A 1,153,433-nucleotide genomic window follows, 5' to 3' on the forward strand; every position below is an offset into this window, starting at 1 on the left:
TATTCTTATTGCAAAAACTCAAAAGAAGGATTGGAGAAAGGAAATTCTTGTGAGGGTGGAGATTTATCATTTGACGCTTCATTCTGTTACGGGTAAAGTACCTTTTGACTTATTTAGAGGCAGGAAGCCTAATACAGTGATTAATACATCTTGGATGCGATCCAAGTCCGTTGGAGGCTTTCTAGACAAAGATGAGTGGATGAAGGTTCAGCGAGAGAGGGTTTGGAAAAGGAAACAAAACTATGGCAAAGATATGCCACTCATTGCACTGATGTAAAAGTGGGTTAAAGAGTAAAGTAAAACTCACCCAGAGAGTGATGACATCAATGTTTTCTTCCCTGTTTGAGGTGGTTAAGCTATTCCCCAACTCTGTGAAACTTAGTGACAACCATGTGTGGAAGTTGAATAGGAATAGGAATGTAATTGTGCACCATGAAAAGGGTGTACTGAGGAGAGGTAAAGGGCTGTGGTCCCACCTAAATACATGAAGTACTTTGTGTATTAGACCAATACAGCAGAGTCTCCCTTGTAAGTTTGCTGTCCTACCTATCCAGTGCAGAGCAATTCTTCACTTTCTAAACACCTCCTGGGTCACCTCCGGGAGAAAAGTTGGGATGGGCGTGCCATACAGGCTGACTATCACCGTGTCTAGGCACAGCAGGGCCACCTTCCCCGTATAAGCACAGACATCCCATCCCAGTGCAACCAGTCATTAATGGGAAGGAGTTGAGTCACCCAGTAACACAGCTCAACATCCGCCATGGCCAGGCCTTCATCATACACCGCCCAATAACATTTCCCAAAAGCAACCCCTGGAGTCCTACCGGCCCATATAAATTTGTATCCCATGGCCAACATAGCCTCAAACCATATCTGCAGAATGTGCAGGGTAGTGCTGAAGAACGTAGAGCAACCTCAGGAGGATCATCATTTTAAAGAGCAATACTCTGTCCATGATTTTAAGGGGGTGTCTATCCCATCAAGACATATCTTCCTGGGCCCTTTGCCCCACAGTGCAGAAATTCAGGTTTCATGTAAACCCAAGTTCCCATGAGATATGTATCCCAAGATGCTGAAAGCTAACACGTCGTATCAGGAGTTGGGATTGCCACGTTTTGTTCCGGCGGTCACCCCTCAATGGAACCGAACCAGCAGAGACTTACTCCAGTTGACCTGCAGCCCTGAGGCCACGTCGAAAACCCCCAAGATATGGAGAAGTCTAGGTACCGTCTATAGTGCTATACTGTCCTCCATCGCCAAACCTCAGTTGAATCTCCACACCTGAGCAATGCATCAGATTCAGACTGCTAGAGGCTCTATGGTGAGGGAAAACAGAAGTGGGGATACAGGATATCCCTGTATGGTGCCTCTCCTTATGGGAATCCTGTGGGAGAGCACCCCGTTGACATGCACCCGGGCTTGCAGACCAGCAGAAAGGACCCTGACATAAGTGCGGAACATGGGCCCAAATCCCATATTGGAGAAGGTTACCTCAAAGAAGGACCAATCAATGGTATTGAATGCCCACTGCAAGTCAAATGAAAGAAGAAGCACCGGAGCCACCCATAGCCCATATAGGCGCCAAGGCCAGGTGTATCCCCACAGATACAGTGTATGGTACTGCAACAGGGAATAAAACTGCATTGGTCCGGGTGGACGAGGTGGAGGATGACATTCAGTAGGCAGTTAGCCAGAAGTTTTGCATATGTTTTATTTCCGTGGTAATGGGGGAGATGGGTCATAATGAAGTACATGACTGTTGTGAGTGGCTGGGCTATAGCAAAACTACAATCATAGCCTGGTCAATGTCAAGGGAAAAATGGCCTCTGGCAATGGCCTCAGTATATAGGTTGAGCAAGGGTGGGAGGATACCCGGGGGCAGGCTGGAACACAATTCCACCAGATAACCGTCCGGGGGTCTTTCCAGAATTCAGATTCATTAGGGCCTCTCCTATCTCCTTTTCAATAATGTCTTCGTCTAGTGTGGTCCTATCTAAGGCAAAAATACAGGGCACTGGAAGTTCCATCCCCAGTGGGGTGACTGAATCACATTCTGGCCGTTTCTTTGCTGCATATAAGTTTTTGTAGTAGTGAGCAAATTCTGCCACAATCCCCTGAGACTCCTCAACCCAACCTCCAGCCTAGTCATTATGTGAGGCACTACTCTGAATTCTGAGTTATGTGTGGTGAGCCAGTGCAGTAAATTGTTCGATTTATCTCCTCATTCATAGACCCGCTGCGTAGAGGCCATCCATCATTTGAAGGACTTGTCCATACAGAATTGGTGCAAAGTGGCTCTGTCGAGCTCTAATTGGAGCCTCTCCAGGTCACTCAGGTTGTCACTTGCCACGTGTTCTCTTGTCAGTATCGATGTTTCTAAGTCAGTGACACATCTGCGCTTTTCATGGTCAGCCTCTCGAATATAAGAGTAGGCAGTGCCTCTCATGGGCGGCTTACAAGCCTCCCACAGAGTCCCTTCTGAGCCGATCGCCCCCTCTTCAAATCAAGAAAGACTTTAAGCCATTAATCAGTTGGTCAGCAAATTTGTCATCTGTAAGAAACCAAGAGTTAAGGTGCCACACAAGGCCAACCCCTTTGGGTGCTGCATCAAATTGGAGCAGAACTGGAGCATGAAGCGGGAGAGAATTTGTGATCTCATACTCCCAAAGGAAGTCAACTGCCGGCAAAAACAAGTAGTCAATTCAGGACAATGACCCGTGGGTAGCCGATGCATGAGTATATTCTAGTTTCTCCAGGTTCCACACCCGACAGGCGTCACTAAGTCCAAGTTCTTTTACCCAGACCCCCAGACCATGGCTGTGCCATGTGGTCCCATACACACTCCATCGTGCCCCCCCCAATATTATGTATTGGCCTTGGCCATCATGTGTGACCTTAGTCACCGCCAGTGGCAGTGACTTGTGTAAAAGGATTGCCACCCCTTAGGACCCACGGGTATATCCTGTGTGCAATATTGTATCACAGTGGCTGCTGGTGCCATTGAAAATGGTGGGGCATAAAACTTGTGGTTGAGTGTTATTTCGCGAGCAACAAAACAAGTGGGCCTGGTGGATAAAAGGGGTGCTTTGGAGGACTCTCCCCGAAATAAAAAAATTGAATTAAGGAATAACAGATAGTGCATTTTGAAACATAAATTGTCCCATATCTTGCTGCATTACATATGTTTACCAATGAGTGTAGTGTGTAAAAAGAGGATTTAATTATTTATGTTCTTCCACTCTATTCTGTCTGTATGAAGATGAAACAATGTGTACACGTTCTACAGTCGTGCTGTGCTTATGAGTTCTGTTGATTAGTGGTTTGGGCGCTGTAGGCAGACTGCCACTTGCCCAGCCACTTTTGCCTGCCACAAGACTAACTGAATGGAGTGCAGCACATATGTTAAACCCAATAGTCTCAACAGCATCAAAACGACGTCTGGCAGAGATTTCTTCCACAATGTTTACACCCCGAGCCCTATGCGTCATCATCATTCTTTCATTCCCACCACCTTCCCTATCAAGCAGCCATCTGTTACCAAGCCCGTGTTTATGGGTCCACTCCTGACTCCTGGGAAGTGTTGAAATCACTTACCCACTCTTTACTGCTCTTTACTATGCAAAACGTCAAAAGCTAAAACAAATTGTGTTTGTTCAAGCTGATTCTGCAGGTTCCTTGTTCCTAATTCCGCCCATGGAATCTTTTAGCCTGCCTGGACCAGAATAAACCCCCAGTGGGCAGGCCCTTGCACAGCTCAGCAGCACTTCCGGAAAGAAAAGATGCATTTTTTCTGTGCAGCGCGATCCTTAGACAACTTCAAATGAACGTGTTAAGCGGGCTGTTAGAGAGAGTTACATTTTTAGAGTACTTAAGTACTAGAGTACATGATGATGCTATTCTTTTGTATTTATTATTGTCGCTGGTGTGAAGCATTTCATTTGGCACTTTAATCATAACCCACAACCAGCAGTGCTGCTGTTCTCATCCTTGCTGAAGGAGTCACGGGGGCGCTGCTTCGATATCCCAGTGGTTTCCCATCTTGCTAAAGTGCACTCTTGTTCGACTCCACAAGGTTTGTACACTTGTATAAAAAAAAGTGTTAATAAAGAAGATTGTTGTCAGGCTGGTAAAATAGGTTTTACATTTTCTATAATTACTAGCCTTGAGGTGTTTAATAGCACAGAATTAGCCCCCAACCCCATTGCCATGTGCACAGCTTGCCCTTGTGAAATCAGTGGTTAGAGACTCCAGGGCACAAGCTTCGTCGTTGAGATCCATTCAATATATCAGAAAATATATACATTGTTACAACCTGTCTCAGCCTCCCATTGACTCTGACAGAAGAGCTGGCAGCCTGAAAAATATTAGAGCTCCCTCTTATCCAACAGAGCCAAGCCTCTCATTGTTACATCTGTGATAAAACAAAGATTACGGGACAGTCTGGGAGGCGACGTTGCAGGGTCAATGGCCCTCATTATGATATTGGCGGTAAATCCCACTTACCACCGTGGTGACGGCCGCCAACATACTGTCCTGGAAGTGAACATCTGTTCGCCATATTATGACACACTTAACCGACAGAATACTGCCACAAACACAAATCCGCCAGACCAAAGGTAAGTGTAAAACTGGTGGTACGAACACCCACACTGTCACGCCAACAAAGCAATGCCCTCCAATTTATGACCCAGGAATCACCACGGCGGACATTCAATGGCGGTAAACCATTGGCGGTACACACCAGCGCGGTCAGAATGGCCACCCAAATACAAAACAACACAACATTGGCCAATGCCAAAAACACACACCTGACACTAACACACACACCACACCCACCCACCAACAGCACTACAAAACACACTCCCACATTACCCACAACCCTTTACGAAAATTAAAAATAGCCGCGAGACAGACACGCTAATCACAGACACAACTACACACACCAATAACACCCAACCATCCGTCACACACCCCAATCCCCACCACATCATTCAACACTCACTGCCACACAACACCCATGTCCACACGAAGGCACCCCCATTTCACTGATGAGGAGTTGCGGGCCATGGTGGCGGAAATAGACATGGTAGAGCCACAGCTGTTTGGAGCACAAGTGCAGCAAATATCCATTGCAAGGAAGATAGAGCTATAGCGGAGAATTGTGGACCGGGTGAACGCCATGGGACAGCATCCAAGAACAAGGGACGACATCAGGAAGAGATGGAACGACCTACGGGGAAGGTACGTTCCATGGCAGCAAGGCACCAGCTCGCCATCCAGAGAACTGGCTGTGGACCCCCACCTCCTGCCCCCCAGCTGACAGCATGGGAGGCGCAAGGCTTGGCAATACTGCATCCTGAGGGACTCACTGGAGTAACCGGAGGACTGGACACTAGTGAGTGAACATTTACAACCGATCACCCCCCCATATCTGCATGCCTTCTCACCCCCTCACCCTGACTCCCATCACTTCGTCCCATAAAGTGCACCTACACGTATGACTAACCCCAGTGCCAAGCCCTGCATGCCATACCCACTGCATGTACAGCCCTCCCAGCCCTGCATGCACCCACCACCTATGCATGCACAGCATAGAGAACTAACAATCCCACAATACATCACCATATGCAAACAAAGGTGGCAGGGCAACAGCAACGATATAGGGGAAGCTAGGGATGAAGAATATGTCACAGACATGAAGCACAATACATCACTTATAGCCCCGCAAGTGCCCCAGCCAATCCCAGCGGCGAGGAGGTGCCACAGCTATCCAGTCCCCCAACAGAAGATGCCCCCAGTGTTGACAGTAACTCTGGACATCTGGATCTGAATGAACTTCCTCCCCCCTCAGTATCCAACACCACAGCACCCACTAACCATCCCCACACCTCTGTCCCCAGGACACATCATTCAGGATTGTTCCCACCTATACACAGACCCCATTCCACACCTCACAGCCAAGACAGCCAGGGTCCTGGGGTCAGTGACAGTGGGCACACCGTTCAGGATACACAGGCACAGGGTGACAGGGACACTGGGAGGACAGCTGTGTACCAGGGGAGGACAGGCCCAGGGATCCGACTGTCCTGGAGGCCCTCACTAATGTCCTGGGGGCTTACCAACAATCCCAGGACAAGGTGGGCCAGATTATTAACATCATGCAGGAGAACCAGTGGCTGCAGGAGGTATACCATAAGGAGATGTGGCAAAATTTGCAGGCCCTGAACACCACCATGGTCTCAATAGCAGGGGTGCTGGCTGACATGGCCAACATAATGAGGGAATATACAGCAAACAGGCGGGCCCCTTCCAACACGCAGGCAACTGAACAGCCCACCACATATGCTGCAGCCAGAGGCCACCAGCACCCCTCCCCCTGCAGAAGGTGAACCACCCTGCAAACGTTCCCTGCGACCCAGACAGATGCCAGAGACACTTGCCAACACCAAGACCACTGTCCGGAAATGAAATCCTCCTGAATGTCCTCCTTGTGTCCCACTCTGTCACCTTGTCCACTTTGAACTGCCTTTGCTCCCTTTCCTTTGGCCCCTTGGACACTGGACCTGTGCCACAAACAGACTGGACCAATACCCTGGATTTACCTCTACCATCACCCCATTCAATTTCACTATTCCGTCTATAAAGTTCCCTACAATAAACACCCTTGAACACAACTTGAGTGATAGTGCTTTATGTGAAGAAAATGTGCAATTATGGTAACAGTTACATTTTGTGCACATTACCAGAACTTTGTGATGGAATACAAATAAAGACCTGTAGCTGTCTGTAGTCATCACATCAGTACACAGTAGTTATTACACCAACATCTGTAAAATGAAAAGGCATAAATGACAGTCAGTTGAGTTGCAAAGGAATTGACTGCCATCATGCTACAGCCACACTGAAAGGATAAATAATCAGAGGAATGGTCAGTTACACTGTCTCACACGTGTGGCCATTGTAAGTACTGTCGTATAACTGATGTCCTGTTGTCCACATCCTCATCCTCTGCCTCCTCATCCTCACTGTCCTCATGGTCCACTGCTGCCACAGGGGCATTTCCAATTGTTGTGTGGCTATTTTAGTTTGGTTTTACATACGTTGTTTTAGCTGATTACGCCTGCCTCTGTGCGCTTTCATCGTATTACATTTTACACAGCATTGTATTATTTTTCTAGCAACAGTTTCTATTGCGGTGCTGTTTTATTTCTCTCTATATTACTGTCTTTCACCTAGGACTGCACCATGTTCTTCGTAGGAGATACAATTCATTTTGTGCTTTCTCCAAGGCTACAGTCAGATAGGGTTGCCGACAAACATGGTATGCTGTGTCTCCTGCATTCACAGAAACACACACACTCACATGTGGGAACCATTTCTTAGAATGTCATCTGTGTTATTATAAAACACCCCTTAGTCCCAGGCACGTTAGAGGGAGATTCCAGCTAGCTGACCATGACTGTATGCTGATTGCTGCAAGCTTCGTTACAGCTACCTGCTTAGATGACCGAGCCCTGATCCAGATGGGGAAGGTGTCCTTTTAGACCTCAGGCTTCTTCTTCAGGTATGAGGGCTCCCATGGGGAAACCTGAAGGGCAGATTAGGCTTAGTATGCGCTGTGCTCTTACTTAGTGTAGGTGAGGGTTTATAGATACACTCTCCCGTTTAGGCAGCATGGTAGGACTGTTCTTGTGTTTTACATTTATAGTCAGATGCCTTCTCCTATTATTTGTTATGATTCTCGTTAATAGTATGCACCTGCTTCTATCTAGGATGCAGATATTTAAAAAAATGCTTATTCAAATATATTCTGCCTCTATAGTCTTTGCCTGAGTGAGATCTTGGGAACTGTGAGAACGGGATATGATCTGACATACCACAATTCCCTGGGGAGTCTATTTTACCATGAGCTTGGTTGCCACAATCATCTCGGTCAGAGATGGGGCGCTGCTAGTTAGCCGGAAACCCCGGATTAGGCCGACAGGTGTTCACAGTTGTGGAATTGTACTTAGTACCCACTACCTATGTGATTCTACCACCCAAATCCAGAAGACTCATTACCCTAATGAGAACCTAAGCGACATGGCGCGACCAACGTTTGGTCAATACTATGGGGGTCGTTACAACATTGGCGGTAAAAGCAGGAAGACCGCCGACACACCGCCGCGGAATTCCGCCACGGTCATGACCCACAGCTCGGAATCCACCAAAATCCAGACACCAACACAAGTCCGCCACACCAAAGGTCAGTGATAAACTGGCGATAACAAAACCAACACCGTCACGCCAACAGGAATACGCCCACACTATCACGACCCACGAATCCTTGCGGCAGTCTTTCAACCGCGGCATTCCATTGGCGGTACACACCACCGCGCTCAAAATAAACATACTTTTACAAAACACTACTACATTGGACAAATCGAAATACACACACCTGATACACATACACACACCACTCCCACACACCCAATACAATGTAAAACACCCACATCACCCACAAACCCTTACAACAACAATTGCGACTGAGGGCCAGAGAGAGACACCACCATCTACAAACTAGCATCCACAGGCACTCAACACCATCACTCACACAACATCCACGCACAAAACACCACACACCTCTAAATATTACCCCACACATCACAACACACACCACCCCACACATCACCCACACCACCCCATGGCACCGCAAAGACACCCCAGGTTCTCTGAGGAGCAGCTCAGGGTCATGGTGGAGGAAATCATCCGGGTAGAACCACAGCTATTCGATTCACAGGTGCAGCACACCACCATAGCTAGGAAGATGGAGCTATGGCGCAGAATCGTGGACAGGGTCAACGCAGTGGCACAGCACCCAAGAACTAGGGATGACATCAGGAAGAGGTGGAACGACCTACGGGGAAAGGTGCGTTCCGTGGTCTCACGACACCACATCACAGTACAGAGGACTGGCGGCGGACCCCCACCTGCTCCCCCACAACTAATAACATGGGAGGAGCAGGTCTTGGCTATACTGCATCCTGAGGGCCTCACAGGAGTAGCTGGAGGAATGGACTCTGGTAAGTCAAATTGTAACTATTACATCTCCCACCCACCTGCATGCTATCACATACCCCCACTCTCGCCCGCACCCCCATCACTACAACTCCTCACGTATGTCCCAATATCACAAACCACCCATCCCAACACCAAGCCCCGCATGCAACACCAAAGCATGGACACCCATCACCAATGCATGGCCACTACACTTACCCATAAACCCCCCTAAACCATTATCACACAAGGTCCTACACAGGAATGCAAGCACTGGGGTACATGGTCACCCACCCATTGCACACCATGGCACACACAGATGCAATAATCATGCCTTTACACCCTAGCAGGACCCCTACCCAACGTCACCGGACAGGAGGGTCCAGATATGTCCACTCCACCCACAGAAGAGGCCCACAGTGATGACAGCAGCTCTGTCCAACTGGATCTAGATGACCAGCCCGGCCCATCTGGGGCCTCAGGACAGCCGGTTCCCCTCACACTGGCACAGGCCACTACAGAGCTTGCCCCCTCTGGAAACACCAGCACAGCACCCACCCAGCGGGCCCATACCTCTGTCCCCAGGACACATCAATCAGCAGTATGTCCACCACTACAGGGTACCCAGGCTAGCCCACCACCGCAACAACACCAGGGACCTGGGGGCAGTGGTAGTGGGCACACGGTTCAGGGGACAGAGGCCCAGGAACACAGGGGAACTGGGAGGGCTGCTGTGCAACAGGGGGAGGACAGGCCCAGGGAACCCACTCTCCACAAGGCCCTCTCCAACATCATGGGAGCCTACCACCATTCCCAGGAGACGATGGCAACCGTACTGGCCAAGTTTCAGGAGACGCAGCGGCTGCAGGAGGAACAGTATTTGGGCTTCAGGGAGGAACTCAAATCCATCAATTCCACCCTGGGCACCATTGTAGGGGTGCTGAAGGAACTCGTCAACACAAGGAGGGACACTGTGGCACAACAAGGGGCCCCTGACACTAGCCTGGATGGTGAACTGCCCACCACCTCCGCAGGCGCTAGTGGACAGGAGGCACCACCACAGGACCACCACACCATCACCCCATCCCCTGCAGATGGAGAACCACCCCGCAAACAGTCCCTGAGATCCAGGACAAAGACAGAGAACAATGCCAAGACCCCCGCAAAGAAATGAGACCACCCTGATTGTCATCCTTCTGTCAAACTTTTTCACCCTGTCCATACTTAAACTGCCCCAGCTCCACTTTCTATGCCCCTTTGGACAATGCACCTGTGAGACTAATAGACTGGACTCTGCCATGGACATTCCTCCACCATCACCCCTGACCATTTTACAACCCCCTACACTATTGAGCACTTAAATAAACACTCTTAAATCAAAAAACAAGCTGGAGCCAGTCTGTGCTTTCGAAAATGTGTATTTGCAATAACAGTGGCAAAATCCTATATCAAATGTAATGTCAACATACCTATGTCACACAGCACTAGTCCATGCGGAAACAAAGCAGATGTCACGCAGTGGGACCCACATCTGTGAAATCGTAAGGGAAAGTGACAACTCAGTGACCATACACTGGGTGAAAATGATAGACAGATGAGAGGTATTAGAATTAAGTCAGATGTAGCAGGCTGTATTGTCTTCTTACCTGTGTCTCACTGGAAGTATTGCAGGATCACCGTGTTCCTGTTGTCTGTGTCCTCTTCTGCAGCTTCCTCGTCTTCACTGCCCACAGGCTCCACAGCTGCCACAACACCTCCATCTGGACCATCCTCCTGCAGAAAAGGCACCTGTCGTCGCAAAGCCAAGTTGTGAAGCATACAGCAGGCCACGATGATCTGGCACACCTTCTTTGGTGAGTAGAATAGGGAACCACCTGTCATATGGAGGCACCGGAACCTGGCCTTCAGGAGGCCGAAGGTCCTCTCTATAACCCTCCTAGTTCGCCCATGGGCCTCATTGTAGCGTTCCTCTGCCCTTGTCCTGGGATTCCTCACTGGGGTCAGTAGCCATGACAGGTTGGGGTAGCCAGAGTCACCTGCAAATGTTGAGGGACAACTGTTAGACACACACTAACCCTTAGGGACAACCCCAGACTCAGACACCTATTTACACTGTATTGGGTCCATGTCCTCAACTAATAGCCACAGACGGTGCCTTTGGAGTTGTCCCATCACATAAGGGATGCTGCTATTTCTCAAAATGGGAGATGTACTGGTCTGCCAAACACACCATCTGCACATTCATCGAATGGTAACTCTTCCGGTTTCTGTACACCTGTTCACTCCTGCGTGGGGGGACCAAGGCCACATGTGTCCCATCAATGGCACCTATGATGTTGGGGATATGTCCCAGGGCATAGAAATCACCTTTCACTGTAGGCAAATCCTCCACCTGAGGGAAAACGACGTAGCTCCGCATGGCAGACAACACTCTGGACAACACGTTGGAAAACATAGGCTGGGACATCCCTGATGCAATGGCCACTGCTAGGAAATGGAGTACTGACAGCACCTGCGCTTGAGGGGGGATTCCTGTGGGATGGCGGATAGCTGACATCAGGTCTGGCTCCAACTGGGCACACAGTTCCTGGATTGTGGCACGATCAAGTCTGTAGGTGATGATCACATGTCACTCCTCCATTGTCGACAGGTCCACCAGCGGTCTGTACAACGGAGGATGCCGCCATCTCCTCACATGCCCCAGTGGACGGTGCCTATGGAGGAGAACAGCGAGCAGAGAGTCAACCAACTCTGAGGTACGGAAACACAGCATACTCAGAAATATTAGCAAATCGACATATGCTTGTATGAGTGTTTAGGCAAGGCCTAGATTTGTGTGACGCATTTAAAAATAATGCCATGTGGCCCCCTGAAATGGCGGCTGCCTGACTTGTAATGTGGGACAAAGGGATATGAGGTAACTGCGCTGGCGTTGTATTCCATCGCGGTAGGCGGTCGAAGACCACGGCGCAATCCTGCATTGGTTAACATTGGGTCCCAGGAGCCAATGACGATGTACGCCGGCGGTGACGGTACGCACCGCCGCGGACATGACCGCTATTTTCTCTCTGTTCAATCACTTGATACCTGATCTTCGACAGGAGAGGACCTAAACTGCAAGTGCTGCTGTGACCTCAGTCTGGAAGAGACAATGGCTCGTGTGTCTTGGGAAAGGGCCCCTGCCTTCAGCACGGAGAGTTGGAGAAACTCGTGGATGGGGTCCTCCCCCAGTACACGCTACTCTACGGTCCTCCAGACCAACAGGTAAGTACACTGTGAGCATGCTGTATGGGCAATGCCTGTGTGGAGTGGTGTGGATGAAAGATGGGGGGGAGAATGAGGCGTGCATGAAATGACGGTGAGTGCATGTGCGTCATGGCAAGGGTAGGGATGCGGGCCAATGACTGTGACGGTGCGGACGGTAATAACTTATCTTTTTCCCCTGTACCATTCCTGTAGGTCAGCGCCCACCAGAAGATGGTGTGCCATCTCCAAGGAAGTCTGGACCCTGGGGGTCTACAACAGACGGAGCACCCACTGACGAAACAGATGGGAGGACATTCGCCGCTGGAGCAAGAAGACGGAGGAGGCCCAGCAGGGGATGGCCTCCCAACGTGGGAGGGATTCCCGTTGCACCATGACCCCCCTGATGTTCAGGATCCTGGAGGTGGCGTATCCGGATTTGGTTGGGCGCTTGAGGGCATCACAGCAGACACAAGGGGGTGAGTGCACTCTCATTCTGCTGATTCAGCGCGCATTGTAGGTGTCTGGGTGGGGGAGGTGGGCTGTGGGTTCCCCTAGGCCACGGCGAGTTTAGTAGGCAAGGACCCTTCTTAAGGCAGGCCCTGTGGCACCCCACCCCACCTGTCTACAGTGCCTAATACACCTAGTCAGGCTCCTGTGACATCCATGTGTCCAGCAATCTGGCATAGCCTTGTAACCCATGTCCCTGGGATTGAATAGGGAACTCCAAGTACGCAACGTAGTGCAGGTGGCTTCTGTGTCTGTAGTGTCCGCCAACGGTAGCGGTATTGCATGCACTCAACATGTCTTTCTTCTGTCTTCCCCCCTTTTTGTGGTCTCCCTGTTCTTGTGTGCATTAGCATCATCAGGCGGAGGAGCAGTGGCACCGGAGCAGGAGGGAGCTGCATCCCACATGGCCCTGGAGGGCGATACAACGGAGTCTGAAGCCACCAGTGGGACGGAGGGCGAGGGGAGCTCCACCGCGGGGACAGGAGCTGACACCAGCGATACGGACTCCTCCTCTGATGGGAGCTCCCTTGCGGTGGCAGGCCCCTCTGTGCCCACCACATCTACAGGTATAGCCGCCACCCCCCCACTAGCACCGCCCTCCCAGCAGCCCCTAAGCGTTTGCCCTGTGCCCGCTCACCCAGGAGGGTGGGCATCACCTTCGCCCCAGGCACCTCAGCCCCTGCCCCCGTCACTCCTTGCTGCCTTCAGTGAGGAGGCCATTGACCTCTTCAGGTCCCTCACTGTTGGGCACCCTACCATTTTGAATGCCACCCAGGGTGTAGAGAGGCAGTTGCAACAAACCAATGCATACCTGGAGGACATTCACTCTGGTCAGGCAGCCCATCAGCGAGCTTTTCAGACTCTGGCCTCAGCAGTGATGGCAGCCATTGTCCCTGTCTCTAGCCTCCAGCCCATGCACCTTCACCCAAAGTCAGCAAACGTACACCTCCTACAACCACTACCTCTTCCTCCACTCCCACACCCCCTCCATCTACCCATCCCAGTGTTCCTAAGAAAGTTTTCCTGTCCAACCTTGACCTCTTTCCCTCACCTCCCCCACCCCTTCAGTCTCCTAGGGCCCGACTCTCCAGGTCCCAACCCAGCACCTCAGCCACAACATCTGCGGGACCAGTGGTGCCAGTAGTAACTGGCTACAGGAGTGCGCCAGGCAGCAGGGCAGCCAGTGTGGCAAGGAGCCAGAGCCCGGACAGTCCCCCACCTGTAAAGCATAAAAAGTTGGCCAGTGCCCGGCGGGAGAGGGGAAAGAAATCAGCCACCAAAGCCGCTCCCACGGATACAGTTGGGGGTGTGGAGACAGCTGCGCCACCATCCAAGGTGGGGAAGGGGCACAGTAAAACCAGAAAATCTGGGAAGATCTGCACGGCGGACAAGACCGCCACCATCCCCGCTGCCCAGGACCCCGCCGCTACCATCCCCGCGGCACAGGACACCGCCGCCACCATCCCTGCTGCCCAGGACACCGCCGCCAGCAGCACCGCTGCCCAAGACACCGCCGCCAGCAGCACCGCTGCCCAGGACACCGCCGCAACCATCCCCGCTGCCCAGGGCACCGCCGCCAGCAGCACCGCTGCCCAGGACACCGCCGCCAGCAGCATCGCAGGCCAATGAGCGCCATAGCTTCCGACGCTACTGTCCCCTACAGAACCAGTGGAGAGATACATCCACTACCTCAGTCCTTGGCAGGATGAAGCACTCTGGGAATCATGCCCCCTCCAGAACCAGTGGAGAGATACATCCACTACCTCATTCCTTGGCAGGATGAAGCACTCTGGGCACAAAGCCCCCTCCAGAACCAGTGGAGAGATACATCCTCTACCCCAGTCCTTGGCAGGATGAAGCACTCTGGGCACCATGCCCCCTCCAGAACCAGTGTAGAGATACATCCACTACCTCAGTCCTTGGCAGGATGAAGCACTCTGGGCACAAAGCCCCCTCCAGAACCAGTGGAGACTGTTATCCACTTGAGAGACTGTGGCTTTGCACTCCCCAGGATAAATCAGTAGGCAAACCACCCACTGGAGAGACTTGAGAGACTGTGGCTTTGCACTCCCCAGGATGCAGCAGTGGGGATGCAGCAGTGGGCAATTCACCCACTGTAGAGACTTGAGAGACTGTGGCTTTGCACTCCCCAGGATTGAACAGTGGGCATGGAGCCCCCTCGTGGATTTGGCGCTGTGCACTCATCTGGCTGAGGTGCCCCCTCTTCCCTTCCCCCTCAGGTGCCTGTTTTATTTCTATCTGATGCCCCTGCAGTGTTCTCTCCGTCTTGTTCGGGTATTGAGTTTGGGCCTCGCCCATGCCTTTTGGGCCCAGTGGTCCATGGACTATGATAGTGGAATACCTTGGACTTGTATTCTTGGTGTATATATTTGTTTATAGTGTATATATATATATATTTGAGTACTGGATTTTAATAGATTACAAACGTTCAAATCATTTCCTTTGTCTTTGCATTCTTCCGGGAGGGTTGGGGGGTGTAACTGTAATGTATCATGATGTATTAGTGTGTGTGTTGTTGTAGGTGAGGGTGGGGGTGGGGGTGTTGCGTGTTGCATGTGTGTGTCACGCTTTTTTCCCTCCCCCCTCCCCTGTGTTGTAGGTACAGTACTCACCGTGGTCTTCTCCGCCGGCGTTCGTGCTCCTGGTAGAGGAGCAGGAAGAAAAGGGCTGGAATTATCTGAAGTTCCGGTTCCATGGTGTCCTGGTTCCTCGTGGGATGTGTAGAGGTGAGCTTTCTCTCTTCCAAGTCCTGTTTCCGCTGTGTTTTTGTTTGCGGTGTATCCGCCCCGGAAAAGGTGGCGGATTGGTCGTTTGTAATAATGTGGGCGGTACATTGTCCTCCGCCTGTCTGTTGGCGGTTACCACCGCGGTGTTTGTTTGTACCGCCTTGGCAGTCAGAGTGTTAAAGTGGCTGTCTATGTTGGCGGTTTCCGCCAGGGTCGTAATTCCATTTTTTTTGGGTTGTAATGACCACCTATATATGGAGACGTCCGTGGTATTGAGGATTTCCTCTACAGCTAGGTAGGTGAGACCTATCCTGAGCTGTAGGTTGTTCAAGCTTTAACTATAAAAGGATTAATCCCCACTTGGTATCCTAATCTCTGAACGCATAAGTTAATAACATGGCGAGCCCTGAATGAGTAGCAATAGCAGTAAATATGAGAGGCCCACTTACTGCACATTTGTTGGCAAACAGCTTAACATCCCAGGGAGGTCCAGTTACATTTGTTGTTGAAGCTCACGCAGCTTATAGAATAGAAATATTTTATTCTTGTGTCACCTTTCCAGCGGTGGATGGGAACAAAAATCCATTTCATAATTATACACCGGCAAATCCTCCTGGACAATACAGAGCGTATGTATCCTTAGAGGTACCACTATCTTATCAAGACCATAACAATTGGCTTGATGGCGCCCTACCACACACAATTCTACCTGTTAGGTAATGCCCGTTGAGTAATGCTGGCCTGACCTGGCCTTTATTGGCCACATATACACCACATCCTGATGCAGGAACAATGGCAGTAGCTGAGGTCCGCCGCTTATATATAGAAATTACAATAACTTATAAATTGCTATTTTGTGATGCAAATGTTAAATACAAACCTAGCAAGAGCTGCTCCAGCTCAGGGACATGCAGCAGCGCAAGGTATTAATCCTTCCACTGTACATTCAATCATGGGTAAAGTACCAGTGAAACAGGAGGAAATTCCATTTTGGTTAGCTCAAAAAATAAATGCACTGGAAGCGATGTTTCCCCATACGGGACCTCAGGATAAAAATAGAATTTTGACAATGTGCTTGGCCTTCGGCATGGTTCCCACAGTTGACAACTGTAACACTTGGGGGCACAGTATTTGTCACGCTCTACACGACCGCACAAGGTACACCAACACTTGCCAATCTTCTGAAAGTGTTAAAACAAATTCAGGATGCATATGGCCAGCCCCAGGCCAAGATTTGGGGATGCAATTGATAGGTAATTTTGCCAGTGTATCTTTAATTATATTAAGTGACACTAAAGGGGAGGCAGTGGCACTGACAGTGCGCATGCAGCTCTGTGACATTCCGACACAAGATCAGGAACAGGAGCTGCCAAAAATGATCACTGAAACTTATTCTAGTATAGGTCGAGATAGTTTGGGAGCCAGACCGACTAAGTCACAAGTACAAGGTAGATCCAATAAGGATCCTGCCAAACAAACAACTGAGGGTTCTAAAAAACCCTGGGATAAAAAACAACAAACACCTAGAAAAGAAAGAGGAGAATCTCTGCATGTGGAGACCCCGCAAAATAGATGCAGCCTTAGAAACAGGGATAATATAAAAACACCTGTTAGGTATCAGTATACTGTTACACGCCAAGCTCGTTCCTTTCAGGACTCACCAGAAAAACGCAGTGAGAGAGGTGGGTGGTCAGATCAGTGGACCGAGTACGTGGAACCGAGAAAGGACTCACAATGCTCGTCGGAAACTTTTGTTAAAAGAGAAGAGAAACTTCCACAACAGAAACCACAGTTTAAATAGACAAAAGTGGCAGCAGTTGCAATACGACATGCCACTCAAGAAGAGGGCTTTACTAAAGAACAAGAAGTGGGCACTAGCACTTCTAGACAGTGCAGCAGAAGTTGCAGTATTTCGCCTGGATCTTCTAGAGCATCTGGAGGTGAAAGCAACTGATGACTATCTACAAGTAGAGACTGCGGGGATGAGTATCTCCACACCAGACAGGGTGTATAAAGCAACTATTCAGTTAGAAGGGGACATCGAACGCAGAATAGACACCATCTTTTGGGATCTTGTTGTCTCTGTCTATGATATTCTGCTGGCCGAAAAAGACTGGCCACTGATATTTGTCCAAGATCTCCCGTCTGGAGAGGACATTATTGAAAAATCCTTTTTGCCCCTTCTTCCAAAAGAGCTAGTTGAAAAATACGCCATTGATTGGGCAGTGTTGCAGGCACCTGCACTATATTGCAATCATGTAGGGTGGGATAAAGATTCTCCCTACCACATAATACCAATAAAATCAATACTTCAGCCCCAACCTCCATATCCAATCAAATACGAGGCGAAAGCCCCGGTGAGGGAAATCCTCACACAATTAGAGTACAAGGGTGTCATTGAACCCTCAGACTCATCCATGAATAATCCATTATTCCCGACCACTCATATAAAATAGTCTTGGACTATAGACATTTAAATAGTCATACAAAAACATATGCTATACAAAACACACATAGTACAGCATTAATGAACAACATTGTACATAAAAAATACAAAACAACTCTGGATATATCTAAGGGATTTTTATGCCAAAACATAGTGCCTGAAAGTAGGTACTTCACAAGTTTTAGCGCTTTAGGCTCCCAGAAAATTTTGCCGACTCCCTCAAGGCTACAAGAACACTCCTGGACTGTTCTCAGCTCGTGTGACATCAATATTACACGATCTAGAACCTGAGGCGTTGTCCTACGTGGATGATATCTACCTTACGGATGATGACCTCACATAACATTTAAGACGGGTTGCCTGCGTTGTTGTAGGATTCGGCTACAAATTTAACTTTATAAAAATAAAAATAAATAGCCTTTCTCATTGTCCTGTTTCTAAGATACGAGTTGTCGGATGAAGGCAAGAGCCTGGCGCCCCAGTTTTTAGAAAAATACGCACAACTAAAACCACAAAATACAACAAAGAAGCTCCAGTCAGTGTTGGGCTTCTTAAATTTTGGCATAAATTATATTACAGACTATGCACAATGCATTAAACCATTACATGACCTAATATGTCCTGACTTTACCAGCAAACACTGGACAGTCGAGTATACACATATTCTCAAAGCTCTGCAAAAAGACATGTTTGAGGCAAAACATTTACACACAAGGGACAATAAAAAACATTTGGTCATCAGAGTAATTGCTGGTGCCATTCGTTTCACCTATGTGACATTTAATGAAGGTTAGACCGTCACAATTGCATATGAATCACATTTATATTCTACAGCCAAACAGCGCTTTGCTCCCACTGAAAAAATTCTCACTACTGTTCAGATGGCGGTCCTTAAAGAGAGACCTCTGGCCCAAGGGAAATGCATTAGTGTTGTATCCCAAGTCCCAGACCTTGAGTCTGTCACCAAAGCAGGCAGCCCGAATGCTAAAGCATTACATCCATGTTGGATCCAATGGGCAACGTCTCTGACGGTCACTGATGTTGATTATGTGCCGGCTTGCCTGATAGGTCTAGCTAAAACATCCTTCACACATTCCAGGGTGCCTGGCGAATCCCACAAAGGTGCCCTTTGAAAGTAATAACCTAACTTTACTGCTGCTCTCAACTGATACCAACCTTTGGCGAGGTCTTGTAATACCTTCAATCTTACTTTTTTAAAGAACTTTGGATCTCCAAACTTGTAAAAAAAGAACTTAGATGCTCCTTTTACCGACTCCAACATTGCTTTAAACATAACCCCTATTGCTGTAGTGTCCGGTGGGAGAAGAGCAACCTTGAAGATCTTAGTTGAAATACCCAAGCATACTACTGCAGATCGGGCAAAGCCAATCCACCCTTCTCTCTTCTTCGCAGCTTTTTCCAAGATATCTTGCCCCCTTATATGCCCATAAGAAAGAGTTTATTGCTTGCTGGGTTTTACCCAAATATCCTTTGTTCAATTGTAAAGGGACTGCATTGAATAAAAAATTTAATTTAGGGAGAATCACCATCTTAACCAAGTTGAGCCTGCCCAGGATTTTCAAGGGAAGATGGATCCAGCTCTGCATTAACTTGATGCACTCCGCCAGTAACTTTTTGTGATTCGTCAACGCAAGTTGCTGAATGTCCTGTGTAATCTGGATACCTAAATATCTCATCTCCTGCTTTCCAGGCTGTTGCTCCTTCATCAAGTTCCAGGACATTATCTCCATCTTTCCTGCATTCATGTGATAACAGATACTTTACCAAATTTTTCTGCTAATTCCAAAAGCACGGAGGGGGCTATAGTAGGATCTGCAGTATATACCAAAAGATCATCTGCATATAACGCAGTCTTCAACTCCCACCCCTTATACCTAAATGGGATAATTCTAGTAGCCTGCCTTATCTTCCTTGCAAAGGGCTCTATATACAAGTGGAACAACAAAGGAGATAAAGGGCAGCCCTGCCTAGTGCCCCTAGAAATCCTTAGGAACTCTGGCCCTCATTATGACATTGGCGGTAAGTCCCGCTTACCGCCATGCCGACTGCCGCCAACGTACTGTGACCGCAGCGGTATACCACTACCCATATTATGAACCACATATAGAAATCTGTCACTATACAGACACACACACAAATCCGCCAGCCCAAAAGTCAGTGATAAAATGGCGGTAGCCAAACCCACACCGTTACGCCACCAGAACTATGCCCACAGCATTATGACCCACGAATCACTGCAGTGGACATTCAACAGCGGTAAACCATTGGCGGTACATACCACTGTGCTCAAAATACACATCCTAATAAAACAACACTACATTGGACAATTCAAACTACAAACACCTGACACTCATACACACACCACACCCACACCACTATAAAACACACACCCACACCACCCACATCCCTTTACGACTACAAAATAATGTACAACTGAGAGAGAGAGGCACCAAAAGCACACACAGAACTACAGCCACAGAACACCATCACCCATACACCATCCACGCACCTCACAGCACACACCCCAAAACATCACCCCACACACCCTCACACACACCACTCACACTACACCCATGGCAGCACAAAGACACCCCAGGTTCTCTGAGGAGGAGCTAAGGGTCATGGTGGAGAAAATCATCCGGGTAGAGCCACAGCTATTCGGATCACAGGTGCAGCAGACATCCATTGCTGGGAAGATGGAGCTATGGCGTATGATCGTGGACAGGGTCAACGCCGTGGGACAGCACCCAAGAACAAGGGATGATATCAGGAAGAGGTGGAACAACCTACGGGGGAAGGTGCGTTCCATGGTTGCAAGACACCACATAGCTGTACAGAGGACTGGAAGTGGACCACCTCCTCCTCCCCCACAACTAACAACATGGGAGGGGCAAGTCTTGACAATACTGCATCCTGAGGGCCTGGCAGGAGTAGCTGGAGCACTGGACTCTGGTTAATCAACCCTTTACTACTATCACCACCCTACCTGCATGCCATTACATACCCCCACCCCTACCCTCACCCCATCACCCAACCACCTCCCATACACCCCACCATCACAACCCACCCATCCCAATACCAAGCCCTACATGCACCACCAATGCATGGACACCACTCACAGCCCTGCATGGACACCCATCACCACAGCATGCACACTAGAGAGAATCATCTAGCCCACCAAATAACAACTCTCACTGAGGCCAATCTGCCATGGCAATATTAAACATAGAGGACAACATACCCATGCACATGATGACACACGCAGAAACTATAACACTGTATTTATATCTCCACAGATCCTCCACCAAATGTCACCGGAGGGGAGGTGCCAACAACATCCAGTCCCTCCTCAGAAGAGGCCCACAGTGATGACAGTAGCTCTGCACTCCTGGATCAGGATGACCAACCTGGCCCATCAGGGACCTCTGGACAGTAGGTTACCCAGCGACAGTCACATACCACCACAGAGCCTCCCCCTCAAGAAACACCAGCACAGCACACACCCAGCAGGCCCATCCCTCTGTCCCCACGTCAATCAGCAGTATGTCCACCACTACAGGGACCCCAGACAACCCCACAAACACAGGACGATCAGGGACCTGGGGTCAGTGGGCACACGGTTCAGGGGACAGAGGCACAGGACAACAGGGAAGCTGGGAGGACTGCTGTGTGACGGGGGAGGACAGGCCCCGGGAACCCACTCTCCAGGAGACACTCACCAACATCCTGGGAGAATACCACCATTCCTAGGAGACCATGGGCAGACGACCCAGCCACTGCAGCAGGAACAGTACCTGGGGATGAGGGAGGACCTGAGGGACATGCACACCACCCTGGTCACCATTGCAGGGGTGCTGGCTGACATGGCCAACACCATGAGGGAGGCAGTGGCATACCAACGCGGCCCTGACACTAGCTACACCGCTGAACAGCCCTCCACCTCCGCCACCAACGCTAGTGGACAGGAGGCCTCACCAAAGGAACAACAGGCCACCAGCACCCCACCCCCTGCAGAAGGAGAACCACCACGCAAATGGTCCCTGCGATCCAGGCAGAAGCCAGAGAACATAGCCAAGACCCCAGCCAGGAAATAAGACTCTCCTGATTGTCCCACTCTGTCACCCTGTCCACCTTTAACTCCATTGCTCCATTTGCTATGCCACCTTGGACAATGCACCTGTGATACAAACAGACTGAACTCTATCCTGGACTTTTCTCCATCATCACCCCAGCCCATTACACATCCCCATTCACTTCTCAGCACTGAAATAAACACCCTCTTAAAAAATACAAGTATGGAGTTTGTCAAATGATTTAAGGATGTATTTGTTTAACAATCTGTAGAGAATACAATTAGATTGTACAGTTATGTATACATAGATATGACCTGTAATGTGCTGCAGTCAATACACCAGGAACCAGAGTAGGGCAAAAAGATTTGTGAATAGACATGCCAAAGGGTGCAGTAAGTGGCCAGAGTAGTGGGAACAGCAGCTTGCCTAGAAACAAATTAGCTACACAGAACTGCAATGGAAGGTGAAGTTACAGTGTCTTACCTGTGTGTCACTGGAAGTATTGTCGTATGATAGTTGTTCTGTTGCCAACATCCGCATCCGCTGCCTCCTCTTCGTCACTGTCCACAGTCTCCACAGCTGCCACGCGCCCATCTCCAGCACCATCCTCCTCAAGGCTAGGTTGTGCAACATGCAACATGCCACGATGATCTGGCACACCTTCTTGGGGGAGTAGTACAGGGATCCATTTGTCAGATGGAGGCACCTGAACCTGGCCTTCAGAAGGCCCAAGGTGCTCTCAATAATTCTTCTTGTACACCCATGTGCCTCATTGTAACATTCCTCTGCCCTTGTCCTAGCATTCCTCACTGGGGTAAGTAGCCATGAGAGGTTGGGGTAACCAGAGTTGCCTGCAAATATCGAGGGATACCTGTTAGCCACATACCCAATCTTAGGGCCAACCCCATACCCATATACCAACAGACACTGGGTGGGGACCATGGGCTCACCTATTAGCCACACTCGGTGCCTCTGGAGTTGAGCCATCACATATGGGATGCTGATATTCCTCCGGATAAAGGCATCATGCACAGACACAGGATACTTTGCACTCACATGAGTGATATACTGGTCCGCAAGGCACACTATCTGCACATTCATAGAATGAAAGCTCTTTCGATTTCTGAACACCTCTTCATTTCTCGGGGGGACAAAGGCAATATGTGTACCATCAATTGTCCCAATGATGTTGGGGATATGTCCCATTGCATAGAAGTCACCCTTCACTGTGGCCAAAACCTCTACCTAGGGGAAAACGATGTAGCTGCGCATGTGTTTCATCAGGGCAGACAGCACTGGTCAGCACGTTTGAGAACATTGGCTATGACATCCCTGCTGCCGTGGCCACTGTCGCTTGGAAGGAGCCACTTGCCAAAAAATGTAGCACTGATAGGACTTGCACATGAGGGGGTATCCCAGTGGGCTGACGGATAGCTGAGATCAGGTCTCGGGCACACAGCTCTTGGATTGTGGCCCTATCAAGTCTGTAGGTGAGGATAATGTGCCTGTCCTCCATTGCTGCCAAGTCCACCAGGGCCCTGAACAAGGGGAATGTCTCCATCTCCTATTCATCCTCAGGGGTTGTACTCTAGGGGGATAAACGATGACCATCTGGTCAGTTTTCATCATTTCCTCATTGTACAATGCATTGCATGTTGTGTCAGAAACAGTATGTTTATTATATTCCCAAAATGTGCTTACGTCGACTGTGATGCAGTTACGTGCCATGGCCTGCCTCCCCGAAATGGCGGATGCCTGTCCTGTGTGGAGGGACAGGTGGGAATGAGGTAATTCCGATGACGTTGTGCCCCGTTGCGGGAGGTGGTCGAGAACCGCCATGCAACTTCTCATTGGTTATCATTGAGCCCTGTTGGTTCCAGTAGCCAATGGTGATGTTCGCCGGCGGTGACAGTATGCACTGCCGCGGACGTGACCGCAATTTCCTACCTGTTCGCTCACTTGAAATCTGACCTTCAACAGGAGAGGACCTACACTGCAAGTGCTGCTGTGACCTGTGTCTGGAAGGGACCATGGCTTGAGTCTCTGGGAAGAGGGCCCCAGCCTTCACTTCAGAGGAGTTGGAGAGATTGGTGAATGGGGTCCTACCCCAGTACCGATTGCTTTATGGGCCTCCAGACCAACAGGTGAGTACACTGTGTGCAGGATGCATGGGGCATGAATGCACGGAGTTCTGTGTGTGAAGGCCTCTCGTAAGGGGGGGTTGTTGAGGGGTCATGGGCAGCATGCTGCATGTATGGTAGGCTATGTATGTGCGTAAGGGGATGGGAGGGATATGGTGGGCCATGAGCGTAACAGGCCGGTCGGTATGACTGATAGCATTTTTCTATGTTTATTTGTCTGCAGGTCAGTGCCCAGCAGAAAAATGGAATATGGCATGCCATCGCCAAGGACATTCGGACCCTGGGGGTCTACGACTGGTGGAGCACCCACCATTGCAAACGGTGGGAGGACCTGGGACGCTGGGCAAGGAAGACAGCAGAGGCACAGCTGGGGATGCCCTCCCAACGAAGAAGGGGTGCCTGTCAAACCCTGACCCCCCGATGGCCCGCATACTGGCGGTGGCCTATCTGGAGTTGGATGAGCACTTGAGGGCATCACAGCAGCCACAAGGGGGCGAGTACAGTTTCCAATTCTGCAAATTGGGAGTGGTGGGGTGTTATCTGGGTAGGAGATGTGGGCCTGTGGGTGCCTCTAGGCTAGGTCGAAGATTGCAGGGTAGGTTTTATGTTGGGCAGGGTCTGTTGCACTCCACCCCCAAACATGCTAGTGGGCATCTACTACTGGGCAGGGTTCTCTGGGTCTCAGGTATGCTGCTTTTGGTGGTAGGCATTATTCTCCATGGCCTGGTGACTAGCATTGTGACTGGTAGTGCATCGCCTAGTGCATAGGGCCGTCCCCTGTGTGTTGTGCACATCAACAGTGGTGTTGTTGCTGGCGTTGACCAAGTGTATCCTCTGTCTCGCCCCCTCCTTTTTGTTTTGTCACCCTGTCCCTGAGTCTGGAGGGGACAGTTCGGACAGTGATACCTCCTCCAATGGAAGCTCCCTGGTGGTGGCAGACACCTCTGTGGCCACCCCAACTACAGGTACAGCTGCCACCCCGTACCAGTACCGCCCTCCCAGCAGCCCCTTAGCGTGTTTCCCATGCCCACTCACCCAAGAGGGTGGGCATCTCGTTCGCCCCAGGCACCTCAGGCCCTGCCCCAGTCAGTCCTGCTGCCCTGAGTGATGAGTCTATTGACCTCCGGCGAGCCAGCTCTGTTGAGCAGTCAACCATTGTGAATGCCATTCAGGGGCTTACAGGGCATTTGCAACAAACAAATGCATTCCTGGAGGCCATTCATTCTGGTGTGGTGGCCCAAAAGAGATCATTCCAGGCTTACTCCCTGATGGTAGCCATTGTCCCTGTCTCTAGCCTCCCCCCCAACTTCCTCTACCCAATCCGATTCCCCTCAACCCCAGCCTATCCCAAGCACACCATCAGACCACCGTGCACCCAAGACAACACACAGAAGTGGCTCAGGCAAACACAAGCACCACACATCATCCCACAGGCACTCACACAAACACCATCAAGAATTGGACATGCCAACATCCACTGCCTCCACTGTGTCCCCCTCCTCCTCCTCGTCCACCTCCCTCCCAGTAGCATCTCCACTCACACCTGTATGCACTACATCCTCATCCACTACCTCCATCACCATCACGCCTATCAGTACACACCCCTCACTTGCAGTCACCACCCCCACATCCATGCACACGTCCCCTGTGTCCTCTCCCACTGTGTCTGTGCCCCCCCTCCCAAAGTACACAAACGCAAGCACTCAGACACCCAACAGCCATCCACCTCACAACAGAATCCAGCTCATGCACCTGCACCCAAACACAGCATACAGACACCTTCAACCACCACTCCCTCTTCCTCCACTCCCAAACCTTCACCCTCTTCCCACACGTGTCCCAAAAAGCTTTTCCTCTCCACCATTGACCTCTTCCCTGCCCCTCCCCACCCGTCCTTCACTTCAAGCGAGGGAAGGCAGAACCCAGGCCAGCACCTCAGCCACCCTGTCCACGGCCACTGTAGTTTCGGCAGCTACTGCATGTGTGAGAGGCTCCAAGGAGACACCCGTTAGCACTGCCAGTGTGCCTGCACTAGCTGGCAAGGGCGAGAAGGGACCACCAGCTACCAAGGGCAAGGAGGCATCACCAGCTGCAAAGGGCAAGAAGGGACCACCAGCTACCAGGGGCAAGGAGGCACCACCAGCTGGCAAGGACAAGGAGGCACCACCAGCTGGAAAGGGCAAGAAGGGACCACCAGCTGCCAAGGACAAAGAGAAAGGTCCTACCAGAATGAAGCACACTGGGCACAAAGCCCCCTCCAGAACCAGTGGAGGAAGGCATCCACTCACCCCCTTCTTCCCAGGATGAAGCACACTGGGCACAAAGCCCCCTCTAGAACCAGTGGAAGAAACCATCCACTCACCCCCTCTTTGACAGGATGAAGCACAGTGGGCACAAAGCCCCTTTCATAACCTGTGGAAGAAGGCATCAACACACCCCCTCCTTGCCAGGATGAGGCACACTGGGCACAAAGCCCCCTCCAGAATCAGTGGAGATGCCATCCACAAGAGAGACTGTGGCCTTGCACTCCCCAGGACCAAGCAGTGGGCAAACCACCCACTTAAGAGACTGTGGCCTTGCACTCCCCAGGACCGAGCAGTGGGCAGACCACCCACTAGAGAGACTGTGGCTTTGTACTCCCCAGGACCAAGCAGTGGGCAGACCACCCATTAGAGAGACTGTGCCTTTGCACTCCCCAGGACCAAGCGGTGAGCAAACCACCCACTTGAGAGTCTGTGCCTTTGCACTCCCCAGAACACAGCAGTGGGCAAACCACCCACTTGAGAGACTGTGGCCTTGCACTCCCCAGGACCAAGCAGTGGGCAGACTACCCACTAGAGAGACTGTGCCTTTGCACTCCAGAGGACCAAGCAGTGGGCAAATCACCCACTAGAGAGACTGTGGCCTTGTACTCCCCAGGACCAAGCAGTGGGCAGACCACCCACTAGAGAGACTGTGGCTTTGCACTCCCCAGGACCAAGCAGTAGGCAGACCACTCACTTGAGAGATTGTGGCTTTGCTCTCCCCAGGACCAAGCAGTGGGCAGACCACCCACTTGAGAGACTGTGGCCTTGCACTCCCCAGGACCAAGCAGTGGGCTTGTGGCCCCCTCCAGGAGCAGTGCTGTTGTACCATCTTCTGGCTGAGGTGCCCCCCCTTCCCCATCCCTCTGAGGTGCCTGTGTATTTTCGACCTGATGTCCCAGCTGTGTTCTCTCCGTATTGAGGCAGGAGTCAAGTGGGGCCTTGGCCTATGTGATATGGCCCTATGGTCTACGGACATTATGGACTGGGCAGTGTCCCTACATTTGTATTTCTGTATATACTGTGTTTATTTTTGAGGACGTATACCTGTTATTTAATCTTATTACACTCACTTTAATCAATTCCCTTTGTCCTTGCATTATTCCTGAAGGGTATGGGGTGCACATGTAATGTTACTGCATCTGTGTGTATGGTGTTAGAGGTGGGAGTGTTGCTTGTGTGTGTCACTCTCTTTTTCCTCCCCCCTCCCCTGTGTGCTAGGGGCGGTACTCACTGTGGTCGTCTTCGCCGGCGTTAGTATTCCTGATGTAGGAGGAGGTAGACCAGCATGGGTAACACCTGAAGTTCGGGGTCCATGGCGACGTGGTTGTTCCCTGATTGTCCAGAGGTGAGTCGTTCCCCTTCTGTGTACTGTTTCTGCCGTGCTTTTGATGGTTTTGGTACCGCCCCGGAAAAGCTGGCGGATTGGCTTGCCATAATAGGGTGGGCAGTACATTGTCTTCAGCCTGGCTGTTGGCGGTTACCACCGCAGTGCTTGTTGCTACCGCCGTGGTGGTCGGTGTGTTGAAGTGGCTGTCTGTTTTGGCGGTTTCCGCCGTGGTCATAATTCCATTTTGTTACTGCCGGCCTTTTGGCAGTATTACCGCCGCTTTATCACCAGCCGCCAGGGTTGTAATGAGGTCCTTTGTCAGATTCCCGTTCACCAGAATCTTGGTCGAGGGGTTGAAATAAATCTGCTTAATAGCCCTACAGAATTTATCACCCAAGTTAAAGCTTCGCAGAATTATATTTAAATATTCCCAGTTCACTCTGTCAAAAGCCCCTAACGCATCCACGGCTATGACAGCAATAGGGACTTCTTGGGTAATAGCCACATCTATTGCCCCGATCAAGTTGAAAGTTAGTTTGTGTACATACCTGCCTTTCATAAAACACTTCTGATCCAGATGTATCAAACCGTTCATCTTTCCACCCAGTCTATCGGCCAAGATCTTGGCAAAAATCTTATAGTCACTGTTTAATAAAGATATCGGCCTGTACAAATCACACTTTACCAGGCTTTTACCTGACTTCAGAATCAAATAAATAACAGCATCATTCCATGAAGCCGGAATAAATGCTCCATTCTCTAGGACCTCTTTTAACAATTCAGTCATAACTGGTATGATTGACTCTCCCAAAATCTTGTAAAGCTCAATAGGGATGCCTTCCGGGCCTGCTGCTTTCCCACCTTTAGCTCCTTTTAGAACTGCCCATATTTCTCCTGAGGAAATTTGTTTAGTCATATCCATCTGTTTCTCTTGTGTGAGCTTTGGGAGAGTGTCTTGACCTAACCAAGTGCCCACCTCATCTTATCCTACCTCCGACCCCTCTAAAGTTGTGTGTAGAAGTTCTGAAAGGCAATCTCTATTTCCTTGCTATTCCTAGTTCTTCCCCCTGAGAAATTTGACTCAATTTCTTTAACATAATTCCGCACCTGGGCCGTCTTGCTCTTCCAGGCCAGCAACTTCACTGCACTTTTGTCATTCTCAAGGTGAGCTAATCTACTCGCTTTCCAGCTACTCTTCACTCTGGCCTGCAATACACCCTCTAGCTGCTGCCTCAGATCCCTCAAATTGTTAATCAGCGCCTCCTTTCCTGCCACCTCAATGGTATTTGACAACTGCTTCTCATAGCTTATCATTTCTTGTTCTATACAACCAATTCTGTTCCGATAATGCTTATTTCTATAACTTGCCAAACTCATGATTTTCCCCCTAATAACTGTTTGAAAGTGTCCCATACCACTGACATCAGGGCTGAGCCCAGGTTTGTCCTGAAAAACTCCTCAGTCTCTGCACGCAACTTCATAACAACCTCGCTATCTAGCAATAGCAACCGATCTAGAGTCCATCTCCTAGTCCCTGATTCCTGAGCGAAGTTCAAGTTTAAAAATACCGCCTTGTGATCCGATAAATGAGCTGGCAAATAGTCTATATTATCCACCAAGTCACCTAACTTCTGATCTACCAGGAAATAATCAATCCTTGAGGCATGCCCATACTCTTTGTTATTGTAAGACAACCCCTTCCTCAACCCAACTTTTAACCTCAAAATATCACATAACCCAAGTTTGCTCATCATCTCCCATAAGAAACGTAGGGACTTAGGCTTACCCACAGATCTACACTTAATTGATCTATCTAATTTGTAATCTAGAAACACATTAAAGTCTCCTGCCATAATAATTAGTTCTGAAAAATCCAATAGATAAAGAAACATCTTTCTGAGGGGCTCTATGTCGTCACAATTCGGGCCATAAAACCCCACCAACGTTATTATCACTAAGCTGCAACTTGGCTATGACCCACCTGCCTGCCATATCTGACACCTTTTCTAATATCTCACAATTGGCCTGCTTTTTAAATAAAATAGCAACTCCCTTGGTATTAAAGTTATGATAAGTACACACACACTGTTGAACCTAATTCTGGGTCTTAAACAACTCTAAACACTCGTTCTTAGTTAAATGTGTTTCATGTAGATTCAGAATCTGCGATGGGAAATCTCTCAAATACTGCAATATTCTATCACTCCTCCCCCTGGTTATCAAACCATTAACATTCCATGCCAAAATTTGAATATTAGAGCTCTTCCCCCCATTGCATTCCCCCAGAGCTATCTCTTCTCTCCACTTAAGATTGTCTTGTCTATGGTGAACAAGGATTTTTTCTCTATACACCCCCGAATGTGCACCCCCTTCCAAATCACCCCCAGCCTCACCATTGTGAACCCCCATGACCTATCCATCTCCCCATCCCACCCCATGTAGAACCTCCCCCTATAGTATGGACTGATGTCAATCCAGATTTAAGGGCGGACCCTGGGCTCTACGGGCATTCCAAACCTTAGAACATCTAATCCCTACTTTCCTCTCCTTTTGTGCTCTTGATGTCCTCTAGCAGCTAGTCAGCAGCTTTGGGGTCTGTTACACCATACATCCTGTTATTATACTTTTTTTTAAATGAGGCTGGAAATTTGAGTTGCGCTATCGCTCCTAACTTCCTAAATTCATCCAATCGCCTACCCAACTCCCACTGTTTTGTTAAGGTTACACTAGAGAGATCTGACCTAATCTCGAACGTGAAATTTTCTCCTTGAATCGATTTTAGTTTCAATGCCTTTGCTAATATTTGTTCCTTTTACACCTAAGTATGAAAATTAACTAAGATTTTTCGGGGCCTTGAACTGTTGTTTTTTTTCCTAAAGGGATCCCTATGGATCCTCTGAATATCACTTGCAATCATTTCTTCGCTTTCGTCCAATGAAACAGCAGATTTAATAAGCGCCACTATGTAGGATTTGAGATCTGATCCCTCTATAGCTCTGGCACATTTGAAATTCTGAAATTGTTCCTCCTTGCACTGTTCTCCAGCCGCTTCAACGTATTTTGTAAACCTTGTTCATTGCCTTTTAATACTTGAATTTCTTCTTTGCATATCTTTAACTCTTCTTTAATTGCTCTGACAGATTCTTCAAGGGCCTGAGTTCTTACTGCTAAGAGCTCAATTTTTTTTTCTAACACCTCGCAGGCCTCTCTTATCTCCACTTAATTCAGCTCAGAAGTTGCAAAGCCCTTTTGTTATTGTTAGAAAGAGCACGTAACATTAGATCCAGTTGGGGAGGGGGATTGGGCTATGTTATCGGCTATTTCTGCCCTGTGTTCATGGGTTAATTGCACAGGTGCCTCTAAGACAGATATTCTTGAAGAGGGGTCCTCTTCCCTACTCAGTTCTAAGACAGTCATCCCACAATTGCTCTCCAGGGCCCCTTTCAATGTCCTGGGGCCTCAGTGAGCTACTCCCCAGTTCCATAATTCCAAGAATCTCTTTGCCATTCGAGTTACACAAAGAGAGGACACATCCACTAGGCCTTCTTGCAATTAAATTGTTGGGAAGCTCCTTACCCTCCAGCCTCACCTTAAAGTAAGAACTCAACGAGGGAGACATTTTAGGTTGTACTTTAATAAAGGGGCTCAGTTTTTTCCTGGCCGCCCTGACTTTAGATACCTTATCTCCTTCTCCCCCAACCGGCCACTCACTTCCAGAGTGACTGGGGCCTTTCCCCAGGCCACCCTTAGACCGCTCCAATCTGGGCTCTGGACCCCAATCACTGTGCCCTCCTACCTTCTCAATCCGCTCCCCCTCTTTCCTTCTGGGGTGGCCTTCCACCTTCCCCCCTCCACAAGGCCTCACGTGCTTTCTTTGGGCTCTGGCCTCCTCACAACATCGACCACGTCAGGGCCAACCTCCTCAGCGCGCCGACCTGCACGCCTGTGCTGGCTCTTCCCCCGTTCTCTCGCAGGGAGACTCACACTGTCACACTCCGCAATTCACGCAGCTTCAGAGCTGCTTGGCACCAGCCTGTTGGTCCGGGACATCCAGGAGCTTCCAGACACGTCCTCGACCACAGCAAAGCACTTCGGCACATCGGCCCCCAGACACAGGGGAGGCAGCGCCCTCCTCTCCACCCCCGCCTACCACTCTTCATGCCACCATAGAGCCCAGGTAATTGCCCTAGCGTAATGCTAGTCGTTAGCAGCCGCCAGGTTCTCCTACTAATCTTTGGAAAAAGTTGATTATGTGTTTGACTCCAAATTATTGACTCAAGAATTCTTACAATATGAACTTGAATATCTTGTTCCAGCGAATACACTACCTATTGAACAATACAAAACCATTTTGTAGATTGATAATTTAGCACAACCTGGAATAGGCACTAAACACCAATACTCAGCTGCTTGCGCAGTGGTGAGTGGGTATATGAAGGATGGCAAGTTCCATCCATAAAAAACATACACACAGACTCTAGGGGACTGTACGGCACAACTTGCAGGGCTCCGGTGATGGCACTAGAACATACGGATCCTGAGCAGATGACTTTGATTGTCTGTGATTCGTACTATTGTGCCAAGTCTTTCAACAAATGCTTGAATCATTGGCGACAAAATGGGTTCAGATATTCAAAAGGTAATACCATAAAACACAGACTACTGTGGGGGAAGATAGCAGATCTGAAGGAAAAACTACCAAATGTCCATATTGTACATACACTAGGACACCAATGTGTTGGAATACACACTGAAGGCAACACTTTGGCTGATGAAGCAGCAAAGTCAGCAGTAGCGATGGCTTCTGTCACAGCAGTAACACGCTCTAAAACAAGAGTAGATAAGGACACATTAGCAGTTATAGGAGCAACTGCTGAGGGTACACCTATGCCCAAAGCCTATCCCACTAAAAATTCCTACTGGATGGGAGGTATGTTTGATGCAGAAGTTAAAAGATTTAAGACCAGAGCTAGTAAAATCAGTGCATGAGGGACTTGCATCTGCCCATGCTGGTGTGGCAGCTACAATTTCAATATTGCAATCATGCTATTGGTGGCCAGGTCTTTACAAACAGGCCAAGCAGTATGTCCTTTGCTGTGACATCTGCCAACAAATGAAAGGCTCCAGTGTTAAGTGCCCACCGCAGACACACCTCTTAATTTCCAACAGACACTTACAATGTGTGTACTTGGACCACTGTAGTCCCCTGACACCAGAAAATGTATACAAATACATTCTAGACGCTGTAGACTCATGATCCAGATTTCTACTGGCCACAGCTCTCAGCTGACACTCAAACTGTTATTAAAGATTTGCAAGTCTTTGTCAGTACATATGCTGTTACGGCTTTCCATTTAGACCGGGCCCTGCTTTTGCCTCAAGGGATTAGAGGGATACCATGGCTTCATTAGGAGTCCAACTGCATTACTCGTCTCCATTTCATCCTGAGGGAAATAGTGTTGTGGAGCAACGAAACTGTGATTTAAAGCAATCATTAACAGCTAGAATATTAGGCACGGGTCATAGTTGGCTTACACACCTGCATGGAGTTCAGAGAGCACTTAATAATCTGCCTAGAAGGTCCTTTGGGGGGGCGTACTTCATACGAGTGCCTGTTTGGAACTCGGATGTATTTTCCAGATCTTGGTGGTCCTGGCATGGAGGCAGCAGATACGCCTTTTGACATGAATGAACCTGTCACTGTCTTGCAGGAGTTACAACAATTCTGTGATGACAATGCAACTGCCAGTGCTGCTTCCTCTAGAATTAGGGATGTACCTGTAACATCTATTGGCTGGATTCCCAGGCTGGGGATCTACTACGTGAGAAAATTGCTGTAAAGAAGGAGTTCAGTCCTTCTTAACGTCCACTGGTGCCAGTCCTGGGAATCCATGGTACAGAACTGTCATTCTACCACCACAGCCTGGTTCGAAAGAAAATCGCTTTGTCTGAATCGACCATTTCAAGTTACACCATGTGGCCAATCTTGCACAGCAGAATTAGAGGACTCCTGAGTAGTGCCCGAATCCCTCCCTCTACAGACCGGGATGTTCCTCTGCATGTTTTCAACAACAATGTTGATACCGCTCCAAACTTGTGGAGGGTGGAAAATGAACTTTCATTGGTCCCACTGATGACTACTACTTCATCGATTTCTGCTGATACAGAGCAGCCTTCTACAACATCAACACAAACGGATGTCGTAACATACTATACACCACTGAGGGAATCTTTACCGGTTTCTCCTCCTCTGAATACACCTCCAACATTTGTTTGTACGGATGATGGCTACTTCGTCGATGCAGACGACTTTTCTTCAGACCCATCCGCTTCAACTGTGACTGAACTGTCAAGAGCACGTAAGCTACTACATTGGCTAAAAAATAACTATCTTACTCGTCCTTGGAACTATCTTTGGTTATCACTAACAGTGGTTGCCTTTTTTCTTTGGATTGGGTTTGTCATTGTTTTCTTTCTTCTTATACATGGTCATTTCCTACCTGATCGATCTACAGTTGAACTGGTGGATGAGATCTTAAAACCAAGTTTTTCTTCACATAAAATATGCAGTGACTTGTCCCTGGAGAACATTACAGCAGTGCCAATACCCGACAGGATTGTATGGGAAAATGTCTTATTCTACATATATGGTCCTACAGAGATCATTCAAATTCCTTAAGTATTCAAACTATTATTGACTGATGTAATTACACCCAGGGTGATTTCTGATGATTGCGATGTAAAAACAGTTGATACTATAATGTATACTATGATAGTATTATGCGGTTGTTGAAAATGATGATGTGTACCAATTTAAAGGTAATAATGGAGATATGTTCTGTTATAATCATTATAGACATCATTTCATTCATAGAGCCAGTACCCCGAAAACTGTCTTTGGATATGCACAATGGGAACACTGCCCGATTCCACCAATAGGCAGCTCGAAAACATATACTGAAAAATTTGCACATTTTTCAGTGCCAGTGATGGAAGATTTGCATGTATTATCCACTAATACAAAATTGATATGGTAGGACTGTTCTTGAGTTTTACATTTTTAGTCACATGCCTGCGCCTATTATTTGTTATGATTCTTGTTATTGCTATGCACCTGCTTCTATCTAGGATGCAGATATTTTAATAAATGCGTCTTCAAATATATTCTGCCTCTGTTGTCTTTGCCTGAGTGAGATCTTAGGAACTGAGAGTACGGGATATGATCTGACATACCACAATTCCCTAGGGAGTCTATTTTACCATGAGCTCGGTTGACACAATCATCTCGGTCAGAGATGGGGCGCTGCTAGTTAGCCGGAAACCCCAGATTAGTCCGACAGGTGTCACCAGGTGTGGAATTGTATTTCATACCCACTACCTAGTCAATCCTAGTGCCCGAATCCAGTAGCCTCATTACCCTAAAGAGAACCTGCACAACACAATCTCCTCCTCCTGCAGAAAAGGCACATGTCGTTTGAGGGCCAGGTTGTGCAACATGCAGAATGCTACAACTAATTGGCAAACCTTCTCAGGGAAGTAGCACAGGAATCCACCTGTCAGATTGAGGCATCTGAACCAAGCCTTCAGGAGCCAGAAGGTACGTTCTATGATCCGCCTGGTTCGCCCATGTGCATCATTATACCCATTCTCGGCCCCTGTCCTTACATTCCTCACAGGGGTCAGGAGCCATGATAGATTTGGGTAGCCAAAGTCTCCTGCAGGTATTGAGGGACAAACATTAGCCGTACACAATGGTATGGGAGATGACTCCAGAAGGGATACACTGACATACATTGAGCGGGGACTCTGGCTCACCTATTAGCCACACCCTGTGCTTCTATAGTTGTACCATCACATTTGGGATGCTGCTATTCCTTAGGACGAAGGAGTCATGCACTGACCCAGGATACTTGGCAGTGAGGTGGGAAATGTACTGGTGCCAGGCACACCATTTGCACATTGAGTGAGTGGAAACTCTTCCAATTCCTGAATACCTGTTCATTGTGCCAGGAGGGGAAAATGCAATATGTGTTCCGTCAATCGCCCGAATAATATTTGGTATATGTCCCACTGCCTAGAATCCAGCCTTCACAGTGGCCAAATCTTCCATTTTGGGGAAAGCTGCACATGTGTTTGACCAAGGCAGACAAAACCCTTGCCAGCACTGTTGAGAACATTGACTGTGTCATTCCTGCTGCCAAGCTCACTGTCACTTGGAAAGAACCAGTTGCCAGGAAATGAAGCACTGATAGAAATTACAGAAGAGGGGGGATTCCAGTGGGATGACGGATAGCTGATATCAGATAAGGCTCCGATTGAGTACACAGCTCTGTGATTGTGGCCCTGTCCAGTCTATAGGATAGTATTATGTGCCTGTCCTCCAGTGTGGCCAAGTCCACAAGGGGTCTGTACACAGGGTCTTGTCTCCTCCTCCTATTCCTCCGCAGTGGTAGGTATCTGACGGACACAAGAGTGAGTACAGTGTCACAATCTGAACAATGGATCCACCGCCTCACTGTACATAGAGAATGTATGTAACCGAACAATGTGAATGGCAATGTATGTGGAATTTATAGCAATGACACAGTTTCACATTTCTGAATCTTGTCCACCACCATAAAATGGTGGCTGCCTGTCCTGTAAGTATGGACAGGTGGAAGTGATTTAACTCTGCCGTCGTTGGGTGTCATGGTGCAAGGAAGTTTTGCACTGCTATTCTATTCCTCATTGGCTAAAATGGGGCTCCATGAAGTACAGAGTCCAATGGGGATCACCGGTGACGGTGAAGGTGTACACCGCCACGTACGTGACCGCCATTTTCTGTCTATAACCTCACTTGATTCCTGATTTTCCACAGGACAACACCTCCCCTGCGTGTGCTACTGTGCCTTGTGTCTGGATCCTGTCATGGCCCGTGTGACAGGGGAAGGGCCCCTGCCTTCACTTCGGAGGAGTTAGAGGACCTGGTTGATGGGGTCCTACCCTTGTATGGACAGCTGTATGGGCCTCCAGACCAACAGGGGAGTGCACCATGGCATGATGCATGTGACAAGGTTGCATGGAGATGTGTGTGCTAGTAGTGTGTAATTTGGGTGAGGTTTATGTCTGGTGGTAGTATACATGCAGTGCTCCGGGTGATGTGTGTGCCGATGAAGATGTGGACCATATGTGTGACAGGCTGGATTGTATGGTTAATGGTGTCCTTCTGTCTGTAGTACCTCTGCAGGTCAGTGCCCATCAGAAGAAGGGATTGTGGCGTGCCATCGCCAAGGTAGTGCAGACCCTAGGGTCTATAGCAGGTGTAGCACCCACTGTAGGAAAAAGTGGGAGGACCTGAGACGCTGGGCTAGGAAGACTGCAGAGGCCCAGCTGGGTCTGGCCTCCCAACGAGGGCGGGGTGCCCGTCGGAACCTGACCCCCCCCTGATGTCCCGCATACTGGTGGTGGCCTACACAGAGCTGGATGGGCGCTTGAGGGCAGCACAGCAGCCACAAGGAGGTGAGTATAGTGAGTGTGACAACAATTATTTTTGGGTGGCATGGGATCCTGGTGGTGGGTTTCAGTTAGTGGGTGCCCCTTAGTGCCAGCTTAGCCATTGCTGCATGATCCAGCTCAAGGTAAATGGGTGAATAGCAACACCTGGTGACCTAGCTAGGTAGCATGCCATGTCAGGCAAGTGTTCAAACTTTCATTGACTGATGCAATTACACCCGGAGTGATTTTTGATGATTGCGATGTAAAAACAGTTGATACTATGATGTATACTATGATAGTATTATGCGGTTGTTGAAAATGATGATGTGTACCAATTTAAAGGTAATAATGGAGATATGTTCTGTTATAATCATTATGGACATCATTTCATTCACAGAGCCAGTACCCCGAAAACTGTCTTTGGATATGCACAATGGGAACACTGCCTGATTCCACCAATAGGCAGCTTGAAAACATATACTGAAAAATGTGCATATTTTTCAGTGCCAGTGATAGAAGATTTGCGTGTACTATTCACTGATACAAAATTGATATGGTAGGACTGTTCTTGTGTTTTACATTATTAGTCACATGCCTGCGCCTATTATTTGTTATGATTCTCGTTATTGCTTTGCACCTGCTTCTATCTAGGATGCAGATATTTTAATAAATGCGTATTCAAATATATTCTGCCTCTCTTCTCTTTGCCTGAGTGAGATCTTAGGAACTGAGAGTACGGGATATGATCTGACATACCACAATTCCCTAGGGAATCTATTTTATCATGAGCTCGGTTGACACAATCATCTCGGTCAGAAATGGGGTGCTGCTAGTTAGCCGGAAACCCCGGATTAGTCCGACAGGTGTCACCAGGTGTGGAATTGTACTTAGTACCCATTACATGGGTGTCATGGTGGAAGGCGGTCTTGCACTGCCATTCTATTCCTCATTGGCTAAAATGGTGCTCTATGAAGTACAGTGTCCAATGGGGATCACCGGCGACGGTGACGGTGTACACCGCCACGTACGTGACCGCCATTTTCTATCACCTCACTTGATTCCTGATTTTCCACAGGACAACACCTCCACTGCGTGTGCTGCGGTGCCCTGTGTCTGGATCCTGCCATGGCCCGTGTGACAGGGGAAGGGCCCCTGCCTTCACTTCGGAGGAGTTAGAGGACCTGGTAGATGGCCCATACAGCTGTTGTATGGACAGCTGTATGGGCCTCCAGACCAACAAGTGAGTGCGCCATGGCATGATGCATGTGACAAGGTTGCATGGAGATGTGTGTGCTAGTAGTGTGTAATTTGGGTGAGGTTTATGTCTTGTGGTTGTGTACATGCAGTGCTCTGGGTGATGTGTATGCCGATGAAAATGGAAATGGTATTTGAGGGCCATATGTGTGACAGGCTGGATTGTATGGTTAATGGTGTCCTCCTGTCTGTAGTATCTCTGCAGGTCAGTGTCCATCAGAAGAAGGGATTGTGGCGTGCCATCCCCAAGGAAGTGCAGACCCTAGGGTCTATAGTAGGTGGAGCACCTACTGTAGAAAAAAGTGGGAGGACCTGAGACACTGGGCTCTGAAGACTGCAGAGGCCCAGCTGGGGATGGCCTCCCAACGAGGGTGGGGTGCCCGTCGGAACCTGACCCCCCCTGATGTCCTGCATACTGGCGGTGGCCTACACAGAGCTGGATGGGCGCTTGAGGGCAGCACAGCAGCCACAAAGGGGTGAGTATAGTGAGCGTGACAACAATTATTTTTGGGTGGCATGGGATCCTGGTAGTGGGTTTCAGTTAGTGGGTGCCCCTTAGTGCCAGATCAGCCATTGCTGCATGAACCAGCTCAAGGTAAATGGGTGTATAGCAACACCTGGTGACCTAGCTAGGTAGCATGCCATGTCAGGCAAGTATTCAAACTTTCATTGACTGATGTAATTACACCCGGGGTGATTTCTAATGATTGCGATGTAAAAACAGTTGATACTATGATGTATACTATGATAGTATTATGAGGTTTTTGAAAATGATGATGTGTACCAATTTAAAGGTAATATTGGAGATATGTTCTGTTATAATCATTATGGACATCATTTCATTCACAGAGCCAATACCCCGAGAACTGTCTTTGGATATGCAAATTGGGAACACTGCCCGATTCCACCAATAAGCAGCTCGAAAACATATACTGAAGAATTTGCATATTTTTCAGTGCCAGTGATGGAAGATTTGCATGTATTATTCACTGATACAAAATTTATATGGTAGGACTGTTCTTGTGTTTTACCTATTCAGGCACATGCCTGCGCCTATTATTTGTTATGATTCTCGTTATTGCTATGCACCTGCTTCTATCTAGAATGCAGATATTTTAATAAATGCGTCTTCAAATATATTCTGCCTCTGTTGTCTTTGCCTGAGTGAGATCTTAGGAACTGAGAGTATGGGATATGATCTGAAATACCACAATTCCCTACGGAGTCTGTTTTACCATGAGCTCGGTTGACACAATCATCTCGGTCAGAGATGGGGCGCTGCTAGTTAGCCGGAAACCCCAGATTAGTCCGACAGGTGTCACCAGGTGTGGAATTGTACTTAGTACCCACTACCTAGGCGATTCTACCGCCCGGATCCAGTAGCCTCATTACCCTAAAGAGAACCTGCGCAACACAATCTCCTGCTCCTGCAGAAAAGGCACATGTCGTTTGAGGGCCAGGTTGTGTAACATGCAGAATGCTACAACTATCTGGCAAACCTTCTCAGGGAAGTAGCACAGGAATCCACCTGTCTGATGGAGGCATCTGAACCAAGCCTTCAGGAGCCCGAAGGTACGTTCTATGATCCGCCTGGTTCGCCTATGTGCATCATTATACCCATTCTCAGCCCCTGTCCTTGCATTCCTCACAGGGGTCAGGAGCCATGATAGATTTGGGTAGCCAGAGTCCCCTGCAAGTATTGAGGGACAAACATTAGCCGTACACAATGGTATGGGAGATGACTCCAGAAGGGATACACTGACATACAGTGGGCGGGGACTCTGGCTCACCTATTAGCCACACCCTGTGCTTCTATAGTTGTACCATCACATTTGGGATGCTGCTATTCCTCAGGACGAAGGCGTCATGCACTGACCCAGGATACTTGGCAGTGACGTGGGTGATGTACTGGTGCCAGGCACACCATTTGCACATTGAGTGAGTGGAAACTCTTCCGATTCCTGAATACCTGTTCATTGTGCCAGGAGGGGAAAATGCAATATGTGTTCCGTCAATCGCCCCAGTAATATTTGGTATATGTCCCACTGCATAGAATCCAGCCTTCACAGTGGCCAAATCTTCCATTTTGGGGAAAGCTGCACATGTGTTTGACCAAGGCAGACAAAACCCTTGCCAGCACTGTTGAGAACATTGACTGTGACATTCCTGCTGCCAAGCTCACTGTCTCTTGGAAAGAGCCAGTTGCCAGAAAATGAAGCACTGATAGAACTTACAGAAGAGGGAGGATTCCAGTGGGTTGACGGGTAGCTGATATCAGATCAGGCTCCGATTGAGTACACAGCTCTGTGATTGTGGCCCTGTCCAGTCTATAGGATAGTATTATGTGCTTGTCCTCCAGTGTGGCCAAGTCCACGAGGGGTCTGAACACGGGGTCTTGTCTCCTCCTCCTATTCCTCCACAGTGGTAGGTATCTGAGGGACACAAAAGTGAGTACAGTGTCACAATCTGACGAATGGAACCACCACCTCACTATACATAGAGCATGTTTGTAATTGAACAATGTGAATGGCAATGTATGTTCAATTTATAGCAATGACACAGTTTCATATTTCTGAATCTTGTCAACCACCATAAAATGGCGACTGCCTGTCCTGTAAGTATGGACAGGTGGAAGTGATTTAACTCTGTCGTCGTTGGGTGTCATGGTTGAAGGCGGTCTTGCACTACCATTCTATTCCTCATTGGCTAAAATGAGGTTCTATGAAGTACAGTGTCCAATGGGGATCACCGGCGATGGTGACGGTGTACACCGTCACATATGTGACCGGCATTTTCTGTCTATAACCTCACTTGATTCCTGATTTTCCACAGGACAACACCTCCACTGCGTGTGCCGCTGTGCCCTGTGTCTGGATCCTGCCATGGCCCGTGCGACAGGGGAAGGGCCCCTGCCTTCACTTCAGTGGAGTTAGAGGACCTGGTGGATGGGGTCCTACCCTTGTATGGGCCTCTAGACCAACAGGTGAGTGCACCATGGCATGATGCATGTGACAAGGTTGCATGGAGATGTGTGTGCTAGTAGTGTGTAATTTGGGTGAGGTTTATGTCTGGTGGTAGTGTACATGCAGTGCTCCGGGTGATGTGTGTGCCGATGAAGATGGAAATGGTATTTGTGGGCCATATGTGTGACAGGCTGGATTTTATGGTTAATGTTGTCCTCCTGTCTGTAGTACCTCTTCAGGTCAGCGCCCATTAGAAGAAGGGATTGTGGCGTGCCATCGCCAAGGAAGTGCGGACCCTATGGTCTATAGCAGGTGGAGCACCCACTGTAGGAAAAGGTGGGAGGACCTGAGACGCTGGGCTCGGAAGACTGCAGAGGCCCAGCTGGGGATGGCCTCCCAACGAAGGCAGGGTGCCCGTCGGAACCTGAACCCCCCTGATGTCCCGCATACTGGCGGTGGCCTACAGAGAGCTGGATGGGCGCTTGAGGGCATCACAGCAGCCACAAGGGGGTGAGTATAGTGAGCGTGACAACAATTATTTTTGTGTGGTATGGGATCCTGGTGGTGGGTTTCAGTTAGTGGGTGCCCCTTAATGCCAGCTCAGCCATTGGTGCATGGTCCAGCTCAAGGTAAATGGGTGTATAGCACCACCTGATGACATAGCTAGGTAGCATTCCATGTCAGGCAGGGCTTAGTGGGTCACAGGAGAGTTGCAGTTGGCAATGGTTGGCTCTCATCTTTTTGTGGCACTTAGCCAATGTAATGCCAGTGTGATGCATAGTGCTCAATCCTGATCCCTGTGTGTGATGGTAATGTGTATGCCAACTGTGATGTTGTTGCTCTAATTGACCCTGTTCTCCCTTTCTTTCTCTCCCCCCCATTTTCTTCTGTCATCCTGTCCATGTGTGCATTAGCATCATCTGGTGGAGGAGCAGGGGCACCAGCGACTGAGGGAGCTACATCCCACAGGACCCAGGAGGCAGAGACCACCGACGCCGAGGGGACCAGTGGGACGGAGGACGTGGGTAGGTCCATGGCAGAGACAGGAGGTGACAACACTGACTCTGATCACTCCTCCGATGGAAGCTCTCTGGTGGTGGCGGGACACCTCTGGAACCACCCCAGCTACAGGTACAGCCGCAACCCCCGTACCAGCATCGCCCTCCCAGTAGCACCACACCGAGTTGCCATGTTCGCTCACCCAGGAGGGTGGGCGTATCCTTCACCTTAGGCACCTCAGGCCCTGCCCCAGTGAGCCCTGCTGCCCTCAGTGAAGAGGCTATTGACCTCCTAAGATCCATCTCTGTAGGGCTGTCAACCATTATGAATGCCATCCACGGGCTGGCATTCCAGATGCAGCAATGCAATGCATACCTGGAGCACATCCACGGTGGGTTGGCGGCCCTACAGAGATCGTTTCAGGCTCTGACCTCCTCTCTGATGGCAGCCTTCCCCCCTACTGTCCTCCCTCCAACTACATCTTCCCAGTCCCAGTCTCCTCAATCCCAACCCATCCCAGGCACAGAGACAGACAAGCATGCACACAAAACATCACACAAGAGTAGCACAGTCAAACACATGCAGCACACTTCAGGCCACAAGCACTCACATAAACAACAGACACTTGCACACACAACCACATCCACTGCCTCCACTGTCTCCCCCTCTTCCTCCTCCTCCTCCTCTTCCTCCCTCACAGTCACATCTGCACTCACACCTGCATGCACTGCATCAACAGGCATCACCACATCATGCAGCACACATACCTCACTTGCAGACACCTCCACAACATCCATCCATGCGTCCCCTTTGTCCTCTCCTACCGTGTCTGCCCCCCTTCTAAGAGATACAAACGCACGCACTCAGGCACCCTACAGCCATCCACCTCACATACACACACTGTCCATGTACCTGCACCCAAGTCCAACAGACGTACACCTCTGACAACCACTCCCTCAACCTCAACTGCGACCTGAACGTCCCTAAGAAGCTTTTCCTTGCACATCTTGACCTCTTCCCTCCCCTTCCACCCCCGTCCTGCCCGTAAGAGCAGGGTCCCAATGACCCAGCCCAGCACCTCAGCCAAACAGTCTGCCACTGCTCCCATCAAATCATCAGCTGCTGGCACAAAGGGGCCCCAGAGTGTGATGGCTGCCACTCCTTCTGAGAGCACACCTCCGGCTCAGAAAGGAAAACTAGGGTGGTGAAAGCAAGGGGTAGGAGATGGGGACAGTGGAGACACCTCCCAGTCCTGGAGGCAAGGACACAAGTGATATGTCAAAGGCCAAGGGGACCCGTCACAAGAGGGGACACATGGATCCCCTTCCACCAGCAAAGAAAGAGGAGGTCCCACCCAACCACCAATGAAAGTGAAGGTTCCCACTCCACCACCAATGAAAGGCAAGAGGCCCACTCAACCACCAATGAAAGGCAAGAGGCCCACTCCACCAGCAAATGGCAAGTAGATCCAACCTCCAGCTGAGGCACAGCAGCCCTCACCTCCGGCAGAGACACAGCAGCCCTCACCTCCAGCTGAGGCACAGCAGCCCTCACCTCTAGCACAGGCACAGCAGCCCTCACCTCCAGCAGAGGGCAAGGAGCCTCTTCCTCCAGCACAGGCAGAGCAGCCCTCACCTCCAGCACAGGCACAGCATCCCTCACTTCCAGCAGAGACACAGGAGCCCTCACCTCCTGCAGAGACACAGCAGCCCTCACCTCCAGCAGAGGGCATGTAGGCCACCCTCCAGTGACTGTTGTACAGAACCAGTGGACAAGTTCCCCACTTCAGTGACTGTGGCCTTGTACTCCCCAGCAAAGACAAATGGGCATGGAGCCCCCTCCAGAACCAGTGGGCAAGTTCCCCCTTCAGCTAAGGTGTCTCCACCCCTCGCCCACCTGAGGTGCCTGCCCATTTCCAACATGATGCCCCTGAACAGATGATTCCGTAAGTTGTCAGGAATCAAGTTGGGCCTTGGACTGTGCCCTGTGGCCATGTGGCCATTTTGTACTTTGGACTGGCCATTGGCCCATTCTAAATATTGTCGCCTGCATTTTAAATCCAATGGGCAATATGGTGGCTGTTGACAAATTACAGTGTTTGCTGATTCTCATAGTTGTCCTTGTTTTATTTCGACGTGTGTCCTGTGACATTGGGTTAACTCTGCTGCTGGTTCTGTGTATGGTGTGTGTGAATGGTGTGTATTGTGCACGTGTGTGTCACTCTCCTATTCCTCCCTCCCTCCCTTGTGTGCTAGGTGGCTGTACTCACAGTCGTATTCGTCGGCGTTGGTGTTCCATGATGGCCACTGCGTAGAAGACTTTAAGTTCCGGTTCCATGGTGGCCGCAGACTCCTCTGTGTACCTGTTGGTGAGTCTTCTCGTTTTCTGAGTTCTCTTTCCGCCAGGCTTTTGATGGCGTTGGTACCGCCTCCGGAAATCATGGCGGTTTGCTATGTCATATTATGGTGTGCAGTATCTTGGCTTCCACCTGGCTGTTGATGGCTACAGCCGTGGTCAGTGGTGTTAACGCCCTGGCGGTTGGTGTAGTATATTGGCTGTATGGCTGTATATGAGAGGTAGCACCACCATGGTCATAATTTGGCGGTAATTACCACCTGCCTGTTGGCGCTATTACCACCATTTTATCACTCACCACCAATGTCATAATGACCACCAATGTGTTTAAGCAGGGCCTATGTAATGCTGCTTCAGAACATGTTTAAAACAAAAACGAGCAGACAGCAGGCATACTTCCCATCCAGTCCATCAGGTTCAAAGAGAGGAGAACACTTGTGACTTTGCCTCCCGGAGTGCATGAGAGTTCACCAGCTTGGCCCTGCCGTCCCAACCCCGCGACTCCTGAGCCAATCTAGACGTTGCTCCCTGCTGTAAACGGCATGAGAACAGCACAGAACAGGATTGACTGGTTCAGGGGCTGCCAACACCCCTTTGGAGACTTGGGGCCTGTGGATGTAATCCCCCAAGCTCCTAGCATTGCAAGTACGCAAGGGTTCAAGCATGCATGTCGGGCTGGGCAGAGCAAGCCATCCGTCCGACCCGACATGCGCACTTCACCACAAGGATGCCCATCTGTGTCACACACAACACTTCAAGTTCCACCCTCCACATCTGACTCTGCCCCCATTACCTGGCTCTAACTGGCAAACTTTGCCCAGACCATGCTGCGCACTGCTGCGGCTAACAATCATTAAAGTAAAGTAATCATTTAATATGGAGCCTGGGCAAAAGGGGGGCAACTCCCTCATGCCCCAATAAAGAAACCCCCACTGTTCTATCATATTCCCTATGGGTGAGAACATTGAAATTTTGGACTTGCAGATGAGATTCCTGATGCAGCACGATCTTTTGAGTAGTCCACTGCACAAATTGAAACACCCGTCCCCTCTTAATCCGATCCAATAGGGCATTCGCATTCCATGTCATAATGGAGAGGGATCCTGACAGAACAATGGGAAGAAACTCAATGTAGGCCCTGTCCGCCACCTGAGCAACCTAACAAGTAGGGATCTGTCTAGAGCGGACATACACTCACGGTTCTACTGGGAATGACAATGATTGACATGCACATAAGTAGTGGATATGAAGCAGAGTAGAGCAACACAATCATGAAACAAAAGAACAGAACAATACCCAAGTCCCCTAAATCTCCCTCCCCCTCCATATACCTCCTACCCCGTAGAAGCATCTATCACCCATCCCCAACTAAGACAAAGAACAAACAAACTGTGAGGGAGTGATGTACCTGGGCAGGGTAGTGATGCACCCACCTACCGCTCGCCACAAGAACCATACTTGACAATACCATGCCAGGACACAATGGTGCCGGCGTGTTAAGGAGTCCGGCTTAAAAAGATGGGAGTCATCCCGAGTTCAAGTCTGTAGTTAGAAAGGGTTGTGGCTGGGGGTGGGGTCAGTTCCCCCTGATTGGATCCCTTTTCCCTCATCAGAGTTCGAAGGGACATCCACCTCTGACGGTCTGGTGCGCCTCCGTCATGATTTCCTCCTCCTGTGCTTGTCCCTCATGCCCTCAAAATAGAGGTCGGGTGACTGGGTGGGAGTTACACCACGCCAGGAGGGTGGTGGATTAAAGAGAAGTCGTTGTTGTTCAGTGAGTCACGTCCAGGCATCTTTTGGGGATTCAAAGAACAGTGTGTTGGAGTTTTGAATAACTCGTAACTTGGTGGGGTAGAGGAGCATGTATGAGATCTGCATGGCTCACAGTTCCACCTTTACTTGGTGATAGAACTTAGGTTGTGTTTGAACCATGCAGGTGTAATCTGGGAAAATTATTATGCGTCTTAATTGGAACATCATGTTCTTTTTAAGCCGGACGCCCTTCAAAACTTTGTCTTGGTCTTTGTAGTTTAAGAAGCGCACCATCAGAGGCCTGAGTAGGGCTCCAGAAGGGAGCCTTTGAGCATTGGAGCAGTGGGCCCGCTCGAGAACAAAGCAAAGGGAGAGGCGCGATGGGTCCAACCAGGACCGGATCCTTTGCTTGAGTAAAGCCTCTGGAGATTGGCTCTCAGCCCCCTCGGGGAAACTGATGAAGCAGAGGTTATTATGGCAGGCCTGATTTTGCCTGTTCTGCGTGGTTTTGAAGAGCCCTTGTGTCCCCTGGGAAAGGTAGGTCACTTCTGAAGAAAGATGTTTAACAGTGTCCTCCAGTTTTGAGATTCTCCCTTCAGCCTCCGTGACCCTTTCACCTGTGTGGCTGAGATCCCGGCACAGTAGGGCCACCTTCATGCCCACCTCCCCTATTTAGTTTCCAGTGCAATTTTGGAGTAGTGGATAGCCTGCAGGGTAACAGAAGTATTATATCTGTCGGGTCTGGGCCACAAGACTCCCCTCCGGGACCCCTTCGATGATCCCAGTGGTGCAGTAAATTTGTCCATTGTGGCCTGGCCTAAAGGGCCCATGATGCCTCTGTCAGCACAGTTGCAGAGGTCAAAGATATGTAGAGAGGCCAGATGTCAAAGGGGTGCTTCACAATGGGGACAGTATCAACTGGTGGGCTGCCCCAGAGTCCCCACCTCTGGGGGAGAGAACCAACTCACTTGCACCAGAAAGACCGGTCTGGGCAGCACAAGCACTCAGCACCAGACCCTGCCCAGTGAAATCAATGGTCACAGGCAGGATCACTCAGTTGCATGGCCTTCAAGTCTGTCGGGGTGCCTGACTGCAGGGCATGGCATTACCTCCACCACTCATTCCTCCTCCCCGTGGTCACCGAGGGTGGTGGATGGTGCTGCAGACATCGCATTGGATGGTCTCTCACCAACAAGGACAGGGCCCTTTGTGCCCCAATGAAGATGCTCATGTCCAAATGTATATGGGGCTGTCTCATCCCCCATCTCTCATGGTCATTGCGGGTCCATGGAGCTATCAGTCCCTGGATTCCAGCACCTCGCTTACACCAGCCCAGACCTTCACACCCTAAGAGCCCAATCCATCCACATTCATTAAATCTGTACCTTGAGGTGAGAGGGCCTGTCAGGAGGCAATCCAAGATGCCACCTCATGCCCGGGAGTCTCTGAAGTTCAATGCACTGGGTTATGTTTTATAGAAGCACCGGTGTTGGCCCAAAGGCCCTCATTATGACCCTGGCGGACGGCGGTATAATGGAGAAAAATACTGCCAACAAGCTGGCGGTACTTTTCCCCATAATATGACATTGGCGGATTGGCTCAAGCCAAACTGCCAACGTACCACTCCGTCCACAACGGCGGTAACAGCCGCCGGGCTGAAGACTTCAGTCTCCAGCCAGGCAACCGTCACTAGCCTGCCCACGGGATTATGACCCCACCTACTGCCATGGTTTTCGTGGCCTCCTTACCGCACCAAAAACCATGGTGGTAGGCACTATCAGTGACAGGGAATCCCTTCCCTGTCACTGATAGCGGTCTTACCCGCCCCCCTCTCCCACCTCAGATTCCCACCCACCCCCATCTCCAGACTCACCCCCCAACATACATGAACCTTCACGCACCATCACACACACATACCCACATGCACCCACGCATGCATTCATCCATTCACACACATTCAAACACACTGACATACAAACAAGCACACGCGCATTCACACAACACAACATACACGCACTCACACATGCACACATATACCACACGCAACGCACACCTGCATTCACGAACACATAAACCTACACACCCCCACACACACAACACCCCCCACCCTCTCCCCTTTTGGTGCACCCAACATACCTGATTTCAGGGGGTCCTCCAGCAAGAAACGGGACAGGCGTCCGCCAACAGAACATCGCCAGACCGTATCATGGGACATGATACAGTCTACGGCGGTCTACTGGCATGGCGCTGCTACTGGCAGCAGCGCCACCTTACAGACGTCCCCCACCATGACTGTAGCTGGAATTCCACATCCTTCTGGTGGTATTCCAGCTACGATCATAATATGGTGGTCGGCTGGTAGCCACGGCGACGACGGTCTTTTGGCGGCCGTCGCTGTTCCGGTAAGCGTTTTTTTCCGCTAATGTCATAATGAGGGCCAAAGTCTTCCAGGTATGTGTCCCTGTTTGTAGGGCCCAGGGGTGGTCCACAGCCTTGGCCCGCTGGGAGGAAGGGCATGTGGATGGCAAAATTTATCTGTTGCAGTTCTGGATCACCACAAGGCACCTTGTATCATTGGGCAGGGCCAGGAGTGACCCCTGCTCCAGCTCACCAAGCAGACCCCAGGCAGAGACTCCAGCTGCGTATTTGGGGCACACTAGCAATTTGCCCTCTACCATGCCCTTGTCTGCTGATGGGCCGGGAAGCTCACCTCAGCCCCGGTCCACCATTTGAGTCACATCATGGCACAGCTGCGGCTCCGGTCCCAGCTAGCGAGTGCCTGCGCATCGGTTGTGCCTCACTGCTGCAGCTACTCGTCCAAGGGCCACAGCGGCTCCCCCTGATCCTGATAGGCATGCCAGCACCCCAGTGTAGTGGTGCTAAGATGCTGGCTTAGCAGGAGCTCCTAGAACTACACCTGCCATCTTGGCAATCCCTAGAATAGCAAATGTAACTCACCCCCATGAATGCCCATTCCCCAATGTTTTTAGACTGGTGTTAGAATAATAAATCTGACCTCTCAATGCAAGCATTTTCACACTGTATTAACTATCAGCAACATTTTTTGGACTAGAGTTAGAATTGTAAATCAGCTCCTCTCCCAGTGTATGCACTTTTCTAAATGTTTGTTGGACAGCAACTAAAATAGTAAATATGACCCCACAATATTTACTTGCAACCCCAATATACACCTTGCCCAATGTCTGTTAGACTAGAGGTAGAATAAATATCACCCTGAATGTATACATTTCACCAATATTTGTGAGATTGGAGTTAAAATTGTAATTGTTACCTTCCTAACAAATGCAGTTTCCCCATGTCAGAGAAGAGTTATAACAGTACATTTGATAACCTCCTCCCCAATGTACGTTTTCTTCCCCAGTGTTTGCTGGATTGGATAAAGTATAGTAGAAAGTTGTGATAAAAGAAATATTTAATATAAACATACAAAATATATACACAGCACACTAAATAATATCCACAGTCTGTTAAGGTTCTCGGCAGGGTCGTCAAGTCCCCACTGCCCTTCGACTGGAACTGGTTCACCCCCATTCGATAATGGAGGTGACCTTTAGGTGTGGCCCCTGCTAGTCACCATGTTGAAAATATGGTTCTGACCTTAAGCATCAACACACACTAAGGGCCTGATTACAACTTTGGAGGAGGTGTTAATCCGTCCCAAATGTGACAGATATACCACCAGCCGTATTACGAGTTCCATAGGATATAATGGACTCGTAATACGGCTGGTGGTATATCCGTCACTTTACCGTCACTTTTGGGACGGATTAACACCTCCTCCAAAGTTGTAATCAGGCCCTAAGTTTGCAGAACTCCCTGGAATGCCTAATGGCCCTGAAACAGTGTTACCTGCCCAGGGCAGCCAACAATGTCAGGGCACCCAGGCCTCCCTCTTGAAGCTGGAGAATCTCTGTGTTTGGCAGTCTCTTCCAGATGAAGTGTGCGGGCAGCTGTAGTCTCTGGAAGGCCTGCAATGGTGTCAGACATCACGTCCACACCTTCCTTAATTTTCAGTAAGTGTTCCAATAAGCAGTGGTCTCTAATACAAGTTGCTCTTGGTTGATTCTTTGCCAGGGATCCTCTTGGCATGATGTTCCAGGACGACAGCCCTAATCTTCATGGTGGCCTCCTTCTGGCATATGGGGTTCGTTGACTTACAGCACTGCAAGGGGGACAGCTCTTACTTTAGCTGTGGCCCCCACTTGGCATACAGAGGTCACCAAGTTACAACAAGAGAGGCTCAGGGCCTGCACTCTCCTAACAGTCCCAACTGGACTTGGTGTCTCACATTTCTCTCACCAGGATCCCTGCTGGACCTTGCTCTGTCCAGGTTCTGTCCTTCTTGAGGGATAGTTGATCTTGGCAGGCACATAGAAGGCTGGTGCTCCAGAACCAGATCAAGTTGTGTTGACTTCTTAGGTGATGGTCCCTCACCCAGCAGGGAGACTCGCAGACCTTGGGCCCAGTCCTGGATGCAGCAGCTCAAAATCCTGGTGATCTTCTTTCCACACTGATAAACAGTTTCTGGAACTCAAAGGCACAGTATGCCATAGGAGTGTAGTGAATCCTAGTTTGTTTTAGCGGGATAACAGGAGTTAGCTTAGCCGTAGGCTTGTAAACTCGTGCCCCCGTCACCCAGTGACTTTTAACCTACTTAGCTTGCTCTGTCATAGTCCATTTAATTATTTATTTCCTTTAAAATGGCGGCCTTGTTTATAGTTAGGCCACTTGTTATGGGTTCTATTATCAGTGTCATTGCGCCAAGGCGTCAAGATCAAGCACGAAAGACAAACAAACAGTAGGCATTCACACTTAGGGATTTTCCCTCTCTATACTTTCGAGGGATTGTTGATATTAATTGCCGTCCCAAGCATGCCTGTTATCTATTGTTATGAATAACACTTATGTCAGGGGACCTTGTAGATCTGTATAAATACAACACACTTTTAGACAGATAATCAGAGGGATTCCGACCAGAGGGCATCGCCACCATCGCTGATACCGATGCTGCAGTCATCTTGACACTGATCCAGTCTTCGTGTCCCTGCGGAGTCTGAGATAGAGACCTCACTCCAAGGTAACGAGGGTTGGGGGCTCCTCTCATGGACACGGTTTTGGCAGATTAAGGTTTAACGAACCCAGCTCTTTCTTTTTAGGTAGGAGGTTAGACCTACTCTCCATAAGGTATTAGGGCTTATTCCATCTTTTACATATACATATATTTCTTTCATATATTGCATAATGGTGGGGGTCTTTATAACAATGACTCTCCTCTTTACAATACTGTTGCTTGGTATATTCATTATCCTAATCATTGCAGTTCATGCAACTTATCATAAATTGCAGTTATGTTGAATAAAAACTATTATAACTTTACTGCATCTGTGTTATTGCCTTTGTTTGTATGAGACATTATAAATCTGTGAGAAAAAGGTAATTTCCGTTTAACCACGACAACCCTGAGATATTGTATTTTGAGTCCATGCGTAAGCGACTGCTACAAATCACCTTTTACTATTGTGTTTTTGGTGAGGTACTGCTAGTAAGCCGGTAAGGTTTGGACAACAGTTACAAATAGTTGTAGGAAGAGACTTAGTCACCTACAAACGAAAGTACTGTCATCCTGAGACCAGCAGTCTTGCTCAGAGCAAGAGTCCAAACTACGACAGGAGCTTCTGCAATTCCTACTGGCCAACAACACAGGCCAAAGGAGTAGCCAGGCAGCAGACCTGGCTGTCAGTCACCATTGAATTATGCCTCAGAAAAGTTCAAATCCTAAGTCCTCTCCTTTATTATGATTCCATGGTCCTGCAATGGCAGCCTTATCAGACCCACCATCTTGCCTGAAAATGAGCCCAGGCCCCACTGAACATTACCTCTTCCGGAATCCAAGAAATGTTTATTTACATAGTGGATGCTCTGCTTCACTTCTCCAATGTGTGTATTTGCACCACAGTCTTCAGGAATGTCACCAGTTCAAACTTCCTGTCTGGGATTGCAACTCCTCACCTCCAACTAGCCTTTCTAGGCCCTAGGCTTCTGTTATGACTAGGGATGGATGGAATTGGCAGAGTTTTATTCCACAAAATTCCATTAAAATTCCTCAAGATTCTGTGGAATTCCGCAACAGAGTGGAGTGGGTATTTGGAGCAATTTTGATAGCGCAAAATGCACCTTTGTGTCCAAAAATGGATGCAAGGGTGCATTTTGAGACTAAATGCACTGCAGTGCATATCCCTCAGCACCATTACATACTTTGCAGTAATCACTTCAGACTTTGTAAGGGCGCAGAGGGGTATGCCTGCAAGGCAGGCAGTGGTTTCTAAACAGGGCCTTAATCTGCAGTGGTTAATAAACATAGAGAGACTGCTTCCTTTTCCAGCCTTGTTTAAAAACCAACCCTGCAGATTTATTCCACCAGCGAGACAGTGGAATTTATCAGTAATGTCCTGTTACAGGTGTAAAGTGGAATTACCAAATTCCTCTTATGTCACCAGCAGAATTAAAAATCCACCAGCGAATACTTCCAGGCATAATAATGACCCAATCTAAGGCACACATACAATACAGCATGCACCTGCAACCACCATGTGCTCCACGCACTGCATATAATCATCAGGTAGGCCAAGGATGAGCTCAGTACACAGTAACAGTCCTTTACATGGGTGGTCCAGTAGGCATCACACTAGGAATTGAGGTAAGAAGGCCTGTTCATATGACTGATTAGTACAAAACTAGGTATGCTGTCTCCACTGTGCATTATGACATTTAGCTCCTGTTAAGGGCAGTAGCTCTCCACCACTATGAGAGCAGTGCTTGGTCCGATCCCCCCCAATCTAACAAGACAGTGCTACCATGGGACAGGCCTGGGTCCTGGCACCCACGCATGATCTATATTCACTCATGATCGAAAATTAGTACCAGAGGTCCAGATACTCCATGCAGCTGGGCACTCAGGATAGGGATGCCTATTTTTTCAATATGTACACTATGTAGGGGACTTTTCTGTCCCAACACACCCTCAATGCATGTATGTTCTCCAGTGTTTGTAAGATTGTTACAATAGTGCATTTGCATTCTTTATATATATATATTTTTTTTAACTAGAGTTAGATTACAAAGTCAATTTTTAAAATTGCTTGAGTATGTTAACTTTGAATGTAATGTTTTATATTGTTTTGTTTCATTTTTTCTGTTATGTTTTGGTTTTTACTTTTATTTTATATTTGTTATGTCTTTAATCATTTTAAAAATGTTAAGGTTTGTTACATATTTAAACAAACATAATGTGTAATAAATTAACAATATGGTAGTATTTTTAACAAACATAATTAATCACGTATCATTTGTTGATCTATGTATTTGAAATCACATTACGTTTTAGGAATAGTTTAATTTTGATTTAAAATGTAAGTAATTATATATACTGTATATAATAATATGTATATATATATATATATATATATATATATATATATATATATATATATATATATATATATAGGAAGTGATGGGAAGGGGGACACTTACTCCCAGCCTCACTTCTGCCTGGAATCCAAAACATTTGCTCTTCGTTTTGGAAAAAACAACCATCCTGGGACAGTTAATTCTGATAGTTAAAATGCTTCAGCTGGAGTGTCATTCAGGGAGTGTCCTGTGCTATGCCTGTTTGCCTGAAAGAAATCCAAATGTGTGCTATGAGTTAATCTGCAAATGTAAAGGGTAATCTGCAAATGTAAAGGATGCCTGGGAGCCTGTAATGGCTTTAATTGATCAAATCACTGGAAGCTTTGTGAATGCAAAGATTTATTCTTTTTGAGTAGTAGTGCAAAGAGTTAACAATTGAGCTGTGAAGTGCATGCTTTTACTTGTAATTGTATTTACATAGCGCTCACTACCCCTAAGGAGGTGTTGAAGGGACAGTTATATAAAAAATTGTATATCGTACAGTAGGGTATTCCTAAAATCTATATTTTTGAAGCACCATTTTATCGTAAAACTTTTTGTAAATGTTTTAGCAGTCTACCTTATACTGTGTGTGATGCAAGTATACAATAATGACTTACTTACATATGCACAGTGCTTTCTGTCACAGACTGTGACCTCTAGCACTAAAAATACACAAGTCGCTATTTTCCACTGCATTAACCAAGATTTAATTCTGTGGATGTCTGGTTACACACAGACCTGTGCAGTGCATTAACTAATAGAGGTTATATAATGTACTGAAGTGCATTTCTCACAGCAACGTTTTTATTTATTTTTCATTTAAGCTGTCTGTTATTTTATATGTAAGAACTAGGTGGTGAAACACCTAAAAATTGAAGACAACAACAACAGCAAACTAATATAACCAGGAGTCAATTTTTGCTCAAATAGAAGTGTCTGTTTTCCTAATGTTAAAAATAAAAACATATTTTAGACAAACAGTGTGAAAGAAGATTAAGGGACCACTTCCTCCCCTGGAATTAAAGAAAGCATCCTACTTGGACATTACACTTCATCATTAATGATTGTTAAGTGGTATGTTTTAATTTTGAGCAATGATGTTCAGCAACCTCCAGTTCCATGCAGCTGTAAAAGCCAAGCTGTCAGCATCCCATGAAATATAGCTTGGTTCTCCTCTGATACCGTGCACTAAAGTTGCAGCCCATGCATTACAGCCATTATACCCATGGGCACTGGAATTATGCAATTGTGCAGCAGTGACAATTTTTGCATAATAATAGATTTACAGCATTTGCCACATAATCCATCATCTGCTGCGTAATATGGCGATTTTAACAAACAAAAGGCTTATAACTCAAGCTGTTCAAAAGTTACTAAAAAGCAGCAACACATGTTGCTGTGCAGTAGAAGGCCCATTGCAAAACTGGACTGGTCCCATTTTTGTTACTTATTTCTATATTTGAGTGTTAAAGTGGTACTAATGAGGTGCAACCACAGATTTACAGGCACACCCATCACCTTAGTTCAGAAAGGTGTCATCATACAAATACGTTTTGTCAAATTGTGTTTTGTTTGTGAAAAATAAAGTACCATTGTGCATATTTGGGAAATTCCTTTTGAAAACATTTTGATTGAACTGTTTGGTAAGCTTATGACACCTTACCACAGTCACTCACTAACCTTTGGTTTTCTAAGCAGTGTTTATTATTATTTCCCCACTGTAAAAATGATTTGCTGTGGGAATTGAGGGCATTGATGGCTGATTGTTGATTATAAGGAGTACCAGGGTCTAAACATTTTTATCAGGAGGGAGTCCTTAAGCCTGAAAATATTTGACAGGAGGGCTTCGGCATAAAAAGTTTGAAGATCTCTGATATATTTATATATATATAAACCTACTGGCGGTCGCCAGTAAGTAGTTATAGTTAGGACCATGTTTTCATATAAAAAGTGTTTTTTGACTTGCCTATATCTTTGGCACCGATTGACTAATCTTCGCAAAATTTCACAAACAAAAGTGCCTCAATGATTCTTGCTGCGCATGGAAAGTTTCTGCGTGCTCCATCAAGCGGGGGCCGAGAAAAAAGGGGGATCAAAAGTTGTGTTTCCCATGTTAAGTCCCATAAGGCCTTTGAACACAACTACAGTCTGAACCACTGGGTGGATTTTCACCAAATTTGGTAGAAAGATAGCTTTCCATACGCAGATTGTGCTTCCGCTTATTTAGTGTAAATTTGTTCAGTATTCCTCGAGTTATCAAGGGGAAAATACACTTGTATATCTAGGGATGTGGATTTTCAGTGATGTATTTGAGAATAATGATGAGCTCATGCATTGAAATGCACAGCTCTGATTGGCTGCCAACACTTCAAACCAGAAAGTGTTGGCAGCCATCTTTCTATTCGGCTTCAGCCGAGTCCCACAAAAACAGTGAAAAAAAAGACAAGGAGCCATGGTAGAGTCACCCTGACTCCTTAGCTCTGGTGCTGGGCTCCCAGAGCCACCCCCAGGCTAAAAGATTTTTTGCTGCGATTTCACAACGACGTTGTGATTTCATGGAAACAATTATTTTTTTCAAACAGCGGGCCTCCCGTACTTCTTTTTTACAAGTCCCCGGGTGGGCCAGGTCCCGGGGGCATTCATAATTTCTATGCGAGGGGTCATTCACTCCTGCAGCCTCAGGGACCACCACCTTCCAGGAGCTAAAGACTTAAGAAAAGCGGGGGCTGTGCAACCCCAGGACCCCACCTCCACAGGGCACTTTTCAAATAGATTGCAAGGGGCTATATGCTCCCCCGGTTTCCCAGGGACCACCACCTCCCCAGGGCAAAAGACTAACACAATGCGGGGAGGCACGCAGGCCCCCCACAGTCCTGGGGACTACCTACTCCCTGGGACACTTTTCAAATACATTGTGGGCAGGCTGTGCTCCCCACCCCACAGGCCTAGGGACCATCAACTACCCGGGCCTGTAATAACAAAAGTGAAGGTGGTCCCCAGAGCCTTGGGGACCACCATTTGCCTGGGGCTATTGATTGTTGGAGGGGGGCTGTGCGATCCCCCTCATGGAGCCAATGATGGCCCTGGGGACCGCCACCCCCAGGGCCAGGTCCTGCTATGTATCGGGGTGCACACCACGGGACATAGCTGTTTGCTGTGGCCTGGTGGCAGCTTTGACAGCTGCCGCCAATTCACAGTAAACACTCTGCTTGCAGTGAGGGTGAGCTGTCAAACATCTCTCCCTTGCTGCAAGTAGATTTTTCCTCTGTCTCCCTGCCTGCAGACAGAGGAAACTGCTCTCACTGAGAGTGAGCTGCTTTAGCAGCTCTCTTTCTTTGTGACAGCAATGCTAGTTCCCACAGTAAGTGGAGAGCTGGCAGGGACCGCAGGGGCCTTCAGGCCGCGGTCCCCAAAATTGTCAGTGGGTGACCTGGGGGTCACCCAGGTCACATGACCCAACCCCAAGGGATGGGGTCCCCGGGCCAAGATCGGCCCTGTGGCGGGGGTCATGCGACCCCCTCCCTGCAAAAACAAATTAAGCCAGGCACCGGGGGAATGGTGATCACTGGTGCCAAGATCAGCTTAAAGATGTGGGCCATGCAGTCTCCCTCCCCTAAAAATATTAGATGTTTAGGCCAGGCTCTGAGGGATGAGATTCCTGGGCCGATATTAGTCTGGAGGGGCAACGCATTCCCCCCCCTTCTAAAAAATTTAAATATTTATGTTGGTTCCCGGGGATGAGGTCCCCGGGCCCAGAACATCCTGGGGAGGAGGGGCCATGTGGAATTGGTATGTTATAGGGGTTGGCTGCAGGGCAGCCCCGCTGCACACCGCCAAAGGCTGTGTATAGCGCAGGGTTGGCTGGTTATAGGAGTTGGCCACAGGAACTGGCTGCAGGCCAGGCTCTGCAGCTGACCCCTGCTGCACTAAAGGCCATGTGCAGAACAGGGTTGGGTGGTGATAGGGGTTGGACTTGCTGCAGGCCAGGCCCTAGGCCTAACCCCAGCTGCACACGCCCAAAGGCCATGCGCAGTGGTGGTTGGATTAACATAGTTACGCTCACATTTTAAACTTACAAAACCATAGAAATTCACCTTTTATAGGTAGAGTTATCTCAAGTCGAGCCCTGAGGTAACTACAACTTGTGCCCCTGCCATTCACCTCTAATTGTCCCAAAAATTCTGGCACTCATGATATCTTTGATAACATCATTGATAACCACAATGTAATATTTGCAGTGCCATTTTTGATGAAAAGCTTGTGCATGGTTGGGGCACAAGTTATAGTCCCAAAAAAACACACAAAAAAGAAGCAGGGTACAAGTGCCCCAACCACCTAGTCTTGGTGCTGGGGTGCCACTGGGACAACGTCAGGGCAAAGAATTATTATTATTTTTTAATTTATGGCAACATTTACGGAGATCCATGAGTTTTGCCCTAAATTTTTAAAAAGCAAAACAAGGAAGCTTGTTTTTAATGTAGCCCATGGGTGGTCAGGTCCAGGGGGCATGCATATTTTATAAAAAACTGAGGGCGAGCACTGGGCCCCCTCTAAGGACTTTTGTATTCCCCACGGACATCCACCTCCCTGGGGCTACATATAAGAAATATTTAGGGGGGCTGTGTGAACACACCGGGATCACCAGTACCACTACTTCCCCGGGGCTTTTCTTCAAAAAGGAGGGACCATGCAGACCCCACTCCTGGGGCTTTCAAATGCCCTGGTGCCCACCACCTCCCTGAGCCAAAGAAAAACATTAAGGAGGGGATTTTGCACGGATCCCATGGCCCCAGGGACCACGACCTCCCCGAGCTGAATACTCATTTTAAAACATGGAGTGGGGCTATGCAGACCCTCTCCCGGGCTCTTTTGAGTGGCTGTTTAGTTAAGTGAGTTGGTGTGTGAGTGGCTGTATTGTAGAGTATGTGCCTGTATGGATGGATGTATGTGTGAGTGAGCAGATGTGTGAGTGCTTGTATGGATGTGTGAATGGGTATGTAACTGGCTGTGTGGCTATGTGAGTGAATGTGTGAGTGCTTGTATGGTGAGTGAGTGTCTGTTTTGAGAGGCAGTATGGGTGGCTGTCTAAGTGAATAAGTGGGTGTGTAAGTAGCTGTTTGGGTAAGTGTGTGGCTCTGAGAGTAGCTGTATGGGTAAGTGACTGGTTATATGAGTAGCTGTACGGGTGAGTGAGTGGTTGTGTGAATGCCTGTATGGGTCTGTGAATGGGTATGTGAATGGTTGTGTGGGTGCATGAGTGGGTGTATGAGAAGTTGTATAAGGGTGTGAGTGGGTTTGTGAGTGCTTCTGTGGATGATGTCATCAGTAATGTCATCAGTGGTTATTTGAGATGTAATCAGTGATGTCACTGACCATGTTATCAGTCATGTAATATATGAGGTCACAAGCAGTGCATTGTGGGGGCATAAGTTACAGTTAGTTCAGGTAACTATAACTGCTGAATTTCACTGGTTTTGTTCGAGTGAAATGTAAGCATAACTATAATGTTGCTGTAACCTTTGTGTTTTTTCATTTAATTTCTAAAGTTTTTATATTCTATTTCCTAGCTATAACATCGCCGTAACCTTTGGCTTTTCCAGTAATTTCTAAGGCTTTTTAAATGTTGTTTCCTAACTATAATGCCCCGTAACCTTTTGTTTTTTAAGTGAATTTCTAGTTTGTTTTTTTAAACTTTTATTTCCTAACTGTAACCACTAACCTGTGACGGTGAGCGTGTGAGTGAGTGCATAAGTGTCTCAGTAGGTCTGTGAATGGGTGGGAGAGTTTCTGAGTAGGTCCGTGATTGGATTTGTTAGGCTCTGCGTGGGTCTGTGAGTGGGTGCATGAGTGTCTAAGTGGGTCTGAGAATGGGTGGCTGAGTGTCTGAGTAGGTCTGTGAGTGGGTACATGAGTCTCTCAGTGTGTCTGTGAGTGAGTGCATGAGGTTCTGAGTGGGTCAGAGAGTGAGTGCATGAGTGTCTGAGAGGGTCTATGAGTGGGTGTGTGACTGGATGCATGAACATCTGAAAGGGTCTGTGAGTGGGTGTTTGAGTGTCTGAGTGGGTGCATGAGTGTCTGAGTGAGTGTCTGAGTGGGTCTGTGAGTGGGGGGATGAATGTCTGAGTGGGTCCATGAGTGGGTGCATGACTGTCTAAGTGTGTCTATGAGTGGGTGCATGAGTGTCTGGGTCTGTGAGTGGGTGCATGAGTGTCTGAGTGGGTCTGTGAGTGGGGGATGTCTGTGTGGGTGTCAGTAGCTGTGTGAGTGACTCAGCCATAAAGGAACCACACCTGCCTATTTATCCAACAAGAGTCCACACTTTTGCACAAAATGTCTAACCAACTGAAATCATTTCTACTTATTGGCTAGTAAGTGCTATCTCGTTGGGGAAATGTCCAGTGTGTATTCTACACTACAGCTGCATAAAGGACCATGAGGAAATATCTCCAGTGGCCTTGTGTGTGTTTAACAATATGATGATTCCTGGTGCATCTTTCTCCAGAATCTTGTGATAACATGAATCCTCCTATAGAGGGGCCAACAAGACTATAAAGGTGTAAATCTCTACCAAACCAGGGTCCTTCCTCTTAGCTATATTGTCGTAGGCCCTCTTGTTGCAGTAACGAGGCAGCACCACAGAGTGTAGGGGACTGAGTCTGGTACCACACTATGTGACAGCTGCTAGCCTAACCCTTTCTGCCTAGCTAGCAGCACCTCACAAGTACCACAGGAAAAAGCGATTTGTGGCAGATCTTACACCTTTCTGTCAGTTACATATATCTTATATATGCAAAGAGCAAGAAAGTGAAACACAGGAACAGTCCCACCATATTGTCACAATAGTGTATCTAACATCCCTACCTACAGTACTAAGTTTCTACATGAGAGGAAATAGCAGTGATAGCCCTAATCTGCCTATCCAGTCACGGAAAAGAAGCCCAACCCCCATACGTGTGTTCAGAGGCAAAGAAGAAGTCTGTTAGACCCCCCACATAGATGAAGAGGACGTAGAGGGTTCAGCAGAACCTGTGATGACATGCAGCATGAGATGGCAAACTGGCTGGAATGTCCCCTCTAAGATAGTGTGGGCAGTGTGATCTTTTATAATAACATACAGTATGTGTTATTCTAAGAACTGCCCTGACGTGACAACACATATTTTTCTGTGTAGGGTGGACAATATACTCTTTCGACCGGCAATACCCAGTAAACATTGTGTACAGCCATAGATTGAGCATAAGATGAAAATGTCGTTTAAAGAAATGAATAACAGATTCTGCATGGAAGAACAACTAATAAAAAGAAGAAAAACAAGTCCACTAGAATGACGCTAGGTGAGAGGGCACAGGCCTCAGGCCTCAGGCCCTGGGCTAAATATTGTGCCTGTGCAAATGTTAAAATAACCTCATAAGACCCTCCCCATTCTTGGTTCAAAGATGTAGAGGTCTATAATAAAACCTAATACTAAAATCACCTTCTATACATTAATTACTAAAAGCAAGCTAAAATATCTGGAATGAGATAAAATGCCCATGTCAACAACCAAAACAGACCAAAATATGAGCTGAATTAAAAAAGGTAAATTTAGAATTTTTGCAAAACTCGGACATCAATCTAGGCCAAATGTCAGTAAATCAACACGAATCATGATCTTTTAGAAATTGCCAATGTCATCAACTGTTCTTTTTAATCCAGGAAAGACCCCACTTTGGCAGGTGGTAAAGGAACCAGTTCGTGGACAAGGAAAGTGAGGGAGCACTCATGCTCCATTGCCTCAGCCATAGCTCCGGCCAAGGTTGCAGCATCCTGTGCAGTGCAAGGTGTGGTACCACCAAGAGCCACTTCATCTACAAAGGGCGGCTCATAGTAATCTTCCCATAGCAATTGCAATCTCAATGTGCATGTCTGGTGCCCAACCCTCATTGAGAACACCAACAGACTAGCATCTAAAGAAGTTGTGCGCTGCATGGTAAGACACACTTCCGGTGCATATTCAGATGGGCACCACAAACATCAAAAGATGGGCTGAATGCAATTCAGAACCGGGCTGAATGACAAAGACCAGCTGGACTCCAGTTCTTCCAGGAGTGGTGCTCCAAAATACTGCATCATGCATTCACTACACAGTTGGGCTGGTGGAAGAATCATCAGTCCTCCTTGTTGAGATGGAGCCGCCACTGCAGTAACAGGAAACTGCTGCCAAATAATGCTAAAATAACAGAGAATCCCCCCAAAAATAGAGTGTATGGCTGAAGGTATTATGCAAATACAGAGGAGAAGGTGGTTACAAAAACTAACAGCCTTAAAGAAATGTACAAACCCAGAGTTGTTAGACACGTAAAGAATGCGACCTATAAGTACACCGAATTGTTTTGCAAAGTTTGTATTTAAAAGGGACTGTATCTCTGTGGATGACCTCGCCACTTAGAGAGAATAGGTCTCGTGGGAGGATGTAGGCGCCACATGTTTTTGAAACATAAGAGTCTTCAGTCTGCTCAGCTTGTCAAAATGTACATTTGAAGTAGCCATATGAGGCCAAGACTCTGCTATTTATATCTCCCCTGTAGGGGAAAAAAGCACATTTCCTCAAGATACAAAAATTTGGGAGACCAAAACTACAAAGGCGATTACAGTTTGCATTCCGCAACAGCTGATTTTGTTCCGCATCACATAGCTCCCATTTGAGAGCACCTGGAACACTGGACGAATCAAAGGGACAGGAACGCCCTTCAGATAACAAGCTAAATTTGCAGCAGAAACATTACATGCTCTGTGTAATTACTTACAGAAGTCTTACATTTGCTTCTGCTAAGAAAGACCTCCCTCATGCCATTGAAACATTTGTACATAAAGGGTAGCTTCCAGACATCATGGATGTAGCTATCTCCTACCTTTTCAAATCTGCCAACAGGAATATGCTTCAAACAAAAGGTGAACTGAAGTTTTGAAATGGGCAGTGTATTAACCAAACTGCTGATGAAGTTTCCGCCACAGTAAAAGGCAACTTTTCTAACTTTTTGATGTTTAACAAAATGTACGTTGCTTCTTCCTAAGCCAATATTTGGTGCTTTAATGTCAAATTAAATGTGGCAAACAGTTCCCTGGAGCTGACGTGTTGCCAGGGTATGCAGCCACTTTTCAGAACTTGTAATGTCCAACCTAACTGCATAATGGACCTACGCTGACTCTGTTCATGTTGTAAAAATGACAGGTCACTTTGTATGATGTCAATTGCAGATGAAACAATGTTGTTAAGTGTGTATATGCAGTTGCCCAAGGTTTTCATTCCATTATCTACATCGGCTAGAGTTTTCTGCAAGTGTTCCTGATCTATTTGCCTCAACTGGGCGGTGGCTTCTTTTTGTGAAAGTTTCCAAATCTCGCTATATATTACATATAAGAAGCACTTTGTTGCTGGTTTTCTATGACCTAACAAGAAATCTTATAAGTCTGTGTTTTCTGATAGGAGACTAAGGTGTTTTTTAACTTTTGTTAATGTGGAACATTTCGATCATTGTTGACATACTTTGCCCATGCTATATGTGATGACAATATCAGAGTGTTGTGATGATATGTAATGAGGGTCAGGTTAGCTCACTCCAAAATCCTGTGTGGAATTTACACAACGGGCATGACAACCATTTGTGTCCATTGGCCACAAGAACCACCCATTTGGACCTGAAAGTGTCAAATTAAACGTTCTATTTTGGACCCACCCATTGAGCTGTTCTTCAGTGACATTTAAAATGTTTTGCCATTTGTCAAATGTAGCTGTTAACAGAATAATGGGCTCATTCAATTCCTTAATCTTTGCTAAGCCTAAACAATTTGTTTGTTGCACAGTTTCATTTAAAAAATAATTTGCAACAGAATAAGGCATGCTCTACACAAAGCTTCCCATTCCTGTATTTGCCAATTTCTAGTCCCCACACATTCTTTAAGTCAATCGACTACAAACAATATTCATAGCCTTCAATAGTCAACTGGTAAACAAAGGAGTCAGAAGCGATTAATTTGGTGTCTGTTAACAAAATATTCTGCAATTTCATTGGAGGCAATTTAGAATAATAAGACTCGCCATTTGTGACATCATGCCCAGAAAAAAATGCAAACTTTTCTACATAGATTTTAGAACTCCCTACCGGTGGTTTTGAACAATGTTCCCATTGTGTGGAATTGTAAGCAGTTCTCGGGGTGCTGGCTTTATGTATAAATGAGTGTCTGTAATGTTAGCAACAGAACATTTCCCCATAATTTTCTGTTGTTTGGTAAACATCTTCACTTTCAAACACTGTGTAAAATTCAAGCTCAGAAAGCGTAGAATCAACTGTTTTCACATCCAAATCATTGGAAGCCACCTCAGTCGTTATTATAATTTATAGAGACTTTCAATACATATGGAATTTGAATCATTTCCATAGATCTCAATAGATCAAATTATACTTTATTCCAAACATTTCCATCAGGAATCGGTATAGCTGAAACCTCATCCACCTGGTCAACAGCAGAGCGTTCAGGAAGATAATGACCATGTATCAGCAAAAAGAAAATTAGGACAAAACCAATCAAAAAAAGGAAGGCAAGCACAGTTAACAGGACCCATAGATAACTCCATGGACATATCAGATAGTTCGTTTTAAGCCAATTGAATCTCTTATGTGCTCTTGATACAGGTGCAATTGAAGATGCTGAAGAGTTTGAAAAAGAATTGCTGATGTCAGCAAAATATCCAGAAGTAGTTTGTGCAAACACTGGAGCCGGTGTCGGAGAAGGAGAACTGGCAGATATGTCCCTTGGTGGTTCGTAGTAAACAATTCCATCTGTTTGTGTTGAATTTGAGTAATATTGCTCAGACCTTTGGACATTTCTTGCTGTAGATGTACTGACAGGTACTAATGAAAGTTCATTTTCCACCCTCCCCAAGCTCGTGGAAGTCTCATCAGTGGTGGTTATATTTAAAGAGTCACATCCTGACTGGCAATGAGAGGGGCTGGGGATCTGCTTAGGTGTCCTCCTGGTCTACTGTGTAGGACTGGCCACATGTCAATTGAAATAAAGAGGTTCTCTTTAGAACCTCGCAGCAGTGCTAGAATGACAGTTCTGGTACCATGTATTCCCAGGACTGAAACCAGTGCTCGATATGCAGGGCCAAATTATTTTCTTACAGCAAACTTTTCATGCACTAGATCCCCAACTTTTGGAATCCAGCCAGTGGATGTTGTCGGAGCATCCCTCATTCCCAAGGAGGTGACACATGCGGATGAGTTTTCCTCATGGGACTGTTGTAATTCCTGCAAGACAGTGACGTGTGAATTTATGTCAAAAGGTGTGTCTGCCCCTACAGCAGCAGGGCCATCAAGGTCTAGGACATACATAAGTATGCCAAACAGAACCTCTATGGGGTGCGCCCACCCAAGGACCTTCTAGGCATATTATATAATGCTCTGTGGACTCATACAGGTAGTTAAGCCAACTATTAACTCAACCTAGCACATTAGCTGTTAAGGATTACTTAAAGTCTCGCTTCTACCACTTCACAACAGCGCTTCCCTCAGGATGATATGGTGATGAGAAATGCAGTTGGACCTCCATCGCCTCCATGGGGACCCTGAATGCCCTGGAGGCAATTGCAGGGCTTTGGTCCGACTGGAAGGCCCCAACTGCATATGTCCCGATGAATACATGCAAATCTTTAATAACAGTTTGAGTGTCAGCTGACCATTGTGGCCATACCCATAGAAATGTGGAGCAAGAATCAACAGTGGCTAAGATGTATTTGTATGCACCATCAGGTGTTAGGGGACGACAATGGTCCAGGTACACACATTGTAGTGGTTTCTTGGAGATTAGGAAGAGTGTCTGATGTGGGTGTTTGATCGTGGGCTCTTATCTATTCGCAGATGTCACAACAAAGGACATACTGGTTGGTCTGTTTATGTAGACCTGGCCACAATAATATTTTTGCAATAATGTAATTGTAGCTGCCACACCTGCATGGGCAGAAGCTACCTCTTCTTGCGCAGCTGTTATTAGATCTAACCTTTGGTCTTGGTTGGGCATCACATGATCACCCACCCCTGGTATGGTTGCGAATGCAACTATTTGAGCGCTGAGATGGTAGAAATAGTTGGCTGGATATGCCTTTGGCAAGGGCTTGCTGTCAGCTGAAGCTTTCACAGCAGCCACTGTTTCATCATCCAATCTCGCCCTAGAATGAGTAATCGCAACGTGTATTCCTACACGTTGATGGTCCATTGTATGTATTACATGGGTATTTGGTAGCATCTCATATAGATCTCCTAAATATGGGTACTTTACCCATAATGGAATGCAACGTAAATGTCCACAAACATTGTCTGAGGACAGTTGCCAGGCTTCAAAGTAGTCATGGACCTCAATACACCAAAATGCCAGGGGTAGCGGAAGTGACATTATGCGCCATTTAATCTTTACTTTCAATCACAAACTCATGCTTACACATGCACACACATTCGCTCTTACACACTCTGGGCCTGATTACAACTTTGGAGGAGGTGTTAATCCGTCCCAAATGTGACGGATATACCACCAGCCGTATTACGAGTTCCATACGATATAATGGACTCGTAATACGGCTGGTATACCACCGTCACTTTACCGTCACTTTTGGGATGGATTAACACCTCCTCCAAAGTTGTAATCAGTCCCTCTATCTTTTTTACATAAGCACACTCTCACCCACAAGTATGCACACAACTTACATTTAAATGTGTTTTTTTTACTTACCTCAGCTACCAAGGAGGGTCTTATTCCAGCTAACTTCTAGCTTCCATTTGTTATTACACTAATAATGAATAGGGGCGAGCTGCCCATTTGTTCCTGTCACTGTTTTTGCCACCTCTGAGATCAGGGGTCACAAAGGCAGTGCCAGGAGTCACAAGGGGCTTAAGGGGCAAGCTGGGGGTCGCAGCTGCAATCTCTGGAGACCCCTAAATGACACCAATGAAAGTAGTGTTCGGTTTTGTACACCAAAAACAATGCAGTTCAAATAAATCCATAGGGAGGCATTAGATTTTTTTAAATATCTGCACTTTAAAATCGAAAATGAAAAGAGCGAAATAAGCCAGATAAATCAACACACATTACATCTAGTTTCTTCTAGCTTCCAACTTCATGTCTCTACGTTCAACACAACACTTTATGGACGCGTTCAACCAGGACGGTTACCTTCACAGGTTATCCTTGATGGCGCAGCCTGACAGTCTCTTTTAGTTTCTTCTGCCATTCGGCTGCACAATGCATTGAAAAAAAAACCCTGGTTCTGGCTCATGTCGGAAGGGAACTCGGAGGTGCAATGATGGCAAGAACTGCACATGTCAAACTGCGTGAAGGCTGAGCCTGTCCTGAGGTGATACCATGGTAGGGTCAGGCAATTAGGGGATATCACCGGTAAACTCTGTCACGCAGCCGGTAGTGGAGCCTTTGTCAAACTTTGTGCTCCAAGCAGAGTGCAGAGTGGCAAAAACTCAGCAAACTCTACCAATAGAGCGCAATTCACCATCCACCCCTACTGAAAACCTACATTTGTTTCCATGGACTTCAAGACCGATAATGCACTGCCTAGTAGTCAATAAGGCTTTTTTTTTTACTTTCTATGGGAATAGTTCTGGTGTTCCTCTGTAGTGGATTCTTTCCTCCAGGACTTGTGAGAGACTGGAACTGCTTGCTTCAGCCCTGTTTTCTGCGCCCTGTTCCTGTGCAGCCTTCTACAGATTTTTGTCAGGCTTATTTGCCGTCAGCCTCCTACAAATTTCCTCAGTACTGCTAACTTTGGCTTTTTACTTTTGTCTGGCTTTTTGTACTATTGGTGCAGCCCTTGAGCTACTCCCTTTATAATTGTTCCTAGTGTGTTCTTTCTGTTCCTGCTATTATTTTCTAATTAGTTATTATTTTTGCCTCTACATTAACTCCTGTAATTTCTCCTTTGTGTGTTAGATTCTAGCCTAGTTTCTGTTCCCTCTCTTTATGATTCTTTTGCAGTCTTTAGTTCTTCTGACATTCAAGTCTCTTGCTTGTCACAGTTTCCTAGAATCCTTGTATGACTTACTGGTTCTCCAGTTTTATCTGTGCTTTAATTCTCTTGAAGTTCAAGATCTTGCTTGTTACAGTTTTCTAGAATCCTTGTGTATGACTTACCTGTTCTCCAGTTTATTCTAGGAATTGCCATAGTGGGTTCAGCTTGACCCATAAGGGCTTGTCTAGTGTATGTAAGTATAATCCGTGTTTGTGTCCAAAGGGTTCAGAGACAGAATCGCTTCTGTTGCCTCTTTTCTATGGGGCTTGTGGGGTGTTTATCGATAAGAATAATCTGCAGAGGCATTGACATTTTCTCTTACTGTGGAAAATGCTGACCCTTACCTGTGTATAACCTTAGGGGTAACCCAGGGTTCTTTCTCTCTTTATACACGCTAGGCGACCGCCACTAGATAGTTATAGTTAGGACCGAGTTTCTATATGAATATCATTTTTTGACTTGCCTATATCATTGGTGCCGCTTGAAAAATCTTCGTGAAATTTCCCCCCAAAATTTGCCATTCCTGTCAGCTGCTGTCTGGAACGTTTCTGGGTGATCCAAGCAGGGGGCAGGGGATTTTGGGGGGGGTGGACCAAGAAAAATGGGGGGGCCCAAAGCACTTTTTCCACATTGATTTTTCCAAAGGGATTTTGAATAGAAATAGCGCAGAAACTACTGGACGGAATTGCAATAAATCTGGCAGGAAGGTAAGTCCTGGTCTAGAAAGCGACCGTTTTTTGTTTTGGTGTAGTTACATTCAGTAGTTTTAGAGAAATTAAAGAAAATACAAATTTGGATATCTAGGGATGCAAAGGATCCGCAACCCTTCCCAACCTCGTGCTGAGATCTGATTGGCTGATAACACTTCAACAACAGAAGTCGTTGAAGTGTCATCAGCCATCCTGGGACTCAACTGAAGCCAAGTCTCCAAACAAAAGTGAAAAAAAAAAAAAAGGGAGACTGAATATGAACACCCTGACCCCTTAGCTGTGGTGGTGACCCTTCCCTCCCCCCCCCCAAACACAGCTAAAAAGCACTTTTGAAATTTTTTAAAGCTGGATATGCATAAAATCATTAAAAAATGAAGTGCGGTCTCCCTCGCTTTGTTACTGTAAAGCCCCTGGGCGGGGCAAGTTTGGGGGACTTATGTGTATAAAAGCCGGGGGCCTCCTGGCCCACTGCCCTGGGGACTGCCAACTCCCCAGGGCTTTGTTCTGATATGCAGACAATCTGACAGCCACTCTCACCCCAGATACACCCCCTCACACCTATTCTCACACCCAGCAACTCCTGCCACGCATGGCCAAAGGGCTGTGCACAGCGTGAATTTGGGTGGTTAGGGGGTGCTGGTCGCAGGGTCTGGCTGCAGGCTAGGTCTTGCGGGTAACCTCACCAGCACATGGGTGAAAACCGTGCACGGTTCAAGGTTGGGTGCTTATAGCGGGTGGCCTCAGGGCTTGCCAGGAGGCTGCGTGTGGCGGTGCTTGGATTAATGTACAGTAATTGAAATTACTGTACGTTAAAAAAAAAATTAAGTCACTGAAAAAAAACAAAGGTTACAGAGATGTTATAGCTAGGCTCACATTTTAAACGTACAAAACCATAGAAATTCACCAGTAATGGTTAGAGTTACTTCGGGTAACTACAACTCATGCCCTAAGGTAACTATAACTCCTGCCCTCGTCATGCACTGCTAATTACGCCACAAATTACTGCACTTATTCCATCTTTCATAACAGCATTGATAATATCAATGTAATATTTGCAAATTTTGACGAAAAAACTGTGCATGGTGAGGGTCCTAACTATAACTACCTACTGCAACCACCAGTAGGTTACACACACACACACACATATATATTAAGTGTGTGTTCACTGAGAAAACCAAAGGTTACAGGTTGACGTTCTTCCCATACAAAACATGGTCAGCAGTTATAATAGAGTTGTACTTATGTTAAGAAACTATAACTTGTGGCGCAAAGTTACCTAACTGTATGAGTTATAGTTTTCTTCAGATAAGTATACCTATAACGGCTGAATTTCTATGGTTTTGTGTGGGTAAGACATCAACCTAACTAAAACATCCCTGTAACCTTTGGTGTTTTCAGTAAATGTCTATGTTTTTTTGTACTTAATATAATTTGTACATTAATACAACCACCACTGCGCAAACCTTTTGGCCGTGCACAGCAGGGGTTGGCTGCAACCCCCACATGCACCCAACACCACGCTGCACACGGTCTTTGGCCATGCGCAGTGGAGGTTTTGTGTGTGAATGTTTTTTCTTTTTAAAGTCTTATTTGGACCCGCAGATCCATCATGGATTTACACTGGGGGTCGCACTGAGCCCTGTGGTAGAGCCAAGTATCTGAGGTTTGGCTAGAAAAAAACTTTTTTTTCCATGACATGCATCTTATGGGGTCAGGATACCTGTATACTGACCCCTTATCTGTTTTTGCACTTCTTACCCCTCCCTCAGCCCAAGCGAGAAACAAAATGGTGGCTACAACTTTCCTGTCAGGTTGGGGCCAGCCAATCAGAACCTTGATTTCCCCCTGGATTCGCGTCCTTAGATATTTATGATTTTCTTTTCCTTTAATAACTCTGAACCTACTGAACGGATTTGTACCAAATCACAAAAAGTGCTCTTTCTGGACCAAGACCTAGTTTTCTGCCAAATTTGGTGTAATTTCTTCAGTGGTTCAGGCTGTAGCTGTGTTCAATTTCGGAAATTACAAGGGGAAAACACGTTTTAGGACCCCCTTTTTCTCACCTCCCACTTCACAGATCACCCCAAACTTTCCAGACAGCACCTAAAGTGACCAGGCCACTACTTTTGAAAAGTTCATGAAGATTCGTCAAACGGCGCCAAAGTTATTGACAATATAAAAAGTGCTTTGTCTTTGAATGAATAAATGACAGATTTGTTAAGCGTGTGGCTACTCAGAAGAGTGTCCCAGTGCTATAAAGAGAGTAAGAGAAAAATGGAAGAAAAGAAGCTAAAGTTTATTTTGGCTTCAGTTTGTTGATATTCTACTGACAGCCTATTCCAGACTCGAGGTCCCTGGAATGAGAAGGATCTGCCCCCTGCTTTTATTAAAAAGACCCTTGGAATTATGGCCAGATGGCCACATGATGAGCGCAGGGCTCTCTTAGGAGAATAGTGTTCTATTCTGGATGACAGATAAGCTGGGCCTGATAGGTTAATTGCTCTGTGCATTAAGAGAAGGGCCTTAAATAAGATCTGCTTGTTCACAGGGAGCCAATGCAGATTTCACAGATGTGGCAACAAATGAGCTCGGTATGGTGAATTAAGCACCAAGCGAGCCACCTCATTTTTAACTGATTGCGGTTTTCTCAGCAGACATAGTGGGAGACCGGCATACAGGGCATTAGCGTAGTCTAGCCTGGACAAAATCAATGCCAGTACCACTGTGATTCTCACCGGTACAGACGGAATATGCAGAAATTCCTCAGCCGAGCGCAAGAGTCGGAAGCACGTGTCAACTACTGTATTCATTTGATTATGTGTAGTCATCTGATTGTTGAACTTGACTCCTAGATTCTATACTGGCCACTGAGCTTGCAAGTTGAAGCTAGAATTGTGGCCAAAGCTAAGAACCTCCATCTTATCGGTATTACATTTGAGCTGGTTGGTTTCCATCCAAATAAAGACAGCTGATAGACAGAGTTTAATGGCATTAGAGGTAATTTTCTCTCCTTTCTTGACTTCTATGGGAATTAGGTGCTAACTGTAAGTACCTAGTGGCTACAGCCAGGTGATGTGTGTATGTGTATGTATGTATATATATATATATATATATATATATATATATATATATATATATATATATATATATATATATTTACATTATCAAAGATCCCGCAAGTTATCTAGTGCAAGAAACGAGCCACTACTCCGGATAATGTCCTTCAGCAAATACTTGTATTCAGCCAGCAGAAAGAGACCGTAAAGCCGGTCTTGATAACAAGTGCGAAACCCAAATTTATTTTGCCTAGGGGGCATTATGCCGAATTTGACGCCTCAATTATATCACTCAAAATGAAGATAATCTTAATGGCTATCAATGTGAAAATGAATCCATTCAGAAAAAGAAACGTTCATTAACAATAATTCCAAAACAATTCTGTTATATACTTATTAGTCCCTGCAAAGTACAAGTACAGGCTCTAGTGGCCTAATTAAATGGCCAGAAGAGAGAGAACAGATCGACAAACAACGTCTTCAAATAGTTGCACATCCCAGGCTGAAGTAGGGGAATAGGAGAAAGAAGGTGGTAGAAAGTTGTATTGTTGGAAACTCAGGAGACAAGGAGTCATCCACTAATCTTAACCTGTTTTAATTTTATAGCTTCTACAAGGGGAATTAAAAGCATGCATCTCATTTGTTTATACTGAAACCGATACAAAGAAACGAATGCAAGCTTTTTGAACCAAGCATTTTTTTAAGGATACAACACTTAACAAGCCTTAATGGAAATAGCTTTATTCTCAAAGGCTGCATGTCTTCTCTAACTTAAACACTTTGAAATAACTTCACTCTTTCAAAACGTAAGTTTGCTTTTTGTGGAATAGAAGGAACTGGATGTAATAAGAAAAATATACTGTGGGGTGTTTCAGGAAAGCCCTATTACTGACGTTTAGAGCATCCATGAAGGCATAAAAACATGAACAGAAGGCGTTAAGGGCCATATGTTCGAACGCATTTTCCCATAGACACAGAATGGGCAAAACTGCTTGCTACATCTGGCCCTATGTTACGAGGTTATCTACAGCATATAGAGAAAGTGGTTTTAGAAAAATCAAAGGTTTGTGGCATAAGTGAGCACCTAGCTTCATCTCAGTGGACTTTACTCGGTTTCTTCTGCCTCAAGCTGGTCCATTCAAAAGAGCAACAGAAGTACAGGTATTCATGATTAAGATATGCACTGGGAAATATATTTGTGCAGCCAATGAACCACAGTTTTGGGTACCCAATCTATGGTGCATTGAGCAGGAAAGTCTCCCAAAGAAAAAAAACAGTTATGAGCTACACCGGCAGCAGAAAGGTTTAGGTGTGCAAGTGGGATTACAACAAGGCTCCAGCTGCGGGTCTATTCCTTTTGCAACCTGACTTTCACCAAATGTCATTTTTGTATCAAACTTGTCCTTTTCCAGTGTAATGTTCTCCATGATCTGCTGAAGGTCAGGAGTTATTCCCCCAGCCAACAAGTTATAATGCTCAGCGGGATCGGAATCCAAGTCAAAGAGAAGTGGGGGGTCATGTGAAGTCAGGGTGGCCGTTCTTGAACAATCTTCATCTGGGGTGGTTTCACTATGTTGGTTTCCTGGATCAATGAAAAAATAAATAATTTACTGATATCATTGGATATTTAATAACACATTGTAATCTACCACCACCAACAAAACCAGCCCAAGAGATGATTCATAACCTAACCCCCTAAGGAACAAAAAAATAAATACACACCATTTAATCTCCCTTCAAAATGTTCTTTTCCTTACGGGATAATGGTAGAATGTGATATTTTTGAATGAACAGTCCGTTAAGACAACATTATTTCATTTCTATGCCACAGTCCTGTAGGGTGACAATTAGTGGCACTGAACCTAGAAGTGAGGGAGGTGTTACAGTATCCTTTACAAACTCGTAGGAGCTCATATTTAAAAATGGCCATAGAGGCCCTTGAAATAATTGTTTTTCTTCTTGCAGCATCTCTCTAAAGACAGACTCTCAAATGACAAGTGATCTTTAACCTGCAGACCAGTACTTATTTTGTTTTTTTTTAGCCGTGTTTTGTAACTTGTAGGTAGTGACACTGTAGCCAGCCACAGGGGTGTGTGGAAGGAGATTTTACCCTGTCAAAGATGATGCTACATGGCATATAAATAAAAAAAAATGCCCCCCCTCCCCCTCAGAAGATATCTATGATCGTAAATCAGACGTGATTGCAAAGCCACTTTTCAACTTCGAAAAACAGCTTTGTACTGGTAAAGGGATTTAGTCAAATGAAGATATTTATTTGAAAATGTATGAACAGTGATGGGGAGTGGGTATTACATGGCATGAAGGTTCGGTAAGCTTGTCAGCAATCGCAAACGTACACATTAATCCTTTAATAGGTGTGACGGGAAAGGAAAAACACCTAAACTTTGTGGCGTTCTAATTGGAGGTGATTTCTCCTGGGACCAAATATTTGTCCTTAGGAGTTACAGATATATATATATATATATATATATATATGTTATTGTAACACTTTCTCCCATCTTCAAAGAGGATCATCACTCCAAGGCGAATGTTGAATATTGTTTAATTTACAATTTCCACAGGAACGCATTTCGGCATCTTCGCTTTCATCGACCTCATATAGACGCGGTGGCGCGCATCTGCAGTCGAGCACCACCGGCGCTTAGGTGCGGAGCGACCACACCGAATGAGTGTCCATATATATGTATGTAGGTATGTCTCTAAATATATATATATATATATATATATATATATATATATATGTATAAAAAAACAAGATTCTCTTTCTGTTTTAGCAAGAGAAAACCGCACTCAGGACACAGGACACCTGTGAACAAGGTCTGGTGAGACCGAAACGCGTCAGGGGATTCCTGTTTGTTTGTTTATGATCTCACGAATGTATTAAAAGTTAAGGTATTTTTGGCACAACGACAGAGTGCGGTTTTCTCTTGCTAAAACAGAAAGAGAATCTTGTTTTTTGAAAATATGGTTGTCCTGCCTCAAACCAGCACCACCGGAGAATTAAGTGCGCCGTAAAACGCAGATCAGGACATCTTTTCTTTCATATATATATGTATATATATATATATATACATACTTATGCACATACATACACCTGCTTACCTTAAATATACTTACATTGCATGGTAAAGGCATTGCGCGGTAAAGGCATATGCATGGTAAAAGTGTGTGCTAAACGCATTGTATGGTAAATGATGTGTGGTAAAGGCCTTGTGTGATAATTCCTGCATTGCAAAGGCTTTTTCCCATGGGAAAAATATTTCTCCTTGGGAGGTACAGACTTTTTAAGGCTACACTGCACTGCTATGCCAATGCCCCACCCACTGAATGGGATTTACTTATGTGCAATATTTCTCCACCTAGGTAATACTGTGGTAAAAAGGATTTAAGAGGGCAAGGCCACGTTTTGTGGATAACCTGAATTTGTGAATCAAGCCATTTTTGCCTGCAACTCTGACTTCCACGTGTCACTGGATCTGTGAATTGGGCTCAGTGTATGTTCTGTGTAGCTGGTGCATTACCTCATTGAAGTACACTACCATTAGGAAGCACTGAACTGCTGATAAATGGTCTGATCCTAGTCCTTCATTCCTATGTTTAGATGACCAGAGTTCTGCGTTTCAACTAGGTTGTCAGTGCTTACCAATTCCTCACACTGCCAGATGCTACAAAAATAAACCAAATTTCCACCTCAATTCTAATATTTATTTATGGTAACTGAGATAAACAGCTGTATTTAAGTCATATTAGAAGCAAGAGGACAGTCACATCACTAGTATTAGAAGACCACAATTTCCAAGATTTAATTTAAATACAGGAATTCTCACAAGCACAACCCCTCCCATTGGAAATACAATAGAATATTTCCTTAATCAATTACATACATTCATCACTTGGGTGATATGAAGTTTCCGTGTGCTGGTAAGTAACAGGTTTAGATCACTTTTCTGCACTGTCTTGGGACAGAAAAGTAATCTGCATTGTTAAAGACACATACTCTTTCTCTGAGTGCCCAACAGTACTATTGTCTGGATCTCTAAATTTTTTGTTGCCATGGGCAAACACGGATCATGCTTATGCGCCATGAAAAAGGCATGTCTCAAGGATTGTGGTCTTGTTGGACAGGTGCCAAAAGCACTACCCCATCGTGGTGGAAGGCCATTACCTTCACCAGGAGTTAAGCAGCACAAGCATGGTGGTTGCAGAATACTGTGTAGTGATCAGTAGGAATGAACAGGTCATTTTTAACCTGTCACTGGAGTGCGAGGCCACCAGGCTCACTCACATTTTAAAGTTCCACTGCTGTGTGCTTAACTCACCCCTGGCCTACATCACTTAGAGGTGGAGTGCTGCACAGCACATGAGTGGTGACTCTGCGCTGGATGTGTGTATGTCTGGGAAGGGTACAGAGCAGGGACAGCGCAGTGCTGTGCAGTACATGCATGTTGAGTGTGTGCACTAGGTGTTTGTATAACTGCAAGGGATACCTTACATGAGAGATGTAGTGCTATGCAATGCTTGTGCATTGGAAACCTGCTGGTTGTATGTGTGCTTGCGAGAAGTACAATATATGGAATGTGAAGTGTTTTGCAGTGCACACATGGTGAATGTGTGGGGGGGCAGTGTGTTTTTGCAAGTAGCACACCATGGCACCATGCAGAAAGGCTACAGTACTAAGCAGTGTGCTCAGAATGAATGCGTGCCTGGATGTATTTGTGCTTGGTATGGCACAATGCATGGTGGTAAAAGTACCTTATAGTGTATGTGCTATGCCCATACACTGAGTGTAAGGGTGCATTAAATGGAGGTCCCTGATTCCATTTTAGGAAGCCCAGGACTTCCTTATGAAGACATGTGTACATTCTTCCCGACAGACTTGTGTATGCCTTCATTCTTGCGAGCTGAGTGGGACATGCTGGAGAAAAGAGAGAGAGATTCCCCTTTTACACTTCAAAGGGGACTCTTTGCTTCAGTGATAGGTCACAAGAAAAGGGCCTGGACACATCTTAGGAAGGAGATGTGGCTGATAAGGGAATCATAAAGAGTAGGCCTGGGAGCATGAGATTAACCTTTTTATCAACATATCACTGTGGCTGACAACTAGGTTTGAACTCTAGTCACTCCCATGGCTTGTGTTGTGGGTTGATCTGATTCAGAATCTCTCCTGCTGTGACTGACAGCCTTTAAAGGAAGAAGAGACAGAAAAGTGTACACTTAAAACAAGCAGAAGCCCAACATAGAATTTCAAAGATCCAGACCCTAAATCACATTGATATCTGGAAATGGACTATAAGAAGGGGAGGTTAAGACCACAAAATTCGTCATCTGCCAAGCAGCCAGATGGTTTGTATGAGGAGAGGAAGCTCTGCAAGACTTCTGCCTGTGATCAGAACTGGCACCCAAGGCCTGCTAGACTCCCCGCTGGGTGAGGGGCCATCACCAAGGGAAACCAATGCCACCGGCTCTGAAGCCCTGAGCACTAGCGTCTGCCTGCTTGCCAAGACCAATGTGCCCTCTGAGGAAGAAGAGAACATTGAAGGGAGTGACTCCCATTGTGAGATGTGAGGAGACGGCTGCTGCATTGATCAGGCCACTGGCAGTGTGCAGATTCCAGTCATTAATCCTGTATGTCAGGAGTGGGCCAACGTAAGAATAACTGTGAGCAGAGTGCCATGCAAGACAAGTGAAGCCATGTGGCACTTGTGGCAACGATCCCATATGCCATGAGAGGTGCTGTGTAAGTTATTGCTGGATCAGAAGGGCCTAAGCCTGCGTGGTACCTAGCAGCAACCCCATTTACCAGGAGGGACTGCCATGGTCCAGACTACCCTGTGGTGAGGGCTGGCACTTTGGCACAGTAGCAATATGGCAATACCATATGCCAGGAGGGATTGCCGATACTTAAGTGGTTGTGATGATCTGGCCGTCACCTGAGAAATCTGAGCCCTGACCTGTAGGTCACCATGAAGCAACAACGATTGAGTCGGACCTCTCCCCTGTGAAACTGAGGAAGGTGCAGTGTGTGCATCGTAGCATCACCGGGACACCAGTCGGGAGCACATAAATCCAATTCCCCCACCACGGATGGAAGGCCCAAGACTTACCTTAAAGGAGGAGCACCAAAGCAGCTCCGATCACTTTTGGAACCGGCTGCATATGCCCAGGTGAGAACCACGTGCAGCCAACTCTCTGCACAAGGCTGAAGCAGTGTGAGTGGCACTCGCTAAGACAGTGCACGCCTCCTTGCTGTTGGAGTGGGTAGACTAGTTATAGGCCTATCGGTGCCTACTGAAAGTTGTTGCTGAAGGCGCTGCATTGCCAAGACACTTTTGACTATTTTCAGATGAGTCAGAGTGGGCTCTTCGGTAAAGGTCTACTAGTGAGCATTCCCTGGATGTGGCCACCAGTGCATGGGCAATAACCCCTACCACATTATGAAGAGTGGTGCCAGAGGGATACCCTAGTGAAACACTAGAGCTCTGACCTCGAGGGGAAATGTATTACTGTTTACATGCCATAAAATTGCTTTGACTGCATAGAGTTAGAAATAAAATGCTTCTTTTGTATTATATAAATAACTATTTGACTAGATATTGATTTATAGGCATTACTGTGTGCTCTTTGAGTTATGTTCACTGACCTGTATTCACAGACCAAACAAGGGAGCCTTGGGCTGCTTGACCATAGCTACCACTGAGAGTCAAGTACAGAAGGGGAACTTGACCCAGTTTCTCAGGATCCTTAGTAAGTTGGTTCCAGGGACATCAGGAGTAAAAGGTCTCAACTCCCACTGTTGAGTAGATTAACCTCTAAGGACCCCATGGCCCTCTCAAAGGGGTTTTGACAACACGCTATTATATTCATCCTGTCATCTGTAAGAACAAAGTGTGTCAGAGTTATGGTGTGGGCAGTGAGGACAGGGAGTTGCTCCACAGAACCTCAACACTGCAAAGACTTTGTCCATCACAGTTTTGGACACTTTTGGAAGTTTTAGGAACAATACTACCAAATCACTCGATATTGACAGGTTATCAGGTTTAGTCATGTTCTTAGCTTGCATTTAATAAATCAGTGCATTCTTAGATTTGCATTCTGTTCTTGCTTTCATTTGACCCAATTGTACTAAAGCACCCAACAATAATAATTGATAAGAAAAGGTCTGGAAACATTGTATCCTGCTGACTTAAGAGGAACTTGGAACCCATATATTGGGGCATACATTGGCATAGGGCACATGTTAGATCCCATCTAGAGAGTCACTGGGCAAGAAAGGGTTCCTGGGCCTCAACCGCGTGGGCTGAAGTCATTTACCTCTGATGTCCTGAGTCCGTCCTACTTTGACTCTGCACCTGGGCCAACAACAACCTCTTTTTTGTCTCAGTGGTGGCAACAGCAAGTAGTCACAGGCTTCTCATGCAAGTAGTATGGGGGCGCTCAAGTTCTGTATTGAATAATCACCCAACAGAATAATAATTGATTGTCCAATTCAATGCGTTACCTTTTTTTCTTTTTGGGAAAAAGGTACGTTATTACACCCTTAAATATAAATACCACAAATGCAATATCAAACATATAATAGAACTGGCACTGGTGCTTTTGCACCTCAGTATGCCACTCACCCCTTCCCCCGTTCATGTGTCCCTCCTCTGAATTAAGTGTCTCCCCTGGGGTTAGAATGTCCGAGAAGGCATAAATCGAGGCTCATATGCAGATACTCCCTTTGAGATGGGGAAGCTCCCAATGGAGTACTGTTCCCCTCTTTCAGTTTATAAAGGCTCACCTCATGTATATCTTCCTTCAGGGAGGGCTCAGCCAGCGGAGACCCAGCAATGTGTGCAGTCTCTCTTTCCCGCTTATGTGGGAAGGTGCGCTCTTCAAGCTGGCACAGCCTCCTTTGGTCCTGAGTAGGTGATGGGGTAGGGAGAAAATGAGTTTGCTATTGGAGCCCTCTGACTGGAAGCTCTGGTAACAGGAAGTTGCAGTGACCTTGTCTTCTTCTTGGTATAGCCAGTGGTGGGTTGGTGCATGTGGATCACACCATCCTCGGGTAGCAAGGGGAACAGCTGAGATGCACTTCTCTGGTACCAGAGGTGTGAACAGCTGTGGGCACACTTAAGTTGGTCATTACGATGTAGGCAGCCACAGGCACACTTCTTTGGTGGCAGTGGTATAGGCATTTACAGATCTGTGTTTCCAGCTCAGAACTGCTGCTGGGGAGATGCACCTCGGGCATGCAAATAGTTCTTAAACCCCCTCCTTCCTCTGACAGACTCTACTGGCACTGTGGTCTTGCTGATTCTGGCTCTTCCTGTATAGTCCAACCTGCTGAAGGTTTGGCGCTCTCCTTCCCTCTTTCAGCGCACGGGTTGATTTATAGACAATTCAGGTCAGATGGGTAGCTTCTTTCACTAAGACAAATCTGCAGCTGGTGTCCCCTCACCCTGGGAAGCTGGATGTCAGACAGACACCAACTCTGGTTGTACAGAAGTTTACTGAGTCCTCTGTGGAGCACTCCTTTTCTTGTACACACAGCTCTTGGAACTGGAACAATAAATGAGACAATGGCTCCCATGTTTATACAGTTAAAGATGACAGGAGATGTGTATCCACTGTCTGTATATTTAGAACTGTAATAAAGTGATTCTCCTTTCAAGTATTCATTCCAGGCCACTCTCCAGACTCCAGACTCTCCAGGCCAGTCTTTGTGTAAAGTGATGTTTCTCATAGTATTGTATTCTCCAGTGTGGAGCACCCATAACAGAAATGTGTGAACTTTCTGCACCTAGCTGTTATCAGCCATGCAACAGAGAGCTCAGGGGAGACAACAAGCTAGCGTCAACTAAGGGGGTCTTTTCCACGTTAAACACGGACACTGCAAACCCCAACCTTTGCTCCCACCATCTACTAAATAGCAGTTCACGACCAATCTATAAAAGGCCTAATTGAATTGCTAAAGTAGCCTTGTTCCCTCTCTTTCCACTTCAGTACTTAGGTTCCCTTCCACCAGCTTCAGGAATATCAGCCATAGCCATAGACATCCACTATCTGGGAAAAAGTCTAATCTTTGACTTGTGCAGAAGGCCAGAGTAAAGGCATCCAACATGGAACCGACAGTCCGCCAATACTCTGGCTCACTCATACACACAATATGTGTACCATACTGGCCACATACATAAAACACAAAATACTCTTGGGGTATAGCACCAGGATCTGTGTTAATGCATGGTAGCAGATCCATACATGAGTGGGCCAGTTGGCCTCCTCTACAGTGACACATATAAACAGTTTTGGTCACAACTTCCAGAATCCCAAAACACAGCATGCTGTCACACCGCTCTACATGTGAAACTCATGAAAAGGAGAAATAAAAAATCAGAATACCAGGTACTCCCATTTGGGTGTGCTGGGCAGGGCAACATCACTCTGTACACCATGTAGGGGAAATTCTTGACCCACCAGCATAAAACTCCAGTCTGATATTTTGCATGTCTTACCAAGATAGATGAAAACCAACTGCCTCAAGCTCAAAACTGACAAGATGGAAGTAGTAATCTTCTGCAAAGACACCTCGTGCTGGGACTCCACCTGGTAGCATGCCGAAGGCGGACAAACACCCCATCTGGCAACCCGTGCAAAGAATCAAGGAATAGTAATTGACAACTAACTGACCATGACTGGCCAAGTGAATTCAGTCTCTGTCTTATGCTTCCACACCCAAGATGCTCAAGAAGATCTTCTAATGGCTTCCAACCAACACTCACAGGACCGTCACCCAAGCCCTTATCACCAGCAAGCTGGACTACAGAAACGTACTGCATGCTGGAATCAATGCTCAACTGATCAGAAGTTTCAGACCATACAAAAGTCTGTAGGCAGGCTCACCTTCAACTTACTACCCAGCACTCATATCACACACTCATATCACCCACACCTCATAGAGCTCCATGGGGTCCAATCCAGAAATGAGCAGTCTTTACGCACTTCAAAGCGTCACACAGCATTGGCGTTCACATACTTCAACTGGTGTTAATGTCCGGGTAGGTAGCAGACACGTCTGCTCAGCCGGACTCCTAGTGCCAACCTCACCCTTCTCCTGCCACTCCGTGCATGTGCAGAACCAGATCCGTTGGCCCTGCCTACTTCTTCCTTGCCTTCAAAACCTGGAATGACCTTCCCCTGCACATTAGAGCCTCCTCCTCATTTCTTGAATTCCACAAGAAACTGAAGTTCTGGCTCTTCACCCAACCTTGATCCTGGATCGGCCTATAAGGCTTCTGTTTCAGTGCCAGGAAGCCTTTCTGGGGGAGTTGTACACTATAAACATAACATAACATGCTTATACTTTTCCTAATAGTCATAAAACTCAATTATGTGGTACACTATTGAGAAGTATTATTACATTACTGAGTATTGCTTTGAGAAACTATCTCTACTGTGTGCACACTACGTCTGGGTGTACCTGGCATAGGTCGACTTCCTTTGTTTTGTTTCATAAAAGCACAGCATTAGTTATTGCTCCTCCTGGCATAGCATTTACAATGTATCCATTTTTCATGAATAGTTTTTGGACAGGAATAGTTTCCAATTATAAATATTTTTTACGTTGTGAAGCCTAATGCATCTGAGGCATTGCTTGAAATGTGACGTTACTTGATTTATTGAGCTCAACATTACAGCTACTTTTTTCAAATTCTTGAAAGTTTTGTGTGTTCATTAGAGAGGGAAAAGAATACTGATTATTAAGAACATGTTACACCTTCACCAAAAGAAATTTGCCAAATGTTTTTCTGTCAATCCCAGTGTTAAAAGCAAGCATCTCCTTCAACGTCTGTGCAACATGTTTAAACTTCCAAGATAGGATAATTTAAGTTTTCCCTTAGAAGGAAGATACCAAGCTTTATAGATTCTTATCTGAGATCTAATTAATTAATTTTCTGGATCTGCCGAACTGATGAGAAGGCCCTTCTGCGATGGAGCACACAAATAACCAAATGGGTGAAGCACAAGACCACGAGTCATCTTAAGGCCACCTTAATCATAGTTCCATAAGTTGTAAAAGAAACTTTTTGTTTACAAAACAGCATCAATTATTTTGAGGTACCCCATGTCTGTCATCAAGACAGGCTGTTGTAAGTTACAAAAAAATTATTAAGACCTTGCTCTTTCCTGATTTAAAGGGAGTTGGTAGTCAGGTAGCTTCTGGTGGTTGTAATCGTAAGTGCACAATTAATTGATGACAGTATCCTAGCACATCATGTGCAGCCATCAATTTGTAAACATGGATTGCAAGCTTATCATCCAGGGACCCCTCCTCTGATTCACACTTCCCTCATCTCTTAGCAACCAGAGACCAAAGAGGAAGTCCTTAGGCAGGGCCAGTAGGAAAAGGCATCTAACAAACCCCCTAGCACGCTGTACCTCAATCTGTTTGGAGCAATTCATCCCCTCTCTTGAACCAGATCTCACAACATAATCTTATTTCTTTAGCAGATGCATGATAGTGGCATATTTCAAGGGATCTAAAAGAAAGGATGGGGGATTCATGGAAATAGATATTACATGACAGCTACAAGAGTACATGGAACACAAACGTATTATTTGTGATCACCAAAGCTGCTTCTGTTCCAGAATGAATTCACTCCTCATACTCACTGATCTCATATCAGCCTACACCTCCTTAGACAATGACATACTGCTTTGCAGACTTGCGAAATAAGGTGGAGACAAAGGATCCACAGTTACAAAGGGTCCAGCCTTCCCTCCCTTGCCACAGACAAAAGGCCATTGGGCCAATGCAATTTTCACCATAAAAGGGGCCTTGTGGGTTCCTTTTCATGTCTTCTCTTCATTATTTGTATGTGCCAATGGCAAAACTGGTCCAAAAGACATTGACAATACTTAAATCCACTTTTGGATACTGGATACAAAACAGGATGGCAAAATAGGCCAACCTATCCACCTGCTGAGACCATATATGTCTCTGGATGAATCAGTTTTCTCTGCCTGAATGGTACCAATATAGCAATTATGATTATGGGAGAAAAAGAGTTCACTTCACTTTACTGTCTTTCAAATGATCTGTAAACTGAGTAGTTGTATAGCCCGGTGCTGACAAACCTCAGAACTTTTGAGTCATTTTTGAGCTTCTTGTCAATATGCTAGTCTCCCTTACCCTGGAGAATCCTTCCACTCTTCAACACTGACCATGGGGTGGAGCTGATGAGATTCCTCATGATGGCCACTTATGCTGCTGTAAAACGATTTATACCAGGTTGCCAGAGAAACTAATAGACAGGATCCAAAGATTCTAGAACCAAGGGGCATATTTAGAAGAATTTGGCTTAGGGCAGCGCAACAAGTATTTTCTCTGCACTGCACTGCCCAATGCAAATTGGAAAGGGCAGACATGCACTGTATTTACAACATATGGTGCATCTCTGTCCTTACTCCCAGCGCTGGAGCACAATTTGCTGTCTAGTGCCAATGCAGGTACTCTTGCACTGCGGTGCAAGGGTGCCTGCATTGCATGGAGGATTGTTTTTGTGCATGAAGGGCACCTTTCTGCACAAAAACAATCCAGAGAGGCATTTTGCTCCTTCTGTGTGTGTTGCAGAATGCAGCACACATAGAAAGAGGAAAAAACGAGGAAAAAATATATTTCTCCTTGTTGCGCCTGCACTGGGGAGGTGTAAAGTTTTGATGCATTCCCAGGTTTACAGATCCTTATAAATCTGGCAATGCATCAAAACCCATCGGTGTTGCGTGGGAAAACCCACCTCAACGTCCATGGAACACTCCCCTGATGCAGTGTAAGGCAAAGCAGTGACTTGCACTGCATTGTCTTGCACCATATCTGCGAGGCCATGAAAAGCCATGCAAAGTGGCATTGCGTGGGCTTGTAGATATGGGTATGCATTATGTGGCGCCAGTGTGTCAAAAAACGTGATGCACCGGCAGCGCAAGTGGCTTGTAAATATGCCCCCAAGTGTCCAGAACCTGCCTGAACCTCTCTAGCAAAACGAGATCGAGTGAAAACCCAACAAACTTTAACATTCTTCCATTTCTCATGTTTGCCCGATGGCTTTTTTGAAGGCCAATTTTGCTGTGCTGGCAAATTTCAAACGCCAGCAGATTCTGCTTGTTTCACAGTTTGCTAAATTGTTTAGCCCCTTTTATTAGAGACACCGACACCCAATCTTCAGATATTTTTCAAACCTATTGGATAATGGTATCAGGAAGACATAAGACGAACATGGGCCCATAAACGTCAATCTGGTAATGCAATAATCTCATGACTGTTCTTTCCCCAACATAAATAAAAAATCTGAGGATGAAATTTCCCATGAGATCTGCTGAGTAAGTAAAGATGAGGTCATGGACTAAGCTTCTGAAGACCTGCTACACTGAGCAGACACAGCATTGCTCCTAGCCACTTCCAACTGACCAAACTGCTTGCTTAATTGGCTGAGTCAGCACTCAGTTAAACAGCCTCATGATCCACAGCTTTGCTAACCAGTCGTCCCATTCAACAGTCTACCTGAATAATCTGGCCCATTCGCCTGCCTGACTGCTAACTCGTTTACCAGTCAATTGATCTATTCTCCCACTTTGTTACCACTCAAATTTATGCAATGCTCACCACATTGTTCGGCTTCTGGCTTGTTCATCACAGGTAGCTCATCCATTTTAGTCACCTGTATGTGATCATCCCTCCTCAGTTGCAATTTGCCAGAATCTCCTCCAATCCCTTCAGAAGCTTTTCTTCCCATTGCCATACTTGCTCTTAAACCTTCAACTGCTGCACATGCTTTCACCGTCCCCTAACCATCTTGAAGCACTCTTTTACCCTTCAAGTCAGCTTGCGTGCTTTCAATCCATCTCCAGTTACTGCGCAATCCCATTCATCCTACAGTTGACACATTTATAAGCCATTCAATTACCATACATTCCCGTTCCTGTACTCTCATACTCCTCCATCAACACTCATCCTGCTCTGCGAGGCCCAGACTCTCATAAGTTGTCTCTTTGTCCTCAGCCAGTCTCTTCTACATCCCAATAGGCGTCTGGACACCAACATACCTTGTGTGAAGAAGTGGGCTTTGTATTTGCCATAGCGTACAGCAAAGACCCCTTGTGTCTGGTTTGGGAATACTGGGTAGAAGAAGATAGATTTCCTCTTACTCTGAAAACAGGAGAAGGCACAACAGATTAACAGCAGTTATCTTTCATTAACAGCAGTTAAGAACAGCACCACTTACTTTAGAGGGATAAAAGCAATACCTGGCAAGATATTGGAATCACAGCGGAGATCTTTCTGCATGAGAAACCTGTCTGAATCTTCCCCGTTTGTAGTGCCAGAGAGATAGGTGCACAATCAATAAAGCAGCTCAGACAGCGTTGATGAGACATTCTATGAGGCCTAGGGCTTTTTCTGATGCACCCCCACATGCTCTATGAGCCCTGTTATATTAACATCAATCATATCGTCTCAGGAAGCAACATCGACCAGAACTGCTTTCAGTTTGCATGGAAAACTGCAGAATATTTGCAGAAAGGAAACGATCTGAGTTCTACCTCTGTAAGAAAATACAGTTTTGTTCGCTTTTGGTCCTCTAGTTGTTGGATCTCTGCTGTGGAGTGGAGTGAGACTCCTTAATGGAGTCCTACTAACTGTCATGCTCTGGTAAAATGGGTGTCAGCTGCACATTCAAGTGTCAATATTTTAAACTAAAGTCAGCTGCTATGGTTAAAATGGTGTAAAAGGATCAGAGAAGGATGCATGTGATGTACACTTACATGTGCAAATAAAGGTTAAGCGAAAAGGACTATTGTCTGATACAGCTTGTATCATCACAGAGGAAGATGAGGTCCGGTGTAAATTGTCATAATTCTATTGAGGACTGAGAGCAAATGAAACATTTCTCTTAGGTGAAGTGTATACTTAGCACATTTTATGTGTTAACTGTAATTTGGATTGGAACGTAGTACAAGGATATGAGTCGTTGCCTTGTGTGTGTTTCAGTAGACCCGAAATAAAGATGCAAGATATTTTTTTACCATAGATGAATTCCTAAATAAAGGTATGCCAGAATACCTTTCTCAGACAGACTTTAATCAAACTAACCCTTTAAATTGCTGAGCTGCGTAAGGTAATTACTGTGCTTTGCTACCTAGTAGCTTAATGGCCCAAGTAGACGATAGGCCAATTCCAGGGAGACTCGTCTGCTGGAGGAAGGAGGCAGGGTTGAGCTGAGTACCAGCAATAGCTTCTTATTCAAGCTAACATAAGCTCCTATTTCCAATTGTGAAGAGCAGACTTCTTCCACAGCTGCCCGACCGTAGCCCTCTTTGAAGATTTTGAAGGAAAGAGGATAAACCTGCCTAGGCAAAAGGAAGGTCAGAGAATGCTGTGTACTAATTTTGGAGAGAACTGCCATCTTATAATTCACCAGAATGGTGTACAAGGGTGGGAAAGGCAGTAGGGTGGTTTCTTTAGTGTTAGTAAGATGTGGAGGGAAGATTGGGTATGAGGAGCCTCACCCATCATGGAGTGCGCCACCTCCTTTCTTAAGCCTCTGTAGAGGCAGGGAAACATGCCAATGAGCCTGAAAAGGACAGCGGATGGACCAGTGACACTATGGCCCATGTGAAAAGACTCGGGATTACACATCCACCTCTGTTTTGTTCTCTTGCACACTTCTGGACTCTCTGCAGGCACCAGCTTCTTGATACTGTACCATGCCAAAGGAAAGTAAATCTGCTATGGGTCCTATAAGAGAGGACCCTGTGGGAGTGAAGAGAAATCAGTTCTGCTATTGACAGGCAAATGCATTCTACAAAAATATCACAAACTGGAGCATACAAGCCAACATACATCAATTCTGAGCCTGGCTAATGTTCAGGAAGTCTCTGTGACTTCATGATAACATTATTCTTATTCATTTTTCCTAGGTCTTGCCATATGCAATGGTCGATTCTCCAGAGCGGCCTTTATGCAAAGGTGCATATGCAAGGCCAGTCCATATATTAGCTGGTTTCACCAGATATATATCTTATGCTCATATCAATGTTAAAGCCTGTAAGCTTTTGTAAATGAAGAACTTCTTGTAAATGCCTGCCACCAGTGACTCTTTCATGGTGTAAAGCATGCTAAATCCAGTAGGCTTGTTTCATCAATTCTGAAAACTATTATTAACAACAGTAGAGCTTTACCTTACATAATGAACACCTGAAAAAGGCCTACATTTTTTTATGGTAAAAAGCCCTTACCCAGGTTAATATTTCTGGAAGGTGGTGGTGGTCCTGCTTGTTTTCTGGCTTGGAGTCTACAGACACATGAACTGTTGCCGGTTACTTCACTGATAAGATTTACAGGGTTAGTTGCCCAATACTTTACAGTAGTTGATTTGCACCCTGGTTGGTCTGTAAGGCTCTGTAACCAATTCCCCTAAAATCTTGTGTATACTGTGTAGTAAACGTAGTGGCTGGAAATCCATCTATTGAATCTTACTGGTGTGCATTGCTGAGTTCTGAGTTCCCAGCCCACTGCATCTTCCTGGGCTAGCTCTGCCTCATTATCATTAAAGTCAAGTGTTAAAATAGATAATTGGTACTTGGCTTGAGGTTCGCGGTTTACAGGCCCCACAACACTAGAGTTAAAAGGCCCCCATTGATATAAGTGGGGCTCAGGAACTTCAGACTGCTCCAGAACTCTCCAGACCGGATTTCACACAGAGAAACAGACGGAGAATTTGTGATTAATAAGGATGACATATTAAAAACAGGAAACAGAACATCTGGCCTAACAATGTACAAGAGCATACAGCTATGGTTCATGGGTAATGACTTACATGTCCACCTTTAAGGAGCACATGAGTAATGTCATATCCATCCAATGTCACATTGGGCTTAGTTGCGCCAGTCAGCGAAACAAATGTAGGGAGGATGTCCAAAATACTGGCCAGCTCATGGGTCACTCCTAGGGAAAATGAAGAAGAAGATTCAGTTAGAGACAAGCCCTTTTGTTCAAGGGCTTGGAGATCCTTTCCACTTTTAGATCCAGGACGTCTCACCACTGAGATGAGAGTCAGAGGATGCTACTATCCAAGCAGAAACTAAATTGCTCCAGCCCACAGCCATGCCCTCATCCTCACTCCATAACCCTCAAAGCATATGCCTATAGAGCTCAAACCGTCTCTGGCCTGGTAGCAGCTGCATATCTAATGTCTGTGTCCTTACCTTCTACCAGGACTGAACCAATACTTACTACTCAGAGTTTGTGGCTACTAAACAAAAATGCCTTTGTAAGTCATACAACAGTAGATCCCTCTGGTCTTGGGGGGACAGTTAGGTGGTCAAATATAGTTAGAAGATCTCAAACTGCACTTACCCAACTCCACAGGGAATGTTTTATGTGACAATGTTATGCTCGGTACCACAATAGATGTGCCATAGTACCTAAATTAATGAACAGCCTTTAACCCCACCTGTAATTATTACCTTCGTTATACATGCACTTAGTAAGGCAATGCCTTTTACAATATTAAATATGTCAGTCTTGGACAAGTGGCAATAGCATGCCCTTCATCCCATTTCTAAATGATATTCTCTGGCCAGACGTTGTTAGTCTATGCTGCACCTTAAAATAACATTCCTATCCAAAGAAGGTTGCCTCTGCTAAAAAAATAAAAATATATTGAATTGCACAGTACTGTAACTGACTAACAGGGAATGTTGAGCCTGTTCAGCTAATGTCTGAAAGGGCAGTACTTGTCTCAGAGAAGGTTCTGTTTAGAGGATTGCACTTCAGTGTTTGCCCAGGTTTTTGTCCTGGACTCATTATACAGATCATTACTTCCCTCATACAACAGAATACTATATATGGTATCATATGATGCTGTACCTGGAGCTATGCGTCCTGGCCAATAGGCAATGGCGGGCTGTCTCACTCCACCATCATATGTTGTCCCCTTACCACACTTCAGTAAGCCTGAGGTACCGCCATTGAACTTTTGCTGTGTGTCAGGGCTTGAGTGAGAAAGAAAATAAAACATTTGATAAGAAGTCCTGGAACAAAACTCCTCTTTTTCACAGTTATGTTAAAATATGTACCTGCTACAGGCTCCATGCCTGAAGGCGGTGTGCTTTAGAAGACAAGATGAAAACAAGCGATAAAAAAGTTATGGCACGAAAACAGGTATTTTTAGCTGATAAACTAGGCTCTTCAGAACAATAACATCTGGAGGCATTCCCTAATGTTATGAGGAAACTCGCCCTGAACCACCCAAAGCACCCCTTTTAGATGCACCCCCTGGACCAACTATGTATCTGTAATTCAGAAACAACTGCAAGTCATTTTACTGGTTGAAAGAATTTTCCAACTCATAAAAACGGTTTGGTGCATACTGATGAGCACTCTTTTGGTGACAAAGCCTGTGATTTTGCGACATGAGGACTTTGGTGATAAAAATGGCTTAGATGCAGACATTAACTTATATGTCTAAAGGTCCCAAATATTTGAATGTTTCCAGGTTCTTATGACAGACATGGCACAGAATGACACTCCTTTACACCATAGGCCAAGACAAAAAGACTAGGGAGGCCCTTTATGGATCTGTGTCATGCTCCACAAATGCTCCTACTTTTTTTATGTTTAGCTGCAGAAGCGACTAATGATGAAGATGATTAGAACCTTTGCAGGAGTAACTACAGCTGTTTACTCTTCTGAAGCTATGTGCTCGCTCTCACTCACAAAGCCATGGAAATGTACCCAGGGCAGAGATAGGATTACCAAAAGGCGCCATGTGATAACATTTCCTTTTCTGTCGCAAATTAGTGCATTCTGGAATTATCAATTGAGCTTCCATTCACTTAAACAAATCAGACTAAAACACCTAAAACAATGATCCGTAAAAGCAAAAACCAGAAATGGAAATGTTGTATCCCACTAACATAAAGCCACCTGCTATTTGGGGTGATTTTAACAAAATAGAAATAATTGCAGAGGGCCCCTTATAAAGTGACCAACACAGTATAATTGAAAGGTTTAATTCCAATCTCATGACAGAAGGAAGAAAAAAATAGTGTTTGGAGGACAGAGTTAACTCCATCAGGACGGCAAAGGAAAATACCTCCACCATCCCCAGGGCCCTCCATCCACCAAATTTACAGTTGTCCGCTGGCCCTATGGATAACTCTGTGTCAATGCATGACACAACTGGAGGACTGTACCATCAGGCATGATGGCCGGCCATCAAACTTTTCAAATTTATTTTGTTTTTGAAAACAAACTCCCAAAGCGGGAGTTTGTTTTTGAAAAACCAAAAAAGCCAATTGTCCTTCACTCAGGGAGTTTTCTCTTAGGGTGGAAGGGTCATTTTTTTCCTGTCCATTATAGGCTGGTTGTATTCTAAATATGGTAGACATATAAAGTCCTTCCTTCGATGGCCCCTACTTTGTCAGGCTTTCAGAAGAAGTATTCCATTGAGGAGCTGCTAAGGAGTGGGAAAATAATGAATAGAAGTGAATGTCATTGGAATATGAAAGAACTTTCCTGGTACATCACAGAAAGACATATGGGCATCAAAGACAAGGAAGAGTAGAAACTCACAGAGATTGTTATTCATTGACATTATTACAAATATTTTAAGAAATAAGAGGCTGAATAAACAGAAATGTTGTTATCTCTATTTGTGTGACATGCAGATTGATCATTTCACAGTTCCACTTTAATAGTAATTTTCCAAACACTGTTGAGGTTTTAGAGCTGATCTGGGTGAATCTCTTTCAATTATTGTTTTCTGGCTGTAGCTCTGACACAGGCCTTTTTGCTAAGTGATGGCTCTCACAGCAGTAGCAATAGTCCTTTTAATTTTCCTCACCCTAATTCTCATCCATCAGTCCCACTAGTCCTGCTTCCCTGGTTCACCTAGTCTCCTGGTTTGCCTTCTGATCCTAGCCCCCAACTCTGTGTAATCCTGATCTTAGTTCTGGAACTTCTTTGTTTGTTCCTCATGTAATGGGTCTTCTGGTGCTGGTCCTGCTGGCATGATCATCTTACTCCATCCTAGTCCTACAAGTCCTCCTGGTCTCCTGGTTTTCCTATTCTACCTTGTTCTTGTCCATCCGACCATCATCCCTCTATGATGGTCCTCCAAGTAATGGTCCTCCTGGATCTGGTCTTCCTCATCCCTGTGGCACTTGTCCTCCTATTTCCCATACTGTGTGTCGCCCTGGTTCATGTAGTCCTTATCACCCTAGATTAGGATCCCTGTGAGTCTGATCCTCATAGGCTTTCTGATCCTATTCCTACTGGGCTTGGACTTCCTGGTCCATTCTTACCATCCTGATCATTCTTATCTATTGTCTCCAGCCAGGTCCTGGTAGTCCTAGACCTTTCCAGTTGTGGTCTTCTAGATCCTGGTCCATTCGCTTTTGGCCTCTTGGTCCTCCTTCTCATGATCTCTGTGGTTCTGGCCCTTCTGTGTCTGAGTCTTCCTTCAATTTCTCTCCTGGTACTGGTTCTCTTTGGTGGGTAGGTCCCTAGGTCTGCTACTCCTGGCCCTGGTCATCCTCATCCCTCTGGTCCTGGTCCATCCACTCAGCCCCTCCTAGCCCTCAATGTTGTCATGATACGCAGTCTTCTGTTGCTCCTACCCCTGGTCCTTCTTTTTCTACTGGCCTTGTCCATTGGGTCCAGATCCCCCTGTTCCACATCCTCTTGATCCTTCTCACCCTGGTTCCTGTACCACTAGTCCTGCTCTTCCTTCTCCTGTTCCTCATCCTCAATCCATTTGTTCCTGGTCCCCTCTGGCATTGGTAACCATGGTCCTCATGAATTAAATCTCTCTAGGTCTGGTTCTTCTTTTCTGGTCCTCATGGCTCTGGTCATCCTAACTCTCCTGGTGGTCCAACTTCTGGCACTTATTCTACTACTGGTCATGGTCCTTATCCTACTGGTCCTACTGCTTCCATCCCCAGACCCCTTCACAAGGTCTTTAGTCAGGTATAGCCTCCAAGCTTGCCGCTCACATTTTTTACTTTAGCAGAATCAGCACTGTCAAGGACAAAAATGAGGGCTCAGTAGAGACATAACCATGCCCATGTAAAACATTGCTTAGTGTTAGACTTTTCATCCTTGGTGTGGTCTCCCATAACTTTTTGCCTCTGTTTCCCAGGTTGTTGATGTGTGCTGTACTCTGTTTTTGCTGTTTTTGTTACTCTGGGCACTTTACCACTGCTATCCAGTATTTAATTGGCTTTCCATGATTGGCATATTTGTTTTACTGGTAAGTCCCTAGTACAGTGCACTACAGGTGTCCAGGGCCTGTGAATCAAATGCTACTAGTGGTGTCGAAGTAAGCCTCAGCAAGGCCTACTAGTGCAAGGGGTTCGCCCTTCTCTGCAACAAATAAGTTGGCACAGAAACTGAAATAAAAGACAAAGTTTATTAAACCTCATGAGGTGGTACCACAGTTCAAACAGCACCCTTCGGTAATGTTTGAAGTAGCACACTGAACTAAGGGAGCAAGGTCCTTTTATACCCACGCAGGGGCTAAAAGAAGGTGGTACAATTATAGAAGCACGACTTATATACATATAAGGTCATATGGAAATGCACAGTCGACAGGTAGGAGGGGCTAACAGTTTTCAAGGACTAGTAGACACATTACTGTCGGTTACTAATTGCTAACAGCTGCAGACCTTACTGGGCATGTGCAAAGTTGGAGATGCTAAATATAACTTGTCACTAGACAGATTTTCAAGAGTAGTTAACAGGAAGGTAGGACAGAGCACATGGCGAGCACATGGCAGCATGTGGCAGAGATAATGGCTGCCATGAATACAAAATGGATTCCGCGAAATGTTCACAATAGTTGCTAAATACAAGATGTCTTCTGCTAATGCTTAATCTAATCGCGGCTAAATTACAACAGACGACCCTTTCAGCATTAGCTGAAGACATTCTTCTTTCTGGGATAATCTAAATATTCATCTTGTATATTTATGCTCATCATTTCAGCTATTTCCTTATCTAACATGTGCTGTGCTTTCATTTCTGTAATATTTATTTTGGTAGGCATACAAGCAGTAATACACATGGAGCAGAACATTGGACCACACTGAATACAGATACAGCATGTGAAAAATATTGCAATCATTACACACAGGATTGTCAGTAGTTTCCAGCCCCAAGCGGAAACAAGAGACCAAAACCATCCAGAAACAGTCCAAGTACAAGTACAATATTTAGATATTACATCATACACTGAAGGTGAGTGATCTGGAATGAAAACGCAGCAACTACTACCGATGATGCAACATACACCACCTCGATCAGCTAATATCACATCTAGTACCATACGATTTTGGAGCGCTACAATTCTCGCAATTTGGAGCTCCTCTGTAATATTCCCAAGTGCCAGAGCTGCCTTATTGGTAACAGCTTCCACAACCCTAGTCAATCGTCTCAATTTCCTACTGTTTAACGCAGCACCCACAAAGGAGAACAACCCTAAATTAAAATCAACATATTGTTGCAGGCTAGTGTCCGTTTGGTCTACCTCATTTGCACTAATTGTCCTTTTATATCTATTTTTAATGATGTCATTGAACAGTTTAAAATCTCAGTGATATGATGCAGGTGCCAAAAACACAGGGGGTAATAGAAAAGATACATAACACATACCTGACCACCCAACAGGTAGTTGGTAATATCCATAGTTACCACAAACAAAATGGGTATTATGTGAAGCTGTAAAACTACTATTATTTACACCCTCAATAGTTAAAATCAAGGTACAATCGCTTGTCCCCACTGGAATTCGCCCAATGCTACGTATACATAAATCTGCTTTAGTTTCTGTAACAGAAATCACAAATTGTTCTTTCTTGTCAGAGTCTCTTATATTTGTGAAGACATATGGTATTGAAACATTGTCCGGTTAATACTCTTCCCATTCCCATTTAGTTCCTTTGGCTTGGGGATACCCATCTTTTTCTTGGTAGCATACTTTATTAAGGTGAAAAAGAAGTCCACCCTCTGTACGTTTTCCAGATGCATACAAAAGCGTATACCAAGCTTGACAAGAACCATTGTGTGAAAAAGGAAGAGGAATGAAAGGTGTTCCTCTTTTCTTTTGATGTGCAGGTATCATTCCACATACCCAACAGTTAGTAGTATTTGTAGCATTATGAGTATGATGCAACATCTGAATGAAAGTATTATTGAAGTACGATTGACAGTGCTTCTGCTCCTGATAGGGAAGCATAAAGTAATAGTGATCCTCTGGTACTGGAGTAGTGGTAACAAAAAACTCACGAGCAGGAGACGTCATTTCAACAAACCAGGTGATTATTGCTATAACCACCAAAACAACAACAAACTCCATAGTACTAATGTTCACTTTGTTATTCATTTTAGCAACAGTGATAATCGACCCTTCCAGAAATTAATTAAAAACAATTGTTGGAGCTCTTATCCCTGGGCAGCCGCTGATTTCTTCACCACGGCCCAAGATGGGTGTCACTACTCTAATGCATGGCTGATCCCCCCCCTTGCCTCATTGGCTCTCCGTTTCACTAACCCAGGGCGGTAGCTCAACCAGTTTTTTTCAGCACTACATATTCTTTCCTCGGTCTCAAATTATATCGCAACACTCCAGAAATCGTATTGTCCGGGAAGAACTCTGCAGATTCGTCAAGTGATATAGCACGGCCTTTCTCCGTAGTCAAAATCTCTTGAAGATCCGTCAGCACAGCAGGTTCCACCAAGGTAGGTAGCACTCTCTTGCAGTGAGTACTATGGACCCAATTCTTTCGGTTCGTCACTCGAACTGCTGTCCTTGTCGCAAGGAGTACCTGCTCTGGGCCTCGCCACCTTGGTTTCAAGCTGCTTGATCTTTCAAAGGGCTTAATCATAACCTGGTCACCAGGTCGGAGTTCATGGCCTTCACCTGTAAATCTGTCAGGAAGTGCTTCTCGAACCTGTTGATGAATAGGAACCAAATTGTCGGTTAACTGTGCCAAATAATCATTCATCAGGATACAAGGTACATCATATACAGAATTTGGCTTAGGAACTCCCCAAATGTTCATTGGCCCTCCAAATATTATTTAATAGGGGGTAAGGCCTGTTCGAGAGTGTGGCACTGACCTAATAGACAATAATGCCAACGGTAATGCATCCGGCCAAGTTAAAGATGTGGAAGCCTGTACCTTCGCTGACTTCAACTTCAAAGTAGCATTATACCTTTCCACCAACCCTGCTGATTGTGGGTGGAAAACTGCATGGAACTTCTGTTTGATCCCTAATCCTTTCAGGACATGCTTAATAACTTCCCCAACAAAATGAGGTCCGTTATCATGCCATAAAAGTCTGCAAACACCAAACCTAGGGAAAAATTATTTCAAAAGCACCTTCGCTGTGGTAATGGCAGTATTATACTTTGTGGGGTACGCCTCTATCCATTTACTGAAGGTACATACCACCACCAAGACATACTTTAAATTGTTGCAGCGTTCAAGCTGAATATAATCCATTTGTAGAACTTCGAAAGGTGCAGCTGGTGTAGCAAACCCTCCTGCAGGAGTTCGTGTCCCTTTTCCAGGATTGTGTTGTAAACAGATCAAACAAGACTGTACTACTCTCTTAGCTGCACTGGAAATTTCTGCATGCTCCCAAACTGGCATAAGCAACTTCATTATTGTTGAAGCTCCAACATGTGCCAGCCCATGTGCCATCTGAACCATAGGTTGTACAAAAGCTATAGGCAATTTCCATTTATCTATCTGCTTATTCCGCCAACAGCCCTCATCATCCAATTCTCCTTCTTCAGACCATTGCTCACGTTCTTTCACAGAAGCAGATTTCTGTATATCTAATACGTCTTGTCTAGCATTATGCCAACGTTCAGCTTGTGACTTCACTACATACATAGAAGTAGTACTTCGCTGCATCGCAGTCTCATGTGCTACGCGGTCCGCAAGGGCATTACCTTGCCCTATCTTATCGGTCACTCTCTTGTGTGCACTACATTTCACAATAGCTATTTTCTTTGGATATGTCAATGCAGTCAAGAGGTTATGCATTAATTCTCCGTGCATTATCTGCATCCCAGGGGATGTGAGAAAGCCTCTCTCCTTCCAAAGCAAACCAAAATCATGAGCCACTCCAAAAGCATAGTGGCTGTCTGTATAAATATTCACACATAAGTCAGTACTAAGCTCACATGCTCGTGTCAAAGCTATTAGTTCAGCTGCTTGAGCTGACTTCTGTGGTATGTGAGCTGTCTCCACTACCGAGTGTATTGTGGTGATTGCATATGCAGCTGAGGTCGTACCGTCTGGCAACTTCAAACAAGACCCATCAACCCACAATTCCCTGTCTACATCTGGAAGGGGCGTATCTTGCAAATCAATACGACCCTTTGTCTGTTCTTCGGTAAGGAATACACAATCACGTGTTTCTTGTGACTGAGGCTGAGTCACCTGATATGGCAACAAAGTGGCTGGATTTAGTGTAGCACATCTCTTCAGTGTAATGTGAGGAGCCAGCAATGTGAATTCATATCCTGTCAGGCGAGCGCTAGTTAAATGTTGCGTCTTTGTTTGATTTAAAAGAGCATCAACCGCATGGAGTACTAACACCAACAGCTTATGTGACAAAACTATCCTTTCACTCTGACGTATTGACACAGCTGTTGCTGCAACTGATAAAAAACACCCAGGCAACGCTTGAGCGACAGGATCAAGTACTGCTGAAAAATATGCACAGGGACGCTGCTTATCGCCATTTGTCTGTACTAAAACTGACAATGCACATCCATCTTTCTCATGTACGTAAAGTGCAAAAGGCTTCGTGTAATCTGGAGTACCTAACACTGGTGCTGAACAAAGGGCTTGTCGTAGCTTCCGGAAAGCAGTCTCACATTCATCTGTCCATGGGAGGGGCATTGGAGTGTCTTTAGTCAAAAGTGCTAGCAAATGTTTGACAATGTGTGAAAACCCTAATATCCATTGCCTACAAAAAGAAGTAAGACCAAGGAATGCACAAACATCTTTCTGAGTAGAGGGTACTGGTGTGTCTAAAATTGCTTGAATACGATCTAATGTAAGTGCATGGCCCTCCTTAGACAAAAGGTGACCTAAATAGGTTACCTTTGGCCTACAATATTGCAATTTCTTTCGTGACACTTTATGATGGTGTGAAGCAAGAAAAGAAAGTAAGGACAAAGTGCACTTTTCACATTGCTCAGGGGTATCAGCTGCCAACAAAATATTATCAAGCTATTGTATGAGAGCCATACCTTCAGGCAAAACAAAAGAATCAAGTTGTTGTTTTAACGCTTGACTATAAATACTAGGACTCTCAGTATAGCCTTGAGGAACTCTGCAAAATCTTTATGATCGTTTATTCAAAGTAAAACCAAACAAATATCGGCTGTCAGGATGAATAGGGATCAAAAAGAAAGCATTCTTCAAGTCTATCACAGAGAACGTAGTTGCTGTCGGGGGAACCAAAGTAAGAAGTATTGTGATGTCAGATACCACAGGATATTGTGGTACCACAATCTTATTCACTTCTCGTAAATCAATAATGAATCGGTAAATCCTTGTATCAGTATCCTTTTTCAGAATAGGAAGAATCGGACTGTTACAAACATTATACGGAACTTCCTCAACAACTCCAACTGCAATAAGATCATGCACAATTCGTGTGAGTGCTTCTTCGCCCTCCTGTGAAATTTTGTATTGAGGCAAACGTGGCAATACAGCTCCCTCCTTGACACTCTTATGTACTGGTGGAATAATCATTTGTCTCACATCAGTATCTGAAGTAGCCCACAAAGTACTAGGGAGTGAAGCTAATGCAATATCCTCTCTAACAAGACAAACTCTTTCCATCACAGGATGATTATCATTCAAAATAACACGCACCCCTTCAGGAGAGCATCGTATTGTAGCCCTGAAATACTTGAGCACATCAAGATCCACAATATTGTCTGGTGTATTTGGAGAAAGCAAAAACTGACATGGAGAAGTAAATTTATCAACATGGAATGCAAGTGGTTGTGACAATGGGCTAGGGGAAGGTGTGCCATTGAAACATATCGATGTAATGGTTAAGCCAGACAGGGGAGCCCTTGGAACCAATTGTTTAGACAAGGCGCTACGAGTAGCTCCTGTATCAACCAGAAACTGATCAGTAAAACCCAAAACATGTGCTGTAACATAGGGACCCCTCTGATCTACTGGAACTTCAACCGATTCCTTACCCCATCCTACGCAATCCTATGCATAAGCAGAATCTTGGAAATCAGGCTGCACATAGTTAGACATCTGGTATTGGTTCTGTCTATCAAAAGTGTTAAACCGATCCTGCCCTCGTATATTAGCATCAATCCTAACATGATCATTCGTGCTTCTTCTAGACCCTGAATATCCTGAGCGATTTCTCATTTGTCCCCGACCATGTGAACACTGTTGAACACGTAGTGCTGGACAATCAGCAGCCCAATGCCCAAATTTCTTACAATACGCACGCTAATCAACAGACAAATTCGAACGAGTGTAAGAAGAACCGTAAGATCCACGTCCACCTCTATCACTACCTCTAAAAGGCGGACCATAAGCTTGAGCCAACATAACCTTCGTCTTTAATTCTTTAATCTTTTTATCCTCGCTACCTTTTGCTTCTAATTCCTGACGTTCATAGTACTGAGCCATAGTCAAAAGAGAAACCGGATTAGAGGTAGTATATGAACTTTCACTAGCTTTTAGACGACTAGCTATTCCTGGTAACAGATTTGCGACATATTTATCGATGAACAAATGTCTGCCTGTATCATCTGACAATAACTGGCCGCTAAAATCATGAAATGTTTCTTCAAAGCGTGTAAAGAAATCAGAGACCGATTCATCTGACTTTTGCTTAAAAGGCGCTAAAACAGTCCATTCTATCTTTTTAGGGGGAATAATCGTTTTTAACGTAACTAATATGGTTGCGGAAAGATCTATAATCAACTGATATGTCTTTTTCGCAGGTTCCCTATCCCCGTCCATCTATTCTAATTCTTTCCATGACGCCGCAAAAACTGCACGATCATCAACTTTACAAACAGTTCTCCACATATCTGGTGGTAATATCAATACGAAAAATAAATCAATGTCAGCCAAAGTCATAGTACAAGAACCAATTTCTCCCTCAACTTCCACATAAAAGGCGGCTGGATTTTTCCATGGGTCAGGTAATGCTGTTTTAAGTGCATTACATCTGCCCTATTCCAAGGATATACATTCCAAGGATATACACCCAATTATAAATAAAGTAACCCTTAGCATCGACAGAAGTTTTGCCATCACTTGTACCCGATCCTTTAGGAGGAACATACAAAGGCGCAGCCTCCCGCATTGGTTTCGCGTGAACTATCATAGTCTTATCTGTTTCCTGAAGATGGAAGCTTGCACCCCGCCGGTCTGAGATGTCCGTGCAACTACGTCCATGGCCCTTTTCTCCTCTTGCAAACGGACTGCCGCAACACATAATTTCACCAAACGTCTGATTGCATCAGCCACCTGGGAGAAAACAAAAAGACCCTCATGCATTTGCTTATGATCAGCTGCTACATCATCAGGCTCTAACTCATCAGAATTTTTCCGAAATAGTTTAATAACTTCTGTGCCAAATGCCTCAGTAAAATATACCTGCTCCTTTTCCGTCCACCCTTTCATGTTGTTTAAAAGTTCAGAAGCAGAGACAACGCTATGAATTGTTTTACGAGCAGTAGATCTAAGCTCAGACGCACGGTCAGCAGGCAACATAGAGCGACTGTCTCGTATCTTCTGTTGCTCCGTACCGAAGACCTCAGCGAACTCATGAGGGGCAGAAGGAATGACATACGGAGGTGGATGGCGATCTAGTAACAAAAAATCATTGTGCGGTTTATTAAGGATAGGATACAGAGGTTGCCGAACAGTGTATTGGCCAGTTACCTGTAATTTACGTTCTTTCTCTTCTATCTCCTTTAAATCGTTTCTTTCTTTCTTTCTCATTTCCAATGCTTTCACATATACATTCTTCCGCTGCTCTTTCTCAAGCAAGGATTGCTCACGCTTCACTCGTCCATGCACTTCTTTCTCCCACATTCGTACACAGTCAAACATATCTTGCCTAGACCTTCGCTTACACATGTATTGTTCCATATACACAATCTTTCGCAAATCAAATGACCCATGCACAGGCCAACGTAACTCAGGATCCGCACAAGTGTATTTATTCCATAATGTGCTGTACATTATAGAAGAAAGACCATGTTTAACATACATATCTCTACTGGGCGTCCCCTCTGGGGATGCCGGTTACGATTCTTCCAGTATCAAAATGGTACCATTACAAAAGCAACACATCCTACAAAGTGCGCTAAAAACAGGCATGCCAAAAATAGTGCAGAATATGCAGTATTATAATCAAAGTAGCACTTAAGGTGCTGTTCAAATCAAAATTAAACTGGAGAAAATTCTCCTCATTACCTGCCTATATAAATTGCAATTCATATATCAATTCAAAGGACACAAATTGACTAGTCACCCAAAACACGAGAGCCACAGTAAGTGGTGAAACAAAGACATTAAAAACCCACAGCAAGTGCCGTAAAATGGCTCTTACCAATCACAGGGCGTCCAGGTTCCAACTCCCAAGTTCTAAAATCGACCAAATGGTCACTGCACGACGAATGAACAAAAAGGATCTCAGTCGAGGACCGGCGCCACCTGGATGGTCAAATCAGAAAGAAGGGAAAAACGCTGTGGTTGCCAAGACTCGGGTCTCCTCAGGCATTGATCGTTCGCAGCGAGATCCCAATCCTTCGTCGCGACCATTCCGTCGGGCATCCGTGTCACCGGTGAGTCCCTGTTCGGGCACCACTTTGTCGAAGTAAGCCTCAACAAGGCCTACTAGTGCAAGGGGTTCGCCCTTCTCTGCACAAAGTCCTCAGACCATATAGGAAGAAGTTGACACAGAAACTGAAATAAAAGACAAAGGGGGTCTTACCATGACCGCCAGGGCCAACGACCGCGGAAGCACCACCAACAGGCTGGTGGTGCTTCCATGGGCATTCTGACCGCGGCGGTACAGCCGCGGTCAGAAACGGGAAACCTGCGGTGTTCCGCCGGTTTCCCGCTGCCCCAGGGAATCCTCCACGGCGGCGCTGCAAGCAGCGCCACCATGGGGATTCCGACCCCCTTCCCGCCAGCCTGGTTCTGGCGGTTTTCACCGCCAGAACCTGGCTGGCGGGAACGGGTGTCGTGGGGCCCCTGGGGGCCCCTGCAGTGCCCATGCCATAGGCATGGGCACTGCAGGGACCCCCTAACAGGGCCCCACATAGATTTTCAGTGTCTGCGTGGCAGACACTGAAAATCGCGACGGGTGCAACTGCACCCGTCGCACCCCTTCCACTCCGCCGGCTCCATTCGGAGCCGGCATCCCCGTGGAAGGGGGTTTTCTGCTGGGCGGGCAGGCGGCCTTCTGGCGGTCGCCCGCCAGCCCAGCGGGAAACTCAGAATGACCGCCGCGGTCATTTGACCGCGGTGCGGTCATTGGGCGGCTCCCGCCGGGCGTGCAGTTACCGCCGCCGGCGGGAGTCAGAATGACCCCCAAAGTTTACTAAACCACATGAGGTGGCACCACCCTTCGTTAATGTTTGAAGTAGCACACTGAACTAAGAGAGCATGGTCCTTTTATACCCACCCAGGGGCTAAAAGAAGGTGGTACAATTATAGAAGCAAGACTTATATACATATAAGGTCATATGGAAATGCACAGTCGACAAGTAGGAGGGGCTAACAGTTTTCAAGGACTAGTAGACACATTACTGTCGGTTACTAATTACTAACAGCTGCAGACCTTACTGGGCTTGTGCAAAGTGGGAGATGCAAAATATAACTTGTCACTAGACAGATTTTCAAGAGTAGTTAACAGGAAGGTAGGACAGAGCACATGGCAGCACATGGCGGCATGTGACAGAGATAATGGATGCCATGAATACAAAATGGATTCCGCGAAATGTTCACAATAGTTGCTAAATACAAGATGTCTTCTGCTAATGCTTCATCTAATCGCTACTAAATTACAACAGTGGGCCTGCAGCACTGGTTGTGCCACCCACTTGAGTAGCCCTGTAAACATGGCTCAGACCTGCCACTGCAGTGTCTGTGAGTGCAAGTTTTAACTGCCAATTTGACTTGGCAAGTGTACCCACTTGCCAGGCCTAAACCTTCCCTTTTCTTACATGTAAGAAACACCTAAGGTAGGCCATAGGTATCCCCATGGGCAGGGTGCAGTGTATGTTTAAGGTAGGACATATAGGCCCTCATTATGACATTGGCGGTAAGTCCCGCTTACCGCCATGCTAACTGCCACCAACATACCGCGACGGCGGCAGTTTACCGCTACCCATATTATGACCCACACATAGAAATCCATCACTATACAGACACACACACAAGTCCGCCAGCCCAAAGGTCAGTGATAAAATGGCGGTAGCAAAACCCACACCATTACGCCAACAGAACTACGCCCACAGCATTATGACCCACGAATCACTGGAGCGGACATTCAACTGCGGTAAACCATTGGCGGTACATACCGCCGTGCTCAAAATACATGCACACTAACAAAACAACACCACATTGGGCAATTCAAACTACCCATACCTGACACTCATACACACACCACACCCACACACAAACACTACTATAAAACACACACACACGACCCACATCCCTTTATGACTACAAAATAATTTACAACTGAGAGAGAGAGACACCAAGAGCACCCACAGAGCCAGAGCCACAGAACACCATCACCCATACACCATCCACGCACCTCACAGCACACACCCCAAAAGATCACCCCACACACCCTCACACACACCACTCACACTACACCCATGGCACCACAAAGACACCCCAGGTTCTCAGAGGAGGAGCTAAGGGTCATGGTGGAGGAAATCGTCTGGGTAGAGCCACAGCTATTCGGATCACAGGTGCAGCAGACATCCATTGGCAGGAAGATGGAGCTATGGCGGAGGATCGTGGACAGGGTCAACGCCGTGGAACAGCACCCAAGAACAAGGGATGACATCAGGAAGAGGTGGAATGACCTGCGGGGGAATGTGTGTTCCTTGGTTGCCAGACACCAGATTGCTGTACAGAGGACTGGCGGTGGATCCCCACCTCCTCCCCCACAACTAATAACAGGGGAGAAGCAAGTCTTGACAATACTGCATCCTGAGGGCCTGGGAGTAGACTCTGGTAAGTCAAATCGTTACTACTTTCACCCCCCCACCTGCATGCCATCACATACCCCCACCCTCACTCCCATCACTCCACCACTATCCACACACCCCACCATCACAACCCACTCATCCCAATGCCAAGCCCTGCATGATATACCAATGTATGGACACCACTCACAGACCTGCATGGACAACCATCACCACTTCATTCACACTAGAGACAATCACCTAGCCCACCAAATAACAACTCTCACTAAGGCCAATCTGCCATGGCAATATCAACCATAGAGGGCAACATACCCATGCACAAGATGACACAGGCAGAAACTATAACACTGCATTTACATCCCCTCAGGTCCCCCACACAACATCACCGGCGAGGCGGTGCCAGCAACATCCAGTCCCCCCACAGAAGAGGCCCATAGTGATGACAGCAGCTCTGCACGCCTGGATCAGGATGACCAACCTGGCCCATCAGGGACCTCTGGACAGTCGGTTACCCAGCCACAGTCCCATACCACCACAGAGCCTCCCCCCACAGGAAACACCAGCACAGCACCCACCCTGCGGGCCCATACCTCTGTCCCCAGGACATGTCAATCAGCAGTGTGTCCACCACTACAGGGACCCCAGGCAACCCCACAAACACAGGACAATCAGGGACCTGGGGTCAGTGGCAGTGGGCATACACTTCATGGGACAACAGAGGCACAGGACAACAAGGAAACTGGGAGGACTGTTGTGCGACAGGGGGAGGACAGGCCCAGGGAACCGACTCTCCATGAGGCACTCACCAACATCCTGGGAGCATGCCACCATTCCCAGAAGACGATGGGCCAGATACTGGCCAAGTTGCAGGAGACCCAGAAGCTGCAGGAGGGACAGTTCCTGGGGATCAGGGAGGACCTGAGGGACATCCACACCACCCTGGTCACCATTGCAGGGGTGCTGGCTGACATGGCCAACACCATGAGGGAGGCAGTGGCACACCAACGGGCCCCTGACACTAGCCCCACCAATGAACAGCCCTCCACCTCCACCAACGCTAGTATACAGGAGGCCAGCCATAGGAACAACATGCCACCAGCACCCCTCCCCCTGCAAAAGGAGAACCACCACGCAAACGATCCCCGCGATCCAGGCAGAAGCCAGAGAACATTGCCAAGACCCCCGCCAGGAAATAAGACTCTCCTGATTGTCACCCTTGTGTCCCACTCTGTCACCCTGTCTACCTTGAACTGCCATTGCTCCACTTCCTATGCCCCCTTGGACAATGCACCTGTGATCCAACTAGACTGAACTCTATCCTGGACTTTCCTCCATCATCACTCCAGCCCATTGCACATCCCCATTCACTTCTCAGCACTGAAATAAACACCGTCTTAAAAAAATACAAGTATAGAGTTTGTCAAATGATTTAAGGATGTATTTGTTTAACAATCTGTGGACATTACAATTAGACTGTACAGTATAAGTGTATACATAGGTATGACCTGTAATGTGCTGCAGTCAATACACCAGGAGCCAGAGTAGGGCAAAAAGATCTGTGAATAGACATGTCAAAGGGTACAGTGAGTGGCCAGAGTAGTGAAAACAGCATCCTGCCTAGAGAAAATTAACTACACAAAACTGCAATGGAAGGTGAAGTTACAGTGTCTTACCTGTGTGTCACTGGAAGTACTGTCATATGATAGTTGTTCTGTTGTCCACATCCTCATCCTCTGACTCCTCTTCCTCACTGTCCACAGGCTCCACAGCTGCTACACAACCATCTCTAGCCCCATCCTCCTGCAGAAAAGGCACCTGGCGTCTCAAGGCTAGGCTGGGCAACATGCAACATGCCACGATGATCTGGCACACCTTCTTGGGTGAGTAGCACAGGGATCCACCTGTCGAGGCACCTGAACCTGGCATTCAGGAGGCCAAAGGTGCACTCAATAATTCTTCTTGTACGCCGATGTGCCTCATTGTAACGTTCCTCTGCCCTTGTCCTAGCATTCCTCACTGGGGTAAGTAGCCATGAGAGGTTGGGGTAACCAGAGTCACCTGCAAATATCGAGGGATGCCTGTTAGCCACACACTCACCCTAAGGGCCAACCCCACACCTATATACCAACAGACACTGGGTGGGGACCATGGGCTCACCTATTAGCTACACCTGGTGCTTCTGGAGTTGAGCCATCACATATGGGATGCTGCTATTCCTCAGGATAAAGGCATCATGCACAGACCCAGGATACTTTGCATTCACATGGGAGATATACTGGTCCGCAAGGCACACTATCTGCACATTAATAGAATGAAAGCTCTTTCGATTTCTGAAAACCTGTTCATTTCTCTGGGTGGGGGGGGTGCAAAGGCAATATGTGTACCATCAATTGCCCCAATGATGTTGGGGATATGTCCCATTGCATAGAAGTCAGCCTTCACTGTGACCAAATCCTCCACCTGGGGGAAAACAATGTAGCTGCGCATGTGTTTCATCAGGGCAGACAACACTCTTGTCAGCACTTTTGAGAATATTGGCTGTGACATCCCTGCTACCATGGCCACTGTCGCTTGGGAGGAGCCACTTGCCAAAAAATGTAGCACTGATAGGACTTGCACACGAGTGGGGATCCCACTGGGCTGACGGGTAGCTGAGAGCAGGTCTGGCTCCAATTTGGCACACAGGTCTTGGATTGTGGCCCTATCACATCTGTAGGTGAGGATAATGTGCCTGTCCTCCATTGTTTCCAAGGCCACCAGGGGCCTGTACACATGGGGATGTCTCCATCTCCTATTCATCCTCAGCGGTTGTACTCTAGCGGAATAAACGATGAGCATCTGGTCAGTTTTCAACATTTCCTCATTGTACAATGCATTGCATGTTTTGTCAGAAACAGTATGTTTATGTTTATTCCCAAAATGTGCTTATGTCGGCTGTGACACAGTTAGGTGCCATGGCCTGCCCCCTCCTGAAATGGCGGTCTCCTGTCCTGTGTGGATGGACAGGTGGAAATTAGGTAATTCCGCTGATGTTGTGCGCCGTTGCGGGAGGCGGTCGAGAACTGCCGTGCAACTTCTCATTGGTTATCATTGGGCCCTATGGGTTCCAGTAGCCAATGGTAATGTACGCCGGCGGTGACGGTACGCACTGCCACGGACGTGACCGCCATTTTCTATCTGTTCACTCATTTGCTACCTGACCTTCAGCAGGAGAGGACCTACACTGCAAGTGCTGCTGTGACCTGTGTCTGGAAGCGTCCATGGCTCGAGTCTCTGTGGAAAGGGCCCCAGCCTTCACTTCGGAGGAGTTGGAGAGACTTGTGGATGGGGTCCTACCCCAGTACCGATTGCGTTATGGGCCTCTTGACCAACAGGTGAGTACACTGTGTGCACGATGCATGGGGCATGAATGCATGGAGTGCTGTGTGTGAAGGCATCGTGTAAGGGGGGTGGTTGAGGGGTCCTGGACAGCGTGCTGCATGTATGGTGGGCAATGTATGTGGGTAAGGAGATGGGAGGGATATGGTGGGCCATGAGTGTAACAGGCCAGTCGGTATGACTGATAGCATTGTTCTATGTTTATTTGTCTGCAGGTCAGCACCCATCAGAAAATGGGTATATGACGTGCCATCGCCAAGGATGTGCAGACCCTGGGGGTCTACGACAGGCGAAGCACCTACTGTCGCAAACAGTGGGAGGACCTGAGACACTGGGCAAGGAAGGCGGAGGAGGCCCATTTGGGGATGGCGTCCCAATGAGGAAGGGGTACCCGTTGAACCCTGACCCCCCTGATGTTCCGCATACTGGCAGTGGCCCATCTGGAGTTGGATGGGAGCTTGAGGGTATCACAGCAGCCATAAGGGGGTGAGTACAGTTTCCAATTCTGCAAATTGCACGTGGTGGGGTGTTATCTGGGTGGGGGTGTGTGGGCCTGTGGGTGCCCCTAGGCCAGGTCGAAGATTGCAGGGTAGGTTCCATGTTGGGCAGGGTCTGTTGCACTCCACCCCCAAACATGCTAGTGGGCATCTACTACTGGGCTGGGTTCTGTGGGTCTCAGGTATGCTGCTATTGGAGGTAGGCATTATTCTCCATGGCCTGGTGACTAGCATTGTGACTGGTAGTGCTTTGCCTAGTGCATAGGGCTGTTCCCTGTGTGTTGTGTATGCCAACGGTGGTGTTGTTGCTGGCATTGACCAAGTGTATCCTCTGTCTCTCCCCCCCCTTTTGTTTTGTCACCCTGTTCTTAGGTGCATTAGCATCATCTGGTGGAGGAGCAGGGGCACGGCGATGGAAGAAGCTTCATCCCACATGGTCCTGGAGGCCGAATCCACTGACCGTGAGGGCAGCAGAGGGACGGAGGGCGAGGGGAGCACCACGGCAGAGTCTGGAGGGGACAGTTCGGACAGTGATATCTCCTCCAATGGAAGCTCCCTGGTGGTGGCGGACACCTCTATGGCCACCACAACTACAGGTACAGCCGCCACCCTCATACCAGCACCGCCCTCCCAGAAGCACCTCAACGTGTTTCGTGTGCCCGCTCACCCAGGAGGGGGGGCATCTCCTTCGCCCCAGGCACCTCAGGCCCTGCCCCAGTCAGCCCTGCTGACCTGAGTGAGGAGTCTATTGACCTCCTGCGATCCATCTCTGTTGGGCAGTCAACCATTGTGAATGCCATCCAAGGGCTTGCAGGGCATTTGCAACAAACAAATGCATTCCTGGAGGGCATTCACTCTGGCATGGCGGCCAAACAGAGATCATTCCAGACTGTGGCATCCTCCCTGATGGCAGCCGTTGTCCCTGTCTCTAGCCTCCCCCTCCAACTTCCTCTACCCAGTACCATTCCCCACAATCCCAGCCTATCCCAAGCACACCATCAGACCAGCATGCACCCAAGACAACACACAGGAGTAGCTCAGGCAAACACAAGCACCACACATCATCCCACAGGCACTCACACAAACACCATCCAGAATTAGACATGCCAACATCCACTGCCTCCACTGTGTCCCCCCTCCTCCTCGTCCACCTCCCTACCAGTAGCATCTCCACTCACACCTGCATGCACTACATCCTCATTCATTACCTCCATCACCAGCACACCTATCAGTATACACCCCTCACTGGAAGTCACACATCCATGCACATGTCCCCTGTGTTCTCTCCCACTGTGTCTGTGCCCCCTTCTCCCACCTCCTCCCAAAGTACACAGACGCAAGCACTCAGACACCCAACAGCCATCCACCTCACAACAGCATCCAGCCCATGCACCTGCACCCAAACACGCCAGACACCTCCAACCACCACTCCCTCTTCCTCCACTCCCAAACCTTCACCATCTTCCCGCCCTAGTGTCCCTAAAAAGCTTTTCCTCTCCACCCTTGACCGCTTCCCTGTCCCGCCCCATCCTTCACTTCTGGCCAGGGTAGGCAGAACCCAGGCCAGCACCTCAGCCACCCAGTCCACGGCCACTGTAGTTTTGGCAGCTACTGCAGGTGTGAAGGGCTCCAAGGAGACACCTGTCAGCACTGCCAGTGTGCCTGCACCAGCTGGCAAGGGCAAGAAGGGACCACCAGTTGCCAAGGACAAGGAGGCACCACCAGCTGGAAAGGGCAAGAAGGGACCACCAGCTACCAAGGGCAAGGAGGCACCACCAGCTGGAAAGGGCAAGAAGGGACCACCAGCTACCAAGGGCAAGGAGGCACCACCAGCTGGCAAGGGCAAGAAGGGACCACCAGCTGCCAAGGGCAAAGACCGGCCACTGCAGGCAGGATAGATAGGGGACCTGGTGCTGGAGCTGAATCTGAGCACACAACAACAACCATGGCACTTCAGCCATCTGAGGCTGCAGGGGATGGGCTGGAGCCTCCCCTCACTACTGCCAGCACCGTCACCAGCACCGGCACTACCACCACTGTGCAGCAATTGCCGCCGGCGGATGGACTGTAGTCCTGCTTCCATGGAGTGTCATGCATCCTGCCCACTGCAAATCTTGTGGGTCTGACACCCAGGTGAGGGACTGCGACCTGGCACTCCCCAAGTGCTGCATCACTGGGCACAAAGCCCCCTCCAGAACCAGTGGAAGAAGGCATCCACTCACCCCCTTCTTGCCAGGATGAAGCACACTGGGCACAAAGTCCCCACCAGAACCAGTGGAAGAAGGCATCCACTCACCTGCTCCTTGCCAGGATGAAGCACACTGGGCACAAAGCCCCCTCCAGAACCAGTGGAAGAAGGCATCCACTCACCCCCTCCTTGCCAGGATGAAGCACACTGTGACCTTGCACTCCCCAGGACCAAGCAGTGGGCAGGCCACTCACTAGAGAGACTGTGGCTTTGCACTGCCCAGGACCAAGCAGTGGGCAGACCACCCACTAGAGAGACTGTGGCTTTGCACTCCCCAGGACCAAGCAGTGGGCAAACCATCCACTAGAGAGACTGTGGCTTTGCACTCCCCAGGACCAAGCAGTGGGCAGACCACCCCCTTGAGAGACTGTGGCTTTGCTCTCCCCACGACCAAGCAGTGGTCATGTATCCCCCTCCAGAAGCAGTGGTGTTGTACCATCTTCCGGCTGAGGTGCCCCCCTTCCATGGCCCCTTGAGGCGCCTGTGTATTTTCAACCTTATGCCCCAGCAGTGTTCTCTCCGTATTGAGGGAGGAGTCAAGTGGGGCCTTGGTCTATGTAATATGGCCTTGTGGCCCACAGACATTATGGACTGGGCAGTGTCCCTCTATTTCTATTTCTGTATATACTGTGTTTATTTTTTGGGACGTATGCCTGTTATTTTATCTTATTACACTTACTTTAATCAATTCCTTTTTTTTTTTGCATTATTCCTGAGGAGTACGGGGTGTAAATGTAATGTTACTGCATCTGTTTATTTGTATCTTGTTGGGGGTGAGGGTGTTGCGTGTTGCGTGTGTGTGTCACTCTCTTCTTCCTCCCCCTACCCTGTGCACTAGGGGCGGTACTCACCGTGGTCGTCTTTGCCGGTGTTGGTATTCCTGGTGTAGGAGGAGGTAGACCAATATGGGTAACACCTGTAGTTCGGGCTCCATGGCGTCATGGTTGTTCCCTGATAGTCCAGAGGTGAGTTGTTTCCCTTCTGTGTACTGTTTCCGCTGTGCTTTTGATGCCGTTGGTACCGCCCCGGAAAAGGTGGTGGATTGGCTTGTTGTAATAGGGTGGGCGGTACATTGTCTTCCGCCTGGCTGTTGGTGGTTACCGCCGCAATGCTTGTTGCTACCACCATGGCGGTTGTTGTGCTAAAGTGGCAGTCTGTGCTGACGGTTTCTGCTGTGGTCATAATTCCATTTTTTTATCACCGGCCTGTTGGTGGTATTACCGCTGCTTTATCACCGACCGCCAGGGTTGCAATGAGGGCCACACTAATGTGTTTTATATGTCCTGACACAAATTCAGGTATCACTGTTGCAAGGCCTATGTCTCTCATAGCTTAACATGAGGGCTGCCTTTAAAAATGATTAAAGTGTAGATTCCCTTTGGGAGCAGATAGACATGTGGAGTTTGGGGTCTCTGAGCTCACAATTTTAGAATACATCTTTTAGTATAGTTGGTTTTAAGATTGTGTGTTTGAAAATGCCACTTTTGGAAAGTGGTCATTTTCTTGCTTCAACCATTCTGTGACTCTGCCTGTTTGTGGATTCCCTGTCTGGGTCAGTTTGACAGTTGGTCTGTTTGCACCTCTCTCTAGACAGTGACACCCAAGGAGCTGGGGTGTACCCTGCATATCCTGATGAGCCATCTGTGCTAGGAGGGAGGGAAGGAGTGGTCACTTACACCTGAAAGGGCAGTGAGTGCCTGCCCTCACACAATGTAGTCTCCAACCCACAGGTGTGTGTCTGGGGCCTTGCCTGAGCAAGGCAGGATTTCACAAACAAGAGAGACTTTCCTTTGAAGTAAGCCTACTTCAAAGGCAACATTGGGTATAAGAAGGACTCCCAAAACCACAGACTTTAGATAACTTCTGGACATCAAGAGGAACCTCTGCCTGGAGAAGAGCTGAAGAGCTGAGGAGAAGTGCTGCCCTGCCTGAGACCGTGCTTTGTGGAGCTATACTCAGTTGTTGTTTCTGCCTGTGCCAGGGGACAAAGACTGGACTTCGTGTGCCTTCCGGCTTGTGAAGAAATCTCTAAGGGCTTGTCCTGAGCTTGCCTCCTCTTGTTGAAGTCTCAGGGGCATCAAATACTTCTCCTGCCAGCACCTGGACTCTCTGCTGAGACTCCTGCCCTGCCAAGTAGTGCTCTATCCAGTTCCTGGGGCCTTCAAAGGTGAAGCTGGCAAATCAAGCCTGAAAATACACGCACAGACCGCCGTGCAGGGAAAAATTTGATGCACCTTCCGAGACGCGGCTGAGAAACTACACGCCCACGGCTTCGCAGCAGAAATAGACGCTCCACTGGCATTGTGGCTGGAAAATCGACGCATGGAGCTCGAAGAACGATGCTCACACCCGCTGACAGAGGCTGTTAATGCCCCAACCCACATTGCGGGGTTTTGCTGAGACCGTGCGACTGGATTTTTGACGCAATCCTTGCTGGGTGCGGGAAAATGTCACAACGCCTGCCCGGATCCGAGTGCTGCCCCGATTGACGCTTCGCTCCCCTGCGGGGAGGAAAAATGACGCACGCCGACCCAATCAGAGAAGAAGAAACGTCACACGGTCTCGCTTGCAGGTGAGAAATCGACATACTGCTTACCTTTTTCAACACATGCTACCCAGGTACTTTCCAACGCTAACAGCGTTTTACCTGGTTTCTCAAGGATTTAAGACTATTTTTGCTTTTTAATTAATTACTTGACTTGTGTATATTGGAATTTTGTTGTTTTGGTCTTGTTTTGTTTAGATAAATATTTTCTATTATTCTAAACCTGTGTTGTGTCATTTTGCAGTGTTTTCATTAACTTACTGTGTGTGTTAGTATAAATACTTTACATCCAGCACTCTGAAGTTAAGCCTGCTTGCTCGTGCCAAGCTACCAAGGGGGTGAGTGGATGTTAACTGAGGGTGAGTCTCCTTTACCCTGACTAGAGTGAGGGTCCTTGCTTGGACAGGGGGCAACCTGACTACAAACCAAAGACCCCATTTCTAACACTTTGCATGTTTAAAATTAAAATGACCATTCCCAAGATACCTTGTGCTGGTAAATAAAATGTCATCGGGGCTGCATGGCCACTCATGAGATGGGACCAATAAGCATCTATGCCTGAAACTTTTTCTGCTGGGAGAATAGTATGAAAAAGCTTGTTTATGCAGCAGGTAGCTGAGAGAGCTACCAAGATGCATTACTTACCTGTTTGCTACTTTCACTTTCCCATTCCACAGAAGTGCCACTACAGTGTCTTACTCAATTTACCTCCTGCAAGTGCCCCAAAGCACTGTGCCCACCAACACTGTAAGTATCCCTCCCTGGGTCTCCCAGATACAACCTACTTGTCTGCATTCCCTTTTTGCTACTGCTTGTCAAATGCTGCTGTGTGGCCAGGTTTAAAATACTAAGCAAACACTATCCCCCTTAGAATGCCCTAAGCTAGCACAAGGCTTTGCATTAGAAGCCCAAAAGAGCAAAACCATAACAAAATTATCAAACAGAGGATATATAAATCAATGTATTTGCATGAGTGAATGAAACATTTATGTAGCATACTTTAAAACCATACTTATTCTTTGCAGACAGCCAAATAATCAGAGACAGCAGCACAAAATATCTGCGTGCCATTTCCTGACACTCCTAAAACAGAAGTTTGATTCCTGTATTTCTTATTTGAAAGTTGATTTTACTGTTTTTCATAGATGAACAGCTTAAATTAAGCCATGCACTTACCTTTGTACTAAACATTCTACATTTGTCTATGCACTTACAAATGCTTCATACATGTGTCATCCCCATAAAGTGATGGCCAACACCCTATCACTGCCTTGAGTCCCTTTTTTCTTCAGGGTCAGCTAAATCAATACCTGCTACACACTATCCGTCTGCTGGTCAAATTGTACATCATGTCTATTATTTAGCCTGTGGTCAGGTATAGGGCAGAGATTATGTATTGTTTTTCCGGCTTCTGTGTAAATTGCAGAGATTATGTACTATTTGGCCAGTTGCCGGGTAAATAGCCACTTCCTGTTTTTCATGGCTATTTTTATTGCTCTGATGACTGTGTACTTGATGTGTATTGTAAGGCGTTATGCTCATAACAATAAAGAACCCTACCTACTCCCATCTGTGCTCCTGTCAGAGAAAAACAAACACAGTATATTATCTAGTTATTTAAGACACTAATTGCACGAAAATGCCATGTGTGTGTCTTTGAGAGTTCAAGCTTAAGATGCCATACTGCTGCTGGCTCAGTGTGCTGGATAAATAGACAAAATAATCACAATTTTGTGGAAAGGTCTTTCCAATAAGAACATTAATCACTGGAGTTAATTTGACATGTTTATTGTTGCCTGAAAATTGCTGGAGGCAAGGAACGCAGGTGCTTTTAAAACCATAATATACTTACAAATAGGCGCCCCCACCCAAAGTCAGCTCCTGGTGCGGAGACACCGGTCGCACCGTGCTAGAGCCAGTCATGCGCGTGCGTGTGTGTGTGAGTGGTATGCACCTGTGACTTCCTGCGAACCTAATTACACTCTCTCTCTTGAAGCATCGTAATAGAGGTGCACCTGGTGTTTTGGGACACCCTTTACATGCGAGGGCTCTGCCTTGCAAATAGGGGTCCATCTCTGGCATGACACAACTCACTCCTGATATAATAATAGTGACCATGCGCAATATATTGTAGGCCCTATGTTGATTGTTCCTGCCAACATGATAACCCTGGCATAATAGTGGTCTTTGCTGGCACATTGTCGACATTCTTGGAATTATGGTTGCTAACGCTTGTGTAGTCATGAATATACTGTCAATACTGTGGATATCTGCGACCTTATGGTTCTCATTCCCAGGATACTGAGCCCATAGCCAACTCCACCAGTTCCAAGCCGCTGCTGAGATGATGGCTAATTAGCAATAAGTAAATTTAAATGATAGACGTGGATGCAGGAGAAATATCTGATGTTGTTATAAGTATAAGCAGGGATGGACGAAAGGCTTCCGAGATGTCAGCAGAAACCCTGAAACCAGAGTTGGCCTATGTTTTTACCAAACTGACTAAAATCCATTAGTGTGCTGGTTCTCTTAAAACAATTGCTGAAAGAGCCGGTTAAACATAGACCTTCAGAGCAGTTTTGCCATGTAGATTCCACCTCACCATCTCATGAATACTACTGCTTTGGTTTCACAGTTCAGTTTTTTTCTTATCTCTGTTGCCTGGGAAACTACAATAGGATGGAAGTATTTGTGGAACACTGATCAGAATTATTGGGCAGGACTTCACATTTAACAGCGTGTGGATCATGGACATCAATAAGAGGTTGCAGCTGCGATCCCTGGTTTGCCCCTTGCGACCCCTCGCACTGCATTTGTGACCCCTGGTCGCAGAGGTGGCAAAATCAGTGCCAGTAACAGAGTGGCAGCTCGTCCTTATGGACATTTTGGAGCTGCAATCTCCTTGTTTTTGTTAAATTTTTAATAAAATAATAGTGAATAATACCTGTTTATTACACCATATTGGGCTTAGCACAGTCTTTGGAAAGGAAAGAGCCCATTAAAGGTTTTCTGGTCCCTCCAGTGACACTGTTCATTTAATCCACTAGGACACTGATGGATCTTCGTGAGGCATTTTGATCCGTTTGACATAGGGATCGTAAATGGTCACCTATAATTGCCTAATGTATTAGGAAAAAAGTGTTTATTGCATTTCTGATTTGCGTTTGGTTTCCAGTGGTCCATATTTTCTTGGTTAACATGCTCCACAGTTTGTACTCAGAAGGATCTTCCATCTATACTGTTTTTTTACTGAAAGGAGGGATGGTTAGTAGAGGTGGCAGTCATGTGATAGGATACCTTCTTTGAGTGTAAAGTCTGAATGTGAATTATACAAAAACGGATTCTTTGACATGAATTGGCTGGTCGGAAACGTAAAAAGCTTTGCAGTATAGACTTATTGTGACAGGGCTTGATATTGCCCCTTCTGAAAAAAAATGCCAAATGCAAATACTTCAAAACTAAGTGTGGACCCAAAAAAACCAGCAAGATGGACTGTGATCCATTCCTGGCATGACATATTTTACTTTTAGGACAGACGTGTATGCAGTCCAGTGCAGTACAGACAAGATCTTTCTTGAGCCATGTTTTGTGGTTTCTGAATTGTTCCGTTTTGCTTATTGTACTACCAAATATGAATCCTCGCAGTGTTAAAATGTATCTTATTGCTTTTCAATTGCACCTTTTCACCACCTTTTTTCAGAGAGGATTGTTTTCCTCTACCAATGACCCAACAGAGAAAGGGTATCTACTTGGGCTCACTGACCCCTCTTTTGATCTGAGTCAGACTGATTAGGTGAAAATGAGGGCTCTTTTTTTCTAAGTCAATACTAATCTTTTGATTTACTAAGGACTAACCTAAAGGCTCACATTCTTGTTCTCTCCCCTGTCACATGCAGCAGCAATGCTGCTTACCAGTGATTTGATGGTACACAATATCGAGGACAAAATATAAAAAAAACACATTGACTGCTAATTCTAGATTTTCTATATTTAACTCCACATATATGTAAATATATATGTACTTACGTGGTATGTGGAGTTAGGAATAGTAAATCTATTCTTCCCTATATACACTTACCCTTCGATATTTTGTCCCTTGATATTTTATCCTTGACATTCATGTACCACAATATTCTTGAAGGATGATATTCAATAGTACAATCCTTGTATCCGGCATGTCAGACAAATACACTTCGAGCTTTTGGGTTGTGTCAGAGCAGCTGACTCTACCAATTGCAATTACTTTCTAAAATCAACGTGTTTTCATGTGTCTAATGCCTCTGTCAACTTTATGTTCTGCCATCTTTTGATGACATGTCCCATCCATCCAAATACTCTTTGGCTTCTGCCTTCTCACTTTCTACTACAGACTACAGTTTAAGCAAGTTTGAAATTAGAGGATGATAAAAGAAGAGCTGATTGCATCTGCTCTCTGAGCTTAGAATGTCTGAATGTCCTGGTGGTTGGGTGTTGGCAGTATGGGGTTCCAGTGCCTCTTCAAGCAGATCAGGGGATGATGTCAAGGAAACTGTCTTACGTTTAGGTCAAGTCTGAAAGTATTTATTTCAAGACTGAATAATAAGAGTCACCGTGTGAACCAACACCTGTAATGTAGACAAGCTCCCTGAGAGCGGGCAAGATGCCAATATAGCCCTGCCAAGTACTACGTATCAGTGGTAAAGCAGTTTAGTGCAGGTGGCCACATCAGCACACTAAGGGGCAGATTTATACTTTTTCAGGCAAAACTACGTTAGCTGGCCGGCCTCCAAATTTATGGAATTGCGCTTGCTGGCGTTAATGCTCTGTTAGTGTCCTTGGAAAGGACGCTAACAGGGCTGGGGTGGCGTAGAAGAAACCGGGGCTTGTGCAGCGAATTATAGCGCTACAGTGTTCAGAGGCAGAAAAACTGCCTCTAAGCAGTGTAGCGCCATTTTATGGTGCACAGCCCCCAAGGACATGGCTCCTGTCTAAGTAAAGACAGGAGCCATGCCCACCACCCCAATGGCCATGCCCAGGGGACAAATGTACCCTGGGCATGGCCACTGGGGCCAGCACCGTGCAGGGGGCCCCAAGTCAGGGCCCGAGCATTGTTGGAGAAAAAAAATATATATACTTACCAGGACTTAACTGGGATGGGTCCCCTATCCTTAGGTGTCCTCCTGGTGTGGGTGGGGGTGTCCCTGGAGCCAGGGAAGGGCATCTGTAGGCAATTTCTATGGTCTCTGTCCATGGAAATATGCCTACAGGTCCCCTTAGGCCTGCCCATACCCAGGCATTTAATAATGGTGCTAAGAAAGCTTAGCACCATTATTTAAGGCACCTATCCCCCGTTTTAGCACGGGCGATAAATATGGCGTAAAGGCCATATCGTCCTTTTCTGGACGGGAACACCTACCTTGCAAGGTAGGTTTTCCCATCCAGAAAACAATGTTAACTCCATAACTTTGGCGCTAGACGTGTCCACCGCCAAAGTATAAATATGGAGTTAGGTTTGCGCTGAATTAGTGTAAAAAAAGAAATGACGCTAATTCAGTGCAAAACAAGTATAAATATGGGCCCAAAATGCTTAGTCACGCATAACTAGAGCTCCTCCTACTTTGCACAATAATGAATAGCTGCATTTATTTGAACATAACAAGTCTGCGTGCTGGGCTGCTACTGGTGCTGACAGACAATTTTATGTTGCCAGAACTGGGTTGCTATAATCAAACACTCACAGTCAACCTTGATAGTTTGTTTAATTATTGTTTTCACTGACTCAGCCAGCTGCAACAACAAATGTTACTTTAATATTCCTTTAAAGAAATTGTGAGATGAATTCAGGCCCTGACTCTCCAGGCCATGTTGTAGGAGGCTCGCCTGGCTTATAGTGGGTACCTTGTGGTACTTACACCTTGTGCCAGGTCCAGTTATTCCTTATTAGTAGATTAGAGGTGTTCTAGCAGCTTATGCAAAAAGAACAAGTGATGGACGGAATGCTGAACAATGTCAAACATTCACCCCCAGTACAGAGATCTGGGCCTAAATCCATCGTTTTTTTGCTGCCCATGCCATTCCAGTTTGGACACAGCCATATGCATATCATTCTTGACCCTCTTCCCCATGGGAACAGTCCAGCCCGAACTGCCAGGCCAAGTCTTCCCTGGACTGGAAACAAGCATCCTGGGACCGGTTTTGGGGTTTCACCCCTCATCAGCAAGCCTAGCTTGAATCCAGTGGCATGGGAAGCACGGGACCCACTTCTGGGCATACCCTTCCGACTTAGGGCGACAAATGCAAAAAGAACAAGTGATGGACGGAATGCTGAACAATGTCAAACATTCACCCCCGTACAGAGATCTGGGCCTAAATTCATTTTTTTTGCTGCCCATGCCATTCCAGTTTGGACCCAGCCATATGCAAATCAGTCTTGACCCTGTTCCCCATGGGAACAGTCCAGCCCAAACTGCCAGGCCAAGTCTTCCCTGGACTGGAAATAAGCATCCTGGGACTGGTTTCGGGGTTTCACCCCTCATCAGCCAGGCTAGCTTGAATCCAGTGGCATGGGAAGCACAGGACCCATGTCTGGGCATACCCTTCCCACTTAGGGCGACAAATGCAAAAAGAACAAGTGATGGACGGAATGCTGAACAATGTCAAACATTCACCCCAGTACAGAGATTTGGACCTAAATTCATCGTTTTTTTGCTGCCCATGCCATTCCAGTTTGGACCCAGCCATATGCAAATCAGTCTTGACCCTGTTTCCCATGGGAACAGTCCAGCCGGAACTACCAGGGCAAGTCTTCCCTGGCCTGGAAACAAGCATCCTGGGACCGGTTTCGGGGTTTCACCCCTCATCAGCCATGCTAGCCTGAATCCAGTGGCATGGGAAGCACAGGACCCACGTCTGGGCATACCCTTCCCACTTAGGGCGACAAATGCAAAAAAAACAAGTGATGGACGGAATGCTGAACAATGTCAAACATTCACCCCCAGTACAGAGATCCGGGCCTAAATCCATCATTTTTTTGCTGCCCATGCCATTCCAGTTTGGACCCAGCCATATGCAAATCAGTCTTGACCCTGTCCCCCATGGGAACAGTCCAGCCCAAACTGCCAGGCCAAGTCTTCCCTGGACTGGAAATAAGCATCCTGGGACTGGTTTCGGGGTTTCACCCCTCATCAGCCAGGCTAGCTTGAATCCAGTGGCATGGGAAGCACGGGACCCATGTCTGGGCATACCCTTCCCACTTAGGGCGACAAATGCAAAAAGAACAAGTGATGGACGGAATGCTGAACAATGTCAAACATTCACCCCAGTACAGAGATTTGGGCCTAAATTCATCGTTTTTTTGCTGCCCATGCCATTCCAGTTTGGACCCAGCCATATGCAAATCAGTCTTGACCCTGTTTCCCATGGGAACAGTCCAGCCGGAACTGCCAGGGCAAGTCTTCCCTGGCCTGGAAACAAGCATCCTGGGACCGGTTTCGGGGTTTCACCCCTCATCAGCCATGCTAGCCTGAATCCAGTGGCATGGGAAGCACAGGACCCACGTCTGGGCATACCCTTCCCACTTAGGGCGACAAATGCAAAAAAAAACAAGTGATGGACGGAATGCTGAACAATGTCAAACATTCACCCCCAGTACAGAGATCCGGGCCTAAATCCATCGTTTTTTTGCTGCCCATGCCATTCCAGTTTGGACCCAGCCATATGCAAATCAGTCTTGACCCTGTTCCCCATGGGAACAGTCCAGCCCGAACTGCCAGGCCAAGTCTTCCATGGACTGGAAACAAGCATCCTGGGACCGGTTTCGGGTTCTAGCAGCTTAGGCTGATAGAGGTAGCTATAGCAGAGCAGCTTAGGCTGAACTAGGAGACATGCAAAGCTCCTACTATACCACTTATATCACTTAGCACTATATCATAAGAAAACACAATACTCAGAGTTACTAAAAATAAAGGTACTTTATTTTAGTGACAATATGCCAAAAGTATCTCAGAGGATATACTCCCTTAGGAGGTAAGTAATCTACAAAAAAATATACACACACAAACCAAAAGCAGTTAAGTAACAGTTAGAAAAGTAGTGCAAACAGTGTAGGACACAATAGAATGCAATAGGAGACAATAGGCCTAATGGCAACACAAACCATTTACTCCAAAAGTGGAATGTGAACCACGAATGGACCCCAGGCCAAGTGTAGTGTGTAGAGGGTCACTGGGAGTGTAAGTAATTTAGGGGGTCATTACAACTTTGGCGGGCGGCAAGCTGTAACTGCCGGGCGGCCGCCAATGTAGCCGCACTCCCGCGGTGCCCATTTGGACATCCCCGCTGGCTGACATCCCCAAGTTTCCGCCCGCCAGCCCAGCGGGGATGTGTGCCGCAACATGGGAGCCAGCTCCAAATGGAGCCGGCGGTGTTGCGGCTGTGCGACGGGTGCAGTTGCACCCGTTGCGCTTTTCACTGTCTGCATAGCAGACAGTGAAAAGCCGCATGGGGCCCTGTCAGGGGGCCCCTGCACTGCCCATGCCAGTGGCATGGGCAGGGCAGGGGCCACCAGGGGCCCCACGACTCCCTGTACCGCCAGCCTTTTCCTGGTGGTTCATACCGCCAGAAAAAGGCTGGCGGTCGGGGACTCGTAATCCCCTGGGCAGCGCTGCAAGCAGCGCTGCCCAGGCGGATTATCACAGCCGGGGCAAATGTGGCGGAATACCGCCGGCCCCGGCGGTGCGACCGCGGCGGTCATAATAGGCCAGGAAGCACTGCCAGCCTGTTGGCGGTGCTTCCGTCATTTTAGCCCTGGCGGTCTCGGACCGCCATGGTCAAAATGACCCCCTTAGTCTATTCATATTTCTTGGATATGAGTATTGATAATTCTTTTTTGGTCTCTGTGGATTATGTAACAGGATTCTAAAAGTTTGATTTCTTTTTCTAAGTGAATTATGCCATTTGGGAATATTTTGTTCGATTGAGACCTCAGTTTAATGGCAATTGCTTCCCATCAAACGTGACAAGACTTGTGGTGCATTATCAGAGAAGTAATTTGATGTTGCTTCTTTGATCATAGCCACATTCTCCAGTTTTTCCAAGAGAATGTGACTGAGGCCCTCATTACAACATTGGCTGTAACTCCCACGGTGACGGCCTCCAACATACCGTCGGCATGGCTATCAGCCGCCCACCCGCATTATGACCCTCAATGGAATTCCACCAGAAGGCTGGCGGAATACCGCCAACGGTCATGGCGGCGGAAAGCGGTAAGGTGGCACTTCTGTCAGCAGCAGCGCCACGCCAGCAAAACACTGCCCACCATATTATGAGCAGTGTTTTGCTGTCGGACGCTGCTGCTGACAGCAGCGCCACATCTTGTCTCCAGCCGGAGGACCCCCTGCAAGCAGGTAAGTCGGGTTCTCTGACAGGAGAGAGGGATGGGGGGTATTGTGTGCGTGTGTGGGGGTGTTGTGTGTGGGGGGTGTCTGTTTATGACTGCGTGCATACGGGTGTGAGTAGCATTGAATGAGTGCGTGAATGCCTGCATGTGAGTGTACGTGTATGTTGTGCGTTGTGAATGCATGTGTGCGGCAAAGTATGTTGATGTGTGTTGTGGTGTGTGGGTATGTATGTGTGCATGCGTGGGTGGGTGTATGTGGGTATGCGTGTGTGTATGTGTGTATGTGTGTGCGCGTGTGGAAATGTGCAGGGGGCAGGAGAGGGAGGGGGAGGGTGGAGGAGGACTCTGGGGAGGGGGGCAGGGGAGACCCCTATCAGTGCCAGGGAAAGAATTCCCTGGCACTGATAGTGCCTACCGCCATGGTTTTCATGGCGGGAAGATTGCTACGAAAACCATGGCGGTAGGTGGGATCATTATCCCATGGGTGGGACAGTGACGGCCGCCTGGCTGGAGACTGAAGTCATTGGTACATTGGCGCTTTGGCTTGAGCCAAACTGTCAGTGTCATAATTTAGGAAAAGGTACCTCCAGCCTGTTGGCAGTACCTTTCCCCAAATTACCACCGACCGCCAGGGTCGTAATGAGGGCCAAAGTCTCCAGATTCTGTTAGTTTTTCTTGGGTTGGTTAGCATGAAGGAAACGCTGATACAGGAGTGCTCTGATAAGAGTTTAGGTTTGATCAATAAGGTGTGCGAAGCTATCCATTTAAAGAATGTAGTAGATTCTGCTGTAAAAATTATGTGGGTGAGAAAAAAAAGGATAATCCCTTGTATTTGGGTGTTGTAATCTCCAGCAATCTTTCAGGATAAAACTATGGCAGTGTCTGATCATGGCTTTTAAAAAAAAATATTTCTTTATTTACGGTATGCAATAACAATGCAACAGTGGTACATAACAGGAACATCAGGGAGAGCTACGTTCATACAAATGAAAACAGACCATTTATACAATATGCAGGCAAAGACACGCTGCACCTTCAAACCCTACTGCCTCCAAAAACCAACCCCATACACCAGAAGTACTACTGTATATTGTTAGGCCTCCATGCTCAGGACACCCCCAGAGGAGCCACTCGGTGATCACTGTGCCAAAATAACTTCCACTCTGCTCTCCGCAACCAAGGCCAACAGTTCCTGTAATATCCCTGCCCATTCAAAACAGTCCTCCTCCATCTTATTGTACATCCTAACCTCCCACAACTGGCATTTTTCAGCCAGTGCCCATTACCTCACAACACTGCTCCACTGCTCATAAGTAGGGGCCAGATGTAGGTAGGTTTCATTTTGCGAGTTGCAAATTGCGAGTACTAGCGACTCGCAATTTGCAACTCGCAAAATGAAATGCAGAAAGGTGTCTCAGACACCTTCTGCGACTCGCTATGGGGTCGCAAAGACCCACCTCATGAATATTAATGAGGTGGGTCGCAGTTTGCGACCCCATAGCGAGTCTAGGCACTCACAGGGAGGGTGGCCTGCTGGAGACAGCAGACCACCATGTCTGTGACTGCTTTTAAATAAAGCAGTTTTTTTTTTTTCTTTTTGCAGCACGTTTTCCTTAAAGGAAAACGGGCTGCAAAAAGAAAAAATACCGAAACCATCTAGTTTCGGTTTTTTCAGAGTAGGCAGTGGTCCATAGGACCACTGCCTGCTCTGAATAATATATTTTTGTGGCATTCACAAAGGGGAAGGGGTCCCCTGGGGACCCCTTCCCTTTTGCGAATGAGTTACCATCCACTTTAAGTGGATGGTAACTGCGAGTTGGTTTGCAACCGCTTTCGCGGTCACAAAGCAACTCAACATTGCGATGCAGTCGCAAATAGGAAAGGAACACCCCTTCCTATTTGCGAGTCGAAATCACATTTTGCGAGTCGATACAGACTCGCAAAATGTGACTCTGCATCGCGGAAGGCCTTTTGCGCCTCGCAAACTGCGTTTTTCGCCGTTTGCGAGGCGCAAAAGGTTTCCTACATCTGGCCCTAGGTCCCTGAGGGGGCATTCATCAAATAGCAATGTGCCTATTTGCTCACAAACCACATTAATACAAACTTGTAGTGCACCCTACTGCCTTTCAGGCTCCGTATATGATGAAGCAGACAATGCTGCACTTTGTTGTCTCTATGTATGCTGGTCACCTCTCTAAGACAACAAACAGCCATGCTCCAATAATCCAACAACTTAGGACATGCTCATGCCATATATATGAAGTCTGTTTCACCCCCTGCACACCAGGGACAGGTGCCTGATCTAGTTCTATACATCACACGCAACCTCTTAGGTGAAAGGTAAGCTCAGTGTAAAATGTAAAACTGCATCAGCATTAATGGAAATGACCCTCACTAGGGCACACACCTTCCTCCTATCTTTATCCATGAGGGGTCCTCCCAGACCTTGCTCCCAGCTGCACCTAGCCATTAGCTTGGTCACCTCAGCGCACCAAACAATCTTGTGATTAGCCCACAGGTGGCACCGTCATCAAGCAATGCCTCCAGCGTGAGAGTAGACTGAGGAGTCTTGGGTTCCCAGGCTGGATTTTGCTAGCTCTTTTTGTAAGTTTAGCAAAGTGTAGGAATTGGCCAGGTCCAACCCAATACCTTTCTTGCCTCCCAAATGGGATACACTGCTCCCCCGGGTACAGGCCCCCCAATGTGTCACAACTGCCCTTGATCCGTGCTGTCATGGACATGACTTCCTTGATGTGCAGAAAGGGCCTCAACCACCGGTAGGCGTGTGGAAAATGGGGCCTGGTGTAGGACTTGTTGGAGCACAGATTCCCATGCTTGTGTCTTCTGCCGCACTATGTAGGGGTACCGTGTATGCACCCAGGTTTCCGCCATGAGGCAGAGGGGCAGTTCAGCCACACCCACCATGCCTGCCAGTGGTCTTATTTCCCTGTTAGGGCCATCAGTACAACAGTAAACAGACCATGCTGCAATGGAAAGGCTATGTAGTACAGTTTTATATCCAGAAGTCCAAGACCTTCCTCCATATCTAATTTAAGGACCCTGAGCACTACCCTACTGCGTTTACCAGCCAAACCCAGAGCCATCAGAAGGCTGTCCAACTTCTTAAATGTATAGCCACTGTGGCCCTCATTACGACCCTGGTGGTTGGTGATAAAGTGGCGGTAATACCGCCAACAGGCTGGCAGTAAGCACTATGGCGGTGATATCTCCGAAGGACAGCCAATGTACCACACTGACCGCGAGGGCGGAAACAACAGTCACCACTGCGGTAGCTGCCAACAGCCAAGCAGAAGACAAAGTAACGCCCACCATATTATGAAATGGCAAACCGCACCTTTTCTGGGGTGGTACCAACGCCATCAAAAGCCTGGCGGAAACAGAGCTCAGAAATCAAAGGACTCACCTTTGGAGACACAGGGAAGAACCACGCCACCATGGAACCAGAACTGCAAGTCTTTCCAATGATCTTCTACGCAATGCTCCACCACAAACACCAACGCCGGTGAAGACAGTGAGTATACCGGCCTAGCACACAAGGGAGGGGGGAGGAAAACAACAGTGACGCACACACGCATAAAACACACCCCACACACAACCAGCTGCGCAAGAAAACAATTTATCCCCGGAAATTGGCTGAATAATGCAAGGACAACAGGAATTGACTAAACTGATTGTCATAAGATCAACATTAAAAATAATAAGATGATGTGGCAATGCAACAGATATGTACAAATGTACATAAAAGGGACACTGCCCAGTCCACAGTTCGCAGGGGTCACATGGCCACAGGGCAAAGTCCAAGGCCCCACTTGATCCCTGCACCAATACGGACAGAACACTGCAGGAGCATCAGTTGGCAAATAGGCAGGCACGCAGGTGGGGTGGGGGCACCTCAGCCAGATGCGGAAAAAAGACCACTAGTTCTGAAGGGGGCAACATGCCCTGTGCTTGGTCCTGGGGAGTGCAAGGACACAGTCTTTCAAGTAGGTGTCTTTCTCACTGGTTCTGCAGGGGGCAACATGCCCATTGCTTGGTCCTGGGGAGTGGAAGGTCACAGGCTCTCAAGTGGGTGTCTTTCCCACTGGTTCTGGAGGGGGCAACATGCCCATTGCTTGGTCCTGGGGAGTGATGGGCCACAGTCTCTCGAGTGGGTGACTTGCCCGCTGGTTCTGAAGGGGGCAACATGCCCTGTGCTTGGTCCTGGGGAGTGACGGGCCACAGTCTCTCAAGTGGGTGTCTTTCCCACTGGTTCTGGAGGGGGCAACTTGCCCTGTGCTTTGTCCTTGGGAGTGCAAGACCACAGTCTCTTGAGTGGGTGTCTTGCCCACTGGTTCTGGTGATGGCAGTGCGCACAGCAGCCCAGAGAGGCTGGATCATATGGTGTCCACCGGCGGTGACGGCTGCATTGTGGTGGTGGTTATGGGAGGCTCCTGCTCACCTCCTGCATCCTCCGATGGCTGCACTGTGGGGTGGTTGGGGGAGGCTCTTGCTCAGCCCCTGCACCCTCTGATGGCTGCACTGTGGTGATGGTGGTTGTGGGAGGCTCCTGCTCAGTCCCTGCACCCTCCAATGGCTGCACTGTGGTGGTGGTTGTGGGAGGCTCCTGCTCAGCCCCTGCACTCACTGATGGCTGCACAACCATGGCTGGTGGTGGGGACTCTGTGACAGCTGCTGGTGCAGGGTCCTTTCTCTTCTTGCTGGGTGGTGCAGGCTCCTTCCCCTTCTTGCTGGCTGGTGCAGGCTCCTTGTCCTTCTTGCTGGCTGGTGCAGGCTCCTTTCCCTTCTTGCAGGCTGTTATAGGCTCCTTCCCCTTCTTGCTGGCTGGTGCAGGCTCATTCCCCTTCTTGCTGGCTGGTGCGGACTCCTTCCCCTTCTTGCAGGCTGGTGCAGTCTCCTTCCCCTTCTTGCTGGCTGGTGCAGGCTCCTTCCCCTTCTTGCTGGCTGGTGCAGACTCCTTCCCCTTCAGTATTTGTGGCCTGGAATACTTTCCACCTCAAGTAGGTGCTGATAAAACTGGGCCCATGGACTGTTTGGCTGAGGTGCTTGGCGGGGTCCTTGATACCCTGGCCAAATGTGCACGATGGGGGGTAGGGAAGAGGTCAATCTGGGAAAGGAAAACCTTTTTTGGGACATTGGGGTGGGAAGAGAGAGAAGTAATGGGAGTGGAGGATGAGGGAGTGGTTGTTGGAGGTGTTTGTCTGCTGGATTTGGGTGCAGGTGCATGGGTTGTATGCTGTTGTGAGGTGGATGGCTGTTGGGTGTCTGAGTGCTTGCGTTTGTGCACTTTAGGAGGGGGGAGACATGGTGGGAGAGGACATAGGGGACTTGTGCATGGATGTTTTGGAGGTGCCTGCCAGTGAGGTGTGTGTTCTGCTTGGTGTGGTGATGATGCTGGTAGTGGATGATGATGTAGTGCATGCAGGTGTGAGTCTGGACGTAACTGGGTGGGAGGTGGAGAAGGAGGAGGAGGGGGAGACAGCTGAAATAGTGGATGTTGTTGTGTCTGCAACTGAATGGTGTTTGTGGGAGTGCCTGTGGGATGAAGTGTGGTGCTTGTGTTTGCATGTGACACTCTTGGGTGTTGCCTGTGTGCATGCTTGTCTGACTATGTGCTTGGGATGGGTTGGGGTTGAGGACTGGGAAGTGGAAGTTGGAGGGGGGACGTTGAAAAAGGGACAATGGCTGCCATCAGAGAGGAGGCCGGAGGCTGGATCGATCTCTGTTGGGCCACCAATTCACTGTGAATGCCCTCCAGGAATGCAGTAGATTGCTGCATCTGGGCTGCCAGCCCCTGGATGGCATTCGCAATGGTTGATTGCCCTACAGAGATGGATCTCAGGAGGTCAATAGCCGCCTACTCCAGGCAGCGGGGCTCACTGGGGCAAGGCCTGAGGTGCCTGCGGCAAAGGAGATGCCCACCCTCCTGGGTGAGTGGGCATGGGCAACTTGCTGAGAGGCTGCTGATAGGGTGGTGCTGGTACGGGGGTGGCGGCTGTACCTGTAGCCTGGGTGGTCACAGAGGTGTCCACCACCAATTGGGAGCTCCCATCGGAGGAGGTATCTGAGTCTTCATTATCTCCTCCAGTTTCCGCAGTGGTGGTTCCCTCGCCCTCCGTCCCACTGGTGCCCTCAGCGTCGGTGGACTCTGCCTCCTGGGTCCTGTGGGATGCAGCTCCCTCTGTCACTGGTGCCTCTGCTCCTCTGCCAGATAATGCTAATGCACATATGGACAGGATGACAAAACGAGAAAGGGGGGGGGGGGAGAGACACAGGATACACTGGGTCAGTGACTGCACCATCACCACTGTTGGCGTACACAGCACCCTCACACACAGGGGACGGGCCTACGCACTATGCATTGCACTACAGTGATATTGCTAGCCACCAAGGCATGAGGAAGAGCACACACCACCAACTGCAGCACACCTGGGACCCACACAGCCCTGACCAGTAGTGGATGCTAACAATCTAGGTAGGCAGCGTTTTCCCTTCAGACCCTTAGGCACCAGAGGACCTACGCTGCTATGTCTGGCATGGCCTAGGGCACCCACTGACACACACCCACCACCCGGATACCACCCCTCCATCCATTTCCTTCAATGATGGTCAGTGTACTCACCCCCTTGTGGCTGCTGTGATGCCATCAAGTGCTCATCCAGCTCTAGATAGGCCACCACCAGTATGCGGGCCATCAGGGGGGTCAGGGTTTGATTGGCACCCCTTCCTTGTTGGGAGGCCATCCCCAGGTAGGCCCCGCGGTCTTCCATGCCCAGCGTCTCTGGTCCTCCCACGATTTGCAACAGTGGGTGCTCCGGCTGCTATAGACCCCCAGGATTCCCACCTCCTTGGCGATGGCATGCCATATACCCTTCTTTTGATGGGCGCTGACCTGCAGAGGCAATACAGACAGGTGAACACCATTAGACAAACAGTCCAGCTTGTAACACGAATGACCCACAATACTCGTTTCCATCACTATTGGCACACACCTATAGCTCAGAACTCAACATGTACCCAGCCAAGAGGACATTCCTCCCCCCTTACACGATGCCTTCACACACACCTCCATACATTCATGCCACATGCATCGTGCCCACAGTGTACTCACCTGTTGGTCTGGAGGCCCATACAGCAATCCGTACTGGGGTAGGACCCCATCCAGCAGTCTCTCCAATTCCTCTGGAGTGGAGGCTGGGGCCCTTTCCCCGGTCACACAGGCCATGGTAGGCTCCAGACAAAGGACACAGCAGCACATGCAGTGTAGGTACTCTCCTATGGAAGGTCAGGAAACATATGAGGAATCAGATAGAAAATGGCGGTTATGTCCGGGGCGGTGCATACCATCACCGCCGGCGTAGATCACCATTGGCCGCTGTACCCCATAGGGCCCTATATTAACCAATGAGGAATTGTACGGCGGTTCCCGACTGCCTCCCGGCGCACGTCAGGGGCATTACCTCACTTCCACTTGTCCCTCCATACAGGACAGGCGGACACCATTTCATGGGGGGGCAGAGCTATGGAATAATACTGCGTCACAGGATAAACAGGCACATACTTGACAAATCACACTGTCACATAACATGTTTACATGTTGCGGACTACTGTTGTGACTCCATTGCTCAGTTTGTGACAGCCTCCTACACTCTTTTATCCCTTAGACACCTACCGCTGCGGGTGAATAGGAGATGGAGACATACCCCCATGTACAGGCCCCTGGTGGACTTGGCTAAACTGGAGGACAGGCACAATATCCTCGCCTATAGACAGGGCCACAATCACAGAACTATGTGCCCAATTGCAGCCTGACCTGATATCTGCTATCCGTCAGCCCAGTGGGATCCCCCTCTTGTGCAAGTGCTATCGGTTCTCCATTTACTGGCAACTGGTTCTTTCCAAGTGACAGTGGGCTTGGCAGCAGGAACGTCACAGCGAATGTTCTCAGTAGTGTTGACAAGAGTGTTGTCTGCCCTGATAAAACACATGTGCAGCTACATTGCATTCCCCCAGGTTGAGGATTTGGCCACTGCGAAGGCCGAGTTTTATGCAATGGGACATAGCCTCAATATAATGGGGACGATTGACGGAACACATATTGCATTTGTCGCCTCCCCCGGCAGAATGAACAGGTGTTCAGGAATCAGAAGAGTTTCCACTCTATGAATGTGCAGATGGTGTGCTTGGCGGACCAGTATATCTTCCACTTCAATGCTAAGTATCCAGGGTTGATGCATGATGCCTTTGTCCTGAGGAATAGCAGCATCCCAAATGTGATGTCCCAACTACAGAAGCACAGGGTGTGGCTAATAGGTGAGCTCTGGTTCCCACCCACTATATGTTGGTGTATGCCTATGATGTTGGCCATATGGGACAGTATGTGACTAAATGTTGTCCCTCAATATTTGCAGGTGGCTCTGGTTACCCAAACCTATCATGGCTGCTGACCCCTGTGAGGAATGCCAGGTCAAGGGCAGAAGAACATTATAATGAGGAACATGGGCGAACCAGAAGGATAATTAAAAGGACCTTTGGCCTCCTGAAGGCCAGGATCCGATGCCTCCATCTAACAGGTCCCTGTGCTACTCACCCAAGAAGGTCTGCAAGATAGTGGTGGCATGGTGCATGTTGCATAACCTGGACCTCAGACGCCATGTCCCTTTTCTGCAGGAGGAGGAGACTGGAGATGCCCCTGTGGCAGCAGTGGACCCTGTGGACAGTGAGGATGAGGAGGCAGAGGATGAGGATGTAGACAACAGAATATCTGTAATCCGTCAGTACTTCCAATGACACACAGGTGAAACAGTGCAACTTTACATTTCTATGACTTTGGTAGGTTGTATTCTGTGTGGCATTGTCATGCTGGTATTTCCCACTTCTATGCCTACTTACTGTTACCTCTGGCTATTCATTTTGCAGAGGTTGGTGATTTGAAAAATACTCTTGGTGTGATCACAACACCAGCTACAGGTCATTGATTCTATGCTCATTCTATGTACAGTTGTTTTGCAATGGTTGTACCTGTTTCAATCAATACATATTTGAAATACATGACATACTCAAAATCGATTTTTATCCAAGGGTGTTTATTGTAGTGCTAATATAGAGGGGAAGTGCAATGGGATGGTGTGATGATGGAGGAAAGTCCAGGGTATTGTTTCTGTCTGTTCGTAGCACAGGTGCATTGTCCAAGGGGACTTAGGAAGGGAAGCAATGGCAGTTCCAGGTGGACAGGGTGACTGAGTGGGACACAAGGCGGACAATCAGGAGAGTCTCAATTCCTGGCGGGGGTCTTGGCAAGTGTCTCTGGTTTCTGTCTGGATTGCAGAGAACGTTTGCCGGGTGGTTAACCTTCTGCAGGGGGAGGGTTGTTGGTGGCCTGTGAGTCCTGTGGCGGGGCCTCCTGGCCACTAGCAGCAGCGGAAGTGGAAGGCTGTTCAGATGACTGGCTAGTGGCAGGGGCCTGCTGGTGTGACACTGCCTCCCTCACAGTGTTGGCCATGTCTGCCAGCACCCCTGCTATGGAGATCAGGGTGTTATTGATGGCCTGCAAGTCCTCCCTGATCCCCTAATACTGTCCCTCCTGCAGCCACCTGTTCTCCTGCATGTTGTCTGGGATCTGGCCCTTCAAGTCCTGGGAATGTTATTAGGCTCCCAGGATCTCAGAGGGCGCCTCCTGGAGAGTCGGTTCCCTGCTCCTGTCCTCCCCCTGGCATGCAGGAGTCCTCCCAGTGTCCCTATAGGCCTGTGCCTCTGTCCCCTGAACCATGTGCCCACTGCCACTAACCCCAGATCTCTGATTGTCTTATGTGCGAGATCTGGCCTGGGGTCCCTGTACAGGTGGGCACACTGCTGATTGACGTGTCCTGGGGACAGGGGTTTGGGGATGCTAGGTGGTTGCTGTGGTGTTGTTTCCTGATGGGGGAGGTTCTGTGGTGGTCTGTGACTGGGCTTGGGTAACCGGCTGTCCAGTGGTCCCTGATGGGCCAGGTAGATCGTCCTGATCCTGAAGATCAGTTACTGTCATCACTATGGGCCTCTTCAATTGGGGGACTGGATAGTGCTGGCACCTCCTCTCCGGTGACATTGGCTGGGGTACCTGTGGGATGTAAATGATGTGTTATGGTTAATGTGTATGACATATTGTGCACCCCTGGCTTCCCCTCTATAGTTGGTGTTGCCCTGCCAGCTTTTACTTGGGTATGTTGGTGTATGGTGGGATTGTTAGTTCTCTATGCTGTGCATGCTTTAGTGATGAGTGTCCATGCAGGGCTGTGAGGGGTGTCCATGCATTGGTACAGCATGCAGGGCTTGGCATTGGAATTAGAGAGATGTGATGGTAGAGTGTGTGGGATGTACTGGAGTGATTGGAGTGAGGGTATGTGATGACATGCAGGTAGGGGGGTGATAATAGTAGGAAGTTGACTTACCAGAGTCCAGTCCTCCTCCGAGTCCGGCCAGGCCCTCAGGATGCAATATTGCCAAGACTTGCTCATCTCATGCTGTGAGTTGTGGGTGAGGAGGTGGGGGTCCACCGCCAGTCCTCTGGATAGCGAGCTAGTATCTTGTGCTATGGAACGTACCTTCCCCGTAAGTCGTTCCACCTCTTCCTGATGTCGTCCCTTGTTCTGGGGCACTGTCCCACGGCGTTGACCCTGTCCACAATTCTCCGCCATAGCTCCATCTTCCTGGCTATTGATATCTGCTGCACCTGTGCTCCAAACAGCTGTGGCTCTACCCTGATGATTTCCTCCACGATGACCCTTAACTCCTCCTCAGTAAAACAGGGGTGCCTTTGTGGTGCCATGGGTGTTATGTGATGTGTGTTGGTGAGGGTGTATTGGGTAATGTGTTGGGGTGTGTGAAGTGGGGCGTGTGAGGGATGTATGGGTGTATGTGGTGTGTGTATGTAGTTGTGTCAGTGGTCGTGGTGTCAGTCTTGTGCCAATGATTTGTAATCGTAAAGGGTTGTGGGTAATGTGGGTGCATGTTTTATAGAGGTGAGGGTGTGTGGCTGTGGTGTGTGTATGGGTGTCAGGTGTGTGTTGGTTGAGTTCTACAATGTGGTATTGTTTTGTCTGTGGGTGTCCAGTCAGAGCACGGCGGTATGTACCGCCCATGGTTTACCTCTATTGAATGTCCACCATGGTGATTCGTGGGTCATAATGTGGTGGTATGCGTTGTTCTGTTGGTGTAACGGTGCATGTTTTGATACCGCCACTTTATCACTGACCTTTGGTCTGGCGGATTTGTGTCTGTGGCTGAATTCTCTTGGATTGGTGTGTGTGTGTCAAAATATGGTGAACGGATATCCGCTGCTGCGGCGGTAAGTTGACGGCCGCTGGCTTCAGCGTGGCAGTAAGCAGGATTTACCGCCAGGGTGATAATGAGGGCCTGTGTGTTCTGCAGCACATAAAGGCAGTGGGGCAGGAAGACCATTTGGCAATCACCACTCTACTTGTGACTGATAACGATAATTTACTCTATAAAGTCATAGAAGTTTCTAGGCCAGCCAGGGCTCTGCCCATGTTGTAGCTATACTGCCTCATGGCAGAAGGTGCCACCAGTATATCCAGGTAGCTGAATCATTCCATTTCCCAGCGTAGGAAGGTACTCAGCTGATTCGGGTCAGCTGTAGGTTTCTTGAGGAGGTCGTTGATTTCTGCAAATTTCCATTCATCCAGGAAAGTGACGGACATGATGGAGGTGTTCATGATGTGGGTCAGGTGGTTCCAGGTTGTAGATGTGGTGGAAGTATGGGTCCACTGGGGCCCCTGGGGAACCTGAATGGATGTGTGTTTCATTGCTGTTGTCCCGTTTCTGGTGAGGATTGTCCACTTGGTCAGGTGGCCATCTTGGTTGGTGGTGGGTAGGTTACCAAAGAATTCTCTGGTGTTAGGTTGGTGTGTGACGTTGCTGTAGATATGCTATGGGTAAACGCAAGGCAGTAGTTAGTCCTAAAGGTTGAAATAAACAAAATAAAATGCCCAAACATGTGGCAGAGAACTGGTCACTCAGACAAATATATAACCTAATTCAGGAATGTTTGAAATTGGGTTACTGCTTGACTGGGGTGTAAGCCCTGGTCAAGCAGCAACCACAATCCTAGTTAGGGTAAGGCACAAGCAAGCCACAAATAAACCTGCGATCAACCCCTGGTTGCCTGGCACAGAGCATTCAGGCTTATTTTAAAGGGAATGTATAAAGTATTCATGCACACTTTAAAGAGTAGAACAGTGAAAACACCACACAAAAAGTGTCTCTCACCTGTTAGAAAAACAGAGCAGAATTTAGTAAACAAAACAAAACCAAAACAACAAAAATCTGATAAGTAGAACAGGACGTACATGTTTTTAAAGAATAAACTGCAATATTGTGCCTAAAAACATTAAGGGGGTCATTCTGACCCTGGCGGTCAGTGTTAAAGCGGCGGCCAATCCACCAACAGGCTGGCGGTCCAAAAAATGGAATTCTGACCCTGGTGGGAACCGCCAACACAGGCCGCCGCTTTAACACTCCGACCGCCACGGCGGCACAAACAAACAGCGCGGCAGTCACCGCCAACAGCCAGGCGGCAGACAATGTACCGCCCACCCTATCACGACTCACCAATCCGTCACCTTTTCTGGGGCGGGAGCCCCGCCGATAAAAACACGGCGGAAACAGACATTTCCAATGGAAAACGCTCACCTCGACACACTCCACGCGGAATCGGGACAGCATGGAACCGGAACTCCACATCCTCCCAGCCATTGCCTTCCTGCTCTTCTTCCAGGATCACGAACGTCGCCGCAGACGACAACGGTGAGTACTGCACCTACGACACAGGGGAGAGGGGAGGAGGAAAGCTTACGGGCACACACATACGCCACACACCCACCCCCACCCTCACCCCCACCGAAATACCTACACACCAATGCAGATTAAAAAGTCAGAGTGACACCCCCAAACCCCCAAAACAAAAAAGCAAAGACAAAAGGCAATGATTGTAAAAATATAACTATATTATAGCAAGAATTAAGTATAGCGAACTTAGTAATATATAAATAATTATTACACATCTAGAACTATATATATATACAAGTAGCAAAAGTCTGGCACAGTTTTGCAAAGTTCAAATGTCCATGGGCCAATGTGCAGCAACACATGGGCAAAGCCCACACACGAGATCGAGTCCATTGGAGAGAACACTGCTGGGGCATCACAAAAATCAAATACTGGCACCTCAGGGGGAACGGAAGGGGGGGCACCTCAGCCACATGAGTCCACGACGCCAGATCCACGAAGGGCCTCCATGCCCACTGTGCCATCCTGGGGAGTGCAAAGCCACAGTCTCTCAAGTCTCTACAGTGGGTGGGTTGCTCACTGTGCCATCCTGGGGAGTGCAAAGCCACAGTCTCTCAAGTCTCTACAGTGGGTGGGTTGCCCACTGTGCCATCCTGGGGAGTGCAAAGCCACAGTCTCTCAAGTCTCTACAGTGGGTGGATTGCCCACTGTGCCATCCTGGGGGGTGCAAAGCCACAGTCCATCAGGTGGATTACAGAGTCCACTGGTCATGGAGGAGGCATGGTGGGCAGAGTGCCTCGTGAAGCCCTGCCCGACACAGAACCGGGCCTGCCAATGGGCCAGCGGTGCTTGACAGGAGGGCCCAGCGGAGCGGTGCTTGACAGGAGGGCCCAGCGGAGCGGTGCTTGAGATGAGGGCCCAGCGGAGCGGTGCTTGACAGGAGGGCCCAGCGGAGCGGTGCTTGACAGGGGGGCCCAGCGGAGCGGTGCTTGACAGGAGGGCCCAGCGGAGCGGTGCTTGACAGGAGGGCCCAGCGGAGCAGTGCTTGAGATGAGGGCCCAGCGGAGCGGTGCTTGACAGGAGGGCCCAGCGGAGCGGTGCTTGAGATGAGGGCCCAGCGGAGCGGTGCTTGACAGGAGGGCCCAGCGGAGCGATGCTTGAGATGAGGGCCCAGCGGAGCGGTGCTTGACAGGAGGGCCCAGCGGAGCGGTGCTTGACAGGAGGGCCCAGCGGAGCAGTGCTTGACAGGAGGGCCCTGTTCAGCGGTGCTTCTCACGGTGGGGCCCTGTTCAGCGGTGCTTCTCACGGCGGGGCCCTGTTCAGCGGTGCTCCTCACGGCGGGGCCCTGTTCAGCGGTGCCTGTATTGGTGGGGCCCTGTTCAGCGGTGCTCCTCACGGCGGGGCCCTGTTCAGCGGTGCTCCTCACGGCGGGGCCCTGTTCAGCGGTGCCTGTCTTGGCGGGGCCCTGTTCAGCGGTGCTTCTCACGGCGGGGCCCTGTTCAGCGGTGCTCCTCACGGCGGGGCCCTGTTCAGCGGTGCCTGTCTTGGCGGGGCCCTGTTCAGTGGTGCTCCTCACGGCGGGGCCCTGTTCAGCGGTGCATGTCTTGGCGGGGCCCTGTTCAGCGGTGCTCCTCACGGCGGGGCCCTGTTCAGCGGTGCTCCTCACGGCGGGGCCCTGTTCAGCGGTGCTCCTCACGGCGGGGCCCTGTTCAGCGGTGCCTGTCTTGTGTTTCGAGTGAACCACACCTGGCCAATACTTCCTGCTCAGTCAGCATCGGATCTTTCCGTTGCGGGGCCCTCCTGTGATGGAGTCCTGGGGCCCTGGGTCTCCTCCGATACCCCCGGAATGGGGCTGGTGGGGCCCTCATGGCCAGGTCGGCTGCTCCCTGCCTTTTGCGCTTTGCTGCCCTTGCCCTCCTTGGCAGACTCTCCGTGGCCCTTGGCTCCCTTACCCGATGTGGCAGGTGACGGTGCAAGGCTACCCTCCTTGGGGGCAGGCGTATCAGGCCTGTCGCGCCTGCCCTTCAGTTTTTTGCTCCTCTTCCCAGGGGGGGGGCTGGCTGTGCCTTTGCTGCTGGCCGATGTCCCTGCACAAGGAAAGGGCGGACTCCAAAAACCAGCCACGACGTTCTTGGGAGTTGCTGGGCTGGTGGTGGCTGAGGTGTTTTTGGAACTCTTACGAGATGGAGGGGGTGGGTCAGGTGAGGAAAAGAGGTCCAGTTTATAGAGGATTAGTTTTTTAGGAGCCATGGGAAGGGTAGCTGGAGTGGGTATGGGAGTGGAGGAAGAGGATGTGGTTGTAGGAGAGTCAAGCCTGGTGTCTTTGGGTGCAGGTGCTTGGGCTGGAGGCTGACGTGAGGTGGATGGCTGTTGTTTGGGTGCCTGCCTGCGTTTGTGTGGTTTGGAAGCGGGGGTGACAGACACACTGGGAGAGGACACAGGGGACGTGTACATGGCAGTGGGGGTGGTGACTGCACGTGTGCGGACTGGTGTGGAGGGTGTACTGGTGATGGGTGTACTGGCTGATGGTGGTGTGCATGTAGGTGTGAGTGTAGACGTCACAGGGAGGGAGGAGGGAGACAAGGAGGTGGGGGACACAGAGGAGGTAGTGGCTGTTGGCATGTCTGCATCTGTATGTTGCTTGTGTGAATGCTTGTGTGTTCTGTGGTGCTTATGTCTGGATGAGCTTCCCTTGGGTGTTGAGGTGTGTGCAGGCTGGTCTGTAGGTGTGGATGGGATAGGCAGAGGAACAGGGGAGTGGGACTGGGTGGAGGGAGTTAGAAGAGGGAGGCTGGAGACAGGGACAATCGCTGCCGTCAGTGCTGAGGCCAGAGCGTTGAACGATCGCTGCTGGGCAGCCTGACCCGAATGAAGGCCCTCCAGGTATGCATTGCTTTGATGCACCTCCCTCTCCACACCCTGGATGGCATTCAAAAGGGTAGACTGCCCAACAATGATGGTCCTCAGGAGGTCAATGACCTCCTCACTGAGGGCAGCAGGGGTGACTGGGGCAGGGCCTGAGGTGCCTGGGGCGAAGGAGATGGCCGCCTTCCTGGCCCTGCGGGCACGGGCCGAAGGCCGAGGGGCTGCTGGGAGGGCGGAGCTGGTGCACTGGGTGGCGGCTGTACCTGTAGTATCGGTGGGCACGGATGTTGCCGCCACCGCAAGGGAGCTCCCATCCGAGGACGTGTCGGTGTCACTGACGTCTGCACGGGTCCCCGTGGTGGAGCCCCTCTCGCCCTCCGTCTCACTGGTCATGTCGGAGTCCGTTGCATGGCCCTCCGGGGCCATGTGAGATGCAGCTCCCTCTTGCGCCGATGCCACTTCTCCTCCGCCTGATGATGCTAATGCACACATTCACAGAAAAACAAAGAAAATGGGGGACGGGTGGAGAAATAAAGACAAGTTGAGTGCATGCATTGGGGACACCGTTGGCGGAGAGGACAGACACAGAAGCCCCCTGCACTACGCTGCGCACTTGGGGTACACTACTCATTCCCTGGGACATGCCCTACAAGCCTATGGGCGACAACTGCCCACACAGAATACACAGGTCCATGAATAGCGTTACTAGGCACCCTACAGAGGTGGGGGGCGGGGCACAGGACCATACCTCACGGAGGGGCCTAGCCTACAGAAATCGCCCTGGCCTAGGGATACCCACAGCCCTCCTCCCCCACCCAGGCACCTCCACTGCGCGCAAATATAGCTGAATGTGCTGGTACTCACACCCTTGTGTCTGCTGTGATGTCCTCAAGCGCCCATCTAAATCGGGGTAGGCCACCGCCAGGATCCGGGACATCAGGGGGGTCAAGGTACGACTGGCACCCCTCCTAGGTTGGGAGGCCATCCCCAGCAGAGCCTCGGCGGTCTTCCTTCTCCCGCGGCGGATGTCCTCCCACCTCTTGCGGCAGTGGGTGCCCCGTCTGTTGTGGACCCCCAGGGCCCAGACGTCCTTGGCGATGGCACGCCAAATATCGATCTTCTGATGGGCGCTGACCTATGTGACATGTACAGGGGGGGAAAAGAAACATCATCACTTTTCTGCATGCTCGATGTGAGTGGCCCCCCCTCCCCAAACTTGCCAGGTGGCACATGCTCTCATCTGTCGTGCCATGCATTCGTAATTCGCTCCCCTCCCCTCCATCGTACATCCACCCCACTCATCACAGGCATTGCCCACTATGCATTGGCCCCGTGTACTCACCTGTTGGTCTGGAGGACCGTAGAGTAGCGCATACTGGGGGAGAACCCCGTCCACGAGCTTCTCCAACTCTTCGGAACTGAAGGAGGGGGCCCTTTCCCCAGTCGCAGCAGCCATTGTCACTTCCAGCCTGAGGTCACAGCAGCACTTGCAGTATAGGTCCTCTCCTGTGGATGCTCAGGTCTCGTGTGATTAAGCAGAGAGAAAATGGCGGTCACGCCCGTGGCGGTGCGTACCGCGATCGCCGGCGCACATCGTCATTGGCTCCTGAAACCCATAGGGTTCAATGTTAACCAATGCTGCTTTGCGCCGCGGTCTTCGACTGCCTACCGCCACGGTGTGCCACGCCAGCGCAATGACCTCACTTCACATTGTCACACTTCACAGGTCAGGCAGCCGCCATTTCAAGGGCCCACATGGCTTAATTCCTATTGCGTCACACATGGCTAGGCCTTGCATCGACACTCATACAAGCTATTCAATCCAGAGAGATTAGTGTACTGTGCAGGCTGTGGGAACTTACCTGTGGGTTGATTGACTCTGTGCTCCATGTTGTCCTTCCTAGGCACCGTCCGCTGGGACTTGCGAGGAGACGGAGGAATGTTCCCGTGTACAGACCGCTGGTGGACCTGTCGACAATGGAAGAACGACATGTCATACTCACCTACAGACTCAACAGTGCCACTATACAGGAACTGTGTGCCCAGCTGGAGCCAGACCTGATGTCACCCATCCGCCAACCCACAGGGATTCCGCCTCTAGTGCAGGTGCTGTCAGTACTCCATTTTTTGGCTAGTGCATCACTTCAAACTACAGTGGCCATTTCATCTGGGATGTCTCAGCCTATGTTTTCAAGGGTATTGTCCAGAGTGTTGTCTGCCCTGATGAAATACATGTGGAGCTACATCATTTTCCCTGAGGTGGGTGACTTGCCTACAGTAAAGGGTGATTTCTATGCCCTTGGACACATTCCCAATATCATTGGTGCCATTGATGGTACCCATGTGGCTTTGGTCCCCCCAAAAGACAATGAGCAGGTGTACAGGAACCGAAAAAGTTATCATTCCATGAATGTCCAGGTGGTCTGTTTGGCTGACCAGTACATCTCCCATGTAAATGCCAAGTTCCCAGGGTCAGTGCATGACGCGTATGTCATGCGAAATAGTAGCATCCCTTATGTGATGGAACAGCTACAGAGACAGCGTGTGTGGCTAATTGGTGACTCTGGTTACCCCAACCTGCCTTGGCTATTGACCCCAGTGAGGAATCCCAGGACAAGGGCAGAGGAACGGTACAATGAGGCCCATGGGCGTACTAGGAGGGTGTTCGAGCAGACCTTCGGCCTCCTGAAGGCCAGGTTTAGGTGCCTGCATATGACAGGTGGATCCCTAATGTACTCACCAAAGAAGGTGTGTCATATCATTGTGGCCTGCTGCATGCTTCACAACCTCGCTTTGCGACGCCAGGTGCCTTTCCTGCAGCAGGATGGTCCAGATGGTGGTGTTGTGGCCGCTGTGGAGCCTGCGGAGAGTGAAGAGGAGGAAGACGAAGAGGACGACACAGACAACAGGGACAGAGTGATACTGCAGTATTTCCAGTAACACACAGGTAAGAATCTAGGGCCAGATGTAGGAAAAAATCAAATTGCGACTTGCAATTTGCGAGTCTGTGCGACTCGCAAATTGCAAGTCGCAATTTGACATGCAGAAAGGTGTCTCAGACACCTTCTGCAACTCGCAATGGGGTCGCAAAGACCCACCTCATAAATATTTATGAGGTGGGTCGCAGTTTGCGACCCCATTGCGAGTATAGGCACTCGCTAACATGAAGGCCTGCTGACGTCAGCAGGCCTCCATGTTAGCGACCTGCCTTTTAAATAAAGGTTTTTTTTTTTTTTGAAGTGCAGCCCGTTTTCCTCACAGGAAAACGAGCTGCATTTCAAAAACATCCGAAACCTTTTGTTTCGGTTTTTTCAGGGCAGGGAGTGGTCCCTTGGACCACTCCCTGCCCTGAAAAAATAATTTGGGGTCCATTCACAAAGGGGAAGGGGTCCCATGGGGACCCCTTCCCGTTTGCGAGTGGGTTACCATCCACTTCAAGTGGATGGTAACTGCGACTCCCAAATGGAGTTGCATACCACTCCGACTCGCAAATAGGAAGGGAACACCCCTTCCTATTTGCGGGTCGCAAATGCATATTGCGAGTCGGTAACGACTCGCAATATGCATTTGTGCATTGCAAACCCACGTTTGCGAGTCGCAAACGGCGATTTTCGCCGTTTGCGACTCGCAAAAGGGTTGCTACATCTGGCCCCTACTGCTGCATTTTATTATATCTTTAACAGTACTGGCTCTCTACTGTCTGACCTTTCACCCCAATGTATGGTAACTTAGTTGTGAATTTGCCTTCCTATTTCAGTGATCTGGTCCCCACGGAGTGCCCTCTGGTTTATTTCCCCATGGACTACCGCTGTGTGACACTGGTATGTTGTCATCACAATGTATTTGGACATTTTTGGTTGGTTATATCGAATACATTTAGTTTAAAAAAATAAATAGCAGACTCCAGATGGTTTTTGTGTAATAATTGTGTTTATTGAAGTGCAAAAATTGGTGTATAGTTCAAAAACGGTGATGGTGTCGCGTGGGCTCTCATTATCCTAAATGAGACTACTGGATTTCTAGGCAGCAGGATCGATAACGGTGTGGGGGACTGAGTCTGACCCACGTGTAAGGAACTCTGCCACCCTAAATCCGGTTGTTGCTCCGGCTAACTAGCAGTGCCTCATTTCTCCCACGGGGAAGAAATGATTGGGCAGCCGAGCGCATGACATCTTTGGAACTTCTCAGGGAAGTCGTGGTCACTCAGATCCAAACCAACTCTCTCATTCACAATATGGTCTCATATACAAATGACAAAGACAGTATAAGTTTTATATAATGTTTTAATAAAACGACTGTATTTTAGATATTAAGGCGTGAGCCGCAATAACCAGAACAATACAACATAGTAGGATTGATATAGTAACCAGGAGAGTAAAACATAGAAATAAAGCTATCATAATTCCTAACCGTTTCTACTCTCCCTCTGCTTGTTCTATTTAGAGCACAGCATGTTAAGCTTCTAGCTTGCCTTTCTGTATCACTAGGGAGACGGACACACTCATACCTGAACAAAGGCCTGTGATCTGGTTCAGCATCTGCAACGAGGCAGTCAGCGTCTAGTTGTGGTTCCCTGGTCGGAATCTCCCTCTTCCATGTATTGGGACAAGGAAGTGATTTTATAACTAACATGTCATCGTGATCACAAAATGTTCCTGCGCAGGAATGGCAAGTCTAGACTCCTACCACGTCTATCGGCAATGTACCAGACTGTATCCTTGACTAAAGCACAGAGTGAATATGTTATGAAGAACTCCAGTGCTGAAGTAGGCAAAACAGTGTGATATGAATAAAAAACAACACCGTAGAACTGGCTATTCTGTAAAATAACAGTACGAAGCCTAATAGAAAGCATTTAGAGTAAAGTGCACAGAGGCTCTAAGCTGTTGGCAAATGAATAAAATATATTTAGGGCAAAGTGTACAGAGGCCTAAGGCCTGAAGCAAATGCGCAAAATATACGTAAAACTGACCACACTACACCCTCCCCTTGTCGGTAGCAAGTGGTTCTAACAACATAAAAAAAAAACATGACCTAAATTTAAACCCAACATTTCGACAAGATGAGAAGACAACAAAGTCATAAATTTAGGAAACATGTGACTATAGAGCGAATTGCAATGTAGTGTCAATTTAGTCGGGAGAGAGAGAAAAAAATCCAATTGTCAGACAGAAGCAATAGAACGTAGAAGCTCCTCCACTTCGAGATATGTCAATATCGGAAGATCCACGCCACAAAGTACCATGGAGCAGGTGTGTTCCAAAGCCCCAAAACCATTCAGGGCGGCACCCCGTGTAGTGCCAAGGAAAGAGACAAAACCATCTTCCTCCAGGAAGGGAATCTCATAATCCGCTTCACGAAGCAAACGCAACCGTAGTGCACAAGTCTGGGAATGAGCCCTAATCGGGAACATCAACAGATCAAGATCAACCACTGGAGAGCGCTGCAGTGAGAGACAGAAAGCCAGTGCATGTTCAAACGAGCACCAAAGGCATTGAAACACGGGTTGCACACAATCCAAAACCGGTCGGAACGACAAAGACCAGTCACACTCCAAATAAGCCAGGAGTGTTGCTCCAAAACACTGCATCATGCGTTCACGACACAGCTGCGCTGACGGGAGCAGCAATACAGGATCTTGTTGCGGCGGGACAGCCATTGCGAAAAAATAGCAACAATAGCAAAACTCCAGCCAATAAAGCCAAAGTAATTGGGAAACCCCCAAAAATGCTTCCGAAAATAGAGTGTATAGCCGAAGGTATCAAACCGAATACGGAAGAGAAGGTGTGAACGAAACCAACACCAACGGTTTTGAAAAAATGAGCAATACCAGTAGTGTTAGATGCATTAAATATACGTCCCACAAGTTTACCGAAGTGACTCGGAAAGTTAGTATTCAAAAGGGACTGTATCTCCGCCGATGACCTTGCCACTTGAAGTGCGTAGGTCTCGCTAGCAGATGTAAGGGCCACATGCTTTTGAAACAATAAAGCTTTCAGCCGATTCAACTTGTCGAAATCAACCTTGGAAATAGCAATATGAGGCCAGATGTCCGCTACCTCCCTAAATTCAGTAGGGGGAAACAACACATTCCCGCAGCACGTAACGGCCTTGTTGACGACAACGGCGTAAACTATTCCGGCACGCATGCCACAGCAGCGTTCGCTGTTAAGAGCAATGTAACTGCCGTTAGAAAGCACCTGGAAAGTGTTTTTAATAACCGGGACTGGAACTCCCTTCAGATAACAAGCTAAGTTAGCAATCGAAGCGTTACACGCCCCGTGCAAGGACAGCTGTTTACAAACCATTGAATGGCTGACCGAAGTTTCGCTTTCGCTGCCGCTAAGAAAAACCTCCTTCAAACCATTAACACATCTGTACTGAAAGGGAAGGTCCCACACCTCGTGTATGTAACTGTCTCCCAATAGTTCATTTCTACCCACCGGAATGTGCTTCAAACACGAAGTAAATTGCAAAGTAGAGATAGGCAAATTAATAACCCCATGGATCAACCATTCAGCTGACGGAATCTCAGCTACCGTGAAAGGCAGTTTCTCTAATTTTTCAATATTTAACATAACATATGTCGCTTCCTTTTTAGCCATCAGTTGTTGTTGACGAGTCAAATTAAAAGAGATAAAGATCTCTCTGGCACGAATGTGCTGCCATGGAACGCGACCCGCCTTCAAGGTCTGAAGAGTCCAACCCAGCTGCATGATAGATCGTGTCTGACTCTGCCCATGATATAAAGAAGACATGTCTGATTTTATAATGTCAATAGCAGAGGAGACAATGCTGTCAATCGTGTAAACACGGTCAAAAAGGGTATGCATGCCATTATCAACAACAGACAAAGTCTGCAGCAGATTTTCTTGATCAATCTGTCGTAACCGGGCCGCAGCCTCCTGCTGGGAAAGTTTCCAAAACTCATTATACACTTCGTATAAGAACCTTTTTCTCCGGGGCACCTTGGGACCTGACAAGAAATCTTGTAAATCAGTACCATTAGACAGTAACTTGAGGTGTGACTTAACTGCACCCAGCGTGGAGTACTTCAACCATTGTTGACAAAGTTTCCCCACACTGTATGTAGTTATTATATCTGCATGTTCTGGTGAAATGTAACGAGGGTCTGCCCTACTAGTCCTGAACCCCCCAGAAGAGGTAACAAAACGTTGATGACACTGATTAGTGTCTACAGGCCACAATAACCACCCGCCCGGATGTAACGATGAAGCGTTAAGCGTACCATTCTGGACCCAATGCGTAAATTCACTAAAAGTAGCATTCACATAGTGCGGCCAGTTATTTAATTTAGAAGGGACAGGTATGCTAGGCAAAGTCAATTCTCTAATCGACGCCAAGCCCAAACAACTAGTCTGTTGTACTGTGTCATTGAGGAAAATCTTTTGCACAGGGATAATGCATGCCCGAAATAATGTATCTCTGCCTTGCATCTGCCAATTTTTCGTACCCCAAACACTTTTCAAGTCAACAGTCTTCAACCAGTATTCATATCCTTCGACCGAAAGTTTAGATACAAACAAATTAGAATACAGTAATTTAGTATCGGTCAACAAAATTTGCTTATTAGAATACGGTGTCACTTTAAAATAGTAAGACTTAGCGTTACGCTGATCATGCCCAGAAAAATATGCAAATTTATCATTATACGTTTTCGAACTCCCTTGTGGAGGAGTCGAGCAATGTTCCCATTGTACATAATTAAAGATGGACTTAGGGCTACTCGCTTTGTGAATGAAGTGGTGTCCATAATGGGTGTAGCAAAACATATCACCATGATTATCTTTAAATTGGTAAGCATCTTCATCGTCATAGACAGTACAATATTGCAAATCTTTTAGCATAGCATCTACTGTCTTCACATCCCAATCATCAGAAACAATGCCTGGAATAACAATATCATTCATTGATAACTTAAGAACATACGGTATTTGAATCAATTCAGTGGGACCATATATATCAAACATTACTTTATCCCACACAATTCCATCCGGAATTGGTATCGCAGAAATGTTCACTTTGGATATGTCTCTTCGAACCATATGAGACGAAAAATGTGGTCTCAACACAGTCTCCACGTGCTCAATGTCTGATCGATCAGGAAGAAAATGACCATGTATTACCAGAAAAAAGGTAACCACAAATCCCAACCATAAAAAAATAGTCAGTACAGCCATAAAAAGCCACAAATAGTTCCAAGGAACAACAAAATATGTACGTTTAAGCCAACTTAGTAGCTTACGTGGACCTCGGATCGAAGACAGCGAAGACGAAGAGCTGGATACAGCCGCATCTGCGTCGTTGAAGCAGCCAGAGGCAGTTCTTGCAAAAGGTGCAACAGTGAACAAGGAAGCTGATGGAGGTTCTCTCCTAGGTACGCTATAAATCACATGTTCAGAAACATCAGTAGAACGTACAGCAACTTGAGAAAAAGAATCGATATCAATCGTCGACTGTGGAACAATCGCAAGATCATCTTCCACCCTCCCCAAGCTCGGAGAGGAAACATTGTCGGTGCTAATCACCTGCAGCGGGACTTCTTCCCCAGTAGTGAGAGGGATACCGGAACTACTGGGTGTCCCTCTTGGTCTGCTGTGCAGAATCCGCCACATGTTGTAACTTGACATTATCAATGGAAACAAAACGATTTCCTTTGGCCCCTTGCAGCGGCGGCAAAATCACAGTTCTCGTGCCGCTCACCCCCAACACCGGGACAGGTGCTCGATAAGAAGGACCAAATTCTTTCTTTACTGCGACCTTTTCACGCACTAGATCCCCAATCCTGGGTATCCAACCAGTAGGTGTTACTGGCTCATCCTTAATTCCAGAGGAGGCAGCACTCGCAGAAGAGTTATCTTCACGAAATTGTTGTAAATCCTGCAAAACAGTGACACGATCATTTATGTCAAAGGGCGTATCTGCCGCCTCCACACCAGGACCATCTAGATCAGGAACATACATTTGTGTTCCGAACAGGCACTCATATGAAGTACGACCTCCCAGTGACCTTCTAGGCAAGTTATTAAGTGCTCTCTGTACTCCATACAGGTGGGCTAGCCAACTACGACCCGTACCTATAACCCTGGCTGTTAAGGATTGCTTTAAATCACGATTTAAACGCTCCACGACAGAATTTCCCTCGGATGAAATGGAGACGAGAATTGGAGTTGTACCCCCAACGAAGCCATGGTGTCCCTGAATGCCTTAGAGGCAAAAGCAGGGCCCTGGTCCGAATGAAAAGCCGCAACTGCAAATGTATCGACAAAGATACGCAAATCTTTAATAACAGTCCGAGCGTCAGCCGAGCGCTGTGGCCAGACCCACACAAATCTGGAGCACGAATCTACAGCAACCAATATGTATTTGTATGCACTATCTGGTGTCAGTGGACCACAATGGTCCAAGTACACACACTGTAATGGTCTATTTGATATCAGAAGAGGAGTCTGCTGCGGGCGTCTAGCCGACGATGCTTTAATTTGTTGACAGACGTCACAACAAAGGACATACTGCTTTGTCTCCTTATAGAGACCAGGCCACCAATAACGGGCCTGTAAAAGTGAAATCGTGGCAGCCACACCAGCATGCGCAGATGCCACCCCTTCATGCGCTGCAGAAATTAATCGAGGTCTCTCAATTTTATTGGGAATTTCACGTACACCAATGCCTGGAATTGTAACAGTAGCATGTAGCGCACCATTCAAGCAGTAACTATATTTCGAAGGAAATCCTTTAGGAAAAGGCGTGCCATCAGTCGTAGCCTTTATGGCAGCTGAAATTTCTGTGTCTGGTTTTGAACTCGAACGAGTCACTGCGGCTACTGTGGCGAAAGCCACTGCCGATTTCGCGGCTTCATCAGCCAAAGTATTCCCAGCAACGTGTATTCCAACGCGCTGGTGTCCAAGTGTATGCACAACATGGACATTAGGAAGCGTTTCCTTCAGATCCGCAACCTTACCCCACAACATTTTATGCTTAATGGTGTTGCCTTTAGAATCTCTGAACCCATTCATCTTCCAATAGTGTAAATATTCGTTGAAAGACTGCACACAGTAGTAGGAGTCACAGACCAGCAATGTTAAAAGTGCCGGATCCGCGTGCTCCAACGCTAACAATAGAGCTTTGAGCTCAGCCAGCTGTGCCGTGCAATCTCCCAAGGTTTTAGTATAAGTATGTCGGGGGCAGAACACTTCCCCCTCCATAGTGCCGCTCACCACAGCTCATGCAGCAGAATATTGTTGTTTAGTCCCAACCGCCAGTTGCGCAGAGCCATCAGTATACATGACCACTTCATATTGGTCAATAGGCAATGTACCAGCAGGAACAGGGTATTCTATTTCGTATTGAAGAAATTCTTGAGTCTGCAGTTTAGGGTCAAATACATAATCTACATCAGGGGCTGTCAAAGACGTAGCCCATTGTATCCATCGCGGGTGTAGAGTCTTCGAATTAGGAACACTCGCTTTAGTAACAGCCTCTAAGGCCGGAACCGGGGAAACGACAACAATGCGTTGACCCTGGGCCAGCGGTCTTTCTTTAATAACAGCTATCTGTACTGCAGTGAGAATTTTCTCAGTCTGTGCAAAACGTTGTTCTGCAGCAGAATACAAGTGGGACTTGTATGCTATCGGGACTGTCTCCCCTTCATTAAAGGTGACATACGTAAATCCATCAGCCCCAGGAATCACCCTGATGACCAAATGAGTTTTATTGTCCCGTGTGTATAAATGTTTAACCGCTAAGAGATCATTCTGCAACTCTCGCAGTATGTGTGTATGCTCAATCGTCCAAAATCTACTTGAAAAATTCGGGCGAATCAGTTCATATAATGGTTTTATACGTGTAGCATAATCAGGAATGTAAGTTCTGCCAAAATTCAGAAACCCCAACAAAGACTGGAGCTTCCGAACCGTATTAGGAGGCTGCAGTAAAGCACATTTCTCCAAAAAATGTGGCGCCAGGCTCTTGCCCTCACTCGATAACTCATATCCCAGGAAAATAACACTGAGGAAGGCAATCTTCGATTTCTTAAAATTAAACTTATAACCAATATCAGCAAAACCCACAACAATGCGCGATACGCGACTGAGATGTTGTAGAATCTCCTCGTCCGTCAAATAAATGTCATCAACATATGATAACGCCTCAGGGTCCAACTCGTGCAGAAGTTCAGTCACACGAGCCGAAAACAGTCCTGGGCTATTCTTATACCCCTGAGGTAAACGACAAAACTTTTTCTGAGAGCCAAACGCACTGAAACTGGTATAGTCCCGACTTTCGGGTGCTATATTCTGGCAGAAAAATCCATTCGAGATATCCAAGGTTGTTTTGTATTTTTTACGCACTATATTATTCATAAGCGCAGCGCTATGTGAATTCTGTATTGCATATGTGCGTGTATGACTATTCAAATGTCTGTAATCCACCACTATCCTATAGGAATGGTCCGGTTTAGCAACCGGAAATAAGGGATTATTCATCGGCGAGACACAAGGCTCAATCACACCTTGGTACTCCAATTGTGTAAGAATTTCCCGAACCGATGCCCTTGCTTCAAATTTAATAGGATATTGCGGCTGTGGCTGAGGTTCGCCTTTAATGGGAATGACATGATAAGGTGATTGTTTATCCCACCCCACATTATTTCTATATAGGGCGGGGGCTTGTGCTAGAGCCCATGATTTACTATAGGACTCCGCTAGTTCTCTCGGAACAAGTGGTGAAAAGGAAGGCGCAATAACCTCCTCCCCAACCGGACAGTCGCGCACAAAGTCAGGTGGCCAATCTTGTTCGGCCAACAGGACATCATATGATTTCACCACATGGTTCCAAAAGATGGCGTGTATAATGCGGTCAATGTCCCCTTCTAATCGTAGAGTCACAAGATATACTTGATCAGGATCAGAGACTCGCATATCCGCCGTCTCGACTTGTATGAAGTCATAAGTTGCTTTCGCCTCCAGATGCTCTAGAAGACTCCGGCGAACTATTGTGACCTCTGCCGCGCTGTCTAACAGCGCTAACGCCCATGTCTTGTTCGTCAAGAGAACTCTCTTCTTGAGCGGCATGTCTAACTGAGACTGCTGCCACTTTCTTCTTTTTAAACTGCTGTTTTTGTTGCAGCGGTTTCTCTTCTTGTTTAATAGAAACCTCAGCTGAGCGTCGTGAATCCTGTCTCGGTTTCACGTACTCCGTCCTCCGCTCTGACCGCCCACCTCTCTCACTTCTTTTCTCCGAGGAGTCCTGAAAGGAACGAGATTGGCGCGTATCAGTATATTGATATCTATCAGGCGTCTTCAAAGTACCCCTATTCCTGAGATTATACTTATTTTGTGGGGTCTCCGGTTGCGGAGACTGCCCACCATCTTTCTTAGGTGTTTGCTGTTTCTTATCCCAGCGCTTTTTCGCACCCTCAGGTTGCTGTTGCTTAGAATTATCCTTATTATTTTTACCCTGCAATTGTGGTTTCTGCGGTCGAGCCCCTAGGCTATCACGACCAATACTAGAATATGTTTCAGCGATTATTCTCGGAAGCTCACGCTCCTGATTAATCTGCGGAACGTCCCGAAGACGCATTCGCACTGCTAGTGCTACAGCCTCCCCCTTGAGATTACTCAAAATAATAGAAGAAACCGCGTCAAAATTTCCCATCAATTGCATGCCTAAATCCAAGGCAGGGACAGCCCCATATTCATCCTGAATTTGTTTAAGCACCTCCGGCAAATTAGCCAAAGTCGGTGTACCGTGTGCTGTAGTATAGAGAGCGGCAAACACCGTGCCCCAAGTATTACAAAGATCCACCGTAGGAACCATCCCATACGGCAAACACATCGTCAAAATTCTATGCTTATCCTGAGGTCCCGTATGGGGAAATACTGCTTCCAGCGTATTAATTTTTTGCGCCAGCCAAAATGGAGTCTCCTCATGTTTAGCCGGTACCTTGCCCATTACAGAGTGTACAGTGGCCGGATTTATTCCCGCCACCACCGCATGTGGATGAGCTGGAGCAGCACGCGCTGCATTAGTATTTAATGTCTGCATCACAAACTGAACTAATCGTCTGTACATTTCAGTTAATTCCACATATAAACGACGCACTTCAGCCACTGCCACATTTGCCACTCCAGGATATGGTGTATATGTAGCCAATAAAGGCCAGGTCGGACCATCATTACTCAACGGACCTAACCGTACTGGTGTTACTGAATGTGGGAGGGCGCCATCAAGCCAATTATGGTGTTCTTGATAAGATAAAGGTATTTCTAAATAAGCGTAAGCCCTTTATTGTCCAGGGGCATTCGCAAATGTGTATTCGTGAAAAGTATTTGTACCCCCATCAGCTGCTGGAAATACGACCCAAGAATAAAAAAGTTCTGTTCTATAGGCTGCATGGGCATCCACCACAAAAGTGACCGGACCCCCCTGGACCGCCAGTCCATGTGCTATTAGATGACCCGTGAGCGGAAATCGCATATTAAGCGGTATATTTACTACAGCTGGATTCGCCATTAGTATAACAATAATAGCTCTAGGACAGAGAAGGCACACCAATATCGGGGTATTTCCTTTCAAAGTTCAAGCTTGAACAACCAACCACAAAGTATTAGGATGTACCCAACCTGTGGTGGCGGAAACCCTCAGCCCCACGGACGTCTCCGTATACGGAACCGAGGAGTCAAAATATATACGAGACCGAGAGAGTCAGTCGGACCCAAACATTAGAGCCAGACCAAACGTTGGCGGCGCCATGTCGCATGGGCTCTCATTATCCTAAATGAGACTACTGGATTTCTAGGCAGCAGGATCGATAACGGTGTGGGGGACTGAGTCTGACCCACGTGTAAGGAACTCTGCCACCCTAAATCCGGTTGTTGCTCCGGCTAACTAGCAGTGCCTCATTTCTCCCACGGGGAAGAAATGATTGGGCAGCCGAGCGCATGACATCTTTGGAACTTCTCAGGGAAGTCGTGGTCACTCAGATCCAAACCAACTCTCTCATTCACAATATGGTCTCATATACAAATGACAAAGACAGTATAAGTTTTATATAATGTTTTAATAAAACGACTGTATTTTAGATATTAAGGCGTGAGCCGCAATAACCAGAACAATACAACATAGTAGGATTGATATAGTAACCAGGAGAGTAAAACATAGAAATAAAGCTATCATAATTCCTAACCGTTTCTACTCTCCCTCTGCTTGTTCTATTTAGAGCACAGCATGTTAAGCTTCTAGCTTGCCTTTCTGTATCATTAGGGAGACGGACACACTCATACCTGAGCAAAGGCCTGTGATCTGGTTCAGCATCTGCAACGAGGCAGTCAGCGTCTAGTTGTGGTTCCCTGGTCGGAATCTCCCTCTTCCATGTATTGGGACAAGGAAGTGATTTTATAACTAACATGTCATCGTGATCACAAAATGTTCCTGCGCAGGAATGGCAAGTCTAGACTCCTACCACGTCTATCGGCAATGTACCAGACTGTATCCTTGACTAAAGCACAGAGTGAATATGTTATGAAGAACTCCAGTGCTGAAGTAGGCAAAACAGTGTGATATGAATAAAAAACAACACCGTAGAACTGGCTATTCTGTAAAATAACAGTACGAAGCCTAATAGAAAGCATTTAGAGTAAAGTGCACAGAGGCTCTAAGCTGTTAGCAAATGAATAAAATATATTTAGGGCAAAGTGTACAGAGGCCTAAGGCCTGAAGCTAATGCGCAAAATATACGTAAAACTGACCACACTACAATGGGTGATGGTGGAGGCATGTCCATGGCAGAGTCCAGACTCACGTTCGCACAGGTGCATTGTCCATATGCCTGTGGAAGGTGGAGCAGGGGCAGTTCAAGCATTGGACAGGGTGAACAAGTGGGACAGTGGGATGACATCCGGGGGGATCCGTGCATGGCGGGGGTCTTGACATCCTACTCTGTCTTCTTCCTCGATCTCAGGCCTTTCTTGCGGGGTGGTTCATGTTCTGCAGGGGTTGGGGTCCGGGTGGCCCGTTGCTGTTGTATCGGGGCCTCCTGACCACTAGCGCCGGCGGAGGTGGTGGGCTGTTCTTCCTCCATGCTAGTGGCAGGGGCCCTTTGGGGGGCCACATGGTCCCGCAATGTGATGACAATCTGGTTGAGTGCCACCACGATTGTACCCATTGCGGAACTGATGCTGCGCAGTTCTTCCTGGAACCCCATGTACTGGCCCTCCTGCATGGCCTGGATCTCCTGGAACCTGGCCAGGACCGTCGCCATCGTCTCTTGGGAGTGGTGGTACGCTCCCATGATGGTGGTGAGGGCCTCTTGGACAGTGGGTTCCCTAGGCCTGTCCTCCCTCTGTCGCACAGCAGCCCTCCCAGTTCCCCTTTGTTCCTGGGCCTCTGTCCCCTTGACGGTGTGCCCACTACCACTGCCCCCAGGTCCCTGTTGTTGTTGGGGTGGTGGGTTGCCCTGGGTGCCCTGTAGTGGTAGACACACCGCTGCTTGACCTGTCCTGGAGACAGAGGCATGGGCCTGCCGGGTGGGTGCTGTGCTGGGGTTTCCAGAGGGGGGTAGGTCTGCTGTGGCCTGTGGCTGCCTGAGGGGAACCGACTGTCTAGAGGTCCCCGATGGTCCGGGCTGGTCATCAGGTTCTAGGTCGACAGAGCTGCTGTCATCACTGGGGGCCTGTTCTGGGGGTGGGATGGACATTTCTGGACCCTCCGGGCCGGTGTGTTGGCGTTCGGGCCCTGCAGGGGTAAAAGAGTATGGTTATTGCTTCTGTGTGTGCCATGGCGTGCGATTTGTGGGTGCCCTTGTCCCCCAGTGCTGGCATTCCCTTGTGGGAGGAGTTGTGAGGGTGGTTTGGGGGGGGGGATGGGTATGTGCAGTGGTCATGCTTAGGTGATGGGTGTCCATGGTTTGTGTTGGCATTCAGGGGTTGGTGTTGGTTTGGGTGGGTTGTGCTGGTGAGACATTAGCAGGAAGGATATGTGCTGGGGGGTTGGGGATGAGGGTGGGGGTTGGCATGCTGGTGGTTGGGGGGGGTGAAGTAGTTGAGATTAGACTTACCAGAGTCCATTCCTCCGCCTACTCCAGCGAGGCCCTCAGGATGCAGGATGTTCAAGACCTCTTCCTCCCATGCTGTGAATTCGGGTGGAGTGGGTGGGGGTCCGCCGCCAGTCTTCTGCACAGCGATGTTGTGTCTTGACACCATCGTCCGCACCTTCCCCCATAGGTCGTTCCAGCGCTTTCGGATGTCTTCCCGATTTCTGGGATGCTGTCCCACAGCGTTGACCCTGTCGACGATCCTTTGCCATAGCTCCGCCTTCCTGGCTATTGTGGTGTGCTGCACCTGTGTGCCGAAGAGCTGGGGCTCTACCCTAATTATTTCCTCCACCATGACCCTGAGTTCTTGGTCCGAGAACCTGGGGTGTCTTTGGGGTGTCTTTGGGGTGCCATGGGGTGGTGTGGATGAGGTGTGGGGTGGTGTTTGTGGTGATGAGTGTAGTGGTGTGTGGTGTTTTGTGCGTAGATGTAGTGTGGGGGATGATGTTGGGTTCCTGTGTGTGTTGTGGTTTGCGTTCCCTGTGCTCTCTCTCTGTGTATTGCGCCTTGTCTCTGAATTTCGATTTGTGGGGGTTTGTGGGTGATGTGGGTTTGTGTTTTATATCGTATTGATTGTGTGGGAGTGGTGTTTGTATGTGTCTCAGGTGTGTGTATTTTGAATTATCCAATGTGGATGTGTTTTGTATAGGTGTGTGTATTTTGACCGCAGCGGTGTGTACCGCCAATGGGATACCGCGGTTGAAAGACCGCCGCGTGGATTCGTGGGTCGTAATGGCATGGGCCTATTTCTGTTGGCGTGACGGTGGAGGTTTGGTCATCTCCAGTTTATCGCTGACCGCTGATGTGGCGGCCTTCAGTGGAGGTCGGGTTTTTGGCGGTTTGGCAGTTGTGGGTCAGAATGACCCTGGCGGGTTACCGCGGCCGTGGCGGTGTTATGGCGGTCTTCTGACCGGCGGTAACTGCCTTTTACCGCCAGGGTCAGAATGACCCCCTAAGTGCCGATCACAGCTCTCTGGTCGTGCTGGACCCAGGCAAAGTCAAAAATTCAGGTGCACAGTGATGGAGCGGGTCGGATACAGTCCCAGATTTGTCCAGCTGAAGTTTTACCTTCTCCAGTTTTCTGCCAAGAGTCCCATTCGCTTTGGAGTGGGGTGCGAGGAGCAAGAAGAGCGTCGTGGGTGGTAGTCAGTGTGTGCGCAGAGGAGGTCGGGTGTCGGAGATGGAAAGGTTGGAGCTTTGAATTAGTGGTCCCCCACAGGCTGTCGATGATGCTGTATGAAGAGATTGGCTGGAGGTAGTTCACCCTGGATTTCAGTGCAAGCTGAGCAGTCTCTGCTAACAGGCCTGTTCGTAAACCCTTAAGAGCCCAAAAGCTTGATTTAAGAGCCCACTAACTCACATCAAGGGGCCAGGACCTGAGAGGCACCACTGAGAGATCAGGAACCCACTGCAGCTGTACACTAACTGAATGGTGAGCCTTTAATGTCCCCAAGGCTCAGACCAGGAAGCCATCAGACAAGCCCTTTGAGTCAAGTCACTCTGGAGTCCTGGGATCTGTATGAGACTGCAGGTCCAGTTCTTCATCCCCAGGCAAGAGGGAAGCAGGCACCAGGTTATCACAGCAGGGCAACAGTTCCTTTAGAATAGCAGTCCAGCAGAGCAGCAGTCCTTGTAGCAGCACATTAGACCTTCTTCCTGGCAGAGTATCCACAGGTCCAGAAACGTACTCAATAGTTGGTCCGATAAAGAAAGAGCTAGAGAACCTGTACCATGAGCGCCCCCACTCAAACTGAGTTTTAGAAATGGGGTCTTTGGTTGGCAGTCAGGTCACCCCCTGTCCAAGCAAAGACTCTCAATCTAGTCAGGGTAAAGGAGAATCACCCTCACTTAAACCCCGCTCACCCCCTTGGTAGGTTGGCACAAGCAGGCAGGCTTAACTTCAGAATCTAGGTGTAAAGTATTTGTACCAACACACACAGTATCTCAGTGAAAACACTACAAAATGACACGACAGGTTTAGAAAAATAGGAAATATTTATCTAAACAAAACAAGACCAAAACAACAAAAATCCACCATACACAAGTCAAGTTATGAATTAAAAAGCAAAAAGAGTCTTAAATCCTTGAGAAAACAGTAATAACACTGTTAGCATTCAAAAGTACCTGGGTAGCATCAAAATAACACTGCACAGATGAGTGTGCGTCAAAAAAGGGCAGCGATGTATCGATTTCTCACTCGCAAGGGAGACGTGCATCGTTCCTCCTCCAGTCGGGTCAGCGTGTGTCGTTTCTTATCTTTACAGGAGAGCAATCCGTCGATCCAGACAAGCACCTCGGGTCTGGGCAGCCTTTGCGTTGGTTTTTCATGCCCAGCGAGGTTTGCATCGAAAATCCTGCAGCACTGTATCAGCAAAATCGCGTTATTTGGGTTACGACGTTATCAGCCTCCATCTGCGGGTGTTGTGTGTCGTTTTCCAACCATGTGCGTCGATCTTCCAGCCGCGATGCAGGTGGAGCGTAGATTTCAGCCACGAAGCCATTGGCGCATCGTTTCTCAGCCGCGGCTCGGAAGCTTTGGTGAACTTTTCCCCACATGGCGGTCTGTGCGTGGATTTTCAGTCTTGGTCTGAAAGCTTCACCTTCCAAGGCCGCAGGAACTGGATAGGGTACCACTTGGCAGGGCAGGAGTCTCAGCAGGGAGTCCAGGTGCTGGCAGGAGAAGTCTTTGATGGCCCTGAGACTTCAACAACAGAAGGCATGCTCAGGACAAGCCCTTGGAGATTTCCTCACAAGCAGGAATGCACAAGAAAGTCCAGTCTTTGTCCCCTTGCGCAGGCAGAAGTAGCAACTGCAGGATAGCTCCACAAAGCACAGTCACAGGCAGGGCAGCACTTCTCCTCAGCTCTTCTCCAGGCAGACTTTGTTAGGGGTTTGGGTACTCCTCTTATTCCCATTTGGCCTTTGAATTAGGCCTACTTCAAAGGAAAGTCTCTCTTGTTTGTGAGATGCTGCCTTGCCAAGGCCAGGCCCAAGACACACACCAGGGGGTTGGAGACTGCATTGTGTGAGGGCAGACACAGCCATTTCAGGTGTAAGTGACCACTCCTCTCCTCCCTCCGAGCACAGATGGCTTATCAGGATATGCAGGCTACACCCCAGCTCCCTTTGTGTCACTGTCTAGAGAGAGGTGCAAACAGCCCAATTGTCAAACTAACCCATACAGGGAATCCACAAACAGGCAGAGTCACAGAATGGGTTAAGCAAGAAAATTAGCATTTTCTAAAAGTGGCATTTTCAAACACACAGTCTCAAAACCAACTTTACTAAAAGATGTATTTTTAAATTGTGAGTTGAGACCCCAAACTCCACATGTCTATCTGCTCCCAAGGGGGATCTATGATTTAATCATTTTTAAAGGCAGCCCCCATGTGAACCTATGAGAGAGATAGGCTTTGCAACAGTAAAAATCGAATTTGGCAGTATTTCACTGTAAGGACATATCAAACACATTAGTATATGTCCTACCTTAAACATGTACTGCACCCTGCCCATGGGGCTACCTAGGGCCTACCTTAGGGGTGTCTTACATGTAAGAAAAGGGAAGGTTTAGGCCTGGCAAGTGGGTAGACCTGCCAAGTCGAATTGGCAGTTAAAATCTGCACACACAGACACTGCAGTGGCAGGTCTGAGCCATGTTTACAGGGCTACTAATGTGGGTGGCACAACCAGTGCTGCAGGCCCACTAGTAGCTTTTGATTTACAGGTCCTGGGTACCTCTAGTGCACAGTACTAGGGACTTACCAGTAAATCAAATATGCCAATCATGGAAATCCAATTACACATACCTTTTACAGAGGAGCACTTCCACTTTAGCACTGGATAGCAGTGGTAAAGTGCCCAGAGTAACAAAAACCGCAAAATTAGAGCCCAGCACACATCAACAACCTGGGACACAGAAGCAAAAATTTAGGAGAGACCACGCCAAGGATGCCAAGTCTAACACGTGCCCCCCCCAGCTGAAAGTGAGGAGCAACTACCCAACCTCATGGGAGTTCTCATCACTAAGGTGGAAGAATCTGGACAGACCATCAGCATTACCGTGTTCTGTGCCAGGGTGGTGTTCCACCGTAAAGTCCATCCCCTGTAGGGAAATGGACCACCTCAACAGTTTTGGATTCTCACCCCTCATCTGCATTAACCATCAGAGGGGCCTGTGGTCTGTCTGAACCCGGAGGTGAGTCCCAAACAAGTAGGTACTTAGCTTCTTCAGTGCCCAGACAACAGCCAAAGCTTCACGCTCTATGGCACTCCACCTACGTTCCCTGGGAAGTAAACTCCTGCTAATGAAGGCTACAGGTTGATCTAGGCCCTCTTCATTAAGGTGTAAGAGTACTGCTCCAATACCAGGCTTTGAGGCATCTATTTGTACAACAAACTCCTTGGAATAGTCAGGTGCCTTCAGTACAGGTGATGTGCACATGGCAGCCTTCAGGGCATCAAAAGCGGTCTGGCAAGACTCAGTCCAGATCACTTTTCTGGGCTGCTTTTTGGAAGTCAACTCAATCAAGGGAGCAATAATTGTGCCATACCCTTTGACAAACCTCCTATAGTATCCTGTGAGCCCTAAAAAGGCTCTTACTTCAGTCTGGGTCTTGGGAGGCTCCCAAGCCAGAATAGTATCAATCTTTGGCTGCAGGGGTGCCACCTTATTGCTTTAATAGTGAGGCCTGCCTTTTGCAGGGCCTCCAACACTTTGCGGAGGTGTTGCAAATGTTTCTCCCATGTGGAACTGAAGACAGCAATGTCAGCCAGGTAGGCGGCACTGAACTCATCCAGCCCACACCTGGTTGACCAGCCTCTGAAAGGTGGAAGGGGCATTTTTCACCCCAAACAGCATCACTTGAAACTGAAAGTGCCCACCTGGGCAAGGCAATCTGCCAATACCCAGACGTTAAATAAAATGTTCTGAGGTATTTGGCAGCTCCCGACCGATCTATGAGCTCATCAGCTCGGTGGATGGGGTGCGCGTCAGTTTTAGTGACCGCATTGAGACCCTCGTAATCCATGCAGAACTGGAGTTCTGGGGGGGGCACCAGGAGCAGCAGCTTCTGGGGCCAAAACCGCAGGGCTGGCCCAAGGTCTGCTGGAATGGTCAATGACCCTTAGGGTTAACATTTTGGATACCTCATCCTTGATGCTAGCCCTGACCTTCTCAGTCACCCTGTAAACCTTTTGTTTAATGGGTGTACTGTCCCCAGTGCACAAGTGTGTGACCCCTGGAATCTAGGAGATCAGTGAGGCGAACTGTCCCAGCACCTGCGACAGTCCCTCTGTTGCTCTGCAGTCAGGGAGGGGGAGAGGTTCACTCCCTCCACAGACCCATCTCTCTCTCCTGCAGGCAGGAGGTCAAGAAGAGGCTCACTCTCCTCCTCCACCCCGTCATCTGTCGCTAGAAGCATGGACAATTCAGTCCGCTCAAATGGCCCAGTCCACTTGTCCTGGAGCGCTCTATGTTCCACTGATGCCATCACCCACATTTTCTGACCAGGTTGAAACTCAACCAGAGTGGAATTCTGGTCATACTAGCGTTTCATATCCTCCTGGCTTGCGTCTAGGTTCTCCTGTGCGAGACTCCTGAAGTGGGCAGTCTGGTTTCTCAGAGCAAGCACGTAAATGAATATATCCTGGGGGGGTTACTAGGAGCTTTTTCCAAAGCCTCCTTCACCAGACTTAAAGGTTACCTCACAGGGTGGCCATAGATCAGCTAAAAAAGGACTAAAGCCAAGTCCCTTTTGAGGCACCTCCCTGTAAGCGAACAGAAGGCATGGCAAGAGGACGTCCCACTTCCGCCTCAAGGGCTATGGCAGGCCCATTATCATGCCCTTCAAGGTACGTTGAATCTCTCAACCAGACCATTGCTTTGGGGATGGTAAGATGTGGTGAACCTGAAGGTTACCCCACACACCTTCCACTCAGACTTCATCTATGTTGATATGAATTTGGTACCCCTATCGGACACCACTTCCTTGGGGAACCCCATGCAGGTAAAAACTCCCATCAAGGCACGGCCCACCACAGGGGCAGTGATTGAGCTTAAAGGAATGGCTTCTGGGTACCGGGTGGCATGGTCCACCAAGACCAGGATAAACCTGTTGCCCCTGGCTGTCTTGGGATCCAGAGGGCCCACAATGTCAATACCAACCGTTTCAAAGGGGGCACTAACAACTAGAAAAGGTTGGAGAGGAGGTTTACATTTCCCCACACTCTTGCCACTTGCGTAACAAGTTGGGCAAGATCTACAATGAGCATCAGAGTGACTGCACATTTGGGGCCAATAGAAGTGGGTGACAAGCTGCTCAAAGGTCTTGTCCTGCCCCAAATGACCAGCTAAAGGCAAGTCATGAGCCAGACCCAGTAGGAAGGCTCTGAAGTAGTAAAGTATCACCAGCACACAGGCTGACCCAGGCTCAGGAACATTAGGCTCACTATATAGGAGGCCATCCTCCCAGTAAATCAAATGTGATCCAGGCTCCTTGCCAGACACCTGGTCTGCAGCCGGCTGCCGCAAACCCTCCAGAGTAGGGCATGACTTCTGTGTCTCACAGAATGCTTCCCTGATGGGCCCCTATTCCTGCTGCCACTTTGACAACTAAGGGACCTCGCCCAGTTCAGCCACCTTTTTCCCTGTAGGCTCCAGGGCCTCCCCCTCAGGTTCAGCCTCCTCCTGGACCATGGGAACTTCTAGGGCTGGTTTCCCGTACCCCTTGCCCTTCCTCCTTCTGGCAGGCTCCTGGGCCACTCTCTCAGGCTCCACGGTCTCCTGATCACCCTGACAGGCTGCCATAGACCAGGTGGATATGCATACCCACCAGGCTGACCCAACATCTCCACGTGTGACCTGTGATCCACCTCCTTCCAAGGGGAATCCTCCAGGTCATTGCCAAGCAAACGATCTACACGCATGGTTGGACTCACAGCTACCTTCAAGGAACCTGAGACCCCCCCCATTCAAAGGGAACCTGAGCCAGTCTGCACAGGCGCTCGGAGTTGTCCACTGCAACTACTTTGTGGAGTACCCGGGGATCTATCTGCTCTTCAGACACCAGGTGACTCCTCACTGAAGTCACACTGGCTCCTGTGTCTCTCAGAGCCTCCACCCTCTGACTATTGATGGTCACCCACTGCCTGTACTTCTTAGTGTTCTCAGGCACTACGGTTCTCTGTACCATCTCACTGTCCCCTAGTGAGACAATGGTCATCTCAGCTGGCTGCCACCCACCTGGAACCAACCCTCTCCAAGCGCTACACTACCCAAATCTTGGGACTGCGCACCAGTGGGTGCCGGTGTGCTCTTGGGGCATTTAGGGTCCCCCCTCACATGACCCAAGTGGTTACATGCATAACACTTATGTGGGGGACGCCCTTCCACAGGTCACCCTTTGGAGAACCATGGCTTCTTTTCACTGGGGGGTTGGGAATCCTTCCAGTGGGAAATAGGTTGGGGCCCTTTAGAGAACTCCCCCTGTTTACCATTACCCCCCCTTTTCTTCTGAGAGGGCCTCTGCCCACCCTTGGCGTGGTCTCCCCCATATCTCTTCTGGATCCTGGTGCTTTCCCAGCTGTCCGTTTCCTGTGCAAGCTTCCTGGGGTCAGTCAGCTTGCTGTCAATTAGGTGCTGGCGCAGCTCTGGAAAACATAAACTGTTCAAGTGCTCCCAAGCAACAAATTGTAAAGCCCCTCATACGTTGTTACCTTACTGCCCTTTACCCAAACATCCAGTAACCTGCAAAAATAGTCAACACATTCCAACCATGTTTGGGATTCCTTCTTCTTATGGGACCTAAACTTTTCCTTATACTGATCAGGGGTGAGGCCATACCCAGTGATCAGGGCGTCCTTCATGATAGGGTAAGTGAGCCCCTGGGGATCCCCTAAGGATGTCAGAGTATCTCTTCCCTCTACCTCAGAGGGCTTCCACAGACCTGCCTCCAATGAGCGTCAGGGACCAGATTCATATGGAGAGCAGACTCATACCCCTTAAACCACAACAGTATGTCATCGCCCTCTTGTAATCCTTCACAAGGTCCTAAGGAATGTGCACCCTCCTCTCAGGCTGCACTGTGTTAATGCTGCCACCATCCCTACTAGACTGGCTCCTCTGATCCAGCTCCCTCAAGCTGAGCTCATGCGCCAACAATAACTTTTTCTCCTCTATGGCCATCCTCATTTTCTCCAACTCCAATGGGTGAGTCCTCTCTGCCTGTCTGCCCTGCAACTCTTCAGGAGTCAGACCCGTAGATGAGACACTGTTACCTGCCCTGGAGATCCTCCCCACGGACAGAACAGGCCCACCCACAATACCATTGTGAATACTCTGCACCTCCTCCTCCTCACCCTTATCTTCTGTATGCCCTCAGCTTCCTTGGCTGCCACCCAGGCCCTCAGTGCCTTTTGCAGCTCCTCCTTCCTGGTGGAGCTCTTAATGGGGCAGGCAAGATAATTACAGAATTGTTTTAATTGGGCCACTGTGTAACTTACCAGTTTCCCTAAATCAAAAGCAGCTCCAGAAGATGCATCCCCAGATTGAGACATGATGGAGAGTTAAAAGTGCAAAGTTACAAAGGCAGAAAAACAAGTTCCCAAATGGAGTTCAAAAGTCACTCAAGGATTACCACAAAATGGAAGTGGGAAAATTTTTAAAAAAAAGAGAAAAAGCAAGAAAATCACATGACAAGTAATGTGTGGTCACGTAGTGGTGTGCACTGAAAACAGTAATGTACACTTAATCACTGTATGTCAAGTACAAATACAAGTCCAATCCCAGCTGATGATCACCAATGTTAGAAATGGGGTCTTTGGTTGGCAGTCGGGTTACCCACTGTCCAAGCAAGGACCCTCACTCTAGTCAGGGTAAAGGAGAATCACACTCAGTTAACCCCCGCTCACCCCCTTGGTAGGTTGACACAAGCAGGCAGGCTTAACTCCCGAGTCTAGGTGTAAATTATTTGTACCAAAACACACAGTAACTCAGCGAAAACACTACAAAGTGACACCACACAGGTTTAGAAAAATAGGAAATATTTATCTAAACAAAACAAGACCAAAATGACAAAAATCCACTATACACAAGTCAAGTTATGAATTAAAAAGCAAAAAGAGTCTAAAATCCTTGAGAAAACAGTACCAACACTGTTAGCATTCAAAAGTACCTGCGTAGTGTCAAATAACACTGCATGGGCGAGTGTGCGTCAAAAAAGGGCAGCGATGCGTCAATTTTTCACCCACAAGCGAGACTGTGTGGCATTCCTCCTCCGGTCGGGTCAGCGTGCGTTGTTTCTTCTCTCCCCAGGAGAGCGATGCGTCGATCCGGACAAGCACCTCGGTTCAGGGCAGGCTTTGCGTTGTTTTTCCACACCCAGCGATGTTTGCGTTGAAAATCCTGCCGCACTGTATCAGCAAAACCGCGCTTTGTGGGTTGTGACGTTATCAGCCTCCATCAGCAGGTGTTGCGTGTCGTTCCTCCAGCCGCGAACGTCGATCTTCCAGCCACCATGCAGGTGGAGCGTAGATTTCAGCCACGAAGCCGGCGGTGCGTCATTTCTCAGCCGCGTCTTGGAAGGTGCCTCGGAATTTTGCGTGCGTGGATTTTCAGTCTTGGTCTGCCAGCTTTACCTTCCAAGGCCCCAGGAACTGGATAGGGCACCACTTGGCAGGGCAGGAGTCTTAGCAGAGAGTCCAGGCGCTGGCAGGAGAACTCTTTGATGGCCATGAGACATCAACAACAGGAGGCAAGCTCGGGACAAGCCCTTGGAGATTTCTTCACAAGCAGGAATGTACAACAAAGTCCAGTCTTTGTCCCCTTGGACAGGCAGAAGTAGCAACTGCAGGATAGCTCCACAAAGCACAGTCACAGGCAAGGCAGCACTTCTCCTCAGCTCTTCAGCTCTTCTCCAGGCAGAGGTTCCTCTTGATGTCCAGAAGTGATCTAATTTTTCAGGGATTTGGGTACTCTTCTTATACCTATTTTGGCCTTTGAAGTAGGCCTACTTCAAAGGAAAGTCTCTCTTGTTTGTGAGATCCTGCCTTGCCCAGGCTAGGCCCCAGACACACACCAGGGGATTGGAGGCTGCATTGTGTGAGGGCAGGCACAGCCCTTTCAGGTGTAAGTGACCACTCCTCCCAACCTTCCTAGCACAGATGGCTCATCAGGATATGCAGGCTACACACCAGCCCCCTTTGTGTCACTGTCTAAAAAGACATGCAAACAGTCCAACTGTCAAACTAACCGAGACAGGGAATCCACAAACCGGCAAAGTCACAGAATGGTTTAAGCAAGAAAATGCCCACTTTCTAAAAGTGGCATTTTCAAACACACAATCTCCAAACCAACTTTACTAAAAGATGTATTTTTAAATTGTGAGTTCAGAGACCCTAAACTCCACATGTCTATCTGCTCCCAAAGGGAATCTACGCTTTAATCATTTTTAAAGGCAGCTCCCATGTTAACCTATGAGAGAGATAGGCCTAGCAACAGTGAAAACTGAATTTGGCAGTATTTCACTGTCAGGACATATCAAACACATTAGTATATGTCCTACCTTAAACATACACTGCACCCTGCCCATGAGGCTACCTAGGGCCTACCTTAGTGGTGTCTTACATGTCAAAAAAGGGAAGGTTTAGAAATGGCAGTTAAAATCTGCACACACAGACACTGCAGTGGCAGGTCTGAGCCATGTTTACAGTGCTACTAATGTGGGTGGCACAACCAGTGCTGCAGGCCCATAAGTAGCATTTGAATTACAGTCCCTGGGCACTTCTAGTGCTCTGTGCTAGGGACCTATTGGTAAATCAAATATGCCAATCATGGAAATCCAATTACACATACATTTTACATAGGAGCACTTGCACTTTAGCACTGGATAGCAGTGGTAAAGTGCCCAGAGACCACGCCAAGGATGCCAAGTCTAACACTGACCAATAACAAAGCACTTGATAGTACAGACACACTCTATTTTTCATTTAGGGGGTCCCCCAATCACATTGGATTACTTATTCAGGGAGGGTTCTGTCCTAGTGCTCATATAGCGACAAACCCATGTATGTTATGAACTTAACCAAGTCCAGTGCCCAGGGATCTTCATATCAATCCACCTTGAGACTGTGTGTAAGAATGGAATAAAATATATAGGTTGTGCCTCATGTAAGTAACCAACCAACAGCTAATTGGCTGTTTCTCACTAATTTGCTCACTTTTTCATCACTGGCTAGTTTCCTATATAAACGGAGGAACTAACACCAAGACAAAATCAGAAGAAGGTTGTGTGTGTGTCTGCATAACCTTGTCAGGTATGTCACACATCGCATGACCTTCTTAGGTTCTCATACATGAAGGAGATAATTTTTCCTCAACAAAAAAAGATTAAAAATGCATTATGTTTAGCAGCCGTCTTTAGTTTCATGCCCACGATCATGATTAAAAACCACCATTATAATGTGGACAGCCAACATGTTTCATTGCCACCTCAAACTTACTGGCAATTTCATCAGGGCATGAGGACCAATATTCACCCATAAGTACCTATATTCCAAAAGGAGATGTAAAGGTAGACTTGCCAAGAATCCTCTTATTCTGGATGCTTGCAAGCTGATATGACTGCTATAAATTCAAAAAAAGGGTCCTTGTTGAGAGATGTGCAACATGCAAAATAAGAAAGGATGTACATTATTTCCTTTTGAACAGGCGATTGCATCTTCATGACAGTTTCCCCCCATGGCCTACTGGTAGAAATTCACCCAGTGGCCATATGGTAAATATCCTTTTGTTAATTTGAACAAGGGTATTGGTGACTCCCTCTGGGATTTGACTCACATATATTTGTTTATGTTGTCTATCTACCTTTTATTTCCTTTTGAAATTCAGGTCTGGTACACATAGGGATGAATATTGGTCCACATGCCCTGATGAAATTGCCATTAAGTTTGGGGTGGCAAGGAAACATGTCAGCCATTCACATTAAAATAGTCTAAACATGGATGTTTGTTTTTAAGTCCCTGTGTCCGCTCCCACTATTTCATGTGCTCTGTTGCTGTCTTGTTTTGGTGTGTGTTTCTGCACTTTTTGTTATTGCCTGTGCCTGATTGTTTTGCTTCCCTTGCCACCAGGCTGATTCCCATAGTTTTCTCCTTCAGCAGGCCCCGCTCACCTCCCAGGACCTACTTAATGGAGGTTGCAGTGTGACCCCATTGAGCAGGTCTCTGTGTCCACTCACCCTGCTTGCTATGCTCAGTTGCTGCCTTGTTTTAGTGCTTGTTTCTGCACTTTGTTGTTGCCTGTGCCTAATTGTTTTTCTCCCCCTGCTGCCCACCCAATTCCTGCTGTTTTCTACCTCCCACCGGCCCGCCTACTTCCCAGGACCTACTTAATGGAGGTCACAGCATTACCCCACCACTACTTTGCCAAAAGCGTGCTAATGACAAGCCCGTCTGCACCCATCTGTGCCTGAACCGAACCCACCACAAGGAACCCTGGTCCTCCAGCCACCCACAGATACTCCATTGAAGAGCTCCTATCCCTGGACCCCAGCCATCGCAACAACTGCTGCATCGCATCCCCCAATCAGTGGCAGGAACATTTTCCTGCCGCTGCTGCCATTTCATCTGCAACTCATGACCTCCAGTCCTCATGAAAACCTGCACGCACCCCACTTCACCGACCACACGGGAACCTCTCCATTGCCTCCTGCTCAACGCCCATTCACTCAGCAAAAACGACTCTGAAATTTGGGGCACCATCACTACCCTCACACGCCCAATGGCTACAAGATGATACACTGGGACCGCCCCAACAAAAACGGAGGAGGCATTGCCATCATCCATAAAGAAACCATCTGCTGCACCACTACCAAAGACAACACCACACTGATCATGGAACACCTGAACTTCAACTCCACACCAATGGGAAAATGGACGGCACTGATCACCCCACTTGCCAAGCATTACCTCTTCCTCGGTGACCTTAACTTCTACCTAGACGGCCCCAAAGATACAAACTCCACCAGCCTCTTTGAAAGCATGAGCAACATTAGCCTCACCCAACTAGTCACTGACCCCACACACAGTGCTGGACACACCCTCGACCCGATCTTCGCAGCCAGTGACAGAGTCAAATACAGTCATGTCACTGAACTCGACTGTACCAACCATGCCATCATCCAATTCACCATGACAGGACCCCCATGCACCATCTCAGGCCCCCCAACTCCTCCCAGCACAACTGGAACAAAGTAACCCGAGACTCAATGGACAGATGCCCTCAACACCACCCAGCCTAACTCCACATCCAGCCTTGAACAGGTCGTACAGAATTTCTCTGCCTGGATTACCAAGTGCGCCGACAGAGTCGCCCCCATCAAGCCATCCAGGAATAGCAGTTCCACCAAACAAGCCCGTTCGTATACACCAGAACTCCGGACTATGAAGTGCAACTGCAAAAGGATAGAGAGAAGATGGTGCACCAGCAAAGCTCCCACAGTTTGAGCCACCTTCAAATCAACCCTCAACATATACCACCAACATCTAAGAGTCACATAAAGAAGTGCCCTGGCACACCGCACTGAATCAAGCTCCAACAACAGCAAGAAAACTTTTCAGCATCGTCAAAGAGTTTACATGCCCACAAGCCCACCAAGAATACACTCACCTTTCCAGAAACTCTGAGACTTCCTGGTGGACTAGTTCCACAACAAGATATCCGCCATCTACAGAAACTTCGGACCCCAACCCATCAACTTCTACAACTTCCGCACAACAACTGACAGCACCCACAACTCCACACTCACCATATGGGAGCAGCTCACCACCCAGGACACCATGACCATTATGAATTCCATCCAGTCTGGAGCCCCTACGGACCGATGTCCCCACCTCTTCTTCAACCTCGGGAGCAAGGAAATCAGCAGCAAACTCACTGCTGTTATTAACAGATTGGCCACCTTCATTGACAGAAGGAAGCACACAGAGGTCAGACCCCTCCTCAAGAAACCCTCCGCCGACCCCACCAAGCTCAAAAACTACTGCCCTATCTCTCTGCTTACCTTCCAAGCCAAAGTCCTCAATAAGGCCATCAACCGCCATCTGACTGAACCCTTGAAGAGAAACAACCTGCTGTACACCTCCCAATCCGGCTTCCACACAAAGTACAGCACCAAGACTGCCCTGATTACTGCCACCAATGGAATCAGAACCCTCCTGGACTGTGGGGAGACAGCGGTTCTGATCCTCCTTGACCTTTCAGCTGCACTCAACATCTACCCCACCACACACTCATCAAGAGACTCCACCACATCAGGATCCAAGGACACGCCCTCAAACAGATCACATCTTTCCTCACAAGATGAGCCCAGAGAATCTGCCTACCACCTTTCACCTCAGAACCCTAGAGCACCATCTGTGGCATCCCTCAAGGGTCACCACTCAGCCCCACTCTGTTCAACACTCGCATGATGCCCCTAGCCAACATAGTCAGAACCCATGCCCTCAACATCATTTCCTACGTAGAAAATACTCATCGTATCCTCTTGCCCTCAGAAGACCCAACCACCATGAGGTCCAACTTCCACAGCTGCATGACGAGTGTAATCGACTGAGTGAAGACCAACTGCCTGAAGCTCAAACCTGACAACCACCAAAGTGCTGATCTCTGGGTACCTCACCTCTCCAAGAAACAACACCTGGTGGTCTTCTGAACTCGGACTAACACCCACAGCAGGGACACACCCGGAACAACGACTCCGAAACCACAAAGTCATGAAAAACAAAAGCGAAACAATGCTTTCGTTTTCTACGACTTCCTGGTTTTGGTACCTTAACCATGCATGTCTGAACAACATACATGCGTGGTTAAGGTACAGAAGAAGGGAGTCAGAGTCGACGCGGTGAAGGAGGAGGTAAGATGGGCTGGGACTGAGGCTGTCTTTTTGGAGGTGGGAGGTGGGGGGCTCGGGGTGATTAGGGGGGCAAGGTTTAGGTTTAAGGGGAAGGTTGGGGTGTTTAGGTTTTAGGGGCGGGGTGGGGACTCGGGTATTTTTAGTTTTTGGGGTGGGGGCTTGGGTGATTAGGGTTTAGGAGGAGAGAGGTTGAGGGTTTAGGTTTAAGTGGGGGGTTGGGGTGTTTAGGTTTTAGGGGTGGGGTGGGGACTCGGGGTATTTTTAGTTTTTGCGAGGGGGTGGGGTGCTGGGGGTGATTAGGGTTTAGGGGGAGGGGGGTCAGGGTTTAAGTTTAAGGGGTGGGTTGGGGTAGTTTAGGTTTTAGGGGAGGGGGTTGGGGTTCTGGTAATTTTGGGGGTGGGGGTTGGGCTAGTTGTGGGGATGGTGGGGTCACTGTAATTTTTGGGGGAAGAGGAGTGGGGGGCTAGGTGGGAAGCATGCTGCAACGTGCATGCTGATCGCTAATGCCCATACCAGGAATGCGTTTACAGCGGTAAAATCATTGTAAACGCATTAGTGGTAAAGGCATTAGTGGTTAGAACAAGGTTGTTGTTCCGACCTCGTTGTTGAGCCACGGGTGCTTGAAGCACCCATGGTTCAGACATATGACCCCCACAGCATGCCCGCAACCTCTGCATAATGCCAGACAGCAAACTCACCATGAAATGTCAAATCAATGCAGTCTCCTCCACCTTCTTCCACACCCTCCTCCTACTCCAAAAGATCTTCAAATGGCTCCCCATCAATACCAGGAAAAGCGTCACTCAAGCTCTAGCTACTAGCCACGTGAACTACAACAACACACTCTATGCAGGAATCACCACCCAACTCCTGAGGAGACTCCAGACTATACAGAACACAGCCGCTAGACGCATCCTTGACCTCCCCAAATGGACCCACATCACCTCCACCTCAGGAACCTTCACTGGCTCTGAATCTATGAAAGATGCCATTTCACTATAAAGCCCTCCACACCCTAGGACCCCATACATCAACCACCCCCTGAACTTCCACCAACACTTCAGCCACCTGCAATCCGCTTACCACACCCTAGCACACACTCCCGCATCTGTTGCATCTGCAGTGGAGGACGATCCTTCTTCTACCTCACCACCAAGTTCTACAACAACTTCCCACTCCTCCTCTGAACAGCACCCTCCCTGCAGAAATTCAGAAACAGAATCAAAACATGGCTTTTTGGCTGAGCCCAACACAAATGGATACCCTCTTGGTGATTAGTCATGTTTATAAATCTGAGTTGACTAATCGATAATCATGAAGGTGGACAAAAAAATAAACACGGTTGCTAAATGCAACACAAAATTCAATTGTAATCTTTTTTGTGAGGAAGATTTCCCTCCTTCATGTGTGAGGACCCAGGGAGGTCATGGTATATATGTGACATACCTGACAGGGATATTCACCCACACATAAAATTCTTCTGATTTTGTCTGGGTGTTGGTCCTCCGTATTTATAAGAAAGATGAAAAAGTGAGCAAATTGGTGAGAAACAGACAATTAACTCTTGTGTGGTTCCTTAAAGAGGCACTTCCTATATATTTTATCATATTCTTTCATACAGTCTAAGGGTGGATTGATATAAAGATTCCTGGGCACTGGACCTGGTTTAATGCAGAACACACATTGGGTTGTCTCTAGATTGTCATTGGGACAAAAAAAAATGGGATTACGACCACGGCGGAAACCGCCAACATAGACAGCCACCTTAACACTCCGACCTCCAGGGCGGTAGCAACAAACACTGTGGCGGTCACCGCCAGCAGACAGGCGGAAGACAATGTACTGCCCACCCTATCATGAAAGGCCAATCTGCCAGCTTTTCCGGGGCGGTACCAATGACATCAAAAGCATGGTGGAAACAGTAAATTGACGGGGAACAACTCACCTTCCAACACTCCACGAAGAACCAGGATGCCATGGAGCCCGAATTGCAGATCCTCCCCATGTTGGTGTTTCTTCTCATACACCAGGAAGTAGAAAGATTGCGGTGGCGGCGACAACAGTGGGTACTGCACCTAGCACACATGGGAAGGGGGAGGGAAAAGAGAGTGACACACATACGCGGCACGCAACACCCCCACTCCGCTCACCCACAACACCATACACACTAACACATCCAACAACATTACTGATACACCCCGTCACCCCCTGGAAGAGCGCAAGGACAAAAGGAAATGAGTTTAACAGTGTTATATTGGAACATTCAGATATAGCAATAGAATTTTAAATAATCAGTATATACAAAATTTTACATAATGTACACAAAGCCATACAATGTCCCTTGTAAATGTCCGTGGACCAGTGGTCCCATAAAGCATGGGCGAAGCCCACACATGACACCTGCCTCAAAACGGAGAGAACACTGCAGGGGCATCAGGTCTAAAAAATACAGGCACCTCAGGGGGAAGGGGAGGAGGGCACATCAGCCAGAAGATGGTACGACGCCACTGCTCCTCGAGGGGGCTCCATGCCCACTGCCTGGTCCTGGGGAGTGCAAAGCCATAGTCTCTCAAGTCTCTCATGTGGGCGGTTTGCCCACTGCTTGGTCCTGGGGAGTGCAAAGCCACAGTCTCTCAAGTCTCTCAAGTGGGTGGTTTGCCCACTGCTTGGTCCTGGGGAGTGCAAAGCCACAGTCTCTCAATGGGTGGCTTCACCAATGGTTCTGGAGGGGACATTGTGCCCAGAGTGCTTCATCCTGCCAAGGATAGTGATAGTGGATGCCTTTCTCCACTGGTTCTGCAGGGGGCATTGTGCCCAGTCTGCTTCATCCTGCCAAGGATAAGGGGAGTGGATGCCTTTCTCCACTGGTTCTGGAGGGGGCATTGTGACCAGTGATGCTGCACCTGGGGTGTGGCAGTTAACATTCTCTCACCTGGGTGTCTGAGCCACAAGATGTACATGGAACAGGTAGCATGATACTCCATGGAGGCAGAGCCACACTCCATCCTGAGGTGACTTAGGTGGTCATTCTGACCTCGGCGGTAAAAGGTGCCTACCGCCGGTCAGAAATCCTCCATAATCCCGCCGCGGTCGCGGAAACCCGCCACGGTCATTCTGACCCGCAGAAGGCAAACCTCCGAAAATCCGACCGCCACAACAGACCGCCAGACCAGCGGTCGGCGGAAAGGTGAAGGTGACCAAACCTCCACCGCCACGCCAACAGAAATACGCCCATGCCATTACGACCCACGAATCCACGCGGCGGTCATTCAAACGCGGTATTCCATTGGCGGGACACACCGCCGCGGTCAGAATACACACAAACGAACAAAACTCAGCCACATTGGACGATTTGAATCCCACACACCTGATACACATACACACACCACTCCCACACACACAATACAATATAAAACACACACCCACATCACCCACAAACCCCTACGCTTAAAAATTCGTAAAGAAGACAAGAGCGAGACACCAGCATCCCAAACATAACAGCCACAGCCACTCAACACCATCACCCACACACTATCCACACACAAAACAACACACACCACCACACTCAACTCACTTAAATACACATACTCCACCCCACACATCATACACACCACCCCATGGCACCCCAAAGACAACCCCGCTTCACAGACGAAGAACTCAGGGTCATGGTGGAGGAAATCGTTCGGGTAGAGCCCCAGCTGTTCGGCACACAGATACAATACACCAGCATTGCCCGGAGGACGGAGCTATGGCAGAGGATTGTCGACAGGGTGAACGCAGTGGGACAGCACCCCAGAAATCGGGAAGACATCAGGAAGCGATGGAACGACCTACGGGGGAAGGTGCGTTCCATGGTATCCAGGCACAACATCGCCGTGCAGAAGACTGGCGGAGGACCCCCACCTCAACCCCCACAATTTACAACATGGGAGGAGGAAGTCTTGAACATCCTGCATCCTGACGGCCTCGCAGGAGTCGGCGGAGGAATGGATACTGGTAAGTTGAAGCTTCAATACTGCTTCCCCCCCACCTGCATGCCAAATCATACCCCAACCCTCACCCCCATCCTCGAACCCCACCCTCACCCCCACCCCCATCCTCACCCCCACCCTCACCCCCACCACCATCCTCACCCCCACCACCATCCTCACCCCCACCCCCAGCACACCTATTCCCCGCCAATGTCTCACCATCACAACCCACACATCCCAAAACCTAGGCCTGCATGCGTCCACTAAGCATGGACACCCATCACCAAAGCATGCCCAATGCATATACACATCCCCCCCACAAGCCACCCTCACCAAAGCCCCCACACACGAATGCCAGCACTTGGGGACACGAGAACCCACAGATACACCCATATGCCACTCATTGAAACTATAACCATACCTCTATACCCCTGCAGGACCCGACCGTCAACACACCGCGGCGGAGGGGCCAGAATTCTCCACACCCCCCACCCAAGAGGCCGTCAGCGATGACAGCAGCTCTGTCGACCTGGACACCGATGACCAGCCCGGACCATCGGGGACCTCTGGACAGTCGGTTCCCCTCACACAGGCCCAGGCCACTACAGACCCTAACCCCCCTGGGAACACCAGCACAGCTCCCACCCAGCGGGCCCATGCCTCTGTCTCCAGGGCGCGTCAATCTGCGGTGTGTCTACCACTACAGGGCACCCAGGATAACCCACCACCCCAACAACAACAGGGACCTGGGGGCAGTGGTAGTGGGCACACCGGCCAGGGGGCAGAGGCCCAGGGAAACAGGGGAACTCGGAGGGCAGCTGTGCGACAGGGGGGGGAGGAGAGGCCCAGGGAACCCACTCTCCACGAGGTCCTCACCACCATCATGGGAGCATACAACCGCTCCCAGGAGACGATGGCGACGGTACTGGCCCGGTTCCAGGAGATCCAGGCACTGCAGGAGGAACACTATCGGGGTACAGGGAGGACATCAGAGCCATCAACACCACCCTGGTTACCATGGTAGGGCTGCTGCAGGACCTCGTAAACACCAGGGCGGACACTGAACAACACCCAAGGGCCCCTGCCACTAGCCTGGACCAAGAACAGCCAACCACCTCCGCCGGCGCTAGTGGACAGGAGGCCCCCGCACAGCAGCAGCTCACCAGACCCCCACCTCCTGCAGGAGAAGAACCACCCCGCAAGAGGGCCCTGAGATCTCGCAAGAAGACAGAGTAGGATGTCAAGACCCCCGCCAGCAATGGATACCACCTGATGTCATCCCACTGTCCCACATTGTCACCCTGTCCATCCTTGAACTGCCCATGCTCCATCTCTCCACAGGCCTCTGGACAATGCACCTGTGTGACTGTTACTCTGGACTCTGCCATGGACATTCCTTCACCATAGCCCCCACCCACTTGAAACCACCCATCCCATTTTGAGCACTTAAATAAACACCTATTTTGCACCAAAATATCAGGAGTCTGGCTGTGATTTCAATAGATTGTAATTGACATGACAGTGCAAATATGTCCTTGTACATGGTGAAGTCAACAAACAGCTGCCACAAAGCTGTAGTCCATGGGGAAACGAAGCACAGGACTCGTAGTGGGGACCCCAGATCTGAAATAGGGAGGGAAAAGCCAAAACTCAGTCATCATACACTGGGGCTAATAGACAGGCAGCAGAGATGCTGGAGAGTAGTTAGCATTTACGAAATTATCTTTGAAATGTTACCTGTGTCCTATTGGAAGTACTGTTCAATGATTCTGTCCCTGTTGTCTGTTTCAGCCCCGTCGTCTTCCTCCTCGTCACTCTCCTCAGGTTCCACCGCTGCCACAACACCACCGTCTCGACCATCCTCCTGCAGGAAAGGCACCTGGCGGCGCAAAGCCAGGTTGTGAAGCATGCAGCAGGCCACGATGATGTGACACACCTTCTTAGGTGAGTACATTAGGGATCCACCTGTCATATGCAGGCACCTAAACCTGGCCTTTAGGAGGCCAAAGGTGCGTTCGATCACCCTCCTAGTACGCCCATGGGCCTCATTGTACCGTTCCTCTGCCCTGGTCCGGGGATTCCTTACTGGGGTCAGTAGCCACGACAGGTTGGGGTACCCAGAGTCCCCCACTAGCCATACACGGTGTCTCTGTAGCTGTTCCATCACGTAAGGGATGCTGCTATTCCTGAGGATGTAGGCGTCATGCACTGACCCTGGGAATTTGGCATTTACATGCGAGATGTACTGGTCAGCCAAACACACCACCTGGATGTTCATTGAATTGTAATTTTTTCTGTTCCTGTACACCTGCTCCCTGTCTCTTGGGGGAACCAAAGCCACATGGGTCCCATCAATGGCACCAATGACGTTGGAAATATGTCCAAGGGCGTAGAAATCACCCTTCACTGTAGCCAATTCGCCCACCTCAGGGAAAATGATGTAGCTCCTCACGGATTTCATCAGGGCAGACAACACTCTGGATAGCACCTTCGAAAACATGGGCTGAGACATCCCAGAAGCAATTCCCACGGTTGCCTGAAATGACCCACTTGCCAAGAAATGGAGTACTGACATGACCTGCACCAGAGGGGGAATCCCTGTGGGTTGGCGGATGGGGGACATCAGGTCGGGCTCCAGCCGGGCACACAGTTCATGGATAGTGGCACGGTTAATACGGTAGGTCAGGATAATGTGGCGTTCTTCCATTGTCGACAGGTCCACCAGCGGTCGGTACACGGGAGGATTCATCCGTCTCCTCGCCCAACCCAGCGGACGGTGCCTAGGAAGGACAACATGGAGCACACAGTCAAGCAACCCACAGGTACGTACTCACAGCTAGCACAGTAAACGCTTCTCTATGCAGTGAATGGCGTGTCTGAGTGGCTATGCAAGGCCTAGGCCTGTGTGACGCAGTTGAAATTGAGCCATGTGGGCCCTGGAAATGGCGGCTGCCTGACCTGTGAAGTGTGACAATGGGATGTGAGGTCAATGCGCTGGCGTGGCCCACCGTGGCGGGCGGCGGGCCAAGACCGCGGCGCCAAGCCGCATTGGTTAACATTGAAGCCTATGGGTTTCAGGAGCCAATGGCGAAGGGCGCCGGCGGTGGCGGGACGCACCGCCGCGGTACGCACCGCCGCGGACGTGACCGCCATTTTCTATCTACTTATCCACTTGCGACTTGAACTTTCACAGGAGAGGACCTATACTGCAAGTGTTGCTGTGACCTCGGTCTGGAAGGGACAATGGCTGCTGCACCTGGGGACAGGGCCCCTGCCTTCACTGGAGAGGAGTTGGAGAAACTTGTGGATGGGGTCCTCCCCCAGTATGCGCTACTCTACGGTCCTCCAGACCAACAAGTGAGTTTAATTCTATCTGGATTTGGGGCCGCTGGCTTGGGGGCCTGGCGGGGGGCCTGGCGGGGATGGGGGGCATGTTGGGTCTGGCGGGGGGCCTGGCGGGGATGGGGTGCATGTTGGGCATGGCGGGGGGCCTGGCGGGGATGGGGGGCATGTTGGGCATGGCGGGGGGCCTGGCGGGGGGCCTGGCGGGGATGGGGGGCATGTTGGGTCTGGCGGGGGGCCTGGCGGGGATGGGGTGCATGTTGGGCATGGCGGGGGGCCTGGCGGGGATGGGGTGCATGTTGGGCATGGCGGGGGGCCTGGCGGGGGGCCTGGCGGGGATGGGGGGCATGTTGGGCATGGCGGGGGGCCTGGCGGGGATGGGGTGCATGTTGGGCATGGCGGGGGGCATGGCGTGGGGCCTGGCGGGGATGGGGGGCATGTTGGGCATGGCGGGGGGCCTGGCGGGGGGCCTGGCGGGGATGGGGGGCATGTTGGGCATGGCGGGGGGCCTGGCGGGGGGCCTGGCGGGGATGGGGGGCATGTTGGGCATGGCGGGGGGCCTGGCGGGGATGGGGTGCATGTTGGGCATGGCGGGGGGCCTGGCGGGGGGCCTGGCGGGGATGGGGGGCATGTTGGGCATGGCGGGGGGCCTGGCGGGGATGGGGGGCGTTGGGCCACTGGAAAGGAAAATGCTGAGTAACTTGAACGTGGTATTTCTCCCTCCCTGTACGTGTCACATAGGTCCGCGCCCATGAGAAGATCGGGATTTGGCGTGCCATCGCCAAGGAAGTCCGGGCCCTGGGGGTCCACCATCGACGGGGCACCCACTGCCGCAAGAGGTGGGAGGACATCCGCCGCGGGACCAAGAAGACCGCCGAGTCTCTGCTGGGGATGGCCTCCCAACGTAGGCGGGGTGCCTGCCGTCAACTGAGCCCCCTGATGTTCCGGATCCTGGCGGTGGCCTACCCTGATTTGGATGGGTGCGTGAGGGCAGCACAGCAGACACAAGGGGGTGAGTACAAGCATTATCTACTCTGTTGTCGCGCAGTGGAGGTGTCTGGGTGGGGGAGGAGGGCTGGGGGTCCCCCTAGGCCAGGGCGATATCTGTAGGCTGGGCACCCCCGTAAGCCCCTGTGTCCCCAGCCACAACCCTCAGTAGTTTGTCAGTACAGCCATCCCTGGGCCGTGTCATCCATGGGTGCAGTTGTCAACTCTAGGCGTGTAGGGCATGTTCCACGGAATGCGTAGCGGACCCCAAGTGCGCAACTTAGTGCAGGGGGCATCTGTGTCTGTCATGTCCGCTAACTGTACCGGAGATCCATGTACTCAATATCCCTTTATTTCTCTCTCCCCCCCCCTTTTTGTTTGTCTTTCTGTGCTTGTGTGCATCAACATCATCAGGCGGAGGAGAAGTGGCATCGGGGCAGGAGGGAGCTGCATCTCACATGGCCCAGGAGGGCCATGCCACAGAGTCAGACTGGACCAGTGAGACGGAGGGCGAGGGGAGCTCCACGACGGGGACAACTGGAGCCTGCAGCGACACGGACACGTCCTCGGAAGGGGGCTCCCTTGCGGGGGTGGCACCATCCGTGCCCCCCGCCATTACAGGTACAGCCGCCACCCAGCGCACCATCTCTGCCCTCCCAGCAGCCCCTCCGCGTTCGCCCCGTGCCCGCTCTGGCAGGAAGCCGGGCATCTCCTTCGCCCCAGGCACCTCAGGCCCTGCCCCTGTTACCCCCGCTGCCCTCAGTGAGGAGGTCATTGACCTCCTCCGAACGCTCATTGTTGGGCAGACTACCCTTTTGAATGCCATCCAGGGGGTGGAGAGGGAGGTTCATCGCAGCAATGCGTACCTGGAGGGCATTCATTCGGGTCAGGCTGCCCATCAGCGATCGTTCCAGGCTCTGGCCTCAGCACTGACGGCAGCCATTGTCCCTGTCTCCTGCCTGCCTCTACTAACTCCCTCCTCCCAGTCTCCTGTTCCTCTGCCTGTCCCACCCACACCATCAGACCAGCCTGCACACACCTCAACACCCAAGAGAAGCTCATCCAAACATAAGCACCACAGATCACGCAGACATTCACACACGCAACATTCCGATGCAGACATGCCAACAGTCACTACCACCTCTGTGACCCCCACCTCCTCGTCTCCCTCCTCCCTCCCTGTGACGTCTACACTCACACCTCCATTCACCTCACCATCAGCCAGTGTTTCCATCACCAGCACACCCTCCACTCCAGTCCGCACACGTGCAGTCACCACCCCCACTGCCATTTACACGTCCCCTGTGTCCTCTCCCACTGTGTCTGTCACCCCCTCTTCCACACCACACAAACGCAGCCACCCACCCACCCAACAGCCATCCACCTCACGACAGCCTATCCCTCCTGCACCTGCACCCAAAGACAGCAAACGTGACTCACCTACAACCACATCCTCTCCCTCCACTCCCATTCCCACTGTACCTACCACTCTCCATTGTCCCAAGAAGCTCTTCCTCGCCACTACTAACTTCTTTCCTGACCCTGAGCCCCCCCCTCCTTCTCGTCGGGGTAAGAAGAGCACCTCAGCCACCACCAGCCCTGCAGCCCCCTTGACAAGGGTGCAGGGGTATTGGAGCCCGCCAGCCCGCATGTCTGGATCTTCGCCCAGCAGCAAGGGGACAGCCAGCCCACCCCCTGGGAAGAGGAGCAGAAGGCGGAAGGGGCGCCGCAGGAGCCCGCCTTCTACATCCCCCCCGGACACCACCCAGAGACAGTCACCAGCCACAGCTCCAAAGGGAGGAAAGGGCCACAGGCCGACGACTAAGGAGGGCAAGGGCAGCAAGTTGGAGAGGTCAGGCAGCAGGCCTGCTGCCCAGGAGGAGCCCACAACACCCATAGCCGCTGCCCCGGGAGGAACCGGCACAGCTGCCCCGGGAGAGCCCACCAGCCCCATAGCCGCTGCCCAGGGAGGACCCAGCCCAGCTGGCCAGGAGGGCCCCACCACCCACAGCCCAGGTGGGCAGTGAAGGAGCACCATCCCCGCTGCCCAGGAGGGCACCACCAGGCATTTAGCAGTTCTCCATAGACCGTCCGCCGTCTCAAGAACCGCTGAACTGGGCCCTTCAAGGCAAGAACCGCTGAACTGGGCCCCGCCGTCTCAAGAACCGCTGAACTGGGCCCTTCAAGGCAAGAACCGCTGAACTGGGCCCCGCCGTCTCAAGAACCGCTGAACTGGGCCCTTCAAGGCAAGAACCGCTGAACTGGGCCCCGCCGTCTCAAGAACCGCTGAACTGGGCCCTTCAAGGCAAGAACCGCTGAACTGGGCCCCGCCGTCTCAAGAACCGCTGAACTGGGCCCTTCAAGGCAAGAACCGCTGAACTGGGCCCCGCCGTCTCAAGAACCGCTGAACTGGGCCCTTCAAGGCAAGAACCGCTGAACTGGGCCCTTCAAGGCAAGAACCGCTGAACTGGGCCCCGCCGTCTCAAGAACCGCTGAAGTGGGCCCCGCCGTCTCAAGAACCGCTCCGCTGGGCCCCGCCGTCTCAAGAACCGCTGAACTGGGCCCTTCAAGGCAAGAACCGCTGAAGTGGGCCCCGCCGTCTCAAGAACCGCTCCGCTGGGCCCCGCCGTCTCATGAACCGCTGAACTGGGCCCTTCAGGGCAGGAACCGCTGGCCCTTTGGCAGACGTGGCAGGGCAGGATCTATCTCGGGCAGGGCTGCAGGATGTCCTCTGGCCAACTTGCCTCCTCCAGTGGCAGTGGGGTCTGTTATGGACTGTATGGACTGTGGCTTTGCTCTCCCCAGGATGGCCCAGTGGGCAGGCCACCCACTGTATGGACTGTTTGGACTGTGGGTTTGCTCTCCCCAGGATGGCCCAGTGGGCAGGCCACCCACTGTATGGACTGTTTGGACTGTGGCTTTGCTCTCCCCAGGATGGCCCAGTGGGCAGGCCACCCACTGTATGGACTGTTTGGACTGTGGCTTTGCTCTCCCCAGGATGGCCCAGTGGGCAGGCCACCCACTGTATGGACTGTTTGGACTGTGGCTTTGCTCTCCCCAGGATGGCCCAGTGGGCAGGCCACCCACTGTATGGACTGTTTGGACTGTGGCTTTGCTCTCCCCAGGATGGCCCAGTGGGCAGGCCACCCACTGTATGGACTGTTTGGACTGTGGCTTTGCTCTCCCCAGGATGGCCCAGTGGGCAGGCCACCCACTGTATGGACTGTTTGGACTGTGGGTTTGCTCTCCCCAGGATGGCCCAGCCAGTGGTGATGGAGTCCCCTCGTGGATCTGGCGTCGTGTACTCAAGTGGCTGAGGTGCCCCCCCTTCCCTTCCCCCTGAGGTGCCTGTCCTATTTTCTTTCTGATGCCCCTGCAGTGTTCTCTCCGTGGAGTTCTTGTCGTGGGACTGGGCCTTGCCCCTTTGCACATGACCCCTGTGATCCACGGACAGTGGTTGGACTACATTTCGTAGCTGTATATATTTTGTACATAGTTTATTTATTTATTAGGATTACTGGTGTACATATTTCAATATATCTGGCCGTTTATGATCTCTTCTTTTGGTCTTTGCATTATTTCGGAGGGGGGTGGTTTTGGGTTGTGACAGTGATCTGTGGGAATGCATTGATGTGTGTGTTGTAGTGGGTGTGGGTGGGTGGGTGTGTGCCGGTAATCTTTTCCCTCCCCTGTGTCGTAGGTGCAGTACTCACCGATGTCTTCCGCGCCGCCGGGCGTGCTCCTGGTATATGAGGAGGAATAGGAGTGCGGGGATGACCTGTAACTCTGGCTCCATACTGCCGGAATCTCGCGTGGAGTGCGTAGAGGTGAGCGTTTTCCCGTTCGTAGTCTGTTTCCGCCGTGTTCTTATCGGCGGTGCTCCCGCCCCGGAAAAGGTGGCAGATTGGTGGGTCGTAATAGGGTGGGCGGTACTTTGTCTGCCGCCGGGCTGTTGGCGGGAACCGCCGCGCTGTTTGTTTGTACCGCTGTGGCGGTCGGAGTGTTAAGTTGGCGGGCTGTGTTGGCGGTTCCCGCCAGGGTCAGAATTGCATATTTTAGACCGCCGGCCTGTTGGCGGCTTGGCCGCCGCTTTATCACCGACCGCCAGGGTCAGAATGAGGGCCTTAGGCTGCAAACTGCTGTTAGTGCCAGTGCTGGTGGTGGTGTCTCATGTCGTGTGTCCAGGGTCCAGGACGTCACCTGCAGCCTCAGACGGCTGCCCACTGGTGATGCTGCTGACACCTAATGTAGTGGAACTGGCTGGGCACATGACGGTGCAGGTGGCGGTGGCAGCGGTGGTGGCTGCGGCGGAGATGCTGCCGGTGCTGCCCATGGTGCAGGTGTCTGTAGTGGTGAAAGGAGACACCAGACCGTCTCCAGCAGCCTCGGATGACTGATCCTTCGGGAGGATGCTGCAAACTGACGTTGTGGCAGCGGCGGTGAAGGTGGCGGTGCAGATGGCAGTCGTTGCGGCAGTGGTGACCATGGTACAAGTCGCTGGCATCTCTGGGGAAATGGTGGTCACCAGCCCCTCACCAGGAGGCTTCGTGCCCTGAGGTGACTTGGCCTTTGTCTTGTGTCCCTTCCCCACCTTAGTAGTCGCTGCTGGGGCCTTGGCACTGTCCTTTTTGTGTTTGGATGAGGCCTTGCTGGGTGGGTGGTGCGACTTTCCCCTGCTGCATGCTGGCCCCTTCTTGACCTTGGCAGGTGGCAGAATCTGGTGGTCCTTCCCATCTGTATGTGGCACAATGGCAGCTCTGACGGGTGCCCCCTTCGATCCTCCCGAACTTGCAGGGACCACAGCAGATGCAGATTTGGTGGCTGAGGAGCTGGGCTGGGATCTAGACATCCTGGCGCTAGGGGAAGGCCGGGGGGGGAGGTGTAGGGAAGAGGTTAATGTTAGCTAGGAAAAGTTTTTTTGAATCACTGGGCCGGGAAGATGGAGGGAGTGTGTGAGTGGAGGAAGAGGTAGTGGTTGTAGGATGTGTAGATCTGCTGAGTTTGGGTGAAGGCTGTTGTGAGGTGATTGGCTGTTGAGTGGGTGTTGAGTGGGTGTGTGGCTGAGTTTGTGTACTTTGGGAGGAGGGCTCACAGACACACTGGGAGAGGACACAGGGGACGTGTGAATGGTTGTGGGGGTGATGATTGCTCGTGAGCGGTGTGTTGTGATGGGCGTGTTGCTGATGGAGGCAGTGGCTGATGATGTAGTGCATGCAGGTGTGAGTGGAGGCAATACTGGGAGGGAGGTGGAGGACGTGGAGGATGAGGACACAGTAGAGGAAGTGGATCTTGGTATGTGTGCATGGGTATGGTGCTTGTGTGAGTGCCTGTGTGATGATGTGTGGTGCTTATATTTTCCTGAGCCACTTTTGTGTGTTGATGTGTGTGCCTGCTGGTCTGAAGGTGTGCTTGGGATAAGCTGAGGTAGAGGGGATTGGGTCTGGGTAGTGAAAGTTGGAGGGGGGAGGCTAGACACAGGGACAATGGCTGCCATCAGTGCTGAGGACAGAGCCTGAAATGATCTCTGTTGGGCCGCCACGCCAGAATGAATGCCCTCCAGGTATGCCTTTGTTTGTTGCAAATGCCTCTCAACACCCTGGATGGCATTCGGAATGGTTGACTGCCCAACAGTGAGGGATCTCGGGAGGTCAATAGCCTCCTCACTGAGGGCAGCAGGGCTGACTGGGGCAGGGCCTGAGGTGCCTGGGGCAAAGAAGATGCCCACCCTCCTGGGTGAGCAGGCATGGGAAACACGCTGAGGGGCTGCTGGGGGGGTGGTGCTGGTAGGGGGGGTGGTGGCTGTACATGTTGTTGGGGTGGGCACAGAGGTGTCAGCCACCGCCAGGGAGCTTCCATCAGAGGAGGAGTCGCTGTCACTGGTATCCCCTCCTGTCCCCGTCGTGGAGCTCTCCACACCCTCCGTCCCAGTGGTGCCTTCACCCTCTGTGGATTCACCCTCATGGGCCATGTGGGATGCAGCTCCCTCCGTCACCGGTGCCTCAGCTGCTCCGCCAGATGATGCTAATGCACACAAGGACAGGGTGACAGAAGGGGGGAAAACAGAGGACACATATGGTCAATGCCAGCAACACCACTACTGTTGGCGGACACAACACACACTGAGCTGCCCTATGCACTACGCCTTGCCCAAACACTCACTATGGTAGTCACCAGACCATGGGGTACAATGCCTAACGCCAGCACCTGCACACCTGACACCCACAGGACCCTGCACACTAGTAGTTGCCCAATTGTACCATTGGGGTAGAGGTGCTTCTGAGCCTGCAAACAAGGAACCTACCCTGGCATGATCGCCCTGGTCTAAGCACACCCACAGCCCACATCCACCAGCCATCTAGTTCCTAAAGCACCCAAAGTCAGCTTTCTGGAACTGTACTCACCCCCTTGTGGCTGCTGTGATGCCCTCAAGCGCCCATTGAACTCCGGATAGGCCACCGCCAGGATGCAGAACATCAGGTGGGTCATGGAGCGACAGGCACCCCTTCCACGATGGGAGGCCAGCCCCAGCTGGGCCTCCGCCGTCTTCTTGCTCCAGCGGCGCAGGTCCTCCCATCTCTTGCAGCAGTGGGTGCTCCGCCTGTGATAGACCCACACGGTCCGCACCTCCTTGGCGATGGTACGCTAAATACCCTTCTTCTGGTGGGCGCTGACCTAGAGGGTAAACAGAGCAAAAAAATGTAATTACTCACCCATCCGGACCGTCATACTCATTGCCCACCAGTTCCCACCAATGCCCTGATGCACATACACTGACCACCTCACATGCAGCACTCAGGTCACCCCCAACATGTGGCTTACATCCACACCACTCCAAACAGGCATTGCCCACGCATCATGCTCACAGTGTACTCACCTGTTTGTCTGGAGGACCGTAGAGTAGCGTGTACTGGGGGAGGACCCCATCCACCAGTTTGTCCAACTCCTCCGCAGTGAAGGCAGGGGCCTTTTCCCCAGACACTGTAGCCATTGTCGCTTCCATACTCAGGTCACAGCAGCACTTGCAGTGTAGGTCCTCTCCTGTTGTTGGTCAGGTATCAAGTGAGTGAATGGGTAGAAAATGGTGGTGACGTCCGTGGCGGGGCGTACCGTATCACAGGCGTACATCGCCATTGGCTCCTAGGACCCATAGGGCCCAATGATAACGAATGCGGAGTTGCGCTGCGGTCTTCGACCGCCTACCGCGACGCTGCACAACGCCAGCGCAGTTACCTCATTTCCCCTTGTCCCTCCTCACAAGTCAGGCAGCCACCACTTCAGGGGAGCACATGGCATGGCACCAAACTGTGTCACAGCACATATTGGCACATATACTGACTCACAATTTAACACACGGCTTCTGTAACATTAGTTCAGACACAGTTGTGCTATCTATGTGGTAAATGACCTTCTGCTCACCATTCTCCTCCATAGGCTACAACCTCTGAGGCAGCATATGAGATGGCGGCATCCTCCGGTGTACAGACCCCTGGTGGGCCTGTCGACAATGGAAGACAGACACATCATAATCACATACAGACTTGATCGTGCCACAATCTAAGAACTGTGTGCCCAATTGGAGCCAGGCCTGATGTCAGCTATTCGCCAGCCCACAGGTATCCCCCCTCTTGTGGAGGTCCTGTTAGTGCTCCATTTCCTGGCAAGTGGCTCCTTCCAAACTACAGTGGCCATGGCATCAGGGATGTCTCAGCCAATGTTCTCAAACGTGTTGAGCAGGGTTTTGTCTGCCCTGCTGAAACATATGCGCAGCTACATCATGTTCCTCCAGGTGGAGTATTTGGCCACAGTGAAAGCTGACTTCTATGCCCTGGGATATATCCCCACATCATTGGTGCCATTGATGGTACCCATGTAGCATTTGTCCACCCCGGAGAAATGAACAAGTGTACAGAAATAGAAAAAGCTACCATTCTATGAATGTGCAAATGGTGTGTTTGGCGGACCAGTACATTTCACATGTGAATGCTAAGTATCCTGGCTCTGTGCATGACACCTATATCTTGCGCAATAGCAGTATCCCTTATGTGATGGGCCAACTCTTGAAGCACTGGGTGTGGCTAATAGGTGAGCCCAAGGTCCTCACACAGTATGAGTGGGTGTCTGGGAATGAGGTTGTCCCTAAAGGTTAGTATGTGTCTCACAACGGTCCCTCGATATTTGCAGGTGACTCTGGTTACCCCAACTTCTCATGGCTACTGACCCCAGTGAGGAATCCCAGGACAAGGGCAGAGGAACGCTACAATGAGGCACATGGGCGAACTAGGCGGATTATTGAGAGGACATTTGGCCTCCTGAAAGCCAGATTCCGGTGCCTCCATCTGACAGGTTGCTCCCTGTACTACTCACCCAAGAAGATGTGCCAGAGCATCGTGGCATGCTGTATGTTGCACAACCTGGCATTGAGATGCCAGGTGCCTTTTCTGCTGGAGGATGACCCTGGTAATGGTCTTGTGGCAGCAGTGGAGCCTGTGAACAGTGAGGAAGAGGAGGCAGAGGAAGAAGATGTTGACAACAGGATAAACATCATCTTGCAGTACTTCCAGTGACACACAGGTAAGAGACTGTAACTCCTTTTCACATATCAGTTTACTTTAGGACATTGTACATGGCAGCCTCTTAACCTCTGTCTATGGACACTGACTGTTCCCTTTGGAATTCCTTTTTTCAGATCTGTGTACCCCATTCTGCCTTATGCTATGTGTACTGCTGCCCAACAACTGTCATACATTGGTATGAGTAAATGAACATATACCTTGCAATGCTTTGCTAATGTTGTAGTAATACATTTGTGAATCATCAGACTGACCCCAGATTGGTATTTGATTAAAGGGTGTTTATTTAGGTGCTAATGAGTATAGAGGTATGTGCAAGGGGCTGGGGTGATGGTGGAGGAAGGTCCATGGTAGAGTCCAGTCTCTTGGTATCACAGGTGCATTGTGTTGTATTGCAGATGTATTATTGTAATCTTTGTTATATGTGTAGGCTTGCGCTAGCCACGCGCGTGAGCCAGTGAACAGGAAAATGTTGAGTGATGAATGTTGAGGGATAAATGTAGTGGGAGATTCGAGGGCAGTTGAGACTGAGAAGACAGGAGAAGAGGTGGCAGGTCCGTGTGCTGCAGCCGGGGTTATTTCCTTGTAAAGAACTTACTTGTTCGACCTACTGCAATACTTGGAAGAATAAACTTGTTCAACCTACCGTGATCTTTGGACTCGTTCTTGATAGTACCTGGAATTCATCTCAACAAAATTGGCGACGAGTTGTTAGCCCCATCTGCGTCCAGCGTCGCTGTCTTCAATTTAAGTCTCGACGGACTCCACGCATCCTCGACTTGCCTACGTGTGAGTACGTTTTTTTTTTCTTCAACTTTAATAGCGGAGGCTATGCACGCGTGCACCGTGCGCCCTGTGAAGGATTGCTACATACGTGTGTACGTCAGAGTGGAGACTCCGCACACATGTTTTCCTGCAACGCGTACGTGTCGCTTAGCAACGTCAGGCCTTTGATCACGCGTCACGCGCTCTTTACCATTGCACGCTGACCTATAAAGCTTCTCTGGTTTGGACATCTAGACCGCTAACCTCTAATTGACTTCGGAAGCTTTCACAGCGTTTCCCCCCCCCAAAAAAAAAATACTTTTTACAAAGAAACTCACACGAAATTCACATGTGTATTTATTAATTGTATCACGCCTCAAGGTTTAAGGAGATTGAAGGTTTAATTTTTTTTATACATATAACACATATACCAATGGCTTCTAGCAATTTGAATTTACCACCTCCGCAACCTTTTATTCCTGGAAGTAGCGATGTCTCAATTAAATAGCAAGAATGGCGAGACTATTTTATAAATTACATCTCCGCATGTGATGAAGAAAACGATTTTTCAGGGGAAAAGAAGAAGAACGTTTTATTACATTGCTTAGGGCCGCATGGTCTTAAAACATACAACAGGATTGAAAAGAAACATAGAGAGCAAGGAGATGTCTTTATTCATGCATTGTAGGATTTGGATAGATACTATTCTCCCACGGTTTGCGTTGGGATTGATCGCTACAAATTCTTTCATAGGAAGCAAGGGAAAGAGGAAACCATTGAAGAATATGTGTCAGCCTTAAAAAATTTGGCTTTAACATGTAGATTTGTCACTCTACATGACAAACTCATTAGAGACCAGATAGTTATGCATGCAGCCAACCAGAACATACAGGATTGCTTATGGACTAAAGGAGAATCGCCTTTAAGAGAAGTAATAGAAGTAGTCAAAAAAGCAGAATTGACAGGGAGGTGTGCAAAAGCCGTTTTACAGGGAAATCACGAAGAAGAAGATTTAAAAGCAGAGTCCAATAAACTGGTGAACAGAGTCATAGAAACAAGAAAAAGTTTGACTGGGTCAGATGGATCTTTGAGGAAAGACAGCTCCTGTAAAAATAAGAAGAGTTCTAAGAGGGACATCACAAAAGCGAATGTTACATGTTTCAGATGTGGATTACTAGGTTACTACACAAATGAAAAAATTTGTCCAGCCCGTAATCAGAAATGTTCTGGTTGCGGTATTGTTGGCCATTTTGTTAAGGTTTGCAGGAGAAAAAAAGAAACCGCGATAAAACTATTAGAGGATGCTACTGAATCTGCTTCCTCCTCGGATAGTGACAACAAGAATATGGGGGTGCTTAATGTAAAAAATTCGGGAACTGTGATGTCGGATTGCCAACGGAAAAAAACGAAGTGTGACATATCAATTGGGGGTGTTACCATCACGATGACCGCTGACTCTGGGTCACCTTATACAATTGTTAATGAACTAGTTTGGTTAAAAAAATTGAAACACGCTGTAGGTGGGGTTTTGGATACACTGGATATCTCACCGAAAAGCTATACTGGAGAATCAATCCAGTTGCTTGGCTACAAGAAATTGTTATTTGTATTCAAAGATCGTAAAGCAGAATGCAAAATGTATGTATCTAAGTCTGGGCCGTCTGTATTAGGTTGGTGGGACCAGGGAGCACTGGGAATGATCTTAGACCCAAACAGTGCAGAACCAGTGTCAGTGATTCAGGGGGGTGAGGTGTGTAATGCAACTATAAAGGACCTGTATCCCCTAGTATTTTCAGGAACCGTATGCAAGCTGAAAAAAATTCCAACATAGAATAATACTTAAGGATGATGCTGTACCTGTCATTCATAAGGCAAGAAATATTCCTCTCAGCATCAGAAATGAAGTTTCTGGTGAGTTGCATAAGTTATTACAGACAGGTATTATTGAGCAAGTTGAATCATCCGATTGGATTTCTCCGCTAGTGGTAGCTAGACGTTCGAATGGCAAATTGAGGTTATGTGTGGATCTTAGGGACCTCAATAAGAATATTTTGATGGATCAATTTCCATTACCCAAGATCAATGAGGTTGTAGCGCTAACCAAAGGTAAGGAATGGTTCACCACGATAGACCTTACTTCTGCATATCACCAAGTTCCATTGCAACCTGACAGCCGTAGACTAACCGCGTTTATTACACCGTTTGGGTGTTATCAATTTGTCAGAGTTCCATTTGGGTTAGCTTCTGCGGCTGCTATGTTCCAAAGGCTGATGTATAAATTATTTAGTAAAATGCAGGACGTATTGTTTTTCCAAGATTATATTTTAATTATGGGTGATTCGAAAGAAGACCACAACACTGAAGTCAAGAATGTTCTCCAAGTGCTGGGAGATAATGGGCTTACGGCCAAATTTAGTAAGTGTAAAATAGCTAGAAGTGTCACTTATTTGGGACATGAGATTAGCAGCAAGGGTATTGAACCAAAAGCTAGTCTAGTAGAAGCAATAAGGAATTCAACGGCACCTACTAATAAAGACGAAGTTAGGGCCTTTTTAGGCCTAGCGGAGTATTATGCAAAGTTTGTGCATAATTTTTCCATAAAACATTTCCCATTAGGCAATTAGTAAAAGGGAAATGTGTATTTAAGTGGTCTGAAGAGTGTGAAACAGCGTTTGAATTAATTAAAAGTGACATTATTAGGGCACCTGCCTTACAAGGTTTTGACCCAAATCTGCAAAGTATAGTCACAACGGATGCCAGCAGTAAGGGATTGGGAGCTATACTTACAAAAGTGGATATGAATAATAAGGAATGTGTGATTGCATTTGCTTCTCATTCTATAACCAATACTGAAGCAAAATATTATTTTATTGAGAGGGAGGCCCTTGCATGTGTGTGGGGTTTGGAACATTTCCGATCATTTGTATGGGGTATGAATGTCATCTTACGAAGTAAACACAAACCGCTCACCAAAGTGTTGACAACAAAAGGCTTGTTCAAAGACTCTCCACGTATTGCCCGGTTGTCCATAAGACTCTTGGACTACAAGTACGAAGTACGTTACGTATCAGGCATCAAGAATAAAATTGCTAATTTCTTAAGTAGAATGCCTTTAGCCAATACTGATGAGGAGGTGAAGGAGTTGGAGGATTGTTGTGTAGCTGATGTTATGCAAGACGTTCAGGGCATCACTGAAAGCGAGTGGAATAAGGCCATGGGTGAAGACGTGACATTAAATAAAGTTCAAACCTTGTTAAGTGAGGGGTGGCCCCATAAAAAAAATCTTGAAGAAAGTGTAAAGGGGTTTTGGGAAGTCAAGGAGGAATTGTCTGTAGAGCACAACAGATTAATGCGCAACAGAAGGGTTATTCCCCCAGAAGTACTCAGAAATAAAATTTTGAATTTATGCCATGATGGTCATTTAGGTATATATAAAACGAAAAGTAAGGTTAAACAATTGTATTGGTGGCCAGGTATAGATTTAGCTGAGGAAAGGACGGTAAGAGAATGTGTTCTATGCAACGAATCAGAAAAAACGTTATCCACATTCAAACCACCATTAGTTCCAGTTGGGTGTCCTGACATGCCTTGGGAGAAAATTGGCCTGGATATCACTGGACCGATACAGGTGCAGAGTGAGTGCAGATACATTGTAGTGATGTTTGATCATTTCTCTAAATGGCCAGAAATTGGAATTGTGACTAAGGTGGATTCTTGGTCTATTATAGAATTTTTGGATACTGTTTTTTGAAAGAGGGCCTTCCCAAAACCGTGATCACGGACAATGGGCCGTAATTCACGTCTGATAAATTCAAGGCTTTCTTAATGAGGTGTGGCATTAGACACATTACTACTTCCAACTATCATCCAGCTGGTAATGGTGCTGTGGAGCGTTTCAACAGGGTATTGAAGAATAGTATACAATTGGCAGAATGTGCAAAATTAGATTGGGAAAAGGAAGTTTTCAAAACAGTTTGGTCGTACAGGACTACACCTTGTGGTTCGACTGTTCACAGCCCCTTTGGGATAATGAGAGGAAGGGTTCCATTGAGGAAGGACAATCTAGATTGGATGACCGAGGGTAGGAAAAGCAATTGGACTAGTGAAGGTGTTAGGAAAAACATTAAAAAAGCACAAATTTGTTCAAAGGAATACTATGATGCTAAATATAAATGCAAAGATGTAAAGATACAGGTGGGTGACTTAGTTAAGGTGAAGGTTCCAGGTTTCAAAAAGTATGAAAAGGGAAAATTCTATCCTCCCTTAAAGGTTATAAAAATTTTGTGTAATGCAGTACAACTCGAGGATGGAAAAGTGTGGCATTTAAGCAGAGTCTCTCCGTACAAAGGCGGTGAAAGGAGGGGTTTGGTTGAAGCTGAATGGTTAATGAATGATGAAACTAGGAATAACCGGTGTTTACAATGTGAGATTGGTGTTCCGATACAGCATGCCAATGATGCACAGGCAGGTAGAAACAACGCGATTCCCATACAAGAGGAGCGCAGAACTGAGAAGAGGGATAAAGGAGACAATGCACGGAACGGCGACACAACCGGAGTAATGAATAGGTATAGTAGGTGTGGCAGGAGAATCACAAGACCAGGAAAGCTTGACGACTATGTATGCAACTGAGTCTTTGTATAATCAGTAATGGGTATTGGATCAAATATTACAAGTTGTATTTTTATTAGCAATAGTTATGATATGTGGATAAGATTTATTTAAGAAAAAGAAATTCTAACATTGTATGTTTTGGCCTCTCATAGCTCTAGACAAGTAGTACAACTATTATTAATATACTATTAAATATATAAAAAAAAAAAAATCAACAAGTGTAAAGAGGAAGATGTGTTATATTACAGATGTATTATTGTAATCTTTGTTATAGGTGTAGGCGCGCGCTAGCCACGCGCGTGAGCCAGTGAACGGGAGAATGTTGAGCGATGAATGTTGAGGGATGAATGTAGTGGGAGATTCGAGGGCGGTTGAGACGGAGACGACAGGAGAAGAGGTGGCAGGTCCGTGTGCTGCAGCCGGGGCTATTTCCTTGTAAAGAACTTACTTGTTCGACCTACTGCTATACTTGGAAGAATAAACTTGTTCAACCTACTGTGATCCTTGGACTCATTCTTGATAGTACCTGGAATTCATCTCAACACATTGTCCAAGGGGGCACAGGAAGTGGAGCAATGTCAGTTCAACGTGGACAGGAAAACAGAGTGGGACAGAAGGGTGACAATCAGGAGGGTCCTATTTCCTGGCGGGGGTCTTGGCAATGCTCTCTGTCTTCTGCCTTGATCGCAGGGACCGTTTGAGGGGTGGTTCTCCTTCTGCAGGGGGTGGGGTGCTGGTGGCCTGTTGGTCCTGTGGCGGTGCCTCCTGTCCACTAGCGCCGGCAGAGGTGGAAGGCTGTTCTTCGGTTTGGCCAGTGTCAGGGGCCCTTTGTTGAGACACTGCCTCCCTCATGGTCTTGCCCATATAAGCCAGCACCCCTGCTATGGTGACAATGATGGTGTAGATTTTGGTAAGGTCATCCCTGATCCCCATGTACTGTCCCTCTTGCAGCCGCTGGGTCTCCTGAAACTTGGCCAGTACCGTGCCCATCGTCTCCTGGGAATGGTGGTATGCTCCCATGATGTTGGAGAGTGCCTCCTGGAGGGCTGGTTCCCTGGGCCTGTCCTGCCCCTGTCGCACAGCAGTCCTCCCAGCTTCCCTGTTGTCCTGTGCCTCTGTCCCCTGAACCGTGTGCCCACTGCCACTGACCCCAGGTCCCTAATCGTCCTGGGTTAGTGGGGTTGGCTGGAGTCCCTGTAGTGGTGGACACACTGCTGATTGACGTGTCCTGGGGACAGTGGCATGGGCCCACCAGGTGGGTGTTGTGGTGGTGTTTTATGAGGGGGGAGGCTCTGTGGTGGGTTGGGACTGTGGCAGAGGAACCGACTGTCCAGAGGTCCCAGATGGGCCAGGCTGGTCATCCTGATCCAGGCGTGCAGAGCTGCTGTCATCACTGTGGGCCTCTTCTGTGGGGGGACTGGATGTAGCTGGCATCTCCTGTCTGGTGACGTTGGGTAGGGGTCCTGTTGGGATGCAAATGCATTGTTATTGTATCTGTGTGTGCCATCTTGTGCAATGGGTGTCTTTCCCTTATAGAATTGTGTTTTCCCTGTCGCCTTGGCCTTGTGTGATTGCTGATTGTGTGGAGTGGGTGAGTCTGTCTAGTGTGCATGCTGTGATGATGGGTGTCCATGCAGGTCTGTGATGGGGGACCATGCATTGGTGGAGCATCCAGGGCTTGGTATTGGGATGTGTGGGTTGTGATAGTGGGGTATGTGTGAAGTGGTGGAGTGATGGGGTTGAGGGTAGGGGTAGGAGTTTGTGATGGCATCCAGGTAGGGGGGGATAAAGTAGTAAAGATTTGACTTACCAGAGTCCAGTCCTCCTGCTACTCCTGCGAGGCCCTCAGGATGCATGATTGCCAAGACTTGCTCCTCCCATGTTGTTAATTGTGGGGGAGGAGGTGGGGGTCCACGGTCAGTCCTCTGTACAGCAATCTGGTGTCTTGATACCACGGAATGCACCTTCCCCCGTAGGTCGTTCCACCTCTTCCTGATGTCATCCCTGGTTCTTGGATGCTGTCCCATGGCGTTGACCCTGTCGACGATTCTCCGCTATAGCTCCATCTTCCTTGCAATGGAGGTCTTCTGCACCTGTGTTCCGAATAGCTGTGGCTCTACCCGGATGATTTCCTCCACCATGACCCTTAGCTCCTACTCAGAAAACCTGGGGTGTCTTTGAGGTGCCATGATGTGGTGTGAGTGATATGTGTGAGATGATGTGTGGGGTGATGTGTTGTGGTGTATTATGTGATGTGCGTGGATGGTGAATGAGTGATGGTGTTCTGTGCCTCTGAGTGAAGGTGTGCTCCTTGCTTTTCTTTTTCTGCTTGTTCTAATTTTTTTGTTGAAAGGGTTGTGGGTAATGTGGGTTTGTGTTTTATAGTGGTATGAGTGTGAGGGTGTGGTGTGTGTATGTGTGTCAGGTGTGTGTATTTCGATTTGTCCAATGTGGTGTGGTTTTGTAAGTGTATGTGCATTTTGAGTGCAGCGGTGTGTACCGCCAATGGTTTACCGTGGTTGAATGACCACTGCGTTGATTCGTGGGTCGTGATACTGTGGGCGTGTTCCTGTTGGCGTGACAGTGTGGGTTTTGCTATTGCCAGTTTATCACTGACCTTTGGTGTAGCGGACTTGTGTAGGTGTCTGGATTGTGGCGTTATTCTCTGTGTGGGTCATAATACCCTTGGCGGTTTACCACCGCAGTCACGGTATGTTGGCACCCGTCAGCACGGCGGTAGGCCGCATTTACCACCAAGGTTGTAATGAGGGCCTAAATGCCCATGGAATCGACCCTTTGAGGAACAACCCAAACATTAATCACTGTCGTTTTGCTAACTCCAATGGGATACACTACCAGGAAGAAGCATCTTTAATATAATCTCAATGACCCATATTTCAAAATTAGGGCATGGGACCCATTAAGGAGGAGACTCAATACAAAACATTATTTAAAAAATGTGTAGGGTCAGAAGCTGTTAATCCTTAATTTGCTCTGACATTACCCATGTCAAGCGTATCTCGCTGAACAATGGGATTACATTGCAGTCTCCTTATCACATTGATACTGAGCACAAGTGTTAATCAATTCACAAATAGAGTCAAACACACGCCCACCAGCTAAGACACAATTTAAAATGGGGGTGACTACCAATGCTATGGGGCAGCATAAAGGCGATTCCGTTAGAGCTGCAGCCCGCAATTTGCAACAGAATCATCTGGTGCAACATTGCCAAGTTCACCTATAACAACAAGATTGTCTTAACACACCATCCCCATGGAATACTGTATTGTTCTTATGCTGTGTAGCCTTCCCCAAAAGTTCTAAATCTGTTTTCAACTTCCCTCCTCTTGTCCCAAATATGGAGACCCCTGTTGGAGTGTAGCTTTTATAATCAAAATTAACATGCATTGCCTGCAAATTAAGGAGCAAGGAAGCCGCATAGAAAACGCATTAATATGTTTTTAATGTACGCATTTGAAATGTGCCCACGGGGAGTGGGCACCAATGTATACTTTGATTAATGAGTTTGACTAATGATGAATTAATGATGTACTGATGTGTGAATTATACCAGCTTTATGAATCATGTAGTAAGGATTTGCTAATTTACACGCTAGGCCTTAGTTAGCAAGAGTCTGGGCCTAGCTGCCTGGTCTCATATTAAATGTGTTTTTCTAACGTGTAATGTGCTGTCCTCCTAAGGACGAGTAGCTGTACTTTTCCAGAAGCTGGATGTGTGTGTAACCATAGTAAATTTTTTCTCATGAGATCCGACCTGCTCAAGGAGACATTCTTGCTGAATGCAACAGTGTAATTTGCAACAGGTACAAGGTCGCCTGAACTGGTAAAGACAATGGAGCTACTGACTGAAGCCGCGCGTGTAACTTTTCTTACCTGCCATCTCACCCGATGGAGACGTAAATTACAGGAAGCAATGAACTGCATGAGAACCTCCTTAAGTGAAAATTCTAGTAAGGTGACCACCCAACTATTGGACAGAGATAGTGGTGCGCCAGATTTTGCCCAATTGGAAATTAAGAGTTTGTTCGACGGATTTAATATAATGACCTGTCACAAGGAGAAATCAGCCACTCTTTTGCCATTCTTTGCCGTTCCTTGAAGCCATTATCTTGTCGTTGCTCTTCAATCCTTACTTTGAGAAACTTTTTTACTTTGAACCATCCCTTTTACCCAACCTTTACTTCTCCTCCCTAAGAGGGAAGAACTTTCTGCCCTGTTTGCTGAGACTTTGCTGTTCTATCCTGGCTGATGGCGGATCGACTACTGTCCTGAGGATGAAGACTGACTCTGTATGCTGACCCATTACGGAGGGTAACTATATGATAATGAAATTGTAATTGTCTGTTTGCCTTTCCTTTCTAGGTACCAACTGATTTTGACAGAGACCATAGTTAGATGTTTTACAAATTTGTGTTATTAAATTGTTTTCCATTGAAGCCCAGCATGATAATGCTAATTCGAGGTTAGTTAAGGAGTTCACTAAACGAATGCAAATAGATAAATGACTGAATCTTTGCTTTGTTGAGAAATTGTACTAAGGATACTCTGCTAAACTAGATACATGTTAACGCCGTGTTTTGTTCTGATGTTTATAATCTTTGCATTGCTTAAATCTTGGTCGAGTTGCCACATTGTGACTTTGTTCATGTGTTTCCTGGTTTTGAGACTAATAAACTTGCTAGTAGAGTGTAGCAAATAGGGAATAAATATCATAAATCTTACTAAATTTGTGTGGATTATTCATGACTGAAAGGTCATGGTGAGTTTTGATTCTTATTAATGTCATTAACTAATTTGATTAATTTGCCGTTGTGAATATTGATGAGGTTATTGATCTATTGATTGAAATGCTGAATAGATATCTCGTCTTAAGGTGTCTCCAATCAGGGTCAAAAGGTTCATTGGCCTAAAACAAGTCCCAGAGTAAGTAAATTACCTAGAGCGGGACGCGTTATCACCCCTAGGGCCATCACCAATGACTTATTGGCAAAGCTATCCATTAGTTCTTTTAGCCCAGAGAATGCACCTGCGGCATCATCAGTAAGAGAAAATGTCCCCTACAAGTGAACACATTAGTCACGACCAGAACCAACTTAAAAGCTCTACTAAGACAGGGACCGGTCCGCTTTATTATCATAAACTAGAATAAAGCAGGCCTTAAACAAAAAATGGGAGATCCAGACTAGGGCATATTTATGGATTAAGCTGACCTCTGTTTTTTACAAGAAACACAGGCAGTTAACCCTGTGCACTTTGGGCAAAGGCATCATGTGATTGCAGTATTAACGAACTAGCTACTGGTTCTGTAGCTACCCAGGGCTTTACAGTAAGTACGACAAAACCCAAAGCCAGTTTCCATCCTGAACATCTGCAACACATCAGTAGTGCGAACTAAGGAAATGCCCACACTTAAAAAACTTGCTCAATTGCTATTCGCAATTTGAAATCATCATAACATTCTAATAGTAGAGGACTTTAATCACTTGATTTATCAAATGATATCGCAGAGGATTCTCGTTGGAGCATCCCGACGGTTCCATGATGGACCCGTTACTGAAGACCACGATCAGTCTGGTGGCCATGCTGTCGCTGTCATACACTCCACGAGGCTGTAACGGCGTGCAAAATCCGATACCCCAGCTTCCCCTACATTTAGAAGGGGAATTATTATTCATTCATTGACTGCGCTCTACAACTTGGAGGTATGGCGCACAGTAATTGACGTGAGCATACGCCTTTGCCCCGAAAGTGACCACAAGCTATAACGCTAATGGTTAATTCTACATTACTAAATAGGGTCGATTCTGCAGTTAATCCTCGAGCGGCTGACATAGCTATTTGCAATAACCGAAGAAATATAAAAACTAATTTGATTAATTTGCCGTTGTGAATATTGATGAGGTTATTGATCTATTGATTGAAATGCTGAATAGATATCTTGTCTTAAGGTGTCTCCAATCAGGGTCAAAAGGTTCAGTGGCCTAAAACGAGTCCCAGAGTAAGTAAATTACCTAGGGCGGGACACGTTATCAGTTCTGGTAGCAGAGGACGGTTACGGCACTTTGGGGCCCTAAGACGAGGGACCATTGTTTTAGAATTGTTTTTGAAATGATGCAAATTGGAGAGATGATGTTCCCCTAAGCCCTAAATGACTTTCCCGGGACCCCGGAGCTTGCCGAAGTGAGTTGGGTATGTTCTCGGCGTTCTAGTGATGGTATGAGTGAAGTAGGGTTTGCGCTTGCACAGCTTATGCATACCGCAGTTGAATTGTGAGGTTTGTGAGAATTTTAGGCCAGGTGATGTTTTAGTAGTATGAGAGTAGGGAAGTCGGCGAACTTCATGTGAGTGTGGCACTTTGTGCTCAAAATTGTCCACGTGGTGGTTGGTGATGTACGGACCCTGTGTGGTCTAAGACTCCGGAATATATTGATAAGTGTATGAGACACTTGGTTTATGTTGTAATTTGCGCCGTTTAAATAGGTCAATCGGGCGTGTTTGACGAGTCGAGTTTGAGTCAAAATGTGTGAGTGAGAACCTTCAATGGAGATTTGGTAAGTTCTAAAGTGCACTAGGACGAGCCATTGACAAGTCGAGAGTGAAATTTGCGGGTCAAATTTTGCTTGCGAGTGCGGGATCTGAGAAGGAGAGAGTAGCGGCCGAGGCTTCAAGTGAAATCTCTGTAAAGTTATGAAGCGATTGTGTTACCCTTCCTGTAGTAAACCGGCAAATTTGAGTTTTGTTGTTAAAGTGCTCGCAATATATTACATTAGTTTTGTGTGAATAGGGAGTGAGGAAGATAAGCCTCAGGACTTTGTGAGCCGCAGTGTGTGTCATTGGAGTCTCGCTGGGAAAGGTCAGTTAGTGAGAAGGGTCGAGCACGGATTGGCAGCCATCCGTGAGAGGCAATTGGTTGGGAAGGTAGGTAGAGTGTGTTCTGGGAATTAAAGTCACTTCCTGATTCAGATCTAAACGAAATAAGAGACGCAAAAATGAAGTTCTTAAAGGCCCTAAAGAGCGCTTTGAGGGGAGATGTGTACATTACCGCGAGTGTGGGGGAGCCTACACCGCCAGAGGATACTCCGGCTTATGCCATAATGGAGGAGAAGGGAGTCGCGCCATGTCTTTGGCTAAAGCAATGGTGCAAATTAACAGAGAAAGATGGGTGTTTGGCGTTTCCAGAGAATGGGACGTTCAACATAGGGGTTCTAGAGAATTTGCGGAAGGCGCTAAATGAGCAAAAGCCGCCTCCGAGGCCAGCACAGTTTGAGGCGTTAGCAATTTGGGAATTAATGGCCATATGACAGAGGCAACAAAAGTTTGAGAGGAGAATGAGAAAAACAGAAAAGACGCTAGCGGAGGCTAGGTGGGATTGCGAGACCAGGATGTGGAGAAGAGAAATAATAGATGGAGTTAGGATGTTTCCGGCAATAACTCAAGAAGCCGATACACAGGGAAGAAAGGCCACTTGTAAAACAGACAAGGGGTCTAGTAAAGGGAAAGAGAATAACAGGTCTTGGGCAGATGCAGATGACTCAGATGACGATAAGTTCCTTAATCAGTTGTTACAGGATCGTCCACCGCCATATGCCATGAATGATAACCGACCAAGTACTAGTGCAGGTCCAGTAAATTCAACACAGAATCAGGGAACAGCGCATACAGATCAGGTAAATGCAGTTGCGACACCAGCTCCAGTGCAGAATAGCGTCAGTGTATCCACTGCGCAAGAGATGCAGACACAGTTACAGCCACCACCGGTTCAGAGGCTCTACCCTGATGTCCCAGTATTTGAGACTACTACGAATCTGATGGTGCCGCCAGATCAAGCCTATACAAGATCAAAGTTGGTACAGATGGAGCCAACTCCACTTCTGCTGCCCCAGCCGCAGCAACAGATGGCTCCAAATTAGACTTCGGTCACAGGACCGCAGTCAGTCCCAGCACCTGTAATGAATCAGCCTAAGGGAGTTAATGCTCCCCAGGGATTGGGAAACAGGCAGGTGCCAGCTGCTATATCTTTGCCGATTACCAGTTGGTCCACCAGTACCGCTGTATGCACAGGCCAAGCCTAGTGTAGGTGACCAAGGGGTAATGAGTCAAGAGGTGCTAAAAGCAGGGTTCACAGGAAGCTCTCAAGGGATGACACCTGGAGAACAGATAGCAGAGAGATCTAGGTCCTTGTTGGATTTCAGTTCGATTGGGGTTCCTCTAGAGACAATGAGACAGGCTGGGTTGGGACTACTAACTCCACAGATACCTAGTACGAACATGTCGCAACCACCAATGATGCAGGCTGGAAATATCTTGTTGCAAGGTTTGACTGCGCAACAACTGAGTGAATGGCTAGACAAGCTCAATTCACAGCAGACTACTACTGCAACAGCAGAGCGGTCAGAGAGAGAGGAATACCTGAATTTTGTAAGGTTGGGCGTGGAAGCAGCGGAATTAGTTGAAGGGAGCATGGGAGTGAATAGGCTAGAGTCATACACTGAAGCAGAATTGAGATATCTGTGCCCGAAAATAACTAAAGAAGTGAGCAAGGTGCACCAAAGGTTGGTGAATCTAGCAGACAAATATGGCATAGACTTAGACAATACCAAGCATCTAAAGAGGAGTTACAGATTAGATTTCAAACCTAAAGACTTTGATCACATGAGGTCCACTGGGATGAAGGCACACCTTAAGGAAATTTTACAGAGCGTGCAGGTTTGGGAAGCCTTAGCAGGGATGCAGGAAAAATGGAGTACAACAGATGGTGTAACAGCCGCAGGGAAACGGAATGTTTCAGACGCAAACGAGAGGCAGAGGTCGAGGAGGTTTTGTGCACCATGGTCCAGATTTGAATACTGTTGTGGTACAAAATTGCGTGCAAGGGATGAAGAAGGTGTTACCATGCCATGCGTGCAGGGCGTGGGACATTGGAAGCGGAAGGGTGCAGTTCAACAAAGCAATGATGTCAGTGCATTTCAAAAATGTTAAAGGACCAAGAATGAGGGGTCCTAATCCAAATTTTCAGAATAACATGGTTCAGATGCAGGGTCTCCAACCCATGCAACAAGTGCAGATGCCACGTATGAAACCAGTGCAGATGCAGCAAGTGCAACAGCAGATTCCAGTGGTACCTAGACAGCAAATGCAGTTGCCCTTAGTGCCAATGGGACAGCAACAGGTGATGCTTCCTCAACAGGTCACAAGTCAAGGAATGGTTCAAAATAACACAGTACAACAGTTCCCATTGCGTGGTGAGAATGGAATAAACGATGAATGGTTGGATGACTGTTCAGATAGTGAAGAGTGCAGGCTCGCAGCGTCCCTAGAAGTAGATCAGAGAGGACCCTATGTGCAAGGGAAGGTGATGGGTCACAAAGTTTCATTCCTGGTTGACACAGGAGCTACACGCTCTACAGTCAGAAGTGCAAAGGTTCCGAAATTGCCCCTTTCAGGACGCACAATAAAAGTAGTGGGAGTGGCAAACCAGCTCCTGACCAACCCAATCACAGATCCGGTTCAAGTTGAGTTTGGTACCTTCCAGGGATTACACAGATTTGTGGTTTGTGACTCTAGTCCTGTGTCCCTAATGGGAAGAGAGTTGCTGTGTAAGACGAGTTGTTCTATCACCTGTTCTAATGAGGGAATTGAGGTACAGACAAACAGTGATGATGAAGGGGATGATGGTCAGATCTCAGAGCCTGAGACAGAGACAACAGATGAAGAGTACCCTTTGATAAGCTTTTTCCCAATGTTCACAATGACTGACCTGCCTGCAGACCTGCAGGGAACGGTCACGGAGAAAGTGTGGGACTTGACAGGAAAGGAAGTGGGACTGATAAAAGGAGTAGAACCAGTCAAAGTAGATGTGAAGCCGAATTCTATGTTCCCCCGGGTACCGCAATACCATATGGCACAAGATGTCCTCATTCAAGGGACGCAGATAATTGCAGACTTCGTGAAACAGGGGGTCTTGAAGGAAGTAATGAGCAGCCCATGTAATTCACCTATACTGGGTCTGAGAAAGCCCTGTGGGAAAGTCCGAATCGTTCAAGACTTGAGAAAGATCAATGACATAGTGGTAAAGTGTTGCACGATAGTGCCAAATCCAGCTGTAATTATGTTTCAAGTTCCATGCTATGCAGAATGGTTCTCTGTCGTTGACTTGTCCCAAGCGTTCTTTTCTGTGCCTCTTCATTAGGACAGCCAATTTCTCTTAGTTTCAAATTCCTGGACAAGGTTTACAGTTGGTGTTGAATCCCTCAGCGGTTTTCGGAGTCACCATCTATCTTCAACCAAATTTTGAAGAAAGATTTGGAGTCTTTGGAATTGCCTTTCCAATCGACTTTAGTGCAGTACATTAACGATTTGTTGATTGCTTCCAAAACAAAAGATGACTGCAAGTACGATACTATTGCCCTATTGAATCACCTGGGAAAGAATGGGCATAAGGTGTCCCCAAAGAAGCTGCAGTACTGTCAGAAAGAGGTGAAATATTTAGGCCATTTGATTGAGAAAGGGTCGAGGAAAATATCAGAGGAAAGAGTGACAGCCATAATACAGATGAATCCCGCGACATCTAGGAGAGACGTCAGGATGTTTCTGGGAATGGTGGGCTACTGTCGTCAGTGGATCCCGAATTTCTCCATTATCTCCAAGCCCTTGGTAAGACTGACAGCTAAGGAGGTTAAGGATGGCCCAGATACCCTAACTATGTCCGAGAAAGAGATACGGGCGTTCATTAAGTTGAGGGAGTGTATGTGCAGGGCTTCAGCTTTAGGTATGCCTGATTACACAAAGCCTTTTGTCCTGTTTTGTCATGAACGTGATGCTTGTTCTTTGTCTGTCCTGATCCAGGTCCATGGAGGTGCAAACCGACCAGTAGCATATTTTTCAGCTACTTTGGACCCAGTTGCAGCAGCCTTACCGGGTTGTCTGTGTGCAGTTGTAGCAGTTGGTCAAAGCCTCACTCAGCGGGAAGGCATGGTGATGGGACATCCCTTAACAGTAATGGTCCCACATTCAGTTGAAATACTATTGACCCGAACTAAGACCCAGCACCTGACAAATGCTAGATTGACCAAATACGAAACAATTATATTGAGGTCACCAAATGTGTCACTGAAACGTTGTACTGTATTAAACCCGGCAACTTTGCTTCCCAATGAAAATACAGATGTTGATGATGCTGAGGAGGTGGAACATGATTGTCTTGAGGTAACAGAACTGTGCACCAAACCGAGACCTGACATTAAGGATACTCAATTGGAAGAAAATTACTACATTATCTTTGTTGATGGCTCATGTCTGAGAGACTCAGTAGGAGTACTGAGAGACGTATACGCTGTATGTACAATCACTGGTATTGTAGAAGCATCTTGGTTTGAAAGAGTATACTCTGCTCAAGTGGCTGAATTGATTGCTCTTACTAGGGCATGCCATGCCGCTAATAAATTGAAGGTGACTATCTATACCGATAGCAGATATGGATTTGGAATTGTCCATGATTTTGGCCAGCTATGGTCACAGAGGGGTTTCATGACCTCTTCTGGTTCCCCAGTGAAGAATGGCGAAAGAATTAAGGAATTGTTGCATGCGATTCAGTTACCTCTTGAAATTGCCGTGTGAAATGCAGTGCTCACGTGAAATCGCGAGATTTTGTGTCAATGGGAAATGGATATGCAGATCAAGTTGCAAGGTTTTGCGCATTGAATTGTATATAATTCAAGGATCAGTGGGAATTGTTACCTGAGACAGAAAATGAGACATGCACAGGTTTCGCATTGAGGGTGGTTGACACAATGGAAGAATTAAAATTGTTACAGGGTCGTGCCAGCAGGGAGGAGAAACACTCTTGGCTCAAAATGCAGTGTGTACAAAGACCAGATGATTTGTGGGTTTCAGATGAGGGGAAAATGATTTTGCCGAACAGTCTTTTGTCACAATTTGCAAGGTTTTACCATGGTCAAGCACATATTGGGAGAGACACCATGATCAGATTGTTCAAAATTGATTGGTTCAATCCAAAATTCAGACAAGCCAAAGAAGTGATCTGTCACCGGTGCATCATCTGTGAGCAGATGAATGCGGGGAAAGGAATAGTAGTGAATTTGAGCCACATTGGGAGAGCAGGAGGTCCATTTAGCAGAATGCAATTGGATTTTATTGAAATGCCTGTGTGTGGAGGTCTGAGGTACGTGTTGGTGATTGTGTGCATTTTTAGCCACTGGATTGAAGCTTACCCTACATGTAGGAACGACAGTGTCACAGTAGCGAAGTTGCTGCTTAGGGAATTGATACCGCGTTTTGAGTTTCCGAGGGGTGACACCTATCTCAACTGAGGCACCAGGAGAACCGGCCCAAAGAGAGGTTCTCCCAGAAGCAGATGGATACAGATTTGAAGTCGAACCCCTGACAGACCCTGAAGGCGAAGGAGTTGAGGTAGAAGGAAGCCCGAGTGTCCAGACTCCTCCTGAGCCACTTGCAGGTCCAGCAAGAGAAAACACCATAGCACAAGAGGAGGGCATTGAACAGCAACCTGGAAAGCCAAACAGTAAAGGGACACTGAGAGGAGATAAGTGGCCGGAGTCGCAAGTAACAAAAGGGAAGGTGGTCATTGATAAAACAATAGAGGAAGAGGTTGATACCACACGAAAGGAAGACCTGAGCGAAGGAGAATTGCAAGGTGACCGCAAGTTGAAAAGAAAGAGAATAGCAAACAGAAGATACGCAGGTCTTGAATGGGCTTATGCAACATCAGCTGAGTGGCAACAGGAGTTCTTGGCATTTTGTTTTGATCGAGAAGTCCCAGGTCAATACTATGGCACCTGAGTTCAACCTCGAGGTGAAGAGAGTGTGTTAAGCTGAAATTGAATTAAAGAAACTTGAGAACAGAGACTGATAAATTACCGGATGTGTTGCTGTTAACCTGAATTGACTTTTGAAAGCTGATTGTGACAAGCTGCTAACTGAATTGACAAAGATCCTGGGAATGAATGAAAAGCTGTAAATACTTGCTAAAGAAACAATTTGCCTAGATTTTCTGAGAAAAAGAAAAAAGAGTGCTTTTAGCCATCCTCTGTTGATTGTCGTTTACATTTATAGCACTTTACTTTCTGATTCTTTACAGGTCATGTCTGGCACGGGAGATGATAACGAGGGAAGTAGGCGTTGTAAATATTTGGGTGTTGCTTTGGGTGTTGTGTGCGTGATATTCATTATAGGTTTGTTTGTGGAGATGCGATTGGTGGATGAGAATGAAGCTAACAATGCTACAGTTTCTGAGACTGCTACACTAACACCTTGGGAGAGATTTTAGCAATATACAAAGTATCTGCATGACAAAACTAATGCAAAAGGGGAACTGTCTACTAATGTTTTCTATCGCTTGCTGAGTGAGTATGTTGACACCATGGATGCAAAAGCCTGTTATGTGTGTACACAAATTCCTCTTTCAGTCCAAGAGGGGGTTACATATCACAGTTTGCCACTAACCTATGGGATTAGTTGTAGTCTGCTACTAACGCGTTTCTATAACCAAGAAGAAGTGCAATATTTTTACTCTAACTATGACCTTGTATTCTCTTATGTGCCTATCATAGAAGATCTGAATAGTGTAGCTAAATATTATGCCATAAAATTGATTAAAGGGTTCTTGGACCCTAGAGTAGCGATTAGTACATCATATGCACACCGCAATAATTTGACATGCTTGCTTACACCCGTAGAGAAAAGCTCTCTAGATCACACTGAAGATAGAAGGAAGGTTTTAAAGGGGAAATTAGAAAAAGGCTTGCAGCAACGATCATTTCTTAATAATGGTAATTACAATGGGATTAGGGAACAAGGGAAGTTAGCTTTAGATGCAAAACATGTAGGTAGGCTTTGCATAACGCGGCCAAAGTCATATTATGACAATGTGTTTGTGGGAACGAGTGAGTGTAAGCATGTGTTTTTGTTTCAAAATAAACGGACCTTCATGTTAAATGGAATGGATCAAGCGATCCCAGGGGTTTATTATATTTGTGGACTTAATGCTTATTACCGTCTCCCAAAAGGATGGAATGGGACACGTTACTTAGGGATAGTTTTCCCAAAAATTTACCAGCTGGAAGATTTAAAGAAATTCCCAAAAGTGACAGAATTACTTCGTGCTAGACAAAAGAGAGAAACTGCTGCTGGTGTAGTAGGAGACATATTTGGAGCGATAATTCCTTCAGTATGGGTTGTCTTAAACTCCGTAAAGATTCGAAAGTTGTCTGCTACTGTGCATCAAATGTTAACAAATTTCACAGGGGCTATACTACTGATGGATACTGAACTGGCTGCGGAGAGGGCTATGACTCTTCAAAACAGGCTTGCTTTAGACATTCTTTTAGCGAAAAGTGGCAGAGTCTGTAAGATGCTTAATGAGCATCACTGCTGTACCTACATACCTGACAATAGTAATGGGATTAGAAGTATGCTTACTAACCTAACAAGAGAAAGTGCAGATTTGAAGGAATTGAAGGAAACAGGTGTTTAGGAAAAGGTTGGAAAAGGCCTCGCTCATGTGGGAAGTTGGTTTAGTAGTATTTGGCATGGGATATTGGGAAAATTAATACAAGGAATAGTGATTATTCTGGCTTGTTTATTTGGACTATGGTTATCATGCAAAATTAGCAAAAGGATTAAAGCAAATTTGGCAAAACATAATGCGAGAAGGGAAGAAAAGAAAAGGGAGAAAATGTTCAGAGCAAAATATGAAAAGGCAAAACAAAAGGAAGAAATTGAGATGAAAGAGATCAGGAAATGACAAGATTGTTAAGGAAGGATTTGTGTGATGACAAGAGTCATCAGAGGAGGGATTGTTGGAGTGTAGCTTTTATAATCAAAATTAACATGAATTGCTTGCAAATTAAGGAACAAGGAAGCCGCATAGAAAACGCATTATTATGTTTTTAATGTACGCATTTGAAATGTGCCCATGGGGAGTGGCCACCAATGTATACGTTGATTAATGAGTTTGACTCATGACGAATTAATGATGTACTAATGTGTGAATTATACCTGCTTTATGAATCATGTAGTAAGGATTTGCTAATTTAGACGCTAAGCCTTAGTTATCAAGAGACTGGGCCTAGCTGCATGGTCTCATTTTAAATGTGTTTTTCTAACATGTAATGTGCTGTCCTCCTAAGGACGAGTAGCTGTACTTTTGCAGAAGCTGGATGTGTGTGTAACTGTAGTAAATTCTTTCTCATGAGACCCGACCTGCTCAAGGAGACGTTCTTGCTGAATGCAACAGTGTAATTCGCAACAGGTACAAGGTCGCCTGAACTGGTAAAGACAATGGAGCTACTTACTGAAGCCGTGCGTGTAACTTTTCTTACCTGCCATCTCACCCGATGGAAACGTAATTTACAGAAACCAATGAACTGCATGAGAACTGCCTTAAGTGAAAATTCTAGTAAGGTGACCACCCAACTATTGGACAGAGACAGTGGTGCGCCAGATTTTGCCCAATTGGAAATTAAGGGTTTGTTCGACGGATTTAATATAAGGACCTGTCACAAGGAGAAATCGGCCACTCTTTTGCCATTCTTTGCCGTTCTTTGAAGCCATTACCTTGTCGTTGCTCTTCAATCCTTACTTTGAGAGACTTTTTTACTTTGAACCATCCCTTTTACCCAACATTTACTTCTCCTCCCTAAGAGGGAGGAACTTTCTGCCCTGTTTGCTGAGACTTTGCTGTTTTATCCTGGCTGATGGCGGATCGACTACTGTCCTGAGGACGAAGACTGACTCTGTATGCTGACCCATTACGGAGGGTAACTATATGATAATGAAATTGTAATTGTCTGTTTGCCTTTCCTTTCTAGGTACCAACTGCTTTTGACAGAGACCATAGTTAGATGTTTTCCAAATTTGTGTTACTAAATAGTTTTGCATGAAGCCCAACATGCTAATGCTAATTTGAGGTTAGTTAAGGAGTTCACTAAACAAATGCAAATAGATAAATGACTGAATCTTTGCTTTGTTGAGAAATTGTACTAAGGATACTCTGCTAAATTAGATACGTGTTAACGACGTGTTTTGTACTGATGTTTATAGTCTTTGCTTTGCATAAATCTTACTCGAGTTGCCACATTGTGACTTTATTCATGTGTTTCCTGGTTTTTAGACTAATAAACTTGCTAGTAGAGTGTAACAAATAGGGAATAAATATCATAAATCTTACTAAATTTGTGTGGATTATTCATGACTGAAAGGTCATGGTGAGTTTTGATTCTTATTAATGTCATTAACTAATTTGATTAATTTGCCGTTGTGAATATTGATGAGGTTATTGATCTATTGATTGAAATGCTGAATAGATATCTCGTCTTAAGGTGTCTCCAATCAGGGTCAAAAGGTTCATTGGCCTAAAACGAGTCCCAGAGTAAGTAAATTACCTAGAGCGGGACACGTTATCACCCCTAGGGCCATCACCATTGACTTATTGGCAACGCCATCCATTAGTTCTTTTAGCCCAGAGAATGCACCTGCGGCATCATCCGTAAGAGAAAATGTCCCCTACAAGTGAACACATAAGTCACGACCAGAACCAACTTAAAAGCTCTACTAAGACAGGGACCGGTCCGCTTTATTATCATAAACTAGAATAAAGCAGGCCTTGAACAAAAAATGGGATATCCAGACTAGGGCATATTTATGGATTAAGCTGACTTCTGTTTTTTACAAGAAACACAGGCAGTTAAACCCGTGCACTTTGGGCAAAGACATCATGTAATTGCGGTATTAACGAACTAGCTACTGGCTCTGTAGCTATCCAGGGCTTTACAGTAAGTACGACAAAACCCAAAGCCAGTTTCCATCCTGAACGTCTGCAACTCATCAGTAGAGCGAACTAAGGAAATGCCCACACTTAAAAAACTTGCTCAATTGCTATTCGCAATTTGTAATGATCATAACATTCTAATAGTAGAGGACTTTAATCACTCGATTTATCAAATGATATCGCAGAGGATTCTCGTTGGAGCATCCCGACGGTTCCATGATGGACCCGTTACTGAAGACCACGATCAGTCTGGTGGCCATGCTGTCGCTGTCATACATTCCACGAGGCTGTACGGCGTGCAAAATCCGATACCCCAGCTTCCGCTACATTTAGAAGGGGAATTATTATTCGTTCATTGACTGCGCTCTACAACTTGGAGGTATGGCGCACAGTAATTGACGTGAGCATACGCCTTTGCCCCGAAAGTGACCACAAGCTATAACGCTAATGGTTAATTCTACATTACTAAATAGGGTCGATTCTGCAGTTCATCCTCGAGCGGCTGACATAGCTATTTGCAATAACCGAAGAAATATAAAATGTACCTGCCGGGTGAAATTAGACAATGCCATCCAGGAAATGTATTCTTTAGTTGTCCCTTTTCTTTCCCTTATTGCAGTGTCAGAAACTACGGACCAGGCCATACTTTTGGCCCATAATGACTTAGTGAAACACTTAGGATCACTTTTCTCTAGGGGCAATTGCGACCCCCTGCGGAACATCGCAGTCTTGGCTGGTACAACCACAACTGCAAGTAGCTAAAAAAGCACTGTGTGCTGCTATTAGACGCCGATAAAAAGCAGAGAATGCTAAAATGAGAGCTGTATATAAAAAGTACAAATGACCGCAAAAGTGAAATGGGGCCTAAAGTTCCAGGTGGAGCTAGTCAACGCTTTTGAACAAAAATACACTCAAGGATTCTGTCACATAATTGCCCATGGGGAAAGAGGCTCCTATTTGAATCCAGAGGTCCACATTCAACCTGAAGATTGGGTAATACACTTTCATGCCCTTTACGGGAACCCTGTTGCAGATCACCCCTTCCTCTAGCAAACGCAATAAAATCTCCCAAGGAACAGATACCAATAGTGCCCAAAATCCCACTATGCTTACACTGGAGGATACCATTATTGCAATCAGTATACAGAAACAAGCATTTGCAATGCAATGGGTCTCGCATCTGCTCGAGTTAGAGCTATTAGCATCATACACTCCCAACCCGACTTTCCTTGCCACATAAATTGAAAACTGAAAGTTAAACACTTTCACATAAGGGAGGCGATTCACAGCGCCACGGCCACCATGAGCATCAGCGTGAAGACATACAGAAAAGGAAAAGAAGTTCGCTCGCAGTTAAACGTATCGGCAAAAGTGCAATTAGCCATGTAACAGAGCCAATGGTCAAGGCGGTAACAAAACCTCCCCAAGGAGGGACAAAGGTAAACCATTTACCAATGTAATCAAAGGATTTTTGAAGGGCAAGCCCACGAACGAGTGGTAGTGAAGGGCGTGAGGTGGGCGTTGTTAAAAGCCCAGATACACACCAACACGTCGGAAAAGCAGAGCATGCGCGCTGCAATGCTCGACCTAAAAACAGGAAGGCCCCCAATCTAGATAGGGTCCCAGGAGATCTGTTCCACTCGCAACCAACAAATCAGGGCCCTTTTGCAAATAAGCTTTCAAACACAATAATTACCAGTACCCCAATCTCAGATCCATAGTGGGGTCATGCCAATATATAACACGCATTTGCAATGCAATAGGTCTCGCATTAGAGAGAGTTAGAGCTCTTGGTGTTGCAAATGCATAACTGGACTTTGCTTGCCACATAAACTGGTTAACCCTACCTCATAATTTGGTCCTTTCCTGCCACATAATTCCAGTGGCTCTGCATATAACTAAATCACTTCCATTTACCTTCTTCCTCTTTCTGAAGCAAAAAATGACAATGTTGCCATTTAGCACCTGTTAGACCTGACAGCCTTAGGGTGGTCACCCCTAACTTTTTGCCTGCCTCCCTCTACTCTTTGGACACTGTTTTTGCTGGTTTTTAGACTCTGCGCACTTTACCACTGCTAACTAGTGCTAAAGTGCATATGCTCTCTCCCTTTAAACATGGTAACATTAGATCATACCCAATTGAACTATTTGATTTACCTATAAGTCCCTAGTAGAGTACACTATATGTGCCCAGGGCCTGTAAATTAAATGCTACTAGTGGGCCTGCAGCACTGGTTGTGCCACCCACTTTAGTAGCCCCTTTACCTTGTCTCAGGCCTGCCATTGCAAGGCCTGTGGGTGCAGTTTCACTGTCACTTCGACTTGGTATTTAAAAGTACTTGCCAAGCCTAAAACTCCCCTTTTTCTACATATAAGTCACCCCTAATGTGTGCCCTAGGTAACCCCTAGAGCAAGGTGCTGTGTGGGTAAAAGGCAGGACATGTACCTGTGTAGTTTACATGTCCTGGTAGTGTAAAACCCCTAATTTCGTTTTTACACTACTGTGAGGCCTGCTCCCTTCATAGGCTAACATTGGGGCTGCCCTCATACATTGTTGAAGTGGTAGCTGCTGATCTGAAAGGAGTAGGAAGGTCATATTTAGTATGGCCAGAATGGTAATACAAACTCCTGCTGACTGGTGAAGTTGGATTTAATATTACTGTTTAGAAAGTGAGCATTTCTCTGCACTTAAATCTTTCTGTGCCTTACAATCCACGTCTGGCTGGGTTTAGTTGACAGCTCCTTGTGCATTCACTCAGACACACCCCAAACTCAGAGTACTCAGCCTCACTTGCATACATCTGCCTTTTGAATGGGTCTTCCTGGGCTGGGAGGGTGGAGGGCCTGCTCTCACACAAAGGACTGCCACACCCCGTACTGGGACCCTGGCAGACAGGATTGAACTGAAAGGGGTCCTGGTGCACTTCTAAGCCACCCTTTGAAGTCTCCCCCACTTCAAAGGCACATTTGGGTATAAAACAGGGCCTCTGCCCTACCACCTCAGACACTTTCTGGAGAAGAAATCTGAACCAGAACCTGCATCCTGCCAAGAAGAACTGCCTGGCTGCCCAAAGGACTCACCTGACTGCTTTCTACAGAGGACTGCTGCCTTGCTGTTGCCCTGCTGCCTTGCTGAACTCCTGCCTTGCTGCAGAAGTGCTCTCCAAGGGCTTGGATAGATCTTGCCTCCTGTTCCCTGAAGTCTCAGGACCCAAAAGACTTCTTTCTTTCAACTGGAATCCTTGTGCGGTGAAAAATTTGACGCACAGCTTGCTCCGCGCTAAAAAATTCACCGCACGGTGACCCGGGACGACACTGCTCGACTTAGCAAGGAAAAGATCGACGCGGCGCCTGCGGTGCGACCGGAATTTCGACGCACGGCCCGCCTGGACAAAGCCGGCTGACTTCCAGAGAGGAAATCGACGTGGCGCCTGCTGTGAGGGAGAAAATTTCACGCACAGCCCACTGGAATGACGCGCAGCCGGACAACAAGCCCAGGATTCCACGCACAGACCCCGGGGCGTCTAAAAACCCTGCAACCCACAGAGGAGACTGTCCGCGTGCCAGAAATTGACGCAACGTTTTCCCCGCGTGAAAAATAATGACGCAAGTCCGTGTGTGAAGAGGCGAAACCGACGCACACACCATTTTCCACGCATCTCTTCCTCTGCGGCCCTCTGGGGAAATTTTTCACTCCAAACCAGGTACTTTGTGCTTGAAAGAGACTTTGGTGGTCATTACAACCCTGGCGGACGGTGTTAAAGTGGCGGTAAGACCGCCAACAGGCCAGCGGAAAAAAAATTGCAATTACGACTGTGGCGGAAACCACCAACAAAGACAGCCACTTTAACACTCCGACCGCCACGGCGGTACAAACAAACAGCGCAGCGGTCACCGCCAACAAACAGGCGGGAGACAATGTACCGCCCACACTATTATGACAGGCCAATCCGCCACCTTTTCCGGGGCGATTCACCGCGGATAAAAACACGGCGGAAACAGGAATTTCGAAGGAAAAACGCTCACCTCTACACACCCCACGAGGAACGAGGACACCATGGACCCGGAACTCCAAATTCTACCTGCGATAGTCTTCCTGCTCCTCTACCAGGAGCACGAACTCCGGCGGCGAAGGCCACGGTGAGTACTGCACCTACGACACAGGGGAGGGAGATGGGAAAAAACAGAGACACACACACGCAACACCCCGACCCACACCCTCACCCACTACAACACACACACTAATACAGGATGATACATTACAGTTACACCCCGCAAACCCCCCGGAAGAATGCAAAGACAAAAGAAAATGAGTGTAACCATTGTAATATATTAAAATCCAGTACTCAAACATATATATACACTATAAACAAATATATACACCAATAATACAAGTCCAGGTATTGCACCGTTTATAGTCCGTGGACCACAGGGCCCAAAATGCATGGGCGAGGCCCACACTCGATGCCCGATACCCTGCAAAACACTGCAGGGGCATCAGATAGAAATACAACAGGCACCCCAGGGGGAAGAGAAGGGGGGTCACCTCAGCCTGATGAGTGCACGACGCCCGATCCACGAGGGGGCTCAATGCCCACTGTTCAATCCTGGGGAGTGAAAAGCCACAGTCTCTCAAGTCTCTACAGTGGGTGGGTTGCCCACTGCCATATCCTGGGGAGTGCAAAGCCATAGTCTCTCAAGTCTCTACAGTGGGTGGGTTGCCCACTGCCATATACTGCTCTTGGGCTCCACAGTGCAATTCCTGGGAAATGGCCTACAAGGCTATGGACAACATCTGCACACATAGATGACACAGGGGCATGAATAGCTGTACTTGGCACTCTACAGAGGTGGGGTGGGGGGCCACAGGGCCATGCCTTACGGAGGGGCCTAACCTACGGAACTCGCCCTGGCCTAGGGAAACCCGCAGCCCTCCTCCCCCACCCAGACAACTCCACTGCACCCAAAGTCAGATGAATGAGAGTGTACTCACCGCCTTGTGTCTGCTGTGATGCCCTCAAGTGCCCATCCAATTCCGGGTAGGCCACCGTCAGGATCCTGAACATCAGGGGGGTCATGGTTCGACGGGCACCCCTCCCACATTGGGAGGCCATCCCCAGCTGAGCCTCCACCGTTTTCTTGCTCCAGCGGTGATTGTCCTCCCATCTTTTCCGGCAGTGGATGCTCCATCTGTGGTAGACCCCCAGGGTCCGGATGTCCTTGGCGATGGCACGCCAAATATCTTTCTTCTGGTGGGTGCTGACCTACATGAAATGTACAGGGGAAGAAGAGAAGTCATTACCAACTGCACCGTCAAAGTGAGTGGCCCTCATCCCTACCCTTGCCATGTGGCACATGCACTCACCGTCTTACATGCATGCAGCACTCTGTCCCCTTCCTTCTTACATCCAGCCCTCTCCACACAGGCATAGCCCATACAACATGCTCCCTGTGTACTTACCTGTTTGTCTGGAGGACCGTAGAGTAGCGTGTACTGGGGGAGTACCCCATCAACGAGCTTCTCCAACTCCTCCGATGTGAAGGCAGGGGCCCTTTCCCCAGATGCACGAGCCATTGTCTCTTCCAGACTGAGGTCACAGCAGCACTTGCAGTGTAGGTCCTCTCCTGTCGAAGATCAGGTATCGAGTGATTGAAGTGATAGAAAATGGCGGTCACGTCCACGGCGTTGCGTACCATCACCGCCGGCGAACATCGTCATTGGCTCCTGGGACCCATAGGGTCCAATGTTAACCAATGCAGCATTGCGCCGCGGTCTCCGACCGCCTACTGCGACGGTGTACAACGCCAGCGCAGTTAACTCACATCCCATTGTCCCACTTTAGAGGTCAGGCAGCCGCCATTTCAGAGGCCCACATGGCCTCACTTTCAACTGCGTCACACATACCTAGGCCTAGCCTCAACACACATACAGGCCACCTTTTGTGTATGATTGGTGTTCTGGGTAAACTGTGGGTACGTACCTCTGAGTTGTTTGACTCTGTGCTCGCTGTTGTCCTTCATAGGCACCGTCCGCTGGGACATGTGAGGAGATGGCGGCATCCTCCGGTGTACCGACCATTGGTGGACCTGTCGACAATGGAGGAGCGACATTTGATAATCACCTACAGGTTTGACCGTGCCACAATCCAGGAACTGTGTACCCAGTTGGAGCCAGACCTGATGTCAGCAATCCACCATCCCACAGGAATCCCCCCTCAAGTGCAGGTGCTGTCAGTGCTCCATTTCCTTGCAAGTGGGTCATTTCGAACAACAGTGGCCATGGCATCAGGGATGTCCCAGCCTATGTTTTCCAACGTGTTGTCCAGAGTGTTGTCTGCCCTTCTGAAACAAATGCGGAGCTACATCGTTTTCCCTCAGGTGGAGGATTTACCTACAGTGAAAGGTGATTTCTATGCCCTGGGACATATCCCCAACATCATAGGTGCCATTGATGGGACCCATGTGGCTTTGGTCCCCCCCCAACAGTAGTGAACAGGTGTCCAGAAACCGGAAGAGTTATCATTCCATGAATGTACAGATGGTATGTTTGGCCGACCAGTGCATCTCCCATGTGAATGCCATGTTCCCTGGCTCAGTGCATGACACCTACATCCTGCAGAATAGCAGCATCCCTTATGTGATGGGTCAACTCCAGAGGCACCGTGTGTGGCTATTAGGTGAGCCCCTGGAAGCAAGACAGTGGGAATGGTTGTCTGGGGTTATCCCTACAGGTTAGTGTGTGTCTAACAGTTGTCCCTCGCCATTTGCAGGTGACTCTGGGTACCCCAACCTGTCATAGCTACTGACCCCAGTGAGGAATCCCAGGACCAGGGCAGAGGAACGCTACAATGAGGCCCATGGGCGAACTAGGAGGGTGATCGAGCGGACCTTCGGCCTCCTGAAGGCCAGGTTCAGGTGCCTCCACATGACAGTTGGATCCCTATTCTACTCACCAAAGAAGGTGTGCCAGATCATCGTGGCCTGCTGTATGCTTCAAAACTTGGCTTTGCGACGACAGGTGCCTTTTCTGCAGGAGGATGGTCCAGATGGCGGTGTTGTGGCAGCTGTGGAGCCTGTGGACAGTGATGAGGATGAACCAGAGGAAGAAGACATGCAGAACAGGGACTCAGTGATCCAGCAATATTTCCGGTGAGAATACAATCCTGCCTACTACATGTACTTTTACACTACTACCTCTATCCTGTCTGTCGTTTTCACCCAGTGTATGGTCACTGAGTTGTCACTTTCCCTTACGGTTTCACAGAGGTGGGTTCCGCTGTGTGTCATCTGCTTACATTACTCATGGACTAGAGCTGTGTGACATAGGTATGTTGACATTACTATTTCAAACACATTTTGTCACTGTAATTGCTAATACACTATTTCGAAATCACAGACAGACTCCAGATCATTTTGTGCTTTAGGTGTGTTTATTTCAATGCAAAATATTGGAGGGGGAAGTTAAATGGTGAGGGTTGATGGCGGAGGAGTGTCCATGGCAGAGTCCAGTCTATTAGTCTCACAGGTGCATTGCCCATATGGGCATAGGAAGTGGAGCTGGGGCAGTTTAATTATGGACAGGGTGACAAAGTGGGACAGTAGGATGACAATCAGGGTGGTCTCATTTCTTGGCAGGGGTCTTGGCATCGTTCTCTATCTTGTTTCTGGATCTTAGGGACCGTTTGCGGGGTGGTTGTCCCTCTGCAGGGGGTGGGGTGCTGGTGTGGTGGTCCTGTGGCAGGGCGTCCTGTGCACTAGCGCCGGCGTAGGTGGTGGGCAGTTCATCGTCCATGCTAGTGTCAGGGGCCCCTTGTTGTGCCACAGTGTCCCTCCTGGTGTTGAGTACTTCCTTCAGCACCCCTACGATGGTGCCCAGGGTGGAGCTGATGGTTCTGAGTTCCTCCCTGAAGCCCAAATACTGTTCCTCCTGCAGGAGCAGGGTCTCCTGGAACTTGGCCAGTACCGTTGCCATCGTCTCCTGGGAGCGGTGGTATGCTCCCATGATGGAGGAGAGGGCCTCGTGGAGAGTGGGTTCCCTTGGCCTGTCCGCCCCCTGTCGCACGGCAGCCCTCCCAGTTCCCCTGTGTTCCTGGGCCTCCGTCCCCTGGACTGTGTGCCCACTGCCCCAGGTCCCTGTTGTTGTTGGGGTGGAGGGTTATCCTGGGTTCCCTGTAGTGGTGGACACACAGCTGATTGACGTGTCCTGGGGACGGAGGTATGGGCCCGCTGGGTGGGTGCTGTGCTGGTGTTTCCAGAGGGGGGAAGGTCTGTGGTGGCCTGTGCCTGTGTGAGGGGAACCGACTGTCCAGAGGTCCCCGATGGTCCGGGCTGGTCATCTAGATCCAGTTGGACAGAGCTGCTGTCATCACTGTGGGCCTCTTCTGTGGGTGGAGTGGACATGTCTGGACCCTCCTGTCTGGTGACGTTGGGTAGGGGTCCTGCAGGGGTGGAAAGGCATGATTATTGCATCTGTTTGTGCCATGGTGTGCAATGGGTGGGTGACAGTGTACCCCAGTGCTGGCATTCCTGTGTGGGAGCTTGTGTGATGATGGTTTAGGGGGGTGTATGGCTATGTGCAGTGTTCATGCTTTAGTGATGGGTGTCCATGCTTTGTTGTTGCATGCTGGGCTTGGTATTGGGATGGGTGGTTTGTGATATTGGGACATTTGTGAGGAGTTGGTGTGATGGGGTGAGGGTGAGGATGGGGGTATATGATAGCGTAGTGGTAGTGTGGGGGATACATTAGTAAACCTTTGACTTACCAGAGTCCATTCCTCCAGCTACTCCTGCGAGGCCCTCAGGATGCAGAATCGCCAAGACCTGCTGCTCCCATGTTGTTAGTTGTGGGAGAGGATATGGGGGTCCACCGCCAGTCCACTGAACCGCCAGGTGGTGTCTTGAGACCACGGAACGCACCTTCCCCCGTAGGTCGTTCCACCTTTTCCTGATGTCCTCCTGATTTCTTGGGTGCTGCCCCACTGCGTTGACCCTGTCCACTATTCTTCGCCATAGCTCCATCTTCCTTGCAATTGAGGTGTGCTGCACCTGTGATTCAAATAGCTGTGGCTCTACCCGGACGATTTCCTCCACCATGACCCTGAGCTCCTCCTCTGGGAACCTGGGGGGTCTTTGCCGTGCCATGGGGTGGTGTAGGTGATGTGTGGGGTGGAGTGTGTGGTGATAAGTGTGGTGATATGTAGTGGTGTGTTGTGTGAGGTGCGTGGAAGTTGTGTGGGTGATGGTGTTATGTGCCTGTGGATGCTGTTGTACTTGCTGGTGGTGTCTCTCTCTGGCCTTCTTTCTGTATTTTTGGTCGTAGGGGTTTGTGGGTGATGTGGGTGTGTGTTTTATATTGTAATGGGTGTGTGGGAGTGGTGTGTGTATGTGTCTCAGGTGTGTGTATTTTGAAGTGTCCAATGTGGCTGTGTTTTGTAGGAGTGTGTGTATTTTGAGCGCGGCGGTGTGTACCGCCAATGGAATACCGCGGTTGGAAGACCGCCGCATGGATTAGTGTGTTGTGATAGTGTGGGCGTATTTCTGTTGGCGTGACGGTGGAGGGTTTGTTTTCGCCAGTTTACCACTGACCTTTGGTGTGGCTGACTTGTGTGGGTGTCTGAATTTTGGCAGATTCCGAGATGTGGGTCATAATAGCTGTGGCGGAATTCCGTGGCCGCGGCGGTGTGTTGGCGGTCTTCTGCACGGCGGTAAGCGGCTTTTACTGCCTATGTTGTAATGAGGGCCTTTGTTTGCTTTTTAAAGACTTAAGACACTTCATATCACTTTTCAGTGATATCTCTAAAATTTCCTATTGCATCTTTTATCGTTTTGACCTGCAAATATCCAGATAAATAATATATATTTTTCCAAACACTGTGCGGTGTATTTTTGTGGTGCTATATTGTGTTATTGTATGATTTATTGCACAAATACTTTACACATTGCCTTCTAAGTTAAGCCTGACTGCTCAGTGCCAAGCTACCAGAGGGTGGGCACAGGTTAGTTTGGATTGTGTGTGACTTACCCTGACTAGAGTGAGGATCCTTGCTTGGACAGGGGGTAACCTGACTGCCAACCAAAGACCCCATTTCTAACAGCATCCTACTTTAAATCTGCCATGCTAATTCCAATAGAATACCACTTTCACCACTCCACCATCAGAATTGCTGGCTGGCTAACATAATTCCCCAAAAAAAGTCACAAGACTGACACAGAGAAGAAATAAACTAGAAGGGTCACCCAAACATATCAAGAGTGTTCAAACTGTAATAGTGCAATAGGGATGTTAAGTTGGTCTGAATCATGGCCATAATTGCAATAAGGAGAGATTAATAAAATGTATATAATCATCAGGTAAACCCAATGATACCAGCAGTCCATTTGGAGGCACTACGATTTTTAACCGCACATTCACCTCGCTTTACAGATATTAAGATGTGCAATATTTCTCCGCTATGTGGCACATTCATACCTAAATCTACATGTCCTTTCACACAGGGTTCCATGAGATGAATTTGTTTATAAAGTTGGTTTGAACGATAAGAAAAGCGTTTGTTCAAGTTAGAGCTCTTAGCATTGTAAATTTCTAACAGGACTTTTCTTGCCACATGAATTGAAAATAAAAAGTAAAACAGTTGACATAAGCAAGCCGATTCAAAGCACCACCACCGCCATGATTGTGAGCGTGAAGAAGAGACACGATTAGCCATGTAGCAGGGTCGATGGCCAAGGCAGTAACAAAACTGGCTTAAGGAGGGACAAACCTAAAGTATTTACCAAGTATAACACAGGGTTTTTGAAAGGCAAGCCCATAAACGAGTGATAGTGATGGGCGTGCAGTAGGCGTGGTTAAACGCCCACAGATATCATTGGTAAAGTCAATAGTCTGCAACGTGAGACCTAATTTTATGTCAAGACCGGAGGCTCCTATTATGCTTATCTTTCCTTGCTTTAATTCAACAGTAGCAGTCAAGTAAAACAACTACAAATCCCAAGTGGCAAGAGAAGAGAGCTAATGGGAAGAAAAAGGTAGTTCAATAATATTAGCCAATCACGAATGCGTGCACATATTATGATGTCACTTGAGTGCGAACAGCCCTCTTTTCTTGCTGCTCGCAGTCAAGTTAAGTACTACCTTGCAGGCTTACTTCACTATTTTGGTATTGATATTTATTTATCTGTGTTTACTTAACCTGTTCTGTGCCCAGGACGTAATGGTTACGTCCTGAGGCACAGTGCTGCTGTGCCCTGGACGTAACCATTACGTCCTGGTCACAGAGCCCAGATAGGAGCGCTAGCGCTCCCTCTGTGGGGTTCCCCCCCACCCCCACAAGTCAGGGATGGAAGGGGAAGCCCTTCCCCTTCCACCCCAGACCCCCCCAACCCCCCCTGTGACGTCAGCGCGCGGGCGCGCGCTGATTAGTCACAGGGTCTCCCCAAAGAGAAATGCAAAGCATTTCTCTTTCAATCCCATGGGGGAGGCCCGGAGGGGCTTCAAAGGGAAGGAAATGTATTTCCTTCCCTTTGAAGTCTCTCCCAGGGTTTCAAAAGCCTTTTGAAACCCCACTAGACACCAGGGATTTTTTTTTTTCTCTGAAACTGACAAAAGGGAGCGACCCCTTGGGCAAGGGTCGCTCCCAGGGGGGGCAATTTTGGGGGAAGGCCTTTTCTGCCCCCAGGGGAGGCAGAAACCTCTAGGCACCAGGGATCATTTTTTTTTTCTTTTTTTCTTTTTGTTATGTTTTCTTTTTTTTTAGGTGGGGAGCGACCCCTTAGGCAAGGGTCGCTCCCCTAGGTGGCAAATTATATTTAAGCCATTTCTGCCCCCCTTGGGGGCAGATTGGCCTATTTTGATGAGGCCAATCTGCCCCCCTTGGGGGCAGAAACCATTAGATACCAGGGTGGTTTTTTTTTTGCGTGAATGTCAGGCAAGGGGAGCGACCCCTTAGGCAAGGGTCGCTCCCTGGAGGGGGGAATTATTTTAGGCCATTTTTGCCCCCCTGGGGGGTAGATCAGCCTATTTTGATTGGGCTGATCTGCCCCCAAGGGGGGCAGAAACCACTAGGCACCAGGGATTTTTTTGTTTTTTTTGTTTTAAAGTTGGGGAGCGACCCATTAGGCAAGGGTTGCTCCCCTGGCGGGCAAATTGTATTTAGACCATTTCTGCCCCCCTTGGGCCGGCTGAGCTAGAGTCCAAAATCCACAGGTAGGCACTGTTTTCTATGAAAAAATGTGATGTGTCCATGTTGTGTTTTGGGCCATTTCCTGTCGCGGGCGCTAGGCCTACCCTCACAAGTGAGGTATCATTTTTATCGGGAGACTTGGGGGAAGGCTAGGTGGAAGGAAATTTGTGGCTCCTCTCAGATTCCAGAACTTTCTGTCAACGAAATGTGAGGAAAATGTGTTTTTTTAGCCAAATTTTGAGGTTTGCAAAGGATTCTGGGTAACAGAACCTGGTCAGAGCCCCACAAGTCACCCCATCTTGGATTTCCCTAGGTCTCTAGTTAAAAAAAATGCACAGGTTTGGTAGGTTTCCCTAGGTGCCGGTTGAGCTAGAGGCCAAAATCTACAGGAAGGCACTTTGCAAAAAACAGCTCTGTTTTCTGTGATGTGTCCACGTTGTGTTTTGGGGCATATCCTGTCGCAGGCGCTAGGCCTACCCACACAAGTGAGGTACCATTTTTATCGGGAGACTTGGGGGAATGCTGGGTGGAAGGAAATTTGGGGCTCCTCTCAGATTCCAGAACTTTCTGTCACCGAAATGTGAGGAAAATATGTTTTTTTAGCCAAATTTTGAGGTTTGCAAAGGATTCTGGGCAATAGAACCTGGTCAGAGCCCCACAAGTCACCCCATCTCGGATTCCCCTAGGTCTCTAGTTTTAAAAAATGCACAGGTTTAGTAGGTTTCCCTAGGTGCCGGCTGAGCTAGAGGCCAAAATCTACAGGTAGGCACTTTCCAAAAAAAAGCTCTGTTTTCTGTCAAAAAATGGGATGTGTCCACGTTGTGTTTTGGGGCATATCCTGTCGCAGGCGCTAGGTCTACCCACACAAGTGAGGTATCATTTTTATCGGGAGACTTGAGGGAACATAGAATAGCAAAACAAGTGTTATTGCCCCTTGTCTTTCTCTACATTTTTCCCTTCCAAATGTAAGACAGTGTGTAAAAAAGACGTCTATTTGAGAAATGCCCTGTAATTCACATGCTAATATGGGCACCCCGGAATTCAGAGATGTGCAAATAACCACTGATTCTCAACACCTTATCTTGTGCCCATTTTGGAAATACAAAGGTTTTCTTGAGCTATTTTTTACTCTTTATATTTCAGCAAATGAATTGCTGTATACCCGGTATAGAATGAAAACCCATTGCAGGGTGCAGGTCATTTATTGGCTCTGGGTACCTAGAGTTCTTGATGAACCTACAAGCCTTATATATCCCCGCAACCAGAAGAGTCCAGCAGACGTAACAGTATATTGCTTTGGAAAATCTGACATTGCAGGTAAAAGTTACAGGGTAAAACATAGAGAGAAATTGATGTTTTTTTTACCTCAATTTCAATATTTTTCTTTTTCAGTTGTTATTTTCTGTAGGAAACCCTTGTAGGATCTACACAAATTACCCCTTGCTGAATTCAGAATTTTGTCTAGTTTTCAGAAATGTTGCGGTGTCTGGGATCCAGCATTGGTTTCATGCCCATTTCTGTCACTGACTGGAAGGAGGCTGAAAGCACAAAAAATCGTACAAATGGGGTATGTCCCAGTAAAATGCCAAAATTGTGTTGAAAAATGGGGTTTTCTGATTCAAGTCTGCCTGTTCCTGAAAGCTGGGAAGCTGGTGATTTTAGCACCGCAAACCCTTTGTTGATGCCCTTTTCAGGGAAAAAAACACAATCCTTCTTCAGCAGCCCCTTTTTCCCATTTCTTTGAAAAAAACGAAATTTTCACTGTATTTTGGCTAATTTCTTGACCTGGGGAACCCACAAAGTCTGGCTACCTCTAGAATCCCTAGGATGTTGGAAAAAAAGGACGCAAATTTGGCTTGGCTAGCATATGTGGACAAAAAGTTATGAGGGCCTAAGCGTGAACTGCCCCAAATAGCCAAAAAAAGGCTCGGCACAGGAGGGGGAAAAGACCTGGCAGCGAAGGGGTTAATTGTTTATTCTGTTTACGGTGTTAAGCGCTGCGTGCCGCTTGGTTCAAGTCTTTCCCAGTCGGCACGTTGCCGCTTTGCCTCGAGCGTGTCTCCCTCGCACTTCCTTTTACACCCGCGATAGTTATAACCGTTCCTCTCACAGCGGCCGCCATTTCGCACCGCGTCTGAGGAAGGGCTCACCGGGGTGTCACAGCCAGGTTTTTTCTCTTTGTTGTCCGCCCTTTTCTGCTCCATTTTGATATTCCTTACCGACGGCCTCTTCCTTCCTTCTTTTGGCTTGACGCCACGCCCTTGTCCTTCCTTATTCATTCCCATAGGCGAGGCTTTCTTCAATAATCACTCCTCTGGGTTTCTTAACCCTTTTTTCCCTGGTTTCACGTTTTTCTCTCTGTGCTTTGGTCAGAATGGAGATTGACAGCTCTCCTTTGATACAGGAGACTGTTGAGGAGGAATCCAATATTAAAGAGGACTTGAATCCTTTTATTAAAGCCTCTGTTCAAAAAGCAGTGTCTTCCTCATTCAATAAAATTACAAAGAACTTGGAAAATTCCCTCATTAACATTATGTCCAAGACAATGTTGGCCCATTCTGCGGGGGAAAGCAGAAAGTGCCTGGCAACAAATATTCAACCCAAAAAACATAAGGTGGTGCTATTGGTTGGTGAGGTTTTCTCACGCAAGGCAGAGGACGCAGCTTCTCACAAGCCTCCTTCCAATGAGGATAATATACATGAAAAACAAAAAACTTCGGCCAAATGTTCATTAAAATTTAAACATATTTCTTCCACTATTCTGGTCTCCTCCATTCCGGATTCACACGATGACTTGGTCAGTGTGGATTCAGATGATGATGCATCTGACAAAGACAATGGTGGACCTTTAGCTCCCCCAGCTAAGAAATCAAAGACCTTTCATCAGGACGACCCCAAACCTATGGTTATATCTGACTCTGATGGGGTGCTTATGTTTGACCCTTCTCATATTCACCATCCTAATTCTATGGAGTGGCTTCCCACTGATCATGTGGGTGATTACGTTTCCTCCAGATTACGTATGCCACTGGACAAACAATGTAGATCCAAATTAAGATCGGAATGCCCCCGTCCTTCTTTATCCCACAAAATTACGCTCACTCCTTCCATTGATCCTGCAGTTGTTATGTTCTTTTCCAAATTCAGCAAAGACCCTCGCAAGGGTGTAGACAAAACTTGGTCCTCCTGTCAGGAGAAACTTTTAGATGTGGTTGGTTCTCTCACACGTATTTTTGATCTGGCAGAATCAGCCAGACTGGATAATGATTCTATAGATCCTGAGGAGCTGTCTTTTTGGGTTCAACGTTTGTTTTATCTGCTGGGTAACGCTAATTCCGCCATCACGCATGAACGAAGAAAAGGACTCCTTCTCAAACTAGATCAAAATTAGTCAATTTGGCCACCTTGGATCCTGGCGTTAAAGTGGATGGGTTACTTTTCAGAGATTCTTTTGTCATGGATCTCAGTAAATATGTCTCTACTTTTGCCTCACTTGACAAGGCTCAGCAATGCCTCAAGAAGACTTTTTCCCAACAGGGTTTTGCCAGGGCTGACAGAGGTAGGAACCACTTTACCGGCCGTGGTTACAACAACCAACAACAACAACAACCAAGGTTCCAGAGGCTCCTTCAATAGCTCCTACCAAGACTACAAGCCTCACTTCTATCCGCAAAGAGGCAGGTTCAAACGCGGCAGAGGCTCCAGGGGATCCCGCTATCCAAACCAACCAGGTGAGTAGACATTCTGGCCTTCCTATTCCCATTGGGGGCCGTCTTTGGTATTTTCTCCTAAAATGGTTGTCAATATCAGCAGACCTGTGGGTTTTAAATACAGTTCAAGGTTATGTTAACGAACTCTACTCAGAACCTTTTCAATATTCCCTTCCTCTTTCCCCAAAGTTCTCAAAAGACATGTTCGACCTCATTTCGTCAGAACTACAGTCTCTCCAAAAACAAGCCATCGCTCTTTGTCTTCCCAACTCCTCAGGTTTTACCAGCTCCATCTTCTTGGTTCAAAAGAAAAACAACAAGATGCGTCCAGTGATCAATCTCAGATTGTTCAATCAGTTTGTAGTATACCCTCATTTCAAGATGGAAACAATTTTGCATCTCAGAGACTCCCTTCTCCAAAATGACTGGACGTTTCATTTACATTTACAAAATGCCTATCTATCCGTACCTATTCATCCAATTTACACAAAATTTCTACAATTTCAATGCCTAGGCCAATTCTTTCACTTCATGTCCCTTCCTTTCGGACTTTCTTCATCTCCCTGGTGTTTTACCAAATTAATGAAGCCGGTTGTAGCTTTCCTTAGAGCTCTGGGTGTATGGCTTATCATCTACCTGGACAATATCCTTCTAAAGAACCAGAATGCACAATCTCTTAAATCCCAGATTTCCCTTACCTGCTCTCTCCTAAAAGATCTTGGTTTTGTTCTCAACAAAGAAAAATCTCTGCTTTCCCCAACTCAACACATAGAGTTTCTCGGCTTTGTAATAAATTTGGTCTCCGGCACTCTTAACCTTCCTTCGGCAAAAGTAAAATCCATAAAATCAGAAATACTTCAGGTCCTACGCAAGTCCTCTCTGTCTATCAGAGATCTTGCCTGCATATTGGGTCTTCTTTCTTCTTCTATCCAAGCCATCATCCCAGGTCCTCTCCACTATCATTCCCTCCAAAGGTTAAAAATTCAACATTTAAGAAAAGGCCTCGCATACTCAGACTCCGTCTTATTGGATCAGGATTCTTGAGCAGAACTTCAGTGGTGGATCCTCCATTTAGACGCCTGGAACGGCAAGACTATATTTCCATCCCCAGATCTTGTGTTAGAATCAGATGGCAGTAACTTTAAATGAAATCTTCCAAGTCATTGTAGAAACAGTGGAGGCCCGTGGTGGAAACAATGGACACAAAGGTCAGGACAAACTTGTTATTCCACAGGCACAGACAGGAATAAATGACTGAACGTGGCCGTGCAGCGCTGAACAAAATACGTTTGACATTTGAGTGTCACTGGCCCTAGTAGGTATACCGCATTCCTAGACTGGTGCTTTTTGCTCGTGCTTCCCCATTGTCTCATTACATGCATTCTGTCTCAAGGCTGCAAAAGCAAGAACACTTACTAACTGGACATTTCTTACCACATAAACTGAAAATAAAAAGTAAAACAGTTGACATAAGCAAGCGCTGCCGTGAGCATAAAGGAGACACAAAAGAAAAAAGAAGTTCGCTTGCAGTCAAAGTTATCGGCAAAAGTGCAATTATCCATGTAACAGGGTCGGTCCCCAAGGTGGTAACAAAACTGCCCCAAGGAGGGACAAATGTAAAGCAGTTAGCAATGAAAAGAAAGGATTTTTGAAAGACAAGCCCACGAACGAGTGATGGGCGTGCAGTGGGTGTGGTTAAAAGCTCAGATACATACCAACACGTCGGAAAAGCAGCGTTTGCGCGCTGCTATGCTCGACCTAAAAAGGGAGTGCACTCTTGTCCAGGAAACTACCACTCAGTAAGTCTCCTGGACAATTAACAGAGCATTTTGACTAAGGAGGTGCTCGACAAACTAAATAAATGGATTGATGAGACTTCCATTCTTTCCCACCTACAAGCGGGCTTCAGGCATTGGTGTCAGGTGAGAATGATTGACCAGGTATTCTGCTTCCCTGTTTTGATATGGAGAACAGTGAACATTATGTGAGCAGGTCTTGATGTGGAATTTTTGGACCTAAGGTCTTCTTTTAATTTGGTCCCACGACTAAAACTGTGGGTGGTCCTACAGAGACATCCCATCTGAGCTTCACACAAACAATTTTACACAAGTGCATTGGGGCAGCATAGTCAACTGCCCGACACAATCCCAATTAACAGAGGGGTGTATCCTTCCATCAGCACTTTTCCTTTTGTATATCAATGAATAATTATGGTAACAGACTGCAAAAACAAGTCAATCCGTTTCGCAAGAAGTAAAATGCCTGCTTCACATTTTACAGATGATACATTGTTAATACCTAAGCCCCCAGTGGGCCTTGGTGTGTAAATCAATAGATACAATGAGTTTTGTAATTTTTATGGTTTGGAAATAAATGAAAGGAAATTAAATATTATGAAACTGAACCGTCTGAGAATCTTCAAAGGGAAAATTCTAACCACCAACTTGAACCTAGAATGACTTCACAAATTTGATTATCTAGTAATACGCATATCTGATCATAGTACCCGGGGTTTCCAATTAAGAAAAAGCTAATTACTACTGCCCTCTAGATTTTCAGCTATTAAAAAATTTACCAATATAACAAAAAATCATCCAATAAGCCGCATACTCGTGATATATAGATTGAAGGCGGTCAGTGCCACCTTCTGTGGAGTTGAACTCTGGGTTTGCTGCAAGGCTGACATCATGCAAACAAGAGAAAACAGATTCCTCAACTCATTGGCCATCCCACTGAGTTCTCCCGACACACCAACCTATTTAGACCTCACCTGAAACCTTTACCTGCACTGCCAAGTTAAGGTCAATAGTATATTGGATAATGATATGAACGACCAGGAAACATATTTATTATTGCACTGCTCTTCAGGACTGGTTCTCCTCCCCCAAGATTACTAAGTTGGCATGGGTCGCTCATGTAAAAACTTGGTACAGGAGACTAGGCCTAAATATTTACTGAGAAGTTCCATCACACATTTCCCACAATGTAAAGTTATTAAAAGATAGGTACTGGGAATTTACTCTAGAGTTGCAGAAAGAGTGGAAGGTTGACAAACACTTTACTTGCTTTTAAACCATATTTGGTATACATAGAATGTTTTGACGAAATCGGACCCAAATGCACATGAGCACTCTATATTAGATTTAGATAAGGGGCACTTTCCCTACCAGCTTTTATTGAAAAGTGGATCGTTGGGATGGAAAAGTCCTCTGCATGGTGAAAGACATGTGCCTCTGCCCTGAGTGCCCAACTGTGCTGTTGGCTGGATCCCTAATGCTGCTTTTTTGTCATATGTGAACATGGATCATGCATGCGCACATGACATAGGCCTGTCTGACAGATTGTGGTCTTGTTAGACCAGGAGGAGCACCTATGTGCTTCCCTCATAGTAGTGGAAGGCTACCACCTTCACCAGGAGTTAAGCAGCACAAGCACAGTGGTGGCAGCATACCATGTAGTGATCAGTAGTAGTGAACAGATTCTTTTTACCGTGTCACTGGAATGAGGCGTACAGGCTCACTCACCTTACAGTATGGTGCACCCTTCCTTAGGGCTGGAAGGCCTGCCAGAGGGGTGTCATACCCATAGTGCATGCAGTGTATAGTGGACAGGGCACAGAGGCAGTTTGCAATGTCAAGTGTGTGTTTTAAGTTTGCATCAGAGCACTCAACCTGTAATGGTAGGACTGTGTGCATCTGGATGCATGGCCCTAGTCAGTGCTGCTGCCCTCAGGGGCCTAACCTTAGTAACCCATGCCTTGGGTACCTAAGTACCACTTACTACGGTCATATAGTGGCAGCTAAAAGTGTTGCCAACTGTGCCAATTCTTCACAACAGTTTAGGGAAAGAGATCTGACCCAGGGAAACTGGTTCGTAGGGCCCTGTACACTAACAACCTCTAGGCTACATCACATGCCATGCAAAAAGTGTAGGGGGGGGCTAACCATGTTAAAAGAGGCCTTTTCTCACACTGCCCCGCCAAACAAAAGAGGATGAGACTACTCTTCCCCTAGTGAGTCTGCATCATCTACGTGGAAGAACCTGGAAAGGCTATCTGCATCGGAATGGGCAGTATGTGTTACACTTGAAAGTCTATTCCCTGTACAGAAATAGACCACCTAAGCAGTGTGAGGTTTTCCCCTTTCATTGGCGACCTCTGACCCTGCATCCTTGCATGCAGGTCGCTTCCTCCTCACCACTGCTCTGGTAAGTGCTGCCATTGTTTTGGGCTTGTTTGGGCTTGTCTGGGCTTGTTTGGGCTTCTTGGCTTCACCTCTCCCGGAAGGCCCCGCCCCCCTCCCTCCTCCTCGGACCTCTTCCCGCTCCTGACTCCTGCTGCCCCCGCCCCCTGCACTCCCATTGGAGGTTTCCCTCCCTCCTCCCAGCTGCCACTCCCTCCCACCTCCCCTCTTATGCCAGCCGCAGCACGAGGTTAGAAGAGACCTCTGACCCTGCATCCTTGCAGGCAGGTCGCTTCCTCCTCACCACTGCTCCGGTAAGTGCTCCCATTGTTTTGGGCTTGTTTGGGCTTGTTTGAGCTTCTTGGCTTCTTGGCTTCTCCTCTCCCGGAAGGCCCCTCCCCCCTCCCTCCTCCTCTGAGCTCTTCCCGCTCCTGACTCCTGCTGCCCCACCCCCTGCACTCCCACTGGAGGTTTCTCTCCCTCCTCCCAGCTGCCGCTCCCTCCCACCTCACCTCTTATGCCGGCCGCAGCGCGGACGCGCAGAGGATGCGTGCAGCGGGTGCGCCGCTGGCGGACCGAAGGCACGCCAAAGGCAAGCCCGTCTGCGCCCGTCCGTGCCAAGACCGCGCCCAGCGCCAGACCCACTGGCCAACACGCCTCCTGTGCCACCAAACACCTTTACACTGCCAACGAACTCCACGCCCTTAATCCAGGACGCTCCTCCATCTGCTTCCAGTCCACAACGACGTGCACCAAAGGACCCTTCTCCTGCAAAGCCTGCAATTTCACCTGCAACCTAACCTCCAAACTCCAAATCAAAACAGATAACCGCCTAAGATGCATCCTACTTAACACCCGCTCTGTCCACAAACATGCAATTGAACTCTGGGACCTCCTGACCACATACTCGCCCGACGTTGCATTCCTCACCGGAACCTGGATGAATTCGGCCTCAGAACCAGACATAGCCATAGCCATACCAGAAAACTACGAGATCACCAGAAGAGACCGAATCAACAGACCAGGAGGAGGGATCGCCTTAGTCCACAAAAACACCATGAGAGTCTCCACCAACTCCCACGACACCATCAACTCCGCCGAGCACCTCAACTTCAAAATCCACATCAACGTCAGCAACACACTCAGAGGAACACTGGTCTACAGACCCCCTGGACCCAGACCGTAGTTCTGTGATGACATCGCCGACGCCATCAGCTCCCAAGCCCTCGCCTCAACAGACTACATCCTCCTTGGTGACCTAAACTTCCACCTAGAAAATAACAACGATATCAACACCACCAACCTAATCGACAACCTCGACAACTTCGACCTCAAGCAACTCGTCACTACACCCACCCACTCCGCAGGCCACACACTCGACCCCATCTTCTCAGCCAGCAACCACGTCTCTTTCAGCCACACCACCGAACTCAGTTGGACAGACCACCGCTGCATCCACTTCTCCTACCAAAAACCAGTCACTCACTAACACCGCACACAACCCCCCTGACGCAACTGGAGAAAAAGATCAACTGATTTCCACTCTCGCCCGGGCCACACCCCCTGGGACCCCAGACCCCAACATAGCCACCACCAACCTGCATCGCTAGATAGAAGATTGCGCCAACACCCTCGCACCGCTCAAAAAAAAACAAACACCTCCCACAGAATCAAGGCCAGCTGGTTCACCCCAGAACTACAGGAATCCAAACGGCTATGTCGCAGAATGGAAAAAACCTGGCACCTTGACCCTACCAACTCCAACCACATTGCTTTCAAGGATGCCCTACGCAAACATCACCAACTGATCCGCACCACCAAAAGGACCCACTTCAAAAACCGCATTAACGCCAACGCTCACAACAGTAAAGAGCTCTTCGGCATCGTCAATGAGCTCTCCACCCCCAGTACCTGCTCCATTGAACCCCTGCCATCACAGGAGTTCTGCAACTCACTGGCAACCCACTTCCGTCGAAAGATTGAAGAAATCCACAATAGCTTCAAACCCCAGACCCACCAGCTGACTACAAACACCCAAGCTCCAAGCAACACCCACCTCATCCACACCTGGACCCCCGTCAACATAGAGGACACCGCCACCACCATGGCGTCCATCCACTCCGGATCACCATCGGACCCCTGCCCCCACTATATCTTCAATAAGGCAAACATCATCATCGCCCCCGCCTCTGCAAAACCATCAACAGCTCCTTCGAGTCAGCCACCTTCCCAGAAAGATGGAAGCCTGCAGAAATCAACGCCCTGCCAAAGAAACCAAAGGCAGACCCAGACGACCCCAAGAACTACCGGCCGATCTCCCTCCTCCCCTTTCCAGCCAAGGCCATCGAAAAAATTGTAAACAGCCAACTATCCCGGTTCCTGGAAGGCAGCAAGGTACTCGACACCTCCCAATCCGGATTCCGCAGAAACCACAGCACTGAGACTGCACTCATTGCTGCCATAGACGACATTAGGACCATGCTCGACGAAGGAGAAACAGCAGCACTCATCCTCCTGGACCTCTCCGCAGCTTTCGACACGGTATGTCATTACACTCTCCGCACATGCCTACACAACACTGGAATCCGCAACAAGGCACTCGACTGGATCTCGTCATTTCTCTCAGGCAGAACCCAGAGAGTCCGCCTCCCACCATTCCTGTAAGAAGCTTCCAGAATCATCTGTGGCGTTCCCCAAGGATCTTCGCTCAGCCCCACGCTCTTCAATGTTTACATGGCCCCCCTCGCCAACATCGCACGAACCCACCACATCAACATAGTTTCCTACACAGACGACACTCAGCTCATCCTCTCCCTCACGAAAGACCCTACAACTGCAAAGAACAACCTCCACAATGGACTTCACGCCATCGCCAGCTGGATGGAATCAAGCCACCTCAAGTTAAACACAGACAAGACAGAAATCCTCATCTTTGGCACCAACCCCTCAACTTGGAATGACTCCTGGTGGCCCACCTCCCTAGGAACAGTGCCCTCACCCACCACCCACGCACGCAACCTAGGCTTCATCTTGGACTCCATACTCAGCATGACTCAGCAGGTCAATGCCATCTCCTCTTCCTGCTACAACACTCTCCGCGTGCTCCTCAAAATCTTCAAGTGGATTCCCGTCGAAACCAGGAAAACTGTCACCCACGCCCTGGTCAGCAGCCGATTGGACTACGGAAACGCCCTATATGCAGGAATAACAACCAAACTCCTAACAAAACTGCAAAGAATCCAGAACGCATCCGCCCGCCTCATTCTGGACATCCCACGCCGTGACCACATTTCCCCCCACCTCAGAGACCTTCACTGGCTACCAGTGTCAAAGAGGATCACCTTCAAACTCCTCATCCACGCACACAAGGCCCTCTACAACACAGGCCCAGCCTACCTCAACGACAGAATCACCTTCCACACCCCCACCCGCAATCTTCGCTACGCCAGCCTCGCCCTCGCCTCCATCCCCCGTATCTGCCGCACCACCGCCGGAGGAAGATCCTTCTCTCACCTAGCCGCCAAGACCTGGAACTCCCTATCGCTCCACCTTCGCCAGTCCCAAGACCTCTTGACATTCAGGAAAAGCCTCAAGACATGGCTCTACGACCAGTAGCTCCCCCACCCCAGCGCCTTGAGACCCTAACGGGTGATTAGTGTGCTCTACAAATCCTTGATTGATTGATTGATTGCAGCCACTAAGAGGCATGTGGTCAGTCTGAACTATGAAGTGAGAGCCAAACATGTATGGACTCAACTTCTTCAGGGCCCAAACCACAGCAAAGGCTTCCCTCTCTAGGTCATGCTACTTTTGTTCCCTAGGGAGTAGTTTCTTTGTTATAAAAAGCAACTGCCTGGTCATGTCCATCATCAATTTTCTGGGAAAGAACTGCTCCTATCTCTTTTTCAGAAGCATCTGTTTGGACTAGGAATTGCCTGGAGTAGTCTGGCGCTCCTAGGAATGGAGCATAGCACATACCATTCTTCAGAGTGTTAAAGGCCTTTTGACAACTCACTGTCCAGTTAACCTTTTTGGGCATTTTCTTAGAGGTTTGATCTCTGAGGGGGATAACTATGGTGCCATCATCCTTCACAAATCTCCTATAGTACCCAGTCAAGCCAAGGAATGCCCTGACCTGTCTTGGTTGTGGGAGCTCCCCAAGCCAGAATGGTCTGGATCTTTGGTTGGAGGGGTTGGACTTCTTCTCCACCAACCAGGTGGCCCAAGTACACAACTTTCCACTGCCTTATCTGGCACTTGCTTGCCTTGATAGTGAGGCCTGAATTTTGCAGAGCTCAAGGACCGTCCCTAGGTGGATCAGGTGATCCTGCCAGGAGGAACTATGGACAGCTATGCCATCTAGGTAAGCTGCACTAAACATTTCCAGTCCAGCAAAGAATTGGTTCACCGACCTCTGAAAGGTGGCAGGTGCATTCTTTAGTCCAAAGGGCATAAAAGTGAAATGATAATGCACACCAGGGGTAGAAAATTCTGACCTCTCTTTTGCTCCTGGGGTCAGACCAATCTGCCAGCACTCAGATGTCAAATTAAAGGTACTCAGATATTTGGCTGCCCCTAGTCTGTCTATCAGCTCATCAGCTCTTAGGGTTTAGTGTGCATCAGTTTTTGTAATAGAGTTGATGCCCCTGTAATCCACGCCTCATTTCCTTTTCCTCTGCTTTGGAGTAGGGGTGTGCAGGGTGCTCTGCTCCGCTGGCAGAGCTAACAGAGTTTTTGGAACTCCAAAAAACTCTGCTAGCACCACCAGTGGAGCAGAGCTCATCCAGTACGTGCTGCAGCCCAGTATGGGCTGCACTGCGCAAGGGCAGACAGTCTGCACTTGCATTGTGCAGCCCATAACCAGGCTACAGTGCGCATCGGAAGCGGAGGAAAGAGGAAGTCGCACTGAGGAGGACTCGGAGAGCAGAACCCCCCCCGGGAAGACCCAAGTAAGTCCTCTTCCATTTTTTGTCATTGTTTGTGCACAATGGTGCACAAATAAGGACTGAAGCGGCAGCGAAAGCTGCAGTTTCAGGCCTCTTGCGCACCGGCCTGTAAGAGGCCTGGCAGCTTTCACTGTCTATGGCCCTGGCCTGAATTCAGGCCAGGGCCATAAGCAGTGAAAGAAAGGTGCAGTTTCAGGCCTCTTGTGCACCAGCCTGTTCCGTGTGCACACCACACATTACAGGCTGTGCACAAGAGGCCTGAAACAGCAGTTTGCACTGCCACGGTCCTCTCCTGAATGCACCAGATCTTGGAAATGCTAAGCAGGGTCGAGCCTGGGTAACATTCAGGACTCCGTGGGACACGGAACTCTGCCTCCACGGAATTCCACAGAGTTTTTTTTTAACTCCGCAGATTTCCACACAGTCGGACTATGTGAACTCCGCCCAGGCCTACTTTGGAGTGAGGTTCAGGGACTGAAACTACTGAGCTAGCCGTGGGACTCTCAGATGTTCAATGTCACCCAAATCGAGCATCTTTTTGGCTTCTGCTGGATACTCTCCCTGACTTAGTCTGACTGTCTATAAATGTTGTTTTTGACCGGCAAACTGTCGCCAGTGTCCACATCATGGGTACCCCAGTTTGTCTTCTTAGGGGTCAGCCTGTAATCAGTTTGCTGTTGTTCTGTAAGGGTGTCTGATAAGACCACTCGATCCACACATCCATGTTGTGGATTGCTGGAGAGGAGATAAGGGAGAGGCTCACTCTCATTCTCCTGTCCCTCATCTGGAACCATAAGCATGGTCACATCAGCTCTGTCGTAGAAGGGCTTTAGGTAGTTGACATGAATAATTATTTTGGGATTTTTGCAACTGCCTAGGTCCACTAGATAAGTGACCTCCCCTTCCTTTCAAGTATGGGATAGGGCCCAGATCATTTATCCTGTAGGGCCCTTGAAGCAACAGGCCCCAACACCCAAACTTTCTGCACTGGTTGGAACTCAGCCATAGCAGCTTATTGGTCATACCAAATCTGTTGCATCTCCTGACTGGCCTGAAGATTTTTTCTGGCTTTCTCCATGTACTCAGCCATCCTTGAAATTAGGCCAAGCACATAGTCCACATGAGCTTGGGCTCTTTGAGAGGGTTCTCCCAGCCTTCCCTAACAAGATTTAGGGGGTGATTCTAACCCTGGCGGTCGGTGTTAAAGCGGCGGCCAACCCGCCAACAGGCCGGCGGTCCAAAAAATGGAATTCTGACCCTGGCGGGAACCGCCAACACAGCCCGCCACATTAACACTCCGACCGCCACAGCGGTACAAACAAACAGCGCGGCGGTCACCGCCAACAGACAGGCGGCAGACAATGTACCGCCCACACTATTATGAGAGGCCAATCCGCCACCTTTTCTGGGGCGGGAGCACCGCCGATAAAAACACGGCGGAAACAGACTACGAACGGGAAAACGCGCACCTCTACGCACTCCACGAGGAAGGAGGACAGCATGGAACCCGAATTAAACATCCTACCTGCTCTCGTCTACCTGCTCATCTACCACGAGTACGAACGCCGGCGCAGACGACAACGGTGAGTACTGCACCAACGACACAGGGGAGGGGGGAGGACGAAAGGTTACGTGCACACAAATACGCGATACACCCACCCCCCCAAAACCATGTACACACCAATGCAGAGCAACAAGTCACAGTGACACCACCCAAACCCCCGTGAAAAAAGCAAGGACATAATTAAATTGTGAATCGAAATTTATGGGAAAAAAAACCCACTGATAAGTCATGGTAAAATAGCAATAACAATTCAAAAAAATCTATTCAATATTTAGTGCATACGATAAACCGAGGCAATAAGTCCTGCACATCTAACGAAATTCCAAGTGTCCGTGGGCCAAAGTGTATCAACACAAGGGCAAATCCCACACAGGAGACCTGAGTCCTTTGGAGAGAACACTGCAGGGGCATCTGATGACAAAACATCAGGCACCTCAGGGGGAAGGGAAGGGGGGGGCACCACAGCCACATGAGTCCACGACGCCAGATCCACGAAGGGGCCACCATGCTCACTGTGCCATCCTGGGGAGTGCAAAGCCACAGTCTCTCATGTCTCTACAGTGGGTGGCTTGCCCACTGTGCCATCCTGGGGAGTGCAAAGCCACAGTCCATCAGGTGGATAACAGTCTCCACCGGTCAAGGAGGAGGCATGGTGGGCACAGTGAACCGTGAACAGTAGCTCGAGACAGATCCGGCACTGTCATTGTGCCAGTGGTGCATGAGACGGCGGGGCCCAGCGGAGCGGTGCTTGACAGGAAGGGGCCCAGCGGAGCGGTGCTTGAGACGGCGGGGCCCAGCGGAGCGGTGCTTGACAGGAAGGGGCCCAGCGGAGCGGTGCTTGAGACGGCGGGGCCCAGCGGAGCGGTGCTTGACAGGAAGGGCCCAGCGGAGTGGTGCTTGACAGGAAGGGGCCCAGCGGAGCGGTGCTTGAGATGGCGGGGCCCAGCGGAGCGGTGCTTGACAGGAAGGGCCCAGCGGAGCAGTGCTTGACAGGAAGGGCCCAGCGGAGCGGTGCTTGACAGGAAGGGGCCCAGCGGAGCGGAGCGGTGCATGAGACGGCGGGGCCCAGCGGAGCGGTGCTTGACAGGAAGGGGCCCAGCGGAGCGGTGCTTGAGACGGCGGGGCCCAGCAGAGCGGTGCTTGACAGGAAGGGCCCAGCGGAGCGGTGCTTGACAGGAAGGGCCCAGCGGAGCGGTGCTTGACAGGAAGGGGCCCAGCGGAGCGGTGCTTGAGACGGCGGGGCCCAGCGGAGCGGTGCTTGACAGGAAGGGCCCAGCGGAGCGGTGCTTGAGACGGCGGGGCCCTGTTCAGCGGTGCTTGAGATGGCGGGGCCCTGTTCAGCGGTGCTCTTCTGCACGGCGGGGCCCTGTTCAGCGGTGCTCTTCTGCACGGCGGGGCCCTGTTCAGCGGTGCTCTTCTGCACGGCGGGGCCCTGTTCAGCGGTGCTCTTCTGCGCGGCGGGCCCTGTTCAGCGGTGCTCTTCTGCACGGCGGGGCCCTGTTCAGCGTTGCGTGTCCAGTAGTTCAAGGGAGCCAGACCTGGCCTGGACTCCCTGCTCAGTCGCCCTCCGACCGTGCAGTCGCAGGACCCTTCGGTGACGGAGTCCTGGGCCCTTTGGTGTCCTTCCTTACAGCCGGGATGGGTCTTGTGGGGCCCTCCTGCTCCGCGCTCCTGCTGGCTGACTTCTCCGCCCTGCTGCCCTTTCGCTCCTTAGAAGAGGCTCTCTGGCCCTTGCCTCCCCTGGATGTCGTGGCAGGTGAAGTGGCCGAACTCTGGTCCTTGGGGGCAGCCGTGTCAGTCCTCTCACGGCGGCCCTTGAGTTTCCGGGTCCTCTTGCCTGGGGGGGGGCTGGCTGTCCCCTTGCTGCTGATAGAAGTGTCACTGCTGCCAAAGGGTGGACTCCAGAACCCATGCACCACAGTGACACTCGAAGCTGGGCTGGTGGTGGCTGAGGTGCTCTTGGGACTCTTAGCAGATGGAGGGGGTGGGTCAGGGGAGGGAAAGAGGTTAAGATTGGAGAGGTAAACTGTTTTAGGACCAAGGTTAAGGGTGGGAGTAGTGGTGATGGGAGTGGAGGAAGAGGATGTGGTTGTAGGAGAGTCAGGTGTGCTGTCTTTGGGTGCAGGTGATTGTGACGTAGGCTGTCGTGAGGTGGATGGCTGTTGGGTGGGTGGCTGCCTGCGTTTGTGTGTCTTGGAAGAGGGGGTGACAGACACAGTGGGAGAGGACACAGGGGACGTGTAAATGGCAGTGGGGGTGGTGACTGCACGTGTGCGGACTGGACTGGAGGGTGTGCTGGTGATGGAAGCACTGGCTGATGGTGGTGTGCATGCAGGTGTGAGTGTAGACGTCACAGGGAGGGAGGAGGGAGACGAGGAGGAGGGGGACACAGAGGTGGTAGTGACTGTTGGCATGTCTGCATCTGGATGTTGCTTGGGTGAGTGTTTGTGGGATCTGTGGTGCTTGTGTCTGGATGAGCTGACCTTGGGTGTTGAGGTGTGTGCAGGCTGGTCTGATGGTGTGGATGGGATAGGCAGAGGAACAGGAGACAGAGACAGGCTGGAGGCAGTTAGAAGAGGGAGGCTGGAAACAGGGACAATGGCTGCCGTCAGTGCTGAGGCCAGAGCATTGAACGATCGTTGATGGGCAGCCTGACCCGAATGAATGCCCTCCAGGTAGGCGTTGCTCCGATGCACCTCCCTTTCTACCCCCTGGATGGCATTCAAAAGGGTAGTCTGCCCAACAATGATGGTCTGAAGGAGGTCAATGACCTCCTCACTGAGGGCAGCAGGGGTGACAGGGGCAGGGCCTGAGGTGCCTGGGGCGAAGGAGATGCCGGCCTTCTTGGGCGAGCGGGCACGGAGCGTAGGGGCTGCTGGGAGGGCGGGGCTGGTGCGCTGGGTGGCGGCTGTACCTGTAGAGGCGGGGGGCACGGATGTTGCCGCCACCGCTAGGGAGCTCCCATCCGAGGACGTGTTGGTGTCGCTGGTGTCACCACCGGTCCCCGTTGTGGTGCTCCCCTCGCCCTCCGGATCACTGGTGCCCTCGGTGTCTGTACCACGGCCCACCGGGGCCTTGTGACTTGCAGCTCCCTTGTGCTCCGATGCCAAATCTCCTCCGCCTGATGATGCTAATGCACACATGCACAAGATGATCAAGAAAAAGGGTGGGGGGAGAAATAATAAAACAGGTTGAGTGCATGCAATGTCAACACCGTTGGCGGAGAGGACAGACCCAGGGGCCTCATGCACTACGCCGCGCAATCGGGGTATACTACTCAGTACTTGTGACCGGGCCTACAGGTCTATGGACAACAAATACACACATGGATGATGCAGGACCATGGATAGCTGTACTTGGCACCCTACAGAGGTGGGGGGCGGGGGCACAGGGCCATGCCTAAAGGAGAGGACTACACTGCAGAAAACGCCCTGGCCTAATGTCACCCACAACCCTCCTCCCCCACCCAGACGCCTCCACTGCGCAGAAAGATAGCAGAATGTGCTGATACTCACCCCCTTGTGTCTGCTGTGATGTCCTCAAGCGCCCATCCAAATCAGGGTAGGCCACCGCCAGGATCCGGGACATCAGGGGGGTCAGGGTACGACTGGCACCCCTCCTAGGTTTGGAGGCCATCCCCAGCAGTGACTCGGCGGTCTTCCTGGTCCCGCGGCGGATGTCCTCCCACCTCTTGCAGCAGTGGGTGCCCCGTCTGACGTGGACCCCCAGGGCCCGGACTTCCTTGGCGATGGCACGCCAAATGTCGACTTTCTGATGGGCGCTGACCTATTTGACATGTACAGGGTGGGAAAGGAAAATTCATCATTTATCTGCATGTTAGATGTGATTGCCCCTCCCTCCCCAAATTTGCCATGTGGCACATGCTCTCATCTGTCGTGCTTTGCACTCCTCATTCGCTCCCCACCCCACCATCATACATCCACCCCACTCAACACAGGCATAGCCCATTCCATGTGCACCCAGTGTACTTACCTGTTGGTCTGGAGGACCGTAGAGTAACGCATACTGGGGGAGGACCCCATCCACTAGTTTCTCCAACTCTTCAGACGTGAAGGCAGGGGCCCTTTCCCCAGTCGCAGCAGCCATTGTATCTTCCAGACCGAGGTCACAGCAGCACTTGCAGTATAGGTCCTCTCCTGTGGATGATCAGGTCTCGAGTGATTAAGCAGATAGAAAATGGCGGTCACGCCCGCGGCGGTGCGTACCGCAGCGGTGCGTACCGCGACCGCCGGCGCACCTCGTCATTGGCTCCAGAAACCCATAGGCTTCAATGTTAACCAATGCGGCTTCGTATAGCGGTCTTCGACCGCCTACCGCCACGGTGTGCCACGCCAGCGCATTGACCTCACATCCCATTGTCCCACTTCACAGGTCAGGCAGCCGCCATTTCAAGGGCCCACATGGCATAATTTGTACTGCGTCACACAGGCCTAGGCCTTGCATTGCCACACATACACGCCTTTCAATACATAGATAATCGTGTGCTATGCATGCTGTGGTGAACGTACCTGTGATTTGCTTGACTCTGTGCTCCATGTTGTCCTTCCTAGGCACCGTCCGCTGGGACGTGCGAGGAGAAGGATGAATCCTCGCGTGTACCGACCGCTGGTGGACCTGACGACAATGGAAGAACGCCATATCATACTACGATACCGACTTGACCGAGCCACTATACATGAACTGTGTGCCCAGCTGGAGCCAGCCCTGATGTCCCCCATCCGCCAACCCACAGGAATTCCCCCTCTAGTGCAGGTTCTGTCAGTCCTCCATTTTTTGGCAAGTGGCTCATTCCAGACAACAGTGGCCATGTCATCTGGAATGTCTCAGCCTATGTTTTCAAAAATTTTGTCTAGAGTGTTGTCTGCCCTGACGAAACACATGCGGAGCTACATTGTATTCCCTGAGGAGGTTGATTTGGCCACTGTGAAGGGTGATTTCTATGCCCTTGGACATATCCCCAACATAATTGGTGCCATTGATGGGACCCATGTGGCTTTAGTACCCCCAAAAGACGATGAGCAGGTGTACAGAAACAGGGAAAGTTACCATTCTATGAACGTCCAGGTGGTCTGTTTGGCTGACCAGTACATCTCCCATGTAAATGCCAAGTTCCCTGGGTCAGTGCATGACGCGTATGTCATGCGAAATAGCAGCATCCCTTATGTGATGGAACAGCTACAGAGACAACGTGTGTGGCTAATTGGTGACTCTGGTTACCCCAACCTGCCTTGGCTATTGACCCCAGTGAGGAATCCCCGGACCAGGGCAGAGGAACGGTACAATGAGGCCCATGGTCGAACTAGGAGGATCATAGAAAGAACCTTTGGCCTCCTGAAGGCCAGGTTTAGGTGCCTGCATATGACAGGGGGATCCCTGATGTAATCACCAAAGAAGGTGTGCCAGATCATCGTGGCCTGCTGTATGCTTCACAATCTGGCATTGCGACGTCAGGTGCCTTTCCTGCAGGAGGATGGTCCAGATGGTGGTGTCGCGGCAGCTGTGGAGCCTGCGGAGAGTGAAGAGGAGGAAGACGAAGAGGACGACACAGACAACAGGGACAGAGTTATCCAACAGTATTTTCAGTAGCACACAGGTAAGAATCACCCACGCCATTTCACATTTACTGAAAGCCCCCTGCATCTTTACTTTGTGTATTTCCCCCCAGTTCTTTTAAACTGATGTTTGATTTTCCCTTCCCTTTTCAGTGCTGTATGACCCACTGCGTGACTTCTGCTTGGTTAGCCCATGGACTAATGCTTATTGACATCGGTATGTTGTCATCACAAAATTAACTGAACATTATTGATCAGTAATGTGTTATACATTTGTAAATAATACAGGCTGACTCCTGAATGATTTCAGTGCAATGAGTGATTTATTTTTAGTGCTAGATATTGGTACATGATATTAAAACAGTGATGGCTGAGGGAGGAGTTATATCCATGGCAGAGTCCAGTTCTCAGTTTCACAGGTGCATTTTCCATATGCCTGTGGAAGGATGGAGCAGGGGCAGTTCAAGGTTGGACAGGGTGACGATGTGGGACAGTGGAATGACATCCGGGGGGATCTTAGGCTGGCGGGGGTCTTGGCATCCTACTCTGTCTTCCTTTGTGATCTCAGGTTCCTCTTGCGGGGTGGTTGGTCTTCAGCAGGAGGTGGGGTTCTGGTGGCCCGTCGTTCTGTGGGGGCCTCCTGACCACTAGCGCCGGCAGAGGTGGAAGGCTGTTCCTGGTCCTGGCTAGTGACAGGGGCCCTTTGTGGTGCCACATGGTCCCGCAATGTGGTTTCTATCCGGTTGAGGGCCTGGACTATGGTCCCCATAGCGGTAGCGATGTTCCTGAGTTCATTGCTGAACCCCATGTACCGTTCCTCCTGCTGTGCCTGGATCTCGGTGAACCTGGCCAGTACCGTCGCCATCGTCTCCTGGGAGTGATGGTATGCTCCCATGATGGTGGTGAGGGCCTCTTGGAGAGTCGTTTCCCTGGGCCTGTCCTCCCCCCCCCTCGCACAGCAGCCCTCCCAGTTGCCCTGTTTCCCCGGGCCTCTGTCCCCTGGACGGTGTGCCCACTACCACTGCCCCCAGGTCCCTGTTGTTGTTGGGGTGTTGGGTCAGCCTGGGTGCCCTGTAGTGGCGGACACACCGCTGCTTGACGCGTCCTGGAGACAGAGGCATGGGCCCGCTGGGTGGGAGCTGTGCTGGTGTTCCCAGAGGGGGTTGGGTCTGCTGTGGCCTGTGTCTGTGTGTGGGGAACCGACTGTCCCGAGGTCCCCGATGGTCCGGGCTGGTCATCAGGTTCTAGGTCGACAGAGCTGCTGTCCTCACTGGGGGCCTGTTCTGGGGGTGGGATGGACAAATCTGGACCCTGCCTGGCGGTGTGTTGGCGTTCGGGCCCTGCAGGGGTAAAAGAGTATGGTTATTGTTTCTGTGTGTGCCATGGCGTGCATTTTGAGTGCCCTTGTCCCCCAGTGCTGGCATTCCCTTGTGGGAGGTGTTGTGAGGGTGGTGGGGGGGGGGTGTATGGGTATGTGCAAAGGTCATGCTTTGGTGGTGGCTGTCTATGGTTTGTGTTGGCATTCAGGGGTTGGTGTTGTTTAGGGTGGGTTGTGCTGGTGAGACATTGGCAGGGAGGTTGTGTGCTGGGGGGTTGAGATTGGGGGGGAGGGGGGGGTTGGCATGCTGGTGGTTGGGGGGAGGGTGAAGTAGTTGAGATTCGACTTACCAGAGTCCATTCCTCCGTGTACTCCAGCGAGGCCATCAGGATGCAGGATGTTTACTACCTCTTGCTCCCATGCTGTGAATTGGGGTGGAGTGGGTGGGGGTCCGCCGCCAGTCTTCTGCACAGCGATGTTGTGTCGCGACACCATCGAGCGCACCTTCCCCCGTAGGTCGTTCCATCGCTTTCGGATATCTTCCCGATTTCTGGGATGCTGTCCCACAGCGTTGACCCTGATCCTTTGCCATAGCTCAGCCTTCCTTGCTATAGTGGTGTGCTGCACCTGTGTGCCGAAGAGCTGGGGCTCAACCCTTATAATTTCCTCCACCATGACCCTGAGTTCTTGGTCCGAGAACCTGGGGTGTCTTTGGGGTGCCATGGGGTCGTGTGGATGAGGTGTGGGGTGGTGTTTGTGGTGATGTGCGTGGTGATGTGTGGTGATGTGTGCGTAGATGTGGTGTGGGTGATGAAGTTGGGTTCCTGTGTGTGTTGGGGTTTTCGATTGCTGTGCTCGCTCTCTCTATCTCTATCTCTATCGCCTTCTCTCCGATTTCCAACTAGTGGGGGTTTGTGGGTGATGTGGGTGTGTGTTTTATAGCTGATTGGATGTGTGGGAGTGTTGTTTGTATGTGTCTCAGGTGTGTGTATTTCAAATTGTCCAATGTAGCTGTGTTTTGGAGCTGTATGTGTATTTTGACCACGGCGGTGTGTACCGCCAATGGAATACCGCGGTTGAAAGACCGCTGCGTGGATTCGTGGGTCAGAATGGGATGGGCGTGTTTGTGTTGGCGTGACGGTGGAGGTTTGGTCATCTCCAGTTTTCCGCGGCCCGCTGATGAGGCGGCCTTCCTTGGATGTGGGGATTTTGGCAGTTTCGCAGTTGGTGGTCAGAATGACCGTGGCGGTTTCCCACCGCCGCCGCGGTAGCATGGCGGACTTCTGACCGGCGGTAAGGGCCTTTTACCGCCGAGGTCAGAATGACCCCCATAGTGATCCCCTAACAGGGTGCTCAAACAAAAGTTAAAATGGAGAGAAACCTACTCCCTTTTGTGACACTTCCCTGTAAGCAAACAGCAGGCAAGGAAGCAGGATATCCCATCTCCTTCTGAGCTTTTCAGGGAGTCCTTCAAACATACCTTTTAGGGTCTGGTTAAATCTTTCAACCAGCACATTTGCTTGAGGGTGGTATTGGGTTGTGAACTTATAGGTCATACCATATTCCTTCCACATTCTGACATGAAGGTTGAACCCCTGTCTGATACTACCTCCTTAGGGAACACTTCCTGTGTAAAAATCCCCAGGTTGGCTTTTACAACTGCAGGTGCAGTAATGGTTGTAAGGGGCATATCCTCAGGATATCTAGTGGCAATACCTACTACCACTGTATGTATCAGTGTCCTGAATCTATTTGAGGGTCAGGAGGGCCAACAATGTCGACCCCTGCCCTTTCAAAGGATATCCCAACCACAGTAAGTGGTATTAAGGCCTTTAAATATCCACCTGCTTTGCCACTGGCTTGGCAGGTATTAATGACTGACAAAAATCCTTCATTGTTTGTGACAATCCTGGCCAATAAAAGTGGTTAACTAACCTACTCCAAGTTTTATTTTGGCCCAGATGCCCAGCTAGGGGAATGTCATGGGCTATAGTGAGGAGAAACTTTGTGAACTGCTGGGGCACTACAATCCTCCTGGTTGAATTAGGCTTGAGGTCCCTGGCCTCAGTTAACAGGAGCCCATCCTCCAATAGACCTTGTGTGTACCACTGACATTTCCTAACTCTTCCTGTGCAGATTGTTGCCTCAGGCCTTCAAGAGTTAGACAGGTCCTCTGTCCTTGGCACAGATTGTCCCTGGAGGGAACCCCTGGATATAAGAGTTCTGGGTGGTAAGGCCTAAGCTCTGCAGGCTCAGTTCCTTCCAGGAAGGTTAAATCATCATCCTGAGAAGAGGGGTCTTGTTCTAGGATCTGCTTTGAAGCTGGATCCCCAGTATTTTTGCCTTTTCTCTTGGGGGGCTGGTCTACTATTTCAGGATCCAGCTCTCCTTTTTTCTTTGGAAGTTTGCTCTGTGCCCTAGTCTTGACACATACCCATTCTGGGATCCCAAGCATTGCTACATGGGTCATCAATTCAACTTCAGCTCAGGGGAATGCTCCAGGTCATTCCCAAGCAATCAATCTACTAAAATGGATGAGGACACAACCACTTCTTTTTGCCCCACAACTCCCCCCCCCCAGTCAAAGGTTACCATAGCCACAGGATTGAACTTTGTTTCATTGTCAGCACTGGTGACAGGATAAGACTTCTCTGCCAGGTACTGATTTAAGTGGACCAAGTGCTGAGTTTCCATGGTAACACTAGCCCCTGTGTCCCTCAGTGCTTCCAACTTCTCCCCATTAATAAAAGGGTGTTGCCTGTATTTTTGCATATTACTTGGCAAGGCAGCACAGAATAGTTCTACCCCACCCTCAGTGACTAATGTTGCCTCTGTGGGGTCACTGACATGGTCAGGCCACACCTCTGATCCCATCTGGAGGCTGGCAACTGCATTTACTGCAGGTTGACTAGAGTCATTCTTTTTGTTTGTACAGCTAGTATCTCCGGCTTGCTGTTCTCTGTTTTTGCAATCATGGCACCAAGCCTTGTTGGGATCAACGTTCTTACCTTTGTACCCACTCCTAGACTGTGAGAAGTCTCTGGGCCCACCCTCCTGTTCAGGTTTTAGGGGGCCTTGGGAGGACTCTTTATTGTTTTTGTTTTGGATCCCATCTTCCCCTTGGGGTGCTTTTTGGCCTCTTTCTTTTGGTCTCCCCTCCAGTGGTAGTTTTGGTCGCCCTTGTCTTGTCCCAATGGTCTACCTTACTCCCCAACTCTTGAAGGGAAGTGGGCCCAGGTCTACCAGGTGTTGATGAAGTCTAACCTTGAACAATTACTTAGCATATGCTCTTTCATGAATTAGTTGTTCAGCCCATCATAATCTTGCACCTTGTTCCTAGCTAACCAACCACCCAGCATCTTTACTGAATAGTCCACAAATGTTATCCAAGTTTGACTCTGGTTTTTCCGAGCCTCCCTGAACTTAATGCAGCACTCCCCAGTTGTAAATCCAAAGACGTCAACCAGGGTACCCTTCATGAGGTCATAGGATTTAGAATCTGTATCATTCAGTGTCAGGAGCCTATCCCTGCACTTTCCTGAGAATACTCTCCAACAACGGTGTTCCCCAATGCTTTATCTCACCTGCTTGTCAGTATATTTCACTGTTTTTGAAAGTATGCTTGACTGTGTCACTGGAGTCCTGCTAACCAGGACCCCAGTGCTTATGCTCTCTCCTCTTAAATTGATCACTACATACTGGTAACCTAGTATTTCAATATGGCCATGTAAGGTGTCTAACAACTGAAAATTGTACCCCAATACTGATTCTAGTACTGGTTGTTCAATCCCATGCACTCTGGGAGGCTCCACAGTGGACCCCCAGAGTACTGCTGTACCAGACTCCTGAGGCTTTCCAGGCAGCCCCAGCTGCTGCCACCTCACAGACGGGTTTCTGCCATCCTGTTGCTTGAGCAGCTCAAGCCCACGAATGCAGAACAAAGGATTTCCTTTAGGAGAGGGGTGCTACACCCTCTCCCTTTGTAAATAGGTGTCACAGGCATGGGAGGGGTAGCCTCCCAGAGCCTCTGAAAATGCTTGGAAGGGCACAGATGGTGCCCTCCTTGCATAATCCAGTCTACACCGATTCAAGGACCCCCAGTCCCTGCTCTAGCACGAAACTGGACAAAGGAAAGGGAAGTGACCACTCCCTTGTCAATCACCACCTCAGGGGGGGTGCCAGACCCCCACCAGAGTGTCCCTGGGTCTTGCCATCTTGGATTCCAAGGTGTTGGGGCACCCTGGGAGCATCTGAGTGGCCAGTGCCAGCAGGTGATGTCAGAGCCCTCCCCTGATAGGTAACCAGACCCCCTTTTAGGGCTATCTGGGTGTTTCTTCAGATTCGGATTGCAAGACTCCAGCAGGAATCCTCTGCATCCTTTACTGCATCTTCTACCGATGAAACCGCAGCTGGACCCTCCAGGAACTCTACAAACTGCAACGAAGAAGCACAGATGACTTTTGCAACATTGTATCTACCGTTCCTGCCAGCAACTGCAACAGTTTCCAGGTCGTGCATCCTCCGAGGACTGCCTGTCTTCAGCCTGCATCAGAAGAACCGAAGGAATCTCCCGTGGAGTGATGGAGTCACTTCCCTGCTTCAGCAGGCACCTCTCAGCAGGGACCGGTGGCGTGGGTCCCCTTTCCAGATGACGAGCACGGATCCAGCAACATGGGTTGTGGACTAAAGTGACCCTGACAGTCCCAAATTCCAGCTGTCCAAAGTTGGCGGAGGTAAGAGCTTGCCTCCCCACGCAATAGTGTACTCCCATGCACCGCGTGGCTTGCAGTTGCCAAGGCTTGTGTGCGACCTTTCAAGAAGTTCTTCATGCACAGCTTAGCCCCCCAGCACTCCATCCTGAGATGCACAGCTTCCTGAGTGGTTCTCCGGCAGCGTGGGATCACCTTGTGTCATGCTGCATGGGCCTCCATTTGCACCTTCTTTGTCCCCGTGCTGTGGGGACACTGCCTGGTCTTCTGAGGGCTCTCTGAGTTGCTGAGAGCCCCCTCTGTCTCTCCCTCCTTGGTAAAGGCCACCAGGTCCCTCCTGGTCCCGGGCAGTGCCATTTTCTGCTAACCGCGAGCTTTGCGTGGGCCAAGGTTTGTTGGCAGAATCCAGGGACTCAAAACAGACTGCAATCATCCATCCGGCGTGGGACATATTCTGCACCAACCAGGAACCCACAGCTGTCTTCTTGGATGCATAACTGACTTTGTCTTCTCGCCGGTGGTACTTCTTTTGCAACTTCATCCAGGTATATTACATTCCTCCTAAGGGAGTATAGCCTCTAGGGTATTTTGGGCATTTGTGTCACCCTAATAAAGTACCTTTATTTTTGTAACACTGAGTATTTTCTTTCATGTGTGTGAGTACTGTGTAAGTATAGTGGTACTGCAAGAGCTTTGCATGTCTTCTAGTTCAGCCTTGGCTGCTCAGCTACAGCTACCTCTAGACAGCCTGGCTTCTAGACACTGACTACATTTCACTAATAAGGGATAAGGGATAAATAGACCTGGTATAAGGTGTGAGTACCTTTATTTCCTACTACAAACCAGGACAGCCGCCTACATCCCTCAATACCTGTATACTGCCAATAGAGATGGGCCCTAGGCCCAACTCTTTTCTCTGATTCTCTGTTTCCAAAAGCTCACACTCTAACTCCAGTCTTTCGGTCAGCTTGTCAATGTCCAGGTCAGTGCACTAATGCTGGATTGAGAGGAGCTACCCTTATCTCCTTTAGTCACAACTTCCTCATCCACCACAGATGCATCATCATCTATCTCATCTGGGGGGTTGTCTCTTTCATGTCGGGCCACCAGAGACATAATTTCTCTGCAATGGGGCTTTTTCCAGTACGAATTTGGTACAGTCTGAAGAGTCTCCTTAATTGGTCATAGCTATATGCCTCATAACGATCCATGTCGAGCTCTTGGTTCTGGGTCTCTGCATCTGTAATTTTTATTCTGCTAAACTTGGGACTTTTTTATGAATTTGGAACCCCTCTTTAGATAGGCCAACTAAAGTAAGGACATTTTTGCTATAGTTGTAGGGACCTAACCAGGGCATTAACAATTATTTTAAAAAACTGTAAAAAATATTTAACCAATTGAAAAACAAAAGCAACTAACCTAGAGACAATTTGGAGAGTTATTTGTGTGCTCACAAAATTGACAAAAAGGTATCAGCAAATTCAAAGTATTTATTCCACTGCTGATCCACCAAATGTAGGAGGCTGGCCCACTATGAAGTGTGCAAAGCTTGGCACACTGTGCAGGGGGTACAGACAACCACACATTGGTTTACAGAGGTAAAAACTAGATCACCTAATGCTCAAATTTTTAAGATAAGATATCTTGGTTGAGAAGTTAGGCTAATGCTGGAGAAGAGCAAAGCATTTGCTGTATTCACAGTATCAATAAAGCAAGACACACACTCAAAAGTATAACTTGAGACCAACTGACAAAAATACTCCAGATTTCTAAAAAAAAAGTAAGACCAAGATCATCAAAATTGGGTAAGTACTTTTTAAGCTATGAATTTTTGAAGTTTAATAAAAATAGTATTTTTGTGTGTAATGAAGCACCATAGGAATCAATGGAGGATAATATTTAAAAATGCATATAAAATCAGGCATCAGTGGGCACACTGTGCCAACTGGAGAAGTTTGGGCAGCTTACGGCTTTGGCGGGAGCAGTGGCAAAATGTCTCTGTAGCTGGGCAAGGCCTCTGTGGGGGACCGCCTGGAAAAGCACTGCACAGGTAAGTTCAAAAGTAAATCCTGGGAGTCTCCTTGGAGTGTTGAGGTCGCCAGGGGTGGGGAACCCTTAGAGCATAGCTGGTTCTTCGTTGCAGAGCACAGGGTGGCCAGATGCAGAGCGAATCGGTGAGCCTTCAGCTGTGCACAGAGAGGTCCTTAGAAGCAGGAGGTAGGTCAGTTTGAGGGTCGCTTGCAGGTCAGCAGGGGCACTCTGGTGGGAGGTCCTGGTGGTTTCTGAAGTCCCTCAACTGCGGGTTCCTTCTGGTCCTTTTACAGCCCAGAGTGGACTGTCTTTCCAGGTGTCCTACGTGAAGTGACTACTACCCAGGGTACGGTTCGGCCACTGGATGGCACAGTGCCACCAACCTTGACACACTGGCAGGGTTTGTCCTCATGGTATATGGCATGTGGGGTGAATTTTAACCTGGCTGCGATGTCCGGTTCAATGGTCAGCAGCTAGTCAGTGAGGTGGACCTATTGGCTTGTTAGTTTCTTGGAGTTGCATAGTGATGCCTTCACACTGGAGGGAGATCTTTGGTGAGCTTTGAAGGGTGGATGTGCTCTCGGGGTTTTGAGAGTCTGTCCAGTGTCCAAGCAACCCTTCAGCGGCTATTGTTGAGACCTGGGTGCAGCATGCACGGTTTGGCACCTTTCTTTGTGCAGAAGGTCTTCATTTATCATGCCTTGGGTCTTCTTTGTTGCTCGTCTTCTTGAGTTCTTAGAATCTGATTTCTTGGTCTAGTGATGCCCACTTAATTCTGTATTTAGTGGGCTTTTTAGAGGGAACCTGGTAGCCACCAATTGGCCATCTACATTATGGTGGCTATACCCACTAAGTGACCACTTCCTGTGGGCAGAGGTCTCTTCCCTATACCTGATTGACTATTTTCCTTCCATCCAAGAAGGAAGAAAATTAAATGGAGAGTCCGCCTCGCATGCAACACGTTAGGGGTTGTGTGTGGTAGGTAGGGCCACTCCTCCTGTCCTTTGTTTGATTTTACCGCCTTTGCTCCCACAAAAAGTGGTGGTTTGCAATGGGGGCGGCTACCTGCTGCTAGCAGCAGGCCTGGAGATCGAGTTTCATAGACAGCAAACCCTTTGAAGCTCAGTAAGAAGGCAGTGCACATTCCTGAAGGAGTGGATGTTAGCACCTCCACCCAGGGAAGACCTTGTTCTGAATCCTAGAAAGAAGGATCTCTCACCCCAGGGATGCAGATGTGTATCTGATGGTGACAGGCTGGATAGGACTGGCCTGCAACCATGCCAGAGTAGTTAGCTTTTGCAGGGGCAATTCTAAGGTGACACCTGGGTACATTTGGTTATGAGTCCAATACTGGTACCAGTTTGGATTTATCATTCTGAGTTGTTTGATACCAAACAACCCTTGGTTCAGAGCGCCATCATGTATCGAGAATCTCATGTTGACCAGGGTCCAGCGTATGTATTAAAATGGCTGCTCTGTTCACTCACTATGTCCCACATTTGGCAAGGACTCAGTGGGATCATATTGCTCATGCAGCTATGCCCTCACATGCAGTATAGTGCACCCTGCCTTAAAGCTGGAAGGCCTGCCAGAAGGGTGTCTTACCCATAGTGCATGCAATGTACAGTGGACAGGGCACACAGGCAGTGTGCCATGTCGAGTTTGTGTTTTAGGTTTGCATTGGAGTACTGTGGGGGGGCTAACCATGTCAAAAGAGGCCTTTCCTCACAACCACCAGAGCGGGTAAGCCAAGAACTCTGCCTTTTAGGGCCCCAGGGAAACTACAGCTGTTGGTGCCGCAAGCCCCTAGACTCTAGTGGCTGTACTTACTAACAGAGTCTAAGGGAAGAACTCTTGAGTACGGCCTAGTAGTTTACATCCCTGGATGTGGGCATCAGCGAATGGGGAATAACACCAAACCTGTTGCACTAGAGGTGGGAGGACAGGGAGTGGTCTGACAGTTACTAGAGCCCCGGCTTTAAGGGGATTTTATTATTGCTTTTGAACGTTGTTTACCTTTGCATGTGTAGAGGTAGAATTAAAATAAGTCTTTTTATATAAAAACAAGTATTTTAACTGTATATTGATGTATTGTGCATGCTGCTGGTACATTGAGTTATGAGTAGTGGTTACTGATCTGTATCTGAGCTTCTCCTGAAGGAGCCTTGCCTGCTCAAGCTATGTTTTTCCAATTCAGAGTCACATGCACAAAGGGATGCTCGACCCAGTTGCACAAGGGCCTTGGTAGAGTGGACCCAGGACATCAGGAGTAAAAGGCCTAAACCAACTCAGTTGGGCCCGGTAGCTCCTGCATGCCCTGTGGCCTATGAATGGGGGAGTTCTAACAGGACAAGTTCACCTACAAGGTCGAATGAGTGCAACATTTTCCCAGAGATAGAACACTTTTTATTTTTCTTCAGTGAGTATAGTCTCTCAAAGTTGGAATGGATTCTCCCCTTATGTAGACTTCTTAGGATAAGTGATTGCAAAAGTGCACTTAGGATTTGCAAAATCGATACTAATCCATGCCTTACATATTAATTTTCAAAATGTATAGAAACTGCATGGAGAATGAGGACGAAGTTTATGAAAACAATTAATGCGTTATTATCTATATATTTTATGGATAGTGCAATGTAGTATAATTAACTATTGAACATATTACCATGGGAAGGAATAGAGTTGTTGTCATTCTTTGACATTTATGTAATAATTAGCTCTATGACAAGGCTTCCATCCACATGCAGAATACTAAGCGGACCCAAAAGATTAAGGTTTTTTTGTAGACAGGTATGTGATTGATTTAACATATATGTACAGATAGTTTGTCTCTTCTTTTTGTATCCTTTGCCCTGCACACTGAACTTTATATTTATTTATGACACATGGAAATAGCACGACAAATATTCTTATATTAATCTATTGTGGTTTTAATGCCCCATAACATTCATTGTAAAGTACTTTAATGCCTTGCTTTTAAGCACTGGACACAACCAAACATTGCCTTAGATTAATTTTCCGTGCAGCTCTGGTTGATATTGTACTTCTTATTAAGAGGAATTCTTTTTTTAAAAGTTTTTATATGTAGTTCTGTGGTTATAACTAACTGAAACATGATGACTGCTTGTATAGCACTTTGATTGTGGCAAAACCTAGGCGCAATATAGCAGGACCGAGTTTGCCATGCAAGCTCCTGTTCATGGCTACGGGCCTACTATGATGAAGGCAGAATTCCTGACATATTTAATATGAAAAGCATTTGTTAAAGTCAATATGCATATAAGTGTAGCTTTCTATTACTCTATAATAATAAAGCCTACAGATAGGTATTTTGTTACATGGAATCGCACAAGGTACCATTCAATGCAAGGGTTTTGGTGTTGGTTACCTCTGTGACAAACTGTTGTAATAGAAACTTTGCTCTGTGAAAACGTGTTATGCATTTTAGGCTTTTAAGGATGGATTGCTATTATACTGTGCTAAAGGCTGTAGGCAGGTATTCTGTTCCGTGGAATCTTGCAGATTACCCTAGTAGGCAAGGGTTTTGGGGTTGGTGATACATCCTAGCAAACAATGGGATATACAATGTGCACTATGGTAATATTTATTAAGCTATATTTGAAAGGAGTTTAGTTTGTATTGCCAAATGTATTTTGTATATATTTGTCATTTTATTATGGGATACATAATGGTTGCCTCGTGGGAAGGCTTTTGACCAACACAGTCGGTCAGAGTTGGTTAAGGTGACAAGCCGATAGTAAAGAAAAATAGGCTTGTTTGTATATAATGAAAAGTTATGCTAAAGTCAACTGACGTGACATGTTGATTGTGAAAACAATATGTTAGTCAATAGGCATTTAGCAGTATATTATTTTTGTGTATTAAAGCCTACAGAAAGGTATTTAATTGTGTGAACTCTCGTGGATTACCTTTGTATTAGGATTACCGTAGCAGGCAAGGGCTTTGGTGCTGATTACCCCTCTGACAAACTGTGGCTGAAGATAATTTGCACTGTCAGAATCCATTTTAAGCTCTCTTAGGAGAGACAGTTTTTCCTGTGCCAACAGCAATTATGTATACAATGTATGCAGATGTTTGTCTCGTGGGAAAACTTAAGCTCAGTACAGGAGGCATCATCTGGTTGTAGTGACATGACAATGATAACAGCTAAAGGCATGATTGGTTCACTAGGAAAACATGTTTCCGATGTTATAGGTCCGATTTGTTTATTATGAAAGGTTATTATAAACGCAGTAGGCCTGACATATTGATTGTGAAAACCATACATTAAGGTCATTACGTATTTAAAGGGTGGATTATTCTTTCTCTGTATTAAACCCTAGAGATAGGTATGTTGTTACATGAAATGTCATAGGTTACAATCATGGGGAAGGATTTTAGTATTTGTTTTGCCTCTGTCAACCATAGGGGGTGAGGATAAATATTCTTACCAAAAGCCCTTCTCAGCTGTCTGCTACAATCCTTTAATAACAAAACCATTAAATATTAAATAATACACATATTCATATATGTACATACATATCCATATAGATACATAAAGGGCCTTTGAGTCAGCTCTGTTCTGCTATTGGTCCGGCTGAGTGTCATTTATACCCTCCTTCCATCCATGACAGCATATTGTATGGTGTAGTGGTTTAGTCCACACCAATCATTGGATCTCTTGCCCTATGTATGAAAGTGTTTTCTTATCACATGTGTACATCTACTTGAAATTGAATGCACTTAAGTGTCAGGGCTGGTTGGACAGCCCTTTAGTTTTCATTTTTATTCTTTTACAGTTTCTCTTTAATTTCCTAGCGTCTTCTCTTTCTATTTTAAAGTTTCTTAAGAGGATAGTACAGCTCTCCAGGCAGTGCTAATGTGTAGCTTGCTTGCTGCTCATTTCAGCTGCGGTGTGCCACATCCCACATGGCCACTTCCTTTAAACCAGGAGACCATTATGGAATGCTGTTCTCCATTCTCTATCATGGTTTTACCATTCCAAGATGGCTAACAGGTTGGTTCTAAATGGGGAGCCCATGCTGGATCTTTAAAACAATAGGCAATTTACAACTCCTTTGAAAGGTGGGTACACACTTTTTTGTTTAGTTTTGTTACTGCAAGAATATACTTACTGTATTTAGATGGCAACATGTTTTCTTTTGTCTACTTGTATTCTTCTAATTTATGTTGCTTATGTTTTTGAGTGTATATGTGTTTTGTTGTGGTTGTGTCAGAGGGTGAACGCCAGAATGAATCACTGGATGAATAATGACTGGATGTAAGAGTGCAAAGATGAGTGACAGAGTGCATGCATGATGGCTTATTGAATGCCTATACCCATCAATGACACAAAAGGCACATTTTATTCATGAGTGAGGGGTATTTGTATTGCCAGTGCTTGTTATAACTAGTGTGGTTTCAGCCCTGAAGATAGTATCTCATAAATAAGTAAATGGGAATATGAAAAAAGGAAGGCTGCTAAATACAAAAATAAGGGAAAGCAACCACATACCTTATACACAGCACACTTTGCTATGTGCCATGGGTGCAGAGTTCATGTGTAGTGCTACTTCACCTTGATATAAAGTAACAGATCAGGCATGGATCAGTAATCACAAGACAATTTAGAGGCGTGAGACCAATTCACTGTCTAACCTACATATCCAAGAGGTAAGGTAGTTTCTCTTTAATTTCCTAGCGTCTTCTCTTTCTATTTTAATGTTTCTTAAGAGGATAATACAGCTCTCCACGCAGTGCTAATGTGTAGCTTGCTTGCACCTCATTTCAACTGCGGTGTGCCACATCCCACCTGGCCACTTCCTTTAAACCAGGAGACCATTATGGAATGCTGTTCTCCATTCTCTATCATGGTTTTACCATTCCAAGATGGCTAACAGGTTGGTTCTAAATGGGGAGAATGTGTCGGACACTCAAATTATAGAAGGAAGTAAATGCAGTATAACACATGGCATGCCTAAGTGCAAGACAGCTAGAACCAAAGGGCAAGGTGAGACTGGCCAGGGAATGGCTAGCGGACAAGAATATGAATTGAAGTGTACCATTACAGTGAGAATACTGAAAACGAGCAACAACCTTACATCACTAGCGATGGAGACAACACAATAAAGTATTTCAGATAACAAGCAAAGGCAAAGGCAAAGCCAGTATATCTGACTTGAGTGTAGTAACAGATGAAAAACATTATTTGTGCATCCCTTTGTTTACATTTGTGAGCTCATTAAAGTTATACTTACAGACTTACCCAAAGCATTTGATGTGAAAACAGACCAGGAAAAACAATAGATATTAGATGGGGGGAGAAAACAATGTCAGAATTCATACTAGCTAAAACAACAGGAAACAACAAATTCGGAAAGTCAATAGAAAAGCCACTGCCTGCTGTGGTGAAAAAGTAAACCAAAGAAACATTGGCAAAAACAAAAGGTCTCCCCTTGTCACTTTGCAAATTAAGAATTAACGGTTTTGCCAATGTTTTTTTGACAATGCTGTTCTGCATCAGCAAAAAAAAAAAAAAAAATTCTTACCGATGCTGAACAACATCAGAAAAAACATTTCTGTATGTATGTGCTTGCTTGCACATGTCTGTGCCTTGTTGCTAAAATGGCCCCAACATGACATATATATGTGCATGCATTACCAAATGTGCACATATTTCATGAAGCAGCTGCCATTTGTTTTCTTAATTTCCCATTCCTAGATGGATGACGCACATCTTACACTGATAAAATAAAAAATATAACTAAAATGTTCACAAAAGCACGTTTTCAAAAGGAGTGACCTTGTGGCAAATTGCAGCTGTCAGGTCCTCCTAAGAAATGTTTAAAATGTTTTTAAAGGAATATGTAGAGGGGAAATGGGTGTAAGGTGACAAGTAAACACTGCTGAGAGGACAGTAAAGGAGGGGTTGGGGAATGTGTTAGAAATGGGGGTCTCTGGTTGGCAGTCAGTTTGCACTCTGTCCAAGCAGGAACCCTCACTCTTGTCAGGGCAATGGAGATACACACTTCAGATAACCCCTGCTCACCCCCTTGGTAGTTTGGCACAAGCAGTCAGGCTTATCTCAAAGACAATGTGTAAAGTATTTGTACCAACACACACAGTAATACAGTAAAAACACTACAAAATAGACACCAAACCAGTTTAGAAAAATAGGCAATATTTATCTAAAGCAAACAGGACCAAAACAACAAAACTCCAACCTACACAAGTAAAGTTATGCATTTTTTAAGTTAAAAAGAGTCTTACTCCAAAGAAAGCAATGGTAGGTTTGATGTTACAAAAAGTCTGGTTTGGTTCATTTTTCTCTCCTGCAAGAGAGTGATGCATCAATTTCTGACAGGCACCTCGGGTCTGGCCACGTTCACGCCGATTTTGATGCCCAGCGATGATGTTTGCGAAAACCTGTCGCACGATGATGAGGAACCACACTAGGTGGTGTTTGCATTGTTTTTAGCAGCCGCAAGCAGGCGTTGCGTCGCTTCTCCAGCCGCAATGCCGGTGATGCATCGATTTACCAACCGCAATGCAGGTGGTGCGTTGAGTTTTCAGCCGCAATGCAGGTGGTGCGTCATTTTTACAGCCGTGTTGCAGGTGGTGCGTGGAAATTTTCCCCGCACAGCTCCTGTGTGTGGATTTAAGTCTTGGTTCCACCAGCTTCACCTTTCAAGGGCCGAGGGACTGGCTAGGGCACCACTCAGCACGGTAGGAGTCTCAGCAGAGAGTCCAAGTGCTGGTAGAGGAAGTCTATGATGGCCCTGAGACTTCAAAACAGGAGGAAAGCTCAGTCCAAGACCTTGGAGCCACTTCACAAGCAGGAATATACCACAAAGACCAGTCTTTGTCCTCCTTCATGTAGAAGCAACAACTGCAGGCCAACCCAGCAAAGCGTTACTCAAAGTTAGGTGAGGTCCCACTAAATAAATACAGTTTTTTTCTAAATCAAAATATCTTGAAAGGTGTAGCATTCATCAAGAAGGCTATAGTCAAAGTCAATGTTGCTCCAAATCGAATTTTAATTTTAGAAGGGCAAACAACTCACAGTAGAGATGTAGCAACATAGCAAAGCACAGTCACAGGCAAAGGGCCAGTACTCCTCCTTCAGCACTTCTCCTTGGCAGAGGTTCCTCTTGAATCCAGAAGTAATCTAAAAATATGGGGTTTTGGGCCCACTACTTATACCCCTTCCTGCCTCTGAAGTTGGAAAACTTCAAAGGAAAGTCTCTGTTGTTCACAAGATCCTGCCTTGCCCAAGCCTGGCTCCAGACTCACACTAGGGGGTTGGAGACTGCATTGTGTGAGGGCAGGCACAGCCCTTTCGGGTGCACGTGTTAGCTCCTCCCTCCACTCTAGCCCAGATGGCCTATCAGGATATGCAGGCTATACCTCAGCTCCCTTTGTGTCACTGTCTAGTGGAGATTCAAACACAGCCCAACTGTCAGTCTGACACAGACAGGGAATACAGAAGCAGACAGAGTCACAAAATGGTTTAAGCAAGAAAATGCCACTTTCTAAAAACTGACAATTTAAAAAACAACTTTATCAAAAGATGTATTTTGAAATTGTGAGTTCATAGACCCCAAACTCCACATCTCTATCTGCTACCAAAAGGAAACTGCACTTAAAAGTTATTTAAAGGCAGCCCCTATGTTAACCTATGAGAGGGATAGGCCTTGCAACAGTGAAAACTGAATTTGGCAGTATTTCACTGACAATACACGTAAAACACATCAGCACATTGTCCTACCTTTAACATACACTGCACCCTGCCCATGGGGCTACCTAATGCCTTCCTTTTGGGTGCTTTACATGTACAAAAAGGAAAGGATTGGGCCTGGCAAGTGTACCCACTTTGCAGTTTAAAACTGTACACACAGACACTGCAGTGGCAGGTCTGAGCCATGTTTACAGGGCTACTCAAGTGGGTGGCACAATCAGTGCTGTAAGCCGACTAGCAGCATTTGATTTACGGCCACTGGGCACCTCTAGTGCACTTTACTAGGGACTTACTAGTAAATCAAATATGTCAATCATGGAAAAGATAATTACACATATAATGTACATAGAAAGAATTTGCACCTTAGCACTGGTCAGCAGTTGTAAAGTGCACAGAGCACCAAAACCATCAAAAACAAAGTCCAACACACAGTCAAAATATAAGAAGCAGAGTGAAAAATAGACAGGGGAGACCACACGAAGGACGCCAGGTCGAACAGAATGCTTTTAAAATAAAATCAGGATAGGGGTGTGTCGAAAGCAATAGATGAACTGGGTGGGAGAGCAACTTGGAGAGCATAAGTGTGTGTGAAGAGGGAAGCAGCATGTAGAGAAGTGAGGGTGGAAGCAAGAAAGCACATGCACCTTTAAAGAGTGTGAAAGCAAAACCAAAAAGTAATACCCAAAAGTAAACTATGTCCTAAAGGGGGAACACACAGAAGAAGGAAAGATATCCATGGAATAAGATGTGAGCTCATTAGATTGGCAAGTAAGTCAACCAAAGATAAGCAATGAGCTGACCTAAAGTCCGTTGTAAGTACTGAGTCTGAGAAGACTTTTGACAATAGACAGGGCACCCTAAAAAACACTGGTTTATGAATACAGGCATGTATGAGATAAGAAATGTAATTTGTGATGATTTTGTATACTTTAGGGATCTAAAACAATCCCATCACGTTATTGCAGGTTGAATGATACACCACAGCACAACGTAAGAGAGAAAATCCACTTTTGGTTGCTATAAAGCCCATACTCTATGCTTGTTTTTAAGAATTGGTAACAATAGATACCAGACCTAAAAAGGGGAGCTAAATGTACCTAGAATGTCAGTCTAAAGCTGGAAGCCATGTAGTGATGGTGTGTACAGAGAGTACAGAGGGTTGGTGGGCTAGCTGGAGTTGGTGGAACATTTCTGCTGTGACTATCTCCATTTTTAATCTATACACATACAGTAGTGGTACCGACTTATGGGAGGTCCTGCCTCCCTCGCACTCACCCGTTGTCAGATGTAAAGAACACTAGAGTGTTGTCTTCCACCTTGAACTTCTGCAGAGTTTCTATTAATTGCCCGACCGAGCCATCCAACTCCATTAGGGCATCTCCGTAGTGGCCTCGTAAAGACTTTCCAGTGTACTCTTCACTCGCAAACTGAGGGATGTGAGGGTGCTGGTATTGAGAAAGCAAAGCACAGGATGACACCTCAGAGTTCATGGACGCATACATCTAATGAAGGCTGAGCAAACCCACCAGAAATGTAAACAGTGCGGGAACAAAAAGAAAAGAAGAGACAAAAGCAAACCAGGAGAAAGATGGGGACGTTAATAGGAAGGAGAGACAAACACATGTGGAGACAAAATTAGGGAAAGTACACGATTAAAGCAATGAAAAAAGGTGGAATGAAAGAGAGAAAAAACAGGGTGGGAATGGAAGAGAGTGTAGATGAGTCAAAAATAAAAAGAGGAGAGGAAAAATGAAACGGAAAGAGAGCAAGGCAAACTAAGTAGGCTGGAAGAAAGTGACACAATGGAGAAAGGAGAGAAACAACTGATAAATTAGAAAACAAAAATAAAGAAGGGGAGGTTGAAAAGCGCAGACAGAAAGTAAGATGTACATAATATAAGGATGACATCCCAAACTAATAAGGGCTGAACATTGTGCATTCAAATACGATCTAATTTGATATTCATGCACATCAGACACCTGAGTATACTCAGTCTAAATCATGTTAGACATTTGATAACAGCAAACATTTGATTGATGTAGTTAACAAATAAAGTACTGAAAAAGGAACAAGAAAAAATAAAGAGGAAAAATAATAATGAAAGGAAAATAAGATAAAATTTAGAAAAGAAAAAATTCAAAGAATTTCATTTAGTGTGAGCGCACACTGTGTTTCACTGCACTTGTGTGAGATTGTACACATTTTTTACAAGCACTCGTAATATTCATGAAGAAGAGGTATATGTAAATGATTACACTGTAGAATGTTTTGCATATTATGGTCAGTTTACAGATAAATGAGCAAATATGAGAACTTAGGCACAGGCTGGAGGACTTGTTACCAATAGAGTTGAGTTCAAGACTATGGGGGTCATTCCGACCCCGGCGGGCGGCGGGTGCCGCCCGCCGGGCGGAGACCGCCAGAAGACCGCACTGCGGTCAAATGACCGCGGCGGTCATTCTGACTTTCCCGCTGGGCGGGCGGGCGACCGCCAAAAGGCCGCTCGCCCGCCCAGCGGGAAAGCCCCAGCAACGATGAAGCCGGCTCCGAATGGAGCCAGCGGAGTTGCTGGTGTGCGACAGGTGCAGTGGCACCCGTCACGATTTTCAGTGTCTGCTTCCCAGACACTGAAAATCTGAATGGGGCCCTGTTAGGGGGCCCCACGACACCCGTTCCCGCCAGCCTCTTCCTGGCGGTGTAAACCGCCAGGAACAGGCTGGCGGGAAGGGGGTCGGAATCCCCATGGCGGCGCTGCTTGCAGCGCCGCCATGGAGGATTCCCTGGGGCAGGGGAAAACCGGCGGGAAACCGCCGGTTCCCCTTTTCTGACCGCGGCTTTACCGCCGCGGTCAGAATTGCCCCAGAAGCACCGCCAGCCTGTTGGCAGTGCTTCCTCCATCCCCGGCTATATATACAATTAAATAAACTTGGGCACAGGGTGTCAGATGGTGTAAAAGAGGCAAATAAGCAAATATTTCCCTTTTAGAAAATGTATGTTTTAATTCCTAAATAATTCCGATATGCATGGGTGTTAGAAATGGGGTCTCTGGTTGCCAGTCAGTTTGCACTCTGTTTAAGCAGGGACCCATACTAGTCAGGGTAAAGGAGGTGCACAGCTCAAGCTCAGATAACCACTGCTCACCACCTTGGTAGCTTGGGCCAAGCAGTCATGCTTATCTCAGAGGCAATGTCTAAGGTATTTCTACAAAGACACATAGTAACACGGTGAAAACACCGCAAAGTACTCAGCACGAGTTTAGAGAAATAGCCAATATTTAGCTGATTAAAACAAGAGCAAAATGACAAAAATCCACCATACACAAGCAAAATTATACATTTTTCAAGATTAAACTTGAATATAGAGCTTAGAAACACAAATGCTGCAATTTGGTGCTATCATTACGTCGTGATTGTGTCGTTCCCAACAATGCAACACCAATGGCGCCGGTCACGGAGCCACATGGACCCATAGGTACAGTACCTTGTGAAAAGTGAGGAAACAAGCCAGTACACGGAGTGAGGGAGTGAGGCATCGCTGGATCCGAGGCGGCGTCAGTTCCAGTGCTGAGAAGCAGAGGAGCTGAGGCATCGGTGTGAGGCATCAGGTCCTTTCTGTGGACCAGTGGAGATGAGGTGACGTCTGTGTGAGGTGTCGGTCCCTTACACTTCAGATGGGGTCGATGTCCAGCAGGTCAAGACGGGATTACGATCACACCACAGGGCTGCAAGCGCCACAGCGGAGTAGGGTGTCACGAACGTCAGTGATACGACACTCCAACCTCACGAGATCACAGGATGTCAGCGGCTGCTGCAACATTGCGCCTGCAATGTGGGTGGGGTCGTCAAACCTCAGGAAGGACCATAACTTCAGTTGAATGCGGCGGCGTGGGTTCAGGCAGGAGGCATCTGTACGATGTCATCCAATGTCGTTGCTCTTGGTTTTTCACCAGCTTTCACTTACAGGGGCCCAGAACCTGAAAAAAGGAACCATCTGACAAGTTAGAGTCCACAGAAAGTGAACTCAGAGGCTGGTAGGTGAAGACTTTGCTGTTCTAAAAATCTGGGGTTTTGGGTCCACTACTTATCCACCTATCTGCCTTCGAAGTAGACAAACTTCAAAGGAATGTCTATTGTTGACAGGATCCTGCCTTGCCCAGGCATGGCCCCAGACACACACCAGGTGGTTGGAGACTACATTGTGTGAGGAAAGGCCCAGCCCTTTCAAGTGCAGGTGTCAGCTCCTCCCTTCCCACTCTGGCCCAGGAGACTCATCAGGAGATAAAGGACACTCCCCAGCTCCCTTCGTGTCACTGTCTAGAGGGAATTCACAACAGCCCAACTGTCAGTCTGACCAAGATGTGGAATACACAAGCAGGCAGAGGCAGAGAATGGCTAAGCAAGAAAATGCCCACTTTCTAAAAGTGGCATTTTCAAACTGACAATCTGAAACCCAACTTTGCTAAAAGATGTATTTTTAAATTGTGAGTTTAGAAACCCCAAACTCCATATCTCCATCGGCTCACAATGGATACCTGCACTTAGAAGATATTTAAAGGCAGCCTCCATGTTAACCTATGAGAGAGATAGGCTTTGCAATAGTGAAAACCAAATTTGGCAGTATTTTACTATCAGGACATGTAAAACAAACCCGCACCTTTTCAATACACTGCACCCTGCCTATATGGCTACCTAGGACCTACCTTAGGGGTGACGTACATGTAGTAAAAGGGAAGGTTTGGGCCTGGCAAGTGGGTGCACCTGCCAGGTCGAATTGGCAGTTTAAAACTGCACACACAGACACTGCAGTGGCAGGTCTGGGCCATGTTTACAGAGCTACTCGTGGGGGGCACAATCAGTGCTGCAGATCCACTTGTAGCATTTGATTTACAGGCCCTGGGCTCCTCTAGTGCACTTTACTAGGGACTTACTAGTAAATCACATATGCCAATCATGGAAAAGCCAATTACCAATACAATTTACCCGGGGAGCACTTGCACTTCAGCACTGGTCTGCAGTGATAACATTGCCCAGAGTACCAAAACCAGCAGAAATTAAGTCCAGCACACAGTAAAAAATACAGGAAGCAGAGGCAAAAACGACAGGGGAACCCACACTAGGGACGCCAGGTCTAACAATGGGGATCTCAACAAGTGAAATTAAAGTAGTTTTTGAAGAGAAGGTGGATATAATTCAAAATGAGGCTAAGAGAGAAAACACTATTTATTAGAATGCAAATAATGTGCACTAATAAAGTCTAGAAAAAAAACATTGCAATCTAAAATTAGGAAGAGGAAGAAACAAGTTTGAAAAATATGCATGTACCTTCTATGACATGGTTCTAATGAAAAGGCTAGACTGACATTGCATATGTAAAACTCACATATAGAAACAGAAATCTTATACTCTGAGTATCGAATGATATGCAAAAGTTGTAGAAGTCCCATCAAGCTATCAGTTGTGAGGTCTGGAAGCAAGGCATCTTGAGATATCCTCATTATGGCTGCATTTTTTAACAACATGGATGTAAATGTCTCCTGAGAATCTGTAAGTGCAGTGTATTGGTCCACCATTTTTGACGGGGTGGTAAAAAATGTATATATTTTGGGCATTACAAGATAGTGACTTGGTGGAGAGATGTGTTCACCAACCTGCATATTTATAAGATTAAGGCCAAATATTTTAGGATACAGAACTGATTTCAAAAGATAGTGGGTTTGAGTTCAAATGTTGGGGCAGATAATGTTTGTAATATCGGTGCACTGCCCTTTAAAGGAAAAATTAACAGTCTATTAATTTAATGAAAAAATGAAATGAAAATAAGGAATTTGAAAAAATATAATTAAATGGAAAGGGCCAATTTTTGTAAGACGAAATGATCTATTGAACAGTAATTATGAGACTTTCGGAAAAGGGAGAACAACTGCTGGATTCAGTATGTTTACACTTTTGAGTAAATTTACTACATTTCAGTATTCACAAACTCTGAGGTTAAGTTACTACTAAACAAAACAGTAGTAAGTCTGTCACTACACATGGTCAACCACTTGTATATCAACAACCCCTATACAAAATAATAGAGACAGAGAATTAAATAAAACCCCGTAGGAAATAAAGTTTCAATAAAATAATTATTTAAAATAGCTAAACATATACATAATTTTAATTTAAAATTAAACATCATTTATAAAATAAAATACATATTTATTATTTATTTATACAATATTTGAATAAACTATTTTGAGTTTAAAACATAATTCAAAAATGCATTTTATTAAAAATTATACATTATTTTTAACAATTATTAATGCACATTAAATATTTCTTTATCTTTAGGTGGGATGTATTTTTTAATTTACACTTCAGAAAAATAATTTTAATTTAATGTAATATATTTACATTAATTAAAGTTTTAATTCAAAATTAATGTAATAATTCTGTAGCTATAAATTGTTCTGCATTTAAAGAAAATATATAAAATGAATATGAATTATTATTTACCAGAAAAATATTTGTAATATTTATTTTCAAGTTAAATACAGTTTATTTTAATTTTCCACCATAATTTACCATAGGGAGACTCTTCAGTTGTTGAGGTGTGGTAAAGTATAGGGAAAAATAAAAAAGATAGGATTTAAAGATGCATACCGTTGGGTCTCAATTCATCAATCTCACCAACACTATCTACAGTTTCTGTGGAACAATGAGAAGTTCCACTTCAAATCACCACTCCCCTTTTGCCTCTCAACTGCCACTTTGTGTTTCACCAAGCTCTTAAAGATGGTGTTTTTTTTCTTTGCTAAGGGTACCCACAGTCAGGCTAGTAACATATTTAGAAGATCAAAAGGAGGGCATAGGAGCTAAAAAAGGTCCAGCACCCATGCTTCTAACTAATTGTAGTAATGCAAAAAAGGGATACTGTTCCTATGAAGAAATTAGAGATTATCACTTAGAACCCCGGGGGTGAGGGTGTCTTGGGACAAAAGGGGGAGAAGGAGGCTGCGCCACTGGATCTGAGAACCAAGTGATCAGAAGATAGAGCCTTCACACACCCAAGTGGGTGTCATGCTTCATCATTGGGCTGCTCTTCATTGGGCCAGAGCTACCATGCCCAATGGGTGCCACAAGGTGGCTGTTTGTTAAAGGTCTTCTGATTTGCCGCAATGAGGAGTGTACTTGAGGGTATAGTGAGTGTAGGGTGGTGTGCTGCGTGGAGTCCTAAGTGATTTAAAACTGTCTAAGAGGACCGGAATCCAATTTAATGAGGTGGTCCCCTTAGCAGAGATACAAGCAAAAAGAATGTTGTTGTCTGGTCTAAATGGACCTTGACAGCTTCACAGTGGGTAATCTAGGGTCAACATGTTTCTCACCTTGCAGTTCAACTGGAACTTCCGCATTTCTTCAGGACCAAGAGGATAATTCCTACCCTACATCTAAATAACTTGGTACCCCTTAGACAGTGGGTATGTCCGCAAAACTACGAGCAATGAAAATGCCCAAAGTGAGGCCCAAGGGATTATCACCCTGTCATAAAACGTAGCTGGACTACAATTGAAATTTAAGGACACCGACTGGATGGGCTTTGCAAGCAAAAAGGAGATTTTTTGCATCCTGGAGACGTAGGCGGTTAATACAAGCATTGCTACACTGCTCCCACAGCAAGTCAAACAGAAGGAGAGCAATACGGGGATCTACCCTCCTGGATCTTGACGGATGTCGACGAAATAGGACTGCACAGCAATTAACATTACTTCGACTACATTTCCACTCTGTATGCTACATGTTGGACTTTTTCAAGTGCAAAAAAAGACAAGTATTTTATTGGACATCTTAAATTGGTACCTGAATCCAAGCAGATGCAACAAACTAGAGGACCAGTTAGCAGCCCCAAAATTGATTGTCTGAGAGATAAGGAAAAAGCCACCCAGTACTGGCAAGCACTACCTACTTGTCTGTGGTTACTACAATATCCACCCACCAGAAGATCTATGGGAACGCTCAATAAGAGATGAGGAGGATAGTTGGGGCATCCCATCATCAGAAATAAGAATCTTTCTCCCTCTCAGAAGATGCAGAGAAGAGAAATTGTTTAGCAGCTTTCTCACAAAACTGCACCTAGGTTTCTTCAATGGTAGAACCATATCAGACATCCCTGCTGCCCCCCCACATTTGGAGTAGCAAAAGAAACAGTGTGATCAACTATATTCTGCTGGATACTGAAGTAGTCCAGGGACCTAAAGCGATCCTCATCTTTTATGCTTCAAGTGTGAAGTTCTGATTTGACAGAAAAACGTCAAGTGCTTTACTGCTAGTATTGTTCCAAGTAACAGCAGAAGAGAGGGAAGATTAGACAAAGAGAACTTCTCGAATGACAAGATTACATTAACAGCACACCTAGAACAATTTCTGTCCAGCACCTGCACTACGGAGAGTGAGGAGCATGAGATCATTTTAAGAAATTATAATAAACTCTTAAGCAAGCTCATGTGCCACTGGTCCGCAACAGGGGCACCAAAGAGAAATAGCAGGAAAGCTGATAAAGGTTGGTATGATAAAAGTGTAGAGCAACCAAGCACATGCTAACTAGGATGTACAAAGACTGGTATACCTTCCCAGGAAAAGAGCAGGCATTTAGGGCCACAAGGAGAAAATATCAAAGCACTGCTGAGAGGAAAGATACTAAACTATCAACAAGAAGTATGTCACGACTTGATCAAGGCAGAGGAGTTAAAACATAGTAAATCTTTCAAGGGAAAAATTACCAGAATACTCAGGAAAGACCCAGGACTAGCACATCCCAGTGAAATCTTGGGTAGACCACTATAAGAGCGTATACTCAATAGTAATTAGATGCTAATCCTGATAGGTTACAACAACTCCCTGCCAATAGGGCCTTTACTCATCCTGCACCCAGAAATAGAAAGAGCAATTCTGGAACTGAATTCTAACAAAGCACCTGGTCCAACTGTATATCAGTTGATATGTTCCACTCAAACTGCAAGGCCTGGTCTATAGCCCTGACCAAGATATTCAATGCGGTCCTGGGAAAAAATAATATCCCTCAATCCTGCTGATCCACCATCATAGTTCCACTCTACAACAAAAAAGGAAACAAGCTACTACCAAGCAACTACAGGCCAATATCACTCCAGGACAGTACCAGGAAAATCTTTTGCTGTGTTCTTCTAAACAGGTTACAGGCCTGGGCAGATACAAAACACGATTCTGACACATGCACAGGTGGGGTTTCGTAATGTCATCAGTACCATTGATCAAGCTGCAAAATTATACATGGTGCGTGTCAAGTACACAAAAGTGCTTGAACTTGAACAACATCTTTTACAAACTATCATAATCCTACACAAGGATGAGCATGTGTTTGCTATGGAAGCAGAGGAGAATGCACCCCGTACTTTAACATCTGTTATGGGGTGCACCAGGGATGTGTTCTCACCCTACTATTGTTTTCCCTCTTCCTGAATGACTCTGAATAATTTCTACTCAAGGGGCACACAAATGTACCAAATCTGTGGAATTAAAAGATAGTCATCCCCATGTTTTCAGGTGATGCAGTAATATTATCCTGTACACAGAATGAATGGCACAAGAGGCTAGGTAGTTTCGAAAGTTACTGTTGCCCTAAAGACCTTCTCATTAACACACAAGGACAACAATAGTGCCAATGAGTTCTGGTTCCCAGGCAGGTCGCTCCCCTCACCGCCACGCAGCCCCCAGTGTGACCGCTCTCGCTGCCGGGCCCTGACTGTCTGTGCCTGCCTCCTGTGACCGAGCGCCAGTGTCCTCCGATTCTGTGCCCGAGCGCCAGTGTCCTCCGATTCTGTGCCCGAGCGCCAGTGTCCCTGGTATAGTTGCCCTGATTTGTTCTTCCTTTTCACCCTGACTGTGCTCCCTTCCTTCCTGCTTCCCTTGTCTTGCCGCGTCTCCCCCTTGCCGCCTGTTTTCCCGCCGCCGCGTCCCGGTAGCTCCGCCCCCTTGCACCCCATTGGCCGCCCCGCTCCCACCTCCCAGCTGCTCCTCCCTCCCTCTTCCCCTCATATGGAGGCTGCGCAGCAGTAGAGAGAGCGACCGCTGACCCTGGTTCCCAGGCAGGTCGCTCCCCTCACCGCCACGCAGCCCCCAGTGTGACCGCTCTCGCTGCCGTGCCCTGACTGCCTGTGCCTGCCTCCTGTGACCGAGCGCCAGTGTCCTCCGATTCTGTGCCCGAGCGCCAGTGTCCCTGGTATAGTTGCCCTGATTTTTTCTTCCTTTTCGCCCTGACTGTGCTCCCTTCCTTCCTGCTTCCCTCGTCTTGCCGCGTCTCCCCCTCGCCGCCCGTTTTCCCGCCGCCGCGTCCCGGTAGCTCCGCCCCCTTGCACCCCATTGTCCGCCCCGCTCCCACCTCCCAGCTGCTCCTCCCTCCCTCTTCCCCTCATATGGAGGCCGCGCAGCGGGCGCGCCAAAGGCAAGCCCGTCTGCGCCCGTCCGCTCCTGGACCGCGCCCAGCGCCAGTCCCCCTGGCCCCCGCCGCTGCCAGCCTCCCCGCCGGACCTACAACGCCACCACCCTCCTCGCACTCAACACCAGCCGGATCCCCGGGTGCTGCCGTGCCGACCCAAGACGCACCCACGGACCCTTCGCCTGCCAATCATGCAAGTTCTCCTGCATCCGGACCCGCACCGCACCCGCCAAGCCAAGCACCAGCAGCAACCACCTGAAGTGCATCCTGCTCAACACCCGCTCCATCCACAGACACGCCGTGGAACTCTGGAACCTGCTTGACACCACATCTCCAGACGTCGCCTTCCTCACAGAAACCTGGATGAACGCCTCCTCAGCGCCCGACATCGCCATCGCCATCCCGGACGGATACAAGATCACCCGGAGGGACCGCGTCAACCAGACAGGAGGAGGCATTGCCATCGTCCACAAGAACACCATCCGCATCACGACCAACTCCGACGACGCCCTCACAGCCGCCGAACATCTCCACTTCCGGATACACACCGACCCCAAGACCACACTCAGAGGCACCCTCATCTACAGACCCCCAGGACCCCGCACACAATTCAGCAAAGACATCGCAGACTTCATCAGCCCACACGCCCTCCCCTCCGCTGACTACATCCTCCTAGGGGACCTCAACATCCACCTGGAGAACAACAACGACAACAACACCACCACCCTGCTGGACAACCTCGCCAACCTCGGACTCAAGCAACTGGTGAACACCCCCACCCACTACGCCGGACACACGCTTGACCCAGTCTTCTCCTCCAGCAAGTACATCTCCTTCAGCCACTCCACCGGACTCCACTGGACAGACCACAGCTGCGTCCACTTCAGCTTCAGCTTCAGAAGAACCACAACTCACCACCACCCACAACAGGCTCCCCGCAGGAGCTGGAACAAGATCACCACCGACCAGCTCTCCACATCACTGAACCAGAACCCTCCCGCCAGCTCAGCGGACCCCAACCAAGCAGCCAACAACCTCACACAGTGGATTACCAACTGCGCTGACAACCTTGCACCTCTGAAAACCCATCCCATCAGGCCCAACAGCAAGAAAGCCTCCTGGTTCAACAACGACCTCAAGAACTCCAAGAAGAACTGCCGCACCCTCGAGAAAGCCTGGCGAAAAAACCCGACTACAGACAACATGACCGCCCTCAAGCACGCCTCCCGCAAACACCACCAGCTGATCCACACCCACAAGAAGACAGCAATCAAAGAACGACTAGACAACAACGCACACAACAGCAAGGAACTCTTCAGCATCGTCAAAGAGCTCTCCAACACCAGCGCCGGAAACAACGACATCACTCCCTCACAAGACCTCTGCGACTCACTCGCCTCGTTCTTTCACCGCAAGATCGCCGAAATACACAACAGCTTCGGCGCACAGACCACGCACCCAACCACCAAACCGACGCCCCCCAACACCACCCTCCGCACCTGGACCCCGGTCAGCTCCGAAGACACCATCCATACGATGAACACCATCCATTCCGGATCACCAACCGACCCATGCCCCCACCACATCTTCAACAAGGCCGACTCCGTCATCGCACCCCATCTCCGGGACATCATCAACTGCTCCTTCAACACCGCCACCTTCCCGGAGAGCTGGAAGCATGCCGAACTCAGCGCCCTCCTGAAGAAACCATCAGCAGACCCCACCGACCTCAAGAACTACCGCCCCATCTCGCTCCTCCCGTTTCCTGCCAAAGTCATTGAGAGGACCGTCAACAGACAGCTAGCCGCCTTCCTCGAGACTAATGGATCCCTCGACCACTCGCAGTCCGGCTTCCGAGCCAACCACAGCACCGAGACCGCCCTCATCGCAGCCACTGACGACATCCGAGCCCTGCTCGACAACGGGGAAACAGCGGCCCTCATCCTCCTGGACCTCTCCGCAGCGTTCGACACTGTCTGCCACCGCACCCTAGTGCAGCGCCTCAGCAACATCGGAATCCAAGAGAAGGCACTAGAGTGGATCATCTCGTTCCTCGCCGAAAGAACCCAGAGAGTCCGCCTCCCCCCGTTCAGATCCAAGGCCACCGAAGTCATCTGCGGCGTACCACAAGGATCATCACTCAGCCCCACCCTCTTCAACGTCTACATGAGCCCCCTCGCAGCCATCGCACGCCAACACAACCTCAACATCATCTCCTACGCCGACGACACCCAGCTGATCCTCTCCCTCACCAACGACCCAGCCACCGCCAGAACCAACCTGCACGAAGGGATGAAAGACGTAGCCGAGTGGATGATGAACAGCCGCCTGAAACTGAACTCAGACAAGACGGAAATCCTCATCCTTGGATCATCACCCTCGGCCTGGGACGACTCCTGGTGGCCCCCTGCCCTAGGCAGCGCACCCAAACCAACGGACCACGCACGCAACCTAGGCTTCATCCTGGACTCCTCCCTCTCAATGACCAGACAAGTCAACGCCGTCTCATCATCATGCTTCAACATCCTACGCATGCTCCGAAAGATCTTCCGATGGATCCCCACCGAAACCAGGAAGACGGTCACCCAGGCACTCGTCACCAGCCGACTGGACTACGGTAACACCCTCTACACCGGAACCACGGCCAAACTACAGAAAAGACTCCAACGCATCCAGAACGCCTCCGCACGCCTCATCCTTGACATCCCCCGACACAGCCACATCTCCGGACACCTGAGAGACCTGCACTGGCTCCCCGTCAGCAAGAGAATCACGTTCCGTCTCCTCACCCACGCACACAAGGCCCTCCACGGCCTGGGCCCCAGGTACCTCAACAACCGCCTGACCTTCTACAATCCCACCCACCAGCTACGATCGACCAGCCACGCCCTCGCCGCTGTGCCACGCATTAGAAAAGCCACCATGGGAGGAAGATCCTTCTCCTACCTGGCAGCCAAGACTTGGAACTCCCTCCCCATCCACCTCCGTCTGACCCAAGACCACCTCTCCTTCAGGAAGCAACTCAAGACCTGGCTGTTCGAGCAGTAGCGGTCCCCCCTCCCCCAGCGCCTTGAGACCCTCCGGGTGAGTAGCGCGCTTTACAAATTTCTTGATTGATTGATTGAATGAGGACATCCCCACCCCTGGTTCAACTGTCATTAATCTTTGGCAAAGTACTCAAAACTGTTAATAAATATAACTACCTGGCAATCTCCTTTAACCACAAACTGTCCTGGTGGGACCACATTGATAAGGCAGCTAGTACGTTCCAGCAGTCCACCAACGCCATTGTGTGTCAAGCCAAGATTCAGTCAACATCATTCTCCAGGTATATAAGGAAAAAGCTGAGGCAGCGGCAATCTATGGTGCAGAGCTATGGGGGTACATTAACAGCAAATATCTTAAAAAGATAGAAAACTCCTTCCTGCAATCCCTATTACACTTGAGCCATAGCACACTGCTTCTCTCCTTATTTCTGGAACTGGGCATGGTCCCCATCTCTGACACCAAAGCTCCTGCCCAGGTCCTGCACTGGCTGTATTTACATCATAACCACCATGAAGAGTCATATTTAAGAGTAATCCTCGAAGTTTTACCCACAGGAAGAATCCATCTCAATCCCTGGTCAAATTATGTAAGAAAATGTTGAAGGGGACTAGGCCACAAACGTTTTTAGATAAACCCAGCTCTTATCACCAGTGTCATTGCTGACATGGTCAAAAATGTTTTTGGAATACAAAGCTTAAGGCACATATTGATTTTGCATGTACGACCACACTGACCCGTCATTATGTGCACACAAACGTTACTCTGGGGATATGGAACAATATTTGAATGACATTAGCCCTAATGCATGTCGCACTTTATATCTTAAATTCCGCATAGGCATTCTACCTGTTATATTGTACTTTGAAAAATCTGCAGATAGCCATGTTGACTCTGACCTTTGTGACTGCGAAATGGGGGGTCGTACCAAAAGGCTTACACAACTGCTTAAACAGTTTACAATTACAACATGTACAGAAGCACTAGCACTTTGTGTTAGATCCGAGTGCCCAGGTAACTACAAGCCTGTGGTAAGCTATATCATGGGAGCCTGGTTTGCGACAAGAAAATCACAGAGAGTTACCTTCTTGGCCTCTGATCAATTACAGTCATATTAAATTGCAAAACTACATATGGATAGTTTGTACCATTGTAGTATTTAAACTGATGTACTCAGTGCATTTATGAGTTCATTTTGATATGTTATGGCATATATATGCTAATTATATACTTTGATTGATTGGCTGGGTAGCTGGTGTGTAGATGGGAGATTGCTCCCAAATCTGCATCTCCTGTATAAGGGTCATTTTTATGTTTCCCTTTTCATGCCAGGTAAAGCTTGTAGAACAAATACTTTGCATAGATCTGCTGTTTTGGCAGATCATAACCTCACCAAAGGGTAACCGGTAGCATTCAAGCATTAAAAACCAAATCATCGTAAAATTCAACAAACACCAAAATACTCTCACACTGGGATGTAAAGATGATGTTGGATTTACTCTTGACTTGGCTGCAAAATTGACTACTCTTGTTAAAATAACTGTTAGCTAAGTTAGCCATGCTATTGTGCTTACTTTAATTCTGAACAATATCCGATGCTAATTTTTGAATGTAGAGAACAAATCTCTCTCGCCACAGGGTGTTACCTCTATATCACTAGACATACTAAAACTATATCAACGTCCATATTTTATCCTGGTTTTCAAGACTGCACAAAGCCATATGTTATTTCCTGCCTATATTATTATGAGATCCAAACTGCTGCCTTTGGTCTTACTCATACTTACCAATTACTAATTCCTTGCTAAAACCCTTTCATACCTGTATCTTTCTCTACTCATGCTAGATGGATGGGTTATGGTTGAAAGGGGTTTGATATGTCACTTTTCAGTGCATATTCTACCAGAAGAGCAAGGGTGTCAAAAGCAAATATTTCATGTGGGTCGCCTTGAAAACATTCTTAAAGCTTCAGAACTGGCCTTTATGACTTTTATTACACGTCAATTGATCACGTGTCTTGCAATGTTATAGTTCAGCTTTAAACTTGTTATAGTAGAGCCTCCAATCGTGTGTTACAATGGAACTACCCCGTGCATAATTTATAATAGAATGGGTGCTGGCTCAACTCGGAAGCCTGCAGTCAGCACTCTTAAATGTCAGCATGCCAAGTATCTAGGCAGTGCAGTCCTCTCAACCTCATGCCTTCTTAATCCACTACCAGAAACCCCCTTCCTCTTCAATTCACTATTGCTGGTTCCTGCTTTCTCCCTCTGCGACAGCTTTTCCAACTTTCACGTCCTCGTTCTTTTACCATTGTGTGTTTTTCTTACTCATGCTCTCAGGAAATGTCAGCTCAGGAACAATAAATGCTTCTCCACTGGCAACCACGGGCAGAAATGAAGTACTGGAAAACCACCATCCCAGTAAAGTGTCTAACTTTGTATCTTTTGCTACCTCTTACTGCTAGAGATTTTCAGTGAAGAAAACATGTCATAATCTTCAACTCCAACTCTTGAAAAGAATCCAAACCTTGTGTCATTCTCGAATGATCCAAAAATAGCTCATTTTTCAGCATAAAACAAGGCAGGGATGTGAGCTTTCGCTACATCAGGCACCACTGAGACCTCACACATAGTGCCTTTCATAGATGTTAAATAACAAAATGGCAAAGACACATACATACCCTACCACATTCATACAATCAATACGTCCTGTGTTTTTATCATCACACAATGTTCTTAACTCTAGTCAAGTACAGCTTGCTCAGATTATTCACTAGTCAACATAGTCGTGTCCACGGCATTTAGCAGTCAACTTAATCTAAGGCAGCTGAAAAGTCCACTAATGCACACTAGGGCAGTGCAGGGCCCTTAACTATAGTATTGCACATCAATATGTTCAGTGGTTCCTTTGTGCAATGAGAACACGTATCTTCTCAAATCCATGAGTTTTATGTAAAAAAACTCCCAATTTCCTCGTACTTAAACAGATGACCATTTAGTAGTCATAGTAGTTTTTGTGGAGGGGCACGCATAAATGGTAAGTGATGCCTACCTTGAAGTCTTTTATTCCAGAACTAACTAAGAAGGGAACCTTTCCAGGTCTCAGAGATGTTACCAATTGTTATGGAGACCACGTACCACTGTGCAGTAGAAAAGATTCTATCAAGAGAGCTTAGCCCAATTATCATTAGCTGTAGATCTCTTAACTTTCCTCAATTTACCCATTAATCAGCATATCTCAATATTTTACTAAAGATTCCTTCACACTTGTCCTGTCAGCTCTGTCCATGGAAACTAGTAATGCAGGTTGTTACCATCCACAATAATCAAAATATGCCTTTGACTTTCCTCATTACCAAAACAATGAATAACTCATTTGCAAACTGATCATGGTATTTAGGGTTTAGCACCTCTCTACTTATGTACTGTGGGCCTGTTCTGAAAGAGCTTCCGAGGTCATGGCGGAGGCTCTGTACACATGGTGGAATCACTGCATCCGTGATCCCTTCACAAGTGTGGAGACTCTGTCTCAATAGGGGAGCCTTAGCCATGACTGTGAAGGCTCTTTGTGTATTGGACCCTCTGTGTTTAGTCTTGTCTCAGCTCAGAAGGTGCTGTCACCTATCTGTTTTTAGAAGATTTCTTTTTATTAAGGGCTTTCCCTTGCTATTTTTATATAAAAGACTTATTAATGTTCAAAGTTGTGGCTTTGAGTGAAAACTGAGTTTAAAGCGAGCAATTACTTATGTCATGCAGTATCTAGGATCCATACCCTTTAATGTTGCCTTATGTAGGACTTGATTGCTTGCCCTCAGTGCCCTTCAAGAGTAAAGTGCATATATATTTTTGCCATTTACTGATGACACCACCACATGAGGCAATGGCTAGACACAGAGCCAGGTGAATGAGCACTTTCTAAAACTCAGTCCAACAAATGAGTTTATCTTTCTACATGACAAAGTTTAAAATCTGCATTCCCATTTGTAGATGGAAGAACATAGTTTGGAAAACCACTGGGTATTATTCTATATCCAGGTCTGATATTTGATCTTCATTTAATATCATCATTAACTCATCTCAGCAGTTTCTTCTATGGAAAAATCAGTGGCAAATGGTGCTGCAGGTCTTAGTTCTCTCCTAACTGGAAACATGTAATGCAGTTTTGGCAAGCCAGGCTTAGATCCTCTTGTTTCTGTTGCAACCAGGCTTGTTGTAGATATTGGCAAGTTTGATCACATAATACCTACACTCTGGAACCTGCACTGACTCACATTAGAAATCATGCTAACACCAGACACTAAGACCTTTGACTATCAGGGAGGCCTCATATATCTAGCAGAAAACCTAAATACTTAAAGAGGAATTCAGAACATAAAGAGCAGTGATACGTTCAGGGTGACTTTTCCCCAGCTAAAGAGGCCAGCAAGTGAATGATGTCATGATACATCTGAAAAATATCTGCTGATATCATTAAACAAACGCACATTCTAGAACTCCAATTCTCAGTATTGGATGGGCCCTTTAAATGGACTGGAAGTATGAAAGAATTATTAAAGGTGTTAGACTTTTGAGTTTATGCAGGGTCATCCCCAATCTTTTTGCCTCCTGCCTCCTATTTTTTCTGACCTGCTGCTGTTGGCTGTTGAACTCCTAGCACTTTACAACTTCTAACCAGTGCCAAAGTGCATATGCTCTCTGTGTAAATTGTATGTAATTGGTTTATCCATGATTGGCATATTTGATTTGCTTTTAAGTCTCTAGTAAAGTGCAATAGAGGTGGCTGGGCCTGTAAATCAAATGCTACTAGTTGGCCTGCAGCACTGGTTGTGCCACCAATATAAGTAGCTCTGTAATCATGGCTCAGACCTGCCACTGCAGTGTCTGTGTGTGCAGTTTTAACTGTAAACTCGACTTGGCAAGTGTACCCACTTGCCAGGCCTAAACCGTCCCTTTTCTTACATGTAAGACTCCCCTAAGGTAGGCCCTCTGAAGCCCCAAGGGCAGGGTGCAGTGTATGGTTATGGTAGGATATATAGTATTGTGTTTTATATGTCCTGACAGTGAAATATTGCCAAATTCGTTTTTCACTGTTGCAAGGCCTGTCCCTCTCATAGGTTAATATGGGGGCTACCTTTAAGTCTGATTAAAGTGTAGATTTCCTTTGGGAGCGGATTGGCATGTGGAGTTTGGGGTCTCTCAGCTCACAATTAAAAAATACATATTTTAGTAAAGTTGATTTTAAGATTGTGTGTTTGAAAATGCAACTTTTTGAAAGTGAGCGTTTTCTTGCTTATACCATTTCTGTGACTCTGCCTGTTTGTAGATTCCCTGTCTGGGTAAGTTTGGCAGTTGGGCTGGTTGCACCTCACACTAGACCAGTGTTTCCCCAAATTGTTCAACCTGTGGCTCCCCTGACATATTGGCTGTGGGATGAGACTCCCCATTATGTTACTTTTTTTTCATGGGTGGGGGGGATGTAAGCACGGCCTCAGGAGTACTCCCATTTTTTTCACTGGAAATAACACTAAGCACTTGACCCTTGCGCAGAGAGATAAATGATATTTGGGCTCTTTACTAGAAAGGCCTTAATCAGGCTTCACTCAGATCTGAGCACGGCCTACTAATGCTGAGGGATTACTATACAGGTATGTAAAATCTGTGCTCTCTTTATGCTCCCCACTAGTATACATTACGTAGGCAGCTCGCCAAGATTTAGGCTCCCTCCTACTGAGGCATCATATAGGTGTCGATTTGCTAAGTCACTTCTACAAAAAACCGTAACACCTTGAAATTCATGGTACCGAAGATATATGTGAAAGAGGTAGGGATCATTTGATGAGAAGAGCACCCACATTCTCACGAGTGGATTGAGCTGTCTCCTCTCCTTCCTCGTCTCCTCCAGCAACTTGGCAAATATCTGATAGATATTTGTCCGGTTTTCTTCATTGTGAGGTAATTTCATATATTACACAGTAATGATTGCCATACCATACATGCCAACATTGTAGAACTGAAAGTGGTAAATTTTAAGAACAAAATCGGGCAAATGTATTTTCCTCATTAGCATATTTAAGGGGAGGAAATTTCAGACAGGAGACAGCTAAAATAAAGTTAATTTTGCTTTTAAATTTGGGAGTATCTTGTCTAAATCGGGTTAACATGTACTCAACAAATATTATATTTGTTATCTTTGGTTCAGTGGTTTGCAAATGTCTCAATAGTTTAGAAGTGGAAAATTATCACCCAAAAACCAGAGAGCAGATTCGAAAAAAGCATATTTAAAAGGCACCTCATAATTTGCCCACAGAATGTTTAAATTATTAAAATCAAAAGGACCTCAGAGCCCCGTAAGAAGATGCATTAGTGCAGTACGTGCAGCTGGTACACAGGGATACTTTGGGGACTGTACCCCAATCATGGTTATTTTTAGTAACCAACGAGGAGGAAAAGGGATTCCCATTGTCTTGTTTGCATTAGGGGCAATTACACCTTTGCTAAGCCAGTGCTTTTATTTAAATTTACATTGATTGAGCTAGTGTTCCGAATTAGCAGCCCAGAAAAGTGCAGCACACCCGGACTATTCGTGACAGTTCATGGCCACTAGAGGGCTCTGCAGGATTTACTAATTAGGAGACAGTGCTTATATCCACCACAAACTAGTTTTCATTATTTAGGTCCGAATCTTAAAATGGAAAATCAACAGAATGCAGATGAAACGATACTCGAAAGCGAGCGAGCCTTCCTTATTGGCTATGCCCCTTGCGGGCTGCTGATACTGATCTTCCACTGATATGTATTTTTTTTTTATTATTGTCATTAAACTCAATGTGGAGGGTGTCCATATCGGAGATCAAAGTATGTGCATTGGTTCCCAAACTGTGTGCGGCGCCCCTGGCTAGTTTTGACGGTGCACAGGGGAGCCGCATTGCACAGATTGGGAACCACTGCACTAGACAGTGACACAAAGGGAGCTGGGGTGTAGCCTGCATTTCGTGATAAGCCATCTGTGCTAGGAGGGAGGGGAGGAGTGTTCACTCACACCTGAAAGGGCTGTACCTGCCCTCCCACAATGCATTCTCCAACCCCCTGGTGAGTGTCTGGGGCCTGGCCTGGGCAAGGCAGGGTTTCACATTCAAATGAGACTTTACTTTGAAGTAGGCCTACTTCAAAGGAGAAATTGGGTATAAGAAGGGCATCCAAAACCACAGACTTTAAAACACGTATGTAAACCAAGAGGAACCTCTGCCTGGAGAAGAGCTGAAGAGCTGAGGAAGAAGACCTGCCCTGCCTGTGACTGTGCTTTGTGGAGCTATCCTGCAGTTGCTGCTTCTGCCAGAGTAAGAGGGCAAAGACTGGACTTTGTGTGCCTTCCCTCTTGTGGAGATCTCCCAGGGCTTGATTTAGAGATTGCCTCCTGTTGTTTGTAGTCTCAGGGACAGCAAAGACTTCTCTCTGCCAGCACCTGGAGTCTCTGGAGAGACTCCTACTCTGCCCTGTGGTGCCCATCCAGTTCCTGGGACCCTCAAAGGAGAATCTGGCAGCCTAAGAGGAAGAAATCCACGCACAAAATGCTGTGCTGGGAAAAGATCGACACAACTCTGATCTGCGGCTGAGAAATTGACGTGCCGCTGGCTTCGTGGCTGAAAATTGATGCTCATCTGTAACACAACTGAAGAATCGACACACGGAGCTGGAGAAATGACACGCAGCATTGCTGACGGAGGCTGAGAGATCGCAACCCGCGCTGCATGGTTTTCGGATCATCATGCGGCTGGATTTCTGATGCAAACACCGACGTGTAAAAACAACGCAAGGCCTGCCCGGAGCCGAGAGTTCTGACTGGATCGACGCAACGCTCTCCTGCGGAGAGAAGAAACAACGCGTCCCGACCCGACGAAAAGAGAAACGACGCAAGGTTTCGCTAGTGAGTGAAATCGATGCATCGCAAGCCCTTTTTGACATACACTCAACCGTCCTGGTTTATTTTTGATGAACCGAAGGTACATTTTCACGCTAACAGTGTTAGTGTGTGTTTTAAACTACAGAAAGACTCTTTTTGCTTTTTAATTGATAACTTGAATTGTGTATTGTGGATTTTTGTCGTTTTGGTCTTATTTTGTTTAGATAAATATTTCTTATTTTTCTAAACCTGTGTTGTGTCTTTTTGTAGTGTTTTAATTAAGTACTGTGTGTTTTGCTACTAATACTTTACACCTAGCACTCTGAAGTTAAGCCTACTGCTCGTGCCACGCTACCAAGGGGGTAAGCAGGTGTTAGCTGAGGGTGATTCTCTTTTACCCTGGCTGGAGTGAGGGTCCTTGCTGGGAGAGGGGGTAACCTGACTGCCAACCAAAGACTCAATTTCTAACAAAAGGTATGGCCAAAATAGTGTTGGTTATCTTGCAACATATTTGTGAATCGAGGATTCTTTCTAAAACATATTAAATGTAGCTCCCCTTAATTCGCGAGGTTCATTTTTACATCTGTAGTTTTTTAAAGATTCTGATCTGTTGGCTCTTTATTACGTTGTATCCTCTATCTTTATTCATAAATAACTATTCATTTTTAAGTCTGTGTTTTCAACTGCTGTTCTCCTTATGCTTGTTGTCTTGCGCTGTTCTCCTTATGCTTGTTGTATTGTGCAGTTTGTGAATGAAATTGAGTTAAATGTGACATCTTAGAAAACTTTTAGATAAAATAAAATAGGCATATGAAGGGATTAACTTGGCAATCGAAGACCATGGTACACCAGGGGTAACTTAAAGTACCACTATGGGTGCTGCGTAGTAACCACTGACTACCCCACGACCAGAGGAACAGCTTGAGCAACCGGTGCCTCTGAAAGACCAGTATGGTTTTCAGGAGGGGCTCCCTGGGCAGGAAACAGGGCGGGCGGCACAGGCCAGGGCAGTGGGGGGGAGGGGGCAAATAAACATTACATTTCTTAAATAAAAAAACACTTACCTTCTCCACCACCGCACTGCACCGCACTGCTCCTCTGCTGCAGGCAGGAACAGGCTCCCAGCCTGCCCTGCAGCCAATACTAACACTGCTCAGAGCATCGCCAGGATTGGCTGGGAGCGCCCAGCCAGGGCGCTCCCAGTAGTCTGGGTGCCTGTGCAGGCTCTATCCAGTACGACAACTGTGTTGCTGGCCTGGAGAGAGTCTTCTGAGCATGTGTTTTGGCCGGCCCGAGACTGCCGGACAAACACACATGCGCCCTGAGGGGGATAACAAAGGTATAACAGTTATACAAAGATAACGAAGGAGCCGCACGTGATGGTTGTGCTGTGCTGGGTCAATAAACATGTGATTGGTACTGCCCTAAGCGCTATTCAGGCGCACCAGCAAGATAGTAGAACTTGATGTAAGTCAGTTAACCCTCCTTTTTACCTTTTCTGAGTTCTGAGTTCCTGTCTACTTTTTCAATGAAAGTGATTACACATGGTGTGCTTTACAAGTTTTAGATCGCAAGATAAAGAAATAGATAGAAACATACAGATAGAGAAATAAATAGATATGCAGAGGCAGAGACCGCTGGATAAAGAGATACAGATAGAGAAACACAGTGACCATTTGAGATAGAGATACAGAGATATAGATAGATAGATAGATAGATAGATAGATAGATAGATAGATAGATAGATAGATAGATAGATAGACAGACAGACAGACAGACAGACAGACGGACGGACGGACGGACGGACGGACGGACGGACGGACGGACGGACGGACGGACAGACAGATAGATAGATAGATAGATAGATAGATAGATAGATAGATAGATAGATAGATAGATAGATAGATAGATAGATAGATAGATAGATAGATAGATAGATAACATTTTGGAGGCGTCGATAAAGCCCATTACTTACATGTGATGCAAAGTAGAGGAAGAATGGTGTAGAGTTTTCCACGGCATCAGCAATGAAACATTCTACAAAGGCATCATACATGGGTTCAAGGTGGGTGAAGTCAACTGGCTGCTGGATGATCTGCTCATTCCAGAAAAGAGGAAGGGACACGTAGTTTTCATCACATGGCTCAAAACACTTGATATCTGGTGGGAAGCAGACCAAATTCTGGCAAGGGGCCTGAAAAAACACCAGAGAAACAGACATGTAAGAAGAAGCCAGGCTGCTGGAACTAGTTTCTGTGACAGACAGCGGTAAATCAAGGGCTCTATTTAGAGTCTGGCCTATAGCATACTCAGTCACAAGCATGTCAATTGCATTACAAGTGGATAGTACTAAAGCAGACAGGATATCTGCCATATATAAAATCCACAAAACTCTAAACAAAGGCCCAAAATAGTGTAGAACAGACATTTTTATGGCTGCTCTGGAGAGCATATGGAATGGTGCACGTATTCTGTGGCCGGCAGGGCTACAAATACAGATAGACATGTAAGTGCTGATGTTTGAAAAAAAAGGACGCAGGTGTGTGTGCATGGTGTAACTATTTATGGACGTTCTGTGAGTCCAGAATTCTCTATTAGATGCTGAGAGGTTGTGTGGCATGGCAGGGGATTGGTGTTGTGACTGCTCTAGGATTCTTGCTCTGGGAGGGCCATAAACAAGGATACGTGGGCCAATAAGATGAATGGGCAGTGGACAAAAAAAAAGTATTGGAGAGATCTGATATTTTAGGTATTGACATCTGTGGACTTTTGACATTTTAAAACCATAACTACCGGTCAGCAAAGCACATACTTCGCTATTCCTAATGGGATTCTGGCTATGGGGAAGGGAAGGGATGCAGCAAGTAGATGGGATGCGGCATGCTCCTGGTCATTTGCAGCAGCAGAAACATTCCTGATGCCAGACGGGGTGCAGCTTTTTATGCTCTTCAAGAAAAACTGGCACCTTTGCACTTTGCAAAGCATTGAAATTTTAAATTGTGGTGCAGTAAGCCCTGTGGATACTTTGCACACCGCTACCTAATACTATAATGCCGACTTTATCAGAATATTACCAGTTATAGTGACCAGTACACACAATACAGGCCATAACTCATGTTGCCTGTGATTCTCAAATCCCATTTACTACTGGGATGGGTCTTTCTCCCATCTGTTTTTAGGCCATCCACATTTTTTCTGAAATGTTGCTTTTTTGGTCATTCTAACTTCTAGTAGCCTTTCATGCAGTGGTGATACTTTCAGAACAGCTCCTCATTAACGAAAGAAGTAACAAAATGCTTGAACTGCTAGTATTGAGCTGTCCAGGTTTTTGGCAGCATGTATTTGGTTTGCTAATGTGTAAATTGTACTTAACGTGTACAGGTGATAAAATAAGCTTTATTCATTCAGGAACACAATAGTGCAGTGTCCCGTCGTAAACAAATATGCTCAGACTAGACAACAACATACTGTGAACTACATACCTCTGCCTATGCACTCGTTTAATACAAACACTTCAATAGGAGTTAAGGGTACAACACATATGCACTATGATCCCTGGAACACATATATGGAAGGCCCTGCAATACATTAGGTAAGAAGCTTTTGAATACAAACATAATAGTACAATGCTAAATGCTTATCTTGTTTTGAATGATCGTCATTATCATGCAATACGAATAGCATGATAGTAGCCAGAACGTAGCCTATGTTCATGGTCGAATTGTGACCAAAAATTGGCCCAGTCACCCCAGATAAAAGCAGCCCACGTTTGCAGATCTCGACCTTTTATGAGACATTGTTTGGTTAACATCAGGGAGCTAATTGGGGGAGAAATCTGTCACATGTTACGCTTTTAAATGTTCTAGGCATGCTAGAATTATCCATTACTGCAAACACCATTATTTCACTGCAGCTCACCCATTCGTTTTCCGACAAATATATCCCTGAATCAGTTGCTCTGTCATAGATCCTCCAAGCCCTTACCCTCTCTCAGCAATCAGATTCGAAAACTCTTGGTCATTCTTATGAATCTTTGCTTGTTCCCCAACCAATAATACTCCAGAGGTTCATGCAAATCCTCTTGTCTGTATGCTTTTGTTCACCCTTTAGAATCCATGGGTGCTTCTCATCATAAGGCCTTGAGACTCTTACTCACCATCAGTTGGTCTCTACACTAACCACTTATTAAAATTATCCTGAAATACATTCCCACTCTCCTGTCCTCTGAGACTCCTGCTCAAGCTCAGAGCCCCAAGGTTGCATCTCACTCTCACATGCCTTTGGATTCCAGTTCATCATCTGATCACATGATTCCCTTGTTCCCAGTCAAACCATGCAGCTCTTTCTCACTCCTACCTGGAAGCCCCAGAACACCCTCAGTTCCTGGAGGACCATGTTTACCATGAGATTCCACAAAACATATAGCTCCCTTGATCTTCTGCTCACCCTAATTGCATGGTTGAGCATCTACTGTCACCAGCAGAGTGCTGAAGCTCCTGCACACCCTCAATTCTCGCAGTGGGCACTTGGGATGAACATATGCCTCAGGGGCACTGATCTGTTTTGGTCCCTGAGCCTCAAGCTCACCCTCAGGGACCCGAGATTCCTGCTCATTGTTAGTTGCCTGAAACCCTCCTCACTCTAAGGTGTCCCAGTAGACCTTGCTCACCACGGGGTACTAAGGCTCCTGCTCAGTGTCATTTACTTGTGGCTGTTAGCCATGCTCAAGTTCCCAGGGGTTCATTCTCAGGGCCAATAATCAATTAAGCCTATTTTAGGCCCCTGGGGCACATGATCATCCTCAAGTTGCCAAAGCTCCTTTCAAATCCTAGACATTATCGCAAACCTTTAGATCACTGACGTTCCTTGTCACCATGAGGAATCCTCATACCTCTGCCCACCCTTAATGAGTAAAAAAACTGGCTGCTAAACGTTAGGCTTCATTGACGGTGCACATCCAGGTTTTCCACAGACCCTTTTGGTTGCCAAACAGATGTCTCTCTGTGTGTAATGACTCAGGGGGTGTAACACAGCATGGTTCTTGATGACTGCTATACTGCGAAAAGAGACATGATCTGAATCTGCTTAACATGCTGCTGGAATATACTTCAATTAAAGCCTTTGTTTTCATTTTCTATATATTGTCTGTGCCCTTTCTTTTATATGAATCATTAATAATATTTTATTATTCACTATTGATTCAATTAAAAAATGCAGACCTTTGCTGCTAGTAGGAGTCTCTGGCACTAAAGTTGTTAGATGGCTGGTGCACAGTGAAGCCTGCACCAGTTATGAGACAGATTTTCTGACAAACCAGTCATAGCCTCAGGGGCCTGACATGACCAGGCATCACTTCATTAGCAACTTACTACAACGTCACCTGTGAAGGCCTAAGCTGTGCAGTTTCTGGGGCTACATGTATATCTGTCTCATAACTCCCCCTTGACTCCATCTGTCACAGGGCCTCAATGATATCACACTACCCTATGAGGATCTGGGGAAGGATGGGATGAAAAAGCAAGAGACCAAAAGCTTGAGGTTACATAGCACATTGTATTGGTGTTTGTATTAGCTTGGCCTGAGCTTTCAGTATCTCACTTAAGTGTTCGAGGTGGGAAGGAGTATGTTTCTGCCCAGGGGGTGAATGACACATCTTTAGGTAAGTTAAAATGCACATGTAAGTAATGGGCTTTATCAACGCCTTCAAAAAAGTTATCTATTTATCTATCCATCTATCTATAACTTGTGCCCTAAGGTAACTATAACTCGCGCCCCGCTATGGACAGTTTTCTCATCAGTAATATTACTGCAAATGTTGCAGAATATTATCAGTGAAGTTATCAAAAATGTCATGAGTGTTGTCATATCTGTGGTAATTAGCAGTGCATGGCAAAGGCACGAGTTATAGCTACCTTAGGGCATGAGTTATAGTTACTTTAAATAATTCTGACTATACCAGTTGAATTTATTTGGTTTTGTACATTTAAAATGGGAGCCTAACTATAACGTCCCTGTAACCTTCGTTTTTTAAGTGAATTTCCATGTTTTTTTAAAATTCTATTTCCTAACTATAATGTCTCTGTAGCATTTGTTTTTTTTTCAGTGAATTTATATTTTTTAAAGTAAAGTCATTTTTATTACTTTGCATTAATTCAACCACTGCTGTGCACGGCCTTTGGCTGTGCATGGAGGGGGATGGCTGCTTTGCCTCGGCCATGTGCATGAAGTTAGGATGATTAGTACTTTACTGAAGTGGAGCTTAATTTGGGTACCTGCTTCTGCTTAGCTTTAATTTGTGGGAAATGATCTTTCTGCCATAATGAATCCTTCCCTGCGTATTCATGTGGCATAAATACGCAGGGCAAAAATCGCCTACTTCCCACCTCCTGTGGCATGCAGCTCCCTGAGTGTAGGAGCAATACTTTGGCAGGGTTGGCAGTTCCCAGGGCAATATATCTCCAGGCGGGGGGGCCATGTGGCCCACTCCTTTGCTTAGTATGGGCTGGCCCCAGGGAGGTGGTCCCCGAGGCTGCATATGGCCCTGGAGGAGGGCGTGTGTCACCCTCCTTCTTTTTAAATAAGCTATTGACCCCAGGAAGGTGGTGGTTTCTGGGGTCTGCGGGGGTCCATTGGGCCTTCCCTATGCATTTTCAATTATATAACCCCAGAGGTGGTGGTCATGAGGACCTGGGGGGTGAGTCCGTACAGCCCCCCACATATTTAGCAAATATAGCCCTTGGGAAGTGGTGGTCCCCAGGGTCTGGGGTGCTCTGCAGGGCCCCCCCATTCATTTTATTTTGTAGCCCCCGGGAGGTGGTCATCCCTGGGCCCTGGGGGGGCGGGGGTTGCTGCCCCGCATATTTATGAAATTTAGCCTCGGGGAGGTGGTGGTCCACAGAACTTTTTAGAGCCCTAGGATGAGGGCCCCATGTACCCTCTCCTCATTTTTTATAACTGACCATGTCCCCAGGACCTAGTCCATCCAGAGGCAATATTAAAAGCAAGTGTGGGGGACGGTGCTTGTTTCTTTTTTTTAAATCACAGTGACATTTGTGAATATTTTCGATTTTTGCAGTGAATTTAAAAAAAATACTTTTTTGCCCCATCAGGGCCCCAGAGGGACCCCTGGACCAAGGCTAGGGGGTTAGGGTATTCCTATCCTGCACCCTTTTCTTTTTTTTGCATTTTTATTTGGGATCCGGCTGAAGCTGAGCCCCAAAATGGCTGAAGTGTTAGCAGCCAATCAGACCCCTGCACGAGTTCAGTGGTATTCAAGAAGTCCTTGTGATCCTACATATACAAATTTTGATTTCCTTTAAGTTCACAAAAACCTACCGAATGGATAGGCACCAAATAATAAAAAGCTTGATATTTGGATGAAAAGCTACCTATCTGCCAAATTTGGTGTTATTTCGTCCAGCGATTCAGGCTGAAGGCATGTCTAAAGACTCCATGGGAATTAACATGGGAAACAGTTTTTTGAAGCCCTCCTTTTACTCAGCCCCCGCTTGACAGATCACCACAAAACTTGCCATGCACAACAAAACCAAACTTTTTTTGGAAAATTTCATGAAGATTTAACTAACCATTGCCATAGATAACAAAGGGTGCCAAAGATATTGGCAAGTCAAAAAATGCTTTTTCTGTAGAAACTAGGTCCTAACTCTAACAACCTACTAGCAACTGCCAGTAGGTAATTACCTACTGGTAACTAGCTTGTTAAATTTAGGACCTAGTTTCTAGGAAAAGTGCTTTTTGTTTTGCCAATAACTTTGGCACCATCTGATGAATCTTTACAAACCTTTACAAACTTTTCAAAACTAGTTTGCCACTAATTTCAGCTGCTGTCATGAACGTTTTGGGGTGATTCATTAAGCAGGAGTCAAGAAAAAGGGGAGTCCCAAAACACATTTCCCCGTGCAACTTCCTATAGGGATTTTAGGCATGACTACAGCCCGAACCGCTGGACATACTTACAGTAAATTTGGCAGAAAGGTAGCTCTTGCTCCAGAAAGAGCCCTTTTTCAGATTTGATGTACATATGTTCAGTAGCTTTGTAGTTATTAAAGAAGAAAGCAATATAGGTATCTGGGCAGAGCCTAATCACAGATCTTATGGTGAGATCTGATTGGCTGCCAGTACTTTAACCAGCAAGTGCTAGTAGCCATCTTGGGACTCTGACCCTGCCAAGCCACAGGAAAAACATTAGAAAAAGACATGAGGGAAGGGTAGAAATATCCCGACTCCCTAGGCATGGTGGCGAGGTCACAGAGGATACATTATTGCAGTAAATCAGGGGCATTATTTTTTTTAAAAGGTCCAGCTCTCCCTGTGCTGCTACATCGTTCTTGCTCCTGTTATTTGCTTTCTTCCTCTGTTCTTAAGTGCCTTCTCCTTGCTTTGTCCTCAGTCGCAATGCTTTTATCTTGCTTTTTCACCCATTTTTTGGTGTGCCTTCTCCTTGCTTTTCCCTCGTTTTCACTGCTTTCTCATTTCTTTATCCCTTTTTTGTGTGCCTTCTCCTTGCTTTTCCTTCATTCTCACTGCTTTCTCCTTACTTTCCCTTTTTTTCATGCCTTCTCCTTGCTTTTCCCTCATTCTCACTGCTTTCACCTTGCTTTTTCACCAGTTATTCTGTATGTCACAAAGTTGCAAATTCATCATGACCTTAGATATACAAATTTACTTTCCCTTTAATTTCTCAAAAACTACTGAACAGATTTACCCCAACTAATAAAAGCACAATCTGCGTACCAAAAGCTAGTTTTCTGCAAAATTTGGTGTAATTCCATCCAGTGGTTCCGGCTGTAGTTGTATTTAAAGCTCCTATGAGAAATAAGATGGGAAAGGCACATTTTTTGACCTTGCCTTTTTCTCGACTTCCCACTTGATGGATCACCCTGACACTTTTCGTGCACAACAAGAATCACCGGGGCACTTTTAAAAAAAAAATCTTGAAGATTTGTCAAACGGTGCCAAAGATATAGGCATGTCAAAAAATGCTTTTTCTGTGGAAACATGGTCCATATATATTTGTATGTGTGTGTGTGTGTATATATATATACAGTATATATATATATATATATATACAGGATGACAGTGCATGTGTGTTACAGTGTGTCAATGCATGCACATGAGGGAAAGTATGTGTGTGAGTGTGTGTGGGTGAATGGAAGTGAGTAACTGGGTGAGTGAGAACAAAGGGTACTGAGCGACAGTAAGTGTAACTATGTGAGAATGAGAGAGTGAGACTGTGATAATGAATGAGAGTGAGTCAATTTATTGAGCATGATGAGTGAGTGCATATGTTACGCTTCAGACTCTGCACCTCATGCTGGCACACTGAAAGTAATTCTTGGCTTACGGAGGCAACCATAGCAAAATGCTGGCTTAATGGACAAAATGTTTGGTGTTAGGGCTACCAATTACAAAAAAATGGTGCTGGCATTCTGAATGTAAAACTTGGCATAAGGGCACCAACAGCAAGAAGCTGGTGCTCGCTTATTAGAGGTATTTCTTTACATAAGGGCCACTTGTAGCACACTTGAGGTGCACTAGAGTGAATTTTAGCATGTAGGCAACTATCTCAAAATACTGCCATATTTAATCATAATTCTTAGCATGGCAGGCATCTATGGCAAACTGTTGGAACTGGCAGGTCAGATGTAAGTCTTGGCTCATTGGGACACATCTTGCAAGATGCAGTCATTGGCATACAGGAGGTATTTATTGGTATAGGAAGACAATAATGGCATATTGGAACTGGGGGCAGGCAACCATGACAAAATGGTGGTCCTGATGTACTAAAAGCAATTTTTGACATTTGACATTTGGGTCACCCATGAAATTTAGAAGGCACCAATGTCAAAATTCTGGCACTGGTACACTTTGTGGAATTCCTGGCATAAGTGTACACCAAGGGGTTTGTACAGGGGTTAGAAAACACCATCCAACTAGTAACAAGGGCATTTTTGTATACCTATATAAACATTATTTGCAAATGCAACTTTGACATGTTAAAGGTTATTCAAGAAGATGTTTCCTTATTACAAGGCCTTGCATATCTCTGTTGAGTAACAAGTATTACATGCAAACGTTTGGATTGCGGACCTCCTCCCTCAGGGCAGACCATGACTGAGAAACTATATGAGTAATTGAGGAGGTCAGAAACCTTTGGGGATTATCATTGATTGAATTTGCTTCCTTTTGCCGAAAACATAACATGTGTCAATGTTCTTTATATTTTTATATCTATGTGCAGTTCCGTATTGGCCCAAGAGCTATTCTACACTCACCACTGCTGTTATACACGTTGGCCATATATGGCTTGTTGCATAGGGCATGCAATGCATTGTTAAAATTCACAGACTGAGGTGAGCTTTGCCAAAATGATTGCAGTGCATTATTGATATTTTTATAGGTAGCGGCTACTTACCCGGCCACCGGGTAAATAGTGAATTGTTTCTGCTATTTACTCACTCGCCGTCTAAATAGTAGAAATTATTTCCTACTTGCACACAGCCTTGAAAATAGCAGAGAAACTTCACTATTTACATGGCCTTTAGCTAAATAATACAGTGTCTGCACCATTTGGCCAACAGCCATACAAGAAGAAGAAACACTTCACTATTTAGCCGGCTGCTGGCTGAGTAGTAGAGATTCTGCACTGTGCAGCTGGTGACCATACAAATAGCAGAAAAACTTCACTGTTTACCCGGTCACTTGTAAAAAACAGAAATTGAAAAATTGTATCCCCGTAATGTAGAGACATCCGATATTTAGGGTGATTTTATCAAAATAAAAACAAATGCATAGGGCCCTTTGTGAAGTGACCAACACAGTATAACTGAGAAGAAGCTTCATTCCAACCCCCTGACGGATAAGAAAAACTATGGGCCTGATTTAGAGCTTCAGAGACGGAGTTAACTTCATCAGGACAGGGGTCACAAAGGTGCCTGTGTTAGCACTAGGGAGCACCCTGTGCACCAGAAGAGGCCCGGTGTGGAAGGGGGGTTCTAATAGTTTCCAGGAGGCAAAGTTTTGGAGAAAATACTTTAAAGCAGGAACAAGAGAAACTCCATCCACATCCTCAAGGCCCCAGCTCCTGTCTCTCCACTACACATTCAAAGCATAACATTCTACATTCCAAGTCTAAGGCAGCTTTAACACAAAGAGAAACACATAAACATTAAACTGTCCCATACAGAAATATCACAGCACACCCTCCCCAAAAGCGAACAACCCCCCACCCACTCTGAAACAAAATGAAAAAAAAAAAATGAGTGAAAAGTAACTTATTAATAGATAACTTGTTGAAATACCATTTTTTTTTTCTCCAGTTTCGCTGCTCCTTTGACTACTTTAATTACACCTTGAGGTGCACTAAACCAGGACCCTCCTTAAGTCTTCGTAGGGAGCTTAACTCTAACTACATCACCCACTCGCATGCATACATCTTTGATAGGTTTGAGGCCATCATATTTCTTCTTCCTATCCTCATACACTTGCTACTCTTTCCACCTACTCTTTGCAACATCTTCCTACATTGTCTAAAACGAATTTCTATATTTCCTGATCCACGGGGGCAAACACAGGTTTTTTGTCTGCATTTTTGGAAGCTCTCAAAAGGAATAATACCTTTAGTTGAATGAGGGGTAAAGTGATACTCCTCCACCCTCTCATCTAACCCTTGTATGCAATCTAGACATTGGAGTCTTGAAATTGGAATGGATTCCTTTAACATGTGGTTGAACCTCTCAAACATACTGTTTGATGCAGAATGATACACAGCACATTTCTTGTGAGTTACACCTCTCTATAGATTCTGATCCCAGAGGAGGTAACTTGCTCACCATTGTCTGTGAGTATTGCACATACATTCCTCCCCCTTCAAACACTTAAAGCTAGAAATTTGCAAACAGAAGCAGTGGATACGTCATGAACCACTTTCACCACAAGCCTTCTCAACAACATGTCCATTAAAACCAAGACATACCTGCTCACACAACCTTTGGTGTCTACCGGGCCTAGGATATCTAAAACTACTTCTTCCCACACTTCAGTCGGAGTCTCCTAGCAAACCATGGGTTCTGTCCTTACTTTTTGACCTTTTTCAATTAGCCTACACTTGCAACATCCTTTAACTACTCTTTTCATTTGTAGGTCCATTCCAGGTCACCAGTAGTACTCCTTAAATGTTCTTTGGTCCTGCAACTGCCTGGCTGACTCTCATGAGCTAAGTTCAACAAGCGGTTCCTTACCCCTTCCGGGGACTCCAACCTGTCACATCACAACAAAATACCAGTGCACACCGAAAAGTTGGTAATAACTTTAGAAACCACTTAGATCACATTTTGACCAATCTTTCTTCTCCAGAAAGATCCTCATAACTTCCTTAAGCACCCACCCTTCTGAATTTTATCAAGCCGCTCTCTTTCAGAGATGCAACCAGTAGTAAAAGTGCACACTCTACATTCACCATCTTTCTACTGACAGTCACCTTCCTGATCATTTTCATGAGAATTTCTGACCAGGTGGCAGAGGCAATCTGCAGCTTTTTTTCGACTCTTGGGATGTATTCTACACAAAAGTCAAAATGAATGCAATGCTACAAGCCTCTTTGTGATATGGGTTGAAATACAATCCAAGCCTTTTTTTCCCAAACACGTCCTGGTGGGGTTTGTGATCATTCTTTACAACAAATTTAGACCCCCACCGAATCTGTCTGAACTTCCTCATACTCCAAATTATGGTTAATGCCGCATTTTCAATAGGGGAATAGTTAGATTTAAATTAAATCCCTTGAGTGACCTTGAATTAAAAGCAATAGTAACCATGGCATTCTCCTACTCCTGTACAGCTTCTAAACCCATTCCACTCTCGTCAGTGAGTATACAATGCAATAATCCAGGCACAATACTTTTCAAGCAAGACGCCTTGGCCAGACTTTCTTTCACATCCACAAATTCTCTTTGACAGTCATCACTTCATTGGAACTGTACCTCCTCTATAACAATTCCCAGGTAGCACACATAGAGCCAGCAAAACTGTGACTGAATCTATTATAGAATTCCGCCATCTCCAAACATACCTGTGCATCTTTCTTTTGAGTGGAAGGTAGATCAGTAATAATCTTAACCAAATCATCTTTCGGCTTGACTCCCTTGGCAGAAATCTTATAATCGAGGTAGACTATCTCAGGAAGAAAAAATTTACACTTGTCTGCCCTAAACTTTATGCTCCTAGAACTAAAGATCTGCAACACTTCCCTGATGTTGCTTACGTGAGATGATAAACTCTTATTGAATATCAGGACCATGGCGGAAACCAATAGTATAAAAAGAGACACTCACCTTCAGGAAGCCATACCTGTCTGGAGCCACCATGGAACCAGAACTACATGTCGTCCCGCTGCTCCTGCTTGCCCAACTGCTCCGGAAACAGTGAAGACAACAGCAACCGTGAGTACTTACCTGTCACTGTTGCAAAATTTCAAAGTGCCTACGCACACACAACAGACCAATCGGGAACAGGTGGCGAGGGCAACACACACATGTAACCTCACACTGACACGCACACTCACAGACATCCACATACACCCACACATACATAGTACACACATAGGGGCATCACACACACGCCAAACCTCCAGATACACAGAACTGGCACAGTCACACACGCCAACACAGAACACCATCAATAACACACGTACTCCACAACCACAACACTACCAAAGCACCGTTAGGCACCCACAGTACACACCAACACTTGACTAATTATACATACAACACAATGTAACAACACCAGATAACTAACATATACAATCATACATCCAAAGAACGAGGCACACATAATACCCCGCAAACACAACTCACAACGGATCTGGCATACCAATCCCCACACACACTCACACACACAGTTCAACCACACAAAGACACACCACACTGCAAATAAGACATGTCAACACAAAAACCACACAATACCAACACAATAACATGTCCCCAACATACACATGCTCATCACACAATATACACCCATCACTGGGGTACAAATGCTATGCACACAACCACACATGCTGCCCAGACACAACTGGTAGCACAACCACCACTCACAGAAAACCTACTCACACACAAACGAAATCAGCCAAAACTAAAACTGCCCTAAGACAATACAAGCGGAACAAAGATGTAACCTTTGAACCAACAACAGGCTGGCTTGATATATATACATGGATAAATATAAATATATATAAATAAAAATGTACAAAGAATAAGGGCATAGGCCAGTCCAAATATAGTGTAATTTGCATAATACATTCCCCAACATGACTCTTGACTGCTAACCTCCACAGGTAGGGGCATCAAGGGGGCAGGCATGCACCTTAGGGATTGGGGGCTTGGGCTTTGGGTTGAGAGGGGACCTTTGGGCTTGGTTTTGGGAGGGTGGGCTTAGGTTGAGGTTAAGGGGATGGTTGGGAACTCTTAGGAGGTGTAGACTTCTTGGCAGGGGAGGGGCATGGGTACTTCCAGGGGGGTTGTTGAGGTAGAGGATGTGGTGGAGGTGGAAGGGCTGGACTTGGGGAGGAAAAGGGAGCGTTTGGGGGTCACACAGGGTCAAAGAGGAGTAGGAAGAAGGTTCAACTCTAAGAGGCATTTTTTTCAGACACACAGGGACAGTCATGGAAAAAGGGTTTGGGTGTGGAGGGAGAGGGAGTGGTTGTCTGAGGTGTTTTGGTGGATGTCTTGGGTGCATGTGTGTGCGAGGTATGCTTGTGGGTGCTGGGTGTCTGTTGGGTGGGTGAGTGTGTGCATTTATGTGTATTGCGAGGAGGGGGTGGGGCTGCTGGGAGGTGCCATGGTGGATAGGTGACTGTCTGTTGGGGTGGTGACTGCAGGCATGGTGGATAAACTGCATGTAGGCATGTCTGTGGTGACTACGGATGTGGTGACTGGAGTGGATGCCTGAGGGTCTGCTATTGTGATGTCTGTGGGTAAGATAGGTATAGTGTCTGTATCGGTTTATGTTGGTGTGGTGACTGCAGATGTGTCAGGTGTTGTGTATGTAATGCTGAGGGCAGTGGGAATGTCAGGGCAGGTAGAGACTGTTGATGTGTCTGCAGGTGGATGTTGCTTGTGTGCATGCCGGTGGTGCATCTTGTGGTGCTTGTGTTTGACAGCACTAACTTTGGATGTTGCTGTAGATGCATGCTTGTCTGTTTGTGTGCTTTGGCTGGGTCGGGGAAGAGGGTTTGGGATTGGGAAGAGAAAGGTGGCAGGGGAGACAGAGGACAAAGGGTAACTGGCTGCCCTCAGTGTGGAAGCCATGGCTGCCCTCAGTGTGGAGGCCAGAGCCTGTAAGTATATCTGTAGGCCACCCAGTGCACTGTGAATGCCCTCCAGGAACACATTACTCTGCTGGACTTGAGTTGCAGTCCCTGGATGGCATTCACATTGGTCGACTGACCCAGAGATCGACCGCAGGAGGTCAATAGCCTCCTCACTGAGGGAAGCAGGGCTGGCAGGGGTAGAGGTGCCTGTGGCAAAGGAGATGCCCACCCTCTTGGGTGAGCGGGCACAGACAACTCAGTGAGGAGCTACAGGAAGGCCGGTGGTAGTAAGGGAGTAGGGGACAAAGATGGTGCTGGGGTGGTCCAGATGGGTCCGCCACAGCCAGGGAGTGCCACTGGAGGAGGATTTCGAAGATGATGTGCTGGATCTAGTAACCCCCATGGCACTCCCCTCACCCTCCGGGCCACTGGGTCCCTCATTGTCAGTGGTATCAGCACTCCGAGTCCCGTGGTTGCCAGCATCCCCACTTGCCTGTGCCCCATCTCATTTGCCTGCTGATGCACACAAACAGAGAGAAAGGGAGGGAGAGAGAGGGAGAGAGAGGGTCATCACAATCTTCACATGCACACATTACAACATGCACAACTGTAGGTATACATCTCCTGGTTAGGGAATCCCATATAGAAAACCACAGATCCTACATCATGTCAAAACATGTTACTTCTATCCACCCCTTATTGTCATCTCTCTCACCGACATCATTATCCATGTAAGGTAGCACAACTGGAGCATTCCATCAAATCACCTGTAAACCTATGTCAGCATGCTCTTCATGCCCTGGCTAAAGCTGAAATTTCTTCCTAATCCAAGTCATAACTCTCCATAATCGTATCACCTATAGGAAATGCAGTTGACTGATAACACCATATCATGCATGTTCAGAATCAACACCTGACAGCACCTGCAGTTACAATCACATGCCTAGCTGATCCCTCTGTACATATATGACACAATGGATACAATCTCTGATAAAGACACAACATGTGGCAGTCCATATAGTACCATCACATTTCTACATTCCATGTCTGGAGAACAGCTAAGTCACTACATGTACCAAATCTAAGAGGAATAGCTGCAGTCACTATTCACGGATACTCCATATCACACCATGCATGCATGTACCGCTACAGTGGGCTACCTACCACACATGGGACGCCCACTGACTATCCCAGAAAGCAGTGTTACAACAACTAAACAAAGGACAGCCTACTAATTCCTAATAGGGCACATCACATTCCAACTGACATGCAGATACAGAGCCACAACAGGACAACATGAGTACACCAACATCACTCACACCATTCCTGACATGTGATTTCCAGTAGCTAAGTCCAGACAACACATAGCCCACTGAAAAGCCATGTACACATGATGTACACATGAACCTATACAACTGCCATTGCACTGACAACCCACAACAAAGATACCTGTACAATAAATAGTAGTACAGCTAAACCATGACATATCGAAATATGAGGTGAGCCAAAACAAATTCCTGTCCAAAATGGCCTCATTATCTAGGCTAAGGATAGCAATGATTGTCCCACTCAACAAGATCTGCCCCCAAGTAACCATTGTGACAGCTAACACCATATGTTGCACTATTAGTGGTAGGGCATTGGCACATATGGCATGGACATTGCACATTGTCAGTGTAGGACAGCCTAACCATTTACCTTCTCTAAATCAAAGGCATTGGGATAAAAGTGATTTGCCCACATTTCAATGGCATGGAAATGCATGGTAAGAGCAAATATACAAAATCAGACACCCATAGTTGGATGTCCTTCCATAACATCCTTCACATACCCCATCGTATGAATATGAAGGGACAATGGGGACACCTTCCCAAACCCATATGAACAGTCCAATACTGGGCATACCTATTGACTGAATGGGATGCCAGCCTCACATGGAGTGAAAACATGTACCAGGACAAAAGGTAACTATGTCCTCTAACAAATATGCCAGGTACTATGTAGCAAATACAGCTTCACAGATGGGAGTGGTCAGACAACTTAGAGCTACATATATATATATATGCAGAAAAATGGACCTGGAAATACTATATGGGTAGGATGATACAGCAACATATATACATATATATGGCTAGGTAGAGTCACACATGTGGCACTGTCAATTGTGCATCTCTACATGCAGTCATAGAACTTCCGTGACACTGGTGATCTAAATGTACACAGGTGCAAACCTAAGGGAAGATCTCCATATATTATTCAGTCAACTTGATTACTATGTATTCCTAGTAGTCAACATTCATGTAGCACCTACGAAAGTGTGACAGCAAAACCTAACTCCCAAAGTAAAGTACATGGAGTCAGTCAGCACTTGCCCCTTGTGGCTGCTGTGCTGCCCTCAAATGCCCATCTATCTCAGGGTAGGCCACTGCCCAAATGCAGGCCATTAGGGGGGTCAGGGCCTGACAGGCAACCCTCCCTCATTGGGAGGACATCCCCAGCTGGGCCTTAGCGGTCCTCCAGGCCAAGCATCTCAGGTCCTTCCACTGGTTTCTGCAATGGGTGATCCGCCGGCTGTGGACCCCCAGGGTCCACACTTGCTTGGTGATGGCACGCCAAAAAACCATCTTCTGATGGGTGTTGACCTGCATTGATGGCAGAGACAAAAGGAGAAAGTCAGGTACACACATGCCGTACTAATAGGAGTGTTCAGTACACATCAATCACAGCAAGTAGGCACACGTACCCATCAACTCCGCAAATATGTATTCACATTATGCCATTTGAATGCATCAACACCCTCTCACGTCACATGACAATGCAACGTCACACAGAACAATTATCACACATAGCTAGCACATTGGACTCACCTGCTCCTATGGTGTCCCATATAGCTGTCCATAGAGGAGTAGGACCTCCTCCACTAGCCTCTCAAGCTCTTCCGGGGTGAAGGCAGGGGCCCTAGCACCTACAGGACGTGGCAGGATGGCTCACAGAGGTAGTACACAGCAGCTCACGTCATGGAGGTCTTGCTGGCAACAGTGTCAGGAGTCAAGGGATTAATAGTGCATAAGATGGAGGTCACAGCCGCCACATACATGACCATCACAGCTGGCGGGCATCGCCATTGGCCCAAGTCCGCCAAAGGCAGCAATGTTTACCAATGGCAAGTTACACAGTGGTTTCGACCGCCGACCGCCACGACAACTTCCGCCTGCAGACTTAGGTCACTTCCACCTGTCCAGTATAGTAGTAGGTCAGGCCCTGCCATTTTGTGCACTTTTCATAGATGGCAGTATATACAAATCTGCAGCATTCACTTACTCCCCTAAAATGCTGTACATCTGTATGTACTGCCATCATATTTGTGTAACATATTGTGCAAATGTGAAGTAATAGTTGTGTCGAGTGAGTAAATATGGTGAAAACTTTGTACAGTTACTCAGAGGTTCATTGCCCACAGAAAGATATTGATCTATTCCACGATATATGTGTGATTACTGCAGGAGAGTTAAGTCTTACACACATATCCTATTACATTAGTATCATATGTACAATCCCATTGTCAGAGTTGCCAATGTGCACCAAGGAGGGTGAAATGGGTGCATTTCTATGGGCTGTACTGTATATGTCAGATGTGTTAGGCATCCTCTACAGATGTTAGGTAATAAACAAAGTGAACATGGTGGGTGCATACTGCATAACTCATTGTACTTTAACAGCAGGGATGTTGCAGCCCATGTTCAGTTTGGTTTTGACCGATGTACTGGGTGCATTGTTGAGACACCTGGACAGCTACATCAGGTTTCCCCACCGAGCAGATTTGGCCTATGTGAAGGCAGACTTTTATGAGATGGGACACATTCCACATGTGGTAGGAGCCATTGATGGCAACCATGTAGCCTTGGTTCCTCCCAAGGCCAATGAACAGGTGAATAGGAACAGGACGAACTACCACTCAATCAACGTTCAGGTGGTGTGTCTATGGTGACCACCCATCCGTAAATTTCACGGACTGCCCATAATTTCACCCTGCCATCCGTTGTCCATGATAAAAGGCTTAACGGATGGCATTTGTCTGTAATTTTAGCCTTTCACCAGAAGGACAAAGGATGGCAGGGTGAAAATAGAGGCAGATTAGTTTCCCCAGCTGGAGTGGAAGGCAGGGAGTCTCCTCTACTCTGAGGGAGGGAGGGACAGACAGAGAGGAAACAGACCTTCTTGCCAGGGTGTCTCCTTCCCTAAAGAAATGCAAATGTGGGCAACTGGTAAATCTGCAAATGTAAAGGGGCTTGAAAACCTGCATCCACTTTAACCAAAGGAGTCACTTGAAGCTTTCTGATGGCAAATATATTTTCTTTTAGAGGTACTGCAATGGTGTTCCAAGGTGAGTTGTGGAGTGTGTGGTTTTAATGGAGTTTTATACAAAATGTTTATACTAAGTATAAACTGTATATTATTCAAATCTGTACTTGAGAAGCACTTTTTTTATTTAACCAAAATGTATTTGCGCAATTTGTAGCAGCCTATATATGATGTAATTGTATTTATATAGCGCTTACTATCCCTGGCGAGGCATCAAGTGCATGTTTAAAATAAGGACTTACGCATTCACAGTTCTTTCAGGGAGCTCCGTACCTCATAGAACTAACAAACATTGGCAAAGCCAATAGGTCTAGTCTATGCAAGACTTATCGGCTTTGCCAATGTGTTTTAGCCATGTTATACACCAGAGTGGCTGCTGTTCACGGCTAAAAGTTAGTGGCATAGTGGTAAGGAGTGGAGTAGAGCACCATAGGAGCAGTGGCGTAGAGCCCAGTGGTGCAGGGTGCAGTGCAGTTGTTTAGAGTGCACTGGTGTAGAGCGCAGTGGTTTAGAGTGCAGTGGCATGAGTGGTGTGGGACAGAGTAGAGTGGCACAGAGTGGAGTAGAGTGGCATACAATAGAGTGGCAGAGAGCGCAGCAGTGTAGAGTGGTGCAGTGGCATAGAGGGCATAGTAGACTCGTGTGGCAGAGTGCAGTGGCGTAGTGTAGAGTGGTGCAGAGTAGAGTATAGTGCTGTAGAGTGCAGTCGTGTAGAATGGAGTGATGGAGAGTAGAGTGGCATAGAGTGTAGTGGAATAGAGTGCAGTGCCGTAGAATACAGTAGTACATAGTAGATTGGTGTACAGTACAGTGGCGGAGAGTGCAAGGTTGCAGAGTACAGTGTCAGTGCAGTGATGTAAAGTGGAGGAGAGTGGCACAGAGAGCAGTGGCGTAGAGTACAGTGGTGCAGAGTAGAGGGCAGTGGCATACAGTGCAGTTGTTTAGAGTGCTGTGGCATAGAGTGACATGGGGTAGAGTAGCATAGAGTGCAGTGGAGTAGAGTGGCATACAGTAGAGTGGCAGAGAGTGCAGCAATGCAGAGTGGTGCAGTGTCATGTAGTGCAAAGTAGACTCATGTAGGATAAATGACATACACTCTAGTGCTGTGAGACTACAGACAAGTTGTGGGTACCTCACATCCTGACATTGGGTGTGAGACTGTCGCCCACACCATCTGCCCTGCCTCTTTAATTTTTTTTTAGGTTGAAAGTCCATGGGCGGTTAGGGTAAGCCAGATGTTCAATTTGTTTAAACTAGCATAAGGTTAATTACCTTAATGTTTCCCAACTATTTGCCAGGGGCTTTAAAATGCTCAGAAACATAATAGAAAATGTGCTGTTACTTTCTCTTCAAAAAAGAATGGGTAGATTCGGGTAGGGGGGTGGCCTTGCCGCAGTACTGAAGGGCATTAATTTACTACTGAACAAGGACGTAATGTGACACCTGAATGTAGCATACCAGGAGATAATCACAAAAAGACCACAGTGAATAAATAGTGCTATGTTAAAAAAGAGTGAATAAATGCATTGACAACATAGGGGGTCATTCTGACTCCCGCCGGCCGTGGTAACCGCAGGGCCGGAGGGAGCCGCCGAATGACCGCACCCTTTCCCGCTGGGCTGGCGGGCGACCGCCAGAAGGCCGCCCGCCAGCCCAGCGGGAAACCCCCTTCCATGAGGATGCCGGCTCCGAATGGAGCCGGCGGAGTGGAAGGGGTGCGACGGGTGCAGTTGCACCCGTCGCGATTTTCAGTGTCTGCTTGGCAGACACTGAAAATCTTGGTGGGGCCCTGTTAGGGGGCCCCTGCAGTGCCCATGCCATTGGCATGGGCACTGCAGGGGCCCCCAGGGGCCCCACAACACCCGTTACCGCCAGCCAGGTTCTGGCGGTCAAAACCCCCAGAACCAGGCTGGCGGTAAGGGGGTCGGAATCCCCATGGCGGCGCTGCTTGCAATGCCGCCATGGAGGATTCCCTTGGGCAGCGGGAAACCGGCGGGACACCGCCGGTTTCCCGTTTCTGACCGCGGCTGTACTGCCGCAGTCAGAATGCCCATGGGAGCACCGCCAGCCTGTTAGAATGACCCCCATAGTGAGGCATAGCCTCTCTTGCGTGTGTCTGTAAAACTGGCGTTTGTTGTTGAATTTTTGTCCTGAATTTTGACCCTTTGTCCTGAATTTTTGTCCAGAATTTTAACCCTTTGTCCTGAATTTTTTGCAGTCCTGTCCAGAATTTGTATCAATGCCAGGTGGTCACCCTAGGTGTGTCTGGCAGACCAGTACATCTCACAAGTCAGAGCCAAGTATCCAGGATCTGTGCATGATTCCTACATCATGTGAAACAGCAATGTCCAACAGCTAATGGCACGATTCCAAACAGAGAGGACCTGGCTGGTTGGTAAGTTTCCATTGCATTGTGTGATTGTGAGTTATGTCTTCCATCATCACAATGTAGCCAGTACCACATCCATTTTTGAGTTGTTCAACCATTGTGCTCACAGGTGACCCAGGCTATCCAATCGGTCCTTGGCTGATGACACCAGCGAGGTACCCAACCACACCAGGGGAACTCTGCTACAATTAGGCTCACGCGAGTACAAAGCATGTAATCGAGCAAACATTTGTGCTCCTGAAGGCAAGATTCAGGTGCCTGGACCTATCTGGAGGAGCCCTTCTCTACTCGCCCCACAAGGTATGCCAAATTATTGTTGCCTGCTGCATGCTCCACAACCTAGGCCTGAGATATCAGATGCCATTGTTAGCAGATGAGGAGGACGCAGATGGACCAGTGGGTGGAAATGCTAGTGTGGCAAGTGATGAAGAGCCTGAGGAAGAAGGAGCAGGTGACTCGAGGGCCGATCTCATCAATAAGTACTTCAACTGACAGACAGGTATGTGAAGTGGACCTCTTGTTGTGATGTATGTGCACAACTTGAAGTAGATGGCTGCCATTAGACCTCTTCTCTTGCTTTATCAGTGGGGGTGTCAAGAGCTCCAAGGCCTATGTGTGAGTTGTGAATGCAGAATGATAGTTTGTAATGTGTACAGGCAGTATGTTCTGCTTTTTCATGTACTGTTGCAGCAGATGCTGACACACTCCTGGGAAAGGCAGCTCATAACTGAGGAATGCATTAAGCACTCTCCTATCCTCTTTTCCTTCCACTCAATGATTTAGCTATGTCATGTTTGGTTCTGCAACCTAGGCTTGAGCTATTCTTTGTCAGTAGCCAATGGTGATTGCTGACAGACATGAGAGGTGTACCTGGAGATACCTGGTTAGATGAGTTTAGTTTCAGTGGGGTGATACCTTGAAAGTTCATCTTCCATACAAGTGGGGTGGATAACACTTAGTCCTTCACATTTACCTGTGGGATTGAGGAGGAAGTTAAATGGTGTATGACATGTCAAGGTGACGTTTGTTGCACATGTGTGAAGGTTAGATCATGGCTTCTTGCATCACAATGGGTGGAGTACTTTGTGATGGCCATGGGACCTAGCTATGTTTGTGTTCTAACTTTGCTCTCCAAGGTCCATGTAACTGTATGCTGACATAGGTGACTGACAATCCTACAGGTATTGGACCTATGTTAGTGTTTGTTTTGAGTACTGGGATCCTCTGTCTTCTGTGTTCTTTGTGTGTTTCATGGGATATGTGAATTGTTAGCTATGGAATTGGTATATAAATAGCCTCTACCGGGATATATAGAGGATCTATCTGTGTGCCCCTGCTTTGTAGGTTGTTTTGCATGAACATACGTGCATTGTATAACACCATGGATTAGATCCTGATGATACTCTCTGTCATGCTCTATTTGCAGATTAGAATACTGACTATAAAATTGTGTTGACCTGGATTTCAACCTCTATGACATCTGTCCTGTGACATTTCTGTTGTAATGTGTCTCCTGCTGAGGGAACCTCCGTCTGATGACGATTACACAGGCTGTTCGATACAAGGGGGCATGACCAGACCACCGTTGGCAAACATGACTATTGTACATGCATTAGAAAGGGCACAGTAGCTGTGTTTAAGTGTGATTTATTGTGTATATCAAAAGACTATCAGTAACAATTAAAGTGCATAAATGAAATTAAAAGTGATGAGTGAAGTCATGGTTAATGTATTCATCAGGGTAGCTGGTACACCAGTTGGTTACACAAGTCCTGTGTCCTTGTACAGTGGGAAAATGGAGTTTGATTTCTGAACAGTCAACAGAGTTTATCTGTGGCACACAAGGATGACCAATCAGGAGAGGTTCACTTCCTGGCAGTGGGTTTGGTTTTGGCATCTGCTCCAGCTGGATGTCTGGGTGGACGTCCATATTCGCCGGAGGTTCTTCAGCTACAGAGGGAGGGGTGTCTGAGGCATGAGGTTCCTTTGGCAGGGCCTCCATTACACTAGCTGCCGCAGATGTAGAAGGGGCAGATGTAACATTGCTAGTGGAAGGGGCTTGATGCTGTGTGGAGAAGGTCATCAGGGTAGTATTGATGTCCCTCAGCACCCCTGCAATGGTAGCCATGTGGGGATTTTGTGCCTGCCACTGCTGCATGACGTCCTGGTGGTGTTCCCTCTGCAGCCTTTGATTTTCCCCCAACATGGTGATGTTTTGTCCCATCCTGTTTTGGGAATTTTGCTATGCTCCCAAGACTTGGGAGATGATTTCCTGTCAGTTGTGTCACTTTGAGGCCCCATCCTCTGGCCCACTGCATCTCTCCCATGCACCCTAGCCCCACGTGCCTGTGCCCCTGGCACAGTGTGTCCACTCCCAGTGGTAGCAGGTCCATCCTTGTCAGGGGTTAGACTCAGGTCCTTGTACTGTGGGGCACACAATAGATTGAACAGTCCTTGGGACACAGGTTTGGGGGTGAATGGTTGCCTGTGATGTCAATGCAACAGGGGCGGGGGGGTTGTGGTTGGCGCGGTGAGGCTGAGATTCGTAGACTAACCAGGTGTCCCAGATGGGCCAGGTTGTTCGTCAGTGTTCAGATATCCAGAGGTGTTGTCCTCACTGGGACCTTAATCCTGAGGGGGACTGACAGTCTCACGTATCCTCTCCATGGTGACCATAGCAAGGTTACCTGTGGAGGGTGTGAGACAAAGAGTTCAGATTAGAATGTGTGTTTGGTTGCTTATTTGCGAGATGCAGACAGTGGCTTTACATGGTTTCCTGCAATGACATTGACAGATACAGCACAGCATACCTTAGTTGTACATATGACTCTGTGACTTGTTTACCTTAAGCTATGCTGTGAGCTGTCATACTAATTGGGTACAGGTTTTTATGCAGTGGCAATCTGAGTATGTCTGATATATGACATGACTGTTCAGCTGTTACCCTAGTGAATAGTCAGGCTTGCTAGTTGTCCCACATTAGAGCTGCACAATGCACCATGGTGTCCTAGTGGGCACACAATATGTGAGAATGCAGGGGAAATTGTCCTGTTACTAGATTTTGTGCATGTGCAAGGAGTCTTTCATCTTAATTTCCAAACAAGGTCCGTCTATTTCAGGTTTGGGATCTTTTTCTGTGGCCATTGGGAATGGTCACTGAGCTGTAGCTGTGTTTTGCTTTGGTTGCTATTGTGTGTGTGCCATTGCATTGCTGCCATTGCCATGTACTGGTCCTCAGTAGAACAATCTAATTGGTGTAGCTAGTACATTAGTCATACACGCATGAAATGTGATGTGATGTGCACAATCCAGGTTTTCAAAATGATGGATTAGTGCATTCTGGGAGTCGTAGTGATCTGATCAGCCTGTAGTTGATTGCCAAGGGCTGTGAGGGCAGTTGGGCTGAGTGGAGAGGTGGCATGCAAAAGAGGGGAATTAGGTGATTAGGTGAGAGGTGTAGTAGCACAATTAGTTCATTAAGGAGGATTTGGATGGTGAGGAAACATGCATTACTAGTCAATAGTGTGACATGAATGTTGTGGGTACTTACCAGACTCCAGCCCCCCAGGTATTCCAGTCAGGCCCTCAGGATGCAGTACGTCAATGAACTTCTTCTCCCATGATGTGAACTGTGGGGGGGAGATGGGGGCCCACAGCCAGTCTTCTGCATGGCTATCTGGTGCCTGGATGCCGTGGAATGGACCTTCCCCCGTAGGTCGTTCCACCTCTTCCTGATGTTGTCCCTTGTGCGTGGATAACTGCCTATAGAATTGACCCTGTTCACTATCCCTTGCCACAACTCCATTTTCTTGGCAATCGATGTTTGTTGGACCTGTGCTCCAAACAGCTGTGGCTCTACCCTGACGATTTTATCCACCATGACCCTCAACTCATCATCTGTGAAACGTGGGTGTGTCTGTGGGGACATGGTAGTAGTTGTGTAGACCGTGTGTGGGGGTGTTGTGAGTGTAAGGGTGCAGTTTTGGATAAATGGTGAGGTGTGGGTGCTGTGTTGTGAGTGGTACACAATTGTAGCATATTGTGTGTGCTAGTCATGTATGTTTTGTGATAGTTGTGCTGATGTGGGGTGTGTGCTGACTGAGTTGTGTATGTGTACCTATAATGTAAGAGTGCTATTTCTATATTTTGACCTTCTCTGAGTATCTGAATGGAGTTTCGGTAGCAAAGGATTGTGGGTTGTTTAGGGGGGTGTTATGAAGCGCAGTGAGTAGGTGTGTCGGGTGTGTGGATGTGTGTCAGATGTGGGGTATTCAAACTATCCAATTTGATGTTGTGTTCTGAATGATGTGAGTTGAAACCACTGCGGTTCGCACCGCCAATGGTTTTCCGTCATGGAAAAACTGCTGTGGTAATTTGTAGCTCGTAATCTGGTGGGTGAATTTTTGTCAGGCTGGCGGTGCTGGTGGTGGGAGCGTCTCTTTTCTGTCCTCCAGTGTCCTGGCGGTTTCTGATTTTTGCCTGTTTTTGGCAGTCTTCATAGTGTGAGTCGTAATACGGCGGTCAGGTTACGCCAGCATGGTGATCTTTTGGCGGCCGACACCGCGGCGGTCTTACCAAAAGACCGCCAAAGTCTTAATGAGGCCCTTAGTCTTTGATAGGGTTAGACCTGCAGCATTCGGCAAAGTGTCCTTTTTGGCCACAACTTGTGCAAAAAGCTTTAATAGCGAGACAGTGTTTTGAACTGGCTTAGTGGTTTGAACTGTTACATCTGAAACACAAATTTTTGGTTTTCGCTAGAACTGAAGAGGTTTTCTTTTAATCATGATTCACAATATGTATGGCAGAAGAAACTTCTTTGTGCTTTTGCAGTACTTGTATGCTTAAGATGGAATGTGCAACCCTTTACGCTATTACAAATACTTCCACTAATGAAGGATAATTTCTTTTCCTCATGAACCTTGTCGCAATTGCATTCTAGCATAGATTGGTCTTATTCTTTTGCACTTGTTCCAAAATTGCAAGAAAAGGTCAACTTGCACAAGGTTTTGACAAAGTCCTCAACAGATCCGTCAGCGCCTTGTTTCCTCTTTCCAAAGGTATGACATTGCAGAGCTACAGAAAGCTTCGGCAGATAATTATCATCCAAGCATTTGTTTACTTTCTCAAACTCATTGGATGAGTGAGAAGCATCACCATCATCAAGGATTTCAGCATCAGGGAAATTTTCAAAAACCTCTTGCCCCTCTGCCCCCAAGCAGTTAAATAGCATGGAAGTTGTTTTGTTTGGTGACATGTTAGGATCCTAAATTTCAGGTAATTATTGAAAAAGTTCTTCCTTTCCATCCTTTGGAGAAGTGGGTCACCAGACAAAGGGAGAAAAGGTAGGGGAGTTAGAGAGGCTGGCAGTATGAGAAGCATGAATATGAACCACTTACTTAAGGAATATCCTAATACATGTGGCCTAAGCTCACTTGGGTATTCTCCTGCTCCTGGTCTTCTCCTTTCACTTCCAGGTCCTACTGTGTCTTTAGGCTTTGGTCCTCCTCCTAGTTCTGTTCCAAGTCGTTCTTTTCTAGGTGGTTCTGGTTCTCTGATCCTAACGCAGGCCCTGATTTGACTAGTTCTGGTCACCCTGGGACTGGTTTCCTGAATTAGGGGTCCTGTTTGTAGTTCTTCCTGACCCTGGTACTCCTGGCACTGCTCCTGATTCATCCTAGTATTAGCCCTTCCTCTGCCTCCTGATGCTGGCACTACTGAGCCGCATCCTGATCCAGCCTATCTGCTGGGTCATTATCCAGCTACATCTGTTGTCCTGGTTCCCCTAGGGCTGGCACTCTGAGTCTTCCTTGTTTGGGTCATGCTGATTGTACTTGCCCTGGTCTTTGTGTCCACTGCAGATTATGGTGTGCAGAGTAACGCAAGACAGGAACTTGTGCTTCATTGCGTTTCTGTAGATGCACCAAGCAAAGCAGGGTGACGCATGGTGGTTTTCAGTTGTTTTGTTCTCTTGCAACACTATGGGTAACGCAAGGAATAGAATCCAAAATCTATCCCTTAATGATATATTGAGCCATGGCATACAATGGTCGGTAAGCAGCATACCGTGTTACGTGATGATGAGAGGTCAGTGTATAATAAGCTAATGTCAGCCTTTATAAATTTAAAAGGCAGCCATCATCTTTTTAGTACACTTTTGGTGTGCTGTGCCTTAGGGCATTAAACATATGTAAGTAGTAGGTTTTATTGTTATTCTGAACCTATTAGCATTTTCTTACAGTGGAAATAGGTAAGTAACTTTTTAAATAATTTTCTACATATTTATTTAACCAGTTTATGAAGTTCAGTGGTAGTACCTAGCAAGTACTGTGTACTTTACAAAATGTACCTTTTTGTTAAGCTTTTTAAATGACACGTTATTTTGTAGGTATTACCATGGTAATGTGTAGACATTTTGGGCATAATTAAATATGCAAAAAATTGGGAAGACACTGTACTACACTATATTTGTGAAATATAGTGTATTATAGTGCTTTTTCACTGTTTTACACTGGCAAAGTGGCCTTAAAACAACATGGCTGCCTGCAATTTTTGTAAGGACAGTCACTAACCAATAAAATGATGGCTTGTCATAGCTATGTATTAAGGTACTACCTTCAAACTACCTCAAAAGTACTACACCAACAGATATCACTAAACTAAATTAAAATGCTAACAACTCTAATTATATGTACCATTTTTTATGTCTCTACAAAAAGGATCATCCGCAAACCATAATCTTCAAACCTGACAAATTTCATCCAAATCTAACTGACCCTTTTAGCGCATGCTTCATCCAAAAGAAATGTCTGTGTCAAATGCATTGAAGTGCAAGTCTGTTTTCGGATCCACCTTTTTAATTTGCACTTCCTTGACCAAATGTCTCAAAATTTACAAACCCTTTTACCAATGTAATGTATGCAATAGGTCTACAAAGTTTTTCTGAGACGGGTGCAAACTTATTGAGGGGCAACAATCTGAGGAATTCCTATCTCTCGCTTGATATATATATATATATATATATATATATATATATATATATATATTTTTTTTTTTTTCTAAAAAAAACAAAGGTTGCAGGGACATTATAGTTAGGTTCACATTTTACCCACACAAAAACATAGAAATAGCGCAGTTATACTTCATGCCAGAAAGTAACTTTGGGCCATGAGTTATAGTTTCTTAACATAAGTTTAACTATAACTGCTGAATTTCTATGGTTTTGTGTGGGTAAAACGTGAACCTTACTATAATGTCCCTGTAACCGTTGATTTTTCCTGTGAAACATATTGGGGGTCATTCTAACCCTGGCGGTCCAAGACCGCCAGGGCTAAAATGTCGGGGGCACCGCCAACAGGCTGGCGGTGCCCCGCTGGGCATTCTGACCGCGGCGGTTCAGCCGCGGCCAGAAAGGGAAAACCGGCGGTCTCCCGCCGGTTTTCCGCTGCCCAATTGAATCCTCCATGGCGGCGCAGCTCGCTGCGCCGCCATGGGGATTCTGACAGCCCATACCGCCGTCCTGTTCCTGGCGGTTCGCCCGCCAGGAACAGGATGGCGGTATGGGTTGTCGTGGGGCCCCTGGGGGCCCCTGCAGTGCCCATGCCAATGGCATGGGCACTGCAGGGGCCCCGGTAAGAGGGCCCCACAAAGAATTTCACTGTCTGCATTGCAGACAGTGAAATTCGCGACGGGTGCCACTGCACCCGTCGCACCTTCACACTCCGCCGGCTCAATTCTGAGCCGGCGTCCTCGTGGGAAGGGTGTTTTGCACTGGGCTGGCGGGCGGCCTTTTGGCGGTCGCCCGCCAGCCCAGTGCAAAACCCAAAATACCCTCAGCGGTCTTTCGACCGCGGAGCGGTATTTTGGAGGGGGGAAGTCTGGCGGGCGGCCTCCGCCGCCCGCCAGACTCAGAATCACCCCCATTATATATATATAGATAGATAAGATAGATAGATAGATAGATAGATAGATAGATAGATAGATAGATAGATAGATAGATAGATAGATGGAGATATAAATTCACTAAAAATACCTAAGGTTATTGGGTTGTTATAGTTGGGTCTGAATTTACACAAACAAAAACATAGAAATTCAGCAGTTACAGTTATCGCCAATAACTATAATTCATGCCCTAAGGTAACTACAACTTGTGCCCCCACCGTACATAGTCTTCTCCTCAAAAGGTTTACTGCAAATGTCACATTGATATTATCAATAATATTACCAAAGATGTCATTAGTGAAGTAATATGTGGGGTAATGGGGGCATGCAGATACAAGGTTGACTACTGATCAGATATTGAGCTTGAAATCAATCTTCGAGCTCATGCATGACCTGGATGATGAAGACTTTGCAGCCACACAGATATTGGAACATCTTGACATTTCAATTAATGATCACAAGTCGTCATTTCAAACCTAGATCTAAATTCTGCCTAATGCTTGCACCAGGTAATAAAATATACATGTTTTATGAGCTAGTGAATAATGATCTAGAGAAACTGACAAACAAGCGTGAACTGCACAAGAAGGAAAATCTAAAGTTTGCTAAAAGAAAAGACTTGGACCAACTCACTACAAATTATTATTCTATAATTCCAAAACCAGCAGACAAAGGAGGCATTATTGTTGTCTTGGACAGGCAAGACTACATAAAAGAGGCATACCAGCGACTACAAGACAGGGAAAGCTACAGAAAGCTAGATGTTAACTCCAGTAACAATATAGTCCATATGTTGAACAGCAGATTAAAGGAATGGCACAAAGAAGCATTAATGAATGAGAAGGAGTTATGGCACCCATATATTTCCTGCCCCAAATTCATAAATCAGTAATCAATCTGCCTGGAAGGCCCATCATATCTGGCTGTGGATATGTTGATCAGTACATGGCTCCCATAGTGACCATCTTAACATCCTATATCAATGATACAGGGGATTTTTCTTTACAATTATATCAAATATTAACTGGCAAGAGAATCATCTTGTTACCATCAATGTGGTGTCTCTATAGACCTCCATCTGCCATGATCTGGGTCTCCAAGCTGTGGGACACTTCCTGAGACAAAGGCACATCAAGGAAACCAAACACTCTGTGAGGCTTTTGAAAATGATTGAACTATGCTTGAACAATAACATCTTCTTGTTCAACCACCAGTTAAACCAACAAACATGTGGCAGAGCAATGGGAGTTCCCTTCCCTCTCAGCAATGGCAACCTCACCGTGGGCTGGTGGGAGAGGGAGATTGCCTGCCATGCCGATCACGAAAAGTACCTATACAAAATTGTGGTATGGCTTAAGTACATTGATGATCTGTATCAGATCTGGGAAGGAACTTGAGAAGAATTCACGATGTAGTTTGAGCTTGTGAACCATAATGATTGTGGATTAAAATTCACATATTGCTTTGGTTTCACACAAGTTGAATTTCTGGATGTCTGGGTATACATGTAGAATAATAGATTGGAAACCACATTGTACAGATAGACAACCTCAACGAGTAGTGTGCTGCATTGAACAAGTGTACATCGCAAGCATTTATTGAAAATCATTCCAATTTGGGAATTTCTGCAAACCAGATGCAACTTTTAGAATGATATGGAGATGAAGAGCTAGTTTGATGATGTGAAAAGGAGATTTCAATGGAGGGGCTACCCTAGGAGTCAATTTGAGAATGAATTCAAGACGGCAAAATCCGTAACTGGAGCAGAAACACTGAGAGCAAGGAATCTTGACATCATTGTTTGGGATAATGGGAATCAACACTTGATTCTCACCTACAGCAAAGAGAGTAGAGAAGTTTTGAAAATCCTCAGCAAACACTGGAACGTCGTTAGGAGTGTTGAAGACGTAGCATGGATAGTTGGCCCTAGGCCCCAAGTGACATACAAAAAAGCATGCTCTTTGAAGGATAGTCTCACAAGGAGCCACTTCACAGCAGATCAACCACATAAGTGGCTGAAAAAAGGCAAAAAAGGTTTTGTTAAATGAAACACTTGCAAACTGTGCAGGGTTGGCAAACATACCAAAACCTTCCATGGTTATAAGGGTAAATAAATCCATATCCAACAGAGGATGACATGTAGCAGCCAAATTGTTGTGTACATCTTAGAATGTGACTGTGGACTAGGCTATGTGGCGGGCATGGTCTGTGCTCCTAAGAAAAGGATCCTGGAACATATTAGAGGTATACAGCATCGTGGTCGAAGCTGTGCAATTGCCAAACACTACTCAACAACACATATGAATGATTGGAGGACTATGAGACACTTTGGCATGGAACACATTCCAAAAAATGAAAGGGGAGGAGTTAGAACTCTCAACCTACACCAACTGGAGAGTAGATACATCATTGGACTACGGACTAAGGCATCATATGGTCTCAAAGCGTACAAAGAACTTTACGTGCACCTTTGAGAGACAATTATGACGTATGTGCATTAACTGTGTCAATTTGTGGCCTTCCTTGTCTAAATTGAGGCATTTTGACTTCTTGCATGCTGATTGTTGGCTTATTGAGAAGACATTTTTTCTGTATAGTAACATTGGGATTGTAGTAGGGAATACTACAGTCAAAGGACAAGTCAGGATAAGGTGCATTGGTTGGTGTCCCTGGTGGGAACATGAGAGCTATGAATAATCAATGTATGGGCGAAATTGTCACATAATAGGGCTTCTTTTTGGTATCTTTTTACTACGCGTGGCACTTAGCCAGTTCTAGTCTGTATAAAGGAGTTGATAATCAAGGATATCTTTATGTCATATTCAAAACTCTATGATTGAACTGTGCTTAAACAATAACATCTTCTTGTTCAACCACCAGTTGAAGCAATAGAAAAGAAGTGCCCTTTATTATCATTGAACACAACCACACAGTAGTATGATGTTGTACTCGAAAGGGTACTTGGCCCTATTTTGGAACTCTGGGGAACATAGATGGCTCACAACTTATTGTATTGTAATAGTATTTATATAGCGCTTACTACCCCTGACGAGGCGTCAAAGTGCTTTTCGGTGAGTAGCATGCCACTCTGGAACTTAACAAGAATTAGTGATGGATCAGTATCGGCAAATAATGAGTACAGTTTTAGCATTATAATGAGTTAATTTGAGCCGCGGATATGAGAGTTTGTTAGTTAGATTGACTGGAGTAATGGAGGGGTTGAGGAGGAAAGAAATCCAGAAGTGTTAATTGGGAGTATATCCTTCATTTACTCAACCCAAAGGCTTGGGATGAGTAAAGGGGGGTGGAGGAGGGAAGAGTATGTGGAAGGGTTAGGGAGAGCATAGTAGCAGGGTCAGATAAATGAGGGAGAATTTAGTAGGGTTGCGTGGGAGGTCATGGTAGTAGAGTGAGGTTTGGTGAGTTAGATGTGGAAGAGGAGGGAAGAGCTTAGGCAGAGTTATTTAGGAGATGAAAGTAGTAGAAAGGATTTGGGATGAGTCAGAGTGGGAATGGAGGATAGTTTGATAGAGACATGACTTATGATGATGGGTAGATAAGTGTGATAAGATGAGAGCAAGAATTCATAGATATCTAGTATAACAACCCACCCAGGAGCCATGCAATGACCCACGAACATGCCAAGCACAGAAACAACATATACACATACATACATACATACATATATATACATACACACATACACACACACACAAACACACATGAATACACACACATATGCACATACAATACATTATTAGAACCATGGGTAAATATACTTAGTCAAACAGGTTTAAAGAGTGTGTGTGTATTTTGTTATAACATAGTAGCAATACATATTTTCTAAAGAACTATACATAACTAGAAATATACACATAATCAGAAAAAATATTTATCAACATAGGCATATGCAGTCCATAGTTGTTTGAATATGGTGGTTATGAAGGAAAGAGCCAACTCTTGAGTCGTTTTCTGAAGACAAGAAAGTTATCCGTGGTTCTTATAGTTGGGGGTAATGAATTCCATAGTTTGGCTGCTTGAACGGAGAAGGATGTACCACCTATAGTCTTTTTCTTGTATGGTGGTGTTCTAAGGCGTGGTGCCAATCTTGAGCGGAGGTTTCTTTGTTGGATGTATTTGGTTATTTGGTTTCTGATAAAAAGCGGTCCTGTTCCACGTATAGCTTTGTGGGTGATACAAAGCAGCTTGAAAGTGCATCTTCTGGCAACGGGTAACCAGTGTAGTGCTCTCAAGGCAGGGGAGATGTGGGCTTGCGGCTTTACATGTAATAGTAGCCTGGCTGAGGAATTCTGGATACGTTGTCATTTTTGCATAATAGATAGAGATGATCCATGGTAGAGGCCATTGGAATAATCCAGTTTGGATAGCACAAGCGAGAAAGCGAGATAGTAGCTTGTACCTTTCCGAGGTGGGGGAAGATGCGTCGTAAAGTCTTCAAGGTGATGAAGCTTGTTCGTGCTAATTTGTCCACTTGGGCATTCATAGTTAACTTGGAATCCATGGTGATTCCTAGGTTTTTAACTTCCTTGGATAATTGAGGAGGTGGTCCGAGATCATTAAGCCAGACGCACAGAGGGTCATAATTTTTCCAGTTACCACATATGAGTATTTCTGTTTTGGAGGAATTTAGTTTGAGACAGCTTCAGGTCATCCACTGATCAAAGGCTCAGAGGCAACTGAAGATTTGTGAGTTTTCAAATATGCAAAGCAGCCTTCGGCCACTGGTTAGCAAACCGATTTCCACACTCTTGTTCTGTCTAGTTGGAACTATTTTTGTGAAACCTTTTATTTGGCAGCAAGCGCTGGGCTTGTAGTCATACTTTTGGAGAGTATGGTATTAGAGAAAATGGTCACTCAGCAATACAAAAAATTAAAAAAATAAAATAAAATACCGTTCGAAGTGTTTGCAAAGAGACTAGGTGCGAGCTACCAACTCGGCTGGATGTTTGTGTTTTGTGTGCGCGCGCGGGTTGGTGGTTAGGGTGCTGCTGTCAAAACTAACTTTCACTTTCAGGCCAAACTGGTTTACTAAATAAACAGTGTCTGTTCAAAAAGAAGTCAGTTTAAGAACGGCTTCCTATCTACATGTGCGACGTTTGCGTGAGGGGATGGAAAGGCCCTCTCCTGGAATATATCTCGGGTTTGGTTTTCACTATAGTCTGACTTGAGCTAGGAGCCAAGCCAGCTGTGCAACTCCAGGCTCGGAAATCGTGTACCACTGGCCCCGTTCCCTTGCTTGTAAATGGCTCTGTTCCGCCATTATCTTCCTCTCTCCAGGAAGGTCATAAAACAGAATGCAACCTCAATCTCGAAAAGCTGCGCAGGTTAAAAGGGGCTCGACAAGCCGCTGCTCCAGTTCAGAGTACCATGAAGCGTGTTCAGTCATTCAAGCCAACTGGGTACAAATGAACCCCTTGATAAAGACCAACCCAAAAGGAATTAGTTAAGTTTTCATTTTAGCAGTCATCTGAGAAAAGTAACACGTCCTGACAAAAAGTTCTTGTTTAACCTGGACTGTCCTCTTATCGCCACTAGAGGGCACGGCTACCATAACAATGCAGCAAAACAGACGAGCTGGTGCGACTGAGGTGGCTGTGCGTGCTGGTGGGTGGCCGTGGAGGGTGGGGTTTAGGAGGCGAGAGAGGCGTGGGAGAGATAGAAAGAGACGAAGAGGGAGAACTTAAAAGATCCACTGTCAGTCAAGGAAAACGTACATAACTGCATCTTTGTGGAGACAAAATACAAGCACAACAAAAATGTAGGTCCTGAAACAAAAGGTAATAGTCAAAGTCGTGGACTCCCCAAACACTACCCAGTCTCACACTAGCAATGACCTACCATCCTCCCAGGTGAAACATTTATAAGGAAAAGAATTGCATAAATCCTTCCAAAAATCTAAGGTGGACAAAACATCTTAAAATTGGTTCAGAAGTAAGATGCCACACTGTTTGAGCCAACGTCTTCTTTTAAAAGCACACGCAGTCATCATCTGATTCTTCAGTACCAGACACTGATCATAATGTAGAAACCTCTACCTAGGTCTGAAGCTCATTAGTGGAGCTATTCACAAATCTAAAGTACATGTGAGTAGATCTACATGTGCAAGTTTACTCTTACACTTTTGAGTAATGTTACTACTTTTGGCTACTCAGCTTTCACACGCGTAAAGTCACTGATAAGTGTAAACTTACATGGCCTCGCCGCCTGGATTCAGGGGTGGAGCATCATTTATAAGTGTAACGTTACTACTTTTCTCACGTTGGTCGAGGTGTCCCTATGATAAAGTATTTACTTATACAGTTTTATATAGAATAAACATTATCCAAAGGTGTTAGTTTTTCAATAGTGTTGTCGTGTTACATAAGGGAATAGGTTACATAGTCATAAATGAGCTTTGTATGATGGGAAGTCATCCACTCTTGCTGTGTTTCGAGTGTTGACTAGGCAGATTATGTCACCTGTGGAGGAGATCTTTGGATGCAGTTGAGTGTCATCGTCATATTGATAATAGACGATTGCAAAGCCTGTTAGCAAGACTCTTAGGGGTCCAATGTTCAGGTTAAACGGGGTAGGGGCTGGCATAGATCCTTGAGAAACCCCTTGTGTAAGGGCAATAGGTTTAGAAAAGCACAAGTATATTTTTTACGTCTTTGGTCTGGCCATGAGGTACAATTTGAACCACTGGAGAACACTCCACCAAAGCCCATCCAATTTTTGAGCGCGCCAAGAAGCATATTGGGATAACGGTAGAAAGCTGCCAACAGGTCGAGTAGAACCAGGAGGCATGAGTTGAGGGTGCAAAGTGAATTGTCAGCAATTTAGAAAACTGCAGTTTCTGTGCTACAGCCTTGATTGCATCCAAATTTATCTAAAAGGTTATCTTGGATCTGTTGCGCAAGTTGACTCACTACACATCTTTCAATGACTTTTGCAAGGAAGAGGAGATTAGAAACTGGATGAAAGTTGTTAAGGTTATTTGTGTTTGCAAAATGTATTTGAGCATTAGGGTGACTAGTCCACTTTTAATGCAGTCAGGCAATCAATCCTTAGGCGAGTCAAAGATTCACTACTTTAGCTCAGTATGGAACAAGTGTATGAGAAGGTCTTTGGTTAAATTGCTGGGATCTGGGTCCACAAAATGGTTTGACGTATGGGCTTTAGTAATTTCTACTCTCCTATTTTGTCCAAGAGATGCCAAGTGGTCTTGAATTTACAAGTGGTGATCTGGTTGGACTGTTGAATCGGACAGCTTATCAGTGATTTCATCAATCGATTTCATCTTAGAATCAAAGAGTTGTGCTTCTGCTTTAGAGCATGAGTCAAATGTAATCGATCTCAGGGCGTTGCAAGCCTTTCTAACCAGTTTTGGGTGGTTCATTATTGATATAGAAAAGGAGCTGTAGAGGGACTATGAAGTACCAAGGACACCCTCCACTCCAAAGATCAACACACAAAAAGCCCTTGATGCTGTTCACACCGATATACGCAGTACACTGCCATCAAGCCAACATCATTTATAGGGCTCCATCATGCTCCAGAAAAAACTCAAATTTAGCAAGTGTTGGTAATAATTATGCTTCTTTTTTACTAGCTTTGAACTGGGATCTTAAACTGTAGAGCTGAGCACGTTGATGCTTGCTGTTGTCCTTCATGAATGTGTTTGGGTTGTGATCTTGCTCTGTAGTAGACAGGCGTTCTCGACAGCTGGAGGTGGATGACCCATAGTGATAGGTCTGGCCTATATTATCAGCTTGATTAAAAGGATTAATTGGGATGGTGTCTGCTATAGCTTTGGGGTTGAAGGCGGGTCAAGGTGAAAGCAATGGGAAAGTTGGTGGGCATAGTGAGGTTGGTGTTGGGGATTGGAAGGTGCCATGATTTTTATGTGGTACTTTGTGGTAAAGGGAGCCTCTGCGGTCAAATTCAGGGAAACTTAAGGGAGAAGAGTGGAAAGAAAGGAGATCTTTTACTGTTAGATCTGTGAAGAGGTGGAGTGGAGATTATAAGGAGACATAAGGGAGTCACATTATGGTTAAAGGTTGAAAGCTGTGTTGAGAGTGTGATTCAGGTGGAACTGGAGGCCATTGTATGTCCTGTGCAGTATTAGGTATTTATGTTCTTTTCTGAGTGGTGTGTCAGAGTTCATGAGGTGTGATTTTGAATGCCATAGAGTTCTGTGTGAATGTTTGAGAGAGAGGGAGAGGAGTGTGGGGTTGAGGAAGGCCAGGAAGGCAACATCTCATATGAGAATGCGTGGAAGGTGTTCTCAGATATAGGAGACGGACTTAGTGTCATTAAAGACAGCCCACAGTGGGCTGGTTAACTATGTGGAATGCTACAATTCCATTCAAGTAGTGCCTAGGTGAGGTAGTTCCCCAAAGTAGGTAGCTGGACGTACTCCAGCTCTGAGCCAGAGCACATTTACAACTGCACATTTACAGCTATTTTGGGTCATATTTTGGCTGTAGTAACTATAGAAGTGCATTTTATGAACAGCAATGAGCTTACGCGTTTGTGAGTGGATGCATGTCCTGCCATAAACCCCTCCTTAGCCCTTGTTACTTCTCCCTAATCCCTTCCCATTTATTTGTAAAGATTTCCCATTTTCCAACCACTCCTCCATCCCTCCCACATTCACTACTAAAACGTATACTGATGTGCGCAGGGACCTCTGCAGTCAGAGTGAGATATCTGCATATAAAAGACAAGAGAGGTGAAGACCTCAGCATATAGGTTAGTGCATAGCATTGTTGTATGTTAGTAGTACTGTTACAGGGCTACAAACATTTTACAAAATGCAGTTTCGGAATATGCCCCTAGGTGTGTTGCAGAATTTATATAGCACTTCATATCCCTAACGAGACCAAAAGTGTTCAGATTCACACTGACCTCCTGATGCCATTTGAATTAAATGGCATGGGTGGTTATATAGGCCTTACTAACACTGGCAAGATGTCGAACTACTTTTGCAATGGGTTGCACTCTCCTCCATGGGAGTACAGTGTAAATTATTTAGTCAACTAAAAGGGTTACAGTTTGTGATGTTTTTTTCATGCCACGTTGTGCATTTTGGAATATGCAAATAATTGAAATATATTGTGTGTGCTTAAGTTGCTTTGAGTTACATGGGGCTCTTCACACATCGCATTAGAAAACAGAGTTACAAGTTTCCCTGATGTCTATTTCTCCGTTGCCACAGTTGTTGCAAGTAGTTTGCTATGCAATTTGTCATTTTTTTAAAATAATTTAACACAGAGTGGTCACATTGACACTGGGCTGGGAGCATATCTATGACTCAACAGAACGTGCAGACCACACTGCCTTTTACATTCAAGGATATATGCAACAAGTTTTGGTAAAACCAAAAGGTCTCACCTTGATGATGTAAGCGCTAAGCTACTGGCTTTGCCATTGTTTGCCTGTAAAGCATTGTTTAAAAAAGTAAATGAGAAAACATTTCAAGATACCGGAGGAAAAGCAAACAAATATCATAAGGCATCTCGAAACTAAACACTGAAAGCAATATATACAACCTTTATAGACCGAATGGTTTATTTGTAAAATGCAGCAAACTGAGCAGAATGTAAAGAGCGTGATGACAGTGATTCAGTCAAAAAAGAACACAGAGGCCTAGTTGTAGGTTTCTAACGGAGAGCAACAGCTTTCTTTTGCCGTGGAGAAGAAATTATCAAAATTTAAAGGACATTTTAGTTTTCACACAGTACAAAACTGGAACAAATTCTGCAGTCATTTGGTGCTCTCCAGAACACCAAAACATCTGGTGGAAGAGACTTATCCCTTTATAACTACGTTAAGTTCACCTTCTGAATCAAAGCGAAAATAGCATCCTCCCCATCCCCAGTACCATAGAAGCTTTCTTTGTGAGGCAAGGCCTCTGTTTTCATGAACCATGTGGAAAGTAGGACATAAAAGAAAACCAACATGATAAAGTCTGCCTTACAGTCAATCCTGGCACAAATATAACTGTTGCCATGGTTTTATGGATGGGTTTGGATCGGTGGGATGCAGCACATGGTGGTTGAGAATGGAGAGCAGCACACAAGGGACGGAGCAAGAAAATATTAACAATATGCTCTTTCAGTCATAGAAAAAAGTATTGCCTGATGTAAGACACAGAAGGCAGTGCTTAATTTGTGATTGTTGTTTCCGGTGCTAAGCACCGGCACTTATTTGTGGTGGCCGGGGCTTATTCTTATGCCTCAAACATTTTGCTGCGAGCAAAAGACACATATGGGAAAGACGGAAGAAGGAAAAACGAAAAAAGCGCCATAAAGGGAGAAAGTAGAAAGTTGCAGGATGAGCTGAAGAGGCCCGAGATGGCTTCAGGATTACGTTGCTTCAGTTTCAGTGCTGGCAGATTTAATTACAGCAGCCTCGTGTTTAAGAGAAGGGCTTTGAGCACTGGCACCTCTTTATTAACAAATTAAGCACTGACAGAAGGATATATGTTATCCCATTAAAAGGGTGGTAAAGAAGCTCCAAGGGAGGGACAAACACAAGAAGAAGACAAAAGAAACAAATCAGATTTACAGGAAAGCCAACAAATGATAAGAAGTGGCTGTCGTAAAGTCCATTCTGATTGGTACAGCAAAACATTTTCTGTAGGTGGGACATAAATCAACACCATTAAGTGAACGCTGACAGTCTCAGGAGCAAAGTTCCAACTCCTACAGGGTGGTGGGGGATCGGGTGGGGGGGGGCGGAATAGAAGAGAGAGGGAGGGAGAAAAAGAAAGAAAAAAGTGTGGATTTGTAAAAATGTTTAGGGGCACCAAAAATGATTAGGCCTGTTTAGACAAATGGGTGACAACAACTGACAGGTAAAGGTGTTGAGAGAGTATTTTGAGTTTGCTGGCCTGCGAGTCAGTGGCTTGCACCTTGTGGTTTTAAGTTTATAAAAGGCGTTGGAACAACTTCCTCCATACTTCAATACAACTAGGCAATAGCAATGGAGTTTCAAATATTGGCAGAGGTTCAAAAGCACTACCTTGTTGACTTACACAGTGGTATCAGACTTCTTCAGAGCACATAAAAAATAAAAAAATAAAATAAAAAAAACACAAATTATGTTAATGGCTCCAGAGAGTTTGAAAAGGAACTTCCAGGTACCACCTCGCTTTTTTATTTTCACTGAGTCAAATTAAAACGTATAAAAACAGGACTGATTAAATAGTATTTTATTCACTTAGTTGTGTGCCCAATGAAATGTACTATGTGTGACAGTTTTATTTATTCTCATTTGTAAAGAGCAGGGCAGCAGAATGCTTAGTAAATTCTTGTACCCAAACCCCATTAGGCAGATGTGCCAATAAACACAGAAACAAATACTACTATGCCTTTCATTGATCAAGATGCTTCACAGTAGAACTGACGAGGATCTCAAGCACCCTGGCATTAAAACACAACACTAGCACACGGTGCAGTAGCCTGTCTGCACTTGGAATCCCTGATGAAGGAAGAAAACAGATATTTTAACAGATTCAACCAAGTGCATAACATAACCTTGGGATTCCCGTTTAAGCAATGCGCTTGCTTATAATGATCTGAAGAAAAATATGAAGGGTACAGAAATATACCCTCTCCGTAATAGTAAAACACTTTTTCATCTTTCATTGGATGACATTATTAACCAGGACAAGGTTTGAGTTCTTAAGGCTAAAACGTCATCAGTACTGTTGATTAACCCACACACTTTATAGACTGATTAGTCAATTTTTCATTCTGTCAAATACCGACCTTTATAAACACCAGACAGTATTCAAAAGCGAGAAGCAAAACAGGCCACTAGCAGAAGTAAACTACACAAGTTCCAAACAGATGGGTTCTTTGTACAGGACCCTCCAGCAGCAATCTGAAAGATTAATTGATCTAGACTGTGATCCAGTCATTGTTTCCTGCATTGTTGGTCGTGCAGTAATGAACTCCAATGCAGGGGCAGAATTTCTTGAAATGTTCTGCATTCTAAAAAAAAGTAATGCAGGCTTGTAAATAATCTAGATCGTTTTTGCTTCTACACATCCCTAGTGGCTCCACAATTTCACATTTGTCTGACAACAGTATTTTGCATTCTGGGACAGGTAAGTTCACTTTTACCATAATAGTATGGGTCCAAAAATCCCTGCAAGAAAAGTGCACTTGGCTGAAAAGCCAGCACGTACAGGAGGTGTCACTCACGACATGGAGCAAAAAGCAGGTATACAGAGGGAGGCATGCTTCAAAACAGTACATCGTTAGTGTTTTTGACACCTAAGGGCTGGACAGACTGTCACGTTCAACTTTGCAGCTACAAATCCATCATTATCAACTCCAGAGTTTCTCAGGTTTGCCGAGGGGAGAGGAGTAGATTACCACTGCCAAGTCCCTGCCTTCCAGTTGAACTCAGCACTAAGAATGTTGACCAAACAGTGGCAGATGTAAAACTAAGGATAAATAAACAAATTCACAACTAGGGACAGGCTGATCAGGGCACCTTCTCTACATGCACAGGATCATTGTTTAAGCAATGGTCGCTCAACCCATACCCCATTCAGGGCTACTAGTCAATACCAAAAAAGTCGACATTTGAGGTAACACAAAACCTACACATCAACAACTCTAAAAACATACCTATGTAAAGCCATTGTTCCATGCAAGCCGTAAAATAAACGCCAGACAGAAAGAATAACGTGGCATAACCAAAATGTGGTTACAGTAAACACATAGGGCCTGATTACAACTTTGGAGGAGTGTTAATCCGTCCTAAAAGTGACGGTAAAGTGACAGATATACCACCAGCCGTATTACGAGTTCCATAGGATATAATGGACTCGTAATACGGCTGGTGGTATATCCGTCACTTTACCGTCACTTTTGGGACGGATTAACACCTCCTCCAAAGTTGTAATCAGGCCCATAGCCTTTGTATTAATAAGTTTTGAAATTAGCAAATTAAAATCATGATACTACTGGGGAAATGTTACAAATATTCACCTTCATGATTTGGGCTAGGAAAGCGATATGAATGTTACAGGTAAAATGATTAGTACCCACAAACTAGAGTTTTCTACGATCATTTCCAGTTTACTAAAGGCCTAATCACAGGGGGAAGCAGCAACCCTAACTAGGCTTAATGGTAGACTTAGAGTGTACATCTTCTTAGTGAAGTGGTCATGCACCTCTTGTTCAAAGCCTCTACTGCGCTTGTGGACCTTTGTTTCCACTGACAAAGTAGCTAACAAAAAATGACATGGCTGAGCGGCGAGCTTTAAAAAAAAAAAAAAAAAAACACTTAAGGACCGTAGCTTTAAAACAATCTTACGTGTAGTCTGCCTTGTCCCTTTGCTATTCCACATTACTGGAGTCTCGATGGAACCAGGAACTGGCATCAGTACTTAAATTGCGCAACGCTGACCACTCCCGTAAATGTGGCTTCCTCTCCATCCTCAACTACTCCAACACATTCCTCGAGCATTACTATCAAAATCCACTACTACTACACAATATCCCCTATAAAACACACCCCATCTACGGTTTAACCACAACCTTAACCCTATTATGGATACACCACCTACACAATACTGTCTACATCCTACCCAAGCACAAAAACTGGCATTCTATCCCATATACAAAAAAGTGTTCTACCACCTTCTGTATTCACTGTCCTACACCCTGCACTACTACTAACACCAGGTGTTAGAGGAAGCATTGTGCTTCCTCTATCAACTGCGAAAACACTTTACACCAGGCATCCATCCTACACCCAAGCCAAAACACACAATATATAAGTTAAACCATCACCACCCCTACACAGCCACTTACAAGATCTGTAGCCTATACCACCAACTAAGCAGTGCAGGAAGAGGCATCTCTTTCCTACCACTTGCTCTAATGCTCCCCTTCCCCAACACCAGCGAGTGTCGCATACTACTTTTATATCTGTGATTCATTTGTGGTCCCCCCTTGGAACCAGGAGTGGGTGCCAGTGCTGTCTTGCATAATGTACTACCATGAGAGCACGCCGCAATCTCCTATTCATTCCTCCAAGTTACTATGTAGATCCATCACCATGCCACTTCTTCAGACTAACAAGAGATACAGCATCATCTACATCCCATACTGGACATGTTAAATCCCCTACATATACTACCATACCCCGCCACGTGTCTCGCACCCGCTACATGATGTTCACTTATTGTTTTTAAATATGCAATGCAAGTGAAAATGTAAATTCTTTTTAGCTACAATTCAATTTGTGCCTAAAAGAAACCAGAGTTCAAATGCACTAGGTGTTCGCCTGGACCTACATTGACAGTGGGCATTCTAAAATGGCCAAAAAGATCTGGACTTCACAGGATTCTTAAATCGTAGCCCTACTATCTTTTTCCTCGCTATTTTGGGAATGCTTGAAGGATGTAAGACATGCCTGTGCCTACAATGAATCAAGGATTTTGTGGGGACAAAACAAGAAACAGGTTTACAAAGTCAAACTTTAAAAGGTAGAATTTATGTCCAGAATAAAAATGAATATATGGAGTGGCTCAGCAAGTACAATGGTACATGAAAAGATTACCTATTCAGGTGAAATTTTTTCACAGCTATTGGTTCCTCACAGTTGAGATAGGCTCTTCTGTTACGTCATCAATTGCAACACACACTGGAACAGCAACATTATGGTGGTCATTACAACCCTGGCGGTCAGTGTTAAAGCGGTGGTAAGACCGGCGACAGGCCGGCGGTAAAAAAATTGCAATTACGACCTTGGTGGAAACCGCCAACAAAGACAGCCACTTTAACACTCCGACCGCCACAGCGGTACAAACAAACAGCACGGCGGTCACCGCCAACAGACAGGCGGGAGACAATGTACCTCCCACACTATTATGACAGGCCAATCCGCCACCTTTTCCGGGGCGGATTCACCGTGGATAAAAACACAGCGGAAACAGGAATTTCGAAGGGAAAACTCTCACCTCTACACACCCCACGAGGAACGAGGACACCATGGACCTTGAACTCCAAATTCTACCTGTGATAGTCTTCCTGCTCCTATATATATACACCATGTACAAAATATATACCAAGCATAGTAGTCCAGGTAGTGCACTAATAAAGTCCGTGGAACACTGGGACCACACGGTATGGGCGAGGCCCACACAAGATCCCCGACCATGATGGAGAGAACACTGCAGGGGCATCAGATACCAATAAAACAGGCACCTCAGGGGAGGGAAAGAGGGGGCACCTCAGCCGCTTGAGTGCACGATGCCAAATCTATGAGGGGGCCACATTCCCACTGTTACATCCTGGGGAGTGCAAAGCCACAGTCTCTCAAGTCTCTACAGTGGGTGGCTTGCCCACTGTTCAATCCTGGGGAGTGCAAAGCCACAGTCTCTCAAGTCTCTACAGTGGGTGGCTTGCCCACTGTTTCATCCTGGGGAGTGCAAAGCCACAGTCTCACAAGTCTATACAGTGGGTGGGTGGCCCACTGTTCCATCCTGGGGAGTGCAAAGCTACAGTCTCTCAAGTCTCTACAGTGGGTGGGTTGCCCACTGTTCCATCCTGGGGAGTGCAAAGCCACAGTCTCACAAGTCTATACAGTGGGTGGGTTACCCACTGTTCCATCCTGGGGAGTGCAAAGCCACAGTCTCTCAAGTCTCTACAGTGGGTGGGTTGCCCACTGTTCAATCCTGGGGAGTGCAAAGCCACAGTCTCACAAGTCTATACAGTGGGTGGCTTGCCCACTGTTCCATCCTGGGGAGTGCAAAGCCACAGTCTCTCAAGTCTATACAGTGGGTGGGTTGCCCACTGTTCCATCCTGGGGAGTGCAAAGCCACAGTCTCTCAAGTCTCTACAGTGGGTGGGTTGCCCACTGTTCCATCCTGGGGAGTGCAAAGCCACAGTCTCACAAGTCTATACAGTGGGTGGGTTGCCCACTGTTCCAACCAGGGGGGAGTGCAAAGCCACAGTCTCACAAGTCTATACAGTGGGTGGGTTGCCCACTGTTCCATCTTGGGGAGTGCAAAGCCACAGTCTCACAAGTCTCTACAGTGGGTGGGTTGCCCACTGTTCCATCCTGGGGAGTGCAAAGCCACAGTCTCACAAGTGGATGACAGTCTCCACTGGTTCTGGAGGGGGCATGTTGCCCAGAGTGCTTCATCCTCCAAAGGACAGAGGTAGTGGATGACAGTCTCCACTGGTTCTGGAGGGGGCATGGTGCCCAGAATGCATCATTCACCCCGTGACGGACTCAGTTGTGTCAGTGCCCCTGCCGCTCATGGGCTAGCAGTGCTTGAGATGGCGGTGCCCTGTGCAGCGGTGCTTGAGATGGCGGTGCCCTGTACAGCGGTGTTTGAGATGGCGGTGCCCTGTGCAGCGGTGCTTGAGATGGCGGTGCCCTGTTCAGCGGTACTTGAGATGGCGGTCTCCATTGCAGGGTCTCATCTGCTGGTGGTCCTTCATGGCCCAGCGGGCCTTTTGCTGGCGGTCCTTCATGGCCCAGCGGGCCTTTTGCTGGCGGTCCTTCATGGCCCAGCTGGCCTTTTGCTGGCGGTCCTTCATGGCCCAGCGGGCCTTTTGCTGGCGGTCCTTTATGGCCCAGCGGGGCTGGTGCTGGAGGTCCTTCATGGCCCAGCGGGCCTTTTGCTGGCGGTCCTTCATGGCCCAGCGGGCCTTTTGCTGGCGGTCCTTCATGGCCCAGCAGGGCTGGTGCTGGCGGTCCTTCATGGCCCAGCGGGCCTTTTGCTGGCGGTCCTTCATGGCCCAGCTGGCCTTTTGCTGGCGGTCCTTCATGGCCCAGCTGGCCTTTTGCTGGCAGTCCTTCATGGCCCAGTGGGGCTGGTGCTGGCGGTGGCCTCCTGGGCAGCTGGGCTGGTGCTGGCGGAGGCCTCCTGGGCAGCTGGGCTGGTGCTGGCGGTGGCCTCCTGGGCAGCTGGGCTGGCGGTGGCCTCCTGGGCAGCTGGGCTGGTGCTGGCAATGGCCTCCTGGGCAGCTGGGATGATGGCGGTCTTCTACGCCGTGCTGCTCTTCCCAGACTTGCCGGTTTTCTTGTGGCCCTTCCCCACCTTGGAAGGTGTCACAGCTGACTCCACACTCCCAACGGGACCCCTGGGAGCAGCTTTGGTGGCTGGAGTCTTCCCCCTCTCCCGCGGGGCACTGGCCAACTTCTGATGCTTCACAGGTGGGGGACTATCTGTGCTGTGGCTCCGTGCCACACTGGCTGCCCTGGTGGCCGGTGCACTCCAGATTCCGGTGACTACAGGCACCACTGGTCCCGGAGATGTTGTGGCTGAGGTGCTAGTTCGGGACCTATGAGACGGACGGGGTGGGGGAGGTGGGGGAAAGAGGTCAAGGTTGCACAGGAAACGTTTTGTTTACACACTGGGACGGGTAGGTGGAGGGGGTTTGGGATTGGAGAAGTGGTGGTGGTTTTAGGAGGTGTACGTTTGGTGACTTTGGGTGAAGGGGCAGGCGCTGGAGGCTGTCGTGAGGTGGATGACTGTTGGGTGGGTGTGTGACTGCGTTTGTGTATCTTCGGAGGGGGCGTCACAGACACACTGGGAGAGGACACAGGGGACGTGTGAATGGTAGTGGGGATGGTGAATGCACGTGAGTGGGGTGTGGTGGTGGCTGTGCTGAAGAGGGACGTAGTGGCTGTAGAGGTAGTGCATGCAGGTGTGAGTGTAGACGAGACTGGGAGGGAGGAGGGAGACGAGGAGGAGGGGGACACAGTGGAGGCAGTGGATGTTGGTGTGTCTGCATGTGTGTGATGCTTGCGTGAGTGCCTGTGGGATGTGTGGTGCTTATGTGTGCCTGAGCTTCCCTTGGGTGTTGAGGTGTGTGCATGTTGGTCTGTAGGTGTGCTTGGGATAGGCTGAGGTACAGGGGATTGGGTCGGGGTGGAGGAAGTTGGAGGGGGGAGGCTAGAGACGGGGACAATGGCTGCCATCAGTGCTGAGGCCAGAGTCTGAAAGGCTCGCTGAAGGGCCGCCTGACCAGAATGAATGCCCTCCAGGAATGCATTGGTTTGTTGCAACTGTCTCTCTACACCCTTGATGGCATTCAAAATGGTAGACTGCCCAACAGTGCGGGACCTGAGGATGTCAATTGCCTCCTCACTGAGGGCAGCAGGGGTGACTGGGGCAGGGCCTGAGGTGCCTGGGGTGAAGGTGATGCCCACCCTCCTGGGTGAGCGGGCATGGGGCAAAGGCTGAGGGGCTGCTGGGAGGGCGGTGCTGGTAGGGGGGTGGCGGCTGTACCTGTAGATGCTGGGGGCACAGATTTTGCCACCACCACAAGGGAGCTCCCATCAGAGGACGAGTCTATGTCGCTGGTGTCAGCTTCTGTCCCCGCCGTGGAGCTCCCCTCGCCCTCCGTCCCACTGGTGAAGTCAGACTCCGTAGTGTCGCCCTCCAGGGCCATGTGGGATGCAGCTCCCTCGTGCTCCGGTGCCACTGCTCCTCCGCCTGATGATGCTAATGCACCCAAGAACAGGGAGACCACAAAAAGGGGGGGGAAGACAGAAGAAAGACATGTTGAGTGCATGCATTACCGCTACCGTTGGCGGACACGACAGACACAGAAGCCCCCTGCACTACGCCGCGCTCTTGGGCTCCACTGTTCAATTCCTGGGAAATGGCCTACAGGGCTATGGACGACATCTGCACACATAGATGACACAGGGGCATGACTAGGTGTACTTGGCACTCTACAGAGGTGGGCTGGGGTGCCACATGGCCTGCCTTATGGAGGGGCCTTGCCTACGGAACTCGCCCTGGCCTAGGAAAACCCGCAGCCCACCTCCCCCACCCAGACACCTCCACTGCGCGCAAAGTCAGCAGAATGAGAGTGTACTCATCCCCTTGTGGCTGCTGTGATGCCCTCAAGCGCCCATCCAACTCCGGGTAGGCCACTGCCAGGATCCTGAACATCAGGGGGGTCATGGTGCGACGGGCACCCCTCCCACGTTGGGAGGCCATCCCCAGCTGAGCCTCCGCCGTCTTTGTGCTCCAGCGGCGAATGTCCTCCCATCTTTTCCAGCATTGGGTGCTCCGTCTGTGGCAGACCCCCAGGGTCCGGACATCCTTGGCGATGGCACGCCAAATATCTTTTTTCTGGTGGGCGCTGACCTACATGAAATGTACAGGGGAAAAAGAGAAGTTATTACCAACTGCACCGTCAAAGTGATTGGCCCCCATCCCTACCCTTGCCGTGTGGCACATGCATTCACTGTCTTTCATGCACGCAGCACTCTCCCCCCTTCCTTCTTACATCCAGCCCTCTCCACACAGGCATAGCCCATACAACATGCTCCCTGTGAACTTACCTGTTTGTCTGGAGGTCCGTAGAGTAGCGTGTACTGGGGATGGACCCCATCCACGAGTTTCTCCAACTCCTCCTATGTGAAGGCAGGGGCCCTTTCCCCAGACACTCGAGCCATTTTCTCTTCCAGACCGAGGTCACAGCAGCACTTGCAGGGTAGGTCCTCTCCTGTCGAAGATCAGGTATCGAGTGATTGAACAGACAGAAAATGGCGGTCACGTCCACGGCGGTGCGTACCGTCACTGCCGGCGTACATCGCCATTGGCTCCTGTTTTGGGTAAACTGTGGGTACGTACCTCTGAGTTGTTTGACTCTGTGCTCGCTGTTGTCCTTCATAGGCACCGTCCGCTGGTACATGTGAGGAGATGGCGGCACCCTCCGATGTACCGACCGTTGGTGGACCTGTCGACAATGGAAGAGCGACATTTGATTATCACATACAGGCTTGACCGTGCCGCAATCCAGGAACTGTGTACCCAGTTGGAGCCTGACCTGATGTCAGAAATCCGCCATCCCACAGGAATACCCCCTCAAGTGCAGGTGCTGTCAGGGCTCCATTTCCTTGCAAGTGGGTAATTTCAAACAACAGTGGCCTTAGCATCAGGGATGTCCCAGCCTATGTTTCCAACATATTGTCCAGAGTGTTGTCTGCCCTTCTGAAACACATGCGGAGCTACATCGTTTTCCCTCAGGTGGAGGATTTGCCTACAGTGAAAGGGGATTTCTATGGCCTGGGACACATCCCCCAACATCATAGGTGCCATTGATGGGACCAATGTGGCTTTGCCCCCCCCCCCCCCAAAGGAGTGAACAGGTGTACAGAAACCGGAAAAGTTATCATTCTATGAATGTACAGATGGTATGTTTGGCAGACCAGTACATCTCCCATGTGAATGCCAAGTTCCCTGGCTCAGTGCATGACGCCTACATCCTGCGGAATAGCAGCATACCTTATGTGATGGGTCAACTCCAGAGGCACTGTGTGTGGCTATTAGGTGAGCACCTGGAGGCAAGTCCAGATGGCGGTGTTGTTGCAGCTGTGGAGCCTGTGGACAGTGAAGACGAGTAAGCAGAGGAAGAAGACATGAACAACAAGGACTCAGTGATCCAGCAATATTTCCAGTGAGACACAGGTAAGAGTACAGGCCTGCCTACTACATGTACTTTAACACTACTACCTCTCTACTGTCTGTCGTTTTCACCCAGTGTATGGTTACTGAGTTGTCACTTTCCCTTACAATTTCACAGATGTGGGTCCCACTGTGTGACATCTGCTTAGATTCCTCATGGACCAGAGCTGTGTGACATAGGTATGTTGACTTTAAAATTGAAAGAGCATTTTGTCACTGTAATTGCTAATACACTATTTCGAAATCACAGACAGACTCCAGATTGTTTTGTGCTTTAAGGGAGTTTATTTAAGTGCTCAATATTGGAGGGGGTAGTGAAATGGTGAGGGGTGATGGCGGAGGAATGTCCATGGCAGAGTCCAGTCTATTAGTCTCACAGGTGCATTGCCCAAATGGGCGTAGGAAGTGGAGCTGGGGCAGTTTAAGGATGGACAGGGTGACAAAGTGGGACAGTAGGATGACAATCAGGGTGGTCTCATTTCTTGGCGGGGGTCTTGGCATCGTGCTCTGTTTTTGTCCTGGATCTCAGGGACCATTTGCGGGGTGGTTCGCCCTCTGCAGGGCGTGGGGTGCTGGTGTGGTGGTCCTGTGGCAGGGCGTCCTGTCCACTAGCGCCGGCGGAGGTAGTGGGCAGTTCATCGTCCATGCTAGTATCAGTGTAGTGTAGTACCACAGTGTCCCTCCTGGTGTTGAGTACTTCCTTCAGCACCCCTACGATGGTGCCCAGGGTGGAGCTGATGGTTCTGAGTTCCTCCCTGAAGCTCATATACTGTTCCTCCTGCAGGCGCTGGGTCTCCTGAAACTTGGCCAGTGCCGTTGCCATCGTCTCCTGGGAGTGGTGGTATGCTCCCATGATGGAGGAGAGGGCCTTGTGGAGAGTGAGTTCCCTTGGCCTGTCCGCCCCTGTCGCACAGTAGCCCTCCCAGTTCCCCTGTGTTCCTGGGCCTCCGTCCCCTGGACCGTGTGCCCACTACCACTGCCCCCAGGTCCCTGTTGTTGTTGGGGTGGTGGGTTATCCTGGGTTCCCTGTAGTGGTGGACACACTGCTGATTGACGTGTCCTGGGGACGGAGGTATGGGCCCGCTGGGTGGGTGCTGTGCTGGTGTTTCCAGAGGGTGGAAGCTCTGTAGTGGCCTGTGACTGTGTGATGGGAACCAACTGTCTCGAGGTCCCCGATGGGCCGGGCTGGTCATCTAGATCCAGTTGGACAGAGGTGCTGTCATCACTGTGGGCCTCTTCTGTTGGTGGTGTGGACATGTGTGGACCCTCCTGTCCGGTGACGTTGGGTAGGGGTCCTGCAGGGGTATAAAAGGATGGTTATTACATCTGTGTGTGTCATGGTGTGCAATGGGTGGGTGACCGTGTACCCCAGTGCTTGCATTCCTGTGTGGGACCTTGTGTGAGGATGGTTTAGGGGGTTGTGTGGGTATGTGCAGTGGGCATGCTTTAGTGATGGGTGTCCATGCTTTGTTGTTGCATGCAGGGCTTGGTGTTGGGATGGGTGGTTTGTGATGTTGGGACATATTTGAAGAGTTGGGGTGCTGGGGGTGAGGGTGAGGGTGGGGGTATGTGATAGCATGCAGGTAGGGTGGGGGATGAAATAGTTAAGATTTTTCTTACCAGAGTCCATTCCTCCACCTACTCCTGCGAGGCCCTCAGGATGCAGAATCGCCAAGACCTGCTCCTCCCATGTTGTTAGTTGTGGGGGAGAAGGTGGGGGTCCGCCGCCAGTCCTCTGAACCGCCAGGTGGTGTCTTGAGACCACGGAACGCACCTTCCCCCGTAGGTCATTCCACCGCTTCCTGATGTCCTCCCGATTTCTTGGGTGCTGTCCCACTGCGTTGACCCTGTCCACTATTCTTTGCCATAGCTCCATCTTCCTTGCAATTGAGGTCTGCTGCACCTGTGCTCCGAATAGCTGTGGCTCTACCCGGACGATTTCCTCCACCATGACCCTGAGCTCCTCCTCCGAGAACCTGGGGTGTCTTTGCCATGCCATGGGGTGGTGTAGGTGATGTGTGGGGTGGAGTGTGTGGTGATAAGTGGGGTGATATGTAGTAGTGTGTTGTGTGAGGTGCGTGGAAGTTCTGTGGGTGATGGTGTTGTGTGCCTGTGGATTCTGTTGTTCTTGCTGGTGCTCTCTCTCTGGCCTTCTTTCGGAATTTTCTGTTGTGGGGGTTTGTGGGTGATGTGGGTGTGTGTTTTATATTGTAATGGGTGTGTGGGAGTGGTGTGTGTATGTGTATCAGGTGTGTGTATTTGGAATTGTCCAATGTGGCTGTGTTTTGTAAGAGTGTGTGTATTTTGAACGCAACGGTGTGTATCGCCAATGGAATACCGCGGTTGAAAGACCGCCGCGTGGATTCGTGTGTCGTGATAGTGTGGGCATATTTCTGTTGGCGTGACGGTGGAGGTTTTGTTTTCGCCAGTTTATCACTGACCTTTGGTGTGGTGGACTTGTGTGGGTGTCTGAATTTTGGCGGATTCCGAAATGTGGGTCATAATAGCTGTGGCAGAATTCCGCGGCTGCGGCGGTGTGTTGGCAGTCTTCTGCACGGTGGTAAGTGGCTTTTACCGCCAATGTTGTAATGAGGGCCTATTTGTCTTAAATCTTAGAAGGGGCTTAGAGCCCGCCCATTACTCACATATAATTACCATTGGTTGACTCCGTCGTCACTCTCCTATCTTTGCTTCCTACTGGTCAGTGCCTCCTCCTTGCCTCCGGCTTCATCCTGGGCTTTTGAATCTTTGTTCCTCCAGTGGAGCATGGACCAAGTACAGCTTCCTGTGGCCAGTGTCCTCCCACTGGCTGCAGGCTCCTACAGGTACGTTTCCTACTTTTTTGGCATGCACTCAGACTGCATGACTCTACATTTCCTATCCTTCACCCCTGCCCTCCTTCCACTCTCCAACTGATCTTTTTAACCTGCCCATCTCCTGGTGCTTATTCTTTTTAAAAAATCCCCTCTGCCATCACTCTCTATTCTTTTTAAAATATCTCCTCTGCTATCCCCCTCTTTAGACCACCCCACGGCCCTCTTCCCACTACACATTTTGTTCCCAACCATCCTGCCTGTTGTTGCTTGCCACCCTATGTACTGCTTTTAAACATATTGCACAGCAATGTGGGCTGTTGTACAAATTGTAAAGTAAACAACAACAAAGCACTATGGCGTCGTAAACAGTGGTTACGTAAAAGCGCTTTGTTCTTGTTTAATTCAAACCACTACACAGCAGCCTGTGCTACATCTTTAAAAATATTAACAAAGCCATACAGCTTGTGCAGGTAGATGAAAATAGTTCCCTACATAAGACGTTTAAAAAGTCTGGATTCTCTCCCACACATTCACTCCAATGTTTACTCCTTTTATCAGGAACATTTGTACACTACTACCCCTTCTTTCCACAGGCCCCCCCACCCCATCAGTACCCCACCAGCAAGTTTACGTCTATCCACTCACCTTTTCCAAACTCGTATCCCATCAGGACTAGCAGCTTGGAGCCCATACCACGAGTGTGTGCCCCCCAGCCTGCAAAGGAAGAACTGCAACTTAGAGCCCAGTCTGCAGCCTCTGCAGAATCAGAGTCTATTACTTTGGCAAAACCAATGGTACATGATTGGTCTTCCAATATGATTACCAATGGAAGACACATTTTGCCCTATGCACAGTTCCATACTGAGTTGTGGTAGCAGGGAGAACATATAAAGTATGGTGGTGTTTCTTCCCAGGGTGACCATGTAAGGCGCTCAGCATAGTGAGACATACCAACCCCTGGCAAAATAGTGTGATACAACAACATCATACTGTGGGTTACAATTATGCATCTGGCCCTTAAACTAAGTGACTCATATTGGCTTATATTGGAGTTAAAGTGAATATACAGCATTGCCTATGAACTTAATCTGCTTATAGGAAAATCAAGCTATGCCTTTCAGTGACATGCCCACAATTGACATAATTAAAAAAACGTGAGAGAGTACATGGGATTTCTGTGATTGTGGTGCATTAGGATGTCATGAAGCAATTAAATGTATACAGAAAAGGAAAGTGCCCTTGAGAAATGTAGAACCATTGTTTCTTTTTTAGGTCGACCCTAGGCAGCGTGCAAGCGCTGCCTGGAAGACCTTTTGTATTGTACAAAGGACTTTACTCCCTCTTGCTGCTTACCATTAGTTTAGTCCAGTGTTGCTCTTCTTTGCTGCCTCCTAGGTGGTTCACGTTCCAAAGCATCTCTTCTGTTTTTCACTGCGCAGCTCCACTCAACTACAGTTTTCTTGCGCTTCCATTGTTCTTCTACTGTTGGGGCAAACTTTTTAAAAAATGTTAATTGTTGCAGCGCGGCTTTTCGCGCTTTGTTTACATGTGCCGCCCACGCCTTTCTTTTGTTTGGCAGGGCTCACCCACCCCCATTTTTTATTTAATGACTTGCTTGTACTTGTTTTAGGATGTATGTAATGTAAATGTATATTGCTTACATGAAATAAAATTGGTATCACGCAAGTCTGACACACTCCCATTTTAATAGAGAACTGTGTGGACACAATGTTGATGTAAGACACACATATTTACAGAAACATGCAGTGATTGTGCTGTGTGTTGTTTTACTATTCATCATGTCACTTTGTAGTGCACACCACAAACCGAATTGTCGTTTAGCTCTTAAATATTAAGCGTTTTTTTCTCTTATCACTGGTCGTCCTTTTATAGCCTTTAAAGTATGTGGGGCCATTCAGTCACTGACCCTGAGGCAGCAGCAAGCGCAGGAGTCAGATGCCGACTAAAGGTTACACCGACATCATACATCTGCAGAGGGCAGACGACCCACTGAGCTACCTTGTCAAGAACAATAAACTGCAGAGACTATAGAAGTATTGACTCTGAGTGTTTAAAGTAGTGATAACGAACAATGGGCCAGATGTAGCAAAGTAAAATTTTGCGAGTTGCAAATTGCGAGTCGTACCGACTTGCAATTTGCAACTCGCAAAATATTATGCAGAAAGGTGTCTCAGACACCTTCTGCGACTCGCTATGGGGTCGCAAAGATCCACCTCATGAATATTCATGAGGTGGGTCGCATTTTGCGACCCCATAGCGAGTCTATGCACTCACAGGGATGGTGGCCTGCTGGAGACAGCAGACCTCCATGTCTGTGACTGCTTTTTTAATAAAGCAGTTTTTTTTTTCTTTTTGCAGCCCGTTTTCCTTAAAGCAAAACAAGTTGCAAAAAGAAAAACTTCCGAAACCATTTGGTTTCGTTTTTTTCAGAGTAGGCAGTGGTCCATTGGACCACTGCCTGCTCTGAAAAAAAATGTTTGTCGGCATTCACAAAGGGGAAGGGGTCCCCTGGGGACCCCTTGCCTTTTGCGAATGAGTTACCACCCACTTCAAGTGAGTGGTAACTGCAAATTGGTTTGCGACCGTATTCGCGGTCACAAAGCAACTCAGCATGGCGATGCGGTCGCAAATAGTAAGGGAACACCTCTTCCTATTTGCGAGTTGCATCCCCAAATTGCGAGTCGGTACCGACTCGCAATTTGGGGATGTGCATCGCGTTAGGCTGGTTGCATGCCGCAAACTGCGTTTTTCGCAGTTCGCGACACGCAAACAGCTACCTACATCTGGCCCAATATGTTGGAGTATTGATTGTCGAAAGAATGTTTATGTACAGAATTGATTGTGAGTTGCAACTAAGGTCCTTAAGCATGTTATTTTTAAGCAACGTGTGTGTGCACAGTCCGGACAATTAAATATTCTGAATTTAAATTTTAAAAAATCCTTCTTCCAAGTAAACACGCCCATATTTTCTGATTTTGGACTGTTTGATAGCATACATCACTTAAACGGTGTTGAGAGATACAGTCACAGGGGAGCGGAGGGTGTTGTGCAGTGAACACAAAGCAGCTGGTGATTGGCACTGGTGGGGTACGGGATGCGTTTAAAAAAGAAAAATGAAAAGTTTTCTTTTCTTTTTTCAGAGTAGGCAGTGGTCAGTGGGACCACTGCCTGCTCCTAAAATATGTTTTTGCATGCATTCACAAAGGAAAGGGGTCCCTCGAGGACCCCTTCCCTTTTGCGAATGGCTTACCACCAATTTGAAATTGGTGGTAACTGCAATTTTTTGCGACGCATTCACAGTCACAAAACAATCATACATACCTCTGCAATTCGGTATTAGGAAGGGACACCCTTGATACGCCCCTTCCTAATACCGAATCGGTATGTAGTCGCACATTGAATTTGCGATTCAGTAACAAGTTACTGAATCGCAAATTGGACTTGATACATATTTAAATGCATTTAAGTATCAGAAACGTTTACAAAAAAATTAAACTCAGTGGATGACGTCATCAGTGATGTCATTTGATATGTCATCAGTGATGTCACTGACAATGTTATGAGTGATGTAATATGCGAGGGCATAAGCAGTGCATTGCGGGGGCATAAGTTATAGTTAGCTCAGGTGACTGTAACTGCAGAATTTCTATAATTTTGTACAAGTAAAATCTGAGCCTGTCCCTGTAACCTTTGGATTTTTCACTGAATTCCTATGGTTTATTGTTAATTATATTTCCTAACTGTAACCTGTAAACCTTGAGGGTGGGTGTGTGAGTGGCTGTATAGGTCAGTGAGTGGGTGTATAGGTGACTGTATGGGTCAATGAGTGGGTTTGTGAGTGGTACTATGAATCTGTGAGTGACTGTGTGGGTCTGTGAGTGGGTGTGTGAGTGCTGTGGGTGTCTGTGAGTGTGTGTGAGTGAGTCATGCTACAGGTCTGTGAGTGGATGTGTGAGTGCCTGTATGTGTCTGTGAGTGGGTGTACAAGAGCCTATGTGGGTCTGTGAGTGGGTGTGTGAGTGCCTGTGTGGGTCTGTGACTGGGTGTGTGAGTGGCACTATGGGTCTATGAGTGGCTGTCTCTGTCTGTGTCTGGGTTTGTGAGTGCCTGTGTGTGTCTGTAAGTGGGTGGGTGAGTGGTGCAATGGGTCTGTGTTTGGCTTTAGAAATGTGTGAGACTGAATCAGGTCTGTTGACATGTATTTAGTGTGTGTAAATGGGTAGCTGGTGGTCTGTGCTCATGGATGCCATTAGACTTGGTGGTCTGTATGCCTGGTATTTGTGGGTCTGTGTGAGTGGGAGCCTGTATGTCTGGAGGGTTGTGTGTATCAGTCTCTGTGTATGCAGAGATGCGTGTGTGTGGACATATCTATGTGTCTTTTTCTTTCTGCTAATGTGCATGCGTGTGTGATCCATGTCAATGCATTACTGTAGGGAAGTACCCTCTTTCTTGGCATGGTTAACCCCATTTCCTGCCTGTTGTCAGTGTGTTTGACTGTGTTCACTGGGATCCTGCTACCCAGGACCCCAGTGAGAAGGCTCTCTTCCTTCAAACTTGGTTGCTTAAACACTTACACCCCACATTTGGCATACTGGTGCCCCCATGTAAGTCCCTAGTATATGATGCCCAGGTACCCAGGGCATTGGGGTACCAGGGGATCCCGATGGTCTGCAGCATATATTATGACACCCATGGGGAGCCCATGTAAAGTGTATCTACAGGCCTGCCATTGCAGTCCCCTCTCCACCACCATCCCAGGGGTGGTGCCCAGAGCTCCTCCAGAAGGTGTCTGGGTTCTGTCATCTTGAATTCAGGGTTGGCAGGGACATCTGGGAGCATCTGAGTGGCCAGGTCAGGCATGTGACGTCAGAGCCCCCTCCTGATAGGTGGTCACCTGGCTAGGTGATCAATCCCCCTTTTTGGGCTATTTAGGGTCTCTCTCTTGGGCGGATCCTCAGATTCGGCTTGCAAGATTCCAGCAGGACTCCTCTGCAACCTCTACTTTGACTTCTAGCTACTGGAAACGTGACTGGACCCTCCAGGAACTGACAATCTGCATCCCCAATAAAGATTCTGCTTGCAACATTGTTTCCACGGCTCCTTCCAGCTTCTGCAACATTTCCCCGGCTGTGCATCCTCTGAGGGTAGAAAGTCTTCAGTCTGCATGAGAAGGAAGAAGGAATCTCCCTTGGAGTGAAGGAGTCACTCCCCTGTATCTGCAGGCCACAACTGCAATGATGACCAGCTGCATGGATCTCCTCTCATCCTGAGCTGTTTGGATACTGCATCACAGGTGGTAGTCTGGAGTAGTCCTCTTGGTCCTCTCTGTTAGCTGTCCAACTTTGGTGGTGGTAAGCCCTTGCCTTTCTACGCAGGACGGTACCCCCATGCACCACGTCTCTTGCAGCTACCAAGGTTTGTTGGCATCTCCTCCAAGGGATCTTCAGGCTCCATGTAGCCCCAGCCCCCAGCACTCCTTCCTGCAATGCACAGCCCTCTGCATACTTCTCCTGCGGCGTGGGACCCTTCTCCAGTTGTGCTGTATGGGCTCCTCTGCGACTGGTTCCTCTTCCAGTGGGTCTGCTGTGGGGACTCTCTACCTTGTTGAGAGTCCCCCTCGGACTCCCTCCATGGGTTGAGTCCTCCTGGACCTTGCTGGTCCCCGGCAGCTCCACTTTTGCTTCACAGTGACTTCTGCCTTTGCCAAGGCTTGTTGGTGGCTTTTCCACGTCACTAACTGACTGCAATCTTCCATCCAGCGTGGGACGTCGACTGGATCCTGCAGGAACTCTTCACCTGCTCCAGGGCTGCATTCCTAACCGCCTTCGTCCTACCGTCGACCAACTCCTGCAATCACAGTTGGGTGGGTAGTGGCTCTTGCCCCCACTGGACTCTTCTGTGACTTCCGGACCTAGTCCCCTTCTTCCACAGTTCTTCCTCTTCAGGAATCCACCGATGGTTTCTTGCAGTCTTGTCTGTTTGTTGCATTTTCTTCTTCTCCTTCCTTTTGGGGAAAGTCCAGTAACTTACTCCTTTCTTCCTGGTTGCTGGGGGGCACTGCTGTACTTACCTTTGGGGTTTCCTTGTTCCCCTCGCTCCCCTCTACACATTCTACTTACCTAGGTGGGGGTCCTGCATTCGCATTCTATTTTTTTAGCATAAGGTTTTGGGCTCCCCCTAGGGTGACTATTGTCTATTTGTATTTGCACTGTTTTCTATTGCTTTCTATGCCTACTTCTGATTACTAATGTACATATCTAGTGTGTTACTTACCTCCTATTATAGGGTTGCCTCTCTAGTACTTTTTGGTAATTGTGTTACCTTTATTTTTGTATCACTGAGTGATTTCTTTCATGTTTGTAAGTTCTGTGTGACTACAGTGGTATTGCATGAGCTTTGCATGTCTCCTAGATAAGCCTTGGCCGCTCATCCACAGCTACCTCTAGAGATCCTGGCTTCTCGACACTGCCTGCACTACACTAATCTGGGCCTAGTAGAAGGTGTAAGTAGCTTAGGTACCCACCACACACAAGGCCAGCTTCCTACAGTTGTACATATCAAAACTCCGGGGTTAGGAGGAAGACTCATGAATATTGAAGGAAAAAATATTGTTTTGCTCTTCTGCTGCTTAAAAAGTCCTCCACTATAATGCAAGTCAACGGGGAGTTTAATTACTCTTGATTTTGCTCCCTCAATCTCTTCCCTAGGTTTTCATAAATGTTAGCATGTATGAATGTATAAATGTTGTGCAGTTCTGTATGCATGCACTATACGAGACCCAGTGCTTGTTGGCTTAATTAGTGTTAGCCTTATATTGCGTTATGTTAACATTACTATTAAAAATAGAATAAGTAAGTACTTGGAGTGGAAAAGTAAGTATTCGGATATTTTTCATTTTTGAAGTTTATCTTGAGTAATGGTGTTTCAAACTCTCCTCCTTCATTAAATATTGCTCTTTAAATTGCGTCCTGGAGATCTCATTGGCACTTTGCTTCTAAGGTTCTTTAATTTTAAATAAAAGTGCCAAAAATCTAAAAAAGAAGAAAAAAATAGAAATGTCCCCTGCGGGAATCAAACACACGATGTTGGCATTATTAGCACGACACGCTAACAAATCGGCCACTAGTACAGTAGCTGACAGCACACCAATACTTATATAATCCAAAATAACGCTGATAGTGTATGAATTGTTTCATTGTAAAAGCTTATTAATGATTCGCAGTAGCAAGGGCTTGCACCCCACAACACGGAACACTCTGCTGGAACGAAAACAAACCTTTTGGAAAATTAACAAGGTGGTTTGGACTATAACATCCATTGCCCACACTTGGCTGTTCAGTGCTCTGTCAGTAGCACTGCTTTGGCGTGTGTTTTGGTTAAATCGTCTCAGACAGTGTAATGTGTGAGCACGTGGAGAAGTAGCAGCAAAGGATCAGATAACCGGTTATTCATGTACAGCGAACTGTCATAGGGTGTGAGGATGCACGGGTGCCTGTTGGTGTTTGGCTGGCTCTATGCACAATTGTGGATTGTTACATGATTTTCTCTCCCAGGTCTGCACGTTTTTTCAAATTTTAGCACTGCAGTATGAAATGGAATATGGGAATATAAAACATACAAAAATAAACAGAGTCAAGTGAGGTCTCAAAATGTATGCCTGATCTTCTTGGCACCAAAGAACAGAGGCAAAGACAGAACCTCCGAGCTGTCACAGTCGTGAAGGGCCCGGTCTCATGTGCTACTCCTATACAGTCCAACGGGCTAATTGAGCAGCACCACTTTGCCCTCCAGGACTTGTAGTTTCATAAGCACATCAGCAGATTTGTTTTAAAATGACAAGTATTCAAAATACTGCTGGTTAAAAGGCCAGACTTGCCTGAAGGTGTCACGCAACGTTCTGTTTCACCTGTCAGCTGCAATGCGGGGAGAGGGAATGACAGGAATCGACCAATGCATTAGAGCACATGAAATCAGCTCCTACAAATAACAATTGATAAATAACATTCCGGTTTACAACTTACACTGCAGCTCAGCTGCCAACGTCTTCAAAACCTGTCCATCAAAATATCCATTTAATAGAAATGTTGAAATAAGTGTCCAGGCACTTTAAAGTTCATCCGTTCTTAAGCATTCAAGCACCATCCACTTAGCTCTATCCAAATTCCATTATTTATAATTAAGTATGCCCCCAGGACTGGGCCTACCCAAAGGCTGTGTTATAAGGAGCACGGGAGCTTGAGTGTTTTTTTTACATTTTCTTGCGGCAACTTTGCAACTATTGATTTTGTGGCAAATTTTTAAAAAATGCTTTTTTGCCATGGCGGGGTCCCTCTGGCACCCCAGAACCAAGGCTAAGGGGTTACAGTATTCGTACCCTGCTTCTTTTTTTTGGGTGAGGGAGGGGACTCGGCTCAAGCAGAGTTCTAAGATGGCTGCCAACACTTCCTGGTTGAAGTGTTGGCAGCCAATCAAAGCTCTGCAGATCCCTGCACAAGCTTGTTATGATTCATGAGGTTAACAATCACAGATATACAATCTTGGATTTCCTTTAATATCTCACAAACTACTGAACGGATTTACACCAAATAACACAAAAAGCATAATCTGTGGAACAAAATCTAGCTTTCTGCCAAATTTGGTGTAATTCTGTCCAGTGGTTCAGGCTGTAGTCGTGTTCAAAACTCCTATGGGAATTAACATGGGAAGCTCACTTTTTGTGACCCTCCCTTTTTCTAGGCCCCTGCTGACCAGATCACAGCCAAACTTTCCATGTGCATGAATCATTGGCACACTTTTTTTTGGATTTTTTTTTAAGAGTCATCAAGCAATACCAAAGATGTAGTAAAGGCAAAAAATACTTTCTCTATGGAAACACTGTTGTTACCATATATATATATATATATGTATATATATGTACATATATATACATATATATATATATACATATATATACATATATGTATATACATATATATACATATATATATATATACATATATATATATATATACACACACCTAGTGGCGATTGCCACTAGGTAGTTATGGTTAGGACCATTTTTTCCATAGACAGAGCATTTTTTGTTATGCCAATAAAAGCCAATACCTTTGACAGCGCTTGACGAATCTTCACAAACGTTTCAAAACATATACTTTGTCAGTTCAGCTGCTGTCTTGAAAGTTTTGGGGTGATCTGTGAAGTGGGGGCCTAAATAAAGGGTGGGGGTCCAAAAACCCTTTTTCTCCATTCTGTGTCTATGGTGATTTTCAATTATTTAGAGACACCTACAGCTCAAAACGCTGAATGGAATTAAACCAACTTTGGCATGAAGCGAGATTCTGTTCCGCAGTTCACGCTTTTTTTGGCTTGGTGCAAGTCTGTTCAGTAGTTTCTGAGGTATTAATTAGAGTTTAAAAAATATACATATCTACCTCTGTGGATTGGATTTCGGATCAGGAAAAGCAAGGCCCTGATTGGCTGGCCGCAACCTGAAGGAAAAGTTGCGGCTGCCATTGTCGCATCAGCTCGGCTGTGGGAAAAGAAGAGAGAATAAACACATAAGGGGTCAGGATACAGGTATCCTGACCCCAAAGGACACATAGAGGGGTTCCTTAGGGACCCCTTGTGACCAAAAATTGCCCAGTTATGGTTTTTTTTCCGTCAGATGCGTGGATCAACAGATGGATTCATGGATCCCGGATTCACAAATCCACTTGAGGGTTTGTGAATTCAGAGATTTTTTTTTTTAAAAACACCCACTGTATCCAAACTCATGCTGTGCATGACCAAAGACTGTGCGCAGCTTGGTTTTGGGTGCATGCACGAGGGGTGGCCGCTGGGCCCGGCCATAGGCCAGGCCTTGTGGCCAAATCCGCCAAGCTCAGCCAAAGGCTATAACTTGCACCCTAAGATAACTATAAGTCGTGCCCTTGCCATGCATCAATAATGCTATTGCAAATGATGCAGTAATATCAAAGATGCATACAAGATATCATCAATGAGATAATATATAGAGTAATTAACTGTGCATAGCGAAGGCACAAGTTATAGTTACCTTAGGGCGCAAGTTATAGTTACTTGAAAGAACTCAAACGATAACTGCTGCATTTCTATGGTTTTGACGAGTAATTTCAGAGCCTTTGGTTTTTTAGTGAATTTCTTTTTTTTAGTGTCATTTTAAATACTAAATGTTATTCCAACCCTCACTGCGCACAGGGCCAGTCTCTGTCCGTGGATGTGTGTGTGGGTGCGCAAGTGTCTAAGTGGGTGAGTGAGTGGGTGCATAAGCCTCTGAGTGCATGAATGAGTGAAATAATTAGTGTATGAGTGAGTCTGTGGTTTTTCTTTAAAAAATTTCTATAATCACATATGTTTGTGATTTTCATGAATATAGTGTGCAGTAATGCAAAATTATATTAGACCTATATTTTCCCTTAAAATACACCTATATAACACCCCTGAGGTCAGGGTACCTTCAAACCAACCCCATATGCCACTTTCAATTTAAATTTTCATCCCTGGCACCGTGTCCTGTGAAATAAAATGGCGGTCGCTACTTTCTAGTCAGGTTGCGGTCTTTTCACATGTGTATTTGTGAAAAGTTTTGACTTTCACAATTAATCTTGGCCAGAGATATGCACATTTACTTGCCCTTAAATATCTCCTAAACTACTGAACTGATTTACATCAAATAACAAGAAGCACAATCTGCGTAGTGGCACCTAGCTTTCTGCCAAATGTTGTATAATTCCATCCAGTTGTTCGGTGCTGTAGATGTGTTGACAGGTCCTATGGGAATTAACATGGGAAACGCAACGTTTTTTGAGCCCCCTCTTTCTCAGCCTCTGCTTGAAGGATCACCCCAAAACTTCCAGTGTGCAAAAAGAATCACTGGGTCACTTTTTTTTAAAACATTTCATGACGATTCGTCAAACGGTGTAAAAGATATAGACAAGTCAAAAAATGCTTTTCCAATGGAAACAGGGACATTTGATCTGCCTGAAGCGTATGATCCAGGGTACCTTTCATCCATACTAGATAGCTACTTTAGGCCCACAAATAAATAACTTTCATTTTGCACAGACCTACTTCACTTACAATCAAGCATTTTAGGGGGTCTCTGGTATTTACATCTTGTGGTTCTTCGCCTGTTGCAAGTGTGAAGTCCGAAGTCCCGTAAAATTAAATCAGAGTCTTCTGGTTGATTAAGAAAGAGACTTTAATGAGAAGACACCCCAGCCACAACCCAGGGAAATAGCTTCTTCACTTATCGCAAATCTCCTTTCAAACTCCTCAACATTCTAGAATAGATACAAACAAAGGCAGGGGAAGAAACCAAGAAAGATAATTTAGGGATTATACCACACCTAGCTACCAAGGAGAATAAAAGAATTACAGATGCATAGAGGAGCAGTTCCATCACTTCGAGGCAGCTGAGCCTGCTCTATCTCTAACCCTCTCATTTACCAAAGGGTGTCAGTGCCAACCTCCTTTGTTTATCCAGTAGGGCAAGGATACATGTCGTCTTCATTACTTGATGTGGGTCTCATCCCATCAGTTAGAGGATTCTGTCTGAATCTCAAATTGCTTGAAGCATTGTTCAAGCATGATGGTTCCAGAGATATTGCTGGTCCTTAACAGTTTTCAGTGACCAATAGCTGGTAGTGCCACCATGATCACCAGTGGGTGTCCCGACCGCTGCCTCCTGAAAAAACTGTTTGGTGTAGCTGAAGTTATGTGCATGTATTTTAGAGTGCAAACCAAGCTCAAGAGCAAATGCAGTGCTGAACGGGAGACATGGCTCCTGGTATGATATAATTGCTAGAGAAACATCAAGGGTAGACTATTGCATCAGGGTTACCATTGTAAGAACGTTGCTACTGATGCTAATTCGAAGTTAGTTAAGGAATTCACTAATATCAGATGCAAATAGACAAATGACTAAGATCTTGCTTTGTTGAATAATGTACTAATGCTAATCTGCTAAAGTTGATTCATGTTAACGTCGTGCTTCATTCTAATGTTCATGATCTATGCTTTGATAAAGTTTTGCTCTGATTGCCAAGGTATAGTGGTTTTGATGTGCTTGTTGTTGTTGAAACTAATAAATATGATTCTAGATTGTAACTAATCGGGAATAAATATCCTAACACTTACTAGATTTGTGTGGTTGTTCATGGCTGAAAGGTCACGGTGCGTTCGTTGTATTGATCTATATTAGTTGTTATTGATTAGCTTGATTAATTAATTATTGTGAATATTGATGGAGATATTGACCTATTGATTGTGATGTCAAAGGATATCTCGCTCTGGGAAGTCTCCAAAATGTTGTCAAAAAGTTAATTGGCCTAGATGTGTCTCCTTGTAAGTTTAATTATCAAGGTTCTGACGCGTTATCAGTTTTGGTAGCAGAGGATGGTTTGGCCCTTTGGGGCCCCAGGACGAAGGACCACTGTTTCAAAATTGTTTTAAAGTGATGCAAATTGGAGAGATGATGTGCCCCTGAATCCCAAATGACTTTCCCGGAATCTCGGAGCCTGCCGAAGTGAGTTGGGTATGTTCTCGGCGTTCTAGTGACAGTGTGAATGATGTAGGGTTTTGCGCTTGCACAGCTTTTGCATACCGCAGGTGAATTGTGAAGTTTGTGAGGATTGTAGGCCAGGAAATGTTTTAGTAGGAGTGTGCGTACTCCGCAGTATGAGAGTAGGGAAGTCAGCGAACTTCATGTGAGTGTGGCGCTTTGGGCTAAAAAAATTGTCCATGTGGTTGTTGGTGATGTACGGACCCTGCTTGGTCTAAGACTCCGGAGTATACTGATAAGTGTATGAGACACTTGGTTTATGTTGTAATTTGCGTGGTTTGATAGGTCAATCGGGCGTGGTTGACGAGTCGAGTTTGAGTCAAAAGTGAGTGAATGAAAACATCGATGGAGATTTTGTGAGTCCTAAAGTGCACTAGGACAACCCATTGACAAGTTGAGAGTAGAATTTGCGGGTCAAATTTTGCTTGCGAGTGCGGGATCTGAGAAGGAGAGAGTAGCGGCCGAGGCTAAGCGAAATCTCTGTATAGTTCTGAAGCGATTGTGTTACCCTTTCCTGTAGTAAACCGGGAAATTTTAGTTTTATTAGTGCTCGCAATATATTGCATTAGTTTTGTGTGAGCGGAGAGTGAGAAAGACAAGCCGCAAGACTTTGTCAGCCGCAGTGTGTGTGTGAGTGTGACATCATTGGAGCCGCGCTGGAATAGGTCAGTTAGTGAGAAGGGTCGTGCACTGATTGGCAGCCGTCCGTGAGAGGCAATTGGTTGAGAAGGTGAGCGAAGAGAGGGGAGTCGCGCCATGTCTTTGGCTAAAGCAATGGTGCAAAGTGACAGAGAAAGAAGGGTGTTTGGTGTTTCCGAAGCACGGAACGTTCAATATAAGGATTTTGGAAAATTTGCGGAGGGTGTTAAATGGGCTAAAGCCACCTCCGAGGCCAGCACAGTCTGAGGCACTAGCAATTTGGGAACTGATGGCAATATGACAACAGCAACAGAAATTTGAAAGTAGAATGAGGAAAGCAGAAAAGACACTAGCAGAGGCTAGGTGGGATAGCGCACAGAGGGTTTGGAGAAGAGAAACAATAGACGGAGTTAGGATGTTTCCAACAATAACTCAAGAAGGTGAAACCCAAGGAGGGAAAGCCACTTGTAAGACGGATAAGGGTTCTAGCAAAGAAGAGGAGACTAAGAAGCCCTGGGTAGAGGCAGATGACTCAGATGATGATGAGTTCCTTTATCAGTTGCTAAATGATCGACCACCGCCATACACCCTAGATGACAATAGACCAAGTACTAGTGCAGGTCCTATAAATTTGATGCAGAACAAGGGGACAACAAAAACGGTACAGGCTAATACTGTTGCAACACCAGTTCCGGTGCAGAATAGTGTCAGTGTGTCCACTGCTCCAGAGATGCAAACACAGCTGAAGCCACCACAGGTTCAGAGACTCTACCCCGAGGTCCCAGTACTAGAGACCACCACGAATTTGATGGTGCCGTCTGATCCGGCGTACACAAGACCAAAGCTGGTACACACTGAGCCAACTCCACTTTTACTGCCCCAGATACAGCAACAGATGGTTCCAAATTATACTTAGGTCACAGGACCGCAGTCAGCCACGGCACCGATAATGAATCATAATAGGGGAGATAATGCTCCACAGATTTTGGGAAATAGGCAGACACCAGCCGCCATATCTTTGCCCATTACGGTTGGTCCATCAGTACCATTGTATGCACAGGCAAAGCCTAATGTATGCGATCAGGGAGTAATGACCCAAGAGATGACAAGAGGAGGGTTCGTAGGGAGCTCTCAAGGGTTGACTCCAGTAGAACTGACATTCAAAAGATCTAGATCTTTGTTAGACTTCAGTCTGATTGGGGTTCCTTCAGATACCATGAGACAATCAGGTTTGGGACTGCTGACTCCGCAGATCTCAAGTGCAAATGTACCGAAAACACCGATGATGCAGGCTGGAAATATCTCCTTGCAAGGTTTAACTGCGCAACAACTGAATGAATGGTTAGACAAGTTAAACTCGCCACAGACCACTCCTGCAACAGCAGAGAGGTCGGAAAGAGAAGAGTACCTGAATTTTGTGAGGTTGGGCATGGAGGCAAATGAACTAGTTGAGGGGAGCATGGGAGTGAACAGGCTAGAGTCATACACTGAAGCAGAATTGAGGTATTTGTGCCCAAAAATAACCAAAGAAGTGTGCAGGGTGCACCAGAGGTTGGCGAACCTGGCAGATAAATATGGAATACATTTAGAAAATACCAAACATCTGAAGAGAAGTTATAGGTTAGATTTTGAGCCCAAAGATTTTGAACACATGAGGTCTACTGGGATGAAGGCACACCTCAAAGAGATACTGCAGAGTGCACAAGTTTGGGGAGCATTAGAGAAGTGGGAAGACAGATGGGCGAAGAAAAGAGTCAAAAGGAAGAGTGATGGCATAGAGCAGCAGGCGAAAGCCGTGCCGGATACCGGTACAATAAAGATGTTACCCATGAGAGAAACGGCCAGAGGGGTTCTCAGTCATGTACAGTGGACCAGAGGTGACATTCTGTCATTCACAAATGATTTCCCCAGGCTGAGGGAGAAGCCAATAGAGTGGTATCAGCAGACAGACAGGTTTGTGAAGCTTGCGAAGTGTCTTTGGGAAGACCTGAATACCCTTTTTGAGATCATAGTTCCAGCTGATTTGTATCGTGAGTGCAAGAGGAGTGTGGATTGGCCGGCTGCCGAACCGGCAAGAGATAGAGTCACAGGAGCACCGTCTCCTGAGGTGATGAAATACTACTATAAGGTGATTGAGTTCTTGAAACAGAGGGTATCGCTGCAAAATATTGATTGGCAAAAGATTGATCGAACGGCGCAGGAGGCCAAGGAGTCGATACATGCCTACTATGAGAGGTTGTTGAAGGCGTTTAAGCACTACAGTGGTACAGAAGTCAAAGAGGCGAAGGACATGAATCGGCTTGTGTTCAGATTTGTTGTAGGATTGAGACCCGAGATTAGTCAGATGATTAAGAATCATTTGATCTGTTGGCAAGCGAAGCCGATCAACGAGGTGTTGCAGTATGCGAAATACTGTAGGGACGAAACTGAGTTGAAACAGAGAAAGTTGAAGGAGAAAGTGATGGTGATGCAAATTAAAGCAGCACAGTTAGGGTTGCAGGGAGGTTGTCTACAACAGATAGTGCAACAGCCCGAAGGAAATGGGATGTTCAGGCGCAAGTGAGAGGCAGAAGTCGAGGAGGTTTTGTGAACCGTGGTCCAGATTTGAATACCATAGTAGTTCAAAATGATGTGCAGGGGATGAAGAAGGTGTTACCTTGTCATGCTTGCGGGGGCATCGGACACTGGAACCAGGAGGGCCTGATGATGGTGCAGGAGGGTGTTGTTCAACAAAGCAATGTTGTCAATGCATTCCAAAATGGTAAAGGATCCAGGATGAGAGGTCCTAATCCGAACTGTCAGAATAACATGATTCAGATGCAGGGTCTCCAACCCATGCAACAAGTGCAGATGCCACGTGTACAACCGGTGCAGGTGCAGCAAATGCAACAGCAGGTTCTTGTGATACCGAGACAGCAAATGCAGTTGCCCTTAGCACCAATGGAACAGCAACAGGTGATGCTTCCTCAACAGGTCACAGGTCAAATAATGAGTCAAAGTAACACAGTACAACAGTTCCCATTACGTGGTGAGAATGGAATAAACGATGAATGGTCGGATGAGAGTTCAGATAGTGAAGAGTGCAGGCTTGCAGCATGCCTAGAAGTAGATCAGAGAGGGCCCTATGTTCAGGGAAAAGGTCACAAGGTTTCATTCTTGGTTGACACAGGAGCTACACGCTCTACAGTTAGAAGTGCAGAGGTTCCGAAGTTGCCCCTTTCGGGACGAACAGTTAAGGTAGTGGGGGTGGCAAATCAACTCTTGACAAACCCGATCACAGATCCGGTTCAGGTTGATCTTGGCACTTTCCAGGGGTTGCACAGCTTTGTTGTTTGTGATTCAAGTCCTGTGTCCTTACTGGGAAGAGACTTACTGTGCAAGACAAGATGTTCGATCACCTGTTCCAATGAGGGGATTGAGGTTCAGACAAACAGTGACGATGAAGGAGATGAAGGGCAGGTTTCAGAGCCTGAGACGGAGACGACAGATGAGGAGTATCCTCTGATTAACTTCTTCCCAATGTTCACAATGACTGATTTGCCAGCAGATTTGCAGGGGACAGTCAAAGAGAAAGTGTGGGACTTGACAGGGAAGGAAGTGGGACTGATAAAAGGAGTAGAACCAGTCAAAGTCAGTGTGAAGCCAAATGCTGTGTTACCCCAGGTACCGCAGAACCACATGGCGCAAGATGTCCTTATAAAGGTGGCGCAACAATTTACAGACTTTGTAAAGCAGGGAGTTTTGAAATAAGTGATGAGCAGTCCATGTAATTCACTAATAATGGGACTGAGAAAGCCTTGTGGGAAAGTTCGAATTGTCCAAGACTTGAGAAAAATTAATGATGTAGTGGTAAAATGTTGCCCAGTAGTGCCAAATCCAGCTGTGATTATGTTCCAGGTTCCATGTGATGCAGAGTGGTTCACAGTAGTAGATTTGTCCCAAGCGTTCTTTTCTGTGCCTCTTCATGAGGACAGCCAATTTCTTTTCAGTTTCAAATTCCTGGATAAGGTTTACAATTGGTGTTGAATTCCTCAAGGGTTTTCGGAATCACCTTCCATCTTCAATCAGATATTGAAGAAAGCTTTGGAGTCATTGGAATTGCCTTTTCAATCGTCTCTAGTGCAATACATTGATGATCTGTTGATTGCATCCAAAACGAGAGATGACTGCAAGTATGATTCGATTGCCTTACTGAACCACTTGGGAAAAAACAGGCATAAGGTGTCCCCAAAGAAGCTGCAATCTTGTCAGAAATAGGTGAAATACCGAGGTCACCAAATTGAGAAAGGGTCGAGGAAGTTGTCCAGGGAAAGAGTGACTGCCCTGTTACAGATGAATCCCCCAACGACACGGAGAGATGTTAGGATGTTCCTGGGAATGGTGGGTTACTGTCGTCAATGTATCCCAAATTTCTCAGTCATCTCCAAGCCATTGGTGAGATTGACGGTTAAGGATGGACCAGATGTCATAACTTTGTTAGAAAAAGAAATGAAGGCATTTACTGAGCAAAGGGAGTGTATGTGCAGGGCTCCAGCTTTAGGTATGCCTGACTACACAAAGCCTTTTGTTCTGTTTTGTCCTGAATGTGATGCATGTTCTTTGTCTGTCCTGACACAGGTCCATGGATTTGTAAATCGACCAGTAGCATATTTTTCAGCTACTTTGGACCCAGTTGCAGCAGCCTTACCAGGTTGTCTGCGTGCAGTAGCAGCAGTTGGTCAAAGCCTTGCACAATGTGAAGGCATAGTGATGGGACATCCTTTAACAATCATGGTCCCACATTCAGATGAGATCTTGCTAACCCGTACAAAAATGCAACACATGACAAATGCAAGACTGCCGAAATATGAAACGATTATATTGGGGTCGCCAAATGTAACTTTGAAAAGATGTACAGTGCTGAGCCCGGCAACTCTGCTTCTAAATGAAAACACAGAAGTTGAAGATGTAGAACATGATTGTCTTGAGGTAACAGGAATGTGCACCAAACCGAGGCCTAATATTAAAGATACCCAATTGGAAGAAAATGACAAAATTATCTTTGTTGATGGCTCATGCTTAAGAGACTCAGTAGGAGTGCTGAGAGCTGGATACGCTGTATGTACGATTTCTGGTATCCTGGAAGCGTCTTGGCTTGAGAGAGTATGTTCTGCTCAAGTGGCTGAATTGGTTGCCCATACTAGAGCTTGCCATGCTGCTGCCCAATTGAGAGTGACTATCTATACTGATAGCAGATACAGGTTTGGAATCGTCCATGATTTTGGCCAACTATGGTCACAGAGGGGTTTCCTGACCTCTTCTGGTTCCCCAGTGAAAAATGGTGAAAGAATTAAGGAGTTGTTGCACGCGATTCAGTTACCTCATGAAATTGCTATGGTGAAATGCAGCGCTCATCTGAAATCACAAGACTTTGTTTCAATGGGAAATGGGTATGCGGATCAAGTCGCAAGGTTTTGCGCATTGAACTGTATATCGTTTAAGGATCAGTGGTAATTGTTATCTGAAACAGAAAATGAGACATGCACAGGTTACACTTTACAGGTGGTTCACACGTTCTTGGGTTAAGATGCAATGTGTACAAAGACCAGATGATTTGTGGGTTTCAGACGAAGGGAAAATGGTTTTGCCGAACAGTCTCCTGTCACAGTTTGCAAGGTTTTACCATGGTCAAGCACATATTGGGAGAGATGCCATGATCAGATTGTTCAAAATTGACGGTTTAACCCGAAATTCAGACAAGCTGCAGAAGTGATCTGTCACAGGTGCATCATCTGTCAACAGATGAATGCGGGGAAAGGGACAGTGGTGAATTTGAGCCACATTGGGAGAGCAGGAGGTCCATTTAGCAGAATGCACTTGGATTTTATTGAGATGCCTGTGTGTGGAGGTTTGAGATACGTGTTGGTGATTGTGTGTATCTTTAGTCACTGGATTGAAGCTTATCCTACACGTAGGAATGACAGTCTCACAGTAGCGAAGCTGCTGCTTAGGGAATTGGTACCACGTTTCAGGTTTCCGATCTCTTTAGAATCAGATAGGGGAAGCCACTTCAACAAAGAGGTGGTTAAACTATTGTGTGTAGCATTGAACATTGAACAGAAGTTGCATTGCAGCTACCGCCCTGAAGCATCAGGATTAGTGGAGCAGATGAATGGTACCCTGAAGTCGAGAATGGCAAAGATGTGTGCAGCCACAAATTTGAAATGGCCTGATGCATTGCCTTTGGTGCTAATGTCAATGAGAAATACACCTAACAAGAAAACAGGACTGTCTCCTCGTGAAATTCTCATGGGCCGAGCTATGAGACTGCCCGCAGTGCCTGCAAACGCTCTTGTGAATATCACGGATGATATGGTATTGGACGACTGCAAGTGTCTGGCTGACGCGGTCCGCTCTTTTTCTCACCAGGTGGAAGCTACCACCCTGCCACAGATAAATGATCCAGGACACAACCTGAAAGCTGGTGACTGGGTTGTCATCAAGAAACACGTAAGGAAGTTGTGTTTGGAGCCAAGTTGGAAGGGGCCATATCAAGTAATATTAATGACTACTACTGCTGTGAAGTGTGCGGGAATTCCGAACTGGATCCATGCCAGTCATACGAAAAAGGTGACACGTCCAACTGATGAGGAAGTTGAGTTCTTGAAAGTACCAACAACAGAGGAGGAAGTCTCAGGGCCAGAGAGAAATCAAAGAGGAACTGAGACAGAAGGAGAGCCTGTTGAGGACGGTTTGGTCACTCCAACAAGAGACGAAGGAGAAGAGACCCAGAGGGGTGACGGTGAGCCTATCTCAACTGAGGCACCAGGAGGACCGAGTCAGAAGGAGGTTCTCCCAGAAGCACACGAATAAGGAGTTGAGGCGGAAGAGAGTCAGAGTGTCCAGACTCCTCTGGAGCAAATGGCAGGTCCGTCAAGAGAAAACACCATAGAGTCAGAGGAGGGTGAAGGGCTGCATCAGGAAAGACAAAAGGCCAAAGAGACACTGAAAGGAGATAAGTGGCCAGAATTGCAAGTGACAAAGGGAAAGGCGTTTGTCAAAGATGTAATAGAGGAAGAGGTTGATACAACAAGGAGAGAAGATCTGAATGAAGGAGAGTTGCAAGGTGATCGCAAGTTGAAAAGAGAGTGGCAAACAGAAGATACGCAGGTCCTGAGTGGGCGTATGCAAAATCATCTGAATGGCGACAAGAATTTGTGGCGTTCTGTTTTGATCGAGAAGTCCCAGGTCAGTACTTTGGTACCTGAGTCTGGCCAGAGAGAGACTGAGTGGGCATGAAAATTGAGTTAAAGAAAAATTGAGAAAAGAGACTGATAACTTGCCGGATGTGACACTGCTAACCTGAGTTGACTTTTGAGAACTGATGTTGACAAGCTGCTAACCTGAATTGACAAGGATCCTGGGATTGACTGTGAAAGCTGTAAATAATTGCGGAAGAAAGATTTTGCTTTCTTAAAGGTTGCTGAAGAAAGAAAGAAAAAAAAAGTTTCAACCATCCTCTGTTGGTTGTCGTTTGAACTAATAATACTTCACTTTCTGATTCTTTACAGATCATGGCCAACATTGGAGATGATAATAGGGGAAGTAGGCGTTGTAAATATTTGGGTGTTGGTTTGGGTGTTGTGTGTGTGATATTCATTATAGTTGTGATTGTGGGTGGGAATGCCATTTGTGGATAGGAGTGGAACTAACAATGCTACGATTCCTGAGGCTGCCACCGCACTAACAGCTTGGGAGAGGTTTGAGCAAGACACAAAGGGGGTTATTACAACTTTGGAGGAGGTGTTAATCGATCCCAAAAGTGACGGTAAAGTGACGGATATACCACCAGCCGTATTACGAGTCCATTATATCCTATGGAACTCGTAATACGGCTGGTGGTATATCTGTCACTTTACCATCACTTTTGGGACGGATTAACACCTCCTCCAAAGTTGTAATAACCCCCAAAGTATTTGCATGAGGGAACTAATGCTAAAGGGGAACTATCGACTAATGTTTTCTATCGCTTGCTGAGTGAGTATGTTGACACTATGGATGCAAAAGATTGTTATGTGTGTACACAAATTCCTGTTTCGGTGCAAGAGGGAGTTACCTATCATAGTTTACCTCTAACATATGGGATAAGCTGTAGTCTTTAACTAACAAGATTCTATAGCCAGGAAGAGATTCAATATTTTTATTCAAATCATGACCTTGTGTTTTCTTAAGTGCCTATCATTGAGGATTTGAGTAGTGTAGCTAAATACTATAGCATAAAATTATTCAAGGGGTTCTTTGAGGCGACATTAACAATTAGTACATCCTATGCACACCGCAATAATTTGACATGTTTGCTTGCATCCATAGAGAAAAGCTTTTTAGATCACAAGGAAGATAGAAGAAGGGCTTTGAAAGGGAAATTGGAGAAAGGATTGCAGCAGCGAACTTTTACTAGTAGTGAGAGCTATAGTGCAATTAGGGAACAAGGGAAATTAGCTTTAGATGTACTACACGTAGGTAAACTTTGCATAACGCAACTAAAATCATATTATGACAATGTGTTTGTGGGAACGAGTGAAAGTAAGCATGTGTTTTTGTTTCAGAGTAAATGGACGTTCATGTTAAATGGACAGGCTCCAGCGATCCCTGGGCTCTATTATATATGTGGACTTAATGCTTATTACCGTCTTCCAAAGGGATGGTATGGGACGTTGTTGGACCTGGCTTTTTGACAGGGTCATCCCCAAACTTTTTGCCTCCTTCCTCCTATTTGTTCTGACCTGTTGTTGTTGGCTTTTGACCTCTGGGCACTTTACCACTGCTAACCAGTGCTAAAGTGCATATGCTCTCTGTGTAAATGGTACTATTGATTGGTTTATCCATGATTGGCTATTTAATTTACTTATAAGTCCCTAGTAGAGTGCACTATATGTGCCTAGGGCCTGTAGATTAAATACTGCTAGTGGGCCTGCAGCACTGGTTGTGCCACCCACTTCAGTAGCCCCTTAACCCTGTCTCAGGCCTGCCATTGCAAGGCCTGTGTGTGCAGTTTCACTGCCACTTCGACTTGGCATTTAAAAGTACTTGCCAAGCCTAGAACTCCCCTTTTTCTACATATAAGTCATCCCTAATGTGTGCACTAGGTAACCCCTAGAGCAGGGTGCTGTGTGGGTAAAAGGCAGGACATGTACCTGTGTAGTTATATGTCCTGGTAGTGTAAAACTCCTAAATTCGTTTTTACACTATTGTGAGGCCTGCTCCCTTCATAGGCTAACATTGGGGCTGCCCTCATACACTGTTGAAGTGGCAGCTGCTGATCTGAAAGGAGCAGGAAGGTCATATTTAGTATGGCCAGAATGGTAATATAAAGTCCTGCTGACTGGTGAAGTCGGATTTAATATTACTATTCTAGAAATGCCACTTTTAGAAAGTGAGCATTTCTTTGCACTAAAATCTTGTTGTGCCCTTCAATCCACGTCTGGCTAGGTTTAGTTGACAGCTCCTTGTGCATTCACTCAGACACATCCCAAACACAGGGTACTCAGCCTCACTTGCATACATCTGCATTTTGAATGGGTCTTCCTGGGCTGGGAGGGTGGAGGGCCTGCCCTCACACAAAGGACTGCCACACCCCCTACTGGGACTCTGGCAGACAGGATTGAACTGAAAGGGGGCTTGGTGCATTTCTTAGACACTCTTTGAAGTCACCCCCACTTCAAAGGCACAACTTAGTATAAAACAGGGCCTCTGCCCTACCTCATCAGACACTTGCTGGAGAAGAAACCTGAACCAGAAACTACATCCTGCCAAGAAGAACTGCCTGGCTGCTCAAAGGACTCACCTGTCTGCTTTTCTACAAAGGACTGCTGCCTTGCTGTTGGCCTGCTGCCTTGCTGAACTGCCTGGCTGCTCAAAGGACTCACCTGTCTGCTTTTCTACAAAGGACTGCTGCCTTGCTGTTGGCCTGCTGCCTTGCTGAACTCTTGTCTGGCTGAAAAAGTGCTCTCCAAGGGCTTGGATAGAGCTTGCCTCCTGTTCCCTGAAGTCTCAGGACCAAAAAGACTTCTCTCTTCCTCTTGGACGCTACGTGCGCCGAAATTTTCGACGCACAGCTTGTTCCGCGGCAAGAAAAACTCCGCACACCGATGCTGATCGACGCGACGCCTTCGGGACGACCGAAACTTTGACGCACGGCCTCGCAAGGACAACGCCGCCCGACTTCCCAGGAGAAATCGACGCAACGCCTGCCGTGAGATCAAAACTTTGACGCACGGCCTCGCAAGGACAACGCCGCCCGACTCCCCAGGAGAAATCGACGCGACGCCTGCCGTGAGATCGAAACTTCGACGCGCAGCCCCGCAGAATGACGGGCAGCCAGAAAACAAGCAGGAAAATCCACGCACAGACCCGGGACATCTGGGACTCCCCGCGAACCAAAGAAAGAGACTGTCCGCGCGCCGGAAAACAACACACGACTCCCCGCATGGAAAATAACGACGCAAGTCCGTGTGTGCTGAGGAGAAATCGACGCACACACCAGTTTTCCACGTACCTCTTCTCCTGTTGCCCTCTGAGAAGATTTTCCACCAGAAACCAGGTACTTTGTGTTTGAAAGAGACTTTGTTTACTTTCTAAAGACTTAAGACACTTTATATCACTTTTCAGTGATATCTTTACAAATTCATATTGCAACTTTGATCGTTTTGACCTGAAGATACCCAGATAAATATTATATATTTTTCTAAACACTGTGTGGTGTATTTTTGTGGTGTTATGCTATGGTATTGTATGATTTATTGCACAAATGCTTTACACATTGCCTTCTAAGTTAAGCCTGACTGCTCGTGCCAAGCTACCGGAGGGTGAGCACAGGCTGATTTTGGATTGTGTGTGACTTACCCTGACTAGAGTGAGGGTTCTTGCTTGGACAGAGGGCAACCTGACTGCCAACCAAAAACCCCATTTCTAACAGACGTGTTATTTGGGGCTTAGTTTTCCCAAAATTATATCAATTAGAGGACTTGAAAAGGTTTCTGAAATTGTCTGAATTACATCATAATAGACAAAAGAGAGAGACTGCTGCTAGTGCAGAAGGAGACATATTTGGGGCGATAATTCCTTCAGTGGGAGTTATCTTAAACTCAATAAAGATTCGAAAGTTGTCTACTATTGTGGATAACATGCTGACAAATTTTACAGGGGCTATACTCCTAATGGATACTGAACTTGCTGCGGAGAGGGCTATGACTCTTCAAAACAGGCTTGCTTTAGACATTCTTTTAGCGAAAAATGGCAGAGTATGTAAGATGCTTAATGAGTTTGGGAAAAGGTTGGAAAGGGACTTGCTAAAGTGGGAAATTGGTTTAGTAATATTTGTCATGGGATATTGGCAAAAATAATACAGGGAATATTGATTGTTGTAGCTTGCATATATGGATTATGGCTGTCATGCAAACTTAGTAAGAGAATTAAATTGAAAATGGAGAAAAATAATAAGAGGAGGGAAGAAAAGAAAAGGGAAAAATTGTTCAGGGCAAAATTAGAAGGGGAACGATTGAGAGAGGAAATTGAAATGAGGGAATTCTAAGGTGAAAATTGTAAGGGAAAAGGTTTGTGTGATAACAAGAGTCATCAGAGGAGGGATTGTTGGAGTGTGACCTTTAAATTTAATATTAACATGAAAAGCTTGCAATGTAATGTGTAATGAAGCTGCATAGAAAATGTGTTAGCATAAAAAAAATAATGTACGTGTTTGAAATGTGCCCACGGGGAGTGGCCACCAATGTATACTATGATTAATGAAACTGACTAATGATGAATTAACATTGTACTAATGTATGACTTTGTATTAGCATTAAGAGTTATGTATTAGGGGTTTTGCTAAATTACTCATTAGGCCTAGTTAGCGAGGGTCTGGGTCTGGCGACCTGGTCTCACATTAACTGTGTTTTCTCTAACGTGCAATGTGCGTTTTTTCTGAAGGACACTAAACTGTATTTTTCCAGAAGCTAGAGATATATGTGTAGCCGTAATAAATTCTTTCTCATGGGGCCCGACTTGCTCAAGGAAACATTCTTGCCGGATGCAACAGTGTAATTCGCAACAGGTGCAAGGTCGCCTGGACTAGGAGAAGACAATGGAACTACTGACTGGAGCGTAAAGTGTAACTTTTCTTACCTGACATTCCACCCGTTGAAGACGTCAAGCACGGGAGCCAACAGACTGCATGAGAACTGTGTTTTGTGGAAAATTCTAGTAAGGTGCGTGGAGAATTATTGGACAGAGATAATGATGCACCAAAATGTATCCAATAAGAAATTAAGGACTAGTTCGACAGTTTTGATATAACAGCGTGACCCGAGAAGAAATCTGCCATTATTAGCCATACTCAATTATTATTGGGACATTCCACGCCATTCTTCACCATCCCTTGCCATTCTACCAAGAAATTATTATACTTTGCTATTATTCTTTGAGATTTTGCTGTTCTGATATCTTAACCATCCTCTATTGAATCCGTTACCTGATATTGACTTGTCCTCCTTATGAGGGAAGAGCTTATTCCTAGCTATGCCATACTGAGATTTTTGCCTTGTCCTATCTTTGCTGATGGCGAATCGACTAGTGTCCTGAGGACGAAGACTGATGCTGATTGCTGATACGTTGGTGGGGTAACTATCTGATGAAAATTGTGATTGTCTGTTTGCCTTTGCTTTCTAGGTGTCAACTGCTCTTTTGACAGAGGCCATAGTTAGATGTTTTTCCATATTTGTGTTTGCCAAATTGTTTTGCATGAAGCCCAACATGCTGATGCTAATTCGAAGTTAGTTAAGGAATTCACTAATATCGGATGCATATAGACAAATGATAAGGATCTTGCTTTGTTGAATAATGTACTAATGCTAATCCGCTAAAGTTGATTCATGTTAACGTCGTGCTTCATTCTAATGTGCATGATCTATGCTTTGATAAAGTTTTGCTCTGATATAGTTATATATGCCAAGTTATAGTGGTTTTATAGTGGTTTTGATGCGCTTGTTGTTGTTGAAACGAATAAATATGATTCTAGTTTGTAACTAATAGGGAATAAATATCCTAACACTTACTAGATTTGTGTGGTTATTCATGGCTGAAAGGTCATAGTGCGTTCGTTGTATTGATCTATATTAATTGTTATTGATTAGCTTGATTAATTAATTATTGTGAATATTGATGGGGTTACTGACCTATTGATTGTGATGTCAAAGGATATCTCGCTCTGGGAAGTCTCCAAACATGGTCAAAAGGTTCACTGGCCTAGACGTGTCTCCTTGTCAGTTTACTTATCAAGGTTCTGCTGCGTTATCACCACATAAACTGTAAAGTAAAACAGTTTCACATAAGCGAGCCGACGGCCACCATGAGCGCAAAGCAAACACACAAAAGGAAACAGAATTCCGCTCTACTATGTTGGAGGAGCATCGCCCTCCCCCAGCCCCCAGCAGAAGCTGAAAACTGAAAAATGAAAATGATAATAAACAGTGTTTATTATCATTTTTATTTTTCAGGGGTCGGGCCATGGGCAATGACAGGGACAGAGGGGGAGAGCACAGCACTTCCCTCAGTGAAGATGTATGTTTGGCTGGCCTTCTCAGGCCAGCCAAACTCACATGCACACTGGGCTAGGTACAACTCGGCACAGTATTGCCGGGTTGGAGAGAGCAGGCAGAGGCTCCCACTCTGCCTTGGAGCGCCAAGCCAGGGCACTCCAGCCAATTCTAATGAGAGAGAAGCATCAGGATTGGTCGCTGGGCAGGCTGGGAGCGTGTGCCTGCAGCGAGCGAAGCAGGAGCCAGAAGAGTGGCAAGGCTGCAGCGGAGGAGAGTTTCTTTTTTTTTTTTATTCCCTTATGTTGTTGTGCCACCGACCCGCAGCTTTTTCCCTTCAGGAGCCACACCTGGCTAGCATATATTGTTAAAATGCATCATATGACAAGCAGATCGCATGAGAGTGGCTTAAGCAGCAGTGGTAAGAGAGAGCAGTGCAGATTGGAATGATTAATAAGTGAGAGGGACATAATATTTTGTAAAATAATAAAAAAAAATGGGTTTTCAAAACAGAGAAGCGAGAGAGAGAGTGTTCTTTGTCAGTGTGTGCGAGCATAAATCCAAGGAGAAACCCGACAGACAACTCACCATATCCAACGGAAAACATCTGTATCCAACAATTCATCAGAACATACATTTATCAGTGGGGTGTAACACCCCAAATGCCGCCCCCCCTTGAAGCTACACCCCTGAGTGGGAGTGAGGATGAGAAAGTGAGAGAATGTGAGTTAGAGTGAGTGAGGTACCCGGCAATTTAGAACTGCAGAGAGACAGAAAGTGAAGAAGTAAATGCTGATGCCTTTTCCCAAACACCCTTCATGAAGCAGAAGAAGGTCGAGAACATGGGGGACACATTTCTACTGTTCTACTGAAAAAAGGCAAAGAGTGAAACAAAGCAGCATCTACTAAAATATCAAAGGGGCTGGTCCACCTAAAACTGATAGCATGCCTGTGTACATGGACAAAGAACAGGGAAATCCTCAATAAAAATTCTGAAATGCTGGACTTGTTACAGGGTACAAAATCTTATTTTATGAAAATGAAAGTGTGTCTTTGCCTGGGCACAGAATGGTTTAACATAAGAATGGATGCAGGAAAATTGAGCGCTTGGTGTCCCTGACACTTGAGAATGCTACAGTCATGTCTATGCCTGGGCCTGGGTGGGAATAATGGACAGGGCAGGGCCATGAATTGTAAAGACCAATAGGACCACCAGAGGACAGAGTGGAAGAGTCCTTGTCCTCCAAAATATGTACTGGTGGGCCCACTGGCACCCCCGGCGCAATGTAACCACTGGGTTAAGGAGACGGCACTGTATGGCCATAAAGATAGGGTGTGACGCCGCGCTCTGACGCTGCGTCTCTTTCTGTCCTCGCGGGTGGAACACGCTACCGATATTCGGAGCGCCGTTCTCCGCGTTTTTTGACTATGCTTTCTGGGAAGCATATATTTCGCTCCCGGTCGCGCTACACTTACTTGTAGCCTTTTTTCTTCTTTTATTGTTGGTGGTGGGTTATTTGTTGGGCCTTTTGCCTGTCTCTATCCATGTTGTGTCCATCTTGTCTTCTTCGTGTTTTTGTCCCAGCATGCTCTGCTTTCTTTTATGCTACTTCCTTTTTCCTATACCGGTCTATGGGCTTTTCCCAATCCAAGATGGTGTTACTTCCCTTTCCTGTGATGTCACTTCCCTTTTCTCAGTATATAAGTCAGTCAGTCTTGTTCCTCCTTGCTTTGCAAACACTTCCTTCTGGTTGTGCTGTTCGCTCCTGTTCTTTGTTCCTGCTTTTTTGCCTTGGGAGATTTTTGCCTGATTCTTTGTTCCTGCTTTTGCCTTGGGAGATTTTTGCCTGTTCTTTTGTTCCTGCTTTTGCCTTGGGATATTTTTGCCTGTTCCTTTTTTCCTGCCTTGTACCCTGGATATTGCCTATTTTTGTTTCCTGTTGTCAAGTCCTGTTTTTTCCTTGTTTTCCTTCAGGAGTTCCTGTTACAGGTTTTTCCCCAGTGTTGGGGTTTTTTCCCTCTGGGACTACTTCTGAAGGATACGGTCTGCTTTGGCGTAGCCTGTCAAGCGGCACTGTGGCTACTAGAAGGGGTCGCCCTTATCTGGGAACATCCAGGACCTGTAGAAGACTTGGTGTATTCGCCAGTCCGAAATCCAGAGGTGAGAAGTCCAGCGCAGTACGTGACAGATTGCAACGGCAAAAGATTCCGCGTTGCGAGAGCGCCATGGAATATCCACAGGGAAAGGTGTCAGAAAATGCTCAAGCTATGTTACAGACTGTCCAACAACAAGCCCAAGAGTTACAACAGTTAAGGGCAGAGAACACTGCGCTACGACAGGTCTTGTCTTCCCGATCAATGGACATACCACCCGTATCTGCTACTATTCCTCGATATTCCGGAGATCCTTTAAAGATGAAGGAATTTTTGGACGCCCTGACGGTTTTCTTTGCCTTTCGTCCACTCCAGTTTTCTTCGGATAAGACTAAGGTGGGCTATCTGATCAGCGCCTTGTCTGGTCCAGCGCTTGCTTGGGCGACTCCTCTGGTTTCTGCAGATGACCCAGTCCTGGCTAACTATTCTGCTTTCCTGACTGTTTTCAAACAAATGTTTGAGAGACCTGGGATAGAAGCAGCAGCTGAAGAAGCCTTATGTGACATTCAGCAAGGTAATCAGGATGTACTGCAGTATATAACCCGCTTCAAACAGCTGGCAGCTGAAACCTCCTGGGTAGAACGCACCTTTGTAACCCTTTTCCGCCGAGGCCTGCGTGAAGAAATTAAAGATGAGCTTGTACACTCTTCTCCAGCTTGTTCTTTGAAAGAATTAATGGATCAATCTATGAACATCGAGTACAGACTTCGAGAGCGCAAGATGGAAAGACGTAGAACTAGAGCTCCATACCAGCCCGGTACCTTCTGTGCTAGCAGTCGGCGAACGGAAGATAGTCCATCTGAAGCCTCTCCACCACCCCATGAAGAGCCCATGCAGATAGATATGGTTCGTGGGCCATTGAGTCAGAAAGGGAGGAACGACGACGAATGGGACTTTGCCTATACTGTGGTAAGGCTGGCCACCTGATCCGTAATTGTCCGGTACGTCCCTCAAGGCCTGCGGGAAACGCCAGCTCCCGTCCCCTGTAAGGAGGAAGGAGACGGGAGGAGCTGAAGTACCATCAATATGTTCCTCCAAAGAAAGCATGTCCTCCCTGTTTATCCTCTCGGTCAAGTTACAAAGTTCACAAGATCAAGAAGAACATCTTCTGGCTCTCCTTGATTGTGGAGCCAGTGGACTCTATCTGGATGAGACCTGGGCTACTAGTAAAGGAATGCCCTGCATTCCTAAAGAAACCCCTGAGCAGGTTCACACAGTGGATGGCTCTCCGTTAACCTCAGGACCTGTGGTGGCCTCAACTCCTACTCTTTGTTTGACATTTGGGGGGCATCAAGAACACGTTGCCTTTGATCTCATAGGCTCACCTAATCACATCATGATTTTGGGAATTCCCTGGTTAGCCCGACACAACCCCTATATCAATTGGGAAACACGAACTATATCCCTAACGTCTTCCTTTTGTCAACAGAATTGTTATTCTACTACTTCTTATTGGACTCCAAAAAGGTCCTGTCAGTCAACTAAGGATAACACTAACTCTATCAATATTATCCAGGGGGTTCCAGATTGTTATCAGGAATATATCAGGATTTTTCGGAAACCTAGTAATCCTATTTTGCCACCTCATCGCAGTTATGACTGTGCTATTCCTTTAATTCCTGATGAAGGCGTTCCCTTCGGTCGAATGTATTCTCCGACAGACCAAGAAAAGAAGGTGTTAAGGGAATATTTAGATGACAACTTACACAACGGTTTGATTGCTCCTTCCACGTCCCCCGCTGGGGCTCCTCTCTTCTTCGTCCCAAAGAAGACTAAGGATCTGCGTCCTTGTGTGGACTTTCGTGAACTCAACAGAATAACGATTAAGGATCGATATCCACTGCCTTTAATCAGAGATATACTGGATGCCATTCAAGGAGCCAAGATATTTACTAAATTAGACTTACAGGGTGCCTATCATCTCCTTCGGATCAAGGAAGGAGATGAATGGAAGACTGCTTTCCGTACCCCTTTTGGGCACTATGAGTATCGTGTTATGCCCTTTGGACTGACCAACGCCCCTTCTGTTTTTCAACGATTTATGGATTCAGTGTTCTCTGATGTACTCAACCAATTTGTAGTCATTTATTTGGATGATATCTTGATATATTCCCGTGATCCTGAGCACCATGTAGATCATGTCCTGCAAGTCCTGGAAAGACTCAAGAAAAAACAATTGTTTTGTAAACCTGAGAAGTGTGAGTTGCATAAATCTGAAGTAAGGTATCTAGGGTTTTGTATTAATCAACACGGAATATCCATGGATCCTGACAAGGTCAGTGCCATATTAGATTGGCCTTCTCCAACGTCCATTAAAGAAACGCAATGTTTTCTCGGGTTATCAAACTTTTATCGTCAGTTTATTCAGAACTTTGCCCACCTACAAAGTTTCATAACACAAACAATTAAGAAAGAGAACCTGAAGAAGGGTTTCATTTGGACCAAGGAGGCTGAACATGCGTTTCAAGAATTAAAGACAGCCTTTACCCAAGCACCTGTGTTGCGTCATCCTGACAATACCAAGAAATTTATCGTCGTGACTGATGCCTCAGACAGAGCTATTGGAGCAGTTCTGCTGCAGAAGCAAGACAATGATGGATTGGAACATCCTATCTTTTATCTGTCACATATTCTATCAGAGGCTGAACGAAATTATTCTGTACTGGAACGAGAACTACTCGCTCTCAAAGTAGCTTGTAAGGAATGGAGGCATTTCCTGATGGGTTCCAGAGAGCCTTTTGAAGCTAGGACTGATCACCGTAATCTCCAGGGTCTTCGGAGCTTTCAGTGTCGCAACAGTCGTCAGGCTCGATGGGCTTTCTTCTTTAGCCAGTACGATTTTGTGATCACGTACATACCTGGTTCCCAGAATTTAGTGGCAGATGCCTTATCCCGCAGATAACCTGACATAGCCCAGAACTCATCTCCACATCTTATTGAGTCTAGCAGGATCATCGGAGCTACTCAATCTTTTCAAGAACGCGTTCAATCCGAGTACCAGTTTCTGTCTGCTTCAGAATGGGATAAAGTGACTCCTTTTTTGCAGAAGAAGGACAACTACTTCTATCATCAACATGCTCTCTTCCTACCTACCAAGAAAGTGCAGACAGAAGCCCTGCAAATGTGCCATGATTCTCCTATAGCCGGTCATCGAGGTATCAGGAAGACCCAGGAACTGCTTCAGCGATCTTTTTGGTGGCCTTCGCTAAAAACAGACACTGAAACCTATGTGTCAGCATGCCCAGTCTGTGCCCAGACTAAGACACCCCGAACTAAGGTGGCAGGTTTATTAAGACCTTTACCGGTTCCTTCCGCTCCTTGGTGTACTCTATCCACGGATTTCATATGCTCTCTACCTACTTCCTCTAGTAACCAAGTAATCATGGTAACCGTAGATTCATTCACCAAGATGGCCCATTTTTCAGCCTTGAAGAAACTACCAACGGCCCCAGAAATGAGTCGCATTTTTCTACGAGATATTTTTCGCCTCAATGGTCTTCCTCTAGAGGTCATTTCAGACAGAGGACCTCAATATGTATCACGTTTCTGGAGAGCCTTTTGTGCCTTCTTTAACATTGAGATTTCTTTATCCTCGGGTTTCCATCCACAAACGAATGGGCAAACTGAACGAGTGAATCAAGAACTTCAGAAGTATCTGAGATGTTACTGTAATGCCACACAAAGCAATTGGTCGGAATATCTTGCTCTTGCCGAGTTCTCCTATAACAACACAATACATAGTGCGACCAAGTCCACACCCTTTTATTGTACTTATGGATTTCATCCGAGGACTTTCACTACTGTTTCTCGAACATCCTCTTCTGTGCCTGCAGTCACTTATTTTTCACGACAGATCCGTCAAATCCAGGGCCTACTTCACACTACTCTCCTAGCTTCGAAACAAGCTATGAAGCGAAAGGCGGATCGTTATCGGCAAGCCGCACCTTTGTATCAAGTGGGCCACAAGGTATGGCTTTCTTCCAGATTTCTACCATCCCGGTTTTCCACCAATAAGTTCAAACCACGTTTTTATGGACCCTTTCGAATTTCGCACATCTTGAATCCTGTAGTTGTGCGCCTCCGCTTACCTCATACCTGGAGGGTTCAACCTGTTTTCCATGTGTCCCAGTTAAAACCCTTTGTTCCTGATCCTTACCATCGCCAGTTCCAACATCCACCTCCTCTTTCTATCAACGGACAGCCTGAGTATGAAGTCCAGGAGATCTGTGATTCCAGACTTTTTCGCCGCAAACTACAGTTTTTGGTCCACTGGAAAGGATACCCCCTCAGTGACTGTTCGTGGGAAGATGCTTCCTCTGTCCATGCTCCGCGTTTGGTTCGCCTGTTTTTTGACAATCATCCTGACAAACCTGGAGCCTCGGGGAGGGGACCTACTGTGACTCTGCGCTCTGACGCGGCGTCTCTATCTGTCCTCGCGGGTGGAACACGCTACCGATATTCGGAGCGCCGTTCTCCGCGTTTTTTGACTATGCTTTCTGGGAAGCATATATTTCGCTCCCGGTCGTGCTACACTTACTTGTAGCCTTTTTTCTTCTTTTATTGTTGGTGGTGGGTTTTTTGTTGGGCCTTTTGCCTGTCTCTATCCATGTTGTGTCCATCTTGTCTTCTTCGTGTTTTTGTCCCAGCATGCTCTGCTTTCTTTTATACTACTTCCTTTTTCCTATACTGGTCTATGGGCTTTTCCCAATCCAAGATGGTGTTACTTCCCTTTCCTGTGATGTCACTTCCCTTTTCTCAGTATATAAGTCAGTCAGGCTTGTTCCTCCTTGCGTTGCAAACACTTCCTTCTGGTTGTGCTGTTCGCTCCTGTTCATTGTTCCTGCTTTTTTGCCTTGGGAGATTTTTGCCTGATTCTTTGTTCCTGCTTTTGCCTTGGGAGATTTTTGCCTGTTCTTTTGTTCCTGCTTTTGCCTTGGGATATTTTTGCCTGTTCCTTTTTTCCTGCCTTGTACCCTGGATATTGCCTATTTTTGTTTCCTGTTGTCAAGTCCTGTTTTTTCCTTGTTTTCCTTCAGGAGTTCCTGTTACAGGTTTTTCCCCAGTGTTGGGGTTTTTTCCCTCTGGGACTCCTTCTGGAGGATACGGTCTGCTTTGGCGTAGCCTGTCAAGCGGCACCGTGGCTACTAGAAGGGGTCACCCTTATCTGGGAACATCCAGGACCTGTAGAAGACTTAGTGTATTCGCCAATCCGAAATCCAGAGGTGAGAAGTCCAGCGCAGTACGTGACATAGGGTGGTGGGTAGTTATAAAGAAATGTTTCATTTTAAGGTGTAGGTTAGCATAGGGTCAATACACTTATTCTTGAATCTATTTTACTCAATGTAGTGGTAATCTCAGAAGTGGTAATTTCAACAATGGCAATCCCTGCAGTGGTAATCTCAGTAGTAGTAATCACAGTAGTGGTAATCTCAGCAGTGGTAATCACTGCAGTGGTAATCTCAGAGGTAGTAATCACAGTAGTGGTAATATCAGTAGTGGTAATCTCAGTGGTAGTAATCACATCAATGGAAATCTCAACAGTGGTAATCCCTGCAGTGGTAATCTCAGAGGTAGTAATTTCAGTAGTGTTAATCTCAGCAATAGTAATCCCTGCAGTGATAATTTCAACAGTGGTAATCTCAGCAGAGGTAATCCCAGCCTGGAATCTCAGCGGTAGTAATCATAGTGGTAACCTCAACAGTGGTAACCCCTGCAGGGGTAATCTCAGAGATAGTAATCACAGAAGTGGTAATATCAGCAGTGGTAATCCCTGCAGTGGTACTCTCAGAGGTAGTAATCCCAGTTTTGGTAATCCCTGCAGTGGTAATCTCAGAGGTAGTAATCACAGTAGTGGTAATATCAGTGGTGGTAATCCCAGCACTAGTAATCTCGGAGGCAGTAATCCCATTAGTGGTAACCTCAGCAGTGGTAACCCCTGCAGGGGTAATCTCAGAGGTAACAATCACAGTAGTGGTAATAGCAGTGGTAATCTCAGAGTTAGTAATCACAGTAGTGGTAATCTCAGTGGTGGTAATCACATCAATGGTAATCTCAACAGTGGTAATCACCAGTAGTGGTAGTCTCAGCAATGGTATTCCCTGCAGTGATAATTTCTACAGTGGTAACCTCAGCAGTAGTAACCCCTACAGGGGTAATCTCAGAGATAGTAATCACAGGTGTGGTAATCTCAGCAGTGGTAATCCCTGCAGTGGTAATCTCAGAGGTAGTAATCCCAGTAGTGGTAATCTCAGCAATGGTAATCCATGCAGTGATAATTACATCTGTGGAAATCTCAGGAAAGGTAATCCCAGCACTAGTAATCTCGGAGGTAGTAATCACAGTAGTGAGTGGTAACCTCAGCAGTGGTAGCTCCTGCAGGGGTAATCCCAGAGGTAGTAATCACAGTGGTAGTAATCACAGTAGTGGTAATCTCAGCAGTGGTAATCCCTGCAGTGGTACTCTCAGAGGTAGTAATCACAGGTGTGTTAATCTCAGCAGTGGTAATCTCAGAGGTAGTAATCACAGTAGTGGTAATATCAGTAGTGGTAATCTCAGCAGTGGTAATCCCTGCAGTGGTACTCTCAGAGGTAGTAATCACAGAAGTGGTAATTTAGCAGTGGTAGTCCCTGCAGTGGTAATCCCTGCAGTGGGAATCTCAGAGGTAATAATCACAATAGAGGTAATCTCAGCAGTGGTAATCCCTGCAGGGGTAATATCAGAGGTAGTAATCACAGCAGTGGTAATCCCTGCAGTGGTACTCTCAGAGGTAGTAATCACAATAGCGGTAATTCAGCAGTGGAAATCCCTGCAGTGGTAATCTCAGAGATAGTAATCACAGTAGTGGTAATCGCTGCAGTGGTCATTTCAAAAGTGGTAATCTCATCAGAGGTAATCTTTGCACTGGTAGTCTCATAGGTAGTAATCACAGTAGTGGTAACTTTAGGAATGGAAATCCCTGCAGTGGCAATCTCAGAGGGGCTCATGTCAATGTAGTAGGTTCTATGGTGCGTATATGGACTCCGTGGTATTTTAGGTGGTGACATGCAACCCTTTAGGTGGTGACATGCAACCCTTCGTGCTCACGCAGGCTGAGTGCTGGGTCCTCCGTCAGATATGTTCATTGCATTTACGTGTGAATAATGCTGAAACATTTTCTGTTCATAAGGTTCTTCCCTGAAGAACATGTTTTAAACCAACATGTTTTAAACCACTTCCTCTGCGAGAAAAAGGCAGACTAGGGCATTATAAAACAATGGGACTCAAATAGAATCTATTTTACAAAGATTTGCAATGCAACGGGTCTTGCGTTTACTCAAGTTAAAGCTATTAGCGTTGTAAACTCCTAACCGGACTTTTCTTGCCACATAAACTGAAAAGTAAAACAGTTTCACATAAGTGAGCCAGGGGCCACCATGAGCGTAAAGCAAACACACAAAAGGAAACGCCTTCAGTGAAACATATCGGCAAAAGTGCAATTATCCATGTAACCAGCAAAAGTGCAATTATCCATGTAACTGGCAAAAGTGCAAATATCCATGTAACAAGGTCGATATCATGTAAAGCGATTGACTACTGCCCAGCGAGATTGCGCTGCCTACGAAATAAAGAGAAAAAATAGTGAGGAAACCATACGGAAAACATGGATACTTGTATTTTTCAGTAGTTGGCCGATGAGCTTGAGGAGGGCTAAACACCGGAAGAGGCATGACCTATGCATGCCCTCCACTAATGAAATCAAGCCAATTTTAAAAGGCAAGCCCACGAAGCAACCAAACGGATGTGCTTGACATGGGCGTGGTTAAAAGCCCACAGAGAGATTACACTAGGGAATGAGCGCTTTGCTCTCTACCCTAAAAAGCACTGTAAAAAATAACGAGAAAAAGAACTGTGTTACGGTGGGAGCATAGTGAAAATAAGGTAACCCAGATAAGGACTGAAAGAAGAATAAAAGTTCTTTGCTGCTTTCACCTTGAATGAGATCACAAATGATGTAGTTGTGATGAAGGATGACTTAGAGGGAGTTTCAAAATTTAGGGGAATTTTTAACTGTTGAGCAGGCTGGTGTATGAGTGAATCACAATATTAGAATGCAAAAAGGTATCAGATTACCTTCAGGAGTGTATACTTTAAGCTGCTTACAATTGAAAAAACGTAGCTATATATTTCGCTTAACCGTTTCAACCGTATGGTCAATTTTGCTCTTTTTGGTGGTCCTTATCCTAAATTACGTTGTGATGCATCTTTTAATATTTACGTTTCTAGTTCATTTGAGGTGGAATGTACTGTTGATATCAAATTACATTTTATTTTGATTAATGCCTATCTTTTTAATTATTTGATAGTTAAAGCTGTCCTGGCATTCTGGGGGTCATTATGACCCCGGCGGTCCCGGACTGCACCGCCGGCGGTGGCAGTAGTACCGCCAACAGGCTGGCGATGCGAACCACAGTATTATGACCATGGTGCATCCGCCACGGTCATACTGCCGGTACCGCCAGGCTACCGACAGCCGGCAGCCTGGCTGTCATAATCCTCCAGGGCAGCGATGCAAGCAGCGCTGCCCTGGGGATTATGAGTCCGCATCTGCCAGCCTGTCCATGGCAGTAAACACCGCCATGGACAGGCTGGCGGTAAGGGGGACTTGGGGTGCCCCTGGGGGCCCCTGCACTGCCCATGTACTTGGCATGGACAGTGAACGGGCCCTGAGGCACTGCCCGAATTATGGGCAGTGAAATGTGTGACGGGTGCTGCTGCACCCGCTGCACCTCAACATTGCCGCTGGCTCGATTACGAGCCGGCTTCAATGTTGTTGTGACTTTTCCGCTGGGCCAGTGGAAATGTCATAATTGGGTGCCAAACATAACGCCAGCACTGGCGGTATTTTGGCGCCCATGGCATCAGATGATGTCATAATGAGGGCCTATATGTTTAGTGGCATTAATCAAATGCTTGGCGTTTACTCTGGGTATCCCATGATGCTACTGAGAAATGTGAAAGCTGGAACTTGCAAATGACTGATGCTGTAATAGGAATAATACATTTTAAAGGCCAGTAGACTGTTTATACATCAGTGCTGCAAAGATCTGCCAATACTGTTTCACTGTCATCTCACACTTACCATATGATGACTGTAAGGTACTCCAAGAAATCTTTGGAATCCTTGGTGTGTAGGCAAAAATGTTCCATTGGCACCATAACCCAAGTGCCACTTGCCCACCATTGCCGTGGAATAACCATGAGCCTGAAGAACCTCTGCGGTGGTGATCTCACTAAGTGGAAGGCCTCCCCGAGATCCAGGAAGGAGGACATCAGTGTATAATCCGGAGCGTGTCTGGAATCTGCCAGTGAGTAAAGCAGCCCTGAAAATAAAGACAGGATCCGCATTTTGTACAGTAACTTTCACAGTGGGTGGCAGGTAATCAGATAGAGATGACACAAAACAGAAAAGCTGTTCCTGACAAGTAAGACTGCATAAGAATGGCAATAACATAGGAATGGCTAAAACCTGCAGCAAGTAAAGCAGTTGGTATACATTATTGGAATGACTCAGCATGCAACACAGCATTCATTTGCTTTTCTTGCTTATAATGAATAGGCCTGCCTTCGAAGGGAATGTGACTTTTGCCCTAAATTAGACTGCTGGTCCCTTTACAGATACTGTCTCACTAACACACACGGTGCTTAGGTTGCTTATGGAAGTGAGAATCGGTGTTATTCAGTGCTTAATTTGTGTTGTTTCCGGTACTTATTTTTCTGCCTCAAGCGTTTACTGCGAGCAAAAGACACATATGGGAAAGACGAAGAAAGAGAAAAACAAAAAAGATAGAAAGCAGAAAGCTGCAAGAGAGAGCTGAAGGGGCAGGGAGTGGCTTTAAATGGATTGAAGAGGCCCGAGACGGCTTCAGGATTTCGCTGCCTCAGAATTCCGTGTTCGCACATTTAATTGCAGCCATTTAATTGCAGCAGCCGCGTGTTTAAGAAGAGGGCTTTGAGCACCGGCACGTTTTTATTTACAAATTAAGTGCTGGTGTTATTATACAGTAAGTAGCTGCCCTTTGCAGGTCTTATCACATGAGCCAGACCTAACCTTTAGGTATAGCAGCTTGAGGATAATGACTGCGGGTCTGCAAGAAAATACTCTGGGCCTGATTTATATCTTATCAGAGGCTGACGGACCATCAAATAACGAAGGTCCATCCACCGTCGGAACCAGACCACCGCCTGACCTATATGCACTTCCATTGCATGCTGACTCCTCCATTGATGAAGTAAAAAGCCAAAAAGCAACAGATAGCTCGATAAAAGTCACAACTCTGCCCGCACAATCACGGTATTGCTTTCATTCCGCATTACCATGGTGAACAGATCTCTACACCTGGGCTAGTGTAAGGAGGGATAAAAGAGGAAAAGCAATGAACATGCTGCTGGGAGGTGACGCACAGGGGCGGCTCCTTCGCTAAGGCGAAGGAGCATCACCCCACTGGCTGTGCCAAAAGCAGAAAAATAAAACAATAGTTTTCTGCTTCTGGCACAGGAGTGCAGGGAGGGGCAGGGTTGGGCCACAGGAGGAGAGGAATGTGCACTAAGTGCATGTGTGTGTTTTGCCAGCAGACTGAGGCTGGCCGAACACAGATGCGCACTTAGGTTTCTCCAACTTGGCTGCATACACAGCCGGGCTAGAGAAACTGCACAGACCTCTGGCTTGTGTCTGAGCCACTCAGAACAATCCTGACGCTGCTTAAATACTATTTATAGCATGTAAGCAGCTCAGAATTGCTGGGATGCCTGTGCTGATGTCCAAGCAGTGAATGCTGGGACACCAGAAGAGGATGGAGGCGGCAGGTGGATTGCTGGGATGCCTGTGCTGATGTCCAAGCAGTGAATGCTGGGACACCAGATGAGGATGGAGGCGGCAGGTGGCGGTGGCGACGGAAAGAGGTAAGTTTTTTTTATTTATTTTTTTATTCCTGCCCCCCCAAAACGTCCCCTCACCCGTCCCACTCCTCCCCTTGAGATTTGCAGCGGCTGGTGCGGCACATCTCCTTGTTGATCACAATGACTACCCACCATGTTGGCGCCATCGTAGGATGTGCGTACCTATAAATGTATGTAATAAGAGCAACACACAGTACTGTGATTGTCAAGAAGCAGTGTTATTTTGGTAAATCTTCACCAGAACATGTAACATAAAAAGCTCATTATTGTTATCTACCTGTCCTGAGGAAAACAGTAATGTCCAAAGTAATTTAAATTTAAATGTAGTATAGATATATGCCAAGACACAATGACAATATCAGATGTACTCAAAACCATGTTTGTGGTGTCATTGTTTTTTTTATCAGGAAGGAACTGCATGATAGAAAGCTAGTGTAGCTGGCAACATTATCTTTCCATATTAATAAGAATAAATCTTAAGGAAAACCTAAACATGATAGACTCCTACAATTGTAAGTGCATGTCATACATACATGACCATACATTAGTTCTAAAAATAGCTCTTATAAAATAAAAAAGGTTAAACACCTCTCAATTCATACATAAGGGGTCAGTTCAATATAATATACATATTGTTTTCCATATTTTAAATTACTTGCCCATTCTGAATGCTGAGCAAAATAAAGGCTCACCATCACCTTTCCTGGCATCTCAACATGCCTGTCATTTGTCAGAAATATTTACCCTTTATCAATGTAATCCTAGGGCAAAATATGCTACATTATTTGTGCTAACAACTGTCATGACTCTCACATTGACACTTAAAAGTCCATGATATATTAAAACATGTAGGTATGGCATATCTCTCTGATCTTGCATGTGTCACAAAAACACTTGAAGTGGATACTACAGGATGAGTATTGAAAAGTGGATAATATGCCTGCCCATGCACGATAATATAACTCTAAAGTATACATAAGTAAAAATGGAAGTGTCTTTGGATATTGGGGCCTATAGCAGATAGCATAAAGTTTAAAGTCCTAAATCTTCCAGGGCACCTTACACATTGAATCATATAATTATGGCACCCTTTCTTAAAATGTGTATAAAACATACATATTTGAACACTGAGATGTTTGTACACCATACAAAATACAAATTAGACAGAAAATAAAATTTATTATAAATTGAGATTCCTCTCTCATAGGGTAAGGAAATAAGTACAAACAATTCCAAGGGATAAATGAGAAACAAATACAGCATAGTCTCAAACCAAACTTTCTCCCCATGTTCCCTTATAGGAACCTTGCCTCCAGGGACATATGTGCCTCCATGAATAGGATGGAATCTAGGCACCTCAGGTTACTAATAAGGCAGAGGGGTGGATGTCTTCTTCAAGGGCTTGGGAGTAGTAGGGGTGGTTAGGGAAAGAGTAGGAAGGTTGGATGGGGTGGGTGTAGGAGGTGTGATGGAAGTAGAGGGTGTAGGAGCAGTTGCAGAGGTGGTTGTTATGTAGGTGAATGTGTGCCTGGAGTGCTATGGAGAGGTGTGACTGTGCATTTAGGTGTGTGTTGTGTTGCTTCCTGTAGTGTATGTATACATTGTGATTGTAATGAATGTCTTGGAATAATGGAAGGTGCTGCTTTGGGTCTATTTTTAGTAGTATGTGTTTAGCTGATGCTATTTGTTTCTCTGTGGGTTTGTCCTTTTGTGGTGCATGTGTTGCTGATGTTGGATGCTTGTCTGTGGGTTTGTGTTCGGGTGGTGTTAATTTTGCTAATGTTCTTTGCTTGTCTGTAGGTTTGTTATTTAGTGGTGCACGTGTTGATGATGTTGGGTGCTCGTCTGTGGGTTTGTGCTTGAATAGTGTTAATTTTGCTAACTGTGTTTGCTTGTCTGTGGGTTTGTGGTGTATGTGTTGTTGATGTTGGATGTTTGTCTGTTGGTTTGCTTTTTAGTGGTGTTAATGAATTATGTAATGGTGTGTGTTGTGATAAACGTGTCATTTTGGATGATGTTGTGGTGGGTGTCATAATTTCTGTGAGGGTGGGGGTGGATGTAGTAGCAATGAATGTAGTAGTTGTTGTTATGGTAGTGGTTGTAGGTGTGGTGGTAGCTATGGGTCTGGTGGTATTAGGCGTAGTGTTGGGTGGCATGAAGGTGTTGGGGCCGGCTGTGGTGGTGGTGGTGATGAATGTGGTGGTGATGGTTGTGGGGTTAATGTCCATGTTGTGAGGTTGTTTTAGTATTTACACAGGCTTGTTATTTTAGCTCTGGGCCTGAGGCCTGTGCCCTTTCACCTAGTTACATGTCATTTGTATTCCTCTTTATTATTTCAGCAAAGCTTAATTTTAGTGGAGATGTTTTATTATTTTTATCAGTTGCCCTTCCAAGCATAATTTGTTATTCATTTCTTTGCATGACATTTTCATTCTGTGCTCAACCCAAGGCAGCACACAATAGTTTACCGGGCATTGCTGGTCCAAAGAGTACAATGCCTACCCTAAACAGGAAAATACGTGTTGACATGTCAGGGCAAATCTTAGAACAACAGATTTTTTATTATAAAACACACACTGCCCCACCATATCAAAGGGCATATTCCAGCCAGCCATCTTATACTCCACGTGGTCAATGCAATTTCTGCTGAAACTCTGCGTCTTCTCTCCATACATGTGTGAGTAGTCCCACCAGACTAACAGACCACTTCTCTACCTAAAGCCCAGTATGAGGATTGGGTTTCCTTCCAGGGGCTAGACGGGCAGATTAGGGTTAACACTCGTATTGCTTTCATGTAGAATCTTAGTAGTGCAGGTATGTATTTTAGATTCACTATTGTGACAGTAGAGGGGGTCTTTTCCTCTGTTTCACTTTTCTAGTCACTGCAATAATAATGTTGCGTTTCATTATCCTTATAATTGCAATTCATGCCTCTTTGCATGGAACACAGTTGCTTCAATAAAACGCACTTATCCAAATCCTGCTTCTGTTTGTCTTTGCATATATGAGACATGTCTAAGTGAGAGAAAGGGGTAAGATCTGTTCCACCCTAACTTCCCTGAGGAGTCTCAGAGCGACATGCAATAGGCTTCCACAAATCATCTTTACTCTTGGGTACTGTTGAGTTGCTGCTAGCTGGCCAAAAGAGTTAGGCCGGCAGCTGTCATAAGGTGTGGGATCAGACTCAGTCCCCCATGCTCGGTGGTGCTGTTGTCTAAAATCCAGCAGTCTTGTTCCTACAATGAGAGCCCTACGACAGTGTCTTTATGTTTAGGCTTGTGAATTTGTTTATGATGTATTTTATGGCTGCGTGGATGTCTGTGAGTTTGTGCTTGGCAGAGTTTGTGGATGTTAGCGTTGATGTAGTATTGGGTGTAGGGCAAATGGAAGTGGCTGGTGGTTATATAGAGGGGGTAGAGGTGGTTATGGTAGAGGAAGGATCAATAAGAGAAGTGGTTGTTAGGTGGGAGGTAGTGAGGAGTGATTGGGGTCTGAGACATGCCATTCCCCTTTTTATGGCACACACTGCACTATGGATGCCATCCTGCAAGGTAAGTAATTGAGTCTAATGTTGACTGACCTACAGGTGGCAACAGTGCAGTCTACCCAACTGAAATACTGTGCAGCATGTCCAGAACCTCCTCAGACATCACTGCATGATTTACATGGGCAGTAGCAAAGGGGCCTGTGGCAAAGGAGACTTCATCCTTTTTACGGGCTGGGTTTTGGTCAACATACGTGGAAACAGTAGGGAGGGTTTGTATCTTTCTGGTGGTGATGGATGGTGCTGTAGGGGCAGGAGCTGTTGTTGAGCCCACCACCACTTGGGGTGGTTTGAGGTTGAGGCCTCTGCCCGGTCATCCTCCATGGTGCTGAGTCCTTCAGCTTTGATTGTACCCCTTTGGACTCCCAGTGGGCATCTGCTCCCCGACCTTCCTGGCCAACGTCTCCCTCTCTTGTCATGGATGATGATGCTATGTGAATAAAACTCATGATTAGTCTATATGTAGTGGTTGTTAAGTCACAAAACCAGGGACCCCCCCGAGTCACCTATTCCGCCAGCTGTTACATGGCGGCATTTACCACCATGGAACGGCTGGGGACACAGAGTTTCTGCCCGCCGGCCCAGCGGGGGTATGACCATAACATTGCAGCTGACTTCTAGTGGACCCGGAGTCAATGTGGCGGTGCGGCGGGTGCAGCAGCACCCATCGCGCAATCCACTGCCTGTAATTCGGGCAGTGGATTGGGCGATGGGGCTGTGCATGGGGGCCCCTGCACTGCCCATGCCAAGTGCATGGGCAGTGCAGTGGTTCCCAGGGCCCCCCTGAGTCACCCTTTCCGCCAGCTGTTCCATGGTGGTATTTACCGCCATGGAACGGCTGGGAGAAACAGAGTTTCCGCCCGCCGGCCCTGCGGGGGTACGTTCATAACAATGCAGTTGGCTCCTAGTGGAGCTGGTGGCAATGTGGAAGTGCGGCGGGTGCAGCAGCACCTGTCGCGCAATCCACTGCCTGTAACTCGTTCAGGGGTTCCCAGGGCCCCCCCGAGTCACGCATTCCACCAGGTGTTCCATGGCGCTGCCCTGGCGGATTACAACCGCCGGGACCGCCATGGCAGTAGCCTGGCGGTCCCGGGGGTATGGCCGCGGCGAGACCGCCACAGTCATAATGTAGGCTGTAGTACTGCCAGCCTGTTGGCAGTACTACTGCCTCTTTTCCATGGAGGTCAAAGACCGCAGGGGTTGTAATGAGGGCCTATATTTTACAAAAGCACCTCCAACACTTCAGATCCATTGCACCTCACATGATTTGGTATGCATGTGTTTGAACCGTGTCCCTGCCTCTGTAAAAAACAGAAGAGTGTTATATATGTATATATATATAAGCTGTCAGAAAAGTACAAGTCCTTCAGCAAATAGAATACTAGTCACAAGCCTCACATAGTCAATAAAACAGTAGTCCAAAGTGCTCATTCATGCATGTTGCTGCTCAATCACATTTCTGAATGACTAAGGTTTAGCTGGATGCAACACTCATGAAAGGGGCATGTGTAGTACAACTATAACCACGTTTGAGAAATATTCATTTGTTAGCTTCAAGCCTTGCCCTATAACAACTGACAACCAACAGTAAGATATCCCAGATTCATGAAGTATGGGGCTAATGCCTTATGGATTTAGGTAAAATGCCTACCTAGAATGGCTATGTGCTTAAACTGTTAATGTGACGAAAGCAGTCTTCCAGAGTTCACAGCAAATCATAGTAGCAGGCAGTCCTCTGAGAGTCCTTCCACTGGTCCAGGAATGAAGTGAAGAGTGGGTCTGAAGGTCTTATATTTATAGCCTGGTGCCATTCCGCTGGAAGGTTTGAGAAGCTTCTAGAAATGTTCTTTGAAGTGCACAGAAGTTCCTGACTTCTTTGTCCTGGCTCCAAGCTGGATGTAGTGACGATATGGAGTTGTTAGGCCTCTTGCGACAAGGCAGAGCACACCCTATTCAGTTGCAAGTGGGGATGTGCTTAGCTCTGCACTGCATCATGCCAGAAGATGGCCCATTTTGGCACACCTAGTCCCTCTATAGTGTGACTGTCTGGGAGGAGTTCACAAAGTCTAACTGTCAGCAGTACTAAATCATGTGACTCAAGACGGGCTGCAACTGCAAAAGGGATAAGGGCAGGAAAATAGCAACTTTCTATGAGTGGCAATTCCAAAATTGTAATGAAAAATCCAACTTTACTATTAAGGAGGATTTATCACTACGCTTCCATAGATACCAAACATGAAATAGAAACCTGCTCCCATTTGGAAATTACAGCTTATTACATGTAATAAGGAATCCCCAATGTTATCCTATGGGAGGGGTAGGCCTCACGGCAGTGAACATTTTTTTTAGGAGTTTTTCATTATCAGGACATGTAAAACTTAAACGTATGTGTCCAATCTTTTCATTAGCTAAGAGGAGTTTAGGGACTGGGAGAAATTAGAGGTCCAGTGTACAGTCTCCCCAACTATGACAAGCCAAAACAACAGCTTACACTGTTCCAAAATCTAAATTACTCAAACCCGATTAGGGGAGAGCTGGCAGGTCACCTAGGCACACAATTGTTTAGAAGCAAGAGCCCTCACCCACCAATAAGTGGTATTCTTCATCATCGGTTGACAATATATAGTTCAGACTCCCTAATGGAAGGAAGTGCCAAGGTCCAAGTGTGAGTAATGGACAAAAAGCTGTAAGAAAAACAAACAAGCCACCTTATTAAAAGCATTATTTTGTTTTACTTGTCACGCATATCCATATCATATTAATAATCGAACATAGGCAGATCTATGAAATTAAAAAAGAGTTGGATTACTCATTACATTAGAGTTATAATTCCCTTACCTTTTGGTGTGGTGTCTTTTATAGCTGTGTATACTGGGACAATCCCTCATCCGTCAGTATGTCCAACTGATCTGGAGTAGAGTTATGGGTCCTGTCACCAGTACACGTTGCTTTGGTCGCTAGCAGTTCAGGTGGAGCAGCTAACTCTCAGGAGTTCTGACCTGTACCAAAGCTAGGAGGCAAGTAAGAATCCACTGGAAAACATGAATGTCATTGATACTTGTACTTGCGTCAACGGGCATATTCTAAAACCACTGGACATTTTAGAAACAATTAGCCTATGTTAACCAATAGACATACCATATGTTACCCGAGGTTAAATGTACAAGAAGTAGTGTTTATGTTTTTCCAGAGTCAGAGGTGTGGCACTGTAATTTAATAGTCATAATAGTGTAAAAATAATTTGCTGAAAATAAAGTTTTAAGCGCTGTGGAATCATTTGTGATAAAAATTATATTTAAAAAATATTTTATATGTGCAATGGTGACAGTGGATTGTAAACATATACTGTGCTCAGTATAAATTACACTTTGAATGACGGATCTCAAAACAGAAATTAGAAAAAAATGTAATTGCACATCTAACTTTTAGATTTAATTTCACAAATCATTTGTCAGATCTAAAAATTAGGTTTCAATATACATATGCACATGAGTAAGTGTTATTTATGGAACACAGAATGTATGTCAATTGCCCATTGAGAGGACTGTTTGTTGTATGTTAAACACACATGTAGATGACTAATTGGTTAATATTCATGTTTGCTTTTATCTTCATATACCTAGCTTAGCATTATATATTTGTATACAAAATAATGTATGTGATTTGTAATGTCTTAGAACTGCAAAAAAGGTCCTTTTACAAATCTAATTATACAATTTCTCTTTCAAAGAATTTCTCCTATCGCATGCCACGCACTCACCGGGTTCCAACCACGGAGACAACACTGGAGCCGATGCTAGACCTCCAATTTGTCTCAGGAAAACGCTAGATCCAGGGATGGTATTCCTAGATCTAGACAGACTTCCAGACGTGGCAGGGGGAAGAGGCAAAATAATAAGGAGACACTTGCAGTATTGGTGCTGGTCAGCAAAAAAACTAATCTGCTCAGTGACAGAACTGCTGCACTTAACAGGATGTTTCACTTCTGGGACCTTCTGGGCATGCAAAGGTGGATGTTTACTGGACCAGCACCTCTGGTGTCATAAGGACATGATACAATGGGAACAACAAGAAGAGGCAATTACAATTGATACACTAAGATGCCACTAAACAATTTAGAATGCACTGTTTCAATAACCAACACTTACAGGTATCTGCAACAATCACAGCATAAGAGCAGAACAACCAGATTCTTTGATGAGAGTTCCCTGAGACTCACGAGGAAGAACTTGAAATACTGATTGGAGCCTTAGGCCATTCCTGGAATAACTCAGAACACAAGGTGGAGTTATTGGCACTCCCAAAATCTACTCGATACATGGATTGGAGTTGGGGACACTTCCAAGGCATACTCGGAAATAAGGTCACACTCTGTTCATAGGACGGAGTTTGGCAAATCCCCCCAAGGTATGCACAAGGTTAAACACTGAGCTAGGTTTTCACGTGGACCAAGGTTGCAATTACTGACACTTCCAGGATTACGCTCGGTACATAAATTGGAGTTACTAATACTCCCAAGGTATGCTCAGGAAAAAGGTTACAGTCGGAATTAGATTACACTTGGAACAAGACTAAACTAGAACAAGATTGGAGTTATTGGCATTCCCCAGGTTTGCTAGAAAACACAGTATAGAGGTTACAAGGTTCATACAAATATCAATTGTTTTCAAAGAACATTCTTCTCGACACTTCTATTCTATTAAGAAAACACTGGGATAAGTCTCTGGTCTATGAGCAAAAAGAGTTCAAGCACCAAAATAGAAGAGAGGGTCCAAACTAAGGACAAGCAAGGAACACTGGAGGATAAAGTACACAAAAGGAACTGAAGACAAGCCTAGTGTCTTGAAGAGGCGTAATGTTTGGCCCGCTTGCTACTTGGGAGGCACTTGCCTCTATAAGATAAGGTTGTGTAACACCTAGAATTCTAAATACTGGGGTCTTATTATTGGTTATGGTTTTACCCTCAGGCAACTCAATGTGTTCTGGGAATTCAACAGATTGAGCATGCAATGTGCCTTTACCCAATTTGGCAAAAAGAGAATGTTCAGTCTCAGGCTCCGACAGAGCATAAGCCTCACTGTGAGAAATAGTTGTTGCAGTACAGAAGTGTCTTGTATGTTAAGGCTACTCCCTGGAGTTCGAGTCAAGGAATCAAGTGCAATGGCCACACATGCCAAAAGAGATGGACCTCTCAGAGTGTTATCATAGCAATAAGTGCGACACCAATAAGATTCAAAAGTGACAGGATGGAGAGACTAGTCAATGATAGGGTTATGCAGCTGAAGCCAACAACTTCCAATATAACACCAAATGTTGGTATGGTAATGAGATCAAAGGTCAAGGTCTCTGTGTGCCCTTTCTCACATACTAACAGTAGTGGTGCACTGGGAATCAACACAGAAAAAAGCTCTAAGCCTCCTACCTTTCTACCCTGCTCAGGCACACTCTTAGTGACTAGTGACACTTGTAATGAACTGGCCATGGTTAGATCCAGAAAATTCCCTGTGGCCCCAGAATCAACAAGCATAGATCACCTCTGTCTATGTTGAGGTGAAATGATCAACATAACTGGCGTCATTATAGGTTGTAGAACCTTATGTGAGGTAGCAGACACTTAAAAGGGGTTTGTTTCAAGCATTGTGTCCAAATGACAGACCTCTATGTCAGTTGGGCACTCAAGTTATTTTGATAACATGTCCGATGTCAAGGTGCAAACCTTTTGAATACCCCTTGGTTTGGCAGTACAATCTTGTGTAGAATGCTGTGCTCCACCACAATAGAGACAGAATTAAAATGTTTGCCTTCATTCCATTATCCTGTAGTCAAACCTGACAACTGAGTTAATAAACTGGGCATAGTCTGAGGGTAGTTTTACGAGGTGTGTCAAGGAAATCTTTAATTCATTTCTCAATCCCTTATAAAAGGGAGATGTCTTAGCTGCAACAGACCACTGGAATTCCATAACCAGTTTACCGAAAGCAGTACTGTAGACAATTAGGTTTTTACTGCTCTGACAATGATTTAGCAACTCAACATCAGTGGTCTGAGCAACTGTGTGCATATCCAGATGAAGAAACCGTCTCTTTAAACTTTCTACTTCCATGTGCAGTCAGGCCATTATGTACAATGGGTAGTTCAATCAATTTGACAGCCCTGAAGGGCATGGTCAAGCTCATTCTAACAATGTCTGAGGGACTTACCCCAAAGTTGCAAAGAACCTGCAGCTGACACAGACACCCAGGGTGCATTAATTGTGTGACAATTTCCACAAGGCATTATGTGCAGGTCCACAGACAGTGAGGCCGGGGTGGTAGCTGTGAAGTGAACATAATTAACACTTCTGGTAGAGAAAGCATTCACTAGATTTCTTAATTCACCAGAGTGGACTACAGGCTGCTCTTCCACTAAAAACTTCAGAATATTTCTTGGACGGGGTCTGGACCTGGCCCAGAACACACATATGAACAACCATGTCATCCGATCAGTGCAAAGTGTGAGGCTTGTCCTTCTGTCACGCACTCACCTGGTTCCAACCAGAGCGATGCTGTACCTACACTCCCTCTCAGGAAGACGTTAGATATGGGAATGCTATTCCTAAATCTAGGCAGGCATCCAGAGGGGGAAGGAGGGAAGACTCAAAATAATAAAAAGACACTGGTGGTACTGGTGCTGATCAGTGACAGAACTGCTGTGCTTAACAGTATGTGTCACTTCTGGAACGTTCTGGACATGTGAAGGTCCATGTTTAGAGGACCAGCACCTTTAGTATTGTGAGAACATGATACAATGGGAACAACAAGAAGAGGCAATTACCATTGATACACTAACAAACCTCTAAAAAAATTACAATGTACTGTTTTAATAATGAATATTTACAGGTTTCTGCAACAATCACAGCATAAGAGCAGACTAGTCATATTCTTGGCCAAGAGTTTCCTGAGATTCATGAGGAAATATTTGAAATACTGATGGTAGCTCAGAACACAGATTGTGGTTGCTGGAAATTCCAAGATATACTTCATACATGGATTGGAGTCAGGGACACTCCCAAAGCATACTCAGAAACAAGGTCACACTCGGTGCAAAGGTTGGAGTTTAGCAAAAATCCCCAAGGTATGCATAGAGGTTACACACAGAACCAGGTTTCATTCTGAGCAAGGTTAGAGTTACTGCACTCCCGGGGATTACAATCGGTAAAAATCTTGGAGTCACTAACACTCCCAAGGTATGGTTAGAAACAAGGTTACACTCTGAATTAGTTTTCACTTGGAACAAGATTGGACTTATTGGCACTCAAAAGATTTGCTACAAAACACCGTATGGAGTCTGCAGGGTTCATACAAATATCAATCACTTTGAAAGAACATTCTTCACAGGACCAGAGTAAGGACAAGCAAGGAGTGCTGGAGGATAAAGTAAACAGAAGGAAAAGAAGACAAGTCAAGTGTCTTGAGGAGGCAGAATGTCATGCCTGCTTTCTACTAAAAGGATAAGTGCACACTGCCCTGAATGGAAGGTACTTAGCCTTGTTTAGTACTTTAACTGGAACCCAAAGACAGCATGAGGCTCAGTGCAAGAAGCTCAAGAGGAGGCAGAATCGTAGCTCAAGGAGGAATACACTGCAAGTGTTGCAAAAGCCAAGATTATGAGGTCATTGCGAAGGCCTGCAGTACTAGAACACTGGAAGTTCCAGGTGACTCGATGTTGAGTACAAGGAAGAAGCTTGCATAGGACTGGAGTGCCGAAGATCCAGGTGACTTTGGAGAAGAGTGCAGGGACATTGCATGCACGGGAAGTGAAGCTGAAGATCCTTGCAACTCAGGGGGTGAGTGCAGGGATGTTGATTAAACAGTACTGGAACAGGAATGAGGCCAAGCCCTAATGCAACTTCAGAGGGGGTATTTATACAAGAAGGCTAGAAGGTGCCAGAAGGGCACGTGTGCCTCATGAAAGCATGGAATATTTCAATCAACCTAGGGGGAAGATCATGAGTTACGTTCAACAGATATGAGGCCTCTCAGGAGGCAGGTGCAAACAGTAGTTGGTAACAATTAGCAAGTACAACAGAACCCCAAACACATGATGGTTCAAGTCAATAGGCCACAATGGATTATATAACCATCCTAAATAGACGTTATATCAACAGGTGCATAACAGACCAAACCTGCATAGTAACAGAACAGAAGGGTCAATGGTTCAGACTTCCATGGAGGGAAATCATGGAGGGCTCAAGACTGGAAGGCACCCTAAGGGAAGTATGACTGGGAGATCTTGGGACAGGGAGGCACCACAAGGAAAGGATGGCAGGAGCCCGGTGGCAATTAACACCCAACGCACGTAGAGCACAAGATGGAGTTGTGACACCACAAGACAAGCCTGCAAGGGAGCATAGAAGGAAACCTAGGATGTTCCATCTTTTCCAAGACATTGTCTTGATACAAGAAAGAGAATGCATAAAAAATACCGCCTAAACAGATAGACAATAGTGGATCTAACCCATAAACTTGACCAAAAACTTCAGCCACTTAACTAAAATCTAACTGCCATACCACTTATTGTGAAAACCATATCAGCCCTCCATTTTGCGGCCTCTCGATTGTTCCAGCACTCCGTAGGTGATTGCAGTAGGATGTTCCAAATTACTTTTAGTGGTGTTCTCCGAAATGATGCTGAGACACCATAACAGTTTCAGTTGATTTCCATGGACTGGCAAGGAATTAACCAATCTGAAAGGAAAGTTTTATGATTTCAGTGGCATTCTTCATGCCATAGGTGTCTTTGATGGGTCCCACATTGTCCTGATGCCACCACACAAGAGAGAACAGGTGTATGGCAACAGGAAAAACTTCTGTTCCAGCAATGTTCATATGGTGTGTCTACCTGATTTATACATCTCTATGGTGTGTGTACCGCTCCACGGATCCATCCATGATTCTTTTGTACAACGCAATAGCAGCATACAGCAGCAAATAGCCCAACTTGGAAATGTAAGGGCCTGGCTTCTTGGTAAGTGTGATATGTATACATCTCATTTCTTAGTTCATTAAACTATACTGTAGATTAAATATGCTTTTTAAAGTATTATAGGACACTTAGCCTATTATAGGAGACCATGGTTGCTACTCAGAAATCAAACAACGTTAGGCCCACATCAATAAGGCACGTTAGAACTTTTCAACCTGTGCAGCTACTCTACATACCTGAGAAAATGTGCAAGATAACAATGCTCTGTTGTATACTGCACAACCCTGACCCGCGATGAAATATTCCTTTGATCCAGGATAGTGACTACATTGAGGAGGCCCAGGGTGAGATTGAAATATTGCCAAATGAAAGTGACAGTGGTGAAGAAGATGGAAATGATTTATGCCGAGAAGTCACTGACAACTTCTACTCATAACACCAAATAACACTAAACCAACATGTGCGCACATATTACTGTTTAGAGCTACAGATGGTAGACTCCTAAATTTGTTGTGGTTTATAGAGCGTAGGCCATAATCTTATAATGACAATGTTTATGATTGTGATGAGTACATGGGTGGATTTTTCTCCTAGAAACTTATCATGTCAGTGCTTGATTAAGCACAGGAACAAATAATGTCATTTTGCATCTACCTACTGTTTTGAATAACATTAACTTATTAATATTTACATTCTTGTATAGGTGAACATATACTGTCATTTTATTTAGTACAAGAGAATTATTGGTGACCACGGAAATCAGTAAGGTAGCATACTCTACTTGGATTTTCTACATTTCCAGTATTATTTAACTAGCATTGCTTATAAGTATTTAAACCTGTAAGATAGTTTGTCTCTTCCTATTAATTACGAATGTACCACTGTTTGAAAAATGGTCTGTGTGCTTTTTGTAGTAGTTGAGATTTCACCATTATTATTTTAGACATAAATATGCATGATGGTCATGGTCATCCAGATATAGGATAGAAGGTAAGATGTTTACTTACACAACACAATTTCAGACCACACAAAGAAGTTTATAAGACGTACTGCGACAATAGTAGTGTTTTATATATATATATATATATATATATATATATATATATATATATATATATATATATATATATATATATATATATCTGATACACAAAACAATACACAGAGTTTACAGTCATGGTGTGTGAGAAGGAAATTGTAAGATTTGCTTTCTCCCGAGTCAATATTGTGACTGCACAGGAGGACGTTATCTGTGCCTCTTGGTGGTGGTTCTCTTGTGATCATCTGCCACTGGTCTTGATGAACGTCCCCTCCTCAGAGTGAAGTGTGGCTCAGCAGTTGCAGGGATGTCAGGTGTCTCCTGTATTTGCAGGGACATCCTCTCTGTGAACGGAGGTGGTGTGTGGTCCACTGATGGTCTGGATCCACAGGCAGGTGTAATGTTGTCACACATAGCCCTGCATATGTCCCTGAATTTATCCTGTACCACCCCGGAAAAGGAGCACATTACAGATATATGTCTTTCAAGAAGGCCATTTTGCTCCCTCTGCAACTGCCTAATGTCGCTCAGTTCATCCTTGGCATTTATGAGAGGTTCTATAACCTGGCCTTTCTGCTCTTCATGCTGGGAGGTGGATCAAATGATATTCTGGCCCATAGTTTACCTGAAACTATGGGCACGAGTTGCCTCACTCTTTTGTATTTATGTTGGTTCCACCCTACTCACACTGCCCTGTGGCCTTAAGCCAAAGGGCAACATCCCTTGGGTCCTGGCTCACTCTCAAATGTAGTTATACCAGTGGACAAAGACAAAACAGGGGCCAGGGCTGGGGTGCACACTAACAATGTTAAGGTTGCAGATTGACCATATGGAATAGTGACTACTAATTAATGTTTCTGAGAGAGAGACCCTACAATGGTTGTAGATGGTATGGTGAGCAGAGTGAGACTCGTCTAAGCTGCATCCCCAGATACATCAGATGGACCAGGCTGTTCCTCATCCAAATCAGGACCAGCAGGAGTGCACCCTGTGTTACTGTGGTAGTAGTTGGTGGACTGGCTTCAGGATCCTCTGATGTTGGAACTGTTTCTAAAGTAGGAAATTGCTTGATCATTGCTAGTATATCTATGTGTGATAGCATGATATTGCTACTAAATATTACAATTTGTAAAATCATTAGGCTTACTGACAAACCTTTGACCAGGACATTGCTTCAAATGTAAATTAGTTCAATATTTATGGTTATGTGTTTGTTTCAAAATTTCCTGTAAACTTCTAATTTCTTACACAGACTCTAAATTAAAAACAAGTATGAAGTAGTGGCATGTTTCTTTTTTGACAACGTCACAATTATCTGTCATGTCCAATCAGTGATATGGAGAGTTTTCAAATTTTGAGAGCTCTTTCTGAAACAGTATTAGCATTTTTTGTATTATTATGTACATCAGACATTTAAGTCATTATCCTTTAACAATGCATGAGACCACAATTACACAGCAAATAGAATACTTCCACATGGTATTAAAGTTATAGGCACTATAGGCCCACTGGTAGCCTTACAGTTGCCAGAGCTCAAAAATCATGAGTGACACCAAAAGGAAAAGTTACCCATCAGAATGTCTCTGTGTGTTGCGGAGTATGAACATGCATTATCTCAAGATATAAACTTCTTGTTTCCTATGTTCTAAGTTCAAGTTTGCCTATGATGATAGTGAAACATGACTTGAAAGTATGGGAGTTGTAGTAATTAGCCACTAAAAGTGTAGCTGTTGTTGATTGCTGCACCAACGGATGACTTCATATATTTTCAATATCACCTAATTGATAAATCGAGAGTACACATACAGGCTGCTAGAGCTGGGCCACAACATGTCAAGAGGGACACTAAAGTGTATGTGTGAAACAGCGCTGCTGGCACACTATTAGCTTTCTATGTCCAGGCCATTGGTAAATCCAGTACATTTATTCAGAGTCTAAAATGGATACTTGTTTGTTCAAATTAGGTCATAGGTACTGTCATCATCACAGCAGACAAATACACAAGCACTCTAGATGTGAGTAGCAAAGGCACAGCTTACTTGTTTTTAAGGGGCTATGCTTACCAGGTTCTGTGGACTTGATGAAGAAGGTGAAACCATGTGAGAGACTGTTAATAAAGATTTGACTACAAGAGGTGTATGGTGACTTATCTATTTTAAAGATAAATATAATATTGTTCTTACAGACAGCTATAATGTGTAGAAGATATGTACAAAATAGTGGATAAGCTCTATAGTAGTTTGTGTATGTTCATGTTAAATACTAGGCCATACAATGGTTACTTGTTAGACGAATGTCTGAAACAATACGTATAAACCACATTATCATGCCACTATGTACTACATGTTACAAATACAAAGGGTGTGGTCATTTTCATAGCAACATTGCCGTTTATTAAAGTAGAGTGGCACTCACAGTGTGGTGATATTAGTATATATATGGGCCTTTTAACATTTATTATGTTTAATTCAGGACTTTCAAGTCAGAAGACATATTTGACACTGATTTCAAGAGTATTTACAATTTACAAATTAGTTACTGTGTACTGTAGTGTGCTTTGACTTAGCTGTCTCCACTCCACCTGGGATTCCAGCAAAGCCTTCAGTGTACAGGATCCCTTACACCTTTTCCTCCCATGGCGAGAAGTGCATAGGCCTGGGAGAACCACCACCAGTCTGCTGGGCTGTGAGGTGGGCTTTGGAAGCCGGAGATCTGGCCTTCCCCCGCGGATCGTTCCAGTGCTTCCTAATTTCCTCCTGTGACTGTCTGATGTTAAACACAGCATTGCTCTTGAGACAATTCTACACTGCATTTCCCTTTTCTTAGTAACATTTGGCATTTGCACAAGTCATCCAAACAATTGGGGTCCTACTCTAACGATTTCATCCACCATGACTGTCAATACTGTGTCTGTAGATCTGGGGTTTCTTTTCCTAGCTATAGTTGAAAATAAGGAAAAATATGGTAGTTTAAAAAAGGGAAGAAAATAGATGATATCAAGGGAAGACATTAAAAAATATAGCAAAAGGTAAATCTAATGATCTGTCGACAGAACGACTGCCTTTGCTCCGAAGTAGCCAGCAGTAGATTAAGGATGATGGTATAGCATGAGGTGTGGTGTAGGGTGTACTTATCAGGTGTGATTAGTTAGGACATTATTATCAGGTATGCAAGTTCAGCAGCTGATGCAAAGCTGTACCATGAAAATTCCATTCTGTGATTTATTTCCTCCAGCTTACACCGGCACGAGCCCACTATGCTGCCAGTAATATAAAAAAAATTGCAGATGGAATCCTGCAACACCAATGCCATTGAAGTGTTATACACCAGCAGAGGATGATTTGCCACATGAGAGGTAGTCCCACTAGGGTGATGGATCTCCCTCCTATATGGCTGATAGCAGTTTCACCACTCTATATATAAATCAGGTGGGATGTATGAATTAAACCTCCTTTAAGATGGATGGATGGCCGGATCCCAAGATACAAATCCGCCCCTACAGTATACTGCTTCTGGACAGGGATGTGAGAACTAACTCTTAACTCTTTAGATATAGGGACAGATTTTCCAGACTCCGTTTTGATGGTATGGTAATGGACATTTCTATGTCTGGCTTGCTGATTTGCGAATGGTATCTGCTGAATACATCCTGTAGATGCAGCAAACAACTCTCCCAAATCTGGCAGCAAGTGTAGCAACACAACATGATGAAAATTACTATGGGCCTCATTATGACCCTGGCGGGCGGCGGAGGCCGCCCGCCAGGATCCCGCCCTCCAAATTACCGCGCCGCGGTCAAAAGACCGCGGCGGGTATTACGAGTTTTCCCCTGGGCTGGCGGGCGGTTCCAGTTAAACCGCCCGCCAGCCCAGGGGAAAACGACCTTCCCACGAGGATGCCGGCTCGTAATCGAGCCGGCGGAGTGGGAAGGTGCGACGGGTGCTGCTGCACCCGTCGCGTATTTCACTGTCTGCAAGGCAGACAGTGAAATACATTTTGGGGCCCTCTTACGGGGGCCCATGCCGTGCCCATGCCATTGGCATGGGCACGGCAGGGGCCCCCAGGGGCCCCGCGACCCCCCCTACCGCCATCCTGTTCATGGCGGCTTTCCCGCCATGAACTGGATGGCGGTAGGGGGGGTCAGAATCCTCATGGCTGCGGAGCGCGCTCCGCAGCCATGGAGGATTCCAATGAGCAGCGGAAAGTCAGCGGGAGACCGCTGACTTTCCGCTTCTGACCGCGGCTGAACCGCCGCGGTCAGAATGCTCATTGGAGCACCGCCAGCCTGTTGGCGGTGCTCCCGTGGTCGGTGGCCCTGGCGGCCACCGGCCGCCAGGGTCAGAATGACCCTCTAAATGTTTACAACAGATTTGTCACAATACCTCTGGAGCCTGGGATGCAGAACTTGGCAAACGACACAGCAAGGGATGGTCCTGTGCATGGTGTCACTTCATAAGAACAGATCCACCAGAGGCAGTGGCAGCCGGTAATTTTATGAGGGAGGGGTCAGGGGAGGATGAGGTTACACATGCACCCACATACTCAATCACACCCATTCATTCACACACACACACACACACAGACACACACTGACACACCCATTCACAACATTCACTAACAAATACAGATACATTCATACATGCACGCACACAAGCATGCACCAAACATAAATTAAAAAATGTACCTCAAGAGCAGCAACTCTGACAGGGAAGATGCAGAGGTCCCAGGAGGGTTTGGGCCGCTGCCTTCCCTCATTGGCTGACCTAAGATCAGCCAATCAGAGAAGGCAGCAGTCCCAAGCCTCGGAGGTACCAAAAGGGTTGAGACTGCTGCCTTCCCTTGCAAGGAGTGGGATGGAGTCAGCGAGACTGCTGACTCCATACCACTCTGTGATGAGGTGTCACTGATTGACACTCAACCCTGGGCACTTCAGGCCTTAAAACTGAATGTTAGAAATGGGGTCTCTCAGTATGCACCCTATCCAAGCATGGACCCTCACTCTAGTCACGGTAAGGGAGATACACACCTAGGATAACCCCTTCTGAACCCCTTGGTAGCTTGACACAAGCGGTCAGGCTTATCTCAGAGGCAATATGTAAAGTATTTGTACCAACACACATAGTAATACAGTGAAAACACTACAAAATAAACTCCATACCAGTTTACAAAAATAGGCAATGTTTATCTAAATAAAGCTACATGGGTGAGCGTGCATCGGAAAAGTCAGCGATGTGTCAATATCTTTATCGAAAGTGAGGCAGTGCATCGTTTCTTCTCTGGTCGGGTAGGTGATGAGTCATTTTTCTCTCCTGCAAGAGAGCGATGCATCGATTTCCAGACGGGTACCTGGGGTTTGGCCAGGTTCTCGTTGATTTTGATGCCCAGTGACAATGCGTGGAAAGTCCGGCCGCAGGATGATGAGGAACCACGCTGCGTGGGGCTTGTGTGGATTTCAGCAGCCACAAGCGGGTGTTGCTTCATTTCTCCAGTCACTATGCAGGTGATGCGTCCATTTCCCAGCTGCGATGTAGGTGGCGCGTCAATTTCTCACCTCCAATGCAGGAGGTGCATCATTTTTACAGCCACGTTGCAGGTGGTGCGTTGAAATTTTCCAGCACGGCTCCAGTGCGTGGATTTCCACCTTGGTTCCACCAGCTTCACCATCCAAGGGCCCAGGGACTGGATAGGGCACCACTTGGGAGGGTAGGAGTATCACAGTGATTCCAGGAGCTGGCAGAGGAAGTCTTTGATGGCCCTGAGACTTCAAAACAGGAGGCAAGCTCAGTCGAATCACTTGGAAACACTTCACAAGCAGGAATATACCACAAAGTCCAGTCTTGGTCCACTTTCAGGCACAAGCTGAAACTGCAGGCCAACTCAGCAAAGCACAGTCACAGGTAAGGGGGCAGTACTCCTCCTCCAGTTCTTCAGCTCTATTCCTTGGCAAAGGTTCCCCTTGTTTCCAGAAGTAATCTATAAATCTGGGGTTTTGGGTCCACTACTTGTACCCCTTTCTGCCTGTGAACTAGGCAAACATAAAAGGAAAGTCTCTGTTGTTCACAAGAGTGAGGGCAGGCACAGCCATTCAGGTGTTATTGTCAGCTCCTACCTCCACTTTAGCCCAGATGGCCCATCGGGATATGCCCATCAGGATATGCAGACTACACCCTAGCTCCCTTTGTGTCACTGTCTAGTGGAGATTCATAAACAGCCCAACTGCCGGCCTGACCCAGACAGGGAATGCATGAGCAGGCAGAGTCACAGAATGGTCTAAAAAAGAAAATGCCTATTTTTTAAAAGTAGCATTTTCAAACAGACAATCTAAAAAACAACTTTACCAAAAGTTGTATTCTTAAGTTGTGAGTTCAGAGACACTAAACTCCATTTCTCTGTCTGCTCCCACAGGGAAACTGCATGTAAATGTTATTTAAAGGTAGCTCCCATGTTGACATATGAGAGAGATAGGCCTTTCAACTGTGAAAATCAAATTTGGCAGTATTGCATTGTTAGGACATGTAAAAACACACCAGTCTATGTCCTACCTTTAACATGCACTACACCCTGCCCATGGGGCTACCTAAGGCCTATCTTAGGGCTACCTGTACAAAAAGGTAAGGTTTGGGCCTGGCAAGTGGCACACTTGCCAGGTCAAATTGGCAGTTTAAAACTGCACACACAGACAATGCAGTGGTAAATCTGAGCCATGTTTGCAGGGCTACTTATGTGGGTGGCACAACCAGTGCTGCAGGCCAGTAGTAGCATTTGATTTACAGGTCCTGTGCACATCTAGTTTACTAGGGCCTTACTAGTAAATCAAATATGCCAATCATGGAAAGGCCAACTACACACACAATTTGCAGAAGAAGTGCTTGCACGTTAGCACTGGTCAGCAGTGGTAAAGTGCCCAGAGTACCAAAAACAGCAAAAACTAAGTCCAGCGCACAGTCATTGCACAGGAAGCAGAGGTCAAAAGACAGGGGAGACTACACCAAGAATGTCAGGTCTAACACTGAGGAACCAGGGCCGAGGCAATCAGTGACGCTCCCCCTCATCAAGAGGGGGAGACATTTGCCACGCTGAACAGGTCACATCCACAGGACTGTGAGTTCTTTAGCCCAGCAAAGTTCAGCTCAGGCAGCCAGGAGTTTGTACATTTAGCGCATGCCTAGCTCCTGGCTGCCTGACCTGAGCCAGAAGAGTATCTATCAGGCTGAATTTTGTTTAACTTGACAGACACTCTTCACATAAGGAAAAATGTAGGGGTGTGTGGTCCCTCAGCCCGTCCGGACAGGTCACTGCTGACCAGAGGTCTGGACTTTTAGCCAAAGGAGTCAAATGACTTCCAAATCAAATAGTGCAGGAATCAGTTTGGGATTTTAGGGGTACACAATATCAGATAAGTGATAACTAAAAATAACTGCATGAACAAGCCAAAATAATTTTGCTTATCACACAACAAAAAGTCTATACTCCCTTCTGATTCATTCATTTGTCTTCACAGTTTATTGTTTAGAATTGTATCTCACTAATAAACACATATACCACTCTCCACCCTCCCACTACTAATCAAGTGTTGTTAGCGCATCTGGCCATAATAAATAAACTTACAAGGGGACGCGACTAGGCCGCTGAACCTTTTGACTCACAATTAAGATGTTCTTACCATAGCTCCAGTACATAATCAATAACCAATATACAATAATCAATAATCATTAGCAATCAATAACATCAATAATCATTGGAGTCAGTAATTATCAAACACCATGACCTTTCAGTCATGAATAACACACCTTTTAGTAAAAGGTAGAATATGTATTTCCCTTTGTTAACAATGCTAAGGTCATGTAGATTAATGTCAAAATCAAATGAAACACATACAGAAACAATACTGGCTGTCCAAAGCGGTGGAAGAAGCGTAATCTAATCAAAGCTTGAACTACAACACATTCTAAGGTTATGGTGCAAATAACAAAGTCAAATGTGTCAATGTAAACACATACATTAAGTTTAGCAGAGAATTTCATCAAGCATTAATCCCTATTAGCAAGAATTCATTAGTGAGGATCCTTAACTAACACCAGATTAGCATCAACATGTTGGGCTTCATGCAAAACAATTTAGTAACACAAATTTGGAAAAACATCTAACTATGGCTCTATCAAAACAATGCAGTTGGTACCTAGAAAGGAAAAGCAAATATGCATAACAATCAACAATCTAATTTATAATACCTATCCTCAATGTGCATCAGCAAGCAGAGTCAGTCTTCGTCCTTGGGACATCAGTCGATCAGCAAGGCATCCGGATTCAGCATCAAAGTTCAGAAACACAAAGGGCCAGATGTATCAAGCAGTTTTGCCCATTCTATGTCTATGGGAAAATGTATTCATACATATGGCCCAAGGTCTCTAAGCATTAAAGATTAGCATGCCTCTTGTCAAGACGCACAAGAATTATTGACCTTTCGGCCAGCAAGAAAATGGGCAATGGATCTATATTCTTTCATGGCAGCGTCATTATATTAAACTACTAAAACTACTTCCCAAATTCCTATTGGTCAGTTAATCGCATGTTCACACTTTGTCCAATAAAACTAAAACTTCAAATATATGAATTCTACTATTACTCCATTCACATGTTGCTGATGGTTTTGTCCTACAATGTCCTCATCATCCGGCTTGTCAGGTAACAATATTGTTGCAGCTTCCACTCCAGTCATTATCTCCAATGTTCTCCTGAGGATGTCAGTCTCACACACATTACATGTAGAATGTTACATTACCAGGAACAGCATCTTCTAACTGTCCGTTCTCATGAGAATCAAGTCTCAGCTATGAGTGCATAATGGAAAATCATAGTTTAACTCTTTAGGACAGCCATTTTATTAAAAGTTCAGAAATACACCATTTACATGAGGCCTGGCAAACCAGGCCAAGACACTCGCTACGTTAAGGACTACAGTTAATAAAGATAGAGCATAATGTATAACCCTGAATATGATATACTACTATATGCATTGAGCCTGGTGGGACTCCAAGTCCCAGGCTCCCTTTCCTGCTGCCCCTCACCTGGGGCTACTCGAACTACAACGCGGGCGCTATAAAGCGCACCGCGCATCACCGCTGTTGGTTGCTGCATTGAGCCTGGTGGGACTCCAAGTCCCAGGCTCCCTTTCCTGCTGCCCCTCACCTGGGGCTACTCGAACTACAACGCGGGCGCTATAAAGCGCACAGCGCATCACCGCTGTTGGTTGCTGCATTGAGCCTGGTGGGACTCCAAGTCCCAGGCTCCCTTTCCTGCTGCCCCTCGCCTGGGGCTACTCGAACTACAAAGCGGGCGCTATAAAGCGCACCGCGCATCACTGCTATTGGTTGCTGCATTGAGCCTGGTGGGAGTCCAAGTCCCAGGCTCCCTTTCCTGCTGCCCCTCACCTGGGGCTACTCGAACTACAACGCGGGTGCTATAAAGCGCACCGCGCATCACCGCTGCGTGGGACGCGCCTGGGCAAAGCCCGGGCCAAGGGTGGGCCCGTCTGTGCCCGTCAGAGACCGAAGGAGGCCGGGCTGGGCCCCCCCTCTGTGCCCTAAGGTACGGCTTCAGGCTACTTAGTGCTGGACATTGTTCTAAAAATCTTCTTTTTACATTGTTTTGCAGTCTTATTTTTTAATGGGGAAGCGCAAGGCGAAAGACAGCCCTGCACTGGGCTCAGTTAAATCTAAAATACCTAAAACAAATAAGGCCATGCTACCCCACTCCAATTGTGTTGCTAAGGAAATTGATGACCTGATTGAAGAGGTGGAACAGATTCTAAATAATAAGGAGAGAGTTCGACGAAAGGAGCCGAAAACCGGTACTCTTATTCCGTACTGCTCCCAATTCAAAAACCGCTACTTCTCCTTACCAGATGTTAGCCTCCCAAGGCTCTACTAAAATCACCAGTTCTCCTACTCTCTTTGCATCCCATCTCAAATCTGAAGCATTAAAAGCCAACACAACGAATTTCACAATTCCCTGCACTAACCGTTTTTCCCCTTTGGCCCCCCAAGATCTGGAAAATCCTTGATTAACTCCCATGACCTTGTCACATTCGGAGAGCGCTCCCCTGCAAGATGACTTGACAGCACTGGTGTCTAGCCTCAAGAGTGAAGTAGGCGAGCTGAAATCTTTACTGCTTGAAATCACCACCCTTCTCAAAAGCAAACATCTCCTCCTTACTTGTGAGCCTAAGCCAAATCCTGTGACAATTAAACATCTGCTTGTAAAAGGCGTTTTGTCAACTGGGCCCCTGCCATTGCCAGCAAGTGCAGCAGGCCCTATGGAAAGGCAGTGTCTCTACAGCCGGCATGTGTTCCCTTCCGAAAGTAACACTTCTCTTTCCTCTAATGTTCTTTTCAAATGGGACACTACAAAAGCTTTTTGTCGGAATCCATATTTAACTAATAATAACTATATATATACATGTGTAATGTTCCATCTTTGCCTCCAAACACACGTGAAGACAAAGCCTCACTTGTTAACAAGGTCTTGCACTGGTTGAGACACGTTAGAGGCTGTGGCTCAGTTATCCATGATGATATTCTATCTGCCGAACGAGTAAATGGCCTACCCGGTAGCTGGGACTTCATAAAACTCCATTTTAAAAACCCCCATTTGGTAACAGGTCTCCTAGATATGGAAGCACGTAACACAAATAGGAAGTCTTCTGCTATCTTTCTCAGCAATAGCCGCCCTCCTGCTGGTCACATGCAGCAGAATCCTTCCTCCAGAACAGCCAATTTGGCTCCGAGCCGTTCTGAAGACTATCAAAATTTCAGCCCATTAGTCCATCAGGCTTTCAAAGGCACACCATCTGATTCAGCTCCTACGACTAGCGCCGGTCCTGTTCCCATTGGCCAAACAGCATGCAAACTTGATTTCCAGGGGGCTACCTCTGACATTGATAGACTATGTCTTCCTAACTCTTGTATTTCCATTTTTAGCCCAGATCCACAGGTTACAGGTCCTCTACCTAATTTACCCAGTCCAGGTGTTGTACCACCTCTGGAATCACAATCTGATATTATTAATAATTTTACAAATTCATCTCCGGTGGAGCCCATTGATAGCCATCCCCCAGATGACACTTTTAGTAAATTAAGTTGTTCTACTGCTCAGGTGACAGCAAAACTTCTGTCCTGGAATGTGGCTGGCATCAATGGCAAACTCGCTGACATTGAGTGGGGGGCATATGTTGAAAACTTTAATGTCTGTATGTTTCAGGAAACTCGGACAACACACTGCACGTATAGACAGGGGTTTAGCTCTTTTTTTAAACCAGCTAAGCCATCTTTAGCAGGTAGGGCAGTAGGGGGCTTATGTACCTGGGTAAAATCGACAGAGGTGGGAGGAATTAAGGAGGTATATGTAGATTCCCCTGATATCTTGCCCATTGCTATCCAACCAATCTCAGGCTCCCCTGTTCTTTCTATAAATATCTATAGTAGGCCGGGTCCCTCAACCACCGTTCAATTACTATTGAGCTATTGAATATTTTAATCCCGGACCTCCGTTTAAAATACCATATTATAATAGCAGGGGATTTTAATGTCCAACTCGAACTTAATTCAGACCTCATAGAGGTTATGCAGCCTGAAGACAGCATATGGAATGCCCCCCCCATCCCATACAACAAAATTCACATAAACCTTGTGTTAGGGCTACGCAGATAATAGACCTTATGATACTCCATGGTCTCCGTCTTGGTAATGGCCGCTTTCCAGCTGATACTCCTGCCAGACCAACTTTTTTCAGGGGCTTATATAGTAATAAACTGGATTACATTTTCTTTGATTTAAGAGTTTGGCACCACATATCAGATGTGAAAGTGGGTAACCCACATACCAGCAACCATGCCCCTCTCCAGATTACGTATAATAGATCTCTTTTAGTAGGAGCTGTATTTTCTTCTGCTCTTTCTCGTGACATGGGGTTGTCTAGCAATAGGCGTATGGTAAGATGGGGCTCCTTTCAGAGATCGAACAAGCTTCGAGATAAACTGTGTGTTTTAATTTCTACCCACCAGTTATTCGACGATAGCCTTATATTTGCCCCATCTGAAGTTACGTCTTTACATTTGGACCTCTTTGCAATCCTGAAAGAGCTGTTTTCTAAATGCGTTAGGCCATTGACCAACTTCTGTGCCCAACCCTGCAGCAAATGGTTCAACAAGAGGTGTAGAGAGGCTAAAAATACCTTGGTTAATGTGTTAAGGCCAAAGGATAGACTAGGAATTATTAATGCTAGGCGCCATTATGTTTCTACATGCAATAAGAGCAAACATGAGTATGAAGAGGGGCTTTGGAGCGAATTATCTGAGGCAGCTAGGGTCCACGACTCCAAACGGTTCTGGCTTCTGGTCTCTCGTAGCGACCAGAACCGAGCACCCTATCTGGAGTCCCATATTACTCCCGATGCCTGGCTTTCCCATTTTAAGGAACTGTATGGCTCCCCACTGGCCTGCGATGTACCAAGTTTGGGAGAGTTGACAGCATCTTACTCGCCTATGTCCTCCTTGCCTCCCTTCACATTGAATGAAACCACTCTGGCCATTACTGCTCAAAAAGCAGCGAAGGCCCCAGGGTCGGATGGGATCCCCTCAGATATGTTTAAAGCGGACCAGAACATCTGGAGTCCGTATATTAATAGGCTTTCTAATGCCATTCTGACTACTAGATTCTACCCTGACTCATGGAAAGAGGCAATCATCGTGCCCATCTACAAGAAAGGCGAGAGGAATTCCCCGGTAAACTATAGACCTATCAGCCTTCTCAATAATCTTCAAAAAATATTTTGCCACCAATTGTTGAGCAGGCTGAGGAAATGGATAGTGGAAAACCAAATTCTAAGTCACCTCCAAGCGGGCTTCAGGGAAAAAGTCAGTACAATAGACCAGATTTTCCATTTTATCTCCATTAAATGGAAAGTTGTCTATGTGGACTTAGGTAATCTATTCATAGCATTTGTTGATATCAGCTTTTGATTTAGTATCCCGCTACAAACTGTGGGAGGTCTTGACCAAACTGGGAGTCCCCTGCTCTATTTTAAATATCATTAGAGATCTCTATACTGGTAATTATGCCAGAATTAGATGGGGTCGGCAAGGTGAATTAACTGAAGAATTTCCTACTGTCCGTGGCGTGAGGCAAGGCTGTGTACTCGCCCCTACCTTATTCCTTCTATTTATAAATGCATGCATTCCCTATCTTATGGAGTGTTCCAATGATGCCCCCAAAATAGGAGGGCAGAAGATTCCTTGCCTCCTATTTGCCGATGACACCTTGCTGATATCCCAAACAGCTACAGGCCTTTCAACCCTGCTTTCGAGGTTCATGGATTTCTGTAATGACCATGGCCTGGAAATCAATTGACTAAAAACTAAATGTATGGTGTTTGGGGACAAAAAAAGCAGGATGCTGCGACCTATTTACCTAGAGGGTGCCGGGCTGGAAAGAGTAGGTGATTTCGACTATTTAGGTCTGAAACTAGAAGATTCACATAAGTGACATTCCATCTCCAGAAAGCAAACCTCCGCTTGAAACAACGGGCGAATGGTATCGAAAGATTTGCAGCAAGATCTCCTAGCTTCGCCATGGCGCCCGCTATCGAAATTTATAAATCGCAAGCAAGGGGGGTGGGCCCTTTATGAAGCTGAATTGTGGGGCCACTGCAATCTAGACGATTTGACAAGTGTGGAAAACTCCCTTTTTAAGGTTGTTGTTAAGAGTTCCCTCCAGTACCCCAATGCTTCCTATTCGAATGGATCTAAATTTGCCTCCCATTAGCCAGATCGCTGCTCTCAGGCCTCTGTTGTTTTGGATTCGCCTATGGTCACTAGATTCTCTTACTCCCTATAGATGCGGGCTAGCTAACTTGATGGTCAACAACACTAGTCTAAAAATCAAGTGGTGTGCGTACATAGAACGGACCTTCGTACTACTTGGTCTGGGGTCATACTGGAAGGATCCGTCATCTATTCCAAAAATGCAACACAGACTCTGAAGGATGCATTTTTGCTCAATGTCCAACTTACACAATTGTCTGCAGTCTCATCATCATCTATGACTGGCAGCTTTCTAAAAATCAAATGCCACTATGAATCTGAGCAATATATGGACACAGTACTTTCTCCACGTGCACGTGGATTGTATACCAGATTTAGGATAGGTTCTCTTCCTTTGCGCATCCTAACACACAAATGTACTAATACTAGCTGTACTTCTAAGATGTGCCCGATGGGCTGTGCTAGGGAAGAATCCATAACCCATGTCCTCTTTCAATGTTCTGCATACCATAAACAGAAGGCTCGTTGGATTATTCCATTATGTAGAAAAATGGGTTTTAGGAACTGTCTATTGGCTCTGAGAGTTCTTAAATCTGATCCATCTGTTTTAGTGGCTTGTTGTTTGGCAAAATATTTAGATTCTATTTGGCATTGCAGATTAAATACGCTTAAAAAAATAGGGGAAAATTTATCAATAGACGTTGGGAGTGGCCACTGATGAACTCACTCGTGAATTTGAATGTATGCATTTATCAATTATTTATTGTTCAATGAATTTTTTATGTTCAGATATTCTTATACATTTTAAATAGAAATGTTTTATTCTTATTTTATTTATTGTGTCTAGTTAGGTATGTATTTGACTCCCAATACCTATTATGGAAAATTCTGCATTTTCGCATGATCCCATAATATGGTATGAAATTTTAGAGGGAAAAAGTTTATGTTCAAAGTTTTTTATATAGTTTAACATTTTACTTCCGAGGATTTTTATACATAGCTTGTTGTCTTGTAAAATTTATGAATTTGTGATTTGGGGTGTGCTTTTATGGTATTTATCTTTACCGAAATAAAGCAAACGAACGAACGAACGAACGAACGATATACTACTACATTAGTCAAACATACATTCAACATTTCACAATATTAATTCACTAGTAAATATGCTTTATCGACGTTGTCAGCCGCTCTTCGTAATCACATTTTCAAACGCATGCATTATTTTTCTACGTTATTATATTTTCTACACAAACGTATTATTCACAGTACGTGAACACTCATTAATAATTTTTATTAAAACACCTGCACAATGAGTGCTGCAGGCCCACTGCCAGCATTTAATTTACAGGCCACGGGTACATGTAGTACCATATGCTAGTGATTTATAAGTTAATTAAGTGTGCCAGTTAGGCGGAGGACAATTTTACTTTGTGTTAGGGAGAACCTCACAATCACCTTAGCACTGATTAACAGTGTTAAGTGTACAGACTATTTCTGAAAACAGGAAGGGTGAAGGCAAACTGTTTGAGGAAAGCCACACCATGGATTTCAGGTGTAACAGTGAGTATTACAAATGACATTTAGGCCTACTAGTAGATAACTCATAGAGCAACCAGCAAAGGCTTCAGGACTAAAAGCAGAAGTAATCCTCCCCTGTTTGGGCTACTTATTGAATAACAAACTTCCGTGTCCTGGCCAATAAATGCAGGAACAAGTAGAAACAGAAATTCATGCCTACGAGATCTACAGAATGACGGGGAGTCATCCTCAAAGGGGGCCCTTAAGTCCAAAAGCATTGCTCTAGTGAGTTACACCAGGATGATGGAATCTAAGTAATTGCATGCAGTGGAGTATTCAGGTCAACATTTACACACAACTTTTGGGATCTTTGTTTCAAGTTACATATCTTGCCATTTTTCAGTATGCTCAAAACACTCTGCACATCCTTAAAATCAGCAGCCATTTTTAAAACCTATTAAATATTTCAATATTACTGGCCCCAAGCACAGGAAAGACAATGTTCCAGGTCGTATCGGCTTATGTTTATGATCCAACAAGGGAATGTAAATATTTAACTGAGATGCCTGAATTGTAGAACACCTTACTACTTCACCTTTGTCAAATGTCTGCTCTGGTGATATTGCAAAGGGTTAACTGCGGCTGACAGAGGCTGGGCTGGGCCACCCCCCTAACATCTATCTCCCAAGAAGGCCATATTGTACTCAGTCCCTTTTGCTAGTTCCTACTCTGTCTCCCCAGTCAGCTGCTCCATTTAATCTGACACCTTATCATTTAACCCTGCACCTACACTAACACCAGATGGGCAAAAGGAAAGCAATAGAGGCAGGGGCCGGGGCAGTACTAAAAGCCAAGCGAAAAAGGCATAAGCATGCTGCTAGCAATTGCGTTATGGATAGAATCGACTCTCTCCTGGGCGAATGCAACGGAATACTAACTAGCCCCCAGGGAAACATTTCTATTGCAACTGGGGAGGGGCCCACTTCAACTAGCAGGAAGGAAGGTTCCATGAAAATCGCTGAGATTTTCATGAAACGTGGGCAACAAGTTACTGACACTACAGGGGCGGGTGAAAGTAGGAACGTTATCACCCATGCGGCCCCCTCCCTAGCAGAAGACCTACCACTTGCCATCAACGATTCCATCCAGCTCAGTAACCGCTTCAATCCCCTAACCAACCTCCCTGAATCACGCGACGACATCAACCCAGACACCCTGGCAGATGGGCCAGCAGCAACCAACACGCACTCTCCTCATGTAACCCCACAGCATATCGAATACATACAAGCTCTAAGGAAGGAAGTCACAGAACTCAAGCATATGGTTAACTCATTACTTGCAATAGTAAAACAGCTAACCCACGCAAATAACACGACCACCAGTAACCTTGCCCAAAATCCAATCCTATCAGGCATCACAACAAACTCGCCCAACTCCTCTGCTTCTAGCCACGCTGGCCCTCACCCTACCAAAGAAAAGACCATGAACTCCCACCAGTCTCCCCTCTTCCACAATTTAGGCATAGGAAATTCACTAGACATCTATCATAATACCCTCAAACCCATGAGCAACACTGCCTCAAAATACTCTACGCAACCTGCCACTGACCAGTCCCATTTAGGTAATATAGTTCTAATGGTTAACGTTCCCAAGTTAACCACATTGGCGCGCAAGGAAGGGGTAGACTCTATCAAAAACAAGGCAATCCACTGGATTCGCCATGTTAGAGGCTGCCGATCCATAATACGTGAGGACCTAATTACCGTAGTACGACGGCCAGATCCGGGAACTCACTTTGATATCCTAAAACTGACACTCAAGAACAGGACCATGGCGAACAATCTGGTGGCCCTAGACGCAAGAACAAGCCCACCTGCACACTCACGCATCCAGTTTAAACAGCCCAGGTCACCCACGCTCCACGAGGAACGCCCGAGTTACCACCCGGCAGAAAACCTATCCCCTCTTGGTAAACATGATTGACTCACAGCCCCACCTAAAATCTATGCAGGCAAACCTTGCAACCTTCCAACATCCATCACCCCCAGATCCTCCTTTTACCCCACCACTGTCTGTCCATGTATTCACCCCCCTACCCATGATACCGCGACCATTTCCGGCTCACCGAGCAATCATGACAACGATGCTCCACCCATCTTGCAGGCACATTGCCCACCAAACCTAGAGCTGCTGTCTAGGCCCGCAAGCATCTCCTTGATCAGGACCAGGCCTGTTCCAACAGAGGAACATCACCAACCACCACAAACCTCACGGGCAAACATTGGCATCAACCCATCCCTGCTCCCCCAGCCACATCTGCCAAACCAACCCCTGACAGCCAACCTCAAAAACCCCGGGCATTTAGGTTGGACAACTCAGTCACAATCTGGGGCACGACTTGTCTCATGGAACGTGGCAGGTCTGAAACCTATTCTTCCCCTTCCATCCTTCTCCTCATTTATTGACGAACATGACATATGTCTCCTACAGGAAACATGGTCACTCGACCCACTCTTCCGAACAGGCTACTCAAATTTCCACATCCCCGCTGTGGCCAGCACGAGAGGCAGGCCCTCAGGGGGTCTGACGATCTGGATCAAAACATCACTTAGCTGCCATATATCACAGCTACCTACCGCCTCTCCCGACCTGTTAGGCCTTCGTCTATCCTTTGGGCCTGACTCTGTGGTGAACATCTTTAATATCTACGCTCGAGGAGTCAGGGGGGGTCAAGTCTCCAAAACCCTCTGCGCCCTCGTAGCCCTCCTACAAAATTATCCCCGCCATCATAAAACCATTGTGGCTGGGGACTTCAACGTCACATTCGAACCCCTTGACTGGGACGATCTCAGGTCCACCCGCGAGGAAGATCAAGTCTGGTCTATCCCCGCCCTGTCCATTGCACCCATCAAAAGGTGGACGTCGGTTGCGATTCAGGTAAAATCATTGACCATGGAGTTTGGACTCAGGGCGCTAAATGGCAGAACTAATTCAGACACCAACGGTAGTCACACATACAACAAAACGAACCACACCAGCAGAATCGATTATTGCCTATTCGATATAAGATTATGGCCTCTAGTCATCGATATGACAATCATCGAAAGGACCGAAAGTGATCACAACCCTCTTTCTGTCCACACATTAGCCCTAGGTAACCTCCCAGCCACGTCTAACCCCGCAGCAGTAGCACCCGAGGGTATTAACCTGTCCAACAACAAAAGACACCTAAAATGGGTCAATATTGTGGCCCGGCCCGCACTCATCAATGCTGCCAACAACACCCTAAAATCCACACTAAGGGACCTAGAGGCAGGTTCTGCAACACCCCACCAGGAAATTAGCTCAATCCACACCTCCTGCTTTAGGGATATCGCAACCCACTTCTCAGCACCCCCAGCCCACGACGACAAACGACCCAAAGCCAGGCACCGCTGGTTCAACAAAACGTGCCGGTCCCTAAACAAGCGCCTAGTTCAAGCCATTAAATCCAAGGACCCCATCGCCATCCGCGTAGCTAGGAAGTCCTATAAATCTGCAATATGCATAGCCAAGCGTGATCAAGATAGCAAATGGTGGACATCACTCAGCGACGCTGTGCGCGAGAGAAATTATAGTCTGTTCTGGTCCCTGGCAGCGCGAGGCCCCGAAACCAGTGGTTTGGACATCACAACCAATATTGCCCCAAGAGACTGGATAGCCCACTTTAGTAGTCTGTACTCCCCTGATCATGATAGCCCCACCTCTGTTTGTACGGGCCCCCTCCTATTTCACTCGTTAGCACCAACCACCGCAGCACCCCTGTTGTTCTCCCAAAGTGATATAACTTACTCTCTAAGCACTCTAAAACGCGGCAGGGCCCCTGGTTCAGACTGCGTCCCAGCAGACCTATTCTCAACAGACCTAGCATCCTGGTCAAGATATCTCACCATTCTAGCTAACGCAATAGCATCTGGGGCGCCAATTCCCGACTCTTGGAAAGCGGCCATTGTTATTCCAATCTTTAAAAAGGGCGACAGATCTCTTCCCTGTAACTATAGACCCATTAGTCTAATTGACTGTGTCCAAAAAGTCTTCTGCCACTGCCTCCTAGGGAAGATAGAAGAATGGATAATTGACCACGATATCCTTAGCCCCCTCCAAGCCGGTTTCCGAAAGAAGATTTCCACCACTGATCAAGCCCTCAGATTCCTATTATTATATTGGAAAACAGTGTTCATCGGTAAAGGCAGCCTTTATGTAGCTTTCGTGGATCTCAAATCAGCTTTTGACCTAGTACCTCGCAACAAACTGTGGGTCACTCTCTCTCGGATGGGAATCCCGGAACACATCCTTGCCATTTTGATACGACTCCACGAGGACAACTACGCACAAGTCAGGTGGGGCAACAAGGGCCAACTTACCGATAGAATCCACGTCTCTAGGGGTGTGCGGCAAGGTTGCGTACTTGCCCCGACCCTCTTTTCCCTGTACATCAACGAAATTGTCCCCTCCCTCCTCAGACTGCAGGCTGACGCACCTTCACTTGGCACACAAAAAATCCCAGTCTTACTCTTTGCCGATGACACTCTCTTGATATCTAAGACCCCTAGTGGTCTAAGGAAACTCCTTGCGTGCTTCGAGCATTTCTGTTCATCCCAGGGACTCGAAATCAACGCAACGAAAACCAAACTAATGACCCTTAATCCCCACAGATCTTTCAAAGGGAAATTTACTCTAGAGGGCTCCTCACTCGAGAAGGTGGGCATTTTCAGCTACCTGGGCATAACACTCACTGACAACATGTCCTGGAAGCCACACATAGGAAAACAAGCCCTTAAATTAAGACAAACAACTGGGGCTCTACTAAAAAACTTCCACCTCTCACACACAAAACCAATTCGCCCAGCATTACAATTATACGAAGCCCAGGCAGTTTCCTCAGCGCTCTACGGGGCTGAACTTTGGGGTTATACCAAAACCCAAGACCTAACCACCGCTGAAAACAACTTCTTAAGAAACCTTGTGTCCCTTCCGCTAAGCACCCCACTGTTCCCTCTTTTCAAGGACCTCGGCATCAAACGCATTGGTCACAAAGCCCGCCTGCGACCTCTGCTGTACTGGCGGCGTCTCTGGACCACTCCGGAACTTGTCATCTTCACCGAAGCTCTACAGGTCATCCTAAAAGCCGACCACCTGCACAGAATCCCCTGGCTACGATCCATCAAGGATTTACTCCACTCTATCGGGCTCGATGATCTCTGGAACTCACCAGCCACGTCAGTCTTTCCCTCGAAAAGCGAACTAAAGAAACTTTACTGGCAAAGGGCCAACAACGAAGACACTCGGGCTGCACTCCACACTACATTATCTTGTGACTTTGCCAACCTAAAAGAGTCATGCAAGTACGAAACTTTTTGGGACCTAATCACGGCCCCAAGGGAAAGGAAACTGTACTTCCAGCTCCGCATTGGAACACTCCCATTAAGACTTTTCACCAGCAGCTGGTCACACAACGAATCCACCGCATGCCCTGCTTGTAAAGCCCCCGTGGAGAATCTCCCTCACCTCCTTTTTGCATGCCCCGCGTATACTGCCCCCCGTAGGAAATGGCTGGCCCCGGCATGCAGACTACTGGGAGCACGCTGCTCTGCGCTAGCTCTGCGAATCCTTAGATCAGACACCAGACCAACGCTAGTGATCGCTATCGCCAAATTCCTCGGAGCTAGTTGGCTTATTAGAGGGAAAACTCTCCTGGACAAAGACTCCAAATAAGACTGTCCCAACATCCTGCAGAGTGCATTTCAATTCATTTCATTTTTTCTAATTTCATTCCATTTTATTCTATCTCATTTTTATTCCATTTTAATTTTTATTTATATTTCATTCCCTTTTATCACCATATTTACCTGCAATTTTATTTTATCATGTGCATTTATTTGTATTTATTACTGCTCGCGCTTTTTTGGCTCTTGTAGCCGCAATAAAGCTTCTTTGAATTGAATTGACTGAGGCCCTTCTGTTCCAAATGTCTTCTGCTCATTATATTCTTCAGTTATTTATTTGTGACTGCCAGCAGCAAGAAGCAATGCTGTGGAAGTCAGCATTATGCACAAACTTAAGCAAAAAAAAAAAAATGATGCCAGTTAAGTCATGTACCCATTAGCGGAAAGCCGGATATGCTGCACTAGACGGCCCAGTCGTTCTGTTCCACAGCAAACAACTCTTATGATCTAGAATTGGTTAGTACATGTGGGTTGAGTCGGTTGTTCAATGTTCCAACAGAGAATGTTGACCATGCAAGAAATGAATACTTCATTTTCTTTTAGAATTTGAAGACATTTGAATATTGGCCCTGCGGCAGTTGCCGAACAAAGCCGGAACGAGGAAGATTTTAATGAATGTATTTCTCGCTTATACTATCAAAAACAAATATACTGTTCCTGGGTGTGGTGATTCGCCATTGTATTTGCGGCAATGATCTGAAGGACCAGCAGCGGCACACCTTTAACCCGTGATGAAGTAAATGCTTTCCTGGGACAAGCTCCGACTATTGCCCACAACTGCTAGCGAATGAAACTGTCGCGAAATTTTGGGGGGCTGTGTTGAAAGTTGAGGGTGAAATCTGTTGAGGATTACCACGGGATGAAGTCAAAAATAGTCCTTACTCAATGCTTCGAGCAGAATGTTCTTCACAATCAGAGCTTCTGGCGTCTATGAGAATACGTCAATGGCAATGCACTGCATGCAACATAGTGAAGCAATACTGGATTCCCGAAGGCAGAAAAAACATACATATCTGGGAGGCTGGTTGGCAAAAAGGAAATAGTGTTTCTGTGTGGAAACTAACAAATTATATAAAACAAAAAAGCTGGCTATGCAGCGGTAACAAATATATTTGTCTTTTGTATCATTCATTTTGTTAGTTTGTTGTATAAGGGATATGGCAACTAGCAAGTCGCAGCCTCCACTCTTTCTCTCAGAGAATAGGGAGCCATATCTTCCTTGGAGGCAGGGAAAATAATTTTTGATTCCTACCTGACTTGGGGGGCAGGGGTGAAGTGCTCTTTCTCAATCAAACACAATGTTTTATTACATAATCTATGTGTGGAAGGTTGCCACATTAATGAAAGTTTGCTGAAATTAACAGTGGGAGCCGGGAAGGAGAATGGCATGATGTTTACAAGATGACAGTAAAAATGCCGGGCAACCCTTTCGATCAAGAATAAATGTGGTGATAGAATGCCCCGATTTTTTTTTTTTTTGCAAAGGTACAAGGGAATAAGGAATGGGCTGGTATTCCGGTATTTACATTGCAGGACTGATTGATTTATCTGGCACATGTGAAATTGGAGAACTCGCAGATTCCCTCATCTGTAACCAAGTAGCAAGGCGCACAAACAACTTTAAAGTACAAAAGAGGGGTCATGGAGTGATTGCCCAAGATGATGGGCGCCTTTCAACAATGCTCCGTGCCCTGCCACACGGTCCTTTAACCCTTTTGCTGCCAGGCCTTTTCCCCCTCAGGTGCCAGGCCTTTTTTTGGCTATTTGGGGCAGTTCGCGCTTAGGACCTCATAACTTTTTGTCCACATAAGCTACCCACACCAAATTTGCGTCCTTTTTTTCCCCAACATCCTATGAATTTTAGTGGTACCCAGAGTTTGTGGGTTCCCTTGGAGGAGACCAAGAAATTAGACAAAATGCAGCGAAAATGTTGTTTTTTAAAAAGAAAATTGGGGAAAAGGGCTGCAGAAGAAAGCTTATGGCATCAACAAAGGGTTTGCGGTGCTAAAATCACCATAGTTCCAGCTTTCAGGAACAGGCAGATTTGAATAAGAAAACCACATTTTTCACCACAATATTGGCATTTTACTGGGACATACCCCATTTTTACTATTTTTGTGCTTTTAGACTCCTTCCAGTTAGTGACAGAAATGGGTGTGAAACCAATGCTGGAGCCCAGATAAACACTTCTAAAAAGCAGACAAAATTCTGAATTCAGCAAGGGGTCATTTGTGTAGATCCTACAAGGTTTTCCTACAGAAAATAACAACTGAAATAAAAAAACATATTGAAATTGAGGTGAAAAAAAAGCCATTTTTCTCCACATTTTACTCTGTAACCTTTTCCTGCAATGTCACATTTTCAAAAAGCAATATACAGTTACGTCTGTTGGACTCTTCTAGTTGTGGGGATATATAGGGCTTTTAGGTTCATCAAGAACCCTAGGTACCCAGAGACAATAAATGAGCTACACCTTGCAATGGGTTTTCATTGTATACCGGGTATACAGCAACTCATTTGGTGAAATATAAAGAGTGAAAAATAGGTATCAAGGAAACCTTTGTATTTCCAAGATGGGCACAAGATAAGGTGTTGAGAAGCAGTGGTTATTTGCACATCTCTGAATTCTGGGGTCCCCATACTAGCATGGAATTATAGGCATTTCTCAAATAGACATCTTTTTTACATACTGTCTTGCATTTGGAAGGAAAAAATGTGGCCTCTAGCTCAGTCAGGACATAGGGAATCCCGTCAAAACTGTGCATTTTTGAAAATTAGATACCTAGGGGAATCCAGGATGGGGTGACTTGTGGGGCTCTCGCCAGGTTCTGTTACCCTGAATCCTTTGCCAACTGCAAAATTTGGCAAAAAAAAACATTTTTTCCTCACATTTCGGTGATAGAAAGTTCTGGAATCTGAGAGGAGCCACAAATTTCCTTCCACCCAGCATTCCCCCAAGTCTCCCGATAAAAATGGTACCTCACTTGTGTGGGTAGGCCTTGAGCCCGCGGCAGGAAATGTCTCAAAACACAACATGGACACATCACATTTTGTCACGGGCTACTCATCGTTTATGTTTTTGGCCCACTGGAACTGCAGAAGGGTCTTGATTCTTGTGGATTCTGCCTTGACTAAGGTAAGGGCGGCCCTTTCTGGTAACCACAGTGCTGCCGACAAAGGAATGCAAAAAGCAGTCCATACCCTCCAGAAGGAGCCCAGAGAAAAAAAAAAACAAAGGGAAAAACCTCTATAGCAGGAACTCCCTGGAACAAAAAGAAGCAAAAAAGGAGAGTCTTCCAACAGGAAAAAAAAACAATACTGGAAGAAGCTGGAACAAGCGAGGTAAACAACTGGAGAAAAAATAACAGGAGCAAACATCACCACCAAAGGAAGTATTTCAGCGCAAGGAGAACAAGAATCACTCACCTTGTATACCCTAAAACAGGAAATGACCAACAGGAAGAAGAAAGTCACCATATTGGATTGGGAAAGAATCATAGGAACATATAGAGAAAAGACGCCACTTTGAAAAAGGGTCCTAAGGCATGCAGGGAAAAAGAAAGGCATGCTGGGAGAAAGAAAGAACATGGCTGCTACATGTGGACATAAAAACAAGAAGAAAAAAGAGAGAAAAGAAGAAAAAGAAGAAAAGGACAGGCTCACCAGGTAAGTGAGGGGTAGAGGGGGAAGGTGCCCACAGTTAATATTGAGGGCGCGCTGCGCCCAAGACTCACCGAGTCCCCTTGCAAAGTTTGGGGCCTCGTGCGAGGAAGTAAAGAACAGAAGTGGTGTGGCACACGAGGCCACCAGCAACCGCAGCCGCGCCCTGAGCTGAATGCTCGGCTCCTGCTGCGGTCGGCCGCGGTGCAACACATTTTCCCAAAGAAAACAGACCTGTTTTTTGCAAAGTGCCTAGCTGTGGATTTTGGCCTCTAGCTCAGCCGGCACCTAGGGACACCTACCAAACCTGTGCATTTTTTAAACCTGGACACCTAGGTGAATCCAGGATGGGGTGACTTGTGGGGCTGTCACTCGGTTCTGTTACCCAGAAACCTTTGCAAACCTCAAAATTAGGCAAAAAAAACACTTTTTCCTCACATTTCGGTGACAGAAAGTTCTGGAATCTGAGAGGAGCCACAGACTTTCTTCCACCCAGCATTCCTCCAAGTCTCCCGATAAAAATGGTACCTCACTTGTGTGGGTAGGCCTAGTGCCCGCAACAGGAAATGCCCCAAAACACAACGTGGACACATCACATTTTCACAAAGAAAACTGACCTGTTTTTTGCAGAGTGCCTAGCTGTGGATTTTGGCCTCTGGCTCAGTCGGCACCTTGGAAAACATAGGAAACCTGGACATTTCTGAAAACTAGACACCTAGGGGAACCCAGGATGCACTAACGTGTGGTACCTCTTGTAGAATCCTTAGCAATCCTCAAAATTTGGCAAAACAAAACACTTTTTCCTCACATTTCGGTGCTGCAAAGTTATGGAATCTGAAGGGAGAGGCACAAACTTCCATCTACCCAGCGTTCCTCCAGGTCTCCTGATAAAAAACTGTACCTCACTTGTGTGGGAAGGCCTAGTGCTCGAAACAGGAAATGCCCCAAAGCACTATGTGGACACATCAAAATTATCAAATACAAAACTACCTGTTTTTGGGGGGGGGGCACCTATGTTTTTGGTCCTGGGCTCAGCAACCATCTAGAGAAACCTACCAAACCCAAACATTTCCTAAAACTAGACACCCGAGGGAGTCCAGGGAGGTATGACTTGCATGGATCCCCTAGTGTTTTCTTACCCACAATCCTCAGCAAACCTCACATTTAGCTAAACAAATCATATTTTTCCCACATTTCTGTGGGATTACTTCACTGGAACAAATTTCCTACCACCCCCCACGTTCCCCTCAGTCTCCCAGTAAAAATGATACCTCACTTGTGTAGGTGGATCAAGTGCCTATGACAGGGAAGAGCCAAAAACATGTCGAAAATGAGGAGAAACCAAAAGGGAAGTTTTAAAAAAACATTTTTAGGCTGACAAGTGGGGGCAGAAGTTTTATCGATATAGATGCGACAATGCTTGGGGGGTTAGGAATTTTGTGTATTCCTGCAGACTGCGGAAGGTTCCATCACAAAAATGTGGGAAAAATGTGTGATTTCAAGCTAAGTTGGAGGTTTGCAGGGCATTGTGGGTAAGAAAATGGTGCGGAGTGCATGTAAAGCACACCACCCTGGACTCACCCAGATGTTTAGTTTTCAGATGTGTCTAGGTCTTGTAGATTTTTCTACATGGCAACGTCCCAAAGTCCAAAAAGTGCAGCCCTCACCATTCCAAGTGGGACGATATTGAGAGTTAGACAAGCTCTCATGGCCCAAATGTAAAACCAAAACCCAAAATAATCAAATGTCCTTTTTCTTGCCGTAGGAAAATATGTTTTAGTGTGCGGGGAGAGCTGACCCCATTCAGTTGGGGTGGGGGCATAAACATGCCCATACTGGTTGGTAGCCACCATCCTACTATTTTTTTGTTTTTTATTTAATTCCCTGTCATCTAGTAAGCTTTTTGCCCCCCCCCGCAAGGGAGTGGATCGGGGGTAACTTCCCCATCTTCCCGCCAGTGGTCAGAACAACTTTGTCCCCATTTATTTGGGGTGGGGATATGGCCATACCCCTACCCTCTTTTTTGAAAAAAAAATCTTCCCTGGTCTCTGGTGGGCTTTCTGCCCCCTTGGGGGTAGATGGGCCTTACAAAAATAGGCCGATCTGGCCCCAATGACCAACAGTAATGTGCCCCTATGGGGAGCGACCCTTGCCCAAGGGGCTTCCTCCCCAAACAAAACACACATACACACACACACCAATGCCTTTTGCCTAAGTGGTTTCTGCCCCCCCCCCCCCCTCCGGGCGCAGATGGGCTTAAAGGAAATAGGCTGATCTGGACCCAAAGGGGGCAGAAAAGGCTGGAATTTTTTTTTCCCCCCAGGGGAGCGACCCTTGTCTAAGGGGTCACTACCCATCAGTAAAAAAAAAAAAAAAAAAAAATCCCTGGTGTCTAGTGGTTTCTGCCCTCCTTGGGGGCAGATCGGCCTAATTAAAATAGGCAAATTGCCTGAAATAAATTTGCCCCCCAGGAAATCGACCCTTGCCTAAGGGGTCGCTCCCCTTGCGTGAAACTGACGTAAAAAAAAAAAATCCCTGGTGTCTAGTGGTTTCTGTCCACCTGGCCGGGCAGATTGGCCTAAGAAAAATAAAATTGCCCCCCAGGGGAGTGACCCTTGCCTAGGGGGTCCCTCCCTGTCTGTAAAAAAAAAAAAAAAAACATCCCTGGTGCCTAGTGGTTTCTGCCCTCCCCTTGGGGGATGATCTGCCTAATTAAAATTTTGCGTTGCATTTCTCTTCCGAGCTTCCAGCACGATGGGAGGTGACCTCTGATGATGTTAGCAGGCGATTTGCACGCTGACGTCATCAGACGTCACTAAGGGGGTGGGCGGAGGGAGTCGGGGGTGGAAGGGGACCGATTACCCTTCTATCCCTGACGGTGGGTGTGGGCTGGGTGCATGCCCAGTTCGTACTGGGCACCCAGGAGGTTAAAATTTTAGTTCATGCTTCTCAAAGAACTCCTCTGCGCTCTGGCTTCCCTTTATGAGCAGTGTGGCATATGCTGCTAAGACGCCTTTTGTGGTATGCCCCAGAGACTGAATTCATACAAGGCCCCGATGGTGCGGAGTTTTGAAGAATCAGTCCATGGAAGGCAAAGTGAACTGTGCACAACCTATTAGGTGCTCAACAAGTGACACTACAAAACCAGCCTACCTTGGGTCCCCAGGCAGGTGCCCCCTCTTGGAAACATCAGAGTATCACTGAAAAAGATTGGACCTATACTCCCATGGAGACACTACTAACATTTGAGTTGAAGATGGGGAATTACAAGGAACAGAGGCCCCCTCCCAGCAGGTGAATCACTACATTTACCAGGCCTTCTTCATCCAAGCTGGTGCAGGATGTAGAGGACTCAGGATTGTCCACAGAGTGAGTGCCCAAGACATTATCCCCAGCAACCATTCTGCAGTCTGCTCAGGACTCTCAGCTAGCAGTGAAAGAGAAAACTGGAGGAGGGGTGTGGAAGTGTCTTTAATTCGGCAACACCTCTGAAAGATAGCAGACAGCACAAAAGAAGCTGAAAACAGAATGTCAACGGTGAGGGACCAACTGCATGTCTTCAACAAAAAGCTAAAGAAATTGTGTGATACTACAGCCATACTTGAGTGTTGAGGTCACGATGAAGAAGGACGTTCCCAAAGGAACAGAGTACAAATGGTGGGCATCCCAAAAGCCTAGAAGTTCCACCGACCTGAACAGTTCATAACAAGAAGGTTCAGAAAATGGATACAGAACAATGGACTTAACCCTTACCTTATAATACATACGATCCATAGAACACTTGCTGCCAAACATGCATCAGGTGCCCCACTGCGCCCTATGATCGTCAAGATTTTGAATTACGTTGACTAGGACAACATCAAATGGCACGAGAGAAGCAGGATCTTCTTTGTAAGTCCTAAAATATTCAAATTTTTCCAGATTACACAGCGCTAGTACAACCACAAAGGAAGTTTTTTGAATGAGTTAACATAACTTTTCAGCTATGCAACTCAAATAAATGCCACTGTTCTGAGGAAAACTGAACTTTTTATATCAAGGAAACTGCTTCTTCTTTGAGCCCTCAAAGAGTGCCTCGACTTGGATGGAGAAGAGGTGAATACCCAAAAACAACAAGAAGCAACCCTAGATACAGCAGGTACATTGGACTACGCACGATCAGCCACTCTAAAAAAAGCGGTGTTTGCGCAGTAACAGGAAGAAGCTGCCTCCTCTTCAGGATTAGGTGAGGATGATGTCCACAGCCCTGTCACTACCTGAACGATCAACTTGAATTGTAAATCTAAAAAAGGTTGTTTTTTGAGGGGTTTGTGGTGTAGCACCCTGTTGATGACTTACCTAAATAGCTAACCTGCAAACGACAATTGACTGTTTTGTCAATCCTCATTGGTAGTGAATGATTAATTTCTTCACTGCAGTGGGTCAATACAAGTGTAATGAATGGCGGCATTAGGCACTGAGACTGCCACTACCCCGAGAAAGTTATCTCATTTGTTAACTATGGGTGATAGATCCTTCAACGCATGAAGTATACTGTGAGGGAAAGTGGGGAAAGGGAAGACCTTATGTTGAAATACTTAATGCCTGATTTAGGGCCTGATTTAGATGTCGATGTAGGGAATACTCCATCACAAACGGGACAGATATCCTGGTCGTCATATTTTGAACCCCAGAGGATATAATAGGATTGTAATATGGTGGACAGGATATCTGTCACGTTTGTGAAAGAGTATTCCCCTCTGCCGACATCTAAATCAGGCCCTAAGACTTTGGCTGAGATGGTATTCTGTGGAAAAGCACAGTTATGCCTGCCTCATTTAGAGTCAGATGGAACTCCAGTATGTAGACAGCATAGACTACTCCACTGCCTACATTCACCTCCAACAGCCTGATGGATTAAGGAGGCTTGACCATGAGTCCATCTGCCGTATTTAGAGTGGGTGAACACATAGCTAGTTATTGCTTCCACATACCTCACAAAAACCTTCAATTACTCCCACCACATGGGAGAAATCTCCCATGGCCTGGGGTCATTTAAAAAAAAAAATATATATATATATATATATATATATATATATATATATATATATTTGGCTGTCCCTGGCAATTCAAGAGATGTCCGCTGGGCTGGAAGGCATATCTGAATTTGGCAGACAGAGTATCCTCAACATGGTTTAAGTAAAGTACTCCACCATGGTGACGGTACATACTCCGTCTGCCAAAGTCAAAATCAGGCCCTTAGTTGTGAGGAACAGTGACTGGAAAGATTCTTCCTTTTCCACCATGACATGGGAAGATAGGAAGCTGGTATACGGCAGGGTTTCATGTAATGTGAAAGGGCTCAATTATAAAACTAACCATGGCACCTTTTTACATATGTTAAAATGTATTTCCCAGTGTGCTTCTCCTTCACAAAACACACCTTTCAGACACTAAATCCAGTTTTCTGTGAAGACAGAGCTACAACAGAGTATAAAACTCTGGGTTCACTAGGTGATCCAGGGGTAGCAATTCTGATGCACAAATGATAAATATTCACTAAAATCGATTTCCACACTTTACCATTTGCGTGCAATATAGTTTTATCAGTAAACTTGCATTCAATGCAAATCTAATGGCAATTTCAATGGAAAATGTGCTCTCTGTAAATGTCAGTACGCTACTAAATAATGCTTTATTTACATTAAAAATTGTCCATGTCCATTAAAGCTGGGGGAGGTTGCAAAAGTTTGTCATTCTAAAAATTAGGTTGTGATTCTGAAAAATCTGGGAATTACCAACCTATAGAAATGACACTTGGTTATCCCCATAGTGGTGCGAGAGATCAGTGGTGACTAAGGGCCAGATGTAGGTACAAAAAAATTAGCGACTCGCAATTTGCGAGCATATGCGACTCGCAAATTGCGTGTCGCTAATAGGAATGCAGGTACAATGTCCGTGTACAAATTGCGACTCGCACCCGGAGTCGCAACACAGATAGCGAGTCCGCTGTCTGCGAGGTCGCTGTTTGCGACCGCGCAAAAAACGAACTCGCAATTTGCGAGTGGGTGTCGCAAATTGCGAGTTCCATGTAAATTGATTGCAGGTGCTGCAGAACACTCCAGAAACCACTCCAGAACACTCTGGAAACACTTCCTGGCACATGATGATGACATCACAGCCAGGAAGTTTACTAAGACACCTTGGAGGAGGGAGGACCACACCCATTTTAAACTGCTGAACAGCCAACAGGAGGAACAGCAGCTACAATGGCAGAAACACCAAGAAAGAAAAAACTTAAATTTTCCGAGAAGGAGCTGGAGGTGCTGACAGAAGAATGCTGTCAGCACTATGATGATCTCTTTGGAAATGCAGCCCTCAATGTGCCAGACTCAACCAAAACACAACTCTGGCTGGAAATTCAAGAAAAAGTGAACTCCCTGGGGGTCAGCCACAGGAGTGTGGATGAGATCAAAAAGAGGTGGTATGACCTCCGCTCCCGGACCAAGGAGAGGGTGGCAGAAAGGCTCCGGGAGATGAGAGGCACAGGAGGGGGACCATCATCCGTACCACCACCCACCCTCCTGGAGGAAAGGGTGGAGGAGACCCTGGAGCAGGAGGCAGTGACAGGATTTGGAGATCTGGACACCTCTGAGCCCACTACATCAACCGGTGAGTACCATGTGATATGCCTGTACCCCCATCAATGCCATACCCCCACCCACCATGTACACAGGGGAATGCACAACCAAGATAGCTCCATTTCAGGGTAGCAAACACCAGAATGATGCATTATGGGCAATGTAGTCAAGTAGGCAGTAAATCGGCAAATGTTTATTAGGAAGTGTGCAACAGATAGTAGACACTGACAGTCTGTTCCCCATGTCCCACAGGTCTCCCACAAGACACCACCACAAGCCACAGCAGCCAGCCCCATGAGGAAAGCACAGGAGCTGCCACCACTCCCACCTGCACCACCAACACCATCCCCTTGATGTCAACACCTGCTGCAACAGTGGTTCCGGAGGCTGCGCCAGCAATAGAGAGGAGTGCGACAGTAGAGCTCACAGGGCATACACCGCTGCGCAGGTGACGCAGGTTCAGGAGAGCAGGGCTGCAGGCTGAGTCCGGGCGTCCATCCACCACCATCACCGAGGCACAGCTGCTCCGTGGTCAGCGCCTGCAGAACAATATGTTAGGGAGAATTAGTGGGGTTCTGCACCGCTTTGTGAGGAGCAATGAGGCCAGCATGCAGCAGCTCCATTCCCAATTGGACGTCATTGGCACAAACACTGGGGACCTACCCCTGTCCATGCGGGAACTGGTGGCAGGACTACTGTCACAGAGCGAGGGTGGGCGGCGCAGGGACCGTCAGCTGCTCCAGAGGCTGGACAGGATGGCCACATGAATTGGTAGACTGGCAGTCAACACCACTGGCCTGTCGAGAAGGACAGTTGGCCTCCAAGTTGAAATGGGTCACTTTGCAGGGGATGTGGCTAGAGGCCTGGGCCGGATCACACATGTGATCGATTTAATGGAGGCACGGCATGTGTCCAGGGGCACAGGGGACACCCCCAGGACAGCGAAGAGGGGTCCACTGTGAGCAGTGTCTCTGCCAGTGACACTAGGGTGCTCCGGAGTGGGAGTACCAGGCAGAGCACTGCAGACCAACCTGGGACCAGCCAGGCTGGCAGAGGCCGCCGTAGGACATAGACTGAACCCTGTCCCTGATGTTGGGGCACATGACAGCAATGTGCCCCATGCATGGTTTGCTTTTTGATGTACATGAACAGTTAGGCATTGTAAATAGTTCAATTTCTGCACATATTAAATAGTTTTTTGTTCCACTTAACAAATGGAGTTTTTGGTCAATAGGTGATTATGGTTGAAGTTGACACGTACCTTCCAAAGTATTGGGTTGCGATGTGTTGCCGTCTCAGTCTGCCTTGATTTGCAATACTCCGATCCCCATGATGGCGATGTGGTTGCTCCTGCTCTTCATCCTCTGAATCTGGGTCTGCAGGGGTGAGAGGTAGCCCACGTCGGGTGGCAATATTGTGCAGGATGGCGCATGCGACAACAATTTTGAATGCTGTAATGGGGGTATACTGGAGGGCACCTCCACTGCGGTGGAGGCATCTGAACCTTGCTTTCAGCAATCCGAAGGTGCGTTCAATAAGGTTCCTGGTCCTCTTATGTGCACTGTTGTATCGCCTCTCGGAATCATTGCTGGGTGTTAAGAACGGAGTCATTATCCATGGCCGTAGTGCATATGCACTGTCACCTGTTGGGCACAAACAGTACACTGTTAGAAAGTCCTGGTTGGTGTGCACAGTGACCTGTGTGTATGTCTACGAGGTGTATGCAGCTCTACCTAGGAGGTATCCGTCTCCAAACTCCCCACGTTCCAGCCAGTTGGTGTATCCCACTGTGCCTAAAAATGTAGGAGTCATGGGTACTGCCTGGAAATTTTGCGACAATGTCAGTGATGACATAATGGGCGTCACAAACAACCTGTATATTCAGTGAGTGGGTACACTTTCTGTTGCGGAACAGATATTCCAGGTTTGCAGGGGGGCATATTTGAATATGTGTCCCATCTACACACCCTATGACATGGGGAAAGTTGGCAATCCGGTAAAAGTCCAGCTTGGTGCTGTTAATTTCTGCCTCATTCCTGGGTAGGTATATGAAGTGAGACATGTGTGTGAGTATGGCATCTAGGAATGCCCTGAGGAACCTTGACAGTGCACTTTGAGATACCCCACCTGCCACAGCAATGACCCCCTGATAGCTCCCTGAGGCCAAGCGGTGCAGTGAGCATAGCACTTGCACATGCGTAGGGATGGCGCAGCCGCGCAGAGTCTGGCGTTCTAGCTGTGGTTTTAGTAATTCAATTAATTCTAGTATGGCTGCGCTGCTAAGGCGGTATTTGTCATAGATCTCTTCCTCAGTTTGCTGAAAAAGAGTCTGCCTTGTTCTGTAAATCTTCTCCTGTCTCTGGCTCCTCCTCCTCCTCTGCTGGGCTGCATGGACTCTCCTCCTCACTGCTATCAGGTATATCTCCGCCATCTTGGGTAACCCAGATGCCTTCTGGGTCTCCTTTTATACTTTGGTAATGGTTACCACCTGCTCTGAGTTAGTGGTAAATTGGACATGCAAACTGGGCTTTTTGCAACTAGTCGCAATTTGCGAGTTGCAATTGCATATGGTTTTGCGACTCGCAAATTATCGACTTCCAATTTACGGGTCGCTAAATGGGGTTGCAATTTTTGCGAGTCGCTAACGGCTCGCATCGCTTTTTGCGAGTCGGAAATGGGATTTTTGCATCCCATTTCCGATTTTGCACAGTCGCAAATAGCGATTCGGGCCATTTGCGACTCGCAAAACTTTGCTACATCTGGCCCTAAATGACTGGTTGTTACTAGACGATAAATTCATGAAGAGTTTTATCTAGCAATACATGAAAACTCAGTCTCCTCTAAAATTATGACGTGGAAGGCACTAAAGGTATCTGGGGAAAGCTATCTCCAATATGGTTGTTAAGACAAAAGAGATGGAAAGAGAAAATACAACCCTGCAGCAACAGATCTTTTCACTTAAGACAAGATACATAAAATTCCCAGATAAGAATGTTATCAGTTGATGGTGGCCTGATTATCTCTCAATAAACGACTGCTGGACTCAGCCAGTCAAGTCTGGGTAAAAGGACAAAGGCTGGAGTCAGAACCGGAAAATTGATTTATAAGTGGGTATATGTCAGGCAGGACCCTCCCTGTCTGGAATTAGAAAATCCAATAGTTGAAGACCTTCGGATTGCTACCCTGCACTAGGACAATACAGTGAGACTAGATCTTCCTCTGACAGAAGAAGAACTGATATAAGGCATTAGCGAGATGCCCACATGGAAGACACCTTGCTCTAGTCAGTTTTGGTTGGCATTCATTAAAAGAATTACCTCCAACCTAGTTCCCCTCCTAGTGGTCATGTTCAAAGAAGCCCTTCAGATGGGCACATTGTACATGATCTTTGTGGCGCTACCATTATAGTTATTCCTTAGACCGACAAGTCCCCACTTGAGTGCACCTCATACAGACCAATATAGGAATGAAAATTCTTGCAAAGACCCTAATAGATTGATTATGATGACAAAGTCATCACTGTACTAAGACCAAAATGGGTTTATGCTAGGTAGGGGGAATGCAGCATTATATAAGGCAAATACAGTTGGCTATGGCACAACTGGAGGAAATCCAAGATCCTGCTGCTTTGGTCCAGGTGGACTTTAAAAAAGCTTATGGTTCGTTAAACACTCTTTCTTTGCTAAGCGAATGAACTTTGGTCCCTATTTCCACACCTGTGTAAAGCTTATACAAATCTTGCCCAGGGCATGAGTCCTTTTCAATGGAATGCTCTATAAACCCTTCCATATGGAGAAAGATTGCTCTTTTGCCCCCCTTCTATTTGATTTGATCGGGGAGCTATTTCTTGAAAAGGTGATGCAATATGTGTTGGCCTTGGGATTGGGTGTAAGGGGGATATGACACCACATTTCACTTTTAAGTAGTTGATGTGCCGCTTTTCATTTACAACTTATGCCTATACTCAAGATAAACAGTGCAACTTCACTGAGAAGAAGTCCATACTTTTTCCATTAGTAGAAGGGGAGCCAGGATATTCTCCATACTTGTTCCATTATTAGAAGGGGAGCAAGGATATTCTATAGCCAAACAAACAATTGATCATTTTAATTACTTAGGTATGCATATTTAATGTGATAGTCTAGAATGCTGGAACCTCAAATTTCCCCTTCTTTTTTTGTAAAAAGATAAGACCAGCATAGACGCTTTGAGTAAACTCTATCAAATAATGGGAAGGGTGTCGCAGCGTGCGGCACGCGCCAAACATTCGGCTCGTGCCACGCCCCAAGCCTGCTCTGCACTCTACGAGGCCCCAAATTGGGCATGGGGCCTTGTTCCTACATAGCGCGACGCTCCCACAGGCAGGTCTAACCCTCCCCACCCACCTGTTCTTGTCTTCTTCTTCTTTTCTTCCTTTTTTCATTGTGCCTTCCTTTATGTTTTTGCTTTTTCCCATATTACCCCTCTCTTCCCAGAATGCTTTAGTTCCCTACTCTATATGGCTCCTAGTCTATTATGTTCTATGTGTTTTTCCCTATCTAAGATGGCGTCCTTGCACTTCCTGTGGGTCGCTTCCTGTTTTTTGGTATATAAGGGCTGTGCTTCTTTCTCTCCTTGCGCTGCAACACTCTCTGTTTGGATGGTGTCTTCGTTCCTGTTTCCTCGTATTCGATACTGGTTCACGTCCGTTCCAGTGTTGTTTCCTGTTCTTTTTACTCTTGCATTTACCTTTCTTTTTGCTCCTGTTTCAGGAACTTTTCCTTTCTGGAGGTTTTTTCCCCTTACTGGGGTTTTTTCCCTCTGGCACTACTTCTGAAGGTCACGGCCTGCCCTTGGCGTTTCCATTGTCTGCAGCACCGTGGCTACCAGAAAGAGTCGCCCCTACCTGGGCCAAGGCCGAACATTCGGGACCAAGATCCTCGCCACTCGTTCTGTGGACTCCAGGTTAAAGCAGCGCGTAAATCGTGACAAAGGTGCTTTTTTGAAAATGATTGCATTGTCCCACTTATTGTGTGCATTTCAAAATTACCCCTACACACTCTACACACCCTTCTAACAACTTACCTATGGGGATATAAGCCACCAAGGATTTCCAAGAATAAGTGTGTGCAATTGTCATATGACGACCAGTCGCAGCTGGTGATGGGGAGGTGGAGGAGGACAAAACAAAAGCAATCCAATGTTTTTTTTAACTTACCTTGGCCCTGCTACACCGGTGCTCTTCTTCTCTCTGCTGAATTGCAGGCAAGCACAGGCTCCCAGCCTGCAGCCAATCCTGGCACTACTCTCATGCTGCTGGCAGCATTAGGCAGCATTAGGACTGGCCTGAGCGCCCTGGCTTTGTGCTCCAAGGTAGACTGGGAGCCTGTGCCTGACCTCTCCAACCCGGCAACACAGTGCCAGGTTGGAGACAGCTCAGTGCACATGTGTGTTTGGTCATCCTGTGACTGCTGGCCAAACACACATGTGAACTGAGTGGAGTGCACCCAACTCCCCTCAATGGCTGTCACCCCCCCATGCCCCTGCCCCTTTAACCCTTTCGCTACCAGGCCTCTTGCCCCTCCTGTGCCAAGCCTTTTTTTCGTCTATTTGGGGTAGTTCGCTCTTAGGCGCTTGTAACCTTTTATCCACAGAAGCTATCCATGCCAAATTTGCGTCTTTTTTTTCCCCAGCATTCTGGGGATTCTAAAGGTACCCAAAGTTGGTGGGTTCTCTTGGAAGAGACCAAGAAAATAGCCAAAATACAGCTATAATTTGGGTTTTTTGGGGAAAAATTGGAAAACTTATACATTTTTGGAAACTAGACACCTATGGGATCTAGAATGGGGTGACTTGTGGGACTCTCACTGGGTTCTGTCACCCATAATCCCTGGTAAACCTCAACATTTGTCTAAAAAACAAATTTTCCTCATATTTCAACGATGCAAAGTTCTGGAATTTGAGGGGAGCCACAAACTTTCTTCCACCCAGCATTTCACCAAGTCTTCTGATAAAATGGCACGTCACTAGTGTGGGTAGGCCTAGTGCCCGCACAGGAAACGCATCAAAATACAATGTGGACACATCACATTTTTCCAAAGTAAACTGATGCATTTTTTTGCAAAGTGCATAGCTGTTGATTTTGGCCTCTAGCTCAGCCGGCACCTAGTGAAACCTAGCAAACCTAAATAGTTTTGGAAACTAGTCACCTAGGGGAATTCAGGATGGGTGACTTGTGGGGCTCACACTGGGTTCTGTTACCCAGAATCCTTTGCAAACCTCAAAATCTGTCTAAAAATACATTTGCCTCATATTTCAACGATGCAAAGTTCGGGAATCTGAGGGGAGCCACATATTTCTTTCCACTCAGGATTCCCCCAAGTCTTCCAATAAAAATGGTACCTCACTTGTTTGGGTAGGCTTAGTGCCCACGACAGGAACCATCCTAAAACTCAATGTGGACACATCCCATTTTCCCAATTAAAACGGATGCGTTTTTTGCAAAGTGTCCAGGTGTGGATTTTGGCCTCTAGCTCAGTCGGCACCTAGGGAAGCCTAGCAAACCTATACATTTTTGAAAACTAGACACCTATGGGAATCCAGAATGGGGTGACCTGTGAGGCTCTCACCAGGTTTCTGTTAAATAGAATCATTTGCAAACCTCACAATTTGGCAAACAAAAAACATTTTTCCTCACATTTTGGTGATGGAATGTTCTGGAATCTGAGGGGAACCACAAACTTCCTTCTACCCAGCATTCCCCCAAGTCTCCCAATAAAAATGGTACCTCACTTGTGTGGGTAGGCCTAGTGCCCGCGACAGGAAACGCCCCAAAACACAACATGGCCTAATCACATTTTTCTAAAGTAAACGGATGTGTTTTTTGTAAAGTGCCTAGCTGTTGATTTTGGCCTCTAGCTCCGGCGGCTGCTAGGAAAACCTAGCAAACCTATAAATTTTCGGAAACTAAACATCTGGAGAAATTCAGGGTGGGGTGACCTGTGGGGCTCTCACTGGGTTCTGTCACCCAGAATCCCTGGTAAACCTCAACATTTGTCTAAAAAACACATTTTCCTCATATTTCAACGATGCAAAGTTCTGGAATTTGAGGGGAGCCACAAACTTCCTTCTACCCAGCATTCCCCCAAGTCTCCCAATAAAAATGGTACCTCACTTGTGTGGGTAGGCCTAGTACCCGCGACAGGAAACGCCCCAAAACACAACATGGCCTAATCACATTTTTCTAAAGTGAAACCTAGCAAACCTAAATATTTTTGGAAACTAGACACCTAGGGGAATCCAGGATGGGTGACCTGTGGGGCTCACACTGGGTTCTGTTACCCAGAATCCTTTGCAAACCTCAAAATCTGTCTAAAAATACATTTGCCTCATATTTCAACGATGCAAAGTTCGGGAATCTGAGGGGAGCCACATATTTCTTTCCACTCAGGATTCCCCCAAGTCTCCCAATAAAAATGGTTCCTCACTTGTTTGGGTAGGCTTAGTGCCCATGACAGGAAACATCCTAAAACTCAATGTGGACACATCCCATTTTCCCAATTAAAACGGAAGCGTTTTTTGCAAAGTGTCTGGCTGTGGATTTTGGCCTCTAGCTCAGCGGGCACCTAGGGAAGCCCAGCAAACCTATACATTTTTGAAAACTAGACACCTATGGGAATCCAGAATGGGGTGATTTGTGAGGCTCTCACTAGGTTCTGTCAAACAGAATCCTTTGCAAACCTCACAATTTGGCACAAAAAAAAAACAAATTCCTCACATTTTGGCAATGGAATGTTCCGGAATCTGAGGGGAACCACAAACTTCCTTCTACCCAGCATTCCACCAAGTCTCCCGGTAAAAATGGCACCTCACTTGTGTGGGTAGCCCTAGTGCCCGTGACAGGAAACACCCCAAAACACAACATGGACACATCACATTTTTTCAATGAAAACAGATGTGTTTTTTGCAATGTGCCTAGCTGTGGATTTTGGCCTCTAGCTCAGTCAGCACCTATGGAAACCTAGCAAACCTATACATTTTTGGAAAATATATACCTAGGGGAATTCAGGATGGGGTGACTTGGGGGGCTCTCATTGGGTTCTGTCACCCAGAATCCTTTTCAAACCACAAAAGTTGTCTAAAAAAAACACATTTTCCTCACATTTCAATGATGTAAATTTCTCGAATCGGAGGGGAGCGACAAACTTCATTCCACCCATCATTTCTCCAAGTCTCCGGATAAAAATGGTACCTCACTTGTGTGGGTAGGCTTAGTGACTGCAACAGGAAATGCTGCAAAACACAATATGGACAAATCACATATTTCCAAAGTAAACAGATGTGTTTTTTGCAAAATGCCTAGCTAATGATTGTGGCCTCTAGTTCAACCGGCACCTAGTGAAACCTAGAAAACCTATCCATTTTTTTGAAACTACACACCTAGGGGAATCCAGTATGGGGTGACTTTTGGGGCTCTCACCAGGTTCTGTAACTGCAGAATCCTTTGAAAACCTAAAACTTTGGCAAAAATGATTTTTTTCCTCACATTTTGGAGATGGAAAGTTCTAGAATCTGAGGGGAGCCACACACGCCCTTCCACCAAGCATCCACCCAAGTCTCCTGATAAAAATGGTACCTCACTTGTGTAGGTAGGCGTAGTGCCTGCGACAGGGAAGAACCCAAAACACAACATGGACACATCAAAATGATCTAGTACAAAACTACCTGTTTTTGCGACGGGGGCACCTGCGTTTTTATTCCTGGGCTCGGCAACCATCTAGGGCAGAGGTCTTCAAACTGGGGGGAAGGCCCCCCTAGGGGGACCTAAAGTGATCCCAGGGGGCACGTCAAACTCTGGCCAAAAGAAATATTATACAGATAACATGTCTTGGTTTTAAGCGGAAGCATGTTATTGCAGTTTTAAAAAGGCAACAGTACTTAACTGCAATGTTTAAATAGGTTTAGACATATTTAAACATTGCCATCTTTCTAAAATAATTGTGAAAAATTCTGAGGGGGGCCCAATGATTTTTATTTTTCAACTGGGGGGGGGGGGGGGTGCGGCGTTAAAAAGTTTGCATTCCACTTATCTAGGGAAACCTACCAAACACAGACATTTCTGAAAACTAGACACCCAAGGGAGTCCAGAGAGGTGTGAATTTTGTGGTTCCCCCAATGTTTTCTTACCCAGAATCCCCTGCAAACCACAAATTTTGCTAAAAAAAAACACATTTTTCTCACATTTCTGTGTGGGATCACCGCACTGGCACAAATTTCTTACCACTCAGCATTTCCTCTCGGTTTCCTGATAAAAATGATAAGTCACTTGTTTAGGAGGGCCAAGTGCCTGTGACAGGGAAGGACCAAAATCTTGTAGAAATTGAGAGGGAACCAAAGCGGGTCCACAAGGGCAGTTTTTTTCAAATGTTTTTAGGCTGACAAGTGGGGCAGAATTATTATTAATATAGATGTGACAATACTGGGTGATAGGATTTTTGTGGATTCCTGTGGATTGCTTTGCAGACAGTGAAAATCGCGACGGGTGCCACTGCACCCATCGCACCCCTGCAACTCCACCGGCTCCATTCGGAGCCAGCTTCATTGTTGAAGGGGCTTTCCCGCTGGGCCGGCCGGCGGTCTTCTGGCGGTCGCCCGCCGGCCCAGCGAGAAAGCTGGAATGGCCGCTGCGGTCTTTTGACCGCGGAGCGGTCTTTCGGCGGGAACCGCTTGGCGGGCGGCAGAATGACCGCCTAAATCAGGAGGGCGATTCTTTATTACTATGCCCATAACAAGGGATTGGTTACCCCCCCTCTCCTTACTATGGGAAGCCTTTAAAGAGGTTATTCATGGCACTTGTATAGTGAAACAATCAGGGATACTCAAGGCGATGTGCATGCAACTTACCACACTAGAAAGGCAGATCACCGCTCTTGAGCTTGAGTTCTTTACAACATGCAATATGCAAATCTTTGCTTTGCTGTCCTTAGGGATAAATTATCAGCATATGATGAGGAAGCGCAACCAGAAGCCTGTTACCTTCACAGGGAAGCAGTCGTTAGGAGCTACGGCGAGGGGGACCGATCTGGCAGGATGCTGGCAAATATGCTCCGTAAGCCATGGGCCAACACCTATGTCGTAGTACTTGTGGATGACCAGTAGGTAAGTCATACACAACCTGATGACTTACTCCAGACCATAAACTTGTTCTATTCCCAGCTATGCTGCACACCTTTCACCCCTGACACCACGGCTCTAGATGCCTTTTTTTATAAGAAACAGATGCTCTATTGTGACCATGCACACTGTCTGTATCTTGAAGCCCCTTTCATGGTGGAAGAGATAACTCAGGTGATACACAGCCTCCCTGTAGATAAGGTCCCAGGGTTAAGTGGGCTCACCACATCCTTCTATAAGGAATATGCTCCACATCTAGCATGCCCACCCATCTCATGGCAATGTATGAGTACTCTTTCTCAAAACAACAACAGCATAAACCACCTTCCATATATAGACTAAAACAGAACCATTTGTATTAATGCATAAATAATATCTCTCACTGGAGCAACCAAAGCAAGATTAGGAACAGCCTGCATATCACATAATTGTATTAAATGCATACATTTATTACAAAACACAAATATATGTTTTGTTTCCATAAAATATCGATTGCATAATTTTGTGTTATGAATATGTAAACATAGATTTGGGCTCAAAAGCCCTCCTGAATTACACTGATATGTCTAAACATCAGGGTCACAGGTACTTACAATATAAAAGTACACCCTGTCAGAGACTCACATACACACATACACAACCAAAACAACATGACTCAGCCGCAAAGTTAAAACAATACTATTCATGTACAGGGGTAAATCAAAGCCACTATTATGATTAACATGTAAAGCAAATGCATCCACAAAAAGAAAAAAAATCACAAAATGTATAATGTACAGATTATAAAAGTAATTTAGTCCATATAACAACCGCAACGCAGTATAACACGTATTTAGATACAAATCCTAGTATGGTATATATATGTACAGAACAGGTGCAACAATACATAAATAATTAGTGATCCTTTCATCCCCTGTATAACGCCGATGTGCATTTTGGTGGAACTGCACAGCGTGAGCTACCTTCTTCAAGGAGCTACCAGATGTAGAAAAGTAATACAAATGTTGGCAGTAACCCAGAACATAATATTCTGCAAACAGCACAACTTAAAACACTATCTTTACCCACAGACTTCTCAACGATACACCATCCAAAGAAGGGGGTTCCTACTCGGAGGAGACCTAAGACCTGATAGTCAAATGGCATGATCCCAGTGACTTTCAGTGGTGCTAAATGCCCATACTGGAAAATAATGAGACATCAATACAGGAATACTAAGTCCAGCTACATGTTCAATCTTGAAAGGATGTATCAAACGGATAAACCATATGTACGCCAGGAACCTCGAAAGGTGGAACCAAGAGTTGGCTCTTTCTCCTCAGGTCAGTTACCAACATCTCTATGGGAGGCGGTCATTGTTACAATATTAAAACATGAAAAGCCTGTTAACTGATGTGTTTTATATCGACCACTTATAATGATAAATCTCGAAAACAAGATTTCTGCTAAACTAATTATCAACTGTCTCCTCCCTCTATTACCCAACATTGTCTGACCCGACCAGGACGGATTCATGCTGGACCCTTCAACTGTCCACAACCACTCACAGCCTGCGAACAATGTTTGCTCTCATGCACACCATAGATACCCAACTGAAAATGACTGCAGCACTGTTAGACTCCACTAATGCATTTGATTCCCTACAGTGGCCATATCTGTTTAACCTACTCCAGCGGCTTGGTATGAACCCTAGATTTTGGAGCCTGATTGGTCTACCATATGTCTTCACAACAGTATGCCTCTGCATTAACGGCATTACTTCGGCCTCTTTTTCAGTCACAGGCGGGATCACACTGTCAAGCACTAACCTGTTCATCCCATGGAGACACAATGTTGACCAAGCTGCTTATTCCCAATTCCACCTAAGTTATGCATACCTCCCACTTAAATACACATGATCGGCACCGCAACGTCCCGGGGGAAAGGGAATGGATGAGAAAAGGAGAGAGACACTGGAGTCGCAGGGCTGGATCCGGACGCCTAGTGATGGTTCATGAAGAGCCGGTCTTTCCTCGGATAAATTACGCATCATTCAAATAACTAATATTTCATAAGCCATGTATACTCTACTGTGAAACTATGATGTGCAAGCTAGATGTAGCTGTTAGGGTCCCCTTTGCCACTTTTGATGGCTCTTCCTCTCACTAAGAATTTTCAGAAACGATGTAGATTACCTGTAATTAAATAAGAGCCTTGAACCTCCTATATTTTTTATACCTACTCCCACTGTGATCCCATATTAGTCCCTCATCACCTTAATAAAGCCTACCTAGATGTTCCTTGACATTTAATGGACATCTTGCGTGTTTCACCTTGATGAGATTTCCAAAGATGCTGACTCACTCGACTCATAGACATTTACATAGGCAACAATAATAGGAACAAACTCTCAGGGAATTAGATTTTCCAGATATTTATGGGTTAATTATTGTACTGTGCCAGTTTTGCGAGGAACGCAATTCAGTGTTTGGATTACACTGAAAACATAGGATTAAGATCAAGGATCACGGTTCACGTTGTATTAGTATGAAAACACAGGGTTAATCAATAGCGTTCAACTTCATGAACAACCTGCTTATGACTGTTACATCACAGTGTGATTTTGAGCATGGCAAAGATAAGCTTCAACTTCGTTTAAGCGCCAAACACAGAATGTTTAGCATCACCAGCAACAATTTAAATAATACAAATGCCACTTTGAGCTCAATAATAACAACTATATTCACAGTACATCGGATTGCTAACAACAATAGTAATGCCACATTAAACTCAGCGATAATAAGCGTATTCGTAGTAGATAGTTTTCATAATTGTTCGATAGAAACTCCTTTCTGTGGTATAATGCATGCAACTACAATAAGCGTTATAGCATGACAAGCGGCGAACATCCCAATGACCTTAAAACCTAAAGATATGCCCTTTTAGGCGCATCGCTTCCAGGAACAATTGCATATCAAGTTTCAAGTCAGCAAGCAATACAAGTTCTTAAATCACTTGCATCACGTTACCGCCTTTTTAAGGGTTAATTCCCTCAGTCTCTTCTTCTTCCAGAAGTGGCCTCCAAGATGCTGAACAGAACAGAATATGAAGATCAAAACCAGAGGAGCAGAGATTCCTTCTCTGCAGCCGGTGACCTTTACAGCAAGCAATTCCCTCAGGCTGGGTGTGGTCTAAATATCTGCTGCATCCAGCCACAATCAGTCTGAGTCTTAGGGAGCCACACCCAGTCTGAGTCAGAGGGATGCTGGAGGGTTGTGCAACACGTGTTCCCAAACAAGCATTATTCTCTAACAAGCATTAGTTCCAACAAGCATTGGTCTCTAACAAGCATTAGTTCCAACAAGAATTGGTCTCTGCAAACAATCATTGGTCTCTGTAAACAAGCATTGATCCCTGCAAAAGCAAATGATCAACTCAGAAGTTTTTTACTGGGGCATATCTCGGTTTGTAGGCCCGACACAAACAGGGATGCTCTTTATCACGTCTTATTTGCAATAGCAATGGAGCCCCTAGCCCCACGGCTACAACAGCATCATTCCCACAGGGGTCTTAACTTCACAGCTAGAGGGATCTTAGTATCCATGTAAGCAGATGACATCACACTTTATGACAGGAACCACAAACAAAGCTGTCCCCTAATATATGGGAGGTAGTTAGATTTGGTGGATACTCTGGCATTAATATCAGTTGGTGAAATCCACCTATTCACCTCACCTCAAACACTCATCCATTTAACTCTGAAAACCGACTGCAGTAGGCCACTGAGACAATCTAATAACTCAGAATATGGCTCAGCAGAGATATTGATAAGCTTTGGAAGGCAAATTATGGCAGGGCTATGGCCTAGTTGGATGAGTGCATTCAAGCCTGGCCTAGGCTACCCCTATGCATGGCAGATACGATCACCAATGCCAAAATGGTTGTCTTATTTAAGCTACTTTATTTATCAATATCCCAATTTTATTCACTGAGCTATTTCTGAAACAACTCCGCTAAAATTTAATCTCTCTGGTCTGGACAGGCAAACAGTCAAAGGTTTCATGGGTGACGCTTACATTACCTTTTCAACAGGGAGGCCTAAACACACGTGACATGCACCTATATTTGTACTGTGCACAAGCCCAAAACATACACTTTTGGCTATATCGCACGTAATTCCTGCCTTGCACAGCAGAGGAAGCAGATCAGGTAACCCCTTACCCCCAAGCCACTGCTCTATACCATCCTTACAGACTCCTGCGTGTGGACATTGACACAGTGGCCTGTATCTGCTTGGCATGGGATGGCTTACAGTGGCATGCCCAGATCCCATGCCTTTATGCTCCCATTATGCCACTTGCTTGAAACTCCATGCTCCCTCTGCTAATGGATGAGGGGACTAGATGCTAGGCTTGCCAACTAAACCACCTCACGTTTGGCGATCTTTACCCGGATGGTCAGCTTTTGCCTCCACCTTGTGCAGATGTGTGTCCCTGGCCCAATGCGCTCAGCCCTCTTCTTTACCACCAGCTCCACACCACATGCTAAACAATGCATGATATGTTCCTTGCACCACCCCTCCGCTGCATGCTTTGGACCACCTGTTAACAAATCCCTCTCCCCGCAAGTTGGTTACCAGTTTATATACTATGATGTTGAAGAAGGTGTTGGTGTGATTCCCTGCAGTCCGTGCAGCCTGGGAACTCGACACAACACCTCCCATTTCTGAGGTGCAATGGACATACTGTTGTGGTCCATCTACTGCCCTGTTGCCCAACTGCAGACTTCAACTCATCCCCTTTAACTTCGTAATAGACTATATTGCACACCTGTGCAGTTGTACTGCATGGGCCTAGTTGAGGAGGTACACTGCTTTTGGTGTACTGCCCCATGGGACTGTCTGAATGTAGCTAGCAACTGGACTAATGTTTGCAGACCCCACTGATAGGACGCTTAGGCAACACCAAAGATGTCAACCCCCACACCCTCGGAATTCGACTCCTCAACGCTATGTTGCAGTTTCTGTCTAAAGGGTGATGGTCATTCACTGGGGCAGACGGACTGTGCCTAAAGATGTAGACTGACTACCAGAGATGCTGCCTACTGCCAGGAGCAGCTCTTCACTAGTGGGAGCTTATGATACAATCCCATCTGAAGGACATCTGGGGACCCTTGACACTCCATCTCAGACAGAGAGATATTAATTGACCTTTCCACAGCTATGACCTCGCCTGCCACAGAGACTACATCTCTGTTCACCAATAGCCCTCATCTGAATGATTAATTGCCCTCCCTGTCTTCTTTCATAGGTCTGCGTGCGGCATGATTCTTGCTCTCTGTAATACTATTCAAATTTGATGTCCCATCTTTCATGGTCTCTCCTTGCCCTTACCTCCAATACAAGAGACTATGGGGGTCATCCCTACCCTGGCGGTCTATGACCGCCAGGGTAGGTGACGGAGGTAAAGCCGCGGTCAGAAAAGGGAAGCCGGCGGTTTCCCGCCGGCTTCCCGCTGCCCCAGGGAATCCTCCACGGCGGCGCTGCAAGCAGCGCCGCCATGGGGATTCCGACCCCCTTTTTCACCGCCAGAACCTGGCTGGCGGGAACGGGTGTCGTGGGGCCCCTGGGGGTCCCTGCAGTGCCCATGCCACTGGCATGGGCACTGCAGGGGCCCCCTAACAGGGCCCCACATAGATTTTCAGTGTCTGCGTGGCAGACACTGAAAATCGCGACGGGTGCAACTGCACCCGTCGCACCCCTTCCATTCGGAGCCGGCATCCTCGTGGAAGGGGGTTTCCCGCTGGGCGGGCGGGCGGCCTTCTGGCGGTCGCCCGCCCGCCCAGCGGGAAACTCAGAATGACCGCCGCGGTCTTTTGACCGCGGTACAGTCTTCTGGCGGTTCCCGCTTGGCGGGCGGCGACCGCCGCCCGCCAATCTAGGAATGAGCCCCTATGGGGGTTATTTCAACTTTGGAGGAGGTGTTAATCCGTCCCAAAAGTGACGGTAAAGTGACGGATATACCACCAGCCGTATTACGAGTCCATTATATCCTATGGAACTCGTAATACGGCTGGTGGTATATCCGTCACTTTACCGTCACTTTTGGGACGGATTAACACCTCCTCCAAAGTTGTAATAACCCCCTATGATCTGAAATGTAAAGCATGTAAACTGCCTCCCCTTTCCTCCCCATTTAACCCTGTGAACTTTCCATTGTTGCTGTTGTTTCTTTCTGAAATGCCAATAAACAAATAAAAAAAGAATGAAGATTGTGCCAATATGATTAATAAAAAAGGTAGGGTGGTGAGAATATTCAGAGCCAAGGAAGTATGGGGAGGATAGGAAGAGCTGTAATGATGGTGACAATAAATATGTATTTCAGGAGACTAGGAACTGATGTGGAAGAATGTGAGATTTAAATGGTGGAGTTGGCATAACATTGAATGCTAGGGAAGTAAAAGTATTAGCTGACTCAGGCTTTCCATACACCTTCGAGGGAGACAAGAAATTTGAAACAGACTTTAGGTAAGTGTATAGAGGTATTGAGTGTCCTAGATATAAATATGGATGGTTATGGTAAGACTAGAATAGGTATGAAGAAGATATTGTGTACAGAAATGTCATTTAACCCCTCGGGTGCCTTGGACAAGGTCACCTCGTCCAAGGCACCGGTTCCCGGGTGCCTTGTACGAGGTCACCTCGTCCTACACCCGGGAACTGGGGGGAGCGCTAGCGCTCCCCCCTGTGCTCCCCACCCACCCCCCCAAGGCAGGGATGGAAGGGGAAGCCCTTCCCCTTCCACCCCGACCCCCCCACCCACCCTGTGACGTCGGCGTGCATCGCACGCTGACAATCACAGAGGGCCTCCTCCCATCGCGCTGGAAGCTCAGCTTCCAGCGCGATCGAAAGAGAAATGCAAAGCATTTCTCTTTCGATCACGTGGGGGAGGCCCAGAGAGGCTTCAAAGGGAAGGAAAGGAATTTCCTTCCCTTTGAAGTCTCTCTCAGCGTTTCAAAAGCCGGATTGCTTGAAACGCCCACTAGACACCAGGGATTTTTTTTATTTTTATGAAATGGAAATAAGGGAGCGACCCCTTGGGCAAGGGTCGCTCCCAGGGGGGGCATTTTTTTGGAAGGCTATTATTAGGCCGATCTGCCCCCAGGGGGGCAGAAACCTCTAGGCACCAGGGATCATTTTTTTTTTTGGGGAGGTGGGGAGCGAACCCTTAGGCAAGGGTCGCCCCCCTAGGGGGCAAAATATATTTAGGCCATTTCTGCCCCCCTTGGGGGCAGATTGGCCTATTTTTATGAGGCCAATCTGCCACCAAGGGGGACAGAAACCACTAGACACCAGGGAGGTTTTTTTTTATGTGAATTTCATGCAAGGGGAGCGACCCCTTAGGCAAGGGTCGCTCCCCTGGGGGGAACATTTATTTTAGGCCATTTCTGCCCCCCTGGGGGACAGATCAGCCTATTTTGATTAGGCCGATCTGCCCCCAAGGGGGGCAGAAAGCATTAGGCACCGGGGATTTTTTTGATTTTTTTGTTTTACAGATGGGGAGTGACCCCTTGGACAAGGGTCACTCCCCTGGAGGGGAAAATTTTATTTAGTCCATTTCTGGGGGCAGATCGGCCGATTTTTGCTACGCCAATCTGCCCTAGGCACCGGGTATTTTTTTTTTTGCGCCAATGTCACGCAGGGTGAGCGACCCCGTAGGCAAGGGTCGCTCCGGGGGGGGTATTAGGGGGTGTTGCAAATTTATTTTAGGCCATTTCTGAAACCTCTAGACGCCAGGGCAAATTTTTTTTTTTTTTTTTTTTTTTGTTTGTTTGGTTTTTTTTAGTTGGGGAGCGACCCATTAGGCAAGGGTCGCTCCCCTGGGGGGCAAATTGTATTCAGACCAGCAGATTGGCCGATTTTAGAAACCACTGGGCACCGGGGATTTTTTTTGGGCGCCAATGTCACGCAGGGGGAGCGACCCCGTAGGCAAGGGTCGCTCCTGGGGGGGGGAGGGTTTGGGGGGGTGGCAAATTTATTTTAGGCCATTTCTGCCCGGCTGAGCTAGAGGCCAAAATCCACAGGTAGGCACTTTGCAAAAAACACCTCTGTTTTCTGTGAAAAAAAGGGATGTGTCCACGTTGTGTTTTGGGCCATTTCCTTTCAGGGGCGCTAGGCCTACCCACACAAGTGAGGTACCATTTTTATCAGGAGACTTGGGGGAACGCTGGGTGGAAGGAAATTTGTGGCTCCTCTCAGATTCTAGAACTTTCTGTCACCGAAATGAGAGGAAAAAGTGTTTTTTGGCCAAATTCTGAGGTTTGCAAAGGATTCTGGGTAACAGAACCTGGTCAGAGCCCCACAAGTCACCCCATCTTGGATTCCCTTTGGTTTCTAGTTTTCAAAAATGCGCTGGTTTGCTAGGTTTCCCCAGGTGCCGGCTTAGCTAGAGGCCAAAATCCACAGGTAGGCACTGATTTCTTTAAAAAAATGTGATGTGTCCACGTTGTGTTTTGGGCCATTTCCTGTCACGGGCGCTAGGCCTACCCACACAAGTGAGGTATCATTTTTATCTGGAAACTTGGGGGAACATAGAATAGCAAAACAAGTGTTATTGCCCCTTGTCTTTTCCTACATTTTTTCCTTCCAAATATAAGAGAGTGTGTAAAAAAGACGTCTATTTGAGAAATGCCCTGTAATTCACATGCTAGTATGGTCACCCCGGAATTCAGAGATGTGCAAATACCCACTGCTCCTCAACACCTTATCTTGTGCCCATTTTGGAAATACAAAGGTTTTCTTGATAGCTATTTTTCACTCTTTATATTTCAGCAAATGAATTGCTGTATACCCGGTATGGAATGAAAACGCACTGCAGGGTGCAGCTCATTTGTTGGCTCTGGGTACCTAGGGTTCTTGATGAACCTACAAGCCCTATATATCCCCGCAACCAGAGGAGTCCAGCAGACGTAACGGTATATTGCTTTCGAAAATCTGACATTGCAAGAAAAAGTTACAGAGTAAAACGTAGAGAAAAATTGCTATTTTTTTCACCTCAATTTCAATATTTTTCTTTTTCAGTTGTTATTTTCGGTAGGAAACCCTTGTAGGATCTACACAAATGACCCCTTGCTGAATTCAGAATTATGTCTACTTTTCAGAAATGTTTAGGTTTCTGGAATCCAGCATTGGTTTCATGCCCATTTCTGTCACTGACTAGAAGGAGGCTGAAAGCACAATTTTTTTTTAAAATGGGGTATGTCCCAGTAAAATGCCAAAACTGTGTTGAAAAAGTGGGTTTTCTGATTCAAGTCTGCCTGTTCCTGAAAGCTGGTAAGCTGGTGATTTTAGCACCTCAAACCCTTTGTTGATGCCATTTTCAGGGAAAAAACCACAAGCCTTCTTCTGCAGCCACTGTTTCCCATTTTAAAAAAAAAAACGAAATTTTCACTGTATTTTGGCTAATTTCTTGGCCTCCTTCAGGGGAACCCACAAAGTCTGGGTACCTCTACAATCCCTAGGATGTGCTTATGTGGACAAAAAGTTATGAGGGCCTAAGCGCGAACTGCCCCAAATGGCCAAAAAAAGGCCTGGCACAGGAGGGGGAAAAGGCCTGGCAGCGAAGGGGTTCAGAGGATGAGACCTCTTTGTTGAAAAAAGAAAAGTTAAAGATCCCAAGATCTATGATGGTTATAGACAGAAAACCAAAGCTTTAGTTCAGGCAATTATACCTGGTGTGTTTCACCACATCCATAAAACTACCACCCAGCAGCCAGATCAACACCTCTCACAGTGCAGTAACAGTCCACTTGTGCTCCAAGAACCCAACTATCTCTTCTTTCACTAGATGATTGTATTTTTACCTTTGACTTCATTCAGGGCTCAGTTGCCTTTTGGCTAGGTTTATGCTATGCAAATACCATGTATATACATTTTGAAAGAAGGACTGGGCATAATTAAAATTAGGGGTAATTAACCACACCTACATGGGTGGTGAAAAATGTGCCATGCCAACATCACTGATGATGTTTTATCATTGAAAAAACAAAGTGTAATTTCCTTCAAGTGACTCAGGGCCTGATTTAGATCTTGGTGGAAACCAGCCCACGGCCTGGTGGGCTGACTGCATGATTTAGATATTGCCAGTCTCATAAGGGATAGATTGTCCGAGTCCCACTGACTCTGCCAGAAAACTCCACCCGCGTTGACACCGCCATTGGAAGCAGAGGCTGGCGGCTGGACTCCAGCCACTATTCCCACCGAGCAGATTACGATGGGCCTTCCTGCCAAGGCAACTGTGGTGGTGTTACTTCCGCACCTGAGTTGGCGGATAGGAGGGGAAATTAGGTCAAAACTTACATTTTTCCCATTTTCACTTCCATTTTCAACTGGACAATACTGGAAAAGACCTGCTGTCACTGCTGCCACTGGACCACAGGGGACACATGACCCCACTGCCGCCGAACTTGAGGGTAAGCATTCTGGATTACTGGTGTCCATACCTTGGTCACTTCACATGTGCTCGGGACCACTGCAGTCATATACATGTCAGAGTATTATTTAAAAAAAAACTTATGACTTCCATGTCTGTGAAACGTCGTTGTTGGAGATTGGTAGGTACATACCGGTATATTACACAAATTGGTCACATACACAATTGTTATTTTGATGTAAGTATTCATTACGAAATGAATGCTTGCACCAAAATATTGAAAACATCCCACTTGTCAACTATGTCCATGTGTGAGCATTGCAGTTAGGCCTGTACTTGTAATACTGAGCTTCCAGTTGAGCATGTGAGTCAGTGCATGTGTGTATGTGAGTGGATTGGCTGGATGAGGTAGTGGGAGCTGGACTGGGTGATGTGGTTGTGTCTGTATGTGTGCCACTTGCATGTGCTTCTGATATTTGTAGTGTATGGTGTAGTGGATGTGTGTTGTGTTGCTGTGTGTATCCTTCAGGTGTGTGTTGATGTTGGTTGTGGTCTTTGTTGGGATGTGTGTAGTTGTGCTTTTGTGTGAGTGTGTTTGTGTAGATGAGTGTGTCATTGTGTTGGTTGTTGTGGTGTTGTTGTATGTAATTTGTAGTATCAATCGGATGTGTGTATGTTGCTTTATGGATGTATGGCAATGTGTGTTTTCAGCATGTACATGTTGTGGTGGAATGGCAAAGGATGATTGTGTGTATGCAGTGTGTTGTGTCATGTGTTAGGCAGGTGGATACATATGGCTAAAGTACGTAGTGTGTGTAACATGGGGCCAGATGTACAAAGCCCTTTTGCATTTCTTAAAGGTCCGAAACTGTATTTTGGACTGTTAAGAAATGCAAAACGGCCATTTCCAATGTACAAAAGCCCTTAATGAATTGCAAATAGGACAAATAGTCCTCTGCTTTTCGGCCCCAGGTGCTGCAAGGGCCTGGGCGGCATACCCTGGGGTCACAGGAGCCTGAATCTGTGGCTGTTTTCCATCCCTTTTCAATGGGCCTTTCCTTCCGGGCCTTGCTTCCTGGAAAACAGGCAAGGATTCTAAGATGACAGCCGCATGCAAGGTGACCAGCTCAGAGGTAATTTAGCCAGCACTTTAACCTGATCACAATGGACAGGTGCCAATTAAGGCTCATTTGACTTGTAAGGGCCTGGGCCAGCCCACTCAGGGATGCAAGGGGCCTAAGTCTGTGGCTGCTTTCCAACCCTTCCAATGGACCGTCCTCCAAGCCCTATTTCTCGGAGAGCCAGCAGGGATTTGAAGCGGGCATTCACATGCAGGGGGACCTGCTCAGGGGTGGTTTAGCAAGTACCTTTTCCTGATTGCAATATGTGGGGTGACCTGGAAGTGCTGATGAAGACTCATTTCACTCTCCTAACCCAGCCAGGGTTCCATAATGTCAGATGCTTGCATTCGATGGCCTCCTTTCACAAGGATTAAAAGAATGGCACATTGCCTTCCTACGGATTATTAGAGACAAGGTGTGAGAAACCACTTTGTCCTCCGGTCTTTCTCCCCAGGAGCTACAAAGGCCTATGCTGGCCCACCATGGGAACGCAAGGGCTTCTGTCTGCTGCTGCCTTCCAGCCTGTCAGATGGGCCTTGCCTCTGAGCCTTGCTTCCTAGAGAGTAGGCAGGAAGTCAAAACTATTCTCACACAATAGAAGGGGCGAGAGGAATCACTCTTCAGTTGTTCCCCTGACCAACATCAGAAACACACATGAAAAAGGGTAAAAGGTAAGGTTAAGATGGGTCATTTAAACACCATCAATCACGAATCCGGAGTGGATTGTAAAAATTGCCCTTACCCACTTGATAATGGCATGTATCATTATAGGTCATGCTACAACACTTTGGTGCAGACCAACACTAAGGGTGGAGCAAAGATGTGTTGGTCACTACCCTATCTGTACAAGGCATCTGCTTTGCAGCCTAAATCAAAACTATCTAGGGGGGTACCCACTCTAATTTTATTTTAGGCCCTCCTAGGCAGAGTTGAAAACTTACTCTGCTGGGGTGAACTTGGAAAATTACTGCCCTGCCCCCTCTCTCTGCTTTAATCAACATGTTTCAGCCCCAGCATTGCCCCTATGGGTCATTGGGCCTACATCAGGATTATAGATCCCTTAACTTCTTTTTTGGTATCACCCACCTTTGGTACCTTTTCATTAGAGGTGGACATGTTATCTGTGGCCATACTAGCCCCTCCTTGTAACATATTGGTAATTCATGAGTTTCACACAATACTTTCCAAAGCTGGGGAAGAAGTGGGAGCATCACCCTCTAGTCACACGTTCATCAAGGGTCCGATGCCACCTGTTTCATCCACTTGCTGCCCTCGATAGTTCAAGGTCCTAGAAAATGTCAATTTAGGCTGAAAAGTGGATCCCTTGTACAGCTAGGATAGTGACTCTAACCAGCGTATCTTTGATCCACTTTGAGTGTTGATCTGCACCAGAGCATTGTAACACACCCCAAGATGAAGCAAGCCACTATCAAGTGGGTGAGGCAATTTTTACAATACACTCGTGATTCGTGATTAGTGTAGTTTAAATGACCCATCTCAATCTTATCTTTTTCCCTTTTGCAGGGATTCAAAACTGACATTTCTGTGCAGGATAACCTGCTCGGGCGGATAGCCATCATTGTAACCTCACACGATGGTGGGACTGATGGGAAAGTGCCAATGCAGGCTCATTTAACTCTCCAAGCCCATCCGAGGCTCCAGGAGGATGGCTGTTGTCATTTCTATTAACCAGTTTTACTTGTTGTGTGCAAGTTACAAGAGAGGCAGGGACCTTTCCTCTGGATAATTATGGACAAAGTGTGAGAGCCCCCTGGTAATCTTTTCATTCTCCCCAGGTGCCACAAAGGCCTGGGCAGGCTTCCTTACAGCCCTGTCTGATGATATTTTTCTCTGAGCCTTGATTCCCTGAGGGATTTGAAGCTAATATCCCCTTGCAGGGTGGCCTGTTCAAGGGCTGTTTAGCCAGCACTGTATACTGCTTGGTTGGTGAAACTTGGTCCATTTAGGGATGGACTGCTTGGCAAGCCGCAGCTGTTGTTTCATGCAAAGAGCTTCCATTCCACCAAGACAGTCTGACTCAAAGGTCTACATTTTTGTGGAAGCCCCTCAGAAGGGCAAAGGCAAAGCAGCCTGGCAGCTTATGAAGCGCTGTGACCAGAGTGGATGGGGTTGGGAGGTGTTAGTTCCAGATGCTAGCTTGTTGTTCAGGCCCTACTTGCCTGTCCATTGCCCTTTGCCAGCCAACACATTTACGAAGCAGCTCATAACAACTGCTCCGTGGGGGCCCTGGCTACTCAGCCTGGAACACAGTACCCTTGTGTCTTGCTCAGGCTGCGCCTGAACCCATCTCTCATTTCTGTCACTACGCAGCAGGATGAGTCTTCTGGTGCCTGTGTGACTGTTGTGTACCCCAGCCCCCTGCAGGCAAGCATGGACTTCCAAACCAGGCTCCTGAGGGACGGGTGGAAGGTTGGTCCAGGAGGGTAGCTATCTGGTTGGTCCTGCCAGTAGAATATCTTATTTCCTTGGATTGGATCATTTGAGACAGTTAGCCAATTCCAACAAGCAGCACAAAATGTCAAAGTACTGATTGGCTGTAGAGTCACTCTGTTTAGTGGTCAAGGACAGCTAAATAAGCAGCAATAACTCAGAAATAACGTAGCAACACAGTAAACATGGTAAACAAGCAGCAGTATACGAGTTAATTCAATCAACTGTAACAGCAATACCAACAATACTAGCAATGACAGCGTTTGGTGGGGTTTGAACATAGTATTCACACCAGTACATGCACCACTGTTTGCTCCAGTATTAGACCAGTCTTTTAGTACTAAAAACATTCCAAAAGTATCAGACGCACCTGTAAGTACTAGAATACAAAAATAAAAAAGTGTCAGGCAGCACTAAAGAAGCAATCCAACAGACAAAAAAACACAGATCCAGTGGAAATTTAAGTGGGTATCATTTTTCTGCCTCCTCTCTAGTTTTGTTCCCTCTTTTTCCACCCTGAGGAACCAACGGACCTCAACAGAGGGTATACTACATTGCTGCTGCTGCTGTTAAAGTGCAACTGGGAAGCCATTACTCTGTTACTCCATTCCAGTGTCTGAGTGTGCTCGTGCCCCTAGGGGGAAGACCCAAAAGGACCGAACGGTCTCATACCAGCAAAGGCGGCCCGACACAATTGCCAAACAACAAAATAGCTAATAGCCACGAGGCCCTGCAAAAAATGGCAACAAGAGGTAAAACGTGCAATTGCAGGACTCAAAGCAGCATTCACCTACTTCAAATAAACCCACCCCTGAGGATAGAGTGGCTGCAGAAATCCCTGACATTTTTGTTTCAAGGCTTCTAATAAATGCCACAGAAGGAGTTTTAGAAGACAATGCTATAGCTGCTCAAAGGAGATACTTGATCTTACAACCAAAATATCCTTGTCAGTCTCTGCTATAAAAACACTACTGCCTGAACCAATGTACTATGTGACCAGGCATGTATTTACCTCATTGACTACTGGTCCTGCCCAGTCGCTTCCCATTGTGGTTACGCTAGCAGATTCTGATTCATCTAAGGTGATAGCACAAAATGGGGAAAAGTTAAAAAAGCGGAGTACTGAAAGGCCATAACCAGTGATAGAACAAGTCTCTCATCAAGGGCACCGGAACAAACACTAGTGCCCACTTTGCCACTGTGGTAGGCTTCGAATGTGGAATTTTGGGTGGGTTTGTATTTTTTAATGCAAGCAAGTTCAGTTATTGTTTTGGCAGTTCCCGGGTGATTGTGAAGCTGCCCTGTTCCCAGAATAAACCTTTTCCCTACAACCCACTTTGTTTCTTGCCCCTCGGCTGCCACATATGTTTTGGTGACAAGCGGGAAGAGCAGGGGCAGTGTTCACTAGGCAGATTTCCTAATTCATGATTTTTTGGGAAATTACTGATATTTCCAAGGAATGTTAGCATGTAACATCACAATAGCGGTCATCTTTCATCTGGCATTCTATTCCCTATTTCATAGTCATGAGTGTGCTTTCATTGGACAGTATTGAATGTGAACTTTAAGTCCAAACAGTTAACAAAGGGCATCAATGTCTGAGGAAATAAATACTAACATTTTCCATATAAATTCAATATTTATCCTTACTCACATTTTAGTTCTTTGTGGAGATGCTTAAGCACAATGTTCAACATGGTTACACCACCACCGTTTCTGCACATAGCTGGCAAACTGCCAAAGGAATGGGTACTATGTTTGCCTGTTTTTCAAGCATATGTGAATGTGCTGGAAGATGAAGATTGTTCTCTGCAAAGGAAGACAAACCTACTAAAACACTGTCTAGGAGAAATAGTTTGAAAGAGTTTTAGAACCTACCTCCTTTAGAAATTTTGGGTAAATTGGGTATGTGTGAGCAGGCAGCGAAGGGAGTGACCACGAGATTTGAAAAATAAAATACGGTGATGGATAGATTCAAATTTTATTCTCAAGCCCAAAGGGAAGATGAGTCCATTGAGGACTATTGCTCATCATTAAGAACTTCGGCCCAGTTTTGTAAATTTGAAACTATCACTTATGGCCATGTTTTGAGTGATAAAACAATGATGAAAACTAAAAGCAAAAAGATTCAAGAAAGATTATGGCCACGAACAGAGTGACCTTCTTGGATGGCTGGGCAGTCTGGACAAGTAGGAGTTGAGGCACACAGAGGATCCCATGCTCCTCCTGATGGAGATGATGTGCCCCTCAACACCAGAGTGACCTGTCTTTAGGGGTGGGAGGAGATGCTATTCCTAGGTCTTTGATCTTCTACAGGTGTACCAGAAACAGTTGAGATGCTTTGATGGTGTGAGAGTAACCTGGATACTCTCCCTTCAGTGCCTCTGACCAGAGCAAGAGGGGCACCAGTAGGGTGCTGGACTGCCTCTCTGTGTGGGTGGAGGATGGCTGGTACTGACTTCCTCCGATCTCTCCTGTATCTGCAGGTGGGCGAATGTTGCAAATAATGTCTTCGTCACATGGTGGTTGATCACTTGGCTCATGAGTCAATGAGGATCGCAGCTAACTGTGAGAATTAGTGCAACTTGCAGGGCACATTGATCATCAACACTTCAAACACACTTTGCAGCCCCAGATTCCTCCTGAAGCTACACCTTTCTGAGGGTCACTTGAATGTCAATAGCCCTGATTCTCTCCCAGGGAGTGGTTGCAGCTGTTAGAGTGGGCTCTGATCCCTTCATCCTCCCAAGGTCAGAATCCAGCTCACCCAACGCTGGAAGCCCCATGGTCCCACTGTAGAGGTATGCTGCCAGTGCAACTGGGATTCACCTTCTTGTTAGGGTGAGTGCGCACACAGTCTGCCCCCACCTGAAAAACCCTGACTGTGTGCTGTACATTGCTGTCTGTGTTGTCCCGCGGCTGCTCATGTGCACCACCTTGGGTGCCCACATCTGCCGCGGGGAAGGCCTCCTGTCTGCCTGTGGATGCTAGCTTTCATGCTAGCCCCGTCTGCTTTGATCTCTGGCACATAGTGTGCTGCTGTGACCTTGCCTGTGTGAACAAGTGCACCCCCTCTGGTGCCCATGGAATTGGTCCGGCTCAACCATGCTTAGGCATCCAACCAAATCCAGATCAGACAGGGCAATCCACTGGAATTAGGTATATTATTGCTAAGTGGAAGAAAAGTAACTAATCAGGTTTTTCTCAATAATGGTGTATGAAGAGTGCAGAGCCCAACATGAATCTCTGGCTGGATGGGGATGCCCACGAAATGTGATGTACAGAAGAATGACTGCCAATTGCCACACTGGGGACCAAAGTCCCCCTAATAAAGGCTCACCCTACGAATGGTGTTAGGTCAGTAGCCACTGCCAGCATGCCCAGATAGAGTTTTCTCAGAGTCATGTTGTCTGAGAATGCAGTCCAAAGTTGGTGATGAACTCCTTTCAAGAACAAATACAGACATGAGACTAATAGCCAACAAGTACTGTGAAGGAAAGTTGAAAAAACTTTGACCAGAGAGTTCAAGAGGGTATGAAATAGCTGAGAGGTTAATATGTGGGGCCCGTGCATTCCGCCTAGAGGATTCATCTTGGTGGGAAGGTCAGTTGTCAGAGAGAATGGATCCCCTCTGTGGGACTGCTGCCTGTGTGCACCTGGCCCCTGCTGGGTGCGTTTCCTCCATGGTGGTTCACTGCACCTGTTCTCTGCCACTGGCTCCTGCTCACCTGGGAAGGCTTCAGGGTGGCAGGTGATCCTATGCTCTGAAGGAGAGTGTTTAAGCCCCCCTGAAAGAGGCTTAGCGATGCACTAAGGACAGAGGGAAATTAACCACTTCTGTGTCCTCCCTGGCAACTGCCCTGGCCCCTCCCGGCTGGATGCCAGGGGTCTGCAGTTTTGTCAGTTATACATCAAAGGACCGATCAGAAACCTGTGATGCAATGAAGGTGAGGGCTGGAGCATGCTGCTTAGAGGCATTCATTCATAAGCCCACCAATGGCAGCTTCGCCCCATTGGCTCCTCCACTAAGCACATGTACCAAATTTCTGAACCTGCGGTTCCTTTCATACTGTGTAGAATTACTATTACAACAACTCATCATAAGAGGGGTAAAACTGACCAGTCTCATGACAGTCTAAACCCAGCTCACATTCCCTATTAGTGAGTGAACAATCCCATGCTTGTTAAGTAATACTGCTTCACAAAGATAGGAGCAACCGCCATTGAAGGATCAAAAAGCAATAGCGTAATGAAGAGTTTGCCACCACAAGCCAGTTATCCCTGTGCTAACTTTTCTGACACCTCCTGCTTGAAACCCCAAATGTCAGAAGGATTGTAACACCCCACTTTCACGGTCTTTGTTCATTCTGAAAATTGAGATGAGCAAAGTATTGCCCTTCTGCTCCATGAGAGTTTTCTGTCCGCCCTTGTTTCACTGGAGTGCTAGTTGCAGGGATAGGGGCTTGCAGATGAGCAGGGTGACCAAGTGGCTGGAGCGGGTAGTTTGGATTCAGGTGCAGGAAAGAAGCCGGTAGGTGGCTCGAGGGAGGGCAGCCTGAATGCTGGCCTCGTTGTCTGCTGCCATCTATGCACTCTGGTACACAGGTTGGCCCGAGTCATCTTGGCACCCGACTAGCTGACCATTTGGTGGCTGGTCAACCAGATGACCAGCAGGCCAACCAGTGCAGCTAACTCTGACTTGTGTCTCCCCCGGGTTCCATAAGCCCCACTTTGTGGAGGCTTGATAGATAAGGAAAAATGGCTTTTCAGGCAGACCCAACGGACCAGAGGTTTGTCTGGGGGCTTAACTGTCCTTAGCTCCCCATGCTTGGGCACCAGAAAGGTGGAAGGCACCAACATAAGACATTCTGAGCTGATGGACTAGGGTGACAGTTCCTACCCAGGGTGTGATGGCTGCAGGGGGAGGACTCTCAAGCCCATCTGGGATGTCGAGCAGAGATGGTCTCCGCGGGCCAGCTTTACATCTAGTGGGCTCGGCATCCTTTCCTACCTGGGCCAGAGTGGTGGCAGGCTGGGGAGGAGTCTGGGGCTCTTGCAGGCTGGATAGTTCCATTAATACCTGTGACAGGCAGGAAAAGCCAAGGCAGTTGCCTGGGAGGCTCTATTCCCTCAGGCCAGGGCTCCAAGCATTAGGTAGGCCACCTTCTCTATCTGGGCCAGGGTGGGTCAGATCGGGGAGGAGTCTGGGGCTTCAGCTGGCTTATCAGCTCCTATAATTCCCCATGGCAAACCTGGTCCCCTCAAGCCGGTGGTGCAAGCCATCAGGCAGAGCCTCTTATCCTGCCCAGGGCAGGATGGTGCCCCACCTGCATGGATTTTCCAGGTTTTAAGATTTCAAATTTGTCTTGGCAAAACTGTCACCTGTGATATTTTATTCTGAAGGCTGATCCAGCCAGAGTCTGAGTATGGGTGTGACTACTTGGTGAACCACATCACCATCCAAGCCTTCCCAATTTGAATTATGCCCTACTTAATTAAAGAAAATACTCCCATCCATCATACTGAACAACAGAAGTACTGTGGTGGAGGGCAGTACAAATTTATAGCTGATGACATGAATTTCATTGTATGCAGGTCTGTTAGACAACCTCCTAAACTTCATGTAACATGTTCAACTTTCAGTAATTGTGATACTTTACGGCTAAAAAAAACCACACATGTTGACTCTAGCCAAACACTTAGTTAATACAATGATCTACGTTCAAATTATATGCATACAGAGTGCATCAAAACCTCTCTTGGGGTAGCCACAGGAGGTCCTCAAGTGTTAATCCAATCTATATCTCAACTAGAAGTTTCAAGTTTCCCCAAAAAAAAATTGTAATAGTTCCCAGATTTAAAGATTGCCAAAATTAAGAGCTGTTTCACATATGTGGTATTGCCGATCTCTATAAATTAGGCAACTAAGAAACCACCTAACGTTTGGGGACCTTTTTAAAAGAATTTCTCTTTTAGGCCTAATTTTGTGGGGTAAACATCAGGATATAATGACAAGTTAAAAAATACAACGGTAGTTCACCAAATCCATGACCTATTTGGCAGCATATCAAACTGCTATGAAGGGAAAACCTCTCCATGTCTCAAGCAGGCCAGGTGGGAGAGTGATTATGGAAAGCTGGTTTTACATTGAGAATTATCAGTTCTGGTTTGGAAAAAAGTGAAAACTTGTGCAGTTTTAGGGTACTTTTTGGCAATAGCCTTCCGTCTTTTTCAGAGGGATTACTTGAAAGAGCTTAATCCTTTCCTTCACCGCTATGTTTAGGAAATGTTCTATTATTTCCTCTTCTGGGAAAATACATCAAATAGGCAGCACATGGTTATTTCTAGGTTGTCAATTCGTTATCCACAAAAAAAAGTTTGTTCTTGATGCAGGGATATGTAAGCAAAGATCTGTATTTCTTCAATGCTTGAGCTCCTTTTCATCTAGCTAGTAGCATATGGAAAGTTTGATAAGGAGAAAGTAGAGAATGACATTTTTGCTCATCTACTTCAGTGGTGCACCTAAGGTCAGCGACTATCTCCCTTGATTCATTCTTGGCTTTTTAGAGTTTCATAACATTAACATGTCTTCAAGCAGGATTATGAATTGGCCTGTGAAAGTTAAGCAATTGCCTTTGTATCAAAGTAGTGCTGATGGTGTACTCTTACTAGTCTTAAATTCTAGATTGATAAAACAGGAGCCAATCTACTCACATCTGAAAGATTTGCTGTTCTAAGGTCATTTCATATGAGGGCTGTTAAGGGCTACTGCATCATTATTTTCATGAAGACTTACTTAAAGGTTAGTGTTGGAAATGGCCCTTTTTGCAGGGTTATCCACAAATTTTTGCCTTCTTCCTCTTATTTTTTCAGATCTGTTTTTGCTGGTTTATTGTCTCTGCACACCTTACCACTGCTAATCAGTGCTAACGTGCTCCCTATATACATTTTACTGTTGATTGGTTTATCCATGATTGACATATTTGATTTACTGGTAGGTCCCTAGTAAAATGCACTAGAGGTGCCCAGGGCCTGTAAATCAAATGCTACTAGTGGGCCTGCAGCACTGATTGTGCCACTCACATGAGTAGCCCTGTGAACATGTCTCAGACCTGCCACTGCAGTGTCTGTGTGTGCAGTTTTGAACTACCAATTCGACCTGGCAAGGGTACCCACTTGCCAGGCACAAACCTTCCATATTTGTACATGTAAGGCACCCATAAGGTAGGCCCTAGGTAGCCCCAGCAGCAGAGTGCAGTGTATGTTAAAGGTATGACATGTACTGATGTGTTTTACATGTCCTAACAGTAAAATTCTGCCAAATTTGGTTTTCACTGTTACAAGGCATAGCTCTCTCATAGGTTACTGTGGGGTCTGCCTTTTAATATCCTTAAAGTTCAGTTTCCCTTTGAGAGCAGATAGAGATTTGGAGTTTGGGGTCTCTCAAATCTCAATTTAAAAATAAAACTTTTGGTAAAGTTGTTTTTTAAATTGTTTGTTTGAAAATGCCACTTTTAGAAAGTGGGCATTTTCTTGCCTAAACCATTCCCTGTCTGGGTCAGACTGGCAATTGGGCTGTTGTGAATTCCCTCTAGACAGTGACAAAAAGGGAGCTGGGGTGTAGCCTGCATATCCTGATGGGTCATCTGGGCTAGAGTGGAGGGAGGAGAGGTCACTTACACCTGATAAGCTGCCCTCACACAATGCAGTCTCCGACCCCTTGCAGTGTGTCTGGGGCCAGGCCTGAGGAAAGCAGGATCTTGGGAACAACAAAGACTTTCCTTTGACATATGCCTACTTCAAAAGGAGAAAGGGGCATAAGTAGTGGAATCAAACCCTCAGACTTCTAGAATCTTTCTGGATCAAGAGGAACCTCTGCCAAGGAGAAGAGCCAAAGAGCTGGAGGAGGAGTACTGTCCCTTTGCTGTGTTGCTTTGCTGGGTTCGCCTGCAGTTGCTGCTTCTGCCTTAAAAGAGACCAAAGGGAGAACTTTGCTGTGTATCCTGCTAGAGAGAGTTCTCCATGGGCTTGGAGTAGAGTTTGCCTCCTGTTGGAAGTCTCAGGAACACCAAAGACTTCGGTTTCATCTGCCTACAGCTCTGGGAACTATGGCCCTCATTACAACCCTGGCGGTCGGTGTTAAAGCGGCGGTAAGACCGCCAACAGGCCGGCGGTAAAAAAAATTTAATCACCACCATGGCGGAAACCGCCAACATAGACAGCCACTTTAATACTCCGACCGCCACGGCGGTACAAACAAACAGCTTGGCGGTCACCACCAACAGACAGGCGGAAGACAATATACCGCCCACACTATTATGAGAGGCCAATCCGCCACCTTTTCCAGGGCAGAACCAACGCAAACAAAAACAGGGCGGAAACAGGACTTGGAAGGGAAAACACTCACCTCTACACATTCCACGAGGAACCAGGACGCCATGGAGCCAGAACTCCAAATTCTCCCTGCAATAGTATTCCTGCTCCTCTACCAGGAGCACGAAAGATGGCGGTGACGACCACGGTGAGTACTGCACCTACAACGCAGGGGAGGGGGAGGGAAAAGAGAGTGACACACACACACAACACGCAAAACCCCCACCCCCACCCTCACCCACAACAACATACACACAAATACATGCTGCAACATTACATTTACACCCCCCCGGAAGAACGCAAGGACAAAAGGAAATGAGTCGAACGGTTGTAATAAATAAATATCCATTAGTCAAAACTTGAAATAAAGTATAAACAATTATGTACACCAACTGCACAAGTCCGGATAGTGCACCATTCATAGTCCGTGGACCACTGGGCCCAAAATGCATGGGCGAGGGCCACACATGATACCAGACGTCAAACGGAGAGAACACTGCAGGGGCATCAGATCGAAATGAAACAGGCACCTCAGGGGGAAGGGGACGGGGGGGCACCTCAGCCAGATGAGTGCACGACGCCAGCTCCACGAGGGGGCTCCATGCCCATTGATGTATCCTGGGGAGTGCAAAGCCACAGTCTCTCAAGTCTCTCCAGTGGGTGGTTTGCCCACTGCCTTATCCTGGGGAGTGCAAAGCCACAGTCTCTCAAGTCTCTCAAGTGGGTGGTTTTCCCACTGCTCTATCCTGGGGAGAGCAAAGCCACAGTCTCTCAAGTCTCTCCAGTGGGTGGTTTGCCCATTGCTCTATCCTGGGGAGTGCAAAGCCACAGTCTCTCAAGTCTCTCCAGTGGGTGGTTTGCCCACTGCTTTATCCTGGGGAGTGCAAAGCCACAGTCTCTCAAGTCTCTCCAGTGGGTGATTTGCCCACTGCTTTATCCTGGGGAGTGCAAAGCCACAGTCTATCAAGTCTCTCCAGTGGGTGGTGTGCCCACTGCTGTATCCTGGGGAGTGCAAAGCCACAGTCTCTCAAGTGGATAACAGTCTCCACTGGTTCTGGAGGGGGCTTTGTGCCCAGAGTGCTTCATCCTGCCAAGGACTGAGGTAGTGGATGTATCTCTCCAATGGTTCTGGAGGGGGCTTGGTGCCCAGAGTGCTTCATCCTGCCAAGGACTGAGGTAGTGGATGTATCTCTCCACTGGTTCTGGAGGGGGCTTGGTGCCCAGAGTGCTTCATCCTGCCAAGGACTGAGGTAGTGGATGCCTTTCTCCACTGGTTCTGGAGGGGGCTTTGTGCCCAGAGTGCTTCATCCTGCCAAGGACTGAGGTAGTGGATGCCTTTCTCCACTGGTTCTGGAGGGGGCTTTGTGCCCAGAGTGCTTCATCCTGCCAAGGACAGAGGTAGTGGATGTGATACTCCACTGGCTCTGGAGGGGGCTTTGTGCCCAAAGTGCTTCATCCTGAAAAGGACTGAGGTAGTGGATGTGATACTCCACTGGTTCTGGAGGGGGCTTTGTGCCCAGAGTGCTTCTTCCTGCCAAGGACAGGGGTAGTGGATGCCTTTCTCCACTGGTTCTGGAGGGGGCTTTGCGCCCAGAGTGCTTCATCCAGCCAAGGATTGAGCTAGTGGATGTGATACTCCACTGACGGTGGTGCAACATGCAAGCTTCCCAGGCTCCTGGAACTGACCACCAGTCTCGGACGACTGACCACTGAGGATGGCAGCCATGACTGCGGTGGTGCCACTGGCTCAGGATGTCGCGGGCCGTGCTGGCGGCGGTGTCAGTAGCGGCGGTGCTTGCGGCTGCCTCAGTGGCATCGGTGCTTGTGGTGGGCTCTGTGGCGGCGGTGCTGACGGCAGGCTCGTGGCATCGGTGCTGGCGGCGGGCTCTGTGGCATCGGTGCTGGCGGCGGGCTCTGTTACATCGGTGCTGGCAGCTGCCTCAGTGGCATCGGTGCTGGCGGCGGTCTTTGTGGCGGCGGTGCTGGCGGCGGTCTTTGTGGCGGCGGTGCTGGTGGCGGGCTCAGTGACTGTGGTGCTGGTGGCGGGCTCAGTGACTGCGGTGCTGGTGGTGGGCTCAGTGACTGCGGTGCTGGTGGTGGGCTCAGTTTCTGCGGTGCTAGTGGCAGTGCAGGTGGCGGTGCTGGTGGCGGTCTTGTCCGCCTTGCAGGTTGGCATCGACGTGGACCTGCCCTTGAATTTCTGGCCCTTCCCCACCTTGGATTGTGGCACAGCTGTCTTGCCACTATCCACTTTTGATTTGCTTGAGCCCTTGGTGGCAGGTGTTTTCGCCTTCGCCCTCTGGGATTTGGGCAACTTTTTTACTTTTGGAGGTGGCGGAATGTCCTTGCCCTCGCTCCGTGGAACACTGGCAGCCCTGTTGCTTGGCGCACTCCAAAAGCCCGCAGTTGCTGGCCCCAGTTTGCCCGGTAATGTGGTGGCTGAGGTGCTGGGTTGGGACCTGGAAAGGAAGGCCCAAGGGGACGGACGGGCGGGGTGTAGGGAAGAGGTCAACATTAGATAGGAAAAGCTTTTTAGACACACTGGGACGGGTAGATGGAGGGGGTTTGGGAGTAGAGGAAGAGGTAGTGGTTGTAGGAGGTGTACGTTTGCTGACTTTGGGTGAAGGTGCATGGGCTGGAGGCTGTTGTGAGGTCGATGGCTGTTGGGTGGGTGTGTGGCTGCATTTGTGTACTTTGGGAGGAGGGCTCACAGACACACTGGTAGGGGACACAAGGGATGTGTGAATGGTAGTGGGGGTGGTGAGTGCATGTGAGCGGTGTGTGGTGATGGGCGTGCTGGTGATGGGGGTAGTGGCTGAAGATGTAGTGCATGCAGGTGTGAGTGGAGACGAGGCAGGGAGGGAGGAGGGAGACGTGGAGGAGGGGGACACAGTGGAGGCAGTGGATGTTGGTATGTGTGCATGTGTATGATGCTTGTGTGAGTGCCTGTGGAATGTGTGGTGCTTATGTTTGCCAGAGCCACCCTTGTGTGTGCATGCTGGTCTGATGGTGTGCTTGGGATAGGCTGAAGTACAAGGGATTGGGTCTGGGTGGAGGAAGTTGGAGGGGGGAGGCTGGACACAGGGACAATGGCTGCCATCAGTGCTGAGGCCAGAGCCTGAAATGCTCTCTGTTGGGCTGCCTGCTCAGAATGAATGCCCTCCAGGTATGCATGTGCTTGTTGCAACTGCCTCTCTACACCCTGGATGGCATTCAGAATGGTAGACTGCCCAACAGTGAGGGATCTCAGGAGGTCAATAGCCTCCTCACTGAGGGCAGCAGGGCTGACTGGGGCAGGGCCTGAGGTGCCTGGGGCGAAGGAGATGCCCACCCTCCTGGGTGAGTGGCCACGGGACACACGCTGAGGGGCTGCTGGGAGGGCGGTGCTGGAAGGGGGGTGGCGGCTGTACCTGTTGATGCGGGGGGCACAGAGGGGCCCGCCACCGCAAAGGAGCTCCCATCAGAGGAAGAGTCGCTGTCGCTGATGTCACCTCCTGTCCCCGCCGTGGAGCTCCCCTCGCCCTTCATCCCACTGGTGGCTTCAGACTCTGTTGTCTCACCCTCCAGGGCCATGTGGGATACAGCTCCCTCCTGCTCCGGTGCCACTGCTCCTCCACCTGATGATGCTAATGCACACAAGAACAGGGAGGACACAAAAAGGGGGGGGAGACAGAAGAAAGACATGTTCAGTGCATGCAATACCGCTACCGTTGGCGTACACTACAGACACAGCAGCCCTCTGCACTACGCCATGCACTTAGAGTTCCCTAATTCATCACAGAGACATGGGGTACAAGGCCTATGCCCGATTGCTGCACACATGGAAGTCACAGGAGCCTGACTAGGTGTAGTTGGCTCCTACCACCGGTGGGGTTGGGGTGCCACATGGCCTGCCTCACAAGGGACCTTGCCTACCAAGTTCTCCCTGGCTTAGGGGAACCCACTGGCCACCTCCCCCCCCCAAAACACCTCATAAGTGTCCAGAGTCAGCTGAATGAGAGTGTACTCACCCCCTTATGGCTGCTGTGATGCCCTCAAGCGCCCATCCAACTCTGGATATGCCACCGCCAGGATCTGGAACATCAGGGGGGTCATGGTGTGACTGGCACCCTTCCCACTTTGGGAGTCCATCCCCAGCTGGGCCTCCGCCGTCTTCTTGCTCCAGCGGCGAATGTCCTCCCACCTTTTACGGCAGTGGGTGCTCCGTCTGTGGTGGACCCACAGGGTCCAGACGTCCTTGGCGATGGCACGCCAAATATCCTTCTTCTGGTGGGCGCTGACCTAGAGGAATAGTACAGGGGAAAAGGATGATCTTTAACCGTCTGGACCGTCACAGTCATTGACCCACGTTCCCACCCTTGCCCTGACGCACATACACTCACCGTCCACTCATGCATGCCTCAGTCCCCCCCTTTATCTTCCTTCCACAACACTCCAAACAGGCATTGACCATACAGCATGCTCACAGTGTACTCACCTGTTTGTCTGGAGGACCGTAGAGTAACATGTACTGGGGGAGGACCCCATCCACTAACTTCTCCAACTGCTCCGAAGTGAAGGCAGGGGCCCTTTCCCCAGACACTGTAGCCATTGTCGCTTCCAGACTGAGGTCACAGCAGCACTTACAGTGTACGTCCTCTCCTGTCGAAGGTCAGGTATCAAGTGAGTGAACAGACAGAAAATGGCGATCACGTCCACGGCGGTGCGTACCGTCACCGCCGGCGTACATCGTCATTGGCTCCTTCGACCGCCTACCGCGACGGTGTAGAACGCCAGCGCAGTTACCTCATATCCCCTTGTCCCACCTTACAGGTCAGGCAGCCACCATTTCAGGGGGCCACATGGCATTAATTTTAAATGCGTCACACTTATCTAGGCCTTGCATACACACAGTGACAGGCACATTGTGGATTGACAAATGTGTACAATACTTTTTTTTTTTTAATACCTCAGTGTTGGCTGACTCTCTGCTCGCTGTTCTCGTCCATAGGGTACGTCCGCTGGGGCAGGTGAGGAGATGGCGGCATCTTCCGGTTTACAGACCGCTGGTGGACCTGTCGAGAATGGAAGACAGACACATCATTATCACTTACAGACTTGATCGTGCCACAATCCAGAACTGTGTGCCTAGTTGGAGCAAGACCTGATGTCAGCTATCCGCCATCCCACAGGAATCCCCCCTCTAGTGCCGGTCCTCTCAGTACTCCATTTCCTGGCAAGTGGGTCTTTTCAAACAACAGTGGCCATTGCATCAGGGATGTCCCAGCCTATGTTCTCAAACGTGTTGTCCGCCCTTCTGAGACACATGCCCAGCTACATTGTTTTCTCTCAGGTGGAGGAATTTCTCACAGTGAAAGGTGACTTCTATGCCCTGGGACATATCCCCAACATCATAGATGCCATTGATGGGACACATGTGGCATTGGTACCCCCCGCAGGAGTGAACAGGTGTACAGAAACTGGAAGAGCTACCATTCAATGAATGTGCAGATGGTGTGTTTGGCCGACCAGTACATCTACCATGTGAATGCCAAGTTTCCTGGCTCAGTGCATGAGGCTTACATTTTGAGGAATAGCAGCATCCCTTATGTGATGGGGCAACTCAAGAGGCACTGTGTGTCGCTAATAGGTGAGGACAAGGACGCTATACTGTGTGAATAGTTGTCTAGGGTTGTCCCTAAGGGTTAGTGTGTGTCAAACAGTTGTCCCTCGACATTTGCAGGTGACTCTGGTTACCCCAACCGGTCATGGCTACTGACCCCAGTGAGAAATCCCAGGACAAGGGCAGAGGAACGCTACAATGAGGCACATGGGCGAACAAGGAGAATGATCGAAAGGACCTTCGGCCTCCTGAAGGCCAGGTTCCGGTGCCTCCATATGACAGGTGGTTCTCTCTACTACTCACCAAAGAAGGTGTGCCAGATCATCGTGGCCTGCTGTATGCTGCACAACCTGGCTTTGCGACAACAGGTGCCTTTTCTGCAGGAGGATGGTCCAGAAGGAGGCCTTGTGGCAGCTGTGGAGCCTGTGGACAGTGAAGAAGAGGAGGCAGAAGAAGAGGATAACGGCAACAGAAACAACGTTATCCAGCAATACTTCCAGTGAGACACAGGTAAGAAGATATCACTGCCTCCCACATCTCATACAATTGTTAGACCTATCATATGTCTGTCACTTTCACCCAGTGTATGGACCCTGACTTGTCACTTTGCCTTTCCATTTCACAGATGTGGGTCCCACTGTGTGATCTCTGCTATATTACCTCATGGACAAGAGCTGTGTGACATAGGTATGTTGACAATACAATCGACATTGCTATTTTCCTTAGTTATAGCAAATACACATTTGTGAAAGCACAGACTGACTCCAGATTGTTTTGTGATTCAAGGGTGTTTATTTCAGTGCAAAATAGTGGAGGGGGTTGTAAAATAGGCAGGGGTGATGGTGGAGGATTGTCCATGGCAGAGTCCAGTCTATTTGTTTCACAGGTGCATTGTCCAAAGGGGCATAGGTAGTGGAGCTAGGGCAGTTGATGGATGTACAGGGTGACGAAGTGGGACAGAAGGATGACATTCAGGGTGGTCTCATTTCCTGTTGGGGGTCTTGGCATTGTTCTCTGTCTTTGTCCTGGATCTCAGGGACTGTTTGCGTGGTGGTTCTCCATCTGCAGGGGGTGGGGTGCTGGTGTCGTGGTCCTGTAGCGGTGCCTCCTGTCCACTAGCGCCGGCGGAGGTGGTGGGCTGTTCATCATCCAGGCTAGTGTCAGGGGCCCCTTGTTGTGCTACAGTGTCCCTCCTGGTGTTCACAAGGTCCTTCAGCACCCCTACAATGGTGACCAGGGTGGTGTTGATGGACTTGAGTTCCTCCCTGATCCCCAAATACTGTTCCTCCTGCAGCCGCTGGGTCTCCTGAAATTTGGCCAGTACCGTTGCCATTGTCTCCTGGGAATGATGGTACGTTCCCATGATGTTGGAGAGGGCCTTGTGGAGAGTGGGTTCCCTGGGCCTGTCCTCCCCCTGTCACACAGCAGTTCTCCCAGTTCCCCTGTTTTCCTGTTCCTCTGTCCCCTGAACCGTGTGCCCACTGCCACTGCCCCCAGGTCCCTGATTTTCTTGGGGTGGTGGGTTTGCCTGGGTTCCCTGTAGTGGTGGACACACTGCTGCTTGACGTGTCCTGGGGACAGAGGTATGGGCCCGCTGGGTGGGTGCTGTGCTGGTGTTTCCTGAGGGGGAGGCTCTGTGGTGGCATGTGCCAGTGTCAGGGGAACCGACTGTGCCGAGGTCCCAGATGGGCCGGGCTGGTCATCTTGATCCATTTGGACAGAGCTGCTGTCATCACTGTGGGCCTCTTCTGTGGGAGGATTGGACATGTCTGGAACCTCCTGTCCGGTGACGTTGGGTAGGGGTCCTGCTGGGGTGTAAAGGCATGATTATTGCATCTGTGTGTGCCATTGTGTGCAATGGGTGGGTGACCCTGTACTCCAGTGCTTGCATTCTTGTGTAGGACCTTGTGTGATAGTTGGTTTGGGGATCTGTGTGGGTATCTGTTGTGGTCATGCTTTGGTGATGGGTGTCCACGCTTTGTTGTTGCATGCAGGGCTTGGTATTGGGATGTGTGGGTTGTGATAGTGGGGCATATGTGAGGGTTTGGAGTGATGGGGGTGAGGGTGAGGGTGGGGTATGTGATAGCATGCAGGTAGGGTGGAGGATGTAATAGTTAAGATTTGACTTACCAGAGTCCATTCCTCCTGCTACTCCTGCGAGGCCCTCAGGATGCAGTATAGCCAAGACCTGCTCCTCCCATGTTGTTAGTTGTGGGGGAGGAGTTGGGGGTCCGCCGCCAGTCCTCTGAACTGCAATCTGGTGTCTTGAGACCACAGAACGCACCTTCCCCCGTAGGTCATTCCACCTCTTCCTGATGTCATCCCGTGTTCTTGGGTGCTGTCCCACTGCGTTGACCCTGTCTACGATTCTGCACCATGGCTCCATCTTCCTAGCTATGGAGGTGTGTTGCACCTGTGATCCGAATAGCTGTGGCTCTACCCAGACGATTTCCTCCACCATGACCCTGAGCTCCTCCTCAGAGAACCTGGGGTGTCTTTGCGGTGCCATGGTGTGGTGTGGGTGATGTGTGGGGTGGTGTGTGTTGTGATGTGTGATGGGGTGTGTTTGTGTGTGTTGTCTGAGGTGCATGGATGTTGTGTGAGTGATGGTGTTGTGTGCCTGTGGATGCTAGTATTGTTGATGGTGGTGTCTCTCTGTGTGCTTCTTTCTCAATTTTTGTCGTAGGGGTTTGTGGGTGATGTGGGTGGGTGTTTTATATTGTATTGAGTGTGTAGGAGTGGTGTGTGTATGTGTATCAGGTGTGTGTATTTCGAATTGTCCAATGTGGTTGTGTTTTGTATATGTGTGTGTATTTTGAGCGCGGCGATGTGTACCGCCAATGGAATACCGCGGTTGAAAGACTGCTGCGTGGATTCATGGGTTGTGATAGTGTGGGCGTATTCCTGTTGGCGTGACGGTGTCGGTTTTGTTATTGCCAGTTTATCACTGACCTTTGGTGTGGCGGAATTGTGTGGGTGTCTGGATTTTGGCGGATTCCGGCCTGTGGGTCGTAATAGCTGTAGCGGAATTCTGCCGCCGCAGCGGTGTGTTGGCGGTCTTCTGCACGGCGGTAAGCGGGATTTACCACCAATGTTGTTATGAGGGCCTATGTGTTTTGTGCTGTTCAGGAAGAAAAACCATTGTGACGCTGCAAATGACGCTGGTGGCCTGCAACGTGACCTGCCGACGCCGCATGGAGCCGCACCGCCCGCTTCACACCGTAACCCTGGTCTCACCGACGCCACCATCTGACGCCACCACCAAGCCGCTGCTTGCACTGTGACCTGTGGGCCCCGCACTCTGGCATTGCCGTGCTCACACCGCAGCCTGGGCATCCCCGACGACGACGCTCCTGCTGACACCAGTGCCACTGCCTGCACAGTGGCCAGTGGACACCGCTCGTGGGGTACCCAAAACACTGTCCCATCCCACACCGCAGCGACGGTCCACCAACACCAGTAGTATCGACTCCAGTGCCGTCACCAGGCATCCCTATCTGCACCGCAACCCGTGGACGCCACAAAGGCCTACCGATGACAGCACTTCAGCAATGATGACGCCGCTGCCTGCACCGTGTCTTGGTGACACCGCACTGCCCCGCTTCACACTGCAGCCGTGGTGCCACCGACGCCGCTGGACGCCATCACCAAGCCACTGCCTGCACTGTGACCTGTGGGCACTGCACAACACATCGTCCCACTTCGCACCGCAGCCCCTGACTTTATCAGCCCGGAGCTCGATCCGCACACGTGTGACTTCAAGGTACCGATGACCCCCGCACCGACCTCCCGAACTAACGGCTGCAACTTCTGTGATGCCAGCGACGCCGCTCTCCGTATCTCACTGCGAGAATCACGACACCCTACAATTCCAAGGTCTTCCCTACACCTTAGGTGGCCTGCGACACCACGGCCGGCCTGAACAGTTGGATTTGTTGTTCACGACGCTGTGATATCCCCAGACGGAGCTATCGACTTCAAGGAACTGTCTTTTTAAGTTAATTCTTGTAAAATTAATATCTTATTGTATGTTGGATATTTATCATATTTGGTCTTGTTTTATATAGATAAATATTGGCTATTTTTCTAAAACCGGTGCAGTGTCCTTTTGTAGTGTTTTCACTTATTACTGTGTGTTATGTGCAAATGCTTTACACATTGCTTCTGACATAAGCCTGACTGCTCGTGCCAAGCTACCAAGGGGGTGAGCATCCTTAATATGGTGAATCACAAAAGTCAGTAAATTAACCTGTGATTAACCTTCGGGTAGCTTGGCACAAAGCAATCAGGCTTAACTTAAAGGCACTCTATTAAGTAGTTATGCTACACACAAACAGTAATAAAGTGAAAACACAGCACGAGAAAATCCCACACCATTGAAGAGCAATAGAGTAAAATGTAATATTAAAATGATACCAGAACAACAAAACTCTATTCAGCAGAACAAGAGATATGCCATTTCAATTTTAGGCAATTATGGCGCCTAAAAGCATAAAGCACCAATTGTGGTCAACTGGCTATTTGTAGATTGTTGAGAGTCACAAGTTAAGGCCGACCGCAATGCACGGGATAGATACGGGGACCAGGTTAGTCCCACTGAAAAGGTTACCTTCTCAAAGTCCAGGGTAAGGAGTTGAGTTCACACTGAAGGAGGCCAATAGGAGTAGGGAAAGCATCACTAAAGATCGTTGCTGTAGTGAGAAGGGTAGGTTAGCATCGTAGACAGTCATCACTGTAATCTGAAGATCTAGTCAGGCTTCGTGAACGGTCGCAGCTGGAACTTCCTGTTGATGGTCACAGTGGGCCATCGATGCTGACGGGCAAAGTGCAGATTTCGCAGTGCCATTTGTTGCTGGGAGTCTCTGTACCGTGAAGAGAGGGGTTCACTGGAGCATTGCATTGGTGGTTGTCGTGGTCAGCAGGGTCTCAGTGCCGACCGGCCCCTCGGCAAAGAGCTTAAAACTTCAGCATTCTCCTTTCTTTACAGAGGAGACCACTCTTATGCCAGCCAAGAGTCCAGGATCAGGGGAGCCAACTCTTGGGGATCAGGGACTCACTCTAGCAGAGGCTAGCAGGGCTCAGATGCGTACATTTACAGGTTCAAGCTGGTCCAGGTGCAGCAGATCAGCTGGGCAGTTGAAGGGAGGCCTTTGGAGCATGTTGTGTCCCTGGAGCATAAAACAAGTCAAACAACTAACCCTTGGAGTCATTCTAGTAACCTGGGAACAAGGAGATGGTCCAATTCTCCTTCAGCAAGACAATCATCAAGCATCACAGAAGTTCTCTGGAGGTCCAAGTAGGCATTTCTCAGCAGGGCAGACGTCTGGCAGGAGCATGGCAGTCCTCTAGGAGTTCAGGCAAGAATCTAGAAGCAGGGCAGTTCTCTGGGAAATAAGGATCACCTTTTTTGTTTTTGAGTCTTCTGCAGGTCAGGGAGTGGACCAAAGAAGTGGCTCAGTAGGTCCAATATTTATATTTAGTGCCAGCCTATGAAATGGTGGTGACATCCTGGCTACCCCAACATCTGGTCTAGAAAGTTTCCTCCTTCTCCTGCCAAGGATTGAAGTAGTCTAGGGTGAAGGAAATGTTGGTCTGAAGCCCCTTTGTGAGTGGGCTGGAGGCATCCCTTTGTAATGTAAGTGGGGTAGGGAACAGTTCTGGCACAACCATCCTGGCAGGAAGGTTTATCCTGACAAACCTTTTTCTTACTGTCTGGGAGTAATACTCAGAGGTCAACTGCCAAGCTATACACAATGATGTGACTCAAAAATGGCTATAGGTACCAAATACTTAGGACAAGAAAATGCCAACTGTCTAAAGAACTGAGGTGGCATGATGGATTGGGATGCGGCCCAAGTGATTACCAGTGGCTTAATTCAAACATGACATTTTCCACTGTTTTGTATACTATACTGCGTCGCCGTAAGAGGGATGGGTATCCCCAGACGTGGCTCCCATTAACACTGTGCCACTGGAACAAAGCTGTACCTGGCTCATGAGTCCATAAACAGGGCAAAAGTGGCTCCTAGGTTGCTTGTGTTCTGGTTCAGGGAGGACCTGGCTTGGCAGTTCGGATTGAACTCTTTCTACTGGAGCAGGGTGGAAAGTGATTTGCATATAGCTTGGTCCAATTTGAAGTGGCATGGTGTTCAGAAGCAATGAATTGGGATGCGGCCCAAATGACTACCAGTGACTGAGATTAATTCAAGCATTTCATCCATAACTGTTTTGTATACTTATTGTGTTAGCCTAAGTGGGATGGATATGCTCAAATGTGACTCCCTGTCAGGAACCAGGCTTCTGTTTTGCTCATTAGTCATGGGGCAAAGATTAGAGTGTTCACTAAACGTCCAATGGTCAGTCATTGGAAAACTGCATTAATCGAATGAGTTAAAATACACTCTAAGATGGCCACCACTTTAGTAGAAGAATCCAATGTCCGCAAGAACTCTCATGAGAATTCTTTTCAGAGGTGCGCAAGCTCGTCTCAACACACTTCAATTAGAATGGGGGGGCATGGCCAGCGGCTGATGGAGCCGCACGCTTAGAGAGGAGCTCCGGGAGAGCAAGCGGGGCCCGGCTCGCTGAAAACCCCTGGGCGGCATCCTAAAATGCACACAATAAGTCGGGGACCCATCGGAGTGTGGCAGGACCATACGTGCTGCGTTTTCGTCTCGATTATACAACGGGAGAGTCCCGAAATTAAATCTCTTTCACCTGCGACCGCCCAAAACAAAATGGCGGCCGCGACCAAGTGATTTCCCCAGTGACCTGCGCCGAGGGAACAAGACGCCCACGACTTGAACCGAGCAACCCCTGCGGGAAAGGGAGGCCCTGGAACTGAAGCGAATCGCCGGCGACACAATCGGAGAACCGGTGAGTGGGGGGACGTCCAGACCGGAGGAGACAGTGATTCTCGCCCGCCCACGGCCTGGCGGCCCCCGAGACTCCTAAAAGCATGTTGGGGGCCTCCGGGCGGGAGATGGGCCTTGGAGAACGGCCCTGAGTCCCCATTCAGCAATACTGCGGGGCGCAGCACCCGCTCGAAGCTGGTTCGGGAGCGCCCTGGTTGCTCCGTGCCGTGGCCCGAGGGGAGGAAGGAGAGGATCCCCGCTGGAGCAAGAGAAAAACAGAGAGTATCAGGTGCTCAGGAGCTCCCCCACATCAACCACAACTGCCTGGTCTGCAACACGGGGTGGAACCGCCCCGCGCTGGCGCTCCCGGGCCGGTCCCGGACTGAATGGTTGAACTTGAAAGTGAACACGGACCCCACCATAGAATAATCCAGAAGGCTTCCTGCGGCGACCCAGATCGGGGACGGGCACACGAACCATCAGTGAAAACGCAATTTGGCCTGGCCCCGTCGAGCAGAATAAATCTAACTTGGAGACCCTAGGGCTAGAAGGGGAGCGGGCCATCATGCCTCCCCTTTGAATAGACTAGACAGACTTCTGAAATCTTCCCCGGCCCGGCCTCCTTCTTCTTCACACCTGGGGGCTCGGAATCCTCGCCTCGAACATGGCACCCACCCCCGGAGAGAAAACAGTGAACTGTGCAAACACTGAAAGGACCTTCCAAAAGTGCAACGTTGGACGGGGGGCCGCCCGCCGGTGCGGGCCAAACGTCTCCTCACTTAATAAGATATCTGATCTAAAAATGGGGAAGCCCAAAAGACGGGAAGAACAGGGCCTAGACGAGGCTTCAACCACAAAATCCACCAGTCACCCCATAAAATCATCCTCTTCGGATAACAGGTCGCAACAGGAGGCAACTTTGGACACGGTCCTCCTGGCCATTAGAGACTCTCCAACGAAAATAGATAACCTAGCGATGGACCTCACATAACTGCGAGATGAACACCGCAAATTAAAAGACAGAATAGGAACAAATGAAAAAACCCTTGCAGCAACGACTTCCGCTCAACAAGCAACAACCTCAGAGCTCAAGGATCTCTCTTCGCGCATTACAACCCTGGAATCCAGAGCGGAGGACGCAGAAAACCGCGCATGCAGGAGTAACCTTCGATTAGTTGGAATTCCAGAGAAAACAGAATCATCCGCAGACAATAAAGAAGCCTTTCTAGAAAACTGGATCAAAACCACTGTAGCTGAGGAGGGCCTCTCAGCATTTTTCGCAATAGAAAGAGCCCACAGGGTACCCAACAGAATGCCTCCACCCGGAGCCAGACCTCGCCCAATCATAGCAAAGTTGTTGCATTACAGAGACGGAGACTACATTCTATCGCAGACACGTCAACTCAGAGAAATAACATGTAATAATGAACGGATTATGATCTTCCCAGATTTCTCCAGGGAAACGCAAGCACAAAGGGCCGCTTTTAATGACTCTAAACGAGCACTTCACGAATGTGATATAAAATATGCTATGCTCTTCCCATCTAAACTCCGGGTGGAACACGACGGCAAAACCCACGTTTTCACATCACCACAGCTAATAAAAGAATGGATGGAATCCCTAAACATACCCAACCCGTTCCCCCCCTCCTAGAACTCCACACAAACCAGACAAGAAACGCAACAAGGCTGCCAATCAAACCTCGGAAGCGGCTCCAACAAGACACCAATCACTTCGGGAAATGCGGAATGCAGTGGAAACGGCAGCAGCCTTGAGTGGTGGAACCAGTCCTAGACCCCGAACCCTGGTCAACATCTCTGACCCCGAATCGGACTGTGGGAGCTCGTCGACATCCTCGCGCGACACTATCACTAGCCTGCCCAAAATAACCCCAGGAACTGCAGAAGAGATCATCTAGTTGCGGTAAGGGGAGAATAACCTTTGTAAGAGTACCACCATAGACTCAACCAACTTATCTAGGATAATAAGCAAGTACCCTCTTAGACCAACCGATAGTTTGTGCCATTCGAACACACGCAACCAGAAGCAATGCATCGTGTAGCGGAGCCCCGGGAGCAACTCGGAGCGGGGGCTCTCGACCTCCGACACGCCACCCACCTATAGGACTACAATTTTAGATTGTTTATGGTTTGGACGGGAAAAGTTTTGGTCACTGGTCCTGGGGAAGGGGAGTTGGGGGTTAAATTAGTTTATATAGATAGAAGGGTTAACACAGCACTAATCACTAATGAATCAGACAATTCTCGTCCTAAATCCTTTAACAATATTCATAACAGAAAACTTAGCTGCAGGGCTATAACCACGCACAATCACCAATCTAAAACCCATAGATCATGGCCGCAACCTACAAAATGATAACATGGAACGTCCGAGGTCTAAATAATATGTCCAAACGGTATAAAGTACACAATTATCTCAAAGTTAGGGGGGCACACATAGCCCTGTTACAGGAAACGCATCTGTTAGAACAAGAAGTCACAGCACTAAAAAAAAGATGGAGAGGACAAATATTCGCCACCACCTACTCAGCATTTGCCAGGGGAGTACTAATATGGGTATGACCAGGAGTACCTTTCCAGGCACTACAAATATCCATAGAGAAAGAGGGGAGATATGTGGTAGTCAGGGACAGATTGGACGGGAAGGTAGTGACAATTGGCGGCCTATATGCACGAACCTAGATCAAAAAAAATACTTCGACAAATTATCCCAAGAATTGGGTCCGAACCTTGTAGGTCCGAAAATTCTCGGTGGGGATTTCAACTGCATAACCAACGTGTGCTTAGATAGGTCACATCCGCCATTACCGCACTCACAAACCACAAAAACTGCCAAAACCTTTACAGAGTGGCAACAACACTGGCAACTAGGGGACTGCTGGAGACGGCTTAACCCGCTCAGTAGAGACTACTCCTACTACTCGATAACACATGACCTACATGTTAGGCTAGACACCTTCCTATTATCCCACGAACTACAACAGCTAGTAGTAGCAGCCGAATATTTGAGTCAAACTATTTCAGACCATAACCCCCTGATGGTATCACTAGCGTGGAGCGGAGATAGACCATTAATCCCCACCTGGCAACTGAGGATAGAAGCACTAGAAGATGAAGCATTTAAACTTACCATACATAAAAGCATTGAGGAATTCTTTACTATTAACACAGAGACAGCATCTTCCAGAGCCCTTGAATGGGAAACCTTCAAAATAGTAACCAGGGGTAAATGTATTGGCGAGTGTTATGGGGTCCGGAAATCAATCGAAAATGAATTAAAAAAACACGAAGACTCCCTCAGAGAAATAGAGCGCGAGATCCCAACTCACCCTGAGCTGACCCCCCACATGTTAGAAACTAAAGCTAAAATAACTGAGGCGAACACTAGACTTTCTCGTTTCGACTACAAGCAGTACCTAAATCAAAAGCATACAGAAGGCGACAAGGCAGGCGCCCTGCTAGCATGGCTAGCTAAGCCCCCTAGACAACAGTCCACCATAGTCGAGATTGAGACACAACTAGGCGATAGAGTGCATGGGCAAAGGGAGATCAACACGAGTTTCTTCGAATACTACTCAATTTTATATGCCCCACCCTTGGACACTATTAGTAACGGTCAGGTGCAGGAGTTAGGGTCCCTTACCCTCCCCAAGCTGAGAGCTGAGGAAAGGCTGTCTCTAGCCGCCCAAATAACTACAGCGGAAATTAAAATAGCAATACAAGGTATGGCAAGGGGCAAAGTCCCGGGAACGGGTGGCCTCCCCATGGAGTTCTATTCACTATATCAGGACCTACTTGCACCGAGGCTCTGTGCAATATACACGGAAGTATGGCGCACCAACAAACTGCCTCAATCAACCAATGAAGCTATCATGATTCCACTTCTTAAGCCCGATAAACCACCCTCGGACGTCCGATCCTACTGCCCATTATCCATGTTGAATCTAGATTATAAAATATTAAGTCGGATACTGGCAAACAGACTTTTACCCCTCATGCCATCATTGATACACCAAGACCAATCGGGATTTATCCCACAACGTAGCACAGCACAAAATATCAGACGCTTAATCTCATTACTACAGAACCTGCCCCCAACAATACCCCAAACAGCGACAGTCTCTGTAGATGTAGAAAAGGCCTTTGATAGCCTAAGGTGGGACTGCCTTGAACAGGTCATGTTAAAACTTGGACTTGGTGAGGGATTCACACGTTGGACAAAACTACTGTATTCTAACCCCACAGCGAGGGTGCACACGGGCAACACCATTTCCGATTCCTTCCTTATAGGTAGAGGAACTAGACAAGGCTGCCCGCTATCTCCCCTCCTGTTCGTAATAGCAGTAGAGCCCCTTGCACAAATGGCAAGATCCAAAAAGTACTTTGAGGGCATCTTAACCAATAATTGTACACACCACATAGCACTATACGCAGATGATATGTTACTATTCCTCAAAGACCTGAACACAGACCTGCCTGGAGCAATAAATATGCTAGAAAATGTTGGTATGTCCTCCGGTCTCCGCATCAACTGGAAAAAATCCACCATCTTTCCATTAACCAGAAACACTAGAGAACCTAGACACCAGGGGTCTACCCTTGTCCCCGAGCACATTTAAATACCTGGGGGTCAATATTTACCACACAGTAGAAGACCTATTAGAGGGTGATATACAGAGGGCAATTAGAGGAATTAAAGCCAATATGCTCTTTTGGAGCACACTACCACTGACTGTCTTTGGGAGAGTTGCCTTGCTCAAAATGATAGCATTACCCAGGCTACTCTACTACTTCTCCACTATTCCACTAGTGATCCCGAAGAAAGTATTCAAAAACATCGACTCCCTGATTGTAAATTTCATATGGAGTCCGAACAGGCACAGAATCGCTCTTAACACCCTCCGAAGACCCACTTCGGAGGGAGGCTTAGCCGCACCAGACATGGAAATTTACTACTGGGCAGGGCAACTACAATGGCTGGCTAAATTAATCAGCGAACCCTCAAGCACAAAGGACTTACAAGTTCCTCTGAGCTGCCCTCTCGAAAATATTGTAAATATATTACTGAACCCTAAGAAATCTAAGCAACAGCTCCCGTTGGAGTGGGAAGCATCAAGATACTGCTGGGAACAATTTCTGAGGCGCACTCGCACAAAGGCGGTCATTCTGACCGCCGCCCGCCATGCGGTTACCGCCGAATGACCGCCCCGCGGTCAAAAGAACGCGGCGGCCATTCCAACTTTCCCGCTGGGCTGGCGGGCAACCGCCAATAGGCCGCCCGCCAAAAGGCCGCCCGCCGGCCCAGTGGGAAAGCCCCTGCAACGAGGAAGCCGGCTCCGAATGGAGCCAGCGGAGTTGCAGGGGTGCGACGGGTGCAGTGGCACCCGTCGCGATTTTCACTGTCTGCAAAGCAGACAGTGAAAATCTGTATGGGGCCCTGTTAGGGGGGCCCTGCACTGCCCATGCCAGTGGCATGGGCAGTGCAGGGGCCCCCAGGGGCCCCACGACACCTGTTCCCGCCATCCTGGTTCTGGCGGTGAAAACCGCCAGAAACAGGCTGGCGGGAAGGGGGTCGGAATCCCCATGGAGGATTCCCTGGGCCAGGGGAAAACCGGCGGGAAACCGCCGGTTCCCCTTTTCTGACCGCGGCTTTACCGCCGCGGTCAGAATAGCCTAGGAAGCACCGCCAGCCTGTTGGCGGTGCTTCCGCTGCCCTCCGCCCTGGCGGTCAGAGACAGCCAGGGTTGGAATGAGGGCCAAAATCTCCATACACACCCAAGATCCCCCTAATAGCCTTAAACCTCATCCCAAAGGGACACATCACAACGCATACTAACAAACTGATAGCACATAACATCACGAAAGTAGGTTATTTGTTTAACAATGGCAAGCTCTGCTCCTACGCAGAACTACAAGAACAGTTTAATCTCCCCTCCGCTTTATTCCTTACCCACAATACCTTAGTTAACACTATCCAAAAACTATGGGGAACAAAATCGAACGAACCAAACACACATAAGGGATGTCAGTTCCTCTGTTCGATGGGGGACCAAAAAGGAACAGTCTCAGGAATATACAGATCTCTGCAGAGCGACATCTGTGCACCATTTAATAAAGTTAGAACCAAATGGCAAACAGACTTAGACATCATACTAGAGGACACTCAATGGTCTAGAATCACCTCCCACGTTTACTCTGTATCCAGGAATGCAAGATTCAAACTGATAAACCTATATATCTACCACTGGGCATGTCTAACTCCACAAATGATAACCAAATTCTACAATAAGAATAACTCAAAATGTCCCCGATGTGAAGAACTTACAGCTGACCTAGTTCACATGCTATGGAATTGCCCGAGAATCCATCTATATTGGTCAGAAGTATTCAGGAAAATATCGTCCAGTACAGAAAAAACGCTACCGCCTACCCCAGTAGTAGCAATACTGGGGGACTTTCCGCACCCACCAACTCAAAAAATAAACAATAGGTTCACAGACTTGCCGCTAATACTAGCAAGGAGAGAAATAACGGCGCATTGGAAGGACCCAAGTGGCCCCCAAGTAACTAGGTGGCAAATGGAGCTAGAGAAATGGGCCGGAACTGAAAGCTCGGCGCTGCTGAAAGAAGCAATACAGGGACAAAGGCCTAGAGACGACGCCAAACATTGGGACTCCCTGCTAGACAATCTAAAGTCTATGGACGCTCCCACATCAGAGGACAACAACTCCAACAAGGAATCAGAAACTGAATAGATAACCATACCCACAACACAATAACACCATGGAACACTGACAAGGCTACTAACAGCAGAGAATTGGTATAACAAGAGCTTTTGTTGATGGCCAAAGTGCTAATTGGGGGGAGGGGGGATAGAACTGAGTGTTGGGTCTAATTTAGTAATTGTATCGTTACAAACTACAATCCCTTGTTGAAAGCAATAAAAAATTATTTTTTTTAAAAACACACACACTTCAATTACAATCTTGAAGAGCCTAGTGTCTCTGTTTGGCACCTCTGTCCTAAGCCTGTTCATAGCCTGAATAGTGAAGTATTTTCAGTAGCTGACAGCAGGAGTAGTGTCTTCTCATTGTTTAGTCACTCTGCCTTCAGTCTGAACTCTGAAAGCCTTTGGAAGAAGTGTCTCCGTTTCCCAGAAAGACTCTTAGGGTTCTGTTGAGCATGGCAGCTCCTGACTGACTTGGGTCCACGCTCCAATGTTTAATCTTTTGCCTGCCAGGATTTCCAAGGACTTTTCAACCTGCAAGGAAATTCCATTGTTGAAGACAGTGAGGCAAAAGAAAGCAGAGCACAGAAGCTTTGTTTTGTCTGCCCCTTCTTGTAGTTTTTCTCTGGGGCATTTCTCCTCACCTTTTCTGTACCTATCCTTTCCTCCCCTGCCCCTCTGCAGAGTAGAAGTTCAGAGAACTTCTGAGACTTTACAGTTCAGCCTTAAACAGTTATAACTCGTCATTGAAATGTGTCATAATAGAGGTTGAGATATTGAACTAATCCTCTATTTTCTTGTCAGTTGGATGTTTCAGAACTCTCAAAAGCCATTCTAAAGGAGGCTGTGCTGACTGTTTGATATATCGTACGGCTCTACAGCATTATATAGACTGAAGAACGTCGAAATGAAGAATTTTCCACAAGATTTACACTTGTATATACTTATACAATTATAGAAAAGGGCCAAATAACTCCAAGCAGTTAGGTATATGAAAGGCTTTCATGAAAAGTATCTTATAGTCTCCATAGAGTATAGTGATGTTACTGTGTTTACATTGTATTTTGTTCCTTTCCTCTGTGCATTAGATATTCTCCTCCAACGCCAATCCGGACGCCAGAAGAACACTACATAGAACAATAAGAGTAGTTTAAAGTTAACCAGCCATGAAAGTATGCCTGCAGCTCAGAGGTTGTCTCTTCACTATCCCAAACCCCTTTACCCCTTGTTGGTGACATCTCGCCAAATTCTAGGGAAGATTTTACAGATAGTAGGGCATTGAGAAGTTGAATCAATTCTGCTCCCATGAAGAAAACAGGTTCCTGAGGGAAACATCCTCTGCGCCAACTCTTTAATAACGAAGTCCTGGTTAACAAAAGCGGAACAACGCTTTCTTTAACCACAACTTTGTTATTTTGTGCCTTAACCATGCATGTCCTGAACAACGAACATGCGTGGTTAAGGCACAAACAAGGGAGTCGGCTGAGGAGGACGACACGGATGACGAGGTGACGACTCAGGTAATTGGAGGGGCGGGGGGTTTTAGGTTTTGGGGCGGGGTGGAGGGTCGGGGGTTTTAGGTTTTGGGGCGGGGTGGAGGGTCGGGGGTTTTAGGTTTTGGGGCGGGGTAGGGGGGGCGGGGCGTTTTGGGGTGGGGGGCCGGGGGATTTTAGGTTTTGGGGTGGGGTGGGGGGGCGGGGCTTTTTAGGTTTTGGGGTCGGGTGGGGGGTCAGGGGTTTTTAGGTTTTGGGGCGGGGTGGAGGGTCGGGGTTTTAGGTTTTGGGGTGGGGTGGAGGGTCGGGGGTTTTAGGTTTTGGCGCGGGGTTGGGGGGGCGGGCCGTTTTGGGGTGGGGGTGGGGGGCCGGGGGTTTTGGGGTGGGGTTGGGGTGGCGGGGCGTTTTAGGTTTTGGGGTGGGGTGGGGTGGGGTGGGGGTCGGGGGTTTTAGGTTTTGGGGCGGGGTGGAGTGTCGGGGTTTTAGGTTTTGGGGCGGGGTGGAGGGTCAGGGGGTTTTAGGTTTTGGGGCGGGGTTGGGGGGGTGGGGCGTTTTGGGGCGGGGTGGGGGGCCGGGGGTTTTTAGGTTTTGGGGTGGGGTTGGGGGGCGGGGCGTTTTAGGTTTTGGGGTGGGGTCGGGGTTTTAGGTTTTGGGGCGGGATTGGGGGGAGGGGCGTTTTAGGTTTTGGGGTGGGGTGGGTGGTCAGGGGGTTTTAGGTTTTGGGGTGGGGTTGGGGGGAGGGGCGTTTTAGGTTTTGGGGCAGGGTGGAGGGTCGGGGGGTTTTAGGTTTTGGGGTGAGGTTGGGGGCGGGGGTGGGGGTGTTTTGGGGTGGGGTTGGGGGGGCGGGGTGTTTTAGGTTTTGGGGCGGGGTGGGGGTTCGGGGGGGTTTAGGTTTTGGGGTGGAGTTGGGGGGGCGGGCGTTTTAGGTTTTGGGGCGGGGTGGGGGTTTTAGGTTTTGGGGTGGGGTTGGGGGGTCGGGGTGACGCATGCAGGATCAATGGGTGCCTATTACTAATGCCTTTACCAGGAATGCCTTTACAACAAAATATCGTTGTTAAGGCATTCGTGGTACAGGCATTAGTGGTAACAACGAGGTCGGTGTTCCGACCTCGTTGTTCAGGCACTCGTTGTTTCGGCAGGCGGCGTTCCGACATACAACCCGTTCCTGACCCTCTTGGGCACACTGTGTCACTCCAACCAAGCTGTACCTGGCTGATGAGGCCATAACCAGGGCGAAACCAGTCCTGGGTTGCTTGTGTTCCTGTTAAGGATGGATCTGGCTTCGCAGTACATACTGGACTGTTCTTATTGGAGCAGGGTCAAGACTGAATTTCATATAGGTAGGCCAAACTGAGGTGGCATGGTGTGCAGAATAATGATGGATTGGAATGCGGCACCTGAGTGATTACCAGTGGCAGAGATGAATTCAAGCTTCCATCCATCATAGTTTTGTATACTTAACTTTCTCAAAAGTGGCGTTTTCAGAATTGTGACTTAAAATCCAATATTACCCTTAGAGGAGATTATGAATTTTCTGCATGTTCCCAATTGGACCTTAGTACTTATTAAATGTAATAAGCTAAGCCAATGTTATCCTATGGGAACGGTAAGCCTTATAGTAGTAGAAAACAAATTTCGGAGTTTTTCATTGCTAGGACATGTAAACGTAGAAACATAATACTTTTTTTAAATGCAATGAACTATGCCCTGTGGGCTATTTAGGGCCTACCTTAGGGGGTGGCATATGTTTTAAAAATGAAGGTTTAGACCTGACAAAAGGTTTAGTTTACCAGGTCGAAATGGCAGTTTAAAACTGCGCTACAGGCTGCAAGGGTAGGTCTGAGATAAGTTTTAAAGAACTACTATGATGGGTGGCACAATGAGTGCTGCAGGCCTGCCCCGAAAAATTATTTTACAAGCCCTTGGTACTTGTAGTACTATATACTAGGGACTTATAAGTACATTAAGGGGGTCATTCTGACCCTGGCGGGGGCCCATGGACGCACCGCCAACAGGCTGGCGTTGCTTCAATGCCCATTCTGACCGCGGCGTTAAAGCCGCGGTCAGAAAAGGGAATCCAGCGGTTTCCCGCCGGATTTCCCCTGCTTGGGCTGAATCTCCATGGCGCCGCTGCAAGCAGCGCTGCCATGGAGATTCCGACCCCCTTCCCGCCATCCTGTTCCTGGCGGTTTTTACCGCCAGGAACAGAATGGCGGGAACGGGTGTCGTGGGGCCGTGCAGGGCCCCCTAACAGGGCCCCATAAAGATTTTCACTGTCTGCATTGCAGACAGTGAAAATTGCGACGGGTGCAACTGCACCCGTCGCACCCCTGCAACTCCGCCGGCTCCATTTGGAGCCGGCTTCATTGTTGCAGGGCCTTTCCCGCTGGGCCGGCGGGCGCTCCTTTGGCGGGCGCCCGCCGGCCCAGCGGGAAAGCCAGAATGGCCTCCGTGGTCTTTTGACCACGGAGCGGCCAAGTGGCGGTTCCCGTTTGGCTGGCGGCGCCCGCCGCCAGCCAAACTTGGAATGAGGCCCTAAATGTGCCAATCAGGTGTAGGTCAATTTTACTGTGTTTTAGGAAGAGAACACAAGCACTTTATCACTGGAGTCCTAATGCCTACAAAAACTAATTTCAGAAAACATGAAGGGTAACAGCAAAATGTTTGGGTTGACCTTACAGACAGAGCCAAGTTCAAAAGCAAGGCAATAGCCGAAACATAGCAGGTGCTCCATCTTCAACCCTCATGGCTCCCCCAATGTCCTGCTTGCACTACTATCTTGCACTACTATTACCAAAAAGGCACCTGTGGTGCAGCAGACAAACTGAAGGCACAGAGATCAGAGAGGTGAGAAACGCTACATAAATGACTTCCCCCGCCCTCACTCTGCACAAGAAGAAGATCAGATTTATCATATCTTTCGATCTTTCCAAGGCTATATCAACTAGGGTTTTTGGGAGACCTTTGCGAGTTACATCAGATAATTACTTTGGAAATGTTCTTGATAATGCATTAGTAGCATGTTGTTATTTTGCTTAGTCGTTGCTGAAGGATATCACCTGTCGTGGAGAGTAAAACAGAATAATTTCCGTATACGAGTAAAGATAATGTCTGAATTTGTTCTCCTTTGTCTTAGTAGCAGACACTTCCCATAAAAGTTGTAGCAAGTGATTGTTATAAAGATTAAGCAAAATGTGCACTGGGACGGACATCTGCTGGATATATGTACTTATGCGGAAGTTATGGGTCGTCTGACCATTCTTTTACTGTTTTATATGTAAAGGAAGCAATTGGGCCTTTCACCTTTTTAATATTTTTTGTATTTTGTTTAGTATGCCTTTTGCTACATATGACTTAACTGAGTTTAAGAAGGGCTAGGAATTCGGTTATCATATATCTGAGTGAACAATAGATTATATTAAAGCCTATGGGCCGAACAGTCATTATAGAAGGGATGGTCGGAATTTTAGTTCCTTGGGGAGTAGTAGGTCTAAAGTACAAAGTCGGAGAGATTGGTGGCTATACAAAAGGCAGCAACGTAGACCATGCAGGTGAAGTCAAACAGAATATTAAGAGTCGCTCTATAACATAAATAATTACGGAGTCATACTTTGTTCTTTTTCCTTAGATGACCTCCAAAGATATTCTCATTAGTTACACGGCTCTCACAGCTGCTGTGTTGGTACTGACATAGCTTTCACTGGTCAAAATAAACAAATGCTAAAAGTAATAAAGTTCTTTAAAAGCAAAAACCACCACACAACATCGGGCTCATATCTCGCATGATTTGCAGCCTGGAGAGCTAGGTAATAATCCCCGATAAAAGACATTTCACTGTCTGTGGAGATGGACATTTTACTGCATTAAAAAAAGTAATGGCAAGAGTTACAATGCTTTAGTCCATAAAATCTAAACATTAATACATTCATGCAATTAATATCCTATACATATAAGGTTTATTGTAAGATACCTTGATGCCTTTAAACATCTAAATGTTCGAAGTGAAATTCAAACTAAGGAGTTTACAAATTAGTACTGCATATCCATGTAATTGTTTACAAGTTTATATGTTTAAACATCGCTAGAGTTCTACAGCGTTCCACTTTGAACTATAAAGTGAACATGTGTGTGGCATGCACCCTCCTGACAATCATGTGCACATTATTGCGTTTGTGGTAGTGAAGCTGGAAAGTGAACAGTCCATACCTGGAGGGAGTACACATTGAACCGGTAGTGTAGAAATCAGTGAACCTCAGTCCTTGAGTTGCTAACTGGTCCAGGTTTGGGGTCAAGGAGGAAGGGTGTCCGTAACAACTCAGATCACCGTAGCCCAAATCATCAGCCAACATCAAAACAATATTTGGTGGTTTCGCTGTGGTGGGTGCCAATACCAGACACAAGTAGAGGAGAATTTGCTGAGCTGTCATCGCAATAACTGTTGCCTGCACGAAAGGACTCTATCCACTGGTTTGACCAGCTAGCTTGACAGTGGAGTCACAAATTCACTGTGAAAATAAATGACAACATTCAACAAATGCGCTCTCCCCAATGCAATTCTAGATTTAGTAATCTCAGGTAGCAGAGAACACAAGACTGGTTACAAAAGAAAAATGCTCTGAAAAGAAGGGAAAAGGAAGCAGCTTGTGATTCCCTAGAAGAGATGGGGCTGGAGAGATCTTGGAAGAGAGGCAGCACAGGAAGGCTTTATATCAAGGGGCATCAGCTGCTCCTTACATGAGGAAATGAAAGGCTCCCGCTGACTAAATAGGAGTCCTCTTCGGACACTGGCGATGATCCCGCAGCCTGTCAGAAAGCCCAAAATGTATCATTAAAAACTATTTGTGCTAAAGTCATTAAAAACATTCGTAGTACACAAATTGTTTCTTAATTAAATGTATTGCGGTTTGCTGCATCGGTCCGTATTTGTAGATTAGCAAGTATTAAATATAGCACAAATTAATGAAAGTAATGCAACTAACATTAAAGCTGTGTCTTATTAAGGATGAGTTGATCAACTCCTGCAGCACAAGGTGTAGAGGAATTAAAATGTCAATTTCTGTCATTCTCCACATAAAGCAATGATTGATTCAGAGACAATGGTGATTGGCAGAGCTAAACTTGTACGCTGAAAATTGCTCCCTGTCCCTTCGCAGTTTGAGCTGCATTATGAGCTCAAATGGGGAGCGCTCCGACAGCCCACAAGCCAAGATATGGATGTTCACAATCCTGGAGGCCCCAAGACTAAGCAGAAGAAAGTAATCAAGGACGAAGAACATTTTGTGTGCACCTGAGAAAAAAGTATAGGTCTCTGTAAGATGAAATAGTCACCAGGTGTCTGTAAGATCTATCTTTTCCTGGACTGTGGTAAGATGTGTCTGGTCCACCCACCTCCCCAACGTGCCTGTGGAATTGCCTTCCGATAAGTCTCGAACTTCATTGAGGTCCCCCCAGCACGCAGAGCAGTTGGGGAATCTGCATCAGTAGGCCACCCAAGGTCTTGAGAAATTCTGTGGACAGTAGAGGAGGAGCATACACACTAATCGAGGACTGCGTACTTACTGCAACAATCCAGAAACCACCACATATGTGCCTCACATTTCGTGCCAAATCTGTGTGGCTTTAAAGGGGATGTAGTTAAGGAGCAGAAAGGCTAAACCAGGATCCCCCGAGTGAAACCTGCATAGAATACCTGGGAGAAACCCATCTGAGCCAGAAAAGAACAACATTTGCCAACCAAATGTATTTCATGGAGCAGGAGTATGTCCAATTCGGTGGCCCAGGCCCCTTTAGGACAGCACCTTGCTTCACCCGGTCCAAAAGACAAGCAGGTTGTGAAACGCAGCTGACTCTGAACTTCAGACTCACTCTGCTTAGCCCAGGGTGAGGAGAGTAGTGGGAAAATGTTGGTGTTTCGTGTATCTTGGAAGTGTGGTGTAGTTATCGAGTGTCTTCAAAAAGACCTGCTCATAGTAAATCTGAATATAAACACTACAAATAACTATACATTTCTCTTTCCCAACATATACTACTAAAAGAGGGAGTATCTGTTGTGGACCGAACTGGGGACTATTTGCCGACTTGGCAATTGAACTACAGATGACTCCTCTTGTCCAACACCTCAATCTCATAACTCAACATGGTAGCTAAAGAATTCGTTGGGACCTGGTCACACCCCACAAGCATTATAAAAGTGTTTTAGAAAAGGCATAGACAGCAACAGTTTAGCTATAAGCACGGCTTCAAACCATGCCTCCATGCAGCATCCTGTCCAGTATACTTCAGATCTGATGACAGTCAATGTTGGTGAAGGTTGTCAGCAGCTCATTCTGCACAGCAGCAAGAACATCAGTTCATTTTACTCCTGGTTGGTCAGTGCGACCAAAAAGGAAGACATACCTAAGATTGTCCTACTTGTGGGAAGACCCCAGGACTGCAACTCTGCGAAGCTGAAAATACAGGCAATAAAGAGCGTCAGCAGTGCCCCCGGCGGTGGGTGTGGTGCCAATGATGTATGTGCGCTCCACGAGAAAGCACCTTGAGACATCCACCGCCGGAACCCAGGACTTCAGTCACTGCATGATATATTGGGTGGGGGTTGCCTCCTGCGACACTTACATGAGGGTTATTAAACTTAGAAATAGCTGAAGGGGTACAAGCCATAGACGTTTTGCAAAACAGCACGAGGAATCTGGAACGCACATTATGCTTTCATAAAATATTTGCATATAAAAGAGGGGACTTGGGCGACACCGTCTTAAAAGCAAGTTAATAAAAGCAATTACATGCCGTGTCTATCAGTATGGGTTGAATCCAACATGTATACTAAGCCTTCTTGAATGGGGACAGAAGAATTAAAGTGACTGTGCAAATGTAAGCATTGTATTCCTTCAGTTTCAATGTGTGTATCATGTAACACTTCTATACATACAGACTATAGTCACCAAAAAACTACAGATAAAGTGCAGTTATTTATGCTTAGGAATGGTTATAGCTTCTTAACTATGATTTTAAAACATTCTGAAATTCACTCCAAAACACAGTTAAATTGTAGTTGTGAGTACAAAACAAAACCTAAAAATCACTGAATTAAGCCAGTTATGATTAGTTCTGGAATCAGTAACACACAACAGCCATGCAAACCACATCTACTGCCCATCGTCCCACTATTGATGTTACAGGTATAATTACAAATCTTATAAATGAGTTGTCCCAGGAGACAATTCACAACTGTTCAAGCATGGATACCATACACAAATAGCAACACAAACGAATGATGGACGGAGTGCTGAAACTATTCAAACACTCTCTATCCTGTTTTAATCCATCATTCTTTCGCTCACCATGCAACCCCAGTGTATTCCCAGGCATGTATTCCCAGGCATGGGTCCCATGCTCACTGAATTCAAGCTAGCCTGGCTGATGAAGGGTGACACCCTGAAACCAGTCCCAGGATGCTTGTTTCCGGTCCAGGGGGTATTTGCCCTGGCAGTTTGGGCTGAACTATTCCAATGGGGATCGTGATCAAGACTGATTTGCATATGACCGGGTCCAAACTGGGGTGGCATTGTGAGCAAAAGAATGATGGATTAAAACCAGATCTGTGACTGGGGGAGAGTATTTGAAAAGTTTCAGCACCTTCCATCATCCTTTTGTTTTGCTAAAGATGCCCTAAGAGGGAAGGGTATGCCCAGACATGGCTTCCGTGCTCACTGTGCCACTGGATTCAAGCTAGCCTGGCTGATGAAGGGTGATACCCTGAGCCCTAAGGAAAAAAGACTGAATTAGTCAAACCAGTGACTAGACATCATGGTTAACTATTTGGAATCCTGGCTTACAGTGAAATCTCAATCTCATTCCAAATATTAACAAGCGTCACCTCTTATGTAGGGTCATAACCTGAATTATGCACCTCCCAGAGGCTGTTAAGCTTTCAATACTGTTAGACCTGGCATCTTTTGGCGTGTTTCCCCTGTCTTTTTGCCTTATGACCTCCTGTTTTTATGGTATGCTGGACTCTGTTTTTGCTGGATTTTTGTCTCGGCACACTTTACCACTGCTGATCAGTTCTAAAGTGCAAGTGCTCCCTATGTAAATTGTATTGACTGGGTTGATTGGGTTATTCCATGATTGGCATAACTTATTTTCTAGTAAACCCCTACTAAAGTGCACTAGAGGTGCCCAGGGCCTGTAAATCAAATGCTGCTAGCGGGCCTGCAGCACTGATTGTGCCACTCACATGTGTAGCCCTGTAAACATTTCTCAGATCTGCCACTACAGTGTCTGTGTGTGCAGTCTTAAACCAAAAGTACACTGTTCCATACAACGAGAAGAAAAGAGAAATAGGGAGACCTGAATCATCAGGAGCGAGTGCCCTCAAGCATCACAATGGATGACTGGCATCATCATCGGGTAATGCTCCTCGCCAGGCCGGCTGTGCAACGCCTGACGGGCTCCCCACATAGGGGGGGCACTAAGCCGTGTTGAACCGATGGTAACTAAAGAGGTAGCACCATCTAAGCGGACATGCCTCCACTCAAGCACCCGTAAAAAAGGAGAGAACAAAGAAAATTAAGGATAAAATTGGTTAAACATCGCTGCATATATCAGCATTTTAATCAATAGTCAGGGATGAAACCAAGATTAAAAACACAGGAAAGTAATAAAATGAGTATCAATGCTCAATTACTTTCAAAGAACGGTAAGAGCGGAGGTCTGACTATTTACAGAACTTCCTAAGACAAGGTCAACATGTTTCGCGTCGTGCGGTCCTCACGGACCCAATGACGCTTCATCAGGACCAGAACACTCAGTATGTAAACTCCTCTCCAAATACACAAAATAAGTGATATGGAAATTACATCAATAGTTAATATAGGCCGGTCACTTACATTGAAGTACACTAAGCCAGGTCAACAGTCAGGTCGCCCTAGAAAACAAACAGTGAGAACAAACACCAAAATATACCCAACAAGTGGTCATCAGTGTAAAGGTGCAAACATTGTGCAATAGATCGCAAAAAACGAAAAAGAAGATGACAAAAAGTGGGCTTACCACCCCCAAGTCGGGAACAGGCTCCTTGGTAAGCACGTCCCAAGGACTTGGCTAACAGCTAAAACATGGTGAACATAAGTAGTCAATCAAAGTAGATAACAATTTGTTAGTCATGAAAGAAAGCAGTGCCAGCTTGATTCCTCATTCGGTAATAAATATAATAATGAAATTACCCAGAGAATTCTCATAACAAAATATATGTAAATGGATACAGTCAAGTGAATGGACAATAGTCCAGTGACACTACAGGTTAACACGTTGAGCACATAGGTGAAACTTGCAGCCAGTACGGAAATAGTTATTACAACCAGTCTCGCTAGGATCAATATTGTCCAGACTGTTCATGTAAGAGTTCCACTATATCGGTAACCGAACCAATGTTCGGATTACCACGTTTCAAAGAAACCCGCACGTAATGGTAAAGCGGGTCACCATTAGATAATTATAGTCAGCAAACAAATTTACTTGTGTCGCGCTGGTCCAAAATAATAGACCTACCCTCCGGGGCGTGCAACCGCAGACAAACGCGGTTCAACGCCGCCGGAGTACATAAGCTCTCATGTACCCGGAAGTTGGCGAACGTCTCACATCCGAGAGTGACTCGGAGCGGGTAATAAACATAAAAGAAGGACTCCGGTTAGTCTTGGAGTCACAAAGATAGAAACTGAGATAGGATTCAGGTCTTGGATGTCCTCGATAGAGAACGATAGATGCACCGAGTGGACAAAGAAATTTATTATTTTAAGAACCGAAGTGTTCGTTCAGAAAATGAAATACAATTCTCATTAAAAGTTAATAAAGATTGGTTATTGCTCACAACTGTGAGCAGAGGAAATAACGCTCAGGAAATGTATAGTCATGGTGAAAGTCGGCATGAAATCACAACCTAGGAAAGTATTACACATCCCAATTAAAAGCCTCATGACAAGTATCCCGGAGGGGGGGGGGGGTTCAATAGATACTCAAACCCACTGAAGTTTAAAGTTCAATAACTTCATTATTGGGGAGTCCAGCCTAGAGAGACGTGATCAGGATAACGAGGTCCAGGGGATGTCATCATTAAGACCTCGTATGTGGGTACCCAATTTGAACAACCATCTCTGTTCTGTCCTAAAAAGATGCCCTGAGTCATTAGGTCGAACCTTAGGTGCTTCTAAAACCACCCACCACAAATCGTCAGGAGAATGTTTTTCTGCCAAGAAATGTGTACTGAGCTTCGTAGTAATCCGGTAACACCGGATGTTGCTTCAGTGTTCGTTAATACGGTTCTTAACAGGTCTCGACGTCATACCAATGTAACGTAGATCACAAGGGCAAGTGATCATGTAGACACAGTTCCTTGTGTTACAGTTGGTATGTTTATTTAAATGCCATGTGCCTATTGAGTCCAGATACACAGAAGATAAGTGTTTGTTCAGAGTACATACATTACAATTACCACATGGGTGGTGGCCTACAACAGGGGGAAGACCCCATAATGTCTTTTGGGTATCAATAACGGAAGGTGGTCGCGGACGGGTATAGATGACCATATCCTTAATATTAGCTGAACGCTTGAAAGCGAACAGAGGTCGAGCAATCTCATAACCTCCGCTAGTCAAAGTAGACCATCTTTTATTAATCAGTTTTTTAATGGAATTCGATAGAGGAGTAAAAGTGGATACGCAAGTAATTCTAGACTGGGGTGTCTTATCAAAGGTGGTGAGTATGGCTTCTCTGTTATTGTTCCTTGCCCTTTTCCGTGCTTGATTAACAACTCGAGGCGGATAATGCCGTTCGAAAAGCTTATCTTGAAGACCGTCTGCCTGACGATCGAATTCAAAAGAGGAGCTACAATTTTGTCTGAGTCGTAGAAATTGACCAACAGGCAAATTATCCCGTAACGATTTTGGATGATGGCTTTCATACAGTAACAAGGAGTTACGATCAGTAGGTTTATGGTAAACCGAGGTGGTTAGTTTACCATTATGAATGGTAATCATTAAATCAAGAAAAGGTAAATGAGTAGCAGATATTGTGGTCGTAAATCTTAAGAAAGGATCAAGAGTTGATCCAAGTTGTGAATTGATCCGCAATTTGCAGAGGACCATTCCAAATGATGAGAATGTCATCAATGTAGCGCCGCCATAGTGTAACATGTTCCTTGAAAGGATTCAAAGATGATAAAATAAATTTCTTTTCAAAATCAAACATGTATAAGCAAGCTAAGCTTGGAGCAAAAGTACTGCCCATTGATGTTCCCCGAATTTGATGGTAAAACTGATCCTCAAATTGAAAGAAGTTTTCAGTCAGAGCCAGTCTGGCAAGGTGCATAATAAAGGTTACAGGAGTGGAAAGGGCCCTTGATGACTCTTGAAGAGCCGATTCTATGACTTGTAAAGTGGCCTCTTGTGGAATGTTGGTGTATAGTGCTTCAACATCCATAGTGATAATGCCTTGTACAGTGCCAGAGGTGTTGACCGATTCGATCAGATTCAGGACATCTTTGGTGTCCTTCAAATAGGTGGAGGAGTTCTTAACTAGAACCTGCAGGAAATGATCACAAAAAACTGACAATGGTTCTAAAACTGAACCAATACCCGAGACAATGGGGCGTCCTGGTGGTGGTGTTACGCCTTTATGAATCTTGGGCAGACAATAAAAGTAGGGGACACGGGGATGTGGTGTGTCCAGGAATTCAGCCTCCTTTGGTGAAATCCACTGGTTATTCCTGGCTTCCTCAATGAGGATCCTAATCTGAGTCTGTAATCTGGATGTGGGATCACACCTGATTTTGGCGTAATAAGTCGAATCGCCTAAGAGGCGGAGACATTCCTGTTTGTAATCCGTGGAGTTCATAACAACAAAAGCTCCACCTTTATCAGCTTGTTTGATGGTAATCTTGAGGGTCAGATGCTAGGTCAAGAAGAGCCTTCTTCTCTTTATTGGGAATGTTAATAAATGGATGTTTAGGAGACAATTTATTTATATCAGCGAGTATTGCTTTCTCAAAAGTAACAACTTTGCTGGGCATGACCACTTGTGGTGGCACAAAGGTCGATGGTTTTCTTAGACCAGAGTCAAGCTGTGTAGGTTGTACTGGCTTATCCTTAAAAAAGAATTGTAATCGGATTTTCCGAAAGAACTGTGACATTTCGATATGTAGACGAAAGAAATCCTCCTACATATCGAAATGTCACAGTTCTTTCGGAAAATCCGATTACAATTCTTTTTTAAGGATAAGCCAGTACAACCTACACAGCTTGACTCTGGTCTAAGAAAACCATCGACCTTTGTGCCACCACAAGTGGTCATGCCCAGCGAAGTTGTTACTTTTGAGAAAGCAATACTCGCTGATATAAATAAATTGTGTCCTAAACATCCATTTATTAACATTCCCAATAAAGAGAAGAAGGCTCTTCTTGACCTAGCATCTGACCCTCAGATTACCATCAAACAAGCTGATAAAGATGGAGCTATTGTTGTTATGAACTCCACGGATTACAAACAGGAATGTCTCCGCCTCTTAGGCGATTCGACTTATTACGCCAAAATCAGGTGTGATCCCACATCCAGATTACAGACTCAGATTAGGATCCTCATTGAGGAAGCCAGGAATAACCAGTGGATTTCACCAAAGGAGGCTGAATTCCTGGACACACCACATCCCCGTGTCCCCTACTTTTATTGTCTGCCCAAGATTCATAAAGGCGTAACACCACCACCAGGACTCCCCATTGTCTCGGGTATTGGTTCAGTTTTAGAACCATTGTCAGTTTTTTGTGATCATTTCCTGCAGGTTCTAGTTAAGAACTCCTCCACCTATTTGAAGGACACCAAAGATGTTCTGAATCTGATCGAATCGGTCAACACCTCTGGCACTGTACAAGGCATTATCACTATGGATGTTGAAGAACTATACACCAACATTCCACAAGAGGCCACTTTACAAGTCATAGAATCGGCTCTTCAAGAGTCATGAAGGGCCCTTTCCACTCCTGTAACCTTTATTATGCACCTTGCCAGACTGGCTCTGACTGAAAACTTCTTTCAATTTGAGGATCAGTTTTACCATCAAATTCGGGGAACATCAATGGGCAGTACTTTTGCTCCAAGCTTAGCTTGCTTATACATGTTTGATTTTGAAAATAAATTTATTTTATCATCTTTGAATCCTTTCAAGGAACATGTTACACTATGGCGGCGCTACATTGATGACATACTCATCATTTGGAATGGTCCTCTGCAACTTGCGGATCAATTCACAACTTGGATCAATACTCTTGATCCTTTCTTAAGATTTACGACCACGGTATCTGCTACTCATTTACCTTTTCTTGATTTAATGATTACCATTCATAATGGTAAACTAACCACCTCGGTTTACAATAAACCTACTGATCGTAACTCCTTGTTACTGCATGAAAGCCATCATCCAAAATCGTTACGGGATAATTTGCCTGTTGGTCAATTTCTACGACTCAGACAAAATTGTAGCTCCTCTTTTGAATTCGATCGTCAGGCAGACGGTCTTCAAGATAAGCTTTTCGAACGGCATTATCCGCCTCGAGTTGTAAATCAAGCACGGAAAAGGGCAAGGAACAATAACAGAGAAGCCTTACTCACCACCTTTGATAAGACACCCCAGTCTAGAATTACTTGCGTATCCACTTTTACTCCTCTATCGAATTCCATTAAAAAACTGATTAATAAAAGATGGTCTATTTTGACTAGCGGAGGTTATGAGATTGCTCGACCTCTGTTCGCTTTCAAGGATATGGTCATCCATACCCGTCCGCGACCACCTTCCGTTATTGATACCCAAAAGACATTATGGGGGTCTTCCCCCTGTTGTAGGCCACCACCCATGTGGTAATTGTAATGTATGTACTCTGACCTAACACTTATCTTCTGTGTATCTGGACTCAATAGGCACATGGCATTTAAATAAACATACCAACTGTAACACAAGGAACTGTGTCTACATGATCACTTGCCCTTGTGATCTACGTTACATTGGTATGACGTCGAGACCTGTTAAGAACCGTATTAACAAACACCGAAGCAATATCCGGTGTTACCGGATTACTACGAAGCTCAGTACACATTTCTTGGCAGAAAAACATTCTCCTGACGATTTGTGGTGGGTGGTTTTAGAAGCACCTAAGGTTCGACCTAATGACTCAGGGCATCTTTTTAGGACAGAACAGAGATGGGTGTTCAAATTGGGTACCCACATACGAGGTCTTAATGATGACATCCCCTGGACCTCGTTATCCTGATCACGTCTCTCTAGGCTGGACTCCCCAATAATGAAGTTATTGAACTTTAAACTTCAGTGGGTTTGAGTATCTATTGAACCCACCCCCCCCTCCGGGATACTTGTCATGAGGCTTTTAATTGGGATGTGTAATACTTTCCTAGGTTGTGATTTCATGCCGACTTTCACCATGACTATACATTTCCTGAGCGTTATTTCCTCTGCTCACAGTTGTGAGCAATAACCAATCTTTATTAACTTTTAATGAGAATTGTATTTCATTTTCTGAACGAACACTTCGGTTCTTAAAATAATAAATGTCTTTGTCCACTCGGTGCATCTATCGTTCTCTATCGAGGACATCCAAGACCTGAATCCTACCTCAGTTTCTATCTTTGTGACTCCAAGACTAACTGGAGTCCTTCTTTTATGTTTATTACCCGCTCCGAGTCACTCTCGGATGTGAGACGTTCGCCGACTTCCGGGTGCATGAGAGCTTATGTACTCCGGCGGCGTTCCACCGCGTTTGTCTGCGGTTGCACGCCCCGGAGGATAGGTCTATTATTTTGGACCAGCGCGACACAAGTAAGTTTGTTTGCTGACTATAATTATCTAATGGTGACCCGCTTTACCATTACGTGCGGGTTTCTTTGAAACGTGGTAATCCGAACATTGGTTCGGTTACCGATATAGTGGAACTCTTACATGAACAGTATGGACAATATTGATCCTAGCGAGACTGGTTGTAATAACTATTTCCGTACTGGCTGCAAGTTTCACCTATGTGCTCAACGTGTTAACCTGTAGTGTCACTGGACTATTGTCCATTCACTTGACTGTATCCATTTACATATATTTTGTTATGAGAATTCTTTGGGTAATTTCATTATTATATTTATTACCGAATGAGGAATCGAGCTGGCACTGCTTTCTTTCATGACTAACAAATTGTTATCTACTTTGATTGACTACTTATGTTCACCATGTTTTAGCTGTTAGCCGAGTCCTTGGGACGTGCTTACCAAGGAGCCTGTTCCCGACTTGGGGGTGGTAAGCCCACTTTTTGTCATCTTCTTTTTCGTTTTTTGCGATCTATTGCACAATGTTTGCACCTTTACACCGATGACCACTTGTTGGGTATATTTTGGTGTTTGTTCTCACTGTTTGTTTTCTAGGGCGACCTGACTGTTGACCTGGCTTAGTGTACTTCAATGTAAGTGACCGGCCTATATTAACTATTGATGTAATTTCCATATCACTTATTTTGTGTATTTGGAGAGGAGTTTACATACTGAGTGTTCTGGTCCTGATGAAGCGTCATTGGATCCGTGAGGACTGCACGACGCGAAACATGTTGACCTTGTCTTAGGAAGTTCTGTAAATAGTCAGACCTCCGCTCTTACAGTTCTTTGAAAGTAATTGAGCATTGATACTCATTTTATTACTTTCCGGTGTTTTTAATCTTGGTTTCATCCCTGACTATTGATTAAAATGATGATATATGCAGCGATGTTTAACCAATTTTATCCTTAATTTTCTTTGTTCTCTCCTTTTTTACGGGTGCTTGAGTGTAGGCATGTCCGCTTAGATGGTGCTACCTCTTTAGTTACCATCGGTTCAACACGGCTTAGTGCCCCCCCCTATGTGGGGAGCCCGTCAGGCGTTGCACAGCCGGCCTGGCGAGGAGCATTACCCGATGATGATGCCAGTCATCCATTGTGATGCTTGAGGGCACTCGCTCCTGATGATTCAGGTCTCCCTATTTCTCTTTTCTTCTCGTTGTATGGAACAGTGTACTTTTGTTTTTTTGCACTATTATTGGGAGAATGTACACTGGACCAAGTAATCTCCCGGTCCCTCCTCTTTTTCCTTTATATGCAGTCTTAAACTGTCAGTTCGACCTGGCAAGTGTTCCCACTTGCTAGGCCCAAACCTTCCCTTTTAGTACTTGTAAGGCACCCCTAAGGTAGGCCCTAGGTAGCCCCCAGGGGAGGGTGCAGTGTATGTTAAAGGTGGGAAATGTATTGATGCGTTTTACATGTCCTAAGAGTGAAATACTGCCAAATTAGTTTTTCACTGTTGCAAGGCCTATCTCTCTCATAAATTAACACAGGGGCTGCCTTTAATTATCCTTAAAGTGCAGTTTCCCTTTGAGAGCAGATAGAAATGTGGAGTTTGGGATCTCTGAACTCACAATTTAAAAATACATCTTTTAGTGAAGTTGGTTTTTAGATTGTCAGTTTGAAAATGTCACTTTTAGAAAGTGTACATTTTCTTGCTTAAACCATTCTGTGCCTCTGCCTGCTTGTGTATTCCCTGTCGGGGTCAAATTGACAGTTGGGCTGTTTGTGAATCTCCTCTAGACAGTGTAGACAGTGACACAAAGGGAGCTGGGGTGTAGCCTGCATTTCCTTATGGGCCATCTGGGCTAGAGTGGAGGGAGGAGTGGTCACATACACCTGAAAGGGCTGTGCCTGCCCTCACACAATGCAGTCTCCAACCCCCTGGAGTGTGTCTGGGGCCAGGCCTGAGCAAGGCAAGATATTGTGAACAACAGAGACGTTCCTTTGAAGTATGCCTACTTCAAAGGCAGCAAGGGGTATAAGTAGTGGACCCAAAACTCCAGACTTTTAGAATCTTTGTGGATCAAGAGGAACCTCTGCCAAGGAGACGAGCTGAAGAGCTAGAGGAGGAGTACTGCCTCATTGCTGTGTATCCTGCTTGAGAGAGTTCTCCAAAGGCATGGAGTAGAGCTTGCCTCTTGTTGGAAGCCTCAGAGATATCAAAGACTTCAGTTTCATCTGCCTGGAGCACTGGAAAGTGTGTTCTGTGCTGTTCAAGAAGAAAAAGCACCACAACGCAGCTGGCCTGCGCCGTGACTTGCCGACGCCGCACAGAGGCGCACTACCCTGCTTCACAATGCAACCCTGGTTTCACTGAGGCCACCATCTGACGCCACCACCGAGATGCTGCTTGCACCGTGACCTGTGGGCCCGCACTCCGGCACTGCCTTATTGACACTGCTGCCTGGGCACCCCCGCCGCTGCACCTCCTGACACCCGCGACGCTGCCTGCACTGTGGTCTGTGGACAACGCTTGTGAGGTACACGACGCACCATCCCGCACCGCAGCCACGGTCCACCGATGCCAGCACTATCGACTCCAGTGTCATCACCAGCTGTCCCTGTCTGCACCGCAACCCATGGATGCCGCTCGGAGCCCGTCCCACACCGCACCGCTGACTTGGGCTTACCATCAACAGCCCTTCAGCAATGAGGACTTCGCTGCCTGCACCGTGACCTGGTGACACCGCACTTCGCACTGCCCTGCTTCAGATGACAGCCCTGGTCTCACCGACGCTGTCACCAAGCCGCTGCCTGCACCGTGACCTGTGGGCACCGCTCGTCGCATCGTTCCGCTTTGCACCAAAGCGCCGATGCCATCCACGCCAGTGCTTCTGACTTCATCAGCCCGGAGTTCGATCTGCAATGCGTGTGACTTCAAGGGCCCGACGATCCTCACCGACCTCTGGAATCAACACCACAACACCAGCGACGCTGCTCTCTGGACCTTATTGCAAGGATCATGACGCCCTGAATTTCCAAGGTACTCTTTGCGGGTCTTCCCGACACCATAGCTGACCCGCAACTCTGCTGCCGGTCTGAAGTGTTGAATTTGTTTATCACAACGTCGTGATAGCCCCAGATGGAGTTATCGACTTCAAGGAAATGTTTTTTTAAGTATATTCTTGCAAAATTCATATCTTCAGTATTGTATGTTGGATTTTTCTCGTTTTGGTCTTGTTTTACACAGATAAATATTGACTATTTTTCTAAAACTGTTGTGGTGCCTTTTGTAGTGTTTTCACTGTACTACTGTGTGTTATGTGCAAATGCCTTACACATTGCTTCTGAGATAAGCCTGACTGCTCATGCCTAGCTACCAAGGGAGTGAGCAGGGGTTATCTGAGCTGGGTATCTCCCTTATCCTGACTAGAGTGAGGGTCCCTACTTGGACAGGGTGCAAAACGACTGCCATGTAGAGACCCCATTTCTAACAAATACTTTGCCTTTTTGTTGATGGAGTAATCTCAGAACAGGATTGTGGGGAATCTCTGCTCAGGCCGAATGAGTAGGTGCCTCTCGGCACTGTATTCACGCATGCATCAATTGTTGAGTGTTCTTAGGAACTGTATTAAGGAAGCAGAACCCTTAACTACCATCCGTTGCCCCTTGTTCTTCCACTGAATTGCTTTAGAGGTCTTCGTGGGCCTGGGTGGGGTTAGGCAGATGTCTGACAGTTGCTGTGAGGCTCTGACGTCGGGTCGAATGGAGTAGCATGGCCAAGCTCCTGAAGTGTGGGCAGGTCAGACAGCTGAGCTCAGGGACCTGGGGCTGCAGCTGGTAGAGAAGCAAAGACAGGGCCAACACAGGCTGGTGCAGACTAGGTAGGGGGCAGGAGCAAGGAACAGGCTCCCTTTCAGACAACAGTTTGTGGAGCAGACTACCACAGGAGACTCATTCGGGGTCGAGGAAGCACTCAATTTCAGACCAGTAACTTTTGGAGCCACAGTTCTGTCTCTTAGAGCAGGATCTGCAGTAAGGAGGAGAGGGAAAGCTGGAGCCAGAGGACAGAATTAGGTTTGTGGAGGTGCAGGGGGTACTTTCAAGCAGGTCTAAGTGTAACACAGGCAATATCACAGCAAAAGACCAAGCCTAAGTATAGAACTGAGAAGCCACATAAATATAGCTTAAGATTGCACATTTCTACTGACTTTTTTGCTGGGAATTAAGATAGGAGAATCTAATATTCACATGTCAAAACTCTAAATTCAATCCCCTCGAGTTTTCAGTGTCTCTTACAGAAAGCAAAAACCCTGTTTTAGGAAAGAGCAGAAGAGCAGCTAATCTCACCCTTTAACTTAGATCCTACTTTAAAACCGTTAAGCCCCCCAATAAAACCAGTATGAAAGTAAAGGGAAGCAAGAGTCACATCAACCAGCTCTATCTCCACTATCAATACTTTCACCATTTAAAGCAGGCACACCAGGTGAGTGAGTTAATGCCTGGAGGCATATTTAAGAAAACTCATGCTGCACCCAGTGCAGCGCCACTTTCCTTGTGCCCCTACCGCCACTGTGCGTGCATCGTATTTAAAATACGGTGCACCATGACGCAGGGCAGGGGGGAATAGCGTAAACATTATTGACGTTACTGATGTACTGTGCAGGGTTAGTGCCAACATTTTGGCACTAACCCTGAACAGTACATAGAAGCCCATTGTAAACAATGGTGTGCCCCCTTTTAACACCTGCTCTGAGCTGTCCTAGATTTCTTTGTGACATTTTTTCAGCCCCCCCGGCATACATTATGCCTGGTGCAGGCATAATGTGGCATAAGGGGTTACAAAGTGGCGCAAAGCATGCATTGCACCACTTTGAAAATATGGCACAGCGCTTTTGGCCATCTAACACCACATTAGCGTAACACAAATGATGTGTAGTTTGATGGCACTAGGCCCTCTTAGATCTGGACCTTGATTTCCTAATCTGGTAAATGGTGTTCAGGTTTCCCAGTTTGCCCCGGATGTTGAGCTAAGGAATGGGTGTAGAGTCTCTGGCAAAACTGATGAGGCAGTTACAGAAGAGGCTATAGGAGAAGAGGGAAGAACAGCAACTATTGTAAAAAAAAGCAGTACTAATAAGCCAACCCACCCATCTGATATTGGGATGGGAGTTCAGGCCGGCAACATTTTCGTAAGTGGGGTAGGCGATATGCTAGTAAACCTCACGAAGGAAGCTAGAGATAGTGTTCACATCTAAGAGAAAAATCAAAAAGGAATCCAGGAGCCTTTCTACTAGCTTGAGAAAAGAATGCAGGAACTCGGAAAAAGAACGGTTGAGATTGAACTTGAGCACTAAAAACTAAGGAGGCTGCAGAGGGAAGCTCATTAGCCATAGTGAAGTTGAAGCAGCAAGATACGGTAATGATGGGAAATCCGGAGAGGTTGATAAATCATTCCAGATGGAAAAACGTGTGCCTACTAATGGTATTGGAAGGTGTTGAGGCCAATGATGTTAGGCATTTTGTTATCTTACTCGTGCAGGATACTGTTATTAAAGATTCCCAAGCTATAGATCTAAATGGGGAGATCCAAAGAATACATAGAGAGCTGTGTAATTTAAATCCAAATCAAAGAAAGCCCAGAAAGATTGTTATATATTTTCAGATATACACCGGCAAAGAAAAGATTTTGGAGAAGACACGTAAGAATAGTTCTTTGGCAGTTGGTGGGGTACCCTTCATAATTCGCTAAGACATATGTAGAGTAACTGAGGAGAGACAATCAGAGTTGGGGAAGTGAATTTCGACTCTGCAATATGTGGGGACAAAAGTTCCTATGCAGAGCCTACCTTAGAATCATGTAGCAGAACAGAATTTACAACTTTAGGAGCACCGAGGAGGTTGACACTTATATTTTAAAGCATAAACAGTAGGTTTAAAGTGGGGAGAGAGGGGAATAGGTAATAACATTTCTGCAGTTTTCCATATTATATCAGCTCGTACCTGAGATGTATTGGATGCTTTAGTATATGTTCATCTCTGTATATTAATTTGAGAGTACTGGTGCCAGAGGTGTAAACAGGCATAGGTTAAAGTGTCAAGAACATCCGGAGGGGGCTTTGAGGCGGTTGGGACAGCACAGAGGGTTGGGAGGGGAGCACAAGTGGTAGCATAGGTGGAGAGAGAAAAATAAGAACGAGCGTTTGCAATACAATAGTCTCGTGTTTGCTCGAGTTAGAGCTATTAGCGTTGTAAATTCCTAACTGGACTTTTCTTGCCACATAAATTGAAAATATAAAGTAAAAAACAGTTGACACAAGCAAGCCGAATCAAAGCGCCACGGCTGCCATGAGCATGAGCGTGAAAAGAGAGACATGAAAGGAAAAACATTTTCACTTGCAGTCAAACATATCGGAAAACATGTAACTATCCATATAACAGGGTCGATGGCCAAAGCGGTAACAAAACTGCCCCGAGGAGGGGCAAACATAAAGCATTTACCAATGATAACAAAGGATTTTTGAAAGGCAAGCCCATGAATGAGCGATAGTGATGGGCGTGCGGTGGGCGTGGTTAAAAGCCCATAGTTTACAACACATCAGAGTGCTTGTGCACTTGACCTAAAAATGTTCTCCTGATCCAGAATGGTGATGTCTTTATATAAAAAGCTTGTCCCACTGTCCTGGAATTATAGTGGCTTAAGGAATAAGTTAAACCAGCAGAAGGTGATAGGGTAAATTAAGGAGGCTAGGGCAGATGCCATGTTGTTACAGGAAACGCATATGTCTCGTAGAGAGATAATATGCTGTTTAAGAATGAGAAATGGATTCAGCAAATAGCACAGATGCCGTTGGCGCTTTGAAGAGGTCACCATGTTAGTAAGATGGTCCATAGATCTAGAGGTGCTGCAAGCAGAGGTATATCAGTCTGACAAGTGGGTGATTCTCCAGCTGAATCAGTCGAGGGAAGTTCATATATGTACATCCTATGACAGTCCTAATTCAGATGAGACAATCCCTATTATAGCATTAGCGTCTCACCTACTTAGCTATAAGCGATTTTGTTTTATAGGAGGTGATTTTAACACCCCGTTGGATGTTAAATTAAATTGATCAGCCCCTATGACAATAGTAAATACGCTCAATGTGTGGAAGGAAGTTTCGAATACAATGCGCAATCTGGGAATAATAGATGTTTGGAAAAAGAATATGGAAAAGAAGAGAGTTTATACATTTTAGGCTAAGAAAAATGGGCATTTCTCATGATTATTTTTTGGTTGATATCCTGATAAGTACTTACCAGATAACAGATACTTATAGCCCTATCCATTTATCTGATCATGGTTCAGCCAGGCTTGCAATTAAGACTCCTGTTCAGCAGAAATGTTTAGGGTGGACAATGGGTCGTGAATAGTTTTAGAATATTAAAAAAAAAACAGATTGGGACTATAAATAAATAATATTTTGACCCTTATTTTGATTTTGGCAAACGGAATAGACCGTGTGCCAAACTCCCAACAGGGTGGCCGAAGCCTTTGTGGCGACCACTCCGCTGGACCTATTAGGTGTTTCCTGCTAGGCCAGCTTGCGGAAATCTCGGATTCTGCCTGCTGGCCCTAGCAGGAAACAGGCTAAAGCATTGTCTCCGGCTGGTAATTGAGCCAGCATCGATGCTGTAGCCCCCAGACAGTGAACATTGCAACTGTGCTAGGCAGGGGGACCAATGCACTGCCCATGGCAAGTGCGTCTGCAGTGGAGGGGCCTCCCTGTGGCCCCCTGCACCTGTTCCCTGCCAGCCTTTTCATGTCGGTTTCACTGCCATTAAAAGTCTGGCGGAGAACAAAGTCATAATCTGCAGTACTGCCCTGGTGGATTATGATTACCGCCACAGATCACAATCCCGGCAGAGACGGCGGGGGGGTCCTAATGTGGCAGTCAGACTGCCAGCACGGCGCTGATGGTCTAAAGACCGTCAGCCTTGTAATGAGGCCCTTTGTCCTAAACCTAGGTTTGGCATAACTTGGAGTGGTATGGGATGCACACAAGGTATATGTAAGAGGGGTTATTGCATCTGTTAGTCTTTTCATCCTTGGCGTGGTCTCCCTTAACTTTTTGCCTCTGTTCCCCAGGTTGTTGATGTGTGCTGGACTCTGATTTTGCTGTTTTTGTTACTCTGGGCACTTTACCACTGCTAACCAGTGCTAAAGTGCAAGTGCTCCTTTACAAAATGTGTATGTAATTGGCTTATCCATGATTGGCATATTTGATTTACTAGTAAGTCCCTAGTAGAGTGCACTAGAGGTGACAGGGCCTCTAAATCAAATGCTACTAGTGGGCCTGCAGCACTGGTTGTGCCACTCACACAAGTAGCTCTGTAATCATGTTTCAGACATGCCACTGCAGCGTCTGTGTGTGCAGTTTTAACTGTAAATTCGACTTGGCAAGTGTACCCACTTGCCAGGCCTATGCCTTCCCTTTTCTTACATGTCAGACACCCCTAAGGTAGGCCCTAGGTAGCCCCAAGGGCAGGGTGTAGTGTATGGTTAAGGTAGGACATATAGGGGGTCATTCTGACTTTGGCGGGCGGCGGAGGCCGCCCGCCAAAGTACCGCCGTCAGAATACCGCTGCGCGGTCAAAAGACCGCCGCGGTAATTCTGATTTTCCCGCTGGGCTGGTGGGCGACCGCCAGAAGGCCGCCCGCCAGCCCAGCGGGAAACCCCCTTCCATGAGGATGCCGGCTCCGAATGGAGCCGGCGGAGTGGAAGGGGTGCGACGGGTGCAGTTGCACCCGTCGCGATTTTCAGTGTCTGCTTGGCAGACACTGAAAATCTTGGTGGGGCCCTGTTAGGGGGCCCCGCGACACCCGTTACTGCCATCCAGGTTCTGGCGGTCAAAACCGCCAGAGCCAGGCTGGCGGTAAGGGGGTCGGAATCCCCATGGCGGCGCTGCCTGCAGCGCCGCCATGGAGGATTCCCCAGGGCAGCGGAAAACCGGCAGGACACCGCCGGTTTTCCGTTTCTGACAGCGGCGGTACCGCCGCGGTCAGAATGCCCATGGATGCACCGCCAGCCTGTTGGCCTGGTGGTAGTCTACCACCAGGGTCAGAATGACCCCCATAGTAATGTGTTATATATGTCCTGACAGTGAAATGTTGCTAAATTTGTTTTTCACTGTCCCTCTCATAGGTTAACATGGCGGCTACCTTTAAATTTGATTAAAGTGTAGAGTCCCTTTTGGGAGCGGATGGACATGTGGAGTTTGGGGTCTCTGAGCTCACAATTTAAAAATACATCTTTTAGTAAAGTTGATTTTAAGATTGTGTGTTTGAAAATGCCACTTTTAGAAAGTGAGCATTTTCTGGCTTATACGATTTCTGTGACTCTGCCTGTTTGTGGATTTCCTGTCTGGGTCAGTTTGACAGTTGGGCTGGTTGCACCTCACACTAGACAGTGACACAAAGGGAGCTGGGGTGTAGTCTGCATTTCCTGATGAGCCATCTGTGCTAGGAGGGAGGAGAGGAGTGGTCACTTACACCTGAAAGGGCTGTGCCTGTCCTCACACAATGCAGTCTCTAACCCCCTGGTGAGTGTCTGGGGCCTGGCCTGGGCAAGGCAGGATTTCACATTCAAGAGAGACTTTGCTTTGAAGTAGGCCTACTTCAAAGGAGAAATTGGGTATAAGAAGGGCATCCAAAACCACAGACTTTAGAACACTTCTGGAAACCAAGCGGAACCTCTGCCTTTAGAATAGCTGAAGAGTTGAAGAAGAAGAGCTGCCCTGCCTGTGACTGTGCTTTGTGGAGCTATCCTGCAGTTGCTGCTTCTGCCAGAGTAAGAGGGCAAAGACTGGACTTTGTGTGTCTTCCATCTTGTGAAGATTTCCAAGGGCTTGATTTAGAGCTTGCCTCCTGTTTGAAGTCTCAGGGACAGCAAAAACTTCTCTCTGCCAGCACCTGGAGTCTCTGGAGAGACTCCTACTTTGCCCTGTGGTGCCCATCCAGTTCCTGGGACCCTGAAAGGAGAAGTTGGCAGCCTAAGAGGAAGAAATCCACGCAAAGAACGACGTGCGGTGAAAAGATAGACGCGGCTCCGATCTGCGGCTGAACAAATGACGCACGGAGCTGGAGAAAAGACGCGCAGCATCGCTGACGGAGGCTGGGAGATTGCAACCCGCGCTGCAGGATTTTCAGATCATCATGCGGCTGGATTCCCGACGCAATCACTGCTGGACATGTAAAAACAACGCAAGGCCTGCCCGGACCCGAGAGTGCTGACCGGATCGATGCATGGCACTCCTGCGGAGAGAAGAAATGATGCGCCCGACCCGTCAAAAGGAGAAACGACGTAAGGTCTCGCTCGTGAATGAAATCGATGCATCGCAAGCCCTTTCTGACGCACACTTGCCCATGCAGGGTTATTTTTGACGCACCCAAGGTAAAGTTTCACACTAACTGTGTTAGTGTGTGTTTAAAACTACATAAGGACTTTTTTTGCTTTTTAATTGATAACTTGACTTGCGTCTTGTGGATTTTTGTTGTTTTGGTCTTGTTTTGTTTAAATAAATATTTCTCATTTTCATGAACCTGTGTTGTGTCATTTTGTAGTGATTTCATTGATTTACTGTGTGTGTTGGTACAAATACTTTACACCTAGCACTCTGAAGTTAAGCCTACTGCTTGTGCCAAGCTACCAAGGGAGTAAGCAGAGGTTAGCTGAGGGTGAATATCTATTACCCTGACTAGAGTGAGGGTCCTTGCTTGGACAGGGGGTAACCTGAGTGCCAACCAAAGACCCCATTTATAACAGCATCCATAGCAAGGGGGCACGCTAAATCGCAGGCAATGATAAAGAATTAAAAGAAAGAATAGTGATTATCCGAGGCTCTTCTCGGATGAATATTTTACAAAAGCTAAGTAGAGATCTAGGGGAAGTGCAACAGGAGTATATAGTTGGGCTGGAGGCAGGAATTAAATAGAGATGGGAGGTCAACAGGGTTAGACCCCTCAAGTATGGGGAAAGAAGTGGAGCTTTATTGGCATGGAAAACATGGGTGGGCATAGTGAGGAACTATAGTAAAGCTTTAGAATGGGCCAGATACAGAGAACATTCTTTGAGCATTTTAGATATATGTATCAAGAAGATCTGTTGGTCATTCCATTGGAATGAGTAATATGGTTAGAGAATGTCAGTATCCTGGCTCTTCCGGAAGCGTGGTCGAAGAACTTATAGGAACCCATAACAGAAGAGGACATTGGACAAGCTATGCGTAACATTAGAGAGGAAAGAGCTTTCAGGTATATTAATGTTGATACTACAAGTCATATTTAATGCCATTTTGATTGAAGAATGAACTATCCTCTCTTCCTACAATATTGTCACTATCACTGTCATTTTGAAACAGAGGAAAGATCCTACACAAGGAAGGCCATATAGGCTAATTTCCCTACTAAACTATGATTATAAACTATTTACCTGCACTTTGGCAAAGAGGTTGAGGTGATGTTGGGTTGTTGATTCATGAAGATCAATAGGGTTTTATTTCAGACAGATGAATGCAGGAATTGCTTCACCTACTGAATGGTACTGTAGATATTGTGTGCAATAGACAAAAACCCTAAGCTATTGTCTCTTTAGTTGTGGCTAAAGCTTTCAATAGGATCAATTGGTCCAATTTTTGGGAAGCCCTACATGGATTTCGGATTAAAAAATAATTTGTTACAGCATAAAAGCTTTATAAAAATCCTCCCTAGCTAGCCTGTTAATTAATGAGAGTGTCACTCAGTTTAAAAGTGAGAGAGGGACTCAACAAGGTTGCCCATTATCTCCTCATCTCTTTAATCCATATATTGAACAATTAGCTCACATTTTAAGACATTATTCCATTTAAGCATCGTCTGCTATGCAACAAGGTTGCAATGTATGAAGAGGGTTTACTAATATATATTGCTGACATTGAATGCTTGTTAATTAAGATTAATTAGGTTACAAAGGAATTTGGTAATATTTCTGGGTATAAGGTGAATGATGATAAATCAGAAATAATGACATGGAATCTAGAGTACGAAGATACTAGAATAAAACAGGAAATTAGGTACTTAGGCATAAACATTACATACAGGGTAGAAGACATACCAATAAATAATATGCAGAAGGTCAGGAATGAAATTGGTTGCTGCCTGGGAAGATGGGAAAATCTCCCACTATTGATTTAACAGAACAATACATTTTGTATAAATGTGAATCATCCCTAAAATCACATATTTTTGACAATATCCGGGTGAGTTCAGTAAATCTGATTTGGCTGAACTCCAATCCAAAATTAAGAGTTTTATCTAAAATTTGAAAGAAGTCAGACATCAATTGACAAAACATAGGAAGAAAAAGCAGAAATGTGGCATCAGTTTGCCAGATGTAAAACTCTATTGTTGTGCATACCAGATAAAAGCATTCCAAGTATTATTTGGGTTTTCAGGGGAGTCAAAACTGGGCATGCTTTATCAAGCAATGTTGACTGGATTATGCAGAGATAACTTTCTGTATAAATTTGGGGTTCTAAAGTATTTTAAAAAGGTAATGCTCAATTTTGTGAGTGGCAACTCTGTGGTATGTTGTCAGGAATGCTTTGGGGATCCCATATTATGGGCTGCTGTCTACAATTTGGGACTACCCCGGTATCCCACAGTTTCTGAAGGAGTACGTTAGAATCCCACTGGTTAAGATTGGGGTTGTCCAGTGGGGTCACGTAATTGAGGAAAGTGAACTACTCTCTATTGTAAAGACTCTCATATCTTTACAAGACTGGATTAGGGATGGCAACATCTATGTTTGTAGATGACTGAGTCAATCCTACATCAGTTGGCAGCTGTTGGCCCAATCGTTCCGGATTTCTAGCAGCACCTCACCAAAACCCAAATAGTAAAGGTGCTTTCTGGCAGCCTAGCGGATGGACTCTGGAATTCTCTGAGGGAAAACTGTGGTGGAACAAGTTGTACCCTTTTCTCTTGTTAGAAATGAGTCTCTTACACACACAGGGAAAGAAGATGCAGGATAGTTTTCAATACACTTATTTAAAAGACTGCAATCTGCGATAAAATGCATGAGCTGCAATGAATAGGATAATGACAAGTAACAAAATCAGGATGGTGAAAATAAGTGATGTTAATATGGACAGCTCCAACATGTTGCAATAAACATGAATATGCAAATCCCTCCACAAAGCGTATTTTCTACCCTAAAGAGAGCAAGGCGTGATAAAACTAATCTGTCCAAGCTATGTCAATGAGAAGCATTAAAACCCCCATTACCTTAGGAAAAGGACGGCCTTCAGGCAGATGCTCTTCACATGTTTGTGAGATGTCCCACTTTGCAAGCGTTCTGGAGGGAAATAGTTATGATGATTAATGGAATTTTTTGACAAAACATAGAGGTAAGCCCCCTCCTTATTATTTTTGGAATAAGGGAAGTGTAGGATGCTTTTGTAAGCGATGTAATTGGTCCATTTTGCATGAACTTTGATCTGTAAATACTGATTAAAGGCCTGAATACGATGATGGTGGGAAGTGTCCCGCCATCGCGTTTTTGGTGGTCCGACAGTCACCTCTTCAGCGGTCCAACCGCCAATTACAATCTATTCGGTGACATACCTTCAGGACCGCTGTCACCACCACATTTCTGCTACCACTGCGGTGGCGGCAGAGGCGGCCCATGGAGGGGGTCCCGTCCTGCTCACCACCAGCCCAATTACAATCTGCCTTTTTGCTCACCTGTTGCTGGCGGGGACACTGCCATGCAACAGTGAGCAGAAAGGCAGGTAATGAGCGAATACATGGCTTGAGGGTGAATGTGCTCAGGTGTAATGTAGCTGATGTTCATATAGTTCCTAGAATGTCTTCAGGTCAGGAGCATGCAATGTTTCACTTGCACAACAGAATGCAAGGAAACAGTGTGCCCAGCTGGCTGGAGGCACCGTAGTATGGGTGGCATTGGCTTCCAGCTCATTTCCAGAGCCGAAGTCTGCCACCACCATGACGCAACCACCCACACACCAACAGCCCTGTGGGAAAATCATAATACAGCAGGCAGGATGCCACTGGCTTGGCAATAAATTTTAGACCATCTCCGCGGTGGGCTGAAGGTAAAACCACTGAAGTCATAATCAGGCCCTATGTCTATTGCCCCATCGACAAGGGAATATTTGCCAGAGTGTTTTTTTTTTTTACTTGGGCTTAGATAAGAAAACAGAAGGACAATCAGAGAGGGACTCTGGGAACATTTTGATGCTTGGTTAATACATTACGTCTGATCATTATATCCCTAATGGCTCCATAGGCCTACCCCCTCCTCCCATTAGGGATAAGGGGATGGCAGGGGAACCTCGCTCCTGGGTTGGAGACACAGGACAATTTTAGACAACAGCTACAGTGCTTAGTACCTGTACAGACCTGTAATTGGAATAGCTATTTTCTGGTTAATGAGGACAAAAAACAAAAAACTATGCCTTCCATGAATCCTTGATTGTTTTTATATTTTTCTGTGATCTTTTGAAACTCCCATGAGTTAACTATCTTAAATTTATGTTGCAGGAAATAAAATTTTCCAATTGTTGAACTGTTTTTTAGGTCAAGCGCGCCAGCGCTTCCGACCTGTTCTTATCTGCTCTCTGGACTTTACCCAGGTCCCTCTCACGCCCATCACTTTCATTTGTTTGTGGGCTTGCGTTTCAAAATTCCTTTCATTTTATTTGTTAAAGGCATGCATATGCCACGCCTTTTATGGTGTTTAGCCCTCCTTGAGAGCACCGGCCAACTACTGTTAACATATGCAGCGTCCATTTTTTACAGATTGTCTGTGGACTACTTTTTTTTTACTTTTACTTCCCTTGATCAGCAGTATTGAAGCGATTTGCATAACTTCCAGTTACTCGTTACTGTTACGTTTTTCAGTCACGCTCATGGCGCTTACAGTTTTTATACAAAGGGAACTTGACCGGCAGTATTAGAGCACTTTATGCAAATCGCTCCAATACTGCCGATCGAGTTCCCACTGTACAAGATACAATAACAAGTAACTGGTAGTTGTGCAAATCGCTCCAGTACTGCTGATCGACTTCCTGTAGAAACTGTGACAAGGCATGTCATAAGTTAAGGACATGATACACAATGCACGTCACAACAGTTAATCACACAGAAGCAACATGTTACCCCCTTGCTTTGCAGCAAATGTTTACACATCATTTATCTGGTCAGCAGCAATTTGTGCATGAAACTTGCCACTCGGACTGGGGCTTCATGTCCCAAGCTTTAAAATGAACTTTGTCAGGAGGGCTGTGTCCTAAAGCAAATTGCCATATGTGTTTAACAATGTACACAAGTGGCACTTATCACTGGAAGAAAAAAAAATCTGAGATTTTACACATTTTTCAGGGGCATATAATGCATTTCAGGCCTCTAAAATGGCAGCTGCCTGACCTACTCCAATGCACTTTAGGAAACGCCCGCAACCACCGGCGGAAGTAATCATGGTGGTAGGCAATTGCAACAGTGGCGGACACAGCCATAGGCTAACGTTGTTGCCATTGGCGGTCGCAGACCAATGGCTATGTTCACAGGATGTTCACAGGCGGTGACCAATGTGTACGTGGCTAACATGACCGCCATTTTCGGCAAAATCCCTCACTTGACTCCTGACACTGCTACCAGCAAGACCTTCAGCCATTTTGGATGGGACTTGTGGACAAAACGTCTTGTCTTGTCTTTTGCATCCATGCAGGTCAACCCCAATCAGAAAAAAGGGTTATGGAGAGCCATCACCAAGAAGGTGGGGAGCCTGGGGGTCCATAGCCGGCAGAGTGCCCACTGTCGAAGAGGTGGGAGGTCCTGAGATGCTGGGGCTGGAAGATCACAGAGGCCCAGCTGGGGCTTTCCTCCCAATGTGGGCGGGGTGCCCATTGGACATTGCCTCCTTCCCACCCCTCCTAATGGCCCGCATTCTGCCCGTGGCCTACCCGGAACTTGATGGGCATTTGAGGCAGCACAGCAGCTACAAGAGGGTGAGTACACAGCAAATTCCTGCCTATGCCATTGCCAGGTGATTGAGTGAGGTACTGAATGCTCCTCCGGGCAATTACGGATGAGCCATGTGCCATACAGTAGATGGGAGATTGTGTTGACATGTCATGTGTATCAAACTGGTGTGCCTTGACTTTTGAACCTGGGACCTAGTACAAAGCAGGGGGTATCCTCAAACCACTTGCTCTGCAGGGACCACAAACGGCTGTGTACAGTGATCTTTCACGTACTGTTTGTTGTTCTAGTGGGTGTAACTTCTAACCTACAGATCACTACCCCTTAATGTTACAGGCCACATTTAAGTAGGTTTTGGATCACTGTCCTCTGCCACTCAGAAGCTAGTTATCTTCTGTAAATGATGGGTGCTGGTACCTCATTGCAGACTGTGATGTGTAGGTGTCCATCATACATGTGACATGGCTTACGTGGCTAATTGCTTGCAGATGTAGCAATCTACTTTCCCTTTGTAAGTGGGGATTGTCCATTGACATGAATTATGTCCCATGACTATTGCCAACATTCCTTGTGCCTACATGTCAGCATGTATCCTTTTCTCTTTAGAAAACATTCTTAGTCTGCAATTTCATTCATGTTCTACCCATGTTGATGGGATGATCTCTGCATTCTGTCACATATATGTGCATGGAAAAGGGTTTGTAGAATAGTACAGTTACAATGGTGGTACATTAAAATTATGTGTCACAGACAGGAGGTGTCACCATTGTTTATTGTCTGACAGATAACTTCATGCTTCGCAGTATATCATTTGGCAGGTAGAACTGCAGTAGCAATGAGGGACATGACAGTTAGGCCCAGATTGTTGAACCACTCTGTGTTTATCTATGCCCTTGATGTGGATTCATGTGGAAAAGTGCACAGCACATGTGTAATGGTCAAAAATTGTGCGCTGACTGTTGCCATGCATCATGGAGTGACTTGCAGTAATGTTGACATCACGTGTTTGGGTACAGGCATTCATCCACAGATAGACACCAGGGTTGGCATGTCCAATATGTGGATAGTGATGTTGCTTCTCATTGGACAACAGGTTGAGGTCCTTCTTTTAGTCATTGGAAGTTCTGTGTCTCTCCAACATGCAAAGGACAGATGGCTACTACAGAGACACTCAGATAATGTCATTGTAATGGGTGTCATACATTAGTGGTGACTATTCTGGGGCTTACTGAATCATTGTTTTGTGTATTCTGGAGACATCTCTGTGTGACATATTGAACCTGACATCAATGGAGTTCCTTTCAATGGCACATGTGAGGCCTATTTGAGTAACATGGATACCTACTCCTTGACTCTATTGGGACAGGTGTCATTTGTTGAAGTGTACATTGTTGAAATGTTTTCAGTGTGACATGGGTATTTCCATGTCACCTACTCCTGGTTATTGCATTCTTGTAATCAACATAGCAGGATTTCATGATATCATTTCTAATTGTTGGTACATTATGTATGTGCTAAATAGATGTGTTCATGACCTTGTGTGTGAAACGTGGGAAGGGACGTTACAATGGGATACTATTATTAGCCAAAAGTTAATTTAGGTCTGCTGCATGTGGCACAGCTATGAGGATGGAGAGTTCTCCTAGTTGTCGTATGGTTACTGTGGTTGCAAGACTTCAGCCATGCAATTGTAGTTTTCTGAGATCCTGATTTTCCTGTGGGCAACTTAGTAAATCCAGATGGCATGTGATTAGTATAGGGAAAGGTGCGGAAGACATTGTGACGCGAAGGGTTAATTAGCTTGAACAGTGTAGATGAGCGTGATGCCTGCCGACACCTGAACAACGTGGAAAAGTCCACGATGTCGTTTTCAAGCTTGTTTTCCAACAATCCATAGATAAAATTATTCGCAGCTGCATGTGTAAGAAACAGGATGTGTAGGAGAGAAAGACGGAGGTTGTCTCAACCTTGGGAACGGGAGTACAGGAAAAAGATGGAATGAAAACAATGGCTAGGGAACGGCAGAGCAGCCAAGGGACACATGCTGATAACATAGCTAGAAAATGAGAGAAAGGGATAGAATCCAAGCTTCAGGTTATTTAAGCACTGAAGTGCAGGTGAGGAGATGGAAGCTCGCAGATGGGGTTGTGAAAGCTGCCATTGCCAGGCCCACAGCGCTGCCTCTCTGTTTTGCTGTTCAGAGACCGTGACGCTCGAGGGGGAGAGAGGTCCAAGCGGGCGGTAGAGGGCTTCCCAGCATTTCGTGGACTAAGTTAAGTTCCACCCAGGGATGAAAGGCCTTTGTTTCTCTGCTCTATTACTATGATTGATTATTATGCTTGCACTATGTTTATAATCTGAAGTAATCAACTTGTTTATATTTTGCTTCCTGAACATCTTAGAGTGAGCTTGCTGCAGTAATTGAAATACGTGTTTCGTATACAGCTAATCAAAGCTTATATCTGTCAATGAATCCTTTGCTTATATATAAATATATGTCAACAAACTCTCTGCTGATATATGAATAGATGCTCTTTATTGTCATTTTTCATTCTATTTCGTTGATGGGCCAAATGTTTACATTTACCTGAAATTCTAGTAAAGCTAAATTGTGTTCATAATTGGCGTGTGGTCCTTCATTGAGCGTCCTTATTGACTTATATTGAACAGATCAGGTGTCAATCAGTCACCTGGATAAGACAGCATGCATGCATATGTTTCGACACATGTATGTGCCATTTAGGTGTAGGTTTTTGCTGGGGCCTACTTGACAAGATAGTATTGTTTGTCAATCAGAGTTGTGATTGAAGTGTTATAATGGACACGCTAAGACCCAATTTCTCTTCCTTTTTGCAGAATCAGCACAGACAAGCAAAGGAGGCAGGGCCGAGCCAAGTGGGAAAGCATCTGACCATGGGAGCTCGGGTCAAGATACCACCAACACAGAGGGACTCAGTGGCCTGGAAGGCGAGGGGAGTGCCACGGGGAGACCGGGACATCATCATCATTATCGGATTCCTCCTCGAGTGGCCACTGTCTAGTAGTTGTCGATCCATTGGGGAATCCCACAGTACCATCCTCATCCACCACCCCCCTCCCCGTTCTATCACCACCCTCCCCGTTTCTCCCCACCCAGTTGGCCATACCCGCTCACCCAAGAGGGTGGTCACCTCCTTTGCCGCAGGCTCCTGTGCCCCAACCCTCGCTGCCCTCAGTGAGGAGGCTATTGACCTCCTGAGAACTATCTCTGTGGCTCAGACAGCTATTGTGAATGCCATCCAGGGATTGGCAAGTCAGCTCCAACAGACTGATGCATTCCTGGAAGGTATTCATGGTGCAGTGCTGGCCTGCAGAGATCTTTTCAGGCTCTGGCCTCCACACTTATGGCAGCCAGTCAACCCCACCTTCCGTCCCCCCTCCAACTTCCTCTTCCCAATCCAAATCCCCCCTTCCCATACTACCCAAAGTGCACAAACAGATCCGCAGACATTTACCTCAACAAACAAATGAAGTACACACAAACACAAGCACCACAAGACAGACTGACCCACACACAAACAATACCCACCCATAGACACAGCAGCACTCACAACTTCCCCTGACACCCCCACTACACCCAGCATCACACACATGACATCAAGCATACCTACAGACACCACAACATTCACTGACACATCCACCACACCCATCCTACCAGCAGGCAACTACCCCAGCAGACCCCCAGACATCCACCACCAGGACCACACCCACAGACACCACAACTACCGACAGATACATCCACCACATCCGCCGCACCTGCAGTCACCACCCCAACAGACACCCACCCACCACAGCATCCTCCAGCACCTCTACCCCCTAACCCCAAGACACATAAATGCCCTCACCCACCCACCCAACAGACACCCACCATACACAAGCATACCTCTCGTAAGCACACACCCAGGACATTCACACCTTCACATCAGGCAACCACAGCCTCAGCCTCCAAATCCCGACCCCCTTTTCGGATGACCCTCCCCATGTGTCCAAAAACTTTTTTTGTTTGACCTTAACCTCTGCCCTGTTCCCTCCAGACCCAGAAGGACCCCACCCAGCTCCCATGCCGTCACTTCTACCTCCAAGGCCTCCCCTCCCCCCCATGCAAGTAGCAATATCTCTCCTCCCGAAGAAGAAGCCCACCCCTCCCATGAAGAAGCCCACCTCTCCCAAGCTCAAGCCCAAACCACCCTTACAAATCCGATCACCCCTCTCACCACTGGATAATCCCTGAGATGCCTGCCTGCTCCCTTGATGCCTCTTTCTCTGGAGGTTACATGGCAGTTGGGAGTTAAGAAGTTTTGGCACAACACTGTGCAATTTGTGGACTACAATATGGACTGGCCTATGGCCTTTGTACATTTATAGTTTTTATAGTTAATAAACGTAAACAGTTGTTGTTTTGGGTATACATTTGTCCTGCAATTCCTTTTCTAGCTTTATGTTGTTCCTGAGTAACTTTGGTTGTGTGCCTTCAGTTGTATGTGCTTTGACCTGCTTGCTGCTCCTTGTTCTTTGTTTGCAGTATGTGAGTTTGTGTGCAGTGCTGTTGCCCCCCAAGATAAGGGTGTATGTTTTGTGTATAGGTTTTGTGTGTAAATGCAATGGTGGTATCATGGCATTGTGTACTGTTTTGTATGGTGAGTATTTCTTTTTGTGTTGTCCAATGTGGGCATGTATTGTGTTAGACTTGTCCACATGATATGGATGAAGTGTACAAGTGATGTGTGTGATCTTGAGTTTTGTTTGTGTAGACATAGAGTGTGTTAAATTGTGCTAGCTGTGTTTGCATTTGCCTGTACATGTGTCCATTTATGTGTGTGTCCCTTGCAGCGAGTTCCTGTACAGGTGTGTCCCATGCAGTAGGAGCTGTATGTGCTTTGTTGACTTGCCCTTCTCCATTGTGCAGATGTGCAGGACATTTGGTTTTAGTACTTTTTATCCCTGAGATCCATGGAGGGCCATTTCCTGTGAAAATATTGTTTAATGGGCCTGTTCAAAGTGTTATATGTTCCAGTGCAGTCTCCATCCCTGAGTGACTCAGATGGCCCCATCCCAATTGTGTAGGTATAGTCATGTTGTTCTTAGACTATTTGTCTCTCTGTATTTTGTGCATGCCATTGTGCTGTGATATGGGTGATGTATGTGTCCATTGTAGGGTTGTTTACTGGTGGTGTTGTTTGTGATTCAAGCAACATTGCTACATATATGTATTATATGTAAGGATAGTCCCTGGCCAGTGGTGAATGTGAGTGTGTGAGCTGTATTTGTATATGTGCTGTTGGTGTGTTGTTAATTTGTGTGACAATGTTGTGTAGCCTTCAGGCTCCCTGTGCCTGAGCTGTGTGGCTTTGTGTATTTGTGTAGTGTTGCAGTGCAGTGTGAGTGTGCTGCCCAAAGCGGCGTATTGTGACTGTTCACATGTCTGTGTTGATCTATGTTTGTGAGTGTGTGTTGTTTGAGACGTGTACCTGCTGCCTATGGCGTGCCCCCCTATGATGTTATCATCAGCACTACAAGCTGTTTTTATGGTTGGTGATGCAGGTAGGTATGTGTACTTATAGATGTTGGTGTCCACGGTGATGTTGACTTCGTAGTTTATTGATGATCATCAGCAACAGCATGACATTTGTGAATGGCTCCAAGGCGGCAGCGGACTTTTAAGGCTGCATGCAGGCGAGTGTCTCCCTTTCTACTGCCTGTTTCCATCTTCTGATATGTGATGGTTAGACCACCATGGTCACATTGGCAGTGTGCAACCTCATAATGAGTCTGGCGGAAACACAGGCTCCGATGGCCTAGTTCTGCTCCCTCGTGACTGTAGCAGTCTATGCTGCCTGGCGGTGCTGGCGGATTTCCGGCGATCTTCTATTGGTACGACTGCTAAATTCTGAGGGTGCTGGTGTGTTAGAATATTGGCCTTGGCTCCCTTAAAGGAGCCAAGGCCAATATCCTAATACTGTTCTTGCCGGGCAGCCGACGGGAACTCATATTACAATGTTTCAGCCAGTCAACCTGATGGGAACTTTGTAAAATGCTCAGGACAACATCACCCGCATGGCAGTGGCGTCCTCCACCTGAGTTTGGCGGGCCTGTGGTGGGACCGCCAAACTCATAATGAACCCCTTAATGAACTTGGGGAAAGTGCCGGACACTAAAAGGATAAGATTTGCTATTCCCACTTCAACCTAAACCAATTTTGAGGAAGGTGTTGTAAACTAAAGGGGTAACATTTGCTGTTCCCCCTTCAACCTAAACCAATTTGGGGGAAGGAATTGCACACTAAAGGGCTGACATTTACTATTCCCACTCCAGTGTAAACCAACTTGAGGAAGGTGTTAGGCACTAAAGGGGTGACATTTAGAGTTTCCACTCCAGTCTAAACCAATTTGGGGTAAGGAGTTGGACACTAAAGGCCTGACATTTACTATTCTCACTCCAATCAACTTGGAGAAGGTGATATACACTAAAAGGATGACATTTACTATTCCCACTACAACCCAAACCAATATGGGTGAAGGTTTTTGGACACTCAAAGGGTGGCGTTTACTTTCCCACTCCAACCTAAAGTAATTAAGGGGAAAGTGTTGGACACTAAAGGAGCAACATTTATCACTTCTACTCCAACCTAAACCAATTGGGGGGACGGGGGTGTTGGACACTAAAGGGGTGGCATTTACTAGTCCCACTCCAACTTAAGTCAACTTGGGGAAGGTGCTGAGCATTAAAGTGGTGACATTTACTACTTCCATTCCAATCTAAACCTACATGGGAAGATGCACCACACTAAATGTATGACATTTACTATTCCAACTCCAACCTACACCAATTTGGGGGAAGGTGTTGGATACTAAAGGGGCCACATTTACTATTCCCACTCAAATCTAAAACAATTTGGGGATGGTGTTGGACACTAAAGAGCTCAAATTTACCATATCTACTGCAAAGTAGCATATTTAACATACCATATTACAAAAATATATAAAAACATTACATGCACAATCAATATTCCACAATCTCACATATTAATTTTTTTTAATATAAATTTGACAAAAATGGTAGCTAAAACACACGAATTTGTCACTGACATCCAAAACGTATGTTGCAAGCGACACATTGAATGATGTCAAAATAATTTCTTGTCATACATAGGTACCCAGCGAGGGGGAGGATCAGACAACCTCCTGTCTGTCGTCCACTGCCAGACTTTCAGACCATTGAAGAATGCCACATCATTCAGATCTACCATCTGAACTGGCAAATAATCATGAATCTATGTTGTCAGTTGAGCCAGATCTGATGCCTGCCACCCAAAAAGCATACATGCCTTTGGATTCTTGATAGGCTCCCAAGACTTGGTTGATGGTGTCCTGGCCAGGATCATTCCCATTAGCTTCATGCTGCTGGCCCAAAACATCCCTCCCCTATACCATATTCCCACGTGCCTGCATCCTCGGAACAGCGTACCCCCTACCACTGGTTCCAGGACCATCACTGCCAGAGGTATGTTAATGTGACTCAGGATCCTGGACTGAGTCACAACAACCAAACTCCTAACAAAGCTGCAAAGAATCCAGAACACATCTGCCCGTCTCATTCTGGACATCCCACGCCGCGACCACATTTCCCCCACCTCAGAGACCTTCACTGGCTACCAGTATCAAAGAGGATCACCTTCAAACTCCTCATCCACGCACACAAGGCCCTCCACGACACAGGCCCAGTCTACCTCAACGACAGACTCACCTTTCACACCCCCACCCGCAATCTTCGCTCCGCCAGCCTCGCCCTCGCCTCCATCCCCTGCATCCGCCGCACCACCGCTGGAGGAAGATCCTTCTCTCACCTAGCCCCCAAGACCTTGAACTCCCTACCGCTCCACCTTTGCCAGACCCAAGACCTCTTGACATTCAGGAGCGCCTCAAGACATGGCTCTACGACCAGTAGCTCCTCCCCCCGCGCCTTGAGACCCTAACAGGTGATTAGTGAGCTCTATAAATCCTTGATTGATTGATTGGTTGACTGGGGGGCATAAAATGGTTGTCACAGTCCTTGGAACTTAGGTTGTGGGGTAAATGGCTGCTTGCAATGTAGGTGCAACCGGGCTGGGAGGACTGGATGTGGTCACGGTGCGGCTTACTGGTGTTATCTGACCGTCCTCAACATCCAGGAGTGTTGTCCTCACTGAGGGCTTCATCCCTAGGGGTAGTGGCAGTCTCATGAGTGGGCTCGGTGTTCCCAGTGGCAGCTAGACCTGTTGATGGGAGAGATACAAAGTTACAGGTTGTATTGTGACATCTACCTCTAATAGTTTACAGTGACATTTAGCAAAGGACATGTACTTATTGGATTTGCATGTTTTCCTTATGTGACATGCTATCAATTGTACTGACCTGACATTTGAGTAGCATACCAATTCCATTTCAGTCAATCAGTTGCATAATGTATGAGTTAATTTGCACTTGGGAGGATGGTATAGACGTACATCTTGCCAGCAGTATAGGCAAAACAGTGGGTTGGCAGAATGTGGTTCAGATCATTTTATGACCTAGTTGACTGTTGTGCAGGCAGTCCCAGAACTTTGTTGTATATGTGATTGCTGTCATCATGTGGTCAAAGCAGTCCTGTCAGTGCCTGTACTACACACACATTATAAAGATGTCATCCTTCCAGGTGAGTACAGTTCAATGGTGAGTTCAGGGACAAGGGTCATTGCAGCAGTGGTCACTGTGTTGGCTGAGTCGAGTGACAGTACCAGTGCCTTCTGGCCATAACAGTCTGTCCGTGCCTGTACTACACACAAACTATACCGATGTCATCCTTCCAAGTGAGTATACTTCAATGGTGAGTTCAGAGACAAGGGTCATAGTAGCAGAGGACACTGTGTTGGTTGAGTGGAGTGTCAGTACCAGTGCCTCCTGGCCTTAGCAGTCCTGTCAGTGCCTGTACTACACAAGCTATACTGATATCATCCTCCCAATAGGTAATATTGAGTAGGATACACTGTTCTGGTTTTTGGAAATGTAGAACAGTACCTGCTTGGAATTGTAATGCTATTAATCCCTGTACTACACACAATACACAGAGATGTTTTTCCCCCAGGTGAGTCTACTTTGCATGTGGGATGCCAGACATGGGTGTATGGACAGTTAGACACTGGGCTGGTGAGTGGGGTGACAGTGAAGGTGGTAAAAGGTGAGCAGTGTGCATGCACGACAATACATTTGGGTGATATTTTTGTGTTGTGACTTACCAGAATTCACTCCCCCAGGTATTCCTGTACTCAGGATGCAGGATGGCCAAGACCTTCTCCTCCTAGGATGTGAGTTGTAAGGGAGGAGGGGGAGGCACAGCCAGTCTTCTGGATAAGCAGCTGGAGCCTGGATGCTGTGGAAAGGACCTTCCCCCTGAAGTCATTCCACCTCTTCCTGATGTTGTCCCTTGTGTGCAGGGTGGGACCTTCAGAATTCACTCTGTTGACTGTCCTTTGCCACATTTCTATTTTCCTGGTGTTAGTAGTGTGCTGGACTTGGGCTTCAAATAGATGTGTCTCTACTCTTATGATTTCATCCACCATGACTTTTCAAGTCTTCGGTGAAATAGGTATTTTTCTGGGGTGACATGGTGGGGATAAAAAAATAAGTGGTAGGAAATTAGCAGGTGACAGTGAGTTAATGGGGATGGGAAGTGTAAACGGATGTGACTGGAAATAGGAGTGTGTTGAGGGTATGGGATATATGCATAGGGCAAGTTGTGGAGGTTGCCTAATCTATAGTTTGGTAATTTTTTGATGTGCTCTAGGTTGGGTGTTTGGCATTGTAGATGCAAAGGATTGTGGTTTGTGAAGGGGTGTGTTTTATGGTGTGATTTGCAGTTGTGTTGGGTGTGGCAATGTGTGTCAGGTGTGCTGTTTTCAGATCCATCCAATGTGGTGTTGTATATTACTTTTTTGACTGCGAACCGTTGTGGTTCAGACCATTATTGGCAGACCACAATGGGTGTCTGCCACTGCAACTTTTGAGTTGTAATATGTTATTGGTTGGTTGATGGGCTGTCAGTGCTGGTAGTAGGACCGCCTATTTCCCGCCCACAATGGTACTGGCCGTGAGGCTTTTTTGTCATGCTTTTGGTGGTCCTGCCTGTGTGACTCATAATACAGATGTCTTTATGACTGCCAACATGGCGGTCTTTTCGGCATCCGCACTATGGCTGTCTGGCAGTCCGACCGCCAAACTGTGTCCAATGCCTTCCCCAAATTTAGTATAATAAAGATATGTCACACTTTTTTTATTCATTTAATTTTTTATTTATTTTATACTTTTACATTTTGAAACATACATACTTTAAGTAAAACTAAAAAAATACAAACTCAGGTAAATAAAACATTTGTATTAGTTTTTAATAATAAAAAACATGTAAATCATATCTTATATACATGTATATGTTGTACATTGAAAACTGTTATTTTTCATTATTAGTTCTTTTTTTACATGCTTTAACTGTTTATATACATATTTTTAACAATATTTCAACATGTTTTATTAGTATGTATTAAATAATTATATATAGTTTTAGCCTATTGTATAATTTATACTTTACAATTTTTCATAAGCTTTTATAATATTTTTAAGATGATTGACATTTTTAAGATTTTTGTGCATTTTATAAACATTTTTACAATATTTCTTGCTCATTTCTATAGGGAGATAGTCTTTTTTTTTAGTTTCATTTTCCTTCTATTTTGTAATCTATTTGTGATATTTTGAGTCTATCATCTCAAAACCAGGTCATGATAAGGTGCTGCTGTTAGCCAGAACAGGTATGTCCTTTTTTAAGGATTTTTAAGGGTTTTAAGGGTATGGGGCACTTAGGAGGGAAGTCCTGGCAAATGTGTTGTTTCTGGGTTTTTGGTATATTTAGATTTATTGCTGTTAGTGTTTTACACTAGTTGGTCATTTTACATTTTTGTGCATTGTTTTATTAATGTATGAATATGGTGTGTTAAAATATGTAATGTTAATGATTAAGGCCCTCATTGCAACATTGGCGGTAAGTGTTGCGCACCGCCATGCTGACTGCCGCCAACATACCGTGACCGCAGCGGTATACCGCTATGGGTATTATGACCCACACATAGAAATCCGCCACTATACAGACACCCACACAAGTCCGCCAGCCCAAAGGTCAGTAATAAACTGGCGGTACCAAAACCCACACCGTTACGCCAACAGAAATACGCCCACAGCATCATGACCCATGAATCACCGTAGCAGACATTCAACTGCGGTAAACCATTGGGGGTACATACTCCAGCGCTCAAAATACACACACACACTAACAAAACAGCACTACATTGGACAATTCAAACTACACACACCCAAACACCCACAACACTATAAAACACCCACCCACTACCCTTTACGACCCAAACATTTTGGCAAGTGAGAGAGAGAGAGACAAGCCAGGATCACCCACTGAATCTGAGCCACAAAACACCACCGCCCATACACCATCCACACACCTCACAGCACACACCCCAACACATCACCCCACACACCCTCACACATACCACTCACACAACACCCATAGCACCAAAAAGACACCCCAGGTTCTCAGAGGAGGAGCTAAGGGTCATTCTGGAAGAAATCATCTGGGTAGAGCCACAGCTATTTGGATCACAGGTGCAGCAGACATGTATTGCAAGGAAGATTGAGCTATGGCAGAGAGTCGTGGACAGGGTCAACGCCGTGGGACAGCACCCAAGAACAGACCAGATACCTGTACAGAGGACTGGCATTGGGCCCCCACCTCCTCCCCACAAATAACAACATGGGAGGAGCAAGTCTTGGCAATCATGCATCCTGAGGGCCTCACAGGAGTAGCAGGAGGACTGGACTCTGATAAGTCACATCTTTACCTGCATGCCATCACTAACAACAACCCCTACCCTTACCCCCATCACCCAACCACTTCATATATACCCCACCATCACAACCCACCCATCCCAATACCAAGCCCTGCATGCAACACCAATGCATGGACCCCCATCACAGGCCTGCATGGACACCCATCACCATAGCATGCACACTAGTGACAATCACATAGCCAAACCAAGCACAACTCACACAAGCCAAAGCTGCCTTGCTAAAAACAACCATAGAGGGAAACATATCCATGCACAAGATGGCACACGCAGATACAATAACACTGCATTTACATACCCACAGGACCCCCACTCAACGTCACCGGAGAGGAGGTGCCAGCCACACCCAGTCCCCCCCCGAAGAGGCCCACAGTGACGACAGCAGCTCTGCACGCCTCGATCGCGATGCCCAACCTGTCCCATCAGGGACCTCTGGACAGTCGGTGTCCCAGCCACAGTCTCAACCTACCACAGAGCCTCCCTGCTCAGGAAACACCAGCACAGCACCCACCCAGCGGCCTATACCTCTGTCCCCAGGACACATCAATCGGCAGTGTGTCCACCACTACAGAGACCCCAGGCAACCCCACAAACACAAGACAATCAGGGACCTGGGGTCAGTGCCAGTGGGCACACGGTTCAGGGGACAGAGGCACAGGACAACAGGGAATCTGGGAGGACTGCTGTGCGACAGGGGGAGGACAGGTCACGGCAACCGACCCTTCATGAGACACTTGCAGGGATCCTGGGAGCATACCACCATTCCCAGGAGATGATGGGCCAGATACTGGCCAAGTTGCAGGAGACCCAGCTGCTGCAGGAGGGACAGTACTTGGGGATCAGGGAGGACCTGAGGGACATCCACACCACCCTGGTCACCATTGCAGGGGTGCTGGCAGACATGGCCAACACCATAAGGGAGGCAGTGGCACAACAACGGGCCCCTGACACTGGCCAAACCGAAGAACAGCCCTCCACCTCCGCCGGTCAACAGGAGGCCCCGCCACAGGAACAACAGGCCACCAGCACCCCACTCCCTGCAGAAGAAGAACCACCCTGCAAACGGTCCCTGCGATCCAGGCAGAAGCCAGAGAACATTGCCAAGACCCCTGCCAGGAAATAAGACTCTGATTGTCACCCTTCTGTCCCACTCTGTCACCCTGTCCACCTTGAACTGCCATTGCTCCACTTCATATGCCCCCTTGGACAATGCACCTTTCAGCAACCCAGCTCATTGCAATACCCCATACACTTATTAGCACATAAATAAACACCCATGGAACAAATGCAAGTATGGAGTCTGTGAATTCTATCATAAATGTATTAGTTTCACAAACTGTAAACATTGAAATTCAAATGTACTGTTATATTTACATAGGTATGACCTGCAGTGGGCAGCAGTAAACACACCAGGAGCCGGAGTGGGGCACAGAGATCTGAAAATAGAGATGCCAAAGGGTACAGTAATTGGCCATAGAAATAGGGAAATCAGGCTGCCATGTTCAATGTCAAACACAAAACTGCAATGGAAAGTGAAGTTACAGTGTCTTACCTGTGTGTCACTGGAAGTACTGTTGAATTAGTGTACTTCTGTTGTCCACATCTTCTTCCTCTGCCTCCTCTTCGTCACTGTCCACAGGCTCCACCGCTGCCACACGACCATCCCCAGGCTCATCCTCCTGCAGAAAAGGCACCTGGCGTCTCAAGGCCTGGTTGTGCAACATGCAACATGCAATGATGATGTGGCACACCTTGGGTGAGTAGTACAGGGATCCACCTGTCAGATGGAGGCACCGGAATCTGGTCTTTAGGAGGCCAAAGGTTCTCTCAATGATCCTCCTTGTTCGCCCATGTGCCTCATTGTAACGTTCCTTTGCTCTTGTCCTGGCATTCCTCACAGGGGTCAGTAGCCATGAAAGGTTGGGGTAACCACAGTCACCTGCAAATATTCAAGGGATGCCTGTTAGTCACACACTCACCCTTAGGGCCACACCCACACCCATATACCTACATCAACTGGGTGGGGACCATGGGCTCACGTATTAGCCACACCCTGTGCCTCTGGAGTTGAGACATCAACATATGGAATGCTGCTATTACTCAAGATAAAGGCATCATGCACAGAGCCAGGATACTTGGCATTGACATGGGAGATGTACTTGTCCACCAAGCACACCATCTGCACATTCAGAGAGCAAAAGCTTTTCTTATTTCTAAACACTTGTTCATTTCTCCGGGGGGGAACAAATGCAATATGTGTACCATCAATGGCACCAATGATATTGGGGATATGTCCCAGTACATAAAAGTCAGCCTTCACTGTGGCCAAATCCTCCACCTTGGGGAATACGATGTAGCTGCGCATGTGTTTCAGCAGGGCAGACAACACTCTTGTCAGCAAATTTTAGAACATTGGCTGAGACATCCCTGATGCCATGGCCACTGTCACTTCGAAGGAACCAGTTGCCAGGAAATGGAGCACTGACAGGACCTGCACTAGAGGGGGGAAACTTGTGGGGTGGCAGATAGCTGAAATCAGGTCTGGCTCCAATTGGCCACACAGTTCTTGGATTGTGGCACGATCAAGTCTGTAGGTCAGGATAATGGGCCTGTCCTCCATTGTCACCAGGTCCACCAGGGGTCTGTACACGGGGGATGTCTCCATCTCCTATTCATCCTCAGTAGTTGAACTCTAGGGTGAAAAATGGTGAGCAGAAGGTCATATTGACACGTATTTCAATATGAATATGCATTTCTTCCTTTACAGAAACAGTATGTGAACTCGTGAGTCAGTTGATGTGCCAATGTCTGTTGTGACGCATTTGCCGTGCCATCGCCAAGGAGGTGTGGACCCTGGGGGTCTTTGACAGGCAGAGCACCCACTGTCGCAAACGGTGGGAGGACCTACGCCGCTGGGCAAGGAAGACGGCAGAGGCCCGGCTGGAGCTGGCCTCCCAACGAGGAAGGGGTGCTCATCGTACCCTGACCCCTCTGATGTTTCGCATCCTGGCGGTGGTCTATCTGGAGTTGGATGGGCGCTTGAAGGCATCACAGCAGCCACAAGGGGATGAGTACAGATTCAGAATCATGACTTTGCGCGCAGTAAGATTTTACCTGGGTGGGGGATGTGGGTTGTGGGTGCCCCTAGGCCAGGGCGAACATGGCAGGGTACATTCAATGATGGGCAACCTCAGATGCACCCCAACCCCAATAGTGTTAGTGGGCATCTACTACTGGGCAGGATCCTGTGGGTTTCAGGTGTGCAGCTAATGGTGTTAGGCATTGTACCCCATGGGCTGGTGACTAGCATTGTAACTGGTAGTGCATGGTCTAGTGCATAGGGCTGTTCCCTGTGTGTTGTGTACGCCAACGGTAGTGTTGTTGCTGGCATTGACCAAGTGTATCCTCTGTCTCTCCACCCCTTTTTGTTTTGTCACCCTGTCCTTGTGTGCATTAGCATCATCTGGCGGAGGAGCAGGGGCACCAGCGACAGAGGGAGCTGGATCTCACATGGGCCTGGAGGCCGAGTCCACCAACGGTGAGGGCACCAGTGGGACCGAGGGTGATGGGAGCAGCACGACGGAGACAGGAGGGGACACTACCTACAGCGACTCCTCCTCCGATGGAAGCTCCCTGGTGGTGGCGGACACCTCTGTGCCCACCCCAACAACAGGTACAGTCACCACCCCCGTACCAGCACCGCCATCCCAGCAGCCCCTCAGCGTGTTTCCTGTGCCCGCTCACCCAGGAGGGTGGGCATCTCCTTCGCCCCAGGCACCTTAGGCCCTGCCCCAGTCAGCCCTGCTGCCCTCAGTGAGGAGACTATTGACCTCCTGAGATCCCTCTCTGTTGGGCAGTCAACCATACTGAATGCCATCCAGGGTGTAGCAGGGCATTTGCAACAAACAAATGCATACCTGGAGGGCATTCACACTGGTGTGGCGGCCCAACATAGAGCATTCCAGGCTCTGGCTTCCGCACTGATGGCAGCCATTGTACCTGTCTCCAGCCTCTGCCGTCCAACTTCCTCTACCCAGTCCCTATCCCCTCAACCCCAGCCTATCCCAAGCATACCTTCAGGCCAGCAATTATCCAAATCAACACACAGAAGTGGTTCAGGCAAACACAAGCACCACACTTCATCTCACTGGCACTCACACAAGCACCATCCCCATGCAGGCACACCAACATCCACTGCCTCCACTGTGTCCCCCTCTTCCTCCTCGTCCACCTCCCTCCCAGTAGTGTCTCCACCCACACCTGAATTCACTACATCCTCATCCACTACCTCCATCACCAGCACACGTATCACTACACGCCCCTCACTTGCAGTCACCACCCCCAGATCCAGGAACACGTCCCCTGTGTCCTCTCCCACTGTGTCTGTGACCCCTCCTCCCAAGGTACACAAACGCAAGCACACACATACCCAACAGCCATCCACCTCACAAAAGCATTCAGCCCATGCACCTGCACCCAAACACAGCAGACTGACACCTCCTACAACCATTCCCTCTTCCTCCACTCCCAAACCTTCACCCTCTTCCCACCCCAAATAAATTTTTCCTCGCCAACATGGGCCTATTTCCTACCCCTCCTCCCCGTCCTTCACCTCGGGCCAGGGTGGCCAGAACCCAGCCTAGCACATCAGCCACCCAGTCCATGGCCACTGGTTTCTACAGCTATGAGAGGCTTCAAGGAGGCACCCGTCAGCCCAGCCCGTGTGCCAGCACCACCTGCCAAGGCCAAGAAGGGTCCGCCACCTGGCAAGAAGGGGACACCAGCCTGCAAGAGGAAGGAGGCACAACCTGCCAGCAAGGGCAAGACAAAGACTCCAGGTGGGAGAAGCAAGGAGGCACAACCATCTGCCAAGGGCAGGAAGGGGCCCAGAACACCAGCCATGGCACTTCAGCCGTCCGAGGCTGCAGGTGAAGGCCTGGAGGTTACCACAACCACTGCCTGCACCGCCACCTGCACCGCGGCCATCACTTCCACCTGCCCCGCCGCCAGAAGCACCACTGCCAGCAGCAGCAGCCCCAGTGAGCAGTGTCCGAGGCTGCAGGTGAAGGCCTGGAGGCTACCACCACCACTGCCTGCACTGCTGCCTGCACTGCGGGCAGCACTGCCACCTGCACCGTGGCCAGCACCACCACCTGCCCCGACGCCAGCAGCACCACTGCCAGAAGCAGCAGCCCCAGTGGGCAGCCGTCAGAAGCTGCAGGTGATGGCCTGGAGGCTATCACCACCACTGCCTGCACCGCCACCTGCAGCGCAACTGGCATCCACTGAGCAGCCGTCACCACCGGAGGGCAGTGTGTAGTGGTGACTACATGGGCTGCAGTGCGTCCTGGACCCTGCAACACCTGTCGGTTTGACACACAGGTGAGAGACTGTGACCTTGCCCTATCTAGGATGAAGCACACTGGGCACAGGGCCCCCTCCAGAACCAGTGGAAGAAGCCATCCACTCAGCCCCTCCTTGCCAGGATGAAGCACACTGGGCACAAGGCCCCCTCCAGAACCAGTGGAAGAAGCCATCCACTCAGCCCCTCCTTGCCAGGATGAAGCACAATGGGCACAAGGCCCCCTCCAGAACCAGTGGAAAACTGGCACCCACTTGAGAGGCTGTGGCCTTGCACTCCCCAGGACCAAGCAGTGGGCAAACCACCCACTTGAGAGACTGTGGCTTTGCCCTCCCAGGACCAAGCAGTGGGCAAACCACCCACTTGAGAGACTGTGGCCTTGCACTCCCCAGGGCCAAGCAGTGGGCAAACCACCCTCTTGAGAGACTGTAGCTTTGCACTCCCCAGGACCAAGCAGTGGGAAAACTACCCACTTTAGAGACTGTGGCTTTGCACTCCCCAGGACCAAGCATTGGGAAAACTACCCACTTGAGAGACTGTGGCCTTGCACTCCCCAGGACCAAGCAGTGGGCAAACCACCCACTTCAGAGACTGTGGCTTTGCACTCCCCAGGACCAAGCAATGGGAAAACCACCCACTTGAGAGATTGTGGCCTTGCACTCCCCAGGACCAAGCAGTGGGAAAACCACCCACTTGAGAGACTGTGGCCTTGCGCTCCCTAGGACCAAGCAGTGGGCAAACCACCCACTTGGGAGACTGTGGCTTTGCACTCCACTGGACTATGCAGTGAGCAAACCACCCTATTGAGAGACTGTGGCCTTGCACTCCCCAAGACCAAGCAGTGGGCATGGAGCCCCCTCCAGGCCAGTGGCGTTATACCATCTTCTGGCTGAGGTGCCCCCCATTCCCTGTCCTCCTGAGGTGCCTGTGTGTTTTCAACCTGATGCCCCTGCAGTGTTCTCTCCTTCTTGAGGCAGGAGTCAAGTGTGGCCTTGGCCTATGCGTTTTGGCCCAGTGGGCCACTGATATTTTGGAGTGGGCATTGTCTCTCCTTTTGTATATATTGTACATACTGTATATTTCTTTTTGAACGTATTTCTCAAAGTTACTAATATAACACTCCTTTTACTCCATTCCTTTTGTCCTTGCGTTATTCCTGAGGGTTACGGGGTGTATATGTAATGTTGTTGCATCTGTTGTGTGTATGGTGTTGGGGGTGGGTGTGTGTGTGTGTCACTCTCTTTTTCCTCCCCCTCCTCCCCTGTGTGCTAGGTGCAGTACTCACTGTGGTCGCTTCGCCGGCGTTCATGCTCCTGGTGAGAAGGTACACCAGCATGGGGAACTCCTGCAGTTCGGGCTGCATGGTGTCCTGGTTCTTTCTTGAGTGTCGAGAGGTGAGTCGTTTCCCTTCTGTGTTCTGTTTCCACCATGCTTTTGATGGCATTGGTACAGCCCCGGAAAAGCTGGTGGATGGGCGTCTTGTAATGCAGTGGGCGGTACATTGTCTTCCGCTTGGCTGTTGGAGGTTACCGCTGCGGTGTTTGTTGCTACTGCCATGGTGGCCAGAGTGTTAAAGTGGCTGTTTGTGTTGGCGGTTTCCGCCGTTGTCATGATTCCAATATTTTTACCGCCGGCCTGTTGGTGGTATTACTGCTGCTTTATCACCGACCGCCAGGGGTTGTAATGAGGGCCTAAGTGTTATGCATATATATATATTCACCCAAATGCTGCTCATTGTTTCCGAACTCTATCAGGTGGGTGCCTCCTTCGTGCAAGCAGCACTGCACGTAATTAATGTCCAAACCAAGCGGCTCCATTACAGAGCCAGGGGCACTCTTGGATTCCACTTCCTCACACCAGCATGACGCGTTTCGGCAAAGTGCCTGCTTCAGATGCCGGTAACTACAGGACACACGCCCACAAGTGTTTAAATACGTTTTTATTCCTCCTTCAATTCATTCATGATTACAAACAGACTTCATTTCCCATAATGCACCAAGCTGGATATGCTACCACTCTGATTTTTCTTAATTGTTTTTACACAGTCCCAATCATATTTTCTCTAAGTAGATTGTAGCACCAAGAACATTTTGGTTTTGGGCACTTAGCTGTACTGTAGTGCCCAGTGCAGTTTCTCAGAGGAGGAGCTCAGGGTCATGGTGGAGGAAATTATCCGGGTAGAGCCACAGCTATTCGATCACAGGTGCAGCAGACATCCATTGCAAGGAAGATGGAGCTATGGCGCAGAATCGTCGACAGGGTAAACAGCATCCAAGAACACAGGATGACAACAGGAAGAGGTGGAACGACCTACGGGGGAAGGTACGTTCCGTGGTCTCCAGACACCAGATTGCTGTACAGAGGACTGGCGGTGGACCCCCCACCTCCTCCCCCACAACTAACAACATGGGAGGAGCACATCTTGGCTATACTGCATCCTGAGGGCCTTGCAGGAGTAGCAGGAGTCTAGATTCTGGTAAGGCAAATCTTTACTACTATATCCCCCGACCCTACCTGCATGCCATCACATACTCCCACCTTTACCCTCACACCCATCACCCCAACAACCCACAGCTACCCCACCAACACAACCCACACATCCCAAAACCAAGCCCTGCATGTAACACAAATGCATGGACACCCATCACCCAAGCATGTCTAGTAGAGAGACTCACTCATGCCCCAAAATCACCAATCACACTAGGAACAAGCCAAAAATGCAAGCACTGGAGTACAGGGTCACTCACCCATTGCACACGATGGCACACATACAAAAATTATGCATTTACACCCCAACAGGACACCTAACAACGTCACCGGACAGGAGGTGACAGACATATCCAGTCCCCCAACAGAAGAGGCCCACAGTGATGACAGCAGCTCTGCACAACTGGATCAAGATGACCAGCCCGGCCCATCAGGGACCTCGGGACAGTCGGTTCCCCTGACACTGGCACAAGCCATCACAGAGCCTCCCCCTCAGGAAACACCAGCACAGCACCCACCCAGTGGGCCCATCCCTCTGTCCCCAGGACACGTCAATCAGCAGTGTGTCCACCACCACAGGGAACCAAGGCAAACCCACCAACCCAAGAAAATCAGGGACCTGGGGGCAGTGGCAGTGGGCACACGGTTCATGGGACAGAGGCACAGGATAACAGGGAAACTGGGAGGACTTCTGTGCGACAGGGGGAGGACAGGCCCAGGGAACCCACTCTCTACAAGGCACTCTCCAACATCATGGGAGCTTACCATCATTCCCAGGAGACAATGGCAACGGTACTGGCCAAGTTTCAGGAGACCCAGCGGCTGCAGGAGGAACACTACCTTGGGATCAGGGAGGACTTGAAGTCCATTAACACCACCCTGGTCACCATTGCAGGGGTGCTGGCAGACCTCGCCAACACCAGGAGGGTCACAGTGGCACAACAAGGGGCCCCTGACACTAGCCTGGATGATGAACAGCCCTCCACCTCCGCAGGCGCTAGTGGACAGGAAGGACCACCACAGGAACAACAGGACACCAGCACCCCACCCCCTGCAGATGGAGAACCACCCCGCAAATGGTCCCTGGGATCCAGGAACAAGACAGAAAACAATGCCAAGACCCCCGCCAGGAAATGAGACACCCCCGAATGTCACCCTTCTGTCCCACTATGTCATCCTGTCCATCCTTAAACTGCCATTGCTCCACTTCCTATGCCCCTTTGGACAATGCACCTGTGAAACAAATGGACTGGACTCTGCCACTGACATTCCTCCACCATCCCCCCAGCCCATTTTACAACCCCCTCCACTTATTTGCACAGGAATAAACACACTTCAATCACAAAACAATCTGGAGTCAGTCTGTGCTTTCACAAATGTGTAATTGCAACAACTATGGAATATAGCAATGTCAATTTACTTGTTCACATACCAATGTAACTCAGCTGTAGGCCAGTAGTAAACATAGCAGAGGATACAAAGTGGGACCCAAATCTGTTAAATGGAAAGTCAAAGTGACAAGTCAGGGTCCATACACTAAATGAAAATGACACACTTCTGCCAGTTCCAACAATAGAATGAGATGTGGGAAGCAGTGGCATCTTCTTACCTGTATCTAACTGGAAGTATTGCCTGATGATGTTGTTTCAGTTGTCGATATCCTCTTCTTCTCCCTCCTCTTCACTGTCCACAGGCTCCACAGCTGCCACAAGACCACCATCTGGCCCATCCTCCTGAAGAAAAGTCACCTGGCGTCGCAAAGTCAGGTTGTGCAGCATACAGCAGGCCACGATTATCTGCCCATCTTCTTAGGTGAGTAGTAGAGGGATCCACCTGTCAGGTGGAGATACCGGAATCTGGCCTTCAGGAGGCCGAAGGTGCGCTCGATCACCCTCCTAGTTCGCCCATGTGCCTCATTGTAGAGTTCCTCTGCCCTTGTCCTGGGATTCCTCACTGGGGTCAGTAGCCATGACAGGTTGGGGTAACCAGAGACACCTGCAAATGTTGAGGGACAACTTTTAGACACACACTAACCCTTAGGGACAGCCCCAGACCCAGACACCTATGGCAACTGTATTGGTACCTTGACCTCACCTATTAGCCACACACGGTGCCTCTGGAGTTGCCCCATCACATAAGGGATGCTGCTATTCCTCAAAATGTAAGACCGAAGCTAACCACCTCCACTGCATCCTCCTCAACACCCACTCCGCACGCAAGCACGCCATCAAGCTCTGGGACCTGCTCGACTCCACCGCCCCAGACGTAGCCTTCCTTACCGAAACCTGGTGGAACAACTCCTCGGCGCCCGACATCGCAATAGCCATCCCGGACGGCTACAAGATCATCCGTAGGGACCGCAAAAATGGAATCGGAGGAGGCATAGCCATCGCCCACAAATCCTCCCTCAAGGTCGACACCCACACTGACGACTCCCTCACGACCACCGAACACCTACACTTCCGCATCCACACCGACCCCAACACCACTCTCAGAGGAACGAGAGAGACCCCCCGGACCACAAGCACCATTCAGCGAATCCTTCGCTGACCTCACCAGCAACCACGCACTCACCTCAACGGATTACATCCTCCTCGGGGACCTAAATTTCCACCTGGAGAACAACAACGACACCAACTCCACTACCCTGATCGACAACGTCACCAATCATGGCCTCAGACAACTCGTCAACACACCAACCCACATCGCCGGCCACACGCTTGATCCCATCTCCTCCTCAAGCGCCCACGTCACCTTCAACCATACCACCGTACTCCACTGGACCGACCACCACTGCATCCACGTCACCTACAAGAAACCTACCGAGCACCACCGCACCCAACAACCACCCCGCCGATGCTGGAGCAAAGTTACGGAAGTCCAGCTTACAAACGCCCTCGCCCAGAACCCACCCCCCCGACTCCACCGACCCAGACACCGCCACCAACAACCTCACCCTGTGGATCAACGACTGTGCCAACACCCTCGCGCCACTCAAAAATCCCACGACAACCAAGCCAGAAGAAAAGCCGCCTGGTTCACAGACGAGCTCCTAAATTCCAAACGTGACTGTCGGAAGCTAAAAAAGGAATGGCTCCTCAAACGCACACCTGACAGCCTCACAGCCCACAAGGACGCGACCCGCAAGCACCACCAACTCATCAGACAAGCTAAACGATCCCACTTCAAGGACCGCCTGGACAACAACGCACACGACAGCAAAGAGCTCTTCCGCATCGTGAAAGAACTCCCCAGCGCCAACATCAACGACATCCCTCCATCCCAAGAACTCTGCAACGCACTGTCCACCTTCTTCCACCGGAAGATCACCGACATCCACAACAGCTTTGACACCACTCCCACGCCAGACCCCGCCCCCGAACACTCCACCTGTGCAAACCACCTGACCTCCTGGACCAACGTGAACGACACAGAGACACGCAAGATCATGAACTCCATCCACTCAGGATGTCCGTCAGACCCCTGCCCTCACCAGGTATACAACAAAGCCGACTCCACCATCGCCCCCCAACTACGGAAGGTCATCAACATCTCCTTCGAAACAGCGACATTCCCTGAAAAATGGAATCACGCCGAAATCCGCGCCCTCCTCAAGAAGCCCAAAGCAGACCCCAACGACCTCAAGAACTTCCGACCCATCTCCCTGCACCCTTTCCCAGCAAAGGTGATTGAAAAAATCATCAACAAACAACTAACCAGCCACCTCGAAGACAACGGCATCCTAGACCCCTCCAAGTCCGGCTTCAGACGAAACCACCGCACCGAAACCGCCCTTCTCGCTGTCACAGACGACATCAGACGCCAAATGGACAGTGGCGAAACATCAGCCCTCATCCTCCTGGACCTATCTGCCGCCTTCGACACAGTCTGCCACCGCACCCTGAAATCACGCCTCCACGAAACCGGAATTCAAGGTAAAGCCCTCGACTGGATCGTCTCATTCCTCTCCGGCAGAACCCAGAGAGTCCGCCTCCCACGTTCTGCTCCGAAGCCACCGACATCATCTGCGGCGTCCCCCAAGGCTCATCCCTCAGCCCGACGCTGTTCAACATCTACATGGCCCCCCTCGCTCAAGTGGCCCAAAAACACCACCTCAACATCTTCACCTACGCCGACGACACCCAGCTCATCCTCTCACTCACCAAAGACCCCCACACCGCCAAAACCAACCTCCACGAGGGAATGAAATCCATCGGCGATTGGATAAGAAACAAACGTCTGAAACTGAACTCGGACAAGACAGAGGTCCTCATCCTCGGACCCACCCCCTCCGCCTGGGACGACTCCTGGTGGCCCACCGCACTAGGAACCACGCCGACACCGTCCGACCACGCTCGCAACCTGGGCTTCATCCTCAACTCCTCCCTCACCTTGTCTACACAGGTCAACGCAGTTTCCTCCTCCTGCTACAACACACTCTGCATGCTCTGCAGAATCTACAAGTGGATCCCGACAGAAACAAGAAGAACAGTGACACAGGCCCTAGTCAGCAGCAGGCTGGACTATGGCAACGCACTCTATACAGGCATCCCAGCAAAAGACCTACTACGACTCCAACGTATCCAAAATGCCTCCGCCCGGCTGATCCTCAATGTACCCCGCCACAGCCACATCTCCCACCACCTGAGAAACCTTCACTGGCTCCCCGTGCACAAAAGGATCACATTCAAGCTTCTTACCCACGTTCACAAAGCGCTCCACGACACCGGACCAGCCTACCTAAACAACAGACTCAGCTTCTACACCCCCACCCGTCAGCTCCGCTCCACTAACCTCGCCCTCGCCATCGTCCCCTGCATCCGAAGAAAGACCTCCGGTGGCAGATCCTTATCATACCTCGCCACCAAAACCTGGAATACCCTCCCCACCAACCTGCGACAGACTCAAGACCTACTCACCTCCAGAAGACTCCTCAAGACCTGGCTCTTCGACCAGTAACACCAGCTCTTCCCCCCCCACCCAGCGCCTTGAAACCCTCACGGGTACGTAGCGTGCTTTATAAATTCAATGACTCATTGATTGATTGATAAGCGTCATGCACAGAGCCACAATACTTGGCATTGACATGGGAGATGTACTGGTCTGCCAAACACACCATCTGCACATTCATCGAATGGTAGCTCTTCCGGTTTCTGTACACCTGTTCATTCCTACGGGGGGAGAAATGACACATGTGTCCCATCAATGGCACCAATGATGCTGGGGATATGTCCCAGGGCATAGAAGTCACCTTTCACTTTGGGCAAATCCTCCACCTGAGGGAAAACGATGTAGCTGCGCATGTGTTTCAGAAGGGCAGATAACACTCTGGACAACACGTTAGAGAACAGTGGCTGGGACATCCCTGATGCCATGGCCTCTGTTGTTTGAAAAGACCCACTGGCCAGGAAATGGAGTACAGACAGGACCTGCACTAAAGGGGGGATTCCTGTGGGATGGCAGACAGCTGACATCAGGTCCGGCTCCAACTGGGCACACAGTTCCTGGATTGTTGCACGATCCAGTCTGTGTGTGACCAGGATGTGTCTCTCTTCCATTGTCGACAGGTCCACCAGGGGTCTGTACACCGGAGGATGCCGCCATCTCATCACCTGCCCCAGCAGACGTGCCCTATGGAGGAGAATAGCGAGCAGAGAGTCATCCAACACTGAGGTATCACAATGTTACATTTTCAGAAACGTAATAAATCTGCAAGGTGCTGGTATCTGTCTATATTCCCGGCCTAGGTAGGTGTGACGCAGTTAACATCCATCCCATGTGGCCTCCTGAAATGGCGGCTGCCTGACCTGTAAGGTGGGACAAGGGGATATGAAGTAACTGCACTGGCGTTCAACACTGTCGCAGTGGGCGGTCAAAGACCGTGGCGCAATTCAGCATTGGTTACCATTGGGCCCTATGGGTCCCAGGAGCCAATGACGATGTACGCTGGCGGTGACAGTACATTTTCTGTCTGTTCACTCACTTGATACCTGACCTTCAACAGGAGGGGACCTACACTGCAAGTGCTGCTGTGACCTCAGTCTGGAAGTGACGATGGCTCATGTGTCTGGGAAAAGGGCCCCTGCATTCACTTCTGAGGAGTTGGAGAAACTAGTGGATGGGGTCCTCCCCCAGTACACGCACATGTACGGTCCTCCAGACAAACAGGTGAGTACACTGTGAGCATGCTGCATGGGCAATGCCTGTTTTGAGTGGTGTGGATGGAAGATACATGGGGGGGGGGCCTGAGGCCTGCATGTGCAGATGGGGTGTGTATGTGCATCAGGGCAAGGGTGGGAACTGGGGGGCAATGAGTATGACGGTCCGGACAGGTTAGTAATTTCCATTTCCCCCTGTACTATTCCTCTAGGTCAGCGCCCACCAGAAGAAGGGTATTTGGCATTCCATTGCAAAGGACGTCCGGACCCTGGGGGTCTACCACAGACGGAGCACCCACTGCCGTAAGAGATGGGAGGACATTTGCCGCTGGAGCAAGAAGACGGGGGAGGCTCAGCTGGGGATGGCCTCCCAACGTGGGAGGGGTGCCTGTCGCACCATGACCCCCCTGATGTTCGGGATTCTGGCGGTGGCGTATCCGGAGTTGGATGGGCGCTTGAGGGCATCACAGCAGCCACTAGGGGGTAAGTACACTCTCATTCAGCTGACTCTGCGCACATTACGAGGTGTCTGGGTGGGGGAGGTGGGCAGTGGGTTCCCCTAGGCCAGGGCAAAGTTTGTAGGCAAGGTCCCTTGTGAGGCAGGCTATGTGGCACCCCAACCCCAACAGTGGTAAGAGCCATCTACATCTAGTCAGGCTCCCGTGACTTCCAGGTGTGCAGCAATTGGTGTTAGGCCTCGTACCCCATGGTCCGGTGAAATTTCTAGGAACTGTTAGTGCATGGCATAGTGCAGAGGGCTGCTCCGTGTGTTGTGCCCGCCAACGGTAGTGGTGTTGCATGCACTGAACATGTCTTTCTTCTGTCTCCCCCCCCCTTTTTGTGGTCTCCATGTTCTTGTGTGCAATAGCATCATCAGGCGGAGGAGCATTGGCACGGGAGCAGGAGGGAGCTGCAACCCACTTGGCCCTGGAGGGCGAAACAACGGAGTCTGAAGCCACCAGTGGGACGGAGGGCGAGGGGAGCTCCACTGCGGGGACAGGAGCAGACAGCAGTGACACTGACTCCTCCTCTGATGGGCGCTCCCTTGCTGTGGCGGGCACCTCTGTGCCCACCGCATCAACAGGTACAGCCACCACCCCCCTACCAGCACCACCCTCCCAGCAGCCCCTCAGCGTGTGTCCCGTGCCCGCTCACCCAGGAGGGTGGGCATCTCCTTCGCCCCAGGCACCTCAGGCCCTGCCCCAGTCATCCCTGCTGCCCTCAGTGAGGAGGCTATTGACCTCCTGAGATCCCTCAATGTTGGGCAATCTACCTTGTGAATGCCATACAGGGTGTCGAGAGGCATTTGCAACAAACAAATGCATACCTGGAGGGCATTCATTCTGGGTAGGCAGCCCAACAGAGAGCATTTCAGGCTCTGGCCTCAGCATTGATGGCAGCCATTGTCCCTGTGTCCTGCCTCCTCCCTCCAACTTCCTCCACCCACACCCAATCCCCTGTACCTCAGCCTATCTCAAGCACACCATCAGACCAGCATGCACATTCATCAACACATAAGAGTGGCTCAGGCAAACATAAGCACCACACATCCCACAGGCACTCACACAAGCACCATCCCCATGCAGACACAACAACATCCACAGCCCTCCACTGTTTCCCCCTCCTCCACGTCCTCCTCCTCCCTCCCTGTCTCGTCTCCACTCACACCTGCATGCACTACATCCTCAGCCACTGCCTCCATCACCAGCATGCCCATCACCACACACCGCTCACGTGCACTCACCACCCCCACTACCATGCACACATCCCCAGTGTCCTCTACCAGTGTGTCTGTGAGCCCACCTCCCAAAGTACACAAACGCAGGCACACACCCACCCAACAGCCATCCACCTCATAACAGCCTCCGGCCCATGCACCTTCACCCAAATTCAGCAGATACAAGGAAAGCAGATTGTGGCTGTGTATAAGTGGTGCACACTTCCAAAATATATGCTACAAGTTGGATCCAAAGTATTTTATCATCAAATTCCAAATAATGTTCAAAAGAGTGCCCAAGCGGTGCTACACCCAGCCACAGGGTGTGATAGCTGTGAGCCCAGAACAGTCCACAGTTGTTTGGATAATAGAAGAAGAAGTTGTCTGTTTATCAGACCTATCATGGAGGAATAAAAGATACCACTTTGAATCTGCGATGTGCCGTGGTTCTACTTCTATTATCCAAATTCAACAGATGTACACCTACAACCACTACCTCTGCCTCCTCTCCCAAACCCCCTCCATCTTCCCGTCCCAGTGTGTTTAAGAAACTCTTCCTGGCTAACATTGACCACCTCTTCCCTACACCCCCGTCCTTCCCATAGGGCCAGGCTTTCCATGTCCCAGCCCAGCACCTCAGCCACCAAATCCCCAGCCACAGTGGTGCCAGCAACTGCGGGGTAATGGAGTGCGCCACCCATCAGGGCTGCCAGTGTGCCACGTAGCAAGGGCAAGGACATTCTGCCACTTGCCAAGGTGAAAAAGGTGCCCACATCTCGGAGGGAGAAGCCTAAAGTACCGGCCACAAAGGGCTCAGCAAAAAACAAAGGGGATAGTGGCAAGACAACTGCGGCACCATCAAAGCTAGGGAAGGGTCAAAAGCTGAAGAGCAGGTCAGGAGAGGGCATGGTGGCACTGACTAGGGACCAGTGTCACACTTTCTGTCCACGACCACGCCAACCTGTACGGCGGCGAACACCGCTAGCTGCCCCGCCACCACAACCGCCACCACAACCGCCACCTGCACCTTCACCTGCACTGTCCCCGGCATGTCTACAGCCTCAGCGACAGTCCCCAGCCTTTTTCCCAGTGGGCAGCCGTCCGAGGCTGCAGGAAATGTCCTGCTGTGTCCTTCTGCAGGTGCTGACCCAAGCACCGCCGCAAGCACCGCCGCGACAGAGACCACCGCAAGCACCACCACCTGCACCGCCCCGGCACGTCCACAGCCTCAGCAACAGTCCCCAGCCTCTTCACCAGTGGGCAGCCGTCCGAGGCTGCAGGAAACGTCCTGCTGTGCCTCTCTGCAGGTGCTGACCCATGCACCGCCGCAAGCACCGCCGTGACAGATACCGCCGCAAGCACCGCCAGCAGCCCTGCGGCGTCCTCGGACACAGGCACCACCGCTGACATGGGTACCATCCCCAGTGGTCAGTCATCTGAGGCTGGAGGAGAGTTCCTGGACCCTGGGCAGCTTCCATGAGGCATTTCTTCCATCACTGTTTACACCTGCAGGTGGAAGACGCAGCTGCAGCAGTGTGGGGTATGTCGATGCCTCCATGGCGTATCATGCTACCTGAACCTCGCCAATCTCGTGGCACGCACACCCTTGAGGAATTGCACCGGCCACACTGCAAGTGGAGCACTCTGGGCACCAAGCCCCCTTCAGAGCCAGTGGAAAGATACATCCACTACTTCTGTCCTTGGCAGGATGAAGCACTCTGGGCACCAGGCCCCCTCCGGAACCAGTGGAAAAAGACATCTACTACCTCTGTCCTTGGCAGGATGAAGCACTCTGGGCACCAGGCCCCCTCCAGAACCAGAGGAGAAAGACAACCACTACCTCTGTCCTTGGCAGGATGAAGCATTCTGGGCACCAGGCCCCCTCCAGAACCAGTGGAGAAAGACATCCACTACCTCTGTCCTTGGCAGGATTAAGCACTCTGGGCACCAGGCCCCCTCCAGAACCAGTGGAGAATGACATCCACTTGAGAGACTGTGGCTTTGCACTTCCCAGGATAAAGCAGTGGGCAAACCACCCATTGTAAAGACTTGAGAGACTGTGGCTTTGCACTACCCAGGATAAAGCAGTGGGCAAACCACCCACTGGAGAGACTTGAGAGACTGTGGCTTTGCACTCCCCAGGATACATCAATGGACATGGAGCCCCCTCGTGGAGCTGGCGTCGTGCACTCATCTGGCTGAAGTGCCCCCCTTACCCCTGAGGTGACTGGTTCATTTTGATCTGATGCCCCTGCAGTGTTCTCTCTGTGATTAGTACACTATCCGGACTTGTGTAATTGCTGTACATATTTGTATATACTGATTTTTTAAATTGCACTATCTGATTTGTATTGATTACAATTGTTACAATCATTTCCTTTTCTCCTTGCGTTCTTCCAAGGGGTGAGGGAGTGTATATGTAATGTTGCTGCATGTATTTGTGTGTATGGTGTTGTGGCTGAGGGTGGGGGTATTGCGTGTTGCGTGTGTGTGTCACTCTCTTTTCCCTCCCACCCTCCCCTGTGTTGTAGGTGCAGTACTCACTGTGGTCGCCGACGGCGTCTTTGCTGCTCCTGATACAAGAGGAGGAAGACCAGCATTGGTAACACCTGTAGTTCGGGCTGCATGGCGTCCTGGTTCCTCATTGGGTGTCGAGAGGTGAGTGTTTTCCCTTCTATGTACTGTTTCCACTGTGCTTTTGATACCGTTGGGTCCGCCCCGGAAAAGGTTGCGGATAGGCTTCTTGTAATTGGGTGGGCGGTACTTTGTCTCCCGCCTGTCTGTTGGCGGTGACCGCTGTGCTGTTTGTTTCTTCCGCCATGGCGGTCGGAGTGTTAAAGTGGCTGTCTATATTGGCGGTTTCCGCCATGGTTGTAATCCCATTTTTTTTTCCATCAGCCTGTTTGCGGTATTACTGCCGCTTTAACACCGAATGCCAGGGTTGTAATGAGGGCCTATAAGTTTCACGCTGGGGTGGCGGGTGGAAACCATGTCTCCTCATGTCAGCTCTGTGGGGAAGTCACCACAACATTGTTGCTGGATCAAATAGCGCCAGTGCCAATCGTGGGGTGCAGTGGGTGTGACAAAACACACTGCACTTTTCACCGCAAATCAGGCAGTGGAAAGCGCAAAGAGCCTGGTCATGGGGGCCCATGCATTGCCCATGCCAGGTGCATGGGCAGTGCAGAGGCACCCAGGGGCACGCCACACCCCATTACCACCAACCTTGGTTGAGCCACCATGCAAAGGCTGTTGGAAAAGCGGGATCATAATCTGGAGGGCAGCGCTAAATGCAATTGCTAGGCTGGTGTTATAAGACAGGTGGCATTGTCAGTCCGTTAGCTGGCGGCAACATGGCAGTGCCAGGCCGTTGGCCTGTGGGGCTTTCCCCATGGTCCAAATGTGCCTGTTTCACCTGCACTGTTGGCGGTGGTCAGATTGCCAATAGTAGTCTGGTGGGCATAGGACTGCCAGACTTGTAATGAGGGCCCATGTGCGTACTTGTACAACTAGCTCTCCATCTAACTAGCTAGAGGCCCTGATCAAAGTTGAAAATAAGTTGACTGGCTATGTCCATAATTTAGTGGCATCAGGCCCTATCATGTACAAAATTCTGTTCACATCAAAAATAATACCCATGCCGGCCATCCCTTGGTCCACCCCTGTGCCAGTGGTAAATTAGCTGCCCTGCCACAATGCTGCATCCCCTGCACCATAGTGCAGTGATGGCTGCAGTGAGGGAGGGATCATAGCTGTATAGGAAGGAGCACAACCAGAAACAGAAATGGCAATCTGCTAGGTCCATGTGTGCTGTGAAATGCAGCACACATACACAAACTTTAACATGAGGAGCATTCAAAGTAAACTTCATCATTGCGCCTTGGTAATGTCATCCCTGGGGTGATGTAAGATATTGGTGTCACCTCAGGTGTATGAAAACATGTAAATCTAGGACAGCGGCAAAATGCAATGTGTGCTGGTGTGGTTTGACCACAGCAACAGCCATTGCAAGGCCCTCCCATGCAAACTGATGCATGGAAATGGGCCGTAATTACAAGGTGGTGTCAAGCCACTATAAGGGAATAAATCATACCTTGTAAATATGACACAGCACATTGCGGCACCTGAGCTTCCCTTTACGTGACACTCAGGTGGGACAAAGGGCTGATAAATAGGACCCATAATGTACAAGAAGAACGTTTGGGCTGTGAGTTGTCACTGAGTCTCCAGTACCAATTAAATGATGTGCCATGTCAACTGCCACAAAATAAAAATATTTATTTTACACCATCTCATTGCAGAGGATGATGGCTCTCCAGCCAACATGCCTGTCCTGGATTTCACTGATGGCCTGATGGACTGCTGACAACCATCAGCCAACAGACTTTCCAGTATGTCCTGGGATTCCCTCCAGACACCACCACCAGTTACAAGGAGTACACCCAATGTTGCGGGCTCCCCAGATGACCCACCAAACACCCAAAATATACTATGTGCCAGTACAAACACAGCTCAGGACTCCAAGGACTCAGAGGCAAGCTTCCAGAGGACAGTGGTAGGAGTCCAGCGGGAGCTGGCCAAGCAGGTGTGGGTGGGGATGGAGACCATGGCAGGCAGCCTAGAGGGAGTGAGCATGTGCCTTGTGACAGCTAATGAAAACATAGCTGCCATCCGTGGAACACACTCCCTACTGCGTGGAGTCCAGCAGTGTCTGGCAAACATAGCTGCTGCCATGAGGGAGCGGCCACAACAACTGCCCTCTAAAACTGGCAGCAGCATGACAGACAACAGGCTGGAGTCCATTCAGCATGAAGTGGCCTCCCTCAAGATAGACACGGCTTCCAAACACCGCGATGTTGCAGTTATATTGAAAAATCAGCAGTTCCTCCTTGCTGCAGTGATGACTTATGTCTTACCACAAATGGCAGCTGCCGGGAGCTTGGACTCCACATCTTTAACCCCTGAAGTGTGTGTGGTACCCTCTACCTGTACACCACCAATAGAAAAGTAGGCACCACACACAGCAGAGGATGAAGATGTGGAAGAAATTACTTTCACTTGAAAACGTACCCAGTAGCACCAATCTGTGCCACATGGCCAGTTTTCTTCTTTATTCTGGGCTTAAGATCATGTCAGTGTTGTCATAGTAGGATTTGTGCACTCTTCACCCACCCACTGTTGACTTGTCTGCTAAGGACTGTCATTGTCTCTTGCTTACCAATTGGCAAATTTTTTGGCTCCCCACTTATCAACACTACTCCGAAGCATGTTTCATGACATGTCCCTCAACCCTAGACTTGTATTGTGTCGCAAATATCTGGATTTCACAAATGGGGTCTCTGATCTGGACATGGTAAATATCTCGATTTCACACTTCCATTTGTAAATATACACCTTGTACACATTTAGCATGTCTACCTCTTCTGTGAACCATCTACTCAGCTAAATGATTGTAATGTGTTAATCCATGTCATTGGTCACAGAAAATCAGTACATGAGTGCAGGACTGTGGGGGCACAAAGCTACACACTAAGGGCCAGATGTAGGTAGATGAAAATTTGCGACTCGGAAATAGCGATTTAATGCGAACCGCTATTTCTGACTTGCAAAATGAAATCCAAGAAAAGCATGCAACACCAATTTGCGACCTCGCTAAAAGCGAGGTCGCAAATTGAGACTGACTCGCAAATTGCCTGCAGGTGCTGCACAACAGTTTTGAAATCCACTTCCTGGCTCTTGGTGATGACATCAGAACCAGGAAGTCATCAAATACACCTGGGAGGAGGGAGGACCACACCCTTTCCAAACTGCTGTGCAACACCCAGGAGGGAGGACCTGCTGCTACAATGGAGGAGACACGCAGTGCTGGAAGGAGAAGGAAGCTAAACTTTTCTGATAAAGAACTTGAGGTGCTGACAGAGGAATGCTGGCTGCACCACGACAAACTATTTGGGAAGGCAGCCATGAGTGTCTCAGACACTCAAAAGAGAATGATTTGGCAGCAAATCCAGGAAAGGATAAATGCCATAGGGGTGAGCCACCGCTCAAGGACAAAGGAGAGGGTAGCAGAGCGCCTGAGAGAGATGAGGGGCACCGGAGGAGGCCCATCCACCGTCCCACCACCCACAGCCATGGAAGCAATGGTCGAGCAGACCCTGGAGCCAGAGGCCGTAATTGGAATGGGAGAAGCGGACAGTTCTGCGCAAGGGACATCCAAAAGTAAGTACCATGCATTCACACCTACAAATGCAGTATACACACTCTCCCAGTACACAGCAGCAGGCACCACCAGAGTAGCTCCATTCCAGTCTAGCAACCTCTAGAATAGTGCATTATGGGAAATGTAGTACAGTAGTCAGCATATAGGCAAATGTTTATTATGAGGCATAAAATAGATGTGAGAGACTGACAGTGTATTCCCTATGTCCCAGAGGTCTCCCACAAGACACCCCCAGCAGCGACACCAAGCAGGGAGGAGAGCATGGGCCAGAGACACTGCAGGAGGCTGCTGCTGAAATTCCTGGGCCCAGCAGGACACCACCAGAGTCCTATGAGGAACATGCACATGAAATGGGGGCAGCTGATACAACCCCAGGGCCCAGCCCCACAGCAAGTCAATCTGAGCCAGCAGCAGGACAAAGGCGCAGACGCCGGCGCAGAGTTCTGGCTGTGCCCCAGGAGGAGGTAGGGGAAGCATGCTTTGCAGGAATGGAGGCATCCCTCATCAATGGTCAGCGCCTGCAAAATAGACAACTGACGTCAATATCAAGAACCTTAAACAGGATGCAGAGCAGCATGACCACTGGGCTGGCTGAAGTGAACACTCAGTTCACAAGAATGAACGATCATTTGGGGGATCTCACCCATGCCATCCGCCAACTGGTGACAGAACTGGAGGCAGACCGACAGTATGCAAGGTGCAGGGAGCGCCACACAGTGGCACGATTTGACCGCATGGCTGCGTCTATTGGGCGTCTTGCAACCAACACAACTGGCCTGTCTAGACGGACAGTAAGCCTACAAGTTGAACTTGGGCACTCTGCTGGCGATGTGGCACGTGGACTCGGCCGCATCAGCCACGCTGTGGACCTGATGGAAACTAGGCAGGTGGCAAGGGGCACAGGGGAGACCCCTCAGGACAGTCTACAATAAGTAGCGTGTCTGCCAGTGAGTTCCGTGTTCTAAGGAATGGAAGTGCACGGCAGGGGTCAGGGGACCCACCAGGGATGAACCATGCTGGGCGCTCAAGGAGGAGGGTGTGAGCCACCATACAGCATGGTTCATGAGGCACATGACGTTAATGTGTCCTCATCACATTTGGACAAGTACAGACTTTAACAGACAGCACTTTTCTTTCCCCATATAGTTTAGAAATAAAAAGGTTTTGTTTTTTTCACTACACAGCTGGGCTATGTGTGTCTGACATTAGTGAGTGTGGTGAAAATTGCCACCTGTACCTGCCAAAGTATTGGGTTGCAATGTGGTTCCGTCTCTGTCTGCCTGTATTTGCAATGCTTCTATCCCCAGGCTGTCGGTGTGGTAGCTCTTGCTCCTCATCCTCCGAATCTGTGTTTTCAGAGGTGAGATGTAGCCCACGTCTGGTGGCAATGTTGTGTAGGATTGCACAGGTGGCGACAATCTTGAATGCTGTTTCTGGGGCATACTGGAGTGCACCTCCACTTTTGTGGAGTCACCTGAATCTTGCCTTTAACAATCCAAAGGTCCTCTCGATGACAGTTCTGGTCCGCCAATGGGCACTGTTATAACGCCTCTCGTTCTCATTGCCAGGTGTTAGGTACGGGTTAAGTATCCATGGTCTTAGAGCATATGCACTGTCACCTGTTTGACAAAAATAAGCAATTTTAGCAGGGCATGAATGGTTTCCACAGTGACCTGTATGTAAGGCTTCAGGGTGTAGTCAGCAATACCTAATAGATATTCGTCTCCAAACTCCCCACGTTCTAGGCGTTGGTGTATCCTACTTTGCCTGAATATGTATGAGTCATGTGTACTCCCTGGAAATTTAGCTACAATGTCAGTAATTACATTATAGGTGTCACATACCACCTGGATGTTTAGTGAGTGGGTACATTTCCTATTGCAGAACACATATTCCAGATTTGCAGGAGGGCAGATTAGTATATGTGTCCTGTCCACACACCCTATTACATGGGGGAAGTTGGCAATTCTGTAGAAGTCCAACTTGGTGCTGTTAATTTCTGCCTCATTCCTGGGTAGGTATATATATCTGGACATGTGTGTGAGTATGGCATCTAGGAAACATCTGAAGAATCGTGAGAGTGTACTTTGGGATACCCCACCTGCCACAGCAATCACGCCCTGATAGCTACCCGAGGCCAAGAGGTGCAGTGAGCATAGCACTTACACATGTGTAGGGATGGCGCTGCCGCGCATTGTCTGTCGTTCAAGCTGCAGATTGAGTAGTTCAATTAATTCTAAGATTGCAGCACTGCTCAGTCTATATTTGTCATAAATCTCAGTTTTTTGGAATAGTGTTGGCGTGGTTCGGTATATCCTCTCCTGTCTCTGCGTCCTCCTCCTCCTCTGCTGGGCGGCGTGGACTCTCCTCCTCCATGCTATCACATACAGTTCGGCCATTTTGAGTAACCCAGGTGCCTTCTGGGTCTCCTTTTATACTTTGGTTCTGGTTACCACCTGCTGTGAATCAGTGGTAATCTGGATGTGCAAAATGGGCTTTTTGCGACTAGTCGCAATTTGCGACTGGCTTTTTCATATGGTTTGCGACTCGCAAATTGCAACTTCTTATTTGCGGGTCACAAAAACAGGTCACAATTTTTGCGAGTCGGTAATGGCTCGCATCACTATTTGCACTTCGGAAATGGGATTTTTGCATCCCATTTCGGATTTTGCGAGGTCGCAAATAGCGAATCGGGCCATTAGCGACTCACAAAACTTTGCGACATCTGGCCCTAGGATCCTAATATGACAAATGTGTATGATGGTGTCATCTAGAAGCAATTCACTGAGTATGTTAAAAATGAAGGACACATATATAGTTTCCTCATCATATACAGCAAGTATGGCTGAAAAGCAAGTCAAGGGCAATATAGTCAGCTGGGAGTACCAGAAGAACTCATTGGTGTGGTACAGAGGTAGCTAACCTTATCAGTGATGGTCACCGGTCAGTGTTGCAAGACAGAGTTCCAATTGTGGCTGTTGTCAGATGTGTCACAGTTCCCAACATTGTAACTACAGGACCCCAACACTGAAAGCTGAAGTACCAGACTTACCTGTCCAATACAAAGGGCCTCATTATGAGTTTGGCGGGCGGCAGAGTCCGCCCGCCAAACTCATTCCTCCATCAGACCGCCTGTGCGGCCTAAACACCGCCTGCCCTATTAAGAGTTCACTGCAGGGCCTTAACATTGACAATGGCTCCTAATGGCGCTAGCGCCAATGTGGCGGTGTGGCGGGTGCAGCAGCACCCATCGTGCATTCCACTGCCCGCAATTCAGGCAGTGGAATGTGTGACAGGGCTGTGCATGGGGGCCCACAACACTGCCATTGTGCCAGCATTTCCATGGCAGTGTAATCGCCATGTAAAGGCTCGCAGTATGGGAACTCGTAATCCCCAGGGCAGCACTGCTTGCAGCGCTGCCCTGGTGGATTATAACCGCTGGGACCACCAGGCTGCAGGCTGGCAGCACCCTGGTAGTGTCAGCGGTCAGACCGTGGCAGCTCCGCCACAGTCATAATGTGGTGGACAGATCGCCACAACTGCGGTGGTCCGACCGCCACCATGGGTTTGGCAGTCTGAAGACTGCCAGACTCATAATGAGGCCCAAAGTCTACATAGTCATCATGAATTGTGGGTATACTGGATGGCAGATGCATTGACTAGTAGATGTGATGTTGCAGTCAAGAGGCTCAGCACATGCGTGTGGGCATGGAGATCGTATAGGCTGACTCTGATACACAATGCATAAGTCAAGTGGAACTGCCAGTAGTCTGGACCCAGTGCATGGTCAAGATCCCTTACATAATGACACCAAGAGGCCTATAGGACTACAGTATTGCAGCATCTATTGCATCTATACTGTTCTTGTGGGCCTTAGTGCACCCCTTACTCACAGCCATGTCTGTGCGTAGACAAAAATAAGTCACAGCATGATGGTGGTGTGGCCCATTATCATGTATTCGTGTGAAGGCCAATGATGCACTCAGTAGGAGATGCTACAGATCACTGAAACGTCTGCTGAGTACAAAGGGGCAATGCTCACACATATATATGCCCAAATTTCACAACTTCTCTCAGCAGCCCTAGAGTGTTTGAAATTCATACAGAGGAAAATATTTAGTGACTCTGAGGTTTGGAGTTTGCCCTCCCTATTTTAGTTTTTACACACCCTTTAATGCCTGTTTTGTGGTGCAGGCGCCATTCCTAGCTGTTTATTGAAAAGTTTAACTGTGCATGCATCACTACACTTTGGCCCATATACATGGTAGTGACGCAGCACCTAGTGCAGTGACTGTTAAAGTGCGGGCCGTAGCGCACTCCTGACACCACCATGTGTGCGCCGTATCCAATAGTCTGCGCACCATCAAAAGTTTTGTTGCTAGTCCTTTTAAGCACCCAGAGGCCCATTGATCATAATAGGAGCATATTTTCAATGCCTGCAAAGAGCAGGCGTTAAGAAATCCACAACAAATGGGGTGCAACAATCTCATTGAAGTGCTAATTTGGAGGTTCCTTTTGCCCCAGAAAGGCCCCCTTGCATACACTGTGCCTGGCACAGCCATAATGTGTGGCAAGCCTTACCAAAGTGGTCCAATGCATGCAAGGCACCAATTTGTAAAGACAACACGGGGTAAATGGCAGGTTTGCGTTGCCTTACCGTCAATAATATAACACTATGGCAGTGCAAAGGTTCCGCTAGGGGCTCTTAAATATACCCCTTCATGATGGTTATGCAGGGTTCATCATACATGTGTCCTGCATTGGCTGAATTGTAGTACATTTGAACTGCAGGCCTCAAGTGGCACAGAGACTCTTTATACAGGTTGCATACAACATGTTCACAACCATTACATTCAGCACTCAGATTTATCTGCAACTGTCAGTCAAATGCTAACTGCAGGTGATTGGATAGCAATGGGAGACTTACCAACAGTTCCGTCGATTTCAATGCTCAAATGGTCCAGCAGATCCTTCTCCCTTGCCACCAGATCTGCCCACCAATACTTCAGCTGGTGCTCGTTGCGTCCCGTCTTGAAAATGCGTGTGAGGTGGTGAACCACCTTGCCCCACCGCAGCTGCCTTGCCTTGGTGGGGTAGCCGAAGATCGCCCAGCCACCCAGTTGCAGCATCAGAGGCAGGTAGTGGGCCACCAACCACATGATCATCAGTTCATCAGCGAACATCCTCCCCATCCTACCCTACCCTTCTCAGACATTCCCAATGGGGAAAGGACATCACTCAAAAAAATAACAGGAAAAGGAAACTTAAGCCTAACAACTACCCCAATTCCCCATACTACCCCAACAACTAATCTACCCCAGACAAACACCCCCACAATACAATGACAAAAACAGTAAACTTTCAATACAATTACAAGTAAATAGACAATTTAGACACCAAAAACACAGGACAGGACACAGGACAGGACAGCACAAGGGAAAAAACAACACCTCCAAACACACTACAAATCCACCAGCACCTTCAAAACACAACCACACACAATCACTAGGGAACAGACTGTGAAGTGAAATTGAAACTACACTCACTGTACCATGCTTGCAGACAGGATGTCCTGGTACATCACATCCTGGGAATGTGCGTCACTTTTTTTTGCGTCATGCATGTTTTTTTTTTTACGCATGAGTCATGTGTTCATTTTTCTCCATCGTGCACTGAGAGTAGTGGTGACGCTCAGGGCCCAGGCGTCATTTTCTCCAAGTTGCAGTGTGGTGTTGATGTGTTTGCATCATTTTTCTGGAAGCATATCACAATTGTGTCATTTTTTCCATTGTATCCCTTGAATGCAGCCTGAATCACATCACATGTTACATGGGCTGTCCGACTATGTGGTATATATTTTTTTGGCTACATGTGCAAGTGTATGCATTAATGTCATTACGGTGTAATTGGTATGTTCAACCAACAGGTGTATTCATGAGTCAGCTTCAGGCACTCACTCATACTTTGTGCATATGTGCATGTGTACCTACACTGTGTCCACAGAAATGTAGCAGGTGGACTATATAGTTATGTCTGTGGGCAATATATGTATACATACCTACAAACGATTTTGTATTTAGGCCCTCTCTCAAACACATGCTAAGGCATGTGTCAGCCATTACATTTTGTACTCAGAGTATGCAGTGGACTCGGACTGCATTGACTTCACGTATCACCTGTCAAGTTGAGTGTGCATGTGTGTCTACTCACTGGTTAATTATCGTATTTAACTTGTTATAGGTCAGCTAAACATGTGCCATGTGGTTTCCCATGCATCTTATTTGCTGCAGATGTTATGAACACGTGTGTTGGTGAATTATGCTATATGCCATGTGTCTGTATAGACATGTGTTGTATGATTTGTGTAACACATCACACCATTGCTGTGTCAATGGGATGTGCAAGCCTACATTGATATATCCTGCATATACAGAAATTGGCTTTTTACTATTGCTTGTTAGTCACATCACTGACACATATTTTCTGTATGTCACTACACAATTGATGAGAAATGTTTGACTCTCACGGGTTTTGTGATACCTATGCCATAATTTTAGTGCTAGGTTAGCTTTTGTACTTAATCCATACGCATTACCAAGGCTGGCCCATTATGGTGGTACATGTGTGTAGAGATCTTTGGGATATGTGTGCCTGCCTCCAAATGGATACACTGATTTGTCAAAATCATGTTAATCGTGACTGTCACATACAATGCCGTAACACTGTGTTGCAGTGTTACAGAGTGGCATAGATGGCAGGCCTACTCATTTTCATCAATGTATGAGTTTGTGTGGTGATACAAATGCATGGTTGCATGTAGAAGTGTAGGTTAATGGTGCTCCACTTTACTCTGCCCCCTGTGCACATGAATCAAGCATCTGACATCATCATACATTGAGGTAGTCAGAGCAGTAGTGTGTAGGTTCATTGAGCTGGGATCTCTACCATTTATGATAGCTAATTTCCAGCTTCTGCACAATCCCTAATAGATGGAGACATGCGCAAATGTGGTCATACTGACCTGGTTGTTATGAGTTCCAATGCAGTACTTGATGTCAGCCTTCCCCTCTCAGGTACAGAGGTTGTGTGCTTACACATGCAGGACATGTATACATTTTCGAAATCCAAAGTTGTGTCCATGTTCAGCTTGCTTAGGGGTTGTATAACTGTTGTGACGTCAAGGTTGGACAAATGACATGGTACAGATAGTGTTGTATGTGACTGTCTCCTTTTCTGGTAGCATGCAAAGGCCAAATATCATGGTATGCTAGTGGCAAACATGTCTGCATCATGTACGGACGTGGCCACCCTCTCTTTAGATCTGTTAAAGTTTAACATGTAGACATTGGTGTCTTACAGTGTCTGTTTTGGTATATGTCTGGTCATTATCCCTTTTTTCAGCCATTACTGGTAAGGTATGTATTCGTTCCTCCATTGCTCCCAGTCATTTGTCTGCTAGCACTTTGTACACATCTTCTATGGTACCATTGTCTGGTGATATAGGGACTGGATACAACATGTGACTTGTGCAATGTGGAGATATTCCCTTCTGCAACTGTCAACTTAGTAAGTAATGTCCCATTGGCGATGTTAGTGAGATGTTATGAGTGCCACACACACATGAAATTACACATGGCAGAGCACTTGAGTAGTCTCCAAGTGACATTGGCTGTTGTATTTACAAGTATCTGTGGGTATCTCAGAGCTGTCCATCAACAACCTCCGTTGAACATGGCAATGCAAATCTCCCTGCATGCCACAACCTAGCTGACTTTTACCATGACTGAATGATGTTGGGGTGTGTCATCATCTTAGTGCTGTATTTATCCTTTACCAGATGCTTCTGATATAGCTATGTCTACTCCCACTCAGTGTGATACAGGGTCTCTGACACTATAGAACAATGCTGCACATGTTAGCACATGCCACACCTGATTGCGATATTGGAGGCCAGAATATGTAACAGCTATTTAGTCACTTTTGGTAGCATGCAATGGATCTGTCATGTGACAATGAGTGCTTTGTATTGCTATGTGCTGTGTAATGTTGTTATACAGAGCATACTGTGCAGACATGCAGACACAGGTCAATCATTGTGGATAATGGCATTCCCGTTGCTACCTACGACGGACACCCACATATGTGTCTTCATATATTTATCATTATTAGCAGTAGGCATGTGTGAAGGAAGCCAATTTGTGTGACAAGTGGCCATCTTTTGTAGATGGTGAGTGTTACACACTCTGACTACATTCCAGCCAGACTATCATTTGGCTGATGCATTCTCCCATTAAAATTCATGGATCCATACAATCTGCTACGTGTTTGTATATGGATTCAACACTCCTCGCTGCTTAATTTGTCTGCCAAGCCACTGGCCATTTCCCAGCAAATGTATATGTGTATACATGATTTACAGTCCTCCATATGTCAGGGATGTGCCCAATTGCAGTACCAGAACATATTCCCCTGGACACACTGTGCAGGCTCAGCTTCAAACATTGATTATATTCCATGGACAATTACTGAAGGAGCATTGTTACCTATGATGTCCCCCCCTTGACACACATGTACCGTGCAGGCAAAGAAACAATCACAGAGTAGTGACACTGTTCAGTTCTAACATTACTTAACTTCCATTTCTTGACAGCCCCTACCTTATGTGTGTCCCCTCGCATACATCCTGTTAGGCATGGTGTTGTGGTGGTGAATGGCCTATGAAATTGCACCTTGCCCATGTGATGGCACAATGTATGTAGTGGTGCATGGATCTAGACCTTCAGAAGTCATATGCCAGTGATGTGTGTGTTACTGATATGTGAGATGGACTCTGTAGAACCTCCTACATCACCAAGGATGTTTGTACCATACTTGTAGTTTTTGTGTTTCTGACACACTTCCTGAGGTTACAGTCACATTCCAATGGTATACATGTTAGACAATGAGTAGACCAAGGAGAATGTGTTTAAACAAATATTTATTGGAGGTATTTACAAAGTAATTATTTTGTTGACTAGGTATAAAGGTTCTCAACAATGGTCAGTCTCCTGCGAACTCCTGCTGCTGTGTTTGGTTATTCCCCCTCAAGGTCCTCAGCCCCAACATCCTCCTCATTGTGGACATAAACTTTGTCCATCCCAGGGGACATTGTTCTTAAGACAAATGTTGTGCAGGATGGCACATGCCAGTATTATCTTCCATACCAGCCTGGGAGCATACAGGAGGCTTCCTCCTGTCAAGTCCAGGCACCTGAACCTGGATTTGAGAAGGCCAAATGTCCTCTGCACCACTTTGCGTGTTTTCTTGTGTCCTTCATTGTGGGCACGCTGTTCATTGGTTGTTGGATTTGCAAATGGTGTCATGACCCACGGCTGAATGCCATGACCTTGGTCAGCTGGAAAGATAAGAGGGTGAAATTTAGTAAATACTTGAGAGGGATGTCGAATATACCATGGCAGTAGTTGGTTGCATTTTGAGTGGTGAATCAGATGTGATTGTGGTATTGTGTATGTTCCTGGTCTTGCAATATGGTTCAATTTGACAGTGTTGATGTAAATGACAATCTTGGGTACTGATTCAATGACCTGAATATGACCATCTGGATTCCAATACGTATGCTCATCATGTATGTAACATGTTTTGTGTAGTCCATATTAGTAGTAGTGCCCTAATGTTAGATGGAGACTACCACCTCCTTGCAGCACAATGGTGTCAGATGTGGAGCAAGCATAGTAGCCATACAAAGCTAGACTATTCTGTTGATGTTCGCATATGGCATTACGCATGCAGTGTAACACTTAGTGGGCCTTAGTGGCAGCTGATGGTTGTGTCAGCCATCTTATCCCTCATTACAAATCTTAAGACCGCCAGACTCACAGTGGCGGTTGGACCGCCACGGTCATGGCAGCATGACCGCCACATTATGACAGTGGTGGACCCGCCACGGTTGGACCGCCAACATCACCAGGTTGCCACCTGCCAGCAGCCTGGCAGTCCCAGAGGTCTTAACCTGCCAGGCCAGCTCTGCAAGAAGAGCTGCCCTCTGGATTACAACTACCCAATCTCCCAGCCTTTGCATGGCTGGCAGAATTGAGGTGATGGTCGCCCCCTGAGGGCCCCTGCACTGGCAATGCACTTGGCATGGGCAGTGCCAGGGTCCCCATGGACAGCCCTGTTGAGCTTTCCACTGCCCGAATTACAGGCAGTAAAAAGCACAACCAGTGCTGCTGCACCCGCTGCAACTCCACATTGCAGCCGGCTCAATTACGAACCAGTTGCAATTTTAGGCCCTGTTCCCACCTGGGCCTGCCAGCAGAAATACTGTTCCGCCCGCAGGCCCAGCGGTGAACTCCTAATAGGGCCTGAGGTGTTTAGACCGCAATGGCAGTCCAACGGCGGTAGAAGTTTGCTGAGCGGCCTCCGTAGCCCACCAAATTAATGATGAGTTCTCAGGTATCCAAAGGTGTGTATCACATATTAGTATGATGCTCACATTTGGTACAGGTGTATGTCCTAGCTTCTTAGAAATTGGATTTTCAGCCAGACTTACTACACATGCACAGTACAGACCTTGGGAGAGGGCTCAGCTATTTTTCTAAGGTGTCCCTTAGTACAATGCATGTATGGCCAGTCATGTGCTCCATACTCCTACAGGGGCCTACTGTCTTGGAACCGCTCATTGATACTGGAGTGCCAGAATATGAATGCATCATGGACGCTGCCAGGATACTTGGCTGAGATGTTCGTGAAGAGCCCATGGTGGTCCACAATGGCCTGCACATTAATTGAATGGGTGTGCTTGTAGTTCCTGTAGAGATGTTCTGTGTCAGCAGGTGGCACCAGCTGTACATGGGTGAAGTCCATTGCACCCAGCACATGCGGACACCCAGCAATTAAATAGAAACCTTGCTTGGTCTCCTGCTACAATTGCTGGATGTTTGAGAAGCAGATGTGGTGGGGTGTGAGGCGGATAATGGCATCTAGGACCTTAGGCAGGAAGTCTGATATAGATGGCTGAGAGACAACAGCCACTAGTGCCCCTGTTGTCTGAAAGGATCCAGAAGCCACTGTGTGCAGAGCAGTGAGGAGCTTTGTGATAGGTGGTATGTTTTAGGGAGTTTGCAGCCTGGCTGTGATGTCTGGCCCATTCTGGATCAGCAGGCGTAGAATGGACTCCCTGTTGAGAAGGTAAGTCCTAATGATTTCTTGCTCGCTGAGGCCAAGGAGGGTTGTCCTCTGTCAAAATATCCTCTCCTGCCTTCTGTGTTGCCTTTGTGGGTGCTGTGGTGGTGTTTGGGGTTGCTGGAGTGGTGGTGGAGGGAGCTGCTGTTGTTGCAGACGTCTACGGTATGTACCTAGTGTCCTGGAGGTAGAAAATGTTCCTTCTGTGAGTTTTTTGTAAGTAGTGGTGTAAGGGCCTCATTTTAACACATGGTCAAACCCAGGCATTACAATTTGACACAAAACGGGGTTAACATCATTTTTGGGTCCCCCTCCCACCCGTGAGCCATTTTAGCACAGGAGGATAAATATGGCGCTACAGCAGTATTCTCCAAACTTTTTTATGCCGTGCCCCCAGTTGAAAAATAAAAATCATTGGGCCTCCCTCTGAATTTTTCACTATTGTTTTATAAAAATGACAATGTTTAAATATGTCTAGACCTATTTAAACATTGCAGTAAAATACTGTTACCTTTTTAAAAATGCAATAACAAGCTTCTGCTTAAAACAAAGGCATGTTATCTGTATAATGCTTTTTCTGGCCAGTGTCTGGCACCCCCCTGGCATCACTTGAGGCCCCCCTAGGAGGACATGCCCCACAGTTTGAAGACCTCTGCGCTTCGGGCTTAGAGTCATTTTTGGGATGGGAACTCCTACCTTGCATCTCATTGACGCAAGGTGGGTTCACGCATCCAAAAAAATGTTGTTCACTTCTATATTTGTGACGCTAGACGGGTTTAGCGTAAAAATATAAATATGGAGTTAAGTTTGTGCTGTTTTTGCACCAATAAGAATAAGCACAGACAATGCAAAAATAGTATAAATATGTCCCCAAGTGTCAACTTTCTAAAGTGAAAGTGTTACTTGCCTGTAAACCGGTTTCTTTGCCAAATATTAACAAAGTGCTTTTGATGCATATGCTTGATACTTACTTGCAAATGTACTTACCTGCGACAAGATCCTTTTGGTTCCAGAAATAAAGTAACAAAATATATTTTTGCTATATAAAAACAATCGTCCTGGAGTTAGTCATTGAGTGTGTGCCTCATGTATTGACTGTGTGAGTACAACAAATGCTTTGCACTACCCTCTGATAAGCCTAACTGCTCGACCACACTACCACAAAATAGAGCATTAGTGTTATCTACTTTAGCCTCTGGGGAACCCCTGGACTCTGTGCACAGTATAGCTCATTTTGATACAGTATATACAGAGCCATCTTCCTAAATCGGTGGATCAGCTGTGGGGTCTACGACTTTGCATTTGCTGGACTACTCAGCCAATACCAGATCGCATGACTAAATTCCAAAATTGCCTTTAGATTCAATTGATTTTCAAATTTGACAGTTTTCTAATTTTTTGTAAGTCCTGCTAGGGCCTTGGTGAAGTCCCCTTTAGCATTTCCTTTTCAGATTTAAAAGTTACTATAGTTAGAGGTAAGTAGCAAGAGGTGGGTTTAGTTCCTAAAAGTAAACCTCAACTTTAGTAACATAATGAACAACTCATAGGACATGGTTGTGGAGCTCAACTTCACCCCTTACCTCCATCTTGGGATGTGAGAGTTAAGGTCCCCCTGGCACATGAAAAATATCAAACCATTTCCAACCCTACCAAGGTAAAGCTCCAGGAGCTCTTGGCAGAGTACACAAGGGAACACCCTCTTGAGGAGGAAGACCTCCCCTCAGATGGGGAAGAAGTTAAGGATCTTGAGGATAAACTCCCCTTCCTAACCTAACTAGGGAGACCAGGGCCCCAAGGACCCTATGTCTAAATATAGTACTCTCAGGGCCTGGGTCTCCCACATAGTAGTCCAGTTCCTCTGGGGATATTGAGGGCAGCCTAAATGAAGAGGACCTCCTTTTAGCAAGGATGGCCAAAATATTAGCTTTGGAGAAATAGCTCCTGGCTATAGAGAGGGAGAGAGCAGAAATGGGCTTAGCACCCATTAATGGTAGCAGCAATACAACAGTTAGGGACAGAGAGCACTCTGATATCCTTAAAATTCCCAAGGGGATTGTCTCCAAATATGAGGAGGGTGATGACGTCACCAAGTGGTTCACAGCCTGTGAGAGGGCTTGTGGAACCAGAATTGGGAAAGAAGGCAGACCACTGGGTCAAGACAAGTATGACCAAGACTTCCACTGGGGGTGACCAAAAGAAAGGGATACAAAGCCTCCCCAGGGGAAGGGTGGTGAGACACCTAAGGATAAAAGTAAAGAATCTTCTCAAGGCCCCCAAAAACCTGTTCAAGAGGGTGGACCTCAAACCTCTTCACAACCTTCTCATGGGTACATGGATAAAAATGTAGATCCCAAAAAAGGCCTGGTGTTTCAACTGTAAACAGATTGGACATCAAACAGGAGACTTGGTCTGTCCCAAAAAGAATCCCCCTAGGTCTGTTCCAGTTAACACTGGTATAGCCAGTCTCCAGGTGAGATAATCAGTGTGCCCAGAACAAATCAGGGTTCACACTGAAGCTACTTTAGTCTCTGAGGGTGGGGTAGATGTTGCCACTTTTGCAGTCTGGCCCCCTAACATGAACAAATACAGACAGCACCCCTTGATTGATGGGACAAAAGTAAAAGCCATGAGGGATACAGGGGCCAGTGTCACCATGGTGACAGAAAAACTGGTTTCCCCAGGACATTATCTTGCTGAAGAAGCGTATTCAGTCACCAATGCTGGCAGTGTAACTAAGGTCCATCCCATGGTGACCTTAGAATGGGGAAGGCCTACTGGCATGAAACAGTCCCAATACAATGCTTGCTATGGAATGATCTGGAGTCCTCAGCATGGGCGGAGGTAGAACTCAAAACCCATGCAGCCATGCTGGGAATCCCTGAGATGGTGTGTGTGAAAACTAGAGCACAAAGCTGAGCACAGGGTGAAAAAGAAGTGTTGGAGCCTGTAATAATGGCCCAACCTTCCAAGTGAAAGGGAAAGAACACTAGGGGCCAGCTTCTGAACAGCAACAAAACCAAGAATTCTCTTCTCAGGAAGTGAGGGAACTGAGTCCATGGAGCTAGACCTTTATCAGGTAGAGCTCCTGGGCCAAGGGGGACCCTCAAGGGAACAGCTGTGCCAGGAACAGAGAACCTGCCCTGCTTTTAAAGGCTTGAAGCAGCAAGCAGCTGTCCAGGAGAAGGGAAATGTCAGTGGCTCCCACAGGGTCTATTGGGAGGAAGGGCACCTATACACTGAGGCCAGAGACCCCACACCTGGTGCAAACAGAAGAGTGGTAGTGCCTCAGCAGTTTAGGGAATTCATCCTCACTGTTGCTCATGACATCCCCCTAGCTGGGCATCTGGGACAGACAAAAACATGGAATAGGCTTCTCAGCCAGTTCTACTGGCCCAATATGTCACAGAAGGTGAAGGAGTTTTGTCACCTGCCAAGCCAGTAAAAAGGCAAGTGGCCATCCAAAAGCCCCCCTAATGCCACTCCTTGTGGTGGGGGTTCCCTTTGAAAGGGTTGTTGTGGACATTGTGGGTCCACGTGAACCACCCACAACCTCACAAAATCGGTATATACTGGTAGTAGTGGATCATGCCACCAGATATCCTGAAGCAATTCCCCTTAGGTCTACTACAGCTTCTGGAGTAGCCAAGGCCCTTAATGGTATCTTTACTAGGGTAGTATTTCCTCAGGAGGTGGTTTCTGGCAGAGGTACAAACTTCATGTCAGCTTATCTTAAACAGATGGTGAATGAGTGTGGGGTGACTTATAAGTTCACCACACCATACCATTCACAAATCAAGGGACTTGTTGAAAGGTTCAACAAGACATGGAAGGGCACGATCATGGGGCTCCCTGAAAAACTCAAAAGGAGATGAGATGTTTGCACCGTGCACCCGGCCACTCCTGTGTCATTGAGGGTGGGTATTCGGTGCAGACCTGTGGCCCTCCCATCCGGTGCTCACCTAAACCCCCAGATCTGGCCTGCGAAGCCATGGGTTCTTATCTGCTAGCAGATCTGTTTCTGAGTGCCCCAGTCTCCATAGGATCCCATTTTAAACCTGACACCAACTTTGACCTCTGCAGCTGGCCGGTCCTGTATTGCTGGTGGTGTATATTTGGGGTCAACTTGAACCCCGACCTGTGGACATCCTAACCCAACTTTCTGTGTCAACTTTCGAAAGTGAAAAGTGTTACTTGCCTGTAAACCGTTTTCGTTGCCAAATATAAACAAAGTGCCTTTGATGCATTTGCTTGATACTTACTTGTAAATGTACTTACCTGCAACAAGATCCTTTTGGTTCTAGAAATAAAGTAACAAAATATATTTTTGCTATATAAAAACAATTGGCCTGGAGTTAGTCATTGAGTGTGTGCCTCATTTATTGACTGTGTGTGTACAACAAATGCTTTGCACTACCCTCTGATAAGCCTAACTGCTCGACTACATTACCACAAAAGAGAGCAATGGTATTATCTACTTTAGCCTCTGCTAAGCCTCTGGGGAACCCCTAGACTTTGTGCACACTATATCTAATTTTGATATTGAATAAACAGAGCCAACTTCCTACATTATTACAGGAATTTATAGAATCCTCCATCTGGCATAATAAATGTATTTAAGTATCTAATCAGACAATTTTTAGCAAGTATTGCGTGATCAAAGGCATAATTTGAGTTAAACAACTAATGCGCAGAATGACTTCTCTCTCTTTTTGTTGGAAATTCAAATTAAATATGGCCTTCCTCTGTTTCCATTCTCAAATATGAATCTCTCAAGATTGCCCTTATGCAATGAATGTCTACACTTACACAAACACCATCTTCTATTCCTTCTCCGCCCCTTGAACAGATTAACATTTCCCAAAACATCAAAGCAACGTACACGTATGAGTATTTACATTACATAACTCCCATTCGCCTAAATATAAAATTGAGATACTGTGGGAGACCAAACCACAATACTTATTTCCTTTAAAAACCTGGAATTTAATTTTGTCTAAAACACTTCACACATCTTGTAATGCCAGCACCATAAAAACCCTATATTATTTCTATTACCTGTTGTTTCTCACTCCAACTTCTATTCATAAACACAACTCAACTCTTCCAAATACATGTTGGTCTTGCAAACCAACACCTCTCACATACTTATATGTCATTGCCCCTCAATTAAAACGTTTTTTTGGAGGGAGGTCTGCAGGGCAATCTGAATCATATGTCCAATCAATTTTCCTTTTGATGTTTAACTTATTTTTTTGGGAAGCTGCTCACACCTTTGGTCTGGCAATCATAAACTTGGCAAATTTGTGGACCTACTTATCTCCATTGCATTTCAAATAATCACATCCAACTGGAAGAAAATAATATGGTAACTACAGTTGGTTGGTGGAACCTTCTCTGCTATCATCAGAAACTTGACAGAACATTAGCTACCTCTACGCAACACATGATTGAAAAAGATATGTTTTGGTCAACTTTTACTGATTAAGTAAACAGAAAGTGCATACGGTCCCAGGAATCAACTATGGTATTCCAGCCTCCATGAACTTTTCTTCTCATGTATTTACAATTTTACTTTGTTAATTTTATTAAGTAATAACCATAGGACAACCATATTAAAAATTGTTTAGAAGCATTGTTATATGATGTTGCTGATGTCCTGCTTCTACTTTTCATTTACACCCTATGCCCCTTCCTTCCTTTCTTTTCTCCTCTTCTTTCCTTTCCCTCTCTCTCCTCACAAAATATAAAATATAAAATGCTATATGTATAAGGTGCAGACCTTTCTATATTGTTACCATTTGCTTGGAGGAAACAGTGCATTATCCATATGTATCATTATTATTTACTGTATTTTGTTCATTTGCATTATACTGTTATATAATGTTGTATAATCCAAAATGCAATGTTCTGCTGTACGTTTGTTAAAATATTTAAATAAAGCTTCCTTAAACTAAAAAAATAATGTTTTGCAAAATAACCTACATTTTACGTCCTCCGTTTCAAATGTTGCCTATACACTTTCTTAAAGTTGTATTTTCTATATACTATGAATGTAATTTGTATCGCGTTACATATGGCAGAATAACTTCAGAGTGCTAGGAAACTGACGTCTGATTTATAAAATTATACACATTTATATGTTGTAAACACATAAAATCCTTTCTGGAAGTGAGCTTCATTCGCTCGTTATAATAAGTCAAGTTTTTATTGAAAACTTGATAGTGCAATTTTTAAGTCTCTGTCTTTCCATATGTATCAGGTGCTACTGTTAACAAGCACAAACATTTACATTTACATTTGATAGATAGGGTTGGTTAAATCCGAAGCCTTTCGCAGGACGTAATAAAGCGGGCACACTTGCCTGAAATCTATATATACGGGCAAGTTACAAAACCTCTGGCTTAACCACCAAAGGTGCAATTGAATCCCAGCGTTCCAGCAAGCCATAATGCGTGATCTCGGGCAAAATTAAAATAACGTATTTTTCGTGTTCTTCAAAAATGTGTTTCAAAACAAACAAAAAGCTTGCTAGAGAGAGACAGAGAGGGCACCCCGAAAAGAGAGAGAGAGAAAGCAAGACTTACCGATTAGGCAGAGACGTCAGAGCTGCATGCTGTGTGTTATGAAAGGAGACAATCAAGAGACTTGGGGCACTTGAAAACCCCACCCTTTGCCGCCCAAGAAGCTCCTGCACTGCTTATGACTCCAGCTCCCCGGTCTGCACTAAGGCTCAGAGCTTGCTTATTTATGCATGCGACACGCATGTCAGCTGAAGTTCCTAACTTCCATTAAACAACCCTCCTCTGCCTATTAACTTCCAGAGATCACGGCCGTTCCCAGATGCCACACTTTAACTTCAGAATTCTTAGAAGATTTATTAAAACCGTGAAACACACTCTGCTATCCGCCACAGGTTGTGTATGTAGGTTGGATGTTATGTAGTGAAGAATACCGCTCAGAAACCAGGAAAGTGAAACCAGCAGTCTGCACTAAAAGTGAGAATCGGAGAAATAGAGATTTCCAGAAAATGTCTGACATGATTGCACTGGGCTGTTGCACCAAGCTCCTAAGGGAGTCCGCACATTGGACGTTGCTCTGTCTCTCGGAGCATTACATGCCTGATTATGTGTTAGAGGGAGGGGGCTCACACCGCCCTCACATGCACTGACACACCAAGTAAACGTTCCTGACAACTGCACCTTTCACCAAAGCCTTCGGCCCAATGCTTAAGAAGCCGAAGTTTTTGTAATTTCCCTGTTACTGGTTTATACATCCACAATTAGTAGGATGTGGTCCAATTGCTCATAATGGGGTAGACGCTGCTTAGAGAATAGCTTGCCTTTAAACTGTCAGGAGGAGGACATGTGACCTTGTGAGTAGAGCTGCTGACTTAGGAACTGAGAAACTTGGATTCGAATCCTGGCCTCATCTGAACACCCCGTGATTCTTGGCAAATTACCAAATATCTTCGTTCCTAACAAATATGTGTAACATATTTTGGTGCTCATTTCAAAGTCTCTCATGCCCTCGCACCAGATTCACGCTATACAGAACTGCAAAAAAAAAAAAACAAGCATTTGCAATGCAATGGGTCTCGCATTTGCTCTAGGTAAAGCTATTAGCATTGTAAATTCCTAACGACTTTTCTTGCCACTTTAATTGAAAATGGAAAATAAAACAGCTGACATAGCTAGCCGATTCAAAGCACCAGGGCGAGCATGAGCGTGAAGGAGATGCACAAAAAGAAAAAGCTGTCTGCTCGCAGTCAAACATATCGGCAATCGTGCAGTTATCAATGTAACAGGGGCAGTCTGCAAGGCGGGAACAAAACCGCGCAAGGAAGGACAAATGTAGAACACTTACCAGTGATGATAATAGATTTTTGAAAGGCAAGCCCACAAACAAGTGAAAGTGATGGGCATGCTTCAAAGCCCACAGTGCCTACTTCCTACAAGTCAAAGCGCTCGCTGCTCAACCTAAAAAATAAACCTTTTCTCTTTTTCATTTATTCCTAAGATTTGAAAAATGCTGCTCTGTATGTTCTGCTCCGTATGTGTACACTTTATAGATAAAAATGAACATTTTGTCCGTGGCTTCCACTCTCACTTGTGTGTGCCATTTTTGTGCTTGATAACGCCTCTCTCTATATATGTTTCTAACGCATGTTAGCCAAACCATTATGCAGCACATTTTCGCCAAACTTTCAGGATGTCCTCCTTCAATGCAGAGCTGTCTGTACAAGTTTACTACATTATCTCTTTACATTTGTTTTCACGGCTATCTACTATAGTCTGTGATTCCTGGCGCTTGCTACGTAAGTATGAGAGATTGTGAGATGAGTGCAGCTTTGATAGAACATGATTCATTACTTAACACGGCAAATTGTCCTAGCGGGATAAATGCTAATTAGTGATTTCATCCGCCATCAATGAAGAGCAGTCCATATATTGCAGTTGTTACAGCACTGCGTTTTACTCCCAAAGACCAAGGTTTGAATCTGATGATATGCAACAATGTGTTTAACCAGGTTGCTTGTATGGGGGAGAGAAGTGAAAATTGTGTTTTGGCGTACATGCTTCAATGAATGTCATATTTTTTATGCACATGTGCAGTTAGTTATTAGTGCATGTTGCATGAAGAAAGAAGATATTTTAGGAAACATCCCACAACACCACACCAGACTTAGATGATCATAAAGAGACTTTCCATGCGCTGTAGACACGCTAAAATTAATATATTTGAAATTGTCGTAACTCATTGAATTTAACATTAAATGTTATCGGCCTGATTTGACAACATGCACAAAACATACTCGGGCCTGTACACAGCTTGTAAATACCAGATAACTACAGTCTCCGCAAACATCACTTACTCAAGGTCTGCACACAACGTTTATGCAGTTTCCTGCTTTACAGACACGCTAACTCTATAGACAGCCTGTCCTCAAGTTCTGAAAACAAGTTGTTCACAGACTGTATACGTACAATTTCTATACAATTATTATATATTCCCTACTCACACCTTCTGTACTTATACTGCACAAAACCCACCTCCATCCTGAAGTAGACTAGGCTCAATCAGTATTCAAGCTGCCTGAACACAACCTCTCCTCACCACGTGTTCACAATTTATGTAGCTATACGGACAAATTGTAGGTGTCTTTCACGCAGCCCACATTAACCATAGCATGTTCTGCACAATAAATCTGTATTTGGCAAGTTACACTCAGCATCTGCGCATATCATAATCTGTGCACTCAAAATGTGCACAGGCTACACACATTGAGCACGGAGCCTGTACTTAATACTGCCTGTAAATAGGCTTTACTTAGTCCTGAAGACCATCTTTTCACACAGCATTTGCCCAAGCTCTACACACGTGCACAAAAATATACTGATCCTCTACTTGCATTTTCTCACCGTGATGAAAACGTACAGCCCTTAATCAACTTGCACACTGGGGTCCCGGGGGGGACCTGCCGAAGAATGAGGTCTCCCCCCCGGGGTCTTTGGGGAGGGTGGTGCGGTCCGAGGCGCCACGGGCTACATTGGGCGTCGTTTGGGCTATGTGCGGGGAATATTTAAAGGGTGCCATCTTGTGCTGGCCACCATTTTGTCGTAAGGTGACACGGTGGCCGGCTGGTAGTGTAGGCAGGAATTTGTCCTTTTACACACCATTGGGCATTTAAAAAAAAAAAAAAAAAAGCCGGAGAGAGAAAGAGGATTTAATTAATCCCTACGGCACTTGCTGGTAATAGTACGTGCCTGGATAGAGTCGCACGCACAGGTAGGGTTATAGGCATAATACTCACATGGGTCGACGGGACGGCAGCGAACAAAGTCGATATGGAAGCAGGTTTCGTAGAGCAGGCGCTGGTCCTGCTGAAAAGGGCCGGGCGCCTGGACATTGTCAACCAGGACGCGCTGCAGGCCCTGCGCCCGGTTCAACGAGCAGCACAAGGGGTCGCGGCCGCCGTAATGGCGTGCTCGCTGCCAGGGTCCCCAGCTAGGGGAACTCAGGTAAGGAGGTCGGGGCGCGGCGGAGGGCAGGGCCGGGGGCGTGGGACAGCCTCTGGGGCCGTCCGCCCGTCTTTGAAAGCGGCCGGCAGTGGGAGTCGGGTATTGGGCTCTGTGCATGCTCGAAAGGGGGGGGCTGGGGCCGTAAAGGCTTGCAGCACTTTTCCAATAAAGAAAGGGCAGAATAGTATGGTCGGACGAGCGCGACAGCGCTGGTTTAGAGATAGGCCGGAGGGGCGGCAGGAAGGGGATGAAAGTAGTGGGGTGGAGAGCGAGGTGGATGAGGGCTTTCAGGGCCTGGGTGGGCAGGAGCCAGTTGAAGGATTACACGGGGGTGAAGGAAGTGGCATGGAAGGAGACAGGAAAGGGGAGGGTGAAGATAGAGAGGCAGATGACCCACATATTCCCTTATCTAAGAAGTGGCCCACTATGCTTGAGTGGAGCGCCACTGAGAGTGATGAAGAGGGGGGCAGTTCAGAGAGCAGTAGCGTGAGACACCAATCCCCCTCCCCTCCCCGCGGTGTAAGTTTCCTCGTCTGGTTTATGGTGACAGGCTGAAGACGGGCCTTGTCAGGGCCCCAAGGGAGGTGTCGTCCCGGGGGGGTGGAAAGGGGCTTAGAGCGCAAAAGGCGGTCCTAAAGAATAACGGTTTTGCCGGCACACCTTTTTGCGGGGCTGCCAGGTGAGTCACGGGTGGCTCAAATACCCTGGCAAGAAGATCAGGCAGAGCCTGGTGCGGCCGACCGGTGTGCGTCAACAGGACAGAGGAAGAGGGCGGTGACTGCGGACGCTTCCGAAGGGTGGTGTGGCAGTGCGGGTTTTGCGCCCGGCGACACTGCCACTGTTTGGGAGCAACGTCCGGGTCTACGGGGAATTCACTGTGGTAAGGAGTGACATTATGAGAGTGGGGAGGCAACGCGCTTTTTGCAGTCGCAGGATCCGTGGTGTGAGGAGGAGTGTGTTTTAGATTTTGGCAACGGCAGCATTGAAGAAGGCGAATTAGTGGATGATAGGGAGGAAGAGGATTGGTGGGCACAGGGTGGGGCGGGGCCCGCTAATATGTTGTCTCAGTCATTTCAGAAGTCAAGTACGATGCAACCGGTGGCCAGGAAGGCGGTGGATGGAGCCCGCGTTGGCGGACGGAAGGTACAAGAGCGGCCACCGTCTTTGAAGCCAGGTGAGGAGCAAGCGGGGGTGGGCAGGGTCTCTGTGGCGGTGGAGGCGTCGGGAGGTTCAGGCAAAGGGGCGGTGCGGCTTTTTAAAGGTATTTATGTGTCTGATGTGGGTGTGAGACTGAAGGAGCAGCAGATTCCGAGCCCATTAAAGGGGAAGGGGGAGAGAAAGTGTCACTCAGCAGCGTCAAGGCAGGTGGGGAGGGCGTTAGCCCGGGGACTGGTACGCAGCAAGGGGAGAAGGTGGATCAGCCGACTTCAAAGCAAGCGCGTCTGCCTTACATGGGCACGGCTAAACCATTGGGGGCTCACCTTATGCAGACAACTAAGGAGAAGATTTGGAAAGGGGAATATGTTGAGGTTTTAAAGCTTCTCCACAGGGAAGTCCGGGCCAAAGAAGGGTCAAAAGAGGAAGAGTTCGAACTAGCAAAAAGGCCAAGGGTGCTGGTCAACATTGAAAATTGGACGGCGGCTTTTTAAATTTTTGCCAGCGTCTATTGCGAGCGGTATCCCGAGCGGTCCGTCGCGTTGTTCAAATACATGGATATTATACGGAAAGCCCACCTCAATTATGGGGGGTTTGCCTGGCGTCAGTATGATCAGGAGTTTTGGGCGCGGATGGCTGCGGATCCAGATGTCAGGTGGGGGGAGATTGATGCTGACCTCTGGCAGCACACTATGGGCCCAGCAAAATTTGGGAAAACTGTTTTCACAGCTAGCGGGTTGCCGATCACATACCGGCCCTTTCGAGAGCGCCCCACCCAAGGGGTGGGGGGCGGAAGCAGTAACCAGCTCGGGGCCAACGCTTCGGGTACTGCCAGAACAGGGGCATGCTGGGATTATAACAAGGGAATCTGTAACAGGGAGTATTGTAAATTTCGTCACGAATGTTCGAAATGCGCAGGAAGGCATCCGCTTACAAATTGCTCCGGGCAAACAGCTGCAGGAGGTTCGTCTGGTCAAGGGCTCGCATGGGGACGTGATGCGGCAGGGACCGTCGGGCATGATGCACAGACAGGAAATGCCGGCCGGGACACAAGGTTTAGACAGGGATCTGCGGGCAAGGGCTCGTACGCCGGTTAAAGTGGATTTATTAGATGCATGGTTGGGTATCTATCCGAAGGCGAGCGACGCGGAGGTACTGCGGCGGGGTTTCACACAGGGCTTCAGACTGGGATACGAGGGCCCGCGACAACGTCGGTGGGCTGAGAACCTGCGGTCGGTTAAGGGGAAGGAAGAGTTGGTTTGGGCAAAATTGGAGAAGGAGGTGGCAGAGGGCCGTATGGCGGGTCCCTTTGCTCAATGGCCATTGCCTAACCTTATTGTGTCACCCATTGGTGTGGTGCCTAAGAAAGAAAAAGGACAATACCGCTTGATTCAGCATTTGTCGTGGCCTGAAGGCTTTTCAGTGAACGACTTCATCCCTGAGGAGCGTACGCGGGTGTCGTACGCGTCGGTCGATGTGGCAATTGGCATGGTCGATGCTTTGGGCCCTGGGGCGTTGATGGCGAAGACAGATATAAAATCAGCATTTCGCTTGCTCCCGGTACACCCGGACGATTTTGAGCTGCTGGGGATTCAGTTTGGTGGCTTTTGGTTTGTGGACAAGGCATTGCCCATGGGGTGCGCGAGCTCCTGCGCGCTGTTTGAATGTTTCAGTTCTTGCCTGCAATGGATTTTCACGGAAGCGTCGGGCATGCACAGGTTACGCATTATCTGGACGACTTCTTTTTTGCGGCAGAGGCTGACTCTCCGAGGTGCGCGGAGATGCTACGGCAATTTCAAGAAATCATGGGGGACCTTGGTGTGCCCTTGGCCCCCGAGAAGACAGTGGGGCCTGGTACGGCGCTGTCATTTTTGGGCATTGAGCTGGATACAGTGGCAGGGATGGTGAGGCCGCCGGAGGAGAAAAAAGTGGACATGATGCACAAGCTTGTGCACTTATTGAGTAAAGAGAAAGCCACGGTGCATGACATACAGGTAGTATTAGGCCACTTAAATTTTGTGTGTAGAGTTGTGAGAGCGGGTAGAACGTTTTGTCGCCGTTTGGGCTTAGCTCTCGCGGGCAAAGAATTGCCTCACCATCATGTGCGCCTCAAGGTGGGTGTACGGGAAGATCTTAGGATGTGGCTCACTTTCCTTGAATCTTTCAATGGCATTCCATTGAGGGTGTGGCAGGAATGGGAATGGGACGTGCAGATATTTTCGGATGCGTCGGGAGCGACAGGTTTTGGAATTTTCTGGGAAGGCAGGTGGTGTGCAGAGGAATGGCCGAGCGAGCGACTGGTTATAGCGGTCTGTCTGTGGGGGGATGCCTTAAGACATAAGAAAGTTTTGTTTAGGGTGGATAACTTGGCTGTGGTGCAATTAGTAATCAAGCAGTCTGCGAGGGATCCCCAGGTGCTAGGGCTACTGCAAGTTTTTGTGTTGCAGTGCTTAAGGTTGGATGTTGCGTTTCGGGCACGACATGTGCCGGGAGTGGACAATGACATTGCGGATGCTTTGTCTCGTTCACAGTGGGACAGATTCCATGGGTTAGTCACGGGCACGGAGTTGTGCAGGACGGAGATGCCGGAAGCCCTATGGCGCAGAGGCACGAGAGGATGCTTCAACTGGTGGTAAAATCTTTGGCTCCCTCAACCCGTCGGGAGTACACAAAGGCGTGGGAGGAATTCATACAAAACGGGGCGCGCAAACGGAGCAGGCCAGAAGAAGCGGTGGAAGATGTGGTTCAGTTCATTTTGACGTTGATCGAAAAAGGTCAGTCTCGGGTGACGATAGCAGGCAAGCTTGCGGCCCTTGGTTTTATGGGAAAATGTTTGTGGGGTTATCATCCGTCAGCGGGGGAATTGGGTCAGAGGATGTTGGAAGGTTGGGCTCGGGAAAGGAGTAAGACGGGGTTTAAGCATCGTCCGGTGTCTCTCTCCATGTTAAAACAACTGTCAGGGGCTTTGGGGTCGGTTTGTTCGTCCGGATGGGAGATTCTCCTTTTCAGGACGATTATGGTATGGAAGTTTTTTGGGGCTTTTCGGGTTTCGGAATTACTGGGCTCAAAGCAAGCTCCAGGTCTTTTTTGGTCGGAGGTACAATTTGGGTGTCAGGGGGTGAGAGTACACATTCGTAGTTCAAAGATAGATCAAAAGGGTGTAGGTGCGTTTGCTTTTCTTAGTCGATACCCGGTGTCGTACATATGCCCTTTAGCATTGAGGCGGCAGTGGGCCCAACAGACGTTTTCGGAGGGGGGGGCGTTTCCGGCACAGGGATGGTACAAGGGCTACAGCTTTGCAGTTGCTGGCGGTGTTGCGTAAGGGGCTCCTCTTTATAGGTGAGGATCCCTTCTTGTTTGGTACCCATTCATTTAGAATTGGGGCAGCGTCTGTGGCGGGTTCAAAAGGGTGGTCAAGGGAGTCCCTCATGTCTCTGGGCAGGTGGAAGTCTGATTGTTTCAGAAAGTACCTTAGGGAAATATCGGAAGGGGGCGCGCATTAACTATGTTTTTTCTGTTGCAGGTGTTGTAGCCGGACCCGAGTTGGAGGTTGTGAACATTTGGGTAGTCGGCCATTCTTTTGTAAAGTGGGCACAGAGGCAGGCTCGGAGGACAGCGTTGGGCGAGAATCTGGGCATGGATCGTCAGCGATATCACGTCCGTTGGTTCGGGAAAGGGGGTATGAGGTGGTCGGAGCTGTTGCCGCGACTACAAGGGGCTCGGTGGGGAGGTCACTGCCCGGATGTTTTGTGTATACACCTGGGGGAGAACGACATGGTGGTGAAGACGGGTTTGGATTTGTTGAAATTAATGAAGAAGGATCTCACGTTGATTCTATCGCAGTGGTGTGGTTCACACATTCTGTTTACGGGATTTGTTCCGCGTCGGGTGTGGAGGGGGGCACGAAAACCGGGAGCAGTAGAGAGGGTCAGACGAAAGGTTAACAAGGAGATGAGGAGTTTTTGTTCAGATAAGGGAATTATGCTCTTGGAACATAAGGATTTACGGTTTGAGGATTCCGAGTTTTTCAGGGATGACGGCGTCCATCTGTCTTTCATAGGGATGGAGCTGTACCTCCTCCAATTGAAGGATACATTGAACTCCTTGTTTCGTGAGCATTAACGTGGGGGGGCAGAAAAAGGCTGTAGGGCTTTTTCTGGTGGCGGTGAGGAGAGCTGACAGACAATAAAACACGTGCAGATGGCCAGGATGGCAGGGCAATTTTGTATAGTAGGGGGGGCACAGCAACAGGTCACGTCAGGCAGGAAGGAAGATTCAAAGGGTTAAGGAGGAACACAAACGAGTAGGATTGAGAACTAGCTAAACAGGAGTTGAGACAGGTGGCAGGAGAAAAACTGACAGGGAGGGGGGAGGGTGGGGTAGGGGAGGGGGAGGATGGTCGGATAGGTGGTATTGATGTATAGTGAGGTTTTAGTTTTGTAAGGCAAAGGCCTAGGTTGAATTGTTGTAAGTGCACCTGTTCCAATAAAGCGGCCTTTTACACACATATACATCGGTGTCGAGTTTCCGTGACTCTCCTCCCCAAAATCGTACTAACTTTGTATGTGCCTTTTTTTGTAAACAGGCTCTGGAAACAACCAAGTGATACATTTTTGCTGCAAGCTGCGTGTATCTGGAGTACATTCTGTGCCCAAGCTTTGCAAGCAAGCTGTACTCGCGTTGTGCAAACACCTTGACACACATTTATGCAGTAGTTACATACGCGCAGCACACATCCAAAAAGCATCTGCACACAAACTCTGCATTTGGTAACGTGCATAATTGATGCATATCTTAGACACACATTTTGCCCTCAAGCTTTACACACGCTCTGTTAGCACCTTGTATATTAGTGGGGCGAGCAAAATGCACAAAACTCTACAGCCGTGGTGTACATATTCATTACTCCTAGTCCATTTACTTCTCCCACACAACGGCAGCTGGTAATATTAAAGCATTTAATGGTGCTTATTTAGGAACGCTGAAGGTGGATTCTATTCGGTGACATGCAGGGTACTAAAGGATCTCTGCAGCATGTACAACAGCAACGGACTTAAGTGCACTGCCAGTTTAAGTGCAAGCTTCACTTATATACATTATGCAGGTACATTTAAGACGTACGCAGTATAAGCATCAGTTCACTCGTAAAAATACCTACCGGCAAAAGTGCAATTATGAACGTACTCAGCAAAAGTTCAATTAACTGTAAGCGCTCGACTTCTACCCAGGGAGATCGCTCTGAGAAAATAGAGAAAAAGTAGTCCACAAACCTGACGGGAAACAGCGAGCCTCGCATGTTTTCTGTACTTGGTCGCTGCGCTCGAGGAGGGCTAACCACAGGAAAAGGCATGATGTATGCGTGCCTTCCACTAATCAAAGCATCAGATTTTAACAGGCAAGCCAAAGTGCCAATGAAAGTCACTGACGTGATGTCGACGGGGCTCCGAGCCCTTTTCTAATACCTAAATCGTCTCGTTAGCGATACGCATGCACAAGCGCATCCGACGCAGGCTCGACCCTAAAAATAAGGAACTTTCCATAGCCCAGGTCAGTAGTGTCTGGCCAATGACCCAACTGGTTGGACACACCCACTAATCCAGAGGGAAACTAAGTGTTATTGTTTCCCCTCACCCGGAGGACAGTAATGTAATGGTGGGATCCCGCACCACGTGGGGCATGTTAATAAATAGCCTGAGGCAGCTGGGCAGGGCAGTATCACATGTGCAGCCACAAACTCCTGTATCAGAGCTTATGACACAGGCTGCGTCCGTGCATTTATTTACGGGCCTAATTTCAGGTGCTGAGTGCTGCAAGTCTCTAAAGCGCTACCGACACCACACTGGCGATGAGGGTGGGCTGCTTCCCTCGCATCTGTCCAGTTGCTGAGCGAAACTGCGTGGTTGGCGGCTGCTTCCTTCGTGTCTGTCCAGCTGCTGAGGGAAACTGCGTGGTTGGTGGCCGCACAGTGTTTTCGCACCAACAGTGCTCGTGCCTCACGCACTCCCACCCCGAGGCATGCTGCTGTTCTCCTAGAGACATGGCATCTTCCCTGCGAGCCTTTGCCTGTTGCAACTGGCCACTCTGACACCACGTGGTGCTGCCTGCTGATGCCTCCCGTTTCTCCTTCCTTGCCATGTGGTGAGCCCAGATAGCACTTCACCCACCGAGGCTTTAGAAAGCACTGCAGAAACTGTAAGTAATGAGCCACTGGCTCTGCAATCACAAAAGGAAGAGAGGAATACATGCCACCTCAGTTGCTCTATGCACATCAAGTCCTTGTGACCACTACAGAAGTGCCAGAAAGCATAAAGTTTAAACAAGGAAGGAAATAGGATACACAAAAAAAATACAAACACGGAAGAGAAATAGTAAGCAAACTTTCAGAGGCAACCTGGGATTACCCCCACCCTTAATTCAGTACACCAACCTGTGCTAATCACTACCAATAACAAGGAACCTACCTTCATACTCACAGGATCACTAACTGTGCCTTACGCCGCTATCGTCATGGCCAAAATCCCAGCAATCAAACCATTCCTGATTGAAGTAGCTCCCTCAGTCCAGGCATCCTGCTGGCAGGATTGGATAGAAAGGGTGGCACTGTTCTTTGAAGCAACCGCCGTAGCCAATGAGAGAAAGCGCGCTATGATCATCCATATAGAGGGCAAAACCGACCACAAAGTAGTCCAAACCCTCAATAAGAACACCCCTCAAACACAAAGAACACCCATAGCCATTCTTAACGCATATTTCAAGCCTATGGCCAACAGGGAATACGAACGCTTCATATTTCCCCAGGCTCGGAAACTTCCTGAGCAGTCTATCGACACCTACTACACCAGATTAAAGGAACTCTCCAGCACTTGTGAGTTCTGAGATGAAAATTAGGAGATCCAAGGGGAAGTTATTCAAGGATGTGCCTCAACAAAACTGAGGGAACACACTGCAAGAATCTTTTAAATCATTGGCAGACATCCTCACAATGGGGCGGTTGAAGCAGCTCTCTAAAGCCTGCGCCTCTCATATGGAAGCACCACTGCAAAGCACAATAAAACGGAACCAGTGAACTCAATCGCACTCAGAAAGAGGGTCAACATGCTGAAGAAGACAACAGCCCCGATCCAATGTGGCTACTGTGGAGGGCTGTCACATAGACCGACAGACTGCCCAGCAAATGGCAAACGATGTGCGGCATGTGGAAAATTCAACCACTTTGCGAAAGTCTGCAGGTCAAGTAAGCACTGAAACCCCCGAAAGGTCATCAATTTTCTGCCAGAACTACCCTCAGCTACCAGTGACATGGACAATGATGAAGACGCTGAATACTAGGCCCACAATCACCTAACACAGTGCCAGATCCACGTGGGAGAACACAAGATCACTACCATCGTGGACACTGGTGCCTCCATCAATATCATGTCCGCAAAGATGTTTGCCACGCTTGCTCCTACACCACTCCTGAAGGCAGCAGCAGTTAGAGTCTTCGCATACGTCCAAGATACATCATTCAGGGCAGATTTCAAGCAGCAATCACTCATGGGCAACAGACAGTAAATGCCTACATCTATGTAGCGGAAGGGGGCCACGCCATGCTGTTGAGCCATTGCACAGCTGAAGCAATGGGGGTTGTCACCTTTGCTTTCGGAGTCCCCCTAGAAAGTATACCCCAAATTCTTGCAGAATTCCCGGCCTTATTTGAAGTCACTGGGTGCCTCAGAGGAAAATCTATGAAAGTACACATCGACCCCTCAATCCAGCCAATCGTGCTACCCCATCAGTGCATTGCATTCCATTTACGACCGCAAGTCGAAAAAACAACTGGACAAACTAGAATCAGCGGAGATAATCGAAAAGGTATCAATCCTCACCCCTGGGTATCACCCATTGTTGTCACTCGAAAACCGAAGCTGCTACGCGAAGTTTGCATCTGTGTCAATATGTGACTCCCCAACATTGCAATTAAGAGAGAACGGCATCTGACACCTATCATAGATGACCTCATTGGCGAGCTAAGTGGGGCTAGCTGGTTTTTTAAAGTAGTTTTAAAGTCGGGATACCACTAACTGCAACTCGGTTCGGAATCGAGATACAGTATCACCTTTTCCAGGACCATCGGCTTGCGGAGATACAAACACTTAACTTTGGAATCTCAAGTGCGGTGGAGGTCTTCCAGAACACATTTCAAGAAATACTAGAAAGGTTACCAGGAGTGATTAACATCAGCAATGACATCCTCATATACACCAAGATGGTGCCTGAACACAATACGAGGCCCTGAGGGGTCCTCCGAAGACTGCAAGACTCAGGTCTCACACTGCAGAAAGAAAAATGTGAGTTCCTGAAGAGAAAGATACCATTCTTTGGATACACCTTCTCCGTGGAAGGAGTAATGACAGACTCTGTGAAGGTCAAAGACAGCAAAGATGCCCCTCCACCATCAACGGTGGTACGCAGCTTCTTAGGAAAGGAAAATTATTGTGGGTGTTTTATCAAACATCTGACATCCCTCACTTAAACCCTTCAAGGCCTAACAAAAGCTGCAACCTCATGGACCTGGGGTGAAGAGCAAGCAACATCCTTTAACGCAGTCGAAGAGGCGCTGTCATCAGACACAACTTCTGGCCTACTATGATCCAAGCAAGGAGACCACCATCGCTGTGGATGCCAGCCCAAAAGGCTTGGGAGAAGTCTTGATGCAGAGGCCTGAAGGCAGCGAATGGGCCCCGATAACTTTCATCAGTAGATCACTGACTCCAACAGATCAACAGTACTCACAAATTGGGAAGGAGAAGATTGCAATCCATTGGGGTTGTTGCCATTTTCAATGTGTATGGGCGTCCTTTTGTGGTCACCACTGACCACAAAACATTTATTACCCTGTTTCAAGGGACAGCATCAAAACCACCATACCCCATAGAAAATTGGATGCTGCAGCTTCAGGACTACAATTGTGAAGTACAATTTCAGACCGGTAACAACAGCCCAGGTGATTATCTTTCATGACACCCGAGAGCTGCCACGTGGGAAGAAGCAGAGGAAGCTGACGAATTAGAGGAGTACATCCGGTATGTTGCAGATCAATCCCGGCCAATACCAGTGTCTCTAAATGCAATTGCCCAGCTACAACAGGAGACAAGTGTCTCCAGATAGCGCTATTCAGGGAAGTGCCACACTCTCAAGACCCACTGGGCGCAGATCACACGCAAGGAGCAATGCATTCCAGACAGCCCGCACCACGTCCGGCATGAGCTAGCAGCAGACACCAGTGGCTGCCTCCTGCAGGGACACTGGCTCATCATCCCAAGCAGCCACACTGATCAGGCAGTATGCTTAGCACACAATGGCCATAAAGGGATGGTCAAGATAAAAAGTCGTCTGCATGCGAAAGTATGGTTCCCACTGATGGATGAGTTGGTTGAAACAATGGTGCGGTTATGACCCTGGTGCCAAGAAACTGGAACACCTCTCCCATCTGCTCCCATGATTACCAAACTGGGACCTTGACAACCTTGGGTGAGAGTGAGTTTTGATTTTGGCAGCCTCCCTGATGGCAGATATCTACTTGTTCTCATTGATAGTTATTCTAAATACCCTGAAGAGGAATTAGTGGACTCTCAAAGCGCTTACGAGAATCTGCCCAAACTAGAGAAAATTATGGCTACCCATGGCCTGCTTTGAGAACTACGAACAGACAATGGCCCTCCAGTCCAAGGCCAGGAAGTCACTGAGTATTTGAAATCCCTCAACCGGTAAATCACACCAAAATGGCCCCAAGCCAATGGAGAAGCCAAAAGGTTTATGTGAACATTAAAGACAGTCATCTGAATTGGCCAGGCAAATGAGCAAATCCTTGAATGGTCCATATATTAATTCCTGAGGGAATACAGACAAACACTTCATTCCACCACTAATTGAGCACCTAGTCACCTCCTTACGGGACAGGTTGCCACAGACTCCATACCACATCACCCTGCATTGGTTACTGAGCCAGGGGACCACTCTAGCGCTTGGAAAAAATGCTGAGCTACTAACAATCAGGCCAGCAGATGGAGACAGGCGAAAGAGTCCAAGGTAACTGGGTGTTGGTGAAAGATCAATATCCCGTGAGCAAGTTTCACCTCCCGTTTGGATCCCATCCATGGGTGATCACCCACCACCGTGGCACCAAAGTAACTGCCAAACGGGGAAATGAAGCGATATCAAAGAACATTTCCTACTTTAAGCTGTTTCATTCACCCCAGAGAACTACCCAGCCTGATAACCAGGAAGAACCCAATGACGTCACGGGCCACCCGTCAACAACTGAAGAGAGGGGAGTACAAGGAACACCCTCAAGAGACTGGACCGGCCCCACAGAAGCCCCGGAAAACCTCACAGTGGAACCCTATGGTTCCACTGTGACAAACGCAACTCTTGATCAAAACAGCTGCACCAAGTACAAACTGAGAAGAAACCCTGCTTCATTATCTCAGATGAAGAACTATGTGGTATTAGGTAATGTGGAAGATGACGACCTCTCAAAACAGTTAATCAAGCATGGTGTTGCCCACTGACATTTCAATGGTGTGTTCTGAACTTATTGACATTTTGAAAGTCTCTACAACTGAACTAGCAGCTGTCATATATTGGGCCTCATTGTGTTGTGTTGTTTGATTCAAATGAAGGAGGAATGTAGAGTCTGGCCAGAGACACAACTAGTCGGACACATCCACTAATCCCTGGGGAAACCAAGTGTTATTGTTTTCCCCCTTCATAGGACAGTAATGTAATGGTGCTATCCCACACCATGTGGGACATGTTAATAAATAGCCAGAGGCAGCTGGGTGGGGCAGTATTGCGTGTGCCGCCCGAACTTCTGCACTGGAGCTTATGACACAGACTGCATCCGTGTATTTATTTACGGGGCCTAATTTCAGGTGTTAAAGTGTTATGACACCACAAGGTCAAGCAAAAGCTTAAATTCCAGGAGATAAGTAACTTAATTTTACACACTTTATAATGTGGTTTTTACACATGCTGCAACCAGGTCGTCACATCCTTGCTCCTTCCTTCCACCACTGTTTGTGTTGCTTAGCCCTCCCCTCAACCCACCTCTCTCTGTTGTCTGTCATGCACCCCCAACTCAACATAACAAAAAAATAAGCTGTATGGCACAGACACCACTGACTATGTCATAGCGCCCCTGTTTTCTCCCCTCCCTCTGTCTTGCCTCCGCTCCACCCTCCCACTAGCAATAAAAAACAAACATTTGCAATGTTATAGGTCTTGTACATTTCGAACAAGTTAATTGTTATCTTTTGACCACAGTGTCCACAAGCAAAAACACAAGAAAACATGAGTGGAATCTGAGAAAACTGTTCAATGTTGTTTGTCCTGCTGGGTACATTTTTGCCAGTCACAAGCCTTCTGTTTGCAGGGCACTAGAAGTTACAAGTAACAAAATAGTAGTTCAGTCATGTCAAGAGCAGTGGGCTCTAATTAAGTTGAAATCAATTAGTACTCGATCCCTGCTCCACAAGGAGGAAGGGAAATGATGGCAGGCTTGCCTTGCCGAATTACGATGCAAACCAACAAATGGTGAGTGACAGAAGGGCTCCAAGCCCTTTGCTGAACACAACAGAGTCTCACAAGCGAGACGCATGCGCTAGCGCATGCACTCGCAGACTCGACCCTAAAAAGAGTGGCTATGACGCATCCAGCTCATGCTGTGCCATAGTGCTTTTTTTTTGTTGCTTTTTTACTTTCAGCCATAGTGCACAGTGCCACGCTAATGTACAAAATGGCTAAGACATTGACAAAGCCAATGCCTCACCCAAGAGTGGTCTATTTGCTTTGCCAATGCTTGTTACTCATGTTAACACGTTAACCTGTTTGCCAATCTTTTGCATAGATTTTGATTCCAGCATATAATATGGGAGATCAGGCGATAGGAGGAAGATGGGTGGGGGGGTCTAAGCTTACGGATAAAGATGATACTGGCCAAGTCGAGGCCAGAGGAAAACTGGCCTGTCTGTATTGTTTACTTGTACATACTATGAGTGGTGAGAGGACCAACTGAAATTCGCAGTAGTATCTGAGAGAGAAGCCATCCGGTCCTAGAGTTTTCCTCAGCTTCATCGCCTTCAGCACCCATGTCCATTTCTTCAAACATGACACTTTGGTTCAGCGCAGCCCTATCGAAAGTGCTCATTGTTTGCAAGGGAAAGTCCTCATTATCAGGGGAGGAATTTTCATGTACTCAGTGTTTTGTTCAGCATACAAAGGGGGTCATTCCGACCCCGGCGGGCGGCGGGCGCCGCCCGCCTGGGGGGATCCGCCACTTGGCCACTCCGCGGTCAAAAGACCAAGGGAGCGCCCGCCGGCCCAGTGGGAAAGGCCCTACAACACAGAAGCCGGCTCCGAATGGAGCCGGCGGTGTTGCAGGGGTGCGACAGGTGCAGTTGCACCCGTTGCGATTTTTACTGTCTGCTATGCAGAGAGTGAAAATCATGCTGGGGCCCTGTTAGGGGGCCCCTGCACTGCCCATGCCAGTGGCATGGGCAGTGCAGGGGCCCTTAGGGGCCACACGACACCCGTTCCCGCCATCCTGTTCCTGGCTGTAAAAACCGCCAGAAACAGGCTGGCGGGAAGGGGGTCGCCATGGAGGTTCAGCCCAGCCAGGGAAAATCCGGCGGGAAACCGCCAGATCCCCTTTTCTGACCGCAGCTTTACCGCCGCGGTCAGAATGGGCAGGAAAGCACCGCCAGCCTGTTGGCAGTGCTTTCCGTCGTTCACGGCCCTGGCGAGTTTTACCGCCAGGGTCGGAATGACCCCCAAAGTCTGGTAATAAGTATTAAAGGTGGATGCAATCTCTGCTGCCTTACATATCCACTGGCAATGGAGTTCAAACAGGTCGGATATCACTCTGAAAGTCACATCCCTATTGCAAAGCTAGTAAAGTAGCTTTATGGATTTGTCCCCGTTTGTAGACCCACCTGGCTGAGGTGAGCCTGAATTGACAGGCTTCCTCTAAACAGATTTGTTTTAGGGTCCTATCTACCTCTCTTTGATGTCAGACCCTTCCTGTGTGATCTCCTCAGCATTTACATTCATGTGCCAGGATATTGGCCTCCTGTGTGATTTTAGTGTTTCTTTCTCTTTTATGAAAATCCTTGGCTGCGCCATGCATGGTGGCTTTCCACCTGACCCAAAGCATGCCTGCCTAGTCTACAATACCATGGTGGAAATCAAAGTAAGTTTTCAGTTCTTGCATTAAGAAATCCAGGCATTGCCTAGCCATCAGATAAGTTTGGGAGCAAAGGCATGGGTAAATAAGAATGAAAAGGACATGGTCCCTACAAGGTGACTATGAGTGATTTATTTCAGTGAACAGAAGCACTGTATTCATAACCAAACTATGCACAACATACAACTAATTGCTTAAAAAATCTTTTTCAAACTATTAGGACTAGGCATAGTGACCCTCCTCCTACTTGTGTATTGAGTATAGGATAACAAAGTAGCTGGCATAACTGCTTGCTGATTTGATAATAATGTTTAGTACATCTGGCCATCTATTCCTCCATATGTGCCTTATATAAAGTGTTAATAGAAGGCCACTTCAAGCTGCTAGCATGCCAGATGCCCCTTCCACATGGGAACTGTGAGGGCTCAAGAGGTCTTGTGTCAGGCTTTCCTCTTGGCTCTTCTCAGTTCATGGGTGGCTTCCATCCATTTCAGAAGATTCTTACGGTCCCTGGGCTGGACCTCGGCACCTATGTTTCCTCCCCTATCTTCTTGGTGTCTATTCCCTCTCTCATTTCTTCTTTAGGCAATCTCTGCTGTGGGAGAGGGTTGCACTTAAATTTGTTCCACCAAGCCGCCTAGTTCCAGGACACCTCAGGAGATTCAAAGAAGGAGAAGGAGTCATGGATCACTTTTAGCTGAGCAGGTGGAAAGATAAGCATATAATGAAGGTACATAGCCTGTAGGTTCGACTTGACTACTTCAGAGGACTTCCTCTGCTTTTGAACTTGACAGGTGTGTCTGTGGAAGCTCATGATGAAGACAGATTGAAAGGTCAGGTGCTCAGCATTCTGCACTCCTCTGACGATCCTGTCTTCATTTTATAAGTCATCACTTTGCCAAATATAGGTGTGGTGGAGGCTGCTGTACCGGTGTCTGTCTGCCCTCTCAATCACAAAAAATGGTGATGGTTTGTCTGCCTGCATCCATGAGGTAAACAAAGTTTTGAGAAACCTTTCAGGAGGTGGGCCTTTTCCGACTTCTGGAAAACCCCCAAAATTGAGGTTAATGTTTCTTGCTCCGTTTTCTGCGTCATCAGCTTCTGCCTCAAGCGTTTTAGATATTGTGGGAAACTGTACCTGGTAGACTTCAGCTCGTTAACCACAATTTCAAAATCAGATATATGACCATCTCACTCTGAGAAACTGTCAATCACATTTCATACATCGTGTTGGAGAAATGTCATGTCTGACCTTACATCACCAATGCTTTTCTTCAGTGCTACCCTGGAAGCCTGTATCACTTAAAGTATAGCACTGGTGTCTGAGAATTCAGATTGGATGTTGAGTCAGGGGTGTTTCAGCAGCCCTCCTGGGCATCCTACCAATGATGATGTGAAGTTATCAATTTTATTTTTGTTTGCATCTGAGAGGGGGGCAGTCCTTCTCCCTGGCCACTGCTGCTAGGAGGACTGCTGTCAATTTAGTGGGGGGTCTTGTCCAACTTCTCTGGTCACCTTGGTCGCATGAGATGGGTTGTCATTCAACAGTAGATTTCAACAGTTATAGACAACCCTGTCTCAGCAAGCATGGGTTGGACCCCCACAGGGTAAATTCTTACCAACAGGCCAATCCATCCAGCCTACACTGCAATCTGATTGCTTCCAAGGAGAGGTACTCTTCCCCAGTGCCTCAGGATAAACCCCACAGATGTTCAGCCACAACCGATGACAGCACACAGGGACTAATGCAGCATTGGCTCTCTCACAGGCCCCTGCGGGAGTCCACTAGCACTCAGATGGGAGTATGACTATAGTTGGGGTAGCAAGTCTATGCCTCAGCCCGCCCCTGCCGTGGGCCTTCCTGACAGTCATATAGCCAATGGCCGATCTACAAAAGCAAAATGCTGTTACATCTGCTACACATTTGTGGTCATGGGGATACTAAGGGTTTGTCCATTGTCAAAGACCCCAAGGTACTCAGATCGAACAACTCAGCTGCACTTTACAATGGTTTTCATTGAGTACAGCGTATACAGCAATTGATATGTGTTGCAATTAGGGTCTGCACTTTTAGTACGCCCAGATGTTTTGCTTTTTTGATCACCCGGTTTTGGACATTTTACTTCACTACTTGTGTCTCACCTACGGCAAACACATGGCAAATGGACTTCGCATTTTTACCACCAGTGTCTGCCTTTTAAGATAAGGACACTGAGATGCAGCTAGGGTAAGAGGCAGTTGGCTGACTACACATGAGCACGTATGCACATGCAAACTTGTGTGGCCTGCCACAAGACTACCATCATGCGCAGCTTGGTAACTGCACACAGGTAGTTGGGCATCAAGGGCACTCTGTAAGGTTAAGATGTTGACCTGGGATTGGCTTTAAAATATTAGTGGGCACTCATAGGTAAAGTCAGTATGGAGTACTGTTTTGCCTGCGGTGACACTGTATTTTATACATAAGGGGAAATCTGCCTTAGAGTGTAGTTTCGCTTCATTTAGGTTTACAAAATCACCATACGTATAAAACTAGGGTGACACGTGTACGCAATTTGAATAGTCCAGAATTTTCATATTTCTTTGGCTCAGCTCAGGATTAGAGTCCAGGCCTTTTGTCACCCTGCTGATTAGGCTGCTCACCAGCAGAAGGAACAAAGGCCACCCCATGCAAAAGGAGACAGTGCGTCACTCAGCTCCTGTTGAGGAAGGGGTGGAAAGAAAATGTGGCCACACAGTACCACTGTTGGGATTACCCAGGCCCACTGAATAAAGGAGGAAGCTCGGGCAACTGGAGCCAACTTAGGCACAGGCTTCCCTTTGAAGTTTTGGTGGAAAAGTCCCTGGCAGCAATACCAGCAAGGGCCAGAGCTCAAGAACCCAGAGAAGATTTAACAGTAACTTCTTGATCGTGCTCTATTAAATTATCCCAGGACTTGCCTACATTAGACTTAAGGACCAGTAGTCTCTCCTGGACAACCCCTAAGGACCAGTTGAGGGAAGATCTAGATGTCTGCACCCAAGAAAGAGGAGAGGAGCACCAGAGCACATAGGAAAGTAGAAGACTAGGGCAGGGGGCCAGTGGAGCCAGCTCCCTACAAAGTGCACCATTGTTAGGTCAGTAAGCCTGCTCCTGGAGGCGGCTAGAGCTCACTACCAGGAGAAAAATGAGATCAAGAACATCCAAATCAGCCCACCAGGGCCAAAGACATGCTCACCTAAAGCTGTGTGGCTTTTTACCCCCCGAAAATGGAGCTTGTGGCGCTCCACCAAATTCCAAGGAATTGCACTGGGGCAGGGCAAGCCCCCAGTGAAAAGTGCAATGTGTTTTCCTTGATATCTGGAGGAGTAGGCATGCGTGGCCCCCCCTCCCAAATTTCTAGATTGCATCCAGTGGTGCCTATCTGCCTGGGGGCTGTGGCAAACTAATGTGGCATGGCGAGGGCCAAGAAGGAAATCCAGGGCCCCTGCAACACAACCCCAAGGACCCTGAACCAAGGCAAAGAGTGGGTGTGGGCCAGCTCCACCCCCTGTGCTCGTGTCTGGGGAGGCAGAGAGCTGTATCAGGTTAAAGAAAATAGAATGTCAGCTCCCATGCCAGCACAGCTGTGTCGGCTGGGTGTGGAGCCACCCGGGATGAGCAGTAGTGGTTTCCCCGTGCTGCCACTTCAAAAAGAAGCATTGGGGGTGCCCAGGTGGGACCCAACACCCCACAAATAAAGAGAAACAGGAGATGTATAGTGCAAGGCCATGTACCATAAAGGGAAGTGACTCTCCCCAATGCAGTGAATAAGTCGCTCATAAAATATTCACTGCTTTCCTGCCAAATGTCCCCAAAATGCCCTGCAGGGCTTATTTGCATATATTTTTTAGGTTGAGCCTAGCCTGCGCTGAAGACCTGGTGTGTATGCTTTGTGAGGTTCAACTCCACCCATTACTTGTCATTTGTCTATGTCAGTGTCCTTTAAAAATACCTTCCTCTTTGTCCCCCCTTTTTGACTTTTGTTTACAACCAGGGAGCAGGGACCAACTTCTCTATCTTTGCACTTTAAATCTTTATCTGTTTCTTGGAGGGACTATTTTATTATTTCTTCCCCGCTCATTTACATTCCAGACAATCATTATCTGTTCAGTGCAGCACCCAGCTCATGGCCATCGGGAATCATTTGAACCACGCGTTTCCCTCAAGTGTTTGTGTATTTTGGGCCTGATGAGCATGGCTCCTGCCTCACGGACCTCGCGCTCAGCGAGCCTTTCTTTTTTTGTATGCTTAGTAGCTGTGCTGCTCATCATCTGCTTCCTGGACACCGTGCTTCTCAAGCCTTCCTTTTGTCTTATGCTTGACTGTCGAGCTGCTCAGGAGCTTTTGTTTTTTACATTACAGTCGGCTGCCACACACCCACCATGCAGCCGCCATTCTGCCCCCTGGGCAGACTCATGCTGTACAGTTTTCGGAGGGGGGGGTGGAATCAGTCAAGCGAGTACACAGAGTAACTGCATGCTCTGTGACCCCTTTGTGAATTTGAAAACAATGCACACTTGCTAAGCTGTTCAAAGTGCAACCCACCAGCTACTTTCTAAGTGTCCTTATGATGTTTTCGAGTGCATCTTTATTTTCTTTCTCAGACTTCAATCTTAAAGGATTTCCCGGTTTTGCTGGGACATCCTCAAACCCCTTCCCCCTTTGCTGTTTGTCATATTTTGTGTGGTGGCTACATTTTTTGTTTGTGTTCCCGAACCGTCTTACTATTCAAGGTGCACTTCGTGAATTCTGAGACGGCCACCTTACTTTTGCCAATATCAGGGTAAAGGGAAAAGTATTCTTCCAAAGTAAAAGGAACTGTCCCGTATGGTGTATAGGATAACACTATTGCAACACCGAGGTGTGTCTAATTAAACACGGCAGCGGTATCATGCGCTGCGGTCTTTTAATACACGCCGCCTCGACCTGACTCCCGAATTCTGGTTCAGTACAGACTTTGGGGGTCATTCTGACCCTGGCGGTCGGTGATAAAGCGGCGGCCAACCCGCCAACAGGCCGGCGGTCAAAAAAATGCAATTCTGACCCTGGCGGGAACCGCCAACACAGCCCGCCGCATTAACACTCCGACCGCCACGGCGGAACAAACAAACAGTGCGGCGGTCACCGCCAACAGCCAGGCGGCAGACAATGTACCGCCCACCCTATCACGACCCACCAATCCGCCACCTTTTCCGGGGCGGGAGCACCGCCGATAAAAACACGGCGGAAACAGACATTTCCAATGGAAAACCCTCACCTCGAGACACTCCACGCGGAATCCGGACAGCATGGAACCCGAATTGAACATCATACCTGCTCTCGTCTACCTGCTCATCTACCACGAGTACGAACTCCGGCGCAGACGTCAACGGTGAGTACTGCACCTACGACACATGGGAGGGGGGAGGAAGAAAGGTTATGGGCATACACATATGCGCCCCCCCACCCCCCCAATATGTACACACCAATGCAGAGCAGGAAGTCACAGTGACACCACACAAAGACCCTTTAAAAATACAATGACACAACCAAATTTGGAATAAATTTTCATGTACAAAAAAAGCACCTGGAAATAATTGAGCAACCGTGAAAAATATTTACAAAAACCCAAAAATATACACATCAGTGTATCACTGAAGTAACAAGTCCTGCACATCCTACGAATCTAACATGTCCGTGGGCCAAGGTTCTGCGAAACAAGGGCAAAGCCCACACACGAGACCTGAGTCCTTTGGAGAGAACACTGCAGGGGCATCCGATGTCAAAACTACAGGCACCTCAGGGGGAAGGGAAGGGGGGGCCACCACAGCCACATGAGTCCACGACGCCAGATCCACGAGGAGCCACCATGCCCACTGTACCATCCTGGGGATTGCAAAGCCACAGTCTCTCAAGTCTCTGCAGTGGGTGGGTTGCCCACTGGACCATCCTGGGGAGTGCAAAGCCACAGTCTCTCAATGTCTCTACAGTGGGTGGGTTGCCCACTGTACCATCCTGGGGAGTGCAAAGCCACAGTCTCTCAAGTCTCTGCAGTGGGTGGGTTGCCCACTGGACCATCCTGGGGAGTGCAAAGCCACAGTCTCTCAATGGCCCTACAGTGGGTGGATTGCCCACTGTGCCATCCTGGGGAGTGCAAAGCCACAGTCTCTCAGGTGGATTACAGAGTCCACTGGTCAAGGAGGAGGCATGGTGGGCACAGTGAACCATAAACAGTGCCTGAGACGGCGGGACCCAGCGCAGCGGTGCATGACATGGCGATGTCCAGCGGAGCGGTGCTTGACAGGAAGGGCCCAGCGGAGCGGTGCTTGACAGGAAGGGCCCAGCGGAGCGGTGCTTGACAGGAAGGGTCCAGCGGAGCGGTGCTTGACAGGAAGGGCCCAGCGGAGCGGTGCTTGACAGGAAGGGCCCAGCGGAGCGGTGCTTGACAGGAAGGGCCCAGCGGAGCGGTGCTTGACAGGAAGGGCCCAGCGGAGCGGTGCTTGACAGGAAGGGCCCAGCGGAGCGGTGCTTGACAGGAAGGGTCCAGCGGAGCGGTGCTTGACAGGAAGGGTCCAGCGGAGCGGTGCTTGACAGGAAGGGTCCAGCGGAGCGGTGCTTGACAGGAAGGGCCCAGCGGAGCGGTGCTTGACAGGAAGGGCCCAGCGGAGCGGTGCTTGAGACGGCGGGGCCCTGTTCAGCGGTACCTGTCTTCACGGCGGGGCCCTGCTCAGCGGTGCTCTTCTGCACGGCGGGGCCCTGTTCAGCGGTGCTCTTCTGCACGGCGGGGCCCTGTTCAGCGGTGCTCTTCTGCACGGCGGGCCCTGTTCAGCGGTACCTGTCTTCACGGCGGGGCCCTGTTCAGCGGTACCTGTCTTCACGGCGGGGCCCTGTTCAGCGGTGCTCTTCTGCACGGCGGGGCCCTGTTCAGCGGTACCTGTCTTCACGGCGGGGCCCTGTTCAGCGGTGCTCTTCTGCACGGCGGGGCCCTGTTCAGCGGTACCTGTCTTCACGGCGGGGCCCTGTTCAGCGGTGCTCTTCTGCACGGCGGGGCCCTGTTCAGCGGTGCTCTTCTGCACGGCGGGGCCCTGTTCAGCGGTGCTCTTCTGCACGGCGGGGCCCTGTTCAGTGGTACCTGTCTTCACGGCGGGGCCCTGTTCAGCGGTGCTCTTCTGCACGGCGGGCCCTGTTCAGCGGTACCTGTCTTCACGGCGGGGCCCTGTTCAGCGGTACCTGTCTTCACGGCGGGGCCCTGTTCAGCGGTGCTCTTGCAGTATGTCAAGGGAGTCATACCTGGCCTGGACACCCTGCTCAGTCGCCCTCCGACCGTGCTGTGTCAGGCCCCTTCGGGGAGTGAGTCCTGGGCCCTTTGGTGTCGTCCCTTGCAGCCGGGATGGGGCTTGTGGGGCCCTCCTGCTCCGCGCTCCTGGTGGTTGTCCTCTCCGCCCTGCTGTCCTTCCGCTCCTTAGATGGGGCTCTCGGGCCCTTGCCTCCCCTGGCTGCTGTGGCCGGTGAAGTGGCCGGAGTCACCTCCTTGGGGGCAGCCGTCTCTGTCCGCTCACGGCGGCCCTTCAATTTCCGGGTCCTCTTGCCTGGGGGGGGGCTGGCTGTCCCCTTGCTGCTCACCGAAGTGTTACTGCCGCCAAAGGGTGGACTCCACATGCCATGCACCACTTGCACTGTAGTAGTTGGGCTGGTGGTGGCTGAGGTGCCCTTGGGACTTTTCCCAGTTGGAGGGGGTGGATCGGGGGAGGGAAAGAGGTCAAAACTGGCGAGGTAATTTTTCTTGGGACCAAGGTAAGGGGTAGGAGTAGTGGTGAGAGAAGTGGAGGAAGAGGATGTGGTTGTATGAGAGCCAGGTGTGCTGTCCTTGGGTGCAGGTGACTGGGACGTAGGCTGTGGTGAGGTGGTTGGCTGTTGTTTGGGTGTCTGCCTGCGTTTATGTGTCTTGGAAGAGGGGGTGACAGACACAGTGGGAGAGGACACAGGGGACGTGTAAATGCCAGTGGGGGTGGTGACTGCAGGTGTGCGGACTGTAGTGGAGGGTTTGCTGGTGGTGGAAGAACTGGCTGATGTTGGGGTGCATGCAGGTGTGAGTGTAGACGTCACAGGGAGGGAGGAGGGAGACGAGGAGGACGGGGACACAGAGGTGGTAGTGACTGTTGATATGTCTGCATCTGTGTGTTGCTTGGGTGAATGCTTGTGTTTTCTGTGGTGCTTATGTTTGGATGAGCTGGCCTTGGGTGTTGAGGTGTGTGCAGGCTGGTCTGATGGTGTGGATGGGATAGGTTGAGGTACAGGAGACAGAGAAAGGGTGGAGGCAGATAGAAGAGGGAGACTGGAGACAGGGACAATGGCTGCCGTCAGTGCTGAGGCCAGAGCAGTGAACGCTCGTTGATGGGCAGCCTGACCCGAATGAATGCCCTCCAGGTAGGCATTGCTCTGATGCACCTCCCTTTCCACCCCCTGGATGGCATTCAGAAGGGTAGTCTGCCCAACAATGACCGTCCTCACCAGGTCAATGAGCTCCGCACTGAGGGCAGCAGGGGTAACAGAGGCAGGGGCTGAGGTGCCTGGGGCGAAGGAGACGCGCGCCTTCCTGGCCGAGCGGCCACGGAACGAAGACTGAGGGGCTGCTGGGAGGGCGGTGCTGGTGCGCTGGGTGGCGGCTGTACCTGTTGTTGCGGGGGGCACAGATGGTGCCGCCCCCGCTAGGGAGCTCCCAAACGAGGACGTGTCCGTGTCGCTGGTGTCTCCACCGGCCCCCGTTGTGGTGCTCCCCTCGCCCTCCGGATCACTGGTGCCCTCGGTGTCTGTGTCAGTGCCCACCGGGGCCTGGTGACCTGCAGCTCCCTCCTGCTCCGACGCCAAATCTCCTCCGCCTGATGATGCTAAAACACAAGAAGACAAAGATTTAGGGTGGGGGGAGAAATTAAACAAAGTTGAGTGCATGCCTTAGCAATACCCTTTGCGGAGAGGACAGACACAGGTGCCTCGTGCACTAAGTCGCGAACTTGGGGTACACTACTCAGTACTTCTGACTAGGCAAACAGGTCTAGGGACAACACACGCGCACATGTGTGATGCTGGAGCATGGGTAGCTGCACTTGGCACCCTACAGAGGTGGGGGGCGGGGGCACAGGGTCATGCCTAAGGGAGCGGACTACACTACAGAGAGCGCCCGGGCCTAATGTCACCCACAGCCCTCCTCCCCCACCCAGACACCTCCAATGCGCATACAGATAGGAGAATGTGCGGATACTCACCCCCTTGTGTCTGCTGTGCTGTCCTCAAGCGCCCATCCAAATTAGGGTAGGCCACCGCCAGGATCCGGGACATCAGGGGGGTCATGGTGCGACTGGCACCCCTCCTAGGTCGGGAGGCCATCCCCAGCAGTGTTTCTGCGGCCTTCCTCGTTCCGCGGCGGATGTCCTCCCACCTCTTGCGGCAGTGGGTGCCCCGTCTGTTGTGGACCCCCAAGTTCCGGACTTCCTCGGCGATGGCACGCCAAATATCGATTTTCTGGTGGGCGCTCACCTGTTTGACATGTACAGGGTGGGAAAGAGAAACCGTCACATATCTGCATGTTTGGAGTACATGCCCCCCCCTCCCCAACCTTGTCATGGTTCCCATTCTCTCATCTGTCGTGCGTTGCACTCCCCATTCCCTCCACACCCCACCAACTTACATCCCCCCCCCTCCACACAGGCATAACCCATTCAATGTGCACTGAGTGTACTCACCTGTTGGTCTGGAGGACCGTAGAGTTGCGCATACTGGGGGAGGACCCCGTCCACGAGCTTCTCCAACTCTTCTGAACTGAAGGCGGGGGCCCTTTCACCAGTAGCAGCAGCCATTGTCACTTCCAGACCGAGTTCACAGCAGCACTTGCAGTATAGGTCCTCTCCTGTGGATGATCAGGTCTCGAATGATTGAGCAGATAGAAAATGGCGGTCACGCCCGCGGCGGTGCGTACCGCGGCGGTGCGTCCCGCGACCGCCGGCGCACATCGTCATTGGCTCCTGAAACCCATAGGCTTCAATGTTAACCAATGCGTCTTCGCACAGCGGTCTTCGACCGCCTACCGCCACGGTGTGCCCCGCCAGCGCAGTGACCTCACATCCCATTGTCCCACCTCACAGGTCAGGCATCGGCCATTTCAAGGGCCCACATGGCTTAGGGCCGTATTTATACTCCGTTTGCGCCGAATTTGCGTCGTTTTTTTCGACGCAAATTCGACGCTAAACTAACGCCAACTAACGCCATATTTATACTATGGCGTTAGAGGCGAATAGCGCCAAAGTTCCCGGAATGTGCGTCATTTTTTAGCGTGAACCCCTTCCTTGCGTTAATGATATGCAAGGGAGGCGTTCCCGTCTAAAAAATGACTCCCAGGCCTTTACGTGGTATTTATACTCCCGGGCAAAAGAGACGCCCGGGAGTGGGCGTGGCTAAAAACGGCGCATTTGCGCCGCTTTTTAACGCCTGGGTCAGGCATGGCGTTAAGGGACAAGTGGGCTCAAAATGAGCCCAGAGTGCCCTCCCCTGCCCCCAGGGACCCCCCCTGCCACCCTTGCCCACCCCAGGAGGACACCCAAGGCTGGAGGGACCCACCCCAGGGACATTCAGGTAAGTATTTTTTTATTTTTTTTTAATAATTTTTTTTGGCATAGGGGGGCCTGATTTGTGCCCCCCTACATGCCACTATGCCCAATGACCATGCCCAGGGGACAGAAGTCCCCTGGGCATGGCCATTGGGCAAGGGGGCATGACTCCTATCTTTACAATGATAGGAGTCATGTTGATGGGGGATGGGCGTCGAAAATAAATGGCGCAAGTCGGGTTACGACGATTTTTTCGACGTAACCTGACTTGCCCCATTTTAAGACGCCCATGCGCCATTTTCCCCCTACGCCGGCGCTGCCTGGTGTACGTGGTTTTTCTCGCGCACACCAGGCAGCGCCGGTCTGCTTGCGCCGGCTAACGCCATTCAATAAATACGGCGCCCGCATGGCGCTTCAGAATGGCGTTAGCCGGCGCAAAACTTTTTGACGCTAAACTGCGTTAGCGCAGTTTAGCGTCAAAAAGTATAAATATGGGCCTTAATTTCTAATGCGTCACACAGGCCTAGGCCTTGCAATGGCACACATACAAACATATCAAACCATACATTTACCTGTACTGTGCAAGCTGTGTTGTACGTACCTGTGAGTGGATTGACTCTGTACTCCATATTCTCCTTCCTAGGCACCGTCCGCTGGGACTAGCGATGAGAAGGAGGAATCCTTGCGTGTACCGGCCGCTGGTGGACCTGTCCACAATGGAAGAACGCAACATAATACTACGATACCGACTTGACCGAGCCTCCATCCATGAACTGTGTGCCCAGCTGGAGCCAGCCCTGATGTCCCCCATCCGCCAACCCACAGGAATTCCCCCTCTAGTGCAGGTTCTGTCTGTCCTCCATTTCTTTGCAACTGGCTCATTCCAGACAACAGTGGCCATGTCATCTGGGATGTCTCAGCCTATGTTTTCCAAGATCTTATCCAGAGTGTTGTCTGCCCTGATGAAACTCATGCGGAGCTACATCATTTTCCCAGAGGAGGGTGATTTGCCTACAGTGAAAGCTGATTTCTATGCCCTTGGACACATCCCCAACATCATTGGTGCAATTGATGGGACCCATGTGGCTTTAGTCCCCCCAAATGACGATGAACAGGTGTACAGGAACAGGAAGAATTACCATTCAATGAATATCCAGGTGGTCTGTTTGGCTGACCAGTACATCTCCCATGTAAATGCCAAGTTCCCAGGGTCAGTGCATGACGCATATGTTATGCGAAATAGCAGCATTCCCTATGTGATGGAACAGCTACAGAGACAGCGTGTGTGGCTAATAGGTGACTCTGGTTACCCCAACCTGCCGTGGCTATTGACCCCAGTGAGGAATCCCAGGACCAGGGCAGAGGAACGGTACAATGAGGCCCATGGGCGTACTAGGAGGGTGATTGAGCGAACCTTTGGGCTCCTGAAGGCCAGGTTTAGGTGCCTGCATATGACAGGTGGATCCCTAATGTACTCACCAAAGAAGGTGTGCCATATCATCGTGGCGTGCTGTATGCTCCACAACCTGGCTTTGCGACGCCAGGTGCCTTTCCTGCAGGAGGATGGTCCAGATGGTGGTGTTGTAGAAGCCGTGGAGCCTGTGGAGAGTGAAGAGGAGGAAGACTCTGAGGACGACACAGACAATAGGGACAGAGTGATACAACAGTATTTCCAGTAACACACAGGTAAGAATCACCCACGCCATTTCACAGTTGCTTATAGCCTCCTGCATCTGTACTTTCTGTAGTTCCCCACAGATGTTTTTCATTAATTTTTGCCTTTCCCTTCCCTTCTCAGTGCTGTCTGACTCAGTACCTGACTTCTGCTTGGTTCGCCCATGAAATACAGCGTATTGACATTGGTATGTTGTCATGACTAATTGACAGAACAGAAATTGAACAGTAATATGTAATACATTTGTTAATAATACAGCATGACTCAAAACAGATTTGAGTGCAAAATGTGATTTATTTACAGTGCTAGATATCGGTACATGTGATTCTAAGGGTGATGGGTGGGGGTGGAGGAATATCCATGGCAGAGTCCAGTTCTCAGTCTCACAGGTGCATTGTCCTTTTGCCTGTGGAAGGATGGAGCATAGGCAGTTCATGGTTGGACAGGGTGGCAATGTGGGACAGTGGGAAGACTTGAGGGGGTATGTCCTGCTGGCGGGGGTCTTGACATCCTACTCTGTCTTTTTTTTTGGTCTCAGGCTCCTCTTACGGGGTGGTTGTTCTTCAGCAGGAGGTGGGGTTCTGGGGGGCTGTTGAGGTGTTGGGACCTCCTGTCCACTAGCGCCGGCGGAGGTGGTAGGCTGTTCCTGGTCCGGGCTAGTGACAGGGGCCCTGTGTGGTGCACCATGGTCCCGCAACGCGTCCTCTATCCTGTTGAGGGCCAGGACGATGGTCCCCATTGCGGTCCCGAAGATTCTCAGCTCCTCCCTGAACCCCATGTAGCGTTCCTCCTGCTGTGCCTGGATCTCAGTGAACCTGGCCAGTACCGTCGCCATTGTTTCTTGGGAGTGGTGGTATGCCCCCATGATGGTGGTGAGGGCCTCTTGGAGAGTGGGTTCCCTGGGCCTCTCCTCCCCCCCTGTCGCACAGCAGCCCTCCGAGCTGCCCGGTTTCCCCCGGCCTCTGTCCCCTGGACGGTGTGCCCGCTACCACTGCCCCCAGGTCCCTGTTGGTGTTGGGGTGTTGGGTTAGCCTGGGTGCCCTGTAGTGGCAGACACACCGCTGATTGAGCTGTCCTAGAGACAGAGGCATGGGCCCGCTGGGTGGGAGCTGTGCTGGTGTTGGCAGAGGGGGTCGGGTCTGGTGTGGCCTGTGGCTGCCTGAGAGGAACCGACTGCCCAGAGGTCCCCGATGGTCCGGGCTGGTCATCAGGTTCACTGTCGACAGAGCTGCTATCCTCAGTGTGGGCCTGTTCCGGTGGTGGGATGGACACTTCTGGACCCTCCTGGCTGGTGTGTTGTCGTTCGGGTCCTGCATGGGGTAAGAGAGTTTGGTTATTGTTTCTGTGTGTGCAATAGCGTGCGTGTTATGGGTGCCCTTGTCCCCCAGTGCAGGCATTCCCTTGAGGGAGGTGTTGTGAGGGTAGTTAGTGGGGGGGGGGGTTAGTGCAGTGGTCATGCTTAGGTGATGGGTGCCCATGATTTGTGTTGGCATGCAGGAGTTGGTGTTGGGATGGGTGGGTTGTGCTGGTGAGACATTGTCAGGGAGGATGTGTGCTGGGGGGTTGGGGGTGAGGGTGGGGGTGTGGGTTGGCATGCTGGTGGGGTGGGGGGATATAGTAGTTGAGATTGGACTTACCAGAGTCCATTCCTCCAGCTACTCCTGCGAGGCCCTGAGGATGCAGGATGTTCAAGACGTCTTGCTCCCACGATGTGAATTCGGGAGGGGTGGGTGGGGGTCCGCCGCCATTCTTCTGGACCGCGATGTTGTGCCTGGAGACCATCGATCGGACCTTCCCCCGTAGGTCGTTCCATCTTTTGCGTATGTCCTCCCTATTCCTGGGATGCTGTCCCACCGCGTTGACCCTGTCCACGATCCGCTGCCATAGCTCCGCCTTCCTAGCTATACTGGTGTGCTGCACCTGCGAGCCGAAAAGCTGGGGTTCCACTCTTAGGATTTCCTCCACCATGACCCGGAGTTCTTGGTCCGAAAAGCGTGGGTGCCTTTGGGGTGCCATGGGGTGGTGTGGGTGAGGTGTGGGGTGGTGTATGTGATGATAAGTATGTTGGTGAGTGGTGCTTTGTGCTACTATGTGGTGTGTGTGATGGTGTAGTGTGCCTCAGTGTGTCTTGCTTTGGATTGTCTGCTGTGTCTCTCTCTCCTTCTCTCAGTAATTATGGTCGCAGGGGTTTGTGGGTGATGTGGGTGTGTGTTTTATAGTTGGTTGATTGTGTGGGAGTGGTGTGTGTATGTGTATCAGGTGTGTGTATTTCAAATTGTCCAATGTGGCTGTGTTTTGGTGATGTGTGTGTATTCTGACCGCGGCGGTGTGTAGCGCCAATGGAATACCGCGTTTGAATGACCGCCGTGTGGATTCGTGGGTCGTAATGGCATGGGCGTATTTCTGTTGGCGTGACGGTGGAGGTTTGGTCATCTCCAGTTTATCGCTGCCCGCTGATGTGGCGGCCTGCAGTGGAGGACGGAATTTTGGAGGTTTGGCCGTTGTGGGTCAGAATGACCGTGGCGGTTAACCGCGGCCGCGGCGGTGTTATGGCGGTCTTCTGACCGGCGGTAAGGGCCTTTTACCGCCGAGGTCAGAATGACCCCCTTTGTCTACTTAGGCTGTTGCAATAGTGTTATCCTATACTACGGATACACCATACGGGACAGTTCCTTTTACTTTGGAAGAATACTTTTCTCTTTACCCTGAGGGACGCCCTTTCACACTGATGGAATACGCATTGTTTCTTTGATATAGTGGCACCTTTGGAGCCCTAACAGAAGAAATTGGGTCACTTAAATTATAGTTTTTGAGCCTTGAAGAAGTCAGTGAGGACGAAACACGTGTTGGCTGTTGCTTCACTCTCATGTATCTGTCATAACATATGGACTTGAGTACCAGATAGTTCCTACGCAATCTTCCTTACTCACTAAGGATTAAAACATCTTCTGCAAACTGATTCTGCTTGGATTTATCTCTTCTGGAGTGCCCTGGTTGCTCGTTTTTCGAATACTTCACTTGTGTTTGACCTAATGATATACAAAGTACCGCCATTTATAGTAAGAATCTAGGACACATGTAAGGTAAACATGACCCATGCCTTGTCTCTTATTTCCCTAATTGGATTATCATCAGGACAGAGATAGTAATGTTTCTCAGTGCGTGTTCAAAACTCTTACTTTTAACAAAAACTTCTCAATGTAGTGATATCATTTGATGTGCTATGGTGTAATACTTGGAATGATAAAAGAAAAAAACTTTTTTGAATTGTGAAGATATCATATTCTAACATGATCTTTGTGTCATGATATACACGCTATATATTTTCATGGCTCGGCTGTACCACAGCAGGGCACCACCAACATTAGAAAGTGTTGGTGGGGGCTGCAAGAGTACAGCAGACCCCTTTCCAGAAGTTTTCAAAGTGGCCCTATGTCTGCAGATCGAACAAATTATGTTCCACCCCAGGATTTTCATTATTTTTTAAAAGCACTCCCAAGGCTGGAGCCTTTTCTGTTCAGCTGAGAGTGCAGCTCCCTCTAGAAGTTGGTTCAATGGTTGAATTTTATATGCTCTGAAGGTGCATAGGAACAGAAACGGGCACATGTGGTGTTCAATTTGAATGCTTTATTAAACATATATGGGTGACAGTAATATAGGTTGAAATGTTTTGTTTGTAATAATTATTACATTTAGACATTGTTATTGATATTGATTTTTTTTTAACATGTAGTCATTGGTCTTTTTAATGTGGTGACCAATTGACAAAGCCAATAAGCTTGGCTTATATATTGATGTAGTGACTCCTTCACAAAGCCAATAGGCTTGTCTTATATACTGATGTACTGACATGTGACAAAGCCAATAGGCTTCTTTTATGTGAAGCAATACTCCCCTGCATTATGATGTGATATCTACCATAGGTAGGGAAGGTGGTACTGTGTTTTGGTGGTCATGACTGTTTAGTGGTCAAACCTGATTTCAGGGTGTCACCAAGATATTGTTATCTGCCTTATGTATATGTATGCGAATTAATGCATAGTGTTTACTGGCGTGTATAATAAATATACTTTTCGTTTCTCAAAGAAAAAGCACTGATCGGACACTCATTTACTGAGTGTTATTATTGCATGCCCACAAGTGGTGATTACTTGCTTCCCTCCCTATTAGGCTTTGGACTGCTCTGCTTCTCTACTCTGAGAGTGGAGCACTACAATGGGGTCTTCGTCCCATGTAATGGGAAATTGTAGACCCATCACTTGCACAGCTAATAACCCAATTTCTTAAAATGTGGTAAAATATAAAGAGTGAAAAATGGGTGCAAGAGAAACCTATGTATTGCTAAAATGTGTACCAAATATTGAGTTTAGAAGCACTGATATCTTTATGTTTATATTTATGGGTACCCATACTAACCTGTGATTCAGAGGGCATTTTGCGGAATGTCTTCTTTCTTGCACGCTGGCTTAAATTTGGAAGGCACAAAGACAGAGAAATCGAAATTTGTGATAACAAATGTTCTACTATTTGGTGTGTTCTCACTGTCTCCTGATAAAAATGATACCTTGTTTATGTGGCTGGGTCTGGGGCCTACAACACAGTGCACCCCAAAACCTGACCTCAAGACTTTGGGGGTCATTCCGACCTTGGCGGGCGGCTACCGCCGCCCGCCAGGCGGAAACCGCCATGCGGCCGCCAATGCGGCCGCCAATGCGGCCACACTCCCGCGGCCCCCATTCCGACATTCCCGCTGAGCCGGCGGCCGCAAACCAAGTTTGCGCCCGCCGGCCCAGCGGGAATGAGGCCGCAACACAGGAGCCGGCTCCTAATGGAGCCGGCGGTGTTGCGGCCGTGCGACGGGTGCAGTTGCACCCGTCGCGCTTTTCACTGTCTAATCTGGCCGGGGCCCTGTTAGGGGGCCCCTGGACACCCCTTACCGCTAGCCTCTTCCTGGCTGTGAAAACTGCCAGAAACAGGCTGGCGGTAAGGGGGTCATAATCCCCAGGGCAGCGCTGCTTGCAGCGCTGCCCTAGCGGATTATCACCGCCGGGGCATAAACGGCGGTAAACCGCCGGCCCCGGCGGTGCGACCGCGGCTATACTGCCGCGGTCAGAATACAGAAAAAGCACCGCCAGCCTGTTGGCGGTGCTTTGGTCTTTTTTGCCCTGGCGGTCTCGGACCGCCAGGGTCAGAATGACCCCCATAGTTTCCCCAGCAGAATCCATGCTGTCTTTATTACACGTGAAGCTGTGGAATTTGGGCCCTAGCTCAGCCGCCACCAAGGAAAACCTACCATGCCCAGACATTTCTGAAAACTAGACTTTCATAGTACCAGATGTGAGCAAGACTAGTCATGCATTAGCCATGCCTTATTCCTCCCCTTTCTGAGTGATTTCAGAGAAGTAGTTATTTTCTTTTCATCATGGTACCAGTTTGAATCATGTCATGTCTTTGAAACCTTGTGTAACTTGGCAACTCATTTATTAACACAATGGCAATGTTTAACGCAGATCTAGACCAATGCTTGTTGTCAAAATAACTTCTGAACACTTGGCCCTCACCCAGATAATCCAGGAAGCACATGTCAACTGTCTACAACCAGCTGTGACCCCCTGACCTGCCGTAAAGCCAGGAGTACACTCGACACAGCAGACAGCTCCACCAGCCTGCCTCCGTGACCCAGACCCTGCCCTTGCTGGTGTAGAAAGTTTGAGGCCCTCCACCACCCGCAGGCACCCGCCTGCGCCTCATCCCTGGTGCCTAGTGGTAGGCGTATCTTCCGTTTATTGTATTTTGCATTCTGTTTTTGCATTCTGTTTTTCCCTGTACTGTTGTGCTGATTTTTGTGCTTTTCTGCCCGTTTTGCCTTTATTTTGCCTGGTTTTGTTTTTCTGACTCTTGCCGGTTTCCCTCATCCCTGCCGCTGCGTCCCCTGCGGCCCGCCCCCCTCGTGCCCCCATTTGCCACTACCTCCCACCTCCCAGCTGCTCCTCCCTCCCACCTCCCCTTCTTAGTGGTGCCCGCTGCGCGGTGCCGAGTGTGACTCCCTGACCTGCCATAAGGCCAAGAGTACACTCAACACAGCAGACAGCTCCACCAGCCTGCCTCTGTGACCCAGACCCTGCTGGTGTAGAAAGTTTGAGGCCCTCCACCACCCACAGGCACCCTCCTGCGCCTCATCCCTGGTGCCTAGTGGTAGGCGTATCTTCCGTTTATTGTATTTTGTATTCTGTTTTTGCATTCTGTTTTTCCCCGTACTGTTGTGCTGATTTTTGTGCTTTTCTGCCCGTTTTGCCTTTATTTTGCCTGGTTTCACTTTTCCGGCTCTGGCCGGTTTCCTTCGTCCCTGCCGCTGCGTCCTCCCTCCCACCTCCCCTTCTTAATGGCAGCCGCTGTGCCGCTGTGCGGCTGTGCAACTGGTGTGCCACAGGCAAGCCCGTCTGCGCCCGTCCGCGCCTGGACCGTGCCCAGCGCCCGTCCCCCTGGTCGACACACCTCTGTCGTCCCCATGCGCCTCTACTCCACCACAGAGCTCCGTGCTCTCAACCCCGGCCGGCACACCGCCTGCACCCAGGCCGACCCCAGACACACCCACAGACCTTTCACATGTCACTCATGCCACTTCTCCTGCACTCAAGCCAACAAACACCCCAACAACACCAAACACCCCAATCACCTCAGCTGCATCCTCCTCAAAACCCACTCCATCCACAAGAACGCCGTCGAGCTTTGGGACCTACTCACGACAGCCTCTCCAGACATCGCCTTCCTCACTAAAACATGGATGAACCCCTCATTGGAACCTGACATCTCCATAGCCATCCTGGAGGGATACAAAATCACCCGAAGAGACAGTATCAACAAACCAGGAGGAGGACTAGCCATAATACACAGAATTTCCATCAGGATTTCCACCAACACCAATGACACCCTGGACGCCACAGAGCACCTACACTTTCAGATACACATCAAGGCCAACACCACCTTGGGAGGAACTCTTGTCTACAGACCACCAGGCCCCAGTCCCCCATTCTGTGACACCATCGCCGACTCTATCAGCTCCCATGCCCTCGCCTCCACGGACTACCTACTCCTCGGCGACCTAAACTTCCACCTGGAGAGCACTAATGACTGCAACTCCATTGCCCTGCTGGACAACCTCGCAAACCTCGGCCTCAAGCAACTGGTCACTTCACCCTCCCACTCAGCCGGCCACACGTTTTACGCCATATTCTCCTCCAGCAGCTAAATCGCCTTCGCTCACACCACGAACTCCATTGGACTGACCACCACTGCGTCCACTTCTCCTTCCTGAAGCCCACCACCAACAACATCCTATCCCTTACCGCAAGTGGAACAGGATCTCCAAGGAACAACTGATCTCCAACCTCACCCAAGCTACACCACCCATTACCAACGACCCCAACGCTGCCGCCCTCAACCTCACATGATGGCTCGACATATGCGCTAACTCCCTTGCCCCACTCAAAAAAACCAACAACACCCGCATCAACAAGACAGCTCCCTGGTTCACCGCAGAACTTCAGACCTCCAAGCGAGAATGACAGAAAATTGAGAAAGCCTGGCACCAAGAACCATCAGTGAGCAACTTCTCCGCCCTCAAATCAGTCTTGCGAAAACACCACCAGCTCATCCGGACCACCAAACGATCTTTCTACAAAGAACGCATAGACAACAACGCAAACACAGCAAGGAACTTTTCACCATCATTAAAGAACTCACCAAACCCAAATCCTGCGCCATCGACCCTCCGCACTCGCAGTACCTCTGCAACTCCTTCTCCAGCTACTTCCACCGCAAGATCGCAGACATACACGAAAGCTTCATATCGTCGCCACCCACCATCACCACCACCGACGCAGCCAACCCCACAGGACCCTGCCGCACCAATGTACTGAACACCTGGACCCCCACCAACAATGAAGCGACCAGCAAAACCATGAGCTCCATCCACTCAGGCTCCTCATCAGACCCATGCCCCCACCACGTCTTCAACAAGGCCAGCCAAATCATCGCTCCCCAACTCCGGGCCGTCATCAACAGTTCCTTCGAGACCTCAACCTTCCCAGATATTTGGAAACACGCCGAAGTCAACGCCCTGCTCAAAAAACCCAAAGCAGACCCCAAAGACCTCACAAACTACCGACCTATCTCTCTGCTCCCCTTCCCCGTGAAGGTCATAGAGAAGATAGTAATCAAACAACTGTCCCACTTCCTGGAGGACAACAACATACTCAACGTCTCCCAGTCTGGATTCCGCCAAAACCACAGCACCGAAACCACCCTCATCGCCTGCACTGACGACATCAGGACCAAACTGGACAAGGGTGAAACCGTTGCCCTCATCCTTCTAGACCTCTCTGCAGCATTCGACACCGTATGCCACCAAACTCTTCGCACACGCCTCTTCGATGCCGGAATTCGCCACAAAGCCCTGGACTGGCTCACCTCCTTCCTCTCCGTAAGAACCCAAAGAGTTCGCCTCTCTCCATTCTGGTCTAAAGCCACCAAGACCATATGTGGAGCCCCCCAAGGATCCTCACTCAGCCCCACCCTTTTCAATATCTACATGGCTCCGCTCGCCAGCATCGTCCGCCCCCCACGGCCTCAACATCATTTCATACGCCGACGACACCCAGCTCATCCTCTCCCTCACAAGGAACCCATCTACCGCCAAGAACAACCTCCACGCCGAACTCCTCACCATCGCTAGCTGGATGACAGCAAGCCACCTCAAACTGAACTCAGGAAAAACCGAGATCATCATCTTCGGATCCAACAAAACAGCATGGAACGACTCATGGTGGCCTGCCACCCTAGGACCATTCCCGACACCCACGCACACAATCTCGGCATCATACTAGACTCGTCTCTCTCCCTGACTCAGCAAATCAACGCCATATCATCCTCCTGCTTCGACACCCTCCGCATGCTACGCAAGACCTTCAAGTGGATTCCAATAGAAACCAGAAGAATCGTCACCCACGCCCTCATCAGCAGCAGACTGGACTACGGCAACGCCCTCTACGCAGGGACCTCAGCCAAGCTTCAGAGAAAACTCCAGCACATCCAGAATGCCACAGAACATCTCATCCTCAACCTCCCTGTCCACAAGCACATCTCCACACACCTCAGATTTTCACACTAGCTGCCCATCAACAAAAGGATTGTCTTCAAAGTCATAATCCACACACACAAAGCCCTCCATGGCACCGGACTGGCCTACCTCAATGAACGAATCAACTTCCACATCCCGACCCGCAAGCTCCGCTCCACCAACCGCGCCCTCTCAACAGTCCCCCGCATCTAACGTACCACCTCTGGCGGCAAATCCTTCTCCCACCTCGCCGCCAAAAACCCAGAACTCCCTCTCCACCAACCTACGCAAGATCCAGGACCTCCTAACTTTCAGAAAGCACCTCAAAACATGGCTCTTCGAGCAGTAACACCCCCCTCCCTTCGCCTTGAGACCCTACTGGGTGAGTAGCGCTAAAGAAATTTGATTGATTGATTGAATGACCTGGGCCTCACCCAGGTAATTTAGGAAGCACATTAACTGTCGACAACTGCTGCTTCTTTAATTGATCCTCCTAATGGAAAAAAGACATTTGAGAAACATGTACAATTACAATACTGACTAACAAGTTCCATTGTTTCTCTCATGTGTTTCCTTGCACCTGGTTTGGGCTGGCTATAAAATCTGGCATATCAGACTAAATCCTGCTTAGCCTCATTTAACTTGGAAGCAAAGCTTACCGCTCCAGTCTTCGACAGACTTCCAGTCACAGCAGCAGTCCTCTCTTTGCAGCAGCATCCATACCTTCACAACCAACAACAGGCTTCTCCTCATAGAAATGCCCTTTCTGAGTTCCAACCTAGTCTTTCCAATCTTCTCAGCAGTTAGCACAGTACCTGTAAAAGGTGGTAGCTTGCCATTCATCACTTGCATTGTGCTAGCTTGTGCTGGAAAAAAGATACAATTAATCCCAAATAAGGTAACACAGGTTTTTCTGTTTAATTTGGGATCTTGATCAGCACTGATTAATCAAACTTACCTAAAGCCAGCAATAATATTCAGATCAATCTTGTGACTGAAAAGACATTAGAGAAAAGTTGTATTTCTTGCAATAGCTGCCCCTTCCAGGATCTTGTGCTCATAGTTGGTTTTCAATCTGTGTTTCTCGGTCAGAATCTGATGCTGGTGTTCTAAAGACTTTTGGGACAATTGAGAACTATAAACTGATTGTCATTCCATATTTGCATCTGAACCTTGAACTCTTGAGACTCTGAACTGCTGAAGGATTTGAAGTAGTTTTGTTGTGATTAACCCAGCTATTTTCTCTATGTGAAATCCTTGGTCATGATAATCCCAGTTCATGATAATTCCTAGATAATTCTTGAATCACACTGGGAATGTTTCTAGTGTGAATTATTGGTATGTTGATTTGAAGTTAGGTAATCCCAAAGATCCCTGTTTTAGAATAATCCTGATTGCCAGTATCCTGAATCCAGAACCAGATATCCTTGAGCCCAGCAGTGCCCACAGTTGAGAAATCTGAATATGCAAAGTCCTGGTAATTCTCTCTTTCTCTCTCATCCCAACCCCACTTCCCCATGGAAACTCTTGGGGTTGCACTGTGTCCTTCAATGCTGTCCTGTCAGTTATCATTGGGATTCTGGGATTATCATCACCCCATCAGAACCACCTGGAATTCAGTTGAGTGGCTCGCAACATAGACACACTGGGATGTCCAGGGTGGTGTGACCTGTGTGGTTCTAACAAGGTTCTTCATTTTTTACCCAGAAGCCCTTGCAAACCTCCAACTGTGACAAAAACACACATTGTCTTCATGATAAAAATGGTACCTCACTTGTGTAGGTAGGCCTAGTGCCTGCAACAGCAAAGAGCCCAAAACACAATGTGGAAACATCAACATTTCCTATGGAAAAAATGAAATAACCTGATATAGGAAAGAAGATAACTACGGTATTTGGGACCGGGATCGGTGGACACCTAGGAAAAGTGATCAAACCTAGACATTTCTAAAAACTAGAGAATGAGGGGAGTCCAGGATGGAGTCCCTTGCGTGGATCCAATGAGGTTTTCTTCCCCACAATTCCCTGCAAACCTCTAACTTTGCCTAAAATTACACATTTTCCTTGTATTTCAGTGACAGAAATTTCCAGATTCGAAAGGAATACACAAAGTTCCTAACACCTAGAGTTCCTCTCTTGCCCCAATAAAAACGCAACCCCACTTATGTGGCTGGGTCTAGTGCCGGCAACAGAAACAAGTCCAACCAGGGTCAATGTGAGATCCTCATGTGGATTCACATTTCTCGTTGGTGCCAACTTGGGCCTACTGGGCCCTATGATACACAATGACAATTGGGCCTGCTTCTGTTGAACACCGTATAATGCTAGATTAGCTAGGCCTTTGAGATGTGTTTATCTCTCTTGGAATGCATTATACTGCAAGGCTTGCTAAGGTTACAGCCATCATGAGACATCACTGCATGCTAGCTTGAGCAATCCTCACTTTCAAAAGTACTAACGTAAGCACTTATTGTTCCTATTTCTCTTAATATCTCTTAATATAGATGTATCACGTGCTATTAGATTCATAGGACATATTGTGCAAGTTCCTTGTCTATGATCTTAACCCTTATGTGGAGCGTTATGAAGAATAAATTATAAATCACATGTGCTCTATTGCAAATTTGATCATGTGTCGGTATCAAGAACCAATGAAATGTATTAATGTTCTTGTGGTTTAATTGTTTAAAAGATCATGTACTACTTCCTCTTTTACTGTTCGAGCTGGACTTAGGCTGCTCAGTCTCCATGTACATGTATTTCTTATTAAAGAGCGGGCTGGTCTTTGGTTTGTTTCCTGAATTGTCTGGATCTGATTTACATATGAGTTGGCTTTGACATCTTGGTGGAGAATGCAGTGTGTGGATTGACGGTCTCCCCTGCCTGGCTCTGAGCTGTTTGGGGGGGGGGCACCCGGCTCTTGTGGGGTTCCCTGCCTTGCTCGGCGTGGCTTTCCCTGGAAAGGGTGCCAGTGCTGTGGTGAGTCTCTGTCACTTCCTGGTCCCCTCTTGTTTTGCCTGTATGCTTTGGCTGTGTCTCAATAAGTGGGGAGTGGAGTGATAAGGGGTGAAGTTGCTTCTGAGGTTTCTCATGTCCCTCCACCGTGGACATTGTTTTTTGTTTCTGGCACTTTTTCTGCTCTGCCGTCACTGGCATGCCCGTAGTGCCACCCCTGTTCAGGTGGCTACTCCTGCTTTTCCATTGGTGGGCGTCCACCACGTGTCGGATTCTGTGGTTGTGTGCTCCTTTCTCTCTTCACTTGTCAATTACTTACCCCTTTCTTTCTGGGCTAATACTGTTTTTTTTCCCCTCTGCCCCGGTAGAGCAGGCAGGGAGTGCGCTGCTGATTTGCCTCTCACCTCCTCGGTTTGGTTCTTCTGTGAACCACTCTTCTGGACGCCTGGTGCCCGGGTGGCCTCCGGATTGTCCCCAGGGATTTTTTGGCCCTGGGTGCAAGAGGTGGGTGGCGGGAGGGGTATTTAGATTGTTTTATAGTACCTGTGTTTTGCATGTTGCCATTCATCACATTGTAGCATTGTGTTGTTTTCCATACTGTTCAGTTTTGAGCGTCTGTTCTATCGTGGTAAGGGCCTCTTTTTGACATTGCAAGGAAAATGACAGTATTGTTACTGTGGCTTTGCGGACATGTGTTGTTGTTACAATCCCGTCTACATTCTAGTAGCATATGGGATGTCCCTTGAATGAGAGGCTGTCCTGTATGTGGAGGATAATATAAAAAATAAAAAATGCCTGAACTGAAGAATGGTTTCCTCCACATGGTGGGGGGGGGGCTGACAAGGGCATGGAAGATTGGAGGACGAAATAATTAGAGATAATAGGGGCTTACCAAGCTCCCTTCCTGTGGCGAGTGCACACTCACGGGAACAAACACATCAATTTTGCTTGAGGACATTTTGATAGGCAGGATGGGAAATACACTACAGGCTGAGGGCACCACAACAGGGACCAAACACTCTGAGCTGCCTGCACAGCAGCAGGCAGAGACGGAACGTGAAAGCCGCACCCTAGCATGGCGTTTGATGGATGAGGAAGTGAAAGAAAAAAAAAAAAGAGAAAAAGGTAAGAGACCTTATGAAAGAATCAGACAGTTATTCCTCAACCGGGGTAAAGAGGAAGTGGCTAACGCCATCAGAAAACATGAAGAGACGTACGAACAGATATCAAATGAAATGTAAGGGTGAGTTGGCAAGGGGCATGAGGGATCACACAATTTACTATGGGATATATCCATGTATGCACATCACACGATCCATAACATCAAGATGTGGAAGGAGGTGCTTAGCAATACAAACACACAGCTGGAGATCACAAGACACAGTCTCTCGACGTACATAAAAATGTACAGAGTTAAACAGAATAATAGTAATGGGAGGGCTGTTTTGCCTGTGTAGAAATACATTGTTATTATTACATTCTTATTATTAACCCCTTCGCTGCTAGGCCTTTTCCCCCTCCTGTGCCAGGCCTTTTGTTGCCTATTTGGGGCAGTTCGCGCTTAGGCCCTCATAACTTTTTGTCCACATAAGCTAACCAAGCCAAATTTGCGTCCTTTTTTTCCAACATCCTAGGGATTCTAGAGGTACCCAGACTTTGTGGGTTCCCTTGAAGGAGGCCAAGAAATTGGCCAAAATACAGTGAGAATTTCGTTTTTTTCAAAAAAATTGGAAAAAGTGGCTGCAGAAGAAGGCTTGTGGTTTTTCCCCTGAAAATGGCATCAACAAAGGGTTTGCGGTGCTAAACTCAGCAGCTTCCCAGCTTTCAGGAACAGGCAGACTTGAATCAGAAAACCCAATTTTTCAACCCAATTTTGGCATTTTACTGGGACATACCCCATTTTTGCAATTTTTTGTGCTTTCAGCCTCCTTCCAGTCAGTGACAGAAATGGGCATGAAACCAATGCTGGATCCCAGAAACCTAAACATTTCTGAAAAGTAGACAAAATTCTGAATTCAGCAAGGGGTCATTTGTGTAGATCCTACAAGGGTTTCCTACAGAAAATTACAACTGAAAAAGAAAAATATTGAAATTGAGGTGAAAAAAACATAAATGTTTCTCTACGTTTTACTCTGTAACTTTTCCCTGCAATGTCAGATTATCGAAAGCAATATACCGTTACGTCTGCTGGACTCCTCTGGTTGCGGGGATATATAGGGCTTGTAGGTTCATGAAGAACCCAAGGAACCCAGAGCCAATAAATGAGCTGCACCCTGACGTGCGTTTTCATTCTATACCGGGTATACAGCAATTAATTTGCTGAAATATAAAGAGTAAAAAATTGCTATCAAGAAAACCTTTGCATTTCCAAAAAGGGCACAAGATAAGGTGCTGAGGAGCAGTGGTTATTTGCACATCTCTGAATTCCGGGGTGACCATACAAGCATGTGAATTATAGGGAATTTCTCAAATAGATGTCTTTTTTACACACTCTCCTATATTTGGAAGGAAAAAATGTAGAGAAAGACAAGGGGCAATAGCGCTTGTTTTGCTAATCTATGTTCCCCCAAGTCTCCCGATAAAAATGATACCTCACTTGTGTGGGTAGGTCTAGCGCCCGCGACAGGAAACGCCCCAAAGCGCAATGTGGACACATCCAAAATTTTGGGAGAAAACAGAGGTGTTTTTTGCGAAGTGCCTACCTGTAATTTTGGCCTCTAGCTCAGCCGCCACCTAGGGAAACCTACCAAACCTGTGCATTTCTGAAAACTAGAGACCTAGGGGAATCCAAGGAGGGGTGACTTGCGGGGCTCGGACCAGGTTCTGTTACCCAGAATCCTTTGCAAACCTCAAAATTTGGCTAAAAAAACACATGTTCCTCACATTTCTGTGGCAGAAAGTTCTGGAATCTGAGAGGAGCTACAAATTTCCTTCCACCCAGCGTTCCCCCAAGTCTCCCGATAAAAATGATACCTCACTTGCGTGGGTAGGCCTAGCGCTGGCGACAGGAAACACCCCAAAGCGCAACGTGAACACATCCTAAATTTTGGAAAAAAACAGAGGTGTTTTTTGCGAAGTGCCTACCTGTAGATTTTGGCGTCTAGCTCAGCCGGCACCTAGGGAAACCTACCAAACCTGTGCATTTCTGAAAACTAGAGACCTAGGGGAATCCAAGGAGGGGTGACTTGCGGGGCTCGGACCAGGTTCTGTTACCCAGAATCCTTTGCAAACCTCAAAATTTGGCTAAAAAAACACATGTTCCTCACATTTCTGTGGCAGAAAGTTCTGGAATCTGAGAGGAGCTACGAATTTCCTTCCACCCAGCGTTCCCCCAAGTCTCCCGATAAAAATGATACCTCACTTGCGTGGGTAGGCCTAGCGCCGGCGACAGGAAACACCCCAAAGCGCAACGTGGACACATCCTAAATTTTGGAAAAAAACAGAGGTGTTTTTTGCGAAGTGCCTACCTGTAGATTTTGGCCTCTAGCTCAGCCGGCACCTAGGGAAACCTACCAAACCTGTGCATTTCTGAAAACTAGAGACCTAGGGAAATCCAAGGAGGGGTGACTTGCGGGGCTCGGACCAGGTTCTGTTACCCAGAATCCTTTGCAAACCTCAAAATTTGGCTAAAAAAACACATGTCCCTCACATTTTTGTGGCAGAAAGTTCTGGAATCTGAGAGGAGCTACAAATTTCCTTCCACCCAGCGTTCCCCCAAGTCTCCCGATAAAAATGATACCTCACTTGCGTGGGTAGGCCTAGCGCTGGCGACAGGAAACACCCCAAAGCGCAACGTGGACATATCCTAAATTTTGGAAAAAAACAGAGGTGTTTTTTGCGAAGTGCCTACCTGTAGATTTTGGCCTCTAGCTCAGCCGGCACCTAGGGAAACCTACCAAACCTGTGCATTTCTGAAAACTAGAGACCTAGGGGAATCCAAGGAGGGGTGACTTGCGGGGCTCGGACCAGGTTCTGTACCCAGAATCCTTTGCAAACCTCAAAATTTGGCTAAAAAAACACATGTTCCTCACATTTCTGTGGCAGAAAGTTCTGGAATCTGAGAGGAGCTACAAATTTCCTTCCACCCAGCGTTCCCTCAAGTCTCCCGATAAAAATGATACCTCACTTGCGTGGGTAGGCCTAGCGCCGGCGACAGGAAACACCCCAAAGCACAACGTGGACACATCCTAAATTTTGGGAGAAAACAGAGGTGTTTTTTGCGAAGTGCCTACCTGTAGATTTTGGCCTCTAGCTCAGCCGGCACCTAGGGAAACCTACCAAACCTGTGCATTTCTGAAAACTGGAGACCTAGGGGAATCCAAGGAGGGGTGACTTGCGGGGCTCGGACCAGGTTCTGTTACCCAGAATCCTTTGCAAACCTCAAAATTTGGCTAAAAAAACACATGTTCCTCACATTTCTATGGTAGAAAGTTCTGGAATCTGAGAGGAGCTACAAATTTCCTTCCACCCAGCGTTCCCCCAAGTCTCCCGATAAAAATGATACCTCACTTGCGTGGGTAGGCCTAGCGCCGGCGACAGGAAACACCCCAAAGCGCAACGTGGACACATCCTAAATTTTGGAAAAAAACAGAGGTGTTTTTTGCGAAGTGCCTACCTGTAGATTTTGGCCTCTAGCTCAGCCGGCACCTAGGGAAACCTACCAAACCTGTGCATTTATGAAAACTAGAGACCTAGGGGAATCCAAGGAGGGGTGACTTGCGGGGCTCGGACCAAGTTCTGTTACCCAGAATCCTTTGCAAACCTCAAAATTTGGCTAAAAAAACACATGTTCCTCACATTTCTGTGGCAGAAAGTTCTGGAATCTGAGAGGAGCTACAAATTTCCTTCCACCCAGCGTTCCCCCAAGTCTCCCGATAAAAATGATACCTCACTTGCGTCGGTAGGCCTAGCGCTGGCGACAGGAAACACCCCAAAGCGCAACGTGGACATATCCTAAATTTTGGAAAAAAACAGAGGTGTTTTTTGCGAAGTGCCTACCTGTAGATTTTGGCCTATAGCTCAGCCGGCACCTAGGGAAACCTACCAAACCTGTGCATTTCTGAAAACTAGAGACCTAGGGGAATACAAGGAGGGGTGACTTGCGGGGCTCGGACCAGGTTCTGTTACCCAGAATCCTTTGCAAACCTCAAAATTTGGCTAAAAAAACACATGTTCCTCACATTTCTGTGGCAGAAAGTTCTGGAATCTGAGAGGAGCTACAAATTTCCTTCCACCCAGCGTTCCCCCAAGTCTCCCGATAAAAATGATACCTCACTTGCGTGGGTAGGCCTTGCGCCGGCGACAGGAAACACCTCAAAGCGCAACGTGGACACATCCTAAATTTTGGAAAAAAACAGAGGTGTTTTTTGCGAAGTGCCTACCTGTAGATTTTGGCCTCTAGCTCAGCCGGCACCTAGGGAAACCTACCAAACCTGTGCATTTCTGAAAACTAGAGACCTAGGGGAATCCAAGGAGGGGTGACTTGCGGGGCTCGGACCAGGTTCTGTTACCCAGAATCCTTTGCAAACCTCAAAATTTGGCTAAAAAAACACATGTTCCTCACATTTCTGTGGCAGAATGTTCTGGAATCTGAGAGGAGCTACAAATTTCCTTCCACCCAGCGTTCCCCCAAGTCTCCCGATAAAAATGATACCTCACTTGCGTGGGTAGGCCTAGCGCCGGCGACAGGAAACACCCCAAAGCGCAACGTGGACACATCCTAAATTTTGGAAAAAAACAGAGGTGTTTTTTGCGAAGTGCCTACCTGTAGATTTTGGCCTCTAGCTCAGCCGGCACCTAGGGAAACCTACCAAACCTGTGCATTTCTGAAAACTAGAGACATAGGGGAATCCAAGGAGGGGTGACTTGCGGGGCTCGGACCAGGTTCTGTTACCCAGAATCCTTTGCAAACCTCAAAATTTGGCTAAAAAAACACATGTCCCTCACATTTTTGTGGCAGAAAGTTCTGGAATCTGAGAGGAGCTATGAATTTCCTTCCACCCAGCGTTCCCCCAAGTCTCCCGATAAAAATGATACCTCACTTGCGTGGGTAGGCCTAGCGCTGGCGACAGGAAACACCCCAAAGCGCAACGTGGACACATCCTAAATTTTGGAAAAAAACAGAGGTGTTTTTTGCAAAGTGCCTACCTGTAGATTTTGGCCTCTAGCTCAGCCGGCATCTAGGTAAACCTACCAAACCTGTGCATTTCTGAAAACTAGACACCTAGGGGAATCCAAGGAGGGGTTACTTGCGGGGCTCGGACCAGGTTCTGTACCCAGAATCCTTTGCAAACCTCAAAATTTGGCTAAAAAAACACATGTTCCTCACATTTCTGTGGCAGAAAGTTCTGGAATCTGAGAGGAGCTACAAATTTCCTTCCACCCAGCGTTCCCCCAAGTCTCCCGATAAAAATGATACCTCAGTTGCGTGGGTAGGCCTAGCGCCGGCGACAGGAAACACCCCAAAGCGCAACGTGGACACATCCTAAATTTTGGGAGAAAACAGAGGTGTTTTTTGCGAAGTGCCTACCTGTAGATTTTGGCCTCTACCTTAGCCGGCACCTAGGGAAACCTACCAAACCTGTGCATTTCTGAAAACTGGAGACCTAGGGGAATCCAAGGAGGGGTGACTTGCGGGGCTCGGACCAGGTTCTGTTACCCAGAATCCTTTGCAAACCTCAAAATTTGGCTAAAAAAACACATGTTCCTCACATTTCTGCGGTAGAAAGTTCTGGAATCTGAGAGGAGCTACAAATTTCCTTCCACCCAGCGTTCCCCCAAGTCTCCCGATAAAAATGATACCTCACTTGCGTGGGTAGGCCTAGCGCCGGCGACAGGAAACACCCCAAAGCGCAACGTGGACACATCCTAAATTTTGGAAAAAAACAGAGGTGTTTTTTGCGAAGTGCCTACCTGTAGATTTTGGCCTCTAGCTCAGCCGGCACCTAGGGAAACCTACCAAACCTGTGCATTTCTGAAAACTAGAGACCTAGGGGAATCCAAGGAGGGGTGACTTGCGGGGCTCGGACCAGGTTCTGTTACCCAGAATCCTTTGCAAACCTCAAAATTTGGCTAAAAAAACACATGTTCCTCACATTTCTGTGGCAGAAAGTTCTGGAATCTGAGAGGAGCTACGAATTTCCTTCCACCCAGCGTTCCCCCAAGTCTCCCGATAAAAATGATACCTCACTTGCGTGGGTAGGCCTAGCGCCGGCGACAGGAAACACCCCAAAGCGCAACGTGGACACATCCTAAATTTTGGAAAAAAACAGAGGTGTTTTTTGCGAAGTGCCTACCTGTAGATTTTGGCCTCTAGCTCAGCCGGCACCTAGGGAAACCTACCAAACCTGTGCATTTCTGAAAACTAGAGACCTAGGGAAATCCAAGGAGGGGTGACTTGCGGGGCTCGGACCAGGTTCTGTTACCCAGAATCCTTTGCAAACCTCAAAATTTGGCTAAAAAAACACATGTCCCTCACATTTTTGTGGCAGAAAGTTCTGGAATCTGAGAGGAGCTACAAATTTCCTTCCACCCAGCGTTCCCCCAAGTCTCCCGATAAAAATGATACCTCACTTGCGTGGGTAGGCCTAGCGCTGGCGACAGGAAACACCCCAAAGCGCAACGTGGACATATCCTAAATTTTGGAAAAAAACAGAGGTGTTTTTTGCGAAGTGCCTACCTGTAGATTTTGGCCTCTAGCTCAGCCGGCACCTAGGTAATCCTACCAAACCTGTGCATTTCTGAAAACTAGAGACCTAGGGGAATCCAAGGAGGGGTGACTTGCGGGGCTCGGACCAGGTTCTGTACCCAGAATCCTTTGCAAACCTCAAAATTTGGCTAAAAAAACACATGTTCCTCACATTTCTGTGGCAGAAAGTTCTGGAATCTGAGAGGAGCTACAAATTTCCTTCCACCCAGCGTTCCCTCAAGTCTCCCGATAAAAATGATACCTCACTTGCGTGGGTAGGCCTAGCGCCGGCGACAGGAAACACCCCAAAGCACAACGTGGACACATCCTAAATTTTGGGAGAAAACAGAGGTGTTTTTTGCGAAGTGCCTACCTGTAGATTTTGGCCTCTAGCTCAGCCGGCACCTAGGGAAACCTACCAAACCTGTGCATTTCTGAAAACTGGAGACCTAGGGGAATCCAAGGAGGGGTGACTTGCGGGGCTCGGACCAGGTTCTGTTACCCAGAATCCTTTGCAAACCTCAAAATTTGGCTAAAAAAACACATGTTCCTCACATTTCTATGGTAGAAAGTTCTGGAATCTGAGAGGAGCTACAAATTTCCTTCCACCCAGCGTTCCCCCAAGTCTCCCGATAAAAATGATACCTCACTTGCGTGGGTAGGCCTAGCGCCGGCGACAGGAAACACCCCAAAGCGCAACGTGGACACATCCTAAATTTTGGAAAAAAACAGAGGTGTTTTTTGCGAAGTGCCTACCTGTAGATTTTGGCCTCTAGCTCAGCCGGCACCTAGGGAAACCTACCAAACCTGTGCATTTATGAAAACTAGAGACCTAGGGGAATCCAAGGAGGGGTGACTTGCGGGGCTCGGACCAAGTTCTGTTACCCAGAATCCTTTGCAAACCTCAAAATTTGGCTAAAAAAACACATGTTCCTCACATTTCTGTGGCAGAAAGTTCTGGAATCTGAGAGGAGCTACAAATTTCCTTCCACCCAGCGTTCCCCCAAGTCTCCCGATAAAAATGATACCTCACTTGCGTGGGTAGGCCTAGCGCTGGCGACAGGAAACACCCCAAAGCGCAACGTGGACATATCCTAAATTTTGGAAAAAAACAGAGGTGTTTTTTGCGAAGTGCCTACCTGTAGATTTTGGCCTATAGCTCAGCCGGCACCTAGGGAAACCTACCAAACCTGTGCATTTCTGAAAACTAGAGACCTAGGGGAATACAAGGAGGGGTGACTTGCGGGGCTCGGACCAGGTTCTGTTACCCAGAATCCTTTGCAAACCTCAAAATTTGGCTAAAAAAACACATGTTCCTCACATTTCTGTGGCAGAAAGTTCTGGAATCTGAGAGGAGCTACAAATTTCCTTCCACCCAGCGTTCCCCCAAGTCTCCCGATAAAAATGATACCTCACTTGCGTGGGTAGGCCTTGCGCCGGCGACAGGAAACACCTCAAAGCGCAACGTGGACACATCCTAAATTTTGGAAAAAAACAGAGGTGTTTTTTGCGAAGTGCCTACCTGTAGATTTTGGCCTCTAGCTCAGCCGGCACCTAGGGAAACCTACCAAACCTGTGCATTTCTGAAAACTAGAGACCTAGGGGAATCCAAGGAGGGGTGACTTGCGGGGCTCGGACCAGGTTCTGTTACCCAGAATCCTTTGCAAACCTCAAAATTTGGCTAAAAAAACACATGTTCCTCACATTTCTGTGGCAGAATGTTCTGGAATCTGAGAGGAGCTACAAATTTCCTTCCACCCAGCGTTCCCCCAAGTCTCCCGATAAAAATGATACCTCACTTGCGTGGGTAGGCCTAGCGCCGGCGACAGGAAACACCCCAAAGCGCAACGTGGACACATCCTAAATTTTGGAAAAAAACAGAGGTGTTTTTTGCGAAGTGCCTACCTGTAGATTTTGGCCTCTAGCTCAGCCGGCACCTAGGGAAACCTACCAAACCTGTGCATTTCTGAAAACTAGAGACATAGGGGAATCCAAGGAGGGGTGACTTGCGGGGCTCGGACCAGGTTCTGTTACCCAGAATCCTTTGCAAACCTCAAAATTTGGCTAAAAAAACACATGTCCCTCACATTTTTGTGGCAGAAAGTTCTGGAATCTGAGAGGAGCTATGAATTTCCTTCCACCCAGCGTTCCCCCAAGTCTCCCGATAAAAATGATACCTCACTTGCGTGGGTAGGCCTAGCGCTGGCGACAGGAAACACCCCAAAGCGCAACGTGGACACATCCTAAATTTTGGAAAAAAACAGAGGTGTTTTTTGCAAAGTGCCTACCTGTAGATTTTGGCCTCTAGCTCAGCCGGCACCTAGGTAAACCTACCAAACCTGTGCATTTCTGAAAACTAGACACCTAGGGGAATCCAAGGAGGGGTTACTTGCGGGGCTCGGACCAGGTTCTGTACCCAGAATCCTTTGCAAACCTCAAAATTTGGCTAAAAAAACACATGTTCCTCACATTTCTGTGGCAGAAAGTTCTGGAATCTGAGAGGAGCTACAAATTTCCTTCCACCCAGCGTTCCCCCAAGTCTCCCGATAAAAATGATACCTCAGTTGCGTGGGTAGGCCTAGCGCCGGCGACAGGAAACACCCCAAAGCGCAACGTGGACACATCCTAAATTTTGGGAGAAAACAGAGGTGTTTTTTGCGAAGTGCCTACCTGTAGATTTTGGCCTCTACCTTAGCCGGCACCTAGGGAAACCTACCAAACCTGTGCATTTCTGAAAACTGGAGACCTAGGGGAATCCAAGGAGGGGTGACTTGCGGGGCTCGGACCAGGTTCTGTTACCCAGAATCCTTTGCAAACCTCAAAATTTGGCTAAAAAAACACATGTTCCTCACATTTCTGCGGTAGAAAGTTCTGGAATCTGAGAGGAGCTACAAATTTCCTTCCACCCAGCGTTCCCCCAAGTCTCCCGATAAAAATGATACCTCACTTGCGTGGGTAGGCCTAGCGCCGGCGACAGGAAACACCCCAAAGCGCAACGTGGACACATCCTAAATTTTGGAAAAAAACAGAGGTGTTTTTTGCGAAGTGCCTACCTGTAGATTTTGGCCTCTAGCTCAGCCGGCACCTAGGGAAACCTACCAAACCTGTGCATTTCTGAAAACTAGAGACCTAGGGGAATCCAAGGAGGGGTGACTTGCGGGGCTCGGACCAAGTTCTGTTACCCAGAATCCTTTGCAAACCTCAAAATTTGGCTAAAAAAACACATGTTCCTCACATTTCTGTGGCAGAAAGTTCTGGAATCTGAGAGAAGCTACAAATTTCCTTCCACCCAGCGTTCCCCCAAGTCTCCCGATAAAAATGATACCTCACTTGCGTGGGTAGGCCTAGCGCTGGCGACAGGAAACACCCCAAAGCGCAACGTGGACACATCCTAAATTTTGGAAAAAAACAGAGGTGTTTTTTGCGAAGTGCCTACCTGTAGATTTTGGCCTCTAGCTCAACCGGCACCTAGGGAAACCTACCAAACCTGTGCATTTCTGAAAACTAGAGACCTAGGGGAATCCAAGGAGGGGTGACTTGCGGGGCTCGGACCAGGTTCTGTTACCCAGAATCCTTTGCAAACCTCAAAATTTGGCTAAAAAAACACATGTTCCTCACATTTCTGTGGCAGAAAGTTCTGGAATCTGAGAGGAGCTACAAATTCCCTTCCACCCAGGGTTCCCCCAAGTCTCCCGATAAAAATGATACCTCACTTGCGTGGGTAGGCCTAGCGCTGGCGACAGGAAACCCCCCAAAGCGCAACGTGGACACATCCTAAATTTTGGAAAAAAACAGAGGTGTTTTTTGCGAAGTGCCTACCTGTAGATTTTGGCCTATAGCTCAGCCGGCACCTAGGGAAACCTACCAAACCTGTGCATTTCTGAAAACTAGAGACCTAGGGGAATCCAAGGAGGGGTGACTTGCGGGGCTCGGACCAGGTTCTGTTACCCAGAATCCTTTGCAAACCTCAAAATTTGGCTAAAAAAACACATGTCCCTCACATTTTTGTGGCAGAAAGTTCTGGAATCTGAGAGGAGCTACAAATTTCCTTCCACCCAGCGTTCCCCCAAGTCTCCCGATAAAAATGATACCTCACTTGCGTGGGTAGGCCTAGCGCTGGCGACAGGAAACACCCCAAAGCGCAACGTGGACACATCCTAAATTTTGGGAGAAAACAGAGGTGTTTTTTGCGAAGTGCCTACCTGTAGATTTTGGCCTCTAGCTCAGCCGGCACCTAGGGAAACCTACCAAACCTGTGCATTTCTGAAAACTGGAGACCTAGGGGAATCCAAGGAGGGGTGACTTGCGGGGCTCGGACCAGGTTCTGTTACCCAGAATCCTTTGCAAACCTCAAAATTTGGCTAAAAAAACACATGTTCCTCACATTTCTGCGGGAGAAAGTTCTGGAATCTGAGAGGAGCTACAAATTTCCTTCCACCCAGCGTTCCCCCAAGTCTCCCGATAAAAATGATACCTCACTTGCGTGGGTAGGCCTACCGCCGGCGACAGGAAACACCCCAAAGCGCAACGTGGACACATCCTAAATTTTGGAAAAAAACAGAGGTGTTTTTTGCGAAGTGCCTACCTGTAGATTTTGGCCTCTAGCTCAGCCGGCACCTAGGGAAACCTACCAAACCTGTGCATTTCTGAAAACTAGAGACCTAGGGGAATCCAAGGAGGGGTGACTTGCGGGGCTCGGACCAAGTTCTGTTACCCAGAATCCTTTGCAAACCTCAAAATTTGGCTAAAAAAACACATGTTCCTCACATTTCTGTGGCAGAAAGTTCTGGAATCTGAGAGGAGCTACAAATTTCCTTCCACCCAGCGTTCCCCCAAGTCTCCCGATAAAAATGATACCTCACTTGCGTGGGTAGGCCTAGCGCTGGCGACAGGAAACACCCCAAAGCGCAACGTGGACACATCCTAAATTTTGGAAAAAAACAGAGGTGTTTTTTGCGAAGTGCCTACCTGTAGATTTTGGCCTCTAGCTCAGCCGGCACCTAGGGAAACCTACCAAACCTGTGCATTTCTGAAAACTAGAGACCTAGGGGAATCCAAGGAGGGGTGACTTGCGGGGCTCGGACCAGGTTCTGTTACCCAGAATCCTTTGCAAACCTCAAAATTTGGCTAAAAAAACACATGTCCCTCACATTTTTGTGGCAGAAAGTTCTGGAATCTGAGAGGAGCTACAAATTTCCTTCCACCCAGCGTTCCCCCAAGTCTCCCGATAAAAATGATACCTCACTTGCGTGGGTAGGCCTAGCGCTGGCGACAGGAAACACCCCAAAGCGCAACGTGGACACATCCTAAATTTTGGGAGAAAACAGAGGTGTTTTTTGCGAAGTGCCTACCTGTAGATTTTGGCCTCTAGCTCAGCCGGCACCTAGGGAAACCTACCAAACCTGTGCATTTCTGAAAACTGGAGACCTAGGGGAATCCAAGGAGGGGTGACTTGCGGGGCTCGGACCAGGTTCTGTTACCCAGAATCCTTTGCAAACCTCAAAATTTGGCTAAAAAAACACATGTTCCTCACATTTCTGCGGGAGAAAGTTCTGGAATCTGAGAGGAGCTACAAATTTCCTTCCACCCAGCGTTCCCCCAAGTCTCCCGATAAAAATGATACCTCACTTGCGTGGGTAGGCCTACCGCCGGCGACAGGAAACACCCCAAAGCGCAACGTGGACACATCCTAAATTTTGGAAAAAAACAGAGGTGTTTTTTGCGAAGTGCCTACCTGTAGATTTTGGCCTCTAGCTCAGCCGGCACCTAGGGAAACCTACCAAACCTGTGCATTTCTGAAAACTAGAGACCTAGGGGAATCCAAGGAGGGGTGACTTGCGGGGCTCGGACCAAGTTCTGTTACCCAGAATCCTTTGCAAACCTCAAAATTTGGCTAAAAAAACACATGTTCCTCACATTTCTGTGGCAGAAAGTTCTGGAATCTGAGAGGAGCTACAAATTTCCTTCCACCCAGCGTTCCCCCAAGTCTCCCGATAAAAATGATACCTCACTTGCGTGGGTAGGCCTAGCGCTGGCGACAGGAAACACCCCAAAGCGCAACGTGGACACATCCTAAATTTTGGAAAAAAACAGAGGTGTTTTTTGCGAAGTGCCTACCTGTAGATTTTGGCCTCTAGCTCAGCCGGCACCTAGGGAAACCTACCAAACCTGTGCATTTCTGAAAACTAGAGACCTAGGGGAATCCAAGGAGGGGTGACTTGCGGGGCTCGGAGCAGGTTCTGTTACCCAGAATCCTTTGCAAACCTCAAAATTTGGCTAAAAAAACACATGTCCCTCACATTTTTGTGGCAGAAAGTTCTGGAATCTGAGAGGAGCTACAAATTTCCTTCCACCCAGCGTTCCCCCAAGTCTCCCGATAAAAATGATACCTCACTTGCGTGGGTAGGCCTAGCGCTGGCGACAGGAAACACCCCAAAGCGCAACGTGGACACATCCTAAATTTTGGGAGAAAACAGAGGTGTTTTTTGCGAAGTGCCTACCTGTAGATTTTGGCCTCTAGCTCAGCCGGCACCTAGGGAAACCTACCAAACCTGTGCATTTCTGAAAACTGGAGACCTAGGGGAATCCAAGGAGGGGTGACTTGCGGGGCTCGGACCAGGTTCTGTTACCCAGAATCCTTTGCAAACCTCAAAATTTGGCTAAAAAAACACATGTTCCTCATATTTCTGTGGCAGAAAATTCTGGAATCTGAGAGGAGCTACAAATTTCCTTCCACCCAGCGTTCCCCCAAGTCTCCCGATAAAAATGATACCTCACTTGCGTGGGTAGGCCTAGCGCCGGTGACAGGAAACACCCCAAAGCGCAACGTGGACACATCCTAAATTTTGGAAAAAAACAGAGGTGTTTTTTGCGAAGTGCCTACCTGTAGATTTTGGCCTCTAGCTCAGCCGGCACCTAGGGAAACCTACCAAACCTGTGCATTTATGAAAACTAGAGACCTAGGGGAATCCAAGGAGGGGTGACTTGCGGGGCTCGGACCAGGTTCTGTTACCCAGAATCCTTTGCAAACCTCAAAATTTGGCTAAAAAAACACATGTTCCTCACATTTCTGTGGCAGAAAGTTCTGGAATCTGAGAGGAGCTACAAATTTCCTTCCACCCAGCGTTCCCCCAAGTCTCCCAATAAAAATGATACCTCACTTGCGTGGGTAGGCCTAGCGCTGGCGACAGGAAACACCCCAAAGCGCAACGTGGACACATCCTAAATTTTGGAAAAAAACAGAGGTGTTTTTTGCGAAGTGCCTACCTGTAGATTTTGGCCTATAGCTCAGCCGGCACCTAGGGAAACCTACCAAACCTGTGCATTTCTGAAAACTAGAGACCTAGGGGAATCCAAGGAGGGGTGACTTGCGGGGCTCGGACCAGATTCTGTTACCCAGAATCCTTTGCAAACCTCAAAATTTGGCTAAAAAAACACATGTTCCTCACATTTCTGTGGCAGAAAGTTCTGGAATCTGAGAGGAGCTACAAATTTCCTTCCACCCAGCGTTCCCCCAAGTCTCCCGATAAAAATGATACCTCACTTGCGTGGGTAGGCCTAGCGCTGGCGACAGGAAACACCCCAAAGCGCAACGTGGACACATCCTAAATTTTGGAAAAAAACAGAGGTGTTTTTTGCGAAGTGCCTACCTGTAGATTTTGGCCTCTAGCTCAGCCGGCACCTAGGGAAACCTACCAAACCTGTGCATTTCTGAAAACTAGAGACCTAGGGGAATCCAAGGAGGGGTGACTTGCGGGGCTCGGACCAGGTTCTGTTACCCAGAATCCTTTGCAAACCTCAAAATTTGGCTAAAAAAACACATGTCCCTCATATTTTTGTGGCAGAAAGTTCTGGAATCTGAGAGGAGCTACAAATTTCCTTCCACCCAGCGTTCCCCCAAGTCTCCCGATAAAAATGATACCTCACTTGCGTGGGTAGGCCTAGCGCTGGCGACAGGAAACACCCCAAAGCGCAACGTGGACACATCCTAAATTTTGGGAGAAAACAGAGGTGTTTTTTGCGAAGTGCCTACCTGTAGATTTTGGCCTCTAGCTCAGCCGGCACCTAGGGAAACCTACCAAACCTGTGCATTTCTGAAAACTGGAGACCTAGGGGAATCCAAGGAGGGGTGACTTGCGGGGCTCGGACCAGGTTCTGTTACCCAGAATCCTTTGCAAACCTCAAAATTTGGCTAAAAAAACACATGTTCCTCACATTTCTGCGGGAGAAAGTTCTGGAATCTGAGAGGAGCTACAAATTTCCTTCCACCCAGCGTTCCCCCAAGTCTCCCGATAAAAATGATACCTCACTTGCGTGGGTAGGCCTACCGCCGGCGACAGGAAACACCCCAAAGCGCAACGTGGACACATCCTAAATTTTGGAAAAAAACAGAGGTGTTTTTTGCGAAGTGCCTACCTGTAGATTTTGGCCTCTAGCTCAGCCGGCACCTAGGGAAACCTACCAAACCTGTGCATTTCTGAAAACTAGAGACCTAGGGGAATCCAAGGAGGGGTGACTTGCGGGGCTCGGACCAAGTTCTGTTACCCAGAATCCTTTGCAAACCTCAAAATTTGGCTAAAAAAACACATGTTCCTCACATTTCTGTGGCAGAAAGTTCTGGAATCTGAGAGGAGCTACAAATTTCCTTCCACCCAGCGTTCCCCCAAGTCTCCCGATAAAAATGATACCTCACTTGCGTGGGTAGGCCTAGCGCTGGCGACAGGAAACACCCCAAAGCGCAACGTGGACACATCCTAAATTTTGGAAAAAAACAGAGGTGTTTTTTGCGAAGTGCCTACCTGTAGATTTTGGCCTCTAGCTCAGCCGGCACCTAGGGAAACCTACCAAACCTGTGCATTTCTGAAAACTAGAGACCTAGGGGAATCCAAGGAGGGGTGACTTGCGGGGCTCGGAGCAGGTTCTGTTACCCAGAATCCTTTGCAAACCTCAAAATTTGGCTAAAAAAACACATGTCCCTCACATTTTTGTGGCAGAAAGTTCTGGAATCTGAGAGGAGCTACAAATTTCCTTCCACCCAGCGTTCCCCCAAGTCTCCCGATAAAAATGATACCTCACTTGCGTGGGTAGGCCTAGCGCTGGCGACAGGAAACACCCCAAAGCGCAACGTGGACACATCCTAAATTTTGGGAGAAAACAGAGGTGTTTTTTGCGAAGTGCCTACCTGTAGATTTTGGCCTCTAGCTCAGCCGGCACCTAGGGAAACCTACCAAACCTGTGCATTTCTGAAAACTGGAGACCTAGGGGAATCCAAGGAGGGGTGACTTGCGGGGCTCGGACCAGGTTCTGTTACCCAGAATCCTTTGCAAACCTCAAAATTTGGCTAAAAAAACACATGTTCCTCACATTTCTGCGGGAGAAAGTTCTGGAATCTGAGAGGAGCTACAAATTTCCTTCCACCCAGCGTTCCCCCAAGTCTCCCGATAAAAATGATACCTCACTTGCGTGGGTAGGCCTACCGCCGGCGACAGGAAACACCCCAAAGCGCAACGTGGACACATCCTAAATTTTGGAAAAAAACAGAGGTGTTTTTTGCGAAGTGCCTACCTGTAGATTTTGGCCTCTAGCTCAGCCGGCACCTAGGGAAACCTACCAAACCTGTGCATTTCTGAAAACTAGAGACATAGGGGAATCCAAGGAGGGGTGACTTGCGGGGCTCGGACCAAGTTCTGTTACCCAGAATCCTTTGCAAACCTCAAAATTTGGCTAAAAAAACACATGTTCCTCACATTTCTGTGGCAGAAAGTTCTGGAATCTGAGAGGAGCTACAAATTTCCTTCCACCCAGCGTTCCCCCAAGTCTCCCGATAAAAATGATACCTCACTTGCGTGGGTAGGCCTAGCGCTGGCGACAGGAAACACCCCAAAGCGCAACGTGGACACATCCTAAATTTTGGAAAAAAACAGAGGTGTTTTTTGCGAAGTGCCTACCTGTAGATTTTGGCCTCTAGCTCAGCCGGCACCTAGGGAAACCTACCAAACCTGTGCATTTCTGAAAACTAGAGACCTAGGGGAATCCAAGGAGGGGTGACTTGCGGGGCTCGGACCAAGTTCTGTTACCCAGAATCCTTTGCAAACCTCAAAATTTGGCTAAAAAAACACATGTTCCTCACATTTCTGTGGCAGAAAGTTCTGGAATCTGAGAGGAGCTACAAATTTCCTTCCACCCAGCGTTCCCCCAAGTCTCCCGATAAAAATGATACCTCACTTGCGTGGGTAGGCCTAGCGCTGGCGACAGGAAACACCCCAAAGCGCAACGTGGACACATCCTAAATTTTGGAAAAAAACAGAGGTGTTTTTTGCGAAGTGCCTACCTGTAGATTTTGGCCTCTAGCTCAGCCGGCACCTAGGGAAACCTACCAAACCTGTGCATTTCTGAAAACTAGAGACCTAGGGGAATCCAAGGAGGGGTGACTTGCGGGGCTCGGAGCAGGTTCTGTTACCCAGAATCCTTTGCAAACCTCAAAATTTGGCTAAAAAAACACATGTCCCTCACATTTTTGTGGCAGAAAGTTCTGGAATCTGAGAGGAGCTACAAATTTCCTTTCACCCAGCGTTCCCCCAAGTCTCCCGATAAAAATGATACCTCACTTGCGTGGGTAGGCCTAGCGCTGGCGACAGGAAACACCCCAAAGCGCAACGTGGACACATCCTAAATTTTGGGAGAAAACAGAGGTGTTTTTTGCGAAGTGCCTACCTGTAGATTTTGGCCTCTAGCTCAGCCGGCACCTAGGGAAACCTACCAAACCTGTGCATTTCTGAAAACTGGAGACCTAGGGGAATCCAAGGAGGGGTGACTTGCGGGGCTCGGACCAGGTTCTGTTACCCAGAATCCTTTGCAAACCTCAAAATTTGGCTAAAAAAACACATGTTCCTCACATTTCTGCGGGAGAAAGTTCTGGAATCTGAGAGGAGCTACAAATTTCCTTCCACCCAGCGTTCCCCCAAGTCTCCCGATAAAAATGATACCTCACTTGCGTGGGTAGGCCTACCGCCGGCGACAGGAAACACCCCAAAGCGCAACGTGGACACATCCTAAATTTTGGAAAAAAACAGAGGTGTTTTTTGCGAAGTGCCTACCTGTAGATTTTGGCCTCTAGCTCAGCCGGCACCTAGGGAAACCTACCAAACCTGTGCATTTCTGAAAACTAGAGACATAGGGGAATCCAAGGAGGGGTGACTTGCGGGGCTCGGACCAAGTTCTGTTACCCAGAATCCTTTGCAAACCTCAAAATTTGGCTAAAAAAACACATGTTCCTCACATTTCTGTGGCAGAAAGTTCTGGAATCTGAGAGGAGCTACAAATTTCCTTCCACCCAGCGTTCCCCCAAGTCTCCCGATAAAAATGATACCTCACTTGCGTGGGTAGGCCTAGCGCTGGCGACAGGAAACACCCCAAAGCGCAACGTGGACACATCCTAAATTTTGGAAAAAAACAGAGAAGTTTTTTGCGAAGTGCCTACCTGTAGATTTTGGCCTCTAGCTCAGCCGGCACCTAGGGAAACCTACCAAACCTGTGCATTTCTGAAAACTGGAGACCTAGGGGAATCCAAGGAGGGGTGACTTGCGGGGCTCGGACCAGGTTCTGTTACCCAGAATCCTTTGCAAACCTCAAAATTTGGCTAAAAAAACACATGTTCCTCATATTTCTGTGGCAGAAAATTCTGGAATCTGAGAGGAGCTACAAATTTCCTTCCACCCAGCGTTCCCCCAAGTCTCCCGATAAAAATGATACCTCACTTGCGTGGGTAGGCCTAGCGCCGGTGACAGGAAACACCCCAAAGCGCAACGTGGACACATCCTAAATTTTGGAAAAAAACAGAGGTGTTTTTTGCGAAGTGCCTACCTGTAGATTTTGGCCTCTAGCTCAGCCGGCACCTAGGGAAACCTACCAAACCTGGCATTTATGAAAACTAGAGACCTAGGGGAATCCAAGGAGGGGTGACTTGCGGGGCTCGGACCAGGTTCTGTTACCCAGAATCCTTTGCAAACCTCAAAATTTGGCTAAAAAAACACATGTTCCTCACATTTCTGTGGCAGAAAGTTCTGGAATCTGAGAGGAGCTACAAATTTCCTTCCACCCAGCGTTCCCCCAAGTCTCCCGATAAAAATGATACCTCACTTGCGTGGGTAGGCCTAGCGCTGGCGACAGGAAACACCCCAAAGCGCAACGTGGACACATCCTAAATTTTGGAAAAAAACAGAGGTGTTTTTTGCGAAGTGCCTACCTGTAGATTTTGGCCTATAGCTCAGCCGGCACCTAGGGAAACCTACCAAACCTGTGCATTTCTGAAAACTAGAGACCTAGGGGAATCCAAGGAGGGGTGACTTGCGGGGCTCGGACCAGATTCTGTTACCCAGAATCCTTTGCAAACCTCAAAATTTGGCTAAAAAAACACATGTTCCTCACATTTCTGTGGCAGAAAGTTCTGGAATCTGAGAGGAGCTACAAATTTCCTTCCACCCAGCGTTCCCCCAAGTCTCCCGATAAAAATGATACCTCACTTGCGTGGGTAGGCCTAGCGCTGGCGACAGGAAACACCCCAAAGCGCAACGTGGACACATCCTAAATTTTGGAAAAAAACAGAGGTGTTTTTTGCGAAGTGCCTACCTGTAGATTTTGGCCTATAGCTCAGCCGGCACCTAGGGAACACTACCAAACCTGTGCATTTCTGAAAACTAGAGACCTAGGGGAATCCAAGGAGGGGTGACTTGCGGGGCTCGGAGCAGGTTCTGTTACCCAGAATCCTTTGCAAACCTCAAAATTTGGCTAAAAAAACACATGTTCCTCACATTTCTGTGGCAGAAAGTTCTGGAATCTGAGAGGAGCTACAAATTTCCTTCCACCCAGCGTTCCCCCAAGTCTCCCGATAAAAATGATACCTCACTTGCGTGGGTAGGCCTAGCGCTGGCGACAGGAAACACCCCAAAGCGCAACGTGGACACATCCTAAATTTTGGAAAAAAACAGAGGTGTTTTTTGCGAAGTGCCTACCTGTAGATTTTGGCCTCTAGCTCAGCCGGCACCTAGGGAAACCTACCAAACCTGTGCATTTCTGAAAACTAGAGACCTAGGGGAATCCAAGGAGGGGTGACTTGCGGGGCTCGGACCAGGTTCTGTTACCCAGAATCCTTTGCAAACCTCAAAATTTGGCTAAAAAAACACATGTTCCTCACATTTCTGTGGCAGAAAGTTCTGGAATCTGAGAGGAGCTACAAATTTCCTTCCACCCAGCGTTCCCCCAAGTCTCCCGATAAAAATGATACCTCACTTGCGTGGGTAGGCCTAGCGCTGGCGACAGGAAACACCCCAAAGCGCAACGTGGACACATCCTAAATTTTGGAAAAAAACAGAGGTGTTTTTTGCGAAGTGCCTACCTGTAGATTTTGGCCTCTAGCTCAGCCGGCACCTAGGGAAACCTACCAAACCTGTGCATTTCTGAAAACTGGAGACCTAGGGGAATCCAAGGAGGGGTGACTTGCGGGGCTCGGACCAGGTTCTGTTACCCAGAATCCTTTGCAAACCTCAAAATTTGGCTAAAAAAACACATGTTCCTCACATTTCTGTGGCAGAAAATTCTGGAATCTGAGAGGAGCTACAAATTTCCTTCCACCCAGCGTTCCCCCAAGTCTCCCGATAAAAATGATACCTCACTTGCGTGGGTAGGCCTAGCGCCGGCGACAGGAAACACCCCAAAGCGCAACGTGGACACATCCTAAATTTTGGAAAAAAACAGAGGTGTTTTTTGCGAAGTGCCTACCTGTAGATTTTGGCCTCTAGCTCAGCCGGCACCTAGGGAAACCTACCAAACCTGTGCATTTCTAAAAGCTAGAGACCTAGGGGAATCCAAGGAGGGGTGACTTGCGGGGCTCGGACCAGGTTCTGTTACCCAGAATCCTTTGCAAACCTCAAAATTTGGCTAAAAAAACACATGTTCCTCACATTTCTGTGGCAGAAAGTTCTGGAATCTGAGAGGAGCTACAAATTTCCTTCCACCCAGCGTTCCCCCAAGTCTCCCGATAAAAATGATACCTCACTTGCGTGGGTAGGCCTAGCGCTGGCGACAGGAAACACACCAAAGCGCAACGTGGACACATCCTAAATTTTGGAAAAAAACAGAGGTGTTTTTTGCGAAGTGCCTACCTGTAGATTTTGGCCTATAGCTCAGCCGGCACCTAGGGAAACCTACCAAACCTGTGCATTTCTGAAAACTAGAGACCTAGGGGAATCCAAGGAGGGGTGACTTGCGGGGCTCGGAGCAGGTTCTGTTACCCAGAATCCTTTGCAAACCTCAAAATTTGGCTAAAAAAACACATGTTCCTCACATTTCTGTGGCAGAAAGTTCTGGAATCTGGGAGGAGCTACAAATTTCCTTCCACCCAGCGTTCCCCCAAGTCTCCCGATAAAAATGATACCTCACTTGCGTGGGTAGGCCTAGCGCCAGCGACAGGAAACACCCCAAAGCGCAACGTGGACACATCCTAAATTTTGGGAGAAAACAGAGGTGTTTTTTGCGAAGTGCCTACCTGTAGATTTTGGCCTCTAGCTCAGCCGGCACCTAGGGAAACCTACCAAACCTGTGCATTTCTGAAAACTGGAGACCTAGGGGAATCCAAGGAGGGGTGACTTGCGGGGCTCGGACCAGGTTCTGTTACCCAGAATCCTTTGCAAACCTCAAAATTTGGCTAAAAAAACACATGTTCCTCACATTTCTGTGGCAGAAAATTCTGGAATCTGAGAGGAGCTACAAATTTCCTTCCACCCAGCGTTCCCCCAAGTCTCCCGATAAAAATGATACCTCACTTGCGTGGGTAGGCCTAGCGCCAGCGACAGGAAACACCCCAAAGCGCAACGTGGACACATCCTAAATTTTGGGAGAAAACAGAGGTGTTTTTTGCGAAGTGCCTACCTGTAGATTTTGGCCTCTAGCTCAGCCGGCACCTAGGGAAACCTACCAAACCTGTACATTTCTGAAAACTGGAGACCTAGGGGAATCCAAGGAGGGGTGACTTGCGGGGTCGGACCAGGTTCTGTTACCCAGAATCCTTTGCAAACCTCAAAATTTGGCTAAAAAAACACATGTTCCTCACATTTCTATGGTAGAAAGTTCTGGAATCTGAGAGGAGCTACAAATTTCCTTCCACCCAGCGTTCCCCCAAGTCTCCCGATAAAAATGATACCTCACTTGCGTGGGTAGGCCTAGCGCCGGCGACAGGAAACACCCCAAAGCGCAACGTGGACACATCCTAAATTTTGGAAAAAAACAGAGGTGTTTTTTGCGAAGTGCCTACCTGTAGATTTTGGCCTCTAGCTCAGCCGGCACCTAGGGAAACCTACCAAACCTGTGCATTTATGAAAACTAGAGACCTAGGGGAATCCAAGGAGGGGTGACTTGCGGGGCTCGGACCAAGTTCTGTTACCCAGAATCCTTTGCAAACCTCAAAATTTGGCTAAAAAAACACATGTTCCTCACATTTCTGTGGCAGAAAGTTCTGGAATCTGAGAGGAGCTACAAATTTCCTTCCACCAAGCGTTCCCCCAAGTCTCCCGATAAAAATGATACCTCACTTGCGTGGGTAGGCCTAGCGCTGGCGACAGGAAACACCCCAAAGCGCAACGTGGACATATCCTAAATTTTGGAAAAAAACAGAGGTGTTTTTTGCGAAGTGCCTACCTGTAGATTTTGGCCTATAGCTCAGCCGGCACCTAGGGAAACCTACCAAACCTGTGCATTTCTGAAAACTAGAGACCTAGGGGAATACAAGGAGGGGTGACTTGCGGGGCTCGGACCAGGTTCTGTTACCCAGAATCCTTTGCAAACCTCAAAATTTGGCTAAAAAAACACATGTTCCTCACATTTCTGTGGCAGAAAGTTCTGGAATCTGAGAGGAGCTACAAATTTCCTTCCACCCAGCGTTCCCCCAAGTCTCCCGATAAAAATGATACCTCACTTGCGTGGGTAGGCCTTGCGCCGGCGACAGGAAACACCTCAAAGCGCAACGTGGACACATCCTAAATTTTGGAAAAAAACAGAGGTGTTTTTTGCGAAGTGCCTACCTGTAGATTTTGGCCTCTAGCTCAGCCGGCACCTAGGGAAACCTACCAAACCTGTGCATTTCTGAAAACTAGAGACCTAGGGGAATCCAAGGAGGGGTGACTTGCGGGGCTCGGACCAGGTTCTGTTACCCAGAATCCTTTGCAAACCTCAAAATTTGGCTAAAAAAACACATGTTCCTCACATTTCTGTGGCAGAATGTTCTGGAATCTGAGAGGAGCTACAAATTTCCTTCCACCCAGCGTTCCCCCAAGTCTCCCGATAAAAATGATACCTCACTTGCGTGGGTAGGCCTAGCGCCGGCGACAGGAAACACCCCAAAGCGCAACGTGGACACATCCTAAATTTTGGAAAAAAACAGAGGTGTTTTTTGCGAAGTGCCTACCTGTAGATTTTGGCCTCTAGCTCAGCCGGCACCTAGGGAAACCTACCAAACCTGTGCATTTCTGAAAACTAGAGACATAGGGGAATCCAAGGAGGGGTGACTTGCGGGGCTCGGACCAGGTTCTGTTACCCAGAATCCTTTGCAAACCTCAAAATTTGGCTAAAAAAACACATGTCCCTCACATTTTTGTGGCAGAAAGTTCTGGAATCTGAGAGGAGCTATGAATTTCCTTCCACCCAGCGTTCCCCCAAGTCTCCCGATAAAAATGATACCTCACTTGCGTGGGTAGGCCTAGCGCTGGCGACAGGAAACACCCCAAAGCGCAACGTGGACACATCCTAAATTTTGGAAAAAAACAGAGGTGTTTTTTGCAAAGTGCCTACCTGTAGATTTTGGCCTCTAGCTCAGCCGGCACCTAGGTAAACCTACCAAACCTGTGCATTTCTGAAAACTAGACACCTAGGGGAATCCAAGGAGGGGTTACTTGCGGGGCTCGGACCAGGTTCTGTACCCAGAATCCTTTGCAAACCTCAAAATTTGGCTAAAAAAACACATGTTCCTCACATTTCTGTGGCAGAAAGTTCTGGAATCTGAGAGGAGCTACAAATTTCCTTCCACCCAGCGTTCCCCCAAGTCTCCCGATAAAAATGATACCTCAGTTGCGTGGGTAGGCCTAGCGCCGGCGACAGGAAACACCCCAAAGCGCAACGTGGACACATCCTAAATTTTGGGAGAAAACAGAGGTGTTTTTTGCGAAGTGCCTACCTGTAGATTTTGGCCTCTACCTTAGCCGGCACCTAGGGAAACCTACCAAACCTGTGCATTTCTGAAAACTGGAGACCTAGGGGAATCCAAGGAGGGGTGACTTGCGGGGCTCGGACCAGGTTCTGTTACCCAGAATCCTTTGCAAACCTCAAAATTTGGCTAAAAAAACACATGTTCCTCACATTTCTGCGGTAGAAAGTTCTGGAATCTGAGAGGAGCTACAAATTTCCTTCCACCCAGCGTTCCCCCAAGTCTCCCGATAAAAATGATACCTCACTTGCGTGGGTAGGCCTAGCGCCGGCGACAGGAAACACCCCAAAGCGCAACGTGGACACATCCTAAATTTTGGAAAAAAACAGAGGTGTTTTTTGCGAAGTGCCTACCTGTAGATTTTGGCCTCTAGCTCAGCCGGCACCTAGGGAAACCTACCAAACCTGTGCATTTCTGAAAACTAGAGACCTAGGGGAATCCAAGGAGGGGTGACTTGCGGGGCTCGGACCAAGTTCTGTTACCCAGAATCCTTTGCAAACCTCAAAATTTGGCTAAAAAAACACATGTTCCTCACATTTCTGTGGCAGAAAGTTCTGGAATCTGAGAGAAGCTACAAATTTCCTTCCACCCAGCGTTCCCCCAAGTCTCCCGATAAAAATGATACCTCACTTGCGTGGGTAGGCCTAGCGCTGGCGACAGGAAACACCCCAAAGCGCAACGTGGACACATCCTAAATTTTGGAAAAAAACAGAGGTGTTTTTTGCGAAGTGCCTACCTGTAGATTTTGGCCTCTAGCTCAACCGGCACCTAGGGAAACCTACCAAACCTGTGCATTTCTGAAAACTAGAGACCTAGGGGAATCCAAGGAGGGGTGACTTGCGGGGCTCGGACCAGGTTCTGTTACCCAGAATCCTTTGCAAACCTCAAAATTTGGCTAAAAAAACACATGTTCCTCACATTTCTGTGGCAGAAAGTTCTGGAATCTGAGAGGAGCTACAAATTCCCTTCCACCCAGGGTTCCCCCAAGTCTCCCGATAAAAATGATACCTCACTTGCGTGGGTAGGCCTAGCGCTGGCGACAGGAAACCCCCCAAAGCGCAACGTGGACACATCCTAAATTTTGGAAAAAAACAGAGGTGTTTTTTGCGAAGTGCCTACCTGTAGATTTTGGCCTATAGCTCAGCCGGCACCTAGGGAAACCTACCAAACCTGTGCATTTCTGAAAACTAGAGACCTAGGGGAATCCAAGGAGGGGTGACTTGCGGGGCTCGGACCAGGTTCTGTTACCCAGAATCCTTTGCAAACCTCAAAATTTGGCTAAAAAAACACATGTCCCTCACATTTTTGTGGCAGAAAGTTCTGGAATCTGAGAGGAGCTACAAATTTCCTTCCACCCAGCGTTCCCCCAAGTCTCCCGATAAAAATGATACCTCACTTGCGTGGGTAGGCCTAGCGCTGGCGACAGGAAACACCCCAAAGCGCAACGTGGACACATCCTAAATTTTGGGAGAAAACAGAGGTGTTTTTTGCGAAGTGCCTACCTGTAGATTTTGGCCTCTAGCTCAGCCGGCACCTAGGGAAACCTACCAAACCTGTGCATTTCTGAAAACTGGAGACCTAGGGGAATCCAAGGAGGGGTGACTTGCGGGGCTCGGACCAGGTTCTGTTACCCAGAATCCTTTGCAAACCTCAAAATTTGGCTAAAAAAACACATGTTCCTCACATTTCTGCGGGAGAAAGTTCTGGAATCTGAGAGGAGCTACAAATTTCCTTCCACCCAGCGTTCCCCCAAGTCTCCCGATAAAAATGATACCTCACTTGCGTGGGTAGGCCTACCGCCGGCGACAGGAAACACCCCAAAGCGCAACGTGGACACATCCTAAATTTTGGAAAAAAACAGAGGTGTTTTTTGCGAAGTGCCTACCTGTAGATTTTGGCCTCTAGCTCAGCCGGCACCTAGGGAAACCTACCAAACCTGTGCATTTCTGAAAACTAGAGACCTAGGGGAATCCAAGGAGGGGTGACTTGCGGGGCTCGGACCAAGTTCTGTTACCCAGAATCCTTTGCAAACCTCAAAATTTGGCTAAAAAAACACATGTTCCTCACATTTCTGTGGCAGAAAGTTCTGGAATCTGAGAGGAGCTACAAATTTCCTTCCACCCAGCGTTCCCCCAAGTCTCCCGATAAAAATGATACCTCACTTGCGTGGGTAGGCCTAGCGCTGGCGACAGGAAACACCCCAAAGCGCAACGTGGACACATCCTAAATTTTGGAAAAAAACAGAGGTGTTTTTTGCGAAGTGCCTACCTGTAGATTTTGGCCTCTAGCTCAGCCGGCACCTAGGGAAACCTACCAAACCTGTGCATTTCTGAAAACTAGAGACCTAGGGGAATCCAAGGAGGGGTGACTTGCGGGGCTCGGACCAGGTTCTGTTACCCAGAATCCTTTGCAAACCTCAAAATTTGGCTAAAAAAACACATGTCCCTCACATTTTTGTGGCAGAAAGTTCTGGAATCTGAGAGGAGCTACAAATTTCCTTCCACCCAGCGTTCCCCCAAGTCTCCCGATAAAAATGATACCTCACTTGCGTGGGTAGGCCTAGCGCTGGCGACAGGAAACACCCCAAAGCGCAACGTGGACACATCCTAAATTTTGGGAGAAAACAGAGGTGTTTTTTGCGAAGTGCCTACCTGTAGATTTTGGCCTCTAGCTCAGCCGGCACCTAGGGAAACCTACCAAACCTGTGCATTTCTGAAAACTGGAGACCTAGGGGAATCCAAGGAGGGGTGACTTGCGGGGCTCGGACCAGGTTCTGTTACCCAGAATCCTTTGCAAACCTCAAAATTTGGCTAAAAAAACACATGTTCCTCACATTTCTGCGGGAGAAAGTTCTGGAATCTGAGAGGAGCTACAAATTTCCTTCCACCCAGCGTTCCCCCAAGTCTCCCGATAAAAATGATACCTCACTTGCGTGGGTAGGCCTACCGCCGGCGACAGGAAACACCCCAAAGCGCAACGTGGACACATCCTAAATTTTGGAAAAAAACAGAGGTGTTTTTTGCGAAGTGCCTACCTGTAGATTTTGGCCTCTAGCTCAGCCGGCACCTAGGGAAACCTACCAAACCTGTGCATTTCTGAAAACTAGAGACCTAGGGGAATCCAAGGAGGGGTGACTTGCGGGGCTCGGACCAAGTTCTGTTACCCAGAATCCTTTGCAAACCTCAAAATTTGGCTAAAAAAACACATGTTCCTCACATTTCTGTGGCAGAAAGTTCTGGAATCTGAGAGGAGCTACAAATTTCCTTCCACCCAGCGTTCCCCCAAGTCTCCCGATAAAAATGATACCTCACTTGCGTGGGTAGGCCTAGCGCTGGCGACAGGAAACACCCCAAAGCGCAACGTGGACACATCCTAAATTTTGGAAAAAAACAGAGGTGTTTTTTGCGAAGTGCCTACCTGTAGATTTTGGCCTCTAGCTCAGCCGGCACCTAGGGAAACCTACCAAACCTGTGCATTTCTGAAAACTAGAGACCTAGGGGAATCCAAGGAGGGGTGACTTGCGGGGCTCGGAGCAGGTTCTGTTACCCAGAATCCTTTGCAAACCTCAAAATTTGGCTAAAAAAACACATGTCCCTCACATTTTTGTGGCAGAAAGTTCTGGAATCTGAGAGGAGCTACAAATTTCCTTCCACCCAGCGTTCCCCCAAGTCTCCCGATAAAAATGATACCTCACTTGCGTGGGTAGGCCTAGCGCTGGCGACAGGAAACACCCCAAAGCGCAACGTGGACACATCCTAAATTTTGGGAGAAAACAGAGGTGTTTTTTGCGAAGTGCCTACCTGTAGATTTTGGCCTCTAGCTCAGCCGGCACCTAGGGAAACCTACCAAACCTGTGCATTTCTGAAAACTGGAGACCTAGGGGAATCCAAGGAGGGGTGACTTGCGGGGCTCGGACCAGGTTCTGTTACCCAGAATCCTTTGCAAACCTCAAAATTTGGCTAAAAAAACACATGTTCCTCACATTTCTGCGGGAGAAAGTTCTGGAATCTGAGAGGAGCTACAAATTTCCTTCCACCCAGCGTTCCCCCAAGTCTCCCGATAAAAATGATACCTCACTTGCGTGGGTAGGCCTACCGCCGGCGACAGGAAACACCCCAAAGCGCAACGTGGACACATCCTAAATTTTGGAAAAAAACAGAGGTGTTTTTTGCGAAGTGCCTACCTGTAGATTTTGGCCTCTAGCTCAGCCGGCACCTAGGGAAACCTACCAAACCTGTGCATTTCTGAAAACTAGAGACATAGGGGAATCCAAGGAGGGGTGACTTGCGGGGCTCGGACCAAGTTCTGTTACCCAGAATCCTTTGCAAACCTCAAAATTTGGCTAAAAAAACACATGTTCCTCACATTTCTGTGGCAGAAAGTTCTGGAATCTGAGAGGAGCTACAAATTTCCTTCCACCCAGCGTTCCCCCAAGTCTCCCGATAAAAATGATACCTCACTTGCGTGGGTAGGCCTAGCGCTGGCGACAGGAAACACCCCAAAGCGCAACGTGGACACATCCTAAATTTTGGAAAAAAACAGAGGTGTTTTTTGCGAAGTGCCTACCTGTAGATTTTGGCCTCTAGCTCAGCCGGCACCTAGGGAAACCTACCAAACCTGTGCATTTCTGAAAACTAGAGACCTAGGGGAATCCAAGGAGGGGTGACTTGCGGGGCTCGGACCAAGTTCTGTTACCCAGAATCCTTTGCAAACCTCAAAATTTGGCTAAAAAAACACATGTTCCTCACATTTCTGTGGCAGAAAGTTCTGGAATCTGAGAGGAGCTACAAATTTCCTTCCACCCAGCGTTCCCCCAAGTCTCCCGATAAAAATGATACCTCACTTGCGTGGGTAGGCCTAGCGCTGGCGACAGGAAACACCCCAAAGCGCAACGTGGACACATCCTAAATTTTGGAAAAAAACAGAGGTGTTTTTTGCGAAGTGCCTACCTGTAGATTTTGGCCTCTAGCTCAGCCGGCACCTAGGGAAACCTACCAAACCTGTGCATTTCTGAAAACTAGAGACCTAGGGGAATCCAAGGAGGGGTGACTTGCGGGGCTCGGAGCAGGTTCTGTTACCCAGAATCCTTTGCAAACCTCAAAATTTGGCTAAAAAAACACATGTCCCTCACATTTTTGTGGCAGAAAGTTCTGGAATCTGAGAGGAGCTACAAATTTCCTTTCACCCAGCGTTCCCCCAAGTCTCCCGATAAAAATGATACCTCACTTGCGTGGGTAGGCCTAGCGCTGGCGACAGGAAACACCCCAAAGCGCAACGTGGACACATCCTAAATTTTGGGAGAAAACAGAGGTGTTTTTTGCGAAGTGCCTACCTGTAGATTTTGGCCTCTAGCTCAGCCGGCACCTAGGGAAACCTACCAAACCTGTGCATTTCTGAAAACTGGAGACCTAGGGGAATCCAAGGAGGGGTGACTTGCGGGGCTCGGACCAGGTTCTGTTACCCAGAATCCTTTGCAAACCTCAAAATTTGGCTAAAAAAACACATGTTCCTCACATTTCTGCGGGAGAAAGTTCTGGAATCTGAGAGGAGCTACAAATTTCCTTCCACCCAGCGTTCCCCCAAGTCTCCCGATAAAAATGATACCTCACTTGCGTGGGTAGGCCTACCGCCGGCGACAGGAAACACCCCAAAGCGCAACGTGGACACATCCTAAATTTTGGAAAAAAACAGAGGTGTTTTTTGCGAAGTGCCTACCTGTAGATTTTGGCCTCTAGCTCAGCCGGCACCTAGGGAAACCTACCAAACCTGTGCATTTCTGAAAACTAGAGACATAGGGGAATCCAAGGAGGGGTGACTTGCGGGGCTCGGACCAAGTTCTGTTACCCAGAATCCTTTGCAAACCTCAAAATTTGGCTAAAAAAACACATGTTCCTCACATTTCTGTGGCAGAAAGTTCTGGAATCTGAGAGGAGCTACAAATTTCCTTCCACCCAGCGTTCCCCCAAGTCTCCCGATAAAAATGATACCTCACTTGCGTGGGTAGGCCTAGCGCTGGCGACAGGAAACACCCCAAAGCGCAACGTGGACACATCCTAAATTTTGGAAAAAAACAGAGGTGTTTTTTGCGAAGTGCCTACCTGTAGATTTTGGCCTCTAGCTCAGCCGGCACCTAGGGAAACCTACCAAACCTGTGCATTTCTGAAAACTGGAGACCTAGGGGAATCCAAGGAGGGGTGACTTGCGGGGCTCGGACCAGGTTCTGTTACCCAGAATCCTTTGCAAACCTCAAAATTTGGCTAAAAAAACACATGTTCCTCATATTTCTGTGGCAGAAAATTCTGGAATCTGAGAGGAGCTACAAATTTCCTTCCACCCAGCGTTCCCCCAAGTCTCCCGATAAAAATGATACCTCACTTGCGTGGGTAGGCCTAGCGCCGGTGACAGGAAACACCCCAAAGCGCAACGTGGACACATCCTAAATTTTGGAAAAAAACAGAGGTGTTTTTTGCGAAGTGCCTACCTGTAGATTTTGGCCTCTAGCTCAGCCGTCACCTAGGGAAACCTACCAAACCTGTGCATTTATGAAAACTAGAGACCTAGGGGAATCCAAGGAGGGGTGACTTGCGGGGCTCGGACCAGGTTCTGTTACCCAGAATCCTTTGCAAACCTCAAAATTTGGCTAAAAAAACACATGTTCCTCACATTTCTGTGGCAGAAAGTTCTGGAATCTGAGAGGAGCTACAAATTTCCTTCCACCCAGCGTTCCCCCAAGTCTCCCGATAAAAATGATACCTCACTTGCGTGGGTAGGCCTAGCGCTGGCGACAGGAAACACCCCAAAGCGCAACGTGGACACATCCTAAATTTTGGAAAAAAACAGAGGTGTTTTTTGCGAAGTGCCTACCTGTAGATTTTGGCCTATAGCTCAGCCGGCACCTAGGGAAACCTACCAAACCTGTGCATTTCTGAAAACTAGAGACCTAGGGGAATCCAAGGAGGGGTGACTTGCAGGGCTCGGACCAGATTCTGTTACCCAGAATCCTTTGCAAACCTCAAAATTTGGCTAAAAAAACACATGTTCCTCACATTTCTGTGGCAGAAAGTTCTGGAATCTGAGAGGAGCTACAAATTTCCTTCCACCCAGCGTTCCCCCAAGTCTCCCGATAAAAATGATACCTCACTTGCGTGGGTAGGCCTAGCGCTGGCGACAGGAAACACCCCAAAGCGCAACGTGGACACATCCTAAATTTTGGAAAAAAACAGAGGTGTTTTTTGCGAAGTGCCTACCTGTAGATTTTGGCCTATAGCTCAGCCGGCACCTAGGGAACACTACCAAACCTGTGCATTTCTGAAAACTAGAGACCTAGGGGAATCCAAGGAGGGGTGACTTGCGGGGCTCGGAGCAGGTTCTGTTACCCAGAATCCTTTGCAAACCTCAAAATTTGGCTAAAAAAACACATGTTCCTCACATTTCTGTGGCAGAAAGTTCTGGAATCTGAGAGGAGCTACAAATTTCCTTCCACCCAGCGTTCCCCCAAGTCTCCCGATAAAAATGATACCTCACTTGCGTGGGTAGGCCTAGCGCTGGCGACAGGAAACACCCCAAAGCGCAACGTGGACACATCCTAAATTTTGGAAAAAAACAGAGGTGTTTTTTGCGAAGTGCCTACCTGTAGATTTTGGCCTCTAGCTCAGCCGGCACCTAGGGAAACCTACCAAACCTGTGCATTTCTGAAAACTAGAGACCTAGGGGAATCCAAGGAGGGGTGACTTGCGGGGCTCGGACCAGGTTCTGTTACCCAGAATCCTTTGCAAACCTCAAAATTTGGCTAAAAAAACACATGTTCCTCACATTTCTGTGGCAGAAAGTTCTGGAATCTGAGAGGAGCTACAAATTTCCTTCCACCCAGCGTTCCCCCAAGTCTCCCGATAAAAATGATACCTCACTTGCGTGGGTAGGCCTAGCGCTGGCGACAGGAAACACCCCAAAGCGCAACGTGGACACATCCTAAATTTTGGAAAAAAACAGAGGTGTTTTTTGCGAAGTGCCTACCTGTAGATTTTGGCCTCTAGCTCAGCCGGCACCTAGGGAAACCTACCAAACCTGTGCATTTCTGAAAACTGGAGACCTAGGGGAATCCAAGGAGGGGTGACTTGCGGGGCTCGGACCAGGTTCTGTTACCCAGAATCCTTTGCAAACCTCAAAATTTGGCTAAAAAAACACATGTTCCTCACATTTCTGTGGCAGAAAATTCTGGAATCTGAGAGGAGCTACAAATTTCCTTCCACCCAGCGTTCCCCCAAGTCTCCCGATAAAAATGATACCTCACTTGCGTGGGTAGGCCTAGCGCCGGCGACAGGAAACACCCCAAAGCGCAACGTGGACACATCCTAAATTTTGGAAAAAAACAGAGGTGTTTTTTGCGAAGTGCCTACCTGTAGATTTTGGCCTCTAGCTCAGCCGGCACCTAGGGAAACCTACCAAACCTGTGCATTTCTAAAAGCTAGAGACCTAGGGGAATCCAAGGAGGGGTGACTTGCGGGGCTCGGACCAGGTTCTGTTACCCAGAATCCTTTGCAAACCTCAAAATTTGGCTAAAAAAACACATGTTCCTCACATTTCTGTGGCAGAAAGTTCTGGAATCTAATAGGAGCTACAAATTTCCTTCCACCCAGCGTTCCCCCAAGTCTCCCGATAAAAATGATACCTCACTTGCGTGGGTAGGCCTAGCGCTGGCGACAGGAAACACACCAAAGCGCAACGTGGACACATCCTAAATTTTGGAAAAAAACAGAGGTGTTTTTTGCGAAGTGCCTACCTGTAGATTTTGGCCTATAGCTCAGCCGGCACCTAGGGAAACCTACCAAACCTGTGCATTTCTGAAAACTAGAGACCTAGGGGAATCCAAGGAGGGGTGACTTGCGGGGCTCGGAGCAGGTTCTGTTACCCAGAATCCTTTGCAAACCTCAAAATTTGGCTAAAAAAACACATGTTCCTCACATTTCTGTGGCAGAAAGTTCTGGAATCTGGGAGGAGCTACAAATTTCCTTCCACCCAGCGTTCCCCCAAGTCTCCCGATAAAAATGATACCTCACTTGCGTGGGTAGGCCTAGCGCCAGCGACAGGAAACACCCCAAAGCGCAACGTGGACACATCCTAAATTTTGGGAGAAAACAGAGGTGTTTTTTGCGAAGTGCCTACCTGTAGATTTTGGCCTCTAGCTCAGCCGGCACCTAGGGAAACCTACCAAACCTGTGCATTTCTGAAAACTGGAGACCTAGGGGAATCCAAGGAGGGGTGACTTGCGGGGCTCGGACCAGGTTCTGTTACCCAGAATCCTTTGCAAACCTCAAAATTTGGCTAAAAAAACACATGTTCCTCACATTTCTGTGGCAGAAAATTCTGGAATCTGAGAGGAGCTACAAATTTCCTTCCACCCAGCGTTCCCCCAAGTCTCCCGATAAAAATGATACCTCACTTGCGTGGGTAGGCCTAGCGCCAGCGACAGGAAACACCCCAAAGCGCAACGTGGACACATCCTAAATTTTGGGAGAAAACAGAGGTGTTTTTTGCGAAGTGCCTACCTGTAGATTTTGGCCTCTAGCTCAGCCGGCACCTAGGGAAACCTACCAAACCTGTACATTTCTGAAAACTGGAGACCTAGGGGAATCCAAGGAGGGGTGACTTGCGGGGTCGGACCAGGTTCTGTTACCCAGAATCCTTTGCAAACCTCAAAATTTGGCTAAAAAAACACATGTTCCTCACATTTCTGCGGTAGAAAGTTCTGGAATCTGAGAGGAGCTACAAATTTCCTTCCACCCAGCGTTCCCCCAAGTCTCCCGATAAAAATGATACCTCACTTGCGTGGGTAGGCCTAGCGCTGGCGACAGGAAACACCCCAAAGCGCAACGTGGACACATCCTAAATTTTGGAAAAAAACAGAGGTGTTTTTTGCGAAGTGCCTACCTGTAGATTTTGGCCTCTAGCTCAGCCGGCACCTAGGGAAACCTACCAAACCTGTGCATTTCTGAAAACTGGAGACCTAGGGGAATCCAAGGAGGGGTGACTTGCGGGGCTCGGACCAGGTTCTGTTACCCAGAATCCTTTGCAAACCTTAAAATTTGGCTAAAAAAACACATGTTCCTCACATTTCTGTGGCAGAAAATTCTGGAATCTGAGAGGAGCTACAAATTTCCTTCCACCCAGCGTTCCCCCAAGTCTCCCGATAAAAATGATACCTCACTTGCGTGGGTAGGCCTAGCGCCGGCGACAGGAAACACCCCAAAGCGCAACGTGGACACATCCTAAATTTTGGAAAAAAACAGAGGTGTTTTTTGCGAAGTGCCTACCTGTAGATTTTGGCCTCTAGCTCAGCCGGCACCTAGGGAAACCTACCAAACCTGTGCATTTCTGAAAACTAGAGACCTAGGGGAATCCAAGGAGGGGTGACTTGCGGGGCTCGGACCAGGTTCTGTTACCCAGAATCCTTTGCAAACCTCAAAATTTGGCTAAAAAAACACATGTTCCTCACATTTCTGTGGCAGAAAGTTCTGGAATCTGAGAGGAGCTACAAATTTCCTTCCACCCAGCGTTCCCCCAAGTCTCCCGATAAAAATGATAACTCACTTGCGTGGGTAGGCCTAGCGCTGGCGACAGGAAACACCCCAAAGCGCAACGTGGACACATCCTAAATTTTGGAAAAAAACAGAGGTGTTTTTTGCGAAGTGCCTACCTGTAGATTTTGGCCTATAGCTCAGCCGGCACCTAGGGAAACCTACCAAACCTGTGCATTTCTGAAAACTAGAGACCTAGGGGAATCCAAGGAGGGGTGACTTGCGGGGCTCGGACCAGGTTCTGTTACCCAGAATCCTTTGCAAACCTCAAAATTTGGCTAAAAAAACACATGTTCCTCACATTTCTGTGGCAGAAAGTTCTGGAATCTGAGAGGAGCTACAAATTTCCTTCCACCCAGCGTTCCCCCAAGTCTCCCGATAAAAATGATACCTCACTTGCGTGGGTAGGCCTAGCGCTGGCGACAGGAAACACCCCAAAGCGCAACGTGGACACATCCTAAATTTTGGAAAAAAACAGAGGTGTTTTTTGCGAAGTGCCTACCTGTAGATTTTGGCCTCTAGCTCAGCCGGCACCTAAGGAAACCTACCAAACCTGTGCATTTCTGAAAACTGGAGACCTAGGGGAATCCAAGGAGGGGTGACTTGCGGGGCTCGGACCAGGTTCTGTTACCCAGAATCCTTTGCAAACCTCAAAATTTGGCTAAAAAAACACATGTTCCTCAGATTTCTGTGGCAGAAAATTCTGGAATCTGAGAGGAGCTACAAATTTCCTTCCACCCAGCGTTCCCCCAAGTCTCCCGATAAAAATGATACCTCACTTGCGTGGGTAGGCCTAGCGCCGGCGACAGGAAACACCCCAAAGCGCAACGTGGACACATCCTAAATTTTGGAAAAAAACAGAGGTGTTTTTTGCGAAGTGCCTACCTGTAGATTTTGGCCTCTAGCTCAGCCGGCACCTAGGGAAACCTACCAAACCTGTGCATTTCTGAAAACTAGAGACCTAGGGGAATCCAAGGAGGGGTGACTTGCGGGGCTCGGACCAGGTTCTGTTACCCAGAATCCTTTGCAAACCTCAAAATTTGGCTAAAAAAACACATGTTCCTCACATTTCTGTGGCAGAAAGTTCTGGAATCTGAGAGGAGCTACAAATTTCCTTCCACCCAGCGTTCCCCCAAGTCTCCCGATAAAAATGATACCTCACTTGCGTGGGTAGGCCTAGCGCTGGCGACAGGAAACACCCCAAAGCGCAACGTGGACACATCCTAAATTTTGGAAAAAAACAGAGGTGTTTTTTGCGAAGTGCCTACCTGTAGATTTTGGCCTATAGCTCAGCCGGCACCTAGGGAAACCTACCAAACCTGTGCATTTCTGAAAACTAGAGACCTAGGGGAATCCAAGGAGGGGTGACTTGCGGGGCTCGGACCAGGTTCTGTTACCCAGAATCCTTTGCAAACCTCAAAATTTGGCTAAAAAAACACATGTTCCTCACATTTCTGTGGCAGAAAGTTCTGGAATCTGAGAGGAGCTACAAATTTCCTTCCACCCAGCGTTCCCCCAAGTCTCCCGATAAAAATGATACCTCACTTGCGTGGGTAGGCCTAGCGCTGGCGACAGGAAACACCCCAAAGCGCAACGTGGACACATCCTAAATTTTGGAAAAAAACAGAGGTGTTTTTTGCGAAGTGCCTACCTGTAGATTTTGGCCTCTAGCTCAGCCGGCACCTAAGGAAACCTACCAAACCTGTGCATTTCTGAAAACTGGAGACCTAGGGGAATCCAAGGAGGGGTGACTTGCGGGGCTCGGACCAGGTTCTGTTACCCAGAATCCTTTGCAAACCTCAAAATTTGGCTAAAAAAACACATGTTCCTCAGATTTCTGTGGCAGAAAATTCTGGAATCTGAGAGGAGCTACAAATTTCCTTCCACCCAGCATTCCCCCAAGTCTCCCGATAAAAATGATACCTCACTTGCGTGGGTAGGCCTAGCGCCGGCGACAGGAAACACCCCAAAGCGCAACGTGGACACATCCTAAATTTTGGAAAAAAACAGAGGTGTTTTTTGCGAAGTGCCTACCTGTAGATTTTGGCCTCTAGCTCAGCCGGCACCTAGGGAAACCTACCAAACCTGTGCATTTCTGAAAACTAGAGACCTAGGGGAATCCAAGGAGGGGTGACTTGCGGGGCTCGGACCAAGTTCTGTTACTTAGAATCCTTTGCAAACCTCAAAATTTGGCTAAAAAAACACATGTTCCTCACATTTCTGTGGCAGAAAGTTCTGGAATCAGAGAGGAGCTACAAATTTCCTTCCACCCAGCGTTCCCCCAAGTCTCCCGATAAAAATGATACCTCACTTGCGTGGGTAGGCCTAGCGCTGGCGACAGGAAACACCCCAAAGCGCAACGTGGACACATCCTAAATTTTGGAAAAAAACAGAGGTGTTTTTTGCGAAGTGCCTACCTGTAGATTTTGGCCTCTAGCTCAGCCGGCAACTAGGGAAACCTACCAAACCTGTGCATTTCTGAAAACTGGAGACGTAGGGGAATCCAAGGAGGGGTGACTTGCGGGGCTCGGACCAGGTTCTGTTACCCAGAATCCTTTGCAAACCTCAAAATTTGGCTAAAAAAACACATGTTCCTCACATTTCTGTGGCAGAAAGTTCTGGAATCTGAGAGGAGCTACAAATTTCCTTCCACCCAGCGTTCCCCCAAGTCTCCCGATAAAAATGATACCTCACTTGCGTGGGTAGGCCTAGCGCTGGCGACAGGAAACACCCCAAAGCGCAACGTGGACACATCCTAAATTTTGGAAAAAAACAGAGGTGTTTTTTGCGAAGTGCCTACCTGTAGATTTTGGCCTCTAGCTCAGCCGGCACCTAAGGAAACCTACCAAACCTGTGCATTTCTGAAAACTGGAGACCTAGGGGAATCCAAGGAGGGGTGACTTGCGGGGCTCGGACCAGGTTCTGTTACCCAGAATCCTTTGCAAACCTCAAAATTTGGCTAAAAAAACACATGTTCCTCAGATTTCTGTGGCAGAAAATTCTGGAATCTGAGAGGAGCTACAAATTTCCTTCCACCCAGCGTTCCCCCAAGTCTCCCGATAAAAATGATACCTCACTTGCGTGGGTAGGCCTAGCGCCGGCGACAGGAAACACCCCAAAGCGCAACGTGGACACATCCTAAATTTTGGAAAAAAACAGAGGTGTTTTTTGCGAAGTGCCTACCTGTAGATTTTGGCCTCTAGCTCAGCCGGCACCTAGGGAAACCTACCAAACCTGTGCATTTCTGAAAACTAGAGACCTAGGGGAATCCAAGGAGGGGTGACTTGCGGGGCTCGGACCAGGTTCTGTTACCCAGAATCCTTTGCAAACCTCAAAATTTGGCTAAAAAAACACATGTTCCTCACATTTCTGTGGCAGAAAGTTCTGGAATCTGAGAGGAGCTACAAATTTCCTTCCACCCAGCGTTCCCCCAAGTCTCCCGATAAAAATGATACCTCACTTGCGTGGGTAGGCCTAGCGCTGGCGACAGGAAACACCCCAAAGCGCAACGTGGACACATCCTAAATTTTGGAAAAAAACAGAGGTGTTTTTTGCGAAGTGCCTACCTGTAGATTTTGGCCTATAGCTCAGCCGGCACCTAGGGAAACCTACCAAACCTGTGCATTTCTGAAAACTAGAGACCTAGGGGAATCCAAGGAGGGGTGACTTGCGGGGCTCGGACCAGGTTCTGTTACCCAGAATCCTTTGCAAACCTCAAAATTTGGCTAAAAAAACACATGTTCCTCACATTTCTGTGGCAGAAAGTTCTGGAATCTGAGAGGAGCTACAAATTTCCTTCCACCCAGCGTTCCCCCAAGTCTCCCGATAAAAATGATACCTCACTTGCGTGGGTAGGCCTAGCGCTGGCGACAGGAAACACCCCAAAGCGCAACGTGGACACATCCTAAATTTTGGAAAAAAACAGAGGTGTTTTTTGCGAAGTGCCTACCTGTAGATTTTGGCCTCTAGCTCAGCCGGCACCTAAGGAAACCTACCAAACCTGTGCATTTCTGAAAACTGGAGACCTAGGGGAATCCAAGGAGGGGTGACTTGCGGGGCTCGGACCAGGTTCTGTTACCCAGAATCCTTTGCAAACCTCAAAATTTGGCTAAAAAAACACATGTTCCTCAGATTTCTGTGGCAGAAAATTCTGGAATCTGAGAGGAGCTACAAATTTCCTTCCACCCAGCGTTCCCCCAAGTCTCCCGATAAAAATGATACCTCACTTGCGTGGGTAGGCCTAGCGCCGGCGACAGGAAACACCCCAAAGCGCAACGTGGACACATCCTAAATTTTGGAAAAAAACAGAGGTGTTTTTTGCGAAGTGCCTACCTGTAGATTTTGGCCTCTAGCTCAGCCGGCACCTAGGGAAACCTACCAAACCTGTGCATTTCTGAAAACTAGAGACCTAGGGGAATCCAAGGAGGGGTGACTTGCGGGGCTCGGACCAAGTTCTGTTACTTAGAATCCTTTGCAAACCTCAAAATTTGGCTAAAAAAACACATGTTCCTCACATTTCTGTGGCAGAAAGTTCTGGAATCAGAGAGGAGCTACAAATTTCCTTCCACCCAGCGTTCCCCCAAGTCTCCCGATAAAAATGATACCTCACTTGCGTGGGTAGGCCTAGCGCTGGCGACAGGAAACACCCCAAAGCGCAACGTGGACACATCCTAAATTTTGGAAAAAAACAGAGGTGTTTTTTGCGAAGTGCCTACCTGTAGATTTTGGCCTCTAGCTCAGCCGGCAACTAGGGAAACCTACCAAACCTGTGCATTTCTGAAAACTGGAGACGTAGGGGAATCCAAGGAGGGGTGACTTGCGGGGCTCGGACCAGGTTCTGTTACCCAGAATCCTTTGCAAACCTCAAAATTTGGCTAAAAAAACACATGTTCCTCACATTTCTGTGGCAGAAAGTTCTGGAATCTGAGAGGAGCTACAAATTTCCTTCCACCCAGCGTTCCCCCAAGTCTCCCGATAAAAATGATACCTCACTTGCGTGGGTAGGCCTAGCGCTGGCGACAGGAAACACCCCAAAGCGCAACGTGGACACATCCTAAATTTTGGAAAAAAACAGAGGTGTTTTTTGCGAAGTGCCTACCTGTAGATTTTGGCCTCTAGCTCAGCCGGCACCTAGGGAAACCTACCAAACCTGTGCATTTCTGAAAACTGGAGACCTAGGGGAATCCAAGGAGGGGTGACTTGCGGGGCTCGGACCAGGTTCTGTTACCCAGAATCCTTTGCAAACCTCAAAATTTGGCTAAAAAAACACATGTTCCTCACATTTCTGTGGCAGAAAATTCTGGAATCTGAGAGGAGCTACAAATTTCCTTCCACCCAGCGTTCCCCCAAGTCTCCCGATAAAAATGATACCTCACTTGCGTGGGTAGGCCTAGCGCCGGCGACAGGAAACACCCCAAAGCGCAACGTGGACACATCCTAAATTTTGGAAAAAAACAGAGGTGTTTTTTGCGAAGTGCCTACCTGTAGATTTTGGCCTCTAGCTCAGCCGGCACCTAGGGAAACCTACCAAACCTGTGCATTTCTGAAAACTAGAGACCTAGGGGAATCCAAGGAGGGGTGACTTGCGGGGCTCGGACCAGGTTCTGTTACCCAGAATCCTTTGCAAACCTCAAAATTTGGCTAAAAAAACACATGTTCCTCACATTTCTGTGGCAGAAAGTTCTGGAATCTGAGAGGAGCTACAAATTTCCTTCCACCCAGCATTCCCCCAAGTCTCCCGATAAAAATGATACCTCACTTGCGTGGGTAGGCCTAGCGCTGGCGACAGGAAACACCCCAAAGCGCAACGTGGACACATCCTAAATTTTGGAAAAAAACAGAGGTGTTTTTTGCGAAGTGCCTACCTGTAGATTTTGGCCTATAGCTCAGCCGGCACCTAGGGAAACCTACCAAACCTGTGCATTTCTGAAAACTAAAGACCTAGGGGAATCCAAGGAGGGGTGACTTGTGGGGCTCGGAGCAGGTTCTGTTACGCAGAATCCTTTGCAAACCTCACAATTTGGCTAAAAAAAACACATGTTCCTCACATTTCTGTGGCAGAAAGTTCTGGAATCTGAGAGGAGCTACAAATTTCCTTCCACCCAGCGTTCCCCCAAGTCTCCCGATAAAAATGATACCTCACTTGCGTGGGTAGGCCTAGCGCTGGCGACAGGAAACACCCCAAAGCGCAACGTGGACACATCCTAAATTTTGGAAAAAAACAGAGGTGTTTTTTGCGAAGTGCCTACCTGTAGATTTTGGCCTATAGCTCAGCCGGCACCTAGGAAAACCTACCAAACCTGTGCATTTCTGAAAACTAGTGACCTAGGGGAATCCAAGGAGGGGTGACTTGCGGGGCTCGGAGCAGGTTCTGTTACCCAGAATCCTTTGCAAACCTCAAAATTTGGCTAAAAAAAACACATGTTCCTCACATTTCTGTGGCAGAAAGTTCTGGAATCAGAGAGGAGCTACAAATTTCCTTCCACCCAGCGTTCCCCCAAGTCTCCCGATTGAAATGATACCTCACTTGCGTGGGTAGGCCTAGCGCTGGCGACAGGAAACACCCCAAAGCGCAACGTGGACACATCCTAAATTTTGGAAAAAAACAGAGGTGTTTTTTGCGAAGTGCCTACCTGTAGATTTTGGCCTCTAGCTCAGCCGGCACCTAGGGAAACCTACCAAACCTGTGCATTTCTGAAAACTGGAGACCTAGGGGAATCCAAGGAGGGGTGACTTGCGGGGCTCGGACCAGGTTCTGTTACCCAGAATCCTTTGCAAACCTCAAAATTTGGCTAAAAAAACACATGTTCCTCACATTTCTGTGGCAGAAAATTCTGGAATCTGAGAGGAGCTACAAATTTCGTTCCACCCAGTGTTCCCCCAAGTCTCCCGATAAAAATGATACCTCACTTGCGTGGGTAGGCCTAGCGCCGGCGACAGGAAACACCCCAAAGCGCAACGTGGACACATCCTAAATTTTGGAAAAAAACAGAGTTGTTTTTTGCGAAGTGCCTACCTGTAGATTTTGGCCTCTAGCTCAGCCGGCACCTAGGGAAACCTACCAAACCTGTGCATTTCTGAAAACTAGAGACCTAGGGGAATCCAAGGAGGGGTGACTTGCGGGGCTCGGACCAGGTTCTGTTACCCAGAATCCTTTGCAAACCTCAAAATTTGGCTAAAAAAACACATGTTCCTCACATTTCTGTGGCAGAAAGTTCTGGAATCTGAGAGGAGCTACAAATTTCCTTCCACCCAGCGTTCCCCCAAGTCTCCCGATAAAAATGATACCTCACTTGCGTGGGTAGGCCTAGCGCTGGCGACAGGAAACACCCCAAAGCGCAACGTGGACACATCCTAAATTTTGGAAAAAAACAGAGGTGTTTTTTGCGAAGTGCCTACCTGTAGATTTTGGCCTATAGCTCAGCCGGCACCTAGGGAAACCTACCAAACCTGTGCATTTCTGAAAACTAGAGACCTAGGGGAATCCAAGGAGGGGTGACTTGCGGGGCTCGGAGCAGGTTCTGTTACCCAGAATCCTTTGCAAACCTCAAAATTTGGCTAAAAAAAACACATGTTCCTCACATTTCTGTGGCAGAAAGTTCTGGAATCTGAGAGGAGCTACAAATTTCCTTCCACCCAGCGTTCCCCCAAGTCTCCCGATAAAAATGATACCTCACTTGCGTGGGTAGGCCTAGCGCCAGCGACAGGAAACACCCCAAAGCGCAACGTGGACACATCCTAAATTTTGGGAGAAAACAGAGGTGTTTTTTGCGAAGTGCCTACCTGTAGATTTTGGCCTCTAGCTCAGCCGGCACCTAGGGAAACCTACCAAACCTGTGCATTTCTGAAAACTGGAGACCTAGGGGAATCCAAGGAGGGGTGACTTGCGGGGCTCGGACCAGGTTCTGTTACCCAGAATCCTTTGCAAACCTCATAATGTGGCTAAAAAAACACATGTTCCTCACATTTCTGCGTTAGAAAGTTCTGGAATCTGAGAGGAGCTACAAATATCCTTCCACCCAGCGTTCCCCCAAGTCTCCCGATAAAAATGATACCTCACTTGCGTGGGTAGGCCTAGCGCCGGCGACAGGAAACACCCCAAAGCGCAACGTGGACACATCCTAAATTTTGGAAAAAAACAGAGGTGTTTTTTGCGAAGTGCCTACCTGTAGATTTTGGCCTCTAGCTCAGCCGGCACCTAGGGAAACCTACCAAACCTGTGCATTTCTGAAAACTAGAGACCTAGGGGAATCCAAGGAGGGGTGACTTGCGGGGCTCGGACCAAGTTCTGTTACCCAGAATCCTTTGCAAACCTCAAAATTTGGCTAAAAAAACACATGTTCCTCACATTTCTGTGGCAGAAAGTTCTGGAATCAGAGAGGAGCTACAAATTTCCTTCCACCCAGCGTTCCCCCAAGTCTCCCGATAAAAATGATACCTCACTTGCGTGGGTAGGCCTAGCGCTGGCGACAGGAAACACCCCAAAGCGCAACGCGGACACATCCTAAATTTTGGAAAAAAACAGAGGTGTTTTTTGCGAAGTGCCTACCTGTAGATTTTGGCCTCTAGCTCAGCCGGCACCTAGGGAAACCTACCAAACCTGTGCATTTCTGAAAACTGGAGACCTAGGGGAATCCAAGGAGGGGTGACTTGCGGGGCTCGGACCAGGTTCTGTTACCCAGAATCCTTTGCAAACCTTAAAATTTGGCTAAAAAAACACATGTTCCTCACATTTCTGTGGCAGAAAATTCTGGAATCTGAGAGGAGCTACAAATTTCCTTCCACCCAGCGTTCCCCCAAGTCTCCCGATAAAAATGATACCTCACTTTCGTGGGTAGGCCTAGCGCCGGCGACAGGAAACACCCCAAAGCGCAACGTGGACACATCCTAAATTTTGGAAAAAAACAGAGGTGTTTTTTGCGAAGTGCCTACCTGTAGATTTTGGCCTCTAGCTCAGCCGGCACCTAGGGAAACCTACCAAACCTGTGCATTTCTGAAAACTAGAGACCTAGGGGAATCCAAGGAGGGGTGACTTGCGGGGCTCGGACCAGGTTCTGTTACCCAGAATCCTTTGCAAACCTCAAAATTTGGCTAAAAAAACACATGTTCCTCACATTTCTGTGGCAGAAAGTTCTGGAATCTGAGAGGAGCTACAAATTTCCTTCCACCCAGCGTTCCCCCAAGTCTCCCGATAAAAATGATACCTCACTTGCGTGGGTAGGCCTAGCGCTGGCGACAGGAAACACCCCAAAGCGCAACGTGGACACATCCTAAATTTTGGAAAAAAACAGAGGTGTTTTTTGCGAAGTGCCTACCTGTAGATTTTGGCCTATAGCTCAGCCGGCACCTAGGGAAACCTACCAAACCTGTGCATTTCTGAAAACTAGAGACCTAGGGGAATCCAAGGAGGGGTGACTTGCGGGGCTCGGACCAGGTTCTGTTACCCAGAATCCTTTGCAAACCTCAAAATTTGGCTAAAAAAACACATGTTCCTCACATTTCTGCGGTAGAAAGTTCTGGAATCTGAGAGGAGCTACAAATTTCCTACCACCCAGCGTTCCCCCAAGTCTCCCGATAAAAATGATACCTCACTTGCGTGGGTAGGCCTAGCGCCGGCGACAGGAAACACCCCAAAGCGCAACGTGGACACATCCTAAATTTAGGAAAAAAACAGAGGTGTTTTTTGCGAAGTGCCTACCTGTAGATTTTGGCCTCTAGCTCAGCCGGCACCTAGGGAAACCTACCAAACCTGTGCATTTCTGAAAACTAGAGACCTAGGGGAATCCAAGGAGGGGTGACTTGCGGGGCTCGGACCAAGTTCTGTTACCCAGAATCCTTTGCAAACCTCAAAATTTGGCTAAAAAAACACATGTTCCTCACATTTCTGTGGCAGAAAGTTCTGGAATCAGAGAGGAGCTACAAATTTCCTTCCACCCAGCGTTCCCCCAAGTCTCCCGATAAAAATGATACCTCACTTGCGTGGGTAGGCCTAGCGCTGGCGACAGGAAACACCCCAAAGCGCAACGCGGACACATCCTAAATTTTGGAAAAAAACAGAGGTGTTTTTTGCGAAGTGCCTACCTGTAGATTTTGGCCTCTAGCTCAGCCGGCACCTAGGGAAACCTACCAAACCTGTGCATTTCTGAAAACTGGAGACCTAGGGGAATCCAAGGAGGGGTGACTTGCGGGGCTCGGACCAGGTTCTGTTACCCAGAATCCTTTGCAAACCTTAAAATTTGGCTAAAAAAACACATGTTCCTCACATTTCTGTGGCAGAAAATTCTGGAATCTGAGAGGAGCTACAAATTTCCTTCCACCCAGCGTTCCCCCAAGTCTCCCGATAAAAATGATACCTCACTTTCGTGGGTAGGCCTAGCGCCGGCGACAGGAAACACCCCAAAGCGCAACGTGGACACATCCTAAATTTTGGAAAAAAACAGAGGTGTTTTTTGCGAAGTGCCTACCTGTAGATTTTGGCCTCTAGCTCAGCCGGCACCTAGGGAAACCTACCAAACCTGTGCATTTCTGAAAACTAGAGACCTAGGGGAATCCAAGGAGGGGTGACTTGCGGGGCTCGGACCAGGTTCTGTTACCCAGAATCCTTTGCAAACCTCAAAATTTGGCTAAAAAAACACATGTTCCTCACATTTCTGTGGCAGAAAGTTCTGGAATCTGAGAGGAGCTACAAATTTCCTTCCACCCAGCGTTCCCCCAAGTCTCCCGATAAAAATGATACCTCACTTGCGTGGGTAGGCCTAGCGCTGGCGACAGGAAACACCCCAAAGCGCAACGTGGACACATCCTAAATTTTGGAAAAAAACAGAGGTGTTTTTTGCGAAGTGCCTACCTGTAGATTTTGGCCTATAGCTCAGCCGGCACCTAGGGAAACCTACCAAACCTGTGCATTTCTGAAAACTAGAGACCTAGGGGAATCCAAGGAGGGGTGACTTGCGGGGCTCGGACCAGGTTCTGTTACCCAGAATCCTTTGCAAACCTCAAAATTTGGCTAAAAAAACACATGTTCCTCACATTTCTGTGGCAGAAAGTTCTGGAATCTGAGAGGAGCTACAAATTTCCTTCCACCCAGCGTTCCCCCAAGTCTCCCGATAAAAATGATACCTCACTTGCGTGGGTAGGCCTAGCGCTGGCGACAGGAAACACCCCAAAGCGCAACGTGGACACATCCTAAATTTTGGAAAAAAACAGAGGTGTTTTTTGCGAAGTGCCTACCTGTAGATTTTGGCCTCTAGCTCAGCCGGCACCTAAGGAAACCTACCAAACCTGTGCATTTCTGAAAACTGGAGACCTAGGGGAATCCAAGGAGGGGTGACTTGCGGGGCTCGGACCAGGTTCTGTTACCCAGAATCCTTTGCAAACCTCAAAATTTGGCTAAAAAAACACATGTTCCTCACATTTCTGTGGCAGAAAATTCTGGAATCTGAGAGGAGCTACAAATTTCCTTCCACCCAGCGTTCCCCCAAGTCTCCCGATAAAAATGATACCTCACTTGCGTGGGTAGGCCTAGCGCCGGCGACAGGAAACACCCCAAAGCGCAACGTGGACACATCCTAAATTTTGGAAAAAAACAGAGGTGTTTTTTGCGAAGTGCCTACCTGTAGATTTTGGCCTCTAGCTCAGCCGGCACCTAGGGAAACCTACCAAACCTGTGCATTTCTGAAAACTAGAGACCTAGGGGAATCCAAGGAGGGGTGACTTGCGGGGCTCGGACCAAGTTCTGTTACTTAGAATCCTTTGCAAACCTCAAAATTTGGCTAAAAAAACACATGTTCCTCACATTTCTGTGGCAGAAAGTTCTGGAATCAGAGAGGAGCTACAAATTTCCTTCCACCCAGCGTTCCCCCAAGTCTCCCGATAAAAATGATACCTCACTTCCGTGGGTAGGCCTAGCGCTGGCGACAGGAAACACCCCAAAGCGCAACGTGGACACATCCTAAATTTTGGAAAAAAACAGAGGTGTTTTTTGCGAAGTGCCTACCTGTAGATTTTGGCCTCTAGCTCAGCCGGCACCTAGGGAAACCTACCAAACCTGTGCATTTCTGAAAACTGGAGACCTAGGGGAATCCAAGGAGGGGTGACTTGCGGGGCTCGGACCAGGTTCTGTTACCCAGAATCCTTTGCAAACCTCAAAATTTGGCTAAAAAAACACATGTTCCTCACATTTCTGTGGCAGAAAGTTCTGGAATCTGAGAGGAGCTACAAATTTCCTTCCACCCAGCGTTCCCCCAAGTCTCCCGATAAAAATGATACCTCACTTGCGTGGGTAGGCCTAGCGCTGGCGACAGGAAACACCCCAAAGCGCAACGTGGACACATCCTAAATTTTGGAAAAAAACAGAGGTGTTTTTTGCGAAGTGCCTACCTGTAGATTTTGGCCTATAGCTCAGCCGGCACCTAGGGAAACCTACCAAACCTGTGCATTTCTGAAAACTAGAGACCTAGGGGAATCCAAGGAGGGGTGACTTGCGGGGCTCGGACCAGGTTCTGTTACCCAGAATCCTTTGCAAACCTCAAAATTTGGCTAAAAAAACACATGTTCCTCACATTTCTGTGGCAGAAAGTTCTGGAATCTGAGAGGAGCTACAAATTTCCTTCCACCCAGCGTTCCCCCAAGTCTCCCGATAAAAATGATACCTCACTTGCGTGGGTAGGCCTAGCGCTGGCGACAGGAAACACCCCAAAGCGCAACGTGGACACATCCTAAATTTTGGAAAAAAACAGAGGTGTTTTTTGCGAAGTGCCTACCTGTAGATTTTGGCCTCTAGCTCAGCCGGCACCTAGGGAAACCTACCAAACCTGTGCATTTCTGAAAACTGGAGACCTAGGGGAGTCCAAGGAGGGGTGACTTGCGGGGCTCGGACCAGGTTCTGTTACCCAGAATCCTTTGCAAACCTCAAAATTTGGCTAAAAAAACACATGTTCCTCACATTTCTGTGGCAGAAAATTCTGGAATCTGAGAGGAGCTACAAATTTCCTTCCACCCAGCGTTCCCCCAAGTCTCCCGATAAAAATGATACCTCACTTGCGTGGGTAGGCCTAGCGCCGGCGACAGGAAACACCCCAAAGCGCAACGTGGACACATCCTAAATTTTGGAAAAAAACAGAGGTGTTTTTTGCGAAGTGCCTACCTGTAGATTTTGGCCTCTAGCTCAGCCGGCACCTAGGGAAACCTACCAAACCTGTGCATTTCTGAAAACTAGAGACCTAGGGGAATCCAAGGAGGGGTGACTTGCGGGGCTCGGACCAGGTTCTGTTACCCAGAATCCTTTGCAAACCTCAAAATTTGGCTAAAAAAACACATGTTCCTCACATTTCTGTGGCAGAAAGTTCTGGAATCTGAGAGGAGCTACAAATTTCCTTCCACCCAGCATTCCCCCAAGTCTCCCGATAAAAATGATACCTCACTTGCGTGGGTAGGCCTAGCGCTGGCGACAGGAAACACCCCAAAGCGCAACGTGGACACATCCTAAATTTTGGAAAAAAACAGAGGTGTTTTTTGCGAAGTGCCTACCTGTAGATTTTGGCCTATAGCTCAGCCGGCACCTAGGGAAACCTACCAAACCTGTGCATTTCTGAAAACTAGAGACCTAGGGGAATCCAAGGAGGGGTGACTTGTGGGGCTCGGAGCAGGTTCTGTTACGCAGAATCCTTTGCAAACCTCACAATTTGGCTAAAAAAAACACATGTTCCTCACATTTCTGTGGCAGAAAGTTCTGGAATCTGAGAGGAGCTACAAATTTCCTTCCACCCAGCGTTCCTCCAAGTCTCCCGATAAAAATGATACCTCACTTGCGTGGGTAGGCCTAGCGCCAGCGACAGGAAACACCCCAAAGCGCAACGTGGACACATCCTAAATTTTGGGAGAAAACAGAGGTGTTTTTTGCGAAGTGCCTACCTGTAGATTTTAGCCTCTAGCTCAGCCGGCACCTAGGGAAACCTACCAAACCTGTGCATTTCTGAAAACAGGAGACCTAGGGGAATCCAAGGAGGGGTGACTTGCGGGGCTCGGACCAGGTTCTGTTACCCAGAATCCTTTGCAAACCTCAAAAATTGGCTAAAAAAACACATGTTACTCACATTTCTGCGGTAGAAAGTTCTGGAATCTGAGAGGAGCTACAAATTTCCTTCCACCCAGCATTCCCCCAAGTCTCCCGATAAAAATGATACCTCACTTGCGTGGGTAGGCCTAGCGCCGGAGACAGGAAACACCCCAAAGCGCAACGTGGACACATCCTAAATTTTGGAAAAAAACAGGTGTTTTTTGCGAAGTGCCTACCTGTAGATTTTGGCCTCTAGCTCAGCCGGCACCTAGGGAAACCTACCAAACCTGTGCATTTCTAAAAACTGGAGACCTAGGGGAATCCAAGGAGGGGTGACTTGCGGGGCTCGGACCAGGTTCTGTTACCCAGAATCCTTTGCAAACCTCAAAATTTGGCTAAAAAAACACATGTTCCTCACATTTCTGTGGCAGAAAATTCTGGAATCTGAGACGAGCTACAAATTTCCTTCCACCCAGCGTTCCCCCAAGTCTCCCAATAAAAATGATACCTCACTTGCGTGGGTAGGCCTAGCGCCCGCGACAGGAAACCCCCCAAAGCGCAACGTGGACACATCCTAAATTTGGGGAAAAAACAGAGGTGTTTTTTGCGAAGTGCCTACCTGTAGATTTTGGCCTCTAGCTCAGCCGGCACCTAGGGAAACCTACCAAACCTGTGCATTTCTGAAAACTAGAGACCTAGGGGAATCCAAGGAGGGGTGACTTGCGGGGCTCGGACCAGGTTCTGTTACCCAGAATCCTTTGCAAACCTCAAAATTTGGCTAAAAAAACCCATGTTCCTCACATTTCTGTGGCAGAAAGTTCTGGAATCTGAGAGGAGCTACAAATTTCCTTCCACCCAGCGTTCCCCCAAGTCTCCTGATAAAAATGATACGTCACTTGCGTGGGTAGGCCTAGCGCTGGCGACAGGAAACACCCCAAAGCGCAACGTGGACACATCCTAAATTTTGGAAAAAAAAAGAGGTGTTTTTTGCGAAGTGCCTACCTGTAGATTTTGGCCTATAGCTCAGCCGGCACCTAGGGAAACCTACCAAACCTGTGCATTTCTGAAAACTAGAGACCTAGGGGAATCCAAGGAGGGGTGACTTGCGGGGCTCGGAGCAGGTTCTGTTACCCAGAATCCTTTGCAAACCTCAAAATTTGGCTAAAAAAAACACATGTTCCTCACATTTCTGTGGCAGAAAGTTCTGGAATCTGAGAGGAGCTACAAATTTCCTTCCACCCAGCGTTCCTCCAAGTCTCCCGATAAAAATGATACCTCACTTGCGTGGGTAGGCCTAGCGCCAGCGACAGGAAACACCCCAAAGCGCAACGTGGACACATCCTAAATTTTGGGAGAAAACAGAGGTGTTTTTTGCGAAGTGCCTACCTGTAGATTTTAGCCTCTAGCTCAGCCGGCACCTAGGGAAACCTACCAAACCTGTGCATTTCTGAAAACAGGAGACCTAGGGGAATCCAAGGAGGGGTGACTTGCGGGGCTCGGACCAGGTTCTGTTACCCAGAATCCTTTGCAAACCTCAAAATTTGGCTAAAAAAACACATGTTCCTCACATTTCTGTGGCAGAAAATTCTGGAATCTGAGAAGAGCTACAAATTTCCTTCCACCCAGCGTTCCCCCAAGTCTCCCGATAAAAATGATACCTCACTTGCGTGGGTAGGCCTAGCGCCGGCGACAGGAAACACCCCAAAGCGCAACGTGGACACATCCTAAATTTTGGAAAAAAACAGAGGTGTTTTTTGCGAAGTGCCTACCTGTAGATTTTGGCCTCTAGCTCAGCCGGCACCTAGGGAAACCTACCAAACCTGTGCATTTCTGAAAACTGGAGACCTAGGGGAATCCAAGGAGGGGTGACTTGCGGGGCTCGGACCAGGTTCTGTTACTTAGAATCCTTTGCAAACCTCAAAATTTGGCTAAAAAAACACATGTTCCTCACATTTCTGTGGCAGAAAATTCTGGAATCTGAGAGGAGCTACAAATTTCCTTCCACCCAGCGTTCCCCCAAGTCTCCCGATAAAAATGATACCTCACTTGCGTGGGTAGGCCTAGCGCCGGCGACAGGAAACACCCCAAAGCGCAACGTGGACACATCCTAAATTTTGGAAAAAAACAGAGGTGTTTTTTGCGAAGTGCCTACCTGTAGATTTTGGCCTCTAGCTCAGCCGGCACCTAGGGAAACCTACCAAACCTGTGCATTTCTGAAAACTAGAGACCTAGGGGAATCCAAGGAGGGGTGACTTGCGGGGCTCGGACCAAGTTCTGTTACTTAGAATCCTTTGCAAACCTCAAAATTTGGCTAAAAAAACACATGTTCCTCACATTTCTGTGGCAGAAAATTCTGGAATCTGAGAGGAGCTACAAATTTCCTTCCACCCAGCGTTCCCCCAAGTCTCCCGATAAAAATGATACCTCACTTGCGTGGGTAGGCCTAGCGCCGGCGACAGGAAACACCCCAAAGCGCAACGTGGACACATCCTAAATTTTGGAAAAAAACAGAGGTGTTTTTTGCGAAGTGCCTACCTGTAGATTTTGGCCTCTAGCTCAGCCGGCACCTAGGGAAACCTACCAAACCTGTGCATTTCTGAAAACTAGAGACCTAGGGGAATCCAAGGAGGGGTGACTTGCGGGGCTCGGACCAAGTTCTGTTACTTAGAATCCTTTGCAAACCTCAAAATTTGGCTAAAAAAACACATGTTCCTCACATTTCTGTGGCAGAAAGTTCTGGAATCTGAGAGGAGCTACAAATTTCCTTCCACCCAGCGTTCCCCCAAGTCTCCCGATAAAAATGATACCTCACTTGCGTGGGTAGGCCTAGCGCTGGCGACAGGAAACACCCCAAAGCGCAACGTGGACACATCCTAAATTTTGGAAAAAAACAGAGGTGTTTTTTGCGAAGTGCCTACCTGTAGATTTTGGCCTATAGCTCAGCCGGCACCTAGGGAAACCTACCAAACCTGTGCATTTCTGAAAACTAGAGACCTAGGGGAATCCAAGGAGGGGTGACTTGCGGGGCTCGGACCAGGTTCTGTTACCCAGAATCCTTTGCAAACCTCAAAATTTGGCTAAAAAAACACATGTTCCTCACATTTCTGTGGCAGAAAGTTCTGGAATCTGAGAGGAGCTACAAATTTCCTTCCACCCAGCGTTCCCCCAAGTCTCCCGATAAAAATGATACCTCACTTGCGTGGGTAGGCCTAGCGCTGGCGACAGGAAACACCCCAAAGCGCAACGTGGACACATCCTAAATTTTGGAAAAAAACAGAGGTGTTTTTTGCGAAGTGCCTACCTGTAGATTTTGGCCTCTAGCTCAGCCGGCACCTAGGGAAACCTACCAAACCTGTGCATTTCTGAAAACTGGAGACCTAGGGGAATCCAAGGAGGGGTGACTTGCGGGGCTCGGACCAGGTTCTGTTACCCAGAATCCTTTGCAAACCTCAAAATTTGGCTAAAAAAACACATGTTCCTCACATTTCTGTGGCAGAAAATTCTGGAATCTGAGAGGAGCTACAAATTTCCTTCCACCCAGCGTTCCCCCAAGTCTCCCGATAAAAATGATACCTCACTTGCGTGGGTAGGCCTAGCGCCGGCGACAGGAAACACCCCAAAGCGCAACGTGGACACATCCTAAATTTTGGAAAAAAACAGAGGTGTTTTTTGCGAAGTGCCTACCTGTAGATTTTGGCCTCTAGCTCAGCCGGCACCTAGGGAAACCTACCAAACCTGTGCATTTCTGAAAACTAGAGACCTAGGGGAATCCAAGGAGGGGTGACTTGCGGGGCTCGGACCAGGTTCTGTTACCCAGAATCCTTTGCAAACCTCAAAATTTGGCTAAAAAAACACATGTTCCTCACATTTCTGTGGCAGAAAGTTCTGGAATCTGAGAGGAGCTACAAATTTCCTTCCACCCAGCATTCCCCCAAGTCTCCCGATAAAAATGATACCTCACTTGCGTGGGTAGGCCTAGCGCTGGCGACAGGAAACACCCCAAAGCGCAACGTGGACACATCCTAAATTTTGGAAAAAAACAGAGGTGTTTTTTGCGAAGTGCCTACCTGTAGATTTTGGCCTATAGCTCAGCCGGCACCTAGGGAAACCTACCAAACCTGTGCATTTCTGAAAACTAGAGACCTAGGGGAATCCAAGGAGGGGTGACTTGCGGGGCTCGGACCAGGTTCTGTTACCCAGAATCCTTTGCAAACCTCAAAATTTGGCTAAAAAAACACATGTTCCTCACATTTCTGTGGCAGAAAGTTCTGGAATCTGAGAGGAGCTACAAATTTCCTTCCACCCAGCGTTCCCCCAAGTCTCCCGATAAAAATGATACCTCACTTGCGTGGGTAGGCCTAGCGCTGGCGACAGGAAACACCCCAAAGCGCAACGTGGACACATCCTAAATTTTGGAAAAAAACAGAGGTGTTTTTTGCGAAGTGCCTACCTGTAGATTTTGGCCTCTAGCTCAGCCGGCACCTAGGGAAACCTACCAAACCTGTGCATTTCTGAAAACTAGAGACCTAGGGGAATCCAAGGAGGGGTGACTTGTGGGGCTCGGAGCAGGTTCTGTTACGCAGAATCCTTTGCAAACCTCACAATTTGGCTAAAAAAAACACATGTTCCTCACATTTCTGTGGCAGAAAGTTCTGGAATCTGAGAGGAGCTACAAATTTCCTTCCACCCAGCGTTCCTCCAAGTCTCCCGATAAAAATGATACCTCACTTGCGTGGGTAGGCCTAGCGCCAGCGACAGGAAACACCCCAAAGCGCAACGTGGACACATCCTAAATTTTGGGAGAAAACAGAGGTGTTTTTTGCGAAGTGCCTACCTGTAGATTTTAGCCTCTAGCTCAGCCGGCACCTAGGGAAACCTACCAAACCTGTGCATTTCTGAAAACAGGAGACCTAGGGGAATCCAAGGAGGGGTGACTTGCGGGGCTCGGACCAGGTTCTGTTACCCAGAATCCTTTGCAAACCTCAAAATTTGGCTAAAAAAACACATGTTACTCACATTTCTGCGGAAGAAAGTTCTGGAATCTGAGAGGAGCTACAAATTTCCTTCCACCCAGCATTCCCCCAACTCTCCCGATAAAAATGATACCTCACTTGCGTGGGTAGGCCTAGCGCCGGCGACAGGAAACACCCCAAAGCGCAACGTGGACACATCCTAAATTTTGGAAAAAAACAGGTGTTTTTTGCGAAGTGCCTACCTGTAGATTTTGGCCTCTAGCTCAGCCGGCACCTAGGGAAACCTACCAAACCTGTGCATTTCTAAAAACTGGAGACCTAGGGGAATCCAAGGAGGGGTGACTTGCGGGGCTCGGACCAGGTTCTGTTACCCAGAATCCTTTGCAAACCTCAAAATTTGGCTAAAAAAACACATGTTCCTCACATTTCTGTGGCAGAAAATTCTGGAATCTGAGACGAGCTACAAATTTCCTTCCACCCAGCGTTCCCCCAAGTCTCCCGATAAAAATGATACCTCACTTGCGTGGGTAGGCCTAGCGCCGGCGACAGGAAACCCCCCAAAGCGCAACGTGGACACATCCTAAATTTGGGGAAAAAACAGAGGTGTTTTTTGCGAAGTGCCTACCTGTAGATTTTGGCCTCTAGCTCAGCCGGCACCTAGGGAAACCTACCAAACCTGTGCATTTCTGAAAACTAGAGACCTAGGGGAATCCAAGGAGGGGTGACTTGCGGGGCTCGGACCAGGTTCTGTTACCCAGAATCCTTTGCAAACCTCAAAATTTGGCTAAAAAAACACATGTTCCTCACATTTCTGTGGTAGAAAGTTCTGGAATCTGAGAGGAGCTACAAATTTCCTTCCACCCAGCGTTCCCCCAAGTCTCCTGATAAAAATGATACGTCACTTGCGTGGGTAGGCCTAGCGCTGGCGACAGGAAACACCCCAAAGCGCAACGTGGACACATCCTAAATTTTGGAAAAAAAAAGAGGTGTTTTTTGCGAAGTGCCTACCTGTAGATTTTGGCCTATAGCTCAGCCGGCACCTAGGGAAACCTACCAAACCTGTGCATTTCTGAAAACTAGAGACCTAGGGGAATCCAAGGAGGGGTGACTTGCGGGGCTCGGAGCAGGTTCTGTTACCCAGAATCCTTTGCAAACCTAAAAATTTGGCTAAAAAAAACACATGTTCCTCACATTTCTGTGGCAGAAAGTTCTGGAATCTGAGAGGAGCTACAAATTTCCTTCCACCCAGCGTTCCTCCAAGTCTCCCGATAAAAATGATACCTCACTTGCGTGGGTAGGCCTAGCGCCAGCGACAGGAAACACCCCAAAGCGCAACGTGGACACATCCTAAATTTTGGGAGAAAACAGAGGTGTTTTTTGCGAAGTGCCTACCTGTAGATTTTAGCCTCTAGCTCAGCCGGCACCTAGGGAAACCTACCAAACCTGTGCATTTCTGAAAACAGGAGACCTAGGGGAATCCAAGGAGGGGTGACTTGCGGGGCTCGGACCAGGTTCTGTTACCCAGAATCCTTTGCAAACCTCAAAATTTGGCTAAAAAAACACATGTTCCTCACATTTCTGCGGTAGAAAGTTCTGGAATCTGAGAGGAGCTACAAATTTCCTTCCACCCAGCGTTCCCCCAAGTCTCCCGATAAAAATGATACCTCACTTGCGTGGGTAGGCCTAGCGCCGGCGACAGGAAACACCCCAAAGCGCAACGTGGACACATCCTAAATTTTGGAAAAAAACAGAGGTGTTTTTTGCGAAGTGCCTACCTGTAGATTTTGGCCTCTAGCTCAGCCGGCACCTAGGGAAACCTACCAAACCTGTGCATTTCTGAAAACTAGAGACCTAGGGGAATCCAAGGAGGGGTGACTTGCGGGGCTCGGACCAAGTTCTGTTACTTAGAATCCTTTGCAAACCTCAAAATTTGGCTAAAAAAACACATGTTCCTCACATTTCTGTGGCAGAAAATTCTGGAATCTGAGAGGAGCTACAAATTTCCTTCCACCCAGCGTTCCCCCAAGTCTCCCGATAAAAATGATACCTCACTTGCGTGGGTAGGCCTAGCGCCGGCGACAGGAAACACCCCAAAGCGCAACGTGGACACATCCTAAATTTTGGAAAAAAACAGAGGTGTTTTTTGCGAAGTGCCTACCTGTAGATTTTGGCCTCTAGCTCAGCCGGCACCTAGGGAAACCTACCAAACCTGTGCATTTCTGAAAACTAGAGACCTAGGGGAATCCAAGGAGGGGTGACTTGCGGGGCTCGGACCAAGTTCTGTTACTTAGAATCCTTTGCAAACCTCAAAATTTGGCTAAAAAAACACATGTTCCTCACATTTCTGTGGCAGAAAGTTCTGGAATCTGAGAGGAGCTACAAATTTCCTTCCACCCAGCGTTCCCCCAAGTCTCCCGATAAAAATGATACCTCACTTGCGTGGGTAGGCCTAGCGCTGGCGACAGGAAACACCCCAAAGCGCAACGTGGACACATCCTAAATTTTGGAAAAAAACAGAGGTGTTTTTTGCGAAGTGCCTACCTGTAGATTTTGGCCTATAGCTCAGCCGGCACCTAGGGAAACCTACCAAACCTGTGCATTTCTGAAAACTAGAGACCTAGGGGAATCCAAGGAGGGGTGACTTGCGGGGCTCGGACCAGGTTCTGTTACCCAGAATCCTTTGCAAACCTCAAAATTTGGCTAAAAAAACACATGTTCCTCACATTTCTGTGGCAGAAAGTTCTGGAATCTGAGAGGAGCTACAAATTTCCTTCCACCCAGCGTTCCCCCAAGTCTCCCGATAAAAATGATACCTCACTTGCGTGGGTAGGCCTAGCGCTGGCGACAGGAAACACCCCAAAGCGCAACGTGGACACATCCTAAATTTTGGAAAAAAACAGAGGTGTTTTTTGCGAAGTGCCTACCTGTAGATTTTGGCCTCTAGCTCAGCCGGCACCTAGGGAAACCTACCAAACCTGTGCATTTCTGAAAACTGGAGACCTAGGGGAATCCAAGGAGGGGTGACTTGCGGGGCTCGGACCAGGTTCTGTTACCCAGAATCCTTTGCAAACCTCAAAATTTGGCTAAAAAAACACATGTTCCTCACATTTCTGTGGCAGAAAATTCTGGAATCTGAGAGGAGCTACAAATTTCCTTCCACCCAGCGTTCCCCCAAGTCTCCCGATAAAAATGATACCTCACTTGCGTGGGTAGGCCTAGCGCCGGCGACAGGAAACACCCCAAAGCGCAACGTGGACACATCCTAAATTTTGGAAAAAAACAGAGGTGTTTTTTGCGAAGTGCCTACCTGTAGATTTTGGCCTCTAGCTCAGCCGGCACCTAGGGAAACCTACCAAACCTGTGCATTTCTGAAAACTAGAGACCTAGGGGAATCCAAGGAGGGGTGACTTGCGGGGCTCGGACCAGGTTCTGTTACCCAGAATCCTTTGCAAACCTCAAAATTTGGCTAAAAAAACACATGTTCCTCACATTTCTGTGGCAGAAAGTTCTGGAATCTGAGAGGAGCTACAAATTTCCTTCCACCCAGCATTCCCCCAAGTCTCCCGATAAAAATGATACCTCACTTGCGTGGGTAGGCCTAGCGCTGGCGACAGGAAACACCCCAAAGCGCAACGTGGACACATCCTAAATTTTGGAAAAAAACAGAGGTGTTTTTTGCGAAGTGCCTACCTGTAGATTTTGGCCTATAGCTCAGCCGGCACCTAGGGAAACCTACCAAACCTGTGCATTTCTGAAAACTAGAGACCTAGGGGAATCCAAGGAGGGGTGACTTGTGGGGCTCGGAGCAGGTTCTGTTACGCAGAATCCTTTGCAAACCTCACAATTTGGCTAAAAAAAACACATGTTCCTCACATTTCTGTGGCAGAAAGTTCTGGAATCTGAGAGGAGCTACAAATTTCCTTCCACCCAGCGTTTCTCCAAGTCTCCCGATAAAAATGATACCTCACTTGCGTGGGTAGGCCTAGCGCCAGCGACAGGAAACACCCCAAAGCGCAACGTGGACACATCCTAAATTTTGGGAGAAAACAGAGGTGTTTTTTGCGAAGTGCCTACCTGTAGATTTTAGCCTCTAGCTCAGCCGGCACCTAGGGAAACCTACCAAACCTGTGCATTTCTGAAAACAGGAGACCTAGGGGAATCCAAGGAGGGGTGACTTGCGGGGCTCGGACCAGGTTCTGTTACCCAGAATCCTTTGCAAACCTCAAAATTTGGCTAAAAAAACACATGTTACTCACATTTCTGCGGTAGAAAGTTCTGGAATCTGAGAGGAGCTACAAATTTCCTTCCACCCAGCATTCCCCCAACTCTCCCGATAAAATACCTCACTTGCGTGGGTAGGCCTAGCGCCGGCGACAGGAAACACCCCAAAGCGCAACGTGGACACATCCTAAATTTTGGAAAAAAACAGGTGTTTTTTGCGAAGTGCCTACCTGTAGATTTTGGCCTCTAGCTCAGCCGGCACCTAGGGAAACCTACCAAACCTGTGCATTTCTAAAAACTGGAGACCTAGGGGAATCCAAGGAGGGGTGACTTGCGGGGCTCGGACCAGGTTCTGTTACCCAGAATCCTTTGCAAACCTCAAAATTTGGCTAAAAAAACACATGTTCCTCACATTTCTGTGGCAGAAAATTCTGGAATCTGAGACGAGCTACAAATTTCCTTCCACCCAGCGTTCCCCCAAGTCTCCCGATAAAAATGATACCTCACTTGCGTGGGTAGGCCTAGCGCCGGCGACAGGAAACCCCCCAAAGCGCAACGTGGACACATCCTAAATTTGGGGAAAAAACAGAGGTGTTTTTTGCGAAGTGCCTACCTGTAGATTTTGGCCTCTAGCTCAGCCGGCACCTAGGGAAACCTACCAAACCTGTGCATTTCTGAAAACTAGAGACCTAGGGGAATCCAAGGAGGGGTGACTTGCGGGGCTCGGACCAGGTTCTGTTACCCAGAATCCTTTGCAAACCTCAAAATTTGGCTAAAAAAACACATGTTCCTCACATTTCTGTGGTAGAAAGTTCTGGAATCTGAGAGGAGCTACAAATTTCCTTCCACCCAGCGTTCCCCCAAGTCTCCTGATAAAAATGATACGTCACTTGCGTGGGTAGGCCTAGCGCTGGCGACAGGAAACACCCCAAAGCGCAACGTGGACACATCCTAAATTTTGGAAAAAAAAAGAGGTGTTTTTTGCGAAGTGCCTACCTGTAGATTTTGGCCTATAGCTCAGCCGGCACCTAGGGAAACCTACCAAACCTGTGCATTTCTGAAAACTAGAGACCTAGGGGAATCCAAGGAGGGGTGACTTGCGGGGCTCGGAGCAGGTTCTGTTACCCAGAATCCTTTGCAAACCTAAAAATTTGGCTAAAAAAAACACATGTTCCTCACATTTCTGTGGCAGAAAGTTCTGGAATCTGAGAGGAGCTACAAATTTCCTTCCACCCAGCGTTCCTCCAAGTCTCCCGATAAAAATGATACCTCACTTGCGTGGGTAGGCCTAGCGCCAGCGACAGGAAACACCCCAAAGCGCAACGTGGACACATCCTAAATTTTGGGAGAAAACAGAGGTGTTTTTTGCGAAGTGCCTACCTGTAGATTTTAGCCTCTAGCTCAGCCGGCACCTAGGGAAACCTACCAAACCTGTGCATTTCTGAAAACAGGAGACCTAGGGGAATCCAAGGAGGGGTGACTTGCGGGGCTCGGACCAGGTTCTGTTACCCAGAATCCTTTGCAAACCTCAAAATTTGGCTAAAAAAACACATGTTCCTCACATTTCTGCGGTAGAAAGTTCTGGAATCTGAGAGGAGCTACAAATTTCCTTCCACCCAGCGTTCCCCCAAGTCTCCCGATAAAAATGATACCTCACTTGCGTGGGTAGGCCTAGCGCCGGCGACAGGAAACACCCCAAAGCGCAACGTGGACACATCCTAAATTTTGGAAAAAAACAGGTGTTTTTTGCGAAGTGCCTACCTGTAGATTTTGGCCTCTAGCTCAGCCGGCACCTAGGGAAACCTACCAAACCTGTGCATTTCTAAAAACTGGAGACCTAGGGGAATCCAAGGAGGGGTGACTTGCGGGGCTCGGACCAGGTTCTGTTACCCAGAATCCTTTGCAAACCTCAAAATTTGGCTAAAAAAACACATGTTCCTCACATTTCTGTGGCAGAAAATTCTGGAATCTGAGACGAGCTACAAATTTCCTTCCACCCAGCGTTCCCCCAAGTCTCCCGATAAAAATGATACCTCACTTGCGTGGGTAGGCCTAGCGCCGGCGACAGGAAACCCCCCAAAGCGCAACGTGGACACATCCTAAATTTTGGGAAAAAACAGAGGTGTTTTTTGCGAAGTGCCTACCTGTAGATTTTGGCCTCTAGCTCAGCCGGCACCTAGGGAAACCTACCAAACCTGTGCATTTCTGAAAACTAGAGACCTAGGGGAATCCAAGGAGGGGTGACTTGCGGGGCTCGGACCAGGTTCTGTTACCCAGAATCCTTTGCAAACCTCAAAATTTGGCTAAAAAAACACATGTTCCTCACATTTCTGTGGCAGAAAGTTCTGGAATCTGAGAGGAGCTACGAATTTCCTTCCACCCAGCGTTCCCCCAAGTCTCCTGATAAAAATGATACGTCACTTGCGTGGGTAGGCCTAGCGCTGGCGACAGGAAACACCCCAAAGCGCAACGTGGACACATCCTAAATTTTGGAGAAAAAAAAGAGGTGTTTTTTGCGAAGTGCCTACCTGTAGATTTTGGCCTATAGCTCAGCCGGCACCTAGGGAAACCTACCAAACCTGTGCATTTCTGAAAACTAGAGACCTAGGGGAATCCAAGGAGGGGTGACTTGCGGGGCTCGGAGCAGGTTCTGTTACCCAGAATCCTTTGCAAACCTCAAAATTTGGCTAAAAAAAACACATGTTCCTCACATTTCTGTGGCAGAAAGTTCTGGAATCTGAGAGGAGCTACAAATTTCCTTCCACCCAGCGTTCCTCCAAGTCTCCCGATAAAAATGATACCTCACTTGCGTGGGTAGGCCTAGCGCCAGCGACAGGAAACACCCCAAAGCGCAACGTGGACACATCCTAAATTTTGGGAGAAAACAGAGGTGTTTTTTGCGAAGTGCCTACCTGTAGATTTTAGCCTCTAGCTCAGCCGGCACCTAGGGAAACCTACCAAACCTGTGCATTTCTGAAAACAGGAGACCTAGGGGAATCCAAGGAGGGGTGACTTGCGGGGCTCGGACCAGGTTCTGTTACCCAGAATCCTTTGCAAACCTCAAAATTTGGCTAAAAAAACACATGTTCCTCACATTTCTGCGGTAGAAAGTTCTGGAATCTGAGAGGAGCTACAAATTTCCTTCCACCCAGCGTTCCCCCAAGTCTCCCGATAAAAATGATACCTCACTTGCGTGGGTAGGCCTAGCGCCGGCGACAGGAAACACCCCAAAGCGCAACGTGGACACATCCTAAATTTTGGAAAAAAACAGGTGTTTTTTGCGAAGTGCCTACCTGTAGATTTTGGCCTCTAGCTCAGCCGGCACCTAGGGAAACCTACCAAACCTGTGCATTTCTAAAAACTGGAGACCTAGGGGAATCCAAGGAGGGGTGACTTGCGGGGCTCGGACCAGGTTCTGTTACCCAGAATCCTTTGCAAACCTCAAAATTTGGCTAAAAAAACACATGTTCCTCACATTTCTGTGGCAGAAAATTCTGGAATCTGAGAAGAGCTACAAATTTCCTTCCACCCAGCGTTCCCCCAAGTCTCCCGATAAAAATGATACCTCACTTGCGTGGGTAGGCCTAGCGCCGGCGACAGGAAACACCCCAAAGCGCAACGTGGACACATCCTAAATTTTGGAAAAAAACAGAGGTGTTTTTTGCGAAGTGCCTACCTGTAGATTTTGGCCTCTAGCTCAGCCGGCACCTAGGGAAACCTACCAAACCTGTGCATTTCTGAAAACTGGAGACCTAGGGGAATCCAAGGAGGGGTGACTTGCGGGGCTCGGACCAGGTTCTGTTACTTAGAATCCTTTGCAAACCTCAAAATTTGGCTAAAAAAACACATGTTCCTCACATTTCTGTGGCAGAAAATTCTGGAATCTGAGAGGAGCTACAAATTTCCTTCCACCCAGCGTTCCCCCAAGTCTCCCGATAAAAATGATACCTCACTTGCGTGGGTAGGCCTAGCGCCGGCGACAGGAAACACCCCAAAGCGCAACGTGGACACATCCTAAATTTTGGAAAAAAACAGAGGTGTTTTTTGCGAAGTGCCTACCTGTAGATTTTGGCCTCTAGCTCAGCCGGCACCTAGGGAAACCTACCAAACCTGTGCATTTCTGAAAACTAGAGACCTAGGGGAATCCAAGGAGGGGTGACTTGCGGGGCTCGGACCAAGTTCTGTTACTTAGAATCCTTTGCAAACCTCAAAATTTGGCTAAAAAAACACATGTTCCTCACATTTCTGTGGCAGAAAATTCTGGAATCTGAGAGGAGCTACAAATTTCCTTCCACCCAGCGTTCCCCCAAGTCTCCCGATAAAAATGATACCTCACTTGCGTGGGTAGGCCTAGCGCCGGCGACAGGAAACACCCCAAAGCGCAACGTGGACACATCCTAAATTTTGGAAAAAAACAGAGGTGTTTTTTGCGAAGTGCCTACCTGTAGATTTTGGCCTCTAGCTCAGCCGGCACCTAGGGAAACCTACCAAACCTGTGCATTTCTGAAAACTAGAGACCTAGGGGAATCCAAGGAGGGGTGACTTGCGGGGCTCGGACCAAGTTCTGTTACTTAGAATCCTTTGCAAACCTCAAAATTTGGCTAAAAAAACACATGTTCCTCACATTTCTGTGGCAGAAAGTTCTGGAATCTGAGAGGAGCTACAAATTTCCTTCCACCCAGCGTTCCCCCAAGTCTCCCGATAAAAATGATACCTCACTTGCGTGGGTAGGCATAGCGCTGGCGACAGGAAACACCCCAAAGCGCAACGTGGACACATCCTAAATTTTGGAAAAAAACAGAGGTGTTTTTTGCGAAGTGCCTACCTGTAGATTTTGGCCTATAGCTCAGCCGGCACCTAGGGAAACCTACCAAACCTGTGCATTTCTGAAAACTAGAGACCTAGGGGAATCCAAGGAGGGGTGACTTGCGGGGCTCGGACCAGGTTCTGTTACCCAGAATCCTTTGCAAACCTCAAAATTTGGCTAAAAAAACATATGTTCCTCACATTTCTGTGGCAGAAAGTTCTGGAATCTGAGAGGAGCTACAAATTTCCTTCCACCCAGCGTTCCCCCAAGTCTCCCGATAAAAATGATACCTCACTTGCGTGGGTAGGCCTAGCGCTGGCGACAGGAAACACCCCAAAGCGCAACGTGGACACATCCTAAATTTTGGAAAAAAACAGAGGTGTTTTTTGCGAAGTGCCTACCTGTAGATTTTGGCCTCTAGCTCAGCCGGCACCTAGGGAAACCTACCAAACCTGTGCATTTCTGAAAACTGGAGACCTAGGGGAATCCAAGGAGGGGTGACTTGCGGGGCTCGGACCAGGTTCTGTTACCCAGAATCCTTTGCAAACCTCAAAATTTGGCTAAAAAAACACATGTTCCTCACATTTCTGTGGCAGAAAATTCTGGAATCTGAGAGGAGCTACAAATTTCCTTCCACCCAGCGTTCCCCCAAGTCTCCCGATAAAAATGATACCTCACTTGCGTGGGTAGGCCTAGCGCCGGCGACAGGAAACACCCCAAAGCGCAACGTGGACACATCCTAAATTTTGGAAAAAAACAGAGGTGTTTTTTGCGAAGTGCCTACCTGTAGATTTTGGCCTCTAGCTCAGCCGGCACCTAGGGAAACCTACCAAACCTGTGCATTTCTGAAAACTAGAGACCTAGGGGAATCCAAGGAGGGGTGACTTGCGGGGCTCGGACCAGGTTCTGTTACCCAGAATCCTTTGCAAACCTCAAAATTTGGCTAAAAAAACACATGTTCCTCACATTTCTGTGGCAGAAAGTTCTGGAATCTGAGAGGAGCTACAAATTTCCTTCCACCCAGCATTCCCCCAAGTCTCCCGATAAAAATGATACCTCACTTGCGTGGGTAGGCCTAGCGCTGGCGACAGGAAACACCCCAAAGCGCAACGTGGACACATCCTAAATTTTGGAAAAAAACAGAGGTGTTTTTTGCGAAGTGCCTACCTGTAGATTTTGGCCTATAGCTCAGCCGGCACCTAAGGAAACCTACCAAACCTGTGCATTTCTGAAAACTAGAGACCTAGGGGAATCCAAGGAGGGGTGACTTGTGGGGCTCGGAGCAGGTTCTGTTACGCAGAATCCTTTGCAAACCTCACAATTTGGCTAAAAAAAACACATGTTCCTCACATTTCTGTGGCAGAAAGTTCTGGAATCTGAGAGGAGCTACAAATTTCCTTCCACCCAGCGTTCCTCCAAGTCTCCCGATAAAAATGATACCTCACTTGCGTGGGTAGGCCTAGCGCCAGCGACAGGAAACACCCCAAAGCGCAACGTGGACACATCCTAAATTTTGGGAGAAAACAGAGGTGTTTTTTGCGAAGTGCCTACCTGTAGATTTTAGCCTCTAGCTCAGCCGGCACCTAGGGAAACCTACCAAACCTGTGCATTTCTGAAAACAGGAGACCTAGGGGAATCCAAGGAGGGGTGACTTGCGGGGCTCGGACCAGGTTCTGTTACCCAGAATCCTTTGCAAACCTCAAAATTTGGCTAAAAAAACACATGTTACTCACATTTCTGCGGTAGAAAGTTCTGGAATCTGAGAGGAGCTACAAATTTCCTTCCACCCAGCATTCCCCCAACTCTCCCGATAAAAATGATACCTCACTTGCGTGGGTAGGCCTAGCGCCGGCGACAGGAAACACCCCAAAGCGCAACGTGGACACATCCTAAATTTTGGAAAAAAACAGGTGTTTTTTGCGAAGTGCCTACCTGTAGATTTTGGCCTCTAGCTCAGCCGGCACCTAGGGAAACCTACCAAACCTGTGCATTTCTAAAAACTGGAGACCTAGGGGAATCCAAGGAGGGGTGACTTGCGGGGCTCGGACCAGGTTCTGTTACCCAGAATCCTTTGCAAACCTCAAAATTTGGCTAAAAAAACACATGTTCCTCACATTTCTGTGGCAGAAAATTCTGGAATCTGAGACGAGCTACAAATTTCCTTCCACCCAGCGTTCCCCCAAGTCTCCCGATAAAAATGATACCTCACTTGCGTGGGTAGGCCTAGCGCCGGCGACAGGAAACCCCCCAAAGCGCAACGTGGACACATCCTAAATTTGGGGAAAAAACAGAGGTGTTTTTTGCGAAGTGCCTACCTGTAGATTTTGGCCTCTAGCTCAGCCGGCACCTAGGGAAACCTACCAAACCTGTGCATTTCTGAAAACTAGAGACCTAGGGGAATCCAAGGAGGGGTGACTTGCGGGGCTCGGACCAGGTTCTGTTACCCAGAATCCTTTGCAAACCTCAAAATTTGGCTAAAAAAACACATGTTCCTCACATTTCTGTGGTAGAAAGTTCTGGAATCTGAGAGGAGCTACAAATTTCCTTCCACCCAGCGTTCCCCCAAGTCTCCTGATAAAAATGATACGTCACTTGCGTGGGTAGGCCTAGCGCTGGCGACAGGAAACACCCCAAAGCGCAACGTGGACACATCCTAAATTTTGGAAAAAAAAAGAGGTGTTTTTTGCGAAGTGCCTACCTGTAGATTTTGGCCTATAGCTCAGCCGGCACCTAGGGAAACCTACCAAACCTGTGCATTTCTGAAAACTAGAGACCTAGGGGAATCCAAGGAGGGGTGACTTGCGGGGCTCGGAGCAGGTTCTGTTACCCAGAATCCTTTGCAAACCTAAAAATTTGGCTAAAAAAAACACATGTTCCTCACATTTCTGTGGCAGAAAGTTCTGGAATCTGAGAGGAGCTACAAATTTCCTTCCACCCAGCGTTCCTCCAAGTCTCCCGATAAAAATGATACCTCACTTGCGTGGGTAGGCCTAGCGCCAGCGACAGGAAACACCCCAAAGCGCAACGTGGACACATCCTAAATTTTGGGAGAAAACAGAGGTGTTTTTTGCGAAGTGCCTACCTGTAGATTTTAGCCTCTAGCTCAGCCGGCACCTAGGGAAACCTACCAAACCTGTGCATTTCTGAAAACAGGAGACCTAGGGGAATCCAAGGAGGGGTGACTTGCGGGGCTCGGACCAGGTTCTGTTACCCAGAATCCTTTGCAAACCTCAAAATTTGGCTAAAAAAACACATGTTCCTCACATTTCTGCGGTAGAAAGTTCTGGAATCTGAGAGGAGCTACAAATTTCCTTCCACCCAGCGTTCCCCCAAGTCTCCCGATAAAAATGATACCTCACTTGCGTGGGTAGGCCTAGCGCCGGCGACAGGAAACACCCCAAAGCGCAACGTGGACACATCCTAAATTTTGGAAAAAAACAGGTGTTTTTTGCGAAGTGCCTACCTGTAGATTTTGGCCTCTAGCTCAGCCGGCACCTAGGGAAACCTACCAAACCTGTGCATTTCTAAAAACTGGAGACCTAGGGGAATCCAAGGAGGGGTGACTTGCGGGGCTCGGACCAGGTTCTGTTACCCAGAATCCTTTGCAAACCTCAAAATTTGGCTAAAAAAACACATGTTCCTCACATTTCTGTGGCAGAAAATTCTGGAATCTGAGACGAGCTACAAATTTCCTTCCACCCAGCGTTCCCCCAAGTCTCCCGATAAAAATGATACCTCACTTGCGTGGGTAGGCCTAGCGCCGGCGACAGGAAACCCCCCAAAGCGCAACGTGGACACATCCTAAATTTGGGGAAAAAACAGAGGTGTTTTTTGCGAAGTGCCTACCTGTAGATTTTGGCCTCTAGCTCAGCCGGCACCTAGGGAAACCTACCAAACCTGTGCATTTCTGAAAACTAGAGACCTAGGGGAATCCAAGGAGGGGTGACTTGCGGGGCTCGGACCAGGTTCTGTTACCCAGAATCCTTTGCAAACCTCAAAATTTGGCTAAAAAAACACATGTTCCTCACATTTCTGTGGCAGAAAGTTCTGGAATCTGAGAGGAGCTACGAATTTCCTTCCACCCAGCGTTCCCCCAAGTCTCCTGATAAAAATGATACGTCACTTGCGTGGGTAGGCCTAGCGCTGGCGACAGGAAACACCCCAAAGCGCAACGTGGACACATCCTAAATTTTGGAGAAAAAAAAGAGGTGTTTTTTGCGAAGTGCCTACCTGTAGATTTTGGCCTATAGCTCAGCCGGCACCTAGGGAAACCTACCAAACCTGTGCATTTCTGAAAACTAGAGACCTAGGGGAATCCAAGGAGGGGTGACTTGCGGGGCTCGGAGCAGGTTCTGTTACCCAGAATCCTTTGCAAACCTCAAAATTTGGCTAAAAAAAACACATGTTCCTCACATTTCTGTGGCAGAAAGTTCTGGAATCTGAGAGGAGCTACAAATTTCCTTCCACCCAGCGTTCCTCCAAGTCTCCCGATAAAAATGATACCTCACTTGCGTGGGTAGGCCTAGCGCCAGCGACAGGAAACACCCCAAAGCGCAACGTGGACACATCCTAAATTTTGGGAGAAAACAGAGGTGTTTTTTGCGAAGTGCCTACCTGTAGATTTTGGCCTCTAGCTCAGCCGGCACCTAGGGAAACCTACCAAACCTGTGCATTTCTGAAAACTGGAGACCTAGGGGAATCCAAGGAGGGGTGACTTGCGGGGCTCGGACCAGGTTCTGTTACCCAGAATCCTTTGCAAACCTCATAATGTGGCTAAAAAAACACATGTTCCTCACATTTCTGCGTTAGAAAGTTCTGGAATCTGAGAGGAGCTACAAATATCCTTCCACCCAGCGTTCCCCCAAGTCTCCCGATAAAAATGATACCTCACTTGCGTGGGTAGGCCTAGCGCCGGCGACAGGAAACACCCCAAAGCGCAACGTGGACACATCCTAAATTTTGGAAAAAAACAGAGGTGTTTTTTGCGAAGTGCCTACCTGTAGATTTTGGCCTATAGCTCAGCCGGCACCTAGGGAAACCTACCAAACCTGTGCATTTCTGAAAACTAGAGACCTAGGGGAATCCAAGGAGGGGTGACTTGCGGGGCTCGGACCAGGTTCTGTTACCCAGAATCCTTTGCAAACCTCAAAATTTGGCTAAAAAAACACATGTTCCTCACATTTCTGTGGCAGAAAGTTCTGGAATCTGAGAGGAGCTACAAATTTCCTTCCACCCAGCGTTCCCCCAAGTCTCCCGATAAAAATGATACCTCACTTGCGTGGGTAGGCCTAGCGCTGGCGACAGGAAACACCCCAAAGCGCAACGTGGACACATCCTAAATTTTGGAAAAAAACAGAGGTGTTTTTTGCGAAGTGCCTACCTGTAGATTTTGGCCTCTAGCTCAGCCGGCACCTAAGGAAACCTACCAAACCTGTGCATTTCTGAAAACTGGAGACCTAGGGGAATCCAAGGAGGGGTGACTTGCGGGGCTCGGACCAGGTTCTGTTACCCAGAATCCTTTGCAAACCTCAAAATTTGGCTAAAAAAACACATGTTCCTCACATTTCTGTGGCAGAAAGTTCTGGAATCTGAGAGGAGCTACAAATTTCCTTCCACCCAGCGTTCCCCCAAGTCTTGTGATAAAAATGATACGTCACTTGCGTGGGTAGGCCTAGCGCTGGCGACAGGAAACACCCCAAAGCGCAACGTGGACACATCCTAAATTTTGGGAAAAAAAAGAGGTGTTTTTTGCGAAGTGCCTACCTGTAGATTTTGGCCTATAGCTCAGCCGGCACCTAGGGAAACCTACCAAACCTGTGCATTTCTGAAAACTAGAGACCTAGGGGAATCCAAGGAGGGGTGACTTGCGGGGCTCGGAGCAGGTTCTGTTACCCAGAATCCTTTGCAAACCTCAAAATTTGGCTAAAAAAAACACATGTTCCTCACATTTCTGTGGCAGAAAGTTCTGGAATCTGAGAGGAGCTACAAATTTCCTTCCACCCAGCGTTCCCCCAAGTCTCCCGATAAAAATGATACCTCACTTGCGTGGGTAGGCCTAGCGCCAGCGACAGGAAACACCCCAAAGCGCAACGTGGACACATCCTAAATTTTGGGAGAAAACAGAGGTGTTTTTTGCGAAGTGCCTACCTGTAGATTTTGGCCTCTAGCTCAGCCGGCACCTAGGGAAACCTACCAAACCTGTGCATTTCTGAAAACTGGAGACCTAGGGGAATCCAAGGAGGGGTGACTTGCGGGGCTCGGACCAGGTTCTGTTACCCAGAATCCTTTGCAAACCTCATAATGTGGCTAAAAAAACACATGTTCCTCACATTTCTGCGTTAGAAAGTTCTGGAATCTGAGAGGAGCTACAAATATCCTTCCACCCAGCGTTCCCCCAAGTCTCCCGATAAAAATGATACCTCACTTGCGTGGGTAGGCCTAGCGCCGGCGACAGGAAACACCCCAAAGCGCAACGTGGACACATCCTAAATTTTGGAAAAAAACAGAGGTGTTTTTTGCGAAGTGCCTACCTGTAGATTTTGGCCTCTAGCTCAGCCGGCACCTAGGGAAACCTACCAAACCTGTGCATTTCTGAAAACTAGAGACCTAGGGGAATCCAAGGAGGGGTGACTTGCGGGGCTCGGACCAAGTTCTGTTACCCAGAATCCTTTGCAAACCTCAAAATTTGGCTAAAAAAACACATGTTCCTCACATTTCTGTGGCAGAAAGTTCTGGAATCTGAGAGGAGCTACAAATTTCCTTCCACCCAGCGTTCCCCCAAGTCTCCCGATAAAAATGATACCTCACTTGCGTGGGTAGGCCTAGCGCTGGCGACAGGAAACACCCCAAAGCGCAACGTGGACACATCCTAAATTTTGGAAAAAAACAGAGGTGTTTTTTGCGAAGTGCCTATCTGTAGATTTTGGCCTATAGCTTAGCCGGCACCTAGGGTAACCTACCAAACCTGTGCATTTCTGAAAACTAGAGACCTAGGGGAATCCAAGGAGGGGTGACTTGCGGGGCTCGGAGCAGGTTCTGTTACCCAGAATCCTTTGCAAACCTCAAAATTTGGCTAAAAAAAACACATGTTCCTCAAATTTCTGTGGCAGAAAGTTCTGGAATCTGAGAGGAGCTACAAATTTCCTTCCACCCAGCGTTCCCCCAAGTCTCCCGATAAAAATGATACCTCACTTGCGTGGGTAGGCCTAGCGCTGGCGACAGGAAACACCCCAAAGCGCAACGTGGACACATCCTAAATTTTGGAAAAAAACAGAGGTGTTTTTTGCGAAGTGCCTACCTGTAGATTTTGGCCTCTAGCTCAGCCGGCACCTAGGGAAACCTACCAAACCTGTGCATTTCTGAAAACTGGAGACCTAGGGGAATCCAAGGAGGGGTGACTTGCGGGGCTCGGACCAGGTTCTGTTACCCAGAATCCTTTGCAAACCTCAAAATTTGGCTAAAAAAACACATGTTCCTCACATTTCTGTGGCAGAAAATTCTGGAATCTGAGAGGAGCTACAAATTTCCTTCCACCCAGCGTTCCCCCAAGTCTCCCGATAAAAATGATACCTCACTTGCGTGGGTAGGCCTAGCGCCAGCGACAGGAAACACCCCAAAGCGCAACGTGGACACATCCTAAATTTTGGGAGAAAACAGAGGTGTTTTTTGCGAAGTGCCTACCTGTAGATTTTGGCCTCTAGCTCAGCCGGCACCTAGGGAAACCTACCAAACCTGTACATTTCTGAAAACTGGAGACCTAGGGGAATCCAAGGAGGGGTGACTTGCGGGGCTCGGACCAGGTTCTGTTACCCAGAATCCTTTGCAAACCTCAAAATTTGGCTAAAAAAACACATGTTCCTCACATTTCTGCGGTAGAAAGTTCTGGAATCTGAGAGGAGCTACAAATTTCCTACCACCCAGCGTTCCCCCAAGTCTCCCGATAAAAATGATACCTCACTTGCGTGGGTAGGCCTAGCGCCGGCGACAGGAAACACCCCAAAGCGCAACGTGGACACATCCTAAATTTTGGAAAAAAACAGAGGTGTTTTTTGCGAAGTGCCTACCTGTAGATTTTGGCCTCTAGCTCAGCCGGCACCTAGGGAAACCTACCAAACCTGTGCATTTCTGAAAACTAGAGACCTAGGGGAATCCAAGGAGGGGTGACTTGCGGGGCTCGGACCAAGTTCTGTTACCCAGAATCCTTTGCAAACCTCAAAATTTGGCTAAAAAAACACATGTTCCTCACATTTCTGTGGCAGAAAGTTCTGGAATCAGAGAGGAGCTACAAATTTCCTTCCACCCAGCGTTCCCCCAAGTCTCCCGATAAAAATGATACCTCACTTGCGTGGGTAGGCCTAGCGCTGGCGACAGGAAACACCCCAAAGCGCAACGCGGACACATCCTAAATTTTGGAAAAAAACAGAGGTGTTTTTTGCGAAGTGCCTACCTGTAGATTTTGGCCTCTAGCTCAGCCGGCACCTAGGGAAACCTACCAAACCTGTGCATTTCTGAAAACTGGAGACCTAGGGGAATCCAAGGAGGGGTGACTTGCGGGGCTCGGACCAGGTTCTGTTACCCAGAATCCTTTGCAAACCTTAAAATTTGGCTAAAAAAACACATGTTCCTCACATTTCTGTGGCAGAAAATTCTGGAATCTGAGAGGAGCTACAAATTTCCTTCCACCCAGCGTTCCCCCAAGTCTCCCGATAAAAATGATACCTCACTTTCGTGGGTAGGCCTAGCGCCGGCGACAGGAAACACCCCAAAGCGCAACGTGGACACATCCTAAATTTTGGAAAAAAACAGAGGTGTTTTTTGCGAAGTGCCTACCTGTAGATTTTGGCCTCTAGCTCAGCCGGCACCTAGGGAAACCTACCAAACCTGTGCATTTCTGAAAACTAGAGACCTAGGGGAATCCAAGGAGGGGTGACTTGCGGGGCTCGGACCAGGTTCTGTTACCCAGAATCCTTTGCAAACCTCAAAATTTGGCTAAAAAAACACATGTTCCTCACATTTCTGTGGCAGAAAGTTCTGGAATCTGAGAGGAGCTACAAATTTCCTTCCACCCAGCGTTCCCCCAAGTCTCCCGATAAAAATGATACCTCACTTGCGTGGGTAGGCCTAGCGCTGGCGACAGGAAACACCCCAAAGCGCAACGTGGACACATCCTAAATTTTGGAAAAAAACAGAGGTGTTTTTTGCGAAGTGCCTACCTGTAGATTTTGGCCTATAGCTCAGCCGGCACCTAGGGAAACCTACCAAACCTGTGCATTTCTGAAAACTAGAGACCTAGGGGAATCCAAGGAGGGGTGACTTGCGGGGCTCGGACCAGGTTCTGTTACCCAGAATCCTTTGCAAACCTCAAAATTTGGCTAAAAAAACACATGTTCCTCACATTTCTGTGGCAGAAAGTTCTGGAATCTGAGAGGAGCTACAAATTTCCTTCCACCCAGCGTTCCCCCAAGTCTTGTGATAAAAATGATACGTCACTTGCGTGGGTAGGCCTAGCGCTGGCGACAGGAAACACCCCAAAGCGCAACGTGGACACATCCTAAATTTTGGGAAAAAAAAGAGGTGTTTTTTGCGAAGTGCCTACCTGTAGATTTTGGCCTATAGCTCAGCCGGCACCTAGGGAAACCTACCAAACCTGTGCATTTCTGAAAACTAGAGACCTAGGGGAATCCAAGGAGGGGTGACTTGCGGGGCTCGGAGCAGGTTCTGTTACCCAGAATCCTTTGCAAACCTCAAAATTTGGCTAAAAAAAACACATGTTCCTCACATTTCTGTGGCAGAAAGTTCTGGAATCTGAGAGGAGCTACAAATTTCCTTCCACCCAGCGTTCCCCCAAGTCTCCCGATAAAAATGATACCTCACTTGCGTGGGTAGGCCTAGCGCCAGCGACAGGAAACACCCCAAAGCGCAACGTGGACACATCCTAAATTTTGGGAGAAAACAGAGGTGTTTTTTGCGAAGTGCCTACCTGTAGATTTTGGCCTCTAGCTCAGCCGGCACCTAGGGAAACCTACCAAACCTGTGCATTTCTGAAAACTGGAGACCTAGGGGAATCCAAGGAGGGGTGACTTGCGGGGCTCGGACCAGGTTCTGTTACCCAGAATCCTTTGCAAACCTCATAATGTGGCTAAAAAAACACATGTTCCTCACATTTCTGCGTTAGAAAGTTCTGGAATCTGAGAGGAGCTACAAATATCCTTCCACCCAGCGTTCCCCCAAGTCTCCCGATAAAAATGATACCTCACTTGCGTGGGTAGGCCTAGCGCCGGCGACAGGAAACACCCCAAAGCGCAACGTGGACACATCCTAAATTTTGGAAAAAAACAGAGGTGTTTTTTGCGAAGTGCCTACCTGTAGATTTTGGCCTCTAGCTCAGCCGGCACCTAGGGAAACCTACCAAACCTGTGCATTTCTGAAAACTAGAGACCTAGGGGAATCCAAGGAGGGGTGACTTGCGGGGCTCGGACCAAGTTCTGTTACCCAGAATCCTTTGCAAACCTCAAAATTTGGCTAAAAAAACACATGTTCCTCACATTTCTGTGGCAGAAAGTTCTGGAATCTGAGAGGAGCTACAAATTTCCTTCCACCCAGCGTTCCCCCAAGTCTCCCGATAAAAATGATACCTCACTTGCGTGGGTAGGCCTAGCGCTGGCGACAGGAAACACCCCAAAGCGCAACGTGGACACATCCTAAATTTTGGAAAAAAACAGAGGTGTTTTTTGCGAAGTGCCTATCTGTAGATTTTGGCCTATAGCTTAGCCGGCACCTAGGGTAACCTACCAAACCTGTGCATTTCTGAAAACTAGAGACCTAGGGGAATCCAAGGAGGGGTGACTTGCGGGGCTCGGAGCAGGTTCTGTTACCCAGAATCCTTTGCAAACCTCAAAATTTGGCTAAAAAAAACACATGTTCCTCAAATTTCTGTGGCAGAAAGTTCTGGAATCTGAGAGGAGCTACAAATTTCCTTCCACCCAGCGTTCCCCCAAGTCTCCCGATAAAAATGATACCTCACTTGCGTGGGTAGGCCTAGCGCTGGCGACAGGAAACACCCCAAAGCGCAACGTGGACACATCCTAAATTTTGGAAAAAAACAGAGGTGTTTTTTGCGAAGTGCCTACCTGTAGATTTTGGCCTCTAGCTCAGCCGGCACCTAGGGAAACCTACCAAACCTGTGCATTTCTGAAAACTGGAGACCTAGGGGAATCCAAGGAGGGGTGACTTGCGGGGCTCGGACCAGGTTCTGTTACCCAGAATCCTTTGCAAACCTCAAAATTTGGCTAAAAAAACACATGTTCCTCACATTTCTGTGGCAGAAAATTCTGGAATCTGAGAGGAGCTACAAATTTCCTTCCACCCAGCGTTCCCCCAAGTCTCCCGATAAAAATGATACCTCACTTGCGTGGGTAGGCCTAGCGCCAGCGACAGGAAACACCCCAAAGCGCAACGTGGACACATCCTAAATTTTGGGAGAAAACAGAGGTGTTTTTTGCGAAGTGCCTACCTGTAGATTTTGGCCTCTAGCTCAGCCGGCACCTAGGGAAACCTACCAAACCTGTACATTTCTGAAAACTGGAGACCTAGGGGAATCCAAGGAGGGGTGACTTGCGGGGCTCGGACCAGGTTCTGTTACCCAGAATCCTTTGCAAACCTCAAAATTTGGCTAAAAAAACACATGTTCCTCACATTTCTGCGGTAGAAAGTTCTGGAATCTGAGAGGAGCTACAAATTTCCTACCACCCAGCGTTCCCCCAAGTCTCCCGATAAAAATGATACCTCACTTGCGTGGGTAGGCCTAGCGCCGGCGACAGGAAACACCCCAAAGCGCAACGTGGACACATCCTAAATTTTGGAAAAAAACAGAGGTGTTTTTTGCGAAGTGCCTACCTGTAGATTTTGGCCTCTAGCTCAGCCGGCACCTAGGGAAACCTACCAAACCTGTGCATTTCTGAAAACTAGAGACCTAGGGGAATCCAAGGAGGGGTGACTTGCGGGGCTCGGACCAAGTTCTGTTACCCAGAATCCTTTGCAAACCTCAAAATTTGGCTAAAAAAACACATGTTCCTCACATTTCTGTGGCAGAAAGTTCTGGAATCAGAGAGGAGCTACAAATTTCCTTCCACCCATCGTTCCCCCAAGTCTCCCGATAAAAATGATACCTCACTTGCGTGGGTAGGCCTAGCGCTGGCGACAGGAAACACCCCAAAGCGCAACGCGGACACATCCTAAATTTTGGAAAAAAACAGAGGTGTTTTTTGCGAAGTGCCTACCTGTAGATTTTGGCCTCTAGCTCAGCCGGCACCTAGGGAAACCTACCAAACCTGTGCATTTCTGAAAACTGGAGACCTAGGGGAATCCAAGGAGGGGTGACTTGCGGGGCTCGGACCAGGTTCTGTTACCCAGAATCCTTTGCAAACCTTAAAATTTGGCTAAAAAAACACATGTTCCTCACATTTCTGTGGCAGAAAATTCTGGAATCTGAGAGGAGCTACAAATTTCCTTCCACCCAGCGTTCCCCCAAGTCTCCCGATAAAAATGATACCTCACTTTCGTGGGTAGGCCTAGCGCCGGCGACAGGAAACACCCCAAAGCGCAACGTGGACACATCCTAAATTTTGGAAAAAAACAGAGGTGTTTTTTGCGAAGTGCCTACCTGTAGATTTTGGCCTCTAGCTCAGCCGGCACCTAGGGAAACCTACCAAACCTGTGCATTTCTGAAAACTAGAGACCTAGGGGAATCCAAGGAGGGGTGACTTGCGGGGCTCGGACCAGGTTCTGTTACCCAGAATCCTTTGCAAACCTCAAAATTTGGCTAAAAAAACACATGTTCCTCACATTTCTGTGGCAGAAAGTTCTGGAATCTGAGAGGAGCTACAAATTTCCTTCCACCCAGCATTCCCCCAAGTCTCCCGATAAAAATGATACCTCACTTGCGTGGGTAGGCCTAGCGCTGGCGACAGGAAACACCCCAAAGCGCAACGTGGACACATCCTAAATTTTGGAAAAAAACAGAGGTGTTTTTTGCGAAGTGCCTACCTGTAGATTTTGGCCTATAGCTCAGCCGGCACCTAAGGAAACCTACCAAACCTGTGCATTTCTGAAAACTAGAGACCTAGGGGAATCCAAGGAGGGGTGACTTGTGGGGCTCGGAGCAGGTTCTGTTACGCAGAATCCTTTGCAAACCTCACAATTTGGCTAAAAAAAACACATGTTCCTCACATTTCTGTGGCAGAAAGTTCTGGAATCTGAGAGGAGCTACAAATTTCCTTCCACCCAGCGTTCCTCCAAGTCTCCCGATAAAAATGATACCTCACTTGCGTGGGTAGGCCTAGCGCCAGCGACAGGAAACACCCCAAAGCGCAACGTGGACACATCCTAAATTTTGGGAGAAAACAGAGGTGTTTTTTGCGAAGTGCCTACCTGTAGATTTTAGCCTCTAGCTCAGCCGGCACCTAGGGAAACCTACCAAACCTGTGCATTTCTGAAAACAGGAGACCTAGGGGAATCCAAGGAGGGGTGACTTGCGGGGCTCGGACCAGGTTCTGTTACCCAGAATCCTTTGCAAACCTCAAAATTTGGCTAAAAAAACACATGTTACTCACATTTCTGCGGTAGAAAGTTCTGGAATCTGAGAGGAGCTACAAATTTCCTTCCACCCAGCATTCCCCCAACTCTCCCGATAAAAATGATACCTCACTTGCGTGGGTAGGCCTAGCGCCGGCGACAGGAAACACCCCAAAGCGCAACGTGGACACATCCTAAATTTTGGAAAAAAACAGGTGTTTTTTGCGAAGTGCCTACCTGTAGATTTTGGCCTCTAGCTCAGCCGGCACCTAGGGAAACCTACCAAACCTGTGCATTTCTAAAAACTGGAGACCTAGGGGAATCCAAGGAGGGGTGACTTGCGGGGCTCGGACCAGGTTCTGTTACCCAGAATCCTTTGCAAACCTCAAAATTTGGCTAAAAAAACACATGTTCCTCACATTTCTGTGGCAGAAAATTCTGGAATCTGAGACGAGCTACAAATTTCCTTCCACCCAGCGTTCCCCCAAGTCTCCCGATAAAAATGATACCTCACTTGCGTGGGTAGGCCTAGCGCCGGCGACAGGAAACCCCCCAAAGCGCAACGTGGACACATCCTAAATTTGGGGAAAAAACAGAGGTGTTTTTTGCGAAGTGCCTACCTGTAGATTTTGGCCTCTAGCTCAGCCGGCACCTAGGGAAACCTACCAAACCTGTGCATTTCTGAAAACTAGAGACCTAGGGGAATCCAAGGAGGGGTGACTTGCGGGGCTCGGACCAGGTTCTGTTACCCAGAATCCTTTGCAAACCTCAAAATTTGGCTAAAAAAACACATGTTCCTCACATTTCTGTGGTAGAAAGTTCTGGAATCTGAGAGGAGCTACAAATTTCCTTCCACCCAGCGTTCCCCCAAGTCTCCTGATAAAAATGATACGTCACTTGCGTGGGTAGGCCTAGCGCTGGCGACAGGAAACACCCCAAAGCGCAACGTGGACACATCCTAAATTTTGGAAAAAAAAAGAGGTGTTTTTTGCGAAGTGCCTACCTGTAGATTTTGGCCTATAGCTCAGCCGGCACCTAGGGAAACCTACCAAACCTGTGCATTTCTGAAAACTAGAGACCTAGGGGAATCCAAGGAGGGGTGACTTGCGGGGCTCGGAGCAGGTTCTGTTACCCAGAATCCTTTGCAAACCTAAAAATTTGGCTAAAAAAAACACATGTTCCTCACATTTCTGTGGCAGAAAGTTCTGGAATCTGAGAGGAGCTACAAATTTCCTTCCACCCAGCGTTCCTCCAAGTCTCCCGATAAAAATGATACCTCACTTGCGTGGGTAGGCCTAGCGCCAGCGACAGGAAACACCCCAAAGCGCAACGTGGACACATCCTAAATTTTGGGAGAAAACAGAGGTGTTTTTTGCGAAGTGCCTACCTGTAGATTTTAGCCTCTAGCTCAGCCGGCACCTAGGGAAACCTACCAAACCTGTGCATTTCTGAAAACAGGAGACCTAGGGGAATCCAAGGAGGGGTGACTTGCGGGGCTCGGACCAGGTTCTGTTACCCAGAATCCTTTGCAAACCTCAAAATTTGGCTAAAAAAACACATGTTCCTCACATTTCTGCGGTAGAAAGTTCTGGAATCTGAGAGGAGCTACAAATTTCCTTCCACCCAGCGTTCCCCCAAGTCTCCCGATAAAAATGATACCTCACTTGCGTGGGTAGGCCTAGCGCCGGCGACAGGAAACACCCCAAAGCGCAACGTGGACACATCCTAAATTTTGGAAAAAAACAGGTGTTTTTTGCGAAGTGCCTACCTGTAGATTTTGGCCTCTAGCTCAGCCGGCACCTAGGGAAACCTACCAAACCTGTGCATTTCTAAAAACTGGAGACCTAGGGGAATCCAAGGAGGGGTGACTTGCGGGGCTCGGACCAGGTTCTGTTACCCAGAATCCTTTGCAAACCTCAAAATTTGGCTAAAAAAACACATGTTCCTCACATTTCTGTGGCAGAAAATTCTGGAATCTGAGACGAGCTACAAATTTCCTTCCACCCAGCGTTCCCCCAAGTCTCCCGATAAAAATGATACCTCACTTGCGTGGGTAGGCCTAGCGCCGGCGACAGGAAACCCCCCAAAGCGCAACGTGGACACATCCTAAATTTGGGGAAAAAACAGAGGTGTTTTTTGCGAAGTGCCTACCTGTAGATTTTGGCCTCTAGCTCAGCCGGCACCTAGGGAAACCTACCAAACCTGTGCATTTCTGAAAACTAGAGACCTAGGGGAATCCAAGGAGGGGTGACTTGCGGGGCTCGGACCAGGTTCTGTTACCCAGAATCCTTTGCAAACCTCAAAATTTGGCTAAAAAAACACATGTTCCTCACATTTCTGTGGCAGAAAGTTCTGGAATCTGAGAGGAGCTACGAATTTCCTTCCACCCAGCGTTCCCCCAAGTCTCCTGATAAAAATGATACGTCACTTGCGTGGGTAGGCCTAGCGCTGGCGACAGGAAACACCCCAAAGCGCAACGTGGACACATCCTAAATTTTGGAGAAAAAAAAGAGGTGTTTTTTGCGAAGTGCCTACCTGTAGATTTTGGCCTATAGCTCAGCCGGCACCTAGGGAAACCTACCAAACCTGTGCATTTCTGAAAACTAGAGACCTAGGGGAATCCAAGGAGGGGTGACTTGCGGGGCTCGGAGCAGGTTCTGTTACCCAGAATCCTTTGCAAACCTCAAAATTTGGCTAAAAAAAACACATGTTCCTCACATTTCTGTGGCAGAAAGTTCTGGAATCTGAGAGGAGCTACAAATTTCCTTCCACCCAGCGTTCCTCCAAGTCTCCCGATAAAAATGATACCTCACTTGCGTGGGTAGGCCTAGCGCCAGCGACAGGAAACACCCCAAAGCGCAACGTGGACACATCCTAAATTTTGGGAGAAAACAGAGGTGTTTTTTGCGAAGTGCCTACCTGTAGATTTTGGCCTCTAGCTCAGCCGGCACCTAGGGAAACCTACCAAACCTGTGCATTTCTGAAAACTGGAGACCTAGGGGAATCCAAGGAGGGGTGACTTGCGGGGCTCGGACCAGGTTCTGTTACCCAGAATCCTTTGCAAACCTCATAATGTGGCTAAAAAAACACATGTTCCTCACATTTCTGCGTTAGAAAGTTCTGGAATCTGAGAGGAGCTACAAATATCCTTCCACCCAGCGTTCCCCCAAGTCTCCCGATAAAAATGATACCTCACTTGCGTGGGTAGGCCTAGCGCCGGCGACAGGAAACACCCCAAAGCGCAACGTGGACACATCCTAAATTTTGGAAAAAAACAGAGGTGTTTTTTGCGAAGTGCCTACCTGTAGATTTTGGCCTATAGCTCAGCCGGCACCTAGGGAAACCTACCAAACCTGTGCATTTCTGAAAACTAGAGACCTAGGGGAATCCAAGGAGGGGTGACTTGCGGGGCTCGGACCAGGTTCTGTTACCCAGAATCCTTTGCAAACCTCAAAATTTGGCTAAAAAAACACATGTTCCTCACATTTCTGTGGCAGAAAGTTCTGGAATCTGAGAGGAGCTACAAATTTCCTTCCACCCAGCGTTCCCCCAAGTCTCCCGATAAAAATGATACCTCACTTGCGTGGGTAGGCCTAGCGCTGGCGACAGGAAACACCCCAAAGCGCAACGTGGACACATCCTAAATTTTGGAAAAAAACAGAGGTGTTTTTTGCGAAGTGCCTACCTGTAGATTTTGGCCTCTAGCTCAGCCGGCACCTAAGGAAACCTACCAAACCTGTGCATTTCTGAAAACTGGAGACCTAGGGGAATCCAAGGAGGGGTGACTTGCGGGGCTCGGACCAGGTTCTGTTACCCAGAATCCTTTGCAAACCTCAAAATTTGGCTAAAAAAACACATGTTCCTCACATTTCTGTGGCAGAAAGTTCTGGAATCTGAGAGGAGCTACAAATTTCCTTCCACCCAGCGTTCCCCCAAGTCTTGTGATAAAAATGATACGTCACTTGCGTGGGTAGGCCTAGCGCTGGCGACAGGAAACACCCCAAAGCGCAACGTGGACACATCCTAAATTTTGGGAAAAAAAAGAGGTGTTTTTTGCGAAGTGCCTACCTGTAGATTTTGGCCTATAGCTCAGCCGGCACCTAGGGAAACCTACCAAACCTGTGCATTTCTGAAAACTAGAGACCTAGGGGAATCCAAGGAGGGGTGACTTGCGGGGCTCGGAGCAGGTTCTGTTACCCAGAATCCTTTGCAAACCTCAAAATTTGGCTAAAAAAAACACATGTTCCTCACATTTCTGTGGCAGAAAGTTCTGGAATCTGAGAGGAGCTACAAATTTCCTTCCACCCAGCGTTCCCCCAAGTCTCCCGATAAAAATGATACCTCACTTGCGTGGGTAGGCCTAGCGCCAGCGACAGGAAACACCCCAAAGCGCAACGTGGACACATCCTAAATTTTGGGAGAAAACAGAGGTGTTTTTTGCGAAGTGCCTACCTGTAGATTTTGGCCTCTAGCTCAGCCGGCACCTAGGGAAACCTACCAAACCTGTGCATTTCTGAAAACTGGAGACCTAGGGGAATCCAAGGAGGGGTGACTTGCGGGGCTCGGACCAGGTTCTGTTACCCAGAATCCTTTGCAAACCTCATAATGTGGCTAAAAAAACACATGTTCCTCACATTTCTGCGTTAGAAAGTTCTGGAATCTGAGAGGAGCTACAAATATCCTTCCACCCAGCGTTCCCCCAAGTCTCCCGATAAAAATGATACCTCACTTGCGTGGGTAGGCCTAGCGCCGGCGACAGGAAACACCCCAAAGCGCAACGTGGACACATCCTAAATTTTGGAAAAAAACAGAGGTGTTTTTTGCGAAGTGCCTACCTGTAGATTTTGGCCTCTAGCTCAGCCGGCACCTAGGGAAACCTACCAAACCTGTGCATTTCTGAAAACTAGAGACCTAGGGGAATCCAAGGAGGGGTGACTTGCGGGGCTCGGACCAAGTTCTGTTACCCAGAATCCTTTGCAAACCTCAAAATTTGGCTAAAAAAACACATGTTCCTCACATTTCTGTGGCAGAAAGTTCTGGAATCTGAGAGGAGCTACAAATTTCCTTCCACCCAGCGTTCCCCCAAGTCTCCCGATAAAAATGATACCTCACTTGCGTGGGTAGGCCTAGCGCTGGCGACAGGAAACACCCCAAAGCGCAACGTGGACACATCCTAAATTTTGGAAAAAAACAGAGGTGTTTTTTGCGAAGTGCCTATCTGTAGATTTTGGCCTATAGCTTAGCCGGCACCTAGGGTAACCTACCAAACCTGTGCATTTCTGAAAACTAGAGACCTAGGGGAATCCAAGGAGGGGTGACTTGCGGGGCTCGGAGCAGGTTCTGTTACCCAGAATCCTTTGCAAACCTCAAAATTTGGCTAAAAAAAACACATGTTCCTCAAATTTCTGTGGCAGAAAGTTCTGGAATCTGAGAGGAGCTACAAATTTCCTTCCACCCAGCGTTCCCCCAAGTCTCCCGATAAAAATGATACCTCACTTGCGTGGGTAGGCCTAGCGCTGGCGACAGGAAACACCCCAAAGCGCAACGTGGACACATCCTAAATTTTGGAAAAAAACAGAGGTGTTTTTTGCGAAGTGCCTACCTGTAGATTTTGGCCTCTAGCTCAGCCGGCACCTAGGGAAACCTACCAAACCTGTGCATTTCTGAAAACTGGAGACCTAGGGGAATCCAAGGAGGGGTGACTTGCGGGGCTCGGACCAGGTTCTGTTACCCAGAATCCTTTGCAAACCTCAAAATTTGGCTAAAAAAACACATGTTCCTCACATTTCTGTGGCAGAAAATTCTGGAATCTGAGAGGAGCTACAAATTTCCTTCCACCCAGCGTTCCCCCAAGTCTCCCGATAAAAATGATACCTCACTTGCGTGGGTAGGCCTAGCGCCAGCGACAGGAAACACCCCAAAGCGCAACGTGGACACATCCTAAATTTTGGGAGAAAACAGAGGTGTTTTTTGCGAAGTGCCTACCTGTAGATTTTGGCCTCTAGCTCAGCCGGCACCTAGGGAAACCTACCAAACCTGTACATTTCTGAAAACTGGAGACCTAGGGGAATCCAAGGAGGGGTGACTTGCGGGGCTCGGACCAGGTTCTGTTACCCAGAATCCTTTGCAAACCTCAAAATTTGGCTAAAAAAACACATGTTCCTCACATTTCTGCGGTAGAAAGTTCTGGAATCTGAGAGGAGCTACAAATTTCCTACCACCCAGCGTTCCCCCAAGTCTCCCGATAAAAATGATACCTCACTTGCGTGGGTAGGCCTAGCGCCGGCGACAGGAAACACCCCAAAGCGCAACGTGGACACATCCTAAATTTTGGAAAAAAACAGAGGTGTTTTTTGCGAAGTGCCTACCTGTAGATTTTGGCCTCTAGCTCAGCCGGCACCTAGGGAAACCTACCAAACCTGTGCATTTCTGAAAACTAGAGACCTAGGGGAATCCAAGGAGGGGTGACTTGCGGGGCTCGGACCAAGTTCTGTTACCCAGAATCCTTTGCAAACCTCAAAATTTGGCTAAAAAAACACATGTTCCTCACATTTCTGTGGCAGAAAGTTCTGGAATCAGAGAGGAGCTACAAATTTCCTTCCACCCAGCGTTCCCCCAAGTCTCCCGATAAAAATGATACCTCACTTGCGTGGGTAGGCCTAGCGCTGGCGACAGGAAACACCCCAAAGCGCAACGCGGACACATCCTAAATTTTGGAAAAAAACAGAGGTGTTTTTTGCGAAGTGCCTACCTGTAGATTTTGGCCTCTAGCTCAGCCGGCACCTAGGGAAACCTACCAAACCTGTGCATTTCTGAAAACTGGAGACCTAGGGGAATCCAAGGAGGGGTGACTTGCGGGGCTCGGACCAGGTTCTGTTACCCAGAATCCTTTGCAAACCTTAAAATTTGGCTAAAAAAACACATGTTCCTCACATTTCTGTGGCAGAAAATTCTGGAATCTGAGAGGAGCTACAAATTTCCTTCCACCCAGCGTTCCCCCAAGTCTCCCGATAAAAATGATACCTCACTTTCGTGGGTAGGCCTAGCGCCGGCGACAGGAAACACCCCAAAGCGCAACGTGGACACATCCTAAATTTTGGAAAAAAACAGAGGTGTTTTTTGCGAAGTGCCTACCTGTAGATTTTGGCCTCTAGCTCAGCCGGCACCTAGGGAAACCTACCAAACCTGTGCATTTCTGAAAACTAGAGACCTAGGGGAATCCAAGGAGGGGTGACTTGCGGGGCTCGGACCAGGTTCTGTTACCCAGAATCCTTTGCAAACCTCAAAATTTGGCTAAAAAAACACATGTTCCTCACATTTCTGTGGCAGAAAGTTCTGGAATCTGAGAGGAGCTACAAATTTCCTTCCACCCAGCGTTCCCCCAAGTCTCCCGATAAAAATGATACCTCACTTGCGTGGGTAGGCCTAGCGCTGGCGACAGGAAACACCCCAAAGCGCAACGTGGACACATCCTAAATTTTGGAAAAAAACAGAGGTGTTTTTTGCGAAGTGCCTACCTGTAGATTTTGGCCTATAGCTCAGCCGGCACCTAGGGAAACCTACCAAACCTGTGCATTTCTGAAAACTAGAGACCTAGGGGAATCCAAGGAGGGGTGACTTGCGGGGCTCGGACCAGGTTCTGTTACCCAGAATCCTTTGCAAACCTCAAAATTTGGCTAAAAAAACACATGTTCCTCACATTTCTGTGGCAGAAAGTTCTGGAATCTGAGAGGAGCTACAAATTTCCTTCCACCCAGCGTTCCCCCAAGTCTTGTGATAAAAATGATACGTCACTTGCGTGGGTAGGCCTAGCGCTGGCGACAGGAAACACCCCAAAGCGCAACGTGGACACATCCTAAATTTTGGGAAAAAAAAGAGGTGTTTTTTGCGAAGTGCCTACCTGTAGATTTTGGCCTATAGCTCAGCCGGCACCTAGGGAAACCTACCAAACCTGTGCATTTCTGAAAACTAGAGACCTAGGGGAATCCAAGGAGGGGTGACTTGCGGGGCTCGGAGCAGGTTCTGTTACCCAGAATCCTTTGCAAACCTCAAAATTTGGCTAAAAAAAACACATGTTCCTCACATTTCTGTGGCAGAAAGTTCTGGAATCTGAGAGGAGCTACAAATTTCCTTCCACCCAGCGTTCCCCCAAGTCTCCCGATAAAAATGATACCTCACTTGCGTGGGTAGGCCTAGCGCCAGCGACAGGAAACACCCCAAAGCGCAACGTGGACACATCCTAAATTTTGGGAGAAAACAGAGGTGTTTTTTGCGAAGTGCCTACCTGTAGATTTTGGCCTCTAGCTCAGCCGGCACCTAGGGAAACCTACCAAACCTGTGCATTTCTGAAAACTGGAGACCTAGGGGAATCCAAGGAGGGGTGACTTGCGGGGCTCGGACCAGGTTCTGTTACCCAGAATCCTTTGCAAACCTCATAATGTGGCTAAAAAAACACATGTTCCTCACATTTCTGCGTTAGAAAGTTCTGGAATCTGAGAGGAGCTACAAATATCCTTCCACCCAGCGTTCCCCCAAGTCTCCCGATAAAAATGATACCTCACTTGCGTGGGTAGGCCTAGCGCCGGCGACAGGAAACACCCCAAAGCGCAACGTGGACACATCCTAAATTTTGGAAAAAAACAGAGGTGTTTTTTGCGAAGTGCCTACCTGTAGATTTTGGCCTCTAGCTCAGCCGGCACCTAGGGAAACCTACCAAACCTGTGCATTTCTGAAAACTAGAGACCTAGGGGAATCCAAGGAGGGGTGACTTGCGGGGCTCGGACCAAGTTCTGTTACCCAGAATCCTTTGCAAACCTCAAAATTTGGCTAAAAAAACACATGTTCCTCACATTTCTGTGGCAGAAAGTTCTGGAATCTGAGAGGAGCTACAAATTTCCTTCCACCCAGCGTTCCCCCAAGTCTCCCGATAAAAATGATACCTCACTTGCGTGGGTAGGCCTAGCGCTGGCGACAGGAAACACCCCAAAGCGCAACGTGGACACATCCTAAATTTTGGAAAAAAACAGAGGTGTTTTTTGCGAAGTGCCTATCTGTAGATTTTGGCCTATAGCTTAGCCGGCACCTAGGGTAACCTACCAAACCTGTGCATTTCTGAAAACTAGAGACCTAGGGGAATCCAAGGAGGGGTGACTTGCGGGGCTCGGAGCAGGTTCTGTTACCCAGAATCCTTTGCAAACCTCAAAATTTGGCTAAAAAAAACACATGTTCCTCAAATTTCTGTGGCAGAAAGTTCTGGAATCTGAGAGGAGCTACAAATTTCCTTCCACCCAGCGTTCCCCCAAGTCTCCCGATAAAAATGATACCTCACTTGCGTGGGTAGGCCTAGCGCTGGCGACAGGAAACACCCCAAAGCGCAACGTGGACACATCCTAAATTTTGGAAAAAAACAGAGGTGTTTTTTGCGAAGTGCCTACCTGTAGATTTTGGCCTCTAGCTCAGCCGGCACCTAGGGAAACCTACCAAACCTGTGCATTTCTGAAAACTGGAGACCTAGGGGAATCCAAGGAGGGGTGACTTGCGGGGCTCGGACCAGGTTCTGTTACCCAGAATCCTTTGCAAACCTCAAAATTTGGCTAAAAAAACACATGTTCCTCACATTTCTGTGGCAGAAAATTCTGGAATCTGAGAGGAGCTACAAATTTCCTTCCACCCAGCGTTCCCCCAAGTCTCCCGATAAAAATGATACCTCACTTGCGTGGGTAGGCCTAGCGCCAGCGACAGGAAACACCCCAAAGCGCAACGTGGACACATCCTAAATTTTGGGAGAAAACAGAGGTGTTTTTTGCGAAGTGCCTACCTGTAGATTTTGGCCTCTAGCTCAGCCGGCACCTAGGGAAACCTACCAAACCTGTACATTTCTGAAAACTGGAGACCTAGGGGAATCCAAGGAGGGGTGACTTGCGGGGCTCGGACCAGGTTCTGTTACCCAGAATCCTTTGCAAACCTCAAAATTTGGCTAAAAAAACACATGTTCCTCACATTTCTGCGGTAGAAAGTTCTGGAATCTGAGAGGAGCTACAAATTTCCTACCACCCAGCGTTCCCCCAAGTCTCCCGATAAAAATGATACCTCACTTGCGTGGGTAGGCCTAGCGCCGGCGACAGGAAACACCCCAAAGCGCAACGTGGACACATCCTAAATTTTGGAAAAAAACAGAGGTGTTTTTTGCGAAGTGCCTACCTGTAGATTTTGGCCTCTAGCTCAGCCGGCACCTAGGGAAACCTACCAAACCTGTGCATTTCTGAAAACTAGAGACCTAGGGGAATCCAAGGAGGGGTGACTTGCGGGGCTCGGACCAAGTTCTGTTACCCAGAATCCTTTGCAAACCTCAAAATTTGGCTAAAAAAACACATGTTCCTCACATTTCTGTGGCAGAAAGTTCTGGAATCAGAGAGGAGCTACAAATTTCCTTCCACCCATCGTTCCCCCAAGTCTCCCGATAAAAATGATACCTCACTTGCGTGGGTAGGCCTAGCGCTGGCGACAGGAAACACCCCAAAGCGCAACGCGGACACATCCTAAATTTTGGAAAAAAACAGAGGTGTTTTTTGCGAAGTGCCTACCTGTAGATTTTGGCCTCTAGCTCAGCCGGCACCTAGGGAAACCTACCAAACCTGTGCATTTCTGAAAACTGGAGACCTAGGGGAATCCAAGGAGGGGTGACTTGCGGGGCTCGGACCAGGTTCTGTTACCCAGAATCCTTTGCAAACCTTAAAATTTGGCTAAAAAAACACATGTTCCTCACATTTCTGTGGCAGAAAATTCTGGAATCTGAGAGGAGCTACAAATTTCCTTCCACCCAGCGTTCCCCCAAGTCTCCCGATAAAAATGATACCTCACTTTCGTGGGTAGGCCTAGCGCCGGCGACAGGAAACACCCCAAAGCGCAACGTGGACACATCCTAAATTTTGGAAAAAAACAGAGGTGTTTTTTGCGAAGTGCCTACCTGTAGATTTTGGCCTCTAGCTCAGCCGGCACCTAGGGAAACCTACCAAACCTGTGCATTTCTGAAAACTAGAGACCTAGGGGAATCCAAGGAGGGGTGACTTGCGGGGCTCGGACCAGGTTCTGTTACCCAGAATCCTTTGCAAACCTCAAAATTTGGCTAAAAAAACACATGTTCCTCACATTTCTGTGGCAGAAAGTTCTGGAATCTGAGAGGAGCTACAAATTTCCTTCCACCCAGCGTTCCCCCAAGTCTCCCGATAAAAATGATACCTCACTTGCGTGGGTAGGCCTAGCGCTGGCGACAGGAAACACCCCAAAGCGCAACGTGGACACATCCTAAATTTTGGAAAAAAACAGAGGTGTTTTTTGCGAAGTGCCTACCTGTAGATTTTGGCCTATAGCTCAGCCGGCACCTAGGGAAACCTACCAAACCTGTGCATTTCTGAAAACTAGAGACCTAGGGGAATCCAAGGAGGGGTGACTTGCGGGGCTCGGACCAGGTTCTGTTACCCAGAATCCTTTGCAAACCTCAAAATTTGGCTAAAAAAACACATGTTCCTCACATTTCTGTGGCAGAAAGTTCTGGAATCTGAGAGGAGCTACAAATTTCCTTCCACCCAGCGTTCCCCCAAGTCTCCCGATAAAAATGATACCTCACTTGCGTGGGTAGGCCTAGCGCTGGCGACAGGAAACACCCCAAAGCGCAACGTGGACACATCCTAAATTTTGGAAAAAAACAGAGGTGTTTTTTGCGAAGTGCCTACCTGTAGATTTTGGCCTCTAGCTCAGCCGGCACCTAAGGAAACCTACCAAACCTGTGCATTTCTGAAAACTGGAGACCTAGGGGAATCCAAGGAGGGGTGACTTGCGGGGCTCGGACCAGGTTCTGTTACCCAGAATCCTTTGCAAACCTCAAAATTTGGCTAAAAAAACACATGTTCCTCACATTTCTGTGGCAGAAAATTCTGGAATCTGAGAGGAGCTACAAATTTCCTTCCACCCAGCGTTCCCCCAAGTCTCCCGATAAAAATGATACCTCACTTGCGTGGGTAGGCCTAGCGCCGGCGACAGGAAACACCCCAAAGCGCAACGTGGACACATCCTAAATTTTGGAAAAAAACAGAGGTGTTTTTTGCGAAGTGCCTACCTGTAGATTTTGGCCTCTAGCTCAGCCGGCACCTAGGGAAACCTACCAAACCTGTGCATTTCTGAAAACTAGAGACCTAGGGGAATCCAAGGAGGGGTGACTTGCGGGGCTCGGAGCAGGTTCTGTTACCCAGAATCCTTTGCAAACCTCAAAATTTGGCTAAAAAAAACACATGTTCCTCAAATTTCTGTGGCAGAAAGTTCTGGAATCTGAGAGGAGCTACAAATTTCCTTCCACCCAGCGTTCCCCCAAGTCTCCCGATAAAAATGATACCTCACTTGCGTGGGTAGGCCTAGCGCTGGCGACAGGAAACACCCCAAAGCGCAACGTGGACACATCCTAAATTTTGGAAAAAAACAGAGGTGTTTTTTGCGAAGTGCCTACCTGTAGATTTTGGCCTCTAGCTCAGCCGGCACCTAGGGAAACCTACCAAACCTGTGCATTTCTGAAAACTGGAGACCTAGGGGAATCCAAGGAGGGGTGACTTGCGGGGCTCGGACCAGGTTCTGTTACCCAGAATCCTTTGCAAACCTCAAAATTTGGCTAAAAAAACACATGTTCCTCACATTTCTGTGGCAGAAAATTCTGGAATCTGAGAGGAGCTACAAATTTCCTTCCACCCAGCGTTCCCCCAAGTCTCCCGATAAAAATGATACCTCACTTGCGTGGGTAGGCCTAGCGCCAGCGACAGGAAACACCCCAAAGCGCAACGTGGACACATCCTAAATTTTGGGAGAAAACAGAGGTGTTTTTTGCGAAGTGCCTACCTGTAGATTTTGGCCTCTAGCTCAGCCGGCACCTAGGGAAACCTACCAAACCTGTACATTTCTGAAAACTGGAGACCTAGGGGAATCCAAGGAGGGGTGACTTGCGGGGCTCGGACCAGGTTCTGTTACCCAGAATCCTTTGCAAACCTCAAAATTTGGCTAAAAAAACACATGTTCCTCACATTTCTGCGGTAGAAAGTTCTGGAATCTGAGAGGAGCTACAAATTTCCTACCACCCAGCGTTCCCCCAAGTCTCCCGATAAAAATGATACCTCACTTGCGTGGGTAGGCCTAGCGCCGGCGACAGGAAACACCCCAAAGCGCAACGTGGACACATCCTAAATTTTGGAAAAAAACAGAGGTGTTTTTTGCGAAGTGCCTACCTGTAGATTTTGGCCTCTAGCTCAGCCGGCACCTAGGGAAACCTACCAAACCTGTGCATTTCTGAAAACTAGAGACCTAGGGGAATCCAAGGAGGGGTGACTTGCGGGGCTCGGACCAAGTTCTGTTACCCAGAATCCTTTGCAAACCTCAAAATTTGGCTAAAAAAACACATGTTCCTCACATTTCTGTGGCAGAAAGTTCTGGAATCAGAGAGGAGCTACAAATTTCCTTCCACCCAGCGTTCCCCCAAGTCTCCCGATAAAAATGATACCTCACTTGCGTGGGTAGGCCTAGCGCTGGCGACAGGAAACACCCCAAAGCGCAACGCGGACACATCCTAAATTTTGGAAAAAAACAGAGGTGTTTTTTGCGAAGTGCCTACCTGTAGATTTTGGCCTCTAGCTCAGCCGGCACCTAGGGAAACCTACCAAACCTGTGCATTTCTGAAAACTGGAGACCTAGGGGAATCCAAGGAGGGGTGACTTGCGGGGCTCGGACCAGGTTCTGTTACCCAGAATCCTTTGCAAACCTTAAAATTTGGCTAAAAAAACACATGTTCCTCACATTTCTGTGGCAGAAAATTCTGGAATCTGAGAGGAGCTACAAATTTCCTTCCACCCAGCGTTCCCCCAAGTCTCCCGATAAAAATGATACCTCACTTTCGTGGGTAGGCCTAGCGCCGGCGACAGGAAACACCCCAAAGCGCAACGTGGACACATCCTAAATTTTGGAAAAAAACAGAGGTGTTTTTTGCGAAGTGCCTACCTGTAGATTTTGGCCTCTAGCTCAGCCGGCACCTAGGGAAACCTACCAAACCTGTGCATTTCTGAAAACTAGAGACCTAGGGGAATCCAAGGAGGGGTGACTTGCGGGGCTCGGACCAGGTTCTGTTACCCAGAATCCTTTGCAAACCTCAAAATTTGGCTAAAAAAACACATGTTCCTCACATTTCTGTGGCAGAAAGTTCTGGAATCTGAGAGGAGCTACAAATTTCCTTCCACCCAGCGTTCCCCCAAGTCTCCCGATAAAAATGATACCTCACTTGCGTGGGTAGGCCTAGCGCTGGCGACAGGAAACACCCCAAAGCGCAACGTGGACACATCCTAAATTTTGGAAAAAAACAGAGGTGTTTTTTGCGAAGTGCCTACCTGTAGATTTTGGCCTATAGCTCAGCCGGCACCTAGGGAAACCTACCAAACCTGTGCATTTCTGAAAACTAGAGACCTAGGGGAATCCAAGGAGGGGTGACTTGCGGGGCTCGGACCAGGTTCTGTTACCCAGAATCCTTTGCAAACCTCAAAATTTGGCTAAAAAAACACATGTTCCTCACATTTCTGTGGCAGAAAGTTCTGGAATCTGAGAGGAGCTACAAATTTCCTTCCACCCAGCGTTCCCCCAAGTCTCCCGATAAAAATGATACCTCACTTGCGTGGGTAGGCCTAGCGCTGGCGACAGGAAACACCCCAAAGCGCAACGTGGACACATCCTAAATTTTGGAAAAAAACAGAGGTGTTTTTTGCGAAGTGCCTACCTGTAGATTTTGGCCTCTAGCTCAGCCGGCACCTAAGGAAACCTACCAAACCTGTGCATTTCTGAAAACTGGAGACCTAGGGGAATCCAAGGAGGGGTGACTTGCGGGGCTCGGACCAGGTTCTGTTACCCAGAATCCTTTGCAAACCTCAAAATTTGGCTAAAAAAACACATGTTCCTCACATTTCTGTGGCAGAAAATTCTGGAATCTGAGAGGAGCTACAAATTTCCTTCCACCCAGCGTTCCCCCAAGTCTCCCGATAAAAATGATACCTCACTTGCGTGGGTAGGCCTAGCGCCGGCGACAGGAAACACCCCAAAGCGCAACGTGGACACATCCTAAATTTTGGAAAAAAACAGAGGTGTTTTTTGCGAAGTGCCTACCTGTAGATTTTGGCCTCTAGCTCAGCCGGCACCTAGGGAAACCTACCAAACCTGTGCATTTCTGAAAACTAGAGACCTAGGGGAATCCAAGGAGGGGTGACTTGCGGGGCTCGGACCAAGTTCTGTTACTTAGAATCCTTTGCAAACCTCAAAATTTGGCTAAAAAAACACATGTTCCTCACATTTCTGTGGCAGAAAGTTCTGGAATCAGAGAGGAGCTACAAATTTCCTTCCACCCAGCGTTCCCCCAAGTCTCCCGATAAAAATGATACCTCACTTGCGTGGGTAGGCCTAGCGCTGGCGACAGGAAACACCCCAAAGCGCAACGTGGACACATCCTAAATTTTGGAAAAAAACAGAGGTGTTTTTTGCGAAGTGCCTACCTGTAGATTTTGGCCTCTAGCTCAGCCGGCACCTAGGGAAACCTACCAAACCTGTGCATTTCTGAAAACTGGAGACCTAGGGGAATCCAAGGAGGGGTGACTTGCGGGGCTCGGACCAGGTTCTGTTACCCAGAATCCTTTGCAAACCTCAAAATTTGGCTAAAAAAACACATGTTCCTCACATTTCTGTGGCAGAAAGTTCTGGAATCTGAGAGGAGCTACAAATTTCCTTCCACCCAGCGTTCCCCCAAGTCTCCCGATAAAAATGATACCTCACTTGCGTGGGTAGGCCTAGCGCTGGCGACAGGAAACACCCCAAAGCGCAACGTGGACACATCCTAAATTTTGGAAAAAAAACAGAGGTGTTTTTTGCGAAGTGCCTACCTGTAGATTTTGGCCTCTAGCTCAGCCGGCACCTAAGGAAACCTACCAAACCTGTGCATTTCTGAAAACTGGAGACCTAGGGGAATCCAAGGAGGGGTGACTTGCGGGGCTCGGACCAGGTTCTGTTACCCAGAATCCTTTGCAAACCTCAAAATTTGGCTAAAAAAACACATGTTCCTCACATTTCTGTGGCAGAAAATTCTGGAATCTGAGAGGAGCTACAAATTTCCTTCCACCCAGCGTTCCCCCAAGTCTCCCGATAAAAATGATACCTCACTTGCGTGGGTAGGCCTAGCGCCGGCGACAGGAAACACCCCAAAGCGCAACGTGGACACATCCTAAATTTTGGAAAAAAACAGAGGTGTTTTTTGCGAAGTGCCTACCTGTAGATTTTGGCCTCTAGCTCAGCCGGCACCTAGGGAAACCTACCAAACCTGTGCATTTCTGAAAACTAGAGACCTAGGGGAATCCAAGGAGGGGTGACTTGCGGGGCTCGGAGCAGGTTCTGTTACCCAGAATCCTTTGCAAACCTCAAAATTTGGCTAAAAAAAACACATGTTCCTCAAATTTCTGTGGCAGAAAGTTCTGGAATCTGAGAGGAGCTACAAATTTCCTTCCACCCAGCGTTCCCCCAAGTCTCCCGATAAAAATGATACCTCACTTGCGTGGGTAGGCCTAGCGCTGGCGACAGGAAACACCCCAAAGCGCAACGTGGACACATCCTAAATTTTGGAAAAAAACAGAGGTGTTTTTTGCGAAGTGCCTACCTGTAGATTTTGGCCTCTAGCTCAGCCGGCACCTAGGGAAACCTACCAAACCTGTGCATTTCTGAAAACTGGAGACCTAGGGGAATCCAAGGAGGGGTGACTTGCGGGGCTCGGACCAGGTTCTGTTACCCAGAATCCTTTGCAAACCTCAAAATTTGGCTAAAAAAACACATGTTCCTCACATTTCTGTGGCAGAAAATTCTGGAATCTGAGAGGAGCTACAAATTTCCTTCCACCCAGCGTTCCCCCAAGTCTCCCGATAAAAATGATACCTCACTTGCGTGGGTAGGCCTAGCGCCAGCGACAGGAAACACCCCAAAGCGCAACGTGGACACATCCTAAATTTTGGGAGAAAACAGAGGTGTTTTTTGCGAAGTGCCTACCTGTAGATTTTGGCCTCTAGCTCAGCCGGCACCTAGGGAAACCTACCAAACCTGTACATTTCTGAAAACTGGAGACCTAGGGGAATCCAAGGAGGGGTGACTTGCGGGGCTCGGACCAGGTTCTGTTACCCAGAATCCTTTGCAAACCTCAAAATTTGGCTAAAAAAACACATGTTCCTCACATTTCTGCGGTAGAAAGTTCTGGAATCTGAGAGGAGCTACAAATTTCCTACCACCCAGCGTTCCCCCAAGTCTCCCGATAAAAATGATACCTCACTTGCGTGGGTAGGCCTAGCGCCGGCGACAGGAAACACCCCAAAGCGCAACGTGGACACATCCTAAATTTTGGAAAAAAACAGAGGTGTTTTTTGCGAAGTGCCTACCTGTAGATTTTGGCCTCTAGCTCAGCCGGCACCTAGGGAAACCTACCAAACCTGTGCATTTCTGAAAACTAGAGACCTAGGGGAATCCAAGGAGGGGTGACTTGCGGGGCTCGGACCAAGTTCTGTTACCCAGAATCCTTTGCAAACCTCAAAATTTGGCTAAAAAAACACATGTTCCTCACATTTCTGTGGCAGAAAGTTCTGGAATCAGAGAGGAGCTACAAATTTCCTTCCACCCAGCGTTCCCCCAAGTCTCCCGATAAAAATGATACCTCACTTGCGTGGGTAGGCCTAGCGCTGGCGACAGGAAACACCCCAAAGCGCAACGCGGACACATCCTAAATTTTGGAAAAAAACAGAGGTGTTTTTTGCGAAGTGCCTACCTGTAGATTTTGGCCTCTAGCTCAGCCGGCACCTAGGGAAACCTACCAAACCTGTGCATTTCTGAAAACTGGAGACCTAGGGGAATCCAAGGAGGGGTGACTTGCGGGGCTCGGACCAGGTTCTGTTACCCAGAATCCTTTGCAAACCTTAAAATTTGGCTAAAAAAACACATGTTCCTCACATTTCTGTGGCAGAAAATTCTGGAATCTGAGAGGAGCTACAAATTTCCTTCCACCCAGCGTTCCCCCAAGTCTCCCGATAAAAATGATACCTCACTTTCGTGGGTAGGCCTAGCGCCGGCGACAGGAAACACCCCAAAGCGCAACGTGGACACATCCTAAATTTTGGAAAAAAACAGAGGTGTTTTTTGCGAAGTGCCTACCTGTAGATTTTGGCCTCTAGCTCAGCCGGCACCTAGGGAAACCTACCAAACCTGTGCATTTCTGAAAACTAGAGACCTAGGGGAATCCAAGGAGGGGTGACTTGCGGGGCTCGGACCAGGTTCTGTTACCCAGAATCCTTTGCAAACCTCAAAATTTGGCTAAAAAAACACATGTTCCTCACATTTCTGTGGCAGAAAGTTCTGGAATCTGAGAGGAGCTACAAATTTCCTTCCACCCAGCGTTCCCCCAAGTCTCCCGATAAAAATGATACCTCACTTGCGTGGGTAGGCCTAGCGCTGGCGACAGGAAACACCCCAAAGCGCAACGTGGACACATCCTAAATTTTGGAAAAAAACAGAGGTGTTTTTTGCGAAGTGCCTACCTGTAGATTTTGGCCTATAGCTCAGCCGGCACCTAGGGAAACCTACCAAACCTGTGCATTTCTGAAAACTAGAGACCTAGGGGAATCCAAGGAGGGGTGACTTGCGGGGCTCGGACCAGGTTCTGTTACCCAGAATCCTTTGCAAACCTCAAAATTTGGCTAAAAAAACACATGTTCCTCACATTTCTGTGGCAGAAAGTTCTGGAATCTGAGAGGAGCTACAAATTTCCTTCCACCCAGCGTTCCCCCAAGTCTCCCGATAAAAATGATACCTCACTTGCGTGGGTAGGCCTAGCGCTGGCGACAGGAAACACCCCAAAGCGCAACGTGGACACATCCTAAATTTTGGAAAAAAACAGAGGTGTTTTTTGCGAAGTGCCTACCTGTAGATTTTGGCCTCTAGCTCAGCCGGCACCTAAGGAAACCTACCAAACCTGTGCATTTCTGAAAACTGGAGACCTAGGGGAATCCAAGGAGGGGTGACTTGCGGGGCTCGGACCAGGTTCTGTTACCCAGAATCCTTTGCAAACCTCAAAATTTGGCTAAAAAAACACATGTTCCTCACATTTCTGTGGCAGAAAATTCTGGAATCTGAGAGGAGCTACAAATTTCCTTCCACCCAGCGTTCCCCCAAGTCTCCCGATAAAAATGATACCTCACTTGCGTGGGTAGGCCTAGCGCCGGCGACAGGAAACACCCCAAAGCGCAACGTGGACACATCCTAAATTTTGGAAAAAAACAGAGGTGTTTTTTGCGAAGTGCCTACCTGTAGATTTTGGCCTCTAGCTCAGCCGGCACCTAGGGAAACCTACCAAACCTGTGCATTTCTGAAAACTAGAGACCTAGGGGAATCCAAGGAGGGGTGACTTGCGGGGCTCGGACCAAGTTCTGTTACTTAGAATCCTTTGCAAACCTCAAAATTTGGCTAATAAAACACATGTTCCTCACATTTCTGTGGCAGAAAGTTCTGGAATCAGAGAGGAGCTACAAATTTCCTTCCACCCAGCGTTCCCCCAAGTCTCCCGATAAAAATGATACCTCACTTGCGTGGGTAGGCCTAGCGCTGGCGACAGGAAACACCCCAAAGCGCAACGTGGACACATCCTAAATTTTGGAAAAAAACAGAGGTGTTTTTTGCGAAGTGCCTACCTGTAGATTTTGGCCTCTAGCTCAGCCGGCACCTAGGGAAACCTACCAAACCTGTGCATTTCTGAAAACTGGAGACCTAGGGGAATCCAAGGAGGGGTGACTTGCGGGGCTCGGACCAGGTTCTGTTACCCAGAATCCTTTGCAAACCTCAAAATTTGGCTAAAAAAACACATGTTCCTCACATTTCTGTGGCAGAAAGTTCTGGAATCTGAGAGGAGCTACAAATTTCCTTCCACCCAGCGTTCCCCCAAGTCTCCCGATAAAAATGATACCTCACTTGCGTGGGTAGGCCTAGCGCTGGCGACAGGAAACACCCCAAAGCGCAACGTGGACACATCCTAAATTTTGGAAAAAAACAGAGGTGTTTTTTGCGAAGTGCCTACCTGTAGATTTTGGCCTATAGCTCAGCCGGCACCTAGGGAAACCTACCAAACCTGTGCATTTCTGAAAACTAGAGACCTAGGGGAATCCAAGGAGGGGTGACTTGCGGGGCTCGGACCAGGTTCTGTTACCCAGAATCCTTTGCAAACCTCAAAATTTGGCTAAAAAAACACATGTTCCTCACATTTCTGTGGCAGAAAGTTCTGGAATCTGAGAGGAGCTACAAATTTCCTTCCACCCAGCGTTCCCCCAAGTCTCCCGATAAAAATGATACCTCACTTGCGTGGGTAGGCCTAGCGCTGGCGACAGGAAACACCCCAAAGCGCAACGTGGACACATCCTAAATTTTGGAAAAAAACAGAGGTGTTTTTTGCGAAGTGCCTACCTGTAGATTTTGGCCTCTAGCTCAGCCGGCACCTAGGGAAACCTACCAAACCTGTGCATTTCTGAAAACTGGAGACCTAGGGGAATCCAAGGAGGGGTGACTTGCGGGGCTCGGACCAGGTTCTGTTACCCAGAATCCTTTGCAAACCTCAAAATTTGGCTAAAAAAACACATGTTCCTCACATTTCTGTGGCAGAAAATTCTGGAATCTGAGAGGAGCTACAAATTTCCTTCCACCCAGCGTTCCCCCAAGTCTCCCGATAAAAATGATACCTCACTTGCGTGGGTAGGCCTAGCGCCGGCGACAGGAAACACCCCAAAGCGCAACGTGGACACATCCTAAATTTTGGAAAAAAACAGAGGTGTTTTTTGCGAAGTGCCTACCTGTAGATTTTGGCCTCTAGCTCAGCCGGCACCTAGGGAAACCTACCAAACCTGTGCATTTCTGAAAACTAGAGACCTAGGGGAATCCAAGGAGGGGTGACTTGCGGGGCTCGGACCAGGTTCTGTTACCCAGAATCCTTTGCAAACCTCAAAATTTGGCTAAAAAAACACATGTTCCTCACATTTCTGTGGCAGAAAGTTCTGGAATCTGAGAGGAGCTACAAATTTCCTTCCACCCAGCATTCCCCCAAGTCTCCCGATAAAAATGATACCTCACTTGCGTGGGTAGGCCTAGCGCTGGCGACAGGAAACACCCCAAAGCGCAACGTGGACACATCCTAAATTTTGGAAAAAAACAGAGGTGTTTTTTGCGAAGTGCCTACCTGTAGATTTTGGCCTATAGCTCAGCCGGCACCTAGGGAAACCTACCAAACCTGTGCATTTCTGAAAACTAGAGACCTAGGGGAATCCAAGGAGGGGTGACTTGTGGGGCTCGGAGCAGGTTCTGTTACGCAGAATCCTTTGCAAACCTCACAATTTGGCTAAAAAAAACACATGTTCCTCACATTTCTGTGGCAGAAAGTTCTGGAATCTGAGAGGAGCTACAAATTTCCTTCCACCCAGCGTTCCTCCAAGTCTCCCGATAAAAATGATACCTCACTTGCGTGGGTAGGCCTAGCGCCAGCGACAGGAAACACCCCAAAGCGCAACGTGGACACATCCTAAATTTTGGGAGAAAACAGAGGTGTTTTTTGCGAAGTGCCTACCTGTAGATTTTAGCCTCTAGCTCAGCCGGCACCTAGGGAAACCTACCAAACCTGTGCATTTCTGAAAACAGGAGACCTAGGGGAATCCAAGGAGGGGTGACTTGCGGGGCTCGGACCAGGTTCTGTTACCCAGAATCCTTTGCAAACCTCAAAATTTGGCTAAAAAAACACATGTTACTCACATTTCTGCGGTAGAAAGTTCTGGAATCTGAGAGGAGCTACAAATTTCCTTCCACCCAGCATTCCCCCAAGTCTCCCGATAAAAATGATACCTCACTTGCGTGGGTAGGCCTAGCGCCGGAGACAGGAAACACCCCAAAGCGCAACGTGGACACATCCTAAATTTTGGAAAAAAACAGGTGTTTTTTGCGAAGTGCCTACCTGTAGATTTTGGCCTCTAGCTCAGCCGGCACCTAGGGAAACCTACCAAACCTGTGCATTTCTAAAAACTGGAGACCTAGGGGAATCCAAGGAGGGGTGACTTGCGGGGCTCGGACCAGGTTCTGTTACCCAGAATCCTTTGCAAACCTCAAAATTTGGCTAAAAAAACACATGTTCCTCACATTTCTGTGGCAGAAAATTCTGGAATCTGAGACGAGCTACAAATTTCCTTCCACCCAGCGTTCCCCCAAGTCTCCCAATAAAAATGATACCTCACTTGCGTGGGTAGGCCTAGCGCCCGCGACAGGAAACCCCCCAAAGCGCAACGTGGACACATCCTAAATTTGGGGAAAAAACAGAGGTGTTTTTTGCGAAGTGCCTACCTGTAGATTTTGGCCTCTAGCTCAGCCGGCACCTAGGGAAACCTACCAAACCTGTGCATTTCTGAAAACTAGAGACCTAGGGGAATCCAAGGAGGGGAGACTTGCGGGGCTCGGACCAGGTTCTGTTACCCAGAATCCTTTGCAAACCTCAAAATTTGGCTAAAAAAACACATGTTCCTCACATTTCTGTGGCAGAAAGTTCTGGAATCTGAGAGGAGCTACAAATTTCCTTCCACCCAGCGTTCCCCCAAGTCTCCTGATAAAAATGATACGTCACTTGCGTGGGTAGGCCTAGCGCTGGCGACAGGAAACACCCCAAAGCGCAACGTGGACACATCCTAAATTTTGGGGAAAAAAAGAGGTGTTTTTTGCGAAGTGCCTACCTGTAGATTTTGGCCTATAGCTCAGCCGGCACCTAGGGAAACCTACCAAACCTGTGCATTTCTGAAAACTAGAGACCTAGGGGAATCCAAGGAGGGGTGACTTGCGGGGCTCGGAGCAGGTTCTGTTACCCAGAATCCTTTGCAAACCTCAAAATTTGGCTAAAAAAAACACATGTTCCTCACATTTCTGTGGCAGAAAGTTCTGGAATCTGAGAGGAGCTACAAATTTCCTTCCACCCAGCGTTCCTCCAAGTCTCCCGATAAAAATGATACCTCACTTGCGTGGGTAGGCCTAGCGCCAGCGACAGGAAACACCCCAAAGCGCAACATGGACACATCCTAAATTTTGGGAGAAAACAGAGGTGTTTTTTGCGAAGTGCCTACCTGTAGATTTTAGCCTCTAGCTCAGCCGGCACCTAGGGAAACCTACCAAACCTGTGCATTTCTGAAAACAGGAGACCTAGGGGAATCCAAGGAGGGGTGACTTGCGGGACTCGGACCAGGTTCTGTTACCCAGAATCCTTTGCAAACCTCAAAATTTGGCTAAAAAAACACATGTTCCTCACATTTCTGTGGCAGAAAATTCTGGAATCTGAGAGGAGCTACAAATTTCCTTCCACCCAGCGTTCCCCCAAGTCTCCCGATAAAAATGATACCTCACTTGCGTGGGTAGGCCTAGCGCCGGCGACAGGAAACACCCCAAAGCGCAACGTGGACACATCCTAAATTTTGGAAAAAAACAGAGGTGTTTTTTGCGAAGTGCCTACCTGTAGATTTTGGCCTCTAGCTCAGCCGGCACCTAGGGAAACCTACCAAACCTGTGCATTTCTGAAAACTGGAGACCTAGGGGAATCCAAGGAGGGGTGACTTGCGGGGCTCGGACCAGGTTCTGTTACTTAGAATCCTTTGCAAACCTCAAAATTTGGCTAAAAAAACACATGTTCCTCACATTTCTGTGGCAGAAAATTCTGGAATCTGAGAGGAGCTACAAATTTCCTTCCACCCAGCGTTCCCCCAAGTCTCCCGATAAAAATGATACCTCACTTGCGTGGGTAGGCCTAGCGCCGGCGACAGGAAACACCCCAAAGCGCAACGTGGACACATCCTAAATTTTGGAAAAAAACAGAGGTGTTTTTTGCGAAGTGCCTACCTGTAGATTTTGGCCTCTAGCTCAGCCGGCACCTAGGGAAACCTACCAAACCTGTGCATTTCTGAAAACTGGAGACCTAGGGGAATCCAAGGAGGGGTGACTTGCGGGGCTCGGACCAGGTTCTGTTACCCAGAATCCTTTGCAAACCTCAAAATTTGGCTAAAAAAACACATGTTCCTCACATTTCTGTGGCAGAAAGTTCTGGAATCTGAGAGGAGCTACAAATTTCCTTCCACCCAGCGTTCCCCCAAGTCTCCCGATAAAAATGATACCTCACTTGCGTGGGTAGGCCTAGCGCTGGCGACAGGAAACACCCCAAAGCGCAACGTGGACACATCCTAAATTTTGGAAAAAAACAGAGGTGTTTTTTGCGAAGTGCCTACCTGTAGATTTTGGCCTATAGCTCAGCCGGCACCTAGGGAAACCTACCAAACCTGTGCATTTCTGAAAACTAGAGACCTAGGGGAATCCAAGGAGGGGTGACTTGCGGGGCTCGGACCAGGTTCTGTTACCCAGAATCCTTTGCAAACCTCAAAATTTGGCTAAAAAAACACATGTTCCTCACATTTCTGTGGCAGAAAATTCTGGAATCTGAGAGGAGCTACAAATTTCCTTCCACCCAGCGTTCCCCCAAGTCTCCCGATAAAAATGATACCTCACTTGCGTGGGTAGGCCTAGCGCTGGCGACAGGAAACACCCCAAAGCGCAACGTGGACACATCCTAAATTTTGGAAAAAAACAGAGGTGTTTTTTGCGAAGTGCCTACCTGTAGATTTTGGCCTCTAGCTCAGCCGGCACCTAGGGAAACCTACCAAACCTGTGCATTTCTGAAAACTGGAGACCTAGGGGAATCCAAGGAGGGGTGACTTGCGGGGCTCGGACCAGGTTCTGTTACCCAGAATCCTTTGCAAACCTCAAAATTTGGCTAAAAAAACACATGTTCCTCACATTTCTGTGGCAGAAAATTCTGGAATCTGAGAGGAGCTACAAATTTCCTTCCACCCAGCATTCCCCCAAGTCTCCCGATAAAAATGATACCTCACTTGCGTGGGTAGGCCTAGCGCCGGCGACAGGAAACACCCCAAAGCGCAACGTGGACACATCCTAAATTTTGGAAAAAAACAGAGGTGTTTTTTGCGAAGTGCCTACCTGTAGATTTTGGCCTCTAGCTCAGCCGGCACCTAGGGAAACCTACCAAACCTGTGCATTTCTGAAAACTAGAGACCTAGGGGAATCCAAGGAGGGGTGACTTGCGGGGCTCGGACCAGGTTCTGTTACCCAGAATCCTTTGCAAACCTCAAAATTTGGCTAAAAAAAACACATGTTCCTCACATTTCTGTGGCAGAAAGTTCTGGAATCTGAGAGGAGCTACAAATTTCCTTCCACCCAGCGTTCCTCCAAGTCTCCCGATAAAAATGATACCTCACTTGCGTGGGTAGGCCTAGCGCCAGCGACAGGAAACACCCCAAAGCGCAACGTGGACACATCCTAAATTTTGGGAGAAAACAGAGGTGTTTTTTGCGAAGTGCCTACCTGTAGATTTTAGCCTCTAGCTCAGCCGGCACCTAGGGAAACCTACCAAACCTGTGCATTTCTGAAAACAGGAGACCTAGGGGAATCCAAGGAGGGGTGACTTGCGGGGCTCGGACCAAGTTCTGTTACCCAGAATCCTTTGCAAACCTCAAAATTTGGCTAAAAAAACACATGTTACTCACATTTCTGCGGTAGAAAGTTCTGGAATCTGAGAGGAGCTACAAATTTCCTTCCACCCAGCATTCCCCCAAGTCTCCCGATAAAAATGATACCTCACTTGCGTGGGTAGGCCTAGCGCCGGCGACAGGAAACACCCCAAAGCGCAACGTGGACACATCCTAAATTTTGGAAAAAAACAGGTGTTTTTTGCGAAGTGCCTACCTGTAGATTTTGGCCTCTAGCTCAGCCGGCACCTAGGGAAACCTACCAAACCTGTGCATTTCTAAAAACTGGAGACCTAGGGGAATCCAAGGAGGGGTGACTTGCGGGGCTCGGACCAGGTTCTGTTACCCAGAATCCTTTGCAAACCTCAAAATTTGGCTAAAAAAACACATGTTCCTCACATTTCTGTGGCAGAAAATTCTGGAATCTGAGACGAGCTACAAATTTCCTTCCACCCAGCGTTCCCCCAAGTCTCCCGATAAAAATGATACCTCACTTGCGTGGGTAGGCCTAGCGCCGGCGACAGGAAACCCCCCAAAGCGCAACGTGGACACATCCTAAATTTGGGGAAAAAACAGAGGTGTTTTTTGCGAAGTACCTACATGTAGATTTTGGCCTCTAGCTCAGCCGGCACCTAGGGAAACCTACCAAACCTGTGCATTTCTGAAAACTAGAGACCTAGGGGAATCCAAGGAGGGGTGACTTGCGGGGCTCGGACCAGGTTCTGTTACCCAGAATCCTTTGCAAACCTCAAAATTTGGCTAAAAAAACACATGTTCCTCACATTTCTGTGGTAGAAAGTTCTGGAATCTGAGAGGAGCTACAAATTTCCTTCCACCCAGCGTTCCCCCAAGTCTCCTGATAAAAATGATACGTCACTTGCGTGGGTAGGCCTAGCGCTGGCGACAGGAAACACCCCAAAGCGCAACGTGGACACATCCTAAATTTTGGAAAAAAAAAGAGGTGTTTTTTGCGAAGTGCCTACCTGTAGATTTTGGCCTATAGCTCAGCCGGCACCTAGGGAAACCTACCAAACCTGTGCATTTCTGAAAACTAGAGACCTAGGGGAATCCAAGGAGGGGTGACTTGCGGGGCTCGGAGCAGGTTCTGTTACCCAGAATCCTTTGCAAACCTCAAAATTTGGCTAAAAAAAACACATGTTCCTCACATTTCTGTGGCAGAAAGTTCTGGAATCTGAGAGGAGCTACAAATTTCCTTCCACCCAGCGTTCCTCCAAGTCTCCCGATAAAAATGATACCTCACTTGCGTGGGTAGGCCTAGCGCCAGCGACAGGAAACACCCCAAAGCGCAACGTGGACACATCCTAAATTTTGGGAGAAAACAGAGGTGTTTTTTGCGAAGTGCCTACCTGTAGATTTTAGCCTCTAGCTCAGCCGGCACCTAGGGAAACCTACCAAACCTGTGCATTTCTGAAAACAGGAGACCTAGGGGAATCCAAGCAGGGGTGACTTGCGGGGCTCGGACCAGGTTCTGTTACCCAGAATCCTTTGCAAACCTCAAAATTTGGCTAAAAAAACACATGTTCCTCACATTTCTGCGGTAGAAAGTTCTGGAATCTGAGAGGAGCTACAAATTTCCTTCCACCCAGCGTTCCCCCAAGTCTCCCGATAAAAATGATACCTCACTTGCGTGGGTAGGCCTAGCGCCGGCGACAGGAAACACCCCAAAGCGCAACGTGGACACATCCTAAATTTTGGAAAAAAACAGGTGTTTTTTGCGAAGTGCCTACCTGTAGATTTTGGCCTCTAGCTCAGCCGGCACCTAGGGAAACCTACCAAACCTGTGCATTTCTAAAAACTGGAGACCTAGGGGAATCCAAGGAGGGGTGACTTGCGGGGCTCGGACCAGGTTCTGTTACCCAGAATCCTTTGCAAACCTCAAAATTTGGCTAAAAAAACACATGTTCCTCACATTTCTGTGGCAGAAAATTCTGGAATCTGAGACGAGCTACAAATTTCCTTCCACCCAGCGTTCCCCCAAGTCTCCCGATAAAAATGATACCTCACTTGCGTGGGTAGGCCTAGCGCCGGCGACAGGAAACCCCCCAAAGCGCAACGTGGACACATCCTAAATTTGGGGAAAAAACAGAGGTGTTTTTTGCGAAGTGCCTACCTGTAGATTTTGGCCTCTAGCTCAGCCGGCACCTAGGGAAACCTACCAAACCTGTGCATTTCTGAAAACTAGAGACCTAGGGGAATCCAAGGAGGGGTGACTTGCGGGGCTCGGACCAGGTTCTGTTACCCAGAATCCTTTGCAAACCTCAAAATTTGGCTAAAAAAACACATGTTCCTCACATTTCTGTGGCAGAAAGTTCTGGAATCTGAGAGGAGCTACAAATTTCCTTCCACCCAGCGTTCCCCCAAGTCTTGTGATAAAAATGATACGTCACTTGCGTGGGTAGGCCTAGCGCTGGCGACAGGAAACACCCCAAAGCGCAACGTGGACACATCCTAAATTTTGGGAAAAAAAAGAGGTGTTTTTTGCGAAGTGCCTACCTGTAGATTTTGGCCTATAGCTCAGCCGGCACCTAGGGAAACCTACCAAACCTGTGCATTTCTGAAAACTAGAGACCTAGGGGAATCCAAGGAGGGGTGACTTGCGGGGCTCGGAGCAGGTTCTGTTACCCAGAATCCTTTGCAAACCTCAAAATTTGGCTAAAAAAAACACATGTTCCTCACATTTCTGTGGCAGAAAGTTCTGGAATCTGAGAGGAGCTACAAATTTCCTTCCACCCAGCGTTCCCCCAAGTCTCCCGATAAAAATGATACCTCACTTGCGTGGGTAGGCCTAGCGCCAGCGACAGGAAACACCCCAAAGCGCAACGTGGACACATCCTAAATTTTGGGAGAAAACAGAGGTGTTTTTTGCGAAGTGCCTACCTGTAGATTTTGGCCTCTAGCTCAGCCGGCACCTAGGGAAACCTACCAAACCTGTACATTTCTGAAAACTGGAGACCTAGGGGAATCCAAGGAGGGGTGACTTGCGGGGCTCGGACCAGGTTCTGTTACCCAGAATCCTTTGCAAACCTCAAAATTTGGCTAAAAAAACACATGTTCCTCACATTTCTGCGGTAGAAAGTTCTGGAATCTGAGAGGAGCTACAAATTTCCTACCACCCAGCGTTCCCCCAAGTCTCCCGATAAAAATGATACCTCACTTGCGTGGGTAGGCCTAGCGCCGGCGACAGGAAACACCCCAAAGCGCAACGTGGACACATCCTAAATTTTGGAAAAAAACAGAGGTGTTTTTTGCGAAGTGCCTACCTGTAGATTTTGGCCTCTAGCTCAGCCGGCACCTAGGGAAACCTACCAAACCTGTGCATTTCTGAAAACTAGAGACCTAGGGGAAACCAAGGAGGGGTGACTTGCGGGGCTCGGACCAAGTTCTGTTACCCAGAATCCTTTGCAAACCTCATAATTTGGCTAAAAAAACACATGTTCCTCACATTTCTGTGGCAGAAAGTTCTGGAATCAGAGAGGAGCTACAAATTTCCTTCCACCCAGCGTTCCCCCAAGTCTCCCGATAAAAATGATACCTCACTTGCGTGGGTAGGCCTAGCGCTGGCGACAGGAAACACCCCAAAGCGCAACGTGGACACATCCTAAATTTTGGAAAAAAACAGAGGTGTTTTTTGCGAAGTGCCTACCTGTAGATTTTGGCCTCTAGCTCAGCCGGCACCTAGGGAAACCTACCAAACCTGTGCATTTCTGAAAACTGGAGACCTAGGGGAATCCAAGGAGGGGTGACTTGCGGGGCTCGGACCAGGTTCTGTTACCCAGAATCCTTGGCAAACCTTAAAATTTGGCTAAAAAAACACATGTTCCTCATATTTCTGTGGCAGAAAATTCTGGAATCTGAGAGGAGCTACAAATTTCCTTCCACCCAGCGTTCCCCCAAGTCTCCCGATAAAAATGATACCTCACTTGCGTGGGTAGGCCTAGCGCCGGCGACAGGAAACACCCCAAAGCGCAACGTGGACACATCCTAAATTTTGGAAAAAAACAGAGGTGTTTTTTGCGAAGTGCCTACCTGTAGATTTTGGCCTCTAGCTCAGCCGGCACCTAGGGAAACCTACCAAACCTGTGCATTTCTGAAAACTAGAGACCTAGGGGAATCCAAGGAGGGGTGACTTGCGGGGCTCGGACCAGGTTCTGTTACCCAGAATCCTTTGCAAACCTCAAAATTTGGCTAAAAAAACACATGTTCCTCACATTTCTGTGGCAGAAAGTTCTGGAATCTGAGAGGAGCTACAAATTTCCTTCCACCCAGCGTTCCCCCAAGTCTCCCGATAAAAATGATACCTCACTTGCGTGGGTAGGCCTAGCGCTGGCGACAGGAAACACCCCAAAGCGCAACGTGGACACATCCTAAATTTTGGAAAAAAACAGAGGTGTTTTTTGCGAAGTGCCTACCTGTAGATTTTGGCCTCTAGCTCAGCCGGCACCTAGGGAAACCTACCAAACCTGTACATTTCTGAAAACTGGAGACCTAGGGGAATCCAAGGAGGGGTGACTTGCGGGGCTCGGACCAGGTTCTGTTACCCAGAATCCTTTGCAAACCTCAAAATTTGGCTAAAAAAACACATGTTCCTCACATTTCTGTGGCAGAAAGTTCTGGAATCTGAGAGGAGCTACAAATTTCCTACCACCCAGCGTTCCCCCAAGTCTCCCGATAAAAATGATACCTCACTTGCGTGGGTAGGCCTAGCGCCGGCGACAGGAAACACCCCAAAGCGCAACGTGGACACATCCTAAATTTTGGAAAAAAACAGAGGTGTTTTTTGCGAAGTGCCTACCTGTAGATTTTGGCCTCTAGCTCAGCCGGCACCTAGGGAAACCTACCAAACCTGTGCATTTCTGAAAACTAGAGACCTAGGGGAATCCAAGGAGGGGTGACTTGCGGGGCTCGGACCAAGTTCTGTTACCCAGAATCCTTTGCAAACCTCAAAATTTGGCTAAAAAAACACATGTTCCTCACATTTCTGTGGCAGAAAGTTCTGGAATCAGAGAGGAGCTACAAATTTCCTTCCACCCAGCGTTCCCCCAAGTCTCTCGATAAAAATGATACCTCACTTGCGTGGGTAGGCCTAGCGCTGGCGACAGGAAACACCCCAAAGCGCAACGTGGACACATCCTAAATTTTGGAAAAAAACAGAGGTGTTTTTTGCGAAGTGCCTACCTGTAGATTTTGGCCTCTAGCTCAGCCGGCACCTAGGGAAACCTACCAAACCTGTGCATTTCTGAAAACTAGAGACCTAGGGGAATCCAAGGAGGGGTGACTTGCGGGGCTCGGACCAGGTTCTGTTACCCAGAATCCTTTGCAAACCTTAAAATTTGGCTAAAAAAACACATGTTCCTCACATTTCTGTGGCAGAAAATTCTGGAATCTGAGAGGAGCTACAAATTTCCTTCCACCCAGCGTTCCCCCAAGTCTCCCGATAAAAATGATACCTCACTTGCGTGGGTAGGCCTAGCGCCGGCGACAGGAAACACCCCAAAGCGCAACGTGGACACATCCTAAATTTTGGAAAAAAACAGAGGTGTTTTTTGCGAAGTGCCTACCTGTAGATTTTGGCCTCTAGCTCAGCCGGCACCTAGGGAAACCTACCAAACCTGTGCATTTCTGAAAACTAGAGACCTAGGGGAATCCAAGGAGGGGTGACTTGAGGGGCTCGGACCAGGTTCTGTTACCCAGAATCCTTTGCAAACCTCAAAATTTGGCTAAAAAAACACATGTTCCTCACATTTCTGTGGCAGAAAATTCTGGAATCTGAGAGGAGCTACAAATTTCCTTCCACCCAGCGTTCCCCCAAGTCTCCCGATAAAAATGATACCTCACTTGCGTGTGTAGGCCTAGCGCCGGCGACAGGAAACACCCCAAAGCGCAACGTGGACACATCCTAAATTTTGGAAAAAAACAGAGGTGTTTTTTGCGAAGTGCCTACCTGTAGATTTTGGCCTCTAGCTCAGCCGGCACCTAGGGAAACCTACCAAACCTGTGCATTTCTGAAAACTAGAGACCTAGGGGAATCCAAGGAGGGGTGACTTGCGGGGCTCGGACCAAGTTCTGTTACTTAGAATCCTTTGCAAACCTCAAAATTTGGCTAAAAAAACACATGTTCCTCACATTTCTGTGGCAGAAAGTTCTGGAATCAGAGAGGAGCTACAAATTTCCTTCCACCCAGCGTTCCCCCAAGTCTCCCGATAAAAATGATACCTCACTTGCGTGGGTAGGCCTAGCGCTGGCGACAGGAAACACCCCAAAGCGCAACGTGGACACATCCTAAATTTTGGAAAAAAACAGAGGTGTTTTTTGCGAAGTGCCTACCTGTAGATTTTGGCCTATAGCTCAGCCGGCACCTAGGGAAACCTACCAAACCTGTGCATTTCTGAAAACTAGAGACCTAGGGGAATCCAAGGAGGGGTGACTTGCGGGGCTCAGACCAAGTTCTGTTACCCAGAATCCTTTGCAAACCTCAAAATTTGGCTATAAAAACACATGTTCCTCACATTTCTGTGGCAGAAAGTTCTGGAATCAGAGAGGAGCTACAAATTTCCTTCCACCCAGCGTTCCCCCAAGTCTCCCGATAAAAATGATACCTCACTTGCGTGGGTAGGCCTAGCGCTGGCGACAGGAAACACCCCAAAGCGCAACGTGGACACATCCTAAATTTTGGAAAAAAACAGAGGTGTTTTTTGCGAAGTGCCTACCTGTAGATTTTGGCCTCTAGCTCAGCCGGCACCTAGGGAAACCTACCAAACCTGTGCATTTCTGAAAACTGGAGACCTAGGGGAATCCAAGGAGGGGTGACTTGCGGGGCTCGGACCAGGTTCTGTTACCCAGAATCCTTTGCAAACCTTAAAATTTGGCTAAAAAAACACATGTTCCTCACATTTCTGTGGCAGAAAATTCTGGAATCTGAGAGGAGCTACAAATTTCCTTCCACCCAGCGTTCCCCCAAGTCTCCCGATAAAAATGATACCTCACTTGCGTGGGTAGGCCTAGCGCCGGCGACAGGAAACACCCCAAAGCGCAATGTGGACACATCCTAAATTTTGGAAAAAAACAGAGGTGTTTTTTGCGAAGTGCCTACCTGTAGATTTTGGCCTCTAGCTCAGCCGGCACCTAGGGAAACCTACCAAACCTGTGCATTTCTGAAAACTAGAGACCTAGGGGAATCCAAGGAGGGGTGACTTGCGGGGCTCGGACCAGGTTCTGTTACCCAGAATCCTTTGCAAACCTTAAAATTTGGCTAAAAAAACACATGTTCCTCACATTTCTGTGGCAGAAAATTCTGGAATCTGAGAGGAGCTACAAATTTCCTTCCACCCAGCGTTCCCCCAAGTCTCCCGATAAAAATGATACCTCACTTGCGTGGGTAGGCCTAGCGCCGGCGACAGGAAACACCCCAAAGCGTAACGTGGACACATCCTAAATTTTGGAAAAAAACAGAGGTGTTTTTTGCGAAGTGCCTACCTGTAGATTTTGGCCTCTAGCTCAGCCGGCACCTAGGGAAACCTACCAAACCTGTGCATTTCTGAAAACTAGAGACCTAGGGGAATCCAAGGAGGGGTGACTTGCGGGGCTCGGACCAGGTTCTGTTACCCAGAATCCTTTGCAAACCTCAAAATTTGGCTAAAAAAACACATGTTCCTCACATTTCTGTGGTAGAAAGTTCTGGAATCTGAGAGGAGCTACAAATTTCCTTCCACCCAGCGTTCCCCCAAGTCTCCCGATAAAAATGATACCTCACTTGCGTGGGTAGGCCTAGCGCTGGCGACAGGAAACACCCCAAAGCGCAACGTGGACACATCCTAAATTTTGGAAAAAAACAGAGGTGTTTTTTGCGAAGTGCCTACCTGTAGATTTTGGCCTCTAGCTCAGCCGGCACCTAGGGAAACCTACCAAACCTGTGCATTTCTGAAAACTAGAGACCTAGGGGAATCCAAGGAGGGGTGACTTGCGGGGCTCGGACCAGGTTCTGTTACCCAGAATCCTTTGCAAACCTCAAAATTTGGCTAAAAAAACACATGTTCCTCACATTTCTGTGGCAGAAAATTCTGGAATCTGAGAGGAGCTACAAATTTCCTTCCACCCAGCGTTCCCCCAAGTCTCCCGATAAAAATGATACCTCACTTGCGTGGGTAGGCCTAGCGCCGGCGACAGGAAACACCCCAAAGCGCAACGTGGACACATCCTAAATTTTGGAAAAAAACAGAGGTGTTTTTTGCGAAGTGCCTACCTGTAGATTTTGGCCTCTAGCTCAGCCGGCACCTAAGGAAACCTACCAAACCTGTGCATTTCTGAAAACTAGAGACCTAGGGGAATCCAAGGAGGGGTGACTTGCGGGGCTCGGACCAGGTTCTGTTACCCAGAATCCTTTGCAAACCTCAAAATTTGACTAAAAAAACACATGTTCCTCACATTTCTGTGGCAGAAAATTCTGGAATCTGAGAGGAGCTACAAATTTTCTTCCACCCAGCGTTCCCCCAAGTCTCCCGATAAAAATGATACCTCACTTGCGTGGGTAGGCCTAGCGCTGGCGACAGGAAACACCCCAAAGCGCAACGTGGACACATCCTAAATTTTGGAAAAAAACAGAGGTGTTTTTTGCGAAGTGCCTACCTGTAGATTTTGGCCTATAGCTCAGCCGACACCTAGGGAAACCTACCAAACCTGTGCATTTCTGAAAACTAGAGACCTAGGGGAATCCAAGGAGGGGTGACTTGCGGGGCTCGGACCAAGTTCTGTTACCCAGAATCCTTTGCAAATCTCAAAATTTGGCTAAAAAAACACATGTTCCTCACATTTCTGTGGCAGAAAGTTCTGGAATCAGAGAGGAGCTACAAATTTCCTTCCACCCAGCGTTCCCCCAAGTCTCCCGATAAAAATGATACCTCACTTGCGTGGGTAGGCCTAGCGCTGGCGACAGGAAACACCCCAAAGCCCAACGTGGACACATCCTAAATTTTGGAAAAAAACAGAGGTGTTTTTTGCGAAGTGCCTACCTGTAGATTTTGGCCTCTAGCTCAGCCGGCACCTAGGGAAACCTACCAAACCTGTGCATTTCTGAAAACTGGAGACCTAGGGGAATCCAAGGAGGGGTGACTTGCGGGGCTCGGACCAGGTTCTGTTACCCAGAATCCTTTGCAAACCTTAAAATTTGGCTAAAAAAACACATGTTCCTCACATTTCTGTGGCAGAAAATTCTGGAATCTGAGAGGAGCTACAAATTTCCTTCCACCCAGCGTTCCCCCAAGTCTCCCGATAAAAATGATACCTCACTTGCGTGGGTAGGCCTAGCGCCGGCGACAGGAAACACCCCAAAGCGCAACGTGGACACATCCTAAATTTTGGAAAAAAACAGAGGTGTTTTTTGCGAAGTGCCTACCTGTAGATTTTGGCCTCTAGCTCAGCCGGCACCTAGGGAAACCTACCAAACCTGTGCATTTCTGAAAACTAGAGACCTAGGGGAATCCAAGGAGGGGTGACTTGCGGGGCTCGGACCAGGTTCTGTTACCCAGAATCCTTTGCAAACCTCAAAATTTGGCTAAAAAAACACATGTTCCTCACATTTCTGTGGCAGAAAGTTCTGGAATCTGAGAGGAGCTACAAATTTCCTTCCACCCAGCATTCCCCCAAGTCTCCCGATAAAAATGATACCTCACTTGCGTGGGTAGGCCTAGCGCTGGCGACAGGAAACACCCCAAAGCGCAACGTGGACACATCCTAAATTTTGGAAAAAAACAGAGGTGTTTTTTGCGAAGTGCCTACCTGTAGATTTTGGCCTATAGCTCAGCCGGCACCTAGGGAAACCTACCAAACCTGTGCATTTCTGAAAACTAGAGACCTAGGGGAATCCAAGGAGGGGTGACTTGTGGGGCTCGGAGCAGGTTCTGTTACGCAGAATCCTTTGCAAACCTCACAATTTGGCTAAAAAAAACACATGTTCCTCACATTTCTGTGGCAGAAAGTTCTGGAATCTGAGAGGAGCTACAAATTTCCTTCCACCCAGCGTTCCCCCAAGTCTCCTGATAAAAATGATACCTCACTTGCGTGGGTAGGCCTAGCGCCGGCGACAGGAAACCCCCCAAAGCGCAACGTGGACACATCCTAAATTTGGGGAAAAAACAGAGGTGTTTTTTGCGAAGTGCCTACCTGTAGATTTTGGCCTCTAGCTCAGCCGGCACCTAGGGAAACCTACCAAACCTGTACATTTCTGAAAACTGGAGACCTAGGGGAATCCAAGGAGGGGTTACTTGCGGGGCTCGGACCAGGTTCTGTTACCCAGAATCCTTTGCAAACCTCAAAATTTGGCTAAAAAAACACATGTTCCTCACATTTCTGCGGTAGAAAGTTCTGGAATCTGAGAGGAGCTACAAATTTCCTACCACCCAGCGTTCCCCCAAGTCTCCCGATAAAAATGATACCTCACTTGCGTGGGTAGGCCTAGCGCCGGCGACAGGAAACACCCCAAAGCGCAACGTGGACACATCCTAAATTTTGGAAAAAAACAGAGGTGTTTTTTGCGAAGTGCCTACCTTTAGATTTTGGCCTCTAGCTCAGCCGGCACCTAGGGAAACCTACCAAACCTGTGCATTTCTGAAAACTAGAGACCTAGGGGAATCCAAGGAGGGGTGACTTGCGGGGCTCGGACCAAGTTCTGTTACCCAGAATCCTTTGCAAACCTCAAAATTTGGCTAAAAAAACACATGTTCCTCACATTTCTGTGGCAGAAAGTTCTGGAATCAGAGAGGAGCTACAAATTTCCTTCCACCCAGCGTTCCCCCAAGTCTCCCGATAAAAATGATACCTCACTTGCGTGGGTAGGCCTAGCGCTGGCGACAGGAAACACCCCAAAGCGCAACGTGGACACATCCTAAATTTTGGAAAAAAACAGAGGTGTTTTTTGCGAAGTGCCTACCTGTAGATTTTGGCCTCTAGCTCAGCCGGCACCTAGGGAAACCTACCAAACCTGTGCATTTCTGAAAACTGGAGACCTAGGGGAATCCAAGGAGGGGTGACTTGCGGGGCTCGGACCAGGTTCTGTTACCCAGAATCCTTTGCAAACCTTAAAATTTGGCTAAAAAAACACATGTTCCTCACATTTCTGTGGCAGAAAATTCTGGAATCTGAGAGGAGCTACAAATTTCCTTCCACCCAGCGTTCCCCCAAGTCTCCCGATAAAAATGATACCTCACTTGCGTGGGTAGGCCTAGCGCCGGCGACAGGAAACACCCCAAAGCGCAACGTGGACACATCCTAAATTTTGGAAAAAAACAGAGGTGTTTTTTGCGAAGTGCCTACCTGTAGATTTTGGCCTCTAGCTCAGCCGGCACCTAGGGAAACCTACCAAACCTGTACATTTCTGAAAACTGGAGACCTAGGGGAATCCAAGGAGGGGTGACTTGCGGGGCTCGGACCAGGTTCTGTTACCCAGAATCCTTTGCAAACCTCAAAATTTGGCTAAAAAAACACATGTTCCTCACATTTCTGCGGTAGAAAGTTCTGGAATCTGAGAGGAGCTACAAATTTCCTACCACCCAGCGTTCCCCCAAGTCTCCCGATAAAAATGATACCTCACTTGCGTGGGTAGGCCTAGCGCCGGCGACAGGAAACACCCCAAAGCGCAACGTGGACACATCCTAAATTTTGGAAAAAAACAGAGGTGTTTTTTGCGAAGTGCCTACCTGTAGATTTTGGCCTCTAGCTCAGCCGGCACCTAGGGAAACCTACCAAACCTGTGCATTTCTGAAAACTAGAGACCTAGGGGAATCCAAGGAGGGGTGACTTGCGGGGCTCGGACCAAGTTCTGTTACCCAGAATCCTTTGCAAACCTCAAAATTTGGCTAAAAAAACACATGTTCCTCACATTTCTGTGGCAGAAAGTTCTGGAATCAGAGAGGAGCTACAAATTTCCTTCCACCCAGCGTTCCCCCAAGTCTCCCGATAAAAATGATACCTCACTTGCGTGGGTAGGCCTAGCGCTGGCGACAGGAAACACCCCAAAGCGCAACGTGGACACATCCTAAATTTTGGAAAAAAACAGAGGTGTTTTTTGCGAAGTGCCTACCTGTAGATTTTGGCCTCTAGCTCAGCCGGCACCTAGGGAAACCTACCAAACCTGTGCATTTCTGAAAACTAGAGACCTAGGGGAATCCAAGGAGGGGTGACTTGCGGGGCTCGGACCAGGTTCTGTTACCCAGAATCCTTTGCAAACCTCAAAATTTGGCTAAAAAAACACATGTTCCTCACATTTCTGCGGTAGAAAGTTCTGGAATCTGAGAGGAGCTACAAATTTCCTACCACCCAGCGTTCCCCCAAGTCTCCCGATAAAAATGATACCTCACTTGCGTGGGTAGGCCTAGCGCCGGCGACAGGAAACACCCCAAAGCGCAACGTGGACACATCCTAAATTTTGGAAAAAAACAGAGGTGTTTTTTGCGAAGTGCCTACCTGTAGATTTTGGCCTCTAGCTCAGCCGGCACCTAGGGAAACCTACCAAACCTGTGCATTTCTGAAAACTAGAGACCTAGGGGAATCCAAGGAGGGGTGACTTGCGGGGCTCGGACCAAGTTCTGTTACCCAGAATCCTTTGCAAACCTCAAAATTTGGCTAAAAAAACACATGTTCCTCACATTTCTGTGGCAGAAAGTTCTGGAATCAGAGAGGAGCTACAAATTTCCTTCCACCCAGCGTTCCCCCAAGTCTCCCGATAAAAATGATACCTCACTTGCGTGGGTAGGCCTAGCGCTGGCGACAGGAAACACCCCAAAGCGCAACGTGGACACATCCTAAATTTTGGAAAAAAACAGAGGTGTTTTTTGCGAAGTGCCTACCTGTAGATTTTGGCCTCTAGCTCAGCCGGCACCTAGGGAAACCTACCAAACCTGTGCATTTCTGAAAACTGGAGACCTAGGGGAATCCAAGGAGGGGTGACTTGCGGGGCTCGGACCAGGTTCTGTTACCCAGAATCCTTTGCAAACCTTAAAATTTGGCTAAAAAAACACATGTTCCTCACATTTCTGTGGCAGAAAATTCTGGAATCTGAGAGGAGCTACAAATTTCCTTCCACCCAGCGTTCCCCCAAGTCTCCCGATAAAAATGATACCTCACTTGCGTGGGTAGGCCTAGCGCCGGCGACAGGAAACACCCCAAAGCGCAACGTGGACACATCCTAAATTTTGGAAAAAAACAGAGGTGTTTTTTGCGAAGTGCCTACCTGTAGATTTTGGCCTCTAGCTCAGCCGGCACCTAGGGAAACCTACCAAACCTGTACATTTCTGAAAACTGGAGACCTAGGGGAATCCAAGGAGGGGTGACTTGCGGGGCTCGGACCAGGTTCTGTTACCCAGAATCCTTTGCAAACCTCAAAATTTGGCTAAAAAAACACATGTTCCTCACATTTCTGTGGCAGAAAGTTCTGGAATCAGAGAGGAGCTACAAATTTCCTTCCACCCAGCGTTCCCCCAAGTCTCCCGATAAAAATGATACCTCACTTGCGTGGGTAGGCCTAGCGCTGGCGACAGGAAACACCCCAAAGCGCAACGTGGACACATCCTAAATTTTGGAAAAAAACAGAGGTGTTTTTTGCGAAGTGCCTACCTGTAGATTTTGGCCTCTAGCTCAGCCGGCACCTAGGGAAACCTACCAAACCTGTGCATTTCTGAAAACTGGAGACCTAGGGGAATCCAAGGAGGGGTGACTTGCGGGGCTCGGACCAGGTTCTGTTACCCAGAATCCTTTGCAAACCTTAAAATATGGCTAAAAAAACACATGTTCCTCACATTTCTGTGGCAGAAAATTCTGGAATCTGAGAGGAGCTACAAATTTCCTTCCACCAAGCGTTCCCCCAAGTCTCCCGATAAAAATGATACCTCACTTGCGTGGGTAGGCCTAGCGCCGGCGACAGGAAACACCCCAAAGCGCAACGTGGACACATCCTAAATTTTGGAAAAAAACAGAGGTGTTTTTTGCGAAGTGCCTACCTGTAGATTTTGGCCTCTAGCTCAGCCGGCACCTAGGGAAACCTACCAAACCTGTGCATTTCTGAAAACTGGAGACCTAGGGGAATCCAAGGAGGGGTGACTTGCGGGGCTCGGACCAGGTTCTGTTACCCAGAATCCTTTGCAAACCTTAAAATATGGCTAAAAAAACACATGTTCCTCACATTTCTGTGGCAGAAAATTCTGGAATCTGAGAGGAGCTACAAATTTCCTTCCACCAAGCGTTCCCCCAAGTCTCCCGATAAAAATGATACCTCACTTGAGTGGGTAGGCCTAGCGCCGGCGACAGGAAACACCCCAAAGCGCAACGTGGACACATCCTAAATTTTGGAAAAAAACAGAGGTGTTTTTTGCGAAGTGCCTACCTGTAGATTTTGGCCTCTAGCTCAGCCGGCACCTAGGGAAACCTACCAAACCTGTGCATTTCTGAAAACTAGAGACCTAGGGGAATCCAAGGAGGGGTGACTTGCGGGGCTCGGACCAGGTTCTGTTACCCAGAATCCTTTGCAAACCTCAAAATTTGGCTAAAAAAACACATGTTCCTCACATTTCTGTGGCAGAAAGTTCTGGAATCTGAGAGGAGCTACAAATTTCCTTCCACCCAGCGTTCCCCCAAGTCTCCCGATAAAAATGATACCTCACTTGCGTGGGTAGGCCTAGCGCTGGCGACAGGAAACACCCCAAAGCGCAACGTGGACACATCCTAAATTTTGGAAAAAAACAGAGGTGTTTTTTGCGAAGTGCCTACCTGTAGATTTTGGCCTCTAGCTCGGCCGGCACCTAGGGAAACCTACCAAACCTGTGCATTTCTGAAAACTAGAGACCTAGGGGAATCCAAGGAGGGGTGACTTGCGGGGCTCGGACCAGGTTCTGTTACCCAGAATCCTTTGCAAACCTCAAAATTTGGCTAAAAAAACACATGTTCCTCATATTTCTGTGGCAGAAAATTCTGGAATCTGAGAGGAGCTACAAATTTCCTTCCACCCAGCGTTCCCCCAAGTCTCCCGATAAAAATGATACCTCACTTGCGTGGGTAGGCCTAGCGCCGGCGACAGGAAACACCCCAAAGCGCAACGTGGACACATCCTAAATTTTGGAAAAAAACAGAGGTGTTTTTTGCGAAGTGCCTACCTGTAGATTTTGGCCTCTAGCTCAGCCGGCACCTAGGGAAACCTACCAAACCTGTGCATTTCTGAAAACTAGAGACCTAGGGGAATCCAAGGAGGGGTGACTTGCGGGGCTCGGACCAGGTTCTGTTACCCAGAATCCTTTGCAAACCTCAAAATTTGACTAAAAAAACACATGTTCCTCACATTTCTGTGGCAGAAAGTTCTGGAATCTGAGAGGAGCTACAAATTTCTTTCCACCCAGCATTCCCCCAAGTCTCCCGATAAAAATGATACCTCACTTGCGTGGGTAGGCCTAGCGCTGGCGACAGGAAACACCCCAAAGCGCAACGTGGACACATCCTAAATTTTGGAAAAAAACAGAGGTGTTTTTTGCGAAGTGCCTACCTGTAGATTTTGGCCTCTAGCTCAGCCGGCACATAGGGAAACCTACCGAACCTGTGCATTTCTGAAAACTAGAGACCTAGGGGAATCCAAGGAGGGGTGACTTGCGGGGCTCGGACCAGGTTCTGTTACCCAGAATCCTTTGCAAACCTCAAAATTTGGCTAAAAAAACACATGTTCCTCACATTTCTGTGGCAGAAAGTTCTGGAATCTGAGAGGAGCTACAAATTTCCTTCCACCCAGCGTTCCCCCAAGTCTCCCGATAAAAATGATACCTCACTTGCGTGGGTAGGCCTAGCGCTGGCGACAGGAAACACCCCAAAGCGCAACGTGGACACATCCTAAATTTTGGGAGAAAACAGAGGTGTTTTTTGCGAAGTGCCTACCTGTAGATTTTGGCCTCTAGCTCAGCCGGCACCTAGGGAAACCTACCAAACCTGTGCATTTCTGAAAACTAGAGACCTAGGGGAGTACAAGGAGGGGTGACTTGCGGGGCTCGGACTAGGTTCTGTTACCCAGAATCCTTTGCAAACCTCAAAATTTGACTAAAAAAACACATGTTCCTCACATTTCTGTGGCAGAAAGTTCTGGAATCTGAGAGGAGCTACAAATCTCCTTCCACCCAGCGTTCCCCCAAGTCTCCCAATAAAAATGATACCTCACTTGCGTGGGTAGGCCTAGCGCTGGCGACAGGAAACACCCCAAAGCGCAACGTGGACACATCCTAAATTTTGGAAAAAAACAGAGGTGTTTTTTGCGAAGTGCCTACCTGTAGATTTTGGCCTCTAGCTCGGCCGGCACCTAGGGAAACCTACCAAACCTGTGCATTTCTGAAAACTAGAGACCTAGGGGAATCCAAGGAGGGGTGACTTGCGGGGCTCGGACCAGGTTCTGTTACCCAGAATCCTTTGCAAACCTCAAAATTTGGCTAAAAAAACACATGTTCCTCATATTTCTGTGGCAGAAAATTCTGGAATCTGAGAGGAGCTACAAATTTCCTTCCACCCAGCGTTCCCCCAAGTCTCCCGATAAAAATGATACCTCACTTGCGTGGGTAGGCCTAGCGCCGGCGACAGGAAACACCCCAAAGCGCAACGTGGACACATCCTAAATTTTGGAAAAAAACAGAGGTGTTTTTTGCGAAGTGCCTACCTGTAGATTTTGGCCTCTAGCTCAGCCGGCACCTAGGGAAACCTACCAAACCTGTGCATTTCTGAAAACTAGAGACCTAGGGGAATCCAAGGAGGGGTGACTTGCGGGGCTCGGACCAGGTTCTGTTACCCAGAATCCTTTGCAAACCTCAAAATTTGACTAAAAAAACACATGTTCCTCACATTTCTGTGGCAGAAAGTTCTGGAATCTGAGAGGAGCTACAAATTTCTTTCCACCCAGCATTCCCCCAAGTCTCCCGATAAAAATGATACCTCACTTGCGTGGGTAGGCCTAGCGCTGGCGACAGGAAACACCCCAAAGCGCAACGTGGACACATCCTAAATTTTGGAAAAAAACAGAGGTGTTTTTTGCGAAGTGCCTACCTGTAGATTTTGGCCTCTAGCTCAGCCGGCACCTAGGGAAACCTACCGAACCTGTGCATTTCTGAAAACTAGAGACCTAGGGGAATCCAAGGAGGGGTGACTTGCGGGGCTCGGACCAGGTTCTGTTACCCAGAATCCTTTGCAAACTTCAAAATTTGGCTAAAAAAACACATGTTCCTCACATTTCTGTGGCAGAAAGTTCTGGAATCTGAGAGGAGCTACAAATTTCCTTCCACCCAGCGTTCCCCCAAGTCTCCCGATAAAAATGATACCTCACTTGCGTGGGTAGGCCTAGCGCTGGCGACAGGAAACACCCCAAAGCGCAACGTGGACACATCCTAAATTTTGGGAGAAAACAGAGGTGTTTTTTGCGAAGTGCCTACCTGTAGATTTTGGCCTCTAGCTCAGCCGGCACCTAGGGAAACCTACCAAACCTGTGCATTTCTGAAAACTAGAGACCTAGGGGAGTACAAGGAGGGGTGACTTGCGGGGCTCGGACTAGGTTCTGTTACCCAGAATCCTTTGCAAACCTCAAAATTTGACTAAAAAAACACATGTTCCTCACATTTCTGTGGCAGAAAGTTCTGGAATCTGAGAGGAGCTACAAATCTCCTTCCACCCAGCGTTCCCCCAAGTCTCCCAATAAAAATGATACCTCAGTTGCGTGGGTAGGCCTAGCGCTGGCGACAGGAAACACCACAAAGCGCAACGTGGACACATCCTAAATTTTGGAAAAAAACAGAGGTGTTTTTTGCGAAGTGCCTACCTGTACATTTTGGCCTATAGCTCAGCCGGCACCTAGGGAAACCTACCAAACCTGTGCATTTCTGAAAACTAGAGACCTAGGGGAATCCACGGAGGGGTGACTTCCGGGGCTCGGACCAGGTTCTGTTACCCAGAATCCTTTGCAAACCTCAAAATTTGGCTAAAAAAACACATGTTCCTCACATTTCTGTGGCAGAAAGTTCTGGAATCTAAGAGGAGCTACAAATTTCCTTCCACCCAGCGTTCCCCCAAGTCTCCCGATAAAAATGATACCTCACTTGCGTGGGTAGGCCTAGCGCTGGCGACAGGAAACACCCCAAAGCGCAACGTGGACACATCCTCAATTTTGGAAAAAAACAGAGGTGTTTTTTGCGAAGTGCCTACCTGTAGATTTTGGCCTCTAGCTCAGCCGGCACCTAGGGAAACCTACCAAACCTGTGCATTTCTGAAAACTAGAGACCTAGGGGAATCCAAGGAGGGGTGACTTGCGGGGCTCGGACCAGGTTCTGTTACCAAGAATCCTTTGCAAACCTCAAAATTTGGCTAAAAAAACACATGTTCCTCACATTTCTGCGGTAGAAAGTTCTGGAATCTGAGAGGAGCTACAAATTTCCTTCCACCCAGCGTTCCCCCAAGTCTCCCGATAAAAATGATACCTCACTTGCGTGGGTAGGCCTAGCGCTGGCGACAGGAAACACCCCAAAGCGCAACGTGGACACATCCTAAATTTTGGAAAAAAACAGAGGTGTTTTTTGCGAAGTGCCTACCTGTAGATTTTGGCCTATAGCTCAGCCGGCACCTAGGGAAACCTACCAAACCTGTGCATTTCTGAAAACTAGAGACCTAGGGGAATCCAAGGAGGGGTGACTTGCGGGGCTCGGAGCAGGTTCTGTTACCCAGAATCCTTTGCAAACCTTAAAAATTGGGCTAAAAAAAACACATGTTCCTCACATTTCTGTGGCAGAAAGTTCTGGAATCTGATAGGAGCTACAAATTTCCTTCCACCCAGCGTTCCCCCAAGTCTCCCGATAAAAATGATACCTCACTTGCGTGGGTAGGCCTAGCGCCAGCGACAGGAAACACCCCAAAGCGCAACGTGGACACATCCTAAATTTTGGGAGAAAATAGAGGTGTTTTTTGCGAAGTGCCTACCTGTAGATTTTGGCCTCTAGCTCAGCCGGCACCTAGGGAAACCTAGCAAACCTGTGCATTTCTGAAAACTGGAGACCTAGGGGAATCCAAGGAGGGGTGACTTGCGGGGCTCGGACCAGGTTCTGTTACCCAGAATCCTTTGCAAACCTCAAAATTTGGCTAAAAAAACACATGTTCCTCACATTTCTGCGGTAGAAAGTTCTGGACTCTGAGAGGAGCTACAAATTTCCTTCCACCCAGCGTTCCCCCAAGTCTCCCGATAAAAATGATACCTCACTTGCGTGGGTAGGCCTAGCGCCGGCGACAGGAAAGACCCCAAAGCGCAACGTGGACACATCCTAAATTTTGGAAAAAAACAGAGGTGTTTTTTGCGAAGTGCCTACCTGTAGATTTTGGCCTCTAGCTCAGCCGGCACCTAGGGAAACCTACCAAACCTGTGCATTTCTGAAAACTGGAGACCTAGGGGAATCCAAGGAGGGGTGACTTGCGGGGCTCGGACCAGGTTCTGTTACCCAGAATCCTTTGCAAACCTCAAAATTTGGCTAAAAAAACACATGTTCCTCACATTTCTGTGGCAGAAAGTTCTGGAATCTGAGAGGAGCTACAAATTTCCTTCCACCCAGCGTTCCCACAAGTCTCCCGATAAAAATGATACCTCACTTGCGTGGGTAGGCCTAGCGCTGGCGACAGGAAACACCCCAAAGCGCAACGTGGACACATCCTAAATTTTGGAAAAAAACAGAGGTGTTTTTTGCGAAGTGCCTACCTGTAGATTTTGGCCTATAGCTCAGCCGGCACCTAGGGAAACCTACCAAACCTGTGCATTTCTGAAAACTAGAGACCTAGGGGAATCCAAGGAGGGGTGACTTGCGGGGCTCGGACCAGGTTCTGTTACCCAGAATCCTTTGCAAACCTCAAAATTTGGCTAAAAAAACACATGTTCCTCACATTTCTGTTGCAGAAAGTTCTGGAATCTGAGAGGAGCTACAAATTTCCTTCCACCCAGCGTTCCCCCAAGTCTCCCGATAAAAATGATACCTCACTTGCGTGGGTAGGCCTAGCGCTGGCGACAGGAAACACCCCAAAGCGCAACGTGGACACATCCTAAATTTTGGAAAAAAACAGAGGTGTTTTTTGCGAAGTGCCTACCTGTAGATTTTGGCCTATAGCTCAGCCGGCACCTAGGGAAACCTACCAAACCTGTGCATTTCTGAAAACTAGAGACCTAGGGGAATCCAAGGAGGGGTGACTTGCGGGGCTCGGAGCAGGTTCTGTTACCCAGAATCCTTTGCAAACCTTAAAAATTGGGCTAAAAAAAACACATGTTCCTCACATTTCTGTGGCAGAAAGTTCTGGAATCTGATAGGAGCTACAAATTTCCTTCCACCCAGCGTTCCCCCAAGTCTCCCGATAAAAATGATACCTCACTTGCGTGGGTAGGCCTAGCGCCAGCGACAGGAAACACCCCAAAGCGCAACGTGGACACATCCTAAATTTTGGGAGAAAATAGAGGTGTTTTTTGCGAAGTGCCTACCTGTAGATTTTGGCCTCTAGCTCAGCCGGCACCTAGGGAAACCTAGCAAACCTGTGCATTTCTGAAAACTGGAGACCTAGGGGAATCCAAGGAGGGGTGACTTGCGGGGCTCGGACCAGGTTCTGTTACCCAGAATCCTTTGCAAACCTCAAAATTTGGCTAAAAAAACACATGTTCCTCACATTTCTGCGGTAGAAAGTTCTGGACTCTGAGAGGAGCTACAAATTTCCTTCCACCCAGCGTTCCCCCAAGTCTCCCGATAAAAATGATACCTCACTTGCGTGGGTAGGCCTAGCGCCGGCGACAGGAAAGACCCCAAAGCGCAACGTGGACACATCCTAAATTTTGGAAAAAAACAGAGGTGTTTTTTGCGAAGTGCCTACCTGTAGATTTTGGCCTCTAGCTCAGCCGGCACCTAGGGAAACCTACCAAACCTGTGCATTTCTGAAAACTGGAGACCTAGGGGAATCCAAGGAGGGGTGACTTGCGGGGCTCGGACCAGGTTCTGTTACCCAGAATCCTTTGCAAACCTCAAAATTTGGCTAAAAAAACACATGTTCCTCACATTTCTGTGGCAGAAAGTTCTGGAATCTGAGAGGAGCTACAAATTTCCTTCCACCCAGCGTTCCCCCAAGTCTCCCGATAAAAATGATACCTCACTTGCGTGGGTAGGCCTAGCGCTGGCGACAGGAAACACCCCAAAGCGCAACGTGGACACATCCTAAATTTTGGAAAAAAACAGAGGTGTTTTTTGCGAAGTGCCTACCTGTAGATTTTGGCCTATAGCTCAGCCGGCACCTAGGGAAACCTACCAAACCTGTGCATTTCTGAAAACTAGAGACCTAGGGGAATCCAAGGAGGGGTGACTTGCGGGGCTCGGACCAGGTTCTGTTACCCAGAATCCTTTGCAAACCTCAAAATTTGGCTAAAAAAACACATGTTCCTCACATTTCTGTTGCAGAAAGTTCTGGAATCTGAGAGGAGCTACAAATTTCCTTCCACCCAGCGTTCCCCCAAGTCTCCCGATAAAAATGATACCTCACTTGCGTGGGTAGGCCTAGCGCTGGCGACAGGAAACACCCCAAAGCGCAACGTGGACACATCCTAAATTTTGGAAAAAAACAGAGGTGTTTTTTGCGAAGTGCCTACCTGTAGATTTTGGCCTCTAGCTCAGCCGGCACCTAGGGAAACCTACCAAACCTGTGCATTTCTGAAAACTAGAGACCTAGGGGAATCCAAGGAGGGGTGACTTGCGGGGCTCGGACCAGGTTCTGTTACCCAGAATCCTTTGCAAACCTCAAAATTTGGCTAAAAAAACACATGTTCCTCACATTTCTGTGGCAGAAAGTTCTGGAATCTGAGAGGAGCTACAAATTTCCTTCCACCCAGCGTTCCCCCAAGTCTCCCGATAAAAATGATACCTCACTTGCGTGGGTAGGCCTAGCGCTGGCGACAGGAAACACCCCAAAGCGCAACGTGGACACATCCTAAATTTTGGAAAAAAACAGAGGTGTTTTTTGCGAAGTGCCTACCTGTAGATTTTGGCCTCTAGCTCGGCCGGCACCTAGGGAAACCTACCAAACCTGTGCATTTCTGAAAACTAGAGACCTAGGGGAATCCAAGGAGGGGTGACTTGCGGGGCTCGGACCAGGTTCTGTTACCCATAATCCTTTGCAAACCTCAAAATTTGGCTAAAAAAACACATGTTCCTCATATTTCTGTGGCAGAAAATTCTGGAATCTGAGAGGAGCTACAAATTTCCTTCCACCCAGCGTTCCCCCAAGTCTCCCGATAAAAATGATACCTCACTTGCGTGGGTAGGCCTAGCGCCGGCGACAGGAAACACCCCAAAGCGCAACGTGGACACATCCTAAATTTTGGAAAAAAACAGAGGTGTTTTTTGCGAAGTGCCTACCTGTAGATTTTGGCCTCTAGCTCAGCCGGCACCTAGGGAAACCTACCAAACCTGTGCATTTCTGAAAACTAGAGACCTAGGGGAATCCAAGGAGGGGTGACTTGCGGGGCTCGGACCAGGTTCTGTTACCCAGAATCCTTTGCAAACCTCAAAATTTGGCTAAAAAAACACATGTTCCTCACATTTCTGTGGCAGAAAGTTCTGGAATCTGAGAGGAGCTACAAATTTCCTTCCACCCAGCGTTCCCCCAAGTCTCCCGATAAAAATGATACCTCACTTGCGTGGGTAGGCCTAGCGCCAGCGACAGGAAACACCCCAAAGCGCAACGTGGACACATCCTAAATTTTGGGAGAAAACAGAGGTGTTTTTTGCCAAGTGCCTACCTGTAGATTTTGGCCTCTAGCTCAGCCGGCACCTAGGGAAACCTACCAAACCTGTGCATTTCTGAAAACTAGAGACCTAGGGGAATCCAAGGAGGGGTGACTTGCGGGGCTCGGACCAGGTTCTGTTACCCAGAATCCTTTGCAAACCTCAAAATTTGGCTAAAAAAAACACATGTTCCTCACATTTCTGTGGCAGAAAGTTCTGGAATCTGAGAGGAGCTACAAATTTCCTTCCACCCAGCGTTCCTCCAAGTCTCCCGATAAAAATGATACCTCACTTGCGTGGGTAGGCCTAGCGCCAGCGACAGGAAACACCCCAAAGCGCAACGTGGACACATCCTAAATTTTGGGAGAAAACAGAGGTGTTTTTTGCGAAGTGCCTACCTGTAGATTTTAGCCTCTAGCTCAGCCGGCACCTAGGGAAACCTACCAAACCTGTGCATTTCTGAAAACAGGAGACCTAGGGGAATCCAAGGAGGGGTGACTTGCGGGGCTCGGACCAGGTTCTGTTACCCAGAATCCTTTGCAAACCTCAAAATTTGGCTAAAAAAACACATGTTACTCACATTTCTGCGGTAGAAAGTTCTGGAATCTGAGAGGAGCTACAAATTTCCTTCCACCCAGCGTTCCCCCAAGTCTCCCGATAAAAATGATACCTCACTTGCGTGGGTAGGCCTAGCGCCGGCGACAGGAAAGACCCCAAAGCGCAACGTGGATACATCCTAAATTTTGGAAAAAAACAGAGGTGTTTTTTGCGAAGTGCCTACCTGTAGATTTTGGCCTCTAGCTCAGCCGGCACCTAGGGAAACCTACCAAACCTGTGCATTTCTGAAAACTGGAGACCTAGGGGAATCCAAGGATGGGTGACTTGCGGGGCTCGGACCAGGTTCTGTTACCCAGAATCCTTTGCAAACCTCAAAATTTGGCTAAAAAAACACATGTTCCTCACATTTCTGTGGCAGAAAGTTCTGGAATCTGAGAGGAGCTACAAATTTCCTTCCACCCAGCGTTCCCCCAAGTCTCCCGATAAAAATGATACCTCACTTGCGTGGGTAGGCCTAGCGCTGGCGACAGGAAACACCCCAAAGCGCAACGTGGACACATCCTAAATTTTGGAAAAAAACAGAGGTGTTTTTTGCGAAGTGCCTACCTGTAGATTTTGGCCTATAGCTCAGCCGGCACCTAGGGAAACCTACCAAACCTGTGCATTTCTGAAAACTAGAGACCTAGGGGAATCCAAGGAGGGGTGACTTGCGGGGCTCGGACCAGGTTCTGTTACCCAGAATCCTTTGCAAACCTCAAAATTTGGCTAAAAAAACACATGTTCCTCACATTTCTGTTGCAGAAAGTTCTGGAATCTGAGAGGAGCTACAAATTTCCTTCCACCCAGCGTTCCCCCAAGTCTCCCGATAAAAATGATACCTCACTTGCGTGGGTAGGCCTAGCGCTGGCGACAGGAAACACCCCAAAGCGCAACGTGGACACATCCTAAATTTTGGAAAAAAACAGAGGTGTTTTTTGCGAAGTGCCTACCTGTAGATTTTGGCCTCTAGCTCAGCCGGCACCTAGGGAAACCTACCAAACCTGTGCATTTCTGAAAACTGGAGACCTAGGGGAATCCAAGGAGGGGTGACTTGCGGGGCTCGGACCAGGTTCTGTTACCCAGAATCCTTTGCAAACCTCAAAATTTGGCTAAAAAAACACATGTTCCTCACATTTCTGTGGCAGAAAATTCTGGAATCTGAGAGGAGCTACAAATTTCCTTCCACCCAGCGTTCCCCCAAGTCTCCCGATAAAAATGATACCTCACTTGCGTGGGTAGGCCTAGCGCTGGCGACAGGAAACACCCCAAAGCGCAACGTGGACACATCCTAAATTTTGGAAAAAAACAGAGGTGTTTTTTGCGAAGTGCCTACCTGTAGATTTTGGCCTCTAGCTCAGCCGGCACCTAGGGAAACCTACCAAACCTGTGCATTTCTGAAAACTAGAGACCTAGGGGAATCCAAGGAGGGGTGACTTGCGGGGCTCGGACCAGGTTCTGTTACCCAGAATCCTTTGCAAACCTCAAAATTTGGCTAAAAAAACACATGTTCCTCACATTTCTGTGGCAGAAAGTTCTGGAATCTGAGAGGAGCTACAAATTTCCTTCCACCCAGCGTTCCCCCAAGTCTCCCGATAAAAATGATACCTCACTTGCGTGGGTAGGCCTAGCGCTGGCGACAGGAAACACCCCAAAGCGCAACGTGGACACATCCTAAATTTTGGAAAAAAACAGAGGTGTTTTTTGCGAAGTGCCTACCTGTAGATTTTGGCCTCTAGCTCGGCCGGCACCTAGGGAAACCTACCAAACCTGTGCATTTCTGAAAACTAGAGACCTAGGGGAATCCAAGGAGGGGTGACTTGCGGGGCTCGGACCAGGTTCTGTTACCCAGAATCCTTTGCAAACCTCAAAATTTGGCTAAAAAAACACATGTTCCTCATATTTCTGTGGCAGAAAATTCTGGAATCTGAGAGGAGCTACAAATTTCCTTCCACCCAGCGTTCCCCCAAGTCTCCCGATAAAAATGATACCTCACTTGCGTGGGTAGGCCTAGCGCCGGTGACAGGAAACACCCCAAAGCGCAACGTGGACACATCCTAAATTTTGGAAAAAAACAGAGGTGTTTTTTGCGAAGTGCCTACCTGTAGATTTTGGCCTCTAGCTCAGCCGGCACCTAGGGAAACCTACCAAACCTGTGCATTTCTGAAAACTAGAGACCTAGGGGAATCCAAGGAGGGGTGACTTGCGGGGCTCGGACCAGGTTCTGTTACCCAGAATCCTTTGCAAACCTCAAAATTTGACTAAAAAAACACATGTTCCTCACATTTCTGTGGCAGAAAGTTCTGGAATCTGAGAGGAGCTACAAATTTCTTTCCACCCAGCATTCCCCCAAGTCTCCCGATAAAAATGATACCTCACTTGCGTGGGTAGGCCTAGCGCTGGCGACAGGAAACACCCCAAAGCGCAACGTGGACACATCCTAAATTTTGGAAAAAAACAGAGGTGTTTTTTGCAAAGGGCCTACCTGTAGATTTTGGCCTCTAGCTCAGCCGGCACCTAGGGAAACCTACCGAACCTGTGCATTTCTGAAAACTAGAGACCTAGGGGAATCCAAGGAGGGGTGACTTGCGGGGCTCGGACCAGGTTCTGTTACCCAGAATCCTTTGCAAACCTCAAAATTTGGCTAAAAAAACACATGTTCCTCACATTTCTGTGGCAGAAAGTTCTGGAATCTGAGAGGAGCTACAAATTTCCTTCCACCCAGCGTTCCCCCAAGTCTCCCGATAAAAATGATACCTCACTTGCGTGGGTAGGCCTAGCGCTGGCGACAGGAAACACCCCAAAGCGCAACGTGGACACATCCTAAATTTTGGGAGAAAACAGAGGTGTTTTTTGCGAAGTGCCTACCTGTAGATTTTGGCCTCTAGCTCAGCCGGCACCTAGGGAAACCTACCAAACCTGTGCATTTCTGAAAACTAGAGACCTAGGGGAGTACAAGGAGGGGTGACTTGCGGGGCTCGGACTAGGTTCTGTTACCCAGAATCCTTTGCAAACCTCAAAATTTGACTAAAAAAACACATGTTCCTCACATTTCTGTGGCAGAAAGTTCTGGAATCTGAGAGGAGCTACAAATCTCCTTCCACCCAGCGTTCCCCCAAGTCTCCCGATAAAAATGATACCTCAGTTGCGTGGGTAGGCCTAGCGCTGGCGACAGGAAACACCACAAAGCGCAACGTGGACACATCCTAAATTTTGGAAAAAAACAGGTGTTTTTTGCGAAGTGCCTACCTGTACATTTTGGCCTATAGCTCAGCCGGCACCTAGGGAAACCTACCAAACCTGTGCATTTCTGAAAACTAGAGACCTAGGGGAATCCACGGAGGGGTGACTTCCGGGGCTCGGACCAGGTTCTGTTACCCAGAATCCTTTGCAAACCTCAAAATTTGGCTAAAAAAACACATGTTCCTCACATTTCTGTGGCAGAAAGTTCTGGAATCTAAGAGGAGCTACAAATTTCCTTCCACCCAGCGTTCCCCCAAGTCTCCCGATAAAAATGATACCTCACTTGCGTGGGTAGGCCTAGCGCTGGCGACAGGAAACACCCCAAAGCGCAACGTGGACACATCCTCAATTTTGGAAAAAAACAGAGGTGTTTTTTGCGAAGTGCCTACCTGTAGATTTTGGCCTCTAGCTCAGCCGGCACCTAGGGAAACCTACCAAACCTGTGCATTTCTGAAAACTAGAGACCTAGGGGAATCCAAGGAGGGGTGACTTGCGGGGCTCGGACCAGGTTCTGTTACCAAGAATCCTTTGCAAACCTCAAAATTTGGCTAAAAAAACACATGTTCCTCACATTTCTGCGGTAGAAAGTTCTAGAATCTGAGAGGAGCTACAAATTTCCTTCCACCCAGCGTTCCCCCAAGTCTCCCGATAAAAATGATACCTCACTTGCGTGGGTAGGCCTAGCGCTGGCGACAGGAAACACCCCAAAGCGCAACGTGGACACATCCTAAATTTTGGAAAAAAACAGAGGTGTTTTTTGCGAAGTGCCTACCTGTAGATTTTGGCCTATAGCTCAGCCGGCACCTAGGGAAACCTACCAAACCTGTGCATTTCTGAAAGCTAGAGACCTAGGGGAATCCAAGGAGGGGTGACTTGCGGGGCTCGGAGCAGGTTCTGTTACCCAGAATCCTTTGCAAACCTTAAAAATTGGGCTAAAAAAAACACATGTTCCTCACATTTCTGTGGCAGAAAGTTCTGGAATCTGATAGGAGCTACAAATTTCCTTCCACCCAGCGTTCCCCCAAGTCTCCCGATAAAAATGATACCTCACTTGCGTGGGTAGGCCTAGCGCCAGCGACAGGAAACACCCCAAAGCGCAACGTGGACACATCCTAAATTTTGGGAGAAAATAGAGGTGTTTTTTGCGAAGTGCCTACCTGTAGATTTTGGCCTCTAGCTCAGCCGGCACCTAGGGAAACCTAGCAAACCTGTGCATTTCTGAAAACTGGAGACCTAGGGGAATCCAAGGAGGGGTGACTTGCGGGGCTCAGACCAGGTTCTGTTACCCAGAATCCTTTGCAAACCTCAAAATTTGGCTAAAAAAACACATGTTCCTCACATTTCTGCGGTAGAAAGTTCTGGACTCTGAGAGGAGCTACAAATTTCCTTCCACCCAGCGTTCCCCCAAGTCTCCCGATAAAAATGATACCTCACTTGCGTGGGTAGGCCTAGCGCCGGCGACAGGAAAGACCCCAAAGCGCAACGTGGACACATCCTAAATTTTGGAAAAAAACAGAGGTGTTTTTTGCGAAGTGCCTACCTGTAGATTTTGGCCTCTAGCTCAGCCGGCACCTAGGGAAACCTACCAAACCTGTGCATTTCTGAAAACTGGAGACCTAGGGGAATCCAAGGAGGGGTGACTTGCGGGGCTCGGACCAGGTTCTGTTACCCAGAATCCTTTGCAAACCTCAAAATTTGGCTAAAAAAACACATGTTCCTCACATTTCTGTGGCAGAAAGTTCTGGAATCTGAGAGGAGCTACAAATTTCCTTCCACCCAGCGTTCCCCCAAGTCTCCCGATAAAAATGATACCTCACTTGCGTGGGTAGGCCTAGCGCTGGCGACAGGAAACACCCCAAAGCGCAACGTGGACACATCCTAAATTTTGGAAAAAAACAGAGGTGTTTTTTGCGAAGTGCCTACCTGTAGATTTTGGCCTATAGCTCAGCCGGCACCTAGGGAAACCTACCAAACCTGTGCATTTCTGAAAACTAGAGACCTAGGGGAATCCAAGGAGGGGTGACTTGCGGGGCTCGGACCAGGTTCTGTTACCCAGAATCCTTTGCAAACCTCAAAATTTGGCTAAAAAAACACATGTTCCTCACATTTCTGTTGCAGAAAGTTCTGGAATCTGAGAGGAGCTACAAATTTCCTTCCACCCAGCGTTCCCCCAAGTCTCCCGATAAAAATGATACCTCACTTGCGTGGGTAGGCCTAGCGCTGGCGACAGGAAACACCCCAAAGCGCAACGTGGACACATCCTAAATTTTGGAAAAAAACAGAGGTGTTTTTTGCGAAGTGCCTACCTGTAGATTTTGGCCTATAGCTCAGCCGGCACCTAGGGAAACCTACCAAACCTGTGCATTTCTGAAAACTAGAGACCTAGGGGAATCCAAGGAGGGGTGACTTGCGGGGCTCGGAGCAGGTTCTGTTACCCAGAATCCTTTGCAAACCTTAAAAATTGGGCTAAAAAAAACACATGTTCCTCACATTTCTGTGGCAGAAAGTTCTGGAATCTGATAGGAGCTACAAATTTCCTTCCACCCAGCGTTCCCCCAAGTCTCCCGATAAAAATGATACCTCACTTGCGTGGGTAGGCCTAGCGCCAGCGACAGGAAACACCCCAAAGCGCAACGTGGACACATCCTAAATTTTGGGAGAAAATAGAGGTGTTTTTTGCGAAGTGCCTACCTGTAGATTTTGGCCTCTAGCTCAGCCGGCACCTAGGGAAACCTAGCAAACCTGTGCATTTCTGAAAACTGGAGACCTAGGGGAATCCAAGGAGGGGTGACTTGCGGGGCTCGGACCAGGTTCTGTTACCCAGAATCCTTTGCAAACCTCAAAATTTGGCTAAAAAAACACATGTTCCTCACATTTCTGCGGTAGAAAGTTCTGGACTCTGAGAGGAGCTACAAATTTCTTTCCACCCAGCGTTCCCCCAAGTCTCCCGATAAAAATGATACCTCACTTGCGTGGGTAGGCCTAGCGCCGGCGACAGGAAAGACCCCAAAGCGCAACGTGGACACATCCTAAATTTTGGAAAAAAACAGAGGTGTTTTTTGCGAAGTGCCTACCTGTAGATTTTGGCCTCTAGCTCAGCCGGCACCTAGGGAAACCTACCAAACCTGTGCATTTCTGAAAACTGGAGACCTAGGGGAATCCAAGGAGGGGTGACTTGCGGGGCTCGGACCAGGTTCTGTTACCCAGAATCCTTTGCAAACCTCAAAATTTGGCTAAAAAAACACATGTTCCTCACATTTCTGTGGCAGAAAGTTCTGGAATCTGAGAGGAGCTACAAATTTCCTTCCACCCAGCGTTCCCCCAAGTCTCCCGATAAAAATGATACCTCACTTGCGTGGGTAGGCCTAGCGCTGGCGACAGGAAACACCCCAAAGCGCAACGTGGACACATCCTAAATTTTGGAAAAAAACAGAGGTGTTTTTTGCGAAGTGCCTACCTGTAGATTTTGGCCTATAGCTCAGCCGGCACCTAGGGAAACCTACCAAACCTGTGCATTTCTGAAAACTAGAGACCTAGGGGAATCCAAGGAGGGGTGACTTGCGGGGCTCGGACCAGGTTCTGTTACCCAGAATCCTTTGCAAACCTCAAAATTTGGCTAAAAAAACACATGTTCCTCACATTTCTGTTGCAGAAAGTTCTGGAATCTGAGAGGAGCTACAAATTTCCTTCCACCCAGCGTTCCCCCAAGTCTCCCGATAAAAATGATACCTCACTTGCGTGGGTAGGCCTAGCGCTGGCGACAGGAAACACCCCAAAGCGCAACGTGGACACATCCTAAATTTTGGAAAAAAACAGAGGTGTTTTTTGCGAAGTGCCTACCTGTAGATTTTGGCCTCTAGCTCAGCCGGCACCTAGGGAAACCTACCAAACCTGTGCATTTCTGAAAACTGGAGACCTAGGGGAATCCAAGGAGGGGTGACTTGCGGGGCTCGGACCAGGTTCTGTTACCCAGAATTCTTTGCAAACCTCAAAATTTGGCTAAAAAAACACATGTTCCTCACATTTCTGTGGCAGAAAATTCTGGAATCTGAGAGGAGCTACAAATTTCCTTCCACCCAGCGTTCCCCCAAGTCTCCCGATAAAAATGATACCTCACTTGCGTGGGTAGGCCTAGCGCCGGCGACAGGAAACACCCCAAAGCGCAACGTGGACACATCCTAAATTTTGGAAAAAAACAGAGGTGTTTTTTGCGAAGTGCCTACCTGTAGATTTTGGCCTCTAGCTCAGCCGGCACCTAGGGAAACCTACCAAACCTGTGCATTTCTGAAAACTAGAGACCTAGGGGAATCCAAGGAGGGGTGACTTGCGGGGCTCGGACCAGGTTCTGTTACCCAGAATCCTTTGCAAACCTCAAAATTTGGCTAAAAAAACACATGTTCCTCACATTTCTGTGGCAGAAAGTTCTGGAATCTGAGAGGAGCTACAAATTTCCTTCCACCCAGCATTCCCCCAAGTCTCCCGATAAAAATGATACCTCACTTGCGTGGGTAGGCCTAGCGCTGGCGACAGGAAACACCCCAAAGCGCAACGTGGACACATCCTAAATTTTGGAAAAAAACAGAGGTGTTTTTTGCGAAGTGCCTACCTGTAGATTTTGGCCTATAGCTCAGCCGGCACCTAGGGAAACCTACCAAACCTGTGCATTTCTGAAAACTAGAGACCTAGGGGAATCCAAGGAGGGGTGACTTGTGGGGCTCGGAGCAGGTTCTGTTACGCAGAATCCTTTGCAAACCTCACAATTTGGCTAAAAAAAACACATGTTCCTCACATTTCTGTGGCAGAAAGTTCTGGAATCTGAGAGGAGCTACAAATTTCCTTCCACCCAGCGTTCCCCCAAGTCTCCCGATAAAAATGATACCTCACTTGCGTGGGTAGGCCTAGCGCCGGCGACAGGAAACCCCCCAAAGCGCAACGTGGACACATCCTAAATTTGGGGAAAAAACAGAGGTGTTTTTTGCGAAGTGCCTACCTGTAGATTTTGGCCTCTAGCTCAGCCGGCACCTAGGGAAACCTACCAAACCTGTGCATTTCTGAAAACTAGAGACCTAGGGGAATCCAAGGAGGGGTGACTTGCGGGGCTCGGACCAGGTTCTGTTACCCAGAATCCTTTGCAAACCTCAAAATTTGGCTAAAAAAACACATGTTCCTCACATTTCTGTGGCAGAAAGTTCTGGAATCTGAGAGGAGCTACAAATTTCCTTCCACCCAGCGTTCCCCCAAGTCTCCTGATAAAAATGATACGTCACTTGCGTGGGTAGGCCTAGCGCTGGCGACAGGAAACACCCCAAAGCGCAACGTGGACACATCCTAAATTTTGGGAAAAAAAAGAGGTGTTTTTTGCGAAGTGCCTACCTGTAGATTTTGGCCTATAGCTCAGCCGGCACCTAGGGAAACCTACCAAACCTGTGCATTTCTGAACACTAGAGACCTAGGGGAATCCAAGGAGGGGTGACTTGCGGGGCTCGGAGCAGGTTCTGTTACCCAGAATCCTTTGCAAACCTCAAAATTTGGCTAAAAAAAACACATGTTCCTCACATTTCTGTGGCAGAAAGTTCTGGAATCTGAGAGGAGCTACAAATTTCCTTCCACCCAGCGTTCCCCCAAGTCTCCTGATAAAAATGATACCTCACTTGCGTGGGTAGGCCTAGCGCCGGCGACAGGAAACACCCCAAAGCTCAACGTGGACACATCCTAAATTTTGGAAAAAAACAGAGGTGTTTTTTGCGAAGTGCCTACCTGTAGATTTTGGCCTCTAGCTCAGCCGGCACCTAGGGAAACCTACCAAACCTGTGCATTTCTGAAAACTAGAGACCTAGGGGAATCCAAGGAGGGGTGACTTGCGGGGCTCGGACCAGGTTCTGTTACCCAGAATCCTTTGCAAACCTCAAAATTTGGCTAAAAAAACACATGTTCCTCACATTTCTGTGGCAGAAAGTTCTGGAATCTGAGAGGAGCTACAAATTTCCTTCCACCCAGCGTTCCCCCAAGTCTCCCGATAAAAATGATACCTCACTTGCGTGGGTAGGCCTAGCGCTGGCGACAGGAAACACCCCAAAGCGCAACGTGGACACATCCTAAATTTTGGAAAAAAACAGGTGTTTTTTGCGAAGTGCCTACCTGTAGATTTTGGCCTATAGCTCAGCCGGCACCTAGGGAAACCTACCAAACCTGTGCATTTCTGAAAACTAGAGACCTAGGGGAATCCAAGGAGGGGTGACTTGCGGGGCTCGGACCAGGTTCTGTTACCCAGAATCCTTTGCAAACCTCAAAATTTGGCTAAAAAAACACATGTTCCTCACATTTCTGTGGCAGAAAGTTCTGGAATCTGAGAGGAGCTACAAATTTCCTTCCACCCAGCGTTCCCCCAAGTCTCCCGATAAAAATGATACCTCACTTGCGTGGGTAGGCCTAGCGCTGGCGACAGGAAACACCCCAAAGCGCAACGTGGACACATCCTAAATTTTGGAAAAAAACAGAGGTGTTTTTTGCGAAGTGCCTACCTGTAGATTTTGGCCTATAGCTCAGCCGGCACCTAGGGAAACCTACCAAACCTGTGCATTTCTGAAAACTAGAGACCTAGGGGAATCCAAGGAGGGGTGACTTGCGGGGCTCGGACCAGGTTCTGTTACCCAGAATCCTTTGCAAACCTCAAAATTTGGCTAAAAAAACACATGTTCCTCACATTTCTGTGGCAGAAAGTTCTGGAATCTGAGAGGAGCTACAAATTTCCTTCCACCCAGCGTTCCCCCAAGTCTCCCGATAAAAATGATACCTCACTTGCGTGGGTAGGCCTAGCGCTGGCGACAGGAAACACCCCAAAGCGCAACGTGGACACATCCTAAATTTTGGAAAAAAACAGAGGTGTTTTTTGCGAAGTGCCTACCTGTAGATTTTGGCCTCTAGCTCAGCCGGCACCTAAGGAAACCTACCAAACCTGTGCATTTCTGAAAACTGGAGACCTAGGGGAATCCAAGGAGGGGTGACTTGCGGGGCTCGGACCAGGTTCTGTTACCCAGAATCCTTTGCAAACCTCAAAATTTGGCTAAAAAAACACATGTTCCTCACATTTCTGTGGCAGAAAATTCTGGAATCTGAGAGGAGCTACAAATTTCCTTCCACCCAGCGTTCCCCCAAGTCTCCCGATAAAAATGATACCTCACTTGCGTGGGTAGGCCTAGCGCCGGCGACAGGAAACACCCCAAAGCGCAACGTGGACACATCCTAAATTTTGGAAAAAAACAGAGGTGTTTTTTGCGAAGTGCCTACCTGTAGATTTTGGCCTCTAGCTCAGCCGGCACCTAGGGAAACCTACCAAACCTGTGCATTTCTGAAAACTAGAGACCTAGGGGAATCCAAGGAGGGGTGACTTGCGGGGCTCGGACCAGGTTCTGTTACCCAGAATCCTTTGCAAACCTCAAAATTTGACTAAAAAAACACATGTTCCTCACATTTCTGTGGCAGAAAGTTCTGGAATCTGAGAGGAGCTACAAATTTCTTTCCACCCAGCATTCCCCCAAGTCTCCCGATAAAAATGATACCTCACTTGCGTGGGTAGGCCTAGCGCTGGCGACAGGAAACACCCCAAAGCGCAACGTGGACACATCCTAAATTTTGGAAAAACACAGAGGTGTTTTTTGCGAAGTGCCTACCTGTAGATCTTGGCCTATAGCTCAGCCGGCACCTAGGGAAACCTACCAAACCTGTGCATTTCTGAAAACTAGAGACCTAGGGGAATCCAAGGAGGGGTGACTTGCGGGGCTCGGACCAGGTTCTGTTACCCAGAATCCTTTGCAAACCTCAAAATTTGGCTAAAAAAACACATGTTCCTCACATTTCTGTGGCAGAAAGTTCTGGAATCTGAGAGGAGCTACAAATTTCCTTCCACCCAGCGTTCCCCCAAGTCTCCCGATAAAAATGATACCTCACTTGCGTGGGTAGGCCTAGCGCTGGCGACAGGAAACACCCCAAAGCGCAACGTGGACACATCCTAAATTTTGGAAAAAAACAGAGGTGTTTTTTGCGAAGTGCCTACCTGTAGATTTTGGCCTCTAGCTCAGCCGGCACCTAGGGAAACCTACCGAACCTGTGCATTTCTGAAAACTAGAGACCTAGGGGAATCCAAGGAGGGGTGACTTGCGGGGCTCGGACCAGGTTCTGTTACCCAGAATCCTTTGCAAACCTCAAAATTTGGCTAAAAAAACACATGTTCCTCACATTTCTGTGGCAGAAAGTTCTGGAATCTGAGAGGAGCTACAAATTTCCTTCCACCCAGCGTTCCCCCAAGTCTCCCGATAAAAATGATACCTCACTTGCGTGGGTAGGCCTAGCGCTGGCGACAGGAAACACCCCAAAGCGCAACGTGGACACATCCTAAATTTTGGGAGAAAACAGAGGTGTTTTTTGCGAGTGCCTACCTGTAGATTTTGGCCTCTAGCTCAGCCGGCACCTAGGGAAACCTACCAAACCTGTGCATTTCTGAAAACTAGAGACCTAGGGGAGTACAAGGAGGGGTGACTTGCGGGGCTCGGACTAGGTTCTGTTACCCAGAATCCTTTGCAAACCTCAAAATTTGACTAAAAAAACACATGTTCCTCACATTTCTGAGGCAGAAAGTTCTGGAATCTGAGAGGAGCTACAAATCTCCTTCCACCCAGCGTTCCCCCAAGTCTCCCGATAAAAATGATACCTCAGTTGCGTGGGTAGGCCTAGCGCTGGCGACAGGAAACACCACAAAGCGCAACGTGGACACATCCTAAATTTTGGAAAAAAACAGAGGTGTTTTTTGCGAAGTGCCTACCTGTACATTTTGGCCTATAGCTCAGCCGGCACCTAGGGAAACCTACCAAACCTGTGCATTTCTGAAAACTAGAGACCTAGGGGAATCCACGGAGGGGTGACTTCCGGGGCTCGGACCAGGTTCTGTTACCCAGAATCCTTTGCAAACCTCAAAATTTGGCTAAAAAAACACATGTTCCTCACATTTCTGTGGCAGAAAGTTCTGGAATCTAAGAGGAGCTACAAATTTCCTTCCACCCAGCGTTCCCCCAAGTCTCCCGATAAAAATGATACCTCACTTGCGTGGGTAGGCCTAGCGCTGGCGACAGGAAACACCCCAAAGCGCAACGTGGACACATCCTCAATTTTGGAAAAAAACAGAGGTGTTTTTTGCGAAGTGCCTACCTGTAGATTTTGGCCTCTAGCTCAGCCGGCACCTAGGGAAACCTACCAAACCTGTGCATTTCTGAAAACTAGAGACCTAGGGGAATCCAAGGAGGGGTGACTTGCGGGGCTCGGACCAGGTTCTGTTACCAAGAATCCTTTGCAAACCTCAAAATTTGGCTAAAAAAACACATGTCCCTCACATTTCTGCGGTAGAAAGTTCTGGAATCTGAGAGGAGCTACAAATTTCCTTCCACCCAGCGTTCCCCCAAGTCTCCCGATAAAAATGATACCTCACTTGCGTGGGTAGGCCTAGCGCCGGCGACAGGAAACACCCCAAAGCGCAACGTGGACACATCCTAAATTTTGGAAAAAAACAGAGGTGTTTTTTGCGAAGTGCCTACCTGTAGATTTTGGCCTCTAGCTCAGCCGGCACCTAGGGAAACCTACCAAACCTGTGCATTTCTGAAAACTAGAGACCTAGGGGAATCCAAGGAGGGGTGACTTGCGGGGCTCGGACCAAGTTCTGTTACCCAGAATCCTTTGCAAACCTCAAAATTTGGCTAAAAAAACACATGTTCCTCACATTTCTGTGGCAGAAAGTTCTGGAATCTGAGAGGAGCTACAAATTTCCTTCCACCCAGCGTTCCCCCAAGTCTCCCGATAAAAATGATACCTCACTTGCGTGGGTAGGCCTAGCGCTGGCGACAGGAAACACCCCAAAGCGCAACGTGGACACATCCTAAATTTTGGAAAAAAACAGAGGTGTTTTTTGCGAAGTGCCTACCTGTAGATTTTGGCCTATAGCTCAGCCGGCACCTAGGGAAACCTACCAAACCTGTGCATTTCTGAAAACTAGAGACCTAGGGGAATCCAAGGAGGGGTGACTTGCGGGGCTCGGAGCAGGTTCTGTTACCCAGAATCCTTTGCAAACCTCAAAATTTGGCTAAAAAAAACACATGTTCCTCAAATTTCTGTGGCAGAAAGTTCTGGAATCTGAGAGGAGCTACAAATTTCCTTCCACCCAGCGTTCCCCCAAGTCTCCCGATAAAAATGATACCTCACTTGCGTGGGTAGGCCTAGCGCTGGCGACAGGAAACACCTCAAAGCGCAACGTGGACACATCCTAAATTTTGGAAAAAAACAGAGGTGTTTTTTGTGAAGTGCCTACCTGTAGATTTTGGCCTATAGCTCAGCCGGCACCTAGGGAAACCTACCAAACCTGTGCATTTCTGAAAACTAGAGACCTAGGGGAATCCAAGGAGGGGTGACTTGCGGGGCTCGGAGCAGGTTCTGTTACCCAGAATCCTTTGCAAACCTTAAAAATTGGGCTAAAAAAAACACATGTTCCTCACATTTCTGTGGCAGAAAGTTCTGGAATCTGATAGGAGCTACAAATTTCCTTCCACCCAGCGTTCCCCCAAGTCTCCCGATAAAAATGATACCTCACTTGCGTGGGTAGGCCTAGCGCCAGCGACAGGAAACACCCCAAAGCGCAACGTGGACACATCCTAAATTTTGGGAGAAAACAGAGGTGTTTTTTGCGAAGTGCCTACCTGTAGATTTTGGCCTCTAGCTCAGCCGGCACCTAGGGAAACCTAGCAAACCTGTGCATTTCTGAAAACTGGAGACCTAGGGGAATCCAAGGAGGGGTGACTTGCGGGGCTCGGACCAGGTTCTGTTACCCAGAATCCTTTGCAAACCTCAAAATTTGGCTAAAAAAACACATGTTCCTCACATTTCTGCGGTAGAAAGTTCTGGACTCTGAGAGGAGCTACAAATTTCCTTCCACCCAGCGTTCCCCCAAGTCTCCCGATAAAAATGATACCTCACTTGCGTGGGTAGGCCTAGCGCCGGCGACAGGAAAGACCCCAAAGCGCAACGTGGACACATCCTAAATTTTGGAAAAAAACAGAGGTGTTTTTTGCGAAGTGCCTACCTGTAGATTTTGGCCTCTAGCTCAGCCGGCACCTAGGGAAACCTACCAAACCTGTGCATTTCTGAAAACTGGAGACCTAGGGGAATCCAAGGAGGGGTGACTTGCGGGGCTCGGACCAGGTTCTGTTACCCAGAATCCTTTGCAAACCTCAAAATTTGGCTAAAAAAACACATGTTCCTCACATTTCTGTGGCAGACAATTCTGGAATCTGAGAGGAGCTACAAATTTCCTTCCACCCAGCATTCCCCCAAGTCTCCCGATAAAAATGATACCTCACTTGCGTGGGTAGGCCTAGCGCCGGCGACAGGAAACACCCCAAAGCGCAACGTGGACACATCCTAAATTTTGGAAAAAAACAGAGGTGTTTTTTGCGAAGTGCCTACCTGTAGATTTTGGCCTCTAGCTCAGCCGGCACCTAGGGAAACCTACCAAACCTGTGCATTTCTGAAAACTAGAGACCTAGGGGAATCCAAGGAGGGGTGACTTGCGGGGCTCGGACCAGGTTCTGTTACCCAGAATCCTTTGCAAACCTCAAAATTTGGCTAAAAAAAACACATGTTCCTCACATTTCTGTGGCAGAAAGTTCTGGAATCTGAGAGGAGCTACAAATTTCCTTCCACCCAGCGTTCCCCCAAGTCTCCCGATAAAAATGATACCTCACTTGCGTGGGTAGGCCTAGCGCCAGCGACAGGAAACACCCCAAAGCGCAACGTGGACACATCCTAAATTTTGGGAGAAAACAGAGGTGTTTTTTGCGAAGTGCCTACCTGTAGATTTTGGCCTCTAGCTCAGCCGGCACCTAGGGAAACCTACCAAACCTGTGCATTTCTGAAAACTAGAGACCTAGGGGAATCCAAGGAGGGGTGACTTGCGGGGCTCGGAGCAGGTTCTGTTACCCAGAATCCTTTGCAAACCTCAAAATTTGGCTAAAAAAAACACATGTTCCTCACATTTCTGTGGCAGAAAGTTCTGGAATCAGAGAGGAGCTACAAATTTCCTTCCACCCAGCGTTCCCCCAAGTCTCCCGATAAAAATGATACCTCACTTGCGTGGGTAGGCCTAGCGCTGGCGACAGGAAACACCCCAAAGCGCAACGTGGACACATCCTAAATTTTGGAAAAAAACAGAGGTGTTTTTTGCGAAGTGCCTACCTGTAGATTTTGGCCTCTAGCTCAGCCGGCACCTAGGGAAACCTACCAAACCTGTGCATTTCTGAAAACTGGAGACCTAGGGGAATCCAAGGAGGGGTGACTTGCGGGGCTCGGACCAGGTTCTGTTACCCAGAATCCTTTGCAAACCTCAAAATTTGTCTAAAAAAACACATGTTCCTCACATTTCTGTGGCAGAAAATTCTGGAATCTGAGAGGAGCTACAAATTTCCTTCCACCCAGCGTTCCCCCAAGTCTCCCGATAAAAATGATACCTCACTTGCGTGGGTAGGCCTAGCGCCGGCGACAGGAAACACCCCAAAGCGCAACGTGGACACACCCTAAATTTTGGAAAAAAACAGAGGTGTTTTTTGCGAAGTGCCTACCTGTAGATTTTGGCCTCTAGCTCAGCCGGCACCTAGGGAAACCTACCAAACCTGTGCATTTCTGAAAACTAGAGACCTAGGGGAATCCAAGGAGGGGTGACTTGCGGGGCTCGGACCAGGTTCTGTTACCCAGAATCCTTTGCAAACCTCAAAATTTGGCTAAAAAAACACATGTTCCTCACATTTCTGTGGCAGAAAGTTCTGGAATCTGAGAGGAGCTACAAATTTCCTTCCACCCAGCGTTCCCCCAAGTCTCCCGATAAAAATGATACCTCACTTGCGTGGGTAGGCCTAGCGCTGGCGACAGGAAACACCCCAAAGCGCAACGTGGACACATCCTAAATTTTGGAAAAAAACAGAGGTGTTTTTTGCGAAGTGCCTACCTGTAGATTTTGGCCTATAGCTCAGCCGGCACCTAGGGAAACCTACCAAACCTGTGCATTTCTGAAAACTAGAGACCTAGGGCAATCCAAGGAGGGGTGACTTGCGGGGCTCGGAGCAGGTTCTGTTACCCAGAATCCTTTGCAAACCTCAAAATTTGGCTAAAAAAAACACATGTTCCTCAAATTTCTGTGGCAGAAAGTTCTGGAATCTGAGAGGAGCTACAAATTTCCTTCCACCCAGCGTTCCCCCAAGTCTCCCGATAAAAATGATACCTCACTTGCGTGGGTAGGCCTAGCGCTGGCGACAGGAAACACCCCAAAGCGCAACGTGGACACATCCTAAATTTTGGAAAAAAACAGAGGTGTTTTTTGTGAAGTGCCTACCTGTAGATTTTGGCCTATAGCTCAGCCGGCACCTAGGGAAACCTACCAAACCTGTGCATTTCTGAAAACTAGAGACCTAGGGGAATCCAAGGAGGGGTGACTTGCGGGGCTCGGACCAGGTTCTGTTACCCAGAATCCTTTGCAAACCTCAAAATTTGGCTAAAAAAACACATGTTCCTCACATTTCTGCGGTAGAAAGTTCTGGACTCTGAGAGGAGCTACAAATTTCCTTCCACCCAGCGTTCCCCCAAGTCTCCCGATAAAAATGATACCTCACTTGCGTGGGTAGGCCTAGCGCTGGCGACAGGAAACACCCCAAAGCGCAACGTGGACACATCCTAAATTTTGGAAAAAAACAGAGGTGTTTTTTGCGAAGTGCCTACCTGTAGATTTTGGCCTCTAGCTCAGCCGGCACCTAGGGAAACCTACCAAACCTGTGCATTTCTGAAAACTGGAGACCTAGGGGAATCCAAGGAGGGGTGACTTGCGGGGCTCGGACCAGGTTCTGTTACCCAGAATCCTTTGCAAACCTCAAAATTTGGCTAAAAAAACACATGTTCCTCACATTTCTGTGGCAGACAATTCTGGAATCTGAGAGGAGCTACAAATTTCCTTCCACCCAGCATTCCCCCAAGTCTCCCGATAAAAATGATACCTCACTTGCGTGGGTAGGCCTAGCGCCGGCGACAGGAAACACCCCAAAGCGCAACGTGGACACATCCTAAATTTTGGAAAAAAACAGAGGTGTTTTTTGCGAAGTGCCTACCTGTAGATTTTGGCCTCTAGCTCAGCCGGCACCTAGGGAAACCTACCAAACCTGTGCATTTCTGAAAACTAGAGACCTAGGGGAATCCAAGGAGGGGTGACTTGCGGGGCTCGGACCAGGTTCTGTTACCCAGAATCCTTTGCAAACCTCAAAATTTGGCTAAAAAAAACACATGTTCCTCACATTTCTGTGGCAGAAAGTTCTGGAATCTGAGAGGAGCTACAAATTTCCTTCCACCCAGCGTTCCCCCAAGTCTCCCGATAAAAATGATACCTCACTTGCGTGGGTAGGCCTAGCGCCAGCGACAGGAAACACCCCAAAGCGCAACGTGGACACATCCTAAATTTTGGGAGAAAACAGAGGTGTTTTTTGCGAAGTGCCTACCTGTAGATTTTGGCCTCTAGCTCAGCCGGCACCTAGGGAAACCTACCAAACCTGTGCATTTCTGAAAACTAGAGACCTAGGGGAATCCAAGGAGGGGTGACTTGCGGGGCTCGGAGCAGGTTCTGTTACCCAGAATCCTTTGCAAACCTCAAAATTTGGCTAAAAAAAACACATGTTCCTCACATTTCTGTGGCAGAAAGTTCTGGAATCAGAGAGGAGCTACAAATTTCCTTCCACCCAGCGTTCCCCCAAGTCTCCCGATAAAAATGATACCTCACTTGCGTGGGTAGGCCTAGCGCTGGCGACAGGAAACACCCCAAAGCGCAACGTGGACACATCCTAAATTTTGGAAAAAAACAGAGGTGTTTTTTGCGAAGTGCCTACCTGTAGATTTTGGCCTCTAGCTCAGCCGGCACCTAGGGAAACCTACCAAACCTGTGCATTTCTGAAAACTGGAGACCTAGGGGAATCCAAGGAGGGGTGACTTGCGGGGCTCGGACCAGGTTCTGTTACCCAGAATCCTTTGCAAACCTCAAAATTTGGCTAAAAAAACACATGTTCCTCACATTTCTGTGGCAGAAAATTCTGGAATCTGAGAGGAGCTACAAATTTCCTTCCACCCAGCGTTCCCCCAAGTCTCCCGATAAAAATGATACCTCACTTGCGTGGGTAGGCCTAGCGCCGGCGACAGGAAACACCCCAAAGCGCAACGTGGACACACCCTAAATTTTGGAAAAAAACAGAGGTGTTTTTTGCGAAGTGCCTACCTGTAGATTTTGGCCTCTAGCTCAGCCGGCACCTAGGGAAACCTACCAAACCTGTGCATTTCTGAAAACTAGAGACCTAGGGGAATCCAAGGAGGGGTGACTTGCGGGGCTCGGACCAGGTTCTGTTACCCAGAATCCTTTGCAAACCTCAAAATTTGGCTAAAAAAACACATGTTCCTCACATTTCTGTGGCAGAAAGTTCTGGAATCTGAGAGGAGCTACAAATTTCCTTCCACCCAGCGTTCCCCCAAGTCTCCCGATAAAAATGATACCTCACTTGCGTGGGTAGGCCTAGCGCTGGCGACAGGAAACACCCCAAAGCGCAACGTGGACACATCCTAAATTTTGGAAAAAAACAGAGGTGTTTTTTGCGAAGTGCCTACCTGTAGATTTTGGCCTATAGCTCAGCCGGCACCTAGGGAAACCTACCAAACCTGTGCATTTCTGAAAACTAGAGACCTAGGGCAATCCAAGGAGGGGTGACTTGCGGGGCTCGGAGCAGGTTCTGTTACCCAGAATCCTTTGCAAACCTCAAAATTTGGCTAAAAAAAACACATGTTCCTCAAATTTCTGTGGCAGAAAGTTCTGGAATCTGAGAGGAGCTACAAATTTCCTTCCACCCAGCGTTCCCCCAAGTCTCCCGATAAAAATGATACCTCACTTGCGTGGGTAGGCCTAGCGCTGGCGACAGGAAACACCCCAAAGCGCAACGTGGACACATCCTAAATTTTGGAAAAAAACAGAGGTGTTTTTTGTGAAGTGCCTACCTGTAGATTTTGGCCTATAGCTCAGCCGGCACCTAGGGAAACCTACCAAACCTGTGCATTTCTGAAAACTAGAGACCTAGGGGAATCCAAGGAGGGGTGACTTGCGGGGCTCGGAGCAGGTTCTGTTACCCAGAATCCTTTGCAAACCTTAAAAATTGGGCTAAAAAAAACACATGTTCCTCACATTTCTGTGGCAGAAAGTTCTGGAATCTGATAGGAGCTACAAATTTCCTTCCACCCAGCGTTCCCCCAAGTCTCCCGATAAAAATGATACCTCACTTGCGTGGGTAGGCCTAGCGCCAGCGACAGGAAACACCCCAAAGCGCAACGTGGACACATCCTAAATTTTGGGAGAAAACAGAGGTGTTTTTTGCGAAGTGCCTACCTGTAGATTTTGGCCTCTAGCTCAGCCGGCACCTAGGGAAACCTAGCAAACCTGTGCATTTCTGAAAACTGGAGACCTAGGGGAATCCAAGGAGGGGTGACTTGCGGGGCTCGGACCAGGTTCTGTTACCCAGAATCCTTTGCAAACCTCAAAATTTGGCTAAAAAAACACATGTTCCTCACATTTCTGCGGTAGAAAGTTCTGGACTCTGAGAGGAGCTACAAATTTCCTTCCACCCAGCGTTCCCCCAAGTCTCCCGATAAAAATGATACCTCACTTGCGTGGGTAGGCCTAGCGCCGGCGACAGGAAAGACCCCAAAGCGCAACGTGGACACATCCTAAATTTTGGAAAAAAACAGAGGTGTTTTTTGCGAAGTGCCTACCTGTAGATTTTGGCCTCTAGCTCAGCCGGCACCTAGGGAAACCTACCAAACCTGTGCATTTCTGAAAACTGGAGACCTAGGGGAATCCAAGGAGGGGTGACTTGCGGGGCTCGGACCAGGTTCTGTTACCCAGAATCCTTTGCAAACCTCAAAATTTGGCTAAAAAAACACATGTTCCTCACATTTCTGTGGCAGACAATTCTGGAATCTGAGAGGAGCTACAAATTTCCTTCCACCCAGCGTTCCCCCAAGTCTCCCGATAAAAATGATACCTCACTTGCGTGGGTAGGCCTAGCGCCGGCGACAGGAAACACCCCAAAGCGCAACGTGGACACATCCTAAATTTTGGAAAAAAACAGAGGTGTTTTTTGCGAAGTGCCTACCTGTAGATTTTGGCCTCTAGCTCAGCCGGCACCTAGGGAAACCTACCAAACCTGTGCATTTCTGAAAACTAGAGACCTAGGGGAATCCAAGGAGGGGTGACTTGCGGGGCTCGGACCAGGTTCTGTTACCCAGAATCCTTTGCAAACCTCAAAATTTGGCTAAAAAAAACACATGTTCCTCACATTTCTGTGGCAGAAAGTTCTGGAATCTGAGAGGAGCTATAAATTTCCTTCCACCCAGCGTTCCCCCAAGTCTCCCGATAAAAATGATACCTCACTTGCGTGGGTAGGCCTAGCGCCAGCGACAGGAAACACCCCAAAGCGCAACGTGGACACATCCTAAATTTTGGGAGAAAACAGAGGTGTTTTTTGCGAAGTGCCTACCTGTAGATTTTGGCCTCTAGCTCAGCCGGCACCTAGGGAAACCTACCAAACCTGTGCATTTCTGAAAACTAGAGACCTAGGGGAATCCAAGGAGGGGTGACTTGCGGGGCTCGGAGCAGGTTCTGTTACCCAGAATCCTTGGCAAACCTCAAAATTTGGCTAAAAAAAACACATGTTCCTCACATTTCTGTGGCAGAAAGTTCTGGAATCAGAGAGGAGCTACAAATTTCCTTCCACCCAGCGTTCCCCCAAGTCTCCCGATAAAAATGATACCTCACTTGCGTGGGTAGGCCTAGCGCTGGCGACAGGAAACACCCCAAAGCGCAACGTGGACACATCCTAAATTTTGGAAAAAAACAGAGGTGTTTTTTGCGAAGTGCCTACCTGTAGATTTTGGCCTCTAGCTCAGCCGGCACCTAGGGAAACCTACCAAACCTGTGCATTTCTGAAAACTGGAGACCTAGGGGAATCCAAGGAGGGGTGACTTGCGGGGCTCGGACCAGGTTCTGTTACCCAGAATCCTTTGCAAACCTCAAAATTTGGCTAAAAAAACACATGTTCCTCACATTTCTGTGGCAGAAAATTCTGGAATCTGAGAGGAGCTACAAATTTCCTTCCACCCAGCGTTCCCCCAAGTCTCCCGATAAAAATGATACCTCACTTGCGTGGGTAGGCCTAGCGCCGGCGACAGGAAACACCCCAAAGCGCAACGTGGACACACCCTAAATTTTGGAAAAAAACAGAGGTGTTTTTTGCGAAGTGCCTACCTGTAGATTTTGGCCTCTAGCTCAGCCGGCACCTAGGGAAACCTACCAAACCTGTGCATTTCTGAAAACTAGAGACCTAGGGGAATCCAAGGAGGGGTGACTTGCGGGGCTCGGAGCAGGTTCTGTTACCCAGAATCCTTTGCAAACCTCAAAATTTGGCTAAAAAAAACACATGTTCCTCAAATTTCTGTGGCAGAAAGTTCTGGAATCTGAGAGGAGCTACAAATTTCCTTCCACCCAGCGTTCCCCCAAGTCTCCCGATAAAAATGATACCTCACTTGCGTGGGTAGGCCTAGCGCTGGCGACAGGAAACACCCCAAAGCGCAACGTGGACACATCCTAAATTTTGGAAAAAAACAGAGGTGTTTTTGGTGAAGTGCCTACCTGTAGATTTTGGCCTATAGCTCAGCCGGCACCTAGGGAAACCTACCAAACCTGTGCATTTCTGAAAACTAGAGACCTAGGGGAATCCAAGGAGGGGTGACTTGCGGGGCTCGGAGCAGGTTCTGTTACCCAGAATCCTTTGCAAACCTTAAAAATTGGGCTAAAAAAAACACATGTTCCTCACATTTCTGTGGCAGAAAGTTCTGGAATCTGATAGGAGCTACAAATTTCCTTCCACCCAGCGTTCCCCCAAGTCTCCCGATAAAAATGATACCTCACTTGCGTGGGTAGGCCTAGCGCCAGCGACAGGAAACACCCCAAAGCGCAACGTGGACACATCCTAAATTTTGGGAGAAAACAGAGGTGTTTTTTGCGAAGTGCCTACCTGTAGATTTTGGCCTCTAGCTCAGCCGGCACCTAGGGAAACCTAGCAAACCTGTGCATTTCTGAAAACTGGAGACCTAGGGGAATCCAAGGAGGGGTGACTTGCGGGGCTCGGACCAGGTTCTGTTACCCAGAATCCTTTCCAAACCTCAAAATTTGGCTAAAAAAACACATGTTCCTCACATTTCTGCGGTAGAAAGTTCTGGACTCTGAGAGGAGCTACAAATTTCCTTCCACCCAGCGTTCCCCCAAGTCTCCCGATAAAAATGATACCTCACTTGCGTGGGTAGGCCTAGCGCTGGCGACAGGAAACACCCCAAAGCGCAACGTGGACACATCCTAAATTTTGGAAAAAAACAGAGGTGTTTTTTGCGAAGTGCCTACCTGTAGATTTTGGCCTATAGCTCAGCCGGCACCTAGGGAAACCTACCAAACCTGTGCATTTCTGAAAACTAGAGACCTAGGGCAATCCAAGGAGGGGTGACTTGCAGGGCTCGGAGCAGGTTCTGTTACCCAGAATCCTTTGCAAACCTCAAAATTTGGCTAAAAAAAACACATGTTCCTCAAATTTCTGTGGCAGAAAGTTCTGGAATCTGAGAGGAGCTACAAATTTCCTTCCACCCAGCGTTCCCCCAAGTCTCCCGATAAAAATGATACCTCACTTGCGTGGGTAGGCCTAGCGCTGGCGACAGGAAACACCCCAAAGCGCAACGTGGACACATCCTAAATTTTGGAAAAAAACAGAGATGTTTTTTGTGAAGTGCCTACCTGTAGATTTTGGCCTATAGCTCAGCCGGCACCTAGGGAAACCTACCAAACCTGTGCATTTCTGAAAACTAGAGACCTAGGGGAATCCAAGGAGGGGTGACTTGCGGGGCTCGGAGCAGGTTCTGTTACCCAGAATCCTTTGCAAACCTTAAAAATTGGGCTAAAAAAAACACATGTTCCTCACATTTCTGTGGCAGAAAGTTCTGGAATCTGATAGGAGCTACAAATTTCCTTCCACCCAGCGTTCCCCCAAGTCTCCCGATAAAAATGATACCTCACTTGCGTGGGTAGGCCTAGCGCCAGCGACAGGAAACACCCCAAAGCGCAACGTGGACACATCCTAAATTTTGGGAGAAAACAGAGGTGTTTTTTGCGAAGTGCCTACCTGTAGATTTTGGCCTCTAGCTCAGCCGGCACCTAGGGAAACCTAGCAAACCTGTGCATTTCTGAAAACTGGAGACCTAGGGGAATCCAAGGAGGGGTGACTTGCGGGGCTCGGACCAGGTTCTGTTACCCAGAATCCTTTGCAAACCTCAAAATTTGGCTAAAAAAACACATGTTCCTCACATTTCTGCGGTAGAAAGTTCTGGACTCTGAGAGGAGCTACAAATTTCCTTCCACCCAGCGTTTCCCCAAGTCTCCCGATAAAAATGATACCTCACTTGCGTGGGTAGGCCTAGCGCCGGCGACAGGAAAGACCCCAAAGCGCAACGTGGACACATCCTAAATTTTGGAAAAAAACAGAGGTGTTTTTTGCGAAGTGCCTACCTGTAGATTTTGGCCTCTAGCTCAGCCGGCACCTAGGGAAACCTACCAAACCTGTGCATTTCTGAAAACTGGAGACCTAGGGGAATCCAAGGAGGGGTGACTTGCGGGGCTCGGACCAGGTTCTGTTACCCAGAATCCTTTGCAAACCTCAAAATTTGGCTAAAAAAACACATGTTCCTCACATTTCTGTGGCAGACAATTCTGGAATCTGAGAGGAGCTACAAATTTCCTTCCACCCAGCGTTCCCCCAAGTCTCCCGATAAAAATGATACCTCACTTGCGTGGGTAGGCCTAGCGCCGGCGACAGGAAACACCCCAAAGCGCAACGTGGACACATCCTAAATTTTGGAAAAAAACAGAGGTGTTTTTTGCGAAGTGCCTACCTGTAGATTTTGGCCTCTAGCTCAGCCGGCACCTAGGGAAACCTACCAAACCTGTGCATTTCTGAAAACTAGAGACCTAGGGGAATCCAAGGAGGGGTGACTTGCGGGGCTCGGACCAGGTTCTGTTACCCAGAATCCTTTGCAAACCTCAAAATTTGGCTAAAAAAAACACATGTTCCTCACATTTCTGTGGCAGAAAGTTCTGGAATCTGAGAGGAGCTACAAATTTCCTTCCACCCAGCGTTCCCCCAAGTCTCCCGATAAAAATGATACCTCACTTGCGTGGGTAGGCCTAGCGCCAGCGACAGGAAACACCCCAAAGCGCAACGTGGACACATCCTAAATTTTGGGAGAAAACAGAGGTGTTTTTTGCGAAGTGCCTACCTGTAGATTTTGGCCTCTAGCTCAGCCGGCACCTAGGGAAACCTACCAAACCTGTGCATTTCTGAAAACTAGAGACCTAGGGGAATCCAAGGAGGGGTGACTTGCGGGGCTCGGAGCAGGTTCTGTTACCCAGAATCCTTTGCAAACCTCAAAATTTGGCTAAAAAAAACACATGTTCCTCACATTTCTGTGGCAGAAAGTTCTGGAATCAGAGAGGAGCTACAAATTTCCTTCCACCCAGCGTTCCCCCAAGTCTCCCGATAAAAATGATACCTCACTTGCGTGGGTAGGCCTAGCGCTGGCGACAGGAAACACCCCAAAGCGCAACGTGGACACATCCTAAATTTTGGAAAAAAACAGAGGTGTTTTTTGCGAAGTGCCTACCTGTAGATTTTGGCCTCTAGCTCAGCCGGCACCTAGGGAAACCTACCAAACCTGTGCATTTCTGAAAACTGGAGACCTAGGGGAATCCAAGGAGGGGTGACTTGCGGGGCTCGGACCAGGTTCTGTTACCCAGAATCCTTTGCAAACCTCAAAATTTGGCTAAAAAAACACATGTTCCTCACATTTCTGTGGCAGAAAATTCTGGAATCTGAGAGGAGCTACAAATTTCCTTCCACCCAGCGTTCCCCCAAGTCTCCCGATAAAAATGATACCTCACTTGCGTGGGTAGGCCTAGCGCCGGCGACAGGAAACACCCCAAAGCGCAACGTGGACACACCCTAAATTTTGGAAAAAAACAGAGGTGTTTTTTGCGAAGTGCCTACCTGTAGATTTTGGCCTCTAGCTCAGCCGGCACCTAGGGAAACCTACCAAACCTGTGCATTTCTGAAAACTAGAGACCTAGGGGAATCCAAGGAGGGGTGACTTGCGGGGCTCGGACCAGGTTCTGTTACCCAGAATCCTTTGCAAACCTCAAAATTTGGCTAAAAAAACACATGTTCCTCACATTTCTGTGGCAGAAAGTTCTGGAATCTGAGAGGAGCTACAAATTTCCTTCCACCCAGCGTTCCCCCAAGTCTCCCGATAAAAATGATACCTCACTTGCGTGGGTAGGCCTAGCGCTGGCGACAGGAAACACCCCAAAGCGCAACGTGGACACATCCTAAATTTTGGAAAAAAACAGAGGTGTTTTTTGCGAAGTGCCTACCTGTAGATTTTGGCCTATAGCTCAGCCGGCACCTAGGGAAACCTACCAAACCTGTGCATTTCTGAAAACTAGAGAACTAGGGCAATCCAAGGAGGGGTGACTTGCGGGGCTCGGAGCAGGTTCTGTTACCCAGAATCCTTTGCAAACCTCAAAATTTGGCTAAAAAAAACACATGTTCCTCAAATTTCTGTGGCAGAAAGTTCTGGAATCTGAGAGGAGCTACAAATTTCCTTCCACCCAGCGTTCCCCCAAGTCTCCCGATAAAAATGATACCTCACTTGCGTGGGTAGGCCTAGCGCTGGCGACAGGAAACACCCCAAAGCGCAACGTGGACACATCCTAAATTTTGGAAAAAAACAGAGGTGTTTTTTGTGAAGTGCCTACCTGTAGATTTTGGCCTATAGCTCAGCCGGCACCTAGGGAAACCTACCAAACCTGTGCATTTCTGAAAACTAGAGACCTAGGGGAATCCAAGGAGGGGTGACTTGCGGGGCTCGGAGCAGGTTCTGTTACCCAGAATCCTTTGCAAACCTTAAAAATTGGGCTAAAAAAAACACATGTTCCTCACATTTCTGTGGCAGAAAGTTCTGGAATCTGATAGGAGCTACAAATTTCCTTCCACCCAGCGTTCCCCCAAGTCTCCCGATAAAAATGATACCTCACTTGCGTGGGTAGGCCTAGCGCCAGCGACAGGAAACACCCCAAAGCGCAACGTGGACACATCCTAAATTTTGGGAGAAAACAGAGGTGTTTTTTGCGAAGTGCCTACCTGTAGATTTTGGCCTCTAGCTCAGCCGGCACCTAGGGAAACCTAGCAAACCTGTGCATTTCTGAAAACTGGAGACCTAGGGGAATCCAAGGAGGGGTGACTTGCGGGGCTCGGACCAGGTTCTGTTACCCAGAATCCTTTCCAAACCTCAAAATTTGGCTAAAAAAACACATGTTCCTCACATTTCTGCGGTAGAAAGTTCTGGACTCTGAGAGGAGCTACAAATTTCCTTCCACCCAGCGTTCCCCCAAGTCTCCCGATAAAAATGATACCTCACTTGCGTGGGTAGGCCTAGCGCCGGCGACAGGAAAGACCCCAAAGCGCAACGTGGACACATCCTAAATTTTGGAAAAAAACAGAGGTGTTTTTTGCGAAGTGCCTACCTGTAGATTTTGGCCTCTAGCTCAGCCGGCACCTAGGGAAACCTACCAAACCTGTGCATTTCTGAAAACTGGAGACCTAGGGGAATCCAAGGAGGGGTGACTTGCGGGGCTCGGACCAGGTTCTGTTACCCAGAATCCTTTGCAAACCTCAAAATTTGGCTAAAAAAACACATGTTCCTCACATTTCTGTGGCAGACAATTCTGGAATCTGAGAGGAGCTACAAATTTCCTTCCACCCAGCGTTCCCCCAAGTCTCCCGATAAAAATGATACCTCACTTGCGTGGGTAGGCCTAGCGCCGGCGACAGGAAACACCCCAAAGCGCAACGTGGACACATCCTAAATTTTGGAAAAAAACAGAGGTGTTTTTTGCGAAGTGCCTACCTGTAGATTTTGGCCTCTAGCTCAGCCGGCACCTAGGGAAACCTACCAAACCTGTGCATTTCTGAAAACTAGAGACCTAGGGGAATCCAAGGAGGGGTGACTTGCGGGGCTCGGACCAGGTTCTGTTACCCAGAATCCTTTGCAAACCTCAAAATTTGGCTAAAAAAAACACATGTTCCTCACATTTCTGTGGCAGAAAGTTCTGGAATCTGAGAGGAGCTACAAATTTCCTTCCACCCAGCGTTCCCCCAAGTCTCCCGATAAAAATGATACCTCACTTGCGTGGGTAGGCCTAGCGCCAGCGACAGGAAACACCCCAAAGCGCAACGTGGACACATCCTAAATTTTGGGAGAAAACAGAGGTGTTTTTTGCGAAGTGCCTACCTGTAGATTTTGGCCTCTAGCTCAGCCGGCACCTAGGGAAACCTACCAAACCTGTGCATTTCTGAAAACTGGAGACCTAGGGGAATCCAAGGAGGGGTGACTTGCGAGGCTCGGACCAGGTTCTGTTACCCAGAATCCTTTGCAAACCTCAAAATTTGGCTAAAAAAACACATGTTCCTCACATTTCTGCGGTAGAAAGTTCTGGAATCTGAGAGGAGCTACAAATTTCCTTCCACCCAGCGTTCCCCCAAGTCTCCCGATAAAAATGATACCTCACTTGCGTGGGTAGGCCTAGCGCTGGCGACAGGAAACACCCCAAAGCGCAACGTGGACACATCCTAAATTTTGGAAAAAAACAGAGGTGTTTTTTGCGAAGTGCCTACCTGTAGATTTTGGCCTATAGCTCAGCCGGCACCTAGGGAAACCTACCAAACCTGTGCATTTCTGAAAACTAGAGACCTAGGGGAATCCAAGGAGGGGTGACTTGCGGGGCTCGGAGCAGGTTCTGTTACCCAGAATCCTTTGCAAACCTCAAAATTTGGCTAAAAAAAACACATGTTCCTCACATTTCTGTGGCAGAAAGTTCTGGAATCAGAGAGGAGCTACAAATTTCCTTCCACCCAGCGTTCCCCCAAGTCTCCCGATAAAAATGATACCTCACTTGCGTGGGTAGGCCTAGCGCTGGCGACAGGAAACACCCCAAAGCGCAACGTGGACACATCCTAAATTTTGGAAAAAAACAGAGGTGTTTTTTGCGAAGTGCCTACCTGTAGATTTTGGCCTCTAGCTCAGCCGGCACCTAGGGAAACCTACCAAACCTGTGCATTTCTGAAAACTGGAGACCTAGGGGAATCCAAGGAGGGGTGACTTGCGGGGCTCGGACCAGGTTCTGTTACCCAGAATCCTTTGCAAACCTCAAAATTTGGCTAAAAAAACACATGTTCCTCACATTTCTGTGGCAGAAAATTCTGGAATCTGAGAGGAGCTACAAATTTCCTTCCACCCAGCGTTCCCCCAAGTATCCCGATAAAAATGATACCTCACTTGCGTGGGTAGGCCTAGCGCCGGCGACAGGAAACACCCCAAAGCGCAACGTGGACACATCCTAAATTTTGGAAAAAAACAGAGGTGTTTTTTGCGAAGTGCCTACCTGTAGATTTTGGCCTCTAGCTCAGCCGGCACCTAGGGAAATCTACCAAACCTGTGCATTTCTGAAAACTAGAGACCTAGGGGAATCCAAGGAGGGCTGACTTGCGGGGCTCGGACCAGGTTCTGTTACCCAGAATCCTTTGCAAACCTCAAAATTTGGCTAAAAAAACACATGTTCCTCACATTTCTGTGGCAGAAAGTTCTGGAATCTGAGAGGAGCTACAAATTTCCTTCCACCCAGCGTTCCCCCGAGTCTCCCGATAAAAATGATACCTCACTTGCGTGGGTAGGCCTAGCGCTGGCGACAGGAAACACCCCAAAGCGCAACGTGGACACATCCTAAATTTTGGAAAAAAACAGAGGTGTTTTTTGCGAAGTGCCTACCTGTAGATTTTGGCCTATAGCTCAGCCGGCACCTAGGGAAACCTACCAAACCTGTGCATTTCTGAAAACTAGAGACCTAGGGGAATCCAAGGAGGGGTGACTTGCGGGGCTCGGACCAGGTTCTGTTACCCAGAATCCTTTGCAAACCTCAAAATTTGGCTAAAAAAACACATGTTCCTCACATTTCTGTGGCAGAAAATTCTGGAATCTGAGAGGAGCTACAAATTTCCTTCCACCCAGCGTTCCCCCAAGTCTCCCGATAAAAATGATACCTCACTTGCGTGGGTAGGCCTAGCGACGGCGACAGGAAACACCCCAAAGCGCAACGTGGACACATCCTAAATTTTGGAAAAAAACAGAGGTGTTTTTTGCGAAGTGCCTACCTGTAGATTTTGGCCTCTAGCTCAGCCGGCACCTAGGGAAACCTACCAAACCTGTGCATTTCTGAAAACTAGAGACCTAGGGGAATCCAAGGAGGGGTGACTTGCGGGGCTCGGACCAGGTTCTGTTACCCAGAATCCTTTGCAAACCTCAAAATTTGGCTAAAAAAACACATGTTCCTCACATTTCTGTGGCAGAAAGTTCTGGAATCTGAGAGGAGCTACAAATTTCCTTCCACCCAGCGTTCCCCCAAGTCTCCCGATAAAAATGATACCTCACTTGCGTGGGTAGGCCTAGCGCCAGCGACAGGAAACACCCCAAAGCGCAACGTGGACACATCCTAAATTTTGGGAGAAAACAGAGGTGTTTTTTGCCAAGTGCCTACCTGTAGATTTTGGCCTCTAGCTCAGCCGGCACCTAGGGAAACCTACCAAACCTGTGCATTTCTGAAAACTAGAGACCTAGGGGAATCCAAGGAGGGGTGACTTGCGGGGCTCGGACCAGGTTCTGTTACCCAGAATCCTTTGCAAACCTCAAAATTTGGCTAAAAAAACACATGTTCCTCACATTTCTGTGGCAGAAAGTTTTGGAATCTGAGAGGAGCTACAAATTTCCTTCCACCCAGCGTTCCCCCAAGTCTCCCGATAAAAATGATACCTCCCTTGCGTGGGTAGGCCTAGCGCCAGCGACAGGAAAGACCCCAAAGCGCAACGTGGACACATCCTAAATTTTGGAAAAAAACAGAGGTGTTTTTTGCAAAGTGCCTACCTGTAGATTTTGGCCTCTAGCTCAGCCGGCACCTAGGGAAACCTACCAAACCTGTGCATTTCTGAAAACTGGAGACCTAGGGGAATCCAAGGAGGGGTGACTTGCGGGGCTCGGACCAGGTTCTGTTACCCAGAATCCTTTGCAAACCTCAAAATTTGGCTAAAAAAACACATGTTCCTCACATTTCTGTGGCAGAAAATTCTGGAATCTGAGAGGAGCTACAAATTTCCTTCCACCCAGCGTTCCCCCAAGTCTCCCGATAAAAATGATACCTCACTTGCGTGGGTAGGCCTAGCGCCGGCGACAGGAAACACCCCAAAGCGCAACGTGGACACATCCTAAATTTTGGAAAAAAACAGAGGGGTTTTTTGCGAAGTGCCTACCTGTAGATTTTGGCCTCTAGCTCAGCCGGCACCTAGGGAAACCTACCAAACCTGTGCATTTCTGAAAACTAGAGACCTAGGGGAATCCAAGGAGGGGTGACTTGCGGGTCTCGGACCAGGTTCTGTTACCCAGAATCCTTTGCAAACCTCAAAATTTGGCTAAAAAAACACATGTTCCTCATATTTCTGTGGCAGAAAGTTCTGGAATCTGAGAGGAGCTACAAATTTCCTTCCACCCAGCGTTCCCCCAAGTCTCCCGATAAAAATGATACCTCACTTGCGTGGGTAGGCCTAGCGCCGGCGACAGGAAACACCCCAAAGCGCAACATGGACACATCCTAAATTTTGGAAAAAAACAGAGGTGTTTTTTGCGAAGTGCCTACCTGTAGATTTTGGCCTCTAGCTCAGCCGGCACCTAGGGAAACCTACCAAACCTGTGCATTTCTGAAAACTAGAGACCTAGGGGAATCCAAGGAGGGCTGACTTGCGGGGCTCGGACCAGGTTCTGTTACCCAGAATCCTTTGCAAACCTCAAAATTTGGCTAAAAAAACACATGTTCCTCACATTTCTGTGGCAGAAAATTCTGGAATCTGAGAGGAGCTACAAATTTCCTTCCACCCAGCGTTCCCCCAAGTCTCCCGATAAAAATGATACCTCACTTGCGTGGGTAGGCCTAGCGCCGGCGACAGGAAACACCCCAAAGCGCAACGTGGACACACCCTAAATTTTGGAAAAAAACAGAGGTGTTTTTTGCGAAGTGCCTACCTGTAGATTTTGGCCTCTAGCTCAGCCGGCACCTAGGGAAACCTACCAAACCTGTGCATTTCTGAAAACTAGAGACCTAGGGGAATCCAAGGAGGGGTGACTTGCGGGGCTCGGACCAGGTTCTGTTACCCAGAATCCTTTGCAAACCTCAAAATTTGGCTAAAAAAACACATGTTCCTCACATTTCTGTGGCAGAAAGTTCTGGAATCTGAGAGGAGCTACAAATTTCCTTCCACCCAGCGTTCCCCCAAGTCTCCCGATAAAAATGATACCTCACTTGCGTGGGTAGGCCTAGCGCTGGCGACAGGAAACACCCCAAAGCGCAACGTGGACACATCCTAAATTTTGGAAAAAAACAGAGGTGTTTTTTGCGAAGTGCCTACCTGTAGATTTTGGCCTATAGCTCAGCCGGCACCTAGGGAAACCTACCAAACCTGTGCATTTCTGAAAACTAGAGAACTAGGGCAATCCAAGGAGGGGTGACTTGCGGGGCTCGGAGCAGGTTCTGTTACCCAGAATCCTTTGCAAACCTCAAAATTTGGCTAAAAAAAACACATGTTCCTCAAATTTCTGTGGCAGAAAGTTCTGGAATCTGAGAGGAGCTACAAATTTCCTTCCACCCAGCGTTCCCCCAAGTCTCCCGATAAAAATGATACCTCACTTGCGTGGGTAGGCCTAGCGCTGGCGACAGGAAACACCCCAAAGCGCAACGTGGACACATCCTAAATTTTGGAAAAAAACAGAGGTGTTTTTTGTGAAGTGCCTACCTGTAGATTTTGGCCTATAGCTCAGCCGGCACCTAGGGAAACCTACCAAACCTGTGCATTTCTGAAAACTAGAGACCTAGGGGAATCCAAGGAGGGGTGACTTGCGGGGCTCGGAGCAGGTTCTGTTACCCAGAATCCTTTGCAAACCTTAAAAATTGGGCTAAAAAAAACACATGTTCCTCACATTTCTGTGGCAGAAAGTTCTGGAATCTGATAGGAGCTACAAATTTCCTTCCACCCAGCGTTCCCCCAAGTCTCCCGATAAAAATGATACCTCACTTGCGTGGGTAGGCCTAGCGCCAGCGACAGGAAACACCCCAAAGCGCAACGTGGACACATCCTAAATTTTGGGAGAAAACAGAGGTGTTTTTTGCGAAGTGCCTACCTGTAGATTTTGGCCTCTAGCTCAGCCGGCACCTAGGGAAACCTAGCAAACCTGTGCATTTCTGAAAACTGGAGACCTAGGGGAATCCAAGGAGGGGTGACTTGCGGGGCTCGGACCAGGTTCTGTTACCCAGAATCCTTTCCAAACCTCAAAATTTGGCTAAAAAAACACATGTTCCTCACATTTCTGCGGTAGAAAGTTCTGGACTCTGAGAGGAGCTACAAATTTCCTTCCACCCAGCGTTCCCCCAAGTCTCCCGATAAAAATGATACCTCACTTGCGTGGGTAGGCCTAGCGCCGGCGACAGGAAAGACCCCAAAGCGCAACGTGGACACATCCTAAATTTTGGAAAAAAACAGAGGTGTTTTTTGCGAAGTGCCTACCTGTAGATTTTGGCCTCTAGCTCAGCCGGCACCTAGGGAAACCTACCAAACCTGTGCATTTCTGAAAACTGGAGACCTAGGGGAATCCAAGGAGGGGTGACTTGCGGGGCTCGGACCAGGTTCTGTTACCCAGAATCCTTTGCAAACCTCAAAATTTGGCTAAAAAAACACATGTTCCTCACATTTCTGTGGCAGACAATTCTGGAATCTGAGAGGAGCTACAAATTTCCTTCCACCCAGCGTTCCCCCAAGTCTCCCGATAAAAATGATACCTCACTTGCGTGGGTAGGCCTAGCGCCGGCGACAGGAAACACCCCAAAGCGCAACGTGGACACATCCTAAATTTTGGAAAAAAACAGAGGTGTTTTTTGCGAAGTGCCTACCTGTAGATTTTGGCCTCTAGCTCAGCCGGCACCTAGGGAAACCTACCAAACCTGTGCATTTCTGAAAACTAGAGACCTAGGGGAATCCAAGGAGGGGTGACTTGCGGGGCTCGGACCAGGTTCTGTTACCCAGAATCCTTTGCAAACCTCAAAATTTGGCTAAAAAAAACACATGTTCCTCACATTTCTGTGGCAGAAAGTTCTGGAATCTGAGAGGAGCTACAAATTTCCTTCCACCCAGCGTTCCCCCAAGTCTCCCGATAAAAATGATACCTCACTTGCGTGGGTAGGCCTAGCGCCAGCGACAGGAAACACCCCAAAGCGCAACGTGGACACATCCTAAATTTTGGGAGAAAACAGAGGTGTTTTTTGCGAAGTGCCTACCTGTAGATTTTGGCCTCTAGCTCAGCCGGCACCTAGGGAAACCTACCAAACCTGTGCATTTCTGAAAACTGGAGACCTAGGGGAATCCAAGGAGGGGTGACTTGCGAGGCTCGGACCAGGTTCTGTTACCCAGAATCCTTTGCAAACCTCAAAATTTGGCTAAAAAAACACATGTTCCTCACATTTCTGCGGTAGAAAGTTCTGGAATCTGAGAGGAGCTACAAATTTCCTTCCACCCAGCGTTCCCCCAAGTCTCCCGATAAAAATGATACCTCACTTGCGTGGGTAGGCCTAGCGCTGGCGACAGGAAACACCCCAAAGCGCAACGTGGACACATCCTAAATTTTGGAAAAAAACAGAGGTGTTTTTTGCGAAGTGCCTACCTGTAGATTTTGGCCTATAGCTCAGCCGGCACCTAGGGAAACCTACCAAACCTGTGCATTTCTGAAAACTAGAGACCTAGGGGAATCCAAGGAGGGGTGACTTGCGGGGCTCGGAGCAGGTTCTGTTACCCAGAATCCTTTGCAAACCTCAAAATTTGGCTAAAAAAAACACATGTTCCTCACATTTCTGTGGCAGAAAGTTCTGGAATCAGAGAGGAGCTACAAATTTCCTTCCACCCAGCGTTCCCCCAAGTCTCCCGATAAAAATGATACCTCACTTGCGTGGGTAGGCCTAGCGCTGGCGACAGGAAACACCCCAAAGCGCAACGTGGACACATCCTAAATTTTGGAAAAAAACAGAGGTGTTTTTTGCGAAGTGCCTACCTGTAGATTTTGGCCTCTAGCTCAGCCGGCACCTAGGGAAACCTACCAAACCTGTGCATTTCTGAAAACTGGAGACCTAGGGGAATCCAAGGAGGGGTGACTTGCGGGGCTCGGACCAGGTTCTGTTACCCAGAATCCTTTGCAAACCTCAAAATTTGGCTAAAAAAACACATGTTCCTCACATTTCTGTGGCAGAAAATTCTGGAATCTGAGAGGAGCTACAAATTTCCTTCCACCCAGCGTTCCCCCAAGTATCCCGATAAAAATGATACCTCACTTGCGTGGGTAGGCCTAGCGCCGGCGACAGGAAACACCCCAAAGCGCAACGTGGACACATCCTAAATTTTGGAAAAAAACAGAGGTGTTTTTTGCGAAGTGCCTACCTGTAGATTTTGGCCTCTAGCTCAGCCGGCACCTAGGGAAATCTACCAAACCTGTGCATTTCTGAAAACTAGAGACCTAGGGGAATCCAAGGAGGGCTGACTTGCGGGGCTCGGACCAGGTTCTGTTACCCAGAATCCTTTGCAAACCTCAAAATTTGGCTAAAAAAACACATGTTCCTCACATTTCTGTGGCAGAAAGTTCTGGAATCTGAGAGGAGCTACAAATTTCCTTCCACCCAGCGTTCCCCCGAGTCTCCCGATAAAAATGATACCTCACTTGCGTGGGTAGGCCTAGCGCTGGCGACAGGAAACACCCCAAAGCGCAACGTGGACACATCCTAAATTTTGGAAAAAAACAGAGGTGTTTTTTGCGAAGTGCCTACCTGTAGATTTTGGCCTATAGCTCAGCCGGCACCTAGGGAAACCTACCAAACCTGTGCATTTCTGAAAACTAGAGACCTAGGGGAATCCAAGGAGGGGTGACTTGCGGGGCTCGGAGCAGGTTCTGTTACCCAGAATCCTTTGCAAACCTTAAAAATTGGGCTAAAAAAAACACATGTTCCTCACATTTCTGTGGCAGAAAGTTCTGGAATCTGATAGGAGCTACAAATTTCCTTCCACCCAGCGTTCCCCCAAGTCTCCCGATAAAAATGATACCTCACTTGCGTGGGTAGGCCTAGCGCCAGCGACAGGAAACACCCCAAAGCGCAACGTGGACACATCCTAAATTTTGGGAGAAAACAGAGGTGTTTTTTGCGAAGTGCCTACCTGTAGATTTTGGCCTCTAGCTCAGCCGGCACCTAGGGAAACCTAGCAAACCTGTGCATTTCTGAAAACTGGAGACCTAGGGGAATCCAAGGAGGGGTGACTTGCGGGGCTCGGACCAGGTTCTGTTACCCAGAATCCTTTCCAAACCTCAAAATTTGGCTAAAAAAACACATGTTCCTCACATTTCTGCGGTAGAAAGTTCTGGACTCTGAGAGGAGCTACAAATTTCCTTCCACCCAGCGTTCCCCCAAGTCTCCCGATAAAAATGATACCTCACTTGCGTGGGTAGGCCTAGCGCCGGCGACAGGAAAGACCCCAAAGCGCAACGTGGACACATCCTAAATTTTGGAAAAAAACAGAGGTGTTTTTTGCGAAGTGCCTACCTGTAGATTTTGGCCTCTAGCTCAGCCGGCACCTAGGGAAACCTACCAAACCTGTGCATTTCTGAAAACTGGAGACCTAGGGGAATCCAAGGAGGGGTGACTTGCGGGGCTCGGACCAGGTTCTGTTACCCAGAATCCTTTGCAAACCTCAAAATTTGGCTAAAAAAACACATGTTCCTCACATTTCTGTGGCAGACAATTCTGGAATCTGAGAGGAGCTACAAATTTCCTTCCACCCAGCGTTCCCCCAAGTCTCCCGATAAAAATGATACCTCACTTGCGTGGGTAGGCCTAGCGCCGGCGACAGGAAACACCCCAAAGCGCAACGTGGACACATCCTAAATTTTGGAAAAAAACAGAGGTGTTTTTTGCGAAGTGCCTACCTGTAGATTTTGGCCTCTAGCTCAGCCGGCACCTAGGGAAACCTACCAAACCTGTGCATTTCTGAAAACTAGAGACCTAGGGGAATCCAAGGAGGGGTGACTTGCGGGGCTCGGACCAGGTTCTGTTACCCAGAATCCTTTGCAAACCTCAAAATTTGGCTAAAAAAAACACATGTTCCTCACATTTCTGTGGCAGAAAGTTCTGGAATCTGAGAGGAGCTACAAATTTCCTTCCACCCAGCGTTCCCCCAAGTCTCCCGATAAAAATGATACCTCACTTGCGTGGGTAGGCCTAGCGCCAGCGACAGGAAACACCCCAAAGCGCAACGTGGACACATCCTAAATTTTGGGAGAAAACAGAGGTGTTTTTTGCGAAGTGCCTACCTGTAGATTTTGGCCTCTAGCTCAGCCGGCACCTAGGGAAACCTACCAAACCTGTGCATTTCTGAAAACTGGAGACCTAGGGGAATCCAAGGAGGGGTGACTTGCGAGGCTCGGACCAGGTTCTGTTACCCAGAATCCTTTGCAAACCTCAAAATTTGGCTAAAAAAACACATGTTCCTCACATTTCTGCGGTAGAAAGTTCTGGAATCTGAGAGGAGCTACAAATTTCCTTCCACCCAGCGTTCCCCCAAGTCTCCCGATAAAAATGATACCTCACTTGCGTGGGTAGGCCTAGCGCTGGCGACAGGAAACACCCCAAAGCGCAACGTGGACACATCCTAAATTTTGGAAAAAAACAGAGGTGTTTTTTGCGAAGTGCCTACCTGTAGATTTTGGCCTATAGCTCAGCCGGCACCTAGGGAAACCTACCAAACCTGTGCATTTCTGAAAACTAGAGACCTAGGGGAATCCAAGGAGGGGTGACTTGCGGGGCTCGGAGCAGGTTCTGTTACCCAGAATCCTTTGCAAACCTCAAAATTTGGCTAAAAAAAACACATGTTCCTCACATTTCTGTGGCAGAAAGTTCTGGAATCAGAGAGGAGCTACAAATTTCCTTCCACCCAGCGTTCCCCCAAGTCTCCCGATAAAAATGATACCTCACTTGCGTGGGTAGGCCTAGCGCTGGCGACAGGAAACACCCCAAAGCGCAACGTGGACACATCCTAAATTTTGGAAAAAAACAGAGGTGTTTTTTGCGAAGTGCCTACCTGTAGATTTTGGCCTCTAGCTCAGCCGGCACCTAGGGAAACCTACCAAACCTGTGCATTTCTGAAAACTGGAGACCTAGGGGAATCCAAGGAGGGGTGACTTGCGGGGCTCGGACCAGGTTCTGTTACCCAGAATCCTTTGCAAACCTCAAAATTTGGCTAAAAAAACACATGTTCCTCACATTTCTGTGGCAGAAAATTCTGGAATCTGAGAGGAGCTACAAATTTCCTTCCACCCAGCGTTCCCCCAAGTATCCCGATAAAAATGATACCTCACTTGCGTGGGTAGGCCTAGCGCCGGCGACAGGAAACACCCCAAAGCGCAACGTGGACACATCCTAAATTTTGGAAAAAAACAGAGGTGTTTTTTGCGAAGTGCCTACCTGTAGATTTTGGCCTCTAGCTCAGCCGGCACCTAGGGAAATCTACCAAACCTGTGCATTTCTGAAAACTAGAGACCTAGGGGAATCCAAGGAGGGCTGACTTGCGGGGCTCGGACCAGGTTCTGTTACCCAGAATCCTTTGCAAACCTCAAAATTTGGCTAAAAAAACACATGTTCCTCACATTTCTGTGGCAGAAAGTTCTGGAATCTGAGAGGAGCTACAAATTTCCTTCCACCCAGCGTTCCCCCGAGTCTCCCGATAAAAATGATACCTCACTTGCGTGGGTAGGCCTAGCGCTGGCGACAGGAAACACCCCAAAGCGCAACGTGGACACATCCTAAATTTTGGAAAAAAACAGAGGTGTTTTTTGCGAAGTGCCTACCTGTAGATTTTGGCCTATAGCTCAGCCGGCACCTAGGGAAACCTACCAAACCTGTGCATTTCTGAAAACTAGAGACCTAGGGGAATCCAAGGAGGGGTGACTTGCGGGGCTCGGACCAGGTTCTGTTACCCAGAATCCTTTGCAAACCTCAAAATTTGGCTAAAAAAACACATGTTCCTCACATTTCTGTGGCAGAAAATTCTGGAATCTGAGAGGAGCTACAAATTTCCTTCCACCCAGCGTTCCCCCAAGTCTCCCGATAAAAATGATACCTCACTTGCGTGGGTAGGCCTAGCGACGGCGACAGGAAACACCCCAAAGCGCAACGTGGACACATCCTAAATTTTGGAAAAAAACAGAGGTGTTTTTTGCGAAGTGCCTACCTGTAGATTTTGGCCTCTAGCTCAGCCGGCACCTAGGGAAACCTACCAAACCTGTGCATTTCTGAAAACTAGAGACCTAGGGGAATCCAAGGAGGGGTGACTTGCGGGGCTCGGACCAGGTTCTGTTACCCAGAATCCTTTGCAAACCTCAAAATTTGGCTAAAAAAACACATGTTCCTCACATTTCTGTGGCAGAAAGTTCTGGAATCTGAGAGGAGCTACAAATTTCCTTCCACCCAGCGTTCCCCCAAGTCTCCCGATAAAAATGATACCTCACTTGCGTGGGTAGGCCTAGCGCCAGCGACAGGAAACACCCCAAAGCGCAACGTGGACACATCCTAAATTTTGGGAGAAAACAGAGGTGTTTTTTGCCAAGTGCCTACCTGTAGATTTTGGCCTCTAGCTCAGCCGGCACCTAGGGAAACCTACCAAACCTGTGCATTTCTGAAAACTAGAGACCTAGGGGAATCCAAGGAGGGGTGACTTGCGGGGCTCGGACCAGGTTCTGTTACCCAGAATCCTTTGCAAACCTCAAAATTTGGCTAAAAAAACACATGTTCCTCACATTTCTGTGGCAGAAAGTTTTGGAATCTGAGAGGAGCTACAAATTTCCTTCCACCCAGCGTTCCCCCAAGTCTCCCGATAAAAATGATACCTCCCTTGCGTGGGTAGGCCTAGCGCCAGCGACAGGAAAGACCCCAAAGCGCAACGTGGACACATCCTAAATTTTGGAAAAAAACAGAGGTGTTTTTTGCAAAGTGCCTACCTGTAGATTTTGGCCTCTAGCTCAGCCGGCACCTAGGGAAACCTACCAAACCTGTGCATTTCTGAAAACTGGAGACCTAGGGGAATCCAAGGAGGGGTGACTTGCGGGGCTCGGACCAGGTTCTGTTACCCAGAATCCTTTGCAAACCTCAAAATTTGGCTAAAAAAACACATGTTCCTCACATTTCTGTGGCAGAAAATTCTGGAATCTGAGAGGAGCTACAAATTTCCTTCCACCCAGCGTTCCCCCAAGTCTCCCGATAAAAATGATACCTCACTTGCGTGGGTAGGCCTAGCGCCGGCGACAGGAAACACCCCAAAGCGCAACGTGGACACATCCTAAATTTTGGAAAAAAACAGAGGTGTTTTTTGCGAAGTGCCTACCTGTAGATTTTGGCCTCTAGCTCAGCCGGCACCTAGGGAAACCTACCAAACCTGTGCATTTCTGAAAACTAGAGACCTAGGGGAATCCAAGGAGGGGTGACTTGCGGGGCTCGGACCAGGTTCTGTTACCCAGAATCCTTTGCAAACCTCAAAATTTGGCTAAAAAAAACACATGTTCCTCACATTTCTGTGGCAGAAAGTTCTGCAATCTGAGAGGAGCTACAAATTTCCTTCCACCCAGCGTTCCCCCAAGTCTCCCGATAAAAATGATACCTCACTTGCGTGGGTAGGCCTAGCGCCAGCGACAGGAAACACCCCAAAGCGCAACGTGGACACATCCTAAATTTTGGGAGAAAACAGAGGTGTTTTTTGCGAAGTGCCTACCTGTAGATTTTGGCCTCTAGCTCAGCCGGCACCTGGGGAAACCTACCAAACCTGTGCATTTCTGAAAACTAGAGACCTAGGGGAATCCAAGGAGGGGTGACTTGCGGGGCTCGGACCAAGTTCTGTTACCCAGAATCCTTTGCAAACCTCAAAATTTGGCTAAAAAAACACATGTTCCTCACATTTCTGTGGCAGAAAGTTCTGGAATCTGAGAGGAGCTACAAATTTCCTTCCACCCAGCGTTCCCCCAAGTCTCCCGATAAAAATGATACCTCACTTGCGTGGGTAGGCCTAGCGCTGGCGACAGGAAACACCCCAAAGCGCAACGTGGACACATCCTAAATTTTGGAAAAAAACAGAGGTGTTTTTTGCGAAGTGCCTACCTGTAGATTTTGGCCTATAGCTCAGCCGGCACCTAGGGAAACCTACCAAACCTGTGCATTTCTGAAAACTAGAGACCTAGGGGAATCCAAGGAGGGGTGACTTGCGGGGCTCGGAGCAGGTTCTGTTACCCAGAATCCTTTGCAAACCTCAAAATTTGGCTAAAAAAAACACATGTTCCTCACATTTCTGTGGCAGAAAGTTCTGGAATCAGAGAGGAGCTACAAATTTCCTTCCACCCAGCGTTCCCCCAAGTCTCCCGATAAAAATGATACCTCACTTGCGTGGGTAGGCCTAGCGCTGGCGACAGGAAACACCCCAAAGCGCAACGTGGACACATCCTAAATTTTGGAAAAAAACAGAGGTGTTTTTTGCGAAGTGCCTACCTGTAGATTTTGGCCTATAGCTCAGCCGGCACCTAGGGAAACCTACCAAACCTGTTCATTTCTGAAAACTAGAGACCTAGGGGAATCCAAGGAGGGGTGACTTGCGGGGCTCGGACCAGGTTCTGTTACCCAGAATCCTTTGCAAACCTCAAAATTTGGCTAAAAAAACACATGTTCCTCACATTTCTGTGGCAGAAAGTTCTGGAATCTGAGAGGAGCTACAAATTTCCTTCCACCCAGCGTTCCCCCAAGTCTCCCGATAAAAATGATACCTCACTTGCGTGGGTAGGCCTAGCGCCAGCGACAGGAAACACCCCAAAGCGCAACGTGGACACATCCTAAATTTTTGGAGAAAACAGAGGTGTTTTTTGCCAAGTGCCTACCTGTAGATTTTGGCCTCTAGCTCAGCCGGCACCTAGGGAAACCTACCAAACCTGTGCATTTCTGAAAACTAGAGACCTAGGGGAATCCAAGGAGGGGTGACTTGCGGGGCTCGGACCAGGTTCTGTTACCCAGAATCCTTTGCAAACCTCAAAATTTGGCTAAAAAAACACATGTTCCTCACATTTCTGTGGCAGAAAGTTTTGGAATCTGAGAGGAGCTACAAATTTCCTTCCACCCAGCGTTCCCCCAAGTCTCCCGATAAAAATGATACGTCCCTTGCGTGGGTAGGCCTAGCGCCGGCGACAGAAAACACCCCAAAGCGCAACGTGGACACATCCTAAATTTTGGGAGAAAACAGAGGTGTTTTTTGCGAAGTGCCTACCTCTAGATTTTGGCCTATACCTCAGCCGGCACCTAGGGAAACCTACCAAACCTGTGCATTTCTGAAAACTAGAGACCTAGGGGAATCCAAGGAGGGGTGACTTGCGGGGCTCGGAGCAGGTTCTGTTACCCAGAATCCTTTGCAAACCTCAAAATTTGGCTAAAAAAACACATGTTCCTCACATTTCTGTGGCAGAAAGTTCTGGAATCTGAGAGGAGCTACAAATTTCCTTCCACCCAGCGTTCCCCCAAGTCTCCCGATAAAAATGATACCTCACTTGCGTGGGTAGGCCTAGCGCTGGCGACAGGAAACACCCCAAAGCGCAACGTGGACACATCCTCAATTTTGGAAAAAAACAGAGGTGTTTTTTGCGAAGTGCCTACCTGTAGATTTTGGCCTCTAGCTCAGCCAGCACCTAGGGAAACCTACCAAACCTGTGCATTTCTGAAAACTAGAGACCTAGGGGAATCCAAGGAGGGGTGACTTGCGGGGCTCGGACCAGGTTCTGTTACCAAGAATCCTTTGCAAACCTCAAAATTTGGCTAAAAAAACACATGTTCCTCACATTTCTGCGGTAGAAAGTTCTGGAATCTGAGAGGAGCTACAAATTTCCTTCCACCCAGCGTTCCCCCAAGTCTCCCGATAAAAATGATACCTCACTTGCGTGGGTAGGCCTAGCGCCGGCGACAGGAAACACCCCAAAGCGCAACGTGGACACATCCTAAATTTTGGAAAAAAACAGAGGTGTTTTTTGCGAAGTGCCTACCTGTAGATTTTGGCCTCTAGCTCAGCCGGCACCTAGGGAAACCTACCAAACCTCTGCATTTCTGAAAACTAGAGACCTAGGGGAATCCAAGGAGGGGTGACTTGCGGGGCTCGGACCAGGTTCTGTTACCCAGAATCCTTTGCAAACCTCAAAATTTGGCTAAAAAAACACATGTTCCTCACATTTCTGTGGCAGAAAGTTCTGGAATCTGAGAGGAGCTACAAATTTCCTTCCACCCAGCGTTCCCCCAAGTCTCCCGATAAAAATGATACCTCACTTGCGTGGGTAGGCCTAGCGCTGGCGACAGGAAACACCCCAAAGCGCAACGTGGACACATCCTAAATTTTGGAAAAAAACAGAGGTGTTTTTTGCGAAGTGCCTACCTGTAGATTTTGGCCTATAGCTCAGCCGGCACCTAGGGAAACCTACCAAACCTGTGCATTTCTGAAAACTAGAGACCTAGGGCAATCCAAGGAGGGGTGACTTGCGGGGCTCGGAGCAGGTTCTGTTACCCAGAATCCTTTGCAAACCTCAAAATTTGGCTAAAAAAAACACATGTTCCTCAAATTTCTGTGGCAGAAAGTTCTGGAATCTGAGAGGAGCTACAAATTTCCTTCCACCCAGCGTTCCCCCAAGTCTCCCGATAAAAATGATACCTCACTTGCGTGGGTAGGCCTAGCGCTGGCGACAGGAAACACCCCAAAGCGCAACGTGGACACATCCTAAATTTTGGAAAAAAACAGAGGTGTTTTTTGTGAAGTGCCTACCTGTAGATTTTGGCCTATAGCTCAGCCGGCACCTAGGGAAACCTACCAAACCTGTGCATTTCTGAAAACTAGAGACCTAGGGGAATCCAAGGAGGGGTGACTTGCGGGGCTCGGAGCAGGTTCTGTTACCCAGAATCCTTTGCAAACCTTAAAAATTGGGCTAAAAAAAACACATGTTCCTCACATTTCTGTGGCAGAAAGTTCTGGAATCTGATAGGAGCTACAAATTTCCTTCCACCCAGCGTTCCCCCAAGTCTCCCGATAAAAATGATACCTCACTTGCGTGGGTAGGCCTAGCGCCAGCGACAGGAAACACCCCAAAGCGCAACGTGGACACATCCTAAATTTTGGGAGAAAACAGAGGTGTTTTTTGCGAAGTGCCTACCTGTAGATTTTGGCCTCTAGCTCAGCCGGCACCTAGGGAAACCTAGCAAACCTGTGCATTTCTGAAAACTGGAGACCTAGGGGAATCCAAGGAGGGGTGACTTGCGGGGCTCGGACCAGGTTCTGTTACCCAGAATCCTTTGCAAACCTCAAAATTTGGCTAAAAAAACACATGTTCCTCACATTTCTGCGGTAGAAAGTTCTGGACTCTGAGAGGAGCTACAAATTTCCTTCCACCCAGCGTTCCCCCAAGTCTCCCGATAAAAATGATACCTCACTTGCGTGGGTAGGCCTAGCGCCGGCGACAGGAAAGACCCCAAAGCGCAACGTGGACACATCCTAAATTTTGGAAAAAAACAGAGGTGTTTTTTGCGAAGTGCCTACCTGTAGATTTTGGCCTCTAGCTCAGCCGGCACCTAGGGAAACCTACCAAACCTGTGCATTTCTGAAAACTGGAGACCTAGGGGAATCCAAGGAGGGGTGACTTGCGGGGCTCGGACCAGGTTCTGTTACCCAGAATCCTTTGCAAACCTCAAAATTTGGCTAAAAAAACACATGTTCCTCACATTTCTGTGGCAGACAATTCTGGAATCTGAGAGGAGCTACAAATTTCCTTCCACCCAGCGTTCCCCCAAGTCTCCCGATAAAAATGATACCTCACTTGCGTGGGTAGGCCTAGCGCCGGCGACAGGAAACACCCCAAAGCGCAACGTGGACACATCCTAAATTTTGGAAAAAAACAGAGGTGTTTTTTGCGAAGTGCCTACCTGTAGATTTTGGCCTCTAGCTCAGCCGGCACCTAGGGAAACCTACCAAACCTGTGCATTTCTGAAAACTAGAGACCTAGGGGAATCCAAGGAGGGGTGACTTGCGGGGCTCGGACCAGGTTCTGTTACCCAGAATCCTTTGCAAACCTCAAAATTTGGCTAAAAAAAACACATGTTCCTCACATTTCTGTGGCAGAAAGTTCTGGAATCTGAGAGGAGCTATAAATTTCCTTCCACCCAGCGTTCCCCCAAGTCTCCCGATAAAAATGATACCTCACTTGCGTGGGTAGGCCTAGCGCCAGCGACAGGAAACACCCCAAAGCGCAACGTGGACACATCCTAAATTTTGGGAGAAAACAGAGGTGTTTTTTGCGAAGTGCCTACCTGTAGATTTTGGCCTCTAGCTCAGCCGGCACCTAGGGAAACCTACCAAACCTGTGCATTTCTGAAAACTAGAGACCTAGGGGAATCCAAGGAGGGGTGACTTGCGGGGCTCGGAGCAGGTTCTGTTACCCAGAATCCTTGGCAAACCTCAAAATTTGGCTAAAAAAAACACATGTTCCTCACATTTCTGTGGCAGAAAGTTCTGGAATCAGAGAGGAGCTACAAATTTCCTTCCACCCAGCGTTCCCCCAAGTCTCCCGATAAAAATGATACCTCACTTGCGTGGGTAGGCCTAGCGCTGGCGACAGGAAACACCCCAAAGCGCAACGTGGACACATCCTAAATTTTGGAAAAAAACAGAGGTGTTTTTTGCGAAGTGCCTACCTGTAGATTTTGGCCTCTAGCTCAGCCGGCACCTAGGGAAACCTACCAAACCTGTGCATTTCTGAAAACTGGAGACCTAGGGGAATCCAAGGAGGGGTGACTTGCGGGGCTCGGACCAGGTTCTGTTACCCAGAATCCTTTGCAAACCTCAAAATTTGGCTAAAAAAACACATGTTCCTCACATTTCTGTGGCAGAAAATTCTGGAATCTGAGAGGAGCTACAAATTTCCTTCCACCCAGCGTTCCCCCAAGTCTCCCGATAAAAATGATACCTCACTTGCGTGGGTAGGCCTAGCGCCGGCGACAGGAAACACCCCAAAGCGCAACGTGGACACACCCTAAATTTTGGAAAAAAACAGAGGTGTTTTTTGCGAAGTGCCTACCTGTAGATTTTGGCCTCTAGCTCAGCCGGCACCTAGGGAAACCTACCAAACCTGTGCATTTCTGAAAACTAGAGACCTAGGGGAATCCAAGGAGGGGTGACTTGCGGGGCTCGGAGCAGGTTCTGTTACCCAGAATCCTTTGCAAACCTCAAAATTTGGCTAAAAAAAACACATGTTCCTCAAATTTCTGTGGCAGAAAGTTCTGGAATCTGAGAGGAGCTACAAATTTCCTTCCACCCAGCGTTCCCCCAAGTCTCCCGATAAAAATGATACCTCACTTGCGTGGGTAGGCCTAGCGCTGGCGACAGGAAACACCCCAAAGCGCAACGTGGACACATCCTAAATTTTGGAAAAAAACAGAGGTGTTTTTGGTGAAGTGCCTACCTGTAGATTTTGGCCTATAGCTCAGCCGGCACCTAGGGAAACCTACCAAACCTGTGCATTTCTGAAAACTAGAGACCTAGGGGAATCCAAGGAGGGGTGACTTGCGGGGCTCGGAGCAGGTTCTGTTACCCAGAATCCTTTGCAAACCTTAAAAATTGGGCTAAAAAAAACACATGTTCCTCACATTTCTGTGGCAGAAAGTTCTGGAATCTGATAGGAGCTACAAATTTCCTTCCACCCAGCGTTCCCCCAAGTCTCCCGATAAAAATGATACCTCACTTGCGTGGGTAGGCCTAGCGCCAGCGACAGGAAACACCCCAAAGCGCAACGTGGACACATCCTAAATTTTGGGAGAAAACAGAGGTGTTTTTTGCGAAGTGCCTACCTGTAGATTTTGGCCTCTAGCTCAGCCGGCACCTAGGGAAACCTAGCAAACCTGTGCATTTCTGAAAACTGGAGACCTAGGGGAATCCAAGGAGGGGTGACTTGCGGGGCTCGGACCAGGTTCTGTTACCCAGAATCCTTTCCAAACCTCAAAATTTGGCTAAAAAAACACATGTTCCTCACATTTCTGCGGTAGAAAGTTCTGGACTCTGAGAGGAGCTACAAATTTCCTTCCACCCAGCGTTCCCCCAAGTCTCCCGATAAAAATGATACCTCACTTGCGTGGGTAGGCCTAGCGCTGGCGACAGGAAACACCCCAAAGCGCAACGTGGACACATCCTAAATTTTGGAAAAAAACAGAGGTGTTTTTTGCGAAGTGCCTACCTGTAGATTTTGGCCTATAGCTCAGCCGGCACCTAGGGAAACCTACCAAACCTGTGCATTTCTGAAAACTAGAGACCTAGGGCAATCCAAGGAGGGGTGACTTGCAGGGCTCGGAGCAGGTTCTGTTACCCAGAATCCTTTGCAAACCTCAAAATTTGGCTAAAAAAAACACATGTTCCTCAAATTTCTGTGGCAGAAAGTTCTGGAATCTGAGAGGAGCTACAAATTTCCTTCCACCCAGCGTTCCCCCAAGTCTCCCGATAAAAATGATACCTCACTTGCGTGGGTAGGCCTAGCGCTGGCGACAGGAAACACCCCAAAGCGCAACGTGGACACATCCTAAATTTTGGAAAAAAACAGAGATGTTTTTTGTGAAGTGCCTACCTGTAGATTTTGGCCTATAGCTCAGCCGGCACCTAGGGAAACCTACCAAACCTGTGCATTTCTGAAAACTAGAGACCTAGGGGAATCCAAGGAGGGGTGACTTGCGGGGCTCGGAGCAGGTTCTGTTACCCAGAATCCTTTGCAAACCTTAAAAATTGGGCTAAAAAAAACACATGTTCCTCACATTTCTGTGGCAGAAAGTTCTGGAATCTGATAGGAGCTACAAATTTCCTTCCACCCAGCGTTCCCCCAAGTCTCCCGATAAAAATGATACCTCACTTGCGTGGGTAGGCCTAGCGCCAGCGACAGGAAACACCCCAAAGCGCAACGTGGACACATCCTAAATTTTGGGAGAAAACAGAGGTGTTTTTTGCGAAGTGCCTACCTGTAGATTTTGGCCTCTAGCTCAGCCGGCACCTAGGGAAACCTAGCAAACCTGTGCATTTCTGAAAACTGGAGACCTAGGGGAATCCAAGGAGGGGTGACTTGCGGGGCTCGGACCAGGTTCTGTTACCCAGAATCCTTTGCAAACCTCAAAATTTGGCTAAAAAAACACATGTTCCTCACATTTCTGCGGTAGAAAGTTCTGGACTCTGAGAGGAGCTACAAATTTCCTTCCACCCAGCGTTTCCCCAAGTCTCCCGATAAAAATGATACCTCACTTGCGTGGGTAGGCCTAGCGCCGGCGACAGGAAAGACCCCAAAGCGCAACGTGGACACATCCTAAATTTTGGAAAAAAACAGAGGTGTTTTTTGCGAAGTGCCTACCTGTAGATTTTGGCCTCTAGCTCAGCCGGCACCTAGGGAAACCTACCAAACCTGTGCATTTCTGAAAACTGGAGACCTAGGGGAATCCAAGGAGGGGTGACTTGCGGGGCTCGGACCAGGTTCTGTTACCCAGAATCCTTTGCAAACCTCAAAATTTGGCTAAAAAAACACATGTTCCTCACATTTCTGTGGCAGACAATTCTGGAATCTGAGAGGAGCTACAAATTTCCTTCCACCCAGCGTTCCCCCAAGTCTCCCGATAAAAATGATACCTCACTTGCGTGGGTAGGCCTAGCGCCGGCGACAGGAAACACCCCAAAGCGCAACGTGGACACATCCTAAATTTTGGAAAAAAACAGAGGTGTTTTTTGCGAAGTGCCTACCTGTAGATTTTGGCCTCTAGCTCAGCCGGCACCTAGGGAAACCTACCAAACCTGTGCATTTCTGAAAACTAGAGACCTAGGGGAATCCAAGGAGGGGTGACTTGCGGGGCTCGGACCAGGTTCTGTTACCCAGAATCCTTTGCAAACCTCAAAATTTGGCTAAAAAAAACACATGTTCCTCACATTTCTGTGGCAGAAAGTTCTGGAATCTGAGAGGAGCTACAAATTTCCTTCCACCCAGCGTTCCCCCAAGTCTCCCGATAAAAATGATACCTCACTTGCGTGGGTAGGCCTAGCGCCAGCGACAGGAAACACCCCAAAGCGCAACGTGGACACATCCTAAATTTTGGGAGAAAACAGAGGTGTTTTTTGCGAAGTGCCTACCTGTAGATTTTGGCCTCTAGCTCAGCCGGCACCTAGGGAAACCTACCAAACCTGTGCATTTCTGAAAACTAGAGACCTAGGGGAATCCAAGGAGGGGTGACTTGCGGGGCTCGGAGCAGGTTCTGTTACCCAGAATCCTTTGCAAACCTCAAAATTTGGCTAAAAAAAACACATGTTCCTCACATTTCTGTGGCAGAAAGTTCTGGAATCAGAGAGGAGCTACAAATTTCCTTCCACCCAGCGTTCCCCCAAGTCTCCCGATAAAAATGATACCTCACTTGCGTGGGTAGGCCTAGCGCTGGCGACAGGAAACACCCCAAAGCGCAACGTGGACACATCCTAAATTTTGGAAAAAAACAGAGGTGTTTTTTGCGAAGTGCCTACCTGTAGATTTTGGCCTCTAGCTCAGCCGGCACCTAGGGAAACCTACCAAACCTGTGCATTTCTGAAAACTGGAGACCTAGGGGAATCCAAGGAGGGGTGACTTGCGGGGCTCGGACCAGGTTCTGTTACCCAGAATCCTTTGCAAACCTCAAAATTTGGCTAAAAAAACACATGTTCCTCACATTTCTGTGGCAGAAAATTCTGGAATCTGAGAGGAGCTACAAATTTCCTTCCACCCAGCGTTCCCCCAAGTCTCCCGATAAAAATGATACCTCACTTGCGTGGGTAGGCCTAGCGCCGGCGACAGGAAACACCCCAAAGCGCAACGTGGACACACCCTAAATTTTGGAAAAAAACAGAGGTGTTTTTTGCGAAGTGCCTACCTGTAGATTTTGGCCTCTAGCTCAGCCGGCACCTAGGGAAACCTACCAAACCTGTGCATTTCTGAAAACTAGAGACCTAGGGGAATCCAAGGAGGGGTGACTTGCGGGGCTCGGACCAGGTTCTGTTACCCAGAATCCTTTGCAAACCTCAAAATTTGGCTAAAAAAACACATGTTCCTCACATTTCTGTGGCAGAAAGTTCTGGAATCTGAGAGGAGCTACAAATTTCCTTCCACCCAGCGTTCCCCCAAGTCTCCCGATAAAAATGATACCTCACTTGCGTGGGTAGGCCTAGCGCTGGCGACAGGAAACACCCCAAAGCGCAACGTGGACACATCCTAAATTTTGGAAAAAAACAGAGGTGTTTTTTGCGAAGTGCCTACCTGTAGATTTTGGCCTATAGCTCAGCCGGCACCTAGGGAAACCTACCAAACCTGTGCATTTCTGAAAACTAGAGAACTAGGGCAATCCAAGGAGGGGTGACTTGCGGGGCTCGGAGCAGGTTCTGTTACCCAGAATCCTTTGCAAACCTCAAAATTTGGCTAAAAAAAACACATGTTCCTCAAATTTCTGTGGCAGAAAGTTCTGGAATCTGAGAGGAGCTACAAATTTCCTTCCACCCAGCGTTCCCCCAAGTCTCCCGATAAAAATGATACCTCACTTGCGTGGGTAGGCCTAGCGCTGGCGACAGGAAACACCCCAAAGCGCAACGTGGACACATCCTAAATTTTGGAAAAAAACAGAGGTGTTTTTTGTGAAGTGCCTACCTGTAGATTTTGGCCTATAGCTCAGCCGGCACCTAGGGAAACCTACCAAACCTGTGCATTTCTGAAAACTAGAGACCTAGGGGAATCCAAGGAGGGGTGACTTGCGGGGCTCGGAGCAGGTTCTGTTACCCAGAATCCTTTGCAAACCTTAAAAATTGGGCTAAAAAAAACACATGTTCCTCACATTTCTGTGGCAGAAAGTTCTGGAATCTGATAGGAGCTACAAATTTCCTTCCACCCAGCGTTCCCCCAAGTCTCCCGATAAAAATGATACCTCACTTGCGTGGGTAGGCCTAGCGCCAGCGACAGGAAACACCCCAAAGCGCAACGTGGACACATCCTAAATTTTGGGAGAAAACAGAGGTGTTTTTTGCGAAGTGCCTACCTGTAGATTTTGGCCTCTAGCTCAGCCGGCACCTAGGGAAACCTAGCAAACCTGTGCATTTCTGAAAACTGGAGACCTAGGGGAATCCAAGGAGGGGTGACTTGCGGGGCTCGGACCAGGTTCTGTTACCCAGAATCCTTTCCAAACCTCAAAATTTGGCTAAAAAAACACATGTTCCTCACATTTCTGCGGTAGAAAGTTCTGGACTCTGAGAGGAGCTACAAATTTCCTTCCACCCAGCGTTCCCCCAAGTCTCCCGATAAAAATGATACCTCACTTGCGTGGGTAGGCCTAGCGCCGGCGACAGGAAAGACCCCAAAGCGCAACGTGGACACATCCTAAATTTTGGAAAAAAACAGAGGTGTTTTTTGCGAAGTGCCTACCTGTAGATTTTGGCCTCTAGCTCAGCCGGCACCTAGGGAAACCTACCAAACCTGTGCATTTCTGAAAACTGGAGACCTAGGGGAATCCAAGGAGGGGTGACTTGCGGGGCTCGGACCAGGTTCTGTTACCCAGAATCCTTTGCAAACCTCAAAATTTGGCTAAAAAAACACATGTTCCTCACATTTCTGTGGCAGACAATTCTGGAATCTGAGAGGAGCTACAAATTTCCTTCCACCCAGCGTTCCCCCAAGTCTCCCGATAAAAATGATACCTCACTTGCGTGGGTAGGCCTAGCGCCGGCGACAGGAAACACCCCAAAGCGCAACGTGGACACATCCTAAATTTTGGAAAAAAACAGAGGTGTTTTTTGCGAAGTGCCTACCTGTAGATTTTGGCCTCTAGCTCAGCCGGCACCTAGGGAAACCTACCAAACCTGTGCATTTCTGAAAACTAGAGACCTAGGGGAATCCAAGGAGGGGTGACTTGCGGGGCTCGGACCAGGTTCTGTTACCCAGAATCCTTTGCAAACCTCAAAATTTGGCTAAAAAAAACACATGTTCCTCACATTTCTGTGGCAGAAAGTTCTGGAATCTGAGAGGAGCTACAAATTTCCTTCCACCCAGCGTTCCCCCAAGTCTCCCGATAAAAATGATACCTCACTTGCGTGGGTAGGCCTAGCGCCAGCGACAGGAAACACCCCAAAGCGCAACGTGGACACATCCTAAATTTTGGGAGAAAACAGAGGTGTTTTTTGCGAAGTGCCTACCTGTAGATTTTGGCCTCTAGCTCAGCCGGCACCTAGGGAAACCTACCAAACCTGTGCATTTCTGAAAACTGGAGACCTAGGGGAATCCAAGGAGGGGTGACTTGCGAGGCTCGGACCAGGTTCTGTTACCCAGAATCCTTTGCAAACCTCAAAATTTGGCTAAAAAAACACATGTTCCTCACATTTCTGCGGTAGAAAGTTCTGGAATCTGAGAGGAGCTACAAATTTCCTTCCACCCAGCGTTCCCCCAAGTCTCCCGATAAAAATGATACCTCACTTGCGTGGGTAGGCCTAGCGCTGGCGACAGGAAACACCCCAAAGCGCAACGTGGACACATCCTAAATTTTGGAAAAAAACAGAGGTGTTTTTTGCGAAGTGCCTACCTGTAGATTTTGGCCTATAGCTCAGCCGGCACCTAGGGAAACCTACCAAACCTGTGCATTTCTGAAAACTAGAGACCTAGGGGAATCCAAGGAGGGGTGACTTGCGGGGCTCGGAGCAGGTTCTGTTACCCAGAATCCTTTGCAAACCTCAAAATTTGGCTAAAAAAAACACATGTTCCTCACATTTCTGTGGCAGAAAGTTCTGGAATCAGAGAGGAGCTACAAATTTCCTTCCACCCAGCGTTCCCCCAAGTCTCCCGATAAAAATGATACCTCACTTGCGTGGGTAGGCCTAGCGCTGGCGACAGGAAACACCCCAAAGCGCAACGTGGACACATCCTAAATTTTGGAAAAAAACAGAGGTGTTTTTTGCGAAGTGCCTACCTGTAGATTTTGGCCTCTAGCTCAGCCGGCACCTAGGGAAACCTACCAAACCTGTGCATTTCTGAAAACTGGAGACCTAGGGGAATCCAAGGAGGGGTGACTTGCGGGGCTCGGACCAGGTTCTGTTACCCAGAATCCTTTGCAAACCTCAAAATTTGGCTAAAAAAACACATGTTCCTCACATTTCTGTGGCAGAAAATTCTGGAATCTGAGAGGAGCTACAAATTTCCTTCCACCCAGCGTTCCCCCAAGTATCCCGATAAAAATGATACCTCACTTGCGTGGGTAGGCCTAGCGCCGGCGACAGGAAACACCCCAAAGCGCAACGTGGACACATCCTAAATTTTGGAAAAAAACAGAGGTGTTTTTTGCGAAGTGCCTACCTGTAGATTTTGGCCTCTAGCTCAGCCGGCACCTAGGGAAATCTACCAAACCTGTGCATTTCTGAAAACTAGAGACCTAGGGGAATCCAAGGAGGGCTGACTTGCGGGGCTCGGACCAGGTTCTGTTACCCAGAATCCTTTGCAAACCTCAAAATTTGGCTAAAAAAACACATGTTCCTCACATTTCTGTGGCAGAAAGTTCTGGAATCTGAGAGGAGCTACAAATTTCCTTCCACCCAGCGTTCCCCCGAGTCTCCCGATAAAAATGATACCTCACTTGCGTGGGTAGGCCTAGCGCTGGCGACAGGAAACACCCCAAAGCGCAACGTGGACACATCCTAAATTTTGGAAAAAAACAGAGGTGTTTTTTGCGAAGTGCCTACCTGTAGATTTTGGCCTATAGCTCAGCCGGCACCTAGGGAAACCTACCAAACCTGTGCATTTCTGAAAACTAGAGACCTAGGGGAATCCAAGGAGGGGTGACTTGCGGGGCTCGGACCAGGTTCTGTTACCCAGAATCCTTTGCAAACCTCAAAATTTGGCTAAAAAAACACATGTTCCTCACATTTCTGTGGCAGAAAATTCTGGAATCTGAGAGGAGCTACAAATTTCCTTCCACCAAGCGTTCCCCCAAGTCTCCCGATAAAAATGATACCTCACTTGCGTGGGTAGGCCTAGCGACGGCGACAGGAAACACCCCAAAGCGCAACGTGGACACATCCTAAATTTTGGAAAAAAACAGAGGTGTTTTTTGCGAAGTGCCTACCTGTAGATTTTGGCCTCTAGCTCAGCCGGCACCTAGGGAAACCTACCAAACCTGTGCATTTCTGAAAACTAGAGACCTAGGGGAATCCAAGGAGGGGTGACTTGCGGGGCTCGGACCAGGTTCTGTTACCCAGAATCCTTTGCAAACCTCAAAATTTGGCTAAAAAAACACATGTTCCTCACATTTCTGTGGCAGAAAGTTCTGGAATCTGAGAGGAGCTACAAATTTCCTTCCACCCAGCGTTCCCCCAAGTCTCCCGATAAAAATGATACCTCACTTGCGTGGGTAGGCCTAGCGCCAGCGACAGGAAACACCCCAAAGCGCAACGTGGACACATCCTAAATTTTGGGAGAAAACAGAGGTGTTTTTTGCCAAGTGCCTACCTGTAGATTTTGGCCTCTAGCTCAGCCGGCACCTAGGGAAACCTACCAAACCTGTGCATTTCTGAAAACTAGAGACCTAGGGGAATCCAAGGAGGGGTGACTTGCGGGGCTCGGACCAGGTTCTGTTACCCAGAATCCTTTGCAAACCTCAAAATTTGGCTAAAAAAACACATGTTCCTCACATTTCTGTGGCAGAAAGTTTTGGAATCTGAGAGGAGCTACAAATTTCCTTCCACCCAGCGTTCCCCCAAGTCTCCCGATAAAAATGATACCTCCCTTGCGTGGGTAGGCCTAGCGCCAGCGACAGGAAAGACCCCAAAGCGCAACGTGGACACATCCTAAATTTTGGAAAAAAACAGAGGTGTTTTTTGCAAAGTGCCTACCTGTAGATTTTGGCCTCTAGCTCAGCCGGCACCTAGGGAAACCTACCAAACCTGTGCATTTCTGAAAACTGGAGACCTAGGGGAATCCAAGGAGGGGTGACTTGCGGGGCTCGGACCAGGTTCTGTTACCCAGAATCCTTTGCAAACCTCAAAATTTGGCTAAAAAAACACATGTTCCTCACATTTCTGTGGCAGAAAATTCTGGAATCTGAGAGGAGCTACAAATTTCCTTCCACCCAGCGTTCCCCCAAGTCTCCCGATAAAAATGATACCTCACTTGCGTGGGTAGGCCTAGCGCCGGCGACAGGAAACACCCCAAAGCGCAACGTGGACACATCCTAAATTTTGGAAAAAAACAGAGGTGTTTTTTGCGAAGTGCCTACCTGTAGATTTTGGCCTCTAGCTCAGCCGGCACCTAGGGAAACCTACCAAACCTGTGCATTTCTGAAAACTAGAGACCTAGGGGAATCCAAGGAGGGGTGACTTGCGGGGCTCGGACCAGGTTCTGTTACCCAGAATCCTTTGCAAACCTCAAAATTTGGCTAAAAAAAACACATGTTCCTCACATTTCTGTGGCAGAAAGTTCTGCAATCTGAGAGGAGCTACAAATTTCCTTCCACCCAGCGTTCCCCCAAGTCTCCCGATAAAAATGATACCTCACTTGCGTGGGTAGGCCTAGCGCCAGCGACAGGAAACACCCCAAAGCGCAACGTGGACACATCCTAAATTTTGGGAGAAAACAGAGGTGTTTTTTGCGAAGTGCCTACCTGTAGATTTTGGCCTCTAGCTCAGCCGGCACCTGGGGAAACCTACCAAACCTGTGCATTTCTGAAAACTAGAGACCTAGGGGAATCCAAGGAGGGGTGACTTGCGGGGCTCGGACCAAGTTCTGTTACCCAGAATCCTTTGCAAACCTCAAAATTTGGCTAAAAAAACACATGTTCCTCACATTTCTGTGGCAGAAAGTTCTGGAATCTGAGAGGAGCTACAAATTTCCTTCCACCCAGCGTTCCCCCAAGTCTCCCGATAAAAATGATACCTCACTTGCGTGGGTAGGCCTAGCGCTGGCGACAGGAAACACCCCAAAGCGCAACGTGGACACATCCTAAATTTTGGAAAAAAACAGAGGTGTTTTTTGCGAAGTGCCTACCTGTAGATTTTGGCCTATAGCTCAGCCGGCACCTAGGGAAACCTACCAAACCTGTGCATTTCTGAAAACTAGAGACCTAGGGGAATCCAAGGAGGGGTGACTTGCGGGGCTCGGAGCAGGTTCTGTTACCCAGAATCCTTTGCAAACCTCAAAATTTGGCTAAAAAAAACACATGTTCCTCACATTTCTGTGGCAGAAAGTTCTGGAATCAGAGAGGAGCTACAAATTTCCTTCCACCCAGCGTTCCCCCAAGTCTCCCGATAAAAATGATACCTCACTTGCGTGGGTAGGCCTAGCGCTGGCGACAGGAAACACCCCAAAGCGCAACGTGGACACATCCTAAATTTTGGAAAAAAACAGAGGTGTTTTTTGCGAAGTGCCTACCTGTAGATTTTGGCCTATAGCTCAGCCGGCACCTAGGGAAACCTACCAAACCTGTTCATTTCTGAAAACTAGAGACCTAGGGGAATCCAAGGAGGGGTGACTTGCGGGGCTCGGACCAGGTTCTGTTACCCAGAATCCTTTGCAAACCTCAAAATTTGGCTAAAAAAACACATGTTCCTCACATTTCTGTGGCAGAAAGTTCTGGAATCTGAGAGGAGCTACAAATTTCCTTCCACCCAGCGTTCCCCCAAGTCTCCCGATAAAAATGATACCTCACTTGCGTGGGTAGGCCTAGCGCCAGCGACAGGAAACACCCCAAAGCGCAACGTGGACACATCCTAAATTTTTGGAGAAAACAGAGGTGTTTTTTGCCAAGTGCCTACCTGTAGATTTTGGCCTCTAGCTCAGCCGGCACCTAGGGAAACCTACCAAACCTGTGCATTTCTGAAAACTAGAGACCTAGGGGAATCCAAGGAGGGGTGACTTGCGGGGCTCGGACCAGGTTCTGTTACCCAGAATCCTTTGCAAACCTCAAAATTTGGCTAAAAAAACACATGTTCCTCACATTTCTGTGGCAGAAAGTTTTGGAATCTGAGAGGAGCTACAAATTTCCTTCCACCCAGCGTTCCCCCAAGTCTCCCGATAAAAATGATACGTCCCTTGCGTGGGTAGGCCTAGCGCCGGCGACAGAAAACACCCCAAAGCGCAACGTGGACACATCCTAAATTTTGGGAGAAAACAGAGGTGTTTTTTGCGAAGTGCCTACCTCTAGATTTTGGCCTATACCTCAGCCGGCACCTAGGGAAACCTACCAAACCTGTGCATTTCTGAAAACTAGAGACCTAGGGGAATCCAAGGAGGGGTGACTTGCGGGGCTCGGAGCAGGTTCTGTTACCCAGAATCCTTTGCAAACCTCAAAATTTGGCTAAAAAAACACATGTTCCTCACATTTCTGTGGCAGAAAGTTCTGGAATCTGAGAGGAGCTACAAATTTCCTTCCACCCAGCGTTCCCCCAAGTCTCCCGATAAAAATGATACCTCACTTGCGTGGGTAGGCCTAGCGCTGGCGACAGGAAACACCCCAAAGCGCAACGTGGACACATCCTCAATTTTGGAAAAAAACAGAGGTGTTTTTTGCGAAGTGCCTACCTGTAGATTTTGGCCTCTAGCTCAGCCAGCACCTAGGGAAACCTACCAAACCTGTGCATTTCTGAAAACTAGAGACCTAGGGGAATCCAAGGAGGGGTGACTTGCGGGGCTCGGACCAGGTTCTGTTACCAAGAATCCTTTGCAAACCTCAAAATTTGGCTAAAAAAACACATGTTCCTCACATTTCTGCGGTAGAAAGTTCTGGAATCTGAGAGGAGCTACAAATTTCCTTCCACCCAGCGTTCCCCCAAGTCTCCCGATAAAAATGATACCTCACTTGCGTGGGTAGGCCTAGCGCCGGCGACAGGAAACACCCCAAAGCGCAACGTGGACACATCCTAAATTTTGGAAAAAAACAGAGGTGTTTTTTGCGAAGTGCCTACCTGTAGATTTTGGCCTCTAGCTCAGCCGGCACCTAGGGAAACCTACCAAACCTGTGCATTTCTGAAAACTAGAGACCTAGGGGAATCCAAGGAGGGGTGACTTGCGGGGCTCGGACCAAGTTCTGTTACCCAGAATCCTTTGCAAACCTCAAAATTTGGCTAAAAAAACACATGTTCCTCACATTTCTGTGGCAGAAAGTTCTGGAATCTGAGAGGAGCTACAAATTTCCTTCCACCCAGCGTTCCCCCAAGTCTCCCGATAAAAATGATACCTCACTTGCGTGGGTAGGCCTAGCGCTGGCGACAGGAAACACCCCAAAGCGCAACGTGGACACATCCTAAAATTTGGAAAAAAACAGAGGTGTTTTTTGCGAAGTGCCTACCTGTAGATTTTGGCCTATAGCTCAGCCGGCACCTAGGGAAACCTACCAAACCTGTGCATTTCTGAAAACTAGAGACCTAGGGGAATCCAAGGAGGGGTGACTTGCGGGGCTCGGAGCAGGTTCTGTTACCCAGAATCCTTTGCAAACCTCAAAATTTGGCTAAAAAAAACACATGTTCCTCAAATTTCTGTGACAGAAAGTTCTGGAATCTGAGAGGAGCTACAAATTTCCTTCCACCCAGCGTTCCCCCAAGTCTCCCGATAAAAATGATACCTCACTTGCGTGGGTAGGCCTAGCGCTGGCGACAGGAAACACCCCAAAGCGCAACGTGGACACATCCTAAATTTTGGAAAAAAACAGAGGTGTTTTTTGCGAAGTGCCTACCTGTAGATTTTGGCCTCTAGCTCAGCCGGCACCTAGGGAAACCTACCAAACCTGTGCATTTCTGAAAACTGGAGACCTAGGGGAATCCAAGGAGGGGTGACTTGCGGGGCTCGGACCAGGTTCTGTTACCCAGAATCCTTTGCAAACCTCAAAATTTGGCTAAAAAAACACATGTTCCTCACATTTCTGTGGCAGAAAATTCTGGAATCTGAGAGGAGCTACAAATTTCCTTCCACCCAGCGTTCCCCCAAGTCTCCCGATAAAAATGATACCTCACTTGCGTGGGTAGGCCTAGCGCCGGCGACAGGAAACACCCCAAAGCGCAACGTGGACACATCCTAAATTTTGGAAAAAAACAGAGGTGTTTTTTGCGAAGTACCTACCTGTAGATTTTGGCCTCTAGCTCAGCCGGCACCTAGGGAAACCTACCAAACCTGTGCATTTCTGAAAACTAGAGACCTAGGGGAATCCAAGGAGGGGTGACTTGCGGGGCTCGGAGCAGGTTCTGTTACCCAGAATCCTTTGCAAACCTTAAAAATTGGGCTAAAAAAAACACATGTTCCTCACATTTCTGTGGCAGAAAGTTCTGGAATCTGATAGGAGCTACAAATTTCCTTCCACCCAGCGTTCCCCCAAGTCTCCCGATAAAAATGATACCTCACTTGCGTGGGTAGGCCTAGCGCCAGCGACAGGAAACACCCCAAAGCGCAACGTGGACACATCCTAAATTTTGGGAGAAAACAGAGGTGTTTTTTGCGAAGTGCCTACCTGTAGATTTTGGCCTCTAGCTCAGCCGGCACCTAGGGAAACCTAGCAAACCTGTGCATTTCTGAAAACTGGAGACCGAGGGGAATCCAAGGAGGGGTGACTTGCGGGGCTCGGACCAGGTTCTGTTACCCAGAATCCTTTGCAAACCTCAAAATTTGGCTAAAAAAACACATGTTCCTCACATTTCTGCGGTAGAAAGTTCTGGACTCTGAGAGGAGCTACAAATTTCCTTCCACCCAGCGTTCCCCCAAGTCTCCCGATAAAAATGATACCTCACTTGCGTGGGTAGGCCTAGCGCCGGCGACAGGAAAGACCCCAAAGCGCAACGTGGACACATCCTAAATTTTGGAAAAAAACAGAGGTGTTTTTTGCGAAGTGCCTACCTGTAGATTTTGGCCTCTAGCTCAGCCGGCACCTAGGGAAACCTACCAAACCTGTGCATTTCTGAAAACTGGAGACCTAGGGGAATCCAAGGAGGGGTGACTTGCGGGGCTCGGACGAGGTTCTGTTACCCAGAATCCTTTGCAAACCTCAAAATTTGGCTAAAAAAACACATGTTCCTCACATTTCTGTGGCAGAAAATTCTGGAATCTGAGAGGAGCTACAAATTTCCTTCCACCCAGCGTTCCCCCAAGTCTCCCGATAAAAATGATACCTCACTTGCGTGGGTAGGCCTAGCGCCGGCGACAGGAAACACCCCAAAGCGCAACGTGGACACATCCTAAATTTTGGAAAAAAACAGAGGTGTTTTTTGCGAAGTGCCTACCTGTAGATTTTGGCCTCTAGCTCATCCGGCACCTAGGGAAACCTACCAAACCTGTGCATTTCTGAAAACTAGAGACCTAGGGGAATCCAAGGAGGGGTGACTTGCGGGGCTCGGACCAGGTTCTGTTACCCAGAATCCTTTGCAAACCTCAAAATTTGGCTAAAAAAAAGACATGTTCCTCACATTTCTGTGGCAGAAAGTTCTGGAATCTGAGAGGAGCTACAAATTTCCTTCCACCCAGCGTTCCCCCAAGTCTCCCGATAAAAATGATACCTCACTTGCGTGGGTAGGCCTAGCGCCAGCGACAGGAAACACCCCAAACCGCAACGTGGACACATCCTAAATTTTGGGAGAAAACAGAGGTGTTTTTTGCGAAGTGCCTACCTGTAGATTTTGGCCTCTAGCTCAGCCGGCACCTAGGGAAACCTACCAAACCTGTGCATTTCTGAAAACTGGAGACCTAGGGGAATCCAAGGAGGGGTGACTTGCGAGGCTCGGACCAGGTTCTGTTACCCAGAATCCTTTGCAAACCTCAAAATTTGGCTAAAAAAACACATGTTCCTCACATTTCTGCGGTAGAAAGTTCTGGAATCTGAGAGGAGCTACAAATTTCCTTCCACCCAGCGTTCCCCCAAGTCTCCCGATAAAAATGATACCTCACTTGCGTGGGTAGGCCTAGCGCCGGCGACAGGAAACACCCCAAAGCGCAACGTGGACACATCCTAAATTTTGGAAAAAAACAGAGGTGTTTTTTGCGAAGTGCCTACCTGTAGATTTTGGCCTCTAGCTCAGCCGGCACCTAGGGAAACTTACCAAACCTGTGCATTTCTGAAAACTAGAGACCTAGGGGAATCCAAGGAGGGCTGACTTGCGGGACTCGGAGCAGGTTCTGTTACCCAGAATCCTTTGCAAACCTCAAAATTTGGCTAAAAAAACACATGTTCCTCACATTTCTGTGGCAGAAAGTTCTGGAATCTGAGAGGAGCTACGAATTTCCTTCCACCCAGCGTTCCCCGGAGTCTCCCGATAAAAATGATACCTCACTTGCGTGGGTAGGCCTAGCGCTGGCGACAGGAAACACCCCAAAGCGCAACGTGGACACATCCTAAATTTTGGAAGAAAACAGAGGTGTTTTTTGCGAAGTGCCTACCTGTAGATTTTGGCCTATAGCTCAGCCGGCACCTAGGGAAACCTACCAAACCAGTGCATTTCTGAAAACTAGAGACCTAGGGGAATCCAAGGAGGGGTGACTTGTGGGGCTCGGAGCAGGTTCTGTTACCCAGAATCCTTTGCAAACCTCAAAATTTGGCTAAAAAAAACACATGTTCCTCACATTTCTGTGGCAGAAAGTTCTGGAATCTGAGAGGAGCTACAAATTTCCTTCCACCCAGCGTTCCCCCAAGTCTCCCGATGAAAATGATACCTCACTTGCGTGGGTAGGCCTAGCGCCAGCGACAGGAAACACCCCAAAGCGCAACGTGGACACATCCTAAATTTTGGGAGAAAACAGAGGTGTTTTTTGCGAAGTGCCTACCTGTAGATTTTGGCCTCTAGCTCAGCCGGCACCTAGGGAAACCTACCAAACCTGTGCATTTCTGAAAACTAGAGACCTAGGGGAATCCAAGGAGGGGTGACTTGCGGGGCTCGAACCAGGTTCTGTTACCCAGAATCCTTTCCAAACCTCAAAATTTGGCTAAAAAAACACATGTTCCTCACATTTCTGTGGCAGAAAGTTCTGGAATCAGAGAGGAGCTACAAATTTCCTTCCACCCAGCGTTCCCCCAAGTCTCCCGATAAAAATTATACCTCACTTGCGTGGGTAGGCCTAGCGCTGGCGACAGGAAACACCCCAAAGCGCAACGTGGACACATCCTAAATTTTGGAAAAAAACAGAGGTGTTTTTTGCGAAGTGCCTACCTGTAGATTTTGGCCTCTAGCTCAGCCGGCACCTAGGGAAACCTACCAAACCTGTGCATTTCTGAAAACTGGAGACCTAGGGGAATTCAAGGAGGGGTGACTTGCGGGGCTCGGACCAGGTTCTGTTACCCAGAATCCTTTGCAAACCTCAAAATTTGGCTAAAAAAACACATGTTCCTCACATTTCTGTGGCAGAAAGTTCTGGAATCTGAGAGGAGCTACAAATTTCCTTCCACCCAGCGTTCCCCCAAGTCTCCCGATAAAAATGATACCTCACTTGCGTGGGTAGGCCTAGCGCCAGCGACAGGAAACACCCCAAAGCGCAACGTGGACACATCCTAAATTTTGGGAGAAAACAGAGGTGTTTTTTGCCAAGTGCCTACCTGTAGATTTTGGCCTCTAGCTCAGCCGGCACCTAGGGAAACCTACCAAACCTGTGCATTTCTGAAAACTAGAGACCTAGGGGAATCCAAGGAGGGGTGACTTGCGGGGCTCGGACCAGGTTCTGTTACCCAGAATCCTTTGCAAACCTCAAAATTTGGCTAAAAAAACACATGTTCCTCACATTTCTGTGGCAGAAAGTTTTGGAATCTGAGAGGAGCTACAAATTTCCTTCCACCCAGCGTTCCCCCAAGTCTCCCGATAAAAATGATACCTCCCTTGCGTGGGTAGGCCTAGCGCCGGCGACAGAAAACACCCCAAAGCGCAACGTGGACACATCCTAAATTTTGGGAGAAAACAGAGGTGTTTTTTGCGAAGTGCCTACCTGTAGATTTTGGCCTATACCTCAGCCGGCACCTAGGGAAACCTACCAAACCTGTGCATTTCTGAAAACTAGAGACCTAGGGGAATCCAAGGAGGGGTGACTTGCGGGGCTCGGACCAGGTTCTGTTACCCAGAATCCTTTGCAAACCTCAAAATTTGGCTAAAAAAACACATGTTCCTCACATTTCTGTGGCAGAAAGTTCTGGAATCTGAGAGGAGCTACAAATTTCCTTCCACCCAGCGTTCCCCCAAGTCTCCCGATAAAAATGATACCTCACTTGCGTGGGTAGGCCTAGCGCTGGCGACAGGAAACACCCCAAAGCGCAACGTGGACACATCCTAAATTTTGGAAAAAAACAGAGGTGTTTTTTGCGAAGTGCCTACCTGTAGATTTTGGCCTCTAGCTCAGCCGGCACCTAGGGAAACCTACCAAACCTGTGCATTTCTGAAAACTAGAGACCTAGGGGAATCCAAGGAGGGGTGACTTGCGGGGCTCGGACCAGGTTCTGTTACCCAGAATCCTTTGCAAACCTCAAAATTTGGCTAAAAAAACACATGTTCCTCACATTTCTGTGGCAGAAAGTTCTGGAATCTGAGAGGAGCTACAAATTTCCTTCCACCCAGCGTTCCCCCAAGTCTCCCTATAAAAATGATACCTCACTTGCGTGGGTAGGCCTAGCGCCAGCGACAGGAAACACCCCAAAGCGCAACGTGGACACATCCTAAATTTTGGGAGAAAACAGAGGTGTTTTTTGCGAAGTGCCTACCTGTAGATTTTGGCCTCTAGCTCAGCCGGCACCTAGGGAAACCTAGCAAACCTGTGCATTTCTGAAAACTGGAGACCTAGGGGAATCCAAGGAGGGGTGACTTGCGGGGCTCGGACCAGGTTCTGTTACCCAGAATCCTTTGCAAACCTCAAAATTTGGCTAAAAAAACACATGTTCCTCACATTTCTGCGGTAGAAAGTTCTGGACTCTGAGAGGAGCTACAAATTTCCTTCCACCCAGCGTTCCCCCAAGTCTCCCGATAAAAATGATACCTCACTTGCGTGGGTAGGCCTAGCGCCGGCGACAGGAAAGACCCCAAAGCGCAACGTGGACACATCCTAAATTTTGGAAAAAAACAGAGGTGTTTTTTGCGAAGTGCCTACCTGTAGATTTTGGCCTCTAGCTCAGCCGGCACCTAGGGAAACCTACCAAACCTGTGCATTTCTGAAAACTGGAGACCTAGGGGAATCCAAGGAGGGGTGACTTGCGGGGCTCGGACCAGGTTCTGTTACCCAGAATCCTTTGCAAACCTCAAAATTTGGCTAAAAAAACACATGTTCCTCACATTTCTGTGGCAGAAAATTCTGGAATCTGAGAGGAGCTACAAATTTCCTTCCACCCAGCGTTCCCCCAAGTCTCCCGATAAAAATGATACCTCACTTGCGTGGGTAGGCCTAGCGCCGGCGACAGGAAACACCCCAAAGCGCAACGTGGACACATCCTAAATTTTGGAAAAAAACAGAGGTGTTTTTTGCGAAGTGCCTACCTGTAGATTTTGGCCTCTAGCTCAGCCGGCACCTAGGGAAACCTACCAAACCTGTGCATTTCTGAAAACTAGAGACCTAGGGGAATCCAAGGAGGGGTGACTTGCGGGGCTCGGACCAGGTTCTGTTACCCAGAATCCTTTGCAAACCTCAAAATTTGGCTAAAAAAAAGACATGTTCCTCACATTTCTGTGGCAGAAAGTTCTGGAATCTGAGAGGAGCTACAAATTTCCTTCCACCCAGCGTTCCCCCAAGTCTCCCGATAAAAATGATACCTCACTTGCGTGGGTAGGCCTAGCGCCAGCGACAGGAAACACCCCAAAGCGCAACGTGGACACATCCTAAATTTTGGGAGAAAACAGAGGTGTTTTTTGCGAAGTGCCTACCTGTAGATTTTGGCCTCTAGCTCAGCCGGCACCTAGGGAAACCTACCAAACCTGTGCATTTCTGAAAACTGGAGACCTAGGGGAATCCAAGGAGGGGTGACTTGCGAGGCTCGGACCAGGTTCTGTTACCCAGAATCCTTTGCAAACCTCAAAATTTGGCTAAAAAAAAGACATGTTCCTCACATTTCTGCGGTAGAAAGTTCTGGAATCTGAGAGGAGCTACAAATTTCCTTCCACCCAGCGTTCCCCCAAGTCTCCCGATAAAAATGATACCTCACTTGCGTGGGTAGGCCTAGCGCCGGCGACAGGAAACACCCCAAAGCGCAACGTGGACACATCCTAAATTTTGGAAAAAAACAGAGGTGTTTTTTGCGAAGTGCCTACCTGTAGATTTTGGCCTCTAGCTCAGCCGGCACCTAGGGAAACCTACCAAACCTGTGCATTTCTGAAAACTAGAGACCTAGGGGAATCCAAGGAGGGCTGACTTGCGGGGCTCGGAGCAGGTTCTGTTACCCAGAATCCTTTGCAAACCTCAAAATTTGGCTAAAAAAACACATGTTCCTCACATTTCTGTGGCAGAAAGTTCTGGAATCTGAGAGGAGCTACAAATTTCCTTCCACCCAGCGTTCCCCGGAGTCTCCCGATAAAAATGATACCTCACTTGCGTGGGTAGGCCTAGCGCTGGCGACAGGAAACACCCCAAAGCGCAACGTGGACACATCCTAAATTTTGGAAGAAAACAGAGGTGTTTTTTGCGAAGTGCCTACCTGTAGATTTTGGCCTATAGCTCAGCCGGCACCTAGGGAAACCTACCAAACCAGTGCATTTCTGAAAACTAGAGACCTAGGGGAATCCAAGGAGGGGTGACTTGTGGGGCTCGGAGCAGGTTCTGTTACCCAGAATCCTTTGCAAACCTCAAAATTTGGCTAAAAAAAACACATGTTCCTCACATTTCTGTGGCAGAAAGTTCTGGAATCTGAGAGGAGCTACAAATTTCCTTCCACCCAGCGTTCCCCCAAGTCTCCCGATGAAAATGATACCTCACTTGCGTGGGTAGGCCTAGCGCTGGCGACAGGAAACACCCCAAAGCGCAACGTGGACACATCCTAAATTTTGGAAGAAAACAGAGGTGTTTTTTGCGAAGTGCCTACCTGTAGATTTTGGCCTATAGCTCAGCCGGCACCTAGGGAAACCTACCAAACCAGTGCATTTCTGAAAACTAGAGACCTAGGGGAATCCAAGGAGGGGTGACTTGTGGGGCTCGGAGCAGGTTCTGTTACCCAGAATCCTTTGCAAACCTCAAAATTTGGCTAAAAAAAACACATGTTCCTCACATTTCTGTGGCAGAAAGTTCTGGAATCTGAGAGGAGCTACAAATTTCCTTCCACCCAGCGTTCCCCCAAGTCTCCCGATAAAAATGATACCTCACTTGCGTGGGTAGGCCTAGCGCTGGCGACAGGAAACACCCCAAAGCGCAACGTGGACACATCCTAAATTTTGGAAAAAAACAGAGGTGTTTTTTGCGAAGTGCCTACCTGTAGATTTTGGCCTCTAGCTCAGCCGGCACCTAGGGAAACCTACCAAACCTGTGCATTTCTGAAAACTGGAGACCTAGGGGAATTCAAGGAGGGGTGACTTGCGGGGCTCGGACCAGGTTCTGTTACCCAGAATCCTTTGCAAACCTCAAAATTTGGCTAAAAAAACACATGTTCCTCACATTTCTGTGGCAGAAAATTCTGGAATCTGAGAGGAGCTACAAATTTCCTTCCACCCAGCGTTCCCCCAAGTCTCCCGATAAAAATGATACCTCACTTGCGTGGGTAGGCCTAGCGACGGCGACAGGAAACACCCCAAAGCGCAACGTGGACACATCCTAAATTTTGGAAAAAAACAGAGGTGTTTTTTGCGAAGTGCCTACCTGTAGATTTTGGCCTCTAGCTCAGCCGGCACCTAGGGAAACCTACCAAACCTGTGCATTTCTGAAAACTAGAGACCTAGGGGAATCCAAGGAGGGGTGACTTGCGGGGCTCGGACCAGGTTCTGTTACCCAGAATCCTTTGCAAACCTCAAAATTTGGCTAAAAAAACACATGTTCCTCACATTTCTGTGGCAGAAAGTTCTGGAATCTGAGAGGAGCTACAAATTTCCTTCCACCCAGCGTTCCCCCAAGTCTCCCGATAAAAATGATACCTCACTTGCGTGGGTAGGCCTAGCGCCGGCGACAGGAAACACCCCAAAGCGCAACGTGGACACATCCTAAATTTTGGAAAAAAACAGAGGTGTTTTTTGCGAAGTGCCTACCTGTAGATTTTGGCCTCTAGCTCAGCCGGCACCTAGGGAAACCTACCAAACCTGTGCATTTCTGAAAACTAGAGACCTAGGGGAATCCAAGGAGGGGTGACTTGCGGGGCTCGGACCAGGTTCTGTTACCCAGAATCCTTTGCAAACCTCAAAATTTGGCTAAAAAAAAGACATGTTCCTCACATTTCTGTGGCAGAAAGTTCTGGAATCTGAGAGGAGCTACAAATTTCCTTCCACCCAGCGTTCCCCCAAGTCTCCCGATAAAAATGATACCTCACTTGCGTGGGTAGGCCTAGCGCCAGCGACAGGAAACACCCCAAAGCGCAACGTGGACACATCCTAAATTTTGGGAGAAAACAGAGGTGTTTTTTGCGAAGTGCCTACCTGTAGATTTTGGCCTCTAGCTCAGCCGGCACCTAGGGAAACCTACCAAACCTGTGCATTTCTGAAAACTGGAGACCTAGGGGAATCCAAGGAGGGGTGACTTGCGAGGCTCGGACCAGGTTCTGTTACCCAGAATCCTTTGCAAACCTCAAAATTTGGCTAAAAAAACACATGTTCCTCACATTTCTGCGGTAGAAAGTTCTGGAATCTGAGAGGAGCTACAAATTTCCTTCCACCCAGCGTTCCCCCAAGTCTCCCGATAAAAATGATACCTCACTTGCGTGGGTAGGCCTAGCGCTGGCGACAGGAAACACCCCAAAGCGCAACGTGGACACATCCTAAATTTTGGAAGAAAACAGAGGTGTTTTTTGCGAAGTGCCTACCTGTAGATTTTGGCCTATAGCTCAGCCGGCACCTAGGGAAACCTACCAAACCAGTGCATTTCTGAAAACTAGAGACCTAGGGGAATCCAAGGAGGGGTGACTTGTGGGGCTCGGAGCAGGTTCTGTTACCCAGAATCCTTTGCAAACCTCAAAATTTGACTAAAAAAAACACATGTTCCTCACATTTCTGTGGCAGAAAGTTCTGGAATCTGAGAGGAGCTACAAATTTCCTTCCACCCAGCGTTCCCCCAAGTCTCCCGATGAAAATGATACCTCACTTGCGTGGGTAGGCCTAGCGCCAGCGACAGGAAACACCCCAAAGCGCAACGTGGACACATCCTAAATTTTGGGAGAAAACAGAGGTGTTTTTTGCGAAGTGCCTACCTGTAGATTTTGGCCTCTAGCTCAGCCGGCACCTAGGGAAACCTACCAAACCTGTGCATTTCTGAAAACTAGAGACCTAGGGGAATCCAAGGAGGGGTGACTTGCGGGGCTCGAACCAGGTTCTGTTACCCAGAATCCTTTGCAAACCTCAAAATTTGGCTAAAAAAACACATGTTCCTCACATTTCTGTGGCAGAAAGTTCTGGAATCAGAGAGGAGCTACAAATTTCCTTCCACCCAGCGTTCCCCCAAGTCTCCCGATAAAAATGATACCTCACTTGCGTGGGTAGGCCTAGCGCTGGCGACAGGAAACACCCCAAAGCGCAACGTGGACACATCCTAAATTTTGGAAAAAAACAGAGGTGTTTTTTGCGAAGTGCCTACCTGTAGATTTTGGCCTCTAGCTCAGCCGGCACCTAGGGAAACCTACCAAACCTGTGCATTTCTGAAAACTGGAGACCTAGGGGAATTCAAGGAGGGGTGACTTGCGGGGCTCGGACCAGGTTCTGTTACCCAGAATCCTTTGCAAACCTCAAAATTTGGCTAAAAAAACACATGTTCCTCACATTTCTGTGGCAGAAAATTCTGGAATCTGAGAGGAGCTACAAATTTCCTTCCACCCAGCGTTCCCCCAAGTCTCCCGATAAAAATGATACCTCACTTGCGTGGGTAGGCCTAGCGACGGCGACAGGAAACACCCCAAAGCGCAACGTGGACACATCCTAAATTTTGGAAAAAAACAGAGGTGTTTTTTGCGAAGTGCCTACCTGTAGATTTTGGCCTCTAGCTCAGCCGGCACCTAGGGAAACCTACCAAACCTGTGCATTTCTGAAAACTAGAGACCTAGGGGAATCCAAGGAGGGGTGACTTGCGGGGCTCGGACCAGGTTCTGTTACCCAGAATCCTTTGCAAACCTCAAAATTTGGCTAAAAAAACACATGTTCCTCACATTTCTGTGGCAGAAAGTTCTGGAATCTGAGAGGAGCTACAAATTTCCTTCCACCCAGCGTTCCCCCAAGTCTCCCGATAAAAATGATACCTCACTTGCGTGGGTAGGCCTAGCACCAGCGACAGGAAACACCCCAAAGCGCAACGTGGACACATCCTAAATTTTGGGAGAAAACAGAGGTGTTTTTTGCCAAGTGCCTACCTGTAGATTTTGGCCTCTAGCTCAGCCGGCACCTAGGGAAACCTACCAAACCTGTGCATTTCTGAAAACTAGAGACCTAGGGGAATCCAAGGAGGGGTGACTTGCGGGGCTCGGACCAGGTTCTGTTACCCAGAATCCTTTGCAAACCTCAAAATTTGGCTAAAAAAACACATGTTCCTCACATTTCTGTGGCAGAAAGTTTTGGAATCTGAGAGGAGCTACAAATTTCCTTCCACCCAGCGTTCCCCCAAGTCTCCCGATAAAAATGATACCTCCCTTGTGTGGGTAGGCCTAGCGCCGGCGACAGAAAACACCCCAAAGCGCAACGTGGACACATCCTAAATTTTGGGAGAAAACAGAGGTGTTTTTTGCGAAGTGCCTACCTGTAGATTTTGGCCTATACCTCAGCCGGCACCTAGGGAAACCTACCAAACCTGTGCATTTCTGAAAACTAGAGACCTAGGGGAATCCAAGGAGGGGTGACTTGCGGGGCTCGGACCAGGTTCTGTTACCCAGAATCCTTTGCAAACCTCAAAATTTGGCTAAAAAAACACATGTTCCTCACATTTCTGTGGCAGAAAGTTCTGGAATCTGAGAGGAGCTACAAATTTCCTTCCACCCAGCGTTCCCCCAAGTCTCCCGATAAAAATGATACCTCACTTGCGTGGGTAGGCCTAGCGCTGGCGACAGGAAACACCCCAAAGCGCAACGTGGACACATCCTAAATTTTGGAAAAAAACAGAGGTGTTTTTTGCGAAGTGCCTACCTGTAGATTTTGGCCTCTAGCTCAGCCGGCACCTAGGGAAACCTACCGAACCTGTGCATTTCTGAAAACTAGAGACCTAGGGGAATCCAAGGAGGGGTGACTTGCGGGGCTCGGACCAGGTTCTGTTACCCAGAATCCTTTGCAAACCTCAAAATTTGGCTAAAAAAACACATGTTCCTCACATTTCTGTGGCAGAAAGTTCTGGAATCTGAGAGGAGCTACAAATTTCCTTCCACCCAGCGTTCCCCCAAGTCTCCCGATAACAATGATACCTCACTTGCGTGGGTAGGCCTAGCGCTGGCGACAGGAAACACCCCAAAGCGCAACGTGGACACATCCTAAATTTTGGGAGAAAACAGAGGTGTTTTTTGCGAAGTGCCTACCTGTAGATTTTGGCCTCTAGCTCAGCCGGCACCTAGGGAAACCTACCAAACCTGTGCATTTCTGAAAACTAGAGACCTAGGGGAATCCAAGGAGGGGTGACTTGCGGGGCTCGGACCAGGTTCTGTTACCCAGAATCCTTTGCAAACCTCAAAATTTGGCTAAAAAAACACATGTTCCTCACATTTCTGTGGCAGAAAGTTCTGGAATCTGAGAGGAGCTACAAATCTCCTTCCACCCAGCGTTCCCCCAAGTCTCCCGATAAAAATGATACCTCAGTTGCGTGGGTAGGCCTAGCGCTGGCGACAGGAAACACCACAAAGCGCAACGTGGACACATCCTAAATTTTGGAAAAAAACAGAGGTGTTTTTTGCGAAGTGTCTACCTGTACATTTTGGCCTATAGCTCAGCCGGCACCTAGGGAAACCTACCAAACCTGTGCATTTCTGAAAACTAGAGACCTAGGGGAATCCACGGAGGGGTGACTTGCGGGGCTCGGACCAGGTTCTGTTACCCAGAATCCTTTGCAAACCTCAAAATTTGGCTAAAAAAACACATGTTCCTCACATTTCTGTGGCAGAAAGTTCTGGAATCTGAGAGGAGCTACAAATTTCCTTCCACCCAGCGTTCCCCCAAGTCTCCCGATAAAAATGATACCTCACTTGCGTGGGTTGGCCTAGCGCTGGCGACAGGAAACACCCCAAAGCGCAACGTGGACACATCCTCAATTTTGGGAAAAAACAGAGGTGTTTTTTGCGAAGTGCCTACCTGTAGATTTTGGCCTCTAGCTCAGCCGGCACCTAGGGAAACCTACCAAACCTGTGCATTTCTGAAAACTAGAGACCTAGGGGAATCCAAGGAGGGGTGACTTGCGGGGCTCGGACCAGGTTCTGTTACCAAGAATCCTTTGCAAACCTCAAAATTTGGCTAAAAAAACACATGTTCCTCACATTTCTGTGGCAGAAAGTTCTGGAATCTGAGAGGAGCTACAAATTTCCTTCCACCCAGCGTTCCCCCAAGTCTCCTGATAAAAATGATACCTCACTTGCGTGGGTAGGCCTAGCGCCCGCAACAGGAAACGCCCCAAAACGCAACGTGGACACATCCCATTTTTTGAAAGAAAACAGTGCCTACCTGTGGATTTTGGCCTGTAGCTCACCCGGCACCTAGGGAAACCTACCAAACCTGTGCATTTCTGAAAACTAGAGACCTAGGGGAATCCAAGGAGCGGTGACTTGCGGGGCTCGGACCAGGTTCTGTTACCCAGAATCCTTTGCAAACCTCAAAATTTGGCTAAAAAAACACATGTTCCTCACATTTCTGTGGCAGAAAGTTCTGGAATCTGAGAGGAGCTACAAATTTCCTTCCACCCAGCGTTCCCCCAAGTCTCCCGATAAAAATGATACCTCCCTTGCGTGGGTAGGCCTAGCGCCGGCGACAGAAAACACCCCAAAGCGCAACGTGGACACATCCTAAATTTTGGGAGAAAACAGAGGTGTTTTTTGCGAAGTGCCTACCTGTAGATTTTGGCCTATACCTCAGCCGGCACCTAGGGAAACCTACCAAACCTGTGCATTTCTGAAAACTAGAGACCTAGTGGAATCCAAGGAGGGGTGACTTGCGGGGCTCGGACCAGGTTCTGTTACCCAGAATCCTTTGCAAACCTCAAAATTTGGCTAAAAAAACACATGTTCCTCACATTTCTGTGGCAGAAAGTTCTGGAATCTGAGAGGAGCTACAAATTTCCTTCCACCCAGCGTTCCCCCAAGTCTCCCGATAAAAATGATACCTCACTTGCGTGGGTAGGCCTAGCGCTGGCGACAGGAAACACCCCAAAGCGCAACGTGGACACATCCTAAATTTTGGAAAAAAACAGAGGTGTTTTTTGAGAAGTGCCTACCTGTAGATTTTGGCCTCTAGCTCAGCCGGCCTAAGGGGTCGGTCCCCCTGCGTGACATTGGCGCCAAAAAACAAATCCCAGGTGCCTAGTGGTTTCTGCCCCCTTGGGGGCAGATTGACCTAAAATCGGCCAATCTGCCCCCAAGTGGGGCAGAAATGGCCTAAATACAATTTGCCCCCCAGGGGAGCGACCCTTGCCTGATGGGTCGCTCCCCATCTCGAAAAAAACAAACAAACAAAAAAAAAACACAACAAAAAAAATTTCCCTGGTGCCCTGAGGGTTCTGCCCCGCCCTGGGGGCAGTTCGGCCTAATAATAGGCCGATCTGCCCCCAAGGGGGGCAGAAATGGCCTAAAATAAATTTGCCCCCCCCCAGCCCCCACCCCCCCCGGGAGCGACCCTTGCGTACGGGGTCGCTCCCCCTGCGTGACATTGGCGCCAAAAAACAAATCCCCGGTGTCTAGTGGTTTCTGCCCCCTTGGGGGCAGATTGACCTAAAATCTGCCAATCTGCCCCCAAGGGGGGCAGAAATGGCCTAAATACAATTTGCCCCCCAGGGGAGCGACACTTGCCTGATGGGTCGCTCCCCATCTTGAAAAAAACAAACAAAAAAAAAAACACAACAAAAAAAATTGCCCTGGTGCCCTGAGGGTTCTGCCCCCCCCTGGGGGCAGTTCGGCCTAATAATAGGCCGATCTTCCCCCAGGGGGGGCAGAAATGGCCTAAAATAAATTTGCCCCCCCCAGCCCCCACCCCCGGAGCGACCCTTGCCTACGGGGTCGCTCCCCCTGCGTGACATTGGCACCAAAAAACAAATCCCAGGTGCCTAGTGGTTTCTGCCCCCTTGGGGGCAGATTGACCTAAAATCTGCCAATCTGCCCCCAAGGGGGGCAGAAATGGCCTAAATACAATTTGCCCCCCAGGGGAGCGACCCTTGCCTGATGGGTCGCTCCCCATCTCGAAAAAAAAAGGAAAAAAAAAAAAAAAAAACACAACAAAAAAATTTGCCCTGGTGCCCTTAGGGTTCTGCCCCCCCCTCCAGCTCCCACCCCCCCCCGGGAGCGACCCTTGCCTACGGGGTCGCTCCCCCTGCGTGACATTGGCGCCAAAAAACAAATCCCCGGTGCCTAGTGGTTTCTGCCCCTTTGGGGGCAGATTGACCTAAAATCGGCCAATCTGCCCCCAAAGGGGGCAGAAATGGCCTAAATACAATTTGCCCCCCACGGGAGCGACCCTTGCCTGATGGGTCGCTCCCCATCTCGAAAAATACAAAAAAAAAAAAAAAAAAACACAACAAAAAAATGTGCCCTGGTGCCCTGAGGGTTCTGCCCCCCCCTGGGAGCAGTTCGGCCTAATAATAGGCCGATCTGCCCCAAGGGGGGGCAGAAATGGCCTGAAATAAATTTGCCCCCCCCCAGCCCCCACCCCCCCCGGGAGCGACCCTTGCCTACGGGGTCGCTCCCCCTGCGTGACATTGGCGCCAAAAAACAAATCCCCGGTGCCTAGTGGTTTCTGCCCCCTTGGGGGCAGATTGACCTAAAATCGGCCAATCTGCCCCCGGGGGGGCAGAAATGGCCTAAAATAAATTTGCCCCCCCCAACCCCCACCCCACCCGGGAGCGACCCTTGCCTAAGGGGTCGCTCCCTTTGCGTGAAATTCACGCAAAGAAAAAATTCCCTGGTGTCTAGTGGTTTCTACCCCCCTTGGGGGCAGATTGGCCTCATCAAAATAGGCCAATCTGCCCCCAAGGGGGGCAGAAATGGCCAAAATATAATTATCCCCCAAGGGGAGCGACCCTTGCCTAAGGGGTCGCTCCCCACCAAAAAAAAAAAAAAAGAAACAGAAAAAAAAAAAAAAAAAGGGTCCCTGGTGCCTAGAGGTTTCTGCCCCCCCTGGGGGCAGAAAAGGCCTTTCCGAAAATATGCCCCCCCTGGGAGCGACCCTTGCCCAAGGGGTCACTCCCTTTTGTCAATAACAATAAAAAAAAAAAAAAAATCCCTGGTGTCTAGTTTTTTCTACCCCCCTTGGGGGCAGATTGGCCTCATCAAAATAGGCCAATCTGCCCCCAAGGGGGGCAGAAATGGCCAAAATATAATTTTCCCGCAAGGGGAGCGACCCTTGCCTAAGGGGTCGCTCCCCACCAAAAAAAAAAAGAAATGAAACATAAAAAAACAAAAAAACAAAATAATGGTCCCTGGTGCCTAGAGGTTTCTGCCCCCCCGGGGGCAGAAAAGGCCTTCTCAAAAAAATGCCCCCCCTGGGAGCGACCCTTGCCCAAGGGGTCGCTCCCTTTTGTCAGTTTCAATAAAAAAAAAAAAATCCCTGGTGTCTAGTGGGGTTTCAAAAGCCGGATTGCTTGCAATCCGGCTTTTGAAACCCTCGGACGGACTTCAAAGGGAAGGAAATACTTTTCCTTCCCTTTGAAGCCCCTCCGGGCCTCCCAAGTGATTGAAAAAGAAATGCTTTTGCATTTCTTTTTCAATGGGAGGCCCCTGTGACAAATCAGCGCGCGCTGACGTCACAGGGGGGGGTGGAAGGGGAAGGTCTTCCCCTTCCATCCCGACTTGGGGGGGGGGGGGAAGGGGGGTGTACGGGGGCACGCTAGCGCGCCCCCAAGTTCCCCTGTGCCATGGACGAGATGATCTCGTCCAAGGCACAGGGGAACTGTAGCCTTGGACGAGATCATCTCGTCCAAGGCACAGAACCGGTTAAAGACAACACTAACCACTGAGTTGTGTTCTGAATGCTGAGTTTGTGCTTCTCCAGACCAAGCACTCTTAGCAAAATGCCTACCAGTGTGGATGCCATGTGAATTCTACACCTTGTAGTCCCCTGTGAGAGGTGCTATAAAACAAATTAATTACATGTGACAAAGAGGATAGGGAGAGATGAGAGGCCCTTATGGTTTACTTCCTTTCCCCACCACATATTTATGTGTAAAAGCTTTCTTAGATTTTATATACCTAAAAAATAATAACAGAAATAGCTCCAGAAATAATTAAAGAAATTGCCCAAAGGATTCGCCTTTCCTAAATAAAAGTAGTTTGGTTCGTGCCAGAAACTACTGTGGCAATGTGTGCTTTTAGAGGACGGGAAAAAAATATGTATATATATTTTTGCTTTTGCCAATGCTTGTTTATTTTCATTTTCCCCATAACTTTGCTGAAATGGTTACATTGATTTTTCCGTTCTGATTATAATTTTTGGAAATACTACCATGCATCCGCACATTTTACTAAATGATGCTTCAAAGAAATGGCACCTAAAATTTCATAGTAGTTTAGCAAAATGTTTCTTTCCTAGTTACATTTTGGTGAAGATATTTTGAATGCAAAGAATAGTAAATTTTGCTTTCGAGCTTCTGCACATATTTGCATCTGATGAGAGAGCATTCTGAAAGAATTGTACTGGGCATCTGTCTACGGTAATTCCATACCCCTGGTTGTGTATTTCTTCATAGCTCTATAGAGTGCATACAAATAATTTAGTCATGTTCAATTATGGAAAAGATCTAGACATTACCAGAAGAGTTACTATGTGCTGAATTGTAAATGATATTAGGATATAATAGATATACAACATTAGGGTTCTTGTAGGCATGTAGAGTGAGTTGGTTCTGTGATAACATACTTCTATTAGGGTGTATTGATATTCAAAATAAACATTTTAGTGCAGTAATAATAATGATACGTGACGTGTTAGTAACAGTGATCGATTTCACTTAATAAGTGGCTAAAAGAACATGACACAGGTGGATGTCTAAACGCCTGCAGTACATGCAATATGCTGAAGTCATGTGAGCGCAACTAAAGTATCAAAGAGGCAATAAATAAATAAATAAAAATGCAACACACATGTATTTTATTTTATAGCAGTAATATATTATATTGTATTATTTGTATATGCAAAAAAAATTATGTCGGCAGCACCATTAGACCATTCAAAGAAAGACTACAAGAACACATCCGGGCAATAAAAAACAATAACAAGGACTATCCTTTTCCTGTGCACTATAACTCAGCACACCCTTTACATGAGAAACTAGACATACACACACATGGCATTGCCACCCTGGGTAACTGTCCAAGGGGGGGCAACAAAACTCTCCTCCTAAGACAACTGGAGAGCAGATGGATAGTCAAACTGCGCTCTGTGGAAGAGGAGCTTAACTCTGATAAAGATCTCCATGTGTTTTTATAGACCACTACTTCTCATAATACGTCTACTGTTATTTATCACTCGTTCAACATATCGATCTATCTGTAGTATCCATATGAGGGACTTAATCGATGACATAGATCTTCATGTTTTAAATGAGCATTTAATCTGTTATGGTATTATAATAATGTTTGAAATGTGATTCGTGACTGTATTACTCAATCCACATGAAATGTAAGTTTCCACGAACTCATTTTGTCACTATACGCTATCGCAATTGTCTTGGCTCTAAGCATATTTTTGCTTACTGGCTCTGGGTTGCTGGCTGTTTATTCACAGTTGCTGGTATTACTTATGAGATGTTATTGGTTGGATTTGTATGTCCTCTGTAATCATTTTCATTGTTTAAATATTATATTTGTTCATCCTTAAAACAACTTTCTTCTAAGTCTAAAATTGTAAAATTAGACATGCTCATTATTTTTGTTTTGTGGACATATATCCCTGTTTCTAGCATTATGTTTACTGCTTTTCACTGAATACATCGAAGTACACAACTTCCTCTGATGCATGCTCGACGTGTTGCGGGGAGCACGCTATATTTCTTCTCACATATTCACTACTTACAACTGTATCAGGATTTTTCCCGTTTTATCATGCACACATGCTTTTTCTTTCTCAGTAGTTTACATTAATCTGGCTTCCCCTTGATCCGTCTAAATATGGCGGCTTTTTTCCGGCTTTTACAGTCCGGTTTCTATTTCCACGCTCAGTTCTGTTTTTACTACAAACATCCGTTTTTTGTTGGCGAACGTCTCTGGGACGACGCCATACACACACGGCTTACATCCAACATAGACGCCTTGCCGGTAAGAATTCCTGCCTAGTTATTCTCCGCCTAATCCGCTGACGAGGACAAACTGTTTTGATTTCCTCTCATCCCCAGCGCTTGCGTCCCTGTCAATTTGTTAAATTATTTCTTTTTCGCTCCTAAGGGCGGCTGGACGCCATTTGATCCCGCCGCTCAATCGCACTCTGTATTATTTCACAGAGAGTTCTCGAGGAGGCTTTTTCAGTTCTTTTTCATCCCTAACGGCTTGTAAATAATGGGAATTGTCCCTGTGACCTTATATTATTATTTATTTTGCACTCCGCCTGATATTTTTCTAGTTTACCTCGGTAAGAATTCCCGCCTAGTTTTTCTCCGCCTAATCCGCGGACGAGGTTAAACTGTTTTGAGTTGCTCTCGTCCCCAGCACTTGCGTCCCTGTCGAATTGTTAAACTATTTCTTTTTCGCTCCTAAGGGCGGCCGGACGCCAGTGGATCCTGCCGCTCGATCACACTCTGTATTATTTTACAGAGCGTTCTCGAGGAGGCTTTTTCAGTTTTATTTCATCCCTAACGGCTTGTGAATACTGGGATTTGTCTCTGTGACCTTATACTATATTGCACTCCGCCTGATATTTTTCTAGTTTACCCCATATCTTTTACCCTCCTTCCTTTTTTACAGACTTACCATGGTCTCTGGAATCTAATCACATCTATGCTACCACTTGTACACTTTGCTGTACAGTTCATGATCTTTGGAATTTTATCAAAATTAACCCTATAGTTCGTATGCTACAAGGTATGCCCTTATATTTTTCCGCTCAAACGCACCGTTTTTAGCTGCACATCCTTTTTCTTTTGTCCACTGTATCGCGCTGGTGAAGATCATTAATCGTTTGGTACACCACAAATAATAGTGTCTTTTGTTGGCACTAATGGGCTTTTGCATGGTCTTTTGTGTCCTGCTATTTCTCCTCTGCACACGAGCACCTGTATGTTCTTTCTCGTCCTGCCACCCACTGCGCTGTTATTAGTCAATCAACACATTGGTAGACGGTGGCATCCTCCTCACTCGTGCTCTCAGTTTTTTTTACACACTATCCTATGACACTGGGCTTCTCGTTTCTATTCACTTTTTTCAATGATTTCTCACTTTTTAACACAAAAATCCATTCTGACTTCGATGCATTATCAAGTTTTGTGACTGATACATCCTATTTGTATGTGCTTACAGCCTTGAAAAAGTCAATGATGACGAAACACGTGTCGGCTGTTTTTTCACAAACATGAAAATTGTACAGTGCTTCCATACTATGTATCTAGTGCGTTTCATGATATCAGAGGATTTTCACCCTGATTTAACACTAAGGAATAAAGTGTTCTCACCTTGATCCTGTGATGTGCCGTGGTTTTTTTCTTCTCATACATGGACTGTGATCTTTGAGGTGACAGCTTACCGCACCCTGTGGCTGGGTGTACTACCACTTGAGCACTCCCTTCTGTCTAATAAGACACACCATCATGAACTTTCAATATTCAGGACAATAGAAACCTTGGAAGTGTGCACCGTCTATACACAGCCACAACTTGTTGATATCTTTGTTGTTCACACTGCTTACATTGTATCAGGACACTAGATCTCCTGCAAATATTAATGGATTCTTTAATGAATCCAGCTAATTAATGTGCATTGCACTTTGTACAATGTCTCTCGTTATGGGAATATGTTTTTAACAAAAAAAGTGAATGTTATGTTTTAGGGTAAAAGAAAAATACTGGTTACACATAACGTTTAAGATACAGAAGGTGAATTCTACACTCATAGTTCACAAACAAAATATAAATATGAAAGGAAATGCATTTATTGACGGGAAAGAAAACAAAACAAAAAGGAGAATTACACTATCTGGGTGCAGTTATGCAATGTTACAGTTGACGTGTCCTCCACAGGTAAAAGAAGAGTGCATGGTTTTTTATCCTAAATGTATCCAATAGCGACTGGGTGATATTGATGCAATGTTTTTACTGTAATTTTATCTGTGGCATTAACTGATCATCTCTGGGCACAAACTTACCATTTATCTGTGAGGTTCCTGCATTGGTTTTGGCAGTTAAGATTACCTTCCCCATTTCTGAAAACCACAAACTCTTGGCATGGCTCCGAGGGCAAAGGAACACAGATTGTTGCAATATGTCACCATGACGAACAACGTATAAATGTACAGCTGAATGTTGATGCCTAATAAGTATTTGGATCTGTTAATTTTAAAGTTTATAGGATTTTCTAATACACCCTGGACGCAGGGATGTATGTATTTACGAATATATGTATGTGTGTATATCCATGACTTATATAATTGGCTGCAGGAGGAGTATTTTTCTATCTATGTTTTTTCCTAGGTTTCAGAACATGGACGAGAAGATGTGTTTTCTGTATTGTATCCTTCTGTCTATGTTCCGTTGTATGTTTTCATAATTAATGGGAGTCTTCCAGGGTACATCTTAATGTGCACAGTGACATGGATTGCCTTCATGTGTTGGTAGATTGCAACTATATATTTTCCATACTGGTTTTGGGTATTGAACATACCTATATTAGGATAGAGTTATTACTACCTTAAGATGTGCTATGTAGTACTGCAATACAACTATTAATAATATACTTCTGATGATGAGGGTGCCAAATATAAATTGCATCCTGTTTGTGTTTTTGCACTATGAAAGAGTTTAGCCTAAAGACAACTACAGATTGTAGACACCCAGTAAAGACTGGTGTGTGTCCATGCCCATATTTTATCTTAAAGGGACATCTGCATTTCACAACATCACACTTGTACGAGAAAGGGGAAGTGACTTCTGACGGCAGAGATGCCTGCAAGGTCCCAACCCCTCCATCCTTGATGCAAATATTCTATGTGTTGAAGGAGAATAATAGGATACAATGCTGTGTTCCAAAAATACTGGTTGTATGCAGGTGTAACATGTGTTTTCTCCTGACCTTTGGATTACCATTTGTTTGGTGAAATACTTTGTGTGAATATTCCACTGTTACTGAGTGTCATTGTTATTTATTTTTTTAATGCTGATTTCCATTTTAGATGGTACTAGTATATGTGATTAGAAGGGCTATCCAATAGCAACTATTTGTTCATACCTATTAAATGCCTCAGTGATGGGACTTTAGATACAGGGACAGTAACAAAATATTAATAAGATGTTATCAGTAGATCTACAATGTCACTTCCGACTGTATGTCCTGTATTACACTTACACTATAAGAGAAGGACTTGATGCATTGATTATACACTTGACTATACCATGATGGTTGGCTATTACTATTAACATGTGTTTTCCAAATTTATTACTGCATATTATTTTTCAAGTATAATTAAAGAAGTTTATTTTGCAAGTGTGAGGCAGTGATGAGAGGGAGAGAAATGTTATTTCTGTGTACAGATTTATGTCATGTTTCAATATACCTGTCTTCTTTCAGAAGCATGTGGTTACACACAGAGTAGAGAGCCTTTCCCCCCCCACGTACCTCGATTAGGTTTTCCTTTCCAGATTAAAAAAATTAAAACAAGATTTTAAAAAAAGATAATAAGGAAAAAAAAAACATTTTTAGATGCATATTATCCCTAGCTCCACTTTAGCCTCACCTAGTTGAGTTACAGGTTTCCGATGTAGCACATGTATGGTTTGCAGTGATAACGATTGTGCCTTTGATATGTGAATATTACTGTCCTGCATACATTAGTTGAAAGGAATGGTGCTACTAACGGTGATGTTGTATGTTGCATGTGTTATGATGATCCGGTTTTTGATATGGGTAACAGATGACAGGTGGCACAATAGACTGTGGCATTAGGTGTGCACAAAGAGGAGGGGGTGAATTAATTTATTTAATTTAGTTACCCCATAAACCAGTCATATATATCCCTTTATAAGGTTTTGTGCATCTGCTGAGCGGTTCTGGATTGATGCACTATGACTTGCTTCATTGGTTAAGAGAGGCATCCCTGACAAAGTTGTCAAACTGAGCACCGACTGAAATACTGTTTGACTGGCCTATGAACATGTCTGGTGCTGAGAAGTTATTATCTGATAAGACATTTTGACAGCAATTTGCATTGCCTTCAGTATCAGGTGCTGCAGGCCCTTCCTGGCTAGACAACACCACCTGGACATGATCTCCAACAGGAAGATTGGGCCTGGGTCACCTGTACAGTGGGAGGGACTGACCTCCTGGATCCACAGCTCTTACACCAAGAAGGTAGCGGAACATGGACATCCGCAGCAGCAGAAACGAGTGGAACAACTGGTGGACCCACCATCATGGTAGAGTCTCTGCTCAACAAGGGCTGCTCGTGCTGCACGCCTCCAAGAGACCGAGGGTGTAAGCGGGCCCTGTTTGGTTTTAATACAAGGCAATCAAGTTATCCTTTGATGCCACACTGAAGGGGTACCACCAACTGTGGCACAGCTGATTTCCATTCCATGGTACTGTAACTGCAGGCTGTTGGCTCCGGGAATAGGGGCCCTCTACAACTGCAACATTTAAGGATCTCTTCGTCTCCTCCAAAGAGTATAACTGCAAGGACTGTGGGCACCGTCAACCTCACCAACTGTCAACTTCAACTTCACAACCTTCATCTCCTGCAGTTCTGGCTGAAAGACCTCAGTAAACCTTCGGTTCTAGAGTCCCTGGCCTCCATTCTACAATACCTTTTGCCTCAAGTACTGGTGACCTCTGGGGCAAAATATAAGGTATAGGGAATTGATCATTTTGACATTCTCTTTTGAAATTCAATAAGGCAACGATGTCCGACACCCCTTCAAGGCCCACCAAGAAATAGCCATGGGCACTAGATTATTTTTTGTGCTACTTCTCATGGTGTCTGCTGATTTCCCACAGATCACCCTTACTTCAAATAGGAGCATTAAATGACAATGAAACTTTGAAAATTAAAACTTTGAACTTCTTTCCCAAATTGTCAGTAGAGGTGCTGCAGGCCCTGCCCTAAGAAGGGACACCACCAGAGCACGGACTACATCCTGGTAACTGGGTGTGGGTCAAGGCCCACACTAGACGCCATTGTCTTCAACGGTAGAAGGGACCCTACCAAGTCCTGTTGACAACAGCCACAGCGGTCAAGTGTGAGGGTCTCACATCCTGGATACACAGCTCACACACCAAGAGGGCCGCTGGACCAGAGGACATCCAACGACCACCTGCAGTGCCCATCAAGATTTCACCCTCACCACAGGGGTACAACTTTCGCTCAACAAGTAACACAAGACAACACTGACAGGAATGCCCTACATAGGGGTCAGGAGGAGCAAGGGGGTCCTGCGGTGGCTCTTCACAGGACTGCTCATGCTGCGCTCCTACAGGAGTCAGGAGGTGCAAGAGGGTCCTGCAAGGATTTCTTCATAGACTGCTCGTGCTGCACACCTCGGAGGAGAAGGGGTGCAAGAGGGTCTTACCCTTTTATATTCATGAAGTACCAAGAGTGGTTTCAAGTGCTAGTAACCTCTGACACCACTCTGTGAGGTACCAAGAGGGAATAGAAAAATAAGTGGACCAACATACAAGAACAAACATTGTGACATTTGTTATATTGGAAGAATAATAATGCCTAGAAGAAGGAGAGAGGAAATAAAATGGCCTATGGTACTGACTGTCATATGTACCCCAGTTCCAGCTATAATAGTGACAATTGTATTGATACTATATGAAAAAGAAACATAAGTACCATTTCTAGACAAAGAACTCTATGTGAATGAAAGTGGAAGTGAACGGGGGTTGTGAAAAGAGAACACAAAGAGAACACCAGCCTGGTGGAAAGGGTGGGGAACAAGGAAGGAGCAAAATGGGACACAGATGGGGACGCTTACGTGATAATGCATTTGTACAAATGGTTACATTGTATCAGGAACTGGTAAATGTTTCAGATTGCTATATTTGCACCCACCTGCCCACCACTACCCAGGGGATGACGAATTATACACACATTCCCCCAAGCCAGTACATTTCATGTAATATGGTAAGGAATATATTGGAGAAAGAGACAAAGGTGAATGTGCAGAGTAAGGTCATAAAAGTGAAAAAGGGGAAGTAAGGAAAAAGAGGGGGGAAAGAGAAAGTGAAGAAGAGGAAAGAGAAAGTGGAGAAGGGAAAAGAGAAATAGAAAGTGAAGAAGAGAAAAGAAAATAGAAAGTGAAGAAGAGAAAAGAGAAAGAGAAAGTGAAGAAGAGAAAAGAGAAAGTGGTGAAGAGTAAAAAGAACGTGGTGGAGTGTGTGACAAATTAATACTGAAACAAGGCGAGAAGGAACTCCTGGATGCATTTAACATAGAAAGGGACAAGAGCTATGCACCGGGGGAGGCTTACACAGGAATGAAAATACCATCCCTTCAAATACATGAGGTGAAAGTAGCACCATAGTGCATTAGATACAGAAAGGGCAGCATCCCAGTGATAAACGCATTATATAGTCAAATATGCGCAGCTCTAACATCAGAAAAATTCACCGGCATAGACATCCCTGACAACAGCAGCATAGATGTGGGGGTCGGTGTCTGCTCCAAATACTCCACTCTGGACCAAATACGCAATAGGAAAAAAGGTTTGTCAATAGGCATCTCAGCCCCAAGGGGAATATTCTTTGTATGTGGGACATCTGCATACTTCAGATTGCCAGCAGGGTGGCAAGGCACCTGCTATCTAGCGTTTGTATTACCTCGCATGTTAGACGTGAAAGATCTGTCGAGGGTAATGAAGGAAGCACCCTGAGGAACAGGCAGAAGAAGGGCACCCTCTTGGATAGATAGAGCAATAGCAGTGGAAGGAGTATTGGTGCCGCCATTCGGGATCATACATTCGGAATATCAAATACACAGATTAGCAGACTTAGTGGAAAGATTGGCAAATTCTACAGCAGCAGCCCTGGGGAATGTCACTGAGGAACTTGCATATCTAAGAGCTGTTATGATACAAAGTAGACTTGCGTTGGACATCATTTTGGCAAAGGACGGTGGTGTTTGTCACGTGATCCAACAAGAATGCTCTATATATATACCGGATAACAGTGGAAATGTAAGGAAAGCAATAGGGGAAATGGAGAAAATAGAAAAGGGAGCAAAGGAATTGTCGGACTTGACAGGCATGGGGAGAATACTGAGTGACATTGCTGCATGGTTGCATGGTTGGGGATCATGGCTGATAGAAGCATTGGTGGGGGGAATAGTGGCATTAATAACATTGTGTGTGCTGATAAGGGTTTGTCCTTCCTGCCTATTTTGATGAAGAATATCTGTCATAGGGATACTGCGCATACATGCAAAGGACAGTATGAGGATGATGCCAGGGAGGTTACCTCAGTTGAAATGACACCCATCCATCATGATACTTAGGTTGTCATTGAGTATCAGAGGGCGGAATGTGGAATCACATTTCTCCTTGGTGCCAACTTGAGCCTAGTGGGCCCTATGATACACAATGACAATTGGGCCTGCTTCTGTTGAACACCGTATAATGCTAGATTAGCTAGGCCTTTAAGATGTGTTTATCTCTCTTGGAACGCATTATACTGCAAGGCTTGCTAAGGTTACAGCTATCACGAGACATCACTGCATGCTAGCTTGAGCAATCCTCACTTTCAAAAGTACTAACGTATGCACTTATTGTTCCTATTTCTCTTAATATAGATGTATCACGCGCTATTAGATTCATAGGACATACTGTGCAAGTTCCTTGTCTATGATCTTAACCCTTATATGGAGCGTTATGAAGAATAAATGATAAATCACATGTGCTCTATTGCAAATTTGATCATGTGTCGGTATCAAGAACCAATGAAATGTATTAATGTGCTTGCGGTTTAATTGTATAAAAGATCATGTATTACTTCCTCTTTTAGACTGTTCGAGCTGGACTTAGGCTGCTCAGTCTCCATGTACATGTATTTCTTATTAAACTTTATCTAAGGAAGAGCGGGCTGGTCTTTGGTTTGTTTCCTAAATTGTCTGGATCTGATTTACATCTGAGTTGGCTTCGACACTCACAAGAACTCCCATTGACCTCGAGCAAGTCATGTGTTATTCCCTCTGCATATTTGCCCACGGGAGTTGTGATGGATGGAGCAAGATTATAATGAATTAAACAATGTATAAGACAGGATTTTGTATACTGCACATCCTGAACTAGTGTATTTGAAGTTACTCTCAATTTTGATGATGAAGGAAATTAAGTACCATTAAATAAAGTGGTTGGCTAGGATCATACAAACTGGTGAAACAAGGAAGCCTGTCTTGATCACAGGTTTCTGGGTTTCACATTGTAATATTCTGCCACTAGAAGGATAGCTTCTTCTAATGTTTTGCTTTTCGTTTAATCCTTTGAGGACCTGAATGACTACAGATTTAAATAAATGCATGTTTTACTTGTTAAAGAAGAAGACAGAAGAAGCTTTTCAGGCTAAAATGACAAAGTTAAGACAAGGGAAGATATTCTATTTTAATGGTGGTTTCACCAGCTTCTTTTGGCTTTACAAAGATATCCACTTCCGGAATGGCTAAAACCTCAGTAAATGTAATTATGTGTTTAGCAAAACACCAATAGAAGCGATATGAAGAGCTCAACTGCAGACAGAATTTTATAGCAGAGCTCATTCCATACAAGTAGATTTTCAGTTACTACTTGGGGCAGGAATAGTGGCTGTACACCTCTTCATTATTGCCTCATCTTTATAAGACCATGAGAGCGTAGCTTTGGGGTGCACCTTCAGTGCAGCAGGGGTAAAAGGAAGTGAAGTATTGCAAAATTAGCGTGTGGTCGATGGGCAGAAGTCAAATAAAGTCTTTACACCTTTTGCAGGCCCAAAAGGACCCTAAATTAAGAAAGATCCAGGTATCTGACTTGAACCGTCAGTGGCTCACACTTCTAGTGCATATCAAGTATTTTCAGCTGTTCAAAGAATGCATAGCTGCCAAAAGACTCTTGAATCATTTGATGTTATCAGTCCAAAATGACTTTTTAGCTGAAAGGCATTTTACATGCTGAGTCTTGAATTGCAAATAAAAATGGAGTGCTTTTATATTTGTTAATCAAGGTACCAGGTATGTTTTCAAACTATGTAGTGTTAAAACGCTTTTGATAAAATGTTGGGAGTTTCAGTGGTCACGTAGGGAGGTGTCCCTGTCATATCGCACACATCCAGTGTACTCTGCTGTTTATTAGTTCATTCATTCACTTGCAAATAATTATTGAAAGTGTTTTCGGGAGCCTTTATTGGGAAAATGGTTTATTAGTTGGGATGGACTGGGATCCACTACAAGTAATAAAGGCACTATATTGTTACATCCAGTTAAATGTTTCAGTAATTTAAACCCAAGCTAACTCTCTGGTAACTATGACACAGAGCAGACAGGCTTAACTTAGAGAAAATATATGAAATATTTAGAAGTACCAAAACAGTTGAAATATCAATGGCACAACTCAATAACAATCCCACTGCAATTTATAAAAATAGAGAGTAATTAATGAAGAAAATGACACCAAAACAAAAAACGCAATAAGGGGAACCAGAGATATGAAATCAAGAAAAAATAGCATCAAAAAAGCTCAAAGAGACGGTGGTAGTCAATGGTCGTGGTAGGCTGGGCCCCTGGTGTGATTGCAAGACAACCGCAATGGATACACTAACAAGGTTGTACACAGTCAGAGGTTTTACTTAGGGACTTAGAGCCTAATTTATATAACAGTGAGTGGCCCATTTCTCCCTCAGGGAGGCAGAGTACAGTTTGGTGCAGGGTGCTGTTAACATGACAGAGTCCCATACAAACTGTTTCCTTTTTTATTTTCCAAAAGAAAGCCCTGAATTGGGACTTTCTTTTTTAAAATAATTATGAAAATACTCCCCTTACCATGCTGGTTCCCTCCCATGGCGATGGGAGCATTTAGCAGTTTTCATTGCCCCCTTACTGCCATGGTTTTACTGATGGTAACAGATGGTGAATAGTGACCTCTTATTTCACCAATTAAAATAAGGTGGGCAGAATTAGAGGTCTGCCTCCCACAGCCCTTGCTCAGTAAGGCTGTCTGAGGGGTTTAATCATGGCAGGAACGAAGTACTCTCTGTCGTGATTAAACCTAAGTTTCACCTGCATTTAAATTTGGCTGGCAGACCATTATCTCAGTGGTATGTATAATCAGTCGCCGTAGCAAGTGAGACATTTTGAAATTAGCACCCAGGTAAGTCCCCTCGCAGCCAGATAAATTTGGTGCCTTTACCCGGACAAAATCTTTAACTTAGGGACTTATTTATATCTTGGTAGTATGGATACTCCATCGCAGCGGTGATGGAGTGCACATACCACCAAGATAAAGGTCTGCCCATCTGATTTAGATGCAGGTGGACCTTCAGTATTGCTATGGCTATTACTACTCCATCACCACCATAGCCACACTTCTCCGACAGAGTAGGGGACATCGTAGAAATGCTACATGTCTCACCGCCCAATCAGGATGGAAGGATATGTAGAATTGTTTTTACTGTCAGTCACTGCCAGGAAAACCTTGGCGGTAAAGGACAGTAAAATGGTAAAAACAACCCCCTCGCCTTGGGAGATGTATTCTACAACAAGGAAAGCACTTATTATTTTATTTTCAAAAAGTAAATCACGTTTTGGGATTTTCTTTTTTTAAAATACAAAAAGGAAACTGTTTGGTGCAGGGCTGCCTCATGCCGATGCAACCCTGTACCTAAGAGGGAAATGCATTAGCAGGAACTTCCATACACATAGGTTCCTGCCAATGCAGCAAAACTGACTGCCTGATTGGTGGTTATTTATATATTTATATAAATTGGCCCCTAGTCTCTTCTTCCAGCCGGGAAGGCTGTAGACTGTGTCCTGTGACAGCTCCAGGAGCCCAGATACCGTCTCACTGAGGTGCCTCAAAATTGCATTTGCTCCTGCAAAAATGTTCCAAGCAGGGGAAACCTGTTTTGTCAGCCCAGCAAGGTCGTACCGTGACAGAGTCTGATTCGCAGGTTTGTCCCGGTCCTCTTGCAGTCTTGAAGTCCAAAGATTTTTTCAGTCCCAGGTTTTCATTTTCAGAGTGTGAAGAAAAGTCTAGTTAAACATAGCCCTGGGTCCCAGGATCTCAGGAAAAGCCTGAAAAGCCCCCAGGAAAAGCCCCTGTTGAAGCCTCACTTCAACAGGGGCCACAAGTCGAGGTCAGGTCCAGTTGGCACTAGCCAGCTAGGCATGCTAGAGAAATTTTTTTGCAGCTTGTTGTGGCTCTTCAGCTTATGAAGGAGGTCAGCCAACTGACCCTTGGAGTCTACTTCTTCATCCTAGGTACACGTGGGAGCAGGTCGAGAACTTCAGGTCTTCTCAGAGGTCTCAAATATTAGGTGCAGTCTTCCTTCTGTTCTTCCACAGCTCCAGAATGTTCTGAAGAATCTGTTTTCAGGTGTCACATTTGTCCCTAGCAGTAGCTTGTGGATTAGGATTACTCATGGCTCCTCCCAAAATACTTTTATAGCACTTCTTGTGTACTCTACTTCACACAATGCTACAGTGCCCCTCACACACTAATTCCAAGATGTGGAAACCTGTCTTCCCTTTTGCAGAGCATGTGTCCACCACCTAGAGGTGTGGTCAGGGTAATGAACAACCTTTCCTCTGTGGTCACTCCATTTATGAGAGCAGTTATCCCGCCCCCTTGGGTTTGGTGTCTGCCTTACTGGAAGGACAAAGGAAGGAGTCTGTTCAGGTATCATGTGGCATCTGCTTGTGACAGGGGTGGCCTTTTAAGCAAATTAAGCTCCTGGGTAGAGCCCAATTGTTCATCCTGCAAGAGAAACAAGAATACCTCACCACACCCAAGCCATTTTCTGCTCTGGGAGCAGTTTTCATATCTTTTAGTTTTATTACCCACCGGGTGACAGTAGCCTGTAGGAGCTTCAGTGAGAGAAAAGATAGCTTTTTAAAAATCCCATTTCCTTACTAATTATTATTCATCCACATTATTAAATCATTACACATTCAACTTCACCACTCAATTGGGCTTTCAATAGACATTAAAAATAGCCATATAATTATTTTTGTCTAGTTGGCCCTTGCTATGAGATAGCAGAATAAATATTTAATATCACCAGTGTTTCTGTAGGAGCCAGCCAGGCTTCCGAAAGTGAAACTAAATTGTGGGTGTTATCCATTGTAAGGACATGTTAACTTTACATTTCTTCAAGTCGTACCTTTAAACACCATGCACCCTGCCTTGTAGGCAACAGATACTACAATGAGATGATTTGTTAATATTTAGAATGGAGGGTTTTTCCTGTCAGAAAGAGACATTTAGACAGGTCAGTCTGCAGTGAAAGTAACGTTTGTCTGGTCACTCTAGTGGATGGCACAGTAGCGCTGCAGTCATAGGTGACATTTAATTTTCCATACCATGGTAAATGTTGGGACACCACATAATACGGCCTTATAGGGAAGTTAAATTGGACAATTAAGAGCAAGACATTTTTTACATGTTTTATAGATCACAGCACATGCACAGTTGCCTGATTAACAGTTTCTCTGTAGACCGAGTGAGCATCAGTCCACAAAACAATGGGGGTAAAGAAGCACTTTCTCACACTTTTGCTGTTGGAGACTTGTAGTAATGACTGGCAGAAATTATGTTTGTGGCAGTTATTCCCCCAAAATCTCTAAACTGATTCAGAATATTGTAGAACTGGCATCTGGTAATGATAACATCAGTCCAGACATTCTGTCGTATTTTACGGACTTGCTGTACATCATGGCCTAAATCTTAAATATACCAACAGGCAAAGTATGTTGTTTAAAAATCCAGTGTTGTGGGGGTCAAGATGGCTGACTAGGTGGACGTGTGTCTCCAACTCTGACAGGCCTTCTGATAAGGTAAGTCCTGCAGGACAGTGTGGAGCCTGCCCCAGGAATGGCAGGGGTGTCTCAGGCACCTGGCACACAAACGCTATGTGGTGAAGTGCCTAGGTTGTCATATTCATAGCAAATTAGTGTTTGATCAGGGGTGTGGCAGCTGAAGCAAGGTGGAGGCTGCTGCAGATATGGAGAAAAATCCAGCAGGTCTTTAGCTCCCAGGAGCTATATGGAGGCAGAAATTATTGCCGTGATTCGTCCCACTGTGCCAGGTACAGGTTGCAGTCCGAACATATGAGGAGTGGAGTAAGTGCGACAGGTGCTTATGAGCATAGGTGCCAGTAAGAGAAGCAAAGCACTAGCATAAAGAACACTGATTAGTGCAAATGCTAGTGCAGGAGACTGCCAAGACAGACACTTCATCCTCCTCCACAACAGAGATGCGTTGCTGGAACAGATGGCAGAGCGCCCCTCAAAGGAGAAAGTTTTTCTTTAAGGCACTGTGGAGAGGGCAGCAGAGTAACAGACTCTGCTGGTGAGCTGTGATTGGTGGGATTGAGGCCCTCATAAGGGTGAAGAGAAGAAGACTACCTGTTGGTGCACCCTGTTGGCTGTAGAAGATCAAGGGTTCATAGGGGTCACATCCTAGTTGGCCTTTATTTACAAGAGACAATAATCTGCTCTGCCTGCACCCATAATTAGCAGCTTGGAACAGCTGCATCTCTTGTGAAGCCTGGAGGTTGATGATGTCATATGAATAGGGAGGAAGCATCCAGTATTGTTTTAAAAGCACTGAAAGGTGTGGGCAGCCAGTAAATGTTTAGCAGCTCTGAGGATTTCCTTGCATGTGGCCCTGATCGGAGCCATCGGACAGAATGGCAGCATCGAAAGGGAGGAAAGATCCAAAACTTAAAGAAATGGAGATGACAGCAGGGTGCTAAAGAACAGAGCACTTGTCTAGAGCTGGTCGACCTATAGATAACCATGGTCAGAGGAGGGATGATGTTGAGAATGAGTTGCTGCTAACAAATTCCTTTATGGAAGGATTGTGTTACATCATACATGAAGATATTACAGGTGTAAGATGGAAAATAATGACAGATATACAAGCCATTAAGCAGGATGTCTTCACCTTCGGGCATGGAGTTAATAATCTGAAACCAGCTTGTGAAGCTCAAGAAGATGAGCTAAAAGCAATGGGACAAGAACTTCTTCTTGTAAAGAAACTGATCTGAGATCTGCAGCACACCTCAAAGGCCTAGAAAATGGCTCAAAGTGCCAAAACATTAGAATTTCAGGTGTCCTGAGAAATGTAAAGGGGAATGAGTATGAGGCCTATATTAAGGGGCTCATTATGAATATGGCAGTCCAGACTGCCATGCCAGCGGTGGTGGAAATTACCGCCACCGGCATGGTGGTCTGGACCGCCATATTACTAACACCACAAGACTGCCACAGGCGGCCCTCCGCCACTGCCAGGCTACCGCTGCCAGGCAGCCTGACGATGGTGGATTTATCTATCCTCCGAAACCGCCAGGGAAAGGCTGGCTCCAGGGGTGCTCCAGGGGCCCCCGTGCACAGCCCCGTCACGCATGTAAGTGCCAGATTTATGGGCAGTGATATGCGCGGCGGGTGCTGCTGCACCCGCCGCACTGCAGTATTGACGGCGGCTCCTTTTGGAGCCGTTGGCAATGTCCTGGCCCAGCATTCTGCTGGGCCGGCATGTGGAAATACTGTTTCCGCCCACCGGCCCAGTGGAATGTTTAATATAGGGCCGGCGGGGTCTTCAACGGGCTGCCGGTATGTGTTTAGACTGCCAGCATGAACCCAGCGGGGAATCTTGCTGTGTTCATAATGACCCCCTATATGTCTTTTATGCAGATTATCCCAAGCTTAATGGAAGATAACATCATCTTAGCCCACACTCAGAGTGGGGGCTATTTCATACAGGAAGAATGGTATCCCCGATATCCTCACCTGTGTTGACTATTTCTGCCAGAAAGAAGCAATTATAGTGGCTGTGTGAGCCAGGGATACAATCACATTTGAAAAACACTCCTTCAGAGTTTTTCAAGATTTTGATTTGCCACAATTATACTGCAGAAAACAAGAGAGCTAAGACTGCTAACTGCAGCACTCTGAGAGAAAGGAGTAAAGAGCTTATGGGAACACCCCTTCCTTCAGGCTAATTTCCCAATTGGAAGTAGCGAAACATCAAGTGAGGACACTGGTGGAGGCAATGGATGTCACCACAGAAAGACCAGAAGAGGCGTCTCAGACAAGTCCTATGGGCACACCAAAAGAAGCATGCAGATGAAGAATTGTTGAGAGTTGGAGTAACAGAAATGATGGCAATTGAAGTTAATGCATTGTTGATGCAACTTTGAGGAACAAGACATGCCCAAGAATCACAAGAATTGAGAATTATGAAACTGCAGCATAAGGGAAAGTTTTGGGTGACACTACCTTAAATTGTGGCCTATTATGAGGACTGGTCCCATACGGCTTATTTTTTACATTGATGGAAATGGGAACAGCCTGGGTTAGGGTGGAGGGAGACATTATTGTCCAATGTAGAACAATATGGGCATTGTAGAGCCTCACTAGATTGGGAGGCAGGGACTCTCTCTGCAAGTCTTGTGGTCCAAATGGGGTGTGGGCCAAACTCTTTGTTTGGAAACATTTCATTTTGTTAAAATGTTAAAGGGAGAGGGAAGAAAAGGATGCGCTAAGACAGAGAGGCTCGAGTGGTTATCACTCACACATAGAATCAATGTTTAACACATTCTTGATTGCACATATACCATAGACCATTAGATGGAAAATGATAGGTGGGGATGTGCTGTTATAACAAACACAAAGCTTGGGCATGCTATGGGATGTTAAAATAGCACGCTTCAAAGTAAGAGTCCCAAACGCCCCAAATAAACAGTTGGCTATCCTGTCCTATTTACATACCTGCAGTGATATTTGCCTCCTACAGGAGATAAATTTGCTCAAAAAGGATTAGGCTTGCCTTCAGTCTAACTGGTTTCCAATGCTGGGGTTATCCTTGTGCAAATACAAACAAGGTGGTGAAACTCCCTCAAGGTTAATACATTCAAAGGAAGAAGTGGGGATAAAGTGATGGAAGAGGAAGGACAAGCATTGACGCATAGATTCACTGTAGACCACCACTCATTTACAGTGGTGCCTATATATATTTTCAATGAAGGGCAAGAGAGATTCCTGAAATACATACTTTCACAAATTATGCAAACACCAGACAGGAACGTGATAAAAGGAGGAGATTTTAATTTGGTAATGGATGGGGAAATAGATTGTTCCATTCAGATGGGGGAACGGAATGGCTGAGAAGTGCCAAACAATGTTTAACAGATATTGATCTATTTAATCTCTATAGAGACATATATCCAGGGTGTAAGAAACTAGGTTATTAGTTGATGGGATGAAATCCTTCTCAAGCAACAACCACAATCCTTGTCAGCGTGAACCAAAAAAGGCACTAAATTGACCTGTGCTTCATCCTTTCATAGCTTAGCTTAAAAGCAGTCAGGCTTAACTTAGTGGCACTGTGTACAGTATGTATGCAGCACACCAACAGTAATATGGTGAAACACAAGATAAGTTAACCAATTTATAATAATACAGTACATTTTAATAAATGAAATGACACCAGAAAGACAAAAATCAAATCAGTAGTACTGGAGAAATGCAATTTTTTTAATTTCAGGGAAGTATAACACCTAAAAAGCACAAATCACCACTCGCAGTCACCTCGTGGTCTAAGAATGGGAGAAGGTCACAAATTCAGGCTGACCACAATGGAACATATGCAGGATACAGAGTCCAGGTTAGTCTAGCTGAAAAAGCTACCTTCAGAAAGCCTGAAGATTCCAGTTTGCTGTGAAGGAGTCCAACACTTCTGAAATGCTCCTTTCCTTATAGAGTAGTGTACTTTGATGCCAGCCAAGGTTCCTGGACCTGAGGAGGCATGTCTTGGAGATCAGGGACTCACTGTAGTAGAGGTCAGCAGAGTTCAGGCAGGTCCAGTTGCAGGTCCAGTGTCAGCAATTCAACTGGGCAGTTGCAGTGAGGCCTCCGGAGCTAGTTGTATCCCCGTAGCTCAGAACAGGAGGTCAGCAATCTGACCCTTGGAGTCAATTAGGTAGTCTGGGATAAAGGCAGCAGTTCCAGTCCTCCTTTTCACAGAACAGGGCAGCCTCAGACAGAAGGGCAGTTTTCCTGGGAGCAAGGCAGTCCTCTGGGCAACAAGGCAAGCCGGAAGCAGCAGGACCGTCCTCTGATAGCAGCAGGTAGCAGCAGGACAGTCTTCTGAGGAACAAGGTGGGCCTTAAGCAGCAGGACAGTCTTCTGGGGAACAAGGCAGTCCCTCTTCTGTAATGTCAGTAGGTCTAGGAGTATACTGAAGAGTGTCTCAGGAGGTCCAGGATTTATAACCGGTGCCATCCTTTGAGAACATTTTCTAGTCTAGTCCCACATGGGGTTCTGGAAAGTTCCTTCCTTCCCCTTCCAGAGCTCCATGAAGCCTGGGGTGAGAAAAAGCTAATGTCAGATTTCTTTGTGTGTGATGGAGACAAGTCCTTTCAATGTAAGAGGGGCAGAGAGCAGCTGCGCCTTCAACCATCCTGGCGGGCTGGCCCACCCAGCCCACACCTAGTCTCCTATTGTTCACTGTCTGGGCCCAATATGCATTCCTAAAGGGGAGCCATTAATAGGCCCAGGCAGCTGGTAACTCTTAGATGCCTTGGGCAAGAAATGGCAACTTTCTAAAAGTTACATTTTCAAAATTGTAATCTAAAATCCGACTTTAACTTTAAAGTGGATTTTAAATTAACAATACATTTGAGTCCAAACATGAGATTTCGTCCTGTTCCTAGTCAAACGTTAGCACTTATTAATTAAATATAATAATAAGGGAACCCAATGTTATGGAAGAGGTAGACCTTATAGTAGTGAAAAAAAAATTAGGGTTCTTTCACTACAGGGACATGTAAAACGTGAAAACATAAATGGCCTGTTTGGGGTCTATTTAAGGGGTAACATATGTATTAAAAAGGAAGGTTTAGGCCTGACAGAATGTTTATTTTGTCAGGTCGCATTGGCAGTTTAACACTGCACTAGAGACCGCAATGACATGCTGGAGACGTGTTCAAGAGCTACTTTAGTGGATGGCACAGTGGGTGCTGCAGGCCTACTAGTAGCATTTACGGGCTCCCTAGATATGTTTAGTACTATATACTATGGATTTATAAGTAAATTAAATGTGCAAATAAGGTGTAGGCCAATGTTACCACATTTTAGGGAGCAAACACAAGCCCTTTAGCACTGGTTAGCAGTGGTAAAGTGCACAAACTCCTAATGCCCACAAAATCACACTTCAGAAAGCATGGGGGGGGGGGCAAAATATTTGGGGAAGATCCTACAGAAGAGGCCAAATCCAACACAAGGAAAGAAGAGTTTTCTCATTTTTCAGTAGCGCACAGAATGTATGCTTGGTTAGAATATTTACTGGGAACATTCAGTCTGTGTGTAAAATTAGTGAAGGCTGAGATAGGTAGTAGGACACTCTCAGATCATAGCCTAGAGTAGGAGATTTTCCAGATGATTCAGGCCCGGAAAGCGAGAGATATGGAGACTCAGGAATGCCATACTACAGATCCTATGCCACTGAGACCAGATAGCCAATGGCATAGAACAATCTATCCAAGAAAAACATAAGTCTACGTTTAGCCCTAGCGTTACAATAAGAAACATGATCTCCCTGGCAGCTTCCATCAATAAAGAAAGGGAAAAAGGGAGGGGGGCTGGATTCTCAAGTTAGAGAACTTGAGGGAGTGGATTGCTGTACGTGCTCCAGACAGTAGTGGAGAAAGCTAGAGGGTGTTACAGCCCAAGTAGGAGATGTGGATATGGACAAAGGGGAATAGACCCTTTCCAGACTAAAACAAACCTATTACACAGGGAGGAATATGGCAGGGACAATTTTGGCTTGCACATTGAGGATTAAGAAAGATAAATACAGGATCACTGCAGTTAAAACCAAAGCAGGTGATGTCACACATAAAAACGACAAAACAAGAAATACATTTAGGGATTTTATAAAGCGTTGTATACAGCAGAACTAGAAGCGGATGAGGAGATCAAGGATTTCCTGGAGAGGCCCAGTTTCACTTGCCTAAATGCAACACACACATGTTGCTAAGCTGGAAAAAATCATTTAATTGGAAGAAGGGGTAAGCAGCATACCTAGGACAAGGCTAAATAAAGCCCTCAACCTTGATTGATATTCCATCATATTTTATAAAACATTATGTACATTGCTTTCTCCCATTTTACAGTGATTGTTCAATTCCTTTGGGGAAGGGATGTTGTTGAAGGATACTGTGAGAGAGGCATTAGTGGTGGTACTGCAGAAACCGGAGAATGACCTAACTCAATGAGTACTGTACCGTGCACTCTCATTTTTGGACACTGTTATATAGTTGTTTACTAGCATTTTGGCAACAAGGCTGGGCTTGAGTATGGAAAGTCTTGTTGAACCTGACCAGATGGGATTTATACCTAGACATGGAACATTGGGAAACACCAAAAAAGTAGTCCATCTTTTACATAAAGTGAGGCGAGCCAAAACTGCTACCCTGCTCTTGTCTTTTGATGCTGAAAAGGCATTTGGCAGAGTACATTGGCCCTACCTTCGAAGCTTCCTTGGAGCCTTCTGGTTCAGACCTAGACCCTGGACTTGGGTGATGAGTGGCAAAAGTATGCCTCTTGGTGGGGTGTTGGTGAATGGGAAAACATCAGCCCCATTCACCATAGAACGAGGCAAGCAACCGGGGTGGTGGGCATGGCTCAACACCGATGGAGTATCGCATTAATGACAGAGCTCTCTGCTAAACACCACCATCCACTGTAATCCTGTGCCTGGTTCTGCATGGGGGCCCCCCTGGCCGCCAGTAGTGGGATCCCCTAATTGATCCCATAGCAGCGGATGCATTGCTGCTGTTATTGCTCTCCCCAGCGGAGTTTGACATTCAGGGCCTACAGCAGAGCTCCGGCGCACAAGATGGTGGCATCCACCATGCTACAACCCTGCTGCCTGGGACACCTGCGGCTGAGGAGCGAGAAGGGGAACCAACACACCGAGCGGGGAGGTCGAAGTGGACATCCCAAACCGTGCTGCAGTTACTGCTACCAACGGGGTGGAGCGACCAGATACACCCCTACTCTGGAGGCTTTCTGGAAAAGATTTGGGTCCTGATGAGGAACAGAGACCTTACCCAGGCCTTAAAAGAATGCAAGAAGGTGGTGGAAATAGTGGCAGCTCTCAGTGGCACAAGTTCAGATCCACCCATTGATCTAGAGCAATGGTTCCTAAACTTTTGACTTCTGTGGATCCTCATCTTTATCATTACTGGAACCTGGGGACCCCCACTAAATTCTTATTGGAATCCAGGGTCCCCCAGGACTGAGTCAATACTGAAAGCTGGAGACCTAATCTGTTAATATTATTTAATTTTCTAAGCAGTTGAGGACCCCTTGAGGAGGTTTCGCCGACCCCAGGGTTCCCCAGACTACAGGTTGGAACCACTGACCTTGATAGTGCTACAGTGAGAGACACAGAATCTGACTGCAGATCAATGTTCTCCTTTGATTCTGGAGACTTGCCCTCTGTGGTTACCCTGCCACAGCCAATAAAATTATCTAGACTGGTACCATTCCTCAGGTGCGTTGCATAGCAAGTAGCGTGTGAGAAATTACAATATGAACTGGGAGGGGTCCTGCTATGGATGGCTAAAGTATGGCTTATCAACATGACCATGCAATCCGACATGTAATGTCGGACCTGGCAGGAGGGTCCTTATCCTGCCAAATCAGACACAATCGGGGGCCTAGGTACCTGATTAACCGAATTGGAAACCTTTTACTTTGTCGACATGATCCTGAATTGGGACCCTTTTACTTTGTCGTCATTAAGGCATTAAGGACGCCACAATGTGACACCAGGAGGCGCTTAGTAGAGCGCAATCCCCCACTTTGTTGTGCATTGGAAGAGTGAATGTTGTAGATTCACTTGACGGTTTGGATGGGGAGGAGGTTCCATTTCTTCGTCCTGGGGTTGGGGAATTGGGCTGTTTATTTTATTGTTCTTGGGAAATTGTATTAGATCGTATCCCTCAGCTGATCACTATTCCAATACACACACACTTTAGCCTAATCCCTTAACCTACTACATCAGTATATCACAATGGCATCCTCCCTAATGTATAACTTTATCAGCTGGAATGTCGGAGCTTATCAATATGACAAAATGTCACAAGGTGTACTACTACTTAAAAAGGAAGGGGGTACATGTGGCTCTAGTTCAGAGCCCCAGAGCGTTATGCCATTAGGAAAAAGTGGCTTGGACTGGTCTGTGCCACAACGTACTCTTCTTTTGCTAGAGGCATCTTAATATGGGTTCATCCCAGAATCCCAATGTAGGTCACAATGGAGTTGATAGACCAGAAAGGCCAGTATGTCTTGGTGTTGGGATGACTAATGGGTCAGGACATAACAATATATGGAATATATGCCCCCAACTCTGACTAAGGTGGATTTGTCACTAGTTTGATTGGCATGCTGGATTGATTGCATCCTCCACTGGGTGACTTCCCTGTGGTGCAAAGTGCAAGGGCTTGCCGTGAATGGAAATTTCAATAGGGCACTGTCGATTCCTGAAGACACCTATATACAGACACAAAAGACTATTCTTTCTATTCCGGACTGCATGACTTGCATGTCTGACTGGATGCATTCCTAACCTCTCCTGACATATACAGGTCCATCCAGCAAGCAGAATATTTATGCTGCACACTTTTGGATCATAACCCTCTCGATCTCACTAGACTGGCACAGGAGCACCCCAAATCCTGTATTGGCACTTACATGGAATCTCTGGGAGATTCTGCCTTTCGCCACTCTATTGGTAAGGCCATCCAGTATTATTTTCTAGAAAATGCTGCCTTTACCGCTTCCCCGCTCACTGAGTGAGAGGCCTTCAAAACAGTGATATGGAGCAGGTGCATAGCGGAAACAGTAGGCATCAGGTGTGCCCTGGTGACGAAAATTGATGAAAAAGAAAAAGCCCTGCAGACCCTAGAACTAAAGAGACCCAGCGACCCAGAATTAAAGCAGCAACTTTTAGAGGCCAAGGAACAGATGGCAGCTTGTATAGAGAAGCTAAGATGCTTCGATTATCAAGCCTACATGGCACAAGCACACGCCAAACACCACAAAGTGGGGACTCTCCTGGCATGGCTGGCAAGACCTACACCCTGCAACTCACTCATCCTAGAAATTGAACCTGCAGACGGAGAGCGAATATACTGGCAAGAAGTTATTAATGCTCGATTTGAAGAATATTTCACTTTACTGTATGCACCTCCCCGAAGTTCCCCCCACCTGCTCACATAAATTCATTGGAGGGGTGGACTTGCCCAGCCTGGGGGAAGACGAAACGACTGAATTAGGTGGCTCCATCACACAGCAGGAAGTGCGAGCAGCCAATAAAGCTATAGCATGTGATAAGATGCCAGGTGCGGATGTCTTCCCAGCGAGTTATATGCGCCATATACGGAAGATCTTGCCCCAAAAGTAGTGGAACTTTATGCACCAGCACTGGAGGCAGGGCATCTCCCGGCACTACTAATAAAGCCCTAGTGGTCCCAATGTTAAAGCCAGGAGTCCACCCGAAGATGTCTGTGCATACCATCCTTTATCAATACTAAATATGGGTTACAAAATTCTTAGCAGAATACTTGCATCCCGTCTCTTGCCCTCCATGCCAAAGCTGATCCATCCGGATCAAACGGGTTTCATCTCCAGCTGTAACACTGCCATTGACATTAGAAGGCTCCTCTCTCTCCTGGAACCCCACCTCCCGGACGCCGAGGGAGCGATCATAATAGTCATTGACATCGAAAAGGCTTTTGGTAGCCTAAGTTGGGACTTGGCCTGGGATTTATTAGATAGACTAAGCTCCTCTATGCAGCACCCACAGCTCATATCAAGATGGATAGAGGATTCTCGGACCCCTACGTGTTGGGGAGGGGGGACCAGGCAGGGTTGCCCCCTTTCCCTTTAACTTTTTCTTCTGCCGGTAGAGCCTCTGGCAAGTATTGGTGAGATTAATTTTACAGTGGCTTGGCACAGGGAGGTAGATGTCATAGAATAGCACTGTATGCGGATGATATGATCCTCTTCCGCTGAGATGCATAGGACGATCTGCATGGAGCCTTCTCCCAGTTGGAGCTCTTTGGGACTGTATTGGGTGTCCGCATATCTTTACAGTATGCTAAAACACACCGTGCCCCAAAATCTATGTAGCCTCACCTGGAAGGCAGCTACCCTGAAATACCTTGGGATGCAAGGTGATTGTGAAGTCTGTGATCTTCTAGGGAGCAATATTGGGGCAGTGGTCAGGAGGCTCTGAACCTAGCCTTTTGGAAGTTACTTCCAATCTCTGTGAAGGGCCAGGTCACCATTGTCAAAATGGCAGCTTTATAGCGCATACTCTATTAATTTCCACCCTGCTAGTTTATATTCCTAGATGACAGTTCTGTTAATTGGATTCGGTGTTACTTGAGCTTATCTGGGGATATGGCAGAAGGAGAGTACTGCTGAGCAAACTAGTGTCCGAAATGGGGAAGGGTGGCCTTGCGGTACCTAACATAAAAACTTATCATTTAGCAGCTCAGCTCCAGTGGCTTGATGCACAACTCTGGCCTGTGGGTAAGGTCCCTCATAATATCCCCACATTTAATACCCTATTTCATATCTTCTTACTCCCCAGGGGGCCGCCCTGAGGGGGGCCCATGGACCTGGACCTATTTGTTATACGGTGTTGTTAGCTGTGCAGCTTGCAGTGCACCCTGACCGCCTTGCCATATTCCCCAGACCCCCATTGAGGTGCCTGTCCTTGTTGTCTGGGGGGAGGACGAACCTCCGGGGCCTGGCAGAATGGACAGTGTACAATATTGCCCAAATTGAAGACTTGTAAAGATGGGGAATTGCTGTCCTTTGAGAGCCTTACTGAAGACTTAGGATTAACGCTGGGACAATTTCTGCTACATATGGTAGTGGTTGCTACGATTAGAGAGCACTAGGGACAAGTTACAACAGAACCCACTGCTCACCAGGGCTGCCAGGGTCTTTGCACAAAAAATGGCAGAATTAAAGCTGTTACACTCCAGTATCAAGCCTTACATACAGTCATACTTACTCCTCTGGAGAGTCTGCTCCTCAGATGGGAGGAAGACTTTCATTCCCCCATAGTGGAGGCACAGTGGGCTTCAATTTGGTCTCACACATACAGTATCAAGGAATGCCAGGTTTAAATTGATACATTTCTATATCCTACACAGGGCATACCTCACGCTGGGTAAATTAACTAGAATATTTGGGCCTGCAGAGATCCACTGCCCTCCATGTGTTGCAGTTGAAGCTGAACTACTTCATACGCTGTGGTCATGCCCTTCCTTGCTTGAGTTCTGGGAGGGAGTTTTTAACTGCATTACTGAGGTTACTGACAGAAGAAATCCTTATACCCCTCTGGTTCACCTCCTAAGGAGATTTCCTCGTTCTGGCAAATTTAAACTCACAACGAAGTTCATTGATTTAACACTCTTGATAGCAAAGCGGAAAATTGCATTATGTTGGAAAGTGCATAGAGGCCCCCGCCTCTTTGGGTGGGCCTGGAGGGGCAAGTATTGTTCCGGGAAATAACAAGGGGGCAGTGCACAATAGACAAAGCTTGAGCATGGGTCCTTTTGGTTGATTGCTTGAAAGAACCTATCAACAACTCCCCTGACGCTTGCCTCATGATACTACACAATTCTGAAATGGAGGATATCCTGGCTCCTTAATTTATCCAGGATTACGGATCACCAACTACTGCTCTAGACCACTGTGGGGATTGAGCTCTTGCTTTGCTGGGCGGTGGGCGGATGCTTGGGGCGGGTGGGAGAGTGGGTTGAAATGTTGAAATGTTTGTTTGTAGCCAGTAGTACAGATCATGCAACAGATTGCTTACAGCACTGCTGGGAAAGCACTAGTAACAATATGTTGTCTTAATGACAAATAATGTAAAATGGTGCATAGAGTACATCATATATGTAATGAGCATGACTTGTGCTATTACTGTGTAACTGTATGTTGAAAACAATAAAATCTGTTTACCAAAAAAAGCTACTTGAGTGTGCAATGTCCTCCCTCCTGCTTGCTCTGTGTATGGAGCAGTGGGTAAATAGGATATAAGCAATGGGTAAAATACAGGGGTTGACGATGTGTGAGCTTGAACATAAAAAGTGTCTATACGCTGACAGCATATTGCTGATCTTGATTGACCTTTTCTGTCACTACTCCCCTCCCCACCTCATTACCAGAGATGTCTAGACATAATCACATCTTGTGCTACAGTGTTAATTTGCAAAGATTACTTAAACTGAATCGCTGTCTATCCTTGGAGCAACAGGAAGCTCTTCAGAAACACTTTCCACTCGCATAGGTAGAGATTATATGTAATATCACGGTTTAAAGCTTTATACCACATCTGAAAAGATGGCACCGGTGAATTATGGTGACCTGATACGCGCATTAAAAGCCAAACTACAGATGTGGCATATGAGCGGCCTCTTGTGGTTAGGACACGTGGCAGCTGTGAAAATGACAACTTTATCTAGAGTTTTTTACTAAACACAGGTCTTCTGGTGTGGCCCCTGCAGTGGTGTCTGTCAGAAATTCAAAAAGCCATGAATACCTTTGTATGGGGAGGGAAGAATCCTAGAGTGGCCACTCCCATCTCATATTGCCACACAAAACAGGGAGGTTTGAGAATCCCCTTTATTGTGGATTATTATTATAAGGGAATTTCCCTTCACTGCTCACACCAATCTTGGGTAAAGCTGAGTTCATCCCAGTTTATGGGACAGGGCAGTATATAGCATGGCAAGAAGAGGCCAGTGAGCGGGTGGGAAATCTTTATGTCAGCCATAATGTTACATCTTGTTCCAGACTCCATGCAACTGGCATCCGCAGAAAGGCCTTACAAGGGATACCCTCCTTCCTGACCGGCAGAACACAGAGAGTCAGATTCCTGCCTTACCTGCCAGAACCTATGGAGATCAGATGTGGAGTTCCACAGGGCTCCTCCCTGAGCACCACACTCTTCACCTTTTACATGGCCCTGCTCACATCCATTGTCAGGAACCACGGACTAATCACCCTCTCCTATGCCGATGACACCTAGCTGATCATCTCACTGACCAAAAACCCCACACCTGCCAAGAATAATATCCACAACGGGATGGAAGCGGTCGCCGGCTGAATGAAGGAGAGCTGCCTCAAGGTCAACTCTGACAAGACTGAGATTATCATCCTGGGACTCTCCACAGCAGCCTGAGACGACTCCCAGTGGCCTGCTACCTTCTGCACCCCAACAAACCATGCACACAACCTTGGCTTCACCCTGGATTCATCACTCCCCATGACCCACCAAGTCAAATCGGTTGCATCTTAATGTTTTCACACACTCCTACTTCCCTGGAAGATCTTCAAATGGATCCCAAACAGCTGTTGCAATACTGTAACCCACGCCCTGGTCATCAGCAGACTTGACTATGGCAAAGCCCACTATGCTGGCACCACCCAGAAGAAGCAGGGGAAACTACAGCACATACAAAATGCCTCCACCAGGCTCATCCTGGATGTCACCCACCGCGAACACATCACCAGACACCTAAGAGACCTTCACTGGCTTCCTTTTTTATAAAGGATCAACTTTAAACTCCTCGTCCACGCATACAAGCCTCTCTTCAACCCAGGACCCACCTACCTCATCCACCGTGTCACCTTCTACTCCCCCACCATACCTCTCCGCTCAACCAGCACTAGCCACTGTACCCACACACGGAAGACCTCAGCCAGAGGAAGATCCTTCACTTGACTTGAAACAAAGGGCAGGACCTTGCGTCTTCACCTCAGGGAGTCACCATCATTGCCTCAATTCAGAAAGGGCCCTAAGACCTGGTTCTTCGACTGAAGCACAGAGGACCATCCCCCTCAGAGCCTTAAGACCCTTACGGGTGAATAGTTGCGCTCTATAAATTATGATTGATTGATTGATGTCTTTTGAGCAAATCAAAAAGGAATTTAGGATCCCTTAAATGCACACTTACATTATTATCAAATCTGACATTGGGATTCCCAGGGGGTAATCAAGGATCATTCTGGGAGACGATTGACAACATTTGAACGTTGGTTACAGAGCATGGTTGTAGAAAGTGCAGGAACTTATTTGAATACAGAAGATAGCCCTGGCCAATGAAGGGAAAGGGGATGATTTGTAAAAATGTAGAAGCCTTGTGTGAACTTCATGTCAATCGAAATTAAGGAAATTACATGTCCTAGTTTCCTGAGGATGTTAACCCTTAGCGACTCAGAGCATCTAAAATAAGCACAACAATGGAATACTGTGACACATATGGGAATTTGTCTACATGGTGAAGAACAAACCATCAGCTCATAATGGTGTGGTGACAAAGAGCCTGATTTAGAACTCAGCTGACTGGTTACTCCATCACAACAGTGACTGATATCCCATACGCTGAAATCTAAATTCTAATCTATCCTATGGGATTTCAATTTCAGTGGACGGGATATCCATCACTGTTGTGATGGAGTGACCCGTCTGCCAAGTTCTAAATCATGCCCTAAGTCATCAACTCTCTAGCATTTGTTCAGATGAGGTTTATTAACAACTGAATAACCTTAAGTATAAATTACAGAGCCCAAGAGACATATTCAGTTGGCAACTGCTCCTATGGCCATCTCCTTGTCAGGTTCTCCTTTGGAATATACACATGTAGAATTCACCCATGTCATCAGAATGTCCTCAGCCTACAACATCACCTGCACATAGTAAGGTAACCACCATACACACACTCCAACAGATATATACATTTATACATCTATACCACACATTTCCCCCCTTTTTAAGCTATATCCAACAGAACCACATACAACACACAGAGACATCTACCCTACCATAAGAAATAAACACACAAGAACAAGGACAAAGACAGCATTACACACATAAACATGAAAAACCTAACACAAAAAACACCAATCTACCATCACTAAGCCATCTCCCCTGTCACAAAAAAACAAAAATAAAGGTACCATAAGAAACCAACAACACAAGATTAATCCAGAAGTTTCTTAGGTAATCTACTCACCCACAAAATTCTCATCAATAATTCGATTCTACTACAACATCATGATCCATTACTACCACTGAAATAAAACACAATCCCTCCTACCATCCTATTCTCATTGCCAACTGAAGACATCACACAGTTACCAGCTTTGTTCACTCTGGCAATGCGTGACAAACTCCACCACTGACCGTTGGAGACTTGGAAGGCATTGCCACACACTCTTGTCACCTTTTCAGGTTCCCTGAACTTCAACAACCCGTTCTTCAACACCAACAGTTATTTTATGTGAACCCAATCATCTGTATAAACTTCATGCACATTCTTGCGTTTCTTTATTAAAGCCATTACTTCACACACTTTAATCCTAAACACTTCATTGCTCACTCTTTTTGCCCTTTTTTAAACCACTAGAACATTCACTTCCCCATCCATGATATTTGAAACTCATCCTGGGAAAAGACATGACTTCACACTTCTACCCCTCATCACCTCAAAGGGAATCTGCCCTGTGACCGAATGCGGAGTGGTGTGATATGCCCAACTGGTATCCCAGATTGCTGCTTCGCAATTAACTTGAGATTTAAAGAGGTGCACATGTGTGCTTAATTTAATATTTTCAGAAAAACCCTTGCATAACTGACCAAGTGAAGTGCATTCCATTGTCAGAAAGTACTTCAACAGGAACACCTGCTCTATGAAAGACTTCTTTAAAAAAAATTGGTCACACTAGCAGTAGTGTAGTGGGATCCACATCAAAGCAATCTTAAATCAATCTTGGATAGTTACGTTGAAAGCAATAGGTGAGGAGAGGGTTAGGGGGATCATAGGGGAGTTATTTTTTCATTCTGGGAATTACCTTATTACACTGTGTACATTGCAACATATATTGTAACATAGCCAAGCACATATCCAGGCCTTGACCTTGATGCTCTGAGAAGCATTGACATCTTGTAATCTTAATAAAAATACTTGAATCATGAAAGGCCAGGGTTAGCTTAGGCTGCTACATATGGATTAGCCCACTTGGCTTGTGAAAGAATGCTAAGTTCTACAATTAAAGACCCTGCATGTTAATGTGTTCACATAATAGCTGAAGGGGCTGTATGCTAAAATGCTCTTGTTTACTCCAACTAATCTAGAGTAAACAACCTGAAGTACCCATATTTGGTTGGCCAGAGTTAGGAATTTTGGTGCACCGCATGACTGACCCTGGCATCTTGCCAGTATCATAGAGCTGGACAAGAACTGCTTCTCCAAGACCAGTTCTTTGTATTTATTTGGACGTTGAAAGCACCAGAATGGAGAGAACATGGATCAGTATACCTGTGCTACTAGTTCCCTTAAGGCTGGGAACTGGCCTAAGCTCTCAGAAAGTCCTGCTGGGAAGATTACAGATGTAGTACCTTGAAAATGAGATGCACGGCCTTAAGACAAGAGGAAGACTGAGTAGAGTTACTTCATGAAACAAGTCTACCTAGGAAACATGAGAATCTGCAGCCACCTCTGCATGAGCAAACCCAATAAATACACTTGCTCATCTGAAAGTAAAGAAGGTGCACTGGCAGTAAAAAACTTAACTTGGTGGTGAGCATACACCACTGCTGAACCATTTCTCATTTTGCAGACATCAGCGTCACAGTTCCCCTCAGTAAAAATAATATATCACCCATCGAGGCTAGTCATTAATATTCCAGAACAATTTTAATTGCCTCCATGTTGATTGAAGTTCTGGAGATAATGCAGATTATACGTGAAATCCTACTTCCCATTACCTAGTTGCTAAAGGAAATGAGTGAGTCCGATGGAGTCCCCAGATAAAATTGGTGAGCCTTTAAAGACATACCAACCCTATTTAGCAGTAGTGATACCCCTATTGGAGTATTTACTTTTGGGACCAATTAAAGCTGTAACTGGTGTGTCACTCACTAGTGGCCTAAATCAATGGACAATGAAACATTGACCTTGAAAAGCAGCTCTTTTGTACACTAAAAGCAGTATCTATTGCGGGATCGAATCCAAGTTTACTTTTGGGTGTTCTTTATGGTTTGTATAGACGTTTCCTTTTTCAACCCATGTCTTTACTCTCACCCCTCAGTTGTCATTCACCGAATATAGAGGTTGAAATAGTAGTTAAAAGACCAGTTGTTTCATTGCGTTCTTGACAGATCTAAAAAATACAGACTGGCCACTTTGTTCTTGGGGGAATACTTCGCAAGCAAAGGAACTGAAATCCGAAGACATCCAGGAACTGCCGAGGCCATTCTATCTGTGACAAGTCGGATAACATTGTCTGCGGGACTTACGTTAATTGCATTGCATTGTATTTGAAGTTGTATGATATTGCTTTATTTCCTAAGCAATATAAACGTTGTGAGTGTTGTATTTCGGTCCCTAAAAGCGGTTGAACCTTGTCGTCCGTTTTGTTTAGCATCCTTTTAACTGCAACCTTCCCCAACTTGTAAATAAAGACCAATTTCGGACCAGCACTTTGGCAGAATACCATACAATGCCGTGAAAACTGTACAACATAAATTCACTATCGGCGCACCGTTACCTAAAGACCTTATATGCCCACAGAGGTCTGTGTCTGCGTTAATGGTCAATATCCACAACAAAGTGCGGCTCGTGATAATTGCCTGAGTAAACTAGGCAAGGCCTAAAGAAACTCCAGGTAAGTTAACGATAACTTTTATTTAAGTTCAGCTCGTAATAAGTGACCTGCCACAGCTGCAGTCTCGTCGACTCCCTAACGCATCCCTCTTCAAACCCTAACATTCCTCCCAGCATTCCAGCATTCTTAACCTCGCTTGCACGACCAACACTGTGGCCCAATACCACACAATGCACTGAAAACACCCTAAATACACTAGCGAAGCACCATTTCCCAAAGACCGGCAATGCGCGCCCAGATCTTTAAACTGTGGGGCGCACCTCTCCTGGGGTCTGTGACTGCATTAATGGACGCAAATGCGTAAATGAAGATTGCCCGCAATGTGACCTCGCTTCCGGGCTATTTTTATTAGATGTACAGATTCGCGGATAAAAAAGTGTGGAACTTGAGCCATGAATACCCTGGGGACACTGTCAGTCAGTGGGGTGGCTGAATTAAGGATGTGGTTAAAAACACCAAAACATTCAGTAAATATCTTGACTTTTTTCACCTTCACGTAACTGCAAATACAATGCACACATGTAAAATTAACAATAAATGAAAGTTAAACTATTCGTTGGAAAAGATAGTCTTTTGCATTATGAGACCTCAGTCAAGATGTGTGTGAGCAGAGTCACAGAATTGAATCCTGGCCTGCAGTTTGTATTAGTGACTTGTGAATGTTTACTCCCACGAGCTCCCAGTCTGTGGCAAAAGCACTGTGTTTATTTAAATTTGTATTTACAGCTATATATTTTAGTAATAAGTAATGAGACTATGCCTAGAAGCATTTTTTGAGTGTCAATTTAAAAGGACGTACTGCAAAACTAAACTGGTAACAACCTTATATTATCTTTCATGAAGAATAAATATTAGACAGTGTGGAGCTCCAAGTGACTCCATCAGTTAAAGCCTACACAAGTTCCTAGACAGCCAGGGTCACGGGAATTATGCGCATGGGAGGACAAAATCAAGTGGCATATATTGTGATACAATTACTTCATTATTTTGTCATTGTTACATTTGGTAACACTGTCTGGGTATAGGTCATACCTTAAAGTACTGGTTTTACACCCAAACATAGCAATAAAGAGCAGAAAGGTGACCAGTTAACCTTTGTATAGGGCCTTTTAGTGCCATATTTTTACTAACTTTGATCCGTTTGAACAACATCTTTTTTTTGTTAAAATCTACATATCTTGCATATTTAATATGGTAACACTGAAGCGTAAGTTAAAAATGGCATCCATACAGAACAAAGCACACCAAGCATGTCTTGCTTTCAATCTCACACTACCAGCATTTAAAACTTCAGAGAGAGCGGACATTCTGCATTCGTTCTGAACTGAATTTACTTATCTGAGCATGAGCAGCAATAAATGAAGGAACTCAACACAAAAACACCAGCTATGATATATATATATATACACACATACACACACCACACACACACACACACTCTCTCTCTCTCTCTCTCTCTCTCTCTCATTCTCACTCTCACTCTGTTAGCAAACTTTTTGCCTCCTTCCTCCTAAGTTTGCTGACCAGTTTTTGTTGGCTTTAGGACTCTGGGCACTTTACCACTGCTAACCAGTGCTAAAGTGCATATGCTCTCTGTCTAAATTGTATTGGTGATTGGTCTATCCATGATTCGCACATTTGATTTACTGGCAAGCCCCTATTATAATGTACCATGTGTGCCCAGGGCCTGTAAATCAAATGCTACTGGTGAGCCTGCAGCACCGATTGTGCCACCCACAGGAGTAGCCCTATAAACATAGTAGTCCATGTGTGCAGTTTTGCACCGCCAAGTTGACCTGGCAAGTGTACCCACTTGCCAGGCCCAAACCTTGCATTTTACTACATGTAAGTCACCCGTAAGGTAGGCCCTAGGTAGACACATGGGCAGGGTGCAGTGTATCTAAGAGGTAGGACATGTACTGGTGTGTGTTACATGTCCTGATATTGAAATGCTGCCAAATTCGGGTTTCACTACTGCAAGGTCCATCTTTCCTACAGGTTAACATGGGGATTGCCGTTTAACATCTTTTTAGTGAAGTTTCCCATTGGGAGCAGATAGACATCTGGAGTTTGTGGTCACTGAACTCACAGTTACAAAATACATCTTTTGGTGAAGTTGGTTTTTAGATTGTCTGTTTGAAAATGCCACTTTTAGAAAGTGGCCATTTTCTTGCTTAACCATACTGTGCCTCTGCCTGCTTGTAGAATCCACGTCTGGGTCAGACTGACAGTTGGGCTGATTGTGAATTCCCCCTACACAGTGACACAAAGGGAGCTGAGGTGTGTCCTCCATATCCTGATGAGTCTCCTGGGCTAGAGTGGGGAGTTGACACCTGCACCTGTCCTCACACAGTGCAGTCTCCAACCCCCTGGTGTGTGTCTGGGGCCAGACCTGGGCAAGGCAGGATCTTGTAAACACCCAAGACTTTCCTTTGAAGTTTGCCTACTTTAAAGGCAGACATGAGTATAAGTAGTGGACCCAAAACCCTAGACTTTTAGATTACTTCTGGATCAAGAGGATCCTCAGCCAAGAAGAAGAGCTTAATGCTTGAGGAGGATCTGCCACTCTGCCTTTTGCTTTGCTGTGCTGGCCTGCTGCTGCTGCTTCTGCCTTAACAGGGAAGGAACTGGACTTTGCTTTTAGAAATCCTGCTTTTGAAGTTTCTCCAGCGCTTGTACTGAGCTTGCCCCCTGTTAAGAAGTCTCAGGGACAGCAAAGACTTCACCTATCAGCCTCTGTGTTCACTTGCTGTACACCCTAACTCACCAAGTGGTGTCTACTCCAGTTTCTGGGCCCTGGGGAGTGAAAGCTGACCTAATACCAAGAAGAACCATGTGCACCGACTTCGGACAATGCTAAGACCAATGCTGCTGCATGACTCCGTGACGCCACCTGCATCTGAAGCCAGGGGCCCCTCTGGAGTGCGACGACCGCAACTGACTCCGCAGGCCCGATGCTGCCACAGCCCTGCTGACATCTGTGACTTTGTGAGTCCTGAGTGCCGTGTCACCGATGTTCATGACACCCGACTCCACCGCAGAGCCTGCAGCCCTAGGGCATGACCTCGACCCTGCGAGGTCGCCCACCGCGTCTTGACCCACCAGATTCATCAACTGCGCTGGAGAGGAAGGAACCAACGCTTTGCCCTGAGGCCACATCAGCTCATCTGCTCTGTAGTAAGGAATCGATGCCACACCAGATCCAGTGACGCCTCACCTCCCGACTCCGTGCACCGGTTTGTTTCTTCGTTACCAAGGGTACTGAACCTGGGGGTCCGTGCAAATCCGGCGCCATTGGCATCAGATTGTTGGGAATGATTCTATCACGATGCAGTGAAAACATCAAATTGAAGCTTTTGTATTTCTAGGCGCTATTTTGAAGTTTTATCTTTGAAAATTCATAACTGCTTGTGCATGAGGGATTTTTGTTGTTTTGGTCTTGTTTTACTCAGATAAATATTGGCTATTATTATAAACTGGTATTGAGTTATTTTGTGGTGTTTTCACTGTGTTACTGTGTGTGTTTGTGCAAATACTTTGCATATTGCCTCTGAGATAAGCCTGATTGCTTGTGCCAAGCTACCAAGGTGGTGAGCAGGGGAAACATCCTTTTTTACTACTTTTTTTTCCCGAAAGTCGTGGTTAACGAAAGCGCAACAACGCTTTTTTTAACCACGACTCCGGTTTTTTGTGCCTTAACTACGAATGTTCTGAACAACGAACATGCGTGGTTAAGGTACAAAGAAGGGAGTTAGCGAAGGTAAGTGGTGGGTTTAGGTTTGGGGAGGGGGTGGGGGGTCAGGGGGTTTTAGGTTTTGGGGTGGGGTTGGGGGGGTGGGGCGTTTTTGGTTTTGGGGAGTGGGTGGGGGGGTCAGGGGGTTTTAGGTTTTAGGGTGGGGTTGGGGGGTGGGGCATTTTTGGTTTTGGGGAGTGGATGGGGGGTCAGGGGGTTTTAGGTTTTAGGGTGGGGTTGGGAGGGTGGGGCGTTTTTGGTTTTGGGGAGTGGGTGGGGGGTCAGGGGGTTTTAGGTTTTGGGGTGGGGTTGGGGGGTGGGGCGTTTTTGGTTTTGGGGAGTGGGTGGGGGGTCAGGGTGTTTTAGGTTTTGGGGTGGGGTTGGGGGGTGGGGCGTTTTTGGTTTTTCGGGAGTGGGTGGGGTCAGGGGGTTTTAGGTTTTAGGGTGGGGTTGGGTGGGTGGGGCGTTTTTGGTTTTGGGGAGTGGGTGGGGGGTTTTAGGTTTTGGGGTGGGGTTGGGGGGGTGGGGCAAGGGATGTAGGGTGAATGGTGCCTATTGCTAATGATTTTATCAGGAATGCCTTTACAACAAAATATCGTTGTTAAGGCATTCGTGGTAAAATCATTAGTAATAGCAACGAGGTCGGTGTTCCAACCTCGTTGTTAAGTCAGTAGTTGTTTTTTAATTCGTTGTTTCGTCGTACAATTGGTGAGCAGGGGTTAACTGAGGGGTGTATCTACCTTACCCTGACTAGACTGAGGGTCCCAGCTTGGACAGAGTGCAAACCGACTGCAAACCAGAGATTGCATTTCACACACACATATATGTATATGTATATATATATATATATATGCAAAAAAAGAGAATAGAGAACTCTGGGTAGTTCCCAGAGTTCTCTATTCTCTTTTTTTGCATAATTTATGCGGCACTCTAACCCTGAAAGGGATTTGTTTTGATATATATATATATATATCCTAGTGGAGGTTGACACTCTCTAGTTATACTTAGGACCTAGTTTCTATAGAAAAAAGCATTTATTGTTTTGCTAATAACTTAGTTGCTGTTTGATGACTCTTTAGAAAATTTTCCAAGAAATACGACGCTCACTTCAGTGTCTCTCAGGAAAGTTTTGGGGTGATCTGTGAAGCAGGGCTGAGATAAAGTGTGGGGGGGGGTCCCAAAACACTTTTCCCCCATGCATTTTCCCATAGGGATTTTGAACAGTAATATTGCCCAAACCACTGGACAGAATTTCACCAAATTTTGCAGAGCAGTAACTCTTGGTCCAGAAAGCGACCTTTTTGTTAATGGTGTAAATCAGTTTAGTGCTTTTTGAGAAATTCAAGAAAAAACAAATGTATATATATAGAGATGAGAAGGCTCCGTGAACCCTCCCGATGTTGTGCTGAGATCTGATTGACTGCCATCACTTCAAGAAGGAAGTGCTGGCAGCCATTTGGGGACTCAGCTATATATATATATAATTATATATATATATATATATATATATATATATATATATATATATATATATATATATATATATTTTTTTTTATAGCACTTCATTAAAAAAACACGTTCACTTAATAGAAAAACAGAAAAACAAACATCAGTGATGTCATCAGTGATGGCAGTGGGAATGTCATCAATGATGTCACTTGTGATCTTGTGATCTGATGCACAGTGCAAGGTGGTGGCACAAGTTATGGTTTGAGCCACGAACTATATCTGGTCAATTTCAGAGGCTTTCAGCCTTTGAGCCAGCACCATAACTCACTTTCTGTGTGATTTCTTTATATCGATTTTTCAGGTTTATTTTATGATAAACTTCATTTATCTGTTATGTCTCCCTTCACTTTCAGAATCACTTTGCATACAAGTTAGGCCCAAAGGTTGTGCACAGCCCTCTGTGGGCACTAACCCACACTGCATGCAGTTGCATACCCAGGATTACAGGACCTCACAGTTAATTGAGAGAAGCTCTTTGTTTTATGTTGCTTGTTTTCCAGAAGAACGGTTAACCTTTGTTTGCTGTTTTGGTGGTGGTGTTTTTTTTAAAAACTTTATTTCAACGGCTACTGTGCAAATTGCCACTTTGTAATTTCTGGAGCATGCACAAGTGTTCCTATATCTATTCCTTCCCAAATTGGTTCCATGCAATATTGAGAACACCCTTAGGTTCAAATCCTGCTTCTCTTGCTTCTGAAGCATCTCTTTTGGCATGGTTAGCATTCTCGTGCCATCCTACCGCCTTCACAATTGATTGATTGTTTTGAAGTTGGGAGCAACAGCAACATCTTCTCATGTCTCTTGCTTCGCACAAAAAGGTTACCGTCTCTCTTATTGCCATTAATAGGGATGTAAAGACACCTAGGCTGTCACTCAATGAAAAGTTCTAAAAGCTATGTAAACTATAAAATAGTAAGTGGATGTCCGTGGGCCGTACAGGAAGCCCTGCTCTGGTTGCTATGCAATTCAGGCCCAAGGATTCACAAGAAAGGCTGCTGGCTTGGCCCTTGAAAAAAACAAAAAGTTGACTTCTGGTAGAGCGATGTCCTTAAACGTAAACCTGGCGGTAGGAAAGATGTAAATGGGTTCCTTTCGGTTGCAAATGTTTGGATTTACTCAATTGTTTGTGATCTCTAAAACTATTGGTATATGCGGGCTATCTGTGCGGTTGCAGAGTGGACTCATCTCATATTGTGTCAATTGTACATGGCCTTGACAAAAAAATCATGGGTTCAGTCAAACACAGTCACCCTAAGTTTGTGAGCTATAGGCTTTGGTCTTGGTGCAGAGTCTGCAGACAAAGAAACGGGCCACAATTGGTCCAGGCCTTGGTGTCACATCCAAATGGCTAAGATATACAAAAGTGTTACCCTTTGACGGCTCATCTGGCAGCTTTTTAAAATGTTAATATCTCAGCAACTACTGAAGGAATGTGCCTCAAATCAAGTAAATAACACTTTTTGAGTAAACGTTTAATTATATGGCATGTTTAGTGTACATTTGTTTCAGCTGTACTGCAAGCAATATTTCTTATGCGAACTAAAATGAAAAAAACAGAGTTATTGGCTGCACACTTAACTTTTCTTCACCTGCAAGAAACTCCCAAAAGAGTGTCCTGCCTGACATTAGCTGACTGTACTATGTGAGTGTCAAATTTCGTGCAGATCTGTCCAACGTTATTGGCTTATCAAAGTCCCTTTTCAAAGGAAAGTGCACCTGAACCATAGCTATGCAGTGACTGCCAGTGTGCAATTGTGTGTGTATACACACACACCCATCGATATATATATAGATTTATATATATATATATCTCAACGGTTAAAGTAACGTAATAGTTAGGTGAATATGTAAGAGCCAACATTAATGGCTTGAACTAAAAAACACAGTAATTCAACAGTTATATTTAGCAGAGCTAACAATAAATTGCGACTGCTTATGACATCACATATTACATTACTCATAACATGTTGAATGTCATTTATGACATCACTGACATCTCAAGTTACATCACTGATGACATCAATTTGGCTAATCTCACATCACACATGATAAAAGGCCATGCACGGTGTGGGGCTGGTTGCCTCAGCATGGCTGCCTGTGGGGAATTGAACTCAGGATCTGCCTACAAGCCAGTCCCTAAGGCCAAACCCACGTGTTTGAAGACAAAAGGCCGCGAGTAACGTGGGTTTGGCTGCCTGTGGGGGTTGTCCGCAGAGATGACCTGCAGTAAGGCCCTGAGGCAAACCCCCCACAGGCAGCCAACACCACACTGCACACTGCCTTTTGGCCATGCACATTAGGGGTTTGGCAACAGGTCCTGGCTCTGTGCTCCAATAATTCAGTGATGCATTCCTCTCCATCAAGGATTCAGATTGTTTTTCAATGTGCAACTGTAAAGAGAACACACTCTTCATCAGCCTCGAAAATTGCAGGAACACCATTGCATATTGCTAATAGTAGGGGGCAGGACCAAACGGGCAGAGCTTGTAGATGATTTGGCGCCTTTGCATAGTTAGCAGCAATTAAATGAGAGAACCGTTGACTCTGCTCTCAGAACAGGAGATGACAAAAAAGAACCCACTCATCTTAGACAGTCGCTACAGAAAAGATTGCACTCCAATAAATCAACGATGTACAAGGATTTCAGATTGTATTTTAACGTGCTGTCCATCAGCCTGGAAAATGGTTGGGACACCATTGTATGCTCCTAATGTAGAAGGAGCCGGACCAAATAAACGAGCCTATTCTGACCCCAATGGAGTCCATCCCCCAGGGCCTCTATTTTGAATTGGTGGGTGCCGCGGTGCATCCACGGCATGCACCATACACATGTTTGGGGGCTGAAAGGTAGCCCCAGGGCCACCCTGCAGCCTCAGCCAGCTCCCTGCATGCTGTGGGAGTCAGCATTGCTCCTGTCCGCAGGGAGCAGCTACTTATGCTGCTCCCTCTGGACGGGAGCAACACTTGATCTGTTTACCTGCCCACAGGGTGTCCCAGGGCTTAGAATGGTTCAGGGAGGTGGGATCGCGTGGCCCCTCACCGTATAAAATGAGTCCTCTAGTGGGCTCCACAGGGCCTACAATCGCTCAAGGAGAGGGCCATGCCTCCCTTCCTCTCCACTTATAAAATATGGCCCTGGGAAGTGGGATACCGGGGCCTACTATAGCTCAAGAACGGGGACCATGTGCACCCCTCCCATTATGAAATGGTGTCCAGAGGGTGGGCTCCCTGGGGACTATAACTGAAGAGTGTGGCCCCGGCTGGCATTTCTTTTGTGTTTTGGCCCTGCCCCCCACCATGGCGCTTAAGGGGGCAGGGTATTCCACCCTGCCTCCTTATGTTAATATTTTTTTTTAATCTTCAGAAAAGAGGACTAAGTCCCAGAGTCCTATAGTGGCTGCCAGCAAAATTTTTCTCATCTTTCTGACAGCCAATCAGAGCGTTTGCTCCCACAGGAGTAAGCTCTAGTTTTTTAAAATGGGTGCAAGGCACCCTCGTGAGAGCCCCTCGAACCCATTCATTCAGATATCTATATTTTTTTAACCTTAATTTCTCAAAACTACTAAGCGGTGTTACACCAAATAACAAGAATCACAATCTGCGTACCAAGAGCTAGCTTCCTGCCAAATTTGGTGTAATTGCATTCAGCATGTTTTGATGTTGCCTTGTCTAAAGTCATCCATGGAAATGCACGGGGTCTTTGTTGTTTAGGGACCCCTTTTTTTCCCGGCCCCCTCTTGACAGATCCTTTTGAAGCTTTCCTTGCACAAACTAGTCATAAAGTAGCACCTTTTTGAAAGGTTTCTTGGAGATTCATCAAATGGTGCCAAAGTTATTAGCAACACAAAATACACTTTTCCTATGGAACAGCTGACCTAACTATAAATAGCATTGACTCGTTTTGGATAGAAACTAGCCTTGGTCATAATGCAGGTCACCATTTTGGGCATAATTCGTGCCCCCGCCATGCACAGTACCCTCATCAATAATTTTAATGTAAATGTTGTAGTGATATTATCAATGATGCCATTAGAAGATGTCATGATTGATTTAATATGAGGGGTAATTAGCAGTGCATGATGAGGGCGCGAGAAATAGTTACCATAGGGCATGAGGTATATTTTCTTGAGATAAGTATAACTATAACTGCTGAAGTTCTATGGTTTTGTGTGGGTAAAATCTGAACCTCCCTACAACGTTCCTGTAACCTTTCGTTTTTTTAGTTAGTTTCTAACATTTAAAAAAAATATTATTTCCCAACTATAATGTCTGTATAACCTTTGGTTTTTGAGTGCTTTTAACTGGTTTTTAATTACCATACATTAGCCCAACCTCCACCGTGCATGGCCTTTGGCCAGACATGGTGAGGAGTTGGGCACCAACACCCAGCAAGCAACCAACCCCATGCTGTGTACAGCCTCTAGCTGTGTGTGGCAGGGAGCTGGGCACAGGGGCTGCATTCAGTGCTCTGCATACAGCCAACCCCAAGCTGATGGTGTGTGAGTGGGCGTATGGGTGTGTGACTGGGTGTGACTGTATGAGTGGGCATGTGGGTGCTTGTGTGATTGCTGTTTGGGTCAGTGAGTGGGTGTGTGAGTAGTTTTGCGAGTGTGAGTGGGTGTATGAGTGGCTGTATGGATGTGTGAGTGGGACACATGAGTGGTTTTGATGCTAAGTGGGTGTGTGTCTGAGTATGTGCATGAGTGGTTGTGTGGGTCTGTAACTGGGTGTGGTAGTGGTTATGTGGGTCTGTCAGTGAGTGTGTGAATGGATTAGCGAATGAGTGTGTGAGTGTTTCTGTGAGTGGGTGCTTTTTTAATTAGGGTCTGGATTTGCAGATCCATTGTGGATTCACCCAAGGGCAATGCTGAACACTGCAGAGGATTTGCACCTCTAAGCATGCCTTAAAAATGTTTTGGGGAAATTTCTTGCCCAGATGGGGTCTCACACAGACCCCTCGGGCAGTCCCATGGGGTCAGGGTACCTCTACCCTGACCCTTCTACCAGTTTTACCTTTTATTCACCCTCCCTCCCCCAGGACCAAGTGCTAATACACAGAATGGTGTCTGCAACTCTCAGCACAGCATTGCTGTTGGAGGTGGATCCGCATCTCTAGATGTACATAAATCTTTCTTCTTTAATAACTACAAAACTACTGAACAGATTTACACCAAATTACAAAAAGAGATCTTTCAGGGCCAAGATCTAGCTTTTTTCCAAATTTGGTATAATATTGTCCAGCGGTTCGGGCTGTAGTCATGTCTAAAATCCCTAATGGAAATTACAAAGAGGAAAACACGCTCTGGGACCCATCTTTTACTCTGCACCCATTTGACTTATCACCCTAAACTTTCCAGGTAGCAGCTGAAGTGAGTGGCAAACTAGTTTTGAAATTCTGTGAAGAATTGTCAAATGGCCCCAACATTATTAGCAAAACAAAAACATGTTTCCTTTGGAAACTAGGTACTAACGATACATACAAATATATATATATATATATATATATATATATATATATATATATATATATATATACACATTATATACATACATACATATAGCAATGAACAAGCCAAAGGTTGAAGATAAGTTATAGTTAGGAAAATGTAACTAGTTAGGAAACCTTTACTAATAATTTTGGATACTAAAGAAACAAACTACACGCACATTGAAAATTCTACAATTATAAGTTATAACTTAAAGTTAAAACTTCCGTCCTGCACAGAACTTTCTATAACTCACTCACCTCCCTACAGAGTGTTGCAAACTCCCTAGGCAGAGTAAATCTAATATAACATGTGCCTTTACCATGCACTGCCTATACCGTTTCATAGAACATCAGTTTTAGCATGTTAAATCATAGCATTCTGAACACTCACACCATCTCAAGTGGCATAATTTATAAGAACATTGCGCATGGGGGTAGAGGGTCGAGTTATAGTTGGTGTAGAGTGGAGAGGCATAGGATAGAGTAGAGGAGTGGTGTAGAGTGCAATAGTGTAAAGTGGTGTAACATACAGTGGAGTGGCGTACATTAGAGTGGCATGTTGTAGAGCAGAGTGGAGTGGGATATAGAGGAGAGTGGAGTACAGGGGAGTGTTTTGTATTGTGGCATATGTGGAGTATTGTGTCGTGTTGTAGAATGTTATGTCATACAGCGTGTCAAGGTGTACAATCTGCATACAGTGTCACAAACAGTGAGAGGTGTAGGGTGCTGTGGCATACAGTGGAGTGGCGAAAAGTCGAGTGGGATAGATTATAGTGTTGTACAGTGACACAGAGTGGAGTACAGTGCCACAGTGTGACGTACAGTGTAGAGTGGGCAAGAGTGCTGTGGAGCGGCAAAGAGTAGAGTGGCATGTTGTATAGTGAAGTAGGGTGTAGTCGAGTGGTGTGTTGTAGAGTGGTGTGTCTTTGAATGGAGCAGTGTGGAGTACAGTGATACAGAATGAAGTGATGCAGGGTAGAGAGAAGCAGCATAGAGTGCAGTGTTGTGAATAGAGTATGGTGGAATATGGTGGAGTATGGTGGAATACAGTGGCATAGAGTGGTGTACAGTAGAGTGGCATAGAGTGAAGTGTATTAGTGTGCAGCTGAATACAATGAAGTGGGGTACGGTAGAGTGTTGTAGAGTGAAGTGACCTACAGTAAACTGGGGTAGAGTGAAGTGGGGTAGAGCAGAGTGATGTACAGTAGAGTGGCATACAGTAACGTGGGGTAGAGTGAAGCGGGGTAGAGTAAACTGGCAAACAGTAGAGTGGTATAGGCGGAACCGGGATAGACTGAAGTGGAGTAGATTGAGGTGGGGTACAGTAGAGTGGCAGAGAGTAGAGTGGTGTATAGTGAAGAGGAGTGGAGTGAAGTGACAGAGTGAAATGCGGTAGTGTCCTGTGCAGTGCTGTACAGTGCAGTGGCATACAGTGCAGTGGTGTAGAGTAGAATGATATACAGTAGCGTGGCGCAAAATGTATTTGGATTTACTAGAGTGATGCAGAGTGAAATAGAATGGCCTAGAGTAAAGTGACATAGAGTGAACGTGGGTAGAGTGAAGTGGAGCACAGTAGAATGGCATAGAGCACAGCGGTGTACACTAAAGTGGTTTAGACTGAAGTGGGAAAAAGCATTTTGGAGTACAGTAGAGTGTCACTGAGTATGGCATGCAGCAGACTCCCAAAGAGTACAGTGGCGTACAGTGTAGTTGTGTACAGTAGAATGGTTCAGAGTACAGTAAAGTGGACTACAGTGAAGTGGTGTAAAGTGAAGTAGGGTAGAGTGAAGTGAGGTAAAGTAGAGTAAAGTGGTGCAGAGTATAATAGAGTGGCTAGAGTGAAATGGGGTAGAGTGGCTAGAGTGAAATGGGGTAGAGTGGCGTGGGGTATAGTAGAGTGGCACAGAGTGGAGTACATTAAGTAGAGAAGAGTGTGATAGAGTGTCATACAGTGTTGTAGAATTGAGTGGCATAGAGTGGAGTAGTATAGAATAGAGTAGTGGAGTGAGTGAGTGAAATAGTGTTTCATGGAGTAGAGTGAAGTAAATTGGGGTTGTGTGGCTTAGAGGGAGTCACGTAGAGTGTTGATGAAGGCAGTAAAGTCTCATACAGTGGCATATAGTGGAGTAGTGTGTTATACAGTGGAGTGTCATACAGTGGAGCAGAATGTGGTAGAGTGTTGTGGCGTGGAGATGAGTGTCGCAGAGTGTAGTGGCATAGAGTGGAGTGGTGTACAGTGCTGTAGAGTGTCATATTGTAGAAAATTGTGGCCTACAGTGTCATGACGCAGAGTGGAGTAGCATACAGTGTTGTGGTATGCAGTGTTGTATGTATACAGTGTTGTGGTGTAGAGTGGAGTGGCATAGATTGAAGTGTCAGAGTGGAGAGGCATACAGTGGTTTGGCATTGAATGGAGTGAAGTATCATACAGTACAGTGGAGTGGCATAGAGTAGAGTTGCACAGACTAGAGTGGCTTAGATTGGAGTGGCATAAAGAGTAGAGGAGTGTCTCAGAGTACAAGGGAGTCTTATGTCATAGAGTGGCATTTTATACAGTATCTTTCAGTGGAGGGACATAGAGTAGAGTGGTGTAAAATGGAGCGGTGGACAGCAGAGTGGTACAGAGTGGAACAACCTGCAGTGTAGTGTCATAGAATGTTATGTCAGAGTGTTCATCAGTACAGTTTTGTGTTGTACAGTGTTGTGGTATATAATGTGGTGGGGTACAGTGTCATAACGTACAGTAGAGAACCATGTACCGAGGTATACTGCAAACATTACCATGGTATACCGCTGCCCAGTATGTTACTATGTTTTTGTACCTCATAACTTTAAAAAGAGCAAACCAATTCATCTCTACTACCAAAAAAAGCATTTCCATCCTGCAATCAACAATCTTGCCAACTACTACAAAATTTGAGGAATACCTATCTTTGAAAATCCTAACAATAACTACACAATGGCTGTAGTTCAGATTCCCAGAGATAGGATTTCCTCAGATTTTTGGTAATAATGTAGCCATTTTTTGACAAACCTCCATAAAACTTGGCAGACCTATTACGTTTTCTACTTTGGCAGACAATGCAAATCTTCGTGGTGATTCACTAAGGGGGGTCCAGAGGAAAAATGGGGCCTAGAAACATGTTTTTCCACCAATGCATTTTTCATACACTTTTGCAGGAGACCTAGCAGCAAATTGGTCACTTGGATAACATGCCCTATACACAATACAATGGCCATATCTGTGTTTCAGTATTGGCAACTGTAGTACTATGTCTTCCTATGAGACACATTACCTGTAGCAGTTACCACATTGTCATAGCTGAGATACTTAGACATCATGCCCTTGACTGGCAGAGGCATGTACAAGGGTTCTGTCAGTACTTACCCCCTTGTTGCTGCTGTCCTGCCCTCAAATGCCCGTCCAACTCAGGGTAGGCCACCAGCAAAATGCAGGCCATTAGGGGGTGAAGGTCCGACTGGCACCCCTCCCTCGCTGGGAGGACATCCCCAGCTGGGCCTCTGCAGTCTTCCTGGCCCAGCGCCTCAATTCCTCGCACCGCTTCCTACAGTGAATGCTCCGCAGGCTGTGGATCCCCAGGGTCTGCACTTGCTTGGCGAAGGCACGCCAGATTCCCTTTTTTTGATGTGCGTTGACCTGCATGGATGAAACAGACAAAAGGAAAAAGTCATGCCCACATGCACCATGCCAACACAAGTGGACAGAACACTTCAGTGACAGCAAGTAGGCAAACAGTCCCATCCTCTCTGTTCACACTCATGCACTATTTAGCATCTGCATGCATCAGCACCTATACTACTTTATATTTCATGTACACCATCATACACCACACCTTTCACACATTGGTATACCATTGGACTCACCTGCTCCTCTGGTGCACCATATAGCTGTTCATACAAGGGTAGGACCTCCTTCATGTGGTAATAGTAATGTACACCTATTTTGAGGATCCTGTGTGTTGTAAATGTAGATATTGTGCAACAATATGTGAACGACATGTCAAGTCGGTTGGACTATAAAACAAATACAGTAACAGATGACTATATGTGTAGTACATTAGGGTGGTCACTGCCCGCTAAACTCTTCCCACTCTCAGTCCGCCTACGCAGCTTGAACCCCGCCGGCCCTACTAGGACTTCACCGCAGGGCCGGTGGGCGGAAACTGTTTCCGCCCACTGGCCCTGGGGTGAAGAGGACCTTAACATTGACCCCGGCTCCTCATGGAGCCAGCGCCAATGTGGCGGTGCAGTGGAATGCGCGATGGGGGCCCCAGCACTGCCCATGCTGAGTGCATGGGCAGTACAGGGACCCCCAAAGCCCCCCAACTCGCCCATTCCGCCAGCCTTTCTATGGCCGTGTGAACCCCCATGGAAAGGCTGGCAGATGGAGTCTCCTAATCCCCAGGGTGTCGCTGCAAGCAGCGCTTCCCTAGAGGATGAGAAACCACCGGGACCGCCAGGTTTGCAGCAGCCTGGCTGTGTCAGTGGTCTGACTGTGGCGGTTCCGCCAGATTCATAATGACCATCTAGGTTCTTGAAGGTATGCGCACCGATGAGTGTGTCATTGGATGCATAGCTATGTGCTGTACCGTAGATGTCCGGTTGTTACCGCCTTCAAGAGCAGATGTGTGACTTGTAAATAGACAATTACATAACGTGTGCATGCTGCATGTCACATACTTATTTACATGTTTTCACATAGTTACCACGCCATGAGGAGAAGACCACCAGTGTGCCGTCCACTTGTAGACCTGTACAACATGGAGGAAAGGCATATTATCCAGACATAACGGCTGAATTGGCATACTATCATGGATATTTATGATCAGTTGGAGCCAGATCTGATGCCCTGGCAATCCCTTTAGCATACCTCCCATCGTTCAAGTCATGTCAGTGCTACACTTCGTGGCCACTGGGTCCTTTCAGAATACAGTGGCCCTAACTGCAGGAATGTCTCAGCCCATGTTCAGTCTGGTTTTGAAGGCTGTACTGTGTGCATTGTTGAACTACCTGGGCAGCTACATCAGGTTTCTCCAACGTGCAGATTTGGCCTATGTGAAGGCAGAGGTTTATGCTATGGGACACATTTCACATGTGAATGGAGCCATAGAAGGCACCCATATACCCTTGGTTGCCCCCAGTGCCAATGAACAGGTGTATAGGAACAGGAAAAACTACCATTCCAACAACGTTCAAGTAGTGTGTCTGGCAGGCCAGGACATTTCACAAGTCAGTGCTAAGTATCTAGGATCAATCCATAATTCCTTCATCATGCGTAACAACAATGCCCCACTGCTGATGACATGACTCCACACATAGAGGGCCTGGCTGGTTGGTAAGTTACAATTGAAATGTGTGTTTGCAAAGTATGTCTCCTACCATAAAAATGTTGCATGTCCCACTTATATGTTTGTGTTGTTCCGCCAAATTGCTTACAGATGACTCTGACTATCCTAACCATCCTTGGTTGTTGACACCAGTGAGGTACCCAATCAGGCCAGGGGAAGTCCGCTACAACGAGGCCCATGTGAGGACAAGGCGTATCATGGAGTGAACTTCTTGGGCTCCTGAAAGCAAGATTTAGGTGCTTGGACATTTCAGGAGGAGCCCTCCACCTGCACTCACCCAACAAGGTATGTCAAATAATAGTTGCCCGCTGCATGCTCCACAATCTTGCCCTGAGACTTCAGATATCATTTATACCAGATGAGGGGGAGGCTGCAGAACCTGTGAGTGGAAATGCAGATTTGCCAAGTGATGAAGAGCGAGCCAGAGGAAAATGAATCAGGACACTCCAGGCTAGATCTCATCAGTAAGTCCTTCAACTGGCTAAAGGGTATGTGACATTACTTAATGTTGTGATTTACTTATGTAACATGAAGTTGATGGGTAGCATGTCACCTCCTTTATTGCATCATCTGTGGGGTTCTAGGTAGCTTGAATGCCTATGAGTGAGTTGTGCATGCAGACTGAAAATTTGTATTTTGTACAGGACACAGTGGTCTACAGTATCATGTTTTGTTTTAGCAGATGCAAAGTCACACTTGTGGACATGACTTCTCTGATTTGAGGAACGTTTTCTGCTATGTCCCATTCCTTATCTCTGTCAATCAAAGATTTTCCGAGATCCTGTTTGGCTCATCAACCTTGGCAAGTGACAGAAGCATATGGAAATTGCAGGCAGACATGAGAAGTGAACATGGCTAAAAGCAGGTACTAATAGTTATGAGAATGTGGAGTGTAACTAACATTGTTAGACTGTCAGGACACAGGTGGTAATGTGTTTTCCCATCAAGTTCACCTGTAGGTTTCAGGAGGTGGTCAAATGGTGTCATTCATGTCTCCATATGTGTCTGGCTCATGTGTAAACGTAGGACCATAGCCTCTCTTATCACAATGGTTTCTGTTGTATGTATTGTTACTTGAATCTAGCTGTCAGTGTGTTCCTACTTTCTAGACCAATGTGCATGTCACTGTGGACTGACATAGGTGAGTGACAAGCCTACAGGTATGTGACGAATGTAAGGGTGCGATCCCTGAACCTGGGGGCATCAGTACTGATCGCTGTCTATACCGTGGGATATGAATATTTGGAAACTATGGTACGGGTATGTGATAAGGCTTTACCAGGTGATACAAAGGGCCAATCTGTATGTCTCCGGCCTTGTAGGAAGACTAACATGGCCCCAACTTCTGTATCATGTGGTTTAGCATTGTGTGACTCTTTAGCAAACATCCTGATGTTACTCTCAGTTATGCTCTATGTGCTGTTTGCATATCTACAAATAAATGTGTGTAGATCTAGTTTTAAACTTTTTTGGAGTCATTCCATGTTACACTCCTAATGTAATGAGTCTCCTGCTGATAGAGTCCATGTGTGATGCCCATAACAAAGGGTGTATAATACAGAGGGACATAATCATACTAGAGTTGGTTGATGAATGACACATACACAGGACCTGTGTGTAGGAATAATTTATTTTGGACAGTAAAACAATATGTGTGACTAGTAACTACATGTAACACAGAATTAACAGTGAAGGGTTCAGTCACAATGGCTGGAATAGTGAGGGTTGCTGCTATACCATTAGGATACACATGTCCAGTGCCCTTGCAAAAAGGGAAAATCGAGATTGGATACAGAGCAGTCAACAGGGCATATCTGTGGCTCACAAGGGGAATAAGTCAGGAGAGGTTCACTACCTGGAAGTGGGTTTGGTGTTGGCATCTGATCCTGCTGGATTTCTGGGTGGACGTCCACGTTTACTGGGGGTTTCTTCAGCCAAAGAGGGTGGGGTGTCTGAGGCACATCCTTCCTCTGGCAGGGCCTCAATTCCATTAGCAGGCACGGATGCTGAGGGCCTGAAGAGACAATTAATTGGTGGAAAAGGCCTGATGTTGTGTTGCAGACCTACTCAGGGTAGTGTTGATGTGCCTCAGCACCCCAGCAATAGAAGCCAGGATCGCATTTTGTGCATACCACTGCTGTATGACTTCCTGGTGGTTGTCCCTCTGCAGCTTTTGGATTTCCTCCAACATGGTGATTACTTGGCCCATCATGCCTTGGGAAGTTTGGTAGGCTCCCAAGACTTGGGAGATGGTTTCGTGGTCAGTATTGTCCCTTTGATATCCCATTGTCTGTCCCACAGCATCCCTCCTAAACACCCTACCCCCACATGTCTGTGCCCACTCCCATTGGTGACAGCACCATCATTGTCAAGGGTGACAAGAGGAAACTCAGATACCTGTAGGGTGGGGCACACAATGGATGGAACTGTCCTTGGAACACAGGTTGTGGTGCGAATGGTTGCCTATATTGTAGATGCAGCATGGGTGGGAGGAGTGGATGTGGGCAGGGTGAGGCTGACAGTTGTTGACTGACCAGGTGTCCCTGATGGGCCAGGTTCATCATCAGTGTCCAGACATCCAGGGGTGTTGTGTCCTCACTGGGGCCTTCATACAGAGGGGTAGTGACAGTCTCTGGTATCCTGTCCATTGTGACACTGGCAAGGTTACTTGTGGGAGAAGTGGAACACAGACTTCAGGTTAAATTGGGGGCATTGTTGCAGTTGTGGGAGATGCAGACAATGCCTTAACATGATCCCCATCAATGACATTGACAGCTGGTGCACAGAATAACGTAGAACACCATAAAACTCTGTGACTTCAATTCCATACTCCATGTTTAGAGTTGTTAGACTGGGTTAGTAGTGATTGTTCTGCTGATGCCATGTGATGTTGTCTGATTATTGACATGGCTGTTCACCTCAGTTACCTAGTGAGCTGTCTAGCATGATAGATAGCACATTATTGTCATAGTAGGGATACAGTATGTGAGTAAGCAATGGACATTGACCTCTATCTGAATGTACTGCATGTTCATCCACTCAGTCATCTGACTTTCCAACGCAGGTGAGTACATTTCTAGCTTAGGAATCTTTAATCTGAGGCCATTACAAATGGGCACTCAGCTATAGATGTGTTTTGCTTGGGATGATAGTGTGAGTGAGCCATTGGATTGCTGTCATTGCCCTTTACTGTTCCACACTAGAACATTCAAGATGGTTTAGATAGGAAGTTAGTTTAACATGCATGACATCTAATATTTGGTGCACTCTCCAGGTTTTCACAATTATGGGATATTGCATTCTGGGAGTTGTAGTGCTACAATTAGCCAGTATTTCACATGCCATTGCCAAGGCCTGCGGGGCCAGGTGTGTTTAGTGGACATGGGGCATGCCAGAGAGGGGTATTAGGTGATTTTACAGAGGTGTAGTGGGTTGTGTCTTAATTGGGGTGGGATACGTTGTTGACGGAGCATGCAGTACCTGACAACTGAGTGACATGAATGTTGTGGTGACTTACCTGACTCCACACCCCCAGGTATTCCTGTCAGGCCCTCAGGATGCAGTATGTCCAAGACCTTCTCCTCCCAAGATGTGAAAGTAGGACCCACCACCAATTTTGAGTACAGCCAGCTGGTGCCTTGATGCCATAGAGCGTACCTCCCCCCCGAGGTCGTTACACCTCTTCCTGATGTCCTCCCTTGTGTGTGGATAGCTGCCTACAGAATTGACCCTGTCAACTATTCTTTGTCACAACTCCATTTTCCTGGCTATTGATGTTTGCTGGATCTGGTCTCCGAACAGGTGTGGCTCTACCCTGACAATTTCATCCACCATGACCCTCAACTCCTCATCCGTGAAACGTGGGTGTTTTTGTTGGAACATTGTTGTGGTGGTGAAGACAGTCTGTTTGTGTTTAAAGTGAAAGACTGCAGAAAAAGGTGAATTGTGAGGAGTAGGTGCTGTGATGTGAGTGGGTGACAGTTGTGGGTTATGTGTGGTAGTAAAATGTGTGTTGAGGATGTTGTGCCGGTGTGTGATGTGTGCATAGTGAAATGTTAATGGGTGCCTATTCTTACTTTTTGTATCTGTCCAATATGTAGGTTGTCTGTGGCTGTGTGTGGCGTTCTGTTGCAAAGGATTGAGGGTCATGTAGGGGTGTTTTGCATAGTGCAATATGTAGGAGTGTCAGTGTGTGGATGTGTGTCAGGTGTGGGGTATTCAAAACTATCCAGTGTGGTGTTGTGTTAAGTGTGATGTGAGTAGAGACTGCTGCGGTTTGCACCGCCATGGAAGAACCGCTGTTGTGATTTGTGGACTGTAACATGATGAGAGGATTTCTGTGGGGCTGGTGGTGGAACCGCCTCTTTTCACTCCTCCAATGTCCCGACGGTGTTGGAGATTTGGCTGTTTTTTGGTGGCCTTCACAGTGTAACTCTTAATACGGCAGTCAGATTACTGCCAATATGGCGGTCTTCTGACTGCTGCCACAGCGGCGGTCTTGCAAAAAGACCGTCAAACTAATAATCAGGCCCAATGTCTAAAAAAATTACCTGTATAAGCAAAAATATAAATAGGGCAGCAGAGAGAGAAGAAAAACATGAACAGAAAGAAGGAGGAAGCCTACGGAACAAACAATAGTACTGGTAAGACTACAAAAACAGTATCAAGTGTTTCTACACATCCTAATGTTAGTACTAAAAAGGTTAATAAGAAGCAATAGATCAACAGACCACTATTAACAGTTACCAAGTGCAACAAAAAAAATGATGGCTATTCAGCAAAAATATACAATTACACAACAGACACGATCAGGACTATAATTGCAAAGCATTATGATATTTGTCTCCAGAAGAATCTGGTTCAAACAATTCTTTTAATTAGGATGAACAAAGTCATTGAACACATAAGAAGCAGGTAAAAATATTAGATTTTATTGACAAATCAGCACAAATTGGCATGGAGAAATGAAACTCTATGTCTGTAGAAGAAAGTTATAATATCTGCAAAAAACATGTGATCTGCAGTTACTGACTTGGTAACTAGACCATAACTTTATGCAACTCAATGTATATGAAAGCATTTTAATTCAAGCAGCATCCTTTTCAAACCATTTCAGAAACTAGAACATTTCAGCAATGTGAATTAGTGCAGGCACTGAAAGGAAAAGTTATTTTTTCCCATTAGATTTCATCAAAAACATAACCACTCTTGGAACTGAATGTAAACTAGAGAAACCTGTTAATTACTATAGAATAAGTTCAGAAAGCACTATATTGCCTTCAGAAAATGATGCATGTTATATTTATTTTAATGTAGCAAACTACATCTCATCTACATTGTTATCACGTGGAAATGAAAATTAAACAGTACAAATTGAAAAGAGTTCTGAAGAAAAAGCTATATGTACATTACTACATACATCCACTGCACTCAAAAACATGATTGGTAATGGTTTAGCGCTATATCAGAGGAAGGAAAGTAAAGGAGAGCCTATTGGTATCTAGAAATGCAAGCAAGATGTTGTCTGTATTTATTCCCACACTGGAAAACATGGATAATATGATCGTCCATGCAAATATCTGCATGTGAGTACCGAGCTACAAGACTATATTCAGAGGATCCATGTTTTCGACAACATATTACTTATATTTTCACACTACTATATGAAAGTGAATTTTCTCTTTTTTTCATGTGTTACATGTTATGTGAATTGTAACTAGTTTTTCTAATATAACAGCTAAAAGAATTTATCGAAATGGTGCAAGAGAAAGATGAAAATCTAGAAGATACTGGGTTCAACATTATGGCATGTCAACGAGGGACAAATGATTATTGGTTTCAAAGATATGAATAGTTAAAATGTATGGTCAGAAATGTAGGTTCATCCACTTGGTTTAATGCTTTAAGCTGTGCTAAGTATGCGTGGAATGATGTGTACCAATTTCTTCTAAAACTAATTCTAACACTCCAAACTTAAAAGCAAAACAGTCACAGAAATATTTTCTATGCTTCCTGTCAATGTTTGCAAATATTTCAACAACAAATTTCAAACTAGGCTTCAATACTTAACCAAAAAAAAAAAAAATCCTGATGGAATCCTTCATTACTTTTGGCGAAAAGAATATCAAGCTAGAGGTGCACAACACATTCGTATGCTGTTCTGGATAAAAGATTCACCTAGTTTTGGATAAGACTCTGATGACTCAAGGTGTACATTTTATTAAACGTTATGTGACTTGTGACATCCCCCAAAAAAGAGACCAACAAGCAACTATCTGAGCAAGTTTTACGCTCCTGATCACTCAATTGCGGTAGATACTGCTTAACAAAATATCGAAGCAGATCTTAATATCATCCAAAATGTTGCTTTAGATTCCTAAGAGCAATTCGGCAGAAAGCAAGGGTGAACAACTTAATGTCATCTGTAAGACATGCAGTTACTGGCAAATCACTAAAAAAAATGATTGTAAGCAGGATGTCTTGTACCACTGTAGTTTTGATTAGATAAAAACCTTTATTAATTCATTAGAAATTCATACACCAGGGATCAGATGCCAGCTTGTGGTAGAAACACAAAGAGGAAACAAAATGAGTAATAGTCACTTCTGCAATCAGTCAGACTCATGCACGAAATTTGTCTTCTTGGACTGGAGTCCTCTTTCTCCCTTTTATGTCCTCTTAGCCACGGGAGAAAACAAAAGAAAATATGTCCTGCGTAGCCGGTTTACAGGAGTTCATATAATTATCCCCTCACCACCACTAGTGTGGAAAAACCCTAGTTTTCTTTCAAAGTGACACAGAAATGTGCACGTCAAACCCACACTTGACTCAAAGTGAGAGGAGTAGAAAAAGTCATTACACCTGCTGTCACACAATTGTGAACGCATGTTATGTGTCACTTAACCTACGGAGCAATGAGGAGGACAATACTTGCCTATAGCCACAGCTTTTATTAGCAGCTGTGTCAGATAGGGCCTTGGACTCCTTTTCCTTCTGCTGTCATGGATTTCTGGATGCCTCTGCACTTGAAGCATCCTTGCTGGGTCTCTGTCATCGTTTGTTTCCTGGACCGGTTGGTTGTGGCATTCTCTGGGGCTTGTCGTTTGTCATCTTAAGTCTCAGTGACTTCCACCAGCGATGTCTGTTGTACTCCTCAACTCTTTTCCACCTTATTTCCTAGGCCACCTTTCCCTTTGCAATGCTCGGGTTTATAATCTCCACCTTTCTCCTCAGCCTCAACTTGCCTTTCTAACCTTCTTGTATGCTCTACAATAAGCAGGCCAGATTCAATGAGTAGCACACTGGCTTCTTCCTCCAGTGCAGCTTTTCCATCGGCCATGTTGGAGTTCTCCTCATTACAGCCAGGGTCTATTTCACAACGTGCATTCAGAAAATACCTCAAGCATCACGGATCAATGAATACAAACCTTTAATTCTACATATGTAGGATGCTAACATGGATATACAGTTTGTTGCAGATAACTTGACAAAAGGCGCACATTGGTCCTGACTAGGAGTTCGGCGTACTGGAAGACCCGTCTGCCAAACTTCCAAAGGGGAGGTTGCCGCCACACTTGCTGCCTCCCCACCGGACCCATTATGAGTTTCCTGCTAGGCTGACAGGTGGAAACTGAGATTTCTGCCAGTCAGCCTAGTGGAAAACTGGCGCAGCATTGTCTCCAACTCGAAAACGATCCAGTAGCAATGCTGTCGCCTGCAGGGTGCACCAGCACCCTTGCAATGTTCACTGTCTGCACAGCAGACAGTGAATATTGCAAGGGTACTGGGCAATGTGAACCCTGCACTGCCCATGACAAGTGCATGGGCAGTGCAGGAGCCTCCCTGTGGCCCCCTGCACCTGTTCTCCGCCAGCCTTTCACCATGAAAAGGCTGGCGGAGAACAAGGTCATAATCAGCAGGAGAGCACCCACGAAGAAGCTGGAAGAAGGTCTCCAAAGACCAATTTACCACGCCCTCCACCAAACACCACTGCTGACCACACAGACGCCAACACATCAGCATGCAACCTCCACCAATGGATCTCCGGTTGCACCAATACACTGGCCCCCATCAGGAAACCCTCTGGCAAGCAACCCCCAAGAAAGCCAGTTTTTCTCCCCCATCCTCCAAGAGTCCAGGCGCACCTGCAGATGGCTCGAGAGAAGGTGGAGGAGCATCAAGACCCTGGCCGAGATCCATCCAGGAATGCATCAACGCCAACCCAAACAACAGCAAATAAATCTTCACCGTGATCAAAGAACTCACCAAACCCAGCATGGACTACACAGACATCCTCCCTCCCAAGATCTTTTCAACAACCTTGCCACCTTCTTCTACCACAAAATCTACAACTGGTTCACCACCCAAGACCCACCCACCACTGCACCCAAAGGCTCCTGTGCCCAGCTGACCCTGCTCAACTGGACCACTTGAACCACTCTCTCAACTGACAACACCCTGAAGATCATGAAAACCCTCCACTCCAGTGTCCCCTTGGACCCATCTCCCTGCACATCTTCAACTGAGCCGGTGCCATCATTGCCCCCGAACTACGCAACACCATCAACTGCTCCATCAAGTCTGGAAGAAGACTGGAAGCAAACAGAAACCAACCCACTGCTGAAGAAACCCTCTGCCGACCCAACAGACCTCAACAACTACAGACCCATCTCTCTGCTCCCCTTCCAAGCCAAAGTCATAGAGAAGGCCGTCAATGCCCAACTCACCAAACTCAGTGAAACCAACAACATCTTGGACCCCTACCAATCAGGCTTCAGAAGCAACCACAGCACGGAGATCATACTCCTTGCAGCAATGGACAACATCCACATTCACCTCACTGCAGCCCTCATCCTCCCGGACTTCTACTCCACCTTCGTCACCGTCTCCCACCTCACCCTCTGCACTAGACTCCACGATGATAGCATCCACAGCAAAGCCTTACAATGGATTCACTTATTCCTTACCGGCCGAGAATCAGGCTCCCACCGTTCTCCTCAAAACCGTCATAGATCAGCTGCGGAGTTTCTCAGGGCTTCTCTCTGAGCCCCACCCTCTTCAACATCTACATGGCCCTGCTTGCTAACATCATCAGAAACAACGGACCCAACAACATCTCCTACTTCAACGACACCCAGCTGATCCTCACAGACGAGCCTACAACCGCATAAAGCAACTTCCACAACGGATCGAAGGCAGTTGCTGTTTGGGTGTAGGACAGCTGCCTGAAACTCAACTCTGACAAACCGAGGTCCTCCTCCTGGGTTCCACCCCCTCTTCCTGGGACAATTCCTGGTGGCCCTCAACTCTCGGAACCCCCCACACACCCACCGACTACACGCACAACCTCAGCATCATCCTCAACTCCTTGCTCTCAATGAACCACCAAATCAACGCCATCTCATCCTCGGCCTTTCACATACAGCGACTGCTTTGGAAGATTTTCAAATGGATCCCAAATGAGTCCAGGAGAACAGTATCCCAGGTGCTCATCAGCAGCAAATTAGACTACAGGAACTCACTCTACACCAGCATCACCAAACACTGTAAAACACACTGCAGAGAATCCAGAATGCCTTGGCCAGACTCATCCTGGACATCAACCACATCTCCAGTCTCCTAAGAGACCGTCACTGACTTCAACCTTCACTGGCTACCGATCAACAAAAGAATCACCTTAAAGCTCCTTGTGCACGCATACAAGGCCCTTCACAACACTGACTGACCTTCCACGCGCCTACCCGACACCTCTACTCCACCCAACTGGCTTTCGCCACAATCCCAAGGGTATGCAAGAACTCAGCTGGAGGAAGATCCTTCTCTTACCTCAGTGCAAAGACCTGGAACGCTCACCCGCTACACCTCAGGCAATCACCCTTGCTACCTCAATTCAAGAAGGACCTCAAGACATGGCTCTTTGACTGAACTCCAACTAACTCCAGAGCCTTGAGTGATCAGCCATGCTCTACTAGAACCTTGATTGATGCAATTATACATCCTCTGTCTAGTCTGATGGAGGCTATTCAAAAAATGTCACAGCCCTTGAGTATGGACCTTTCTCACATCACTTTTAATTACACTCCATCCAACACTAGCATCCTGCACACACAAAACTTGTACAAAACTTGGTATCAACATATGACCGCCATGGGCTCTAAGACATCAGCCTGGTCATGTTACATCTGTTCGCTGATGCCACATGCAGGAGGTGCAGTTAGGCTTTACTTATCCCAGGAGGTAGCCCCTGAAAAATCAAAATGCCTTCCCCATCTCTACCTATGTAGAATTAGGGCCAAAATGCAACCTAATTGAGTAGAGCCCCATAGGGTAGTAATATATCTGATCTGCTATGAGACCAATCCAACAGCACTGTACCTTCTCACTGAGCCTAGAAACATCTAAACTGAGCTAGACAGGATGCACAGGAATGAGACTATAAGGGACGACACTGCTTTGCCCAGAGAGGGAGGTATCCCTCAGTATGAGTGGTTCACAAACTGGTTCTCCCGGGTGCCCAGGTGGCTGACCGATTTGTGCATGTCATTGTTTTTCCTGTGTTATTGTTTTTGCGTGGTTTCCTGCAAGTGGGGGTTTCCTGTTGTAAAAACGCAGTCCCCACACTGTGACTTTCATGAGGTGTGGGTTTGATGGTGTAGTTGAACGTTTAACTAGAGGGAAGAATGTTAATATTGGATTGATCGATGTTGATACACACAGCAATACATTTACATACTCAAACAAAGTTGCATCACCACTATTAGATTCTCTCATTGTGAACTATTTGTCAGTGCCAGCATGTAGGTACATGGTCAGGCAGGCTCTGAGACTTAGGCCTGAGGTTAATGACTAACAGGTCACAGGTAAGGTAAAACTTAGCCAGCAGGCGAATGCACAAACAATAAAAACTTAGATCAGATCCCAGAGATAGGCAGCAACACCACAATGGTTGCCAGGGATTGGCCCTGATAAAGCACACATGGCCAGAGGGACACGTGCATTCCCAAACACATCATAACGTTGGAGGCAACATGTATTTTGGAAAACACAGCACATGCAGCAACCACGCACCCCTCAGTCTGGACATCTGGACACATACTCGCTAGCCCAAATTCTTTCCACGCCAGATCGAGGCTCACCTGTGTTCACTATCTGGCATTGTATTCATGACTCCATGACAACTATTCACATTTTTTTTACTAAGAAAGGAATTTTTTTAATGGTTTTATGACACTCAGAGAAATGTATAAAAACCTGCTCCAATCCATAGCACAACTAGAGAGAGTCCTCAGAACCTGGTTCTGTAACTGCTCTCCTGGCTGTAATGTTTAATTAAACAAACTGTTCCAGTTTTGCCAAATGCCTCGTCTTTTCTTTTTTAAGCACAGCAATTGAGTGTGCATGATGAAAAATAGTATCAATAGCAATAAAATCAACAGTAGTGTATGTTTTCTAATGAATTGATAGCTGACCAGTTTTAAGGTTGATATCAGTGTTGATTTTGCTGACATCAGCTCTACATGAGAATGAGATATTTTGAACTGTGTCTTACAACTCATGTAGACAGTAGTTCTGATATGCAATCTGGACAAGAAGTTACTTAGTATTTTTTTTTAATTTTGAAGTATTTGATACAAGTTCAAAAATTGATAAATGTTTTTGTAGAGTACTTTTTGGATTATTTGATGTTTCAGGGAAAGGGTGCGTAGATTTTTATATATATATTATAATTACTTATTGTTTAAAATGTTAATTTGTATTTTTTTTTATTTATCAATATTTAATTACAAGTTTAATACATTGAAAAATGTTATGGAGGGTTCCCGGTTATGTTGCTGAATGTGTAATGGTAAAGAAAAAAATCATAACTAATAATAAGGATGTGTACACTTTTGAATTGTAATTTTGGTATTTTGTTGTGTAGTTTTCTTTCTAATAATGAATATTAAATAGTTAAAAATAATTGTTTTTACAATAGTAATTGTTCATTTAAATGTATTGCTTAAATTTACTTTATTTAAAAAAGGTAAATAATCAAAATACATTCTAAAGAATGTTTTATATTTAATTTGTGTTTTTATTTAAATATTCAATGTAAACTATTGGAGTTTTTAAATAAGTATGTTATGTCAAATATATATATATATATATATATATATATATATATATATATATATATATATATATATATATATATATATATATATCTCAAAACAAGACCCTTTCAGGGTTAGAGTGACGCATAAATTATGCAAAATACAAGCGAGAACTCTGAGTAGTTACCAAATTTAGGTGAAGAGCACTCTACAACACCAGCGACACTCTAAATTTGCTCACCTTAAATGTCTGCTTATCTAGCAAAGTTTTTAAGCATAGGATCAGCATAGTGCTATGCACGCCGAGCTAGATAAAGACAAAGGTGGTCATTACAACCCTGGCGGACGGTGTTAAAGGTGCGGTAATACCGCAAACAGGCGAGTGGACAAAAAAAGGGAATCATGACCGTGGCGGAAACCGCCAACATAGACAGCCACTTTAACACTCCGCCTGCCACGGCCAGGCGGAAGACAATGTACCGCCCACAGTATCACAACCCGCCAATCCGCCACCTTTTCCGGGGCGGATTCACCGTGGATAAAAACACGGCGGAAACAGCTATTCCAATGTGAAAACGCTCACCTTAACACACTCCACGAGGAAGGAGGCCACCATGGAGCCCGAACTCCAAATACTCCCTGCGCTTGTCTTTCTGCTCCTCTACGATCACCATCTATGTAGGCGCCGAAGACAACGGTGAGTACTGCTCCTACGACATAGGGGAGGGGGGAGGCAAAAGTCAGGGGGACACACACGCAACACCCCTAGCCCCAACCCGAGCCTCACCCACTACAACACACACACCAATGCATGTCCAAACAGCACAGTAACAACCCACAACCCCCCCACCCCGGAAGAATGCAAAGACAAAAGGAAATCAGTTCAAACATTGTAATCTATCAAACCACAGTAACCAAATATATACAGATATATATACACATTGCAGATTTTATACATTACGAGAAGTAGTGCAGGTATGCACATATCAATGTCCGTGCACCACTGGGCCCAAAATGCATGGGTGAGATCCACACTAGATACCTGTCCACAAACGGAGAGAACACTGCAGGGGCATCAGATAGAAATACAACAGGCACCTCAGGGGGAAGGGAAGGGGGGCACCTCAGCCAGATTACAGTACCACGCCAGATCCACGATGGGGCTCCATGCTCACTGTACCATCCTGGGGAGTGCAAAGCCACAGTCTCTCTAGTCTCTACAGTGGGTGGGTTGCCCACTGTTACATCCTGGGGAGTGCAAAGCCACAGTCTCTCAAGTCTCTACAGTGGGTGGGTTGCCCACTGTTACATCCTGGAGTGCAAAGCCACAGTCTCTCAAGTCTCTACAGTGGGTGGCTTGCCCATTGTACCATCCTGGGGAGTGCAAAGCCACAGTCTCTCAAGAGGATAACAGTCTCCACTGGTTCTGGAGGGGGACTGGTGCCCAGACTGCATCAGGTTCCCCGTGACGGTTCCTGTTCCGTCACTGTCCCAACTGCACATGGGCTAACAATGCTTGATTTCGTGTTTTTGTCCCTGTCCAGCAGTGCTTTGCCCTGTTCAGCGGTCTTCAACATGGCGGTGTTTTCCCTGTTCAGCGGTGCTTTGCCCTGTTCAGCGGTGCTTTGCCCTGTTCAGCGGTCTTCACCATGGCGGTGTTTTCCCTATTCAGCGGTGCTTTGCCCTGTTCAGCGGTGCTTTGCCCTGTTCAGCGGTCTTCACCATAGCGGTGTTTTCCCTGTTCAGCGGTGCTTTGCCATGGTGGTCTCTGACCTGTTCAGCGGTGCTTTGCCCTGTTCAGCGGTCTTCACCATGGCGGTGTTTTCCCTGTTCAGCGGTGCTTTGCCATGGCGGTCTGTGCCCTGTTCAGCGGTCTTCACCATGTCGGTCTTTTCCCTGTTCAGCGGTGCTTTGCCATGGCGGTCTCTGACCTGTTCAGCGGTGCTTGCCTTTGCTGTCTGACCTGTGCATTGGTGTGTGGCATGACGGTCCCTCATTGCCCAGCGGGGCTGTAGCTGCCGGGGCCCTCCTGGGCACTGACGCTGGCGGTGCTCTCCGGACCAGTGACTACAGTGCTGCCCTCCTGGGCACTGACTCTGGCGGTGATCTCCGGACCAGTGATGATTGTGCTGCCCTCCTGGGCACTCACTCTGGCGGTGGTCTCCTGACCAGTGAGGATTGTGCTGCCCTCCTGGGCACTGACGCTGGCGGTGCTCTCCGGACCAGTGACTACAGTTCTGCCCTCCTGGGCACTGATACTGGCGGTGCTCTCCTGACCAGTGACGATTGTGCTGCCCTCCTGGGCACTAACTCTGGCGGTGGTCTCCGGACCAGTGACGATTGTGCTGCCCTCCTGGGCACTGACGCTGGTCTCCGGACCAGTGACTACAGTGCTGCCCTCCTGGGCATTGACGCTGGCGGTGCTCTCCGGACCAGTGACTACAGTGCTGCCCTCCTGGGCACTGACTCTGGCGGTGGTCTCCGGACCAGTGACGATTGTGCTGCCCTCCTGGGCACTGACTCTGGCGGTGGTCTCCTGACCAGTGACGATTGTGCTGCCCTCCTGGGCACTGACTCTGGCGGTGGTCTCCGGCCCAGTGACGACAGTGCTGGCGGTGGCGTCCCGGCAGCCGGGGAGGATGGCGCCCTTCTCCGCCGTGCTGCTCTTCCCAGACTGTGCAGACTTCTTCTGGCCCTTCACCACCTTTGGAGGAGTCACAGCTGACTCTGCACTCCCCCTGGGACCCTTGTGAGCAGTTTTCCCGCCAGGAGTCTTCACCCTGTCCCGTCGGCCACTTTCCAACTTGAGGTGCTTTACAGGTGGTGGACTGGCAGTGCTTTGGCTCCGTGTCACACTGGCTGCCCTGGTGGCCGGTGCACTACACACACCTTTAACACGCACCACTGGTACAGGACTTTTTTTGGCTGAGGTGCTACTACGGGACCTATGAATTGGAGGGGTGGGGGTGGTGGCAAAGAGGTCAACGTTGCTCAGGAAGAGTTTCTGACGAAGACTGGGATGGGTAGATGGAGGGGGTCTGGGAGTGGAGGAAGAGGAGGTGGTTGTAGGAGGTGTAACTTTAGGTGATTTGGGTGCAGGTGCAGGTACTGGAGGCTGTCGTGAGGTGGATGGATGTTGGGTGTGTGGGTGCCCGCGTTTGTGTACTTTGGGAGGGGGCGTCACAGACACACTGGGAGTGGACACAGGGGACGTGTAAATGGTAGTGGGGGTGGTGAGTGCAGGTGAGCGGGGTGTGGTTCTGGGTGTTCTGGTGCAAGTCCTAGTGCCTGTAGATGTAGTGCATGCAGGTGAGAGTGGAGACGACACACGGAGGGAGGAGGGAGACGACAACGAGGGGGACACAGTGGAGGCAGTGGATGTTGCTGTGTCTGTATGTGGGTGATCCTTGTGTGAGTGTCTGTGGGTTGTGTGGTGCTTATGTTTGCCTGAGTTACTTTTGTGTGTTGAGGTGTATGCATGCTTGTCTGATGATGGGCTTGGGATAGGCTGGGGTACAGGGGATTGGGTCTGAGTGGAGGAAGTCGGAGGGGGGAGGCTAGACACAGGGACAATGGCTGCCATCAGCGCTGAGGCCAGAGATTGCAGGGTTCGATGAAGGGCAGCCTGACCAGAATGAATGCACTCCAGGAATGCATTACCGGTTTGCAACTCCCTTTCTACACCCTGGATGGCATTCACAATGGTCGACTGCCCAACAGTGAGTGACCTGAGGAGGTCAATAGCCTTCTCACTGAGGGCAGCAGGGGTGACAGGGGCAGGGGCTGAGGTGCCTGGGGCGAAGGTGATGACCACCCTACTGGGTAAGCGGGCAAAGGGGCGAACGCTGAGGGGCTGCAGGGAGGGCGGTGCTGGTAGGGGAGGTGGCGGCTGTACCTGTAGAAGTGGGGTGCACAGATGGTGCCGCCACCACAAGGGAGCTCCCATCGGCAGATGAGTCCGTGTCGCTGTTTGTTGATCCGGTGACTGACGTGAAGCTTCCCTCACCCTCCGCCCCACTGGTGTATTCAGAGTCTGTGGTGTGGCCCTTCATGGCGATGTGGGATGCAGCTCCCTCGTGCTCCGGTGCCACTGTACCTCAAGCGCCCATCCAACTCCGGGTAGGACACCGCCAGGATCCGGAACAACAGGGAGGTCGTGGTGCGACGGGCACCCCTCCCACGTTGGGAGGCCATCCCCCAGCTGAGCCTCCACCATCTTCTTGCTCCAGGGGCGAATGTCCTCCCATCTTTTCCGGCAGTGGGTGCCCCGTCTCTGGTGGACCCCCCGGGTCCGGACGTCCTTGGCGATGGCACGCCAAATGTCCTTCTTCTGGTGGGCGCTGACCTACATGACATGCACAGGGGAAGAAGAGAAGTAATTACCAACTGCACCGTCGATGTGAGTGGCCCCCATCCCTACCCTTGCCATGTGGCACATGCATTCACAGTCCTTCATGTTCCCTGAACTCTGCCCCCTTCCAACTAACATCCAGCCCTCTCCACCCAGGCATAGCCCATACAACGTGCTGCCTGTGTACTTACCTGTTGTTATGGAGGACCGTAGAGTAGCGTGTACTGGGGGAGGACCCCGTCCACGAGCTTCTCCAACTCCTGAGCAGTGAAGGCAGGGGCCCTTTCCCCAGACGCAGCAGCCATTGTCTCTTCCAGACCGAGGTCACAGCAGCACTTGCAGTGTAGGTCCTCTCCTGTCGAATATCAGGTATCGAGTGACTGAACATCATTGGCTCCTGGGACCCATAGGGTCCAATGTTAACCAATGCAGCATTGCGCCGCGGTCTACGACCGGCTACTGCGACGGTGTACAACGCCAGCGCAGATACCTCACATTCCCATTGTCCCAGTTTAGAGGTCAGACAGCCGCCATTTCAGGGGCCCACATGGCTTCATTTACTACTGCGTCACACATACCTAGGCCTACACTCAACACACATACAGGAAGAGTTTTGTGTTTGGTGTCGTGTTCTGTGTATCTGTGGGTACATACCTGGGAATTTGTTGACTCTGTGGTCGCTGTTGTCCTTCCTAGGCACCGTCAGCTGGGACATTTGAGAAGATGGCGGAATCCTCCGGTGTACCGACCGCAAGTGGTCCTGTTGACAATGGAGGAGCGACATTTAATCATCATCTACAGGTTTGACCGTGCCACTATCCAGGAAATATGTACCCAGTTGGAGCCAGACCTGATGTCACCAATCCGCCATCCCACTGGAATCCCCCCTGACGTGCAGGTGCTGTCAGTGCTCCATTTCCTTGCAAGTGGGTCTTTTCAGACAACAGTGGCCATGGTATCAGGGATGTCCCAGCCTATGTTTTCCAACGTGTTGTCCAGAGTGTTGTCTTCCCTGCTGAAACACTTAAGGAGCTACATCGTTTTCCCTCAGGTGGAGGATTTGGCTACTGTTAAAGGTGACTTCTATGCCCTTGGACATATCCCCAACATCATAGGTGCTATTGATGGGACCCATGTAGCTCTGGTCCCCACCCCGCAGGAGTGAACAGGTGTACAGGAACCGGAAGAGTTATCATTCTATGAATGTACAGATGGTATGTCTGGCAGACCAGTACATCTCCCATGTAAATGCTATGTTCCCTGGCTCTGTGCATGACGCCTACATCCTGCGGAATAGCAGTATCCCGTATGTGATGGGTCAACTCCAGAGGCACCGTGTGTGGCTATTAGGGGACTCTGGTTACCCTAACCTGTCATGGCTATTGACCCCAGTGAGGAATCCCAGGACAAGGGCAGAGGAACGCTACAATGAGGCCCATGGGTAGACTAGGAGGGTGATCGAACGCACCTTCGGCCTCCTGAAGGCCAGGTTCAGGTGCCTCCATATGACAGGTGGTTCCCTATTCTACTCATCCAAGAAGGTGTGCCAGATCATCATCGCCTGCTCGATACTTCACAATCTTGCTTTGCGACACCAGGTGCCTTTTCTGCAGGAGGATGGTCCAGATGGCGGTGTTGTGGCAGCTGTGGAGCCTGTGGACAGTGATGAGGAGGAAGCTGAGGAAGAAGACATAGACAACAGGGCGTCAGTCATACATTAATATTTCCAGTGACACACAGGTGAGAACATTTTAGTTTACTATTACATTCACTTTCACACTTCTACCTCTATCCTGTCTGTCATTTAGTAGCAGTATTTGGTAACTGAGTTGTACCTTTCCATTACGGTTTCACAGGTGTGGTTACCAACGTGTGTCATCTGCTTGCATCCTTCATGGACTTGTGATGTGTGACATAGGTATGTTGGCATTACAATTGAAAACGCATTTTGACACTGTCATTGATAATACAAATTTACCAAATCACAGACTGACTCCAGATTGTTTTGTGCTTCAAGGGTGTTTATTTAAGTGCTCAAAAATGGAGGGGGGTTGTAAAATGGTGATGGGAGATGGTGGAGGAATGTCCATGGCAGAGTCCAGTCTACTGGTCACACAGGTGCACTGCCCATATGGGCATAGGAAGTGGAGCTGGGGCAGTTTAAGTATGGACAGGGTAACAAAGTGGGACAGTGGGAGGACAATCAGGGTGGTCTCATTTCCTCGCGGGGTCTTGCCATCTTGCTCTGTCCTGTTCCTGGATCTCAGGGACCGCTTGCGGGGGGGGTTCTCCGTCTGCAGGTGGTGGGGTGCTGGTGTGGTGGTCCTGTGGCGGGGCGTCCTGTCCACTAGCGCCGGCGGAGGTGGTGGGCAGTTCATCGTCCAGGCTAGTGTCAGGGGCCCCTTGGAGTGCCACGGTGTCCCTCATGGTCTTCTGTATGTCCTTCAGCACCCCTACGATGGTGCCCAGGGCGGAGCTGATGGTTCTGAGATCCTCCCTGAACCCCAAATACTGCTCCTCCTGCAGGCGCCGAGTCTCCTGAAACTTGGCCAGGACCGTCGCCATCGTCTCCTGGGAGTGGTGGTATGCTCCCATGATGGAGGAGAGGGCCTCGTGGAGAGTGGGTTCCCTTGGCCTGTCCGCCCCCTGTCGCACATCAGCCCTCCCAGTTCCCCTGTGTTCCTGGGCCTCCGTCCCCTGGACCGTGTGCCCACTACCAATGCCCCCCAGGTCCCTGTTGTTGTTGGGGTGGTGGGTTCTCCTGGGTTCCCTGTAGTGGTGGACACACCGCTGATTGACGTGTCCTGGGTACGGAGGTATGGGCCCGCTGGGTGGGTGCTGTGCTGGTGTTACCAGAGGGTGGAAGGTCAGTGTTGGGCCGTGCCTGTGCAAGGGGAACCGACTGTCCCGAGGCCCACAATGGTCCGGGCTGGTCATCAGGATCCAGTAGGGCAGAGCTGCTGTCGTCACTGTGGGCCTCTTCTGTGGGTGGAGTGGAGATGTGGGGACCCTCCTGTGTGGTGACGTTCCGTAGTGGTCCTGCAGGGATATAAGAGCATGATTATTGCATCTGTGTGTCTAAAGGTGTGCAAATGGGTGGGTGTGCGTGTACCCTAGTGCAAACATTCCTGTGTGGGGGTTTGTGTGATGATGGTTAGGGGGTTGTTATGGGTATGTGCAGTCAGCATGCTTTGGTGAGGGGTGACCATGCTTAGTTGTGTCATGCAGGGCTTGGTGTTAGGATGAGTGGTTTGTGTTATTAGTACATTAGTGAGGAGTTGGAGTGATAGGGGAGGGGGTGAGGGTGGGGGTGTGTGATAGCATGCAGGTAGGGTGGGGAATATGATAGTTAAGATTTGACTTACCAGTGTCCATTCCTCCACCGACTCCTCCAAGGCCCTCAGGATGCATGATGATCAAGACTTGCTCCTCCCATGTTGTTAGTTGTGGGGGAGGAGGTGGGGGTCCGCCGCCAGTCCGCTGTACCACGATGTTGTGCCTGGAGACCACAGAACGCACCTTCCCCCGTAGGTCGTTCCACCTCTTCCTGATGTCCTCCCGATTTCTTGGATGGTTTCCCACAGCGTTGACCCTGTCCACGATTCTGCGCCATAGCTCCATCTTCCTGGCTATGGAGGTGTGCTGCACCTGTGAGCCAAATAGCTGTGGCTCTACCCGTAGGATTTCCTCCACCATGACCCTGAGCTCCTCCTCGGAAAACCTGGGGTGTCTTTGGCGTGACATGGGGTGGCGTGGGTGATGTGTGGGGTGGTGTATGTGTTGATGTGTGTGGTGATGTGTAGCAGTGTGTGGTGTTTTGTGCGTGGAATGTTGTATGGGTGATGATGTTGTGTGCCTCTGTGTGGTGGGGTTCTCAATTGCTGTGCTCTCTGTCTCTCGGCTTCCTCAAAAATTCTGGTGGTAGGGGGTTTGTGGGTGATGTGGGTGTGTGTTTTATATTGAATTGGGTGTGTGGGAGTGGTGTTTGTATGTGTATCAGGTGTGTGTATTTGAAATTGTCCAATGTGGCGGTGTTTTGGAGATGTGTGTGTATTTTGAGCGCAGCGGTGTGTACCGCCAATGGAATACCGCAGTTGAAAGACCGCTGCGTGGATTCGTCGGTCGTGATAGCATGGGCGTGTTTCTGTTGGCGTGATGGTGGCGGAGTTGTTTTCGCCAGTTTAAGACTGACCTTTGGTGTGGCGGACTTGTGTGGGTGTCTGAATTTCGGCAGATTCCGAGATGTGGGTCATAATAGCTGTGGTGGAATTCCGCGGCCGCGGCGGTGTATTGGCGGTCTTCTGCACGTCGGTAAGCGGCTTTTACCGCCAATGTTGAAATGACCCCCAAAGTCTTTTGCCATTTGTACAGCAAAATCTTTAAGCATAGGATTGACACAGTGTCATCCTTGCTGAGCTGTAAAATGACAAAAGCCATTTACCACTCCAGGCACAGTATTACAGCTTTGGACTGGTCAAATACCATCCAAGACAACCTGGGATGTCTAAAGCAATCCCTGACACATGTTTCGCTCTCATTAGAGCTCTTCAGAGGGGTTTAGTTTTGTCCAGACACAAGGGAGCACCCAGTATAAACCAAAACAAGACCCTTTCAGGGTTAGAGTGACACATAAATTATGCAAAATACAAGCGAGAACTCTGGGTAGTTCCCAAATTTAGGTGGAGAGCAGCTCCAAATAGGAGCACTCTACAACATCAGCAACACTCTAATTTTGCTCACCTTAAATGTCTGTTTATCTAGCAAAGTTTTTAAGCATAGGATCAGCATAGTGCTATCCACGCCGAGCTAGATAAAGACAAAGGGGGTCATTAAGACCTTGGCGTGCGGCGGTAACCGCTGTGCGGCCGCCAATGCAGCCACACTCCAGCGGCCCCCATTACGACATCCCCGCTGGGCCGGCGGGCGCAAACCAAGTTTGCGCCCGCCGGCCCAGTGGGGATGAGGCCGCAACATAGGAGCCGGCGGTGTTGCGGCCGTGCGACGGGTGCAGTTGCACCTGTCGCGCTTTTCACTGTCTGCTATGCAGACAGTGAAAAGCTGGCCGGGGCCCTGTTAGAGGGCCCCTGCACTGCCCATGCCAGTGGCATGGGCAGTGCAGGGGCCCCCAGGGGCCCCAGGACACCCCTTACCGCCAGCCTCTTCCTGGCGGTGCAAACCGCCAGAAACAGGCTGGCGGTAGGGGTGTCATAATCCCGCCCTGGCGGATTATCACCGTCGGGGCTAAAACGGCAGGAAACCGCCGGCCCCGGCGGTGCGACCGCAGCGCTTCCGCCGCGGTCGTAATAGGGCAGGAAGCACCGCCAGCCTGTTGGCGGTGCTTCCGTCATTTTAGCCCTGGCGGTCTCGGACCGCCAGGGTCAAAATGACCCCCAAAGTCTTTTGCCATTTGTACATCAAAATCTTTAAGCATAGGATTGAACCAGTGTCATCCTTGCCGGGCTGTAAAATGACAAAAGCCATTTATCACTCCAGGCACAGTATTACAGCTTTGGGCTGGTCAAATACCATCCAAGCTACCTGGAATGTGTAAAGCAACCCCTGACAAGTGTTTCGCTCTCATTAGAGTCTCATTAGAATATATATGTATATATTGATCATTGGTTAGCATGGCTAATGGTACCACTCAAATGTATGTATTTATCTGTCACCACCCCTCCCATATGCACTTTCCCCAGTGCTTGTTAGAATCGAGATACAACAGTAAATCTGACCTCCTAATGTATGCCTTTTCAAAAATGTTTGTGGGATTGGCCTTATCCATTCCAATATACACTCTCCCCAATGTTTTGGAATAAAGTTAGAATAATAAATATGACCCCAATGTATGCATTATCATCACATTTTGTAGATTTGAGTTAGGATACTAAATTTGATCACCACCCTCTCTCCAAATCTCCATCTTCCACAATGTTTGTTGAACTGGAGTTAGAATACTATATATGACCCCCTCCTCAATGTACATACTTCCCAATGTTTGTGGGATTGGATTTAAAATAGTAACACTCACCCTCCTGCCCAATGTATGCACTTCCCCCATTATTTGTTTGATTGACATTGCAAAAGCAAATCTGAGTCATTCATTCCCAATGCATACATTTTACCAGATGTTTTTCTATTTTAGTCTGGAGTCAGATTACAAAATTCTAATTCATTTTCAAATATTTTTAAATGTTTGAACATGTTAAATACAACTGTAAAGGTTTGATAGATATGTTTAAAACATAGACCAGTGTAATAAATTGAGCATTTGTTAATATTTGTATTTCAAATAATAGTCATATATGTTTATTCTGATTATATTTTAAACAAATAAACACATTTGTTTAATTTACAAATTTCTAGCTGCGTTAAAAATATCACAACTCATGAGTTAAGATTAAATACATTTGTTTCAGTTGCTAAGTTAAATTGATATGTACTTTTATAAAAACAAAATAAAAATATTTTGTGATGATTTATGTATTTTAAATTGTATTACTTTAACCCCTTTGCTGACAGGCCTTTTTCCCCTCAGATGCCAGCCCTTTTTTTTTAGCTATTTGGGGCAGGGTGCGCTTAGGCACTCATAACTTTATGTCCACATAAGCTACCCACGCCACATTTGTGTCCTTGTTACCAACATCCTAGGGATTCTAGAGGTACTCAGACTTTGTGTGTTCCCCTGAAGGAGGCCAAGAAATTAGCCAAAATACAGTGAAAATTTCTTTTTTTTTTTTAAATGAGAAAAAAGGGCTGCAGAAGAAGGCTTGTGTTTTTTTCTCTGAAAATGGAACAGACATACTTGAATCAGAAAATCCAATATTTCAACCCAATTTTTTTATTTTTCTGGGACATACTCCATTTTTACGATTGTTTGTGCTTTCAGCATCCTTCCAGTCAGCGACAGAAATGGGTGTGAAACCAATGCTGGATCCCAGAAACCCAAACATTTCTGAAAAGTAGACAAAATTCTAAATTCAGCAATGGGTGTAGATCCTACAAGGGTTTCCTATAGAAAATAACACCTGAAATAAAAAAATATGAAATTGAGGTGAAAAACAACAGCCATTTTTCTCTCCGTTTTACTCTATAACTACAGCTATATCAGATTTTTTAAAGCAGTATACTGTTACATCTGCTGGACTCTTCTGGTTGCGGGGGTATATAGGGCTTGTAGGTTCACCAATAACCCTAGGTAACCAGAGCCAATAAATGGGCTGCATCTTGCAGTGGGTTTTCATTCTATACCGGGTATACAGCAATTCATTTGCTGAAATATGAAGAGTGAAAAATAGGTACCAAGAAAAAGTTTGTATTTCCAAAATGGGCACAACATAAGGTGTTGAGGAGCAGTGGTTATTTGCACATCTCTGAATTCCGGGGTGTGAATTACAGGGCATTTCTCAAATAGACGTCTTTTTTACACACTCTTATATTTGGAAGGAAAAAATGTACAGAAAGACAAGGGCCAATAGCACTTGTTTGCTATTCTACCTAACTTGTGTGGGTAGGCCTAGTTCCCTCGACAGGAAATGCCCCAAAACACAACATGGACACATCACATTTTTCCACAGAAAACAGAGGTGTTTTTTGCAAAGTGCCTCCCTGTGGATTTTAGCCTCTAGCTCAGCCGGCACCTAGGGAAACCTACCAAACCTGTGCATTTTTTTAAACTAGAGACCTAGGGGAATCCAAGATGGGGTGACATGTGGGGCTCTCACCAGGTTCTGTTACCCAGAATCCTTTGCAAACCTCAAAATTTGGCTGAAAAAACACTTTTTCCTCACATTTCGGTGACAGAAAGTTCTGGAATCTGAGAGGAGACACAAATTTCCTTCCACCCAGCGTTCCCCCAAGTCTCCCGATAAAAATGATACATCACTTGTGTAGGTGGGCCATGCTCCTGCAACAGAAAAAGGCCAAAAACTTGTAGAGATTGAGGGGATAGCACAGCGAGTTGATAAGCACATACTCTTCTTTTATACATCTTTAGGCCTACTCTGCTTTGGGGACCCACACAAGTGAGGTGTCATTTCACTTGGGAGACTGAGGGGAACGCTGGGGAGTAGGAATTTTGTACTGGAGCAGTGACCCTAAAAAGAAAAGTCAGGAAAATATGCTTTTTTAAGCAAATTTTGAGGTTTGCAGAGGAGTCTGGGTAAGAAAATGTTGGGGAATCCACGCAAGCCACACCTCCCTGGCCTCCTTATGGGTATCTAGTTTTTAAAAATGTCTGGGTTTGGTAGGATTCCCTAGATGAAGGCCGCACCCAGGACCAAAAACATAGGTGGCCCTCCTCCCCAAACACAGGCAGTTTTGTAATATATCATTTTGATGTGTCCACGTACATCTGTGATGTGCCAAACACTAAAATTGTGAAAAGAAACGCACTTAGGTTCTGTGAAAAAGACCCCTCACCCACCAACCAAGTTGGTGGCATGCTTCATCATCGGGGTCCCACCTGAGACACCTAACGTGTCACAAGTGTGCTGCGACGCATGATTACAGCGGAGCAGGTTTTGTCATTTTTACCACACATACTGATTGGATTTGGCACGAGGGTGAGTGATGGTTCAGTAGATAAAATTTTATAAACAAGAGATTTCACAAAAGTGAAATGCACTGTTAATAACTGAAAGGCCAAAAAACTGAACCAATGACTCACAGCTCGTGAGCTGTAAAGCCGCGTCAACGCACAACCGATTTACAGTCCATTCACACACCTTTCATACATGACATGCACAAGATCATTCACGCCGCCAGCCACGGGCCTAGCACATTACAACAATCGCATCGACAGACAACGCACCTCAAGGACCCATCACTTATATACGCCCACATGCCTGCTACAGCAGTCACACTAGCTGATGGGAGTGTGTGGACTGACATTTGTCTGGCACCGCCAGCCAAGCGTCACCTCACGCACACCACCAGCCAAGCGCCACCCCACGCACACCGCCTACCAAGCGCCACCCCAAGCACGCCGCCAGCCAAGCACCACCCCAAGCACGCCGCCAGCCAAGCACCACCCCAAGCACACCGCCAGCCAAGCGCCACCCCACGCACACCACCAGCCAAGCGCCACCCCACACACACCGCCAGCCAAGCGCCACCCCACCCACACCGCCAGCCAAGCGCCACCCCACCCACACCGCCATCACTTTTTTTGTTTGTTTATAAACTATCACTGACTCCTGAAATTTAACAAATTTCATCCTTGACTCAGGTGAATAATCCTTGAACACAATAAAAGTATTAAAAGTTGCCAAATGAAATAAATGTAGGACCAACTTTTTATACCACACGTAAGACTCACGAAGAGCAGTGTAAGGTTCCAACCTCTGATCTACTCTATCAACACCACCCATGTGCCTATTGTAGTCCAAAATGCACGCAGGTTTGCGCACTTCGGCAACCTGACCCCAAACAGTCACAGGGGAAGTACTCTCATCATGGATGGTAGATAAAATGTACACATCCCTCCTGTCTGAAAATTTCAGAGCTAGCAGCTCATTATTCCGCAAGGCACTGCACTGTCCCCTCTCAAGGTTTTTACAGACAAGCTCCTTTGGATAGCCTTTCTGGTTAGAACAGATTGTGCCACAAGAAACAGTGTCCACTCTAAACAACTCCTTGAACAACTGCACTCCAGTGTAGAAATTATCTACGTACAAATGGTGACCTTTGTTAAACAGTCATCTACCAAGTTCCCACACAATTTTCTCGCTAACTCCAGAAGTGGGCGGACAACCAGGAGGGTCAATACTGGAATCCCTACTAGTGTAGACCCAGAAATTATACATGTATCCTGTACTACTTTCTGACAGCATATACAATTTAATTTCATACCGTGCCCTCTTAAGAGCAATGTACTGCTTAAAAACTAAACGCCCCTTGAAAAGGACCAAAGACTCGTCCACACTTATCTCTTTGCCTGGAACATAGACCTCTGAAAACCGATCTACAAAATGATCAAGGACAGGCCTAATCTTAAAAAGACGGTCACAATCAGGGTGATCTCGTGGCAAGGCTAAAGCATTGTCTATAAAATGTAGCATACGAAGACGAAGCAAATAGCAATTACGTGCCATAGTTGCAGGAAATATAGCTGTTGCCATCAAGAGACTAGCAGACCAATAAGAAGCCAGTGACGGCTTCCTTATCAACCCCATCAAAAAAGTCAAACCTAAATACCTTTTCATCTCTTCCAGATATGTGGGAACCCACTGAGTAGCTCTAGACTGAGGCCTAAGTCTGGCAGTGTTGTCCCTCAAATATTGCTCTGCATACAAATTAGTCTGCTCCACAATCTCTTCAGAAAAAAATACATCATCCATAAACAAGTGGAAGAAATTGAGAGGCAAATAGTTTTCCGAATTGACTCTACACCCTGGGAGACCAGTAAATGCAGGTAACTGTGGCTGCTCCATGTTTGGGGCAATCCAGGTGTCAGGTCTTCTAATGGGAACCCCTTCAGCCCAAAACCGTGGCACTATTGGCACATCAATGTCCTCCTCTAAAACAGGGCCTTCACCTGCACTGAGAGTGGCTTCCTCATCAGAAGAATCCTCTCGGACAGAAAACTCACTGCCAGAATTTCTCATTTCCTCCTCTGCCTCAGATGCAGAGTCAGTCTCATAATCATGGTCTGAATACGACTCAAAAAGCATGCCAACAACCTGCTGAGCGGTCACTCTGCGGCTAGCCATGATCCTTTCTAACAACAAATGGATTGCCATCAACAATCAGCACTAAAATACGTAATAAACAAAGTGTAGCTTTATCACAAAGAGTTATGTACTAAATAAACTATACAACTCACTTGCCTGAAAAAGCTACTCACCAGGAACTACTCTGCACAGACACACCAATCACCAATGATATCCCACTAAAAAGAAAAAAGCTAATTAGACATATGACAACACAAATATCATTGTGCTCAAATCTAAGGACAATTTCACAGCATGTCAACAGTACTCCTTTGGAGTAAATTGCTTTTACTTACCTAAAACATACAGCTATGCAAACCGCAGGACAACTACTGGCAAAACTGCAAGGATCCATAGCAAAGGAAGCAAAAGCTTTGAACTAGAAAAAAAAGAAGAAATAAACTGTTATAATCACAAATACAAATACTTCGCCAGTTGACAAACACCCCGCCACCAAGAACTTAGAAATTGCCCCTGGTGCCTAAGTGCCTTCTGCCCCCCTTGCGGGCAGATGGGCCTAAAAAAAAAAAAACAGGGCGAGGGGAGGGGGGGGGGGGGGGGGGCAAAAGTGGGTGATCCAGCACAAAAAAAACTAAGGGGAACAAAGAAAATAAATCCCTCACGTCTTGATACTGCTGCCCCCTATGGGCAGAAATGGCCATCAGTAATGTGCCCCTTTTGGGGGGGCGACCCTTGCCAAAGGGGGCACCCCCAGCACAAAACAAAAAAAGGGGAACAAAAAAAAAAACCCTGGTGTATTGGTGGTTCCTGCCCCCGTGGCCCCAAGGGGTCGCTCCCCTAAGTCACATTCAAAAAGAATCCCTGGTGCCTAGTGGTGGATTCCTGCTCCACGATCACGGGCCCCGCCCGCGTTCGTGGGGCAGGAATCCACTGAAAACAGGCACAGGGGGAAAGGAAAAACTCTTTCCTTTCCCCCTGTGTCTGTTTTCCCCCCAAAACCCCCAAAAAGAGAAGGACTTACCTACAAGGCGTCCTCTCTCTAGACGTGCTTGAAGCAAATGGCTTCCAGTGCGTCCTCAGCAGCTTCTGATGACATTGGCGGGCTGTGAGCATGCTGATGTCATCAGATTGCTGAGGAGGGGGGTCGTGGGTGGAAGAAGAAGAGATTCCCCTTCCATCCCCGACTGGGGGGTGTGGGTGGGAGGCCCACGGGGGAGCACTAGTGCTCCCCCGTGGGCCAGGTTCAGGATGAGCTGGTCTCGTCCAGGGCACAGAGGAACCGTGCGGCACCCTGGGGGTTAAAAAAATAATTTTTATTTTACGTTTAAGTAAAATTATTTACAAATAAGGAAAATTTTGCTTACGCTATAAGCATCTGTCCGTAGCATGTGGTGCTGGAGATTCACATGCTCTGTATACTCCTGCCATCTAGTGTTGGGCTCATACCTTTACAAGTTGTTTTTCTTCAAAGTCGTCTTTCGAATTACAAGGTATATAGTGACTACGCCCATTGGCTGGCAATGCATATGGGCCCTGGCTCCATGTTAGATTTTTTTTGCACAGTGGGTAAGAGTGGCATCGATTCGTAAGTAAACAGTTTGGTGAACCTACTTACTGCGAAAAGGGCTGAATTAGGAAACAAGGGAGATCAGAAGTCAGTACCATACTATTTGGGGAGGAGGCTAGGTGCATGTGAATCTACAGCACTACATGCTACAAACAGATGCTTATAGGGTAATATTTTACATTTACAGCATGGGTTGCTGTAGATACACATGCTCTGTATAGACTCTAGAAGATGTGGTTAGCATGTGAAATGCAGATGTCTGAACTAATATCCTTAAGACCATCTGATCGACCATAAACTGTTATCTGGCAAAGATATCCACACAGTAGTAGTTAGTGAATGTTTGTCGGGTTCACCAAGAGGCTGTTTTACATATGTTAGCCAGGGGGAATGTTTCCCAGGATGGCCATAGTTGCCACCTTCTTCCGTGTAGAGTGTGCCCTGGGTGTAACAGGGAGAACTATTTTGGCCTTGTGATGGCAAGTCTCAATACACTTGACCATCTATCTGGCAACAGCCTGTTTGGATATGGGATGGATTACCCTTGTGGGGCTTTACAAAGGCTAGCAACATCTGGTTTGCCTTGCAGAAAGGCTTAGTCCTCTCAGTATAATACATGAGAACACATTTAAGGTCTAGAGTGTGGAGGTCTCTCTCAGCTACCTAGTCGAACTGGGGAAAGAAGACTAGGGGTTTCATTGTCTGGACACAGTGAAAAGGGGGAAACCATCATGGGCAGGATATTAGGGTTAGTTCTGAGTACTACCCTGTCCCAATGAACCTGAATGAAAGGTTCCTTTATTGTGAGGGTTTGCAATTCATTAATGTGTCTGAGAGAAGTTCTACCAACAAAAAAGGCCACTTTCCAGAAAAGGTACTGGAGGGTAAGAGTGGAAGGGTTCAAGAAGGGGCCCCATGACTCTATTGAGGACTGTTTGGAGGACAGCAGGAACCTTGGGATGCATGACCTTATGATTTTTTCCATGAAGGCTTTAACCACAGGTACGTGGAGTAGGTAGGAATACTCCCCATTTTGCATGTAGACTGCTAAGTGAAGCCATATAAAAGTATCGGCTAAGACTCACTTTTTATGATGGATTAAGTAACATATGACATCCTAGATAGCAGGTTCTAGGTGGTCCAAGACTGCAGAATTGGACAAATCCCATATACTTGTCTGTATTACATACCCATGTGGCTGGCTTGAGGAATTCTCACAAGATGCCCATGCATTCTTGTGGGAGATATAGTTAACCGAAGTCTATGGCCTAAGGTGCTAGATTATTAATAGATGGAGTTTCTTTAGATTTGGATGCCTGATCTGACAGTGGCTGCTAGTGAGAAGCTCTGAGCTGTTGGGGAGCTCCTCAAGGGACTGACATTTTCAGTAGTGCTGAATACTAGGATTGTAAGTCCCAGGTGGGGGCTACGATGATCACAGGCTGGGAGGTTTCCAGCATCTTGCACACAACAAATGTGAGGAGCGGGAGAGGTAGGAAAGTGTACATAAATGTCTCATACCCACTCATCCATAGTGTGTTGCCCATAGATTGTAGGTACCAGGATGTGAAGCTTGGGCATTTTGCATTTTTAGAGGTGGCAAAGAGTTCTATTTGTGGGGTGCCCCAGCATTGGAAGTAGCTGAGGAGGACTTGTGGTTGGGATTCTCATGCCAGGACCTGTTGGTACATCCTGTTCTGCAAGTTTGGAAGGTCATTGTTCACCCCCAGAAGGGGGTGGTGGATGTGGTTGTGGATCTGTCAATGCCAAAAGCTCTAAATTAACAAAGAGAGGGGCAGAGATTGAATGCCGCCCTGCTTTGTGAGTAGTACTTGGCAGACATGTTGGCCATCCTGACTAGTACCACTTTGTCCCGAACAAGTGTAAAAAGCATTTGACAGAAAAATGGACTGGTAAGAGCTCAAGATAGTTGACGTAATGTCACTGTTGATGTGGGGCCCACACTCCCTGTACCATAGTCAGATTGAGATGTGCCGACTTGCAAAGCATCTGTGGTAATGGTGACTGGCAGGATGGGATCTAGAAAATACTTGCCCTGCAATGAGTTGTTGCTGTTGCACCACTGCACAGAGCGATGTAAACTGCCGTTTACCAACACATCCTCCATTAGACCCTTCGCTTGGGACCACTGTGCATAGAGACACTGTTGTAGTAGACACGTGTAGCAGGGCTTGGAACAGCATGAGGCTATGATGCTAATAAGTCAAATAACGGTGCGGACTGTAGGTAAGGATCTGGCTGAAAAAGAGGCACTAGCTGCTGAAATGGAGAGACCATTGTGGACTGAAATAGACCGTCCCTGTGATTGACTTTTGTGTTGAGCCAAGGAAAAGTTGTATCTGGAAGGGTGACAGGGTGGATTTGGTGGCATTATTGGTGAACCTGAGGCTGTAGTTCAGGGAGATAGTAGCCTGGGTGTGTAATAACTGCTGGGCTTGCCAGCACTATCGAGCAGACAATTGTGTAGGTAGGGGAAGATGAGGATAGCTCCCTTTCATTATGTGGGTGGTGACCACTGCTACGCATTCGGTGAAGACCCTAGGAGCAGTGGTAATGCTGAATTGTAGTACCTTGAGCTGATAATTACAGACACTCATTATGAAGAGCGGGTAGCAGTGATGGACTGGATTGAGTGGGATGTGAAAGTAGGCATCTTTGAGGTCTAACCCCATCATGAAGTCATCTTGTTGCAGCAGAGGGATGACATCCAACAAAATTACCAAGTGGATGTGTTCGGAGAGGATATACCGGTTGAGGGGCTGGAGGTCCACAATGGGCCTGAGGGAGCTGCCTTTCTTGGGGACGAGGAAGTAGAGACAGTAAATTATTTTGGCTCGGTGAAGTGGGGCACTAGTTCTAATGTCCTTTTTTGATGGAGTGCTTGGATCTCCTTCACCTGAAGGCTGAGAAGCTCTCTGCTGAGACTTTGCTTGCAGGGTTGGATTGTGGGAGGGGTGTGAGAAGTTCTAGGCGGTTCACCAGAGCTAAGACCAACTTGTTAATTATGATTTCCTGCCAGCATGGAAGGCAATCTTTCAGTCTCCCATTGACAGGTAGTGCGTGATCTGGGGAGAGGTGGAGGCTCACTTGCCAAAACCTCCTTTACCCCTACTTCTGTTTTCAGTGCATCTGTAGGAATGCTTGGTATAGAACTCTGGTGTGTACTGCTGATTTGTCTGCTTCCTCTGATAGGAGGGAGGCTCAGTGAAGGTGTTTTATGAACCAGCCCTGTACTGATGTGTTTCTAAAGGAGCCTCTAAGGATTGAGGCCACCCATAGTGTTCGGGTGTCTGTGCCTTTTTAGCCGTCTCCAGCTCCCAGACAACTTGCGGACAGAAAACGTGTTCACAGCTGAAGGACAGTTTGGGCTGATGATGCTGGACTTTGGTATTAAAACCCAAGAGGTGGAGTAAGGCGCAGAGCCTGATTAGGACTTTGATGCTGACACCACAAGCAGTAGTAGCCAGGGTGTCTATGGCACATCAGATAATGGCATTGGAAATAGTCTTTCCTTCTGCTACTATCTCCTCTCTCCTCTGCTTGAACTCGTCAGGCAGTTGTTAATAAGCTCCTACATTTCCTTCCAGAGTGCTCTGTCATACTTGGAGAGCTGGATAAACAAGTTTGCTATTCTCCATTTGGTGGCGGCTTGGACTTCTACCATCTTACCAGCAGTCTTGTATTTTTTACTCTCTTGCCCGGGTGGAGGACAATCACCCTTGTCAAAACTCTCATGCCTAAGGCCTGGTATGCTACTTGCGTTTGGTTGGGTCATACACATTCGTGAAGTTCGTTGTGTTTTTTCTTTAGCTGTGTCACATACACTTGGTATTTTACATTGTTGTGTACATCATTGTTTTATTACAAAGCATATGTGTGTGGATGACGAGTGATTGTTGTTCCCCATGATTGGCTGGATGGAGGACAATCACCCTTGTCAAAACTCTCATGCCTAAGGCCTGGTATGCTACTTGCGTTTGGTTGGGTCATACACATTCGTGAAGTTCGTTGTGTTTTTTCTTTAGCTGTGTCACATACACTTGGTATTTTACATTGTTGTGTACATCATTGTTTTATTACAAAGCATATGTGTGTGGATGACGAGTGATTGTTGTTCCCCATGATTGGCTGGAATGAACAAGGTATCTGCTATCAAAGTGCAAAAAAAACCTGATAAAACAAGCTCTCGTGAGAGCTCATAAAACACTGTGACTATCTTGGGTGCGGTTTGGGCGTGGCCTATTTAAACCATGCCCGATCACTGTGAGTCGCTTGACGTCGAGTCTTGCATCTTGAGAGGACCTAATTGCCCTGGCTCCGTAACTCGCATGTCTTCTCAGGAGTTCCTGAGAGCCTGACCACGCTCCAGGCAGCATCTGCTTGCTGGTCTCTGTGAGACAACAAACAAAGAAACAGATTATTGAAGCTACAAGGTATCACAGAATAACAGCGCTTCAGCAGCAAAGGAGATCGAGGTTTGACTTTTACCGGGCATAAAATGTCTTGTTCTAACATTATTTGCTTCAGTTTTCATTCCTCTAATTACTAAAAACTAAGGAAAGCGTCACATTGCAAGGTGCTTCAGGCATGAAAACTAAAAACGGTCTCAAGTGAAAGTACAATTGTGATATATTGGTAACAAACTAAGAACTGCTTTGTGTTTGCGATGTCAGAGATTTAAGAGCTATTTAGTTCAAGTACTACTAGGATAGGTAGATAAAGAATTGTGAACAGAGACATTGTTTTCCAAAGAATCTGCAACTATTGCATACGTTTAGCCCCATTTATGTGAATGGAGTAATTCCGCCTAGTTCAGAAGTGAAGTAACTTCGCCGTATTTAACAATCGAGGATGATGAGTATATATGGTACCGCTTCAGTGTCATTAAATGTATAAACGTTATATGTGGCTCCGATTATGTTCATTCCAATCTTAGGAAAGGTTTTGACAAGGAAGTACGTTCTCGACTCAGGGCGGAATGTCCTAGACCAGATCTGGATGATAAAGTGGCTGACACTCCTGATATTGACCCCACTATGGTCACATTCATGAAAAAATTCAGTATAGATCCTAAGAAGGGATTGGATAGATCTTGGCGTTTATGTCAAGATAAGCTTTTGGATCTTTCGGGTTCTTTAACTAAAATTCTAGTTATGGCTTACTTAGCAAAGGAATCTGATACACCTGTAGACCCTGATGTTTGATTGGATTGGTTGGGCCCAGCGTGCCATTTGTATTTTGGGCAACACTAATTGTGCTATTTCATCTGAGCGCAGAAAATCTGTCCTCATGCGAATAGATCCAAAGTTAGCTGACTTGTCCTCCTCTGAAGCAGGTCCATCTGCCGATGGCCTACTTTTCAGATCTGCCTTTATCAAAGAGCTCGCCAAATTTTGTTCCACTTTTTCATCTCTTGATAAGTCGCACTTGTCCCTTAAGAAGGTTTTCAGACGAGGCCTTTTTGTCAGGGGCCGGTCGTTTTGGAGGACGAATGCCCAGCTGCAGTACCTTTTTAAGTCCTCAGAACTACTAACCCAAGGGATGAGGGGGCTGTTATGGAGACCAATCAGACCCCACCTTCTACCCCACTCGCCCCAGAGGAGGTCGCACCAGATTTCGCAGAGGACCCCGTAGAGGACAACAAGGAGCAATCCAAGAATCTAGTTACTCAGGTGAGCATTATTCCATGGTCTCAGGTGATTCTTGGGGACAGAGTCGGCTTGTTTCTAGAAAATTGGAATAAAATATCTGGAGACCCTTGGGTTCTTCAGACAGTGTTGGGGTTTCATCTAGAATTTATTGGCACTCCGACACAAATTACCCCTCCGATTCCAATGAATTTTTCCCACACAGATCAGAATTTTATAGATGTAGAAGTGCAAGCCTTGCTAGACAAAGGGGCAGTAAATTTTTCAGTCCTTCACCTTTCAGGTTTCCTCAGTCCCATTTTTGTAGTAGACAAAAAAGGTGCGGGCCATCGCTTAGTATTAAATCTAAAGGATTTCAATTCTTGGATCTTGTACAGGCATTTCAAAATGGACGGGATTCACTTGTTAAGGGACATTCTTGTGGAAGGGGATTGGATGGTCCGTCTGGACCTAAAGGATGCTTACCTTTCGATCCCAGTGTTTCCCCCTCACAGGAGATTCCTTTAATTCCTTTGGAAGGGTCATTGTCTGGAATTCAATGCTGTTCCGTTCAGTCTGTCATCAGCCCCTTGGTGTTTCACGAAACTGTGGAGACCAGTGATGGAATGGTTGAGGACCAAGGGAGTTCATTTGATCATTTACCTCAGCGATATTTTACTGATGGCTCAGAACCCTCAATCACTTCTGATTCATTTAGACTGGACTATCAGTCTGCTGCAGGACTTGGGTTTCCTTATCAATGTGCAGAAGTCATTATTGATTCCGTCACAAATGATAGAGTTTCTGGGTTTCAAGGTAGACTTGGTCCGTGCTAAGTTGATTCTGCCCTCTCTAGAGACAATTACTGAGGACATCTTCTACTGCATACGAGGCATTACATTTGCTTGTAGATATAACATCCTTCACCAGTGGCCAAGTTTAGTGTAAGGGAAGAAGGGTGTTGGGGTGGAAATTCAGGTACAAGAATAGTGAGTAATTATCTCTTTTTTTTTTTTTTTTTACAAAGGTCAACAGTAGGACTACAAGACTGAGTGGAAGTCATCCTGTAAGGCTCTCCACCCAGAGCCTTACCCTGCTTTCCAGAGTATATACTAGAATCCCAAACAACAGTTAGGATGCTAGGAAGTGGGTTCCTATTGTCTCTGCAACATTGTGGTGCACGCCTGTAGGTAAGCATGTGCCACAGTGCCCTGACACTGTGCCCCGAGATTTGGCACACACCATATGGACCACTACGGAATCTGGGATAATCTGATCTTTGATGTAAAGTGAGTCACTGTAGGAGGGCTTATATGTTTGTCTACTCTAGTTATCACCCTGGCCTTCACTCACTTGTTGAAGGTGTCTATGGCCAACTTTAGCACCTGCTTGAGAATGGGCATAAATTGGTCTAGATAATGTCTCCATGAAGAAATAGTCATAGCTCGTGGAGTACCAGCATATCCATCTTGTAGAAATTGAGCTCTTACTATGACCCCCCCCGATATGTAGTGGTGTCATTTGGGGGTTACTGCTTAAATGGATGGTGATCCAGTTCTGGCTGCCAGGCACTTTATTTTTTTACCTCTGTGTGAGGAACTGGGGCCAGCAGGAGCCATCCACCCCCTCCCCACAGCCACGGCACTGCATTTCTTGTGGTAGTGATCCCCATAAGGGAAGCGGGTTGTTACCCTGGATACCACAAAGTACCATATTTGCTTGGGTAGGAGCACAAGAGCTCCAATGCCACCCATGGTGGGTTCTCACTCTCCATATATCGTATAGGAGAGAGACAGGAGCGCTGTGGCCTGCAGGTATAAGGTGCAGGGGTGATTCCTGGTATTTTGTCTTTACCCATGGGACCAATCTCCCCAGTATTCATGTTACATGATGATGTCTTGGCATTGCATGTATGGGACGGTTGAGGTTGTTTTGGGGCCTGACATGTGCCTAATGGGAACGTTACATTTTATGTGCAACCATGTTCGTGATATTGTTTTATGACTAATGCCATTGGGAAAGGTTTCTCTCCGTGCAATCATGATGATGTCTAGTATGTTTTCTATGACATGTACATTTATGGTGATAATGACAACCTGACCACTGCTTGTGTTGCAGAATAACCAGTAACCTATATGTTTACCTGACTACTGATTATTTTCGCAGAGTACTAGTAATCTGTGTGATGTTCTGACAACTGCTTGTGTAGCAGGGTATTACTGATACATGTTGTGTTTGGACTAATGATGTTTTATGCAATACAGTTTAGTTTTATTAAACTTGTTGTTGTGTTTCCTTTGTGGTGTGTTGATTGCGTCATGTGTGTGCAATCGCTTTACACATTGCCTCTGGGATAAGCCTGACTGCGAGTGCCAAGCTACCAAGGGGGTGAGCAGGGGTTATATTGGGATGTAACTCCCTCACCCTGACTAGAGTGGATGGATTTGGCCTGGCTTAGGTGCTTAGTCTAGCCAACCAGAAACCCCATTTCTAACACAGGCCATCAGTGGACACCGGGTCAAATGGTGATTGTCCATGTCAACAGGCTAAAAGGGCCTAGCCTGTCCATATCAAGAGTGACATGATCCCCTGGGAAGTATGGAAGTGGTGAAATGTGCGGTGGTAGTGGAGGGGGGTGGTGCATATGTAGGAGTGGGAGGAGACCCAAAACGGATACAACTATTGACCCTGTCTTTGCATTTCTTGCATTTGGGAACTGTGGGGGAGGTGCCGAAGCAGGTTCTTCCTTGAATGTGAGCTTCTGCTTTTGAGACAAAGGGGGTCATTACAACATTGGCGGTAAAAGCCGCTTACCGCCGTGCAGAAGACCGCCAACACACCGCTGCGGCAGCGGAATTCCGCCACAGCTATTATGACCCACAGCTCGGAATCTGCCAAAATTCAGACACCCACACAAGTCCGCCACACCAAAGGTCAGTGATAAACTGGCGATAACAAAACCTCCACCGTCACGCCAACAGAAATACGCCCACACTATCACAACACACGAATCCATGCGGCGGTCTTTCAACCGCGGTATTCTATTGGCGGTACACACCCCCGCGCTCAAAATAAACACACATCTACAAAACACAGCCACATTGGACAATTCAAAATACACACACCTGATACACATACACACACCACTCCCACACACTCAATACACTATAAAACACTAACCCAAATCACCCACAAGCCCTTACGACAACAAATCATGAACGAAAGCCAGAGAGAGACACCACCATCAACAACACTAGCATCCACAGACACATAACACCATCACCCACATAACTTCCACGCACCTCACACAACACCCCACTACATATCAGCACACTTATCACCACACACACCACCCCACACATCACCTACACCACCCCATGGCACGGCAAAGACACCCCAGGTTCTCAAAGGAGGAGCTCTGGGTCATGGTGGAGGAAATCGTCCGGGTAGAGCCACAGCTATTCGGATCACAGGTGCAGCACACCTCAATTGCAAGGAAGATGGAGCTATGGCGAAGAATAGTGGACAGGGTCAACGCAGTGGGACAACACCCAAGAAATTGGGAGGCCATCAGGAAGAGGTGGAATGACCTACGAGGGAAGGTGCGTTCCATGGTCTCCAGACACCACCTGGCGGTTCAGCGGACTGGCGGCGGACCCCCACCTCCTCCCCCACAACTAACAACATGGGAGGAGCAGGTCTTGGCGATTCTGCATCCTGAGGGCCTCGCAGGAGTAGCTGGAGGAATGGACTCAGGTAAGGCAAACTTTTAACTACTTCATCCCGCACCCACCTACATGCTATAACCTACCCCCACCCTCGCCCTCACCCCCATCACTCCTCCTCCTCACAAATGTCCCACTATCACAAACCACACATTCCAACACCAGGCCCTGCATGCAAAAACAAAGCATGGACACCCATCACTAAAGCACGCCCACTGCACATACCCATACACCACCCTAAACCACCATCACACATGGTCCCACACAGGAATGCAAGCACTGGGGTACACGGTCACCCACCCATTGCACACCTTGACACAAACAGATGCAATAATCATGCCTTTATACCCCTGCAGGACCCCTACCCAACGTCACCGGACAGGAGGGTCCACACATGTCCACACCACCAACAGAAGAGGCCCACAGTGATGACAGCACTTCTGTCCAACTGGATCTAGATGACCAGCTCGGTCCATCGGGGACCTCGGGACAGTCGGTTCCCATCACACAGTCACAGGCCACTACAGAGCTTCCCCCCTCTGGAAACACCAGCACAGCACCCACCCAGCGGGCCCATACCTCCGTCCCCAGGACACGTCAATCAGCAGTGTGTTCACCACTACAGGGAACCCAGGCTAACCCACCACCCCAACAACAACAGGGACCTGGGGGCAGTGGTAGTGGGCACACGGTCCAGGGGACGGAGGCCCAGGAACACAGGGGAACGCCTCCCAGGAGACGATGGCAACGGTACTGGCCAAGTTTCAGGAGACCTAGAGCCTGCAGGAGGAACAGTATATGGGCTTCAGGGAGGAACTCAGAACCATCAATTCCACCCTGGGCACCATCGTAGGGGTGCTGAAGGAAGTCCTCAACACCAGGAGGGACACTGTGGCACTACAAGGGGCCCCTGACACTAGCCTGGACGATGAACTGCCCACTACCTCCGCCGGCGCTAGTGGACAGGAGGCATCGCCACAGGACCACCACACCAGCACCCCACCCCCTGCAGAGGGAGAAACACCTTGCAAACGGTCCCTTAGATCCAGGAACAAGACAGAGAACGGTGCCAAGACCCCAGCCAAGAAATGAGACCACCCTGATTGTCATCCCACTGTCCCACTTTGTCACCCTGTCCATACTTAAACTGCCCCAGCTCCACTTCTTATGCCCATATGGGCAATGCACCTGGGACACACATCTGTGAAATCGTAAGGGAAAGTGACAACTCAGTGACCATACACTGGGTGAAAATGACAGACAGTAGAGAGGTAGTAGTGTTTAAGTACATGTAGTAGGCAGGTTTGTATTCTTACCTGTGTCTTATTGGAAATATTGCTGGATCACTGAGTCCCTGTTGTCCATGTCTTCTTCCTCTGCTTCCTCGTCTTCACTGTCCACAGTCTCCACAGCTGCAACAACACCGCCATCTGGACATCCTCCTGCAGAAAGGGCACCTGTCGTCGTAAAGCCAAGTTGTGAAGCATACAGCAGGCCACGATGATCTGGCACACCTTCTTTGGTGAGTAGAATAGGGATCCACCTGTCATATGGAGGCACCTGAACCTGACCTTCAGGAGGCCGAAGGTGCGTTCGATCACCCTCCTAGTTCGCCCATGGGCCTCGTTGTAGCGTTCCTCTGCCCTTGTCCTGGGATTCCACACTGGGGTCAGTAGCCATGACAGGTTGGGGTAACCAGAGTCACCTGCAAATGGCGAGGGACAACTGTTAGACACACACTAACCTGGAGGGATATCCCCATACAACCATTCCCACTGACTTGCTTTCAGGTGCTCACCTAATAGCCACACATGGTGCCTCTGGAGTTGACCCATCACATAAGGGATGCTGCTATTCCGCAGGATGTAGGTGTCATGCACTGAGCCAATGAACATGGCATTCACATGGGAGATGTACTGGTCTGCCAAACATACCATCTGTACATTCATCGAATGATAACTCTTCCGATTTCTGTACACCTGTTCACTCCTGTGGGGGGGGACCAAAGCCACATGTGTCCCATCAATGGCACCTATGATGTTGTCGATATGTCCCAGGGCATAGAAATCACCTTTCAATGTAGGCAAATCCTCAACATGAGGGAAAACGATGTAGCTCCGCATGACTTTCAGCAGGGCAGACAACACTCTGGACAACACGTTGGAAAACATAGGCTGGGACATCCCTAATGCTATGGCCACTGTTGTTTGAAATGACCCACTTGCAAGGAAATGGAGCACTGACAGCACCTGCACTTGAGGGGGGATTCCTGCGGGATGGCGGATAGCTGACATCAGGTCTGGCTCCAGCTGGGTACATAGTTCTTGGATTGTGGCACGATCAAGCCTGTAGGTGATTATCACATATCTATCCTGCATTGTCGACAGGTCCACCAACGGTCGGTACACCGGAGGATGCCACCATCTCCTCACATGTCCCAGCGGACGGTGCCTATGAAGGACAACAGCGAGCACAGAGTCAACCAACTCAGAGGTACGTACCCACAGCTTACACAGAACACCATTCATAATCTAAAAAGTGGCCTGTGTGTGTGTTGAGTCTAGGCCTAGGTATGTGTGACGCAGTTGAAAATGAAGCCATGTGGGCCCCTGAAATGGCGGCTGCCTGACCTCTAAAGTGGGACAATGGGATGTGAGGTTGGTTAACATTGGACCCTATGGGTCCCAGGAGCCAATGACGATGTACGCCGGCGGTGCTGGTACGCACCGCCGCGGACGTGACCGCCATTTTCTATCTCTTCAATCACTCGATACCTGATCTTCGACAGGAGAGGACCTACACTGCAAGTGCTGCTGTGACCTCGGTCTGGAAGAGACAATGGCTCGAGTGTCTGGGGAAAGGGCCCCTGCCTTCACATTGGAGGAGTTGGAGAAACTCGTGGATGGGGTGCTCCCCCAGTACACGCTACTCTACGGTCCTCCAGACAAACAGGTAAGTACACTGGGAGCATGCTGTATGGGCAATGCCTGTGTGGAGTGGGATGGATGAAAGATTGGGGGGTTAGATTTAGGCGTGCATGAAACGACGGTGAGTGTATGTGCCACATGGCAAGGGTAGGGATGGGGGCCAATCACTTTGACGGTGCAGTTGGTAATAAGTTTCTCTTCCCCCTGTACAAATCATGTAGGTCAGCACCCACCAGAAAAAAGATATTTGGCGTGCCATCGCCAAGGACGTCCGGACCCTGGGGGTCTACCACAGACAGAGCACCCACTGCCAGAAAAGATGGGAGGACATTCGCCGCTGGAGCAAGAAGATGGCGGAGGCTCAGCTGGGGATGGCCTCCCAACGTGGGAGGGGTGCCCGTCGCACCATGACCCCCCTGATGTTCAGGATCCTGGCGGTGGCGTACCCAGAGTTGGATGGGCGCTTGAGGGCATCACAGGATCCTCAAGGGGGTGACTACACTCGCTTTCGGCTGACTTTGCGTGCAGTGGAGGGGTCTGGGTGGGGGAGGTGGGATGTGGGTTTCCCTAGGACAGGACGAGTTCCGTAGGCAAGGTCCCTCAGTAAGGCAGGCCATGTGGCACCCCACCCCACCTCTGTAGCGTGCCAAGTACACCTAGTCATGCCCCTATGTGTGCAGATGTCGTCCATAGCCTTGTAGGCCATTTCCCAGGAATTGAACAGTGGAGCCCAAGAGCGTGGCGTAGTGTAGGGGTCTTCTGTGTCTGTCGTGCCTGCCAACGGTAGCGGTAATGCATGCACTCAACATGTCTTTCTTCTGTGTTCCCCCCCCTTTTTGTGGTCTCCCTGTTCTTGTGTGCATTAGCATCACCAGGCGGAGGAGCAGTGGCACCGGAGCACGAGGGAGCTGCATCCCACATGGCCATGGAGGGCCACACTACGGAATCAGAGTTCACCAGTGGGACGGAGGGTGAGGGGAGCTCCACGGCGGGGACAGGAGCTGAGACCAGTGACACGGACTCGTCCTCTGATGGGAGCTCCCTTGTGGTGTACAGGTACAGCCGCCACCACCCCTTCCAGCACCGCCCTCCCAGCAGCCCCTCAGCCTTCGCCCCGTGCCCGCTCACCCAGGAGGGTGGGCATCACCTTCGCCCCAGGCACCTCAGGCCCTGACCCAGTCACCCCTGATGCCCTCAGTGAGGAGGCCATTGACCTCCTCAGGCCCCTCACTGTTGGGCAGTCTACCATTTTCAATGCCATCCAGGGTGTAGAAAGGCAGTTGCAACAAACAAATGCATTCCTGGAGGGCATTCATTCTGGTCAGGCGGCCCTTCAGCGAGCTTTTCAGACTCTGGCCTCAGCACTGATGGCAGCCATTGTCCCTGTGTCTAGCCTCCCCCCTCCAACTTCCTCCACCCGACCCAATCCCCTGTACCTCAGCCTATCCCAAGCACACCTACAGACCAGCATGCACATACGTCAACACACAAGGGAAGTTCAGCCAAACATAAGCACCACACATCCCACAGGCACCAACTCAAGCATCACACACATGCAGACACACCAACATCCACTGCCTCCCCTGTGTCCCCCTCCTCCTCATCTCCCTCCTCCCTCCCTGTCTCGTCTACAATCACACCTGCATGCACTACCTCTACAGCCACTACGTCCATCTCCAGTACACCCACCACCACACCCCGCTCACGTGCAGTCACCACCCCCACTAACATTCACACGTCCCCTGTGTCCTCTCCCAGTGTGTCTGTGACGCCCCCTCCGAAGATACACAAACGCAGGCACACACCCACCCAACAGCCATCAACCTCATGCACCTTTACCCAAAGTCAGCAAACGAACACCTCCTACAACCACAACCTCTTCCTCCACTCCCAAACCCCCTCCAGCTACCCATCCCAGTGTGTCAAAAAAACTTTTCCTGTCCAACCTTGACCTCTTTCCCACATCTCCCCCACCCTGTCCATCTCCTAGGTCCCGAACTAGCACCTCAGCCACAACATCTCCGGGACCAGTGGTGCCTGTAGTCACCGGAATCTGGAGTGCACCGGCCACCAGGGCAGCCAGTGTGGCATGGAGCCACACCTGTGAAGCATCAGAAGTTGCCCGGCGGGAGAGGGGGTAGACTCCAGCCACCAAAGCCGCTCCCAGGGGTCCCGGTGGGAGTGTGGAGTCAGCTGTGACACCTTCCAAGGTGGGGAAGGGCCACAAGAAACACGGCAAGTCTGGGAAGAGCAGCACGGCAGAGAAGACCGCCATCATCCCCGCTACCCAGGAGGCCCCCGCCAGCACAAGCCCAGCTGCCCAGGAGGCCCCCGCCAGCACAAGCCCAGCTGCCCAGGAGGCCACCGCCAGCACAAGCCCAGCTGCCCAGGAGGCCCCCGCCAGCTGCCCAGGAAGCCACCGCCAGCAAAAGCCCCGCTTGGCCATGAAGGACCGCCAGAAAAAGCCACGCTGGGCCATGAAGGACCACCAGCAAAAGCCCCGCTGGGCCATGAAGGACCGCCAGCACAAGCCCCGCTGGGCCATGAAGGACCACCAGCACAAGCCCCGTTGGGCCATGAAGGACCGCCAGCAGCTGAGTCCCTGCAATGGAGACCGCCGTCTCAGGCACTGCTGAACAGGGCACCGCCGTCTCAGGCACTGCTGAACAGGGCACCGCCGCCTCAAGCACTGTTGAACAGGGCACCGCCGCCTCAAGCACTGCTGAACAGGGCACCGCCGCCTCAAGCACCGCAGAACTGGGCACCGCCGCCTCAAGCACCGCTGAACAAGGTACCGCCGCCTCAAGCACCGGTGAACAGGGCACCGCCGCCTCAAGAACCGCTGGCCCATGAGCGCCAAGGGCACTGACGCTACTGAGTCCGTCACGGGCAGAATGAAGCACTCCGGGCACCATGCCCCCTCCAGAACCAGTGGAGAGATCCATCCACTACCTCTGTCCTTAGCAGGATGAAGCACTCTGGGCACCATGCCCCCTCCAGAACCAGTGGAGAGATCCATCCACTACCTCTGTCCTTAGCAGGATGAAGCACTCTGGGCACCATGCCCACTCCAGAACCAGTGGAGAGATCCATCCACTACCTCTGTCCTTAGCAGGATGAAGCACTCTGGGCACAAGGCCCCCTCCAGAACCAGTGGAGACTGTTGTCCACTTGAGGGACTGTGGCTTTGCACTCCCCAGGATTGAACAGTGGGCAGACCACCCACTTGTGAGACTTGAGAGACTGTGGCTTTGCACTCCCCAGGATTGAACAGTGGGCAACCCACCCACTGTAGAGACTTGAGAGACTGTGGCTTTGCACTCCCCAGGATGGTACAGTGGGCAACCCACCCACTGAGACTGTGGCTTTGCACTCACCAGGATGGAACAGTGGGCATGTGGCCCCCTTGTGGATTTGGCGTTGTGCACTCAAGCGGCTGAGGTGCCCCCCCTTTCCCTCCCCGAGGTGCCTGTTTTGTTGCTCTCTGATGCCCCTGCAGTGTTCTCTCCGTCATGGTCGGGGATCTTGTGTGGGCCTCGCCCATATCGTGTGGGCCCAGTGTTCCACGGACTTAATTGGAGCACTACCTGGACTACTATGCTTGGTATATATTTTGTAAATGGTGTATATATATATATTTTTGCCTACTTGATTTTAATATATTACAATGGTTACACTCATTTTCTATTGTCTTTGAATTCTTCCGGTGGGGTTGGGGGGGTGTAACTGTGATGTATTAATATGCATTAGTGTGTGTGTTGTAGTGGGTGAGGGTGGGGGTATTGCGTGTTGTGTGTGTGTGTGTTCCTGTTTCTTCCCTCCCCTGTGTCGTAGATGCAGTTCTCATCGTGGTTTTCGCCGCCGGAGTTCGTGCTTCTGGTAGAGGAGCAGGAAGACTATCGCAGGTAGAATTTGGAGTTCCGGGTCCATGGTGTCCTCATTCCTCGTGGGGTGTGTAGAGGTGAGCGTTTTCCCTTTGAAATTCCTGTTTCCGCCGTGTTTTTATCCGCTTTGAATCCGCCCCAGAAAAGGTGGCAGATTGGCCTATCATAATAGTGTGGGCGGTACATTGTCTCTCGCCTGTCTGTTGGCGGTGACCGCCACGCTGTTTGTTTGTACGGTCGTAATTGCAAATATTTGACCGCCGGCCTGTTGGCGGTCTTACCGCCGCTTTAACACCGTCCGCCAGGGTTGTAATGACCACCAAAGTCTCTACAGGTTTGGGAGGCAGTCTTGTGAGATCTATGAGGTTGAATTAAAGGAGATTTTTTCACACATCCCGTTCCTCCTGAAGGCACTGAGTGATTGTTTGCTGTCAGTCATTGGTGCACACTCCACGTAAGGCATCTTTGGCACAGTTTGGGTGCCAATGGGCCCTCGGATCTGACAGTGTCTCTGATACCAATGGTTCGGGCACTGAGGGGGGTTAGGTGGCGGGTTCGAAGCAAAGGCTGGCATAGGCACTGGTGTCGAGCATCCTCAGCCACGGATGGACCTGTGGGCTCGATAGCCAAGGAAAGGTGGTGGCCTTGGACGGGGCAGAACAGGCTCCAGGGGTTTGGGATGGTGTAAAAGGGTGTTGTGGCCCAAGAGGAATGGCCCCTCTTGGGCAATACCATGCCTTGACTCCAGTTGTTCCTTCATCTTGTGTACATTCCCCACTGTAATGTCATTGAAGACAATGGGCAGGAGGTCCCGGAGAGCACCAGAGGCCCTGCCAGCACAGGAGTCAATGCACAACAGTCTCTGGAAGAAGTCAGTTGCAAGAAAGGCAGCGAAGATTGTTTGTTCCAGATATCAAAGTCAAAATAGACCTGTTTGGCCCAAACTGAGGTGTAGAAAGCATGTAAAACTAAGAGCCCCGGTCATGCACATCCAAACCTGATGGCAGAAAAAAATAATCTAATATGGACTCCGTGCCATGCGCATTGCCAGCCAAGGGAGTGGTCACTATATATATCTCATGACTCGAAAGACTTCTTTAAAAAAAAAAATTTAAAAATGGAAATGTCTGAGCGCAGTACAGCAGCATATGCTACGAACATATATTTTTATATATACACTTTCTAGTACATTATTGATAATTTTTAACAGATATTTATACAATTAATATTGTTGTAGTTTATATTATATGTGTGCAAAGACAACATTTCAGTTGTCGATATCTTGGCAATATTTTAGTTAGGGATGGGCGAAGAATTCCACTCTGCTGGCGGAGTTCATGGAGTTTTCCCCACTCTGCGCAAAGCTCCAAAAAACTCTGCAAAATGACAGGGAGCAGAGTTTTTTCTCTTGTGCGGCTCACCAACGTTAAGTTGGTGAGCAAGAGATATTGATAAGTTGGAAAGAGTGAGTGAGATTTCTGAATGCAGGCTGTTGGGGCAGGTCGCAACCGCATGCATTGAGAAATCTGCCACTCATCTTGAGGAAGCTGCTGCTCGAGTAGAAAATCTACTAGAGCTGCAGAAAGAAGTTAGTGCCCTCTGGCACTTGGCGTGATGCTGTCTGCGCTGATTTTACAGTGCGGGAGAGACTCCTGGTGCTGAAAATCAACACAAACAGGGTGATTTACTGAAACTCCGCCACTTGTGGAACTCCGAGCAATGAGTGAGGTTTTTTTTTTGTTACTTCGCGGATCCACCCGTGCCTAATTTTAGTACCACAATATTTTTGTGGTTTACATTGTGCAACTGAGTTACAGCACACTTCGGAACACTTTCCAGTTACAGAGAAATATTATCACGGCAAGAGTGTAATAGATCTTACCACAGAGGACATTGGCAAAAGCTGGACTACTTGGAAGAGGGTGATGGATAATTATCTGCAGTAACTCAGAGGTAGGGGAAATAGGACAAAAGAGGCATGCTTCTAGTGAGGGAGCCTAGAGTTGCAATGTTTGAAACTGTGGAGACAAAGAGCCGCTCAATTATCTTAAGCTATTGTACTTGTATCACTTTTACACGTGAAAAACAAAACACAGTATGCATCTAATTTGTACTGAATGAAACTAATACATAGAAACTGGGCAAGCGCTATCAATTCAGATTTTTATTAACATGACTACATGAAAATCCCTTTATTCTCAAACACTGCATCTCTTCACAAACTTAGAAAATATGAAATGATTCCAATCTTTCAAAAATGTATATTCTTTTATTGTACACCAGAAGGAACTGGATTCTGTGATTAGAAAGTTATAAAAAAATGAAGCATGGAATATTTCAGCAAAGCCCCATTGCGGAAATTTGGGGCATTCCTGGGTGCATAGGAAAGTGAATAGAAGGCATTAAATTACAAAGAGATCTATTGCACACGTAGAAAGTTGTTTGAGAGAATTCAAAGTCTGGGTGCATATGTGAGCAGCTGGCTCCATCCCAGTGGACTCCACTTGGTTCCTTCTGCCTGAAGCTGGTCCATTCAAAAACGCAATAGAAGTAAAGGTAACAGTGATTAAGGCATATTCCTGGAAATATATTTGTGCATCAAATCAATGCTGCTTAGAGCAGGAATGTCTCCCAAAGAAAATGGACTGTATCATTTGCTACACCGGCAGCACAAAGGTTTAGGGGTGCAAGCGGGATTACAACAAGGTTCCAGCTCACGGTCAGTTCCTTTTGCAGTCTGACTCTCACCAAATGTCATTTCTGTCTCAAAGTTTTCCTTCTCTCTTTTGATGATCTCCAGGATCTGTTGCAAGTCAGGAGTTATTCCCCTGGCCAACAAGTTATAGTTCTCAGCGGGATCTGACTCCAAGTCAAAGAGAAGTGGTGGGTCATGTGGAGTCAGCCTGGCTGTAATGTGACAATCTTCATCTGGAGTGGTTTCACTGTGAAAGGAACCTGGGTCAATGATAAAAGAAATAATTAACAGATGTCCTAGGATATTCCATAACACATTCTAATCTGCCACCCACAAAAAAAGCAGCTCAAGTGAATAAACCTACCCAGATACGAACCAAAATTAAATAAAGACACACAATTCAATCTTCCTTGGAAATGCTCCTTTCCTCAAAGAAAAATGGTAGAATGTAAAATTCTTAACTGAAGTAGCACTAGTGTGTCTGTCTCTCAAAACATGTTTTATGTCATTTCTATGTGATTGTCCTGTTTGGTGGTAAATAGTGGCACTGAACCTAAAGGTTGAGGTAGGCACTACAACACCCCGTATAAACTTGTAAACGTTCAGATTCAGGACGGGCATTAGAAGCCCTTGAAATAAATGTGTTTCCTCTCGCAGCTGTGTCCAAAGACTTAAATGTCGAGTGTCAAATGACGGGAAACGTCTTCTAACACACTGCTGCTAATTATTTTTAAATGGCGACATGTAGTTATCGTTGCTTTGCCTACCTGCATTTTGTAACTAAATTTCAACATGCCACATGTGTTTGCAACACACCATATAAACAAACCAATTGGTCACGATTGCAAAATGTATTTATGAGTGTAATTAAGACTTAAAAGTGCAAAGAGCTTAATTTTCAAAAGGAAACCCATTTTTCAAATTTAGAAAAAGATGTTTAGCAATGCTAAAGGGATTTACTCAAATGAAGCTACTCCTTTGAGTAAGTCTATAAGCCGCAATGGGAGTGGCAATACGTCGCAGGAATGACCTTTGAGCTTGATAACCATAAATGCGCACATTACATAAGTACTCATTAGCCTACCTCCTTCTCTACCCCACTCTGTAAAGGTGCGAGAATTACCTCTATCACAGAAAAGAGTTGGTGCCTCAAAGGGGAGGAGTGGGAAGAAGCAGTCCTGAAATTTGAGACGTTCTATTTCAATGCGTTTCCCCATGGAAAAAAACACATGGGGGTTATAAACTTTCCTAGGATAGAATGGATTCAAATGACAACTCCAAACCCACTGAGTGCGACTCATGCACGTGCAATCTTACCCTACCTAGGTAATACTGTGCTTCTGTGGATAATCTGCACTTTCAAATCAAACAATCTGTGCCTACAAGTCTAAATTTCAAGTGTAACTGGATCTGTGCATTGGGCTCACTGTATGCCCTGGGTAGCTGTGGCATTAACGCACTGAAGTGCATGACCATTAATTGGCAATCAATTGCTAATAAACTCTATGCTCCTAGTCCTTCGTGTCTATGTTTACATGACCTGAGTTTGGTGTTATATCTAAGTTGTCGGACGTATGGGGCTTACCCATTCTGCTCATCACCAGCTGCTACAAAAGTAAAACCAGTTGGCACCCAGCAGCGACTGTTGCAAATCTCAAGGAGAAATCTTACTTCAATTAATTACTGTACATTGATCACAACTCATTTCTACAGTTAAGTGACAAGATGGGTTCAGCTGTTTTTTCTGGCCCGCTGGTTTGCAAAAGGTTTTATTTACCCTGATATTTGTGTGTTCAAATCCTGCCTGAGGTATAGTGTGGACAGTGAGAAGAGGGAGTTGCTCAGCATATGTTGTACAATGCAAGGACTATGCATCAGAGGCGTAATGCAAAACCTTGAAGCTTAGGGGGGGGACCCATCCCTTGAGGGGTCCCCAAATTTTTCAAAGGGGCCCCAATTCCACCCCAATAACACTGTACATCTGTGAGCTATAGGAGACTCAGGGGCCCTCCTCACATTTTGTAGGTTGAGGGGCCCATCATGTTACACTGCACCACTCCTGTGCCTGGCACTTTTGCTCATTTCATCAGTTTCAGTCACTTTTGGTTTAACATACAAGTTTACCAAATCACTCAATGTTAACAGGTCATCAGGGTTAGTCAAGGTCTTAGTTTACATATAATAAGTCGGGGCATTCTTAGATATGCATTCTGTTTTTTGCTTTCTTTTAAGTCAATTGGACAAAAGCACCCACCAACAATAATTGGTAAAAGAAGGGACTGGCAACATGGTATTTGGCTGAAATAAGCGACTTGGCAACCATATTATGGGGCATACATTGGTATAGGGCACATGTAAGCTCTCGTTGAGAAGGCCACGGGGTAAGCAGGGGCCACTCGGCCTCAGCTATGTGGTTTGGTTAATTTGCCTCGGATGTTCTGGGTCTGCACTACTATGACTCAGCAAACATGGCCAAGAACTATCTCTTCAGCATTTGTTTTCCAGTGGGAGCACTGGCAAGAAGTCATAGACTCGTTAAGCAGGTATTAAGCGGGGCTTTAGCTATATACATAGCAAATACTGATTGTCCAATCCAGTGCCTTATTTTATTAAAAATGCAGTTTATTACATACTTAAAACTATAGCCCAAACATGTCATATTTAATAGACACAGTCCAAGGAACTGGTCCTAGGGCTAATGCACCTCAGTATGCCACCCATCCAATCCCCACACTGGTGTCTCTCATTCTCTGAAATAGTCAGGTCTTACCTGTGGGTTACAATGTTTGAGAAGGCATGAATTAAGGCTCAGGTGCAGATTACCGATTTTCGATGTGGAAGCACTCCCTTCAGTGCAGCGCCGCCTTTCGGTTTGTAAAGTCTTACCGCATGCATATCTTTTTTCAGGTAGTGCCAAAGCCGGTAGTGAACCAGCAATGTGTGCCGTCTCTCTCTACTACATTTATGTGACAAGAAGCGCTCTTCAAGCTGGTGCAGCCTCCTTGGCCATGGAGAGGTGGTGGTGTAGGACGGCAGCAGACTACACTGTCAGAGCACTTCAAATGTAACTGGAAGATGTGGTCACCCTTCAGTTGTGTCAGGTCACAGTCAACTTCCTGCCTGAGGTGGGTTGATGCATGCCGGTTACACAACCCTCGGGTTGCAAAAACCGAGGAATGTTTCTCCAGTCACAGTGGCACGGAAGGCTGAAATAACATGTCAGTTAGTCATAGTGGTGTAGACAGACATGGGTAGACTTCTTTGGTTGCAGCAGCGCAGGATGCTGCAGATTCATGGTTTTAGCTCAAAACTGGTGCTCAAGTGACTATGGAAACCATCAACATTTGATGCACGCAACAGCCCTTTTCTGCCCTATTTTCTCAGGCAGACCCAATAGCACTGGTGTCTCTCTGCATCTGTCTCTTCCTGAACAGTTCCATTTTCTATGGGATTGGCAGGCTCCTTCCCTCTTTCAGGTTGACTTTTAGGCGCTGCATGTGAAATTGTCAACTTCTTCCAGCAAGGCAAAATATTAGGTGATGTTCTCCTTACCCTGGGGAAGTTTGCTGTCAGGTAGACAGCAACTCTGGTTACACAACGGTCTTCTGAGTACTCTGCAGGGCACTCCTTTCCTTGGTCAAAGAGAACTTAGATGTGGCACAAAAATTCAGTAAGTTGCTCCCACTTTTATATGATAAAAGCCGGTAGGAGATGGGGATTCACTTTCTGCACTTTCAAAAACGGTGTAGGATGGTTCTCCTTTCAAGTGTCCTTTCCAGGCTGCTCCCCGACGCAGCCTTCGTGAAGAGTGATGCTCCACACAGGTAGTCTCAGGCCTAGAGCACTTACAACGGTGGCAGAAAGAGGTGTGGACTTTCTACACCTGGCCGGCATCAGCCACAATGAAGAGTGATCATGTAAGATTGCAGGTTGACCTCACCTAAAGGGTCCCTTTCACGCTGAACAATACAGACTCCAGTCCCACCCTTTGCCGCACACCATCTACTAAATGGCAGTACAAATCTACTCTCAGTAAAAGGCCTAATTGGATTACTAAAGGAGCAATGTTCCCTTCCCACTCCAGTGCCAATGTCCCCTCCTACGAGCTTCAGCAATATCAGTAACATACTTGCATTTTCTGGGAAAACAATCTCACCTCCACCTTGTGCACAAGGCCAATCCAGGGGCATCCAACATGGATTCCAGATCCCTCCATTACTCTGGCTCACTCATCAACGAACTATGTGTACAATACAGGCTACATACAAAACCAAGCACAACATACGCTTGGGGATATTGGAACCTGTTGCCGTGGTGCTTGGGGGCTGACGTGGCTGACAGAGGAGGGGTGGAGCCAGCCCCTGAAGACGCGAGTATAGCGCGCTGCTTTCTCCCGCTGCGCAGGATATCGGAACCTGTTGCCGTGGTGCTTGGGGGCTGACGTGGCTGACAGAGGAGGGGCAGAGCCAGCCCCTGAAGATGCGCGTATAGCGCGCTGCTTTCTCCCGTCCTGCATCAGTCATCGACTGTCTGAGGCTGGGCTGGGCCACCCCTCTTTCATCTTACATCTTCTCTGTGGATGGTGAGTTTACGGATTTTACTTAATATTGTCGGCGCCTGAAGGTTCACTGGGAGACTGTGTTTAAACTGTGACTTTTGCTGCCCTACGGTAGGAAGGTGCTATTGTTTATATAATGGGCAGGAAAAAGGGCCAGGTAACTGGAGCTATGAGTAGTAGCGGTGGTGGCAGGCAGGGTAGTGCACACACCACCTTGGACTCCTTTCTCGATAGAGCTGTTGGGGTTGTGACTAAGGAAATTGATCTGGCGGAGAGGAGGCTATCTATGGAGTTGGAGGATTGGTGTCATGACCCTGTAGTTGGTGATCCCCCGGAGGGCTTGGATGAGGAGGCGGCCCATCTTGGGGGCGACCAACGTGACGCTGCCGAGCATACCCATATTGAGATAGTAGAGGATTTAGGTGATCCAGGGCCTTCAAGAAGAAGTAAAAGGCTCCTGTTGCCCTCACCCCGGCTTGCCCCTTAGATAAATGCAGCCCCCGCCCCCCCCCCCCCCCCCCCGAAGGAAGAAAAAGGCGCTAAAGAAAATGGTGCCCAAAACGAAAACATCTCTTTTGGAAATCTCTAAGGGGGTGAATAGCGGCCCTGAACTTTGCCAGCTTACGGGCTGCGATGTAACTAATTTATTATTAAAGTTTAAGGAAATGATTGAGGGTATTTTATCTCCTGTTTTGGCGAAATTATTGGCTATTGAAAAAGCAGTTTCCCGGCTATCTGAGCAAGGAAACCTTGGGAGACAATGTACGGGTGGCCATGTGGCCCTGAGCTGTTTGCCTCAAACAAGTGAGGTCGTGACCTCGCAGGAGGAAGCTGCTGGGTTTTTGGGGCCTTTGGGGAAAATGCCACTGTAATTGGAAAATCCTGTAAATTTTGGGACCCATGGGGCCTGTGTTGAGACTGCGTCAGATTCATCTACTGCCCTATCATTGAGCGGGAGGGTCGTAATCAGATCGAACAGTAGCAGCCAACCTGAACTTGAATCTGTGGCAGTTGGGGGGATCTGTCAACAGTTGAGTGGGAAGTATACTCAGAATCTGCCAACGAAAAGGTCTCCGTTGGTCTGTTTGGAACTTCCGCCGGCATGTGCCACCCATGTGGTGGTGTTGACGAACGTCCCTGCTCTGGCCCCTGGGGTTAATGAGTCTACAGCTCAATTAATAAATAAGACTGGCTATTGGCTGAGCAGCAATTGTGACTTTTCATGTAAGGATTTTAAGGACATTTTGTTTGTGAGAAGAATTGACTGGCTTGGGCCCAAAAAAAGGAGGGGAATGGGGATTGTATTATTGTAAATGTTAGATACCCTGGTTTGGCACAACAGCTTCTCTCCACATACAGGCCAGTTTTTTCAAGAGTAGGATCTATTGGTATGTCCTCCTTGGGTTATTTTTATAATCACATGCGACTGGGTGCTGAGTCTTCTCTTGAACTTGGCAGGCACCCCACCTAGGTCAGACAGTCCCGTAGTCAACCGGCAGGAGAGTTGATAACTATAGAAATCCAGATTTGGAAGGGGTGGACTGACAATGCACGAAGACTTTGATTGTGCCAGAGGGGGTGATTTTGCAGTGCAATCTTATTTCTTGGAATATTGCAGGGTATGATGCCAAGCTATTGGACCAGGCTTGGGTTAGGTGTCTGGTTAACTACGATATTATTATGTTCCAGGAAACCTGGTCGGATGGGTTGGCTGCTTTGGACGGGTATGATAGATTTGCAGTCCCGGCTGTGCAGTCCCTTGAAGGCCGTTCGAAAGGTGGCCTGGTTACACTAATCCGCTTTTCTAAGATAGTGGGGGAATTCCAAATCAACTGTAACCACCAGGGTATATTGCTTGTATGGGTGATTTTTTTTATAACAATTTTAATGTTTTGCTGGTAAATTTTTATAATGCTGTGTGGGATCTGGGGTGTCAAATTGGGGCCCTCTTCTCCATTCTTCGGGTGCTGAAGTGTAGAATGGAGGGGGTGGGGCTGGAGTTCTGTGCCATTGTGTCGGGAGATTTTAATGCAAAGCTGGGACGCCTTAGTACAGTGGTAAATCCTTTCGAGTGTGAATGGTAGGATTACTTGGAGGATGGTGTGCATGATTCTAGAGGCAGGGTTCTGATTAAGGAGCTGAGGAAGATGGGCCTTCAGAATCTCTGTGAGTTAGAAGTAGTGGATACCTGTCAACTCCCAACTTTTGTGGGAAGAGGGTTTGGCACCACAATTGATTATATTTTCGTGTCTCCACTACTAAAAGATCTGTTGATTGGTGAAGGGGTGCTAGGGGAGTTCATAAGTGACCATAATCCCCTTACAGTATGCTTCAAACTGCTAGGGGCTTTATGTAAATTAGGACGGGGTGGTCCTGCATCGGTGAAGATCAGAGATCAGGGCAGGCGACTTGGTTGGAATCAGGTAGATCCCCAACAAGTTGTAGAAAGGGTGGTGGGAGACAACCTACATTTGTTTATGGAAATACTTTTGGCTGATACCCCTAACCCTAAGGAAGTTATGGATGCAATAACTGTAGTAAATATAGCAGTTGGAGATTGCTTACTTTCAACAAGTAGCCACCCTAGTAAGCACAGATGTGGGTGGTTTGATAAGGCCTGTTATGATGCTAGTGCAAACATGAAAACGGCCCTCAAGAAACACCCTAGAGACAGGGCCCTTGTGAAAGAAGCAAGGATTAAGTATAAAATAGCTTTGAGGGAGAGTAAGTTAAAACAGAAAGAAAAAGCTTGGGCTGAGCTGGAGCGGCCACAGTCTTGAAGGATCCTAGGTTGTTCTGGAAGGTGGTGAATAGAGGTTCTTTTGCAATAGAAACATCGGAGGGCCTGGGTTGCAATATCGCCCGGAGGCCTGGGTAAATTATTTTTGTAGGATTTTTGAGGGGTTACCCGTAAGAAATAACTTAGGAGAATGAGTATGATGTGGCTCCTAACCTAGTGATCAGGTTCTCACTCCAGGAGGTAATTGATGCACACCAGGGTAGTGCTAGTAATAAAGCCCGGGCCCGGATTTGATCCCCATGGATTTATATAAATCCTGCCCTCAATATGGGCACCTATTCTTTTAAATGTCCTAATGTGGCAGTTACTGTGGGTATTCCTGCCTCCTGGAGGCTGGCTTGTATTATCCCAGTTTTTAAAAAGGGTGACCTGAATGATCCTAAGTCTTATTGCCCCATTTCCCTCCTGATTCTTCTGCGAAGATTCTGGGGCGGATCATCCTAAGGCGTATTGAGGCCTGGATGGTAGAAAATGAAATTCTTAGCCGGGACCAGTATGGATTCAGGGAAGGGCTTGGCACGCGGGAACAGTGCCTTAACTTATTGATGATGATTGGGAAATATACGCAAGCAAGGAAGGGCACCCTCTACCTTGCATTTATGGACCTTAGTTGTGCCTTTGACAAGGTAAATCGGACTATACTGTGGGAGAGGCTAAATCAGTTAGGGTTGGATTCTAACATTGTAGAGTTGCTTCGGTATCTCCACTCAGGAATGACTGCAAATGTGAGGGTGGGGATAAATGGGGAATGTTCAGAGGCTTTTAAGCTTACAAGGGGCGTACGCCAGGAATGTGTTTTAGCTCCCACTTTGTTTCTTTTATACACAAATGAATTGTCGGACTTATTGATGGAACATTGCCGGGATGTCCCTAAGGTGAATGGTATTAATGTCCCTGTGTTGACGTATGCGGATGATGCGGTCCTTATGGCCCACACAGTGAATGACCTCCGTGAAGTAGTTAGAGCTTATGCCTCCTTTATGTCAGTCCTGGGCCTAGAGGTTAATTATAGGAAATCACACTTCATGGTATGTGGTAGACCCTTCAGTAGGGTGGGGGACCTAAGGATTGAAGATCAAATCATTAGCAGGGTCCATGAGTTCCCATATTTAGGGGTCATCTTTGATGATAAAGGTTCTTGGAAACCCTGTATTGCCAGAAGGGGTATGCTGTTCCATGCCACAGTTGGTGCTACATTTGATTTTGCTGTAAGAGTAGGAAGTAAACCTATCAAGCCCTTGCTTGAAATCTACAGGCGAAAATGTCTTCCTGTTCTGCTGTATGGTGCAGCACTCTGGGGGTATGTGGATACTCGAGCACCTACTGTAGAAGAAAATCGTTTCTGTAGAAGGCTTTTGGGAGTTGGCCAAAACACTTCTGGTTTTCCCCTTCATTTGGAATTAGATCTTGAGTTTGTACAAGATACTTCCCAGTTCGCTCCCCTCCTGCTATGGATCTCAATTTGGAGGAATGAACATGCTACCTTTACTAGAGAGATTTTAAGGGATTGTTTGGCCTGTGACAATGTAAAGAATATTCCCTGGCTGACATATACAAGAAAGATGGCCCAAGTTTTGGGGCGGCCTGACTTGTTTGATATTCCTGAGGGTTTGACTAGCCGTGATAAAAATTGGGTTAAGGATAATTTTCTGAGAATTCAGGGGCAAAAAGAGAGGGGGAGGTTTTAAGGAAAAAATCGGTCAGGGATTTTATTCTGTTAAAGATGAGGATGGGCCCTGAGCTCTATCTTTTAGAGATAAATGATGTGAGGGAACGGTCTGTTATTACTCGATTTCGTATGGGGGTCATCAGAAGTAACATGTTTCCCGCTAGGCCAGTATGGTGAAAAATATATTAGACCTTGTCCTTGTGACGGCGTGTCCCTGCAGACTTTGTCCCATTTTACATTATTCTGTGTTTTTTATGCACCTTTTAGACCTCGTTTTTTATTACCCTTGTTGAGGCCCAAGGGCTTTGTGCAATACCACCCTGCTTTTATGTGGCTGCAAATGGCCTCAGATGCATTGGTATGGAGAGGGCTAGGATCGTTTTTGAGGGGGGCTATTACTTGGCGTAGCAATGTAGAGTTTTTAAAATAATTTGTCTTTATCTTTTTAAGAATGAGGTTTTTATCTGTTTTAATCTGATGGATCTTTTCTAAATATATTGTTTTATTGTTATTGGGCTCATGTAGTGTTGTTTATATGTTTTAATGGTTGAATTATTTCATACCGAATAAAGTAAGTAAGTACGCTTGGGATATTAGCACCAGGATCCAGGTTAGTGAATGGGTAGCAGAGCTTTCCACGAGTTGGCCAGTAGGCGTCCACTACAGTGACAAAGGTAAAAAGGTCTGGCCACAAATTCCGGAATCCAAAAACACAGGGGGCTGCCACTACCACTCTAGATGCTAAACCCAGGAAAGGGTGAGTATTCTGCTGTCAATGTAAGGAGGGTTTGCGTGGTGGGCCCCTTTAGGCCACAGAACAGATCATGTAAAGGGACAAGCCTAGGGCTCACAACACACACTAGATTAGCATGAGGCTAGGGTGAGAAATCAAAACCCAAAATGCCAAACACTCGCATTTGGGCACTCATGGCATTACAATGTGGCTTTACTCCATGTATAATACGTTCTTGTCCCAACAGCACAAAACAATGCTCACAAAGTCCAGCTCAATAATTTGTGTGATTATGCTTGGCCCAACAGTCAAAATACATAATTCTGTGGTATGCAGTGTTGAATGGTACTCTTCATTGATGAATATTAATGTCAGAAATGATCTCTACTGAGTGCACACTATGTCTGATAGTAGTATGTGGCTGGCACAATAGGCTGTCTTGCGTTTGTTTTATTTTCTAAAAGAACACAATTCGTAAATGTTTCTCTTAGCACAGCATTTCAGATGGCTATTTGCATTACTCAGTGTTTTGGTCGGAGACAATTTCTGAATGTAAATATTTTTGGAGCTGAGTAAGATTATTGTACCTGGGCCATTGCATTACTTGAAACTGTTGCACATTGCTTGAATAGTTGAGCTGAGGATAACATGCAGGTTTTTCCAAGTATATGTACATTTTGTGTGCTCATTGGAGAGGGAACAGGATTGTGATTACTGGTATATTTTTTGACAATCCCTCTGTTCCTAGCAACTGACTCTTTTTAAATTGACATTTTCGTGTTTGCAAACACACCCACCAAACAACATATGATAGAGCAACGTCAGCATTGAGAAAAAAAGGTGTGTCAAGCATTTCAAACACAATTCACATCACGCAGACACTAAAATTCCCATTCCCACCACTTTTCAACCCACAGGTCCCCTCCCCATTGCCCTTTTGGGTGCTTGATATCACAGGGATTCAGTAATGTACGGAGCACTCCCCCTCAATCCACTAAATCATCCGCAACATTGTCATCTCATCGAGTGCGCTTCATATGTAGTTTCTAAACTATAGTCCACTCCCCTAAGTCTTTAATCCAATGCTCGATCTCAGGGGCTCGAGATGTATGGCAATTCATTGTCACGCCAGGACCACACCCAACACAAATCTAGTTTTAATTTTCAGGCGTTTCTGGCCTCTAAATATAGCTCTGCAGCGTGAGTCAGAGCGTGTACCACTTTCCCCCAGAAGGCCACAATCCGCAGGCACTCTCATGCTCTCGCATACTCTGGACATAGCATGATAAATGTTAGGTAGTTTTTAGAAGTCATGTACATTGTGTGTAAGAAGGGAAATTGAGTAAGTTTAAAGCGTACATTGGGTGATAATTGTTTAGCTTGTTCACAAGCTTTCTCCTATTCTGCAGATGTCAGTTCTTCAGGGCAATCTGCACCCGTGAACCCAATCAGTTGTGCGCACCTACCATTAGCAATATTTCCCAGTTACGGCCCTCATCGAACCAACTCACTGCGTGTTGTCCTATCGATGCAGCATAATATATAAACAGGTCAGGTAATTCCAGCCTGGCCTTCATTCACAGGCCTTAAAAGGATTTACACAGTATCTAGTTTCACTCACTTCTCTTTCCTGCCCACACTAGGTCCCACAACAACCTGTGCAGAAGGGTAAATGTTGCAGCCAGGATCAAACACATCACATTCTGCAATATGTACAGGCAATGGGACAAGAATATAATTTCGCCCAGGGCGATCTTTCCCATCACAGACAGTGGAAGAGTTTTCCAATAATCCACAGAATTATGCAATCCCTCTATCAGCTTTCTCTCATTAAGGTCGTCCTGAGTCACGGGACATCTGGTCACCCATACTCTCAGATACTGAAGTATCTCTCTTCTAGTGTAGACCCAGCCTCTCAAGGAGGGCTGTGTCCTCCCGCCCCGTTTACCCGGCGGGAATAATTCTAATTTAACTTTGCGGAGCCTGGGTACTTCTACAACCACCCAACATATATTGCCACCCGACTGTGTCGAAAGTAAATCCAGGTCCAAGGCTGTCAGTGCTGTCCTCATCCGAGATCGAGACAGTGGGCATATTGTGGGTCAGACACCTAACATTATAAATCATAATCGTCCCAGGGATAAAACCTGTCTGATTTGAGAGAACAGGCATGTGGACAATCTGCAGTGATCAAAAGGCTAGTACCTTGCACAGTAGCTTTATGTCAATATTCAACATTGACAGTGGTCTATAGTAGGAGAGACAAGCCAGATCCCTTTCCTCTTTATGTATCAGTACCATCACTGCATCTCTTACTGACACCCTTCTCCCTATCTTCCATAAAAACACACAGCAAATTCTCAAGTAGTGTGGAAGGGACAGCTTGATACAGTCCGACTGGGAGACCATATGCTCCCGGTGTCCCACCATATGTCATCTCTGCCAGCACCTCTTTACGGTTGTCTAATCCCAGTGGACTATCTAGGCTTTGCCATTGATCTGCCTTAAGTCTAGACAGACCTGGCACCTGAAAGTACTTTTGCAGGGCAGTCTCTCATACAACGTAGGGTTGGGCAAATCCCATCTCTAGGTATTCAATGCAAGCGTTGTTTATTTGGTCCGAAGAGATGATATTCACTCCTTTCCACATGAGGACAGCCTTTGAGTATGGGGTTTTTCCCTTTTAAGCAGCCATGCCAGTCTTGGATTTGTCTCCCTCCCAAAACTGTAGCTGCCTGTACTGTGTGTATGTATATATCAGTGTAGACCATGTGTCCTCATATAATTCACAAGCTCAAGCAAGGAGCAAAGAGTCTCATCACTTCAGGGAAGCACAGACCATCGTCCATGTTTGGCACCTGACTGTTACCCCGGAAGGTGTCAAACCCTCCAGTATTCCATCCGCAATCAAGTATCTACCCGCAGGGCCTGAGTGTACCATCCTCTCAGCGAAGGTGACCCAAGCTGCTGTCCACGTCACCACCCTTCTTGCATAATTAGAGTATTTGGTTGCAAACAGTCTCCCCTTTCAACTCTTATCCAGTTTCACGACATCAGCTTTGAGCAGAATGGTTTCCTGCAACATTGCAAGTTGGGCTCTGTACCTGCTGAGATAGAAATAGACTATAACATTTAGAGCAGCTATTAAGGCATCCAACGTCCCAGGTTATTAACCCTAGCCTCCACCTATTTGATTACCTAACCCTTTTAATACGTTGTTGGCCGGGGGCCAGTTAGGGCACCAGGCATCCGTCTGCTTCTGCATCTTTTCTTCCTTCATCTCAGTTTAGGATGCTGCGAGTGAGCATTCTCCACGGGCCGTGCCCTCTTTGTCTCACATTTCCAGCCATGCAACCACATCATCGGGTTGTCAAAAAAGTGACTCTTATCCTGGGCAATAACTTTCAGGAGCACTGAATAGACCTAGATGTATGGGAGGCCCACAGCTCAGAGGTTTTGCTTTAAATCTACATAAATCAATTCCTATGGTCCTTCCACGTGTAATCAGGGTAGATGGCCCTTTCTAGTGTATTCAGGGTAGATGGTGTTAACGCGTCCCTTTATGATAATTTATTACACATCAGGACTCGTTTTAGGCCAATGAATCTTTTGACCCAGTTGAGAGACACCTTAGGACGAGATAGCTAATCAATATGTCAATCAATACATCAATAATGTCATCAATATTTATCACGACAATACATTTCACTTTAGTCAAAGTCATTAATCAGTTCAAGATTCTACCATGACCTTGCAGCCATGAATAACCACACCAGTTTAGTAAAATTTTATGGCTTTTATTCCCTATTCATTACAAATCTAAGAGCAGATGCGTTAATCTCAAAACCAAGAAACATAATAGCATAGTCACGATATGGCAACTTTGGTAAGATTTCATTAAGGCGAAAATCACAAACATCAAAACATACCACGGCATGAACACAGGTCAATTTAGCAGTGTGTCAATAACGCGTCAGTTCAACAAAGCATAACTTCAGCCGTTTGTCTATTTGCGTCAGTTTAGTGAACACCTGTCCTAACCACTGATTAGCATTGGCATGTTGGGCTTCATGCAAAACAATTTAGAACACCAATTTGGAAAAACATGTAACTATGGTCTCTGTCAAAAGTAAGCAGTTGGTACCTAGAAAGGAAAAGCAAACAGACAAATCACAATTGCATTGTCATAATTACCCTCCAAAGTTTAGGTCAGCACACAGGTTCAGTTCTTCATCTTCAGGACATCAGTCAAATCGCCATCAGTCAGGACTCAGCTCCGGGGCAAAAAGGCACTTCCCTCATAAAGAGGTAAAGTGTAAAATGGACAAATCTAAGGGCAAGGATGGTTTTAAGTAAACCAACAAGTCACCAAACAGAGTGACAGAGTTTCTGGATAAAATCAATAGCATTCCCTAACCCACCTCTAAATGGCTCCCCGTGTCATGGGTTTTTATCCCTTTTTCGTTGTACATTCCCTCAAAATTCTATTGGACATTTGTTATACCCCACTATCTTTAACCTATCAGGAAACAAATTATGTCACCTAACTTTCACCCCATATTATTTTACAAGTCTTTGATTGGTTCCCCTTTTCGATCTCTTCAAAGGTGGCACGTCCGGTATGATTTAATCTTTCTGTAATTCTTTGCACATCTTTTGGTCAGTAGCTTCATTGTCTTCACCAGTTTGAATGACCTTGTACACTACATTAATCTACACTGTTTCATTTTGTTTTAATATCATCCTACAAGCAATGGAAAAATTCATGGGAACGGATCTAGCATGGTTACATTCGTAAAGGTCATGCCCTTTTGTGAGTCAGCATACTGCAAGATAGGAAAAAATACATTTAATATGAGAGCGAAGCAGCTAAGCTTCGGCTCATGCTAACTTAAGGCCTATAAGGATTTCAGCACAAATTCAATGATACAATTATTAATAATTAGTATAAACTTATTCAATATAATAGTAATACATAAACATTTTAGTCATCATGATTAGTCCACGTATAGTTTGGCGGCGACTCCCTATGGTCACATTTCAGGTGCACATTTAAGCAAAATTATTATTGCTGTTTCTATGCGGCATTATCACACATTAATTCATAAGCATTTCATGTTAATATGGATTATATAAGCTACGCTCTCTCGGTCCCTCCTCTGATGACGTTCGTCATCACACAAACCTTTTCCTGAAACCTTTCACTTAATTTTTCACCTTGAGCATAATGCGCATTTCAACATCTTGTCCTTTGTGTGAACTCTCCCAAATTTCATGAAACATTTTCTCCCTTTCACTTTCCTCATTCTTCTTATTTCTCTTCGGCCAATTTCTTTTAATTGTATCATTAATTTTGCATGCTCCCCATAATCCTAATAAACAGGCCAGAATAAATAGTAGACCCCCTAGTATTTTTGCAAGAACCCCATTCCAAATATTGGTAAACCAGCTCCCTACCCTGGCAATTCCTTTTCCCACTTTCTCCCACACTCCAGGTTCCTTCAGATCCTTCAAATCTGCACTATCTTTAGTTAGGTTAGTAAGCATACCTCTAATCTTTTTACTATTGTCCGGTATAAATGAGCAACAATGACGCTCGTTAAGCATCTTGCAGACTCCGCCGCTCTTTGCTAAAAGAATGTCTAAAGCAAGCCGATTTTGAAGAGTCATAGCTCTTTCCGCAGCAAGTTCAGTATCTATCAGGAGTATAGCCCCTGTAAAATTTGTCAGCATGTTATCCACAATAGTAGACAACTTTCGAATCTTTATGGAGTTTAAGATAACCCCTACTGAAGGAATTATGGCTCCAAATATGTCACCAATGACAGCAGCCGCTGTCTCTCGTTTTTGTCTAGCATGTTGTAATTCAGACGTTTTAGGTATTTGCTTTAAGTCATCAATCTGGTAAATCTTTGGGAAAACTATTCCCAAATAACATGTCCCATACCATCCCTTAGGGAGACGGTAATAAGCATTAATTCCACAGATATATTAGATCCCAGGGATCGCTGGATCCTGTCCATTTAACATGAATGTCCATTTACTCTGAAACAAAAACACATGCCTGCATTCACTCGTTCCCACAAATAAAGTGTCATGTTCAGATTTCGGCCTATATATACAAAGCCTTCCTACATGTAATGCATCTATAGCTAGTTTGCCCTGTGTCTTTATTGCGGTGTAAGCATAATCATTTGCATATGTGCGTTTTTCTAGCCCCTTTTCTAATCTTTCCTTCAATGCTTTGCGTCTATCATCAGTGTGATCTAAAAAGCTTTTCTCTACAGGTGTCAATAAGCAAGTCAGATTATTGTGGTGTGCATAAGCTGTTCCAAATGTAAGCGTCGGTTCAAAGAAACCTCTGACTAATTTTATACTATGCTCCTTCGCTAACTTGTTCAGAAACTCAATCACAGACACAAAAGAAAACACCACATCCAAATTTGAATAGAAGTATTGCACATGCTCTTGATTATAGAATCTTGTTAGTAGCAAACTACAACTTATCCCGTATGTTAGTGGCAAGCTATGATAGGTGACGCCTTCTTGCACTGATGAAGGAATCTTTGTGCACACATAACAGTTTTTCGCATCCATGGTCTCAACATACTCATTCAGCAAGCGATAGAAGACATTAGTGGAAAGTTCCCCTTTTGAGTTAGTTCCCTCATGCAAGTGTCTTGCATCCTGCTCAAACCTTTCCCACGGTTTTAATGTTGTAGTCTCAGGTTTTGAAGCATTGTTAGTTGCTTTCATATCCAACCACGGCATTCCCACAATCACACCTACAATTATTATTGCGCACATAATACCTAATATAAGACTTAACCAACCACACACCTTACCCTTTTTGTTACTACCTCTATTATAAGCCATGTCTGTAAAGAATCAGGTAGCAGAATAATAACCGACTTGAGGACGATTATAAACCTTTTTTTTTCTTCTTTTTTTTACTTGATGCAAAAGTCTCTTTTTTTCAGCGTGTATTTACAGCGTTTTACTCACTCCAGGACCCTTTTGTCAAATCAGGTTAGCAGCTTGTCATAATCGGGTTTTCAAACTCAATTCAGGTTATCAGTGTCACATCCGGTAGTTTATAAAAGTCTCTTTCTCAGCTTTTCTGCTTTCAATTTCAATTTTCAATTTCAGTTTTAACACAGTCTCTTTCTTTGATTGATTTCAGGTACCGTAGTATTGGCCTGGTACTTCTCGATCAAAACAGAACTCTAAGAATTCTTGTTGCCATTCAGATGTCGTTGCATATGCCCATTCAGGACCTGCGTACCTTCTGTTTGCGGTTCTTTTCCTTTTCAATCTGTGTTCGCCTTGCAATTCTCCTTCACTTAGATCCTCTATTCGGGATGTATCAGTTTCTTCTGTTATTGTTTCACCTGGTACAACCCTTTCTTTCGCAGCCTGCTTCTCTGGCCAGTTATCTCCCTTATGCGTCTTTTTCCTGCTTGACCTTTCAGGACGCTGAACAGCACCCTCCTCTTGTGCTATGGTGTTTTCTCTTGATGGACCTGCATCTGGCTCAGGGGATGCCGGTGTACTTTGAGCTCTCTCTACTATTTCCCCTTCTTCTTCATCTGGATCTGTAACGGTTTCAAGCTCTAGCCCGTATCCGTCTACTTCTGGGAGAACCTCTCGTTGATTTAGTTCTCCTGCTGCCTCTATTGAGATAGGCACACTGTCACCTCTCTTGAACTTGTTTACTGTTTGAGGGACTAGACTGTTCTCAGTGGGCTCTCCTACAGTCTCAGTTCCCTCTTGGCTATTTTCAGGCCCTGAAACTTCCTTTTCTGGAGTTGCTGAGTTGGAGGCTTCAAGTTCCTCATCAGTCGGACACGTTACCTTCTTTGTGTGACTGGCATGTATCCAGTTTGGAACGCCTGCACATTTCACAGCAGTGGTTGTTGTCAGTATCACTTGATATGGCCCCTTCCGGCGCGGTTCCAAACATGACTTTCTTACATGCTTCTTGACAACCACCCAGTCACCGGCTTGCAGTTTGTGACCTGGATCACTGATCGGTGGCAATGTGTTGGCCTCCACCTGGTGGGAAAAAGAGCGAACCACATCAGCCAAACCTTTGCAGTAGTCCAACACCATATCATCCGTGATATTCACAAGAGCATTTGCAGGTACTGCGGGCAGCCTCATAGCTCTGCCCATAAGGATCTCATGGGGTGATAGTCCTGTCTTCTTATCAGGTGTGCTCCTCATCGACATCAGCATTAAGGGCAATGCATCTGGCCATTTCATATTGGTAGCTGCGCACATCTTTGCCATTCTCGACTTCAAGGTACCATTAATTTGTTCTACTAGTCCTGATGCTTCAGGGCGGTAGCTACAATGCAGCTTCTGTTCAATGTCTAACGCAACACACAAGAGCTTAATCACCTCATTGTCGAAGTGTCTGCCCCTATCTGACTCTAAAGAGACCGGAAAACCGAACCTGGGTATTAGTTCTCTAAGCAGCAGCTTTGCAACTGTGAGACTGTCATTTCTACGTGTGGGGTAAGCTTCAATCCAATGGCTGAAAACACACACAATCACCAACACGTACTTCAATCCTCCACAAACAGGCATCTCAATGAAATCCATTTGCATCTTGCTAAATGGACCGCCAGCTCTCCCTATGTGGCTCAAAGTTACCACAGTCCCTTTTCCTCACATTCATCTGTTGACAGATGATGCACCTGTGAAAAGTAACTTCTGCGGCTTGTCTGAATTTCGGGTTAAACCAGTCAATCTTGAATGACCTGATCATTGCATCTCTCCCAAGATGTGCTTGTCCATGATAAAACCTTGCGAATTTCGACAGAAGACTATTTGGCAAAACCAATTTTCCCTCCTCTGAGACCCATAAATCATCAGCCCTTTGTACACATTGCATTCTCTGCCAGGGTCGTGCTCTTTGCTAGCACGACCCTGTAATGTTTTTAGCTCATCTAGTGTATCAACGACCCTTAATGCAAGGTTCAAGCATGTTTCATTTTCAGTTTGCGGTAACAATTCCCACTGATCCTTGAATGATATACAGTTCAATGCACAAAATCTTGCGACTTGATCTGCATAGCCATTTCCCATGGATACGAAGTCTTGTGACTTATCATGAGCATTGCATTTCACCACGGCAATTTCAAGAGGTAACTGAATCGCATGTAACAAATCCTTAATTTGTTCACCATTTTTCACAGGAGAACCTGGAGAGGTCATGAAACCTCTCTGTGACCACAATTGGCCAAAATCATGTACATTTCCAAATCCATATCAGCTGTCAGTATAGATAGTGACTCTCAGATTTTCAGCTGTGTGGCATGCCTTAGTAAGGGCAATTAATTCTGCCACTTGTGCGGAATACACTCTATCGAGCCAGGAAGCTTCAATGATACCAGCTATGGTACACACAGCATAACCAGCTCTCAGTATTCCGACTGAGTCTCTCAAACAGGATCCGTCAACAAACATAATGCAGTCATTTTCCTTTAACTGCGTATCTTGAATATCAGGTCGGGGCTTGGTACATAGTTCTGTTACCTCAAGACAATCATGCTCCACTTCCTCCTCATTATTAATCTCAGTACTTTCAACAGGAAGTAGAGTTGCTGGGTTTATTACAGTACATTGCTTCAGTGAAACATAAGGCGACCCCAAAATAATTGTCTCATATCGTGTGAGTCGGGCATTTGTCATGTGCTGGGTTTTGGTCCGAGTTAACAGAATTTCAACTGAATGTGGAACCATTACTGTCAAGGGATGTCCCATCACTATGCCTTCACACTGCGTAAGGCTTTGACCAACTGCTACAACTGCGCGCAAACAACCCGGTAAGGCTGCTGCGACGGGGTCAAAGGAAGCTGAAAAATATGCTACAGGGCGGTTTGCACCTCCATGGACCTGTGTCAAGACAGACAAAGAACAAGCATCACGTTCATGACAAAAGAGTAGAAAAGGTTTCGTGTAATCAGGCATACCCAAAGCTGGCGCCCTGCACATGCACTCTCTCAATTCCATGAATGATTCAAGCTCTTCTTTGGATAGGGTTATGGTATACGGTTCATCCTTAACCTCTTTGCCTGTCAGCTTTATCAATGGTTTAGAGATAACTGAGAAGTTGGGTATCCACTGGCGACAGTAGCCCACCATTCCCAAAAACATCCTGACATCCCTCTTTGTTGTCGGGAGGTTCATTTGCAAAATGGCTGTCACCCTTTCCTTCGATATTCTCCTGGACCCTCTCTCAATCAAGTGTCCTAAGTACTTCACCTCTTTCTGACAGTACTGCAGCTTCTTTGGCGACACTTTATGTCCGTTCTTTCCCAAATGATTTGGTAAGGCAATTGTGTCATATTTACAGTCATCCTTTGTTCTGGACGCAATCAGCAAGTCGTCAATGTACTGTACTAGAGTCGAATTGAAAGGCAGTACTAAGGCATCTAGGTCCTTTTTCAATATCTGATTGAAGATGGACGGTGACTCAGAAAACCCTTGAGGAATTCTGCACCAACTGTACACCTTGTCCAGGAATTTAAAACTGAATAAAAACTGGCTGTCCTCATGAAGAGGCACCGAAAAGAAAGCTTGTGACAAGTCTACAAGAGTGAACCATTCAGCATCACACGGAACCTGAAACATGATCACTGCTGGGTTTGGCACTATGGGGCAACATTTTACCACAATCTCGTTTATTTTCCTCAAGTCCTGCACAATTCGAACCTTCCCACAAGGCTTTTTCAGACCCATTATTGGTGAATTACATGGGCTGCTCAATACTTCCTTCAGGACTCCCTGTTTTACAAGGCCGCGATTATTCGCGACACCTGAATAAGGACATCTTGTGCCATGTGGTACCGTGGCACCTGGGGAAACACTGCATTTGGCTTTACCTGTACTTTAACTGGTTCCACTCCTTTCATCAGTCCCACTTCCTTTCCTGTCAAATCCCACACCTTCTCCGTCACTGTTCCCTGTAACTCGGCTGGTAAGTCAGCGGTTTCTGTTTCTAACTCCGAGAACTGACCATCATCCCCTTCATCATCACTGTTTGTCTGCACCTCAGTTCCATCATTAGGACAGGTAATCGAGCATTTCGTTTTCCACAGTAAGTCTCTTCCCAGCAGGGATACAGGACTTGAATCGCAGACTACAAACTTATGCAGTCCCTGAAAATTGCCAATCTCAACTTGCACTGGATCTGTAATCTGATTTGTCAAGTACTGGTTTGCTACCCCGACTACTCTTATGGTACGCCCTGAAAGTGGTAATTTTGGAACTTCTGCACTTCTGACTGTAGAGCGTGTAGCTCCGGTATCAACCAAGAATGACACCTTGTGGCCCATTACCTTTCCCTCTACATAGGGTCCCCTCTGATCTACTTCTGGGGATGCTGCAAGCCTGCACTCTTCACTGTCTGAACTGTCATCCGACCATTCCTCATTCATTCCATCTTCACCACGCAATGGAAATTGCTGTACTGTATTATTTGGGCTCATCACTTGACCTGTGACCTGCTGAGGAAGCATCACCTGCTGCTGACCCATTGGAGCTAATGGTAATTGCTGTCTAAGTACCATGGGAACCTGCTGTTGTACTGGCTGCATTTGCGCTGGTAGAACATGCAGCATTTGCATTTGCTGCATAGGCTGTAGCCCTTGCATCTGAACCATGTTATTTTGGAAGTTCGGATTTTGATTTCTCAATTTTGGACCTCTCACATTTTGTAATGTACCGACATTAGTGCTTTGTTGAACGACACCATCCTATACCGCATTTGGGCATTCCCGCTTCCAATGCCCCACGCCCCCGCACACGTGACATGGAGACATCTTTTTCATCCCTTGTGCGTCATTTTGAACCACAACAGTATTCAAGTCTGGCCCACGATTCACAAAACCTCGACCTCTCGGTTGTGCCTGAAACACACCATTCCCTTGCGGTTGCTGTTGTATCATCTGCTGAATTCCATTTCCCTGCATACCTGCCTGCGCTGCCCTTATCTGCATCACCATCACTTTCTCCTTCAGTTTTCTCTGCTTTAGCTCAATCTCGTCACTACAGTATTTTGTGTACTGCAACACCTCATAAATCGGCTTCGCTTGCCAACAGATCAAATGATTCTTAATCATCTGACTAACCTCTGGTCTCAACCCTTCAACAAATCTGAACACGAGATGGTTCATGTCTTTCAGCTCAATAGTTTCAGTACCACTGTAATGTTTGAATGCCTTCAACAACCTCTCATAGTAAGCATGTATCGATTCTTTAATCTCCTGTGAGGTCCGGTCGATTTTCTGCCAATCAGTCACTTTCGGCGACACTTTCTGCTTCAAAAACTCAATTACTTTGTGATAATACTTCATCACCTCCTCAGAGGGTGCGCCGGTCACCTTATCCCTTACCGGCTCTGGTGTCGGCCAGTCTACCCCTCTCTTGCACTCAAGCCATAAGTCGGACTGAACAATGATCTCAAACAAGGTATTCAAATCTTCCCAGAGACATTTCGCAAGCTTCACAAACCTATCGGTTTGTTGGTACCACTTGATCGGTTTCTCCCTCAAACTGGGATAATCATTTGTAAAAGATAGAATGTCTCCCCTGGACCACGGTACATGAACTAAAACCCCACCAGCTGTTTCTCTCATGGGTAACATTTTTACTGATTCCGTATCTGCTGAAGATTTAGCCTTACTTGATCCCGGACTGTCATTTTTCTCCTTATCTCTTTTCTTTGCCCATCAGCCTTCCCACTTTTCTAAGGCTGCCCAGATCTGAGTACTTTGCAATATTTCTTTTAGATGTGCTTTCATCCCGGCAGACCTCATGTGCTCGAAATCCTTTGAGTCAAAGTCTAATCTATAACTTCTTTTCAAATGTTTTGTGTTCTCAATATCAATATTGTATTTGTCTGCCAGGTTCGCCAACTTCTGATGTACCTTACCTAATTCTTTAGTGATTTTAGGGCACAGATACCTCAATTCAGCTTCTGTGTATGATCCTAATCTGTTCACCCCCATTGTTTCTTCCACTAGTTCAGCAGCTTCCTCACCCAGTCTCACAAAATTCAAGTAATCATTTTTCTCCAATTTTTCCGGTTCTACTGCAGTTACTGTAGTCTTTTGTGTAGCATAGGTTTTCTCTAACCATTCATTTAACTGTTGTACAGTAAAACCTTGCAGTGAAATATTCCCTGCATGCATCATTGGCGACTGTGAAGCATTCGTACTTATTGTCTGTGGGGTTAGCACACCTATCCCTGCCCGTCTCATTTCCTCCAACGGTGCTTCAGCCGGGTTAAGGTCTAGCAAAGACCTCGGTTTTTCGACCGCTTGCTCTCCTGGGGCCATTAACGGGTGCGTTCCTATGGACCCTCCTCTTATTGCATCTTGGGTCATTACTCCCTGATCACATATACCAGGCTTACCTTGTGCATACAATGGCACTGGTGGACCAACAGTAATTGGCAATGATATTGCAGCTGGTGTCTGACCTGGTCCCAAACCTCGTGGAGCAGCGACTCCAAAGGTCTGATCCACTGAAGCCGGGGCAGGTATTAATGGAGGTCCTGCTGCTGGGTTATATCCCGGTATGAGTTGTGGCAGCAATTGTGGAGTCGGCTCAATCTGCACTAACCTCGATTTTGTATATATCGGGTCTGGTGGCACTATCATATTTGTAGTAGTCTCTAGTACTCGGACGTCTGGATAGATTCTCTGTATCTGCGGTGGAGGTTGCAACTGTATCTGCATGTCTGGAGCAGTGGGTACACTGACACCATTCTGTATCGAACCCGTTTCACTAGTCTGTGCTGTATCAGTAACTCCCTTCTCCTGCGTCTGGTTCCCATGACCCGTACTAGTGCTCGGGACATTGTCGCTTACTGCATAAGGTGGCAGGCGATCATGTAATATCTGATTTAGGAATTCTTCATCATCTGAGTCGTCTTCTTCTTCCAAGATCTCATAGTCTCTGTAGACTTACTAGAGTCTTTGTCTGTTTTACGTGTGGCTTTCTTCCCCTGAGTCTCATCTCCCTGTGTTATTGCTGGGAATAATTTGAGTCCGTCAACTATTCCCCGACTCCACATTTTGCTCTCATTATCCCACCTAGCTTCTGCTAAAGTCTTTTCTGCCCTTTTTATTCTTCTTTGGAATTTTTCTTGTCTCTGTTTAATAGCCATTAAATCCCAAATTGCTAAAGCCTCATACTGAGCTGGCCTTGGAGGTGGCTTTTGTACGCTTGACATCCACCTTAAATTCTCTAGAACTCTCGTGTTGAACGTCCAGTGTTCCGGAAATGCCAAACATCCCTCCTTTTACATCAATCTGTGACACTGTTTCATCCATAAACAAGGCGCAACACCTTTCTCTTCCATAACTATATAAGCTGGAGTTCCTTCAGGCGGTGTAGGCTCTCCTTCACTTGCCATAATGTATGTGTCTCCTTTCAGAGCGCTCTTAAAAGCCTTGATAAAGTTAATCTTTGTGTCTTCTCTTTTGTTTGTATTTAATCAAGAAGTGACTTAATTCCCATGACACTCTTCACCCACCTTCCTCTACCTATTGCCTCTTCACGGACGGCAGCCAATCCATGCGCGACCCCTCTCGACAACTGACCTATCTCAGCGCGGCACCACTGACGTCACACTGCAGCTGACAAAGTCTTGCGGCTCGTCCGCCCCTCACTGGATTCACACCAAACTAATGCGAAAATTACTGCGAGCACCTTAACAACAACAACACAACTTTGCCGGTTTACTACAGGAAGGGTAACACATTTGCTTCAGAACTTTACAGAGATTTCACTTGAAGCCTCAGCCGCTACTCTCTCCTTCTCAGTTCCCGCACCCGCAAGCAGAATTCGACCCGCAAATCCCACTCTCGACTTGTCAATGGTTTGCTCTAGTGCACTTTAGAACTTGCCAAGTCTCCATCGAAGGTTTCATACATACAATTGACTCAAACTTGACTTGTCAACCATGCCCGATTTACCTAATTAAACCGCACAAATTACAACATAAACCCAAGTGTCTCCTTCACTTGTCAACATACTCCGGAGTCTTAGACCACGACGGGTCCGTACATGAACCAGCCACGTGGATAATTTTGAGCACAAAGCGCCACACTCATATGAAGTACGCCGACTTCCCTACTCTCATACTGTGGAGTACGCCCACTCCTACTAAAACAACATTTACCTGACCTAAATACACACAAACTTCACAAATCACCTGCGAAATGCATAAGCTGAGCAAGCGCAAATCCTACACCACACATGCTATGATGCCGAGAACATTCCCAACTCACTTAGGCAGGCTCCGAGATCCCGGGAAAGTCATGGTGAATTTAGAAACACATCATACCTCCAATTTTCATTATCTCAGAAAAACAAATTAAACAATAATACTCCGTCCTAGGGCCCCCAAAGGGCCAAACCGTTGCTCTGCTACCAGAACTTTTAATGCGTCCCTTTATGATAATTTATTACACATCAGGACTAATTTTAGGCCAATTAATCTTTTGACCCAGTTGAGAGACACCTTAGGACGAGATAGCTAATCAATATGTCAATCAATACATCAATAATGTCATCAATATTTATCACAACAATACATTTCACTTTAGTCAAAGTCATTAATCAGTTCAAGATTCTACCATGACCTTGCAGCCATGAATAACCACACCAGTTTAGTAGAATTTTTTGGCTTTTATTCCCTATTCATTACAAATCTAAGAGCAGATGCGTTAATCTCAAAACCAAGAAACATAATAGCATAGTCACGATATGGCAACTTTGTAAGATTTCATTAAGGTGAAAATCACAAACATCAAAACATAACACGGCGTGAACATAGGTCAATTTAGCAGAGTGTCAATAACGCGTCAGTTCAACAAAGCATAACTTTAGCCGTTTGTCTATTTGCGTCAGTTTAGTGAACACCTGTCCTGACTACTGATTAGCATTGGCATGTTGGGCTTCATGCAAAACAATTTAGAACACCAATTTGGAAAAACATGTAACTATGGTCTCTGTCAAAAGTAAGCAGTTGGTACCTAGAAAGGAAAAGCAAACAGACATCACAATTGCATTGCCATAATTACCCGCCAAAGTTTAGGTCAGCGCACAGGTTCAGTTCTTCATCTTCAGGACATCAGTCAAATCGCCATCAGTCAGGACTCAGCTCCGGGGCAAAAAGGCACTTCCCTCATAAGGAGGTAAAGTGTAAAATGAACAAATCTAAGGGCAAGGATGGTTTTAAGTAAACCAACAAGTCACCAAACAGAGTGACAGAGTTTCTGGATAAAATCAATAGCATTCCCTAACCCACCTCTAAATGGCTCCCCGTGTCATGGGTTTTTATCCCTTTTTCGTTGTACATTGCCCAAAAATTCTATTGGACATTTGTTATACCCCACTATCTGTAACCTATCAGGAAACACATTGTGTCACCTAAGTTTCACCCCATATTATTTTACAAGTCTTTGATTGGTTCCCCTATTCGATGTCTTCAGAGGTGGCACGTCCGGTATGATTTCATCTTTCTGTAATTCTTTGCACATCTTTTGGTCAGTAGCTTTATTGTCTTCACCGGTTTGAATGATCTTGTACATTACATTAATCTACACTGTTTCATTTTGTTTTAATATCATCCTACAAGCAATGGAAAAATTCATGGGAACGGATCTAGCATGGTTACATTTGTCTTCTAGTTTGTAGAAAAATAAAGGTCATGTCCTTTTGTGAGTCAGCAAACTGCAAGATAGGAAAAAATACATTTAATATGAGAGCGAAGCAGCTAAGCTTCGGCTCATGCTAACTTAAGGCCTATAAGGATTTCAGCACAAATTCAATGATATAATTATTAATAATTAGTATAAACTTAATCAACATAATAGTAATACATAAACATTTTAGTCATCATTATTAGTCCACGTATACTTTGGCGGCCACTCCCCGTGGTCACATTTCAGGTGCACATTTAAGCAAAATTATTATTGCGATTTCTATGCGGCATTATCACACATTAATTCATAAGCATTTGATGTTAATATAGATTATATAAACTACGCTCTCTCAATGGTTATGGTGTGATTTTGGAAGGTGCGCTATGCCGCCATTCTGGATGCTTTAAAAATACAATTACAATCTTTATCATTCGGAATGCGTGCTGTCAGGGCCCTGGGAGAAGCCCTGGTGGAGGCTGTGTCGTAAGAGCCCTGTGAGCTTTCTCAACAGTAAACATGTTAGATATGTCTTCAAGCCTGAGTTCCCAGCAAATTCAGTTTCACAGAAAGCATATTACACTGTCCCCTCCCGCTGGCTCAGGAAACAAAAAAAACAAAAAAACATTGTTGTTACGGATGTAGTTTTAAGGATCTTCCGCTGACATCTAAAATCCTCGTTCTCACAGCCCTGCACCACATTGCCCAAGGCGCAGCGACTCGCGGCCCCTGTAGGCACTCACAGCCAGCTGGTCTTCCACTCATTCCTCCATTCTCAATCGGCATTCTTCAAACAGCCGAGAGGCGAGGAAAGGTCTTCACTCCCCAAACTCTGTCACCGCTACAGAAGGATGCCTGAATGACGATGAGGATCAATCACAGCCGCTCTCTAGCCCAGGGCCAGGCACAAACAAGTCCCACAGTAATTCAGAGTTTCTGCATTCCCTGCTAGAGGCCTGCAGGTCGCACTCTCTCCACAGGCAGTCTCACGCCAGGCCAGCTATGGATCGTCACTGGGGCAGTGCAGCTCACCCTCTCAATATGGCCATGAAACTTCCATATGTGGCCTGTGCCGTACGCTGGCATTCTGGGCCTCCAGTGAGCACCGCATGATCACACTGGGAGAGCTCAGGTCAGGGGCATCTGTTTAGGTTGACCTACTCATTATCAGTCGAGTGCTTTCTCAGGATTGCAGAGGATTAAATGTGGGGCGATCACATTGATCAGCTTTCACGTCCGATTTGCTATCTTGCGTGGCCACTCTCCCGCAAGTGGCTCCTTCTACTTTTGTGCAACACATGTTTTTATTTTCAAGGTAGGGTAATGAATGTTTTCCCTCAGAAGAAAGAGAGAAAATTCCTTTATCAGCCCCAGCATGAATAATTTCTCTTCTGAGGTGTAATTCATTAATTTTCTGGATGCACAAAATTCATGAGGATTTCTTTCTGCAATGGGGCACACAGATAAGCGAATGGGTGAAGCACAAAGACCAGGAGCCAGCTTGAGGCCACCTTAATCATTTTTACACAAGTTGTGAAAAAACCTTTTAATTTTGGGGTGAAAAATTTATAAAATGGTATCAAATAATTTTGAGACATAAATCCCCCAAGTCTGTGTTTTAAAACAGGCTACTGTAGTCTATTTAAACAAAAACAAATAAGAATAATAAGGTTGTGCTCTTTCCTGATTTAAGGTAATTTGCTAGCTCGTGGTGATTTCAATGGTGGTTTGTGACCACACAGTCCAAGCTTATCATCCAGCAATCTGTCCTGTGATTCAATCTCCCCTCACCTCCTGCTAACCAGAGACCAGAGAGGAACAAGCAGGGCGGAACAATGTACAAAGACATCCAACATAGCCCCAGCATGCTGCATGGCAACCTGTTTGGAAAAATTCCTCCACTCTCTTGAAGCACAACTAACAACCGTGATCTTGGTTCTTAAGAAAATACATGATGGTGGCATGGTTCACGGGATTTGGTACAAAGGAGGAGGTAATCGAGGAAAATAAGATTACAAAACAGCTACAACAGTACAAGGAAAACAATCCTTTATTTGTGATCACCAATATGGTTTCAGGCCAGTAGAGGGCACGACATTCATCATGAACATTACAGAAGATCTTCTATAGCAAAACAGTGACCTAGAGGTGAGGGAGGTTCTGCAGAGAATACAGTCTTTTTATTATGCTCAATAAACGGATATTTGAACAGTTAGTTATAAGAAGTCAACAGTATTTTAATTGGTATTATAACAATGACGAAACTGTATAAACAAATAGGTCATCCAAGATATGGTGACGTGATTGGTGCTTAGTGACAAAGTGAGTACAGAGTGTGCTTTGGTGAAATAAGAAACATTGAGTAATACAATTCTAGTTTGAAAACAAAGACTCTTCCTCAGAGTTCAGGCTTCAATTTTAACATTTGTTTGTACAGCCATTCCATAAAAACGTGGCACTGAATTTGCATGCCCTTCACCCACACCAGAAGTAGAGGAAAAAGGCTGCCTGCCAACCACCCATGATTAGGACTGCCTCCCATCAAGTGATCACCCACTATTAACCAGAACGGTTAGTCCCTAGGAGAACAAAACAGGGCACATATTTTGCTCTTAGGGACAACACAACTCCTTTTAAAGCTTGGTAATGTAAGGTTGAGGGCAGAATTTGACTTCTGCTCCCTCCCTTTACACACCATTCTGAATAGATGATGCATTGTAAGGTGAATCTATTACAGTTTTGAATTGCCATCATATGTCAGTACCACAATATACAGATGTGTGATTTGGGAAGTTAGGAGCATATTCCAAACTAAGACAGGGCATTTTATTTTTATTGTGCGGTGTGTGGAAGTTAATTCCAGTGCTATTGTGTGAAATTTTCTGCCCACTACCACGGTGGGCAAAGACCCACAAATCAAGAACTATCTAGTTTGGGAAGTTCGCAGGGCTGTCCATAGCAAAACAAGATCCGACTAGACCCACATGAACCTTGCTTTGCAAGTGAGAACTACACAAAGTGCACAACTATACAATCCATGTATTTCTCATATTTACCTCTGCATTATTTGGAGCTTAATTTCACTTTGCAGGCAAATAAACAAGAACGGGTGTATATTACTGTTATGTGGTTTGTGAAATAGTTTAGCCCACTCTTTCTGAGACACCAGCACCCAATCTTCAGATATTTTTCAAACCTACTGGATAATGGTATCAGTATGACATAAGGTGCGCACAGGGCATAAGCTCCAATCATGTAATTCAATCACATCATGACTGTTCTTTCCCCAACATAAAAAATCTGTAGCGACAAATGTAATGATGCGTCCCATCCCCACATCATGTAATATCTCATGTACCTAATCATTACAAAAATGCGATCTGCTGAGTAAGTGCAGATGACGTTATGAACCAAGCTTCTGATAAACTGCTAAACTAAAAATATGACTTTGCTCCTGGGTCACCACCAATCTTACCTAACTGCTTGCCCATTTCAGGGACTCAGCACTTTTTTACAGCCTCACCCACCTTCAGCCTGGCTGAGCAGTCCTCCCATTCAACGCTCTACCCGAGTAATCTGCTCCAGTGGGCCTACACTCTCATTGTCCTCAGCCAATTACTTGTACATTTCATTAGGCACACTGGGCAACAACATACCTTGTGTGAAGAAGTGGGCTTTGTATTTGCCATAGCGCACAGCAAAGACCCCTTGTGCCTTCTCTGGAGATGCCGGGTAGAAGAACATTGATTTCCTCTTACTCTGTAGAAACAAGGCATAGCACAGGCATTGTTAACGCAAAGCAGAGCAGCACCACTAACAATATGGAGACGGACATGGCAACAATACTGGAAATACAGCTAGGAGTTCCAGTAAGAGAAAACTGTACGTGTACATTTCCAACATGTCTAGCTAGAGAGAAAGGTGGAAAAAACGCAAGCTGCTCAGACAGCATGCATGGCACATTGTTGTTGCAGTCTTTCATGTTGGTTGTTGGCACAATGAGCAAATATTTTGTCAAAGCAACGATTTTGTGAGAAAATGGAATTCTGTCATTTCCCCGCTGACTTTGATTGCGGCCTGGGGACTGTTTAAGGAAGAATATGTTAAGATCTAAGGAAAGGCTGCGAGGTTCTGTACAAAACAGGGGATTTCCCTCTAACACAAGTACATGTGGGGTACCTGTGCAGGTTGTCTCGGCTGTGCGAATACCTGGCTGGTTGTTGCTGCAATCTTACATCCTCTCTGCAGCCCTGTGTTGTTGCTGATGCACTCCCCCATGCCCTAGGAGCCCCTGTGATGTATCAACACCCAGTGCACTTTTTCGGGGAGCAACATCGAACAGCATTGCTTGCCTTGGAGACTGCATGGAAAACTGCAGCAAGAATAATTACAGAAAGTAAGAGATCTGAGCTTTATCAGTGGAAAACAAACACGTTTTTATCTCACTTGTATCTCTAGGTTCTGGATCTCTGCTCTAGTGAGACCCCTTAATGGAGTTTCGTCAATGATAATTCTTGAAAAGGGTTTTCAGCTGCAACATCAAGTGCCCACATTTCAAAATAAGATCAGTTACAATGGGCAGGTGGGTGAAGAGGCTCCGAGTAGGCTGCACATGACCCATGTACACATCACTGTGCACACGCAAAGGTTGGAAAGGAAGACTGTTGTCTGACTCAGCTTGTCATCTTTGCACAGGTATCACTGTGGTAGATGAGATCCAGCCTGACTTGTCAGTATTTAATTAGAAACGAACAGGATAGTACACCATTATTTTTTGGGTTGCCTATATCTACTGTGCTTTCACTTCGTGTAGGTTATATGTTCACTGCAATTTTGGATTGAAACATGGTAGAAGGATAAGAATCAATGCCTTGAATACATTTTACTGGGCCCAAAATATAGATGTAGGATTATTTTTTACTACAGCTGGATTACCTAAACGTAGGTATATTTCTCTCACACAGTCTAATTAAATTATCTCTTTGAGCAGCCTGGGTGACAGTTAAATACCGAGCTTAGCCACCAGGCAGCTTAATGGCCCCTGTGGACATTAGGCCTATTCCAGAGAGACTCCTGCTGGTGGAGTCAGGCAGGTATGAGCTGATCACCAGCAACTACCTGTTAATTAAGATAAGGGAAGCTACTAGCTCGAAGAATGGGAAGGGCACACTTCCGTCACTACTGCCCAGGAGCAGACCTCTTTGAACATTTTTGAGAAAGAAGAACAGACCTGCAAGGTCCGAGAATGACATGCACTGATTTTGGAGAGAACTAGCATCTTGTAATTTACCCAGAAGACTGTGTGCGCTTGAGAAAGGCAGTGGGGCCGTTTCTTGAGTGGTAATAAAATGTGCAGGGATGATGTGACACCATTCGATTAGGTACACCCCTCATCAATTGTGGAGCACTCCTCCTCTCTGCCTATGGAAAGGGAAGGAGACCAGATAATGAGTCTGGGAAGGAAGGAGGATGAACCGGCGACATTATGACCCTGGTCAGGAACCCTCAGGTGCCTGTTTAGTATTCTTGCACTCTTCTGGACTCTTTGCTGGCACCAGTTTCTGTCTCCCTCCAAGGCCTAACGGAAAGTGGAACTGCTCTGCGCTTCGTGGCCAGTCACAGTAAAGAGGCTGTGCAACTGGGCGGTTCAGGAGTGCAGGCAGAGGCAATGGCATTCTGTGAAGGGCATGTGGGGTGCTCCTGATGGAGAGCCCTAGGCCAGGGGCCCAACAGGGCTGGGCAGGTGAGCGAGCTCACAGCCCTTATAGCTAAGCTGCTATTTTGCCACGAGAAGAAAACAGTGGTGTCAGAGGCTGTGAGGGTCTACAAGAAAATGTTAGGCCAAAAGCCATACAGCTGCTGACATCTGTGACTACACATTGTAGATGTATAAAAAAGTGATGCTGGAATGCTTGAATTAATCTCAGCCACTGTTAATTACTCTGGGCTACATCCCAGTCCATCATTATTGTGGACACCATACCACCTCAGTTTGGTTCCAGCCATATGCAAATCAGTCCTCACCCTACTCCACTTAAACCAGTCCAGCCTCAACTGACAAACCAGGGCCTCCCTTAACCAGAATACAAGCAACCCAGGACTGGTTTTGCCATAGGAACAAGCAGGCAGATGAGAATCCCAGGTACCATGAAGCAAGAAAGTAGCTGCACCAGAGTGAGTTATGTGTGTGCCAAATCAGCAGAGACACTTGCAGAGCATGTCCCACACCAGGGTCATGGTTTCTTTTATGAGGAATTACGATGCAAGTGAAGCAAAAGAAGCGAAGCAAAGGTTGATCCCAAGGTTGCCAGGCAACCTTCAAGCACGTCACAGGCTTTTGTCCACAGGTTCACATGAATCAATAATTAACCTAGCTAAAAGTTATGGAGGTTTCTTTAGGGGACTACTTCATGTGAAAAAACACTTTTCTAAGGTCTGGCCATATGTAATCTTTATATCTTCAGAGACAGGATTCATGCAAATGTACATATGCTAGGTCAACCTGTATAACCAGCTGGTCTCACCATATAATAGAACCTATGGCCAATTCAATGTTAAAGTCTATGACCATGGTTTATTTCTAATGAAAACCTCTTGTAGAAGCCTGCAGCCAGTTCCATGTTCATTGCACTAACTATGCTAAAGCCAGTAGCCTTGTATTACACATTCGGATAAGTCCTGTTAAAAGCAGTAGACCTTTTGTTAGAAATGGGGTCTAAGGTTGGCAGTCAGTAAGCACTCTGACCAGGCAGGGGCCCTTGCTCTAGTCAGGGTAAGGGGGTTACACTCCTAAGACAACCCCTGCTCTTCCCCTTGGTAGCCTGGCACAAGCAGTCAGGCTTAGCTCAAAGGCAATGTGTAAAGCATTTGTACCAACACACAGTAATACAGTGAAAACACTACATAATGGACACCACAAAGGTTTAGAAAAATAGGCAATATTTAGCTAAATCAAACAAGACCAAAACGACAAAAATCCAACATACACAAGTCAAGATACACATTTTCAAAAGAATAGATTCTTAATCTATAGAAAACAATGGAAACGTTGATTTTATCTGGTTTACATCAAAAATAAAGGTGCACGGGTAAGCGTGCACCGAAAAAGTAAGCAATGCGCTGATTCCTTACACGCAAATTAGGTTGTGCGTCGTTTCCTCTTCGATCGGGTAGGCGATGCGTCATTTTTCTCTCCCGCAAGAGAGCGATGCGTCCATTTCTGGACGGGCACCTCGGATCCGTGCGGACTTGCTTTGATTTTTGACACCAGCAATGATGTGTGAGAAATCCGGCTGCATGGTGTTGGAAAACCGCAGTGCGTGGGGTTTGCATTCTCAGCAGCCACAAGCGGGTGGTGCATAGTTTTTCAGCCGCAATGCAGGTGCTCCTTTGAAATTTTCCCCGCACAGTGTTCTACGCGTGGATTTCAGTCCTTGTTCTGCCAAATTCACCTTTCAAGGGCCCAGGAAATGGATAAGGCACCACTTGGCAGGGCAGGAGTCTTAGCAGAGTGTGCAGGTGCTGGCAGAGGAAGTCTTTGGTGGCCCTGAGACGTCAAAACAGGAGGCAAGCTCAGTCCAAGCTCTTGGAGATTCTTCACAAGCAGGAATATATCACAAAGTCCAGACTTTGTCCTCTTTCAAGTAGAAGCAGCAACTGCAGGTCAACCCAGCAAAGCACAGTCACAGGCAAAGGGGCAGTACTCTTCCTCGAGCTCTTCAGCTCTTCTCCTTGGCAGATGTTCCTCCTGGTTCCAGAAGTAATCTAAAAATCTGGGGGTTTGGGTCCACTAGTTATACCCCTTTCTGCATTTGAAGTAGGCAAACTTCAAAGGAAAGTCTGTGTTGTTTACAAGATCCTGCCTTGCCCAGGCCTGGTCCCAGACCCACACCAGGGGGCTGCATTGTTTGAGGGCAGGCACAGCTCATTCAGATGTAAGTGACCACTCCTCCCTCCACTCTAGCTCAGATGCTGCATCAGGATATGTAGGCTACACCCCAGCTCCCTTTGTGTCACCGTCTAGAGGGGATTCACAAACAGCCCAACTGTCAGTCTGACCCAGACAGGGAATACACAAGCAGGCAGAGTCACAGAATGGTTTAAGCAAGAAAATGCCCACTTTCTAAAAGTGGCATTTTCAAACTGACAATTCAAAAAACAACTTTACTAAAAGATGTATTTTTAAATTGTGAGTCCAGAGACACCAAACCCCCTATTTCTATCTGCTCTTAAAGGGAAACTGCAATTAAAAGATATTTAAAGGCAGCCCCTGTGTTAACCTATGAGAGGGATAGGTCTTGCAACAGTGAAAACCGAATTTGGCAGTATTTCACTGTTACATGTCCTACCTTTACCATACACCGCACCTTGCCCAAGGGGCTACCTAGGGCCTACCTTAGGGGTTCCCTACATGTTTAAAAAGGGAAGGTTTGAGCCTGGAAGTGGGTACGCTTGCCAGGTCGAATAGGCAGTTTAAAACTGCACACACAGTCCCTGCAGTAGCAGGTCTAAGCCATGTTTACAGGGCTACTCAGTGCTGCAGCCCCACTAGTGGCATTTGATTTACAGGCCCTGGGCATCTCTAGTGCATTTTACTAGGAACTCACTATTAAATCAAATATGCCAATCATGGAAAAGCCAATTACACATACAATTTACACAGGGAGCACTTGCACTTTAGCACTGGTTAGCAGTGGTAAAGTGCCCAGAGTACCAAAACAGCAAAAACAGAGTCCAGCTCACAGTCAAAACATAGGAAGCAGAGGCAAAAAAGAGACAGGAGACTACGCCAAGGATGCCAGGTCTAACAGCTTTACTTTATATCGTTAACAACTGAAAAAGTGTGTAGGCTTAAGTTTTTTATTGCAACAAAATATATTTTGAAGGGGTGGTCCTAATGCCCATTTTCTAGCATGTAGTCTACAACTTCATGGACAGCGCTTCACTGATACGAGGTTTACGTTGCTAGTTGCCCCATGTGAAACATTTTATGTGCAGGCGATTTTGACGCTGGTTATTCTGAAAGACTCTTATCAATTTCACTAAAATATTGCATATTTGTAATTCTGTAAATTAAGTAGTAAACTGTAATTGCATAGTAAACACACTAGCTTGACATTCATTTATTGAATGTTACTGGTGTACACTGCTGAGTTTTGAGCTTCCAGCCCGCTGCACCTTCTGTAGTCTGTCTTCAAGAGCACCACTTCACTTTCCTGAGAACCTAGTGCTCAAAGGTAGTTCAGTCTGAGAGTCCATGGTACGGAGGCAATAGGACTCCGGTGTGAAGAGTCCACCTTGATAGAGGTGGGGTCTAGGAACCTTAGATGGCTCTGGTACTCCCCAAACCAGATTTCACACATATAAAGTGAGAGAGCCTTGATGAATACTAGAGGAACACATACTACAAGGGAGGAAGGCACATCAGGTATGATAATGTTCAAGATTCTGATGCTGTGGGTCATTTAAATAGGGAATGACTTACCTGCCTGTCTTTCAAGAGCACATCAGTAATATCATATCCATCCAAGGTGACATTGGGTTTAGGTGCTCCAGTCAGCGTAACAATGGTTGGCAGGAGATCCAAAACACTGGCCAGCTCATGGGTCACCCCTGGGGATAATGAAGTAGAACATTCAGTTAGAGGCAAGCCCTTTAGTTTGTGTACTTGGAGATCCTTTGCAAGTTTATATCCAGGACATCTCCTCTCTGAACTCAGTCAGATGACACTACTATCAAAAAATATTCAATTGGAGCCCAAAGAGTTTCTTGTTTGGAAGCAGCTGACTATCAAATGTCTATACCGTCACTTTCTACAAGGATTAACACTTTTTACATTACGGCTCAGAGCTCATAGCTACTCAACTAAGATCCCTTCATCGTGCACACAACAGATTTAACTGGACTTGGGAAGACTGCTAAAGGGTCAGATATAATTTCAGTCTCTTGGCCTGCCCTTACCCCTATCCCTCAGACGTGTTCTCTGTTACACTTCAATGCTATACCTCAATAGATGTGCCATAGTCCCTATATTACAGAACACCCTCAAACGGTCCACCCTCTTTACTTATCACCTTCATGATACTGGGAATTAATAAGACAATACATTTTATCTAGATATAGCATTCCTGGCCAAGAGGCAATGGTAGGCCTTTCATCCCATCTGTAAATGAGATTCCCTGTACATACATTGTTAGACTTTACTGTACCTGGAAATATCTTTCCCAGCAAAAGATGGTTGACTTTCCAAAAGAAACCAATATACAGAACTGCACAGAACTGTAACTGATTAAAAGGGAAAGTTGAGCCTATTCAATTTCGCACTTAAATAGCAATCCTTGCCTCGTAGAAAACTCTGATTAGGGAATTACACTTTACGTTTGTACAGGTATCAGTACTGTCCAAAGGCAGGCTCCTCACTGTCCAGATTGCTGCTTCCTTCATGCAACAGAATTCTATATATGATATCATATGGTGCTGTACCTGGAGCTATGCGTCCTGGCCAATGGGCAATGGCAGGCTCTCTCATTCCACCATCATAGGTCGTCCCCTTACCACACTTCAGCAGCCCAGAGCTTCCACCCCGGAACTTGCGCATTGTTTCAGGGCTTGAGTGAGAAAAAAAAAAAAAAAAAGATTTATTGAGCAGTCCCAAACCCAAACAGACTTTTTTACAGTTATGTTTAAAAATGTACTTATGAAATGCTGCACGTCTCAATGTGGTATGCTTCAGCAGGCAACATTAAAACATGCAGCAGGAAAGTTGTGGCAAGAAAATTTGAGTTTCTAGCTGGTAAACTTTTAGAGAAGCTTTAGAACAATAACATCTTGAGGCATTTCCTAATTGTTAGAAATTGGGTTTTTGGTTGGCAGTCAGGTTGCCCTCTGTACAAGCAAGAACCCTCACTCTAGTCAGGGTAAGTCAAACACAATCCAAATTATCCTGTGCCCACCCTCTGGTAGCTTAGCACAAGCAGTCAGGCTTAACTTAGAAGGCAATGTGTAAAGTATTTGTGCAATAAATCATACAATAACACCATATAACACCACAAAAATACACCACGCAGTGTTTAGAAAAATATAGAATATTTATCTGGATATTTGTAGGTCAACACAATAAAAGATGCAAGAAGAATTTGTAGGAATATCACTGAAAAGTGATATAAAGTGTCTTAAGTCTTTAAAAAGCAAACAAAGTCTCTTTCAAGCACAAAGTACCTGGTTTGGAGTGAAAAATCTCCGCAGAGGGCCGCAGGGGAGGAGAGGCGTGGAAAAATGGTGTGTGCATCGGTTTCGCCCCTTCACCCACGGACTTGCGTCGTTATTTTTCACACAGGGAGACGTGCGTCGTACTGCGGGAAGAAAAATGGTGTGTGCCTCGCTTTCGCCCCTTCACACACGGACTTGCGTCATTATTTTTCACTCAGGGAAGACGTGCGTCGTTTTCCAGCAAGCGGGCCGACTCCTATGGTTCGCGGGATTACCAGATGTCCCAGGGTCTGTGCATGGATTCCTCGGCTTGTTATCCGGCTGCGCGTTGTTGCGGGAGGCCGTGCTTGGAATTTTCTTTCTCACGGCAGGCGTTGTGTCGATTTCCTCTCTGGAAACCAGGCGGTGTTGTCCATGCGAGGCCATGCGTCGAAGTTCCGGTTGCCCCATAGGCGTCGCGTCGGGCAGCGTCGGCGTGCGGCGATTTTCTCACCGCGGAGCAAGCTGTGCGTCAAATTTTTCAGCGCACGAGGAGTCAAAATGAAGAAGAGAAGTCTTTTTGGTCCTGAGACTTCAGGGAAAAGGAGGCAAGCTCTATCCAAGCCATTGGAGAGCACTTTGGCAACCAGACAAGAGTTCAGCAAGGCAGCAGGCCAACAGCAAAGCAGCAGTCCTTTGTAGAAAGCAGACAGGTGAGTCCTTGTAGCAGCCAGGCAGTTATTCTTGGCAGGATGCAGGTTCTGGTTCAGGTTTCTTCTCCAGCAAGTGTCTGAGGTGGTAGGGCAGAGGCCCTGTTTTATACCCAAATGTGCCTTTGAAGTGGGGGAGACTTCAAAGAGTGGCTTAGAAGTGCACCAGGTCCCCTTTCAGTTCAATCTTGTCTGCCAGGGTCCCAGTAGGGGGTGTGGCAGTCCTTTGTGTCAGAGCAGGCCCTCCACCCTCCCAGCCCAGGAAGACCCATTCAAAATGCAGATGTATGCAAGTGAGGCTGAATACCCTTTGTTTGGGGTGTGTCTGAGTGAATGCACAAGGAGCTGTCAACTAAACCTAGCCAGACGTGGATTGTAAGGCACAGAAAGATTTAAGTGCAGAGAAATGCTCACTTTCTAAAAGTGGCATTTCTAAAATAGTAATATTACATCCAACCTCACCAGTCATTAGGATTTTGTATTACCATTCTGGCCATCCTAAATATGACCTTCCTACTCCCTTTAGATCAGCAGCTGCCACTTCAACAATGTGTGAGGGCAGCCCCAATGTTAACCTATGAAGGGAGCAGGCCTCACAGTAGTGCAAAAACGATTTCAGGAGTTTTACACTACCAGGACATGTAACTACACAGTACATGTCCTGCCTTTTACCCACACTGCACCCTGCTCTAGGGGTTAGCTAGGGCACACATTAGAGGTGACTTAAGTGTAGAAAAAGGGGAGCTTGAGGCTTGGCAAGTACTTTTAAATGCCAAGTCGAAGTGGCAGTGAAACTGCACACACAGGCCTTGCAATGGCAGGCCTGGGACAAGGTAAAGGGGCTACTTGAGTGGGTGGCACAACCAGTGCTGCAGGCCCATTAGTAGCATTCAATCTACAGGCCCTAGGCACATACAGTGCACATTACTAGGGACTTATAAGTATATTAAATATTCCAATTGGGTATAATCCAAAGTTACCATGTGTAAAGGGAGAGAGCATATGCACTTTAACACTGCTTAGCAGTGGTAAAGTGCGCAGAGTCTAAGAGCCAGCAAAAACAGAGTCAAAAAAGTGGAGGGAGGCAGGCAAAAAGTTAGGGTGACCACCCTAAACCATGTCAGGTCTAACATAATGCTATAAATTGATTTGCTGTTAACCAAGCACCTCCCACTCAGATTCTCCCTGGGACCAACCATCTACCTCTAGCCTCAGAAATGAGCTCTTTGTGACACCAAATCACCCCAAGTGATTGGGTCAATAACAGCAACCTAGTCATCTTCATACAATAATACAGCACCGTTTCAATGATGAAGATAATGGTTCCTGGAGTAAACACCACTGCATCAGACTGAGAACCACAAACCTTAGAGGCAATCACCGGTTTTCCCTTGTCCCCAGCAACTTTCTACCAACGGAAGCATATTACAGAAACCTATATTTGATCTGAAGTTGCTAGTAGTGAAACGATTACTCCTGTGGCATTGTTGGTGCTCTTACGATTCACAATTACATTTTTTTTTAACATTCAATGCACAATAAGGAGTTCAGTTGGGAAGACCCTTTTATTAGACACTTGATAAAGTGTATTAATCCGGGGAGCCTCCGTCTCTTGCACTGCTCTGGTGAAGCTGTGCTTAGGGATATCCCACCATTTTCATGCCATGGGCATAAAAGGCATTTTGGGACACAGAATAACATAAGCTACCGCACCTTTCGCCAAACACATGGACTAAAATGTGCAGTATGTTTTAGATAATCACACTTGTTGCTGACCAGCCACTGAGATTGCCCAAATTGCCCTCGTCTATCTGGGGTAATAGTGTATTAGATGTCAATAAGGGAGGGTGTAATTCTGGCTACACGATACTGAATTAGACCTTTGTGAAACTAAAATGCTAATTCTTAACTATTGTATCCTGTAACTGCCTTGATTTCTGCTTTATTTTATGCCCCACGAATGAGCCCATTTTTGAGGTGAGAGACGATGAGCCTGGGAACCCAGGATGTGAATGTGGCACAACCAGTTTGCTCACCTGAAACTGTTTACATTGTTACATATCAAGACTGTCTATCATGAGCTGCTCATCCATGCACCCAATTTGTATTCTTTATGAGAAAGTAGTCCTACAACCAGTATTGCAAACAATTTGTGATGGGGTATTTATTTGCATCTTGCCTATTCTTGTGGAGCTTGTCTTCATTACTAGTGTAGGGGAATTCACTTGTTGGTGCATTCTGTGACTCATACTATTAATTTTTGCAATAATTTTTTCAGACTCAACCTAAATGTGAAGCAGAGTTTTTCTTTGACACCTTGCATTGATCTGCTTGAGGAGGCAATGGAACCCCATGCAATATTTCTCTTCGTTTATCGCCCTCTAGTTTCGAATCTATAGCAATGATAGAATGAGGAAACCAAGAAGGCAGAAGTCAAAACGAGAGAGTATTTAGTCAGGTGTGAAGGTGGGGGGGCAGGATATCATCCACCGTTGGTAGAACATACAGATGACGGAGGCAGCAGAGGTAGAAACAAAAATGATATAGAAAAGCAGCCATTGCAATCGTTAGCACCAGCAGTGCTATCACAACTCAGCAGAATAGAAATACAATTGTCTGAAATTCTGGATAGAAGAACGAGTAAGCAGCATGGCTGCTGCTCGTGAAAAGAAAAAGAACAATGTGGAGTTTTAAGTTAGTCCTCAGTAAGTTGGAAGATTTTTTCACCTGATCATTTTGAGTCCCACTAAAAGAGGAGACAATAAGCTGAAGTAGTTACCCTTTCTCTGTTTCCCCATTGGTAGAGGAAAACAATACTCTCTGAAGAAAAGATGGTGAACAGATGTAATTCAAATTAAAAAAATATAAAATACATTTCACCACTGGTCTGGATTCATATTTGATAGTTTAGTAAGACAATCTTAATTTACAAACAGCAAAATATGCAAGAAGGAACTTGTCTTAAATGAACTGGTCTGAGTTTGCCTTTCCAGACACGCATTTAGTTTAAAAGTTTAAAAACGTCATGACAGGAAAAGCAGCTTTAATAAATGTGCCACAATCCATCTTCCTGATTCCTTTTGTGTTCACACGTATTATCGTACTTGGAGGGACCTGCTGCAGCAATTGGGATGCACAAGGGACTCTGTGCCCCATCACTGACTGCGCCCGGACGCGCCAACACGCAACTGGGGAAGAAGGTGGCAGACGTGTGATTCTCTGTTGCAGGATTCTCTGCCATATGCTAGCATGTGTGAGAAATTTAGAAGTATTTCAAAGGGGAAACTAAAACTGTTATCTGACTGTTAGGACCGAATAGAGGGTCAGATGTACCAAAGCATTTTCCCATTGACTCAGAATGGGTAAAACCCTTTGATACATCTGGCCCAGAGAACCTTCGGTCCAATGTATTTAACCAACCAACTATGGAGAGTAAGGGAATAATGGAAACAGGTCATCTGTAAGGGACCAAATAACCCCTGTTACTCTTTGGGTGGTAACTTGAAGGCCGGGGGTAACAGCCCTGGGGTAAGTGCTAACCTTCATCTAAAGTGAACGCCAGGCTTGTGGGCACGTGAAGGTCAAATATATACAAACACTAACCGGCCAATCTATTTCAGCTTGTCCACATCTGGCAATCACTGGTTCATCAAATAAGGCTGCTCAGGGGCCCGACTTTCCTCCTAGTTTGGATATTTTGAGCCTGCCCCCAGCAGCTAACCCTTACGTTCTAATTTTACCAGGGGTTCCTCCCCTTAGATCTGGTCAACAGGAGTCATCGGATCAGCACCGGAATAGGGCTGTTCATTGGTTGAGTAAATAAATATAAACATTGTAATGCCTTGCCTCAATGAGATTATAATGGTGAGGAGGGTGGGCTGCCTTGGCCAAACGAGAAAAAACATTGAGGCGGACTGTGTTGTAATAATCGCTCAGAGGCGTTTGTGTAAGGAACATACTGAAAGCATAAGAATACAACTGTTCAACAGAAACTTAAATCAAAGTTGTTGCTTTATCTCTTGGTTATTTTTATAAAACAATCACCACATCCACTCATGCCTGTGCTGCCCCCAATCAGGTGCCCTATTCTCTTTGCACAAATATGTTTTCCCCACTTTGCAACCTTGAGGATGCAGAATGCCTACAAGGAGGATCACTAATGCCACAGGAATTAATCACCCATAATGACACGTCCTTAACACATTCTACTGCTGCTAATCCTTTGGCTAATCCGCTGAGAATATTTAGTTGGAATATGTCAGTCCTCCAGTCAAAGATTAACATACCCGATTGGTTGAATGTTATTAAGGGCTAAAACATTGTCCGATTTCGGAAACCTGGAACACATTGCCTTCAATAGTTAATGGTTATCTGTGCAATAATGTCCCTGACGTTCCCTCTCACCATGGGCGTGCATCTGGAGGGCTATCTATATGGGTAAACATACCTGTTAGAAATGGGGTTTTTGGTTGGCAGTTAGGTTGCCCTCTGTCCAAGCAAGAACCCTCACTCTAGTCAGGGTAAGTCACACACAATCCAAAATCAGCCTGTGCTCACCCTCCGGTAGCTTGGCACGAGCAGTCAGGCTTAACTTAGAAGGCAATGTGTAAAGCATTTGTGCAATAAATCATACAACACCATAGTATAACACCACAAAAATACACCACACAGTGTTTAGAAAAATATAGAATATTTATCTGGGTACTTGTAGGTCAAAACGATCAAAGTTGCAATACGAATTTGTAAAGATATCACTGAAAAGTGATATTAAGTGTTTTTAAGTCTTTTAAAAAGCAATAAAGTGTCTTTCAAGCACAGAGTACCTGGTTTCTGGTGGGAAATCTCCTCAGAGGGCCACAGGAGAAGAGATGCGTGGAAAAAGGGGTGTGTGCGTCGATTTCTCCTCAGCACACACAGACTTGCGTCGTTCTTTTCCACGCGGGGAAGTCGGGCGTCGTTTTCCGGCACGCAGACAGTCTCTTTTTGTGGATCGCGGGGATTACCAGATGTCCCGGGTCTGTGCGTGGATTCTCCTGCTTATTTTCCGGCTGCGCGTTGTTCTGCGGGGCTGCGCGTCGAAGTTTCGATCTCACGGTAGGCGTCGCGTCGATTTCTCCTTGGAAGTCGGGCGGCGTTGTCCTTGCGAGGCCGTGCGTCGAAATTTTGGTCTCACGGCAGGCGTCGCGTCGATTTCTCCTTGGAAGTCGGGCGGCGTTGTCCTTGCGAGGCCGTGCGTCAAAGTTTCGCACTCACGGTAGGCGTCGCGTCGATTTCTCCTTGGAAGTCGGGCGGCTTTGTCCTTGCGAGGTTGTGCGTCGAAGTCTCGATCGTCCCGAGGGCGTCGCGTTGATCAGCGTCGGTGTGCGGCGTTTTTCTCGCCGCGAAACAAGCTGTGCGTCGAAATTTTCGGCGCACGGAGCGGCCACGTGAAAGGCAGAAGTCTTTTTGGTCCTGAGACTTCAAGGAACAGGAGGCAAGCTCTATCCAAGCCCTTGGAGAGCACTTTCACAGCCAGACAAGAGTTCAGCAAGGCAGCAGGGCAACAGCAAGACAGCAGTCCTTTGGAGAAAGCAGACAGGTGAGTCCTTTGAGCAGCCAGGCAGTTCTTCTTGGCAGGATGTAGTTTCTGGTTCCGGTTTCTTCTCCAGCAAGTGTCTGATGAGGTAGGGCAGAGGCCCTGTTTTATACTAAGTTGTGCCTTTGAAGTGGGGGTGACTTCAAAGAGTCTCTAAGAAATGCACCAAGTTCCCTTTCAGTTCAATCCTGTCTGCCAGAGTCCCAGTAGGGGGTGTGGCAGTCCTTTGTGTGAGGGCAGGCCCTCCACCCTCCCAGCCCAGGAAGACCCATTCAAAATGCAGATGTATGCAAGTGAGGCTGAGTACCCTGTGTTTGGGGTGTGTCTGAGTGAATGCACAAGGAGCTGTCAACTAAACCTAGCCAGACGTGGATTGAAGGGCACAACAAGTTTTTAGTGCAAAGAAATGCTCACTTTCTAAAAGTGGCATTTCTAGAATAGTAATATCAAATCCGACTTCACCAGTCAGCAGGATTTTATATTACCACTCTGGCCATACCAAATATGACCTTCCTGCTCCTTTCAGATCAGCAGCTGCCACTTCAACAGTGTATGAGGGCAGCCCCAATGTTAGCCTATGAAGGGAGCAGGCCTCACAGTAGTGTAAAAACGAATTTAGGAGTTTTACACTACCAGGACATATAACTACACAGGTACATGTCCTGCCTTTTACCTACACAGCACCCTGCTCTAGGGGTTACCTAGGGCACACATTAGGGATGACTTATATGTAGAAAAAGGGGATTTCTAGGCTTGGCAAGTACTTTTAAATGCCAAGTCGAAGTGGCAGTGAAACTGCACACACAGGCCTGGCAATGGCAGGCCTGAGACAAGGTTAAGGGGCTACTGAGGTGGGTTGCACAACCAGTGCTGCAGGCCCACTAGTAGCATTTAATCTACATGCCCTAGGCACATGTAGTGCACTCTAATAGGGACTTATAGGTAAATTAAATAGTCAATCATGGATAAACCAATCAATAGTACAATTTACACAGAGAGCATATGCACTTTAGCACTGGTTAGCAGTGGTAAAGTGCTCAGAGGTCAAAAGCCAACAACAACAGGTCAGAAAAAATAGGAGGAAGGAGGCAAAAAGTTTGGGGATGTCCCCGTCAAAAAGCCAGGTCCAACATGACCCCCCACCAGCCTAAAGCCAGGGGAGAACAATCACTATCCTGATGTACTTCCCTGTTTGAGGCGACAGAACAAGGACCCAGGCCCACAACAGCAGGGGCATGCTCCAGTTCTTCGCCTTCCTGACTCCCATTGGATTCCTCTGTCCATACTCTCAGGGCCCACTAAGCCCATCCATGGGGAACCTTTCTCCTTTCCTGCGGATCCCATCTGTGCAGCACCTAACCTTACTTTGCTCACAGATGTATCCCAGGAGCAGGATAGTACCACCATGACCAACATAGTGGGGTTGCCCACTCTACCCCTGGGGTGTGACACTTGTCCCCTCCCCAGGGATAACTCTGTCCACCCGGACAGCAAGCCACAGTGATTTCTGACAGCTGCCAGGGAGGAGAGCCAGGCCCCAGGCCTCTCAAAGCTCTCCAACCACTGTGGCTGTGGAGAGTGGGGGGCGGTAGCCCCAGGTGCTGGGCACCCTTTAACCACTCTCCCTTCCACCAGGTCAGGGATGACAGCCTGAACCTGGTCCTCCCCTCTGGGGCTTTGTACCCTCCCTCCTGGAGCGGTACCCCCAGAGTCCAACATGGTCAGGGTGCTTACAGAAGTCACCCTGTACCATTCCTCCACCAGTGCAGGGCTGTTAACCTGCCACTGGCCCTCCAACCTGGGGCCTGTACCTTCAGGTTGGACTAGGGCCCGGGGTGAGGCTTCCCTCCCCCTGCCCTCCCTTCTGGGGTCCAGCACCCTCCAACTAGGAGTGGCCTCCTCAGAAGACAACCTGGTAGGGGCACTGTTATCAGTAGCCCCTCCCTCCAGGTCCGGGGGGACACCCTGAACCTGGTCTTCCAGCCCAGGGTCTGTACCCTCAGACTGGATCACTGCCTGGCAAACCAGGACTTCCTGGGAGGCACACCTACCCCCCACCAGGTCAGAGTTTAACCTCTGCACCTGCCCATTCAACTCAGAGTCACCACCCTGAAGTTGAACAATTGCCTGGCACGCCAGGACTTCCTGGAGGGCACACTGACCCTCCACCAGGTCAGAGTTTAACCTCTGCACCTGACCATTCAACTCAGAGTCACCACCCTGAAGTTGAACAATTGCCTGGCGCACCAGGACTTTCTGGGAGGCACACCTACCTCCCACCAGGTCAGAGTTTAACCTCTGAGCCTGGTTCCCCAACCCAGGGTCACCACCCTGAGGTTGGGCAATTGCCTGGCACGCCAGGACTTTCTGGGGGGCACACCTACCCCCCACCAGGTCAGAGTTTAACCTCTGAACCTGGTCATCCAACCCAGAATCAACACCCTGAGGTTGGACAATTGCCTGGCACAGCAGGGCTTCTTGGGAGGCACACCTACCTCCCACCAGGTCAGAGTTTAACCTCTGAACCTGGGTATCCAACCCAGAGTCACCGCCCTGAGGTTGAACAATTGCCTGGCACGCCAGGACTTTCTGGGGGGCACACCTACCCCCCACCAGGTCAGAGTTTAACCTCTGAACCCGGTTATCCAACCCAGAGTCAGCACTCTGAGGTTGAACAATTGCCTGGCACGCCAGGACTTTCTGGAGGGCACCCTGACCCTCCACCAGGTCAGAGTTTAACCTCTGAACTGGGCCATTCAACTCAGAGTTACCACCCTGAAGTTGAACAATCGCCTGGCATGCCAGGACTTCCTGGAGGGCACACTGACCCTCCACCAGGTCAGAGTTTAACCTCTGAACCTGGTTCTCCAACCTAGGGTCACCATCCTGAGGTTGGACAACTGCCTGGTACACCAGGACTTTCTGGGAGGCACACCTACCTCCCATCAGGTCAGAGTTTAACCTCTGAACCTGGCCATCCAACCCAGAGTCGACACCCTGAGGTTGGACAACTGCCTGGCACGCCAGGACTTTCTGGGGGGCACACCTACCCCCCACCAGGTCAGAGTTTAACCTCTGAACCTGACCATCCAACCCAGAGTCAACACCCTGAGGTTGGACAATTGCCTGGCACAGCAGGACTTCTTGGGAGGCACACCTACCTCCCACCCGGTCAGAGTTTGACCTCTTCACCTGGTAAGCCAACCCAGAGTCACCACCCTGAGGTTGAACCATTGCCTGGCATTCCAGGACTTTCTGGGGGGCACATCTACCCCCCACCAGGTCAAAGTTTAACCTCTGAACCCGGTTATCCAACCCAGAGTCACCACCCTGAGGTTGAATCTTTGCCTGGCATGCCAGGACTTCCTGGGGGGCACTCTCACCCCCCACAAGGGACACGCCGTCCCCAAGGGCCACACAAGAGTCTGGTTGGCGCAGGTCTCCCGACCTCTGCCCATCCGGCAGAGTCTGGGTTTCCCCCAAACCAGAAACGGTTTCACCTGGGTCATTCCTGGGGGGCTCTGCTCTCAGAGCTGACCCCTGACTTTCAAGATCCTCCACTGGGGTCGGCCACCCCCTCTCAACCCTATGTCTGGACTTCTGCACCCCCTCACTAGGAGTGGTACTGCCAGACACCAGAACTGTTGGGATGCTGTCTACAGTCATCCCCCCAAGTTCTTCTGACACTGCGGGGCTTCCCTCAAAAGGTAGCCCTACGGTACAGGTTAGGCTCTGAGACCTACCTGGGACACTACAATCCTCTCCCACCTCACTTGGTCGGGAACCACCTAGACCACTCCCTTCAGGAGCACCCCCAAATGCCTCTTCAGACTCTCTGGTACTCACCCAAAAGTCTGCCTCCACTGTAAGTTCCCTGGGGTCAGAGAACTCACACTCCACCTGGTGTTGGCGTAGCTCTGGAAAATAAGGACCAGACATATGCTCTCCAGCAATTACATCACTCTGCCCTTCGCATGTATTAACCACAGTACCCTTCACACAACCACCCAGTAACTCAACCTTGGAAAAGCACTCTACTTCACCCTCCTGAGACTGGTGAGACAGTATCTGTCTGTCCCTGACACTCAACCCAAACTCTTCTGGGAGGTCTCTACACTCTATATCCAGGACGTCCACCAGGGGGGAACCCTTTTCTCTGTCACTCTCTGCTAGAGTCAGTAAAGTGTCCCTCCCCCCAGTAGGAATATGACTCCCTGTGCCAGTTCCCCAATCCTTCTCAGGGACCCTGTGCATAACGGGAACTACCTCATACCCTTGAACCGCCTGGGGTGTGTCAACTCTCTTCTTCAAGTTGGGTACCACATCTCTGGGCTTGTGCCCTTCTTCAGCAGTACTAGATGCAAGATTTTTGCTGCCACCATCTGAACTGGACTCAGCCCTTCCGGCCTCCAGTTTCAGCTCTTTACAGCTCAGCTCTTGAGCTGCAATCTTTTCTTCTTCCAGGGCTAAGAGACTTGCTGCCTCAGCCCTTTCAATAAACTCATCTAGCTCTTCCATCCACCGTGCTTGAGCCATGAGCCATTCTTTTTTCACTGGGTCTCTTTCCTCATCTGAGTCGTCCTCCTCCTCCTCTGAGGGGTACTTAGTCATTTGGTTTCTTGCTGCCTCTCTCTCTGCCCATCTGTCTTCCTCCCAGACTATGTAGGCATGTAGCATCTCTGCTTTAGTAGATCTCTTTGCTACAGGAATGCCACATTCTCTGCAAAGCTTCCTTAGGTCAGCCTTAGTGAGGTGGTCAGTAGGCAAAAAGAATAAGTAGGTAAGCGATCCCATTCTGATAGGATCTTACCAGCAAAAACCAAAATCCAAAGTCCAAAATATCAATAGTATATCCAGGAGGACATCAGAGACAAAAAGTCAAAAAAGAGATAAAAAATCAAGTTGACCTTCAACTGTGGGTAGGTAGTGAAATACTTAGCTACTGTATGTCACTGCACAAACACAAGTCCTATCCTCACCGCTGATCACCAATGTTAGAAATGGGGTTTTTGGTTGGCAGTTAGGTTGCCCTGTGTCCAAGCAAGAACCCTCACTCTAGTCAGGGTAAGTCACACACAATCCAAAATCAGCCTGTGCTCACCCTCCGGTAGCTTGGCACGAGCAGTCAGGCTTAACTTAGAAGGCAATGTGTAAAGCATTTGTGCAATAAATCATACAACACCATAGTATAACACCACAAAAATACACCACACAGTGTTTAGAAAAATATAGAATATTTATCTGGGTACTTGTAGGTCAAAACGATCAAAGTTGCAATACGAATTTGTAAAGATATCACTGAAAAGTGATATTAAGTGTTTTTAAGTCTTTTAAAAAGCAATAAAGTGTCTTTCAAGCACAGAGTACCTGGTTTCTGGTGGGAAATCTCCTCAGAGGGCCACAGGAGAAGAGATGCGTGGAAAAAGGGGTGTGTGCGTCGATTTCTCCTCAGCACACACAGACTTGCGTCGTTCTTTTCCACGCGGGGAAGTCGGGCGTCGTTTTCCGGCGCGCAGACAGTCTCTTTTTGTGGATCGCGGGGATTACCAGATGTCCCGGGTCTGTGCGTGGATTCTCCTGCTTATTTTCCGGCTGCGCGTTGTTCTTCGGGCTGCGCGTCGAAGTTTCGATCTCACGGTAGGCGTCGCGTCGATTTCTCCTTGGAAGTCGGGCGGCGTTGTCCTTGCGAGGCCGTGCGTCGAAATTTTGGTCTCACGGCAGGCGTCGCGTCGATTTCTCCTTGGAAGTCGGGCGGCGTTGTCCTTGCGAGGCCGTGCGTCAAAGTTTCGCACTCACGGTAGGCGTCGTGTCGATTTCTCCTTGGAAGTCGGGCGGCTTTGTCCTTGCGAGGTTGTGCGTCGAAGTCTCGATCGTCCCGAGGGCGTCGCGTTGATCAGCGTCGGTGTGCGGCGTTTTTCTCGCCGCGAAACAAGCTGTGCGTCGAAATTTTCGGCGCACGGAGCGTCCACGTGAAAGGCAGAAGTCTTTTTGGTCCTGAGACTTCAAGGAACAGGAGGCAAGCTCTATCCAAGCCCTTGGAGAGCACTTTCACAGCCAGACAAGAGTTCAGCAAGGCAGCAGGGCAACAGGAAGACAGCAGTCCTTTGGAGAAAGCAGACAGGTGAGTCCTTTGAGCAGCCAGGCAGTTCTTCTTGGCAGGATGTAGTTTCTGGTTCCGGTTTCTTCTCCAGCAAGTGTCTGATGAGGTAGGGCAGAGGCCCTGTTTTATACTAAGTTGTGCCTTTGAAGTGGGGGTGACTTCAAAGAGTCTCTAAGAAATGCACCAAGTTCCCTTTCAGTTCAATCCTGTCTGCCAGAGTCCCAGTAGGGGGTGTGGCAGTCCTTTGTGTGAGGGCAGGCCCTCCACCCTCCCAGCCCAGGAAGACCCATTCAAAATGCAGATGTATGCAAGTGAGGTTGAGTACCCTGTGTTTGGGGTGTGTCTGAGTGAATGCACAAGGAGCTGTCAACTAAACCTAGCCAGACGTGGATTGAAGGGCACAACAAGTTTTTAGTGCAAAGAAATGCTCACTTTCTAAAAGTGGCATTTCTAGAATAGTAATATCAAATCCGACTTCACCAGTCAGCAGGATTTTATATTACCACTCTGGCCATACCAAATATGACCTTCCTGCTCCTTTCAGATCAGCAGCTGCCACTTCAACAGTGTATGAGGGCAGCCCCAATGTTAGCCTATGAAGGGAGCAGGCCTCGCAGTAGTGTAAAAACGAATTTAGGAGTTTTACACTACCAGGACATATAACTACACAGGTACATGTCCTGCCTTTTACCTACACAGCACCCTGCTCTAGGGGTTACCTAGGGCACACATTAGGGATGACTTATATGTAGAAAAAGGGGATTTCTAGGCTTGGCAAGTACTTTTAAATGCCAAGTCGAAGTGGCAGTGAAACTGCACACACAGGCCTGGCAATGGCAGGCCTGAGACAAGGTTAAGGGGCTACTGAGGTGGGTTGCACAACCAGTGCTGCAGGCCCACTAGTAGCATTTAATCTACATGCCCTAGGCACATGTAGTGCACTCTAATAGGGACTTATAGGTAAATTAAATAGTCAATCATGGATAAACCAATCAATAGTACAATTTACACAGAGAGCATATGCACTTTAGCACTGGTTAGCAGTGGTAAAGTGCTCAGAGGTCAAAAGCCAACAACAACAGGTCAGAAAAAATAGGAGGAAGGAGGCAAAAAGTTTGGGGATGTCCCCGTCAAAAAGCCAGATCCAACAATACCCTTGGGTTATTTTAAGTCTGTGGAGAACTTGCATAATAGTTTTCAAAGTATAGTGGTAAATAATTATTTGCGTCTGTATTTTTTGAACTTTTTTTAACAAAGACTTTACCAACATTCCAAATACTTAGGACCTGATTTAGAGTTTGACTGTTGGATTACTCCGTCACAATTGTGATGGATATCCCATTCGCCATACTACTATCTCAATAGGCTATTGTGGGATAGTAATATGGTAGACGGGATATCCATCATGTTTGTGACAGAGTAACCCCCTCCGCCAAACTCTAATGTGAGGCTTTCTCCAAAACCTAGTGTATCGAATGTTGTGATGTACCCACTGGCCAATACTGATCCGAGAAGTAGGGAGTTGACTTCCTTTCTTGCCCCCCTTGACTTAGTAAATGCTTTGGAAGCTGTGGGTTCAAAATGATTCTGAAGTGCCCACTTTTAGGGGCAGAAGCAGTACCTCAATGATAGATAATTTTTGATCATTCAACATCTAAAGGATATACTCTTGTAAGGCACAGTTGTTCCCTCTAAATATAGTGACCACAACCCCATTGAGATCACAATTCTGCTACACCCAAAAGAAAGATTTAACATTGACAAAGGAGGCAAAAACCTGCAACTGTCTATGGATAACTTAAGGTTGGTGAGGAGAATGCATGACCAAACTCAATTTTTCAATACAATAATATGGAGAACTTAGGCTGGTGGCGCTGCGCCTATCAGAGTAGGATGTTGATCATCAGGTGGTGAAGGCTTTTACTGGCCTTTGTTCTAGTATTAGAAAAGCTCTCTTAAAGCCCCTACGTCCCACAGTGAATTCACCTAGGTGGTTTAACCACAAATATTCAGTGGTGAACTGTGCGTTACGCCTAGCATTGGTTGACAAACCCAGGGATTCTGTATCAGTGGCCCTCCTGCGCAAGTAATATAAAATAGTTAAGGTTAAACAGTGGCAGGAGGTAATTATGTTGCAGTGGGACTCACTAGTGCAGGCATCCCATATGAAAAACAGTAAATCCTTTTGGGCTGTTGTTTTGGAGCTGAAGAGTAAAAATCAGCCTGTGAGGTCCATCACATGCCATATTGTTATTAAGACCACATAGGAGAACTTTAGTAAAATATAAGCTTCCCCATTGCCTGAACATACATTTGTTATATATAACTGCCAACTATTAGGCTTTCAGGCGTCCCGCACAGGAATCTATAAACCAAAATATTGGTGGTAAGCCACCAGGCCCAGAAGGTGTCCCAATCAATTTAATAAAAAGTAATGTTATGTTTTAGGGGCACCTCTTCTTACTAATGTTTTTAAAAATGTTGTCCACTCCATGACACCTGCTACCTGGTGTACATCTATCATCGTACCCATATATAAAAAAGGGGATCGCTCACTCTGTTATGTTATAGGCCTATTTTGTTAAATGATACTACAGCCATAATCCTCGGTAGAATAATCTACAATAGAATCAAAGAGTGGACCTGGGTAAGTTCCATACTCCTGCCAATATGGGTTCAGGAATAAAATGGGGACGGTTCAGCAGTGCTTAAATCTAAATTTGGATTTGGGCGAATACACAGTAGCCAAACAAACCCCTCTCTATCTTGCATTCATGGACTTATCATCAGCATGAGGTTGCGTAAATCAGTCCAAATGATGGAATATGCTCATTGCATGTGTTCTGGACATAACATTATGGCATTTTCTTGCATAGTTGCACAAGGATATGAAGGCAAGGGTTCATACCAGCACACAGGGAGAGGTCTCTAGAGACATAGATATTGCCCGGGGAGTGAGACATGGGTTTGCGCTGGCTCCTCTTTTATTCATTTTATATACCAATGAGCTTCACCCCTTTTTAATGTGCATTTTCCCTGATGTACCAAAAATTAGAGGAAAACTGTTACATACACTACTTTAAGCGGATGAGGCGGTGCTGGCACGTAGCCCTAGAGCACTGCACCATTCGTGGTTTGCCTTCATGGATTTTATGGCTGCACTAGATTTGCAGACAAATTTTACAAAATTGCATATTATGGCATGTGGCCCAAGGTGCAAACAATTTTCTGTTTTGGGCTTAACTGTTTGAGTAGCACTAACACCTCTCCATATCCTGGGGTTATTTTTCTGCTTGAGGGTCGTTGGCACCTAACATTGTGCTGTGCAGAACCAAACTGCCTAAGGCCATTGGTTGTTTATGCAGCCGCCCGCAACCAGCAAGAGGCGGTTTTCTTTTTGTCACAATGAATTCCTATTGCTATGTATGTAGCTGAGTTATGGGGTATTTTGCAATGCAAGGCTATTCAGCTTGAAGGGAACAGATTCTGTAGGAAACTCCCATCCCTCCCTATATCATTCTCACATTTTATCTGATAAAAAGCTTGGGTTTCCTTATTTGGAAGATCGGATCAGAGATCGGCCTGCGTTACTGTGGCTTGCAATCTGAAGGGGCGAGGAGGCTGCGTTATCGAAAGATATTATATTGGATTGCCTTTCCCTTGATAGAGGATTTCACATCTCTTCGCTGGCTTATGCAAGATCCGAATATTGCAAGACTGGAGCACAGTCTGCCTTTGTGGACCTGATAACTTGTAAAAGTAAAAGGAATTTCGAACAAGCGCTTTATAATATTGAGTACTCCTTATGACTAAGTGAAGCGGAAGGGAAAACCGAAGTTGCAGCCTACTTAAGTCTGACTGTATTTGATTGCCCAACAGACTATCTCTGGTGTACACCCGGTCGCTGGGAATGCTCTTTATTATATTGTGTAGATCTGACACAATAAAAAATGTGTTATGTTTTCCACGTGGGTTTCACGAAGAACCTTGATGTGAGGCCTTGCCCCTTTGAAGAAGTGCCAGGCCAATCAATGTTACACTTTACATTTTTCTGTAAATGTTATGTAAACTGCACCCGACTTTTCTTAATTCCATTTCTAAAAAATAATTGTCATAATATTGAACAATGTAGGCCAGCTTTTAGATTTTTACTTCAATTACTTGATGAAACAATTTTGCACATTGAGGCTTTTTAAAAATCTGCTGTACGAGCTTGTAGAATTACGTTACCTTAACCCTGCTGCTAATATTGCTACATTGTATCTGTCGTTATAGTTTTTATCTTTTTTTTAGCTGATTGTATGTTTTTTTTTAAACTATGTTTTATCGTTTAAGCGTATGATGCTTTTATGGATGCTGCTTGCATCCGAATAAAGTATTTTTGAATTGAATTGAGTTATTTATATTCAGTATTTTTTTCTGGTGCTCACCGTTTCAGCTACAAGATATCTCATCCTCAAAATAATCTACAGACAGGGTTTACGAGGAAACTGGAAAGCTGGTGAAACATCTGGACTTACAACTGTTTACAGAAAGTAAAGAACTAAATGATACATGATTACCACAAACTGAATCCCTCTAAAACTGAGATCTTGACTTCTGGAATATAGAAAACGTACTACTCACCTACAGCCTTGCCAAAGGATAGTGGACCTACTATTACCTCACTGAATGAAGTACAGAACTTGGGGGTAATCATGGACTCCAAACTATCACTCAAAACGGTGGTCAACAATGTAACACCAAAGTGCCAGCCATCAGATTTTTCCATGTCATATGATCCAAGTCTCACTCTCAGCAGCCCTGGTGCCGTCCTTCCCCAACTTTGCCAGTGATCTATCTATACAGTAGGCTCACAAAGCACCTATTCGAAAATTAACCAGTTCAGAATGCTGCCCCAAGAAAAGTACTGTGCCTGAACAATCAGAGCAATATCACACCTGATATCAAAGCCCTGCGCTGGTTTCCAGTGGCAAGATGGCTATCTTTCAACACTCTTTGTATTGCCCTCCTGGCCATTCATTACATTGAATCAATATTTCTATAATCAACATCTAAGCTCTACAACCAAAGAAGGAACCTTACCTCGTGACTGACACCTCTTTCAGAAAAACAGGATAGGTGGAAGATCCTTCTGGGTGCAAACTGTGGCACACACTACCCAAGAAAATAAGGTCCATTGGAAACCACACCGAATTCAGAAATACAATAAAAATGTGTTTCCTAATCATTACGCATGCCAAGACAAATTTATATGACGGATGTATCAAAATGTCTCAGTAAAAAATGTGCCTATGTTCTTGTGGGTTAAACCAACAGCATCACTCGAGAGACCAGAAATCTTTTAGTGAGCTCCTACTTTTCCCAAAACTGCCCTATAGCAAGGTATAGTTGGTAAGTACTGGCATGCATGGCTACGTCTATTTTAAACACTCTTTTATGTGTTACTGAAGACCTATGCAAAACTTCTATCCTAGTTCCAGAAGTAAAGCACAGCACCTAATATTTCCCCCCATACAAGGCAACCAATAATTCACACTTTTTCAAATATGCAAAGAAAAATACCAAAGATGCAGTGGGAAATCTGAGTGGGTAGTGGCTTCTCCAAAGCTACAAAATGCAAAATAAATTGTACATATGTACCAGCTAAAAATAAAAAACAAATGAGTTAGGCTTCACACAGGGAATAAACAGAGCTACGGAATTCTAATACTATACAACTGAATAGCAATAAAGGGCCCAGGCAGAGCCACAGCAGTACAGAGCTGGGAGCAGCATAACCTACACCCTTTAAGTGAAATCCTGCCCAGTAATAACTATCATCTATGCCACAAACATTTCCATCCTACTGTAGATTACCAGGCAACAGAGAAAAGAAAAGGCTGAACTGCGAACCCAAAGTAATAATACTCATGAGATAAGATGGTGAGGTGGAAATCAATGGCTATCATTTAAGTCTCTGGTTAATTTCCACATGGTTGATCAGCCAGCATCACACCACCCACTCTCGATTAGTTGTGTCAGCAAACTGGGGAGTTAGCTATGAGCATTATATTCTTGTAATGGGCATCATAAGGTCAAAGATACCTACAACATGTCAAGGATGTCCATGGTTACACAAGCGTTTGCAAAATTATTTCAAGGATGTTTACAATATGCCAGGATTATCATGTTGGAATGAATAATCACCATAGTGCCTACAATATATCGAATGCGGTCACTACTGTACCTCTACAACCCCCTTTGCTTCAGCTCTGAGACTGAATCATGATGTTGCCAAATTTCAATTAACTCTGACAAACCCAGGACCATGATCACATATAGTAGGCACATGTAAGCTTCAACATATTTATACAATAGTTTACTAGTGCGAGACAGCATTATGCAGCAGCATTAAAGGGGGCCCACTTCAAGTGCAGGCAAACAATGAATGAAAGGTGACCATGTGCATTGACTTAACATTTACAAAGGCAAAAATGAACTATAACTGTTTGGTGCAGTGTACCGTGTTAGAAAACTGGAGAGGTCTGGCCCGCAGTAGCAACCAGATGACTTAACTTTCTCAAAATAGTTATTTAAACATCACTGAATCACAAAAACCTTCACTAGACTTCATAAGTTTGGTTTCCCAATGGGTATGATGATATTTTAATGAAGTAATGACATTTTAACTGTGGACGCCCCTACGCATAGTCCATCTGTATATGTGCCTGGTTTAAAAAACCGTGTAAACTGCCTACTGTGTGCCTTTGGCCTGAGAGAGTGCTACTATTGCTAATTATTTTTCAATAAAGTCGGATCTGTTTAGTTGAGTTAAGGTATTGACTTCACTGCACTAGTAGGGCGAGTTGTGGAATGGGAACCTATTCATTACCTTAGACCCATCCATAGGTAGATTAGGTACACTATGGTCCTGACAAATTCCCTAGACCTGTTGTGACCATTAGGTGGCAAGAAACATGTAAACCTCTCTTTTATAACACACCTTTGGAAACTTGAAGGACCGTTATTCCTTTTATTGCTCCTATACACTTTTAAGTATGACAGGAGACTCCATCTTAATAAAGATCTTAGTCATTTTTATCCCTCTCACTTCACACATCCGATCTACACTTTTAGCACCCCTCTTAAAAGCTCCTCACAGCTGATAACATTCAAAAGGTCTCCAGCAAAGAGTCCCCTCGAGGGGCCCGCTGGGCATTGCAGCACGGGCCCAACATGCATGCCACCCGATTGGGCGGGTGAGGGCTCTTACTTCTGATTTATCAGACTCTTTTGACTTGTCTTAACAATTGGGTGGCACCTTTGGATCCCTCTATTTTTGGCTTAATTATAGGAACTGCATACTTTCGGTCCATTGATTCACCTTTAGGAGCTTGTATGCTGGACCTTTATGTGCTCCTAGTCCCACTTTTTTGCCGACTACTGCTCTGCAATGGTCATGTGGAAACTGGAATGGCAACCTGTGCTAAATTGTGTCAATGTGAAAGCTAACATGGCTAGCAGTGCTGTATTTCACCATGTCAGTCTAATGTCATTTTAGTTATGGATTGGCAGCATAGCTATCTTACGGACCTCTTGCTTACTGTTTTGTTAATTAATATTAGGCTTTGGGTCTGGCCCCTTCAATTGTTGGCATATTTGAAACAACCACTTTCAGCGATTGGCTGGATACTTTGTAAATCACTACTGGGCATAGTCAGAAAATTATTTTCTCACCTAGGGTATATCTTTCTGCTAATCAAGTGCCTGCATTGCGAAACAAGAGGGATTATTTTACATTAAAGGCCTAACCCTTTGTACTCTGCTCCTTGTTGCTCTCGCGTCTCCCTCTTTCCTGTGTGTTGCTGCCGCATTCCCTACACCTGCCCCACACTATCTTAGCTCCTTTTCTCCCTTCTCTCTCTTCCATGTGTGCCAGCTCCTTATTCTACCTACCAGCTCCTCTCTCTTAATTTCCGTAGACCTTTCCACTTCATCCTGGTGTGTTCCCTGAAGCTCCAAGTGGCTTCTCATCAGTACCACAAGGGCCATGTTTGTATTGCTTTTTTTAACTTCATGGCAAGGCCGCCTTTAAGACAGTCCTGTGATTCTTTCAAGCAAATAAAAAAGAAATGCGGGACTGTAATGGAGGCAGCCTAGCCCTCTTATTTCCTTTCTTACAGAAACAAAATCAGGACTACATTGTCACTGAAACTAAAGGACTATAATGAAGGACCCCTAGGCTCTCTGACCTCCATTTCACATACAGTGAAAAACAGTCATTAGCAATACAGAAGTGTATTGAAGGATTCTTCAGTACAGTTCTGTTCCTCTTACACTGTCCCTTGTCTTGCTTTAATGTTACACAGATACACATATAAATGCACACTTGTAAATGACTGTGTTTGCAAGTGTTAGCACCTAATCCTCAGACTTATTGCCTATGTCAGTGCTTGTGGCATTTGGAGGTTTCACAAAATCAGTGTATCAGTCCAATTGACTCAATTAAAGAGAGCAAAGAACACATACCCCAGTGTGCACTGCTATTGGCACAGATAGAGGGAGCAGGGTGAAATAAGCTGCAGAGTACATGGTGGTCTAGCAAAGGGACCAGCTGACACACTTGCATTGGTCTTCACCACCACCACGTGAAAAATACATTGTTGACTTGGTTGTGCCATGGTCATGTGATTGGTAGTGCACAGACTGCAGTAAGTGTTTAACAAACATGCATACAGCACAGAACATTTGCAAAGTGGTAACCCAAGAGTGAGAGACTGAATACTCAGGGAACCACCTCCATTCACTTTTGACCTTTTCCTATAAAAAATGGACTGGTGGACATATCTCTCCTTCTGTCACTGGTCACACAGGAAGAGTGTTGTATAAAGCTAAACATGTGAGCAGGACCCCACTAGGCTCTGATGTACCAAGAGCATCCTTCATCCTTGTTCAATGTAGACTGCTTGAGCAGCTGGACTTGCTTGTTCTGTGTAGTACTGTATTGCTTTACCCAAGTAATACAATTATGATAATGATAGGTTTTCTCGTCACATGTTGTAGGTCTGAGCATTAAAAAAGAGGTTGCATCACCAGTATGCCAACACATGTGGCCTATTGTTATTCTGTGATGCTTGTGTCACTAGTTACCTGCCTACCACAAACCTACTCTATACCAACAGGCATTGTTGTATTTTTAGGTCTAGGGTTAGCCAAAACCTTTTGATTTGACTAAAAATATACGTATAACATTCTTCAAGACGATTTCAGACACCTTTCTTCATCCACTGGTCTGCCATTGTGGCATTCACATTTTGCGTCTGCCCACTACGGGATAAGCAATAGGTCGACCTACCTCAGCCACTGGCTGACTTCTCCTTGATCTACTGCATTTTGCTTTTTCGCAAAGAGCACAAGCACATCTACACATTAGGCTTCCATGTCGCTGTATTTGCTTTTTTATTACCCTAGTGTTGCCTTTGTATTTCAACCCTGATAGTATGAAACGTTGTACCGGCTTGGTTTTCATTTGAGCACAGGGCACATTCCAGATTTATCAGTTTGAGTCTCCTGTTAATGCTGCTGTAAATTCCTTTTGGTGTGTTCTTTGTTTGCTGATATTTCATAGCATATCAGATTGCGACCATTTGAAACTGTTCTATATAAAGTTATCCTCTTTTCAATATGCATGCAATGAAGTGCATTTTTAACTGTACACTTGCATGTCAGGCTGGTATGTATTTTAAATGAGAAATACTGTTGTACATGTAAAGCAATTTAGTCTGTATGTTCACTTATATGGCTTTCTTTTTCACTTTCAGTGCTCTTGCATATCGTGCTTATATAGAGATCTAGCTAATACATTACTAATTGAAGCTGTGCTGTTTTTTCCAATTTCCTATTTTATATTTGAAAGCCTAGTTATCTATCCCTCTGTCTATATTTACAAAGCTATCCATCTTTGCAGATCTATCTTTGTAACACAATCTATTTACCTGTCTCTTTTCAAACCTATCTATCTATAGATCGATCGATCTATCTATCTATCTATCTATCTATCTATCTATCTATCTATCTATCTATCTATCTATCTATCTATCTATCTATCTATCTTTGCAACTCTATTTGTCTGCCTGAAAGTAAAAACAGATGAGGGAAAACATGGATAAGAGATGGAGGAAAAAAATAATGTCGAAATTCATGCTAAAAAAAACAATGGAAAAGCAACATATATCTAAAGTGAACAAAACGACAGAGGAGAACATCCTTCTGTCACCTAGTGTTGGGTTCAGACTGTTGCACTTGTTTTTCTTCAAATAATTCTTTGGAGTCACAAGGTATCTGTGACACCTCCTCTGATAGTGAGCACAAATGGCCATAGACTCCATTATTTAAACGTTTTCTGTACAGCAGGTGGGAGGGGGTATGGAGTAGTGAGTAGAAAAGTATAGTGACCATGCATTTAGTATAAATAATTACGTAGGTTGAAGATATCTGTAGCAAACACTGGCTTCTGGGTTGGCCAGTTTGAGCATGTGAATATACAGCACCACATGCGGAAAACAGATACTACAGGAGAAGGAACACAATCTGTATGTAATGTGTGGCTCTGGATACACATGCTTGACATTTACTGTAAAGCTGTAAAGCAGAGCTTCCCTAAGCGGTGGCTAGACAGTGGATGGTGCAGAGGTCTGAAACAATGTTCTTAAGACAGTCTGACCTACTCTAGCCTCATGCCTTGCCAGAATTGCCACATAGTAATACTTTGTGAAGGTGTGTGGAGTGGGCCATGTGGTAGCTTTACAGATGTCAGCTATGATTATGTTCAAAAAAAGAACCATAGTGGTTCCTGTTTCCAGCTAGAGTGAGGCATGGAAAGGGCTTGTAGGATTCTTTTAGCTTTAAGGTAACAGGTCTGAATACATCTGACAATACACCTGGCTATACCTGCCTTAGAAATGTGCTGACCTTTATGAGGATGTGCAAAGGCAACAAAAAGTGGTTGTATGTTATGGAAAGGTTTTTTCCTATCTATATAATACATGAGAACATGTTTTATGCCATTTGTGTGAAGTGCTCTTTCTGCCACCGAGTCAAGCTCAATCGTCTGAGTAAGGTGGAAATGAAAGACCACCTTATGGAGGAATTTGACTTTGGCTCTAAGGACAACCTTGTCACTGTGGACCGGTAAAAAAGAGTTCTTGTAATGTGAGAGCTCACCACCCAGTATTTCAGTGCTTCACAAAAATCTCGGGCAGATTTTACCATCTCCTTAAGCATAGTGAGAAACTGGAGAGAACGTGTGATTCTAGAGAGCATCTCCACCAGTAAGTCATCATGCTTCGGGGTGACATACATGTCTACCTTGTGGAAGCGGGCTGCACATGGAATGGCACGTGGTATGCTGTGGTGGTATCTGGAGGAAAAGCCCAAACAGGGACATAGTGAAGGTCAGGGTGCTCCAAGGGTTCCACCTCATTGTCCTCCCAAATATCGTCCATAGGGTGCAGCTGATTCACCACCAAAATCCTCTGCTGGAGACTAGGGCCACCTGTGTCTGAACAGGTCGCCAGAGACCGTTAAGGGAAAGTTGCATGGGGTGAGGGAGGAGAAGTGAAGGTGGTGGAGCAGGTGCTTGAAGATGGCTAAAAGCTCTGTTCTGAGGCCTCTTGGGAAGCGATGGCTGAGAAGGAGTTTCAAGTTCTGGAGCATACCCGAAGGCGAGTCTTCGCTTTTGCAGCAAAATATTCAGAGTGGAAGAGATTTGCTGGGTTTGGATAAAGGTTCAAAGCTGTTTTTCATCAAGATCCTGTTGAACGTTCTTGAGGATGGGCCTCTACTCGGAGTCAGCTGTTGAATACTCAGAGCCAATGCTGGCTTTAGTGCTAACAGTTCTTTTGGCCTGAAAGGTTCGGCACCAACATGTGGTCTTGAACTAGAGGGACAATTTTGGTTGACAGGCTAGCTGGATCCTGCATCGGCTCAGACACCTTACTTCGGCTAATCAGAGCCAGGGAGCAGTGGCATATACTTGTCCATGGGGCCTGTGGGGGAGGTTCTCACCTTCGACATGCGGCCATTTATGTGTCTTGGAGGCCTGTGTAGTGGTATGGCTGTTGACTTTTATCACGTGTCTTGAGTTGGCCTTGGTGCAAGGTCTGGGGTCGAATGTGGAGGACTGGGTGTTTACAGGCGTCTTTTCCTCCTCTTGGATTTCCTACTATTCCACCTCTAAGGAATAGGATCCAATGATCTCAGGGATGGGTTGATGGGCTAATGCAAAAACAACAGATGATGGACGTAATGCAGAGCAAATCAAGCATTCACCCCTATTCACAGATCTGGGTTTAATCCATCTGTTTTTTTGCTTGCCATGCCATACCAGTTTAGATCCCCCAATATGCAAATCAGTCTTGATCCTGTCCCCCATGAGAACAGTCCAGCCCGAACTGCCACGCCAGGTCCTCCCTGGACCAGAAACAAGCATCCTGGGACCGGTTTCAGGGTATCACCCTTCATCAGCCAGGCTAGTTTGAATCTGGTGGTATAGCAAGCACAGGACTCAGGTCTGGGCATACCCTTGCTACTTGGGGCGACAAATGCAAAAACAACAGATGATGGGCGGAATGCAGAGCAAATCATTCACCCTAGTCACAGATGTGGGTTTAATCCACCAGTTGTTTTGCTTGCCATGCCATTCCAGTTTGGACCCAGCCATGTGAAAATCAGTCTTGACCCTGGGCTGGCACAATGGGGGACTCACTGAACTCTTCTTTGGCGCCAAGTGAGTCTGTCACACTGAAGAAGTCTGGTTGCTCTAATGATGACCAAAACATCTTGTTTTAGGCCCAGTGCCTATCTCTCTGCTGCAGAAGGGTCTCTTTGCTCTAGAAGGCCAACCAGGAATATCAGCAGGTGTCATTGTGCTCTGGGAAGTGGGACAGGTTACTGATGATGTGAGATCAACATGGGGTAATTTAAGTAGAACTGAGGACATCTCTTGAAGGGCATCTGTTCCATCACAATCTTCATTGTTCGTGATGATATGGAAGATGGTGGGCCCTGAAGGGATGAGACACTCCAAGGGCTGACTAGCAGGGTCTATGTCGAAGATGTTGGGAGTGGCGGACAAGAAGGAATAAGGACGGACAAGAACCAGCATTGAGAACTTTTTTGATGGCGGGATGGAAAGTAACAGGCCCCGTGAACACATTTAATTTGGAACACATTAATACTGGGAGCAACTTTGATACACGCCTAAACCTGATGGTGGTGAAAAACAATTTAACAATGGAGACAGTGCCCATGCTTGTTTACTACCAGAAGAACAGTCACCAACACCTCATGACTCAAAAAACTTTGAAGAAAAAAAAAAAAACAAGTGGCAACAAGCCGAGTTCAACACTAGATAGAAGGAGTATTCAGAGCATGTGTATATATATATATATAACCACACATGCTTCAAACAAAAGTTTATTGCCAATGTTGAAGAGCATTGAAAAAAAGTAATTATGTACAGGAATGAATGCTTCATCACGTTTGCTGTATGAGTCATGACGTTACAGTAGCCTCACAGTGATGACGTATATACAGGCGCCTGCATCACTAAGTGTGTGCATACATCATGATGCAGTTGCCATTTTCTTTTTTTTTTTTTTAACTGTTCTAAGATGGAGTTCACCAGTCTTGAAGTGGTAAATGACAAAATATAAATAAAATGTACACAAAAGCACATTTTCAAAAAGGAGAAACCCAATAACAAATTGCAGATGCAATGCTCTCCTAAAAGTGTTTGAAAAGTAAAAAAAAAAAAAAACATGAGGAGGGCATGTGGGTGGAAGGCGTTAAATAAACACCTCCGAGAAGAGCAAATGAGGCGTATTACAAAAAACAAAAGAACAAGAATGTGCGCAGGGAGGGATGGTGCAAACAACAGATCAGCTGAGATGGGAAAGCAACACAGAAAGTACAGGGTGAAGCATCACAATGAGGAGAGGTGGAGAAGAGCAAGAAAGCACATGCAGTCTCATGGAGTTCAAAATCAAAACATAAAGGTAGCTCCTAGAATGTAAGCACTGAAGGGATACAATTTATCCAGTCAAAAGAACGGTAAAGAAGCTATGCTCTCAGAGAGGGACAAACACAAGAAGAGCTAAGAAAGCCATGGAATAAGACGTGAGCGAATGAGATAGGCAAGAGAGTCAACTAATGATAAGCAACAGGCTGGCCCAAGGGCCACTGTAAATATTGATTCTGTCCACAACAAGCCTTCTGACAACAGAGAAGACAAGACCTCAAAAGGATTGTTTTCTGGATACAGGCATGAGAATATGATTGTAATATGTGATGATTCAGTATATGTTTTGAGATGTAAAACAATCCCTTGTGCTCTACAAACCAAGCACTTTATTCCAGGTGGAAAGGCACACCAAAAAAACAATAACATTAAGTAAGAGAAAAATACTTCTGGTGGAGACAAAGCCAGTACTCTATGTATATTGTAAAGAATCAGTAAACATAGGATAAAAAAGATCATAAGGGGAGCTGTGCTGTCAAGCCAGACCAAAAAACAGGGGAATAACTGTACCTAGTATCTCAGTCTAATTTTGAAAGTCATGCAATGATGGGGTGTTAATGTTCATCAGACAGTTGTAGAGCTAGCTGGAGATGGTGGAACATTTCAGGTGTGACAGTCTCCATTTTCAATCTAAATCCATACAATAGTGGTATAGAGGCACAGGAGGTACTGCCTCCTTCACACTCACCCATTGTCAGATGTGAAGAACACTAGGGTGTTGTCTTCCACGTTAAAATTCTGAAGCGTTTCTACCACCTTTCCGACCGAGGCATCGAACTCCATTAGGGCATCTCCGTAAGGGCCCCTTAAAGACTTTCCAGTGTACTTTGCACTTGCAAACTGGGGGTAGTGAGTGTGCTGGTGGCGAGAAAAAAGCACTGGATAACACTTCTGAGATCATGGTAACAGACAGCTAATTACGTTTGAGCAAAAACACAAAGAATACTAGAGAAAAGGGAAGAAAGAGACAAAAGCAAAGCAGGAGAAAGATGGGTACAAAGATAGGAAGGAGAGACAAACACAGTGGAGAAAACCCAGGGACAGACAGTACAGAACCAAAGGAAAGAAAAAAAAGTACAATTAAAGGAAGAGGGATAGGAAAACAGAATGGGAAAGAGTAGGAGAGAAAAATTAAATGAAGATGATAGCAAGGAAGAGGCACAAAAAAAGGGAAATATACCAAGAGAAACAAAGTAGTGTGGAAGAAAGAAACCCAATGGAGGAGGGAAAGAAACAACTAAAAATGAGCACAACAAAAATAAATAAGGGAAGGTAGAAAAGCGTAGAAAAAAGGACCAACACAAATGCAGTAGAGAGATAGGAATCAAAAGAGGAATCTGAGCTATATAAATGGGAGGGGAACAGGAATAGGAAGGAAGATGAAAAAAATAAAGAGAGGAGTGAGAAACAAAGAAGCAGAAAGATGCTAGGTAGGGAAAACGACCAAAATAAAGGAGAAAGGTATTGGGAGACAATCAAACTAAGAGAAAATACAACTGTAGGAGGGAGAAACAAAGCTATACAGATCAAAGTAGAGGAAAGGACAAACAATGGAGAGACATAAAAGGGAAAAGGACAAACATGGGAGAAAGACAACGAAAGGGGGCATACGAGACCTAAAAGTAGGGGTTAAACACAAGTGAGTCGATCATCGCGAAATACAGGACTGGAGAGAAGGGGCTAAAAATTGGACAGGAGAGGGAGAAGAAAAAATGGAACAATAAGGAGGTGACTAGAATGTAGAGGCAATATAAATGGCACTCTTCGGTGATGTTGGATGCCTTTAGAACAGTATGGTTGAAGAGTTGTACATACCTTACAATACTGTATCATCAGGATAGTGGCGAGAAGGATATAGAAGGAGGGAGAAATAGAAGGGGAAAACTGAATTACCAAGAAAGGAAGGGAAGTGAGAGATAATTATAAGGGAACAGTGACCCTTGAAGTATGTCTAAGCCATTAAGGGGGCTACTGCTCTTTCCAGTTAGATGTGGGAAGACAGATAAATCTCAGTGCAGAGGTCATTTCTTTTATGTCTGTAGCCCTGGATAGGAAGAAGCCTGATGAACTTTCCTGCAAAATGAAGTAGCTTTAGCTTCCCATCACTGTGTCCCCACAGCACATATACAATGTGCTGCATGTGGCTTGTTATATGAAATGTGAGTGGCTGGGAGGGGTATTATGCCATATTAAGAACACTGTGAGAGCATGCACAAAATGGTGGCTGCTGTTCAAGTTGTGTTTCTCCATCCTTTGAAACGAACAACTTGCATGGCGATGTCCATGGGCTTCGTCCCAGAGAAGCTGGTGGGCTTCATGACCTGTCACACTATTAACAACTTGGTGCCCAATTCGTCACCCTCTGAATTGAGTCCAATTCTCGGATACTTTCATCTTTCACTAACCCTGTTAATTGACGCCCAAAACTGTGGTCTATCCTTCTTTGATACTACAACATCACCATTAACCTGGGTGGAGTCCTGCTCACTATAGGTAAGGGTTCATGGGTTAGTGAGTTTCTGGACTCTTTTTGGTGCAATTGCTGGCACTTGGTCTTGAAACCACTGAGAAGCCTAATCTTGCACCTATGTTGTCTGACAATCCAATGCAGACATACCATAGCTAACTTTATACTTCATACATTATCGACCCAGCTGGCCCGCGCAAAATGCAACTGTATCATTTTAGGTGGGGATTTTAACATGATCTGGGACCACTGTGCGACACTGCGTCCAAGATCCCATTGTTAAAACACAAATCACTACGTATTCTGTGACATCTCTGCGAAACCCACCACCTGCGCGACCCGTGGCACTTACGACCACGGGAGACACTAGCATATACCCACCTCTCTGCACCACATGACACCTGGACATGTATATATTTTTGGCTTGTCTCTCCGTCGGTGTCTACGAGGGTGATTGCCATAATGTACCTGCCTCGCACACTGTCGGAGCCCTCTTCAGTGACCATGACCTGTTCCATCCCTCACCCATGGGTGTGGGAGTGCTTCTGGCGATTCCCCCCACTTGCACTCCAAGATGCCCTGTTTCACTCAGACCTGCAGACTGCGATTACGGAATACTTTGCTCTGAATGAGGAACAGTTTCCACACACGCTACACTCTGGGAAGCCTTCAAGGCTTACACACGGGGCATATGTATTGCTAAACACAATGGAGGGCTGACAGATATACGTATTAGCATAATGCGAGTTGTGACTGCTCTCCGTGCCTTGGACCAGGCGGATGCATGCGGTGATGCGGGCCCAGATTTGGGAAGGCGCTCCGCCCTTATGTAGGAATACCATGACCTCACGGACCGTGAGATTCCCTACTTGGGGAGGTATTCCACTGCCTGGCAATATGGAGAGGGTGAAAGCCCCGGGCGCACCTCCTCCAACCCGCTTGCTCGGCGACGTATATACCTGAACTGTACACAGCAGGTGGGGTGCATAGGGTGGGCACCAAAGAGGTACAGTCTGAGCTTCTGTCTTATTATACTGCACTACATGTTAGTCAACACTGCAGGGATGTACCATTCCAATCTCAATATCCGGAGGAGGTGGTCATTGTTTGGCTTACTACGGCACAACACTTTCTCAGTGAACCGTTTACATGCAAGGAAATCATACAGGCCACAGATGCCCCAAATGTCTCCAAGGTTCCCGGGCTTGATAGCTTTACTGGTGAATCTTATTAAGCATACAGACAGACCCTTGCCACGCACCTATTGGAAGTGTACAATGAAGCTCTCGCACTGGGCGTATTGCCGACACTGAATGAGATAGTGATTACTCTTTTGCCTAAGCCTGATAAAGATCCCCAATATTGTGGTTCCTACCGACCAATATCACTGCTGAATTTGGATAACAAGCTCCCTGCAAAACTTCTAGCTACTCCCCTCTCCCTGTTGATGGACAGCATCATCTCTCCAGTGCAGTCGGGGTTTGTTTCCCACCGCTCCACGAATATAAACCTTTGTACGCTGTTCGCAGTGCTACATAGAATTTCTGCTTCTACCCCTGTGGCGGTCACTTTGCTAGATGCCGAAAAGGGGTTCGATTCTCAAGAATGGCCCTTTCTTTTTGCCACTTTAGATAAACTGGGACTTTCTGAAAGCTTTACAGCCCTGATTAAACTGTTATATACTGCCCCTACCGCTAGAATACCGGTGAATGGTACCATTACCTCCTCATTTAGCATCACCAGAGGGACTTGACGGGGCTGCCTCCTGTCCCCTCTGCTTTTTGTAATAGCCATGGACCCTCTTTTTCGGCAGTTGCAAAAAAACAAGAGAAATTCGAGAGCGGGCTGCTGCTTGTATCATTGTACGTGGATGACATCCTACTGTTCATCCGCCACCCAAGGTAAACATGGATCCTACCCTGCAAGAAATTATCCACTTTGGTGCCCTATCAGAGTTGCAGATAAATTGGGCAAAATCAAAACTATTTCCACTCACAGACCAAGCAGTTCCATCCCGCTTGCAATAGCCACTGAAATGATGCGAGGGTGCAGTAAAAATATCTGGGCATATATGTCCACCGCGACAAGGACCAGCTTCTCTGCCTTAACTATGGGCCAGCAATGGAGAGAGTTGCCGTATAAATTGAATGCTGGTTCAAAGTGCCTCTTTCCCTGGCGGGCCGCATAGCTAAAATTAAAATGGTTGTACTCCCTCGATTTATGTATCTTTTTATGAACATCCCTATCCCTTTGACTAATTCCTTCTGTGCCAACCTTCGCCAGCTACTGACTCACCTGATATGGGGGGACAGGCGCACAAGGACTCACTGGGACTCGCTGGCTCTTCTTTATGGAAAGGTGGCTTCTGTTTTTTTTATTTATGCTATCTTGTTGCACAATGTGGCTTCTCATTTCATTGGTATCATCTGGATGCGTGCCTTTAATATAACATTCCTGAGAGAGATCTTGTATTTCCTGTACTGCTGGGCACACTGCTCCCACAGGGATATCCCCTGGCCCCAACTGGCATAGAGATAGACTCCACCACCTGCTCGGCCTGGCGTAGAGTGGTTCATGGAGGATGCCTGTATTCACCTGCGCTGCCCTTGGCTGATAACCCATGGTTTCCACTTGCATGCGAGGCGCTGGTAAAGTGTACCCTAACAGCCTTGTCGCTGCATACCATGGGGGATCTGTTCCCAGACGGGCACATCTTTTCTAGAACAGACGGCGTACGCTTTGTGTCAGCAACACATATGGACCATTTCATCCTGAGTAGACTGCAGAGCACCCTGAGAGCCTCGCTTCACACACATCCACTTGCACCAGTGACTCCCCTTCCCTCACACTACTAATCGATGACACTGATGGTACACTGCATGCTTAAATCTTCTTCTAACATGTGATACTAAACTCTGCAGTCAATGGGAGGCCGACCTAGGACGGCCCCTCACTGATAAAATGTGGAGAGCTTGATGCACACAAACTCGCCATATATCGCTGAACGGTCACCATCGATTGCGTCATTACAAATTTCTCAGATGAGTATATGTCACTCCTGTGACACTTTCTAAAAAGAACATTTCAAGTTCACATAAATGCCCCAAATGTCAGGTGTCCATGGCAGACTTTGCCCATATGACATGGACCTGCCCTTCCATCGGCCCTTATTGGGGAAGGGTGTACATCTGTCTCTCCCTTATGGTGTAGGTGCTTCTGGACTCCAACCCCCTCACTGCCCTACTGGGATATGTGGCAGACATCCCCAAATCGATCAGACAGTTCACTGCTCTGGCACTTCTACTCACTAAACGAATGACAGCTATACATTTGGGGACCAAAACCCCACCCAGAATGGAGGCTTGGATCCGTAGTCTCACATATTGTGACACTAACAGTGAACTATACGCCTCCCTTCAGCCCCTTACTTCACGTCCCATGAACATCTGGCAACCCTTGCAGAATTACCTAGTGGTGCACCCTAGGCACTGAAGGTGGGAATACGATGGGAAGCGGGTGGAACTGGATCGTGAGTAATGTCGAACTACTTACTGTGATGAATTTTGTGTGCCTACCAACCCATTTATTTCTCCCTACCTGCAAGCCAGATATTCTAGCATGTAACAAGAGCCATGTCTGTTCTTTCTGTCATATTCTTATTGTTTACAAAACTACTAAATAAAGCTTTAAAAAAAACGTTTTACTTTGCACAATTTAGTCTCAGACCACTGCACCTATGACCAATAGTGTTAAACACAGCCCACGGTAAACAAAGAGTTCAAGAAGACCGCCAAGGACCCAAGAACCCTTCCGACAGGATAACATCTGCAAAGGGGATACATTTTATTTTATTATTTTTCATTATTCCCAAATATTTACAAATATTGAACATCTTGGATAAAATAAAAACGATAATAAATACTGCACACTCAACATCTTCCTCTCGAAGTAGTCTTGATTATCACCGTCTTGACTATCACAAATCATATCTTTAAAAATCTTAAAATACAACTTCCTCATTCCAGGATTCTAAATTAACCTTTCTCAACAGATGTAAGTTCAAGCACCAGTACATAATGGTATCTATATTGCTTTGTCTGATCCTTCCCCTGCAATCTACACAATCGTTCAGCAGTTTTTAATTCTCTCAGTGCATCTGCCATATCAAACTGGGGGTGTGATCTCATGCGGAAACACACAGTTGCGTCTCCTCTACCAAAAAGTGTTTCTTTCATATAAATATAATCATATGTATTAATGGTGATCGAGGTAAAGACTATATATTTTCAGTTTCTCCAGAGCAGCTAACTCCACAGCCCTAGAATATATCTCACACTTCTCTCGTAAATCCATTTTAATAAACTCTGTGATTACTGTTATACTAGGTATCTTTAGCTTCCAGATAGTTTTCTCACATTGTTTTTATTCTCCACATTCATGACTTCCATTTAATCGCCACCAAGCTGATCCCTGGTGTACTCTATGCTAAAGGATTCTGCTGATTCAACCACGGGCTAAGAACCTGCACTGTGCAGGGTTACAGCCCCACTCTCAGATCAACTAATTACTTCCGCTGGAGAGGCATTTCCTAAATCACAAAGTCAGGGGCTGGTGCACTTTTAAAACGAGAACCACGCTGATCCCCTGTGACACCATTGAGTCACAAGTTTCACTTTACATACTTAAGATAATGGCACTGCGGTGAGAATATCAATTTTGTGATTAAATGAGATTTGACAGGGTATGGCGTTTTAGGCACATTTTGTTCCGAGATAGGGACCACAAACTAGTAGGTGATGAATTAGGAGACTCAGCCATTCAAGCTAGTAATGTAAGTTATTAACTTCCTCAATAATGGAAATATGCCTTTGACCTTCTTCATTAACATCACAATCAATAATCTAATTAAAAGCTGTTTATAATCTTCAATCATTAATCTAATTAAAAGCTGTTCATGTTCTTTATGTTAGAATGTCTTCATACATAAGCACTGTGGTTTGTTTTTACAGTACTGTCTCAGCTCCAGAATGTACGGTAACCTTTCATGAGATTTCTTTATTTAATGGATGCTTGCCACCTGGAGTAACACTTGATTGCTTGCGTTCAGTATCCTTTAAGAGTTAAGTACAGTTATACTTGTGCTTCCTGAGGCAACTGGCTAGACACTGAGGCTCAAATGGTTGGACACTGTTTGAGCTCTATCCAACAAAGAAGTTCGTCCTCCTACATGACAACGTTTGCAATCCGCTTTTTCGTTTGTGGGCGGAGAAGCAGAGTCTGGTGAGCCAGTGGGTTTTATCCTGGATCTAGGTCTGATATTTGATCTTTGTCTAATATCATCGACATCTCATTTCAGTTGGTTCTCCTATGGAAGGACAGTGGCAGACAGTGCTGAAGGCCATAGATTTCTCCTAACTCGAAGCTTGTAATGCAGCGCTGGCAGGCTTCGCTTAGAGCAGTAGCGACTGTTGCCAGGAAGGGCTGGGTCAGTGCATGGAGTGGTGCTGGGGGGCGTGGATTGGGAGCACACGCTGCAAGGGGTGCGGGGTGGGGTAGCACGCAGAGTGGGGGCCAATAAAAAAAAAAAACCTTACTTGCTGCCTCTATGGTCCTCTGCTCCAGCTGCCTGGGTTTCTCTTGTCCTCTTCCTCCCTTTCCACCCAATCCTGATGCTTCTCTCATGCTATTATCAGCATGAAAGAAGCACTGGTATTAGCCTTAGTGGGTAGAAATGCTGCCCAGGGAGGGAGTGAGTCACTGCGCTTGGTCTCCACCCGGCTGTGCGACACAGCCAGGTGGAGAGTTCTAAGTACACATGACAGTTTGACCCGCCTCGGATGGCTGGCCAAACTGACATGTGCACTTAGAAGCGCACCACCACTCCTTCCTACCACACAACCCCTGCTGACATGGAGGATGCTGGCCCCGCCCTAAGAAAGCAGAAAAATAAAGTGATTATAAAATACTTTTATTGTCACCTTATTTTTCTCCTATTAGTAGCGGGGCGACACCCCTCTGCCATAGCGGAGGGGCTGCCCCTGGCTTGGAACCCTCTCATTCCTTACAAGGCAGGGCTATATGTCACAACCAGGCTTGATGAAGATACTGGCAAGTCTGATCACACAACACCTACATTCTGAAACCTCCTCTGGCTGCCATTAGAAACCAGGCGAAAGCTAGACTGCAGTCCTTTAAAAAGATCTGAGAAGCCAAATGTATCTAGTGGAAAATCTGAATTATTATGTAGGAATTCAGAACACAAGGAATGTTGATGCTTCAAGGCTGAAGATTCACAATCTTAAAGGAGCCAGCCAATGAATGATGTCACATTACATCTGAAAAAAAAACTGATGAAACCATCAAACAAACAAATATTCTAGAGACTGTTTTTTTCTCTGTAGTGGATGGCACCTTTAACATTGTTTCCTAAACTTTTTAGTACAACACCTTGTTTTTAGAACAACAAACGTTTGTGACCAAGCGAGCTTTAACGGACATGAGGTGGAGGTGATTTTTTAAGGTAATAGTAGGCATGCTTTTAAAGTTCTGTGAATTACCAAAATAACATACTATTTACACACCCTTTGATATTTCTTTACCTACTGTGGTGAAATACTGATTACATGTAAAAGTGACAGGTGGTGAATTGCAATGGATTTTAAACACTTTTCAGAATGGGGTGCTGGCTTGTGGCAGCTGTTCACTAAAATCAGAAGGCTTTTGAAAAATCTTGGTGTTGTTACTAGTGATTTTAACAAGCTTGAAAAACCCCTTCTGTAGCAGAGTACAGGGTGAGGCTTCATAGCCATCTTTTGTGCTAAGACAAGGTCAAGCGGTGCACTTTGGATACCTACATACTTATAGACATATACATACATGTAAATAAATATACATAAATATGCATCTATGTATGTACCCAAAAAGCACAGCTAGGCCTCATCTGAGGACTTAGCTCATACTCTATTGAAGGGAGTGTAAAGGGTATGTCATTTTGGTAATTCACAGAACGTTGAAAGCATGCCTACTATTACAATAGAAAATTGCCTGCCTCATGTCCATCAACGTTAGGTGGGTCACAAATATTTTTGGTTCGAAAAGCTAGGTTGTGGTTCTAAAAAGTTTGGGAAGCACTGTTCTAGGCAACTTAAATTTATATTGCAAACACTGCTCATTTGCTTCTGTGCACCAGATTACATTGTATAAGGTCGGATTCATTATATTTTAAGCAAAGGAACTTAAGAGATTTGCCCAGAGCCAACACAGGGACTCACACCTGGTTCTCCAGATCAAAAGTCAGTAATTCTAGCCGTTAGGCCACATCCATATTTCTCAATTTATATGTGAAAATCATACACAAGTGGGGGGATTGAGTATGATCATTTATAGTGAAAACATTCTCTATTGAAATGGCTTTGTGAAGTAAAAAAAAGCAGCAAGAAGTACTAGAAGGTACTCTAAAGTCTTGCTTGGTAATACTTGCAAGGGTTTGTTTTATAACAGGACTTGGGAACATAGTTCAGCATCTTTGCACCAGTGGTGCTGAAACCATTTTCAGAGTGGGGGTGATGACATCAATGTTACATTACTAAAGTCATAGGGATTGTGAAAAATTCTAGTTTTATACAAAGTATAGCAAATGTATTACAACATGAGTTGTAAGGCCTTACCATGTAGCCAGTTGTGCATTTCATTTTGCAAACTGTTGCAAATATATTACTAAAGTATCATGTGGTTCTATCTTCCACTGCAGGGACATACCGTTTTGTTGATAAAACGTTATAACACACAAATGACGTGTGGAAATCAGGTTTCAGTGAGTATTTATCATTTGCACATCAGCAAGTAAAGTGTCTTGATTTGTTTTGATCCTATTACAATCTTTGTTCCCATCAGACTTCATAATTATAAAATAAATGTGCTTCACTGTTGTTTCCCAAGTACTGATATATTCTGAAATCCGTTTACAATTAATTTACCGTTACATTTTGTTTTGTGTTACAAAAAAAATGATATCCTACAGCCTTTACTTTCACACTCTATGTACCCCAACAAGATTGGCACAAAGATTACTTTAAAAACTCCTTTCACTTCACAGTCTGAGAAAAACACTACACACCAATCCCCTTATTATAAGGATGAGTAGCAAATTGTAATAAGACATAGCCTGACATTTGACCTGGTACTTTATTTATTGCCCTTTTGCGACTTACGAAAAATGGGCTTGCAACCCACCAAAAAAGGGCTGGCGATCCATAGGGAAAAGCTGGCCTAGAACTATGAAACAATTATTTAAAGGAATGGCCACAAGTGCGGGATTCACTGCCAAAATATTTTTTATTAGAGGATTCTTCGATAGTTTTTTCTAAAACATTTGTTATTACCTAGTTTCACGTTTAAATTAAAAAAAAGTGTATAAAGGGATTTACTTGGTAATAAAAGACCGGAGGACACCGGGGTAACTGACAGTACACATTATGCCCCTGCCCAGTAACCATTAACAGTCCCACGACCAGAAAACTGCTTCGCAACCACTGCTTCTGAAAGAGCAATAGGTTTGTGTTGGGGCAGTAAACATATGATAGCACTGCCCTAAGAGCCTTTCAGACACACCAGAAGACAAGGAAACTTTCTATAGGCCATTTAACCCTTCTTTTTACTTTTTCAGGGTTGTGTGTTCTTTGCTGTTTTTTAATGACAGTGGTTACACATAGTGTGTTTCTATGTGTTCTAGAAGCATTAGATGTAGAGATAAATACACAGAGAAAGTGAAAGAGACAAAAAGAGATAGATAGATAGACTGACGGACAGACATACATTTAGGGTCTTCCATAAGACCCATGACTTACGTGTGATGCAAAGTACAGGAAGAAAGGTGTGGAGTTTTCCACAGCATCAGCAATGAAAAATTCTGCGAAAGCATCATACAAAGGTACAAGTTGGGTGAAGTCAACTGGCTGCTGGATGATCCGCTCATTCCAGAAAAGAGGAAGGAGCACACTGCCTTGATCACATAACCCAAAACACTTGGTATCAGGAGGGAAGCAGGTCAAATTCTGGCAAGGACCCTGTAAAGAGACCAGAGAAATAGCCATGTTAGAGTAAATCAGGCCACTGGCAACTCGATTCGACCTGATCGCAAGTGCTGATTTCCCAAAAAAAGAGAATGTGCATGGTGTAAATGTTTGTGTATGTACTCTGGGTCCAGAATCCCCTATTTGATCCTGAGAATGAAGAACAATCATACACAGGTTGCGTAGCACTGCTGGTGGGGGTCGGGAGAAGGGTTTGGAGACACAGAGCAACCATACCAGGTGATGGAGGAGCATCACTTGTATATTAAGAAGCTTAATGAAAAGGAGTCAGTGGATTAGGTTTTGGTAGGCTGCTGCCCCACCAGAAAAAAAGAGTATATATTGGGACATGTTCATAAGTTTTACTTACATTACGGTCACCTGCCAGACAAGCTCTTATTAGGATATTCTTGCTCAAAAGTACACAAAAAGGGAGTCCTTTTGAGAGTACAATTGAGACAGCATTAACTTCAGGGTTTGGTCACACAGAACATCTAGCAAATAAAGCAGTTGTGATAGTTTTGGAGACTGATCACATCACTGTATTTTAAACTAACAAGACAACCCGCACCCATAATCCCTCAAAGTTGTTATCACTGAAAAGACTAAAGATGTTGGAAGGAACAGGAGGCTGTATAAAGTTTCATTCTTCAAAAAACACAATTAGAGAATGTGGTATCTGCAGTCAGGAAATGTATTGGTTGAGGTAGGAGAGCTGCATTCAACTTGCAACACTGACAGCTAAGGAGAGCTTCTTTGTGAGAAAAGGTGACTGTTTATGGATCCAGAGGATATACTATATCAAATAGCTGAGCTGGATAGTAATATGTTAAAACGTAAGCTGATGGCAGTGGTGGCTTACCCTTGTGGGCGTCAGGGCTCCACCATTTTTCTTTTCTGCCATTTTATTGCTATATAAGCACAATTATTTCGATGTGCTCACCTTTCCAAAACATATAGCTTCATCCGATCTGAAGCTTTAGTTGGCCACAAAATATGCCACTGTCTCATTATTTATAAGAGCTGCAGAAAACACATACAAGGTGTTAGCTGAGTCTCACTTACTGAGAAGGTAGTTACCAGGTTTTCAACTGATACCACTTATGGGCTGTGAAACAAAACAAACTTGGAAAAAGTAACCACTGTGAATGTTTAGATGGGACAACAGAGTCACAATGGAATATTTTATTAGCTGACAACAAAAGACAAAACAAACACACAGCTGAGACACACACACACACTGGAACAGACGGATTACACAACATACTTACTGGGACAGATCCATCCATTATCACAGCTACGGCAATGCCATACCTTGCAACTGCATCTGTTGCTTTAGTATATGAGCAGCTCTTGCTGTAAAAGCAGAGCTAAGTTAAACAAAGAAGGCCTACGACCGCTTGTCAATTCTCTTTCATTTGCATACTAAATGTTTTTGTAACCAGCACATAGAGATAGGTTCCTAGCAGATTTGAAATGAGTTACTGTTTTTGTACAGTAAAGGTCTTTACAGATGAAATTACTTGATATGATGTAATCACTGAAAGGCGCTTAAAATTAAGCTCATTTGTCACCAGAGCAAATATGTATGTCCTGTCTTTCCAGTCAGGCCCATCATCCAACCAAGTGGTGTGGTTTTTGCTACGTGCACTGGACGTTTTTAAAAATCCCTTTCTTGTTCAGTTGCATCTGGAATAATCAGGGACGTAGCTCCAGGTGGGGTGTTTGGGGTGTAACACTCTCCTAAACAATGTATTCTGTACTAAATAGGTGGGTGCAAGTCCTTTCAGTCAGGTAATGTGAAGTGTCTGTCAGATTTCACCTGTGGTTTTTACATGCCCTCACTGACAAAAACACACACACTCTCTCCGCTATGTTTTGAAGGCCTTAAAAATGTTTATTAGTTTGAAAAATATTGCGTTTTAAGTACCACTAAGAATCTGCATTCCTCTTTCCACTGCCCCTTAAGCCCACCTCATGTCATGCTTATCATATAATGACAGATACCAAGACATGTTCCAAAACATGGTATTGGAGTCAAATAAGATGACCTCTGCCTTTTCTGAGTTTAGTTTTAGACAGTTATCTTGCACCCAAAGAACAATATTAGCTAGACAGCGATGAGATGGACACCACTATTTGTGTGTCATCAGCATATGCCACTACCTCAAAGCCGCAGGAACTTATGGGTTTAGTTAAAGGGACAACGTAAATGTTAAACAACGTGGTGGACAATGAAGAACCCTGCCACCCCCCCCCCTCACGCACCTCACAGGGTAGAAAGAAAGAATCCGAGACAAATCTCCAAGAGTCACCCTTTGTTCTCTACCTGAGAGAAAATAAGGTAAGGGCTGCACCCCAATCCCAATACTCTCTAACCGGTTGACAAGCAGAGACTGGTTTACTGTGTCAAACGCGGCAGAGAGATCAGAGAGAATCATTCACAGCCCTACCTCCTGAGTCCACCTGCTTACAAATCTCTTCAGTAGCCACTATCAATGCAGAATTCGTGCCATGTAGCGGCCCAAAACCTTGCTGAGAGAGAGATCAAAGATATTATGGGTATCTAAGAATGATATAAGATCCTCATTAAGTGCGTTTTTCCAGAATTCTAGGTAGTCTAGATATGGGGCAATAGCTTTAAGTATCCTCTGGATCCAAAAAGGGATTTTTCAGTAATGGGCAAAAGGATGCCCTCTTCCATTCTGATGGGTATTAACTTACTGACAATACCCTCTTGAGGAGTGCAGTAATTTGCCCAGCAACTGTCTTAGAGATCATATGAAAAACAAAAGGTGGACATGGATTGGCTGGTTAGCCTGATTCAGTCGTCGCAAGAAATCTCATTGTTCTCTCCTCAGTGAAAGAGATAAAGCTATCCAGCACAATTTGACTATCTCTAATCTCCTTCTGTGGTTTCTCAGAAGGAGACAAGAGGGGAGAAATAATTTCGCCCTTACTTCTTCCAGTGGGCCAAAGATTTAAAACACAATCAAAATTATGGCATTTACATGCGGCAGAAATATCAGTACATTAAAAAACTTCACATCCAATACGCTCAACTCTGCCCTCAATGTCCAATCATTTTTCCCTGGCATAAGAAAAAAAGTGCAGGGGTTCGGGCACGTGGCATGATCTGGCCACAGACTAACACAGAGGGCTTGTCTTTGGCGTGCCTTCAGTAGAGGGGTATACCATATACCAATGGCCTGTAAATTAAATGGTACAGTGGGCCTGCAGCACCTATTGGGCCACCTTCTTAATTAGCACCTTATAGCCTGTTCCAGGCCTGCCATTGCAGCCTGAAGACAGTGTCCAACTGCCAAGTCATCTTAACATTTAAAACCTCTTGCCAAGCCTTAAACGTCCCACTTATTATGTCACCCCTAAGGTATGCCCTAGGTAGATCACAGGCCAGGGTGCTGTGTAATTAGAAGGTAGGACATGAGCTTTTTAGTTTTACATGTCCTAGTATGTAAAAACTTCCAATTTTTTTTTCAGTACTAAGTCCTACGATAATATTGGGGATTCCTTATTATATTTAATAAGCTGCAATTCCTTAACCAGAGGTGGTAGATATCGCATGTTTGGTATCTATGAACTTGTGTGTAATGATAAACTCTTTTTAATGGTAAAGTTTGATTATTAATTACAAGTTTGAAAATATCCCTTTCAGAAAGTTGCCATTTTCCTGCCCTCTGTGCCTGCAGCTTGCCTTGGCACACATGACTGGGTGTAATTGACAGTTGAGACTTTGTCAATTCACCCCAGAAAGTCACACAATAGTGTGATTAACAGTGCCTTATTGGGCCATTAACTGACTTGATGTGGGGGGAGGAAAAATGGTGGCGATAAGCACAGTCCCACTTAAAACTGAGTAGGCTGAGCTCTGCTGCCACACAATAGGCGTAACGACCCTGTATTGTCAGTGCAGCCAGCTAGGAGCCAGGGAAGGGGAGGCAGGAAACGCCTGGAACCCTTCTGTAACCTTCTTCCAACCTGTAAGAGCAGGGTACCAGGGTATAATAATAGGGCTCTCGGACCCACTCTTCAGTTCGCTACTAGACCTGCAGAAGGACTATCAGAGGACTGACTGCTGCTGTGACCTGCTGTGCATTCTACCAAACTGCTGCTGTACCTGGAAGGACTGCTTTGCTGCCTGGAGCCTGCCTTAAACCTTGAGAGTCCAGCCCTGCTGTGGAGCCTTGCATTTTCACCTGCACCCAGAATTTCAGAAGTGACTCCAAGGGCTAGTTTAGCTAGCCTCCTGTTCAGATCCACAAGGACATTAAAGGGTCCCACCATCTTAAACTTGCATCTGGACCCAACCTCAGTGAGCCTTGAACCCCCAAGAGGTCTCCATCCATTCCTGGACCCTTGGTTATGGTACTAATGGTGCCCAGGTAGCCATAGGTATCCATTTTCCAAAATGGAAGACTTGCTATTTTGAACCTTAAAACTTAATAGTTTATAACTCAGGGTCTACTGATTGGATATTGATGTTTTTGGTGTCAAATAATTTATTATAATGTCCTCTACTGTTCTCAGTTGGTTTCACTGTATTGTTGTTTGTGTACTGCATACATGCCTAACACATTGCCTCCAAGTTTAGCCTGACTGCGTTTTGTGCCAGGCTACTCAGGATTAAGCATAGATTACATTAGGGACAAATTTATTTTAGGCCATTTCTGCCCCCCCCGGGGGACAGATCGGCCTATTATTAGGCCGAACTGCCCCCGGGGGGGGGGCAGAACACTCTAGGCGCCAGGGCAATTTATTTTTTTTGTTTCTTTTTTTAGAGATGGGGAGCGACCCATCAGGCAAGGGTCGCTCCCCTGGGGGGGCAAATTGTATTTAGACCAATTCTGCCCCCCTGGGGGCAGATTGGCCAATTTTAGGTCAATCTGCCCCCAAGGGGGCAGAAACCACTAGGCACCGGGGATTTGTTTTTTGGCGCCAATGTCACGCAGGGGGAGCGACCCCGTAGGCAAGGGTCGGTCCCGGGGGGTGGGTGGGTGTTGGGGGGGCAAATTTATTTTAGGCCAAGATCGGCCTATTATTAGGCCGATCTGCCCCCGGGGGGGGGGGGGGGGGGAACAGAAACCTCTAGGCGCCAGGGGAATTTTTCTTTTTTTTTTTCTTTTTTTTTTTTTTTAGAGATGGGGAGCGACCCATCAGGCAAAAGTCGCTCCCCTAGGGGACAAATTGTATTTAGGCCATTTCTGCCCCCCTTGGGGGCAGATTGGCTGAGTTTAGGTCAACCTGCCCGCAAGGGGGCAGAAACCACTAGGCACCGGGCATTTGTTTTTTGGCGCCAATGTCACGCAGGGGGAGCGACCCCGTAGGCAAGGGTCGCTCCCGGCGGGGGAGGGTGGGGGTTGGGGGGGCAAATTTATTTTAGGGCATTTCTGCCCCCCCCCCCCCCCTGGGGCCGGCTGAGCTACAGGCCAAACACCACAGGTAGGCACCTTGCAAAAAACACCTCTGTTTTCTGTGAAAAAATATGTTGTGTCCACGTTGTGTTTTGGGCCATTTCCTTTTGTGGGCGCTAGGCCTACCCACAGAAGTGATGTACCATTTTTATCGAGAGACTTAGGGGAACGCTGGGTGGAAGGAAATTTGTGGCTCCTCTCAGATTCCCGAACTTTCTGTCACCGAAATGAGAGGAAAAAGTGTTTTTTGGGCCAAATTTTGATGTTTGCAAAGGATTCTGGGTAACATAACCTGGTCAGAGCCCCGCAAGTCACCCCATCTTGGATTCCCCTGGGTTTCTAGTTTTCAAAAATGCACTGGTTTGCTAGGTTTCCTCAGGTGTCGGCTGAGCTACAGGCCAAAATCCACAGGTAGTCACTGCTTTTTATAAAAAAATGTGATGTGTCCACGTTGTGTTTTGGGCCCTTTCCTTTCGTGGGCGCTAGTCCTACCCACACAAGTGAGGTATCATTTTTATCGGGAGACTTAGGGGAACGCTGGGTAGTAGGAAATTTGTGGCTCCTCTCAGATTCCAGAACTTTCTGCCACAGAAATGTGAGTAACGTGTATTTTTAGCCAAATTTCGAGGTTTGCAAAGGATTCTGGGTAACAGAACCTGGTCCGAGCCCCGCAAGTCACCCCTCCTTGGATTCCCCTAGGTCTCTAGTTTTCAGAAATGCACAGGTTTGGTAGGTTTCCCTAGGTGCCGGCTGAGCTAGAGGCCAAAATCTACAGGTAGGCACTTCGCAAAAAACACCTCTGTTTTTTTCCAAAATTTAGGATGTGTCCACGTTGCGCTTTGGGGTGTTTCCTGTCGCCGGCGCTAGGCCTACCCACGCAAGTGAGGTATCATTTTTATCGGGAGACTTGGGGGAACGCTGGGTGGAAGGAAATTTGTAGCTCCTCTCAGATTACAGAACTTTCTGCCACAGAAATGTGAGGGACATGTGTTTTTTTAGCCAAATGTTGAGGTTTGCAAAGGATTCTGGGTAAAGGAACCTGGTCCGAGCCCCGCAAGTCACCCCTCCTTGGATTCCCCTAGGTCTCTAGTTTTCAGAAATGCACAGGTTTGGTAGGTTTCCCTAGGTGGCGGCTGAGCTAGAGGCCAAAATCTACAGGTAGTCACTTTGCTAAAAACAGCTCTGTTTTCTGTGATGTGTCCACGTTGTGTTTTGGGGCATATCCTGTCGCGGGCGCTAGGCCTACCCACACAAGTGAGGTATCATTTTTATCGGGAGACGTGGGGGAACGCTGGGTGGAAGGAAATTTGTGGCTCCTCTCAGATTCCAGAACTTTCTGCCACAGAAATGTGAGGAACATGTGATTTTTTAGCCAAATTTTGAGGTTTGCAAAGGATTCTGGGTAACAGAACCTGGTCCGAGCCACACAAGTCACCCCTCCTTGGATTCCCCTAGGTCTCTAGTTTTCAGAAATGCACAGGTTTGGTAGGTTTCCCTAGGTGGCGGCTGAGCTAGAGGCCAAAATCTACAGGTAGACACTTTGCTAAAAACAGCTCTGTTTTCTGTGATATGTCCACGTTGTGTTTTGGGGCATATCCTGTCGCGGGCGCTAGGCCTACCCACACAAGTGAGGTATCATTTTTATCGGGAGACGTGGGGGAACGCTGGGTGGAAGGAAATTTGTGGCTCCTCTCAGATTCCAGAACTTTCTGCCACAGAAATGTGAGGAACACGTGTTTTTTTAGCCAAATTTTGAGGTTTGCAAAGGATTCTGGGTAACAGAACCTGGTCCGAGCCACACAAGTCACCCCTCCTTGGATTCCCCTAGGTCTCTAGTTTTCAGAAATGCATAGGTTTGGTAGGTTTCCCTAGGTGGCGGCTGAGCTAGAGGCCAAAATCTACAGGTAGTCACTTTGCTAAAAACAGCTCTGTTTTCTGTGACATGTCCACGTTGTGTTTTGGGGCATATCCTGTCGCGGGCGCTAGGCCTACCCACACAAGTGAGGTATCATTTTTATCGGGAGACGTGGGGGGAACGCTGGGTGGAAGGAAATTTGTGGCTCCTCTCAGATTCCAGAACTTTCTGCCACAGAAATGTGAGGAACACGTGTTTTTTTAGCCAAATTTTGAGGTTTGCAAAGGATTCTGGGTAACAGAACCTGGTCCGAGCCACACAAGTCACCCCTCCTGGGATTCCCCTAGGTCTCTAGTTTTCAGAAATGCATAGGTTTGGTAGGTTTCCCTAGGTGGCGGCTGAGCTAGAGGCCAAAATCTACAGGTAGTCACTTTGCTAAAAACAGCTCTGTTTTCTGTGATGTGTCCACGTTGTGTTTTGGGGCATATCCTGTCGCGGGCGCTAGGCCTACCCACACAAGTGAGGTATCATTTTTATCGGGAGACGTGGGGGAACGCTGGGTGGAAGGAAATTTGTGGCTCCTCTCAGATTCCAGAACTTTCTGCCACAGAAATGTGAGGAACATGTGTTTTTTTAGCCAAATTTTGAGGTTTGCAAAGGATTCTGGGTAACAGAACCTGGTCCGAGCCACACAAGTCACCCCTCCTTGGATTCCCCTAGGTCTCTAGTTTTCAGAAATGCACAGGTTTGGTAGGTTTCCCTAGGTGGCGGCTGAGCTAGAGGCCAAAATCTACAGGTAGTCACTTTGCTAAAAACAGCTCTGTTTTCTGTGATGTGTCCACGTTGTGTTTTGGGGCATATCCTGTCGCGGGCGCTAGGCCTACCCACACAAGTGAGGTATCATTTTTATCGGGAGACGTGGGGGAACGCTGGGTGGAAGGAAATTTGTGGCTCCTCTCAGATTCCAGAACTTTCTGCCACAGAAATGTGAGGAACATGTGTTTTTTTAGCCAAATTTTGAGGTTTGCAAAGGATTCTGGGTAACAGAACCTGGTCCGAGCCACACAAGTCACCCCTCCTTGGATTCCCCTAGGTCTCTAGTTTTCAGAAATGCACAGGTTTGGTAGGTTTCCCTAGGTGGCGGCTGAGCTAGAGGCCAAAATCTACAGGTAGTCACTTTGCTAAAAACAGCTCTGTTTTCTGTGATATGTCCACGTTGTGTTTTGGGGCATATCCTGTCGCGGGCGCTAGGCCTACCCACACAAGTGAGGTATCATTTTTATCGGGAGACGTGGGGGAACGCTGGGTGGAAGGAAATTTGTGGCTCCTCTCAGATTCCAGAACTTTCTGCCACAGAAATGTGAGGAACACGTGTTTTTTTAGCCAAATTTTGAGGTTTGCAAAGGATTCTGGGTAACAGAACCTGGTCCGAGCCACACAAGTCACCCCTCCTTGGATTCCCCTAGGTCTCTAGTTTTCAGAAATGCATAGGTTTGGTAGGTTTCCCTAGGTGGCGGCTGAGCTAGAGGCCAAAATCTACAGGTAGTCACTTTGCTAAAAACAGCTCTGTTTTCTGTGATATGTCCACGTTGTGTTTTGGGGCATATCCTGTCGCGGGCGCTAGGCCTACCCACACAAGTGAGGTATCATTTTTATCGGGAGACGTGGGGGGAATGCTGGGTGGAAGGAAATTTGTGGCTCCTCTCAGATTCCAGAACTTTCTGCCACAGAAATGTGAGGAACACGTGTTTTTTTAGCCAAATTTTTGAGGTTTGCAAAGGATTCTGGGTAACAGAACCTGGTCCGAGCCACACAAGTCACCCCTCCTTGGATTCCCCTAGGTCTCTAGTTTTCAGAAATGCATAGGTTTGGTAGGTTTCCCTAGGTGGCGGCTGAGCTAGAGGCCAAAATCTACAGGTAGTCACTTTGCTAAAAACAGCTCTGTTTTCTGTGATATGTCCACGTTGTGTTTTGGGGCATATCCTGTTGCGGGCGCTAGGCCTACCCACACAAGTGAGGTATCATTTTTATCGGGAGACGTGGGGGAACGCTGGGTGGAAGGAAATTTGTGGCTCCTCTCAGATTCCAGAACTTTCTGCCACAGAAATGTGAGGAACATGTGTTTTTTTAGCCAAATTTTGAGGTTTGCAAAGGATTCTGGGTAACAGAACCTGGTCCGAGCCCCGCAAGTCACCCCTCCTTAGATTCCCCTAGGTCTCTAGTTTTCAGAAATGCACAGGTTTGGTAGGTTTCCCTAGGTGGCGGCTGAGCTAGAGGCCAAAATCTACAGGTAGTCACTTTGCTAAAAACAGCTCTGTTTTCTGTGATATGTCCACGTTGTGTTTTGGGGCATATCCTGTCGCGGGCGCTAGGCCTACCCACACAAGTGAGGTCTCATTTTTATCGGGAGACGTGGGGGAACGCTGGGTGGAAGGAAATTTGTGGCTCCTCTCAGATTCCAGAACTTTCTGCCACAGAAATGTGAGGAACATGTGTTTTTTTAGCCAAATTTTGAGGTTTGCAAAGGATTCTGGGTAACCGAACCTGGTCCGAGCCACACAAGTCACCCCTCCTTGGATTCCCCTAGGTCTCTAGTTTTCAGAAATGCACAGGTTTGGTAGGTTTCCCTAGGTGGCGGCTGAGCTAGAGGCCAAAATCTACAGGTAGTCACTTTGCTAAAAACAGCTCTGTTTTCTGTGATGTGTCCACGTTGTGTTTTGGGGCATATCCTGTCGCGGGCGCTAGGCCTACCCACACAAGTGAGGTATCATTTTTATCGGGAGACTTGGGGGAACATAGAATAGCAAAACAAGTGTTATTGCCCCTTGTCTTTCTCTACATTTATTCCTTCCAAATATAGGGGTGTGTGTAAAAAAGACATGTATTTGAGAAATTCCATGTAATTCACGTGCTACTATGGTCACCCCGGAATTCAGAGATGTGCAAATAACCACTGCTCCTCAACACCTTATCTTGTGCCCTTTTTGGAAATGCAAAGGTTTTCTTGATAGCTATTTTTTACTCCTTATATTTCAGCAAATGAATTACTGTATACCCGGTATAGAATGAAAACGCACTGCAGGGTGCAGCTCATTTATTGGCTCTGGGTTCCTCGGGTTCTTGATGAACCTACAAACCCTATATATCCCCGCAACCAGAGGAGTCCAGCAGACGTAACGGTATATTGCTTTCGATAATCTGACATTGCAGGGAAAAGTTACAGAGTAAAAAGTAGAGAAAAATTGATGTTTTTTTCACCTCAATTTCAATATTTTTCTTTTTCAGCTGTTATTTTCTGTAGGAAACCCTTGTAGGATCTACACAAATGACCCCTTGCTGAATTCAGAATTTTGTCTACTTTTCAGAAATGTTTAGGTTTCTGGGATCCAGCATTGGTTTCATGACCATTCCTGTCACTGACTGGAAGGAGGCTGAAAGCACAAAAAATTGCACAAATGGGGTATGCCCCAGTAAAATGCCAAAATTGTGTTGAAAAATTGGGTTTTCTGATTCAAGTCTGCCTGTTCCTGAAAGCTGGGAAGCTGCTGAGTTTAGCACCGCAAACCCTTTGTTGATGCCATTTTCAGGGGAAAAACCACAAGCCTTCTTCTGCAGCCCCTTTTTCCAATTTTTTTGCAAAAAAACGAAATTTTCACTGTATTTTGGCCAATTTCTTGGCCTCCTTCAGGGGAACCCACAAAGTATGGGTACCTTTAGAATCCCTAGGATGTTGGAAAAAAAGGACGCAAATTTGGCTTGGTTAGCTTATGTGGACAAAAAGTTATGAGGGCCTAAGCGCGAACTGCCCCAAATAGGCAGAAAAAGGCCTGGCACAGGAGGGGGAAAAGGCCTGGCAGCGAAGGGGTTAAGCAACCTTCATGAATTCACTGCCTCCAGTGGTTTACACTGTCTCCATTGGTTTACTCTGACATACTGTTAAAAAACAGCCTACCATGTAGATACAGAGCACAAGGACTTGACATATGTTTTCTTGTTTGTCCAGTGGTCGGCTGTCACTTACAAGGTTTTTTGTAGAGACGGGTGTAACTTGCATAACTTGCTGTGGTCTAATTATGCAAATGATGCAAGATTACCCAGGACGAAGCTTCAGGGGGAGCGTTTGGGGTGTAAAAATTTATTCTGTAGTGAATAGTTGAGTACAGGTGCGGTCAGTCGGGTGTGGTGAGGTATCTGTCGGATTCCATCCTGGATTATTATATGCTCGCATTGACAAAAACACATACACACACTCTCGTCTGTGCCTTAAAACATAGTTGGGTTGAAAACGTTTGTGTTTTAAGTACCCCTAACAATCTTCAATCCTCTCTTTTTCCACTGCCTTATAAGTCCCCCTTGTGCCCTGCTTCTTGTAATGTATTTTAACAAGATATTCCAGCATGATTGTTGGGAAATCTAAAACTTACACCGCCCATCATAAATCTTACTGACCAAGCTATGCCCTGAAGATTACGCTGAATTACGTGAGGATCGTAACCCAGCATTAACTGCTATTTTCTTAGCACAAAATGCACCCTCACAAAAAAAAAAATGGAGCAGAGGATGCATTTTGCGCAAAGAAAGTATCACTAAAGCAACAGAAAGTGTAGAGCAGCAGCCAGCAGCTGCTTGCACTCAATAATTTTTTTGTTACTGTGCTCCTGTGGTAGAATTTTTGTGACAAATTACTCATAATTATAGAAACAGTGCTAACTGCATAAAATTGTGCATTACAAGAGAAACACAAAATTATGGATAGGTAATGATATTTGTGTTTTGACCACTGTCTCTAAGTTGCACTTAGCCTATCAGCACACCGTCACATTAGTGACCACCAGCTTAATTTTGCCTATTGACTTTATTTTAGCATTAGCCACTGCCACGTTAGAGTTGCAGATGTTATAAGTGCAGAAGCTCCAAGTATTTTTCCGTGCCCATATTGTGCAATGTGCTTTTTGCTCATGTTTTTATTCTGCGTGTCTGCATGTTCTTTCTCACCAAGGGCTTAGAGAGATAAGAGTGTACTAGGATGATGTTTATGGTATGGCAAGGAACGGTTTTGTTTTGAGAGAGCACCTGAAGTAGCCAGCATTTTTTAACAACAAATTGCAGAGCGAGGGGGGGGGGGGGGGGTCCTAGAAATCTCATGGCTGGCTTGTTTAAGGTATATAAGAGACCAAAGATTGATGGTGAAGGATTTCAGAGACCTCGGTCAGGGTCAGGATGCTGACTCCTGTCATCCGTCCCATGAGGGTAGATTAGATCTCTCTTTCTCTTGGCAGTCGATCTGGGGTCTACAACTTGAAGTTGGTGGGAGAAAGATGAAGGAGCAACTGTGCCCATAGTGAAGAATTTTGTACTAATTATCTGCTTTGCATTGTGCTTGTGTGTGTGTATATATATATACATATACATATATATATCTGTAACTTTACATATATATTTGCTGTTTATAGATTGAAGATTCTTTGTACATGTTTTCATTTCATTATTGCGCACATTTTAAACGTGCAGTTTCAGTTATATTGACCTTCCTTTACGAGCCTCACAGAGTGATTTATTAAATGTATTTCCTAGACTAAGAGTTGCATTCCAGTGATTCTTTTCAGTGTGTATGTAACTCTGCTCGGTCAGCAGTGAAGCAAAACAGGATATTACTCAGAATACTCCAGCATGATTATTCGCCGAGGCCTAGTTCACAATTGGGTTAAACACTAAGTATACACAGATAATCGACTAGAAAAATATTTTCAATAATGCAGGGACTGGGTGGTAGGATTTAATGGACATAAGCAAGCTCTTTCAAGGAGTCGATACTTCAAACTCGCACCAGTCGTAGCTCACTGAATGCAAACCTGACACTGCTCATTTAAATACCATGACTTCAGATGCAACCCCCTTTTAATCTGGGAAGGAGATATTATGAGCCAAGGGGACCCAGACCTGGAGTGTAAGAATTCATGTATCTCATGATGAACACACAAATACAAGACAATGCACAGAGAAACAATGGCACACCTTTAAAGACGAGAAGTACACTTGAATATGCAAAGATGCACACCCATGCGTACATAAACACAAATGAGAAGTCACAGACATGTGAATAAAAACCTGTGCAAACATTCAAACCAATACAGATGCCATGGCCCGCCCACATGTTGGAAGCCATGTGTACATGGTTTGATTTGCCAGACGTGGACTTCCTTGGAAAGAGTGCTTGCTTTGCACTCAGTATTGTGCACCACATCTTGTTCCTGTTTAGTTTGCCATTCAGATTAGCCAGCAAGACCTAAGGTCTACTTCTGTTCTTTCCCTTATCTCCTCACAGGGGCAAACCCGTCGCTGGCAGTTACTAGCCTGCTCACACCTGATGCATGCGATTACTGTGAGCTCATTTAAGCCTCAGCTCCCTTCAGTCCAGTGTTGGTCATTGTAGCTGTGCGCCTGGGAGACTGACCCTTGTTTCCTAAGCTTTTGCTAATCTTATATTCTTGAGCCATAGTTATTCTGGTTTCTGAGCCTTAGCAAATCCTTGTTCCTGAAGTAGCACTGCCTGCAGCCTTAGCAAATCATTTGTTCTAGAACCAGCACTGCCCGCAGTGCTTCTTTGACTCCTGAGCCTTACCTAATCCTTGTTCCTTGAACTAGCACTGCCTGCAGTGATACCTTATTTCCTTGATTACTGAACCAGCACTTCTAGTGCTCCCTTGAAGCCTCTCCTTCTTCCTTACCTTTTCCTAGTCCATGCGTTTCTTCCAATTCCCTTTGTTCCAGTTCCTAGCTTGTTGTCTTCCTGCTTTTTTGCTTCTAGTTTTCTTGCATGTTTGGTACTTACTTTTTACCAAGTGTGCCCTTTGTTTTCCCTTCTTTACCCTTACTAGCTCCTCATGGGTGTTTAGTTATAAACCTTTGCTGTTGCCGCCTTGCGTTTTCCTGTTTGACTGCAAGGATCTGTGGGCTCAACTGACAACCTAGGTGGTGTTTCTTGTCCACTTTGAGTATTATCTCTGAGTTACCTTTATGACACCGCCAAAGGTATCAGCTCCACAGACTCTGCCTTTGCATGTATATCCAATATATGGGTATTAGCAGTCAAAATCTGTAACAGCACTTGTGGGTGAGGAACTTACTGAACTTTAGTTCTACTGTTTGGCGCTCCCGAGTGCTTTACCCCACATTCCCTTTATTGTTAATGCTGCTATATATATGTCCTGCATGTCCGCCTTCGGCTGGTAGTCAGAATGCCACATTGCCTCTTGAAAGCCTGTCCTTTTGACTCTCTAGATGACCTTGGGCAGCTCTTTACCCACTATTCTGCATACTATGTATTTCCTGCCATCAGTCCTTGCCAGAGCCCCTGACAAGGTCACTCATGAAAGACACCTTTGAGTTCCTGCTTTGGCTCCACCAAGGTTGTGTTTCTTCCCAGAGCCTCTCTCAGACATTCTGGGTGGTCTTCCCATCATGATACCAAGGTTGGGGTCAATGTCACTAGATATAGGGCTCCCTCCAGCACACCATCCCCTCCTGGGGGAAGGGAGATGGCTGGTGGCTCAGCTTGTTTTGAATGGGTCCAAGAGCGCTCGTTCAGAGCCACAGTTTCACTTGCGTGCCAGGAAAAGAAGTGTATCAAAGAGGGGTCAGCACAGTCAATGGTGAGTCAGGCGTGCCTGTGTCAAGGGGAGGTTCTTCCCGCCTGGATGATGCAAAATGTCCCTCTCTCTATATCGGTCACAGCCTCTCCAAATCCCAGTGCGGCCTGGGAATGGCGCTCACCCCAAGACTCTGCCTGCACGTGTAACTCTGCAAAATTCCACAGAGTTTTTCAATGACTCCGTGGAATTCTGTGGAGTGAAACTCTGTGGTCTCCCCCCAGCCTTAAATACAGTATCAGTGGATAGTGTTACTTGGAACCATGTGTGGATGTGCAGTCCTGGAGTTTTGTCCATAATCTTTGACGATTCATTTTTATCAAAGGCAGTGGAATAATCCACAAAGCAGCCGTATAATGCTGTTTTGTTTTTTTAAAGATGTTTTTACTATAAAGGTCAGGCCACAATATTATTGACAGCTGAACAGACCGGTCGGAATCCTGTTTGTGCTGATTTAATCAGAAGTTTTTTTAGTGATCCAGTAGGCCAAACTATTTAATAATATCTTGGTGAATAGCTTCCCCTCAAAATCTAGAAGGACTATTCTACTATAGCATTTACCCACTGGCATGCTGGTGTTACAGAATATTCACCTTTCACAGAAGCCATGAGGGGAGCTTTTCAAGTGAGAGCCCCATTTCAGGGCTCTTTTGATTTAAAAAAAAATACGTTTTTGGCACAGGAGTTACAATGAACTGCTGGAGCAACCAAGAGTACCCTACCCTCGAGTCTGACATGCTTAGTTTTAAGAATGTGACCCAAAAAATGTCCAGGTTTGGCATTGCTATTTGAAACATTTGATAAGCATTGAATGTTTCTGACAGTGAATAGATTGGTGTACAAGACACAGTACCTATACAGAATTGCTACTGAACAGTCAGCGTAGGAGACATATGGTCATCTCTAGACAAACCAAGCATTGGCAAAGCCAATACATCTTGCATTTATAATGTGATTGCAAAACTATTGGTAGTTTCAATGTTTAAGAAAACAAAACAAAATGGCTGCCAATGACTATAGATATGCGTGCACCGGAGACCATCTTGGAATGATCTTTCAGAAAACTGGTTGCATGATGCCACCGATGACCGATACACATGTATGGGTGTCTATTTTGGAACAAGAATTCTCAAACAAAACGTTTTCAAGATGGTCACTAGTGAATGTAGATCCATTGTGATATAAACAACGCAGTCACATGTGGCATGATTTGCCAGCAGCCATTTTGGCTTTTTGTTTTTAAGTTTAATTTATCTTTCTAATAGTAGCCCATTTTCTGAGTGTAAATTGAAAAATCTGCACAGGAGTGAAAGAGAAGTGGTGAATGTCCCAGTAGCAGTGCGCTGCTTCTGGGCACTCAAAAGAAAGGGAAAAAAATAGAAAATTTAAAATGAAGCAGGGGACAGAGAGATATAGGGAATAAAACGGCTCAAAGGAGAAGGGACTGGGATGGTCCACCTAGGTATAAGGTGTACTGCCTTGTACGAATGGGCACAACAGTCTTTCTGACCTCCCTGGGGAGCAATTGGGGGGTTTGCTCACAATCTGACAAGGCTCCAGGGAAAAAAGGTTAAAAAAAAAAAAGAATGATTCAGGCGGAACTAAACTAAGAATAGGTCCAAAGGTCTCTACCCCACTACGGACAGATTGAGGGGTAAAGGGTACCTGCAAGCTCACTAGACACGAAGCATATAATGGCAAAAACGGAAGAGGTATGGGCTTTTCAATGGAAACTAGGTCTTAACTATAACTACCTCCTGGGGACCACCAGTAGGTATTATTATATGTATGTTATATTTATGCATGTATGCATGCATGTATGTATGTGTGTATATATATCAATCAGTATATGTATATATATATATATATATATATATATCAGGGTTTGGGGAAAGGTAGCATTAAGGGGTAGTAAGATGTTTCAAGGACGTGTAGCCTTAAAGTGTATTAAGGGATATGTGAGAGTAAAAGAAAGAGTAGTGTTATGAGCTAGTAAGCCATTTTTTAGAGCTCAGGATTGTTTTGAGGGGTATTAAGGGTTCCTTAAGGTTCAGGGACAGGTATCATTAAAGGTAGTATGGTTTTGCAGTTCATGGAAGGGTAGCATTAACGGGTATTGTAGGGTCTAGGAATGGGTAGCATTAAGTGGTAGCAGGCGTGGTTAGGATTCAGGGATGAATGCCTGCAAGAAGTGGTAACAGTTTTTAGGGTTCACAAAAGGGTAGTGTTAAGGGGTGGAGTTGATTTTTTAGGGTTCAGGGAACAATAGAGGTAAGGAGTGGTAAGGCTTTTAGGATTCAGTGAAGAGTTGCATTAAGTGGTAGCAAGGGGGCTTAGGGAAGGGTAGTGTTAAGGGGTAGTGAGGATTTCAGCTTAATGATATGTATATCTAAACATTTTTAACAAATAAACGGCAAAAGGCAAATGTTAGAAATTGGGTCTCTAGTTGGCAAAGGTATACATCCTTGTCCAAGTAGGGACCACAAGCCTATTCAGGGTAAGGCACAACACAATCTAAATTATCCTGTGCTCATCCTCTGGTAGCTTGGCAGAGCAGGCAGGCTTAACTTAGAAGGAAGGCAATGTGTAAAGTATTTGTGCAATAACTCATACAGTAACACAGTGTAAACACCACAAAAAATAAGATAAAAATGACAAAAATCCAATATGCACAAGTCGAGATATCACTTTTTAAAGGTTTAAAAGAGTTTTAATCCTTAAGAATCTGTGGTTATATCCTTTTAACACACAGTACCTGGGATGCTTCAAAAATAATAATGCACGGGGGCTGCACACGAGGAGATGAGTTGAAAAATAAGGCGTTGCATCGGATTTTCCGGCGCGGCACAGACGCGTCATTTCTTTCCAGGCTGCAAGGCGATGCATCAATTTCCAGGCGTGCAGCATTACTTTCTCACTGCAATGCGGGGATATTCTGACACCCAGAACGATGCCTTGAAGAACCATTGATGTGCTGGAAAGAAGGAGCAGGCGCTGCGTAGATCCGGTAGGCGATGCAGCACATTTTCAGCCACTAGGCAGGTGCTGCATTGATTTCTGCAGACGTTGGGTCGATTTTCCGATGCACTGGGATTTTCTTCTCTGGGGTGAAGTATTTGTGACCCTGAGACTTCAGTACAGGCAGCAATCTCAATCCAAGCCTTTAGAGAGCACTTGTGGGGAAGGCAGAGTCCTTCTAGCAGAGTCAGAAGCCAGCAGGCAGCAGGGCAACAAGCAGGGCAGCAGTCCTTCTCAGCAAAGCAGTCCAGATGAGTCCTCTGGGCACCCCGGCAATCCCTCTGACAGAGTCCAAGAGTAGGTCCCCGAAGTGTCTGATTTGGTGGGGTCAGAGACCAAGTATATATACCAAAAAATGCCTTTGAAGTGGGGGAAATTTCAAAGAGTGGTTTTGAAGTGCACAAGTTGCCCTTTCTTTTGAGAGAGGGCAGGCCAGGCCACTGGCCTTTGAAGTGTAAGGGAGAGCTCCTCCTCCCTGCTCAGGGAGACCCATTTAGTATGCTGATGTGGCTGAGAGTCCTGTATTTATAGCTGTCTGGGTGGAACGCAAAGGGGAGCTGTCAACCAGCACAGACCAGAAGTGGATTGGAGACAGGCTGTAAGACACCGTAAGAGCAGATAAATGCCCACTTTCTAAAAGTGGCATTTCAAAGATAGTAATATTAAATCCAATTTCACTAGTAGACAGGGTTTTCTATTACTAGTCTGGTCATACTAAACATGACAGGGCTACTCCTTCCAGATCAGAATCTACCACTTAGGGCTGTTCTAATGCTTGTCTATGAGAGGAGCAGGCCTCACAGTAGTGGAAAACAGATGTGTGAGTTTCTCATTACTAGGACATGTAAAACACATAAGTACATTTCCTGCCTTTTAATTACAGAGCACCTTGCCCTCTGGGTTACCTAGGGCCTACCTTAGGGGTGACTTCTATGTAGAAAAAGGGGGTGTTTAAGGCTTGGCAAGTAGTTTTAAATGTCAAGTAGAAGTGGCAGTGAAACTGCACACTCAGGCCTTGCACTGGCAGGCCTGAGACATGGTTAAGGGGCTATTTATGTGGGTGCAGGCCCACTAGTAGCATTTAATTTACACGCCCTGGGTAACTCTAGTGCACTTTACTAGGGTTTTACAAGTAAATTAAATATGCCAATTGGGTAGGAACCAAGGTTACCATGTTAAGCGGAGACAGCACATGCACTTTAGAATTGGTCAGCAATGGTAAAGTGCGCAAAGTCCTAAAACCAGCAAACAGGGTCAGAAAAAAGGAAGGGAGGTAGGTATAAAGCTGGGGGATGACCACCCTAAGGCTGTCAGGTCTAACAACAAACAATCTGGCCCTCTGCAGATACCAGGAGCAAATTGCAAAGGCTTGAGAGGAGCACATCATCCTACTGCTCAGTCCCGGTCTCTTATTGTATGTCTGGTTAAGGGCGGCCAGGTAGCACTAGTAACATCTGCTTCCTCAAAATGGGACAGGATCCTGAGTAGGTACTTACTGTTGATTGAACACAATAAAAAAATAGAGTGCAGAATCCTCACACACACAACCCAACTATTTGTACTTGTTTCTATTTTTAGCTGTTCTGTACAGCGTGATCTTGGCCAACGGACATTAGAGCACTTTACCTGCACAGCAGATTACATTGCAGATTTATTTTCTATTTCTGCATGGGGAGATTAAGTGATGTGCCCAGAATAATACAATGTTGAACCAATGCCGGGACTCAAACCAGGTTCCCCAGTTCTAAAGTTGACAGCTCTGGCCATTAGGCCTCATATGCGGACTATGAATTAAAAAGCTACCTTCATGTGCGGCGCTGGCATATTCATGAAAAAATAAACAAGACACTCATTTTCGATAGGCATGGTAAAGAGTGGCATATTCTTTAAAAAAACATAAGTTACAACAAACATCTAACTGCGACTATAGATCAAGTTACCACCACCTAAAGCATAGATGGTAGCAAAAAGGAACAGAGAGCGTGGGGTGTGGTAAAAAGGCACAAAGAAGCCCAGGCGCAATAAGACAGCAGATCAGTTGGGAAGAGGGGAGCCACACGAATAGCATGTGCAGGGAGATGTAGCACACAAGGAGGAGAGCAAAGAAAACACATGCATTCTCACTGAGTGCCTAATGAAAAAGATAAAAAGCAGTTCCCTAAAAGTAAACAGTGGAAGAAAATAAGGCAACCAATCAAAAGTTGAAGAGGCTATTCCCCATGGGAGGGACAAACACATGAAAAGAAAGGCAACCCATTGAATAGGAAGGAAGGAAATAAGATTGACAATAAAGCCAACAAATGCTAAGTTCACAATAGGTCTTTAACAACCACAACGCTCGAACTGTGTGGTAGGGTAAGACCACCAGTCTGGCTGCAATATTCTACATACACTACAGCTTGTCCAGTGTGGCTTGGGCAGGTCAATGTAGCTTACCTGAAAGGATATAAATGCACCCATGCTCATGAGCGAATGCAGAAAAGAATATCAGTGCAGAAATGTTTTTTGAGCTGGAAAAAATATGAATTTGTAACTTTGTTGAGTTGAAAACCAATATTTATTCGAGTCCGTTTTCATCCCACACATCTTCCACAGCAGACTTGGGTAGGAAGACTGCCAAATGATTGGGGCCAAAATGGACAATACCATAATTTGGTGTTGATCAGTGGAAGCAGTATTTTTGCTGCAAGTCATCAATGTTAATCAGTTGAATGACCTCTGGGTATCAATTAATAATAAACTGTTGTTATAGTTAGTCATGCTAAGGTCAAGATCTTTGGGGATGCTTACCACAATCTGCTTGTCAAGCATAAAACATTGTGTACCCAAAATATTGCATGAGATGGACTAGGGGATATAATGTACAGGTCACAAAAATAAATGAGGTACAATTGAGCCCTGAGAACTGAATGCAAGCTAGCTGCTGAGGCAATGGTATCTATTTTTTAAAGGCAATTTGTATTGGTTTTATTTAAGCACAAGCTACATAAAACAGGATGGTTATGCCAAGCAAATTCATAGTCAACATCTAATACATAACTTTCTGTTGTTGATCCTGAAGTATGGATCAGTTGATGTTAGATCTGGCATACTTAGGGTGGTCTTACCCTAGACTTTTTGCCTTTTACGTCCTGTTTTTGCTGTATATTTCTGTTGGCCTTAAGACTCTGAGCACTTTCCCACTGCTGACCAGAGTTAAAGTGCATGCGCTTCTCCCCTAAACATTGGTGTATCCACAATTAGCATAATGTATTTGTAAGTCCCTTATAATGTGGTGTACCATTCATCCAAGGTCTGTAAATTAAATGCCGCTAGTAGGCCTACTGCACTGATTGTGTCACCCACTTAAATAGCCCTGTAAACATGCCTCAGGCCTGCCATCGAAGAGCCTTTGTGTGCACTTCGACTTGGCATTTAAAACCTCTTGCCAAATCTTACACTCCCCTTTCATTACATATACTTCACCCAAAAGGTGGGCCCAAGGTAGCCCAGAGGGCAGGGTGCTATATAAGTAGGCAGGACATGTACTCTTAAGTTTTACATGTCCTGGCAGTGAACAACTCCCAAAGTTGTTTTTCACTATTGTGAGGCCTACTCCTCTAATAGGCCATCATTGGGAATTCCTTAAAATACCTTTAAGCTGTAATTCCTGAGCAGAAAGGAGTAGCTACATCTTGTTTCATATCATTGGAATGGTAATGATAAATTCTCTTTACTAGGAAAGTAAGATTTAATATTACTATTTTAGAGCTCATGTTGTTGACCTAGAGGACAATGTTTAGAGGTGTATGTAGTCTAGACCCCTTTAGGAGCAGTTGACAGGCACTGTGCGAAAGTGGCACCGCATTGTGCCCCAACTCCAGAGCTCTCAGTCAAGTCCAATTATAAAAATGCACCCACAATCTCTTCTTGAGACTCCTGAATGCAACGCAATTCAGACTATGCACTGTACAAGTAATATGCTGCATAAAAAAATACATATTCACATCATCTGGAAAAGCAAATTTTCTTAAGAAACGCAAGATGAAATAAAACATGAAGCATCCCTGTGCCTTAGTGTATTTTGTTTCAAATGGAATGATAATGGGGTGACAGAAGCAAGGCAGCATTGTACAAACCACAGTTGTTCCTATGGGGAACCGCAACATAACGAGCAATAAATGCACAGTGCAGTGTGCTCAAGAAAATAAATTGCTTGGAGGTCTTACACCAAACCAAAATTGGTGATTAAAAACTACATATATAACCAGCTAGCATGATTGTGCTAAATGTGTAAGGTAGCTCAGACGGCTAACACACCCAGACTGATAATGTTAAGATCGCTTTTAAAATGTAAAATAGACTAGACCTTATTTTAGTAAAAATGTCCTCTCCTCATGCTGGAGAATCTTGATCATCACTTGGGCTACAGTATTATTAATAGAGGGCCTGGATATTTTTTAACACTTGATGTAAGTACCTGTTATGTAGTTGCAAAACACAAGCATTTACGGTGCAGTTTTTTTAAATCATACACACTAATATCTATTACAGCTACAATTAAAAAGCACACATCAGTGCTAACAGTGACACTTTGATCGAGTTTATGCATCTTTATGGAAATACCAGGATGCAGAACGTTAATGACAAAACAGCATCATCTCTTGCACAGTACCTGAAAACAGTGAGGTGGTGTGTCTAGCAGAAAATGCTACAATGAGTGCTCTGTGTGAAAATAAATTCCGTGGGCATGCGAAGATAATGGTAGTGACAAAAACAACAACTAACCGTATCTCTTCATAAAAACTGGGAAAAACGAGTTGGCACCAGCCAATGTGACTGTAAAACATCTTTCTCAATCAACAATGAGGACATTATTTTTAACGGCTGCCACACCATGATTACAGGACTGTAATTAGGGTTGCCACCTGACACGTGTATTTTAATGCCTGGGCTGCTAGAACAAAATAGGCAAAATCAAAGAAATCTTATATTTTTTCCCCCTTGTCAGTACACACTTGACAGCAAATATAAGCAGAAAACAGAGTATAATGGGGTCTAGAGCTGCATAATGATCCCAAACTGAAAAGTAAACAAAAGAGAAAAGTCCTGTTACAAACGAACACGGGGAGTTCAAACGAAGATCGATTTAAACACCCCGTCCAGGCCTTTGCAGAATCTTAAACATGGTTTGCAAATCAAATGCCGAACAATGCACATTACTGCCTGTGTCTGCTATCTGTGAAGCTCTGCAGCCACTCTTTGTTCTGAAAGGATTGCAGCAAGTGGCATGTGTAGGAGTCACTTGCTGCTCAGCTTGTGACCAGGGGCGGCTCCTCCATTAGGACGGAGGAGAGCCGCCCCACTCCCCCGCCTGCAGCAGCAGCTGCAAAACCTTTGGAAGAAAAGGATAATGAACTTTATTATCCTTTTCTCTTAAAGTGGCGGGCCACGGGTGTGATGAGCAGTGAGGGGGAGCGCTCAGCACTCCCCCTCAGAGTGCATGTATGTTTGGCCAGCCGTCTCAGGCCGGCTAAACATATATGTGCAGTGGGCTCTCTCCAGCCCAGCTGGAGAGAGCCTGCACAGGCTCCCAGTCTGCCTGTTTTTTAAATTTTTTTATTTAATTTATTTTAATGTTTATTCTGGCCCCATCCACCCGCCTCACCCCTTCTACGCCCCGTGAGCGGTGCGAAAGTCTCTCACATGATGGGATGTGAAGTTTGTGCATGCAGGAGTGGAGTGGCCGGCCACGGAGTCGTGTACACCCCAGTTACAGTACCTTGGAAAACGATGAGGAAACAGAGACATTGCACAATGTTGGGGAGATGCAGCATTGCTGGAGCCGGTGCTGCGTCGGTTTCATACTGCCACCGGGGAGGTGAGGCATCGCCTCCTTACTGCTAGAGAGGGGAGGTGATGCAGCATTGGCAGCAAGGCATCATTTCCTTATGACAAGGCAGGGTCAATGAATCCAGCAGATCAAGACGTGAGGCGTCGACTTGCGCGGTTGCAATCACACCACAGGGCCACAGGTGCTGCAGCGGAGTCTGGTGCCACGGACATCAGTGTCACAACACTCTGGACCCTGGACACTGTGGCGGAACTACGGAAGCGCTGCGGCAGTGTTGGGCCTGCGTTGTAGGTCTCGGTTGTTGCACTCTGTGGGGACCACACCTCTGGTGCAGGCAGTGGCACAGGTCAGATAGCGGTGCCGGTTCCAAAGTCGTTCTGGAAGTCGATGCACTAGTTTCTTCCTTGTTGCACCAGAACTCACTCCCAAGGGCTCAGGAACTGGATTTGGCACCACCTGGCAAGTCAGGACTCTCAAGAGCCCAGGCATTAGCAGGCAAAGTCTTTGATGTCCCTGAGACTTCTTAACAGGAGGCAAGTTCAGTCCAAGCACTTGGAGAAGCTTATAAACAGGATGTAGAAAGCCACGTCCAGCCCTTTCACTCCCAGCACAGAAGCAGCCAGCAACAGGCCAGCACAACAAAACAACAGGCAGAGTGACCGTCCCTCCTACAGTATCCAGCTCTTCTTTCTAGCAGAATTTCCTCAGTCCAGAAGGATTCTAACTATGTGGTATCAGAGGTCCAGAATATATATACCCATTTCTGTCTTCGAAGTAGGCAAACTTCAAAGAGAAGTCTTTGTATTGCACAAGACCCTGCATTTCCCTGCCCTGGCCCCAGACACACTCCAAGGGGTTGGAGACTGCTTTGTACGAGGACAGGCACAGCCCTTTTCAGGTGCAAGTGTCAGCTCCTCCCACCACTCTAGCTCAGGAAGACTCATCAGCCTGGTGATGGGCCATCAGGATATCCAGAGCACACCTCAGCTCCCTTTGCATGACTGTCTAGAATGAATGCACAAACTGCCCAACAGTCATCCTGAGGCAGACATGTATTCAGCAGACAGGTAGAGGCACAGAATGGTTAAGCAAGAAAATGTCCACTTTCTAAAAGTGACATTTTCAAACTCACAGTTCAAAAAACAACTTCACCAGCAGATGTATTTTTAAATTGTGAGTTCAGAGACCCCAAACTTCAAATCTATATCTGCTTCCAATGGGAAACTACACTTAAAAGATATTTCAAAGCAATCCCCATGTTACGCTATGGGAAAGACAGGCCTTGCAATAGTGAAGTATTTCATTATCAAGATATGTAAAACACACAATTACATGTCCGACCTTTTAAATACCCTGTATCCTGCCAATGGGGCTACCTTAGCGGTATCTTACACGCAATAAAAGGGAAGGTTTAGGCCTGCCAAGTGGGTGCACTTGCCAGATCGAAATGGCAGTTTAAAACTGCACACAAAGGCACTGCAATGGCAGGCCTGAGACATGTTTGCGGGGCTACTCATTTGGGTGGCACATTCAGTGTTAGTAGCATTTGATTTATAGGCCCCAGACACACACTGTGTGATGTACTAGGGCCTTACTAGTAAATCATACATGCCAATCATGGAGAAACCAATCACCAATACATATGCACTTTAGCACTGGGCCCTAAAACCAACATAGACAGGTCAGAAAAAATAGGGGGAGAAGGCAAAATGTTTGGTTATAACCCTGCAAAAACGGCAAGGTCCAACATGCACCCAGAGGGCAACGTAGAGGTGCCCACTGAAAAATACACTAACTGCTGCTGAGCTCACTGACCAGTTCTGGACAGCCTGCCACCAACAGAATCTGACCTCCCATGGGGAGGGCCTCCGCTCTTGAGAGGTCTGAAACAAAAGCCTGTCTGGCTGTTACCCACCTCCCCAGAGGATGACCTGCACTCCAAGGCAGGAGCTTCAAAGAAGCACACCACCTTTGGTACGGAGAACGGGCCTTCCTCAGAGGACGATACCAACCCCCCAGCTCGATGGGCAATCTGGCACCTTGACAGGCAGGAAAATTAGCTATGCAGGAAGCGTATCACATTTCCAGACTCAGAACCTTACTAGGGTGGCCAGCCTGAAGTGGACACAGCTTAGGAAATTCTGCATCTTAAATGTGGTAGAATTTAGGGAGTCTGGACAGGGTGATGCCCACTGCCCACAGGAAGTAGTCATCTAGGAGGAGTAGTGACTCCAACGTTAAGTAGCCCATTGGCTACTACCCTTCACTCCCGTTAACACCCCCTAAATTGAGTATTTAGGGAAACCCCTGATACCAGATCCTCGGATCTTTGCTGGACCCAAACGAAGGAGTAGACAAGAAGACTGCTGGACACGAGAACCGAGGAGCATGACTGACTTGGTGGCAATGCTGCCAGCCTACCTGCTGCATCCGACCCTGGAGAAGCACCTGACCTGTCCTGCCAATGCAGCCTTCAAGAGCTTCCAGTGCTTCGCCAATCACCAGGAGGAACTCCCTTGGAGTAGAGAAGGCGCTCCCCTGCATCCGCAGGCACCCAAGAAAGCCCCGAGAGGACTGGACCGCCAGAAACCAGACGCCAGACATCACCACTGCAACCGAACCACCCAGCCTGTGTCGAAGCGGGCCAATGTGTCAGCATAGTCCCCAGGCTCTCCAGAAAAGAAGCCTCCCCCGTGCTCGCCCCCTGGGGACTTGACAACAGAATCTGCAGACTCCCCCGAAACAGCAAATCACCAGGAGGCAAAGACCTGATGCTTTAGGAACCACGAGTGTCCCCACATCTCCCCCCTCGTGAGACCTGAGCCCACTTGTTGGCTTGGTCGGACTGGACCCCTAGTCCACTACTGCAGAGTGTTTCTGCGGGCCCCCCTGCAACCGCGAGGAACTCCAGAGCTGGACCAAACACCAGAAGTCACCTCTGCACCCACGCTCTACAACCCAAGAAGGAGTAGACTGATTGTATACGCATATGCCCGAGGACCTCAAGGGTTGAGCCCCCACTGTGAGTTGCCCTTGACTGTCCTTCCAGTCCATCCCTGCAGCGACTTTGCAACCGGACCGATCCTCATAGACTTGAATGGGACAACCAATGCCGTAACACACCTCTGCACCCGGATGCACCAGAGCTCCTGAGGTGACATGCTGGTGGCACCTTGGATCTTGCTTCCCCTCCCCCCCAAAAAAACCTTAAGTCCAGGAGATTGGTGCCAAAAGTCATTGGACTCTACCTGGATTGCCCTCTTTGTTTTCCTCCATAGGAAGTACTCACCTGACTCCAGTGATCTTGGTATCAAAGTTTATATATATAAGTACTTGTTATTTTTATAAATTGGTGTCAGATTTCTTTATTGAGTGTGTGCCTCACTTACTGCATTTGAGTGTGCTTTACATGTTTAGTACTACCCTCTGATATGCCTAACTGCTCAACCACACTACCCAAAAAGAGAGCATTTGGGATGTCATTTGTGCATCTGTGATACCTCTGGGGATTGCATGGGCTCTTTCCACAGTGTACCTCATTCTAGTCTACTATATAAAAAGCCAGATTTCTACAACAATACACTTTTATCAGCTGGCCAAAATGAAGGTGACATGACATGGATTGTATTGGACAAACCTACTACAACTGCAAATACCAGGGATGTGATACCATTTTTGTTTTTAAAATAACAACTTGGGTATTTAGACTGAAGAGTGACATCATTGGGCTTAATGGTGATATCCACTGGACCAGCTTGCCATAGTTAGCACATATTGGTCTTTACTACTAAACCACACTGCTCTTCCCTTGTTATAGACTTCTGTGTGGAACAAAAACTGTATAACTTCTGAGAACAGACTACCCTCTCTTTACGATAACTTCAAGACTTGTTCGCTTCCTACCTTGGAATATATAGACTCTCCAACATAATGATTGGGGGGCATTATTGTAAAGTGCTATTGACAGATGAAGTGATATTCCACTGCTCAATCTTCAGATGTATTCATTTGTCTATTAAGCCCACGAGCACTACAACTACATTTCCGAACCTCCTTTGTGATGGGGCGTAGTCATATTAATTTGTTGTCTCGTGAACTACACAAGGTTTTTTTCCTCTGAGAATTGTCATCTTTTAATATAATGAACTGGGCTACTGTTGCCACTGACTGCTATATAAACTAAGCATAAGTCACAGGCCGACACTCTTTCATATATTGAGCCAGTGAGTGTAGACACTATCTATCCAGACACTTAGGCCCTCACTACAAGTTTGGTGGTCCGAGGCCTGCCTCGGTAGAGGTGGCGGTTGTGCCGCCGCCGGCCTGGCGGAGAGGACCACCATATTATGACCATGGCAGTCTTCTGAACCAAACACAGGCAATTCCCCGCCAGTACCGTCCGGGTGGGCGGGCATTCATCTCCAGCCTAGTGGGGACCATGTTTCCTCCGAGCATATTACGAGATAGCACACCGCAAGGGTTTCTGCCGCGGTTGAACCGCCACTAAAACCCTGCCGGAAATGAACCCCATAAAAGGGACACCGACCTTCAGGAACACAGACACGTCCTGAGGCACCATGGAACCAGAACTCGAAGTTTTCCCAATGCTCCTGCTCGCACTGCATCTCCAGAACCAGCGACAGCGAAGAGGACAACCATAAGTACACACACCTAGCACACACTCGAGGGAAAGCCATTAGAACACACGCACACACCACACACAGCCGGGACGGCTAGCGACCGACACACACACGCAAACACACACCCATACCAACACAAACATACACACACATGCCCACACACAAAACACACACACGTGCCATACACACATCAAGCACAACACAAATGTATCAGACACACCTACCCACACACACAAATCACCACCACATGCCAACACACATACACAACACCAAAGTCACATGCCAACTCAACCGCAGCTACACAAATGCGTTGCCACAAAATAGCACTGCACACCTACACATGACAACACATACCCATAACACACATTGCCAACTCACAACCAGTCAATACAGGCACACCGCGGCACAATGTACCAAATAACACACCACGCCCACACAACGCAGATGACAAAGCCATACCTACATACATGGACGCACACACAACAACCACACACTGGCAAACAACAGCACCACAACACATCACACCACTCAGAATGCACAACTAAGCAACACCCATGCATGGGACCACATAATCATAACACTCACACAGAACCCATCACTAACATCAGGACCAATGGCAGGGCCACAACACACCCACCGACACTAGGGAACACAGCTAGCAAAACCAACACACACAACTCACACACACACAAACTAAAGCCCACAAACAGCAAACAGACTTGTAGAAAGAAAGGCAGGACAAGCATGTCATAATTGACCCCAACAGTATGTTGGGCATGATCTATTAAATATGAACATAAATAAATATAACAACTACATACAAGTAAAAGGCCAGTGGCACATATGGCAGCATACATCTTTTCCAACTTGACTCCTGACTGCAAAATATACCTTCACATGGTAGGGGCACCAAGGGAGCAGACAGGCACCTCAGGGGTGAGGATGTGGTTGGGGGAGGGGAATCTGGGCTTGGGAGGGGAGTCCTTGGGTTTGGGGGGCTTGGGTTTGAGCAGGGGGTCTTTAGCTTTGGGAGGGGGACTCTGGATTTACGTGGGGTAGATTTATTTGCAGGGGAGGAGCTTGGGATACACCGGGGGCATGGGAGGAGGCAGAGGTGGAAGGGCAGGACTTTGTCAGGGACACAGGATGCTTCAGAGACTCACTGGGTGGGAGAGAGGCAGGGGACTGGGTAAACTAAACAAGGAAACGTTTTTTAGGTACACAAGGACGTTCATGGGAAAAGCGTTTGGGAGTAGGAGTGGTTGTCAGATGTATCTGCGTGCAGGTGTGTGAATGGTATGTATGTGTCTGTTGGGTGGATGAGGTTAGGTGTCTTGGGAGGAGGGAGGGAGGAGGTGCTAGGAATGGCCATGATGGATGGGTGACTGTGCTGGGATGGTGGCTGCAAGTATGGTGGATATGCTGCATGTGTGTGGGTCAACTGTTTTGGTGACTGTAGGTATGGTGGGAATAGTAGCTGGATCAGGGAATGCTGATGTAGTGACAGCAGGTGTGAGTGGTGTAGTGGCTGTGATGGGGGGTGGTGGAGGAGTCTGTACACGAAGTGGTTGTTGTGTCTGCAGGTGTGTGTTGTCTGTGTGAATGTCGGTGGTGGGACTTGTGGTGCTTGTGTTTGTCATGTGCAACAGTGACTGTTGGAGTGGATGTCTGCATGTATGAAGGTGTGCTCTGGATGGGTGTGGGGAGAGGGTACTGGGATTGGGAAGAGCTAGGTGGAGGGGGGAAATGTAGACAAAGGGACACTGGTCGTCGTCAGGAAGGAGGCCAGAGACTGAAAGGATCTCTGCAGGCCAGACAGGGCTACATGAATGCCTTCCAGGAACGCATTGCTCTGTTGCACTTGAGCTGCCAGTCCCTGAATGGCATTCACAATAGTGGTATGACCCACAGAGATGGACCTCAGGAGGTCAGTAGCCTTCTCACTGAGGGCAACAGGGCTGACTGGGGCAGGGGCAGAGGTGCCTGCCGCAAAGGAGACCCCACCCTCTTTGGTGAGTGGGCACGGGCAACTGGGAGGGGCAGTTCTTAATTTGTAAATAAAAAGGTGCCGGTGCTCAAAGCTCTCCTCTCAAACACGAGGCTGCTGCAATTAAAAGTGCGAGCACATAACACTGAGGCAGCGTAATCCGGAAGCCACCTCGGGCCTCTTCAGCCCATTTATAGCCACTCCCTGCCCCTTCAGCTCACTCTGTCAGCTTCCTGCTGTTCCCCTTTCTGACGCTTTTTCATTTCTCTCTTTCTCCGTCTTTCCCACATGTCTTTTGCTTGCAGTAAATGCTTGAGACAGAAGTAAGTGCCGGTGCTCTGCACCGGAAACAACAAGCACAAATTAAGCACTGGGGTGGGAAGCTACAGGGAGGGCGGTACTAGTATGGGATGGTGCTGGGGTGGTCCCAGATGGGTCAGCCAGGTAGTGTCCACTGGAGGAGGATTCTGGGGATGGTGTTGATGATCTGGTCTCCCCTGTGGCACTGCCCTCGGCCTCCGTCCCACTGGGTCCCTCAGCCTCACTGGATTCAGCCTCAGGGGTCCTGTGGGCCGCCGCTTCCCCACTCATCAGTGCCCCTTCTCCTTCGCCAGAAGATTCTAATGCACACAAAGGGAGAGAAAGACAGGTGGGGGAGATAGAAAGATAGGTAAGGAAACAGTCAAAACCTAACTCGCATAAACACATATGTACATTTCACTCAGTACATCACGTCAGGGCAGGCCATTGCAATTGCACTCAAAGTCTACCTATACCTATGTCAACCTGCAAAGCTGTAATGGACATGACACATCAGATGTGCACACAAGTAGGAATATGGACATGAAGGGGCGGCGACACTGCATCACACCAGGCTTTTTGCAGGGGGCTATGTAATTTCACATGGATTCACAGAGTAGTCACTTCAGGGACCTTCCTGGCCATTTACCACATCTAGTACCATCGCATTGTTGTATGGCCATGTCTACACACTGATATGTACAAGAGCTGCACTTGCTGTACCATCTGCCCTCATGTTAGATTATTTAGCAGTACCCCTTTGTTGTGTCCCTGCACATCCCTAAACACTGAAGGTGACATATGATTGCATAGTCAGCTATCAGGCCACTACTTCTATCCCACTGAGGCCCTTCTTGTGTTGCCAATCTAGAGGCAGACCCACTTACAGTCAATAGCAGCAACTATACCAAACCAATACATACACTGTTCCAGTAGGAGACCAACACAGATGGATTTGCATTTATAGCTCTGATCCACTGATGGCTGTGGTTGGAGCTGCTCAGACACAATGCATAGGTAGTCAAAACAGCCCTAAACAAGGTAAATTTGGGAGTGCACTCCATTGACAGCATTTTCTTGTCATACAAAAATATGGGTACCCTGGCAGGGTCACTGTTACCCAACGTAGTTATGTGCCTACCATTGTCCACATTCACAGTATGGCAGAATCAAGCCACAAAAGCACTGTCAGTTGTGAGATTAGAGTCAGTACTCACCCCCTTGTGGCTGCTGTGTTGCCCTCAAGCGCCCATCCACCTCACTGCCAAAATGCGGGCCATTGTGGGGATGGGGCGGGGGGTGTCAAGGTCCGACGGGCACCCCTCCCTCATTGGGAGGACATCCTCAGCTGGGACTCTGCGATCTTTCAGGACCAGCCTCTCAGGTCCTTCCACCGCTTTCTGCAGTGGGTGCTCCACCGGCTAGGGACCCCCAGTGTCCGCACTTGCTTGGCGATGGCACGCCATATCCCCTTCTTCTGACCTGGATGAGTGACACACACAGGAGGAGAACGTGATTAGGAGTGGCACCACATTGACAGCAATGGACTACAAACACCAGACACACCACATCGCCATCCACATCCATCCAAACGTGTCACACTCCACATATCCATCCCTCCAGCATCCATGCACTACGTGGCCCAGATGCCTACGCCACTCACTACGACACACACACCTAACATGCACTACAATGGCATTACGCTCACCTGCTGCTACCCTACCACGGATGCCAAGACACGTTACAATGAGGCCCACAGCAGGACGAGGCATGTGATAGAGAGGACTTTTGGTCTACTCAAGGCAAGATTCTGGTGTCTCCGTGTCTCAGGAGGTGCCCTCCTCTTTACTCCCCAAAAAGTTTGCAAGATCATTGTTGCCTGCTGCGTGCTCCACAATCTGGCTCTCAGATGACAAATCCCATTACTGACCGATGACAAGATGGCCACTGGACCAGTGGGTGATGATGGACACATGGAAAGTGATGAGGAGGCAGATGATGATGGTGCAGCAGAATCTAGGACAGAGCTGATCAATCAGTACTTCCAATGACACAGGTATGATGTGTGTGTAATGTAGCCTGTGAAATATTTGCACTTGGAATCAATATACAGCCCCTCCTGGCCAGGTATATCAGTGGGGATGTTACTTTGACACTTACCATATGTGGGTGGTGATAAACTCAGTTGCCTATGTCAGGAGCATTGTCAGTGGTCCAAACACTGCCATTTGTGCCATATGCAGGTTGCTAGTTTGACATCTACTGATGACAGTCCTGTAGTGTGCTATATGTCATGTCATCTCCTGTCCAGAAGTGTGTCAAGCTATGGGTTCTGTACATCATTTCCTTTCATATCCTAACTGTTGCCTGTGCCTTTCATAGCAAGTTTGGTCTGCTTACAGTTGGAGGTGTTGTGCCCATTCCAGAAGTCAGCTACAGGTTTGTGGTTATGTCATTCCTCTGTGTCTTGATTTAGAGGTGTAATGTGATGTGTACTGTTTCCTTGCCAAAGCACAAGGGGTACTGCTACAAATTACTGCATATGTGTATAAATTACTGCATATGTGTATAGGGTGGCACCAGGGTTCACATCCTGATTTGTGTCCTTGTGTTGTCCTTTTTACATATTAAATGACTGGATCTACACTGGTGTGTGGCTGGACTGCTAACTCTCCTTGAGAAGTCTAATGTGAAATCTCAGGTGTCCTATGTTCCCTGAGGTGGATGCCTCTCTCTACTGTGATTTGCACATTTGCACTTGCTGTAGGTTGATGGGTGTTACAACACATGACATTTCAGTTTCCTCACATTTCCACATCATACAATAAAGACACAAATGCATATGCGGTGCTCTACAGTGTTTATTGTGCACATATTGTCCTACAGTTGATGAGTGGGGCCATAGTGGATGTTGTCCCAAGGGCCTTCTGAAAAGGTGAGAGATGACAATGAACAGTCAACAGGGTGTGTCAGTGGCACACAAGGGGGAATGTTCAGGAGAGGTTCACTTCCTGGCAGTGGTATTGGTTTTGCCATCTGCTTCAGCCGGATGGCTGGATGGACGACCACGTCTGCGGGGAGGTTCCTCAGCTACAGAGGGAGGGGTGTCAGTGGCCTGTGGGTCCCCTGGCAAGGCCTTTAGTCCACTGGCTGCTGCAGACATAGGTGGCTCCAATAAGGGGGTGCCAGTGGGGGGGGCCCTGCTGGGAGGTGGGACGCAGGATGTTGGGGAGGTGCCTGAGCTTCCCTGCAATGGTGGCCATGGAGGCACCGAGTGCCTGCCACTGCTGCATGGCCGCCTGAGGGTATTCCCTCTGCAGCCTTTGGTTTTCCCCCAAGATGTTGAAAATTTGGCCCATCTTGTCCTGGGATTGCTGGTATGCTCCCAGGACTTGAGAGATGGTCAGACGGGTCCCTTGGCTGCCCTGTCCTATGGCCCACAGGTGCCCTCCCAAGTCCCCTGCCCCCATGTGCCTGCGCCACAGGCACAGTGTGCCCACTCCCAACATCACCAGGATCTTCATTGTCTTGTTTGTGGGTTAGACTCTGGTCCCTGTCCTGTGGGGCACACAACTTATTATCCAGTCCTTGTGACACAGGTTTGGGGACGAGGGCTTGGCTGTGCTGTAATTGCCACAAGGTGGGGAGGGTTGGATGTGGGCAGGGTGAGGCTGGGAGTGGTAGACTGTTGTGCCCAATGGGCCAGGTAAGTCGTCACTGTCAAGGCACCCTGAGGCGTACTCATCACTGGGGCCTTCATCCTGGGAGGGCTGGCAGTCTCTGCCATCGTGCTAGTGGCTGGGGTACCTGTGAAAGGAGTGGAAGATTGATATCTGGTGTGGTTGTGTTTGGTTGTCTGTTTGTCTGATGCACACAGCGGCTTAACTTGATTCCCTGTTATCGCAATGACAGATGCAGCACTGCAGGCATTGTTTGTGGATAGTGGATTGTGATCGAGATGACATGTTACATTGAATGTTGGGGCATGGGGATTGCATTGCTATGAGTTGGTCCTCATTCTAAGCATCCAGTTGGTGTGAGGTGTGTAATGGTTGTACATGCAGTAGTTGTGCTGTGCAGTGCTGTTAGCAGGTACTGATGTGGATGAACAGGTGCTTTGTGGGAGTTGTAGTGAATGTTCTTGGCAGTGCTATCTGTGGAAGAAGTAGAGGTGGAACGACCTACAGGGGAAGGTCTGTTCCATGGCATTACAACACCAGATATACGTTTACAAGACTGGCGGTGGGCCCCCACCACCCACCCCAGAGTTCGCATCATGGAAGGAGAAGGTCTTGGCAATCCTGCATCCTGAGGACCTGCCTGGAATACCTGGAGGACTGGAGTCTGGTAAGTAACCATCACTCCCCTGGCACTGAGTACACCTGTCCAGATGTTCTACTATTCTTCTCTACAGGTACCAGAGATGGAGGTTTTGTTTACTCTTCGGTGACCATTGTTTATACCAGCATTTTATTATTTTTTTATTACACTTTACATCATAGTGATTTAAATAAGGTCCTGATGGACACCACTACATTTTTTTGAAGGGTAATGTTAAGGCAGAAACATGTTGACCCGCAGGATGCAGTCAGGGATGAGTTTCCTCCCTGCTTAGTTTCATTTTTTTTTTTATTGTGTCCTGGCTAAACAAGAGTTGCATGGTCTGACCAGCAAAAAAGTTTATCCTCACTACATTTCACGCTTTTACACTTTGCACAGTTCACTCACATCTCTTGCTTGCTTAGGGTAGGACAAAACATCCAAGAGCTCCTCCTACTTTAGGAGCTGTAGCCCACGCCACAACACCTTGTTGGGATGTGAGGAGGAACCCTATGATGAAGCATGCCACCTCAGGGTGGGTGAGGGTTCTCCTCGTTAAGAAGGCTTTCTTCTCTCTCTGTCAGAAACAGCAAGTTTCAAAAAATCCTCCAACATTTGATTTAGATCATAGTCTGCAGTCTGCTGCTATCCAGGCTCTGGATCCGGCACTGCCCTCAGTCATGACTAGTTTGGCAAGTATGCTTAGTTCTTGTTGTTGAGGACTTTATAGGTGATGCAGATGGACTTAAAGATGATCCGGTCTGGAAAGAAGAGCCAGTGTACTGCTTACCATTGGGGTAATGTGGTCAAATAGCTGTCTATCTGGCAGATTTAAAGATGCAGACCCCTATACCTAAAAGGCACATTTGAGAACTTGCCTTTTTTTTAAAAACTGCTGCTAACAAAAATATAGAGCCCAGTTAGGCCCTTAACTGGACATAGAACTCAATCAACTGGATTGTGCCCCTCCCCGAGCACTGGTGTCTGGACAACATATCAACCAAAACACCATCAGGAGCACACACAATTGTTCTTGTGGATTGCCAAATCATTGCTTGAGTTGTGAGTTTTTAGGCTTGGGGCATTTTTAAATGTTACCATTTTAAATATAGGGACTTGTTAAAGGTGACATATTTTATTCTAGAACCAGAAATAACTGATTAATTAATTACAGCCAGGGCCACATTCCAACACATGTTTTGCCTAATATGTTTCTTTAGACAGAGATCAGGAACATGGAAATTTGTGTTGGTCTTGCTCAAATAAGAATACTTTAGGTTAAATTGCCATGACAGATTCCTTCCAGATGGGATCATAAGCAATCACAGACCAGTTTTGGCATTTTATTATAGCTCACACTTCAGTACCCTAGGTGGCTACTTGAAATTAAAGCCTGCATGCATCCATTCTGTCACCTCTGTCTTTTCTAAAAAGAACTGAATGCTTCAGACAAAATAAAGGATGACCCAACGCATCTCATAGAGGTTAGGCTACAGGGCTTGCTTGATACTTGAATAGAATTTAAGTAATATGGGGCTTTAGAGCCATTTTTAATAATATGTTGGGCCCTGAAGGTGCTAGGAACGTCTAATTTTCATTGTTTATTGTATTCTTAAGTGTATTAGTTACTTATGTGTTTTTAAAGTCCCTTTTCTTTTTGTACAGTATAGAAATGTTTGAGCATTGACATTACTGAGTGCTGTCTACTGAATTGTATTCTTAGTTTCTCCATCTCCTGAAGTAAACAGACTTGCCTTCCCTACCGTGACAGCATCAGGTCTCTGGTTCTATTATTTGAAGAGCAACAGTACTGTGACCCTAGGGCACTAGTGGTAAACACTTACCCCTGAAATGTAGGCTTCAGTAGCTTCAGACTGCCCAATAGCCCCTAACAGAGGCCTCACATATTTGGTCCAGGATGCTTAGCCTATGGAAGATAGGGTCCGGAATTACCTTAAAGTCCTTTTGAAATTTGCAAACAGTACTCTTACAATAAGAGTAAAGAAAAAGTTATCAACAGGGCATTAAGGACACATGTGTTTTGCTTTTCACTGATGATCGAGCTGACAAAAATCTCTGGAATGCACTTCTTATTCCAAAGAAGACATTTATTATTTCACTACGTAAGGTTTCTAAAAGGAGATTAGCATGTTGAAAGCACACATTTAAAAATAGTCACAGCAATGAAGTGAAAACATACAAGACTGATTCTCCACTGCAGCATACATAGCAAATATATGTATCTATATTATAATGCAAAGCAAATAATTCATAAAAATGCATCACCGTAGGGCCTGTCAGGTGCTTCATCTTTCTCCTGCCAGCAAGCCGATGACCCCGTTTGACTGCAAAAGAGAAAGAGAGATCTCTACCCTAACGGGAAATCTATATCAGGCAACCGACGTCTGAATCCTGACTTAGGTCTCTGAATCCGTCACTGTCGCACTGGGTCTCTTTTATGTCTTAAAAAAACAAAGAAGGAGGTTTATGGAAAACACCCCTCCTTTTGCGCAAGAAGTCAAAACAGCAAACATGCTGGCTAGTTTAGGTATGCTTTGAATATAACACATTGGGTTTTGGCCACAATCCCAAGATGTCAATTCAAAGCAAGGCCGTTCCCCGACGTCTGAGTACATTCTTATCAACCAAAGCTCTTGGTGAGAAAAAGCACGAAAACAGACAGACGACATGGAAAATCACTGGCAGCCTTTAACATGGCACTGTCTAATGCTATGATAAAGTCAATAAGCAGAATTAAGCTAAGGCTAAATTGAATACAAAATGGAGTCTGTAACTGGTAAACACTGGACAGCTAAGCGGGGTGCAAAGTGGTGCATCTCGAAGTCAGCGGTCAAAACACTCCTTTCACTACAAAATGACAGTACATTATCATAACCTTCTGCAATACTTGGCCCCGAAGTGCTTGTTTTAACAATTACCCAAGGATCCCACTTTGAGTTCCCCCATCATTTGGACAATCCTAGACCAACAATGTCAACTTGTGCCTGTGAAGCCTTGTCCTCAGATCTGTTAAAATGTCATGACACACTGTCATGCATTTATATTTTCAAACAGAACAGTGGCCTGAGGGCCTTTTTCAAAATTTTGAACATTTCTGTCTGCTATTTTGGCAACTCTTGAAATTCACTTAAGCATGCTCTTGCCTATATTTTCTCAGGGATCCTGTCATAAGTCACAGAGAATTACAAGAAGGAAGACACACAAATGATAGATTGTAGGAAGGTTGACTGTAGATCCAAAACTTCCCTATAAAACCATGAAGGAAGAAGGGTCTAAGGAGACCTTGCCGTCCAGCCCGGAATCCAGGATTGACTCCCATACTAGACAAAAGTGGATCCTATGCAACCTCAGGCAGAACAGAATGTAGGAACAGGGTATTAAAAGAACACACAGTGCATCACACTACAACAACACCTCCCTTTCGCACAAAAACATAACAATACAGTAGTTTAATACAACAGATAATCTTGAAATGTAACCGGCATCACTTTTTTTCTTTTGGAAGCAGCATCAGAAGAAACAACACTGCCCCCGCTCACAACACCATGACCATGTCTGATGATGACATCAGACATGGTCATCAACCAATTTTAATGTTCCTGATATATTAATGATAATTCCAATTGTTGGTAAGGCCTGTATTTGTTAGGTGCTGTGGCCTCATTGTATGTGATAAATGTTTGTGTGTTTGCATCAACTGCAGGAAAATCAACCCATGAATAAAAAATATTGCATTTGCATGCTTTGTGAGCCTCGACTACGAAGGTAACCTCTCAACCCACGAGAGGGAGTCCCTGTGCCACTAAATATGCAGCAACAGCATGTGTACAATTAACCAAAATGTTTGTGGTGTTTGCCCTTTAAAATAATGGGATTTAGAGAGTAAATACTATAGTGTGGTGATCCTTTTAAAGGTTCAAGCTTGAAAAATCATCAGACTAAAATAGAGGTTTCCTATTCCGCTGAGGAGGATTAATCCCTAACACCATGGACGTCCCCGTATGAAGGTAAAAAGGGGACCATGGGCACACGTAACAACTACTCAAGAGGCCCATTAAATTAGTACCTGCCCTAGAATGTTGGTGGTGCCATGTTATACGGATCCTATGAATTAAGTAGGATGTGCATCAGGTCAACATAAACTTCAGGCTATAGGGAAAAGTCCATCTATACCATCAGGGAATGTTGACACAATTCCTAGCTAGCTCACAGTGCCTCATCTGGATCCCTAAACTTACAAGGTTACCAGGTGGTATTTGCAACCGCAAACATGAATACTCAGATTCCTAAGGAAATTGTAGAAACAGATCTACCCTTTCGTTGTCACTCTGCGTAACCAACATGAGACACAAGAAAGATACGAAAATGTATTTCCAAACAATTTTATTCTTTTATTAAAAAGTATGAGCTGTGTTTATTAGGCAGATGAAACAAAGCATGGTAACCAGCATTACGAAAATGGTGAAAAAGATAAATAGTTAAACTATGAAAATGTTACTGTGTTGGTGCACTGCTGTCTGTCACTACCTATACTACCAAGAGCATAGTGGGAATACCCTCTACCAGATCAATTGGGATAGCCTAAACCCCCCATACCTGAGTAAGGTGTACTGGAAAGCCAGGAAGCGGTTCTGGTGTAGTGCAGGCTATCATCCTTTGTAGGATGAAGGTCACAGTCGGCAGGGCTACATTTCAGTCACAGTGTAATACTTGCCAGGATAATCCCAGTATAAGTGCTCCACTGCCGGACATAGCACAGATGCAGCTTTATAATGAAAACATTGTTCATATCACACAGTGTCAGAGGCACATAACTGACGCGATGATATGTCTCCAAGTACAGAGCTGTCTCCAACGAACAATCGGGATAGAAGGGCAGCGCGTTCTGTGAGCATAGCCTTGGATGGGGTGTACAGACTGCATAGCAGCAACACTTAGAAGGAAAAGGCTGCATGGGCAGTGTTTTTTTCAGTACATAATTGCATGAGTGAAAAATCATGTAAAACGTCACCATGAGAAAGAAAGGCTAAGTTAAAATGTACAATCTAAAATAGAGGCTCTATGCGGGCCCTGTTGTGCTTTACCACAATGGTTGACATAGTAATTTCCTCTCACATATCACTGACATCACCATGTGACACTCCACACTGATGCTGTTTGCGAGTTATTTGCAGCAGTTTGAACAGTTCACCACCAGAACTCAAATCCCAATTTACATAGTCATTTTGTACATCAAAATAAAATTTTGGACCTGATTTAGATTTAGATATAAGCGGATGAGTTACTCCGTCACAATGGTGAGGGATATCCCATTGCTGAAATCTAAATTACACAGGACCTAATACGATTTCGATGGTCGGACTGTCAGCCAATAACTAAATCAGAACCATATGCTTTTCTCAGTCATTTAATTTTTAAAGATTTTATCTGCACCACTGCTTCTTTGTTCCACGAAAACCTATTTTTCAACAAAAATACAGTACACAAACTCGTACAATGTGGACAGGTTCTTGAAAATTGGATTCACCTTTGTAAACTTTCTTAGGTTTCTGGAATAAAACCCAGCTACCAACACTAAATTGTTCAGATTTTTGACTACACATTTCTCTTGATTCCAGAAAATCAGACTTGCACTTACACCCAACATGTTTTTACACACTCATCCACACAAGAATTATCTTTCACAGCCTTATAAACAAAACTATCCACTCCTTTCACACACCCAAAGTTGGCGTCAAAGATAGCTGTAAATTTGTCTAAAACTGCAGCAACATCTCTACTAGGTGTTTCACCTATGACTTCAACAGTGGCTTCAACATAATACCCATTTTGCCCAAATCATGCCACCCCACAATGCCCCATTCTTTGATGACTACATAAATTTGTTCAAAATGGTGCTCCCCAAGAGACTCCCCAAAAGTATACTGAAAGAATCCTTACATATTGACATCTTGGCCTCCGAAAGCTTTAGGTTGGATATCAGTTTCAATTAACTCTTTATCAAAAATCTCTCTATAAAACGTGACACTGGATAGGATAGTTATGGGTGAGCCAGAGTACGCACACTTTATAAATTAGTGTGCTTTTTAAAGAAGTAACCACATTCTGACCTGGTCAGTGAACTGCTCTGCCACCACGTAGCTCCACCAGCAAGTGAAGCCCATCTGACTCGAACTTCTGCCCTCCTCCACTAGCAGGCTTCTGCCTCCGCCTCATCCCTGGTGTCTAGTGGGAGAGCTCTGCTCTTCTGCTGGGCTGCCCTCTGCCTCTTTTCTCCATCCTCTCTCCTTGTTTTTTCTCTTTGTGTGCTGTTTTTGTGCCTTTCGCTTTCTGTGCTTTCCTCTATCTTTTTCCTCATTTTTCTCGTTCACCCCACCACTCCTCTCATTCACGCTTCTCACTCTCCTCTCTCTCATTTTCCTCACCGCTACTGCCCCTGCGGTCCCACCCCCCTCCTCTCTCGCATTCTCCCCGCCGCTGCTGCCCCCACAGCTCTGCCCCCTCCTCTCTCACATTCTGCCCGCCAATGCTGCCCCGCGGTCCCACCCCCCTTTTTTTGTGCCATTTTCCTCCTTTCCAGCTGTCCTCTCCTCACCTCCTCCCTACTTAATGGCCTAAGGCGCACGTGTCCGTGACCAGACTGCGACCAGCACCAGGACCCCTGGAGCTGCCACCCGCCTCTGCTACACGCCAGCAGCACTCATCGCACTCAATCCAGGACACAACACAACTGTGAGAAGGCATCACCAGCTGACACCCACGGACCCTTCAGCTGCCTCCGCTGCCACCAAACCCACACCTCCACCAAGACCTTGGACCCAGCACAACCCACCCGCAATAACACACCAACTCAGAAAACTGTGAAGTGCATCCTCCTCAACGTCTGCTCCCTCCATGAATGTGCCACCAAAATCTGGGACCTCCTTGACAGCACCAACCCGGACGTCGCTTTTCATCACAGACTACATCACCACACAAGCCATCGCAGCCACAAACTACACCCTGCTAGGAGACCTAAACTTCCACCTCGACAACCTACAAGACCCCAACACCACATCCCTCCTAGACAATCTCCACATCCTAGGGCTCCAACAGATTGTGACGGAACCAACGCACTCAGCAGGACACACCCTCAACCCCATTTTCACAACAGGAACATCAGTCACCTTCCGTCACACCTCCGAACTTCCATGGACAGACCACCGATGCATCCACTTCACCTTCAACACACCCACCATCTTCAGACCCCGGCACCAACCATCTTGCAGAGACTGGGCAAGAATCACCGACGACCAGCTCACCACCACCCTCACTGACTCCGCCCCCTCCTTCGCACACAACGACGACCCAAACACCACAGCATGCACCTTTCACAAATGGATCGCAGACTGCGCCAACAATGTAGCCCCCCTCAAGAAAAACAACACATGCGCCAAGAAAGCCAGCTGGTTCACCGAAGAACTCAGGGAATCCAGACACACCTGTCACCACCTCGAGAAAATCTGGAGAAACACCAAATCCACAGAAACCCAAAACAATTTCAGAGCCGCCACCACTGCACACCACCAGCTCATCAGAAGCACCAAAAGAAAAGCAATATAAGACAGAATCTCCTCACACACACACAAAGCAAGGAACTCTTCAGCATCATCAAGGAGTTCGCCCAACCCTACAGTGAAACAACAGACATCCCACCCTCACTAATCCTCTGCGACAGACTCAACACCTACTTCCACCACAAAATCAAGACCATCTATGACAGCTTCAAAGAGGACAACTTACGCGCAGAACCCCCTCACAGGAACCCAAAACCAACAAACCAATGATTACCAACTGGATCCCCCTCGCCTCCCTAGCTGACGCCTCCTTCCCCCATGACTGGAAACACGCCGAGATCAACTCCCTCCTCAAGAAACCCTCGGCAGACCCCACCAACCTCAAAAACTTCAGGCTGCTCTCACTGCTCCCATTTCCAGCGAAAGTCATCGAGAAAGCCATCAACAGCCAACTTGCCACTTTCATCGAAGACCACAACATCCTCGACACCTCCCAATCCGGATTCAGAAAAAAACATAGTACCGAAACAGCCCTCCTGGCCGCAACCGACGACATCCGCTCCCTGCTGGACAAGGGAGAGATGGCAGCACTAATCCTGCTAGACCTTTCGGCGGCCCTTTGACACAGTCTCCCACCACACCCTGATACGCAGTCTTCACAAAGCCGGCATCAGAGACAAGGCCCTCGACTAGATCCTCATTCCTCTCCGGCAGAACACAATGAGTAAAACTCGCCCCCTTCCTTTCGGACCACACTCCCACCATCTGTGGAGTCCCTCGGGGATCCTCCCTAAGCCCCACTCTGTTCAATGTCTACATGGCCCCACTGGCTGCCATTGTTAGAAGCTACTGAATCAACATTGTCTCCTGCACCGATGACACCCAACTCATCCTCTCCCTATCTAACGAACCCAACACAGCTAGACACAACTTTCGCGAAGGCATGGAAACAGTAGCAAACTGGATGAAAAAAAGCTGCCTCTAACTCAACGCAAACAAGACAGAAGTTCTCATCATGGGCCCCCAACCCGACGTGTGGAACGACTCATGGTGGCCACCCTCCCTCGGAAACCCACCCACACCAATGAACCAAGCCCAAAACCTCGGGATCATTCTGGATTCAAAACTCAACTTGGACCGCCGAATCAGCTCAGTCACATCCACCTGCTTCCACACCCTCCGCCTGCTACGCAAGACCTTCAAATGGATCCCGCTGGAACAAAGAAAGACTGTCACACATACCCTCATCAACAGCAGACTGGACTACGGCAACGTGCTCTATGCCGGATCAACAAGAAACTCACCCGCAGACTACAGAACATCCAGAATGCCGCCAGACTGGTCCTCGACCTGCCCTGACACTGCCACATCCCTCAGCACCTGCGAACACTTCACTGGCTTCCAACTGAAAAAAGAATCACCTTCAAGATCCTCATTGATGCACACAAAGCCCTCCATGACACCGGACCAGCCTACCTAAACAGTCGACTAACCTTCCACGTACCCCACAGGACCCTTCGATCAGCCCAGCTCTCTCTCGCCGAAGTACCATGCATCAGGAAAACAAGAACAGGTGTACACTCTTTTTCCTCCACATCGCAGCAACGGCCTGGAATACCCTCCCACTACAACTCAGACAGACTACCCCCCGTCAACTTCACGAAGGAGCTGAAGACATGGCTTTTAGGAGAACCACTTCACTAATGGAAGCTACACGACCCCCGCCCCAGCGCCTTGAAACCCTTACGGATGAGTAGCCGCGCTATTAAAAGCCATGACTGACTGATTGATTGACTGTCAATAGCTAACACTAAATTATTGACCATGTCATCTTCCAATTCATCAACAGCATTCACTCGAACAGATGAACTATTTTGGTTGACTGTAGTGGACCGCCAGACACTCTGAAAATGTCCCACCTTTTTTCACTTATTATATTTAATTCCCATTGCAGGGCAGTTGGGACTATTTCCTAGATGTAATTTGGACCCACATCTATAACACAACAGTTTCTTGTTCTGTAATAACATGTTTCTTCCTTTTGTAGCATTAATGCATTTTCCCTTACTGGAAATGGCACAAACATTATCAGAGTTGGCATCTGTCCCTGCTGTAGCGTTCGCCGATAAAGGAGATCATTTGGTTCCTTTCGCGATGTCCAATATTTCATTTAGCGTTGGATTTCTGCACACTAATAAACGTTCTTGAATCTTTTTACACTGACAGTTGAAAGCAAACTGATCTATCTGGTAAGCATCAATGTTTTCACTACAATTCACATTTTGAAGCCAAAAAGCACAAGTTAGAAATGTAGTCTCCAATGGTTTGCTTTGAAAAAACTGTGTCTTTCTAGGCGTTTAATAGCTTCGATGTAAACATCCCATGGAATAATCTGCCCAGCTGGTGGTTCCGTTTCTGGGAGACTGTCAAATATTTCTTGACCAGCATCCCCTAATATGCTAAACAATAATGTTTTTTCTCTTTTGGATAAAAACTCCTTTCCATCGATAGATACAATATAGTTCTCAAAAGCCATAAACCATTGCCCCCACTTTAATTTAGGCTTACCAGGATTCTGTAGAAGAGGGCTTGTTTGGGTATGGAAGATATGACTGGATGCCATATTAAAGCGTACAAATAATTTCTGAAAAGAACAGGCTAAACCCACCTTCAAGTTTCTCAATTATGTCTGAATAGTTCAGTTAACTCTGTAGAAATACACCTTCAAAACGGACTGAAGTGCAGTGGGTGTAATCCCAACTACTACAGATATATGAGATGAGACCGCTGCATTAAAGCCCCACACGTAAAGCATGAGATGAGTAATTTTATGGCAAGACCGGTGGCTCCTATTATGCTTAGTCTTTTCTTTATTTTCAAACAGCAGCTGCAGTCAAGAAAACTACAAAACCCATGAGGCAAACAACAGTAGCCAATGGGAAACGAATAGTAGTTCACCAAAATACACCAATGGATATCGAGCTGACCCAATAATACGTATCTTGACTGAGAACAGTCCTCTTTTCTAGCTGCTTGCAGTCAAGATAAGTATTATTTATTTCCCTTACTTCACAAGACTTATGATGTGTATTGCATTCTATATTTGTTTTGTTAAAACACGCTTTGCATTTCGCGCGTTTGTTTTTTATTAGATGGCTTGTAGGCGCATTCACTGCGTCGCGCGCTCCTTGTTCTTTCTCACTGTTTTCCCCTCAACACGCGGTGGCCATTTTAACCAGCAGTTGAGGGGAAACGTGTGACCAGCTTAGCACCTCACCGTTGTTGCCCTTGTTCTTCGTTTATCCTTTGGCAGACGAGTGTGCCTTTTCATCCATACGATACTCGGCTTTCATCTAACCTTTGGTACACGCCCCTAGGTGGGGCCTACCCTCTGTTGTGAGGAAGTTAACCCCTTCCATCCTGTGTTTTTCCACTTAAACGACCAATTCTGCAATTCTTGCTACCATGCACAGCTCCCCTATTTCCCAGCTTGTCCAGGAGGAGGAGGAAGAAGTGCTTAAAGATGACTTAAATGATTTTATTCATTTTTCAGTTGAACAAGCTGTATCAGCTTCTTGGAAGAAATTATCTAAGAATTTAGAGAACTCTGTTGTCAAGTTGGTTTCCAAAACCATGCTGGCCCAATCTGCGGGGGATAGCAGAAAGTGTCCTGGCACTTCAAACGATTTAAAAACAACGCTATTGGGAAGCGAGGTTTCCTCACACAGGACGGAGGACGTGGCTCCTCAAAGGCCTCCGTTAAAGGAGGGGTTAACATTATCCAGACCTTCTAAAAAGTGTGTCAAAAAATCTAAACATGTGTCTTCCCCAATTATCATTACAAAAAGTCTTGACACAGATGATGAATTGCATGATCGTCATTCGGATTCGGATAATTCCGACAAGGACAACGGACATGTTTTCTCCCCTCCTCCTCACAAGAAATCTAAACATGAGAGTCATGAGCTCTCTGGGTCATGCAAAATAATGGATGCGGAGGGGGTTCCAATGTTTGACCCCAACGATATTCAACACCCACACTCTACTGAGTGGTTATCTGCTGATCATGTGGCAGATTATGTTACATCCAGGTTGCGTACCCGTTTAGACAAGCAAATACGAGCAAAACTGAAGTCTGAATGTCCACGTCCTGCTTTATCCTCTAAGATTACCTCTACACCTACTATTGACTCATCCCTGATTACTTTCTTTACAAAATTTGATAAGGACCCTCGTAAAGGAGTGACAAAGCTTGGTCTACCTGTCAAGATAAACTCTTGGACATTGTATAGCCCTTGACCCGTATATTTGACATGGCTGAATCAGCCCATTTGGAACATGCCACAGTTGATCCCATGGAATTGTCGCTGTGGGCTCTGCATGCTTTATGTCTCCTTGGCAATGCCAACTCGGCAATCACTCATGAACGCAGGAAGGGTCTCCTGCTCAAACTGGACCCCAAGTTTGTAAATCTCGCAGGTTCAGATCCAGGTATTAAAGTTGAGGGCCTTCTTTTTGGTGACTCATTTATAAAGGAACTGAGTAAATATGTTGCAACTTTCGCATCCCTGGATAAGGCTCAGCAGTCCTTGAACAAGATGTTTTCATCTCGGGTTTTCTCCAGGGCCGGCAGAAGCAGTAACCGCTTTGCCGGCCGTGCCTACTCCAACCAAGGTTCCCGTGGCTTCTACAGCAACAACAGTTACCAGGAGTACAGGCCACAATTTTATCCCCAGAGAAACAGGGAGTTCAGGAACAAAGGCAATCACAGTTCCAGATTCTCTTCTCAACCCGGTAAGTCAAATCTCTTGTCTTCCTGTTGTAGGGGGCCGTATTGCTCAATGTCTTCCAAAATGGCAAGATCTGACAGCAGATCCTTGGGTTTTAAACACCGTTCAAGGTTATCTTTTTGAGCTCTACTAAGAACCATTTCAAGCATCATTCCCTCATCCTCCTCAGTTTTCTGTTCAAATGTCGGAGTTGATCTCCTTGGAAATTCAATCTCTTTTACAGAAACAAGCAATTGCCCCTTGTTCTATAGATCCCTTGGGTTTCGTCAGCTCAGTTTTTCTAGTCCAAAAGAAAAACAAAAAGATGCGTCCTGTTATCATTTTAAAACAGTTCAACCAATTTGTCGTATATCGCCATTTCAAGATGGAGACTATTCTCCACCTCAGAGATTCCTTGCTCCAGGGCGATTGGATAGTGCGACTCGATCTTCAGGATGCGTACCTCACAGTTCCCATGCATCCAGATTCTCTGAAATGTCTTCAATTTCAATGGCACGACCAAACTTTTCACTTCACTTCCCTTCCCTTCGGCCTGTCATCCGCCCCATGGTGCTTTACAAAACTGTTGAAACCGGTAGTGGATTCTCTCAGAGCCAGGGGAATCAGACTAATTATTTACTTGGACGATATTCTCATCATGAACCAGAACCGCAGGTCTCTCCTATCTCACGTTCATCTCACTTGCACTCTTTTTTCAGTTCTAGGTTTCGTTTTCAATTACGAAAAATCTTGTCTAGACCCAGCTCAAAGAGTCAAGTTCCTAGGTTTTTTAGTAGATTCAGTGTATGCTACTCTTCTTCTCCAGTCAGCGAAAATAAAAATCCATCAAATCAGAAATCCTTCTGATCCTTTGCAGTTCTCTTCTGTCCCTCAGATCTCTGGCAAGGATTGTAGGCCTCCTTTCATCATCAATTCAAGCCATCTTTCCAGGCCCATTACAATATCGGGCTCTTCAGAGATTAACAATTTGTCATCTCCAAAAAGGTCTAGCCTATTCAGATACCGTCATATTAGACCAAGACTCTCATTTGGAACTCCAGTGGTGGATAGACCATTTAGATGCTTGGAACAGCAGGGCTACCTTCGCATCATCCCAGATCTTGTATTGGAATCAGATGCAAGTCTGCTGGGTTGGGGAGCCCATTGTGGTCCAATCTCGACTGGAGGCACATGGTCTCTAGAGGAGTCAAGCTAGCACATCAACTGTTTAGAGATGCTTGCCGGCTCCTTTGCAATCAAAAGCCTGGCAAGAGACAGAGTTTGTTGTTCGGTTCTTCTCAGAATCATCTGGGAGGCACAAAGTCCAAGCCTTTTAGCGGAATTGGCGAAAGGGTTTTGGGAGTTTTGTCTTAAAAACAAAATCTCAGTGCAAGCAGAATACCTACCGGGCAGTCTCAATTCGGTAGCAGATTGGCATTCTCGCATTTTTCGAGATTCCAGCGATTGGAAGCTCCATCCCGAGGTGTTCAAAACTCTACATCACAAGTGGGGTCCTTTTTACATAGATCTTTTTGCATCTCGTCTCAATGCACAGCTCCCTCAATTCTTCAGCTGGTGCCCAGATCCTCTGGCCCTAGTCTCCGTTCATTATGATCTCCAGATTGCAGGCTCATGTCAGACGTCAACAAGCAACATTATTTCTCATAGCTCCTTTCTGGCATTGCCAGGTATGGTTCCCCACCCTCCTAGAACTTTCAATAGATGCTCCTCTCCTAGATCTCTTGACCAACCCCCTCGGCCTCCCCCACAGTCTAATTCTACAGAACCTACTCTCTCTTTCGGCCTGGAAAATCTCAGGAAACCCCAATCTGTCCTTCCTATTTCTACAGAAGCTTCAAACTTCCTCGATCTGGCCTGGGCTCCAGGAACAAAAAAGGCATATATATCAGATTGGTCGCTCTGGCTTAGCTGGTGTGTGGAAAAACACGTTGATCCCTTTACAACCGATATAATTTTGATCGTCAATTTCTTGGCGGCATGCGCCAGCAAAGGTAAGTCCTTTTGTACTATCAATTTGTACAGATCAGCAATTTCATCTTCTCACTCTTACATCAATGGAAAACCGGTTGGAGAACATCCATTGGTCTGCCGTTTATTAAAGGGAGTAACATTTTCTAATCCTCTGAAACCCAAATATAGTTCTTTATAGGTTGTAAATGCTGTATTAAACCTTTTTATTTCCTGGCCTGATAATTCAATGCTTTCCTTTAAACAATTGTCCGCCAAACTTACCATGTTATTATGTCTTGTTTCTTTCAAACGTTTATCCGATGTTAGAGCATTAGATATTACAGCTCGTCATTTTACTCCAATAGGTGTTCTTTTTAATGTTTATAGACGTAACAAAACTAACCTTTCATCAGTTTTCTATCCCTACTCCCTGATCACCTTAAGTTATGTGTAGGCCAGTGCTTGAAAGCTTATGAACATCAGACAGCTGATTTGAGGAATTCCTCTACTTCCCAACTCCTCATATCCTTTAGAAAACTGTTCAATTCCATTTCCTCTCCCACTTTGGCCTGTTGGGTCTGTTGAGTTATGTCCCTTGCTGGTATTGATACCTTTACTTTTGGTGCCCATTCAGCTATAGGAGTTATGGCTTCTAAAGCTTTTTGGGCTGGTTCTCATCTTGAGGACATTCTCAGATCGGCTAGTTGGTCTAATGATAATGTCTTTAGAGTATTTTATTGCAAACCAATTCATCATGCTTCATTAAATGTTGTTGATTCGCTTTAAAACAGCATAATAGGAGCCTCCGGTCGTGCCATAAAATGTAGATTTTTTTTAGTAAGTTATGAAGGAAAGTCTTAATTTTATTAAAGACACGGAGGCGAGTATTATCCCACCTCTACAATTCTCACGCTTTTGTTTTATTCCCTCCCTTCCAGCTTCCTCAACGACTCAGACTTCTGCCTAAGGATCGCTTCTTCATTTCTCCACCTGCTGGGATTCCGTCCTCTCCTTCCCTCTGGAACACTCAATTCTCACAACCACAGACACTTCCGGACTTTGTTGCTGGACCTTTGTTGCTTCTTCAGGAGATGTTATCTGTTCTAATAGCTATATGTATTTGTTGTACCATTTTACCTTTATCCGTTACTTATTAAGCTTGCACAAGAAAAGAGGGCTGTTCTCAGTCAAGATACGTATTATTGGGTCAGCTCGATGGCCATTGGTGTATTTTGGTGAACTACTATTCGTTTCCCATTTGCTACTGTCGTTTGCCTCATGGGTATTGTTTTCTTGACTGCAGCTGCTGTTTGAAAATAAAGAAAAGACTAAGCACAATACTCGCCTCTGTGTCTTTAATACAATTAAGACTTTTCTTCATAACTTACTAGGAAAATCTACATTTTCAAGCATTCCAACAGCAAGTGTTGCACAGCACGCTTAAACAATCACAGCATGCACCGGTGTGAGTGACGTCAACAGTAAGCTGCCAGCAGTGAAATTCCACAATGGAGCGCGGATTTTGAATGTTGCGCGAGGTGCCTGCAGCAAAGTTTCTTTGAGAAGCGCAAGGAAGGTAAATGCGCTTGGCAATTTTTTCCAGATAAAATAAAACACAACTCACACTAAAAGTTTTACATCCCTTGGTGAAATTAATAAAAGGTAGATTTCTTTCTCCTCTTTGTCAAATAATGTCATAATTTACATGGAATTCCAGGAAGGAAGACACACAAATGATAGATGGTAGGAAGGTTTATTGTAGATCCAGAACTTCCCTATAAACCCACAAAGGAAGAAGAGAGAGAGGAGTCCAAAGGGACACTGCTGTTCAGCCAGGGATCCAGGGCAGAATCCCGTACTGGACAACTGTGGGTCCCATGGATCCTTAAGCAGAAGAGAACGGAAGAAAAGGGAATTGAAAGAAAACACTATGAATCAAAACACAACAAATCCTCAGTAGGCATCAGGAAGGACCAGTGCTTCGAATTAATACAGCGCCATATCTTCTGCACAAGTTCTTTCCTTACTCCTATAGTGGCTTGTTTCCCTCAGCTGTTAAGTAGGAACCTTCAGATCATACTTGCTTCTTGCAAATTTTTAGATACTTGAACAATTCCCGTCACCAGCAGATTTATACAGCCTTCTGGGACCTATCAGTCCATTTTAGTTAGTGCCTTTATTCCTTATGCTCCTTATGTTGACCTTCTTATCCATCACAAGGCTGAAATGTCAACAACTTTCATATAGTTGTATTTTGAACTATATTCATTTTTGTATTGTATTGTAGATTTGTAGGCTCATAGACCGGAGCTTAATGGTCTCAAAGTACACAATATGACAAGAGAAAGAAAAATAAAAGATAAGAGATCAGATCGATACCATGTAGAAATATGTGTGGGAATGTTGGGGTGCAAGAGATTACTACTACTTCCACAAGTATATTTGTAATGCTGTTCAAAAAACGAGCAGTTGGAAGATTATCCAGATTTCATCAGGGAGCTTATTCTACTCTCTAAGGTTTTGATCTATGTTCTAGGGCTGGCAAGTGTCCACTGGCCTCTTCATCTCAGGATTCAGGGCCCGTATAAGGTAAATTTATTTTCTAGAAACTACCGATTTGCGCCATGGATGACACGAAGTAGTATCACTATGGCCTTAAGTAACGCTTGCTTGCCTCCTTACAAGCAGCCAATGTAGCTGGCTTAAAATAGGTGAAATATGCTGGAACTTGGAGTTGCCCTTAATTAACCACCCACAGCTGCTTCAGCTCCTTGTTCAACATCCCCAGTTCGCAGGCATTACAGTAGTCTAGGTGTGACAAGAATAATGATTCGATTACCGGCATGATAGATGTGATCCACATAAGGAAGACCTTGCTTTACCAGCTTCAGTTGCCATAAACAAGTTCTGGACACTTGTTTTCGTGCGTGTCCTGGCAATAGCTCTATATCCAAATAGAAGCCAAGGTTGTGCACTGTCCTAGTGGGGAAGGAGCATGGGCCCGTGATCCACAGTCAGGCAGAGGGATCTAGTTTTGAAATGTTATTACTAGTGATTGGCAACTCTGTTTTACCGAGGTTCAACTTCAGGAAGTTGGTATAGATCGAATGCCAAATCTCTGCAAGAATGCATGCTATTTTGGACTGTGGAGTAGAGCTGTCAGGGCTGATTAATTTCTGTTCATGCAGATTAAATATAAACTGCGTGTGAGCTGCATACATGTAAAATGCAACCCCTGCAGCTCTGCCATGGGTGCAAAAATAGTAAATTAGAGGCATGACAGAAGAAACTCTTCCCGACCCTTCATAGAAAGACTCTAAGCTCCACTGTAAAAGGTAGCATGAACATGGCTTGTGCTCGTCCCATAACCAATGAATGAAATCAGTGTAAAGTCAAAAAATCACGTCACTTCCTTTAACCAGTACAGCATGGCCAATGGTGTTGAATGACACCAATAGGTCTCAAAAGGAGCACAGCCGCAGTGTCCCTCTTTGTCCATCAAAAGCTGTTAATTCATCATGGACAGTGAGGATCACCGGCTCAGTAGTGTGATCTCCCTGACCACAGCTTGTAAGCAATGTAGTAGGTTACTGGCCTCAACAATGGTTTGCATAGCACCACAGTCTTGAGTTGGCTGCTTTTATTTGTAATACACATTTGAATTTCACACTTTGTTGCACTGTGTGATCACTGCTAAACACTATATTAATCCATTTAAATGAATAAATGTGTGTATATGGAATACGTTCTGTAATTGGCTGTTGAGTAATTATTTTCTTTTCATCACAGTCAGTGTGTGTCTGGATTATCTGTTTGTCCAGTGAACAGGTTGAGGTTGGAAAAATAGGTCTACTGTGAACCACTAAGGTGTATTCTCACAGGTAATCCTTTGGTAGCATATTGGGTGTATATTTTTCTTTATGACGGATTTTCAACAGGAGCAGGAACTGGAAGAATTTACAGCAGTTTCTGACACAAGTAAAATACTTTGTGCAAAAGTGGGCATATAGTAGTATATGCGAAGTGCATGGGGAGAACATGCACAGGAGGATACTTGCTTGCCTAAATATGGGGCCTGAAGCTAGCGACATACACCTGCCAGAGCGTGAGGACCTACTTGTTCCCTTAAGTATTTTAACATGACTAGTTAAAGAATGACTGCTGTTCCCCGTCCCACAGCCCCTTGTTCAAAAATCCTCTGAAGATTATACTGGTTGAAATAGTTCACATAAGTAGTAAATATAAGAAATTCAGTACTTATATTAGGGCATATAGAATTGTGCTACGGTAGGAGAATGGTGAAGTTAAGGTATACAAAATTTGGGTTGAAAGAAAAGTAGAAGTTCTTAGCCACTTTCAGCTTAAATTATAACACGAATGATATAGTTGTAATGAAGGGTGACCTATAGTTAGTGGCAAAATTATGGTTAGATCTTTAACTGTTGATTGGACTGGTGAGTAAAAAGCAACAACAGACCACAAAAAAAAGGTGCCAGAATAGTTTCACAATTGTGTACTTTGTGTAACTGTGTAATACTGTAATTAATTCTATGTCCGGACCGGAGGCGAGGATTATGCCTTGCTTTCTCCACTTTATTTAATGAGCAGCCAAGAAACCAATACACAACTACAAGTCTCATGAACAGTTGGGAAAAATGAGTACAGTGTCAACCAATGAACAGTAGGAATTTAGTCCAATGAACAGAAGGCAGGCCATAACATTGTGCTTTCTTTGTGTCCCATCTTCCTCTTTCTTCGCTGCTTGCAGCCGAGATAAGTCGTCTTTTTTATTCCTCTTAAACTTCTGTGATTATATTCATTGTATTTATGGTTTATATTATTGTATTTTTATATTAATTGTTTTTCACTACTCGCGGGAGCGTTTTCGCGCCTTCGCGTGCGTTTTTTAGTTGTGCACATATCTTCCTGACAACCGTCAGAGGGCGCTTGTCGGGAAGGTAACCTTGGCAACGAACGCTCTGAGGAGACGCGCTGAGCAGTACGCGCGTATTCCCTTGTCTCCTCAGAACGGAGCAAGGGTGTTTCTCCTCAGCCCGTTCGTCCGCTTTTCTTTTTCAAACAACTGAGTTTCCTCTGCCTGAAGAGCGATGCCCTGCTGGGTCTGTAATTGAAACAGAATTTACCATTTAATAAATAAAATTTTTTTAAAAAAGGCTCTGACGCCCCTTGCACAGGGGTCGGTATTTTTGGTTATATATTTCTCTTTATACTTAACCCTTTAGGTTACTATACTGCCTTTTGGGTCATACTCCCAGGCAAGCAATTAAGGTTGCTATTAACCACTTTAAATTTATTTTTGTGCACTGGGGTGTTGTTGTCCCTGGCTTTAGCCTCTCGCATTTGAGTGCATAACACTCTTCACTCTATCAGCTGACGCCCAGCTGTATATACATATAGATATATTATTTATCTATATATATATATTTTTTTTTAAAAGAAAGAAAGAACTTCTTTAAGTATTTTTACTATTTGATATTATTCTTTTCCATATTTTCTAATATGGATCCTAATGAGGAGGAGGAATTTTTTGATGCGGTGGACACGTCCATTTATAGGGCCATCTCTGAGGCAATTGGCCCCCTTGAGGACAGACTATCGCAACAGATAACACGCGAATGCGCGACATTTTCATCCCCTCCTGTTATCCCTTCCGCTCCTCCTGCCTCCAACGACACCTTTGCGGACGCGCCTCCAGCTAAGCGTCCTTGTGAATTGGGTATTGATGTAGATCTCTCTGATAAAGTTAGGAATTCTTTAGTTTCTCCTTCGGATCCTTAATTTCCTCTAGTTTCCTCAAGGCCCCTGTCACCAACTCTCCTTAACAGTGATTCATCTGGGGATCAAGAAGTGTACGCCAGTCCATCCAGGTCTTGGCTTACCTCTGGATCGCAATCTGCTCCTCAAGTCTCAGACATGTTGGGTCCAGACGACATTATCCATCCTAGGTCGTCTGAATGGACACCGTCTGACAAGGTGGCATCTTATGTAGCGGGACGTATAAGGAAGCTGCTGGAGAAAGACTCTCGTAATTGTCTTTGGGCAGAGTGTCCATGACCATCTTTAACAGACAAGGTAGCCATCACCCTAGAATTAGACCCCAGGATGTCTACTTTTCTTCAAAAATGTATAAAGGACCCTAAGAAAGGAAAGGTCTTGGAGAGCATGTCAAGACAAACTTCTTGATGTCTTGGGACCTTTGACAAAAATCTTGGACATGGCAGAAGATGCTAAATCTTCTGGTACTATAATTTCTCCTGAGGTTCTCTCATTTTTTTGGGGAATGCTAATTGCGCCCTTTCACCGAACGCCGACGTTCCTTATTAATTAAAGTGGACCCCAAACTGGGGGATCTGGCTGATTCTGAAGCAGGTCCGGTAGCGCAAGGGGGGTTTGTTTGGTGAACCCTTCATCAAGTGGTTGGGGAAGTTTGTCAATACTTTCACATCCCTGGACAACGCACACTCCTCAATGAAAAAGGTTTTATCCTACTCAAATTTTCCACGGGGCCGGTCGAGGCAGGGGCCGCTCGACCGGCCGTCCACAATCAACCAACTCCTTCAGAGGGCAAGGCTCCTGACAGACACAGTTCCAAGATCACAACCGCTTTGCCAACTTCTACCCAACAAGGGCCAGACGCTTCAGACATCGTGGTGGCAGAGGAGCTTCATCAACATCCTCTTACGGTAAGTGTTCTCCCTTCTTCCCTTCTAAAAGTAGGGGGTCGTTTGGCGAATTTTATCCACAAATGGAATCAAATTACACAGGATGAAAAGGGCGTCCTGCGAAGAGAACACTAGGGGCTTTTGAAGCGAAAACTGTGTGGGAGTTCCCACAAATTCTATATGGAAACCTTGAATGGTTCAGGTCCTGAACTCGCCCCTCACGACCGCAGCACCAACCTGCTGCCTTCTGCCTCTGCCCCACGACCACGCTGCCGTCTGCGTGTTCGAGGCCCTCCTCCACCCGCAGGCATCCTCCTGCGCCTCATCCCTGGTGGCTAGTGGGCTCACTTGACCCGAGTGCCGCTTCCGCCATCCCGTAAGTTTGTTTTTTCAGCTTTTTTCCGCTTTTCTGCGCCTCGCCGCCGGCGCTTTTTGCCCCATTGTGCCCCCCTGATTGCTGTCTCCCCGATCGTATTTAGTGCCAGTATTGTGTCCATATTGTGTTTTTTCCTGCATTTGTGACTGTTTTTGCCCGATTTCTGTGCCTTTCGCCCCTTGTGCGCTCCTCGACCCCAGCCGCTGCTTCCCTGCGGCCCCGCCCCCCTCGCGCCCCCATTTGCCGCTCCCTCCCGCCTCCCGCCTCCCAGCTGCTCCTCCCTCCCCCCTCCCTTCTTAATGGCTGGCGCTGCGCGTCGCCAGCGAGCGAATTCGGACCTGGTTCAGGTCCTGAACTCGCCCCTCACGACCGCAGCACCAACCTGCTGCCTTCTGCCTCTGCCCCACGACCACGCTGCCATCTGCGTGTTCGAGGCCCTCCTCCACCCGCAGGCATCCTCCTGCGCCTCATCCCTGGTGGCTAGTGGGCTCACTTGACCCGAGTGCCGCTTCCGCCGTCCCGTAAGTTTGTTTTTTCAGCTTTTTTCCGCTTTTCTGCGCCTCGCCGCCGGCGCTTTTTGCCCCATTGTGCCCCCCTGATTGCTGTCTCCCCGATCGTATTTAGTGCCAGTATTGTGTCCATATTGTGTTTTTTCCTGCATTTGTGACTGTTTTTGCCCGATTTCTGTGCCTTTCGCCCCTTGTGCGCTCCTCGACCCCAGCCTCTGCTTCCCTGCGGCCCCGCCCCCGCCCCCCTCGTGCCCCCATTTGCCGCTCCCTCCCGCCTCCCGCCTCCCAGCTGCTCCTCCCTCCCCCCTCCCTTCTTAATGGCTGGCGCTGCGCGTCGCCAGTGAGCGAATTCGGACCTGGTTCAGGTCCTGAACTCGCCCCTCACGACCGCAGCACCAACCTGCTGCCTTCTGCCTCTGCCCCACGACCACGCTGCCGTCTGCGTGTTCGAGGCCCTCCTCCACCCGCAGGCATCCTCCTGCGCCTCATCCCTGGTGGCTAGTGGGCTCACTTGACCCGAGTGCCGCTTCCGCCGTCCCGTAAGTTTGTTTTTTCAGCTTTTTTCTGCTTTTCTGCGCCTCGCCGCCGCCGCTTTTTGCCCCATTGTGCCCCCCTGATTGCTGTCTCCCCGATCGTATTTAGTGCCAGTATTGTGTCCATATTGTGTTTTTTCCTGCATTTGTGACTGTTTTTGCCCGATTTCTGTGCCTTTCGCCCCTTGTGCGCTCCTCGACCCCAGCCGCTGCTTCCCTGCGGCCCCGCCCCCGTCGCGCCCCCATTTGCCGCTCCCTCCCGCCTCCCGCCTCCCAGCTGCTCCTCCCTCCCCCCTCCCTTCTTAATGGCTGGCGCTGCGCGTCGCCAGTGAGCGAATTCGGACCTGGTTCAGGTCCTGAACTCGCCCCTCACGACCGCAGCACCAACCTGCTGCCTTCTGCCTCTGCCCCACGACCACGCTGCCGTCTGCGTGTTCGAGGCCCTCCTCCACCCGCAGGCATCCTCCTGCGCCTCATCCCTGGTGGCTAGTGGGCTCACTTGACCCGAGTGCCGCTTCCGCCGTCCCGTAAGTTTGTTTTTTCAGCTTTTTTCCGCTTTTCTGCGCCTCGCCGCCGGCGCTTTTTGCCCCATTGTGCCCCCCTGATTGCTGTCTCCCCGATCGTATTTAGTGCCAGTATTGTGTCCATATTGTGTTTTTTCCTGCATTTGTGACTGTTTTTGCCCGATTTCTGTGCCTTTCGCCCCTTGTGCGCTCCTCGACCCCAGCCGCTGCTTCCCTGCGGCCCCGCCCCCCTCGCGCCCCCATTTGCCGCTCCCTCCCGCCTCCCGCCTCCCAGCTGCTCCTCCCTCCCCCCTCCCTTCTTAATGGCTGGCGCTGCGCGTCGCCAGTGAGCGAATTCGGACCTGGTTCAGGTCCTGAACTCGCCCCTCACGACCGCAGCACCAACCTGCTGCCTTCTGCCTCTGCCCCACGACCACGCTGCCGTCTGCGTGTTCGAGGCCCTCCTCCACCCGCAGGCATCCTCCTGCGCCTCATCCCTGGTGGCTAGTGGGCTCACTTGACCCGAGTGCCGCTTCCGCCGTCCCGTAAGTTTGTTTTTTCAGCTTTTTTCCGCTTTTCTGCGCCTCGCCGCCGGCGCTTTTTGCCCCATTGTGCCCCCCTGATTGCTGTCTCCCCAATCGTATTTAGTGCCAGTATTGTGTCCATATTGTGTTTTTCCTGCATTTGTGACTGTTTTTGCCCGATTTCTGTGCCTTTCGCCCCTTGTGCGCTCCTCGACCCCAGCCGCTGCTTCCCTGCGGCCCCGCCCCCCTCGCGCCCCCATTTGCCGCTCCCTCCCGCCTCCCAGCTGCTCCTCCCTCCCCCCTCCCTTCTTAATGGCTGGCGCTGCGCGTCACCAGTGAGCGAATTCGGACCTGGTTCAGGTCCTGAACTCGCCCCTCACGACCGCAGCACCAACCTGCTGCCTTCTGCCTCTGCCCCACGACCACGCTGCCGTCTGCGTGTTCGAGGCCCTCCTCCACCCGCAGGCATCCTCCTGCGCCTCATCCCTGGTGGCTAGTGGGCTCACTTGACCCGAGTGCCGCTTCCGCCGTCCCGTAAGTTTGTTTTTTCAGCTTTTTTCCGCTTTTCTGCGCCTCGCCGCCGGCGCTTTTTGCCCCATTGTGCCCCCCTGATTGCTGTCTCCCCGATCGTATTTAGTGCCAGTATTGTGTCCATATTGTGTTTTTCCTGCATTTGTGACTGTTTTTGCCCGATTTCTGTGCCTTTCGCCCCTTGTGCGCTCCTCGACCCCAGCCGCTGCTTCCCTGCGGCCCCGCCCCCCTCGCGCCCCCATTTGCCGCTCCCTCCCGCCTCCCGCCTCCCAGCTGCTCCTCCCTCCCCCCTCCCTTCTTAATGGCTGGCGCTGCGCGTCACCAGTGAGCGAATTCGGACCTGGTTCAGGTCCTGAACTCGCCCCTCACGACCGCAGCACCAACCTGCTGCCTTCTGCCTCTGCCCCACGACCACGCTGCCGTCTGCGTGTTCGAGGCCCTCCTCCACCCGCAGGCATCCTCCTGCGCCTCATCCCTGGTGGCTAGTGGGCTCACTTGACCCGAGTGCCGCTTCCGCCGTCCCGTAAGTTTGTTTTTTCAGCTTTTTTCCGCTTTTCTGCGCCTCGCCGCCGGCGCTTTTTGCCCCATTGTGCCCCCCTGATTGCTGTCTCCCTGATCGTATTTAGTGCCAGTATTGTGTCCATATTGTGTTTTTTCCTGCATTTGTGACTGTTTTTGCCCGATTTCTGTGCCTTTCGCCCCTTGTGCGCTCCTCGACCCCAGCCGCTGCTTCCCTGCGGCCCGCCCCCCTCGCGCCCCCATTTGCCGCTCCCTCCCGCCTCCCGCCTCCCAGCTGCTCCTCCCTCCCCCCTCCCTTCTTAATGGCTGGTGCTGCGCGTCCGCGCAGCGGGCGCGCCGCTGGCGCGCCAGAGGCAAGCCCGTCTGCGCACGTCCGCGCCTGTACCGCGCCCAGCGCCACCCCCCCTGGTCCTCGCGCCTCCCGCACCCACTTCTCGGCCGAAGAGCTCCGCGCCCTCAACCCCGGGCCCTCCACTGAATGCTTCCGGGCATCCCCGAAGCTCACTAAAGGACCTTTCTCCTGTCGCACCTGCAACTTCTCCTGCACCAGAACGACGAATCCAACTACAAAAACTTTCAACCCCAATCACCTGAACTGCATCCTCATCAACACCCGCTCCGCACGAAAACACGCCATCGAGCTCTGGGACCTGCTCGACACCACTACACCTGACGTGGCCTTCCTGACCGAAACCTGGTGGAACGACTCCTCTGCTCCGGACATCGCCATCGCCATACCGGACGGATACAAAATCACCAGAAGAGACCGGACCAACGGGATCGGCGGCGGAATAGCCATCGTTCACAAAGCCACCCTCAAAATCCACACCCACTCGGACGACACCCTCAAAACAGCCGAACACCTCCATTTCCAGATCCACACGGACCCCAAAACAACCCTCAGAGGAACCCTGATCTACCGCCCTCCAGGACCAAGAGCCCCCTTCAACGACACCATCGCAGACCTCGCAAGCTCCCACGCCCTAGCATCCACTGATTACATCCTCCTGGGAGATCTCAACTACCACCTAGAAAATACTTCCGACGTCAACACTACTTCACTGACCTCCAACCTCCTCAACCTCGGACTCCGCCAACTAGTCAACACTCCCACCCACATCGCCGGACACACCCTGGACCCCCTCTTCACCTCAAGCAACCACATCGCTTTCAGCCACACCTCCGAACTCCACTGGACCGACCACCACTGCGTCCACTTCACCTACAAGAAAATCACAGAACATCACCGCATCCAGCCACCTCCCCACCGCCGCTGGGGCAAAATCACCCAGGACCAACTGGCCAGCACCCTCACCAACAACCCTCCACCCGACGCAACCGACCCGAACACAGCCGCCATCAACCTCCATCAATGGATCCTCGACTGCGCTAACACCCTCGCCCCCCTAAAGAAACACACCGCCATCCAAGGAAAGAAAAAACCAGCCTGGTTCACAGATGACCTTACAACCTCCAAAAGCATCTGCCAGAAGCTCAAAAAGAAATGGATCCAAGATCGCACACCCGACAACCTCGCCACCCTCAAAAACGCCAACCGTGAACACCACCAACGGATCCGCGTCGCCAAGCGCACCCATTTCACCGAACGCATCAACAACAACGCCCACGACTGCAAAGAACTCTTCGGGATCGTGAAGGAACTCTCAAATCCTAAAGCCAACTCCAACGACATCCCGCCCTCCCAGAAACTCTGCGACGAACTCTCCACTTTCTTCCACCAGAAAATCGTTACCATCCACGACAGCTTCAACTCCAGCCCACCGCCAGACCCCACCCCCGGCGTCTCCTCCCACGACTGCCGCCTCACCGCCTGGACCCACGTGGACGATGCAGAAACCATAACAACCATGAACACCATCCACTCAGGCTCCCCTACGGACCCCTGCCCTCATCATGTTTTCAACTCTGCAAACGCCACCATCGCCCCCGAACTCCGCAAGATCATCAACCTCTCCTTCTCCTCCGCCACCTTCCCGGACAGCTGGAAACACGCAGAAATCCAACCCCTTCTCAAGAAACCCAAGGCTGACCCCAACGACCTCAAAAACTTCCGACCGATCTCTCTCCTCCCTTTTCCAGCCAAAGTCATCGAGAAGATCGCCAACTCTCAGCTCACCCACTTCCTCGAAGACAACTCAATCCTGGACCCCTCACAATCCGGATTCAGACGAAACCACAGCACTGAGACTGCTCTCCTCGCCGCCACAGATGACATCAGACTTCAAATGGACAAGGGCGAAACCTCAGCCCTCATCCTCCTCGACCTATCCGCCGCCTTTAACACAGTCTGCCACCGCACCCTACTGACCCGCCTCCAGGAAGCTGGGATCCAAGACAAAGCCCTCCACTGGATCTCATCCTTCCTCTCCGACAGAACTCAGAGAGTCCGCCTCTCCCCGTTCCGCTCCAAAGCCTCCAACCTCATCTGCGGCGTCCCCCAAGGATCCTCCCTCAGCCCTACGTTGTTCAACGTCTACATGGCCCCCCTCGCCAAACTGGCCCGCCAACATCATCTCAACATCATCTCCTACGCCGACGACACCCAGCTCGTCCTCTCCCTGACCAATGACCCGCTCACCGCCAAAACCAACCTCCACGAGGGACTTAAATCCATCGCCAACTGGATGAACATCAGCCGCCTGAAGCTCAACTCCGACAAGACGGAAGTCCTCATCCTCGGGCGCACTCCCTCGGCTTGGAACGACTCTTGGTGGCCCTCCGCCCTTGGTCCCCCGCCCACCCCTGCCAACCACGCAAGAAACCTCGGCTTCATCCTGGACTCCGCCCTCACCATGTCCAAACAGGTCAGCGCCGTCTCCTCCTCCTGCTTCAACACCCTTCGTATGCTCCGCAGAATCTTCAAGTGGATTCCAACAGAAACCAGAAAGACGGTGACCCAGGCCCTCGTCAGCAGCAGACTTGACTACGGCAACGCACTCTACACAGGCATCCCTACCAAAGACATCAAACGACTCCAACGGATCCAAAATGCCTCCGCCCGACTGATCCTCGACATACCCCGCCGATGCCACATCTCCCCACACCTGAGGGAACTCCACTGGCTCCCAGTAGACAAGAGGATCACTTTTAAACTCCTTACCCACGCTCACAAGGCGCTTCACAACACCGGACCCTCCTACCTCAACACCAGACTCAACTTCTACACCCCAACACGCCAACTCCGATCCGCCAACCTCGCCCTAGCCATCGTACCCCGAATCCAGCGCAAGACCTCCGGCGGCAGATCCTTCTCTTTCCTCGCCGCCAAAACCTGGAACCCTCTCCCCACTCCGCTACGCCAGACCCAGGACCTCCTCACATTCAGAAGGCTCCTCAAGACCTGGCTCTTCGACCGCTAAACAGCCTCTCCACCCCCCCCCCCACCTCAGCGCCTCGAAACCCTAACGGGTACATAGCGCGCTTTATAAATACTATGATTGATTGATTGATTGATTGATTGAATTATCTACAGACAACTATCCATTTGCTACAAGGCCTAGGGTTCATCATAAACGAGGCCAAGTCCCTTTTAATCTCTTCTCAAAAACTGGTCTTTCTAGGTTTCACTATCGATTCGGTATCCGCGACTCTAAGCCTTCCTTCCCGCAAGATGATGAAAATACGTCACGAACTACGTCGTACCTTGGTCAAACAAAAAGTCTCCCTGCGTCAGATTGCCCGCCTCATAGGACTTCTTTCCTCCTCTATTCAGGCAATTTTCCTGGGTCTGCTGCATTACCGAGCTCTTCAGCGTCTCAAAGCAGCCCACCTGCGTAAACGCCTAATGTACTCTCAAAAAGTGACCCTTTCACAAGAGGCGGTAGAGGAAATTCGTTGGTGGCTTTCACATATGGAAGCCTGGAACGGCAGAGCTATTTTCGGCTCGGCTCCAGATTTGGTTATAGAGTCAGACGCCAGCAGAATAGGCTGGGGTGCTCGATGTGTCGATTTCTCTACTGGAGGGACGTGGTCACTACAAGAACAGAGCTTACATATAAATTATCTTGAATTACTAGCTGGTCCATTTGCAGTCAAATGTTGGACCAAGGATTCTATCAAGTCGAACGTCCTCTTGAAGATGGACAACATTTCTGTGGTACGATATATCAATCACCTAGGTGGCACTGGGTCCAAAGCACTTTCCAATATGGCGTCGAGTTTTTGGCAGTATTGCCTGGATCATCGGGTTTCTGTAATAGCACAGTACCTCCCAGGAAGCCAGAATCAGATTGCGGACTTTCATTCTCGGCACCTCAAGGACTCCAGTCTGTGGAAACTTCATCCGGAAGTGTTTTCCTCTCTGTCCCAACTTTGGGGACCGTTTTCGGTCGATCTCTTTGCTTCCAGGTTGGATCATCAGATCCCCAGATTTTTCAGTTGGAGGCCAGACCCGTTGTCAACAGCTATGGATGCATTTCTACAGGACTGGAGTCACGAGAAAGCTTACGCCTTGCCTTCCTTTGCGATGATCACTCGAACATCCGCACAAGTGCGTCCCCAGCTGGCATCCATTGTGCTTATAACCCCAATCTGGAGGTCTCAAGTGTGGTTTCCAGTTCTTCTGGAACTTTCTTGGGATTCTCTAATCCGACTCCCCTTGTTTCCCTCGCTTCTTCTCAGTCCGAATGGTATACCTCATCAGATGGTCCTGGAAGGTTCTCTATCCTTGATGGTGTGGCGGATTTCCGGGGACGCTGGTCGGTCCCAGGACTTTCGCAACAGGCTGAGGAATTACTATCCAAAGCATGGGCCCTCAGCACTTGTAAGCGTTACAGATCTGCGTGGGAACGATGGTCCCGTTGGTGTTTGCGAAGGGGTTTTAATCCCGTAGAAACAGATATAGTTCATGTCCTTAACTTCTTTGCCGACCTTGCTTCCAAAGGTCTTGCATATTGTTCTATTAATACTTATCGATCCGCTATTTCAGCTGGACATGTAGTGGTCGATGGTTTCCATGTGGGTGAACATAAACTGGTGTGTCGTCTTCTTTGGGGTATAAGACTCTCTTTACCTCCGGAACCCCGGTACTCTTCCCATTGGGATGTTAATCAAGTTTTGAACCTCTTCCTATCTTGGCAACATAATCACTATCTTTCCAGAAAGCTACTTTCAGCTAAGTTAGCCATGCTACTTTGTTTGGTATCTTGTAGAAGGGTCTCTGATGTCCGTGCTCTAGACATTTCCCATAGGTCCTTTTCTCCATCAGGAGTCTCGTTTACATTAGGTAGACGTACAAAAACGAATACCAGGGTTATCTCTTATCCGTCTTTTCCTGACGCTCCGAAACTATGCGCGGTACAATGCCTTAAAGCTTACGAGGACATGTCCTCTGAACTCCGTCCTCCTGGTGAAGATCAACTCCTTATTTCATTACGTAAACCTCATAGAGCTGTTTCTTCTCCTACCATTGCTCGCTGGGTTTGTTGGGTCATGCAGGAAGCGGGCATTGATCTTTCCCTTTTTGGTGCACATTCTAATCGTGGAGCTATGGCCTCTAAGGCATTCCACTTAGGTGCTCGTCTGGAGGGCATCATGAATGCAGCAGACTGGTCATCAGATTCTACCTTTAAAAGGTTCTATTTCAAACCAGTCCTGAAAATAGCACAGTTGGTTGTCAACGAGCTTTAAACTAGCATAATCCTCGCCTCCGGTCCTGACATAGAATGAAAAATGTCATAGCTATCGTAACGAAAAGTTTCAATTCTATTAAGGACTCAGAGGCGAGGATTATCCCACCCTGCTCACCTTTATAATACTACAATTTTTAAGTAAGCTCACCCCGTATTTAGTAAGTAAATGTTATCTTGTATTTTACATTTCTCATGTTTATTAATATACTGCATTTAAAAAAAAAATATATATATATATATATATATATATATATATATATATATATAAAATTAAAGTGACAACCGGATGTGTTTGCAGAATGAGCGCTTTCTTTAATCTGTTTCATTCTTCCTAGGATCTGATACAACAAAACAAGATGCTTCATGATCGTTCTTGACTGGCTGGCGCTTCGAAAGAGGAAGATGGGACACAAAGAAAGGACTATGTTATGGACTGCCTACTGTTCGTTGGTTGACCCTGTACTAATTTTTCCCAACTGTTCATGGGACTTGTAGTTGTGAATTGGTTTCTTGGCTGCTCATGAAATAAAGTGGAGAAAGCAAGGCACAATCCTCGCCTCTGAGTCCTTAATCAAATTGAAACTTTCTGTTATGATAGCTAGGAAATTTTTCATTGTATGGACAATTAAAGGAAGTGAACAACAAACCTATATATTTCTACAAATTGTCTCAACAATTTGGTCAATGGTACACTTCTTGGTTGTCCTCATCGAAAGTTATGCTGTGCAGCATTTTTTAATATCTATATTTCTGTTTCTTTTTAGGCCATAATGTTCTGTTGCTATCAAGTTATATTTAGAGCCTCATTTACTCTATGGCAGGTGGCCCGCCGTCCGTCAGGGTGGCAGAGGTCATCTCCTCAGCCACTCTATACAGCCTTTATATTTTGAGATCTGCCCTTTCCCTGCATAGATTTCTGTGCCTGCGTCATGGAAACTCCTCTGAAAGCACTGAAAATATGGTGAGCACTCACAATTATTCAGGAGGAAGCTTATCACACACTTTTCAGTTTTGAAAAACAAAAGATAAACACCCATGACAGAATGAGAGTTTTTCCGCAGGGTAAAGGGGAGGGGGGGTGGTACTTTTTCTATTGTTTTCAGTTTGAGAGTGCAAGTATTTCCCTGGTTGTCCTAAACTACAACAACAAGAATACATCAGACTGTCCTCTTTAAATAAGTTGGACCATCTGGTGTACCTATTCCAATTATCCCAACTCCATTTTGTCAGTCAGTGTATGGTTTCTGACAACAGAGCAGTGGTGACACAGCCGTCAGAAAACTGATGGTCTTCCCAACTCGAAATAGAGTGGATGGACTAGTAGTCTGGCAGACATGATACTCCACCACATTTGTGCCCTCTCCGCCAAACTCTAAATCAGACCATTTATTTTGATCAATGGCCCTCGTTTTAATCGTTGAAACCTGGCAATATTGGTCCAGTGGCATTAGACAAATGCTTGAAATTTACTCTGTGTATCTGATGGTGTGACAATGCACATCAATGATGCAATGACCTGCCAACGCTTTTGCACTATCATTTCACACTTACCTGATCATGAGAGTAAGGTACTCCCAGGAACCTTTGGAATCCTTGGTGTGTAGGCAAAAATGTTCCATTGGCACCATAACCCAAGTGCCATTTGCCCACCATTGCAGTGGAATAACCATGGGCCTGGAGAACCTCTGCGATGGTGATCTCACTAAGTGGAAGGCCTCCCCGAGATCCAGGGTAGAAGACACCAGGGTATGCTCCGGAGCGTGTCTGGAACCTGCCAGTGAGTAAGGCAGCCCTGGAATAGAAAGATATGATTTGCAGTATGTGCAGTATCTTTATTTTGTGGGGTGGCATCTGATCAGATAGACAGGACACAAAACAGAATAGCTGATCAAGACCAGTAAAGCCACATAGAAATGGCAATAACACATAAAAGGATCAAACCTGAAGCTGGTAAAGTGGCTTGGATACCTTATTGGAATAGTTAGACATGCCACATGGCAGTCAATTAATTATCTTTCTTATAATGTGCATGTCTGCCTTCTGGGGAAAAATGACCTTTGACCTTTACCCTAAGTTTGACTGCTTGTCCCTCTGCAGATATTTAAGTACTGTCAACATAATACACACAATGGCGTTGACCTTGCTTATGGGAGTGGGAATGTACAGTAAGCTGCGCTGGACTAGGTCTTGTCAGTGGATCCAAATATAACTATCTTTTGAAGGAACTGCTCAAATGGGACATAGCAGGTTGAGGTTAATGGTTGTGGACCTGCACGTGTAGGAAGATACTCTGTTAATTCTGGATGCGTTTGTGAGAACCATCCTTAAACTTCTCAGATGAAGGGACAGACTTTCCTGACTCTGGCTTGCAGATGTGCGAATGGCTTGCGGATGTGGGAATCCTAACTGCTAAATACATCTCACAGAGGCACCCTTCTGAACCTGGCAGCACGTGCAGCAACACAACCTGCTGATTAATGCATGCAGATTCAGAAACCTTCCAAAAACGATGCCACAGATGTAGCAAAAGTCCTTTGGAGTCCGGCCTAAAACCGATCCTCCTATGCTTGGTCTTCTTTCGTAGGAACAGACTCACCAGAAGTGCAGGCCAACTGAGCCCAAATCAAATGGCACAGGAGTAAATTCATAGTTTTAGAGAAGTACCCAAATTCAGATGAGTGAAAACTCAAACTAAAAGCATGAACAAGTCAAAATAATGTTATCATCCAGCAACAAGACTGTTCTCTTGTGTGTTTCGCTTGTTTGCATCTGACATCTGATTGTTTAGAACTGTCACGAACTAAATTACACATATCACACCATCCTTATTCTCACTATCGATCAACTATCAAGCTTTTTCACTAGCACCCACACTCTGGAGCTCCTCACAGTACGCACCAATTTTACATGAAATTTAAAGTAAGTGAAATAGAACTCAGAGCCACAGTGTGCAGGATTTTCGTTATTATTTAATGCATTTAACATGTTACTTCATAAGGAATGTTTAACAAATGCCCCTCCACTTGACTAAAAGAAAAAAAAGGTACCCTCACTCCAAATGTAATTATTAATAATTGACTATGTGTCATATCTCTTCCCCTGACAGGTACAAAAAAACAGTCTGAAAAAAGTCCTTTCACTTTCTCTAAAATTAGTGAGCATTACAAATCACACATCACACGTAGACATGCCAACAGATAATTCACAGGGCAACCAGCAAAGGCTCCAGAACTAATAACGGAAGTAATCCCTCCATGTTTGAGCTACTTATTTAAGAACAATCTCTTGTTTCCAGGCCTGTAGATGCAGAAGAAGAAGCAGACCGAAATATGAGTTCATGCCTAAGAGGTATGCACTAGGACAATGGAATCGAGTAGCGACATGCAGTGGGGTATTCATGTCAACATTTACATGTAAATACTGGCATCTCTGCTTCAAGCACATTCAATATCCTCAAAACACTTAGTTCATCCTTAAATTCAGGAGCTGTTTATCAAAACTTATTAAAAGTTTGAAGACTACTGTGCCTAAGTACAGGAGCAATGGCGTGCCAGGTTGCCTTTGGCTGGTGATCCCTAAATTTAAGAGGAGTAGCAAGGGAATGTAGGTGTTCCACAGAGATGGCTCCATTGTAGATTACTTACTACTGCACCTTCGTCAAATGTCTGCTCTTGTGACATTGCGAAGAGCTACAGGAATGTCTTTTTGGCCAGGTCCCTCCTGTTCTGATTGTCTGCTGCTCATTACATTCTTGAATTATTTATTTTTTGTTTGCCTGTACCAAGAAGCAATGTAATTAATGCCAGAATTATGCACATATAAAAAATCGATTCCAAATGATGCAAAACATTTAAAGTAATTAGTAGCTAGCAGGCAGACTGGCCACACTAGGCAGCCTTCAGCGGCTATGTTAGACCGTCAGCAAAAGAAACTCTTAAGATTTAGAATTGATTCATGTGGGACGGAGTGGTTACTTAATGTCCCAACTGAAGAAACTGACCCTGCAATTACTGAATAGTTCATGTTCTTTTGGAAATTGAAGAGATTTGAATGTTGTCTCAGTTGGCAGCTGTTAAACAAAGACTGAGCCAGGAGGATCCGAATGGATGTGTCCCTCGGTTATAGTATTTAAACCAGATACAGTGAAGACTCACCAAACCATGGAGCAGAGTAACAGTGGCACCGATTCCGTGGACTGAAAATCTAATGGTTGTGTTACTGTTCAGGATGCAGTAGCACCCCGTTAACCCCTGATGAAGTGAATGCCTTCCTGTGACAAGTTCTGACTCTTGCTGACAACCCCTAGTGAGTGAAGCTGTGTTAGCAATTTGGGCAGCTGTGCTGAAAGCTGATGTTCAAATATTGCTGATTACCCTGTAATGAAGTTAAACATTGGGCTTACTGAATGCAGTGAGCGTAGTGTATTTTGGCATCAGAGCTTCTGGAGTCCATGTCATTATGGACTGTGCATGTAATATAGTGACGTCACAAAGACACAGACAAAAGACAGCCATACTGGATTGGGGAATGGCTGACGTGATCGCAGACCAGTTGTGCATCGATGTGCGTCAATTTATGTGGACGATATGAAGCCTTTCTTTCAAAACACTGGCTGACTAACCCATGATTTATTATATACACATAGTAAAAGGCAAGGCTTCCGGTCTCAAAGTGATTTGGGAAATGTCTACACTTGTTCCATTAGTAGAAAAGGAGCTGATGGGGTGGCCAGATTATTCACAGTCAAAACGACAGTTGTTCATTTTAATTACTTAGGTATGCACATTTCAGATGACCCCCTACAATGCTGGAACCTTTACTCAGCCCACTTTTGCAAAGCATCAAGAAAACCATCGATTCTTGGAGCAAACTTCGTCTACCAATTATGGGAGGTGTGCTTTATTTAAAATGACAACATTGCTCCAATTATTGTGTGAACTTTAAAATTACCCTATGCCATCCTCTCAACCTTCATTACTACACTACAATCCTTTCTGACACATTACCTGTGGGCGGATAAGTCACCAAGGGTTCCCTATGATAAGTGTGTCCGATTGCCATCTGAGTTGGTAATTGCGAGCTTAAAATGCAGTATTGTGTGGCTCGGTTCTTCCCTTTCAATGGATGGCTTTTTGAAGATTGGGTGGACTCTGCAGTGAGACTCTATATTGAAACCTTTGGCAATGTTTGTCTACTATCCCAATTGTAGAGTAAAAACACACCAATCACTGCCTCAGATTACCAAAATAGCGAGGGAATGCTGGCACCAGGCTCTGCAGGTGACTGGGTCACAGAGGCAGCTGATTAAGGTGACACCGTAATGGCGCAGGCCCTGGATGTCCATAGTGGCTCAAATGGAGGGATTTCAGGTCTGTGACATGACCGGGATCTCAAAACTCAGGGGTGTTTGGGTATCCACAGTTACCTCAAATCCTTTGAACCTAGCAACGAAAATCGAACATCAAAAACTGCAATTCATTTGTTATTTACAATTAAGATGTGCCTTATATAGATGACCAAAGCATCAGGTCAGGCAGCTTTCAGTAGGGTTTTCCAAACACATCCATAAAATGTCCACCCAGGAGCTGAAAACATGGCTGTATCCATCAGGACTGCCCCAAGCTTGCTCCACTGAGGCAAGAGCTCAAGACACCTCATTGAAGAACATTACATCACGAGGCAGTCACAGTCTGTTAGCCCAACTACCTTTTCTATTATTAATGGACTGCATCTTTACCTTCGAATCCATACAGCCCTCTGTTGCCTTTTGGTTAGGCTCTCACTACACAAATACTCCTTATATACCTGTTAAAAATGCTACACTGGACGACCGAGATGCTGTGGTGGTTGACAGTTTAAACTCTTAACTGTACAAATAACTTTCACAAGTCTTCGCGTAAGCCACCTGAAACCTGCACAAAATTCAGTAAACGTGGTAGTTTATGACTTATAAAGCACACATGTTGAGTCTAGGCACGCTTTTAGCCAATACAATTCTCTACTTTCAAACTATATGCATAGCGAGTGCATCAAAAACTCTCTTTAGGTAGCCAGAAAAATACTTCAAGTATAAACCCATCCATATTTCACCAAGAGATATTCCTGCATCGAGAAGAGAAAGAACAGACAACATAGAAATAACTGTGTGCTGCCTGACTGATGGATTTTCCCAGACAATTAATTAATAGCAACCACCCTAAACAGAGCAGTGAGGGGAAGGTTAAAACCCCCTCTCAAATAGTCCCCTTGAACCAGACAGAAGGTAACCGACAAGACGTACTATGAAACTGCACAAGTTCCATACCAGAACTGACTACTGCCACAGCCTCCCCTAATTGCTCTCCCACATGACCTGCATGTGACGTGGAAGGGTTTCCCTATAAAGCAGTTTTTGGGATGCCAAATACAGTATGGTTTTGGTGTACTGCAGTTTTTTTTTTTTTTTTTATTCTCAATTTGATTAATCTCTTTATGCAGATCAAATGTTAAAAAAACATCCTCACTGCTGATTTCTCAAATGCACTTCTATGAGAGAGCTTTATAAGGTGCAGGTCCAAAGGGGACACGTAATTTAACAATAATGTGTCTCCAAGCAAGATAAATAATGTGCCTGTGACAATTAAAACAAGTGCCTGTGTCACACTAATATTACAGGTGTGTTCCTACCAGTTTCAAATTTTAGGTCCACCAAAGACGAAACAATCAACTTACAACTAAAAGATTCACTCTATAAAGGAGGTCATGTTATCAGCAGCGGCTGCCACAGATATCAAGGGGAGGAGAGGTGGGGTATGATGGGGAAGGGGTATGAATTACATTTAAAAAAAAAAAAACTTACTGTTCGTCGCTGCCGTTGTCCTCTCCTGCCACCTCGCTTGCCCTACTTTCATGTTCTGATGTCACAGCGTTCACTGGAACCCCAGAAAAGGCTCCCCAGCAATCCTGGCACTGCTTACATGCTAAACACTGCATGTAAGCAGCGTCAGGATTGGTCTGAGCGGCAGTCACTGCCGCACAGACACAACCCTGGGGCCAGTGCAGTTTCTCCAGTCGGGCTGTGTACACAGCTAGGCTGGAGAAACCTAGGTACACACATGTGTTTGGACGGCCGTCTTAGGCCGACCAAACACACATGTGCACTTACTGCACACAATTCCTCATACCCCCTCCCACCTCCTGTGGTCTAGCCCTGTCCCTTCCTGTACCTCCTGGATGAGCCAGCAGTAGAAAAATAAAAAGATATTCAAATATCTTTTTATTTTTCTGCTGCTGGCTCTTAGCCAGTAGGGTGACACACCTCCACCATTGCGGAGTAGCCCCCTTGCATGTTATGACAGTATTGTTAAGAGCGACCTCAGTATTATTTTCATAAAGCCTTACTTAGAAGTTGGAGTATGTGCCTAAAACCAGCCGGTGCCCTATCATCCAGCCTCACAGTTGCCCCATCTCATTTAGAAGTAGAGGAACCCAGGGTTTCCAATGGCAGAGTTGTCAGAGACCCTTGACCTGACTGCCCATTCACCACTAGACCACCATTGTGAAGGTTCCCTACCCTCTTTAGGGCTGGTGAGCGTCAATGAGGACCTCCATGCAAGACATCCTTAAATGGGCCTGGTATACATAGAGAAAACCTTATGCATGTCAGCATTATTGGGTTTTTCCTTAACAGAAAGAGAAAGTCCCTCTTTTTGTAGGGGCATTTGAAAATCAAAAACAAATGATGAATGAAAACATGGGCCTGTTCATACTAGTATTCCCAAAGTGCCTCTTCTGGCCTGCGGACAAATTGAAGTCACACAGATCAGGCAAGCAGGAATCTCTAACTACAATGGGGGTTTCTCCCCCAGTGGAGAAGAAGGCACGCAGCCTCTGTTACCTAATGCACTAGTTGGCAGGCGGGCTCCAAGCCATGGCCATACTCCAGTCTTCACTCTCCTGACAAGAAGGTATCAAACCCAGATTCATCAAACCTATTGACATTTTCCAAGGCTATGCAAACAAGTTTATTTGTGAGACATTTTTCTATTGACATCAGATAAATATTTTACACGTTACTGATGAAGTATTAGTAGTAAGTTGCTATTTTGCTTAGCAGTTGCTAAAGGGTATTTTTGCCTGTCCAGGAGAATAAGACAGCATAATTTCAGTAGAGGTGAAGAGATATGCTCGAGATTTTTTTCATTTGGCCCTGAAGGTGACACTTACTGTAAACTTTGTAGCGTGTGATTGATGTACAAATTAAGCACTTATCCATGTACTGAATCTATGAGACCTCTGGCTATCAGATCCCTTTGGAGGGTGAGCAGCATAGAGTTAAATCAACATGACCAGCCCTCTTCAGAAACAAGTCCTGAAATGTTCCAGTTCTACACTTTAACAAGACATTCAGATTTCCTCAGTCCAACAAAGAATTGAATCAGATTAAGGAGTTCACTGTACACAAGATAAGTCCATCGTGTTTTCATAATTAGGACGGAATTGGTATTATATCTTTTATATATATATTTTTGATATTTTGTTTAATGCACCCGTTGTCAAATATGACTTACACTGAGCTTAAGAAGAGGCTAGGAAATTGGTTATAGTATGTCTGAGTGAACATTGGGATGGAGCAATAACTATATACAGAAACAGCACCTACAGAAAGGAAGGCCAAGCTTTTAGCTTCTTGGGGTGTAGTAGACCCCAAAAGTACAAAGTCAGAGAATAGGATGGTTATTCAAAAGGTAGCAGGTTATGCTATACAGAAACATGACCATATTAAATTGCTTATAATCCACAGACAATTACTGGGTCGTTTTTCGTTCTTTTTTTATTAGATGGTCAGCAAAGATATTCTTATTACCTACACAGACCTTAGACTGACTGTTTCTTAGAACTGACTAAGCTTTTGCTGTACAAAATACAAGAATAAGCTAAAAGACAATGTGAAAAAAAATACCATCAATATCTGGTGCCCAATTCCTAAGATTTGCTGCCTGGAAAACCAGGTTATGATGCCTGTTAAAAGACATTTAATTGCCTAAGGGGATGCACATTTTTTTAATTAAAAAATTGTAAACTATTACAATGCTATTGCTTAAAACAGCTAAACATAAACACGTTGCCATGATTAATACCCAATACGGAATAGTTTTAATTTCAGGTAGCTTGATGCCTTTAAACGTCGTATGTCTGACCACCGAAGGTAACTGCTCATGTGAAATTCAAACTATGGATTGTACAAATCATTGCTGCAATCAATATAATTGTCTACTGAACTCATAACTGATTGAGAAACCTTTACAGTTTGAATGTTTACACATCTTGCGCTTTACAACCTTCCCTTTACAGGGATAATGTGGACATGCTTACGAGAATATCTTGCACACACAAAACAAGCCCAGAACAGATTGAAGCTAACATTCACCCCCTTGACAATCGTGCACACATTTAGGAAAGTAATGCGGAGCCATTATTAAGAGGAGTGTGCTTGTAGTAATGAGAGGTGAGCTGGAGAGTCAACGGCACATACCTGGAAGGAGTACACACTGATCCGCTGGTATAGAAATCAGTGAACCTCAGTCCTCGAGCTGCTAACTGGTCCAGGTTTGGGGTCAAGGAGGAAGGGTGACCGTAACAACCCAGATCACCGTAGCCCAAATCGTCGGCAAAAATCAACACAATATTTGGTGGCCTAGATGTGGAGGACGCCAGCACCAGACTCAAGCAGAGGAGAACTTGCTGAGCTGCCATCGCAGCCACTGTCGCATGTACAACAGGGCAGGTTACACTAGAGAGGAATCAATAAGTGCACTGTGATTATGGCACTCTTGGTAATCGCTGATAGCGGAGAAACACAAGGCGACCTTTGTTCTTCTATGATTATAAAAGAGAAACGCTCTGCAAAAAATGTGAAAGCCCTGGAAGGGATGTGCTGGACAGGTCTTGGTAGACAGACTGCATGAGATGGCTTTGGATCATGGGGCATCAGGTGCTCCGCTTCAGAGACACAGCCTGGAAGAAAGAACAAGAGTTGTCACTGAAAATGTATGTGTACAAGACATTAAATCGTTCGTAACATTTTTTATTACATTTCATGAGGTTTGCGGGAACGGTACACATTAGTAGACGAGCAAGTATGAAATACAGGACAAAATAGACAAAATTAATGTTGCCAAGTTATGAAAAGTGTGTTGAGCAACTTCTGAAGTGCAGTGGGATCAAAATCTCCACGTATGTCACTCTACAGAAATTGTACGGCTATTCAGAGAAAACGGTGAGCTGCACAGCTGAGTTCACAATCTGAGTATTATAGTTATTATTATGTTCAATAGGTACAAGGCCCATTGAGACGTCCTAGTTCTGTGAGATTCTGTGAAATGTTATTAACATTATGGTCCTCATTACGACCCTGGTGGTCTTTTGACCACTAGGGCCACAGTGGCAGTTTTGCCGCCAACAATTATGGAGTGTGGCAGGTTGGCCTATGCCAACCCGCCACATCCCCACTCATACCGTAAGGGAAGTCGGACCCACCGGGCCAGAGATGAGCATCCCCGACCCGGCAGTCCACAGAAGACCGGCAGCAGTATTAGGAGCCAGCGGAAAGACTACAAGTGACAGGGAATTTCTTCCCTGTCACCGGCAGACGACTCCCCCACTCCCCCAGCAAGCAAAATACCCCCCCTCCATACCAGAACCCCCAGCCCGCTTCCCCCCTTTTGGTACAGCAACCCCTCCTCGCATACATGCACACACACACACACACACACACACACACACAGACACCCACATGCACTCCGCATACACCCATTCACCAACACTGACATACGCACATTAATTCACATGCATCCACACACACATACACTTCAACATTCATACAAGCTTACACTTCTTCATACACGCATACACATGCATACACTTCAACATTCATACACGCATTCAACCATGCATGCACACATGCATACACACATGCATTCACACATACATTCACACAAGCAGACAACACCCACTCACACAAAACATCTCCCACCCCCCTCTCCTGTCGGATGCCCTACTTACATTGTCTGGCGAGGAGGTCGTCCGGCAGGAAACGGGCGCTTCCACCGCCAGCAGCGCCCTGTCATCAGGACATCGCCAGGCATAGTAATGCTCATAATACGGCTGGCGGAGTCCTTCTGGCGGGGCAGGGCCGGTGGTGGAACCTTCCATACACCTCCACCCACCAGCACGACTGCTGCTCAATTTATGCCCAAATTGTGGTGGAAATCCAGCAGTACTCGTACTATGGGGGGCGGAAGACCATCAGTACTGGCGGTCTTCTGGCGCCGGGGGCTTTGGCGGGCTTGGTAAAAGACCACCTAAGTCATAATGAGGGCCTATGTCTCTTAAATTTCATTATACGATTTGTGTGGGCAACATTCATAGCCAGGGCCACTAGAATTATGCCATATTGTAGCGATTTCCACACAATTATGGATTTTCTGCATTTCATTTGCCACATAATCCATCTGCAGCTGCATAATCTGCAAATTGCAGCAAAAAAAATGTTTCCAGTTCAAATAGTTCAAACATTACTAAAAGCGGGGCAACGAGTGTTGTCACACAGTGAAATACCTTTCACAAAGGTTGCCTAGTCACCTTTCTGTTGTTTGTTTCTGTACATGGGCATCAAACTGGTACGGAGGTGAAACCTTTGCCCAGAAAGTGTTAACATGAGTAAAAATGGCAAAGTAATGAGGTAATACTAAGACAAGATGTTTCACGTTACAACCTGTGATTTTCATTTTCTTGCCTCATGATTTATCTAACCCTGGTCTTCCCCGGCCCCATATTTCCAGTGGCCATGTTCATAAAAAAAACAGTATAAATTATATCATTAGTTTCATGGTTATTCCCTGAAGTGATGTGTTTGCAGAGATTTCTTAAAACTGTAGTTAAGCAGACAGAAGACTGCTTACTACCAAAGTCAGATAGTAACAAAACGTAGACCTCAGCGCAATACAACAGCATCCAGATTTTAACAAATCACCTAATGAAAGAAATAGTGAAAGAATGTAAATTTGTAATGCAAAAATGGATTGCAGATTTTCCTTTAACTGAGGAGAAACTGTGACCCTATCCCACATATAAGTTGCAGCCACCGAAAAGGACTTTCCATATGCTAGTGCTTTAGAAATTCAAAAAAAAAAAAAATCACTAAAAGCGGTAAATCATCTGACTTCAAAGACCTACCACAACTACATATCCTAGGAGCAACCACTAAAAACAATGCAGCAATAGCATAAACCTCTAAATTGTACTCGTCTTTTAGCTGGAAGCCAGTGAAGGGTCCGGTGAGTGTTAGATACCATGCCAAATTTACCAGGGTTAAATAATGACCTAAATGCAATATGATGGATGAGCGGAAGCATACATAGCGATCTGGTTGGAAGTGCTAAATAGCAGGCACTGGCGTAATCCAGATGCGTGTTAATGGCAGAATTAGCTAACAGGGCTCTCAAAGTACTGGGAGTGAAAAGGAAGAGTTTACAAAGGCCTTTATGCTAAAGACAATAATCTGCAAATGCTGCATTGAATTGTAGCATCATCTTAAGGACTGTATCAATAAGAAAAAAAACTGAACTCTAGAATTTCTCAGCGGGGACTGGAGAGAGTCCGAGGTTAACCAGCCACAGTGAAGAGCCACGGAGGCTATCTATTCCAAGAATCATGACCTCGGTCTTAGATCCATTTAATCTTAAGGAGTTGCAGTTCATCCAATGTAGAACTGCTAATAGGCAATTCGACATATCTACACATATCTCCTAGACTGATTTATCAAGTCTTAGGATAAGATGGTTCATAGAGCTAATGTTCCCATAGGGTGTAGGGTTTAGGGCTTGGCCTCCTATTGGTGGCTAGGGTTCTCATTGGTTGTACGATTTAGGGTTTGGCTCCCTATTGGTTCATACTGCTTGCAATTTAATAACATTTCTACTTGTCCATAGAGCAGGCTGTTTCTTAAACCTAGTTGTCCTGTAAAAATATCTATTTGTCCCTTTGGTGCCATGCAGTGCAGCAAACAAATATGGCAGCAATCTCATTATGTAAGAGCTCAGAGAATAGCCTCTCTAATTATGCCAGGGCTAACATTAAATTATGCTTGAATACTAGCAATTTCAAACCCTACTATAGCAATTTCCTTATTTTGCCACCTTTCCGCAGATCTACATACTGTGGCTGGAGAAAGCAGCAAGCAAGATTTCCAGGGCTGGAATGCCTCTGAGTCTGTGCAAACCTACTAACTTGAATGTTTTAAGGATTATCAAAAGCTCTTCTCTAATCTTTTCCCATACTGAGAAAGGTTAGAAATTTACTTCTAAAAACGGCAGAAGTAGAAGTTCTTACAGGGTTGGGAAGAAGGTGGTTGGATGGAAAGTGAACTTGTAATAGATTTTTGCATGAGCAAACTCACACATGCTTTTTTGCTCATGCTAAAATACAGTTCACAAATATTTCTAGGAGTAGGATTTCCAGGTCTACTTCTCTAAATTCTTGTTTCACGAAAGCCACTAATTCAGAACATATACCACGGATGGACTTTTGTGACTTTCTTTAAGAATTTGGCCCCTAATTAACCAAGAAATTTTGTTTTTATTAAAATTCTATTTCCCTCTCTATCGATCGTCTGGCTTTACTGAGAGTGACAGAATTCTGCTCTTCCATTAGGGATATTTACACACAAAGTATTTATGTTCACTGCCAGGAACTACTGTGGCAATGTATACTTTTTGAGACCTAAAAACCTTTTTTTTGCTTTTTACCAGTGTTTATTACAACGGAAAGGACCTGGCAGTTCCAAAAATAATAGTGTTACAAAAGCAATATTAAAACAAGACACACATTGACAAAACCAAAATACTGACAACCAGTGTCGGATCCGTTCACTTTACCAGTGCTCGTTTATTTTTATGTTTGCCATAATCTTGTTGAAAATGGTAACACCGATTTTCCATTATGAAACTGTTTTCGAAATACTGGCATACATCAGCACATATTACTAAATGATACTTTAACAAAATAGTACCTAAAATTTCACAGTAATTTAGCAAAACATTTTTTTCCTACTTATATTATCTTTCTGAACATTTTATTTTGAAAGCAAAGAATCATCAATCTTGCTTACAAGCATCAGCAAACATCTGCATCTAATCGGAGATCATTCTAGGAGCATTACACATAGCCTCATATTGTTAAACTTTTCAACTGTGTGTTCACTTTTGTTTACTGGAACCACTATCAGCAGTGCAATGTGACCTTACAATGTTTATTTAGAGTGCTCACCCTAATAATAAAGACTGCATTAATGATCCATAAATACAAGTTCGAACAGTATGAACATTCAAATACAAATATTACCTCAATTACAGACAGTTTCCTTCCCTATAAACTGGGAGCCAAAAGGTTTGTGCTGCAGGGGATTGGGCCTACGTGTCCCAAGGACGAAATAAACACAAAAACTTGTTGTTCTTGACCCCAAACAATATGTCCTGGGTGTCATCTTCCAATCTGTTCCTAGGGCCAGGGTTCCAATTGTGCCAAGGGTTTAGAGCTTGAACTCCTTTGGTACATACGGCTAGGGTTCCCATTTGCTGTAGTGTTCAGGGTTTGGCCTCCCACCGATTCCTATAGAGTTCGTATTGGCCCTAGAGCTTATGGTTTGGATTGTGATTGGCTTCAGGGGCTAGGGTTCCCATTGGCCCGAGTCACCTTATTACAAGGGATATTTAAACCTAGGGATTAGGGTGTTCAGTTAAAGGGTACTGTCTGTTTGGGCCTGGAAATGGCCTATGGACCAGAAATACTGCATCACAGTCATAGGACGTTCAGGTAAGCAACCAGACAGTTACACAATCTTCATCAGTTACTAGTCCCTAAATACTACCTACACCAAATGCATACCCCTCCTTAACATTTACTGAGTGACCATAACTGCTCCTAAACCATTCCCATCAACCACATATACTATTCAAATGCAAAACAAACCACTACACCTACACCACACAACCTATCAAAAACACACCAACTCTAAAATCAGAACTCAAAGTACTAACAAACACAATTTCATTTGCCAAAAGTAAACTAAAACTCAAGGGAAGGCGTAAATGTACGATCACTAGGCTACCTGAAAGCACCTTCCCCCAGAACCTTCAAAACCACATTCAAACCACCAGGCAACACAGTAGTTTCATCACTACCCTCCACAAAGCCAACACACACATCAAGCTCCGGAATTCTCTACCCAAACAACCTCAACCCTAAACTGCAGCAAGAAAACCCCCAACTCTCCCAAAACAAAAATCCCATATGCCCTTGTTTCTTCCCCTTACTACATCACTCCATTGCCTTAAACCACTTTCATACGCAGGGGAAAGAAACAAGACAATTACAATGCTTACACTTAAATGCAAGAGCCATGAACAAAAAAAAGAAAAAAAGATTAAATAAATCGCTTCAACATTCTTGACCTACTCTATGGAATTAAATGTTGTGTTAACAGTGGCCTGTGTTCACTCAACGTTACAGTGTAGTCTACTTGTGATTGCTTTAGACAGTTACTGATCTTTCTTGAATATTAACACCCAGATTCTTGCCCGGCTCCATGCCGCCTTTTCAAATTGTATCCTTGTTGTACTCCTTTCTCTCCTCCTGTTTCTTTGAAGTCAATAGTGTGTGATTAACCTCCCCTAGATCCGGCAAAATCAAGAATAACTGCTCGTCCTCCAACAAGATTGATTAGCCTAAAATGTAAAGACTTCGTATGCTTTAGGTTATTTAATGTGTACTGCCACTCAATACTTTCAAGCAGACTAGATGAACTCTGTTTTTGATTTTTTTGTTCTTTCTTTTCTTCTGTTACAAATGCTCTTATTGATTGAGTCACATACTTGGTAATACTGTTGCCATGATTATAAGAAGTGGACAGTGCTCACTTGCAATTCTGCACCTACTGTATCCATTGTCCTAAAATCAACATAAAAATTACCAGCAAGCCATCAGGATCACCTTCATACCCGGCATCGCCAAACATCTTAAAAGATATCCTTTGCATAACCAGTGCATGGGAGGTAGAAGACCTCAACACAGGGTTTGATAAGAATACTCAAAACGACAACCAACTTTGAAGCCTTCAAACTCCAACAAATTGTTTCCAGCCCATATCACTCCACTCTAGATGTCACAGCTGCATCCTACAAAGACACAGCTAGACACATTCCCTACACGCTGTAGAACAGAACAACATCATCACCTTCAAGATCAACACAATGACCAATGACAACACTTTAAAGACCCCAGAAACCACCAACAACAAACGCTCACACAGGCAATGGGGAAAACCAGACATCAACAAACTTAACTCCCATCTTGAAAGAACCCAAATAAACATGCAACCAAAAGACATACACACATTTTATATAACTGGATCTCCTCTGCACTGGGCAAATAGATACCAATAAACACCTCACCCAAGGTTGACCACAAAAAGACCACCATGTGGATCAATAACAACATCAAACAAATTATAATACAAATCAACTTACTACAATACAATTGGAAAAAAGCAAAAACTGAAAGACAACAAACTCACCACGCCATTATAAGAGAGTCATCAGAACCACAAGAAGGCAACACTGCTCCACATGCATAACTGAAGCAGACTGCACTTTAAAAATAATTTCATGAGATTCTAGCAGAATTCAAAAATTCAGAGAGCCAAAACACAGAAACACCACACTTGCAAGTCTTCCGTTATAAAATCTCACATTTGCTTGCTTTAATAAGAACAGAAAAGATGAAAGATTACAGCTAAATGTGCCAGTTACAATGTGAACAGAAATGTGCCCAGAACTATTTGGGTATTTAACTCTACTAAAGAAAAGTTAAAAAAGGGGACTAAGCAACAACTAAAACTACATGGGATCATGGAGGCGCTGCTAGCTGTGTGATTTATGGAGAATTTTTAGTCCTTTTTTACTTACGAGTATCATGAAATAACACTGAAGGAAAACTATTTAACCGGTTCTGTACCGCGGACGTAACGGTTACGTCCTGCGGCACAGTGCTGCTGTGCCGAGGACGTAACTGTTACGTCCTCGGCACACAGCTCAGAGGAAGCGCTCTCGCTCCCACTGTGTGCGTCCCCCCAAAGGCAGGGATGGAAGGGGAAGCCCTTCCCCTTCCACCCCCGCCAGCCCCACCCCCCATAATGACGTCAGCGCGCGAACGGGCGCTGACTTCATTACAGGGTGCCGGTCGCGCAGGAAGCCATTTGCTTCCTGTGCGCGAACGGAGGCAGAGGTGAGTTTCTTCCCGGTAGGTGGGGGGTTTGAAAGAAAGAGGCACAGAGTGAAAGGAAAGGGTTTTCCTTTCCCCCGGTGTCTCTTTGAGCATTCCTGCTGCCCGATCGCATTGCAATCGGGCAGCAGGAATGCCCACTAGACACCAGGGATTTTTTTTTTATGTTGATGTGTTTGTTGAGTGTCGGGGAGCGGCCCCTTGGGCAAGGGTCGCTCCCCTTTTGGAGGCAAGTTATAAACGGCCATTTCTGCCCCTCTTGGGGGCAGATTGGACTACTATTTTAGGCTGATTTGCCCCCAAGGGGGGCAGAAACCACTGGAACGCCAGGGATGTTTTTATTTTTGTTTATTTATGTGGGGTGGTGCCCCCTTGGGCAAGGGGCGCCCCCCCCCAAGTGGGCATATAACTGTTGGCCTTTTCTGCAAAGCCACTTAGGTACCAGGGATTGTGTGTTTAGTGGATGGGGGGGCGGCCCCTTGGGCAAGGGTCGCTCCCCTTTGAGGGGCATGTCTTTTAGGGCCATTTCTGCCCCCCCTTGGGGGCAGATCAGACTATTATTTTTAGGCTGATCTGCCCCCAAGGGGGGCAGAAACCACAGGAACGCCAGGGATGTTTTTTTATTTGTTTATTTATGTGGGGGGCGTCCCCTTGGGCAAGGGGCGCCCCCCCAAGGGGGGCATTGACCTGTTGGCCATTTCTGCCCCCCTTGGGGGCAGATGGGCCTATTTTTTTTAGGCCCGGCAGAAGCCACTTAGACACCAGGGATAGTGTGTGTGTGTGTGTGTGTTAGTGAATGGGGGGGGCCCTTCGGCAAGGGTCGCCCCCCCCTTTGGGGGCACATGTACCAAGGCCATTTCTGCACCCCATGGGGACAGATCGGCCTATTATCTTTAGGCTGATATGCCCCCAAGGGGGGCAGAAACCACAGGAACGCCAGGGATGTTTTTTTTTATTTGTTTATTAATGTGGGGGGCGTCCCCTTGGGCAAGGGGCGCCCCCCCAAGGGGGGCATTGACCTGTTGGCCATTTCTGCCCCCCTCGGGGACAGATCGGCCTATTATCTTTAGGCTGATCTGCCCCCAAGGCGGGCAGAAACCACTAGAACGCCAGGGATTTTTTTTCATATGTTTATTTTTGTGGGGGGGTGTCCCCTTGGGCAAGGGGCACCCCCCCGAGGGGGGCATTGACCTGTTGGACATTTCTGGCAGATGGGCCTATTTTTTTAAGCCGATCTGCCCCCAAGGGGGACAGAAGCCACTTAGACACCAGGGATAGTGTGTGTGTGTGTGTGTTAGTGGATGGGGGGGGGCCCTTGGGCAAAGGTCGCCCCCCCCCTTTGGGGGCACATGTACCAAGGCCATTTCTGCACCCCTTGGGGACAGATCAGCCTATTATTTTTAGACTGATCTGCCCCCAAGGGGGGCAGAAACCACTAGAACGCCATGGATTTTTTTAATGTTTATTTTTGTGGGGGGCATTGACCTGTTGGCCATTTCTGCCCCCCTTGGGGGCAGAAGCCACTTAGGCACCAGGGATAGTGTGTGTGTGTTTTTTTTGTTTGGGGGCTGTCTCCTTGGGCAAGGGTCGCTCCCCACTACTAAAGGTATTTTCTACCCTCCTTGGGGCAGATAGGCCTATTTTTATAGTAGGCCCATCTGCCCCCAGGGCAGAATTCACTTAGGCACCAATTTCTAAATGTTTGATGGTGGGGTGTTTGTCAACTGATGAAGTATTTGCATTTGTGATAAAAAATGTTTTCCTACTTTTTGTTCTAGTTCAAAGCTTTTGCTTTATTTGCTGTGGCTCCTTACGGTTTTGGCTGTGGTTGACCTGCGGTTTGCATAGTTGCATGTTTTAGGTAAGTAAAAACAATTTACTCCAAAGGAGTATTGTTGCCATGCATGAATGACATGTTTGTAGGGGGTGTACTAAATGTAGGATTGTGTGTGAAATTGTCCTTAGATTTGTGCACAATGATATTTGTTTTGTCTTATTTCTAATTTTCTTTCTCTCTTTTTAGTGGGATATCATTGGTGATTGCTGTGTCTGTGCAGAGTAGTTGCTGGTGATTCAAGCTTTTTCAGGCAAGTGAGCGGTATAGTTTTTGAGTTTATAACTCTTACTAATAAAGCTACACTTTATTACTTATCTTACACAGTGCTGGTTGTTGGTGGTGAATTTGTCCAGTTAATTTTAGTAGGAAAGATCATGGCTAGCCGCAGGATGACCGCTCAGCAGGTGGTTGGTATGCTTTTTGAGTCATTGTCTGATCATGATTATGAGACGGACTCTGCATCTGAGGCAGAGGAGGAAGTGAGAGATTCTGGCAGTGATGTTTCTGTTGGAGAGGAATGTTCTGATGCGGAAGCCACACTCGGTGCAGATGAAGGGCCGGTTTTAGAGGAGGACACTGATGTGCCATTAGTGCAGCAACCTGGGGCTGAAAGGTTTCCCGTTATAAGACCTGATCTCTGGGTTGCCCCAAACATGGAGCAGCCAGAGTTGCCTGCCTTTACTGGTCTCCTGGTGTGTAGCGCCAATAAAGAGAACTTTTTGCCTGTCAATTTCTTTGAGTTATTCATGGATGATGTGTTTTTGGAAGAGATTGTTGAGCAGACTAATTTGTATGCGGAGCAGCATTTGAGGGACAACGCTGCTAGACTTAGGCCACACTCTAGGGCTGCCCAGTGGATTCCCACAAATTTTGAGGAGATAAAAAAGTTTTGGGGTTTGACTTTTTTGATGGGGTTGATAAGGAAGCGGTCACTGGCTTCTTATTGGTCTACTAGTCCCTTGATGGCAACAGCTATATTTCCTGCGACCACGAGTCGTAATCAGTATTTGCTTCTTCTTAGGATGCTGCATTTTGTTGACAATGCATTAGCCTTGCCACAAGATCACCCTGATTCTGACCGTCTTTTTAAGATTAGGCCTGTCCTTGATCATTTTGTAGATCGGTTTTCGGAGGTCTATGTTCCAGGCAAAGAGATAAGTGTGGACGAGTCTTTGGTCCTCTTCAAGGGTCGTTTTGTTTTTAGGCAGTACATTCCTAGCAAAAGGGCACAATATGGAATTAAATTGTATATGCTGTCTGAAAGTAGTACAGGATATGTGTATAGTTTCTGTGTCTACACTGGTAGGGATTCCAATATTGACCCCCCTGGTTGTCCTCCCACTTTTGGAGCCACTGAGAAAATTGTGTGGGATCTTGGTAGACGACTGTTCAACAAAGGTCACCATTTGTAAGTAGATAACTTCTACACTGGAGTGCAGTTGTTCAAGGAATTGTTTAAAGTGGACACTGTTGCTTGTGGCACAATTCGTTGTAACCGGAAAGGCTATCCAAGGGAGCTTGTTTGTAAAAAACTTGAGAGGGGACAGTGCTGTGCCTTGCGGAATGATGAGCTGCTAGCTTTGAAATTTTCAGACACAAGGGATGTCTACATGCTAAGTACTATCCATGATGAGAGTACTTCCCCCATGACTGTTTGGTGCCAGGTTGCTGAAGTGCGCAAACCTGTGTGCATTTTAGATTATAATAAGCACATGGGAGGTGTAGATAGAGTTGATCAGAGGTTGGAACCTTATACTGCTATTCGTAAGTCTTACGTTTGGTATAAGAAGTTAGCAATTCACCTCTTCCACTTAGCAACCTTTAATTCTTTTATTGTGTTTAAGGATAGGTCTCCAGAGTCGAAGATGACATTTGAGAAATTTCAGGAGTCAGTGATAGAGAGCCTTATTGTGGTGGAACAGGCCAGAGTTCCTAGAGAAGCAGTGGTGGAGGATGTGGCTAGATTGAAAGATCGCCACTTTGCGGAGCACATTCCTCCCACACCCAAAAAAGACTTTCCAGCTAAGAAATGTAGAGTGTGTTTTCGAAGAGGTATCTGGTGGGAGACTCAAATGTACTGCCCAGATTGTCCTTCAAAGCCTGGGCTGTGTGTGGGTGGTTGTTTTAAGAATTACCACACCCAGAAGAATTACTGGGAACAACCATGAGTGTAAACTCATGTCTGTTTTGTATTTTCATGTGTTCAGTTTCATGGTTAGCATTTCTGTCATGTACTTAGTTAAAGCTTTTGTGTTTGTAGTTTTGTAATTATTTCTACTTAGTTAGGGGTTCCTCTGGGTAAAAAAAAAAAAAAGGTTCCATTGTGTGTGGAGTGGGGCTTGGCTGAGGGTGTACATATTTACTTGCTGTTGGCTACTGCAACACACTGCCAGCCAAACACCAGTCCACACACTACCATCAGCTGGTGTGATTGTTGTATCAGGCATGTGGGCGTATGTAAGTGTTGAGATGTGAGTGTTGTAATGTGCTGGGCCCGTGGCTGGCGGTGTGAATGGTCTTGTGCGTGTCATGTATGAAAGGTGTGTGAATGGACTGTAAAGCGGTTGGTGCCTTTTCGCGGCTTTACAGCTCACGAGCTGTAAGTCATTGGTTCAGTTTTTTGCCTTTCAGTTATCAACAGTGCATTTCATTTTTGTGAAATCTCTTGTTAATAAAATGTTATCCACTGAACCATCACTCACCCTCGTGCCAAATCCAACCAGTATGTGTGGTAAAAATGACAAAACCTGCTCCGCTGTAATCAGGCGTCGCAGCACACCTGTGACACGCTAGGTGCCTCGGGTGGGACCCCGATGATGAAGCATGCCACCAACTTGGTTGGTGGGTGAGGGGTCTTTTTCACATAACCTAAGTGCGTTTCTTTTCACAATTTTAGTGTTTGGCACATCACAGGCGTATGTGGACACATCAAAATGATATATTACAAAACTACCTGTGTTTGGGGGGGAGCGGGAAACTATGTTTTTGGTCATGGGTGCGGCCTTCATCTAGGGAAACCTACCAAACCCAGACATGTTTTAAAACTAGACACCCCAAGGAGTCCAGGGAGGTGTGGCTTGCATGGCTCCCCAACATTTTCTTACCCAGACTCCTCTGTAAACCTCACAATTTGCTTAAAAAAGCATATTTTCCTGACTTTCATTTGTACGATCACCGCTCCAGCACAAAATTCCTACTCCCAGTGTTCCCCTCAGTCTCCCAAGTAAAATGACACCTCACTTATGTGGGTCCCCAAAGCAGAGTCAGCCTAAAGATGTATAAAAGAAGAATATGTCCTTATAAACTCGCTGTGCTATCCCCTCTATCTCTACAAGTTTTGGGCCTTATTCTGTTGCAGGCACCTGGCCCACCCACACAAGTGAGGTATCATTTTTACCGGGAGACTTGGGGGAACGCTGGGTGGAAGGAAATTTGTGGCTCCTCTCAGATTACAGAACTTTCTGTCACTGAAATGTGAGGAAAATGTGTTTTTTTTAGCCAAATTTTGAGGTTTGCAAAGGATTCTGGGTAACAGAACCTGGTCAGAGCCCCACAAGTCACCCCATCTTGGATTCCCCTAGGTCTCTAGTTTTAAAAAATGGAAAGGTTTGGTAGGTTTCCCTAGGTGCCCGCTGAGCTAGAGGCCAAAATCTACAGGTAGGCACTTTGCAAAAAACGCCTCTGTTTTCTGTCAAAAAATGGGATGTGTGCACGTTGTGCTTTGGGGCATTTCCCGTCGCCGGCGCTAGGCCTACCCACACAAGTGAGGTATCATTTTTATCGGGAGACTTGGGGGAACGCTGGGTGGAAGGAAATTTGTGGCTCCTCTCAGATTCCAGAACTTTCTGTCACCGAAATGACAGGAAAAAGTGTTTTTTTAGCCAAATTTTGAGGTTTGCAAAGGTTTCTGGGTAACAGAACCTGGTCAGAGCCCCACAAGTCACCCCATCTTGGATTCCCCTAGGTGTCTAGTTTTCAAAAATGTGCAGGTTTGCTAGGTTTCCCCAGGTGCCTGCTGAGCTAGAGGCCAAAATCCACAGCTAGGCACTTTGTAAAAAAACAGCTGTTTTCTTTCTGAAAATGTGATGTGTCCACGTCGTGTTTTGGGGCATATCCTGTCGCGGGCGCTAGGCCTACCCACGCAAGTGAGGTACCATTTTTATCGGGAGACTTGGGGAAACACAGAATAGCAAAACAAGTGTTATTGTCCCTTGTCTTTCTCTACATTTTTTCCTTCCAAATGTAAGACAGTGTGTAAAAAAGACGTCTATTTGAGAAATGCTCTGTAATTCACATGCTAGTATGGGGACCCCAGAATTCAGAGATGTGCAAATAACCACTGCTTCTCAACACCTTATCTTGTGGCCATTTTGGAAATACAAAGGTTTTCTTGATACCTATTTTTAACTTTTTATATTTCAGCAAATGAATTGCTGTATACCCGGTATAGAATGAAAACCCATTGGAAGGTGTAGCTCATTTATTGGCTCTGGGCACCTAGGGTTCTTGATGAACCTACAAGCCCTATATATCCCCGTAACCAGAAGAGTCCAGCTGACGTAACAGTATATTGTTTTCAAAAATCTGACATCGCAGGAAAAAGTTACAGAGTAAAACGTGGAGAAAAATGGCTGTTTTTTTCACCTCAATTTCAATATTTTTTTATTTCAGCTGTTATTTTCTGTAGGAAACCCTTGTAGGATCTACACAAATGACCCCTTACTGAATTCAGAAGTTTTTCTACTTTTACTTTTTAGCTTTCTGGGATCCAGTATTGGTTTCACACCCATTTCTGTCACTAACTGGAAGGAGGCTGAAAGCACAAAAAATAGTAAAAATGGGGTATGTCCCAGTAAAATGCCAAACTTGTGTTGAAAAATTGGGTTTTCTGATTCAAGTCTGCCTGTTCCTGAAAGCTGGGAAGATGGTGGTTTTAGCACCGCAAACCGTTTGTTGATGCCATTTTCAGGGGAAAGACCACAAGCCTTCTTCTGCAGCCCTTTTTTCGCATTTTCTTTTTTTTTTAAACGAAATGTTTGCAGTATTTAGGCTAATTTCTTTGTCTCCTTCAGGGGAACCCACAAAGTCTGGGTACCTCTAGAATCCCTAGGATGTTGGAAAAAATGGACTCAAATTTGGGGTGGGTAGCTTATGTGGAGAAAACGTTATGAGGGCCTAAGCGCGAACTGCCCCAAATAGCCAAAAAAAGGCTCAGCACAGGAGGGGGAAAAGGCCTGGCAGCGAAGGGGTTAAAGCACCTGTGAGTAAATGTCTATTTTTTTACCGGCATTTGAGAAAGGCAATCTGCTGAAACACATCACGCTGGGTGTAATGAATGTGGCTGAGAATCCGGAGAGTGCTCCTTTTTGGCTCTGAAGTGGAGCCTGTTTGGTTGCTATATTTCACGTGCATGCCACTTGCACGAAGGAAGCATCTGACTACATGAATGTACTCCCACATGTATAGTAAGCTTTCTTTTATAAGGACACAAGAAAGTAAGTGGCTCTGCAAACGTAAGCATTGTACACCTATAGTTTTAATTTTTGTTTCATACAATTCTCCTCCAGGCACAGGCTATGTTCACTGAAAAAACTACAATTAAAAATGCAGTTATGTTTAGAATTGGTTGTAGTTTAAAAGAGTCTCTTTAATAGTCGAACAGCGTGGACACATCCTTGTAATGCTCCTGCCATGATGCTGTTAATCCTGAATCATCCTATGGCGCAGAGCTCTTTGACGGACCCTTAACACCTGATTTCAGGGGCTTAATGCTACACCTGTCATGACAGAGCACTCACTGAGTTGATGTGGGCTCAGAAAAGATGTGGAGATGCCAGCTGGCACCTGCGACCTACTGGAAGAGGCAGGCAGGCTTTGCATTGGTTCCTTGGGATGAATGGCTTACTCTGCAGATCGGCAGTGCTGGGTGAGGCAAATGGACCCTTGGTTGCGGAAAGGCAGCAGTAGGCAGACCTAGTGCCCAGCAGCATCCCAGGAGTGGATACCATCTACACGTAATCAGCCGCTCGTGATGCTGCTGCACGTCCCTTAAGTTGGCTGCAAGCAGGCCAGAGCCAAGACGTGTGAACTCGACTGGCCTGGGGGAGACCACAGGTGAGTACCTTCATTGACCAGGATAAGTTAGGACTGGCTTCTGCGTGTGCCCTGAGCCACGGTGATGGTGTTGCTCTTTGTAAGGCCCATGAGGTTCTGGGGTGTGCAGTGTTGGGGACTTCTCCCTCAGAGGTACAGTGATGCTTCCCCAACAGAGCCAAATAAACATCAGGGGAAGAAATGTGATGCAGCCCCTTAGTGATACAGGCTCCCTAGACTTCTATGCTTGGGGGTGAACCTGGATAGACGCAGTCACCCTCCCTTCCCCTCGACTAGCTAGGGGCAGCGTCCTTGCACTCTCTGACAGTGGAGATTGAAGGACAAATTGACAATATATTCATCAGCTGTGAGGCTGAATCTTTCAATTGAGAGGCTGCTCTTGGTAGTCTAGAAGAGACACTTTACTGCATGCATTCCTTGTGACCTTGTTAACGCAAACTGTCCATTAAGCTGGGGGGCTCCTCCTAATACAAATATTTGACGTCCCCTTTCTGGCCGGTATCTTGGTGCCACTGCTTTATTCGGGCTACTACTGCCGGCCAACAATACATCACAAGAGCGAAGTAAACAAAGATAAATCGATATATACACGCAGTCACCTAATTATTTAACAGACGCTGCCAAGGTGACTGCCACCATAGAAAAGGAAGAGTCACACTCTGCACAAGCCATACAAGATACAAAATGACCCTTAATATGAAAGTCAGGGATGTGGAGGCCAATGTAACTCTTCTGAAGTAATATCTAGGTAATACCACAGAAAGGATGGCAGAAGCAGAGGGACAGATCACCGAGCTAGAAGACACCAGAAAGCAACTTTGATCCAAAGTAAGACGCCTCACGGCAGAATCTAGGGACTTGACTATGTGGCAGAGGATGTTGAAGGGCACTCCTGTAGAAACAATTTGTAATTCATGGACATTCGAGAGGGAGCGAAGACAGGCGATCCTAAACTCTTCCTGTCTACCTTGCACAGAACCATTGCACCACGGCAGGACTTCTCACAAAGCTTCATATTGGAACAGGTAACATTGAGTCCTTGGCCCATAAACCCCTAAAAAGCCTCCCTCATGGCCGATAAAGGCCAGATTGTTCAACTTCCAAGATCGTGCAGTAAGGTACTGCAGGCGGGTATGCTATGCTATGCTTGCAGGCGAAGGGGAGAAAAAGAGAAATAGATCAAGGTCCTCCATCTGAATGATCCAATGGATGCCACACACTCCCAGAACACACTGATTCAAAATGTGTAAGAGACAGATTCCTAATGCACTCCTCTGGGCGTACCTCGTCATGGTTCCGATTGGAGGCTGATCTGGACACCAGTTTGAAACTAGCATGATACCACTGACAACATCCCCTTATACTAAGACATACTCATATTGGTGTGTTATAGGAAGGGGGAACCTCTCTGCTGTCCGTGGGAGGATATTAAACTATGGCTCCAGGTTGCTCCTATGGTAGGAGCTCCAGAAGTCAGGGCTCCTTGTCCCTAAACCAATATAAACCTTGGAACAGCTTCCCTACAATGTTCATCAGAGCCAAAATTCCCCCACTGCAACACTTCACACTTGTTTAGTCTGGTATTTTCTTAATTAGGGAGGTTATTTGGGTATCTTTCAGCCCAGAGATGCACTCGGCGGGGAGTTGTTTCCATGCCGCTTGATTCAGGGATATAATCCTAGTATCCTGGTATGAACGACAAAGTACCTGTTGTGTAGGAGGTATGGGGAGGGGCACCCCGGGAATGTCTGCTCCTTTTCTGCTACTGGCCTGAGAAAGAGTAAGGGCTGTCTAGGGCTTTTGGATCAACAAATGGAAAATGGTGCTCTTCCCACTTGCAGGTGTCTTGGGAAAGGATGATAGGTAACTCCAAGAGGTGAGAGTGCCTTTGGAGACACAGACTTTCCGATATTTGGGGATCAGGATGGCTCATACCCCAGAGGACCAATACGCTCAAAACATGGGTATGGTTATGCTGGGTCTTTGAGACTCAGTGCAATTCTAGAACAAACTACCCCTCTCAGTTGTGGGCAGGACTGCCCTCAGCAAGATGGTGCTACCCATCCAATGTTTATATGTGCTTCAAAACCCAATGTGCTTGATAGCCAGATCAACTTTTGCACAGCTAAATACAATTTTGATCTCCCTGGTCTGGGTGAGCAACAGAAGCTTGGTTAGCATTGAAACCTTGAAACTGGATAAGGAAAGGGGTGGGGAAGTCTACCTGATCTGTACTTTATGGCAGGCCTACTACAGTACACTGCCTTGTGGTGCGCCGAGGGCCCGAACTGGGAAAATGACCTCTTGAGTGGTCTGGCAGGGGACAATTGGTATGTTTTAACTTTACATGCAGTTACTGTGCTCTTAGAATGCAGAACATATGCTAGGAATTAGAATCCTTGAAGTCAGATGACTAGAGGATCCTGTGCAGCCAGCTATGCTTCATATGTTCTGGAGCTGCCCCTTGCAAGAGCCTTTTGGAACACCGTTTGCACAATACTCTGGCGAATAATGTTGCAACAAGTCTTGCACAATGTAGACAGCTTTGTCTTGGGCCTCTATTAGTGGCAATGAGCAGAGGTGCCACCCACTTTATCAATTTGGTACTGTTATTGGCTAGATGCGTGATCACAATGAGATGGAAGTCAGTGTCGCTACCCGGGGCTACTCACGGTCAGGCAGTAATGATCCAATGGGCTGAGGTGGAATCTGTGTCACTACAATGGGAGGAGATGCAGAGTCTACACACACGCCCCACTGCAGCAGTGTGAGACAAACTCATTCATGCAATCCTGACTGACACAAATCATGACGCCCAAACCCCGTAGATATAGTTAAGGTCCCCAGTATGGGTAAGAGCTGCTTGAGATATGGAGTGTCGTCACTCCCCAAGCGCTGATTTAACATCGTAACCATGGGAACGGCATGCTCACTCAGGCTACGGCAGAACATTCTAAATCCCAAATAGTGCTAACCTATATTAAGTATAAAGTCTCACAGTTGTTCCTTTTTAGGTTGATCGTAGAGGAAAGCAAGCGCCGCTTCCCGACGTGCTGGTATGTATATATGGGGTTTAACAAAGCCCACCTCACACCCATCACTTTGATTTGCTCTTGGGCTTGTCTTTTCAAAATCTTTGGATGTTGTTGGTAAATGCTTTACATTTGCCCCGCCTTGGGGAGCTTTGTTTGCTGCCTTTGGAACCAACCCTACTACATGGACCATTACACGATTGCTGCTATGTTTGACTGCAAGCAAACTACTTCATTTTGGCCCTCTTGTTCACGCTGCTGTTTAAGGAGGACATGGTGCTTATACATTTAATGCAGTGTGAACTTGATCAGTGGTATTTAAGCACTTTGTATGACTACGAGTTAGTCATATTGTTTATTTTGTCTCTCCGTGCTCCATTGCGGACATGCTGCATCGAAGTGTTAAAAATTGCCATCTTGTTTTGTTACATTACATTCCACTTTGTGCCTTTGGCCGTAACCCACCACCTAATTCTATTAAGGACCGGAGGCTTCGGATTATGCTTCTCTCTCTTTACTGCCAAATATACAGCAGCCAATAAACTTTAACAATCTCAAAACTTAATTTCCCAGGAAACCCTGTAGTTCAGAGACCACCAATCATATGTAACCTCAATGTATATTAGTCTCTATCAACGTAGTCCTTCCTCTTTCTTTGCTGCTGCAGCCACAGATAAGTCACCTTCTATGTTTTCTCCTTATGGTGTTCAAGATTTATATTGTGAAATCCTTCAATATTCTCACAGTGTGGAGCGGGCTCTCACGCGTCAGAGTGCTTTGCGCTGGCCACGCTCTTATCGATCGTTTGGATCACGTTGAATTTTTGCCCTGTTTTTCTCTTAAGTCGGAGATTCTGTCTTTCTGGGCGGCAGGGGGGCATGGCCACGCGTTTCAGCTTCAGAGTCTCTATGACTCCTAGACCGCGTTAGCGGGATGAGGACAAGTCCTCTTTCTAAATCCATGCCCGTGCATGTGCTCTCCTCGCTCTTCCGGAATTCCCGATGAGCAAGGTGATCGCAACGCGCAAAGACACAAGACTGAGCTATTTTTAGCCCATTCTCGAACTCATTGTTATTTTTGAGCTCTGGAACGCCCGATGGAGTGAAAAACTCAAATTAAGGCCTGGCCTAGGGAACAAATTGCAGGGGCTCCCTCCACATTATATTTGCTGTGATGTATATATACACATTTATATATTTATATATATTTGTATATATTTGTATTGCTTTTCCCTGCTGGGGCTGTGTTTCCCCTCCTTGAACTCCTTCATACATCCTGTCTGCATAATGGCGTACTACACTGAGAAGGATGAATGTTATCAGGACCATCCCGAGGATCAGGAGGACCATATGGAGGAAAGACTAGTGGAAGCTCTGGGCTACCATGTCCAGGATTCCGTGAATCAGGCTCTGATAAATGCACTAAAACCCTTTGCTCAGCCCCTGAGACGTTTTGGGCACCGCAAATTGAGAGGACGTCCTCTACTTGAATCTGGTTCTCAACTCGACCAGCCCTTGGAAATGGGCGCTGTCCATAGAACCTTTAAAAGACCCTTATCTTCGGCTGATGTTCTGGCAAATATGGCAGCTTCAGTAATGCAAGATCATGGGTCTGACGTTTATTCCTCACTAGAGTTTCCAGACTCAGGTCGGGATGCAACCCCCTTACCTGAGGGGCCACCTTCTTCTGCATCTCATTCCTCTGGCTCAGATCAGGAACATGATGATCCCAAGCTTACAGGCAAGCGCAAACGTAAGGCGCATAACGTCCAAGAGCGCAGCTCTTCTTGTCGGAACCTCTTGTTCGACCCTGAGAACATTATCCATCCTCGGTCTTCCTATTGGATTCCTTGTGAGGAGATGGCACAGTATGTACAAAACCACATCAGGAAGGGTTTTGACCGCGAGGTTCTCAACACGTTGGGTTCTGAATGCCTCCGTCCCTCACTACCTGGCAAGGTAGCAGAGACCCCGGATTTGGATCCGAACATGGCAACGTTTATGAAAAAATTTGCCAAAGACCCTAAGAAGGGACTTGATAGAGCTTGGAAGGGTTGCCAAGACAGGTTGCTAGACATTTCAGGGCCTATCACAAAGATTCTGGAGCTGGCAGTTCAGGCTAAAGAAACTGAATCCTCATTGGACCCTCTGACAGTTCTGGAGTGGGCTCAACGAGCCATATGTCTTTTAGGTAACGCAAACTGTGCTATGTCCACAGAACGTAGACGTTCATTCTTGATGAGACTTGATCCCAAATTAGCAGAATTGGCCCCAATGACGCAGGTCCTTCCGCAAATGGTTTGTTGTTCGGCGACAAATTTGTGAAGGATTTAGGAAAATATGTTACCACCTTCTCAGCTTTAGACAGGGCACAATACTCTATGAGGAAAATGTTCAACAGAGGCCTTTTTGTCAGGGCCGGGCGCTACAGGGGCCGTGCGTCAAGCCAAAGATTCCATCAGGACTCCGGAACGTACCACCAAGGCCAAGGCCATTATTCACGATCAGGATTCTATCCATCTAGAGCCCGCAGAGGTAGAGGATGTGGCTACCGTAACAGAGGCGGTTTCTCCTCTTCAGAAGGCGGTTCCACAGGTGAGAATCATTCAGTTTTCGGAAGTCTTTCTAGGGGGGGGGGGAGATTGAAAGATCATGTTGTAGCCTGGGAACGTGTGTCACAAGATCCTTGGGTTCTCCAGACAGTCAAAGGATACAGGATAGATTTTTATGCCACTCCTCGACAGATGTCGCTGCCTCATCCAGCCCTTTTTTCCCCAGACAGAAAGTCTGACGAAGAAATAGCACGTCTTGAAAGAAATAGCACGTCTTCTGCAGAAGCGCGCTATTTTTCGTACCGACCCTCATCAGACAGGTTTTGTAAGCTCAATTTTTCGGGTGCAGAAGAAAGGGGGTGGGTCAAGGTTGGTTCTCAATCTAAAAGAATTCAACTCCTGGGTCGTTTACCGCCATTTCAAGATGGAGGGCATTCATCTATTGAGAGACCTTATTTTAGAAGGCGATTTTTTAGTGCGGTTGGACCTCAAAGACGCTTACCTTACAGTTCCCATTTTCGCACCTCATCCCCGTTTTCTCCAGTTCTGTTGGAGAGGGGTGTGGTACGAGTTTGCCGTTCTTCCTTTCGGACTTTCCTCAGCCCCCTGGTGTTTCACCAAACTGTTAAGGCCTGTGGTTCAACGCCTCAAGGAAAGGGGAGTACGCCTCATCATCTATCTGGACGATATTTTGATCATGGAACAATCCGAAGAAGCGACCCTTCTTCATCTTTCATGGACGATTCAGCTTCTACAGGGCCTGGGTTTCCCGATCAATCTAGACAAATCGGTTTTGACTCCTTCCAAGGTCATAGAATTCTTAGGTTTTCAGGTGAATTCCATCAAAGCTCAGTTGCTGTTACCTCTGTCGAAGCGAAGGGCCATCAAGAAAGAGTTGAGGAGAGCCCTTGCCTCGCAGACTATATCATTAAAGACCCTTGCTCGTTTAGTGCGTTTGTTAGCTTCTTCGATCCAGGCGATTTTCCCAGGACCACTCCATTATCGAGCTTAACAACGCCTGAAGATTCTTCATCTTCGCAGGGGCTTATCGTATGCAGAACAGATTGTTCTGTCGGACGAAGCCCGGGCAGAGATCAATTGGTGGCTGGCTCACATGGATGCCTGGAACGGCAAAGCGAAATGTTGTATCCTTCTTCGGATGGACAATGTTTCAGCAGTTCAGTAGATCAACCGCCTCGGGGGGGCCAGATCTCAAGTGTTAGTGGAGATAGCGAATGACTTTTGGCAGTTTTGTCTTCGACATCACATATATGTGAAGGCAGAGTACAGTCCGGGTCGAGCCAATCAGATTGCAGATTGGAATTCTTGAGTCCTCAGGGATGGCAGCGATTGGAAGCTGGATCCTCAGATTTTCAACAAATTGAACTCACTTTGGGGTCCTTGCAAGATGGACCTTTTTGCCTCGAGACTCAATACCCATCTACATCACTTCTTCAGCTGGAGGCCGGATCCCTTAGCATCAGGGACGGATGCATTTCTTCAGTCTTGGGAGTCGGGGATGCTCTATGCCTTTCCCCCCTTCATCATGATTCAGAGAGTACTCTCTCAGGTGAGGAGACAGAGAGCGGAATTAATGTTAGTGACTCCAATTTGGAAGCTTCAGCCTTGGTTTCTGTTAGCGATGTCCATGTCATGCGCTTGTCCGATTGCGATTCCGCCGGACCCTCGCCTGCTACTGGACCCAGTGGGGGCTCCTCATCCATTGATATGGGGGGACAATTGTCCCTCATGGCGTGGAGAATTTCCGGAGACATTGGCAAATGCCGGGAGTTTCGGACAATGGGTGGTTTTTCTTGTCCCAATCTTAAGCTCCTTCCACTCACAAACGATATCAGTCTGACTGGAAACAGTGGTTGTGTTGGTGTAGTGAACAAAGTATTGATCCCTTGGGGTCCTCCATTGTTATGATTGTTAATTTTCTTTCGAGTCTAGCAGGTCAAGGCCTAGCTTATAGAACCATTAACAATTTCAGGTCAGCAATTTCAGCAGGTCATCTCCATATAGAAGGGAAACCGGTTGGGGAACACCCGTTGGTCTGTAAATTATTGCGGGGTATCCGCATGATCAAACCCCCTCAGACTAAACAAACTTCCCTTTGGTATGTGGATATTGTTTTAAAGTTTTTGAAATCATGGCCTTGCAATGAAGATCTTTCACGTAAACAGCTTTCGGCGAAGTTAACTATTTTATTGTGTCTTTTGTATTGTCGCATGTACGAGCATTGGATTTGGCAGGTAGAGTATTTACTCCTTCCGGAGTTTCTTTTACTATTTCCACCCGAACAAAGACATCTTCCAAATGTGTTTCTAATCCAGCTTTTCCTCATCATCAAAAATTATGTATTGTGAAATGTTTGAAGGCTTATGAGGAATGTACTAGGGAATTACGTAGAGATTTTCAGGGACAATTGTTGATTTTGTTGCAAAAGCCTTTTGGTCCTGTTTCTGTTGCAACATTAGCGCATTGGGTTTGTTGGATCCTTCAGGAAGCTGGTATAGATATTTCTATGTTTGGTGCACATTTAGTTAGAGGAGTGATGGCTTCTAAATCATTCTCTGTTGGTTCTTGTTTAGAGGATATTATGAGAGCGGCAGATTGATCATCAGATTCGACATTTAAGATATTTTATCATAAACCAATTGTTGATGTAGTGACGACTGTTGTGAATCAGCTTTGAACTAGCATAATCCAAAGCCTCCGGTCCTGACATAGAATAAAAAAACTTCTAGCTTACGCGTCAAGAATTTTCAATTCTATTAAGGACACGGAGGCGAGGATTATCCCACCCATTAGAGAATATGTGATATATGTTTGATTTTTAACAAGGTTTGTTAAAGCAATGTTATTAAAGTTGACATGCCCTCCCATTTGATTTATTTGAATGATTTAGGTACAGGGAACAAGGGAACCAAATCATTTTTGGAGATTGAAGATCCAGTTAAACATGGATTTCTAGGAGTTTGATCGTTTCTTGTCAGAAGTTTTATCCGGTCGACGGCGGATTCCTGTTAGGAAGTTTCAGAGGCTGTCCAGAGTTGTGTGTTCGAATTTCCAGTTCCAATGAGTCAAGTACTGTACAAACTTATTACAAAGAAAGAGGAAGGACTACGTTGATAGAGACTAATATACAGTGAGGTTACATATGATTGGTGGTCTCTGAACTACAGGGTTTCATTGGAGATTGTTAAAGTTTATTGGCTGCTTTATATTTGGCAGTAAAGAGAGAGAAGCATAATACTCGCCTCCGTGTCCTTAATAGAACTGAAAATTCTTGACGCAGAAGCTAGAATTTTTTTTATTCCCGACGGTATTTCTCTTTACTGTTTGTTGCTTTTTATGCTAAGCTTCCTGTGTTTTGTGTGTTAAATATATATTTTTTTGCATGTGTAAAGAAATGGCTCCCTGTTGCAGTTACCCCCCACTTTTTGCCTGATACTGATGCTGACTTGACTGAGAAGTGTGCTGGGATCCTGCTAACCAGGCCCCAGCACCAGTGTTCTTTCACCTAAAATGTACCATTGTCTCCACAATTGGCACAACCCTGGCACCCAGGTAAGTCCCTTGTAACTGGTACCCCTGGTACCAAGGGCCCTGATGCCAGGGAAGGTCTCTAAGGGCTGCAGCATGTCTTATGCCACCCTAGGGACCCCTCACTCAGCACAGACACACTGCATGCCAGCTTGTGTGTGCTGGGGGGGAGAAAATGACTAAGTCGACATGGCACTCCCCTCAGGGTGCCATGCCAACCTCACACTGCCTGTGGCATAGGTAAGTCACCCCTCTAGCAGGCCTTACAGCCCTAAGGCAGGGTGCACTATACCACAGGTGAGGGCATATGTGCATGAGCACTATGCCCCTACAGTGTCTAAGCAAAACCTTAGACATTGTAAGTGCAGGGTAGCCATAAGAGTATATGGGCTGGGAGTCTGTCAAAAACGAACTCCACAGCTCCATAATGGCTACACTGAATACTGGGAAGTTTGGTATCAAACTTCTCAGAATAATAAACCCACACTGATGCCAGTGTTGGATTTATTAAAAAATGCACACAGAGTGCATCTTAGAGATGCACCCTGTATTTTACCCAATTGTTCAGTGCAGGACTGACTGGTCTGTGCCAGCCTGCTGCTGAGACGAGTTTCTGACCTCATGCGGTGAGAGCCTTTGTGCTCTCTGAGGACAGAAACAAAGCCTGCTCTGGGTGGAGGTGCTTCACACCTCCCCCCTGCAGGAACTGTAACACCTAGCAGTGAGCTTCAAAGGCTCAAGCTTTGTGTTACAATGCCCCAGGGCACTCCAGCTAGTGGAGATGCCCGCCCCCTGGACCCAGCCCCCACTTTTGGCGGCAAGTCCAGGAGAAATAATGAGAAAAACAAGGAGGAGTCACTGGCCAGTCAGGACAGCCCCTAAGGTGTCCTGAGCTGAGGTGACTCTGACTTTTAGAAATCCTCCATCTTGCAGATGGAGGATTCCCCCAATAGGAATAGGGATGTGACCCCCTCCCCTTGGGAGGAGGCACAAAAAGGGTGTACCCACCCTCAGGGCTAGTAGCCATTGGCTACTAACCCCCCAGACCTAAACACGCCCTTAAATTTAGTATTTAAGGGCTTCCCTGAACCTAAGAATTCAGATTCCTGCAACAACAAGAAGAAGGACTGCCTAGCTGAAAACCCCTGCAGAGGAAGACCAGAAGACAACAACTGCCTTGGCTCCAGAAACTCACAGGCCTGTCTCCTGCCTTCCAAAGAACTCTGCTCCAGCGACGCCTTCCAAAGGGACCAGCGACCTCTGAATCCTCTGAGGACTGCCCTGCTGGCAGACTGGAACCGGGGCACCCCCTGCTCTCCATTGAAGCCTATGCGTTTTGGGCACCACTTTGAACTCTGCACCTGACCGGCCCTGAGCTGCTGGTGTGGTAACTTTGGGGTTGCTCTGAACCCCCAACGGTGGGCTACCTTGGACCAAGAACTGAACCCTGTAAGTGTCGTACTTACCTGGTAAAACTAACAAAAACTTACCTCCCCCAGGAACTGTGAAAATTGCACTAAGTGTCCACTTTTAAAATAGCTATTTGTGAATAACTTGAAAAGAATACATGCAATTGAAATGATTCAACGTTCCTAATGTACTTACCTGCAATACCTTTCAAACAAGATATTACATGTTAAATTTGAACCTGTGGTTCTTAAAATAAACTAAGAAAATATATTTTTCTATACAAAACCTATTGGCTGGATTTGTCTCTGAGTGTGTGTACCTCATTTATTGTCTATGTGTATGTACAACAAATGCTTAACACTACTCCTTGGATAAGCCTACTGCTCGACCACACTACCACAAAATAGAGCATTAGTATTATCTCTTTTTACCACTATTTTACCTCTAAGGGGAACCCTTGGACTCTGTGCATGCTATTCCTTACTTTGAAATAGCACATACAGAGCCAACTTCCTACATTGGTGGATCAGCGGTGGGGTACAAGACTTTGCATTTGCTGGACTACTCAGCCAATACCTGATCACACGACAAATTCCAAAATTGTCATTAGAAATTGATTTTTGCAATTTGAAAAGTTTTCTAAATTCTTAAAAGTCCTGCTAGGGCCTTGTGTTAGTCCCTGTTAGCATTTTCTTTTAGAGTTTAAAAGTTTGGTAAAAGTTTGAATTAGATTCTAGAACTAGTTTTAGTTTCTTAAAAAGTATTCCAACTTTTAGAAGCATAATGTCTAATACAGATGTGAATGTGGTGGAACTCGACACCACACCTTACCTCCATCTACAGATGAGAGAGCTAAGGTCACTCTGTAAACTAAAGAAAATAGCAATGGGCTCCAGACCTTCCAAACTACAGCTCCAGGAGCTGTTGGCAGAGTTTGAAAGAGCCAACCCCTCTGAGGATGGCAACACAGAGGATGATGATAGTGACTTGGAGGGTGATTCCCCCCCACCAGTCCTATCTAGGGAGAACAGGGCTTCTCAAGCCCTGACTCCACAAATAATAGTCAGAGATGCTGGTTCCCTCACAGGAGGGACCAACAACTCTGAAATCACTGAGGATAACTCCAGTGAAGAGGACATCCAGTTAGCCAGGATGGCCAAAAGATTGGCTTTGGAAAGACAGATCCTAGCCATAGAAAGGGAAAGACAAGAGATGGGCCTAGGACCCATCAATGGTGGCAGCAACATAAATAGGGTCAGAGATTCTCCTGACATGTTGAAAATCCCCAAAGGGATTGTAACTAAATATGAAGATGGTGATGACATCACCAAATGGTTCACAGCTTTTGAGAGGGCTTGTGAAACCAGAAAAGTGAACAAATCTCACTGGGGTGCTCTCCTTTGGGAAATGTTCACAGGAAAGTGTAGGGATAGACTCCTCACACTCTCTAAAAAAGATGCAGAATCTTATGACCTCATGAAGGGTACCCTGATTGAGGGCTTTGGATTCTCCACTGAGGAGTATAGAATTAGATTCAGGGGGGCTCAAAAATCCTCGAGCCAGACCTGGGTTGATTATGTTGACTACTCAGTGAAAACACTGGATGGTTGGGTAACTGGAAATGAAGTGTATGACTATGTTGGGCTTTATAATTTGTTTATGAAAGAACACATTTTAAGTAACTGCTTCAATGAAAAGTTGCATCAGTATCTGGTAGACCTAGGTCCAATTTCTCCCCAAGAATTGGGAAAGAAGGCAGACCACTGGGTCAAGACTAGGGTAACCAAAACTTCCACTGGGGGTGACCAAAAGAAAGGGGTTACAAAGCCTCCCCAGGAGAAAGTGGGTGACACTAGAAACAAAGAAAAAGAGTCCCCTGTAGGCCCCCAAAAACCAGACCAGGTGGGTGGGCCCAGAGACACAACCCAAAACAAAGGTGGGTACCAGGGTAAGAGCTGGGATGCCACTAAGGCATGGTGCCATAACTGTAAACAGACAGGGCACCACACCAAGGACACTTCTTGTCCCAAAAACAAACCCCCTAGCAAAATCCCAGGGGTGACCAGTGTAGCCATTGGGGATGACTCCTCAGACGAGGAGGTCTTCATAGCCTTCAACTGGAAAAAGGGCCCAACAGGTGAGTTGGAGATTCCAGAGGGAAGTAGACACTTCCACCACCTACTGGTGAATGGAATCCCAGCCACTGCCCTGAGAGACACTTGTGCCAGTCACACTATTGTGCATGACAGGCTGGTGTTCTCAAACCAGTACATCCCAGGTGAGATGGCCAGAGTAAGAGTTAGCCCAGACAGTGTCACTGATAGGCCTGTGGCTTTTGTGCCCATAGAAGTGGGTGGGACTTTTAGCTGGAGAAGGGTGGTAGTCAGTACAGACCTCCCCCTTGATTGTCTCCTTGGAAATGACTACCCAGAGGTTAGTCAGAGCCCAAGAGAGGAACTGGTCCAGTGCCAGTCCTCTCCCAAGGATTCTGGAGTGCCTGCCTCTGCAGTAAATGCAAGTAGGCCCCAGAAGAAAAAGAAAAGGAAACAGAGTAGGAAAGGTGGACAACCTTTAGCCAAGGTTCCAGCAAGCCAAGGAGATTCTGCTCCAGTAGGGGAGAACTCCAAAAGTGGCTCTGATAAAGTCCAACCTGACCCACAAGAAGTCCTGGCTAGTCAGGCAACTGTTAAGCCTGAGTGGGTGGCTCCTCAGCTAACAGAAGAAAGAGTGGAAGAAGGGTGTTTACTACAAGATGTGGTAACCCCCCACTCTAATACAGCAGACAGGCACCCTGAACCCAAAGAAGCCTGTAACTTAGCCCCTTCCCTTGTAGGTGAAGAGCTAAAGGTGTGGTTCTGGGCACTGATAGCTGTCAGTGGCCTCTGCTGGGTGTTAGCCTTTATGGCTGCACTATCCTTGGCATGGTGGTCTGACCCCATGCCAAATAGCAAGTTAGGCCCCCTGACCCTGTTGTTCATGGTGGGGTTACTCCAGCTCTGGGTAACCTCTTTGGGTAAGCTAGGGGTGACCCTGGCTAAGATAAGATTAGCAGAGGTGGATACCTCTAACCCCAAAATAGAGAGAATGGGTGAAGACATAAAAAGCACAGACAAGAGGCAGTTCAGACTAAGTCCTATCACTGTGGAAGTGGGTCAGTTCCCCAGAGGGAATGACCTGAAAAGGAGGATGTAAGGCAGAGTAGGCCCTGCAACAAACCAGCCTATTTCCTCTACTCTTCCTCGCCTGACAGACTAGGAAGACTCTCCCAGCTTTGGCTGAGTCTCCTGGCCTGTGGGCTGGGGGGGGCTTGTGTAAAGAAATGGCTCCCTGTTGCAGTTACCCCCCACTTTTTGCCTGATACTGATGCTGACTTGACTGAGAAGTGTGCTGGGACCCTGCTAACCAGGCCCCAGCACCAGTGTTCTTTCACCTAAAATGTACCATTGTCTCCACAATTGGCACAACCCTGGCACCCAGGTAAGTCCCTTGTAACTGGTACCCCTGGTACCAAGGGCCCTGATGCCAGGGAAGGTCTCTAAGGGCTGCAGCATGTCTTATGCCACCCTAGGGACCCCTCACTCAGCACAGACACACTGCTTGCCAGCTTGTGTGTGCTGGGGGGGAGAAAATGACTAAGTCGACATGGCACTCCCCTCAGGGTGCCATGCCAACCTCACACTGCCTGTGGCATAGGTAAGTCACCCCTCTAGCAGGCCTTACAGCCCTAAGGCAGGGTGCACTATACCACAGGTGAGGGCATATGTGCATGAGCACTATGCCCCTACAGTGTCTAAGCAAAACCTTAGACATTGTAAGTGCAGGGTAGCCATAAGAGTATATGGGCTGGGAGTCTGTCAAAAACGAACTCCACAGCTCCATAATGGCTACACTGAATACTGGGAAGTTTGGTATCAAACTTCTCAGAATAATAAACCCACACTGATGCCAGTGTTGGATTTATTAAAAAATGCACACAGAGTGCATCTTAGAGATGCACCCTGTATTTTACCCAATTGTTCAGTGCAGGACTGACTGGTCTGTGCCAGCCTGCTGCTGAGACGAGTTTCTGACCTCATGCGGTGAGAGCCTTTGTGCTCTCTGAGGACAGAAACAAAGCCTGCTCTGGGTGGAGGTGCTTCACACCTCCCCCCTGCAGGAACTGTAACACCTAGCAGTGAGCTTCAAAGGCTCAAGCTTCGTGTTACAATGCCCCAGGGCACTCCAGCTAGTGGAGATGCCCGCCCCCTGGACCCAGCCCCCACTTTTGGCGGCAAGTCCAGGAGAAATAATGAGAAAAACAAGGAGGAGTCGTCACTGGCCAGTCAGGACAGCCCCTAAGGTGTCCTGAGCTGAGGTGACACTGACTTTTAGAAATCCTCCATCTTGCAGATGGAGGATTCCCCCAATAGGAATAGGGATGTGACCCCCTCCCCTTGGGAGGAGGCACAAAAAGGGTGTACCCACCCTCAGGGCTAGTAGCCATTGGCTACTAACCCCCCAGACCTAAACACGCCCTTAAATTTAGTATTTAAGGGCTTCCCTGAACCTAAGAATTCAGATTCCTGCAACAACAAGAAGAAGGACTGCCTAGCTGAAAACCCCTGCAGAGGAAGACCAGAAGACAACAACTGCCTTGGCTCCAGAAACTCACCGGCCTGTCTCCTGCCTTCCAAAGAACTCTGCTCCAGCGACGCCTTCCAAAGGGACCAGCGACCTCTGAATCCTCTGAGTACTGCCCTGCTGGCAGACTGGAACCGGGGCACCCCCTTCTCTCCATTGAAGCCTATGCGTTTTGGGCACCACTTTGAACTCTGCACCTGACCGGCCCTGAGCTGCTGGTGTGGTAACTTTGGGGTTGCTCTGAACCCCCAACGGTGGGCTACCTTGGACCAAGAACTGAACCCTGTAAGTGTCGTACTTACCTGGTAAAACTAACAAAAACTTACCTCCCCCAGGAACTGTGAAAATTGCAGTGTCCACTTTTAAAATAGCTATTTGTGAATAACTTGAAAAGTATACATGCAATTGAAATGATTCAAAGTTCCTAATGTACTTACCTGCAATACCTTTCAAACAAGATATTACATGTTAAATTTGAACCTGTGGTTCTTAAAATAAACTAAGAAAATATATTTTTCTATACAAAACCTATTGGCTGGATTTGTCTCTGAGTGTGTGTACCTCATTTATTGTCAATGTGTATGTACAACAAATGCTTAACACTACTCCTTGGATAAGCCTACTGCTCGACCACACTACCACAAAATAGAGCATTAGTATTATCTCTTTTTACCACTATTTTACCTCTAAAGGGAACCCTTGGACTCTGTGCATGCTATTCCTTACTTTGAAATAGCACATACAGAGCCAACTTCCTACAGCATGTTATAAAATGGACGCGTTTGATTGGATGCTGTTATTCCGACAGCAATTGTACATGTTAAATTGTGTGCTACAAACATTTTTAAAATGCATATTTAATATTTTGCCTTTTACCAATCCTTCATAGATTTTCGAAACGCTCAAGTCTACGTGTTTAGTTCCAATACTTATCAGTAGCCGCCATTGGACACGCTTTTAGAATATATAGCTTATCAGAATTTGGCTTCTGCTTTGTGTGTGTATTTTTGGGGGGATAAATAATTTTGCATATGCCTTAAGTATAAATAAATGTAGGAGAGGGTTCTGCTATACTTTATTTAGCACTTTTTGGTATACAGTGTGTGCTGTACATTTGATTTAATTATCTCAAATTACACATTTTTTTAGTGTTAACTTGCATATTACAACAACTTAAATTGTGATGGCGACGACCTTCCTGGCTGTAGTAGGGTTCCACACCACCAGGACAAAGGTGGCCCCCGGGACTTCACACCTTCACCCTTCCCCCACCACATACATTTTTAACCGCCTGCAACGTTACTCATTTATTTTGTCTCTCCGTGCTCCGTGGTGGACATACTGCATTGAAGTTTTATTAAGTGCAAACTTGCTTTGATGTTGCGTTAAATTCCACGTTGTAGCTTCCCATCACTCCCACCACCTAACTCCCCCTGTATTCCTCTTCCCTCTTTGTTGCTTCTTATGCGAAGCTTACTGTGTTTTGTGCGTTAAATTTATATTTTTTAATGTTATAAAATGAAGATGTTTCATTGGATGCCGTTAATCCGACATTATTTTGTACTGTTATTATTTTGAAATGCGTGATTTCTGAAATATATAATAACTATTAAACGGTGTCATGGAAAAATAGTGACATGACACAAAAACGTAAATAAACAAGGTATCGCCTAGAGTAGCTCTTTGAAAGCTTAGCGTGTTCGGTGCGCTCTTTCTAATATTGTGCGCTACAAATTAAAAGTATATTTCGTATTTTTACTGTGTTGCAATTTAAGTTACCACTTTTGGGGGGCATTTTCACTACTACAAGGTGCTAATACATTTTACGGTGACTTGCTATTTGACACTCCTTTTTTATTATTTATACACACAGGATTCACTTCTAATACATGCATTGTAACAGTTTTATGCAGCAGGCATACAATAACTGGGGATTGAGGTGGTTGTTACAACATTATTAAATGAACGGGTTTAATTGGATGTTGTTAATCCTACACTTTTTGTTTTAACATTGAAGAGTCTTTATCAATGATGTTTGCTATAGGATGTAAGTTGTGAACACGTCCTCAGAGCCAAGCTGGACCCTTAGCTCGCCTCTCCATTTTGATTTGTTAGCTCACCCATGGCTTTCCAGTACAGCTCGTGTATGCTTTAAGAACCCGGCCACACTCGAAACCAACACAGCTTCTTACAGAGCACACACATGAAAATTCTGCTTAAGCACACAATAGCACAAACATGCTTAAGGTTGATCCAGCATGTTTGCTGTGGCACTTACCAATAAAAAAAAACACACAAACTAACACCACAAAATATTAGGCAAAACACCGTACGCGTAGTAATAATAATATATTAGTCACATGGATAACAGTAAACACAGCTGCATTCACCTACACTACAGCACCCGCCTTAAATGAATTCACAACCCTATTTGACGTATTTATTACAAATGTAAATTTTTAAACATGCACTAAGAAACATTTGTGACCTCACCCTAATCATAATGCTATCATTGTACTAAAAGGTGAGTTAACTACTTTTTAGAGTTGGCATTTCCTTTACTACGTGGTGCAAATAAAGTAAATTGACATGGCAACGACCTTCCTGGTTGCTCAAGCAGCAAGGCTTCAAACTACCAGTACAAATAAGGACTCAAAGCCTTTACACCCCACTTTACTCCCGGTTTTGCTTCACTAATGAGCCAGCTGAAAAACTCATGCACTTACAAAAATCTCTGGAATGCACTTCTTAGTTCAAAGAAGACATTTATTATTTCAGGTTGCAAGGTTTGTAAAAGGAGATTAGCATCCTGAAAGCACATGCTTAAATATGGTCACAGCAATTAAATGAAAACATGTACAAATGATTCTCCACCGCAATATACACATAAAGTATATGTATCTATATTATAATGCAAAGCAAATAATGAATTAAAAAATATGCATCACCATGAGGCAAGGGCATCACTGCTTCATCTCCCTCCTATTCAGTATCAGATCGCCAGATCCCAGAATCGATCAAGGAGAGAGAGATCAATTATCCTCACGGGAAGGATGACACACTCCAGCGTCCTGGATATGCCTGAGATCTGTAAACACTCTCTGTCCCCGGTCCATCTGGTCTCGGCCTCTTATACTTTGAACAAACAAGAGAGGACAATTTTAGTCCCTTCCTCTCATTGCAGAAGATAATTTATTGAAAAAATGCTGATTGCTTTAGGCCAGCTTTGAAAATAACACGTCAGGACTTTGCCACAATCCCAAGGGGCCAATTCAAAACAAGACCGTTCCCTGTCATTTGAGTATATTCTTATCAGCATAAGCCTTTGGTGGGAAAGAACACAAAAAATAAAAACGTGTGCACATTGTACAATGTGGAAAACTACTTTCAGCTTTTAACGTGGCAGTGGCTAATGCTAAAATAAAGTCAATAGGCAAAATTAATCTGGTGGTCACTAATGTGACGGTGTGCTGCTAGGCTATGTGCAACATGGAGTTAGTGGTCAAAACTCACATATCATTACACTCCCCACCCCACATCCATTTTTGACCACCTGTGATGTTTTAGCCATAGATTTACATAGTTTAATATAAATTTGTTTTACAAACACAACTCAACAAACTTACAATACATTTAAACAGATTAATTTTATTTCAGTATACAAACACAACTCAGCAAAGTGAAAATACAGAGGAAAAAAAAAAAGAATGCCACAATTAACACACAAACTGTGAATTTGTTGGTTTGATGCTGTTACAAATTCCAAAACAATCCAATACATTGCTGTTATTCAATATATCAGGTAATACTGCACTGATGCTATTCTGAATCTGCTATGTGTAACAGAAGCTTACACCACTACCAAGTTTATTGTATCTACTATATGTGAGGGATGTTTACACTACTACTCTGCTGTAGATAACGATTGCACTGCTGCTATGCTGTATCTGCTTCATAAAGGAAACGTGCACTGTTGCTACCTATAATAGAGTATATATTTATGTAAAGCTTGCATTCCTACCTATACTATGGCCCTCATTATGATGACGGCACCGTGCTGACGGTCAAGGAAAGAGTGCCAGGACAACGATGCCCCCACCGGCCCTGTAATGATGTTTCCGCTGGGTCGGCAGACGGAAACAGTGTTTCCATCCACCAGCCCTGCGGGAAAAAGAGCTTTTACATTGACGCCGGCTCCAAATGGAGCCGGCGCCAATGTGGCAGTGCTGTGGGTGCAGCAGCACCCGTCGCGCATTTCACATTCGGGCAGTGAAATACACAATGGGGCCCCCAAGTGGGCCCAAGTCACCCACCGGTGTAAACCGCCAGGAAAAGGCTGGCAAAAAGAGACTCAATCTGCTTGCAGCACTGCCCTGTCGGATCTGAAACGCCACTACAGCCAGGCTGCCTGGTGGCGGGAGCCTGGCGGTGGAAGCGTTTCCACTGTGGCATTTTCGTCACAGTCATAATAGGGTGGGCAGACGGACCGCCACTACTGCGGCGGTCTGCCGGCCACTGTGAGCCGCCAGATTCATAATGAGGGCCTATATCTGCTATGTTTCTTTACTTTTCAAGCACATTGTTTTTCTCATTTATAAAGTTATCGTCTCCATAAAATACAATAACATTTGTGTTCTCTTTACTCCCTCAATTTCTTTCTCTATTCTATTTTTCTCTACTCCCCCCAAATCTCCACCCCTCTATCTCTATTCTCTCTCTCTCTCTTTCTATTTATCTTTTTCAATCTCTTACTCTATCTTTTTCTCAATTTCTTTATATATTTCTTTCTATCTTTAGCTTTCAATCTCTTTCTCATTAAGCTTTTTCTCTTTCTCTCTATCGAGCTCTCTTCTTTTACTCTCTCTATCACTATCTCTACCTACTCTCTCTCTTACTCCTCATCTCTATCTCATTCTTTCACTTTCTCTCACTTTTTAAATATTTTAAAATTTCTCTTTTTACTCTTGTTCGATCTCTCTCTATTTCAATCTCTTCCTCCTCTCTTTATTTTTCTCTAACTCATCTAATTCTCTCTCTTTCTCGCTACCACTCTCTTTATCTACTGTTCTCTATCTCTCTCACTCTTTTTATCTGACTATTTCTTGCCTCTCTCTTCCTCCTCTCATTCTATTTTCGCTCTATATTGCTTTCACTCTATTTCTGTTTCTTTCTCTATGTCTTTCTCTATCTTTCAAACCCTCTGTATTTATCTCTATTTTAAACTATTTTAGTGTCTCTTTCTCTATCTCTTTCTATATAGTTCTCACTCTCCACTCTCTATTTTACTCCTCTTTATCTCTTTTACTCTCTCTGTTCCACTCCGTTTCTCTTTCTTTGTTTCTCTTTCTTTATTTCTCTTTCATTTTTTCTCTCTTTACCTATTTATCTATACCACTATCACTATCACAATCTTTCTCTCTCTAGCTGTCTTTCTCTCCTGCTCTATTTCTTTCTTTCTCTCCTTCTCATTTTCTCACTCTTTTTTCCTATCTCTTTACTTCTCTATTTTTCTCTCTTTCTCTCCCTCCTCTCTCAGTATCTCCCTCTTCTAACTCTCTCTCTCTCTATGCCCTATCTTCTTCTCTTCCTCTCTTATATTCTCTACCTCCTCTCTCTCTTCCTCATCTCTCTCTTTCTCTATCACTGTTTTTCTTTCTTTCACTTTCTCTGTTTGTCTTTCTCTTTATTTCTCTATTTCTACCCCTTTCACGCTCTTTGTCTTTTTCCATCTATCTCTTTCTATATATCTGCCTCTCCCTCCTCACTATTTCTTTCTTTTTCTCTATCTTTCTCGCTTCTTCTCTCCTTTTTCTATCTTTTTCGGTTTCTCTTCTGTCTTTCTCTCTTTTTTATCTCTCCTCTGTTTCTCTTCCTCTTCCTGTCTCTATGTGTATATATATAGTAGAAGGCGTTTTGCCGAAACGCGTCGACAGACATCACACTCAGGACTCTGTGTTACCTGTATAACAAAATAAATTCATGAACTAAATACGAGCGCATTGGATTTAATCGATTTCGAGATTTGGGAGATACTTGATGGGATCGGTGCAGCCGTCAGATGGCTATCTGTCCATCTGTTGAAGAAATATATATATATATATATACACACACACAAAGCTTCTACTACTGTTATACTACATTTTTATCTACTTCTCTCTCTTTTTCTCTCTCCCCCTTTCTCCTTTTCTCTCTATCTCTATCTTTCTCTTTCTGTTTCTCTCCCATCTATCTCTCTCCCTCCTCACACTTGCTCTCTTTCCTTTCCTCATCTATTCCTCTCTCCCCATATCTCTTTCGCCTCTCTCCTCTTGCTTTAGTTTCTCTCTCCAGCTCTATATTGCTCTCTTTCTATCTCTCTCCATTAATCTCTCATACTTTTTCTTAATATCTCTTTCACCCTCTCTTTCGCTCTCTATTTCTCTCTCTCGCTCCCTTCTCTATGTTACTCCTCTCTATCTTTTTACTCTATTTCTCTCACTCTCTCACTTCTCTCTATTTCTCTCTCTTTCTTTATTTCTCTCTTTGATTCATTCTTTATTTTACCTGTATATCTATATCAATCTCGGTCTCTTTATCTATCTTTCTCTCGCTCTCTTTCTTTCTCATTATTTCTCTCTTTATTATCTCTATTCCTCTATCTTTCTTTCTCTCTTTTCCTCCTTTCTCTCGCCCTCCTCTAACTCTTCCTCTCTCTGCTCTATCTTCTTCTCTTCCTCTCTCTTATATTCTCTCCCTCCTATCTCTCTTCCTCCTCTCTCTCCATCGCTCTTTCACTTTCTTACTTTTTTCTTTCTTTCTCTATCACTCTCTTCTCGTTTTTATTTATCTCTCTTTCTCTAGCTCTATCTCTAGCACTCTATTTCTTACTTTCTCTTTCTCGCTCTCTTTTTCTCTACCTCTCTCTTTCTCTATTTCTCTCTACGTCACTAGCTCTCTCCTCTGGTTATCTTACTCTGTCTTGGTGCTAAGCACTATAGGGAATAGATAAATAATTACACTGCATCACTTTCTGCCATTATCTTTTCATTTACTAATGCCCTCTCGGGATTAACTGACAGGTTACATAACTATATTTTTTTCAAAAAACTAGTGTTAGTTTTGTGAACTCGAAGGGCTATTTTCAACATTTCAATCTAATATCAAAAGTATATTTCTACTAGAGGCTTTTAAACAGCTTACATAATAATTGTATATATTTTAATAATCTATCCTTATTACAATTATAACCATAATTCAAGACAACATATCATCCTTGCAACACTATAATGCTTAATATTTTGGGAACCTTCTAGTTTATTTCTTTTGTTACTCCTCCATAGCTGTATTTTGTCCTTTAAAAAAATATATTAGCCAGCCATCAACTCTAATAATTGTTTGGTAAAAGTGTAATTCTATTTTCAGAATAAAAGTTTAAATTAGATGATATTTTGCTTAAGATAGAAATACTTAAATTATATTCAAAGCCACTGGAAATTATATAGCAAGATAGGACAAGATTAATCACAAAGGAGACCAATTTATATGCAAAAAAGTCAAATTACCCATTTACAATACCAATTGCTCAAACTCTTACAAATGTGAGACCTATTGCATTGAAAATGCTTGTATTATGTTGTTATACTTCGGGCTGTTGTAACACGAGCTCAAACTCTGATAAGAGACGTGTACGACTTGTGCATGAGTGAATTAAGTAACAATTATAAAACATATACAGGCACTGTGTCTTTCATGCTCTGTAATGCTACAAAACTCAATATGAAAGGATGGTGTTTGGATTGGCTTCGGCGGCTGCAGTTTTTCGGCGGTTAATGTACCAAATTTTTGGTAGAATGAAGAATGTTAATTTTTTTCAGGATATCATCTTGATTTTTGGGAAGGACAAAAATAGAAACATGATGATATTTTATAGGAAGTATTGAACATCTTGGTGAACTGGGGGCTGTCAATCAAATATTCCAAATGAAAAAATTGCCATGAAATCTGTCACTTATTCTGGACTTGTGTTATGTAAGGAGGGCATTAAACCCAAACTGTCCTTAGTGGAAGCCATATTTAAAGCACCCCTGAATAAGGATGAGCTAGAATCCTTTTTGGGGTTATCTGAATAGTATGCCAGATATGTAAAACAATTTGCACATAAAACCTATTATCAGACAGATCTAAATTTGTCTGGAGTAGGGAGTACCAGGACCATTTTGATGACATAAAAAATGCTATAGCTAGCGCTCCAACTCTAAACAGTTTCCTTCGGTAGTTGTTGATCATTGTCACCACTGATGCCAGCAGTAAGGGCCTAGGGTGTGTCATGATGCAAAAGAATAGAGATGGGCGAGAAATTACCATAGCTTTTGCCTCACATGCTTTGATCCTAGTAGAAGTACTCCGTGATCGAGAAGGAGAGCCTGGCTTGTGTATGGGCTTTAGAATATTTGAAATCTTTTGTCTGGGGTAAACAATATGTGCTATGTACACAACACAAACCTTTGGTGAAATTGTTAACCACTGAGTGTATGGTTAAGGCATCTATAAGGATTGGCAGAATGTCCGTGAGGTTGCAAGATTAGTTACAAAGTGGAGTATGTTCCAGAAAAGAAGAATGTGAATGCAGATTTTGTTTTTATCTGGAATGGCCTCAGATATTAAAGAATCCATAATGAATTGGTGGGAAGAATTTTGCATTGCCTTAAAACATAACCTGGGTATGCCTGCAATTAAAGGAAAAAGAGTGTAAGGAGAAATATATAAAACATTCTATGTTGCAGGAAAGTATCAGCTATGAATCAAATTGTTGACTAAGTAAGTGTGCTTTAAAACCTGCTTTGAAACACGTGAAAAGTCAGGAATGAATTGACAGGGAATTGATTTCATCATAAAATAAGGGAATAAGTGGTACCCCTTGATACTTTGAATGTGAATATCATCAATCTGTGCCGTGACAGAAATTATAGTATTGTTAAAACAAAGCAGGATGTAAAAAAATGTTGGTGGTCTGAGATGGATGTGAATATAGAGAGGCTGGTAAGGAACTGTACAGCTTGTGCTAATGCTGATAAATCCTTGTCTACTTTGAGACCGTATATGTGTGAGCCTAACATTCTTAAGAAGCCAGGGGATATAGGGGCAATTGATATCTTGGGCCCAACGGGTGCTTAATCTAAGTATATTATTGCACAAATAGACGTGTTTTCAAGATGGCTGATATTAAAAGTGGTAAATAAAGTTGTTACGGATGAAGAATTAAACTTCATAAATGGAGTGTTTGCTGAAGAGGATTTACTGACGCAGGTAACAAGTGATAATAGGGTACCGTTTACTTCTAGTAAAGATAAATGCTACTTTTAAAGAGTAGGCACTGAACACTATACCACGTACCTCTATAATCTCAGTGGGAACAGAATTATTAAATGAATTAATACAGTGCTCAAGTGTGCTATAAAGCTTGCTAAGAGCAGTAATGAGGACTGGGAGTTGTGAGTGAAGAAAACTATCTGGATTTCCAGGACTTTGTTTAATAGTGTGTTGGGGGTTACACATTTTGACGTCACATGTGGTAGAAGTGCTAGGACTCAATGTAATCCTGACTGGTTGGAAGTAGACAATAGGAACAGTGTGTCCGTTGATGAAGTAAGGAAAAGGATTAGCAATGCCCATATCAAATATAAAGAACAATATGATCTTCAGAGAGGCTCTTGTAAGGCTAATGTAGAAGTAGGAATGTGGGTCACAGTAAAGAAACCATGGAAAGTACACAAGGAGAAATTCAGTATTGCACTCCTATAAGAATTGTTAAGGCCCTTCTGAATGCTGTCCAATTAAATAATGGGATGGTTTGGAATTTGAAAAAAATAGCAATCTTAAAAGGGAAACCCTGTGTGTAAAGGAAGAAAGGTACTGGAGGAAAATGTATGGATTGGGTTGAATTAGAGTTGAATCGCAGATAAACAAACAGAGGGCAATAAATGAGCAGTTTTTTTGTTTAAAAAAATATATATATTTATTCATTTTATAAAGATAAATAACACAGAACGTTCAATGAACAAGAAAATCAAAACGATATTTCCAGTGGTCCCGTGTTATGCATAATTACCGTTATATAGCTCAGAACAGCCAATAAGTGTCATAAGGATTATCTACCTCACATCCAGCTATACATCACAAGTTAAAATATCATCAATATTAGTATAATCTCAGTAATTAACACAAAATCAGTGACAATTCTAAGTCAAACAAGCGTTCATGAGCAGAGAGCCATATCAGCGGCCATCAGGAAGAAAGGGGGTGAAGGGCGGGTAGATAGGAGACGCAGGAAAGTGGTTCAGTCATTCTTTTATACATATCTATCTTGCCTCTAGTGAATAGTTATGACAGGTAGAGTGACAGTAGACGTAGCCCAATGGAGTTGTATCCCGAGTCTCTCACTTCAGACTCCAGGAAGGAACGCAACGGAGCCCATATATCCCTTGGCCGAGAACCCTCAGGGGTCAGCTCCCTAAATATCATTAATTGTTCCTGGCAAAATGTGGCATCTCGGAGCCAGTCCGATCCGCGGGGAGCACGGCCGTGGCCCCAGCACATCGCAACCCTGCGCTTAAGCTAGTAGCAACAGCAGGCCTACCAGTCTCCTATAAGCCGAGGGGCACCCTCCCAACGCATCCAAGGAGTGCTAATTTGGAGGTAAAGGGTAAATCCAAGCCAGTCATCTCTTCAATCAAATGCATTACCTCCACCCAATAAGTATGAACATACTGACAGTTCCATGAAAGGTGCAAAAAGTCAGTGTCAGGGGCGCAACATCTCTCACAGCATGCATCTGAGTGCAGACCCATGGTGTATAGCCTTTGTGGGGTATAATATACGCGATGCAGGAATTTGAAATGGATAAGATGCAGCCTATAGTTGGGCGACAAAGCTCTCATGTGCGCACAGCATTTCCGCCATTCCTCCTCGGAGACGACCTCACCGATAGCTTTCTCCCATCTATTCTTAACAGACAGTACAGTTTCACCGTGTTGACTCTGAGCACAGTTGTACAACTTAGTAATTAACTTACGCGGGGACTGCGCACAGCATAGCATTTCCAGAGCCTGGCATACTAATGGTGTCTCGGGCAGGTGAGGGAAACGCGTGCGAAGCATCGCACCTACTTGTAACACATACAACCTATGCAGCGCACTATCATGGCCATCTCCAAGCGCTCCCTCTGGGGAGACCAACCGCCCTTCCACAAACCAGTCTCCCAGTTTAGTCAAATTGGAATCTCTAAGAAAGCTGCGCAGTCTCACATACCGAAACATCCGCTAGTCGGCGACATCCAGTACAGACATCGATGAAGCGAAGGGTTCAGGCACACCACTACGGCGCAACAAAACAGTCCATGCCCTTGCCGTGCATGTCACTGTGTCTACTCTACGAGGTCTTGGCCGAGAGGGGTTCCCAAGGACTAGAGACAGTCCATCAGGCCACACCGCATCACTTTCAGGGGCGAGGTGCAGCAGATATCGAATAGGGCGTATCCAGTAATATGCAAAATGTGCCTGGGCGCAATGACAGTAGAGTTCCAAATCAGGAGCAGCGAGGCCCCCCAGTTTGAAGGGCAGCGTCAAAGCCAGCCATATCAGAGCGGAACGGAGTCGCCACAGAAAGCCTGTAGTAAGATGGAGAAGAATATTCACAAATAAATATAGGAACTTAGGCAGCACTACCATTTTGGCAATGGCTATATGTCTCGTGAGCGAAAGAGGTAGTGAACGCCATGCCTCCACCTTTTCTGCCATCCAATCGATGGCCCTTCCACAGTTAGCCAACCAAAGTGTCTCCACATCTAGACTCAGCCTAGGTAGCGTACTGGCTCATCCGTCCAACAGATCAGATATTGGGAAGGGGATCGTATCGTATTATTAGTAAGGGGCATCACCACCGACTTTGAACAGTTGATCGCAATGCCAGGGAGAGCGCCGAAATGCACTATCTTATCAAGAAGTACATCAAGATTTGTCTGCAGCTCACGCACATACAGCGCAATGTCAACTGCGTACATAGAGATTAGAAGAGGGCGTTGGCGGAACGCCAGTCCTCTATCATTGTGATGTTGTCTTAAACGCGCCGCAAGAGGCTCCATCGCCAGTGCGAAGAGCAGCGGCGACAACGGACATCCCTGCCAGGTCCCCTGAGCCACCCAGAAAGGGCCAGATATACTTCCATTTAGCCGCAGTCTAGAAGTTGGTTCCGAATATAACAAGCGGATCAATTGTACAAATCGCGCACTTATTCCCACTCTGGAAAGCAATCTGAACATGTACTCCCATGCCAGCGAATCAAAAGCTTTAGTAGCATTCAGGAACACCGCAGCCGCATCCACCTCGGCGTCAACCGTACCAGCAACCGCAAAGTACGTACGCAATTATGGGACGTGAAAGAGCCGGCACAAACCCAGATTGGTCCGGAAGCAACCAACTTTGGCTGCAGCGGCTGCAACCTCGCCACTATCACTTTCGCCAATATTTTGTTATCTATGTTTATCATAGAAAGCGGGCGGTACGAGTCGCAGCAGTAGGGATCCTTGCCTGGCTTGAGGATCGTTATAATTAAGGCCTCGCGGAGGGAAGCGGGAGGACCCCAGTCTCCATCGTCTCCGCATATACCTGCAGAAGCTGAGGAGCAAGTATATCAGCAAATTCTTTATAAAAGGCGGGAGTCAATCCATCCAATCCGGGGGACTTCTCCCCAGGCAGATCCCGGATTGCTGTTTTTATCTCCTCTGCCGAGAAGGGGGCATCAAGGTACGACCTATGAGCATCATCAAACCAAAGGCAGCTTATCTCCGAGAAATAATTCTGAGTTGCTTCGACATCTAGCTCTAAAGGCTCTGCATACAGATCTGTGAAAAAATCCGTAAAGGCCTGCAGGACTCCCTCCATCCCATTACTCGCTCGCCTGCTACATTGTCTATTTCTGTAATGTAGTTACTGGCCCATGGCTTATGCAACATATTCGCCAGCGTGCGCAATGCCTGCTCTCCCTCATCATATCTCCTAGCTCTAGCGAACTTCCCCACAAAACAAATCTCCCGTAGGGAGGCCTCCTCGTATAGAGACACGCATCCCACAGAGCCGCAAGAGTGACCCCAGACCGATTCACCACCAAGCGCTGCTCCAAATCTGCTATCTGAGCCTCCAAAGCAGCCAAATCCCACTGCAGTGATCTAAGTATTCCATGCTGTTTCGAGAGACATACCCCACGAATAACCACCTTAAAGGCCTCCCATAGTGTACCGGTGGAGCGCACTGACCCAGCATTGTCAGCAAAATAATGAGTAATTGCCTCACGAATTTCCTCTCAAAATGCACCCTCTCCAAGCGCCCCATGAGGCAAGCGCCACATAAATGCGTGTCCACGTCCCCCAGGAACCTCCAGTATTAGCTTAACCGGCGAGTGTTCCAATAGGGTGCGCGCCATATGCTCCACCGACTGTGTCCAGAGCTCCACATCTCTCGTTCCCAACCGACGATCTATACAGGACCAGCTATTATGAGCATAGTTAACACACGTACCCTCTCTAGTGGCCCCATGTTTCACCCGCCATAAGTCCACCAAGTAACCCTCAGTCATTACAGACGTCAGTGCTTTAGCAGCAGCTATGTGCTGCACTCTGGCCATACTTTCTCGATCCATTTCTGTATCCAAGATCACATTGAAATTCTGCCCCCCCCCCAGATCACAGCACCGCTACCAAGCGAGTCTATTAAGCGCCACACCTCACGGAAGAACTCAGGGTCATCTACATTGGGGCCGTACACCGAGACGAGCCTGCAAGCTTTGCACAGAAGCGTGCCGCTCAGCATAACATATCTACCATTGGGATCTGCTATTACTTTCTGAGTACGCCAGGGCAATCCCTAATAAATGAGCAGTTGACAGAATTCTAGTGAGGAAGTTCAGATAGAGGTTCCTCAAGGATGTGATGAACAAAATGTTAGAGATGTTCCTCAATTGCATGATGCATAACATCAATGTATAATGGGTGACACAAATAAGGAAGGTAAAAACAAAAGACTTAGACATAAAACAAAATGTGTAGAGGGAAGAGGTGATGATCGTGATCAATCTTAAGTTATAGTACATTTTTGTATTATCGTAAGTTATGTATATTTTGTAATGTTATATTTTTCTGTTTCTTGTTCTTTTTAGTTTTATAAAGGAAGATGTGTTATGTTTTATTTTAACTTTGCATGTAATTACTGTAAAGAAGGTCGATGTGTTATGTTTTACTTTACATGTAGTTACTGTGTTGTTAAAATGTAGTACATACGTCTAGCAATTGGAATCCCTGCAGATCCTGTGTAGCTGGTTGTTCTGTTGCTGGCTGGTGTTTCAATGTTGGAATAAAGTACTATTTCCAAATTACTGCCCTGGAGCATACTTTATAACAGTGCATTTCCTGGGTACCTTCTGAGTGACTCCAAAGACAGGACAGTGCTGCCTTTCGCAGTGCAACAAGTTGCAGGGGTCAGGCAACAGGTAGTCAGGCTTGTCTTGGAGGGCTCATCTTATGCCAGGCTCTTGAATATATGGCACCTTACACCCTTTCAACAAATATAGAATGATGGGGTTTGCTGTACCCTAAGTGATCTGTATGTAGATGGGAGATTCCTTACTATTGACAACGCACAGCTTATTTTCCCCATAGCACTGGGACAGTTCCTGACGTACGGGAAAATGTTCAGGGTGGAACACAAGGTTGGGAATGACTTCCGAGAGGAACCAGCGTCTTCTGTAACTCTAGATGTAATGCTCAACATGGGGGTAATATCACACCTGTATGCAACGCAAAAGTATGATTGGAAACGCAAGCCCCTCAAGGCTCGACCATTGTGGTAAACTGACATCAAGGAGCCACTGACCAAGGCTGAGTGGATTAGGACATGTCCTTGGTCCAGGGACTGGTATGTAATACCTGCTTTATGTTAGCACATTTTCACTACATAGATCACACCTATCGTACACCTCAGAGGCTTCAAACTAAATTTGTGACCAGACCCATGCTATCCTCAAGAAGTTGGGGGGGGGGCACCATACCTTATACATAAGATGTGGTTCTGCTCTAGATTAGACCCCTACTAGCCCTCAGTAGTGAACAAGTTTCAGGGGGTGACAGCTGTCCTTGGCAGTGACCATTAAACAGTGTTTGCTGGGGCTCATATCTACACCTAAGCAGGGCCAATAGATGAGGTACAGATTTGCAATGCAGGGGTTACTACTGGCTAGGCAACGAGTAGCTATTCACTGACTCTCCCCTCTTATGCCACGACTCCTCTCCTGGAAGGTAGATGTGCATGAATGGGCTGGATGAGAATGCTGAGTGGGACCTTGCTATGTGAGACAAAGTGATTGACAAATTTATTGAGGCCCAGGGCGATCCATGATTGGATCCAGTGAGGAGCCCTACTGATTTGCCAACAGGAGGCCTCTGTGACGGTCCACTAGAGGAGGGACATGTAGAGTAATGACAGTAAGGCCTGAGAGGAGGCGTGCATGATTTGGCCTTAGTGCTCTGGGAGTAGATTTTAGGTGTATGTGCTGTTATCTCTCTTGCTTCAAGGTATTCGCAACTTTAATCGTATTTACTGAACACTTCATTTGTTGTTTTTCCATGCTTAGGCTCATGAAATGGGTGCTGCTCATAATGTACCATAACCTACTCTGCATTCTGCTGCAAATCAATTATTTGGTTTCACTGTACTTTGCTACCTACAAAATGATAACTTTAAAAAAAAAGTATGAGGATGGGTTTTGTTTGTTGGTAGCTGTTTTTTCGCTACAGATCACAAACAGAACACATAGTTTTAACCTTGTACCAGCTAATATCATCATAGCCTACTGACTGTACTGATGCAGGGCACAGATAAACCCCTTTGGTGCCTCACCTGGCAAGTAAACTGCCTCCTTAATAATGTCAAAAGAGTGCTGTGCTCAAGAGGGCCAAGCAGCTAGTTGTGCACAAAGGTTCCAGAGGGGTAGTAATACTCATTAATGCACATGTACCCTTACAGGTGGACCAGATCAACACTGACAAGATGGGTGGATATCTACGGATATCTGGCTCATTAGGAAGCAGCCCAATAGTGCTCTGTCCATTATACGCACAACCCCCACGCTCACAAGCCTTCCTCTCTCATTTGAGTAACACTATTCTTTCTGCTGCCCCTAGCCTTACAGTCACTACAGGGGACTTCAATGGCTTCAGAGGCACCAGATGGAATAGGCTCAGCCCTCCACTGCGGAATGTTCCTTTCCAGACTCTGCTTGAATCCTTCAATATGGCTCTTGGTCTGTATGATATATGGCTTCTCTACAACCCAGAATCAGGGGGATACAATTTATTTTCTGGAAGTCAAGTCCTTTTCTTGACTTCAGTATTTCTTCCTTCCTCATAACTACTCTGATCAGGTTGTGAATTTAACACTTCACACAAAGGGCTGTCAGCCCAACTTCCACTGGAGTGACACATAAAGAATGTATGCTCATGCCCCACCACCCTGGCGGCTCAATGCTTGCTGAACGACAAAACAAGAATTTAATGAGAGACACCAACACACAATCTTCCTGCTCAACCCATGCTCAGTGGCCTCGCTGTGTACATTGTGAATGCCATACGGGGCAGTGATCAGGGGCTGCAATATCTCAACTAGCCTTTCACAACAAAGAAAGATTGCTGCAAATCGCCGCTTTGGAGGATTCATTTCTTGATGCTGAGCACATATGCCACCTAGATAATTCAGACAGATGTCTCCAGAATCTCACTAGAACAACGCTTGAACTTAAAACAATTAGATGAGGCAAAGAGAGTCTGGGGGGCCTCTGAATGCTGCTTCTATGAACATAGTAACAAAACACGTAAACAGCTCAAATGGCTAAGCCGGAGCAATGATAAATTTAAACACATAACTCAAGAACGGGAGGAAGAGGGCATTTTTCATACGAACTCATATCAATATGGCAGAAGCCTTGGCAAAATACTATGCTGAGCTCTCTACAAACCCCCCATCTGTGCCCATGCACAACATACATGACTATTTTGTAACACCCAAATGCTCGCAACTCACCCATGACCATTCACATACTCACTGACGATCCCAAGTGGCCAACTTTCAACCCATAAATCTAGAGGCCTTATTGGACTTCCAATAGACTTTTTAAAATGCCAGAGTGACATACTTACCATCTTCTTTATGTCAATACTTGTTCTCCCTACTGCAACATTTGGGCTTCGGGTCTACATATCTTGATTATGTCAAGCTCCTATACACAACACCAAGGGCCCCTGTTAGGGGGAGAGGCACTCTGTTTTGGCCTTTTCCACTGCGTAGAGACACGAGACAGGGGTGTCCTCTGACCCTTATTATTTGGCTGGCTATGGGACCCTTCGCAATCTTAATAGGAATGCATAATTGATTCAGAGGATTTACCAAGTCAGATATCTACAGGGACAACATCCCTTCTTATGCCAATGATGATCTCCGGTATGAAGGTCAACCGGAGAGATCTGAACCAGTGGTAATGGAGACAGTGAACACATTCGGTAGATATTCTAGTCTTAAGGTTAATTGGAACAAGATGCAGCTCCTTCCACTGGGGCAGTCAAGGGGCACAATATTTGGGCAACACAAGCAAGGGTGACTATCACTCACATGGAGTTTTGGGACTTAAAAATATATGTAGCTGACAATATAGCATGCACCAGAGTAAATAAAATCATGCCCCTACTCACCGGCATTCAAAGAGACAGAGAGATGGGCTACACTCCCTTACTTACTACTTGGCCTGATAGCACTTATCAGGATGGTAATCTTCCCCAAATCCCTATATATATGGTGAAATTACCCCTACCATATACAGACACCACAATAGCCTTTTTTACCAAACTACTGACTGCCTTTATGTGAAGAGGAAGCCCTCAGCAAGTGGGGTCCAGAAAATGCTGTAAATCGGCTTACAACAGGGGGTTGATATGGTCTCCTATTGTAGAACTGCGCATCTCCTGGTCATAAATGAATGGATGTATGGTCCCACAACTGACCCGGCGTAAAGACTCGAACAGTGGCTTATGAGACACCTCCACTTTGCATTTCACAAATGGTGGAAAGCAGCCCTCCTACATACCTCCTGCAAGGATGACCATATTAAAGGTATGGTGCATTAGGTAGGATGGCAAGCTCACAGATAAGACCCTGCCATGGGTGGGTACCTGCTTACCTCAAATTACTGCCTTGGAGGGATTTGAAAGCTAGGACACCACACGTATTGCCTCCTTGGGACATTTCATCAGGCACGCAGGCTTGAAATCCTTTGATGAATTACAGGCCCTTTGGTCTTGAAAGGTTTCAAATTTTCAGACACTTGCAACTCTGGCATGCACTTAGACCTCACTTGCATGACATCACAAATCTTGAGTAATTCACTCCGTTAGAGGAAAAATTAACAATGTCTCTCGATATAGAACATGGCCGATTTAAAAGCTATGTGAGAATGCGATCTTAACCCCCTTGAGATCCTTGAATGGACTTTAGTTGTGATGGCCTCTCGTGAGGCAACGAGCTCGGCAAGTTTAAGTATGATCCAGTTGGAATATCTATATCATATTCAGTGGATCCCAGAAAGGTTCTGGAAAGCTTTGCGATGTGACAATCCTGGTGAAATGGAACTTCCTCCACACTACATGAAGTTGTTGAGTCGTCGACCTTTCTGGGACACTATTCCAGATACACAAGGACTATATTGGGTATGCCACTAGATGGAACTCCAAAAATGGCCCTCTTAAATATTGTCAGTGTAGAAGGCTTCACTCAAGCAGAATAGTCTTCGGTACAACTGGGTCTTGTGACTGGAAATAGAGACAGTGCTCAGGCATAGCGACAACGCAGTCCCTCAAAGGGCACGAGATGGAGAAACGCAGTAGACACGTGCTGCACAATGGAGAAGCCAATGGATTAGGTACAAAGATGCCTCCATAAATATCTTAGAGTGTGGGATAAGTGGGCTGCGGTATAGAGATGAGACTTGACTTAGTGTTAGTAATAGAAGCAACTTGGAGCTCTTCTCTTATTGAGAAGAAGGTGCTCCTATCAAATACCAAAGACTTGGCTGGTAGGTATAAAAGATACCTACCATGTTTGCAGCACACTGTGTACAGCAGTGATCAGTATGATGGTAAACATATGATATTCTTAAATGTTCATGTGCCTATTTACAGGGTTTATTTTATGATAAAGAATAAAAGAACTGTTTGAAATATTACAAATCTCTGATATTCACTTAAAACACACATTAAAGTGCAGTTATAGTTGCAAAACAAATTCTAAAAAGCACTGAAATCGCCAATTATGGTTATCTCCTCACTCCATAACATACATAATCATACTAACAATAGCTTACAAATCAATGTAGTGCTCATAACACTTGATGAGACAGCTACAATTACAAATGTCATAAATGAGCTGTCCCAGGAAACTATTCACAACTGTTTAAGCATGAATACTAAAGACAAATTCCCTTGTCTTAAATAAGTCAAAAAAGCTTGTATATCAAACTCCAGAAAATTATTCATAAGGTTGAGAATCTTGATGCCTAAAAACATTTCTCTTACAAAGATTTCTATGGAGAGAAGGCTGTTAACCAGTCAAACCTGTGATTAGATTTTGTATGTTAACTATTTGGAATCCTGGCTTACAACAGGATATCAGTCTCATTCCAAATATTAAAAAGTGTAACTTCTAATGTAGGTTAAAGACATGGAATATGCACCACTTTTTATTAGCTACAAGGGGATAGTAAGCATCTTAGACTATCCATTTTTAGGTCGCGCATTCGAGACCTCTTGTACATACTTTAGTATAGACTTCTATACTTCTTTGTGGGGTTTCTGCTTTTTCACTGGTTTGTTTCAGTGTCCTTAAAAAATCCTTGCTCTTTGTCCCACCTTTTCCACAGTTGTACACTCCCCTGGAGCATGGCCCTAGTACCTGTACCCTTCCACTTGCACCTATGTAGCATGAGCTTAGCATTACTTTTTTTAAAGGCTAATAGCACTTGACCAAAGCGCTGGATGTTTCAGATGCTCCAGTCTGTTTCTGTTAACAGGGCTCTAGTCTGTTACCTATTTGCATCTAGTTATGTGTTACTTAGTTTATTTCATTCCTTACGCTCCCTCGAGCATTTTCTGTTCTTGCTTTGCAAATGCTTGTTCCTCTTGTCTGTCTCTGAGAGTTCATGGCGGTGCTTTGAACCATCTGCCTATGTCAACTGTTTTACATTTTATTTTCAGTTTGTGTGGCAAGAAAACGCTAATAGCTCTAACTTGAGCAAACGCGAGACCCATTGCAGTTCAAATGTTTTGTTCCCAACCAGGAAGTCAGCAGTTTTGTATCAACATAGCAGGTCTGTACACATCTGCAACTTGAAATACTCCTCAGACGCTTCTGCTCTTTACTCCCCAAGGCAAAATCTCTCACAAGAATCTCACATGTTCTAACTAAACAGCAGCTAAACTCCATCTAGAAGCTTTTAGTGCTGCTGCCCACTAGGTGGCGACCACAGACCAAGAAAATGTCTTGGGTGATGGAGCCATCAACATTTCAAAGATATTTCATCTTGACAACCAGCAGTATTATCGCCACGTTTCAGAGCCTGAATGTACAATGGTAACTTTGCTCAATTGTTTAAAGGCAAAGAAGCTGTGAGGCTGGAACTTTTCATAGGTTCTTGGATTTCTATCGTGTCACGTGAATGGCTCATATTGAAGCTTACAAAAGAGTTTGAATTACTTGTTTCTAATGGAAAAAGCACCAAACGAGCTGCGAAAATATGCAAGAATCTGGGAGAATAGTGGGCTTGCATTTGGTGGGAGGTTCTTGCCAGCACCACGGTAACATACAGAGGACAACACCTTAGGGAAAAATGTTAAACAGCTGCCACTCACGTGGAAATACAACTAATGCACTTCCGAAGCAAGCTATTTAAACACAACTATGAAGAACATGTGTCTGGTTAAATATACTATTTAAGTTCTTCCGATTTATTTTGCAATTGGATGAATTTGAGTGTGAATGATCAATAAGATTATGCCACTATAATGTGCAGAGTCAGAGAACATACGGACATATCTAACTTTAGTTTCATATTTAAAGTGTCTTTCATTCCTGTCCAGTCTGTACCTGTATTTTACCAAATACTGCCAGTTTATTCTTTGGGACGGCTCTGGAATAGTGTTGAAATTGGCATTTGCATAGTACTTCCATACAGCTAATGTGGCCTCGAGACTGGTTTTACTACGTCGATGTACAAAAGTTGATTTTAAAAAGTCGATTTTTGTCTTTTTTTTTTAAGGAAGAATTTTATCTACGCTTTGGAAAATTTTAATGAATGTAAATGCCATTTTATGTAGACTGAGGACCGGGAAGGCGCCTTGCAGTGTACATGTAATTGACAAGAAAAGTATATGCTGTCTGGCTACTGTATGCCTGTAAATATACATGCAGTTCTCACTGTTTATTTGAAGTACTCCCGGCTGCACTCATTGAGGACATTGGAAATTCTATGTACCCGTTGTGCTTCCCTTCTGTTCCAAATGTCAACTTCAGCATAGTTGTTTCTCATCTAAAATTAATTTGCTGTCATTCTTGTTATGCAAGGAGGCACAGAAGGAAGAAGCTGGAAGAGGGAATGGGAGCTGCAAAAAAGAAAAAAAAAAAAAAAAAAAAAGACTTGACAAGTCCGGTGACTCATTTTTAAGTCGACAGCGCAAGCCAGCAGCTCTGATGGTGGGGTGGGGAAAGTGGTATTCTATTGGAATTAGCATTGCAGATTTAAATTAGGATGCTAAATGGCATTTTCTTTTTTTTATGCAGATAAAGAAAGAGAGGGAAGTGCTTTAGTTATATGCAGGGCCACTGAAATTATATGGTGGAAAAGACGAAATTATGAGGCAGGGTTGACCAAATTGTGTGGTAAGAAAGGTCCAGGTATGAATTTACAATGCCACTAGCTCTAACTCAAGCAAATGCTAGACCTATTGCATAGCAAATGCTTGTTTGTCACTGTGATAACCAGCCTCTCAAACCCAGATTCTTTTTATGTTTATCCTGTGATAATTTTTAACTCCCAAGAGTTAATTATCTTAAAGCATCATGGCAGGAATTAAACTTTTTTCAATTGTCGAGCTTTTATTTTCTTAAATTTGTAAAGGATATCAAATGTTGCTGTTCTATGGGTACGTTTTTAAAATAGGCCATGTTTTTAGGAATTAGATCATTTCTGAACTGTATCTTTTTATTACATATTCTTTTATCTCATCTCTGGTTGTTATTTTATACTTTGTAATTGTGGTTATTAGGCAAATTATTTTGTATATGTATCCGTTGTGCTTAATTGTTTTAAGTCCTCAATAAAACTCGAATGTTAAAATTATCTTACACATCAGATTACATATCACATTACCATCAAGCCTGTTCTCATGACAACTTTGCTTATGGTTAGATATTTTGCTTTAAATATGTGTTGTTAGATAATAATGTGCTCTTAGGTCTTGTTACTTGTTGGTATAGTGAGGTAACAAGTGGTGCTTTTGCTGTGTGATATATGGTTTGCATTGGTGTTGTGGAAGTTATGGGACAGGAGTTTTCACACCCTTAAAAATACCTGGGAATTTGCTAGGACCCTCTTGGCATCACAAACCTAATTCCAGATCCCCCAAGATCAGATAGGGGGACCAATCAGAGTCCAAGATCTCTTGCCACAGGGTTCGTGGATCACAAAGGAGGTCAGTGGTCTTCAGACCCACATTGCTGGTGTGCACACTTTGCAGCAAAATATAGTTTTTTTTTGTATTAACTATTGGAGGAGTCCCTTTGAGGCACTGCCACCAGAGTCATTGTATCAAGAGAAGCTTCTGTTGCCTTTTACAGCTCCGTCATTTTTATCTTTCAAGATGCTGGAACTGAGCCCTGCATCCCGTAACAGCAGTCGCTATAAATTTTTCTCGGTTGCAGCCACCCAATCAGAGAGTTCAGGTACACAGACTGAAAATGGACAACAAGAAAAAAAAAACCTCAATAACCCCAGCTCCATTTCGCTGGACTGTACATTTTGTATATGCGGGTATTTACTTTTAGGTGTGTAATAAAGTACTTTATTTTTTTACAAAGAAAGGCACAACGTTGAACAATCACATATTACTGTTGCTCCCTTCTCCAATCAAGTTCAATTATTTTTTGACTTTGGGTTTGTGAATCAAGGTTTGTGGGCTGTCAGAGGACTAATGGTGCAGGTATCGCAATCATTTTAAACCCTTCAAGATCACCTAAAACATTTTTGTAATGCTAATTACTCACAAACTACTGAAAGGATATACACCGAAACAGACAAAGAAACTTCCTTGAATAAAGTTCTACTTTCATATTGTCAGGCGTCATTCTGTTCAAACGTTTTTTATAAAGAGTAGAGCAGAGGTTCCTTTGGGAATTAAAATGGGAAAAGATGATTTTTTGAGCCTCCCACCCCTTCCCTAAATCCACTGACAGATCTTCACAAATATTGCCTAGTCAAACCCAAATCAGATGAATATCATTTGGAACGTTTAGACCACATTCAAATTGTGCCAAAGCTATTAAGAGCACAATAATGCAGTTTCACTGGAAACTCTAACCATATATCGGAAGCGGTATTGCCACTTCTGTAATTATATGTCTCACCAGTTGAACAAAATGACTGAGAACAAATTCAGGTTGTGCAATGTGTTGTATATTACAGGTCACAAGGGCACATATGTTTTGACTTGTCTCCAACAATATATGAAACTTAAGCGGCAATGACCTCAGCGTGGCCTACAAAACTTTGTAACCTATGATGATAAGACCACAATTCTAAGAAACAAAGTTTGACTAGGAGATGAGGTGGAGAGATATTGCTTTTAATATTTATTTAATGATACTTGAACTCTGTTACTTAAAAAAATTGAGTAAAACTATTAAAGGACAAGCAAGACTTCATAAAATGTTCAGTGTAATTGTAAATGAATTTAGAAGCAACAAATCATTTTAATTGGTTTAACCTGCTTTATGGTGAGTTTGTTTCGTAAACTGTCAGAATAAACAGAAAGGGATTAAGTTGGAAAAGCAAAGGACAGGCTGTATATCGGATATTGTTTTTCCTCGATGCAATAAATTCAGAATGCATTGATATGGTTGTCTAGTTGAAAAGTGAGTAGGCTGGGCTAAAGAATAGTACAAGTGTAAAAAAGGATTGTAATCCATTTCAAACAGATGTTCCTTTTACTGAGGTCAGGCACTTCCATAATGCAATTAAAGCCAGTAGTTTACAAACACCACCATTAGGCATTTCTAAATTGCAACCAAACGCCTAAAAAAGTAGCCTTTTTTTGGTTCTGTCTTCATAGCAGTGTTTCAGTGCTTTGAGGCAAAGTGTTAAGTTGTCATTTTCGGAAACAACCCAAGCCACGCCGCCAAATTTAATGCAGCACCCTGACACTATGCCGTATTAAAGATACATTTTACCTACCTATGAAAAGGTATAAGAAAACAAGAGAAAAATAATAGGGTCCCCCTTGTAAGCATTACTTACAAGGTGAAAACACCAGAAAAAAGAAGCCCTCTATTGGATAGGAAGAAGTCCACAGAGCAAGACGTTCCCCAACCGGTATGCGAACTAAGGCCACCAAGTGGACCTTCATGAATTACTCCCCTACTTTCATCCAGAACACCAAAAACACCTATTCCCTTCCCTCAGCCACCCAAGCACATTTGTGGGCCCTGTCCTCAACTACGGGGTAGTCCTACGGTCTGGTCCTTCCACCTTACCCACCACCACCATTCAAGACACATCTACTTGCCCCGTCCCTCCCCCTAGGCACTTCTGCTTGAAGGTATTCCTATTTGACCTTCCCCACCACAAGCATTTACATTTGCTGCCTCAGGCATACACCATTTGCTCTCCACCAGATGCACTAGAGGGCTTTCATTCAACTCCATCCTACTACCAGGAGCGGAAATCAGGAACTGCAAATAGGGTGTGTGTGAGAGAGAGAGAGAGGAGCAGCAGCCATTAGCACCAGCAGGATCATGACTGCAACTCAGCATCGGAAGATGAGCATAAAACAACTTATCATTAAATACATGTATTTGTGTGAGTGCACAGCTGCTAGTATGAATTATGATTCCACTGCTCACCGTGGTGAAATGCTGACATTAGCATAATGGTGGTAATTCTTGACAACTTGTGGACATTCGTGGGATGGTGTTCATTACCCAGCATTGTAAAACGCTGGCCCTCATAGAGCTGTGGCAATTGTGGCCAACTTGTGTGACTATGAGATGAAGCCCACTACTCCCTCGTAGTGAATTTTGGTGCTTGCATAATGGTGGCCATACTTGACAACTTGTGGGCATCTATAGCATGCTGACACCACCAGTAATATGACAGCCCCAACACAATGGTGGTAATTCTGGGCAACATTTGGGCATATTCCGGGGCCATAGATCAAGCTTTGGCTACTGGGCTTCAGCCGAGGAGGCTGAAGTCGTTTGCTTCAGGTGTCCCAGGGTCCGTCATACTATGGCTGTGCAAAGTGGGTCAAACACAACCACTTCAGCATTTTATCTTAGTGGTAGCAATGGTGAGCATTCACAGGCTTCTCAACAGGGTAGTTTGGGATGCTTGAGCTCAGAAATCAATAATCACCCAGCAGCGCAATATGTGATTGTTCAACCCTGTGCTTTACTTTTTAAAAAATAAAGTACTTTATTACACACCTAAAAGTAAATACTACATATGCAATATTAAACAGGTACAGTCCAGCGAAATGGAGCTGGGACTATTGAGCCTGGGTATGCCATTTACCCATCCAAGTTGCTGTCCCTTTATGTTCAATTAGGCATATCTCTGCAGCAAGTTAGAAGGTCTATCAAGGCATGAATCAAACCTCAGGTGCACATTACCCTTTTAGATATGGAATCATTCATGTCATGCATAATAATAATAATAATAACAACAACAACAGCACTCTAGCAGAATAGCATCTGATTAAGAAAAATAAAACATCCCCACCGAAAAGCAGGCTATTCTAAAATGAATAAATGACAATAGACCATATTATCTGGGTAAAAGGGCCAGGCCGCATGCCTAAACTAAGCTAAAATATATGTGCAGAGCAATGTATAGAGCAAGGTACTAAAATGAACCCACAACAGTTCAGTGCAGTTCCCCTATTTCAGTTTGTAAAGTCTCACCACACTCAGATCTTCCTTCAGGCAGGGTAGAGAACATTGGACTGGCAATGCACACAGTCTTTCTCTTTGCTTCTGGGCGAGGGAGTGCTCTTCATCTTGATGGGCCTCCTTCAGTCCTTAAGAGGTTGTGGGTTAATGATGGCAGCAGAGTCCACCATCGAAACCTTCCAGCCGGAAGTACAGGCAACTGGAATTTGCAGTTGGCCCAAGGTAAGGGTCACTTCACAGTAGACGTCTGGGAGATACTAGTGGTGGGATAATGTGGGAGTGTGATGTCATCCTCAGGTCACAACTACACAGGGAATAGCCACGGGTGCACTTCTCTTGGTCACAGCGGCATGGACAGCTTTGGGCACACTATTCTATGTCATGGCATTGTGGACAGCCATGGGCACACGTCTTGTGCTCGGAATGGCATGGACAGCTTAGGGCGCAATTCTCTTTGTCACAGTGGTGTGGAAAGCCGTGGGCAACATTCTCTGGTCACAGGAGTATGGAGAGATGTAGGAACATTTCTCTTGTTCAAAAAAGCATGGATAGGTGGTGGCACAGCTCTGTTAATTACAGCGTCATTAGCCGCCACCGATTTGCAATCAAACCCAGACCTACTGCTGTTAGAAACTGGGTTTCTGGTTGGCATAGATATTCATCCTGTCCAAGCAGGAACCACAGTCCTAGTCAGGGTAAGTCACAAACACACTCTAAATTAACCTGTGCTCACCCCTTGCTAGCTTGGCATAGGACAGTCAGGCATAACTTAAGAAACAATGGCTCCAGTCCGCCAATGCCATCCTGCCATCAGGGTGCCTGTATGGCCTGAATCTCGGCGGCCCTATTATGGCTTCCCCGCTGGGCCGGCGGGCGGAAACAGAGTTTCTGCCTGCCAGCCCATCGGGGAACAGGGCCTTAACATTGCAGCCAGCTTCCTAATGGAGCTGGTGGCAATGTGGTGGTGCAGCTGGTGCAGCAGCACCTATCACACATTCAACTGCCCGTAATTCGGGCAGTAGAATGCGCAATGCGCCAAGTGCATGGGCACTGCAGGTGCCCCCAGGTCCCCCCCTCCGAGTCCACCATACCGCCAGCCTTTCCTTGGAGGTGTTTACCGCCTAGGGCAGGCTAGAGGAAGGGGACTCGTAATCCCCAGGGCAGCAATGCTTGCAGCGCTGCCCTGGCGGATTACAACCACCAGGCTGCAGGCTGGCGGTAGCCTGGTGGTGCCGGCAGTTTGACCATGGCAGCTCCACCATGGTCATAATGTTCCGGCCGGACCTCCACTTTGGTGGCAGTTCGACAGCGACCTGACACCTCCCCCCAATGTGTTAACTATCCATGTAACATTTCAAAGAGTAAATCAGCAAAAACACCACACAAAGAGATACTACACCTGATAAAATAGATCTTAATTTAATGAACAAGACCAAAATGACAAACTTCCAGTAAGTAGAATTCAAGATATGAATTTTTAAAGAATAAAACGAACTGTAGTGCTTAAAAGCATAAAACACCATCCAGGGCTAACTGGTCGGGCTATACCGGGTCAAATCTGAAAAATCAGGCCGACCACAATGGAGCACAGGTCAGATACAGGGGCCAGCCTTGGCCTACTGAAACAGTACCTTGGTTCAGATTTGCGTCAACATTGAGGACAAGATGAGAGGAGCAAAGGAGATGGTGCATTGGCGCATCAGGAAAGAAGGTCATGCACTGCACAGTCGGCAATGCAGTGCTCCCAATCCTCACAGCAGCAGCAATGCACCAGCGTCAATGCAGTGTCCTTCATCCTTGCAGCCGGAGAGATGCGTAGGCATTGATGGAGATGCATGGATTCCGTGTGCCACAAAGGCATCAATGAGTGGATTCTGGACAGGAGCACTTCCAAGGGCACAGGACTGGATTGGCAGCACTTGGCAGGGCAAGACTCACAGATGCCAGAGTCCAGGTGCTGTTGGTGATGAGTTGGAAGTCGTTTTTGTCCCTGAAACTTCAGAAGGAAAGGAGGCAAGCCAGCAAGCCCTTGGAGTCACTCTGGTTCTGGGTTTAAGTGTTGTGGATCTTGACCTTCTCACCCAGGCAAGAGGGGGTAGCAGGTCAGCACAGCAAGAAAGTAGTTCTTCAAGAGCAGCAGTCCTGCAGAGTAGCAGTCCTTGTAGCAGCACAGCAGTCCTTCTTCCTGGCCGAGTATCCACAGGTCCAGAAGAATACCGAGTTAGTACAGTCAGAAGGCCGCTTTTTATACCTAGTGAGGCCTTCAAAGTGGGGGAGACTTCAAAGAAGCACTTTAAAGTGCACAGATGGCCTCCCTTCCTCCACTGGCTCCATACACACTACAGGGGGTTATGCAGTTCTTTGTGTGGAGTCAGGACACAGCCGATTCAGGTGTAATAAATGTGAGGCTGTGGCCAGCTCCTCCTTCCCATCCTGCCCAGAATGACACATCAGGATGCTGATGGCCCATCAGTCACAACTAAGTTCCCTTTGGGGTGGCTGTCTAGAGGGAGTGCACAAGCCCAGCTGTCACCCCACCCCAGCCATGTATTGGAGACAGGCTGTAGGCACACAGGGGTAAGCACAGGAAAATGCCAACTTTCTAAAAGTGGCATTTTTACAATTGTAGCAATAAATCTGACTTTACTACTGAACAGAAGTTATCATTACAATTCCATAGGTACTAAACATGACAGATCTACCCCTTCCCAATCAGGAAGTACAGCTTTTTAAATGTAATAAGGAATTTCTCAATGTTATCCTATGAGAGGGGTAGGCCTCACATTAGTGAAAAAGAAACAGGCAACTCTTAACTACCAGGACATGTAAAACTTAAAGGTACATGTCCTTCCTTTTAATTACACAGCCGTCTGCCCTATTGGCTACCTAGGACTAGGTGATGTACGTAATAAAAGGGGAGTTTAATGCTTGGCAAGGGGTTTTGCATTCCAAGTCAACTTCACGGGGTAACACTGCATTCAAGCTGTAATGGCAGGCCTGGGACATGTTTTCAAGTGCTACGTAAGTGGGTGGCACAAGCAGTGCAGCAGTATTTAATTTAGCACACGTAGCACTCTTTACTAGAGAGTTAAAAGTAAACTAAATATGCCCATTTTGAATATACCAATAAAACCATGCTTTAGGGAGCGTGCACAAGCAATTTAGCACTGGTTAGCAACGATTAAAGAGTCCTAAGGCTAACAAAAACAAATTCAGCAAAATACGATGGGAAAAACGCAAAATGTTTGAAGGTGACCCTGCAGAGAGGGCCATTTCCAAAATGGTGTCAAATAGTTTATTAAAATGTACTCTAATTTTCTAAATTGGTTTGAGATTTTTCTTGTGTTGTGTTTTCACTTTATTACTGTTGGGTGCTGTATAAATACTTTACACAATGCCCGTAAATTAAACCTGACTGCTTTTTGTGCCAAGCTACCCAGTGTTAAGCACAGGTTAATTCAGTTACTTTTTGTGGTTCACCATGCAAGGGACTGGGGATGTTGCATGATTAGAGCTCAACCCCCGGGTCAACCAATCACCCAATTTTTTTACACTCTCATGCTCCAATGTGGACTTTGTAGGATGCTGGCCTGGTTTGTAGTGGGTACCTAAGGGACTTACACCTTATACCAGGTCCAGTAATCCTTTATTAGTGAAATGTAGGCAGTCTTTTAGCAGGTTAGGCTGTCTAGAGGTAGCTGTAGCAGAGAAGTTTAGGCTGAACTAGAGACATGCAAAGCTCATGCAATACCAATACAGTTGCACAGTACTTATACACAATAAAAGACAATACTCAATGTTACCAAAAATAAAGGTGCTTTATTTTAGTGACACAAGGCCAAAAATAACTTAGAGACAATACTCCTTCTGGAGGTAAGTATTATGCACAATATATACACTAGTAACCAAAATCAGGTAAGTAAACGGTCATAGAATAGTGCAAATACTAGAAAATACAATAGATTGCAATGCGCCTAGGGGCAACACAAACATATACTAAAATACTGGAATGCGAATGTCAATTTCCCCCCTAAGCAACTGTAGAGTGTAGAGGGGCGCTGGGAGTGAAAGAGAACATTAAAGGTAAGTAAAATACCCCACCCCAGAGCCCAGGAAAGCAGGAGTAAAGTACAGTAAGTTTCCTCAGAACACACTACAAGTCGTGATAAAGGATTTTGTAAGAACCAAGCAAGACTGCAAGCAACAAACAATGGATTCCTGGACCTGAAGACCTGTGGAGAGAGGAGACCAAGTCCAGAAGTCGAGGAAGAGTCTAGGAAGGACAGGAGCCCCTGCCAACCTAGAGGAAGGTGCAAAAGTGGATTCTCCGGTCAGAAGAAAAGTACAGAAGAGCACCAAGGAAGATCGCTGCGGGTTCCTGCTTGGTGCAGGATATGTCCCACGTCGAGTTGTTGGATGCAGGCTGTTTGCGTAGCTGGATTCCGTCAATAAGCCTTGGCTCAAGCAAGTATGCGGTTTGCATCAAAAAGGAGCTGCCTGGGTTCAGGAAGGACATGAGGGTCTCAACTCTGACTGAGGAGACAGAGGGTGCTCTCAGCACTTCAGAGAGCCCTTAAAAGACCAGGCAGCACCCACGGAAGTCCCAGAACACGGGGACAATGAAGATGCAAAGTGCGGTCGTCGCAGCACTACACTGGAAGGTCCCACGCCGCAAGAGAACAACTCAGGGAGCTGTGAGTCGCAGGATGGAGTACTGGGGACCTGGGCTACTCTGTGCACGAAAGATTCTTAGAAGAAGTGCACAGAAGCCCAAGGAGCTGCAGAAGAAGCGGTGCATAGGGGTACTGTCGCAAGCTCTTACCTCTATCAAATTTGGACAGCTGGACCTTTGGACAGTCTGGCTCACTTCGGTCCACCACCTGTGTTCCAGGGAGCACGCTCGTCGTCAGGAGAGGAATCCCAGTGTACCGGCTGTCATGGCAGAAGGGTGCTGCAGAAGACTCAGTCACTCCTTCTGGTGCAAGGTGAAGACAGGCATTCAGAGGTCTCCAGAGACCCCCACACCTTGCATGCACACCTTGGAAACTGTTGCAAATGCTAGCAGGAGCTGAAGTTGCAGGTCACAGGAGCTGTCCTGTATACTTTGTTGCAGTTACAGCGGTTCCTGGAGAAGTCTGCAGTTGATCCGACGATCAGAAGCTGAAGCACAGGATGCAGAGGAGTCCTGGTAGAATCTTGCAAACCGAATCTGAGGAAATACCCAGAGGAGAGACCCTAAATAGCCCTGAGAGGGGGACTGGCCTCCTACCCAGGTATGCGCCTATCAGGAGGGGTCTCTGACGTCATCTACTGCACTGGCCACTCTGAGGTCTCCCAAGGGTCCCCACACCTTGGAATCTGAGATGGCTAATGCCCGGGGCACTCTGGAGGAGCTCTGGGCCCCACCCCAGGGGAGTGATCACTCCTCTTTCCTTTGTCCAGTTTCGCACAAGAGCAGGGACTGGGGGTCCTTGAACTGGTGTAGACTGGATCATGCAAGGAGGGCACCGTTTGTGCCCTTCAAAGCATTTCCAGAGGCTCTGGGAGGCTACCCCTCCCATGCCTGTAACACCTATTACCAATGGGAGAGGGTGTAACGCCCCGCTCCTGAAGAAAATGAATTGTTCTGCCTTCCTGGGATTCAGCTGCTCAATCCCCAGGAGGGCAGAAACCTGTCTGTGAGGTGGCAGCAGCTGGGACTGCAGTGGAAACCTCAGAGAGCTGGTTTGGCAGTACTGGGAGTCCATGGTGGAGCCCCCAGGGTGCAGAGGATTGGCCCCCCAAATTCCAGATTTGGAGGTCAATTCCATGATCTTAGGCACCTCACATGGCCATATTCAGAGTTACCATTGTGAAACTACATATATGTATTGACATATATGTAGTGCATGCTTATAATAGTATTCCCGCACTCATGAAGTCCGGGGAATTGGCCCTGGACAACATGGGGGCACCTTTGCTAGTGCAAGGGTGCCCTCACACATAGTAACTTTGCACCTAGCCTTCAGTAAATGAAGGTTATACATCTAGGTGACTTATAAGTTAGTTAGGGCCAGATGTACCAAAGGATTTTACCCACTTTGTGTCTATGGGAAAAAGCTTTCGTACATATGGCCCTTGGTGCAGTGTAAAATGGCTGTGAAATGGTGTGTGCACTATTTCACCCAGGCTGATGTGGCAGTCCTGAGGAAAGGTTTGTCTAAGCTCCTTATGGGTGGCAAAAGAAATGCTGCAGCCCATAAGGATCTCCTGGAACACCAATGCCCTGGGTACCTAGGTACCATATAATAGGGACTTATAAGGGGGTCCAGTGCGCCAATCAGAATTGGAATATGGAGTTACTAAACTATAGTGACAAATTTGGTAAGTAGAGAGAGAATAAGCACTGGAGTTCTGGTTAGCAGAACTTCAGTGACATAGTCAAGTATACTGACAACATACATAGGCCACAAACTATGAGCAATGGGGTCCTGGCTTGCAGGATCCCAGTGAGACAGGCAAAATACACTCACAAATAGGATTTTAACTATGAGCACTGGGGTCCTGGCTAGCAGGATCCCAGTGAGACAATAAAAACACACTGACAAACATTCACAAACAGCCCAAAAATGGAGGTAACCATGCTAGAAAGAGGCTTCTTTCTCGCAGACTTCATATCAGGGGTGTGGAATTTAATAAAATATCTTCCTGTCCATGGGACAGGTTGCTTTTTAACCCCTCGGGTGCGCTGGACGTAACGCTACGTCCTGGGCAGCACCACTCGGGTGCCCAGGATGTAACCGTTACGTCCATATAGGGGCCCACGGGGGAAGCACTAGCGCTCCCCCGGGGGCCTGGCACCCCCCACCCCTGGGTAGGGATGGAAGGGGAATTGCTTCCCCTTCCAGCCCCACCACCTCCCTGCCCCCCCAATGGCATCTGATGACATCAGTGGGCGACTGCGCGCTGACCTCATCAGAGGCTGCCCCCACAGTGCTGGAAGCTCAGCTTTCAGCACAGACAGCGCAGATCGGAGGACAAATGCAAAAGCATTTCTCCTCCAATCACGTGGAGGGGGCGAGAGAGGCATGAAAGGAGAGGGAAGTCCTTTCCCCACTGCAATGAGATCGGGCAGCAGAAATGTCACTAGACACTAGGGGATTTTTTTTTTGTTTATGTCATAAGGGGAGCGGCCCCTTGGGCAAGGGCCGCTCCCCAGGGGGGCAATTTGTTTTTTAATGTTGTGGACCATTTCCGCCCCCCCTTGGGTCAGATCGGCCTATTGTAATTAGGTTGATCTGCCCCCCAGGGGGTGGGGGTGAAAACCCTACAAACCAGGGATTTTAATTTTTTTGTTTATTTTATTTTTTTATATGTGGTGAGCGACCCCTTAGGCAAGGGTCACTCCTGTGGGGGGAGGGGGAGGGGGGTGCAAATTGTCTTTAGGCCATTTCTGCCTATTTTTGTTAGGCCAGTCTGCCCCCACGGGGGCAGGAACCCCTAGAGACCAGGGATTTTTACTTTTTTTGCGTCAATTTCACATAAGGGAAGCAACCCCTTAGGCAAGGGTCAATCCCTTGGAGGACAAATTTATTTTAGGCCATTTGTGTCCCCCTTGAGGGCAGATTGGCCTATTTTTATTAGGCCAATCTGCCCAGAAGGGGGATAGAAACCACTAGGTACCAATTTCAGGCAAGGGGAGCGACCCCTTAGGTCCCTCCACTGTTATTTATTTTAGGGCATTTCTGCTCCCCTTGGGGGATCTGCCCGGGGGTTGGGGGTAGAAACCACTTAGGCACCAGGGATTGGTGTGTGTGTATTAAGGGTCACTCCCCATAGGGGGCACATTACTGTTGGCCATATCTGCCCCCCGGGGCCATACCCCCACCCCAAATAAATGGGGCCAAAGTTGTTCTCCCCACCGGTGGGCAGATGGGGCAATTACCCCTGATCCACTCCCCGCAGGGGGGGGGGGGGGCAGAAAGCATAGTAGATGCCATGGAATTAAAAAATAAATAAATAGTGGGGTGGAGGCTACCAACCAGTATGGGCCTGGTTATGCCCCCACCCCAAATGATCATTTTGATGTGTCCAGATAGTGTTTTGGGGCATTTCCTTTCGCGGGCACTAGGCCTACCCACACAAGTGAGGTACCATTTTTATCGGGACACTTGGGGGAACGCTGGGTGGAAGGAAATTTGTGACTCCTCTCAGATTCCAGAACTTTGTGTCACCAAAATATGGGGAAACAGTGTTTTTTTGGCCAAATTTTGAGGTTTGTAAAGGATTCTGGGTAACAGAACCTGGTCAAAGCCCCACAAGTCACCCCATCCTGGATTCACCTAGGTGTCTAATTTTCAAAAATGCGCAGGTTTGGTAGGTTTCATTAGGTGCCGGCTGAGCTAGAGGCCAAAATCAACAGCTAGGCACTTTCCAAAAAACAGCTCTGTTTTCTTTGGGAAAATGTGATGTGTCCATGTTGTGTTTTGGGGCATTTCCTGTTGCGGGCGCTAGGCCTACCCACACAAGTGAGGTACCATTTGTATCGGGAGACTTGGAGGAACGCTGGGTGGAAGGAAATTTGTGGATCCTCTCAGATTCCAGAACTTTCTGGCACCCAAAATGTGAGGAAAAAGTGTTTTTTGGCCACATTTTGAGGTTTGCAAAGGATTCTGGGTAACAGAACCTGGTGAGAGCCCCAGAAGTCACCACATCTTGAATTCCCCTAGGTGTCTAGTTTTAAAATATGTACAGGTTTGGTAGGTTTCCCCTGGTGCCGTCTGAGCTAGAGGCCAAAATCTACAGCTAGGCACTTTGCAAAAAACACGTCAGATTTCAATGTAAAAATGGGGTGTCCATGTTGTGTTTCCCGTCGCAAGCATTAGGCCTAGCCATGCAAATGAGGTACCATTTTTATCGGGAGACTTGGGGGAACAGAGAATAGCAAAACAAGTGTTATTGCTCCTTGTCTTTCTCTACATTTTGTCCTTCCAAATGTAAGACAGTGTTTATAATCAGACATCTATTTGAGAAATGCGCTGTAATTCAAATGCTAATATGGGCACCCCGGAATTCAGAGATGTGCAAATAACCACTGCTTCTCAACACCTTATCCTGTGCCCATTTTGGAAATACAAAGGTTTTCTTGATACTTATTTTTCACTCTTTAAATTTCAGCAAATGAATTGCTGTATACCAGGTATAGAATGAAAACCCATTGCAAGGTGCAGCTCATTTATTGGCTCTGGGAACCTCGGGCTCATGCTGAACCTGCAAGCCCTATATATTCCCGCAACCAGAAGAATCCAGCAGACGTAACGGTATATTGCTTTAAAAAATCTGACATTGCAGGAAAAAGTTACAGAGTAAAACAATTAGAAAAATGGCTGTTTTTTTCACCTCAATTTCAATATTTGTTTTTATTTCAGCTGTTATTTTCTGTAGGAAAACGTTGTAGGAACTACACAAATTACCCCTTGCTGAATTCAGAATTTTGTCTACTTTGCAGAAATGTTTAGCTTTCTGGGATCCAGCATTGGTTTCACACCCATTTCGGTCGCTAACTGGAAGGAGCCTGAAAGCACAAAACAATAGTGAAAAAGGGATATGTCCCAGTAAAATGCCAAAATTGTGTTGAAAAATGGGGCTTTCTGATTCAAGTCTGCCTGTTCCTGAAAGCAGAGAAGCTGGTGATTTTAGCGCTGCAAACTCATTGTTGATGCCATTTTCAGGGAAAACACCACAAGCCTTATTCCGCAGCCCTTTTTCCCATTTTTAAAAAAAACTAAATGTTCACTGTATTTTGGCTAATTTCTTGGTCTCCTTCAGGAGAACCCACGAAGTCTGGGTACTGCTAGAATCCCTAGGATGTTGGAAAAACAGGATGCATATTTGGTGTGGGTAGCATATGTAGACAAAAAGTTATGAGGGCCTAAGTGCGAACTGCCCCAAATAGCCAAAAAAAGGACTGACACCTGAGGGGAAAAGGCCTGACAGCGAAGGGGTTAAATCTACTTGTCCTAATAAAAAATCTACTTGTCCCTTTGGTGCCGCATAGCAGGTGACAAATTATAGCAGCAATTTCATTATGCTCTGGTAATAGCCTCTCTGATTATGCCAGGGCTACTACTATATTAGGGCTTGAATACTTGCAATTTCAATCCCTACAATTTCCTTATTTTGCCACCTTTCCGCAGATCTACATACTGGGGCTGGAGGAAGCAGTAAGCAATAGTTCCAGGGCTGGGATGCCTTTGAGTCTGCAAATCTACTAGCTTGCATGTTTTAAGGATTTTCACTAGCTCTTCTCCAATCTTTTCCCATAATAAGAAGGGTTGGAAAATTACTCCTGGCAATGGCAGAAATAGAAGTTCTTCCAAGGTTGGGAAAAAAGTGGTTGGAGGGAAAGTGAACTTGTAAACGCTCAATAGATTTTCACATGAGCAAATCTACGCATGCATATTTGCTCGTGCTAAAATACACTTCACAAATATTTTCTACGAGTAAGATTTCTTGGTCTACTTCTGTAAGTTCTTGTGAATTCATGAAAGTCACTAATGCAAAGACATATTCCATGGGTGCACTTTTCTGACTTCCTTTAAGAGTTGGGTCCCTAATTAAGGCTGGTGTTAAAGACATTTTGTTGTTATTAAACCTCCATTTCACCATCTATCAGCTGGCTTTACTGTGAGCGATAGCATTTGTGTTTTTCCACAAGGAGCATATTGGCACACAAAGTAGTTGTTTTCAGTGCCAGGAACTACTGTGGCAATCAGCAGCATAACAAAACTGGAGCACCCCCCTGCAAAGAACATGGAGGGTTCACCCCTCCAGACTAAGCAGGTGCTGTGCTGAGGCATCTGCCAAAAACTTTTTTTCTCAGACCAAACACTTTTTTTCTTTTTCCCCAGTGTTTGTTACGATGGAGGGGGTCTGGCAGCTCCCACAACAATAAAGTGTTACAGAAGCCATGTCAAAACAAGACATGCATTGACAAAACCAAAAGACTCACAAAATAATTTCGGATCGGATGGCTTTGCCAGTGCTTTCTTATTTTAATGTGTCCCTTAATCCTGTTGAAAATGGTTACGCGGATTTTCCATTAGGAATATTTTTGGGAAATACTAGCATGCATCAACACATTTTACTGAATTACTCTTCAAAGAAATAGCACCTAAAGCTTCATAGTAGAGAAACTTTTTTTTCCAAATTGCATTTTTTTCTTAACATTTTATTTTGAAAGAAAACAATCATCACTCTTGTTTAGAAGTGTCTGCAAACATTTGCATCTAATCAGAGAGCATTTTGGTAGCATTATATTAAGCCTCATATTGTTAAACTTTTCAAACATATGTACGCTTTTTCTTTTTTTTCTTTTTTACTAGAACCACTGTCACTAGTGCAGTGTGACCTTAAAACATTTATGTACAGCGCTCACCCTAATAATGAAGGCTTTTCATTAATGAACCATAAATATAAGTTTGAACACCATCAACAAATGGACACAGATTACCTCAACTGCAGACAGTTCCCTTTTCTGTAAATTGGCAGGCAAAGGGTTTGGGCTGGAGGGGGTTGGGCCTACTTGTCCCAAGGACAAAATAAACATGAAAACTTATTGCCCTTGACCCAAACTCATATGTCCTGGGCGTCAGGCGATAGGAATTCCACATCCCTGTTCATATAATACTTTCTTAACAGAGTAACCGTGCCTCCAATGGGCCGGTCCTCTGTCGCGTATGAATGGACTCATATGGAACTCCCTTGGTGGTTTAACAGCTCCTCCAATGGTTGGGCTCTCTCTGGTCTCTGGGTGGATTCCATATAATATGTCTCCTTGTTTAATGGGTCTTTAGACGCTACTGAGTTGATTTGGTACATGCTAGTTGACCTCACTGATGTCTATCAACAGTAAGTTCTACATTGTCTGGGATATGTCCTCCCTAAAGTTCTTAAGTATCTGCACGCACAATAGCATTCAGTCTTACACTCCCCATGACGCCCTATGCACAGGCACTTGGACATTAGACGCACCATACTTCCCCCATTTAGTTTAAACCTAATGTATCTCAAGCATGTCCCACAGAGACCAAACTGCAATCAACACCCATTCAGACATATACACCAAGGAGGCCCAAGAACCTAGTGCAAATCAGAGCGCTTCATATCCTCACCAGGACTATGAAGCACTATATAAATAATGCTACATGACCACCCAGAAGGAGGTTTAGGCCTCCCAATAGGTATAGTAAGCGCTATCAAATTCAAAGACTACACTCTCAGGGTGTTCACAAGTTTTAAATAATGCTGAAGTGTTAAAGTACAATGTTATTCTTTTCAATTTACTATACAAGCAGGAAAAATTTACCATCCAAAATATATCAAAATCATAACATTATAGGGATTATAGTAAACTCATTTAAATGCGTTGTTAAATATTTTTTACAGCTCTATTCTGCTATTCAGCAAAGGCCTGCGGCAGAAAGACTGAAGAAGAAATCTAGGTCTAAGAGCAGCATGCAAGAACGTTTCCACAGTTCAGCCCAGCACAAGAGTTGATATGGATACTTTAAAGGAGACATTACTAGAAATGTCCATGACATATTAATACCTTGACCTTAAAGACTGTCCTGGCATGAGGGAGTGTGTGTTGGAGAAAGGCAGTGGCTGAAGTGGATGGAATCTCTAGGGAATGTTTTCCTGCTTCAGGTTACAAAACAACCTTTTCTGAATGGTTAATTCCATGCCGTTGGCTGAAAAGGAAATGAAGGGGGCCCCTGTCCAGCAAGGAGGAAGCAGATAAGGGAAACGAGCCTTCTCACCAAGGTGCCTGCTATCAGAAATAAATGTCATTGTGTGGAATTTGTTAATAAGCAAAGCTAAAGTCTACTTGCGAGCAAGTATGTGTCTTTAATTGAAGGTGTGTCAGAGTGTGTCATTCTCCTGAAAGCTTATAAAAAAAGGCTGCAGTAGGTATAGTCTGACTGCATATTACCAAAAATAAACATTTTAAAAACATGTTTTATCTTACCTACTAAATGTTTTTGACTATTTTGTTACTGCTTAGCTTATGATGTTTGTAATATAATTTTAAAATACTGACTTGCATATTTACAGTGCTTTTGGTCACACCTGGGACCTCGTAGCACTATACCTACACATTACTATTCTCCACTGCACCAACCATGATTCAAGGCTGTGATTGTCTGGCTACACACACAAACATCTGCAGAGAAAGCATTATCCAACTGATCTTTAATAATGCAGAAGCGTGCCTTTCCTGCTCATTACTTTAACTTTATTTTTCAATTAAATCACACTATATATATATATATATATATATATATATATATATATATATATATAAAAAATTACCTACTGGAGGGGCATGGCTTGAGCATCAAGATGGCGGCCGCACCTTAAAGGTGCTTCGGACCCCTCCGTCATCCGCTCAAGAAACGCGCATTAACGGCCCTCCCCGGAGTAGAAGGGAGACGGCGGAAGGTCAGGGCAGCTCTTGGGGTTGTCCGATCTGCGTCCTGGAGTCCGCGGGCCCAAGGGGAGCCGAAAACGAACGGAGCGCCCCACACTCAAAATGGCGGGCGCTCCGAACGCATGAAAGGCGGCCGGCAGATTGGCGATGATTGGGGCCACGGGCGGCCTGCCTGAAAGGAAGGGGAACCGCAGAGACAGCGCGTGGGACCGATGACATCTGGTCCGCGCTGCGAACCAGGCAAAACTGAGCGCGGGCGGCGCGGAGGCTGGGGCGAGTCCAACGGCCCGGCGAGCATCTGGGAGCGCCCCGAAGGACGATGACAGGTCACAGTGGCCTCCCTGCTTCTTCCTCCCCTCGTGCTGGTGAGTGACTGCTGCCCCTGGCCCCATCGATCCGGGCCCCTTCTGGAAGACACAGCGGAGACGACGCCGGGGCCCTGAGAGAAGGAGGGAGCGATTTATTCTCCTCCCACCCCCCGTGACTAATAACCTTCGGTCGCCGGGAGCCCCAGGACCTGGGGGTGTGAGGTGGACGAGGAGGGGAACAGGCCCTAATGGGGATGCTGGTGTGAATAGAGACGGAGGTCCCTGTGGCCAAAGGTGAAGAGTGTTTCCCCCCCCCCAATCTGTACCACGAGAAAGGAATCACAGCCAAGGCACATCGGCGGAGGTGGGCACACCGGCAGAAGTGGGCATTCCGGCAGAAGTTGATGGCCCCAAAAGGCAGTTAAAATGGGCAAAGATTGCCACGGGCCCCAGTGGAGCCCCGAAAGATGACCGAAGGGCAGAGAGTGGCGAAGGGAGGCAGGCCGGGAACAGCGACCTGGCGGCTATCCTTCAAGCAATACAGTCATCCATGAAGCGGTGGAAGGCAAAATTGGAGAAGTGAGGGTGGATGTGGCCCTGGTACGCCAAGACCTTCGTAATGCAACAGCGAGGATTGCGGAAACGGAGTCCAGAATCTCCACGGTGGAAGACGATCTGGTGGCCCTCAAAACACAGGTATCAACACTAACAACTCGGACAGCAGAACTATATCGAAGGGCTGAAGATGCCGAAAACAGATCCCGCCGCAACAACCTCAGAATTGTGGGACTGCCCGAAAACACCGCCGCCTCCTCCCTGGCCATATTCCTGGAGGACTGGTTCAGATCCTGGTTGCCCCGGGATGTTCTGACACCCTGGTTTGCGATTGAACGCGCACATCGGGCCCTGCAGGCTAGACCCCCCCCCGGGCTCTCCACCGAGGCCAGTTATCCTTAGACTTTTCAACTTCAGAGACAGAGATGCGATACTCCAAGCGGCAAGATCAAAAGGAGACCTGCACTGTGATGGAACCAAAGTCATGGTGTTCCCAGACTATACCAAAGACGTCCAAATGCAACGCCGCTCGTTTCCAGAAGTTAAACAAAAGCTGAGGGCGATGGAGGTGCTGTACCGCCTTCTCTTCCCAGCCAAACTAAGGGTGGTTCACAACAATAAGACCTACTTCTTTGAATCCCCTGATCAGGCTTGGAAATGGCTAACCGAAGAGATCCCGATGGGCCTTGGTGGGGAGGAGCGGCGGCTGGCACTCACTGGCCAGCAGAGGAACAACCGTCCGCGACGACCGGGGGGTTCCCGACGGAGAACTCGTTCCAGAAGGCGCAAGGAGAGGGGAGAATCGATCTCAGGCTCCCCACGAGGATCCGCGGAGGAGATAACCCAGGGGCCCGGGGTAGAAGAGAGACCGAGAGACACGGGAGGGGACCGGCGACCCGGAGACTCTGGGGAACTGCTCCCCGGAACAGCAGAAGACACTGACCTCTCACAAAGCCCAGTGTTGAGAGTCCTCCTCCGGAGAGGGGAAAGTTGGGCCAGGAGGGCCAGAGACCAAGACGAGGTCACGGCGCTTATGTTCAAGCGTAACAAAACCTAACACTTCTTAATCTGCAAGTATGGAGGGCTCCACCATAGCTCAGACACTAAAAGTCATCAGCTCATTATGTTTGGGAATGAGCTGTTGGTATTGGGCGACAGATGCTTCTGGGGGGAAGTGAGTTGGGGGGACATGTTTGGTTCTACCCAGCCAACAGGCTGTTGTTATTGTTCTTTACAGTTAATGTAGGTCTATGGTCTCCACTACCGGCTGGAAATAATAGTAGTAGGTCACTCAGACAAAGAAAGCACACAGGCCGGGCTGAATTCTGTCAGCCCGGATTCGCACGGAAAGAACCGAGGGAGAGATCAATGAGGTCAGTTTATGGATGGGTAAGGGGGGGAAGAACGGGCACGACTCACATAATATCATGGAACGTCAACGGGCTCCTTGATAAGATAAAAAGGTCAGCGGTGCTCGCTTACATTCAGACATAAACCCAACATACTCCTGATGCAGGAGACACATCTCATGGGGAATAAATGCCCCTTCTTAGCCCGTAAGGGATTTGACAGGGTATTCCACGCAGGGTTAATGAGAGGCTCACGCGGGGTTGCAGTATTGCTGCATCACTCACTACCTCTGGTAGTGAGACAAGAATGGAGAGACCCCGCAAGGGAGATATGTGGCGATCTTAGGTACGGTAGAAGGCCAGGCAATGAACATTGTGAGCACTTATGCTCCCCCGAACATGGTGCGTAAGACTCTAGGAGATCTGACAAGACTATTAGCGGAGCTGCCCCCTGGGAACACGGTGATAGGGGGCGACTTCAACGTAGTCCCAAACCCAGGGCTGGACACGAGTGGGGGACCCTCAGCCCATAGACAGGCCTTGGCCACTAGTTTGGAAGGATGGATGACATCAACGGGGCTTTGTGATGCCTGGAGGGCGTGGCACCCTAGACGCAAACAATTCACGCATAGTTCGGCAGCCCACAGCACACAATCCAGGATAGACCTGGTGTTTGTGTCAGCCAGGGAACGTGGACACCTCTCCCACATCGAGATTCTACCGCGTGGGATCTCGGACCACGCGCCGGTTCGGCTCAAGATGGGCCTCGCAGACCCGCTGATCCGTCCCATATGGAGGCTAAACGCTTGGCATTTACAAGATGAAGAAGTTGTTGATAGCTTAAGGGAGTCGTTACGCGATTACTTTAATATTAATGAGGGCTCGGTGAGATCACCCGGAACCCTATGGGCTGCAAGTAAGGTGGTACTGAGAGGGACAGCTAAGGGCCTAATCCGTGCTCGGGAACGCGCCCGGGACTCCCGAATCACCCAGCTGGAGGCCCGTGCCACTCTTCTTGAAGCAGAGCAAGAATCACACTCGAACGAACGGATAACCAGGCACCTCTTGCTGATTCAGGAGGAGATACGTAGTTTATCCCTAGAAGCGGCAAAACACATGTGGCACGCCTCCACGGCACGAGTGTACGGTTGGGGCAACAAAACAGGGAAACTACTATATTGGTTGATTTCCCAACAACAGGCTCCCCGAATCATCCCGGAGATATGCAATGAACAAGGGGAACGGTTGGTTGAACTCCAAGAGGTGGCCGAAACGTTCGCTGAATTCCATAAGGCCTTATATCGAGCAACAAGTCCAGAGAATACGGGCTCCCCAGACCGGTTCCTGGCAAATTCTTCACTCCCGGTTCTGCCCACGGCGGACGTACGGGCTTTGGAGGAGCCGTTCACGGAGGCGGAGATTGGCGATGCCATAGCGGCAATGGGAGTTGGGAAAACTCCCGGGCCTGATGGGTTTCCTCCAGAATACTACAAAAGATTCAAGGAGGAACTGGTCCCACACCTAATGAATCTCTATGCTGAGGTAGATCAGAAAGGCCTAGACGTTGCCATCATTGTCGTACTGCCTAAGACCCAACCCCCCTCCCTCTCCTGCGCTGACTATAGACCCATATCTCTCATTAACAGTGAAGTAAAGATCTACGCCACAATGCTGGCCTCCCGCCTACTAGTGCACCTGGATCAGTGTGGATTCATGACCGGACGTAGCACCCGCCACTGTATACGAAGGCTCCAGGTGGCCCTCGCAAGGAGACATCGATTGCCCCAGCACTTGGCTCTCCTATTCGTCGACTTCGAAAAGTCATTCGACTCAGTTAATTGGGAATTCCTTTTTGCGGTGCTCCGGCGCGCCGGTTTCGGGCCAAGATTCCGTAGACTGGTCCAGGCCTTGTATACCAAGCCACGACGCGGGTTCGGGTCAATGGAGTCTTGTCCTCGGCCTTTCCGATTCATTAGGTGTGGGACCAGTTCTCTCCTTTTTGCCCTGGCCATTGAGCCATTAGCGGGAATGCTGAGAGAGGACCCGATTTACCAGGGTTGGAGATGGGGCTCCTCTTGCGAAGACCGAGTGGCCTTATATGCGGATGATGTCCTGTTATACATGGCAAACCCGGGAGTGACTGGACCCAGAAGCTTCCATCTACTGCAGCACTTCAAGGAGGCCTCGGGGGCTCAAAATGAACCCGTCCAAATCGGTACTGGTCCCTCTGACGCGGTCACGAGACTGCTTCGACTGGCAGACAGTGGTTCCGCTGCGCTGTCTAAGTTTTAAATATTTAGGGATATGGGTCACACTGCTCCCTGAGCTATCCTGGTCCCTGAACCTCAATCCATTGGTGTCTCGCATACGGGAAGACGTTAAGCAATGGCATTCATTGCCACTGAATATTTTGGGCCGTATAGCTCTATACAAGATGATGGTCCTACCGCGCCTCTTATATATGGTCCAGAACTTGCCATTCACGATCCCGCGCTCGTGGTTTAAAAAACTGGATGGAATTACCACCTCCTTTATGTGGGAAGGAGCGAGACAGAGTAGCGTCCCGGAGCTGCCGAAGAGAGGTATATGATGGGGGACTGGGCATGGCCGATCCTTACCTGTACTACCTGGCGACACAACTCCTGGTGGTGCACGATTGGTTCAACGGGGGTTGGTCAGACCCAGCATATCAGGTAGAATTAGACGCTTTGGGGTATCCCCAAATCATGGATGTGTTATACGGGGCTCCGATCCCCAAAGATTTGGAGTCCATCACCAAGGCGGTCTTCTTAGCGTGGAGAGTGGCTCTAAGGCATACTGGCTGGAACAAAATGGTTACCCAGCAAACACCGCTGTGGCACGGCAGTTGGCTGAGAGAGACAGCCAAATTGGAGGGATTCGGGAAATGGGACACACTGGGAATATCCTTGGTGGGGGGATGTGTGGAAAGGAAGTTTGATGAAGTCCTTTCAAGAAATGCAACAAGAGTTCCAACTATCCCCGAAGCAATTCTTTAGATATCTCCAGCTCCGGCATGCCCTTGCTAGGCACTTGAAAGAAACGTCCCAAATACCGGAGTTCAATCCAGTTGAGGCCAAAACACTCATGGGCAGCCTGGGGAAGAAGGGGGTCTCCCAGATCTACAAAATGCTGGTCACAAATGCACCCGGGGACCTAGGCCACCTTAGGAAGGGATGGGAGAAGTGGATGGGACCACTTGAGGAAGAAGACTGGACAGAGGCACTGATGGCTCCCCAGACGCTGGTGGTGTTGACGAGGCTGAGGGTGACACAATTCTTTTTTTTACAGAAAGCATATCTGTCCCCAGATAGACTGTACAAGATGGGTGCCCTTGGTTCTGCTCAATGCCCACGATGCAGGGAGGACCAGGCTGATTTCTTTCATATGATATGGTCCTGCCCCGTGATTCGAAAGTTCTGGGAGGGAGTAAACCACAAGCTGAACATTGCCTTAGGATCATCACAGGTACTGACCCCCAAAATGGTACTACTGGGGGTGATGAGTGACATGGAGGGATCTAGAGCAGATAAGACGTTGGTCGGAACAGCGAATATGGTGGCCAAGAGAGACATAGCGGCCGCTTGGAAAACCGGCAAGGGTCCCCCCCTTCAGAAATGGAGACGGGGCTGGACTGGTGTGCAGCCCAAGAAAAAGTGCTGTATGAATCAAGGGGATGTCCCCATAAATATGAGAAAATATGGGGGGAATGGGCGGGATTGCTAAACTAAAGGGGCTCAGACAAAATGTATACACATGCTCCTCTTTCCTCTCGCTTTGTACTGCCAAATTATGGTACTTCGGATCTTCTTAGATATCTCGAACACATAAATGTTAGACCAGAATGAACTGTCCAGTCGGTGTCAAAAAGACCAAGGTTTGTAAGTTACTTGTATATTTTACCTGTACCTTTTAAAAAACAATAAAATGTGGTTATTAAAAAAAATAAAAATTACCTACTGGTGGTAGGTAGTAGTAGTAGATAGTTATAGTTAGGACCATGGTTCCGTAGAAAAAACATTTTCTGACTTGCCTATATCTTTGGTGCCGTTTGACGAATCTTCATGAAATTTTCCCAAAAAAGTGTTGCAGTAATTCTTGTTACGCACGGAAAGGTTTGGGGTGTTCGGTCAACTGGGGGCTCAAGAAAGCTGCTTTTCCCCTGACACGACTACAGCCCAAACCACTGGATAGAATTACACCAGATTTGGAAGAAATGCTACCAGTACGCAGATTATGCTTTCGTTTATTTGGTGTAAATCCATCCAGTAGTTTTTGAGAAATTACAAGAAATTCAAATTTATATATCTGTAATCGCGAAGACTTCATGAAAAATGGCGAGCTCGTGCAGGGAAATGTACAGTTCTGATTGGCTGCCAACACTTCAAACCAGGAAGTGTTGGCAGCAATCTTGGGACTCAGCTTCAGCTGAGTTCCAGTAACAAAGCAAAAAAACAAACAAAAAAACACCATAGACAAGGTTCCAGGTTAGGGACACTCTGATCCATAGCTCTGGTGGTGGGGTCCCAGAGGGACCCCCACAGAGCAAAAAAGCATTGTTTGTTTTGCTGCAGATTCACGATATTTGTGAATAGGCCCCCAGGTGGGCCAGGTCAAGGGGGCAATAATATTTTTAAGTGTGGGGGGGCCTCTTGGCCCACCCACAGCACTGGGGACCACCACATCCCTGGGGAGGATTTTCATTGTATATGCGGGGGCCCCTAGCCCCCTTGCAACCCCAGGGACCGCCACCTCCCCGGGGAACGTTCTAAATTTGTTGCAGGGGCCGTGCGGACCACCGCAGCCCTGGGGACCTCCACCTCCCAGGGGAAAACAATAAAAATAAGTAAATGGGTTCAGTTTCAGACCCCTATTAGCCACGGGAACCATAACCTCCCCAGGGCTATGGCTATGTAGGAGGGGCCGCGGGGGGCCCCCTTGAGGTGTCCCTGATGGCCCTGGGGACAGCCACCCCCCAGGGCCAGCTCCTGCTATGTCCCAGGATGCCCACCCCCGGGACATAGCTGTTGGCTGTGGCTTGGCTGCAGGTTTAACGCTGCAGCCAAGCCACAGCAAACACTCTGGTTTAAAACAGCGGGAGCAGAACCCGCTCTCTGAAAGCAGACCTTTCATCTCTGTTCCCTACACACAGAAATGCATGCAGGGAACGGAGATGAAAGTTTTGCTTCAGCAAGCAGGGAGCTCCTGTTAAAGCAGCTTCTTGCTTGGCGAAGCAATGGAACTGTGGGGGAGGCCTTGAGGCTTCCCCCGTTGTTCCAGATAGCCCGTAAAGGGCATGTTTTCAAATAAATAAAACATTTTAAAAAATATGTAGGGACCGCAGGGGAGCCCTTGAGGGCTCCCCCACGGTCCACAGGAGCCCATAAGGCCCTAATAAAAAAAACAAAAAAAAGCAGGAGAAAAAATAGCTCAGCCTAAAGGTCACAGGCATTCACACTGAGCACTGAAAGTTTGAGTCCAGCTGGACTCGTTTCCCTCTTTTAAAAAAAAAAAAAAAGAAAAAAAATGTTTAGAGTTAAAATAAAAGGAGATTATTTTTTTCAAAATAACAAATACATTTTTCTTTTTAAATTGAAATATCTACGTATATCATACATTAAAGCCTTGAAAAGACTATCTCTCTCCATCTCTTTCAATCACTGTCCTGCTCACACACACACTGAGACATGTACGCACCCACTCACAAACCCACTCAGACCCTCATGTACCTACTCAGAGACCCACTTAGACAGTTACGCACTCACTCACAGACCTACTGACACCCATATGCACCCTCTCACAGCACCGCGCACACACTGACGCACCCACTGTAACACTGATGTGCGCACTCTCACACCCAGAGAGTCTTACGGCCACTCTCATCCCCAAATACACCCTCTCACACCTATTCTGAATCCCACAGAGGCTTCAGGGCTGTGCATGGCATGGGGTTGCGTGGTTAGGGGGGGTTGGCCACAGGGACAGGCTGCAGACCAGCCCTTGTGGGCAACCGTTACCTCCCATGGGCAAAGGCCGTGCACGATGCAAGGTTGGGTGCTTATAGGGGGTTGGCCTTGGCCAACCGCCGCCACGCACAGCGGTGGTTGGATTAATATATATGAAAATTACTATACGTTAAACAAAATCGAAATTCTCTGAAAAAAAAGAAAGGTTACAGTATGTTACAGTTAGGAAATAGAATTTTAAAAAAACATACAAATTCACACAAAAAAAAGTTACAGAGACGTTATAATTAGGCTCAATTTCAAACGTACAAAAACCATAGAAATTCACCACCAGTTGCAGTAAGTTACCGCAAGTAACTATAACTCATGCCCTCGCCATGCACTGTTAACCCAGAAATTACGGCACTCATAGAATCTTTGAGAACATCAACGTAATATTTGCTGCAAAGGTTTTGGCGAAAAACTGTGCATGGCAGGGGTGCGAGTTGTAGCTACCATAGGGCACAAGTTATAGTTACTTCAGGTAGCTAACTATAACTGGTGAATTTCTATGGTTTTGTAGGTTTAAAATGCGAGCAAAATATAATGTCCCTGTACCTTTGTTTTTTTAAGTGAATTTCTATGGTCCCTTTTAGGGTCGAGCACGCAAGAGCTCTGGCCCCTGTTGTAATCTCTCTGGGGTCTTTTAACCACACCCACCGCACACCCATCAGTTTTATTGGTTTGTGGGCTTAACTTTTAAAAATCGCTTGATTTCCTTTGTCAAAGGCATGCATACGGCATGCCTTTTCTGGTGTTTAGCCCTCTTCATGAGAACCGGTAAACTACAGAAAACATACGAGGCTCCATGTTTTCCCCATGGCCTCTGGACTACTTTTTATTTTTATTTCCTATGCATCGCACTGGGCAGTAGTCGGGCGCTTTGCATACTGTGATTTGCAGTGTCATGGCACCTGGTATGTCACTCTCTGCCCGGAGTAGTTAGTTTACTGTCTAATATAACGTGATGTAGTTTATGACAGCCTCGTAGCTGGTTTTGAAGATGGTACAACTTTGGGGGGGGGGGGGGGGGCAGTATAGTTTTACCAGCCTTAGGGTGATTAGGTCAAACTCCCTCCAGGTCTTGAGGAGATGTGCTGCAGCATGTTTGATGTTTTTCCAGAGGTGCCCAAGTGGTGGCTTCATACAAAGATTAAAATGTGTTCAAGATTATTACATCGCAGTAAACTACTTAAAGGATGTTCTCTGAAACAATCCGACATTTTTTCATGTGATGACTTAAAAGTCCATACCAGGGCTTGTGCAAAGTGTGATCTTGCTCTTGTAATAGAACGGGACATGCGAAGATCTATATGATATATGTAACCATGTAGTCAATGACCTTCGCCTAGTAGAAAGCCTTAGATGACGTTTGTTTGTATATCCAGTTCCCTACCATCGTGTGCACCACAACTCCTTCCAAGCTTTGGCTTTGCCTGTCTGCAGGTATGGAATGAATCTGCGGCACCGGCAGGTATCTGACTCCGAAGGTGAATTCTTATCTCCTCTCTCCCAGCTATGGGCATCTCCAATCAATCTTTTGTAACCGAGGAATGCGTCAAAACCCTACACCACACCAGGGGTTAATTATTCATGTTTTTTCCTCTTTCTAAGAGTGCTGCATTTTGCAGCATACATAGAGGAAAACTCCTTTTGGGATTGTTTTTGTGCTAGAAGGTGCCCCATCCTGCACAAAAATAATCAACCCTGCAACACAGGCACCATTGCACCATGGTGCAAGTGTACCTGCACTAGCGCATAGCAGCAATTTGTGCATCAGCGCAGGGGAAAAGGACAGGAATGTGCTGTATTGCGTAGACTCAGCGCATTCCTGCTGTTTTGTTTTGACGCAGGGCAGTGCAGCAAGAAGGCCTGCAGCATTGTCCTGCGCAAAAAACATTGTAAGTCTGGCACTAAAATGTTTGCTCCATGTATAATAAGAATCTAGCCCACAAAAAAAGAGTATACATGATCCGTGACATGCCTTAGTGTAATAATAGCATTGCCTTCAGGGCATAAGTATTTCCCAGTTTATGTTTAAACACTCACTTTCAATAAATATTTTACTAACGCATTATGTGGTAGCACACTGTCATTTACAAACAGTACCTTTCCAAGAAATGTCCACAAATCTTCCCACTAACTTGCAACTTTACTCATAAAACTATGTAGTCTATTAATAATCTGTGAAAACTGGGTTTCAGGACACATATTTCTGATTTGCACATCACCAAGTAAAGTGGTCTTTTTTGTTTTCATCCCATTAAAATATTTTTTCATCACACTGAAGAACAACAAATGGTCTTTCATAGCTACTGACATGTATTTTGAAATGTGTGTACAGTTGACAATTATTTCGCTTCACAGTTTTTACAGCAGGTCAGACAGGCCACTTTAGACAATCCTGGAACTCTGCAGTCAGAATGGAAAAAGACAAGTGACTCATTGTACTTCTGACCTTTGTCTCTGAACACAGAGCAAATGTAACAAGAACACATTTAAAGGCATCTTTTTCACTTTCTGACTAAATGTAACATGTTCTTTGTCAACTGTCCAGAAGGGGCGAGTAGGTCCTAAAAGTAGCTCGACCTGATAAAAAATTAATTTCCATAGCGAGTGGTCCAGTAGACTTTGAGCACTGAAGCCAAAGGCAGTACCAAAGGGCAAGCCAAGCAGTACCAAAGGGCGAGCCAAATCGGTATCAAAGGGTAAGCCAGAGCGGTATCAAAGGGCAGGCCACAGGCAGTACTAAAAGGTAAGCCACAGGCAGTACCAAAGGGCAAGACAGGGCAGTATCAAAGAGCAAGTCAAAGGCAGTACCAAAGGGTAAGGAAAAGGCAGTACCAAAGGGTAAGCAAAAGGCAGTACCAAAGGGTAAGCAAAAGGCAGTACCAAAGGGTAAGCAAAAGGCAGTACCAAAGGGTAAGCAAAAGGCAGTACCAAAGGGTAAGCAAAAGGCAGTACCAAAGGGCAAGCCAGAGCAGTACGAAAAGGCAAGCCAGAGTTGTATCAAAGGGCAGGCCACATGCAGTACCAAAAGGGAAGCCACAGGCAGTACCAAAAGGCAAGCCTGGGCAGTATCAAAGGGCAAGCCAAGGAGTACCAAAGCGCAAGCCAAGAAGTACCAAAGGGCAAGCCAGAGCGGTATCAAAGGGCAGGCCACAGGCAGTACCAAAAGGGAAGCCACAGGCAGTACCAAAAGGCAAGCCTGGGCAGTATCAAAGGGCAAGCCAAGGAGTACCAAAGCACAAGCCAAGGAGTACCAAAGCGCAAGCCAGAGCGGTATCAAAGGGCAGGCCACAGGCAGTACCAAAAGGTAAGCCTCAGGCAGTACCAAAAGGTAAGCCTCAGGCAGTACCAAAAGGTAAGCCTCAGGCAGTACCAAAAGGTAAGCCTCAGGCAGTACCAAAAGGTAAGCCTCAGGCAGTACCAAAAGGTAAGCCTCAGGCAGTACCAAAAGGTAAGCCTCAGGCAGTACCAAAAGGTAAGCCTCAGGCAGTATCAAAGGGCAAGCCAAAGGCAGTACCAAAAGGCAAGCCAAAGGCAGTACCAAAAGGCAAGCCAAAGGGCATGCCAGAGCAGAATTAAAGGGCAAGCCATGCAGTGCAAAGGGCAAGCCAAGGAGTATCAAAGGGCAAGCCACAGGCAGTACCAAGGAGCAGGCCGCAGCAGTATCAAAGGGCAAGCCAGAGGCCGCAGTCACTAGCCCTGGCAACCCCTATCTGACGTACATACATTGAACTGAACTTATTCATAATCTTCCTGTTTATGATTCCTGTGAGTATAATAATGCACAACAATCTTTGGTTTTATTGTGTCTACCATGATCACCTAGACATATTATTTATTGGAGAATTTGTTTAGATCAAGCATAACAGCAAGCAAACGCTTCTTTTATGACATGTTATCTATTTCGGCTTTTAATCACACCAACTTCACACCCATCACTATCGCTCAATCATGGGCTAGACCTTCAAAAATCCTTTATCATCATTGGCAAATGCTTTACATTTGTCCCTTCTGGGGCGGTTTTGTTTACCGCCATGGACATCAACCCTGTTACATGGCTAATTGCACATTTGCCGATACCTTTGACTGTGAGTGAACTTTTTCCTTTTGTGTGTCTCCTTCACGCTCATGCTGTGGCACTTTGAGTCATCTCACTTATGTGAAACTGTTTTACTTTTCATTTTCAATATATGTGGCAAGAAAAGTCCGGTTAGGAGTTTACAATGCTAATAGCTCTAACTCCAGCAAGTGCAAGCCCCATTGCATTGCAAATGCTTGTTAACTCTATTTCCCCAAGTATAACATTCCTCTAACCTTTGTTTTTTTCAGAACAGTACCATACATACAAGTTTCCTTTACTTCAAATGTTTGGGAAGAGGGGTATGGTGGGACATGTGAGGAAGGTATCGAGTCCTCCTGGCACACAAGGCAGAGTCCCGGAAATAGAGCACAAGCTTAACATCGTCTGGAAAGGAGAAGGTAGACAATCTAAGCGGAACGTAAGGAGCCAACATGCTAAACCCTTGTTCCACTGGACTTTCCACCACTGCTATCCAGAGTTGCAAACCCTTCTCATCCATATTTTCAGTCCACTCCTGCTCACACAGCCCACCACATTCCTGCGGTACACTAGAGTAGAGAACCTGGGAAAAGAAACAACGCCGTCCGCGACTATTAGGCGTCTACATAACTAAAAAAGACAGTGTAAAAAGTCGACCACACAAGACGGAGTTGAAGGAGATTCTGCCGTACTCCTTGATTCTCCGAGAGCTTCGCCACTGTAGATCACAGAAAATAATTAAATTAACGCGCTATTTCCAAAACCACCTGTCCCTTACCCGTCAGTTCCCTCGCCGCAAGGGCTCCTCCAGCCTGCTGGCTGCCTCCTAGAGAAGTCACGTGAGGATGACAGAAAGTCCCGTGACCTTGGCGTGCTGGGAGATGTAGTTAATTGAGTTGAGAAACTCGACTCAATAGATTGTTCCCTCTACACAAAGACGCAGTGTTAAGCAACAGCCTGTGAAATAAGTATTATTCATTTACCCCTTTAGGAGCAGGTGTGTGTAGAATTCCACGGGTGGATTCGTCAGGTGGACACGTGGCTGACGCGGAGACTATCTCAGCACTGTTCTAACTGGGTTCGTAACACAGCTGGCTTCCTTCTCTGACCCACCGTGACAAACATATTGAAAGCAATCCAACCAGGCTCTCAAATAGGTGCGATATCACTGTGTAGAACCACAAATACACTACGAGACACGAAATCACCGTATTTTGAACCTTGCAACAATTGCTACTCTACAAATGGCTCCTGTTTCTTTGTCTTCAAGCTGAGCTTACATCTTTAATTGCCCTTAATGCAACTGCATGTTCAAAAGATCTATATTTAACACAGATGCTTATTACCGATGCACAACAGATGTATAACTTCCATTGGCACAGCAGTGTAGTGTCCTGCTGGACACGTTCTAGTGTTCCACCAGCCACTCGGCTAAGGGCTGGCTTATACACACACACACCCCACACTCATCCAACACACGCTTCACCGGTCAGGTGACCCTGCCAATAAAAAGGGCTGAGCGCACGTGCCCGAGGCCAGTTAACAGATCCCTAACCATGTGTCTGTGTCACCTTATTCAGTAGCAGGAGGGCCTATGGCCTCGATGACGACGAGTGGGTCTGACCCCATGTGGCCACAGGTTGCAACTTTGACGTTGGTCGTGGGGGGAAGGAATGCCTCTGTTCAAGGCACCCCCACGTCTCCTGCCAGCACGACAGCAACCAGTGCAGGAAAAGCGGCATGAAGTCAGAGATCCCTTTAATGAAGGAAGAGGAAGGCGCGTCGCAGCACCAGCCCTGCCGGCACATGGGAAGATGGTAAGGGCCGTCTAGCTGCCACCAAGACTGGCAACCCCCTTCCCCATGGCAAGTAATCACCATGCGGCATGGTGGCCTAGGCACTGCCAGGATGGCTGCGGTCGCAGCGAAGAAGGCACAATGGTGGTGCTGTTGCACACCTAAAGAAATGCCCAGGCCCCCCCCCCCCTCAGCAACATAGCCCACAGCATCACGGAAGGCTGCTGCGGCCGCAAGAGAGTAAGAAAATGCGATGGGGCTGACTCGTACTAGAGAATCAGGGGAGAAGTGCCCAGAGCCAACCCCCCTCACAGAAATGCCACGAGACCGGCCCACAGCATGAGGGAATGCTGCTGGGCCACGTGGGAGAAGAGCGAAGGTGCTGCCACGTACGTGGAAAAAAAAAGTGAACCGCCCAGAGGTTCCCCACAAGCGACAAGTGCCTGCCTCTTCATACGAGGCTATGTTTTTTTTGTTTAAAAAAAAAAGAAAAGAAGAAAAGGAAAGCCGGCACCTACCTGTGGAACCAGAGCCCCCACCAGCTTGATGACCTGCTTCCAGCCAGCATGCTTTCCTCACCGGCATCTGTTTTCCACAAACGAGGCCCATAGGAGGAAAGATTGTCTTTGAACTGAGAAACAGTCACATCTAGTGGCCAAAGATAGGTACTGCACCCCTTTTTTGTTTTAAAGGGGAAACAAGCATTGGCAAAGGCAAGCTGACAGCAGCACACCCAGACAGTGACTGTGCCAGGGCAGCAGCGCGCCCATGGACTGAAACACCACAGAAAACAGAGGGAGTGACGTGTGCAGCCACTGCACAGCAGAGAGGACTACAGCTGCCCCAGCTAAGCTGCAAAAGTGCAAATTGGACACAAGTACCATGTGAGGCACCAGAAGAGCACACATATCCTGCACAGCCCCTGCGGGCTGTCCACTGCCAAAGAAGCACCACAGAACCCAGCAGTGATGGACATCACTGCAAGACACAGATGGGCACACTAGGCGTCAGCAAAGGACACCCTTGAGGAAGAGACCATGTCAGAGGTGCACAGAGGGCCGTGCCATAAAATCTGACAACATGGGCAGGAGCCTGAGAAGAAGGATAGAGCCTCTGAGAGTGTGACAGAACGCCTGGGAGATGATTCCGTGCCAGTTGGCCACTCCGCGACACAAGATGGCCACCGTTGGCCCATCATTCAGCAGGTCGAGAGAAGCGACCAAACCTGCAAAGCACGCCCAGGCTTAAGCAGGACCTAGTGCCACGACGACTCTGCCTAGAGGTGCAAACACTGTGCCCTCAAGTGAAGAGGAGGCGGGAAAGGAAGTGACCCGCCGTCACTGCCCTGCAGCGGGCCAGAGACTGATCAAGGAGTGTCCTCTCCCACACTGCCTCAAGACGGAGTCGGCAGTGAGTCGCAACAGGCAAGAGGAGAGTTGCACACCTTGAGTGGCAAACTGCCACCACTGCAACACTGAGAAGACGCCTAGTCCTTGGACAGGACAGGACAGGACCTTCGAAAAGGTCCACACAAAAGGAAGATAGGTGGCCAGAAGCCACAGCAAAGGAGAAGAGAGCATGGTGCGACTACACAGGGTAAGGAAGGAAAGAGAAGAGAGGAGAGGAGATTGTGTGACAACACCTGTCACACTGCAACACCTGATGACCACAGAAGTACAAGAGCGGAGGATCACAGGGTGGTAACATAGAGGACTCATGCCACAAGAGTGCACCCACAGACAAGACAGCCACCGGGGTGCCGCGACGCCACTGGAGACAGCTCAGCAGGAGTACCAAATGTAAGACGCCTGCATGCGCGAACCCCGTACTTGCCCCACGCTTCGCAGTGCGACCATCCAAGCCACCTGTCACCGGCTTCTTGAAGCAGATGGTATCACTGCTAGCATCTGCACATGAGGAAAAGAAAGACTGCACTAGCTATGGCAAAGGATCTCCAGTCACCCTCACTCCAGCATCAACACTTGTGGTCCAGGTCACCGAATGGCCAGCACCATCATTGCCATGTGCATCACAGTATCTATCAAAGGAGCAGTTAAACACCAAGGTGGATCATCACCTCCGGAATACAACAACTTCAAGTAGACACCATCCTAGCAACGTGTGAGACAATTGCCCTGAGACCGTCTGAGAGCCCACCTGCACCTGGTCCATGTTGGCAAGCGCCCTGACTATGGAACATCCACCATTGCAGTTGCACAAATGACTTGACCGTGGCTCTTGTCGGAGAGCCTGCAGCAGCCCGCAGATTGTCCACACGCAGTCCAGCAAAGTCCACGCAGGTCCTGTGGCAAGCCCATTGAAAGGGCCTCAAGGAAGTTCTAGAGTGAAGAATCCAGAAACATGAGGTGGTCTGGAAGCTGCTCTACCGACAAACTATTAGGATGTGCCAAGACTTCAGAGGAGGTCTTCACACCATCACAGATGTCGTCAGTCTTCAAGGGATTGGCCGTCATTAAGCCAGGATGTCTCAAGAAGTATATTTGCAGCGGGCTCCACCAACACTCCTGATGTACCTAATTCAACCAAAGTGAACTGTGTACACCAACAGCCTTGCCATGAGTGCCGCAGGACTGACCCACAGAGCATGAGTGGACACTGTTCCAATCATCTAGCTGTCAGAGTCCGGACGTCAGCCACACAGTGTTTGTGCCCAGCTGTACCTGGTTAAATCATGTGCTCGTGTGGAGGTGTCCAGGTGCTCCCAGCTGCACATGTCCACTGCAGTACTGTGGCCTGCCTTTTCAAGGCTGAGAGACTGATGGTGGTGTTTAGGTATTGTGTTTTCTTTTACATGTTGGCCTTTGTTTTGTTCCTCAATAAAGTTCGGGAGGAATGTAGTGTCCTGCTGGACACATTCTAGTGTTCCACCAGCCACTCGACTGAGAGCTGGCTTTACACCCACACCCCATACTCATCCAACACAGGCGTCACCGGTCAGGTGACCCTGCCAATAAAAATGGCCGGGCACACGTGCCCGAGGCCATTTAACAGACCCCTAACCATGTGTCTGTGTCACCTCATTTAGTAGCATGAGGGCCTAGGGCCCCCAACACTGCAAGCAGGTGTATGAGACTGACCTGGCTTATAGTGGGTACCTTATGGTACTTACACCTTGTGCCAGGTCCAGTTATCCCTTATTAGTAGAATAGAGGTGTTTCTAGCAGCTTAGGCTAGACATGAAAAGCTCCTACTATACCACTTATATCATATAGCACAATATCATAAGAAAACACAATACTCAGAGTTACTAAAAATAAAGGTACTTTATTTTAGTGACAATATGCCAAAAGTATCTCAGAGGATACCCTCACTTAGGAGGTAAGTAATATGCACAAATTATATGTACACAAACCCAAAACATGTAAGTAACAGTAAGAAAAGTAGTTCAAACAATGTAGAGTCATAATAGGATGCAATAGGTAGGAATAGGCCTAGGGGCAAAACGAACCATATACTCCAAAAGTGGAATGTGAATCACGAATGGACCCCAGGCCTATAGTAGGTTGGAGAGGGTATTTGGGACTGTAAGAAAACAGTAAGGGTGTCCAAAATACCCCACCCCAAGACCCTGAAAAGTTGGAGTAAAGTTACCCTACTACCCCAGAAAGACAGAATAGTCTTGATAGGGGATTTTGCAAGAACCACAAGCACCAGCAAAACACTGAAGACGGATTCCTGGACCAGAGGACCTGTAAAGGAAGGGGACCAAGTCCAAGAGTCACGAAAGTGTCTGGGGGGCAGGAGCCCACCAAACCCCGGAAGAAGGTGCAAAAGGGCTGCCTCTGGGTGGAAGAAGCCAAAGATTCTTCAACAACGAAAAGGGCAAGGAACTTCTCCTTTGGATGGAAGATGTCCCACGGTGTGCTGGAGGTTGCAGAAGTATTTCCAGGCAGAAATACTGCAAACAAGCCTTGCTAGCTGCAAAAGTTGCGGTTGAGGATTTTGGGTGCTGCTGGGGACCAGGAAGGACCAGGATGTCGTCTCTTGAAGGAGGAGACAGAGGGGGCGCACAGCAACTCAGGGAGCCCCTGGAGAAGCAGGCAGCACCCGCAGAAGTACCGGAACAGGCACTTAGAAGATCTGAGGACTTAGAGTCACAAAGGAGGGTCCCACGATGTTGGATTTCAACTCAGCGAGTTGGGCAGTGCAGGACGGAGTGCTGGGGACCCGGGCTATGCTGTGCACAAAGGAATCCTTGGAAAAGTGCACAGAAGCCAGAGCAGCTGCAGATCACACAGTGCACAGGATTACTGTCTGGCGTGGGGAGGCATGGACTCCAAACAATTTGGACAAGAGGGCCACTGGACTGTGGGAGTCACTTGGACCCAGCTCCTGTGTTCCAGGGACCACGCTCGTCAGGATGAGAGGGGACCCAGAGGACTGATGATGCAGAAGATTGGTGCCTGCGTTGGCAGGGGGAAGATTCCGTCGACCCATGGGAGATTTCTTCTTGGCTTCCAGTGCAGGGTGATGGCAGACAGCCCTCAGAGCATGCACCACCAGGAAACAGTCGAGAAAGCCGGCAGGATGAGGTGCTACAATGTTGCTGGTAGTCTTTTTGCTACTTTTGTTGCGGTTTTGCAGGCGTCCTGGAACAGTCAGCAGTCGATCCGTGTCAGAAGTCGAAGAGGGAAGTGCAGAGGAACTCTGGGGAGCTCTTGCATTTGTTATCTGAGGAATATCCCAGAGGAGAGACCCTAAATAGCCAGAAAAGGAGGTTTGGCTACTGAGAAAGGAGGCATGGCTACTGAAAGAGGTAAGCACCTATCAGGAGGGGTCTCTGACGTCACCTGCTGGCACTGGCCACTCAGAGCAGTCCATTGTGCCCCAACACCTCTGAATCCAAGATGGCAGAGGTCTGGGACACACTGGAGGAGCTCTGGGCACCTCCGTTGGGAGGTGCAGGTCAGGGGAGTGGTGACTCCCCTTTCCTTTGTCCAGTTTCGCGCCAGAGCAGGGCTGGGGGATCCCTGAACCGGTGAAGACTGGCTTATGCAGAGATGGGCACCGTCTGTGCCCATCAAAACATTTCCAGAGGCTGGGGGAGGCAACTCCTCCCCAGCCCTTCACACCTATTTCCAAAGGGAGAGGAAATCCTTTGTTCTGGGACTCGGCTGCCCAGACCCCAGGGGGGTAGAATCCTGCTGCAGTGGACACCCCGGAGAGGCAGTTTGGCAGTACCCGAGTTCTGTGCTAGAGACCCGGGGAGGCATGGAATTGTCCCCCCAATACCACAATTCCATGATCCTAGACATGTTACATGGCCATGTTCGGATTACCATTGTGACGCTACATATAGGTAGTGACCTATACGTTGTGCACACGTATAATGCTGTCCCCGCACTCACAAAGTTCGGGGAATTTGCCCTGAACAATGTGGGGGCACCTTGGCTAGTGCCAGGGTGCCCACACACTAAGTAAATTGGTACCTAACCTTCACCAAGTGAGGGTTAGACATATAGGTGACTTATGAGTTACTTATGTGAAGTGGAAATGGCTGTGAAATAACTTGGACGTTATTTCATTCAGGTTGCAGTGGCAGTCCTGTGTAAGAATTGTCTGAGCTCCCTATGGGTGGCAAAAGAAATGCCCATAGGGATCCCCTGGAACCCCAATACCCTGGGTACCTAGGTACCATATACAAGGGAATTATAAGGGTGTTCCACTGTGCCAATGAGAATTGGTGAAGATAGTCACTAGCCTGCAGTGGCAATTGTGAAAGCAGAGAGAGCATAAACACTGAGGTTCTGGTTAGCAGAGCCTCAGTGATAGAGTTAGGCACCACACAGGGAACACATACAGGGCTACATTATGAGCACTGAGGTCCTGCCTGGCAGAATCCCAGTGACACATGAGCAAAAAACAAACATACATACAGTGAAAATGGGGGTAGCATGCCAGGCAAGATCGTACTTTCCTACAGCAGGGGCAGTGGGACCGGGGAGCAAAAACAACAAGTGATGGACGGAATGCTGAACATTGTCAAACACTCACCCCCAGTCATAGATCTGGGTTTAATCCATCGTTCTTTTGCTCACCATGCCACCCCAGTTTGGACCCAGCCATATGCAAATCAGTCTTGACCCTGTTCCTCATGGGAACAGTCCAGACCGAACTGCCAAGCCAGGTCCTCACTGGACCGGAAACAAGCATCCTGGGACCGGTTTCGGGGTTTCACCCCTCATCAGCCAGGCTAGCTTGAATCCAGTGGCATGGGAAGCACGGGACCCACGTCTGGGCATACCCTTCCCACTTAGGGCGACAAAGCAAAAACAACAAGTGATGGACGGAATGCTGAACATTGTCAAACACTCACCCCCAGTCATAGATCTGGGTTTAATCCATCGTTCTTTTGCTCACCATGCCACCCCAGTTTGGACCCAGCCATATGCAAATCAGTCTTGACCCTGTTCCTCATGGGAACAGTCCAGACCGAACTGCCAAGCCAGGTCCTCACTGGACCGGAAACAAGCATCCTGGGACCGGTTTCGGGGTTTCACCCCTCATCAGCCAGGCTAGCTTGAATCCAGTGGCATGGGAAGCACGGGACCCACGTCTGGGCATACCCTTCCCACTTAGGGCGACAAAGCAAAAACAACAAGTGATGGACGGAATGCTGAACATTGTCAAACACTCACCCCCAGTCATAGATCTGGGTTTAATCCATCGTTCTTTTGCTCACCATGCCACCCCAGTTTGGACCCAGCCATATGCAAATCAGTCTTGACCCTGTTCCTCATGGGAACAGTCCAGACCGAACTGCCAAGCCAGGTCCTCACTGGACCGGAAACAAGCATCCTGGGACCGGTTTCGGGGTTTCACCCCTCATCAGCCAGGCTAGCTTGAATCCAGTGGCATGGGAAGCACGGGACCCACGTCTGGGCATACCCTTCCCACTTAGGGCGACAAAGCAAAAACAACAAGTGATGGACGGAATGCTGAACATTGTCAAACACTCACCCCCAGTCATAGATCTGGGTTTAATCCATCGTTCTTTTGCTCACCATGCCACCCCAGTTTGGACCCAGCCATATGCAAATCAGTCTTGACCCTGTTCCTCATGGGAACAGTCCAGACCGAACTGCCAAGCCAGGTCCTCACTGGACCGGAAACAAGCATCCTGGGACCGGTTTCGGGGTTTCACCCCTCATCAGCCAGGCTAGCTTGAATCCAGTGGCATGGGAAGCACGGGACCCACGTCTGGGCATACCCTTCCCACTTAGGGCGACAAAGCAAAAACAACAAGTGATGGACGGAATGCTGAACATTGTCAAACACTCACCCCCAGTCATAGATCTGGGTTTAATCCATCGTTCTTTTGCTCACCATGCCACCCCAGTTTGGACCCAGCCATATGCAAATCAGTCTTGACCCTGTTCCTCATGGGAACAGTCCAGACCGAACTGCCAAGCCAGGTCCTCACTGGACCGGAAACAAGCATCCTGGGACCGGTTTCGGGGTTTCACCCCTCATCAGCCAGGCTAGCTTGAATCCAGTGGCATGGAAAGCACGGGACCCACGTCTGGGCATACCCTTCCCACTTAGGGCGACAAAGCAAAAACAACAAGTGATGGACGGAATGCTGAACATTGTCAAACACTCACCCCCAGTCATAGATCTGGGTTTAATCCATCGTTCTTTTGCTCACCATGCCACCCCAGTTTGGACCCAGCCATATGCAAATCAGTCTTGACCCTGTTCCTCATGGGAACAGTCCAGACCGAACTGCCAAGCCAGGTCCTCACTGGACCGGAAACAAGCATCCTGGGACCGGTTTCGGGGTTTCACCCCTCATCAGCCAGGCTAGCTTGAATCCAGTGGCATGGGAAGCACGGGACCCACGTCTGGGCATACCCTTCCCACTTAGGGCGACAAAGCAAAAACAACAAGTGATGGACGGAATGCTGAACATTGTCAAACACTCACCCCCAGTCATAGATCTGGGTTTAATCCATCGTTCTTTTGCTCACCATGCCACCCCAGTTTGGACCCAGCCATATGCAAATCAGTCTTGACCCTGTTCCTCATGGGAACAGTCCAGACCGAACTGCCAAGCCAGGTCCTCACTGGACCGGAAACAAGCATCCTGGGACCGGTTTCGGGGTTTCACCCCTCATCAGCCAGGCTAGCTTGAATCCAGTGGCATGGGAAGCACGGGACCCACGTCTGGGCATACCCTTCCCACTTAGGGCGACAAAGCAAAAACAACAAGTGATGGACGGAATGCTGAACATTGTCAAACACTCACCCCCAGTCATAGATCTGGGTTTAATCCATCGTTCTTTTGCTCACCATGCCACCCCAGTTTGGACCCAGCCATATGCAAATCAGTCTTGACCCTGTTCCTCATGGGAACAGTCCAGACCGAACTGCCAAGCCAGGTCCTCACTGGACCGGAAACAAGCATCCTGGGACCGGTTTCGGGGTTTCACCCCTCATCAGCCAGGCTAGCTTGAATCCAGTGGCATGGGAAGCACGGGACCCACGTCTGGGCATACCCTTCCCACTTAGGGCGACAAAGCAAAAACAACAAGTGATGGACGGAATGCTGAACATTGTCAAACACTCACCCCCAGTCATAGATCTGGGTTTAATCCATCGTTCTTTTGCTCACCATGCCACCCCAGTTTGGACCCAGCCATATGCAAATCAGTCTTGACCCTGTTCCTCATGGGAACAGTCCAGACCGAACTGCCAAGCCAGGTCCTCACTGGACCGGAAACAAGCATCCTGGGACCGGTTTCGGGGTTTCACCCCTCATCAGCCAGGCTAGCTTGAATCCAGTGGCATGGGAAGCATGGGACCCACGTCTGGGCATACCCTTCCCACTTAGGGCGACAAAGCAAAAACAACAAGTGATGGACGGAATGCTGAACATTGTCAAACACTCACCCCCAGTCATAGATCTGGGTTTAATCCATCGTTCTTTTGCTCACCATGCCACCCCAGTTTGGACCCAGCCATATGCAAATCAGTCTTGACCCTGTTCCTCATGGGAACAGTCCAGACCGAACTGCCAAGCCAGGTCCTCACTGGACCGGAAACAAGCATCCTGGGACCGGTTTCGGGGTTTCACCCCTCATCAGCCAGGCTAGCTTGAATCCAGTGGCATGGGAAGCACGGGACCCACGTCTGGGCATACCCTTCCCACTTAGGGCGACAAAGCAAAAACAACAAGTGATGGACGGAATGCTGAACATTGTCAAACACTCACCCCCAGTCATAGATCTGGGTTTAATCCATCGTTCTTTTGCTCACCATGCCACCCCAGTTTGGACCCAGCCATATGCAAATCAGTCTTGACCCTGTTCCTCATGGGAACAGTCCAGACCGAACTGCCAAGCCAGGTCCTCACTGGACCGGAAACAAGCATCCTGGGACCGGTTTCGGGGTTTCACCCCTCATCAGCCAGGCTAGCTTGAATCCAGTGGCATGGGAAGCACGGGACCCACGTCTGGGCATACCCTTCCCACTTAGGGCGACAAAGCAAAAACAACAAGTGATGGACGGAATGCTGAACATTGTCAAACACTCACCCCCAGTCATAGATCTGGGTTTAATCCATCGTTCTTTTGCTCACCATGCCACCCCAGTTTGGACCCAGCCATATGCAAATCAGTCTTGACCCTGTTCCTCATGGGAACAGTCCAGACCGAACTGCCAAGCCAGGTCCTCACTGGACCGGAAACAAGCATCCTGGGACCGGTTTCGGGGTTTCACCCCTCATCAGCCAGGCTAGCTTGAATCCAGTGGCATGGGAAGCACAGGACCCACGTCTGGGCATACCCTTCCCACTTAGGGCGACAAAGCAAAAACAACAAGTGATGGACGGAATGCTGAACATTGTCAAACACTCACCCCCAGTCATAGATCTGGGTTTAATCCATCGTTCTTTTGCTCACCATGCCACCCCAGTTTGGACCCAGCCATATGCAAATCAGTCTTGACCCTGTTCCTCATGGGAACAGTCCAGACCGAACTGCCAAGCCAGGTCCTCACTGGACCGGAAACAAGCATCCTGGGACCGGTTTCGGGGTTTCACCCCTCATCAGCCAGGCTAGCTTGAATCCAGTGGCATGGGAAGCACGGGACCCACGTCTGGGCATACCCTTCCCACTTAGGGCGACAAAGCAAAAACAACAAGTGATGGACGGAATGCTGAACATTGTCAAACACTCACCCCCAGTCATAGATCTGGGTTTAATCCATCGTTCTTTTGCTCACCATGCCACCCCAGTTTGGACCCAGCCATATGCAAATCAGTCTTGACCCTGTTCCTCATGGGAACAGTCCAGACCGAACTGCCAAGCCAGGTCCTCACTGGACCGGAAACAAGCATCCTGGGACCGGTTTCGGGGTTTCACCCCTCATCAGCCAGGCTAGCTTGAATCCAGTGGCATGGGAAGCACGGGACCCACGTCTGGGCATACCCTTCCCACTTAGGGCGACAAAGCAAAAACAACAAGTGATGGACGGAATGCTGAACATTGTCAAACACTCACCCCCAGTCATAGATCTGGGTTTAATCCATCGTTCTTTTGCTCACCATGCCACCCCAGTTTGGACCCAGCCATATGCAAATCAGTCTTGACCCTGTTCCTCATGGGAACAGTCCAGACCGAACTGCCAAGCCAGGTCCTCACTGGACCGGAAACAAGCATCCTGGGACCGGTTTCGGGGTTTCACCCCTCATCAGCCAGGCTAGCTTGAATCCAGTGGCATGGGAAGCACGGGACCCACGTCTGGGCATACCCTTCCCACTTAGGGCGACAAAGCAAAAACAACAAGTGATGGACGGAATGCTGAACATTGTCAAACACTCACCCCCAGTCATAGATCTGGGTTTAATCCATCGTTCTTTTGCTCACCATGCCACCCCAGTTTGGACCCAGCCATATGCAAATCAGTCTTGACCCTGTTCCTCATGGGAACAGTCCAGACCGAACTGCCAAGCCAGGTCCTCACTGGACCGGAAACAAGCATCCTGGGACCGGTTTCGGGGTTTCACCCCTCATCAGCCAGGCTAGCTTGAATCCAGTGGCATGGGAAGCACGGGACCCACGTCTGGGCATACCCTTCCCACTTAGGGCGACAAAGCAAAAACAACAAGTGATGGACGGAATGCTGAACATTGTCAAACACTCACCCCCAGTCATAGATCTGGGTTTAATCCATCGTTCTTTTGCTCACCATGCCACCCCAGTTTGGACCCAGCCATATGCAAATCAGTCTTGACCCTGTTCCTCATGGGAACAGTCCAGACCGAACTGCCAAGCCAGGTCCTCACTGGACCGGAAACAAGCATCCTGGGACCGGTTTCGGGGTTTCACCCCTCATCAGCCAGGCTAGCTTGAATCCAGTGGCATGGGAAGCACAGGACCCACGTCTGGGCATACCCTTCCCACTTAGGGCGACAAAGCAAAAACAACAAGTGATGGACGGAATGCTGAACATTGTCAAACACTCACCCCCAGTCATAGATCTGGGTTTAATCCATCGTTCTTTTGCTCACCATGCCACCCCAGTTTGGACCCAGCCATATGCAAATCAGTCTTGACCCTGTTCCTCATGGGAACAGTCCAGACCGAACTGCCAAGCCAGGTCCTCACTGGACCGGAAACAAGCATCCTGGGACCGGTTTCGGGGTTTCACCCCTCATCAGCCAGGCTAGCTTGAATCCAGTGGCATGGGAAGCACGGGACCCACGTCTGGGCATACCCTTCCCACTTAGGGCGACAAAGCAAAAACAACAAGTGATGGACGGAATGCTGAACATTGTCAAACACTCACCCCCAGTCATAGATCTGGGTTTAATCCATCGTTCTTTTGCTCACCATGCCACCCCAGTTTGGACCCAGCCATATGCAAATCAGTCTTGACCCTGTTCCTCATGGGAACAGTCCAGACCGAACTGCCAAGCCAGGTCCTCACTGGACCGGAAACAAGCATCCTGGGACCGGTTTCGGGGTTTCACCCCTCATCAGCCAGGCTAGCTTGAATCCAGTGGCATGGGAAGCACGGGACCCACGTCTGGGCATACCCTTCCCACTTAGGGCGACAAAGCAAAAACAACAAGTGATGGACGGAATGCTGAACATTGTCAAACACTCACCCCCAGTCATAGATCTGGGTTTAATCCATCGTTCTTTTGCTCACCATGCCACCCCAGTTTGGACCCAGCCATATGCAAATCAGTCTTGACCCTGTTCCTCATGGGAACAGTCCAGACCGAACTGCCAAGCCAGGTCCTCACTGGACCGGAAACAAGCATCCTGGGACCGGTTTCGGGGTTTCACCCCTCATCAGCCAGGCTAGCTTGAATCCAGTGGCATGGGAAGCACGGGACCCACGTCTGGGCATACCCTTCCCACTTAGGGCGACAAAGCAAAAACAACAAGTGATGGACGGAATGCTGAACATTGTCAAACACTCACCCCCAGTCATAGATCTGGGTTTAATCCATCGTTCTTTTGCTCACCATGCCACCCCAGTTTGGACCCAGCCATATGCAAATCAGTCTTGACCCTGTTCCTCATGGGAACAGTCCAGACCGAACTGCCAAGCCAGGTCCTCACTGGACCGGAAACAAGCATCCTGGGACCGGTTTCGGGGTTTCACCCCTCATCAGCCAGGCTAGCTTGAATCCAGTGGCATGGGAAGCACGGGACCCACGTCTGGGCATACCCTTCCCACTTAGGGCGACAAAGCAAAAACAACAAGTGATGGACGGAATGCTGAACATTGTCAAACACTCACCCCCAGTCATAGATCTGGGTTTAATCCATCGTTCTTTTGCTCACCATGCCACCCCAGTTTGGACCCAGCCATATGCAAATCAGTCTTGACCCTGTTCCTCATGGGAACAGTCCAGACCGAACTGCCAAGCCAGGTCCTCACTGGACCGGAAACAAGCATCCTGGGACCGGTTTCGGGGTTTCACCCCTCATCAGCCAGGCTAGCTTGAATCCAGTGGCATGGGAAGCACGGGACCCACGTCTGGGCATACCCTTCCCACTTAGGGCGACAAAGCAAAAACAACAAGTGATGGACGGAATGCTGAACATTGTCAAACACTCACCCCCAGTCATAGATCTGGGTTTAATCCATCGTTCTTTTGCTCACCATGCCACCCCAGTTTGGACCCAGCCATATGCAAATCAGTCTTGACCCTGTTCCTCATGGGAACAGTCCAGACCGAACTGCCAAGCCAGGTCCTCACTGGACCGGAAACAAGCATCCTGGGACCGGTTTCGGGGTTTCACCCCTCATCAGCCAGGCTAGCTTGAATCCAGTGGCATGGGAAGCACGGGACCGGGGGCCAGAGATGTGGGGGACCAATTAAACCATGAATACTGCTGTGTTTTCTATTACAGAGGTCAGGAGCTCATGTCCTTCCTGGCACCAGGGCCTATGACACACTGGCTACGCTATTGATGCATGAAACCATCCATGTTGGAACTGGGGAGTGCCTGGTGCATGGTGACAGATTCATAAGGTTTTTGAAGAGTTTGGCATGTTTATGACTGCCTAGAGCATACTTATTTAGACTGTGGCAGGACTGCTCTAAATAACCTTTATCTACGAGGTAACAGCAACTTCTCAATATGTGGGAACCACAAGAATCCACACAAACTCCAATCATTTGTAAATGGCCCCACATTTTCATTTTGCTCCAATTTCCCCACAAAACAGACGTTTCATTCTTGAAATAGTTATAGCATTGATTTAAGTATACAATCCTGCATAGAGTTTACTATTCAGACTTTATCAGCAGTGCTTTGAAATCACTTTTATCATGCTGTATGTAGAATACAGGTTTATTTTCACCAGCGTAATTTTCAAAAATGACCATTCAAAATCCGAACTGGTGATAGGGACCATACAAAGTGCAGCCATTGTTTTGTGTGTATGTCTGTGTAAGTCACAGAGCGAAAATAGTGAAAGAGTTTGTGAGAAAAACGAGCTGAGAAGAAGAATGGTTTAAACAAGAGGAGGCTCAGTGTTAATGAGGTTAACTATGGAAAAATTAGAGGTTTGGGAGGGAAAAGAGAATTCGAAAGAAATTGGAAAGAGTGCAATTGTGTGTGGGGGAAGCATTTTATTGAGAGATGAGTGCATGTGAGTGAAAATGGTATGTAGGCGTGTGGGACAGCTAAGAGGGTCTTTGAGGGAATGGTGTGAGAAAAAGGAGAACGTGAAGACATGTGAAAGGAAGATTTGAAAAAGAAGTAATGAGATACAATAGTGAGATGCCTCCAGGAAGAATATTTTGTATGGCGAGCTTGATGGACGTGAGAATGACAGAGAGAGAAAGATACCAGACAATGGACAGAAATGGGTGTGTAGATGAACACTGTGAGAGAGGGCAGTTGTAAAACAGAGAAAGGAAGGTGGAGGGTTAAGATGAGAACTTATGCGTTTAAGAAAAGAGACAAGCTGGATGGTTTAAAGAGAGTAGCTGTGGGACGAGAGGATAGTGTGAGACACAAAGAACCAGGGGCAATTTTTAGGGAAGAGAATACTAGGTTAATGCCTATGCTGCCACTAGCAGGGAGTGTGATATTTCCAGTACAAGCAGCAAATATTGCACCATTGGTGGAATGGGTGGTTTAGAAAAATGTACCTTGAACTAGGTGGCAAAAATACTGGTGCTGATCTTTTGTGAATCAGACAGAGATAGAAGAAGTAGAAAAAAGAAAGAGAGGATATGCAAGAGATGGTGAGGGCGGTCGAGAGAGTGGGAAAATGAGAAGAGAGTGACAGAAGTATGTATAATAGAGTGAACTGGGATAAAAGATGGCAAGAGTAAGCAGGTGTGAACGAAGAGCATGAAGGCATTGAGGGCAAGAAAAAAGGATAGAAAAACAATTTAGGGGAAAACAAAAGAAAATAAGAAGACAGTGAGAAGAGACAGAAATGTAACTCAAAGAGGTGCACATAGAGAGAGGGAGTGAAAGAGAATGTGAAAGAGGGAAAATGTAACACAAGTGTGAATGAGTTAGAGGCATTTGTAAAGAGAGAGGGAAAGGAACTTGTGATCGACAAAGGGGAATATAGAGGCATAGGGGACAATGGTGTAGAGATAATGAAAGAGCATTAGAGATGGGAGTTTTTTGTTGTTGTTGTAGTATGTCCCTACCTCCAACCCGTTTCACACCATGAGTAGGGAAGATCTTTGTATTGGTTTAGAAAGACCCAGCCTTTGACAAATGGACAGGTGAATAGCAGTAGATAGATCAACATGAAGTAACAGCAGCAAGACTACAAGATAAGACACCAGGAGTTATATCAGCGACAATGGGTTTCCAAGTGACAGCAGCAGGACATTCAGACTGCTGGCATGAACTATCACCTGTGAGAATGGTGTCATAACGTGCATATTCACTCACTCATCCACCTAAAATTCCTCTCATTCAGTTAAGCACCTGCTCCAGAGATCTGTATGCAACCCATGTATACCAGTATGTCAGGTTGAATCTGTTTTGTAGGGAATGGAGGACTGCACTATCTGTTTCCTGCGAGAGAGGGAAGCTAGCTTTGTTACTGTTATGCTGTATCTGTTCTGTGAGGAGGCAAAGCTTACACTCCTCTTATCTGATTGTGTGTCCTGTGATGGTGAAACCTTGCACTGCTCTATCTGTCCCTGTCCTCTGGTGGATGGAAGGGGTGCTTCCACTGCTGTGGCCCCAACTTAAAAAAAGAATCCATTGAATGCACTTGCATGATATGTTGCATCCATCAGGAACTGTTTCACAGTATTTATGTGATGTATCAAGACCTGCGATCCTGAGAAAGGGAGTAACATCTAAATCTCCAGTTTTGACTCTAGTACTAAGCAAGCTCGACCACCAAGCACAATTTTAATGTAGGTCTGAGTTTAACTGGGGAAGAAAATAAATGTCAACTTGAAGACTTAACCTCACCCAAACAATGGAACCCATAACTGCTTCCCAGGGCTAAATGTCCTCATGCATTGATGTAGCCTACCATACTAGTTACGTGAGGATTCATCACCCTATGTGAGTACATGAATGCGTACCAGCAAAAATTGTATGCTTCATAATCTTTATTAATCAGACATCAATCTGTGTGCAAATGTGTGGCCATATACTATAAAGAAGCCACAATTTATATAACCGTATTATAATCTTTAGCTTGCTGTATATCCATGCTAACTAAATGATCATTTTATGTTACCTTAACTGCGAGTAGACGTCTGAGGCCTGAAGCTTTCATTGTTGACTTAAAGTTGTTTTACAAATTGTGCTTTCCCGTTTTAATTTCCCTTGCAGGAATGTGATACCCTTGAATAACTAAAAAGAGTAACTCATTGTTTTGTAGACAAGTTAGTTTAATTTATTCACATTTTTCGTAGGGAATGAGAAAGTTCTTCTGAACCAAGATAACCATACTGTTGCTATCTCGAACTATTAAATTACCGTTGTGAGAGTGTACTTATACTGATTGGTGTTGGTGAATCCTTTGCCGCAGAGGAGGAACTGCATTAGTCAGGGTGACTATCCACTGGTAAAGATTTCACTTGAGTGTGTGATATCATTCGTAAAACGTTATTCCCTGTCATTCCAAAGCATGTCATGCTGAGATTGGACACTGCAATTATTATGCATTACAGTGTGAATTGTAAATAACTGCTGATTGTTTCAAATTTAGGTTTTTGGGGTTTGGCACAGTGAAAACAAATTGGAAATTCATGTTTTAGGGCACTGGGAAATTTTCTAAAGGGTGATATAAGGATACCTGTCCTTGAGGGTGAAGAAACTCCTTCTGGTGGCACACCTTGGGGGTCATTACAACATCGGCGGTAAAAGCCGCTTACCGCCGTGCAGAAGACGGCCAATACACCGCTGCGGCCACGGAATTGACCCACATCTCGGAATCCGCCGAAATTCAGACACCCACACAAGTCCGCCACACCAAAGGTCAGTGATAAACTGGCGAAAACAAATCCTCCACCGTCACGCCAACAGAAACACGCCCATGCTATCATGACCCACGAATCCACGCAGCGGTCTTTCAACCGCGGTATTCCATTGGCGGTACACACCGCCGCGCTCAAAATACACACACATCTCCAAAACACCACCACATTGGACAATTCCAAATACACACACCTGATACACATACAAACACCACTCCCACACACCCAATTCAATAGAAAACACACACCCACATCACCCACAAACCCCTACGACCACAATTCACGGACGAAGGCCAGAGAGACAGAGAGCACAGCAACTGAGAACCCCACTACACAGAGGCACACAACACCATCACCCATACAACATTACACGCACAATACACCACATACCACTACACATCACACCACACATCAACACTTACACCACCCCACACATCACCCACACCACCCCATGTCACGCCAAAGACACCCCCGGTTTTCCGAGGAGGAGCTCAGGGTCATGGTGGAGGAAATCCTACGGGTAGAGCCACAGCTATTTGGCTCACAGGTGCAGCACACATCCATAGCCAGGAAGATGGAGCTATGACGCAGAATAGTGGACAGGGTCAACGCTGTGGGACAGCATCCTAGAAATCGGGAGGACATCAGGAAGAGGTGGAACGACCTACGGGGGAAGGTGCGTTCAGTGGTCTCCAGGCACAACATCGCAGTACAGCGGACTGGCAGCAGACCCCCACCTCCTCCCCCGCAACTAACAACATGGGAGGAGCAAGCCTTGAACATCATGCATCCAGAGGGCCTCGGAGGAGTCGGTGGAGGAATGGACACTGGTAAGTCAAATCTTAACTATCATATCCCCCACCCTACCTGCATGCTATCACACACCCCCACCCTCACCCCCTTCCCCTATCACTCAAACTCCTCACTAATGTACTAATAACACAAACCACTCATCCCAACACCAAGCCTTGCATGACACAACTAAGCATGGTTACCCCTCACCAAAGCATGCTCACTGCACATACCCATAACAACCTCCTAACCATCATCATACAAACCCACAGACAGGAATGCTTGCACTGGGGTACACAAACACCCACCCATTGCACACCATTACACACACAGATGCAATAATCATGCTCTTATATCCCTGCAGGACCACTAAGGAACGTCACCACACCGGAGGGTCCAGACAACTCCACTCCACCCACAGAAGAGGCCCACAGTGACGACAGCAGCTCTGCCCTACTGGATCCTGATGACCAGCCCGGACCATCGTGGGCCTCGGGACAGTCGGTTCCCCTTGCACAGGCACAGCCCAACACTGACCTTCTACCCTCTGGAAACACCAGCACAGCACCCACCCAGCGGGCCCATACCTCCGTACCCAGGACACGTCAATCAGCGGTGTGTCCACCACTACAGGGAACCCAGGAGAACCCACCACCCCAACAACAACAGGGACCTGGGGGCAGTGGTAGTGGGCACACGGTCCAGGGGACGGAGGCACAGGAACACAGGGGAACTGGGAGGGCTGCTGTGCGACAGGGGGTGGAGAGGCCAAGGGAACCCACTCTCCACGAGGCCCTATCCTCCATCATGGGAGCATACCACCACTCCCAGGAGACGATGGTGACGGTCCTGGCCAAGTTTCAGGAGACCCAGCGCCTGCAGGAGGAGCAGTATTTGGGGTTCAGGGAGGAGCTCAGAACCATCAGCTTCGCCCTGGGCACCATCGTAAGGGTGCTGAAGAACATACAAAAGACCATGAGGGACACGTGGCACTCCAGGGGGCCCCTGACACTAGCTTGGATGATGAACTGCCCACCACCTCCGCCGGCGCTAGTGGACAGGACACCCCGCCACAGGACCACCACACCAGCACCCCACCCTCTGCAGATGGACAACCACCACACAAGCGGTCCCTGAGATCCAGGACAGGGCAAGATGGCAAGACCCCCGCCAGGAAATGAGACCATCCTGATTGTCCTCCCACTGTCCCACTTTGTTACCCTGTCCATACTTAAACTGCCCCAGCTCCACTTTCTATGCCCATATGGGCAGTGCACCTGTGTGACCAATGGACTGGACTCTGCCATGGACATTCCTCCACCGTCCCCCATCACCATAATACAACCCCCCTCCATTTTTGAGCACTTAAATAAACACCCTTGAACCACAAAACAATCTGGAGTCAGTCTGTGATTTGGATAAATATGTATTATCAATGACAGTGTCAAAATGCGTTTCCAGTTGTAAAGCCAACATACCTATGTCACACATCACAAGTCCTTGAAGGATGCAAGCAGATGACACACGTTGGTAACCACACCTGTGAAACCGTAATGGGAAGGTACAACTCAGTGACCAAGTACTGCTATGAAATGACAGACAGGATAGAGGTAGAAGTGTGAAAGTGAATGTAATGGTAAAAAAAAAATGTTCTCACTTGTGTGTCACTGGAAATATTGCTGTATGACTGACGCCCTGTTGTCGATGTCTTCTTCCTCAGCTTCCTCCTCATCACTGTCCACAGGCTCCACAGCTGCCACAACACCGTCATCTGGACCATCCTCCTGCAGAAAAGGCACCTGGCGTCGCAAAGCAAGATTGTGAAGCATCGAGCAGGCGATGATGATCTGGCACACCTTCTTCGGTGAGTAGAGTAGGGAACCACCTGTCATATGGAGGCACCTGAACCTGGCCTTCAGGAGGCCAAAGGTGCGTTCGATCACCCTCCTAGTCCGCCCATGGGCCTCATTGTAGCGTTCCTCTGCCCTGGTCCTGGGATTCCTCACTGGGGTCAATAGCCAGGACAGGTTGGGGTAACCAGAGTCCCTTAATACCCACACACGGTGCCTCTGGAGTTGACCCATCATATAAGGGATGCTGCTATTGCGCAGGATGTAGGCGTTATGCACTGAGCCAGGGACCATAGCATTTACCTGGGAGATGTACTGGTCTGCCAAACATACCATCTGTACATTCATGGAATGATAACTCTTCCAGTTCCTGTTCACCTGTTCACTCCTGTGGGGGGGGGACCAGAACTACATGGGTCCCATCAATAGCACCTATGATGTTGAGGATATGTCCAAGGGCATAGAAGTCACCTTTCACTGTAGCCAAATCCTCCACCTGAGGGAAAACGATGTAGCTCCTTACGTGTTTCAGCAGGGCAGACAACACTCTGGAGAACACGTTGGAAAACATAGGCTGGGACATCCCTGATGCCATGGCCACTGTTGTCTGAAAAGACCCACTTGCAAGGAAATGGAGCACTGACAGCACCTGCCCGTCAGGGGGGATTCCAGTGGGATGGCGGATTGGTGACATCAGGTCTGGCTCCAACTGGGTACATAGTTCCTGGATAGTGGCACGGTCAAACCTGTAGGTGATGATTAAATGTCGCTCCTCCATTGTCAACAGGTCCACCAGCAGTCGGTACACCGGAGGATTCTGCCATCTTCTCAAATGTCCCAGCTGACGGTGCCTAGGAAGGACAACAGCGACCACAGAGTCAACAAAATCCCAGGTATGTACCCACAGATACACAGAACACGACACCAAAGACAAAACTCTTCCTGTATGTGTGTCGAGTGTAGGCCTAGGTATGTGTGACGCAGTAGTTAAAGAAGCCATGAGGGCCCCTGAAATGGCGGCTGCCTGACCTCTAAACTGGGACAATGGGATGTGAGGTATCTGCGCTGTACACCGTCGCGGTAGGCGGTCGTAGACCGCGGCACAATGCTGCATTGGTTAACATTGAACCCTATGGGTCCCAGGAGCCAATGATGAAGGGCGCCGGCGGTGATGATACGCACCACCGCAGACGTCACCACCGCGGATGTCACTGCCATTTTCTATCTGTTTAATCACTCGCTACCTGATCTTCGACAGGAGAGGACCTACACTGCAAGTGCTTTTGTGACCTCGGTCTGGAAGAGACAATGGCTGCTGCATCTGGGGAAAGGGCCCCTGCCTTCACTGCTCAGGAGTTGGAGAAGCTAGTAGACGGGGTCCTCCCCCAGTACACGCTACTCTACGGTCCTCCAGACCAACAGGTAAGTACACAGGGAGCACGTTGTATATGGTATGCCTGGGTGGAGAGGGCTGGTTGTAAGAGGGAGGGGGCAGGCTTCAGGGAACATGAAGGAATGTGAATGCATGTGCCACATGGCAAGGGTAGGGATGGGGGCCGCTCACATCGACGGTGCAGTTGGTAATGACTTCTCTTCTTCCCCTGTGCATGTCATGTAGGTCAGCACCCACCAGAAGAAGGGAATTTGGCGTGCCATCGCCAAGGACGTCCGGACCCTGGGGGTCCACCAGAGACGAGGCACCCACTGCCGGAAAAGATGGGAGTACATTCGCCGCTGGAGCAAGAAGACGGCGGAGGCTCAGCTGGGGATGGCCTCCCAAAGTGGGAGGGGTGCCCGTCGCACCATGACCCCCCTGATGTTCAGGATCCTGGCGGTGGCCTACCCGGTGTTGGATGGGCGCTTGAGGGCATCACAGCAGACACAAGGGGGTGAGTACACCCTCATTCTGGGGACTTTGCGTGCAGTTGAGGGGTCTGGGTGTGGGAGGAGGGCTGTGGGTTTCCCTAGGCCAGTGCGACTTACGTAGGCTAGGCCCCTCCGTAATGCAGGCCATGTGCCACTCCACCCCACCTCAGTAGAGGGCCAAGTACAGGTATACATGCCCCTGTGGCATCCATGTGTGCAAATGTCCACCATAGCCATGTAGGCCATATCCCAGGAATTGCATCTGTAGAGGCCAAGAGCACAGCGTAGTGCAGGGGGCTGCTGTGTCTGTATTGTCCGCCAACGGTAGCGGTAAGCCATGCACTCAACCTGTCTTTCTTCTGTCGTTCTCCCCCCCCCCCTTTTTGTGCTCTCCCTGTTCTTTTGTGCATCAGCAATATCAAGCGGAGGTACAGTGGCACCGGAGCACGAGGGAGCTGCATCCCACATGGCCATGGAGGGCCACACCACGGACTCAGAATGCACCAGTGGGACGGAGGGCGAGGGGAGCTACACGTCGGTCACCGGATCACCACCCAGCGACACGGACTCGTCTGCCGATGGGAGCTCCCTTGTGGTGGCGGCACCATCTGTGCCCCCCACTTCTACAGGTACAGCCGCCACCTCCCCTACCAGCACCGCCCTCCCAGCAGCCCCTCAGCGTTCACCCCGTGCCCGCTCACCCAGGAGGGTGGGCATCACCTTCGCCCCAGGCACCTCGGCCCCTGCCCCTGTCACCCCTGCTGCCCTCAGTGAGGAGGCCATTGACCTCCTCAGGTCTCTCACTGTTGGGCAGTCTACCATTGTGAATGCCATCCAGGGTGTAGAAAGGGAGTTGCAACACACTAATGCAGTCCTGGAGGGCATTCATTCTGATCAGGCTGCCCATCATCAAACCCTGCAATCTCTGGCCTCAGCACTGATGGCAGCCATTGTCCCTGTGTCTAACTTCCCCCCTCCAACTTCCTCCACCCAGACCCAATCCCCTGTACCCCAGCCTATCCCAAGCACACCATCAGACAAGCATGCATACACCTCCACACACAAAAGTAGCTCTGGCAAACATAGGCACCACACAACCCACAGGCACTCACACAAGCATCACCCACATACAGACACAGCAACATCCACTGCCTCCACTGTGTCCCCCTCCTCGTCGTCTCCCTCCTCCCTCCCAGTGTCCTCTACACTCTCACCTGCATGCACTACATCTACAGCCACTAGGACTCGCACCAGAAAACCCAGCACCACACCCCGCTCACCTGCACTCACCACCCCCACTACCATTTACACATCCCCTGTGTCCTCTCCCAGTGTGTCTGTGACGCCCCCTCCCAAAGTACACAAACGCGGGCACCCACACACCCAACATCCATCCACCTCACGACAGCCTCCAGTACCTGCACCTGCACCCAAAACACCTTAAGTGACACCTCCTACAACCACCTCCTCTTCCTCCACTCCCAGACCCCCTGTACTGCCATTTGATAAAGTTTGTTTTGACCAATGACTTTGTGTTTCACCACTGCGCATATTAGTTGCTCAATGTTCACCAGTAGCACATGGTATGTTTTGTTCAGTTGAGCCGCCTATGGGCTTTGACATGGCATTAGCCATTACTTTCTGTATTCAGTTGAGCCGCCTATGGGCTTTGACATTGCATTAGTCATTACATTCTGTATTCTGCCTATTGGCTTTGACATGCTGTATCCAGTCTAGCCGCCTATTGGCTTTGACATTGCATTCCTATTGGCTTTAACATGATGTATTCAGTTTAGCTGCCTATTGACTTTGACATGCTATTAGATATTCTGCCTATTGGCTTTGACATGATATTGTATATTGCATTTTGTATTCAGCTTGGCTGCCTATTGGCTTTGACATGATAATATACATTACATTTTGTATTCAGCTCCGCTGCCTATTGGCTTTGACATGATATTATACATTGCATTTTATATTCAGCTCAGCTGCCTATTGGCTTTGACATGATATTATACATTGCATTTTGTATTCAGCTCAGCTGCCTATGGGCTTTGACATGATATAAGACATTGCATTTTGTATTCAGCTTAGATGCCTATTGGCTTTGACATGACACTAGACATTGCATTTGATATTTAGGTTAGCTGCCTATTGCCTTTAACATGACATTGTATTTGATATCTAGGTTAGCTGCCTATTGCCTTTAACGTGGAGTTAGACATTGCAGTTGAGAATCCAAGCTGTATTTTTCCAAGCTGTGTTTTTGTACCAGAGAACCAAGATGTTTTTCTCACAGTAGACTAGACATGATAAGAGAGAGTACATGGGTGTTGTTCTCTCTGCTTGAGCTTGGGAACAGGAGTAGTCTTGGAGACCTGGCCAGTCTCCAAAAGGCTTGCTCAGTTTCCCAGGTCTGAGAGGAGGGGGCACACCTTTGTAACGAATGACACAGGCTGCAGAGAGTCAGATTCGAATCTGCCGGACCTCGTGCTGGAGCTTGGCGCCAGCTGCCAGCAATCCCGTGTGGGTAGATGAATCTCTTTCTCGCGGCTGACAGGGGTCATCAGCTTGCAGACCTTAGAAAGATGAAGCTGTAGATAGTTCCCACACGGTGAAGTATTTGTTTTGCTTTGCATTCAATATCTTATAAATATAACCTGCTGTGTATATTGCAAACTGATATATTTTGTTTGATTAACGCGGACTTGAAAGCTACTAATTCGTCATTCATAAATATTGTGGTTGGGGAAGAATTAACAACAATAAAAGTCTTCTTTGACCTCAGAAGTGCATTTCTGTTGTGTTATGTTAGTGCTTAGAAACTAGATAAGAGGAAAGCACTACACCCCCTCCAGTTACCCATCCCAGTGTTCGTCAGAATCTCTCCCTCAGCAACGTTGACCTCTTTGCCACCCCTCCAATTCATAAGTCCCGTAGTAGCGCCTCAGCCAAAAAGACTCCAGTACCAGTGGTGCATGTTACAGGTGTGTGGAGTGCACCGGCTACCAGGGCAGGCAGTGTGACACGGAGCCAAAGCACTGCCAGTCCACCCCTGTAAAGCATCTCAAGTTGGAAAGTGGCCGATGGGACAGGGTGAAGACTCCTGGCGGCAAAAGTGCTCACAAGGGTCCCAGGGGGATTGCAGAGTCAGCTGTGACTCCTCCAAAGGTGGTGAAGTGCCAGAAGAAGTCTGCACAGTCTGGTAAGATCAGCACAGCGGAGAAGGGCGCCATCCTCCCCGGTGGCTGGAATGCCACCACCAGCACCGTCGTCACTGGTCAGGAGACCACCGCCGGAGTCATTGCCCAGGAGGACAGGAGTATTGTCACTGGTCAGGAGACCACCGCCGGAGTCAGTGCCCATGAGGGCAGCAGTATCGTCACTGGTCAGGAGACCACCGCCGGAGTCATTGCCCAGGAGGGCAGGAGTATCGTCACTGGTCAGGAGACCACCCCCGGAGTCATTTCCCAGGAGGGCAGCAGTATTGTCACTGGTCAGGAGACCACCGCCGGAGTCATTGCCCAGGAGGGCAGAAGTATCGTCACTGGTCAGGAGACCACCGCCGGAGTCATTGCCCAGGAGGGCAGGAGTATCGTCACTGGTCAGGAGACCACCGCCGGAGTCAGTGCCCAGGAGGGCCCCAGCTGCCACAGCCCCGCTGGGCAATGAGGGACCGTCATGCCACACACCAATGCACAGGTCAGAGACCGTCATGGTAAAGCACTGCTGAACAAGGAAATCACCACCATGGTAAAGACCGCTGAACAGGGCAAAGCACCGCTGAACAGGGCAGAGCACCGCTGAATAGGGCAGAGCACCGCTGAACAGGGCAGAGCACCGCTGAACAGGTCAGAGACCGCCATGGCAAAGCACCGCTGAACAAGGAAATCACCGCCATGGTGAAGACCACTGAAACGGGCAAAGCACCGCTGAACAGGGCAGAGCACCGCTGAACAGGTCAGAGACCGGCATGGCAAAGCACCGCTGAACAAGGAAATCACCGCCACGGTGAAGACCGGTTAACAGGGCAAGACACCGCTGAACAGGGCAGAGCACCGCTGAACAGGGCAAAGCACCGCTGAAGAAGGAAAACACCACCACATCAAGCATCATCATCCCATGTACAGCTGGGACAGTGACAGAACAGGAACCGTCACAGGGAGCCTAATGCAGTCTGGGCACCATTCCCCCTCCAGAACCAGTGGAGACATGCATCCACTCCGTCTGTCCTTAACAGGATGAAGCACTCTGGGCAGCAGTCCCCCTCCAGAACCAGTGGAGACTGTTATCCACTTGAAAGACTGTGGCTTTGCACTCCCCAGGATGGAACAGTGGGCAAACCAACCACTGTAGAGACTTGTGAGACTGTGGCTTTGCACTCCCCAGGATGGTACAGTGGGCAAACCACCCACTGTAGATACTTGTGA

At 47.0% G+C, this 1,153,433-nt stretch overlaps 2 protein-coding genes across 4 annotated transcripts; both read right to left on the minus strand.

The window, feature by feature from the left end:
• Positions 1-72,168: 72,168 nt before the first annotated feature.
• On the minus strand, positions 72,169-552,387 carry LOC138288161 (arylsulfatase A-like). The gene is made up of 9 exons (XM_069229468.1): positions 552,267-552,387; positions 473,931-474,229; positions 369,776-370,016; positions 280,374-280,592; positions 258,275-258,444; positions 89,860-89,984; positions 88,808-88,935; positions 86,037-86,139; positions 72,169-73,518 (listed from the first exon to the last, which is right to left on the minus strand). The coding sequence occupies exons 2-9, from the start codon at positions 474,149-474,151 to the stop codon at positions 73,214-73,216; spliced, it is 1,512 nt and encodes a 503-aa protein (XP_069085569.1). The 5' UTR covers positions 474,152-474,229; positions 552,267-552,387; the 3' UTR covers positions 72,169-73,213.
• Positions 552,388-891,965: 339,578 nt separating this feature from the next.
• LOC138288162 (arylsulfatase A-like) lies at positions 891,966-1,126,618 on the minus strand. Of its 3 annotated transcripts, XM_069229469.1 has the most exons (10): positions 1,126,518-1,126,615; positions 1,076,628-1,076,814; positions 1,042,762-1,043,243; positions 1,034,799-1,035,039; positions 967,843-968,061; positions 957,218-957,387; positions 929,378-929,502; positions 928,380-928,507; positions 922,552-922,654; positions 891,966-892,671 (listed from the first exon to the last, which is right to left on the minus strand). In XM_069229469.1, exons 3-10 carry the CDS (start codon positions 1,042,980-1,042,982, stop codon positions 892,367-892,369), a joined length of 1,512 nt encoding a protein of 503 aa, XP_069085570.1. In that variant the 5' UTR covers positions 1,042,983-1,043,243; positions 1,076,628-1,076,814; positions 1,126,518-1,126,615; the 3' UTR covers positions 891,966-892,366. The 3 variants fall into 3 exon arrangements, with proteins under 3 accessions (XP_069085570.1, XP_069085572.1, XP_069085571.1); XM_069229471.1 differs by lacking the exon at positions 967,843-968,061 and having other exon boundaries at positions 1,126,518-1,126,618; XM_069229470.1 differs by lacking the exon at positions 1,076,628-1,076,814.
• Positions 1,126,619-1,153,433: the final 26,815 nt, after the last annotated feature.

The sequence above is a fragment of the Pleurodeles waltl genome, chromosome 4_1 (assembly GCF_031143425.1).
Source record: "Pleurodeles waltl isolate 20211129_DDA chromosome 4_1, aPleWal1.hap1.20221129, whole genome shotgun sequence".
Lineage (NCBI taxonomy): Eukaryota > Metazoa > Chordata > Amphibia > Caudata > Salamandridae > Pleurodeles > Pleurodeles waltl.

What these genes read in the sequence shown, in the direction of transcription:
- LOC138288162 (XM_069229470.1), bottom strand. Translation starts at nt 1,042,982, where the DNA reads ATGGCAGCTCAGCAAGTTCTCCTCTGCTTGAGTCTGGTGCTGGCGTCC. An exon ending in TCCTGTACTTTGCATCACAC is followed by an intron (nt 957,388 to 967,842) that starts GTAAGTCATGGG and finishes TCTCGCCACCAG; the next exon opens with CACACTCACTACCCCCAGTT. An exon ending in TTCTTCACATCTGACAATGG is followed by an intron (nt 929,503 to 957,217) that starts GTGAGTGTGAAG and finishes TTCTCACTCAAG; the next exon opens with CCCTGAAACAATGCGCAAGT.
- LOC138288161 (XM_069229468.1), bottom strand. Translation starts at nt 474,151, where the DNA reads ATGACAGCTCAGCAAATTCTCCTCTACTTGTGTCTGGTATTGGCACCC. An exon ending in TTCTTTACATCTGACAACGG is followed by an intron (nt 89,985 to 258,274) that starts GTGAGTGCGAGG and finishes TTCTCACTCAAG; the next exon opens with CCCTGACACACAGCAAAAGT. An exon ending in GCCAGGACGCATAGCTCCAG is followed by an intron (nt 88,936 to 89,859) that starts GTACAGCATCAT and finishes CATTTTCCCTAG; the next exon opens with GAGTGACCCATGAGCTGGCC.